The sequence below is a fragment of the Equus przewalskii genome, chromosome 4 (assembly GCF_037783145.1).
Source record: "Equus przewalskii isolate Varuska chromosome 4, EquPr2, whole genome shotgun sequence".
NCBI classification, from domain to species: Eukaryota; Metazoa; Chordata; class Mammalia; order Perissodactyla; family Equidae; genus Equus; species Equus przewalskii.
The window spans coordinates 34303362-35456794 of record NC_091834.1 but is presented as its reverse complement, the minus strand read 5'-3'; the positions used below and the strand labels follow the sequence as shown (position 1 = coordinate 35456794).

Here is a 1153433-nt window from a genome sequence, read left to right as displayed (position 1 = left end):
AAGTTGTCTGAATTCCTTATGTATTTTGGATATCAATCCCTTATCAGATATATGTATTGTAAATATTTTCTCCCATTCCATAGGTTATCTTTTCATTTTGTTGATGGTTTCTTTTGTTGTGTAAAAGATTTTTAGTTTGACGTAGTCTGTTTCTAGTTTTTATTTTTTTGAGGAAGATTGCCACTGAGCTAACATCTGTGCCAATCTGCCTCTATTTTATGTGGGATGCCACCATAGCATGGCTTGACTAGTGGTGCTAGCTCCACCCAGGGTTCTGAGCCTGTGAAATCTGGCCCACTGAAGTGGAGCATGTGAACTTTACCACTATGCCTCTGGGCTGACCCCAATATTAAATATACATATCTTTTTTTGAGGAAGATTAGCCCTGAGCTAACATCTGTCACCAATCCTCCTCTTTTTGCTGAGGAAGATTGGCCCTGAGCTAACATCCATGCCCGTCTTCCTCTACTTTATCTGTGGGACACCTGCCACAGCATGGCTTCATAAGCGATGTGTAGGTCTGTGCCCAGGATCTGAACTGGTGAACCCCAGGACGCTGAAGTGGAGTGCACGAACTTAATCTCTATGCCATCAGGTTGGCTAACGTTTTAGTTCTCCCTTTGTTGCTTGTAGTTTTCAAGAAGTTGTTACCAAGACCAACATCAAGGAGATTTTCCCTATGCTTTCTCCTAGGAGTTGAATGGTTTCAGGTCTTACATTTAAGTCTTTAATCCATTTTGAGTTAATTTTTGAGAATGATGTAATATATAAGTCCAGTTTCATTCTTCTGCATTTGGATATTCAGTTTTCCCAATATCATTTATTAAAGAGACTATCCTTTCCCTATTGAGTATTCTTGGCTTCCTTGTTAAATGTTAGTTGGCTGTATATGTGAGAGCTTATTTCTAGGCTCTCAGTTCTGTTGCAATTGTCTGTGTGTCTCTTTTTATGCCAGTGCCACACTGTTTTGATTACTATCACTTTGTAACATAGTTTGAAATCAGGAAGTGTGATGTTTCCAGCTTTGTTCTTCTTTCTCAAGATTGCTTTGGCTATTAGGTGTCTTTCATGGTTCCATATGAATTTTAGGCTTGTTTGCTCTATTTCTGAGGAAACTGCCATTGGAATTTGGTAGAGATTGCATTAAATCTATAGATGACTTTGTTTATTATGGTTATTTTAACAATATTAATTCTTACAATTCATGAACATGAGATATCTTTCCATTTATTTGTGTCTTCTTTGATTTCTCTCATCAAAATTTTATAGTTTTCAGTGTACAGATCTTTAGCCTCCTTGGTTAAATTTATTCCTAAGTATTATTGTTTTTGATGCTATTGTAAATGGGATTTTTAAAAATTTCTTTCTTACATAGCTCAGTGTTAGTGTATAGAACCACAACTGATATTTGTGTGTTGATTTGGTGTCCTGCAACCTTACTGAGTTAATTTATTACTTCTAATAGTTTTTTGTGGAGTCTCGAATTTTCTGTATTTAAGATCATCTCATCTGCAGACAGAGACAATTTTACTTCTTACTTCCTGGTTTTGATGACTTTTATTTCCTTTTCTTGCTTAACTGCTCTGGCTAGGATTTCCAGTACCATGTTGAATAGGAGTGGTGAGAGTGGGCACCCTTGTCTTCTTCCTGATCTTAGAGGAAAAGCCTTCAACCTTTCACCATTGAGTGTGATATTGGCTGTGGGCTTGTCATATATGGCCTTTATTATGTTGAGGTATGTTTCTTCTATATCTAATTTGTTGATAGTTTTACCATTAAAGGATGTTGAATTTTGTCAAATGCCTTTTCTACATCTATTGAGATGGTCATATAATTTCTATCTTTTGTTTTCTTGATGTGATGTATCACATTTATTGATTTGCATATGTTGAACCATCCTTGCATCCCAGGGATAAATCCTATTTGATCATGGTGTATGTTCCTTTTAATGTGCTGTTGAATTTTGTTTGCTAGTATTTTGTTGAGGATTTTTGTATCTATATTCATCAGGGATATTGACCTATAGTTTTCCTTTTCTTGTGGTGTCCTTATCTGGCTTTGGTATCAGGGTAATGCTGCTCTCTTAAAATGAGTTTGGAAGTATTCCCTTCTTTTAGAGTTTTGGAAGAGTTTGAGCAAGACTGCTATTAGTTCGTCTGTAAATGTTTGGTTGAATTAATCAGTGAAGCCATCTGGTCCTAGGCTTTTATTTGTTGGGAGATTTTTCATTACTGATTCAATTTCCTTACTCATTATTGTTCTATTCATATTTTCTGTTTCTTCATGATTCAGTCTCAGCAGGTTGTATGTTTCTAGGAATTTATCCATTTCTTCTAGGTTATCCAATTTGTTAGAATATAATTGTTCATAGGAGTCTCCCACGATGCTTTGAATTTTGTGGTATCAGTTGTATAGTCTACTGTTTCATTCTAAATATTATTTGTTTGAATTTTCTCTTTTTTCTTAGTCTAGTAAAGGTTTGTCAATTTTGTTTATCTTTTCAAAAAACCAATCTTAGTTACATTGATCTTTTCTATGGTTTCTCTGGTCTCTATTTCATTTATTTCTGCTCTGATCTTTGTTATTTCTTTACTTCTGCCAACTTTGGGTTTAGTTTGTTCTTCTTTTTCTAGTTCCTGGAAGTGTAAAGTTAGGCTGTTTATTTGAGGTGTTTCTTGTTTCTTAATGTAGGCCTTTCTTACTATAAACTTTCTGCTTAGAAATTCTTTTGCTCCTTCCCATAAGTTTTGGTATGTTGTGTTTCCATTTTTGTTTGTTTTAAGATATTTTCTGATTTCCCTTTTGATTTCTTCTTTGACCCATTGGTTGTTCAGGAAGGTGTTGTTTAATTTCCACATATTTGTGAATTTTCCCCCTTTCCTCCTGTTATTGATTTTTAGTTTCATACTATTGAGGTCAGGAAAGATTTCAATTTTCTTAAATTTGCCAAGACTTTTGTGGCCTAACATATGATGTAACCTGGACACTGTTCCGTGTGCACTTGAGAAGATTATGTATTCTGATGCTCTTGGATGGAATGTTCTGCAATCTTTTGTTAGGTACATTTGGTCTAAAGTGTAGTTTGGGTCCAATGTTTCCTTACAGGTATTCTGTCTGGATGACCGGATCACTTTTTTTTCTTGAAAGTGGGATATTGAAGTCTCCTACTATTATTGCTTTGTTTTCTATTTCTCTCCTCAGTTCTGTTAGTATTTGCTTCATATAATTAGGTGCTCCAATGTTGGGTGCATGCATATTTACAATTGTTATATCCTCTTGATGAATTGAGCTCTTTATCATTGTATAATGACCTTCTTTGTTTCTTGTTACAGTTTTTGACTTAAAGTCTTTTTGTCTAATATAAGTGTAGCTACTCCTGCTCTTTTTTGATTTCCATTTGTATGGAATATGTTTTTCCAATCCTTCACTTTTAGCCTATGTGTGTCTTTAAAGCTGAAGTGAGTCTCTTGTATGCAGCATATAGTTAGATTTTGTTTAGTTATACATTTAGCCACTCTATGCCTTTCAATTGGAGAATTTAATCTATTTACATTTAAAAGTAATTATTGATAGGTAAGGACTTACTAATGTCATCTGATTAATTGTTTTCTGGCTGTTTTGTAGTCTCCTATTCCTTTCTTACTGTCTTCCTCTGTGAATTGATGATTTTTCATAGTGGTATGCTTTGATTCCCTTCTCTTTATCTTTTGTGTATCTACTGTTGGTTTTTGCTTTGTGATTAATATGAGGCTTACATAAAACATCTTACAGATATAACTGAGTTTTTAAAGTTGATATCAGCATTTTAAGCTGATAAAAACTTACTTTGATTGCATACAAAAACTTTACTCTTTCACTCCCCCCTCCGCCAGAGAAGTGATAGTCTTTAGCAGTAGGTTGGTGTTAATCTGGGAGAGTAGGGTGAGGAGATATGATGAAAGTTGGAGATGCTGGAGTGGATAAAACCTGTATGCCCCCCAGGGACAGTACACTAACCAAAGTAAAGTTCCCCCCAAGAGTAAGAGGCCCTGGGTCCTATTAGTGCCACCTGGAACTCTGGGGGCAGGCAGCCTTGCATTGGCACATGTTTCTCTTAGCACATGGGCAAAAGAACTGGAGACAACAGTAGCTATGAAGGGCATTAGAGCAGGCAGAGTGCTGCTGACAGCCCGTAGTCTTTCCTGAAGTCTCATAAGGTGCTACCCTTCCCTTTGCTCTTGCTCTTCTCTGAGCCCACAAGAAGGACAGGGAAGAGGTGGATGGGGGTGAAAAGATGATGATCCTGGGCATTAGGATGAGGAGGCTGCAGAGGGCAGAACTGTATAGATCTAAAAGTTTTTCTAGGATTGCAGACAACTTCACACACACACAAGAGGGGCAAAGGAGATAGAGCCAAAGACACTCAGGGACTAGGGGTGAGTTCCACCCGGAGCAAGAGGTTTCCAGAGGATTGAGACCACAGAGACTAAAATCAGCCACTTCTTGCCCCAAAGATTCATCATGGCAGTTGCCCATACCCCTGGGGGTTTAGAATCAGCCCCATGAAGGAAGAGAGTGAAAGAACTTTGAGAGGGTGAAAACTCTTGAATGGACTGTATTTTAAACTCATAACTAAATCCTGGATTCAATTTTCTGCTCTCAATTGGAAATGAGGGCTCTGAATTTAAAATCAAAAAGGTTAAATTGAGTTGAGATAGGGTGACCAACTGTTCCAATTTGTTCTATGACGTGAGACTTTTCACTGCTAAAACCTGCAAAATCTTTGGCAAACCAAGATGGTTGGTCACTTCAGTTATAAATATAATGAAAGTGACATTTTTGCATTCCCAAGTTTGTGACTCTGAAATTCATACCCACTGACATTTAAAAAGGCCAGTCCTGAAGTCTCCAATCTGGGGGGATTCCCACATACACACTAGAGTGGACACTGATGCAGCCACCCAGATCCCTCTTTAAGGAAGGCATTATTGCCCCAGCAGTTGGGAGTGCTGTTGGTGGACAGCCTCAGCTGTCAGTCCTATAGAGTTTGCCTCAGCTGGGAAGCCACCTTGCCCAATTCAGGCCACTTCCTGTAGCTGCCACCATCCAATGACTGATTCATGCAGGAGTATAAAGGCCAGCCACCTCCTCCCAGCTCAGGACAAAAGGGCCATTCTAGCTCTATAGATTCCCCGTGAGGTGGGTTGAGGCTATAGTTTGACCTGCATTGCAGACCACCGTCTCCCTCTGCCCAATCCTGCTTCCTTCCTCTCCTTACCACAGGCGTTAATGCCAAGGGTACTCTCTAATAAACAGTCTACATACTAAGCTCTGTCTCAGAGTCTGCTTCTTGGAGAACCCAACCTTAACCTAAATCAATGCCTTTCTTCTGATTTGCTGTCTGTTGCCTGAGACCATCTCACAAAGACATGTAAGTCATGGGAGACTCACTGGCTGAGCCTGAGGAAAACTGGAGAAGTGGTTTGCCCTAGGGGCTGTCTAAGGAACTGTCTTTTTTTATTCTGAAAGCTTTTCAGGACAAGAAAATATGTCATAGTAGGTACACTATAAATTTATTGGGTGAGTGAATGACCAGGGCAGGATCAGCTTCATGCACATATGACCTGTACAGTTGTACAGGGCCCCATCTGTCTCAGAAGGGCACCACAGTTGGTTTAATGCTCTGCTATCAGGGACTTGAACATCTTAATAATTTTTCAAGAAGAGGCCTTGCATTTTCATTGTGCCGTGGGCCCTGCAAATTATGTAGCTAGGCCTGGGCCTGGGTCCCCCAAGAACTAACTTATCCTCAGTTCCCCCAGGATTCTCCCTCACCATAAGGGAGTGGCAGGAAAGCAGAGAGCAAGTCAACAGTATTCTTAGAACGACTCTCAGGGTGGCCCTAGAACCACATTCCCAAACCTCATTCCTTGCAATCCTAGCTCTCCAAGACATTTACACATGCTTGGAGGGCAAAGTGATCAGTGGTCACACAAACTCAGGAAATAGCAACCTAAAACCCCACCTGGAGATATACAGTGTACATCAACACAGTAAAGGTTCTGAGAAGTCTCCCCTGTAAATAAGGTACCTGCTTAATTTTGTTTAATGCTTGAATAAACAACTACATTTGTTCAGGGAAAGATTGTTTTCCCGACCCACCTCTTAACATCCTGGAACAATTTCCCTTTAACACTCCTTTGGGAAGTACTACCCCAGAAACTTGGGCTGAATTGGCCACACCTCCCTAGTCCTGAGTGTAGGAATCTAAAATAACAGTCCAGCACTGACTTCTTCCCTGAACTGCTTTTGGAGGTGATGATCAGAAAGTCATTTGTTTGCCATGGTATTTGGGAACTAAAAGGGAGCTTGTACAGCCTACTTCAGGCAAAGACAAGAAGACAGATGCCCTTAAAGGTTAAATTGTTGTTTTAAAGCCCCAGGAACTTGTAGCAGACCAGTCTGGAGTTAAGTACAAGTGATAATGATAACAGCTAACATTTACCAAATGTTTACTATGCTCTAGGAGCTGCATTATATTATTTTACCTTCACATAAACTATGGAGTAGATACTCATGCTGGGTATATGGGGTAAATACCTATGATGGTTAGAGTTGTGTGCCAACTCAGCTAGACTGTGGTACCCAGTTGTTTGGTCAAACATCAGTCTAGATGTTGCTGTGAAGGTATTTTTTTAGATGAGATTAGCAGTTAAATTAGCAGACTTTGAGTAAAGCAGTTCACACTCCATGCTGTGTGTGGGCCTCGTCTGGTCAGTTGAAGGCCTTAAGAGCAAAGACTGAGGTTTCCTGAAGAAGAAGGAATTCTCGTCGAGATTGCGGCGTAGGAACCCTGCCTGAGTTTCTGCCTGCTGCTCTGTGGAACCTGCACCCAAGACTGCAACATCATCTTTTGTCTAAATTTCCACCCTGCTGGCCTGCCCTACAGATTGTAGACTTGATAGCCCTGATGATCACAAGAGACAATTCCTTAAAATCTCTCTCTGTCTCTTTCTAACATTCTGTTGGTTCTGGTTCTCTGCAGAACTCTGACTAATACAATACCTGCTCTGGATATGTGGAGTAAGATACCCATGCTAGGTATTCCCTTTGCCCCTCCAGATCTACTCTTTACTTCGCTGCACTCTGTCTGTGACCATTAATGCACATCAACTGGCTTCCTTGCCCTGTTGTTTCCAGTTGGGTTGGGTTAGTGAGAGGTAGTGGCAGGAGGTCAGTGCAGGAGCAGAGTGAGGTTAGGGAGTCAATTCTCTTGCCTCTCCCTGCCAAGCTGAAGGTTGGCAGTGGCTGTGCCCCTTTACCCAAGGCTGCAGCTTTCGTTCAGTGGCCTCCCCAACAGCTCTAGTTGTAGCAGCAGCTACAGCCTCAGCTCTCACTGGGTTCCTGTAACCACTCTCTCCTCTTGCTCTTTAGGCCTAGGTTGGTAAGAGCTCTCTGCTGTTGCTAGCCTTTTCCCATCCTTAACTATCTGCTTTATTATCCTCCATAGTTTTTCCTTAATCCTGTCCATATGTCAGTACATCATCCTCAATTTCCCTGTTTGAATGTGCCGTCTGTTTCCTGCCAAGACCCTGAGTAATTCAATACACTTTTTATTCTTTTTGTACATGAGGAAACTGAGGCCTAGAGAGGCATAGAGAGGCTTGGTGACTTCTCCAGGGCAGGGATTTAAGCCAAGGTCTCTGATTCCCGTGGCGATACTCACAGTCTATACACATCAATTCAATTACTGCTCACATCAATTACTTACTCTTTTGGAATCAGTTTCCCCATTTGCAAAATGAGGTCAGTAACATGACTCTTCATAGAATTCTAGTCAGCACTCAGTAAATACTAGCTGTTGTTATTATTTGTGACAAAAAATGGGCCTTGACAAAAATAGAATTCCCAGCTTACAGGGTCTTGGTAAGGACTAATTGACTAATAGGTGTCCTGCCCCAGCTCAGGGCCTGGCACACACCAGCACTCGATATATGCCATGAAACAGTAGTCACATCTGTTGTTCTTTTCCTATGGCACACCTTCCACGAACATGGCTCTTAAATTCTACGTGAGCACAATTTTGAGTTGAGAGGCAGGTGAGACGCACTTTACATATGTTATCTCAGGTAAACATCATAACAGAACTAAGAGGTGAGTTATTCCAGCCCTACAGATGAGGAAGCTGAGGACAAAGGAGTTAAATACCTTACCTAAGGGCCACTGCTACCTCTGGTAGCAAGGGATTGAGGATTCAACCCAGGTATATCTGATTCTATATTTATTTGAGCTAAAGAAGACTTGTTAATAGAGCTAATTCAGTGGATAAGCACGGATATGATAGGTCCCACTGTTAAAATACAGAAGTGTTTCCCCGTTGGTTGGTAGAGGGCTGCTGTCTCAAGGTCTCTTAGTCTAACCTTCTCACTCATTCCCTTTCCCTCCGCCCCTGAGCCTGAGCCCCAAAGACAGGGCCTGTTCTATCGGGTCTGGGCCCATACCCAGCAGTTATAAATTTTTGGAATATCACTCCTGGAAACAAATCCCGTAAATGAAACTGGAGAATCACATCTCAGAGAAGTAAAGAATAAGCTACGTCCAAACCTTGTAGAAGTCAAAGAAGAAAGATGCCCTGGTGTATTCAGAGCGTTGCAGAAGAGTCTCATCATTTCTGTGCCTCTGTCCTGTGGCTGATTTACTTGAGGGGAGGAGCCCCAGAGGAGCTTTGGGTTCCAAAGGTATGGAGGGGTGGCATTGTCTGTCCCATCATCTAGAAAGCCCAGTCCTGTTTCTGGGCCATCCCTGCCTCAGCCTTGATTGCACCTCTGTCCTGAACCCAAGGCCCCATGGCCCTTTCAGGATAACTCAGAGAGAAAACAGGTGTGCACACTGTGTGAGGTGGAGAAGGGGTTTCAGTGTCTTCCCTTCAGCGTCTTCCCCTTCTGGGTTTCAAGTCAGTTGGCCTGGGCTTCCACGTTTTACCTGAAAGAGGAAGATTGGCAGCTTGCCAAGAGCCCAAGGACTGCTCCTAACCTCTGTGTTGCTGAGCTGGTAGCCAGCAGCCCTTGGTCATCACCTTGCAGTCGCCCCTTCTCCCTTGGTGCAGTCCATCTCTGAAGGAGGCTGGGCTTTGGGGCCTTTTTGTTTAATGGCTGAGGGGGAGTTTGGAGATTTGTAGGAGAAAGTCTACAGAACAGATAGTGAATTAGGAAACCCAAAGCCAGGGTTCATGGCACAGAGGGCTGGGGCCAGTGGGAGAAGGAGGCTAAGGGAACAGCAGTCATCGGGGGATTTGATGCTGGGGCAATTTTGCTCTGTTTCCTTGCAGACCCTTCTGCAGTGTGTCAGGCTCTGTTCCTGCTGTGAGGAGCTGCCAAGGCCAGCCCTTGCCCTTTACAAATCTCCCTTCTCATTCTTTCTTTCAAAATGGACGTGCCCTGGATTAATAAAGATGTGCTGGAGAGCTTCCTCTCTCTGCCTGGCATTCTGCTTTAATAATAATACTACTCCTACACTTTAATCTAAAAAGTAGAGAGGAATTGAAATAAAAATCCACAAAGAAAAAGAAAACCTCCATAACTTAAAGAGATAGGGTAGGGGCAGAAGAAAGGACAAGAAGATCCCTGGGTGAAAATGGTGGCATTTAATCAGGGATTATACAGGAAGTGGGTGAGCAATTCCAGAATGACAAGAACCAACCTGAACCTCTAATGGAACTTTTGTCAAGGTTTCCAATACTCCAGTGTCCTTTAAAAAGTATTTCCTTCTCTGCCCTTATGTTTTTGTTAAGGTCCATAGGTGAAAATGAAATAATTGAAAGCGAGATGCTGGCTCTATTGACTTTTTTCAAAGGGAAAACAGGCCACAAGTTTCATAGGAAATCCTCTTGTGGAATAAATGGCCTCAAGAACAGGACTGGCACCATAATTTGCAGGGGCCAGAGCAAAATGAAAACATGGGGCCTCTTGTTCAAACTGGTAAGAATTTTAAGATGACAGGTGAGCATGAAAACAAATTTGGGGCCCTTCTGAGCCCGGGGGCCCTGTGTGGCTGCACAGGTCACATGCCCATAAAGCTGGCCCTGCTTAGGTGTTTCTGAAGGTTTGCACTATTCTCATTTTCTGACTTAACAATGCTTCTTCTTCTGTATTCAAACCACCAGGGATGTGATGATTTTATGTGTGTGTGAGTGTGTATTTCAATACTATTTTTAGGCGCTTAAGTTGATTTTCAAAATAGTTCTTTAAAACCTCGAACATTTCTAAAATGCAATTGATGATGTCAGTACTACTCTGAAATGTAAATCTGAGCAAGAGAGACTACTGCCCAGGGCCTTACACTTAAGAGGGTTCAACTCGGACCCTTTTCCAGCTCAGCTCAAATCTGAGGGGCCAAGGATACATGCCTTCCTGGACAAATGCCCAGGTAGCTAAGGGCTGAGAATTCCTTGCCCATATGGCCCTGACCTGCTCCCAGGAATATGCAGGCATCTTCCTTGGGTACTTCTTTCTAAGGATGGACCTCACTACCAGTATGGGCACCCCATGGCCTTACATTTGGCCAAAGGACAGCTGTTTAGGAGTGGGAAGAGGGGGTGCTGTTGACAGATCTTGGACATGGGGGCTAGTCTGATTTGTCCTCGTCTATTTGTATGAGGCCCCTTGCTATGCTGGAGGCAGCTGGAAGAAGGAAGAGCTAGTGATGGGCTGGAGTGGATATTTTCCCTACACTGTCAATTCCACACAGGACTCTGGAATTCCAAGGACTCTGGGGATTCTAAATTATAACATGGCTTTTCAGGCATCATTGAAGGTATAATTGCCATAGTAGGTTCAAACATTTTATTTAACAGTTCAATAGCTTGATTTATAACTTTTAAAACTTTAGACTTATAGTATGTAAGAAATGGGCTTCCATATCCATTCTTGCCATGGGTTCTGCAAACAGTAAGGGCAGACCTGGATGGTTGGTAGCAAAGAAAGTGTCTATTTCCATATAATGAGGTGGAATATCAGCTTCCTCGTAAACAGTTTTCTAGTTCAGTTGCTCTAACTTTGTGTGTGTGTGTGTGTGTGTGTGTGTATAATATTTATACATTTTGACAAAGGCAGTTTCTATTTTGATTACTGGAATACAGCAGCTTTTTAGGATTCAATCATTAATTATATATGCACCTCAGCCAATTTCAAGTACATTTCTGCTCCAAAGGTTTCTTAATTTAGTCAGACTATTGTTTTTATCACAACACTGTACTCTGCTAAAATTTGTGTTTACATTCCACAAAACAAATAATTTTATATTTAATGTTGAACTTTTTATCTGAGCCTATACGAGCATTCACAATAATGTCAAATATTTCTTTTTGACAGAATGAATATCCAAAAGTTATATTTTGATTTCATAAATTGAATAAAGAAAAACAAACTGTTATTGGAACTAATTGATTTTTTCTTTGGTGTATCTAGGACACTAGCATAAAACTTGCCTCATTCAACTGTTTGTGCTGTTCTTCTTCTGCTAACAAAGACAACACATGAACAGTTATCACTTTCTTTTCATACTTCCCAAAGGAAACTTGGAATCCAAAGTGCATGAAGTTAATGAAGAAAAGCCATCATTGGAGGTAAGTGAAAACTCATGCATTTACCTACCACTCATGCTTCACTGAGTGGTAGGTAAATGCATTTTCTGCAGGTGCACATGCTAAACAGTCATTTTTGGAGATAGTCTTAAAGTAACTTCTAACTTTTGGAACAGATGCTGGTGCTTCTTCAGAAGATTTGTGTATTCTGGGTTTCGTGTGGTCAGTGGTATTGCTTAGCCTTCATGGTAGATGGTAAACTGTGTTGATAAACTTTCTTTGCAAGTTCCATATTCATCATCAACTATGTTGTGAAATAGAAACTCAGAACTCAGTTTTTCATTAACATGTGCTTTTGGTTTTTTGAGCTCTTTGCTGCTCCAAGAGTTTATTGCAAAATAAAACAGCATTACCCAACAGTAATTGCTGCTGATATATGAATACAAACTGTACAATAAATAATAAAACCATGCAATGAGAGTATTCAGGCTGTTCTCTATAAGCTCTATGACAAGATAGTCCAGCCTCCAGCTCCCACTCATGTTTCCCAACTAACCGATGATGTCTCATATTTCTACGACCCTGCTAACTGATGGCTGGCGGCTTCATGCGTTTTGAAGGTTGTGGGTGTGATGTGGACCCCAGTACAACTGGCTGGCCCAACAATGGCCCGTAGGGGTAATGGTGTTGAGTTTTTCTAGGCCATCACCCAAAATGGGAGAAATTAGCTTCCTGAGCTCTCTCTTGCCTGAGGGCATTGTGTTTACCAGCAAGTTCCCTGCATGATGTCTTTGAAAGGGAGGTGCTTGTTTTGCTGAGTCTGGAAAAAATAGGGAAAAGAGAGATGGGTTATTGCTGGGCATGTTTTAGGTTTAATCACGTGTTAAAGTTAAAAAAAAAATCTGATCTTTGTGCATACATCTCCCACACTACTAGACAAGACTGTGTCAGAAGCTGAAAATACAAAGCAGAGATCTACCAATGTAGCTATTAATAATTCTTCATTAAAAAAATTTAAAATCTGAGGGAAATGTTAGACCAGTTGAGATACCAGGACAACAGGCATAAACTGGGATTGTCCCAGTTTTGGTCACCGTATTTATAGGAAAATAAAGAAGCTTCATTTTCTTTGCTCCTCTGGGAATGGTGTTCATAATTTTGTTACCTGGTATGTGAGTGCATCTGAGTTATCTAAAAGTGTGATTTCCTAGGTTGGAGTTCATTTAGCCAAAGGCAATAGAAGAGCCCAGGATGCCCGCTTGATACCTGTGGCTGTGTGACCATCAGACTATACCTTTTGCCATTGAAAGTGATTTAAAAGCTGCCTGATTGACTAGGCTGTCCTGGTCATTGTCATTTAGTTACAAGGATAGAGCTGAGCAGGCCTAGGGACAAAAGACCTAGCACATGGTATGTACTCAATAAATATTTCAGTAAAAGGAGCCATTGCTGGAGATGTTACTGAAAGTCACCACATTTCTTGGGGCTGTTTTCCTTGTAACATCAGTGATCTCTGACTAGCTTTCATGACTATGTGTTTATGACTCATATAAACATATAGATATTTAATGGAAATCTAAGTAAAGAATCAAAAAGTAATGTGAGTAGTTTCTTGAAAGTCATCATAAGATGACCTTACATCATTCAAAATGTCAATAAACAACTGCCCCGTTAGGGTATCAGAATCACAAAATCATGCAAGGAGGTTTACAGCAAAAAAGGAGAGAGAGAACACTTATCTCAGAATCGCTAGGCAAAGACATGCTTATCACATCCTACTGTCCCTGGAATATGACTACAGCTTTTGCCTTTGCTTGACATGTCACCTTAAGTAGCTAAATCACCTTAAGTAGCTGATATTCCATATTATTTGATGTCCTAATCAGATGCTTGTTCAATAGAAGTCACTGTTGAATTTTGCAAGGATTTGCAGAAATTGAAATTCTAGTTGCTAACGTTATTCTTAGCTTGCTGCTCTGGTTCCAGGCTTTAAGTTGACTTTTTTCTAGGCTTTTAATTAAGTGGACAAAGGGGACCATGAGGTGACTGCAGTTAACATTGGGATCAATGTGATGTTCTCTCATAGCTCACAACTTCCTCCTTCAAGTCTTTTTTTATTTTAATTTTTTCAGCACTGCAGAGAGCTGATATTATCGTATATATTTAGTCTGTCCAAAGAATGTCATAGAGGGACCAGATGTATTTTCTCAAAGGACGTAGATACCTATATTAGATGTGAAGAGAATTTTCTACTTAGTCCCTAAGAGGGAGGATGGCATTGTGTGTTCCAGAATTTAGTTGCTTAAATTTTCTGACAGAATAAAATAACTTGTGTGGCTATGAAAATAGCATAGGCGGAAAAATATCACATTAGCATAGGCTTTATCAAAGAGTGTTCCATGGAACACGAGTTATATAAGCTGCTTCATGAAAGGAGGGTTCTGTGGCCAATACCCTCCCACCACACTTTCTTCTTGGAGATTCCCAGCATATGTTAACATAATAAAACACTTGATTGGCCCTGTGATGAAGAAATCATTTAAATTTGCTTAATCTGGGGGCCAGCCCAGTGGCACAGCAGTTAAGTTCGCACGTTCTGCTTCTCAGCGGCCCAGGGTTCTCCGGTTCGGATCCCGCTTGGCACACCATGCTGTGGTAGGCGTCCCGTATATAAAGTAGAGGAAGATGGGCACGGATGTTAGCTCAGGGCCAGTCTTCCTCAACAAAAAGAGGAGGACTGGCAGTAGTTAGCTCAGGGCTAATCTTCCTCAAAAAAAAAAAAAGATAAAAAAAGAAAAAACAAAAACAACAACAATTTGTTTAATCTGGAGTTTTTTTAAAGCTTTCTAGAGTTTATCATGAAACCCTCATTCTGTGTTACTTTCCATACAAACACCACAGTGATGTAATATCATCTCTTTAAGTCTATTTTCTTGCATTCATTGGACTAATGACTTACTTCCTACAGTCCCAAGACATTATTTACTATTTATTTTATCTATGCTAAATCTAGATGTATTTTCTTTTAGTTCTTTTCTGCCAATAGACTATGATAACCCCTCCAAATGCTCTTTGTGTCATCCGATCTTCTTAAATCAGTGGCTCTCTTTCCAGAACTTATGAGCTTGTTACTCAGTCTCATTTGTTACCTTTCCTTACTTCTTGATTTTCAAACTATGTTATCTTCTATCTGACAGCAGAACCATTGCAATTTAGCAGATATTTGGTCAGTTTCTCTCGTTCCTATTTCTCTTACCCCCAAATGTCACTTTGCTCTCAGATTTTATCAGTACAATAAACAACAATCTATTTTATTTGTGTCTATCATTCCGATAAAATGAAAACATTCCAGATTATGGATATAATCTCTTGACAGACTAACATGGACCTTATTCACATTTTTTTTTTTCTGAGTTGTAGATTTAATACACTTTTTGTGTGTGGTGCAAGTCTCAATCCCTACTGAAAGCGTAGAATCCAGGCCAGCAGTCTTAGTGGGCTACCTTGCTGCCCTGCTGTAGGAGTGGAAATCTGAATTCATTCAATTTACTCAAGAAAATGTGAGTGCCAAGGAGAACAATACAGTCAGGCTCTGGCTTTCATGAAACATAGGTGGGGGTGTGGTCAGTGACTTCTGTTATAGAATGTAATATAGTTTTTCAAAAAATGCCATCTTGATCTAGTTTTGAGGTCCTGGCTAGGGGCCGTTCAGTTTCCCTTTTTGAGCAGCTGATTAAGACCACATCTCCAACAACGTCCTGTATGGAACTCTTACACTCCTGTCATCTATGCAACTGGCCCTAATCGCCCCAGGTCAGGTAGCATACAACCAGAAACAGACCCTAAGTCCTAGAGCCTGTGAAATTATTCAAATCATCCAATTCATAGGAAGCGTCCTAAACCTAGTTAAACCCACCCTGCTGTCATCCATGAACCGCCTCCTGCTCCAGGGTGTAACCCTCTGTGTGGTCCTGCCTGGCAGCCTCCTCTGGTTTGGCCAGTAACAAAAAGTTCTGCTTTTCATCTTGCAAGTGTCAGTGTGTTGTGTCCTGCCATCAAAGAACCTTTAAATCTAACAAAGCATAGCTGCAAGCAAAATTTTGGTTTTTCTTTCTTATTGTTATGAAAATTTCAAAGGACTTAAAATAGAGGTACTAATTGGTGGTAAAAAGGAGGTGGGATCAGGATTTTAAGAGAAGGGAAGAATTTTTTTTAAAAAAAATTAACTCAAGTAACTTAAGTCCCCCACCAAGGACTTTAGCAGGTTAACATGCCCCATAGATTCGTTTGTTTATTGTATGCTTATTGAGCATTTACTGTGGCTCTGGTCCTACGGTGCGCTAGGAGGTGTGCAAGAACAGGAAATGTGCATCCTTTCCTTAGGAAACCTGCAGATTAATTAAGAAGACGCGGCATGCACTGAAATGATTCGAGAGACGAAATCAAGTGTGTAGAAATATAACTAAACCATCCTTAAGTCCAAAAAAAGGACAAAAATACTAAGGAACTAAATTTAAGAGAAATAAATTTGCTTTAAGAGAAGCAAGTTTAGGAGAATTTGCTTTAAATAAATTTATTTAAGAGAAATAATTTTGCTTGCAATTTTTCATGATGGCTAACTTTAAAATAATTTTTAACTTTCGTAGTTATTTTGCTGGGGAAATGTTTGCATTATTGTTCTTTTCCTCAGTTTATCCCTCTCAGCCCTGAAACCCTTTCTCTGAGGCACGTAGAGCCTGGCTTTTTCTAGCCCTGTTATGAAAAGCTCAGATGCTTTGGAGTTATGTGGATATTGAGCTGAAGCAGGTAATGAGGTTCTCTCAATGGATGGATTTTGGAGGAATTTGTTGGCAGTTCAGATCAGATGAAGCTATTTCTTTTAAAACTTGGGCGCGTTTCAAAAAGGAAAATGGTTTCAGCCCAAATCCATTTGCAATACCAACCTTCCTGGTTGGGGAATGAAACGCTTAGCTAATTTATTTTTGATGGGTAGGCTTTTATGTGTTTTAAATGATGGCTGACTGGCCTGGAAGGCATTTAGTGATGGTCCATGGTCTTCAAGGGAACTCACACTTTTTCTGAAGGAGAAGCAGGTAGTTGATCAAGCCTCTGCCCTTTCTCTAGGCCCACTCTCCAGTGATTTTCATTCTCCCTACCAATACTTTCTTATTGAACATCTACCCTGTGTAAAGGACGGTAGTGGACTCTGCAGAGGATACTAAGCAAGCCAACAGGCAGATGAGGCATGGACTCTGTACAAGGCAGAATGTGACAAGGCATGGCCATAAAAGAGACTAAAGTGAATTGTGCATAGAGTCAAGGAGTCACTTCAAACTGGGTGGATCAGGGAGAGCTTTAAAAAGAGTAATACTTGAGCTGGAACTTGGAGAACAGGTTTGCTTTGGCAGTTACAGAAGGAGCTGGCAGACTATAGCCTGTGGGCCAAATCCGTCCCCCGTCTGTTTTTATAAATAAAGTTGTATTGGAACTCAGCCATGCCCATCCATTAGTGTATTGTCTATGGCTGCTTTCATGCAACAACAGCAGAGTTGAGCAATTGTGACAGAGACTGTATAGCGCTCAAAACCTAAAATATTTGCTATCTGCCTCTTTACAGAAAAAGTTTGTGATCTCTGGTTTAAAGTCAGTTGCTTGAAGGACTTGATATAGGGCCTTGATATTTGGACTTGATATAGGTCAAACTATATGACTTCATTTGGCAGACATTCTGAAAACAGAATGCTTCTGCGCCTTGGGAGTGTTTGAGTGTTCACGATGGTACTGAACTTCAGGACAGGGAGTGTGGTAGATGGACTGTAGAAGAGAGATACTACAGGTAGGAAGAAAAATCCAGAAGTTCATGTTGTCACCTAAGTGGAAGATAATGATTGTGGATTAGGAGCGTATCTGTGATGAAAGGGAGAGGATACAAAAGACATTGTGAATAAAGCTCTAGAAGGATGGCCCAAAGGAAAGAGAATTGAGAATGGCTCTGGGGTCTTGAGTCAGGGTGACTGGGGATGTCAACAATCCTTTCTCGCAAAATATATCAACCTGAACAGGACAAATTGGACATTCCTCTCAATTAGGAGAAGGGATAAAGCTGGAGTGGCCATAGCCCTCCAGGGCAGCTGGTGTTGGGAGGAGAGGCGGTCAGAAGCTAGTGTTACAGAGGGAGCAAGACCCAAAGCCTTGCTTGTGGAAAAATGTCTGTTATTAGATAGGAAATCAGCTTGTATTGTCTCTGAGAAAAAAACACTGCATGAGTTGAAGGGGTATCCTTGTATTTTAGGTCATCTTGCAGGATTGCCAGATAAAATACTAATTGCCTGGTTAAATTTGAATTTTAGATCAACAAGGAACACTTTTTGTGTACAAGTATGTCTCAAATATTACAGGGAATATCTTTTTATGAAAAATTACTTGTTCTTGACCTGAAATTCAAATATAACTGGACATCAATTTAGTATGAACAATGAATAAATTTTTTAGTGTATGTCCCAAGTGTGGGATATATTTATACTAAAAAATCTTCTGTTCGTTATCTAAAATTTAAATTTAACTGGGCTTTTTTTTTTTTCTTTTTGCTAAATCTGACAACCTTACTTGTAAGGTAAGCAGCCAAAGCTTTCACTTTTGTGGAGGATAAACAAGAATTGGGGCACTTGTATTTGCTTTCCCTCATAGGAGAATAGTTGACTCCTTCAGCCCTCTCGAGCCCACAACTGAGCAGAGGATAGCTCAGTGAATATCAGTTCAGAGTTAGAGGCACTGAGTGTCTCACAGAGTGTGGACAGAGGATGAACCAAGCGGTATGATGGGGTGAACTTTCCAGTGGTGGTGTTTGGGCATCCAACAGAAGGACTTGAATAAGGCATTGCATGGAATAAAGAGGGTCTGGAATAGACAGGGGAAGTGAGTTCAAGACAAGGATAGATTCCTCAGAAGAACCTTCTTTCAAAGACCTAATTCTGAAAGGAATTTTCTTGGGGTAAAATAAAGCAACAACCATACTAGATAAAGGTCCCAGCTTCTATTACACTGTCTCCAACGTAGAGATCTGCCTACCTCATACCTCTGAGTTTTGATATGTTGGTTCAGTGAAGGGATGGACATTATTTATCCCAGTTATGTTATAGAGCTGTGTGATAGTTAATTTTATGTATCAACCTGGCTAGGCTATGGCACCAAGTTTTTTGGTCAAATGCCAGTCTAGGTGTTTCAGTGAAAGTATTTTTTTAGATGAGACTAACATTTAAATTGGCGGACTTTGAGTAAAGCAGACTACCCTCCATAATATGCGAGGCCTCATCCAATCAGTTGAAGGCCTTAAGAAAAATGGCTGAGACAGCCAGAAAAGGAAGGAATTCTGCCTCTAGACCGCCTTTGGACTCAAGACTGTAACACTGACCCCTGCCAGAATTTCTGGCCTGATAGTCTGCTCTGCAGATTTTGGACTTGCCAGGCCCTACAATTGCATTAGCCAATTCCTTAAAATAAAAATAAATCTCTTTCTCTCTCTTTGTCTCACATATATATATGTATATATAGCAGTAGAATATATATGTGTATATGTGTGTTATACATGCACGTATACACATATATACATTCTATTGCTTCTGTTTCTTTGGAGAACCTGAACTAATATGGGCAGGTGTCCTGGAGTAGCATTGACCCTCATCTCGCTTCCTTTGATTCCCACTGGGAGCGGTACCACGTGGAGCCATTGCTGGTTTCCCCAGCACCAGATTTCTCTCCTCAACCCCAAGCCTGGGCAACAATAGGACCAAACTCCCTGGTTTCTGAGACAAGTGGTCAAGATACACTCCTCCAATTAGGGAAAGGCAGGACCCGCCACACCTCGGTTCCACATCTAAGAGTCATCATACATAGAAGTGGGGCTATTCCCCATAGCCAGATGGGTGCGGCCTTGGCCTTGGAATTTTGGGGAGTGAGGCTGTGCCCTTTGACCTCAGGCATGCCCCAACACAGCAGCTACCCTGTGTGCTGGTAAAACAGTGTGTGTCCAAGAAGACTGCTTCACCATATTTCTTTTCTTCTTTATTCAGTCTCCTCACTGGAGAGAGGACATAAAGAGCTGCAGGTTTATATTAAAAATCTTTGGTGGATGTCATGTCTGTCTGCTCTTCTCCCAGCTCCCTAGCAACAGCTAGATCATTTATAAATCTGTTCATGGAAAATCTAGCTTTTCTGTGTAAGTCTCTCTGTGTTTTGTCTCTCCGTATCTTTCCTTCTGCCCATGTCTCTCTCTTGCTCTCTCTTTCTCTCTCTTCTCTTTCCTCCTCTGCATCTCTCATCTCTGTCTCTGTCTCTCTGCCTGTTTCTTTCTCTCTGGTATGATTTCCCACACTAGCCACTGTCCATTTCTTGGATTCCTTCCTGGCAATAAGAGGGACAGCACCATTATGCAGCAAGCAGTCCTGCATCCCTGCTACCTCAAAATAATAATGTTTCATGATGACAGATGCATATAGTTAGCAATGAAAGCAAAATGCTTAGCAGGCAGGGGGATGTGAGCGGGCCAGATTTGTCTGCCTGGCAGAAACAGAGAGTGGCTGGAGAATCTCTAAAGAAAGGGATATGTGTGTGGGGATAGCTGGTCATGTTTGCCAGGTAGACACCTCCACGGTTTTATTCTTAATTTAGCTTCTGTGAATCTCAAGAGTAAGTTCTCACACGCAAAATAATAGTTATTCCTAATTTACTAAAGTTTTATTATTGCCATAAAAACTTAAAAAATATTAGCGTATTTTAAAATCTGGTTTTACTTCTGCTATTTTTCGATAAAATATTAAAAACAAAGATAAGACAGCCTGAATTAATGAAGGCATATAATCCTTTTTGTGCCCTAGTGGCTGAAGCTTCTGTATTGTGTCAGAAAAAGCCCAATTAAAGTTAAAAAAAAAGCCCCATTCCCATTTTGATGGCTCTCTAGACCTCTGGTTCCTCCTTACCACTAAGATAAGAAAAAGATAACGTCCAAGAACTCTTCCAACCAGATGCTGTTTACACGCACATGTGTGCATGTCTGTTTTACACACTGCACATGTGCATTCCCCTGGGTGCAGATGGCTACTCCAGCAGCAGCACATGGGTGATGTGTCTGTCTGAAAGTTGGCTTAGCTGTGTGCATGGAAAGAAGAAAACAAGAGTGAGGTAAAAACCACACAAGCCTAAATCAAAAGCAACTGCTCTACCATGAGGAAAGCAAGCAGACCCTGCTTTGTGCACACGCCACTCTTTCTTTGCTGCCCAGACTGATCTTTGAAATAAAATAAAGAAGCATGGCAAAGTAACTAAAACATAGGTAGAAATAACATATTTGGGTTTCAGAAAGAAAAAAAAAATAACCTGGCAAAGCTTGAAAGGCACCCATTTCATAACAACACATGTGCAAAGAATTACAATAATTGCAGTGCACACATCGGTAACAGACAGAGCGAACAATGAATATTAAAAACACATTCCTAGAGCTGGCCCCGTGGTTTGGCAGCAGCACACAGCGTGGAGACCTGCGCGGGAGTCAAAGGAAGGCTCTCGGCTTCCAGAGCTGTCAGGGCTTGGCAGGAGCTGAGGAGAAAAGAGGAGGGAGGAGGGTGGCAGTGACTGTCCCCATCGCTGTGACTCCCGACTCCTACTGGCAGAGCCCTAGGATGGCTTCAGGAGGGTTTCATAGAGGAAGTCTGCCTTTAGCCCTTTGTGGCTCTAGTTCAGAGCCAGGCTGAGAAGGCTGAGAAGCAGGAGGGATGAGGATAGAAAAACAAACAAAGGTAATGCTGGGAACACCCAGACATTGTCTAGGACCAGAATCTCCATCTTCCCTCGCTCCAGGCTTGCCTACAGCATGATCTAGCCTGATGAACTTCATGCTATGGAGACATAAACTGGGCAAGTGTTTATCTTCCATGGACCAAATACATTGATCTGCCTTTTTCCCTTTAATATTTGCTATGCGGCGGCATTAAAGTCTGTAGAGGGATGAATTCTCCTTGTGGTGTGTTCCAGAGCCTTCAAAGACACATTAACCAAACATCCAAGGTACACAATGATCATTTCACAGTGAATCCCTTCTATTGTCAGCAAAGACAAAGGCCCTTCTCTTAAGTACAGCTTTGGTTTTGAATGTTCAGATTTTGCCTCTGCCATTGGCAAGGAATTGACTCTTGAATCCTTGCAATTTGGCATTGAGAGAGGCCAGAGGGTGAGAATCTCTAACCAGATAGTTTGGTTCCCACACTGGGAGTTGAGGCTCCAGGATTCGTAAGCTATGGGCTGTGAATGTCCAAGGGGTTGCTGAGGTAGAATTCAGGGAGATCCATAAACTTGGATGGGAAAAAAAATGACATCTTTATTTTTGCCCATCTCTGGAATACAGCATTCCTTTAAAAACAAATGTAGGAAACAAACCATAACAGTGCTAGGGATACTTATGACTTTGTCATCAGTAAAAATCATGGATATTTTCGTGTCATTTCACTGTTGTTTCAGATATCTCCAATTATTATTTATGCTCGTCACTACTTGGAATTGTGGTAATTATTAGACCTGACACAAGATTTTATTATTTTATGCATTGGTGAAGAAGCATGTAGCATAATAAAATACTACTTTCATAACTATATTTCCATATATTGGTTTCCCTTGACATGTTATATACTATCTTTTATTCTTTTTAGAGAGATTATTCTGAGAAAGGTTCCACAGGCTCTTGGCTGTCTTCCCTGAGGGTTCCGTAGCACACACAACATTAGCTTGAACTCAACAAGGATCTAGTCTTTAAAGCATCCTGAGGAGCTGGGCCCTCCACACAGTGAATTCCATAGAGGACCAGCCCCATGTGTGTCTGTACACATGGGGGACAGAAGGGAGAGGCCAACATATGTCTCCAGACACAACACTGAGGATTTAACAAAGGAACTTCTTACTTGTCTACTCTTTAGATATGCTCAACACATGTTAGCATTTGCAAGACAAAAATTTGCATTTTCTCTTCAATGATTTGCAGCAGGGCTCCAAAATGATTTCATTAAAAATAAAATAGAATAATTTTATTTTTCTCAATTTCTCCAGTTTCTCCAGATGCTGGCCAAGAGTGTTTGCCATTGAATCACCGTTGATAGGGTAGAGAGAGGCTGATGCTAAACTAACTGCATTTGCCAGTTTCTGCACCAAGAGTGGAAGGACGAAGAACAGCTGTGAGAGTGGTGCTGAGAGAATCAGACAATACAGAGCAACATAGGGGTGACCTCTTAAGCCAAGGAGTCAGATAAGAGATCTGACACCCATAAATGTCACAGAGGCAAATTAGAAAGTCCTTTATTTCCGCTTGTCCTCATGATAAAGGAGAGGAGTAGTTCAGAGTTGGAAGCACTGATTCCTTTGATTGATCAAAATCTGAAATCCTACTGAACTAACCTAGTATCAATAGTAGAATCTAGTATCAATGTAGAATCTAGCACTAGAGGGGGTGCTGGGAGAAATAGGCTTATTCACAATTCTCAAAAATATGAACCTCAGCATCTGGCTTACAAGGGACAAAAATGCTGTCCTGAAAGAAAATATATAAAATATTAGCAATCTTCATAGATACCTTTTTTTTTTAAACTCAGAGAGAAATATTGAGTGTTTCGCTAGAGTTCTTAATATAGTCATATAAGAAAGTCGGGAGACCTAGAGGTAGAGAAAAAAGAAAGAAACATAGATTAGATAGATAGATAATTTGCTAAGATCTAGATCTATTATATGCCAGTCAATATATTCGTTTGTAAAATGCTTTCATCTATCTCATTTAATCCTTTCAACATATCTACACGATATTATCAGCCCAAGTCTTTCAGATGGGGCAGCTTAGAGAACGAAATAACTGGACTGAGGGCACAGAGCTAGTCAGTAGGATTAAAATTCAGGTTTGTCTGACCCACAAAGCCGCTAGTCCATTATTTCAGGTGGTTCCAATTATAAAAATGATTGCTGTGACTGAATCCCTAAAACTCAAGAAGTTGTTACAGGATTTGAAGGATCAAATTTCAAGTTAGGAACATGAATGGCAATGTGATAACAGGTTACATATTGATAAAAGAAACTTTATGATATCAAACACAATTGTTTCTCATCTGCACAAAGTTAAATGGGCTTGTCCACCTATTTTAATCATTAACTTAAGTAAATAGTAAAACAGGCACCTAGAACTTAAGAGCTCCTTGATGATCTCATTTGCCAACATAGTAGTTCCTGTACCTATTGTCAGAATGTGAAACTGTCACCCCTGTTCCCTGTTTGTAGGAAATAGGAGAAATTGCCTGGTGCATAAGACCAAATTTCATTGTGTTCAAAATGTGCTTCTGTATCGGTTGCCATCGCATACCTACTAGATCAGAGCACCCAGGGTTAGAGCCAAGCCCGTGATCACAGCTATCAAAAGTTAGGAATAAAGTGGGGCCGGCCCGGTGGCGTAGCAGTTAAGTGAGCATGTTCTACTTTGGCGGCCCGGGGTTCGCCGGTTGGGATCCTGGGTGCGGACATGGCACCACTTGGCAAGCCATGCTGTGGCAGGCGTCCCACATATAAAGTAGAAGAAGATGGACACGGATGTTAGTTCAGGGCCAGTCTTCCTCAGCAAAAAGCGGGAGATGGGCAGCAGTTAGCTCAGGGCTAATCTTCCTCAAAAAAAGAGTCAGGAATAAAGTAACAAAGGAAAATCTCAAGGTCATGCCAGGATATCTATCAGAGAAGTGCTGCTCTTGACCATCCATATGCCTCCTCCCATTTCAAGTAAAGCCATAGTGAGAGAGTGAACATATGTCACTCCTTCTTAAAATAATTTCTCTTATCAAATCACTTTAAGATATTGTGTTCTACAAGCTACAGATATTGAATGTCACTTCAGGATGACCTCCAAGGCCTCGTCCAGCCCTAACTTCCTCTGATTCTAGGAAGTTTACAATTGCTAAGATGGAAAAGCCTGCAAGGGCATCTTTATAAGGTCTTTCAGCCATCAGAACGTAAAGGGTCCTTGACTTCAGTTGGGTTATGTGAAACTACCCCTGAGCTCTTCAGTGCTGCAGGAGTTACTCCGTCAGTGTGAACAACTGGGACAAGTTAGAGGATTTCAAAGACTAAGTAAATAACCTACGATCAGAAAATTCAATTTGTTCATGAGGTGGAGAAAGGCATCCTGCCATTAGACAGTCAGATGGAAAACATGCAAACCACAGTCTGTGGAAGAGAAAAGAACATCGACAGCCCTTGCCCAGAAGCACAGGCAAGTGTAGGAAACATACTCAGCAGAGTCAACGTGTCTATTGTGAACATGGGAAGCCGGAGCCACAACACTGATTGAAATTCCACACTATGAAATAACCAGAGAAGTCAGTCTCAGGCCAGTCCCTCCAATGGGGAGCCCTAGGGAGTCGACGAGACTCACTCCTGAGATGGGTTCAGAAAGAAGACTCTGCTCAAGAGAAAATGCTCTCTGGCTCAGGCACAGCCATGCTGCAAATTCCAGTGATAGGCAAAGACAGCAGAAGGCACAATTTGACAGGGCCAGCTCTCTTTGTTAGGCAAAAAGATAAGATCTCCTATGGGAATAGAAACAAAATGCTATGTGAAGCACACATTAACTTTTACTGCAAAGGATCTCAGAGAATTGCCGTGAATGAGGTAGTAGTAAAACTTAGATTTGCATTAGGAATCACCTGTGCATCCAAAAATGGATATTAGCCAGTGCAAAATCTGGCTGCTTTTTACTGCCTTATTATTCTGGTGTGCCCTCTTTTCCACATCAAAGAAACTGTGGTCTGTAAAATCAGACCCTGTAACACCGCTGTTGTTTTGGCATTTGTTGTAATATTCGGATAGCGTAGTCGGGCCCACTACTAGCCCATTTGTCACTTTTGTGCAAATTCGAGAAAGAACTTCCCTTATTCGAGGTGGATGCAGCCTCACGCTGGAGCATAAAGTTTGGTCAACAGAATGTGGGCTGGATTTCAGTCCCTCAGCCTCAGCTGGATGCCCTTATGCAGTCCCAGGTGCAACATTCTCTCTAGAGGGTGGGTCCTGCTAGATATTAGGTTCCGTTATACATCGGCGGGTGCAGCACATGCTGTTGGTGCCTGGCCGTGTCCCCTTAGTCCCTCCAGAGGTCACCAGCAGCTTCAACGTTGAGCTTTCTGAAGACTTCTTACCTCAGGTTCCTGTTTCTCTCTGCCTGAGGGATTTTTCTAGGTTCCGGAGTGTGCTGTCAGGACAAGGCAGGGGTTAACGCCTGAGAGCAGTCTTCAATCAAGGACAAGTGGAATGGAGTTGGCGGGTACGTTCCCCAGCCTCCTCGCCCTTCGGTGGATCAAATTGAGGTGTCTGCATGGTGGCCCATGGGGTCTTCAGCAGGATCAAGCCCAGTTACCCAGGGCGATCATCCACTTATCAACATCCTCTTTGTTGACTTTCTTCCCGTCCTCATTTCGTTTCTTCGCTCCCTCTCCACGTTTCCTGGGATCACCTTCCAAATCCTTGCACCCAAATCCTTTTCTCCGAGTCTGCTTTTAGGGGAACCCAAATTAAAACACAGGCTTCCTCACTATAATTCTAACTCTTGGCTTGACGCACCTGCCACTGTTTAGAGCTTTAAATCTAATTTGACCATCATGAGAAATTCTTCATGAATGGCAATACTCTTTCACAAATCAGCTAATGTTAAGAAAGGAACAACCACACCCTAAGGAGAGAAGCAGCATACTGTCTTAAAGAAAATGTACTTAAAGGAAAAGCAAACCACGTGTCCTGATGGTCAGCAGAGGAGAGGGAGAGAGGGAGAAAACCGAATGACTGTGCTTACTGATATCTGCGCAAGAGAGCAGGAGTTCAGCTCTAGTGCGACTGTCTTAGTTGTGAGGTTAGGAGAACCGAATGAGTGAAGGGGCAAGAACGCAGTTCTTTGACCCTCACTGCGGAAGCTTGCTGGAGGCGGGCCTGAAAGAGACAGAAATGGGTGTGGGGAAGGACACAGCAGGGAGCAGGTGCTGCTCACCCGGCCCTCAAGTTTTGGAGTTAGTCTCCAAATCTGGGGACGCGATTCAAGCACTTATGGAGCCCTTACTGTGTTGATAGATGTTGAGCACAGTGCTGGGCACTGCTTCCTGGGAGCCCAAGAGAACACTGGACACAAACCCTGTCCACAAGGGACTCGCAGACTAGTAGAGGACATAAGACACGCCAAGACATTTGCTGACCCACAGAAATAGCAATTTTATATGATTTGCCAATTAACGAAAAGGTAGTCCACCCATCTGGCAGGCGCTGATCCTGCTGGATCAGCAGGGACCTCTGCCCGTCCGAGGCCAAAATAACTGTCCACAAAAATAGCTGCCTACTAGACTCTAACAATATTAAGGGCGGGACTGTATTTTCTAAATCTTTGTACGGCCTGCAAGGCATTGCTTTGAATATAGTAGGTGGTCATGGATGAGTGGTGTCTGCATAACCCAAGCAAGAATCTCATTTTATAATACGAAATTTTATGAAAAGGCAGAAAAGGCAGAAACCCATTGTGGCTGGGCTAATATGGGAAGGCTTCCTGGAAGAGGTGGCTTTGGAGCTGAGTCACAGTTTCAAAGTAAAAACACCCAACTAAAACGGACTCTTGAATTTTCCTTTGCTTGTCAGCAGAGGTCTGGGCTCCAGTCTGGAGATATGTCCGTCCTTCTGTCATTCCTTTGTATCCAACAGATGCATATTCAACTTTGACTTTTTAAATTTTTTAAATGGTTTGCTATTAAAACATTCTAATTTGGAGCCTTTTTTTCTCTTGATGTCAATAGAAGGATATTATTTCACTGCTTTTACTGGAGCTGCGGGACAATTGTTAGTTTATTCTGCATTGCTGCTCAGAGATACACTTACAAACACAAGGATACATGTGAAGATGGGAAACAAAGCGATGGGAAAATGCACCCTATTTAGGAAAGCCAAGCCTCCCAAAGAGAAAACTAGAGGCTGCCAGGCAGGTCTGTGTTTTAACTTGTGGTCCTTCTTGCTCCCAGGTTGCAGTCACCTAACTCCTGCACACCCCCTCTCCCTTTTCCTCTGCCAGGAGTCTCAGCAGTGTCCTCAGTAGGTGCTCTGTGTATGGCAGGGGAACAGCAAGGGTTTCTGTGGAAGACCTTTACTTGGGGAAACCCTCGGACAGGCAGAAGTCCCTGCTGATCCAGCAGGATCAGCACCTGCCAGGTGGGTAGACTACCTTTTCATTAACTGGCAAATCATATGAAACTGATTTCTGTGGGTCAACAAATGGTAAGTAGCAGTAATTTTACATGGTTCAAATTAATAGTTTTGTAGGACAACTAGCCCATCAACTAGGAAAATAAAGATGAATAAATAAATCGAGGCTTTTCTTTTCTTCTCTGATTTCAATTCTGGCATTGAACACTGTCCACTTAGCAGGGATGTGCTGCATGAGAATTCTTAGTGAGTCTAAGGAGGTCACCACAGGCAGAGTAGACTTGAATATATCAGTCCATGGACAGAGAGGGGCAAGAAACATCAGAGAATATGCCCGTTGTTAGAGCAATCTAACGGTCTTGCCTCTCTGGGCCCCTCCTCATGGTGCTGCCAGAAAGTTGATTCAAGTTCCTGCCCCTCTGGGATCAGCCAACTTCCCTGTCTCCTGCTTTCTTACTTCTAAACATGGAGAAATCTCTTTATTTTGGTCTCTTCCCAGGCTTCTCCAAAGTTACTCTGCTTCTACCCACAAACTCCCTGCACCTCTCTGGTGAACTTGTGTTTAGCCTTGAAGACTTTCTGCTTACTGACTAGAAAGTGAACTTCCCCTGGGACAAGGTACAGAAGAGTCTACTTATATGGGGCAGTGGTAATGGGAAGAAAAAGCTAATTAATATCATAAATTATCTAGCCACAAAGAGAATTCATGGTAGAGTAGTCAAGGTTGGAAATAAACAAGAGAACTTCTTCTCCTTGATAATTTTGCCCAGGTTGGACTTTAATTCTCTTGATGCCTTAGAGTGCTTTAAGACCAAAATAAAAAGATCCTGGAATCATTTGTTTTGAGGCTCTTCCTTAGGGGGAATGAATTAACACGACCGCACCCCATGAAGGACACAAGACTGGTGTCAGTTTGTGAGACGGACTTGGGGTGGTTTCTACTTTGTCTGAACTGGTTCACGACAAATAATCCTAATAAAAGTGCAGGAATCATTTCCAGACATTTAGGACCAGAGCAGGACAGGTCAAAGGAACTTTGTCTCTGAATCGTAAGGTATGCCTCCCTCTTTGCATTTCTTTTGACTCTTAGAGCCATCCAAAATTTTAGTTTCAAGACTGCCTCAGGCTCTTTGTCACCCATTCACATGTGGGTGGCGCTGGATTGTGTTTAAAAGTACTTTTTTTTTTTTACTCAACTTTCTGTTTGCCCAGTTACCCAGGTGACTGATTCGGCTATTTTAAAAGCCACTTTCAGAAGCCTTACCTTTTCCATGCACCATTGACAGCAAATATTTCCAGCCTGAGTCAGAGAGCCGCTGTCTTTGTGGAGGTCGCCGTGGCATGAGCTTGTCTTCACTGGTGTTCTCTCCTGCATGAGATCCTGCCAAGGAAGCGTCTAAAGGGAGTGGGGATGGAGGACTTGCATCCATTTAAAAGTTGGCGTTCCAGCCAGGCGTTCTGACAGCCCATGCAAAGGTGCTCTCAGGATGAGTTAGAGGAGACAGGAAGCACTAGCAACTAAAGGCCCAGCTGACCTAGCTGCTCCGGAGTTTTATGTTACACAATGTTGTTTTCTGACACCTACTTTGAAAAATAGACAAAAGGGCTACACAAGAGGAATACCTATCAATGAGAAAACCTTTGTGCCAGATAAGAAATGAGATATAGTCAAAATGGACTAAAATATCCTGTGGAGTTAGGAAGCAATAAAACGTGTATGGGTAAATCTTCATTTGGGGATGAGAATCTGAATGCCAAGAAAAAAACAAACTTGCAGCTGACTGAGTTAGGACATGTTCTTTCCTTAGTTCCTCAGCGTGGAAGAGGAGGTGAGGAGATTCCTGGCTTGTTGGGAGGAAAAAGCTTTGAAAGGAAAGAAAGGGGGCAGGCCTAGGCTTGTTGTGGGTCTGAGCTGTGAGCAGATGAAAAGCTAAAACAACAGTCACAATGATGAAATGCTTCTAAATGGCCTCAGAAAGGCTTGGAATGTGGCCCCGTATGCCCTATCTGACCATTTAATCTGTGTGTGTGAAAGAAGAACCCAAGATGAATTTTATTCTTCCACTCTGTGCAAAAGGTGGTGGAGGTTGAAAGACAGTAGTGAATGGCACCTTTGCCGCATGAGTATGGAACTGAAAGTTGTTGAAAAACCGGAGGAAATTCTTTTTTTTACATCTATTCAGTACCACAATTATACAGTTGTCAACTCTGAGGTCATAGATTTAGCAAGCTTTTCCACCTACAGAAAAAAAAGTTACTTAGAGGAAATTTAGCCTTTTCTTTTTCTTTTCTTTTTGTTTTTTTAACCAAGAACTCTTAGGCAAACACTTTTTCATGGCCCTAGGAGTTCTGGGGCCAATTTCAAATCTTGAGTTTGCTAGCTGTGCAAAGACAGTGCGGGCATCTTTGTTCTCCTCGCAGGCTACCTCAGGTAGGATGCAATTCTTAGCACTGCTTCAAGGGGCTTGTGTCTGGGTGTGGGAACAGATGATGAGGCTACAGACCCACAATTCAGAGCCCAACGGATCTCTGCTTCAGTCCTGGGCCCTTTTCTCTCACCATTAGAGTTTGGATAGTCTGACAGATACTGAAATTTTCCTGGGGAAGATCAGCCTCAGATATTGGCAAGACATCGAGAGAATGAAGTTGCTATGGAAAGAACATGACCCTCTGAAGAAGGAAATGAATAACTGTAAAAGGGGTATTTTTATAAGTGATATGAAACTAGATCTTTTTTTTTTTGGTTTATTTCCTCTTGTGCAAAAATGACAACTAGGAAAATGAATCAAAGTTCTGGCTGGACTACAAGCGTGCACCTCAGCAACAGCCACTGATGGGTCAATCTGTCCCTCTCATTCACGTCTGGCCCCCTGCCTGCACCCATCACCTCCCTGCCCTGCTACTCTTGGTGACAGTGTGGCAGGATGGAAGAGCAGGAATTTTGTCACCTAGGCATATAACCACAATACATACTCCATTGCTAAGTAATTTCATTTCCTTGGACAAATTGCTTAATCTTGCCAGACCTCAATTTATCTTATCGGTGAAATACGAATTCTCATACTTTCCCTATAGCAAAGGTTGCTGTGAGAGTCAACTAGAAGAACAGGAAGGGAAGACCTTTGGCAGCTGTAGAGTGCTGTATACAAGTGTGAGTTGTACAAAAATCAAGCTGTAAGGTTGGTGTTCTTTAGAACTTAGCTTCCCTGCACAGAGGATCTGATTAATCATAAAATATAAAGATAAGTGACGACACTTTAAAGAGCTGTTGAAAGTGTGTGTGGACTTCTACTTTTTGAGGGGCCTTCTTATGAGTGTAGATACCTTTTAGGAGATGCCTTTAGGAGGAGGCACCATGTTGCCCTACATTTTGCCTTTTTTCCTTATAAACTTTCCAGACTTCATTTTTGCGTGTGTGCTGATTTTTTAAATTGAGATATAATTGACATATAACGTTATATTAATTTCAAGTGTACAATAAATGATTCAATATATGTATATTGTGAAATGATCACCACAATAAATCTAGTTAACATCCATCACCGCACATAGTTACAAATTTTTTTCCTGGTGATGAGAAATTTTACGATCTATTCTTTTAGCAATGTTCAGATATACAATACAATATTAGTAACTACAGACCCTCTTCTTTATGTATTACATGACGCCCATTTCCCATGAAGGAGAGTGAAGATTTTACTTAGCAGCTCGCCTTAATCTTTCCAACAATTGAGACTTTATAATTACTTTCTTCAAAGCTATGTTGTTAGGACCATGCAGGGGAAAGTGCTTGCTTTCCATTGAGAACTGGCAAATTTTCATAAATCTCAAGACTGTGTTCTTCAGACTTCGGACTCTGTAGATCAATTTCATTAAAACAAAGAGGCAGAAGAAAGAAACCGCATCATCCTGGAACTGTTTTGTCTTAGCCTGAACTAATCCAAAGGCAGTGAAGTTTGTTTCTCCCTTCACCCTGCCCCACCGTTTCAGATTTATATGCCTTTGCCCTTGGGCCAAATTTGGGGCAGGGTTGTGGGGAAGGAGTGGATGCCAGAGGAAACATACGTTTTATTTTGTCTTCACACAAATCTCTTCTTCAACTTTTATTACAGGCTTGTGAGCTCCCTAGACAGGAGGAAATTTTGAATGAACTCAGCTTTTAGTGACCAGGAGTGGAGACATAAAAAGAGCTATTCAGCCTCTCTGGTTACAGAGATAACTACAAAGGGTAACTGGCATTAAGTCTCTAGTAATAGCTGCTCTAAGTGCTGACCATGATTTGAATCTCTCGATAACTGATCCGGGGAGGCTGGAATATTTATCAAGCCATTAAGAGAGGCTGTTTCTGGCTGATAAGATGCCTACAACTGATGAGGTCCACCTGAAGACGCTGATGAGGCTGGGCTGGATTTATAGCCATTTGCAGAGACAGCAAAAAATGTTCTCCTAAAGACATTCATCAGCAAAATTATCAATCTGTCCTGGGGCCGGCCTATGGAATCTTCATGAAACATGGTTGGTGAACACCCTGACATATAAGGCGATTGCATACTATGCTCAGACCTGGCCAGCAAGACACAGTTTCACTGATTTGGAGGCCGAGGAAGTAGGGGGTGGGATAAATGAGACATGAGCATTATTAATCTGTGGATCTCATTTTTCAGGAAAATCTCACACTGAGTTATAACGTGCCAGATATGTGATTATCCGAGGTTTAAAAAGAAAAAATAAGAACTCACCATTTTATACAACTCCAGGGCCTTGTTGTGGTTTATTACTACAGTGGGAGAAGTTGCAGTATGGACAATGCTAAAGTTAAAAACAAACAGGGAAAGGCAGTCACCCTCATTTTATTTCCCCCCCCGTAAAGTTTTGCAGCCATGTCTAACCTCAGTGCCAGCATTTACATTTTATTTTATTTTTTTAAAATACAAATTGACTATCTCACACTTAAAATATATGATGTTAACGGCTTTTGAAATTTAAACTTGTTTTTCCAGATGAATTCTATTTTTAAAAATAAAATCTAGGATGAGAGGCAGATATGCTGACCATATAGGGTGGTTGGGTGGCCTCTTCAGCAAACCTTTGGGCCATATCCCTCGATGTCTTGAATGGAACATCCTCCCTACCTTCTCACTGGTTAATGTTTCTTTCTTTCTTTCTTATTTTGAGGAAGATTAGCCCTGAGCTAACTGCTGCCAATCCTTCTCTTTTTGCTGAGAAAGACTGGCCCTGAGCTAACATCCATGCCCATCTTCCTCCACTTTATATGTGGGATGCCTGCCACAGCATGGCTTGCCAAGCGGCACCATGTCCGCACCTGGGATCCCAACTGGCGAGCCCCGGGCTGCTGAAGCGGAACGTGGGCACTTAACCGCTGCGCCACCCACCGGCCCCTGGTTAATTTTTCAAAAGCATATAGATTTGCTCTTAATTAGAAATACAAAATTTCCCTCTTTCTAGGCTCAAACTATCTGCCACCCAGCATTCGCCTAAAGCTTGCTGATGAGAAATAATGTTTATGGACGGTTGCCCGGAACCCATACAGTTATTTTATTCTACTTGATATCTTAGATTTTTTTTTTTTTAAAGATTTTATTATTTCCTTTTTCTCCCCAAAGCCCCCTGGTACACAGTTGTATATTCCTCGTTGTGGGTTCTTCCAGTTGTGGCATGTGGGACGCTGCCTCAGCATGGTCCGATGAGCAGTGCCATGTCCGCGCCCAGGACCGAACCAACGAAACACTGGACTGCCTGCAGCGGAGCGCGCGAACCTAAACACTCGGCCACGGGGCCAGCCCCTTGATATCTTAGATTTTTATCTCCAGATCAAACCAGGTTGTCAGAGAGATGGCTATTTGCACCTTATTGGATTTCCCCTGCTCTTGAAGAATCATTTTTAGAATTGTGGGTCAGTGTTATAGCTGTGGCCTCCTTGGAGGAATTCTGTAACCAATAGCCCAGTGTCACTTGCTGCTGTAAGGCTGGCTGTGGTGGGAAGCATTGATTGTCTCCCACCCGGCTCCTCTGTCCCACTCAACCTGTGCTCTAGGAGAAGGCAAACTCAGTCCTCCCAGATGGGCAAAGTGTGTGTGTGTGCATGTGTGTGTGGGTGCGCATGTGTGTAAGTGTACATCCTGAGCATCTGATATGGTCTCCTTTCATGAGGACCTGTAGCTTATCTGGCTTCCCTTTCGGCTCTGGTCATGAAAACTCCTAGCTACCCTTGGGGCCCACCTTTGGTAACTGCCTGTGACTGTCTCTGGTGTTTCCTCCATCTCGTTTCATCTTGCTGTCCTCGCAGGCAGTGTAGCATGGTGTTAAGAGCATAGACTTTCCACAAAGCTTGGTTTTGAATTCTGCTCCACCAACTGGCTTAACTGAATATTAGGGTATCAGCAGTAATATTAGGAATACTCCAATACTCAGTTGCCACCCCTGGAGCCCTTTCCTCTCCTCTCCTATTGTGAATGTTACTTGAGTTCCTCTCATATCTTCAAAGTGTGGGAGGGATTCATGACAAAAGTACTCCAAGTTCAAATCCCAATTCTTGCTGTTCTGCCACTGTCTTGACAGAGTGTAAACAAAGGACCACGGGATGGGATGGGACCCTGCCTCTGACAGGTTGCTGCGGCATGGACCAGCCTGAACCCCCTCCTTGGAGGCCCCACTTCCCGGCCCCACAGGGTGACTGCACCCAGGAGAGACCACTGGCTCAAAAGGGTGCAGGCTTTACTCAGAAGCAGCAGAAATCAAAGCAAAAAATGATTCTTTTCCAATGTGCCTTTCTCCTGCCTAGTTCAGTATCTTCCAGAAGAGAAACTTCAGACACTAGATTCTCAGTTTGGGGCTTGCTTGAGAGCCTAGCCCTTACATTGACGCTAAACAGATAAAATATTAAGCACCAGTGTGCTCCCAAATCATTAGCAGAAAGTCCACAGGTAATGAATTCAGCCCTGGGCTATTCGGGGCCTGTTGTTTTTATTTCCCACCCACAGCACACACTTTTCAGTAATGAACTATCCCTGCACAAGACGAGGGACACACACCGTGTCCCCACACAAGGCTTAGAATGCTTCATTTCTGCCAGAAACTCTGGCCCTGGGGGCTCCAAATCCTCCATCAGGAGCAGAGAGGAAGAAGAGACAATCACATGGCTGTCCAGCCTCACTGATAGGCCGGCAGAGAAAACTCTATTTCTAAAATCAGATTACTCATTGAAAACAATTTGGAGGATTTAAAAAAACCTATAAAAGTGGACCAAAAATTAAATGGTACACATTTTCCCTTTCCATAATTATTTTAAATTGCTTCATTAGTTTATCAACGTTATCTTTAATTCTTACACTAGTCCTAGGAGACTGGAGCCTTGGCCCCTACCATTTCTGAGCTCTCAGTGGAGGAGCAAGTCTCAGGAGAAGTGGGTTTCCAGAGGTCTCCTGATAAGTGAAGGGAGATAGATTGTGAAGGTGGTCTCAGCTGCCTGATATCGAAACTTCTGAGTTCTTGATAGTCTAAGTTTAATAGTCCCTTGAGAGAAAGATCAAATGGGGGATAGCAATTCACTTTACATGAGGCTACCCAAATGTTTTTAGCAAAAGGGAGAAGCACATTTCTAATCTAGACAAAGTATGAACTAGATGGATAAATTTTGTAGCCCGAAGTGGGTTGCTGTGTTTCCAGACTTTGGAATGAAGTAAATTCCATTCATTAAACTGTCAAAGAAACTTTGTTTCATGTATATTTGTGATCACGGGTGTGTGTGGCAGGGGTTATAGTATCAGAATTTTTCTGATTGCCCTTTGGAGTAAAAATATCATACAGTTTAAATACAAGGTATTATTTGAAACTTGTTTCTCTGCGCTAGACTCATGAAGTCAGCTACTAGTTATTTCCTGCCTGGCCTTTACAGAGGCTGTATTGGTCTTTTAGTTCAATGTTCTGAATCATAGTGAGGGATTGTAGTGATTGTGTTTAAGAAATTATCTTCAAATATGCAAAACAGTAAGTTAGTGTGGAGCGAACTTGGCTACTTGATTTTTAAATCCAGAAGAATACTGCAGAAAAATAGAATGAGGGGTGAGAATGGGGATAGAAAATAATTCTACACTAACATAATGTACTGATAAGTCCATTTGAGGATGAATGTATTTTGGCTAAAGGCTGAGCAGTGGTTAATACAGAATGGCAGAACAGTTTAGCAAGTTGTGAATGAATTTGTCTTCAGTGATTATCAAGTATCAAGACTATTTCTGTTGTGACAGAAAACCCAATCCAAGCTGATTTAAGACAAGAGGGAATTTATTTGCCGATGTAACAAACCATTCTAGGCACAGATTTGCTTAGTGGGGATACCAGGACCCAGTCTCTCTAGCCTGGGCTTGGCTCTGCTCTCTGTCATGTGTTGGATCCATTCTTGGGCTTTATGGGGTTTTGAGGTGGTAACAACAATTATTTACTCTCAGTATGCTCAAATTAAGGTCTAGAAGTTTCAGTAAGAATTTCATGGCATCTCACCGTCTCTGATGCCTTTCCCTGAACCAATCACTGTGGCCAGCAGAACCTGAAGCTTTAATTGGCTGGGCCTAGGTCACACGACATCTGTGGGGTTGGGTGTGGAGTCAGTTCTGTCATTACTCTTGTGGACTGCGAGGGGAGGGGAGTGCATACACAAAATAGAAAGGGGAGCTTATTAAGGAAGGAGGGCCAATGGATGTCAGAGGGCCAAAACCCACAGTGTCTGCTACACATAGCATAGTCATTAATGGTAGCAATAAAGGAAAAAATACATTACTACAAAAATTTTAAAAGTGAAATAGTACCCCAATGAATGATTATTAGTCTTCTGTGTTAGAGACATCCATGTATCTTTTTGTATCATATTTATGTTTCAGATAAGGTATATTAGCTAAAGACCATGAAATTTACTTGTGGTAGAGGACCTAAAGTGTTTCTGGAAGTTATTACCAAGTGAGTACAGAGGGCTGTTACACTGAAAGTACACCCATGTGCTTCTTTATTCATACCTTTCCTGTCTTGAGGCAGGATATTTGTAGTGAGAAAAATAACAGGAGATGGATTAGGGGAGCCTTCAGGTAGTACCTCGGCTGGAAGACCCCCACTTCAGTCTTTGAAGGGCATTTGTGGGAGTTGCACCCGTGAGCTACAAATCCCGAGGTTCCTGTCTTACTTGGATGTGTGTGAGAGCAATGGAAAAGTAGTAAGAGCAACGTGACTACACCTGACCAACTGAGGCAGAAGTTGAGCAGTTGCAAACCAAGGGAGAAACAATTTCCCAGACTTTTATCACATTGTGAACAGAATGTAGCCAGTCTATCATGGACCAATGTAGGATTTTTGTAGCCTTGGTGGACTTGCATTTGCTCTTTCCTTTTCCTGGAATACATTTCCACCACCTTTTCCCCTTGTTTGGTACATGCTCATCCTTCAGACCTCAACTCTTCAGTGACAGCTTCCTGATCCCCTCACTCTGTTGCATTTACTTAGCATTCTGTTTAGTTTCTTTGCAGAACTTTTCTTAATTTGAAATTACTGGTTTTATTTCCTTGTTGATTGCCTGTGTCTTCCCACTAAAATTATGCTCCTCGAAGGCAAGGGCCTTGTTTATATTACTCTGAACCCCCAGCATCTGGAAGAGTGCCTGGCACACACAGAGGATCAATGAATGTGTGGGACACAGGAAGAACAAAAAGTGTCGGAGATGAAACAGCCTACTTTGCCAAATAAGGACAGCAATATGAATCATTGCCACTTCTGGCAACGCTTCTAAAACTTTTTTGTGCAATGGCCTCTTCTGGCAGTCTGGTGAAGCCTATGGACACCTTCTAAGAATATTTTAAAATGCATCAAAAAATACATAGGGTTTTCAGTTGAAATCATTATTTAGGAATATAGTTATAAAAATATTTAAAAATTTATAAAATAGTAATACATGTCCTTTATTAATGTAGAAAACAAGATTTAGTGATGAATGTAATAACTAACATGATTTTAAAGTAATCATGAGAGTAAACAATATTTCAAGATGTTTGCAACACCCGTAATGTGATATGAAAATAAGCATGATTTCTAACATATTGATAACAAAGTCACAGGTATGCTACTACTACTTTAGCTTGTTGAAGGAAATGCTAACTTTCATTAGAGGTTAATGAAAATGAAGATGTAATTTTTTTTCCATCTAAGTTTACAGACCCCCTGATCCACCTACAGATGTCTTAGGGAGATGGTGGAGAAAAAGGTACAAACTTCCAGTTATAGAATATGTAAGTTCTGTTGGTGTAACGTACAGCATGATGACTATAGTTAATAATACTTATATACTTGAAAGTTGCTAAGATAGTAGATCTTAAAAGCTCTCATCACAAGAAAAACAATTTGTAACTATGTGTGGTGATGGATGTTAACTAGATTTATTGTGGTGATCATTTCACAATATATACAAATATCATACCATTATGTTGTACACTGGAAACTAATATAGTGTTATATGTCAATTATATCTCCGTTAAGAAAAAAAAAACAACCCTGGGCTATGGGATTCAGCACTCCATAAATGTGGCAAGATTAAGAATTAATATTAGAGGACTCAACAGTTATGCCTACATCTTATCTTTAGTTACCTGGTTGTGAGATTATTATATATGTATATATGCATATGTTAACCATTAGAAAACTGTATGGGTTTAGTTCCCATTTAAATAAAATTCTTTTGCCCTCATAGGGTACTGAGTTAAAGGGCTCCTTTAGTACTGCTAAGGAAAAGTAACCTGAGCAGGTGGCCCCAACACTATTGTTGTTACTATTCGGGTTCTATTGCTGGAGGGGTGAGAGAACAAAAACTTATGGAACGGATGCTCCTACAGGGATAAACTGTTTAGCTCATGTATGTCAAGACCCTTAACATATGCAGGGAAGAGTTTAGAACATCAGACATTTCTCTTCTATAACATGCTCACACATCACATCTTCCTTTTGCACGGGAAAAGAATCCATTTATCATGAGTTTTCCCTTTTCCAGTAAACAATAAAATATAAATCCCAGTGGCTGTGGTGTAATGCACTTACCTCCCTGACATTGTTTTATGATAATTTCTTTATTTCTGTCTCTGCAGCTTGTACTGAATTTCACAGGGGAAGAGATTCACTAGCTTATTGCTAGTTTGGAAAGATTAAAGGGGTGACATCGCAGATTTCATTCTTTCTTCTCCCTCTTAATTAGGAAAATATCATCCAACAAAGGGAGACCCAAAAGAGAAACAGAAACTCAGAGGACACACAGAAAACCATCAGTGATGCTCCTCAAACTGTAAGATGAGGCTGTGTGTGTGCATCGATTTCAGTAAGGGTCTCAAAGAGATATTTAAGAATTTACTTTCCACTCTCACTCCAAGACAAACTGCGGTCTTTACACAAACTTTTTCTTGATTCTTTTAAGGTATCATTAAGAATTTAGCAACATGGTTATAACTTTAAACATTTTCAAACACTGTGTAGTATAATCATTTTTAATGTGAGGTTCTCATTCCTCAGGCGTTTTCAACAATACCTATTCCAGCAAGGGCAGGATTTTCTAATTCAGTTTAACATGTGCATCAGTCAGTATATAGTGGGTTGTCCTGGTAACAGACAACTCCCAAATCTCTGTATCTTAACCCAAGAAAAGTTTATCTCATACATTTTCCTTGTGGTCCAGGATAGGGATGTTTCTACTCATCCTAGTCACTTGGGACCAAAGCTGGTTGAGGCTCCATCTTGACACGTGCTTCCATGATCATTGTGCTAGAGGGAAGGGGATATGGAAATTGTAAACTGGCTTATAGCACCGTACATCTCGTCTTCTCACATTTTACTGTCTGAAGAAAGTAGCATGGCCACACCAAACTTCAGAGGGTAGGAGAAGTGTAAGTTTACCATATGTCTGGGATGAGGAGAGCTGGAAGTATTTGTGAAAGGCCTTATGACTACCACAGTCCACCCTCTGGTCACCATATATTTTGTTCACTCCCTGTGCCCAGGGGAGACAACCTAAAAGTCCCGCTCATTGAGAGCATCAAGCTCAAAGCTGAGGATCTCTGAGGGGTATTCAGTCATCTCTGTATCAGGTCTGGATGTAGCTCTTCTTAAGCTAGAGGTCTGTGAATTAAAAGATGTGTTACATTCCCTCTCTGCACTATTATGTATAATAGTGGAACAGGGATAGGAAAAACCTCAATATGTATTAACATTCAGAAAAGGAAGTAAGGGATACACGTGGGAATCCTAAAATCTCTCTGGGCAAAAGTGGCAGGAGCCTCGTCCCCTGAGGGATGAGGGTGTTCCTTCATTAGACCTGATTCTGTGCTTGTTCCTCCTTCTAAGATGCTCTTTCATCCCTGTTATCAACTTGGTCACATCTGAAATGAGCATTAGAGACTATGCCTTCCTTGGGCACCAGCACCGTGCTTAGCCTTCCTCTCCCTCCTCCTTCTTCTTTATCTTCATTCAGTTGTTGTCTGTCATCCAGCAGCTCTATTTTCCTATGTATATGTTCTTTTTTTTCCTGACCAATCTTCTTAAGTAGGTGTCTCTTTTTTATTTATAGGTACTTTGGACTCAGATCTAGTACCCTAAGTGCAACAGTTCCTTAAGCAGGGAAAGATGACATGGTTTCTCCCTACCAAGTCAGTGGTGAAGAAGCAAGCAAGCTGCAAGTCCCCTGATGATCCACCTGGAGGAAGCCTCCCATCTCCCGTACACTCCCCCAGTTCATGCTTTGGGAAGCCACAGCCTACCTGGGCAGCTCCCCTCGGCCTCTTAGAGAGAGGAAAAACCACACATTTACAGGAGAACACACTTGATCCTCCTCCCTGGGGTCCAGATACATTTCTGAGCCAAGTTTCTTCTGGGCCAAGTAGTTGCAGAATCCACTACTTTGTGGTAAGCAGGAGAGTGATTATCTTCAGTCATTCATACTGCCTACAGGTGAAAATTCTCTCCACCAAGATTCCCACAAAGGCTGAGGCTCTCTTGCCCATGGACTACAGTAGCCTTTTCCTTCAGGAGAAGGATGACAGAATGAAGTTGGTATGGGTTTCCGTCAGCCCTTATATAATCCCTATGTACTTCAGGAGATAACATGAAATGGCAAAATATTATTTCCATGATGCTTGTGTTTATGATGATGAAAAATTGACAAGTTTCATGATCACCAGAGCAATATCACATCTTAAAAAAATTTATATGAAACTATCTGTGTTTCGGTATGATTGTGTTCTGAGAGTTTTTATACAGATTTTTTTTTTTGTCCTGAGTTGGGCAACAACATCAATTCTTGAATTGATGATATCTCTTTAGCATATTATTAATTATGAAAAGATAATTCAGCAGGTTGTTGCTGAAAATACAGGAAACGGGTAAATGTTTTAAGTGTTAATTTAGCCATGATTGAATAAGCAGATGGAAGCTTTTATACTTATATATAGGATTAGAATTTATTGAACTGCTCTTAAGCCCTATAATGAGCGAACTGTCTTTGAACTCAGATGTCAATAAAATATTTTTTGATTTAAAAATGCATTGAGTAGTTGAAAACAGTGGAGAATTTCTCAATGGGATTCAGTTTGTGCTGTATGCAAGCAGAATGGCCAATCATTATATACTAACAACTTCAAAAGTTACCATGGAAATTAAATTATAGCAGAAATTTATAAATGTAGATGAGTACAGAAGGAAAAAGGAAGAAGCAATTGGATTTAGTAAACAATTTAATCTTTAAATTCTTTTGAAATAATTTTAAGTATACACAGTATCTTGGCTTCTCAAAAATAGTTTCCAGGTTGAAACCATTGGAGGGAATCTTGCATCTTGTTTTTAAAAGATTAAAAAAATTATTTCTAAATGAGGGTATTATGTGAAGTGAAATAAGTCAGACAGAGAAAGTCAAATACCATATGGTTTCACTTATAAGTAGAAGATAAAAACGACAACAACAACAATGAACAAACACACAGATAGAGATTAAATTGGTGGTTACCACAGGGAAACAGGGAAGGGAGAAAAGGGTGATAGGCCATATGTATTTGGTGACAGAAAAAACTAAAATTAAATAAAAAAATTCTTAATTTTAATTTGTTAATAGTAGAATCTATTTCTAAACGATTTATAGCTTCAAATACTCAAAAGTTTTCTCTACAACAATATAACATTCTATAAAAATCTTGTTTAGCTCATTAATTCAATTTATAAACACATTTTTAAAAATCATAGACTGTTGCTGAATTGTCAACAAGACAGTCTTTAATTGTTGCGAAACCTAACTCCATCTTATAATCACTGCGGAATGTCTCCAAAGGAACTGGAAAGAACACAAAATATGGGACTGAGGCACAGTTCTCCAGGCATATAAAGTACTTGTTCAGCTTTCTACACCTTTAGTTAATTTAATATTTGAATGTGCAAGGGGCATCCTTTTATGAGATTTTGATGTCAGATTTATGGGAACAGAGTCTGGGTTACCAGGTGCTACAGCCAGAAAAGGGTATCAATTTCTTTACTTTGTATCTCTTGTGAATTGTGAGAAACATGTAACAAAAACACCAATACAGAACCAACTAGGTAGTTTACTAATCAATTTGCTAACATATGTAGATGATGTAGAATTGTCTAGAAAGAAACCGTCATCATATATTTGCTCACATTAATTATAATAAAAACATGGTTTATAATAAAACACCAATACATACAAAATAATTAAAATAGCTTTCTAGCTTGTTAGATTTCTCCATAAAATGTGTTTCTATAATTTTTTTTTACTGTCCAGTCATCTGTGATTGCTTAATTAGTTGATTGACTTGTCAACACTACTCTTGATTCTCTGTGCTGTTAGTTTTTAGGACACAGGCCCAGAGTGCCATGCTGACTCGGTAGGATTGCTCCCATTTCTTCCTCTTCCTGGTTCTAGCAAGAACAGAAAGGAATAGAGTGACTGCATTCATTTCTAACAGTCCCTGAGCACCTTTTATATGATTGACCTCATACTTGTTACTTTGGATGAGAGAAGGATAAAGCATCATCCTTGTTTTCAAGGAGCTTGCAGTCTAATCAAGGGGATCAATACCTAAACCTTGCGACTAGGAAGATAGGGCCTGGTCATTTGTACTATTGATAAGCTCCAGAGTTAAATGTGGTTCATGCCAAAATTTGATAATCATGACTTCAGGATGAGTTTATAAACTTCACAAGGTTTTACCTTACCAATAGCTTTTCTGGTATGGTCCACTGGATTTGAGGTCATGTCTTTGGTTACATGCTCAAGAGTTTCTTCATTCTCTTCCCATAGAGCAAAGTAAACACTTTCAGCTTTAAAGTGACTTGATATAATCTCTCCCTCCTGTAAATTTCAAATTCCTCCGTGGATACAATGAGCAACTTGAGGGTTTTTACTAAGACAAGAATGCTTGGAGCACTGATTTCTGTTGGTTTCATTCAGTTGGTTCTTAAGAGACAGGGTAGTTAGTGCACTATGTTGAATGGGAAGCTCAACCAATACGGAGTTTATTCTTACAACCTATGGCCTCATGATTATCTCAGAAATCCTAAAGAATACATCGTGGCCTCCACAACTTGGGCAATGTGCTCTTAGAAAAATTCCTATAGATGCTTCCTCTTGACTGATAGCCAAATACTACAAAGAGAGTGCAAACTGCATTTTTCACTCATAGCCATAGATGTGCTCTATTGTAAATATTGAAGTATTCTGGACTATCGTGCCCTAGCATGTAAGGCCTACATTAGTAGTTCTGAATCCTGGCTTTATCCAAAACCTAGATCCATCCCACATTCTTATACCAGTGTCTGGTGCAGGTGGAAGGGCAAAACATCAGTATTTGCAGCCAGATTGAGACTCACAGCCTTAGGCCACCTGAATGTGATACTATTTTGTGAGTGCTATTGAGTATAATCAAAGTACGGAGTCAAGTGATGCTATAGACTGTCTTGGTCTTTTTTTTTTTTAAAGATTTTATTTTTTCCCTTTTCTCCCCAAAGCCCCCCAGTACATAGTTGCACATTCTCGGCTGTGGGTCCCCCCAGTTGTGGCACGTGGGACGCCGCCTCAGCGTGGTCTGATGAGCAGTGCCATGTCCACGCCCAGGACTCGAACCAACAAAACACTGGGCCACCCGCAGCGGAGCGCGCGAACCCAACCACTCGGCCACGGGGCCAGCCCCCTGTCTTGGTCTTTTTAATGATAGCTTTTCAATGGTCTATTCTTTTACACCTTCCTTTCTTTAGCAGAAGATTTTGTCTTCTTGACGCGGTAGGCTGAGAAGTCTAATCCTCCCCATCCTTGAGACGTGGTGAGCGTATAAACTGATCTGCAGGTGCTGTGAAGCAGGAACTCCCTGGCACTGTGACTACTGGCTCAACAAAGCCTTCTGCCTGCATTTCATAGCTCTGGTTTTGGTTGTGAAAGGAGGTCTCCCACTACACAGAGTCTTCTTTTGGCTAAAATAATGATCAAAGTTGAATCATTCATTAACTTTTATGGTGGATTTAATTATGTCTTGCAAAAATGATATGTTGGAATTCTAACCCCCAGTACCTTAGAATGTGACCTTATTTGGGAGACAGGGTCTTTAGAGAGGTAATTAAATTAACATGAGGTCATTAGGGTGGGCCCTAATCCAATATCCAATGTCCTTATAGAAAGGAGAAAATTTGGACACAGAGACAGACAGACACACAGAGAATGCTATGTGAAGATTGGAGTTATGCTGCCACAAGTCAAGGAGCTACTAGAAATGAGGAGAGAGGCCTGGAACACATCCTTCCCTAATGCCTTCTGGGGCAGAATGGCCCTGCTGACATCTTGATCTAGGACTTCTAGCTTTCAGAACTGTGAGACATTAAATATCTCTTGTTTAAGTCACTTAGTTTGTGATACTTTGTTAAGGCAGACCTAGGAAACTAATACAACTTCCCAGACTAGAGTATGTGTAAATAACTTTTTTGCATTCTTGTATCTATATAATTTGTAATAGTTTACAAAGGGCACAACATACATTATCGTATTACTTGCCCTCAGGAAATGGCATTTCAAATTGGCCTTGAGGGATGAATGGGAGTTCAAAAGGCACAGAAGTTTAGGGTGGGGGCGAGGCCAAGGAAACAGAAACAAAGAGAGGCGGGTAAATGGTGTCAAATGTACCCCAGAAACAGAATAATAATGTTTGGAGTGTACATGTAGGTGCAGGGGAGCAATGAGAGAAAATACTGTAGAGATAGGCTAATGTCACATTGACAAGGGTGTTGAATACCAGTCAGAGGATTTTGTGCCCAAACTGGCACTTAGCAGGCCACAGGAAGATGATGATTCTTAATGACTGGTGTTACCAGAAATGTGTTTGAAGAGGTGCCTCTAAGAGCATGTTGTGGGATGGATCTGTTTGGGGAAAGACTGGAAGCAGAAAGTTCATTGAGAAGTGATTGCAATAGCTCAGGCAAAGGTGGTGGGGGTGATGACAGCGGGGGTGGAAAGGATGAGGTAGGTTTATGAGGCATTACCACAAAGGAAGAGAGATATGTGGAACTTCAGGCATGTGGCAGACTGGTGTGGAAATGTCTTTAAGCCTGTTGGATTTTCTTGCCTGTTACATCACACCTCTGTGTGCCTGAGCACAAAGCTGGCCTGCAGAGGCTCTGCAGTTAGAAATAGAATCAGGATTCTGACCCACCAGGCTCCGATAGAGAAACCTCTAAACGGTACCTGTGACCTGGGGCATTCAGGATATGTGACAAGGACATGGCACTGTGAGACACCTGTCAAACAGCTGTATTTAACACATCTGTATGATGGGTCATGTAGACACATGTGCAAGAGCATCTAGGATCTTTCCGTTCTACCCAAAGGCATCTGCTACATTGACCAACTACGTAATCTAGTCAGGAGTCACCTGACACATGCCTGAAGTATAACCCATTTCCCTTCTGCACAAAACAGTCACTTGTTAGTTTTCACACTTCAATCATCTTTTTACCACCTTCTCCCCCAGCCAAAATAAACCCCCAGAAAAGCAAGGCAACTCCCTTTGGAAGTATGGAAAAGTCACAGGTCTCACAGATGACTGGAGTTTCCCTTGTCTACAGTGCATGACAGCTGCCTAATCTGCTTAGGCAGCTCAGCGCTCACAGGTAAGTTAGATGTGACAGTGCCAACTGGATGGCTTATAGTGTTCAACATCAGGTCACTCTTTCCCTTGAAATTCTTTGTGAATATGGGCAAGTCTGGAGCCACAGAAGCAGTGTAATCCTCTGCCCTGGGCTCTGCAGCCTGAACGGCTCTGTGGCTGCCTGGCTTCCTCCTCCAGGCATTAGACATCATTCACTGTAGCTTCTTAGTCCTACCCTGAGGACATAGTAGCTTTTTGCCTGTTGATAGGAAAGTCCAAGTATGGAGAGCCCTATATTAGGGGATGCTGGGGGCTACAAGCTACTGTTCTGTGTATTTATCATCACTGTGGGGACAGCAGCAGCCGCCTTTGGGTACCCTGTAAGGCACTCTGGAATCCTAGTTGCTTATAGAGCTGAGTTCTGCATCTGATCAGTAACTTCCTAACAAATGCATAAGAACAAGACCTCAGCCTATTCCTGCTGCCTCTTTCAAAACCTAAAACATACATAGCTGAGGCATTTTTAAATAAAAGCTCTTTACATAAAGGATTAAGGATTTGATGATCATGAAGAAGATGCTATTCACTCTCTACTCTTTCTCAGGGGCCCAATAGAAGGCAGTCCCAAGGTAGAGTTCAGAAAACAATTGAAAATGAGTGTTGTGAGCCAAGCATACATTTCTGTGTGTAGCAAACAACAGATTCTATCTCCAGTAACCTTGGAAGTTGTGAAATTCACCATATACTACTGCTTTATGAATGGAGAGGCAGAGAACTATTTGGTGGGGAACAGGTGAGAGGGAAAAGGAGAGGGAGATGGAGAGGGACAGAGAGAGAGAGAAGAGAGAGAAAAGAGCGAAGAATCAGACACACAGAGGAAACAGAGGTAGCAGATCTAGAAGATTCCTTCTGGTTTTGCAGTTTTTGGTTCCAGCCATCTGTGAATCTTTATTTCCCCCTTGCCGTTGTATTGCAAAAAATACTCTTTTATCCTTATAGTAATTTCCCCCTTTTTCGTTTCAGTTAGCTCAAGTAGGTTTCAGTTGTTTACAGTCCAAGGGTCTTAAGAAATTATAGGTGTTTCTTATGATGGAGCAAGCTAATTTTCACCAAAATACAATTATAGCAGTCTTTTTCCAATTCTCAGAAAAATGTAAGTTAATGAATGATCTCCTTGACTTCATGTTTTTCTCTCATATGTTGTTTCTCAAACTATTGGCATTTGTGACATCTTGCCTGATTGTGAACACTGACAGATGATAAAATGAACAATCTGAGAAATGTTAATAGAAAACTGAGAAATTGTCCCTTGTGTTTAACGCACAACCTGTATTGCTAGACAGATGGTAATAATAATTTTGTATTTTGTATATGTATTTATACACATGTATATTTATATGTACATATAAAATGCATATCTATAATATAGTTATATTTTCTGCTGGTAAAACAGATCCTAGTCTATATGTTACAATTAAACAAACCAATAGGGGCTTTGGCACCTCAACAAGTTTGGGAACCACTGCCTTAGATCAACCTAAATTTCCCCTATTTTTTCATTCTCACATTTCCCAGACACTGCAGAGCCATATGGACTCCAATCTGTCTCTCTCACCACTGTTTATTCCCTACCAGCCCAATTTCTAGCCTTTCACGATGGGAGCATCCTCATAACCTGCACTGACACTGCACGTGCATGGGGCATCTGTTGTGTACAGCACAGAGGGCCAGAGCCTCGATGCGTGTTTAATTGGGAGACGAGCTGTTGCTCACAATGACCTTGGGGGTGGGAGGCCAGACCGTGAGAGCTGTAGTATGGATTTCTTAGAAATTTGCTCAACCCTGGGTCAGTCCCTATGGAGAACACCTACTCATTAGATTGCTTCTTTGTCTGGCTTAGAGATTCCAGTATTTTTTAAGTTAGGCTGTGGATGGGGTTGGGATTTCTTATTAAATATAATAAAATTTTTCATGTCAATTAAACATAGGGCTCACTTGCTAGATGCTTTTCATAAAATGTTTATTGACCTTCCCATAGATAGTATTCTGATAATAAAAGATAATTTTTATGTTTGTGGAATTCAAGACTAAGCTGATGTTTTTCCTTGCTATTCATATGTTTTGATGAAGAGTTAAATGCTAATTATCGAATCTCCCTTTTCATGAAGGGTTTTGTTACTCATATAGATAAATGGCAAGTTCAATATTAATGAAGCTTAGTTTTTCATAAATAAGGAAATCTGGCAATTATAACTCTATTTGCTAAGATTTCAAAGGATCCAGTTTTCCCTTGGGAAGGTCATTTATTTATTCATTCTAATTTGACATTTAAAATGCTGTTGTTTATTGGATCTTGCTCATAGCTCTTGTGGTTTAGAAAATCATATTGCTTCAAACAGAGTTCCTCTGTTTAATTTGGCATTTTGAGATAGCAAAATCTTTGTCTTTAAAACTATCTTTTTTCCCCCAAGTTCTTCGCTACATTGATATATTTGAGAAGTTTAGTTTTTTGTTTTTTGGGTATTTTTGTGAGGAAGATTGGTCCTGAGCTAATATCTGTTGCCAATCTTCCTCTTTTTGCTTGAGGAAGATTGTCACTGAGCTACATCTGTGCCAGTCTTCCTCTGTTTTATGTGGGATGCTGCCATAATGTAGCTTGATGAGTGGTGCTAGGTCCCTGCCCAGGATCCGAACCTGTGAACCCTGGGCAGCTGAAGCAGAGCATGTGAACTTAATGACTATGCCACTGGGCTGGCCCTCTAGAGAAGTTTAATTTTTTAGAGCTAGTATGTTAGGCAAATCTGAAACATTTCTATAAAATCTTTCCACTAAATGTAAATTTCTAGACATAAATTTACAGTGTATGTTATTTTGCTTTGCAGGTGTTTTTCCCCCTCTGACTCCTTACCTTTTACCTCTATTTCTTCTGGGCCTTTCTCCTAGTGAACCTGCTCTTCTCCCTAGTAGATCCCTTGTGTTTACAAGTTCCCCGGGGTGGCCAGGTGGTGCAGTGGTTAAGTGTGCATGTTCCGCTTCAGCGGCCAGGGGTTCACCAGTTCGGATCCCGGGTGTAGACATGGCACCACTTGGCAAGCCATGCTGTGATAGGCATCCCACATATAAAATAGACGAAGATGGGCACAGATGTTAGCACAGGGCCAGTCTTCCTCAGCAAAAAGAGAAGGATTGGCAGCAGATGTTAGCTCAGGGCTAATCTTCCTCAAAAACAAAAACAAACAAAAAATACAAGTTCTAGTGGTGATGGGAGGATGAAGGATGAGGATGGGATTGATGGGCACCACTCGGGAAATCATTTCAAAATAGTCACACCTGGAGCCAGCTTCAGCTATTTGATTGAGTTGGTCTGGGGTGATACCCAACACATGTGCCTTTAAAAAGCTCCCCAGGTGATTCTTATACACTCCCCTGGTTTGGAATCACAGCTTTAGTGTCTGCCTGTGTCATTGATATATCCATTCAGCATCCTTTTTCTTCAATTTCTACAATTATAACTCATAGAACTATCTATACACAGGCTTTATGTAATTTGTATCTAATATCTCCTAATTTCAATCCACTTTATACACCACATTCATATTAATTTTCTTAAAAGTTTTTTGTTTTATTCTAATTGCAAAGTAATATGTCATAAAATTTTCAAAACTCAGAAGTATAAATGTGATACATAAAGTGAAAGTTACTCATAATCATATCCCCAGATCCAATCAGGAAAACAGAAACCACTGTGGCTGTTTAAACAGAAGGAACTTACTGTGGGTACCTCATTATAGAAGCAATGGAAGAGCATGAGAAGTCCACCAGGTCTCAGCAAAATAACTCAGTTATTGGTGACATCAGGAAGCTGCTAAGGTCCCAAACTGGAGAGAGAAAGGGAGAGGCAGTGTTACCAGTACCCAGGGGCTAGGGCCACCTAGCAGGAGGTAAGAAAAGATGCCAAGGAAGTGATCCAGCTGTTACTGGAGAAGTCTAAGGAAAAGAAAGAGGGGAAGAAATACTCTGGCTTCTCCTTTCCACCTCCTGTTCAATGTTATGTGTCAAATCCAGCCAGTGGGATTAGCTCCACTATGATACAGGGCAGGGAAAGGGGAAAAAATGGGTCGGGGGCAAATAGGCATTGCCACAATTTACCATTTGCTGTAAGATTTAAAAGTATGGTTTTGATGACATGGTTATACCACATTAAGAATTGGTCTTTGGCTTTGCATTAATGCTCATGTGGAAACCAGATTCCTAGATCCTCCAAGTATGATGTTTTCCAATCTTTGTAATCTTCTCTTCTCTTCTCAATTATGCACCATGTTTTGTTCATGATGTCCTCTCTCTCAAAAAGGCCTTCCTGGCCCAGCCTCATTTATCTGATATTTTCTTTTAGACTCACTTAAAGTCTTGTCTCCCATAGGAAGTCTTTTCTAATCAGCATTTTGTGAATACTTCTTTCATAGAGCTACATTTATTGCTGGTCTCACTCATTTGACATATGACAAAATCTATTTTGCCACATCATTTGCGTTTTTAGGTATCTCCCCTATTTCTCCAACTAGATTTTAATGCCCTTGAAGACAAAGAATGTCCATATAGCTTTTTGTATTCCAAGCACATTGGTCAGTGCCCATAACATTGTGGTTATTCAATATGTTTACATTGTGGTTGATGCTCCTTTTCTGACTGAAGGGTGTTATCAGAAGGATTTTTGGAACTATTTGCTTTTCAAGTATATGTAGAATGTCATTATATGTCTCTCAATAAAATTCAAATATACAAAAAAGCCATAATGAAATTATAAACAAATCAATTTAGAGGGTTATGTTAGTCACAGATGAGGGGCAGTCCCCATGGCCGAGTGGTTAAGTTTGCGCGCTCCACTGTGGCAGCCCAGGGTTTCATGGGTTTGGATCTGGGGCGCGGACATGGCACTGCTCGTCAGGCCATGTTGAGGTGGTGTCCCACATGCCACAACTAGAAGGACCTGCAACTAAGATATACAACTATGTACGGGGGCATTTGGGGAGATAAAGCAGAAAAAAAACAAAAGAGAAGATTGGCAACAGTTGTTAGCTCAGGTGCCAATCTTTAAAAAAAAAATCACAGATGAAATCAATCTAATTCAAGCTGTGACCCAGCCCCACCTCAAGCTGAGAAATCAAATTTCTAGGAGAAATCTGAACTATTAATACCTCACCTTACTGTAACCACCATACGACTATCATACAGAGGAAAGAGAAGTAAACAAAATAATATATTTGGCCTCCAAAATTTTGCTTTACACTATATTCAGAATACAATAAAAAAATTACAAGACATGTGATGAAGGAGGAAAATGTGACCTATAATCAAGAGAAAATATAGCAAATGGAAGCAGACACACAGATGACTCAGTTTTAAGAATTAGTCAACAAGGACTTAAAAATATTATAAATATGTTAAAGCATTTACAGGAAACGCTGACATCAAGGATGGCAGGTAAGGTATTTTAGGAAAGAAATGAAAACTATTAATAACCAATAACCAAATGGAAGTTCTTGAACTGAAAAATTCAATGCATAAAAGAAATTCATTGAGTATGTTAATAGCAATTTGGACACTACATAAGAAAGAATTAGTAAACTTCAAGACAGGTCAATGGAAATTATTCAAACTGAAATAGAGAGAGTAATGAGATTTTAAAAAAAGAACAAACATCATCACCTGTGAGAAAATTTCAAGAGGTCTAGCATACATATAATTAGAGTCCTGAAAAGTGAGGAAAGAATGGGATAGAAAGATATTTGAATAAATACTTGATGAAAATTTTCCAAATAACAAAATATCACAGTCTGGGGGGCTTAAACAACAGAAATTTATTTCTCACAGTTCTGGAGGCTGTGAAGTTCAAGATCAAGGTGCAGACCAACTTGGTTCCTGGTTAGAGCTCTATTCCTGGCTTGCACACAGCTGCCTTCTCACTTTGTCCTCACATGGCCTTTCCTTGGTGCGTGTTCTGGGGGAGAGAGATCTTTTTCTCCTCCGCTTATAAAGCCACCAGTCATTGTGTAGGACCCCACTCCTATGACCTCATTTAACCTTAATTACCTCCTAAAAGCCCTCTCCAAATATAATCACATTTGGTGTTAGGGATTTAACATATGAATTTTGGGGGACACAATTCAGTCCATAGCTGGTGTATTCATCCAATGGAACCCTACTAACACTAAAGAGGAAAGAATTACTAACTTTCATAGACACTATGAGTGAAAGAAGCCAGATATTAAGGAGTACTTATTTTTAATTCCATTTATATAGTGACAGACAGTGGTTGGCTGTGAGTAGGGGGCATGGGGTAGTTAACTGAGAAGGGGGCACAGGGGAAACTTCTGGGGTCATGACAATGCTATGTCTTGATTGTGGCGATGGTTACTTGGGTATATACATTTGTCAAAACACATTGACTGTATACTTAGGATTTGTGCATTCTGTTGCATGTAAGTTATACCTTGACAAAGAAAAGGCAATCTTCCCTGGTGATTTTGATGTACTTCTAAGTTAGGGAGCACTATTCTATAGAAATTTTTCCATTACAAATGATAGAGTTAGGGGATTTCAGATCAACACATATTTATTATGTGCCTTCATATGATAGACTCTCCACAGATACAAACAAGAGGAAGGGACTTGTTTCAGGTCACATTAGCAACCAATTAATGATGGGATAGGAACCATATTTCTAACTTCCAAGTTTAGACTATTTGGTATTAAAGAAAAAAATAATACGACACAGCAAGTAGGTATAAAGGGGTTCAGGGTGCTAGAGGTTGCTGTCTCTCAGAATGTAATCCTAAACCTACATTTGAGTTGTGAGGAGCAATTTAGGAGCAGGCAGATTTTCTGTGGTGCCGACAAAGGCTTGTGCTGACCACACAGAGGCAGGGAATGTGAGCTCAGCAGGAAGAGTCTCCAGGCTCCGGCACTCCTCTCAGTCCTGTAACTCTACCCCAGTATTTCCCTGAGACTTTCAAGTCTTTCCTTCCAGGGATGGGCTTTTCAAGCTTAACCTCTGAGGCACCCGGTCTACCATTAGCATTTTCCCTTCTAAGGCATTTTCAATGGATGTTTCACCACGCATCTTTGAATTCTCTGGGGGCAGGAATCACAGCTCGCACATCTAACACAATAGTAGGGGCTGAATGTTTGTGGAATCACTGTAGGTATTTAACAACAAGAAGAAACCATCCTTATGTCCATCAGCGACAGCTTGCAGTGTTACGCAAGCGCTCTGACGCAGCTTCATGAACTGCAGAATTAAATCTGTGACCACAAAAGAAAGAAGCTGATTTCTCATGGCCATTTTGTAACTTCAGAAAGGTTTTGGGAAGTCTCTAAATTGAATTTAACTGTTGGGCACAGGCTGAACTTGAAACCCTCATCTGTTTTAAGTCATCTCCTCCTCCCATACACGGCACACTCATACAGGGTCTGAACCCTAAGAGCTTTGGCTGAGGACATATGCTCTGTGTGAAAGGCCAAGGGAACCAAGGGGCTGAGATTACTTTACTGCCTGCATCACCACATTCCTTTTGTTTGAATTCACTCAGACGAAAACCACTGACTGGTTGCAGAATGTCCTGCACAGAGCTGTAGAGTCCCATTAGGCCACAAAGGTGGGCAGAAAGAGCACAGCCCCGCAAGGAATGTTGGTGTTATTATTTAGGAAGGAAAACAGGAAGATGGTAAGAAAAACATATTTCTCAACAACAATATGCCAAAATTTTCCTACTTCAAAATGAGAGTGTAGTTGGCATCTACCTTGAAGCCAAACCCCACGATAATTTATTCTTTTATTTGTGTCCTGGATTTCCTGCACCAATTATCTCACTGGTACTCAGTGAACCTTCCTGAACACAAAGAAAGTACATTTATTCATCAGGATAAACTTTGTAGCGAGTCACTGATATTTGAGGGGATGTTTGAGATAGAGAGCTCATTTCTGGCTCACAGTGCAGTCCAGTGAGGGTAAGGAGGGAAAGGGTTGGCATCTACAGGAGCTTCGGGGGCCGGGTCTAGCAGTGCCCACATTCCATTGACCACAACTCAGTCATACAGCTTCAACTAACTTCAGAGGAGACTGGAAAATGTGGTCTAGTTTTAGGCCTAGAAGAGAAAAGAAAAGAGGTTCATGAACACATAGCATTGTCTCTACCACATTATACAACAGTGGGTGGCAATAACATAAATTCTATCCTTGCTAAGGTACTTAAATATCTACAGACAAATGGGAAAAAGAGTATTTTCATTTGAATCCTCCCAGGTGGTGGTGATGGTATAGCTTCTGGGGCTGTTAACTGTAGATGGTGGCCCGGTCACTCTTGTACCATCTTCGTGACCAACATGTATTCCTGAACCTACAATTTGAAGATTGGCATCGATTATATAATAGTTGCACAGAACAGGTTTTCACTGCAGTACTAAAATCACATGTATTTTGAGGGCTTTGCAAAGCCTTTAACTGATGGGTGGCAAGACACAGGACTCCATTACAGGACTTCTAAATTATTTTATTCCTCTACTTTTTAATATTATACCACTAAGCAGTTATTAGTCAATATATCCCATTATAATTAAAAGAGAAGATAGAAAGATCAGTCAGAAAATAATGCCTTCAAATTCCTTTTTTTAAGGAAGGTTAGCCCTGAGCTAACTACTGCCAATCCTCCTCTTTTTGCTGAGGAAGACTGGCCCTGAGCTAATATCCAGGCCCATCTTCCTCTACTTTATGCGTGGGATGTCTACCACAGCATGTCTTTTGCCAAGCAGTGCCATGTCCGCACCCAGGATCCAAACCGGCAAACCCCGGGCTGCCAAGAAGCGGAACATGTGCACTTAACCGCCATGCCACAGGGCCGGCCCCGCCTTCAAATTTCTGTTTCATTAGTTAGATGGTAGCAGTTCCAAAGCTAATGCAGAAGGATGTGGTAGGAATGAGGCCCTTGACAGGTGCATGTGGCAGGAGGCACAGAGGAGAGGAGGTCGAGATCTAGCACACTGGGCAGGGAAGAAAGACATGGCTGGGAGCCCTCAGCAGCACAGGAGGAGCTTGAGGGGGGAGGATCCCTGAAAAAGTTGAAAGTAGGGGAAAAATTCCCAAAGCAGAGTTCTTAGGTGTTATTTTAGGTGTCCCAGGGCAAGTACTACATGCATTTCCAACTGGTTGACCTCTCTTGGTCTCAGTGTTATCTCTGGGTTAAGGACTAGTGAATTTCTTATACCCATCCTCAACTGGGTTCTCATGGCTGATCAGGCATCTAAAATCTATAGGCACTGTTTTAGGCATGCCTCAGTCAAACCATCTTGATGTTCCTTGAAGATTCTTTATCAAAGACCTGCCATGGAGCTGGAGGGTTAGAGTAGTTACACTGATGATAACTAGAATTCCGGGCCATCATCTCTTCCTGCCAGAGCTGTCACTCCCAGAAAAGTCATAATTTCATTTCCTAATGACATATAGCATTCTATTCCAAGGGCATTTTTAGTTTTCACTGCTCTGTATGTTGTACTGTGGTAATGACTGAATAACTGTGAGGGGTCCTGGCCTGCACATTCCCATGTGGTTAACTGTAATAGCATGTGGCAGAAGTCCTTACTGAATATGTAATCTGATGCCACTAATGTGATGGCGTCAGGTGCATAAAATGCCCCAGATAGTTGGACTTTTTCCTACTTCGTTGAGAATTTGGAAACTTGCCCAGTAGTTTTTGAGAGCAGGGGAAATTTCTCTCTTTGCCATTAAAGCCCTTAGGACTTCTTGCAAATAAAAGCTCCTGTAACACATGCCTGTAGGAGAGAGTGCTCCTCTGCACCCATGTCATGTTCTCTGCACTTCATGTAGGCACGAGGAAGAGAAGGATGGAAGGAAAGGTGTCTAGAAACCACACATGATAATAGAAATGTGATTGAGAGAAGAAAGCAAGAAGAGAGCAAAAGATAATAGCTTCATGAGCAGAGAGGAGAGAGTAGCAGAGAGAGACTTTGAGAGTAAAGGGCTAAGTGTTTCATTCACTTGAAACAAATGCAAGAAATGTAAAAATCACCCCATAAATATGAGGCCCCAAGTCAGAAAAGTGATTCCTTATCAGATGCTTTAGATTAGGCCAAAAAATAGATGTCATCATTATCAGTGGGCAAGTCACATAACCTCTCTCAGTCTCAGTTTCCTCATATGCAAAATGGGGACACGAATAGTACCTACCTAATAGAGTTGGTGTGAGATTTCTAAGAGATGATATACGTACAGCACTTAGCACAGAACCGGTCACAGAGTGAGAGCTCAGTATAGTTTAGTGATGATGATGGTGATGCTGATGAGGATGATGGAGGACATTGAAGAGGGTGCCAAAAGAATCAAGCCAATGAATTTCATTTCAAACCAATTATATGCATTTAAAAGAAATGAGTTAATCGATTTAAAAATTACAGGGACACTTCCAGCCCCACGGAAAAGCTAGATGGTAGCTACAGTTTATTTGCAGATTTTCCACCTCCCTTTCATTCCCACAAAACCCAAACACATGCACAAAGGAGGAAATAAAAGCTGAGAGGAATGGCAGCACCTGCCTGTTTGGGATATGCAGTTACAGTATTGGAGGAAACATCAAGAAATCATCCTTTATTCAGAATTGTATTTAAACATCCAAGACAGATGAGTGTCTATCCTGTTCTTAAGGACTTCTACAGGTGTGCCTTTTCTTAATAGTTGCATTCAGGGTCTAATTATCTAGATGTTTAACTTAAACACCATTTCAAACTGATTCTGATCTCACTGGCAACATACTGCAGCTGGAGTTCCATAAAATAACCCATGACCTATAGGGTCGGAAGATAGGAATAACATCCATACTATAACCGAGCTGTGCTAAACCAGGCTTAGCACAGATTTCTAAAGGTGAGCTTAAGGTTAGGTGTCATCTGCCTTCAATCAGGGATGTTTGTGGGGAAAATGAGAAGCATGTCATGCCACAATGCAGTCCAGATGTCTGAAGAACCTTCAGGGAAGAGAATCAAGAGGCAATAATGCAAAGCAGGTGGAGTTCAAGGTGACTCATGTGGGCAGCTCTGGATTGACCTATCTGACATCAAAATAGCCAGAAAAGAGTGGAAGTGCCACAGTGGAAGTTCAGTCTGGATAGTCTCTTTGGGACTCTTTTGGGGAACATGCTTTGATCCATGGTAGAGCTGAATGTGAATCCAGCTATGATGGGGGCCTACCATCAACTCTTTCAGAGCCTGCTTTTGCAGGCCTTTATCACCTTCCTGGATCTCCACTAGATTCTCCCTAGTGTCCACACCCATGTTTTAAGTCAAGGAGAACAGATCTGAACTCTGGGCTATAATTAGAGTCTGACTCATGATACATGCAGCCCAAGGATGTCTCTTCAGGTGTTCTATGCCACATGTCATATAACAGGTGATTCCTGATAATTCATCCTGGGGCAACCTCCCCCAAACAAACAAATAAAACAAGAGTACACCTTTCCTGACTCATATGCATCACGTGTTTCAACATGTGGATCTTTTCCATTTAATTAGTTGAATCTCTCTTTCTTTATGTTTTAGTTGTGTAGTTTTAGTGGGGGAGGGTGGTCCTTAAGCATATAACTTGCACCTGGCTAGGAAAACAGAGGCCACATATCTTTTATTTTTATTTCTCTATTGCCTTAAACAGTGCTAATACCATAGGTGAATGGCAAATGCTTGTTGAGCACATGAATGAATAAGGCATGAAAAAAAGCATCCATCTCTTTGCCTACACTGATTTTTATTTCAGATCCTAGACCAAGGGCCTTCATTCACCAATATGCTTACACACAGCTGGATGCAATACCCTTGGTTTTCCTGGTACCGTCTGCTGGCTAAGTCATCCCCTGAAGGCTAAAAACACAGAACAAAAGGAGCATTAGGAAAAGGGGGAAGGAGGTGTGGAAAGTGGACAGGAAGAGGTGTTTAAGGGAAATGGTGTATATTAGCAGATGTCACAGAGATTTATTTCTTTTTCTATGGGGATTTACTCTAGTGACCAAACTCGTCCTTCAGGACTTTTTCCAAAAAGCGCTTGGAGCGTTTATCATTTGCTTTGGGGACTGCTTTGTTGACAAAACTCTCCTTCTTCTCAGATTTTAGATTCAAGTTTTAGACTTGATATATTAGGAGGAGCAACACCTTGATGTCACAGGGAGAGAGCAAGAATAAAGCTTAGGGTGGAGAAGGGAGTTGTCAAAATAATTTCTCTAGTTTCCTTTCTCAGAAGCATCATTTCTCCCACTCCTCACTCCTGGAGCCACTACATCAAGGAAGTGTAAGGAGTGGAGGCCTCAGACCTTCTGTGTGGTGGGAAAATGTGAAAAGTTGAGCTCTTAGCATGTGGTTTAGGCCAGATTTTGGAACCAATGCCCAGACAACAGGTCCTGTGTGTTTCCTAGGGAGCATCCTCATTGTTAAGGCTCTAAGGGCTGCCAACCAGCAGGGCAGCCCTTGTATGAGCTATTCTCTTAGGAGACAATAAATCCTCGCTGATTAATTCCAGACCATCATTCCTTTTCCATCCAGAGATGTAAATTTTCTTCAAAAATAGTTTTGAAGATGGGGAGTGCTTGAAAGAGTTTAAAAGAGGGAAGTCTTTTAAAAAATATTTTTATCAGGTAGTTATTTATTTTACAAATAACTCTGTCATAAAGGTACTTTTATGACATTTTTGTTTGGGTACCATAGATAAAAATATATGATATTAATTATCATTAACCTGAAACTAGTGGAAAATCAAGGGACAGAAATGGAGGTCATTGGAAAATGACTCTCCAGAGTTATTTCCATTTAGCAAAATTAAATTCAGTGTTTATAGAGATTTGACAAGGAATAACAGAAATCTGAATTCTATATTCCAATAAAAAATATTCATTTTGTTTAGGGTACTGCTAGCTGCTGTAACAGACAAACCCAACAATTTCATTGGCTTTCACAAGAAACATTTTTTTCCTCACTAATAGTCCATTGTGGATATTACTGGTTAAAAGATCAGATGGGTGGAAGGCACAGTTGCTCCACTGTTATTCAGGGACCCAGGCTCAGCAGCTCTGCCATCTTCAACACGTGCCTTCCAAGGACACCCTGGAGACCAACACAAGCCAAAGGATGGGGAAAGAGAGAGTGGAGTAGACCTATCTGCTTCTGACACATAACACTTCTGCTCACATTCCACTGATGAGTGCTCATCGCAGGGCCCCACCCAAATGGGCATAGGGCTGAGAATGTAGTCCCTGGCCAGGCAGCCACCTCTTGGCCAAAACACTCAACTCTGAAAGGGGGAGCTTGAACCCACTAGGAGACAGTTAGGCAACTCTTCCATGAGAAGAATTAGGAAATGTGTTGAAATGGAGGAAGCAATGAAATCAAGTTTATAAAGTCATTTTAGAGTTCTGGCTCTGCCACCCACCAGCTCGATGATTTAGTCTTTTTGATCAACAGTTTCCTCATCTACAAGGTCAACATCACAATAACAGCTCACAGTATTGCAGTGAGGACTAAAAATAACACTAAATGCGAGAGTCTTTGTAAAAGCCTTTGAAAGGGCTACCTGGCGCTCCTGCAGCTGTGGATAAGCAGAGTTGATTTTTTAAAATTAGGTTTACTCCACATTTTTGACAGCTTACTAATCAAGTCATGGGTAATTTATGACTGAAGAAAAATAGGTTTCTTAAGCTTATATTATATTTCTTAATTATTACATGAGAAAGGGATAGTGCATTTTTAAATGTATAATTTGGAAATTCAGGGTTGGGGTAATGGAAAGAAAGCCTGGTTTCAAATTGAGGCTCTGACACTGGCCAGCTGACTTGGCGCAATCTGGTCACTTCATCTGTCTAGGCTCTAATTTCCTCAGAGGCAAAAAGAGTGTGGTTAGCTAAATGGCCCTTTCCTGATTGTGAATGAGATACTCTGAGGAGGAAACATCTAAATGACTCATCCACATTATCAGATGACGATCATGAGGAGGTCAGTGGAGAAATAACATCCAACTTATATAAATTTAAGGGTAACATTTTCACAACTTGAGGATAAAACCAATTCATTTTCTAACCACTTAATGGAATGACTTAATTACTACATTTCGACAGGTCAAGTGTTTCAAAACTTTGTTGTGTTATTTGCCTCCCAAATTCTCTCTCTGGTCTTGCTTTCACGTTTTTCTTCTTGAGCTAATATAGGGGCAAATAGTGTGTAAAATATGGATATGACTATGTAGACATGATTTCAATGGCAAGTAAACATGGAACAGACAAAACTTTCCCCCTTCATAAGCTAGATATAATGATTTGGAAAGAAAGATTTAGACCAGATAGACATCTTATATGATTGAACTGACTTCTATGTTAATGAACAAACGTTCACACACATTTAATTTCTTCTCTAGACACTGATGCAAAGCTTTGGGTTTAGAGGTTAACACCCACGGCAGCTCCCTGATCCTAGCAGACACTGAACAAATAGTTGATGAAGATAATGAAATACGTCAGCAATTAACAATTACTAGTGATGCTTTTATTTAGTTCCTCCTTTTCTAAACTGTTAACCATGACCATCTAATTACTTAGAACATATTTCATTCATTACATGCATAATCATTCTTATTAAACTATCAGTATAGCCTTGGCTTAGTCTCATAGCCTCTCTGACCCTCAGTTCCTTGAGCTGTAAAATGGAGATAATTTTTTCCTTTGGAATTATTGTATAATTTTTTCCTTTGGAATTATTGTATAATTGTGCAAATTAGAGAGAATGAGCATGAAAGAGGATCAATAAATGGCAGCTATTAATTTCTTTATTATATAATCAATGATCATCTACCTTGTGCTCTCTGTACTATGCTAAGTAATGAAGATTAAAAGATAGTTAAGAAATGGTCCTTATTTTTACGGATGTAAAGACCAGTTAGAGAGACAGGGCAGGCTAACAAAAATACATGCTGGCATTTGCCAAGTGCCAAACCACTGTTAGTAATGATGCCCTTGTTGTAGAGACAGCCCGTGTGACTGGCAGGTGTTTCATAACGTATACATCATATTTAAATAACAGCCATTACCCACGCTTGTATTTCTGGATGGCCGTTTTATCTGCAAGAAGTTTTGTTGGTGCTTTGTAATATGTACTATGTTAACGATGGAGGACCAGTCAATTCCCTCCCAATTTACAGAGTGAGAACTGAGATGAAAAACGTCCATTGTTTTTGTAAAGTTATGCATGAGGGGCTTTGCAGAGGGAAGATCAGAATTCAGATGTGTTGATACCTATGCTTGTGGTCATCTCTCTATGTCCCATTAGAGTTCAGAGGAATAAGGTTCTCTTAAGAACTGAGTCTTATTTTTGTGTCTCTTAAAATTCATTACATTTGTTCTAAAAAGATTGATGGATCAAATGAACACTGGAAACTGCTTCCACCTTTCATCTCCTTGAAATCATGCCAGAAAAACCCTGCAGCATGCTCAACTCTAGTTTATCTTTTCTAAAGTTTCTTTCTCCCTGGATGATGGTAGTGAGAATCATCACTTGTTAACACACAGATGACTTCAGAAATTTCTGCACTTCAAAGTGAATCCTTTATTCACCTGAGTGTTTAACCGTGTCAATGTGCTCTCATTATCAGATTTAATTGAATAATTCAATAAGGAAAATGTGCCCAGTGCACACATTATACAGATGTGTTTGCCAAAGTTATCTCGGCTTGTGGGAGAGAAAAACTCTCTGTTGCCCTGAGTTATTTAGAAAGGCCATCACAGATGTCAACATAAGATGGAGGAGATAGATGCCCATGGTAATATGTGAATACCAAAATTCGTCCCTAGTTTATTCTCCCATCACATCGATAGGATGCTGCCCTTGTGCTGGAGTTATATAAGTGAACATCTGGTCCTGAGGAAGTTGTACTTATCCTCCCACTGGATGATATGTTATTCTTGGCCAACATAAAGCCTAACGAGAGTGGCTGTACTCTAAGGTGCAGTAGGAGGCCTTGCATGTGTGAAGACCTTGCTAGTTTCCCGACCTGCTAGTAGAAACCTATTGAAATATTTCTCACCTAATGGAGAGATACAGATATATTTCCACTGCATTCACCCAAGTGTTGCAAAAACTATACAGTATGAACTATTTTTCTTTGCTAATTCATATGGAGACTTGATTAAACTAGACAATCAGATATATAATTTGAATTAAACCTACTATTAACCATGCAAAATCTAAAGCATACAGGAATAGTTTACTACAAGACTATTGTATTAGTTAGCTTTTTGCTGCAATAATGCTATATAACAAACAATCCCTCAAATCTCAGTTGACTTAAAACAACAAACATTGGTTTCTTGCTCACAGATCTGTGGGATAGTGTATGGCTCAGCTGGATTTGGTTGGCTGGGTTGGGCTGGGTTTGGCAGCAGGATGTGGGCTGGATTCAGGTCTGTTCCATATGTCTCCTCATTCTGGGACTCAGAATGAAGAAACTGTGGCTCCCTGGAACAATATCTCTTCGTGGTGGATTGCAAGAATGTAAGAAGGCAGACCAAACCATACACACGCATTTAAAGTCTGGTTGAAGGTAGTGCACATTATGTCCTCTCACACTTCATTGGCCAAAGCAAGTCACCTCACCAAATTCCAAATTAATGACATTGGGAAGTATCTCTGCTGAAAATATGTCTGGGCTGAGGAAGGAAGAAAGAATGGTGAAGAAATAACATAATTTACCACAGCTTATTATTGTAAGCTGCTGAATGAAATTCAGGCCAATTGGACCAATTGGCAATTCAATCAATCAGAATCAATTGGGTATTTTAAAAAATATTAAGTCAAAGTATTTTTAATTCCCTTTAAATAATTATGCCATGTGATTTTCCTTCCATTGAATCAATGGGTTTCAGTGCTTCAGAGCCAGAACATATGTCTTCTAGAACAATAAAGTCATTTCTTAGCCTCAAATTAGGCTTTTTAAGTCTTTATTAAGACAGTAATTTTGACAAGTCAGGCTTTTGTGGGAGAGAAAACAGATTTCTGAATTCCAAAATCCCCTTTCACATTTCAAAACCAGAGCTTAGAAATCTGAATGTCAGTTTTTATTATAAGATACAGGTAGAAAGAACTTATGATGAGACAAAGGAAGTTCTGAACTGCTATGGAGGAAGTGACCACCTCTGGATCTTAGAGCTAGGTGGAGATCAAAGAAGCAGGCCAACCCACCATACAGGTAGGGCCAGGCAACCCCTCCTGCACAGAGGGGCAGAGTTAGCATTTTCAGATAGTCAGGGAAACCTTGAAAGCAGTGACACTTGTCCGCTGGTGCACAACAGTAGTATTTCAAGACCTTTCTGAAAAGCTTCATGTTCAGCCTCATGCTAGAGCAACTTGTTTCAGGAAGTAGGTCAGTATATCAGTCAGGGCTTTTCAGAGAAACAAACCAGCAAGAGACACAAATATGTTTATATTTACATATATGTATGTGTGTATATTAAGATATTTATTTCAAGGAACTGGCTTATGTGATTTTGGGGACTGGCAAGTCCAAAATCTGTAGGGCAGACTGGAACACTGGAAATTCTCAGGTAGGAGCTGATGCTGCAGTCTTGAGGCAGAATTTTCTTCTTCCTCAGGGAAACCTCAAAGTTGTTTTTAAGGTCTTTCAATTTATTGGATGAGACCCACTCACATTATTCAGGATAATTTCCTTTACTTAAAGTCAACGGATTGTAGATGTTAACCACATCTACAAATACTTTCAAAGAAACACCAAGATTAGTGTTTGATTGAATGACTGGGTACTATTGCCTAGCAGAGTTGATACATAAAACTAACCGTCACAGTTAGCAACAGCTGAAGGGAAATCTTTGACTTCTAGGCAGTAGTTGCTATCAACCCTGCTTCCACATTGCAAGATAGACAGATAGGTAGATAGATAGATAGATAGATAGCTAGATAGATAGATAGGTGATTGATGAATAGGAGAGAATATAATAAGGACAGAATATTTTGATTCTGGAAATATAAGAAGTCAACTTGGAAAGACTGCTTGACCATGTTTAACTCTGGGGGCTCTCTAGCTCCTGAGATGTCTCTACTGTCACTATGGTCCTGGAGGCAAGGAGAGACTCCTCTATCCTGATGGAGAGGCAAAACCTCTGTAAGAATGAAACCAACCCTTGTTGGTTTGGTCAACCAAAGTAAACACCTACGAGTTCTAGAGTTGACATCTCAGGCAAAAGAACACTCTTTATTACTAGCAAGTGTTTTGAGCCCACATCCGTTTGAATCACAAGTTTCAAGTTTCAAGGCTTCCTTTTGTCTAAATTGATCATTAATCTTTTCCCTACCCACCTTGGCTCTGGCACTATACCTTAGTACTGTAACTGAAAAGGAGACATAGAAAGAGGGGTTTTCTGCAGGCCTGGATCAGAGATAGCTTAAGCACATATTTCATGCTTCCTTTCTCCAGAACCCTACCTTGGTGGCCACTGGGCCTACAAGTCCTATCCTAATCACATAATCATAGGAGAAGCATGAGAGAGAAGAGGTCTAAGTTCTCTCATGTTCTAAGAGATCATATTCTAAGAGATAAAAGATGAAGGCATAATGTCCTATTTAAACCCTCTGAGAATCGTGGTCTAACTGCACATTTCTAAGGCCTCCATTTGCTCATCTTTCTTAGGACTTGAGTAGATAATAGGAGAGAGCCTTGAGCTTCTCTTGACATTCAAGTGTGTAGTCAGGACCACGTTAATTCCATTTCTAGACTATCAGGCTTCTGCAGGATCAGGCTGTTATAAGGTGAGCATTTTGTTGGTTGATGAACTGATTTTCTATTTAGCATTTGGGATAAAAATTTCAATTTTGGACTTTCCAATTTAAGAGTAGTTGAACAACCATAATTTATAATATGTAGTATTTTTTTAAATTGTGCTTGGACTTTATAGTCAATGAGGTGCAATTAATATGGAGCATTGTCTACAATTTTATTTATTAGCACTGATAAGTATAGACATCATAACCACAATTTTTTTATCTGACACATACTGAAGTGATTTTACCATTTGATCTTAGCATGTATTACATTTAATTCTGCTCATAGAAGTTTGTGAATACAATTTTGAGATAAATTGGGATTATTTCCATGAAGTCTCACTGATGGAATTATCATCAGTATTTAAAGAAAACAATGTAGAAATGTATACAAATACATACAGAGTCAAATATCATTGTGCATAGAATTAATGAATGAAGGCATTAAAAGAATGAAAACAAACATTTCAAGCTGATTTTTAAAAAAGCAAACAATAAAATATAACAGCCATGGATATTTTTGTACTTAATAACAAAATTTTGAAATATAAAGCAAAAATTAGTAGAACTAGGTAGATTGGACCTCATCAAAATGAAAAATTTTTGTTTCAAAGCCACACTTTCAAGAAAGTGAAAAGACAACTCACAGAATGAGAGAAAATATTTGCAAATTATATATCTGACAAGGGAATAGTATCCAGAATATTATAAATAGCTCTGAAAATTCAACAATAAAAAGACAACCTAATTTAGAAAATAGGCAATTAAGTTGAATAGCCATTTCTCCAGAGATATACAAATGACCACTAAGCACATGGAAATATAATCAATATTATTAGTCATTAAGGAAATGTAAATCAAAACCACAATGAAATATCACCTCATACCCACTAGAACAGCTGTAATAAAGAAGATAGAAAATAACAGTTGTTGGTGAGGATGTGGATAAATTGGAACCCTCATTTATTGATAATGGGAATGTAAAATGGTGCAGTCACTTTGGAAACAGTTTGACACTTCCTCAAAATGTTAAACATAGAGATACCATGTGACTCAGCAATTCCACTCCTAGGTATATACCCAAAAGAAATGAAAACATATATCCATACAAAAACATGTATGCAAAGATTCATAAAAGCCACTCATAATGGCTAGAAAGTGGAAATAACACAAATGTCCATCAACTGATGAATGTTTTATATCCTCACAATGAAATGTTATTTGGCAATAAAAAACAATGAAGTAATGATACATGCTACAGCATAGATGGACCTAGAAAATGTTATGTTAAGTGAAAGAAGCCAGACACAGAAGTCCACACATTGTATGACTCCATTTGTAGAGACAGAGAGTAGATCAGTGATTGTCAGGGTCTGGGGAGAGGGGAGGGAATGGGCAGTGACTACTAATGGGCTTTCTTCTTGGGTGGAAATATTCTGGAATTAGAATTGCACAAGTGTCTAAATATCCTAAAATCCTCTGAATTGCATACTTAAAAGGGTAAATTTTTTGGTATGACAATTACATGTGAATAATAAATAAATAAACAAATAAACTGTAGAACTGTAAGGATAAATTGACAAACCCACAATTATAAAGGGAAACTCTATCTCACTTTCTTCAGAGATTGACAGATCAAGAAGACAAATAAGTAGGAATAAAGAGGGTTGCAACAACATAACCAAGTTTGAACTGATTGATTTCTATTTAACTTTGTGCCCCTCAGAACTGAGAATGTATATTCTTTTCAAATATGCACAGAATCATTCACAATGATTCACTAATACAAGATTAACCATGAATTATATAAAAAAGAATACAAATTCCAATAGCTTACCATATATAGTCACATTCACTGATGACAATGTGGTAAAGTTAGAAATTAGCTAATTAACTGGTATGTAAAAAAATTATCTGTACCCTGAAAAACTCCTCTAAATAACCCTTAGGTTCAAGAAAATAAAAATTAAACTACAAAATATTTTGTAACTAAACGTCAGCAAAAATATTTTATATCAAATCTTATGGGATGCAGCCAAAGAGAGAGTTAAGGGAAATTTGTCTTAAATATGTTTTTGTTTTAGGAAGTAAGAAATAATGAAATAAACTGACTAAGTTTTAAACTTAAAAAAAAGCAGAGAAGGAAGGAGTTAAGAAAGATGAGAGAAGATGTTAAGGACACTGAAAACAAACAGCAAAATCACAAAATAAAACCTCATTATTTGAAAATATTCATGAGCAAACACCAAAAGGTAGACATTGACAGATATCAAAGAACAAAAGGATAACACAAATAACAAGATTAGGAATAAAAATGGAATGTACATAGGGGAATAAACTATTATAAGAAGAAACACCAATAAATGTGACTATCAGATGAACTGGGCACTTTTTTAAGAAAACAAGTTACTAAAATTGGCCCAGTTGGATGCTTGCATTGACCAAGACCAGAAAAGAAATCACAATGGCAGTTATTGGTCTGTCTCTACAAAAGGCACTAGGGTGACTACTGTCAACTCTTCAAACAAAAGGTACAGTCAGTTCTTGTTATTTGCAGTAGCTATGCTCTATAAAGTCACTACTAACACTGAATTCGTGAATACTGAATCATTGCTTCTAGGGGAAATAAAGGGTTAGGTTCCTGTGAGCCTCTGGCCACAACATTTTCATCAACTGATCAACACAGAACTTTTGTTATGTATGTTTCTGTTTAAAGAAACTTGATTTAATATATATTATTGATTCATTAACATTGAGCTCATGGCCAACAGTGCAAAAACTTATGCCTGAACAAAACATTTAACACACAGATTTTCTCCATAAGGTACGTCACAGCCTTCTTCTGCTTAGGAACATTAGACAGCATGACAGTACTATGCTTGGGGACCATTTTAAATGCAAAATCCCCCCCAAAAAAGTACAAAAATGCAAAAAATATGGCACTAAGTAGACCACAAAGAAGACACTTGATTACAGTGTGAGAACTCAAACAAGAAGATAGAGCATTGCCTTGTTCAACTTCCATTGGGAATGTGCATGTAGGGTGACTTAAATTTTTACCTCTCTGTGTATGTCTGCAAATGACAATGAAAGCACTACAAGCATTGATTTTGAGGTTACAAATCAATTTTAGCTGGTAGGCAAATTCACAAATACAGAATGCACAAATAATGAGGATCAACTGTAATTGCTAGTGTGTCAAATTGCTCTCAGACATAGAAAAATATGAGGAATTATGCCACTCAGTTTAACCCTGATGCCAAATTAAGCTGAGGACCACACAGGAAAAGAAAATTATAGGCCCATTGTGTTATAAACAAAGAATCCAAAATGTTATATAAAATATTATCAAATTGAATCCAGCAGGAGATTAAAAGAAAAATATTAGGAATATGTTTATCTGAGGAATTCAAGGATGACTCAAAACTAGAAAATACATTGTTGTATTAATTAACACTTTAAAGGAATAAGACAGTATTAGCTCAATAGGTACAGAAAAAGCATTTGATAACATGTAACATTCAATTATGATGAATAGTTTCCTACATATTTCTTAGCAAAGCAACACTCGCTGCAACACTTGGCTACCAGCCTGAGGATAAAGTCAACATGGGAGGATAACAAAGCAAAGAGACTTTCATAAAAACAGAGCTGGAACTTGACATGCTGTACCTGTTGCCACTCTATCTTAGAATTTCCTGGTATGTAAAATGATGTATTTTTATATTATTTAAGCTAATTTTAGTCATGTGTTTCAGTTACTTCCTGACTAAAATGCAAAGCAAGACCTAAAACAGTCAGTAATTTCAGATGATATGATTACCTACCTAAAAAGAAAAAGAAAGAATCTCATAACTATTGGAACCAATAAGAAAATTTAATAAAGTTGCCAGATATAGGAATGGCATCTAATAATCAATAGCTTGAGCATTGTCATAAAGTTGGAGTAGACAAAGCTTTTTTAAACTCATCACAAAAATCAATAACCATAAAGAAAAATTATAAAATAGACTATATCAAAAGACATCATTAAGACAGTCCTCAGGGGGAGAAGATATTGGCAATGCATACATCTGACAAAGGACGTATATCCAGGATATATAAAGAACTCCTACAAAATAATAAGAAAAAGATAGGCAACACAAAAGAAAGTGAGCAAAAGGCTTAAACAGGTACTCACAAATGATATCCAAATTGTCAATCCCCATTTGGGAAGGTGCCTGGCTTCATTAGTCATCAGAGAAGAGCAAAATTAAAGCCATGGTGTGATAGTACTACAGAATGTCACACTAAATGGCTAAAATGAAAAGAGGACAGAATACCAAGTGTTGGCAAGGATGCAGAACAACTGGAACTCTGGAATACTCATAGGCTATGTACTCAATTAAAGTGGAACTCTCATACACTGTTGGTGGAACTATAAATTGGTTCAACCACTGCAGACATCTGTTTGGCAGTACCTATTAAATCTACAACTAAGCCATTCCACTTCTAGATATGTAAGCAACAAAAATGAACAAAAAAACTAAATTCAAATGTACAGGACATGTTCAAGAATATTCATACGAGTACTATTTGTAATAGCTCCCAAACTACCCAATGCCCAGAAAAATAGGATAGACAGGTAAATGGTGTTATATTAGAAAAAAAGTACTATTCAGCAATAAGAAGGTACAAATGTCAACTACTCACAATTAAGGATGAATCTTGCAAACATAATGTGGGATGAAAGAAGCCAGACACAAAAGAGTTCATAATGTCTGAGTCCATTTATATGGAATTCAAAAACCGGCAAAATTATTCCATGGTGTTAGATGTTAGAAGAGTGGTTACCCTTGGAGTGGAGGCGGTGGTGGAAGGGAGCGTGAAGGAGGCATCTTTTCTTGATCTGGGTGCCCTATTGAAGTTGTGAGATATATGCTTTTCTGCAGTTGCCTTTTCTTCAATAAAATCATTCCTTATAAGACTACTGCAAAAACCAAAACAAAACCAAGAACTTTTCTATGTACGATCAATAACCAGTTAGTAAAAGTATTACAAAAAATATTCTATTCAAAATAGGAATAAATAGAGCAATGCCACCTGGTATCAGACCTACAAGGAATTTTATAGATACCTTTGGAAACAATAAAGAATTTTTTAGTAAATAAAGATATATATTAAGTTCATAGATGAGAAAACTCCCTGCAGTTCAATAGCTCAGTCATGCCTGCGGAAACTTGGCTGCCTTGTGATCAACCGTTCTGTTGTTACCCTCAACGTGGACATCTCTGAGATTAATGAGCGGTTAGTGCCAGCTCTGAGAGTCATAACAGTTCAGGTTGTTGAAGAATCTCACACTCAGAGGAGGGTTGAAGAAGAGTAGGAAATATATGGGTATTACCTGGCATTCTACTTAATAAGAAATAAAAGGAAATTGACACTCTTTGACTAGTGTCTGTGTCCTGGTATTGTGTAGTTTCCATCTTACTGCATCTATGAAAAGGAGTCAAAGCATGTGTAGTCCAGAAGGAAGAAATAGCTCCAATTTTGGCACCTGCCAAAAATAATACAAGGTCCATACTCTGCTAGATATCAAGGCACACTACAAAACTCTAGAAATTAAAACTTGTGGAATTATCACAGGAATAGACAAATTAACCAATGGAATAGAACAGCAAGTTAAGAAATCGACTCACATAATGGCACCTAAGCCTATGCTAGTAGGGCTATGTACTTATTTATTGTGAATTCAACACTATCAACTGAGTAAGGTACAATATTATTATGTGTCGTGCACACTGTTTCTATACTTGCTTTATCTCCAAATTTTAGGTTTAGAACAACAGATTAAACAGAAGGAAAAATATACTGAAAATTACATTTTGTCATAAATGTTCAATTGATATTAAATAAAATATTTTATTATTGTCCCCAAACGCTATTTATCTATATTCCAATGTTTTTTTTTATTGGTTTGTATTACTCAAAAATAAAAAAACCAAAAAATTAACTAATATCACTTGTGATTTCTAAGAAAGGTAATAGAAGTCAATTTGATTACAAAACATTTTGTGGTAGAAACTGAGGTGAGCGAATACTAACGGTTCAGTATTAAAGAGCTGTGGGTCTGCAAGGGCTGAAACACCAGCATCAGCCCATGGAGGGGCCCTCTGATTTTCCTACTGGCCTCCTCAGCTGACACCACACTGGCAATAAGAGAGGAGCCCACACTGGACTCAGGGCTGGATTCTGCTCCCAGTGCCTATTTGGATTCCTAACTCTTCGGGGAATCATTAGAAACATGAATTCACAGAACTCATTGAGTCTAATACAGGGAGGGCACTGGGATACATTTGAGGAAATGTTTCAGACTGTGAAAGTATCCACAATCTAATGAGAGGGGATAAAGACAAGCCAAAAAAAAACCCCAGCAGCTAGGAAGCTCTTCTTCCAACAATGTAAGTCAGAAGTATCCTTTGGAATTCAGAGAAAGCTGGATCATTTTTGTCTTGATTTTCAGGACCCCATATCTGGGAGGAAGTCTGCCATTTCTCTCTAGATAGCTCTGAGACATTACAAATTGTCATTTTTTTCCTCCCCAAATTCAACATGCAATGTCATGTTACTTTTTCTCATAAAATGGATCTAATTTACGGCACACACGTAAGAAGTTCCTGCTTGTGGCCAAAGAGGAAGGCATGCTTCACATACAAAAATGGGGACGGTCCACCACTTAGCTAGACGCTGAGGCCACAAGAAAAGGCAGCATGGTGGGTAAGGGAGTTGGAGAAAGATGACTTTCTATTTTCTGAGAACAAAGCCAGTGAGGAATGGGGTGCAGGGCGAAGGTATGTCAGGGGTCCTGTGGAACCAGATTTCTTCTGAGACATTTAAAATGTTTTGCAAACATAGACTAATCTTTTTATTCTCCTTATATTTTTTTAAATTTGGATTTTTTAAAAAAAACTTGCCCACTGAGTAGCATGTTATATTATAGAAAATAACGGTCAGAGTGCTGTTTCCCTGTTCTCTGTTCTGTGATGGGGCAGAACAGTTCTCAAGTTTAATTTTTTCATAAAGATGATCCATATTTGGTACTAAGGTCAGAAATAAAAAGACAAAAGAAGCCTCTTCTTGATCTTTCATTGCCAGTTGTCTGCATTTTACGATTTGATTTACATTTTATGACTTCAGTTTTTCCTTACCAAATTTACAGATGACTTTGAGCAGATCAAAGTTTCCTTATATTAGAATAAAGACAAGGCTCCAGAGAGCAAATGTATTTGGATGTTTCATTCCCATAACATTTTTATCCTTGAGACTAATCTAATGCAAAACTGGATTTCCAACAACGTAAAACAAAGCCAGCACTGCTGAGAGCCCTAACGGGCCCCAGATTGTCAAAGAGGAAATTCCTTTGTTTCCTCCCCCTCCCCCCACCCCGAGGCTCAATCATCCTGAAATGCCTCTCCAAATACTGGTAGCAGTGAAATAATCGTTCACCTGATAGAGTGTTTCTTAATGCTAGGATATGTTTACTTTCTTTTTGAAGCCTGGGTTATCCAATATAAATCACATCAAAGAAAAAGCAGGGCAGTTCCTAAATATTCTGATTAAAAAATTCTCCAAAAGTTTACATCATATAATAATTTTGTTGAAATTTGTCTGTCTTACACATGCAATGGTTTGCTGGTTTTAAATAATCTCGATTTCCTTTGCTTCATTTGCTTGTTTCAGTGACTCCGTGTTTAAAAAAATAGTAACAGAAGAAATAATTCTATCCAAAAACCACATATCCAATTATTTTCTCATGACAGTACTTACTTATTTTTCATTGAATTTCATTTAAAATTTGCTCAAGTAATACATGTTCATTGGGGAAAATAAGAAAATACAGATAGAAAAAAATAAACATAATATCAAAAGTGATCCACAGGATAGTCAATGGATATTTTGCTGTCATCTGTTCGGATGCTTTTGTTTGTCTGAATGAAGGTTTATAAAGTATTTTAATGGGACCCTCGTATACACACCCACGTTTTTCAGCTGGCCTTTTTCTTTTGAAACTGGATATAATATGAACATCTTTCCATGTCAATACATGTACTCTTGCACAGGTTTTAATGGTTTCATTTAATCCTTCAGAGTCCCTGAATTAATTTTCGTTTTCATTCAACTGTTTTCTTATTTCTTATATAACTTCTTCTTTGACCCATTGGGTTGTTTAAGAATGTGTTGTTTAATTTCCACATATTTGTGAATCACAGTTTTTCTTCTCTTATTGATTTCTAGTTTCATTCCATTGTGGTCTGAGAAGATGCTTTGTATAACTTCAATCTTTTAAAATTTGTTGAGACTCATTTTGTGGCCTAACATATGGTCTAATCTGGAGAATGTTCCAAGTGCACTTGAGAAGTGTGTTCTACTGCTCTTGGCTAGAAGGTTCTGTATATGTCTGTCTGTTAGATCTAGTTGGTTTATAGTATTCTTCCAGTTTTCTATTTCCTTATTAAACTTCTGTCTAGTTGCTTTATCCGTTATTGAAAGTGGGGTATGTCTTCAACTATTAGTATAGAGCTGCTTATTTCTTCCTTCAATTCTGTCAATTTTTGCTTCATATATCTTTGGGCTCTGCTGTTAGGCATGTATATGTTTATAATTGCTATATTTTGTTGATGTATTGACTCTTTTGTCAATATATAATGTCCTTCTTTGTCTCTTGTAATAATTTTTGACCTAAAACCTATTTTACCTGATATTAATATAGCAACTCCAGCTCTCTTTTGGTTACTATTTGCATGGAATATATTTTCTCCAACCTTTCACTTTCAACTTATTTGTGTCTTTTGATCTAAAGTGAGTCTCTTGTAGACAGCATATCGTTAGTTCATTTTTTTAAAAAAAATCCATTCTGCAAATCTCTGTCTTTTAATCAGAGAGTTCAATCCATTTACATTTAAAGTAACTGATTCTTTGGGAATAAAGTCTTCTGTGTTCCCAGCAGCACCAGAAATCCACACCAGGGATATGGGCTGCTGTCCTCAAGACCACCACTGTGCCAGAGAGGGTAGGGTAGAGCAAAAGTAAGTTAAAATACCACAAAACTCTCCTACTGGGTTTCAGTTGCCCCTTTCTTGATTAAGCATTTACTTGCTGCTGTTAATCTTTGATTATCTTCCATTGTTCTGACAAAGTTGATTCTGACAGTTTTAACCAACCTTTTCAGGATTTCCCTTGAAGGAAGGGCCTTTAGAATTTCCTACTATGCCATTTCACTGGCATTCTTTTGAAATATCATTTCCCATTATATCTTGTTCTAACCTTAATTTATTTAACCGATATCACATTTGTGGATATTTACGATGCCTTAAGTTTAGGACTATTATAAATAACACTATAGTGAACACTTTTATAGCCAGAATTTATATACATTATTTCCTCAGAATAATTCCTATATAAAGAATGCTGCATTTTAGGAATAAAAAGATATAAATTTAAAATTTTATTAGATAGATGACAATTAACATTAGCAAAGAGGAAAAAAAAATCCTAGAGCCCTGACACTGGTATATCAGGAGTTAAATCTTACACCTCTTAGGGTTTTATGATGAGGCATTTGAATGAATTAATATTTATTCAATTGCAACTTGTTTGACTTCTCCTAAAACAGCCAGTTTTCAAATGTGAGTTGGTGTGCATGAGTCGGGCCACTAGTGCTCTAGTGTAGGCTGAGGTTGCACACTAACCACCAAATTTAATGCCGTGAGTTAAAGACGAGACAGGGACTTTGACTTGGGGGCTGTTTCCATTAACTCCAGACAATTTCTAATCTAAAGATGATTCTCAGCCATCAAGAGGCAGTGGCCTGAATGACCAGATTTTTTCATCTACAGAGCACCAACAGGATGAATTATTCAAACAACTAAAATGGTATAAAGCTTAGGGTGAACTGTGTCTACATACAATTATACTTCTGAATAATTTGAGCTTGAACTACTAATACAGTACTTGTAGTAGACTTGTGGTAAATATTCAATCAACTTAACAAATCCCTCTTTCTCTCCTAGCAACCCTCCCGAGTCCCTCCAACTTCTCTCTTTCTAGCAATGACAAGCTCTGTACCTAATTCTATCTATAAAGCAAAACCATTTTGTCACTCACATATTGGTCTACAATCAGTAACTCTAGTCGTATAGCAGTCTATCTCTTTTTATTATATTGCAGCTATTTGTATTTTATTCCTCTCTCTTTGTCCTTACCTGACAAAAACCAACCACAAACATAATTTGGATTGGAAGACTCATTCCTATGGCTGATTATGCTTGAATTTTGATACTTAAGATCCATCAGATTCTTCCATTTTCTTATTTTAATGTGATATAATTTATCTTTTAATTGATTTTAATGAGAGAATATTTGTGAATAGGAAGTCAAAAGTGGAAGAAAAGTGTATTGCTTTCTCCTAAGTATTGAGGGGGCCCTGGGATTTTACATCCTTCTTCTAGTCAAAATCCCCTTGAAACCAATGGAATTCTGCATATGCGGAGACTCAGATATGCTGAGCAAATTTTACCCAAGAGAGACTTTTAGCTGTTGGTGATAGAGAAAGCTTGGCAAACCTGCAAAAATTCTTCTACTCCAGGATGCAGTGTGGTGCTGCTTCAACTCCAAAATGCTGTGGACCAAAGAATTTTGAGACCAATTTTCAAATTCCAGAAAAACATTATGGTCTAGATTTTTTTTTGATGGGGTTAAAGCAGTTGTCTTTTCCATTAATTTCCTGTTATTTTTTTCCTTAAAGAGAATTGATGTAAAGACAGATTCTGAGGTAGGAATAGGAAATGACCATCAGTTTAGTTACATCCTGACTGGCTCATGTTTGCATCTTTCCCTCCACTTCTTCTAACTTGCACTTTACCATGAGCATCAAGATCAAATTATTTTTTTCAAGGACACTCTATATGAGAATGAATGGTTATGTCTTCCAAGAGAAGGAAGGCATCATTTACTAAACAGCCAACACTCTATTCCTATTTATTCATCCATTCATTATTTATGAATTGCCCTATTTCCATCAGGAACTGGGCTCCACGATGATGGAAGAGGTGTGAGTTATTTTCAAAGAATGAATGTCACATCAGAATTTTAGGGATGGCATGTTGTTTCTGCCAGATACCATGGAAATATCCAAGGCTCTGTCTGACTCTACAAACTGTTACAAGTGAATTCAATGAAAACAAAAAAGCAGTAAAAACAAATGTTGAATTCATTCAGATTGCATCCTGCATAACTGTTAAGGCTTGCTTTAATTTTCACTTTTCATCCAGTTATTTGGGAAACAACTTCACTTCAACTTCGGTCTGAACTGTGGAAGCAGCGTGGCGCAGATGCGCTGATGGAGAGTGAAAGCATCTTACTTGTGTGTAAAAATCTCTCTTCTATTGGATCAGGTGTTCCAACAAATAATTACTTAATAAAATACGTACTTACTGATAATTTTTTAATGGATAACAATTGAGAAAGGTTTACAGTTTCTTCCATTTATTCTTCAGTTTCTGGCAGGGGTACCAAAATTTTCAAAAAGCATTTATAGAATCACAGCTCAACCAGAAAAAGGAAGTACTACAAGTGCTCCCAGGAAAGGGTATTCTTGCTGATCCAGGAAATTTCAAAATTTGGCTCTTTGCATTTGTACCAAAACATTATAGAGATTTTTGGAATCAAGTTGCTAAAACCTTGGGTGGCTCATTCATCTTCAATAATAACATTAAGATATACTGAATGGTCTCACCAGAAGCGGTGGGAAGAGGTTGCCCACAACTCTGTTCAGCAGTTTTGGAATGAGCGAAATGTCAAGCTAGAAAAATTGTCGGTTATAAAGTTGCAGCACACTTTTCCTCCACAAATAAAACCCAGTGTGACATTTTATATAAGTTGCATTTCAGAAAATAAGGAAATGGCATCTTTTATCTCTAACTGGGTTCTGGAATTAATTTGCTCCTTTTTACTTGCATCAATATATTTGTCCTCCAATGGCACATGTTTCATCAGGGCAACCATGTGGAAAACTCAGACACAAAGAAGTATTTGTTTCTTGCAAGAGCAGTGTGAACAGGGTATTAATGTAATTTTGATGCCAGATAAAGTACTTTGTTATAGCAGAGAGCATAATAATGAAGGGACTTATAGAGGACCTGGGTTTGTTGGTCTTTGGATTTCTTCCATGGTAGAGCAGTAAAGTTGGCTCAACCATTTCAAACAGCTGAGTATAATGTGAATATTTCTTATTATTCCCCTCTCCCCCTGAATGGGGTAGCTTATAGCAATTTCAGAAAGTTTTAGAGATTTTTATAAAGGATTTTGTCATGCAGACTCGGTCCAATAGGGTAAGAATCATGGCATGTGGTTATTTTTCTCTTGAACGGTTTTTAAGTGCAGCAGAGATACACTCCATGATGAAGTTCATCAGCCTTTGGGATACAGGATCAATCTATTGAACAATAGATTTAGCAGTATTTAATAGTACTAAATAGAATTAATAGTATTAGCAATACTAAAGAGAAATTATGCCTAGAAATGGGGATTTATGTGGTGATTTAGTTCTTATGGAGACAGCATAGGAAAATAAAGATGATGATAGTGACAATATTTTAATAGAAATAAGTTAGGTTATAAGGGCTAATCCACACATACTTGAGTATTGTAAGAAAATAATAATGGTGGAGAGGAAAGACCACTGGATGAAAAATCAGGAGACTGGATAATAATGTCAATTCAGCAGCTGAGCCACCTACAGCAAGTGACAATGGTGGGTATAATAATGCTTGTCCAAGTTATTTCATATGGCAGTTGTGAGATGAGCAGTCAATGTACGAAGTAATAATGAAGTCCTTTGAAAATTAGAAATTACACATCAGTTGTTATTTCAGAGTAAGTTTTACAACCAGAGATGCACAGATGGACAGATCTTGCCTAATCTAAAAAAAAAAAACCAAAAAAAAAAGACAAAGGTATGCCTCCAATAATACACACAATTTGACATTTCACTATCTCCTATTAAAACTAGATCTGTTTCCTGTAGTATCTTGGGTTTTCATATTAAGGTTCAGCTTTAACATATCCTTTTATGCAGTTTATGACATTGCAACTTCAGTGTAGGTCTCTGGCAAGGATGACTGAGGGTTATTGATGAGATGCTCAAAATGTAAACTAAAGGAAAATATGCACCTTCCCCTGTACTCTTTTTTGTGAACTCAGCTTCAGGGAAATGTGGAGATGTTTTAGCAAAATCTTCACTGTCAAGGGGCTGGCCCCGTGGCCGAGTGGTTAAGTTCGCGCGCTCCGCTGCAGGCGGCCCAGTGTTTCGTTAGTTCGAATCCTGGGCGCGGACATGGCACTGCTCATCAGACCACGCTGAGGCAGCGTCCCACATGCCACAACTAGAAGAACCCACAACGAAGAATACACAACTATGTACCAGGGGGCTTTGGGGAGAAAAAGGAAAAAATAAAATCTTTAAAAAAAAAAAAAAAAAAAAAAAAAAAATTTCACTGTCAAGCTGCTTTCTGAGAGCTGACTGGTTGTGTGCCAGACAGAAGCAGACCCTAACATAGACTTAAATGGATAAATGGAGGGATACACAAATGGACTGAGTTAAATGGAATTTTTTTAATGCAATATTATAACTTTTTAAGAATATATTTCAATTCAAAACCTTTATGGATCAAGATAGAGTAATCATCAATCAGCAACAATGAATTAATCAAAATGTTGCCAAGTTAAGACCTTGATGGGTCTACTTTATTAGGAAATGATTAATTTATAATCAGCTTATTAATTTTCATTTGTTTGTGTTCAAAGAGTTTGTTGTCTGTTAAATACAATGTCATGAAATTTTAGTTTTACTATGAATTTTCTTAAACTTCTACCTACTTCTGCTGACATATCCTAGGTCCCAAATAGTAGAATTCAAAGCTCTCTTCATAATCTGCCAAGCCTCAGCATATTGGAAATTTAATGCATCATCATTTTTTATTCTTCCAAATTTGATTCCATGATTTTCTCTTTCCTTTCAATTTAGAAAGAGAATTACTTAAGAACCAAGAGAAACATTGTTCTAAAAAATTTTTAGTCCAACAGGAAGCTCTGTAAATATCCAAAGAAACCTCACTCCTCAAATATGGCCAAATTTTTGTGGACCCAAGATATTGAGATGGTCATAATCAGTTCCATTTCCCCATCTTTTGGCATTCAGAGCTCCCACTGTCAAAAATGAAGTATGATAAAATTGAAAAAATTAAAAATAATTTCAAAAGGCAGGAAAAGAGAAATAATGAATCATCAATTAGGGCTGGAAAAGCTTAGTTCTTTATCCTCTTGAAACCTCTGCAATTTTTGATTTTCCTTGAATGATTAGGGCATTCTATGTGGGGACAATATTTGAAAGATGATTATGCGTCAAGATTCTGAGTTTTATTTTTATTTCTGTGTTCTTGCATCTAGTTGAATTTCCCCATCAAGCAAATACTGAGATTTTGAGTATAGTGTTGGGCAAATGTTTATATAGGCTTCAGATTCTTGGATTAAAGGTGCTATAAAAGAAAAGAATATTATTGTTGTTACTCATGAGAAATAGTCTTAGTGCTGATTTTGGCAGGGTCTGGCTGCCTTCATGTTGGCTAGCAAAGAAAAGTCAACACAAATTCTTCAAGCACATTTCTCTGTACTAGCTACTAACAGCATAAGAGCTATCAGGCTGGGAATTAAGAATATTTCCTTTAGAAATAGATAATTGAGTACAAACAGTCTTTCTCATGAAACTAATTTACCTACTCTTGATTAAATCTGTGGTAGAATGCTTGGCACTAGAAGACACTCAATAAAGACTTATTGATAAATTTCACCCCTTATAGCTGTTAGTTTTATCCTTTATCCAACTCACCCGAAGCAAGCAGAGTAGCTTATCTGGGAAGAGTCTTTATAATAATTATTATTTGTCTGCTCTGAGAGCCACATTTCCTTCCAGAGAAATTTACAGGGAATGGCCATGTCTCAGCAAGTTACATGTTTTGAAGCATTCTCACTGAGATGAGAGTGTGAGGGTGGGTTATTAATTATAAAGTTAGAGTTTCTGTCACCCAAATTTTCAATTAGGATGACTTCAGCTACAGGTTAACAGGAAACCTCTATTAAACAGGTTAAAATAATTTATTAATTCCCAGAGACACGGTTTCTCAGGGCTTTATCTCCACTTCTTTGACATCTCCCTTAGCTCCGCAATGCATACATGTTGGGTTCATTCTCAGCTGGACATCAAGATGGCTGCAGCAATTCTGAGCATCACATCCAGATATAACTGTCCACAGGAAGAAAAGGAGCCATTTCTGCCTTGTGGATTTCTTTTTAAAGATTTTATTTTTCCTTTTTCTCTCCAAAGCCCCCCGGTACATAGTTGCATATTTTTAGTTGTGTGTGGGTCCTTCTGGTTGTGGCATGTGGGATGCCGCCTCAGCATGGCCTGATGAGCGGTGCCGTGTCCGCACCCGTGATCTGAACCGGTGAAACCCTGGGCTGCCGAAGCGGAGTGCACGAACTTAACCACTCGGCCACGGGCCGACCCCTGCCTCGTGAATTTCTTGAGAACAAGGAAATCTTTCCCAGAAACCGCAGCTCTTCCCAACAGACCTTCCCTCATAGATCGTTGACTAGAATCAGGTCACATGCCTTCCTAAACAGCACACGGGCAAGGTGAATGGGATTAGCTTGATTGGTAGACTAATCGGATAGGGAAGAATTTATGCTGGGAGGCTGCCACCATATGCCATTGCCTGAGGAGTATTTAGTTCAAATTTCCATAGCATAAATCCCCTTAAATACATATTCCATAACTTATCAATCCAGAATATAGTCTGAGTATATTGAAGTTGCTAAATGTTTTTTTTTTTTTATAACCAAGACATTAAAAACATCCAATATTAAGATTTTCTCTTCACGGAGTTTGCATTTTATGGATTCTACAAGAAAGAAACTAAAGGACAGAACCAAAGAGCTGCAAAGGATCCATAGCTTTAAATATCTGCACTAGAGGCTCTGGGACTTCTCGACCAATGCCACTTCTCAAATGCCAAGGCAAAGAAGAGGATAAGAAGGGTAGGGGAAAATGATTATTCCCATTTTAACTAAGGCCTTCAACCCCTCTATGCCAAAAGCATTTTTATTGGTCAAATTAATTGTACTAGAGTAATGAAAACAGCACTGGATAGGGACCTGGGGAGCACCCAGCTTTGCTATATGCAGATGTGGTCTCCCATGACCAAGGAATTTTTCTCTAAATGACCTTATGCTTAGGTGACAGGACGGTCTGCTTTGGGGTGTCTAATGCCCTTTTTAACTCTAAGAAAATATGGCATTGGTATTCTTTAATTTCTGCTATTTCTCCTTGGAAGAGGGTGCTAATAAGGAGAGAAATTGCTTCAAAGCAGATCACTCAAGACAACAAATCCAACGGAACAGGACTGGGCCTGATCATCTCTGAAATAAATGAGTAAAGCCTCTCTGAAGGACCTTATGACTTTGTTATTTTTAAGGTCCAGAGGAAATGCGGTGCCTGGATCTCAAATGCCTTTATCAGTATGTACATGGGAGAGGCACAGAGGAAAAGGGAGCATATTTTATGGGAAAACATACATAGGTTAATACAGAAAATGCTGCATTTTTCAACTCTCATCAGTTTACAAAGTGTTGCTACTTGCTCATTTGATCTTCACCACAACCTGTGACTTAGAAAGAAAATGTTATGATCCTCATTTTACAGATGAAAAATATGAGATGCAGAGAGCCCAGAGATATCAGTAATACTGGCAGAGCCAGCAACAGAGTTGGATCTTTTCAGTAGAGAAGTGTCTTTAGGGGTTTCTATCTATTTTTTAAACCATTGAGGCGCTCATATGTAAGACACTTTTAAACTCTAGAAATTGTTAGACAAATAGCTTCTAACAAAGTTTTGATAGGTTGAGATTCTCATTTATTCATTCAGTAAATATTTATTGAGTACCTACCATGTGCCATACACACTTAATTGTGTCTCCATATTGAATTACGTTTATTCATATCTCCTGGATCTTCTCTCTAGTTTGAAAAGCTTTCTGGTTGGCTGAGATATTTTGATCTTGAGTTTAAATCTCTTCTTCAGATTTAGAGTTAAATGATTATTCTAACCTTTCTATCCTATGCCTGTAAAACAGGAAACAGAATGACTGAAGAGTTAAGAGCAAAGCATTTGTCCCATTCCATATTGAATACTTTCTTGGCAGGAGCCCTATGGAGCTTTTCACAAAACGACCTGCTTAGTCAGAGACAGAAACAGTTTATGTTACTCAAAAGTCTTTCAAGTTGCTACATCTATTTAGAGATAAGATTTCCGGGGCAGATGAACGCTGCTTTTTTTAGTTACCTTAAATACCACTATTCTTAATCTTTTAACATGTTATCAGTTTGGTTAAGCAAATTCACCAATTTGTTCTATATATGAATCCATGTTCATGCCAGTCACTTAAGTAGCAAAGGAACTTTCAGAATGGTGATTTAACCCTTCTTGCTCCAAGAAAAAAAATACCCTGGTGGAAGATGGAAACAAGTCCTGGCAGGTAACAGTAAAACCAATGTTTTCTCCACAGACCATGATGATACTTGTAATTACTGTCACCTAAATCAAAATGATTAAAGTAAAACCATGTCCTTCCAGATGCTCAGCATACACTTCCTCACAGTAAATTAAAGTCACCATTAAGCATCTGAAATGCCTCTAATTTGAATCACAGCTGCAAGAAAAGTCACTCACTTGTGAATTTGTTAGACCATATGTTATTGTACCAGTGTGGGTTTTCTTTCTGAAGACCCCTATTGCCCCCACTGGGATAATTTTGAAAAGAATGACATTGGCTTGTGTGTATAGCTACTCCATGACTAAGAGGTAGCGGGTTAAATAGGAAAAAAAAGGAAAAAACCTACTTTGGCAAATAACAGCTTTTAAAAATAAAATTGGTCCCATGTTTCAGGTTTGAACTGTCAAAAAGAGTCTACTCTTTATCATAACCGTTTCTCTCCCCTCTCCCACCCCAAAACACACACTACCCCCCACCCTCACACACTTACCATGGCAATAGCATCAAGACGTGGAGAGCTTCTCATAAATGATTTTAGGATAATTCTAAAACCACTATTTAAAAAAACAGTTTCTATTTCTTCCCACAAATGGAGCTATTTGCCAAGTAAACAGATTTGTTTAACTATGACTTGTTTTCCCTCAAGTGTCCACACCTCTCTTCCAATGGAGAAATAGACAAATGGTGGTCAAACAACTAAAGAAATAAGGGAGATAGGCCATCTGGATAATTCACACAGAGAATAATCACTCTTTGAACTACCAAATTGGATTGCACTTTTGACTAGCTTCAGAATGTTACAGAAACTAGTGAGCCTTCCCAGTGATTCACTGAGAACTAGCACAGAAGGTTCTTCTATAGATGCCTCAATTATGTTAGGAGCCTAGAAATTAAAGTAAATTGACACTTGGGTAGGCCATCAAAAAAGAAACAATCAGCTTCCTAAACAGTTAAGACTATTATAAAAAATGGAAATTTGAATTAGTACAAATTCAAAATGAATTCAAAATTTAAAAAATTCAAGTATATTCTGATTATTTTTTATCTTAGAAGGTGGTTTCTATAAATCAGATAATATATCTTTTAGACCCATTTGGTCTGGATAATGGTGGAGAAAGCTGGGAATGATTATTGAATATTTACGTTTCATAGAAAATGACTCTCCATATAATATTTTGGCAAAATGTATGTCAGTTATTGCATCTTTCTAGGCATCTTTTCCAGCATTTTCACAATTTCTAAGCCATAGTGCAATAATCAACGATGCTATTCTTAGAGACCGGAGGACAATTTCCATGGAGACAAAACTGCAGACTTCTTCTTCAATAAACTTTCTAAAGCTCTGATTCTCACACCAATACATATTAGAATCAGTTAGGAAATTTCTGAAAAAAATTCCAGTGCTTGAGCCCAACATTAGGGACAATTAAAATGACAATCTTTGGAGCATGTAACCTGAACATCAATACCTTATAAAAGCTTCCCAAGTGATTCTAATGTACAGCCAGTGTTGAGAATCTCTTATTTGGTCTAACTAATTACTTTACAGATAAGAATATGGGAGTTTAGAGAAATTAAGTGTTTTGTTCAACGTAACACAGCTTATTTAACATCCAAATTAGGATTAACACCTATGTCTGTTTGCCTACATACAGTCAAGTTTTCATGTCAGGTACTATGTCTAGCGTGTTTCACATTATTATCAACTTTTGGAAGTCTAATTTACATACAATAAAATGCACACATTTTAATATGCAGTTTGATAAGTTTTGTTTGATGGTACATAACTATGTAACCACCTTCCTAATCAAGATGTAGAACATTTCCATCACCCAACGTTTCCTCATGACCCTCTGCAGTCAATCCCACTCCACCCCCTGCCCCAGACAACCACTAATTTAATTTCTGTCACTACAGATTAGTTTTGCTTGTTCTATATCTTCATATAAATGGAAAAAACCCCCAACCTAGTATGTACTATTTTGTCTGGCTTCTTTTGCTCAGCTAAATGTTTTTGAGATTCATCCATGTTGTTGCTTGTATCAGTCATTCTTCCTTTTTATTGTTATGTTTCATTGTATGAGTATAACAAAGTGTATAAATACTCACTTACCTGTTGATGGATATTTAAGTTGTTTTCAGTTTGGGATTATTATGACTAAAACTGCTATGAACAGTCATGTAAAATTCTTTCTGTGGACATATGTTTTATTTTCTGGGTAAATGTCAAAGAGTAGATTTGCTGAGTCACATGATAAGTTTATATTGAACTATACAAGAAATTGTCACACTGTTTTCTAAAACAGTTGTACCATTTTACACTCCCACTAGAATCTATGAGAATTCCAGTTCCTGTACATTCTCACCAACACTTGGTATTAGTTTTCTGTTGCTGTCATAACAAATTGCCACAAGTTTAGAGAATAAAACAATGCAAATTTATTACCTTCTATTTCTGTAAGCCAGAATTCTGACATGGATCTCACTGGGCTAAAACCAAAGTGTTGGCAGGGCTGCGTTCCTTTCTGATGGCCCTGGGGAGAATCCATTTCCCACTCATTCGAGTTGTTGGCAGAATTCAGTTACTTGAGGTTGTAGGATCAAGATTCTCATTTTTCTGTTGGCTGGAAACTGAGGACCATTGTGTTTGTAGAGGCCACTGCGTTCCTTGGCTTGTCGCCATCTTCCTCTGTCTTCAAAGCCAGCAACCACCAGTGAGTCAGTTCTTTTCCCATCACATCTCTCTGACCCACTCTTTTGCCTCATTCTTCCACTTTTAAGTTCATGTGATTAGACTGAGTCCATTCAAATAATGCAGGATAATCTCCCTATTTCCATTACTTGCCTTAATTCCATCTGCAATCGTAATTCCCTTTTGTCGTGTAATGTAAAATATTCGCAGGTCCCAGAGATTAGGATGTGGACACTTTGTGGGACCATATTCTGTTTGTCACACCTCCCACCCTAGATCTTTATACTATTCTTGTCATTCCTTTTACTTCTATATCTGTTACAAACTCCACTTGGCAATGTTATTAATTTTTCTTTAAAATCAGTTATCTTTCACAAAAGGGCACAAATTGTATGATTTCATTTATATGAGATGTTTAGAATAGGCAAATCCATAGACACAGAAAATAATTCAGTGCTTTCTTGGGGCTAGGTGGGTGAGTGGAGGACGAGGAGTGACTGGTAATGGGTACAGTGTTTCCTTTTGAAGTGATGAAATGTTCTGGGATTAGAGAGTGGTGATGGTTTCACAACCTTGTGAATATATGTAAAATACTTCATTGTACACTTTAAAAGGGTGAACCTTATGTGAATTATATCTCAATTGAAAAAACAGAGGGAAAAGTTCACTTGTCTTTGAAGGAAATTACGTGAAGAAAAAAAAGAAGCTTTGTCACCAGTCACAGTTGAATAAGCTCTCTCCATGAGGAATCCACAGAGCTGCTCTGTTTCTGGCACTCCACCATGCACTATACTGGAGGCTGTGGTTAGCAATCCTGAAAATAAGGGGTGAAAATGCCTGACTGGGCATTAAATTACAGATACAAGCTCAGTTCATGAAGAATAATAAAGTTAAAATTTGAAGATATAACAATGGGGATATGTTCTGAGAAATGTGTCATTAGGCTATTTTGTCATTGTGCGAGCATCACAGAATGTACTTACACAAATCTAGATGGCATAGCCTACTACACACCTAGGCTAAATGGTACTAATCTTATAGGACCCCTGTTGTATATGCGCTCCGTCATTGACCGAAATGTTGTTATGCAGCACATGACTATATATATATTTGGTTCAAAAAATATATGTAGTAAGTGTGTGAAGTATACTAATCTCTAATATATAGCTTAATGTATTTTTATGTATATTATTATTTCTTTTTCTTTCCCTGTTGCACTGACTAGACATCAAAGTAAAGTGTGGAAGAGAAATGGTGACAGTGTATATCCTTGTCTTAGTCTTGACCTCAGGGGGAAAGCATTCAATATTTCACCATTAAGTATAGGTTTTTTAAGTTTTTAGTCTATCAGATTAAGAAAGCATCTTTCTATTCCTAGCTAGCTCTTTGTTTAGTTTTTAATTATCTTAATACTTATTGATTACCATGTAGAAACAAGTACATGGTGTCTCAGATATAGTATCAAATTTAATCACTCAATAAATAGTGAGCAACTTCTATGTTGTAGATACTATTTTATGTGTTGGATCCAAAGAAAAATAAGACACAGTCCTTGTCCTATAACACCTCACAGTCAAAATGCTGTGGGATTATTGAGAAGAAAGGAGCTGACTTTAGTACAGAGGCATCAAGAAAGATTCAGAGTAAGTATTATTTGGGCCAAATTTTTCAGGCAGACTGGGTTAGCAAACGACATTCTGGGTAGAAGTCACAGCTTGGAGATATGAAAGAACACGGGGTATGATGTGACAATGTTGCCCCAATAGGAACACTAAGGAGAGGTGGTAGGATACGAGGTCAGAAAGGAAGGTCAGTGTAATCTGTAAAGTAAATCATGAAACTTGCTAACAAGTTTAGACTGGATCCTGTGGACAAAGAAGAGTCATTGAAGTGTTTTAGAAAGATCATTATGTTGACAGTGTTCGTGGGCAAATAGATAATGAAGGAAATTAGAGTTGAGAAACTAGTTGGGAAGCTAGTGATGAAGATCTGAAATAGGGGAGATAAGGTCAAGAGGAAAGGATAGTATACAATGAGCTTTAGGAAGTAGAAACAACTAAACTGATTGTCCAATTGGATGCAGAGAGTGAGGAAGAGGAGGAATCAGTTTTTTTCCTGGTTACCTGGGTGATTGATAAACTAAATAAAGCTACAGGGAATTTGGAAGGGTGAAGATCCTGGTTTCAGTTCTGGATATACTGAGTCTGAGAAAGGCCACCGAGTGGAAAGGAAGCTGAAGATATTGGCCTCACACTCCTAATTATGATTTAGGATCAGTCCTGGTGAAGTTTCTGATCCAGAAGATGGATTATTAAAATAAATCTAGGACTGGTGATAACAATCTGAGGAATTTCTAGCAAGCTGTAGCTCTAGAAGGGCTGTCAGGCCCATGCTTTCCCCCATTTATTAGTCAGGGTCTTTAACCCATATGTAGCATGGACATCTGATGGTTCCAAGCCCTTTTAAATTGCTATTTTCCAGGCTTTGGCCCTGAGGTATTATGGCCTCTGACCCAGCTATCCTGATCTATACCTAATTTTAACCCAAATGTGGAATAACCCCCTTGAGGTCTGATTCTGCTGCCAATACAACCAAATAAAAACCTCAATACAATTCTAGGAGACTTGGAAGAGTTATGTCGATGATTTCTGAAGGCGTTCTTGAATGAGTGGCCTGGGGTTTGAAAAGTGTATCACGCAGCAAGATAACTTAAAATTTCTTTTCACCTATCCATCACACCAAAGCTTCTATATCAACACTTCTCCTCTCTTTCTCCCTCTCTCACACTTTCTCAATATCCACTGATGCAGTTACTCTGTTACTCTGTCTCAATTTCTACAAGAATAGTATAAATATATTCCAAGATCAACACACACACACATGCCGTGAATCATTACTGATCTCCAAATCTCTCCAGTAGAAGGATGAGAGGAAATAGATGTGTATTAGGTATGTATGTAGTTAGTTGAAATGTAATAAGTAAACTCAGATTAGATACCTGGCTAACGACACCTAGAGAAAGTAGTTTTGTGTGGAAATGAGAAGACTTGTCAAGGTTTGAGATTACAGAAGGAAGGCTGCTGGGGGTGAGCAGTGAAGGTGGGCAGAAGGAGGATTGTCATGCCAAACAGCAGAGCTGTGATTTTAGGCTTGTTGCACAGAAAGGTTCACAAAGCACATCAAGGAAGAACTTTCAACATATAACCCTGGAGTGATAGAGTCTCATCTTTTTCTCTCTCCTAGTGGGTTGTGGGAGGAAATCCGGAAATTCCTTTTTGCTTGGTGAGTAGTCTCAGTCAAAGTTGGCTCATGGTCCCTCTGTGGTGATCAACAATGTGTGGGAATGTGGGTGTTTTGTGGGGTGGCTGGAGAACCCCCAATGGAGTGATTGGGAAATCATGACCTGTCCTTTCCCAAGCACTCCTTACCTGTCTAGTCTTTCCCAGACCAAACATAAACACCAGCATTCAAATAAGGTACCCACATTCCTTTTAGAGAAGGTCATGAAGGTCTCACTGAGCCATATCACCTGGCAATACCAGATTTTCTGTTTCCCTCCAACCAGAAAAGGATGTGGGGGCACTTAGAGACTCAGAACTTCAGAAGGAAGGTGTACTCTGCACGGATTATCCCTCTTTTCTAACCCTCTTTCACTCTCCCCAATTTTATCTTCTGTAGTTTTATAGCTCCTTCTTCTAGAATCCCAGTCTAGCATCCACACTCACACTTCAGGAGTCTCCATCACTCCTCACTGGCGTTTCCCCTCCTATGTTCTTTCTGATGTCATTAATGTAAGCTTCTCAGGTTTTGCAGACCCCAAAGGGAAAGGACTACACTCTGGATTTATGCATTAAAGAGAGAGAAAGTGCCTTGATTCAATTTCTCTACTAGCAAGAATTGTGGCCGATTTCCTCTGGCTCTAAGAAGCCAGCATATTCATCAAAGCAGGCATTCATTTTCACTTACCACACATGCCCCCAGTCCCACCCCAAAGACCTCACAGTCTAGCCTCATATTAAGAAAGCATATTTCATGGGAAACCATAATGCTGACATCATCATGCTAAGGAACATTTGGCCCCCTTATTATGAGAGTCACAACTTGAGTGTGAATGACTCTATTTATTGTGAATGGCTCCATCTGCAACAGGTGGCTCTTACTCCAATTAGATTCTTCTCTTAGGAAAGAAATAGGCATGCATGTGTTAGGTCTCAGTTCATTTTGCAACAATAGCTGCCATTTATTGATATGTAATTCACTTTGCACACTTAATCCTATGTAATCCTCACAGTGACCCAGCAAGGTTCATATTATTAAACATTTCATAAAGAAACTGAGGCTTGGAGAGTTAGAAAATTGCCCATGGTCTCACAGATAGTAAACAATGAAGCTGGTGTTTGAGCCCAGTTCTATCTGTCTCCAAAGTCCAGATCTTATCACTGTATTGTACTACCTCTTAGCATGAGGCGAGCAGAGATGGAACCAAAGGAAATATCACAGGATAACGGGCTTTTAAACCAGATGCTCATGTGCTTGTTAGCTTGTTAGGGGAAAAACCAAAGCAGAATCCTTTACTCTACCTTTCTTTACTTTACCTTTCTTTCCTTCCCTCCTTCCTGTCTTCCTTTCTTTCATTATGAAACCCCAATAGCAATCACAAAAGAATCAGAAATAATAGAGTGTAAAACTGCCACAAACCAACATCTAGGTAAAAAGCTATGAAAATGTTCTATTTTATGATGCCATTTAGAGTGAACGTTATATTTATAGCTTTTTCCCTGAATACACATTAAGGTGATATTGAACTTTTAGTAAAAATTATACCATACATCTGTGGTGACAGCCTGTTTCCTGAACACAAATCTTTATCTACTACTTTCAGCTTTCAATATTTTCTCCAGAGAAGTAAGTTAGGACATTAAAAGGTCCAGAAAGAAACGTAAAACAGATGGGACTGGATTTTTGTGGAGAGTGATAGCCATATTGAACTTAATGGAAATATAGTCATAAGGAGGGCTGAGAGGAAAACCTATGAAGCATACACAGACAGGGCCCTGGCTTGGGATGGAATCTCAAGGTGTACAACATCTGGCTTATAATTGTTTGCTGTCCTTGAATTTGGGTGTTCTTTAAGATGGAGTAAGAGATTGGTTATAGGCCCTTCCTATGATATGGGACAAATATTTTCAGCCATTGAACAGTACTGATCTTTTGTGAGTTTAGTGTTTATTCCTTTTACTTCCCATCCTGGGCAAGTGAGGACCCTGGGGATCTGACATAGGATGAGGTCCCAAGATTCTATGGCTCAGGCATTGGTTATGGCTCTGGTTTTGGAGCAAAGTGGAAGTAAATTTGTAGGGCTAGACTGAACTGATCTCAGAGAGGAAGAGCCCACTCAAGTTTGAAGGATTAGCAAGAGGCTAGGCCAAAGTGGAGGCAGCTGATTTAGGAGACTGAACTTGGAGGCAAGTCTTGGCAGATAGGGCATTCTTTTCTGCAGTGTCTGCTGATAGCCAAGAAGAAAGGTACAAGGGGAGTCCGGAATTAGCATGGATGCTACCAGTAGCAGCATGCATCCTTAGACAATCTAGCCAATAAATACTTTTCTTTCCTGTTTACTCAATCTCTCTCTCAACTGGACTATTTCCATGAATATTTAAATATCCTCTCGTCTCTCCTGTTTAATAACAATAAAAGAAGCCCTATTTAAGACTGTTTTCCCATTCATTTATCAGCCTTCCCTTTTCTCCTCACAATGAAATTTGTCAAAACTCTATATCCACTTTTTCCATTTCGTCATATTCCACTAAGTTCTCTAGCGACCCATTTCATCTTGGCCTTTGTTCCTTCACTCTAACAAAATGGCTCTTTCTAGAGTTACCTGTGACCGTCATATTACTAACTCCAGCAGATAATTTCCAGTTCCCATCTTATTTGATGCTCGGCAGCATTAACCCCCACCCCTCCACCATTGATCACTCACTCCATCTTGAAATACCTATTCCCTTGGCTTCCGTTCCCCTCTTTCCCTTCCCTACTCTTCATGTTTTCCTTCTACCCCTCTGGCTGCTCTTGTTCAGCCTCTTTGCCAGTTCTCCTTCTCCAACCATTAAATGTTGGAGTTTGTTACAGCTCAGTTCCAGGTCTTCTGTTTTCACATTATGCTCTCTTGCCAGGCCATCCCATTCATTCCCATGACCTGAATTACCAAAGTTGATGACAGACCTCCTCTGAGTCCTAGACTGATATCTAATTGCTTCTCTTTGATATAAGGACATAAAACTCAACATATGTAAGCCTGAATTTATTGTCTTTTCTTTCACATGTGGTTTTCTCCAGTGTGCTCTCTCCAGTGAATGGCATACCCAGTTGCTGAAAAGCTATATGGAAGTCATTCTTGACCCTTCCTGTTTCCTCGCACCATATCCCCAATTCATTAACAAGTAATATAGATTTTTATGTCTTAAATGTGTTCTAAATCCTTTCATTTCTGTTCTCCTTTCTTTTTACAGTCAACATCTCAATTCAAACTACCATGCTTTCTCATTATGGATCAATGTAATAGCATCCCAACGTCACTTTCACTAATCTCCCACATCCAGTCTATATATCCTTTCAAAAAACCAATCTAAGTGCATTCCTACCTTCCTACCTTCATGCATGGTTAAAGCCATTCAAAGGCCCTTTTTTTGTTTTGGGTTAAAGATCAATATCCTTAATACACTCTACAAGGCCATGAATAATCTGGCCTCTACCTACCCTGCACCTCTTCTGGCTCCACTCTTCCCTCTGTACTTATTCTTCAGCACACGGCATTCTTCTTATTTCTCTATCCTTCCATGTTCTTATTTCTCTATCCTTCCATGTCCATGTGTGTCAATGCCTTGGCACACATCTCTCCCATTTGTCCCTAGAACATTCTCCAGTCACCCTTCACTTGTCCACAGCAGACTCTTACAAAAGACCAATACGTCCTTGCAATTCATACTTTGAAGAAGTAAAATGTTGGCCAACTCTCTGAGCTGAGCCTGTTGCGCTGAGTGAACCCCAAGTAGACACACATGCCTTCAATAATGCTCAGGGCATTTTCATTCCTCAGTTAAGCTACCAAACCAAACTTAAAAGATAAATAAATAAATAAAGCAACATAAAAAAATAAAACTTCCTAAGAGTTGTTTTGATTTCTCCATATTTGACAGACTATTGCAGATTAAGCAAGATTTAAACTGTCATTCTTATCTAGATAACTAGGAAGTTTCAGACAAAAAGTAGTTGCTCAGAGATATGAAACAATTCTATATTTTATAGCAACATTTGCAATATAAATGTTATTGTCATTGCTTTTCTTTGGATACTTTTTAAAATGATACTGACCAGAAGTAGGTAAAACAAAACTCATAGCCTCTGGCCCTCTTGATTCCAGGCAAGTTGAAATAATAGGTCTTGGTTCTAACAAAAGGTTTGAAGCAGGCAAGGAGAGCGAGTTAATGAGATCCTGTAATCTGATCGCTGGCAGGCAGTCACGGACAGCTGTTCTCAGAGCCCTAATGAACCCTATACCTTTACAGATCACGGACTGGCAGAATCCGACCCTGGTGGATGCAGGCAAGTCCTGACACCATGGAAATGGCTTTGCTGGTGTAAATAACAGGGATCTGTTATCATGAGATTACCTGTCTGTAAAATGCCTATTTATCTTCATTATGTTGCTTTTTGGTGGGGGCAGTGAGTGTTAGTGTGTAGAAGACGGGGTTAGGAGAGGAGGAAGGCATCTTTGACCTAAGGTGAAATCTGCTTTAACTCAGTGGGTTTATTGGACAGCCAGATGGAGTCCATAATGCTGATTCCCAGGGTTGAGCTCCCGTTAGTACTATAAGCAAGTGTCTAGCAAAATAATGCAAGTATGAATTCATACCTGGGATTACAATGTTGTATTTTGTGCAAGAGGATAAAATGGTAATTTTCATCCGGTAGTTTCAATCTGAATTTTCTTTCATTTATTCATTCATTCATTCATTCATCCATTCACCAAATATTTGAGTGACTATATACCTGGCACTATGCTATGCATGGGCTATAGAATGGTGAATAAAATAGACACAGTAGCTGCCCTGGTGGAGTTTAGAGTCAATGGGGCAGATTGACAACAAAATAAACAATCAAATAAACATGTGATTAAAAATGTGATAAATGCTACATAGTGAAAGAACAAGGTGCCATGAAGGAGAATAACAGGAAAAATCTACTTGAGAGAGAGAAAGAGATGGCTTTTAAACTGACATGTGAAGAACGAAATGGAGCTGGCCATGCAAAGAAGGAGACGCAGTGAGGATAGCTGATCAATTTCATTTTTCACCTTGATTTTAGTATGAAATTAAAATATGAAGTACAATACGATTATGAAATACTCTTTTAATCAAAATCAAACAATTCCAAACTATATAAAGAAAAAAGTGACTGCTTTTTGCCTGTCTCCCTACAAAAATTCCATTCTCTGGAAGGAAGCGTGGTTAATAGGTTGGATGTGTTTGAATAATCCTTACCTGGTGATTTCCCATCTGTGGAAGAATACAAACTATAAGGCTCTTCCTTCGGAAAGAATGAGCAGACTGACCCTAAAATAATATAGGCAGCATATTACTAATGTCAGAACATCTTTGCAGTGTCTTAGTATGCTTCCAGTTCCATGATAATTTGCATCTGTGAATAATCAGGGGACATACAATTCTGTACAATCTGCATTCTGATAATCACATTTCCAGATCTTTCAGAAACTTGCTTGAAATAAAGTTTGTAACTGTTATCTTTCTGACAATCACTAGGACTAGTAAAAACTGTTTTACTGCTTGTTTTGGCAGCTCAAATCTCAGTTTTGGGTCATTCAGGTTGCCTTTGCTTTTGCTCACATTTGATTGATTTTGCAATAGTGCTGAATACAGAAATAAAAAAGCCCCCAAAGTGGGCATACAAGGCATATCACATTACTAAATGATAACAAACAGATGACATTCAGAATCTCTAATCGATAGCACTCTGTATTTCACTAGATCACAAACGCACTTCAAAACAACCTGGATTCATTTTAAAAGTATAGTTTAAAAAAAAGTCAATTACAGACTCATGATCCCGTGAGGAGAAGTAAATCCAAATTTCTAAAATAGAGAATGCTGAGCTAGCTCAGCTTCATGTGCAATGCGACGTGTCTCAGGACCTAGAGTTATTTATTTGCTAACATGGAGTGCTACATGCAGTGAGCTGGAATTATGAGGAGTTCTGGGCCTCACGGGAAGCCAAGCACAGGGAAAGGAAAGTCATGGTCCAGAGACATTTATCCTTGGCCCCCTAAGAAAAAGTACCCAAAATGTTTGGCTTATTTTTTTTAACTATTTAAAGAATTGTGAAATTTAACACATATGTAGAAAAGTAATAAAATCTAAAGATGTGTTTAATAAGTGAAGTACCGTCTGTGTGACCATGAACCAGATCAAGAAACCAACCATTGCCCATACCCTAGAAGGTCCCACGTGTTCCTTCCCAATCCCAATCCGCCTGCTTCCCTCAAAGGTTACCACTTTCTTGGTTACCACCCCTTTACTTTTCTTAATACTTTTGCCACCCAATTTTGTGTCTCTAAACACTAAAGTGTAGTAATGCTTGTTTTTGAATTTTATGTAAGTGGACTCATACTATGTGTGTTCTTTTGTGTCTGACTTCTGCCACTTGACATCATGCAGTTGTATGTGGTTGAGATTCATTTATTTTCATTGCTGTATGATATTCCACTATATGCTATACTGCAATTTATTTAGCCCTTCTGCTGTTGATGGGAATATAGATAGTTTCTGCATTTTGGAAATAATGTTGTTATAGACATTCTTTTACGTGTTTCCTGGTGCACCTGTGCAAAAGAGTGTATACTTGGGGGTGGGATTGCTGGATCACACGTTAGGCATATGTTTAATGTAACTAGATAATATCAAAGTAATTGCATCAATTTACACTCCCACAGGGAATGTATGAGAGTTGTCATTGCTTCATATCATCACCTATATTTGCTTTTATCAGACTTTTAATTTTTGCCAATTTGGTGGGAATAGTGTTACAAGATTAGCTTCTATTATCTTTCTTAGGAATAATATGTAATGTTAGCTAAATCTAATTTTTATAAATAAAAAAACCATTAGAAAAAAATTAGAAAGCAGAGAAAAGAAAAACATAGGTATATTATTGACACCAGAGTGAATATTAGATTAAATCAGGCAGTGTGGCAATCAGTGTATTTCTCTTTCAACTGAACTCATTATTCCAACCCTGTAATTTGGGGATAAAGTAAGAATAGAAATAGTATGCCTGACACCTTATAATTTGTGCCTATCTTATTAAATATCGTTTATAAAATAAATAAATGAATGTTCTGCCAAGACAAGTGTTAGATGCAATCTCCTCATTTATGTGACTTTGTTTCTTAACTCTTCATTGTTTTCCATTGATCTGTCTATTCCTGTGATGATTCTGCACAGTTCTAACCACTAGAGTTTTATGACTGTCTACTACCTAGTATGGCATGATATTTGTCTTAGGTTCTCCTAAAATTAGAGCCATTTTCCCTTTCTGGACAATACTGAATTTTGATTCTTTTTAAAAACATAATAAGGTAGAAATTATACAACATCAAAACAGACACAGATCAGAGAATTTCATTTTCTCTTTATGTCTTATCAAGTAGAGTGCCAGGTAATACCCATATTTTACCAATTCTGCCTCTAACTCTCTGCTGAATGTGAGATTCTTCTGTAGTCTGAGTCTGACCTACTCTGAACCCCAAAGCTGGCATTGCTTCCCCATGATGCATGACCACAGAAGGGTGATTCATACTTGCCGCTAAGTCGTTGCAGGCATTGAACTACAGGGAGTTTTCTCATCTATGAACATTGTATATATCTTCATTTACTGAAAAATTCTTATTTCTAGAGATGTCTTGAAAATTTCTTGTTCGTATGTTCTTAGGTGTTTTCTACTTTTTGTGATATTGTAAGCAAGATCTTTTCTTCTATTACATATTTATTATTTCTGCTGTACAGGAAAGTTATTGATTTTTATTGCATGAATCTTTTGGGAGGGGGTTCATTGAAGAAAAACATACTACTGTAGACTGAATGTTTGTGTCCTCCACAAATTCATATATTGAAACCAAATACCACTGTGATGGTATTTGGAGGTGGGACCTTTGGGAGGCGATTAGGTCATAAAGGGAGAGTCCTCGTGAGTGGGATTAGTGACCCCAGCGAGTTCCCTTGTCCCTCCCTCCATATGAAGACACAGTGAAAAGGTGGTTGTAATGAACCAGAAAGCAGGCTCTCACCAGACACTAAATCTGCTGGTGCCTTGATCTTTGACTTCCCAACCTCCAAATTGTGAGAAATAAATGTTTGTTGTTTGTGAGCCACCTTGTTTATGGTATTTTGATATAGAAGCCGAAATAGATTAAGACACACACATATAGAAAAATGCTCAAACATAGGTGGATAGCTCAGTAAGTTTTCACAAACTAAATTCATCCCATTCATCAACACCTAGATCAGAAACAGAAGCCTCCTTTTTGTCACTTACTCCCCCTAAAAGCGACTACTATCCTCACTTCTAACATCATAAAATAATTTTTCCTGTTTAGAACTTAAATGGACTCATTCAGTATAAACTCTTTTGTATCTGACTTCCTGCATTCAGCATAGTGTTCATAAGATTCATTTATATTGTTGCAAGTAGTTGTAGTACTAACTACTGTACATGCAGTATTCTCTTTTGTGAATTTACTGCAATGTGTCCATTTTAGCATTGATAGGCATTTGAATAGTCTCCAGCTTGAGGCTATTTCAAGTAGTGCTGCTGTGAACACTTTTGTACATGTGAGTATATGTATCCATTTCTGTTGGGCATATATATATGTAGGCATAGAATGTCCGGGTGACACATTCAGTATCACATAAGTAGACAGTGCCAACAGATTTCCAAAGTGGTTGAACCAGTTTACATTACTACCAGCAATGGATGTGTTCATTTCAAGTCAAATGATAGCACATGGTGCATATTACAAACACCTGCTCCTGTGTTTGGGGCAGTGGTTGGAGGGTGCACAGATGGGAGCATTAACGGAGGACTGCTGGATTTCGGTGGTATTTTCCTCCTTTAATATCCCAGGAAACTGGGAAGCCCTCTGTTCACCTTCCAAGAATCCAGCATTTCCCCCAGTGATATATGTGAGAGAAAATGTTGTCAGTGACTCTTTGGGGAACCTCTCTGCTTTCAAAGTTAAAAAACTACTGTCCTAATCAAGTCCTTCTATTACATACCTCCGTTATGCTGTTTCAGCGCTTTGAACAAGAGTTGGTCTGAACCCAAACACTATTATGGAAGTCTTTACAAATGTAGCACAATTGGGGCAGAAATTCTTCCAAATCTGTAGCAATCACAGTAAGGCAACATGCCTACGGTTCTTCAATTGATTTTCAATAGCTTCTCTGTATCTTTCAGGATATATTAAAAAGTTGTCTTTTTAAAGTAACGATATCTTTGTTAAGGAAAGCTTTTCATTAAAGGTACCACAGAGTTATTAAAGACTTCTGAGGGAATAATGGCTGATCGAACGAAGCTACCCATAAAAACCCTATAAATTTTTTTATCTAAAGGATTTCTCTCTTCAGTTTCCAAACTATGCAATCCACATTGCTTTTATGAACAAGTGCCATTAAGTTGGTGTCTACCTGCAGTACTATTGAAAATAAACCATTGTAGTGTTTCCACGGTGAAATCACTAGAATCCTATTCATTTCGAAGGCTCACACTATTTGTCATCTTTCCCAGCTACCAGACAGAGATACTCAAAATCCGTTTTTATGCGCAGCATGCTCTATTACTCTCCTCTTGTCATGGATTTTTATTCCTTACTGTGGTGCTTCTGAGTCTTCTTAGGGAAACTCAGTGCAGAGAACCCAAATATGTGGGTCCTATTATAGACTAGACTACCAAGTTGCAACTATGTCTTGCTTTTCTTTTCTGTAAAATAAAGGAAAACAAAGCCAGCCACTTGTACTAAGAGACTGAAATATCTGTTCCATCATCTTGTGACCTTGGATTTCCTCTTGACTAAGTTTCCAGGCAAGAGGCAGATAAACCAATCAAACACATGGGGAATATTAAAATCCACAAGCAGAATGATGGTAAAGAGATGAGTCAGCCCTGTTGGGCTCATATAGGGATGTCTCATGCAGCAGACAGATCCCAGGATAATCATTAGAAGTTACTACAGGGAGAGATAATGGAATTGGACGTTGTCCTGATATCATGCATTCTGACCAAGGTTTATACACAACATTTTCTATAAGCAGTCTGTCATTGTGACCTTTTGAGCACATATTGTTGGCATCTGGGTCATAGCAACAATCAGGCACTTTGATTGCTGGTTGGCCAAATAAAATTGCAACACTCTGCAGTGATTTTACTCCAAGTCTGATCATATGGGGTAGGCATTAATCATATCTTCTTGAGCAGCACAAACATGGCGAACGTAGCAAGATCTTAAATCTAGCACAATATTTGACATAGAGTGGAAACTTAAATGTTTATTGAATTCATGAATGACGAAATGAGTGAATGACACAGTGAGTGTGGTTCTCCCCCAAAGATCTTCTAGTCTTCAGTTTCCTCTTGCAGAACTGACCTCTTGCGTGAGGAATAAAAGCTGAATTCAGAACTGAGAGGTTTCATGTCTACTTCCTTAACTGTTCAGTGCAAGCTAGAAAACCCCAACTCCCTTTCTTGCCAAATGGGATGAGAGCCAACAGGATCCCCCAAGCCCAGCCTAATGGAAGGAGCTCTTCTCAGAACTCTGGGAATTCCAAAGTCAGGGGAGTGGGCCAAGTTCAGAGTTGGGGTAGGGGAAACTGTGGATTGCTTTCTGGGTAATCTTGAAAGACAAATCAGAATAGATGCCCCAAACCCAGAGTCAGGAGAGGATGTGGGAGAGGTGTCAGGCCTGGCAGGCTAAGGACGGGGTAGAGAGGTGACATATCATGGGACCTTGTATACTCAGCACTTGGTTTTTAGTAACTTGAACAGTGAGCCTGGGCTCTGTCTATAGCTCAGTGAACATGGACTTGGTGGGTTCCTAGGTCTAGGACCAAGACATGGAAAACGACCTGCTCCTTGTTTCTTCATGAAGCCTAACGGACAAGGCCATGGGGCGAGCGCAAGTGGAGAGAAGAATGGAATGTGCTATTGGTGCCTCAGATGACTCAGTGACAGCAAAGCACAGGCTTCCAGCTCCAGGTCTTTTTCATCAAGTGTCAAAAATCAGTATTTTTTATTTCTCAAGAGGTAAAGTCAATGAAAATGATTTATCTAGTGGCTTTCCTAAATTTATTCACTACTTAGAAACTAATGACTGTCTCTAATTAATTATTTTGGTTCATTATCTATGGCTCAATTTTTTCCATGCAATTCTGCCTGTCAAGCTACTATAAAGTCCAACCAGAATATAATATAATTTAATATGATATGATATAGTACAGTATTGGGGGGGTTAGAGTTCCAATTACTATTTAGCAGAAGTGCTAGTTACTCGGAAAATAATCATGATGCTCATAAGAAATCATCTTGTGGAAAAAGGAAAATCCCTCAAGAATTAGGAAGAAATAAGTTGTCCTTTCACCTTTTTATGGAAAAAAATCCTGGCTTTGGATATTCAAGGGCTCAAGTGAAGGCATCCCTTCCTCTTGTGAGCTATGAGCCCTTTCTCCTCAGTCACTGGGGGCAGCACACCGACAGTATCTCCAGCACCTCCAAGTGGTACCCTCCTCTGGGACCCTGGGATTTTGTGAGCCAGATGGTGTGACTAACCTTGGGATTTTGTGAGCCAGGTGGTGGGACCAACTCAGCATCTGTTTACCGCAACCCTCTAGAGGAAGAGTAGCTTCCAATTTCCATCTTCTTGTGCCTTGTTCCTCACGGCACTAGAGCTCAGTGAGGAAACGACACTACCTAACCACGTTTGACTCTGAAATTCTCTAGATTTCTTCTAATGTGTGAACAGAATGAGAAATCTCATTTGTTTAATTGATTAACATCCCAGGCTACACGGTGGTTTGTTAATTTCCCTGTTGATAATGCTACATTTGTCAGACACACCTTTGGTTTTTCAGTTTTTTCCTCCCAGATCTGTTCTTTTTCTTCTCTTCTTTGTGCAAAGGGTATGTACTGGCTTTGTGAAATCCCTGGAGCAAGTTGTGAATGATGTATGAAGCGAAAAGTCTTTACTCCGGGCACAGTAGGAAGACAGAAAGTGCTGCGCATTCACTGCTGGGCTGAGGTTTTGACTGCGCGCTAGAGTTACAGAGATCCTGCATTCATCCTGTACCGCCTCAAAATCCCAGGAGCTCCTGACTGGATGGCAAGGGGCACAGTCCTGCAGAAAGGCACAGATGAATTTATTGACCTCCAAAAGTCCTTTTTGGCACTGTGATTCTTCATTCACTACTGGCAGAACTTCATCCTGTAATTTTAACAAAGGAGCAAAAATAGGAATCCAGAGTCTGAGTTCAGATTATAGAAAATTAACCCATTCCCTAGCCTGTGATAGGGGAAGATGGGGGAAGGAGGTTGGCAATTGTCAATGCTCTGCTGGATAATATCACTTGGAGAGGTTATGTCTTTTTACTCCAGCTTGAGAGAGAATATTGTTATGCCCTGAGGAGCCAGGAAGAGAGCTAGCCTTGTGATTTATGCAGTATTTTCCTTTCAAGGAAACAGAACTCTTTGAGAATTATCACAGTTTTCCTGTGAGCTGAATGTCACATTGGTGCATGATCTAAGTTCTCCCATGTTTCAAAACTAGATGTCTAATTATGCAACAAATATCTTATACAATCAATTAGACATTATCCAGTGTCGATTTATGGATTCATGGATTAACTGTAGTTCAGATGCAGCAGGGATGTGGGGCACACACCCATGGGTGAGGGAAGCTGAATAATTAGCTACTGGCTAATTATTAACTGTAACTTCCTCAAAGATGAACAGAGTGGGGTAGCAGAGCAGCTCTGGTTGCAAGACGTGGAAGCAGAAAGGACAGAGTCCTTGCACGCAGTCTCTTGCTCATTTCTTTCTCTCAACAGGATGCCCAGAAACTTCGAGCCTTGAATCTTTCTCTTTTGGATGGGGATAGGAGAAGAACTAAGCAACCACTCCTTAAGTGTTAACAATATTCAGGGGTGAGCAAGTTTTAGATCGTGCTGCTCCTTACAGACACTTATGACAATGTTGAATAATTGAGCAATAATGCTAGATTCATTTTTATGCTTGATTTTTTGTTTTCCATGACTACCCTCCCACTCCTACCCAGTCTCACTAACCTAGTCCAATTGGTGTTGACTTCTTTCTCTCTCTTATCTCATAGGATGGGCAATTATTATCCAAGCTGATAGACCAATATTCAAACAGAATCACTGACTTTCCAAATTTCACCTTTTTCCAGACTCCTCAGGCTTTTATGATTAGGTTTCAGACATTCCGTTCAAAGTCAGACTATCTTTAGATACATGACTGAAGAAAGAACAAACCAGTGGCTTGCAATAGTCTCAGCCTTCTACTTGAATTGCCACATCCTGTACCCTCATTCACAATACGGAGTGTAGCAAATTTAGGGAAGATTCGTGAGGAAGCAAGAGGCCTTAAATAACGCCAGGCTGAAGAAACCATGGGTCCTTTAATCCTGAAGAGAAGAAAACAGAGACATAATCGTGGTTTTCAAGGACAAGAAAAAAGAGATTCCAGGAAGTATAGGAGCAGTGGTGTTGAAACCATCGTAGAAAGAAGGGATAAGCTCAATGCACAACTGGGAAGGTTTGTGTAAGAGTCGTTATAAATCATTCGCCTAACTCTTACCAGCTCTTGCTTTTGATTTGGAGAGGTTTTATTTTATTCGTTGGATCAGTTATTTCAGGGTACTTAAAGAAAATTCTCAAAAGGAGAATATCTCTTAGAATAGTTGGAGTAAAATCTTTTGAGGACCTTAAGGAATAATATTGCTCCTTCTCGGCTGTGGGTTAGACAGAGAGGAGATATCACTACAGCTCCAAACATCTTGGTGAGTCCATCTTGGGAAAATAGGTACTCCCTATTCGTGCATGATTTTCTGTGTTGGGGTAAAATGACCTTATGGCATTTCAGGTTCCCATCTTATAATTTTTCTTGTCCTAGGCCATTTGCCCATACCTCCTTTCCAAATGAAACTTGGTGCCTGCAGGTTTCTTGCATATGCCTCTGGAATTTTATTTCATATTTTCTCCTTCTGTCTCTCTGGATGCCTACACGGTGCTCATTTATCCATCCATTGCCTGTCAACATTCCAGCCATCAAATGCATAAACCAAAATGCTGGAAAGGAGGAGGAGGTGATAGTAGAGGGGCCTGCCATTCAAGTTAAAATAATCCGTTTTATCTCCCAGGAGAAGATCCAACCTTAGGTCTCCTGTCTGCCTTGGAATATATTTTCCTACTGAGACTTTTCTCTTATTTTAAGTAGCCTGAAAATAACTGGTCCAAGGAATAAAACGAAATCTCTCTGTATCAAAAGCAAGAGCCTTAAGCAAAGGTGGTAACAAACCCTGAGACACTTAGGTTTGTCTGAACTCAAAATTCAGCAGGGTTCTATCACTCAGCAGGTCACGAAAATCTGAATTCGATTTTACAAAAAATGACTGTGGGCTCTGGCTCCATTAGGAGCATATTAAACTGTTGAGATACAAAACATTTTTCTCTCTAGTAGTAAAGATCAAACAGAATCCCGAATGCAAATTTACCCCATCTCTTCACCAAGAGATCATTTCCAACAACTAGACAAATGTGCGAGGAAGCAGTTGAAAGCATCCCAGCCTTTGGAAGAGTCCTGTGTTGACGGCAGGGATAGGCCTGTCATCATGCCACTGCTTGGGCTCATCAATGACAGCATAGGCAATGCATTTCACATTTATTTCTAGCATCATTCCCAAAACATCCTATGCAGAAACCACATCCTCCGAAAAGCGCTGCTTGATGGAAGCACAACCTATTCACACCCTGAGCAGTGAGCGATTGCACCAGTCCATGACATGGGAGATTGCAGAGGGCTCCTCCAAGCTTCGCACCAGCCCTTGGTGATTCCTTACAGATATTTACTTTCACACATGGCATATAGAACATTAAAGGGGTTTTGAAAAATCCTTCAGTTTTTTAACTTCTGAAGGATTATTAACTTCAAAGTCTGAAGAAATGTCGCCCTTCTATCTTTGGAAATGCCAGGAGCCTTTGCATATCCCTACCATAGTACCAAGCAACCCCCAGCAGAGAAGAACGATTACTGTCTCGGTGGCGAGAGGATGGCTTTTGATCTCTTCACATATTGGAAATTACTTAAAGGTAAGCCATCTGCTAGCTGAGGAACAAAAACAGATTACATCACACCCTGCTAGAAAGATTGTGTTAAATCCTGTGTATCAAGGCTTTTAATAATTCTATATTAAGTCAGCTAATAGGATTAGGTACACATTTTCTTTAGGCTTATTTCCTCAACTATTAAGAAAAAAACTTTTTGTCTGTGTTTGACGATCTGCAAAATTCAAGAGTATTCCACTGTGAATGAAAAGGGTTCTTTCAAGAGGAAGCATTTCTTCAGATCACCACTGCTCTCCAAAGAGATGTACAGCAGAAGTGCCTTTCCAGAAGAGTCTGGTGGGGGAGGGGAGACCAGTGTACCTCTGTTATTGCTGATAAGATTTATCGCCTGTGCATTACAAATCTGCCTACAAGAGTTTCATACCTTCATTGTTCTTCAGCCAGTCAGGGGTGCGATCCAGGCAGGTGAGGGAGGCGAGGACGCCTGGTCCTATCAATAACAGCAATTAATAGTAACCATGGTTGACAGTTCACCATGAGTTTGGTGTGGCAATGGGTTGGAAGTGATAAAAGAATAAGCTTTGATTAATAAGAGCTTAAAGGACCTGCAAGACTGCACAGTCCCAGCCTCAGGAAAGCTTGCAGTCTAAAATTACCCCATGCTCAAACCAAACACACTGCCCTCCCTCTCTGTGGTAAGCTCTGGGTCATGGGAATATTAAAATATATTCACCTGATGACATATGGGGAATAAAAAGAAAGAGCCTTCTTTATTCTTTGCCCCTTCCTTCACTAATTTGTTTAGTGTTGTTCTACAATCCCAAAGCATTAAATATACACATTATATAAATTAACTTCCACTCACTGCTTCTAAATCTTTTATAAGAGGTTCATTTACTCACTCTGGGATACTGAGAGTTGAATAAAGTTTTAGCAGTGATGCAACAAACCCCTTTATCTCTCACTGGTCCTTGAAATAGTTCTTTAAAACAAAAAAGTTCTCAGTTCTTCTGAGATAAGGTAATTCTTATCTTGGTGACAACAGAAGTTTACAAATAATCATTGAGGGCCAAATAAAATGCAAGATTCAGCATATTCAGAAACTAACATTGTGTCTTGCATATTAAAAGCAGTTGAGAAGTTTTTTTTAATTAAATTACATTTCCAAGAGTTTACTAGAAATGATTGCCATGATTTTGCCTTAATTATTGAATGATACGAAATAAAATGAACTTAATTTCGCTCTTGCAGAAATGAGAAAGGAAACCATAATGTCAGTAGCCCAAACATTTATTTGTTGTCCATTATACCTTGATGAAATGGTCCAAGCTTTCTTTGCGTTCTTTAGAAACATAGTAAGCACAGTTCATAACAAATCTAATAATACTACCATATATTGAGGTACTTTACTCGTTAGCACTTTGAAAACATTGACTCTGATCCTCACAGTGTTTTTGAGAGGTGGATATTACCATTCCCTGTTTACTGGTGAGAAATCTGAAATTCAAAGTGGTTTAAAAGCGCCTGCAACAAGTGGAAGAGTGGGGATTCAAAGTGGGGTTTGATATCAAAGTCCAGACCCCTTCTGCCACATCTGGCTGCCCCCAAATTGATAGGGGCCAAGAAGTCAGGCATAGTCTTGCTTTTCACTCGGTGACATTGCCCAAGTCTTTGTGTCCAAGATGAATTAATGGACAGAATGATGCCATTTCCTTTGAGATGCTCGGAATTTAGCCAGGCAATCTCACATTATGCTTCTTCAAACCAGTCCTCACTATGCTTCTCCAGGATACCGGTGTTCCTTCCAGTAGTTAGTTTGGGGTAGCCAAAACGAATCCTGGAAAACTTTTCCCAGGTGACAGAATTTCTCTTTCATTAGCCATCAACTTTAAGTTCTCACCTTTACATTTTTCTCTCACATTTAATAAAAAACTTTTATCACTTTACTTGCTTGCTGGCAAATCCTAGTGGAGGACAAAACAAATGTCTAAACAAAAATCTGAAGTAAGAGACAAACTCAGGAATGTGATGATAAATATCTCATGCATTACTGATTATTGAAAAGGGGAAACCTTTTTGTAATAATGCAATCATATTATCTTCTAGTTGAATTATTCCTAGCAGAGGGAATTAAATATGTAATAGTACTCAAATAAATATCTGGTGAATATGTATGTTAGTATTTGTGTAGTTACAGTAGTACTAGTTGTTGTAATAAACAAACCCCCAAATTTTAGTGTCTCAACTTTATTTCTTGCTCCCATAGTAGTACAATGTGCGATTCCTGGGAGAGTGGCCTTCCATGTATTTATCCAGGATTACAGGTTCTTTCCATGTTACGGCTCTGCTATCTTTAACATGTGGCTTTAGGATCACTAGGCTCATCTGCATTGAGATGGAGAAAGGGGAACAAGCATGGAGAAAAGCTCTGGGGAGATGTCTATGAACAAGGAGAGGAATTGATGCCCATCATCTCTACTTACTTTCCATTGGCTAAAACTCAGTCACATGGCCATAGGCAACTGCAAGGGAGGCTGGGAAATGTAGTAACTAACTATGTACTCAGGAAATAGGGAACATAGGCTTGCTGATAAACTGGCAGTCTCTTTTGTGGTGTTCCATGATACTCTATAGAAAGAACCTTGACTTCCAGGTGATTTGAACTGAAAATTACCTTGAGGATCAAAATGTAGATCTATAAATTTTATTCAGATTGAAATACCTGCCCCAGAACACCATTTGTGTTAGACTGCTTAGAGGAATTACTGTAAGCATAATGCTTTTCTGACTTGATAAATACTACGAAGGAATGAGAACTCCTTCTAGCAATGCCATTCATCCCTATATTTATTTTTTCTTGTTTTTCTCAGTTGCAGCATCTAGTACAACTCTAGCACCTAGAACTCACTCAATACATGTGTATTCAATGGATGAAAGGCCTTCTAGGGTTGCCTGTGCATCTTTCACATCACTTGATAGAGATAACGGCCCAAATATCATAGTGAATCAACTGTATTTTTGTTGTTATTATTATTGATTCAACCATGCTCGATGGCAGTGGCCTTAATCATATTTACCCACCATTCCAAAAATGTGCATTAATTCTACTCTATAACGCACCTTCTGTTAACATGAAGGATTTTGTTACAGTCTGCCATTGCTTATGTAGACTCCTGGGAGTAAGTGAGCAGCCATGTTGTAAATGAAAAGAGCAGAGAGGAACCCAGGTTGATTTACTGTCTCAGCCTTCATTTTAAGCAAGTTACTTATTCCCTCTGAGCCTCAGTTTCCTTATATAGAAAGTGAGAATGATAACACCTGCCTTCCTGAGTTGTAAGTACAGCAATTTATATATAAAAGAACCTGAATTCAGTAGGCACTGAATAAATGGTAGTCGTTTTCATCATCGTCAAAAATAATGATTGATTGTTTATAATGCTAGCATTCATAATAAAAATAATAGGGCCAGTCCCAGCAGCCTAGTGGTTAAGTTCGGCATGCTTCGCTTTGGCAGCCCAGGCTCAGTTCCCAAGAGTGGACCTACACCACTCATCTGTCAGTGGCTATGCTATGGTGGTGGCTCACATACGAAACAGAGGAAGATTAGCAGCAGATGTTAGCTCAGGGCGAATCTTCCTCAGCAAAAAAAAGTTACCCTTTGTAAGAGACATTAAATAAACGATAATAATAAATAATAAAAATTATAAACATCATGCAGTTTTATTTCCTATTAGATGTGTTATATAAGAAAGCCTAATATTCAGAGGCAACACCATAACAGAATCTTAAGTAGAGCACAAGTTTTCCAGCCTCCTGCTGTCATCTGAGTCCCTGTTGAGCAGATATTACCCTGGGAACAGATGACCATCCATCAGAGGACATAGCAGCTAAAAGCTGGAGCTGCCACGTTCACCTCTATTTGCATTGGATTGACTCAATCTGCTTTCAGCTTCCACAAGGGTAAACAGGCAGCAAACCAACAAAGCTCTTATGACTCATAGTCCTGCACAGCCTTATTAAAGAATCTTATCTATTTCAATACTTGCCAGCAGGTGTGGAATATTAGAATGTGTGCACTGGGAATGCACTGCTGTCTTGAATTAGTGACCTTGGCTCAGAAATGACATATTTTTATATTGAAATAGCAGAAAACTTTCTGTTCTCTCTTTCCTGATGCATAACATTCTAAAAGACAGGAATGGCCTTCAGCTAACACAGATCAATTTCCATTCAGCTTCAGTCACCATTTAATTACTGTTGGCTTCTTTAACCTTTCTCACTTCCTTTATGGATGATTATTTCTTTCCACTCTACTGCCAATTAATTTATTCAGTGACATAATCAAACTTAAAATTATACAATAGGATTTCACATTTTTCTTGTCTCATGTTTTTTATTGTGCTAAATTTATTTAGAAACAAATCATTTCCTGAAGGAGAAAAAATTTTAATAAGTTGACTTTTTACTTTATCTCTACCTTCACTTCTTGGATCTTTCTTTGTTAAAAGAGCATTCTCTGATTTCCTCCATCACACATTTCAGAATGGTGGAACCCTACTCTTCCCTTTAACAGCCCTACAATATCTACCTGTATAGAAGTACACTGTATACTAAATTACATATAAAAAGAAAAACTAAAACTTCAAGTGGAAACCGACCACTAATAGTGCAAAGGGGGTTATCAGAATGATAGAAGAGGAAGAATTGTCTTCTTTCTAGTACTCATTTTTATCATCACTGATTTAGGCATCAAGGAGTAAAGGAAAGAGCTTGAAGTTTAGAGCAAGACATTTCCTAGGTCAAAACCTGTCTCTACTATTCATAAGCTATATGTCCTTTGGTAAGATACTTGACTTAACTGAACATATTTCCTTATCTGAGAAATAGAAATAATTATTCCACCTCTCAAGATCATCATGATGACTAAGTAAAAAGCAAAGCGCTTGGCATTTACATTCTCTCCCAGCAAGTAAGTACATTGGAATCTGCCAGTGGGACAGCAGCCTGAGCTTGGGTTCTCCTGAAACGGGAGCCTGAGGCAAAAGATTCCCTGTTACTGCTTTCCCAGCTCCCAGCGAGCTGGAGTGAAAGGCTAGGGGAGTGAAGCAGGGAAGGAGGGAGGGACAACATAAGTATACTTAATCAAGAGAGCTCCCACTAAGGTGATCCTTCTGATACTGACATATTCCTCCCTGGCTGTATTCTGTGGTAGAAGCCCTAGATCCACCTAGTAATCAGGGTTGATAACAATTGCCTCCACAATAACTCCCTTCATTGCCTGCTGGTCCACTGGAATGAAGACTCCATGTGTAGTTAAAAGTTCAAATTCAGTGGAACCCTTTCTGTGTTCCTGGGAGTAGTGCCCCTCCCCCTTTACACCACAATGGAAACTAGGATCTTAAGTTTCTGGGGACAGAAAATACAAATTTCCCAAGTGAGTTACTATTCCTACATCGTGAATGTAAGCTGCCTTTGATCCTTCCTCCTTAAGGGCATTGAGAAGAACACATCCACTGATTAATTGTCTCATACCTAGTATCTGAGGCCCCTTTAATCCACTCGCAGTAAAGATAGCACCTCTGTCATAGCATATGTGATTGGGACTACCAGCTGGTTAAATTTATGATAGTTCTATGTCATCCATCATGTTCCTTCAAGATTTTTCAGGGCCATACAGGTAAATTGAATCCGGGATATGATGGAGACCATCACATTTATATCCTTCAAGTCTGATGATGGCACCAAGCTCTGCAATTCCTCCTAGGATGCAACGTTGCTTTTGATTTATGGTCTCGGCCAGGAATAGAGGCAGTTTCAGGGGCTTCTACTTAGCCCTTCCTACCATAATAGCCCATACACCACAGATCTGGGAACCAGTGTGAGGGTTCTATCAGTTAATAAATATATTAATCCCAATGATACACTCATAGGATGAGAAATAACTTCAAGATGGGTGTGTGAATACTTTGGACCCACTGTGAGACAACCTTGGGCCAAAGTTCCCTTATCACGATGCTCAGATGAGCTTCCACTCTAACTGGAGGTCCTTCAGGGCACTTCAAGGCCCCTGGTATCATTTCAGACCTGACTGTTTATCTAATGGACTTTAGAAGGCCTGGATTTTCCCCTTTTAACAGTGAACAGTCACTCTAACAAATGCCACAGGTACATTTGGGGGAAGAATCAGAGGAATATTTCCTGTATATACTTGTGGTAACATTGAAGGATCCTTCCTCAAGGGATCCTGGTCTGTCTGTCAATCATTGGATTCTGGGTCTGTCAACTGATTTAGATCTAGAAACTGGGTGATGGGCTGTAATTTTCTACCATGGTAGTTGATGTTAGTATTCTCTTCACCAAGCTTCAAGACACATCTCAACAGAGTATTAGAACTGGCTCAGTGGTCCTTTGTAGGATATTAAATCCCAATCATGGATGGGTGCCCCAAGTCAGTGAATTTTCCTCTATTCAGCCTCATATTCTGAACTTTTCACTCCAGTTCAGAACCCTTAAGCTCCATTCGCACATGTGTAGCTCTTATTCTTAACAAACCCTATTAGCAAATTTCTGTAATTCTTTTGGTATGTAAGTATTGCCTCCAGGAGTAGTGCTTGGGCTGGGCTGAGATTTCATCTTGGTCAACAGTTTAGAGGCAATGAGGGATGCTGGGGGCATATCTTAAGGAGAAAAACTATCATTTTATGAGGTACCTGCCTTAGGGGAAGTCCCTGAACAGTCTCCAGGCAGGCAGCCACTTCTGTCCTCTGGTAAGAGTCCTAGAGGGTTCAGTGGGAGCTCGAGATTCTCAGGCTCGTTCATCCAAATAGTCCTATCCACTCTTTTCCTGCCAACATCCTGACTTTGATATTGGGGCTTTGTTGAGGCTGCATATTTACTCTCATTTGTGATTCTGCCACCTTTACGATTAGATTCTGAGCTTGATTTTCAGCATAGTCTTTCTTATATTTCCAGGAGATGACTGTTTCCAGTGAAACTGCTGTAGAATTTTTCTGGCTTTCTCAGCTTGGTTTGAGTTGACAGTTGGCTTCCTTGAGTCTATCTTTTATTTTCTAAGGCTTCCAGTGCAGTTAATAGCAGTCATCTTTCTTCCACGCTTTCTATTATTATCATTTTATCCATGCTTTTAACCACCATGGCCTCCTCATCTGTCACCTGCATCTCAGCCCAATTACCCATAGGTGAAAGTATCAGTTATTATAATGCCGATACATGCCAGGGCTTATCATAACCATACCTTCTGCTTGCAATGGGGTCTTTCTAACCCACATACAAAATACCCTCCTGAAAGGCTGGTTTCTGGAGCCACTCTGGTAGCAATTGTCTTAGCCTTAGTTTCCCAGAAAGCAGAGTTTGAACCAAAGTCTTACATCATGCTAATTTATAAGGTAGTGTCATCCAGAATGAGGAATATGGAGTATGAAGCAAAGAAGGATGGAAGAAAATACAAGAATGCTGATCAAGTCAGCTCCTGCTTAGTTTAACTTATTGCTTGATGTTGCAAGACTATCTTGAGAAGCCACATAACTACTTCTCAGGACAGTCTCTCTAGGGAGACAAAGGGGAAATAAATCAATTCATGGGCTTCTGTCACGCACTGGTCAAATTTTCATCCCATGGAGGTGCTAACTCTGTTGCATTTCCAGGTTGTATTTGCATGGGTGCTTAGCAGGGTCCCATAGGATTCTAAACTTCTGTATTAACCTGGGGACCTTTTTGCAGAAGGTGCAAAGTCAGGGCATAGAATGCATCACTGTCAGGTTGAACCTGGGTGAATTTATCAGAAACCATGTAGAACTAGTCACCACAGAAGTGGCGGGAGTTAGAGACAGGTAAAACAGAAAGAATTGGAAGTGGTGCATATCAGGTATCTGATACAAGGGTGTTTCCAGCTTCTTGAGGTAAGAAATCACTTAGCATTACAGAAGCATACTCCCTATTTCTGTGTCACCTCAACCAAACAGAGAAAACAGCTAAAGAAAAAATAATTAAAGGTTAAAGAGCTATGGATTCACTCAGTTTTCTCTCCAAAAAGAATCTGGTTATGGCGTATCTTATAATTCTGTCTCATTTTACTCTCATATCAGGGCAGGTACTCTTAGTCCTATATGAGAAAACTAAAGCTCAGAGAGGCTGTGCATTATAGAGTTAATAGAGCAAGTAAGTGGCAGATCTGGAGCCTTAATCTAATTTATTTACCGAGAAAGTGTTTTCTTTCTCGTGCACCATATAGGCAATTCATCTTTTCTCTCCCTCTAAAAATTCTCTTTTTCATGACTTTCACCTTTTGTAAACATGCTACTGTAAAACTAATTCATCAAAACAAGTCTGGAAGACAGGGCTCTAAAATAAGTTGAGTTTTAAAACATTTTCTGTGGTGTTTTATCTTCAGTTTTATCTTCCTCAGTTTGTGTGTTTGCTTGTTTGTTTCCAGGGCAGAAGAGACTTGAGTGGAGGTAACAAACGAAGATGGTCCAAACAAAATGGCGGCAGCACACGGACCATGTCTGTATGACAGCAAGTCCTGTTCCGCTATTTGTATTCACCTCATCCCTTCTGATCATTGCAGACATTGCTCCAAAGTCTCCTTCAAGAAAAGGGCCATGCCATCCAGCCCTGTATTTTCCACAGCCTCTAGGTAGTTACCCAGACATAGCGGCTGCTCCGTATAACTTTGTTAAAAGAATACATAAAAAGTCCCTCCCCAAAAGCATGAGACAGCATCCTCCCCTTCCCCTCAGGGGTAAGGCTAGCTTTGCAGACTATATATTTTACAAACTATCCTTGTGCTAAATGAAGCAATTTTTGAATGAGTAGAGTCACCTCAGATAGTATGAAGACAAGTAGGGAGGACTTCGCACAAGAGGATTGTTATAAAATCTTCCTGTGGGTTTCATGACATCTAAAGCCTCTTTTCAAAATATCAAGTATACATATGATGGTACTAGGCAGCTAAGAAAATATAAAGATTCCACTGTCTTTTTTCTAACAGCCCTAATAGTTTTGTGGCAGGGCTAAAAGCGTCCTCTGAAGGGAACATGTAATTTACCTCTGGGCTTGGGAACATGAGACTAGTGTCATTAGCCAGTTCTTCCCTGGCTGACTTGTAACCATTTCTGTGACGTCCATCTCCTTCATGGTTAATGAACCCCAGGAGTGGGAGCTGCTAAACACACTTTCCCAAGAGTTCATCCGACTGTGCCTCCTGCCTCCATTACAGTAGTCAGTGCCAAGCAGGGGAAAACAGGAGTGTTGACTTGTTCCTGAGGGCTGAGTCACAATGAGATACTAGTTTCACCAGAACCTCTGCTGCTGTTACTGTTTTCATTTTCTTGGCAGATATTTTGCAAGACTTCCCATTAGCAAAGGAGAACACTCAAAATTGGTGGGAATCAATCTGTTTTTCCTAATATAACAGAATGATTCTGAGTTTTTGAAGCCTTCAGTACTAGTCCCACAGCATTGCAAGGTGTACTGGTATAGGTTGGTAGTTAAAGTGATGGGATCTGGAGCCTGACTGCCTGGGTTCAAATTTTGCTTCTGCCACTTACTGGCTGTGTGACAACAGGCTCATTACTTACCCCTTCCAAGCCTTGGTTTCCTTATCTATAAAATGCAGATAGAATTAGGATGCACTTACACTTAGCTCAGCACCTGGCACATAGTAAGTGCTCAACTAACAGGAGCCATAACTGTTAGCTCCTATAAGCTGGTATAACCTCCCAGTGCCCTCAGTAACAGCATGTGAGAAATGTTGCACGAGGAATAGCTTCTCTGAAAACATTTGGTTGTAAGAGGAGCACATTCCTAGAATTGCTTTGAATTTTTCAGGTCTCATATCTTTTCCTCTTGTGAAAAGGGAGGTCAACATTCCTTTAAGAGCTGTAGGTACTGTTCAGCACAAATCACAGAGGGGATTTAAGGGAATACTCCTTTCTTCACATTTCCTCAAAGGATCAGTGCTTCTTTTGGGCAAGTACTGGACTCCAGCTAAGAAACCTTGTTCAGATTGGCTCACCCTCCCTTCATCTTGAATTGGCACCATGTGCAATCCAATCACTAGAGGCTCTCACTGCAGTGTGAATTATTTTCTCAAAGAGGAGAGCAACAAAAGGACAGGGTCAACAGTGCTCAGGAGAGTAGTCTTTGGTGATAGTCTCTTTGGTAAGGACTCTTAGGAACAGTTACTAAAGCAGCCCGGGTAAAGGGAGTTCACCTTTTGAGCCAACCAAACCCTTTCTTTCCTCAGGCTCCATCTCTCCTGCGGTCCACACGTATGACCACAGAATCGGACCCATGACAATTTGGTATATCTAAAGCATATGCAAGTATAGATTTATACATAAAGGCTTATATAAAATACTTCTAGATATGTATGTACATGTATGGTACTGTGCATATATAATATATACGCTTTTTTATATAGAGAGAGGCTTGGTCTTATATTTTGCTTGCAGCAAGTTCTTATCTACCCTTGGGTCTAGTAATTAAACAATTAAGTGTCATTTATGATAATTACACATTACAACAAAGTGGTAAGTAGGCATTAACTCACTTGAGAAATATGTTCTCTTTTAGAGCCAGGACAACATAGTAGCCAAAACTGGGAAAGCATGAGAGCTGGGTGCATGGCTCAGTGGTAGTTAGCATCCTTGCAGACAGATGACAAGTCTACAGTTACTGCACCAGAAATGGGAAAGGCCCCACAATCAATCCAAACCAGCAGGGCCCAGTGGCTCTCTCTGGAATGTTATCACCACTCTGCCAGTTTTATTTATAAATGTCCAGAAGGTGCTAATTCCTGTGCCATTCTTGAGACTTGGTGGAGGGTGTGCATTTGCTGGCTTCTTCCACATGTATTAAAAAGGATTCTTCATTTAACTTAAACCCTATCATGTGGAATATTAAGACAGCTGGACTTAAATTTGAAGGAGGAAAATCCTTGTCTTCTTATCTGTGCATCCTACACTGAGCTTAAAGATAACTCATGAATCTTGGTTTTGGAACTTGAGAAGTTCAGGGCACACGGCCCATATGGCTCCTGAGAGGAGAGGAAGTGAGGGGACCTGGATCCACTCTAGCCCACCCCATTTGGCCAGTCCTTTCTCTCTTGTATGCTGTGCCAGCCCTGCCTACAGCTGTGACTGAGCAGGGCTGGAGGCCTTCAGTACAGGACAGGAGAAGGATTGGAAGGATTGAAAACATTTCAGCAAGACCTTGCCCCAACTGGCCAGCTAGGAGACAGAGAAATTTTCACATTCCTTGCTTTAATGGGTAAAATCATTGAAAGCCCTTAGAAAAATTATAATACCCAGGGAGGGTGATCAACATACCATTAATAGCTGCCATTGCTCCTGTTGATGAATGACAATACAATAATAATAGTTCTTTTGATTGGGTCATTATTATTTACAATACAATGTTTCAGGTATCATGGTTTGACTTTAAAGCACTCTTTTTTTCCCCCCATGACCAGAAAATTTAATTACAGGATTTTAATCTTAGGAAATAGCCACAAAAATGAAAAAAAAAATTCTTTAAAGATGTTCATCACAGTTTAACAAAAAATTAGAGACAACTTAATGTCCAACAGTAAGGAAATGGTTAAATAAATTATGGTTCATCCACACATAGAAATTAAAGAACATACTCTTAAGGGCTATATTATACGCCCATGTAATCTTATCATGTGCTAGTGCGTTACATCTCTTACTGGTTATCTATAAGATCTTGAAAGAAAGGAACCCAGGATACTGAAGTTTTGCTAAGATAGATGATCTGGTAAGATACGAAGTTTAAGTAAAGGAGATAGGGTGACATTAGTGAGAGGAACTGTTTGGAGAGGTCAGACATGGATCAGATGCTACTGGCCACTCAGGGGCAAAATGATAAGGGGATACCCAAGAAATAAGATATGAAGATGAAAAATCTCCATAGATGGAAATCACCTGTGCTGCAGCTTTGCCTTCTACGAGTATAGAGTTCCCATCTGAAGCCCTAGCTGGAGTCTGGCTGGGTAGAAGGGCCCTCGGATAACTGTCTTTCTATTAATTCTAGTAGTTTTAGTAATAGTAGGATTGTTCTATAAAACGATTTCATAAATAAATCATGGCAAATACCTAACGGTACAGAGTCCCCCTTAAGGGGATCTGCAAAGTCACCATCACAGAGAGGCACAGTTACTCTGAGGTGGTTAGGCTAGGAAAAGAGCTTGAGAAAAACTTGGGAGATGTTTTAGAGATGCAGGATTCTTAAACAGGGTCTTATTCTCTAAAACTATCATGTTTTCTACACTACGGTTTCTACTCAAAACCAAAAAGGGCTGTGGGTGCCACACTAGCATGACCCTGTGACTTTGTCCATGACCACCATCAACCCCAGCTGACAGAAATTGCTGGAGAGTCAAATATGGCTGGCCATGGACTGGTTGCCAATTAAATATTATAAAAGTCATCGTCTTTGCCCTTCCCCTGTCGACAGTAATAGAACCCAGAGCAGGAAGATGCCTGTCTTTCTCTGTTATGAAACTGAAATTCTGGAGGAAGGACTTCTCTAATCTGCCTCTTCCAGAAAGATCTCAGAAATAGAGCTGTGGTGGAAATAGGTAGAAACAAAGCAGAGAGTGTATGGAAATTTCTTTTCGACCTTTTGTCTGCAGACTGAGGCAATTTAGTTTGAGATAACCAGAATTTTTTAAATGCCTTCCTGGAGCCAAAACATACCACATATCAAATATGGAATCGCAAGATGGGAACACACACACACTCTATTTTTAAAGCTTATATTATGTAAATGGATATAGCTGGACTATTGTTTGTGGGAACAAAAAATTCCCACCAACATTCAGAAAGAATTTAAAGCTGACCAGTTGCGAGGGAAAAGGAGATGGGAAGTAGCTGGTGGTAGAGATGAGCTTGAAGGGAGAGAAGCCCCTATTTCAGCTCACAGTGTAGATCCCCAGATTAATAGACCCTCTAGTGCTAAAAGAAAGTCCCATCTCTTTTGAAATCAAGGCAGACCAAGAGACTACTCAGTCGTTCTATTTTCAGTTTAAATCCGAAGCAATTAAGTCATGTCTTCGAAAATCCTTTTTTTAAGCTCTTATTTTTAATGTCCAACTGACATTTTTATTCTGATGAAACATTCCATTCCTCAAAGTGGTTTTGGGGAATTAATGTTTGGCCTACTTGGTAGATTGCCGATTTGGGGCAGGGCTGAGAGGCTGGGCAACTGGGCTTCCCTTTAATTCTATCCAATACCAAGGACATCATGTGGAGACAGTTATTTAACATGATTCTAGTCCCAACCACAGTGCAAAATTTCTCTCAGCACAATCAAGTGGGAAGGTTATGGGGTAATTCCCCAGGAGCCCTGGGCTCAGCACTTTTTTCCAGATAGGGCTCAGTTTCCTCATTTGTAAAATGAGACAGGAACAACTTCTCTGAGATCCCTTTCCAACTCTGATTTTTATCCCAGTTAACATTTTTAAAACTTGAAGTGTTTAGAAATGATCGTAGTATATTCCTCTGAATCTCTGTAGCACCACTTCGTGGGGCACTCAAAACATAGTATCTCATTCATTTCTGTCAGGTAAAAGACAGGTAAGGCTAACCACGTAACCTCAGTTGAGAAGGTGAAAGTGAGCCAGAAGATTTTTCCACGTGATAGAGAAATAAGAGGAGAAGACAAGACCAAAATGCTGAGTAACTCTGTGTTAGTCCTGGGCAAAATTGAATTCTGGAAAGTCCATCTTTGGCCCTACTCAAATACCACTTTCTGATTTGTTCCTTATTTTCCACAGAAATGTTATCATTTTCTGCTATAGCAGTGATTTTTTTAAAACCCCTCCCAGGGACATTGTATTCAAATAGAGTCTAGAAATTGAAAAAAATCTTCACAATCCAAAGGTGGAAGCTTAGGAAAGAAAGGAACTTTGAGCAGAGAGTCTGGCCTACCAACAAATGCATAGGCCACCATACTCTGCCTTCACGTCTCGACTTGTCTTCATGAATAAAATTTAAAGACAGTGATTGGAAATAAACAAAATACTAAAATCTTCCCTTCCCTTCCGTAACAGCCGCCTGCTTGGCAATTCCCTTTTCTCAGAAACCACCATGATAAAGAAATGGGTGCCAGACCCAGGGCCTTTCTATTTCCTCAAAATTCTCTCAAGGTTTTCTGATTCTCTCTAGCTTGCTGCTTCTCTGCGGAAAAGCTGTTGCCAGTGGTAACCTAAGGTATCCCTGATCAGTGCGAATGTTATCAAATTCATTAATCTGCTTCTAACTGCCTTTTCTATTTAGGAAGGGACCATCAAAGTTCTGGGAAATAAACTACAAATAGCCCCACAATAGTAGCAGGATGGCATTTCAAAAGAAGTCATCAAAGAAAGCTCACCAACAGTGGTACTTTTTCCTAATGGTTCTGGAAGATAATTAAGTTGTTTATCACCTTTGATGCTTATAACCCGAACACAGGTGTTCCCTGGAAACCAATTAAAAATACTCACAGCTGATAAAGAGTGCCTCTTAGCTCAACAAATTTACTAATAACTCCAATCCCATTTGGAAAAGAATCTTGTCAGGTTTTTTGACACCAAAAGGCAACTTTCACACTCATTTACACTTCAGTGCCCGTAGTGATAAGCACACACAGGGTATTTACTCAGCCTCCCTGATCCCAATAGTAGAATCCTCCAGAAAGCTTCTCTTGGCTATTGAATGACAACTTTAGTCTCAAAGTATGAATTGTGCTCAGTAGCTTGAGATTTCCTTTGAAGGGAAATGAGAGTAGGATCTCTCAGATGATACCTTTGCCTAATTGTCAGGAAATAGTGGTGCCTTGAATCTATCACCCTCATTTTGTAACTTTCAGTGGACACCAAGTTGATTATTTTTAGTTTCTTCAAGGACTCATGGAAGAGGGACAGTTTCCTTGAGAAAATCACAGGTGGCTTATGTGGCAGACTCATAGAAGGTAGGTTCTCAATTGATAGTTTGGTCAGGACCCACTTCTTTCCTTATATACTGAGCAGTTGGTCTGCCAAGCCCCCAACACTGACCCCATCCACGTGCATTGACTATTTTGCTGGAACCTGCCTATAGTAGGCCTTTTCAACCTGGTTGACTGTTCATTGACAAAGTTCCTGATTCTTGTGTCTGAAGGCTCACTAGTTCTCTTGTGGGGATGTTTGCTGGTTGATTGGTGGACTGGTTTTAGCTCCCTTCATCTGCCTCAGCCTCATTCTGATTGACTCCTCTATGTCTTTAGAACTATAGTAATTTTCAGGTCATCTTCTTTCTCATTAGTTATTCTCTCATCAGCTGGGGCAAGAAGAGTGACTTTGGATGCAGGCACTCTTAGCTCTGTCATTAAAAAACTGTGTGACTTTGTTCATTTCCTTCTCTTCTCTGGACCCTCTTTTCCTTATTTGGAGGAAGAGAATTAGACCAGATGATGTGTGAAGGACCTTTCAGTCCTAAATTTTATATAATGTTTTTGGCAGATGGCAGATGGCAGATCGCTGATGGCAGATTTTCACATGAAACATTATTTCTTACTACTTCACATTTAAAACTTTTGTTTTTTGTAATCAGTTTCTCATCTAGCCCTCCTGAATATGTAGTTGCATTGAAGAAACTGATTCCTGGCCAGTGTTGCTGCAGCTGAGAGAATGAGAAAGAGAGTGACATGAGATAAGACTGGAAGGAGAGGTTGGGGCCTCCTAAGAAAACAACGTAGAATTTTTGACAGGTGGAAAAATCACTTTAGCTGTAAATGTGGAGAATAGATTAGAAGGAGATCTGAGTCAGTGAAGGTAGTTCTTTTGGTTAAGAAGATATTGCGGTGGTCTAGCAAGAGGTAATATTCCTTTGTGCTAGGTGACTATGGAGATAAAGAGAAATGAATGGATTCAAGACCTATTTGGGAGATGAGATTTACTGGAGTCAAGGATGACTGTTAGTTTTCTGGTTTGCACCACTAGATTCATGGAGGTGTCATTCCATGGAACAACAGAAGACGACCAGGGTTACGGTAAGCAGAGCTTGTTAAATTCCATTTTAGACAATAAAGTTTGAGATAAATTTGGGATGAGGATGCCAAATAGGCAATAGAATATATAGGTCTGGAACAAAGAAGGGAGTTTTGGGCTAGATGTACAAATTTGGGAGTCATCAGCAAATAAATGGTCATTGAAGCCATGGGCATATATGAGGCTACCTGGGGGGAGAGAATATAGAGTGAGAAAAGAAGAGAGCCTAGGATAACTCCAAGGTTAATGGCCAGGTAGAGAATGATAAACTGGTAACAGATACTCAGAAGGAGTGATTAGGGAGGTCGAAGGAAAACCAAGAGGGTACCGTGCCAGGGAAACAAGGGGCTTATTTCATGAAGCAGGTCAATAGCATCAAATCTTGTCAAGAAATTAGACGGGGGTAAAACATGCCCATGTGATTTAATGACATGGAGGTAATTGGTGACCTTAGCCAGAGCTGTTTTGGTGGAATGATAAGAGTGGAGCCAGACTGGAGTGAGAAGAGGAGGAACTGGGAGACGAAGTCGAAGGAACATGAGTGTTAAGACCTCTTATAAACTCTGGTTCTGAAATAGAGGAGAGAAATGGAGAAGTAGATCTAGGGAGATTGTGGAGTTGAGTGACAATTATTTTAAAAAGAAAGAGACTCAAGCTTGTATTTATTCAACAAATATTTACTGGACACTTACCTTGTGCTAAGCCCTGTTTTAGGCAATGGGGATGCAGCAAAGAATTTAAAATTCCCCATTCCTATGGAATCTATATTCCAGTGAGGAGGTGGAGGAACACAGGCAATAAACAAACATATAAATATATAATATGCCCAGTGGTGATAATGTATGAAGACAAATAAAGGAAGATGATAGAAACTATCTGAAGGGGGAATACTGTTTTATACAGTGGGTGATCAAGAAAGACCTCTTGGGTGTCTGGTTGCCAGATTTAGCAAATAAAGACGCAGGATGCCCAGCTAAATTTGAATTTCAGGTAAACAACTAATACCTTTTCAGTATAAGTATATCCCATGCAATATTTGGGACATACTTATACTAAAGCATTATTTGTTGTTTATCATGTGTTTAATCTGGCAAGCGCACTCTGGTAAGATGACAATTTCAACATTTATCAGTGGGAACTCTATAGTTAGAAGGTAAATCAGTTGAATTTAGAAGAGAGAAGGGAGGCTGTACTCGAGAGTGGTATAAAGCGCCTGAGAATCATTCAGGGATGAGATCCAAAGCCCAGGTGGAGGGGTTTGCCCTCAAATAGAGAAGGTAAAGGGGATGCGTGTGGGTGGGCAATGGTTTGCAAGCCTGGTATGGGGGAGGGGAAGGGTTCCTGGGTGTTATCTTTGATGTTTCTCTGTGAATAGGTTGGAAAGACAGGGGTTGAGGGGGGCAGGAGTATGGGCAGGGAGGATGGGTTGGAGGTTGAAGAGAACGGCGATCTGAAAAGAGGAAGAACTTGAATTGGCCTGACAGTCGAGAGCTCTAAGGTCATGAATGAGGCTGATTATTCAGTCTCCATAACCATTAGCACTGAGCACCCTAAATGTGGGACAGGGGAGAAGCTCCATCTACTCCCCAACCAAGCTCCTGCCCCACCCCACTCGAGGCTCCTATAGTGACAGAGCTTGCTAAATACTTACTCCCAGCATCATTGCCTCAGGGCTTCTGCAGAGAATTGGGCCCATTAAGCATTTAAGCTATTTTCCTTTAGTTGGAAAGATTGCTGCCACTGTAGAAGCTACTTTAATAGCTCTACTTAGGAAAGGAGATGAATTTGAAGATAACATCAAAAGAGCCATTTATGAAGCATCTAATTTTGACACAGACTGCATCTACACAGCCTGAAGTGAACTGGAGATTTGACAATTAACCCGCTAATTTGAACAATATTGACAGCCAGTCTGCATAGATAACATAGTGAACTTGACTTTTTGGATTTTGGCTTTTGTCTCTGTTGTGTTTAGGTTTCTGCCTTTTACACACTCCTTCAATGTGGCATCTTTCCTTGTTTTAGTTGCACAGATTGCATTGAAGAAAGAGGCAAATCATTTCGAACAAGTTAAAACGTATTTTATTTGTCATTAACACTTTACATTTCATAATCATATTGTTGCATTCTTAACAAGAATAATTGCTTTGCATTATTTCATTTATATGCAGAACATTTTTATGACATGTGCCTTCATGTTTCATAAACACGAGGCTGAATACAGAGCTCCTTGCGAGAGTGAGAGTACTGTGAGTGTAATCTTCTTCCCTGTGAAGATTAGCTCAGTGGGCCATTTCCACAGCGCTTCTGTCCTGCAAATCAAGAGCTCAGCAGGCAGCGGCATTTAGTGGCATTTCTCTTGCACATATGAACACTTGAGTGCACATGAGATCAGTGTGCAACAGGAGAGGTGCAAATGTTCACCAATCATGAAGAGATATGTTTGGGGAGGAGGGAGTTCAGTGCAAAGAGCTTCACTCTTCCCGTCTCCCAGGGTGAGGGCGGCACTGAGAACTTCAGAGGCACCCTGTTAGCACTGTCTCTGGGTGAGTTTAAATAGAAAGAAGAAGCTATTTGTGAAAAACCTTTAATCAGTGACCTAAAACCAAAAAAAGAGGAGAGCAATCAGGATGGACAAATTCGATATTCAAATATTCGCTATTTGGCCTTCTTGGCTTCCTTGGTGCTGTCCTCCATGAACCTTTTCCTGGATTATGTGATAATGAACTGAGTTTCCACCCATTGTCTGTAACCATCTCATACAAATCCAGTTTTTAGGCAAAAATAAGTCTTTTGGAGTTTGTCCAGCGGTGGGGGAACAGAAGGAAATTTTCTCTAGGCCACACGTTAGGAAATGTTGTCTCTTGCATGTGAGAGAAAGCCTGGTTCTGAGCCAGCCTTCTGGATATTTCTATATAAAATCACTCTGGTTGATCAAAATCCTATGAGGAATTGCTGGCTGGTTGTAGCTGGGATCTTTATAACTTTCCTAGGGTCAGAGAACTCAGATGTGAAAGAGACCTGAATAGTTAACCTTGTCCAGTGGTCCTGAGCTGTTGCACTGGCCACGCTGCTGGGTCACAATCACTTGTGAAGAAAAATGTGAAAGTTTTGCACAGCAGAAGAGATTAAAGATTATCTCTATGTTAATGTCACTTTCCCTCACTTGCATTCTGATGTGTTTTCTTGACTGAGAGACAAAGTGAAAGTGCCGTTTCCTGTAATCTGTGTATGTCAGTGGCTGTGAACTATGCTTATGAACAGTATCCACCATGCACGATATGGAGGAACAAAGGTTGAGAATGACAGTCACCATTAGCATATGGCCACCTCACATCCACATGTCCACTAGTGGCTCTGCTGCAGCGCTGACAACACACTTGAGGGCATGACCTCAGAGATCTAACAGGCAGCCTGTAGTTTTGTATTTTTACCAGAGTGGTGGGTTGTAGCAGAGGCCACCTACCCCTGAACCTCTGTCTTCTAGCCTTTAACAAGAAAAACGACTGCAAGGGTTTTTGGGAGATTGCAAACCACATATCTCAACTTTGTCTTTAGGAGAGAATCCCATTGGGTGTCACCACTTTCCTGAAGGCACTGGAGTGAGGCAAATTCTGTTGTATACGACCTTTTATGTTTGCACAAAATGAAGGGGAGAATGGTCCAATTAATGAATGTTAATTACTGCACATGAGGAACTTGGAAAATTAAGCCCAAAACTTACATAGTCCCCTTAAAAGTAGGCTTGCTCTAATACACAGACGAGAACTTTATTGCTCCGTTTTACTTTAAATTTGTAGGTAGTATATCAGAGATAGAAAATTCAGCTTCCATTTTCTTAGTAAAAATCCAATTTCTGTCCCCTGACAAAAGACCTGCTAATGCTCCACTTTTAGTTCAGGGGCAATTTAAAACAAAACAAAACAAACATAACACAGACACATACAAAATAAGCAAAACACTCATCTTATTCTATGCATCAGATGACATCAATACATCTTTCTTTCACACACTTCACTTTAAAGTTTTTAACCTTCAATTCTGTTTTACTTACAAAAGTAAGGTGTGAGATTTAGAAATTTTGTTTTAGAATATAAGTTATCAGCTGAATAAATAGAGCTACTAATTGGATAAAAATGAATTTTTCCCTGTGAGAGAACCCATTAGATGCTGCATTGTACATTCAATTATCACCAGTCCTTTCATAATCCTTGCAATAAACAATTTTCAAAAGATGATGGTGATTCTGCATTATAGGCAGCATATTTCTTCTCTCTGTGAAGCTACATAGTCTTAAATACATTTAGAGCTTAGAAGCTAAAAATAATATAATGTCATATATATTTGGTCAATAATCAAAATAGTGATTTATATTTAAACCATGCCTATGGTTTACAAAGCACTTTTTCATGTATTATTTGGACCTTACAAAAGACCATTGAAAAAGGATTTGATAAATAAATTATGTAACATCCATGCAATGGAATATTTTGCAACTATTAAAACAAGATCAGTGTGAAGTGGAATGATGCCATATTGTTAAGCAAAAGAAGTTGCAGAACAACATGATTCCATTTTTTATTTAAAAATCATAAAATTTTGCATATGTACATAAGTTAATATATATTTTATATTTTCATGAGCCTAGAAAAACATGCATCAAGCTCTGGGATGGTATTGGAGGAGTATAGAGGGGGCACTAACACTTCTTTTTGTATATACTTCAAAAAGTACAGTGAAATTATGGGGTAACAAGTATTTTATGCTTTTCTGCAGTTTTCAGATGAAAACCTTTAAAAAAAACTATCTTCGTTTTGAAGATGAAAGAGCAAGGCTCAGAGATTTCTTTTTTAATGAGGAATATTGGCCCTGGGCTAACATCTGTGCCAGTCTTCCTCTATTTTTCGTATGTAGGAGGCCACCACAGTATGTCTTGATGAGCAGTTTGTAGGTCCGTGCCTGGGATCCGTGCCCATGAACCCTGGGCTGCTGAAGCGGAGCATGTGAACTTAATCACTATGCCACTGGGCTGGCTCCAAGGCTCGGGGACTTTAAATGACTTTTCCAAAGTCATGCAGCCTAATCCTAGAATCCAGCCCTCCTGATTCTCCAGCAACTGCTTTGGCCACCCTGTCCCCAGAGCAGAGCCTCTGTACTATGGACTAGCTGGGGAATAATCATAAGTTTTAAACTCTACCCTTCGGTGTGTTATCACCTCAAGAGTTCTTGGTCTAGAGCAGCTGTGTTTTAGCCTAGTTAACATATAAAAATATAAAATAAAAGTTGCTAAATGCTTGTATTTTCTCTTTCTGGCGAGAAGGCAACCTAGTTGACTGAGTGTCCAGATGGAAATCTGGAGGTTTGTGTTCTTACCCTAGTCGCATGTATTAGGTGAGCCACCGAACACTGCATCTCAGTTTCCTCACCTGTGAAAATATTGTGCTGACCTACTTTCTCAGGATGGCTGGGATGGCTACTTCATGATTTAGAACTGCTTTGAAAATACAAAGCTCCATTGAAATCATTTGTCAAGAGTTTCTCCCAGCTTCCATATTCTTTTCCTTCTCATGCCCTTCTTTGGTATATAAGGCCTGTAGACTTTGGTATTTGGGGATATTTTTCTACGTCCGATCTAAAAATCTACAAAATTAAGTAGTAATTTTCAAGTTGGAAATAGGCCCTCTAGTATTTGGTTCAAATGAGAATGGAATCATTATTTCTCCCAATGTGAATGCAAAATGTGTGTGTGTATGCATGTGTGCCCACAACGGGTGTGCATGTCTTTGACTCAGGTCAAAGCCCACTGGTCCTGGAGGCAGCGTGGTATGCTAGCATCATGTGGGCACTTCCCCTAGCTTCATTTGGCATTATGAGGCTTACCATCACCTGGACGGTGAGACTTAGTGATACACCCAAAAGCGGGGAGGCAGAAGCTGTTGTCTCTTCTTCTGTCTCCCCCCAGTCAACCTCCCTGCCTGTCCTGTGGTTGCTCTCTCCTCCAGTCTGTGGGGAAGTGGAGGCAAAGCATCAATAAAGCAGCATGGAAATAAAGAAGAAGAAAAAGAGATCAGGAAAACAAAGCCAAGAGTTTGCATGAGCTGTTTTCACCAACTAGAAAATTGTTGCATAAAAGAAAAGACCTCTGCCAAAAGCAATGTTCTTCTTCCTTCCACCCTACCTGAAGCCCTGAAGGACTGGGGAATGATGAGAAGGGGATGTGCGTCGTCACATTAAACATAGGCATGACAGGGATCGGCTTTCTAAGTTACAGCTAGACTTCTCTTCAATTGCTCCCTCTGCACTCATATTTGAATATTTTCAAAATTTTATCAATGTTGATGTTGAAGTTTTGGTTAGTGAAAATGTCTTTCTCCACATATATTACACTTTCCTTGGGCCATAAACATCTTGTAACTCTCCCAGTACCTACAACAGTGCTCTGTGTATAGCTGGCAATTCCGAATGATTAATAAAAATAGTTTTAGCTGCAGTCCAGTGTGTGTCAACTGATTCTGCAATTTGGGAATTGTTTCTCCAGACTCCTTCCAGCTTACTCTGGCTATCTCTATGTTTTTTGTTTAGGGGACTTTTTTTGGTTAATGATCAAAATCACTCTGATGCTCTCCAGCACGCTCACGAAGACCCCACAAAACCTATTTTAAGCAAGAGAGAAGTAATCCTTCTTCCTCACTGACATGCTCTCAGATTCTTTTAAGTTGTGGTGTCTTACTTTTTTGAGGAAGAAAGGAATCTACATGGCCTTCTAGCCCAGTCACCCACTGGGTTTCTGAAGTCCTCCCCAACTTCTCTGTGAGGAGGACTCCCAGTCTCTGGAGGAAGCCTTCCGGGGACAGGGCTGAGGCAGCCCTTCCCCTCTTTGAACAGCTCTGTCTGATAGAAAGGTCTCTACCACACTGAGTGGAAATGTGTCCACTCTGGAGTTCTGCCTCATGTGACCATGGAGAATAGGCCTAATTTCTCTTGAAGACAACTTCACATGTCTCCCTAATCTTATAAGACATCCCCAAGTCTTCTCTCCTCCTAGCTAAAGTCTTGCTTCCTTCCAGCAAACAGAATAAATCCTATGACTTCTATAACCCCAGAGCAGTCCTGTTTTATGGAAGAAATGTGAGCTTTCCACACTTCCTCTCCTTTGTGCTTGATGAGCCCATGCCAGTAGGTCTGCTGAGGGTGGGCACTCAGGGTGTGTACTCAGTCAGGGAGACCTTCCTTCCACCATCTGAATGTGCCCTGGGAGGCACGCCAGTGCATGCTTCACTCCTGCTCCTTCTCTGAAGCATGGGCAAGAATGAGGCTTTGTCTGATGACTGAGGATAATAACTCTAATGGCCCAATTTCTTGTTATCCCACAGCCTCTACCCTAGGAGCTCATAATTCAAAGTATAAGGAGAAGCACGTTTTTCTCTAATGTAAGGTCTAAGTTTAATTGAACTAGTAAGAATAATTACAAGTCACATAAATGCTTCTGGGAATGGAGTACAACACAGTGAGAGACCATCATGTTCTTCATCAGTGGAGATGCTCATAAAGACAGCTGGAGGAAACAAACCAAGACTGAATGAAGTCAGGCTAGCGGGGGTTTTGTTTCTCATTTTGTTTTTGTCATAGAGTTATGGCCTATGGAGATTCAAGCAGCTAACATGTCACCAATTCCATGCCCTAACTAATGAAGGGGAACAATTAAGTAGTGTGAGTGTTCTCTTTGGGCTCATATGGTAAATGTTTGGATTTAGGGTGGTTTGTGTAAGTCTACGATAGATATATTCAAGTGTACTTTACATGAACTATTGTGTAATCTTTGATCCTGGGGGAAACACTTTAAGAATTATCCAGGGCTAGAGCTACCTAGAGCAGGAAACTAAAGTGCTGCCCTGCAGTATTCAGTCAATCTCATTCCCCCGGTGTCTTTGCACCAGGCTCTCAGGTTGGTTCACGCTCTGGGTCCCAGCAGTGTTCTGTGGCAGCAAAACCAGGTAAGTCGTGAATAGTTAAAAGGTTTCCCACCTGCCCCATTTGGACATATTTGCATAAATTGGTTCTCCAACTATAGGAATAAATGCCAACAAATGACTTCCAACATGCACACTCAACAACAAATAAAACTCAAAATTGTAGTGTAAGGTCTTCTTCCTTTGGTACATCTCCCTGCCTCCCTTCCTTCCTCAAGCTTTTTTTGAATGCTTGCTCTGTGCTGGGCATGGTGCTGGGCACTAGGGATGCCCAGCGAACAAGGTCTGGCCTCTGCCTTGACCTCACAGTAGAGACAGGGTGAAGAACCAGCTAGGACAACTCAGTGTGCTGACTGCTGGAACAGAGGTGCTGAAGCACACTGGGGAGGGGACGGGGGACGGAGGGCTGGGGTGATGAGGGTGGGATGCAGGGCTTTGGGGTAGACCTGACCCTTAAACTGAATCTTGAAAGATGAACAGGAGTCAGCCTGAAGGCTGAATTAAAGAAGGGCATTAAGGGCAGAGGGAACAGTGCATGCAAAGGCCCTGCCAGAGAGGTAGGAGGAAAAGGGTAGGAAGGAGGGTTGGCACAGGAAAGCTAGGAAGGAGAGAAGATTAACAGCATCAAATGGCACACAGTCAGGTAAGAGCAGGGCTGAAAATGTTCCCTGGCTCCTGGGAGGCCCTGAGGCTCTTGGCCCTGCACATAAGTCTATGGCAGTTGGAGCATCAATTGCATGGAATTGCATAGAGTTGGGGGAGAACTTGGAGACCCTCAAGTCCAGCCTTTCTGCCAATGTGGGAACCTTTCTATGGCCTTCTGATTAGGGTCTTTCAGTCTAAGCTTGATCACTTCCAGAGTCAGGGAGTCCCACCAAATCTCATGGCCAAGCAACTCTAGTGGTTAACAAGTTCTTGTTTACATAGATAGTAGCTGGGGCCTGATATTTGAGAATACATATGCCTGAATTGTGTGCCTACTTTAAGTTCAGAATGTGGCCTTCCCCGCCTGTTGGAATTGTTCTCCACTTCATCTTGGGTCCACAGTACCTAATAGCCACAACAGCTACCACTTATTGAATACCTATTATGTCCCAGACAGTAGGACACTGTTGGGAGCTTTATGTATATTTACTCATTTAATCTTCCCAGCAACCCCATTAAGGTAGTTGTACAGATATGGTTTTTTGTGTTTGCAAATCACAGAAACTGATTCAGCTAATTTATGCAAAAACACCATCTATTAGAAGAACATGAGGTAGCTCACAGAATTGAAGAAGCCGAACAACCAGGCCCCAAGAAGGACAGCAACCTGGTAACTCAGGAAACCAGGGCAGCAGGAACTGATGGACAGTCCCTTCATGGTACCATCCTCAGAAAGACGCAGCTCCAATCATTTTCCACCCTTGGGTCGTCTCTCTCAGGATTAAAATTCCAAGGAGGCAAAGTTTGATTGTAAGGGTAGGAAGGCCACCTTGATTGACACCAGTCTACTTGACTTGGGGGAAATCAAGGTGCTGCTTCCTAGAACAGGGAGAGGGAATTCTGAGTAGACATAAACAACAGCTGTCCATTAGCAAGGTGATGTTATCCCCATTGTACGCATCAAGAAACTGCAACACAGAGAAGCCATCAACTCTCTCAAGGTTACACAGACAATAGATGATATGGCCATAGTTTCAACCTAGACCTTCCTGACTCCAAAGTCTGGGTGCCTCCCATTCCTTGTTGCTGCCTGTTTGCCTGAACTGCATATAGATGTTGTGTTTGGAGACAGGCCACTCCTGGTAGGCTGAAGCTTTGCTGTCAGTCCCAGAGCTGGGTCAGTCTCCTCAGTTCCCATCCTGGTTCCTAAGGGATGGCTCTGGAAACATCTTCCTGTTCCCCTCACGTGAGCGTATCTTGCTGTGAGGAAATAGCCATGCTCTGCTGCCCTAGTGGGAGACAAGAGAATATTAAACCACAGCCTGTCTCTCCAATGTCTATCCATTGACTCTGTTTTGCCTTTGGGAGCAACACACAGTACTCCCTTCTCCACATGCTGACCTTCCAAATATTTGAAAAGAGCTCTCTGTCCCATACAGATCTTTTCTTCACAAAGCTAAATATTCCTGTTCCTTTAACGATTCCTCTTACTGCCATCCCATATAACCACATTGGGATAATTTCCATATGTTGGCTAATTCTTCAAGACTTACATCAGTTAAGATTCTGGCCCTGAATGAAAAGAAAGTATTTCCCCTTGCTTTCTCTTTCTGATTCATTAGATTTCACATAAACCTTTCTGATGACTACCTGCTGTTTTCAAATTCAGCTGCAACCCAGTATGACTCACTAGGCAAAATTCACTTTCTTCAGTCGTTTATCATTTCCCACCAACCCAGGGCCCCAAAAAGTACCCTTCAGAAGTCATAGCCAATGGGCAATATACATATGTCCACGAAAAACGCCAAGTTTTGATTCCTTGCCATGTTTTAGTTTATGTATAGTCATATGACTTTTTAAAATCAAGGTGTTTGCTCAATGTGAATAATTTTAAGTTTGAACAGCTGTAATCACATCCTCCAAAGAAAATACCCTGAAAGGTGGTTGGTTGAGGATGTTGTATGCCAGACCCTCCCCCTACAATCTCTTTAATTGTTCTTTCCATTTTTACAAAACAAGAAATAGAGATTTGAAATTTGTTTTGAGGTTTTGAGCATTTGCAGGGCCTTTCCTCACAAAGACATTAGTTGTGCTGTTTCTGAAACAAAGTGATTATACAAACAATCATAGAATTTTAAAGTTTGAGTTGGAAGAAAGAGAATTGCAAATGTGGGGAAAGAAGTTTGGGATTTTTCTGGTCAGAATCTTATAGCTAGTCTACTCCAAAGACTGGAGCTGGCACAGTAGAGAATTAAATAACTCCTGGAGGAGTTGGACGAAGTGAACCCACGTCCTAGGCTCAGCATGTGATCAGCCACAGTCAAATATTCCCATCCTCTTGCTCTTCAGAACCTGATTCAAAATCCACTTTTTATGATCTGCACATCACAGAAAATGAACTGGACTCAAACAGCAGTGTCTATTGTTTGGGCTCTGCCATCAATGAACTATGTATCTTTGAACAAATTACTACATGAGTTTGAAGGCCTTTCTAAAAATCGTTTGTCAGTGACCAGCACTCTAGGCGGATGATTAAGGACGAGTCTGTGGTAAGAGGAAGGAGCAGTTTCTATTGCTATATTGTGTTGTTCCACCTGGAACAAAGGGAGACAGAGTCTCTCCCAGTTCTCTGCTTGACTGGACTTAACATGTGTAGGCTGAAGAATGAATTGCTAAATGGAGCTGGTAGCTTCTGTGGTTACTAGTCATCAGGTTTATAGAATATAGGCTCTCAGAATTGGAAGGCTCATTAGAAGTCATCTGTTGCAAAACTTTGCCTGATGTAAAAATGCCTCCATAAGGCCACTGAACAGTGGTGTCTAAGACGGTGGATACGCCAATACATAGGGGTAGGGCTCCTGTCACCCTCCAGAGCAGCTCATTCTATTCTGAGATGATTCTAAGCATTATATCCTTTTTATAATGAACTGAAATCCACCACCTGTTGGTCTAGGATGTGCTCTCTAGAGCCACAGAGTATCACACCTGCAATGTCCCTAAACTTTCCAATTTCTTTCAACTCCTCTTCTTCTCATATAATTCTCAGACCCCTTACCTCCTTGGTCACCTTTTTAGTGCACACTTCATTTTGTTGCAATCCCTTGTGCATAATTTGAATCTAGTCTTTCTACTGGGTGAACATCCTAGATATGCAGAAAGTGTAAGCTATATGAGAGCATGCGCTGCATGGTTTGTTTCACCAACAACTAATAATGTCTGAAATGTTGTAGGTACTCAAACAATATTTTCTGAATGAATAATTCTTTCACCTTCCCTTTGGTTGCCTTGGAGTGTTGGAAGTCCATTCTCATTCTAATGGATGGGAAATCATGCCCTTTGTGTTTTAGTTTGAATAAAGGGAATGGTTCTCTGTCTTGCAGGTAAAGCCACATTAGGCTGATAACTTTTGCTTTAAAATGTTAAACTATGTAGAAACATCATTACTAGACAATAATTTAGACATTGGGCTACTTTGGCTAAATAAGTGTTGCACTGATGTTTTTCAGTACCTTTGTGATTTATACAACTTTCTAGGATCTTTTTATTAAGAGAAGAAAAACTTCTAAATCAGCAAGAAGAGGGACTGTGGAATTTTACCTGACTCAATATGTTAAGTAATCACCTGAAATCTGCAGAAGACCACCTCTGGCACCTGGCTACACAGCTGAACTGAAGAACTCACTAATTATTTTGTTGTGTAGCCCTCCAAGTGGTTTTTGGGATGGGTGGGTGTTTGGGGGACTCCACTGGAGTGAAACACAACTGTTGAATTATTTGCGTCTCCTTGAAAAGCACAGAACACAAAATCGCTGTGATTTCACCTCAACATTTCCAGCCTCTATGAACAGATTTTAGCTTGTCCTTGACCAACAGGAGGTGCAGGTATTGTCTCTGTGGGGGATTTGAATTGGCCACCCCAAAATGTGTTTCTTTGGCATGAGGATTATTTTGGGTTGGTTACTTTTAAAAACTGCATACATGACAGGGACTTTGAAAAGTAAAAGTTACCCTTTGTAACAGACATTTACATTTGTATGGGAAATCTCCATCTGTAAAGGTGTCTCCCTCTCTGTACCAGGAAGAAGGGGGCATGACCTTATGTCTAAAAACTCATATCAATGCAGAAGGCAAGGACTTAAATCTGCATAATAACCTTACTCTTGTTTACTGTGCTTTTCTGGTAATCTCCCGTAACTGGCTCCCCCCACCCCCAACATCCTCGTTTGTAGCTGAAGATGGTATTTAAGATGAGAACCTCTACCATTTTGGCGAGTTACTCAGTTTTCCTGAGTCTCTCCTATGCATACATGTTATAAAGCTTTGTTTAATTTTCTCCCGTTATTCTGTCTCATATGAATTTAGTTTGTAGCCCAGCCAGAAGGACCTAGAGTGGGTAGAGGAAACGTCTTCCTCCCCTACATCCCCACCATGCCCAAATGCCGTATACGACTTAACTCTCTGGGAAGTGCTGTTGATCAGCAGGTACCTCATTTGAGGACAAGAAAACAACCTACTAATGGGATTTATTGTCCCTCTTACCACTTCCACTTTTAGTGAAATTAAGTTAATGAGAACATATTTTTCTGTGGTGCTATCTTGACCTAGGCTGTGTGTGTGTGTGTAGGCATGTGCACTTTGGTTCACTTGATATTTTCACAAATAGCCAGGAGACTGCAGAGGACATGGCAGATCAGTCTTCCAGTTCCTGGCCAGGAATTACAAACTGAAGGAAATCAGCTTTAAAAGCTTTTTTGGCCCCTCACATTATTATTAAACTAAACCAAACAAGAATATGGGGGGGACGTGGGGGAGGGATGCAGTATATTTTCCAAAGAAACTAGCCTGAGACTATTTAGAGACAAGGTATCTACAATTTCTACTTAAAAAAACAGAGTTCTCAATACCTTCGTCTCTTCTTAAGGTTTGAAATAATCCTTAAAGCCAATATAATTACAGCACTTATTTCCAGTCAACATCTCTTTTGTTAGCTTTCTCTAGCCTCAACCTTATGTAACCCCCACTGCTAAAACCCACCTCATTTAAACTGAAAATATAATTACTATAAAACAAGAAGAAAAGCAAAGACTTACAATCATGTATGCTTCTAGTTTTTGGCAAAGATCAACAGTTTATTACAGAAAAATATAAATTATATGACTAACAACAAAATCTGTTCTTCACTTGGTGATCCTGGGCTGACCTTTTCCTAAGATGACGTCTATGTTTTCACCGGGAAGCAATATCTATTGAGGGAGAACATTCTGTCTGTAAATAAATGATTATAATTTACAGAGATTAAATGTTCACCAACAAGCTTTTCATTTTGTCCTAAACTTCGTAGACCAAAACCCCATTAGACTCTACTTCTGCAACTCCCACAGAGGGATTTCATGAAGAACTTGGGCTTTCTTCCTTCCAGTTCCTACTACTGCCATTGCTATTGGTTGGAATTCTCCACTGCTAAGCATCAGCAGTCTGACTCACTCCAGGGATTGAGAATAAGGCCCTCCACATTGTAAAGTTCAAGGCTTCTGTAAAAGAAGGTCAGACAGTAAACCACAACTGGTTAAATATAGGCCCAGGGGAAAAGGCAAAATAATTCCCAGGTTTTATACTGAGGAGTTGTTGATTTTAGTTTTCTTTTTTGCTTTTATTCAAATAAAAGGTTTAGTGTAAGGTGTTTATATGTGGCTTCTTGACCTTCCAAGTGATTATTGAAAAGTATGCAGTGGGAAGACTTTAATCCCAAATTGTCTATCTCTGTAGCATCAGATCATTACAACTTTTTGGTGGGCAGAGGACAAGCAGAGACCAAAACACTCCATTGTAATGTTATTTACTTGTTTATAGCTCTGTCTTTCCTATTCAGCTGGAAACTTTATCAAAGGCAAGAACTGTGCCCCTTGCATCTTTTTATCCGCAAAGCCTTGTTTGATGCCTGGTACCTAGCCAATAAATATTTGTCAAATTGAACTGTGAAGGTAAATCGAAACTACGCCATTAGTGTTCATTGTTATTACTGGCGAGATCTTCTTTAGGCAAGTAAATGGGCCCACTATGGCTCTGGTAACCACAGTGTCTTTTGAGGCTTAACATTAAGCCCTTTTTCATTCCCCTGGCCAAGCATGGAGCCTAAGAAAGCCTCAGTTTGATTTCTGTATTTGGATCATGCTGAGTGCAGACCCCAATTCTATAATCCATTTCTTTCTGAGGCTGTTGGCATGTCTGGAGTCAGGAAGTAACATCTGCTTCAGTGAGCTGATTACCAATGAGAAAAAAGAGGTAAAGGCCAGCATTAGGTGGGGTCTGGCATAGCTTCAAAGCAGGCATATGGCTTGTATCTTAATGAGAGAGTTTACATATTCAGGAACGATACATCTGAAGGGCAAATTAACTGGTTCAGGACCGAGTGCATAAATAAAATGTTGCTGATTAGATTGCTCTATGTCAATGGCACACTGTCTTGTAAAAGCCCTCATATCTCTGCTTCCCTCTCAGTTCCCACTGCATCACTCTAGTTGGGGCCTGGTTGCCTCAAGGCTGGATTACTATAGTACTTCCTCTTGTGATCTACCTTTGCTGGATGTCTCTTTGCACCAAATCCTGCTCCACAAACTAGAATGTTAATCTTCCTAAAACACCATTTTCATTCTCTCAAAAAACTTTGAGATTTACTCTCTGTTCCTGGCACTCAAGTATTTCCAGGAGGGTCTGGTTTAATCCATGTTTTCATGCTACCTCACAACAGAGTTCCAATACCACCAGCCTGGTCCACTCTTTCAAACATAGTCTTGTGATTTCTTTCTGCTATGTTTGTTTGTCCTGTTTGCCTACAAAGTCCTATTTACATTGCTTCACTTCTCCAAATTCTGCCCACCCTTCTGGGTTCAGTTCAAGCCTCATCTATTCCACAAAGCCTTCGGTCATTGTTCTAGTCCTCAACAACATTTCCTCTCTGAACAATTATAGAACTATAGAACGTGGGGAAGGGACTAATGTGTATCTATATTTTAAATACCCCTTGATTCAAACATTATTCAGTAGGACAAAAGCATAGATTCTTTAGAAATCTCAATGTGAGCTCACAGACTGTCCAATGTGGAGACCTCCTCTGGTGCAGAGAACAGAGAATCAATCTAATGAGATAAAACCAACATGGCAGGATCAGACACTCTGTCCACTTTGTTCCCTTTGTCCTTTCCTATTGTGGTCCCTTTTAATCATAATAATGCGTTAGAGTTATGTCTTGAAGGGTGAGCAGTATCAGCCAGAGAAAGATTTTGGTCTTAAGAGAACTCCACTCTGAAGCATGGGAAGGTCCAGGTGAAAAGAATCTCCTAATTTGAATCTGAGTGGTGACAGCTTGAAGTGGGACTAGCTGGTTTGAGTATATGGAGTGGTGGCTGAGTGAAGCTCAGCTCCCCAAAGAGAAATGGATAGAAAAGGAGGAAGGAGGGAATCCCAAGAAAGAGGATATTCCCAGGCATCCTTACAAGGAGAGACAACACAGCAGAGGGTGGCTTGAGGAGAATAACAATAATGGCAACAAGAAAAATCTGCCCTATCCTTTGGATTCTATATGGTTTTCTGGACAGCTATGAGTAAGAATGGGTTATTTCTGGTAATAGACTGATCATGTACCAATTTTCAGGAGATATACAGAGCAGCAGGAGGGATACTCCAGTCTGTAAGGGACCAGATCTTGGGCTTTCTCAAAGAGAATCTCCTATGGAAACAGGAGAAGGAGGAGGAGGTGGTGGTTGTGGTAGAGATGGATATTACATCAGGGGAAAATCTAGCTGATTGGTTCATGCAGTCATAACAGAAGGGTAGACCACTTATCTAATGGCAGCTGCATACATTTTAGTGGAAATGCCTAGAAGAAAATAACTTTTAAAGTGCTGGACTTAAACCTGAAGTCTACCATTGTCACTTATTCCATGAGCGCTCTTGGTTTTTGTAATATATGACCTTGTTGCTTTAGAACATGTTTTTTAAACATTTTTGGTGGCCACCCACACTAAAAATATCTTACACAGGCTAATGTTTAATGGAAAAAAAAATACTGACTAAGGATAAGTACAATGCATTTTTATATTTTCTAATCTGGTAAGGTCTTTTTAATTTAAAAAGTGATGGTCAAGACCTGCTCAATTGGCTTCATGACCCACTAATGAGAAATCTATGTTAGAGCAATTAGGCATGGCTGACTTCCAAGACCATAAGACAAGAACTGAGAGAGATCCAGCAAACCTAGTCCAAGTATGTTCTAAGAGATTGCCAGGGGTACTATTGGTGGAAGATTTTAAAGGCTTCTTATAACTTTTAAGCTGTATCCTTTATTGTTTTGGCCCTTTAGGTGCAGGAAAACTCCTTAAGAAACCACACAAGAATGGAAGGACTGCTTAGGGACATGGGAGTAACCTAGAATCTGAGCATCTGCATCTCATTCCACAGGTCCTTGGAGGGAGAACAGATGTTCACAGCAGACCAAAACTCACTTTCTGAAGGCTCAATAAATTTCCCTTTCCTTTTCTTCTTCCTTGAGCCGTTGTATGAGAAATCCACACTGAAGCAACCTAGCAAAACCATGTAGGTAAATGCTAGCCTGGCAAAATCCTGAGCACACATGCCAAGAGGTACCTACTAGGAGGGCAGGGGCCGAAGCTTGAGAGCCAGCTTTAAAAGATCCATGCTCACTGATGTACTTCTATTTTTCAGTCCTGTCTACAGATTCCATGAGTGGCAGCCAAGGGTGAAGGTTTAAATTTAGGTTGCCAAGCAGCAATTTCAGAAAGGGCCTCTTTGCCTTTGGAGGATAAGTGGGAAACTGGCTCAAGCAGCATTTCCATCTCTGTCTGTCTTGGATAACCCTAACAGTATGCATTACCTTGGGAAAAGATCAAGGGAATAGGAGATACTTTTGTTCCTATTCAAATTAAAGGTCATTAATGATATTTAACAGCTTTCCAGTATGAGGAAGTGTCATCATGTTCTTCCAATGGTCTCCCAGTCCTCCTGGTGCGTCAACTCCAGAATATATAGTTTATTACAGATTTCACAACTGGACTCTCCTGGTCTCCTGGAAGTCAGAGGACCAAGCGAATGAAGACTTGTTCTTCCAAATCCTCTTTCTTGTTGTGCATTTCTGCCACAGCTGCTGGATTTCCAAGCTGATCACTTACAAGTCGCATTTCTTTTTCCTGTCACTTCCTCTCAAGTTCATTTCATAGGCATCTTCTTCTATTTATGCACTTTGTCCCCAAGTTCATAGAGAAGCTCTGCTTGAAAGTGTTGCTGAAGAGACTTCCTAGCCCTAGCTCACAGGAAATAGTATAGAAGGAATTTTGTTCAAGTCACTGCTAAGGGCCAATTTCAAAACAGAGTAGAGAGAACGTTTTTCTGATGTCAGAAGACTTGGATCCTCTGCCACTGAAAAGATCATGGCCAAGGTTGGAAAGATCTTAATGTATCTCTCAGGGTTGTGAGAATCAAGTGAGCTACCAGAAGTAAACATGCTTTGTAAATTATAAAATATTTTACAAATGCAAGAGAGTTTTTCTGCCAGAGGCTAGAGAGCCAAAGACTCACCTCTCCCCTTTTCTATGTTCTAACTGATAGAAAATAGGTGTAATGATAACAAGCCAAAGCGAACCAAGTTTAGATTTTGCAACTGGCAGAGAAAACACCAGACATTCATGAAAATGCAGGAGCTGGTAATATCTGGATTAGAGAACACAGTTGGGACCTGAGGCCAACATGGAATCATTCCAATACTCTCCTGAATCCAGGCCATAGAATTTACCTGACCGGTTGACTCAGTCTGCAGAGCAGGCTCCAAATCCTTAGCCAATCAGCTGTGGACCCGGGAGCAGAAAGGAGCTCCAGGTTTACAGTGCCAAGAGACTCTCCCCGCTGCTAAAACCATGGCCCCTGAATGACATGGGCTCTGAACAACCAGTTCACTCTTTCTCCCATGGAGAGGAGGGAATTAGATGAGTGAAGAAAGGTCCTCAACAATCCTCAAAGGAAGAGAGGGTAGAATGTCAATATAGGGGGTGGAGTAGGGCATAAACTCAACATTTCCTATGCGGACAATAACATTGCAATTTCTACTTCTCCTTCCAAAGCAAAGAGGTTCATAATTAATTTGGGAAAATGACTTCTCTGTTGCATCCTCGTCTTTCAATTACCCTCCCTAGATTTGGTTCACTGTGATTAGTTTGGAACTGTATTCTAAGGAAATGTACAAGTTCAGGATCAAGGGTGATAAACATCAAGAAACTCTTAATGAGTGGGTTAGAGGGAAGCAAATAAGCATTTAAGTTGTTTGAGTGTGTTATGCTTACCCAATATCTATGTCCACTTTCAGTAACAAAGATACTTAGAGCTATTAAAAAGGCTTATTCTTGAAATTCATGTAGAAAAATAATTATGACCTTAAATTTAATAGCCATAACCTCCTTTTCCCATTGAAACAACTGTTTTTGTAACATAGGTTTTCTCAGGGAGACAATAATCACATTGTAGAAGACAGACTGTATTTTGTTCATCAAATATCTGCCATGTATCAGGCATGTGTTAGACACCACAGGGGATTCAGAATTGAACAAGACATGGTTTATGCTCTAAATAGCCAACAGAAGAGACGATGGAAAGCCAACAAGAAAATAGCAAGTTAAATGTATAGAGCTATAACTCAAAGTGGAATGGGGTAAGTGCTCAGAGTGAGGGCCATACATATATTCAGTAGCAGAGTGATTACTAGTTTGGGGTGCAGGGGTCAGGAGGACTGTGGGAAGGACAGAGAGACTCAGGAATGACTTCAGGGAGGAAGTGGCATTTGAACTGTCTTTGAAGGGTGGGTATCATGTAGACATATAAATAGATAAGATACTATAGGCAAAGGGAATGATGAGAGAAAGGCACTGGTTGGGGTGCAAATATGAAAGGGAGAGTAGTTCCCACTGACTTGATTGTGAGGCTCACCAACAGGAATACAAGAAATAGAAAGTCAGTAAAGGCTACATAGAAGAGAACTCCATTCCAGGCAAAGGATTTTGGACTCTGCTCTCTGTGGCAGTGGGGCTTTGTAAGAAAGCCAGGAGCAAACTGCTGAATCTCTTGCCTGTTTCGTATGTGTAAACCTTGGTCTTTCCCCAAGGGACTGGAGGTGGAAGGAGGCTCTTCGCCCAGGCAGAAGTTATGTTTACCTGAGCTAGGATGGTGGCTGTGAAAACTGCAAGGAGAGAATGAATGGGAAATGTATTGCTCAGAAAGAATGGATGGAATCTGATATACTTGATGTCAACCCAGTAAATGCCACGACCCTTTTACTTTAACAGAGATTCTCCTCAGCAATGTAATTTGTCAATCTTTTTTATCAAGAATGAATATAAAATTATTTAGATAAATACAACTTGGCTTCAACCCATTGATTTTCAGGCACTGCTTATTGTGCTGCCCCATTCTCAGAGCTAGGCAACACTTTAGAGAGCAACTTGCCCAGGAGTTTGAAACCCGGCTTTCCAATTCAGCTTGCTCCCAAGCTGTCCCTTTTTAAACTTCCTTCACATATACACCTGCCTGTACCATTTCCTTTGCACAAGGGGGTCCATAAATATAAAATAGTTTGAAAATCACTAACTATCCAAGCTTCACAGATGAAGGAACTGGAAGGATGCCACGATTTCTGGACTCCAGGTCAGATCACATGAGAAATAGATAATAAACCCCCTTTCAATATGCTAAATTCTCAATTTCTCTTTCAATGTTGTAATCCCTGCTGTGTCATTATTATTCTGTTTTTCATCCTGGCACAATATTAACATCAGAGCTGGTTATAGATTTATCAGTATTCAGATGTGGAAAAATCAATCATTTACAGAAAGAATGCCAGCATCCAGATGGAGGGCCACAGAGACACTACTGTGGAAAAGAAGTAGAGATTCTTGCCTGTGTTCTCTCTCTTGTTTGATTATCTGTGTGCAGTACCTTTTAATTCAAATAGCTAATATTCCATTAACAACTTACTTTATAGAGTCAGGTAATTATGAATTTCTGTTTGTGACTGGAAAGTTTGGTTCTTTTAAACAAAATAATTACAACCCACTAATCTTCATGGAAGGTTGTTGGCATAATCAAAAGATAACTTAGAAATCCAAAAATGGGTCTGAAGGGTCAAAGAGAAAACATAAGTAAACTGTATTATATTTTTAATAAACTCATACTCCCTGAAGAAATCTGAATAAATGCTAATAATATTACACAAATTATTAAATTTCTAAAGATGTCAATGGAATGCAGCTGGGCAAAATTTAGAAGCAGTTTTGTGATGACTCTTCACATTTTGTGATGACTCTATTGCGTGCTTTCTTTCCCTCTCCTCATGTGGTACTAGGGTTTCTCAAACTCTAATGTGCACACAGATCAGCAGGCACCTTGTCAAAATGCAGATTCTGATTCTGTGGGTCTGGATAGAGGCTGGGATTCAGGTGATGCTGCTGGTCCAGGGCCTACACTTTGAGAAGCAAGGCTATTTATATTTCTCTGCTCTGACCCTATGGAGTCTGGAGCCACCTTCACAGGGTTGCCTACATCCATACTGCAGACAATTTTTTTCTCAAACAGTGCTTCCTGACTTTCTAAGGAATAGTGGGTATTGCAGAGGGGATAGTGTGGGGTCTAGAAATAGACTCAACGAATATGGCTAGGACTTTGTACCGCTCTGCTACAGAGTTTCATTTTTATAGGTTTGACATATAGGCTATTGTTTGAAGAAAGAGCTTAAATGCTTAAAAAGGAAAAAAAAAATCTGGAAATGAGGGTTCTAGACTTTTCCATCTTCTCTTCTCTTCAAGGAAAGCTAGTACTTGCTGAGAATTTATACTAGGCTAGGCCTATGCAAAGGGATTGTCCAAGGTCACACGTTTGAGAAGCAGTAGGGAGAAGATAGAATGCCTCATTTTACCTAAGCCTAGGGTATTTCACGTGAACCATGCTTCCCTCCTATCTTGCTGAGTCTGAGCCTCAAGGGTCTAGTGCTCTGCTTTCTCCAATGAGAGCTAAATACTATGAGAAACTTTTCAATATTTGTCAAGGGACTCTGTAAAGAATCAGTGCAGAAAAGAGTTCAACAAATATCATTTCTTTTTCTATATATAAACAATGACAAATTGGAAACTAAAATTTTAAAAATACATACCATTTATAATAGCTCCAAAAACTGAAATACTTAATTATAAATCTAATAACTGTAACTAACATGCTGTGGTTGTTACATGTTCACCTAGAAAATGCTGAAGAAAGAAATCAAAGATCCAAATAAATGAAAAGACATAGTCTGTTCATGGTTTGGAAGACAACATAGTAAAGATGTCAATTGTCAATTCTCCCAAAGTGAGCTATAGATTTAAGCAATATCAATCAAAATCCGAGTAGAATTTTTGTAGATATAGACTGGTTGATTCTGAGATTTAAGTGGAAGAGAATAGAAATGACAAGAGCTAAAATAATTTTGAAAAAGAATAAAGTTGGAAGTCTTTGGTGTAAGATTTTTAGGACTTATTATAAAGCTACTAATGAAGACAGTTCGGAATTGATGAGGAGATAGACACATGGATCAATGGAACAAAATAGAGCTCAGAAATAGGTTTATAAAAATACAGATATTTGAGGTCTGACAAGCAACTGACAAAAGCAATTCAATGGAGAAAGGATAGTCTTTTCAACAAATGGTTTTAGAACAATTAGCCTTTCATATGTAAAAACATGAACTTGACCTAAACCACACACATTATGCAAAGATTAGCTCAATGAATTATAGACCTAAGTGTAAAACATAAAACTACAAAACTTTAAGAAGAAAATATGAGAGAAAATCTTCATGACCTTGAGTTAGATGATGAATTCTCAGAAATGACACCAAAAATACCATCCATAAAATAAACATTTGACAAATTAGTCTTCATCAAAATTAAAAACTTTGCTGTGTCAAAGACATTGTCAAGAGAATAAAAAGGCAAGCTGGAGACTGGGAGAAAATATTCGCTAATCACATATCTGACAAAGAACTTATATCTAGCATATATAAAGAACTCTCAAAACTCGATAGTAAAACAACAAAAACTCAAATTAAAAATGGGTAAAGGACTTGAAAATACACTTCACCACAAAGGATATAAGGATGGTAAATAAGCACATGAAAAGATGTTCAACATTATTACCCATTAGGGATATGCAAATTCAAACCATAATTCAATACCACTGCATGCCACTTAGAATTGTTAAAATATAAATGCCAACAATACCAAGTGCTGACAAGGATGCAGAGCAACTGGGACTCTCATACATCGCTGATGTAAACGCAAAATGATACAACCACTCTGAAAAGTGGTGTGGCAGTTTTTTATAAAGTTAACATATGATCCAGCTCTCTTACTCCTGAGTGCCTACCGTAGAGAAATGAAAACTTATCTCTACACAAAAAAACTTCATACGAAAGCTCATAGCAGCTTTACTACTGACAGCAAAAGCCTGAAAACCACTCAGATGTTCTGTATTTTAATAGATGAATGCTTAAACAATGTGATAAATCCATCCAATAGAATACTACTCCACAATGAAAAGGAATACACTATTGATACATGCAACAAATTGGATGAATCACAAAGACAGCATGCTGAGTAAGAGAAATTATCTGAAAAGGTTACATACTGTATGATTCCATTTATATGGCATTCTTGAAAATATGAAACTACAGTGATGGAGAACAGATCCATGGCTAAGGGTAGGGGGAAAGTGTGACTAAAAACGGATAGCATGGGGAACTTTTAGGGTGTGATGGAACTGTACTGTATGCTGTTTATGCTGGTGGTTACATAAATCTATACGTGTTCAAATTCATAGAAATGCACACCGAAAGGAAAGAAAGTCAAACTTACCATATGATAATTAAAAAAATAATACTAATAACAAAAGAAACATTGGTGGAAAACTATATTTTAAAATCTTTCCTATTCTTGTAACAATATTTTCAGAGGTCAAACTAGTTCTGCTCAAAATATTCTTTTTAATATAAAAACGTAAGGGAAAATATAAATGTTATGTTTTGTGGGATTTTTCTGTTCTAATTATGCAGGAAATGGATAGGGAAGCACGTTTCTTGTGAGAAACACAATAGACAGAAAATAGGAGCTCAAGAGATCTCAGAAAACCCTCAACTTTCTTTAGTTGGTTTGTGAGTACAACAGATGACTGTTGTAATGTTCAAATTTGCAAGTGTAAAGGGGCCGAAAGAATTAAGTGCATTACTAGCTGGCCCTCAGCCCAACAGAGAACAGAATGTGTTACTCTTTAGTGACTAGAAATTTTGTAGATGAGCAAGAAGTGAAAGCATTCTACATTTTCAATTACTGATAATATTTATATCCTTTTTCATGAGTCTTCTCTCCCAATGCTATTAAGTCAATAAAGGCAAATAGGGATTACAGTCTTTTCATGAGCATACTTGAATGAAAAGTAATACATTCAAAGGCTAAAATTAGGTTGTCAATTCATTCCACTTCTCTTGATACCCCCAAACTGGGGATGTGGAGGGTTGGCAATTTGGTACTACTGCCCCCTAGTGTGAGTTGTGAGAATTGTAAGCACAACAAACCTCTAAATCAGGGATCAACAAAAGTATGGTCCACGGCCTGCAAGCTAAGAACGTTTTTGATATTTTTAAAGGGCTGGGTAAAAAACAAAAAAGAACATGTGACCGAGACAATGTGTGTCCCAGAGAGCTTAAAATATTTATTATTTGTCCCTTTATGGAAAAAGAATGCTGATTTCTGCTCTGTTCCTGATTCGAAACAAAACAAAGCTAAAAGAATCTTAGCAAGTAGGACTAGACGGCAGCTTCCTCAACCATGTAAAGTGCATCTACGAAAAACCTACAGCTAACATCAGACATAATGGCGAAAGTCTGGATGTTTTCCCTCTAAAAGCAGAAAAACGGATGGAAATCCACTCTCTCTACTTCTATTCAGCATTGTGTCCAAAATTCCTGTCAGTTATATAAGGCAAGAAAAAAAATTAAAGGCACTCGGATTGGAAAGGAAGAAGTAAAACTGTCTGTATTTTACACGGATGACATTATAATCTAAATAGAAAATCCTATGGAAGCTACCCAAAAAATTACAATAAGTGAGTTTAGCACAGTTACAAGATATAATATATAAAAATTACTTGTCAGTCAATATATTAGCAAGACAATTAGAAATTTAATTTTAACATTTTCAATAACATCGAAATATGAAATAGGGATTAACTTGACAAAACACGGCAGAAAGAAATTGAAGATGACCTAAATAAATGGAGAGAGAGACTGTGTTCATGAACTGTAGAAATCAATGCTGTTAAAATGTCCTTTTTACCTAAATTGATGTACAGATTCAGTGCAATCCAAGCTGAAATTCCAGCAGGCTCTTTTGGACAACTTGAGAAGGTGATTATGAATTTATATGGACCTCGAACAGCCAAAACATCTTTTTTAAAGGGAAAGTTGTATGAATTACACTACCTGTTAAAGATTGTGAGGATAAATTGAAATATGTTTTTCAGCTCTGTTATCGCATTTTAAGACACACACTGCAAACATAAAGATGAACGATATGTTTAAAGATCATACCATTTTAGAAACTGTTGGAGTAACTAGTAGTATTTAACTTGGAAAAGAAAAGGCTTTATTAAGGAGGTGCAACAACTATATTAAAAAATATAAAGGGCTGTCATAATAGGAGAGATAGCTGACTTATTTTGTGTAGCTTCAGAGGGAAGAGCCTGAAGATACGGGAGGTAGAGGCCGACTTGGGCTCGGAACAAGGGAGAACTTGCTAAAATGGAATAGGCTGCTTTGTGAGGTGGTGAACCAACAGTGGCTGGAGAAGTTCGAGTAGATGCTGGAAGCCACTTGCCATGTACGATCTGTTGAAACTAGATCAGTGTTTCTTACAGTGTAGTCTGAGGTCTACTTGCAGAGAGAAGTTGTTAAAAGTTTAATTCTGGAGTCACATCACAGAGTGTAAATTTGAATCTCTGGGCACAGGACCTGGGAATCTGCACTTTAACAACCTCGGCAGGTGATTTTTATATTCATTAAATTTGGAAATTGCTGGTTGAGATGACTGACAGGGATCCTTTTGAATTCAACGAATCTCTGATTTTCCCTTTTCCTTTCCTGAAGTTTTCTTGTTTTGTGTCCATTTTGTTGGGTCAATGTGAGAGTCTCCCTATACTTTGCAATTAATTCTGCATTCCAAACAACCCCATGGCAAATGAAACTTTGGGAAATGTTGAATAGCAAGATGACTCACTGTGTTCATGCATGTGAATGTTATTACGGTAGAGCATCAAGACTGCATACTGATTGCTATCTCTGCTTTAATGCCAGGATTTCAGCAATCTGTGGAACCAACTGTAGCCTAACTTCCAGAAAGAAACACCAAAGGAATGGTCTCACCACAAGGGACATTATGGCCTTGACATAGACCACCTTGGGCTGCTGTCTCAGCTTATTTTCAAAGTCACAACTCTCGGCTACAGAAATGTGCAAGGGAGATCCCTATAGTTCATGAACTTGGGGTTACATCCATAGAAACAATAACATTTTTTATTTTTAAGTTAAAAAAGAAACAAACAACTACCACCTGAAATCCAAATATAGTTTCACGACAGGAAGAAACATACCATTTAGCTACACTGCATATACAATTACACTCGTGGTAAACATTATTTAAACCATCTCTATCCTCACATCATTCCTGGGTATACAACAGCCACAGAAAGGATAGGAGCTCTCTCACAAAAAAATAGGGGATAACTTTGCCATTCAACTCAATTTTATATGTGGTTAAATAGTAGATGCACGCACATTTACCATTGTTGCGTCTCTGGATGAGTTAGTTCTTTTTATCATTATGAAATGAGCACCTTCTTTACCTGTGGTAATACTCTGTCTTGAAGTCAACTTTGTCTGATACTGTTGTAGCTACACCACTTTTATACTTAGTGTGCCCACGGTATATCCTTCTCTATCCTTTAGCTTACGACCTGTATCTTTATATTTGAAGTACCTCTCCTGTAAACAGCATATAGTTGGGCCTTAGTTTTTGGGGTTTTTTTCCCCCAGTCTGACAATTTCTGCCTCTTAATTGGAGTGTTTAATCTATTCACATTTCATCAAATTATTGATATAGTTGGGTTTAAGTCTATTTATTTTTTTATTTCTCCCTCTGTTCTTCTGTTTCTGCTTTCTTGTGTTATTTTTTGTGGTAATCAAGTAATTTTTAGCATTTTATTCCATCCTTTCCTCTGTTGGCTTCTTATCTCTACCTCTTTATGTCTTTTCCTAGGAATTGCTATGCGCATGCTTAACCCATCACAGTCATGTTGAATTAATATTGTACTACTTCATGGGTAACGGAAGTACCTTGCAATAACAGAATTCCTTTCATATCACGGCCCTTTATTGTTGTCATACATTTTACTGCTATATATGTTATAACCCTTTACAATAAACTATTTGCTTTAACTATCAGTTGACTTATAGAGATTTTTTAAAGGAAAAATAGTATTTTATCATTACTCATTTACCATTACTAGTACTCTTCCTTTCTTCCTGTGAATCTGAATTTCCAACTTATATCATTTCCCCTTGGAAGAACTTTTAGCATTTTTAAGATGAATTTTTTAAAATTTAGATATTTAGAAACTTTAGCATTTTTTGTTGTCGCTTCTGCTGGTAAATGTGCTCAGCTTTTATCTGTCTAAAAATGTCTTTATTTCACTTTAATTTTTTTTTTGAGGAAGATTAGCTCTGAGCTAACATCTGCTGCCAATCCTCCTCTTTTTGCTGAGGAAGACTGGCCCTGAGCTAATATCCATCTCTATCCTCCTCTACTTTATATGTGGGACACCTGCCACAGCATGGCTTGACAAGCAGTGTGTAGGTCCACACCCGGGATCCAAACCAGCAAACCCTGGGCCACCAAAGTGGAATGTGTGAATTTAGCTGCTGCACCACCAGAGTGGCCCCTATTTCACTTTAATTTTTAAAGACATTTCACTAGATATAAAATTCTAGATGACAAGTCTTATAAGACGCCATTGTATTTTCTTCTGGCTTCCATCACTTCTGAAGCCAGCAGTTATTGTAATCATTGTCCCCTATATTTAATGTCTTTTTTCCATGACTGTGTTAAGACTTTTTTATTTATCATTGTTTTTCAGCAGTTTGTCAATGATTTTCCTAGATGTGGTTATCTTAATATTTATCCTTCTGGGGTTCTTAATATTTATCCACTGGGGTTCACTTAATATCCTTGATCCATAGGATGCTGGGTTTATTTTTTAATCAACTTAAAAATATCGAACTATTATTTTTTAAACTATTTTTTTATCTCTCTATTCTTTCTCTTCTCCTTCTGGAAATCAGTTTACACCTATACGAATTCACCTGATACTGACTGACATGTCACTGAGACTCTGTTCATTTTTTTCCCAATCTTTTTTCTCTCTGCATTTCAGTTTGGATGATTTCTATTGATCTGCGTCTGATAGTTTTTTCTGTTTTCTCTATATGCTGTTAATTTTACTAAATGATTTTTTTTTAAAGATTGGCACCTGAGCTAACAACTGTTGCCAATCTTTTTTTTTTTTCTGCTTTATCTCCCCAAACCCCCCCCCGTACATAGCTGTATATCCTAGTTGCAGGTCCTTCTAGTTGTGGGATGCGGGACGCCGCCTCAACGTGGCCTGATGAGTGGTGCCGTGTCCGCGCCCAGGATCCGAACTCTGGGCCGCCGCAGCAGAGCACGCGAACTTAACCACTCAGCCATGGAGCCAGCCCCTAAATGATTTTTTTAAATGTCAGATAACGTATTTTTCAGTTTTAGGATTTCCATTTGGTTCCTTTCTGTCTTTAATTCTCTTCTGAAATTCTCCTCTCATAATTCTAACATCTGAGTCACTTGTCAGTCTGTGTCTGTTTTACTGTTCTCCTGACTGTGTGTAACAATAAAAAATTTTTTTGCATGTCTAGCAATTTTTAATTATTGAAATGATACCTTGTAGAGGCTCTGTATCTGTCATCTTATCCTGAAGTGTTCTTATCCTGAATTTTGTTCAAGCAAGCAGTCAAATTACTAACAGATCACCATTAACATCTGGAGGCTTGGTGTTATGCTTTACTGGGTCTATTTTCATTTTCCTTTAGTTCCAGGGTGAACCCATTAGTTCTGTTATATAGTTTTTACTCTTAAGGTCTTTCTGGTGTTTCAGTGGAAAGTCCAAAGGGTTTACCAAGCTCTTCTAACTTGTCAGCACTCAAACTCCAAATTTCCCCTGTGCTTCCGGCAGCTGCAATCTTTCCTCAGCTCTTCCAGGGGCCTAGATGTCATTTTCTCCTTGGGATATTTGGAATCCCACTCATGCCTATACTGCTCAGAAATCAATTAAAGATTTGAAGGGAGTTTATGTGAAGGATTTAGCCCCCTCCTCACCACGGCTTCCTCCTTTCTGGGATCCTCACCCTCAATTTCCAGCCATCTGTCTATCCTACATTCTGTTCTCTGTCCCTTTGGGCCAAAAGTTTTTTTGCTTGAGTTCTAGCACTTTGTATAGTATGCATCCTAGGAATCTCCTTGGGGGCAAACTCCCTTCTTTCAGGGGTCAAGTTCTCCCCTGTTTCTGTCTACTTCTGATCGCTCTCCAGTGCCTTCGAATGGTCTTTTTTATATTTCATCCAGTGTCTGCAGCAGCATTAGTCTAACGAAAGATAGTCTTCCCTTGCAGGAACTGGAACCCCAATATGCAGTATTGATGTCAATTACCCTAATTCCTTCACAGTATCTTATTTTTTAGGGACCATTTCTTAGCCCTGGTTCAGGGATTACCACCTAATGGTATATGAAACTGCTCCAAACTCCTTGTAACTTTCAAACCGATTATTTTGTGCTACAAACAGCCAATCCAAGTACAAGTTTATAACTTTAATCATTTTCTATTTTTATTTTAAAGGAATATGTTGTATAACAAAACTCAGAAGACGTGTCTAAAACAAAGTACCAGCAAACCCAGTGTAACTATTTATAGGTACAATAGCTGTTTCCTGGTATAATTTCCCACTGAAGTTTTTTCAAAATGTTCTCCTCTGGGGTCCTCCTCTCCTTCTTCTTTCCTGTCTTTTCATTCTCAGATCAGACTTTCCTCCTTTAGAAACTTCCCCTGATCCTCTTCTCCACAATAACATTCCCTAGCTTTATCAATCACAGTTACCATATTGTTTTAATAAATGCAAATTTAAGGCCATACCAGCATCCCACAAGTTTTTCTAGGTACTGTTTTGTGGTCAGTCAGTTCCAAATATTTCATAAGTTCTATTATTATTTCTCCTCTGATTCACGAATATTTATAAGATTATTTTCATTTCCAAATATATGGGGTTTTTGGGGGGCTCTTTTTTGTTGTTGTTGATGTCTATTATTATTTCATTGTAGAAAGAGAATGTGGTCTGTGTTATTGGTTCTTTGGTGTTTCTTAGGACTTCTTTTGTGGTCGGTGTTCTCAATGTGTACTTGAAAAGAACATGAATTCTCTGCTTGAGGAATACAGGCTTCTGTATGGGTCTCTTTTAGCTGGCCTATTATTTGTGTTGTTCGAAATGTATATATCTTTATCAGTTTTTACTGCTTGATCAGTTTATGAAAGAGGAATGCAAAAATATTTCCCATTAAGATAGATTTGTCAAATTTATTTTATAAGTTAGGAGCCTGTTTTACTTGGAAGACACAGATTCAACATTGCTATCACTTTCCTGTGAATTGCTCTTTAGTCATTAAATCATGACCTTCTTTCTTCCAAATGATGCTATTTGGCCTTTATATTACTTCTCCAGCAGTATTAGTCTACCTGTTTTATCTTTTCCCATCCCTTTCAATCTTTAAGCATCATCATGTTTTAGGTATATCTCTTGTAAACAGCACATACATAGATGGTGTTTCTTTAAAACAATCTGATCTCTACCTTTGGACAAACACGTTCAATCTGTCTACATTTACTGAGGTTACTAATATATCCAGACTTTTTCTACTACATTTTGTTTTTTCTACTTATTATATATTTTCTTAGCTTATTTTTTCTCCTTCCTGCTTCTTCTTAGATCACTCTAGTATTATTTAATCCTTTCTTTTATATGTACTTGTTTGGAAATTATACGTCTTTTTTTTTTCCTATTCTTTGAGAGTTACTCTTACACTTTAAAGGACATACTTGCTTAAAGTCTAAAATGGACCTCTCTCTACCTTCCTCCTGATTAATACAATGAACTTGGAGTTTATAATTTCAGCCTTTCCCCACTCCCTCAGCCCATGTTCTTGTCATCCAGCATTTTAGTTTCTTGTTATTTGAGTAACTCCCTAATTGATCTTTTTATTTTTTTAAACAGTGCTTCTTTAGATTTACAAACATGTTTACAAATTTCTTTGCTCACCATCTCTTCTTGCTTTTTAACTTTGGGCTTAAAATTCCTTTTTCCTAAAGTATATTCATTAATAGTTACTTTGGTAAGGATCTAAAGTTGGCAAACTCTCTCAATCTTTCTTTCTCTGAAAATGCCTTTCTTTATTTCACCCCACACTTGAATAACAATCAAGCTTGGTATATTATTCTAAGTTAATGTTTATTTTTGCTCAGCATTTTGAAGATAGGATTTTGTTATTCTGTGGCATCTATTGTTGCTAATGGGGAGTCTGCTGTCAGCTTAATTTACAGTTCCTATTTAGATAATGATATACGAGTTTATAAAGTTTTCATATTCTTTTATTCTACACATCCCTAAAACAGTGCTTCTTAACCTTTTTTCAGAAGGGAGGCTTACAGAGTTCTGTGAGAATCTGATGGCAGAAGTCACCCCCACATTCCCCTCCATATAAGATTAGGAGGTTCAGAGACCCCTTGAAGTCTATCTCTCACTCCTGCTATGAGTCTCTGCCTAGACTGCCCCAAAACAAAAGAGTACTCAACAAATATATGTTTGTTAAACTAATTAATTAACAGATGTAAGTCCGGGTGGAGGTCTGGATGAATGAAGCAATGAATCCTGGGTACTCCTGGGCCAATGTCATTATTTGAGACATTCTTATATGTTACTCCTGTTAACATTACTGAGAAAGAATATTTCTCAGTCTGTTAATGTGAATGTTATAATTTGAATAGAAAAATGAAACAAATATTTCTTAGAGATACATTTCTACTTTAAGGTGACAATTTGATTATTAATAATACTCTATAAAAAAAAGCCAGTGTTTCCTTTTTAAAGTTTCCAAAGCATTTCCACATATATTCTTTTAATTCATTTGATCATCAAATAAATCTAGTGAATTAAAAATTGTTGCCTTCAGGGCCAGCTCCATGGCCTAGTGGTTAAGTTCAGCATGCTCTGCTTTGGCGGCCCAGTTTCAGTTCCCAGGTGCGGACCTACACCACTCTGTTAGTGGCTATGCTGTGCTGGCAGCCCACATATTAAAAAATAAAGGAAGATTGGCATAGATGTTAGCTCAAGGCTAATCTTCCTCAGCAAAAAAAAGAAAAAGAATTATTGCTTTTAGTTTTTGCAGCTGAGGAAACCAAAGCCATGAGAGAATTTGAGTGATTTGCTTAAAGTTACCCAACCAGATAACTGGTCTCAACTCAGATTTCTGTTCTGTTCTCTCTGATTTCTCTTTGCCTGTTCCTCATTTCTCATCATTCATTTCCCTTGCCTCACAGGGGCCAGGCAGCAGTGTTAAGTATATGTATACCTCAGCAAGGGCAGCCATATCAACAGGTAGGGCATCCCCAAGCCTCCAGAGGATGCCTTCAGACCTGAGTGGCCCTTAAGTATGTGCCACATGGACTAAAGAGAAGAGGGAGAAAGGCCTGGAATCTCTAGGACCATGTTGTGTACAGAAGAAGATAGAGTGGGGGATAAACATCCACAGAGACTTCTCCTACCTATGAAATGACCTTGAATGTGACTGCTTCCTCCACCAGGCTTCTTTTGCTGACCCTGTCCTTTCCTCACAAGGCCATACTGCTAGAGTCCTTTCCATTAGACCTACTGTTCACCCTTCTTCCTTACTCTGAACTGTTCTCTAAAATTTACCATGCATCAGTTAATATTCTTCAAAACATTCATCCCAACTTTTCTCTAGTCTGGTGGGAGTGCAAATTTGTACAACTATTTGGAGAAACTGTTTGGCAGTATCTACCAAAGTTCAAGACCCTCTAACCTACATACCCTACAACTCCGCAATTCCACTCCTAGGTATAGACCCAAGTGAAATGTATGCATATGTTTACCAAGAGATGTGCACAATATATTTATAGCAGCTTTTTCCCCCAAACTAGAAACTATCCAAAGACCCATTAACAGTAGAATGATAAATAAATGGCAGTTCATGCCATGGGATACTATACAACAACTAGAATGAACAAATTACTACAATATAGATGAATTTTACAAACATGGCATTATATGAAAGCAGCGAGGCAGAAAAGGGAATAGATTGTATGGTTTCATTCAAATTTAGTACAAAACAGGTACAGTTAATCTCTGTTGATATAAGTGAGGATAATAGCTACCCTTGGAGGGAGTAAAAATTGGAAGAGGGAGACAGGATGCTACAGGGATCCTGGTGATGTTCTACTTCTTGCTTTGGGTGCTGGTTACATGAGAGTATTCCTTTGTAAACAGGACAATTGTGATATATGTATTTTTCTATACATACATTATATATACAATAAGTTAAAATATTTATCTTTACCCACACTGGACAATTTAAATATACATGTCCAAGACTTAGATATACCATACAAATGTACATACTAGTTACGTGTTTGTCCATTACGAATGGATTTGAAAGCCCCAATCCATTCCCTTAAAAAAAAACCCACCAAAGTGAGTCACGAGCTGGGACCAGAGCTGGGACTTCAACTTGCTCATTTCATGAGATGTTATGTCAGTGGCCTCCCACCAAACCACACTGAGATCAGTAAAGGAATTATGTAAATACAATAGCCAGCCCTGAAGAAACAGCAATTATATATCTTAGCAGCTGTGTGCTTCTGTTCATGTTAGATAATTAGCCAGAAAATTGTTTGCATGATTATTTTATGGAGCATTTGGTGATTTAACCATTTAACTCTGAAGGCTTATCCAAAAGTTATTAAACCATTTAAAATGGTAGAGATCACAGTTGCTGCTGTTTCAGCAAGCACAACAAAACCCAAGCGGCTTCAGAATTCCATGGGTCTCTTCTGTGCAACCTATCATTGCAGTTGGCAGGTCCGAGCTGACTATTGCTTTTTAAATTTTATTATTTTCTCTCTGAAAGACATGTATGTCAACTCTTTTAAAATTACATACAACCAAAATGAGTTTGTGGACTTGCCACTGCTCTTTCTGATTAGATGAAAGTATACATGAATCACTGCCTTGGTTATTAAAGCCATGTGCCTCATTCCCCATTTGTGAATAGGAAATACTGAGAAAGAGAAATCAAGAGAGGTTGCAAAGGGAGGGGAAAGGAGAGGTTGTAAAGAAGGGAAAACTGACCTTGGAGATTTGTTTGAAAGATACGTCTGGCCCACCAAAACTATAGCCAAGCTTATAATGTCATAATAATGACATAATGATTTGATGATATGAAGCTTCAATAGGAAATATTTTCTATTCCTTTTATTTGTTTGTTTGTTTGTCTTAAACAAAGAACTTAATTCTGCGTACCTGGCAAGATATTAAACTAAGTCATTGATGGGGGCGTGTTGCGTCATTATAGCATTTGGTTTGGGGTCCAAATACTTGTATTCAAGTCCTAACTAGTTCCTCTCATAATGTGTGACCTCTCAGGGCCTCAGTCCTTGCTTCTAAATTGGGAGCACTAGCGGCAATGAGAGTGGTATTTAGAGTTCAGATTGGAATCACACTGCATATGCATATGCGCATCTCAACTCTGCCCTTACTAGCTCTACGACCTTGGGCTTGTCATCATTTAACCACTCTGCATTTCTGGCTAATTTTGACAGAGCCCTGTCTCATCTGGTGGTTGAGGATTAGATGAGTCAATGCATGTCTGGGATCTACTTAGAACTGCCAGGCACAGAATAAGCACTTTATAAGTGAATTCTATTGTTATTTTTACTTCTAACTGTTGTTTGGGAGAATAAAATAACATTGGGTATATGAAAGTGCTAATAAAACTGTAAATCCTAGAAAAGATGATTCCCATAATCCTGTCATTTCCTAAGAATAACCCATTCATGATTCACCAGGGAACAAGTCAGAAGAAATTTTAAATCAAAATTTACTAAAGCATAAGTTCAGGTTAGTGCTCCCTAAGGAAGAAAACCCAACTGCATAGTTGCCATCAATTAATTAAATCTTCTCAGAAAGCCCACTGCAGGCACAGCTCATCTGGAAGAGAGCGACTGAATAGTAAGTCCAGGAAAAAGACAAACAATGGGCAATTATTGCTCAAGAAACAGCGTATGGCATTTTTAAAACTACCCCTTGGGAGTCTCGACTAATGGATATGGGGTTTCTTTTGGGGTGATATAAATGTTCTAAAACATTGTGGTGATGGTTGCACAGCTCTGTGAATATACTAACACCACCAAATTGCACACTTTAATTGGGCAAATAGTATGCTATGTGAACTATATCTCAATAAAACTGTTATTTGAAAAAAACCACCACGAGTTTCAATTCACATCACGGGTTTCTAGAAAGAAGGAGAGAAATTGAGAAAGAGAGAAAGAAATGCCCTGGCCTCCCTGGAGTGGAGTGTGGCGCCAAGGCTGAGCCCAGCAGTTCCAGCACTGGCCATCTAAGTGACTGTGGCAGGTACTGCAGACCGTGGCAGCCCAAAACTCCCACAGGACCCTGGGCAGACAGAAAAGAATGCCAATTTCTTTCTTTTTATTTTTCCTCATTTGTTTCTAAATAAGAAAGCAGGATCTGAAAGGAAAAGTTCAACCCCAAGGGTGTGTTTTGTCAGACACAATGGTGGGCTCTCCCGGTGAGACTAGGAGGAAAAAGGACAGGGTGAGCACCCATGGGACTGTCACGGGGAGATGCCTCAACAGGGCAGGTGTCCCTCCTGAGGACAGGTGTCTGCTGCGTGTGGTACAACTCCCAAGCTCCAATTCATAGGGTCTTTTAAAAAATTTTTTAAGGATTGGCACCTGAACTAACATCTGTTGCCAATCTCTTTTTTTTTTCCTGCTTTTACCTCCCCCAATCCCCCCAGTACACAGTTGTATATTTTTAGTTGTGGGTTCTTCTAGTTGTGGCATGTGGGACACTGCCTCAGTGTGGCCTGACGAGTGGTGCCATGTCCACGCCTAGGATCCGAACCGGGGAAACCCTGGGCGGCTGAAGTGGAGTGCGCAAACCCAACCACTCAGCCACCGGGCAGGCCCTAGCCAATCTTCTATTTTTTCTTCTACTTTTCCCCAAAGCCCCCCATTACCTACTTGTATATTCTACTTGTAGATCCTTCTGGTTGTGCTATGTGGGACACCACCTCAGCATGGCTTGACGAGCGCTGCCATGTCCACACTCAGGATCCAAATTGGCTAAACCCCGGGCCGCGAAAGCGGAGGGCACGAACTTGGCCAGTCGACCATGCGGCTGGCTCTCATAAGGTCTTTTGAAGAATAAAGCAACGCAGCTCACATCTGGTGGTGGAGGGCCTTCTTCTTGCCTTTCTGATGGTCCCCTTACTTGGGCACCAGGCTAGTCTACCAGTTCAAACACAGGGCTCAGAGCTTAGGGACCTGCCAGAGGCAAAAGTTAACAATTTCCCATGTAAACTATAAGAAGCCATCCTAAAGAGATCCGCAGACATGAAAAAACAAAAGCTCTGCAAAAAGCCCCCAAAACAAAGCACTGGACTGCAGTCTTAGGGGTGGGAGTAAGGTGAGCATGGGAGAGCCTCTGGAGGCTGGCAGGGGGCCAGTCTGTCCCAATGCCAGCTTGGAGAGCTGTCTGAAAGAGTTCTCTCCCAGTGGGGGTGGAAGGAATTGTTAAAGACAAAATGAGCTTCAGAGACATGCAGAGAGAACAAATCTGGTCTGTGGGCATCTGGGCTCTGTTATGGGGCTGCCTCGTGTGCCTCAAAGTGCATCCTTATGATATATGGCTTTCTGGAGAGATGAACTTTAGTTAACAGTATGCTGTCAGTGATTTTAGCCAAAAGTTACAAAAAGGGACAAGTTCTAAAATATTTTAAAAGATAAAACTAGTGGGTAAAAGTTTGAGGAGAAACACAATATTTAAATAGTCTCAAAATATCTCCCTACATGATTTTTATGAATTACAAAGAGAACAACAGCATCATGATTAGGATGGTTTAATAACACAAATGGACATTCCTGGTATGATGCATTGAGAAAGAGCCAACGTATATTTTAGGATATTTCTGCCAATTATGTATAACCTAAAATTAGCTATGAGGAAACAGATAAATCCAAATTAAGGGGAATTCTACAAAGTCAATGGTCTACACGCTTCAAAAATGTCAAGATCCTAAAAGACTGGAAAGATGGAAGAAAACTTCAAGATTAAAGGAGAATAAAGGGACAGAAGGCAATGGTTTATCCTGGATTGGATCCTTTTGTCATAAAGTCTGTCATTGGGACAATGGTGAAATTTGAATAAGGTCTGAGGCTTAGATGATAGTGTTGTAGCAGTGTTAATTTTGTGATTATAATAATTGTCCTGTATTTATAGAAAATGCCCTTGTTTTTAGGAAATACTCTGAAGTATTTAGGGCCAAGACACATCATATCTGAAACTTGTTCTCAGATGGTTTTAGAAAATAGTAATGATAATAATTACATGTAATCAGAGAGACAGTAATTAAAAGAATTGTGCTAAAATGTTAACGTTTGTGGAATTTGTGTGAAGGACATATATCCTTTGTACTGTTGTTGCAACTCCTTTGTAAGTTTGATATATTTCAAAATCAACAGTTTTTGAAAACATTAAATTTCCCAGGAAAAAAATGAAATAAATCCTACATGGCCCCTTGGAACGAGCTTTGTCTGTAGAATCCAAAAGGAGGATACAGATTTGGATAAAGTGCTTCTTATGGGGGCTCCCCATGCAGCACTGTATTCCTGCTGGAGCTTTGGAATTCCAGAGAAGTCTCTTCCAGGAGGCTGCTCTGCGGGTAGCTGCACTCATCCCTTCCCCAAAAGGAGCCCAACTGTTTAATGGTTAGGAGAATGTGAAACACTCCCTTGACATTGAACATTTGGAAATAATATCTAACGTGATAGAGAGGCCAGGGACCCTGTCCAAGGAAATTATTTCCCATCCTCCTTCTGTGTAAGGCATCTTGAAGGGCTGTTGTTTTGGATTATTAAGATAATGAGATGCAGATGAGAACTTAAATTACAATGCTATATTCTTGAAATGTTTTCTTACTGTGTCTCAGCTACCTCCTCCTTCTTCTTGTCCAATTTTCTTTTTATCTGTTTTATGTTTATGAGTTCATTAGCTGCTATCCCCAGGACAGTGTAGGAAGAACCTTAGGACTTTGTAATTCATCATTTGCCAAATGCTTTTAGGAACTTCTATATAACATTCCCCCCCACTCTGCTGCCCCCGCCTCCTAGAAGTTGTATATTTAACTAGTGAAAGAAATAAAAGAGAAAGGGAGAGAGGAGATTTAATAAGTAATTTACACCAATCCATCTTTTAAGCCTCACACAGTCTTGCAAGGTAGGTGGAATCCTCCACTGACAGAGGGAGTCCAAGGTTCAGTGAGGCTAAGAGGCTGAAGCCACACAAATCACGAGGCACAGAGCAGGGCTTCAACAGCCAGGTTTGTCTAACTTTGAGGCCTGTTCTGTTTCCACTTCACTGTTTAATACTAATGAAATCCAATTTGTTCATTTCTCTTTAAAAATAGCACTTTTTCTAATTGTGGGGTGATTATATATAAAAAAGTACAGAAGACTTAGAAAATACAGAAAAGCTCAATAAAAAAATTCATTAATCCTAATACTCACAGTTAACCTGCATGGTTTAGAAGTCAAGGCTAATTAAAAATAGCACCACATTTATCAGCATTAACAATCCAAATCTGATATTGGGTATCTTTGCTCTTTTAAGTAAATCAACTCTCATAAAAAATGCATTTTAGATGATCCAGACTGAAACTCTCCTTTTTAGGTATGAGATCTCCTCCATCTGGCCAGGATATGGAAACATTAACTTTCTGAACCAAAAAAGAATTTGGACTATATGATCTCAAAGGTCCTTTTTAACTCAAAGGTCTGTGTTTGTGTATATTTGTTTCTCCTGTGCTGCTAACCTGGATTTCTAAACTGGACACTCAACAGTTTTTCTGTATCCAAGAAGGCAGTGATGGAATCTTCTACCCAACGACAAAAGGAAATTTTGAATATGACACTAATCCATCAGTCCTTTCTAGATTTCTTGTCTAAACAGCATGCAGGGTGGTTAAGAAAATGGGTTTCAGAGTCAGACACTCTGGGGATCCAGTCTGAGTTCTGCTACTTCCTTGCTGTGAAACGCTGGGCAAGTTGTTAAATCTCTGGAGGCCTCCTTTCTTCTTCCATAACATGGAGGTAATTATAAAGAATAATTGAAGACAATTCACTGAGACAATGTATGCACAGGGTTTTGTACAGTTCCTGACACACGAGAAGCACCTAACAAATAGTTCCTATTGCCAATAAATGCTGGGATTAATGTTAGTAGATAGCATCCCACAGTGAAATAAGTGTGGGCCCTGGAGTAAGACTAGAACAGGTCAAATTTTGGCATTGTGTTTCTACTTGCAAGCCATGTGATCTCAGTCAAGTAAAAAGCCCTATGCAGTTCGATTTTGTCATTTGTAAATACGATAATAGTGTTTCACATCCAGGTCTGTTTGATGCGCAAGCTTATGCTCTCAACTACTACACTGCAGTGGTAAAAATGACACCTGCAGGGTTGATATTCGTGTAGGTCTTTGTAGCAAAAGTGACACCTAGATAAATTCAGTATCAGTAGACACGATAGTAATTGCAGTCGTAGTTGTTATTGCTATAGTCACACTCTTATTCACTATCATGGTCCATTCAGTGTTCTAAAATGGTATTGAAAAATAGAGCTAGGCCTGTTTGGAAGGTGCCTGAGGTCGGACAAACTGGTAGAGACAAAGCACTAACAAGGCGCTACTAGCCCAGTCACAAGAACTCCAGCTCAGATTCTCCATCCATTTAATGGTGACACCGGTGGGGGAGAGTAGTGTCATAGCTTTGTTTCTACATAGCCTCCCCAAAAGGAGAAATGACTGTGAAAACCATGAAAGTCTCTTCCAGCCTTTGAGTTCTCAAATTACCTATCAGTGCAATCCTTTAGTTTACCCTGGTTCTGAGCCACTTAACCTCTCTGACCCTGTTTTGTCATCTGCCAAAAGGTGATAATACAACTTACATCTCCAACTCTTGGCAGGGACCACTTACTCCTACATATCCTGAATGCCTAAGACAGTGCCTGTAAGTCTGCACTTGTTGAATGATGAAGAAATGGGGAGGGGGGAGGGAAGAGATCCCTGCCAATGCATCTACCCTCTTACTGTTAAACAAAAATGGAGAGCAGAGGCCCCTCACCAGCTCTATTCCTGCAGCTCCTAATAGAGGAAGGCTCTTTGAGAGTGGGCAATGCTGAGGGTGTCCCCACACACTTAGGTATAGAGAAACCTGGCCTGCAAAGTTTAAAAATGGTGCAAAACTCAGCACCTCTGAATTCCCCATGGGACAGCCAGCTCAGCCTCCCTCCTGTGCTCACCAGACTAGAATCTAATCCCCAGGAGGGGCTATTTAGCTTGACGGTGATGGCAAAGCCCAGTCCCCTTAAGTGTTTCTCCATACTTCCCACCAGCCACCAACTGGGTATTTTCTTTTAGCACCAATGAAATTGTAGCTTCTAGTTTTGTGCTTTCACTCCACATTCTCCCTTCCTCCCCAGTCCACCTCTTCATCATCATTCATTGCCTTTATTAACGGCCTTACTGTGGGCATTTGGCTGTCTGTGTAAAACAGTGGATCAGCTCCACTCCGGCTCTAACGTGACAGGTAACTGTTCCCCACACAGTCCCTGAGTGTCTTCACCACTGATTTCACGTAGTTACACACCCCCCCCCCCCCACACACACACCATACTTACAATTCACTATTTTCAGCCAAAGGGTGGAGAACTAGTTAATATGCAAATATTAGTAGAGATTGGGAGTACATTAAAGCCTTTTCAGTCCAGATTCTCCTGCCAATTCTTTGGGGTTGGAAGATTCAAAAGCAGATATTTGGGGCGTTTATGCCTAGTGGGTAGGCTGGAAGGAGAAGGGCTGAGACAAAGATCTGGAATCAGGAGCACACCTAGAATACACCCTGTGAGAGAATCGGGGGAAGGGAAGTGTCTTCAAAGTCATGCTTCTTTGATCCAGACCCAGCATGCTGCTGCCTTTGAGATATTTGCAGTGGGATCCAGATAGGCATCCCTAAAATTGAGCTCAAATAGGAAAGATATTGAAAATAAAGTCATCGTGAGTGACAGCGTTTCTTGAGGCAAAACCTCTCACGCCAGAAAGGAGAATGTGTGTTTCCGTTAGCCCAGGCCAAACAGTTCTCTGGGTGGCATGGGATCGAGGCTTGGGTGTGGCTATGGAGGGACAATTGTCAAGGTCTGAGCCCAGCTGTGCATCCACACTTAGTTTTCTGGAGACAGCCCAGAAGGAGGCGGGTCCTGTGGGCGCCCCCTGCTGGTTGGACTTCACACTCCTAACACCGTGCAGTAGCATCAGGACAGGAAATTTAGGGAAAAGCAAAATTGACGAGGAAAAAATGCCTTTCCCTTTGTAAGAAAAAAGATTTTCTGTTCAACGGCTTTTAGAGTGTCAGCAATTTCATTATTGATTTCCTATGGCAACGCCTTGGATCACAATGCTTTCATTTCTAATGTGCTCTCATGGTTCTCTTACCCCACCTTTGTCCCCGTGGATGGCAGTGCTATTTCCACCCTGATTTCCTAAGAGCATATTTCCTGTTCTTACTCTAGTGTGAAATGACAGTTTTCTTTTTGGCTGGGTTTCCAAGGAGCCGGAAATGCTGCTGTCTGACTTCTTGAACTAACGAGTTCACTGTTGGGACAGCACAAAAAAAGACTAGTGCTTGGGACGTCTTGGCTTACATTCGAAGGGTGTTGTTTATGAGAACGCCTCAAACAGTGATCAGAGGAAGACAGCAGAGAGTTATAAAAAGAACTGTGTGTAGTCATTCGGGGTGGAGAGATGGCAAAAGCTTAAATAGTCTTAGTGAGGAGTCCCTAAACAACATTATTAAAGCTTCAAATGCACAAAGACACTTAAATAAGTTGATGTTTTAAAGTCTAAGCAAAACTAAACAGAAACTAGTACGAGAAAGTGTTTGAATGAGGAGGTGCTGTACCTGACTTGCAGAAATGACTTTCAAGATCCCAGAGATGGGGACAGTGGGAATTGCTCTTTTTAAGGTTTTAGAAATTTTCATCTTGCTGTTCTTGTAAAGGGAAAGCAAGTCTGTCCTTGGGAGAACTTGTAAGACAGCCTCCTCTTGAAAAAAAATGTTCTGAAAACAGTTAAGTGCCACAAAACTTTGAAAGAACTAAGATCAACTTGGTGTTTGACAAAGCTAATATAAGAATGGTAATCAATCCCTTGGCAATGGAAATTTTAAATTTAAAATAAGCTTCAACAAAGCCTTTGAACCTTCAAACACTTTATCTTTAAGAAATTAATGGGTCCCTGAAGAAGTCACATTTCCTTTTCTGTTTCTGTAATATATACTTCAATTACATTAATCAACAATGCAGCAAAATAACTGACACCAAGCAACTTCCAAGTCGCATTTCCAACTGCTCCTTTTCTTCAGCAGAGACTTCGCATGTGAAGATGGCTAATTGAAGTTTATATAAGCATGAATAAATATTTGGTGAAGCTGGATTTTCCCATCCTGTTGTCACCCTCTGCTCACCCCAGAATGGTTTCCCATCCTTGTTTTCTCTCCTGTCATATGTGTTGAGTGTGATAAACTGTCTTGCTGAGGGAGATATTATGTTAAACCTTCCTTCTGCAGTATCTGTGAAGATGCTGAAACACCCGTCAGATGTGTCTCCTTTTAAAGCAAATCAGAATTCATGAGATATTTTGTTTTTCCTCACTGAAAAATCAGCTGAGCTTTTCCCACTTCCCTGTGCTCTCCTCTGCTCTGGGCAAAACAAAAAGCAAGTTTCCTGACGTTCATCTTTCTAGATGTGATCTTCCTTATACGTTCATTTTCACTTTTGTTGTATTTACCCGCAAATCTATCCCTGGTTTCACTTAACTTTCCTCAGAGAAAGTGACTCCAAGGGCTCTGTTTTTCCCTTGTGGAATGTTCTCTCTCTCTCAGAAATGAAAACATTAAAAATGAAAGGCTCCAAATATCAATTTTACTAGTTTATAGTATCATGCACACACAAAGAAAGAACTTTGATTCTCCGTTTGGGTATTTGCCTCTCTACTTGGGAGTGATCAATATCTGTCCAGCGGGAGGTCGTTTCTCCTTTTGGCTAACGGCCTATAAGAGAACTCCTGACACTTTGCATGCTGCAAAGATGGCTGGCCTTGCTTTGGAGCTCTTTCAGCCCCAGTTGGACATTTCCACATTTACCAACTCCACTTTGCAGGGCATAGATACTAGAGTCCATTTCACAAAGACCCTTGCCTTACATATCATCTTAGAAAACAATCCAACAAATTTACCCCTCCTAAGGTGAATTACCTCTCCCAGGGACTTTTGAATTTTAATGGGGAACATCTTGAGGAAAAGACAAGTTAGTTTCTAAGGTGGAGTTACCTGCACAGGGCAGTGTAAGAGATTTTTTAATAGATTGTGGAATAAGGTCAACCTTTGAGTCATAGCAACTCAGCAACTTAAACCCATACATTCACATGCCTTATCCTTTGTAAAGATAATTATGGATTATCAACTATTTCAGAGGTTCTATTATTTACAGTTCAATATACTGCAAGAGAAGTCCATGTAATGAGAGACGTGTTGCATGGTCAATACTTCAATGGTTACTCACCTTGTTTTCAAACCTGCTATCACCAAAGGAGAAATCAGGACATCTGGTACCACACAAACCAACCACCTGTACATGCAGTTCAATTTTTCACTTTCCACATGGGTGTTTTAGTCAAACAGCTAGAGATATGGGAATTCCCAATTCAGTCCTCAAGACTGGTAGACCTCCCCAGACTCGCCTTGCTGCTCTTTGCTTTACTGGAATCAGACACTTGACTCTCTTCCCTCCAGCTCTTGGAGAGAGAGAAGCACTTTTCAGGAGCTCTTTTTTTCCATGCCGTGCATGTCACAAATGTGTGTTTTGGTTACTTTCTTCTATTTAATAAGATTGGCAATATATGTAAAGAGACCAAGCTGGATGAGACTATCTGCCCACACAATTACACACAAAGAAAACCTGGGTCCAGATCTTCACTAGAATTGGAAACTGGAATTCAGTAAAAGGCCTCTATGTACCGAGGTAGGCTCAGACCATCCCCAGCATTTGCGCATCAAGGAAGGCAATGATGCATGTTCAGCTAACCAGCTTGGCCACGAGCGAAGCTCAACACTTCTACAGTCTCTGGGAAAATGAGATGTTACATGTTCTTAGCAGGAGCTGACAATTAAGCCAAGTGAACAATCAAGCGAGGCAGGGGAGTAGGAGTTCATGCTGCTTAGCCACATGCCTCAGGTGCTCTGGCGAGTGTGAGGCTGAGGGCCAAACGCTTTCAACCACCCAAGAAGCCGGGAATCCTAAATTCTACAACCCTATGGCATGCGATGCTGTTTATTATCGTGGAGACTGCCCTGTTCCTTCCAACTATTTCCTCTGGTATGATAAGGATTTTGTGAGGTGCCAGGGGAGATATAATTCATTAGAATCGAGTAATGATTTGTAATATTTAAACTATTCCATTAAACCAGGAAGCAGGTCAGAAACTAACCCTTAAATACAGCCAGGGGAGAAAGTCAGCCCAGCAGCTTAAAATATATATCCTTTGCAGGAAGCATGGAGCAGATAATTAGCTGTAATTTCTGCAACTGCCATCAGGAAGCTTTATTTTTTGGCCGATAGGCCGTGTTATCTCCTGATGGCCTGGGAAACCAAATCCTAGGGTTACATTCCTGGCTCCTACATGGACCCTCCTGGGTGGCTTTCGGGGGGAAATTGGACGAAGGAGCAAAGGAAAGGAATGGGCAGGGAGGAGTGGGAGCAGAAGCTGGAGAAGTCACAGGGAGGGATCTGAGTGAGAGCCTCTTTCATTCTTCCGTGAGGAGACTCTGAATGTTGTGAAGGATATTTAAACATATTCTGATTTCCAGTGTGATCATTTCCCCAAGACATTTTTAAGGCTTAATATATTGGGCAAAAGCTATACTCCTTGGCTCATGCTGGTAGTCGTGGAGGAGGTTAAATGTGCTACTGTTAGAGGATCACTTTTATTTTTGGCTGTTTCAATGAGGATAGATTTTTTTTCTTCCAGTGGGCAAGTCTCAGTCTGGTAGAGGCATTAAAAATTAGTAAAGGTGGAAATGCTTTGAAACATTTCATCTCTTCTCAAGGAAGCTGAGCAGAGGGGAGGGGAGTCCCTCAGGAAGCCTTACTGTGTGGAAGCATATACACCAACAATGAGATTTTCTTCAATACCTCCTGTGGCCTTGATTTTTCCCCTCTAGTCAGGCACCAAAGAGGAAAAATATCCAGCTCTCTTCTGTGTCATTTGATCTAAATCTCCTGACATCCCAGGGGAGGACATGGAGGCTCAGATGGGGGCAATAGCAAAAACAGCAACGTGGCAGTAAATAAATCTGATTTTTGTCAATTCCAGCCACAGCTGGTTCAGTTTGCTGGGAAGTGAGTGTTCTCGCTTTTCTTTTTCTGGAGATTGTCAAATCCTGTCTTGCCTTGCCCTCTGAACCCCTTCCACCAGCTAATCACCTAACAAACAGTTGAACTGACAGAAACCTACGCTGTCCTTAACAAGAGTGACAGTAACTGGCAGAAAAAAAAAAATTCTCCCTCCCAGTTATTTATCAGACTTCTGCAGTGAATTAAACCTCTTCCCTAATTATTTGTAAAAAAAAAAAAATTCTGCAGTCTATCCGGGAAAGAAAAGATGTGATTTTAAAGGATTTAATCTTTAAAAATAGTGTCTGCTTAGGCTAGCACCAGAAAAGCCCAAATACCATTTCTCTCTTCTGCTTCATGGGACGAGCTCCCTTTGATGGGGATCACGTTCAGATGTGTATTATACTGATATTCCCCAGATAACACATCTTGAATTACAAACTCAGCCATCTTCCAGGTACTGAGGAGGAGAGGATAAAGCAGGAAGGTGAACAAACACTCATTAGAGGAGAAATGGAAAAGCAAGGAGGCAACTTGCCAGGGACCTCTATCAACAGCATTTATCCTACAGCATCCACAGTACACAAATAATTGCCTCCAAGCCCTGACTTGGTCAGATAAATCTGCTCACTGCCTCATAGAAACAGCCCGAGACCATTTCTCAGAAGGCTCACATCTCTTCCACAGCAGCTGCTCATCTCTAATGTAACAGTTCTGTGCTGTCCTCCAGAGCAGAGCGGCATTGTCCCAGCTATGAATAAATCATTAACCCTATTTTATTAATAAGGCGAAGCTAACAATACTCCCAACCTGGCCCTGCTCTTCCTTTCCAGCAGTGCCTCAGAAACAAGTGCCACACGGCTCTTCCTGTGCGGAGAAAGGCTGTAAGCCTCCAGGATGAGGCTTGCAGGATCTGGGGTGTGAAGCACAAGCCAGCTGTTGGCAGATGAGACCTAACTCTGAAGCCTCAGAGGTTTGCTGCTGATGAGAGAGTCGGCTTTAAAGAGAGAGGCGGTTACCCTGGGATGTCCATTGCTTCCACAGGACCACGGGATGGGAGGGAGCTATGCAATGTCATGGGGAGAGAGTCTGGGTAACGAGGCAGAGCGAAAGAACAACTTACCTTGGTCTCACTCTTTTATAAAGAAATAACTGAGTTGTTAAAAAATTTTGCTTAAGAAATAATATTTTAATGTCATATCCCCTTAAATGACCTCAAATTACTCCCTCCACCTTGGAAACAGATGGAAATAGATAAGCTTTGTTTTAGGAAACTTTATCAATATGTAAAGTACCTTGCTATGTCATCATTTTTCTTATACTATTTGCTGAGTTATATTTCTTATCGAACCCAGCCCTCTTTTGGAGACAGATGACAGAAGCCTAAATGAATTTAAACAATAAAAAAAGAGAGACACTGTTGACCCAGATATTCAAAACCTAAAGAAGTGGGGCAAATTTTAGACATGGGCTGAAACCATGAGTTCAAAGAATGTCATCAGATTGTTCTCTGTCCCTCTAGACTTCATTTTCAAGCAGACTTTTTCACAAGGTGACTCCCACTGGGAGGCTGTTGAGGTTTTTGGACACCCAGCTGCCCTCTGGACTGGCTGAGGAAAGGACTTTACTACTTGACACTTCCACATGAACTCTGATGAGGAACTCGATCTCTGGAACTCCTGAGCATGCCCAACCTGCTCTTCTCCGAGTCTCCCTACTCAGCCAATGACAATCAACATCCACCCAGGGCTCCACCAGGAACCCTGGAGCCATTGTTTGTTCCTCTCTTCCTTTCACCTCTGCTCCAATCCACCAGCAAGTCCTATCAGCTCTATCTTCCGAATGTATTTGGGTCCAACGAGTTGTCACCATTTCTGTTACTACCACCTCTTCTGAGCCACCAGCATCTCTTACCTGGACCAGTGGAGAAGTCACAGGGGAATGACGTGTCTCTCCACTGACCCTCCTACTTCCTTAAAATCCTTTTCCCATGCTTAGCTATGGTGATCATTTTCAAATGATCATAAGTGGGACTGTGTCCTTACCTGCTTAAAATCTTCTAAATTTATTTTCTTGCTGTTCTGAAGGCTAGAATTCTGAAATCAAGGTGTTGGTAGGGTTGGTTCCTTCTGGAAACTCTGAGGGGGAATCTGTTTAAGATCTCTCTCCTCACTTCTGGAGGATGCTAGCAATCCTTGGTGTTCCTTAGTTTGCAGGCTCATCACTCCAGTTGCTGCATCTGTCATCCCATGCACTTCTTCCTGTGTGTCTCTATGTCCAAATCTCCCTCTTATAAGGGTACAGTCATTGGATTAGGGCCCACCTAAACCAGTATGACCTCATCTTAACTTGATTACATCTGCAAAGATCCTATTTCCAAAGAAGGTCACTACACAAGTGCCAGGGGTTAAGACTTAAGTATACGTTTTGGGGAGACACAATTCAACTCAGTACAGTATGCCTTCTGGCCTCCCCAAAACTCAAATCTGTCCCATGGACAAAATATATTCACCTCCTCCCTAACTCCTTAGAAGTTTTAATCTATTCTCGCATTAACTCTAAGTCTAAAATCTCATCTAAATATAATCAACTCAAAAAGTCCCATCTCATCTTCTAAATCATTTAAATCAGGTATGGGTGAGACTCTGGGCATAGTGCATACTGTAGCGAAGTTCCTCTCTATCTGTCGACCTGTGAACTTAGAAAACAAGTTTTCGGCTTCCAAAATACAAAGGTGGGACAGGCAAATGATAGGCATTCCCACTCCAAAAGATAGAGATTGGGAGGATAAAAGGGGTCATAGATCCCAAACAAGCCTGAAACTCAGGGAGAATTCCATTAGGTTTCAAGGGCCAAGAATAATCCTCTGTGGCTCGGTGCTTTGTCTCTTGGGCTGGCTGCCCAGGAGAAGCCCAACCCTCAGGAAATTGCCAGAGGGCATGGCTCCCTTGGAGATGAGGCTGAAGGGAGGTTAGCACACACCGAAAGGTGAAAATGGAAAATATCTGAAAATGAACTACTCATTTTTACGTGTTCCTGAGGATGAAACCTGAGGAGGGTCCATTGTACTGGCTTCAGTCATATCTGCAGCTGCAAACACTCTGGCAGCCCCAGAGCTGCCCTGGAGCCTAGGAGAAGTGAAGGGAGAGAAAGACTTGCAGCAGTAAGTTGCAGCTCTGGTAAGCTGTTTATGATTGAGGTTAAGGGATAAGCAAGGCCAACTTTATGGGTATGTAACCTGCACAATTGCACAAGGCCTCAGACTCAGAAGGGCCCCACAATTGGTTTAATGTTCTTTTGTCACCATCTTGAAATTCCTAATATTTGAACAAGGAGCCCCACATTTTAATTTTACTCTGGGCCGCCCAAATTATGTCGCTTGTCCTGAGTGTAATAACTGCCCTGCAGTTATATATAACAACTTTGTATATACATAAGAAAAAACAAGATGTATCAAATTATTGACATTGTTGTTTCTGAGATGTGGGATTAGGATAATTTTTAAGATTTTTTCTTTTTACTTACCTATGTTTTCTAATTTTCTATAATGACCATGTGTGATGTATGTAAGGAAATTGTTTTAAAAAAATGTATAAATTATTGATATGGAAATACTGCAAAAATAAATTTCTTAGAAAGTAGCCTTTCCACCTTGAACTCAACTAGAATGAGTCCTATAGGCCTTGCTTTGCCTACTGTGTTTATTGAGAAGACGTACCTATGGGGAGGAAGCTGTGCCAGGCAAGAATGCCTCCCTTGAAGGAAGCAGATGGCAGGAGGGTCCTGAAAGGTGATGTCTTCAAGATCCTCAAGCTGTCTCCACATAGTCTTCCCCGAAGAAAAGAAAGAGGAACATACCTCCAACACTTACAACCTGTTACTTTATGAAAACCTAGTGCTGATTTGTTTCTGTCCCAGATTGCCAGTCTGCTGTAGAAGAAAACCATATGGCTCTACGAATGGGCCACACTACACGTTTATGAGGTCAACATCAGCTGGGCCCAGTGCTTCTCAGCATGCCATGTCCCTTTATTTGGAACCATTTCCCATTTTCCACAGCATATGCCAAACTTAACACTGCCCTTCTCAACCCTGAGTAAACAATCATTCTTCTAACTATGTCAAGAAAATGAAGGGCATTCAGTAAAGATTCCACAGCCTCTTTTTCAAGCTTTTCTTTACTTTATAATGTCTCCCTTTCCTCCCACTTCTGACAAGAAATAGGTCACCAAGGGTAAATGAGATATTGATAGAATTCTTTCAAGCCACAGAGAGACAGAGAATTATTTGACAGCCACTGAATCTGTCAAAATCCTAGTGAGAATATGCCAACAAATATGGAAATCAAAACAATGCCTACAGACTGGAAACGCTCACTATATATCCCAATGCCCAAGAGAGGAGATGCCAAGGAGTGCAGGGATTATAGGACCACTGCTCTAATTTCCCATGCAAGAAAAGTGATGCTCAAGGTGCTGCAACAAAAGCTTTTACCTTAAACGGAGCAAGAAATGCTGGGTGTTCAAGCTGAATTTTGAAAAGGGAGAGACACATGAAATCTAATTGTGGTTATTCATTGGCTACGGGAATGCTACACAGAACTTAGAAGAAGGTTAGTCTATGTTTTATAGACTACAGTAAAGCCTTTGACTGCGTGGATCATGAAAAGCTATGGGCTGCTCTATAAGAAATGGTCATGCCTCAGCACTTGATTGTCCTGATGAGTAACCTGTATTATGGACAAGAAGCCACAGTCAAGACAGAATGTGGAGAGACAGAATGGTTTCCTATAAGCAAAAGTGCCAGACAAGGGTGCATTTTATCTCCCTATCTGTTTAATCTGTATGCAGAACATACCATACAAAGACTGGCCTAGACTCAAGTGGAGGAGGAGTGAAAATTGGTGGAAGAAATATCAGCAATCTAAGACATGCAAACAACACCATCTTACTGGCAGAAAGCAGCAATGAGTTGAAATGACTTCTGAGAAAAGGCCAAGAAGAAAGTGCCAAAGCAGGACTGCATTTGAACGTCAAGAAGACAAAAACCATGACTACAGAAGAACTACACAGCTTTAATGTAGACAATGAAGAGGTTGAAATTGTTAGAGTTTGTTTACCTTGGTTCAATCATCAATTTAAATGGAGACTGAAGCCCAGAAATCAAGAGAAGATGGAGACTTAGAAGGACAGCAATGAAAGAATTAAGAAAGATCATCAAGAGTAAGGCAGTGTCATTAGAAACCAAGGCCAGGATTATCCACACCCTTGTATTTCCAATTACTATGCACAGGTGCAAAGGCTGGACAGGGAAGAAGGCTGACAGGAAAAGACTGATTCATTTGAAATATGGTGTTGGAGGAGAGCTCTACAGATACACTGGACTGCCAGAAAGACGAACGAGTGGGTTCTAGAGCAAATTAAGCCTGAACTATTGCTTGGAGGCAAAAATGACAAAACTGAGGCTGTCCTACTTTGGGCACATCGTGAGAAGGCAGAATTCTTTGGAAAAGACAATAATGCTAGGAAAAGTAGAAGGCAACAGGAAAAGAGGAGGACCAAATATGAGATGGATTGACTCCACAAAGGAATCCATAGGCACGAGTTTACAGGACCTGAGTAGGGCTGTTGAGGACAGGACATTGTGGACATCACTCCTTCATAGGGTTGCCAGGATTTGGACCAAACTTGATGGCACATAACAACAACAGACTCTAACTTCTACCTCTTAACTTCCAAATGAATAAGGCCCTGTTTCTCTTTTCGTATAATAACATAACGCCGTACGTACCTGGAGTACATTTACAGGATGAGAATACAAGGGTGCAGAAAGAATGAGAAACCCAAGGTCACTCTTATCCAGTTCTTTGTCATGCAATATGTTTTTCGGGATTAGAAAAAAATCCCTATTCATGCATGGTATAACTTTCTGTACTTTGTGGGTAACTGATGCTTTATATGCTAGCTAACATCGTTTAATCTGTTTATGAATTAGCTCTTTTTGTCTGCCTAAGCTCAGAGCTCACTTTCCCTATCTTTTTGTCACTGGTATTACCTTGCCTGTCTATGGTAGCCAGTCTCCAAAGGTGGCCCCCAATGAGCCATACCTCCAAAGATTCATGGCTTTGTGTAGTCCCCATCTTTTGAATCTAGGCTGGCCCTGTGACTCGCTTAAACCAATAGAACGTGATGGCAGTGACACCAGGCCAGTCTGGGTCTAAGCCTTCAGAAGACCTGGCAGCTTTTGCTTTTGCATTCTTGAGATTCAGATTGAAGAAGCTCATTTAAAGAAGCCCAAGCTAGCACCATAGTGAGACCATATGGAGATAGAAAGAAAGATGTCTCAGCCTTCCAGCCAACCCTGCCAACACTTGAGACAAGTGGAATCATTTTGTTGATCAAGTTCAAGCCACTTTCTCTCATCATGTCAGAGACTCCAAGAGAAGAACTGCCCAACTGACCCCAGTCAACTCACAAAATTATAAGAAATAATAAAATTCTTGTTTTAAGCTCCTAGGTTTTGGGATGATTTGTCAAGCCGTAATAGATAACTAAGACGCTAACTCTCTTCACCAATCTCCTCCTGGTGGTGTCACAACACCCCCATCACCTCTACTACCAAGTCTATGACAGGCACACATAGGAGTCAACATATTGAATAAAGGAATTCCAAGTGGATAGAATTCCAAAATGTATCTGTGCTTGCAGAGTTTCAATTTCTTTTCACAAGTTTGTTCCCAATCTTTTAAGGCCCAGCCATGGACTGCCATTCAGACATTTGCCAATGATCCTATAATTTTGGCAGTTGTATTTTGCCTGAAATTTCTGTGGACCTCATTTATATTTAAGCTACTTCAAAATAGATATAGTAGTTGTGGTCTAAAACACAGAACGTTGTTTAAAATTAACGTGTTTTGATTGCTGTGAATGCCTTGTCTGATACTGAGGTAATTCACAAATGACATTATGGAACCATTCTTCCAGGGTTTCAGGCTATTCTGTAAGTATATTATTTCTAGCAATGTATTGCCAACTTTTGAAAGTAATAGTCTACAGTGCGTGCCAGGGGGGAATGTCAATTTGAAAGATTGAAAGAACAGGATAAGGAATCACCAGATTTGTTAGCGTTTTGAGATATCAAAATCTTTGTGAAATTTCAAACACCATCAATTTCCTCAGGCCTATACATACCAATGCAGTAACATTACAAATCAGAGTTCAAAGGCTCTTGCCTGCAGAAATACTTCCAAGGAATGTCTAGTGAGTCCCCAGTGAGGGTCTCATGTCCACTCTAGTGGGTGCTCCCACTTCCCTGCCACCTTCCCCTGGGCATCTGACAGTACTGCCATAACTTCCCAGAAGAGATGCACCAGAACTCTCCACAGTCCAAACCATTCAGTGTTCTGTTTCATTTTATATTCTGTTAGGTACATATAGCTATGCTCCTTGGGCACAAAATTTTGTAAAGTTTTTCTGAAACGAATCTTTCAAATTTACCCACTGCTTCCTTGCTTACCACAGGACTCACAAATAAACTCATTGGGCTCAGAGAGAATTCATCTTCACAGACACTAAGTGACAGACACCATTCCGTCCTCGTAATACTGAAGTTTTAATACTAGGTCACAATTTTTAAGCTTCCTATCCCCTTCAGAAGAGGCTTTCCTTCTTCTGGTAGAATCTTCTAGCAGGCCTACTCCATCAGCTCAGAAATGCCCAGCCAGTCTGAGTTGTAATCATGTACCAACTGAGGTTCAAAGTGGTCTCCCACCACAAAAACATAGCAAATAATTTCATGAGACTCTGAAGAGCTGAAATGTAGGCATAGTTGACTAATATTCCCTTAGTGGGGAATGCAAAGAATATGGAAGTGGGAAGCCAGAGGCTGGATGTATTCCTTACTCACTCACTCACTTTTTGGATAACTTGCGTAAGTTAGTGGACCTCTCGAGCCTCAGTTCCTAGATGATTCCAGTGATATCGACCCATAATTCTGCCTGATGATTAAGTAGACATGGGTTTTCCTTCTCTACATGCAGAGAACACCCATCCTGAAGAGGGAATGTAGACTTGATGAAGCCATAAAAGACTCCTTTCTCACCAAAATAACCCAAGGCCTGATGATGCAGGGGAAACAGGTGGACAGCCTTGTCCTTGGAAGTTTGGCATGGAAACAGCAAAGCAACAAAATGCAAGTGCAAGGCAGAAAACCTTGGCTTTCTTTTGCAAAACAAGATGCAGAAAAAAAAGATGAAAAGTGATATTCTATTGAAACAAACAAAAGATAACTTTTCCTGAGCTTCCGGTTGGGCTAAGATAGGACATTCTTTTTAGGATTAAGATGGACAAAACCCATTCACTTATATGGCATGAACTGAAGGCCTCCTCTTAAGACTGAAGAAAAGCCCACTTTATCTCCCCAAGGCCAGAAGGATGCTATATTATAAAAATAGCAGCTTACACATGGATAATTTACTACAGGCCAGATATCAAGCTAAGCAATTTACATGTATTAATACACTTAATCACGACATCAACCCCATGGTGTAATATTACTATTGTCATTCCCATTTTAAAGATGAGAAAACTGAGGCATGAAAAGGTTTAGTAACTTGCCCAAGATCCACAGCTAATAAGTTGCAGAAGCAGGATTGGAATTTAGGCAATCTGGGCAAGAGAACTTAAATCATGTGGCACCAGGGTTTCTCAACTTCTGCACTAGTGATACTCTAGGCTGGATAACTCTTTGTTTTGGGGGGTTGGCCTGTGCATTGTGGGATGTTTAGCAGCATAGCTTGCCTCTACCTATTAGATACCAGTGGCACCCCAAGTTGAGACAATAGAAAAATGTTTCCAGACATGGTCAAAATCCACCCTCGCCCCCATGCCCATTGAGAACCATTGTTTGGTACTACAAGTCCCCACAGTGCGACAGTGGCTTCTATCACAGCTCAGATCAGCAGTTCCTGTCCTCAAATTCCTTGAGATTATAAAGTAGATTATGTGTAGGCACTAAACGAGTTAATGTAGGTATGATGCTTAAGAAAGCTCCATGCACATAGCAGGCACTAATGTAGATATTAACTATTATTATTGCTGTTTTTGTTATTGTCATCCTGACAAGAAAGGCAGCAGAATAGTGTGGAAAGGAGGCTGTGGAGGACAACTGGAGATTTGGGAAGTAATTCTCCTCACTCTTGGATAATCAAAACCAGGGCTCCAGTGTGGAAGTTCCAACCATCAGTGACCAATTCAAGCAGCCGAGCCAGCAGTGGGAGCTTTATAAATGCAATCAAAACATGAGTCTTGTCCAAGAAGAAAATAAAATCATCTGGAAAAAATTAATTGCTTTCAGTGAGTTTTCATTAAAAGGTCATTCTGAGGATGTGATAACTTTCCTATTTTTGCAATTAGTCCTTTTCTCCCACCTTGATGCAGTCAAGCCACTGGGCTGACTGAAGAACACACATCATGTCAAACAGGCAATGGCTTGAGAAAGAGAAAGGGTAAGCCTGCATAGGAGCAAGAGAAGAAGACCAGGTTGATGGATAAAAGGGCAAAACACTAAAGGAAATCATCATATTTTGTTGCGCAATTGTTCATAATGAGTCTACAAGTAGGTATCCATCTTTAACTGGTGACAGAGAAAAAGGGAAACCATAAATCAAGGAGGCTGGAGTATTAATACACCTGTATGAGGTAAGCAATGGGACTCATTCCAGAAATAACCACAAAGGCTTTCAAGAGACGCTGCTGTGCTGAGATGCCAAGGCATACCACCCCAGAAGACAGTTTGTGAGCTACTAGGTAAAACCCACCCTAAGCCTTCACAGCTAAAACTAAGACTGACAGACAGCCAGGGTTCAATGGCTTCAGCTGCTTTAAAGCAAGAAATGTCCAAAATTCAGGGAGCATGAGAACATAGGGTAGGCACAAAAATTTTGCCACTATCATTAAACGCATTGTGTCAGCTTGGTAATGCTTACAGACTCAGAAAAGCCACATTGGGGTTCACGGGTCAGGGTTGTGAACAGATTTATTCACTGCAGTGAAACTACTACTCTTCTGTATGCCCACTTAACTTCCCTGTGTCTCAATTTCCTTATCTGGAATCACAGACATGTTGTACATGGTTTTACCTTTTCCTCATATAATATTTAATTTAATTATCATAACACCTTGAGAGGTGGGTATTATTGTCCTTAATTAAGAGGTAAAATTGAGGCTCTGAGAGGTTAAGTTACTTATTTAAAGTCCCATAAACTGTCCTAGGTACACCAGGTTCTAATTTCCTTCTGCATAATAAAACAAGACAGAAGGAAAGACAAGAAAAATTATACCACTGGAAGGCAGTTCAATAAGGACCATTCAGATAGGGAGAAGAGCCAAAATTGTCTGCAGGATTATTTTAGAACAAGACATGGGTTCTCAATGCAGGAAAAATGATTTTTTTACAGCCATGTAGCCTATCTCAAGGCACATGTTTTTTGAATTTACTAACATTTTAAAAATTTTGCTTTTACATGAAAAGCCAAGATTAAATTATTTTCAGAATACGACATTGGTACACTGAATTATGGAGGCATCTATGCCTGTGGGCTCTATGGGCTCCGTAAATATTAGTGAAGGGTCCAGATAACAGATGATGATGGTGGGGGTGCTGGGCTAGTTCTCATGCCTCCTGTTTGCACTCTGAGGGGTTGGCTATGATTTCATGTTTAAAGAACTGAGCTTCATGATACAATATACCAGGCTCTATGATGTATGTCTTCCTGCTACTGAACAATGAACTCCATGCAAACTCATAGCCATACACATACACAAGCACTGGAATCATTAAAAACTAAACTGGCTGAATTTATAAAACTGTTTATTCTGTGTCTGAGTTTCAGTTTTGCCACTGGGACTACATTTTTTCCTTAATATGATTATTTTGCTGATGTCTAAAAAGCCTAGATATGCTGGTTTCTGGGAGCTGCTGTCTCTAATTTTCCCCACACTACTCCAAGATATCCCATACACTTTAGTCACAATAGCTCCTTCTCCATCTCTTTCCTCATCCACACATGACAGTTTCAGTTCACTTGTCTTCTGTTTATTGATAAGAGTATGGAAATGTTTCTTTAGCAATGGGCTAAGAACCTTTGACTCTATATCTGCATATGTCTTCATGGCATATGCCTTCTTTGGTAAACAAGCCTGAATATATATGCTGCCTGCTGCTGGTCAAGGGGTGGGGTATCATTTTCAGACTGAATGGGGAGGAGCTGCTTGGGGCCTCTGTCTTGCATTCACATTACGCTGTCCATAGGAGTCATCTAGCTGTTTAGTAATTTAAACTCCAAAGCAAATCCAACACATATGCCTGCCTACAAAGTACCCAAAAGACACCATGCTTACACAGTATAGTTAGCTTGAAACCACAAAACTGTAACTGAAAATCATAAAGAAACTTAAAGAAGTGACCATTCACAATTTTACTTTTTAACAGCAAATAATTGAAATCCAGGAACTGTAAAAGGACAATTAATCTGACAGAACCACCCTATGACCATAGCATTAGTTTTCCTTCTAGAAGACTCTTACATAGTAATTAGATACTTTTTCTCTACCAGAGAAAGGCAGGAAATAAACATACAAACCTTACTTTAAAAAAATCCTACCGTGGATGAATCCATGACACTTACCATTAATATGACTTTCTAGAAGATAATATGAGAACACATATCCAAATGTCAAATGTTTATAACTTTCAAATCAACAGATCCACTTCTAGAAATTTATCCTATGGACGTCGCAAAATGTGTAAACATGTATCCACAAGTACTTTATAATAATGAAAAAAGAAATCATGTAATTAAGAAGTCATTTGAGAAAATGATGTAAAGCTTAGTTATGGGAATGGGAATTTGGCCATGATACATTTCTAAATTTAAAAAGGGGGGTTTTGAAAGAATATGTGCTTTTTTGCTTATGTTTATGTGTATATATGCATACAGAAAGTACCTAAAGAGGTATTTATGAAAGTACTATAAGTGGGTTATCACTGAGTGGTAAGATTCAAGGTTATTTTCACTTACTTCTTCATACTCTGCATTTCATAAACTACTTTGAAAGAGAATAGAAGTGAAACTATTTAAATTTGAGGGGAAACACATTACAATAGGGGATATACCAATATTAATGCCAATATGAAATAAGTTAAAGTCAACCATCAAAATCTATACCACAGAGTCTCTGGAACCTAGTGTAGTTATTGGAAATCTCTCTATGTTCACCCAAGCCCAGTGATGTGGTGAGGATCAGGGGAAATTGTAACTGTAGAAAAGACCCGGAGCTTTTCCTTTGGTGTCACTCCACACATAGCCTTGTCTCATTGATGATTTAATATTTGCGACCTCTCCCCAACTTCCCCAATACTCATGGACAGGGTGCTAGTGATTAATGGTCTCTCTACTGCCAGAGAGATGAGATACGCTGTCAGGGTAGTGGAGGTGAAAGTGAACAGGGGTGTGCTCCACAAGGCAGATGACATCCAAGACAGCCTGCCCATGTACCATGTGCTTACCACATACAGAAATGCATTCACTCATTAGGACATAACTGTATGAGACATTCAAAACAAGTCATTTAGCATCTCATTGCAAAAAATGAGACAGGCAGAAAAACTAAATGCAACCTTTTTGTTTTCCCTCTTTTTCTTTCTTTGGTCCTTTCTCTCTCTCTGTTTGGAAAATTTCAAATATCCCTTATAACTTGCCATATGGGCCAAGCCATCCCTAGAGAGAGATGCTAAGCTTTTCTGAGTAGCAGGTTGTCATATTTAAATTTGAAAGTTGCCTTTTCCCCCTATATTCTGGTCCTGGAAATGGAGTAAGTCTGCTTTGCACACTGTTGGCCAACGATGTGACCAGCATCCAGTCCCTGCCTCCCAATACTTCTCCCAGCATCTCCAATCTGATATGCTGTCTTATTTCTAACCCGCCTTGGGCTCAGGCACCCAGCCAGGCATTTGACAGGCCAGTTAAAGCTGCACCCCAAGCAAAGACAGAGCATGTAGATTTTATTTAAAAGGATACATGGGTATCCATTCAAGAGGACATGTAGTCATCTTGGTCAGGCCTGGATCCAATCTGTGTTGGAGAACATGAAAGGACTCCTGGCTACAACAGCAAATCACCATACACTAACATAATCTAGTTAGGTACACTGCTATTTCTTGCCATTTTCGTTTTCTTGTATGAAGGTTGCCATCATTTCACACACATTTTGCAATGAGAAAGGTAGTTCCATTACTACCTGTCTTGTATGGATGGAGGAGCAAGCATTTTATAACTGGGTTTCAACAACTTTGAAGTTACTTCCTTAAATCTCTCTCCACCCTAACTCTATCCTCTTTACATGATCTTCTTTTGTTAAAAATAAATACTATGTCTTTCTCTGTGACATACAAACACACAAAGTCTGGACAAATAGGCAGGGGGTTGGAGGCTCTACTCCATTTTGAATTATGAAATGGAATTAGGAAACTCAAACTATCACTCTTTCAAAGAAATTTTGAGGTAAGCCGTCACTAGATTAATGGGATGTGGGTGAAGTAAAATGTTAGAAACCAGAAGTCATGCAGAGAACCTGCAGCCCCAGGTCTCTACAATTTCCACCACTCACTGATCCTGAGAAGTCCAGCCACTCACTTTCAGACATGGAATGTGGCAGCCAGTGTGAGGAGAGACCAGGGCTTATAGTGCTATTAAGTTTGTTGTTGCTGTTGTGTATGTTTTTAACAACATAGCTACTAATGAAGTTATTTTATGAAATGTTCATTTACCTCTATGTTATTGTCATGACACTCAGGTATGGGATGGAAACAACAACTATGCAGTAACTAACTATGTATCTGTTGGATTTTACAGACTTTCTCTCCTCCTTTCAGAAGGGAATTTCTGTTACTCTCACCTCTCAGGTATGTCACAACATGTTTGAAAAATAAAAAGGGGAAATCAAGCAATGACAATTGGCAACAACATTCACAGATATTAACCCACAGTGCTGAGCCACACAGACACCAGTGAGATTAGTTCCATTTCAGTTGCAACAACAATAGGAACCAGGCCCACATGTTTGTTTCTTAGTGGAAGTAGTGGACAGATTGCAAAGCAAGGCTCGATTCAATGATCATACAGGAATGAAGCCCTCCTCCCCAAAATCAAAGTGAAAAAATTGCCAGTAGCAGCTTGCCCTGAGTTCTAAGAGTCAGAAGGAATATATTTTTGGCAAAAAGAACCATAGGGGAGCAAAATGAAAATAAATTATTCCAGTTCTAGGCATTCTCTTTGCCTGGGCACTGGCTCTCTTTTACTCAGAGAAGTATGAGTTAAAAAATGAGTAAGGAGTGATGTCTGCATCATAGTGAAATGAGTTGTTCCCTTTGTCTCTCCCCTTTGAGTTACAACTAAATGGACATTCATTAACGAACAGAGGATTTCGTACACAGCACAACAGGACACCTGAGAGATCCACACAGCCATACATCAGAAGGTGGGGGGACTGGATCCCTGGGAAGTAGTATAACTAGGTGGGCAGACCCTTCTGCCTCTCCGGTGGCAGCAATCTAGGTCACAGGTCCCCATACAGTGACTGGAATGACTGTAAGAGGAGGTGGGGGCAGCCTGGCCTGTGCGTGAATGCTTTCAGAGTTACAGCCTGATGCTGCTGGAGCACCCACTGTGCCACGGCAGCCCTTCCTGTGGGAATGCTCCCCACCAAGGAGGCCCCACCAAGTGCAGCAGCTCTGTTGAGCCTCCATGAGTTCAGAGCCAGCCCACATGCAAGAGAAAGTGGCCCTCCCCTCCCATCTAGTCTACCAGTTCAGTAAGTCCCCTGCTGAATGCAGTGGTCCCACACTAGAGTGACTTGGCAGCAGAGCACAGAAGCCCCCCCGGGTGAGTGTGTGTGACCTGCCAAGCTGCTGCAGCCAGCATGCAAATGCAAAGGGGTCCTACTGGTACAACTTCCAGCAGACAGGGTGGGATCAGAAAACACAGCACCTTCTGCCCCCTCCAGGGGTGGCAGGTGGGATCTGCAACCTGATACTACCACAAATGTGCTAGCAACGGATCAATTCATCAAACACCATGGAGAGCTACATTAATACTTCAGAGCAGAAGGAAAATGACAAGTCTCTGGAAACAACCCTGAAGTCATAGAAATTTACAATCTAAATGACAGAGAATCCAAAATAGTTGTCATAAAGAAACTCAACTAGTTACCAGAAAACTCAGAAAGACAATTTGACCAGCTAAGGAATAAAATTAATGTGCAGAAGGAATACTTCACCAAAGAGATTGAAACTCAAAAAAAAAAAAAAAAACCCAGACAGAATTTCTGGATATGAAGAACACAATTAATGAGATTAAAAATAAGCTAGAATTCATAAAAAATAGAGCTGATGTCATGGAGGACAGAATTATTGATTTAGAGGATAAAAATATATAAATGCTTCCGGTAGAGGAGGAGAGAGAACTAAGATTTTTAAAAAAATGAAGAAATTCTTTGAGAAATATCCGACTCAATTAGAAAAAGCCACATAAGGATTATAGGTATATCAGAGGGAGATGAGAGGGAGAAAAGAGCAGAGAGCTTACTCAAAGACATAATAGCTGAGAACTTCCCAAACCTGGGGAAATAACTTGATTTATAAGTACATGGAGCCAATAGAACTCCTAATTACACCAACACAAAAAGACCTCTCCAAGGCATATATCAAAACTGGCAAAAGTCAATGACAAACATAAAACATTAAGGTCAACAAGGCAGAAAAAAGTAATCTACAAAGGATCCCCTCTCTGGCTTTCAGTGGACTTCTCAGCAGAAACCTTACAGGCTAGGAGAGAATGGAATGATATATTCAAAATACTGAAAGACAAAATCATTCAACCAAGAAACTCTATCCAGCAAAACTATCCTTCCAATATGATGGAGAAATAAAAGCTTTCCCAGATAAGCAAAAGCTGAGGGAGTTCATCATCACTAGGCCTGGCTTACAAGAAACATTGAAAGGAGCCCTACCATCTGAAACCAAAAGGCAGAGGTTTACAAAACCTTGAGCAAGGAGATAAATAGACAGATAGAATGAGAAAATTGAAGCTCTATATCAGAATAGTTTAGTAAACACTTAATTATAATGCAAAATACAAAGGGAAAGAAAGCATCAAAAATAACTATAAACACTTCAATTCAGTCACAGACTCACAATACAGAAAAGAACAATTTGTAACAACAATAACTCAGAAGGGGAAGGGGAAAGGGAGGAAATTTGCTTAGGCTAATGGAGATAAGAGGCTATCAGAAAATGGACTATTTCATCTATGATATCTTTTGGACAAACCTCATGATAACCACTAAGCAAAAAATCAGAGCAGAGCCACCATTCATAAAAAAAGAGAAAACTGAGAAAACCATCACAGAAAACCATTAAACTGAAATGACAGTCAGAAATACAAGGGAAAAGAAACAATGGAAATATGGAACAACTGGAAAACGAGATAAAATGACAATATTAAGCCCACATATATCAATAATCACTCTAAATGCATTGAATTCTCCAATAAAAAGACAGAATGGTGGGATGGATTTAAAAACAAGACCCAACAATATGCTGCCTCCAGGAAACACATCTCAGCTCCAAAAACAAACACAGCTCAGAGTGAAGGGATGGAAGACAATACTTCAAGAAAATGGCAAGCAAAAGAACGCAAGTGGTGCCATACTTATGTCAGACAAAGTAGACTTCAAGATAAAAAAGACAGTAAAAGACAAAGAAGGGCAGTATACGATAAAAAGGACATTCCACCAAGAGGACATAACTCTTATGAATATATATGCATCTAACACAGGAGTTCCAAAGTATATAAAGCAACTACAAACAGTCATAAAGGGAGAAATTGACAGCAACACAATAATAGTAGGGGACCTCAATGCTCCACTTACATCAATGGATAGATCATCTAGACAGAAAGTCAACAAGGAAACTGCAGCCTTAAATGAAATAATAAGCAGATGGACTTAATAGATATACATAGAATATTCCATCCCAAAACAGCAGAATACACATTCTTCTCAAGTGTACATGTAACATTCTCAAAGATAGACTGTATGCTGGGAAACAAGGAAAGCCTTAATAAATTTAAGAAGATTGAAAGTATATCAAGCATCTTTTCTGACCACATGCTATGAAACTAGAAAACAACTATAATAAAAAGGCTGGGAAAGTCACAAATATGTGGAGACAAACAACATGATACTGAACAACAATTGGATCAATGAAGAAATCAAAGGAGAAATAAAACAATATCTGGAGAAAGATGAAAATTAAAACACAACATACAACTCTTATGAGATGCAGCAAAAGTGGTTCTAAGAGGGAAATTTATAGGAATACAGGCCCACCTCAACAAACAAGAAAAATCTCAAAGAAGAAATCTTAAACTATACCTAACAGAATTAGAAAAAAGAAGAACAAACACACTCCAAAGTCAGCAGAAAGAGGAAAATAATAAACATTAGAGAAGAAATAAAGGAAATAGAGACCAAAAAACAATAGAAAGGATCAATGAAATTAAGAGCTGATTCTTTGGGAAGATAAACAAAATTGACAACTCCTTAGCTAGACTCAACTGACAACTCCTTAGCTAGACTCACTAATGAAAAAAAGAGAGAAAGCTCAAACAAATAAAATTAAAAATGAAAGAGGAGAAATTACAAAGGATACCACGGAAATACATAGGATTATAAGGGAATGCTATGAAAAACTATATGCCAGCAAATTGGATAACCTAGAAGCAATGGATAAATTATTACACGCATGCAATCACCTAAAATTAAATCAAGAAGAAATAGAGAATCTGAATAAACAAATCACAAGCAAAGAGATTGAAAGAGTAAACAAAAACTTCCCCCAAAACAAAAGTCTAGGAACAGATGACTTCTCTGGAGAATTCTACTACACATTCAAAGAATATTTAATACCTATCCTTCTCAAACGATTCCAAAAATTGAAGAAGATGGAATGCTTCCCAACTTATTCTATGAGGCCAACATTACCGTAATACCAAAATCAGACAAGGACAACACAGAGATGGAAAATAACAGGCCAATATTGCTGATGAATATAGGTGCAAAGATCCTCAACAAAATATTGGCAAACCAAATACAGCAATACATTAAAGGGATCATACACCAGGACCAAGTGAGATTTGTACCAGGGATGCAAGGAGGTTCAAAATCTTCAAATCAATCAATGTGATACACCACATTAACAAAATGAGGAATAAGAATCACATGATCATTTCAATAGATGCAGAGAAAGCATTTGACAAGATCCAACATTCTTTTATGATAAAAGCTGTGAATACAATGAGTGTAGAAGGAAAGTACCTAAACATAATAAAGGCCATATATGACAAACCCACAGCCAACATACTTAACAGTGAAAAACTAAAATCATCACTCAGAGAACAGGAACAAGACAAGGGTGCCCACTCTCACCACTCCTATTCAACATAGTACTGGAGGTTTTGGCCAGAGCAATTAGGCAAGAAAAAGAAATAAAAGGTATCCAAATTGGAAAGGAAGAAGTGAACTTCTCACTGTTTGCAGATGACATGATTCTATATAGACAAAACCCTAAAGAATCTATCAGAAAACTATTAGAGATAATCAACAACTGCAGAAGATTTGCAGGGTACAAAATCAACTTACAAAAATCAGTTGCTAGCAGAAAGAAAAGTCAAGAATACAATCCCATTTACAATCACAACAAAAAGAATAAAATATCTAGGAGTAAATTTAACCAAGGAGGTGAAAGACCTATATGCTGAAAACTAGAAGACGTTATTGAAAGAAATCGAAGATGACATAAAGAAATGGAAAGATATTCCATGTTCATGGATTGGAAGAATAAACATAGTTAAAATGTCCATATTACCTAGAGCATCCTGTGTATTCAATGCAATCCCAATGACATTTTTCATGGAAATAGGAGAAAGAATCCTAAAATTTATATGGAAAAACAAAAGACCCTGAATAGCCAAAGGAATCCTGAGAAAAAGAACAATGCTGAAGATGTCACAACTCCTGACTTTAAAATATACTACAAATCTATAGTAATCAAAACAGTATGGTATTGGCACAAAAACAGACATATAGATCAATGGAATAGAATTGAAAGCCTAGAAATAAAACCACTCATCTATGGACAGCTAATCTTCTACAGAGGAGCCAAGAACATATAATGGAGAACGGAAAGTGTTGTCAATAAATGGTGTTGGGAAAACTGGACGGCCACATGCAAAAGAATGAAAGTAGACCATACTTACACCATACACAAAAATTAACTCAAAATGAATTAAAGATTTGAATGTAAGACCTGAAACCATAAAACTCCTAGAAGAAAATATAGGCAGTACACTCTTTGATATCAGTCTTAGCAGCATCTTTTGGAATACTATGTGTACTCAGGCAAGGGAAACAAAAGAAAAAATAAACAAATGGGACTACATCAGACTAAAAAGCTTCTGCAAGGCAGAGGAAACCATAAACAAAATGCAAAGATCACCCACCCACTGGGAGAAAATATTTGCAAATCGTATATCTGACCAGGGGTTAATTTCCAAAATACATAGCTCATAGAACTTAACAAAAAAACAAACAACCCTATCAAAAAAATGGGCAGAGGATATGAACAGACATTTTTCCAAAGAAGATATACAGATGGCCAACAGGCACATGAAAAGATGTTCAACATCACTAATTATTAGGGAAATGCAAATCAAAATTACAATGAGATATCACTTCACACCCATCAGAATGGCTATAGTTAACAAGACGAAGAATAATAAGTGTTGGAGAGGATATGGAGAAAAGAGAACCTTCATACACTGCTGGTGGGAATACAAGGGGTGCAGCAATTATGGAAAACAGTATGGAGATTTCTCAAAAAATTGAAAATAGAAATATCATATGATCCAGCTATCCTACTACTGGGTATTTATCCAAAGGACATGAAATCAACAACACAAAGAGATCTATGCACCCCTATGTTCACTGCAGCAGTGTTCGCAAGAGCCAAGACATGGAAGCAACCCAAATGCCCATTAATTGATGAATGAGTAAAGAAGATGTGGTATATATACACAATGGAATACTACTCAGCCATAAAAAAGACAAAATTGTCCCATTTGCAACCACATGGATGGACCTTGAGGGTATGATGTTAAGGAAAATAAGCCAAATGGAGAAAGATAAACACTGTATGATTTTGTGTATATGTGGAAGATAAACAAACATACGGATAAAGAGAACAGATTAATGGTTACTATAGGGGAAGGGGGTGGGCAAAAGGGGTAAAGGGGCACCTACATATGGTGTTAGATATAAACTAGAGTATTCCTGGTGAGCACGATGCATTCTACACAGAAATTGATATATAATAATGTACACCTGAAATTAACACCATGTTATAAACCAATATGATCTCAATAAAATAATTTTTTAAAATGAGTGAAAATATCCTCAGAAGAATGGATGGTTCAAAAACAAAATAGAATATGTTAAGGGGCCACCTTGGCATGGCTCTGAATGAAACAATTCAGATCTCCCAACCTGGTGTCTATAGTGTAATAAAGGCTTCGGAATCTACCTTGCAGTATTTAAGTTCTTTCTCTTACAATTGAGTCAAAACACGAAGAACTCAAAAGTTGCAGTAGAATTTTCTAAATTAATACTACCCTGAAAAACAGAAATCAATATTGAGAATTTTTTTAAAAATGAATGTCTATTTAGCTTTTACACCACCCTGAAAACAAGCAACCCTGAAGAGGTCTGTTCACTTGGATTTGATTTGAGAATTTGAAATCTACCTTTTCTGATCTCTGCCAAGTTAATCTCACCCCTGCCTTCCACTCCCGCTCATGGGTCCTTTACGATTTCCTCCCTCCTTTACACCCAAATGCAGAAGTGAAGTGTGAAAAGCTGTTTAAGTACGTTAAACTTGCTGAGAAAAGAAACTCTCTGGCCATTTTTTATATTCCGTGATATTAAATTAATTCATCTGAGTTTGCACTAATGACAGTAAATCTCTCGTGCTGACAATCTGTGGTCAATTATCCTTTCTGCAGCCTTTTAATTCTGAAGAACTAGGAAGTGCGTCACTGTTGGAAACTTGTGGCTTGCTAATTCAAAGGAAACAGCCAACCAGCCCGAGCAGCTTTCCAAATGGTGCGCCGTGAAGCCCCTCGCCCCCACACAGCTCTCCTAGGGGACTGCAAATGCTGGGATACTTCTGCTGGAATTTACATGCACAGAGGAAATGATTTAAATAAAGTGGTATGCTATTTATCCCTATAATGAGTAGTTTAACAGCAACAATTAGGAAGGAAATTCTACAAGCCTAAACTCCAGTTACTTATTACTGCCACTGAAAGTCAATTAAAGTATCTAAGTAATTACTGGGATTGGGATCATCTGTCATCCAGCAAATCATATTAGAGGGAAGAGGCCCCTGGTTTGTTTAGAAAGCATGTGATCTAGTGTTCATCATGTTGGTTGATTTTCGGACAAGGGAGCATGAAAGGGGGCTTGGCCCACACATCTGCAGATCTGTTCACCTGCAGGAGCAACAGAAATATTCACTGGATTTTCACCCAACCTCAGCAGTTGTGCAAAGAGCAAGTGTTGGCCAGGAGGTGGGTGTGGAGGTGCCTACTCGGCCAGACCAGTCACCCAGGACATTGGTCTTCAATTCAGGAGACTCTAGTGGTGCCTTGTTCCTCCTCGTGCTCTTATAACTCCAAGTCCTTGTTCCCTTGCTCACCTCAAGGCCAACCCACTCTGACCACTCCCCAGGACCTCCTTCAGACATCTGGGTCAGCTCACTGTCTCACAAATGTTCTCATCATGATTTGAACCACTTCTGTGCTTTTTCTCAGCCTGTTACTTAAGATGCATTCTTCCCCTCTCTTCTGCCTATGCAAACCCTCTTCAGCCTGCAAGGTTCAGCCGGAGTCCTGACTCCTCCTTCATGCAGAATTCAATACTAGACCTCTCCTTCTATGAATCGCCTATGGAATTGGCAGTTTGTCTCTCAGAGGTTCTCAGATTATGAACACCTAGCAAGGTCTACATCTTAAGTCTCTGCTGCTTGCCTAGAGTCTGGAATACATTTAAACCTCCTGATCCTTGGGTTCTGAGGTTGCCGTAGTTTAGTCTCACATTTGGTGAAGTTTTTTAATCAGGCCTAGGAGCCATCCCTTCACTTGTTCACTCCTTCCTTCAGGCAGCAGCATGTTTTGAATGGCTACTCAGAGCAAAACACCAGAACAATGGCTTCTAATTCAGTGCCTCCTGTCCTACCACGCTGCCTCAGTGGAAACTGCGTTTGCTCACACCACCCTGCACATATCAAAGGGTCTCTCAATGTTCATCGTTCCTTCCTTGGCCAACGCTTGTAGGGAAATGGTCATAAAAGCATGTGGAAATATTAAAAAATTGAGCTCACTCCCCTGTGGCTCCACACAGCTCTCCTCAGAGCATTCTCAGACGAAAGCAGAAGACAAACAGAGGAAAATATTTTCAAACGACTTCAGGGTTTACATAGGAGTCAAGTTTGGTTCAAGGGACGGGTAAAACTTGGGTCAGCCAGCTATGTGAGGGTCAGCCAGACATTGGGGTCAGCCGGCCATGTTTGGGTTGAATCAAGAACACTTGCTGTTCTTCACATCCCAGGACAGATATTGGAATTTTAACTTTTCTTCTTGCAGCCTCTTTAAGTTTGGAAAGTTCACTTCATCTTGGAGTGAGGCTTCCCAGAGGCTCTATTTCTCATCCTCCCCTTTCCCAGACTGTCCTTTGGTGGCTCCTGTTCTGCACCTGTGCTGGTTAGACTTCATGTTTCCACTAGCATTTTTCCCCTACATGTTGTGTGTGTAAGAATGAACGTACTGCATGGGTCCAAAGAAACTTACTAGGAAGAACCAAAAAATATGACTGATGGGAAAATCCACAAAATGTTTTCATCAAAGCTTCTCATATTTTCTGTAGAAAATATTGGCCATAATAAAGCATTGAAAATAGAATGTACTTGGACATCAAACATAAAGGCAAGACTGACAATTTCAGCAACATCAGACATTTCAAAGGACTGCTTAAAACCTTCAATGGCTCAAGCTCTCTTTCGGTAGTCAGCACATTGCATTGAAACTATTCTATTTGTGTTGTAACACCCACACCACCAGCAATTTGAGTGTAAGTTCTGTACAGGCCAGGATTGTGCTGTGTGTCTCCCTGGTGGCTAGCATGGTGCCTGGCACAGAGTATGCCCTCAACAAATATTTACACAATGAATATTTGGTCACTATCTGGTTATGTAAATACCGTATGCTAGGCGTATAGGTTTCAAAATAGCAAGATACATAGTTCCCGTCTTCAGGAAATTCAAGCCCAAGTGCTATGAATCTCAAGCCTGAGTGATCATCAGAATTGCTCAGAAAGCTTTAAAATTACAAATTTCCAGGCCTCACCTCCAAAGATTCTAATTCAGTAGGTCTAAGGTAGAAGGCCAGAATTCTTTTTTTTTTTTTTTGGTGAGGAAGGTTTTCACTGAGCTAACATCCATGCCAATCTTCCTCTATTTTCTATGTGGGATGCCGCCACAGTATGGTTTGATGAACAGTGTGCAGGTCCATGCCTGGGATGCAAACCCGCAAACCTCGGGCCACCAAAGTGGAGCATACGAACCTAACCACCACAGGACTGGGCCGCCCCAGAATTCTATATTTTTAATGTTTCCCAGACACCTCCAATGATCAATCAAATTGGGGACCCTTGGTCTAGTGGGGCATAATCAAGCCTTATGTTTTTACATCTCTTTTCCTACACATGAATTATTTCATATCTATTACCTCACTTGATTCTTATCTCTGAGGGGATAACATCCTGCAGTTTATGAGTAAGGATGTGAAGAACAGAGAGTTCCCAAAGTTGGTGAAGTCAGAGCCTGGATTTGAACCCAGGATTTCCATCCACAAGTTCACCAGTCTTTCCTTCTTGTCAACTCCGTTTTGAGTGTTATGACCCAGGTTAGCAATATACCATAGGTCACCAGTAAGTGAACAACCAGTGTGTTCAGATCCCTCTTCTAGGTTCTTTGGGAGAGGAAAAATGAAAGAAAAATGCTGCTTTCTTTACTTACCCACTCACCCCTGCAAATGATGGGAAAAGAACAATTGTGGGGACAGGTCCTCTTAATGATGGCAAATAATGAAGGCTATTTCTTTATAGGTGTGTTTTATATGGAAAATGAATAAATAAACAGACAAAGTCAATCCTAATGGGTGGAATAAGCTTGGTTTATACGCCACATGGTCCCTTGGTAGGGACCACATGGTAAACTAGACAGCAAACAAATACAGTCCTTTCACTGAACATGGCTCATGAACTCAGTCCTCTGGCTTCTCTCTGGATCATTACCTAGTCCACTTTGCTTCACTTTACTATCTGTAGTGTGGTTGAGATAACTCATTGAAGGATTTATCCCACTCTTATCATATAATCCAATATGACATTAACAAAGCATTTGACAGCAGACAGATGAAAAGCCAGCTGCCTTTCTAAATTGGTAACAGAGTCAGTCTCATTTTGTAGTTGCAAGCTGCAAGAGAGCAATGTCAGCAGAAGGCACCACCATCTTCTATGCAGGTACATGACCTGAAGCTTTTCCTTGCCACATCCCTGACAGGAAAAGGCCAGGGGTCAGTAGTGCAGACACTGAGTTGTCCCATCATTCAGAGACATGGTCTCTTCAGGCTTTGTCTGAGAGTGAAGCAAGGTTCTATAAGGGCTTATGTTGATGAAGAAGAAGATGGAGAGGAAGAGGCAGAGGGAAAGGAGGAGGAGGAGGGGGAGAAAGAGGAAGAGGAAGAAGAAAAGAAGAAGAAAAGAAGAAGAAGGAGGAGGAGGAGAAAAGTCACTAGAAAAATACGCAGAAGTAAATGATCTCCTTTAAATTCTGCTTGAAAGTGTTCCTGGGTAGAAGAGCATCTCATGAAGACTTTTTGTTTTTCCTCTCAGAGACAACTTTCTTTTATGTGGTGGCACCAAGCGTTCCCTGAGGAAATTAGGGAAGGGAGGATGGATAAAGAAAGGACTGACATTTGTCTCTAGGTGTTTTTTGATTTCTCCTTTGATTTTTTCAATGACCCTTGGTTGTTCAGTAGCATGTTGTTCAAACTCGACGTTTTTGTGGTTTTTCCCATTTTTTCTTGTAATTGATTTCTAGTTTCATACCATTGTGGTTAAAAAAGATGCTCGATATGATTTAAATTTTCTTGAGTTTATTGAGACTTGTTTTGTGGCCTAACATGTGGTCTATCCTAGAGAATGTTCCACATGTACTTGAGAGAATGTGCATTCTGCTGCTTTTGGATGGAGTGTTCTGTATACATCTAAGTCCATCTGGTCTAATATGTGGTTTAAGGCTGACGTTTCTTTATTGACTTTCTGTCTGGATGATCTATCTCTTTGACATCAGTCTAGTGATACTATTTTGGATCTGTCTCCTCGGGCAAGGGCAACAAAAGCAAAAATAAACAAAGGGACCACATTAAACTAAAAAGTTTTTTTTACAGTGAAGGAAACCATCAACAAACAAACGACAACCTACTGATTGGGAGAAGATATTTGCAAATCATATATCCGATAAGGGTTTAACATCCAAAATATATAAAGAATTCACACCACTCAACAGCAAAAAACCAAACAAGTAAAAAATGGGCAGGGGATCCGAATAGATATTTTTCCAAAGAAGACATACAGATGGCTAACAGACACATGAAAAATTGATCAACATCACTAATCGTCAGGGAAATGCAAATCAAAACCACAATGGGATATCACCTCACACCCGTCAGCAGGGCTATCATTGAAAAGAAAAGCGATAACAAGTATTGGCAAGGATGTGAAGAAAAGGGAACACTTGGCTACTGTTGGTGGGAATGTAAATTGGTGCAGCCACTATGGAAAACAGTATGGAGGTTCCTCAAAAAATGAAAAATAAAAGTACTATATGACCCAGCAATTCCACTTCTGGGTATAGATCCAAAGAAAACAAAAACACTAATTCGAAAAGTTATATACATACCTATTTTTATTGCACCATTATTTACAATAGCCAAGATATGGAAACAACCTAAGCATCTACTGATGAATGAATGGATAAAGAAAACGTGCTGTATACACACACACACACACACACACGCATGCACGCACCCTCAAGGGAATACCATTTAGCCATAAAAAAGAATGAAATCTTGCCATTTGTGACAACGTGGATGGACCTTGAAGGCATTATGCTGAGTAAAACAAGTCAGACAAAGAAAGTCAAATGCCATATGATTTCACTCATTTGTGGAACCTAAGAAAAAAACCAAATGAACAAACAAAATAAAACAAAAAAAACCCTCATAGATACAGAAAACAGATTAGTAGTTACTAGAGGGGAAGAGGGTTGGAGGGTGAGCAAAACTGGTGAAGGGGGTCAACAGCATGGTGATGGATGGTAACTAGACTTGTGAGGTAATCACTTTGTAGTGTATACAGATATCAAATTGTAAAGCTGTACACCTGAAACTTACACAATCCAGAAAAAAAAGACTAACAAATGTGGCTAAGCCATTTATCAGAGCATAGGTACTCAAGGAAAATTACTGATGGCCCTTATTTCTTTACTCACAATTGGAAATTAACAACTCTGAAAGCGTAGTGTTCTGAAGAAGGTGGCATTCTGTGATGGTTCTCCCTTTACTGTCTCCTGGGTTGGGATTTTCTGGCCTAAGCATGCTAAACTCAGACCTCACTGCTCCAACTGAACTATATACACACATAGACAAATTCAGTTCACTTTTTAAGTAATCACTTTGAGAGGCCACATGCTTGATGAGAACCCTTCTCCTTTTAAAATGAGCTTCACAGCTAATGGTACGTTCATGTCAAACACAAAATACATATTTATTGACATCTATTGTTACATGGCCCAGAACTAGGTGCCACTAGGGCATGATCTCATTCTACCAGTAGCAGCAAAGGTGTCCACGGAGCATCCTGGGGAGGTCAGCTTGGCATTTCCCCATGGAAAGGATTCCAGCTGAGCTCTGGCCATGCCCACTTCCCACTGGACATGCAGACATGATGGGGCATGAGGGGGCTGTGGTAGCCCCTGCAGCCTGTATGAGGATGTGAAAGTCTGAGATTTAGACACTGACTCACACTGTCTCCAAAACCAACAGTTGCTCTTTTTCTGTGGTCAAAGTGTTTCATAGGAACTTCTTCAGGAACCAATGCTGCATCCAGAAGCATGAATTATATGACTTTTATGTTGGCCTGGGATTGTCTATGAGGTCTAGCATTTTTATTGGGAAAATTGTATTTTGAAATAAAACCAACCAAAACAAGATCTCTTGCAACTTACCAGAATAGCATCCATGAGAGCAGATCAAAGTGGTCATGCAAATCTTAAAGAATGCACGTGGTGGGCTGGACTGTTCTCAGCGAGAGCTGGCGAGGTTGCCAACTTTGTTGCTTGTGTATTTGGACCAGTCATCTTAGCACCTCGTTAGGAGATCTTATTGTCTTTGTTAAGACAGTTACAGTCATTTGTGCGCCAAAGAAAAGGACAGAGAGACGTGAAATAAAATGTCTTGCAAGTGAGGTGATCCACGTTTTTTGGTTTTTGCAATGCTCATGGTCACTGTAGTCTTGATATTAAGCTTTGTGTTAGGATTTCACCAGGAAAAACAAACATTCCTGTTACATAACCATCTGCTCTGTAAGGGGAGCATTTTCAGTCAGTTATGTTAAGGACCTGGGCATTGTTTTAAACAACTTTCTGCTGGAAAGCCTCAGCTGAGACATCCTTTGGCTTGGATGCTGCTGCTAAGCCTCATAGTCTGTGTTAGTACGAAGATAAATTATCTAACCAGGTGCCTGGACATACTGAACCCTTCTATATAGTAACCCAATGTATTACATATTTATTATAGCGTCAGTCCTAACTTGCTCATCTCTTCCTTACAAGGAGGAGCAAGATATGCCTGTTGATGACATTATTGGTACTTTGAGTGGCCTCCTTAAAATCATTGCATGGTTGTCACGATTGCACGCCTTTAAAGATACCTGTTTAGTCTAGCAAGACTGCCTGTGTCTTTTTGATAAGATGAAAAAGCAATGAATGCAATTTGTCTAATATTCTTAATATTGCTAATATTTTTAATAGTAATGAATAAAGTTTAACCTGTGGGGCTGAACAGCAAACTGGTGAAAGTATCTTCCAAAGAAATGGAAATTTGACAGTTTTTTGAGAAACAAATTTAATTAAAACATTATTCTGTAATGCTGCTGCAAAATGAGTTTGAACTTCAGAACACATCTGAAAATGACATTGTTTTCTTAAATAACATTCTCTAGAGATAAACGTTTTTAAGATTCCATTTTAATTTGGATCAAGAAAAATTAATTTTATTACATTCAAACTACGGTAGTTAACTAAAATGACCTTAGCATCTGGCTGGTTTTTATTTGTATTAACACTGTGTTATTGTATATGCATTTTAAATCTTGATTCCTCCATGAAGAACTAATGTATTAATGACAATTTTAAATGTAAAGAATAAAATGCTTTCTTTCTTTCTTGTGTGAAATAAAAAGACATGTCCCTACACCAGCCATTGGTCAAGAAACTTACTAGTCAAATAAGAATAGAATGTTTTTCAAAACATCGTTGCAAATGTTTTTTATTTGGGGGAATTAATTTTGGGAGATTTTTGAAAATAGTCCGAAATGATGTGGAACCAGTTCTGGTAGATAAAGTGGTTATCAAATTTGTAATAACATTTTGGGTGATTGGTAACTATAATGAAGAGACCAATTTTCCTTTTAGCTCAGAGATGACTCTACCAAAGAGAAATTTCGAAAATGTTTGGAGAAAGGGCAGTATCAGCAGAAGACACAACACGTGTGTCCTCATGCATGACTGTCAGCCAGGCGGCTCTCGTTTGAACCTAAAGATCGCGAGAGGTTTTCTTACAAATCATCAGTTCAAGAACAGGATGGGTGAGGTCATGTTTAAAATATCTGCTGTTTAACATGTTTGCTTATCAAAGATGAGAAGTTTTATTTTTAAACAAATAAACATATTCCTTTTTTGTTGTTGTTGCAAACAATACCAGAGTGAAATTATTCTAAGAACACATCTTGGACAAAGAATCTTAAGTGCTTCTTATTTTCTAGGTTTAAAAAAAAATTCCACACACCCAACAGTCCTCTCTACACCTTAGAGATTAATTTCTTGCCACTTTGGGTGATTCCAGTGAAGGCATTCTGGGGTTAATCGGAAGTTTTAATGCAAGGGATACATGGCACGGGAACACTGCTATACACATGCCACGATTAACAAACAAGTGTTTGCTTTATACATGAGTAACTGAGCTGTCCATTAAAAACATAAAAAAAAAACCTGGAAGCTTGACAAAATCTTTGATTTAAAAGAAGTTGATGTTTGTTGTCTTCATTTATCTGTTAAGGTACATCAAAAGAAATTCCGTCCAAATATATTCATTTTTACAACTTTATTGTGGGTAAAATGGACCTAAAATAGCTGCATGTATTTAAGCATACAATTTAATAAGATTTGTCATATGTAACCATCCATGAAACCATCACCACAATCAGCATAATGAATACACTGTCACCCTCAAAAGCGTCCTCATGCCCGTTTGTAATTCCTCCCTCCCCAGACAACCACTAATTTGCTTTCTGTCACTATAGATTCTGTTAATATAGACTTTTATACAAATGGAATCATACAATATCTACCTTCTTCTGTCTGGCTTCTTTCACTCAGCCTAATTACTTTGAAATTCATCTATCTTATTGTGTATATTAGTGTTTTATTCCTTTTCATTACAGATAATTCTGTTTTTTCCAGTTTATTCCACATATTTCTATTTATTTTTATTCTTTTCTCTCAAGTGCCTTCAGAACCTCCATTTCGTGGTGATTTAATCAGCAAATATGCAGTGAGTGCCTACTATATGCCAGTCACTGGAACAGATTGCTCAAATTTTTCCTTGCAAAGTCCTCCTACCCTTTCCCATTACCTGAAACCTAGCCTTCTCTGATATCAGGCCCCTGAAAACCCTCTCCAAAGGGAGCTCACCTTCCCCTCCTAAGTTAATGGTGGCATGATAACTGTTAGTAGTATTTGTTGCTGCTTCTAGACCCTTGCCCTCCTATCTATCTGTCTCCAGCAACCCCCCTTGTCTGAGGTCCGTGTTATTAATTAATAGTAACCTCTTCCCTCCATTCTTACAGGGGCTACCAAACCCCAGAACAGTGTCCTCCCTTCACAGGGGATTTCATTGCCAAGATTCCAGGCTCCCGTTTTCAACATGTGGTGGCCTTAAAGTATTTATGATGACGATCTTTCTAACACCTTGGCCTCATAGTTCTTTAATCTTTTCAAGCAAAATGACTTTCATTTCACTCCACTTTGAGTGAAACTACACTCTAGACCATATCATACAATCATTTGAAACTTCCACTTCTGATTTCTAAAATTCTGAAACCTATCCAGCTGACCATAGCTTCTTGCCCATCCAAACTTACATCACTTAGGATTAGATTCTCTGAATGTGACAGAAATGCTAAAGTAACAATGGCTTAAACAAGAGAGACGTTCATTTCTCTTGCCTGTAAATGAAATCCGCAGCTAGGCAACTCAGGGCTTATTTGGTGATTCCACGATTAACAGAGGCTCTGTTTGCTTCCAGCTCACTGCTCTGCCATTCTTAGGGTAATAGTTTCATCCTCATGGTCCAATAGGGAAGCTAGAGTTCTGGCCATTACATCCATCTTCTAGGCATTAGGAGAAAGGAAAGAGGAAGAAAAAGCAAAAGGAATATACTAGCTGTCTTTTAAAGAAGGTTTACTAGAAAATGTTACACAATACTTCTGCCTCCCTTCTGTCCAATATTGCTGTGAACTAAAACTACCCCCAAAAATAAAGACTATTTAAAAAAAAAATGGAGTATAAATTAAAAAAAAAAAAAACCCAAAGCAAAAAACCCACTTCTGCATATATACTATTTGTCAGAACTCAGCCTTAGGGCCACCACCATTGGCAGGGGAATTTGGGAAATGTAGTCTTTATTTCAGGTAGCCACAAGCCCTGGTTAGGACTGGAAGTTCTATTAACAAGGACAATGTAGGAAATGGATGATGGGGAGGCAATCAGCAGCCTCTGCAACACACGTTCACCCATCCCTTCCTCTGAGCCTGCTCTTCATTCTAATTAGTAACTGATTCCTCCCAGTTCTGCCATCTATCATCTCCCTGCTGGCTTCATTTTCCTCCCTACTCAACCCTAAATGGCAAAAACCACCACAGGTAAAGTCAAAATGCAAATAACAAATAGGAAAAAAATACTTGCAATTTAAAGTGCTAACCGCTTTGTTCATAGTTTTTATTTATTTAAATCTTGTACTAAGCTTTTTACAATATATAAAGAACTCTTAGAAACACTAAGAAAAAGATCAATAGCCTAACAGAAAAATGGACAAAGGACACAAACAGATAGGTCACAGAAAATGAAATACAAATGGCACCTAAAGATAATGAAATACTTCTCAACCTCACTCACAACAAGAGAAATGCAAATTAAAACCATCTTGAGAATCCATTTTTGACACTTCAGTTTGGCAAAAGTTAAAAATTGTGATAGCAAACTGGCAGGACTATGGGAAAATAAACACCATTGTGCAATGCTGATAAAAGTATAAATTGGTGGGGGCACCCCATGGCCAAGCAGTTAAGTTCCTTCACTCTCCACTTTGGCAGCCCAAGGATCCTGGGCGCGGACATGGCACTGCTCATCAGGCCATGCTGAGGTGGCGTCCCACATAGCACAGCAAGAAGGACCTGCAACTAGAACGTACAACTATGTACTGGGGGAGGGGCTTTAGGGAGAAAAGAAGAAGAGGAAGAAGAAGAAAAAGAAGATTGGCAACAGATGTTAGCTCAGGTACGAATCTTTAAAAAAAGAACAATGTATAAATTGGAACAAATCCCATGGAGGCAATTTGGCAATATCTATCAAAATTACACAGGGAAATCCTTGGAATTCATGCTACAGGATACATTTAGGCATGTGTGAAATGATACATGTACAAAGTTTTTCATCACAGCGTTGTTTGTAAGAACCAAAACTTTGAAATACTATAAATGTCAATCAATAGAGAACTAATTAAATGAGTTATGGTACATCCACACAATGGAATACTACAGCCCTGTTAAAAGAACAAAGAAACTCTCTCCACAATAATCTGGAAAACTCTCCAAGATGCAATATTAAATGAAAAAATAATGTGCCCAATAATGCGTAAACATGCTACCTTTAGAGTAAGAAAGAGGGAAATAAATCATGTTTGCGTGTATGTGCACAGAAAGTCTCTGGAAGGATACACAAGAAACTAACAACAATGGTTAACCAAGGATGGAGAACTGAAGTCAGAGAGAGATTTCTCACTGCATATCTTTTTATACTTTTTAATTTTTGAACATAGAAATAATTTACCTATTCAAAAAAAATACTGAACAAACCAGTAATAAATTTAGTTTACCAACAACAATAACTAAGGCAGATAATAATACCCACATCAAACAATTAGGAAGATCAGGTGATAGCCCAGCTCCACCTCATCGTATTATGTGACTCCAGAAATGTCACCTAACCTCAGTGAGCTGTAGTTTCCACATCTGTAAAATGGGGTTACACTTTCCATCTCAAAAGTTTGCTGTGGAAACTAAATAAAACAATATATGTAAGCTGCCTTGAATCTCACAGGCAATTAATGAATAGAATTCTCTTCCTATTGCCCCCCCCACAAAAAACTCTTTACAAAACTATGAAATACTATTTACTGTGTATTAGAAAATGATTTATCACTTAGTACAAAATTTAAATAAATAAAAATATGAGCAAAGAATTCATAGACTCTTAAAAGTTAGGTACTACAAAGGTTTTCAGAGCTTATTTCATCCAACCTCCTTTCAAGACGGGGAACATAAAGCCCAGAGGGCTTACATGATTCACCCAAGATCATTTTCACCAAGGCGGTGGCCGAAATGGGCTAGAACCCAACCCCTCAACCCTCATCTCAGCTCTTGCCAACCGTTACTGAATTGAAGAGTGAGCTACAACCAAGTGTTCCAGAGTCAAAATCAACACATACATTGAAATAGAACAGTTTTTAAAGAGACGTATAGTAATTTCTTCACAAAATTATTACTAACTACATCTAGTATGCTAAAAAGTGTTAGCATACAATTGTCTAGCTAACAAAATTAACTTCTTTATAGGTGGCTATTAAAACATTTGGGAGTAAATGTTAGGAGTAGATTCATAACATTATTGAGTTTTTAAAAATGAATAAAAAGAGAAAAATATTTATATATTTGGCTATGTGAAAATTAAAACTTCAGCCTGGCACAAGACATCATAAATAAGATTTTTAAAAAATGAGACTAATTAAAAAAAATGACAGGCTATATGACAGACAGTGGATTGTTATACTTAATATATAGTGAGCTGTTATGAACGACCAGGAAAAACATGAAGATCCCAGGAGAAAAGAGGCAGGGGTATGTACAAGCATGTCCCAGACAAGGAAACACATATAACCATGAAGCAGAAGGAAAGAATCTTGACCCATGACTATTTCCAGAATCACATCTTAAAATAATGAGATATATATTTACTTCAGAGATTTCCAAAGATTAAAAAGAATAATAGCATCCCACACCTTGGTTAGGGGGTGGAAAAAGGGATTCTGTGATAAATGCTCTTGCTGTGAGCTTAGCATTGACACAATTTTCCTGAAGGGCAATTTCTATGAAAAATTCTATGAAATTGTTTACCCAGAAATGCCATTGCCATGAATTTATCTTATAAAAATACTTACGCAAGTGCCTAAAGATATTTTTACAAAGATGTACATTGCTGGCAGAGTTGTAATATCAAAAACTGAGAAACCAACAAAATGTCCATTCATTGATAAATAGCTTAAAAAGAGAGGCACGATGGATTCACATGGCATGCTCTGCTGTGTTAAAGAGAACGAGTTTGCTCTAATGTACTACCTGGAAAAGTGCCAAGGACACATTAAGTCAAAAAGCAAGTTGTAAAGCAATATGTATAGAATGATCTTATTTGGTAAAAGTGGGGAGGGGGGCAATAGGTGTTTGAATGTACATGGAAGAAAGTTTTACTTGGGATCCTTAGTTAAAAGTGACAGACCTGAGCAGAAACTAGTGTAAGCCACAGGGATGGTTTTGCTCACACTGCTCGAACCCATAGGTGAAGTTGACCCAGGAGGTAGCTGGATCTGGGGGCTCAGGCAATGTCCTCAAAGCGTCTCTCCGCTGATTCTGCCTCCCTCCATGTTTGTTCTCATTCTTTTTCATCCCAGACGGCTGCCTCCCTCAGGTAGCCAAAAAAAATATGGCCACTGGTAAGCTAACTTCAGATCTTCCTAATAGGATGACGTGCAAGAGCACGAGCTAGAATTTCCTGCTAGCTCTAGCAGGAACCCTGGTAAGGACTCTGACTGTTTGGTCCCAAGTCATTTAGGAATTGAACCCTTCCTTGAAACAGGGGGCCAGGGCCAGGGCTCGTTCTCAACAGCAGGTGACCCTCCTGATTCCATCTCTGGGAGCGGTGGGGGCCAGCGGTTCTCCAGAGAAAGGAAGTCTGGTAAACAGTCTGTGTCTACTACACACTGGACATCTTTAATAACAATAACTTTAGAGAGTGGATTACTTTTGCAAAGGAAAAATACAAATGTTGGGACTGCAGAAAATGGGACTTAAAAAAAAAAAAGCAAACCAGGAGTCCTATCCTACCTTTGATCAGGTGCCCCTTGCAAGATTTAAAAGAACAAACAAAACACACACACACACACACACACACACTTTTCCATTATTTGGTCAAAATGTGCCCTGTATCTTTCTTGGCAACAAAGTAGTTAATTCCTTGTGGAAGGATACTGGGAAAGGAATTTGTATTGAAGAAGCTGATTCAACATTCTCTGTGAGCAGAGACTCATAGATATTGTGGGATAAGTGAAGGGAGTGCACAGGCCTGGGTGAGTGCTGAGATGGCTCTGTGGGAGCCTGTCCTGGAGCACTCCTCTGGACAGGAAGACTCAAGAGCAAGGCCAGCCTCAGGGCTCTACTGCAGCCTCCCCCCTTCTAACAGCTTCTGAATGGGCTGTAAATGTCCCCAGAATAATTTTCCTCTCCAGAAAGCAGTTAGTGCACTGTCTCTCTCACACTTGCAGCCAACTGTCTTCTTTCCCCATGTAGGCATGTCAAAGAGAAACCAGGAATGTGAGACCTAACAGTTAAAATCCTAGTTTGGATTCCACAAATCCAGCATTTGAGATAAATCAGGTAGGAGCTATAGTGAAGTTCTTGTAATTATTATCTCTGAATAAAAGATTTGTTTTGCAAATTATAGGGTAAATAAGATTTCAGAGGAATGGGAAAAGCTACCTTTCAAGCACCCTTCACCATTTCACTGAAGCATACATCAGCATGTAATCAACTGATAAGCCAATGAACAATTATAAATCACTGCTGTCTATTCAATCAAGTTTTTTGTTTAATTGTCTTCCATTGGACGCTTTGTAGCTTGGTTCCCAGTTACTATACATATCCTCAAAAGTACTTAAACAAGGTATAATTCAGAATGTTTTACTAATTTAGATTACTGGAGAGGTTTTATTGTGGGATGGCTAAGACTAATTTTCAGATGTGATATCTAGCATAGTTATAGTGGTTAAGACTTCTGAGTGAGGTCTGGTTCAGGTTCAGGTCCTAACATTTAATGCCATCTTGGGCAAGTCACTTGCCTCTCTGAGCCTGTTTTTTTCATCTGTATAATGGGATAACAATACCCACTTATGGAATTGCTGTGAGGATTGTGGGAAGCTTGTCACATAGTAATCTGTCAATAGACATTAGCTTTTAACCTTTTTAGTCACATATTGCGTTTTAAATATACCTGATTTCCCTAGATTCCCAAGACATTTTCTTTTTAAAATTTTGATTTAGTGAGATCTGAATAGGATGAAAACAGAATAGGGCTGGCCCTAACCCCACATCAGCCAAGTGCTCAACTGAACACTCCTTGTTCAGTACAACAGGTCATGTAGCATTTGAGGGAAAAAAATCTATCATTCTGAATCAATCTGTCAACTTCTCAGTTCATTGATTTTACAGGACCTGCGGATTCTTTTCTTAAGAAAGCAACTTTCCCTACTATCTCATACATTTCCATTAAAAAATAAATAGACAAAACTCTTCTCCTCCATAGAGTCAGGCAGTATTTTGATCTAGTGAAGCTTGGAGGAGTCCACCAGCATAGATGGTTCCCATTTCAACAACATCCTAGTATGTGGCACACACAGGCAGTGTTTACCCACCAACAGCATCGAGCGATGGGCTAGGAAATCATGAGGCAAATCGAGCAACTCTGATAAAGTAGAATGAGTGGTGAGAAAGTAAAATGACAAGCGACAAATTCGGAAGAAATATTTGGCACACATGTAACAAGCAAAGGCTATAAAGTACGATATCAGAATGTAAAAATATAAAGAGACTACAAATCAGTAAGAAATGTCGAATACTCCAACAGAAGAATGAACTTAGGTTATGCTCTGCCAAGTCCCAAAAGAAATTCAAAGGGTCAAGAATATATGAAAAGAAGCTGAGTCTCAGCAGGAATCAGGGAAATTCAGATGAAAGCAACAGTGGCTTACCATTTTTGACTATCAGATTTGCAAAAGTTAAAAAGATTGATAAATATCTAATGTTAAGTATTTCAAGAAATGGGTATTCTCTTAAATTTTCACTTTCTATTGCTGCAGTCACAAACTGCCGCACATTTAGTTGCTTAAAAAACACAAATTTATTATCTGATAGTACAGGAGGTCAGAAGTCCAACATGAGTCTCACTCGTGTGAGATCAAGGTATGGGATGGACTATACTTCTTTCCGGGGCTTCTAGGGAAAACTCCATTTCCTTGTCTTTTCCAGCTTGTAGAGGACCCCAGCACATCCGTCCTCCTTCATCCATCTTTTAAGCCAGCAATATGGCATTTCTGATCATTCTTTTGTAGTCATATCTCCCTCTCTGACCACAGCTGGGAAAAATTCTCTGCTTTTAAGGATCCATGTAATTAGATTGGGCCCAGTTGGATAATCCAGGACAGTGTCAAGATTCTTAACCATAATTACCTCTACAAAGTCCCTTTATCAGGTAAGATAACACATTCACAGGTTCTCAGAATTAGGACGAGGACATCTTTGGAAGGGGGTATATTCTGCCTGTCATACTAATGGTGATAGTGTAGCCTGTTTGGAGCACAGTTCGGCAGTATATGCACACTCACTGACCAGGAAATTGACATTTGGATACCTATCCTACAGAAACACCTAAACATGTGCATAAAGATGTATGTTCAAAGATGTTCATTGCAGCATCATTTGTGACAGCAAGAAATGAAAACAAACTAAATACCCTTCAAAAAAGATGCTTGAGTAAATCATGACATGTCCATATTATGTTGTAGGTAGCAGTTAAAAATACAGACAGATCTCTACATGCAAATATGAAAAGATCTCCAGAACATATGGTTAAGTGAAAAACAGAAAAGAAAAAGCCAAGTTGAAGGTAACTAAAATAAAAATTTAAACTTATATTTATAGTTCAAGAATTTTGAAAATGTCTGGATCCTTTCCCACTGAACCTTTGAGAAGAAGAATGGATTTGAAGATGGGGTGGAGGACATAAGCCACTTTTCCCCCCTCTCTCTATACATATCTGTAAAGTTTGAATTTTTACAGGTGTATATTCACATATTACTTGCATTTTAAAAATATTAACTTGCTTCAAAAAAGTGCACTAGACTCCAAGTCATGGGCATGGCTCTATGACTTGTGCTATTCACTTTATCTCTCTAGGCTTGGGTTAACTAGTCTGTAAAATTAAGGAGTTAGACATATGACTCTAAATTCCAACTCTAGATTTTATGAATAGATATAGCAAAAACTTTAACTCAGCCTAGTAGAATTTTGGTCATTTTTGAAAAGGAAAACAGTAATTTATTTATTGATTTTTAAAATCATGTCCTAAATTTTCTGGAATGTTCTTAACTTTAAATAGTTTAATTTTTGATCTTGTAAATACATTAGTACTTGTCAAATTATACTACCCAGTTTGGATTCAGGAAATATTATCGGTATTGGCACTCTAATACACTGCTGATGGTAATGGTAAATTGGTATGACCTTTCTGAAAAGCAAATTACAACAGGTGAAAGCTTTAAAAGTACTTTAATCTTTGACCCAATAATCTCACATCTAGAACTTTATCTAAGAAAAGAATTGGAAGTAATCTAAATGTTTAAAAATAGGGAAGTGGTTCAATAAATTAAGCTGTATATACAATGATTATTACTATTCAGCCATTGAAAATATCTCAAAGAAAGTTAATAACACAAGGACATTTATAATCAAATATTGAGTAAAAAATTATAAAGAGATACATATATGTTTCCCATCCTCTATATAAGTTTTATGCATATAGGCCTAGAATAAAGACTGAAAGGGAATGTACCAAAATGATGATGGTTAACTCTAGGTTGTGATTTTTTAAAACGTTTTAAGGCAATTTCCAATCTTTCTACAGTGAACTAACATTACTTTTAAAATCATAAAGTAAAATTTAAAATGGTCTCTGTACTTAATAAATTACAATTAGCTTTCCAAATGAAATTTTTCACTAAGAATTTATAGAAGAACGACTAACTCTCTTAGAACTTGGAGAATTGTCTCGTTTTTCTTCTTCTTTCTACTTGCTTTGGGTTTACTATTGTTTTTCTAGTTTCTTAAGGATGATGATTAGTTATTGATTTGAGATCCTACTTTTTAAATATAGATCTTTAGAGCTATAAATTTCTTTCTAAGCAATGATTTAGCTGCATCCCATAGTTTTCAATATGATGTATACTTTCTCAAAGTACTCTCTACTTTCCCTTGTGATTTCTTCTTTGCCCTATTAATTATTTAGGAATATATATATTTTAAATTTCCACATATTTGTGAATTTCCCCAATTTCCTTCTGGTATTTTTCTTCTAATTTAATTCCATTGTGGTCAGTCAGTATACTTTGTATGATTTCAGCCCTCTTAAATGTATTGAGACTTGTTCTATGGCCAGCATTTGGTCTACCTGGAGACTGTTCCATGTAAATTTGAGAAAGATGTGTATTTCACTGTTCTTGATTGGAGTGTTCTACAGATTTGTGGTAGATCTGGTTGGTTTATAGCGTTGGTCAAGTTTTCCATTTCCATATTAATCTGCCTATTCTATCCTTTATTGAAAGTGGGATGTTGAAGTCTCTGTGATTGCTGAATTGTCTATTTCTCTCAAATTGTCAGTTTTTGCTTCATGTACTTTGGGGTTTTGTTGTCAGGTGCATATATGTTTATAATTGCTAGGTCTTCCTGATAGATTCACCATAGATTGACCCTTTTATCATTATAAAATGATCTTCTTTGTCTCTAGTAACAATTTTTGTCTTAAAGTTTATTTTTTTCTGATATTAGTAGAGTCACTCCAGCTCTCTGTTAGTTCTTGCATGGTATATTTTTTCCCATCCTTTTTGTTTTCAATCTATTTGTATCCCTGAATGTGAAGTGTGTCTTTTGTAGACAGGAAGTATTTGATCATTTTTAACAATCTATTCTGCCCATCTCTGGCTTTTAATTGGAGTGTTTAATCCATTTATATTTAATGTAGTTACTGATAAGGTAGGACTTACAGCTGCCATTTTTTATTTGTTTTCTGTCTTATCTTTTTATTCCTTGATTCATCTATTACTGCCTTATTTTGTGTTAAATAGATATTTTCTAGCATACCATTGTTGTTTATTTTACTATATCTTTGGAGTTATTATCTTAATGTTTTCCCTGGGGATTGCAATTAACATCTTAACTTAAAATAACCTAGTTTGGATTAATAAATAATAAATAAATAAATAATAAAAACATTAATACTTAATTTTAATAGCACACAAAAACTTTGCTCCAGTATAGCTCCATTTCAGCTTTCAACACTTCCTATGTCAGAACAGCCTTTGGAATATATTTCTAGTCTCATTTCGACTAGTGAGTACTGATTATATCTCACTTTAACTAATAAGCATATCCTAAAGAATTCCTAATTTCTAGGTTAGGAATGAAATGAAGAGATAAAATAGCCAGCTTAGCTATTTAAGCAGGGAACATGTCAGCTCCATTTCACATACAAGGTTTTGAAGGAGGCACTCCCATTCACTGAGCTTTCCCAGTTTTCCTTTGGCAGCTCATAAGGCGATTTTATGTGCAACTGAAAAAATGTAAAACTGTTCCCCACAGTGCTTTAAACAAACTAGAATGCATTTTCAGATATAAAGGGCTATGGGGAGATTTCCTGACAAACTTGAATAAAGGTGGGAATTTCAATTTTTTATGAGATTCTTTAAGCACTGACTTTAAGGCAGCAACAGCAGGCTCACTCTTGCTATCTACGAGCATGTTGTAACTCCCAAGCTGAAGAGGGGTAAAAGAGCATTCTAGGGTCTGTGAAATCAAAACATATACGTGCAATATATGTGTCACAGAAACAATTATTCTTCAAGTTTTATCATCAGGAAGTGAGAAAGGCAAATCACCCTGTATATATACATTCACACACACAAATTTATATAATGTAGAACACATCACTTTGTATTGCAAGGATATTTGGCCATGGACTGAAGTGGGTAGGATGGCTGAAATATAGTAGCTTCTATATGATCTTCCAAACTACACGTATCAGTTCAATTCAAAATAGCATGGTGTTGGTTTTAGGCAGATCTGAACTTGAGTCACGGTACTGCCCCTTACTCCCAGTGTGAGTAGGTACTTCAGCTGTTATGCATTCTGTATGTCATTATTCCTCATTTCTCAGACTTATCTTGAAAAGCATGTGAATCAAATGGATTCAATATATTCCATCTACCATTTGTCTTTAGGCCCTAGTACATTGGTTTACACCTAGTAGGTACTCATAATAGTTGCTATTATTATTTTTATTAATATTTATATTATTAGCAATAGCTGGTCACATTGCATTATCTCAGTTGCTCTGTGAAGGGGGTACCAAATTTAAGTCTATTTCTCAGTTGAGGAAACTGAGGCATATAGAATGCTGATGCAGATCAAAGCAAATCTTGGTGGAATTTTGAGGGGCAATTGGGCCAAAAGGATTAAGGTTGAAATAGAATTGCAGTTGGAATGTGTCTACTTAACCAGTTTTCAACATACTAATGAAAAGAAAATAGCCTTTTCTGCAAATCTCCACTGTACCTGTATGTTCTTCAATAACCTAAAGAAATTCCATTAGTACTGATTGGTCTTTGGGTTCAATAATAGAGTACTTTCATTTTCTACAACAAAAGTTTCTTTAAAATTATATGTAAAAATATTTGTAAATTATGTTTTAATTGGTTCTGAATGAGCTTTGTGCTTTCTAGTTACCTCATTTTGTTCATTTCACTCCCTACTTAAAATATTTCCCCATATCTTCTCTGTCAACTCAAATCCTATCCAATCTTTCAGAATGACCACCAAACTTTCTCTAAAGTCATCCAAGTCCTCAGCTTTTTCCCACTCATGTGAATTATTATAGGATCTGCATTTAACTGTAAAGAAATTTGACAAGCAACTGTTGACCAATTATAATGAGCCAGACACTGGAATTGGTCCTGGAGACATAAAAATTAACAAGACACAATCCCTGCCCTTCTCATAGGGGACATGGAGTCCAGTGACATACTAGAAGAATCATTATTCCAGGAATATTTTTATAAAATGAAGGGTACATTTATAGAGAAATATTTTGTCAGAAAGAAAACAAGTCACCCATTGATTTTTTTTTGATAAATCTAGTTTTCATCTGAAACATAATGCTCAGCCAGGTTTTTAATTTTTCCTTTTTTTCCAGAGATGGAAAAGTGGCCACTTAAAAGTAGTTTTTGGTTTTCCGTACAGTTAGAGGAAAATTCACCTTTATAGGAAGACTTCTCTTTTTACTTTGAGAAAGCATTCTGACACGCATTTTGATTATGCAAAGGTAAAATCAAAATGCTACTCTGGAATGGATACACTCAGGATAAAAAGTAGCCAAACTACTTTGCATAAAGATGTAAACATATGACTACCATGGGAAGAGTTACATCTTGAATAAATTAACTTTTACCACAATAATCGTGCATAATAAATAACCTCAAAATGCAATGACTGAAAAAAATATTTTATTTTCACAGATCTGTGAGTCAGTTGGGCTGGTTTTGCTTCACATTGCAGGTCTGCAGATCTGGGTCTTTCCCACATGACTTTCATCCTCCTTGGTCCCAGTGGGATAGTCAACACACATTCTTCTCAAAGTGATGGTGAAGGCACATCAGCAGGCATGTCCAACCACATAAGCACTTTTCAAGCTTATTTTTGTATCACAGCTACTAAGATTCTATTAGTCAAAGGAAAACACATGGCCAAGGCAAAAGTCAAGAGGCGGAGAAGTACTCTGCCTTGAGTAGGAGAGAACACAAAACCATAAGGCAAAGGTTATAGATACAGGAAGTGATGAAGAACTGGGTCCAATAATTCAATCTACCAGACATCTCCATAAGGACATTGATTGAAATGTGTTTGAAACTGAGAAAAGGACTTGGGGTGTGGAGTTCCTCTTGGTAGACCAGAGAAAGGAGATATTTGAGAGATGTAGAAAAGACAGGCCTATGGCAGAAGTTAAACAATCCTCACAATGTAGGAACAGGCAGGAACTAATAAGAGAGTTGGCTCTGGCCATTTTGCTATACGCAAATCGCTTGGTAGTGTTTGTTACATGTTACTGCTTGATATTAGCTAGATTTGGGGAAGTTAAGACAAATCTATGAGCAAAGCAAAGTAAGGAACACAGATAGGCAATCTACTTTTGGAACGATTGTAGTATTCATCTACAATAAGATCCCTGGCCAAGAAGACAAGCAACAAGAGTATATTGTGGGAAATGTGAGTTTTCCTCCAGGACTTTTAGACATATTCTGGGTGGGCAACTCTAGAGAACATTAGACTTTCTGCTAAGAGGGGCACATATAGTCTACTCTTTGAGATATCACAGTTGAGTAATAACTCTGAAGCAGGACATAATTAGGGTTTGTCTAATTCAAGCAGCTTTACCAGTGATATTACTAATTATAACTTGTCTGTTTTAGATTAGACTTTTAGTTACCTCCTGGACCTCGTAGCCCAAACTCGCTTCTTTGAACACAAAAGTAACATTTCCCTGTAGGCTTAAGTCACACATATCATGATTACTTGTATCTCTCATCATTTACTCATTCCATAAATATGAAACCCACACTATACACAAGATAAACAGGTATGTAAGACAAAGCTTCTAATTTCAAATTATCAGCCCAAATAAGGTGGTAACACTATAAGACAGAAGATGCAAAGTCTATAAATGTTTTGAAGAGACAGAGGCAGTATTCAATGAAAGTCTTGACCTATAAAAGTCTAAAACAAACCTGATGACAATAACAAATCCCTTAATGTTTTTAAATGGATCACATCAATCAGTGAGGAGCTGGCTCAGCATTCAGAACGTTAGTACATAAGCCATGCATATATCATTTAAATGTTGGAATCTATCATGGGTCTCCCAGTGAAGAGTATACAACAGAAACCCAAAGCAATTAAATACACCCATATTTTTCTGTCTAAAAACTTATATATTTTTATAAAAACTAATCACAGAGCTCTTACTATGTGCCAGACACGCAAGAAGAAATGGCAGTGAACAAAGTAGACAAGATCTCCGCCTTCCTTCCATTTGGTTGAGGAAGGTGACACAAAAATTAGCAAGCAAGCAAACAAAATAAACAAATACATTTTAGAAAAACCTAATTGCTACCAGGAAATTAAAGAAGAGTGCTATGATGGAGCACAATGGGGAGAGCTACTGTCTATCGGGTAATCAGGGAAGGCTTCTCTGAAGAGGTAGCCTTTGAATTGTGACCTAAATGGAGCTACTTGTGCAAAGATGGTCTGGAACAAGTGCACTACAGGCAGAGGGAATAGCAACTGCAAAGGGTCTCACATGGGTATGACAATGGCAATAGGAAATAATAGCTCTTAACATTTCTTTCCTTTGACTTCTTGCTTAGTTTAATAAAATCAGTTTTAATAACATAATAATGGAAAGAGTCAATGACTCTATTAATCCAGGACTCATATTTATTAGTATTTTTAGATTTGTAGTAGATTTTGCAGACACTAGAAAAAGACTGTGTCTAACATTTAGCAAATTTAATACATTAAAAAAGTCCAAAATACATAAATAACTCATACAGCTCAATAGCAAAAAACCCCAAACAATCTGATTAAAAAGTGGGCAGAAGATCTGAATAGCCATTTTTCCAAAGAAGATATTCATATGGCCAATAAACACATGAGAAGATGCTCAACATCACTATTCATCAGGGAAATGCAAATCAAAACCACAATGAAAAATCACCTCACACCTGTTAGAATGGTTATTATCTAGAACACAAGAAATAAGTCGTAGCAAGGATGTGGAGAAAAGGGAACCCTCATGCACTGTTGGTGGGAATATAAATTGATGCAGCCACTATAGAAAACAGCATGGAAATCCCTCAAAAAATTAAAAATAGAACTACCATATTATCCAACAATTCCACTTTTGGGTATTTATTCAAAGAAAACAAAACACTAATTCGGAAAGATATATGCACACCTATGTTCATTGCAGCATTATTTACAGCAGCCAAAATATGGAAAAAACCTAAGTGTCCATGGACAGAGGAATGGATAAAGATGATGTGATATATATATCACATGTAGATATATATAGATGTGATATATTATATATATATACATATTCACATGGAATATTATTCTGCCATAAAAAGGAATGAAATCATGTCATTTGTGACAACATGGATGGAATTTGAGGGCACTATGATAAGTGAAATAAGTGAGACAGAGAAAGACAATTACTGTATGATCTCCTTATATGTGAAATCTAAAAAGAAAACCTGAGAGGCCAGCTCAGTGGCACAGCAGTTAAGTTTGCACGTTCTGCTTCAGCAGCCCGAGGTATGCCAGTTCGGATCCTGGGTGCAGACCTATACACCACTTATCAAGGCATGTTGTGGCAGGCATCCCACATACAAAATAGAGAAGGATGGGCACAGTTGTTAGCTCAGGGCCAATCTGCCTCAGCAAAAAGAGAAGGATTGGTGGAAGATGTTAGCTCAGGGCTAATCTTCTTAAAAAGAAAGAAAGAAAGAAAGAAAACTGCAACTCACAGATACAGAGAACAGATTGGTAGTTGCTAGGGGCAGGGGGTGGAGGGTTGGGGAAATGGGTGAAAGTAGTCAAAGGATACAAATTTCCAGTTATAAAATAAATAAATCCTGGGGATGTAATGTACAGCATAGTTACTATAGTTAATAATACTGTATGCATATTTGAAAGTTGCTAAGAGAGTAAATCTTAAAAGTTCTCATGACAAGAAAAAAAATTTGTAACCATGTATAGTGACAGATGTTACCTAGACTTATTGTGGTAATCATTTTGCAATATATACAAATGTTGAATCATTGTATGCCTGAGACTAACACAATGTTATATGTCAATTATACCTCAATAAAATTCTTTTTAGGGAATAAAACTGCAGCATGAAGTGTCAACTCTGAAAAAATGGGGAAGCTATCCAACTATCTCATCTTGTTTTCCCTTTTCGTTTTCACAGTTTTCCACTTCACTTGAGCTAGACAAAATCGCCTCCTCGCTCAGGAAAAACAGCCCCAGCAGAACCTTCCCTACTTCATTTTCTTTCTCTAAACTTGCTTTCCAGAGCACCTTTCTGAAGACTCCCAGCGACTGGGAAGAAGGTAGCAGAGGAAGGTGAAGGAGTTGTTTGTAAAGGCTGACTTAGTCCAGTGGTGCGGATGAGCGCCAATTCTTGCTCTCCTCCAGCCTCTAGGACTACGTGCTGCTGGGAGAGCTGCAGTCAGGAGTGGAGGCATTTTTCTCTCTTACAAACTGGAAAATGACCCACAGCTGAGTACTGTTTTTGCCTCAGTCCTGTTGGTGTGAGCTAAAGATCTGCACTATGAGCCCACGAAGTAGACACTATATTTCTAGTGTGAACTGATTTCAATCTAAAATGGAACCAGCGTGAGAGACAGTGTAAGACAGCAGTATAGGCAGACTCTGAACTCACCTCCTCCCATGGACACAACAAATTTACAACTATGCTTGGAACAATTACCTCTGAGAGAGAACTCAAAACTGAATAAAAAGAACCCCTACCACAAGGGACAGTGCTGACTGAGGTTGAAGAGGCAGAAATTCCCTTCTGGAGAGAAAAAAGCCACCTTTGAGCCACAGTGCTTCACGGCCTGCTGGGAGTAATCCTAAGGCATGAAACCTTCCTTGGAGAAGTGGGGGATCTGAGCAGGGGAGTGTTAACAAAATAAGCAGCTTTTGGACTCAGCCAAACCAAGACAAGTGCCATCATATCTGGCTTTGCTGGCTATTAACAACAATGAGGAATACCCCCAGAAAAGCTATCAGACATAAGGAGGGAAAAAGCCTATTCTTAAATGGCCCATGCACAAATCCACTTGTTTCAGAAAGCAACCTAAAATCACTAGAAAGAATGGTGCAGTCCTTTGGTGAAAAGAGACTCATGTGATAGGCTCTGGGTGCATCTCAGCAAGAAGTGAAACGTCCCCAGGGACTGAGACATTGGCAGCAGCCATAGTTGTGACCTAGTACAGGCACGCTAACACAGATGCTGAGAGATGCTATCGGAGCTCTTCCCCTGGCCTGTTAGCCCAGGAGTCTGTCCCACCCACTAGAGTACCAATTAAATCCAGTTCAGCCAAGGCAGGCAGCCCACCCTAGGGACTGGCCCCACCCAAGAGCAAGCCCTCAGGAAACTTGTGGGCCTGCATAGGTGGGGTGCCTGGAACCTCTGCAACTGGGTGAGTGGGTCCCACCTCTGTGGAGCAGGGCAAGCATGAGGGGCAGGCCTGCATTTGTAGAGTGTGTGGGGTCTCTGAAGTGGGGTGAATTGGTCTGCTTCAGTGGGTCGGGGCACACAGATGGGGCAGGACTATGTTAATGGAGTGTGTGGCCTCGTGGGCAGTGGATCTTGTCAGCTGCAGCAGACTTGTGCTTCTCAAACAGCCACATAGGGGATCTGCCCTACATCCCAAAGCCTGAAACAACTGGGTGCCCCCATGCCTGGGTCCAGCCCTGCTCAGGTGCAATCCTGAGAGAGCTGACATCAGCCTTGCAGGCCAGAGGCCTACAGGAATTGTAATCCCCTGAGCCTAGCAACCAGCCATGCTGGGGGCCTACTCACTTAACAGAAAAATTCCAACAGGAATGCGTTATTAGACCTTGCAGCCAACTGTGCTGGGGCTCCCCATGCCCAATAAAGTGACTGAAGGGTCCACAGTAGCCATATGCAGCTGAATATTGCAACCAGCTGGCCAAGGGGACAGCCTATCTTTCCTGGGCACCTGCAGCAAGAGCAATCCTGACACAAAAGGACACATGTAGCCCACACAGAGGTCACTCCTGGAACATTTGGAACTGGTGATGAGAAGGAAGCAGACTGTTGGGCCTCATAAGGCATCTCTTACATAAGGCCACCTCTCCAAGATAGGGAGACATAGCTGACCTACCTAATACATAGATATAACCACAGAGAAAGAAGCAAAATGAAGAGACAAAGGAATATATTCCAAGTAAGAGAACAGGACAAAACCCCAGGAAAAGAACTAAATGAAAAAGAGATAAACAATCTACCTAACAAGGAGTACAAACTAAGAGTCATAAGGATGCTCACTGATCTTGAGAGAAGAATGGATGAACTCAGTGACAATGTCAACAAAGAAGTGGAAAATATAAAAAAGAATTCATCGGAAATGAAGAATACAATACTGGAAATGAAAAATTCACTAGAGGGACTCAAAAGCAGAGAAAATGAGACAGAAGAACGTATCAGGGAGCTAGAAGAAGGACCAGAGGAAATCATCCAAGCTGAACAGATAGAAGAAAAAAGAATTAAAAAGAACAAGGACAGTCTAAGGGACCGCTGAGACAACATCAAGCATGCTAACATCCATATTATAGATGCCCCAGAAGGAGAAGAGAGAGACAAAGGGGCAGAAAATCTATCTGAAGAAATAATAGCTGAAAAATTTCCTAACCTAAGGAAGGAAACAGACATCCAGGTAGAGGAAGCACAGAGAACACTAAACAAGATAAACCCAAAGTGGCCCACACCAAGACATATTATAATTAAGAAGTCAAGGGTTAAAGATAAAGAAAGGATCATAAAGCCACAAGAGGAAAACAACAAGTTACATACAAAGGCAACCCCATAAAGCTATCAGCTGACTTCTCAGCAGAAAACTTACAGGCTAGAAAGCAGTGACACGATATATTTAAAGTGCTAAAAGGAGAAAACCTACATCCAAGAATACACTACCCAGCACGTTTATCATTCAGAATGGAAGGAGAGATAAAGAGTTTCCCAGACAAGCAAAAACTAAAAGAGTTTATCACCAAGAAGCCAGCCTTACAAGAAATGCTAGAGGGACTTATTTAAGTGGAAAAGAGAAGACCATAAATAGGAGTAAGAGAATCATAAAAAAAAAAATAAAATATATTTGCCTGCTAAAGGCAAATATATAGCAAAGGTAGCAGATCAATCACCTATGAAGATAATATGAAGGTCAAACGACAAAAGTACTAAAATTATTTATTTCCATGATAAGAGGGTAACAGATACACACAGACAAAAAGGAGATTAGATATGATATCAAAAACATAAAATGTGGGAGGAGGGAAGTAAAAGAGTAGAGCATTTAGAAAGAGGTCAAACTAAAGAGACTGTCAACTTCACATAGATTGCTATATACACAGATTATTTATTGTATAGGAACCTCATGGTAATCACAAACCAGAAACCTATAATAAATACACAAAAACTAAGAGAAAGGAATCCAAACATAACACTAAAGAAAGCTATCAAACTGCAAGGGAAGAGAGCAAGAGAAGAAGAAAGGAACAGAGAAGAACTACTAAAATACCAAGAAAAAAAGAAACAAAATGGCAATGAGTACGCACTTATCAACCCCTACTTTAAAAGTAAATGTACTATATGCTCCAATCAAAAGACATAGGGTGGCCAACTGGATAAAAAAACAAGACCCATATATATGCTGCATACAAGGGAAACACTTCAGACCTAAAGACACTGACAAACTGAAAGTTAAAGGATGGAAAAAGATACTCTGTGCAAATGGCAATGAAAAGAAAGCGGGTAGCAATACTTATATCAGACAAAATAAACTTTAAAACAAAAACTGTAACAAGAGACAAAGAAGGGCCCTACATAATGATAAAGTGAACAATCCAAAAAAGAGGATAGAAAGTTCGTAAATATCTATACACCCAAAATAGGAGCACCTAAATATATGAAGCAATTAAGAGACATAAAAGGAGAAATAGACAGCAACACAATAATAGTAGGGGACTTCAACACTCCAATTACACCAATGGATATATCATCCAAACAGAAAATCAATAAGGAAACATTGGCCTTAAATGACACATTAGACCATATGGACTTAGTAGATAAGTACAGAACATTCCATCCGAAAACCACAGAATGCACATTCTTTTCAAATGCACATGGAACATTCTCCAGGATAGATCACATATTAGGCCACAAACAAGTCTCAATAAATTTGAGAAGGTTGAAATCATCCCAAGCATCTTTTCTGACCACAACACTGTGAAACTAGAAATCAACTACAGGAAGAAGATGAGAAAAGCCACAAACATGTGGAGATTAAACAAAATGCTGCTGAACAACAATTGGGTCAATGACAAAATCAAAGGAGAAATAAAAATATACCTTGAGACAAATGAAAATGAAAATACAACATGGCAAAAATTAGGACATACAGCAAAAGCAGTTCTAAGAGGGAAGTTTATGGCAAAACAGGAGTACCTCAACAAACAAGAAAAATCTCAAATAAACAATCTAACAGTACATCTAAAGGAACCAGAAAAAAGATCAAGCAAAGCCCAAAATCAGTAGAAGGAAAGAAATAATAAAAATCAAAACAGAAATAAATGAAATAGGGACTAAAAAAAATAGAAAATGATCAATTAAACTAAGAACTGGCTCTTTGTAAAGATAAGCAAAATTGACAAACCTTTAGCTAGACTCACCAAGAAAAAAACAGGGGAAGCTCAAATAAATAAAATCAGAAATGAAAGAGGAGAAATTACAACAGATACCTCAGAAATAAAAAAAGATTATAAGAGAATACTATGAAAAGCTATATGCGAACAAATGGGACAATCTAGAAGAAATGGATAAATTCTTAGAATCATACAACCTTCCAAAACTGAATCAAGAAATAGAGAATTTGAACAGACCAATCACCAGTAAAGAGATTGAAACAGTAATCAAAAACCTCCCCAAAATTAAAAGTCTGTGACTAGACAACTTCCCTGGTGAATTCTACTAAACATTCAAAGAAGACTTAATACCCATTCTTCTCAAACTCTTCCAAAAAATTTAAGAGGAGAGGAAGCTGCCTAACTCATTCTATGAAGCCAATATCACCCTGATAACAAAACCAGACAAGGATAATGCAAAAAAAGAAATTACTAGCCAATATCACTGACGAACATCAATGTAAAAATCCTCAACAAGATATTAGCAAATCAAATACAACAAAACATTAAAAAGATCATACACCATGGTCAAGTGGTGTTTTTTCCAGGAATGCAGAGATGGTTCAACATTTGCAAATCAATCAACGTTAACCACACTAACAAAATGAGGAATAAAAATCACATCATCATCTCAAAAGATGCAGAGAAAGCATTTGACAAGATATAGCATCCATTTATGATAAAAACTCTGAATAAATGGGTATAGAAGGAAAGTACCTCAACATAATAAAGGCCATATATGACAAACCCACAGCTAATATCATTCTCAATGGAGAAAAATTGAGAGCTAACCCTCTAAGAACAGAAACTACACAAGGATGCCCACCTTCACTACTCTTATTTAACATAGTATTGGAAGACCTAGCCAGAGCAATCAGGCAAGAAAAAGAAATAAAAGGGATCCAAATTGGAAAGGAAGAAGTGAGCCTGTCACTATTTGCACATGACATGATTTTATATATAGAAAACCCTAAATAATCCACCAAAAAAACTCTTAGTAATAATGAATGAATACAGTAAAGTTGCAGGATACAAAATCAAAAATCAGTTGTGTTTCTATACACTAACAACAAAGTAGCAGAAAGAGAAATTAAGAATATAATCCAATTTACAATCGTGACAAAAAAGAATAAAATACCTAGGAATAAACTTAACCAATGAAGTGAAAGATGTGCACACCGAAAACTATAAAACATTGTTGAAAGAAAGAAGATACAAAGAAACAGAAAGATATTCCATGCTCTTGGATTGGAAGAATTAACTTAGTTAAAATGTCCATACTTCCTAAAGCAGTCTGCAGATTCGATGCAATCCCTGTCAAAGTTCCAATGACATTTTTCACAGAAATTGAACAAAGAATTCTAAAATTTATATGGAACAACAAAAGATCCTGAATAGCCAAAGCAATCTTGAGAAAAAAGAACAAAGCTGGAGGTATCACAGTCCTTGATTTCAAAATATACTGCAAAGCTATAGTGATCAAAACAGCATGGTACTAGCACAAAAACAGACACAGATTAATGGAACAGAATGGAGAGTCCAGAAATAAACCCACACATCTACAGACAGCTAATTTTCGACAAGAGAAGGAAGAACATACAATGGAGAAAGGACACTGTCTTCAGTAAATGGTGTTGGGAAAACTGGACAGCCACATGCAAAAGAATGAAAGTAGACTATACTAACACCATACACGAAAATTAACTCAAAATGGGTTAAAGACTTGAATGTAAGACCTGAGACTATGAAATGTCTAGAAGAAAACACAGGCAGTATGCTCTCTGACATCGGTCTTAGAAGCATATTTTCAAGTACCATGTCTGACCAGGGAAGGGAAACAAAAGAAAAAATAAACAAATGAGTCTACATCAAACTAAAAACCTTTTGCACAGCAAAGGAAACCATCAAAAGATGAAAAGACAACCTAACAATTGGGAGACGATATTTGTAAACCATGTATCTGATAAGAGATTACTATCCAAAATCTATAAAGAACCCACACATCTCACCAACAAAAAAACTAACAACTCAATTAAAAAATGGGCCAAGGATCTGAACAGAGATTTCTCCAAAGAAGACATACAGATGGCCAACAGGAGCATGAAAAGATGTTCAACATCTCTAATTCTCAGGGAAATGCAAATCAAAACTACAATGAGATATCGCCTCACTCCCTTCAGAATGGCTTTAATTAACAAGACGGGAAATAAATGTTGGAGAGGATGTGGAGAGAAGGGAACCCTCATATACTGCTGGTGGCAGTGCAAACTAGTGCAGCCACTGTGGAAAACAGTATGGAGATTCCTCCAAAAAATTAAGACTAGATCTCCCATATGATCCAGCTATTCCACTGCTGGGTGTTTATCCAAAGAACATGAAAACACAAGTGTGTAAAGATACACGCATCCCTATCTTCATTGCAGCATTATTCACAATAGCCAAGACTTGGAAGCAACCTAGGTACCCATTGAAGGATGAATGGATAAAGAAGATGTGGTATATATACACAATGGAATACTACTCAGCCATAAGAAATGATGAAATCTGGCCATTTGTGACAACATGGATGGAACTTGAGGGTATTACACTCAGAGAAATAAGTCAGAGGGAAAAAGTCAAATACTGTATGATTTCACTCATAAGTAGAAGATAAAATCAACAACATATGGGTGCAAGTATCTTTATGCCTTTGTGTTTTCAAGTTCTTTGGATAAATACCCAGCAGTGGGATAGCTGGATCATATGGTAGATCTATCCTTAATTTTCTGAAGATACTCCATACTGCTTTCCATAGTGGTTGCACCAGTTTGCACACCCACCAGCAGTGAACAAGGGTTCCCTTCTCTCCACATCCTCTCCAACATTTGTTGTTTCCTGTCTTGTTAATTACAGCCATTCTGACCAGAGTGAGGTGATACCTCATTGTAGTTTTGATTTGCATTTCTCTGATAGCTAATGATGTTGAGCATCTTTTCATATGCCTGTTGGCCATCCGTATATCTTCTTTGGAGAAATCTCTGTTCAGATCTTTTGCCCATTTTCTAATTGGATTGTTGGCTTTTTTGTTGTTGAGCTGTATTAGTTCTTTGTATGTTTTGGATATTAACCCCTTATCTGATATATGGTTTGCAAATATCTTCTCCCAATTGTTAGGTTGTCTTTTTGTTTTGCTGATGGTTTCCTTTGCTGTGCAGAAGCTTTTTAGTTTGATGTAGTCCCATTTGTTCATTTTTTCTTTTGTCTCCCTTGCCCGGTCAGACATGGGACTTGAAAATATGCTGCTCAGACCAATGTCAAAGAGCGTGCTGCCTATGTTTTCTTCTAGAAGTTTCATGGTTTCGGGTCTTACATTAAAGTCTTTAATCCATTTTGAGTTGATTTTTGTGCATGGTGTAAGGGAATGGTCTACTTTCATTCTTTTGCATGTGGCTGTCCAGTTTTCCCAACACCATTTATTCAAGAGACTCTCTTTTCTCCATTGGGAGATGATTAGAGGAGCAGGGAGCAGAAGAAGGGAGATTAACTGTTGTCCATCAAGGTGTGATAAATACTGCCAGCCATTCACCCAAATCCAGTTTTTCCTTCTTCCTGGACACAAAGCCATCAGACATTTCCCAGTTCTCTTATTGCTATGTGTAACGTTTATCATTGGAATGTGAGGAAGGTAATTTGTTTGTTTGGGAAGAAATCCCCAGCCCTGGGCTTTGGTTTGTTCTGCCTCAAGTTGGCTGGAAAAGTTATCACTAGGTGAATCATTACTGAGTCCTGAATGACTATGTGGAACAAAGTTGCTGGAACACTCGCATTAGACTTTTACGTCAGAAGGAAATAAAATTCCTCATTTTTAAGTAAAAAAACAAAACAAAACAAGCAAACATGTGGAGACAGAGAGTGGATTAGTGGTTAACAGAGGGGAAGGGGGGAGGGATGAAGGTGAAAGGGGTGATTAGGCACGCATGTGTATGATGATGGATTGCAATTAGTCTTTGGGTGGTGACCATGATGTAATCTACACAGAAATTGAAATATAATGATGTACGCCTGAAGGTTATTTAATGTTATAAATCAATGTTACCAACATAACAATAAAATAAAATTTAAAAAGTAAAGAATAAAAAATAAATAAAATGGAACCAGAGGATATGAAATGGAGAATATCATGCATGTGCCCTCAGGAAAATGATACTTAAGAACTGAGAGATGGATTTCCCGTAAATGCCTGATTTATAGATAACGGTACTTATCTCCTGCCCAATGAACATCCGCCAAGAATCTTTCCCCATCCTCAATCCAATGAACTTACTGCTTGGACTCTGGCTGTGCTTCCCTGCTCTTTGCATTGTTTGCCCACGAATATAGCCCGCTCCAAACCTTCAACTGGTGCCTATAACTTGCTACAATTTGCATTTCCCATATTACAATTCCTCTGCTATTCCCAAATAAACTCAATTTCTAGTAATTCGAGCTTGCCTCAGTTTACCTCTCTGTTTACGTTGACACTACACAACTGACTTTAAACTGTTTTTGTATCTATAGCATAGTACCTTGCACGAAATAGGCATTCTACAAATATTTGTTAAGAACGAATGAATAAGCGACTAGACAATTCTATAGGTCAGTGAAGAAATGTTCAAATAAAACATAGGACAATAATAAGTAACCCCAGTGTTTTTGTTGTTCAAGATTTATTTTTGCAACCTAAGGGTGTGGCCATGCTAGTTTCTGCCATGGCTGGTTTATGCCAAATTTCCTGGCTCCATCTAACTCTATTTAGGGCCAACTCAGTTAAGCTATAACAGGAGGTTTAAATCAAAATACGTTAAAAGAAAATCCATAGCACTTTAAAGAAAAGAAAAAAAAAGGTTCTTCCTCCAGCAGGCAAACATTTTAAGAACGTTAATTGGAACGAGTTTTATACTGCAATCTTTTGTCACATTGTAAAATTATCCCTAACTAACTGCGGGGAGTCTGCTGCTGAGAAACCATTGTTGTTGGCAAAATTTAGGTGAAACGAGAATAATGGTTCTGTTCTTTTGTTTAAGGGAATTGAACTGACTCTTGCATATGTAAAAAGATGACAGATCCTAAAAAATGTTATGTACAGTTTAAAACTCATTATTTCCAGACTAAAGTTCAAAATGATAGTCTAAGGAATTAATCAATTTATAATCTCCCATTCTCACTGATAGATTCCTTGATGATGTAAAGAAAATACATAATCTTAATGTGTTAGATCCTAGTAAGTTTTTTGTTTAGCTTTTTTTTTTTTTGGTGAGGAAGATTGTTGCTGAGCTAACATCTGTGCTAATCTTCCTCTTTTTTATGTGGGATGCCGCCACGGTGTTTCTTGACCAGTGGCACTAGGTCTAAAACTTTGAACCCCAGGCTGCTGAAGCAGAGTGCGTGAACTTAACCACTATGCTACCGGGCCAGCCCTTCAAACTTAACTTGTAATTGCTGAGTAATCCCTGTCAGTAGTTTAAAAATATGCATATTTTCCCAGAGTGTTAATTGGGCTTAGCAATAGCCACTACTCAATTCCAAAGTTCTTAGAGATATGGTTGCTCCCATACTTCTCAAATGCCTACACAGTGTACCACCTAATGCATTTATTGTCACTAGGATACTATCCTGGTTTACCACCAATAGAAGTTTTAACAATTGCTGTACTACCTAGTGGGGGACATACCATGTGACACCAGTGTTGGAGTCCTCATTGCCTGTCAGGTGGCAGTTGGCTTTCCTCCAAAATCCCATTCAAGCTTCTATTTTCTCAGTGCCACTCTGGACACCATCTCGGGTGGGATTCCCTGGAAGACAGACTGTGAGACAGAGCGGAGCATGTGGCATGTTCACTAGGGAGTGCTCTTGAAATCAGCACTTGGGGAATGTAGGGGAAGGAAGCAAAATCAGGCAAAGGAAGAGTTGAGCTCTGGTATAGTCTCAAAGAAGGCATCAACCAACTTCATGGAAAGTTTTGGAACTCGAGTGGCCCTTCAGAGTTGTCTCAAGTTGGAGCATAGCATCCAGGCCTTTATATCTTTGTATTGATCAGTCTTTGCAAACGAGAAGGAGGAGTGACCTTGTGCAATTGTCTTGGCTAGAGGCAACCTCCAATCAGGGTGATAGGTGAAAGCTGTTCAGCAACACTCCCAGGAGTCTTCACTCCTGAAGGGGAATCTGGGTGGCTAAACACAGTACCAACCACGGTATCTACTATGTGCCAGGCACTATTCTAGATGCTGGGAATATGAACAATAAGCAAATCAATAAGAAAATATATCCCACATCAGAGAGTGAGGAGTGTTATAGGGGGAAATAAAGCAAGGTCACTCAGATCCAGCCACATGACATCCATGATGTTCTTCAAACCTGCTTTGCATGTTTCTGTTCCAGGGTCTTTGCTGTTCCCTCTGCTTGGAAAGCTCTTCCTTCCTAGGACTTGAGGCCTCACTCCCTTTAAGTCTTGGCTTACATGTTACCTTCTCAATAAAGCATTGTCTGACCATTCTGTTGAAAATTGCAATGTTACCTCAACATACACACATCTTAACATTCTCTGCCTCCCTCTCTCCCTGCCAGTGTTCTTTGCTCTTCTGAAAACCTGTACTCTGCTCCCCTGGCTGCCTACTGCTCCTCTGAGGGCTGAGCAGCCCTGTTGTGGCCTAGGTACAACACCGCTTTTACTTTCCTTTATTTCTCCCAAACAAGTAAACATAGCAGTGTTAAGGAATGAGAGTGGTTACTCTGCTCAGTTCCCTCACCCCGACTCCTACTCCATCCTACCCCCACCCTCACCACTTAATGATAAAGTAATTTTTCTCAACCTTGGAAATTAACTGGGAAAAAAACTACTAGGAAACTCTGATTAAAGCAGATCAGGAGAAAATGATTTTAAATGGCTGCAGAACGATGTGCACACATAGCTGGTTTCCTGCAAGGAGTTTGCTTCCCTCTTCTGTGGGAACCAGCTTTTCTCAGCAAAATCCTCCCCAGGTGGGTCGAGCCGTATTTCGGAGAGCTCCTTGACTAACACAGGTGTTTGTTTAGTGGTTGCCCCTCCTGTCTCCCTGACTGGATTAGAATGCTTTCATACTTGAAAAGGATCTCTTCAAATCCTTTTCAATCTGTTTTTTCCCAACAGATTAGAAATAGCATGAGCTCAGGAACGTGGGGTAGGGGAGAAGTTTAAGCAAACTTCTTACAGTTCAGTTCTCAGTATAAGTTAAAAACAAACAAAATTTTTCAGATCTGAGGAAAAGAAAAATGTCATCCTTTCCATGTTGTGCAGCAAGTGCATATCACAGTTTTCTCAGAAAAATATGGGCATGTCCAACATGTAACTATAGGCATGGACATTCACAAGGATTAGGTCCTTGATGCTTTTTCTAGCACATCTATTTTCCTTCCATTTTGCTTTCCACTTCCTCTTCATAGCCAACCCCCCACCAAGCCCATTCTAACCCACCAACCTCCATGCTCCAATTCACAAATTAAAGTGTTTCTGCTGGGAGTTATATATTCCACTGGATGACACGGGTTCGCTGCTGGAGTCCATGTAGCTGAAATATCCAGATGGTTGTCATAATTCTTCACTTTACTTTTCAGCGTGCCTGGCTATTATTTCTCATTTTATCCATCATCAAAACATTTTCGAACTCCATCCTCTCCAAAGAATGGAAAGGTGAAGCTTCAAGTAAAGTCTTCTAAACCAAAGTTACAAATTATACCCGAATTCAGAAGGCAAGGCTTTCGAAACAAATATTGACTGAAGTAAAAAAGATTAACATGCCTTTAAAATGTTTGCCTTTTCTCTACGAATAGGCTTATTTATTAAAGTTTCTGAATAGACATTTATTGAACACCTGCTATGTGCCAGACATTTTTCTTAGCACTTAGGATGTCTCGGTGAACAAAATGAAGACCTTGATACTATGAGAGTTTACATTTCAGATAGGAATGCTGATAACAAACACCAACATAATAAATAAGCCAATTACATAGCTTTTTAGAAGCTTCCCATGTAGTACAGGAAGCTTTCCCATATGACTTGGGATAAAAAGAAGAATGAGAAAACCTGGTAAGGAGGATCAGGAGACCAGAAGGTATTGGGGTGCAATATAAAATAGGGTGACCAAGGCAAGCTTTATTGAGAAGGTAACATACACATAAAACGTAGAAGAGATTTTCAGGCTAAAGTAACAGCCAGTGAAAAGCCCTGGGGTGGGAGTTTGCCTGGCATGTTTGAGGAACCCCAAGGAGACCAATGTGGCTGGAGCGGGGTGAATTTGGTGGAGAGGAGCAGGAGATGGACTCGGGTCAGAACATAGAGGGCCTGGGAAACCATTGTAAGGATTTTGGCTTTCACTCTGAGTGAACTGGGAAGCCATTACAAGATGCTGAGCAAGGATGTAATTTGATCAAATTTAGACTTAAAAGGGTCACTCTGGCTGCTGTGCTGAGAATAAATGGTGGGAGGGACAAGGATGGAAATAGGAAACAGGTTAGGAAGCTGTTATTGGTGATGTAGACCAAGGTGATAGCAGAGGTGATATTGAGAAATGGTCAAGTTCTGGATATATGGAGAAGGTAGAGTAAGGAATTTCCTGATGAAATGGATATAGGGTGTGATAAAAAGATAGAAGTCAAGGATAATGCCAAAGTTGTGGCCTAAGCCCCAGGAAGATGGTTTTGCCAACCACTGAGATGGGAACAACTGTAGGAGGTACAAGTACAAGGGTCATATAGGAGTTCAGTTTTTGACATGTTCAATTTGAGTCAAACAAATGAAGATATGGGAGGTAATGATATGTACGCCTGGAGATCAGGAAAGAGGTCTGGGATAAAGAGATAAATTTAGGAATCTTAGGCATTTAAGTGGTATTTAAAGTCATGAGTTTAGATGAAATGACTGAAGAAGTAAAGGTAGAGAAGAAAGGACCAAGAACTGAGACACTGCGGATCTTCAACACTAAGAAATCAGGCAGGAAAGGAAAAACCAGTAAGAGACTAAGAAGAAGCAACTAGTAAGGTAGGAGGAAATCCAAGAGAATGTGATCCTGAAGCCAAATGAAGAAAAGTAAAGCAAAATGAGAAGTGAGACTTGACCATAGGGTTCAGCAACAGGGAGGTCATTCATGATCTTGACAAGAGCTATTTCAGTGAAGTAGTGGAAGGAAGCAAAAATCTGGTTAGAGAGGATTCAATAGAGAAGGAAGGGGAAGAATCAGAAACGGCAAGTAGAGACACACCTTTCAACAAATTTTGCTGCAAAGAACCCAAAGAAGAGGGGTGATAGCTTGTAGGGAAAGATAAGAGGATAACAACAGGTTTGTAGCTACTGAAAATGATCCAGTAGAGAATAAGCATCTTAATAATACAGGAGAGAGAAGGATAATTGCCAAAGCTGGTAGGTGAGGAGGGATGGGACCTAGTGCAGAGGTGGAGGCACTGGCTTCAGTTAGGAGCATGGATACCTCATTAAAACAGGGGCTGGGACAGTAGCATATGAGGGGGGCAGATGTGAGTGTGGAGATGTGATTGTAAGAGTCAGTGAAAGTTTTCTTCTAGTTACTTCAGTTTTCTTAGTAAAGTAGGATGCGATATCATCAGCTAAGATGATAAAGATGGGGGGAAGGAGATACTGGAAATTTGAAGAGAGAGAAGAAGGTATCAAATAGTCGGTAAATGGGCCAGCGAATGGACTCAAGAGGTAAAGAATGGTTACTGTGAGCACTAAGGGTTCATTGAGTTTGTGCTAATGAATTTAAAGTGAGACCATCAGCATGCTTGTGTTCTTCTCCAGCCATGACAACTTACCCAGGTGCGGATACAGAGTAGGCAAAGAGATGGATTTAAGCAGCATTGTGGTTTCACCCATGAACATGACCAAAGGAGGGGCAAGGAAATTGAAGGTGTGTATATTTGAGAGTGATTGTTGTGGATGGAATTCAGTGGGGTAGAGGGGAGCTAGGATACAAAGAGAGTAAGAGGTAGTAAAAAGGTCATAGAATTAGAGGTCCCAGTGGGGTCAAAGAACTATAGTCAGAATACTAGAGGGGTGATCTAGAAAGTTAGGAGATGTTGGTCAGAGTGGGATACATGACACTGAGAAAGTAGGAATGACATGGGTGACTGAAGAAGGGGAGGACAACACCACAAGGAAAAAAGAGGTCAAGGATCTGAGAACTCAGGGCATTGGAGGGATCATTCACTGCAAATTGAAATCACCAAAAAGGTAAAATCCCAAATGGCAAATTAAGGTAAACCAAATTATGGTACAACTGTGTGATCAAATATTATGCAGTCATTAAAAATAGAATTTTGGAAAAACATTTAAAGACACGAAAGAATCTTAAGGTGATGAATCCAAGACATACAATTTTATATGCAGTACAATCTCATTACTTCAAAATATATCTTTATGCATAGAGAAAAGACTAAAAGGAGATAAAATGTCAGTGGGGTTTATCTCTATGTGAAATTTAGTTTTTTCTTTGTATCTTTTGTGATTTTCTAAATTTCCTACACAAAAATTACATTAACAAAAAGCAACAAAAGAGAGTAAACATTATAATACTTGTCCATTAAATTTCCTAAGAGCATTTTTCAAACTTAAAAAAAAATTTAGTCATGGCTCCCGATTTCCCACTGTGTTCTAGATGATAGTTTACATAGGTTATGTGAAATATGAGACAATTTTGTGAGCAAAGTTTAAATTTTCTTTCATCTTCAGAAGATTTTTTTTGTACAATAGATTTTTTTTCAGTCAATTGGGACTCTAAGAATTTGCTTTTCTGTCCAAAAGCTCTATAAATGGATGTGTAAATTTGAAATGATCTTTCCTTCTAAACAGAACAAACGTCTTTTACAGACGATATGGGAACACAAGTAGCTATATTTCTAAAGCTTTAAGCATCCAGACCTGGCATGGAGAGCCAGGATGGTTATAACTTAGTTACTTCTGTAGAGCGGCTGCCATTCAAGCAGTGTCGGGAGAATAAGGCTTCTAATGGGGGGTCTTTGTCCCTTAGTAAGGCACAATGTGGCTCGGCGTTCTTAAAGAGAATGCAGTTAATTTTAAATCTGTAATTAAGTCTGGTTTAAAGTAAAAGCCAATATTCACACACTTCTCTCCCCCCAGGAACAAACAAGAGTGTTTATGAACCTGGTGTTTGTCTAATGTTGTTTCACTTTTACTTCCAGCTTTTCCCAGAGGATTTTTTTTCCTGACCTATTAAGGGAAACTACAGGGGAAAAGAAAAAGACCTCCTTCCGACTCTCAGTCGAATAGATTTCTCCCCGTCCTTATCTCTAACACCCTCTGTCATCTCATGTTGACAATAGAGGAATAGGTTAAGGAAGATTTATAAGAAAAGATTTAGGGTCGAACCATATGACATTTAGAGAAATATTAACTTCACAGTGACTCAGCCTGAGAAACAAAGCTCGTTTACCATTTTAAAGATTGATTTATTTTCTAAAATGTAAAGTTGAAGAGAAAAACTTTTATTTTTACTTTAAAGCAATTTACAGTTGACAAGAGAAAACTAAAAAGAAAAGATGATTGAACTTTAACCATCAAAAGTTTGTGCATCTAATCTTCTCTGCAGAAAAGTCTCTGGGGGTAATTTGGGGAGGAAAAAAACATTTTGTGAAAGCTGAAAAGTAGCACTTTTAAACATAAAATTTCATAAGTCATGAGGGTCTAGAGTTGCATTGCTATTTCCCTGGCTACCGAAACCTTTAAATCTTTGGCACCCTTGTCCAAAAACCTAGTGCTTACAACCTGACCAGGGAGGGAGATGGGCATGCTCACCTGTAAAAGGTTACCCCTATCTCATTTTGCCATTGCCTCTATCCCTAACCATAAAGCCAAGACAAGTGGAAAACAAAACTCCTATTTCCACATCAAATTTATATTAGAACTTCCATTCAAAAATATGTTTGAAGTATCCAGGCAACTTACAGCCCTTCTCATAATAATTCCAGTTTTTGTTCATTCCACTTTTATGGTAGTATAAATAGCCTGAAAGAAAGAGAAAAGACCTGAGAGACAGTCTAGACCCTATCTTGCATACTACATGACTTACCCAAGGTCATGAGGCTGAATGGAACACTTAAATGAAGACCCCCAAATTAGGTTCTCTCATGCACGTGTATCTACAGTATAGATTCTCTTCTTCACACACACACCATACACACATACTCCTTCAAAGCCTTCAAATAGCTCTGTATTAAGGATTTAAAGAAGCAGGAACTAAAAACTTGGTTATAGTTACCAGCTCAACCATTTCCCCTATAAACTGGAATTCCTTCTTATTTTTTTATTTAAAAATATATTAAATGTATTAAATACATTTCAATTGCACAAGTTCAGACACTTTTTATTCTAAACAATCTTAAACGTACAAATATTTCAAAATTATGTTAAGTAGAAAAACTTGTGTTTTGTATATTAACATTGAATTTTTCTATTTCTTCCCACGCTAGTTCCTGACATTTCTATTGATTCTAAATGGAGTAAGACTTGACTGTGCAATCCAAAAGTGCCAAGAACCTCCGGCCTGCATGATCTAAGATAAATTGAAGTTTTTGTAACTAACATGATTTTGGCAAAAACCTAATTTTTAAATTAAAAGAGCCATATGATTATATATAAAGACACTGTTTATAATAAAACTGAAATCAACAACAATAATAACAAATATTTACTAAGTGATTATTATGAACCAGACACTGTGCCTAGTATTTTACATACATTATCTTATTTACTACTTCCATGGGGGAGATCTCCTGTCCTTATGCTCATTTTACAGATGGGGACCTGGAAAAGTTATGGAATTTGTCAAGATAACAAGCTAGTGCGAATAACAGAGTTGAGATTGGAACCAGGCAGTCTTCACCACTCCTTCAACCAGATAGCATAGAACAGTTATTAGTAAATTAGAAAAGTATACCTTTGTGTGAATTCAGTTCTCAGTTAAATGGTCTGTGTATTTAACTGATGATGGCTGATACTGTGATTAGCACCATATACACTTTGGAAACGTTGCTTGTCATGCATGAAAAAAGCAAAATATTTGTGCTTGCTCTTCTGTTCCCAAGACTAATTTTTTAAAATTCCACTAACATGTTAAGATAGTAATAATGAAAAAATTAATTACACAATCAAATCATCAGGTTAACAGCCTACACAAGCATGACCCACCAATTTTCCAAACTGATGGAAGAAATTAATGGGTTGATGGACTTTAACCATTGCATAAAAACAACCCAACATGTCCTTGTAAATCATTGTTGAGCTCATTACTCATTACAGATTGTACTTCTCATTATCATGCCACGTGTAAAATCTCGACGAGGTTTGCCTGACATCCAAACCAACTCAGAACTCGAGCAGCACGTTTCTCTGGTGTGTCAGCCGCTGCAGGTGTTTCTCTATCACAATGAATAATTACATCAAACAAAGACAAGAAATACTCTAAAGCTGACAAAACCACACATCTGAAATCTGTATTTTCTACCTCTTGGGAAATTAAAATCTACAAGTATAGGGGCTTCAGTGCCCATGTCTTGGGGCCATTCCAGGTTTATAAAGAAAGACTTTTCTTTGCAAGCCCAAAGATTGCAATAATACAGGAAATTAAACTATATTTATAGACTGGACACCAGCACGCCAGCAGGCTTTCTTAGCTCTCTGAATCTCCCAACAAAAACAAAAACACTAGCAATCAAACGGGTGAGCAAGAAATGACAAGTGTTCTGACAGCTCTAGAATACTTTGAGGTATTTATAGCGTATTTCTGAGTCGTATTAGCTTAACCTGTAATAGAATATAAATGAGCCCATATGGCACAGATGTAATTATGTTCCATGTGAGAAATCCCTGTGGTAGGTTGGGGAGGGGGCCTGGGGAGAGAAGAATACACCAGCTCCACCTCCCTCCCCAGCCTCTCCCCCTCACCACATGTGCCTTCTGGAGGGCATGATTTACACATCATTTGCATTGAGAAGAATATGAAGAAACACAATGCTAACAGCACAGTACCGAAAAGGGCAATCGAAAGATTGGGGATCCCTAGGGGTGCTGCTCTCTGTGACTGACATCCAGTTAGGAGCAGAGGCAGCTTCCCCTCGGGATCACATTTGATGAAGTGATCTTTGATTATGTGGGCACAGCAATCATAAGGCATAATTATTATTACTGCAAGAGAATGGGCAACAAATCTCTGGGGAAAGCCTCTGTCACAGACACTTTGCTGGCGCACGCTGGAAGCAAATGTTCTCCCAAGGATCATTTTCATTCCAGCCTGATATTTAGCTGAAGCTTCTTTGACTACCAGTCACGAAACATTAAATATAGATTAGAGCCAGAGAAATGTTGAAAGTTGAAATTCACCGGAGGTGCACACTTGTGTCCTTGAGAAACAACCCCGAATGCTGTCCAGATGTTGCAGCAGCAAGGCAGAGAAGTCCCAAGCTGCAAGGAGGCCACAACAGAGGAGAGTGAGGGATGTTTAGCATTCCACCAGCCTTCTGTTTGGTTTATTTGTACTACATTAATTTAGCAGAGAATCCTAACAGGCTGTTAGTGGTGGATGTTGCAAAGTGTTCACTATCCCGAAAGAATGAAGAAATGTTTTTGTGCCAGGGAAGGGAGTAATTCAAAGCACGTAATTGATTTTATACAATTTCAAACTGTGATAAGACAAAGGGCCACAACAGAAACATATGTTAACAGTTTTCTCTGTGTTTCCCCATGAATCCACAAAAAAGAGCATCCCCGTAACTTGTAGATGGTTAACTTGCTTTGAACATCTCACTGGATATTAACAGACACTTGCGGTGGAATGTGGAATAAATGGGCCTGCTTTGGAACAGTTTGCAGAAGGGCAGCTGTGCTGCGCAAAGCACAATGCATCCCCCAGGTGTGTAATGGGGACACCTCTTCAGTTTCCTCAGTGAACTCTGAGTGCTGTGTTCACATGTGGGCTCCCCCCACTGCCCAACTCACCCACTGTTGCAGAATCAGAGGGATGCTCTTCTGGTATAAGTTGGAAGCATGTTATTGGCATTATTCAGGGAAGACTCTTGCTCCCTAGCAGTCCCAGTAGAGGAGTCACCCTAGAGGTGGAAAATGGAGTTAGAGGAGATAAGGACATTGGCAGGCAGGACAGAAAGTGAGACCTAGGAATTCCCTGCTGCTGAGGGCTGACAAGTACTGGCTTGGATGAACAAAGGACTTTTGATTCCCACAGACTTTTAGAAACAGGAGGTATTGGTGAGTTCCTCAGGTCTTTCTGGAAGCAAAAAGTTGAATGATATAACATGCTGACCACCCCCCTTTCCACATCTAAGATTTTACCTTTCTATCAAACTAGCTCACAGGATTTCTGAATCTCTCCCCTATCAAAAAAAATGGAGAAAACCAAAAGCTTTGTGTGAAGTTGCAACAGTCACTGGGGGTCTCTCATCATTGTGCTTCAGGGCCTAAGGTAATCATTAACAGTCAGCAAGGCACGTGCCCTGAGGCACAAGGAACCGGGGAGATGCAGAGTCGACTCTTAACTTTTTAAGCATCCTTCCCCTAGCTCACGATGGAGGCCCCTTCTGCAATGCCAATTCTTGTGTTTATGCTGATGGTGGAAAGAGATTTGTATTAAATAACCTTGAAGTCACGTTAAACAAATATAATTCACCAAAAAGAGGGGAAAAGCCAGTCCCTAACAATTTTCATCAATCTTTGTTCCACTTATATAAGAATCCTGGTATCTGGGCACAAAAGTAACCTCAAGAAATATTGCCATAGTCCATCAATGGATAGCCCTTTCTATAATAATTCTTGAGTGGGAGACAAGGGATGCGACTGGAAACGTTTCACCAGAGAGGAGCTCCTTGAATTGAATCTTAAGGATAAAAAGGATTTTTCTGGGGGAATGGGGTTGAGGGTGTGGGGTGCTAAGGAGGGCATTCCTGCAGTTGGAATGGCACATGCAAAACCACAGAGACTTGGGATTGCAAGTTGCCAGGGAACTGCAAATAGTCTGGTATGGCTAGAAGGTAGTATGTAAGTGGGAGGTTAAAATAAGAAACTGGACAGATAGACGGTGGCCATCCTGTGGAGATTTCCTGCCATTGAAGTGTTTTGAGTAGGGGCGGAGAAAGGCTTATTCAGAGGTTATAAGATCAGTTAGATGGTATTACAGTGGTCCAGATGAGAGAGGGTGAGTTCCTGAAGTAGGGCAGTAACAGTGTGGATGGAGAATAAAGAATGGATAGGAGAAAAGTTAAGGTGGTGGAATCTACCGGACTTAGTGGCTTTTAAAATGTGAGGAATGAAGGAAATGAGGAGTCTACGATGATTTGCAGGTAGAGTGAGCAAATAATCTCCAAATTACTTAAATTTCATCTCCAAATTGATTACTGAGTTACTTAGTGGCAATTTAATGTTCCTGTGTTTGATTTGTATTTGATTTTGGGAGGCTTGACATGGAATTTCCCAGGTGCCCCCTCAGTGGGCAGCAAAGGAAAGGCTCACAGTGGAAGGGGTAGGAAGAGGGTTTCTGTGCTGGGAGCCTCCGGATGGCACAGAGAGTGGCAAAGGTGATCAGAGTCACTGACAGAGCCTTTGGGGAAAGTAATATGACGGATATATTGAAATTCTTCAAAATTATCATACCTTTTGACCCAACAAGTTATACTTTTAGGAATCTCTCCTAAGGAAATGACCCAAACTACTCAAACTCTATGCATATGTTCCCTGCAGCATCATTATAATGGGAAAAAATTATAAATGATCAATAATTGAGGCTTCATTAAATAATTTCTATAGAAGTAGTAGTTGACAGAGTTACATAAGAGAGCAAAATAAGAAGCATAAAAAATGGAAAAGAGGAGACAAAATAGTCATTATTCACAAATGAGATGGATAGCTACGTGGAAAACCCCAAGAGAGTCAACTAAGAAACAACTATAAATCATAAGAAAATTCAGTAAAATGACAGATAAGATTTGTAAAAATATGTTCACAGATGTCTTACATATAATGTGCAGTTAGAAAATATAGAATAAAAACAAGCTCATTTGCCAAGGGAACATAAAATGATTGAATAAATGAAAAGATACATCTTAACTGAAAAAAACTTAAATAGTCTATTTGGGGAAAAATGATTCAATAGTATAAGAAAGTCAATTCTCACTAAACCATCTATAAATTTCATGTGTTTCCCAATAAAGATACTAGCAGATTTTTTGCTGGTGATGGTGGTTTTTGGCTATTTTGTTTTGTTCTGCTTTTGAATAGTCAAAATGATTCTAAAGCTCATGGGAAGGGGGAAGTCATTCAATAACAGCCTAGACATTTTTATAAAATTAAAAAGTAATGAAGGGGGACTAGTCTTATCTGCCATAATATTTCAGTAAATAAAAGCCTTATGCACTGGTAATTAAATACACAGTCAGGTCAACAGAAGAGAATTGAGAGTCCAGAAATAGAACCAAACAGACACTGGAATTTAGCATATGATGATAGTCCAGCACTGGTCTGGTTTAAATTCCAAGGAGATGATGGTTCCTTCAGAAACAGACTTAGGATATTTCAAAGTTCAGCGGAATTTGAGTGAGTAATTATTTACCTGTTGGAGAATATTATAATCTGGTTTCATTCACAACAATCGGGGATGAGGGGCATATTTGTTTAAAAACAATTGTCTCTGCCAGTTGGTGTATATAATTAAATAGCTATATGTATTCTCCACATTTGTATTTGTGGATAACCAGTTACCCAGTGAGCAGTAAATGTGTGACATTTTTGCTTAATGCAGACTTTCTTGGGCATCCAGAGAAACAAAGCCATTACATTATCATCTTCAGCAAAAAGTTTGATAGGTGAGGCATTTAAAACTTCTGGCTAAAATAAGGTTTGGGGATTATTAACGGGTTTCATTTCTGCAAGCCAGCCCCATAACACATTACCGTGGCTAGCTAAGCATTAACTGGATTTTCCATCCATTTCTCATATTGTTGGTCTCAACCTTCACTTGTAGCTTGGGCAAATCCCTTAACCCCGGTAAGCCTCAGCTTCTTCCTCTGTCGAATGAAGGGGTTAGGGGAATTGACCCCTCCAGGTCCTTCTCACTCAAAGCTTCTCTTATTCTGGGGACAGCAGCCCATTGTCATAGTCTGTTGCAGTAAGCATAAGGTGAAACGAAAGACGTGTACTTAGCTAAAAACAGTGCAGGCATTTTAGGGAAAGTGGTATCAGTTAAAACAATGGTTTTCAAGCTTTTTTGAGCCTGTAATTCTGTGTGTAAAAAAAAAAAAAATCAGGCATCTCAATATTTGTAAATACGCTTACTTACAAACACTTTTATTGCTATATACATGTGTGCACGTATCTGTATATATATATTAAGGTATACTGTAGTCTGCAGTGATATACTATGTTCATTTAAACATATCCAAAAATATAAAACTAAAATCCTAATATTTTCTTCCTATATCCTGATGGATCATCTTGTACATCCTCTAGAACTTCTGGTTTAGAGAACAGAACTAGTTTACTCTTCAATTAGTATATTCAATAGAGAGCAAACTGGTAGAACCCAGAAGGTTTTCCTATTTAATGGCAAAAAAACCCAAAACAAAAGCAAAACAATTTTGTTTTTCAGTTTGCCAGATGCTACCAATTAATTTGTGGTTGAGAGGCAGCCAAGTATGGTTAAAAAAAAATCCTTGAATCTGAAGTCAGAAAAGCATGGTTTCAATTCCCACCCCCAGGGGCTTCTACCACTATCCTTGTGTCTTAATTCTTTGTGCTTTCGTTTCTTCATGTATTAAATAGAGTTAATATTACAGGCCCTAAATACCTCACAGAGTCATTGGGACCAAATAGATTATATATAATATATAGACTATATATATTGCATTATAGAGTGAAGTATAAGAATTATTATTACCAAACTACAAATAGCATAAATTTCAACCCAACTTAACCTTCTACAACTGACCTGATTCTTACATACATGTAACCTAACCAAAGAGTACCATGTACTATCTCCTAAGTTGATGAAGCTTCTATTAGGAAAAAGAACAGAGTAATTAAGCTGAAAAACTTCTGACAATATTGTTGAACTTCTCATCTTTGTAACACAATTTATTCCCAGGTAGACAATAGATATTTTGGTGATAGGGTCCTCCTACCTCTTCTGTTCACATCTTGCTCCCTCCATCCCTCAACCTTAGCTACCTAGCAGCTATCCACATACAGTGCTCCTCTATGGCAGTGCCTCTTCTTGGGCACTGTCCCATGCTCTGATGAACTCTGTGCCCCATTATCAAACTTCCTGCTGTGTGGCCCATTCTCTTAGAACTTTACCATCTCCTCATCAAGAGAACAGTAGCCCTGGCTAGACGATATAAATGCCATTTACTGATGGTAGGTTAATGTATGACTTCCTATGGCAAGGATATTTGCATTTTAACAGAGAATAGATCCCTGAATATACAATGTATTAAGTCCAAAGAAAAACGAACTAATGGTTGAATAGTAAACAAGCTCCTGGCATGTGGGGGGGGGGGGGGGGTTGTGCATTTGACTTTAGCTCTCATTGCCCTTTTCTCTATTGTCACCAGTTTGCTCACAACTCACCCCAACTCCCTGCTCCCAATCCCTTATCCTGACAGTCAAGTTCAAGCCTGGGCCCATGAGGTGAGGACTACAGCATCCTGGACAACAGTCCTTCCTCACAATCAGGTGGGACTAAGCATGAACCACTGTTACTGCTTCTCAGACTCACAGGTTCCCACCAGCGGGCTCCTGCATTGTTCCCCAATCTTCCTGAATGTCAACCTCCCTGTCTTCCAAATGATGGCAGCTAACATCTATTGACCACTTGCTATGTGCCAGCTACTATTGTAAGTAGTGTACTTGTTTTAATTCATGCAATCATCACGACAACCCTGTGACGTTGAAATTATATATCAGAATGAAAGCCAGTTGAATATCTATCCTGGATACAGGTACTATTAATATCCCTGTTTTAAAGGTGAAGAAATATTCTTTTATTAAACAACTATTTTTGAGCTTCTACTCTACTCCAGGCACTGTTATAGGACCCAGGGATACTCCTGTGAATAAAGCACAAAAATCTGTGGCCTCTTAGATCTTACATTACTGGGAAGGTTAATAAAGAGAAGTTTTAGAAAGACTTTGGGCAGAGATCTTAAATCAGACCAAGTAGTCAGCTCCCTCCCCTGCCAGCCTTGCCTTTAGCAGCTGATAGCTCTTCTCACCTTTTGTAGAGCTATCAGATTACAATCAGTGGACTGACAGCCCATCTGCTCTTATATCCGGCATCAACTCCAGCTTTACTTGCACCTCTGTGGGCACTGGGGAGCGAAGTCCTCAAATTTCCTCTCTTTCATGAAGGCATTTGTTCAAGGGAATGGGCAGGAACAATGGCAGAAGACCGCATAATTTTATCTGTACCTGCCCTATGGACAGACACTGAAGCTTTTCAAAGGTTATAAAGTCACTTGAAAAGAACTTAAAACAAAACAAGTGTATTTTGCAATGGAAACTTCTAGCTACATGTTAGAATTCACTGAAGACAAAATCTCAACTTAGATTAAAAAAAGAAGTCAACTTGTCTTTGTGAATTAGGAACAAAGTAAATTAGGATCTTGATCTCCTGGGTACTCTATTTATAAAGAAATTAACTACCATTAGTATCTTGACAGGACTGCTGTGTCCAGCTTTGATGAGAAGCATTGTGCTTCTAAACTTGATCCCCAGGTTTTTAACATAAAATATCCCTTTGGACCTTCTTTCTACTCTCTCAGAGAGAAGACAAGGCAGAGAGTAAAATCAAATAACTAAAGTGGGGTGTACCACAACTGCTGGGAGAGTGTGACCATGCTAAGCAAGGTAAGCTGCTTTGGGGATTTCCAGTGGGTGATGAACAACTGACAGACATAACACTTTTACAGACATAATTTTCAGACATATTTTCCAGACTATAACGTGGGGTCAGGAAGGGGGGTACTAGGGTCAACATAACAATGCAAACCTTATGCTCCTATTTTTGTCCTGTCACTCTTATGCGACTCTATTTCCTTTACTTCATTTAGATGCGTAACTTATATAATTTTACGTATTTTTCCAATTTGAAAAAAAATACATGCTTAGCAAAAACTGCAAACATTACAAAACTAACAGAGTTGAAAGTGACAGATCCTTATAGTGTGACTATACATTCCAATTTGTCCAGGACTGTCTCGTTTCACATCTGTTGTCTTGGCATAATTATTAGGAAGACATCCTTCATTCTGAAAGTTATCCTTGTTTGGATGACAAATTACATTATCTTACTAACCCACACTCTACACTTAATTATAGTTAATTTTTTCAGTCCGTTTTCAAAATTCACCCTCACTCACTAATTTCAAGAGTTCTGAAAGGTGTTTCACCTTAAGAACATATTCCTCACAGATACTGTGTGATGCCTACCCTTTTCCTCTTCCTGAAACGTGCTTCTCTAGCTTGCAGCATCTATGGAGCTTCTATGAAAGGCCTCCTGCAACCCTTCTGCTGTCCCCGTTGGCACTGCGCCACTTCCATTTAGTGTCAAAGCCAGTCAGTTCCACCAGTTTTGCTGATGCCATAACATGACAGCTCTAAGTGAACCAAATACCCCCAAATTGCCAAAGCTGCCCATGAGCCAACTCTTTCAGCTCCACAAAGTCACAATGAACTCTCCAATGAAGTAGGGTACCCCCTTCATGGTGCACTTTGTCAATGCGGTGGGAAAGTCTGCTACTAGTGTCTTTTACAGATTTTAACGAAAACAGCGCATTTAGTGTTCACACTTGGGCTGTCTTCTTGGTAGGCTTTAGGTACCATTCCATGAGGATCCACCTAAGGGCAGTATACTTGCACATCCCATTCCCAATACTTTGGCACTAATCTTCCACCAAGCTGACTTTCAGCCTAAGGTGAGTTGTGCCCAGGAGGTGCCTTGGTCATCATTAAAACACGATTCTGACGGTGCTCTGGCTGTGCAGGCGTGTTTGAATCATATGGTGATCTTACTTGCCACATGCAATCATGTTTTAATCTATTTATATCCTTGGTCCCCTTTTTCTTCACCTTTTGCCTCATTGGCTTTCCTCCCTCTTCCACATACTCTTGACAGTTTTCCACGCCCTGTGCTTTTTTTTATCAGGGTAACATTTGTTCATTTAGTTAATTCTTGTACTTTATTTTATTATTTTTGATGGTAGTGGAAGAAAGCAGAGGAAAAAAGCTTTCTTGTCAAATGACATCTCTTTTTAACTGTAAATTTCTAGAGAACAGGACCAGGTCATAGCAGAGACTCAAGGCCAACTGCATGTGAATCCTTAATAATTTCTGTTCTGATTCAAAAAATAAAGTTCAGGATTTATAATAAATGCTTTATATTATAAACATTTTGACAGAACATAAATATAGATGTCAAGATATTAAAAATATTGGATGGGTTCAGGAAATCTAGCTGTATTTTCTTTTTCATGGCATCCAATAGCTACCAAAGAGAAAGAAAGCCGACAGGAACAGTATTTTTGTCTCTTTGGCATCTGCTAACAGAAAACCTACTTTTCATTAGGGCTGCTTTTGTGCATGTATATTAAGAAGCAAATCATATCTGAAAAACTTCAGTTTTGGTAGTTTTCCACTTGTTACATTTTTCTGCCTTAGAGTTCCAGGAGTTTCTCTTGTCAGTTAGCCAGCAGCTGGCTGTTGCATCCTGATGATATATTCAAACATAAGAATTCAACGTAAGGTCAACAAATGGCTCTCTCAGATCTGGAGGGAGCTCGCACAGCCTGCCCACATTCCTATACACTACAGCACTACATTTCCTAAGACCCTGGCTTAGTTTGCCAAATGGGACAAGTTAAGAGAATTTTAAGCAGTCTTAAATAGCACCGCAGCATTTTATATGAAGGAACTGAAATTCTGTGCTAATTAAGAATACTTATATCATGGGGATGTCTTGCAGAGTAGAGTTTTTAAAAACCGAATTATACTGGGTTCTCACCATAACACTGTCCTTAACCTTCCTGCTGTGGGACCTCCTCTTGGGTGGGATGGCTTCTAATAAGATCCTTTTAATGCTTCAGGAATAAGACCCCCTGAATAGTGCCTTCTTGTTGTTAGTTCCACTGAGTCAATTCTGACTCCTAGCGACCCTGTGTACAGCAGAGTGGTCTTTTTGCTCCATCCTCTCACCTTCCGGTGCTTTATGAGACAATGCTCCACTGCTATTCATAGGGTTTTCATGGCCAATTATCCAGGAGTGGATGGCCAGGTCCTTCATCCTAGTCTGTCTTAGTCTGGAAGCTCCACTGAAACTTGCCCACCATGGGTGACCCTGCTGGTATTTGAAATAACAGTGGCATAGCTTTCAACATTACAGCAGCACGCAGCCCCTACAGGGTGACAACTGACAGACAGATAAATAGTGCCTTGGTTGCCCCAAGTGATTCAGCACTGCAGTCCAGAGTTATGTAGAAGTTTCAGGGCAGCAAATAAAAACAAACCTTGGAATAATTAATTTCCACATTAACATTTTGTTTATTAATAAATTATTATATTTCATATTTTGAGGTTTTAAATTTTCTGAATGTGATTATTGATTAGTTTATGGTAAACTTGAAATGTGCCATCAGAGAAATAATTCGATCTGCTGACTGCCTTAACCTTCCCTGAAATAAAGTCTCTTGCTACTTTGAGATAGCATACTCCCTCTTTTTAGTTACTGATCCAGTGGTGGAACCACACAAAAGAATGTAGTATTCATACACCTTACATAATTGATCTGAAGTAGATTTGACTCCAAATTTTAGCCAGGCAATGTGCTAACCTACTGAGATACTGAGTAAAGGAGAGATTGTAGACTGGTAAGGGAGAGAGACAATTATTCAGACTATTATATACCATGTGGGAGCTCTATGATAATGCAGGTACAGGATGTTGCAGGAGCACATAGTGGGGACATACAGCAGGTCTGTGGGCGTCAGGTAGACATGTCAGGTAGAAGACACATATATTAAATGATGCCATATTTTTCCAAAGAGGAATGTGATATTTTAGAATTTTGAAGAACAAAAATTTCCAAATAAATAATTAGACGTAGTGTATTTTTTTTCCTTTGGCACTAAACACGTAATTACATTAAAAAGGCAAATGAACATATTTCACCTTATCATCCCATATGCAGATGACATCAAACTCCTTGATAGAGTGGTCGTGATGGATGACAGAGCTAAAACTGCAATTTATCGTCTAAGTCTGGCAAGACGAAATTATTTTTTCCTGCAGAAAACAAGATTACATTTATCAGGGATACAAATAAAGGCTTACATTTAGATTAGGAAGCGGAAGCTGAAGAAAACCTGGTTTCCAGAGCAGAAGAGCACTTTGCACACTGATGAGCTAAAATCTGAAAGGTGGGTTTTCATTCTGGGGGTCACTTTTAAAGAGAGACAGTAGCAAACCAATGTGCGCCCATGAGAGGGTGAGGAGTCAGGACTAATGGACGGGATCAGTTTGACACAGCCACCTTTTGTTGAGTGCCACTTTGTCCCAGGCACTGAGGATGTGAAAATGAAGATACTTCCCTCCTGTGGAACCCATCATTGTCCACCGGGAAGACTGACACATAAACGAATTACGATGATAAATTCGATACAACGGCTGCTTAAAAACTGCTATGGGAACACAGAGAAAGGAAAGTTAATTCTGTTGGGGAGTGTTAAGGACCTACCAAGAAAAAAATAGCATATGAGTTTGGCCTTGGCTGGAGTTCGAATTTCCTCAGTGGTAAAGGAAGGCAGGGCATAGAGAAAGCGTGTAGATAAGGATTTGCCGGGCAGAAAGAAGTTAGAGGCCGATTTCAGCTCTTCTATCATCTGGCATAGTCAGCAATGGGAAGGACTGCATCAGGATTCAGGATCTCCTTGATGTAGGAGGGACCACAGAGCATAGATAATGACTCTACGACAGTCAGTAAAGCATTCTAACTTGTTTCTCACCTTATGAGCATTATTGATTTTACAGTTTGTCACTTTACTTCGGCTCATAGGAAGCTCAGATACAAAGTTTACCCCATCTCTGGTGAGTGTACAAACCTTATAATACATCCATTGCATGGTACAAGTCACCCCACCTGTGTTCTACTTGCCAAGTACAGCAAATTCTATTACTGTATTGGAATATTTTATATTTTTCAACATTTATGTTATATACACATTTTGATAAGCCATATGCATCCTTTGTATTAAAAGACTAATATATATAAATAAATAGCTAAGCTCTGAACTAACTCTAGAGTCACTTTCTTTTTTCAGTTTACTCAGAGGTATAAAAACAATCATGAGCTTCCTCCTTTTTCACTACTGAATCAATTTCAAACTATGGAAAGAAGCGAAATGCAAATCAAAAGCACAGCAAGATACCGGTTCACGCTCATTAAAACGGCTATAACAAAAAAGACAGCAGCAAGTGTTTGTGAGGATATGGAGAAATTGGAACCCTCATACATTGTTGGTGGGGAAGTAAAATGGCAAAGCCAGTTTGGAAAACAGTTTAGTAGCTCCTTAAACATAGAGTTACCAGGTGACCCAGCACCACTTCTAAGTGTATACTCAAGACAACCGAAAATATACGTTCATACAAAAATTTGTACACAAATGTTCATAGCATCATTACTCATAATAACTTAAAGTGCAAACAACCCAAGTATCCATTAACCTGTGAGTAAATAAGAAAATGTGGTATATCCATACAGTGGAATATTATTCAGCCATAAGGAGTGAAGTACTGATACACACTGAAACAGGGATAAACCTAGAAATCATGTGCTATGTGAGAGAAGCCAGATACAAAAGCCACATGTATGACTCTGTTTATATGAAATATCCAGAATAAGCAAATCCACACCAACGGAAAGTAGATTAGTAGTTGCCAGGGGAGTGGGTGGGGGATGAGGTGTGTGTGCTACTGAGTCAGAGATTCTTTTTGGTGTGAGAAGATATTCTGGAATTAGGTAGCTGTGAGGTTGCATAACTTTGTGAAATATCAAAAACCACTGAACTTTACACTTTTTAAAAATGTGAATTTTATAGCACGTGAATTATATCTTAATGAGAAAATACTGAAAGAATTAGCTGGGGCAGGTGGAATGTGTGGAAGATAGATCATTTTTATTTTTCTGCAAAAGACTTTATTTGATTATCACTTCAACCATTGCTACTTAATCCAGGTACTTTCTTTAAAAACTTCATAAAAATTTTTGTTTTCCTTAGCCTTGAAATTTATACAGTTTGTTATTTGGAAGGAATGGCTGCTAAATGACTCTTCTTTTTTTCTTTATCATTCATGAACTATTCTTTAAATTAAGTATTAAGACTATGTATAGGTAATTAATGATATCTAATAAATATTTATTTTTAAAATTCAATAGCCATCTTTACTTAAATCATAAAAACATTTTAATAATAAAAAAAATTATCCGGGCCAGCCCGATGGTGTAGTGGTTAACTTCGTGCGCTCTGCTACAGCAGCCTGGGGTTCACAGGTTCAGATCCCAGGCTCAGACCTACACACCACTCATCAAGCCATGCTGTGGTGGATCCCACATAGAAGAACCAGAAGGACCCACAACTAGGGTACTGGAGCTCTGGGGAGCAGAAAAAAAAGGGAAAACTGGCCACAGATGTTAGCTCAGGGCCAATCTTCCTCACCAAAAAGCACACCTTTTAAGAACAAAAGAAGCAAAAAACAAACAAAGAAGGGCTCCTACTAGGAAAAAAAAAATATCAAGAATTGTTTCCCACATTCCCTAGCTAGATGCTTCCATGGCATTCATCATACCTGAAGGAGATAGTTCTTCCTAATATATTCTCAGCACAAAGAAGAGGCTGCTTAAAACTTTCCAAGCTCCAGTAAGTTCTATGGAATAAAATTACCTCATTCTAAAAAGATGTGACCATCCTCTCCTCTGCACTGAGACTATTCTTTGCTGTGAAGCAAGTTCTTAACATGCTTAAGACAACATGAGTTTAGATACCTTAGGTTTGGGTTTTTTATTTTTTTCATCTTGAAAACTCACTTGGGATATATTTCAGTCCTTTCTTACTCACATTCCTCAGTCACCTGGATTAATTGACGGGAACAACAACAATTGTGCTTTGAAGCACTCGGGTACAACAGTGGAAATGATCACATTTCTTAGTTAATGAATGAATACTCCTTCCATAGGCTTTGTTTATGGAAATAAATAGTGTATTACCTTAATTAGTGAATTCCCTGGGAAGGTGGGGCCTTCTAAAAAGTCGGTTGCAGGGGCCGGCCCGGTGGCGCAGCGGTTAAGTTCGCACGTTCCACTTCTCGGAGGCCCGGGGTTCGCCGGTTCGGATCCCAGGTGCGGACACGCCACTGCTTGGCACGCCATGCTGTGGCAGGCGTCCCATGTGTAAAGTAGAGGAAGATGGGCACGATGTTAGCTCAGGGCCAGGCTTCCTCAGCAAAAAGAGGAGGACTGGCAGTAGTTAGCTCAGGGGTAATCTTCCTCAAAAAAAAAAAAAAAGAAGACAGTTGGATTAAAAACCTAAACAAACAAAATCAGAAAAGAGGGGAAGCTGAGCCGCCTGAGAAGCCTCCAGGCACAGCCTCCGCCAGTGGCTGCCCCACTGAAACCAACAGGCCAGACCTGGGCAAAACCAGGAGCCTTTGGAAGTCCCTCCTCTGCCTGCCCATCAAGCCGCCACCTGCTGCATTGTCTCCCTCTCTGTGTTGCTATCAGATGTGTCTAAGGAAGAGCAAATCTATATCCTTCTCCTTCCCTACCTAGTGATAGGTACCAATACACTGAAAGTCTTCCAACTAAAGGGATAACTCTAAGTTAATCTCTAGTTATGCAATTAAAACCCTCTCCTTTTTTAAAAAAATTAAACTTAAAGAGTTTTAGACCTGTGGGGGCTGGCCCTGTGGCGTAGTGGTTAAGTTGGACCGCTCCAGTTTGGTGGCCCAGGGTGGCAGGTTTGCTCCCAGCATGGACCTAGCACCCCTCATCAAGCCACGCTGTGGCAGCATCCCACATAAAATAGAGAAAGATTGGCAACAGATGTTAGCTCAGTGACAATCTTCCTCACCAAAAAAAAAAAAGAAGAAGAAGAAGAAGAAGAATTTCAGACCTGGGCAAACCACAGTGATCTTGGAGAGGGCCCTATTGGGCACACCAGGTTGGTACCCGGCTGTTCTCAATTTTGTTATTTCGGTACAAAGACAGTGCAAGCCCGACAGGGCTGGTACTTATTGAGAGTTCTAAAAAGCTAGTTCTCTTAGCAGAAAGAGAACTCAAGAATATAATGCCATTTAAAACCACAAGAAAAAGAGTAAAGTACCTAGGAATAAATTTAACCAAAGAGGTGAAAGACCTAAACACTGAAAACTATAAGACATTATTGAAAGAAACTGAAGAAGACATAAAGAAATAGAAAGATATTCCATGCTCATGGATTGGAAGAATTAACATAGTTAAAATGTCCATGTTGCCTAAAGAAATCTACGGATTCAACACAATCTCAATCAGAATCCCAATGACATTTTTCATGGAAATAGAACAAAGAATCCTAAAATTGATATGGAACAACAAAAGACCCCGAAAAGCCAAAGCAATCATGAGAAAAAAGAACGAAGCTGGAGGCATCACATTCCCTGATTTCAAAATATACTACAAAACTATAGTAATCAAAACAGCATGGTACTGGTACAAAAACAGACACACAGATCAATGGAACAGAATTGAGAGCCCAGAAATAAACCCCCACATGTATGAACAGCTAATTTTCAACAAAGGAGCTAAGAACATACAACAGAGAAAGGAGAGTGTCTTCAATAAACGGTGTTGGGAAAACCAGAGAGCTACATGCAAAAGAATGAAAGTGGACCGTTGTCTTACATCATACACAAAGATTAACTGAAAATAGATTAAAGACTTCAATGTAAGACCTGAAACCATAAAAATCCTAGAAGAAAATATAGACAGTACATTATTTGACATTGGCCTTAGGATTATCTTTTTGAACATCTTGTCTCCTCAGGCAAGTGAAACAAAAGAAAAAATAAACAAATTGGACTTCGTCAAATTAAAAAGCTTCTGCACTGCAAAAGAAACCATCAACAAAATGAAAAAACAACCCACCAACTAGGAGAAAATATTTGCAAATTATATAACCAGTAAGGGGTTAATATCCAAAATATAAAGAAGTCATATAACTCAATAACAAAAAAATGAACAACCTCATCAAAAAATGGCCAGAGGATCTGAACGTTTTTCCAAAGAAGATATACAGATGGCCAAGAAGTACATGGAAAGATGTTCAGCATCACTAATTATTAGGGAAATGCAATTCAAAATTACAATGAAATATTATCTCATACCTGTCAAAATGGCTTACTAAAAAGACAAGAAATAAGTGTTGGACAGGATGTGGAGAAAAAGGAACCCTCATACACTCCTGGTGGGAATGTAAATTGGTGCAGCCACTATGGAAAATAGTATGGAGATTTCTCAAAAAATTAAAAATAGAAACACCATATGATCCAGCTATTCCTCTTCTGAGTATTTATCCAAAGAACAGAAAAACTAATTCGAAAAGATATATGGACCCCTATGTTCATTGCAGCATTATTCACAATAGCCAAGACTTGGAAGCACTCTAAGTGCCCATCAATGGAAGAATGGATATAGAGGTTGTGGTACATATAGATAGATAGATAGATAGATATAGATATAGATATAGATAATGGAATACCTCTCAGCTGTAAAAAAGACAAAATTGTGCTATTTGCAACAACACGATGGACCTTGAGGGTATCATGCTAAGTGAAATAAGTCAGATGGAGAAAGACAATTACCCTATGACTTCACTCATATGTAGAAAATGAACAAATAAACACACACATGGATACAGAGAACAGATTGGTGGTTACCAGAGGGGAAGGGGGGATGGCAAGATGGTAAAGGGGCACCATGGTGGTAAACACGATGCAGTCTATACAGAAGTTGAAATATAATGATGTACTCCTGAAATTTATATAACGTTGTAAACCAATATGACCTCAATAAAATAAATAAGTTTAAAAAATAAAAATAAAAAGCTAGTTCTCACAGTTTTCAGGCCCTGAGTGAAGTTTCGACAATGTCTTTATAAGAGGAGGTTTGCGGTGGCAAACATAGCTAGGGGCTTGTCTTTCAGTTGTAGCTGAAGAAACATCAGTTGTCCCTATCAAAATCTGGAGGAGAGGCTGGTGGAGCAGAGGGTCCTACTGGCACTGCCACTCCTGTGTACTTGTCACCAGTTTCATTCAAGATCACCCTGTCTCTACTTGGGTCTGCTAGTGTGTTCCTTCTCTAAGCCATCTCTCTTCCTCGACTGCACACTATTGATCCTTTTCCCATTTCCTGAACTTTACCTAACCCAGTGTTTCAAAAAACACCTCAAGAACCTCCAGTGTCAGAATCACTAGAATGAAAGTTCCTAAACTCTTCCCCTGGCCAAGAAAATCAGTCTCTGAAAATGAGGCCAGAAATCCTCACATTTAAGAAGCTCCTTGAGTGATTCTTAAGCACGATTTTAAGAATTCTTAATAACCCATTGCCACCTCTGACAAATATTGTATATTTTGAGATCATCTGATTTTACTTTAGTTAGCATTGGATGAGGTTTCATTTAAACTTGCTTTATCTGAGATCTTCAAACACACCCTACACCTCCCACATTAATTTAACTTGGCTCTCATAAAGCTATATTATTAAAACACATCTTCGTTATTTATAGAGCCATTACCGCATTCAAGTGACTTCTGGTCTGTTAGTGAATTATCTCTACTTGGGAAAAAAGCTATAGAGAAGATAAATGGTGTAAAATTTTAAAAGAAGATACATGATAGCTGCAATAGACAATAACTTTGCATATGTTAACTCAGTAAATTCTATTATATCTCTATATAAGTCCTGCAAATTCAGATGCTTGCAAATAATGCATATTTGCGTATAGCTATGAGCATTTGAAATCCTTCTTAAATACTTGCTGAAAAATACATATTTTTAAAACAGATTTATATGTATATGGGAGGAAAATATGTACTGTTAGCCATAACAGTACTAGACAGAAAAAAACTTGCAGTTGGTTTCTAGTGTAGATTGAAAATTACATTTTAGAGAATATTTTCAAGGATGCATTTGCAATGCTAGAAAAATTTCTTCTCAAAAAACGTCAACATAACATTTTAAACTAGGGCAGGCATATTCGTTACCTGAATTTGTGTAAAATGCAACCTAGGCAATTGAGATTTCTTTTCTTGTTTGACAAAACATTTAAATTAAAGATCATGAAAAAAAATTTCCTCTGGAACATGACATAAATTCATAAAGAATTAAAATCTATAATCACAGCTAGAAATACAGATCGGATTAATCAGAGATGAGATAACTATGTCCGGTATCTCTCACATCCAGCCCTTCACCAAAGGGCAAAATGCAATCAATCATTTGACAGATGTGTTTCTGATGAAAACCATGCAGTTATATCACTGTAGTAAAAAACAGAGGGATTATACGTCTTCACTTGAGAGAAGATGGTTGACTTCAGTCAATCACCATCGTTTTTCTGACCTATTTCTGGGACAGACATAAAACATGAATCTAGAGGAATATGTACTGAAACGACATATAGGGTAACAAAAAGAGTAGCAAAAGAGAGGATATGTAGCAAGGAAGAAGAAGAAAGATGACATCTGGAATATAAATAAATCTGTGGACTTAGAGGATTAGGACTGATCTGTAGACTGCTTAACAGAAAATGGGGTAAAGAGAGAGGGGAAATCAATGAGGAATTGATCATCGACCGAAACATACCTTAAGAGAAAGAAATGGATAACAGAAGAAATTCAGGAAGCCATTTTTTAAAAAATGGAATTGTAAAGAATAAGAATGTGGTAGGAGTACTTCTAAAAGAAAGATCCTCTAGCTATTTCCAACAGCTAGCTAAACATAGACGTGGCAAGTAGAATAATGGTCTCCCGAAGAATAAAGTCTACACTAGGAACTTTATCCTGTGTTGATCTAATCATGTGAATCCTTAAAAGGAGGGGACCATTCCCAGCTGGAGAGAATCAGACAGTGAGAAAAAAGGCTTGACCCAGTGTTGCTGGCTTTGAACATGGGGGAAGGGTGCCATGAGCCACAGGGGTGGCCTCTAAAAGCTAGAAAAGGCAAGGAAACAGATTCTCTCCTAGAGCCTCCAGAAAGAAACACAGCCTTGCAACATCTTGATTTTAGCCCAATGAGACAAATGTTAGACCTCAGACCTACAGAACTGTAAGGTAATAAATATGTGTTTTTCAAGTTTGTGATAATTTGTTACAGGAGCAATGGAAAACCAATACACTGGACCATGGGGGTGACCAAGGCACCAAAATGGCTAAATGGCTGGCTGCTCTTTTTTTTTTAAAGGGTGTTCTTAATTTTTTTTTGCAGGGGAGGATTCACCCTAAGCTAACATCCGTTGCCAATCTTGCTCCTTCTTCTTCCTTTTCCCCCCTCAGAGCCCCAGTACATAGTTGTGTATAGTTGTAAATTCTTCTAGTTGTTCTATATGAGCCACCCCCACAGCATGGCTACTGACAAGTGAGTGGTGTGGTTTCCCACCAGGAAAAAGAACCCAGCAGCCAAAGCAGAGCATGCCGAACTTTAACTGCTAGGCCATCAGGCCTGGCTCAAGCTGCTCTTTCTATATGCTGAAATAATGAAATGGCCAATCAACTGCTTTGATATAAGCCCTCAACCCTGCTCAACTTCATGCATCAAAGTATATTCAGTATGCTTCAGTAACACCAAAGGAACATTTTCATAACTGCTATTGAATAAGCTCTCTTTGGCAATATAGTCAATGAGGACACACAGCGGACTCCTGCAATTCTTCAGTTAGTTATCAATCTGGTAGAGGAGCATATTTCTAAAAGGAAAGTATGGTTCTCTTCCTGGTAATGATTTAGATGGCCTCGAAGGGCTGTTGCCATGTTACCCAAGTGTACAATCTACCAGTTGGGTCAGAATTGTTAGCAGCTGTGAAGAAATTGAATTTGAAATGGTGTATCCCAAAGCAGGCATGAATGCATAGAAATGCACTTAAGCTTTAAGATATCACAAGTTGATTAATATACAATACATTATTTGTGTGATTTAAACTTTAAGGTTTCCCATTAACTTAATCTTTTATCTGAATAATTCTTGTAAAACATGCTTAGCCTGAAAAGAGGATGCTGGAAAAATATGGCATTAGTTTGCATTACACCTTTCCAATTTCCATCAGCAATAATACTGAGCTGTAGGAGGATGAGAAAGGAGAGGGATTATGGGGGAAGAGAGAGGAGAGGAAGAGGAGTGGTGGAGAAGAATAGGTAGAAGAGGAAGAGAGAAAAGAAATATAGAGGGGGGAGAGGAAGACTACGATTTGTTCATAACTATCTAGTGCTAAAAATGTCATTATATACTTTATTTCTTGGATCCTCCCAACAGCCATATGAATTTTAAAAATTGTTATTATTACCGTTTTAGGTAAATGGATCTGAGGCTAAGAGCTAGTTGGGATTCAAGCCAGTTCTTGCAAATCCAACATTCTTTCCAAGATGACACTCAAATTCTCTGTGTCCAGTTCCCTATTATCTTGGAATTGATTTTTTTTTTTTTTTTTGAAAAGGAGGAATAGGAAAGAAGGTCATATTTCCAATCCAGGGTTACAGCTCTATTCTAGAGATGTTTCCATTCAACTCCTCTATTCATTCCCATGAAAGCTAGCCCCAGGAAAGAGTAGTTGATTTTGGTTTTCATTATACTCCTTTCTTTTTAACCCCTTCCAATGCCAAATGACCCCAAGCTGTCCGTATTTGGGACACAGAGTATTTCCCCTGCCACCCCCTCTCCCCGCCGAGCTGATTCTCCATCTGCCCCAACTCATCAAAGAACAATGAACAAACACAGCTCCTGGGCACCTGTGCCATTCTGTGAGGCCTCTCAAACCAGAATGTCTGCCTGTGAATTTGCCACATTTGGACCTAGAACATATTCTTAGCTCGCCCCCGTCCCCGACGTTAAAATACTCCTGTAGCATTAATTCTCGCCCCAAACCAGCCCTTTCAAATAAGGGCCTTCTTTCTCCTAGCTAGGACCTAACCCTACTCAAATGGCACAATAGCTGCGTGGCAGATTGATTCATATTAAATTTAACCAGAGTCTCATAAAAACTGGGAAAAATACTATGTGTGTCCAGGTGAACACAGTATAGAGATAAAGTTAGAAGACTGGTGGCCAGGAAGATTGCAGAAAGGCCCCCAGTCACCTGGGTCCCTTCTGTGACTGGAACATCCTTTTCTAAAAGGGGTAGGGGGGCACAGTCAAAACTGAGAAGAAGGCTTCAGACGTCTCAATCTCCTCCTTAATTAGCTGAATGTGAATGATAATGAAAACCCCTCACATTTGTACAGAACTTTACTATTTATGAAAGGACTTTCACATCCATTATTTTCTAGCATCTCCATTTGACTACGAGATCCGACAGATCAGACTTACCCAAGGTCCCTTAATTGATAAGCCCAGTCAACACTGGAATCCAGGTTTTGTGGCTCCCAGGCCAGTGTCCTCCTGCTGTACCATAACACCTTCAATGATGCAGGGAAGTATGTAAGAGAAAATGGAAATGTGGAATATGAAGTATAATAGCATAATACCAACAGACACCTTTAAGAGATTTTCCAGTAAACTTGCTGGTTAATGTTATTTACAGATTTTTTCTGACTGAAATTGTGATACTGTATATTCTTGTCTAGATTTAAATAATAAAAGCAGATTTATTTTATTTACTGTTATGGGCTGAATGTTTACTTCCCCAAAAATTCATATGTTGAAGCCCTTAGGCCCATGTGATAGTATTTGGAGATAGAGCCTTGGGGAGACAATGAGGTTTACATTAGGTCCTGAGTTTGGGACCCTCATGATGGGATTAGTGCCCTTACGAGAAGAGGAAGACAGAGAGATTTCCCTTTCCACCCTCACACACCAAAGAAAGGCCATGGGAGCTCACAGCAAGAAGGCGCTGTCTGCAAGCCAGGAAGCAGGTACTCACCAGAAACCAAAGCTGCTGGCACCTTAATCTTGGACTTCCCAGACCCTAGAACTGTGAGAAATAACTGTCTGTTGTTTAAGCCGCGCCATCCATGGTATTGTGTTACAGCAGCCTGAGCAGACTAAGACACTGACAACTATGCAATATCATAAGGCTAGTCATCAACTTAAAATAAAATACGCAGGTCAAAAGTAAAGCCCATGCTGGAAGAACAGTAAACCTATGTTTTTCTCAATTATATTTTATAAATTTAGTATATTTCACTATTTCAGAATGTATATTTCACTTTTAAAGTTTTCCTCTAGAGCAGAGTTTCTCAACTTTGGCACTTTGGATCAGATAATTCTTTGTTGTCAGGGGCTACCCTGTGCCTTCTGAAATGTTCAGCAGCCTCCCCGGCCTCTGTTCACTAAATGCCTGTAGGAACCCCAAACCCCAGTCATGACAAGCAAAAATCAAAAAAATGTCTCCTGGGGAGCAAAACTGCTCCCTATTGAGAATCACAGCCCTAGAGCCTATTGTATAGGGACCTCCTGAAATAATTAAATTATCTGCAAGTCTTTTTTTTATTTGTTTATCCTGAGTTTAGTTAAAAGATTGAAAAAAATAATGTTTTGATTTCAACAACAAAGGCAGTGAAATTTTATGTGCATTTATAAGGATGACAGGAACGAATGGATAAGAAGGATGACAAGAAGCATAAACTCAATACAAAAAGGGGTACACCAATTCTGATTGAAGAGTTTCATGTGAACAGAAATGTGAAGGCCTTGGGTTGCATGACCCACACATAGCATTCTACAATTCCAATAATCACAGTAGAATTTTAAGTTTATCTCCTTCTTTTTTCCCTCCTGTAGATATAACTTCTCGTTTTGGGAGAAGTATGGGTGCTAAACCTACTTACCTCTGAGAAAAAGTATGACAAGTAATCAAGTGTCATCAAGTAAATCAAGTGTTGATATATAGCCGTTTGTGGTAATCCCTGCTTGAGTTTGTAATCTCATTTCAGCGGACTGAATGACTGCACAGGAAAATAAAATAGAATAAAATAGACATATAAAAAACCTAACAGTTCCTCACAATCTGATAAACTTTAACATCGATTTAAAAAAACCCAACTCTATTCATTCCAAGGGAATACTTTTGAGAGTCTTTTATAAAAATAGCTACTTAACCTGATTCCATGAGTAGCAAGAACAGGGCTCAGTGGCCAGTTAGGTTCCTGTATCTATGCCCAATTTCTTCAGGAGGCAGAAGGCTGAAGGCAAAATGGCCAAGATCTCAGTGAGGTTTGTTCCACTACACCTTCATCTTCCACTCAGCTTCTGTTGATTGGTACTCACTGTGAAGTCAGTTACAAAGGGCTGTGTTCATTGGCCTTTCATCTGCTCATGAAAAAAGCTAAAGCTACAGTGGAATACTTTTAATGCTGGATCCAGTGACCTACACAAAAACTTTTACTCTATCTTGGCAGCACAATTTAATTCATGCAATAGAGTGACCCACCAACCCAGTTTGCCCGGGACTTCCTGGTTTTACCACTAAAAGTCACACATCCCAAGAAACCCCTCAGTACTGGGCAAATCCGGACGGTGGGTCACCCTATCCGAGTTCTGAGCTTTTGACAGAGTGTTTATTGAAGTAAACTCTTGAAGAATGTTTTCCAAGATTTGGAAAGATAAGATCAAGAATAGTCTCCAAATTTACCTTTTAAGGAAAAAAAAATCCTTATAACAATCAAGTAGCACTCGGCATTTGGAATATGCATCTAACTAGCCTGTATGACTTCCAGGTATTTGCTGCTGCGTTTGTGAAGACGAGCATTTCCAAGGGCAAGAGAACAATCTGTCTCAGAGTGCTTCATTTAAGCAAGGACACGCTGCCAACTTGAAAGGAAATAAAGGCCACACTTTGTCTACGGGGGGATCATGCAGTTATTCCCCTGCAAATTTAATTCAAACAGGTATTGAGATCTGAAACATGGAGATATCCACAAATTAGAGGATACTTGGTTTTAAAAAGGAAAGAAAAGAAATCCAGGCCACATAGAACTATCTCAAAGCAGCAATAGTGGTTCCTTTTCATGTTAATCACTGTATTGCTATGAACATGTTTTGAAAGTCTATACTGTGAATGAAACTTCTTGAGATCTTCTTTATATAAAATATGCATATTATAAATTTTAAAACAAAAATTATTGTCTTCAAGCAAGACAGTTTTATTTTAAAAAGCATGCATGAGTAAAATGTGCAAGTCAATACTATGTGAATAATTTGCTTTTAGAATTATTAGTTATAAAAATATGTCATTCAACTAATGTATTAATGATTCTGTTAGAAAATGTAGTATCATTTTTATTTTATCATTCACAAATATACCTCTTTAGAATTTCATGATCTTAAAATAAAAGGATTTATTTAGAGAAATCTCTATTGGAAAATGATATCGTATTTTTTAAGCAATTTAAGAATCTGCTTGACTTATAAAACTGATGATGACTCTCAGAATATTTATTATATATTCATTGTAGCATGTACTTATAGATTGTACTTGAGCCTATCTACTACATCGGAAAGATTTCTGTGACAAATCCTTTTATTTGACCTGTTATTAGGGTCCCAAACCCACTCACAAACAAATATTCCCAAAGGAAGCGTCATTATATTTAAATAGGAACTTGATTCTGTATTGGAGTAGAGACACTTGTCACCACAGATGATGATAAAACTCAGGGAAATTAGGCTAGAGACTATCTGTCTGTTAACTACCTGGTTCCAAGTAAGCTATTCTGTCACTATAATTGCTATGGTTTAATACATTCATTGGTAAAGTGTATGACCAAAGTGGATAGAAATATTTAAGCCCAAAAGTTTAAGGGAATTTTGAGTCATGATTGAAACTCAAGTACTGTTTTTCAAATTCTAAGGGCTATTGGCAGATGCCAATATATATCAAAATATAGATATAAATCTTAGGAATCACCAAAATAAACTTTACCTTGTTTGGTACTTCTCTTGTAGGACCCCAATGCAAATGTAAGGGCGTTCAAATAAAAGCCTTGAATTTAAGGTAGTATTGCAATTCCTTTTCAGTAATCTAACTGGAGAATTCTTATACACAGCCCACATGTTATTTTGGTCCTTACAAGTTAATCCTGCAAGATTTTGATATTAGTATATTCTGTTAAGTATTCAATGACAATATCACTGGTGTCCACCTCAACACATATGTAAAGACCACATTTTGATTATCTCTCTGACCCAGTTACACGGAATACTATAATCAGAAATGTCTCAGAGATTCTCAGGGTCATACCACTGGTTTCAATTAATGGCATGTACATTACATAAAACGTAGCCTAGAAATCAATAAATGGATTAGAAAGCAATAAAAGCAGGAGTAGTGAAGTTGAACACAAACACACACAACTGAAAACGTGGCATCTTTAAAAAACAAATGTGAGCCAAGATTGAAATATGATACCAGGGAAAGTGATCAGAAGTCACCCAAGTCCTGAAATGGTTTGTGGTTTAGGCAATTTTTTTCTTAATTGGCCACCTACTCTTCACTGTGGTCTTCTTTCCTAGTTACATGCTGGACTTTAGGAATGATGGACTACAGCGGAAGAAAGGCTTCAGCGCCTGGTGGAAACAAAAGGACTGGGCCAGTAAACTCAGGCTGACAAGTGACTACCTCAGACAAACTGAAAAATCTGGTCCAGCTGTTTTGCATATGTTTGACAGTGGCTGGCTTTGAGATTAAAAATATGACTTTCTGCTTTCACAAAGTTTAAGTGAAAAGTGGCATTTTTTTTTAAAAGAGCATAAGAAAGCTTTCATACCATGTATACATTTACTACAAAAGCTGAATCAAGCACACTGTGAGGGGAAAAATTGACTTCAATTGATAGCTAGTTTAAAAAAATAAAATCCATCTGAAAAAACCATCTGAAAATAGTTTGTCATGGAAACAGCATGTTAATGGGACTATATTCCCAGTAGCTCTATGGTTTTTCAGGCAAGTCTTATATTGCCATCAGTATTGAAAGACACAAAAGAATACACGGGCTTTCTATATGCTACACAATTTAAAATAAATTGTTTCCTAAAAACAAGGCCTGGTGGTGACTTAAAATTGTCTTCTAAAGCTATTTAATTCCAGCATTATAAAACCTTTCTGCATCAAATTCAGTCACATCATTTTCAGGATGCCCAGAATACGAACGTTCTATATTTATTCCGCAGATAGAGACCTGGACAGAGCTTAACAACCTTTACAAATTTTCTTTCAGAAATTATCTGATTGAATTAGGCAGTGAGGAGACGTGTTTTAATTTGGCCTAAGAATTGCTATTGCCATTTTTGTGTCTATATGATAAAACCTCAGGTATCTACTATATTAGATTAATCTAACAAAGGCAAAAAGAAGATAAAATTACATCTTGCTAATTAAAATTGAATGCTATATTTTCAATTAGATTTAATTTTTTAATTTGCCTTAAACTAAATAATAATGATGACTTATAACACAATTGCCTTACAACCACGAAAGTAATTCTATTGTATCAACGCTCTTCATTTTAGCCTCTTGGCATTTTGTCACAGAATGTTTTCATGAGAAAATTTAATAAAGATATATTTAGTTTGTAAAGGAATAAGAGACTTGTTTTCCAAAGATATGTGAGGTTTCTATCTGGCATTTTCCATTTCTCATAACGTTATTTCCATATTGTGAAATGTATAAATAAACTTCGCATCTCTATTTTATAAAAATTAGTGTGTGTGTACACATATGTGTATATATAAACATAATATAGAGATATATGTATATATCTATATATACACTCCACATATACATAAATTCTGACTAAGAGCAGACCGACTAGATAAATCCTCTGGAGAAGGTTCCTAGAACAATATAAAAATGTGATCTTCAGAAGCAAACAACAAAACAGCCTTATACACCCCACTGCTGTTTAAAATGCTTATAAACACACAGTCAGTTAACCATTTATTGATTGCCTATTTATGGTTTTGGAATATCCAAGATTATAGGAAACATAAGACAATACCTGATAAAGATTGTGACAAAAGTGATGGCTGATGATCTAAAAATAAACCTCCATACTATAAAAAGTCATGTAAATTTATCCCTTGAAAGAAAAAAAGCTTTAATATTAAAATTGGAGTTCTCTTTTTAATAATCCTCTTTGAATAAAGAAATAATTTGCAAACTTCTATTTTATATTATTACTCTCATTAAAGCAGATCTTTTCTAGGGACTTCACAATGTCAATCACAACAATGCAAGTAGGACCGTTCTTTGAAGGACTGGTCTAAAGGTTTAAAGACAGACTTTTTCAGTGAATTCCTGAATTTATATACTGTGGGACTGGCTATGGGACACTGTAAAATGTAAAGATAGTTCATAGTTCAGACAGTTCCACCTCTGTTATTTTCAGGCACAAAAACCATATAATTTTGTACAAAACTTTGATTTTTTTATTTGCGAAATTAAAAATATGGTATTATATATATATAAACTTCTATTCCTCTATAAATATAGATGACTTTGTGATAGTGAACAGAATAAATGCATACCAAATTCAAAGACCATTGTCATTTTAGGGTATGACAGACATAGATAAATTTAGGTCCTAAGTACCGGCATTTTGATAAACTCTTTAAGTTTAAAACAATACAATCAGGAGGATTGCTTTTCTCGTCTTTTTCACAGAGAACTAAAGGAATATTTTTAAATGGCTTTGAAAGATTTACATTTGATACATTTCTGTAAATCCAAAAAGGAGCACACAGGACTGAATGCAGCAGACCTGCACACATTTTCCCTTTAGCATGCATGCCCATATTTTGTTTATTTCAGGAGCTAATCCCACCAATTATTCCACCTCCTTTACCCTCTGGAATCTTACCAGGTTATTATTAGTGATGTGGATTGTTCCTCCCTCAGAACATGTTGCTGAATAACAATCGTAATCGTATGTTGAAAGTGTACAACTTTTACATTTTAAAGTTTCTGATAAATGTCCAATTATTATTTGATTAAAAATAAGAAAGTAGCACTTCATTTTGAGGAAGTCCATTACACTGAAATCTCCTTCAAGTTTTCATACTCAGTTTAGTTCTGTTGTCTTGTTAAGGAAAGCAAAGATCAACTCCTTAACAAAGCTTTCCAGGTGATCTCAACGTTTCCATTTTACAGAACGGTAAAATCTAAACAGGGCTGTCTCAAGCCAGAGGCAGGTCGCCAGGCATCAGTATGCAATTAGAATTAACATTTTATAACCCCCATCTTCAGTCTCTCCCAACCCACACAAAGCTTCATGCCGCTTCCCAAATCTCAGTAACCACATCTTTCCATGACGCTGGCCAAACCCATACCAGGTTTTAGTCACCAGAGAATGAAATGAGCTCATCCACCAAAAATTAGACTTAAAAAAGTTTGGCATTAGTTATCCCGCTCACCCTCTAACCAACTTAGAGGGAAGCAGGGAGCGTCTGGGCGGTGGAGGCCAGCGCCGAGGGAGGCCGGGACTGCCAGCGCCCACATCCGTGGGCCTCCTTGAAGCTAGGGGAAGGTTCTCGACAGTGAAAAAATTCAGCTTCGGGAAGTCAGAGGGACCAGCCTTCTCAATCTGGCCCCGACAAGGGTAGACTTGGGATGACAGGGGGGCCCACCCCGGATTTGGAAGCTTTGTGGAGTTCAGTACCTAAAATGCCCCGACCCCAAGCAAGGAAGGGAAGGGCGGGAGCAGAGAGAGGAGGCAGGAAGTGACCCGGGCCGCACAGCCCCAGATGCACCCACCCGCGGCTGGGAGGGGCGCGCGAGGACCAGCAGGAGCACCGACGGTGCTCTGCTCCGGCTTTCTCTCTGCAGTACTCCGAGAAGGGCAACAAGGAAAAGCCTCAAACGGTTAAACCGCCCTAAATAATTAGAATTTAAACAAAAAAGGAAAGTAAAAGAAAAACGCGTGATCGGCCGTCATTTAAATACAAATATACTTACAAAAATCTTACACAGGCTATTTACAATCATAAAAGCGTACAGTCCCGGTACCAGAGTGTGAAAGCGAGGGAAGTCTGTCCATTCCCCCTCTGGCAGCTGAGCCCTCGAGTCCGTTTGCCCCCAGGGACGGAAGCTTTTGCAGGAGCTGAGTTGTTAAAAGAAGCCTGCGAACGTGAGTGTCTAGTGAGGAAGCCTCGAGTGGCCAGGCTTGGCAAGGATTCCATGGGGCCAGCTTTTGGGGGTGGCTGGGACGGGGCCGAGGGCTGGGAATGGGTTGAGCCCCGGAGTCTCAGACGGTGGTCTCTCCCTGTTTGCTGTTGGTGAGCCTGGTGTAGAACTTCCTCCAGGAGTTGAGGGTCTTGCCGGACCAGATCCAGAAGCCTGACGTGATGCCCACGATTAGCGTCATAAGGTACTTGATCATGAAGACTGTGAAGTCAGGGCTCATGGGCGGGTGCGGGGGGGAGCCCCCGCCCGCCTGGAGATGGGGGCAGGGGATGGCGTAGCTCTTGCAGCTCTGGGCCACCCAGCTGCGCTCCCACTGGTCCCGGAAGGCCTGCTCGTAGAAGTAGCAGGCGATGACGATGGTAGCTGGCACCGTGTACAGCACGCTGAAGACGCCGATGCGCACCATGAGCTTCTCCAGCTTCTCGGTCTTGGTGCCGTCGTGCTTCATGATGGTGCGAATGCGGAAGAGCGACACGAAGCCGGCTAGCAGGAAGGACGTGCCGATGAACAGGTACACGAAGAGCGGCGCCAGCACGAAGCCACGCAGTGCGTCCACGTTGTTCAACCCCACGAAGCACACCCCGCTCAGCACGTCGCCGTCCACCTGGCCCAGCGCCAGGATGGTGATGGTCTTGATGGCCGGCACGGCCCAGGCGGCCAGGTGAAAATACTGCGAGTTAGCCTCGATGGCTTCGTGGCCCCACTTCATGCCGGCTGCCAGGAACCAGGTGAGCGACAGGATCACCCACCAGATGGAGCTGGCCATGCTGAAGAAGTAGAGCATCATGAAGAGGATGGTGCAGCCCTCCTTCTTGGTGCCCTGCGCCACGGTGCGCGCCCCGTCCTCGGCGAACTTGTCGTTACACACCACCCGGTCCTCCAGCAGGAAGCCGGCGATGTAGGCCACGGCCACTGCCGTGTAGCATCCTGACAAGAAGATGATGGGCCGCTCCGGGTAGCTGAAGCGCCGCATGTCCACCAGGTACGTGAGCACCGTGAAGAGCGTGGAGGCGCAGCACAGCACGGACCAGATGCCGATCCAGGTGCGCGAGAAGCGCAGCTCCTCGGGGCCGAAGTACATGAGCCCGTACACCTTGGTCGGCTCACAGGGCGCACCGCAGTCCTTCTCCCCCAGAAAGTGGTAGTTGAGGTAGGAGGGCACCTTGAGGGCGCGCGGACACGAGAACTTGCCTCGCTCCGACCCGCCCGCGCCCCCCGGGAAGCCGCCCCCGCGGTGCCCCCCGCCGCCGTGCTGGGGGTTGCTGGTCCAGAACTCGGGCAGCAGCGAGGGCGTCGGGGTGCCCTTGTCCGACGTGTTCTGGCCCACGCACAGCTCGCCGGCGCCGTGCACCGGGAACTTCTCGCACTTGAGCGTGTCAGGCCACTGGAAGCCGAACTTGTTCATGAGCGCCTCGCAGCCCTGGCGCGCGCGCTCGCACAGGGAGCGGCAGGGCGGCAGAGCCTGCTCCAGCACGGTGCACACGGGCGCGTACATGGAGCACAGGAAGAACTTGAGCTCGGCCGAGCACTGCACCTTCACCAGCGGGTAGAACTGGTGCACCTCGAGGCCCGCATCCTCCTGGTTCGTGTGGCCCAGCAGGTTGGGCATGATGGTCTGGTTGTACGCGATGTCCGTGCACAGCGGGATGGAGATGGGCTGGCAGTAGCCGTGGTCCGGGATGGAGATGCCCCGCTCGCCGTTGTACTGCTGCCCGCTGGGCTGCTGCTGAGGCGGCGGAGGGGGCTGCTGCCCCGGCCCGGGCCCCTGGCCCGCCGCCTGCGCCCGGACCCCCAGCAGCAGCGGAGCCTCCAGAAGCCAAAGCAGCAGCAGCAGCCGGCGCGCCAAGCGCCCGGAGGCAGCCGGGGGGCGGCGGCGGCCGCCCGCGTCGCCGCTCCCCTCCGCCACCGGCCCAGCTGGGAGCGCCCCGGCACAAAGTTCCCAGCTCGCGCCGCCGCCGGCGGCCCGGGACTTTCTAGGTGCCTCCTCCTCAGCCATACTTTCTCGGCTCCTTTCTGGGCGCATCTCGGCTGAGGCTGGCGGTGGCGCGGCCGGCGGCGACTCCTCCCGCGGCCGGGGGAATCTCCTCAGCGCCGGTGCCCTCCGTCGAGCCCGAGCCGCGCTCGGCCCGCTGCCCCGGCTCCCGCTCCGCGTCTCGCAGCCGCCGCCGCCGCGGAAACTTGCGATTCATGAAGCGCGGGCGGCGGGGACAGCCCCGGCTGCTCGGGCGCTCCGGGGTCGCGTCCCGCCTTCCTGGCCCTCGGCTCGGTGGCTCCCGGCTGCCGGCGCCGCGCTAGTGGCCGCGGCCCCGTGGTGCGCGCAACTCTCCGCAGCCCAGCGGCCTCGGCTCCCCCCTGCGCCTCCGCCTCCTTCTCCGCCGCCGCCGCCTGACCATTTGTGTCAATCCCTCAACTCGCTAGCTCTCCTCTCCCTCGCGCGCCCTCGGACCGGTTTCCAGGCGCCCCGCAGTCTGTCTTTCACCAGGAGGGAGGAGCCTTGAAACCGACGCGGAACTGGAGGCTCAGGGACCGTCGCCCAATCGCGGCACTGGCTTCCCGGCGCAAAGGGAGCCGTCCGCCTTCTTCCCCCATCGAAAGTCGGCGGCGGGCGGGAGGAGGAGGAGGCGGGAGGTGGAGGAAGTAGTAGTGGTGGCAGAGGCACCGCTCAGGCACAAAGAGTGGGTTTGCTATGAAGCGGGACAGGCTTGGTTGCTTTTGCTTTTGCGGAAGAAAGGGCGAGGGCAAGTAGGAGAATGGTCCCATATGCTGCTGGAGATAATGAATAGGAGTAGGCAGACCGCGGGACTTAGCTTTTCTTTTCTTTCATCCATTTTCATGTTTAAAGATCCTACTCTTAACGCTGGTTACAAACAGCAAATCGAGGGCTGCGATAGAACAGATGCCTTTGACTTAAGGAGCGCACGGCTTCCTCTGAGTTTATGTCTGTCGAGGCTTTCTTTAAAATGTTACTCTACTAAATCCTAGGGCTCTCAGGCTGGGCTTGGCGGGCTTCGGACGCGCCATTTCCCCCAAGGAGAAGTTCACGGGATCGCTGTCAAATGAAGAAAAACAACAACAAAGCACAAACACAAACTTTGATGTAATTTAAAAAGTAAAGCCAGATGCGCCGTCTTCTACTATTATCCTTCTTGTAGGCGAACTCCTTTTTCTCCTCTTTAATCAAGTCAGAAACAGAAGCAAAGGAAACTATCCATTAAATATTTAGAGAGAAAAACTTGAGAACACCGCAACGTCTCTTCGGAGCGTGCTCGCTGCCCGAGACCCCGCTTGCGGGCAGCCTGGGCCCTTCCACAGCCCGGGGCCGCCCATGGCTCTGGGGACCTTCTCAGAGCGTTCTTTCTGGTCTGGTTGGGTGTCACAGGCTGGGCTGCAGCGCTGTCTTCACCCCATACACAGAGGGGGGGATGCCAGTTTAAAAAACAAACAATGAAGTCTGAAAGCAAAAAGCAAACTGCATATTCCCTTCCTAATTCCAAACCACACAATGCATCTCAGCAGACTCACATTCTTGTTGTCATTTTCCTTGTAAGATATTTTAGAGTAATGGTTTAACCACTTGACTCAGTTTTGTCAATAAAGTGCCCTTGTATTATTAATTCTACCTAGGATTTGTTGGCCTGTGATTAGGCTCTCCTGGGATACTTTTCTTTTTTTCACTTTAAATATCTTGCAGTTTTGTCGATTATGCCTCAATAAAGCTAGAAAAAAATGAGGATAATAATAATGTAATATAATTTAAAAATCTGTCAATACATACTTAGCCTAGGGTCTTCTAAATGAAATGTTTCAACTGTATTGTAATATTTGTCCAATCTGGCGATACTTTTCTACAATTATTTTCGATCTTTTGTTTCTCCATTCATTTGTATAAAATAAATACTTACCAAACACCCATTATGCTGTAAGTGCTGTTAGGTAGTAGAATACAAAGATGCACAAGACATGGCCCAGCCTTACGGGAGGGTGTAGTTCAGTGGGACACGGAAATGTAGATCAGTTAGCCTAACCCCCATCTCAAAGCTGAAGGAGCACAAGGGAAGCAGCTGTCACACGGACGGGGTCGGGAGGGTTCTGATGGAGAAGTGGATGGAAGGTGCAAAAACAGGAGCTTTGAAGGACTTAAATTTCTGGAGGGGTGGGGTGAATGTGGCTGAGATATTATGGGAAGGCAGGAGAAAGTTTTAGTCTAAGCTAAAAAGTTTGGGCTGAATTATACCGACAAGAGGGAGCTATTGAGCGTCACTTTTTCCCACAAACGCAGAAGGTGGCTTCAGGATGACTCTGAAAGAGGGAACCTGAGGTGCACTGTCACTGGGAAGTTTGAATGTTAGGCTAGACATGAAGCTCACTACTTAAGATGGGTGTTACTTGTACTACATACTAACAGGGCACTGCAAATATCATCACTGTGCACGTTGGTGTCTCTAAAGAATGTGCAGTCATATCTCTACCTCTTAAAATGAAATATCTGTTTGTCTCAGATACATATATTATTGTTTTTCAAATACTCATGGATCTACATCCATAAATTCATAAACTTAATAAAATATATATTTGTTTTCAAGTATTTCTGGATTCCTAGTATTTAGTAAAAGAAAAAGCTACAAGTACTAAATGGACAACAGGTATCATATGTGAATGTGAGTGTGCAAGTGTGTGTGTGTTTGTGTTGGCAGTAATTTATGAAAGATCTCGATATTGAAAAGGAGGTTGGGAAGCACAGATGCTCTCTGAGGTTGCTGGAGCACTCACAGCCCTAACTGTTCATCTTACCCTCCACCCTGATGCTCATTCCTCTGCTGATAGTAGCCCATGTGTAGAAACTTCACCAAGCTGACTTCCTTCTACCACTCCTCTCTCATAAAGACGTACCTGTCCTGTGTTGCATTCTCTCAAGGTCATTCTAGATGACTGGGGCAGGGTGAAAAGTGAATTTATTCTAATATATTAGTTGCCAAGGAGCATCACATGCTTTAAGCATCCACCACACCATTACCCAAACCCTTCCCTTTCTGGGGTAGGGCACATGGAATATGGCAGAGTGCTCAGCTCTGTTCCTCAGAGTAGGTGACACTTCCCGACTTCACAAGTTGTTCTATTGAAATTCTTGAGCTTGTTTTCTCTTCTACTCTGCAGGGAAGTTTACCAAGGAGGAGTCTCAGAAGTGAAGTCAGAGTTTAAAAAAAATGTCATTCTTACCAGATCATGGAACTGGAAGGAACCAAATCCATCATCTAGAAACTAGTTAGTTTTCTCCAGTTTACAGTTACGAATTCTAGGCCCAGAAAGTTAAAGGATGCACTACAGGTTAAATGGCTTTGTTTGGCTTGAATTTCATTAATACTTGTTTTAACCATTTCTATGTTCTTTTGAATAGCTATCATTCTTTTTAGTTTTTTTGAAAAAATCAGTTTTCTTCCCTAGTGGATTGTGTAAAAGAGACCTTGTTAAAAAAAAAAAAAATATCATTTTCTGAGAGTTGTCTTCCAAAGTTTAAAAAAAATAAAACCCTAGATTTTCTATTTATTTTTTAAACCAATACAGTATTTTATTTATTAAATCAATGTGATACAGAGGAAGCTATGAAAATCAGAAACAGGTCAGAGTTGTAACCAATAACAGTTAAGGTTAGGGAAGTCTTTTGGGGAGGTGATGAATGCAGTGGGTAATAAAATATTAGAAGAGAAATATGAGCAGCTTATTTTTACTTTAGTCTAAAAAGTATTATTTTCTCAGGGTGTGGAAAGGTTTGAGATCCACAGAAAAAAATTACTAAAAAAGTATGAACTATAAGAACTTCATAGTAAAAATATTTCAATTAGGTCAAAATTATAAAACATAACCCAATTCCTCCTTAATATTCGTTCTTCAAGCATCAGACTCAGTAAAGTTTTCTTATATGAAAGATCTTGTTTTATCAGGCCTTTCCAAATCTCCTGAAGTTTCTCCACACTGCTTATGTCAGGCTGAATGTGGGTAATCCCCAGGGCTAGAGATCCATTTCCAATTACATACAGTTGAGTGCCCGTGGACCGCCAGCAATTAGGTGAATGCTCCAAGTGCAACTTGGCAGACCTTGAGCTTCTAGGTGAGTTGTTCTTTGCCGGCTTGTAGGTGGAGGGCTTGTATTGTCTTTGTCGAGTACCAGAGATTATACTGTGGGTTAAGACTATATTTTTGACCAACTGCTATATGTATTTGGCATTGTTTTTCTTAATGTACACCATGTGTGCATAAATGTGTCACTTAAACTTTATAACCCTTTAAGGAAGGTACTATTTATTCTCTTCTTTTAATAGGTGAAGAATCTAAGCCTGAAAGCAGTTATTTGTCCAAGTTCCCATGGCCGGTAATTGCCAGAGGAGACCTTGTGTCTGACTGAGCCCATGGACTTCTATTGAGTAACACTATGTGAACATGTCCACTCCGAAAAATCATAGAAGAAAGTGTGGTTTCTGGGTGCAGATCATGATGATTCCTCAGTATTTAACATAGTTTTCTACACTAGGATATCGATAGTGGGGGTATCAACACTGGGACTCACTGATGAATTCGACCAGCATTTTCCAAATTGTGTTCTGTGAAATACAGTATCTTCCCCAAAGGTGTTCTGTGAAATAAATTTGTTCGAATAAGTTTGGTAAAAGGCTGCACTCTATGTCCTTATTGGAGATTAATGTTAGCCTAATAAATCCTTGGAGAAGTCCTGAGGTAAAGAACTGTTTGTAAACTTTGTCTTACCTGGTATTTCCACATTTGAGATATACATACAGACATACACACATGGAATACACACACACACACACACACACACACACACACATTATATAAATATTCTTGACACTCATCTATGTATAATACAGTTTGAGAAATATTGGATTAGACCTAACATATTTTGAAACTAAGCTTTATAAGGTTGGACTCTCACCCCTGTTTCACTTTTGTATGGTTAGGGAGCGGATAGTGATGGAGGAAGCTCAGGCTATGCTCTTCACTCCCTCTTTGGAGTCATCGCCTACAAGTCTATTAGATTGTCTTTGTAGAGACACTTCAAGTATAGCTCTGCCTAAGATTTCACCATAGATCTCCACCTCATTTCTTCTTGAATTTCCAACCCAGGAATTTCTGCAAAAGCTGATTCTTATCTTCCAAAACATCTGTATTCTTTTGCAGCAATTCTGACTCTAAATGTCTTTTCTCTCTTCATATTTTTCTTCATTCTTACACAAATCTGTTCTTGACATTGGTGGGATGGTTCTTCGATTCATTTACACACAGAACCTCAACTTATAGACTCTCTTTGAAAGGTCCATCTTTTAAAAAAATATATTGCTTTCCCTAAAACCACTTATCAAAAGAAATTGTCAGTTTGATTATTTTGACCTTTATCTTATAGGGCACTTACAGCTGATTCATATTAAGATCCTAAACTAAGTTATCCTTTAAGAGTCAGCCATAATTTGTTAGAACTTACACTTTAAACATGATGAGACGCAAAGATTTAATGTAGGTGGGTTTGTTCAGTAGATATAAATATGAATCATGGATTATTTGCACAGAATCTCACAAAAAACATTTTTTAAAAAATAGAAGTATGAAAGGAAAAAGAAATCACCATTTCTGAAATATCATCAATAAGGTAGGGTAGTTACTACCCAAAATTTTCTTGTAATTCTAAGATTAAACTATAAAAGAAGATTTTGCTAAATATGTTACTTAAATCTCAGTTTCTCAGGAAGACTAGATGCAAGGAGCTATCTCATGACTCTGCTTTAATTAGCTCTGATGTCATTATGCAATTGGAAATAGTATGTACTATTTGGGTAAACTTTTGAAAAACGTATAGGAATTTGTATTGGATTTAAAATATAGTCCTTCTATGAGGCCCTGAGAAAGAAATATAGATGATCCCTTGTAAATTAAAACCTTATGTTTCATGAGCTTAAAGAGGCATCTCTGATTGGCTGAGATGTGAGGAGCAGAGTTTTGAATCGTTTTGGTACAGAAGGAAGTTTTTAAGAGAACAAGTAAAATGTGTGCCTCTGTAAGTAAGAATTTCTGCTCTCCATTCTGGAGGACTTGACATTTTTTGTGTATGGGGGAAATAATGTTATGAACCTTTTAAAATCATAGTCTGGTCAAATTCTTTTCTTTTTGTTTATTTGTTTCTTGCTGTAACCTGAAATTGTCTGGCTGAAAGTAACAGGGAATTCAATCGATGGTTTCTTAAAGTATTAGTACAAATTCTCCTTAAAATAACATCTTTCAATTTGTGATTAAGAACAAATGGAACACACAACCAGGCATTTTCATTTCAGATCTGGCAACATTCCTTTGGCTGGGGTAAATAAAAGCACTGGGCTGTTTGTACTTTATTAGACATCTAAGGCTGAAGAGAACCTACTACTTGAAGAAAAGTAAAAAGGAAACACTTTTTTTCCCCCATGGAAGTTGTCATCATATCATAGTACCTGACTTAATGTTCACAACAATGCTGATGCAGGTGGCAAGATGATGACCCTCAGTTAAGATGCAGAAATGGAGGCTGAAGAAGTTGACCTGCTCACACAGTCTGTCAGTCAGGGAACCAGAATTGAAATGCAGTTATCACATGCATTACCACAGCAGCATGCCAAGGGAAACCAGATAAATTCCATAGTTTTTATAACCCAGGTAAGGAAAGTTCATTAGGAAATACAAAATTCTGCCAAGAACCTAGCTCGAAGACACTTATTTGGATGTTTTAGTATAAAGGATATCAAACACCATAGGGCAATGTCAGATGGCTGTTGCTTATAACCATCCATAGTACAAACCAAGAGGTAATGGTGCATCTTAGATGGGGGAAGGTGTTTCTGTAAGGAGGCAAAAAAATAGACTCAAGACGTAGCTTTCTTGTGATCTGATCTGCTCCAGGAGTAGACCTTTAGAGGATGTATTCTCCATTCTTACCTTTATTCTGCAATAGAAGAAAACCCTAGAGGTTGTAGTATTGTTTGGTGCTGGGCGAAAGGTAAGGCCGTTTCTTTTATCATGGTGCATCTTCTTGCTTTCCTGAGCCTCAGTTTCCTCATTTATAAAGGTAGAGTGATAATCTAATGGGTATCTTGCCAGCTTTAACATTACTGTAATTCTGATCACAACAAAGAAGTTTGCGTGTTTACATTTCAAAGTCAGAATATTAATCAATAGGCAAGTGCATTCGATAAAACTGCCTCAGCACAGTGGTTTTAGGAATCTCTGTGTTATTGATCTGATTGGTTGGAATGCAATTGGGGTCCATTTAAACCAAGGGCTTTTCTTTTCAGCTTTCATTTCCCCTTAGTTCTCTCAAGAACAGTAGTAAGAAAAGTCTCTGTGTACACGACTGGTGTGCTTCCCCTTGGGGCCTTACAGTCTGTAGAGGTTATGTGGCATTCTGTTTGTGCAGCCCCTTCAGATTGAGAGAGGACTTTTAGCTTAGAAAGAAGAAAGTAAATTTTGCCATCCTTAAAAACTGACATATATTTGAAAAATATGCACACAAATCAAGATAAGATCTGATGATTTTTACATGGTTCATTTTCCCTTTTACCCCATTATTACCCCCAAATCCATTATTTTCTAAATGTTCCATATATCTATTGCTCTGTAACAAACCACTTAAAATTTAGTGGTGTAAAATAATAGCCATTCTATTACGCTTACAATTCATCAAATCAGGAATTTGGACCTGGACAGCAGGAAAGACTTGTCTATACGCCACGAAGTCTGTGAGGACTCTAAAGCTAAGGGGTGACTTAGGCAGTTGAGGGCTAGAATAATTGGGGCTGGAGGCTCCACTTCTAAAATGTCTGGTCCCCAGGTGAGGATGGCTAGACTCTGATGGGACTGTCAGCCAGAGTGCTCACAAGTGGCCTCTCTAGCATGGAAGCCTGAGGGTAGTCAGACGTTGTACACGGCAGCTCAGTGTTCTAGCAAGCAAGGCCGAAGCTGCATGTTCTTTCATGAACTACCTCTGGAAGTCATACAGTGTCACTTCTAACATATTCTAAGGTCAAAGCAGTCACAAGCCTGACCTGATTCAAGTGGAGGAGACATAGACATCACTTCAATGGGAGCAGTGTCAAAGAATATGTAGCAATTTTTAAAAACTGCCACATTAAGATGTCTGAGTTTATAAAGTAATTTTATTTTATATTACAGGATTAAAGATAGCTATAATAGTAACATTTACTGAGTGCTTACTATGTGCTAGTTAGTTCTCACATTCATTCCGTGGGGGATGTCCTATTATTGTCTTCATTTCACAGAGGAGAATGAGGCTTAGAGAGGATAAAGAACTGGTCACATGCTAACAAACAGGAGAATGGACATTTGAACCAAGACTGTCTGGCTATAGACTATGGGAGCTTAACCATTGGGCTATGTAATTCATCCTTAGCCAACTACTGTAAACCTTTTTAAGAAGTCTGTTAAACAAAAATTTTAAAGCTGTGGGTCCTCACCAAATATTAAAAAATGTTTTGGATAAAATTGTTACTAAAACAGATTTGGTGGTCTGAAACCCATAGCAATTGAACAAAATGTCTCACCTCTACGTAGATACCTGTACATTGGCAGAGTATTTTCCTGACAGGATTGGACAAGCTTGAACTGGCAGAGCTGTAATCTTCCCCAAGAAGAATAAGGTGAGTCATGAGTCTAGATGGTTACTGTATTGTGACTGCTGGGAAATCAGGCTTTCATCTTTGACTCTTAGTTGGATATCATTCCAAAGTTCAGAGGTGGTTTTGCATCCAGAATTTGACTGTTATCAAGACATATTCTAATACAAAGTTGTTTCATCTTTCAGGGCCATTAGAAAGTAGACAGCTAAAGCACAGAAATACAAACCTCTCATTTTTGGAACTCAATTTTCACACATCAGACCAAGTTATCTAGCAGGTTCGTGACCTACAAAAATATAAAATTACAAAGAGACACACTTCTGTGATGAGCTAAAAGCCTGTGTCCTGTAGGAACCCTGCTTCTTACTAGAATGCCTTAGCATGCAGTGGAGATAGTGTAACCCTTGTGACACCAGCCTGGAAATGCTAAGAGCTTGGGGAGTAGGGGGCAACCCCAGAACATTGGCTTCAGAACAAATATGGATACTGAAATTTCAACTCTGCCAGCTCTGTTTCCAGGGAATTGCAGTAGACCGGAAATGGGATTTCCTCTAACCCCTCATTTCCATCCACCCCAGCCACTCTCCCTGCTGCAAATGGCTGCTCTGTCCTCACACACCGACCACCAGAGACTTCCACCATTGTTCCTGCTGTACAGCTGCCCCGCTCACCAGTCAGTCTAGGATGGGCCACACAGCTTTCAGGGTCCACTGCTTCACAGAGCTACCATCCTCCTCTCCTGCACTGCCCAAGTTTAGAGAGATTTTTCTGTCTATGGTAAGAAAGCTCCTTCAGCTAATCTTGGTATCAAAAGTAAACAGGGTCTTCGTACTATACTCTTTCTGCCATCTGATAATGTAGGATGTTTTTCAAAGGTTGAGTTCTGTGACTACCTTCAATCAAGAGTTTCCATTCAAAATATTTTTCACCAGCGTGGAATCTAAACCCACAATTGTCCCTTAGCCCTCCTGCCCAGCCATAGTGAAAGTCTCATTCTTTCCCAGGCACTTCCCAAAGAGCTGCATGAGTCTTGTAGTTCCCTTTGTTCATTCATTCTTTCAATAAATATTTATTGAGCACGTATAATGTGCCAAGCACTCTGTTTGGTGCTCAAGATATAACACCAAACAAGGCAGACATCTTCCCTGTCTTCACAGAGTTTTCATTCTAGCACTGGAAAAGGACACAGAAAGACTACTTATACCATTCATTATACATGCATGCATGAGTTCATTCCAGTCGTTATAAATTGTATTAAGCTTTTGGTTTGGAGTTATAAACAACTCTGGATAGTTTCATCAAAGAAGAGAATGCATGGGAAAGTCATAGAGGCATCTAACAGGATACAAGGAGGAGATACACAAGTGCAGGAATCAAATTAGCCGTACCTCTTTGGGGGGAGTTTACGGATCTTCCTTACGATGTACTTCATTAACATGACTTAGTTATCAAACCTCCAAGTCTTTCAGTTCAAAAGGGAATATCTTTGGTCCATCTTGAGTGTAGTGTCTGGCCCTAGACCAATTGATCAGAGCCAGGGAAGCTGATCTTAGCATACAGGCATGGCTGTTGGGGGTGCACATCTGAATATGGGTTAAGACTCCAGAGATGAGGTGAGGCAACCTCTGTAAAATTGTTTATACAGTAGAAGTAGGAATTGCCCCAAGAGCATCTGACCAAATTTTGGGAAGGGGGTGGGCTCAAAGAAAGTTTCACTATGGATGAGAAATATAATCTCGTCACCTAAAGGATGAAGACGAGTTAGTTAAGCTAAAAGGAAAAGTGTGGAAAGGAGAGAAAGTAGGGCATCTTGATAAACAGGAATGGTGTCTGCAAAAACTCAGAGGTAAGAAGGAGTAAGACACATTTGAGGACCCATGCGAAGGCTAGATTATAGCCAACAGCCTATCTTAACTCTGGTGGACTAGAGGTCTTATCTCGAACCTCACATCCCTTTCATCAGCCCTCCAGGAAGCAAGTGGGATTCCTGGTGTCCAGTAAGGGCACTGCCTAGTTCTTGGGTGGGGCACCCGAGCAGGCTCTTTTCTACTGTTAGTAACAGAGCTAGTTGACACCTCTGATTTATGGTTATTTTTGCCTTCCAGAAATATTCATCTTATTTACAGAAATACATTGGCTTTTCATTTTGAAGAAAAGATTGATTAAAATTCACTTCACCTACTTTCTCTAGATTTTATAGATAAGCCACCTGATCTGTGTATCTATGAAAAAGACCTATATAAATTCAAGCTGAATTTTAAACAGTTTTTAAGCAGCTCTTGAATTTTAAGAGTCTATAAAATTACTTTTCTATTAACCCAAAGCCAGATATTGAGCTATTTTGTTCTTTTGGAGAAACAGTAACTATTAGGAGGTACATAAGATGATCTGACCCAGACTTATTAGTTCTTGAAGGAATAATTTTGAATAGCTATTGCAATAACTGCAGCGGCTTGAACTGAGAAAATGTGGAGTTTGTGGTGGAATAAATCACAAAATCCTTGCCATTCCTCCCACTGAAAGATGGAGTCTATTTCCCCTCCCCTTGAATCTGGGTTGGCCTTGAGACTTGCTTTGACTGGCAGTACAATGAAGAGGAAGTGATACTGTGCTAGTTGCAGGCCTAAGCCTTCAAAAGGCAGGCAGTTTCTGTTTTTGTGCTCTTGAAAGCCCACTGCCATTCTGTAAAGAAGTTCCAGGACTACTAAATGATGAGAGGAACCACAGAAAAGTCTTGGAGTTTGAGGTGCCATCTTGTGCATTCCAGTGCCAGTCGTGCTCCCAATTGAGTACAACTCCTGAGTGAGCCCAGTTATCCCTGTGAGTAGAAGAACTGCCCAGCCCAGCCCAGCCAACCCACAGAATTGTAAGACCTAGTAAATTTTTGTTGTTTTAAGCCATTCACCTTTGGGGTGGTTTGTTACACAAGAGCCACTGAAGAGCTTCTGTGTGGATTTCTTTTCTTTTTCTTTAGGAGGCAGTGGATTTTTTTGTTACTGTTGTTTTTATGGTTTTGCTTTGTTTTTTTTTTTAAGCACTTTTGTTTTATGAATGCTTTTTTATTTTTTTACTATTAATACTAAAAATCATATAGGAAAAAAAAAATCTTCCTCTTACCCCTTTTTCTTAGTCACCTAGCTCCATTCCCAGAGGCAACCATTTTTGGCAGTTCCTTAGATATTTAAATGTAAGCTCAAACACATGTATTGTATTTTTCTCATTTCTTTTCTTTTTACACTCAGGTGGTTTACATGTGGTTTTATACCTTCCTCTTATCACTTACCAATGTATTTTGGAGGTACTTCAATACCCAACGCACGTAAAGCTGCCTCATTCTTTTTAATGACTGCATAATCTCCTGCATCGTTTACCATAATTTATCTAACCAGTCCCCTATTCATAGGTGTTTGGTTTTAATCATTTATTACAATTAAAGCTGCAGCAAATATCCTGTATCTATAACATTTCGTACATCACCAGAAAAAGTGAGAATGCCTGTGTCGTTACACATTGTCTCACATGTCTAGACCAAATTCTTCTACTTATTTGTTATAGATTTATGGTTGATTCTCTAAGATTTTCTAAGAACCATAATTTTATCTCTTCCCCTTTGCTATTTTGTGTTTCATTTCTTTCTCTTGTCTGTGTTGGCAAGTACTTGTAGAATAGTATTAAATAATACTAATGATACTAAGCATAATTGTCCTATTCTTGATCTAATGAGAATACTTCTACTGTTTTCCAATTAAGGATAAAGTTGACATTTAAGAAGAGAGATATTTATTTTATCATGTTAAAGAAACAGTATCCCTGTTTCCAATATCGAGAGTTGTTATTAGAAAGGACGTCACATTTTATCAAATTTCAACATCAGTGCAGTAATCATATGAGTTTTGTCTTCTTCAATCTATGAATATTGTGAATTATATTAACAAATTTCCTAATGCTGAGCTATTCTTCCATTCTTAGAGTAAGCCATATGCACTTGATCATGGTGTATTAGTCTTCTGACATTTTGCCGCTTCCTATTTACTGAAATTTTTATTTAGGGCATTGCATTTTTATTTATAAGTGAAACTGATCTGTTGTTTCAAATGAAACTTGACAAAGAAAATATTCCATGAGATACAAGAGTAATAATAATGTGATGGATAAACCACCCAGTGAGAAATTCTAGAGAATAGTGAAAATTCTGAGGACCAAATTTTGAAGAATACCTATGTTTCAGGGTAGGAGAAAGCATGAGTAAATGAAACAGAGACTGCAAATGGATGAAAACCAGACTTTAATGTGGTAAAAGCCAGCAAAGAGAGTGTGCCATGAAGAACGAAGAGGCTTTGAGGAATTGAAAAGACTTAAGCCTCTTGGTGGATAAAGGGAAATGTTCCAGTAAAGAGAGAAAGGCTGAGGTACACAGTGGGATGGAAGTTTCGGAGGAGATGCTTGCAATGGATGGAGTGAAGTTCTCAGGAAGATGGTAAGGGAGGGGTTTCTAGCAGAAGTAGAGGTTGATTTAGACCTGGAAGAGAGGAGGCCACCTCTTCCCATGGAAGAGAGGCTGGGGAAGAAAATCCATAAAATTCCCAGGTGGCAGAGAAGGAAAATGAAGCAGCTCACATCAGACAATTGGACCCCAGTCAAGTGGAAGTAAAGATCTTAGGCAGAGGAGGATAGAAGCCAATGCTTACAATAATGACCTGTTTGGAGAAATATCAATAACAAATAATAATAATAATAAATAGGCAGACTAAGTATAAAAAGCCTTAAACCAGAAGTGGTAATTCACTGCAATTGTTCCAGCAATCAAAGAGAAAAATAATTTTCTATAGAAAACATTTGTTAAAGAAAGTAAAAGTTGGCAGATTTGACTTCCCAATGCCTAGCTCATACATTGTTCATCCTAGTGAATTGCCTTTTCATTCCTTCTTTAGTGGAACTAATTCTCCAGTACACAGTGTCTATAACCAGAGGAAAAGGGACATATTTCTGAAACAAAGGATGTGGCCCTTCTTCAGACCTGGAGGTTCCATTCACTTAGGCAGCGGGCAGCGTCTGGGCAAGAAAGCAAAGTCCCAAGTTTGGTAGCAGTCACCACACAGGAGGTCTTCTCTTTTTGATGACCCTGGAAAGTCTATTTCATGTTCTCTCAAACAGGAGAAGGGAGCTGAACGTGGAAATCAGTAAATGTTCTCAAGTGTCCTGTCTGCAACCCTGAGGAGAAATTGCTCTTTGTTTAAAAGTCTGATTTTAGCAATGATATCATGAGAAACTATTAAGCTTAAGATGAGATGAGATAATTTATAGGGCTTATTAACATATGGCACGGGACATATTCTGCTCCTCTGGCTCATTAACTGGGTGACTTTGGACAAGTTTATTTGATGACGCTGAGCCTCAGTTTTCTCATGTGTAAAATGGTGGTTATAAAAATAGCTTTCCGGATTATCTCACTGGGCTGTTGTGTAAGGATCAAATGAGATAATGAATATACGTAACACTTTGAAAACACTCTCCAAATGTAAGGTATATTGCGTAAATCACTTGTGAACAATATCTTTGCTTAATGTAAAAATTCATCCCAATCCTGGGGCAAGCTAGTGGGAGAATTTCACTCTTCTTCCCTTTCCAAAGCACAAATGAAGAAAGGATTTCCTTTTGTATATACTTTGGGGAGGTGCCTTATTGGGCTCTGAATGGACTGGATTGATGATTTGCTGAGCTTCTGAACCCCACTTTTCCAGTCACTTTGCTAGAATACCAGTTAGTCATCCATCTAGAATATAAACTCAGTTGGGGTGGGGGCAGAATTGTTAGTGATACGGGAAGATTCTGCATGGAATAGGGTTAAGAAGATAACCACTGACGTAGGGAAAAAACCTTTGACTGGCATGAGAAAGAGAGAAATAGTACATTTTCAATCAAATAATTATTAAAAGCTTGATGGATGCAGAATGTTCTGGTTTAAAAGCATGAACTCAGGAACCAGATTGTGTGGATTTGAATCCCAGCTCTGCCACTTACCAACTGTGAGATCTTAGGCAAGTTTTCTAACTTCTTTAGTTTCCTTCCCTACAATGAGGAACATAATAGCACCTCCTGCATAGGCTCATTATGAGAATTCAATGAGTTAATATTTACAAAGCACTTGGAACAGTGCCTGGTGGATCCAACTACTATGTAAAGATTTATTAAATAAGTTATCTGGCAGATGGTATTTAGTATGTCACGCTCCAGCCTTAGACTTCTACGTTTGCTTGCTAATTGGAGAAGGCACATACCATTGATTCCACACTGAATGCAAAGTTTAAAGAGCCTAAGAGTTTACAGACCTAAATGTTAATATTTTCAGAGACTTTCCCTGTGTCTAGTGTGAAACCCATATACACACATTACAGATACTTTCTTTAGACAACATCAACCAGGTTTGAGATCTGTGGTCTCAGACCTGCTCTCAAATTGGGCAATGCATTTAACCTCTTCATGCCTCAGCTGCTCTCTGTAGTGATGCAATAAAAAAACACTCACTTCACAAGAGTGTCATGAAGATGAAGACGAGATAACATTTGCAGAATTTTTAGTGCTTGCTAGGAGAGGCACCACCTAAGCCCAGATTGTAATTATTAACATCATCTCATATCCTAATGGAGACTGGTTTGAATGCCATAATATTATTAAATGACTAAACCAATCTTAGAAATTACAATGTTGGGGGATTAGATAGGAGCATCGCATCAGACAGCTTCTGCGTCAAAGCTGTTGAGAAGGCGCCACCAGACTTTGCTGCGGTAAAACTCACTAGTAGCACTGCCCAGAGTCTCCTGGGGCCAACTGTAAGAGGAAAGCTTAAGAACTTCGCAAATATGGCTCTCTCGGGTTTGCCCTCTGTGATTTGTGAGTGTTACTAAGTCCACAGGAATCTGGAGCCAGGAGACCTGAAGAAAGAGTTTCCTACCTGAAATTCATTAGCCACATGGGCTTACAAAGCTTTTTAGAGTGGTTTAAAATTTTGTGGAACCAATGATGTTAATCTTCTCCTGCCTCTGCCAGGTTTACATGAGAAAGACAGTGGGCCACAATCGTTCAATGAGTAAATTAATGAGAGAAACAGAAAATCTTCCTGTGAAATTCTACTATTCCTAGGGAGGAGATTATCCCCAAATGGGAGACACATATAACTGGTGATAAGCTAGGTGATTTCAGGTGGTACATAGATGAATATTACATATATACACACAAACACATGTATAGACATATATGTACACACACATTTACATATACATGTATCTGTGTGTGTGAGTATAAAAGTTAAATATCAGGACATGAAACCTGTGCATTCATGGGTATTATTGCTTAGGACAAAAATAAAGTTGGTAGTTGGAAAATATAGCTGGTAGTAAGGAAAAAATGTATTTGACTTAAAGAAAAAGATTAGGTAATTAAGAGTAATAGAAAATAATAATGCAGTTTTCATAGCAAAAATCATGACTTAGGTTAAGGAAACACCATCTTAGAAGAAAGATAAGAAACTCTGTTCCTTGGTTTCAAATTTCTGAGTATGGGATTTAGAACGCAGGGCAGAATTTAGAGAACAGTGATTTCTTACATCTGGAATGATCGCCACTGTTTGTGAAGCCCTTTTAGATGCTTATGCTTATTTTCAGATCAGGCATAATTATTCCTATTTAATAGATGAAGAAACAGACTAAGTGTTCTCGAAAAGTTGTGCAATAGCAAGCTGGCAAGTGAATAAAAATCTGCATATGTTGTAATACTGTTCAGGGAAAAGAATCACATGCTAAGTGGTTTTTACAAAGTAGAGAACTATTTACTAAAACTAGCTATCATTCATTTAACTGCTTGGAAAGCCGCCTTGTTAATGGTGGTCCTGTTTATCCAGGGTCTTTCATCTACCACGTGCCTGCTGAGCGCTGTCCTGGGAGCTGAGGCCTCAACGGGGGTCACCTGGTCTGTTACTTCAGGGGCCTAAATCTGGACAGAGGCAACACACTGAGAGCCCAGTTAGGCTTCCAGTCACATTTTGCTTGAGTAGTAGGGTGTTAAACTTTAAAACAAATGTGCTGTTAGTATTTAAGAATCTGAAGATTTCACATAAAATTCTGGTGCCTGGCTTTGCTTAAAACCACGTGAAGATCTGGCCAGACCAGATCTTGGGTTCCTGCTTAGGTGGCCTTTGGTGAGGACTCTTCAGGCTGGCACACTCCTTTGCTGGACTCACATCTCTTTTCTCTCATTTGCCTTGGAGAGCCCAGGTACAGGAACCAATGTGGACAAGTCAGCAACTCTGATAAATCAGCTCTCACTGGGCAGTGACAAAACGAGCATGGCTGACAGTAGCCTAACATGTAAAAAACACAAGTTGGGAGAAATCAACCATATTTTCATAGAACCTAAGGTCAAATATCAGAAGAAATAATGTGTCTTGTTGCCTGCAGAATATTTTTACTGCTTTGGCTGTTTACAAAATTCTTCCACATAATTTGCCTTTCACACCATGACTCTGACAAATAGACTAGGCAGGAATGATTATCCACTTTTTATTGATCAGGAAATTGAATGTCTAAAACTGAGAGAAGTTTCCTAGAAACAGAGCCTGAGACAGGGATTGGGTGCAAGTGCTTTCAGGAAAATCCTGTGAGGGAAGGAGTGGGAGCAGGAGACGGAAGGGGAGGGATAGAGTCTCAAAGATCACCACGGCCTGGACCATGGGGGAGGGCCCTAGAGCATGAACCACACCACAGGGCCCAGGGTGCCAGGCTTTTACACCCCTCATCAATCAGTCATCGGCTGAGGCCTCCCCCTGTCAACTGTGGGTGAGGTGGCTCCTCTATTAGCCCAGGACAACTTTCCCAGAAGTGGGAGCATCTGTGAGCCTTCAGCAGCCAACACTCAGAGGCCCTGGGAGAGCTGTACCAGCCCAGTAAACAGGATCTGGGAAGGGGCAACACACCAGTGTCTTCAAAAATACTGAACATGCAGTTATTCACAGTGAGATTCAACTAATACACACTCACACACAACCCCCATACACAGTGTGTTTCAGGAGGTGGCAATTTCAGAAAATACACCAGCGTTCCTTCCAAAACCAGAAAGTTCTCAGTCTACATTTTGAGAAACTGGGAAGAAATGCTCCCACATTTATAGAATCCAGTTTCACAGCTTATTCTGTGAAAACTTTGAAAGTTAAAGTCTAAGATTTTATAAATTAGTAGATTAAAATATGCATGTACACATATATCTATAGAATATATATATGGATATGTAGTATATATATAGATACAAATATAGATGTAAGATGTGATTATTAATGTTTATCTGAGAAAAACATCTTGCTACAGAAAACGGAAGAGCTTTGTGTTCAAAGGGTTTAGAAAATAAATTCTCCTTTGACAAAGCCTAGCCTCTTGGGATTTGTCATAAGAAGGAAGAAAGAATTTCCAAGAAATATCGGGTTGTCCTGGCACATTCCTACTTTGTTCTGAAACAATTTGAGCTCAGAAACACATTTCGTCAAGTATAGAAGTTATAGGTTTTGCTAAGTGTGAATAGCAGAGAAAAAACGAGATGCAAGGTTATATTTTTAACCTTTAAAAAATTTAGATAGAGATTTAATAGAATTCTTCTTATTAAAAAATGCTGATTATGTGTACATCCTTCACAATTGATGGGACATTTTCAAGAATAGCAATTGGGACAAATCAGAGAGAAAATAAACAGGCAAAAGTCCAAGGTAAAATGTAATTGATTTCATTTTATTCCTTTCTTGATTTCTTCCCATAACACCTCCAAGATGCCATCCCAAAGCTATTATGATAACCGAATACTTTACATAATGGGAAGCACGTCACCTCAGATCTCCTTTTGCGTGACAAATGTTTAATTAGAAAAATAATAAGATGGAAATTAAATTGGTATTTACTATGACTGGAATAGAGCATTGTCCTGGAAAAGAAAATTCAGTTTTAATTCACCAAAGACAAAAAAGAAAAAGAAAAAAATGAGCAAGCAAGCAACAAAGAAAAGAATCTTATATGATGAATGTTAGAAACAAACCAGAGACAAAAGTGTATGGTTTGTGCCTATAATTGGGAAGGAATCTCTCTCACTCTCTCTCTCTCACCCACACACTACACACACACACATACACACACACACACACCACAAAGTCCAACACAATAAAAAAAAAGTGATATTAAAGTTAAAGAAGTCCTTTTTAATTGCTTGTGAAGAAAAGAGTCAAGCCCTCTAAATGTTGCATTTCCATCAGATTAGATAAAGTGTATCGACCAATTCTGCACTGCATTAGCAACCTAATTATAACTGTGAAATAATTCAGTGTGGAACCATATGCTAAAATATGGTAATTCCCATTGTAGGGTTTTTGAAGAACTGGTTGTATTTTCCTGTGTCTCTGGGTTGTGGTTGCTGATTTGTTGCTTTTGGTCAGTAAGTCAGAGGCCACAGGCTTTTCCACAGAATGTGAAAATGATATTAACTCCCCTCTTTTGCATATATTTGCAGATTTTCATTTCTTTAACAGGAATACATCTTTTGCCATACAAAAGAGTACAGGGTTCCACACGAGGTGGGTCCCTGAATCCTTTGTCCATCTCAGTTCTGCTCTTCTAAAGCTATCAAAAACTGTGCATGAGATGTACATAGTTTGTCAAAATTCTTTTTTGGGAAACATATACGAAAAGTAGAAAGCCTTGAGTTATTGGTCAAAATGCTGGGCCATAGAATATTGTGTACACTTCACTCCATAGCAGCTGACGTCATTAAGTTACCTCCACAGTTCTTTGTTTTGATTTTCTGGGGTTTTTTCTTCTTTTTTTAAATTAAAATCCTATTTTTCTAGAGCAGTTTAGGTTTACAAAAAAAATTGTGAGGGAAGTTAAGAGATTTCCCTCATACCCCGTTCCCCGACACATGCATAGTCTCCCCCATCATCAACAACACTCACTAGAATGGTACATTTTTTAACAAGGACGAACCTACATTGATGCATTATAATCACCCAAAGTGCACAGTTTACATTACAGTTCACTCACGGGGTTGGACAAATGTATAATGGATGACACGTGTCCATGATTATACTATCACACGGAATATTTTCACTGCCCTAAAAATCCTCTGTGCTCTGCCTGTTCATCCCCGGCACCTTCCCCGGCAACCACTGATCTTTTTCCTGTCTCCATGGTTTTGCCTTTTCCAGAATGTTGTATAGTTGGAACCATACAGTATGTAGCCTTTTCAGATTGGCTTCTTTTACTTAGTAATACGCATTTAAGGTTCCTCCATGTCTTTTCATCGCTTGACAGCTCAATTCATTTTAGCACGGAATAAATATTCCACTGTCTGGATGTACCACAGTTTATTTATCCATTCACCTACTGAAGGGCATCTTGGTTGCTTCCAAGTTTTGGCACTTTTGAATAAAGCTGTTATGAACATCCATGTGTAGGTCGTATTTCCTTTTTAAGTTTTCACTTTTTCTAGGAAAGGGACAAATTAAGACCACCAGATGGTGGAAGCTATGACTTGTGTTGCTTTCAAACTGCTGCACCACAGGTCCTCCACTGATTGGAATGTCTCAACTATCTCTTTGTGTATGTGCCCAATTCAACCTGTCATCATTCCGTGAGACTTTGGTTCAATTTTTAATTGGGAAAATTGTGAAGAGCATGCCCATCCCTGCCTCTATATATAAGTAAACAGGAAATTGCACAGAATTAACCTGTTGATTTCCACTTTTTTTTCTAGCTAAAAGGTGTGAGGTACATACTGTTTGACATCTGTCGCTTAGTGTAAAATCCAAGACAAAGGAAATGATACTACATATCAATCAGGATAGTCTGCATTGTGATAACCAGATCGCTCATATCTTACGCTTGATCAAAACATCCATCCAGCTTCTGTATCACGTTTGAATGAGGACAGCAACAGGACTGCAGTGGTCAAGACCAAAGGTTTTATTAAAGAGGGTTGAAATTGGAAACTATTCCAGTTTATTCATTCTTCCATTCAACACTCCTTTGCTAAGTGTCTGCCACTGTACTAGGCTCTGGGAGTCGAAAACACAATGAGACGCAGTGTAGGGTGTGGAAGGTAAGGTAACCCCAGATAGATTTGAAGATATGAGAGTAAAAGGAGCCCTGGGGCCGGAGCTGTAGGTGCCCCTGTACAGTGCAGTTGTAGGTATAGGAAGGAGGCATCCAGCAGATGAAGTTTTGTGGGGAAAGCAGTAGGAAGTCCCTTCCTTGCCTTCCCTGTTGCTGATGCCCAAATTGGGGCCAACATCACTTCTTACCAGGACTACTGACTACAAGGGGCTTCTAATTGATCTCGCTACCCTCAATTCTATTCCCTCACATCAATCCTCCTCACTATTGCCAGAATGCTCTTTCCAAAATGTAAACCAGGCCATTTCCCAACATTACTTAAAACGCTTCAGTGGCTCACCTTCACCTTGAAGACCATGGCCAAGCTTATCAGCAAGGCCCCCATGAGCTGGCCCTGCCTGCCTCTTTCCACGCTTCACGCAAACTCATGTTCTGGTAAAAGCAACCACTTTGTGCCTATCACACTGGAGCACTTGGGATCCCCCTTCCACTCAGCCTGTGCTTAAGATCCTGGACTTTGCTGTCCCACAGCTCTGGAATTGACTGTGGGTTCAGCCACTTCACAGCTCTGTGACAGTGTGTGAGGAATTTTGACTCGTGGGCCTCAGTTTATAAGGTGGGAGTGACGACAGAATCTTCTTCATAGGAAACTGTTACAGGAATTAAATTAAATAATGAATGTATAACACATGTCAAGTTCCTAGACTATAGTAAGTGTTCAACGTATTTTACCTATTCCTGCTGTCTTTTAGTGTTTTTTAATTTGTAAGACTTAGCTTAGGTTTAACCTTCTCCAGGAACTTTTCCATGTTCTGCCTCCAATTTCAAGGCTGTATTAGACATTCCTCTTAAGTGGTCCTTATTACCCTGAGTATAGCTCCTATTGAAATGTACTATAGTTATTGTCTTGCATCCAAACTATTGTTTCAGTCTGTGAACCTTATGAGGGCAGAGACTGTGTCTTCAAGGTCATACTCAGACCCACAGTGTCTGGCATCATGCCTAGTACCAAGAGGTGCTCTGTTTGTGTTTGTACATTGAGTGGACACAGCCCTTGGAAGACAGCTGAGGCAAGAAGGAGCAGGCAAGGACTTTGCCATACAGAGGGTGCTTCTATAGCCACAGCCATGAATCTGGGCCAGGAGATGGAGTCACAGTGGGTCAGATACCCTGGTGTGTGCTCGGGAGATAAGATGGCAGAATGCATTAAGAGTCTGGAGCAGGCTCAGGACCCAGGGATGGGATGTTGAGCCAAAGGCTTCCCAAGGCACATCACCCTCTGCTCCTTTTCGGGAGGGAGGCTTTGTGGACTTGCTGTGACTAGAGTTGGGAAGAGGGGCAGGAAGCAGGGCAAGTTGTCACAACAAACAGGCACTGAAAAAAGAAGTCCTTGAAAATCAGCAAAGCTTTCTCTACTCGATTAACATTTTCTTTTTATAATTAGAAATATTGTGGAAGGAAAAGATGTCTTCTTTTTTGGAAAGTTCCGCCTTGGTCACCCACAGCGAAAAGTGGTCATCACATTTCGGTTGTGTGTCCTGTATTATGGTTTTGTGGTTCCAGATTTTGACTTGAAGAAAGAAGAAGAGTTCTGATATGGTCATGAACCTTTGCAGGTGCTCTGGCTTAGCCTGAACCACACAGAACAGGGAAGCAGGCTGAGAAAAAGAATGTGATATCAGCAGAGACAAGCCTCCCTTATGCTTATGGGTCATGAAATTTATGTGCATCTTTTATGGGTAAGCCTGGTTTGGGTGTCTTTTTCCATGTGACCAACAGAAAACAAACAGAAAGCTAGACAGACAGAAAGGCAGGAAGTTCTGAGAGCTGCTTCATGGTTATTGTTACTAAGGAAACCAATTCTTTAGTATTCATGTGTTCAGCAGACGGCTGTGCTGAATCTCTGAGGCTGAGGCAATATCACAGAATGGCATGAGAAAGAAGGGATGAAAACAGCAAAATAGATAAATACGGAAGCTATTTAAGAATATGTTGGTTATTTAGCTATCTTCCATGGTTTCTAGTGGTTTTAAAAATGAGATCATTGCCAGCATCAAATGATTTAAAGATCAGGATCACGCCTTCTTGCTGCATTTATATAATCATGTTCACACACTATCCACACACTGGGAAGAAAAGCCTCTCTGGAGGGGACAAAGATCCCTGAAATATGGTTCCATTTTGAGAAAATCGTTGTGTGGAAAGGACCTCTGAAATTTATCTCTATCTGTTGTGCTTATTCCAAAATGCTTTTCCCCTACTATATAAAGATGGAGATGACAAATGTATTGTTAATGACCTCAAAGGCAACATTTTTTTCGGCAGAGAATGAGAGCATTTACCATAGTTGCTGAGCATCAGTCCCCATATATAAGAGAAGTCAATCCCACAGAAATCACAATCCCAAAAGGACGCCCATAATCCTGCTGACTAGCCTGTGGGTGGCAAAGCACTTAAAAATATGAAAGCGCAGAGAATGGCACAAGTGTGAAGTAGCAGGACATGAGGGGATGAACCAGGTTGCAGGGAGCTGGCTCTCTGGTGCATCCAACACCACAGTCCAAATCTTTGCTCTCATAGAGGTGACTTCTAGAGTGTGGCTCCCATTGAAAGAATTCAATAGAAATTGATTTTTTTTAGGGGAAAGAACAGAGTTTTAAAAATTAAATGGAGGAGGAGTGATGATAGCATCATGGCAGAGTGAGCTCTCCCCTTAGACTCTCCCTGCTAAGATACAATGAAAAGGACATTCATCATTCATATACTAGCAGAGGACATTCACACAACACAAAAGATGTCTGAAAGATCCATGCAGCCATATGTCTGAAGGTGGAGGTACTGGACCCCCTGGAGGAGGTAGAAGGAGATAAGGGGATCTCCTCTTGCTCCTCCAATGGCAGTGAGCCAGGGCATGGGACCACATGTGGCTCTGGGAGAGAGGGGGGAGGGGTGGCCCTCCACGGGAATACCTTTGCACTTTAAGTTCCCTCATAGCTGTGGGAAAGCCCACACAGAAGTGACTAAGCTATTGCAGGGGTGTCTTCATCAAGCTATCACTCCAGGAGATCAGATAGTGAGAGCAGAGTGAGAATGCTCCTGGGATTGTGCAGGCAAAAGAAAGTGCCCCTCCCCTTGCCTGGCGCTCCAGCTCATCTGGTCAGCCAGAGCACTGACACAGATAGAAAAGCAGTGCCTATGAGCCAGCAAGCCATGGATCACGGTGTTCCCAGAAGACACAGCTCTTGACTCACCCAGTGTCAGTAGGTGGAAGATGCAACCAGATACTATCACTATGCAGAGGCACAAATCCATGCTATAAAACAGTAAGAAAAAATATATTAAATTTCCAGACCAAAAGGAAAGTGACAAGCGCCAAGAAATCAACCCTGAAGGCACAGAAATTTATAATCTAAATGACAGAGAATTCAAAATAGCTATCATAAAAACTCAACAAGTTACAAGAAAATACAGGTAGAGAGTTCAATGAAATCAGGAACTCCTTCACAAAAGAGACTGAAACTATAAAGAACCAATCAGAAATGTTGGAGATGAAAAACACAATGGATGAGATAAAGAAAAATCTGGGGACCAGCCCTGTAGCCGAGTGGTTAAGTTCACTGCTCTGCTTCAGCAGCCCAAGGTTTTGCTGGTTCAGATCCTGGGTGCAGACCTAGCACTGCTCATCAGGCCATGCTGAGGCAGCGTCCCACATGGCACAAGTAGAAGGGCCTATAATTAGAATATACGACTATGTACTGGGGTCTTTAGGAAGAAGAATAAGAAGAAGGAGAAGGAGAAAGAGAAGAATAAGAAGATTGGTAACAGATGCTAGCTCAGGTGCCAACCTTAAAAAAAAAAAAAAAAACAGAAAGGTAAATCTGGACTCCCTGAATGATAGACCTGATATTATGGAGGGGTGAATCAGCAGTCTGGAGGACAGAAATATAGAAATGCTTCAGATGGAGGAGGACAGAGATACTAAGAATAAAAAGAAATGAAGAAATTCTCCAAGAAATATCCGACTCAAATAGTAAATGCAACACAAGGATTATAGATATTCAAGAGTAAGAAGAGAAGGAGAATGGAGCAGAAATCTTGTTCAAAGAAATAATAGCTGAGAATTTCCCAAACCTGGGTAAGGAGATGGAAATACAAGTGAAAGAAGTCAACAAATTTTCTAATTATATTGATGTAAAAAGATTTTTCCTAAGGCATATAGTAGTAAAGCTGGAAAAAGTCAATGACAAAGAAAATATATTAAGGGCAGCAAGGCAGAAGAAAATAACTTACAAAGGAACCCCTATCGGGCTTTCAGTAGATTTCTCAGCAGAAACCTTACAGCCTAGGAGAGAGTGGAATGATACATTCAAAATCCTGAAAGACAAAAATTTTCAGCCAAGAATACTCTATCCAGTGAAAATATCCTTCAAATATGATGGAGAAATGAAAACTGTCCAAGATAAACAAAAGCTAAGAGAGTTCATTGTCACAAGACCCACCCTACAAGAAATGCTCAAGAAGGCCCTCATACCTGAAAAAAAAAGGGGGGGGGGCTTTAAAAAGCCTTGAGCAAGGAAGTAAATAGGTAGACAAAATCAGAAAATTGATGCTCTTTATCAGAACTGGTTATCAAACACTTAATTATAACATTAAAGATAAAGAGAAGGAAAACACCAAAACTAAATATAATCTCATCATTTTAATCACAAACTCACAACATGAGATGGAATAAGTTGAGACAATAATGACTTAGAAGGGGAATAGGAAAGGGATGGAATTGACTTAGTCTAAGGAAGTAAGAGGCTGTCAGAAAAGGGACCATGTCATCTACAAGATTTATACAAACCTCATGGTAACCACTAAACAAATAATCAGAACAGAGACACAAATTATAAATAAAGAGAAAACTAAGAAAACCATCTTGAAAACTACCTATCTGAATTGGTAGTCTGAAATACATGGGACAAGAAACAAAGGAAATGCAGAAGAACTGGTAAACAAGTGATCAAATGGCAGCATTAAGCCCTCACATATCAATAATCACTCTAAATGTAAATAGATTGAATTCTCCAATCAAAAGACACAGAGTGGCAGGATGGATTAAAAGACAAGACCAAACAATAGCTGCCTCCAGGAAACACATCTCAGCTCCAAAGACAAAACAGGCTCAGAGAGAAAGGATGGAAGACTATACACCAAGCTAATGACAAACAAAAGAAAGAATATGTTGCCATACTTATATCAGACAAAGTAGACTTCAAGATAAAACAGGTAATGAAAGACAAAGAGGGGCAGTAGGGACACTCCACCAGGAGGACATAACACTTATAAATATCTATGCACCCAACACAGGAGAACCAAAGTACACAAAGCAACGATTAATGAACCTAAAAGGAGATATTAACAGCACCACAATAATAGTAGGGGACCTTAACACCCCACTTACATCAATGGACAGATCATCCAGACAGAAAGTCAACAAGGAAATAGTGGATTTAAACAAAAAACTAGACCAGGTGGACTTTATAGATATATATAGAACACTCCACCCCAAAACAGCAGAATACACATTCTTCTCAAGTGGATATTAAACATTCTCAAAGATAGACCATATGTTGGGAAACAAGGCAAGCCTCAATAATTTTAAGAAGCTTGAAATCAGATGAAGCATCTTTTCTGACCATAATGCTATGAAACTAGAAACTATGAAACTTAGTCCCTTTGGGAAAGGGACAAAGATGTGGAGACTAAACAACATGTTACTGAACAACCAATGGATCAATGAAGAAATAAAAGGAGAAATAAAAAAAATATCTGGAGACGAAGAAAATGAAAATACACCACAGCAACACTTATGGGATGCAGCAAAAGTGGTCATAAGAGGGAAATTCATAACAATACAGGCCCACCTTAACAAACAAGAAAAATCTCAAATAAGCAATCTTAAACTACACCTAGCAGAATTATAAAAAGAAGAACAAACAAAGCCGGAGGAAATAGCAGGAGGGAAATAAAAATTAGAGCAGAAATAAATGAAATAGAGACCAAAAAAAAAAAATAGTAGAAAGGATCAATGAAATAAAGAGCTGGTTCTTTGAGAAAATAAATAAAATTGACAAATCCTTAAACAGACTCACTAAGAAAAAACAAGAGAAGGCTCAAATAAACAAAATTAGAAATGAAAGAGGAGAAATTACAACGGATACCACAGAAATACAAAGGATGTTAAGAGGGGCCAGCCCCGTGGCTGAGTGATTAAGTTCATGCGCTTCACTTTGGTGGCCTAGGGTTTCACCAGTTCAGATCCTGGGTGCAGACATGGCACCACTCATCAGGCCATACTGAGTCAGTGTCCCACATAGCACAACCAGAGGCACTAACAACTAGAATATACAACTATGTATTGGAAGGGGCTTTGGGGAGAAGAAGAAAGAAAAAAAAACAAAAGAAGAAGATTGGCAACAGATGTTAGCTTAGGTGCCAATTAAAAAAAAGGTTTATAAGAGAATACTATGAAAAACTATATGTCAACAAACTGGACAATCTAGAAAAAAGGGATAAATTCTTAGACTCCTGCAACCTCCCAAAACTGAATCAACAAGAAACAGAGAATGTGAATAGACCAATCACAAGCAAAGAGATTGAAACAGTAATCAAAAACCTCCCCAGAAATAAACGTCCAGCACCAGAAGGCTTTGCTGGAGAATTCTACCAAACATTCAAAGAAGACTTAACACCTATCCTTTTCAAAATATTCCAAAAAATTGAATAAGACTGAACACTTCCTAATACATTCTACGAAGCCAACATCATCCTGATAGCAAAGCCAGACAAGGACAACACAAAGAAGCAAAATTATAGGCCAATATCACTGCTGAACATAGATGCAAAAATCCTAAACATAATATTTGCAAACTGAATACAGCAATACATTAAAAAGTCATACACCGTGATCAAGTGGGATTTATACCAGGGACACAGAGATGGCTCAACATCCATAAATCAATCAGTGTGATACACCACATTAACAAAATGAGGAATAAAAACCACATGATGGGGGCTGGCCCAGGGGCACAGTGGTTAAGTTCGCATGTTCCGCTTCTTGGTGGCCCAGGGTTCGTTGGTTCGGATCCTGGGTGCAGACATGGCACTGCCTGGCAAAAGCCATGCTGTGATAGGAGTCCCGCATATAAAGTAGAGGAAGATGAGCATGGATGTTAGTTCAGGGCCAGTCTTCCTCAGCAAAAAGAGGAGGATGGCAGTAGTTGGCTCAGGACTAATCTTCCTCAAAAAAAAAAAAAAAAAAAACCCACGTGATCATTTCAGTAGATGCAGAGAAAGCATTTGACAAGATCCAACATCCACTTATGATAAAAACTATCAAAAAAAAAATGGGTATAGAAGGAAAGTATCTCAACGTAATAAAGGACATACATGACACATCCACAGCCAATATCATACTCAATAGGGAAAAACTGAAAGTCATCCCTCTGAGAACAGAAACAAGACAGGGGTGCCTACTCTCACCACTCTTATTCAACATAGCACTGGAGGTTTTGGCCAGAGCAATTAGGCAATAAAAAGAAATAAAAGGAATCTAAATATACAATGAAGAAGTAAAACTCTCACTATTTGCAGACAACATGATTGTATATATAGTAAACCCTAAAGAAGCCATTGGAAAACTGTTAGAAATAATCACCAACTACAGAAGATTTGAAGGGTACAAAATCAGCTTACAAAAATCAGTTGCATTTCTATAATCTAATAGTGAATTAACAGAAAGAGAACTCAAGAATATAATCCCATTTACCATTGCAACAAAAAGAATAAAATATCTAGGAATAAATTTAACCAAGGGGGTAAAAGACCTATACAATGAAAACTATAAGACATTACTGAAAGAAATCGATGATGATGTACAGAAATGGAAAGATACTCCATGTACATGGATTGGAGGAATAAACATAGTAAAAATGTGCATACTACCTAAAACAATACACAAATTCAATGTAATCCCAATCAGAATCCTAATGACGTTCTTCATGGAAATAAAACAAAGAATCCCAAAAATTCCTATGGGGCAACAAAAGACCCTGAATAACTAAAGCAATCCTGAGAAAAAAGAACAAAGCTGGAGGCATCACAATCCCTGACTTCAAAATATACTACAAAGCTGTAGTAATCAAAACAGCATGGTACTGGTACAAAAACATATGCACAGATCAAGGGAACACAATTTAAAGCTCAGAAACAAAACCACACATCTACGGACAGCTAATCTTCAACAAAGAAGCTAAAGAACATACAACAGAGAAAGGAAAGTCTCTTCAATAAATGGTGCTGGGAAAACAGGACAGCCACACACAAAAGAATGAAAGTAGACCATTATCTTTCACCTTACACAAAAATTAACACAAAATAGATCAAAGACTTGAAGGTAAGACCTGAAATCATAAAACTCCTAGAAGAAAATATAGACAGGACACTCTTCGACATTGGTCTTTCAAATACCATGTCTACTTGGACAAGGGAAACAAAGGAAAAAATAAAAATGTGGGACTTTATCAGACTAAAGAGCTTCTTCAAGGCAAAGGAGACCAGGATCAAAATGAAAAGACAACCCACCAAGTGGGAGAAAATATTTGCAAATCATATATCTGACAAAGAGTTAATCTCAGTAATATATAAAGAACTCACACATCTGAACAACAAAACAACAAACAACCTGATCAAAAAATGGGCTGAGGATATGAACATTTTTCCAAAGAAGATATACAGGTGGCCAGTAGGCACATGAAAAGATGTGCAACATCACTAATAATCAAGGAAATGCAAATCAAAACTACACCAAGATATCACCTTACACCCATTAGAATGGCTGAAATCGCCAAGACAAAAAATAAATGTTGCAGAGGTTGTGGAGAAAAGGGAAGCCTCATACACTGCTGATGGGAATGCAAACTGGTGCAGTCACTATGGAGAGCAGTCTGGATATTTCTCAAAAAAGTAAAAATAAAAATACCATATGACTCAGCTATGCCACTACTGGGAATTTACCCAAAGAACTTGAAATCAACAATTCAAAGAGACATATGCACCCCTATGTTCATTGCAGCATTATTCAAATAACACATTGTGGGAGAAACCCAAGTGCCCATTGACTGATGGTTGGATAAAGAGGATGTGGTGTATATATATATATATATATATATACACACACACACACACACACACACACCATGGAATACTACTCAGCCATAAAAAAGATAAACTCGTCCCATTCGCAACAAGATGGAGGGACCTTGAGGGTATTATGTTCAGCAAAATAAACCAGACAGAGAAAGACAAACACCAGATGATTTCCCTCATATGTGGAAGATAAACAAACACACGGACAAAGAGAACAGTTTAGTGGTTACCAGGGGGAAGGCGGTTGTGGGGTGGGCACAAGGAGTGAAGACGTGCATTTATATGGTGACTGACAAATATTAAGGTACAGCTGAAATTTTGCAATGTTATAAACTATTATGACCTAAATAAAAAAAAATAAAAGCATGAAGTCAGGGGATACTGAACCCTGTGTTGCTGGTCAGACTTTGAGAGAAAGACAAGAACTAGAAGAAACTAGGGAGAGAGAATCCACTCCTCACTGCTCCCCATCTGCTTCCCAATCATCCAAATGATGCTCAGTGAGCTTTGCAGTTGAGATTGTGGCCAACTGGAATTCCCCTAATGAGAATTCTGGCAAGTGGATGGATAGAACTCTTTCTCTCATACAGAAATAACATAAATGGAAACATTTCTTGTGAAAAACAGAGTGCCATGCCCCTTCATCTGTCATCTGCTTGGCCTAGGGGAAACTACTGGGGATTATGGGGGCATCTCTTGATTTGGAGATACAAGTATCCACTGAACTAGATCATTATTAAGATCTCAGCACATGGTTATGTCACTGACATCTTTTTCGGTATTCAATCAGCATTAATTGAGCACCATCTCCATACAAAGCCCTCTGCTGGATGTTGTCGGAGATGTAAAAGTGAGTATGACACAGCCTCATTATTCAAAGAACTCACAATCTAGTTGATGGTAAACAGTGAAAAATGTAAATCTAAGCAGATCATATCTTTCCTTAACATTCTTAATTCAAAATCCGACCTGAATTTCCCTGGTCCCCGTCCAACTCTCCACCTTCATCTCCATGGTCCCCTGGCACACTCCACTCCTAACACTGGCTTCTTGAGTTCTCCTGCTCCTGCCTCCTCTTCTCAACTTTCAGATCTCAGTTCAAAGGTCGCTTCCCCCAGGAAGCCTTTCCTGGTTCCCCAGGTCAGACTCCTGCTATATCTTCTCATTCACCCTCTTTTTCCCTTTGCTGCAGTAACTGCAGTTTGATTATATGTTTATGTGACTGTGTGATACTGTCCGCCCTCCCCATTAGGAGGGCGGACAGTATCAACTTTAATGAAAGCAACTTTAATGAAAACAGAGGCCCAGGCAGCCTTTGCTCGTTACTGAGAGCTCAGTGCCTATCACAGGGTCTGGTATAGCATTGGCTCTTGGAAAACATTTCTTAAATAAATGAATAGATGTACATGGTGAAATCAGTTAGAAGGTAAGAGAAACAAGATCCTGAAGTGGAAGGCCATTAAACAGTGTGGCTGGGGGTGGTGGTTTCTTTCCCAAACCTTTGCTATGTACAAAATGCCCTGGACAAGAATACTTGTGGAATGAATGAAGTGAATGAATAGTGAACTAGGAAAAATCGTCTCTCGTTTTTCTCTTCTTTGTTTGCTGATATGATATACTTTACATAAACAGTAACATTTGAAAACTCATTTTTTTGCATGTGCTACAATCTTGTGACGAGATAGTTAAAAAATAAACACTAACCAGTCAAAAGCCCAGGATCTAGCTGAGTGACACCTCTTTGCCATTTCCATCAAAAATAGATTCTGGCCCAAAAGCATCTGTAGTAAAGCACTGGACAATTTCAATTTTCTAAGAAAGAACTCCTGGCTGCTTCGGCTGTGAACGCTGACCTGAAAAGCTTCTATCTCATATGCTCTTAGAGCTGGAGCTACAGTGCATTCATTCATTGATTAGTTGACTCATTCATTGATTCATTCAACACACATTTATCAAGCATCCAACATATATTAGTTACTGAACTATGGTATCCATCATACACTAGGGAAAAAGATGGTCAAAGCCTTTCACAGTTAACTTGGAAAACTAGATCTACAAAAAGATGATTCCACCCTAGCAGGAGAGTTGGGGAACAGACTTGGTACTTCCTCATTTGTAGCATTGATCAGACTCATTATCATACTTCCAATGGCCGTGAGCTCCAGGAAGGCAAGCCTGCTCTAATCTCATCCATCTTTGTATCTCTGACAACTAGCACTATCCCTGGCACATAGTGGGCTCTCAGCAAATATTTATCTATTGACTAACTGTAGCTAACTTTTGTTATTTGAGCCAATCCCTGCGTTCTGTGTGTTGACATGCATTGCCTCATTAATCCTCATAACACCATTATGATGTGGTTGCTATTATTGTTTCCATTTTACACACAAGGAAACTGAGGCAAAGAGAAGCTAAGGAGCTTGACGAGGACACATAGCATGTGAAGTGACAGAGCCAGCATTCAACCTAGGTCTGTTTAACATACACTCATGATGCACCTGCATTTCCATTAGGTTGAACAGTAGGAAATTGCTGATATTTGGCCCTTTTGACCTGCAGAAATAGCAAATGTGTTGGTAGATAAGGAACATAAGTACTTATAACCTCGTATAAGTAGATGAAATAAAATAAATGAAAGGTTACACAGGGAGAGCTGGGGAAGCAGGGCAGGGGTAGGTCGGGGCAGCTTCCTGGGCATCCTTGCAGGGTGGCATTCACCCACTCCCTCACTCAACACGTGTTTGTGATGGGCTCACTATGTGCCAGACCCAAGGCTCATGTGGAGAGGAAGCGGAGTGTGGAGTTGTGCAGAGAGGACAATTATAATAAAATGGGATATTTGTTATGCTCTAGTAAAATGCCCTGAGAATACACAGCAAAGGCCCAAACGTGAGAGAGATCAAGACCAGGTTGGTGGTTTAGGTGGGCAGGAGCAAAGGATTCCAGGCTGGGGAGCAAGATGAGAGGAAGTGGGTGACATCAGGAAGTGCTGTTCATGCCTGGCATGGACTGGACGCAGAATGCAGGAGAAACCAGTGGAGAGTGTGCAGAGAAGAAGGTTCCCAAAGATTCCTTCAGCTCCGTCACGGAGAAGCGTTTGGAGGAGGATGAATGGGAGGCAGGAAGAGCGTTTAAAGCCGTTTTGGGTGGAAATATTGCAAGCGTGAGTCTCACAGAAGCAGTGAAATACTGATGCTCAAACCAATGAAGTTTAGAACTGAGTAAACTTGGAGAATTATCAATTACTTTAGGTATTCTGTGAAATACAGGTGCTTTGATTTAATTGGTTTAAATCTCTAGAAAACCTCAGTTATCTTTCCACACAAAGGATTCTGCATGCCAGGTGCCTCTTTGTGCTAGGTTCCCTCCTTACAACCCCTCTTCAGATATGTGGTAATTCAGTTGGGGTTCCTTGGCCTTAGATGTTGCTTGTTTTCCATTTATGTTCATGGAGGAGGAGATTTTAATGAAATATTACGGAACTCCATCTCCTCTTCTAAATCTAGATCTGTTTTTCAGTCCTACTTGTCTCCTTATTTAGTGTCAGAAATCTCTATTCTGGTTCTTAATGTTTGCAGTACGATTCTTAAATTGACTGCCTCACATTTCTTCTGCTCTCTTTCCCAAGACAGGCATGGGCCAGTTTTGCTCTCTATTGGCACTCAAAACAGAAGAAAACATACCAGGTACCAGAGAATATATCATGTAGCCCGTTCAGAGTAATGACACAGCTCTGTAACCCCTTCTGACATGTCAAATGCAGTGAAAACCATCAATAATTATAGGATATATGCAGATTTGGATATCTTAAATCAACCACAGAAAGTGTTTTTAAATAGAACAGACTAAATTCAAGGTATATCTAAAAAAGTGTTAATGTTATATAGTGTATTTACTGAATATCAATCAACCAAAGGTGTTCACAGAACAGAAAAATGGGACATTAAAAAAATTAAAGCAATTCAGCAAAAGGCCATATTCTGGTTAAGTGCATGATCACAGATTCAAATATGTTCTTTTAGATTCTCTGATCAAAAACAGGTCTCGACCATCAGGCTTTCCCTTGCTATGATTAAGGCAATCTGTTAGCCTGGCCACTCTGTATGGTCATGAACAAACTTTTGGATAGTGGTGGCCAGCTGTAACAACCTCATCTGTTATCCTGGGAGGCTGGGCAGAAGGAAGTTGTGGAGTTGCTAATTGATAACTTTCATTCCAGCATTAGCTTTGTAATGCTGTTCTAATTCCCACTATCTTAGCCAACAAAATTCCTCTAAAACAATGAAGCATCTTTACTTCCTGAAGGTAAACCTAAAAAGCGCCCTTGTGGGAAGTAGTCACCTCTAACATCCCATTCACTGCGGGTAGCAGCAGCACTGAGAATCCTCTAAGTGAGCAACAATGGAGATTTGGGTCGCCATCTGCCTCTGGTAGGTTTAAATGTTTATGTCACCCATAGCTGTAGGGTTTTGGCAGCAATATTGTTGATACCCAAGAAGGAATGATGTGATTAAAATTAAGAGACTAAGAGCTGGAAATTGATCTGACTCAATATAATATTTTGTCATCATAGCCTACTGCCTCTCTTTCTTTCTCTCTCTTTCTCCTTCCGCCTCCCTGCTGACTTTTCTTTTTTCCACTCATCTGGTCTACACCAAATCAATGATCTCTGAAGTTTACCTTAGCTGAGTCTCTATCAAAACTTCCTGGGCTCCAAACAACATTCTAACAGTGGGGAAGAGAAAGCGAACAAGGTAGCATAGAAGGGGTCCCTGGAACAATAAATAGAACGTCAGCATCAAAACAGCAAAAAGGATGCCATTAACCAAAAAACTCTGAATGAAAATTCCCCTTCACAGCTGCCTCCAAAGCTCTGTGGATTTCAATCATTTCTCTTCTGGTCCCCAACACAGTCATCTTTGGATGACTCAAAGATCTTTCACATTTTCTGCACAATTTATTTTAATATAAATTATTCACTGAATCAAAAATGTATACAAAATCTCTGCTTTTTTCCCTCTAGAGTAACTCACTCTCCCCAAGGAGGTGAATAATAGAATTTGTGTTTGAGCAAGTTGTTAAAAATAAGTCTTAAGATTTGGAGTGAATCACATGTGACTCAGTTATTTTTAAAAATAAATAAATAAAGCCTAAGGGCAGAGGGAGAATGGTTTAAGGGGGAAAAGAATAAGCAAGTCATTTTCATGAATTGCTGGACATAGTCTAAATCTAGAAAAGAAGACTCCAGCCCTCTATGAGGGTTGGACATCACTCCTCTGCTCTACACCCTGCCCCCGACTCATATATATACTTTCATTTGTCAGCCTGCAAAGAAAAATCTCTGCACCCCTAGAATTTCTTTACAGCTGGAAAATTAATTGAACATTATCCTAGCTATGGCACAAAACTTGCATTCCATAGAATCAAAACTTTGTAGAAAAGAGATTTTGCTGCTTTGGATGAGGTGGCGTTGAAACTTGTCTGTCCCAAAACATGTCCTTTTGGTTCCCTGCAAAACACTTAAAGCTGAACAATGGCTTATTTAATTCTTTGGCATAGCAGAGTTTTTAAAAATTAGTATTAAAAAGCTACTTACCCAGGCTAAGTCAAATCCAAGCATTAGCAATTCTTCAACAGTAAAAATGGAGAGAGTGCTGCTTGTTGGCTACTTGAGGAGGATTCTTTTTCCTTTGGGACAGTGGCTGCCTGGTTTGAGAAGCAAGAAGCTAATGGGGGAGAGAGACCAAAACTCCTCTGTATAACACTTGGTTTCCTGTGAGGCAAGTGGGCCTCCAGGCAGTTATCACCTCCAGACTCAAAAGCAATAGGGTAGGCAAAGATTTCCCAAGTGCTTATTGGGGATAACATTCAGTTGCAGATAATTTTAAAAACAGAGACCTAACTCTCAGAATTCCAAGAAAATCACAGTCTTGGATTTTCTCCCAGTTTACCAAACTCATCCTGATCAGTGAGCAAACACATACATGGATAGGGCTTCTATGTTGTTCAACTACAGAGGTGCAACGGTTTTAACACATCTGCAAATGATCTGAGACACCTCCCATCAGGAAGTGGAGTCTATTTCCCCTCCCTTAAATATTGGGCTGGGCTTAATGAGTTGCTTCTAATGAAGGATAGGTAGCAGAAGTGATTCTGTGTGGCGTTCAAGACTAGTTCATAAAAGTGATACAGCTTCTGCCTGGTTCTCTCCCTTGAGGTATATTCCTTTGGAGCATGGGAACCACCATGCTAGAGAAAGGGCAGAGAGAGACCACAGAGACAAACAGGAAGATGCCTACAGAGACCCAGCAGTTCCAGTCCCAGACGTTCAAGTCTTCCCAATCCGCGTGCCGGATATGTGAGCAATGAAGCCCCAGCCCCAGCAAAATCTGACTGAGAGAGGTCTTGAGCCAGAGCCACCCAAACAAGATGATCCAGAATGTTGGATCCACAGAAACCATAAAGGAAAAACAAATGAATGCTGGTTTTAGGCCACCAATTTTGGGGGTGATTTATTTCACAACAATAGATAACTGGAAATATTTTGATACCTAGAGGTGAGGCATTGCTGTAACAAAACTTAAAACATGTGGCAGTAGTTCTGGGCCTGGGTGGAGAGTGGAAGAGCTTCAAAGAGTCTGTTAGTGAGGAATTAAAGGAAAGAAAGGAAAATGTAATGGAAGCTGGAGGAAAGGAGACCCTGGTTATGAAGTGTTGGAAAGTCTAGCAACATTTACACCAGTGGTAACACAGGAAATAGAAAATCTACCTAATGAACTCATGATCTAGTAAGGTTTCCAGGCAGAGTGTTGAAGGGGCTGCCTGATTCTTCTAGCTGGCCATAGTAAAATATGAGAGGAGAGAAAGCAACTAAAGAAAGGATTGTTAAATATAAAAAAAGCCAAGACTTTTGGGGTTCAAAAATAAAACTAATTCTCAGTTTCATCCTCTCCATATGGCAGATGAACCTAAAATTAAAATATGTAATTTCCAACAAAGATGATGGCAACAATGTGACTCTAGAACACTTTGTTAAGACTTCAGATTTAAGGCGGTGCCTCATAGATTCTTTCAAACAGTCAAAAGTCCCTCTAAAGATCGTAGGGCATGACTTTCAGATGTCTCCATTAAACAGAAACGCTTCTAAAAATCTCAAGGGCACAGTCCCACAGAAGCCTTAGAGGGAGTCTAAAGCAGAGAAAAGCTTATGCCATTGAGATTTGTGGATGTGGTTTTTGTCTAAAGGAGTGAATCCCAACAAGATGGACGGGAAACAAAATTTTAAAGAGATTTGTACTAAAGAAAACATTGCCAGCTCAGACTAAAAGGGACAGAGGTAGTAAAAAATGAAGAGAGGATTTTGGATTCCCAAAATTCTATGGGAAAGAAGCAGGCTGAGAACTACCCAGCTATAAAAACGGTGCGCGTTTTGAGGAACATTAAGGATAATTCAGAGGGAGAAACAAAGAGCCCAGGAAAAGGAGCTAAGAGCCATGGAGAATCGTTCGCAGGGAATAACACTGATTTCTAATTAGGGAACTGAAAAGATGTGCTTGGCTGAATTTCAGAATTGCTATAGACTATTGAAATGTCTACAGTGGCTATCCCATGCCTATCCCACCAAAGTATGTTAGGTGGTGGGATCAAATAACTTGTCACTTTAGTTCACAGATCTTCAGATCAAGAGCAGTACTCAAGAAGCTATAATTGAAGGTCTGTACTCATGGAGCCTCATCTGCAGCACCTGAACCTAATTTGGATGATGGGATACTGGACCTGGAGCCTGAGACGATGCCGTCCAGATGAGATAGTTGGGGATCTTAAGAAAGGGTGAGCATATTTTGCATGTGGGATCAATATACATCTTGTGGCTGGAAGGCAGACTGTTATGGTTTTAAAACATGCCTGCATTCTTTCCATCGAAAGGTGGAATCTAATTCTCCTCCCCTTAAATATAGGCTGGGCTTAGTGACTTTTCTAACAAATAGATTGCTAGGTCATAAAAGGCAACAGTTTCCACCTGGTTCTCTTGTTCTCTTGGCGTGCATGCTTTGGAGCCCTGAGCCACCACATAAAATGTCCAGCTACCCAGCGCCATCATGCTTAGGAGACCTTGTGGAGAAACCATATTAAGTTGGGGACGCTCTGTTCTAGCTGTTTCAGCTCCCGGCTCTTTGAGTCTTCCCAGCTCTGGCATCAGATATGTGAGTGATGAAGGTTTAAAGATGACCCCAGGTAAGCCACCATCTGATTGCAGTCTCATGAGAAATTGCGAGCCAGAAAAACCCAGCCGAACCGCTCCTGAACTTCTGACCCATAGAAATTATGAGAGATAGTAAATGATTGTTGTTTTAAGACATTAAATTTTGGGGTGATTGTTATCCAGCAATAGATAATTAGAACAAGGAGGCACCAGTCACATTTTCTTCTGTGTGAATGGGAATCCCTGGAGTTCTTCAGCAAGACGGTGTCAGAGGAGTCTGTGCAAACTCAGTTGTGTTGATCAACTCTTCAGGCTTTGTCCAGATTACTCTGTTTCTCACTTTTTCTCCTTCCCTGGTTTCCTACTTCCATTTGACTCCACGTTTTAATTTCATTTGACACTAAGCTTCAAGGCTGGTCCCTGATAACTTGGTGCCCAGGCTTTGCTAATCTCTTTTAGGCACTTTAGTTCACCCTGGAATTTCCCTTAATACTGCCCTGATGTCTACTTCAGCACACCTGCACCTGACAAGACCGCCAGTGGAGGCCCCTTCTTTTCCCATCCCCAGATCCTCACTGCATTGTGGGGATCTGGGAGACACACCTATCCAAGTTGCATTTCCACCCCGTGCAAACGGCTGCCCCTTGTCTATTTCTCAGGGTGGGCTTAAAAGGTTGGGTGTGCCTCCAGGCTTCCCAGTTGAACCCTCTGCCCAACCAAGCTGCTAATAATAGTCAGGACCTCAGCCAGCAGCCAATGACCTCTATGGAAAGACAGCAACATTTTAGTCAAGATATGCCTGGACTCTCCGAGTCTGTTTACTGGCCCACAAAATGAGATGAGTAAAAATACCATGATTCTGACAATAAACTTATGAATACCATGATTCTGACAATAAACTTGAGCATGACATGACATAGGATGAGCAGTAATGGGGATTCTTAAATGACATTTATAGAGCACCATGTTGGGTTCTCCATTTTGGTAACGGTTAAAAGCACTTGGATGTTAATGACCAACTGTGGGGAAAAAAATATTACTTTCATCAGCCTACTGTGAATTCTGTGGTACACTTGGCAGGTAATTGACACAGAGACTGAAGGGTAATTCTGCCCCTTCCCCCAGTGTGTGGTTCTCTTCTGAAGTCAATAAGACAAGCATATCAGAACACATGTTGTAACTCTGCTATCCATATCAGAGGTACATACATTTAGCAGTGCTCTGACAACTTCACAGAACATAGGAAAGAATTAGGAATTCCAGTTTTTGTTTTGCTTTGTGGAGACATGGGAAATAACTTGCCAGTGGGCTCCCCACTATGTGTTTAAAGTGAATCGCTCTTTCTGTACCTCGAATATCTGAGGAGCACTTGAATTGTGCTGGGCACAAGCTACTGAAATGAGTAAGACCGGTGTTCACTCTTAGGGAGCCCAGGGTCCCCAGAGGGTTCAGACAGGTACACCTCAAGAGGGGTGGGAGGTGGGGAAGAGGTTGAGCTCTGAGAAAGGAGTGTGCAGAATTCTCTGGGGGTATTTATTATTTTAAGGGTTAAGAGAAACCTTGAATTATACCTCCTAGCTTTGATAGAGAAAATTGGGAAACCCTGATGTTTTTACTGTGGAATCTTGGAATTGGGGGTGAATTAACATATGGGAAGTCCGTGCTGTTTCATCCCTCTTTCTGTTTGCATTTGCTCAGGACAGCCTGTCCAGGTTCCCTGGAAAACTCCCATGTGGTCTTCCCAAGACACTCTCCCCACCACCCCCACCTCCTGTCTTGGAACCGAAGCAAAATATCATACCTTGTCTGTACTACTTCTGTGACTCTCACTGACACCTTTTGCTGCATTAAAATAATGTCTGCACCGTTCTCTTCCCCACTTAGAATGTGAGGGAAGGACAGTGTCTTCCTGTTGTGGACCTGCAGTCCCCAGCACAATGTCTGGCACATGTCCGCATTGAACAGATGATTGGTGAAATGAAAACTGGTAAGCAACCTGTGCCAAAGTGGTTGCTCCCAAAGCAGAGTCCAGATCATGCCATTTGTTTGCATGATAATTCAGGATAAAGTTCAAACTTTATGGAGTCTGGCACCCCACAGTCTCTGTGGCCCAGTTTTATTCCTCACTAATCCCTCTCACACACCTTGTGCTCCAGCCTAAGCAGAGCTCCTTGAGTTTCCCCAAACATCCTGCATTTCTCTCATTTATGTCTTTACTCGGGTACTTCCTTTAGTCGAGTGTGTCTTTCTGCCCTACTTCAGTTTGTATGTGCTGAAATGGTAATCTACGTCCAAAGCTCAGCTTAGATGCCACCTCCTCCATGAAGCCTTCCTAGTTACTTTCAGCTGGAAAGGATAGCCTCCTTTTCATTTCTTCCTCCCCTTGCACTGTTTCGTCACCCCTGTCACATTATGCCTTGTGAGTTCATTCATTTAACCAGCATTTATTGACAACTTACACTGGGCCAAGCTCTGTTCTAAGAACTAGACACAAAAAGATGAAAAAGATCCGGTACTTACCCTCAAAAACTCAGAGTCTAGTGTGTAAGGCAGAAACATTAAAAAGGTAGTTATAATAAAAGTTAAAAAATAATGTATTAGTAACTGGGAATAAAACGAATTAAAAATGGTAGTTATAATAAAATGGAAAAGTGTATTGGTGGAGATGTTCAGAATTTTTTCATTGCAATTATCATGACTTGAAATTATGTATTTTTAAAATTCTCTCTCTTGATATGAGAAAAGGGTTGTTCACCACCATGTCTTCAGCACCCAGAATACTCCTCACACATGGTAACTATTCAATAATTATTTGTTGAATTGAAGTAGGATAACATTTTTTTTAATAGTTAATCCACAATGGAAGTTTATGTCTTGCTCATGTAAAGTCCCCAAAGGACCTTTTTGACCTTCAAGTGGCTCCATTCCGAGCAGTAATCTTCCACATCTTCTTTAAGAAGATGATCCCATCTTCTTAAACAAGTGACTTCCAATTAGCCATGTTTGTCTGCATGAATATGGCAAGAAAGGGAAATAGCATGGAAATTATGCACAGGATGCTCTGATGGTCTGGGCCAGGAAGTGGTGCAATCACTCTGTTCATACTCTGTTGGTCAGACCTCGTAAAGGGGGCTGTGAAATGTGGTCCAGCTCATCTAGTTCAGGAGAAAAACACTTAGCCAGCCTCTGCCACAATGGGTGAATGAAGGGAGAGAGGAATGAAGAGAAGGGTCAACTAACCAGGGGAAGGGACCTTGTCAGGGAAGGCTTCATGGAGGAGGTGATGCAAAACATGAGTGCTAAAGGATGTAGCTACCTGAGGAGGCAGAAGGAGTCCCAGGTAGAGGGAGGAAACATGGGAAGTGCTAGCCAGGTTCCCTGAGGCTGGAAGACACAGTGAGAGCTGAGGAGAGGACATGAAAATGAAGAAGGACGGTGAGATCATAGGGCGTGGGGGGTCTTGATGCCACTCTAGAGAGCTTGGACTTCGGAGAAGAGGAGGAGCCACTGAAAGGATAGAAGCAGGAGTGCCTCACAAATGACTGGCAATTTGAATAGAGTCTTCAGGTGGAAAGAGTAGAGGGGGTATTTGACGGGGAGGCAAACTGCCTGGTTAGGAGGTTAAGCATCTAAACTTCCCTACAGGGTGGTTCACATTGTGGCTGACCATTGGAGTCACTTGAGGAGATTTTAAAAAGCATACACACCTGGGCTGCCACCTGGGAGCCTGCGATTCAGTAAGAATGATTAGAAAGCTCCCCTGGTGGTTGTGGTAGTCAGCCAAGTGCAGCAACCACTGCCTCTGGGAGCCCCTTGAGGACAAGCAGAGATCCTTCCTCTTTGGTTTCTTTTTCTCCCATAGAGCTGGGAGGACCTTGCGTATAATTGCATATCGTAGCACATGATAGAAATATAGTATATTCACTTTGTTTGCAGGCTGCTAAACCCTTTCTTAGGAAGGTAAACTATATTCCATCCCATTCTTGGTTAATTTGTATTATTCTTTAATAATTGGCTCATTTTAAAAAAAAATACTAAATATCTACTGTGCCTCATCACCATTTTCAGGCTTGAGGATATAGAGATTGAAAAAGACCTGTATGTTACTATTTTCTCAAAAGTTATGTGGGAACTGGGAAGGAGAAACTGTTTTCAGGGGAGTTCTGGAATGCTTTGCAACAGAGATAGTTTTGGAACTCCGTCTTAAAAGGATTAATAGGAACTTGCCTGCTGGAAAAATGGGAAAGGGCATTCCAATCAGAGGGAACAGTATGTGCAAAAGTACAAGGGTGTGAGGAGGTCTGGAATATCCAGGGATCATTGGGGAGTTCAGCATGGCACAGGTGGAGGATGTGTGCATGGAGAGATGGGAGATGAGCGTAGAAAGAAAGGAGACAAGAGGCAGTAGTGTGCAGGGAAACTGGCTTTCAAAAAACAACAAAAAGCGAAAACCTGATTTGTAGAGTTTGCCCTTTTCCATGGTGTAAATACTCCTATCTGATTTCAAGTTATCAATGACAAGAACTGGCTTACAAAATTCCTAAGTATTTAACAATTGGTTCTTGTGAACTGGTACCAGCTAGTTCCAGTTAATGGCTGACAGGAGGTCAGTTCATTTAATGGAAGAGATGTGCTGAACAACCTTTCGCCCTTTCCTCAGAATGGTTCTTCTTCACACTATGAGGCTGGCTTCCACGGGTTTGGGCGGGGAGGGGGGCAATGAAATGCACAAGGATACCTGAAACTCATGGCAGCTGATCCTCAGGCTCCTGTAACCCACCAGTAGTGCCCCTAAACCCAGGCAAGAGGGGTTCCTGTTTTGGTTCTCATGTTTAAAGGACCTGTCTCTGGTCAACCTCCCCCCACAGAATGGGGAATCCATGATGCTGTGCCCAATAGGAAACTACCTCCCCCGGTTCTACTCCATGAACTCCAGATGTCCAGGACCCTGGAATTCTCTCTGCAAATGGAGTCTTCCCCGAAACCACCCTCCCTGAGAATGTGCACCTGATCCCCAAGGGCTGGCCAAGGAGGGGCTGTTTGCCAAGGGCCTGGACAGAATATGGACGTGGGAGCTGGGACGTTGACACACTTGCATGTGTGGCTCCTCACAATGGATACACACCCTAGAGCTAAGAGTGTGAGATGAAAAGAGGGGGATAGGTCTTGAACCAGGCCAACTCTCTGCACGCTGTCAAGTTTTGGTGAACTTTGAGGAGTCCAAAAATTCTAAGTGCAACCCTGGCCTTCTAGGTCATTATGAAGACACATTTGTCAAGGTAAGAGAATTGAATATATTTAACATTTTGCTAATTGGATTTATATTTTTAAATATTTATATATATGGTATGTAGTCTCCAGTTTGAGTCTACCCTGGGCAGGGAAACCTTAGGGGTGGTCCTTGCCTACCCCATTAGCAGGGCTGAATACTATGCCAAGGTAAGCAAGTTACAGGCCCCAGGCAAATCCTACTCACTGAGTGTTTTTATACAGGCTGTGGGCTAAGAATGGGTTTTACATTTTTAAATAGTTTTTAAAAATCAAACGAAAAGTATTTCAGTATGTCTGAAAATTATGTGAAATTCAAACTTCAGTGCCCATAAATTGTTTAATTGAACACAGCACCCTCACTCATTTATGTATTGTGCACGGCTGCTTTCACCCTATGACAGCAGGGAAGTTGTTACAACAGACACTGTACAGCCTGGAAGCTGACTAGATTTACTATCTAACTCTTACAGGAAAGGTCTGCCAGCCCTCCCCCCGCAGTAACAGACAGGCAGGAGGAAGGGAAGAGCCTGGCAGTTCTCATGCGGACTGCACAGCAGAATCACCTGTGGAGCTGCCAAAACAGACCAATGCCAGGGCCACACCCTCAATATTTCTAGAATGAAGTGGTCTGGGGTGCGGGTGTTTTTAAAACTTCCTCATGACTCTAATGAGAGCCAGGGGCTGCGAGCCATTGGGCTAAGGGGATGAACACAAGGGTCTGGATTTCCCAAACATTAGGCAGAATAAGGTTGCAGGTCTTGTGCCTGCTTACTCCAAGGATCTGAATGGATTACCCCTTTCTTTGGAAGCAAGGTACCCTGTTACCCGATTTGGTTGAAGACGGAGAGAGGGAAAAGGGTCATTGTTTCACACTGTAGCGTGATGTATAAAGCTAAGTTTTATTTGAACGTCTCTAAACCCTTGAACTGCTGGTTCAAACGTCCCCGGCATTGTCTGCATCTGTCAGGCAGGCACACCTTCGGCTGTTGTAGCACATACCTTCGCCAAGAGCCCTGCTGGGTCACTTCTCAGGATACACTCCAACAGGGAACCCTTACCCCATCTTTGCTGCGTGCCCTCCATAATTATTGGTGGTCTCGCAGGGAAGGAGAAAAAAAGACAACTCTATCAGAATCCCCTTCTCCACCAGAGCAGTCAGCACCATTGGCAGAGGCTGGCTCCGGGGCTGCAAGGCTGCTCTGAGCTATTATTGTGCTGGCGCTCTCTCAGCATGACTCACCGCAGACAATATAGCACACCGAGAGCATGGGGGATGAACAGTAAATACCAGGCCTTGGATTTTTTTTAATCTTGTCAGTTTTCTCCTGATTTGTGTCCTTTATCCTAGCCCCTCTGCTGTATAAGCTTCTCAGAGCTAATGCCCATAACGCCACCACCCACTGGTAGCAGCAGGCTGCTGGGCCACTGTGGGGTTCTCATTCCAGAGATTTACAATGCCCGCCATTATTCAGCAACGGTACGTGTTAACCTAGTGGCACAGGGTTGCTCCAACACCTTCCCCTCTGGTTTCTCTATACTCTGGGGGCCAACAGCAAATCTAGGAGTGCCGCCCTCCTGACTGTAACTGCTTGCCTCAGAGCACACATCACATCCTCCAACCTGACAAAGCTGGAACAGCCCCCGAAGAAAAAGAGGGGAACGTTGGGCAATTATGGAGCCGAGAGATGATTGTCGTCTCTACTGCCACATTTAAAAAGTTAAAAACATTTCGCAAAGCTATTTCTTTGGTCTTTTGTAGATACCAGCCCTCCACCTCTTGTCTTTCTTTTATTAAGAACTCTTGGGATTAAATCAACCCAGGCACACAGTTGAGCTCTGTGCTTGTGAACCTACCACTGAGGCTGCTGGGAATGACCTCAGCAACGGGCACAGGTGCTTCTGCAGCTGTTGAAGTGGGGCAGTGGCACACATTTTGCTCCCTTGAAACAATTCTGAGGAACAAGGTATTCTTTTGACACTTCTATAATTCTAATCAGTTTCCAGGGTAATATACAGCTCCCATTTAACTAAGAAATTTGCCTATTATCTCTACCACGAAGTCTGCCACTATGCAATCTCCTGTCTCAGAATCCACTGATGGTGGCAGGACTGTGTGAAAATGTGTGTACCTTTGGCATAGAAGACTTGCTGTTTTAGGGGAAACAGCAGGGGTAGCTGGGGGGATGAAGATGTGGTGGTTCTCATGAGCTTCTCTGGAATGGACTATGCATCAGCTGAGAACACTTAGATTTGGTTTTGTGAGAACATTAGCTTGTGAAGGGCTTACCAACTGTGAAATAACAGCAGTTCTAAGAGGGGAGCAGGGAAAGGAAACCTGAGGTAGCTGCTGCTGGTTGGTGAGGGTCTGCCCAGGGGAAAGCCAGAGGTCCTGGGTCCTCTAAACATGAGACGTGAACTTTGATTTTTACCTTCAAGGGTAAACATTTTTAAATCACCAAATATCATATCTATAAATTGATGACAGTATCTGGCATGAACATTATTAGCAATTTATCAAATCATTGGGGTTGGTTTGGAGTTATGAAACTGACAGATCTGACAAGGAGGAGGAGGTGATGATAGAAAGGAGACCGGCCTCCCAAGGCGGCATTGTCAATCCAAGTACAGGCTCCCCACAGTGCCCTGCCCATTCAGGTGCAGGCACCCACTAGGTGGTGTTCAGAGAAGTGTGCTCAGCTCGAGAACAGTAACGCTTCTGGCAGTCTGTAGGCATGCTGAAGCTTTGATTTGTATTCAGTGGAGGGTAACCTACTCACCTCATCTTAGGATGTGTGCAAAAAAACTGAGAAAGAGGCAATAAAATATAAATAGGATTGCCATTAAACAAAACCAGATCAGCTCCAGATGCCTGGAACATGTGGTGAACGTCAGTAAGGAGCTGGGGGAATTGTGAGGACCCAGCGGCTCACAAGATTTGTTTTGCACAGCCTCCACTCCTTTACCTAAATTTGTCATAGCAACTCAAGGCAAGGGAGGGTTCAACAGACTCTTGGAACATTCCAGCTAACTCACGCCTTCCCACATCCAAGAGCATTGAGTATTTGCTCTCTTATTTCACTCTTTAAGAACGGTGCGACTAAGAGTTTTCAAGACAACGTTTCTTTGACACAGTATATGGTGTTATTTGGCACCCACCAAGAAAATGTACCAAGAAAACATACAGAGAGTCTGCTATACTTTATTCCATATCATGTTACAAGGAAACAACAGTGACAGCTGACAAACCATTACATCTTTCATAATACAGACAAATTACAATTGGTAACAAATATGCAACATGTATTATTCCATCCTCCTTACTATGTGTCATTTTGAAGTATAATAGTTTTTTGAATGATGCTAGCAGATTTCTTAGTTACCGACCCCCTGTAGAAAGTACACATCTCAGTGTATCATACAAAAAAAAGATAAAAGAAAAATAAAAAAATCCACTCCCAACTAGAGAATGTAGATTTTGTATGTGCCTCTAAAATACGCTGCTGTGGGAAGGGGAGAATAGGAGACCGCTTATTTTATTTGAGATTTTTTTTGTTTGTTTTTTTGTTTTTGGTATATGAGAAAATTGCAAGGCAGTAACATATACGGTTTCCTCTGCCTACAAGCCAGTAAGGGAGATGGAAGTTATGCTCAATTATGCAGCATATTCCTATGTATAGGGGGCAGGCAATAATCTACCCCAGTATGTACAGCCTAAACATCCTCTTATATAACAAAGATTACAAAACCAGTAATATTCACAGATAAGTATCTTATGTAGACGCATTACCTAGGATATCGATTACACTGGCTGTCAGGTACACACCGAGGAAAGAATACCAAGAGGCTTTGCTTTCTCTGCAAGCCTGGAGGCTCCCCTGGAAACTTTTCTTATCACTCTTGGGAGGTAGAAATAGCTTCTCAACCTTGTATCAGTGGATGGACAGCCACCCCTGCCTTATACCCTCTGTTTTTTCTGAACACTGCAAACATTGTTTTCATGTCCTATGTATCTTGTATTTTTAAGTTAACCAAACTGTTCCTTTAAGAAAATGGAAATTAAGTCCCAAATTTCCTTTCAGAATACTGTGTGTGCCATGATGTCACATTGATATAATCACCATGCTAATGTGTTCTAACTATTCCAGCTGTTTGAAATCAAGCTACTCCTTCATATAAAAATAGTCTCACAAAACATTCCAGTGCTTTCTCAATAGAATAATAAATCTGCTAATGAACACAGTCTGTAATGATTTCTACGACTGCCCTCAGCAAGAGAAGGTGGGAAAAGGAGATGGAGAATGTGATTACAAATGGGAGAGGAAAGGAGAGACAAACCAAACTTTGGATGTCCTGTACCAATGGCAAAGATGGGGAACTAAAAACCTCCCAAACCTCTGACATGTACGTTTCTGTAAGAACAGATCCCTCCCATCCCCCGCCCCCCACTGCGTAGCATCATGTTTGATTTCCCAAGAGAAGCTGCCTATGAAAGGGCATATATCGCTGAATGACTCTAACCTTCCTAATTGAAGTCTTTTAACATTAAATATTTTCAAATTTTCAAGTTAGAAAGCTTATTAAATAGCAAGATTTCATCATCAGTTGTTCTAAACTTTATAAAATACAAAAGTTATGCCTCTCCCTTAAATGAATAATTCAAAACAAATCACGGGAAAGGCTGTTTTTGATTGCATGTAAAGTTTTCTCTTTGTGTTTACTTCAAGAAATCCTAATTTAAGTACACGTTAAATCAAAATACCTCCAAAGACTTCCAACGGGTTGGAATATATGAAAGAAGAATGGAAAGGATTTCTAGGTAGCAAATAGCAAACATTCTAGCTTTGGGTGACTTTGGTTCTCTTTAAAATCAATCAGTAAATAATTCTTTGCTTAGCACTTCGAAGCTTACAAAGAGTGCTACTTCTGGATAGGACGGATTGTGACCTTGACGTATATACTCACCCCTCACTCGGGGGAAGGTACCATTTTAATGTTTAGGAATTCTGGGTCCAATTTCCTAAGTATACTGGGTTTGACCGTAGAAAAGCTTTTCCCTCACTTGATTCTCAGAGAAAGTCTTTGTCAAACTGGCTCATAATTCCTAGTCTTCATCATAAAAAGTGTGACACATTTCAAACTCTTAGTCTCTCCTTTCTGACTAATAGGAAAATGTAAAACAATGTACACAAAGGTATTTCCATAGGAACTTGTATCCTGAGGAGCCAGGTTTCATGCTTTAGAGGAATTTCCCAACCTTGGCCTCAGTATTATTTGGGATTCTGCAGCGAGTCCTGCCCCACTGGGAGACGGCCTACACCAGGCAGCGCTCCCTCTGGATCAAAGCACAACGCATGCCCAATCCACTCTGTCCTCCGTGTCACATACTCACCTTCATCCTCCAAGGCCCCGCAACTCCTTAAACAAGGGAAGCTGCGCCTTTCTTTTTCCCTTTTCAGTCTTTAAAGCAAGACTCCTGCATTATTTCTGAAACCTGCTTTCGAACAGTTTTTCTCACAGACAGTTTAAAGTTAAGGTACACAATGATGTCTTCCAATCAGCTTAGAATCTTTCTTAAAAATGTAATTTGAAGGTGCGTTGATGTAAATTTTTAACTCTGGATACCTTTGTAATTTGCTTTTTAAACGTTAACTAGCAAAGAGGGCTTTCAGAGCTCATCCAGCGGATACAATTTTTTTGCATCCAAGTTTTAAACATTCTGTTCCTCCTCTTTTCCCCATTTAGAAAAATACAAAGTGTAACAGAGTGGATGGGAAAAATAAGATGTTGACAAGACTCAGAAAACACGTAAAAGTTACCTCAATTTCCAGAGGTTGAAAAGTAAGCAATTTATCCCTGCCTTTGTTCTTAATGCTTGGTATTTGTTTCTTCACTTCCAACCTACGCAAAAAACAGTCGTGTTATGTGGCTTGAGAATGCTAAGCAGATTCCGACATCCTGTGTAAATGTATAGTTATTTCCAAGAAAAACCATATTTGCAAATGTCCTCAAAAGGTAAGCGACAAGTGGAGCCCCACAGCCAGGGACCAAGTTGTCAAGTCAGTCAGAGAACATGGGTTTGCTGTAGCTAAAAATTTCCTTCCTAGTGGTTGCAAAATGTGCACCACTCTCAAAGAAAACACGCATTGTTTTATGCCACTATGTGGCTTTCAAGTACAGACATTACTGAAGAAGTGCGAACACCAAATGTGTTGTCTTAACGTATTTAAGACATGGCTGGTGAAAGCATAAAAACCTTTCCAGAGACGCTGTGCTGCAGAGGGAAATCAAACAAAATCAAACACAAAAGACTGAAAAGAATACATGCCATGTATCAGTAAGCAAAGCTTAATCTTCACATAGTTCTCGGAAATCACAAGGTATCCAAATGCGTGCAAGGTTTTAAATAAATTGCAGAGAAAACAGGGTCTTGCCAGCTTCAATTTTCTTGTAAGTGAAATCCACCACCAGGAGTGAAAGGAAACTGATCCATGATTCCCTTCGTATTATCGGCCACTTCGTTAATGTTTTTTTTTTCTTCCCAGAATGATGACAACTTAAGCCTGGAAAAAGGAAAAGAGGAAACTGTTATATGTAAAAAAAACCTCACATCATTCATTTTTCCTAAATTACATGAGACATCAAAATTGGTCAAGCCAAAGTGAGCCTATCCATTTTCTGCACAGCCACCCCAGGCACAGATATCTGAGGCAGAGTAGTCTCCTTAACCAACAGTCCTTATACCATGATAAACAAATCTTCTGACTGCATTTTCTTCCCCCAAAATAATTTAACTCCATGAATTAAAATGGTCTAACCTCCTCTTGGATTATTTAGAGAAAAAGAAATTCAGCAAATTTCCTTCCCCAAATCATTAGTAGTAATACTGGTCTTAATTAAGTGCCTGTAGCATTATACAGACCATTAAAAGGACATATCATCGTGTTCATTTTTATGAACATGAAATAGAAAAATGGATCACATATATGCTTTAAAAAAAAACCCAGCTGCATGTAATTCCTCGGTTGCCCATTATCAGACCTAGTTTCAGCAGAATGAAAATTGGCCAGCATGACCTGAATCGCCAGCCTCTTCCCAACATCCTGCATACGACTGTGCGTTTCCAATGATGCCTGTTTTAAACTCGGTAACCACTTCCATGTGAGCAGTTCAAGAAGAAAGAAGGAATGTTCACTCTGCTCCTGTCCACATTTCTTTTTGGTCTTTCAGCATTTTCATTGAGTCTCTAGGGTGGGAAAAGAATGTCTTGCCAGGAAGGGTGAAAAGAAACACTCAGAGGGTCAGTCACACAGCCCAGAGGTTCGACACATCAGCTCCAGGAAGCCCCAGAACCAAGTCATTTTAGTTTAAGCTCGAGGTCACGAGGCCTGATCAGGCCTGTTTGTCCCCTTCTACAGTGCCACACTGTCATCTTCCCAAGGAACTTTGGCCTTTTGTTAAGACCTCACAGTGCAATCGCCCTACTGCTGCCCATGCAGGCTGCAGGATCAGCACTTCACCCCTGCATGGCACTACCTTGACCAAGAGAGGAGAAGTTCCAGTCTTACAATTAAGAACCACTAAAATGCATCCTCTCCATCTGTGGCTCATTTTCCCAATTTACTATGATGATTTTTTGGAAGGTTAACCTTCCGTCTTTTTTTTAAATTGAGGTGAAATTCATATATCATAAAATTAACCATTTTAAAGCATACAATTTAGTGGCATTTAGTACATTCACAATGTTGTGTAATCATCAGGTGTATCTAGTTTCAAAACATTTTTGTCACACATGAAGGAGATCCTATATTATTTAAGCAGCCACTTCCATTGTCCTCTTGTCCCAGCCCCTGACAACCAACAACCTACTTTTTGTCTCTACGTATTTACCTATTCTGGATATTTCATATAAATGGAATGATACAACATGTGAACTGTTGTGTCTGGTTTCTTTCACTTAACATAATATCTTTAAAGTTCATCCATGTTGTAGCATGTATCAGTGCTTCATTCTTTTTAATGACTGAATAATATTCCATTGTATGGATATACCACATTTTGTTTATCCATTCATCAGTTGATGTACATTTGGGTTGTTTTCCTCTCGTGACTATTGTGAATAGTGTGCTATGAACATCTGTGTACAAGTATTTGTTTGAGTAGATGTTTTCAATTCTTTTGGGTAAATACTTAGGAGTTATATTTCTTGGTCATCTGGCAACTCTATGTTTACCTTTCTGAGGAACTGGCAAACTATTTTCCACAGTGGCCGCACCATTTTATATTCCTACCAGCAATTTACAAAGGTTCTAATTTCATCACACTCTTGCCAACATTTGTTACTTCCTGTTTTTTGTTTTTGTTTTTTCTTGATTACAGACATCCTAATGGGTGCGAACTGGTATCTCATTGTGATTTTGATTTGTTTCCCTAATGATTAGTGATGTTGAGCATCTTTTCATGTGCTCGTTAGCCATCTGTATTCCTCTTTGGAGAAATATCTATTCAAGTCCTTTGTCCATTTTTAAATTGGGTAGTTTGTCTTTTTGTTGTTGATTTGTAGGAGTTCTTTATATATTTTGTATATTAATCCCTTGATTTGCAAGTATTTACTCTCATTCCATGGGTTGCCTTTTCACTCTGCTGGTAGTGTCTTTTGATGAAGTCCAATTTACCCTTGTTTTCCAATTTTTTCTTTTGTTGCTTGTGGTTTTGGTGTCATATCTAAAAATCCATTGCCAAATCTAAGGGTGTGAGGATTTAGCCTTATGTTTTCTTCTAAGAGTTTTATAGTTTTAGATCTTCAGTCCATTTTGAGTTAATTTTTGTTGATGATGTGACGTAGAGGTAAACTTCCACTATTGAGAGTTCTCTGTCATCAGTGACTGAGCCAAATGTAAATAATAGCCTTTACCTTAAGTTTCTGGGAGAAGCTTGGAGGTAGAGGGAGAGGCCTGGGGGTGGATGGATAGCACACATAGGTCCTTTGCCACCACTAAGTCTAAATCCTCAGTTGTTACTGCAAATAGTTGCTGCCTGTAGGATAGTTCTCTATGCAGCTCACATGGCCACCCCTCACCCCTGCCATGTTGTCCAGATATGCCTTTATCAAACCTCTTCTTAAAGAAGTCACTACCCTAGCAAAAATGCTTACATGGGAACAACCATCTTAGCCCCCATGCCACCCTTGTTCTTCCAGGGAAATGAAGAAAATTCACCTTTAGGTCTATCTGTTGTTTGCATGTAATCATGCATTCTGATTTAGGCACTGACATCTTTTCTGAGGCCCACAACATCAAGGAGAGACAGCACTTGTCTCTGAAATATTTCAAGCACACCTGTCCATAGGCATCTTCATCCAGTCCCCAATCCCACTAGCAACTGTGACATTTTATTAAGCAGATGACAAAAATGCCCTCTCTGTTTCATGTAGCTTAAACAGCAGCTGAGATTCTAGCTTCTCCAGAAAGCCTGCTCACCAAGGCCAATGGGAGTTGTGGGTTTGTCCTCATGTCTGTTTGCCTAGGCGTGGAGTTCCCACAACCACACCCAAATGATGCAGTCATTGCCTGGCTCTCCTCTACTCCACTACTTTAATCAAGAGAATGGAGTCTTGGTGACCTCATTTGGTCCCTCCTGAGGTCTGGGTACATTTCCTGTGAGGGAGCAAGTAAGGGGGCATCATTATGTTCTTGATTAAGCTTGGTTTTCTTGGCCATTGTGTCCCCAAGAGCATAGCTCAGACCTGGCTCAGGTACTCAGTAAACAGTTGTTAAATGAACAGGAGGGGAAAGGTAGAATCTGAAAACTTGAGAGTCGAGTGTGTTCTCAGAGGTAGCACTCCCCCAGTGCGCACTGACGGAGGGCAAATGCTGTGCCTGTGCTCTTGCTGAAGGAGCACAATGCCATTTACAGAGCAGGCCAGCCACAGATACCCACAGGCTGAGAAAGGTGAGTAGGATCAACACCTTCCTATAGGCCAAAGTTTTTTTTTTTTTAATTCCATGACATTCTATTTGAAAGGAATGATTTGATTTTCAGTATATCTGATTTCATGGAACAACAAACTATGTTGTTACCATAGTCCTTGGCATGTTACTGTCCTGTTGGGTTGATTTAAGTTTGTTTTTAAGCCATTGATGGTGTTTGTCCTTGTTTTCTAGGAGAATCGCATGTACCTAACCCAAGGCATAAGCAGAATTGGATAACAACGGATAATACATAGTAATAGTAAATGGATAATAAATGGTGAACACAGTGATTACAGATAAGTCCATTACTTAGGTTTGGGCTCAGATATTTAATGGAAGGAACTAATAATAAAAAAAGAACGGAGGTCCCAACGAGAGCTAGACTCTTTCCCATCTCTGTGAGATCACTCTAAAGCCCAAACTGTGCCAACCACTCTGCCTGATATTGTTCACCAGCTGCGTGGGATGTCCCTTCTTCCTCCTTTGGCAGCATCAGCATCCGTATCAGACTTCAAGAACTACGTATAAGGTAGGTCAGTTTACTGCTAGAAAAATTCCTTAAAATCTAAATATAATTATATATTTGATGGGTGGGGACGTAGGTGGTAGGAGAGAGTATAAGACATTCATAGGGAAGCAAAATATAATAGCAATAGTAAATCCTTCCCTTCCACTTAATTGATTATTAAAATAGACTGCACACACAGTGAATATGGATTCTAAGCTCAACCATGTGCACATTAACTCCTAGGTATATGAATCATAAGATTAATGGATGCCACTTTTATCTTGCTTTCTGCTTTTACAATGTTCTTTCTCTGGAAATGAATGTTTTAAACAAGAAATTGGATTTTATTGATAAAATCCTTATTCAGAAATATCTACATAGGGCTTCTTAGCTATAAATATTAATTAATTGGATTGCTGGTACCCATAATGCAACTTTGTTCTGACCCATGTGCCCTATGAACTAGATATTTTTTGGATTCAATTTTCTTAAAACCAACTGTGAGCATCATGTGATGGAGGAGATGAAAAATGAAAATGAGCAGTCCCGCTGTGCAGGTGGGTGACCTGTGGGAGAGAGTCTGCCTGGTAGGATTTTTACACGAACCATCAGACACAGACCAATTGATTAGATCATCTCATACCCGCCACCAACTAGGCTCAAGAGACTAATTAGAGAGAGTACTGCCTGCGCAGGCACCCCATTGACACCTAATTTGCTCAGCCAAAGCCTTTGGGGAAAATGTATTATCTCTGCAGCTGCACTTCATGCATTTCTGATTTGAGGCATAAGCAAGGAGTGCTTCATCACTCTTTTGAGCAAACTGAATGTAGAAGCCCTTAAGTGCTAAATGCAAGCAAACAGACCCAAATTAAAAATGGGCCAGGCTCTTTCTAATTCCCTCTGTGCTCCCTGTTAAATCTCTGTGTGTACATACACACGCACCCCTACACACACACATGCAGTTTACACGGCAGCGGGATGACACAGCAGAGGACGCCAGCTCAGGGTGCTTGCATGGGATCAGATGGTCTCTCTTTCACTAGCCTGTTTACCCACTCTAAGGTTTTATGTTTGTTTTATTGTTTTTTCCTGCCGTATTGCCTCTCCACGAGGTATTCTTTTTTCTACAGGAAGACTCTGGCCCATTTTTTTTTTTCCCCTCTAAACCTCACTGTAGAGAAGTGATTATTTTGGTTCCAAATTAAAACAATTGTAGGTTTCCCTTCCATCGCCTAAATTGTGAACAGGATGTTCACCAGGATGCATGTGAAGCTGTAGGGTAATCCACTCATTTCTGTTTGAGAGACTCCTTTATAAAGATGCCTGACAGAGAGGAAAGAATTATTACAATTTGACAGAAAGAAAGCTACTTCACAATAGCAAAGACTGTATAGAATTATAAAATAATGAACTTATCTTCAGGAAAAAACAATGTATATCATTTGATGGAGTCTAGCTTTTATCTGTTTCCAACCTAGAATAAGACTAATTCCAACCTTCTATTTAAATGAAGAATCTAAAATACTGGTATATAAGGAGGCATTTAAAGATAGGTATGTAATTAATTACATGCTTTAAAAAAAGAAAATAAAAGTTAAAAATCCAGACTATATGGAAAATTAGGGTATCTTTGTGCCAAATCTAGTGGCTATGGGGAATGAATTTCCATAATAGTGGAATAAAAGAAAAAAAGACCCAACAGGACCTGCTGTAGTGGTGTTCTAGGGCGGACTTACTGATTGATGCCTTTCCACTCACATGGTGGATGAATTCTTTTACCCACATGTTCTGTAAGTTTCAATTCTGCTTTGTAATTTTCACATTTATCTTATTCTCAAGATTTCAATGAAGATTTTTTTGGATCATATAAGCTGTGCCACTTTGAGTTTGATTTTGCTTAAACTACTAAGAAAAACAACCAAACTGATCTTTTGTAGCTGAGTTTGCTAATGTCGAAAATTAAGTTCACAAATAAGGTTGCTAAACCTTAAGCACCTAGGCCAGTATAAATGCCTCTGAAGTAAAAATATGTGTATACACAGAAATATATACATATATGACACACATACTCATTTGTATATACACAACATATACTCAAATTTTATACTGTAGATTTTATGTGACTGTTGGACTCAAAATGGTAAGTTTCGAACTTTGTACTGATTTCAAAAAACCTGAGGAGAGCTTAATTTCTTCACTTTTTGAGTGAGTTTAATTATGTTATGATTTGGCTAGAAATATAGGTTTTCTTTCAGAACATCCGAAATCAGTGTTTTCCAGTTACTCTGACATTGCATTGAAGCTCCTTGAGGGAGGGGGGGAAATGGGATGAAAAGAAAGAAGTAGAAAATTAGTCAAACCTACTTCTGTAACTTATTTCTGATTTATGGTAATCATGCTTCTTCACCCCAGAAGAGAACACATCTTTGAGACCAGCAAGAGAATACTAATTAAAATGAATGCAGAGATAGACGGGCTTTGTTTTAAGCTTAACAGAAGGTCCATCATTCAAAACAGCCCAACTCCTTTAAGTTGAAAGCTGTTTGGTAACATACATATGGATGCACAATGCACTAATTGCAGCAACTGTGCACATTTTAAGCTCCATGCCAAAGTGGTGATTTTAATTAAAATTTTTTAGGCAAAGCTATAAGTCTAACATTTCAAAACAAAGCATTTTTCACACAAGGAGACTACAATAATCATCATTATCAACGAATATTTATTGAAATCCTCATTAAAGACTAAGCATTATATGATGTGTAATTAGCCGTGATAGAAAAGAAAGCTCTATTTTAATGGTATAACTGTTTATTAAATCAGATGTACGTAAATGTAAATCACTGGTAATATTTTCGACACACGTGGACTAAAGGCTGGCAACTCTGGGAGTGCGTCCTGTCTCAGGGAAGACCACAAGGAGTGCAGGAAAGTGCTGATCTAGGTCTTCTAAGAACGACCAAGACAAATCTTTCTCTAAAATCACATATGTAAATATATATATATATATATATATATACACAATCATATGTATTCATAAAATAACACACATACATACATCCATATACCGTAAGGTATGAAATAGCTCATTGAAAGAATTTTAATGACAAAGTTAAGAATAGGCAAGTCCTCACCAAATGTGGCTTATTTTCTCAGGGATTTCATTTTTGAAGCTTTATTTGCTCAGCATACCTTTACAACTGACTGGCTCCCAAGTGGGTGTAAGTTAATTAAGTAGGATTCCAACCCTTTAACCTTCCTTATATATTGCAGTCCTACTAAACTATATTTAAATAAACCAAATACAAAGTCATGTAATCCAGCAGTCTGTGCATTTTTTACAACTTAAAACACACACACAAATCTCATAAAACCACTTCCAAGTATTCAGCAGTCAGAGAAACACAAGGGTTCATGTTTGACTTTAATTAAAAGATCTGAGAGGAGATATGACTTCATTTTGGGTGGATTTTTTCTTTCAAATTAAAACTTGTCTAGTATTATTGTCCAAAGTGTTGAAGCACAGGAAACTTTCCTGCTAAGGGTTTTGAATTCTATGTGATGACCTACAGTTTGAATCTGTCTCATGAACCATCTTATTCAGCAAACTAAAACATGCATTTTTGTAGCACAAGTTAGATCACCTATGACTGGCAGATGGAGAATGTTGTCAGCATTAAGGTAGAAGTCACGTTGTTTCACATGAGAAATTTCTTTCCAGTGTTGAAGTTTTGAGCCACCAAGTCACAGCAGCCAAGAGCTGGAGACATAAACACAGTTCTGTGCCAGCTGAAGAAGCGTACAGGACTATACCTGCTGTCCGTTTATCCCACAGGCTTCCTCTCGGTTGGGTTTGGCCACCAGCTCTGTCTTGGAATTGTTTATTGTACAGCTCTCGATCTTTGCACATTTTGCCCTATCATTCAAAGTTCAGAATCTTCAACGTTTCCAACAAGCTTCTTTCACCTGTAAACTGTGCTAGTATTTTTATTAATGTTTTCACTGCTTTTGTACTTGTGTACTTTTGTACCACTGCTGTGTACTTGTGTTTGTGTCCCTGCTAAATTCATAGGTTGAAACCCAATCCTCAGTGTGATGGCATTTCGAGGTAGAGCCTTTGGGAGGAGCTTATGTCAGGAGAGCGGGGATCACATGAATGGGATAAGTGCCCTTATAAAAGAGACCCCAGAGAGCTCTCTTGCCCCTTCCATCGTGTGAGGACACAGCAAGGAGAGGAAGAGGATTCTCACCAGATACTGAATCTGCCAGTGCCCTGATCCTGACTTGGCAGCCTCCAGAACAGTGAGAAATAAATTTCTGTTTTTTATAAGCCACCCAGTCTTTCTGTTATAGCAGCCTGAACAGACTAAGATGCCATGGTTATCAAGTTGAATATATTTTGAGTGGTCTGCCCCTGAGTCTATTTTTTCCCATAAGCTGCACAATTTTTACTGCGGTATTTGGCTGAACACAGGTAGGAACACGGATATCATATAATAGCAGAAACATCTATTCTTGTGGGGCACATTCTGATACTGCCACAAGGTGACACACCAGGGACACTGCCATAGCCATTATTTGCACCAGGAATGTCTGCCGACAGTGAGCAAAGTCCAACAAGGTCATGAGGAGGGATGCCGATGCCGGACAACCAGCCAAGCTCCCCACCAGCTCCTTCCCATGCAGCCGCTTCACAATATGAAGAGCGCCAATGAGTAACTTCTCGACAAAGGACACATCACTGAGCGTTGACTCGTGGAAGCCAAGACTTTGTCTACATGTAAAGTCATCTGCTATGCACTCTCCACAAAGTTATAATTGGTTATTTTAAAGCATTTTGTTACTGGTTATCCCACCATAAGTTGCTATATTTCTACAATACCCAAGACGAGTTCTGATAGATATGATTACAGAAGATGTGTATCATTACGAGAAATAAATGCCAGCATTTTGTGCTCATATAATATTTTCTTCTATCCAAAATACATTTCCATTTATTCTCTCATTTAATAAAAGTGCCTGAAAAATAGGACTACGACCATAAGAAGAGAACAGATTTTATAAACTGGACTTTTTAAAAAGTCGCAATCCTTTTAGTCACTGGTTCAATGTCTTCTGGCATATCAGCAGCAGGAGGTATGTTCCAGGTTTAACGACTCACGGCATTCACTACAGGAACCAACCTTTACGGGAGCAAGGGTGACCAACTGTCCCGGTTTGCCAGAACTAACGGAGTTTCCAGGATGCAGGACTTTCAGTTTTAAAACTGAGGTAAACTAGAATGAGTTGGTCACCCTAACAGAAACAACTGGATTGATATGCTGCTATTTCCAAGTTTATTATAAAAACAAAGCCAGCAAGCTTGGAGCTTTACTACACAAACTAAAACTTGCTGATATTCCAACCTCAAAATGTGCATCATGAAAGTATTACAAATGCTAAACACTGAGAATGGCAAAAGATTTGTTGAAAAGAAAGTGGAAACTGAGCCCGCAGCCTTCTCTCCTCTCCACCCTCCCTGGGATTTGTCACTTATCTCCTTGATTCTGTGTTTTAGGCTTTCCTCTCTAAGTTTTTATTGAAGCCATAGTGAATCACACTCTGCTCTAACAAGGTTGTTGAATTCAAAACCATCAAGAAAAAACAAAAAAACAAGCAGAGGCACTCACAACTGGAATATACAACTATGTACTGGGGAGCTTTGGGGAGAAGAAGAAAAAAAAAACATCAACTTGTTCTTCACCACAATTCTCAGTTGCACTTTCAGTAAATCCATCTATTTAAATTCACACATGCCCGTGCACTGTGGCATGGAGGAGATGGCTAAGGCCACCACTCTCAAATGAGAAGAAGTACAAATATTGCCTGAATCTCTATGGCAAATGACCCCTGCTCAATGAGCAGTGGCAGAGCCAAACCATCAATTGGCCTGCCTATTTCAAATTCTAACTCAATAGATGTTCTATTTTTAAGCAAAGTGCAGAGTTTAGGGTGAAGAGGTCAATAACACTATTAAAGCAAGGTCCCAGTGGTGGTCTAGAGCTGGCTTGAACTGGCTCACAAGAGCTGAATGTTAAAATTATCAGGAATTTTGCAAGTGAGTGTTAAAATTCTCAGAAATTTTGCAAGGTGTTTGTTAAACACAGCTACCCTTGAAATTGGCAATGGAAGGAGGGATTATACCATAGGATACAGACAAACATGATCAATCAAGGCTTTCCTGCTTTCTTTCTGGAGAGTCGGCTGTTAAACATTTACCAGCATGTCACTACTATCCTCAGAAGCCTCAGTAATTTGGGAGGGGATGGTGGCTAGAAAAACAACAAACTCTAAGTCAAAACGGAAAATGCAAGTGCTATCCTAAAGGTACCAACGCAGTGAGGAAGAACTGGGCTTTGAAAGAGAAATAAAAATGTGACGTGTCGGAAGGGAAGAAGGAGGGCATTCTCGCATAGCCAAGGGCTTTGGGAGGCAGCAAATGGCTCATGGGGCAGCACATATTTGGATGTCAGGAAACAAATGCAAGGGAAGCTGACAGGCTTGGTGAGGGTGCTGGAGTGGAGGGCCTTACGTGCCCTGCTCAGGAGTTTGGGTTTTATTCTGCACGTAGTGAGGAGGTTTCTTAGAGGCTTTCGAGCAGAGAGTCCTCAGGTTCCAACCCAAAGGCAGTCACGTACTTTTCACATGGATGAAGGCTCAGCTGCTTCTGTGAAGTCTGTGGGTAAATAGTTGTCTTCTTCAGGATCCCTCTGAATCAGATAATGCAGCCAGTTCTTCGAATGACTACTGTGACTGCTCACCAAGTGCCAAGTTTTGCAACATTTATTATTGAAAAGTCTTACTCTGCCTATGAGAAATATCCAGGGTGTCGAGGACTAACGATGAAACTAAGCTTCACACCACGGGCTACACTTTTCAAAACAGAGCCCACAGGGATAATTTGGACATTTTCATGCACCAGAAAGATGCCTTAGGTATTCAATACATAGTTTATTTACTTGCGTCTTTATATATGTCTACATATTTAAAAGGAAAACAAACAAAAAAAATACCCAGTAACTCCTAGCTCTACTGCTCTGTTGTCCTTTATAACCCAAATATGATTTACTGTTTTTGATTAGCACACAATCTCAGACAGACTTTCAAACTGAAGCACTTGGAGTTCTGAAATACTGTCAAATCTTTTAAAGAGCAACTGCAATAAATTAGAAAATATCATCACTACACTCTTGTCTTGAGTCACTGTGGTTGCATGTCGTGGACTAGAAGTTTCAGCTCATTAAAAATGTGAAGCCTATAATGTCTGATGAATAAGACATTCACCTCAACACAATTGGTTGCCTCCTGGCATAAAACAAAGTGCCAACAGCTCAGTGGTGTAGTGGCAGAGCAAAGAACAGTGGTTGCAGGCCTGGGGTCAGTCTCTCACTTCCACTGGCAACAGAGCTGGAGAATGCAGCGACAGTAGCCAGCACACACCAGGCTCACGGGATTAAGGGATGCCTCATGCTTTTTTAGTGTCTACTTGTGACAGACTGAAACAAAAGCACCAACAGAATTAAGTGAATTGAGCTCTTATTGTGAGAGGCAATGCAATACCTTTTCGCCTTGCCCCAAAACAGAATCCCACACATAACGTGGTAAGTCAGGAATGTGACATCTTCTCCTCCACACCTGTGAGCAGGAGCACATCCCAGAAAGATCTTATTTCCTCTTCACACAGATGCTAAAGAACAAAGTCATGTCTTGTCTGGGTTATGCTGTTTGTTTTCCAGTCTGTTGGCATTAAAATTGCACCCTAAGCGCCTATCATGTCTCATGAAGCTCTGCAAAGTCCTTTTCAAAAGTTTTGACTTTGAACACTAGAGTCATTTGGAAGAAAAAAAACAGATGTAGTGACTTAGTTGCTTCATGTTATTATGAGGGAAAAAATCACCACAGTTCCATTTTAAACATAATAAATATAATGTATATTGTATGAAGTATATAAATTTGAAAAAAAAAACAAAAAACAAAAAAGAGCCCAATCAGCTCCAATAGGCTGCTTTCGTTTCGTTCCTTTTGCAATTCTTAGATTCAGTGGCTCTGCATGAGATATCATGCACAATGAGCCAGGGCCTGAGAAGTTAAATGGAAAAGCTGTTTTATTTTTTAATTACTAACCTCCCTGAGTTTTAGTGCTAGAGTTTATATAGTTCTCATAATCAACTATTGAGTACTTTGGTCCAAGCAGGATATAAAACTACTCATGCTTGGATTAACATGGTAAAGCTAAATCTTGTCTCTCTCAGTACTTCCTTATTGAGAAAAGTTCTAACAGGTTGATTTTTAGGGACTGATGTATGTCTGGTAAAACGTAAAGAACATGGTAACTCTTTGGCTTTCTGGGATGTAGTGTGGTTAAGAATGTCTACACGCTAGAGATGGGTGATTCAGATAAGATAAGACATATCCGAAGCAGATAGAGTAGAGGGAAATTACTAAGATTAATGGTGTGAAGTCAAGCAAAGAAATATTTAGAGAGACTAGAAAACAATTAATGGCACGAAGAGCTTTAGAGAGACTAGAAAACAATTAATGGCACGAAGAGCTTTACATAAGAACAACCTCTTGAATAAAACTGTGCAAACACTACCGATTCTGGAGAAAATATACAATCATGGTCACTATCTGGAGGGCTATCTTGCTAAGAAGTACACACGTATCACAGTAATCGCTCTTGACCATAAATTCTTTTGCTCTTAAAATTCGAACATGTGTAGATTTACTTCTACACACTAAAGAACTACCTCCAAATTGAATCAGTAAATATCTAAGTTATAAAATCAACTGCCATTCACTTGTTTCCACCCATGTTCTGTCTGGTGTGCCATACACAGTTGGATGTACTCTAAATATTAGGATCATATATTTTTCCTACATTTTATTAAATTTTTCAAACATACAGAAAAACAAAAGAATTATACAGTGAACATCCATATACTCACTACATGGATTCTACAATTAACATTTGACATGTTCGTTGTGTAACATATCTATTCATCTGCCTATGCTTCTATCCATCCGTTCCACTATTATTTTGATGCATTTTAAAGTAAGTTGCAGATATCAGTACACTTCACTCTTAAACATGCATGTCATTACTTAGAGCCCAATATATATTTATGTCTTTTCAGTAAGTTTCACTTATAATAAAATGTCCACATTTTAAGTTCATCATTTGATGAGGTTTTAATGGTCTTACACAGGGAATATCACATTGCTATGTAATAGGAGAAATCATTTTTCATTCAGAATTGGATAATACGATTTTTTTTTGTTTTGCCAAAAAAAGTTTCTTCAATGTCACTGCTCTTTCCTACTCTCACTAAATCCTCAGTGGGCAAAACACTGATACGTACAACAGCCAATAAGAGGACAGGCACAGAGTACTCAGATTATGATAATTCTTAACCTTCTGTGTCACTGCCAAATTTGAGAAACAAATGAACACCAAACAGTTCTCTCCAGAAAATGCATCTATATAACTACATGCAGATTTTCTCATACAGTTTCAGTTGGTTCACAGACTTTCTGAATTCCATTAATAGACCCATGGACTGCAGGTCAAGAAGCTCAGGATTAGCGTGTCAGAATATGGAACCATCAAGCAGCATTTCCACCATCTAGCCATAATTTAAGAGCATATTGCAGAGGAAATATCCTTCATGAAAGTTAAGCCCTTGAAGCTAATTCTTTTTGAGCAAGGGCCTAGGGATACTCCTGTTAAGGGGGGCGAGGCTTATGTGATAACCTACGCTCTCCCTACATGATAAAAATACAACCAACCAAATAAAAACAAAACACAACAAAAATCTCATCCAGTTTATGCATCACGCTTCCTTCAAGAGAGATGGAACCTGGACCATTCTATTTGATGAAGGCAACTGCCAAGAGAAGAAGCATAAATGGGCATTGTGAATCCCTAAATAGGGATCTAAATAGATGATCCTCAGCGTAGGAGGAGCTGAGTCAAAGACTCTTTTCCTCAAACACAATCCTTCACTCTTCCCTCCCTTTTCTTCTCTATTAAAGTCATTTTCAGTGATTTGCCAATATTAATGCAGGATTAAAGACAAACAGAAATGAATTCCACGGCACTCATTCTTACTAAGTATATTAAATACCATTAAAATCATTTTATTTCAGATGCTATCTTTGTCATTTTATTGTTGTAAAAATAAAAATTATTATAAGGGCTTCTTGTAGCTTTGCCAATGACCCTGAACTCTTATTTTCCATTTTAAGGCAAAACAGTATCAGCCAAGAATTTACAATTGTTTTTAATATGGCCACCCATGTTTACCTCAAAAAGGGTCACAGACAACTCATCTGAGCAGTTGGAGAGGATTTATTGTGCCTCTAGTCCCCATAGCAGCCTTCAAGGCAGGTATTTTATTTTATGGTTGAGAAAGCTCAAGCTGGTAGAGAAGTACTTCCCATTACTACTCTCTGAACAAAGGTTTGTTTCTCTTCTCAATAATAGTCGTTCTTCTTGTCATCAGACCAACTCATGGTCTTCTGAATCTGCTCTTCACAGACTGATCTGGCTTTTATGGCCTTACTTCTGTCATTTCAGAGTTGTGGTCTACCAAGACTTGGCCTGGCAGCTTGGCATTCTGATGATTCTTGCTCACTTTCATCTCCTTGATTAAACTTCGTCTATACTTGTACACTGTTCATCCCAGGCACTGAATTACTTGTGCCTTTCTTGCTAGGGGACAGCTACCTCTGGTTATGTGGTGTCTCTCTGTGAGCTGACTTGGTAGCACTGAGACCCAAGGACTGCAAATCTTCGGGAGCCAGTTAAGAAGGGAAAAGGAAAATGTGGAGTCAGTGATGAATCATGATGCCTCAGTCTTATTCCAATCAGCACAAGGTTGTCATAGCAACAACACCTAACTGTCCTGCTACCTTGCTCCTCTCACTGATCTGCTTGCTGGTTTGGGTGTTCAAGGGAATTTGCACAGAATGCTTCAGTTCTCTGATCCACATAGTTTTACTTTTATACAACTTAATTTGATATCATCTCTTGAGTATAAAATAAAGAAGAAACTAAGAATTTCAAAATCAAAATATACGTTTTTTTTTGTGAGGAAGATTGGCCCTGAGCTAACCTCTGTTGCCAATCTTCCTCTGTTTTATGTAGGGTGTCACCAAAGCATGGCTTGATGAGCGGTGCTAGGTCTGCTCCCAGGATCCGAACCACCTGTGAACCCTTGGCCACCAAAGCAGAGTGTGTGAACTTAACCACTTATTTCTCCAGGCTGGCCCCAAAACATGCATGTTTTTTGACCACAGTTCTCCACTTGATCTCATGCAACAAGACCATTCCTCATTTTCCCTCCTTGAAGCTTCCCATTTTCTCTTCTCTTATTTGCCCTTCCCTCAATGCACTCACACACAACAAACACACACACATGCACATTATTTGAATGTCAGTTGGTGATATTTTTGAAGGAATGTTCCAAAGAGAAATTCTAAACATATAGATATGGGATCCAAAGCATCCTGCAGACTTGGAATTCTATAGTTAAGCCAAAGTAGAGGATGTTTAAGGAAAAACTGGACTTGGAATAATGAAATCTAAACCTTTTTCATTTGACATGTCTTTCTTTTAAATAATAAGCGAGGCTCATTTCCTTTACTTTCAAGCACCAAGAAAATAAGATGTTCTTTAGAGGTTCTCAGGGAATATATATATAGAAAACCTTGCTGTGATTGTTTTAGTGGCTTGTGGAGCCTGGCGGCCCTGGTGTTGCCGACCCTGGATCAGTAAGTGATCTTCCATGATAAAGAAGCACCAGGGACCGTACAAAGACCAAAAGCAAGAAAGTACTGACAGTGGGGCCAGACACCAGAGGCACTACCAGGAACTGAGCACAAAGGCGGAGTCAAGCAGCTTTGAGGTCATTTGTGTGGGGCAGACATTCTACATCTGATGACGACGTACAGAGGGGATTGAGGAGGAGTTTACTTGGGCTGCAGTTTGCAACCCTCTTCAGACCCAGAAACATGGGGCTTGATTGCTAGACGCACACGAGACCAGCTCATTTCATTTTGACGCTGTCCCTTCCTTCACTTTCTTTTCTTATTAAAGTCTTCAATCTGTGTTCCTTTCCATGCCTGACATCCACACAGGTCTTCCATTTCTGTCCCCAGATTTGTTTTCCTCCTTTAGAAATCTTTCTTGAATATCTCTGAGATCAAAGAAAATAACAAGGCGTGTCTTTCACCCTGCTCTAGAAGTGCTTTATAGTACCTCCAGTGTTTGCTAACACTTCTGTGGTGGTCTTCAGTGCTATTTGCTAATTTCCAGCTCTCTGCCTTCTGGACCCCGGGCGCAATGCCCTTTCCCATTCCCTTGGAAGTTAGGCATGGCATTCAATCTGCTCTGACCAATGAAATGTGCACATCCATGTGGCTGCTTTAAGGGCCAGTATTCATATTGCCACGTCTCCTCCCCCTGCCAAGGTGATTGAGGAAGCATGTATGGAGATGCAGCCTCTGTTAGCCTGTGTCCTTGAGCAGAGCTCCCTGATGACTTATATTAGACACACAACATGAGAAAGAAAGAAACATCAATTATACTAAGTCACAGCAAAACCTAGCCCATCTTGAATGATATAATGCCTATCATGTCTAATTTGGATCATAAGTCCTTGGACAAAAACTACAACTTAACTATTTTTCAAAATAATCCTAGTGAGGTAGTTGGTTTTGAATCTGGGTAAAATTCAATAATAGTATTTTTGAAATTATAAGCATGAAATGTCATTATATCAAAAAGGATCTGGAGGGATATAAACCAACTATTAATAGTGGCTACCTCTGGGAAAGAGACCAAGATTTTCTGCAGTGGGTAGAAACTTTAAAATTTTCAGCTATTACATGTTATTTGGGTACTTTCCAACAAGAATGCATTTGGTAATTATTTGTGTAATTAACACACACAAAATGTGATAAACTGCTGGCCCCGTAACTGTGGTTGGTGAGACAAATATTTGGAAGTTGTAAAGAAAAACTAGACCTGTTGGGCACTTGGCATAGTTGATGAGCATTGTTTAAAGCTTTGCTAAATATCCTTATGTTTAAGAGAAAATTGTTCAGAAAAGGAAGGCAGAAGTAAAATATGTTTCATGCTGCACATTGTATATCCAAATCAAACTATTTTGTGATTTTTTGGTAATGATATCTTTCAAGGCATTAGCAATGAACTGAAATGATAAAGAGGAAAAAAGAGAGATATGATATCTAAATAGAAAATAATCACGAATGTCAAACATTGCTCAACCTCTTCAACTACAAATACATAAGACACATGTATGAAGAAAGAAAATCAAATAACTACATATTTTTAGGCACTTTGGTCATTACTAAATTAAAGATGCACCCTTCAAATTGAACATGCTTTTATTTTACCCCCTTATTTATAGAAATGAAACAAGGTTAGAATCTCTTATTTCTAAATTGATCAACAATTATATAATATTGATGTACTGTTGTTCCACAGTCATACCTTATTTTGAGGTATGATATGATGTTGGCAATAAGGCAATGGAATTATCTTCTTTATCCAATGACTAGTTTCTCTATAACCATATTCTATAATGAGCACTGAGAGAAAAGATTTGGACTTTGTAATTTTTATTTAAAACTTTAACTAGAGATTCTGAAATTCTTACTCTAAACATAATATTGGCATGTTTCTTATGATTATCAATCTAGCTATCCAGCTAACTATCTTATCTATATCTAAGCTACCTATCTATTTACACACATACTACACCTTGGTCCTGAGCTTCTAGCTCTTAGCTGGTGAACTTAGAATCCAGGGGAAGAAACTGGCAATTGAGTACAACTCTAGGGAATTCCACTAACACTGAGGGCTCTGTTTTGTGTGGATATTGATTTCAGTAGCTTAATTTGGGAGGAGATAAACACCAGATTCTTCCCACTACTTCTTTCCTCTCAATTCCATCCAGGGTTGACTAACACTTTTATTTTGTTATACTGTTCATCATCAGTAATAAAGAGTATGAGTTAAAATATATGCAGAATGTTTGACACTCTTTAAAATCTTCATTTGATTACTGGAAATCAAAATTTCCTTAAAAAAATTACAATAAATCACACAGTAAGTCTCAGCACTCAAGGGATCACTCAATAGATGTTGAGTCCCTCACTCTCCCTGACCGGAAAATTGTTACAATCCTTAACACATAAAAGTAATACTTCATAATAAAAAGGAGGAGAATTATGGGATTACTGGTGAAAGGAACATTACTGTGTTCAGAAGTATGTTTGGAGGAAGTTGCTAACCAGTTGTCTTAAGAGATTTCCACATACTCCCTGTGATATTTTCCCTCACTAAAGTTTGGGTTTGAAGCTAACATTGAAGTAGCTGTTTCTTGATTCTCATGTGTTATGAAAAAGAGAAGGATTTCTTAGCTGTGGCATGTGGCCAAGAGCCTACCAGAGGAGTACTTAACAGTATTTAACTATATTTTAATAAAAATAGAATAACTTATTACAAGAGCAAAGAGTAATTATCATGCTTAAATGAATTATAGGAAGTTTTAAAGAGATGTGATGATATAGACATAATTATGTACTGTTTTTAGAAAGTTAACTATTCTCTATCACTGCTTTATTTAATCTTGATCCTATCCTCTTGCTTTAATTGAGCTAATATTTTACCTTTAAGCTGTTTTTGGAGGTATTTCCGCCTGTAGATCTATTGTAAATCTGTTATTTTCAGGAGTGTTACCAAGTATAAAATCTCACGTGCATATTTTTTCCATAAAGAGTAGAATGAACTAACCCTCAAAGAGAATCTTTAATTATCACAGATTCTATGGGGTCAGCAATAGTCCAGAACTCCTTATATCTAAATTCACTCTTTCTCTGTCTTAGAATTTAAAGAAAAAACAAACAAATGAACAAAAATCCCACCTTTTGGATTCATGTGATTGCTGAAAGAGAAAGACTATAGTCAAATCTGTCCCCTTGTTGAAGAACATTAACCCATATAAATATTTTTCCTCAAAGAGAAGGATTCACTCAAAAGCAGCTTTTTGGCCTTTACTGTCAACTTAGAAGACAAAGCTTTTGTAACTTGCATATATTCAATGAATGGACCATTAGCAGCCATCCTGTCCACCTCAAAGCCAGAATGGAGGCAGCTCCTTCTTTCAAAGAAACTCCATGAGAACGCGCAGAATTGGAATCCTCATACATTGCTGGTGGGGATGCAAAACAGTGCAGCCACTTTAACCTTTATAGCAGCATTATTCATAACAGGCAAAAAGTGGAAACAATCCAAACATCTGTCAACTGAAGAACAGATAAATAAAACATGATATATCAATAGAATGGAATATTACTTGGAAAAAAAGAAAAGAAAGAAATATAATACTTATGCATGCTGAAACATGCATGAACCTTGTAAACATTAAGTTAAGTTAAAGAGTCAGTCACAAAAGGCCACATTTTGTATGACTCCTTTTACTTGAAATGTCCAGAATTGGTACATCCACAGAAATAGAAAATAGATTAGTGGTTGTCTGGGGTTGTAGGGAAGTGGGAGTGGGGAGTAACTGCTAATAGGTATGTGGTTTCTTTTTAGGGTGATGAAAATGTTCTGGAATTAGATTGTGGTGATGTTTGCACAATTCTGTGAATATACTAAAAACCATGAAACTGCACACTTTAAATGGGTGAATTTTATGGTGTGTGAAATATATCTCAATAAAGTTGTAAAATAAATTAACTCTATGCTTTCTCTAGGCATAAAGTCTAAAACCATAATTTTGGAAGTAATTTGCCCATCTTATAATGATAATAAAGATGAAGATGATGTTGACAATGATACATCGGGGGCTTTAGGGAAGCAAAATATTAGAGAAATATGTACAAATGGAAAGTGGTTGTATTTAGTGAATGAGATTATGGGGTACTTGTTTTTGAATTTGGATATTGAACATATGTTATTTCTGTAATCAGAAAAAAGGTTAAGTATCAGAGTTTCTAAAAAAAATTAGAAGCTCTGGGGAAGGAGATCAATCAGGGCTACAGCAGGGGAACATGGTCAGAATTGAACTGGGCTTTGTAGGGTGGGTAGTATTGGATAGAGAAAGGCCAAGGGAAGGGCACCAGCCTTCTAAATAGTTCTTTTATTTCTACCATCATTGCTTACATTCTCTGGGCTCTGAGGGTGTCTTATTTACCACTGAGCTCCTAGGGTGTAGAATGATGTCTGGGACAAAGGAGGTGCTCAATAAACATTAATTGAATCTATGAAAGAATATTTGTTGCTAGAGTCCTTTGCCTAAAATACAGATGAGAACGAGGGCTACCACTTGCAACATATGTGTGCCTGTATGCAAATTAGAAAAAGGTGTCGTCTTCTCTTAGGTTGGTGTAGCTCCTCTCTAGGACTTGTGTCTGGGAGAGTCAATCATGCATTCACCCATGACCTGTCCCAACCCTGCTGCCTGGCCAACCTCTCCTCTGGAGGCCCTGCCCCCAACTACATACAGGAGAAAGTCCATGCTCCTGGGGCTGGCAACCAAGGCCCTTCAATCTGACCCCAACTTTCCTGTACCATCATCACCATTTCTAACACCCATTCTGTGTTTAAGCCATAGTAATGCTATGCTTCCATGTGTTGGCTCCCACTACTGCCTTCATCCCACCAATTCCGGGCTTTTAAGCCAAACATTTATCACTTAGTAAAGATGAGACCTCCACATTCTAACATTGCTTTCAGTGATTGTCCAGGACCCAACCTCTTGTCCTTGCACACTCCCTTTCCGACTCTCCTTCCATCTGACTTTTGATTCCTTCTTCATTTGAAGCTCTATTCCTGTTCATGGGATTTAGATCTGGATTTTAGTATGAGGTAGGAATGCCAGCTTTTGACTCTTTACCTTTCCTTTGGTCTGGTCTTGGCCCCCTTTGGACAGTTTCCCTGGCCCCTTTGGATGAAATCGTCAGCCTGACTCCTTAGCATTCCTCAGGTGGAACCTGAGGAAGTCACTTTCCTCTCTGAACCTACCCAGCATATTGTACAAACCTTTACAAAACTTTGATCATATCATATTATGTTGTTTCCTTACACATTTCCACCTTTAGACTTTTGGAGCTTCTAATGGAAGGAACCATAAACTTGTTCTTCACTGCTCAGCACTGTCCTGGCATATAGCGGGCAATCAATGAATTAGTACGGAGAAAATGAAAAATTGGAACATGGAGACAGGATCTGGTCTGAGTAGAGAAAAGGACTTTGGGGGTATGTTCTACTAGAATGGAGTCAGATTGTGAAATGTCTTGAAATTCAAATAGAAGACTTGTGGTAGAAAGAAATAAGGAGTCACTTCAGATCTCTGAGAAGGGAAATGACATGATGCAACACCATTTTGGAAGACTTATTATGTGTCACCATTCAGGGTGGAGGAGAACAAGGGAGAGCCTGTAGTCACAGCGAGCACTCAATAAATGTTTGTTGTTTGATTGGTTGAGCCTGGAGAAACTCTTACAGAAATACAGGTATGAGATGAGAGACGGAAGAAAAGGGCAGAAATTCAAGAGATTTTTAAAGCAAAGATAGGCAGGTTTGGGAGGCTGATAGGAAATGCAGACAAAAGGAGAATAGCTAGAGCCACTGCAAGCAGCGGGACCAAGGATGAGGAAAACAGCCGGGAGGGGAAGCTGACTTGTATGGTGAGAAGAACCCAGCTTTGAGTATCTTGAGTTGGGGTGGCTGGTCTGTGTGCACACGTGTGCTTATGTGACTGTGGAGTGAGGCACGTCTGGGATACAAACCCTGCACTGTTCCAATGAGTCCTCCCTCCCACTGTGCACCACCCCCACCCCGGGTTTAGTTTTCAGCCAACAAAAACAAAATTACTCATAAAATTAATGGAAACAATCTGCTTTTTCCTTGCCATGGAAAGGATTTTTCTTAATTACTTTTTTGTTATTGTTGTCCTTTGAATCATATATCCTGCAGCTTGATTAAATCCCTTAGAAGTCAACTAAGCATTAGAGGTTTGCGGCATGAGTCTCCGAGCTGCTGTTTACTCGTCCCCATGTAAACAGAGACGCCTTGGAAGGCGGCACTTCAGCTGGGGTAAGGAGCACATGCCTTTCCTCTCTGGTGCACAACTCATTCCTCAACATTTTCAAGGAAGTAGGATCTGGTTAAAATATTAATAAAAATGGAGTCTCTGGATAATCTCTCAATATAAAGTTAGGTTTTCTAATATAAATCTTTTAAATTGGTATAGGTCTTTTCATTTAAAACAAAAAGTGCTTTCCATCTGTATTTTTTCCTTTTGTTCTCTCAAATTCTCCTTAAAGGAGGCATGGCAGGTGGTACAATCCTCATCTGAAAGATATTTCCTAATATAAACTGAGACATTAAGGAAGTTTCTAGATGATCTGGCTTGTAAGGGCTGGAACCAGGCCTCAATGGCAAGACAAAGTTCTCTCTGCTCTGCCAACCTCCCTCCTCCCAAAACCCTGAGGGCAAAAGTGTCAAGTATTTTTCTGCAATGGGAAAAGCTGGGAGAATCTGAGACAGAGGCCGCAGATACTGAGGCACGAGGGCGGTGTGCGCAGACCCCAGCCCGCGCTCCTCCAGGCACTCATGCCTGTAGGCTACAGCGGCCAAGGCCCAGTGTGTGCCACAGGAGAGCTTCATGGCAGATGGTTCCCTTCTGTCTCCAATCCTCCCTGGCTTCCCAGGAAGAACAGAATTTGTTGCGAGAGAATACGGACCTAAATCTGGGCTGATCTGAGTGAGCAGCTGGGTGCCTGGCCCTCCCTACAGCTAAGATTACCTTCGTCCTGACTTCCAAAAAAGATGTGAAGGGAAGAAGGTTCTCTTGTTGGTCTTAAAAATCTCTTCTCTTGTTCACAGCCCACAGCCTCATGCCAAAAACCTAGTTATGCCCAGGCCCAATGACCACGGCTTTATTACCAAAGGGTAGAAGTTACAAATGAACAAAAAGGCAGTTGAACTCACACACAATTCTACTTGATCAAGAGAGAAACATTGTTAACATTTTGCTTATATTTTTCTGTCTTCTTGCTTTGCATATAAAAGTATACTTTAGTTATTGAAATGAGGTTGTACTATCCATAGATATTTTGCAACCTGCTTCTTTCACTTAGTGATAGGCATAGAGCATATTTCAGTATGTCATCAAATATTACTTTAATGACTATTTAATAGGTGCAGCATGAACTGCATTATCATTTAAACTTTTCTTCAAAACTAGAAAATAAACTCCTTGAAGGCAGGAGTGATGTGAATTTGTAATGCATTTTGCATCCCAAGCATCTGGCCCAGCATCTGCCATGATAAACATTAATGATATTTAGTTAAGAGGGAACCTCTGATGGAGTTAATTGTGTGGTTGTCTTTTGCTACCTCCGTTGGGAAGAGGAACTTGAAGACTGTGAATTTCTTACAAATGATCTTCATACATGTTTAACCTGATGTCCCTGAGCTCCTGGTATTAGAGTGCAATAAAAAAATTCATGGATAGAAAGTTGTACATTTAATGACAACACTGGATGTCATTGATTTCTTAGCTATTTCATTTCAAATCCAAATAAGAACACTGAACTCCGCTGCAGCTTCTTTCATGCTAGATCAGCAGCAAGGATAGCAAGTAACAAAGTTGGGAAGAATAGTCATGTGCTTACGTAAGAAATCCAGTAAATTCTGTGCCCACTGGAGATTAGCAAGGCCCTTTGGCTTAAGCCCAACTATAGGGATTTGCAGAAGTCCTGTGTCCCAGGTGGCCACTGATTAACTTTTGGATAATATGTATTGTTTGGCATAATTGGGAGGAAAGTGATTTTGACTAATTATCCATTTATAACACCAAAATAAAATAACAGTAATAATAACCCTTTTCAAGGTAGAGGGGATAAACATTCCAGACATTTGTTCTGCATTTGCAGGATTGGCATCTGATCATTTTAATAGTCTTCATCCTTTTATGCTTGACTACTTCATAAATATTTTTGTTAAACTATCTATTCCTTTGCACATTTTAAAGTTGAAACAGGATATTTTTATCATAAATTTAAGCAGTAGCAAATGATATAATGTTTGGCTTATTGAAAACACTGACATTTTAAAATAAAGATTTTACATCATTCTTTAAAATGGACCCAATACAATGTAAATATATTTGATCTACCATCTTCCATTAAAAAAAGTACATGAATAAAATATTCTTTAAATCGGAAATTTTACATCATACATTTTCTTATTTAACTAGTACTTCTATTTCACTTCCATAATAGAATTTTATCCTACTATAATATATTCTTATCCTGGAACGTCTTTATCACTCTAACATATTCTATAGCATAAATATACACAGGAATTTAAATGTAATTTAAAAATTTCACAAGACAATAAGATTCAAAATATTAAAACATTTCTTCTGGACTGAATTGTCATTACAATGATTGTTGGGATGTAACTGATCAAAGTCACAAAACATTACAAAATAGAAAGTAATTCTTAAACATAAAACTAAACATTTATTGGAAATGCATCTACCTCTTAATGAGGCAGATGAGGGTGACCTCCCTTCACCCCAAGTCAGTGGATGCCTCCCTGGAAGAAGAGTATTTATTATTAGAATGACTACGGGTGCTTTGATTAGAGGAGGCTTTCTGGGTTTCTGTAAGTGGATCCATCCCTTTGTTTGTTACCTGGAGGTTTGTACAGCTCAAGACAGTTCTACATAGTATGGGTGGGATGGATGAGAGGACGCTTTCTTTGTAAAGGGGACGAAGAGCATTGGGAAAGGAGAAGCAGCAGGTGAATTTTATATTATGTGTACTTTACCACAATAAAAAATTTGGAAAAAAGTCGGACTGAAAGCCCATTCAAAAACAAGTTTTTTATAAAAGTTATTTGGTTATAATATCACTTTAAAAATCATTTTTCTTTTTTATTTGGTATATTCTTCTTTATAAAAAATCAAATACAAGTGAACTAAAATTATTTTTAATTAAATCAATTTTCACTGAAATGAAACGATTGAATTGCATTTCTCCACTTAAAAACTGTCTTCCTATGCAGATGGTACCAAAGTGTCTAATATTGTGGTCTTTAAACTACTCTAAATATTATTTTAATATAAGAAAACTTTCAAATTTACAATGCATATTATCTATTACACATATGTGCACGCACACACACAGTCATTTATTTCTGCCATCAGAACTAAAGGGTAGATTCTGACACACACAGTGGAATTATTCATAGTACTGAAACAATAAAACACTTAAAAGCAAAAATTTTCTCTGTATATAAAATTAATACATAAGTATGTATTTTTTAAAGATCCCCAAGTCCAGTATTTTGGGAAGAAACATGCTAAACTGAGCATTTATCATTATTTTTAGGCCTATGATGAAGTTTGGACTCTAGTCTTTTCCATATCTGTGAACAGACAGGGAACAACTTATCATAGCATCACTATTTGACCTCTAAGGAACAGCTCATGTCATCACAGAGCAAAAGTGCTAGCGAAACATTTATCTAGATGAAAGACCTCAAGCAGTTAACCTGCTCAGCAGAGGCAATGCAACCAGGCAACAGGATAATGACCTCTATCCAAATGTGGAAGGTACATCAATTTAATACCCTGACAGCTTGACAAAAGATGATGGCAGCTCAGCAGGAAAACATTAGCCATGATAACACAGGGTACTGTATGTGAAAAGAATGAATTATAAAGCACAATGCTATTTGGGCCGAGTAGGGATTTTTTTTTCAACCAACTTTATATTTAGGACAGTAGTCATGCCTAAAGCCTCCTTCCTTTCTTTTCTACCTGAAGAATATCCTGATAAAAGTAAAAAGGCAGTGTGGATTAAATTGATAGCTTAAATGCAAATGGAGTTTCCTGACTCACCCAGGCGATGCTGAGCACCATTTCTGGCAGGCTTGCTACTGTTACTGTAACAGTTACTGTTTCAGAGTAAAAAAATATGGGCATTGGAAAACTGGCTTAATCTATTTGAAAAAGACAGGTAACTCAAATAAGTGTAGACAAGACCAGGCTTACTGTGTGTTATTTTGTTTGATTTTTAAAGGGAGAAGGTACTTGGCACACTTTGGGGTGCCTCAGATCTTCAGCTGTAAAATCTCCCCACTGCAAATTCAGTTTAGAAAACAATTTAATTTTAGAGTGGTAGCATGATCATGCTTGTATGTTTATTCAAGGACCTTTACTCTGTGACAGGGCTTCAGCCTGTGAGGTTTTCTCTACACATGGCAGGCAGCTGTCAGAACCAGTGCGAGGGGTGAAAGGGCAGCTCGGCTGCTCTGTTAAATCACGGGGTTCCATCAACATCTCAGAATTCCTGCCGAGTGGGAGCTGGGAGACCACAGATTAGAGTACACTAGAGTGTGTATATTAGGTCACTCAGTGTCTATCAAAGCGATATCACGCCGGTGAGCTGTACAATGGATTTTACTGTGTTCTGTTCAAAGAAAATGTAAGGAAAGTGGACATGTGTGTAGCAGACCACAGCTGAACACTGAATTCTCCTTGTCTTCAAATGGATGGGTTTATTATCCACAAAATGAACGACGAATAGGGGCACAATCAATAGCTTTGGAAATCATGCAAAGCTGGTGGTTTTATTCAGTTTTGGAGGTGACTGTTCAGCAGACGCATGATGAAGCAGATAGAGTCTACAGCCCAGCTCAGTCAAGGGGCTGTGATTGAGGGCCAGCACACCCGAGGGCTGGGTTATGGCTGTAGCCCTTGACGATGAACTTGCTTTACAATCTTGGATGGTCACTTCACCTCAGATTCACAAAACTTCAGTGTCTTCATTTGTAAATTGGAAATAGTAATACCTGTTTTATCTATCTCCCAAAATGGGTAAACGAAAAATGAATTTCTAAATGAGAAGGATTTTTAAAAGGTTGAAAGGAATGCAGCATGATGGTATAATGTGTAAGTGATACTTAAGAAATAGTTAAGAAATGAACTGTAACTTGTATCAAGGGATATTTGGTGTATGTACCAAAACAGAAAACATCTACTCCTTCAATACTTACTGTTTAATTTCTTTTTAACAGAGTAAAATATATGTTCCCCAAGGAATCATGTAGTCTTTAACAAGACAATGGATATAAAGTGAACAGCACCACGCCTCATAAGTAAAGTGAAATTTTAAAAAGCTGAAACATTTTGTTTAATATTTTATTTCTCAGTTACGACTTCTGTAAGGGGCTCCTTGACTGTGATAAGCATACACCTGAATTTATATTAATAACCATAGTTAACTTGAACAAAATGTTTATTAGATGCCAGGCACTGTTCTAACCACTTTACCAAAGTTAGTTAATTTAATTCACGTAACCATATATAAAGTGGCCCCAATTATCAGCTGTTAGGCTCGATCACCATCTTACAAAACTATCAGGCTCTACCTTATGATCTCCTTTTGGGTTACACCTATTTTCTAATCTTGTAAAATGTGAACAAGCCAATAACCTTGTACAAAACAACTTCATTTCATACCCTATGAAGTAGACACTGGTCTTTTCACATTTTTTTAGAGGAGAATATTACGCCCCAAGACGTTAAGTGATCTGCACGGTAGCCCAGTGGTATACCCAGGCTTCACACCCAGCAGTCTGGTTCCTATCACACTGTACTGCCTCTCTTTGCATCACAGAAGCCCAAGGCCCCGTTGCCTGGGGGCAATGTCATGATGGCTGATTTGGAATCCAAAACTGAGACACCAGGTTGAGATCTATTTAGTCACCCAGAAAACAGCACAAAATACAATGTGGCATTGAGACTGGGTTCACGTTGGAACCATGGCGTTATCTACATTATAGCAATCAGCCGGGTAGTTGGTTGTTCTAGTGTGAATGCAGCAATGGGCACATGTCAAAAATGCACTTCCCAGGTGAGGGAGCTGAAAAGATACCTTATGGCCTTAAGTCTCTGTTCATCCATGTGAACTGCAACCTGAAATGGACTTCTAACATTCACCACTCTGGATGAAGAAAAGGTAGCATGCAATAAGGCAAATGTGGGGGCCATTGTCTTTTCTTTTTTTAAATTAGAAATGTTTCTTCATTGTTTGGAAATAAGTCCTTGAAGAGAATCTTTAAAAGATGCTACAGAAATTCTTAGTTTGAATTCCATTTTGTCCGTTTGTTACTGGGTGACAAAAGAGAGTGTGAAATACAAATAGGCATAAATAGAGCTGCATATAACTGCTTTGTAGCTTCCCCTTCAATAAATTCAGAGATTGTCTTTGTATCCAGTGACCTTTTATGGGGAATTTAAAACCAAAAATAAAAAGACAGTACAATTTATCTATACCAAGACCCAATTATAATTCTCAGCCTCATCTTTTATGGTTACTTCTCAAAATTCAGCTTAGCTAGCAAGAACTGAAAAATATTCCTTTTTTCTGGATAATATTCTCAAGTGAAGTGAGGATTGGGGTGCTTCCTTTCCAGCCCTTGTGGATGGATGCCCTCATTGGTGACTGATTCTTTAATGAGCTTCACCAGCAGGTCCAGGAGCACAGAGGCTGCCCAGTTCTCTAGATTCTAATAAGTGATCACTTCAGATGCAGATTGAGCTGTGTTGTTGCGACAGGTCAGAGAAACCAGTGAGTATACTCTATGAATAACAACAACAGAAATTGAGATGCATTTACAAACATTTTCAAACTTACTCAGAGACCTTGTAAATAAAAAGGGAAAATGCCAAATTACTTAGATGGTAAAACCAGTCCCAACCATCAGCTTCTAGGCTGGATCAGTATCTTACCAAAAAACATAAGGCTTGGTATTATGATCCTATTATGGGTAAATTCATTTTCTAATGTTGCAAAATGTGAGTAATCTGACTGCCGTCTACAAAACAATTTAATTTCATGGATTTTGTCATCAGTAGGGCAGCTACAGGCTGCTGCATTGCTTTAAAAAATTAATTAAGAGGCACTTCAAGTTTAGCCTCTTTGCAAGGCCATCCTATTTATTTATAAATTTTATTAATTCTGAAGCCAGTCGCTCCTCAATGGAGTATTTATGTTCAACTAGGTCAGGTCCACTGGGACGATATTTGGTCTTTCACCGCAGACACACACTGAGCCTGTACGAGCAGCAGGCTCAACCTACCGAACACACACTTCCTTTCCTAAGATTTGACTACATGAATTTGTTAGACTTTTGTGGAAAAAAAAAAAATGTACCTGGAAATCCAGACACACATTTCATGAGTCTCTCTACGTGAGACCTTCTACACATAAGGCTGTCAGTAACACGCTGCCTCCTTCTTAGGGAAACAGGCGTTTGGCAAACAGTCCATTTGTGATGGTTTGTGGGGATCGGTAGAATTAACAGTGAAGGGCACCCCAAACATAAGTAGAAGGAAACACTAAAAACTGCTCTTTCACATTACATTAGTTTGCTCAAAAAGTATGCACTCGCTGACCAAACCTACAAACCACAAATTTTCAAGTATGTTGCAATAGAATAAAATTTAGTAAAGTACTACGTGAGATAAAAAACATTCATGTTTATATTTCCCAATAATGCCATGATTGACTAACTTTGGTAATGATGATGCTGTAGAAAGAACTTTAAAAACAAAAACACTGCGGACGCATTTGACATTTAAAATGTTCACATGCACGTTAACATTCGTTTCTCCTTTGAGAAAAGGGGATGCATGGCTTACTTTGAGAACTAGTTGAGCCAGCCCCGTTGGTAGGGAAGCATTACAAGCACTGGGAATGTCCACTTTGTTGGTCTTCCTGCTCTCCAATTTTACTCAGTAGAATGATGAACACCGTTCCCTTTTGAAACTGTTATTAGCCAGAACTCACTGATGACTTGGCATAGAATATTAGAGTTGAGAGGCTTCTGGAGATCCAAAACTCTATACTCACTTTACAGAAAGAGAACCAGAGAGCTTGTACAGATTAAGTGACATGTTCAAGGTCACAGCTAGTGGTGACAAGGTTAGACTTAGTCCAAAACCCATGTCTTTGGACTCCTAATATGGTGCTCAGTCACCCCATCACCCTAAATGTGATGAAAGACAGATAAATGACACCAATTCCTTACAATTTCTATGTCAGCACATGATTATTAGATGTACGCTGTTGACTCTATGAGTTCTCTGAGGTTGGAAGAAATGTGCAGCAATCTAAATGTCACAGGCCTGGAAGTAATCAAAAGGAAGCTGAATGTTAGTTACTACTGTGCATAAAGCTCACAGCATATCTGTGGTCGGTTGCAATGTATTATTAGAGCTTGGGTTTTTGTTGTGACTGTATGAACCAAGCCACATAGGGAACGCTGAAGAGTGATCACAAAAATACCTCTTTTCCTACTGTCCCTCAAGCAGCAGGGATCAAATAACTGTTTCTCAGTTGTCTGTCTTTTAAACAAAAATATCTCCTTCACTCTACATGTGTCTGTGGCAAGTTGGTGTTTGCTTCCTCTTCTCTGTTCTGTTCTATTTTTTAGACCCCAACCTTGGATCACCAGGGGATACCGGGACTAGAAAGGGCCTGACATGACGTTTTACAAATTTATCTTGGATTCCTTCAGTACGTCACAGTCTGTGTTCCATAAAGGCAGGCGGTGTCGAGCAGCTGGGCAGAAAATGTTCTGCAATTGGATATGGAGCTGGCAGAATCACCAGCCGTCAATCCTGACACTTGAAGGGCCTTCTACTCTGAGCACGGCAGTTTCCACCTGTATTTCGGGCCAGCTGCTATTATGCCAACATTGCAATAATGGTATGTTTTATTCATCTGCAACATAGCCAAGTCTTTCTACATTTGTCTAGGAAATCACAGAGCTAGGTGAGACTTGGAGGAGCCATCTTTACTCTACTTTATTGCCTAACAGCACACAAACCCCCTAAATCCTTTACCCTGACTCTGGCCTGGCCACCTACTAGCCAGACATGTTTCTTAACCTTATTTTGCCCCCATAGCCTCATTGTGAAATGGGTAGAGATAATAGTAGCTCTCTCTTACAGTTGTTCTAAGGATTTAACGAATAGTTATAAGTGCAAGACTTATATAGGACATGGCATATAAGCACTATACAAACATTAGTTATAATTATTGTTTCCACTCCACAGAGTTAAGACTTCCTCATAGTTTTGCATCTCAGCTGGCTGTAATTACTTTTACATCCATGAAGGAATGGCTTTTTAAGCTAATGAACATCATATGGCTATACCATAACTGATTCAACCATTCACCTCTTATTGGACATTTACAGTCATACATTGCTTAATGATGGGGATACATTCTGAAAAATTCATCATTAAATGGTTTTGTCATCATGTGAACATCATACAGTGTACTTACACAAACCTAGACAGTATAGCCTACTACACATCTAGGCTATATGGTAATAATCTTATGAGACTGCTGTCAATATGCAATCTGTCGTTGACTGAAACATTACACAGTGCATGACTGCAGTGTGTTTCCAATGTTCTGCTATGTAGATAATGTTGTATGCTATCCGTCACTTCTAGAGACATCCTTATAGCTTCCCTATGAGGTGGATGCTCTTAATAATGCCAGTTCTCAAATGAGGAAACCATGACTTAGACAATATAAATACAATATGATGACACAACTAGTTAAGGGTTATGTGCAAGACTCAAACCCATGTTTTTGGATCCCAAAGCCTTAATCAGTTCCCTACACATCTTATACCAAATGGTTACAATAACAACTAGTTTGTACACCTAAAATTGCAAAATCCATTTATCTAAAATTTTTCTTATATGGACCATCTTGTTCCTCAATAATTCAGAATAACCTCAGTATTATTTTCCCCTTGGGCGCAAACTTCTCAATATAAAACCCTCGACCTATTATTAGAAATGTTTACATTGCAAAACCTTGCACTGGCTTCTAAAGGCCCTGGACACTGCCTTGCACCAGTTCATTCCAGATTGCCTGGACTAGCAAGACACAGAGTGAACAGAAAGAGCAATTTCAGGGGCCCAAGGAGACAACATAACTACATTCCAGCAAGAAAATCTTCTTTGCTGCTTTCCCCTGCTATAGGCTTGTACACCACATTTAATAAAATCTGACTAAATACCTTGTCGGTCAGGAGGGAAATTGCTGTCATCACTGCTGGAGCAGTGTGCATGAATCACACAGGCGCTGCTTTTAGGAACAGAGAGATAAATTTGGTCTTTTGAAGACTGAGATGATAATTGAGGAACAATTACATAAGTATACTAAATGAGCAATTTGTATTATTGCATGCACACATTTCCCAGAGAAAAGAGTCTGGAATGGCTTTGGCAACACCACACATCGAAGCTGAGCCTGTCCTCTCTGACTACATGTGCCTTCTCTAAGGGACCTACACCCATAATAACAGCTAAAATCTATCCATCACTTACCATGTGCATGACACTATTCTAAGTATTTTATATGTATTAACTCTATTTAATCCTCACAACCACCCTATGAAGCAGGGACAGTTATTATTACTATTATTTTCTCCACTTTATACCTGAGGAACCAGAGGTGTAGAGAGGGTAAGTAACTTCTCCAGGTTACAGAGTCAGTAAGTGTAAGGCTGGGATTTGACCCTGGCAGTCTGACCCTGGGGCCTCTGCTCTTTGTCACTACCCTAGGTCTTTGGGTGTCCTTGGACCTGGCTCCCTTGTCCTCTGCCCTCCCAGTCCCATTCACAGCAACCTTCTCTCATTCATTCCTCTCATTTGCTCCTCAACTGGTACCTTCACAGGGCCACTCCCCAAGCTTGGACTCCCCGGCCTCCTGCTGCCTATCTCCCCCTTCCTCTCCAAGTCTTTCTACCTGCTCCATGAAGCCTTCCGAGAGTGAAGGGAAAGTCCAGGTATCATTGAAACAACAACAACAAATCACTTCCCTTCAACACAAGGCTTCAATGATTACTAGGAGACATGGAGACAGAATATTGAATATAAAGAGTGAAAAAGTACTCATTAATACAAATACATATTTTTAGAGAAATCAGTGCTTAGAGAGACCATTGCATCTGTGCAATTTCTTGTCCATACAAAAGGCAGTTACTAAATATGTGTTGAGTGACTGAATGAATGAAGTCAGCTTGGGACTGTGGAATTTGAACAGAGGTTTTGGAAAACTTAAACTTGGATGTTTTTGTTGGATGGCTTTAAGAAGATGTCCTTCTGAAAGAAAGACCATTTTGTCAGAATATATATAATCTAATGTTTCCACGTGTTATAAAGTCCTCCACTGGAGGATTCCAACAAGTCTGTCCCTGCTAATGCCACCCGCCTGCCCAAGAAGGCAGAGACTGTTCTCTTTTATGTGCCTCTCTTTCAGGAGTTTTCAAAAAATAACAAACATTTGAGATACCAAGAGAAAAGTTAATCTTTCTTAAGTATGAAGCTTGAAGAAGGCAGAATCACTAATTTGCTCTCTCCACTTCTGTGGAGAATTTATTACTTTAGTGTTGCATAAAAAATGTACTTACATTTCATGTTGACATGCCATTTTATGAACTGTTAATAGAAATTATTGACTCACAAATTGAGGGAAAAACTAAGACTAATATTTTATTTATTATGTCCTAGCCATGTGCTGAATGCCAAGAAGAATGTGGCAGTATCTATAGCTTTGTTATTTTAATATTCAGTTTAACTATTTATTTTGCAATCATATCTTAGATTTTAAAATCCAATTTAGGTTCATTTGGTTTCATTTATTAATAGAACTTGTCTGCCTCAAACTGTTTTGAAACCGTAAATGTAAGCATTTATTAACAAGAGATTATAGTTAAAATAATGGAGGGGTTGACTGATTCAATTGTAAAAGCTTGATGTTGGTACCTTCACTCCACAGCCTTAGGATTGGCCTATCACAGAAATAGCTTGTGCTGTTACCTTGAATCAAAATACAAAGTTATTTCTCACTTTGCTCCGGTATCGAAGAAAAACTCACTGCTTTGCACAATAAACCTTCATTTCAGGAACCTCACACCCGTCAGGTTTTTCTCAGGATGTACTGTAAATTAGACAGCAAATGTCTTGGTTTCTAAAAGAAGTGAGTTCAGTTTTCAGTTTCATCTTCCACTCTTTTTAAGAAATCTATGCTCTAGCCATCCACCTGTGCTGCCCTCAAAGCACACCCTGGCTGTCCCACCACTGAATCTGTTCTGGGGCAGCTGCTACCTGACTCCTCTCTGTCCGCCCAGCCACTTCACAATATCCATAACCCACAATATCTATAATCCTACCAACTCGTCCAGCTCCAGATCAAATTCTAGCTCCACTGCAAGTCTTCCAAGAAAGGAGCAGTGTCTCTGCATTCAGGACAGCGACACCGATTGTCTGTATCTCTTCAGGCCGCTTCTCTTAGGACTTGTCTTCCCATGGTTTATGTGGGTCTCCACATCTCTCTCCCCAACTAGACTGAGTACTCGTGGAGATCAGGGATTTTGGAGACAGTCAATAATTTATTTTATCTTTTGTATTACATATAAATTTGTCAGCTGCCCTCAGTCACATGACAAATGAACTGTGGCATATAAAGACATAATGCTTATGACAGGATTGTGAAATAAAGAAGTGTGCATTTGTTATGTATGGCCTATCAGAGCAATTGCATTATTGTATAATGATACCTTGTACTCTGTAAAACCTGTAGCATCGATGTACATTAGTGGAATTGATAAATATATTACAGCAAAGGAAAAGGAAAAAGCAAGTATGGAAGATAATAAAAGGAATTTGAAATAGACAAAGAAGATCTTTAAAACTAGATACAGTATATAGTGAACATGTGATTACCTGAACAAGTAAAATCAAGACTAGAAACTAAACGTTGGCTATAGGTTTCAATCATCTGTTGAACTAAACATTTCCATACAAATATTTATAGGCCACAAGTTGCTTATTTGAATTTATTTACCCTCCCTGTCATAACACAACCTTTATATGTGTATTACTCAGATGGTGGCTGGGGACTTTTCTGACATTTAGGTCTGGGTAAAACAGGCAGACTCTGCCAATTCCTCAGCCCATGGGAGTGCACAGTCCCCAAGACTTCTGTAAATTCCAGGGACGGGGTGTTACTTATGCTTCCGGAGCCCTGGGCTCCTGTGCTGTGCCCACCTGCTGGGACATGCACATTGAAATGCACCTGAAATTCAGCTCACATTAGATGCTGTTAGAGGAATATGCTGAAGATTTGGAGAAGGCAGAGCCAGAAGCACATGGTTTCATACCACCCAGATGGCTCCCTTCTCCCTATTATCTTCTGCTTTTTTTCCTTCTCAATCTCTCCATCCTGGATAAAGTAATTCGGATTTTCTAGAAGAAATCTTGGCACCATCTCATTCTTCCAACCTAGGTGGATCTCATTTCTAAATTTAATCTCTAATCTATGTTTCTTTAGATAAAAGTAGTGTCCTTCTTGAGACTAATTCTGATTTCAGCTGTTAAACATTATAAAAATGTTTTCCCATTACACTAACACATTAAAAAACTAGTACATGGTCAAAAAGTTGGAAACTAGAGGAAAACCAAGAGCTCATCCGACCTACTGCTCTGCCTCTACAGCTCCGTTATCATCCATGACTGACGTTGCAGGTGCCCTATAAACACCACCATAGGCATATTCCAGACTCCTCCATCAAGTTCATTGGGAGCCTCCAGTTTTGGCCCCACTGTCTTTTGGATTCTTCCCTATTTTCACTGGATTCTTGGTTGTGATGCACAACTCAGACTTATATTCAACTTTGTTTCCTTTCTTCTCTCCTGAGGCCACCATGCTCTTCAACCCATGGGCCAGTTTCACTTCACCTTGCTCCCAGCACAGACACTGCTCACATCTGTCCAGCTTGGGACAGCGCTTTAGATACTATAGAATTTGAATAACTGGTCTATGGGTGATAGATAACTAGATCTACCTTAGATTTCAGATATCATTTCCAAATTTACAAGTGTTCCTGATTCTCATGATGCTAAGTTCTTCATCTCTACAGAATGTTCTCTTTTTCACCACCGAGGCAACAGGCAGAAAGGAGGATAAGTGACTATATCTTAGAAAATAACAGCAGACAACAGTGTTACCCTGCTGAGTCCTTTGGTTAGTAAACCAATCTCAGGGCCATGATGCTGTTAGATATGAGCACCAGAAGTACTCCATCCCATATCTTCTAACCACCTTCATTTTTCTCGGCAAAATCGTCTCCACATTTTATTTTTAGTCAAAAAACACAGTATCCCGTAGTCATGACACTAAGCCAGCATTTTCCATTTCCAATTAAAGGAAATACAAAGATGCCAGAAAATATTTGCCCAAACAGTACTGCTTTTCATTAGAAGGGTACTTTTATAGGCTAGTTACTGCAATATCAGCTCTGTATTGTTCTATTATTATGAGGAACAAATTGAAATAGGCTTTTTTTTTTTTAATCAGTAGGATATCACACTTGTTGGGTATTAAAGAAAGTATTCACATATATTGAAAGTTTTTCTCTTCCTTGGAAAGGACCATCACTGAAAATGCAACATCATTTCCATTCTCTTTTGGAGCCCTGAAGTTGAAGAATGTAACTTTTCTGAGTTGCTTCAAGATAGCCAGCACATTAAATACCCACCCCCATCCCGTTATGACTTGACTGTATTTAAGCTGGAGAAAGACGTCAGCTGTATGCCCATCAGTTTTTTACCTATGTCAGGGCAGAAAGGTCATTCACTATATACACCTGCCCTGAAATGGCCTCTCACAGTCCTCCTTTTCTAACATAATTTTCAATATAATGTAACTTATCTTGGAAAGGACATATTACTTTGTAGAGAAAACTGCTCAGGAATTATAGTCTGTTTCATATTCCATTAATATGTAAGTTGTGACCAATTCCACATTTCAAATATAAAAAGTCCGGAAGTCTCATGCCTTAGTGGATGTCAAAATCTTCTGTGTTTGGCAAATGGCTATGGTGAGAGAAAAAGAAAGTTTCTTGGGAGCTGTGGAACTCATTATGGCTTTAGAGAAGGGCAGCAGCATCACAGATGGTAAGTGCCAGACCAGAGGCTTCTGTGCCATGATGAACTCCAGAGTGATCAGCCAGGGGTGTGTCTAATCAAGAGTGCTCATTGTGAGGTGGGACTCCACACTGGATTACTTTCTGATGACAGGGACAGCAGCCACCACTTGTTGTTTGTTCATGACGTGCCAAGAATCACAGACATTAACACCCATCTGCCCTACCCTCCTCCGAGGTCAGCATATAAGAGCATTGAGCATGTTCCATGTACCAGGAAAGTACTATTCTAAGTGCCTTACATGGATCATCTCAGTCTCTTCTCATCACACATCTATGAGATGTGAATATAATTACTATCACTGTCTAGATGAGGAAATGGGGGCTATGTTCCCAAAGCCACAGAGTTAGTAAATGTCAGAACCCGGACAGTTGACTCTGAAACCAGCACTTTTAATAGCATGCCACAATGGCTGGATGCCTCTAAGGTAATATATCAATAAGACTTGACATCCCTCGTCTCTCCAACAATTCTCCAACAGCTTTGTAAGATCAGTGTTACTATCCATACTTGGAAATGAAGAAAATGAGCCTCTGAGAGATTTAGGAACTTGCCCTGGATACAGAGTTAACAAGAAATGACGTTAGTAGGATTTGAACCCAGGTCTGTATGAATCTGAAGTACAACAGAAGCACTTTGTGGCTTCTGAAGGACAAGGCACAGTGAACCTCTTGCTTGTCACGGATAAAAGCTGATTATGACCAGAGTTTAGGTGACATATCCTCAAATCTCAGGGGACATGAGATCATTTTAGTTAGAAATTGCCTTTCATATTTACACACACCTTTTCTTCTTCCAGAAAAAACATGAAATGTGTGATTCAACAACTTCTCTGATGAAGCTTGTCCTTCATCCTAATCTGGACCCCAATTCAAACCTCTCTTTCCATATGTTTCCCTATTTGGAATGTTTTTGAACACTTAGGATACCTAAGTCACAAGGGTAGAAATTAATCACTGGAGATAAGTAATGCACAAAATATAGCTGCTTAAAATAAAATATAGGTAGTATCATCCAAACGAAGGCCAATGCAAAAAATGGAATGTCAAACCACTAACATATCCTTAAACACTATTTGCATGTTCTCTAGTTTCATCTACAGCGTTTTCATGGGTCTGCTCACGCTCCAAGTGCTGGCTGTGCCAAGAGGCTCACAGTATAAATGATTTCAAATGCACAGAATGTCATGGGAATCTCATTTGAAACCATATGGACTTTCACAAATGCTTGAAATGGCCACTAATCAAAGGTACGAGATTTAAAAAATAATCCTGCGACCATTAAAAATATATGAATAAATAAACGATGGCAATGGCTTCCTTTTCCCTACTGGATTCGTGGACGGGTTGCAGTGTATAAACTGCTTCTGCTCTGTGGCCGATTTTCAGTTCAGATAACTCATCTTTATTCATTTCCTTTCAGTCATGATGAGCCATATTGAGAGCAGCTGTAGGCAGGAGAAAAAAAAAAAAAAGGATCTCCTCACTCCCTCCTTGAAATTGTTGTCAAACAGCCGTTATAAAGAATACATCTGGGCTCAGTGTTGTGCTGGGCACCCAAGACATAATAAAAAAACAGGAGAAAAAACAGTTTAAGCTGAATCTAACAAAGAGATTTCAAAATTACTCAAACACATGTTTTGTGGAAAAAATCAACCTCAGAATGATTTAATGCAAAGTCAGGTAGACCAGGACTAAAGGAAAATTACACTTCAAATTAAATTCAAAACCAAAACAAAACAAAGTGGACTTGAAAGGTGATGGGAAACACCAATAGGCGGTAACCAGTAACGAGCAGGCTGGTGGCCAGTTGTAGTAAGAGTTCCATATCAAGTTAGAAGGTGATAAGTGGGTGCCAATAAACCACGCTTTAAAATGTAAGAAGAATGGAATGATCTTGGGAAAACAACTTGCACAGAGGGGAATGAATAAGAAGTGATTTACGTTAGTGATTGAGTTTTTGTATCTGAAAAAGTTTTCCAGGTTTACACAGCAAATAAATTGAGGATCAAAAGTCAGCTTTTCTGTGTTTTTTAAAATTTTGGATGAGCAATAAATATTCTTTGGATCAAGCTTTGGTCTGAATCAGGAAGTAAAGGCTTTTAACATTTTATACTTAAAACGATTTCATCTGTTTTAATATATAAACCCAACAGAAATCTTGTTTATGGATCATTCTGCTATACTTCAATGACACAAAAATGGCTTCAGTTTCAAAGGGGAGACTTGGCAAGTGATTACTGTATAAAATATTGCAGTCTTGTTTATTTTACAGCATTTCTGTTCATGCATTTTTAATGGTTACATGAACCAAATGCTTAGGCAACTGTGCTGAAGATGATATGAGTGAGAAATAGAGATCTGTCAGAGGGCAAGTTGGAAGACTGACTGCTTTGCAAGTTTTCTTAAAATGTAATTTACAGAGTAAAAAAGAATTTCCAAGTAGCGTTTGAAAATGACAGAGAAAACATAGTGACTAAAATACACAAAGTTTTAAGAAGCTAGAAGAAAAATCAACAAAAAGAACCATCATAGAATACACAAAGAAAACTCAAACTCTCTTACCTTCAATTTATTAACTAGAATTAGTGATAGTTTTGATTTCCTGTCACCTCTGAACGCTCTGCTATTTTGGCATCACTGAGTACCCCCTCCTTTGTGACATTTATCCTTCTGTGGTACCCACAATTTGCTTCTCTGTCCACTTCGGCAATGGCATTTTCTCAGTCTCCTCGGCCGGTCTGTCTGCCTTCCTGCACTTCCTATCTCCACTTAGCGCCAGGATCCTAAGTCCTAAGTCCAGGATCCTAAGCTTTGCTCTCTCCAGAGAGTTCATCCACTTCAATGTCAACAGGTCACTTCTGATCATTCCCAAATTGACATATCCTTTATCTCCACCCTGTAACCTACAGACACCAGCCTGTGTCTCTCTCCTACTGCATCAACTTCAGTATGGTCAGAGCCACCTCCATCACTGGGAAATCCACTCCTACAGGCTTAAAAACTTTGACTCGTTTTTCACTTTTTTCTCTCCCTTGGCCAATATAGCCAATCAGTTGCTGAGTCCTACTGATTTGTCAAGATTTCTCTCTGTATTTTTCCTCTCCTTAACTGATTCTAGGCTCTCATCAGTTCAAACCTAAATTATTGCCATAATAATACTAACAACAACTCAATAATATCAGCTATTATGTGCCAAGCACTGCTCTAATTGCTTCATATGAATTATCTCATTACACAGGAAGAAACCAAGGCACAGAGATGAATTTATCTGATTGGGGTCACACAGCAAGGAAAGCCAGGATTTGAACCAAACCTCTCTATCCTAGAGTTCTTCCGTAGTAGATTGAATGGCTTCTCACAGAATCTCTCATACAAGCTATGCGGCATACTACATCCATGTTATTTTTCTAAAATAGTGTTTTAAATGTGGCAATAGGTATTAGCTACCTCAATTATCTATACTTATTGGCTCAAAACATGAGTTAAAATTTCTTGAAATTTATCCTAAGGTAATTATTAGTAATGTATGGAAATATTTATATAAAAAGATCTTAATTGCAACATGATTTATAATACTTCAAAACTGGAAACAACTTTAATGTTCAATGCCTGGTTAAATAGAACCGTGGCCATTCATATGAGGGAATATACACCACGATGCCATTGCAGAAGAGTATTTGATGACATGGAAAATGCTCAAGATTTACTAAGTGGAAAAAAAAGCAGATTATAAAAGTTATATAGAGTAATATGAATCCAATTTTGTAATAATAAGAACAGTAAAAACAAAACCAAAAACACTCCCAAAATATACCAAAATGTTAACCAAAATTGTTTCTGAGGTATTGGGACTCTAAGGGATTTATTTTCATGCTTTTCCAAAATTTTACAATGAATATACAATACAGTGTAATCAGAGCTCCTCCCATGAAAATGTTATTTAAAAAAAATATTAAAATCCCACTATTTCGTTAGTGTTGTTTCCCTGCTCAAGGACATGACAATAAATATTGTCTGTTAGATTAGGTGGAAAGTTTCTCTGCCTACAATTCAAGTCCCTTTATCTAGGGCTTCTTGTTGGTTCTTCAATCCCAATCTCTGCATCTTTCCAGGAGAATGTCTCACCCCAGCCAACTGGTCTCTTCATTATGCTTCCTTTACCCATCCTGCACCAGTTCGGTATTGGTCAAGGCCCAGCCAGAGTCCCCCTCCATCACTCACATCTTGCCAATAAAGATGCATCAATTCCTCCATTGAATTCTTAGAGTATAACTAGGATTTATTTATAAATGTTTGGTACTTCTTTCTAGTTTTACCATGTGAGGAAAATGCCACTCAACCTCTGGGCCATACAGTTGTTACAAAACATCATCATTACCATGCACAAGCCAGGCAAGTGGTATTAATAAAGCTTGCCACATTTGTGTGCTGCAGTTTTATTATTTACATGCTGGCCTTAGTTACTATTCTCTGTCTCCCATGTCACATTTTTCACACTTGGGCTACAGCACTTCTTACCTAAATTAAACTGATACATTTACATGTATGTCTCTCTTGCTCAATTTTCAGCTCCTTGAGGGCAGTAATAATATCTATTTAAGCTTGATAGCCCAAGCACATAGCACATAGTAGTTAATAAATATTTATTGAATGAACTATAGATTAGAGGAAATGGGTGAATCTGTATCTAAAATATATTAAGTTTTTGAGGACATCACATGACTTATGACTAGACCAAAACACCAACACCAGAAATAAAATCTCAATGAGTGAAACTGTTAAAGCTAAAAAATATGTCCTATTTCTACTTAGCTTTGCCAGATATCTAAGAGATGCATAAGAGCTAATCTGAAAACGTAATGTCAGTCTTACCCATCATATTGATTTCTTCTAGTACAAGATTGTTCCTCCCTAGAGATTTAGTGATGAAATGGCTGAGAGGAAGAGGAGGAGGAGGAAAAAAGAATTTTTACTGGTTGTGAAAATTCCCAAATGTAATGCCTGTTGCTACTTTTTCCCACTATATTCTAAATTACTCTTAAGTTGCTACATATCTGTGGAGATCAAAAGATCATACCACGATTCACAAGACACAACACTGTATGAATAAGTGGTCTAAATGGGGAGCTATAGTTTTTCTGTGGGGCTTTGGAGAAGCTGTAACCACATGAGGAAAGTCTGACTGGTTAGTATAGCCAATCAAGCCATTGGATGAGTTTAAGAATACCATAATCCCAAACACACATACTTGGTCTTTTTCTTGTTTTCTTTTCTTTTTGTGAGGAAGATTATAAGGTTAGCCCTGAGCTAACATCTGCCACCAAGCCTCCTCTTTTTTGCTGAGGAAGACTGGCCCTGAGCTAACATCAGTGTGCATCTTCCTCTACTTTATATGTGGGATGCCTGCCACAGCATGGCTTGACAAGCAGTGCATAGGTCTGGACCCAGGATCTGAATCGGTGAACACCGGGCCACCAAAGCAGAACGTATGAACTTAATGGCTCTGCCACCAGGCTGGCCCACCACACTTGATTTTATATAATGCGTGGGTATGACTCCAATTGAGTCTACATACTGAAAGGATTTTTCCATCTCATGTTGGTCCTAATTTCTATTTCTCTAGACTATTTCACTTCTTTCTTTGAGCTTTACAGGCCACAATGTCATATCATAAGTGGGCAAAACTAAGACTCCTCTTTCCATCTTAGTGACCATGAAATGTACATATTTAGTTACCAGTGGATTCTGTCATCCATCTAGGCGTGAACTTGGATCAAAGGGAGAATATGGGGCCAGCCCTGTGGCCAAGTGGTTAAATTCGCGCGCTCTGCTTCGGTGGCCCAGGGTTTCACCAGTTTGGATCCTGGGGCTGGATCTCACAACATGCATCAAGCTAGGCTGAGGCAGCGTCCTACATGGCACAACTAGAAGGACCTACAATTCGAATATACAACTATGTACTTGGGGGGCTTTGGGGAGAAGAAGAGGGAAAAGAAAGCAAAAAAAGAAGATTGGCAACAGATGTTAGCTCAGGTGCCAATCCTTAAAAAAAACTCTTTAAAAAAAAAAACAAAGGAAGAATATGCAGAGAGAAGAGGGAAGCATTTTTCCTCTTCTTTGTTATGAGCTAAAGAACAAAAATATCCTTTTGGAATCAAACGGGGAACTCCAAGAAGGAAGCCATTCCAGACCAGTTTTATTTAGATTGCTGTAAAAGCATGGCAAACATTATTTAAAACAGAACTACTAAGAAGTCAACCAGCGTAATAAAAATCAGGAAACAAAAAAGGCATAGTTTTAAATGGAAACCATCATAACTCTAGAGTTAGGGAAATGCAGGTCCAGGCCCCACTTTACAAGCTTACCACAGTCCCTCAGGCTTTTAACAGGTGAAGTTGCGTTTTGCATGAATGAGAGCATGATGAGATCCATAGTTAAGTATCTGGATTTGAATAACAATGAGCTACTTTGAACAGGACCATTCTGTGTCAAGGATATGATCTGAAACAAATGGATTATGGGATGAGGATGCTCCCACTGGACCTGTAACTGTGAGCAAATCAGACTCTCTTTGGAACTGGGAATTTGAGTTCTCTGTCCCAAATGATGAGACAGCCTGAAGACTAGGGTGTGGGTGGAAGGACGGTGAGAGCAAGGGCCAAACACTAAAGCAGAAGCTAATGGAGTAGTCTTCCCAGGGGACCTCCAGTTTTAAGAACAAATCATCCCTCCTTCAGGGGAAATACAATCCTTGGGACCCTGAAGGCATTAAATAGGAAATATCAGTGATGACATCTGTGTCCTTTAGCAGAGAGTTCTCCACAAAAACAAAATTTAAAAATACTTTATGCATTAATGAGGCAAAAAAATTCAAGAAATATGAATCTTATGTTTATTATAGTAAAACCTAATTTTGATTAATGACCTGAAAGACATATCTGAATCAAAATCTAAATTCTAATACTCTTTAAAGAGACAACTGTATTATCTTTAAGTATACAGAGAAACTAGAAGAGGGCTAATTTTATCAAGCAGATGTCCTTCACGGGCTCTCTTGGATTTACCACATTAACTGTAATTTTCACATGCTTGAAAACAGTTTCTTTAATAGGATAAACACTGTCTTTTGTTTTCCTCTTCAGAACCTTTATTGACTTAGCAAACAACTTTTCATAGAGAGAGGGAAGGCCAAATTCACCAGGCCATTTGACCAACCAAAGTTACTATATACTAAAGTTTAAATGTTTAAAAACATGTATAAATTCAGCGGTGGTCCCATATGTGTGTGTGTGTGTGTGTGTGTGTGTGCACGTGCGCGCGCGCTCACACACACACACACACACACACACACACACACATAACCAGTACACACACAACCAGCACATAAACCTTAGGCCTTTCTAGTTCTTCTTGACCAACGTAAAAAAAAATCACCAATTGTCTGAAAAATAATGTAAATATATTACATTATTTTGCTATAAAGCAGCAAAAGTAAAGGGATGGACTGACTAGACTTCACCTAAATAGATAATTAACTAGCTGACCTAATATATTTTAATCTAAAAGGAGAACTGGAAAGGGGAATTTTAAAAAATGCTTCAAACACAAAATGTGCCCTTGTAAAGAACCAGTAAGTGAAAGGTCTTACTTACATCCCTGGCATTAAAAGGGTTAAATGCACCACTGTCTCTTCCACTTCCTCCCAACCAGAGGATGTTGTAATTTTTTAGATTTATGAATTGCCCAGGCCAGTCAGAATCTTGAACACAACAGACTCTGTCTAGATCTATCCCTTACCTGCTGGGCAGAGACAATTCCCCTCACACTTGGAACCCTGAAGCCCTTTAAGCTGCTTGCTCTGTAACCGTGGCAGCTGGGCCCTACACAATTCTTCATCTCCTGCCACTGGGCCTCACTAAATAAAAACTATGGTGCCTTGTTAGCCAACAACTGAGCGTGAAATCACTACATTGCAATCCCCTAGTCTCTGAGTCAATCAATTTTTTTTCCCCCTTATAGATCTGGATGCATTGGGTCAATAAAGAGAGGGGGGAAAATGGAGTGGAATAAAATGAATGTATCGGGGTATACAGAACACATCAAAATTTAATTCCATATAGTGAAATTAGTTAGCGCATTCATATAAAACAGTAAGAGCTAACTAACAAAACCAAGATATGCTCTGTAATGTCATCATCATGCTCTGAACTTGCACACGATATATAATGGAGAAAACTACCGAGATAGAGATGTGGCCAGGTCTAAAATTGCTAACAGATTAGAGTGTGTTTGACAAGGCACTGAGATAGGAACATATGTTCTTTTTAAGGAGTATTAACATTTTTTGCTTTAGCTATGTGCTAACCTAGAGAGCTTGAAACGCTAAAAACTGGTAGAATGTCATTTGCAGTATATCAGCAATGCTCCTCCATGCTTGGAATCCCATGTGTGCTCGCGCCAGAGGATAGAGGATGCAAGGAAGGTGGCAGGAAGGAAAGGAAAGTCAAAAAGGAAAGAACACGAAGAAATAGGCTGCAACAGTGCTGAATGTGGTGCTAATTTGTTCTTGCAGAAGCTCCCAATGTGAAGAGCATGTTCAGAGGAGGGTTTCAGGAGAGGGAAGGAATATTTTGAAATAAAGTCCTTTTCAACATTTCATCCCATCTAAACAACATCTTGGATCTAGTACTGCTTCCCTGGTTGCAGGGCTATTTACTCAGTGTCCTGAAATGGCCCTTTCATTTATATTCTAGTAATGATTCTTGTTCAAGAAGGCAACATTGTTTTATGGCAAAAATCAGAGTGTTGAATGAATATTATTATTAAAAATAAACTAGGACTACTGGTCCCTCTACAGTGCTTGAAAATATTAAGGCCTCTAATAGAGGGCACAACCTCACCAATGGTAAATTTTCACATATGGTGTGCTATGTTTTTATATAAAATTTCAACAACTTTTGCTGTTAGTCTGCAGACCCCTTACAGACAGTAGCTATAGCTTGTCTCCCACAATGTCTGGCAAGTAGCAAGAACTGAATAAACATTTGTTGACTTGTATTGATATGAAGGAAATGGGAAGCATAAAATAATCCTTCTAAGCAAGGAGTCCCACCAGCAGTCTTATTTACATGCCCTCTTCAATGCTCCTCTGGGCCTCCTGGGCGCACCCGAGGACAGTCCTCATTACTCTGGCAACACTTACTGATTGTTGTGCATATTCCCCATAAGACTGTGCTATCCCTAAGGACGGGCACTAAGGCTTACTTGACTTTGTGGCCTAAACATCCAGAACAGGGCTGCACTTAGAGAGGGTGCTCCACCTGGTACCCTAAGGCACCAAAGCTAATTATTACCTCACAAACTTCATATCCACCAAAGAAGCTACCTTCATGTCTTATTAAAGGGACCGGAAATGGAGAATTCTTATGTGAGTAAAACGTAATTACATGCACATCATTATCTGCTTTGCAAATTCTCTCAAAACAAATTTTTATTTCGTATGGTACAGCTTAATTTTATAATTCATATGCTATTCAGAATCTGGAGATAGTTACTGATTATATATGTACATGTGTGTATACATACATGTATGTACAGATAGATGGCAGATAAAGGAAAAATATAGATATATAAACTTTTAACCCTAGGTCCCTTTTTATTTCTTGACTGATTCCCTGAAGGTGATCTCAATGTTAAATATACACATTTTAAGGTTAAACATAATTAGAAACATAGGTTAGAAGAATAAAAGCTATGAAGTGTTATCGCACCAAAAGAGAAATAATTTGAGCATTGCTTGTTACCCTGAATTATGTATGCACCTGTCCAGATTTTATGGGACAAAAGGAGTTCAGTTTGGATCTTGGGACTCATGGCCTCACTTCATATATGGCAAGTTGGTAACATCTATAATAAAGTGTAAGATATTTATCATATGTGCAAACATAATCTGTTAGGGGAAAGGGAACATAGCTTATATAGAGAGAGGGCATGTCTCTCCAATCAATTTGAGTTATTTTAGAGGGTAAATAAGCAGGGCACATAATTTATTTAAACTTTCAAAACCCTTTGACAAGGTTTCACATCAAAGACAGTTTATAAAAACAGAGTTAACATGAGATTGGGGAGAAGGTTTTCTCATGGAGAGAGGACTTGATTACAGATGGGAAATAATGAGTAGAACCAATATTTTCCACCAGAGAAGTGTTAAAAACTAACCAGTAGCCAGTATTAGCTGGATTTTCTTTTTAGTATTAAAAATTATCTTGGAAAGAAAGAACACACTTCAAAAAGAAAAGAAAAAAAAGCAAAATTGCAGGATTCTTCTGCCTCTTTCAGGTGATAAAATACCTAAACCCAAAGGAAGATCTGTGTGTGTGTGTGTGTGAGAGAGAGAGAGAGGGACAGAGACAGACAGACAGACAGACAGACAGACAGAGACAGAGACAGAGAGGAGATTTAGGTGCTGGTGGAGATGAGGCTGTTATGGGACTTGAAAAGTGATCAAGAGATGATGCTTTTACTGTTGTACGAAACTGGCCTATCTACACGCACTCAACATGTACAAGTTTGATTGCTATGTCCTATAAGACATTTGATTAGAAAAGTCCATGAAACTGAGGAAATAAAATATTCTATTTTTAAAAATAGAGGAAAAAACTTCATTGGGGTGTGTGTGTGTGTGTGTGTGTGTTTGTGTGTGTGTGGGAGAGAGATCAAAGAAAAATAGAGGCAGACCGAAGAAGATAGAAAGTGGATGCTGTTCAGCATAGAAAAACAGAAGTTGAGAGGAGAGATTGCAAAAGTTTACAAAATCACAAAGGACACAAGTGGGGGTGTCTATTCTACTCACTGTCTGAACAGTAAAGCCAGGTAAACCCCTTTGAAGTTTAAATGGCTCTTTTAGGACACCTGACAGGAAGGGCTTAGCTTTACACAACAGGTGGCTCTTCAAGAGAGTCTCTAGTGAAAAACTGAAACAGCTTAAGAAGTTTGGGACATTCAGGGAGGCTAGATTCTTAACAGGTTAATAAAAGAAATGAGGAGCTCCTAGTTGCATCCCCACCTTTTGAACTTCCCCTCCCCTTCAGCCCTCACAGACAAGGACTGAAGAGTGGCCAGCTGGCCTGGCAAGCCATTGCTTCCATTCCCCTCCATTAATGCAAAAAATTGAGCATGGATTATGAATATTGCATTAGCTATTGCTGTTGTCAACACTAGTCACTAATGACCCAATTTGGGGGGAAGAGGGGTGGAGGGGAGAAGGTTCCAGTTAAACAACAGTACTGTCTAAAGATGTAAAAGGTCTGTTCTGAGGTAATTAAAAAAATTTGAGGCGACTTTAAAGACTGGTTTTTCATGTGCAGTGCAGCAGAGAACAGCTTGTAGGCTGCAGATCAATAAATTCTAGTTAACTTTCAAGTCATGTCGGCATGCAGCCCTGGCTCATTTATTAATTTAAATTTCAGCCCTCTAAAAAGGTATGTCTAAAGAAATAAGGCACTATATGGATCGCAGTGAGACTGCTCAATGAGAACAGGTCCTCGCATGTTTTGGTTATCAACATCAATAGGAAGTCTCAAAACACTGAAGAGAATGGGTGACCCCTCCTTCTGTCTCATTCAGTTAGCGCTTTTCTTAGGAAGCTGGGGTACCATTCCTTTTTGTTTCTAAGAGTACTTGATATTTGAGCAGCAAATACCTATGGCTTTCCTCATGCAAGCTTCAGCAATTAGTTAAGTAAGAATAAAAAAGGTAAAAATGAAAGGAGAGTAACACTATCTCAATGTCCAAATCTCTGTGTAGGAAGGACTGTCTGCAATTGGCTCCCTTCTTTCTCTTTTCCTTCCCGTATTTCTCCCCAACCTAGCTAACTGCAAGGGTATAACCTAAAAGTCTGATAGTGGAAATGAAAAGCTACAAAGAACTTATGTTTTTCCTCTCAATCACTCTCCCTTGTATGTTTTCTTATCTTTGATCCTTCACTTTGTTTGCTTTTCACATACATGTTTTAAAAGTCCTCAAATATCTGACAGTGGATTATCCCTTTTTGTGGACTTGCTCCAGGCATCAGGACATTCTGGAATTCCTGCTCCAAAATGATTCGTATTTTAAGAAGTATGAACGAATTTTACTGTTAGACTATGCCAAATACTATGAAAGTACAGCTGTAGTTCAAATAGTGCGTCCTCAGACTCAACGAATTCTGGATTATCTGTCACTTCTCCCTTGCATTGACGTAAATAAGGGAAAGCTGCCTGAATCTATGAAGACTGGTCAGAGACAAAAGCTGCAGTTGAATTCCGCTGTACTTACTGTATTTTTAATTCTGAAAGAAATATTTATGAAACAACACTACCATCTGAATATGGCCCATAATGATAGTACCTTAAGTATATGTCTTAAAAAACAACTGCTTACGTAGAAATCTCAGATGTTTTCAGACCAATTGTGCCATTATGAAATTTATATAGAACATTATCATTTTATTAATAACTGTGATATGTATTTTAAGAGCCAACTGAAACAATGTGAAACTTATGCCATATTTTCATTTTGAGAATTTTAGATTAAAGACAGATTTACACTTTTTATTTCCGACTGCATTCAGTTTTAATCAAGGTTCTTAGAGCTTCTCATGAACAGTGAGATTGTATTTAAAGAAGGCCTTTAGGGTGTTCAAGTTACAGATTAATTAACTCAATTTGGACAGGGTTTTGGGGGCCCTGGAGTTCTCGCATCTCTAATTTTATCTCAAGAGGTAGTCAAAGTTCCTCTAGACATTAGCAACTAAATAATTGCACAGGCTTAGACTGATTGCGACTGAGACATCTAAAATAAAGCAGGCTTGTCAGACATCAGAATAAGAAGACCAGTGACGAGAACAAGGAGATGACACATTACTAGTCGACGTTTCTAGCACATTGTTGAATTGGGTTAGGAATGCAGTTCCACCAGTCAGCTATGGGATGTTGAGCACTTGAATGAACAGCTCATGTCTCAGTCTCTTCCTCTGCAAAATGGGGATAAGAACACCTACCTTAGAGGATTGTTGTGAAGACCACATGAGAGTATTCACGCACAGTGCTCAACGTGAGGCCTGGCACACAGTAAGCACTCAGTAAGTGAGATATTGTCGCTATTGTTATAAACCTGATTACCATGTTTTATGGCATAGCAGAATTCTTTGGAAATAGGAGACAAAGAGAAAAGGTTAAGGCAAAGAAGAGTAGCTCATGCTTATTCACACATTATAGCGAACGGTCTTTGGTCAGATTTTCTTTCCTGCCTTTCTCCAGGCATACCCTGCTGTCAAGGCCATTGCATTTCTTCTCCAGCTTCAAACACACCTGGTCTTTCCAGGATTTCTGTGCCTTTTGATCCCCCTCTCTGGAAGCCCATCCCTGACTATAAATATCCCACCTAGTCTTCAAGCTCTAGCTCAGATGCTATCTTCTTCATGAAACATTCCCTGACTCAGTGAGGTCTGTCCCTGCTCTGTTTTCATTGCATTTTATTTACAGCTGTATAACAGTACTTTTCACTTTTTTTTTTTTTACTTTTCACTTTTTATCTTAAGCTAATCACCTGTATCTCATGTCATTTACTGCATTATAAACTGCTTAACAGTAGGGACCATTGTTGTGGACTGAATGTGTCCCCTCAAAATTCATATGTTGAAGCCCTAACCCGGAAGGTGATGGTATTTGGAGTTGGGCCTTTGGAAGGTAATCAGGTTTAGATGAATTCATAAGGGTGGGGCCCCCATGATGGGATTAGTGTCTTCATAAGAAGAAGAATAGAGACCACATCTCTCCCTCTGTCTCTTTGCCATGTGAGGACACAAGGAGAAGACGGCTCTCTGTGACCAGGGAGAGAGTTCTCACCAGGAACCAAATCTGCCAGCACCTTGATCTTGGACTTCCTAGCTTCCAGAACAGTGTGAAATAAATGCCTGTTGTTTAAATTCCCCAGTCTATGGTATTTTGTTATGGCAGTCCAAGCTGACTAATATACCCACATCTTGATATCTCTCACAAGTCTATCTACATGATGGGTATTTAATAAATGTTTGCCAATTGTCTTCTGGTTCTCATTCATCTGGCCCATTTATTTCCATGACTATCTTTCTTCCCTGGAAACTTGTTATACTCTTTTCAGTTTGCTCCTGGTTACCCAGCAACTATATGCAAAGATTTCACTTTGTGTACAACATTACGCTAGATGCTATGGAATAGATCAACTTACCTCAAGAGACTTTATGGCTCCTTTGGAATGGAAGGTAAACACATATAATAGTAAACATGATTAATTGCCAAACAATTAGAAAAGATTCTAAGACAGGCCCAATAAGGGCCAAGAAGATAAGTGTGCAGAGTGGGCTACGTTACTTATATAAAGAAATATGCTCTTGCCAATTTTTGTTGCAACAAAAGGCTCCTTTGGGCTCTTTTTACATTTGTCATTTAGGATCGAGACACAGTTACAAGAAATATGTCACTTTTTTTCCCCTCTACCATAAGATAAACAACAGCCCAAAGGTGAAGGTAAATAGTAACTGCTTCTCAGCCTCAGTGGCAGGAGGACAAGTTGCAAGCGGCAGGGAGGGTGGCAAACTTCCGAGCAGTCTTTCCTAAAGAAGGCAGCCACTACTCAACTCTAGCCGATCACTGTTGTTAGAGAATGCACCAAATGGCTCAACTGTCCGTTTTTTTAAAATGGGACACATAAAAATCTGGGTTTTTATGTAAAATCTACATAGTTTTAAATGTTGGCTCTTATCTTAAGGATTTAAAAACACTGTTTTAGGCAAATACACAGTGTATGGGCAGCATCTGTCAAAGCCTTCCAGGTCACAGCCTTCACAAGGGTTATGGAAAGTCAGACAAAGACAGCACAACTGAAGTTTGGAGTGCGCTGGTGCAGCGACACAGAGAAGATGGAAACTGGATTGCACCTACAACTTACATCTTTTTCCTAAACTTTCTCTCTCTGTTGTCTGTGCGGAACTTTACCCATAGCTGAGTATCAATGATTTGGATTTTCATTGATCTCATCAGAGTGCTATCATGCTGGCGGCACTCAAATCTGGAGTTCTGCTTTTAGTTTCTTACCCTCTGTTGATTGATGTGCCAACCTAAACTGAAAGAGACTTCTACTCCACATCCCCAGATGTCGCCTGATCATCCTCATCTACTGCTCAGCCCTTCGGAGTTCTTCCAGGCCAGCAGTGAAGGTGCCACCTGGCTAATTCTCTAGTTTCACAATGTGGGGGCAATTTTAATTCTTCTCTTGTCTCTCTCCTCCCCTCTAATCACATGACTACATCACATTAATGATTTCTTTGGAATGGTTTTCAACAACCCCTGTTGAGGGCCATGAAACTTAAATAATCTTTCTCAGAGACTGCTTCCACTTTATTACATTCTTTGCTTTGTTCAAGTACATTCTTGCTATCTCCTGCACAGAACAGGTCCAGTTCTACTTTTGTGCCTTTTGCTGATAAAAAAAAAAAAAATCTCTTAAATGTTTTTTCCCAATTTCCACCAATCCCTTTCCTTATCCTCTCTAAAACTCATGTCAAACCAAGCCCCAATTTGTTCGTCCTTCTATATGTATGTATGATTTGTACCAAGCAATGTGTTGCATTGTAAAAATGTCTGGTTTTTTAAATTTCAGGTAAAGGAAATGGAAAGACAAATGAAAAAACTAGTTATCATAAAAGAGTTCAAATAAATCTGTCTTTCATTTATCACAGTTTGGGATCCCGAACTGTTACCAAGCACTTGTTACGAACCAGGCAAGCCACTGTCCTAACTACTTCCGTTATCATCCCATTTAATCCTCACAACAAGTCGATAAGATAGGCACTATTCCTAGTCCTGGTTTATAATGAGAAAACCAAGGTTTAGAAAGGTTAAGATTTAGCCCAGGTCACAGGTCTAGTAAGTAGTGCAGCAAAGTCTCAAAATCCAGGCCACTGGTTCAAGCCAAAAATCTTAATCCCTGCCCTACATAGCTTCCCTGAGTTAAAGAACTTCCTGTACTGAGGAAAGTCTCCTCTAAGAGGACTGACGTTAATGCAATGAGTGACTAATAAAAGGTTCACTAACTAAGGGCAAAATAAAGAAAGCCCATAACTGCTTCACAGTTTTTGCAAATAAGCGCAACAGGTCTCAAAATGAAACAAAAGAGCTCAACATTAGATCCCAGCTTTCAGGATAGTCTGTGTCACCGAGATCCCCTCAATAATTTTTCCCAATTTCTACCAATCCCTTTCTGTACTTACACAGGGCAGAAAAAGTGATTGTGAAACCTATTTCAACTTTCCAAAGGAAGTCACATAAAATGCATTTTGAGGGAAGCCAGCTTGTTTGCTTATGCTTTGTTCTTTACTGTTTACGTCTATTAAAGAGATTGTCTCTTCCCATGATCCTCAGTTCTCCAAGGACCTGATATGGGCATGTGAGGTGGCTGCCCAGATTCTTCTCACTCATGTCACCACTGCTCACCTCTGCCTTTCATCCCTCCCTAAGGAAGTGAACAGGAAAAAGTGCAGGGAGAAGAACTCGCTGCTTTTCCCTTTTTTAAATTGTAAGACTGTTTAAGGTCTATTCAGATTTAGTGCTGTCCTGGTTATATGGTAAGTCTCACAGTTTCTGATGGGATTAAGTAGGGAAACTGCATTTCAATTTTAGAAAGGCAGAAAAAAACAACTCAGGGCTGGATGGTTTCCCAAGCCCTCTCTAGTACAGAAAACCAAAATAATGCTGAGCTGGTCCCTCCGGCTACTGTACTTAGTTCTAAAAATCCCAAGATGGGACCTGGGAAGTCATTTATTTAAACTTTTGGCCACTGCATCCTTTGTTTAAAAGATATCTTAGGTGGAAACATAAAGTATAAAGCAAATTAAAGTGGAGCTACTTTGACGGGGAGAGTGATGGGCTTGGATCCCTACCCAGTGCCTCTCTCCCTCCCCCTGCCTCCCAAGAGAAACCTTGAAGGGAATCTGAGGAGCAGTCACTGGCTTCAAACTTGTTTTGGCCACCACTCACGGTAAAAACACACTTTATCAGGTGACTCAGTACAGGTGCACTTGCACACACACATGTAGCTGAAACAAAAATTTCATGAAATAATATTTATTCGTACTACATGTGATCACTTCTGACATTTGCCTTTCTCATCTAGTCTACTCCATTTCCAGTCCACTAGACTGATATCGCTACCCATTAGGGGAAGTTGAAAAACACTGCACTCAATGACTTTACCCTCAAATTAATTCTAGAGATGAAGAAATTTTTGTTCATGTCTACATTTCCTCCCTCTCTAAGAAACTGATGAGGAAAAAGAGCAGTAAGAAGTGGTAAGTGGAGGCCCTAAGATTTGGATGTAGGGCTGATTCAAGTGATCTAAGAAGGGCAGATTCCCTTTGTAGGGAATTGGGAATACTGACCTAGAGCGATGTCTGGTCTTCGACAGATCATGGGACAAGTCAACTTGTTTTCCACCACATGGACCAGAGAAGAAGGGAAAGTCAGAGTCAAGGAACAAAAAGATGGAGGAGAGAGAGCTCATCTGTGCTTGAATCTCTGCTTCCAGTTTATGCCCAAGGCCCAATCTTATTTTTGTCCTTGGTTCCATAAGACATCCTGTATCCTTGTAATCTCTCATTTTGTTAAAAAAGAAGAAGAATTGGGGCCGGCCCCGTGGTTGAGTGGTTAAATTTCTGTGCACTCTGCTTTGGTTGGCCCGGGTTCACGGGTTCGGATCCCGGGTATAGACCTACCCTGCTCATCAGCCATGCTGTGGAGGAATGCCACATACAAAAAAATAGAGGAAGATTGGCACAGATGTTAGATCAGGGATAATCTTCCTCAAGCGAAAAAAGAGGAGCATTGGCAATAGATGTTAGCTCAGGGAGAATCTTCCTCACAAAAAAAAAAAAGAAGAAGAAAGAAAGGAAAAGAAATCACAGCACAGTCATGACAGTAAGTGAAATAGGTTGTCATTAATACACAGAAAATCTATTCATGCTAATAAATTATCACCAACATAAAACAAAAACAAACAACCCACTCCTTTAAAAGAACTTTACGGAAAATAATTGTGGTGAATTTAAAAAAAGTGAAGAGAATGCAAATATATGTTTGTGGGAAGAATTCCCAACATCTACTACTTTTTCAACCTTAGGATTGTGGACTCACTATGTCAATCCAGTAGCAGCTAGAGGATTTAAAGGTTTTATTGAACTTTCTTCACTAACCTAAAAGCTCTATCTCAAATGCCATCTATTTAAATGTGTCTCTTTTCACCTTTCTTTTTGCAAGAGGCTGTAAGAAATATACCTTTAAAAAAAAATCTAGCCATGGTAAACCTATAAAAGGCTTCAAACATATGTACTTCCACACCAAATCACAAAATGAGCTTTTATAAATTTTTTTTCTACAAAAATAAACAGGAGAAAGTAATAAAAAAGATAAAGCCTTCATAAAGAATTGCAGCAATTATATCCCCATAGCTACACTATAACCCAAAACTTTGCAAAGGCTTTGATTATTGAACCATGGATGAAGTGAATAATTTGCTTTTCACTAAGAAAACAAGCACATTCATTCTCACCACAATGGAGAGAGGCAGTTTTAATTAAACCTTATCAAAAGATGAATAAAGAATAAACTCAATACCCATTCCACAGAACTCTATTTTCATCTGTTTAGTTTAAGCTTGCCATGTTCATGCAATAATTATCCACTGTCCAAGGAATGCCGGAGTTGTGTTAATGTTGGTAAAGATTTAATTAGCTCAATTATCTGGAGAGTATTGAAGGGAGGCCCAGCAGAGTACAAATTTCTTCAGGCTTTATGCATACCTCTGATCAAAATACATACAACTGAAATCTAAGCGAACACAAGACTCTTACTGCTACAATTCTACCGTTAAAACAGTTCCATGCTTCATAATTTTATTACTCCAATTAAAAAAAAACCCTACAGTATAAATCTTTAGGAGTAGAACTCATAAGTGAAGGCTTATCTTGGTGTGAGTGTGTGTGTGTGCATGTGCACAGTGCATACAGCTAACTTCCTGAATCTGTAAATATGTTCTTAGAAAGTTAATTAACTTTGCCTTTTAGATAAATATTAACATCCAAAGTCCAATCCTTTCTAAAAATTTTATCTTTTCTGTGTAGCCTACATATATTACCTTTTTCCTGGAAAATGAGGCATTTAAAAAGCATTGAAAGCACAGTAACACAGACAACTGTTTCAATCTGTCAGACACCAGGGACAGACAGTAGGGTTCATTTCAGAAAACAGATTGGCCCCCAGCGGCCTGACCTTCCTGGTGGGAAAGAGAACACAGCGCTGTGCTTGACAAGCTCAGCAACAAAGAGGTATATTCAGGTCCCCCCAATTCAGACACGCTTCTCACAGGGAAAAATGCAAAGCAGGAGAAAGAAATGCACCACTTCCAGCAAGGCAGAGTTTACTTAGATCAGAGACAAGCATCTCAACCACGACAAAAAATAACGTATTTAGGAAAGCAGCAAGCACCATTTTATCCACTCGCTTAGAACTTTAGAGAGCTCTTGTCTGGCTATCACTAATGCCTTAGCTTCCGACCTCACCTGTGGTCCACGCTCACTGGCATTATAACATCAGTGGAAACCCAAAAATATGATTATCTTGATAAAAGATTTCCTAATTACTCTACCAACGAAGAGGGCATAACCTTTCTCTCAGAAGCTGGCTCATGGTAATTTCAAAGTAAGCTTTCTCTTTCTTATTACATGTTACAGGTTTTGCCTTTATTTTGAAACTCAGAAGGGCACTGCTTGTCTTTTAAACCCTTAGCCAAACAGACTTTTCATTACTTATTTTTATTTTGAATTCGTATAGGCTCCAAATGAGCCAAAAATCCAGCAAAGAGTCAACAGCAATAAAAAAAAACTGATAAAGAGATATCCTTAATAAAAAATAAATCTCACACTAAATTAGTTGCTACATATAAATACATACATTTTTTCTAACCTCGAGGTCAAGTTTTATTATATATCCTGCTTGATCAGCTACAAGCAACATTTAGTTTGTATGTTTTAAATTATATATACAATGTGTTAAGACACCACATTCTTTGAAGCATTAAGCTCATGTGGAAGATCATAAATTTAAAAGGCACTCACAACTGCCCACATTATGCTTATAAACAAGTACATAGCTATTTTTAAAACTCAGCTTCTATGTTTTTAGTACATACTTTCCTGAACTATAAGGATTACGGGCACTGAGACTCAAACCAACTAGTGACATTGAAACAAGTCCTGATTTCTGACCCATAAATATCGTTATGGTTTATTATATAAGCAGGTATTGCAGATATACACTCCTTACTATAAATGTGTAGATTATCAGAAAACGTTATGGTGAAGAGTAAACCATCACATGCTACATGGTACATCATAGTTTAGAAAAGAAAAGAGAGTTTTAAAAATTAGGCACAGACCACAATCATAAGCTTATGTTGCCAGATAAATGATAAGGCTGGTCAGGTGCTGCGAAAACTTGCACTGCTTAATGGTCCAAATAATTTGCCTCAATTTTTGGCTTAAACACTCAATATCAGAAATTTTTTTAAGGAAACAGGGCAAAAATGATTCATGCCAATCAAGAAGTATTTTTTATCTACCGTATTTTTGGGGGCCATCTTTTTTGGGAGCTACATTAAGGCCTTCTTTGAGCTGGTAAAGAAAGACACAAGAGTGGGTTGGTTTTACCTTATTTTTTTAGCCTGCAAACACTTTCATGGTACGACTCAGTCTGGCTCAAAAAGACATCCTTCGAACTTCAGAGTATTTCGTACAAGAACAAAGGGTGCTTGGGTTCAGTGTGCAACGCGAGTCATTTTACCACACAAATTCCCTTCTTTTGTGCTGGCAAGAGGGGATACTTTGAGCCCTCTGGGTTTAGAAGATCTTCAAACAGACAATAGTGTGCAAACAACCCTCAAGAACATAACTTCACTACAACAACCTCAAGGCTGAGACCAAGGCTTTGAGAAAGGCCCCTTCAGCAGATTCCCTTCTGCTCTTCACCCCAAACAAAGCCTGCCTGACAACACTGAAATCTCCTTCTTTCTTTGGATTAAACCCCCTTTGCAGGAAAAGTATGCAAATGCTAGACGTGGCTGCCTCGTCTGAAGCTACTCTCAGCCTGCTATCTTTACTGTCTGGCTTGCCGGGCAGACCCTCTACTGCCTGACATGGAGACCAGCCTTCCAATTCAACATCTTTCACAGCTCTGACAGTCAGCTCCCTGGGCCTGCCACTGTCTCTAAAAGAGTCTCATTTAGTCATAATTAACTATTCCCTGCGTATTTCCTAAGGTATGGTAATTGTGCTAAAAGCCAACAAGTGAAGCATTCATTCTCCTTCTCATTTAAATCCTGTTTTTCTTTCCCTCAGCAGTCTTCCTCCCTCTGCCTTCTTTTCACCTCACACAGCCTGCCCCTGCCCCACTTCCCCCAACACATACACATTTTTTTTTTGCTCCTCCCTGGTAACATTTCAAGTAAAGACATGGAATGAAGGTGGACATTGGAAACTACAGGAAAACAGACAGTTCAAAAAACAAAGCTTATTGAATGGTGAAGTATCGCATGGAAAGTCACAAAGAAAATGAAAGAATTAAAACTGAAACGAACTGTTTTTGTTGACACAAGTATATAACTATATATTTGAATATTATTCATGTAAAATGGCCACATAATAATCTGGTTTCGGGTCCCAAATATGTTTGTGTACAGAGTATAAACATTCTACAAATTTACTTTTTAACATATGTATTTTCTTCTCAAAATTTTTTTCACTCTGTGTTACAAACAAAAGGTAGTGATTTTGTCTCACCAGCTTCTCCTCTTTATCCTTAAGCTGCAGACAAGACAGACAAGATCAAGAATCTTAATTTCTGACCTCTTGCAAACATTTCAGGTCCTGGCAAGTGGGCAGTGGGTCACTTAAGATTGTATTATGTTCTTGCAGGCAGACGAACACTACCATAATCAAGGAGATATTTTGGGGATGAGCTGAGGGATAAATTATTTACCTTGAAGACTTTCCATCAGCCATGAGCTGTTGAGCTATAGTTAAATGGATCAAACCAGAAATCAGTCATGGCTTTCTTGCAACATTCATCCTCTCAACCCAAAACAACACTATCAGTTAGTCTTGGCATAGGAAAGGAAATAATGTTCCATTAAAAAAGACTCGAAAATTGCCTTTTGAAAAATTTATTGGGATAAGCAGTAAGAGAAAAACCTGGGGTCCCAAATTCTTATTCTGATGTGATTACTTTAGCTCTTCCATTTGCTATTGGCTAAATTATGTTTCCCTGCTGTTCCTGCTGTTCCGTGCTGGACACTGCTATTCCTAGTGTTAATTTACTAGCATTTCTTAGGAGTAATAGAAAATACTTTAAATGTTAAATTATGAAACGCTGTGTGGTTGTAAATAAGTTTAGCTGGCTTGGTTTCTGAGTCTTCATCACACACCACTATCTACAGAGGAAAGTCTGGTAATGAGACAGCAGCAAAGAACTTGGACTCATCCAAGAGGGCTCTGAGGTTGGAATTATAGTGAGAACCTACCATGGGTACAAAACTGTCAATTAACTTTCTTAACTATCCAATAAAATTTGTAAAACCATTTATCTCTGCTAAACCAGGAATATACCAGTTTAATGTATTTCCTTTGTCATATTTTCTTACCTAAAAATTTTACAAGTACAAGAAGAATATTCTACTTTTTTCACACGATCACATGTATTTCTCCACTTTATCTGCCTTCATGACTATAATTTTTAAGACTGTGTAATATTTCATGTAGTTTGGCACACTATTCTACTTAACAATTTCATTTAAAAATATGTAAGTGATCTATTAAAAATAATTTATGTTTAATTTGTCTTATCTTAGGTGTTTTAACATTTTTCCTTTGCATTATCATCATCATCACCGAAAAAGCTATTGAGTTACTAAATATTAGGTAGTTTTAAGAGGTTGGTTAGACACAGTTTAAGATCTTCAAATACTTAACAGTTTATTTGTATTTAGGCAAAAATGGGCATGAAAACTAGAATTAACTCTTATAGGAACTCAAAGTTCATAGACATCAGTATGAATTTATTCATGAAAACACTTTTGCACACCTACTGGGTGCTGAGCACATTCCAAGTAAGACTACGAAAATACTAAATTCTTAAACATTTCTGTCAACTTCAAAAATTGTCTTAAATTTTTATCCCTGGAAAAGTCACCTCACTTTTTAGTTTTCGCATTTCCCTCAAATAGTGTCAATGTATCTTAATAAATGAAATTCTACATATTCACGGAAGTTACATTAAGGGGTCATTATTCATTTTACAAAAAGATCTGTGTACAAAGAAGCCATATTCTTTCACGCAAAATAAAGAATTTATGCATAACTTTTCAGGAAACATGTTATGTACATGTTGAAAAAAGTATAATAAAGGAATCATACCCATAATAGATTCACGAAATTTCATGGCTGGAGGATGAATAGGTTTTCAGCCAAAGAGAAGGGTAAGTGTTGATATAGTTTTTAATATTCTAATATTGTTAGATACAAGTGTGAATGGAATTTTATACATTTTCTTTATTTTCAAAACAGCCTCTACCATAATAAGTGGTCTAAAGAAAAGAAAAAATAGCACATCTTCTTTCATGGTTGTTATATGACCCTAAAAGATCTTCCATCTTTAAGATGTTTTGATTCTCCTGTGAATGATCAGGAAGTCATATATATTTACCCCGGTGCAATCACATTAAAATCCAAACTCCTTAGCATGTCATTCCAGACCCTTCACAATCTACCTTCAAAATCCCTTTTTGGGCCCCACTCTCCTCATTCCCCATCCCCACGCCCTTAGCTTTACCACACCATCCCCTAGGATATCGCACTTTGTGACATGGCTTTGCTCTCAGTGTTTCCTCTGCTTGAAAACACTCTTCTCCTCCTCCATGCCCATGGAAAAATCTAATTCCTCCTTTTGCTCAAAATCTCTTCCTTTGTGAAACCTTCTCAATACTCTCCAGCAGAATTAATTTATACCTCATTTGTCCTCTCATGTAGTTTCATGCAAACTTCTACTGTAGACTTTATAATCTTGAAATTTAAGTGCTTGTATCTGTGACTCTAAATTGTGAGTCTCCTGAGGCTAGAAACTGTCTTATCCACTACTGCCGAGAACAGCACCAATATAATGGCTATAACCAAAAAACATTTGCTGAAAGAGCAGAAGATTGTGGTATGGTGAGTTAGCTGGATATTCACTAATTCAGTCAACATTTTAGAAATATTTAATAGGCATAAATTATATGCCATACTAGGAGATGGAGATAAAAAAGTGAAATGAGAATAAAACAGTAAACAAATTCCTCTATTCTGAGATCTAGATTCTCGTGGGGAAGACAGATAAATCATAGGGAACTTCAATACAGAAGATCTGAAACTCTGGCTTTGTTTCCAACATGTGTCAAATAGCCATACATTTATTCATATTCACAAAATATATTTCACACTGTCAGACATCTTGTTAAATTCTCTCTCTGATCCTGAGTCAGAGGCTGGAACATTTCAAGATTCTTAACTTGGACACTGTACTCTCTCTTGGTCACTCCTCTCCTCCATTTTCAGGCAGGTTTGAGCCTTGAGAGTAATTTCTCTCTCTCTCTCTCTTCCGATTCTGACATCAGGTAGCCCTGTCCTCCACCCAATAACTTGTCTTGAATTCCTTCCATTTGATTGAGAACCTGTCCCAGACTTCTTGCTTCTCTGACTTCACTTTCTGGATATCACGTTGGCTTTAAAACCTCACCTGCCTTAACCTAGTGATCAAGGTCAGCATGACCAGTGATAAGTCATGCGGATATCATGTATTTCCTGACATGATGTGATGAGAAGAGCACTTGATCTTGGTGATATTCTTCCCTAAAAACCATAACCCCAGTCTAATCATGAGAAAACATCATGAGGGACTTTCCACCAAATACCTGAACAGTACTCTTCAAAAGCATCAAGGTCATGAAAAACTGGGGAAGACTGAGAAACTACCACAGACCAGAGGAGACCAAGGAGACACGACAATTAAATGCAATGTGGTATCCTGGAACAGATGGACATGAGTGTGAAAATAGATGACCTACAAATAAAGTTGTAGTTGAATTAATAGTATGGTACCTATGTTAATTTCTTAGATTGATAAATGTACCATGGTTATAAAGGTTGTTAATATTAGAAGCTGGGTGAAAGGTTTAGCTCTCTGTCCTAGCTTTACAACTCCTCTGTAAATCTAAACATATTTCAAAATAAAGAGTTAAAAAAAATACAAGCCTAATTTAATGGTTAATCATGCTGACTATTTCCCTTCAATTCTGAACCCCCAAATGCATCTACATTTCCATGAGCTACCTCACAGTAGTTCATCTCCTGAAAGAGAATTTACGGAGTCTGATCAGGGCACTGTATTGAAAGTCCTCCTGAGTCTTATCAACAAGCTTTGTAAAATGGCCTGTTGATTTAGTGTCACATGGTCAGAGCCTCTCCACACAAGGTCAAACTTAGTGCCTATAACACAGGGAAAGTCACATCCTTCAAACTCATATATATAACAAAAGGCTTTTAAGAATTTGTCTACTAATCATCAAGGGCATAGAAATGGCACTCTATTGCAATTTTCAGATGGCATCTATGTAAACACAAGAATAGGGATTTTATCCATTATACCCCAGAAAAACTGAGATATTCAATTAGATGGATAGAAGTGGAATAATTTTATATAGCAAAAAAAAAAAAAAATTAAGTGAATAGTAATTTATTCAAGAGGAAAACATGTTGTCAACATAAGTACTATGTTAGGGTTTACACACAGCACTACTGATACAGAACAGCGGCTCTCACACTTTTTGGTCTTAAGGACCCTTTATACCCAAATATTATAGAGGACCCCCAAAGAGCTTTTGGTTTACATGGATTATGGCTATTGACATTTACCACATTTGAAATTAAAATTGATAATTTAAAATATTTATTTATTAATTCCTTAAAAAATCCATTACATGTTAACATAAAAACATTATTTTAATAAAAATAACTATATTTTCCAAGTAGAATTAGCAAGAGGAATGGCACTGCTTTACAATTATGCAAATATTTTTAATATGGGGCTGAAGGGAAGACGGCTGGATTCTCATGCCTGTTTCTGTATTCAATCTGTTCCATGATATGTCGTTTTGGTTGAAACAACTAAAGAAAATATGGCCTCTCACAGGTATGTGTTTGGAAAAGAAAGAATTTCAACAGCCCTTTCAGATGATTGTGGATATACATTCTTCTTTTATATTACAACAAAACTCAATGAGTGGTAGTTTCTTAAAGGTTAGTTGTACTGGGGAATCTGAAACTGTATCAATGAATTCTTTGTATTCTATTACTTTAAAATCTATTGGTTTATCTTACACTTTCAGTGAATGTTTTGTCCATGCAATGATTTTCTAAAAGTGTGTATTGGTCAGTTGGGAAATACTGATTCAATGCATTATACAGATCTTTCAAATGTTGACACATTTCACTATACAATATCAAAAAATCACATTTGCTTATATAAACATCTATCTCATTTGAAAAATGTTTATGGAACTGTCAGGCTCACCGTGGCAAACAAAATGTTCTATAGTTTCCCCAAATTCTAATTTTATATTAAAAGATTTAATTTTATCATCAGCAGCAAATACTGCCAGTTGTTCTCCTTAGGTGACAGATCCACTTTTTTTTTTGTTCTTTTTTGAGAAAATGTCTGCCAAATATCCAAGTTTGAATAACCAGTTTCTCTGTCAGTTGTTCTTTCAGGTGAAAACATTTCAAGAAAAGAGCAGCTAGTTCAGCTTGCAACTCATACACCTACACCAGAGCTTTCCTTGAGACAACCACAGTCATTAGGTATATAGTGTAGATGATTTACGCAAACTTCCCATTTATTCACACAGACTATTAAAAAGACATTTAGTTACAGGGAGACGTTTAATAAAATTATTAATTTTCACTTCTTCATCAAAAACATTATTAAGTAAAACTGGCTTTTAAAAACAATTATCATTGTATGGTGGTAAAGAAAACAATGCCTAGAAATACAGTTTGGAGCCACTGCCTTGATTCATTCTAAGGTCAGGAGTTTTATTTACCACTGCTTTTGCACCATTAGTGCAAATGTCAACACAGTGCAAAAGGCAAAGAACATCTTAGTGTTATTATGAAAACACTTTTTGACCCCATGTTGCCTCTTGGGGATCTCCAGAGAACATGACCACACTTTGAGAACTGCTGATATAGAGAACAATTACAAGGATGTCATTTCTTTTCTTTGGAACCTAGGGACCTTATCAGTAGAGAACCTACAAATCTAAAGGTGACAACAGGATCACTCAATCTATAGAGTTGTGGAAAGATTAAAAAAAGGGAATGATAAATATAAGAATGTCAATATGGGCCCGGCCCCATGGCCTAGCAGTTAAGTTTGGCATGCTCTGCTTCAGCAGCCCAGGTTCAGTTTCCAAGCAATGACCTATACCACTTGTCAGCAGCCATGTGGTGGCAGTGACTCTCATACAAAATAGAGGAAGACTGGCACAGATGTTAGCTCAGGGCAAATCTTCCTCAAGAAAAAAATGGAAAACTGGCAACAGATATTAGCTCAGGGCTAATCTTCCTCAGTGGAAAAAAAAAAAGAATGTCAATATGTCAATATGTACCAGAGATTATTTTATTTAAAGGAGAGGAGATTAATTGAGAAGAATGCCAAATAGTGGAGAGTCTATGAAGTCTGTGAATGCAGAGCTGACTTTGGAAGGCCAAGCTGAGGGCAGGGGATGGAGAAGAGGGTGGGTCATGAGACCACATGTGCACAAATGCCACCATTCACCTCTGGCTCTGTGTAGTCAGGCACCTTCGGCTTGCCTGTTTTGAGAGAGAAGGGCATCTTACTTAAAGCTAGTCTGAAGAGTGAGAAACCTACTTGTACACAATGAGACCCAATTCTCTTATTTTAAAAAAATTCTTTTTTAAAATGCTTTCTCTCAAAAATTTGATTCATTCATTTTTCTAATAAATCCATCAGTTGTTAACAAATTAAGTTACTGCAGAAGAATAAAAAAATCTTAACTTTAGACGAACCATTTAAAACAGTATTTTATAATTTTTCTTTTCAAAGGTCAGCTTCTGGACCACACAATAAAACTCTCAAGTGAGGGGATGGGTGGATTCCCACAGATGTTTAAATTTTCAGATTTGACAAAACTAACGCCGTATATCTTGACAGCTATATTCAGTAGCTTAATGCTAAGCTTTTTATGCTGAATACAGAACAGAATGAATTTTCCACCAGTGTTTTGACTAGGAGGTTTTAAGATTCCTATTCACTTAAGACAGCAGTCTGAGGCTGCTTGATAAAACAAGCATTGGCTATTTCATAACTGCCTCATAAAATGTCTCAATATTTAAGAGAAAAGAGAAACTTAAGGCAAAGACATTTTGAAAATATATGTTTTAACGAAAATCTAGATGCTAAGTAAACATCTTTCAGTGTTCAGCCAGAAAGACTTGCAGCTGTGGCATTTGTGACTTAAAATAACAAGACGAAGATCTCCATGTCAGAGATAAATGAGATCGTGAAAGTTTCTCATCAAAAGAAAATACATTTTCTGATGGAATTTATGTAGGAAAAGGCTTTACACTATAGCCTATTTAATACATTGTAAAAATACTGGAAGCTTTAATTTTGGAGTTTAATATGAGTTCTTTCCAGGCAATATTATTTTCTGTTTTGCCACTACATTCTCTTTTTACGAATTGCAGATTAATTTTTTCCTATAAGGACACCTTTTGAGTTTAATTTGCTTGGTAAATATGGCTGCTGTAAGTCGAGGACTTTATGGTAAAGTATCATATTCTACAGGAACTTATAATTAGGCAGGAATGAAATTAGAGAGCTTCCCCTTTAAAAAAAAGATTAAAATTTTAACATTATATCAAAATACAATACAGTCATATTCCAAAATACACGTCTATGTTTTAACACGGAATACATCTAAATCTCCTAAAGGGCAAACATTCTCCTCTCTAAACAAGATCGCAAGCGAATCGGGAACCCGGTTTGATTTGTGCAGCCTAGCTAACCACTGAAGGTAAACACCAGCCATGTTATAATTCAGTATGCAACTGAGCTAGTCTTCCACACCAGCAGAGGAAAAAAATTCCTCCTATTTTCTAAAGTTGCCCATCTCTATCCATTTCTGTCGAATTGCCACAATTGCCCAGATAAAACATTTGAGAGTATGTCAGCTTTAATTAATGTAACATGACCTGATCATTTCCACAGTTAAGCATAAAGAAGTTTGCATTCTTTAAATCCAAAGCTCGACCTGGAGATTATGCTAAGTTGCTTCATTCACAGTCCACACTCCTCTGCTCATGTCAGAAGGACAGCATTTGTCCCCTCTAGTGATAAACAAATTATACATGAAATCAATTCCACTTCACAATCATTTTCTCTATTGGGTATTATCTTTCCTTCTCTGCTCCCTCCAGTTAAGCCAGCATCCTGTAACTTGCTAATGAGCTGGGGGCTTTCTGTTCCAGGTGGCACCCCCTGCCTCGAAGTCATGACATTTCCCATTTCGAATGCTGCTGGCATTTTTCGACAGCTCCTGCTAACTAGCCTTTTTGACCTGCACTAAGAGGAACTCATCTGATCGAATCCTCTAACCTGCCAATCATTCCAGAAAATGATCTTCACAGTCACTCCCAAGGCAGGAATGGAGGGGAAAAAAAGGAAATGCAGTGAGAGAATGAGGGAGTAGGCAAGCGGCTGCCTCTGCAGCTACCTAATGAGAATACTTTAAGTCTCGGAGGCAGCTGAAACACTGAAAAACTGGTGGGAAAATTAGGACACAACTGAATGCCTGGCTCTGTAATTACTGATTTCTTTCCATCCTGAGATCATTTTGAGAGCAACACCTCTGAGATGCGCCAGTTTCTAAAGAGCACAAGAACACCCTACCTTAGGTGGAGAAAATAGATTTATTCCTCTTGCCACTATCAATATGCAATTCTCATAATCCCACTCTGTCAAACAGCATCCTTTGCAGAATTAATTATGTGCTATAAGCTTGTTAAGTGTGCATCTGTAAACTAGGGATGATTATCACGTTTGCCACAGTGAAGAAAGGACTTCTTTTTTTTTTTTTTCCCAGGCATATTTTAAATGTTGCCACCATTTAAGGGTGTTGATTTTTACACATTTACATAAAAACAGGCAGGTGGAGGCTGGCATTGGGCTCAGGGAGGATTTAACACTGACAACAAAGGGTAATCTGGGCATTCTTAATTAATGGAGGTAAAATAATTTTTTTCCTTTCAGATTTTTCTTGCCTGTGCACAATTTATTTAGTGGATTCCTAGCCCTCATTACTTTAGAATTATTTTACTTTACTTTACTTTAGAAAGGAAGATCCAGTACATGGATCTTTGGCAATGGATCACAACTCTAAATATCTTAATGTGACGTAGATTTGTTGACCAAGGATTGATACAATATAATTACGTGTTATCATTACACTATTGTATGTAATAATGTAAAATAAATACTGTACATGATTTAACTGCACATGATAATCACACATCTTTCCCCATTTATAGTAATTAGGCCAATAGCCCCATTTACAGTAATTATTACATGTAATTGAGGGCATTTTACTAATTGCATTGAAAATGATAATCCAGAGCAATTAAAAATCCAAGGGCACTATACATAATGCAAGCTACATTAAAAGAATAGTGATAATTTAACAGGAAAAAATTCACCCAAGTATGGAAGTTAACAATATAGCATTTGATTCCATGCTTGGCATACATGGTAGTACTTACTATGAGATAAATTTCCATCAGTTTCTCTAACTTTTGTAGTGTTTTTGTTATTGGCCTTGTGCATTATTTCCTTGGTGGAAAAGTAATCCTTTGACTGCTCTATGATGTTATCCTCACAGTTCTAGGACTGTTGAAAAATTATTCTATTTGGTTGTGTGATGTACAGAGTGTGTGTGTGTATGTGTGTGTGTGTGTGTACAGATTGGTAGAGGAAGCAGCTATCCTAAATTCCAATAGAGACTTGGTAAATTATTCATTTGCACAACCAATTTGATGTTCTTAAAAGCTTTATTCATAGAAGCATCTCAGAGTATTGCAAACATTTTGTTAAATATACTTGTAATAATTTAGCTAAAATGTTGAACTTTGTTAGACTTAAAATACATTTGGGTTGTGGTTTTCATTATGTTTGCTATCTGTCTAGAATTTTAATGTGTCTGAGGACCTGAATCCCTGGCTTTTGTCCCGGGACCCCGGGTCTATCCCGCCCTGATCCTACTCCCTGTTGCTAGACAAAGCTCCCATGTGAGGAATATCTCAAGAGGAGTGATGAGCATCCAAGGGACAATGGGAATAGTTTTGAGCTTCTTTTTGCCTTCCCTTCTCGATACTGTCATTTAGACATTGTCCTCCATGCATTCAAATGTCATCCCAGACCATCAGCCCACTTCAACTCAAACAGCCTCCTTTTATGCTCAGACACTTCTTAGAGTATCCGCAGACCACAAAGACCGTCTAGTGGGACTCAGCTGCTATCCTGGTATTAATAATACAATACAGTGCACTTAGGGCATAGACGATTCCCTCTGTATCCCAAATTCATAAGAATCAACATTAAACGAAAGAGAAAAATAGAGCACCTGACCTGATTATAACTACTTGTTCTTTGTGACTGCTAACTTCGTAATAGTTTGGCCAAGCATTCTAATAGATATCTTGATTACGAGCCACATCACATCTTGTGCCCACTATTTATAAGAAAGCTTCACTCATATTATGCTGCTGGCTAAATAGTCCCTAAGAAATTAATTTAGGTTTTAAAAAGACAGAAGATGCAAGTTGCAGTGCTATCCCCACCACCCCTAATTTGAAAGCTCATCTGACCTGAAAACACTGAATCACAAAAATATAGCCAATTTTCCAGCATCCTTGGGCTGATGAACCAATTTGTGGAGCATCAAACCAGTTTATTCTCTTTTAGGCATTTTGCTTTTAAAAACTCTCAGTCAGAGAAGGGAAAAGGAAAAGCAAGGGCAAAACATATTGTTTTTAATTAAAAAAAATTACTCTGAATTTTTTGTTTACCAGAAAAACACACTGAAATAGTTAAAAGTAAGGGAGCATCATGTGAGTAAAAACAATGTGTATGTGCATACATTTATGTGGGACAGAGAGAGAGAGAGGAAGAGAGGGAGACAATGAATATGATAAAGCAAATGCAGTAAAATGCTAACATTTGGGGAAAGTGGTTCATGAAGGGCATCAGGAATTCTTTGTACTGTTCTTGCAACTTTTCTGTAAATCTCAAGTTATGTCAATATAAAAATTAAACACTTAAAAAATGCACTCTGGATGAAACATGATATATTTAACTTTACTTTCATGCTGCTTTGTGACAGTCCTACTACATAATCGGCAGACTAGAGAGTAAAGGCCTCGGAGTCCTTGCTAACCCTTTCACAGGGTTGGCGGTGGTGGTGCGTGGTACAGATCAGAAGTGACCCACAGAAAGGGAGGGCTGGAGAAGCAGAGAAGGGAGAGTGACAAGAGGAGAGACAAACTTCCCTAGCCTACTCTTTTGCATCAGAGTTTAGAGGAGAAAATAAACTTTCCAGGGTAGAGAGAAAGCAAAGGAAAAGCGGGTGGAGGTGGGGTGGGGAAATGAAACAACATTCCAGCCCCTTCTCAATCGGCTATTCATAATATGCATTATGCATGTGTGGTTCGAAGCACTGTCAATTTCCCGAATAAGATGTACTTGTAAATCTGCAGCAATGTAGGCGTAATGACAAAAACCAGGGGTTCTTTCAGATAAAAACCTGCAAGGAACACTAGGCTTTCTTTCCCCCTCTACCTCTTATTTCCACAACTATTGTCATCAACTACATGAGACAACAGAGATAATAAAATTGCAGTTGTTTGATAGGAAACAAATTTGCAGTATCATGCAGAAAATAGTTTTTGTAGAAAAAATCAGAAACCTTCTTGCTACTGAAAGAAGGACCCAGCACTTGAATTTCTTACATAGTGATAAGTACTAACAGGTATTATCTCCTTTTGTGTCTGTAGTTGAGAAAATGCAACGTGTCTTAAAAAGACCTTTAGTCAATAGCCAAAAATACCACACAATGAGGATGTTGCCACTCCATTAAAACTGGAGTTTCCCTCTGTACTTGTCTAATTTTTTTCCTTGGCAGTGTACGGGCCAGGCAAAGTGCCTTCCATCTACACTACTGGCTTCATAGAAGCTTCTTCAGAGACTGGTAAGCCTAGAGCCATCTATGCAGGAGTTCCTTAAGAAATGGTTGACCACTAAGTTCACAGCTCAGCTGACTGGATCAGGGCTCAGCACCTGAGCTAGAACAGCCTACAGTCAGCCAACAGCTTCTACGGGGGTGACTGACTCAACAGCCCTCCTCAAAGCCTTGCTCTCTACTTCATGGTGATGGCTACACCAATCAGAGCTGCTCTCAAGGAGGTTTTGAATCTGAGAAAAAGAGCACAGCAATAGACTGCCTCAGAAACAGGGACAAAGAGATATGACACTAAGCAGTATTCATGAATAAGCAGAAACAAGTCAGCAAAAGTTACGAGATGAAGAGAAGATGAAAGCAATGTTAGTCGATGTGGAGACAGAAAAAGTGAGCTGCCATAATGTCACAGCATGGAGGAGAGCAAAAGGTGGCTGTTTCTCCAGGAGTAGTTACCAGAGTTGAAGTGGCAGTTGAGATGGCAGACAAACTAAAGCTCTTGCTGGATTCTGAAGGATGCTCAGTCTTTGTGAGGCCTGCCCATGCAGCTAATTAGACAGTCAACCTGGTCTTCCTTACTTCCCTGAGGAGCGATCTCAACAAATACCACTGTTAACTGAAGAAACCTGTGTCATCCCTGAAAGGTCTGAATACCCGCTTTCTCCTGGTCTCTCCTGTTCCTGTGGGCACAGCTCCTTCTTTCATTCTCAGTGATCTGTCTCCGTCCCTCTCACTTTGCAACATGCCTCCTTCCTTACCTGAGCATTTCTTTTCCTCACACATTTTGAGCTTCTCTTAAGTGACGATAATTTAGAACTGAAACATATTTTTACCGGTTGAATTCAGTTTAATTTTCCTCATTGCTCTTTTAAAAGGCAGGTAGGGGAAATGCTCTTCACCAGGGCTGTCCCGTAGAATGTTCTGTGATACTGGAAATGTTCTGTATCAGTCCTGTCCAATACGGTGGCCATGAGTCATGTGTCGCTATGGAGCACTTGAAACGTGATAGTGCTACCAAGGAAACAAAACTAATTAAATTAGATTAATTAAAATTAAAGTAGCCACACAAGGCTAGTGGTTACTGTGCTGGATAGTACAACTCTACACTATTCTTTGTTTAAAAAAAAGGGAAGGAAAGGGAAAGGATTGTTTCCTAGTTTGTCTTTATGCAGTCCTGACCCAAATCAGTTGATTATTTTACTTCATAAATATAGAATTCTTGAATACTTACTGAAGACTTCATTATAGATGGTTAAAAGGCCACCTGCACCAACATCCTCTGGGGTTCTTAAAAATCCAGGTTCCTGGGGCCCATGACTCCCCAGGGGTTTTGGCACCCCAGGGTGTGCAAATACGCTCTACTGAATGTGCAGATGGTAATGCCAGAGAGCATTAAGCACAAAGCATTATATTTCATCTGGAATTTGGTGTTTTAAAAAGTTTTTATCTTATTTAATTAAAATTTCTTGAGCAATTTATGCATTCTACTCTGTTTACCTGGCAGCCTACTTTTAGGAAATTATTGCTTGATGACTGAGCCAGGCAGAGAGAGTCTAACACATTGTTTTCATTGTCTTATAACAATTAAATAATGTTGATTAACAAAGATAATATGCTGAAAGGCAAGGACAGGGTCACCAAAATATACATGCGGTTAACTTCCTGCACTTTAACCAAATAAAATTTTTTTCATGTAGCAGACAGACTCTTGTATATTTATTATAAACTTAATAGGGTCTGAAGACTGATTCATTGAAAAAAGAGCTTCCATAATGAATATATACTATTTCAGAAAAATTATAAAACATCTGTCTAAACGATTAGAGGTCATTCTTATTCCTCGTATTCAGCAAAAGGAGAAGGGGACAGAGCAACCGTGCCCTTCCTGTCTCCGTTCAGAATGACTGAAAAGTTGAGCTCAACACAGGGATGTGTTTGGATCACTGTGCGTAAACATAAGTATGGCTAATGGACGTGTATTCAATACAGCTCCTGGTCTTTTCCTTGGGGAGAATTTCTATGCCCATTTAAGGCTCTCTCAGATTTTAAGAGGTTCTAACCATTCAATGCTGATAAAATGAGTGGGGACAATCTATGAAATCTTAGGTCTATTACTATCTTTAGAGGATAACAAAATGTAGACAGCATAGTATTTTGATCATTCACCAGCACCTACCCCATTTTTCACCTAGGTAGGTGTGTGCGGTTTTCTTTTTGTCTAATTTGGTTACAGGACTCTAAAACCAAAATTGCTTTCTGCAGCAAAGAAAAGTGCTTCTCATTAGCTTTTCCACTAAGACCAGTTTATGCAAATCCAGTATTATTAACTCAACAATGAAGTGACCTTAGAATGCAAGTATAGAAAGAATTTGGCATTGAGGGACTGGAGAAACATTAGGACTTGAAACACTCCTGTCTACTCAGTCCTCTATCATTTCAAAAACAAGAGCGATCCATTTTCCACATTTACCTCTGTGACTGCCCACAGAGAGGTGGCTGAAGCGCTAGATTACAATCCTAGCCTCTTTGAGCCCCCAACCTCTCCCCGCTCCGTCTCCTTCTCAATCTCTGGGCTTTACAAAGAATTGGGACATTTGAGGAAAATTTAAGATGCCACAGCCTTCTCTAAACAATTAATTAATTCATCAACAACAAAATCAAACTCTAGGGAATGACATGTTTTTCTCAATGAATACCCGTAATTATGTAGATGTTTTGCTTTTTGTCTACAATTTGATATTCAGCTACTGGTCAGAAAAAGGTCATTGCACAGGATGTATCAGACTAATACATAGGCTATGTTATTTGATCTCTAAGGTAGTCCTATTTGATTAAAACTAAAAACCCACAAAGGTGAGAAATTAAAATGATTTCTTTTTCTGCTGACAGAAAAATCTTAGAATTCAGCTTCCCTGCAGGTTTTCTGAGAAAAGAAAAATTTAGATGTTTCCTCAATATAACGTTGAATCAAGCCGAGGTATTTGAATTTTGGAAGAAAACAACAATAACATTAAAGCTTTAAAAGTTGATGAGAAAAAGACAAAACTCATAGAGAAAATATTTGTATTATTATCAAATAATTCTTGAGGAAGTGCCATGCAGGTATAACCTTAAATTGGTTTTAAAAATATACTGAAAAGAAAATACATTTTTGTAAAGGCTTTCAAATACTGATTGATGATTGTAATTTTGAGTGCCTTTAGAAATCTCGTGTCAATAGTAATTTTTGAGACCTCATGGGCAATGCTTCTGACCAGTGAGCTTGATTTCATTTTACAAGGAGAAACTGATCTGAAACACATTCTAGCTGCTTTGACTGGCCAGGCGCAGGTCAAAGAGCCAAGAAGAAAGGACACAGACAGCCCTGTGATTGAAATTCAGGCTTGCTTGTGTGCATCCATGTACGAGGGAGCAGTACAAATAAAGTCCACTTTTTGTTTTGTTCTACAGAATTGTCTGAGGGATTTATAAAGCCAGGGGCCATCATTATGGTAATGTAGGTTAAATAATTTTAAAAGCATATGCCGCAACTCTCATGAATTAAAACCATTCTCAGAACCAGGATGTAACTGGTCAGAAGCTTGGCCCCACTCTTTGTCTGACCAATTGAAGTTCAGAATGGAAGTACAAACACTACTGGGTGAGTGAGGTTGTGCTTCCACGTAACTTTTATCCAATAGGGAGAAATAACCTGAAAAATGAAGAATCTTACTCTCACGTATCATGTGGCAAGTCTATTAGTAACATTTCCTGACCGGCATTTACACACCATCTTTCATCTGGGAATCTTTTATCTCCAAATCATTCATAAATCACCACCATACTCCTGAGAGGCCAAAACTGGGCCCCACATTGAGCGTATGCAAAAACTGAGTCCAAAAATAGCTCAAAGTATTGGCAAATCACAAGACAAAGTAGACAGTTTAATCTGCTCTCTTTGCCATGCTGACAACTCAGCCTGTTAGCATATTTCACGTTAGGAGAGAGAGAGAGGAAGAGGAGCTCCTACACTGCTGAACGCATCCTCGGATTCACTTGAACAATGAAGGATTGAACATCCACATGAGAAAGGAAAAAATATGGGCTAGCAAATAAAAAGCCTTGCCCACACAAACGTTTGTTCTTCATTTGCTTCAGAGTTATGTTACATTAAACAAAAAGAGAGATATATATAGGCACAAAATTCCAAAAAACCCAGACATTCATCTGGCAATAAAGACGTAGCCTTTTCAGAAGTTGCTGTCTTACACTTGTTTCTGTGAAGCATGTGCGACGAGTGGGACAGGCTGACATGCCTGCAGATTGCCTTGTTTAGATTATGCTTCCTATGTGCAGAATAGTAGAGGTCAAAGAATCGAATACGAAAAAAAGAAAAGCTTCACCATGACAAGGTCTGTACTAGGGGCAGGCAGGAATCAGAAATGGGTGAAGGGGCCCACACGGCAGCTGAGCTAAACTAGGGGGCACATGTCTATTCCAAGGGAGGCAGCCACAGGTCAGCCACACACACAAACTTCTGGCAGGGACGTGAGAGCAGTATTGCCAGAGTTGCTGATTTTTCAAGAAAAGCCAGAAATCCAGACTTTGTGTAATATGTCCCCATTTTAAAACTAATTAGAACTAATTAGAAAAATTTGGGGAGCCAAACAAAGAAGGTCTGTGGCTTAGATACAGCCCAAGGTTAACCTTTTTCTAACCTCAGTGAAGAATGTATAAGCAGTTAAAATAATTTGCTTATGACTAAAATGGTTTACTTATGACTATATAAATAAAATACAATTTTGGTTAGAATCCAGTAGGTGCCTGAAAACACAGAAATGACTGACAGTTCTCTGCCTCAGCAGATCTGTGATGACTGCCATAATGAACACAAGAGGTTCATAAGATACTGATGAAAAAAATGAATCTGAAATATTTCATTTAAAAGATCTATTCGATATTACTTTCCAAGTAAAGTAGGCCATCTTACCTGTGCTCTCTTGAGAATGCTGTGCTCATCAGTGTTTGCTATTTGATAGACTTTTGCCATAAGTATTGTTTTTCCCAAAGGCCCGCATGCTTTCTCCAGCTTCTGGTTGCAATCTTACATTTGGGACAGTAAAAATAGAAGACACTGCGGAAAGAATGAAAAGTTTTCACTTACTTATATATTTATAGATGTATTTACAATCTTCTCTTTTTAAAAATGGATACTGAGATGTAATTCTGGATGTGCAGCACATGGAACATCATAGTATATGTTGGTGGTCACAGCCACACACACCTTTACACAGATTTAGACACATGTATGACAGGATAGCCTGCCTTCCCCTCAGAACCACAGCTCAGTTGACCTTTCCTATTTCTCTGATCTAGAACAATTAACTTGGATTTGGAAACAACATATTTTGCCCTTTCTTCACGCCATTCTTTCATTCATTCAGCGGAGAAATATTTATTGAATCCCACGTTGTTCTAGGCTTTTCGGAATCCTACAGTATATAAATCACAACAAAAAGAAATCCCTATTTTTGTAGATTCCATCTGGGGGAGACAGATGATAAACAATCAAACAAATATATCAACTAGTAGTAAGTGTTATGAAGAAAAATAAAGCAAGGCAAAGAAATTGGAAGTGCTGGGGTGGAAGTAGGTCAGTGAAGTCTTCCCTAATAAAGTACATTTGAGCAAAGATCCAAAGGAGGTGAGAGGGCAGGCCATGCAAATTCCTAGAGGAAGAGCAAGTACAAACTGTAGAAAGATGAAACAGCAAGAGCTCAACTCTAAGGAGCAAGAAGAGAAGCAGACAAAACAGTTAGGAGGCTATTGTAAAAATACAGGCGAAAGAAGATGGTGAGTGACTTGGGGCAGGGTGATAGCAGTGGAGAAGGGAGAAGTGGTGTGATTCTTGATATATTTTAAAGGCAGTGCCAATAGGGTCTATGGAAGAATTGGGTTTGGGTGGGACAAAAGAAGAGGAGTCAAGGACAACTTCCATCAACTGGAAGAATGATATTTCCCTTTATTGAAAAGAGGAAGACTTCAGAAGGTGTAAGTCTGGGGGAAAAGATCAGGAATTCAGTTTTGGTAATATTAAGTTTGAGATGCCTACTAGACAGCTAAATGGAGATGTGGAGTAGTCAATTGGATATGCATGTCTGGAGTCAGGGAAGATGAGACTGAAGATAGAAATCTGGAAGCTGTCAGTGTATAGATGATATTTATATCATGAGATTGGATGAGAGCATGTAGGCTCTAGGGAGTGTACCCAAATAGAAAGATCCGAGGATTAAGCCCCAGGGCACTCTAACAGTGGGAAGTCTGAAGAATGAGGAGAAATCCTCAAAGGAGTCTGAAAAGGAGAGCTTAGGGAGGCTAAAGGAAAGCCATGAGAGAGTCCTGTCTTGGAATCCAAGTGAAGGAAATGTTTCTAGGAGGAAATGGTGGTCACCTGTGTTGAATTCTGCTGATGAATCAAGCTAAGGGCTGGGAAAAGACCAACGGAGAGAGACTTTGAAAACAGCAATTCTGGAGCCTTGGGCACAAATGCCTGGTTCAAAAGGATTCACAAGAGAATGCAAGTCTAGGAAGTAGAAGCAGCAGATAGATTTGAACTAGGTGTGTTTGTTTTACTTTTAAAAAGATGGCACGGAGCTACATTAATGGCACAATGTTGTTTTAGGATAACATATAGAACACATATAGCAATAAGTAGGAAAACCTACAAACGTCAGAGCTGGAAAGGTCCTTAGGGATCCCTGTGTCTCTAACTGAGAAATCAGAAGCCCACAGAGACTGAGGCACTTGTCCAAGGTTGGCCAGCTAGTTAGCAGAGCGGAAGTGAGCATCCAGGTGGTATGATTCCCAGTTCAGTGCTCTTCACACTGCAACAATTTGTTGGCCTTCTTTCACTGTAGATTTGAGTTTTGTGAATTAGCAAATGAATGTAATAAAATCAAGGACTCTGCGCTATGAAGTGTATTTTGTTCGTTTACTTTGACAAGGGTAGTTCAGCTTCAATAATTTATGTAACTTGATAGTATACACAGGAGAATGCCCTGTGGTGTATTTGGGAAAAGTAATGAATTTCTTCTACATCAGCCCTCCATTTACTTCCCTGCAATTAAATCTTTGTGAAGAAGTGGGGCAAGGCTGTTGGGGTTTCGGGATAGGAGAAGAATGACTGGGTGCCACCAGAATTAGCCAGCTTTAACTGCCAGATCCCCAAGTAACTGTACCATTATTCCTGCTTGATGAATTTATAATTCCTGTTTCAGTGACACATTAACACATTACTTCTAAATTTTGGTATTACGTAAACTGGTGAGGTTTTAAGGAATAGTACAATAAAGAAAGATATTATATTGTTATATGTTCTTCCAAAGCAAAGAAGAGTCTGGCACAAGTGTGCACCTTCATGTTTATACTAATCCACGGAATGTGTACAGTACTCTGTGTAACCAAGCCTCTGATAACACTTGATGCTCTTCTTGCAGGGTGTGATATATTAAAGTAGGCCAAGAAGGCTCCAGGCCACTTTGAACTTATTCTTGTTCCAATCTTCTCCTTTTAACCTGGTTCTGCTTTATGCTTGCATAAGTATTTTCCTTTTGTGGGTATTCTTTTTAAAAATACTATGAGCTATCTTTAAAAAAGTGAGTGCCAAGGATTGATTTGTGTCCCTCCCAAATTCCTATGTTGATGCCTTTAACCCTAACGTGATGGTATTTGAAGATGGGGCCTTTGGGTAGTAATTAGGGTTAGATGAGGTCATGAGAGTGGGGCCCTCATGATGAGATTAGTGGCTTTTTTTTTCTTTCTGCTTTTTCCTCCTCAAATACCCCCAGAATATGGTTGTATATTTTAGTTGTGGGTCCTTGTAGTTGTAGTACATGGGACACAGCCTCAATGTGGCCTGATGAGTGGTGCCATGTTTGCGCCCAGGATCCGAACCAGAGAAACCCTGGGCCGCCGTAGCAGAGCGCGTCAACTTAACCACTCGGCCACGGGGCCGGCCCCAGAGATTAGTGGCTTTATTAGAAGAAGAAGAGAGAGGGAAATCGCTCTTTCTGCCATGTGAGGTTACAGCAAGGTGCCTGTCTGTAGTCAGGAAGAGGCTCTCACCAGGAACCACTTTTGCTGACTCTCTGATCTTGGACATCCCAGCCTCCAGAACTGTGAGAAATAAATGTTAGTTGTTTAAGCCCCTCCAGTCATGGTAGTTTGTAATAGCAACCTGGCTGACTAACACAATGAGCTTCCTGGAATTGATGACTCCAAACCACAACCTGGTTGCCAAGACAATCCATTTATTGCTTCTGCGACACTTCTTGCCAACACTTCTGGACCTCCTTCCAAATCCCCTTGGAAAGGAAGCACGTGAGGCTATTGCTGCTGCTGCCATTTGCTAGGTGGTGAACTTTTACAAGACTCCATAATAATGTAAAATTTAATTTTAAGAATTTCTAAATATAGTTTGCAGAGTATTAACCTAGATAACAGTCACCCAAACCAGTCATTTCACCTAAAAGAACTAGTTCCCAAAGTCTAGGAATTCTTTGTTTTGTAAACATGTTTACAAGGACTACTACGTTGTTCTAAATGGAAATGACTGTAGTATTTAATACTGCGATTGTCCTTTCTAGTGACTGGATTTATGCTTCATAATGATTATCTACTAGACACAGAAATAGCATTTCTGTAACTCAAAATTGTTACCGGAGGCATTTAGCAGAATCTTGCTTTAAAAATATAATGATTTTTCATCTTTATTCTGCCCCCTTCAAAAGGTTTCACTGCTCCTGATGTTTAACGTTATGCAAAGACGTGTTTCTGCCAATGAATATCGCCTTATGGTTATGATTCTGCAAATAGCCTGCTGTGAGCTGATAAAGGGATTAATGCAGCCAAAATTCTTAATCTGTGAAATTACAAATTAAATTCTCATATTAAAAATACCACCCTGAGGTATTTTTTGTGGTTTTAATTCCCCTCTGGTGTTCTGCATACATTGTGCTTGTTAATGACGGGGACAAGTCTGTCTCCGTTGGTAGCCTGCTGCTGAGTGATAATGTGTAGGCATTTACTTCCTGATAGAAACTGGATTTAACCACTGGCTGATAAACTAAGTGGCAAGTGGGTAATAAGTCCATATTAACAGAAAAGTACTACTACAGAATTCAGAATTCATAGACCATCAAAATCCTGGCTTAAACTCAATCATTGAGTCAGATGGGATTGAGATGTCACCAAGGAGGAGTGATACCAAGTTACAAGTTCTACTAAATGGGAAAACAAACCATATTCTGGATTTTGATGAGCCATAAACGAGCGAGCCTATTTGCATCATTTTTTTTCAGTATGGGAAGATGTGTCATCAATTCATTATTTTGCCATAGGGATTTCATCTTTAATTTTTCTTTTTTTTAATGGGGATAGCTGTTGTAATGGTCAATGGGTAGATTTTTAGAAAGGAAGTAGGGCAGAATATAGAATAAATATGGACTGGAAATATATGAAATGTTAAAGAAGATTTACTAAGCATAGGAGGAGAAGTGGATTAATATATCTGTATTAATAGATTAATAGTAATAGATTAACATATCTATATACTATATTAAAATAGGTATTATATTAATATATCTAGGGTTAAAAAAAGTAATTAGAATTTAAATGTGGGATATCAAAAAAGGTTTAGGTTAGGAATACCCAAGAAGAGTTGCTTCTTAGTTCCAAAATAAAGTGTTATCGTTGTCAAGGAGAACCCAATATTACAATGTGGGGGAAAATCTAAAGTCTAAGAGATAAAAGAAATAACTTTATGTATTTTTATGGTGAGTGATATATACCCAGGATTAGTAAATTGTAAATGCCTATGCATATATGCAGTATATTAATTTTTAAGGCAATCAGAAAAGAGTAGGAGAAGAAATATCTCTAATTGGCATTTGGAAAGATCTATCACCATTGAACAAAAATGTTCTTACTGTGATAGTGTTTTGCAAAATTTCACGAGAATTCTGTTTCACACTTTGGAAGAAAGATGAGATCCTCCCCGCCATAAATCCTCCCCGAAATATTTAAAATGTAATTGAAAAAGGCTGTGTAAATATGAACACTTCTGTAAAAACAAAACAAAAACCCACCCAGGAATGTGTTTTGTTTTAAAAGATCCAGAGAAGAGGTGTCTGCATGAGCAGCAAGAGCATTTGTAGTTAAAATGAATTATATGTCTTTAGTTCTTACACGTCAATTCAGTGCATTAGCCAACTGCCAACTCTGTTCGTCAGCTCACTGCATGGCAACCCTTTTTAAGGTTATTGTTACAACCAAGATGGTCTCTGAGAATCAAACAGAAATAAATCATTTCTCTTCTGTGTACTGCAGCCAGTTAAAAAGTACTGTATGCATAAAGCACTAAGTATGTAAATCATATTTTCCTTTTCCTTTCTGACTGCTCAGATCATTTTTTTGGACACACACATAATCAAATACAAAGACATGCAGCTGCAGACTGCAGAGCAGAGATAGCAAAAAAGGAATCCATTTTCTTCCTGTGTCTGGTAAGCTAGCAATTGAATGGCAAGATTCCACCAAATATACACACACACAACCCTCCTTCCCTCATTCCTGCCCTCTCCCTCGCTCTCTCTCTCTCGACACACACACAAACATACGGATACATGTAATGCATACACAAACATACATACTCTTACATATGCACAGATAAACATAAGAACGTCTCTCCATGTAAGTTACACATAGAAGCTGAAATGATGTCTTTGCTTTGATTGGATGTTGTGGATGTGTCATACTCACTATCAGTCAGTTCCCATAGCCGTGGGGGCAGGTCACTAAAATACTCGTGGCTCAAGGCGGCCTGTGCCGATAGTCTGTTCTTTGGGGAACATTGTAGGAGCTTGGAGGCCAGATCCTCTGCATGATTCACGTAGCTGAGCCTAAAAACACAAGCAAAAAAGAGAGAAATCAGACCAAACAAGAAAATCCACTAAACAAGCCATAAGGCTCGCCTAATTCTTCTGGACTTATTTATTCCCAGCAAAGAAAACAAGTTAAATTACCTGTGGGAAATAAACAAAAGCAGAATTCAGGTTGGTTCCCAGATTATCTGTTACTCTAAACTGGCTTTTGCTCTTGATATCCTAGTCTCATTGATTTAAAATATTTCCACTATAAGCAAAGAGTTGCTATTTTCAGGATAGAACTAGGTCGAGAGGCAGAAAATTTCAGATGATAATTTATCAAACAGTTGCCAGAATTTGTTCATAGAATCTATGGACTGCATACACATCTGGATATATTTATAGGAAAATTAATACCAAATAACTAGGAGAACTAGAATAAAACTGTTATTAAATTCTCTAGTTACTAAAGTTACTTTTCTTCTAAGTTACATTTTCTTACACTGAATATAAAATTATTGGAAATAAGTACACTGTCAAATATAAACAGTCAAAATGTTAACATGCAGGTTAATAAAGGGCATATGCTTAAACCCTGTGGGGCTAAATCAATTCAAGATGACCTTTAAAACAACAGCAGATAGAAAATATGTGTCTCAAGATTACCACAAAGCAGAGAAATAAAGTCTTCCATGTGGTACAACTTTTAAATGGGTAGCAGACCACATAGTCCAGGTTAACGTTGCTTTTCATGGAATTTCTCTTTCACTGCTCAGTGCAATGAAGCTCAGATAACCAACATAATAAAAACAAAAGTATTCTTAATGGTGGCTGCCATTTATGGATAGTTGAACATGTGTTTAGCACTTTCCTAGGCATTTTTTCACACTCATATTTTTTATAGTCCAATAATGGAATTCTGTTCCCACCTAATGTTCCATAGCAATGGAAGCTAAGTGGGAGCTGGAGAAGGTAGTGGATTGCTTAATTAGCAGGTTGAGTGGATTCAAACCCACCAAGAGTTGTAACTGTAACGTGGTTTATATTTGCCATGCTCACATCATTTCTAAAGGCTTTCACCCACGGATTCCTGAGCTTCTGCAACAAAATGCAGTAAGTGCAGTGACTGTCAGAGGCAGCCAGACGACTGCGAAGGAAAGTTGCATCTGCCAGTGGGTATTTTTTCAAAAGTCTTCAAGCTACAAAACATCCAATTAGCCAATAAACATGTTTCCTCAATGACCATCAATTCTCCCCCTCCCCATCACCAAGAGCTCTTTAATACTGATTTAAAATTGTTATGGGAGCAGGTAGGATTGGGCGTGAGGAAGAGAAAAGGAGGTAATGAACTTGGGTACAGGAAGAGACAGGGAGATGAGCAAAGGAAAATATGACTCCAAAGATCCAACTTAAGAGTGCTTCTCTCCAACTTCACACAGGAAGTTCTCAAAGATGAGTTTGGTGTTTAGCTCCTACAATGGCTGTTTCTCAAAAACTGATCAATGGATTGTTTTAAAATGTCTCCACTTGGCAAAGAAAAATTTGCCTGCAGGAAAAGGAGGCATTCTCAAAATTCTCTACAGTTTTTTTTTTTTTTCCTTTCCTTTAAGAGGGGCCAGGGCCATCCAAATTATCCCTTCCCCTGTCTAAGACTCTTTCACTACTATAAACTTTTCATTAATGTTTTTTTAAAATATCAAATGCAAAGTTTGAGATGGGTAGACTTTATGGGAAAAAATGCTCTTAGATTGAATGTACAGTTTATATATAATCACAGTGAAAAACACATTGGTATCAATTTTATATAGCTTTGATAAAATAGAACAGTGCAAGATTGAGACTAGATCTGAGTTTTAGTCCTGCCTCTGTTACAAGTGTGATACACTGCATTATGTGTGCAGTCCCTCCAGCTCCAAGAAGCCAGAAACCATACCTGAAGTGTGGTCTTACTATTTTGAAGAACTATAAATATTCATAGCTGTACCTTGTTTTTGCAATAGATTGTTGATCACATTTAAATTTAATATACATAAACCTAAATATAAGGAATTCACCAATATAAGATGATCTCATTTCACATCTCCCAAATCGACTAACTTTAATTTTGATGAAATAATCAAATATTTATTTGTGATATTTACTCTATACACAAATATTTAAATTATATATAAAATTTTTTTTTCTGTTTTATCTCCCCAAACCCCCCCGTACACAGTTGTATATCTCAGTTGCAGGTCCTTCTAGTAGTGGGATGTGGGATGCTGCCTCAACGTGGCCTGACGAGCGGTGCCATGTCCGCGCCCAGGATCCGAACCCTGGGTCGCCGCAGCGGGGCGGGCGAACTTAACCACTCGGCCACGGAGCTGGCCCCTATATAAAATTTTAATTTAGAAAGTTTGCTATTTCCTCACTTGCATTTCAAGAACCACTTTTATTCCAACTCTCCATATGCATTTTCAACATCAGAGTCTTTGCCATTACTGGAACCACTTTTTGAGTCCATCTAAGTTGTCTGAGATATGACACTTCCAGGATACCTTATTTGGAAATTTTATTCCAAGCCATTAAGTGCACCTTATCAGAATGTTAGAATGATTGTGGTTGTTGTGTGCAATCTCCCATTATGATGGTGGATTTTTAAATCTTTCCTTGTAATTCCATCAATTTTTGTCTTATGCATTGTAAAGATGGGTAATTAAATGCATAACAGTCTAGCACCATTATCTCTTTCTACTAAGTTGTCTTTAATCCTTCTGTAGTGACCCTTTTTATCTTTAATAAAGCTTTCTGGGCTAAAGTTCATTTTTTTCCTCATATTAATTTAATGACCTCAGCTTTCTTTTGTTCAATATTTGCCTGGCATACCTTTTGTCACCCTCTTACTTTTAACATTTCATATCCATAATTTTACAGTGTCTTTTTCACAAATATTATATAGCTGGGCTTAACGTTTATCCAATTAAACAATCCCATCTTCTAAGGAAAAAATTTAGTCCATTTAGATTTTGTGATTACTGATAATATTTGGAATTACTGCTACCATCTTAATCTTGCATTCTTTTGTCCTGATGTCTCTTTTTTTCTCCTTTTCCTGCCTTCACTGGCATTGAGTTTTAAAATTCAACATTTTCCATCTTCTGTTTTATAAGTTATACATTCTTTTTCCATGAGTTTAGTGATTACTCTTAACTTTTCTTTTTTGCATTTCAATATTTATTTAGATGTTGAAACTCTTGCACTAAGTTTTTACAAGCTAGTGGATGCTGACAAATTATTTCTCCCAAAGAACTATAATCATACATTCCAGATAGTATATATATATGCATATATACAGCATATATATATATATGTATGAGTGAATTAATATTAATACACAGCATCATTTTATCAATTACATAACACAAATTATCAAGTATACAAATATTAAGTTACATAGTTCAACTGGAATATAAAATATTAGATATCTGCTCAATGCATCAGCAGAAATTAACTCCTTTTGCAAGAAAGATTGAGAGAAAAGGAAAAAATTCACACAGCAATAGTTGGCAAACAACTTCCAATAAAAATGGGAAAAATTACAGGATTTTCAGAAATTTTACAATTAAGAATTATTTTAGCTACAACAACAGAGCATAATCTACCTTTAAAAAATGTGTGCTAAACTGAAGGGCATATACCAGATGTCCTGCACAAGACAAGCACACCATTTTACCAAAAATAGCTCGCTCTCACTCTTTTTTCAGGCCTTCTCTTTTAAGTTGCACCCCAAAGTGCAAACATTAAACTAATTTTAAGACATTTTTGTCTGGAGACATTAAAGATATGTGCTTCTGTGGACTTTGATGATGTGGACTTTACACGAACTTTTCAACCAGAGGTTTGTGATTTTCAAAACGGAGGATTTCATAACAGCACAAAATGAGATTGACAGAATAAAGACATTAAAAAATCATTATAAGACTTGGTCAAAAGCCAACAAAATCAGTGGTCACACAAACCTGATGTATACTGTTTTAAATATGGGAGATATAAACATAAAGTAGCAGGCAAATAGCCATTTAGGCTCTACCATCAATTCTTGAAATGACTGAAGGGATAAACCACAGAAAATCTAGACTGGGATAGTTTCTGGGATTTTAATTCTGTACGATATTAAAAATATACAGGTATTGTACTGGGTATTTTGGCACCTAGTTCTTTAAATTTCTTATATATTGATAAGATTCTGGCACAGAATAGATTTGAAAAAGACATAACTCAATACTGCACGGTTTCAGGAAAGGTCAATTGATAAAAATGATAAGCATGTTTTAAATGCTGAACAGTAAGAATCTTTTGCTAAGTTTCTAAACAGGCTGATTATAATCCAAACACAGAGGCTGCAATTCTTCCAAGCTTTAGGCCTGATAAAACTGCTTATCAATACTCCTATGAAAGCTTCATTAGATTTATCATTCACCAAGCCTACACATTGGCTAAAATGTACAACAAACTGGGTCGTGTCTTACGTTCCATTTCCAAGGCAATAGTATCAAGCAGCCCAGTTTTATTGACAGCAACAGTAGTTTCCATGACTACTGGTATCTATGCAGTGCAGCTGGATTTTAGGACAATACTCCAAATACAAAAGTTGCCTGCTTTTAAAAGTTCTACTCCACTTTTGTCTTACGAACTTTACTGCATCTTCATATGTCATTCCACCTTCAATTAATGCTAGGGCAACAAGCATTAGAGCTCTCCTAAGTCCTGCAATATGTGACTGATACAATGCCAGGTTCTTAAGAAACTTCATTTTCACAAGACATAACCAGTCATCAACAGTCTGGTTGGACGGCAGTGCCAACCCAGAAGCTAGACACCTTTTTTTTTTTCAAAAGATCAGTATTGTAAGTTGCTTCACATATTCTTACTATTGTGGTAATGCCACACTTTGTAAGTTCCTCTATAAATCTGTTTAAGGTTGCAATGGTTGCACTGTCCTGTGTATGACTTCACAAGAGCTGGTCGGTTCATTCAAGTCACATTAATTTAGTTTAAAAACCACTGAATAGGATTATGAAAGAATTAAAAAATTTGAATACGGAATACAGAAGTGATGTAAAGAATGATATAAAGAAACTCAAGTCTACTTTAATATACTTCACTTGAAACTGTCAGTGCTTTGAGTATGAGATTGGGAGTAACGGAAAGTGAAATGAACGTCTAGCAAGCACCACTGATTCTTTAAGCCAGTAATGATGCAAAAGAAAGGAAGTTTCTGGAGCCGGGCCGGTGGCGCAGCGGTTAAATTCGCACGTTCCGCTTCTCGGCGGCCCGGGGTTGGCTGGTTCGGATCCCGGTGCAGACATGGCACTGCTTGGCAGCCATGCTGTGGTAGGCGTCCCACGTATAAACTAGGGGAAGATGGGCACGGATGTTAGCTCAGAGCCAGGCTTCCTCAGCAAAAAGAGGAGGACTGGCAGTAGTTAGCTGAGGGCTAATCTTAGCCCATCTGGGTCAGAATTCTTGTAAAATGCTTTCCTGATTTCAATTCAATCCTCCTGAATCCTACAACCCCTTTTATGGAGCTTCTTGGTGGAAAAGTAACAAATTTCTATAGTTCACTTGTCTTGCTGTATAGACTTGTCTGTACAGAGGTCACGCTGTGTTCCTGGCAATAATCTCCACTGCTCTTCAGAAACTTAATAAATACGTGACCCAGAACACCACAGAACTGCCCAATCTGTGGCCAGTGGTGTCCTTGTTGGGGGTAAGTTGGTCGAGTATTTTTTTACCATCAAGGATAGCAGACGAAACTTCCACCCCTTATACGTTTACCTTCGGTTCTCCACGTGGATGGCTCCTTTACTACTTAACATTTAACTACTTACAGTCTAGAGTTAAACTTGATCTTTACTCTCCTGCCAAACTATATAAGAACATCAGAACACTGTAATTCTGATGACACTAGCCCCATCTCTCATGTTATTATTGTCTAATATTTTATTTCCATTTTCTATGCTTTTAGGACACATATTAAACACCGTTATTGTATTATTATTTAGATTTACCCATGCTTATCACTTATTTAATCACCTTTATTCTCATGTTTCAGACATCTCTCCTCAGATTATTTTTTAGTATCTGAAATACAAACTTTTGAAGTTCTTTCCATGAAGTAAGAAGATCAAATTGAAAGTGGAGGACGAAAACGATGCTGCAAAAAAGAGGTAGAACAGGGCTCTGGCAAGGCAAAAAGAGCTACTTCCTGCGAGGCATGGTTCCTGGCATGGTGTGGGGAAACGTGTTGAATGACTGAGTGTTTGCTTGAGGACTGAGGATATCAATGGTTATACCTACACAGGTTTTACCTTACCTGAGAGACATGAATTTAAAAAGTAAATCATTTTTGAGCAAAACATCTTTAGGGTAAGTCCTGGTTCTTAAGGAATATCTTCAAAGTATACATCCCCCAGAGGATGTCACCCTTCTTTGATTTTGGGAAGTGGGAAGGAAATTGGTCCTTGTCTTTTTAAAGCTACCTTATAAACTGGGACCGCAAGTTTTTTGTTTCTTACACTGTAGATCCAAAAGACTTCGTCTAAAAATGATGATACCTCTGCTCATAGAACAAGACAAGTTACATTTTCTTTCCCCAAGAGTTGACTTCTAAATGTCTTTATAAAAATCTTCACTGGGATTTATTAATGTTTTATATCATGATAGCTGGACATAAAAAGTAGAGTAGTAGGTTCAACTTACTTATTAGAGCTTTCATTGGAGATACTGAATTCCATATGAAAGCCTACAAAGAAATAAAAGGGAACAAAAAGTTCTAGAATATTCCTTACTTGCATTCTATGATGGGAGAGGACTACATACATTGTGGGCCTCTGTGTGGAGTATAATAGTGTGCTTTGTCTTACAGAGTTGGAAATAGAGCGTCCTGGAGTGAGTGATGTGGAGGGTCTCTACATTCACACTTCACTCACTGCCACACTCTTCACAGAGCAAAGCCAGAGGGCCCAGATCCTTTCATTTGACAGTGCACACATTGTCTCTGTGGCAAATATGCCAACTTGGGCACCAGCCATCAGATTATACAACAATTGACCTCTTGAAAACGGTTGAAAAGAAGGCCACCCACCCATAAAGACAAGTCTGACTGTTTGCTCAACTATAACTGAACAGAACTGTCAGATGCACCGCTCTCTCTGGTCTATACATCAAAAGGAAAATGCTCATTTAATCACCTTCTTATCAAAGCTTTTGACTTAGAGGGAGGACTGTGGCATAAAACTGCCCTGATTTTTCAAAAAGTGACTGATTTTTAGAAAATAGGCTCAAATTTATTCATTTGCAAAGAGGGGTCAGTAATTGGTCAAGTAGAACATAAGGGGAATCCCTGACATTGGAATAAACTCTTGGGGAAAATAAAAACCAATATAAGGAAAGATTTAGGTCTGTGCTGTGAACTTCTCAACTCCAGGTGTTGGGCTGTGCAATGAAGTGAGAGGCAAGACTCTCAGTTACACTAACAATGAAGACATGGAGTTGTTTAATGCTGAGATGTCCTTTGTCAATGTGCTGCTATAAGAAAAAATTAATGAGATTCCTCCCTTCAAGGTAAACAGATAACATTTTATATTAGTTTCCATAAATAGGTTGTGTTCTCTTGTGCATAGAAAATTGTTCAATTCTCATTCATTTATTCTAGCGCAACTGTTTAATAACATAGCCTCCCTGGCAGACACTCATTCCCATAATGGTCAGCTCTCTTGACTGTCAGAATGCTATATAATGATAACGCTATTTGTAGGGAGCTCTACAGTTTACAAGGTGCTTTCACATGTGTTATTTTATTTGATCCAGATAATCAAAGGGTCATACTTACAAAATGGAGAGTATCCAGATTTCTGACTCTTAAATCTTAGTGTCTATGACATGTCATGCCAAAGATTTATTGCTTATATATATATGTGTGTGTATATATATATATATATATACGCACCAAGCTGTTACCCAGTTGGTCAATGTTATTGAGTTATTTTAAAGTTTTCCTTAAGGACACCTTATATTTTTTCTATATTTCTCTCTTACTTTAATTCTGAACTCTACTGCTGAAGTGACTATTCTTTCTATATCCTTGTTAATACCTCCACTGCCCTACATCAAATAAAGACAACAGGGAGAGTCCAGCCTTAACATGGACAAGATGAACAATCCCCAAAGCTGGTCATATTAATCCACACTGCTGGGACTTTCCTTCAGATCTAACCCTTACTCAACACATAGTTGCCCTTGCAGTAAACTCTATCTAGTGAGAAAGTACAGAAAGCGCTGAAGAGCCCTCAGCAGGATGTGAATGAATCAAGTTTTTGAAAATGTTAGCACCGACACTCTTAAGAGTATTATAAACTGCCAAAAAGTGAGTCAAAAAAGGAAAATATTAAATCTTTGCTTTGGGTTTCAGAGCTTACCTAGATAATATTTACCCCCAAATTTTCTAGCTTTGATTATATTTATTACTATTTTCTACCTTCCTTGGAAAAAGAGGAGTCTTTGGACATTTAAGTTCACTATGAAATCAAAATGAGTGGTCTGGCTTAAAAAAATTGGTTAATTTATGACATAATTATACTAGCCTTTCCCATGTAGTAATGTGAATCTATAGATTTTTATATTTATATTTCATAAATTCAGTGATGCAGATATTACCACAAAATATTTATGGAGAAGGCTAACATAAGTGAATTTCACGTTATATTCTTTTAAACAAAAGCCCCTGTGTACTTGAACTTAGTTTTACTTAATGACCACAAAGGTAGGTCATGCTTCCACTCAACCTGCTTATGGGAAAGACTCAGTTAACTACTTCACTGCAATGTTTTTGCAGATTCTACTTTAATTTCCTCTCCATTTCTTCCCCAGTACCTAGTAGCAGTGACTTTTTTGAGTTGTAAAGTTTAATTTTTTAATAGCTTATATAAAATCTATAACCCATATGCACTTCTAAGTAACTTATTAACCACACGTAACTTCTAAATCTATATGCCCAAAAAATATAATTAAAACAAATTACTCTAAGATTTGTTAGAGCTTGCCAAAAACTGACATTTTTCTTGTATAAGATAGTACAAACCTGTCAGGAGTTATATTTGTACCTCACTTATGTTTTAGAAAAGATTCATAGATTTAATGGACTAGTGATTACATGATTCTATAATTTTTGTTCAGTATTTTACTTTAATAACGTGGTTACCAGCAGAAGAGGTACAAATAGTTACTTTTCAATCCTCTGACTGAAGGACAGGATAGAAGAGGATACAGTTTACTTCAGTAAAAGAAACAAAAATATATTAATCATTAACCCTTGTAATGAGAAAGAGAAAACTGACAGAATACTTAGGAAAATTCTAGACTCACAAGTCAGTGTAGAATATCCTCAGAACTCAAAGGATGTTATTTCAACGGAAAAACCTTTCAAAAGGATGTTATAGTCAACGGAATTTATTTCCATCTTCGCAGTTATTTGTTTATAGTTACATCCAATCATAAACTAGACCTGCATAACCACATGACCTCCTCCCACATGGGATTCCATTGTCACCTGAAGGACATCACACCGTGTGTAACCTTTCTGACTTCTGGATATAGACCAGGATAAAATGTATAGCCCTCTCCAACTTCACAGGACTGCTGTAAAGATTGACCTTTTCTTACCATAACTTGCTTAAATTGATTATAGGCATCTTATTATTTCACAAGTTTTCAAAACGTTTTTAGGAAATCAAGAATGAAACAAAGTAAACTGTTAGTGAATGTTTTGCCCTGTGATGTTTTTGATATCTATCCTATTTAGAGAATCATGCTTTAGAGAAATATTATCCAGTTTTCCAGAACTCAAAGTGGTTGATTACAGCAGTTTTTCATCTGAAAAAGACAACTCTCATTTTTGATGATAAAAGATTGCATCAAGAGTTTAAACTTAAATCTTCATTTATCCCCCCAAAAATCAATACATATTAAACTTTAGCAATGGCTTATGTTTTACATTTCAGATGGATCAGTTATAAGTATTTAGTCCAAATTACATGGACATTGAAAAATATGTTCACTATAAAAGGCTCCCGCAGAACAGTTTAACTTATTGGCGCATCTGTATTATGATAAATTGAGTTAATGGAAAATGGAACTTCACAGCCTTTCATTCCTCTAAAAAACCTATAGAAGTTACAAATCTCATCATCAGAGGCTGTCTGGAGGCTGATAGCTGCCTCACCAGAATAGAACAGTGGTCCTTCAACTGTAAACAGTGCTAAAAATAACTCCTGAAAGGCATCATTTTGTGTGATATTATTTCACCAAAAGAGAAGAAAAAAATATACCTTTAATCCTGAACAAAACCTCTTCAAAGTTTATGTTCTCAATAAACCTTTCACTGAGAACTGAAAATATAACTTAGTAATGCAATAAATGCCCTAACAAATATATCAGATTTTTCACTTAATGCTTTTTACAGGCTTAAACCAAATGGAGTAAAAGGAAATCACCTTTTACAGTCTGACTCCTACAGGAAGAATGCCTTGCTGCTACGCTTTTTAAAGAAGGCATGGTGAATTTATATCAGCTTTGGTGAATCTTGGGGCATGATAAAAGGAAGAAAAATACCAGTGCAGTTAACATTCCACAGAACTCTCCCTTCACAGGTTTATTTCCTTAGAGACAGGACATGATCCAAGATAATAAGAAAATGTAAAAAAGAAAGTTTTTTTAATGGAAAAGATATACAGTTAGCACCCTATGCTGATATAGAAGAGATAACATTTCCGTACTCCTTAAAAAAAAGACAATTATTGTCTTGTAGGTTATAGTTATTAAATGGTTAGGATCGGAGAAGATTACCAAAAACAGTTCTCCCATTTAAATCAATATGAAAGAAAACTCAGTTAGGTCAGAGCTCATGGGTTATTGAAGTTTACTTCGAGGCAAATGAAGAATATATCTGCTGGGGACTTTAATTTCAGCTTCGTTATCTTATGACATTGTATCTGGAATTTGAAAATATAAGATTTCATTATGATGTAAAGAAGAACTGGCCTGTATGCTTATGTCTAAAACAAGAATTGTACGGAGACTCTTAAATAGTTGAGTGTCCTCTACAAGGGCCCGATGATCTTTAGGAAGAAAAGTCAAAATACCTTTTATTGCTTATTGCTCCTACAAGGAGCCTCATGTCTGTCTTCCCTGTTGCATGGTGTCTCCTAGATTACACACTGAACCAATGACCTGTTGAACTATCCGATCTCCCCTGATTATTACAAAAGACATGACCAGCCAGCAAATGACACCCTTGTTCTCACTACTGTTGGAAGGTACACAAAGGAGACGAAGCATTTACTGGGCATTTACTATGTGATAGAGACTTTTCACATGTTATCACCCTATTCTACATGCCCAGATCTAAGATGATCATCATTATCCATCCTTACAGACAAGGGAACTGAGGCTCAGAAAGGAGGAGCAAGACAGCTGAGATCACACAGCTAGTGAGGGGCAGAGCACGGTATATGCCTCAAATGCTCATGCTCTCTTCTCTACATCATCCCTCTAAACACTCTTTTTATATCATATTTTTTCTCACTATAAAAGACACCATCACCCTAGAGAATTAAAAAAAAACCTTAAAACATACAAAAGAAAATAAGAACATCTCATAAGTCTGTAACCCAGAGATAATGACTTTTTAATCAATTTGATATGTTTACTCTTGTGTCTATAGGTCTGAGCAAATATATCGTTCTATTTCTTTGTAATTTTTATCACCGCATGCGTTTTTTCACAGGATAAAATTTCCTTTCAAAATATGAATTTTAAAAGCTCTCTTTAAACTCCTGAAAGTCATACTCAAGTCCATAGTGAGGTCATTTTAGCTTTTTGCTTTCCCTCTAGTGAACAAAAACATTTTCTACAACCAACATATTCAGACATCCATAAATACTGCATCCTGTTGAAAGCGTGTGCTTTTTTTTTCACTTGTGGTATTTACTTTGATTCTCACTTTCCTACTCAATATTCCCTTAATAGTGTAGTTAGTTTTACGAAATCTCCTCCATATGCAAAAACATGACTATCGGCATTTTATATTCCACTAAGTCCTAGTAATGTCCTCAGCTTTGTGACTATCATTTGGTGGAATGCCACAACAAAAAAAAATTGTTTTTCACTTTACTACACAGCTTTCCTTTTAATATACTTGTATTCATAAACTTTGCTGCACCAAGAACTTCCATTAAAAGAGGAGAAAATAAGACTTCAAGGATAGGGGAAAAACAGTTGATATTTATTGCATACCCATGAGGATAGCTATAGTGGAAGTCAAATGGACACTTCTGTATTTTCTTTTCTTTTCTTTTTTAAAAACAACAATATTTATTACCACACAGTTTCTGAGGGTCAGGAATCCTGGAGCAGCTTAACTTGGTTATTCTGGCCCAGGTTCTCTCACAAGGTTGCAGTCAAATTGATGTCCAAGGCTACCATTTTCTGAAGCTTGACTGGGCCTGGTGAATCCACTCCCAAGGTGGCTCACTCACATGGCTGTTGGCAAGAGGCCTTAGTTCCTCACTAGGTGGGCTTCTCCATAGGGCTGTTCACATGACATAGCAGCTGGCATCCCCAGACCCCAGTGACCAGAGAGAAAAGGAGCCAGAGCTAAGACAGGAGCTGCCATCTTTCATAACCTAACCTCAGAAGTAATGTGCCATCACTTCTGCCATATGCTGTTAGTCACCAAGACCAACCCTGGTATGATGTGGGAGGGGCTACCCAAGGGCGTGAAGACTCGAACACAGGAATCATTGGGGGCCATCTTGGGAGACTGCTGAATCACGCTGATAATTATAGAAGATATGTGTCATGTTTTTTAATTGTGGTAAAATATATATAACCTAAAATTTGCCATTTTTACCATTTTTAAGTGCACAATTAAGTGGTATTAATTACATTCACAAGAGTGTTCAATCATCACTAATATCTATTTCAAAATACTTTCATCACCCCAAACAGAAACTCTGTACTAATTAAGCAACTTATTTTTCTTATTAAAATAATGTGACAATAATATCAAAGATAATTTTTGGAAAGTAGAAAAGCAATCACCCAAAATTCTACTACCCTAATACAGCTCTTTTTGTCTTGTATATTACATTTTAGTCACAGTTTGCAGATATAATTATATGCATATAATTTTTTATCCTGCTTTTTTCAGAAAACATAGGAAGCATCCCCTAAGTTTTCAGAGTCTTCATAATACCACTCTAACATTGTTGTGTAATATTCCACTGGGTTCATGAATCATGATTTATTAAACCTTTCCCATTCCTTTAATCTTGGTTAAGTTGGTACCAAGGCTTTTATAAAATTTAATATACAACACAGTAAGGAGAATCTTTGGGCAAGTAGGTTTTTACCCCCTTGATTTATTTCCTTGAGAGAAACACTAGAGTCAAATTACTAGGTCAAAAACATAATTCTCCGGGTCTCCTGTTGGATGTAAAATAAAATTCCAGCTGTAGCCGATGAGACTCTTCCTCACCTGGCCTCTGCCTCTGGTCTCCCACCTCAGCTCCTCTCACTCTCCTCACACTCAAATACTCTTACCACTGAGAACCTTCATTCTTCGACACATATTTCTTTGAGTGCCTACTACGTGATGGGCTCTGTTGTAGGTGCAAAGGACAAAGAAGTAAACAAAACAGTCAAAATCTCAGCCTTTATATGGCTCACAGCTTGCCAACACTATTTCTTTTTTATCACATTGCCCTGTTTCATTGTCTTCACGTACTTATCACTCTCTTAAATTACTTTGCTTATTTTATTGCTTATTTATTGTCCTCAATACTCTAGAAGACAAGCTTTATGAGAACAGAAACCTCATCAAGCACCCAGAACATTTAGATGATGCCAAATCAAATTTCTTGAATGAGCCCTGAATGAGTATCTCTACAGCTTTTAACACGTTTCCATAACATTTTTCACGTTGTTTACCAGTCTACAGTGCCATCAGCAGTAAATCAATGGGCCTATTTCTCTATAACCTCACCAGCACTGGTGTTTAAGAAGGAGGAGGTTATGGATCTGGGGTAAATGGGTGCTAATGAAGGGTTGTTTGATGGAGATCATAGAAAACAGTGAAGCTATCTTTTGATTTTTTAAAATATTGTATTAAAATGCTATTTATCTGAATTTTTTTTGGCACAGTCTTAAATTATGAACCCAAGGCAGTGCCTTACTTGCCTCACCCTTGTCTCAGCCCTGCTATGTATAAAATGGCGAATGAGGGATATATTTATAGATCTGCTCTTGAGGCTACAATATAATTGAAGACAGGGAAATAAACTTCCTAAAATAAACTTAAATGTTCTTATTGGAAAAATATGGAAAACTACTTGAGAGTTATTTTCAGGATTAAATGAGATAATGCAGACAGAGCATTTGGATGCTGTGGGCACATCCAGGTGTACCAGGAGCAAACGCAGCCATTGGTATTTAACAGCAAACATCACTGCTGCTTCTCCACCACTTCTACACATGTGAAACATTACACCGACCCCACCAAATGCAGTAAAAGGAGTCTTTTAAGACCATAATATTCTTTCCCAATCAGAGTATATCCCTGAAAATCCTTTGGTAGGAAATACCTCATTGGGAGATTTACAACTAATGAAAAAATAGGAGGATTGAGGTGATGATAAATTTATACAAAAAAGGCTTCAGAATTTTTAAATGCTCACTAAAATAAAACAATTAAGTAGAAATATTTTCAATATTATTATACATATCTTAAGATAGGAACATTTTCCTGATAGAAATGCTTCAGGATCTGCCTCTTAATTTTAAGAAGATTTTGTAACTGTGTTTTGCTGTGTTACATACCAAGGTATATGCCCCTCTTTGCCAATTTCCTCTTTATTCTGACCATGGTGGCACTCTCTCTGAACGTCCAATATCTTCCTCATTTTGTGGCTCACCATGATTGGTTCTCGTTCCCTCGGCCTGTCTTATATGTCTTGATTTCCTCCTGCCTAGCAGGCACTAGGGTGCCGACCTCAAGTCCAGGCTTACCAAGACAGCAGCATGAATGCACGTCTTGTACTCAGCCATCCTCATCCCTCCTTTCTTCTTCCCAACTTTTCTGTTCAAATGGTCCCAGTAGAGATGCACAGACATCTGAACCAGGGTCCTCAGAGCTGTAGAATATCAAACTGACATCGACTAGAATTCTGAGCAACTGCAACGTGTGTCTGGAGAGGGATTGCTTTAATTTTCTATATGGCCAGGACTGCTGCCAGAGTTAGTATGGAGAAAACATGTTTTGTTGTGTTTGTTTTGGGTTTGCGGTTCAAGGCCTGGAAAATAATTTATTCTACTCTGTGATGTGATGTATGCTACAAACAGGAGAACCCGTCAGAGGAGAGATTTTTAAATTTTTAGAAAAAAAAATTTCGTATGTTTCCATCAAAAGACATCATTTCCTCCTACATTAGAATGTGTAATTTAAGGATTAATTTTTAGTGACAAATCTCCAGGGTGTATTCCAGCTCCAGAAGAGTTAAGAACTAATACCTTACATCCTGTTCCTAGTTCCAAGCCCTTGCCTCTGACCTTTCATTCTCTTACTCTATACCTATACGAACCTGCATAGGATTGCATTGTTATTATCAAATAGCTAAATGTGCTTCTGGAGTTTGCAAATGGCTGTTCCCCACACAGAAAGAGTTGCTAAATTATAGAGACTTCAGTCTAATGATCTCTCACAGATAACTCACATGTCCATTCACAGAAAGCCTACTAGTCTTAGAATGGCCGGGATTTTGTGCATGGAAGCCCAGTCCATTACGAACAAAGCATGGACAAGAAGTTCATGATCCCTCCCTGTTTTGCTCTGTGGTGCCTTGTGGGGTGGGGTGCCTAGGTTATTCCAAAAGGCTGGTCTCTCAAAGGATAATGCAACAACCAACCAGCCCTGCTTTCCCACTCATCGTGTGGAGAAGGTTGTGGATCCGGGGACACGGGTGCTGTAAAGGGTAGTTTGACGGTGAGCACAGGATCGTCTGAGGCTGTCTATGAAAAGTGTGCACAACCTCTGAGTTGCACATTCCTTTATTCCTGCCTTTAACTCCGTATTTGGCTCTTTACAGAAAATGATTCATAATAGAAGGGTGCCATTCCATATCCATGGCTTAAAGAAACCCCAAATTGGCATAATTGCTAGAGCTGTTTATCTTCTTGAGCACTAATTCTATCTTTACAGCTAAAATAAAAGAAAGATAAATGAATAGAATTAAAAAGCTGCATACTTACTACCATCTGGGGTCCAACTACTTATACTTGCCAAGTATATGTCGGTGAGGATGTTTTCAGGTATGTCTCTCACATGAGGCAGAAGCTAGTGGCATGACACAAACCATTAAAAAAAAGGTCTGCTTATGTCTTAAAACCAACAATATCAGCATAAGGTAGAAAACAGAAGAGATGCATTTGCAGATCATATGTAAAAACATGCAAACTGAAAAAAATGATTATTTGGGAACTTACAAGAAAATTTTCAAAAGAATGTTGAGGTCACTTTAGAATGGATGGAACAAGCACAAGCTTTACTTGTAGTTAATGTAAATGGTTATTTCACATTTATTGGGGAGAGGGTAGGAAGGCAGGAAACATGCTAACTTGTATCAAGCTTGTATGCAACTTGACACATTTTAGCACATTCCTAAGTTTTATTCCTATATTTAGGAAAAACTAGATATCAAGAGGTGATCAAGCTTAGATGGTGAAATGGCCGGTGCCCACGGAATCAGTACTGCCGAAATGCTGTACTTTGAAACTCTCTTCTGGATACCCAAGAGAGATATGTTCAATATTCAACAAAATCGAAGAATTTGAAAATTGAAAATCTCTCAGATGTTCTGAGAGAGAGAAAATCCCAGGGCAGAGTCAGAGGATTTGGATTTAAGCCTACAGCTATATGAAAAAGAAATAAGTGAGAGAATAAAAGCCTGGGCAGTAAGTTTTTAGCTGCAAAATCTAATCCACCTCACAATATATTCTGGTAAAATGTTTGTTATAAACTGATCAGAAGTCATGCTCTATTTTGCCCTGTCCAATTTGGTAGCCACAGGCCACATGTGACTATTTAAATTTAAATTAATTAAAATTAAGTGAGATAAAAGTTTGGCTCCTCAATTGTACTAAGCACATTTTAAGGGACTCAAAAGCCACATGTGACTAGTAGCTGCCATATTGGACAGTGCAGATACAGAACATATCCATCCAGGTAAAGGTCTACTGGACAATGCTGCTCTATATCTTTCAAAGATCTGCTGCAGCTTCCAGAAATTTCTAAAATCAAAAAAAAAAAATTGTGTAGCTTATACACTGGGAGGATTTGGTTCTTTGGATGAAGAGTAGAGATTGGGTTGAGAAAAATCAGCGAAGGTGGCTATGGAGAGAGGGCTGGGCCAGGGATTACTCCAAAGATGTGCTGGCCGGTAAGGGAAGGAGTCAAAAATCACGATGCATGGAAGATGTCTCTGTGAAATGTTTTTCGCTTCCCTGGGAAAAATAAGAGACATTTGAATTCTTTCAGGGGTCACAATCTAGAAGTAAGGGATGTGAGATACAATCCCAAGACTGAAGAGTAAAGCCTCATTTGACCACCAAATAAAATTAGAACTGTAGGTACAATATGACTCAAATTCTAAACTTCAGTCAAAGGTGACAAGAAATGAGAAACAAAGGGAAAATCAGTTGCTTATCTCACATATTTTATGGAGATAACTAGCTGTCCTCTAACCTTTTTTTTTTTCCAGAACATGCTGCCCTCTACAGGCCGCACGGATATACACATATGTAAAGATATGCCTAAATAAGGGTTCAGTTATACCCAAATTAATAGGATCAATAGTAAAGATGTGATGAAAAAGAGAGAAGGCAGTTGGTTATATCTGTTGTCTGGAAGGCTTTAGTATCAAGAAGGGAAACAACCAACATTTATAAGCCTCTAATAAACCTTACCTCTTCAGCTGACATAAATATGAGAAATCAAAAATAGTACTATAGACTTATCATAGCATTTTCCCAGAAAAATTTAAAAGTATGTCAATGGTCGTTTTTCCTGTTTTACTAGGGAGGGTGTTTGTACTAGAGAGGGTATTTTACTAGAAAGGGTGTGGAAGAAAGGGGAAGAAGAATAGTTGATATAGTTTGACAGCTTTTACTAACATCTCCAAAGTATATCAGTTTTTTTTTTTCTTGGTGAGGAAGATTGGCCCTGACCTAACATCTGTTGCCAATCTTCCTCATTTTTTTTTGCTTGAGGAAGACTGTCACTGAGCTAACAGTTGTGCCAATCTTCCTCTATTTTTCATATGTAGGATGGTGCCACAGCATAGTAGGTTTGCACTGAGATCTGAACCCACAAACCCCGGGCCGCCAAAACGGAGTGTGCGAACTTAATCACTACACCACCCGGCTGGACCCCAAAGTATATCAATTTTGATCTAAAACTCAATATATTAAAACTAGGCTCTGAGTTGGGAAATAAAAATCAATGCATTTAAAGGAATATACATGATTTTATCCCAACTGAGAATTTAATCTTTTACACCTTGGTTGCAGTGAAGCGGTCAAAATCTGGCCTAAGAAATGAGAACTACCCTTCATCTTTACTTCAAATCGATTCTTCCATAACTGTTGTGCCATAAACACACACATTTTCTCTCACACACGCACATGCACACACACAGCTGGTATGTTTATTGCTTTAGTCACTAAAGGATTTAGCTGGACAAGCATCACAAAGATGATGGCTGATTTAATTGAATTTATGATCAAATGTTTTTCATTGCAGGAAGAGTGGAAATCATTTATGGGGAGATTTGAATAATTTAAGGGAAGTTCTTTATTTGGCATTATGTTTGTATATCAAGTCTTGAGGGATTAAATGCAGCTGAGGCCTAGCAGAGAATTCATATAGAGATACACAAAGATATGCTGTATAACAACGTAGTGAGTGCCAGAACTATTGATTCCTTTGTGTTAATATTTCTATTCATTTATATCTCATTTATAGTCTGATTAATAATAAACACACACATATATACTCACCATGAGACGTCTGCTGTAAATCACCACTAGATTTTTCTGAGATCCTCAAAATGCCAAAATGATCTAAAAATGCTCTTTTGGATAAGAGAAAAAATAATTGATTTGGGGGTTGTATATGTGTGTGTGTACACCATTTTAATGTATCTTTGTTGATGCTGTTAAAGACATAACAAAATCTAATGTTAACGTCACTCCCGTGATGGGTATAACAAGGTAACGTGGGATTTGTGCCTTAGGGTATGGACTTGGCACAGTGTCTGCAAGAGAAAGGCTGGTTACCTTTGGAGTCCCCTACCGGCTTGCTCCCCAGTGATGACAGGGGTACTAATCCAAAGCCATGCTCTCAGCCTTTATTCATTGTGTTTTTAGAGGTAAGTCATTCACTCTCCCCATTTAAAAGCCTTAAACAGCAAGAACAACTACTTTCAGTCTCATCACTGGGACCCCCTGAGTCAAGTGGACACCCTGGCCCTATACCCCTGCTTTAGGCTTCCCCATCAGTTCACATACAGAGAGCATCGCAGAAAAGTTCTAACAGACGCTCTGAACTTGCTAACAGTGTTTATCTACGGGTTTCTCTCAATCTAATTAGGAAAACTGTCTAATAGATGTGTTTCAAGACTTAGGAAAAATCACAGTTTTGCATTAATTATGTACAATCCTATTTGTTAACATATCACTCTAAGGAAGGAACTGCTGGGGAAGGGGGAATCTTGTTTCTACACAAGAAATATTTTTAAAAAATGATTTGGAGACCAAGCAGTTTAGCATGTGCTCCTAGAAAGGTAGAAGGAACATTCTAGAAGATGTCTGGGGACCCTGTATAACAATGGTATTCATGTTCAAGGACAACTGCTTATTTGAAATGCTCTGACTGGCACAGGAGGGCAGGGTGTCCTGAAAAACAAAGGGGCATAAGCTAACGTTTGCTGAAGGTGCTCTGTTATTTACACCCTCAACGTAGTCAATCCTTACAATAATCCTGCCAAGGGTTTTAAAGATTGAAAATTGGGGCTCAGATTGGTTAGTGAACTTCCTAAATATTATATGGTTCAGTAGTATATCTAAGATTAGAACTTGGCCCCTATGATACCAAAGATTATGCTGACTTTAGGTGCTTTTTTTGCCATTTGTGCCAATAAGGAGCTTTTGCAGCCTTCCTTCCTCTTTTCTATTCTTTCTTGGTTCATATTAACAATATTTATAGACTGTGTATTCTTACAAAGTCAGTAGGACCTACAGAGCAGACGTTGAATGTACATGTCAACATGAATAGTCTATTAACTGTATCTTCACAGTGAGTGGAAGTTGAGCCCAAACTTTATAGGAAGTCTCCCCAAATGATGATTGGGCCCCTCATCCAATCCTAATTTTCATGATAATAAACCAAGGTAGAGTGTGGAGTAGGCACCAGTGGATACAAAAGATGTCACTGTCGTTAAAATCATCTCTTTCTCCAGTGACTTAACTTATGTTCATCTTAATTTTGAAGCTGCAAATTCACTAAATTCATAAACATTTCTTAATGAAAAGAAAATGAACAAGTAAGTATTGAGGAAAGGGATCTCAAATCCAGCATTTTTTTTGTTTTTTTTTTTTTAAATAAATAAAGAGCGGTAAAAACTTCCGCATTTCTGTTCATGCTCCACTTTTTCCCATGTGGCAATTTTCAATGTTCTGAAGCTGAAGAATTAACATATGTACCGACAGGGACCCAGTGAAGAAGACCTGGCTCTCAATTTGGGAGGGTTATTTAGAAAATGGAGCCCCTCTCAATAGCATCTCATACGTGGTGAAGAGGAAGCTGAGCCTGTATGATATTTTCTGAGTAGAGTTAGGGGAGATCAAGGGGGCCGGGAACAACAGCAGAGAGGTGAATTCCTAAGGGAGTTCAAACAGGGTAGAGAGCTGTGTTTCTAACCCCTAGCAGTTCCCAACAGAAGAGAGAGAGAGAGAACACAAGAAGGAGAAAGGAATAGAGACACTTGCAATCGGCAGTGCCCCTCAGGAGGGAACAGTGTGGCTCCTAGAGGGAGGAGGAGCAGAAGGAACGGCTGCTGGCTGTTCTTTGATACTTCCACTACTCCCTCTGCAGATTTATTACACTTATGGGGTCCTCCAGAGCTATCGTCCTCTCCAAGTGCTTACAAATAAAAGACAGAGGTGAGCAGCAAAAATATAAAGCAAGACCTCTGGACACTTGAGTGTAAAATGCAAGGATTCTTCAGTGTAGTTTCCCAAGCAACAGGCATCCACATTGTTATTACACTGGTGGGCCCTTAAAACAAATGAATATTTTGTATGTTGATCTACAATTGTGCTGTCCAATATGGTTATTTACATTTGAATTATTAAATTTAAATAAAATTTAAAATTCAGTTCCTAAGTCACAAGAGACACATGTCAAGTGCTCAAGAGCCACAGGGGGCCAATGGCTGCTGCTCTGGGTGGGCAGATATAGAAGATTTTCATCAACAGAGAAGGTTCTATTGGACAGCACTGCTCTGTACAGGGTACAGAAATGTCAAACCAAACTTTTAGTTATCTCAGAGACTATGAGCCTTCCCGAGAACAATTTCTAACTCTATACTAGGGATGGAAAAGGATTTCTTCCTTATACATAGTTTCGAGGGTACCTAATGTGAACCAGGCAATGTGGAAGCGCCGGAGTCAGAGGCCTACGCTTGTCATCTGATGGGCCAGAGATCAGGCAAAACAGACTGTGTCTGACCTGGCGAGGCCTGGGTTTGCCCCTGGCCCCTCATCTCTTGACTCATCAATGAACAGGAAACCCCAGCACTCAGTACCCACTTGTGAAAAGCTGAACAATCCCAAAGATGTCCACTTGCTAATCCCTGAAGCCTGTGAATGTTACTTTCCATGGCAAAAGGGACTTTGCAGATGTAACTAAGGTTAAAGACCTTAAAATAGGGAGATTAACCTGGATTATACAGGTGAGCCTTAGAACTTTCTCCCACTGGAGGCAGAAGAGATGTGCAAAAGGGGGAGTGAGAGAGATCTGAAGTAGGAGAGATTCACGGCACTGCTGCTGCTTTGAAGGAGGGCGAAGCATGATGAGTAACAGAGGGGGCCTTTGGGAGCTGGGTGAGGCTCCCAGCTGACAACCAGCAAGGAAACAGGGCCTCAGAGTGACAACCATAAGAAACTAAATTCTGCCAGCAGTCTAAATGCAGATTCCCCACTAGAGCCTGCAGACAGAGCCCGGGCCTACCAACACCTTGGTTTCGGCCTTGTGATATCCAGATCAGAGACACCAGTTGAGCCCATCCAGACTTCTGCCCAATGGGACTGTGAATAATACGTTTGTGGTGTTTTACACCAATAAATTTATGGTAATTTGTTACGGCAGTCACAGAATACAAATACACCATTTTTTATTTTGAAGAAGCAGAAGAACTTCTTCACTTCACACTTCTAGAATCTGTTTTGGGGAGCAGTATGAGAAAGCCTAAATCTATCATCCTCTTTTCAAGGACATGAGCAGCCTGGCTGTTCCTGGAAGCTCTGAGATGCTTCAGAAGCATGGTTGGTTTTCTTCTTTAATGAGCTGGATGGCAGAAGGAAGGCATTAGCTGCACCATAAGTCTGTAATTTTGGATGAGGAATCCAAGACATAATCTGAACGGATGAAAAACAACGGCTGATGCTGACTCCCAAGCCTGGCACGTACTGCCAATTAGTAAGAGAGAAGACGAATATTTTCTCTCTATCAGAAGGGGAACAAAAAACTCATGTCTGACAGATAACAAACAGCACGGGGCCTGCCCTCAACCATCACCAGGGTTTATTAATGACAGTGAATTCTTCGCTACAAAAAGACAGACATGGACAAGAAATCTGGCAATGACCAAAATGAGAATAATCTCATTGGGGGCAGTGGGAGCTGTATGGAACAGGTGGCAAATCTCACCAGCAGGGCCTGAGTGGGTGGTCAGCCTGCTGTGAACTCTATCTCCCCAGGATAGAGAAAGTCAGCTTTCTACTTCATTCCAGCTCTCCTGCTGCCTAAACCCTAGACTGGGAACAAATGTCATCAGTTCTCAGAAGAGATCTCCCTACCCAAATTTGTAGTAAGAACAAAATAAAATCAGATGGTGATAAACACTGGAATATCAGAGTTTTTAAACTGATGATATTTCTTTCACAGGATTCATTGGGCCATATGTTCCAAGCTGTAATTCTCAACAGCACTGATCATTTGACCTTACTGAGCATGTTTTTTATTTCAAGTTATAAAATAGAGATGATAATATCTTCCCTGACTACCTCTCAAGATTGTTGTAAGGATGTGACAACATATAAGAAAGGAAATCCTATATTGCAAAAGACTGCCCAAATGTTAATTACCATTACTACTCCCATCACAGCTATGACTATGGAGCAGTGAGTGTATGTTAGGTCTTTGACTAGGTACGTTTCACATGTTATCACATTTATGCTGTTGCTACTATAAGTGATCAGGGCTAGGCCTTCAGCAAATTTGCCAACTTTCTCTTGCACAGTTCTCTCTTTGTTCTCCTGGCACCTGTCCCCAACCTGTGTCTTTGGGTGGATCTTCATGCTGTCTTCTTTGAGACTCTCTAGGCCTCCCATCAGAGCCTGGAAACCATCTCTTATTTTAGGACCTCCTCCTTTTCCTTTCAAGAATCCACTCTGCAATTTTCTGGAAGAACTCCTTTCTGTTACATGGCAAGGGGTTTAATGGATGTGATAAACATCACACCTAAATAATCCTTTCAGGAACTGAACCAATGATCCATTCTTGTAAAAATGAATGTCCTTAGAAATTGCCCTGAACTATGACTTTCAAGCAGGCAGATGAGATTTTGGGGCCTCCAAACAATACCACGTGTGGTTGTCCAAGGTCAGGACAAGAGACCTACTTGGATCTGACTGTCCATGTGTTGAAAAATGTATTTTCAAGGGTATGGAATGTGGTGAGGAACCATACCCCACGTGGCCTCCCAATGCTGGACATATGAATAAAACGAATATGATGAATATAAGGAATCCACAGAGCTGGGCAGTTGACTATTGCAGCCCCTGCTCATCCTTTGAGTTGAGAGGATGGAATTCCAAAATGTCTGCTTTAGTGTCTGCTGTAGAGCTTTTCATCCCAGGAAACCCATCCCTAAGAAAAGGGTGTTGATGATGGAAATAATAATTTCTTTGAAAATATTGTGAGAAGAAATCTCCAGGCACTAAATAAATTAAAACTGTTACTTTGAAGTAAATAGAATAATAACAAAAATGATCAACAAAGAAAAAATGTGAAAGTAGAGAAAGATGATTTAAAGATCTGGCTCAACTCAAGTGCTCCTCCTAGTGTTGATAACTGCTCTGACTGCCTCTCACATTTCTAAACAACTGGCAAAGAAACGGAAAGCTCACTTACTTTGCCATATACTATTATTTTAGAAAATTTTAGATCAACTTAGAATAATAAGGCAGAGTAGAAAACAGGGCCTTTAGGTTTCTTGAGAAGGCACTCATTTAAATCTTAAAGGAAAGCAATCAATTACGACAATAAGAAAAATACAATAGATAGTCACCAACATAAATATACAGAGCGAAATTCATGTTATTCCTCTAAATATTATTTTAAACACATTATGTTTTATGTACATGTAACACAACTATCTAGCAAGTCATTTTTAAAATGTGTTTTGGAAGTTAACTACCAAAATAGATAAAATATTCAAGGAAAATTCAAGAATACAAAGTTAGGAAATACTTCTAAATCGTCTATATCAGGGTTTGTGACTTTCAAATATATGCAGGTAAATGTTTTCTTCTCTATTTTTCTATTTCCGTAAAGGTAGCTTCATTACAATATCTCTTGTATTTGTTATCAATTTTAGAGTATCAGTTTTTTAAATTCTTAGGAGAAATACAATTGGATTTTAACAAGAAGGATTGTAAGCAGAATGAGAGCATGTGGGTGGAGCTAGCAGGACAGGGTTGGCGTACACGTAGTCATGTCTGTGGACGTGCTTCGCTTTATTAGCAATGAGCTATGTTTTCCAAATCTGTCTTCTGTGACTGTGGGGATTTATGCTTAGTTCTCTCTTTGCTACTTTCAAACCTCCAAAATTGTTCAGCTGTTAAAAAGTTCCAAAACAAGCAAATCTGTTCCTGGAATCTTACCCTTAACTGTGCTGGAGAGCATATACTAAGACTTCTTCTCCAGCCAAAATAATAAAAGATCTTTTAAGTGGCTGAAATTCTTAGTTGATTGCACATACATGCCAATGTCAGACAACTATAAATAGAGAGATCTGGAAGAAAAATAGAGAGAGTCTTTATAACTCCAGTGAAATAAAATGGAATGTTTTGAAGGCAGACAGAAAACAGTACATGTATTTATAAAATTAAGATTTGTCTCCCTTTAATCCCAAATCTCCTTTAAGTAGGAAGAGACCACATGGATCATGCACTTCCAGCATGAGGGAATAAAAAGACTTTCTTTTCTTTATTAATATATATTTATTATTCTCAATCCTATAATTAAAATTTCTTCTTTATATTATCCTTTTGAGTTTAGATATCTGCTGGATCTTTTGATATTTTTCTCCCATCACTGCTTTGTTTCCCCAGAATACTAAAAAATCCTTCAAAGGATAAAATTACGCCCATGGTTACTGGTATAAATGAAGTCAGCAGGGAATTGCATGGGTGTTACCTAGGGCAGACTTTGCCCCCAAATAAACTGGGTCACTTGTTATAGCCATTCAAAGAGAGGATTCATTTCTCTAGAAATTCTTAACTCTCTTAGGCAGGTTAACATATCCTCTAGCTTTAATAGCTGAGTTAATGCATATTTTTAAAGCCATTGTTACTTCTAATTTTGAACAGTGACTTACTTTTTTTTAGGCTAACCTGTCTATCTTATATTAACCCATCAAAATGGAATCCAAATTCAAATCTTGCAAATTAGTTCACTTTATTTTGAACGTATTACTGCTGTACAAGAGAATTTACCAATTGCTTTAGTTTCGTAATTGTGCTGTAGAAAAGCAAATTAGTGAGCAGCGATGGAGAAAGCCAGAACTTGCTTCACAGCCTTTAAACGCAGTTCTTCCAAATCTAGACCTCACTTTGAAGTGAGAGATGTTGAAATGTTGACGGTGGCCGCAAGGTCACAAGTCCATTTGAAGAAAGAATCAATAACGTAATCAATGTCTCTGACTTCTCAGTTCTCTCTAAATTACATTGGGTTTGAATTGGCTAGAGGCTATAGCTTGGCTCTAAGGATTCAGTCCATAACAATGGGATACCAGAGAGTAATACTTTTATAATATTTTCAGTGATGATTTTATTACTTAGTGTTTTCTAAAATAAATCCTTAAGTCAACAAAAAATAAGACTTACGGGGACTCAAAAATAGCACGGTTCTGAACAAGTCATGTTTGTAATTTTAAAATCAAGCTCCGCTTTTAATATTTTTCCTAAAACATTTTAAAAGTAATCTAAGGGTACAACTCAGTTTATTAAATGACTTTGAATTAATTCTAATTTTTTCAAGAAAGCCTATGTGATGGAGAGATCAAAAGAAAGACATTAACCGCAATTTCTACCAACGGATTAAACAGACTTTACATGAAAATCTAATACTTCCTTCAGTATGTTAGAACTTGTTTTCATAGAAAAACTATAAATCCTATGTTTATGGAAAATGCAAACAATAAATGTTTCTGAAGTGATAGCTTAAAGAAAAATTGCGTTTTCATTTTGTGAAAAATCATATTCTAAAGAATTCTTATTTGCCCTCAAAAGGAAAAGCATATTTACTGATATCTAGCATCTTCTAAGAAAAATTTAGAGATTGAGCACAATGCACATAGTTTTTAAAATTTCTAAAGAAGCAATACCAGAAGATTGCACATCCTGATTTTTGTCGACAGAATTAACTACTCTTGTTGCGACGTGAATGATTCCACTCAGAGAAAGGACGACATCAGGTCTTAGGTGGTCAGAATGAAGTGAAGCAATGCTTGAACACTACTTCAATTTTACTTTCCTTTTTGAAAGACAGGAAATAACCTAGTTTCTTCTGGGATAGAGTAACATAAATGCACAAAAGCATCTTCTCTGATACGCATCTCACTAGGCACTATGGAATAGTTGAACAAGAAAGGCCATTCCTCTGAGTGTTAGAATGCCTATGATGGCAGGTGCTGAATACAAGTTGCAAAAATGAACAACTAGAGTGGATCAGGTGTAAACAGCGTGGGGTCATATCCACCAGAGGCCAGAGGAAGAAATATCACTTAGCATCATCTACAGACCTCCCCATCTTTTGTAGACCATTCTAAGTGGATAGGAACTACCATTTATCTTCCTGGGTGATTTGGAAGTCATTCTAGCTCTGTCCCTTTGAAGGAAGGAAGTGGAAAGCCGTCTAAATTGCAGGCTATTCCCCACAAATGCTACTATGTGTACATTTGCCAGATTTTCCTGTTACTTCAAAGATAGGGTTAGAGACTCAAATGTTTTATCAAGAATTATTTCGTGAAGTAGTTACCTGGTTAGACAAACTTTTTGAACAATTATGAGAGCGGAATGTGTTTGATCATTTAATTAAGGTAGGAACTGTGTACTGCATATATTGCCTGGTGTATGGAAGCATATAATTAAAATGTTAGACCACTGATCAGTAAAGTGAGGGGGAGGGTAGGAGGGTGAGGAACACATACAGAATGCTCCCAGCAGAGGGTATGCCTCCCAGGGGAGACTCTAGATATGAAGAACTGACTCTTCAAATGGCAAATGCAAAACCTTGTATTAGACAAAAATATTTATATCAGTGTGTTCTTCCACGTATAAATTTAATCAAAATAAACTGACAAATTTTTCAAATAAACCACTGTAGAATTTAATGTATTCATCCCATGAATTCCTCATAATAAGCTATCCATTGTTTTGACTGACAGCATTGACTAAAGGCATTTTTATTATATAAAGGCTTTTTCTTGTTTTTTTATTTTCATAACTGATGGTGTCTAAAATTTAACATGTCATAACAGTAAAAAAGGAGACAATAACAGTACATTCTCCATTGACAAAATTTTGTTATGAAAAATCATAGTTTATTTCATCAAAGCAGTTCTGGTTACCTTTTCCCCAGCATAACACTTGACACATGATACCCACAAATACATGAGAGTGACTCAACTGCTCTGCTTTCCAACTTTCAATGATTTACTAACAGGTTGGCTTGCAATAAAACCTCTGAATAACTTGAGAAAGCCGGATCTTCAGATTTTGTCAAATTTTGAAATCCATAAATAAAACTATTTCAACAAGGTCAGATGAGAGAATAGAAATTAAATAAATGGAGTACATATACTTCAAGTGATACAGGTACCTAGCTTCCCAAGAAAGCTTAGAGGAATAAATGGGTAAATTGGAAAAATCTGATAAAATCAGTTTTATCTAGCTCAAAGGTTGTCACCAACATTATTTAGATTAGAAAGTCAGTCATTATATTACACTTAATAAATGTTATTTTGCCCATGCTAAAACATTTCTTGGAATCTAGTTACAAGAAGTTGACCCCAATGAACTTTCGGATTTACAGCTCTGAAGCAATGCCACATTGCTCTAGGAACCCAAACTCATACAACACTGTTGGCTCAGGGTGAACATGGCAGCTGGCACACAGTCAGGGCTTAATAACTGTTTACTGGTTAAATGATTGGACAATTGGATGAACAAAGGAAAAAATGTCATGACAACCTTCTCAGGAGAGCGTTAAAAATTAAAAGGGAAAGAGAGAGAGAATGAACACAATCTTTATAAAGACTTACTTATTCCATGCTTGTCTAAGGTTTTTAGAGCTGTACAGGGTAAAGCGTTCTGAAATAAAAAAGAAAAATGATAAACAATCTTTGTTTCAAGTGTATATATTGCAAGTATGTTAAAAAAAAAAGACCCTCAACTTTCAAAAAGATAGTGTTTAATTTAGCCATAGCTATGCTAGCCACAGTAGGTCTTCACCCTTAGATTGGGCAGTTATAAAGAGTAAAACAGGACGATCTTAACATTCTAAACAATGAAGCATTGTTTTCTTTTGTTTAGGGTGACTTATTGTATAATCTGGTTTCCTAGTAACTATTTCTTAAAATTACTAAGTTTTAATTCGGTCAAAAGAAGAAACTCAAATTCCAAACTTCTTAACTGTAAGTAGATTTATAGAATATTGACACATGGGTCAAATGAGACCTGCTGTTTTCTCCATGAAGACATCGCTGACCAAATGTAGTAATGTTGGTTCTCCTTTCTTAATACTATACAGTATTTACATATGCTCAAAGCCAAACTACCAATGTCCTATAATGTGTATTTATATTTATCATTGAAAGACATTTATGATATTTTTAAAATTAAAATGTAACATTTGTTTTACCAAGTTAAACAATAAAGTGGCATAGAATAGATATTAATAATCTCCCCTCTTGCTCCCCATTTTTCACTCCTGATGATATAGCAATTGTTAATGGCTTGGCATGTCTCTTTTCATATATTTCATACAAACCCATCCATATATACTAATATATATTCTATTTTAATTTTTAAAATGGATTGTATAATAAACATTCTCTGAAATTTCTTTAGGCATTTAATAATATATAGCAGACAGTCCTCTAATAATATATAGTGGAGAGTCCTTCAAATAAAAAAATAGATGTAACAATTGTTTTAAAACTGTAAAATAATTCCATAGAAGTACCATAAGTTATTTGGCCAATATAGAACTGCTTGGCAAATGGTATGCACATTTTACATTTTAATAGATGCTGACAGATTACTTTTCATTTTCCCATCAGCAATAAAAAATAATGTCTTTTTTATATCTTGCATCCCTAAGATGCAAGGATGGTTCAATATGTACAAATCAACAAATGTGATACATCACATTAATAGAATGAGAGAGAAAAATCACACGATCATCTCAATAGATGCAAAAAAAGCATTTGACAAAATGCAACATCCATTCATGATAAAAATTCTCAATGAATTGGGTATAGAAGGAACATAACTCAACACAAGAAAGTCCATATATGACAAGCCCATAGCTAATATCATGCTCAATGGTGAAAGGTTGAAAGCTTTTCCTCTAAGATAAGGAAGAAGACAAGAGTGCCCACTCTCACCACTCCTATTCAACATGGTACTGGAAGTCCTAGCCAGAGAAAGGAAGGAAGGAAGGGAGGGAGGGAGGAAGGAAGGGCATCCAAATTGGAAAAGAACAAGTAAAATTGTCTCCTTTTGCAGATGACATCATTTGATACATAGAAAATCTTAAAGACTCCACCAAAAAACTATTAGAACTAATAAACAAATTCAGTAAAGTTACAGGACACAAAATCAATATACAAAAATCAGCTGCATTTCTATATACTAACAATGAATTACCTGAAAAAGAAATAAAGAAAACAATCCCACTTACCATAGCATCAAAAACAATAAAATACCTAGGAATAAATTTAAACAAAGAGGTGAAAGATCTGTACACTGAAAACTATAAGACATTGATGAAAGAAAGTGAAAAAGACACAAATAAATGGAAAGATATTCCATGTTCATGACTGGAGCATCAAGATTCCAATATCATTTTTGTTTTTTACAGAAGTAGAAAAAACAAACATAAAATTCATATGGAACCCCAAAGGACACTAAATAACCAAAGCAATCTTGAGAAAGAAGAACTAAGCTAGGGGCATCATAGTCCCCATATTATAAAGCTATAATAATCAAAAAAATATGGTACTGGCGTAAAAACAGACACATAGACTAATGGAACAGAATCGAGAACTCAGAAATAAACACATGCATATATGGCCAACTAATATCCAACAAAGGAATCAAAATATTCAATGGAGAAAAGATGGTTTCTTCAATTAATAGTGCTAGGAAAACTGGATATTCACATGCAAAAAAATGAAACTGAACCCCTATCTTATATCACTCACAAAAATTAACTTGAAAAGAATTAAAGACTTAAATTAAGACTTGAAGCCATAGAAGAAAATATAGGGAAAAATCTCCTTGACATTGGTCTTGGCAATGATTTTATGGATACAACACTCAAAAAGCAAAAATAAACAGTGAGACTGCATCTAGCAAAAAAGCTTCTGTGCCACAAAAAAAGCAATCAGTGAAATGAAAAGGCAACCTACAGATTGGGAGAAAATATTTGCAAATCTCATATCAGATAAGAGGTTAAAATCCAAAATATATAAGGAACTTATATAACTCAATAGCAAAAAAATAAATACAGGCATACCTTGGAGATATTGTGGATTCGGTTCTAGACCACCATAATAAAGTGAAGATCTCAATAAAGTGAGTCACACAAATTTTTTGGTCTCCTAGTGCATATAAAATTTATGTTTACACTATACTGTAGTCTATTAAGTGTGCAAAAGCCTGTCTACAAAAACAATGTTACATACCTTAATTAAAAAACACTTTACAGCTAAAAAAATGCTACTATCTGAGCCTTCATCAAGTCAAAATCTTTTTGCTGATGGAGGGTCTTGCCTCGATTTTGATGGCTGCTGACTGATCAAGGTGGTGGTGCTGAAGATTCGGGTGGCGGAAGCAATTTCTTAAGATAAGACAACAGTGAAGTTTGCTAAATTGATTGACTCTTCCTTTCAAAAATGATTTCTCTGTAGCATGCAGTGCTGTTGGATAGCATTTACCCACAGTAGAATTTCCAAAATTGGAGGCAATCCTCTCTAATTCTGCTGCTTCTTTATCCACTAAGTTTACGTAATATTCTAAATTCTTTGTTATCATTTCAACAATTTTCACAGCATCTTTACTACGAGTAGATTCCATCTCAAGAAACCACTTTCTTTGCTCATCCATCAGAAGCAACTCCTCATCTGTTCAGGTTTTACCATGAGATTGTAGCAATTCAGTCACATCTTCAGGCTCCATTCCTAATTCTGATCCCTTTCTACTTCCACCACATCTGCAGTTATTTCTTCCACTGAAGTCTTCAACCCATCAGTCATCCATGAGGGTTGGAATCAACTACTTCCAAACTCCTGTTAATGTTGATATTTTGACCTCTTTTCATGAGTCATGAACATTCTTAATGGCATTTAGAATGGTGAATCCTTTCCAGAAGGCTTTTAATTTACATAGTCCAGATCCATCAGAGGAATCACTGTCTATGGCAGCTATAGCCTTACGAAATGTATTTCTTAAATAATAAGACTTGAAAATCAAAATTACTCCCTGATCCACGGGCTCCAGAATGGATGTTGTGTTAGCAGGCATGAACACAACATTCTTCTCCATGCACATATCCATCAGAGCTCTTGGGTGACCAGGTGCATTGTCAATGAGCACTAACAGTTTGAAAGGAATCTTTTCTTCTGAGCAGTAGGTCTCAACAGTGGGCTTAAAATATTCATTAAATCATGTTGTAAACAATGTGCTGTCATCCAGGCTTTGTTGTTTTGTTTATAGAGCACAGGCCGAGTGGATTTAGCCTAATTCTTAAGGGGCCTAGGATTTTCAGGATGGTAAATGAGCACTGGCTTCAAATTAACGTCCCCAGCTGCATTAGTCACTAACAAGAGAGTCAGCCTGTCCTTTGAAGCTTTGAAGCCATGCATTGACTTCTCCTCTTTAGCTATGAAAGTCCTAAATGGCATCTTCTTCCAATAGAAGATTGTTTGGTCTGCATTGAAAATCTGCTGTTTGGTGTAGCCACCTTGATTAATGATCTTAGCTAGATCTTCAGGAGAATTTGCTGCAGCTTCTACATCAGCACTTGCTGCTTTCCCTTGCACTTTTATGTTATTGACATGGTTTCTTTTCTTAAACTTCATGAGCCAACTTCTGCTAGCTTCAAACTTTTTTCTGCAGCTTCCTAACCTCTCTCAGCCTTCATAGACTTGAAGAGAGTTAGGGTCTTGCTATGAATTAGGCTTTGGTTTAATGGAATATTGTCACTGGTTTTATCTTCTAGCCAGACCACTAGAACTTTCTCCATATCAGTTATAAGGCTGTTTCACTTTCTTATCATTCATGTGTTCACTGCAATAGCACTTTTAGTTTCCTTCAAGAACTTGTCCTTTACGTTCACAACTTGGCTAACTGTTTGACCCATCCTGGCTTTTGACACTCCTTCCTCACTAAGCTCAATAATTTCTAGCTTTTGATTTAAAGTGAGAGACCTGTGAGTCACTTGGACAACTAGAGGCCATTGTAGGGTTATTAATTGGCCTGACTTCAATACTGTTGTGTCTCAGGGAATAGGGAGACTGGAGGAGAGGGAGAGAGATGGTGGAATGGCTAGGTGGTGGAGCAGTCAGAACACACACAGCAATTTATTGATTAAGTTCACTGTCTCATATGGGTGTGGCTCATGGGCATGCCCCAAACCAATTACAATAGTAACATCAAAGATCACTCATCACAGATCATCATTAAAATGAAACATTATTATAACGAATATAATAATAATGAAAAAGTTTGAAATATTGTGAGAATTACCAAAAGGTGACACAGAGACATGAAGTGAGCAAATGCAGTTGGAAAAACGGCGCTGATAGACTTGCTTGGCACAGGGTTGCCACAAACCTTCAATTTGTAAAAAATGCAATATCTGCGAAGTGCAGTAAACTGAAGCACAATAAAATGAGGTACACCTGTAGTTCCATTTAAAAATGGGCAAAGGACCTGAATAGACATTCTTCCAAGGAAGATATTCAAGTAGCCAACAAGCATATGAAAAGGTGCTCAACATCACTATCATCAGGGAAACGCGAATCAAAACCGCAATGAGATATCACCGCACAGCTGTTAGAATGGCTATTATCAAAAGACAAAAAATAACAAGAGTTAGCAAGGATGTGGAGCAAAAGGAACCCTTGGGCACTGTTGGTGGAAATGTAAATTGGTATAGCCCCTATGGAAAACAGTATGTAGATTCCTTAAAAAATTAAAAACAGAGCTACCATATGATCCAGCAATTCCACTTGTGGTTTGAAGGTAACAAAATCACTATCTCAAAGAGATTTCTGCATCCTTATGTTCATTAAAGCATTATTTACAATAGAGAAAATATGGAAACAAACCAAGTATACATCAATGGATGAATCAATAAAGAAAATATGTGTGTGTGTATATATATGGGGGTGTGTGTGTGTGTGTGTGTGTGTGTGTATATACATATATATAATGGAATATTATTCAGCCATGAGAAAGAAGGAAATTCTGCCATTTATAACAACATGGATGGAATTTGAGGGCTTTTTGGTGTGTGAAATAAGTCAGACAGAGAAAGAAAAATACTGTATGATCTCACTTATATGTGGAATCTAAAAAAACCCGAACTCTAAAAGCAAAAAACAGACCGGTAGCTGCCAGGAGTGAGGGTGAGGGAGGAGGGGAAATGGGTGAAAGTAATCAAAGGGTATAAACTTCCAGTTACAAGAGGAATAAGTCCTGGGGATGTAATGTAAAGTATGGTGACTACAGTTAACAATAGTATTGTATATTTGAAAGTGGTTAAGACAGTAGACTTTAGAAGTTCTCACCACATACAAAAAAATTGTAACTGTGTGAAGTATGAATTTGTTTAACCAAACTTATTGTGGTAATTACTTTGTTATATATACATATATAAGATCACCACTATGTTGTACACCTTAAAGTTATACAATGTTATACATTAGTTATATCACAATAAAACTGGGGAAAAAAGACAGCATTCTAGCAAAGTAAAACAAGGAGATATGATGCAGAGTGATCAGTCGAGAGGGACATTCTAGGTTTGGAGATGAGAGAAGATGAGTTTCATACAAAACAGTCAGTCAACAAAATAAATAAAGTTCCTATCAGAAGACTGGTTGGAGTTTCATTAAAATGTTGGTTTACCTGAAAAAGATTACATAAAATCTTTGTACATAAGAATATGGTGCATCTTTCCATTTAGACAGGATTTGTGTGTATGTCCTCCAGGAAAATTATATAGTTTCCTTTTCATATTGATCTTATTTCTTTTCAATAATTTAATACTTAAAATGCTTACTTTTGCTTAATATCGGTTGGATTTTTTTTGTCAGTGTTGTCCACTTTTAATTATAAGGTTTTAAAGGAGAGAATGGAAATGATTTATATTACTTTTATTATGGTATGTTTCATATATAAGAATACCATTTAAGAAGAACAAAAAGAAATTTAAGAACACATTCAGCATCCTATATCTAAACACAGAGTTTATTCAAAAGGAATGACTGGAAATATTGCACAATAATTCATTCATTCAATTATTATTTATTGAGCAACTACTGTGTGCCAGGTATACTTCTTTGGGCTGAAGACACAGGAGGGAACCAAAGAGAAAACCTTCCTGCCTGCAAGGAGCTCACATTCCAGTAAGGGATGTGCAAGGTCTGAGTGAGCATGGAGGACAGGGTGGCTGGAGCAGAGATAGAGAGTCGAGGAGAGATGAGTGGAGGCTGAGACAGAGGTGGGGTAGAAGGACAGAAAACTGGCTCACATAGAGTCCTTGTGGCCTTTGAGATATGATCCAGATAATTTTTTCTTTTTTGGTGAGAAAGATTGTCATTGAGCTAACATCTGTTTCCAATCTTCCCCTTTAGCTGGAGAAAGATTGTTGCTGAGCTAACATCTGTGCCAATTTTCCTCTATTTTTTGTATGTGGGACTCCAACACAGCATGGCTTGATAAGCGGTGTGTAGGTCTGCAACTGGGATCCGAACCTGTGAACCCTAGGCTGCTGCAGTGGAGCACGCAAACTTAACCACTATGCCACTGGACTGGCCCAACATAGACTTTTTTTTAAGGCTTATCCTGGCTTCTATTTGGAGAATACATTACAAGAGGCAAAGTTGGAAGCAGGGAGACCAATAAAAGGTTATTATGACCGTCCAGGAGAGAGATGATATGACTTGGGCTATGGTAACAGAGGGAATGCAGTGAGAAGGGGTCAGTCTGAAACTTTTTGGAAGGTAGAGCCAGTAAGATTCATCAATGAATTGGATATAGGGTATGACAGAAAGGTAGGAGTTAGGACGACTAATAGAGCATTTACTGATCTCCAAATTCCAGGTTTCTAAGGTTTGGAATTTCATAATTTAATTCAAATATTACCCTGAGAATATATTAATCATTCCATGATGATTCAGAAGGTGTTTAAAGTTCTCAAGGAGTGTCAGAGTCATCACAGCAGGGGTAATTGTCAAAATAGCTAATAACGTGCAAGGCACGGGCATTGACCAATCAGTATGGAAACCAGCCATTATGCTATACTGATGTGCGTTCACCGACGATCAGGTTTGATTATAAACATCCATTGTTATAAAGCTATAGGCAAAAGTGCTCACCAACACTTATGTATTTATTTGTTTCAAAAGAATGTCTAATGTCTGGGGCCCGCCTGGTGGCGCAGCAGTTAAGTTCGCATGTTCCGCTTCTGAGCGGCCCGGGGTTTGCCTGTTCGGATCCCAGGTGTGGACATGGCACTGCTTGGCAAAAGCCTTGCTGTGCTATGCATCCCACATACAAAGTAGAGGAAGACAGGCATGGATGTTAGCCCAGGGCCAGTCTTCCTCAGCAAAAAGAGGAGGATTGGCAGTAGTTTGGTCAGGGCTAATCTTCCCCCCCAAAAAAAGAACATCTAATGTCTGAGTTTATTTTCGACTAGACTGCATTATATAAGACGCAACATAATTCAGCCAGTTGGTGTAGAGCAGAAATTTAAAGGCATATTTTCAGTTTGAGGATTAACTAACAAAGAAAGGAGAAATGGAAAGAATAGTTCTTTTTATAAAGGTTTTTAAAAAAATTATTGTCTAAAGTCTGGTACTAAAAGAGCAAGATACATTTTTAAAATTAATTACATCAAAATGTCCTTGTAAAACAAATTTGATCTCCTTAACTTCGTATGCTCCACAAAGCAATTTTAATAAGTTGCTATGATTTCAGAAGGAACAAGAATTCCATTACAGATAAAATTAATACAATCTTGCATTTACAAGTAAATTATTATTCTTAGCAATTAATGACTGCACATGAATATTAGTACTAAAAATTGTCTCTATTTAGAGCTTGACAGGATGTGCTAATAGAAATTTTTTTTTAGAAATGCAATATGTCAGCTTTAGCCATGCATAAAAGAGCCAAAATTGATAGTGAAACTTCCATTTGAAAGGAGAAAAACTAAGGATATAAAGAAGTCGTCCTACATTTACTTTCCATCACTATTCACATAAACTCTTAATTCTTTTAGCAAATGTCACCTGGGTACCACCTGTGTGCCAGTTACTGCACTGGGCAATGGGTACACAAAAATGAATAAGTCCTGCTTACAGTTCCATGGCACAGAAATGTAAATACAGAATTACAAATACAGGGTGAAAGTGCTCCAGTGTGGATGTGGACACAGTCCCCCGGGAGCCCAGAGGCAGAGTCACTAACTGCATCTGTTTCTTTTCCAAATGAAGAGGGAATAAACTCAAATGTCTGAAGCTAGCTCCAGTGACACACAGGACCTGATATCCTGTATTCAACATCTTTCAGATCTTAACTGACAAAGCACACAATTTCAGATGGAGCCATTTCTAAACATTTTCTGCAATAAGCATGCATTATGTTTATAATTAGATTAAAAAATTATATTTTAAAAACTATTTCCATCATAAATAAAAGTAATGTTCCATTAGAATGAAAGCAACACAATTAGCCATGTAAGTTTTGAATACAAAAAAGGTGTTTACATTAGTGCCCCAAATCAGTAAGAATTATATTGAATAAAATAGATATTCAACTGCCTGTGAATAATTTTGTCAGAGTATTTGAGTATGTGCATACGAGTGCTTTACACTGTTCTCCTTCAGTTCAGTTTACTCTGTCACTTACTACTTTAATGTCAGCTTTCTCTTTCCAATTATGTTTAAACTAGGACTTTAGAATGTCCTGATGTAAAGCATTGGCTAACTCATAGCATAACTGAGGAGTGCAATTAATTTACACCTGCAGGCTGCTTTTCACCTTCTCCTCTCATTGCTGGGACACTGCAGAGGATGATCACACACAGCGGGAGGCCAGGGAGGAGCGCTGGCAGAGGAGAAGAAGAAATCACTTGCTATGTGACATGATGGGGGTGGGCGGAAAGAAGGCCAGAAAGGTTTTCCCTCTAACTGCCATGACTATGCACCGTAATTTGTTGAAATTCCACAGGAAAACAACTGGACAGCAATGCTATATATTCTAAAGTTTCCCAGCTTAAAAGAGCTGAGCGGGAAACAGCTTGAGGCACCATGAAAGCAGACTTTAACTCACATGAACATAACACCTAAATTGGAATTCACTCATTTGCTTATAGGTATGTACTGTCTACTCCAGAAGAGTAATTTGAATTTTCATTCTCTCCCTTCTTCATCAACATTTTTTGTATCTTATAAGATACTGCTGTCTTTTTTAACTTCAATAACAGGACAATGTATGAGTAAATAGTTAAATCAACCAATCAATTAAAAACCCCAAGTATGTTCAAAGAAATTGAAAGGCTAAAAACCAGGATTTGTATGTAAGCTCTTTTCTTTCTTTTTTTTGGGGGGGGTGGTGAGGAGGGGTAGCACTAGAGATAAGATCATGAAAAGTCTCAAACTTTAGTATACCTTTTGCAGAAGGAGTTAATATGCAATGTAAATAATACCATGGGATAAGTATTTATAAGTCAATATAAAAATGAGTATGTCCCAAATGCCATAGGAAATGTTAGATGTAATTGACTCCTCTAAACCGTAAATGCCACTATTCACAATTTAAGCTCTTTAGGATTATTTTGCATTTAACAAATGCATTTACTCTTTCTTACTGAGTTTGTAAGAAAATAGTACAGATTTAAACAAAGAGCTGTGGCCATGCCAAAGGGCATCCTATCTAACATCCGGGAGAGGTGCTGAGCCTGACGCCTTTCTCAGGATGGCTTCAGTGGAGCAAAAAGCTCCAGGCCTTTATAAAGGTGAACAATGAACCTGGTCATGAATCACTCTGCGAACATTTCAAAGGATCATCCTAATTACTTGTTTATGTGAATGATAATATCCTTAAGTCCTTTAGGAGAGAAGGCATGAATATTCATTCATTCTCTCATTCATTCTACAAATATTTATTGTGTTCCTACGGTTTGCCAGGCACTGTTCTAGGTGCTGTGAATACGTCAGTGCACAAAACATACGAGGTCATAAGTGGCCTACAGTACATCACAGGAACCAGTACTAAGGGGCCCTCAATAGAAGAAAACTGTATTCACAAGTATTCACAAGAATTTTTATGCAAACTTTACTTTTGTTATATTTATTAGGATGACCAAGCCAGCAATGAACATTTCAGTTGATTGTGTGATCAAGATATAGGAAAGCTGGATTAAAATCACCTATAGGCCTTAGAACAGAAATAAAGCAGAATTCCTGTGCAGTAGAAGAGAATTTACCCTGAATGGGGAGGGCTAAACTTCTCCCAAAATGCAGGGATTTTAGATATCTCAACTCCAAAAGAGCACAGTGATCCAAACAGGCATTTTAGAATTAATGTGTATGTCTGCACAACTGCACTTCACAGCTTTAAAACACTTGATATCCCAAAATATGTAACGGCTGAGATTTGACACAACTCCAGTATTGTCAGCAAGACGTCTCGACATGACATATTAATGCTGAACAGACTTTCACTGCCCTGTCGCTGTCACCCGGAGGGGCTATCTTGAAATGCCGAGCAGCAAACTTCAGTGCTGAAGAGAAACTGCAGCATCCTGCCCTGCCCTGGCTGCAGCAAAGCATCCTCAGCGACCATGGGTGTACATTTAAAGGGAGTAATCTCTGAGCCACTTCTAGAAACAATGTTCTACTGTACTCATTAAACATTCTTACTTCTGATGGCATTTGGTTTTTCTAACATACATACAAATGTGGGTTTGTGAGTGTATATCCCAGATGAGGTCTTCAAATTATCCACACTTTTCTCAACCTAAAAGTCATGGAACACTTCTCTTTCCATAAGATGTTTTTCTCTAGAGATGTGAAATTTTGTCAATTAGGAACTTATTAAAGTCCAAAATGTACTATTCACAAAAAAGAACACGTCTTTACAGCTCCCAGAAAAGAAAGGAGAAGACAGTTTTTGGTTCTCACTCTCCGTGCATCCCCACCCACCACTCCATCCAAACTCTCCAAAGGGAGAAAGACATCAAGAAGAGGGTGCCTAGCACCTTCTAGGGGAAGTGTGAGCAATCAGGTAGTCTAATCACTTCATTTTACAAATGAGTAAACTGAGGTTAGAGAGGTTGAATTGCCTGAGGCCATGGTAGAGGCTAGTGGCAGAGGCTGAACTGGTACTCTGCTCTCAATCTACCATTGGTTACCAAGGGACCGGGATACCCAAGCTTCCTATTTGATATTTAGCAAACATTTGATGTGTCCTATGTGGTTTGCAAATATGAACTCGTTTTAGTCCTCATAACAACACTATGAGGTGAGGAAATACGGTTATCTCCATTTTACACATAGAGAAACTGAGGGACCCAGACACTGGGCACCTTGTCCATGTTACACAGCTGGTAAGTGGCAGAGCTGGGATTCGAACCCAGACAGTCTGGATGTGGAATCCATGCTCTTAGCCACTGTACCATGACACCTGTCTGTGTCTCCATTGGGAGAGACTTGAAGTTTGACCCTCAAAATGCACAGAGCCAGCAGCAGCACAAGCAGATCAAAGCTCCTTTAACTAGCAATAAAAAACATGCACACTTCCAACTTAACGATGTTCTGGAAACGGCAAAACTATGGAGACAGAAAAAGATCAGTGGTTGCCCAGGGTTAGGAGAGAGGAAGAGAGAAATACGCAGAGCACAGAGGATTTCTTAGAGCTGTGAAATTATTCTGTATGATACTATAATGATGGTCACATGTCAGCATATATTTGTCCAAACCCATAGAATGTAAAACACCAAGAGTGAGCCCTAATGTAAACTATGGACTCTGGGTTATAATGATGTGCCAACGTAGGTTCATCAATTATAACACATGTACTGCTCTGATGGGGAATGTTGATAATGGGGGAGGCTGTGCATGTGTGGCGACAGGGGACATATGGGAAATCTCTGTACTTTCTGCTCAGTTATGCTGTGAACCTAAAACCACTGTAAAAAACAAAGTCTATTAAAAAAAAACCAACATGTACACAATTATACTCTCCCCACTCTCAACTCCCTTTCCACATGCTCTGAGTGTCTTACCCTCTAAGTCTAGGAGAACAAATTTATCTTGTGTTCATAGGAAATGCCAGACAAATGTCTTTCAAGTTCTAGTGACCTTGGACCTATTACTTAAAAATCTTTCAGTGCTTCAGTTTCCCCATATCACAGAAGGAGTAATAGGACTATACACCTTATAGAGTTACCATGAATGTTCAATAAGAAAACGCATCTCGGGAGCTAATAAGAGTGTCTGACTCATAATAAACATTCAACACCTGCCAGCGATTACTACTCCTACCACAAGTATTACTAATAACATGCTTGAAAAACTGACCATCTTGTACGGTTATGTTACACATACACAAGGCAGACATTTGGTATACTTAATACTTAAGCTGTCCTAAAGTACCCCTCTTGAGGCAACAGTTAATGAAATGAATAAAAATCACAGTCATGATGATGCTATTCTAACTCCTTACATGTAATTCTGTGACTTTAATACCCTGGTGAAGAGCAATGATTGGCATTCTGAGCGAATATCAATTGTTCTTTTTTACAGTCAAGAGATTATTAGTTGGATTCATAAAGATGGCTCTAAAGGCAAAAGCATCTATGTACATACACACTTACGTCCTTTCTTAATAATCTCCATTGCAAATATTATTTATTTGTCTCTTAGCTACAAAGGTGCTCTGACAGCACTGTATCAAGGACAAATGTAAGTGAAGGAAACTTCATCAAATCTTAAAACGAAGCTAATTGTTGGTAGTGAGTTTATCATATCTCACTTGAATATTTGGTGGGTAAAATATTACTTGCAAATTAAATGAAAAAAACCAAGATTTTTCCTTTCACTGTTATATTAGCAAAAGAGTTATTCCATAGTCATGTATTTGTCTTGCAGGAGCTCTATGATAATGGCCTAAAGAGGCTTTTAAAATCAACATCATTTTAAACAAGTCAATGAATTTGACTCACTTATTTTAGCCAGGAATAGCTGACAAGCCTAGAAGTCATAAGACCTAGTATGGGAGATTAGATTATTATTCAGCAAATATTTCCTCTCTCCCCTCCCCCACCTTCAGGAGTAGGGTATACTTCTCTGCCCCACTGATAGTATTTTGCTTAAACAATGGGATGTTAGTGGTTTGACACAAGCAGAGGCTTGAAATGTGCCTGTGGTATTAGGCCTGTCCTCTTATGCTCCTGTCTCTTGTCACAGGAAGAGCATTATTTTGTAGCTGCCATTCAAAGGAGGATGACAGATGTGTGGAAAGACCTGGATCCAACCTGCAGCTTGGAGGTGAGCCGTCCAGAACCCAGACAAGATCAGCTGAAATCCAGCTCACCGTATTAACTAATATTTATTGGTGTATGGCACCGACTTTGGGGTGGTTTGTTTCGATACCGTCATGGTGGAATTGATTGCTACATCGGGTTTTGGCCCAGCACTACCTTCTACTAGGAGGCAGGGCTTTCCTCACCAAGCTTCAGCTCCATCCATCTTCCTGTCTATCTGCCCTCATGAGATAATGCACATGAAAGCATTTGGCAAACAGTAAAAAAATGTACAATGCAAACAACCAACTAGCACTTAAATTTTTTTTGCCTTTATTCTGTGTTTTTAAGACTTGTCAAATGCTGAAAATTTTACACAAATTCTCAGATTAGAAATACCGTACTACTATTCTCTGTGCTTCTCAGGGACAGAGGAGAGAAAATCCTTCTTTCATCCTACCGTTGGTTCAACCACTTAGTCATGAATCTCTCATAGTAGGGTGGAATCATGCTCAAGATGGTCAACTATGCAAGGCTTTGGCTTGTGGAGTTCCACTCCTTCCCTAGGGACACAGTTTCACACTCAAAGTACTGTGGTCAAGACCCAACTTCAACATAGGAATCAATTTTTCTTGTTTTAGAACTAAACTTCCAATCTCCTGGTCCCCCTTCCGAAGATTTTGATTTTTAAAGTTTTTGGAAAGATGTTTAGGGTCAGGAGGTATGGAGAACTTTTTGCAATGCACATATTTCTAGTTATATATTTGCAGGCATTTATTATGAGCACAATAAATATAAAACAATAAGTTACAAACTAGAGAAAGCAATAAAAAGTGTGTGGTTGGTTTACGGTAATGCCAATGGTATATAACAACTCAAATGTTCTATTTTTAAGGAGATGACAATTCTTTCAGTACCTTGAAAATTATCAGTGTCTTCATTTAATTCTGATCTCTACTCTTAGGGTAAAATTTTAATTCTCCTCTTAGATATAATTTTAATCAAACCACATAAATTAGACAGTATCAAGGATTTTAATCCTCTTTGGAAGGGGGAGTAGCATTAGTGAAGAGATAGAGAAGTCTTTATTTGGTGATTGGTATTCCATATCAGCTTTGGTAAGATGAGGTGTGGGTAACTCCCAAACTGGATTTTACAAAATTTCAGGAGTAGGAGTAATGAAACCAGTCTACTTAGGATTTTTTTTTTTTTTTTGATAGGACTGAAATCAGAAGAACTTCATTTCTCCTTGAAAATTTAATCTTATTAAGTTTTTTCTGGCATTTGCTAGACACTCAGCTGGTCTCCATCATTACTGATTCCCTCTAGTGAACATAAATGGGAAATTCTTCAAGCAGTTACTAGAGAACAAGTTAGCAGATAGTCCCTGCTTTGCACTGAGTTGAGTTTCACAATTCATAAAGATATTTCCCCTCACTGGTCTGCCTATTTGGGAGGAACTGAATTGCTATTTTACATTTTTGAGTGATTATCAAGATTTTTCGCTGTTTCTTATTTTTATTCTATAGCATTGGCCATGTCTATGGCTTATTTCGTATCAAATCCTTGGTCAGCTACGGACCTGTGGGGAAAACTGTCCCCCAAGCCTGTGGCATTACTGCTATCTGGTGTGAGAATAACTTCCCCCAAGCCAGGACTTGCCATCATAGACCCTTCTAGACCCAGAGCTGTAGACAGAAACTGCCAATCAAGAAGAGTTCACCCTTGAGACGAAGCCTCTTTCTATCTCTGCAATAGGTCAATAACATAGCCAGTAGGTCCTTTTGAAAACATAAAACATCAATTTCCTTCCCCATTCAAAAACCATCTAATGATTCCTCTCACACTTCAAATAAAATCCTAACTCCTTACCTTGCCTTCCAGGACCCGTCCCTCTGAATTGTCTCTTGCTCTCTCCATGGTCACACTTTTGCAGCCACACTAACTTGTAATTTGTCTGCTATCCGTCTCCCCTGTAGCACGTAAGCTCCATAAGGAGAGGGTTTTGTCTGCCTTGTTCACAACCGTACCTTCAGCACCTACAATGCTGCCTCGGATAAGAATCTGAACTCACAAGAGTATCTGAAGCACAGTTACCACTGCTTGAAATGGATGACCTCTCAACGTGAGCATTTGCTCCCCAGCTTGCGGCCACCAGTGACCTCCCAGAATGATTGCCACAATCAGAAAGAAGTATGAAAGGAAAGACAGTCTGCCCTTCCTGTCATGCTTAATTGTTTTTTTTTACTTCTTCTACTCATAAATTTCACTTATTTCATACATTTACTAATTAACTGGCTTTTTCATCATGTGACCGGAATGGCATTTACTGGTGGGAGGAGGAACAGCGAAGTTGAAGAAGGTGGTAGTTGATGGTGGGTCAAGCAGACCACAGAGTTTTTATAATAAAATCTGAGATAAGAGCCAGATATTTGCATAATCATTTTTAAAGTCCATTTTTACAACCATCACATACTTACACCCTTGTACATTCAGATGTAACCCATGAACACTATAGTTTATATCAATTAATCAAAAAACCCACAAGACATAAAAAGAGATTCTTGAGGTAAAGCATAAAGGGAAAATGGGAAAGGAAATACCAGCAGAGGACACTGTATAAATGGTACAAAATATTATTTTGTAGTTACATGCCCTTAACAGTTTAAAAGCACTTTTTTTTTTTTTTGAGGAAAATTAGCCCTGAGCTAATATCTGCTGCCATTCCTCCTCTTTTTGCTGAGGGAGACTGCCCCTGATCCAACATCCATGCCCATCTTCCTCTACTTTACATGTGGGGCGCCTGCCACAGCATGGCCTGCCAAGCACTGCCATGTCTGCACCCGGGATCTGAACCAGCGAACCCTGGGCTGCCAAAGAGGAATGTGAGCACTTAACCGCCGCACCACCGGGCTGGCCCCTTAAAAGCACTCTTATATCAATTAAACAGCTAGCTCAGATCTTAAAAACAAGTAGAGTATAAGTAAATAAAAAGCAATAAAGAGAATGAAAAATAGGTGATCTCATTTGATTTCCATAAGAATTCCATGAGCAGGGCCAACCCCGTGGCACAGCGGTTAAGTGCGCTTGTTCCGCTTTGGCGGCCTGGGGTTTGCTGGTTGGGATCCCAGGTGCGGACATGGCACCCCTTGGCATGCCATGCTGTGGTAGGTGCCCCATGTATAAAGTAGAGGAAGGTGGGCATGGATGTTAGCCCAGGGCCAGTCTTCCTTAGCAAAAAGAGGAGGATTGGCAGTAGTTAGCTCAGGGCTAATCTTCCTCAAAAAAAAAAAAAAAAAAAAAAGAATTCCGTGAGCTGGATGGAGCAGACATGATTCTTCTGCAAGAGTAAAGAGGATGTCTCTCCACGTTCACAGGGGGCCTCTGACCCCAGGTGTGGTCTGTGCAGGGCAACATCACAGCAAGAAGATGCCCTCCTCTCAACCTTCCTGTCCCAAACATCCCACCCCAAAATTTCTGCTGCTTTCACAGCTTTTTCATCACTTTCTTAAAGAGAAGGGGAAAGCCAAGTGTGTGAATAAAGGCTAAGGGTTTAACTTCCTCAGGTCTGCAAATCATGAAACTGGGCAGTTCCCATAAAATTTACTAAGGACTGCACATCTGAAACTAAACATCCACAGAGGACATTTTGGAGCTGACAATTTACTGGAAGCACAGGTTTAAAGGGCTTAAGAAGATGCCCATACTGAGCAGGTTGAGGGTGGGCTCCGGTATCTACAAGAAGATACAGATCTTTTCCAAGACGCACAGTCAGGGAAGCTCGCTTAAAGAGAGGCACAGACATCAGTGAGAAGACCCGGCTGGGGACTGAACGACCTGGGTTGGGCTTTTGGCTCTGCTACATACTAGAGATGTGGCCTTGGGCAAGCCACACGATCTCTCTGAGGCTCAGTTTCCCAGTTTCTTTGTCTGTAAAATGTGATAACAGTATTAAGACAATAACGTCATAATAGCTCAGAGTTATTCTAAATATCAATTGACGTAATACATTAAAATGCTTTGTAAATAATAAAATACAACATAAAATGTAGGTGTTATCACCATGGTATTTATTTCTGAAATAATTTACAACTTCCCTTCAGAATTAAGAAGTCTGGATCTATTTGGTTTTGGGGTCCCATTCAGGCCTGTAAATAGGCAGGACTTGAGGAGAAGTTTTTCACCTCATTACAAAGTCCTAGTACAACTAAGTCCATATTTAAATGTTATCTGCCAGGTCAATGTGCCTGTGGGCTTAGCTTTGGGGAGAATGTTTAAAATACGACTATTCTGCAATTTGCCGCCAATGACAAATTCTTTTGTTTTTATCTTATTTCATTCATTGAAAGAAATTCTATCTTTATCAAACTTTCCTTAATCAAGCAGCCTCTTGTATTAGATAGCTTTCTCTTAGGAATCATATAATCACTTTAGAAATGCTCTATTCTCTTCCTTGATTTGGGAAAGCAGAATTATTTTAGTGTAAATTTCACTACTTTTAATGCTTCCAGTCTAGCAGCATTTTTCTCCCCCTGAATTCTACAGTGACTTCCTTTTTTAAACTCCTGAATAATAACTTGTTATTAAATAGCAGTTGAATGCCCCTTTTGTTGGAAGCACTTAAGAGATGAATAAAAGTATCATACATGGAGTCTACACGTTATTTTGGGACGAGACTACTTTATACAAAGTGATATTTGTGGTTCTATATATTTTACCAAATACAGAGATCAGATCCTCTCTACTTTTCTGATATTCTCTTTATAGACTCATAGTCAATAAAGCGTTCATTAGAAGAAGGTCAATGAGAAATTGTGATATAGATCCAGTAGCATAGTCTCCCATGATGTACACTGGGAAAAAAAGCACTGAACTGAAATCCAGGAAGACCTTTAGGGAAGGCCTTTAACACCTCTGGCCTCAGGTTCCTAATCTTACAAAGGAGAGAGCAGATGCCCCCTGGAGCTTCTTCCAGTTCTAATGTTCAACTTGCTTAAATAGTTATGTCACAACCTAAACACCACTCGTACTCCCAGCTCAAACAGCCCCGGGGGTGCCTTCACACCAGGAAATTCCAAAGTCTCAGAATTCTCAGTCCCTCATAATGATTCCACCAGTCTGGAAACTTAAAATGTCCACCTGTGTTCTGCCCTGATCTAGGCTCCACAAAGCCCAAATGATCCCGCAAATACATACACGAGATGTGTGTTTTAAAAAGATAAATGCTAAATCTGTCCTATAACAAAGAATTTCAAGCATCACTTCACCAGAGGTACCAGAGCCATGTTGCCCCTGTTGACGTAAAGTAGGAGTGGAGAAAGCAGGCAGAAGAAAGTGATCCTGGGATTCACATACGGAAGCCTCTTACTACCCCAGAAGGAAACTGAGACAGAGAGTATCATGCAAAAGCATCCCGTTAATGAGTAATTATGAAATGAGTAAAAGGAAGTGTCTTAATTTTGCAGTGGGCTCTTACTTTTTGTTAGAGAATAGGATTTGGCTTGTGATGAATCTAATCAAAGGTGACAGAATTACTGAAGTGCTGAGAATACCACAGTGCAACCTCTCGCCTCAGAGGCTGGCCCACAGCAAGCATCCTGAGGATAGTGATAAAAGGAGACACTCCTGTATGAGAGAGAGGGAGAGAGGGAGACGCGGAGAGATGGGGCCAGGGCCAGTGGGGAGGGAAAAACCCCTACTTTGTGTGTGTGTGTGTGTCTGTGTGTGTGTGTGTGTGTGTGTGAGGAAGATTGGCCCTGAGCTAACATCTGTTGTCAATCTTCCTCTTTTTGCTTGAGGAAGATTGTCACTGAGCTAACATCTGTGCCAATCTTCCTCTATTTTGTATATGGGACATGGCCACAGCATGGCTTGACGGGTGGTGTGTATGTCCACGCCCAAGATCTGAACCTGTGAACCCAGAGCAGTCAAAGTGGAGCGTGCAAATTTAACCACTACGCCACCAGAAAGACCCCTACTACTGAGACCATAAACCACAGAACCCTGAAGGTTAGCAAAAAGAAAGGGGCATTATTTACAATAGCCAAGACATGGAAGCAACCTAAGTGCCCATCAACAGATGACTGGATAAAGAAGGTGTGGTATATATACACAATGGAACACTACTCAGCCATAAAAAAGAACAAAATCTTCCCATTTGCAACAACATGGATGGACCTTGAGGGAATTATGTTAAGTGAAATAAGCCAGATAGAGAAGGATAATCTCTGTATGACTCCACTCATATGAGGAATTTAAAAATGTAGACAAAGAGAACAGATTAGTGGCTACCAGGGGAAAGGTGGGGTGGGAGGTGGTCACAAAGGGTGAAGGGGTGCACCTACAACACAAGTGACAGACAATAATGTACAACTGAAATTTCACAAGATTGTAACCTATCATTAACTCAATAAAAAATTTTTTTAAAAAAAGAAGAAACTGACTCACTTCTCACTTCTAAGAGAAACTTAAATAGAAGTAAATGTTGGAAAAGCAGCAGCTTCCAAGGTAACACTCTTTACTATACGCAATACACACACATGTGTGTGCACTTGGGCACTACATACTTATTTATTTTATGCAGCTGTGGCCTGTCCCAGCTGCCTGACCACTATGGGAATAAGCTGAGGTTAAGGAATTTTGAGTTAGCATAAATGTAAGAGCAGGAGAGGATATACAGGCTAAATACTAAAGTAAAAAACTTATTTGTTACTTAATGTTCTTTTAATATTTTAATAATTGTTCTTAAAATGTTCTTCCAGTTTTGCCATACTTTTCAAGGGAAAACCATGTTAAGTTCTGAGCTAAAATGGAGCAGTTGTGAAGATAAGATAATTTTATTCATCTCCCCTAGGTTCCTGTTACAGTCTCGGAACTGCCCTCCCTGCTTCTGCCCTGGGGCCCCTGCCGAGAGGAAGAGCCAGGGTGATCTTACTAAAATGTAACGTGGCCTTGTTCAAAACTTTCCAGTGCTTTCTATTTCATTCAGAGTAAATGGCAAAGGACTCCTAGCAGCCCCCCAGGCCCTCCATGAGCTGCCCCAGCCCCTGTTCCCTCTGACCTCATTTTCTAGCCCCTCTCCTTCCCACTTCAGGGCCTGTGCACCTTCTGTTCTCTTTCTGGAAAGTTCTTTCCTCAAAGATCTTCATGGCTCTCTCCCTCATGTCCTTCAGGCAAATGTCATCTCTTTAGTGAGGCCTTCCTTGATACATTTAGAATTTAAAATTGGACATCACCCCCTTCCCTGGCACTTCCAGAACACATTTCTTGCTCTATTTTCCTCCACAGTGCTCACCCCCACCTGGTATACTACATATTTTACTTATTAAATGTCTCTCCTACCTATTAGGGATCTTGTGTGTTTTGTTCACTGCAATATCCCTACTCCCTGGCCATACAAGTGGCGCTCGATACATACTGTTGAATTAATAAATAAATTTAACTTATTCTAGAAATTAACTGTAAGAATAAATTTAAAAAGATGACCTACTAGTTAATTAGAATATGTTGAAACCAAGAGACTGATCTTTTTAGCTTTACTCCTGATCTAGATCATAGCCATAAAATAATCCATTTGAAAACATAAATTGCTTTTTCCTATAAAAGTACATATATATAAGTTTATACACATATCTAAAACAGCAACTCATCTTTAAAAATATATAATGACTGCACTGTTCTAAACCATCATGGCTTTTTTCCTCTTGGGACAAAATTTATTCAGTTAGGCGAATCGAGTAAGACATGAGAGTGAGGATTATTTTCAAAATTGCTAAAAAGTTAGAAAGAATCATTTTTTTTTAAATTCCAGAGTAGCAAAATCTTTTCATAGACAATGGGATACTTTCTCAAATATATAAAGAATCCCTAGAAATTGATACAAAAATGACACATAACTCAGTTGTAAATTGGGCAAAAAATATTAACTGTTCACAGAAAAGGAAATGCAAGTGATCCTGAAACATATGAAAAGATGCTCAACCTCATCATAAAAAGGAGCATGCAAGTTAAAATGATATTGAGATCCCTTTTGTCATCTAACGGATTGAAAAGATCTAACAGTTTGGCCTGTGGAGTGGAGAAGCAGCATCTTCACGTATTGCTGGTAACGGAGCCAACTGGTACCACACCTTTTGGACAACAATTTGACAGCAGTGTTTAAAATTATAACTGTATATACTTATTGATTCTTTTACCCTACTTCTGGTCATTTATCCTCCAGATATTTTTGCATACAAGCGATGTGTATAAGTACTGGGTTATAATATGTATAACAGTAAAATGTTGGGAACAACCCAAATGTCCCTAAGTAGGGAACAGGTGATATCCATACAATGGAAAATGATGCAGCTGTAAGGGTAGAGGGAAGCCTCACTGGCCTCCTCTCCATAGTGACAGGAGAAGACCTACAGGACGCATTCATGAGAGACTCAAGGCCCAGAATTGTGCTTAACATGGGAAATATAAAAATATATATTCGTAATGTCTTACATTCACATAAAGGAAAGAAACATAAGAAACTAATAAAATAGGGGCCTGCAGTGGGGGCAGTGGTTCTGGGGAAGAGGGCAGTTGGCAGACAGGGGTGGGGAGGCTTCGTACCATGCTCCTTTTTTATATTGTTTGATATTTTGAATTGCTTAAATTTACAATTTTTAAAAATTAAGCAAAGTATTATATCCGATCTAGTAATCATACTCCTTGGTATTTACCCAAAAGAGTTGAGAACTTACGTCCACACAAAAACCTGCACATGGATGTTTATGGCAGCTTTATTCATAATTGCCAAAACTTGAAACAATCAAGATGCTCTTCAGTAAGTGAATGGATAAATAAACTGTGGTACATCCAGATAATGGACTATTCAGTGCTAAAAAGAAATCAGCTATCTACCCAGAAGAAAACATGAAGGAAACTTAAATGCATATTACTAAGTGAAAGAAGCCCATTTGAAAAGGCAACATCCTGTCCAACTATAGGACATTCTGGAAAAGGCAAAACTATGGAGACAGTAAAAAGATCAGTGTGCCAGGGGTTGGGCGAGGGGACGGAGGGATGAAGGGGCAGAGCACTGAGGATGCTTTAGGGCAGTGAGACTACTTGATGTGACACTATAATGGTGGGTACACATCATTCATTGCACATTTGTCCAAATCCACAGAATGCACACCACCAAGAATGAATCCTAATGTAAACTATGGACTTTGGGTGATAATGATGTGTTAACAGAGGTCCATCAATTTTAACAAATGTACCACAGTAGTGGGGAATGTTGATAATTGGGAGGCTGTGCTTGGGTGGGGGCAGGGAGTATATGGCAAATCTCTGTACCTTATGCTCAATTTTTCTATGAACCTAAAACTTCTCTAAAAAATAAACTCTGTTAAACAAAACAAATTATGTCCTTGTGGGTCAGACTTTTTGTTTTCCCTCAGACTTTCTAAGGCACTCTTTGGGGGTAGAATATGGAGGTAGAGAGGAGGGGAGTCTAGCACTGATATTTTTCTTCTCTGAGAATGAGCACTTTCTTCCCCTGGAGCATGAGGTCCGGGAGGTCAGAGACCAGGATTCCCCTGATGGTCTGGGTAAGTGCTGCACGAAGGGACACATAGATTTGCTTCCTTTGCCTCAGTCTATGATCTTGTCTCCCCTTGAATCCTCTCAAGCCAACTCAGGAAGCATTCATCACATCTACTCTTATCCACAAGCCCCAAGCTTTGCCCAGATTATCTTTCTTGCTTGTCAGCACCCATGCCTTACACCATCTAAACATGGTACTCTTCTGGACTCCCATTACCTTCTATGTGTCTGTAGTGGCACTTGTATATGATATTAATAACTTAAACATACATATTCTAATTTATATGTCTATCAGAAGAGTCATATAACTCATGTTTTTTGAAACATTCAACATAATTCAAGGCAACAAACATTAACTGAACACCAAAATATGTACCATGCACAGTCTCTGATCTCATGAAGTTCCCAATCTGTTAGTTTAATTTGCACTACATCATAGTACTTTCTAGAACACATTTAATAAATGCTTTTGTATGTTTTTGGTAAAGATAAATTCTATTCACACCAAAATAAACAAATTACTCCATATTTTCTACTGCAGAAACTTGGCAGGTCAAATGACTGTCTTAATTGTTCTTTTCTGCATCTAACTTTAATCATTTAAAATCATTTCAGAGTCTGCTCTGTTTTATTTCCCTAGGACTTAAGATGTTAGATACTAACATGGGGAAGCTAACCTTCTGTACGAGCGAGCCCACATCCGGGACATTTATAAAGAGCTGAGTCTCACGCAGACTCCATTAGGAACCACTGGAGCAGTTAGTGGCTGCTTCTTGCTTGGTTAAAAAAAGAGGGAAAAAATCCATCTTAGATTGTTAAGTTTCTATAGTCTTTTAGAACATAGAAGTTACTTAAAAATTTCAGCAAAAGTACAGAGTCCGTGAGGCAGGTGAGGAAGATAAAAGAATTCTCAGCACACCGTACACTTTCAGAAGAAAACTATTAAGAATAAAAATAGTTTCCCAGCTCAGTCAATCTTTGGAATTGATAATTTATTCCTGATGCTCCCCCAAAAGAGGAGAAGAGGAGAAAGAGAATATACTTGGCTCCCATAACAGAAAATATTCAGAGCTCTTTTCCCTCATAAAATAATGGACTGTTAGATCTTCCATAAAATCCCTTTCAGTAATTTTTATGGTGGGTCTGCATTTTATAATCCGTGTTTTGTAACAGAGAAAAGAAAAAAAAAAACAACCAACAAGAGAACCATTTTACAATAATTTATTCCACTGATTTTTATTAAATTTCCAATTCCAAACCTTTCATCCCTTCTATAAAAATGAAATAGACCATGTTTGCGATTCTTCCTCTAAGTGTAATTATTAAAATTCAAAGTTTCTTGACTGCCACCTACTGTTGAAAAAAAAAGTGACAACTTATTGAAAAGTTCCGCATTTTCTCTCAGATTTTCCAGTGTAGGGGTTTAAATGTTTTACATTTTAAAAGTACAACAGGATTGTACAATAGGACATTCAGAACATTTTAGACGTTTAAATTCAAATTAATTGACCACAGATTACTAGTTTTTTAAAAAATAAATCAAAATGTGATGTTTTCCCTTTCACAGTTGAATACTTTTCTTGTATGATTACAAGAAGTCATACAGATGGATTGTAGTACCATGATTTAAATTTTGTTTTTATAGACATGGATGCTAGTCTAACTGATGATGAAATGAATGGTTACTTCAAGATTAGCCAGTCAAATCAAATAATGCACACATGGTGAAAATCCCTCATAAGGGATGTCATTAGTTCTATCTTTACAGAGAAATAAATTCTGAAAACAAGAGGACAACTCCATTAATAGGGAGAATACACAATGGCAAAAGGAACCAGAATTTTTCAAGGTAACATATTAACTTGAGGGGGAACATTTATATATGCACCCTTTGCACATAGGAAACACTTAGTTATTTGTAATTAACAAAACATACCTGGCTTAAAATGTGGTAAAGAATGAACTCCAGGCCACGTGTCCTCATTTGGTGTTCCCAGAACCTAGTGGAGAGCAGGAAATTGTGGAAACAGACTTATTATTTCCAAAGCACTCAAAATTCTCCAGTGTAGAAAACAGTACACTGCATATGATGAAACTGGATTTTTTTCCATAATCGTGTGCCAGCGATTTTATTTCAGTAAAAACAAACTCAGCTAAAGAGCCACCCAAGATGAATGTCTGTGTTTTAACAAAGGCAGCTGAATGTGGTAAGACATTAAATCTGCTACATTTTATCAACTCGAAACTGAATAAGCAGGCTATGGACTAAAATGGTAAGTTTCATCTTCATGGAACTGAATGAAGAATGTGTGTCCCTCATGATTCTTTCATGAGCTTTTGTCCTTCACTCTAGTATAAGACATCTCATCATCTAACAGTTCTAAGAATCCTGTCATTTCTTCCCCCACATCCTCATTTGAGTATCGTAAGGTTTCAAACAATCAAGACAGACAGCTTGGGAGGCTCACACGCTCTATTAGCCTACTGCTCATTGCAGTTAACGTCTTTAATTATGTGACTTATAGTTTCCTTGTCCTCAAATACTATTCTCTCTACACTTTTTCTATCCACACTTCCACCTTCTTTCCCCATCTACTTTTCTATCACGACAATGTTTGATCTAGTTGAAGAAATTAAATGGCAATTCCAGCTCACATGTAACTGGGCACACTCCATTTGAATTTTCAGTCCCACCATCCATCACTATTACAGTCAATGCTCATGGTAAATCACTGATTGAGAACAGTGGAGTTGAAGAGCGAAGAGCCCAGACCCTGGAAACAGACTCCTCAGGTTCAAATCCTTGTTCCCCTACTTACTAGCCATGTGACCTTGGGTAAGAAACAATCTCACTAAGCTTCAATTCCTTCATTCATAAACCGGAAGTGATAACAGCACCAACCTCGTCTGTGGTAAGAACACTACCCAGCAGGCAGTAAGCACTATGTAAGTCTTGGATGTTATTCAAAGCACCCACAGAACATGGGGTCAGGTGAGTGATGCTCTGGCCATGTGGGAGAATCTAGCCTGCCCACTTTATCCACAGTGACTCCCTGTAACTCAAACTATGATGGACCAACGTGGATAGTCAAACAGGTTAGAAAGGGCAAGAGGAAAGCCAGAAGGAGGAATGGCAGATATCACGAGAGGAAATGAAGTATGTTCACTTCCTCTCCGAGGATTTGCAGGTACTACTAGGCAACAAGGAAATAAGAGCTCTGATTGTTTATGTAGTTATTTACTGGGGGACAGGGCTGTGACATCAAAGTCTGCCACACACAGCAAGTGCTTTGCTCCCTGCCTCCTACTCTGGTGAATCAAGGTTAAACATGCACTATGTTCCTTGTTGACACACTGGATTTGGGTTCAGGGGATCAGATAATACAATTCTTTTAAACTGTAACTGGTTCACTTTGCAAGCACTGATTAATGCTAACATTAACAGGCAGCTCTACACACACCAGGCCACGCAAGGACAGGCTAGGTGGGAGGGGAAGGAGACAGGCGAGAGGGCTGGAGAGCTGTAAGACAGAAAAAGAGACAAAGACATTGCATCTGACGTGAGCCATTGTGATATCAGTGTCTCTGCAAAAGGCGTGCCCTCCCTTCTTTTCACTAATTCCAGCCATTATTTCAGGAGAGGGGACAACCAGGTTTGCAGGCAGCGCTCACGGCTCACCCGGGGAACGCTCTACTTGGAGCTCACTCTGAATTCTCTGTGAAGGACATGAAGGGCTTTAGCAACGAAGGGGAGGAACTTGCAGCTCAAAATCATGACTTCATCACAACCAATCCATCACAAGTGAAACAGACCCTCTGAAACAATGGAAAGTCCAGGAAGAACTTGAACCTCATTCTCTCACTCCTAATAAAGGTCTGAGTGTTACCCTGACTGTACCTGTGTCTACAATGTTTGTGTTAGCAAACGTTTTCACAGGCTCTCTCCCCATCCATATCCAGTGTTCTGTTTCAGAGTGATTATCAAATATTATGGCCACCTCATAAAAATTACCTGCAAAGAGGAAATACATGACTTTTTCTTTTTTCAGTTATTATAGTGTTGACTGATGAGATTCCGGACCTCAAATTGTTCTCCTGCCTACAACTCCTGGGCCATTTGCACAGGAAATACAAAGTGGGCAGAAAGTGGCAAGGAAGAGAAGAATTAAAAATCAATTTTGCTTCCTGCGAAATCCTTTCTGGGAAAGGCAATTCGGGTTAAATATACGGGTAGAGACGATAAGCTACCGGTGCACTAGGGAAACGGGTTGTGTGTTGTCTCTGATGTCGGATTTTCATTTATGTTAATTAAGAAATTCCACTACCAAGATACTTGTATGTTAGAAGGAAAAAGAAGTATTCTCTAAAAGCCAAAATAATCTTTTGCAAATAAAACAGTGCGAAAGAAAATTGCATCTGGGACGCCACCAGCATTTAAAATGTGGTCCCCACAGATGTAAATAAGCAGGTTTATAACATCTGGGGCCTCTTTCAGTGTTAAAGAACATGCTAGGACACGCTGAAAAGTCTTCAAGATAGTCGTTTAAGCAGCTTCTCCGTAAAACTGCACCCTGACTTGTACATCTGTTCCTTTACTAGTCCATATCTTCACTGAGCTAACGTTTACTGCGTCCATCACAGGAGACAGCAGGATGAGGCTGGGGCTGTTCCCTGAGGTGCTCCTCCTCTGCTGAGGCACATGAACGGGGCGGGGATGAGCTGCCTTCAACATAGCAAGTGTTCTCTCAGAGGTGTGGGGAGAGGGAGGCGAGAGCCCAAAGGGAGGTGTGCTTGAGTCTACCTGCGGATAGGGAGAAAAGCTACATGGGAGAGGATCATTTACTGAGAGAGGGAACACTGAGTAACGGTCGGCCAAGTAAAGAAAGTGTGAGAGTGACAGCACAGTATTCTGGTTACAAAGAAAGGTTTATGTCAAAATACTTTCAGTTCTCCAAATTCTCATGCTGCTCATGCCCCCTATCATCCCATGGTGGTTTCCTCTTCTGGAATGTCCTGCTCCTGATTAGCCAGGTTAACTCCTACCTCTGTTTCTAGCTCGAGCTCCCGGGTCACCTTTTCCTGAATGACTTTCTGGACTCTCTTGTCCAAGATATTTGTGATCTCCAAGGGCTTTGTGCAGAATTCTATTCTAGGACCTACCCACTACCTCATAATTGTTAGATTACTCACCTGTCTCCTCAATGGATGGTGAACCTCAGAGTAGAGACTATGACGTTCATCTTTGGATCCCTAGTGTCTACCGTGTGCCTGGCACCAAATATGTACTCAGTAAATGTTGACTGACTGACTGACTGACTGACTGAATGAATGAATAAATGGTGTGTCTGGGTAAGAGCATGAAGTTTGGTGTGACTGGATTGTAGAATCGGTTATGGCATGGGAGGCTAGGCCCAGATACTGAATCCCAGGAGACTGCATTTTAACTCTGTTTCAGGTTTTCTCAAACTGCAGGTTTCATGACCCATTGGGGGATTGTAAATTTCATTTAGAGTGTTGACATCAGCATTTTTCAAAAGATGAAACAAAGAGAAGATATCAGAGGGTAACACATGATAAAGATACATATTGTTTTATGAAACTTTTATTCCAGATATATCTGTGTGTGTGTGCGCATGTGTGCTGTGTGAGTCATGATGTAAAATGCACTTCTTCTGTTTAAGAGCCATTCTATAGGGAACAAGAAGTTGTTAGCTGAAATCAGGAATGCAAGTAATAAAGCAAGTTTGGGGGCTGAGGGCAATTAATTTAGTTCTGGGCTAAATGTTATTAAATGTTAGAAATGCCTACATGTCAAGACAGGGGATGTGTAAAGGGCAGCTGGAAATGCAAATATGGATCTTGGGAGAGGGATTTAAGATGGGGGGAAGCTGGGGCCGGTCCGGTGGCATAGTGGTTAAGTTTGCGCGCTGTGCTTCAGTGGCCCAGGGTTCGTAGGTTCGGATCCTGGGCACAGACCTAGCACCACTTGTCGAGCCACACTGTGGTGGCATCCCACATAAAATAAAGGAAGATTGGCAACAGATGTTAGCTCAGGGCCACGCTTCCTCACCAAAAAAATAAAAAAAACGTTCAGGGAAAACATATACATGGTGGCAGAAAACAAATGCCAAAATAGGAGCTACAGAGTGGTCTTACTTCCCTACATTCAGACACATACAGTCTCAGAAGGGTGTCTCTGTGATTTCCTGGACTGTTAGCATCTGTTAAGAAAAACAAGGGATGATCTCGCCTTATCAGTAGAAGCTGACCCTGCCTCACCCTGATGGACTAGGATTTAATGATCTCAAACTTAGTCTTCCAGACTTACCTATGAACTGAAGTCTGCCATAGACCCCACCCACCGTGGCAGCCTCTATGGTGGGCAAAGGCAGACACCAAGACAGAGGGCCTCTCTGCTGAAACATCTATTTTACAAATAACAGAAGAAAAGTGAACCTAAACATTCAGAGCTCAGAGTTCAAGAACTAGTGTTTGTCAGAAATATTTACGTACCCTTCCAAATTATTGATAGATCTACTAATTTCTACATTTTTCCCCTGTGTTTGCTTTTGCCCAGGCCCTGGGGCTGCTAAAAATGAGTCCATGCGTTTTCCCTAAAGAATGCCTGTGGTTTAAGCAGAACAAGGATTGCTAATAGTTTTCCCGGGTCAAGAGGTCAGGGAAGTCTCTGACAGAGACTCCAGCACAGAGGAAATCTGGCCTATCAAATGCAGATAAAACTGGCTCACACAAGACGTATTAACGAAGTGAGGTGGAGCCTGCTGGGTTCCCACTTTAGGGTTTTCCATTTTATGAGATGGGCACTCTAACAGCAGGGCTGATGATTTCAAACTGACTTAGCAATGAATCAAAGGAAATGGAGAACAAGCAAATAATTTTTATGATTTTTAAACAGAAACTCTGAAAGCTCACACATACATCTGTAAAATAATGATTGCTTCATCGCTGTACTACTTTAGATTCTGAAAGATTTTTTCTGGTTCCTTGGTGAGAAGTCCTAAATGAAACTTGTGAAGATGCTCAGCAGAACTCAGCTTGGATATTACACACTCCACTCTGGAACAGATGGTATAAAGTTCAAAGATGAGCCAGAGAGAAAGCAGAACTTCCTAACTCTTATCCTGCTTGTGCACTGTCTATCTAGAAAAATAATTACCAAGTGGGTGGAGCTGGAATTCGAAACCAGGTTGGTTTGACAAGAAAGATTATGCTCTGAAGAGCTGTACTATCTCACTCAGGATGATCAGACAGAGAAATGTGGCTCAGATGGTGCTAATGATTCACAGCCAACTGATCAGACTCTAGAAGGAGGTTTTGAGTATTAGAAACAAGGCTTTTTTTATTCTCTCTCTCCCTCCAGTCCAATACACACACACACACACACACAACATATATATAAATAAAATATAACCATATATATGTATATATATATAAAGTACTTTTAGGTACCAATCTATTCAGCATTTTCATCAGTGACTTAAAGGAAGACAGAGGAAAATGTCTTACATTCTCAGGTGACAAAAAATAGAAGGGATGTGCAATATTCTGATGGCTGAGTCAGGATTCAAAAATATTTAATCAGGTGGGAACAACTGGCTGAATCTAACACAGGGAAACCTAATAGCAATAAAGTCCAGTACTTAGGTTCTATTGATTAATTGTTCAAGATGGGAAGACCTGGGAAGCTACAATTTATGTAAAGAAGACTCATGACTTTTAGCTGAGTACAAACTCTCTGAGACCACCCAGCAGAAATCAAAGGAGCCTGGACTGGGCTGGCTTTAAGGTGGCCTCACGATCCCTGCTTCGCGGGGTTCACGCTCTTCCCCTTGAGTGCGGATGGGACCAGGGACTTGCTTCTAATCAAGAGAATACGGCACAAGTGATGAGATGTCACTTCCATAGTTATATTGTGTAAGATGCTAACTCCAATTCTGCTACAAGGCTCTCTCCCTTGCTGGCTTTGAGGAAGCAAGCAGTCATGTTAGAAGGCCACAAGACCAGGAACTAAAGGTGGTCTCAATCAACAGCCAGCAAGAACCTCAGGCCCTCAGTCCAAAAGCCTGCAAGAAAGTGAATGTTGTCAACAACCACATGAGCTTGGAAGCGGATCCTTCCCCAGGTAACCTTCACATAAGATGGCAGGCCCTGCTGCCACCTTGATTGCAGGCTTCTAAGACCCTGAAACAGAGCACCCAGCTAAGTCATGCTGGACTCCTGACCCTCAGGAATTGTGAGATGATAAATGTGCATTGTTGCTAAGTTTGTGGTAGTATTGTCATGCAGCAATAAAAAAACTAATAAAGATTTAATCACTGAATCATACCACATACTAGGCAGAGACCATCTGCATCGCTGCACCAGTACCAGCTGCTGCTTGTGAAGAGGGACAAGATCGATAAGGCAGTCTTCTATGGGATGGACCCAGGAAGGTCAGGGGGTGGTGGACCCATGTCCTATGAGGTGCACTGGAAATGTTTATCTTTGATGAGAAAGAAATGGTTTGGAACATCACCTCGAATAGGTTGATCAAGTACTGCAATGTCAATGGGGGACTGACCTCTGCTGTGCTGAGTCAGACAGAAAATAAGGCCAATGGGGTAAGATACAGTATACAACAAAGAAGGGCATTCTGATGACAAGAGCTGTACAAAATGGAATAGACAGCCGTATGACGTTAATGAGAGCTAAGGGTTGGACTGCACCACATTTTGCAATCAGATATAAGAAGACCAGATTTTGCCTCTATAGACACAAGGGTGATATGCAGTAAAATTTTGATGTAATACTCAACAAGAGTTTGGGTGATACGATGAGGTCATGCATTTAAATCCACCTTTATTTTTATTTGGCTCTAATTATAACTTATGGGGTAGATAAGGAGAAGTCAGTGGATAAGGAAAAGGGTATGATTGGATGAAGGAGCGTAGAGAAGGTATGGATGAAAGCTTTCCTTCTCCACTTTCTACCCAAGGTAAGTATCATTGTTAATTATTTTGCAGGGAACCAGCAAAATCAATGGCTGATATCAGAATATTTTCTAATAGCAAAATAAGCAAAATATGTGTACATATGTGCTATGTGTATGTAACCGTATATTGTGTGTATGTATACATACATACATATATAGCTCCTCTCTTCCTTCATTCCCGAGGCCAGACCTAAAGTGCCACTAGGTCAGCGGTTAGAGCGTTCTGACTGCTCATTTTGGGCAATGGCCAATGGCTACAGGTTGGATGTGGGATTAGAAAAGCTGCTTTAAAATGCTGTAATTTGGGATTGTGTTTCACAGAGCGGCAAAACCTGTAGTGAGTCTGCTGAGCAGGAAGCTTTGCCTGAGAAAGGCCAGCAGGGGGAGCCACTGGACTGAGAAAATAAAAAGCTGCCTGGGCTTCAGAAAGCTGCTTGAGTATTTAATCAGCTGCTCAACTGAAGGTGCTGGATTAAAGGAGATGGTGTTTCCAAAATATTGTGCAGAGTTTTCAACATGGTAAAGGTTTAGATGAGAAGGAACACAAATATGTAAAGGACGGCTGTTAGAGTTTTATTTAAAGTGAGTTCAATTCACCTGCTAGAAAGTCTGGCTTAGTGGTGCTTGGCTGCACACACAAATCATGTGGGAAGATTAAAAAAAAAAAAAATACTAAAGACTGGGGTCCAGCCCGAAGATTCTGATTTAATTGAGCTGCAGCCCAGGTGTGTGGAATTTTCTAAACCTCCCCAGTGATTCTACTGTCAGCAAGGTTGGGACCACTGACTGGCCCAACCAACCAGGCCATCTCTCAGAGGCCCTCAGTTTACTTAGATGGTTTATAGATTTAATTTTTTTTAAAGTCTTCAGCCTGGGCCCAGAGGGCCACAAAAAGATTTTCAGTAGATGAATGAACAAAACAAGCAGTTGGTTGTTAGAGAAATCAGAGGATCACTAAAAAATAAATTTGAAACTTCTCCAGAAAATGCTCAACTGGAAAATTCTGCAGTGAGGGCAGCTCATTTAAAACACGTTTTCCTCCAACTAAACTTCATTCTTTTTCTCCTACTGTTTCTATTCCCTATCTCCCTAAACTCTGACTCCTTCATCGATTTCACTCTCATCTCAATGCCTTTTCTCTTCTTTTCACTGAGTGATGTTACTGTGACAGGGCTTCAGACGGTCAGTCCCCAACTGTGCGCTGTGGGAGCCACAGTGATGGAAATGTCCATGCATGTTGTTCAGGAGCCGGAGAGCGGAGGGTGCAGAGGCTGGAGGGGGGTGATGTTGCCAAGAAAATGTGGCAGAACTAGGCTGACTGCCTGAGGCAGAGGCACAAAATGGTGAAAAATGGACCTAGGGAGAGGGACCTGGAGGCAGGAGCATTGGATGCTAGAGCCTTTTTACTCAAAGTTTGGTCCATGAACTAGCAGCATCAGCATCACTCACAGAAAGAAGCTCAGGCCCCACTCCTGACCTGATGAATCACAATCTATAATTCAACACGAACCCTGGATGATTCATATGCACACTGAAGTTTGAGAACCACTGCTTTAAAGAATTTATTCTAACTGGATTTTTCAACCAAAAAAGCATAAGCAGTAGAGAAGAAGTTATGGTCATAGGTACACCTTCAGCTAGAGAACTTATAGAAGATTATTTGTTCAAATGGCATTTAGAAAGGAAAGGTTGTAGGCGATTTCAATTTCAGGGGCATGGGCACCTCATATCAGGAGCTACAACAGATGACAATGACTGCATGGAGGACTGGCTCACATTCTGTAAGTCAGAGCTCATTCACCAGCACCTGCTTCCCTGTCCTTATTTTAACAGTCTTATACCCTAGGTGTCTCTTATGGTAAGAGGTTTCATTCAAATTTCTGGAAACTGGCCGGATGGGAATAATAATAGTAATAATAAAATACTCAGTTCATCCATTGATGCGCTTTACTTCAGCTGCGAACCTCACACCAATTAAAATTCTATGAACATATATGTGTCAGATATGACACATAACATATGCTCGAATTGATCATCATCTTCTTTTTCTTGAATGAAAGTAGTTTTCCTATTTACTGAGCACCAACTGTGTGCAAGCCAGGGTCCTGATTATTGTAGATACAAAAATGTATAACTATAACTTTTGCACTCAGAAATGTGGTATTTTAAATTTCCATTTTTATTACATCAAAATTAAAAATGACACAGCTATTGACTGATTCATAACACTATGAAATTTTGACATCCTCGTGCGTTTGTTAGAAAATTATATTAACTTCAAAAACATGTTAATGTGAATGTATTAAGTTTCCTGTGGGTGTTATAACCAATAACCACAAACTTGGTGGTTTAAAACAACAGAAATCTAACCCTTTCGAAGTTCTGCAGGCTGATGTCAGAAATCAGTTCCATTGGGCTGAAATCAAGATGTCAGCAGGGTGACCCTCCCCCCAGGGGGCTCAAGGGGACCATCCACGTCTTGCCTCTTCCAGCTTCTGGTGGCTAAGAGCACTCTTTGATGTGTGGTCCTAACACTCCAATTTCTGTCTCCATCTTCACGCTGCCTTCTCTTCTGTATCGCTTTCTGCCTCCCTTTCGTAAGAACGCTGATGACTGCATTTAGGGACCACCTGGATAATCCAGGATAATCTTCCCATTTCAAGATCCTTAACTTAATCCCATCTGCAAAAATCCATTTTCCAAATAAGGTAAAATTACAGGTCCAGGGATTAGGGTCTAATATCTTTTCAGCCCACTACAGAGTAAAATTACCATTTATAAAATATTTATAAATGATACTCAAAACAGATATTTTATACATATAAAACATGAAGTGAACAGAAAAAGCTGTGGAAACATTTCTACTTGTAGCAATAATAACTTCACATGCTTTACTGTTTGTAGTTTTACCCCTATTATTTCCTATGAGTTGTGGTCAACTCAAAATAGGACAATATTGGCTACCTTGCAGATGAGAAAATTATACTGCAAAGAGGCATATCTGAATAGGTCCTCTAGAAGAGAGGAACAGAACCAGTACACCACCTTATGTCTGGTGCCTTTCCCACCTTGTCACTCAGATGCTGGTGCAAAATTATTAATATTAATACATATTAATTCATCTCAGTTGACTCCTAAAGCAACTTATATATGCAAGACCAGCAAAGACCGATAGACTGAAGCTGAGTGGTCAACCAAGCAACCTCACTAGCTGAATGACTGCTTTCTTCCCAGCAGGTGCTGCCAAGCTTCTGCTGACCTACGGGACATCCTTACATTGATTTCAAAGGCAAGTACTGACACTCTCACATAGCTATTTACCAAGAAAACCAATTTTGTCATTCATTCTTATTCGATCTTGACAAAAGTAATAGAAGTGTTTATCCCTAAAACCAAAGAGAAAAGAACATATTTATTTATTTTTTCTTTCTTTGGATCCCCGGAAAGAGTGAGGTTATTTACCTACAACCACATCTAATCCTATGGCTCAGGCCCCAGGCAAGTCACCCCCACCAGAAGTGAGCTCCATCCTGAATCACGGTCATTATTCTCTAGCTTTCCTTTTTATATAACTTAATTGTCCTTATAAAGATTATAAAATATTTTTATTTAAATTATTTTAAATTTCTTATACAGGATATATGCCACAGCTAATCTTTGGAGATTATTTTTTTCACTTAACATTATATTGCTAAGATTCACCCAAACTCATGTGTGACTATTATGTTGAATGGAATATTATTCATCTACTCTGCTATTGATGGGCATTTGTGCTGTTTATAAGTTTCTGCCCAGGATTCAGGAAGGAAAACTGCATCATATAAAAATGGCAGGTTGAAAGCTCAGCAGAGATCTTATTATCCCTTTACTGCTATAAAATTCCATAATGCAAAAATAAAATATTGGCACCTAAAATGGAGTTGTGTTCCAACAGCTGTTTGGGGCTCACAATACAGTCTCCCAAAGAAACAATTCTCTGCATAGTGGTTAGTCCCCTGGCTGATGCACAAAAGTCTGCTAAATTCATAACAAACCAAAAAGCCCTACACAGCCAAACCACTCAGTACAGCAGTGTTTCTGATAAAAATGCAGCCACCGTGGAAATCACAACACTCTTCCCATGGAGGCAGCCAGGGAGCAGGACAGGGATCCTTTCCCCAAGACTCACCAAGCTCTAGTCTCAGGCACCAACTCCAGCCCAGAGGAGGAAGAACATGCTGGCCTGAGGCTTCTAAGCCCAGGGAGATGCTGGGATGAAGACTGAGGCCAAAACAGAAAAGGAGCTGTGACTTGGGAGAAGTGACAGGAACTCTCTCAGAAGGAATAAAGGGTGGTCAAAAAGTGAATCATCTTCTCTGCATTTTCAGCACTGGTTAAGGGGGGGGCAACAGTAACGTGGGGTCAGGAGGCTGCATAAAGGGTGCCTCTACCAGGTGATAGGCTTGCATTTTCTTTCTCCTCTTTACAACCTTTCTACCTTTTTTCATGGAGGCATCTACTTGCACTTAGAATGGGGCATTGGAGAGGCAGAACAGGGGGCTCCTGGAAGCAGTGAAGAGTGCTGAAAGGAAGTGCTGCTGTGTCTGCAGCGGTGGGGGTGAGGGCAGGGAGAGCAGAATAGAGCCTTCCCCCCGTGCTGTGCGGGGAGTAAGGCAGTGCCTGTATTGGAAGTATGTAGGTCAGGGCCCGCCTATCAAAAGCAAATCCATACATTTCCCTGTTCTAAAAAAAGATGCTGTGATAGTTAGAGCTTTGAATGGGGTATGCTGGAATGTGTGGGTTACAACTAAACCTCTGGTAAGTTTACTGGCAGAAGGGCTGTTAAAAAATTTAGGTCAAGATAGTTCTATAGAACGCATGAGATTTGCAATATTTTATTATAGTTTTTGCAACATTTAAATACATACAATTTCAACACAGGTATATATTATTACATATTTATTCATAAAAAGTTATCACAAACCTGTTATTGCCAATGGCTGTGCTAGCAGCTAGGATACAACTTTGGAAAAGACAGTCCCTGAGAACTTCATGATAAACCCCAGGCCCACGGGGCCCCACAGGCCTACTCCTGGTCAAGAATAGACTCTCATTCCCAATGCAACACTCTCTTGGCAATTGACATGCAATACCATAGACTTTCACCTATAAATGGCTACTTATTCCTAACAGATTCAGTGAGTCAGGAACCGGTATTTAGAATATCAATGCTAAAATTTGGTATTCATAATCTAAAATTAGTAAATTATTTAGAGTTGAAAATGAGGTAATCTCTCAGGAAGTGTGGCTCCCACTCAAGTCCTGACAACTTTGGACACTCCTGATAACCCCTGGCACATGAAGAGGTTGGAGTTCCACAGTTCCCTGGGCAACACTGAGCTATGGGGTCATCACTGGTGTTACAATGAGGTGGTTGTAACTTTCAATTGCTGTTATTCTTGATTTTAAATTCTGAAGTGGTGTTAATTTAGTTTCATCAGCACCAGCTTAGATTAGTGTGAGCTATTTGGTTAACTTCACATTATTTTAATGCATTTCTGCATCAATGGCATATTTGGCCTAATATTTTCCAATAACTAGGAATTACGGCAGTTATGCATTGTGGGTTATATATGAATCAGCTAAGAGATTAATGCTAAAGCAGATATATACCTAATTCTTCCTCACCCCTTAATCAGTCTTTTCAAACATGTATTGCTGTGGACTGAATGTCTGTGTCCCCCGAAAACTGATATGTTGAAACCCTAAGCCCCAGTGTGATAGCATTTGGAGGTGAGCTCTTTGGGAAATAATTAGGATTAAATGAGGTCAGGAGGGTGGAGCCCTCATGATGGGATTAAGGTTCTTATAAAAAGAGGAGGAGACACAGGATCTCTCTGTGTGCACATTCCAAGGAAAGCCATGTAAAGACGTAACCAAGCAAAGGGACCTCACCAAGGATCTGACCTGCTGGCAGCTGATCTCAGGCTTGCAGCCTCCAGAACTGTGAGGAATAAGTGTTTGCTGTTTAAGCCCTCCAGTCTAGGGTATTCTGTTATAGCAGCCAGCACTGACTGGGACACTGATGTGTTATCTCCACAGTTAAACAGAAAAGGGTGGGATTAGTACTAAGTGATCTTTTGCCTGCCTAAGTCATCAAGGAAAAAAAAATGAGGACCCATCCTAGATGAGCTCTGGGTGAGAAACACACAAACTCTAATTTATCCTGTATCATGATAGTCTGGACGGAGAGTTTACAATGTTCAGAGGGGTTGGGTGGAGGGGCCTCAGCATATATGAATATGAAATGTGATATAATGAATAATAAACCCTAAATGGCGATCCCTGATTTATATAGAGATATACAAATTGTGTCTGGAACAGGCTGAACGACTTGCAAGGGTCACAAGCTAATGGTGACTGGCAGCCGGGAGGGGAGAAGTGATGGTCTCTGGACTCTATAGATCTAATGGGCTCCTGTTAAATTATACTGCAAAAGATAAATTTAAACACATATGATGACCTTTGACCATGAACTTTGTCCTCAAGTGAAGGACAAGATGAAGATTTAAAGATGCTCAGACAAATCAGGGGTTGGGCCAACAATGAATATCTCTCCTATTCTCCATCATACTTCCAAAAGACCATCCTGTTTTGTTACTTCTTGAGAAGGTGTTTTCACTCTGAATTATCAACACATTACAAAATATTGCCAGGATGATTTATTATTTTCAGTAAAGAATAGTTTCCCAAAAGTTAGGAATCTAGACATTGACATGGTGTGGCCTATACAGTTGACGCTGTCAGCAGCTGCTCTTCCTCTGATCTCTCAAGAAGGCAGCATCTCATCATTTCCTCTCTGCTGTGCCTCCACTTTCCTGCTGGCAGGTTACAGGGGACAAAGGACAGCCTCACAAGACTGCCTGTCAACAAACAGGAGAAAAGGGCCAGTCCAACCAAGGGGCAAAGTCCTCTAATGATCACGTTCACTAAAAAGGTAGGTATCTTAGTCCTTTCGAAGAGCTCACCTAGATTTTTTAATATTCAGCCACCTCTCCCTTATTGTTTCTTATGATTAAAATAGGCTCACAGTATAACAAGTTGAGGAACAGACATTGAAGAGCAGTAGGCATTTTTGAAAGATAAAAAATTAGGATTTCAGCCAATGGTGCTGCTGCCTAAGAGTCCCTGGGACTCATTCTTTTAGCATATGTGAAATTCAGAAAGGAAGAAAATGCTCACTGCCACTCTTATTTTCCTACACTGCTTTAGAGGCGGTGCACAGGCAGTTGGCTCAGAGTCTTACTTGCATAAGATTGTCCTTGGTAGATGCAGTTTCAGACTACACTGTAATTTACAAACAGAGCCATTTGTGTCTTTGTCTCTCCTGCTAGCCTTGTCAGAAGGTGGCAGCAACCATATGATCAAGGTCATCCATAGTCACTTAAAGTATCAGACTTGAGTCCAAGAGCAATCACCATCATTTCCCGCACTTTCTCATTCCATGTACCATGCTTGCGTGAGTGCAATTTAATGAGACTTAAGGCACAAAACTCACTGTCCTCTACTGAATTATTCACTGAGGAAGCCTTAAACCACTGCCTACTTGAACGGATGGGCTAGGCTTCCCCAAGATGCCTCTGAAAATGTACTTTTCTTTCTTTTAACAATCCCCTGGTAGAAACCCATTTCTTCCTTAATAGGTGCTTGTGTTGCTGACTTCAGAATTAAGAGATCCAACCAAAGTGACAGGTACAACTGTAGTACAGTGCAAAGCAACTCAGTTTGTTATGGTGTGTTCATAATATAAAACAAAATTTGATTATCTTATTAACATGTACTATGGAAAGTTCTGTTACTAGATTAAAAACAAATGAGACTGTATCAAATTAAAAAGCTTCGCAAGGCAAAGGAAACCATCAACAAAACGAAAAGACAACATACCAATTGAGAAAAGATATTTGCAAGTCATTTATCTGATCAAAGGTTAATATCCAAAATATATAAAGAACTTATACAACTCAACAACAATAAAAAGAAACAACTTTATCAAAAAATGCGCAGAGGATCTGAACATTTTTCAAAAGAAGATAGACAGATGGCTGACACGCACATGAAAAGATGTTCAACATCACTAATTATTAGGGAAATACAAATAAAAACTACAGTGAGGTATCACTTCACACCTGTCAGAATGACTATTATTAAAAAGACAAGAAATAAGTGTCGGACAGGATGTGGAGAAACAGGAACCCTTATATGCTGCTGGTGGGAATGTAAATTGGTGTAGCCTGTGTGAAAAACAGTATGGAGATCCTTCAAAAAATTAAAAATAGAACTACCATATGATCCAGCTATTCCACTTCTTGGTATTTATCTAAAGAACATGAAAACACTAATTTGAAAAGATACATGCACCCTATATTCATTGCAGTATTATTCACAATAGCCAAGACTAGCAAGCAACCTAAGTGCCCATCAATGGACAAATAGATAAAGATGTGATATATATGTGTATACACACACACACACACACACACACACACACACACACACACACACAAAATATGGAATACTACTCAGCCATAAAAAGATGAAATCTTGCCATTTGTGACCAACATGGATGGACCTTGAAAGTATGACGTTAAGCAAAATAAGTCAAAGAAAGAAAATGATTGTATGATTTCATTCATCTGTGGAAGATAAATCACAAACAAGCACATGGATACCAAGAACAGATTGGTGGTTACCAGAGCAGAAGGGGGTGGGTGAGGGTGAAAGGAGTAAAGGGTTGCATGGGTACGGTGACAGATGGCAACTAGACTTTTGGTGGTGAACATGATATAGTCTACACTAAAGTCGAAATATAATGATGTATACCTGAAATTTATATAGTTACTTCAATTAAAAAAATAAGAAACAAACACTTTGAAAATATACAGACCCTCCCACCCTGACCAAGAAGACCTCACTTATTTTAGATGACGTCAGTGGTGATGCAGGTGAGCAAACAGAACACCTCAAGACATACATCTCCAATTCTTACATTACTTTAAAATTATTCAACATTATTTGCATTTGAGGCCAGGCTGGACTGGGTTTGGAGCAAGGGGAGGGTCGAAAACTCTTAGTTGGTTGAGAACAAGGAATGTTCATGGTTGCAGACTTCAAGAGGGGCACATATGCAAGATGAGAGCATCAGGTACTCAAGGGCTGCTACTAACCTAGGAAGAGGTGTTTGGAGAGTGCTGGCTGAGGGAAAGGAGGGTCTCTGCCACACTACCAAGTGCTCCCTTTGTGCAGGACTTGTTGATACATCATCTCATTTAATCCTCCAACAATTCCTCTGAGGGGCATATTCCTCCATGTTACAGATGAGGAAACTGAGGCTTAGAGATGTTAAGGGACTTGACTAAGGCCTCACTAAGTAGGCAGAAGAAGCAGGATTTGAAAGGAGTGTCTTGTTCCAAAGTCTACACTCCTTACTTTATATAATACTGCTTCTACGTTCTAGGTTCAGTCCGTATCCTTCCTTCTGGGATGAAACTGCCTACCCTCTCCTAGTCATTTTTCCAGTTGGGAAGCCACCATCACATCCTGGAGGGAGCCAGGGGAAATGAGGGGGCGTGAGGTAGGCATGTGATCCTAACATGATGAGTAAACTCATTTCTTCCTTATCCTTGATAACCTCTCTGTGTTATATATTTACCTCCTTTAGCTCTGAAGAGAGTAAATAATCACATCACATACTACAAAACAATCCGTCAAATGGAATTAAGTTAACTAATTAGCTATACTGCTCAGTGATGAAGAGTTGTCTAGCAGATCTGAGTTTGGGTCTTGGTCTGCCATTTACTTACCAACTACACCATCTTGATAGGCATTATGATAAGAGCGCGGCCTCTGAAATCAATCTATCTGCACTCAAATCCCAAATTAAATATTTGGAATGATGTAACTTAACTTCTTTTATTCTAGTTAGTTAACATCCCTGTGCCTCAGTTTTCTCTTTGGCAAAATGTGGATAACAAAGAGTATCTAAATCATTGGATTCTTTGTAAGAAGATTGAATAAGCTAATACATGTAAAGAACTTAGAATACCATGTGACACATAGCAGAACTCAGTGAGTGATAGCTGCCATCACTATCATTACCAACATCATCATCATCATCATCATTATCATTTTGATGGGTTGCTTAGCTTCTTTAACACGATTTTCTTTTCTGTTATGGGATAAAAATAACACCTATTTCACAACATTGCTAGAGTTAGTGAGATAACGCACAAAAAATGCTTAGTTGGTATTTTGTTAGCTAATAGTAATAGTAGTAGTAATAATAAAAATTATCTATTTCCCCATTGTTGGACTGTTCTATTCATAAATCTTTGAGTCCTTGTGACTATTTAGCAACTCTGAGAAGTCTAGTTTCTAAACCAAGTGATACGAATATTTTATTTTTTTTCTAATTTATTCTGTAGTATCACTATGTTAATTTATAATCCCATCAGGAGTATGAGAGTACTTATTTCATCTTATCAAGAATAGGAATGATCATGTTGAAAAATCTTCTCTGAATGATTATATATCTTGTTGAAGCCGTGGATGTCAACTTTATGTGAAGATGACCACCACTGCCACTAAGACCAATAAAAAATCAGACTTAAATTTGATGTTACTACAATACAGAAAAAAAGACCTATGGAGTAGCAGAAACAGCAACGCATTTATTATAAGAATGGTAAATAAAGCATACTGACAAATGAAGAAGGCTTAATAAGAGCATCATATTCCACTGCTTGAGAAGCTGGTGCTGTGATGTGAAAAATACAACCTCATGAAGTACATTGTGTCCTCAGTAGGACAAGGAAATCAATAAAAACCATGGTTCATGTACTCCCAACAGAAACCCAGGTGTTAGTACTTCTAAAGGATTCAGTTGTGGCTGTTAGATGAATAAGGTCTACTTCCAGGGCTTAAAATATTGATGCCCCAAAGAGTTCTCCCTTACTGCCACATGGCATCAGTCTCAAAAGAGATCATAGTGAGAGGCTCCAGAGGCCAAGGGAATAAGTTAAAGGGATGCAGTTTCTTACTGTACAGGAAATAATTCTTCTTAGGTGAGCGTATATCAGTCCAGAAAGAGATGAAAAGCTTTTTAAAAAATACAACAAACTAACCAAACTAAAGAAGATTCATTGTAGTCATTTTCTTTTCATCTTGAGCACAAATAAAAAAAAACTTGCTAATAAAAATATAATACACACACCTGTGCATCTTGTAATAACGGATATTCATATCTGCACTTACATAAATTTCAATGCAATCTCTGGAGATCTCTTGTGACCTAAACAATGGTAACATGTTTGCTTATGGAGGGGGAAACCTGGTGCCAGGGGAATGGGGTAAGAGACATATTTTTCACTGTTGACCATTTTGTACAGTTGGAATTTTTAATCATGCATGTATTAATTATCTTTTAAAAAACTCATAACTACTTAAATAAATAAATATATAAAATGTACTGGGACATTTGGAAACATCTGTAGATATTCTTGGTTGTCACAACTAGGGGAGGGATTGCCACCAGCATTTAGTGGATAGAGACCACATCTGTTGTTAAAAATCCTACAATGAACAGGACAGCCCCTTATGACAAAGAACATCCAGCTCAAAAGGTCAATAGTGTTGCTGTTGAGAAACGCTGCTCTAAATGATGGGCCTTTACATAGAGAACATAAACACACAGAGTATGAATGATATAAACAACTACTGCAGCTGCCTCTCGGCTCCTCACTACTCCAGATAGAGTATATCATCCAGACAGACAGGGAATGGAGTTGATCCCATAGATTGCAACAAGCAGTTTCCTGCCCAGTTGAGGAGGAGCAGCTTTCATCAGTGGCTCTCAGAAGAGGAAGCAGTGACAGCAAGATCTGGACCTTCAAGGCATATTGGAGAGATGACTATAAAGCCCTTTCTTCATGGGCCTGTGTGGGTGGAAGAGAGCATTTAGGGGCTGCACTACCCCAGTTATTTCTGTTTAAACAAGTTTGGTTAAAAGCCATTCACAATTTTACATCTCAAACACAGCACTAGCCCTTTATTCAAACTGTTATATTGTAATCCAATGGCATCATCCATTGGTCTATTTGAGATCCACAGGCTTCGATTAATTTAGAGGACAGTATGGCGACCCAAGGAGGAAAGTTTCTTACAAAGCACTATTCGTTTAGAGGGCCTCTGGTCCCCAAAAAGATCTCTTGACAAGACAACGCAGAAAACTTCAAATCAGGAAGGACTTACAGAGGTTCCACCGATGGCAACATAAAGGAGAAATGACTATTGTCTCTTTGAACCATAGTCTATTTAATTTCAACTTGTCCCTATATTGTGCTTTCTCTCTCTTTTTTTTTATATCAGTAGATTTCCTATATTTGTTCATTTTTGCATTACAGAGTATTGTAACAAAACCATATAATGTTTGAGCTGGAAGGAGTCTTAAAAATCAACTTAAGGGGCTGGCCCCATGGCCGAGTGGTTAAGTTCGCGCGCTCCACTGCAGGCGGCCCAGTGTTTCGTTAGTTCAAATCCTGGGCACGGACATGGCACTGCTCATCAGACCACGCTGAGGCAGCGTCCCACATGCCACAACTAGAAGAACCCACAACGAAGAATACACAACTATGTACCGGGGGGGCTTTGGGGAGAAAAAGGAAAAAATAAAATCTTTAACAACAACAACAAAAAAAATCTGCATTAAAAAAAAAAAATCAACTTAAAAAATCCTCACATTTTACTGATAATAAAAATAGCTAACACGCATAGGCATTTCTCTGTAGTCTGCATTGTCTAAGTTATTTACTTCCATTAATTCCTATAATCCTCAAAACCAGCTGATGAGGTAGACATTATTATTATCACCTCCATTTTACTGATGAGGAAACTGAGACACAGAGAAGTTAAGTAACATGTGGCAGGCAGAATTCTAAGATGACCTTCTATTAGTCATGCCCTTGTATAAACCCGTCCCACAGAATGCAGACAGCAGCTGTGGCTTGTTTCCAGTAAATAGTATATGGCAATAGTGATGAGAGAGTTTACTCCCATGGTTACATTATGTTATGTAAGACTCTGTCTTAGCAGACTTTGTCAACTGGGGAGAAATTCTCCCACTGGCCTTGAAGAAGCAAGCTGCCGTGTTGTGAGAGGTACTATAAGAAAGCCACATGGCAAGGAACTATGGGGGCCTCTAGGAGCTGAGAGCAGCCCATGGCTGACAGCAAGAAAACAAGGACATCATTCCAACAACTATAAGGAACTAAATTCTGCCGACCACTACATGAGATTGAAAGAAGATCCCAAACTCCAGCAAGGAATGCAGTCCAGCCAACACTTAAACAGTAGCCTTATTAAACCCTGATGAGAGGACCCAGCTAGGCTGTGCCTGGACTCCTGACCCCCACAAACTATGAGGTAATAAATGTATGTTGCTTTAAGGAACTAAGTTTGCAAGAATTTGCCATGCAGAAATGGACAAATAATAGCCACATCCAAGATCACAAAGCAAGTAAAAGGAAGGGCAGAGATTCAAACCCTGGCGGTCGGGTTCCACTATGGATCCCTTTAACCACAAATACCAAATTGCTAACAGTGGCAATCTCTGTAGCAGGCAGAAGTGAATTATTTTATTTACCCTAATATTTAATTTTTCTTCATGGCACTTTTTACTCTCTGACATATTACACACTCATTAATACATGCACACACATACACATTATTTATTTATTGTCTGTCTCTGACTAGAATGTGAGATCTACGTAGGCAAGGATTTCTGACCATTTTGTTCACTGTTGTATTCCCATCACCTAGAACAATGCCTGGCACTGAGTAGAGGTAAAATTATTTGTTGAATGCCATGAATGAACGCAATCATTGAGAAGCTGAGTCTTGGAGACTTGCTCAAAGTCCTTTGATGGTTAGTGGAAAGGCCACATGTAGCTGATTGTACTATTGATCTTGATTTCTCACCCCTTCCTATAATGGCACCCTCTACCACATGACTTTGTCGTTCTTCCATGGTGCTTTGACTGGTTTGGCCAATGGAATGGGGCTGGAAGTAAAATGGGAAGTTACAAACTTAGGACTTAGGAGGTAGCACATGTTTCCATTGACTCTTCTTGTTCTTCTGCCATTGCCAGAGAAAAGCATGCCCTGATTAGCCCGCCTGTCCTAGGATGATGAAACACATGTGAAGCAAACCTGGATCAACCTGTAGTTGATGAGCTGAGCTTGAATGAGCCAACCCCAACCAACCCAAGAGCATTTAAACAAGAATAAATAATTGCTTTAAGCCATTGAATTTTGAGGTGGTTTATCAGGCAGCATTATCATGAAATAGGAAGAGTTCTTTGCACTTCTAGTCCACCTGATGTCTTGTTAACATGGAATTTCACAGGATTGGTGTTCTGGGGAAGAAAGCCCTCAGCAGTGAAAGAATATATAATCAATGCTTTAACAGTCCTTTTGTTGGCTATGGGATACTTTGTAACCATTATGCTAAAAGAGGTCTTTAGGATAGAACATACCAATGATCATAATTCTGCTAAAATGACAAAACTAATACATAAATGCACTTCTGAAATTAAGGCATTACAAAAAAATTATGCAGGATTAAAGAGAGAATGGAGGTGTGAATTGAAGCCAGGAGTTCAATAGCTAAGAAAGCCCAAGTCAATGTAGAGCCGACAATGGTTAATCATCTACTTTCAAGATCTGAAAAGACTAAAAAGGGTTTGAATTTTTGTAGCCTGGAGTCTCTGACTATACTTTAAAATACAGTATTATTGTCCATAATTCAGTCAAAGTTGAAAATAGATCAAAGCTAAGTCTATTTGGTGTAATTTTTCCTAGGTAATGGTGTAGAAGGAATGTCAAAGCTTAACATTAGAGACATGAAAGAAGAAGTCCCATGATGCTCTTAGTTGGATGGAGTTGTCCATTCACAGAGCTGAGCCAGCCATAGGGGCTGATGCAGATGATGTGAGTGGAAGCAAGCTTAGCACAGAGGCTGCCACATCTCTGTCAACAAGAACAGTATAGTTATTCTTACTGGCCCACTATATGCTAGACTCTGTCTATGTATATTATCTTCAATCATCACAATGATCCTAACACATTCCTTACTCTTGTGTTCATGATACAGACAAGACTCAGAAAGTGAAGTCTATTGTATGAAGACAAACAATTAGCAAATGGAAGATGAGGGAAAAGAATAGAGAGCTCTGACCCCAAGGTCTAGATTCTTCCTGCAATATCAAAATGCTCCTCAGGTCTCTGAACAAAGATGGCTTCCTTTCCTTTCTGTTTCTGTTTGCTTCTTTTGTCCTAAGGATTTTGAATTTATCCAGTTTCTAACTACTATTCATCAGTGTCATGAATCATATAATAAATTCACTTAGAAATACCACTGTCCTCATGTCTCTGTTTAGGAAACAATGCCACATTTATTTGTGTCTCGTTTGCCAGCACAACCTCTGGCTGATGTAAAGGCAATCTAATTTGGTTTCATCCAAGTTCTGAAATTGGATGAAGTTGGTTAGCAGCACCATTTTTTAGTTATGGAAATAATCTGGAAGGCCGGCTAGCTAGTGCACCCTGGTGGTCCTGCAATTCAAAATGCTCTGTTATCTCTGTGCACAGATTCATCTATTCACAGAACATGAGTAATAACAGAATACACTGGTGTTGGCCCTTCCTAACAGAGCTGTTTGAATGCAGAGCCCTTCCAGGAGCTCTGACACTCATCCATCATAAAACATTGCCCATTTGCCCTGTTTATGTCAAGCATGTATTTAGGCAGCTGAAAAATCAATAATAGTTAATACACAGACCAAAAGTCCAGCATTCAAGGGACCATCACCAACTATCCAGTCTACTGCCAAGCTGAAAGTTTATATGAAAGCTGACCAGGAGATGTCTTGTTTTAAAAGGGACTCTCCTTTCTAAAAATTTGTTTTAACTTTCAACTTTAAAAAAATTATTTTGAAAATATATATGCAAATAGCAAAATAATAATAATAATTAACAGTACATAAGACTATTTGATAAAAAGTGAGTCTGTTAGCACAGGCCCAGTCCTAAACCCTGTAGGAAACCACCATCTGGAAACACTCGTGCACTCCTTGGACATCATATCACGTCCATCTGTTCAGCAGAACATTCTCCCTTCCTTCCGCTAATGGGCACTTAGACATATTCTGTACTTTGCCTTTTTTCTTTTACATATCTTGAAACTCTTTCCATATTGGAGAAAACAGTGGGGAATAAAGTCTTAGGTCAATCTTTTTTGAAAAGTGGAATGTATCTCACTAAGAAGTATTAACTTCAGAGAAAATAGACCTGTGTCCTTAAACCATTTTTGCTCATTACAAATGGATTCCAGCAGATAAAGTGAAGAAAGGGAACACCACCAGGGATCCAAGAACAGACAAACAAGGGTCCCATTGGGATTCAGACTGCCTTCTTCCTTGGTACAAGGATTTTGTTTCTTATTTCCTTTTCCTCTCTTTCTTAACGGGAACAATAGGCATATTGATGTTCATGGGAGGCTTGAACAAAAGTCCCTTCTAGGTCACTTTCTGTGCTTCTACAGTACTGTGCATATGAAGTTACCATAGACAATGCTTTGTTTAGTTTTGTTCGAAAGCGTGACAGATGAATAAAATGTCATTCACACACATCCTCCCACCCCACTCCCCTCTTCCTATAGAATCTAGTTTCCTAAACCTTAAAACTTGCTGTAAATGATGAATATAAAAGGCATCTAGCATACAGTAGAATTGGATTTATCACAGCAAGGCCTGAGATAAACAACATGTTATGCAGGTTTCAAACACATTCTGCAGTTCTGCTTCTGACTTGGACTGCAAATCTCTCAGGACATACCTACTGAATATCTGATATGATTGGAGACTCGGCTGGGTGGGCTGGGGAGGAGTGGTAAAAGTGCACAATTCACATTTAACAGAGGTTGACAGTCCATGTGGAACCATGTGGCATAAATTAAATATTAGAGAGAGTATAATCTATAAAGAATATAAATTAATAAATGTAAATATCCACCTAGACGACCGCACTACCTATGATAATGACTTGACAGATTTTCATCAGTTCTTGAGAGCATGTTTGGAATAGTCTGCCTTAAAACTGAGGGATAGACAAAATTCATTTCTTGAGAGCTGAAGGACCACCAGAAATCACAGTAAAATGAGAGGCATGTGGAAAGGGTGCCTAGTAGAAACATGTTAGAGTGTTGTGTTTTTGCAGATAAAATATGTCGAGTTTCAAATATTCCCAAATCAAAATCCACAAGGGCAGAGGCTCTAACCTTCTTCTGCAGGCGTATTTCTGCAGTTGGAGACTGGCTGGAGGGCTGCTTTTCCCCTAGGCAGCTCTCCACAGCTCCACACAGCATCCTCCAGTGTGACAGTAGTAGGGATCTATTTATTTAGTGAGGGTTAGTATAGGCATTGCTCACTTTAGGTCAGTAATACATTTCTGAAAAGCCAAAGTTCTGCATAAAAATGCTAATTGAGAGCCTATTTTCCATTACTGTAAGTAGAGGAAATTTTGACATGTTACACGTCAACTCGAAACCCCCAATCAATTTCCCAATATGTAATTAAAACATAATCTACTAATATATGTCACCAACTATCATTTTAGCATACTTCCTGTAAAAGCAAACAAATGCTTTGTGGATGTTCAAATACATTTTTTGTATATAGACATAGAACTGAGTCTTACCTGTATTCCATGAAGTAGCATATGAAAAACCAATACATGTTCTACTGGAAAAAACTGTTCACTGGGAAGAGAAATGCTGCTGGATGTATCTGCAATAATTGTGAGCAATACTGGGTGCAGATTGCATATAGGATAAGTACAACCTGTGTGATCTGAATGGTGAGTAATGCGGAATTAGTAATGGAAGAGCCTGTTGAGGCTGCAGACCCCTTAGAGGCGAAGAATGGACAGAACGTGGATAAGACCGTGAAAGCAGGAAGTACTTTGAGTAAAGGGTGATGGCCAGAAAAAAAAAGAAATAAGAAGAAGCTTGGTAAATAAGGGCATTTAGTAAGGAGACCAACCAGATTTGATACAAAGGAACAATGCACAAGTGAGTTTGAGTGAGATAAGACGAGATTGAGGTGTCTGGATTTCACCTAATGCGGAAAGACAACAAGCAAAAGCACAGATAGACCAAGGCAAAGTCAAACGACACATTACATAGAACACCCTCTGTTAGATGAAGACAGCATGCCAGAAGGTAAATATACTAACTATATCAATAAACATTAGTGACAGTGGAGAGGACTTTCTAAAACTTAGTTTCAAGGATAATGTGTTTTAATATGAATAAGAAACAAATCAAAGACCTTGAGAACTGAAAGCAGCTTTCCCAGTTGTCCCAGTCAACAGTGAATCTTTAATCTTTATAAATGGTTGGTCCATACAGCTAGGCAAGTGGGCACTGGGACCTGAGCCAGGCTGTGCCCCAACAAATTCTGGGGCATACACCATAGTGGAATGTAATAGTTACATGTCAACTCAAACAAGCCTGTATTAGTAACAATAATGACAACTAACATTTATTGGCAGCTAACCTAGTTTAATGACAATTAACCTATGGCAAGTTTGTTTAAAATATTAATTTGTTTCGGGGCTGGCCCTGTGGCCTAGTGGTTAAGTTTGGTGTGCTCCACTTTGGTGGCCCAAGTTCGGTTCCCAGGTATGGACCTACACCTCTCATCGATGGCCATGCTGTGGTGGCCAACCACATACAAAACAGAGGAAGATTGGCACAGATGTTAGCTCAGGGTGAATCTTCCTCAGCAAAAAAAAAAAAAAAAAATTAGTTTGTTTAGTGCTCAAAAAATCCCTATGCTTGCGTAGTACTATTGCCCCCTCACATTACATTTAGTCTGGTGACAATATATGGTCTTCCAATAAAGATGAAGGAAAAAATCATCATCATTTTATGCAATGGCCTATTTAATGCCGTAGAGTTGCTAACAGTTAAAAAAAATCTTGAAAAAAAGAACATGGGATAGCCCATCATTCTAAACATGATCTCGTTTTGATTACAGGAAAAGAATGAGGAATTCACAGAGTAATTTCTACTTCTGTTCTGGATTACCTTTGTATTTCAGTTTTCCCACATCTATAATAAAATGTCAAGTTATAAAAGAGAAAAGCCCTGAATATAAACCAGTTTGAGGAAGCAAGGAGAGACAAATAGCAGACAGCTTAATATAAACAAAAGGAAGTTTGTTTGCAATTAAATTATATTCCCTTCTTCTCCAACCCCCAACTCTCCTCACACCAGGATTATAAGTATTACAACTTTGCTTCACCTAATGTGTGACTTCAAAAATCAGCGTTGGATTATAACAAACTGAAGGAGAAGTTTGGTGATGGAACCAGCAGAAAGACATGTCATTTAATGTGATTTTTTAAGATTCTAATATCTTGACAACTAACAAAAAATGTCATCAGCTTAAACACTAGAAAAGTTTATGTGAGATACTCTTGGCACATCTGTAACTATAAAAGAAAATAAAATTAGGTCACCTACTTTCCAGTCTAATTTTCCCATTTTGAATAGCTATTTCACCAGTCACACAGACTGATGCCGGGCTGGAAACACTCTCACATGCTCTCCTGCGCAGAGCTAGCCCCTTTAGATGGAGGCGTAATTACGTGTTACCTCAGATTAATCCTGTTATATAAAGTTTGTGATTATTATAGTCAGACACTAAGACTCTCCTAACTCAGAACCACCTTTTCTTACCTCAGAGTAAATCAAGGAGAAGAAGCAGGAATAAAACCACAGGGATCATGAGACCGTGTGGTCTACAAAAAGATTTTTCCTCAAACACACTGGTAAATTGATAGGATAGGAACCTAGGTTTCAACCAGGTTAGAGTTATTTATGAAGAACAGAAGCTCAAATATTCTCAATGACAGAGAGACATCTTCAAAGAAAAAGAAAAAAAGTCCCATGTGGAAAATTACCTGGTAGTTTCCTTTGATGATTCCTAGAATGTCTTTCTTTAAATCTTGACTCAGTTTCTGAACTTATAAAATTTTGAGAGGCATAGGTAATAAAATAAAATACAAAGAAGTTCTAATAATTGGTAGAAACAAGTGGATATAAGCAAAGAACAATCCACGGCCAGAAAGCAGAACTCAAAGTAGGAAGGCAGTAAAAAACAGATTAGTTCAACAACAGGGGGCATCTGTGTCTCATAAAACAAACAGAAGCCCTGGTAAGACCTCCCTGAGAGAGGCACTGAGGAGGAAGCTGGGAAGAGCAAAGGAAGGGAACACAGGAGTTTGGATTTTGTTTACTATGTAAATCCAAGCCTGTGTCTGGGACCTTCTGCGGTATCGTGATGACTTGATATCTCTCTCCTGACAGCTTTGATCAATCAGGTTAGGTAACAAATTAAGTAGTTTCACGTCTATGTTATTTCTGCTATTCAGCAGTGCTGAGAGGAGGTAAAATTCAGATGTACTGGTACCCCGAGTGACTGGCCAGGAGCATGGAGCAATCTGGGAAATCCCAAGGAAGCCCAGGTTAGAAATGCTCTGTTGTCTGACATTCCTTACTTGCTGTCACATTCTCTTAACAAGTTGCATATTTTATTTTCACTTGCACGCTTTTTATTTATGGATCCACTAATTTGTGGATCTATGTAATTGATGCTTTATATTCACTTTTTGAGGAGTATTTATTATATACCTAGCAGCATGCTGACTGCTAGGGAGTGTGAAGAAACAGTCACAACTTCTAGCCAAGATCAAATAATAAAGACTGAACTTACCCTCTCACCTGAAACAACTAAAACACCAAAGAAAATATATGAAATAATTCCTCTTAAGCATTTAAATATCAGATAATGAAGGACAGTGCTTCCTGAGAGACTGGAAACAAACAAGGTGAAATCTATGATTGCTCTAATTTACTACCTGGAGAAGATTCCAGGTCACAATCAAGAAAGGAGAAAACCAGAGGGAGCTTTGCAACCTCTCTCAGATTAAAATACATAGCTGAGCACCCAAGGAGGCAAAGGCTGCTAGAATTTGCAGAACAAACTACCAGAGAGAAGAAATCTGTACTGAGAGAAAACTCTAAAGATCTTTATTGATGATTTGGTGAAGTACCGATCAGTGCATAAAGTTAAAGAAACTACCCAATGCTAGGGAAAGAACTACCCAAATAATCAGTGGTAACAATGGTCAGAGCTCACACAGGGCTGAGAATAGTGCACATTCCCAATAGCCAGAGTGAAAAACCTCGTAATTCATAAGGCATTATTTAGAGTACTAAGAAGGATCTAGCTTTGGTAGTGAAGAAAAATTCAGCCTAGGCTAAATGCAGCATAAGTCCTGCCCATCAAAGCCTAAAAGCAAGACTGGAAAGAATGAAACTGTTTCAACCAACTTGGTCATATCACAGAACAACCTGAAGAAAACTTTTTTGGAATACAAAAATATACAGAACCAGTCAAGAAAAACTTTGAAATGAATGGCTTTGAATAAAAAATTTCCAGGTAGAGGCCAGCCTCATGGCCTAGTGATTAAGTTCAGCACGCTCCACTTCCACAGCCCGAGTTCAATTCCCAGGCGTGGACCTATGCCACCCAGCTGTGGCTATGCTGTGACGGCAACTCACATACAAAATACAAGATTGACACAGATGTTAGCTAAGGGCAAACCTTCCTCAGCAAAAAAGCCCCACAAAAAAACAGGTATACAAGGAAGGAGGAAAATACAACCTATAATGAGAAGAAAAATCAAACTGATTCAGAAATGACAAAAGATGGCAGAATTTGCAGAAAAGGAAATTATTACATAGGTATTCCATTATTACATAGATATTTAAAAACTAGAGGAAAGATTGCTCATGTTAAGTAAAGACATGGAAGAGAGAAAAAGTAAACTTCTAGAGATAAAACCTACAATATGTGAGATGAAAAATGCACTGGATGAGATTAACAACTAATTAGATAATGGAGAAGAAAAGATGAATAAACTTGAAGACATAGCAACAGAAATGCTCCAAACTGAAACAAGGGGGACAAAAGACAGAAAAAAGGGAACAGAACATCAGTGAGTCATGTGACAATCAGTGAATCAAGTGGCCAAATAAACATGTAATTGTAATCCCTGAAGGAGAGGAATAAGAGAGGGAGATAGGATAAAATATGTTTAAAAATAATGACCAAAAGTTTCCCTAATTTGGTGAAAATTATAAACTAATATACGAGAAGTTTAAGGAACCCTAAGCACAAAAGCATGATGAAAAGTACACCAAAACACATCAAAATCAAATTACTTAAAACTAGCGATGAAGAGAATATATTAAAAGCAGATAGAGAAAAAAGGCACAATACATGCAGAGGAACACACATAAGGATAACAGCATGTTTTTCATCCAAGATGATATGATCATCTCAATAAAGGAGAAAAACATTTGACAGGATCCAACATCCATTGCTAATAAAAACTCTCAACAAATTAGAAATAGAAAGGAACTTCCTCAGCCTGACAAAGGACAGCTTCAAAAAACCCTAAAGCTAGCATCATCCTTAATGGTCAAAGACTGCATGCTTTCCCCTTAAGATCAAGAACAAGACAAAAATGTCCACACTCACCAATTCTATTCAATATTGTACTGAAAGTTCTAGCCAGTGCTATAGGGCAATTAAGAAACAAAAGGACCATGTTGGAAAGGAAGAAGAAAAAACTATCTACTCACAGATAACATGATCATATACATAGAAAATCTATGGAATCCTCAAAAAAAAATGTTGCAAGATAAATAAGATCAATATACAAATCAACTGTATTTTTATATATTAGCAATAAACAATTGGAATTTTAAATAAAAAAATACCATTTACAAAAGCATAAAAATATTAAATAGTTATAAATCTGCCAAAAGATGTGAAAGACTTGTACACTGAAAACTACGAAATATTGCTGCAAGAAACTGAAGAAGCTCTAAATAAATGGAGACACACACTGTGTTTAGAGATTGGAAGACCTAAAATCACTAAAATGCCAATTGTCTCCAAACTGATTTATAAATTCAACATAATCCCACTCAAATACCCAGCAAACTTTTTGTAGCAATTGATCAACAGATTCTAAAATTTATATGAGAATGCAAAGGACCTAAACTAGCCAATCAATTTTGGAAAAAAGCAAAGTTGAAGTACTTACATAACCTGACTTCAAGACTTATTATAAAGTAATGAAGACAGTGCAGCATTGGCATCAAGATGGAATAATCTAGGAATACAGTTATGCATTGCTTAATGACAGGGATACATTCTGAGAAATGCATCATTAGGCAATTTCATCATTGTTTAAACATCATAGAGTATATCTACACAAACCTAGAGGGTATTGCACACTACACACCTAGGCTGTATGGTACTAATCTTATGAGACCATCATTGTACTTGTGGTTGATCATTGACCAAAACGTTGTCATGTGGTGCATGAGTATGCTTACCCATACATGATCAACTGATTTTCAATAAAGTTGCAAAGGTAATTCAGTGGAGAAAGAATAGTCTTTTCCACAAATGGTGCTGGAACAATTGGATAGCTATATAAAGAACTTTGATCTATTCCTGGCACCACACACAAAAATTAACTAAAAATCGATCAGAGACCCAAAGATAAAACCTAAAGCCATAAGTTCTAGAAGAAAATCCAGAAGAAAATCTTTGTGATCATGAGATAGGCCAAGATTTCTTTAGACTTCATTAAAATTATGTACTTCTGCTCTTTAAAAGAAACTGTTAAGAAAATGAAAAGACAAGACAGGGACTGGAAGAAAATAAATCATATTTTCTATAAATCATATATCTGATAAAGTTCTCTATCTAGAATATACAAAGAACTCTGAAAATTCAATGATCAGAGAAAAAAATAACCCAATAAAAAACGAGCAAAAGATTTGAAGACTTTCCCAAAGAAGACATATGGATGGCAAATAAGTACATGCAAAGATGCTCAATATTATCAGCCATTAGGGAAATGCAAATAAAAACCACTATGAGATATCAGTACACACTTATTAAAATGTCTAAAATTAAAGATGTGGGCTGGAACTCTGACACACTGCTGGTAGCAATGTAAAATAGTTTGACAACTTTGGAAAACAGATAGGAAGATTTTTTTAAAGTTAAACATCACCCAACATATGATCCAGCCTTTCCATTCCTAGGTATTTACCAAGGGAAAAGATAACATATATCCATAAAAGGATTTATTCATAGCAGCTTTGCTTGTAATAACCAGAAACAACAAAACTGGAAACAACCATGCCAACAGGTGGACAGATAAACAGATTGTGGGATATCCATATAATGGAACATCATTCAGCAATAAAAAAGAATGAACTACTGGCACTAACACCACCACAGAGGAATCTGAAAATAGCTATGCTCACTGACAAAAACCAGGCCACATACACAGCAAAAGAGTGCATAACCTATATTTCCATTTATACAAAATTTAAGAAAATGCAAACTACTCTATAGTGACAGAAAGAAGATGAGTAGTTGCCCAGAGATGGAGAGGGAAAGAGGGAAGGGATGTGGGAATCACAAGGAGGTACAAAGAAACTTTCGGAGATGATGGATATGTTCAATATCTTGTTGCGGCGATGGTTTCATGGATCTACACACATGGCAAAACTTATCATATTGTACACTATAAACATAGGATGTCAATTATACCTCCACAACAATTAAAATGTTTAAGAGAGAGAGATAGCCTTAAAAGGTGAAAATGAAGCATAAAATGAAACTTTGTACTCTTGTCCTAGGGTAGTGCTTCTAAAACTTTAGATAACTCATTACCCCCTTTCCTTTTGTTTTTTGAGGAAGATTAGCCCTGAGCTAAGTACTGCCAATCCCCCTCTTTCTGAGGAAGGCTGGCCCTGAGCTAACGTCCGTGCGCATCTTCCTCTACTTTATATGTGGGGTGCCTACCATAGCATGGCGTGCCATGTGGTGCCACGTCCACACCCGGGATCCAAACCGGCGAACCCTGGGCCGCCGAGAAGCGGAACACGTGAACTTAACCGCTGCGCCACCGGGCAGGCCCCTCATTATCCTCTTTCAAACATAAAACCCTCATGCCTTCCATAAATCTTATTCAAAATTTCAGAAGTAATTAAGTGTTCTGACAGTAATAAAGGTAACTGAAAATCCTTTTCCAACTGCAAATTCTCCTTCACTCACTTTAGTATGCTCCAATCCCTTTGACATTATGATTTTAACATGTTTTTGGAAAAAAATTACAGCTAATAAGCATTGGAAAATATAATGCAAATACAATGGAGGAAGAAAGGAAGGAGCAAAACTAACAACTAACAACAATATACAACTTCAAAGGATGACCTCAAAAGTAGTCTAAATTTGGGGCTGACCCCATGGCCGAGTGGTTAAGTTCGTGCACTCCGCTGCAGGCGGCCCAGTGTTTCGTTGGTTTGAATCCTGGGCACAGACATGGCACTGCTCATCAAGCCACGCTGAGGCAGCGTCCCACATGCCACAACTAGAAGGACCCACAATGAAGAATATACAACTATGTACCAGGGGGCTTTGGGGAGAAAAAGGAAAAAAATAAAATCTTAAAAAAAATCTACAGAAGAGCTTTTAAAAAAAAAAGTAGTCTAAATTTAAGAAAGTTCAGTTTTCGCCTTTATTCTAAGCCTGAATCAAAAGCTGCAGTGCTTGTGCAGGTAGCTGTTTGCTGATTTCTCCTCACCTGCCTCTCTCTCTCTCACTCTCGATTACTCTGATCACCCCTCCAGCCACACTAAATTCACAATTTCAGGTTGCTAGCTGGCTTTACCTTGAGTCAGCAGAGCCTTGTGAAGTCAGACAACAAATGCACAAGTGGAATTACTGCAATTAATGCCGCTGCCACCATCCCTGTTTTCTGGCCTTCTCCCTCCTCTGGCTCACATTCCCAGACTCTCTGGAAGACGCCGGTGTGCCCAGAATGAGCGCTTCTAGTCGAGAAGGAGGAGGTTCTAAGAGGTGTAGGTCTTTTCTGGGGAGGCCACCACCATCCTTAGCTAAACTAATACACAATGACCACAAAGGCTGCAATTATTACTTGGAATACCTAACAAAATGTCGTGTTTAAAGTGGAAAAAAAATCAGAATATAAAATTGTATTCATAAAAGGATATCAACCATGAAAAATACTGACAGATGGATAAAAATTAGAAGGACATGTGTAAAAATTAAAATAAAGTAATTGTTAGGGTTTTCTTTTTCCTCCCTACTGTTTTCGCTATCTTTATTGACATTATATTGTTTTTATAGTGAAAAAACCCAAAAGTTTATTGACAGCTGCTAGCTTGAAGCCTTTTTCATTCTATCCAGTTGAAATGAATCTGAGGCTTCTATTCATCTGGGAAAAAAAGAGAAATAACAAATTTATTTTGCTGCTGTGGTGGGTGGTTGTAGCTGTGGTAGATTTGTTTGACTGCCAATTACTGGCAACAGTTATCCAATTGTTATACATTTTATAAATGTGTCTAGCAGTGTTCTATCTGAAAATGTATACAGTTTAGAAAAAACTATCATAATTTTATCTTCTGTTCCACAGGATGAAGAAAACTGACTGGTTTAGATAACGGCCCACACCTCACTACATGCACAGAGGATGTTCTTGAAATCCCGAGAAGATCTGGTCAGAATACTATCATCAGGGGATAATGCTACTATGGCAAATTATCTAAGATAGGAAACAACCTTTTGTGGGGTTTCTTCTGAAGGGTAACAGAACCTGTCATCCCAAAATATGCCCTGGGGCAGACTGAGTATTTTGAGCTGTAGGCACTTGATAAACAGCAAATGCAGGGAGAAGCTTTCTCTGAACTCCCCCTTATTTTCCTAAAGACAGATCCTCCAAAAGGAACTCAATTGTCATAAATCCCTCCCTGAATGGAAGTTTCATCAACCAAGGAAGACTGATCTTATCATAGGAGAGGAGACTAGAAGTAGACAGCACACACAGTAAACCTTGTCACAGACGATGTCATACCTCCCATCTATTCTTCTAAGCGCCCACTCATCTTTCCTAGAAATCATTTACTCTCCCTGAAGAGGCCCCCTTCTCCCCTCCCTTTTCCCTATTAAGTAGGTATTTAAGTCTGAATTCAAAGCCACATCAGGGAGTTAGTCATTTTTCCCTAATATCTCTCACAGATACATGACGTATACACATTAATAAACTTTTGTTTATTTTTCTCTTGTTAATCTGTCTTTTATTACGAGGGTCTCAGCTAAGAACTCAGAAGGGTAGAGGGAAAATTATTTTTCCTCTTCTACAATTCTGTCTCAGGAAGGCAAATCATGGACTGAACAATGACATTGACTCTAGGAGCAACCAGTGCTGGCAGAGAGGAGGGCAGTTTCTAGGGGAGAATCAGTAATGCCAGCATCAACACGGGACAGGAGGGCACATGCATCGCTGCTGATGGGAGTGTAAACTAGTTCAACATTTTTGGAGGATGATTTGCCAAAATCTATAAAAATGTTCAAGGCGTACCGGCTGTCTTCTTCTAGGAATCATTTCTGCAGAGATAATGCATGAGTGCACAGAGTTCTAGGTATAGACCAGAGTGCTACCGCAGCACATTCTTCCTACCATGATAGTATAAAGCTAGGAACCACCTAAATTTTCAAGACTAGGTGGAATAAACAGGCATCAGCCATAGAATGGATCATCATGCAGTAGTTAAAATAAAAGGGAGCCAGTTAAAAACAATGTTTGTAATATTTTTTGGTGAAACACATTACTCATTAATACATAATATTTACATGAATGCACAGGCACAGAAGAAAGAATACACAGGAAATTTTTAATAAAGTTACCAGGAAGGGGATTACAGTGATGGAGAGAATTTTAACTTCTACATTTACATACCTCCTGATGGAATTCGGAGTGCTTTTTAATTTAATTAACCAAAAAGACAACAATATCAAATAAATTTAAAGTAAGTGAAACAGGATATTGATATGGAGAATGAATGGTAAGAACAATGGGATGTGATCAAATTAAGAAAATGAATTTGGTAATACAGGTGTTGATAGTAAGGAATTTCTATCCAGGAGAATGTATAATGTCTTTCTGAAAAAATGAGCACATGTTAAATGACTTTCTCTCTCCTCCCTATCCCCATTAACTAGCCAGAATCCAAGTTTCTGGATAAATGCAGCCCAGGTAGCAGACAGAATGGGACAATAAAGATCAGTAAAAAAGGGGAGACCTTTGGGGAACGGGAGTTTCAACATTAAGTTATGCCTTTAAGAACTAAAGAGAGCTGGTGGGAGGGGGTAGTTCCAAGCTCATTTTCAGATTAAATAGGCATGGTTATGCTAATTCTTAACGTTGCCAGCAGGCTGAGTTCCCAGCTGCCCTGCAGTCTAGTCTAGGGTGCTGCCAGTCTGCAGGGTCCAGGAGTGTCCGCCTACAGGGACGGCTGACACCATCTTGTAGCAGAGTCTCCTGGACCAGTCTGTAGCCATCACTGCCTAGGGTGGGACAAGGACAAGATTGGGTGTCTTTATGAACCACTTCAGATCTTAAACCACAGCCGCCCACAACACCATCTGTTTACTGCCATGTGGACCCTAAAAGAAAAATCCGGTTTGGTCCTAAAAATACTATTTCCCTCACAAGGAACCGTCTCCTAGGGTTCTGCCTCACAGGCCTCTGTTTTACATAACATTAATTAGAGATGCTAATTCTGTGTCGGAATGGTACAGCGGCCACACCCTGGAATGTGAAATTGTAAACCACAAAATTCTGCCAAAATGTGTCATTTTATCCAAGTGTAGCAAACTCAGTTTTAAGTTGCTTATGTTTCAAGGCTTCCTGGCCATGAGTTCTAACAGGACTGGAGTCGTCATCTTGCTCTTCCTTTGTCTCATAACGTGTAAGATGTTTTTCTCCTTTAATAATAAAAGTACCATTTAGTAATAAAATTAAAATATGTATTTACATGTGACTTAAAAAGAAATAAAATCTCTGAAATTGTTAATAAGAACTCAGATCAGAAGTTAAGAACTGTTTCCTTTTTCAATGTAATGCCACTCAGCTCCAAATGTACCTTCCGTTGCCTACTTGTGATACTGGATTATTTCTCTTGACAGCTGGTGCAATGTTAAATTTTGTCAGTAGATGGTGCTGGAGGGACCTTGGAGGAGGAAGAATCAGCTTGATCCTCAGTGCATGACTCCCAGCAATGCACCAGCTGTGACACCCAGTGGCACTCACCTTCCAGTTTTCCAGCCCTAGCCAGAAGTTCCCTGCCTGCCTGCCTGCAAGAATGCAGGAGGGAATTTACTGCTTGCAATGCCCTGCCCAGGAGCCAAGCCCACTGGCACCCCAGAGGGAGGCTTCCAGCTAGCTAGGCTTGGCCAGCAGTTCCATGCAACCAGCCTCTGTCCTATAGCAGCAGACCTACTCTGCCCTGGGGCAACCCAGTGAGCTTCTCTGCCATCCAATGAAGTCTGAACCCCAAACTTGGGGAAGGAGACCCTTTCCAGGCATTTTTCCTGGGTTCTCTCCCTCAGCCTTAGGATATTCTTTAGGATCCTCTTTTATTCCCTTAATAGCAAATATTATTAAAAGAGTATTTTATACTCTTAATAGCGAATCCCTTGTAAATAGTGATCAACTCTCTGAATTAAATCACCCCTGTTCAAATTACAGTATGGTTTCTGACTCTAGACTAGACCCTGATTGATAACAATCCATTGAAGAAGGTAGCAACTTTAAACCTCAAGTTGGCTCTTAATGCTGTTCCTTAACTTCATTATTCGTTTCTCAGTCAGTCTGGCACATTGCTTACCAGGTTATTTCAGACCTCCTCTTGGGTCTTTTAGGTTCCAATTCATCTAACTTACCAAGAACTTACTACCAGAAAATATCAATTGATATTCTTTAAGGAAAGGAGGAGCTTCCTTCAAAATCCAAATTTTTTAATCCCTCTCTTGTCCTCCTATTGATCTTGCTCACACCTTTGCAGATTAAAAGAAAAAGTCAGAATTGTCCCTCACCAGTGCCACCCCCCAACTTGATACGTAACACGCTTATTTGTTATTCTAGGTTTTATCAGTCAGGACATTCCTTACAGTTATCACCTTATCTTTGCTTTCCCTCAACAGATTATATAGGGAGATCCATCGTGGGAAACTTCACAGCAATACTGAGTCTTCTAGTTGATGAACATAGTAGGTCTCTCTATTTATGTAAATCTTTTTAAACTTCACTCATTAGTATTTTATAATTTGCAGAATACAAATATTGAACATATTCTATGGGATAAATGTCCCTAAGTATTTCATTATTTTGATGCTATTATAAATGGAATTTTTAAATTTCAAATTGTTTGTTGCTAGTATGTACAGTTGATTTTTGTAAATTGGCTTTTCTAGGAGCTTTTTTGTAACTTCCTTAGGATTTGCTACACAGGTGATCATGTCTATGAATAAGGAAAGTTTTACTTCTTCATTTCCTATCTTTATGTCTTTATCTATTTTCCTTTTCCTTTTTCTTTTTTTGGTCTTATTGAACTTGCCTGCAGTAACATGTTGAATAGGAATGGAGGGAGTGGACGACACACTTGCTTTGTTCTGAAACTTAGACTTAAAGCATTCAGAATTTCACCATTAAGTATAAGGCTTTTTGTAGAAATCTAGCATCAGGTTAAGGAGGTTCTCTTATATTTCTAGCTTGCTGAGAGTCTGACCATGAACGGGTGTTGAATTTTGACTAATTCTTTTTCTATACCTAGTGAGACGTTCATATAGATGACCTCGTGGACCCACCAGTTTTCACTATGCATGAGAAAGAAAGCCATCTATTTTTCTCTAAGACATGCTATTTTTGCCTTTTTTGAAGTAGCCAAACTAACATGCTATTTGAAAGTCATAGGAGTGTTGTCAAAGAGCAGGGGTAGGACGGAGGCCAGAGAGAGACGACTGCATGACCAGGTAAGACCTAATGGCAACTTAGACTAGCATGGTGGTGAATTGTGGATCAAATCAAGAACTATTTTCGAAGAGAAGCAATAGAACTAGCTGATAAATTTGATGCACAGGATAATGAAGGGTATAAATTAGGAATAACTTCTAAATTGCTGACTTGAGCCACCAGGTAAAGGATACTACTATTTACTGAAATAGGAAAACTTGGGGAGGAAAAGTTTCGAATAACTTTGTGGGTGATATATCAAGAGCCAGGTGGATTACATCCGATATTCTTATTAGACATCCAAGTGCATAGATTAATCAGGAGACTGGATACATAAGGCTGGAACTCAGCACTTACCACATAGTATCATAACTATCTGCTTCTCTGTCTTTGTCCCTAGCCAGACAGTGAGGTCCTTGAAGGTTGAGACAATTTCCTATTCATTTTTACATCTTGGGTTCTATCACAGTACTTTTCATAAAGTAGATATTCAATAAATATTGGTTGAATTAGTCCATGAATCCTTAGTTTTAGTGAAAGGCAATTCACTCTATGAGGTTTAAAAAAATATTGCTATGGGAGGCTGGCCTGGTGGTGCAGTGGTTAAGTTTCCATGTTCCACTTCAGTGGCCTGCGGTTCGCTGGTTCAGATCCCAGGTGTGCACCTACAGGCATCCCACACATAAAGTGGAGAAGGATGGGCACGGATGTTCACTCAGGGCCAGTCTTCCTTAGCAAAAAAGAAAAGGATTGGTGGCAGATGTTAGCTCAGGGCTAATCTTCCTCAAAAAATAAAATTGCTATGGGATTAAAATACTTATCTATACTTCACAGTGATCAAAATAATTAACTAAATAACTAAAATAAATCAGAAGGCAAGGATAAATATTTTAAGGTAGGCAATATATCTAAAACTATTGAGGCATAAAGGGACTCATGACATTAAGAATTAAAATGTATGAGAAATATTGTAACATACAACAAAAATAATTACTATGGAGAAAACTGAAAAGTTTTGGAGCTATCATAAAGATCACCTAGTCTAGTGGTTCTCATACCATGTTCCCTGGAGTTGTACAATTTCTTGGAGGCACCAGGGCTACTGTGTGTGTGTGGTGGGGGTGGATAGGAGGTCAAGCAGGTGGAATTTGGGGTCTCAGGATTATAGGTGAGATTTCATTTCAAAAAAGAATTACATTACTACAAAAAACTTTTTTGAAAGCTATGGACGGATACACTAGCCTCATTCTATAGGTGAAACTGAGTCCTGCTTAAGTGTGTCCAATAGCAAAGAGACAAGACTAGAAGTCAGGTCTTCCAACAACCAGTCCAGAGACTGAGAGCTTTCATTCCAGAATTTATCCAAAAAAAATCCTTGACATACTTTTGTATTTACGATCTATCACCTCTTGGATTTATAAGTTCTATAAATTTATTACAGATGGTTATGTTGTATCACTTATACTGCCCTTAAACACAGTATAATGCAAAGAGAATGAGCTTTGAAGACAACAACTGGGTTTAAGCTCTGCTGGCTACAGTCATCAGAAAGCTCTATGTGTGAGTTATTTTAACAGAGGCAGTACAGAGCATTCGGGTCAACCAACTTTGGTCCTCAAACATTGCTGGAGGTGTATATATACATTACTGCATCATACCCTAATTTCCCCCCTTGGGGTTTCAGTGGAATTAATTAAATACTAATCAGAAGTAAAGGACAGAGGGATAGGATAAAAAGAAAATCTCTTTTTATATTCACATTTGAAAAAAGTATTGCCTTTTCCAAGAAGGGAAAAAATAAAAAGCAGAGCTACTAGTGAAATGTTAGGTTTTCATTATCACTACATTATTTCTCCAGCAGGTTATGCTGCAACACGCTGTGGATAAAATCTCTTAATTTGCTTTCTTCTTTCTTTTCTGAGTGAATTTTTCATCTTATCCTCTGAAACGACAGACTGCTATTATCAAAGCTGTGTATCCCGAGAGTCAGTAGCAGGACTGAATTTCCTTTTTTCATTATTTTTGGTAGAACACACAGACCTTAGGGGTAAAGTATCAGCTCCGATATATTTTCAAATTCTTACTAGGCTCCCTTAAGGAGAAAAGAAGGTAATTAATCGGTCATCCTAGACAGTGTACTATTCCTTCATAATATTTAAATGCTTATTTCATTGGGATGGAATTTTATCATAAATAGATGAACTTGATCAAAAAAAAAAAGGAAGCATTTCTAACCAAAAGCGCTGAAGAGCATAAAGGCAAATATTGAGTTTATAGAAAAACCAAAACCAATAACAACAAACAAAAACCAATATTTTTACCTGCTGATTTGTACCTGCTATTTCTGCATTTAGTTACATATTTCTGAAAACTGATCTGCCATATGATTACGCTGCTCCCATAAACTTTATTCCAGTGAAGACCAAACAAACATAAATAAAGATTTAGAAATGCATTGATTTTCAAAATGTGTAATCTTCTTAGTTAACACGTCAATCTCTTGGTAGTTTCCTGAAGCACACAGAAGTATTCTGAATCATTGCCTTCACAAGCTGCTCTGTTGAAGTTGTCACTAAATGTAAAGACTTCACTTAGAATATCCCTTTTTAAGGGTTTGGGAAAGATCCTGTTAAAACAAATTCTATCTTTGTCCTTTTCTACTTTCTAAAACTTGTCCTAAATATTGTCAAAGGCAGCCCTGAAGCATAAAAAATTATCAAACAGCAGCCTAGGGTATGTGGGAGGAAAAAAGTCCAGAGGCTTTTCTTTGTCATTGGGCAACACCTTAACGAACTACTTATACCAACAGGAATCTCAGCATCTCTTTCTGTACCTGCAGGAGTGGCCACATCCTTCTAATACTTTCTTGGATCCTGTTCCAATGCTATAAACATAAGGCTTGGCTTGTCAGGGCCAGCTGACATCAGTGGAAACAATCTGGAATAAGTGTGCACGTCAGCAAGAAGTAAAACACAGCTGTTTTGGGGGCACGATCACATGAGAAGAGAGAATAAAATCCTGAGCAGTGAAATATAGTAGACATATTTGTAGTTCTTTTTACTTTAATATAGGGTTTGAACGCTAAAGTCAAATTATAGGCTAGATTCCTGGCATTTGTCAAACTCAGTTCTTGGGCTGCAGGCCGACCAGTGGATGGTGAGTCCAAAGGCAAGAGGAAATAAGAGTTCTGCTGTGGTTCGTTCAGCTCTCTAATTTTCTGAGCAAAGCAATAGCAAGCAGTTGGCTTATTTAAAAAACCCTCGTTTGCTTCTTATAGCATTTTCATGAATAAAATCATTACTTTGGAAACTAGAAAACAAAGAAACACATATATCAGTAGAGAAAATGAAACCGTTTCATTGTATGGCTGAGTCATTATTTTTTTTCCAATTTGATATTAAAGAAATGCTAAAGTGGTGGCTGAGACAGAATAGTTTACTAGTAAATAATAATTAAATGTTTCTAAGTCAGAATATATTTATGTTTTAACAAATAGGCCCCTCTTTATCTTAAAACCCAAAGGTAAAAGGTTCATTTATTTGTATTAAAGTCACTGAATTTTGCGTGAGATGGACAATATGGTGTAGCACCTCTTATCTTTTCTGAAGTAATATTGATACAGGTCTGTTCAAATAAATAAATGCTCCCATTTTAACCAATTCACACCAACTTAAATACACAGGAAGAAGAATGATCATCAGCAATGCCCCCCAACCCTACTCCCTGCTCCCAAAGTACTGATTACAGGTTTTTAATGCCTCAACTTGACCTTGTTACTGTCCTGCTAGCCACTTTGCTTCAGGATCTGATGTTTGCTTATCTTTGCACCTCCCTGCCCCCCCTCCCCGCCCCCCCTCCCCGCCCCAGCACAGCTTTCATTAAATTGCCAGGCGATAAATCTTTTTATTGCCTCAGTGTCTATTCCCTTCCACATAGTGGCTCACTGACAGAAAGAAGATATAATTCCTGAAGGGAGAATCTTACTACTGACTCAGTGGAGGAGAATTGATTTTGTGGAGAGTATTCTGTTTTGACTCATCTACAGCACTGTTTTTTTTTTTTAATAGACATTATTTTATAGAGCAGTTTCAGGTTATAGCAAAATTGAGTGGAAGGTACAGAGATGTCCTATATAACAGTCAAAATAATAATAATAATAAGCAAAGTTGCACTTAATATTTGGAAAGATAAACACTATATTACATTCACTTAAAATTCTTTTGCTAGATAGAGTTATAATTTTACTAAAGTTAATGCCTTCTCCTTCACACCCAATTTGACATCACGATATGTCAGGAAGATCACAGCTACGAGACGAGCCACTCAGCACACTACCTGATTATGTACGTGTAACAACGATTCTCACTGTAAGGAGGAAAATTAATATGGAATTGGCAATCAAATTTAGTTCCCTTACGATTTTAGCTTCCTGATTTCCTCAGAATGGCACTCCCAGTACTAAGTGCTAAAAAGAAAACTCAGTGAAAATTTTGCCAGACTTCTTCAAAGTAGAAATTCCCTGCAGCCCACTGCCAGGCGCATCACGGACACTCACACTGCTGACGGAACTGAATCACGTCCCGAGAGTCACCAATCAGATGAAAATGTGCCTACTTCACTATGCTGCGTGAAAGATAAACAATATTTCATTTTATTGGGAATAAGATGGGAATCCAAGAAATAAGTCTAATATTATTCTCCAAAAAAAGGTTTTATTTTTCACTGGGCAAACATTTTTAATACTGAATTTTACTTAGAGCAAATTCATAGTAATTTGTTCTACTGAGCTTCAATAACACGAACTCTGCCTCTAAATGTTAAATGTTACCTGTGTTAGTGACTTACATATTATTAGAATAAAGAAGTGCAAATGGAGAAACTAAAGGAAAACATGAGCTCACGTATATTTTTAAACAAATGAAAGAAAGAAAATTGTCTTTAATTTTTAAAGTGGTTGTTAACGTCATCCCTATAGAGTTCCCCCAAAAGATGCCTTTGAAAAAGAACGCAGTGAAGTTGAAGGAATGCAGCCATTCTGTCTTCACGAGTCACTATCTCTGCAGCCAGAGCACACACTAACGTGGAATTCGCACAGAGTGCTCCTTGCTTCCTTCTCCCGACCCCCACATCCTAACCTGTATCAGGAGAACGAGAGCAAAAACATCGGACTGCGAGGCCAAAAGGGAAGGAGACAGCAGAGAGGTTTGGGTAAGAAACCAAGAGGTTCAGGATAAGGAGAGTGAGTTTATAATTGGGAAATCAGAGAAAGATTCATGAGAGGGGGAACATTTCTAATATTTAGAAGGGTGGGTCATATTTAGACACTAGAGATAGAAGAAGAGGAATTCCTGGCAGGTGTAAAGGCACAGAAGTTTGTAGCATCGGATGCGTCCCTAAACCAACTCTTGCATCTTAACCAGAGACTGGCCAACATGAAAGGCAAAGTATGACAAGACTGCATTTTCTGTTGTCGTGGAGAAGAATATACTCCCAAGTAGAGACTCAAGTTCACTGACAATTTTAATATCTATGATGATTCAAAACTAATAGAAGGCTGAGTTTATAATAGATACAACACTAAAAAAACAATTTAGTGAATGGTACATTTAAAATAGACAGTTTTCAAGAAAATGTGATATATATATATGTATACACTCACACACACAATGGAATATTATACAATGTATATACAATGTGTGTGTGTATCTATAAACATACACAATGGAATTATTATACAATAATATACAATGGAATATTATTCAGCCATAAAAAAGAATGAAGTATTGCCATTTACAACAATGTGGATGGACCTTGAGGACATTATACTAAGTGAAATAAATCAGACAGAGAAACACAAATATTATATGTTCTCACTTATATGCGGACCTAAAAAAAAAAAACAAAAAAAGCAAGCTCATAGATACAGAGAATAGATTGGTGGGTTCCAGAGGTGTGGGGTAGGCGAAACGGGTGAAAGGGATCAAAAGGTACAAACTTCCAGTTATAAAATCAATAAGTTGGGATGTAAAAAAATTTAAAAAATAAAAAATAAATAAAATAAAATAGCTCTCAACACTCTTCTAGCATAATTAAACTCACAGATAAAGAGACTTTAGGAAGAAGAAGAAAATGCCATAGCCTACACACTACCTGGAAAGCATATGCCTGTCAGTTTCAAAAGACTGAGTGAAACAGAGGACAAATTCAGCTCCAAGGTCAAATAATCTGTTAACTTGACTTAGGATAAAACCGTCGTCTAAGGGACATGCTCCAGTGACTCAGGCAGATTATTTTATATAATAGATTTTAATCAAACAGCCACAGCTTTCTATAAAGATGTATAACAATGAGACATGAGAGATCAATTTAGGATAGAATGTTTTGAGGAGGGTATTTTATTCTTGCAGGAGTTTGGGCAGGAGATGATACAAGGTCAGATTTTAAATGAACTCATGCCTCACGAAGAGACTAACAGCCTGGACAGATTTATCCCTGCGATAAAGTCTTCTGAGGCGTAAGAAAAGGTAGGGTGCAAAATGAGGGAGGGAACCAGAATGCTAATCAAGTGATCAGGCCAGATAAGATGCTATAGTGCTGGGATATGAGGATCACAGATCTTTGCTTGTGTACATAATTCTAATAACAGTCATGTAATATTATTAACACAAGGCCATGTGAAAGAAACCTTAAATATACTTATTATAAGGGTGTGCCCTTTGAAGGTCATATCAAAAATATCCCTGTAAGAAACACAGGACGTGGTCTGACTGAATGACGATTTCTATATTCTGGATAGTATGTCTGTACTATTTAGGTTTTTAGGTTGCCACATCTAGCCAGAAAATTTAAAACACGCACAATGTTTTGAAGTATGACATGTATCTTTTAGGGTGGAGTTTCTTAACCAGGAGGACCCATCAACTAGGGCCTTTTGTTTGTTCAAATGCTTAGAGTACTATCCCCTGAGACTTCGATTCAGAAGGCCCTGAGTGGGGCCTAAGAAGGTGTATTCAGGAAATGATTCCCAAGCATTCACACCCACACTCTTACTTAACGAATTAGAGCAAAACAACCAACGAACGAACTAATAAATAAAAGAGTATTTTGGTGGAAGAGTCAGCAGATTTAGGATTTAATTTCAGTTCTGGCACTTATTGAACATGTTTTCCTTTTTTTCTTTTTTTTAAAGATTTTATTTTTTTTCCTTTTTCTCCCCAAAGCCCCCCTGTACAGTTGTATATTTTTAGTTGTGAGTCCTCCTAGTTGTGGCATGTGGGATGCCGCCTCAGCGTGGCTTGATGAATGGTGCCATGTCCATGCCCAGGATCCGAACCAGCGAAACCCTGGGCCGCCCAAGAGGAGCATGAGAACTTAACCACTCGGCCACGGGGCCGGCCCCCCTGAATACGTTTTCTTAAGCAAGTTCATATAAGCTCTCGAGTTGTTTTTTTCAACTATAAAACAATAATAATAGTACCTTCACTTTCTTGGTCAGGGGATCAAAGGAAATGTATTATTTATCTGTTGCTATGGAACATGTTACTCCAAAACTTAGTGGCCTTAAGTAACAAATATTTATTATCCCACAGTTTCTGTTGGTCAGGATCCAGGAGCACCTCAGCTGGGTACTACTGGCTCAGGGTATCCTGAAAGGTTGCAAATAAACTGTTAACTATGGCTGTGGTCTCACATGAAAGCTCGACCAGGGGATGATCCCTTTTACAACCTCACTTACATGGCTGTTGCCAAGCCACAGGTCTTCACTGGCTGCTGGCTGGAAATATCAGTTCCTTGACACGAGGGCCTTTCCACAGAGCAACTTACAACATGGCAGATGGCTTTCCTCAGAGTGAGCCAGTAAGAGAGAGTGAGCAAGAAGGAAGTAGCAATCTTTTAGTAACAGTCTCAGAAATAATATCCCATAATTTTTGCCATAGTCTATCCATTAGAAGCAAGTCTCTAGGTCCAGCCCAAACTCAAGGGGAAGGGATTACACAAGAGAATAAATATCAGGAGGTGTGAATAACATATGTGATGTTCTGAGGAATAAAAGACTAACATGTGGAAGCATGCTGCAAATGAAAGAAATTTTTAAGGCAGATTTTGAGTGATGAAAGTGTACTTTACGGATAACATTCTGGGAATTTGCTAAGAAGTGTCACCACCTCCTCACTCTCCTCAGATGTGTCACACTATGACAGTATTTCATCATCTTTTTCAGTCTGACACATCTGTGAACTTGTTAGTCAAAAAAGGAAGGAAAGGAGGATGAGCAAATGAGGGACCTCATGATCCACCAAGTAACACTCTGTGACAATTCACACTTTCACATTTATCATGGAAAGCAGTATTGTAATGGCTTTAAGGATTATGGGAAAAACGAGAAAAAATTTAGAAGGCTGATAAAATTGTTTCCCAGATTTTTTTCTATAAAGTTGTTTATCAGCTCGATCTGGTCATATGCCCTAATGGAAATTTACTTGATCACTATGGAAGTTTTAAAACATGGCCCCAGCATCGTGACACTCTTCTCATCTAGAACTGGGGTCTATGTCCCCTCCCCCTGACTCTGGGTGAGGGTTTGTGACTGATTAGAGAGTCATCGTATAACTTCTGAGGCTAAGAGAAACTATGCAGTTTCCATCTGGTCCTCTTAGGACACTCACTTTTGGAACCCAACCACCATACCATGAGGAAGCTCAAACTAGGCCACATGAGGAGAACCCATGTAGGGCCTCAAGACTCTGTAAAGAGAGAGACATTTGGCCAGGCCCAACTGTTCCAGCTTCTGACTGTTTCTGCTTCAGTCACCATCTGTCTGTAACCATATGTCTACAACCATTTGAGAGGGGCCATGTCCAGAACCGCTCGGCCTACCCCTTACTGAATTCCTGAGCCTAAAACTATGACAGATACTTTTAAAAAATGACTGTTGTTGATTTAACTCAGAGTTTTGAGGTGGCTACAGGACAAGAGATAACTGGAACAGTCAGTAAGTAGTTATATACTGACAATAAAGTGATGTATAAACAAAACAGTAATATGAAACAGAGATATATTAGGTTAAAACATTTTCAAAACATTTGAGACTGTTGGACCACAGACGTCACCCACCGCCTCTAGAAAAGTCTTTGGTAAAAACTACTACAACTCAGAAATATTTACAGGTAGGATGGATATGCCTAAAAGCAATCCTATGTTAATAGAAAAGTAAACTATTACAAATCATAGAAATTGAAAATATAGCATTTCTATTTTTATAATTCCAATCAAAAATTGATTAACAAATGTGATCAGCAACTACCTCCTTCTCTTGTCATATCACAGGTACAAACCATGTGGTATTATACCACCACTGCAAATATATCCATTCCGCTCAACATCTGTCCCGACAGACGCACATCACTGTGTTAGCCACAGCCCCTGCCTTTCATTTAAGAATCATGCAGATCCTGATATCTTTAAATTCCTTTTTTCCTCCTCTACAAATATTTATTCAAATATTCCTCTCCTTCCTTCCCTTTCTTTGGTCTTATCTTTCAGAAAAATTTTTCATCTACATTTTCAAGGCACCATCTCCTCCACCCGTCCACTCTTGCCTACTCCAATACATTGATCCATCAAATATGCCTTCTTAAATCTTTGGTGTCCTTTACTTACAAACATCTTAGTATCCATTATTTTAAAAACATTTATGACATATTATAAAGTTTATAAATGTTAATTTTTAAAGTACCCTTAACATCCAAAACTCTTCACTCGGCCAATTCTTAAAGAAGTTGTCTATATTCAGTTTCCAATTTTTCACCATCCACTTACTCTTTAAACCCACCGTAATTTGACTTTAAATATCCAACACTACTGGAACTATTCCCTCAGAATTTACCAACCAGTGGCCTTTTCTCAGCACCATCCCCTCTTACCTCACTGTAATATTTGATGCAATTGATAAATCTTTCCTTCTTGAAATTCTTCTTTCGACTTCGAAAAAAAGTGCCCTCTGGCTCTCTTCATCCTCTAGATATTCTTTCTCTGTTCTCTCCTTTAAATCATCGTCTACTCTCCAAAAGAGAAACATTTCCCATTTTCTTCTATCTACACCAACATTTCTGGTGAACTAAATTCAGGAAGCCCAAATCTCTAGCGCCAGCATAATCTCAACTTGAAACATGCGCACAGATGTGCTTCAAACTCTCTTTGTTGATTTGCTCAATCGATGTCTGAATAGTCACAGATACAGGAATTTAATGCTTCATACTAAGCAAGGACTTCTCATATAAGAAGGTGATTTATATAAAGGAGGTCAAAGTAACAAGAATATTAGAAATCACCTTGATGAACTAGGAAGAATGATGTTTAATTCACCAAATTCAGGATTGAAAACTCTGATTTTAATACTATTATCATTGAGCAAACACAAATTGCTACTCCCTCCACCTAATGCTCTGACCCCTAGTATCTGCATGTCTTATGCCTTTACTACCTTCACTCAATGCACAAGTATCACTTTCTGGAGAGATCTCCCCAGAACACCATATGTTAAGTAGCATCTCTCATGTAACACTTATGAGACACATTGTATATTTATTTGCCTCTTGTCCGTCTCCTCTCACAGAAATAAAGGTTTCATGAGAACAGGGACTTTAGTTTTGCGCACTGCTGTCTTCTCAGAACATGGAAGAGTATTTAGCCCATAATAACCACATAATAAATATTTGTTGTTGAAGAAATGAATAACTTGATGAGAATGTAAATGATTTAATGAAAATGTTCTCATTTTCCATTTCTAGAAAATTTGTAACACTACAATATAAATGCAAGAACACTTGGGGTAAAAAATATTTTTTTCATCACGTGAACTAATTCAAATCTCTAAGAAACTTCAATAGAAGCTTCTTTGCAAAAAGTAATGTGATTAGCTATTCTACAGTGGGATATCCCACAGTCTTTGTTTTTGCTTAAGACAAATGACTCTACTGAAGTTTGCTACCAAAATTTCTTTTAGCTTCTTATTAGCACAGAACTTTATTAGAATATCTATCAAATGTCTCCACATATGAATCACTCATTTTTTATTTCTCGAACATCTTCATTTTCATTGGATCTCTCTTTATCATTTTTCTTCCACATGGACTTTTTTTCATAGAACTCTTGACTTGTGAGGACCTTAAGATGTCATTAGTCCGGGGGTTTTCAAACTTTCTTTCAGCAGTGGGATCTATTTCGCACACAAAATCTTAGTGAAAGCAGAGCCAGGAATGGCAGAGCTGGAACCGTGCCTCCCTTGAGGCTATACCCACCTTCACTCCAGCATCCCTGAGACACTGAGGAGAATCATAAGTCTCCTTTGAAAACCATAGACAGTCTAAACTTTCCTTATTAAACCCAGATGGATTTTCTGTGTTGACTCTTCCATTTCTTTGGCAGAAAGCCCTAATCTACTGAACAAACACAGCACGCCATGTAATACAGGCAGTGTGAGGAAAATGCTGAGGGGCCACAGAAAGGAAAGGCTCTGGCCTCATAACTCCCCACTCACCAGGCAAACGGAGCTGAGTTGATAAATAATTTTCCTCCAGGGAGTGATTTCTTTTTCTCTCCTTTCATATCCTTTACTTCTCTGCTGCTCATTCTTACCTTGACTTTGGTGTCAGTGTACCAAAGCTCTCCTGGTCTAGCTCCCCACCCTCCCCCACCCCTACAAACCATGAGCATCCCTTAGGTTTAGGCAGTGCTTCACTGTATTTCTCTCTCTACCTTCTCATTATTCAAGAACTAGTATAGTTTGGGACACAACATTGTCTGATTTGGGTGAATGATCCCTCGATCCTCATCTTTCTCCTGATTCTGTTCTGTATGATTTGTGTACTGACATTTCCACCTGGGGTCACCTGCTATCATATAAAGTCCAGTCGCTTGAGCTCTCTTCTTCCTCTCCCTCCACTGATACTCCTTTTCAACGTCCCCATTATTTTTAATGACCTCACCAATCACTTAGTTCCCCAAGCTTGAAACTCTGAAATTAGCTTTGACTCCTTTCTCTTTTGTTTCATTTATATCCAAGATGTATCACAACCGTTTTGCAACAACACCCTTTTGATCTGACTTTCTGGAAGCTATTCAAATGTAGCCCAGCTGACAGCACTTTTGAGGTAAGTAGGGACTGTGTGTGTTGGGTTTACCACCGCCTGTAGGTACAGTGCCTGGTGCAGAATAGATGCCTAATAATCCTTGCTGAAAGAATAACTGAATGGAATAAAAATACATGATGCTTACTGTAGCATAAAAACCGCAAGCAAATTACCTAGTAATAGGGCAATGTGTTAGTACATTTGGGCACATTTATGAGATATTATAGCATAATTAAAATAATATTTTCAAGTATATATTAATAGCTTGGAAATTGCTCCCTATTTAATGTGAAAATAAAGAGAAGCTGGATACAAAAACCACAAATTTATTATTAACTCAATTATGAAAACCTAGAAATGAAAATACAAAAATGTTTAACACTGGTTGTATCTGAATAATAATTTTTATTAATTTTAATACTTCTTTAATTTTCTAACTGCTTTATTTTTTACAAAGTTAACACTCTAAAAAAGATTTGCCACCATGTAAATAACTATGGCAATTGAAAGGGCTTGGAAGAAACATGCACAAATTAAAAGAAGCTTTTGTTCCGGGGTAGGATAACCTCTCTCTCCCACTTTGTTTTTCTAAAATTGACTATAAAAATTGTTGTGTAATATTTTCAATATCCTTCACCCCAACATGTATTGCTTACTTATCTACTTCGGTCAGTCTTTATATAGTTGAATTTATCATTATACTATATTAATTCTGCTAAAAAGCCACTTTAACATTATTACTCTTAAAAAATCGTAGTCTCCTTATTACTTTATAGATAAAATAAGATGAAAAGTTCTCAATCTATCAAAGTCCAGTTTGAATATCCAATCTCCCCTTCCACCCATACAGGACGAACTCCTATTGCCCCCCACTCCACTCCTGTCCATTGCCTGATGTCCTCTGTCTTCCTTACTCCACTTCAAATTTTATACTTTCTTCAACGCTTAACAAAAATTTTCTTCACAACTTTCTCTTTAAACACCCACAGCCCTTATGTGTAACCCTGTAATATCACACATTTTTAGAATTAAAAAAGGTTAGAGCTGCAAGACATTATTGAAATCATGTAGTTCAACTCTTCCCTTTACTAATGCAGAAACTACAATTCAATTAGAAAAGGTGACTTCTTCAGGGAAAAAAAAACACCTAGGATTAGAACCAAATATTTAACTCTTAGAGTTCAGTATTCCAATTAATATGGGATCTACTGCTATTACTGGATCACCCATCTGCTGATCAATTGCTTAGCAATTATTCATGATTCCATTCTTAAAGGTATGTCTTGCCTGCCCACCGTGATTGTTGTCATTTTCTCCAGGGCAGACACTGTGGCACACAATTCCTTTATATCTCCATGGGACCTAGCGCTGCAGAGTGAGTGCTGAAGAAGTACGGCAGAAATGGAAATCAAACAACGCTAGTGATGATACAAATCTGTCTGACAAATATTCCGTCTTAACAATGTGGCTACGACATCCAATTGGATGGTAATGACCATCAGCTTTCTCTTATATTCTATGTGGCTGTCCTAGCCAATCATGAAACCTCAGGTACAGTTCCAGTGAAGATCCTGGAAACAGAGCCAGGTTAGGGAAACAAGGGCTGGAACTGGGTCTGCAGACTGCATCTCTACAGTCAGTCTATTGCAAACCACAGAGGCTTAAGGAAGGATCTGACTCAAAGGCCAGGTTAAGTACTAGCTTTCAAAGTTGCAAGTGGCTTTTTTCACACATACACACAAACACAAACACACAACTTTTAAATTCTGAATGATGTATATATGAGGAAGAGGAACACTTTAACAACTGTACCAACCAAATAACGTGCAGTAGGTTAACAAACAACTGGGGGATGAAATTCCATTGCAAGCCAGAAGACAGGGAAAGGTGAGACCCGTGGAGTGATCAACATTCAAAGACAGGGAGAACAAGGACAGGACCCCCAAAGGGAATCATGCCAGCCCCTCTGTCAGGGCCGCTGTACATTGGGCCATGAGCCACACAAACCCAGAAGCATCTGCCAAATGTCTCAGACAGCTGTGCAAGCACTCTCTGCCATTTGCTCAGCTGTTGTGAAGTGAGAGAGACACGTATTCCCAGAGTCCCACCAAGTAGATTTCTTCTTCAATTCAGAACAATGTGATTCAAATGTAAATTTTTTTATCAGTTCTGATTTTGTCACTCTGAATATAAATTTACTCGATGACTACATATACTGCTTATTTTGCAACTAGCAGAGGTAGCTAGAATACATGATGCCATATTAAAAAATGGGTAATGCTGAAGAAATAAAAATAAATCATTCTTTTCACCTAAGAGCCAAGTTACTGCTTAGAAAAGTAGATACCTATTCACCTGGCAGTTCAAAATGTCTTGAACGTAATTTGTCAAAATTCCATCACTTTCCTTCCTTTCTGGGATATGAGCATCACAATTTCAAAGAAAATTATTTAATGGTGAAATCTCAGTTTATAGCAAAGCCAACTCACCTTATATATATCAGCACAGTTATTATGTTGTGGAAACGAATTCAATGGACTTGTTAAAAATGTGACCTGCTCCTTCCCACCAAAGGAGGGAAAAAGAAAAAAAGGAAAAGAAAACCCTCAAAAGAGAAAAAAAGGCTTTACTGACTGATCTTTGCTCCCTTTCACATTTGTTATAAAGACTCAGTGTGTGGGAGTTAATTATATTAATCTTGGGTAACAAGCTATCAATTTTGTGCTTCAAAGTTATTAACCACCTTTCTATATACAGTTCGCAGGCGAATGAATGGACTTAATCTCTGTATTAAAACACAAAACAAATGAAATAATCCCATGTTTCATGACTTTTCAAAGTTGATTATCTCCTTGCAATGCTTTACCAGAGGCCAGAAACACAACCACCACTTTAGAAAAGAGCCTCTAGCAGTTGATAGAGACGCCTGTGAAAGTGGACTTGACCACACTTTTATAACCATTCCTCTTCAGACCAGACAGAAAATGTCACCAAGGAAAAGCATTTTTTTCCAATGATTCAATCATATTGAGTTAGTAAAATCTCTTCTTCCAATGACTGCACAACTCCTGAGAGAGCTAGCATTTGCAATTTAAACAATTCAGTGGAGGAAATAAAATATTTAAGATGGTAACACTTACTGTCAAGAGAAATTTGTAGATTTCTATATTTTTTTTTTGGTCATGTCTAATTCTTCAGGGCAAAACACAACATTATTTAATTCTAAAGCTACAATTTTACATAGATGATGATCTTTATCTCTCAATTACCACAGGACATTTTACTTGTAAAAAGCATTACACATGTAAAATAACTCCAGTAAATGAAAGAGTTATTACCATCAATCATGATGCTTATCTGCATTTTAGGGTCTCTGTGCTCTAACAAGAGCAAACAGTAGTTTAGTATACCAATATTCTCATGGGGAATTTACAATGATTTATTTCTCTGATTTATTAAAGCCTAGTCATAGCTCAAAGTTCTCTGAATAACCATAAAATTAGGAAACCAGTGCCATAAAATTAAGAAATAATAGCAAAATCTTCATACAGGAAGCAATCCAAAAAGATAGTACCTATTAGAAATTACTTACATTATACAAATACTATTTCAAACGAAAACTTTAACTAAGCTATATATAACTATGCTTTCATGAAAGTTTTTTTGTTCTATTGCTATAGAATATACCTTATTTTTTTGTATAATCATGTTTTTCTTTTAAATTCATCCTGAGATAAGGTGTAAGTGAAACTATTTCTTTCTATATGATTCTTTTTTGAAGTTTTCTGATTTCAAATATAGTAAATTAACGAGTTTAGCATAAAAAAATCAGTAATTTGACAAGGTTATATAATCACTGTTCAATAGCTATCAGATAGTAAACAACTGAGTGGAATCTAATGTTTAGGAAGTTATTCTCAGAATAATTAAGTGGTATTATTATTATTATTATTACTATACCTGATGTTTAAATAAATTAAAAGCCTAAATATTTGAAGATAAATTTTAGCATAAAAATATATATAATGCAAACTACAGCCCATTAAAATTCTCTCTCCTGCTATTTTTTTCAATGACACAATATATGAAAAAGTTTATTACATTTTGAAGAAAATACTTGTGGAAAAGCTATTTAAAATAATGGAATGAAAACAAAAGCTCAAATAGAAAAAAGGAAAAGGAAATATGTTTATAAAAACTGTACATTTATGCAAAGGGCCATAAAATATGAATAAAGATAGATAATTTATTGTTGGATGGGAAAGCTCAATTTTATATATTTTGTACCTAATATAAATTATAAGCTCAATACAATTTCAATGAAATCAGCAAGAGATTTTCTCAAGAATAGGGAGAAGGAAGAATTCCATGAGTTTAAATGAAGGGTGAGATGGCTAAGAATCGTCAATAAACGACAAAAATAAAACCTTACTGAATCAAGGATTTTCAATTCTAATAATTATTTTTAACTAGTAAGATAACTGTGCAAAGGATGTTTCCAGCAGCACTTTAAGATAGCTAAAAACTGTAAACAAGCTATTAATATGGGGCTGCTTAAGCAAATAATGTCTCATCCATACAATGAAACACTCCCCTGTCATTAAGAATGATAACAAGTTTCTGGATTTATTGTTCAATGAAAGGTGTTAATTAAATGTTAAGTGAAAAAAAGCAAGTTACAAAATAGTATATAAGATATTCAATTTTTTTAACATGCGTAGAAATGGAGGATATACATCAAAATACTGAATGTGGTTTTCTCTGGATAGTAGGATAAAGGGTGATTTTTCAGGTGTTTTTTACTTTTGTGGCATTGTAGGAATTTTCCCTTATAAAGATGCACTACTTTTACAATCATAAGACATTATTTTAACATTATGGGTGGGAATTTATGGATAACAAATAATAATTAAGTAAAAGTGAAAGGAAGTGGACACAGACAGCTTCTGGGAGAAGAACCCAACAGGACAACACTCTGAAGAAGGCTTCTGTAATGTTAGGGACTCTGCCATCTGTGCATCTGCTGTGAGTGTGCAGAGACGCCTGGGGTGGAGGAATCCCGTGGGCTTTGATTTCCTAGTTTCCACTCTCCTCTTATTATTATTTTACTGATGATGGAGTCTTAATTCATATCTCTACACTCTACTGCGGTCCTTATGCTTAATATGAAAACTATATTTCAATGCTGCACTTACATATCTAAAATGAATGATAATCCAATAAGTACATCTCTTGACACAGGCCATACTAAAATCTGCATCAGTGATTTTATACGGTAGTTTTATTAAAGAAGGAAAAAGCATGAGAACGTGGTTAACTGCTACAATGTATACAGTTTGAATCCTTTTAACAACCTTAATTTGTCTTGCTTTGATTCCATATTTTAAATAACAGGCTAACAGGAATATTAGCTAATGTGGAAGTTCTACTGAAAAAAATATTCAGTATAAAAATGATTTTATATAAATAATAACATCTTGTATTTATGAGGTATTAACTATGTGCCAGGCATAGTTCTAAAAGCACTCAGTAAATGTAGAAATGTGTATATAGGGTAGAAAGTCAATTATTCCACAAAACAGCCTATGAGGCAGGCGCTGTCCTTATTCCTCCTTTCACCCATAGGAAATCAAGGCTCACGGAGCTAAGGCCCTGCCCAAGCTGAACCCAGACTGTCTGGCTCCAGAATACATTTTATTAATTTTTTGCAGATTTAAAAAAAAATTTACAAGTTTTAAATGTCAGAACAGTTTTATAGAAAAAGTTGTGAAAAATAGTACAGAGAGTTTCTATATACTCCTCACCAGTTTCCCCTATTGTCAAAAATCTTACATTATACGGTGCATGTGTCACAACGAAGGAACACACATTGGTATGCTGATATTAACTAAACTGCACATTTCATTTGGATTTCACTAGTTGTTCCCTAACGTTCTTTTCCTGTTCCAGGATTCTATCCATGATAGCACATTACATTGAGTTGTCCAGTCTCCCTAGCCTCCTCTGGGCTGTGACAGTTTTTCAGACTTCCCTTGTTTTCAATGACCTTGACAGTTTTAAGGGGTACTATTGAGGTACTGTGTAGAATGTCCCCCAGTTTGGGTTTGTGCGATGTTTTTCATGATTATACTGGGATTATGGTTTCCGGAGGAAGATCACAGAGGCAAAGTGCCGTTCTCAATACCTTGTACCAAGGGTCCGCGCTACCAATGTGGCTTATCTTTGATGACGCTGGTCTTAAAGACCTGACTGAGGTACCGCTTGCCCAATTTCTCCATTTTAAACTTATTATCCTCCCCTCCCGCCCCTCTTTCTATGCTCTACTTTATGGGAAAAAAGTTACCAATCAAAACCCACATTTAAGGTGGGTGGGAAGGAGAGCGAGTTAAGCTCCCCCTACTTGAAGGAGGGGGAGTATCTATATAAATTATTTGGATTTTCCTGTGAAAGCCCTCATTTTTAACCCACTATTCTATATTGCTACTGACACCCTATCCTTTCTTACCTTTTTGGCATATTACTCATGTGCAGTAATTTTAAAACACAATTCTTAACTAATTTCCTGCTTTATCAAAGGTCCAAATATATGTTAGAATTAAATGTGACAACCAATAAATTTGTTTAAAATTATTTTCCACCACAACTGTAGACTATGTCACTAAGGGATGAATTAGAAACCAATTTTTCTTACAGGCATTCTGTAAAGAACTTACCAGAAATATTCGTTCAAGTTGATCCTGAATGTCTTTCATTCCTGGAAAAGCAGCAACTCCTTGGATCATTTCAACAAAGATGCAGCCAACTCCCCTACAGAGAGATGAAAGAAGTGTACAAAAACTTCAATATATTCTGCTTAGAAAACTAAATCTGGAATTAGAACATCTACTCCTACAGAGGAGAAACAATGAATACATTACATTCTTAATGAGTACCAAGGGCTGTGCCACATCTACTTCGATTCTGTAACTTTCCTTTCTCCTTTCGTCTACTGCCCTGAAAGGACTCTAAATAGATGCAACTATACTGGGCTCAAAAAACAGTGGAAACTAATAAAATATAAACCTCGGTGGCTCCTCTTACCTACAGGATACAGTCATGAAACTCCTTAGCCTGATACAGAAAGCCTCCACAGTTGTGTTCTAATATCATTTCCCAACTCGATTTCACAAACTCATAATATACTGTCCTTTCTAGCTGTCCAGGGGTTCTCAAACCTCCTTTTACATCAAAATCATCTGGGGAACTTTTAAAAACTGCAAATGATCTGAACACAAACTCCAGAGATTCTGTTTCAATCAGTCAAGGTTGGAGCCCAGGCATTGACTTGGGCTGCTCAGGTGATTCAGGGCAGCTACACTGAGGAGTACTGAGCCAGACTGATCTGCCCAGAGGCCAAGCATAAATCTGTAGAACTAGGCTCAAATTGCTCCACTACCTAGAACTGCCTCCTTCTTCATCTATTTGCTCTTGACATGTAAATCAAACCCAACCTCTCTAATCATTTTTTTTTTTTTTTTTGAGCAAGCTTAGCCCTGAGCTAACTACTGCCAATCGTCCTCTTTTTGCTGAGGAGAACTGGCCCTGAGCTAACATCCATGCCCATCTTCCTCTACTTTTTTTTTTTAATATGTGGGATGCCTACCACAGCATAGCTTGCCAAGCAGTGCCATGTCCGCACCTGGGATCCCAACCAGTAAACCCTGGGCTGTCAAATCAGAACGTCCTAACCGCTGTGCCACCGGGCCGGCACTCTCTAATCTAATTTAAATTCCACTAAGGCTTCCATGAACATTCCAGCAGACAGGATAGCTCCCTTTATGAGTTTATTTGGTAAGTTCTTATTCACTATACCAGCCATCTGCTATGGTCAACTTCCTCTCCTAGCTTAGCCTGCCATGCTCACAGTTCCTATCTAGTAAGGTGGTCCAGCATATCAGGAGACCTTCCCTCCCACACAACAGCAGCCTACGTCTAACCCAAGAGGAACAGCCAATCCACAGTACAGGCAGAGAGTCAATCAGATACTTCTGTTGGGACTTTGGAGAACAAGTCACTTGGGAGCGGGAGGGAAAGAAACTAACATATATCGATGGAATAAGTCACATTAGTGGCAGAGAACTAGCAAGAATGTCCATCTTCCTGTGGATGAAGTCCCCTGAATTGACCCAGTTCCCATCTTCCTAAGGCCTGGATGTTCAGACAATCCAGTGTTTTTGCTAGATCTCTCTACCTTCTAGCAATTCTCCAGGATTTTTTTTCAAATGGCTCTACCTTGAATGGGTTTATGTTTCCCAAAAGTATCCTAATAAAATTATGAACATATTGGGACACTTCTTCAATTGTTGCACCCATATTCAATTTAGGGTGAGCAAACCCTTGTGTCTTCAACTTATTTCAGATCCTCTAGAGGTTAAGGACAGGGACTACTTCTCTGTAGCTGCCCTGGTGTTATCATGGTTGTACATAAAACAATATGTTGTATATAAAACAATATGTATATAAAATGATAATTAAAAAAGTAAAATATTTGCAGAAATCTCTTCTCTATTACACCACATAATTTCTATCCAAATTAAACATGAATAGAATATAGAGTCAAAATGACTAAAAACAAACAAATGCTACTTTATATCATAAAAAATAGTTTCATTAAGTAGTAAAGAATTAATTTCAAAATCAGATGGGTTTTAACACAAGTTATCATTTAAGATTTGAGAGACAACGTAAGTATCCAGAATTATTTTATTAGCATATGAAAATATAATGATATTCTTATAAATTTAGGGCTTCAGATGGCTGATGAGGTCTGGAATTTCAACTTGGTGGTTTTCCAAATTTTTATGCCAATAATCCTTCTCTAAGACTACTAACCTACATTTCTATTGTTTTCTATTTGTTTATGTAAAAATATCCTGGATCTTAAATAGCTCCCTGTACTTTTCCTTTTTTTACATTCAGAATATACTCCCTATTCATGACCTTTTGGTCCTAATCTTTCCCACCAGAAGCTGAAATTCTGAGTGTGAAGACCCTCAGCAGAAGCCACAGCCGCCCCCACTGTGTACCCAACTAAGGTAGCTGGTGAGGTAACCTTTACTCTGTCAGAAATACGTATAGAAATTCTTTTACCACTACTCGTGCTTGGTCTATATCATCTCTATAACATGATATTTACAACAACTAAAAGACAAAACTATGATGCAATTCTCCTCAGTTGGAATGTGATGATAGAGCATTTCTACAGGCTCTTACCTGCTTAGCTGGCTAAGGGACTGGGACTCTCATTTCTAATGGATGTTTCCTATGACATCATTTTTCAAAGATGCTTGAGAGTATACTAATGAAGCTAAGAGAATTATATTAAAGGATTTATAAAAAGAGATAGAAAGCACAATAAAATAAAATAGTGAAACTATAAAACCTATCAACACATTAACATAGCAGAATACTTTAATTACTGGAGTTGCCTTATTGCCAAACAGCAATAAAAGCCCTTCAATTTAATATGAAATGATTGTCGCCTCTTTTCCTTTTTTTTTCCCCTTGCTATCTTCCATTAGCTCTGTGCTCCCTCTCTCTTGATGGATTAAGTTGACTGCCCTGAATGGTTTACCGAGAAAAAATTCATCCACTTAAGTTCTATACTTATGATATATAATCTTATTTCAGGAAATATCTCCTTTAATTTGTTGCTTCTTTTGACAACTTGAATAATGATGCAATTATCACCCACTTATTCTAAATTCTTCAAGAATAAGAACTGGTCACAAAAGCTTACAATTAAAGCTGCCACCGGGTGCAGTATTTTCAAACTCTTATTGTAGGATTAGTTACCTGGCAAGGCAATATATACAATACTCACGCAGGCTCACACATCTTTCAACTCTTTTAAACTCAAAATTTCAAAATTTAATTTATGCCACGAATGCATAATTTTTTTTATCACAACTCAAAACAACATTTTAAGCAGAATTGATAATTCCTTGTAATTATGGGCAGAGATGGACAACTTTTTAGGTCAGAAGGTCATACAATTTAGGAGTTCTTATTTCAAAAAAGAATACAAAATTATGAATTAAAAATTGGGTACAAAAGTAAATTTAGAATGAGAAAATAAGTCAAAACAAATCATAAATTTTAAAAAGAATACGACAAATAATATAAAATTCAAAAAAACAAAGTAACATATCTATTAACTGTCTGACACACCTCTCTAATACTTTTCTTTCTTCAATTTTGGCTGCATAACCTTCAGTGACCTCTTCTTTGAAAAATCATATAATATCATTCTCTATGAAGAGAATACAGATATAACAGTCTTTCCTCTAGCATGATGATGCCTTTTTTTCTGATAGTACAGAAAAGTTTTTTTTTTCTTTCAGCTTTGCTTCTCATTATTGGTATAGTCATGTAAAGTGTTAGGACTGTTGTCAATTTTAGGAAAACTTCTATCAAGTTTCTTTTAAGTATGTCCGTATATTATAAACACAGTAATTCTAAAACATTCTACAGAATTCCCATGATAAGATACTAAAAGAGTATGAGAGGACATGCTCAGCTCAATGTGGAGAGCGAGGAGAAACTTAACTCCTAAAGTCTTAAAGGACTAGAAAAGGTAGATTATGGGGTGATGGCACTAGCATGAGAATGGGGCATTCAGGTAGAAAAAATAGAAAAAACAGGATCCACTCAGTGAGGAATCTAGAGAAAGTCAAATGTTGTTACGGCTCAGTGTGGAAAATGCAAGGAAAAGTTAAAAAGAGAGCAGAAGGCCATGTTCTATGCTAAGAAGTTTGTGTTTTATTCCCAGGCTAGAAGGTCTTCCTTTTTTTCTGTATCCCAGTACTCATGGTGGAGGAAGCTCACTAGCTGGATATATGGGTGGAGAACCCAGACCACAGGCAGACTAGGAGATAAAATAGTTTTGAGGACAGAAGCAACTACAAGCATTAGTTGTAAATGCCACCTTGTTCTTTCCCACTCATGGCAGCAAATGAATAAGACTAACAATAGTATAAGCTCCGTCTCTACCCCGGGAGGGCAGGGAGGCAACACACAATAATGCATAGGGGTCTACAAACTACAGACTGTGGGCCAAATCCTGCCCAGTGCCTGTTTTTATAATGGCCTGTGAGCTCAGAATGGTTTCTACATATTTAAATGGCTGAAAAAAAATCAAAAGAAGACTATTTGGTGATATATGAACATTATATGAAATTCAAATTTGTGTTCATAAATAAGGTTTTATTGGAACACAGCCACACTGATTCATTTATGTGTTGTCTATGCTGTTTTCTTGTCATCATGGTAGAGTTTAATAGTTGCTACAGAGACCATATGCCCTGAAAAGCCTAAAATATTTACTATCCAGTCCTCTACAGAAAAAGTTTGCCAAACCTTAATCTATGTTATGCTCCACTTGCATAAAAACGTATTTGTAAATAGAAGAAATCATTGTCATCAGTTACAGAGTAAAAATTAAAAGAAATGACATATCATGATTATTTGTGAATAATTACTAATAGAAATGGGCTCACAAATATGATCTTGTTTTTCACTATTTTCCTCAGCAGTTTTTCTGTGATAGACATGCTTTAAAAGATTCCAAGCATTTTGCCAAAAATTGCTAAATTATTAAAACTTGATCAAAGATGGATATTTTAATCTTTAAAGTACTTTTTAAAAGATTTTATTTTTTCCTTTTTCTCCCCAAAGCCCCCCGGTACATAGTTGTGTATTCTTCGTTGTGGGTTCTTCTAGTTGTGGCATGTGGGATGCTGCCTCAGCATGGTTTGATGAGCAGTACCATGTCCGCACCCAGGATTCGAACTAACGAAACACTGGGCTGCCTGCAGCGGAGCGCGCGAACTTAACCACTCAGCCACGGGGCCAGCCCCTAATCTTTAAAGTATTTTTAAAAGAAATAAGTTGGGACAAAATATGTACGGTGATTTTTAATGACAGTGCTTCTACAAGCAATTCTGTAAGGATTTCTTCTCAACATACAGGATTTGGCGAGTTGATTTGAACAAAGGTTGAGGTGAAAGGAGAGTTTACTTTCATGAACTTCTTTTTAGAAGTTTTTGTTTTGTGTTTAGAACATGGGGGAGCAAAATTTCACTGCCTGGAAGTACTTTTATTTTTAGAAACATTAGGAAATTTTACCTGATAAACGAAATTTTATAAATATAAAGTTGCTGTGTTCTGAAATGATTTCAAGTTATTTTCTTTCCATCTGCCCTCCCTCTATCCACAACCATGTCAGTGTCTCTGTGTTAATAAAAGGAAAGGAATCAGATTTTTAAAATTATATCTTGAGGCAGAGCAAAATGGTGGGGTGAGCTGACCCGGGATTCTCTCCCCTCCAAAATACAACAAAGGATTGGAAAAACTGAATTTCAGAGAATAAATCTAATGCCAACACGTTAGAGACCTACAATACCAAGAAGGTGGAGATCACAAACCTTGCTGACGGCCTCGGAGGTGCTGGAATGGGTAGGAGAGAATGTCGCTACCCCCCTAGAGTCTGTGATCCCTGCTGCGTGGGTCCGGGAGGAGCGGGGGAGGGGCAGCGCGACGGGGGATCATCCAGGACTCCTGCCGCTGGTTCAGTGGAGACCCGCTGACGGGGGAAAGCTTCTGTGCATGGGGACCCCATAAACCCAGGGCCTCGGAAGACCAGAGAACAAAACTGAGCTGAATCCAGATTGGCACGCGAGATTAGCAGCCCCTCCTTCCTGGCAAAGTTCACTGGGTGCCGCCATCTTGCCCGAAGGCGGAGAGCTCAGAACACACGGCTCTCAACCCCTATCTCGTGGCGACAGGCTGTAACTGCAACCGAATTCTACCACCATGTGAAAAAACCGCTGCTCTACCATCCAGCAATTTATAAAAGCCCCAGACCAGAAGGAAAACAATAAAAACATAGAATTAAGTCCTGAGGACTTGGAATTAGGTCAACTAAGTGATAATGAGTTCAGAGCAGCTATAAGCAAAAAATTCAATGAGGTAGAGAGAAAGATAGAGAAACAAGCCAATGAGTTCTGGAGTTACTTCACAAAACAGATTGAAATCATAAAGAAGAATCAAACAGAATTACTAGAGATGAAAAACACAATGGACCAGATAAAACAGAATACAGATTCCCTGAATGCCCGTGTAGACACCATAAGAGCAAATTAACATAATTGAAGATAGACAGGCTGAATGGCTCCAGAGAGAGGAAGAAAGAGAACTAAGAATTAAAAAAAAAATGAGGAAAATCTCCGAGAGATAGTGGATTCAATAAGGAGTAAGAACTTAAGGATCACAGGAATTCCCGAGAACGTGGAAAAGGAAAATGGAGCAGAAAGTGTGCTTAACAAAATTATTGAAGAGAACTTCCCAAATCTAGGGATTGAGGGAGAAATATGTGTAGAGGAAGCTTTCAGATCTCCTAGATTTGTCAATGTAAAAAGACCTACTGCAAAGCACATAGTAGTACAATTGGCAATAAGGAAAGATAAAGAAAGAATACTCAGGGAAGTAAGAAAAAAGAAGAGAATAACCTATAAAGGAGCCCCTATCAGACTTTCAGTGGATTTCTCTACAGAAACCTTACAAGCTAGGAGAGAAAGGAGTGACATATTCAAAGCTTTAAAAGATAAAAATCTTCAGCCAAGAATACTCTATCCAGCAAGAATTTCCTTCAGATATGAGAGAGAAATTAAATCTTTTCCAGACAAACAAAAGTTAAGGGAATTTGTAACTAAAAGCCCTCCACTACAAGAAATCCTCAAGAAGGAAAAAGGGACAAAGGGGTCACAATCCACAGACTAGGGAGACCGATGGATAGAACCAGAACAGGACAGCAAACATTCAACTATAGCATTAGGGTAAAGGTAAGGAAACTACCAAAGCAATGATGATCTTATCGCTCTAACTACAAATTCATAACACGAGTTGGAATAAGAAATGAAAATAATTATTTAGGAGGGGAAGAGTAAAGGGTCTAAATCAGTATTGGCCAAGTAAATAAGAGACCACCCGAGAAGAGACTATATTATACACGAGATTCTAAATACAAACTTCAGGGTAGACACTAAAATAAAATACAGAACAGAGTCACAAATCATAAATAAGGAAAAATCTAAGAAACCCAGCATTAGAAATTGCAGTATGGGGGCCCCGTGGCCGAGTGGTTAGGTTCGCGCGCTCCGCTGCAGGCGGCCCAGTGTTTCGTTAGTTCGAATCCTGGGCACGGACATGGCACTGCTCATCAGACCACGCTGAGGCAGCGTCCCACATGCCACAACTAGAAGAACCCACAACGAAGAATACACAACTATGTACCGGGGGGCTTTGGGGAGAAAAAGGAAAAAATAAAATCTTTAAAAAAAAAAAAAAAGAAATTGCAGTATTAAATGGGTAGGCTAAAGCAGACAGGAAAAGAATTGCAGGAAAAGAAGATAATGAGCGACAGATTGACAGCATTAAGTCCACATGCATCAATAATCACTCTCAATGTAAACGGATTGAACTCTCCAATAAAAAGACACAGAGTGGCAAAATGGATTAAAGAACAAGATCCAACAATTTGTTGCCTCCAAGAAACACACCTCAGCCCCAAGGACAAACACAGGCTCAGGGTGAAGGGGTGGAGGACAATACTTCAAGCTAATAGCATGAAAAAAAGGGTAGGTGTTGCAATTCATATATCAGACAAAGTGGATTTCAAAATAAGACAGGTAAAGAGAGACACACAGGGACAGTATATAAGGATCAAAGGGACATTTCATCAAGAAGAAATAACACTTATAAATATCTATGCACCCAACACAGGCACACCAAGATTCATAAAGCAACTACTAACAGACCTAAAGAAAGATGTTAAAAACAACACAATAATGGTAGGGGACCTCAACACCCCACTCACATCAATTGACAGATCATCCAGACAGAAAATCAACAAGGAAATAGTGGAGCTAAATGAAAAACTAAAACAATTGGACTTACTAGACATATATAGATCACTTCACCCTAAAAGAGCTGAATACACATTCTTCTCAAGTGCACATGGAACATTCTCTAGGATAGACCATATGTTGGGAAACAAGGCAAGCCTCTACAAATTTAAAAAAATTGAAATAACAACAAGCATCTTCTCCGATCATAGTGCTATAAGGCCAGAAATTAATTACAAGAAAAAAGCTGAGAAAGGCACAAAGATGTGGAGACTAAACAACACACTACTGAACAAGAAATGGATCAGTGAAGAAATTAAAGAAGAAATCAAAAAATACCTGGAAACAAATGAAAATGATAGCATGCCATACCAACTCATATGGGATACAGCAAAAGCTGTATTAAGAGGAAAATTCATCACAATACAGGCACATCTTAACAAACAACAAAAATCCCAAATAAGCAATCTTAAACTACACCTAACTGAACCAGAGAAAAAAGAACAAATAAAGCCCAAAGTCAGCATAAAGAGAAATAATAAAAACCAGAGCAGAAATAAATACTATTGAAACGAAAAAGGCAGTAGAAAGGATCAATGAAATAAAGAGCTGGTTTTTTGAGAAGATAAAATTGCCAAACCCCTAGCCAGACTTACAAAGAAGAAAAGGGAGAAAGCTCAAATAAACAAAATCAGAAATGAAAGAGGAGAAATAACAACAGACTCTGCAGAAATACAACGGATTATAAGAGAATACTACAAAAAACTATATGCCAACAGAATGGATAACCTAGAGGAAATGGATAAATTCTTGGACTCCTACAATCTCCCAAAGCTCACTCAAGAAGAGGCAGACAATTTGAACAGACCAATCACATGGAAAGAGATTGAAACAGCAATCAAAAACATCGCAAAGAATAAAACCCCAGGACCAGATGGCTTTCCTGGGGAATTCTACCAAACTTTCAGAGAGGATTTAATACCTATCCTTTTGAAGCTATTCCAAAAAATCAGGGAAGATGGAACATTTCCTAACACATTTTATGAGGCCAACATCATGCTGATACCAAAACCTGACAAGGACACAACGAAAAAAGAGAACTACAGGCCAATATCACTGATGAACATAGATGCAAAAATTCTAAAAAAATTTTGGCAACCAGAATTCAGCAATTCATCAAAAGGATCATACATCATGATCAGGTGAGATTCATACCAGGGACACAGGGATGGTTCAACATCCGCAAATCAATCAACGTGATACACCACATCAACAAACTGAGGAATAAAAACCACATGATCGCTTTTCGCAACAGGTTTGCCGCCAGAACACAGGTGTCGTGAAAACCACCGCAAAGTCTAAGCCAAAATGGGGAAGGAAAAGACCCATGTCAACATCGTTGTCATTGGACACGTTGATTCGGGCAAGTCCACCACGACTGGCCACCTGATCTACAAGTGCGGTGGGATCGACAAAAGAACCATTGAGAAATTCGAGAAGGAGGCTGCTGAGATGGGAAAGGGCTCCTTCAAGTATGCCTGGGTCTTGGATAAACTGAAAGCTGAACGTGAGCGTGGTATCACCATTGATATCTCCCTTTGGAAATTCGAGACCAGCAAGTATTATGTGACCATCATTGATGCCCCCGGACACAGAGACTTCATCAAAAACATGATTACAGGCACGTCTCAGGCTGACTGTGCTGTCCTGATTGTCGCTGCTGGTGTTGGTGAATTTAAAGCAGGTATCTCCAAGAATGGGAAGACCTGTGAGCATGCCCTTCTGGCTTACACACTGGGTGTGAAACAACTAATTGTTGGTGTTAACAAAATGGATTCCACTGAGCCACCCTACAGCCAGAAGAGATATGAGGAAATCGTTAAGGAAGTCAGCACCTACATTAAGAAAATTGGCTACAACCCAGACACAGTTGCATTTGTGCCAATTTCTGGTTGGAATGGTGACAAGATGCTGGAGCCAAGTGCTAATATACCTTGGTTCAAGGGATAGAAAGTCACCCGTAAAGATGGCAATGCCAGTGGAACTACGCTGCTTGAAGCTCTGAATTGCATCCTGCCACCAACTCGTCCAACTGATAAGCCCTTGTGTCTGCCCCTCCAGGACGTCTACAAAATTGGTGGTATCGGTACTGTCCCTGTGGGCCAAGTGGAGACTGGTGTTTTGAAACCTGGCATGGTGGTCACCTTTGCTCCAGTCAATGTTACAACTGAAGTAAAGTCTGTTGAAATGCATCATGAAGCTTTAAGCGAAGCTCTTCCTGGGGACAACGTGGGCTTCAATGTCAAGAACGTGTCCGTCAAAGATGTTCGCCGTGGCAATGTGGCTGGTGACAGCAACAATGATCCACCAATGGAAGCAGCTGGCTTCACAGCTCAGGTGATTATCCTGAACCATCCAGGCCAAATCAGTGCTGGGTATGCACCTGTGCTGGATTGTCACACAGCTCACATTGCTTGCAAGTTTGCTGAGCTGAAGGAGAAGATTGATCGTCGTTCTGGAAAGAAGCTGGAAGATGGCCCCAAATTCTTGAAATCTGGTGATGCTGCCATCGTTGATATGGTTCCTGGCAAGCCCACGTGTGTTGAGAGCTTCTCTGACTATCCTCCTCTGGGCCGTTTTGCTGTTCGTGACATGAGACAGACGGTTGCTGAGGGTGTCATCAAAGCAGTGGACAAGAAGGCAGCTGGAGCTGGCAAGGTCACCAAGTCTGCCCAGAAGGCTCAGAAGGCTAAATGAATAGTATCCCCAATACCTGCCACCCCAGTCTTAATCAGTGGTGGAACGATCTCAGAACTGTTTGTCTCAATTGGCCATTTAAGTTTAATAGTAAAAGACTGGTTAATGATAACAATGCATCGTAAAACCTTCAGAAGGAAAGGAGAATGTTTTGTGGACCATTTGGTTTTTTGTGTGGCAGTTTTAAGTTATTAGTTTTTAAAATCAGTACATTTTAATGGAAACAATTTGACCAAAAATCTGTCACAGAATTTTGAGACCCATTAAAACAAAGTTTAATGAGAAAAAAAAAACCAAAAAACACATGATCATCTCAATAGATGCAGAGAAGGCATTTGACAAGATCCAACAGCCATTTATGATAAAAACTCTGAACAAAATGGGCATAGAAGGAAACTACCTCAACATAATAAAGGCCATATACGACAAACCCATAGCCAACATCATACTCAATGGGCAAAAACTGAATGCCATCCCCCTGAAAACAGGAACGAGTCAAGGATGCCCTCTATCACCACTCTTATTCAACATAGTACTGGAGGTCCTGGCCAGAGCAATCAGGCAAGAAAAAGGAATAAAAGGAATCCAAATAGGGAGGGAAGAAGTGAAACTCTCGCTGTTTGCAGATGACATGATCGTATATATAGAAAACCCCAAAGAATCCATTGGAAAACTCTTAGAAGTAATCAACAACTACAGCAAAGTTGCAGGGTATAAAATCAATTTGCACAAATCAGTAGCATTTCTATATTCTAATAACGGACTAACAGAAAAAGAACTCAAGAACACAATACCATTCACAATCGCAACAAAAAGAATAAAATACCTTGGGGTAAATTTAACTAAGGAAGTGAAGGACCTAGATAATGAAAATTACAAGGCCTTTCTGAGAGAATTGGATGACGACATAAGGAGATGGAAAGACATTCCATGCACATGGATTGGAAGAATAAACATAGTTAAAATGTCCGTTCTACCTAAAGCAATCTACAGATTCAACGCCATTCCAATCAGAATCCCAATGACATTCTTTACAGAATTAGAACAAAGAATCCTAAAATTCATATGGGGCAACAAAAGACCCCGAATTTCTAAAGCAATCCTGAGAAAAAAGAACAAAACGGGAGACATCACAATCCCTGTCTTCAAAACATACTACAAACCTACAGTAATCAAAACAGCATGGTACTGGTACAAAAACAGGTGCACAGATGAATGGAACAAAATTGAAAGCCCAGAAATAAAACCACACATCTATGGACAGCTTATCTTTGACAAAGGAGCTGAGGGCATACAATGGAGAAAAGAAAGTCTTTTCAACAAATGGTGTGGGGAAAACTGGAAAGCCACATGTAAAAGAATGAAAATTGACCATTCTTTGTCACCATTCACCAAAATAAACTCAAAATGGATCAAAGACCTAAAGGTGAGACCTGAAACCATAAGGCTTCTAGAAGAAAACGTAGGCAGTACACTCTTTGACATCAGTACTAAAAGGATCTTTTCGGACACCATGTCTTCTCAGAGAAGGGAAACAATAGAAAGAATAAACAAATGGGACTTCATCAGACTAAAGAGCTTCTTCAAGGCAAATGAAAACAGGATTGAAACAAAAAAACAACCCACTAACTGGGAAAAAATATTTGCATGTCATATATCTGACAAAGGCTTAATATCCATAATATATAAAGAACTTTCACAACTCAACAACAAAAAATCAAATAACCCAATCAAAAAATGCGCTGGAGACATGAACAGACATTTCTCCAAAGAAGATATACGGACGGTCAATAGGCACATGAAAAGATGCTCATCATCGCTGATCATCAGGGAAATGCAAATCAAAACTACACTAAGATATCACCTTACACCCATTAGAATGACAAAAATATCTAAAACTAATAATAACAAATGTTGGAGAGGTTGTGGAGAAAAAGGAACCCTCATACACTGCTGTTGGGAATGCAAACTGGTGCAGCCACTATGGAAAACAGTATGGAGATTCCTCAAAAAATTAAAAATAGAACTACCATACGATCCAGCCATCCCACTACTGGGTATTTATCCAAAGAGCTTGAAGTCAGCAATCCCAAAAGTCCTATGTACCCCAATGTTCATTGCAGCATTATTTACAATAGCCAAGACATGGAAGCAACCTAAGTGCCCATCAACAGACGAATGGATAAAGAAGATGTGGTACATATATACAATGGAATACTACTCAGCTGCAAAACAGAACAAAATCATTCCATTTGCAATAACATGGATGGACCTTGAGGGAATTATGTTAAGTGAAATAAGCCAGCTAGAGAAGCATAATCTGTGTATGACTCCACTCATATGAGGAATTTAAAAATGTGGACTAAGAGAACAGATTAGTGGATACCAGGGGAAAGGTGGGTGGGGGGTGGGCACAAAGGGTGAAGTGGTGTGTCTACAACACGAATGGCAAAGATTAACGTACAACTGAAATTTCACAAGATTGTAACCTATCATTAACTCAATAAAAAATTAAAAAATTAAAAAAAATTATATCTTGAGCCTTTTTCCTCCTTAAAACCAAGGATGGAATAAAGGCCCCCACACTCTGCAGTTTCACGTCACGCCTCTGGAGAGAGCTGGGATTTCCTCAGCTCCAGTCATGCTGCTCTGCTGTCTGTTCCTAAAACATGTCATGCTCTTCTCACTTCAGGATCTGTGCATGAGTTGTTGTTCCATCTGCCCAGAATGCATTTCCCTCACTCTGTGGGTGGAAAATTGCTTCTTGTTATTCAGGGGTCAGCTCACACAGCTCTAATTAGAAATGTCTATCCCAGCCACCATATGTAAAGGCAGGTTCCTCTTTACTGTTCAGGTCCCATCTCACCCTCATTTCCCTAGTTTGTTCCCTTCATAACACTCAAAGGATGTTAACTTCTCTCTTCTTTTTTGAGGTGTGTCTCCTCTAGATAGAAGACCTACTAAGATCAGGGACAAGGCTTTGGTCATCATCTTGTCCCCAGGGCACAGCAGAGAGTCAGGTACATAGTAAGGGCTCAGAAATATTTGTTGAATGAATGAATCAAAGGAATGCAACCCTCCCTCCCCTTCCCCCACTCCACTACCAAGTGTCAGGGGAGCTTAGTGATTTGTTTCTGAAGAGTAGCGTATGGAGGTGGGGGTTGGGGGTGGACAGTGAGTACAATGGAGAAAACTGGAAAAGAGTACCTACACTGTTTGATCAAGGCTAACATCATCAGTGATAAGTCATGTTGACAGCATGTATTCTTGATATCATGTGATGAGAAAGTCACTTCACCTCTGCAGTCTTCCTCCCCAAAACATTAGACGAATCCAAATTGAGGGACATTCTAGAAAATGCCTGACTAGTACTCCTCAAAACTGTCAAGGTCATGAAAAACAAGGAAAGTCTGAGAAACTATCATAACGCAGAGGAGGCTAAGGACACATGACAATACAAGTAATGTGGTATCCTGGATGGGATCCTAAAACAGAAAAAGGAAATTAGAGAAAAACTAGTAAAATCAAAATAAAGTTCTTTGGTTAATAGTAATGTAACACTGTGGGTTCCTTAGTTGTGACAAATGTCAGATGTTAACAATAGGGGAAACCAGGTAAGAAGTATATAGGAACTCTCTACTGCCTTTGCAAGTTTTCTATAAATCTAAAACTATTCTAAAATTTAAAGTTTATTTTGAAAAAAGGCAAAATGAGGAAGGACAGCATCTCCTTGGGACTATATATAGAATTAATCATTTTAAGTAGAAGAGCCAGGGCATTTTGTGTTTCCCCTATATGAGAAGAAAAGAATCTCTGTGTATTTTGAAGAACTTTTTCTTGGAAGCAACATGAGCCACTAGAACTGTAGGCTAGAATGTGAAATGTCAGTTGAGGTTCAACCTTAAATAACTTAGGCAGCAAACTAATTCAAAATTAATTGAGTTTGATATGAAGGTATTTGAAAACCGATATACAGATTCTATGGCAAAGCAATTCAAGATGAAAAAATTTATCTAAACTATTAAATTTGGGGCAATGGGGGGAGTGTGGAATGCAGAGAAAAAACAAAATTCCCAAGGAAGGGGCAAGAACTTTTCTCCATCAGCAGAGGGAACAGCAAGTTCAATGTCACTTCTCTGGGAGGGCTTCCTGATCTCTCAAATTGAGTTAGGTCCCCTAACCCCATGCTTCCCATGTTACTTCCTACAAGTGTAATTTATTTACTTACTTGTAAATGTATTAGCCACTATCATCTTTCTCAGAACAAGGATTGGTCTTTCACTTTTAAAGATATAGTTCAAATGAGTCAAAGGGATTATGGCAACATAGCAACCCTCTCAGATCTGAATGAAATAGGTAGTGATCACAGCTGGTCACTACGGTCACTAGCGAAGATGCATTGTAATGTGCCTGTTTATTAAAGTCCTGTTGGGATGTTAGGGTACAGGATAACTTTATCTCTTTCAACTAAAATAGGGTTTAATGAGATCCATCAACTCCCATACTCAGATAATATCTGCACTTGACACATGACATTTTAATTGGAGTGTACTCAATTGTCTCATAAAGATATTAACGATACAAGATATTAAACAGTAAACAATTATCACACATGAAGAAGTATAAAACAGGACTTAGAGGTTATTATTTATCTACTTGACACTAATCTTATTTTGGTCATCAAAAAATAAAACATTCTGTTTTCTGTATTTATGTGTTTATTTGTTTATCTTCCACATTTGAGTGAAATCACATGGTATTTGTCTTTCTCCATCTGACTTAGTTTGCTTAGCTTAATACCCTTAAGTACCTCAATAAAAATAAAAAATTTCAAAAATTAAAAAAATAAAACATTGTTCTCCTTCTTTCCTAATTCTCAGGGCAAGAGTTTGGTTCAATCTCAGTAGACAATGTAGAAAGACTTTAATAGTTTAAAATATGGTCCAATTGAAATCTCAAAAATTCTCCTAGATTTTAGCTTCCAATTTCATCCATTTATTAGCAAAGGCTACAGATTCCTTAGGATAGAGAGCTTTAAGCAGAGAGTGACAGTTTCACTCTCAAGTGGCAATGCTTAACCACAGAGCCTGGGAGGGACCATGACACAGCACAGCCTGTGCATTTGAGGATGTGCAGAGAGGACGGTGACTCACCCAGCTCATGCTATCACCATGAGGGGAGACCTGCCCCTTCTCATATAGACTTCCTGAACTGAAAGTTATGAGGCCTCTACTCAAGTTCAGAGAATCACTTACAGCCATTCAGAACCATCTGTATTGTCAAAACATTTGGAAAGAGGGCAGTAGACAAAGACAGTGTCAAGCTGCGTCTGACAAGAGAACAGCAGATAAAGAGAACCATAACTCACTGCAAGTTTGGCCTTTCTCTCATTCAACATTATGCCTGCACCAGAAATTTCCCCAAAGCCTATATGTCCACTGAAAACAAAGCATCTGAAGCAGTGCTTCTCACCCTTTAATGTGTACGTCAATCATGTGGGGCTTTGTTAGGATGAGGATTCTGATTGACCAGGTCTGGGTTGAGGCCTGAGATCTTGCATTTCTAACAAGCTTCTAAGCAATGCTGACACTGCTGGTCGTAAGACCAGAAACTGAAGAGCAAGAATCTAAAGGAATCTAGGTAATTCTCTCTTGAAGGGAATTTCATAATCTCATAACTCAGGTTAATTCTCTGAATATGTATTCAGGCTCCAGCCAAGGAAACAACAAAGAAACAGTAGACTAGTGAAATAAGTTAAATTAAATACTAAACACAATCTGAATTTAACACACAGAGATGCAATACTAACTCAGAAAGGTTCCACATTTATTAACCTAATAGGTAATTTTATTTAGCCATGGTTCACTGAAATACACCATTATGCAATTAAAGCTAGTGAGATTTGATGCAACAAGGTGGCCATTTATTTATCTCACTTTTCTCTGTTGGAATGTATATACAGTCATGTGCTGCATAATGACATTTTGGTCAACGATGGACCATGTATATGATGGTAGTCCCACAAGATGAGTACCGTAATAGCCTAGGTGTGTAGTAGGCTATACCACCTGGGTTTGCGTAAGTGCACTCTATGATGTTTGTACAATGACGAAATTGACTAACAACACATTTCTCAGAACATGTCCCAGTCATTAAACTATGCATGACTATATTTGTAAAATAGACTAAAGAGTTTTGTTCCCTAAGAGGTTAGCTTCTAAAAGATCAAAATTTAAAAAAAAATTCTTTTGCTACAATTTGTAAGAAAATTTATTACACATAACAGATGTCATCTTTTCATGTTGGCATTTGCAGTATTTGAAAAGTGAAAGATTTAAATACTACATTCCACATGCCCTTGGTGACTACTGAAGGAATTGAATTGATTAAACTGTCACTCATCATTTACTGTGTGGTTAGCGCTTCATTAGGCACAGATAGGCACAATATATCTTAGTCAAATACTTCTGCAGAGTACTTAGATCTCAAGGAATGAAAACAAAACCAAACCAAACCCTACATTGTAGGTAAAAGCCCATCTCAGAAAACATTCAATGCAAAACAATAGACTTTTTATATAGCGGAAACTTTAAAATTTATTTTTCAAACTATGAAACAAAATTATATCTCTAATAAATTGTACTTACAAATAAAGTGTATCAGAATAAAAATTAAACAAAAGTACAGATTATATGTATTTCAGTATTCATATATTTTAGTACATATGTATTTGTGTGTGTGTGTGTGTGTGTATATTTTTTTTATGCACATAGCAAAGCTGTATTTTTGCTTTCTGGTCCAGGAACCTGAACCAGAAACCCAGGAATCATCTGAAACCCTTGTCCCTCCCTTAGTCCTCCCATTCGGTTACCAAGTTCCCATATCCTAACTATTCCTAAATATTCCTCCATCCGGTCTCTAGCCACTTCCTCCCACTCTCCACTCCTTCCTTTTTCATTACCTGCTTCATAAACCCTGTTCTTCTTCCCTACCCACAAATATCAGCTGTTTCACCTCTTGTTGGATACTTTTCCCCATGGCATGGCTTACGTGTCCTTCAACTCCAGCTTTTTCAATTTTGAAAGATGACTTTAACAAGTCAAGTAATTACTACTTCCTGACAGCTTCCCCGACCTTCCACCTCCTCTCAACCACCCACCAAAGATAAATTGATCACCTTCACCTCTGAGCCGCCACTGTACTAACTTGTACACCTGTGTTATAGCTTATCACATTGTCTTTCCCTTTGACCTTGAAGGAAGGCATGGATGGATCTTTCTCATCTCTATAAGCCCCAAGACCTGACTCAGTGCCTGGTACAAAACAGGTATTCAATAAATACCTTCAGAATGAATGAATGATTTGCATAAACTAGTCTGAAGAGTACAAACAAGAAACTGAAGAAGGAAAAGGAACTTGATTTAGAATAATACTGTCATATAAAATTAAACACTAAAAAACATGAGTTCAATAATTTCACCAAAATATCTAAACCCTAACTTCATTTCTAAGTCACTCTGAAGGAATTCCAGTAGTCTCCATGGAAACCTCTGGTTCAGCAGTACGATTTACTCGAATGCTAAAATTTAGAGATAGAGATCTAAATCTCAAATTTAGAGATAGAATGATTAAGACAATGTTTTGATTTTGACATGCAAGGAAACTATTCCATGTGTAAATGTCTTGATTTCAGTCCCAGAATCTGGAACTGTGACTCTGAATCCTGGGCCAGTGATCCCTTCTTCATGCCATGCTGCCTCCCCAAGCAGAACAATGTGTCTTTATTTGGTCAGTCTGGTCAGGTTAAAAAAGAAGAAATAGAAGAAGGTAAACTATCTCATTAATAATTTTTGTATAGATTGTATGTTGAAATGATACTTTGAATATACTAGCTGAAATATATTTAAAAATTATAATTTAAATTTATAATAACATAAAATAGATTATTAAAATTAACTTAACGCTGCTTTTTTTTTAAATTGTGGATACTAGAAAATTGAAAACACCCACATGGTTCACATTATATTTCTATTGGATTACTTCAGATTCACCCGCATCTCTGAATGCCTTTATTATATTTTTAGCTTCTGCTTCTTCAATTGAAATCACTGTTACTGGAGGGGACTGGGTGGTCATCTGCTTTGGACCTTGAAATTTAAGAGGCAGCTCTCTGAATGAGTGTTATTTCACACTCAGATAAGCATGGTCATAATCGGATGCTCAGAGGGAACTCAGCAGTTTAGTGTCAATGAAGAAGCCTCTTGGGGGCATGCCTCATTTGTTCAAAAAATATTTATGTAATATTTTCTTGATGACGGACCGCTATGCCAGGTTCTGGGACTATGTCTGGGAACAAGAAAGAAGTAGTCACTGGCCTTGGAAAGCTTATAGTCTGGTAGGGGCAATGGACATTGTGACGGTTAATCTGATTAATCAACTGGCATAAAGTTTCAGTTAAGTGAGATGAATAAGCTCCAGAGATCTGTTGTACAACATTGCACCTATAGTCAACAATAATACATTGTGCACTGAAAATCTTTTAAGAGGATAGATCTCACGTTAAGTATTTTTACCAAAATAAAATTTTTAAAAAAGAAAAAGAAGAAATAGAGATGGCAAATTTGTTCTCATTCCTAGTGACACAAATGCTAACAAGGATAAAGATAAAACCTAAGCTGAGTCTTAAAAATTAAGGTTTGGGAAGAGAAAATAATAAAACTATCCTTAAAAACTGAAGTCCATCACCATTGCTAGTGTACTGAAAATAAGATGGCTGTCAATGTTTAAAAATGCTTCAAAGTTCAAAACAGACTCTTATAAATAATGAAGATCCCAGAGATAAAGTCTTAAAATAGCAGTCACAGGTCATACAGATAACTGGGAATATTCAGGCTAGGAATATCCAGAAATCAGTCAAAATTAATACAAAAATGCAAATAGAAAAGGCCCTTACTGAGGACTACTATAAGGAAAAAAATGTAAAACTCAAAATATTGCATGGAATAGCAAAGAAATATTATTTCTTGTACTATGGAATAATAAAAGAAGAGAGGGATCCCATTTCATCAGTCATTTAAAATGCTACCAGTGAAAGCACTTCTCCAAGGAACAGCCGGTGACCAGGCAGGGAAAGAAAAACAAATTAATAAGCCCTGCACATCTTTAATATCTCTTTCCAAGACAGCTGATGCAGAACAAGGAAGTCATAAGATTTCTCCGGGCAAATCTATTAAGCCCTCCTGCAATAATGTGGGCAAGCAGGAAAAAAATGCTCATGGATAATTAATCTTAAAGATCACAGCAAATGACACATTCAAGCAATCTTTTTAGGGGAACCATATCTGGCATATCATGAAGAGAAATCACTGCTAAAATTTTCATGTAAATTACTCTCCTATCAGGAAAGTTCTGAACTTCAATTTACAGAGTGTTAAGTTGGTATATTTAGGTCCAGTCATCAAATGACAGAGCTGGACTTTGATGGACTATGGTTAAGAATGCTGGAACGGGCACTATTAAGATATATGACTGGATGGATGATATTTGACAGTAAAATATTTGACAACTATCTGATATCTTAGGTTATACGTGGAAAATCGAAAGGCAAAAAACTTTCCATTATAAATCCTCATTGTTTTTTTGTGAAGTCTGTGGGCTCCCTGGAATATTCTCAAAGACTTGCCTGGGAAGGTGGCTGTGCAGACTAGACATTGTACATAGACTACATTGTGAGAGACACCGCTGGAGCTGAGCAGTGCAGTAGTGCTAGTGGGAGATACTCGAGGGCAGGGACCAGGTCTGTTTCACTCTTTAACCTCTGGACATTCTCTAAGGTTTTGCTGAATGAATGAATGAACAAAGATACACATACTGTGTAAGGGAGATCTTTGTAGGAAGGAGGCTGCCCTTGGAATCTAGAGGTGTATTTTTTCTGTGCCACCACTAACCAGCTAGTATGGGGAACATAACCAAGCTCCTTCAGATTTGGAGGGTGGGGGAATAAAATGGCCCAAACAATAAAACAAAATTATGAATTGATGTCACTGGGCTGCTAAAATTCTGAAACAGTTTTTATATTAAACATGATAGGATTAAATATGACAAACAGATGAAAATTTATATAGTTGATATAATAAAAGATTTTTAACTTGTTGAGTGTACATTAAGCTATGAATATACTCTGTTTTCAGAAGCAAACACAGTAAAAGCTAGCAATCAAGGAAGAACCATTGAATTATCAATGAGAAAGAATATAAAAGTCTTGCCAAGCTTTATAGAAAATGCAATTATGTAAAGCATCTCATTCTTGGAATCTACTGTCTCATATGGAAATACAGAGAACTATAAAATGCCAGAGCAGAAGATGAACAGCCCACACGTGTGTAGGAAAACAGGAAGCTGCACAGGTTCTGTCCTTAGTAATTACTAAGTGTCTGTCACAGACCATGATGAAGTTTTGTTTTATTTTTTAATGGAATTTAGCAGGCCCTTTCTTGGACACTGATAGGTTTTTTTTGTTGTTGTTAAGTTTGACTCTAATTCTTTTTCAGTTATTGTATTATTTCCTTTTTCCCCCCTAATGACATCTTTTAACAATAGGAATTTAAGGACACCACATTTGAAGAGCAAAACTGAAAAAAAAATCACACAAAAATCTAAGTTTATCAATTACATAATATAGTATCTAAAATCATGAAAGCTACTAGTGCATTTAAGTTATACTAATTCACATAACAGAATGCCAGTAAATGAAAATGTGATCCTTAATAAAAGTACACTTCAGATAACGTAGTCTTGAGGAATTAATTCACAAATGTCACAATAGCAAAGAAGTCCCCCCTTGCATCCTTCAGTGAACAGTATGAAGCAGACACTCAAATCCCTTTACTAACTATAATCAAACAATGATGTTTATACAAGCTCTTTAGTTTCTCTCCAATCACATTTCCATTCAATCGTATCTTTCCTGGCACGTAAGTTTTTACCTTCATTGGATTAGAATCTTTATAGTAACTAGAACATTCATTGAAAGAGTTTCACTAATTGTTTTTGCTTGTTTTAATAGCAAGCTTATGTTGGATTCACACGTCATTGATCCAAAGGACTACTTTCTACATTCAATTTTTAAAATTAATGTAAAATTTTTATTTTTTTAAGAACTATCACATCAGATTCTATTCTCTTTCATCACTAGCTCATCAAAAAGCACATGCCTTCTTTTCAAGTTGTTTTCATAAATAAAATTGTCATTATTTTACTAACAGTTAAATGGTAAGGATTACAAATTTCTACCACATTAAGATGCTGGCAGTCAAGAGGCTCCTGCAGGCACTATGTTGTTTGATTGGTTCCCACTCATCAGCACCTGATATTCAAATCTGTGTCCAAGGAAATCACAAACTTCTAGAGGGCAAGGATCTTAGCAGTCAATCATCCATAGTTAAAGCCACAAATAATAAATTATCAACAAGAGTAGGACATGCAGTAAAATGTGCACAGACTCCCCCTCCCTTCCCAAAGTGACCAAAGTGTAGTTAAGAAATAAAATTTTTTAAAAAGATAAAATAAAAAGATGAGGAGACACAAGTGGATGAGGGATAACCTTTTTACATAAGATGTGGATGAACATGTGGCAATCTAGACAGACCACAGGCAGTTACAACTTCAAGTTATAGTCAGAGTATTTACCTCAAACTCAGAAAAGGCTCAGGACTTGGAGACACAGGTTCTAGAAAGTATGAAGGTGAGTTTGACAACTGGAAATAGGGTGGAGGACTGAAAGTTTGTACAAAGCAACTGACTCCTAGTTCTTCTCTAACCATCTTCCACCCCAACCCCCAAGAGGACACTGTGTGTTTATTCTCTAGAGAAATTAAACCCAAAAGGACTCAAACTGAAGGAAAAAAATGAGAGCAGGGTGAGGCACAGAGCTGAAAAAAAGGAGAATTAAGTAAAAAATATGTTTCTTGGTCTGTGTGACCCTCAGCTCCCCTCTCTGACCCTGCTTTGAGGATGTCAGCTACAGGAATAGCCTCTGAGGAAGAACAAAGGACAGGCCTTCAGATACCAACATCTGAGAATCTCCCAATGAAAAGTCCAGCTTTTCGTCTGAACAATATATCATGAACTGATCAGTCACTTAGTGCCCCCAAAGCATACAGATTCATAGTGCCTCACTCATAAAAGTAAACAGACAGACAAGGATTCCTCCCACCCCCATACTTGAGGAAAGTGTCCAATAGAAACCAGAGAAAAAGAAAGCAGAGGGTTATATACATGGTAACTGAAATTTTTTAAAAAGAATGGTAGGTTTGAATGGTAAAAAAAAATTGTAAAATAACATAGAAAAAAGTTTTAAAAAGAGAGGATTAAGATAGGAGCTTCAACACCAAATTATTACAAATTTTCCAAACAGCAAAGACAGAGAAGATAGAAGGAAATAAATCATTTTTTAAAAAAAGAAATTCAAGAACCATTCTAAGAACTGAAACATATTTGTCTTTATAGGGAAAGGAACTTATCCAGCACCAGTAGAAAAAACACAACCAAAGCCCATTATCATGAAATTTCCAAATACCAGGGAGAACGAGAAGCGCCTAATATTTTCTAGAGAGAAAGTATGACGGTCACACAAATAACTGTGAATCAGAATGGAATCAGACTTCTCAGCAACAATGCTAGAAGCTCTAAAGAAATTAAGCAATGCATTCAAAATTCTGAGGGGAAAAAAACCCCTAATTATATCCTCAGCCAAACTTTATCAATCATGTGTGGGAATAGAATAGAGACAATTTTAGAAAACTAAGAATTTGAGAACAGTATCTCAAATGCATTCTTTCTTAGGATGCTAAAGGAAGAAGACACAGAATCTAGGAAATGGGGAATCTGTGATCAGTCAGGGTCCAAAAGGAAAATGATTCCAACCCAGAACAGACTTTAATGAAGTGACTACTTACAGAGGCGTAAGGGAACCAATAACATGTGTGGAAACACTGAGAATCTGGCAACAGCAGGAAGCCAATACCTGCCTTAGAACTAAAGGCCATTATTCCCCCTAGAATTAAAAAGGTTATGCATTATTGAAACCCACTGACAGCTAGAGCCATGGAAGAGAGGCTTCCCCACAGAAGCTGTTGTCAACCATATAGAAATATGGGCTAAAGCAGGGAAGAATATTCAATCTCTCTCTTCCCCGACTTGTGCATTGCCTGAACCCAACAGGAAACCAGTAGCCAAGGCAGCTTGGAGGATGTATTCCCTAGGGGTCAGCTATCCAGAACATAAGGCAGGGCAGAAGAGGGTGGAGAACAGATTTGGAGGGAAACAGAAAATAACCAGCTTAAGATCTACAACAACAGGAGATGGGCAAATTGAAGTCTCAAGGTGACAGATGTTCAGCTGTGCTAAGGCAAAAAATCAGAGAACTGAGAGATGAAAGTTTCAAAGAAAAGGTTGAGGGAGGGAGATATCAATATTGACAGATTTGCTGATATGTTTGAGCATTCAGAAAATATTTCTTTTTTACGTAATTGACAAGTCATTTACACCTATAAATAATTAACAATAGGAACAAAGACAATTGAACTAATAAAAACCACAGACAATTATAAAGTCCAGGAAAAGAAAAGGTTATACAAGAAAGGATATATAATCATGAATACCACTTAACCATGAATAATATTTACATATTAATATTTCAAAATGTGATGTAGATTCTACACTGCAGAATGAGGTGAAGGTGGAGCTGGGGAAAGTTGATGGAAGAAAGTTAAATCCTCATCTACCATAATACCTACTTAGTAGATAAACGTCTAAAATAATAAATCAATAAACAGAAATAGAAACAATCATTTAAGACATATGGAAGTAGATACTAAAAGGGTTGAAAGTAGTTGCTTCTGGGAAATAGGATTAGAGGGTGAGTTTGGGCAAGGCAGGAGGTTACTATTTTTGCTATTATTACTGTTGTGGCAGCTATTACTTATTGGTTATACCTGAAATAGGTTTTATTAACATTGTTTTCTGATTTGGAAAATGAAGATGAGGATAGTTAAGGAATTTGGTCAACCAAGGTCACAGAGGTAAGGAGTGTCAGAGAAAGAACCTAATTTAGGCTTTCATTGTGTTTGTTATTACAACATTGCCTCTTCTTTACACGGCAAACCATTGCTAATTACCTGATCAGAGAATTGACTTCTACATAAATAAATACATGACTTAAAACAAAAGGCACTAGTATGCATCCAATGTTCTCCAAACTACGAGCACTAATTTATATGTTTCCAAATTAAACACACATTCACACACTCACACTCATACACACACACAAAAGTAAGACGAGAACATCTTGCTACAAATTTCTTTCAAATTCTCTAGACATAGAGGTACGCTGATCTCCCTAAAACCAAAATATAGCAGCTTCCATTTCTTTGATATATCCTATAGCACCCTTGGATACTATACTCCAATAGAAATGTAATATATTTAGCTTGGCTGATTGATATACTAAGAGCTGATAAGAATACCATTTTCAACATTTGTGAAGTCTCATGTTTCTTAAAGAATTTCACATTTAACCATCTCTTGCTATTCTCACAAACCAGTGAGGCAGCTGAGTATACCAAGGGCTATCGTAATATCATGAAACTTAGTCGCTGTGACTGGCTATATAAAAATCCTCCAAAAACCAGTATGTGGGCAGCCAATTACTTTGCCAACTTTCATAAGAAATAAGGGAATATTTATTTGTTTTTAAAACATTTAGTAGTGAAGACTACATACAATGCTTCATTTTATATATTATTATTCAGCTAATTTATCACTAATAAATAACCAAACACATCCATTGAAAACACACATACCTGCTTTCTCTCATAAACATACATTGATAAGCAAAATGGAATGTAAAAATGATAACCATGTTAAGCTGTTGACAGAAGAACAGAACTAGTTCCCTTCAGCACTCCAAAGTCACCACTAAATTCAGGAGTTTGGCAGCCACTCTATAATGCCATAATAATCTAATTACAGAGTTGTGCTTTTGGAGATAATTTGTTATTAAGCAATGCAACAGAAGTTTTCTGTAAGGAATTGGTGTTTGTAGCCAGCAGTGCTTAGGTGTGAATTAAGAACTCAGACGCATTGTCTCTTCTGACTACTAATATTTAGCAAACTAGTGCTCTGGTGCTTTATGAGAAAGATGACCACGCCACAGTTAAATCCCTGTTTTATGCCTATTGTCCTGGCAGAATTACTATTAACTCTCAAAGGTATCCTGGTGTGGATACTATACTAAATGGTTATCTTAATTTTAAGGGACTTAGTAGTGGGAGTGGGCTCAGAAACCACGGCTGCCACCACGAGCTCAGCTTTCAATCACCTAGAAGCTCTTCTGATTGCCCCGTGATCTTTCGTTATGTTCCATTGCATTGTCAGTGACTATACCAGCAAGTCACTTTGACCACCTTTTATTTGAGCAGCTCTTAAAGAGTTGCTACTTTTGACAGTGCCTAACTGAATCCCCCTTGGTCTTATGACCCAATTAATTAGAAACTGTGTAAATAGTGTTGACAGACAGATGACATTATGTAGCTGATCAATTCAAATTCTCATTCTTGCTAGCATTCTTTTTTAAATAGACTCATTCATTTTAGCAGAAATGATAAATGAGTAATGGTTAGGAGTTGGAAAAATACATGCCAGCATAGATACTGGTTCCATGAAAATGTATTCAATCCAATGATTCATGTCTTAAGTTTATTCTGAAGAAAGTTCTCCCTGAATAAAACTATATGATACAGAATACTGACGTGAGGGGAGAAAGCAGTCCACAAGGCTGCTGAATGAGAGTGAAAGCCACCCACTTTATCAGAAGTAGGCAAAGGATCCAACATGGCTCAGAGCATAACCCCAATTACAAAACAGGAATTTTTCTGTATTTGCGTTTTAGAATCACTTTACCAGTAAAATAAAAACTAATTCCTTTTAAATCATCTTAAGAGATTATGTAATATGCTGTAAAGAGAAAAAAGCTTTCGAATGTAGGTTAGCCCTGAGTTGGAATGTTGCCTCCATTTACTAACTGTGTGACCTTTACCATCCTATTGAGTCTCTCTGGGTTTTGATTTCTTCCACTGTATCACGGTATAGTAGGTAAGGAGCTGAAACGCAGAAGAGGGCTTAGAATGCAGCTTGTGTTCAATAAATGTATTTACTATTGTTACTATTACTATTACTTAAGACTCAGTTGTTATTATTACTATTACTCAAGTACTCAAAACAGGACCTCATATAGAACAAATTTATTTTCAGGGTGGGGGCTATAGTAGAATTCGTTTATGATTCTCTCTTTTAAAACACTGGTAAACAAACCTGAGTCCTAGGAAACCTTACTTTATTACATAAATGATCTTGGTTCAAGAGAGATCACTAAGGATGATGGCAGAACTCTGTATATTGCCAATATGTATGGTGATTAGGCTATTTAATAAAAAGCAATGCTAAATGGCCTTATAATTCTCAATAAATAGGCAATTTCTTTTCTGATATATGCAAAATCAATTTTGATGCAGACATTTTCCTATATATCAAGACTGATATGGAAATTTTTTCTAACCACCCAGCTGCTACAATGTTAAATAAATTAATTTTAATCTTAAATCAGAGATGTAATAGAGAAAAGAGTGATTTAATATGCAATCTCATTACATTTGACAGGCTTATTTATAAATGATTTGCCCCATATTTTGACAAGCATAGTTAATATGTTAATTAGCTTTTAAAAAGATGATGAAAGGAAGAGACTGACATGCTATCACTCCTCACACACCATGTTGGGGAGCACTGTAATTGATACCACAAGGTAAGCGCCCCCCAAAAGTACCATGACAAGGGAATTGTTTACTAGCTACAGATAACTTATGGTAAAAATTAATCCCTTAAAATAATCCCAAGTAACCTTTTGCTTTAGAAAACAAATGCCACTCTAAACATATTTAGGAGCTTCTGTAAAGGAACATAAAGCTTATCTAGAGCAATGACCTCGGCAGCTAGATCAGAACTCCCTGACAAGAGAGGAACCACATAGATAAGCTGCTTTTCACATCTGCACTTCTCTTAATGTGGTTTTCAGTACTTGGTAAACCCTTTTTGGTTTAGAGCTTAAAGGTGATTTCTTATGCTTTTGACTTTCAAAGAGTTACAAAATCCAAGAATTAAGAGAAGTCATAACGAAAGAATGTCCAGTGTGATTCTTCTGCTTAAATCCTCCTTCACAGAGGGAGACAAAGGTTTCAAAAACTCTCTGTCTTGATGAGTTCTCATTCGCACAGTATATTCGCACGTTGCCACGGTGCTGGAGACCTTGAGCAGTAAATTATAACACGGTGAGCACTGATTTCCATCACTTGCTGCCAATGTTAATGCATATGCTGTCTTCATTAATATTTTTATTGCCTGTGGCTATTTAAACAGAAAACTGGAAAATGTAACACTGTGTAGGATCATTAGTTTTTAGTTACTACCCTACTGCCCCAGGATAGTAAATGAACTGTAAAAATAGCCCGAAACCACTGCCACCTGCCTCCCTGCTATTGTCCATGGGTTAATATTTGTACTTCTCTTTGGTGCAGCTGAGCCATGACTCAATTATAGTCCTAAATCTAGGTCTTTGAACACCCAGCATCAATGTCATTGATTATGCAAAAATCAGTGCCCTGTGAACTTCTCTGTAACTGGAAAAATACATACGTTTTACCTGACTTAAAGGATAATAACAAAATGGCTTTTAGAAGATGGCTTGGAATGAAATCAGATGCAGAATGACAGGCATAGCACAGACATAATTCAGATTTTAGGGCTTAGAAATAAAGAGCCAACAAGTATGGGGAACTGCTTACACATAACACATTTACTACTTGTTTTTGGCAATGAATAATCTTGGCATGCAGAGAAAAGGGCATTTGGGGTCTACTATTTTGTATCAGTTTTCCTCCCTCCCACTTAAATAACAGTATTCTTATGCTTCATTACGTCTCTGTTTAAAGCAAAAGCGACCAAGCTTTCTTCCTTAAGAGAATGAACACACATGCACACACACATGTGAAAGAAAAGAGGAGAGTGGGGAGGCACAGACTGGAAATCAAATACTGCACACCAGAAACAGACACGTCAGCAAGTCACAATCCATGTGGTTCTTTGTACTTTAAAGAGCACTCTAAAGATTTGGGAAAAATTAGCCACTAGTGTATAAAAAACAGCTTCTCTCAATTATGAGGGGAGAGTCTTAACTGAACTGCCAAGCACCCAGACAAAACTGGCTCCATGCCACAAATACTTCCAAACTATGATCTATTAGCAAAGTCCTTAACTGACCTCACTGAAAGACAACCTAGAATTTCCACACTCAAAAGACACAGAACACTCCATAACTCAAAAATATTAAGAAATGATTCTTTGCATAGCCAACTCTCAACTGTAAGGCAGGAAGGAGGAAGTGAATGAGAAAGTTAGTAACTGATATCCTGATGCATTCATTGACCTTTATTTCCAAACTTTTCTGTCATTACAACCCATGATCAAAATATCTATTTTGCCCAAGCCCCTGCCTAGCCTTGGGGAAAAAAATCTAATTGTGTAAAACAATAGTCCAAACAAAGTCAGGAAGTGTGATGAAAAAACGGATTAGCTCAGCTCTTCAATGATAGACAGGCATCTTTATTCTCAGTGTTTTGGAACTGCATTACGATGGTATTAGATTCATTCTAAGGCATTGCAAAATTTATGACAATAGATCTTAGGCTGTTTGATGACCCAGATCCTTTCATAGCTCTATTGAAAGCTATAGATTTACACTCCATAAAAATAAATATATCCACGTGTACACAAAACGTTGCATATATTTTCAGTGGTTTCACAGATTCTGAAACCTCATTCCTGGGGCTGCTGTTGGAACCTAAATTAAGAAAATCTACACTGTGCTCTACATCACAAGGAACTTGTTTTCTCACCGTAGGACGCTTGGACTAAAAACATCAGGGAAGAAGCCAGGCCTCACTGCAGCCTAATTTACTAAAAGCCAAGATTACCGAGGGTAGCGCAGTGAAGTACGTACCCAGCAGTAAGATAAACAACAAACTCTGAAGCTTTATTAAGGTCACAAACATTATCATATTATGAACATGTAGCTGAATTCTGTATAATCATTCATAGGAGACAATTCCTGCATAAAATGGCCATGTGCTGCAGGAATTGTTTCACTTTGACCACAATTGTGAGTCTAGAAAAGGGTTTTTCTATTAATAAAGGACACTTGCAACAGTCGCTAGTAAGCCTTTCCTGAGTGCTAAAAATAAGATTATTCCCTTATTTGATTATTTGATTTAGATCACCCTGGAATGGGAACTAATTGTAGTTTATCATTAATAATAATTACGCATTAAACCTCACAAGTTATTCGCCCTCCAACACAGATTTTTAAGTTTTGCTAAATCATTGTGTGAAACTAAGACTCTATTGAAATTAAACTTATAGTGAAGTTTTTTTAAGTAACTGATTTACTTCATTTTAAATAACTGGTACCAACAGTTTTCAGGAGTATACTGCACCAAATTTACTGCCTAACAGTTGCACCAAAATTTTCCAGAGCACTTATCCTTGCTTTGTTGTAAATTTAAACATGCTCCTATTACTTCCAACCCATACTGCTGTTTGGAGATAGATACTTTGTTATAAAACAAAGCCACAAATTAAGATCCTTAGGGACAAAAATCACTGTACCGACAGTTTGAAAAATGTCTCTGCCCTTGTCCATCAAGAACCATTACCAGACACCATCTGCAAGGGAGTCTCTGATTAGGGAACATTCCCAATCAAGTTTTAAAAGATCCAGCCGTATTGCCACACACAGGCAAACACTCTGGCATCATTAATCTTCATTCCAACTGTTAGGATGTTTGTCTAGGCTTGACCTAGACCAAGCACTACAGATAGATTAGCTAGAATAAAGCTTCCATTGCTCACCACATGTCAAGGCAGGTGGAATATTCTGTCGAGCCCAGGAGGACATCTGGAGGTCTATACCACAAGGTAACCACTTCATTGGAGTACGTGTGGCTAGGGACGGATTTTGCTCTTGCAAGACCTGTGGATTACATGAAACATAAAGAAGTTTAATGGGCATTAAAAGAACAAGGGAATTTAAATTTGAATGTTCCCAGTTTTAAAAGGTCAAACGTGATATTGTAATACAGAATCACAAATGCTATGTCAAGGATACTAGAAAGGCTAGGGAAAGCATGTTAAGGTCTACATGTTTCAAATACATGCTAATAACCAACAAATCATTTTTATTTCCTCATAAAGCACCATGAATCTAATAAAATCCCAGGAGAGTAAACAAATGATTCATAAACTATTAGATATTGCACAGAAGCTTAGAAATCTCCTAGACTTTACAAAGAATGTTTCACAGAACTCTAGTACTGAAAGTTATGTAAGTTATTTAACATGTTATGAGCAAGGGTTCCAAGGTCAAATAACTTTGAGAAAAGATCACTTAAGAGTTAAACAATTTTCCATACTATGAGACTTCTCAGTGCCCTTAATTTTTCTAATGTATATTGTGAATCTGAAAGGAGAGTATGACACTTTTCTCAAAGAGTTGTTCCAAAATTTCTTTTGGTTTCAGTGTTCTATCAAACACTCACTAGGAAATCTTTATTCACGAAGCTCATTTAAAAATCACCTAAATAAATAATTATGAAGGAATTGTTAAATATATCTGGTACATAGAGATGATGAGATTGTATATAATAAAATGTTTTCTAAGAATTTTTAAAAACTGGGAAGATGGTCAAAATAATATGTTAAGTGATAAATCATGTGCAGCTGGACTTCACAACCAGAAATACTTATGCAGAGAAAAAAGAAGGGCAGAAAATATATTTGTATGTCTATAGTGGTTAGCTCTGGAATATGGGATTATCATGTTTTTTTACTTATTAAATTTTTCTGAGTTTTTTCCAAGTTTTCTACAATGAATAAATAATTCTTTGAAAAATCACAAAATCTATAGATTTTATTTGTTTTTTTAAAGATTGGCACCTGAGCTAACAACGGTTGCCAATCTTTTTTTTTTCTGCTTTTTCTCCCCAAATCCCCCCAGTACATAGTTGTATATTCTTAGTTATGGGTCCTTCTAGTTGTGGCATGTGGGACGCCGCCTCAATGTGGCCTGATGAGCAATGCCACGTCCGCGCCCAGGATCCAAATCAGCGAAACCCTGGGCCGCCCAAGCAGAGTGTACGAACTTAACCACTCGGCCACTGGGCCAGCCCCTAGATGATACTTTTTTTAAAAGAAAAAAAACCCTGTGTGATAGCTTTCCATCTGGGTATGTTCATTAATGGCAAGTGTAAAGTATTATTTATCACTGTGAAGCTCAAAGCACATAGAACATTTTTACAGTGAACCTACCATAACATATTCATTTTAATGTTCCGATTATTTAGATTTTTATGTAGTCCTTATGAACATGACTTTTTCTCTGTTTATTAAATACTTGGCATTCCCTTTATTGTATTATATGTAAATGTTAAAATCAGTAGGACAGCTGATGAGACAAAGAATTTTTAATTAATTCAACTATGGTTACAGTAACAATTTTTTTCTACAAAGCAGTTTTTATAATAATACAATGGCATATCATAAACTGGTTAATAAGTATTCTATATTAAAATGTATAGTTTATACAACTATAACATACATAAAAATGGTTCCCAACTTTTCTGCACATGAATAGAATATTTTTGATAATGGATCTCCATAATAACCTCTACTTCTTTTCTCTCTAAGGTTTTATCCTACCTCAATTCAGGCAAAATTGAACAGACAGGAGAGTCAGGATGGTAATATGTTTCCAGAATTAAGTAATCCCATCAAAAGGTTTAGTTCTTCAAATGGCTATGCTTCTACACAGAGACCAAAGAGCTAAGCACAAGTCCTGAAATAGGTTCTGACTCGTTCCATATGGTGTTGTCAAGTCAAATAGGATGCCAAAAACACTCAGGCTGGATTCTCTTGGTTTTTCCGAGGCCCTGTTGACAGAAAGCTAGGCCAGAGGGATAAGACAATGAAAACTCTGAGATTTTCTTTGACAGCTCAGACGACCAGACTGGTTATAAAATATTGTGATATTTTCAGTTTAAAGGGAGAACAAGACCTCAAAATAACCCAGAAAGAATACAAATTTAAATAATTATATGTGATTTCAAGTCAATTATGTTCACTCTGAATATAAGTTTGTAAAACTGGTTAAATATTTCTGGAAAATATAAATAAAGAAAAGCTCTTTGTCTACATTATTTTCCCTCCTTCCCACATGTTTAAAGGACTGCTCAAACTCTGTTCACGTGGGCCGCATATCTTTCCAAATCAACAGTGAAAATGAGTTTTCAATGTGTTAAGACAGTTTCTTAAAATGGTTTGCATGTAAATGTGTCATATTGAAGAATGTTATATTTTTAAGATACATTCTTCTGTGTCACTTGAGAAAAATTCTTTCATCATTTCACTTTAACATAGTCAATTAAAAGAGTTTCTTGTGGAAAATGTCCTGTATATGGATAAACAAAAGGTTTTCACCCTAAAAATATTTCTGTTCAGTTAAAAAGATAAATAAATCTCAAAACTTTTCAGAGAGGGAGCAAATTATGAAAACAATGAATTGGAAAAAAAAGTACACCTTGAAGTAGGAATATATAACTACAATTTTAATAAATATCTTTGGTAAAGATATTGCTGTGCATTTATATAGTTATGCATCAAAACACGCTTACTCATGCAAAATTTATTAAACTGCATCCTCCAGCTGAAAGAAAACTGTAGGACAGGATTAATTAGCACAGCATGTGTGAAAGCGTTCTTTCTCTGTTCCCTGTCAGTTGCTATGGTTACACTACAGGAAGAGGGCTATGCTACCTTTTAAAAAAGGATGAAGTTCATAGGTTATTATCAAAACTTCTTATATTAATGTTTAGTTTCGATTAAAAGTCAAAAGCAAAGTGAAACGCTAACCAGATGAGTACAGGTTATCTGCACGATGCCGCTTTGGCTGAGGGTGTGCATATGAAAGGCTGCATGTTCCTATGGGCACCTAAAGTGGTTTGCATGACAATCCAGAATATCCAACTTTCAGATGTTACTATTTCTAACTAATGAAAGACCTTAGAGTAGAGTAAAAAAAATCCTGCTATTCAAGCCCTGTTGCTAATTATTCAAAGTTGGGCAACCTGAATGCTAGCTAGCATAGCAAAATCTTAGATTTCCAGAAGAGTTAAGAAGCTGTATAGTTAACCTGTTACCCAATGAAAGAATTCCTTTTCATAACTGCAAGATGGTTACCCAACACCTGCTGCTATTCTGAGCCTGGCTTTTCCCCTCTGGCAGGAACACAGAATAAATCATGTGACAGTGCTTCCAACATTTGCCCTAAGCAGGCCAGTCGGTCAGCATCAACTAATGGAGTCTCTTCAGGCCTTGTCTTAATAGCTCTCTCAGCTGCAGTGGACACTGTTGACAATTCCTCTTCTTTTAAATTTACTCCCTTGACTTTTCTGATGTAAAAGAATTAACAGGAATGACTTGGTCTCCTTCTGGGATCTTCCCCTATCTGTCCTTTAACCGCTGGTGTTTTCTAGGGTCATATATTCAAACCAGTGCTGTCTCAAATGTATACACTCTGTAGGTGACTGTGGCTAATGCCATGTTTTAACTGTCATCCATAGGTGATTTCTCACAAGATTTTCTGTCCAGCTCATACTTGTCTGTGGGCTTCAGATCTGGGTCCAACCAATTCCTCACTAGACATCAGTATGAGGATGTGCTATAAGCACTCAACACAACCCCAGCCACAAGTCTCTCTAGCCACCTGTACCTTAATACAGGGCATATGCCATGAGTCCAGGAGCAAATGCATTTTACTAGTAAACTGTTTCAGGTTCCAAAAACAGTAAAAGTTCTTTGAGCTGTAGAGATATACAGTAGATTTTATATTCCACGCACATCTAATTATTCCTTCAAATTCCAATGCATCCTTTTTGCAAATGGTAAAATTGGTTGGGGACTTGAGTAATCTCTCTAAGTCTATGGAGAAAATTGCTGAAGCTTGGATAGAGGTTCAGGAATGATAATTCCCACGTCTCTGTCTTCACTAAGGAATTGAGAAAGATCTGGCCACATTGACTTGTTTCTTTCTAATTAAGTGGAATAATGGCGAGAGCTAGATGAACTTGTAAAAGTCAGCTAAAACACAATATAAAGGAGTATCTTTCACTGCTTGTATTTCCAGAGGATGTGTCACTGTTTTGTGCTTGTCACTGGTTTCGATTTTACATTAGAACAACTCCCACACCTTTCTCTCAACATACCTGTTGAGAGAAGTTTGGCCCCCAAACTAAACAATCAGAAAAAGAACGTCTCCACTTAATCACAAAATCAATATTTTTAGGAGAGGCACTCCTTTCTTCACAACTTTATTCCAAACAGACATGAAACACTTGGGTAATATTTTACCATCTGGCAGTTAGGCTGGAAAAGGAAATATTTCTCTATTCCATGAGCCAATCCATGGAGTAAGGGCAGAGGAAGGCTTTTATATTTCTTTCCTATTCCACAGTCCTGGGAACTGACTATGAATGTCTTTTTTCACATAAATTTTTAATGGAGTCCTCTCACTCCTAGAGGATTTATATTAAGTATCCTATGATATGCTAAAGCTGTTTGAAATTCTTTATTGCTGGTTTTAAAGTGTATCAATAAACAACTATCAAACAAAACAAAACAAAAAGTATTTTCTTCTGGTGTTCTCCAGAGTTCTGGCCTTTAACCTCTTCCCTCTGCACTTGACAAGTTTAGTTTTCCCTGGATGATCTCATTTACTTGTATGGCTCCATTTACTATATATGTTGTTGATTCCAAATACAAATTTCTAGTATCAATCTTCCCCTAAAACTTTAGATTTCTATATAAAAAATATCCACTTAGATCTTCTACAGGTATCTCAATCTTAAACATTCCTCCTTTCCCCAATTTTCCAATCAGTACTAGCTCCTCCAGAATTCTATAACACACTACCAGACATCACCCTCCACCCATTCACCAAAGCTGGAAGTCTTGTTTCATTCTAGGCTCCTTTCACTTACAAAACTATAAAATTTAATTTCTCTCTTTTCTCCCTCCTCCTTAGATCCTCTTCCTCATCTCTTGCTGGATCGTTACACTAGCCTCAAGCCTGCCCATGGCAAAGAGTTATCAATTTCAAAACACATTCTAGGCAATAAGTGATCTACATTTATAGAAGTTAAGTTAATTGAAAATTAAAGTTTAATTGGAATACTCTTCAATGTGAATAATTATAAAAGACTTAAAGACCCAATCTTCCCCTAGAAATTGAACATCTTCCAATTCCCTTGTTCTATATTTGCCTTGGTAGGAAGGGGGAAATGAGGGCATTTGGGAGACAAGTCTATGCTTTTTTATACATTTAATATCACATAGTGTCGTTTAAAGTAGAAAATAAGTTTTGAGATTATAATTATAATATTCTTTTCTTTCCCTTGAATGAAACATCTTTGTTTTTGTTTCTGTCCAGATTTCTACTTTAATAGAAGCTACTCTTCACAGGATACCAAAATTCTTTAAAAATGTTTTGATTGGCATTTGTCAGAGTCTTTCAACTGAATAAGATTAATCTTTGAAAATAAATTCTAATAAAATGAAATTAAATCCAGAAGACATTTAAACATCTTAAGACAATATTTTATTTTGCTCTGATTTTATTTATCTTTGAATCTTTAAAGTTAATAAATCATGCCTAACTTCTGTCTCTCCTAAAGGGCACAGATTTTATATATCTTTCATTTTAAATAACACAAATGATCAAAACATTTTAATATAGACACTGGAAACAAGAAAGGAAATATTCAAATAATTAAATTTCATATATAGGAAGATTTTTCTCTTTTGTATAGAAGATAAAGACAATATACTTCTCTGGGAAATACAGCCTAAATAAACTTAATACACACAGTGGTAAAACCAATTAGTCAGAATTCTTTGGCTGACTACCATATAAGAAACATGCTTTGGTTGTCAGAGCGTTAGGCTGCATATTGGAATACTTGTGATATGAAAAAATAAATGCCTGATAGTGGTTCTCACACTAACTAGTTAGTTGTGTCTCTGATTAAGTCACTTAAACCCTCTTGCTTTGATTCTGCTATGTGTAAACAAGGGTGCTGAGATCAGAGTCAGCAAACTATGGCCATACCACGAGCTGGCTACCTCTCTTTGTAAATACATTTTGCTGGAGCACAGCTACATGTATTGTCTATAACTGCTTTTGTGCTAAACAGCAGAGTAGTTGACAGAGAGAGGATGGCCCCTAATGATGACCCATACAATATTCAGTATCTGGCCATTCAAGAAAAAGTTTACTGCCTCCTAAGCCAGACTGAGGAAACTTTAAGGTCCATCGAAGGACTAAAATTCAATGAGCCCAAGAAAATATTACTAAAATCCTTGCTCATTAAATGTATGAAGATCATATTTGCTCAAGTTCTTAAAAAGCCCTTTAAGTAAGTAATTCCACCTCAGTGATCCCATCGTATCACATATGCATTAGCAGAGAATGCAAAATCATTTTCAATAAAAGTAGACGTGAATATATCATCATTTTCATAGTTCACTGGCTTACATTTCGTTTTCTAGTTTCTGCTTCTCAGTTAATGAAACTCATAGTTATTATTCCAATGCTAGATGACAACATAATATAGAAAATGAATTCCATAACTTGACTAAATTGGAAATTTTGATGAATTTTCATACCATTCTGACTTGTTTCCAATTTTTACAAATTAAAGGTAAAAATACTAAATTCATCATAAGAATCTAAGTTTTAAATCAAGATATAATACTCAAAACTTTTAGGTCATTTGTTTATAACTATGTACTAATATATACCCAAAACATTATATGAGTATGCACTTGTATGTGTGAAACAGAGATTATTTATTGAACAATCACAGCCATAATTAGGTCAAATAAGGTAAGAATAATTATGATACTAAGCCACAGGTATGCTTTGAACTTGACTGAAAAAAGCCAATCTATAAAGATGAAATTATCATACATACACAATATTCGAAATGACAACATATGGTCTCTTTATTAATCTTTTAGTTTTCAAGAGAAATAAGAAATTAGAGTGAGTGTTCCTCTGGGAGGTTTACGAGAATTTCCAGTTCCTTCCTCAACCACCTAAACTTTTTTTAAAAGGAGGAGACAATATCCCTACCAAGTTTTAATCATAGATAATAGTAAAACATGAAAATTGGCGGATATACTAGTGCTTATAATACAGAGGCAAAACTGATGAGAATTTACTGAACAGTTACAATCTCTTAGGTACTCTAAGGGCTTAAATGTATCACAGCATTTAATCATTACAACAACCTAGAATATAGTATGATTACTAGTATCCCAATTTAACAGCAAAGAAACTAATTTACCCCATGTTACACAGTAATAAGTGGCTGTGCTGGATTTGAATGCAGGCAGTGGCATCGCCTCCCTAGGAAGATTGGGACCCTGAGAACAAACGTGGAATAGACTGAGTGGGTCCAAAGTCCAGAATGGTGACAGGTGAGTCTGTTGAGTGAGAGAGTGGGACTGGGTGAGGACAGAAAGGCAGGAGAGACAGGAAAGAGAAGTGATGAGCAAACTGAAGCCAATTTTACTGGTCAGCGGTTCCAAAAATATGAGCAAACTTGAGAGAATGACTGATGTTGTCTAGAGCGCCCTTGTAGAACAATCAGGCAAAAAGCCCTCAAAGAAAAGAGAAATTTGATAAAGAAGCACCTCAGGAACCATCAAGCCAGCGTCTGGCTGCTGAAATGAGAACCATTCTTATCTGCTGCTTTGTTTGTTTGTTTTAAAGTGGAAATTGGCAGAAGGCAGCAGCCCCAGAAATGGAGCAGTCAGCTAGAAGGCTGTGACAACTTGGAGAGTAACAGCTAGAATTCGAACTAGGGGTTTGGGAGGGAGGTCTATTTATCTTACAGGACCCTAGGCGTTTTTTTTCCAGAAACCCCAAACCTGGGTGCAGTTAAAGCTGATCTCAAGGATATGTAATAACACCTAAAGAAAAAGCTCTCTGAGATGCCCTTAGTGAAGGGAATTTTCAAATGTTCCATGAGATGAAAATAGGCACTTTCAAACTTAAACTAAAAGGTTTTTATGTTTTTATAACAGTAAATGCTCAACTGAATCAGTTCAAATTAATGAGGCAATTATTGAGCCAATTCAAGGAAAAAAGCTTTCAGTCATATTGAATTATTATAATATTTTCTTATTTTATGGTTGCTGTCCAACTTTTCTGAATTATTTTTGCCTATGCTTTTACAGTGTTTCTTTTCTCTTATTATACTATTTGAGCATAGGCCAAGTTATATTTTGGGGTCTTAACACTGTACTCAGTATAGGATTCCAGATATTATAACTGGAACAAAATGTCACTAAAAGACATGCATATATTTATTTTGATGATTATAAAACATGTTTTGTGATACCTGGTGACAATCTTGGTTGTCCTGAAATTGGAGTCGAGTATCACTGATGTAGTAAATAAATAAAATATATCAACTTCAAATCTTCGAAAAGAGCTATATTGTGCATCTGGACAGTATTTTCAAAGATACGTGAATTCCATGAAATAAATACATATCACAATCACTGCAGAGATGAGTCACAAAGCTTTCATGCTGGCAAGGATCTAGGACAATCTGTATTTTCTATAATATTATCATTTCTTTTTAAATAAGAAAGAAATCAAGTCCATAGTTTTGTCCATTCTGCCTCAAATTCATTCCCTTCTTTCTGTCCTCACTGCCACTGTCACTTTAGGCCCTCAAACTTATTCTTCTGGGTCTTGCACCTTAGTAAGATCTCCTAACTGGTCTTTCAGCTGCCATGTTTGCCCCTCTTATTTCTCTTCCACAGTCTGAGGAAGACAGAGGTCTGCGTAGTGTGCAAGAGCGTCCTCTGCGGGGTCAGGTGGGACCACCATTTACAAGCTGTGTGATTTGAGGCAAGTGATTTTGCCCAGCTGAGTTTCAGTGGCTTCATCTGTGAAATGCACGTAGTAACTCTGCTGGATATTCTCTCTTTACCCCTCCTGATGCTTTCTTGACTCTTCCTCCTCTCATTCTACGCTCCCCAGAGGCTGACCTTAATTGACCTGTAATTACAGGATCCTTGGCCCCCTGGCTTCCAGTTGGATTTGTCTAATGGGAGGCACACTATCAAAGATCAGTGGGAAAGAGAAAAGTGAGGTCAGTGTATTTGTTCCCCTGGTTCCTTCTCAGTTGGACAGGGTAATGGCAGTGGCTAAGTCCTCTCTGGGAAGGCTACAGCTCTTGCTCTGTGGGTTCCAGAATCAATTTCTCTCTTAATCCTGCAGTTGGGGAGTGGTAAAAGCTCCCCACTATTGAAGTTTCACATCTATAGCCCTGCCCACAGTTTCATAAATAGTCCCTTCACCAAACTCTCCTCAATCACCCCATTTGAGCTGCCCTTTGTTTCCTTCTAGGATCCCTGATATAATAACCACACATGCCTCATAGGATATCTGTGCGAATTAAATGAGAAATGAACGGAAATTGAGTAACAGTGCACTTGACCTACAGTATCACTCACTATATATTGGCTATTATCATTAACTAAAACAATATCTGATCAGGTCACTCCTCTGCTAAAGAGGTTAACGGATCCTCCAGGCTTTATGCTGCAAGTCCAAACCCCAAGGAATTAAAGCTTCTGCTATTGTTTCAACCCTGTTTTTTCCAACTTGTTTTCAGCCAACTGTTAGCAGTCTATCAAATTACCTGTAATTATCTACTCTCACGTCAGTTTCTTGGCACATGGTCTCATATCCTGGAATGCCTCATCCAGCTGATGAACTCTTACATGTCAGTCAAAACTATACTCAGGCCAAGTCCTCCAGAAGCTTCCCTGACTTGTCCTCTCCTCCCTGGTCCAGGTAATGAGCCTTCCTCTGTTCTCCAATTCACTGCAGCCTCAAGCTTGCATGGACATCCCAAGTCATTCATTTAAATGTCAGCCCCTAACTGCCCCTCCACAAGACTACAGATTCTCTGAAAGTAGTGTCACCAGCTAATTTCCCCAAAGAACTCAAGGAAGGTTTCAGAAGCATTGAACAGTTTCTCCAAATTTTTTTTTTGTTGTTTATATGACGTACATCACGTGTCAGCCATGCTTTGGTGGCAACCCACATATAAAGTGGGGGAAGACCGGCAACAGATGTTGGCTCAGGGCTAATCTTCCTCAGCAAAAAAAAAAGAGAGAGAGAGATGCAATCACCAACCACCCTGAACCAGACCAAGCCCCACTGCAGGAGCAGCGCTTACACAGATGAGTGAACTGAGCCTGTGCAAGCAAATACCCACCTCTTCCTTTGGAATATTCATTTCCCATCCTAAATAAAAGGCTCTTGATGTCCCTGCTCATGGACAGCCATGACTTTGGAAATGCTTCCATGTGGTCTCCTATTTGCTGTAAATAAGCTCTACTTTGTGGGACAACTACTCCTGGTGGAGAGTCTGATTTTTAACTCATAAAGGCTCATGACCCCCTTCCCTCCTTTTTTTTGACAAGAAGTAAACCCAAATCATACATAAAATATTGTAATCCCTTTATGATGCTCACATATATGCTAAATAAAAATACAAAAATATATCATAACATAAGGCTATTAATATATGAGCTACTGGTTCGTAATAATATAAGTGACGGACCTATTTACCTAAAAAATTCCATGATTTCTCAAACTTTATCTAATATGGCATTTAAAATTTAGATATATAAAACCTCAAGAATTAATTAATCTCTCCTGCAAATATTTATTTACATCTTGTTCTACATTCAGCTCACGTGGCAGTAGGCATAAAAAACGGTTTTATTCATCTTTTTACCTCTACATTTATCTATGCAGCTATATTACAAGCTCCCTATGAGCAACGATCATTTCTTATGATTGTCCCATTTCTTACCACTGCTCTCCTGCATCCCTCTTAGCACCCCTTCTGCATCCCAACATAACCCCGACTCTTCTGTAAAATGGAGCGCTTAGACAAGACTAAGTCTGTGTAAAGCACATTCAGATAGGCGATCAACCTGCCTCTGCTTCCTAGGATCCCAGCCTATGAACCACAGTCCCCAAATATGTTAAATGAGCTTAGACCTCAATTATAACAGTATTGGGCATCTGATTCTGCATGGCACCTTAGCTGCCTCTCAAAGAGTTAACTTAAGCACAGAAAGAGGTGTGCCCACACTTGTGAGTTTAAAAAAAAAAAAAAAAAACCTTAATGAGCAGAAGTACAAAAACATTCATTTCAAAGCTTCCAGCTGTTCAGTTTTACTGAAGGAAGAAACCTGAATTTACCTTTGAGGCTGACTGTTCCTTTGTTCTAGGAAAACTAACATGATGGCAATTTCTGTTACATAAATGTAAAGCAAGTCCCTACCCACTGTTCTGGGGCAAGCTGTAAAATTAACCTGCATCTTGATGTTTCAAACAGAGCAAAATGCTTAATGTAAACTGGGTGCATGTTTTGGCAGAGATAACAGGTTTCTGAGGCTCTGTGGCTTCTTGGAGGGAAGATGTTTGCTGCCTCGAGGAACACAAAGACAACACACCAATGCTTCTCCCAGCTCTTGATCAGAGGTTTTCAGTAACCCAGAGGACTGAGTAAAGAGTATATCGCAAGGGTTATTGTTCACCTTACAGAGGACAGGACCAACAAAGCCCAACCTGTGGTAACAGTTAAGTCTAAATCCCACCAGGAGTAGCGATAATGGACTGCTGGCTGTTTTGGTATAAACATTGAGTGGTGTGACTGTTTACTGGGGCTGCAGTCTTGAGATTAGGGGATGGAAGGGGGACCCCAAGCTCTGAAATTAGACTTCCCAGGGGCCCTAGAGGCTCGCAAGGAGGAAACTTCCTCTTTCTGGAGCCTTGGGTCTGAATTCCAGGTAGCATCATTAGGGTACACTCTGGGGAGAGAGAAGCCAGTCAGACAGAGATGTGCAGGAGATAAACAGAGAAGACCTCTCTCCCCCTCACTGCGGAGGGGCCTCTATGTTCCGAGCGGAGCATTTTGAACAGAAGTCAGAGGCACCGCTGAGTTGCCCTGCCCTGCCCTTCTCCAAATACTCAACCTTCATAAAATCTTGTTGGAAATGACAGCTTGATGCAGTCTAAGGAAAGGGCCTGTCTCGCCCTTGAGCAGATAGCACAAAAGGCCCGCATAGCTGCAGCAGTGCACGACACAAAGGAGGAGCCAGCTGTGCCATAAGGCCATCATTAGTGGCACTTTTATGGCGGCATCAAGAGGAAAAGGTGAGCACAGGAGTATGAGGCACCTATTTCTCACACAACAGAACAATACCTAGAACACTCGGGCAAATAACTAGGGCCCATGCTGAGGAGCTCCGATGGCCTGTAGGCATCACTGTAAAGGGAGCAAGTCATAAAGAAATCTCGGGGAAGCATTCCAGGCAGAGGGAACAGCAAGTGCCAATATTCTGAGGCAGGAGCCAACCCGACACGTCACAGGTATGGTGAGGAGGCCCATGTGGTGGAGGGGAGTGCACTCAACATGCGCTTTGGTGGACCCATGCTTCCCGTAGTCTCCCCACATCTAATTCTAATTCCAGCCCATCCTCAAATTCTTCCCTGATCCCTAAGATCAGAAGTCGTTCCTCCCTGTCGTAGACTTCCACAAGATTCAGCTGTGCCTCTGATTTGTCACTCAGCACTTTACCCTGAAGCATCACAGTCACCAGAGAGTGACTGTGACCTATTTAACACAGAGACTATGTCCGATTCTTGAAAGTCCCCCAAACCGGCACAGGGCCTGGAATGAGTAATGTGTTCACCGAGGTGACTGGTTGAACAGAACTTGGAAGTCACTGAGTGTGTTTCAGAAGTTTCAGAGAGTGATCACTGGCACATTTATTCTAGGTGTTATCTTGTATTTACACACACAAAGACTTATGTGCATGGATAGTCATTGTGACTGTTTATAGCAAAAGACTAAAAATAACCCCAAATTCCAGGAGGAAACTAAAGAAATAAATTTGGTACAGCTACAAAATACAGTCAATGAGGCCAATAAATCTATACGTACTAATATGGAACCAACTATAATATATTGTTAAGGGAAAAGGCAAAATAAAGAACACTGGGCATGTTATGTACTATTTGCATAAAAATATATATGCTTATACATGCATATTATATCTCTGGAAACAGACAGTAAAGGCCTGTGGAGAAAGGAATAAGGACACTGGAGAAAGAAGGAAACCATTTTCACTGCACTCCCATTTTACTCTTTGAAATGTTTACTGTGTGTGTATGTTACCTACTGAAAAAAAAACCCTTATGTTTAAAAGAGAGAAAGAAAAAGGGTCAAATGAGTCCTCACCCAGCTCTGTGCAGTCTTAGCACCCCTCTTCCTTGCTTCCACCCTAAGATTCCAGCCTATTTCTTTATACTTTATAGTGTGGGTCCTAAAATAGTCACTGGTTGTAAATGACAGGCTTAGGCTTTCCTAGTGGGACAGGGAAACTGACGGCTGGCAGTGGTTAGTTAATGACTGGGTGGAACAAGCTGAAATAAACTATTATTTAAATATTCTCACCACTACAACCAAATTGCCTTCTAAAGCTCAGGCTTGTCTGTGTAATAGCAAGTTTAGCTACTAAGACCTAGGATAAGTTTGCATGAGCAATTTGAATCATCAGGCAATTTTGAAGTTAAAAACAAAAAATCTTCCTTGAAGGGAAATTTGCCTGTAAGTATAATACTTATAATAGATTTTCCTAAGATAAAAGTGTCAAAACTGCTCAAGCAGCTAAGATTTTTCTTAAAAATTTTACTATTCATACAATGAAAATTTCATTTCTACATCCCATTTAACCACATGAAGGCATGCTGCTCTAAATAACTAAGAACTAATGGCTGTAAGAATATAGTTGGGTAGATTTTGAGAAGTTCCAACTCAGAATCAGCAAACCGACAATTTATTTATCCTCACTTGTCAGCAAACGTCACACGTGCTAGGTTTGAGAGGAGGACCAAGAGTGTTCCCAGCAGACGGCCATGGTTTTCAAAGTGCTGTCGGCAATAAAACGTAAACTCATCTTGTACTATACTAGACAACTGTGTTATCCTTTAAGAATTAAAGACAGAAACCTAACATCTGAAGCACATGTTCTTTTTAGAATCCATTAAATATACTTTAAATATGCCCAACTTGGCAATCCAAATAACTTGTCCTTCAAGGCATTTATCTTCGCCAATAAAGCTTTATTTGAAATCTTGCAATGTAGCTAAAGATATTTTAAATTTAGAAACTTTCTTCAAACTAAATTTGATTTCCAGAATCATAAAGTGCTATTTTGCTATCCATTCTTTTATTGATCCCACTGTTGCCTTCATTAAATACTTCATTAAAGGAGCACAAAGGGGAAACTATACTTGAAATATTTGTCTAGAAGTTAAGTAAATGTAGTATCTGTGGACTGATTAATCTTTGAAATCATGATAGCACATTAAAATCCAAAAGTACAAAATAATACCTCATAGGCACTAAATTACACTAAATCTATTACATAACATTAAAGACGACACTATATCAAATGTTGTGAACAAATGCATATATATTTCCAAAAATAAATTTCCAAGGGAATTAATCTTCAAAACAAAACAAAATCCCCACAGATTTTTAAAAAAGATATCCTTTACACTATTAATCATTTTCTGCAAAGCTTTTTGGCTTAAAAAATGGCAACTTATGGAACAAGCCCCATAGTGTAGTAGTTAAGTTTGGCATGCTCCGCCTTGGTGGCCTGAGTTCACAGGTTCAGATCCCAGGTGCAGACCTACACCAATTGTCAGCCATGCTGTGGCAGTGAGCCACATACAAATTGGAGGAAGATTGGCAACAGATGTTAGCTCAGGGCTAATCTTCCTGAGCAAACAAAAAAAAAAAAGAAGAAGAAAAAGGCAACTTTACACACTACTCACTTTTAAATCAAAAGGTAAGCCACCTTACATACTTACTTTTTCTAAAAGTACTTTTTCTCTAACATCCATTTTATACAATATGTTTATCATTAAGTCACAAATGACTGTTTTCTACTACAAATTATTGACTTTATCCAGCTCCTATGATAAATCCATTCTTCATCAATGTGTGAAATAGTAAATTTGGGCTGAGTTTTCATGAGATTACTAGGTTTAACTTAAAAATGTTTTGGTAAAGGGACTGGCCTTGTGGCCGAGTGGTTAAGTTTGCACGCTCCACTGCAGGCGGCCCAGTGTTTCGTCGGTTCAAGTCCTGGGTGTGGACATGGCACTGCTCATCAAACCAGGCTGAGGCAGCGTCCCACATGCCATAACTAGGTGGACCCACAACGAAGAATATATAACTATGTACTGCGGGGCTTTGGGGAGAAAAAGGAAAACAATAAAATCTTTAAATAAAAAATGTTTTGGTAAAGACAATATAACATTATCAAGTTGGACTTTTGAGGAAAGAAAAGATACATATGACAAAGGCCATTTGTTCAGAGGGTAAAAGTCCAGTTTGTAAAAGTGCCCCCATCACAGCCTGGTCCACAGGGATGCTCAGTTAGCCCGAGGGGGCACATTCTCCTTCCACAACAAGCCCTTGAACCCTCAGGATTTAGTGAGACTCTTCAAATGGTTATGAAACACTCACAAAACAAAGGTAGACTATTCATTAAAAAAAGAAACAAGGATGCAATTTAGTGCAGTAATACGTAAGAAAGGAAAATACAGTGAGACATACGTCAACAATTTGTAAAGCTTTTACAGGTTAGTAGTAGGATTTAGAATCCACAATTTGCATTTTAGTTTTCAATACAAATACAAATTCCAATCTACTTTTTTTTTTTCAAATTATTCTTTCTTTGCAAATGCAAAAAGAAAAAAGGGCAACATTTGATTATTCTAATTACATTTTTCAGGTTTTTGGAATACCACATATATTCAACACTTTCAGAAATACTAATTTTCAAAACAAAAGTGTACTAAATTAAAATGCTATAAATTATTTCATCATCTAACGTATTCCTTTGAAAAGCTCACTAAACCAAATGTTTTATGACCAGTTCACTGACTACTAGTAAGAAAAACTGAATTTCAAGCATCTAGAAGAGGGGATGGTAAATTACGCCTCAAAGACCAAGTCCAGCCACATCCATTTGCTGAAATAACGTCTGTAGCTGCTTTTTCTCTAAAACAACAGATTTGTGTAGTTGTGACAGAGACTTCATGGCCAAAAATATTTATTATCTGACCCTTTACAGAAAAAGTCTTCCAACTCTGGTCTAGAAAATCTCATAAGACAGAGATTTTGTTTTCCAAGTGGCATTTTATTACTTGGGGTCCCACTCTTGGATTGACTAAGGTCTGAAAGAATAAAAATAATAAAAATAAATAAATAAATAAATAAAAATAAAATAATAAATAATAAAAATAATAAAAATATAAAAAATGATAGTAAGAAAAATAACATTTACTTGGCTGCTACAGGGAACAAGGGGACTTTCTGAGGTGACAACAGTGTTCTAAAACTTGTTTGTGGAGGTAGTTTTCCCACTCTGTACATTTATCAAACTCATCAAATTGTAATTGGTAAATTTCATTTCATACATAATAGAAAGAAAAACACTAAAAAGCATTTGAAGATAAATTCACCTTACTGTTATAGTCAAATAATAAAATATTAAAACTGAAAAGTATTAGCAGATCACAATAAGGAAAATCAGCTAATGATTCGACCTATGTGATTTCTGAGAGGAATGTTTCCACAGTTTACGATATGAATTATAAAACACATAATGTAAAATTATGAAAAATTATTCTTAGCTATTATTTATAATGCCTGACACTTTGATTCTGAAAACCACTTTCAGATGCCAGACTCCACATGCGTGTTCCTCCTGCGCCAGGAGGCAGACCAGGGAGCAGCACTTACTTTGTGATGAACATTATTCTCTTCCTGAGGGCACCCAGGCCGAAGTTACAGAATCGAAGGGTTTAAAGAATTATTCTGCTCTAGATACACATTAAAAATTAAAATAATGAACTCTTAACAAGCTTGAACAAGTCTGTGATCTACTAAGAGATCTAATAACTATAGTGAGTTCAAAGAAAAAAAAGAGAAAAATGGCATCAATAGGAGACCATCCAGGTTTTTGGCACAGAAGTTCTCTCTTCATTAAAAATCTGAGTAGAATTTTTTATGTATATTCAGCTAAAAGGAAGCAAAGGATCTATTCATGTTGGAACAGAACACAATCACATTTCATTATAAACTTTGTGACCATTTTATGGAAAAACATCTGCCCATTTTCTACTGCTTTTCCAGTATGTCACATAAATCTCCACTTTACTAGGAATGTCATTTGGGACAACTAATAAACTGGTGATTGCTTGGTGAGAAAACACACCAAATTAATAAAACCAGAAGGCATTAAAAAGCAATGTATGTGCTGCTAAAAAGCAGAGCAAGTAGGGGCTGGCCCATGGCCTGGTGGCTACAGTTCTGTGTGCTCCCCTTCAGTGGCCCAGGTTCAGATCCTGGATGTAGACCTGCTCCACCCAACAGCCATGCTGTGGAGGCATCTCAAAACATACAAAGTAGAGGAAAGACCGGCACAGATGTTAGCTCAGGGCTAATCTTCCTCACCAAAAAAATAAATAAAACAAGTTACCGTTTTTTAAAGAAAAATATGGCCTTACATAAGTATAGAGAAAAGGCTGTGAGGCATGTTAACAGGGGCTGGCTACATTAGGGATGAGGAAAACAGGTCACGTTTATTTTCTTCTTTGCAGCTGTCTATAGCGTCTATTTTAAAATAGAGAACATATATTCCTTATAACTGTAAAAGTTAATACATGGAAACAAAATATGAAAAATCTTGCTGTTAGTGATGAAAACAGAATCCATGTTACCAATGCTATAATTGCTACCATGTGAAGATATGTAAGCATGTAATCAAGGAATTGAAGGTATTTAGAAAGTTTTAAATTAGCTACTGTGATTAGGTTCACACAATTATCGAGTAAATGTTTTTAGAATTTTTCCTTTGGCATTGTTATCTTACTCCCAACGTTTAGAACAATAAACATATTGAAGGAAACAGGGGAGGGATTACGCATTCTCTATTGGTGTAATGCAAAGACGCTTTTCAAGATCTGCCCAGCATTTACTTTTAAGAGTGACACTTTCTGAGAACGTTAAAAGTTCTTCACCATTCTTTTTCCTTGTTACCTAGTTACAGTTATTGGAATGATTACACTAAGAAAGGTAACAAAATCTCCATTCCAGAGAAGGCTAGCAGTCACATAATTCTATATTCGTTGGGTTTCTTTATTTTTCATGGGCAAAGCAGAAGTTTACTCTGAAGTTGGCAAAGGTATTTTAAGGAAATGACCACAAACTGTATAAACATATGGTAGAAAATAGAGTAAACTTACTTAGGAGAACTGCTTTTAAGGAACATTTAAAAATATAAAACCCGGAATTTAAAGCTTAAAGACTATCAAATCCAGTCTTATTCTTTTAATTTACAAAAAACAAAACTGCCCATTTAAGTGACTACTCCAAGGTCAAACAGCTAATTAGTGAAAACTTGAGAACAGGCAGTTGGCCTTGTCGCTCCTCCGACTGTGGTGTTTTTATTACGTTTCATTGCTAAACGAGCCTGCCTTCTTGCTGCCGTCTCTGCCCAAGGGAAGGGCTTCCAGAGAAGACACGGGTTTCCTAGAGTTTCACCCCTAGTCTTTGCTGTGAGCCTTGGCCGTCACTGTTGTAGCCTAGAGGATTGGTAAACCGGAACAGGACTTACTTTGGCCTCCCCAGATCTGTCCACAGGCTCTGCACAGCAAACTCTACACGGCAGCCACCTGGCTCAGTGCTCTGCCTCAGTCCCAGGGGCCTGTCTGTGCTTGGATTGGGCCTGGCCCAGGTCCTGCCTGATAAGCAGCGGGTTGTAGCTGATAGGAGGCCAGCAAAAGCATTGCTGAAACCCTCTTATGCTGCAGCCCTCTAGCCCCGAGGCTCCCCCAGCACTGGCCCCATTGTCTTTTCAGATACGTGTGACTGAAGGTGGAACTTGGAGACGTTACCAGAGCGGGCAAGTGGTGGATGGAGACCATTCTGCCTAGAACAGCCTGCAAGCTCAATAAGAACAGAGCAAGTGGACCATCAGAACAGCAGCTGTTTCAGGGCCATTTTGGAAAGAAGCCGGGGATAGATAAATAACAAAAAATATAACCAAATAGTTGCCATCTGCTGCTCTTGCCACCACCTAATTGACATTTAACCTGCCCTCTGGCTTTGCTGTCCACATGTCCACCAATACCTCTGCCCGTGGCTAAACAGGAAAAGCTCTGTCCTTTGTCACGTTATTGTAGAGGGACTGTAAATATTACCATTATGTAAACCTACCTACCTTTACTTATACTGGGCCCTGTCCCTGTCCTTGTCTCAGAAACCTCATAAAATCCTACTCAGCCTTTGAAAAGACTTCCTTAGGTTGTTTCCTCTAAGTCTCCCAAGAAAAAGTGTGGCACCTTTTTCTGGACTCCCGTTCTCTATAGGGAAGTTACCTGTTGGAAAACATTATGATTAGTGGCATAAATTGTCTGTTTTCTCAGTGAGCAGCTTGAGAAGAACCTTACAGATTTACTTACTTGACTTCTCAACCTTCCGTTTTGCTATCTCGAAAAAGAGGCTTGTGTGAAGATTACATAAGATATTTCAGGCAGAGTGCTCACTCCAGAGTCTGACACAAGTACCAGTCAATACGGCTTACTTATCATCACTACTTAGCAGCAGCAGCATCATTACCAATATCCTTTACACACCTTTACACTCTAGCATAAGGCTTTCCATGCTCAGTTAACTGTTACTCTTTATGGAAAATCCTATCACACAATGTAATCACCATGAGATAAGTGCATAGTCCTTTTTATACCAACAGTGGTTGGCAGACTCTAAGGTGGTTCCCTAACCCTTCTGCCTCCTGGTATTCATGCTTTTGTGGAATCCCCTCCCCTTGAGTATGGGTGGAAACTGTTATTGCTTCTAAAAAACAGAATGTGGCAAAGACTGTAACTTCTGTCTTGCAGCACACTCACTTTATTGCCTTCTTGGAGTGCACACTTTAATGAAGCAAGGAGCCATGCAGGAGAGTTTCACATGACAAGGAACTGAGGGTGACCTCTGGCCAACAGGCAGCTTGGAACTGGGGCCCTCACTCCAATAGACTGCAAGGAATTGAATTCTGCCAACAACCACGTAAGCTGGGAAGCAGATTCTTTCCTGGTAGAAGCTTCAGACGACACCTTGATGGCAGCCTTGTGAGGACCTGGAAGCAGAGGCAGCCAGCTGAGCCACGCCCAGTTTCCTAACCCACAGAAACCAGGAGATAATAAATGGGTATGGTTTCAAGCAGCTTAGCTTGGGGTAATTTGTTACACAGCAATAGATAACTAATACACCAACATTTCCCCAACTTATGTTACATAGAGTACAAAATTCATCCTTAATCAAATAAATCTGGGAGAGGCAATGTCAGATTTTATTTTAACTGCAGAAAGGTTAAGGGTCTTTAATCACTAAGTAATGTACATTGTGATTCCACTGGGCAGGGGGAAGTAAGGAAGATACACATATGTAGACACATCACCCTAAACGGATTTGATCAAGAATTTTTTTAATTTTAAAAATTACTCTTTCATTAATGTATGGACCACAGTTTTAGAAATGCCTTTTCCAATTTGCTGAAGCAGTAAAAGAAAGAGGAATCAAAAGCTGGCTCTGAATGTCTCAGCAAGAAGAAGCCAGGATAAGTCTGTAAAGGGGATGATAGCCATCCAACTAAGTGGAGGAAATTGCCTGGCTTCTCCTAAAAATGATACAAAGATGAAAATATTTTGCTTCCAATATTTCAATAGTCATTATCTCTCTAAATATATCAAGCCAGATACCTTTATGAACAAAACAAATTACACACTTGTGTTTCTCAATAAAACAACTGATAGCTCTGAAGAAGACAAAACAGCAGTTCTCATTCTTTCTTGCCCTTTCATTCCCCCAACGCAGCAGGGATAGGCCTCACCTGTGACGAGCATCCACCGTGACTGTCAAGGAGCAGAGGGTGGGATGGGGCAGCTTGGAGAAAGGAGGGGAGGTGGGAGAGCAATGCCTAACTTTTGGTGTGACACATGTCACGTTAAAAAGGGTTTTGAGGGGGCCGGCCCCATGGTTAAGTTCACATGGTCTGCTTTGGTGACCCACGGTTTCGCTGGTTCACATCCTGGGCACCGACATGGCATCGCTTATCAGGCCATGCTGAGGTGGCCTCCCACATAGCACAACCTGAAGGACCTACAACTAGAATATACAAACGTGTACTGGGGAGCTTTGGAGAGAAGAAGAGGGAAAGAAAAAAAGAAGATTGGCAACAGATGTTAGCTCAGGTGCCAATCTTTTAAAAAAAAAAAAAGTTTTGAGTTTTTATTTTTTAATATCTTCTTGACTTCCAGAAAGTTTATCTTTGGCAATGAAAGGGAAAGTTGGCATACACTGAAATGTTTTATTACCTTCAATGTCTGTGCTTTCCATTTATCGGTAACCCTTTCGAGTTTGTGGGTAAAAGTGCTATATTGATTTGGACATTCACTTAGTGATTCAAACAAAACTTCAAATTTGCATCAAAATTTCTCTACTTATTAGAGGGAGATCAAAGAGCTCATTTGTAGATATTTCCATTGATAAAGTGCTGGACAGCAAAACATATTTATCTATAATTTTCATATTTAAAAAATCACTGATCATAATAAAAATCCAAACTACTTAAACACTCTTAATGTTTTTATTTAAAAGACATAAAAGAAGTCATATGATCTTTAAAGGTGATTTCAAGATGAATTATTTTTAAGCCTACAGACTCAACAGAAATGCCAATGTTAAAATATTGGTTAATCTGATGCCCAAGTTGAGCTAATATTACAAGCACAAATCAGTGTTCTCATATTAAAAAGGGGGTAATGAGACCTGTACTGTCTACTTCACAGGGTTATAAGGATAAAATAAAATAGCTATGAAATCATTTCGTGAACTATAAAGGGCTGCTATTACTATCAGAAATGACAGAGATTTGAATCAATTTCATTTCCTAAAAGCAATCTAATGTCAAGTGCTTTAGATAAAATGTTTCAATGATTCTACTACTAGAATGCTTTCAGATGTCGAATTCAATATTCAAAAGTAAGAATGCTTTCAGACACTGGAGTCTAGAATGACTCCTACAACTTGTACTAGGCAAAATGTTCATCCTTTATTTCAACACTGTACAACACAGATGCCCGTATCCAAGCAGACCACAGACATGTCGCTCACAAAGAAAGTAAAATAAGCAATTATTAAAATTCAAGAAGTGACTAAGTTTGTTGTCATAGACAAGGCTGACAAAATGTAGAGTACTGATATTTCTACTGGAATGAAAGATACATGTTACAAAGTGCTTGATTTATGAATTTGCTAAGGATCCACAAATCATTCATTTTGATAATCTATGCATACCTTTTTTTGAAGACTACAAGTGTATTCCTTAATTATGCATATTTCTAGCTGTGTACTTTTCCTCTTGAGATTTTAAAGACTGGTCAAATGAACTTTGATATCAAATCTAATTTCAAAAAACTGCCATAAAAGTCGTAGAAAACAAGTTACAGTGGTCCTACACTGTTTTCTTATAAACTAATTTCACTGTCTTACAGAGCATCAAAACTCTGAAGACTCTTAGAGATCAATACGCCATTTTTCATTTAGATTTCTACATTACCTGACAACGTAAAAGTTAATTCCTGCAGCAAGAGAGACTCCTGAGAGACTACAAACACTGACACTGGACAGAAGCAGTGTTCCTTCTAGTAGCGTTCAAGGGTTTACTCATTGCTTTATTAAAGTGTATGTTAAGGTGTAACTATATTTTTCATTAAGATTGATTTTTCCTGTGGTTCACAAAATTTTCTTATCTCATGGTATCTCCTAATGAAACACTAGGCAGAAGCACTCAGTTGTAGTTTAAGAGGAGAAAATGTATACCAGTGGATTCTTGGTTAGTTAACAAAGTATTCTGCCTCTTAAAAGAATTAATATGAAGTATAATTTTATTCTCAAAGAATGACACTGGTGCGACAAATCTACTGTAAAAATTTTTATCACAAGAATGATTCTCTTTCATTATATTATCTTTAGTCCTTTTACCAAGGATGCTAAATTGAATGGCACTGTGATGGAGATATTTTAAAATCTGAACTACAAACAATAGAAAGTGTTTAACATTGATTTGTAGATAACTATTTTTAAAATCTTACCTTGCCCATTAGTTATACTTTAAAATAGACAAATGACAATTTCCATAAAATACACAAGACAATGATTTAAAAATTAGATCATTTAAAAAAGTTCATTGGCCCCTGGGGCATCTCTATATAATACAATAACTGATATTCAAAATGGTAATCACAAGACTGGAAGGAAAGCTTAAAGCAGGATTGCAAGAACCATGTCGCCTTGATTTTCCACTGTATACTCAGCCACAGACACAGTACTGGGTATACAGTAGTCACTCAGTAAAACACTGTTGAACAAACTATTGAATATCCTTGCTCAAGAAAGCAAGAAAGTATGTCATACATTTCAGGGGAAAAAATCACATTAAAAATAAACATTTTGAACACAAACCCTAAAGAGTTAATAATAGATATGATATTTATATGGACTCTCTATAACCAAGGCACTGTCCTTAAATGATTTATAAGTATTAACTTATTTAATTCCAACAATTGTGTGAGGTCACCAGTATTACTATCATAATCCTCACTTTCAAACAGGTAAGTTAAGGCACAGAGAATTTCAGTGACTTACTCAAGAATATCCGATTTGCAAACAGCAGAGGCAGGATTCAAACTTAGTTATCTGGCTCCAGAATCTGCACCGTAACCATTCTGGGAAATTTTACTTTATCTTGTCTTTTCACACAGGTATATTTGCTTCCATGTAAAACATTTTCTCTTTCAGACTTAAATGTTTTTACTTAGTACTTCTGTTACAGCTCTACCTGCCCTCGAGTTGGATACTATTCATTTCCACCCCGTGGCAAAGGTAAGATTTGAACAGAAGGTTCCTCCCCGTGGGAGGGATCAAGGGTATTTTTCAGCTACTGCCCAGCACGGCTGGGTCCTAAGGGGACCCTGTTAAAGCCAATTCAGTCTTCACCTGCCCACAGGGTTTCTCAATGCTTTAATTTCTCCCAGGAATATAATTAAAGAAGGTGGTTCCTTCTAATTCATATATCACCAAGGATCCATTCCAACTTATATTTTCAATGAGGCTTCCTACACGTCTACTGGGAGAAACGTTCACTCTATTGTTTCTTGCAGTTTCCTCAAGACAGACATTCTAGTTTCAGTGTTTAGGACTGAGTGATAGCCAGCATTCTGGATCCCACCTTCCTGACAAAGATTCACGTTCAGCTGACACAGGTCATCAGACCAGCAGAGGGTGTCTTGACCTGGACATCTGGTTAGCACTTCCACCTTCTACATGTTTGGAGAACTACACCGATGCATGTGTTAAATAAGTTGTCAATACTCTATGGGGTACTACACTAGGGATCTAGAGATATTGATAATAATAATATTAATAATAATTTAACATATCACTTAACAAGTAACAGGCACAATGTGGACCTGTTTTCCATCTCTTGGCCAAAGTATACACATTTTTAAGATGAGGGGTTTGAATTAGATAATCTCTGAGGTTCCTTCAAAATCTAGAGAAAATCTAAAATAAAAAATTCTGAAAGTGTGAATATAATGGGTTTTCCTTTTCTCTTATACAACTATAACAGATTTATTTCAACTTTCCCCTCATAGATTTGCTGCCTTTGCTGAAAAACAAAATAACAAAACATTCCCAATGATATGACTCTATCAAAAACTGGATGGTGACTTCAACAATAATACCACATTCTGCTTCCAATTCTTTGAGCAAAATACTTGCATATCATATTTATTTTGTATTGTTCTTGTAACATTAATATTAGTGATACTTATTAGATGCTCCCAACTTATTTTAAGTAGGTTGAGAGCTTACTGGTAACTTTTCAGAAACCACCATAACCATATAATCCTGAAATCTTCCAACTTTTCTTATGCTTCTCTTTATGCCTCTGTTGTCCCATTCTCATGTTGGGGGCACTCAGTTTAGCCAACTCATTACCCTTTCACCCTCTGCTCCCCATTCTATGACTTCCAGGCTGGTTCTAAGCACAGTTTCCATGTCTCATGTTAGCTGGTCATTGTCTCACACAAAAGATTGCTTTAGCTGACAACTCTCCTCTAAAATGGAATAAACTCTTCAATCTGCATTTCACATCAGTATCCTTCTAGATTAAAAATTAGAACATCAAATAACTTGACATATGTTTAATCGACAGATGTTCCATTTTTAAAGTTTGAATTTTTGCAAAGAATTATATTATTTTAGATCAGTAAACTTGATTCTGTGCATCAAGGTTATTTTATATTATGTGATAAAATAAATATAGACTGTTTTCAGCCATGTATCTAAAATTCCTAAACAGCACAGATCCTTGATTCTAGATTGTTTTTATTTTTTAATTTTCCAGTACTTTCTTCTTTCATTAAAATGAAAAAAGAAAACTCCTAGCTTCCTATGTTATCTGGTACAACAGCAGAAGTCATTCAAGGTGAAAAGAAGATTTTTTTGGTCTTAATATAAATCTGCACTATTTCAAAAGTAAATAAACCAACATATACGTCATTTAAAAAAGTCTTAGGGAACAAAAGAGGAAAGCAAGGTAATATTGAACTGATAGTATTAAAGTGAGAAGAAAAAGCATCAAAATTACACGTTTCAAGTATGTCTAACTTTCAGAATTTACAGCCTTTCTCAGATTTCCCATAGCTAGTAGCCAGTCAGTTTATCTTACTTCCAGTAAAATTTTAGAAAACATGTGGTTTAGACCACAATGCCTCACTGACATCCAAGATTCTATCAGGCATATTGACATATGCATCAGTGGAGTCTGGTTTTGGCTGCATTTTAAAATGTGGATTCTTAGAAGGTAACAAGCAGAAGGTGGAGGAAGATGAATAAATAAGGGACATTAGTGAATTGCTAAACTCTCAGCAACAATTTACACTTACTTAGAAGGTAACAAAACTCATGTTCAAGTGTAATCATCGTTGTCTTGAATAGCATGTAAGTGTTACAAAATTCCAAGCTTCATTTCAGTGCTACTCTTGCTAACAATACCTATAATTCTTCTGCTCTGGTCATCACTGCCAGTACTTAGGGTTTCAGTCATCCTAGATGCCGATTTCTTTGAAGGATACATAGGTATATTTCAGCTCATAGCCGGCATCACTTATCTGATTTACTGCCAACAATTTTGCCCACATATCATATAGGGAAAAAAACATAATATTTTTGCGTACTGAAATCTCCTTGTCCAGGTTTCCATCAACGGTACAGAATAAGATGATCAGCCCTATTTGTAGCAGTCTGGTCTGAATTGGAAGGTATCTCGTTACTGCACACGCATGATTTGGCTAAAAATGAACTAACATTCTTGAATTTCCTCATTTCCATGGAGTCTGAAGCTGCCATTCTTAGCAATCAACCCCTATCCACATTGCCTCAATCTGCTTTATGGTGACTGAACAGAGAGATTTCTCATAGATAGAGTAGAATATGCATATTAGTAGCAGTTCATGTATTTCCTTCTCGTTCCCATTTACAGTTTTAAAAAAATCCATATAGATGAGTTTTTTAGAGGATTTTTAGGGCAGTGAAACTCTTCTGTATGACACTATAATGGCAAATACACCTCATTATAATTTGTCAAAACCAATAGAATGTACAACACCACGAATGATGCTAACATACACTATGGACCTGGGGTGATACTGAGGTGTCAATGTAGGTTCACCAACTGTAACAAAAGTACCACTCTGGCGGGGATATTGATAATGGCAGAGGCTATGCATGTGTGGGGACAGGGGATATAGGGGAACTGTCTGTACTTTCTGCTCAATTTTACTGTGAATCTAAAACTGCTCTAAAAAGTAAAGTCTACTTAAGAGGAGAAAACAATCTCATACATGCAGCATGTTAATATACCTGGGAAAAGTTACACTGTGATAACACACAACAGAAAAAGGATATAATTAAACATCATCATCATTGTCATCATCATCCCTCTTGAACGCAAGAAAACTTTTAAGGGGATGAGTGGCATATTAAAGACGATTTAAATAATGAAGCTAAGTGATGACTTCATGATCAGAGAGAAGACAATTTTAAGTATCAACATCCTTTCTCAAAAGGGTTACCACATCTTTGAAATAATGAGTCGGGGGAAATAACTGTCTAGTTCACATGTCAATCAAAATTATTTCTAACATGTAACCTTGATAATCTATTTGATAGATTTTAAGATATGTACATTTTGATCTGGAGTTTTAATGTGGTCTAGAAAAATTAGAGGAAAAAAAGCCCTTTCTTTTATTCATATTGTAGCATCAATTATTCTAAAAATATCTTCAGTTTTCAGATCTATATGAAAACAACATCCTGAACTTTGCAATAAAACTGCTTATGTGTTAAACTGTTTAAAGAGCCTTATAAAAGTAGAGCGATACCTCATTGGATAATAAAGATATTTTTGCTAATAGAAAAGATATTCTAAAACAAAGATGCAGTGAAATTGAATCCTACAGGCCATAACAAACGGGCTAAGGTATATCTAACCTTGAATTTATTACTGTCTTCAATGGTGAATTTTATATGCTAATGACAAAAAAATAGTAAAAAGGTCTATACTTTTGAGACTAACAGGCTTTTACTCAGAGACTTTATATTTATCAAAGTGGCGCTCTCCTCTGCATCTGAAAGCAGTTGATTTCCTTCTGTTTTCTACTATTCCCCGTGTGACTTGTGAGGGGCACATTACAAACAAACCCTGCACTCACCACGGTCTCTGCAGAGTTACCTCTCTGGCTTGTTCCACAAATAAGTCTAAAATGTGATTTACAATCACTTCTTTTTTCAAATCGAGACAAGGAACAGCCTGGAGGAAGAAACTGCCAACATTAGGAAGGTAATATTTTAGCCCTCTGGTGGGAAAGAGGCCTGGGTAATTTTACTTGACTAAAACCACAGAGCTGTTTAACTCAGTTCCTGCATCAGGAAAGTTGGTAAAATAAGCCAACCTTAAATGCTTGTATCACAGAGCTCTCACTGTCTCTTTTTTTCAGGGGCAAATTTAGCCCAGCTGTCTTTCCACATAGCTAGGTGATGACCCGTAAAAATAGTGGAAGAATGACTGGGAAATGTGGATGACACCATCATCATCCTGTAGGAATTGCAGAAAGCTACAATTCTACAGACTCATCTATTTTGTTGTAATCACATTTACATGGAAACATACCTGTAAGTTTTCATACTATTATACTGCAAATAAACATTAATTTCTTGGTGAAGTTATTTATGCATTTACTTATCATACCTCGATAATTTTCTTTTATGTGATCTCAATGCAAATGATAAAAGTGCTAAAATTCATCTATTTGAATTTCCAGAAGCTAGGATATAAATTATTCCAGGAAAGGGTGGTATAGCATTGATTCCAGATTCAATAGACGGATTTTTACTAACTAGCAAATATCTGATTATTAGAAAATAAGTTAATAGAGGCATACCTCAGAGATATCACGGGTTCAGTTCCAGATCACCATAATAAAGTGAATATCGCAACAAAGCAAGTCACACGAACTTTTTGGTACCCAAGTGCATATAAAAGTTATGTTTACACTATCCTGTCATCTATTAAGTGTGCAATAGCATTATATCTAAAAAATTATGTACATACCTTAATTTAAAAATACTTTATACTTAAAAAATGCTAACCATTATCTGAGCCTTCAGTGAATCCTAATCTTTTTGCTGGTGGAGGGTCTTGCCTCAATGTTGATGGCTGCTGACTGATCAAGCTGGTGATTGCTGAAGGTTAGGGTGGCTGAGGCAATTTCTTACGATGAGACAACAATGAAGTTTGACTCATCAACTGACTTTTCTTTTCATGAATAATTTCTCTGTACCATGAGATGCTATTTGATAGCATTTTACCCACAGTGGAACTTCTTTCAAAATTGGAGTCAACTCTCTCAAACCCTTCTGCTGCTTCATCAACTAAGTTTACATAATATTCTAAATCCTTTGTTGTCATTTCAACAATCTTCACAATATCTTCACCAGGAAAAGATTCCATCTCAAGAAATCACTTTCTTGCTTTTCCGTAAGAAGCACCTTCTCATCTGTTCAAGTTTTATCATGAGATTAAAGCAATTCAGTCCCATATTCAGGCTCCACTTCTAATTCTAGTTCTCCTGCTAGTTTCTAGCATCACATCTGCAGTTACTTCCTCCCCTGAAATCTTGAACCCCTCAAAGTTACCCATGAGAGTGGGAATCAACTTCTTCCAAACTCCTGTTAAAGTTGATATGTTGACCTCTTCCCATGAACCATGAATGTTCTTAATGGCATCTAAGATGGTGAATCCTTTCCAGAAGGTTTTTAATTTACTCTGCCCAGATCCATCAGAGGAATCATTACCTATGGAGCTCTAGGCTTACAAAATGTATTTCTTAAATAATAAGACTTGAAATTTGAAATTACTCCCTGATTCACGGGCTGCATAATGGATGTTGTGTTAGCAGGCATGAAAACAACATTCACCTCACTGTACATCTCCATCAGAGCTCCTGGTGACCAGGTGCATTGTCAATGAACAGTAACATTTTGAAAAGAATCTTTTTTTCTGAGCAGCAGGTCTCAACTGTGGGCTTAAAATATTCAGTAAACCATGTTGTAAACAGTTGTGCCGGCATCCAGGCTTTGTTGCTTCATTTACAGAGTGCAGGCGGAGGAGATTTAGCATAATTCTTAAGGGCCCTAGGATTTTCAGAATGGTCCATGAGCACTGGCTTCAACTTAAAGTCACTAGCTGCATCAGTCCCTAACAAGCTGTCCTTTGAAAGTTTGAAGCCAGGCATTGACTTCTCCTCTCTAGCTATGAAAGTCCTGGATGACGTCTTCTTCCAATACAAGGCTGTTTCATCTACATTGAAAATCTGTTGCTTAGTGTAGGCAACTTCATTAATGATCTTAGTTAGATCTTCTGGAGAACTTGCTGCAGCTTCTAGATTAGCACTTGCTGCTTCACCTTGCACTTTTATGTTATAGAGATGGCTTCTTTCACTAAATCTCATGAAACAAACTCTGTTAGCTTCAAACTTTTCTTCTGCAGCTTCCTCCCGTCTCTCAGCCTTCAGAGAATCGAAGAGAGTTAGGGCCTTGCTGTGGATTAGGCTTTGACTTAAGGAAACGTTGTGGCTGGTTTGGTCTTCTAGCCAGACCACTAAAACTGTCTCCATATCAGCAGTAAGGCTGTTTCGCTTTCTTATCATTCATGTCTTCACTGGAGTAGTACTTTTAATTTCCTTCAAGAACTTTTCCTTTGCATTCACAACTTGGCTTTTGGGTGCAAGACACCTAGCTTTCCACCTATCTCAACTTTCAACACGCCTTCCTCACTAAGCTTAATCATTTCTAGCATTTTATTTAAAGTGAGAGACATGCAAATATTCCTTTTACTTGAACACTTAGAGGCCATTGTAGGGTTGTTCATTGGCCTGATTTCAATACTGTTGTGTCTCAAGGGATAGAGAGGCCCAGGGAGAGGGAGAGAGATAGGGAACGGCTGGTTGGTGGAGCAGTCAGAACACACACAGCATTTATTGATTAAGTTCGCTGTGGTTTGTGGTACCTGAAAACAGTTACAACCAGAACATCAAAGATGCCTGAACACAGATCACCATAACAAATAAGCATGATTCTAGACACAGCACAGAAACAAGTGAGCAAGACAGGCCACATCCCTACCCTCACAGAACTTACAATCAAGCAGTGGAAGCAAAAAATAAACAGATAAACCAATGAAAAAAATAATTTCAGTGCACTATCAGTGTTATTGAAGAAGTTAAAGTGGATGATAGTAACGACAAAGGTTCTATTTTTGGAAAGGTGGCCTCTTTGAACAGGTAACACATAATCTATGATCTGTATGATGAGAAAGAGGTAGCCAGGTGAGAAGCAGGAGGAAGAGTACTCCAGGCAAATGAAAGACTAAGTAAGAGGCTCGGATGTGGGGAGAAGTTTGGGGTGTGGTTGTACCACAGCAGGCTTGGAGGAGCAAGGTGGGGAAGACCTAGGCTGGATAAGGGATTTGAAATATTTTTTTCCCAAAGATAATGTAAAGATGAACCCTTTTTTAGAAATGAGTCTGAATGCCTCTACACAATTTTATTATTTTACTATATACAGACAGGACAAACTTTTGCATTAGTAAAGCCACAGAGATTCTAAATCATGTGTAATTTACTTATTCAAAACGCATATAGAAAATAAGGCTGAGGTAAGTGCTTAAATATGACTTGTTTACAAGAAAAAGAAAAGTTACAGCATTTTCACCACCTCAACTTCAGAACTGCATTCTGTTTGAATCTGAATGGGTCTACAAATACATTATCATCTGGTTTACCTTGTCCAGCAGGTAAAATCTCCGAAGTACTGAGTTTGAACTCACTCATTACTACTGAATTAGTCAAATGATAAAATATTCTTTAAATTACGGGATGTAATTTTTGGTATTAGTGCAATCTATTTTCACAGCATTGGTATCATATTTGTGGTATGTAGGAAACGGCAAATATATATATGTATATGTGTGTATATATATATTTATATATATATAATGATCAATAATTTACCTGAAGATTAGGCAGCTCTGTAAGGTAAAATATCTACACGTATAAATATAAAGACCCCAGGCCACCTGAGATTGAAGGGTATGGATCAAGCATCTGAATTATAGCTTTGTAACCAACTCCCTATGTGATCGAGCCTGGGCAAGTCTCTAACCCTCTTTGAATCTCTTGTCTCTCTCTCTCTCAAAACTAGAAGCTATTATACCTTACTAGGCTGAAAAGACAATGAAACAAAAATATCTAAGCATCTGGCACATAGAATGAACTCACTAAATTTTAGTATTTCTCCTTCTTCCTCCAAATATGTTTCTAATAAAGATAATAGCATTTACAATATGGGAACAATAACCATACAGATTTCATTTGTCTCCTTTAATTAAAATTTTATGGTCTTTTTCCCATAAGAGAAAAAGATAGAACAAAGGAACTGTTTCTAAAGCTCTTTATATATCACGCTCAGAATTAATACCTAGTTTTTGTGATTGTTCTGCTGCCTGGAACCATCCCATTGTGACTGTCTAGCTTCTCCCCAGCTTCCACTGTGTTCCCTTCATCTCAGACACAAACACGTGCCCAAGTGCAGTAATTCACAGTTAACTGCATGTCTTACATTAAAAGATAAAAATAATGCACAATTAATTGGGGGAAATTGTCAGTTGGTGAATGAGTCTCGCTCATTACACCTCGTGCACAGGATGCACACCAAGTGTGTGTTCCAGGCAAGAAGATTCAGTCCATGACACTGAGGGGAGGTGCACGGCACAACCTTTCTGTATCGCACTCTGGTCTGAAGAATCAAATGCTTTAAAACACTGAACATTACAATTGCAGCAGATACAGCTTTCTCTATAAGGATGTTCAGTACAGGACTGTACATAACAGTGAATAATTAGAAAGAACTAAAATTTTAATTGATAAAGGATTGAATAAAGAGACTAGATTTGGGCCATTAAAGGAAAAATCTAAGCTGTTACAAACGATTTTTTCATATTTAATAACATCAGAAAATGTTTATGACACATTCTTCAGTGAAAACTGTTTACAAGACAATATGTTTCTTTTCTTCAGGATATATAATAGGTGTAAGAAGCAAAAAGAGAGAGGAGGAGGAGGAGAAAGGTACTGAGAAGTACCTTGTTGTATATAACAAAAATGTTAACATTTCTTATCTCTGAGTTGTTCATACTTTCTAAAGTTTCTAATTTTCTAAACAACTTTCTAAGTTTTTTAAAATTAAATTTCAATTTATTTCGAACCTGATACTATAAAATGTCAGTGTTAAAGATCCATAAGAATCTTTTAAAATGAACTTACCTATTATAATAAAAACATCATCATAAAATTAAAAAATAATCCCCAGTAAGCAATTATATACAATCCTATTATGCCTTTGGTTATATAGACAAAATTAATTTTGTAAAAATGTATTTTATAAATATACAAGAAAACCATGTTCAATAAAATTAACTGTTCAATACAATAATTTATTGAAACATATACTTTATAGTATAGTATTAACACACCAGAAGAAAATCACTATAAATCCTTATTAATTTACTGATATTAACAAACTACAAAATAAGTTCGTGGCAAACCCAATAATCTCAAGTTTGAGGAACTGCAAATCTTCACTCCTCTGCCCACCTACTCTCCCATCATTTCCTACCCTGTAATAGAAAAGACTTCACATTTAGCCACCTAGGATTATTCTATGCTAAAATCTGGCAATAAACAACACACACACACACAGAGTTTCATTATTTCTACCAAACTAGATGGGAACAACTGACAAAGTTTTGCAACATATCACTAATCATGCTAACTTTTGTTTTATTTCACTTTTAGGAGAAAAGAATATACAAAACTCCACAGAGCAGATTCATCCCAAAGATACTGAACAGTCTACTAACCTTGAAATAAGAAAGAAACATTTCCTGCTCTCTTTTACTTATTAGGGGATAAGGTGGAAAAAGATAATCATATTTCAGCAAAAGCCCACATCTCAACCTCAGGCATCTTCATGTCCCAAGGGTAATATTTCCATTCCACTCTTAATGGAACAAATTTCTAATCAGAATATGTATTCAAAAATAATTGAGGCAATGCAATGTCAACACATCATGCTGTCAGCAGCATTCCCTGGTGCTGGGAATCAACTCAGCACAGTCTCTGGCATGACAGACAGCCAGGGCAACGCAGAAATGTCAGACTTGAGGGAGAGAGGCGGGCTAGCAAGGATGATACAACAGTTTTGTTCTCCTTTGGGAGCTTAAGACAGGGTTTAGAGGAAAGTTTCTAAGCTAGAATAGGTCAAGCCTAAAACTTTTAAGGAAGGGATGACTTATAATGGGTCCAGGCTAGGACCTCAACTTTTAAATCAGAATAGATATCTACTTTTGTAAAGTTATTAAGAATTGTTGAAACAACAGTCACTTTCAGAAAGGTTAACACCGCCCCCAGATTTTTTAATTATTAAAATCTTAGGGCAACATATACCATTGAATATATTTTATGATGCCCTGAAAAAGTCCAGAGGCTTAAAGTGAGATTTCTTCAAGTTTGACAACATATTGATAACTGCTGAAGCTGGGTGATGGATAATGGGGGTTCATTATACTATCCTTCCACTTTTGAATGTGTTTGACATTTTCATAATACAAAAAATGAAGACAAATTAGGTTTCTTTCAATATATTTTATGCTCAAAGTTTTGCTGACCTTTCTTTTGGAGATATATGAGATCTGATTTATACTTAAGATTATTTAAGATGCCAACGAGCAGTCTGAATTTTTAAAAATCCACCAAGCATGATCTTGATCATTAAAAAAAGAAAATTTCTTGACTCCTGAAAAAATTTTACCGTGTTCTATAACGATAGAAGTGCACCTAAACAAATGCAGTGCCACCATCTGCCTGGCATTCTCACAGTGTGACAAAATAGACTGGTAATTAACTGCTTTCCTACCGAAATCTGCCAGCTTTAACTCCCCCGTGTCACTGATCAGAAGGTTCTGTGGTTTCAGGTCTCTGTGCAAAATGTAACGCTGGTGGATGTAAGACAGCCCTCGCAGCAACTGAAATAAAAACAACTGAAAAAATAGGGAGACAAAAGTTAAAATCTGAACACAGGTAAATGCCAGCTTCCACATACAGTTTGCCAAGCACTTGTATTTAGTGAAAATGGGTACCCATCATTAAATTTCCTACCAAATTATTTAAACAGAATGCGCATAAAGGTATGGAAATCCCTAACTCATTGAGAAATAAATCTGAAAATTTCTAACAAACCTATGATGTCAACCCAGAGTGATACCTCCTCAGCCAGAGACATCTACAATCCAATCTGTGTTCTATAAATTAAGCAAAATGGAAAGAATCAATTGTTTAAAACATTTGTTTTCCTCAGGCCTGAACTGATGTTGGAGACAGAAAAAAAAAAATCTACTCATAACATCATTAAAAGAAGAATTTTTTACCAAGCTTATGTAAATGTGCACATATTTAATTCCATAGAAATGACACAAACATAGTACCCAAGGATTCACCCATTAATATGCTTTAAGGAATGGAAAGATAAGATGATTTCAAATAATTAAAACAAAAACAGTCACATGGTCCAATTAATACTATGCTGTAATTACATTGCTTTTGCACATATGGCCTTAGAGATTAGGCTGTTGCCTAAAGACAGACATTATCTTCACTAATTACAGCGCAGACCCATCCTAAAGGGATAGAAAACAGAGAAATCAAGAATTCAAGAGCAATATTTTTGTAAGAAGTAATTTTAAAAAGGAACTGATGGCCTTCTCTGTTTAGTTTTATATTGTATCATATCAAATGGTTCTATTTTGATAACAAAAAAACATGAATTGCTAGGCTTTCCAATATTCTGTTTATGAAAAAGAGAATATTTTTAAACAATTTTCTTGCCAAAATAATCCTAATTGACATACTTTTTAAAAATAAAAATAAAAACAAATGTTTTAAGTGCCATCAGTATTCTAGTCTATAATCAGCTAGCAACAAAGTGCAGTTTCAGGGATATTTTCAATGAGTTAGTTGTCAAAGATTGATGGTATAAAGATTCCAGAATATTCTACTGGAAAAGATCAGCAACTCCTTGAGGGCCCTGGAAGCTAGTATTTCTAGACTATTTTTCAACTAACTCAAGGCTACAAAAGCCACATAAATTTTTTACAGGGTAGATACCTTGAAATAACAGTAAGATGAACTCATTTCAAAATCTCTGTGTGTGATAATAAGCTGTGCAGCAGTGAAGGCCTAAGATCATTATTTCCAGATCTAAGTATCGGAAAGTAAAGTCTGTTCTGTGTTAGCCTAGATTAAATTACTGGCTCAAGAACCTCAGACAGTCTCTCTAGACTCCTTCTCTCAATCATTCCTGTGCAGCAGATGGAAAGACCTAACACCATCACCAACAGCTTCCAGTCTCATTCCATACGTCTAATACCCCCTGCAGCCTGAAGCCTAAAGCTTACAATTTCTAAGAAACTCCATATCCCTTCAGTTTAAAAGGGAGAAAGAGTGAGCCAATAAAGCCATTTTGTGTTTTCAAAAGATTAAAAAAAAAAAGAAAGAAACACAAAGGCAGATCACGTAACAAATAAACAATTTCAAAAATAAACTGATTTTGAAAATAAAGCTTGCGTTTTACAAGGTGCTAACTGATCTGGGGCCTAGCAGAGACTAATCACAATGTGACTGTCTATTTAACCATGGCAATGTGTTTTAGTTTAACAAACAAATGCCACCAAGTGCCAGCCACCAGTCTATGCATCATAGAACATGACCTTATTTAATCTCTGTAACAGTTTTAATGAAGAAGGTACTACTATTATCTCTGCATTGATGAGGAAACTGAGAACAGTTTCTCAAAGTTACACAGCAATTAAGTGGCAGAGTCAGGACTCAAACCCAGGCAGTTCGACTCAAAAGTCCATGCCCTTAATCACTCCACTATAGGAATCTTGGCCAGAAACCAACACAAGTAAGCAGTGTTGACATAGAAGCTGCTTCCTCCAACCGACAGGATAATGTCTGGGCATCTAACACCATGGCTTTCAAGGTCTCTGAGCTGGGCCCCGATTCCAGCTGGGTGCCCAGCCGTCATCACTCTACATTCCCTGACTCCAAGCAATCTCGCCCAGCTCCACGCTCAAAGCACACTGCTCTTCACGCCTTACCTTTGCTCTTGCCTCTTCTCTGACAGAAAAGCCCTCTTCCCCTTTGCCTGCTAATCTCCATGTATTTCTTAGGTCCTCAAGAATCACTCCTCCCTGGAGCCTTCCATGACCACCTCCCCAGGCCTTCACTCCCTCTACAGGTCTGTGTGGGGCAGCCTCTGCATGTCTACCACAGTATGATGTTACCCTACCTCCCACAGACTGGATGCCTTAACAGTCTTCCTAATCTGGGTACATAGATGACACTCCTATACCAGTAATGTGATTACTGAACTGAATTTAGAGCAGATACAAAACTAACAGATAGAAAACACTGGAATAGATTCTCTAGAACCTAAGGGTAGAAGTGGGCAGATCAACCGTCCCAAAGGGCTCTTCTTTTAATACTTTTACTAATTAGTGAAAATATATAATCCTCATACGAATACAGAAGCTATTCAAATAGGATATCACATAAAAGGAGATTAAGAAAATCAGCTTTAGGAAAGGATGCAACTACACACTCCAATTACAATCGTATACATGACAAACCAAGCCCCAAACACTAAGTTATGCCCCCAAACAAGTTTTAGGTCATTAAGCAATGCACGAAGCTAAGTCAGAACAAATCCTTGTAGAATAAATTCACTCAGGATTTATTAAGCGCCAACCATGTGCCAGATGCTGTCATGCAAGAGAGATGCAAAGGTGAACAGGAAACAAGATGGGAGTCCCTGGACTCAAAGAGCTCACAGCCCACTTGGTATGAGAGACACATAAACAGATGACTGCCACTTAAAAAGGCCCGCTCTGTAACAGCAGCACGAGCTGAGTGTACTTAAGGGGCAGAGGAGGGAGGCTCTAACAACAGCAAAAATGTAGACTTGCTCCTGCCACGATATGGAAAGCAGCCTGTGCAAGGGAGCCAACTGCAGGAAACCCGTCCCTCTGAAAACAGCATTCATTCCACAGAGAATTGCAATAAGGGGCCAGCCCAATGGCATAGTGGTTAAGTTCACACACTCTGCTTCAGTGGCCTAGGGTTCGTGGGTTCAGATCTCTGGAGCAGACCTACACGTTGCTCATCAAAGCCATGCTGTGGCGGCATCCCACATACAAAATAGAGGAAGACTGACACAGATGTTAGCTCAGGAACAATCTTCCTCAAGCAAAAAGAAGAAGATTGAGATGTTAGCTCAGGGTCAGTCTTGCTCACCAAAAAAAAAAAAATTTAATAGGAAAATGAGTTGAGCATTCACTAGATGCACAAGGTGAAATGATGTTATGCAACAAACTCTTGCTATTTTGAGGGGAAAAACTGAGGAGACCAAGCAAGCAGATCACTTAGATAAGAAGAGAAGCTTAAACAAATAAATGAAAAGAAGACGATAAAAACTGTAAAACTACCAACTCACCATCATAAAAGTGATGGTGGCAAGGGGAGAGCTGTCTTCATCGAAACCATTAGAAAACTTGGTGCTTTAGAAATAACACTTTAATATGTTTAACAGAATATGCACTGCTAGCTAGGTGTAGGAAGGCTGTAAGGAAGCAGTGGCCATGCTGAGTTAAACAGAATGTGTCCCATGGAATATTCTTTGAGAATGTCTTGAGAACTCAAGTCTTGAGACTTGAGAACTTGGGGATCTCTTCCTTTAGACAAGCAGGCAAGTACCTAACTTTCCCATGTAAACTTCTAAGAAAGCCTCTTCACTTGGTTGCTGTATAAATCACCACACAACAAGCTATGCTTAATCTTTGTGGAAACCAGAGGGCACTGTGGGAACAAGAAGGACCACCAAAGAGGGGCCACATGCAGAGAAAGAGTATAAATCAGCTTTGCTACTTGCTAACAGAAGTTAGTAAACATGGAGGCAATCTCAGGTACAGATTGAAAAGAAAAGAACAGAGACTAATACTAACTGAAGGCTTGTGCTAATTTAAAGGCTGTTTCAAGTACTTTTACATATATCATTTAATCCTTTCCATCTATAATCTGGTATTTTTCCTGTGCTTTTAAACAAAGCAGAAAACTAAGGCTCCAAAAGCACAAGAAATTTACTCAAGGTCATCCAACCATCACACAGCGCTCGTGAACTTTCCATTATACTTCATTACCTTAAATGAAGTGGGGCTTCATAAATGCATGGGTGAATACAACCATACATCCAATATAATCAGCACTTTTAGTAAGTGAACCCAAGTTTGTAAAAGTCTCAATTAGCATATTATGTAATGCGCATATGATTCTCGAATTTCTGTTTTCACTATCTAAAATTCTCTTAGAAATAAATACCACGGCAGAAGACAGCTTTCTGTACTGAAGTTGATAAATTAACATATTTGAAATTCTCTTCCTATCTTTCTACGGTAGTCATAAGGTCTTCCCAAGAATACTTTGTCACCTCAGGATAGTCTACTCAACTTTACAAAAGGATATTCCTCCAAATTCTTCAGTATAATCACTGAAGATTTCTATTTTAGTTTGAATATGTTCACTTTCTGCAGTAAAATTGATACAATGAACCATGACACTTTGCCAGCAGCAGATCTATCTATAGCCCATTTGTCTTACCATCCCCAGCAAGAAGCTGCTCATATTGTCACTGCTATGGCATACACTTCTTACGAATATCCTTTAATACTTTTTCTATTCCCTTCTGAAACTCTTTAGACTTTAAAATCGATAAAAATTATCAAGATAAAGCTTTTTATCAAAACATTTAGAGTAAGTTTGGCACACATAATTGGACTCAATATATTGTATTTATTACTCAAAAGAATTATTGGAACTTGCAATGAGCAACAAATTTTATATTCCCCACCCGCTTCAAGTCTAAAGATGTGTGGTCAGATGCTCTCTGTCTCAATGTTTATAATCATTAGGTTCCACAAAGAGTCTGAAATACCTGCATTATTTAATATATGCAGTTCCACTTAACATGAGATTAAGCACGGTGAACATCTTGCAGATTGTCAAGGCATGGGTCAACTTCCTTTAAGGAATGTCCAGATTAGCAATGGGCCCTATGCCTTATGGGTATACCACCAATTCTTATAAAGACAGTTAGCTAAGCTACTTTTCTGTCATTTGGGGACCAAGCTTAACATCTCTGTATCTTGGGTTTCTCATCGTGAACATGACTGATTGTCTTAGATACCTTTAATATTCATTCATGTTGTAAAACTTTTCATTTCATAATTTTATGAATAACAGAAATAGAAGGGACTCTACAAATCAAGCAACTCTAATTACTGCCATTTACTAAGTGTTCACTATGCTATACTTTATGCTAAGTGTTTTATAGTCAGTAGATAGTTTAATTCCCCCAACACCTCTGACAGGCAGATATTATTATCCCTATTTCACAGATAAAGAAATACAGGCTCAGAGAAATTAAGTGAATTGGCTAAAGGGACACGTAGCAAGTAAGAGGTAGTACTGATACTTGAACACATTTCTGTCCTGCTCTGACACCCACAATTAAGAGTACTGCTATTAAAAAAGTATGTGTACTATTTGGTTAGAGTAGCTACACATCGTCTGAACCCAAGGCTAGAAAATGTGACACTGGCAAATAAACCAAAACTGTACATGGGTCATAAATACTTCAAATAATATGCCCCATGTTTAACACCATATCATTTAAAAATCCACAGGGTGCACAAACATTAAATTACCCATACATCAAACTTTCTAGAAATGAAAAATAATTAGAAACTTTGAGTACCCAAAATATCTAATGAATGTGAAAATATTTTGTAAAATGCATCAATAATGGTTTTATTATAATTTTAGGTCTTCTTCAATTTTTAAAAGTCACAGAATGATTCGTTATGATTCATTCCATTTAGCTGAGTTTCAAATTTGTAAATACCTAATCCAAATATCAAATCCTAATTTGTAATACAATGTACACAGTACACACTCCAATAGTTTCTACTTTACAAAGCTTCACTGCAATTCTATGTGTTGAATTTTTAAGAAAGAATACGTAGAAGGTTATACAGAGACATAAGGGAGACAGAAATAAAAATCTAGATAATCAACATTATGGTATAATTTGTGTGTCACTTTGGACATACTTGACAGTATTAAATGTGCTACTGGGATGGTGTAAGACACATCTATTCATGCCAGGGCATCAGGTCACAGATGTGTCCTTTTTTGTCGTGTACTACAGATGTGTCCAGCTCCTGGAAAATCTAAGTAGCAGGGACTGTTTCTCTTGCCACTTTTTGCCCTTTCTGAGTTCTTCCATTCAACTTTCTGCTTCTTTGTTCCACTCTCTTAAGATCCTGAGATATGTAACATGTTTCATCACTTGTAGATAACATAATAATTTAATTTACATTAGCTAAGCTACGTACACATTAATATCCTATTCCCAAAGCTGATAACTTTTTGGAGAGGAATAATTCAAAAACGAAGAATTTCAGGTACTTGGGCAAACTCTTGGGGGAAAGAGCTTGCAGACTTTCTGTGAGCCTTGAGCAGACCAGCTAAGCTGGCCTCCCATTCTGCGCTCTCTTCCTGCCTCGATGCAATGGTGGCTATCAAGCAAGGTGTTGTTCCAGGCATGGAATAGCCCCCACTGAGCAGGCAGATTGCAGCCATGGGAACCAGAGCTGGGATACTTAAAAGGAGTCAAATGGGGATTGTAAGACTGATCTTTGTTTTGCCAAGTTCCTTGAAAGAAGCTCTAATTTAGTAAGTAGGTTTCCAAGTTATTAGGATTTGTATGTATGTTGAAGAAAATGGGGATGGCCAAAGATGAGAATCTTTGCTTTAATAATGGCGGTCAGTAGCCTAAAATTAGTATTAGAAATATTCCCTACGTGAGTAGAAACAAGATGATCAAATTTAAGCTACCGACTTTAACAGTTACCCAAGTGCTAATAAAATCTTCTTAAGACCTGTATTGTCAAGTTTCTGTTTGTGAATATAGTTCAGAATTATACAACCGACCTTACTGATATGCACTTTTTGGAACTAAAAAGAAAGAGCATGAAATACAAATTTTTATGCAACTTCATTTGTGAATGTATGCTACTCTCCCCCAACTACAGGGCCATTCTGTCTTACACACAATGAAAAATTACAGTTTAAAATAGTTTTACTGCCTAAAGTAACATCTTAGACACTAAATCAACATGAATAGTCTTAATATCAATTGATAAGGCTAATGTAACTTTTTAAAAGAGAGAGATGCAGACTGTAAAACTGACAAAAATGATGAATCTTGAGTCTAAGAGTCTTAGACAAAGCTCGCGTCTGCAGGCTGTACCAAAGAGAAAAATAAATTTCAAATGGAATGCAGTAATGACTTTGAATTTGGATACATATGATCAACAAACCTCTTTCTATATCCTCTCAGAGTGGTCTCAAGTAATAGGAATTGATATATTAATGAGAAAACATCTAGGAGATGTACTGGCTTGTTTCATAAAGGCTGTACCTGTCCAAGAGACAATCCAAAAAATCCCTGGTGTGTGTGCATACTCCACTCAGGCTTATTTCCCTCCTAGGTCCTCACGTTTGTCTTGAAAAACATGCAAACAGACAGGTGGAGTGCAGGATCCATCTTAAACAGGACAGAGGCAAGGTGAATGACTCAAAGCTTGAAACCCAGGAAGGTGTTTTCCCTATTCCCATTGGGTACTCCCTAAACTGAATAATTCCATCTTACAATTAAAATACCACATGGCAGGGGCTGGCCCGTGGCTGAGTAAAGTTCCACACGTTCCGCTTTGGCAGCCCAGGTTTGAGGGTTTGGATCCCAGCACCGACCTACTCCACTCATCAGCCATGCTGTGGAGGAATCCCATATACAAAACAGAGGAAGACTGGCAAAGATGTTAGCTCAGGGCAAATCTGCCTCACCAAAAAAAAGTAAACATCACATGGCATACTTCTAATGACTGGCTGTATTTCATCAATCTTGGGATAATTTCCTTTCATTCTAGGTTTTAAAGCACCTCTAGGAAAGGGTCTGCTGTTTAATTAGCTGCCTTGATTCCTTTGTCTGATCCAAATCCTTAACAAGCAAATCAGCAGATGATGCTAAGGATACAAGAGACATATTCTAAACGACTGAATGCAGGCCTCAAATCTCAACCAGAAATTCACTACTTAGCCCCCTCTGAACGTCCAACATGATATGAACTGACACATGGAATTTCACCTACTTTTATTGTTAATCCTTCACTTTCTAGATATGGAAGATTATTTTATTATAACAAAAAATAGGATGACAAGCCAAAAGAAAGCTGGACAGGTGCTGAGACTAGGTGTCAAATTTTTAAAACACTCTTTAACGGCTTCATGAAATAATCATATTTCCCAAAATGTAAAATGAGGACAAGCTCTATAATATTCACAGTAATGCATAGTAGGAAATCATTACCAGCTAAATGAGAGCTCTAGTGCAGAATACGGAGAAAATCAGGTGTTATCTGATTTTCTATCTGAACATTAGCAAGTCTCATTTAGGAGTTAATTCTCAGTGCCATCTGCATAAGACAATCTTAATTTGGCATAACATTCTCCTGTCTGTTATACACCTGCTTGTTCTGTGGATGATGAAAGGAGAATAGCAATGTTTCAACCATTATAATCCTCATGCCTTTTAATTAATATAGATACTGAAATAAAAAATAAAACAGCTTTATGCCAATAGGATTTCAGACATGTAAGAGAATAAGGCAGAAAATTCAGAATTTCTTTGTTATTTTGGATTATTCCAAAACAGTTTCGGGAAAAAAAAACGGAAAATGTGTTTTTGCAAGGAATCCTCTAGAAAAGTCATTAAGATAACATGGAAATGGAGGTACATTACATAAAAAACACTGAATGATCAATGTCATCATGTAATAAGATTCAAGCACCTTACATGTCTAGATATCAGCTGGAGACAGCACCAATTAATCTTTCTTTTATTTTTTTCATGAACCTTAAATTTAAGGCTTTTATGCTTATCAATTTTTATAGAACACATGAAAAACTGAATAAAGGGTGAAATTTAGACTGGTATGGTCATTTTTTTTAACTCAACAATCAATCTGTAAATCACTGAGAATTATAAAATGAAGAATTAATATAAGTTCTGCATTCAACTCAACTATGATAGCCAAAATCCAACAAAATTCACAGTGAATGGTTTGTAAAGGCAGAAGAAATGAACTACCCTCCCCCCAAAATCAAACCAGTTTCCTACACACCAATTATCATGTTCTAGCAATTGGTTGCTATATGTTTATTCATCGTAAATATCTATAACAAGGCTAACATCCTCAAGCTTTTGATTCAGGTTTTAAATTGCCCTCTAAGTAATTAACTGTTAAAATTACCCATTTGTCTAACATTGATATTATGCTAAGAAACAAACCACTAGTTAATAGTGAATATTTATTTCAGAATGCCATATTGAGAACAGATATTTCGTAGGCAATTAAAGCAGCAAAGTGATTCTAGAAATTTAGTTAACATTGACAGTATTTTTTATGAGTTTATTCCAGTGCTTATAAGGAATATACAACAAGAAATACTTTAACAGATGTTTTGCTGAGAATTAGTACAAAATTACTGTAGAATATCCCATCCTTCATTAAGAAATCACAGGTTTGTGCTGTTCCAGTTGATCTTTTCATCCAAATTCATTCTTCAAGGATATATCACCTTTGTAATGCCTGACATTCTATCTGATTCATACTAAAGAACAATCTCCTCAACTCTTAGGTACATGGCATCCCACTTTTTACAATAAATGTAAAATATAAACAGAGATATGTACATATTTAGAATCCAAGATAAATGTTTACAATGTTTCTACTGTCATGCTGCATAGTGATGAAACAAAAGTCATAATTGCCAAATTTAGAAACAGAAGGATTTGATCACTGTTTTCATTCTGTTCACCATAATAAATATTTAGTATTTATGACATTCCAATCATTTAATGATCTAAGAACTATTTAGACAAAAACAGAGTTCCATAGTTATTGAAAGAACATGCTCTTTTAAAGATATTAGCTTATCTCACTTGGTTTTCACATCTCCTTAAATTTACAGAGAACTATTACAAGGTCCTATTTTAGCTCAACTGTTGTTTTTTTTTTAATTAACATCTAGCATAGCATTATGAACAGCTGTTAAGTTAGTAAATATTATTCATTTGTTCTTCATTTTGCATTTATAGATTTAACTGACAATAAATATCACCACATTAAAAAAACGTTAATACATCAAACTGAAATACCTGTGGGACATCTGTCACTATGTTATAGTCAGACTTCTTTGAGAATAATTTCACCCGCAGTGTAGATCCCAAATGTAACCCTGGACGAGCGCATTGTCTCTAAGCAGACAAACGGTGAAGAAAAGCCAGTGTATAATTAGGTGAACGGCCTCCCATGGAAACCAACATGGTAATAAGGGCTGTCTGCTTCCATGCACTGTAATTCAGACGCCAAAACACACGCATTAACAAGCTGCGTTCTATTTTTTAACCTCTCATACCCTCAGAGAAGGTATAACTATTATCTTCAATGTGAAAATGATAAACCTATGGGATCGAGTGCATATAAAGTCACAAATAATAAGCTAATTAGAAGAATTTAATATACGAATTATGTAGTGTAGGGAAAAGAATATTGGACAAAGAGTCAAAAAGCCCTATGACAAGTTCTTAACCTCAATGATCCTAATCCTTATTTTACATGAACTGTGGCAGCTGAAATAGATGACTGTTCCAGGATGCTAATCCTGGAATGGGCTGGGCCTACAGCACAATCACTTAAAGAGTTGTTTTTCCTTTTGAATGATACCAACATTCAAAATTTAAGTGATTATGATCGTGTAAACGTTATTTAGAGCTGAGCAATTAAGTTCAGTATGAACATTTTTTTTCCCTGCACAATAATTTGTTTTTCCTCTTGTTAGTAATGATCTAGTTCTTTTGTGTGTTGGTTTGTTTTCCTTTGTTTAGTTTCTTTGTAATTATCACTAACTCAACACCAAACTCTTCTCCTATTTGTAAATCTGCTCAAACACATTAGGTATGCTACCTAAAAGTTTCATCTTCTTGGAAACCTCTGCTGGTGACTTCTGACCTGCTCCAACAGGACTGCTGGGTACTCTCCCAGCCTGATGTGTAGTTGTCAACCTGGGATTCTTTTCATCATCATTCTAAGTCTCTCCTTCCTCTCTCTCCTGTGGTGGCTTCTGTCACCTGGTTGGTTTGTCTTCTCAGCCTTGGTTTACTCCCTGAGATCTAGGAGAGTACATCCTTGAGTAGTCTCCTGAGAAAGGATGCAAGGTAGGCAAAATGCTCAAGTCCTTGAACATCTGAAACAAATTACTTTACTCTCGCACTTCACTGACAGTTCAGATAGAACACTAAGTTGGAAACAATTTTACTTCAGAATTTTCAACTCATCGTCCCAGTGCTGTCTCCCAGTGTTACTGGTGAAAAGTCTAACGCCACTGTGATTCTTCCCTTTGGGGTAAACCTGTGTCTTTTTTGTAGGATTTTTCTTTGAAACAAATGTTCTGAAATTTTGCAATAATAAATGTTATCATCGGTCTATTTTCATTATGTGTTCTGGACATTTAATGAACCCTCAATCTTGAAATTCACATCCTTCACATCTGGAAAAAGTATAGTTTAATGATTATTACTTTAATGATCCCTTCCTCTCTATTTTCTCCAACTTTTCAAATGTTGGATCCCCTGGACTAGATCTCTCATTTTTTGATACTTTCTTTCACATTTTTCGGATTTGTACTTTATGTTCTATTTCCTCATAAATTTTTTTCAATTTTATCTTCCATCCTTTTTTATTGCTGTTGTTTTTAATTTTGTCATATTTTTAATTTCTAAAGCTGCTTTCTGTTCATTATGTTCTCTTTCTTAAAAGTAACATATCATTCTTGTTTTATAGATGTACTATTTTCTTTGACCTCTTTGAGAATATGAAGGATAATTTCTTTTGAAGTTTTCTTTGTTATCTTTCTCTGTCTCATTAATGCAAGCGACGTTGCTTCCTCCAAGTTACTTATTTGTCAATCAGGGTCATCACTGTAGATTTGCCTGGATTCTTTAGATCTGTTCTGGAGTGATCAGGTTTTCCACAAAAGATGCTTATAATTTTCTACCCTGAGGCATGGGTCTGAGACTTGTGATTTTGAAGCGCCACAGGCCGGGCCCTGTCTCTCACGCTCTTCCCTATCCCCTCCCATCTGCCCAGCCCCTGCCGTATTCTGGGACATGACTGCCTGGCTGGCAGAGGAAGGAGCAGTGGAGGCAGGCAGGCTGTAAGGCTGTGAGAGACCAACAGGCCAGGATTACTAGCAAGCATACATGTCCTCCAGGCTGGGGGATAAAGCCACGGAGGGCCACAGGGAGAGTGAGGAATGCTGTGGGTCATGGGAGGCGCCCCGGGCTCTCAGCAAATGTCCTGGGTCTCAGCAAACGCCTTTTCCTTCTTAAAGTGACTTTTTAAATTTGATTCTGATTCTGGCAGATGAGAAGAGAGGGAAAAGGAAAAAGATATAGACATAGACATATCTCTATATCTTTTTTGTTTTAAAGCTTTGCAGGCGACTCTGCCGTGCAGCCAAGTGTGAAGACCTCTTAGATGATTACTGAAGTTTCTTATATCCTTAAATATCCCAAGAACTGAGACTGTCCAGTACATGTGGCAAATCCTCAAGGAACCAAGGGTTTCAATCCCTACAGGGAAAGAGATACCCATATATCAATACGTTTTTCTGCCTTTCAGTTATTCAAAAAGGTATAAGAAGAGGTAAATCACATCATGCTCTTTTAGAGGCAACAATGTAGTAGGACATCAATCTGTGACCATGTTAAACAACTTCTGATTGGGAATTTTTCCTGCTCTATGTGACTAATGTCTAGACTAGCTGTGGGTGTCGCACCTAATTTCTGGGACGTTATTTCTATGCTGACTGCACATCTCATTCACCATTAGGTTTCTCACCACACCCTAGAATTCTTGTAATAGTAAACCTTGTTTACTGCCACAGTACACCCTGGACTTGGAATAGGTAGCAAACACTAAGTATTTGAAGTATGATTAACAACCGCGGGGTAAAAGAAAAGCTTGTGAAACTTGGATAAGAACTGCTGAAACACCATTTCAAAGAGTGCAGCCTAGTTACCGAAAAACAGCAACCTAGAGATCGATCTCCCTATGATCATTAGGAGACAAAGGAAAAATGAAACGTAATGGAAGAAGCAAAACTTACAGTAAACATGCTACAAAAATCATCAATGACACTGGCCTAAGGACAGTGAACATGGCAATGCTTTGTGAAATGAGCTTTCCTTCTTTGTTTCACCAACAAAATTTTCCAGCAACACTTGCCCATAACTGATGACACATGGAGGGTTGGTGAGAAAACCAAAAAAGGATAAAAAAAATCCAGTGATGGGGGCCGGCCCGGTGGCAAAGTGGTTAAGTTCGCACGTTCTGCTTCTCGGCGGCCTGGGGTTGGCTGGTTTGGATCCCGGGTGCGGATATGGCACCGCCTGGCAAAAGCCATACTGCGGTAGGCGTCCCACGTATAAAGTAGAGGAAGATGGGCATGGATGTTAGCTCAGGGCCAGTCTTCCTCAGCAAAAAGAGGAGGACTGGCAGCAGATGTTAGCTCAGCGCTAATCTTCCCCCCCCCCCCAAAAAAAATCCAGTGATGCCATAGTTCTTTGAAAAGGTTCAGCCAGCTCTTTAATCTAAATCCTGTCAGTGAATTTGAAAGTCAGGAAGTCAAAGTTAGCTCAGAGTAGCTGCTGATTTCCACTGAGGCTGGCAGGCCCCTGTGCTCCCCAGAGCCAAAGGTCTCACTGGCTGGGCTCCACAGATTCCCAGGGTTAAAGTGAGTAAGGATGTACCGTACGATCAGCTTTGAACTCAATCAGCCCTAAGAAGAGAACATTTAATGTATAAATGAGACAATTTGAGATGTTTTAATGTGACAGCAAAAGAGTAGAATTATGCTCATGTTATAATACTAGTGTTTAAAGTTGGACCTGAATACAGGCAAGATAAATAAAACAAGTCTCTTCATCTGTTAAACTTTCTTACCCAATCTAACTACTAAAAAACTAACTATGTCAATGGATACAGGTTTTTAAGAAAAATGAACAGTCAAAAAATTTTTTAAAAATCTAAATAAAACAAAAAACCACAACAACAAAAAAGGAGACATACGAAAATATCAACAAATACTATACGTACAATATTGATTCCATTATTTATTTACAAAACCATGTTTTGTCAGAGTTCCTATAGGTTCCTACATTTTAAAATTGTACAACATAACTGACCACCATAAAAACCCTCATTATTAACGTCACAAATATAAAAAAGTACCTGTAAATTATTTTAAAAAAACCCAACCCAACAGAGAAATGGACAATATATAAGAAGAGGAAACTTATAATAGCAGAATTACAAATGGTCAAGAAACATGCAGAAAGATGCTCAAGGTCACTAGTAGTCAGGAAAACGCCAATGTCAAAGACATCCCTTTTTTTCTTGAGGAAGATTAGCCTTTAGCTAACTACTGCCAGTCCTCCTCTTTTTTTTTTTTTTTGCTGAGGAAGCTTGGCCCTGAGCTCATCCGTGCCCATCTTCCTCTACTTTATATGTGGGACGCCTACAACAGCATGGCTTTTGCCAAGTGGTGCCATGTCCACACCTGGGATCTGAACTGGTGAACCCTGGGCCGCCAAGAAGCGGAATGTGCGAACTTAACTGCTGTGCCACCAGGCCGGCCCCAGAGACATCCTATTTTTATTCATCAGAATGGCAAAAATTAAAATGACTGGTTACAGTCAATCCTAGAGAGTAGAGAAAAACAGTCCTCCTCTAATTTATGACCTTGTGAGTAAATGTTCCAGTTAAATTCATTAAAACTGAAATAATGCTCTTACTTAAAAAAGAAAACCCACTAACAAGCTATCCAAAAGAAATAGGAGTTAAAAGGTTTTATACTAATATTTACTCTAGAATCATTTATAATAGCAACATTCTGGAAACAATTCAAAGATGTATGAATAAGGAATGGTTGAAAATTATGGTTTATTCACACTATTGAATAATGTGCAGTTATCAGAAAGACTGAACTACATAGTCATATATTGACGTTAAAGGATATCCATGTTATATTGTAAGTGAAAAAAAACTTATACAATAATATATATATTATTTTCATAAAGCAAAAGAAATAAGCACACAAAACACCACATGTACATATATACTTCTACAAGCAAAGGGAACAGCACAAAAGAAAATACATTCAATGTTGTGTTGGGGAAGTGGGAGAATTCCCTCCCTTTTCCTTAAGGTTCTTACTGCTGGTCAAATAATTAAAAAGGCAGGTTAGCAAGAGAAAATCAAACAAAGTTTAATAGCATGTATTCATGGGAGAAACTCAGGAGAAACTGAGTAACTGAGCCATGGCCGAGGCTGCCTGTGTAAGTATCTTCAGCTACAGACTGTGGGTAGTGGTTTCGGACTTCAACGGGGAGGAAGGCAACTCACATGGAAATGGAAAAGCAGATGTTTGGTAAACAGAACTTGGATCCTCCCAGTCTACTGAAACCCAGAGTTCTCTATGGTGAGGGCCTGTCCTGGGGACAGGCCTTTATTTTACATTTCTTTTAGGCAGTTAGGGGGGAAAGGTAGAGTGTTCTTCTTGAGTCTTCTGAGCCTATACTGTCTTCAGCTGGAAATAATCTACACCCCAGAGTGGCACATGGGGCAGCCTGCCCTGAACCCCATCAGTTGCAAAGAGTGCTATAGATAATGAATGGGAAGAAACTGAGACAAATAATTTTACTACAAATATATGCATAGTACTCAACTGGTTCTCAGGATCATGAAATATAGTCATTTAAATAATAAAATGTGAGCACATGATTAAGCCTTCAGATATAACTTCGGTATCTTCTACCTCCCTAACATATGCCAAAAAAGTCTCCTGTTTTAAGCTTGAAATTTTGGGACAATTTCCCAAGATGGTTGTTAGGTTAAATCTTAGAAAAACTTAGTTCTTTTGACACATAGTAATCTAATTTCTAGTAAAAAAAAAAAAGCAAGCAGTAGGAAGAACCATTTTTACCTGCTTGTACAAATAAACGAAAAATATGTCCTGTGAACTCACCGTAAGACTGTTTTAGATCATAATAATCCCTTATATTGAAAGCAGTTAGCAGTGCAGGGTGGGTCCCAAGCTAGAGCCACCTGAGACTCGCCTCTTCTGAAAACACTGTCACAAAAGGATGCTAGAGGATCTCACTCACTACTGGCAAACAATTCTCCATGAAGAAAAGAAGAGAACGAGATCTAAGTAATAATATTCCAGTGAAAATATTTAATGTTAAAACATAGTTTCCAACCACTAAGTGATGTAATTAATGACTATGGTTCACTTCAATATTACTTTTCTTCATACAAAAATTTTTTAAAAACGTTACTGTAGATAGATTAGACTTTGACTCAAAAAATGCACATGAAGAATGCTAACCTTTGGTTTAAAAAGATCTTTTCCTACCTTCACGTTATCTGGATGCAGTCCCCCAGGGTGCTTGTCCATGTACTGACATAAATCAGTGTGCTGGAAGAAAAAGGGGAAAATGTATTAACATCCCTCTGGCTAAAACACCATGAATCAATATTTTTCTACTTCAAAGTCACTGTTACCTTCCGAACAAAGCAAATATAAGTGGGTGGGGTTTTTAGTGTATGCAGTTGTATGCTCCTCCACCCCCCATTTTTAACCACAATTGAACCATTATCTTTACCTCTAGGTTCTGTACTATGTTCAACATATCTATGTATTAGAACGAATTTGCATGCATACTTTGTTAAATGCCTAAAATTTCCTCCTCATTGAATATAAATCTCTCAACCGAAAAAGAAAAAACCTTAACTAAAAAGATATAACTTAACTTAAAAAAGCTCACAGATGCAATTAACCAATCCAATTACAATTTCAATTATCTCATATTGTCCAAGTGCAAATGCAGGTTATGATTAATGTGAGGTGAAAATACTACATACAGATCATTCTAGTAAAATTAATCACTGGATTAATTTAAATTTTTCATAACTATATTCATTAAAAAATAATTTTCAGGTTTCCAGAACTCCTCAATATATTTGACAAAATATACTTTATAAATTACTACAAATACTTTCAAAATTATAAATTAAGACAAATACATCCACATATAACTTAAAAGGAATATCCTTAGATAACAACTTATGATGTCATTCTTTCAAATATTCCACTCAACTTGCCTACAAATGTATATTTTCTTCTTAATGCTTTTTCTGTTTATATTATGAACTACATAGAATTTTGAAAAAACATGTAGAGTTGCAATTCGAATTTTTCTTCTCTTACTGAGGGATACTGTAAGATTTGTAACACTGAAACATTTAATCATTCTGTAAAAGCCATTGAACATTAGTAGTTGTGCCCCACTGTCAAACTTCAATTACTGAGGAATTATAAGTTTTATGACACATTCAAGAATCTTGCTGTAGCCATGGTGACAACAGTTCAGATTCCTTTACTGAATTTTATTGCATGCCAGGTAGTAACTGCTGAGGATACAGAGCAGAATTTAGCATTCGCTCATTACTCATCATGTATTTCTTGAGCCCTTATTGTTTTCCAGGCACTACACTAGTCACCAAGGACACAAAATTAAATGAAAAAGATGCACATGGAAAAAACCAGACATGTCAGTAATTACAGTAGAGTATGTTGTGTCCTCTTTTAGCAGCATCAGGAAATGTTTGAGGGCATAGCAGGTGGAACCTATTGTGGTCTAGAGATTGCAGAAAGGCTTCTGGAAGAAGTTACTTCTATGTAAGACATGAGTAGAGAATGAAAGAAGTTAGCCAATTAAAGGGGACAATGAGAAAGAAAATGGGACAGAAGAAATGCTGGTGGAAACAGTTTTACATACAGTATAGCTCACTAAAAATAACCCTAAAATATAATTATAACAGGTTCCATGGAGTTTTTCCTGACTACATAAAAGTTTTATTTCATGCATTTAACAAACTAAGGAATGAATTCTGGACCTCAAACTGCCATTTTGTAACTCCATATTATTAACTTCTCTGTCCTTTGAAAAGGATAACACGTCCCTTGGAGAAGATTTCTGAAGAACATATAAAATAGTAGACTCACGCATCACTTGACAGGGATATGTTCTGAGAAATGCATCATTAAGTGATTTCATTGTGCAAACATCACAGATTGTGCTTATGCAAACCTAGATAGTATAACCTACTACATACCTACGCTCTATGGTACTAATTTTATGGGACCACCGTCACATATGCAGTCCTCATTGATCAACATGTTGTGAATGTACATTAGAAAGTACTTTTTACCTATAAAATGGTAACAAAAATAAGGTATTATTTAGGATACTGCCCATTGTACAGTAAGATCCACGAGGGGAAGAACCGTATCTAATTTGCTCATTGCTTTACACACAACAAATAAAATGTTAAATAGAAAGTACATCCAATCATATCAATAATTATATATCTACATGTTAAAATTCTTATCAAAAATGTCAATTCTCAGTTTAAAAAATAAAGAAAATAAATTCACACTGTTATCAAGATACAAACTAGATACAATTAGACAAAAAAATCTAAAAATAAATAATATATTTTATATTATTCATATTTTATGTAATTTATCCTGGTAAATAGCAATAAAAAGGAATCAGCATATGACTGTAAATATTAAATCATAGGATTCAAGGAAAATGTATTAAACATTTATGCACCTAGCAAACATGAGACATCAATATAAACCAAAAATTGATAAAAATAAAAGAAATTGAAAAATTCACAAAATCTTGAAGGGTTTAGTTTCAAGGGCAATAATTGGAATATACTTGTCATTGCCTGCATTTGAGTAAACTTTTTATTTCGCTCTATTTGCAGAGCTATTACTCTGATGGCATGAGTCATCAACAAACAACTTAAGGACCATCTGAGAAAGAAAGACAGAAAGACAAGATGCAACTGTTAACTGGAAACCATTTATTGAAAGTTTCGGGTAAAATTTTATAAAAAAGTGCCAGGATTAAAACCTGCAAGTCTCTTTTATAAAATAAAAATTCTGAATGATTAGAAAGCACTCAGTCATAGATTTTTGTCTTAGGAAAAAAATGCAACGTTTCAACCAGTCAATGGGTTTTAAGTCCAACGGCAACAGGAAGAAAACAAGGAAGGAAGAAAAGGAGTCAAAGGGAGGGAATGAGAAAGGGAGAGGCAAAAAAAGAAAATTTATTTTCTTGGAAATTTAAGAAAACACTTTAAAAATCTAAAATGGTTAAATCATTTAAATGAATGATAAGATACTACATACATTTTAAAGCAATGAAAAGTGGTCAGAGCATTATTGATAGGAAAATTTAGACCTTTAAATACATTAATATTTTGTTGTTTTTTGTTTGGTGAGGAAGATTGGGCCTGAGCTAACATCTGGGCCAATCTTCCTCTATGCTGTATGTGGGATGCTGCCACAGCATGGCTTGACGAGCAGTGTGTAGGTCCGTGCCCAGGATCCAAACCTCTGAAGCCCAGGCCACGGAAGTAGAGCACGCAAACTTAACCACTACACCACCAGGGCCAGCCCCTAAATACATTAATTTTAACATAAGAATGACTAAAAAATAGATAAAACAACCAATAAACTCAAGCTAGAGAATACCAAATATCAAAGAGACCCAAAGAAAATAGAAAGGATTAATGTAGGTATAGCAGAAATTAATTACATAGAAAAATTAGAAAACAACAGGTTTGAACAACTAAATAAAAAAACCACTTCTTTGAAGAGCCCAATAAAACAAACAAACCTGTTGCAAGTCTCATTTTTTTTAAAGTTATGGGTTTTGCCAAGAAGTAATCAACATTAAGAATAAGAAAAATGACACAACCAAAATGTGCAGATTTAAAAATATACTGTGAACATATAGTACTATAAACTAAACTAAGCAGAATGTTATAAACATCTTTAAACCAATACATTTGATATATAGATAAAACGTCTTTTTTTAAAAAACATAAATTATTAAATTTGGTTCTATAAGAGATGGGAATTAAAGAGCTATACCTAAAAAAGGTACCAAGTTCAGATGGTTTTAATGGAAAATCTACCAAACTTTAGGATAACAGATATAAATTACTCCAGAGCAAAGAAAAGATAAAATGCTTCTCACTCCTTCTTTAAGGTTACAATGTCAAAGCAGGCAAAAGAGAGAGGAGGAGAGAACTAAACCAACCTCTTTATAACCATAGATGTATAAATTCTAATGACAGTAGGTACTAGAATTCAATATTATATTAAAATACTAACACACCAATACCTAACAAAGTTAAACCTAGAAATGAAAAAATAGTTCAACATAATGACATTTATTAATGTGATCCTCTAAAATGAACAAATTAAATATGTGGAATGGTGTTGGGTACAAAACTTTCACGATACTATATATTTGACATATATTTATAAAATGCTGATTTTGCATAAATAAGACAAAGTCTGTTCTCACACAGCTTACATTCTGTGGATTCCACATTCTTGTGAATTATTATAATTTTTTCCAAGAATAATGTATTCAAGCTTTTTCTTTACAACAAAAAACCAAAACTACAAGGAAGGAAAGTTAGGATTGGGGGGAAAATATTTCCTGATCCTCAAGGTACACATGAAGTCCTTCTGAGTATACGCCCAATGACATTAACATCATGAATTGCAGGAAGAAGACTTCTCCAGAAATAAGATCTTGGTAAATTTAATAAAGATTTTTCCAAATCTTTTAAATTTTAAAATTCTTAATTCTTTAGATAAATGGCATGAAAATGTGTGTGTGTGCAGATGTATCATATGTATACACACATGGTTGTGTAGCCTTGAGTACATTACATAACCTCTGTATATCAGTACCTTCATCTATGTAATGAGGATAATCTTAGAACAGCTACCTCATCAGATATTGTGAAAATTAACGTTTGCATTAATGAGTTTCCATTCCATAATAGTTGCAGAATATTGCCCAGCACATGGTAGATGTTATAGATGATGATGATGATGATGATGATGATGATGATGATGATGATGATTTTCTGTGTTGTGTTTAGAGCAGGGAGGGATATTTGGGAGGTCTGTAATTAAAAACAAAATGATAAATACAGTCGGAAAACTGGAACTCCTGGGGGTAACATTTCCTCCTTATGTAATGTGTTCTTCCTGTCTGCGTGTCCAGACATTCTCATTCCCACTTCACTGTTCCCTGTACACAGCCACCAAGACTACATCTAGCAAATACACCATTAACCTCAGATTGCTCTGGGTGATTGGGGCAAGAATTTGGAGAATCTCAGATGAAAGAAGAGACAAGTGGTAGGACAAGGTACCATTTTGTACCCTAGCAAATTTCTGTTCTACTTGCATTAAAAACTGTTTCTTTTCCTTTTATCTTTTTAAATACACACTATTATGCCTGGGACTGCATTAGATGTGCCTAAGTTACAAATTTCATTACATCCCTTCTTTCTTTTTACCTTCTCTCCTTAGTTCATTTCATTGGATTATGTGACCCTTATGTTTTGCTCTGGTCTAGAAATACAGAACTAAATTTAACAATAATGCTAGAATGTACTTCTTTGTTATTCCACTTTTTAAAGTCATCCTAGGTATAAAAGTTCTAAACAGAAGGTTCCTATGGCACATGACCAACAGAATACTATCCTTTGATGAGACAAAGATAATCTCAGATCCATCCGGCTTGATCTCTGGCTATTTCTTGTTATAACACTAAGAGGAGCACTTTTAGACCAGGTGCCTGGTGACTGCAGATCAAACACAATCTCTATCTTGGCTCCTGGCTAACATCTCCTCTTTCCCTCTCTACATTATGCCTCGATTCACCTTCCTACACCTTCCTCCTATTCACTCCATCACTGCTACTGCTTTTCAGGGTAATTCCTTTAGAGGCACTTGTGTCTGACAGGTTGATATCTGAACGCCTAAGAACACCTCATCAATCTTCCATAGAGTGGTGCTTTTAATGAAGCTTTCAAGTGTGGTTAGACTTACAGACCAAGCAGAAGACAGAGTGAGAGCAGAAAGGAGCTCCAAAGGCCCAATCCTTACACTAGCATATACTTCTTTCAAAATCAGGTCCCCCTTCCTCACTGTTGATTACCCGTCAGGTAGCACTTATGTGGTTATTTACATAGAAGCAGGAGTGTTTCTAGGGGAAAGAATTTGAGGAACATATCTGAAATCATAACACCATGAACATAACTGTTCTCTGTGAAGGAGTTTGCCACATTTACAATTTGGGTTTCCCCATGTTGATCTGATTACTCTGTGGTGAGATCAATTTAGAAGGCATGAGAGAAATCTCCCTTTGTAAGAAGCCTGGATATGGAAAGACCACAGAAAATTGAAAAGACTTTTTACTCATCAGCACTTTCACAGAGTAGAGCCTCAGTTAATTTCAATCATATGTAGACCAGAGAACTGCATGACTAACAGCACACAGCCATGAGACTTAAAGGGAAAGACATGAAAGAAAGCTACAAAGATAAATTATGAACATAATGACAATTACAAAACAGGTCTGGATGGAGAACAGCCCATTTAAAAGAGGACCAGGAAAGAGAGGCCAGCCACAGAAAAGGAGGAGAAACAAGCTGGACTACGACATTCACCTCTTCATATTTTCCACTCTCCATATTTACTCTTTGTGAAACTAACTGTGTCAGGGAAAGAAGCAATATCCCTCCACTGAAAGCCGCTGGTAAAAAGGGTCTCTGAAGACCACAATCTCAGACAACCTGTTGGACATGAAATTTTACCCACATTCCAGGGTAGGAACATGTGTAAGTCAATTGTTATGTAGGTTTCACTGTCCGGTATGTGCTTGTTGTTTTTGTTTTGTTTTGTTTTGTTTGTTTTTTGCAGGGAAAGATTCACCCTGAGCTAACATCTGTTGCCAATCTTCCTCTCTTTTTTTTTCCTCCCCAAGCCCCAGTACATGGTTGTATAGCCTAGTTGCAAGTCATTCTAGTTCTTCTATGTGAGCCACTGCCACAGCATGGCAATTGACAGATGGGTGGCATGGTGCTGCAACCAGGAAGTGAACTCAGGCCACCAAAGCAGTGAGCACCAAACTTTGACCACTAGGCCATCAGGGCTAGCTCTGTGCTTGTTTCTTCTTAATCTGTGTATTATCCATGAAGTGAGGTTGTCCAATTGTTGGCCCTTCAGAGGATCAAACCTCCAAAAGACATCAAGCTCCTCAGAGAAATTATGCTTTTGCATTAGCACCGGCTTTCAGACTGGACTGTTCTCTTTAAGCAGGAATCCAAACAAAGCCCCTCCCCAAACCCATGCACTTGTTTCTACTTTCCTATAATGTTAAGCATGATATCATGATTTCCTATAATGTCAAGCATGAATATTTGTCAGCTAATTTTGATGTTCTTCAGAAGCACTGCCAAAACATGACACTGAAAATACTGCAGTGTTATTTTTAGCATCTAGGCTGAAAAGGAAGTCTTTCCTTGGGGATAACCAACAGAAATCCTCATTCTGAAGTTATGTTAAACATAGGCTTCACATCCTTTACTTCTGCTTCATTTAGTTTTCCATTTTGACAGTAAGAGACTCAGTATACTCAAGCTTGGTGTAATTTTTATAACATTAAAAAAACCTGCTTCACAAGAGTAAGAATACGAAAGATTCCAGAAGATAATAAAACTAATTGTGAATTTCTTAAGTTCTTAAGGGATTGCCTTATTTTATGCTTAAATATCAAGGTTCAGTTTTACTTTTATTTTGAAATTAATAAAAATTTGATATACAAAACAAAAAAATTAAATGGAAACGCGATTTAAAAAAAGATAGTTAAGAACTAGTTGATAACATGTGCAAAGTGGAAGCATAAAAATATAGACTCTTCCTTTTCTTGACTAATTTTTGATTGTTTAAGAAGCTCCCTAGTCCTTATCCCAGTTTGATTGTAGACATTCCAATCTCCTCCAGGTAAGTGACTCATTATAAATAAACATTAAATAGCACTCCGATTGGTAAGAGATCATATGAGGAAATTGGCAAATTTCTAAAGGACAAGAGCAATTATTTCCACTCTTCAGTGGTACTGCACGTGGTCCCAAAATTAATGGCAATGATGATAACTGTTAGTGTGATCGAGGCAGCAAGTGCGGCAGATGCTTACCTGGGATGCTTACTCTACTATTGGCTAACGTCTCTCACCTTCATCACCATTGTCCCATGTCTGGGACACATCACACACATTCTAACTAAAACCACACTTTTGAACTTTGGTAGAACTATCATTTTAGTTTTTAATCTATTTCACCTGTAGCTTATTAAAGTCAGGTAATACACTGGGGAACAGCTGCTGCTAGCGGCAACTGAAGGAGACTCATAGAAGCTGGGCCCTCCTTTCTTCTACAGCAATCAACGCCGTTCTCCTCTAGCTATAATCTCTGTTTTAATCAGGCTACACTGCTGTAAGAATTAATACATCAAATTAGTGAACAGTTAGTTTCAAACTGCTTTTATAGGAAGTCCACAGGTTTAAATTGAGTTTGAAATAGCATTTTTTTCCATTAAGCTTTATAGTACTCAGCTATTTCATCCCAAATCATAATTAATGAAATTTTAATGTTGTGAATTCCAACACATGAGCCTTATTCATTAGTGAGAAAAATGAAAATGAAAAGAAACATTAATCAATTTTTCCTTGAAAACAAAGTCACAGCCATTCAAGGTGCTTTATAAAGGAAGTTTGTATCTACTATATATCAAAGAGGCTCATTTCTAAAGAGTGGTAAAAAAATAAAACTCTGTAAGTATTCTATTAAATGTCATTTAGACTTTATGCTAATGCATTGAAATCCCTTATCTTTAATAACAAAAACAAGACATTCATGAACAAGTACAAAAGTGCTATCTCTTCCCTCTGAAGCAGAAATTCTAATTACAACTAGATTACTGTGTCTCAAGTTGCATCATAGGACATGGTATGAAAATAGAGACAATATGGTCTTTTAATCTATTCCATCATCACCCAAAGATATGTTCTCACATGGAATAATCTCAAATATTCCACTGTTCCTGCACAGACTTATTTTACATATAACAAAGACTGTTTCTGGGTTATTTTATTTTTACCTGGTCTTAAGCCACTTAGGAAATGTTGAAATTCTACCAGTATACCACACGCATATTCTCTAGGGAGGGAAGGGAGGGTAGTTAACACACACAACAGTTTATGCTACATAAAAATCCTCCCATTAGCAATCACAGTGCTGTGGTTTATTCCTAATTAAATTAGCCATTTCTCCTTTCTTTATTATTATATAATATATTCTCCTTCTCCTTTTTGGTCATAATAAACCTATATGTGACTTAGCTATCCCATAATTCTGCCTAATTGGTTTCAGCTGTCATTTCTGAATCCATAATGCATGGGCAGCCTGGGGCTGGCAAGTGGAACAGGAAGCACTTCCAACCACATTCCCATCATGTAAAACCAGCAACCTGAAAGATCCTTTCCATTAAAACAAAAAACTTACTATTTGGCTTCTGGCAATGACACCAAGGATAGACAGATTGTACAGCTCTACCCAAGCAGTAAGACTGTTGTGAGCCATTCTTCTCTGATGAAAAGAATGCAGACATTCACGCTCCAATAGTTCAAGTGTCTGAAGCAGTCTCAATATTGTAGGGGCTAACTCATAAACGAACACATATGTATACCCTTCACTATATCTATGTAATTTGTTTACTTTATAAAACTTCTAGGAGATATAAATGATTTTCCTTTTTAAAATTAAATAAATTCAAAGTATAGATTTGGGAACCTTCAAGAAATGTGGAGTAATCTTCTAGAAGTAGAACACTGCGGTTCTACAGAACCATATACTGTTCCTGCATTAGAAGAATGTGTAAAACGTGCTCTCTTGAAAGAGTGAAGGAAAGAGCCACCCGGTAAGGCTTATATGTCCTCTGGCAAACCATTCACAAGCTTAAACCATATAACAAATTTTAACTGAGTCAAATAGTCACTTTAAAAACATATTCATCTGCTACAAAAATTAAAATAAAACAAAGACATTCAAGCTACTTTGAAGTGAGGCTGATTTTTAAAGGAAAAATAAAAAGCCAATGGGTATAAAGAATGGAATGTTCTGATCATCCAACACCCTCAGGAATTTGGAGGGGGGGAAGGTTAACAAAGCAGCCACATAAAATTTTTTGGAGTCAAAGCAAGAGATGGAAGACAAAAAGGAACTGAAATAGTTCTCAGGAATATCTTAACTCTGAAAACAGCTTCTGGAGCTGCCCTGATAGAAACATGGAAGATCTTGAAATTATAGGGTAAAAGCAACATGAGCAAAAAGAGAAACAGAGAACCAAAGTGGAAGAGGGAAGACAAAGAGGAGAGATAAAGAGGGGGCGAGAAGACAGGAATCACAGGTAGCCATCCGGGAATAACTATTGCTGGCTACAAAGGAGAAGAGAGAAGTCTTTTTTATAATCTTGGTTCTAAGGAGTAAGAGTCACTCTCACATCGCAAGCGATCATACCAGATGTGTGGTTCAGAAAACTCTATGAATTATACTGTAATGAGCTTCAGGTACATGTTATTTTTAATTTTAAAAATAGTAATTCTAGAATGCATAATTACAAATAGAATATTAAACAATTATAATTTGTAAATTTTGTCACCCTTTTGTTGGCATCCCAACTGATATTCAAAATATATTCTCAAACTCTTATAATGGGTGAAGTATTGTAAAATGTGAAAAGATGAATAGAAAATATTCACTATTTAGGTGCCTACTGATGACTAAGGGAAAAATAAGAATGACAATCACATCAATAATACTTTTGCTCTTCTTCCTAAAATGAAACATTTATAGCCTTGTTTCTATCATTCGACTCAGTAGTAACAATTTTAGTTTTTGGGTTAGTTTTTCGGAAACCTAGGAAAATAAGGAAATGCAGAGGGATGTATTAGAAGCAATGTTACTAAGATGTTACAACACAAAATACTTTAGAGTTCTTAAACACATTACAGATATTTGATTATTTATGGAGCAAGGGTTGTGGTCTATAGATTCCAAAATGGGACAAATCAAAATCTCTTAAATTGGAGAAATAGTTCTAAAAATAAATTTATATTACAAATGTAGAGCTCACTTAAATCTTCCTGTCTGGTGGGAATACACAGAATATAGAATAACAAAGCTTTCAGAGAAAGTCCTCACAAACAGTAAAGTATGTGAAATGTTTGTTCTACATGATGAAAGAGGCAATTTATTTTGCTATTCCTGTGGCACACCTGAAGCATAAGTACATTTAGGTAAGATCACTGTTTTTTAAAAAAATATTAATTTCAATTATTTCAATATAGTACATAAAGAGGCAAAAGTAATTTAGGTTTCTCAAATCAATGAGTAAAAGGACCTACAAGGTATGAGGCTCTGAAGCATGAGAAGTTGAGGAGTGGTGAAACATAGTATTAAGAGGCCACAAAAGTAAAAGTTTTGTTTGATGTGGCTCTTTTAGTAGCAAAGAATAAAAAACTTCAGATCACAGAGGAGGGAAAAGAAACATCATGAATTCTTGTATTCTGAGTATTGCCAAAAGTTAAAACAGAATAGAAATTCCAAAATATCTCTTTTTCAGGATCTCTAGCCAAAAGTCAAATTGCTAACTTACCTGACAAAAAAAAAATTTACCGAGGATCAAATCGTCACTCTTTTTCCTTTTCTTTTTCTTTTTTGCTACTAGCTTTGCTCAATCCATGGACAAAGAAAACGTGCTTAATTCCTTGCTATGCATGAGTATGAAATTAAAGATACCCTGGAAAAAGAACTATTTTATTTCTTTCTCAATCACTAGACACTTGCAAACTTGCCAAGAGAATAACTTCCCCAGGAGCTTGACAGATTTGACAGATATGGTCGATGTTTTGAATATGAATCCTGAAACTTCAAGACCAACGTTATTGTTCCTCATGATTTATTTTAAGCTTTTCTGCCAAAATCTAGTTATGTCTTCAGTGAATCAGAACTAAAACCACCTTTCATTCTCTTGACTTAGTGCAATTTGCCATAAAAAGGTTCCTGAAAAAAATTTCAAGAAAATGAATAAAATCTCAGCAAGTCTGTCTGGGATGAATTCGGGTAGTGCTTTCCTGATGCTGTGGTTGAAAATACCATTTGAAAGTCAGTCTTAGCAAAATTTGAAAGAAGTTACTGATGCTCAAATTTGAATCAATTACCAAAAAATTTCAGAAAATCATACTGAAAAGTTTGGGGCAAAATATCTCAATATTTAACTAAAAATAAATTAGTAAGCCTGATGTGTAATTATCATAATCAACATATGAAGCTGGTTGTAATAATTTCTGTCAAGAAAAACATAGCAGAAACCAAACTTGACATGGAGGCTTGACCCTTGACACTAACTATAATAAAAAAAGCTCGTGGTAAGCAAGGAAGCTGATTAGTGCCCTCATTGATAAAACGTGATTTTTAAATGTTAAAAAGCCAGAATCTAAGTGTTCAATAAAATCTTTTAAAATCACCATTATTTGAATTTGTCTTATTAAGAATTTTAAATATATCTAAGATTTAAAGTAATATCAAGAAAAGCATGGGATTTTTATATTAATACAAAGGGTGAATAAATTTTAAAATGCGAATAAACATTGATATATAACATTTACTAATTTAGAACAAAGGTGGTATTAACTTCCATTTTGTAAAAGGTTAAAAAAACAGCACATGTAACATATGAGTATAGTATAGGAAGATACAAAGAAATCTTCAAAGGTACCACGTGGTAGCACTGGCTTTCTCTGAGGGGGTTGGATTATAAGTAACTTGGGATACATCAATCAGGATAGGCCAGGTTATCCTGTGATAACAAACAACTTTTGCTCACAATTTATTGGCTAAAGCAAGCCACACGGCCACACCTAAAATCAATAGGGAAAGAAGGTTTAATTTTCCTACAGGGATTGGGATCCAAATACCAGGGAAGAGTAACACAGTCTTCTGCATGAGGCAAATCATACTCAACTTTTTTTTACTGATAATAGAGTAAGAATATTAAACACATATGTATATATTTGCATTGAATTTTAAAAGAATGTTTTGTCAAGGATTTAGTAACTTTAAAAGGACGCTACAATTTTATGAAGTCACTCAATTATTTCTCATCCAGACTTAACTTTTCTAGAAATTCTTGCTACACCATGTTATTTTTTTTCCCCTCTAAATTCTAAAGATCTTTTAATTTTCTGGAATAATGTCTGGTATACTCGGATACTTAAGTCAGAAATCCATATTCTAACAGTAACTTCCCTAAAAGATAACAAATCTCTGTTTAATTAAAAAGTAAGCTGTATTTTTAAATTAATCATTATAACTCTGTGTCACAGGTTCTCCAGATGGAGTTTTGAGGTACTACATGCTTATTACGTAAAAGGAATAAAAATGTTTATTAGATGAAAGGAAAGAGAAGGAAGCAAGAGTGGACAAAAAAAGTCAAAGTGCGATGCAGAGCAATAAAGCCTTGGCCAACCTAGCAGCAGAGTTGTCCTCTGCTGGGAAGTTGTCCTGCATTGGCCCTTATACCCCGACCTCACAGAGTCACTAGACACAGGATGCCTGGGGAACGAGTTACCTCAGTTAAGATGAGCCTCTGCAGTTGAGACATCCTGGAGTTGCTGACGGGGGAAGGCGCTTTGGTGACCATATTTCCCATAGCTAGGCAGCAAGTCCTTCTTTAAAGGAGGCTATGGATCCCACTTTGTGTGTCACACTCTGTAAGGGTGCTTTAACGAAAATCTTGAAAACTGACTCTACATTTGTGTCACACACACACACACACAATCGTGTCTGACACGTCTATTCTATGGAAACAATCACATTAATTTGGCAAAAATTTATAGAGTTCCCATTGTAATTGTACTATGAGATACACCAAATGAGAAACAAGACCCTGCCCTCAGGCAGACTAAGTGCTCATTCATCTTGCACAGACGTCATGATGGCAGACACGAATGATCACGTTGTCCTTTTCACTCTTGACAAGGTACCACGCAGTTTATGGTATTTTTACTCAGATAAAATATGATTACCAAAAAAGAAAATCCTTAGTCTTTTTTTTCTTCTAATAAATATTCTGTTACTAATCATATCTCCCCATACCTCTTTCTCCTAGCATTTCTTACTTTCTTTCTTGTTGTTAGAGTTAGATATCTTTCCTCAATATATTTCCTAAAATTCTAGCCAGACTACTCAACATTTTATCTTTCGTTGCTGCATCTAACTTCTTTATATCCAAGGAAAAAGACTAGAGAAACAGAAGGAGGAGAAAAGAGAACAAATTTAATCTTCGAAATGTCCCTGATGATGGCTAAAAGCAAAGCTAATAACTGAGACTCAAAGCTTTAAAACAAAGACCACACATTCAAGAAAAAAAGAAAACCCAGAAGACGGAAAATTCTTACTTAGCAAATAGCTGCCATGACAAATTAGCTTTTCAGTCCCTGAAATATGAAATAGAAATGAGGCTTGAGCAACTGTTGGGGATTTATAAATGGATTTGTATCTGTCTGTGAGAAAGGAGTAAATTACATACTTGAGGTTGGATGTGAACTTAGGACACTAAAGTTTATTGTCTAAAAAGGAGGTCTCTAGTCATACACCGCAATCAAAAAGACAGTAACCTACAAAATGAGCAATCTGTATATTCCTTTTTTTTTTTTTTTGAGGAAGATTAGCCCTGAGCTAACTGCTGCCAATCCTCCTCTTTTTGCTGAGGAAGACTGGCCCTGAGCTAACATCCATGCCCATCTTCCTCTGCTTTATACATGGGACACCTACCACAGCATGGCTTTTGCCAAGCGGTGCCATGTCTGCACCCAGGATCCCAACTGGTGAACCCCAGGCCGCCAAGAAGCAGAACGTACAAACTTAACTGCTGCGCCACCGGGCTGGCCCCCAGCAATCTATACATTCTTAATAATTAAGTTTTAAAATCAGAATCAGTCACCACTGTTTATTTCCTTATACATACTCTTACATTGTAAAAACAAAATACTATCATATGTATGAGTGTGTATTTTTATAGTATATCAACATCCCACAATCACCTTAACAAATTATAACAAAAAACAAAAAAACAACAACTAACCAACCAAATAAGAATAATAAATATTTTCCATCAAGACCAGACATCCTAATAAAGGCCCACTCAACATCGTTTTTTTTCTTAAAGATCGTTTTTTTTATACTCCTCATTCATTTTTTTAGGCGAGGAAAATTGGCCCTGAGCTAACATCTGTTGCCAATCTTCCTCTTTTTTTTTTTTTTTTTTGTTCTCCCCAGAGCTCCAGTACATAGTTATATATCCTAGTTGTAGGTCCTTCTAGTTCTTCTATGTGGGACGCCGCCTCAGGATGGCTTGATGAGCAGTGTGTTGGTCTATGCTCAGGATCCAAACTGGAAAACCCCAGGCCACCAAAGTGGAGCACTTGAATTTAACTACTACACCACTGGGCGGGCCCCCCACTCACACTTTAGACATTGCTCATGTGTCTAAAATTTTACTGGTGGGGTAATAATCTAATAACAGTTAATTCGAATATCTTCACTCCCACTAGCCTTGTCGCATTTGATAAAATCTGACAATTGATAAATAGCAAAGATTTATATGCTTTACAACCATTAATGTGAACAAAATTATCTAATGACACAGTGATTTACACAATGACAAGCTCAAGCATTTGGTCATATTTAAATTTATTAATAACGGATGAGATTCCAAAGTAAAGATGGCAACCTGAACATACGTACCTACTCTGTACCCTCTTGAATCCCCACTTACCAAATTTTATAAGCTCCAAAACATACGGCAGCAAGTTGAGCATAGCAAAAAACAAATAAGCAAACAAATGGATTATTAAACTGGCAGCAGGCAAAGCCTAGTAACAGCTCTATTTGCACCAAAGTACAACCAAAAGTCTCAGGGATTCGTGGCACCAGGAAGTGGAACAAAGGTCTACATATGGAGGTGTAAAATACGGAAGATTGGACAAAAGCCTTTTCAGTAGCTATTTAATCCTTAGATCCCTTTTCCCAATCTACTTACAAAGATAACTGCTTCTCCCAAAACTGGAGAGGGTAAAACAGAGTGTCTGAATTGGGAAACCCAACCAATTAGGGATAGGGATACCACGTGAAACAGGGGGATTAAGTGGGATCCTATCCTCCACTCTGTTTCCAGAAGATTGGCAGCTAGGCCTCTATCCTCCAGGTAGGAGTTTAGAAGAATCTTCACTGGGCATCTTGGAACGGCACGGCAGGAAAGACGGATACAGATATCAAGGGTTTCTCAACAAAATAGCTTAGTCAGTTCCTACAGTGAAAGTCATGGTGAACCAGCCACCCACACACCTGGAGCTCTCAATCAGGTTATTATGGTGGCACCTTTAAGTAAGACCAGACAGCCAAGAATCACCAGCTATCAAACTACAGCCTCTAATATTAAAGACAGAATCCAAAACAAACTAAAAGAATAAATAATAATAACTTGGTAAAAACAGAGAAAACACTGTTGGAAAAGCTACAAAAAGACTATTATTAATAATATTTTCAGTGAGGTAAGAAAAAGTATTGCAACCTTGAAACAAGAAAAGGATATTATAAACTGGAATATTCTGAGAACAAAAAGCTATCTTAGAAATTAATAATATTAAATTTTAAAAACTTCTATACAATAGGTAAAATAGAAGTTGAGGAAATGTCCCTTAACACTGAGCTGAAAGAAAAAATAATTAGAAAACAGGAGAGAAAGGATCAGAAAATGAGAAGAGTAACCCAGGAGGCTCAACATTTAAATAATAAAAGATCCAAAGAGAAAAGAGAAAATGAAGGGAGGAAACCATAACAAAATAATTTAGGACAACTTCTTGGAACAGAAGGATATAAGCACATTAAAAGATGCTCGACATTGGTAGTCATGAGGGAAATGAAAAACAAAATGACAGTGAGAAACCACTAAACACCCACTGTAATGGAAAAGACAGACAATAACAAGTATTGGTGAGGGCGTGGAAAAACTGGAACCCCCACACACTGCTGGTTAGATTGTAAAATGATGCATCCACTTTGGAAAACAGTTTGACAGCCTCTCAAAAACTTAGAGAGAGAATTATCAGATGACTCAGCACTTCCACTCCTAAGCATATACTCAAAAGAAGTGAAGACAGGTACTCAAACAAATGCTTGTACACAAATGTTCATAGAACATTATTCACAATAGCCAAAAGGTGAAAATATAACTCAAATGTACATCAACTGATGAATGGATAAACAAAATGTGGTACATCTGTACCATGAGATATTACTCAGCCATAAAAATGAAGTACCGACACATGCTAAAATAGAGGGGAACTTCAAAAACATTGTGCTAAGTGAAAGGAGCCTGTCACAAAAAGTCACACATTTATGATTCCATTTATATGAACTGTCCAGGCAAATCTATGGAAACATAAACTAGATCAGTGGCTACTAGGGGTTGGAAGGGTAGAGAATTCGGAGTGACCGCTAACAGGTATGCGGCTTCTAACCAGGGTGATGAAACTTTCTAAAATTAGATAGTAGTGATGGTTCCAAAATTCTGTGGATATATTAAAAACCACTGAATTATACACCTTAAAAGAATGAATTTTGTTATATGAATTATATCTCAATAAAACTGTTATGTTTAAAGAAAAAAAAAGAACTGAAAAACATGAGTTTGCAGATTGAAAAGGTGCGCCCAATGAAAATAAAGCTGCACTTTGGTCTATTTTTTGCTTCATCATGAAATTTCAGAACACTGGAAATAAAGAGAAATATTTTAACAGAAACAATGAAAACTAGACAACAATGGAGCAATTCCATCGAAATTCTAATGAAATTATTTCCATAGATGAGAATTCTATATCTAGCCAAAACATCAATCAAGCATGTGGGCAGAATATTTTCAGAAATACGTCTCAAAAAAAAATCTTCCAACCATTACTTCCCAGGAAGCTACTAGAAATTGTGTTCCCCCCAAAACAAAACAACATGAGATGGAGGAAAAAAGAGCTCCAGTCCAAGAGTGAGGGGAAGAGCATCCCTCGAAATCAGTGAAGAAAGACACACCAGGCCAAGGCTTGGGGAGGCCTTGAGTTAATGGCAGATCTGAAAATGGGAAATTATTATTAAGTTCAAGGAAACCAAAAGTTGAACCGAAGGGGAAAGGTAATCACAGTATACTACATGCCTTAGCTACAAATAAGATTTATATTGACATAATAATGTAAACATTGAATTTCTGATCTAATAAAAATTACAATATACCTATATTGAGAGGATGGGAGGTTGGGAGGATGGCAGAATAGAATGGGTTCATTTGTTTGAAAGTGGAAGAATGGAAAAAAAATACTAAATTCTCACTTTTCACTGTAGGAATCAATGGATGATGTTAAAAGGTGAATAACCAAGAAGCAACAATAAAAGAAAGCCTTACTAGATATTCAGAGGACAATGTGAAAGAATCAGCTAAAACAGTTGAAAGTAGAAACTGCTGTTTTTCAGAACTGATTATATGCATGTGATGCATAACTTGCATAAAAACAACAATCACATAAAAAAAATGAATGATTTAAACCTAGAATGGGTTTAATATCCCTTTACCAAAGCACAAGATGCACATTAAACTAAAACACTATGTGATGTTAACCAAATATTCTTGGAATGCAAGAAATAATAATAATAATAAAATGGAAGAAAATCCTAAGTGGTCCTTATAATCATATGCATTTATCAAATTACTGATTCTGAAAATTTGCGTGAAGTTGCAGAGACCCTATTTCATATGATATATAATAATGTATACTTCCTCGCTTAGAGATAAATTTGCTAATGATTTTTTCTGCAATTACTTAATGGACTATTCAAACATAACATGAAGCTAATTGAAATTATTGATCACCTTCATCCTGATCTTGGGTACTTTCATCAGATGGTAACTTTAGTACCTTAGCTGCAACATTTCTCTAATTTCTCTAAGCTGATCATTATTGTCAATCTTATTACATTTAATGCATCACTCTCCTGCCTCCACCTGGCCCCTGAAACGTGCACGGTTTTCTCAAGATTATAGTTTTCTTAACTTAAGATATATGGAAATAATTCTTTTGAGAAAAAAATAAATGATTAATATGAAAAATGTTCTTTCCTTTCTAAAGGAATTCTCTTTTTATTACTGTTCTTATCTTCCCTATGATTTCCCTCTACCAATAAAGTCTTTTTTTCAGTCTATTCTCTTCATATATCACATATTATCCCAGCTTCCACATTAAATGTCTATAGTTTAAATGATGAAATTCCAAATTAAAGTAAGAAAAATAATTAAAAATAAAAAAAGAGGTGTAGTGTATTCTCATAAAAACAGTCATCAATAGCAAAATGTACTCATAACTGTGTTTTTGTGGATAATTAGGGATTTACTATACCAACAGTTAGAGACTGGATACACCTCCATCTTAAATCATGTGAATTAAAATACTGAACTATGATTAGGACTTCGCTATAAGGATGGCAACCATACGAAATAAAACTAGAACATGGAGAAGATAGTTATGAGGAAAACAGAAAACAATAAACTAAAATCTGAGCACCCAACACGATAGCGAACAAACAGTTGAAAATGACTAAAAGAGATCGTGCTTCCTTATTAGATGAGGAAAAGCCATCAGGGAAAAGGGACAGAAAAGAAGTTAATTGACTTTATCCTACCAATTAGAGAAAATGAGAAGTTCATAATAAAGCACTGATTGAAAGCTAGCTTGTTTCCGTTTCATTTCTTTAATTTCTCCTTATGGTTCAGAATTCTTGTGTCTTTCGCTGCCTGCACATTTAGTCATCCACAATGTTTATATCTGTTCACACTTGGTACTTGGTTCTAAATGACAACCTGCCTCTTCAAAATATGTTGTTAGTGTCGTGGAGTCAATTCTGACTCCTAGTGACCCCGTGTACAGCACAGTGGAACCCTGCCTGGTCTTTTTGCACCATCCTCTCACCTTCCAGTGCTATATCAGACAATGCTCCACTGCTATTCACAGGGTTTTCATGGCCAGTCTTTTTGGAAATGGGTGGCCAGGTCCTTCTTCCTAGTCTGTCTAGTCTGGAAGCTCCAGTGAAACCTGTCCGCCATGGGTGACCCTGCTGGTTTTTGAAATACAAGTGGTATAACTTTCAGCATCACAGAAGCATGCAGCCACCACAGTGTGACAATGGACAGATGGGTGGTGTGATTCCTTGAACAGGAAACAAATTCACCTCACAGGTGAGAATACTGAATCTTAACCACTAGACCACCAGTGCTGGCTTCAGAATACAGGTCATAGTATTATACTGTGTTACTAGTTCTCCAAATGTGAAACTAAAACCTCCTTGAAACTCTTCCATGAAGAAAAGTCTATGAGTCAAATCCAGTTTTCCTATTGTTTTCATTAAAACACAAATATGTTCTAGTCCCACAGCACATGAAGATCTGTGACAACAACTTAAAACTCAACTGGCACATAGAGATTACCTAGTCTAAGATTACAGTCCTCCCCAGGATTTTAACCTCTTTAAAAGCAAGAGCTATATATTTGTACCTCTACAGCTCAACGATAGTCCCTGGCACAGAGAAGACAGGCCATATATGTTGGAAGAAGAAAAATGAATGAAAGATTCAACATACGATTTAAGTGAATGACATAACAAGTTGTGTTTCTCCTTCCAAAAATTATGCCAAGTGGGATGAGTTTCCATAAAAGCTGCAAAAACTTGGGCAGTCTTTTGCTATGTAAACTTGGAGCTACCTGGATTCACTCGACAAAGGAGATGGATGATATGATGCAGCCCTTGGAAAGAGTGTGCCTGGAGTATTTGACATCTTAGCCTGAATTTCCTCATCTGCAAAATGAAGGGACTTTATACTACTTCATGGTTTCAGTTGAAACTACAAAAAATAATAGAACTAAATTAAATAGCTCAATCCCTTGCACAAAGTACAGGTCAGGAACCCAACTCTACAAAATTTCTGATGTGGATCCATTTATCCTCTACTTGAATACTTTTAGTGATAAGGTGTTCATTACACTTCAAGGTAATGAATTATTTTTTTTAAAGATTGGCACCTGAGCTAATATCTGCTGCTAATCATCTTTTTTTTTTTTGCCTTCTTCTTCTTTTCCCCAAAGCCCCCCAGTACACAGCTGTATATCCTAGTTGTGAGTGCCTCTGGTTCTGCTATGTGGGACGCCACCTCAGCATGGCCTAATGAGCAGTGCCACGTCTGCCCCCAGGATCCAAACCGGTGAAACCCTGGGCCACCGAAGCAGAGTGCATGAACTTAATCACTCAGGGCAATGAATTTAATTTACAAGTAACATAAACATTTGAACGATCTTCCCAGGATTAAGCCAACACTAGCCTCCCCGGAACTGTCTCACTTGACCTTCTTATCCTGTCTGGAATATACACATTCTCTTTCTTTACTCTTCAGTATGTCTTTAATGCTTCTGAATAACTAGCCGGCACCTTTACGTGTTCCATGTTGTGCATGATCCACAGGATATTGCCCCTCCTTGGTGCACACTCCTGTGTGCTTCAGTTCTTTGAGCTGAAAAATCTACTAGTCTTTTCAGGTGAACTGTTTTTAAGTTAACTTTTCTCTACTCTGTTTTTCTGTATGAGGTTGGGCTTTTTTTTTTTTTTTTTTAACCAAATACACTGTTTTACTTATCCCTACAGCAATTCACCTTGTAGGTTGAGCTCACCATTTTATCAGATTCTTTTGACCCCTGATTCTGTCACCCCAAGTGCTAATTATGGCTCCCAGCTGCAACACACACACAAATAGGTCAAGCACATGATCACCGTGTCTTCATCTGAATCATTAATAATCATATCAAATAGGACAAGGTCAGGGGCAATGTCCTCCAGCATACCCCGACAGACTTCTATCCACCCTGATGGCAATTTATTAATCAATAGGCTTTGGATGAAGTAGTTCAACCAGCAATAAACTGAAAGAGTCACAACTAGATTTCAGTTTTATTCTTTTTATAAGGATCTCATGAGAGTCCCTGACACAGGCTTTGCTGAAATCAAGAAATAACACTGTTTCTTACTAAAAGGGAATGAAGATTATTAGACTTTAATATCTAAAAATCTATTTTGGAATTGCACTAATGCTCTATAGTAAGCTTATATGTCTACATATTTAGAGGTTTGTTCCCCACTATCTTTTAAAAACCAGCATTACTTTTGCTCACCTTCATTCTTGATGGATTATCAAAGATTATACACAACGGTTCTATGAATACACCATTTGCAATTCTTTTCACATTTTAGATATAATTCATCTGGGACTACATAATGAACTTATTCTAGTGGACGTTTATGAGGGCTTTTTCTGGGGGAAAGGGGGATATGGAAGAGCAGGGATCTGAGAGCAGTGTGTCCTGCATCTGAATATATTCCTTATGTTGCGAAAATCCCCTGCTTTATGAATTTCGTTGGGAGGCAACACCCACCTACCATCACAAAAGCCAAAAGGCCGGACACTCACTTTTCAGGGGCCTGTGCAGTCAAAACATGGGCACGTGACCTAGTGTTAGCTAACCAAACACAGCCAACCCTAACTCAGTTTTAGCAGCTAACATCCCAAAGAAGCAGGGAGAATGCAGACGCCATTTTGGCATCACCAGCAGAGGTAACAGCATCCAGTCACCCAGGGCAGCCAGGCCAGCGAAGCAAGAGACAATGTCAGGAGCCAACACTCCTGGTGGAAGCAGGGTGTTCAGTGGACAGCTCCATGGCCTGATTTGGGCTCTGGTTCTGGCTATCCAGCCTCCCACTCTTCCTGCCCATTTTTAAAGTTATCCCAGCAGGTCTGTCAGTCACACAACATCCTCTCAATAAACTTTTCTGATTAATTCAGCCAAAGAGAATTTCTGTTGCTTGTAGTAGAGAACTCTGGCTGGTAAATTTATTCAGAGCAGCCAGGCACTTTAATTACTTTGACACAAGTAGGTGGTTTCTGACTATCCCATTGTCTGAGGCCTGCTCTAATTGCTATGGGATCAGATTTCTAAATCTTCTGCTTGGAAGAATAGTTGTTTTGAGAGAAAAAATAAAGACTATAAATAGAAACGAAACATGGAATACAGATAAGTAGAAAAATAAGGAAAAAATTTAAAAATATGAATTAAGTAGTTCTGCTTTCTTTTCCTTGTTTGCCTTAAGTAGTGAAACTACTATAGTCTCTCATTCTTCCTGCTTCAAATATCACTCATTAATTCATATAAAAAAGTATTAGCTAAGCACCTAAAATGTGCCAGACACTCTGTGAGGCACTGGAGAGGCAGCCCCTGCTCTTGTGAAACCAAAGTCTCCCTAGCTCAGAGTCTCAGATGAAACAATTTTATCTGAGTTCATGAATAATCTCCTTTTTCACTTGTCATTCCTCATCACTTTGACCCTTAATGTTGAAGTGCTCTAGTCTTCAGTCCATGAAACTCTCTTCCATTTTCTGTGTTCATTCACTCATATGGTGTTTTAGTTATCGACTGCTGCACAACAAACTAACCCAAAACTTAGTGTCTTAAAACAACAACCGTTATATTATTTCACAAGATTCTTGGGCTGCAAATTCATAAAAAGCATACCAGAGACAACTCATCTTGGCTCCATGTGATATCTCTGAGCCTGGAATGCGTCCCCTACCCCACCCAAGATGGCTTCTTCAGTCACATGTCTGGCACTTAGCTAGGCTGGCTGGGCAAATGGCTTAGCTCGGGTCTTATGTCTAGGGCCTAACTTCAACTGTCTTCTGGGTTCTCAGTTTTCCTCCTTGTAGTCTAGGGCCTCTCCCTTTCCTCATGGCCTCTCCACGTGGTCTCTCCAGCAGGACAACTGGAAGTAAAACACTGCTGGTCAGGATGCTCAAGAGTGCAAAAGAAAAGCTGTCAGGGCCACAACTGGCACAGTGTCACTTCTACCATGTTGCTTTATTGATTAGAGTAAGTCACAAGCCCAGCCTAGATTAAGGGGCAGGGACTACACAAGGGTGTGAGTATCTGAAAGCATGCTACATTGAGAGCCACCAATGTAACAATTACCACACTTGGTGATCTCACCCAGTCCCCTTGTTAAATAACATCCATAACCCAGACAACTTCCAAATCTTTATCTTAGATCTCTCTCCTAAATTCCAGACTTATGTATCCAATTGCCTTGGGACACTTCCATTTACATATGTAATTGGCATCTCAACCTTAACCAATTTAAAACTGAGTTGCATTCTCTCCAGACTGCTCCTCTGCAGTCTGCCCCACCTCTCCTCATAGCAGCTCCACTATTGTAGTTGCTCAAGCCAAAATCCTTGGGGTCATCTTTGACTCCTCTTAGTCTCTCAAATCCCACATGAAATGCCATCAGCTCAACCTTGAAAATATATCCAGAATCCTACCTCTTCTCACCACCTCCACTGCTGACATCATCTCATGCTTAGACGGCTGTAATAGCCTCCTAACAGTCTCCCTGTTTCAGAACTTGCCCACTTTTCATTTGTTCTTAAGAAATCAGCCAGAGACCCAACTAAAATACAAGTCGGATCAGATCGTTTCTCTGCTCAACACCCTTTAGTGGTTTCTTATCACATTCTAAGTAAAAGCAAAATTCATTAAAACAAAACCCTACAAGGCCCAACACAATCTGGACCCCTCTGTGTCTTGGAATTTGTCTTGCCCTACTGTCATCCTTGCCTACTCCACTCCAGCCACAGGAGCCCTGCTGCTCCTCACAAGAGCCTTCTGTCTGGGATGCTCTTGCTTCAAATACATGTGTCTTTCTCCTTCACTTCCTTCCTTCAGATTTGTACCTAAATATTTCTCACCTTCTCAGCAAGGCCTTTGCTGACCACCACCATTTAAAGTTGTGCGTGCATGTACATGTGCACATCTATTTTATCTCACAGGAAAGCAGAAAAGTGCTCAATTTCCCCAGGATAGTTTAACCTGGAAACCAGAATACTGATGGAGAGCTACAGTTTTCATGAACAGATGTGGTACAAAATCATGCAAATTAAAGTATTCTCCATACATTTAGAAATCAAAACGTATGAGGCAGAGAAACCAAATAATTAGGTAAACTGTGTGGCAAGGTGAAAAGACAGAACATAACTTTCAGCTGCCATTTCCATATCTTAACATCACACATACCTCAGACCATCATATAAAACTAGGAAGATGGTTAACACTAGTAGGCTGCAGGGTGAAATGGCATAACAAAGATTTTTAGGCACAGAAGACTTGGGCTAAAGTCTTATCTTTACCCTTTTAACTTATCTGAATGATTTTAGTAAATCTGCTTTAAATTTGCTAAGCATTATTTTTCCTCATCAATAAAAAACTGAGTAACAATAATACATGCCTTATGTACTTCAAAGGGCTAAAGATGAAATCTAATGGGATCACATTTATGAGAGAGTGCTTGGTAGAATGTTAAGCACTATAAAAATAACATGTGAATTTTGGTGACACATAAATCACTTTATATAATTTTTGATGACAGTTTTGTTTCATGCGCAATACAGATTTTTGGTTTACATAATACTGCACATTAGTTTGCAATATTTCACTAGTTTACAGCACAGTAGAAGAAATAAAATGATTGCTCTAATGAATATCATGATTAACTATAAGTTTGCTCTTTTCTTCTTATACATAACTATTAAATGTGTATTGAAAAGTGCTGCTATACATACTTTGCTCTCATGTAATTTAAAAGAGAACAGAATAGTTATGTACTTTAATGGTAATATATATTTACATAATTATATTTACTATTAATATTCTTATTTCCACTGATGGAATCTGTTTTAAATTTTTCAGCATGGTGGTAACTAGAGTAATGTGGCACTTACTTGTCTTTGGCAAAAAATAAAAACTAAATTCCTTAACTTTCTGCTTAAGTAGAAAAAAAATTTAGCACTTTCACTATGTTTTATATTTTTCTTCCAAGTCTCAAATGCACGCAGGAAAAAAGATAGCTATCACAATATTTCAGACCATTACGAAACCAGTTACCTTTTCAAGCTAACTGAGCCACTTCTTGGTTAAAGATGCTCCTTCACATTTGACAACAAGCGGAGGAAGGTAGTACTCAAAATTGCACGCATCACAGGGGCCCACATGTTACATGATTGAGACATGAGCAACCTGGGCAGCCCATTTCCCAGGGTGCTCCCAACCTTGTAGCTTGCAGATCCTTATATCTGCACACGTTGAAACTATACAAGAATCTAAATTTTAGGAGCTTTTCACAGTACTTAAGAGACAGCTTATACTAGCAATATTCTATTATCCACCAAATCACTTTAATAATCACCTCCGAAGTCATTTCCTCAAGTATTCTTTCACATCACTAACTTTTCATCCCTTTTTCATTAATCTGGCCCTCAGAAGGCTTTTATGTAACCTAAAATGCCCTTCGTGGGAATAATATACAGCAGCTAGGCATACAGTTCTTTTTTAAAGCAAAGAACAGAAATATATTTATACAGTGTGTACACTATCATAAATAAGGATCTTGCACTTTGTGGAATTCAAATTATATAGATACCTCCAAAAACCCTTGAACACTTAATTCTAAAGTCCAAAGGAAACATCCAATAGTACCTAATGGATCTTAAATTATTTCACTTTGCCTCCATATCTAGAGTTTTAATGGGCATGAGGTATGGTTTTGATGGGCATAATGTACTGATTTTTCTTACTTTGTTTAAATTACTTATTCCCCTCCTTCAAAAAAGTACTATTAATTACATGGAACCACAAAATCAAAATCAACATTTTTTAGAAAAGAACTTTTGTTAACAATTTTGAAATATGGCAATATCATCATTAAGCTTAGGATATTGTAGATTAAAGTATTTGATACTGATTTTAGGGCTTACTAAATAACAAGGTCCTCTGTGTATGTGTGTGTATGTGTGTGTGTCTGTAAGTAGATCCCAGTGAAATACATGGGACAATATTGTAACTTACAAGTTTGCTTTATGGAAATTTAAAACACTTCATAATTAAAATAAAATTTTAAATGGCTATGTTTTAGACCAGTTTACAAAATTTATTTAAACTATAAAGAAGTTTAACTGTATTTAAGATTTAACTGCACGCAGGATCTTAAGTGCAGAATAGGAGAGGGCTGTGGAAAGAAAAAAGAAAGTTTCCTTTCCCTCTTCTGACCAAAGGCTCAACCTTAGCGAAGTTGGAAAAATAAACAAGAGATACAATATTGCAATTAGGATACAGAGTAAGATGGGTCTGAGTCCACCTTACTACAAGACGCTGGAAACTCACTTAATCTCCCTAACCCTGAGGCTTCTCTTTTGTAAAGTGGTGATATTCATAGGTCCATAAGGCTGTTGAGAGCATCAAAAGTGATAATGAAGGTACAGGCCCCAGCACAAAGCTCAATACATTTTAGTTGTTGGTCTTTAGTAATGTGCTCATACTTAAACATTCTTTCACCTCTCTTTCTGATCCCTCACTCATCATCCCAAGCCCACAGTGCCTCCTGTTTCCTACCCTATGCCCCTCATCAGATCTGCTCTAATTCCCAAGGCATTTCATGCTTTGAAATTACTATCGCCTTTCCATTGCTATGAAACATGCAAGAAAACAGTACGGTTTATTTCTGCTACATACTGGAGGAAAGCAATCTGATTAATCCATTAAAATATGTAAGAACCTTAATTTTTCTCGAGATATCGGCATACGTACAAACAAGCAATGAAAAAGCAGTGTAAGAAAATAAAAACTTTAGGAAATATTCAGGAAGTTATTTTCATGCTGGGCAACTGCCACCTAGTCAGGCTAATGCTGACAAGGAGTCTACACCTTCCCCAGCCAAACCGAGACTTGTGAGATACTTCTACAGCCTGGAGCTCTTCTCCCCACCTTCCCCAACTCTGATTGCAGAGATTCACTGAAACATTTTACTTAAAAGCAAACAAAAACTCAACAAACAAACCAGTTGTAGCAACACAAAAAAGCACAAAAAAGTGCTTCACCAGAGAGAGCAGAAGGATAGGAAATGAAAAGAACAGAAAAAGACAAAGAAAGATGGAAAAGAGGAAGGCAAAGAAACAATGGGAAAGCAAGGAAATAAACGTGGAGTGGAGAACTGAATGAAGAAGAGGCAAGGCACGGCAATCACAAGGCTTGAATGACACAGCTTGCCTCAGTCTCTACAAGGGAACGGGTTAATCTATGTCTTAACTCCCCCAGAGAAGTTAGGAATGAAATGTTGCCTGAAGAGTACTGCATATGTCCATGCTATCATGTGATTGATTTAAAAGGACCTGGGATGTCTCCACAAGAACTGGGACCAGGGAAAATTTCACTCACACAAAGAAGAATGATTATCTAAAAATTAGTCTTAATTAGTCAGCAAATATTGCAGGACAGTCAGTTTCTTTCCTTTTACATGGCAACTCCCACAGAATATAAAATCATCAAATGACGTCTGATCTGATACGCACACATTTTTGCCCTCAAAAACATTTAATTTTCTTTTAAAATTTGGAGGATATATTTTCACATTATTTGTGTTAGTTTCTCTATCAATGTTACTGAATTTAGGGGCCAATCTATTTTTCTTCCTTTTAACTTAATTATCCAACTTCGGGGGGAGGGGAGAAGTACATTTTTGAAATCTCTTTCGCACAAAACATTACAAAAGTTAGTCAAGTATACTGAGAAAAATCCAGGTTTAATTGAAATATTGCAAGTAGACATACTGGAAAATATGAAACCAAAATTCCAATTCTAAATCAGCTGAATACACTATTGACTCCAAAATCATCAATTAAACAAAAGAAATTATATTTGCATTGATGTATGAATGTGCATCCATTCTTGGTAGCATGTAATATATTCAACTGCTCAGCTCTAACTGTCCTTGTAGCCGTATTACCATATTATTCAAATGTATCTATCATTTATATGTAAATAGACATGATGAATGGCTTCTTCATAAGAACAATTTTCAAATGACAAACAGACACAGGCAGACATTAGTGAGATAAAAATGTTGCAAATACTCATTCTATTGTATATTTTTAAGGAAAAATGGAAACTATTTCAAAGTTTTTAAAAAGCAGTATGGTAATTACAAAATGAGACCTTAATACATTCACAATACCAACAGCTATTCTTCTCAATAAGTCTCCACCAATGTCATTTGTATCTTATAAATTACATGTTCTCAGATCCATCTGTGAAAATTGCGATGCTAATTATCATGGTTACATTTCATGATTCCACAGTTAAATGCTGAAGTGGTGCTACACAAATACCATATGTTTTTCTAAGAGAAATGGAGAAAGATTAATTACGAGTTCAAGTCCAAGTCTTCTAGCAGTAATACTCTCAACACAATAAGATCATTACATTGTGTGCTATGCAAATTGGAAGTTCTAATTAATAGCTGAAATACCAACCAAGGGGGAAAACTCTGAAGTCTAAATTGTAAGTATCAGGCTTTCTTCCACAAAAAAAGTCTTAATAAGGATGCTTTTGAGAAAGCGTTACAAGTCCAAAGAAAAAACATTTTTATTGTCTGTGAACTTCCTTCTATGGAGTAATCACCATCATGCTGTTTAATCCTATTTTATAAACCTAAAAATTACAGTGTATCCTAGTAAGAAATAGGTTATAAACAGATAATATACCTGATGAAAATTCAACTTAACATTTTTCAGGGTTTTCCTTTAAGATACGTGTCATGCAAAATTAAATCACATGTTCTCAGAAAAAATACTCACTTCAGTGTAGTAACCTAAAAACAAGACTCTGTGATAATACTATAAGAATTTTATTTATGTTTATAAAATATGAATTCTCATTTTACTCACCACATATTCAAAGACAAGTGTCAGTGTCTCCTTGGTGTGGATGATGTCATGAAGCAGCACTATGTTAGCATGTTTTAGTCCTTTTAACAGAGAAGCTGTAAAATAAAATGGACAAAGAGACAATTTACCTTGAGCAACAGTCAACTATTTCATTATCATTTTTGACACATTGTCAGATGAAATGTATCTATTTTTCAAGCCAATAACAATTCAGAGTCAACAGCAGAGGACCAAAGTGTTCATTTAGATTCAGCTTCCCCCAATTATTTCACATGTTGTTATTAATCTCTAGTTAGACTCCATTATGGTCAGAGAACATACTTTGTATGATTTCAATTCTTTTAAATTCGTTAAGGTTTGTTTTATTACCCAGGATATGGTTTATCTTGGTGGATATGCCACATTTAGGTAATATATATTCTGCGGATGTTGAGTGGAGAGTTCTATAAATGTTAATTAGAGCCTGTTGGTTGATGGTGTCCTTGAGATCTTCTACATACTTGCTGATTTTCTGAATAGTGGTTTTTATCAATGACTAAGAGAGGGGTGTTGACATGCCCAGCTGTAACTGGGAATTTGTCAACTTCTCATTTGAATTCTGCCAGTTTTGCTTTGTGTATTTTGGAGCTCTGTCATTTACTGTACAGTCATGTGTCGCTTAACAACAGGGACACATTCTGAGGAATGTGTTGTTAGGTGATTTCGTCATTGTGCAACCATCATATAGTGTACTTACACACACCTAGATGGCATAGCCTACTACACACCTAGGTTATATGGTACTAATCGTGCAGAACCACCATTGTTGCCCAAAACATCATTACATAGTGCATGACTGTATACACACTTAGGATTGCTATGTTTTCTTTGTGAGTTGGCCCCTTTTTCAACATAGAATGTGTCTCTTTTTCCCTAGTAATTTTCTTTGCTCTAAAGTGTGTTTTGTCTATTAATAAGCCACTCCAGCTTGCTTTAGAGTAGTTTTTATGTGGTGTATCTTTTTACATCTTTTCTCTTTTAGCCTACCAATATCATTATATTTGAAGTGAGTTTCTTAAAGACAGCATATTGTTGGCTCATATGTTTTTTTAATCCTTTCTCCCAGACTCTCAGTTTTAACAGATATTTAGACCATTTACACTTAATGTAAATATTAATGTACTGGGTCACCTGTCATTTGAATCTATTTTCCCTTGGACACCTTGTAATTTAGTCATTTCTCACTTGATTTTGACTTTTCTTCTATAATTCTCAGAAGATAAGATAAAGAGATATAACCATGTTTTAGCACACTAAAAGAAAAAGCAAATCTAGATTAATGTTTCACTCAAATAAAATGGTATTTTAGATATGCAATCACCATGCAAAAAAGGCTATACTGGCTAGTTCCCAGAGAAGGCAGAGATAAAGCATGTAGACTGTTAAGTTCTTGTATGACCTCAATGAATATGAGCTCCTGCTATTAGAGTTACTTTTATTGCTATAAATATCCATTGTCTTCCCCAGGCAAATCTGTTTCAGGACAGTATACTGTATCCTTAGTTCCAAGATAAACTTTAATAAGCACATAATTCACCCAAAGAAGGCCCTTCAGACCAAGAATTACTTGGTGTGGTTGGTTCTAACCCCAGAAGACAACAAGAAGTGTGTTCCCTCTAAACTGAATCAGCAGCATCAGTGTAGAGTCCAGGCCAGAGGAGTCTAAGCTAACCGCTGTGGGGAGGCCGTCTCCGTCGCCTGACAACATGTCTGCCATGGGCAAGTTAGCTTTCCATGCAAAAACCTTAGAGGTATAATAACTACAAATTTATTTTATCTGAGCTTTGTAAATTAGCATGCATGAGAAAATAATGATGAGAATTACAATAAAATTGCAGCACATGAACTTTGAAGAAACAACCACTACGTAGATTTATAGAGAGTTTAGTATTGTTAATTCCAATAATTTATAATCTTCCTTATTTTAATTATTCAACTAGCCCAGCAGCCTTAAACAATTAAAGCTTTATTAAATAGCTAGCTTTCTGACGTTAATCTGGGGACCAACCTCATATTTGCTCATTTTAAAAAGGACACTTACTCTAGCCTTCTGCACACTGCCCTAGGCTTCTGAGGCAGACATCCTCAGAGACCAGTATTTCCAACCACGACAGGGTATTTGAAAACGATGGCAGGTATGGTGCTTCGCACCCAGCCCATGCAGGAAGGTATGTAGGTGAACGAATTAAGGACCTAATGAATATCATGTTGTATGAAAGCAGCCTGGCTTTGTGAGGCAAGTTTTGGAAATATATTATATAATATCACTTGTAATTTTGACCAATTTCATTTTTCAAGTTATCCCCTCAGTTTTTCAATTCAGTGATGATCCATCTTATCAGCAACAACTCCAAAAAGGTACTGTAGCTTACACTTCACTGAGAATCCCACTCTCTGAGGACCCATTGCCTTGGAATTTTTGTTCACTTTTTCCCATTATTGCCTTTCCTCTCTCACCACTTACACCTAAATTGTTTCTCATTTCTCAAAGCAAAGTCTTCATACCCATCATTTCCCATTGCATTTTCCCTACAATTTCAGTAAACTTAAATCTCTGCTATCATTCACCATGGGAAAAAAATATTTTTTCCACACAGTAACCAATATTATAGAAAAAAATCATGCCATTTTTTTATATGATATTTCAACCATTTTTACATGAAGACTTAAAGCCTCTACATTTCATTCTAATAGGTCTCAATTATTACAGATTTTAGATTTCTAAATACATTTACATACACTTTAAAAGCACACTACTAGTTAAATAACTACTGATATCTGTTTTTGAATGCAAGCCCTCTTTCTTTTGGGATTAACATAACGAATTCGTATTTGGAAAAAGAGAGTCACTAACTTCAAAGCTGATAGAAAAATGGCATTGAAGAGCAGAAAAGCATCTACAATATCTACCAACAACAGGGTAGGTGACAGACCTGACTATCTCGGAGGCTGCCAACACAGCAGCCACTGCTCCCAGCAAGGTGCCAGATACTATAATTCCCGCTGTTATCAGGGCAAATGAGGCTTCCGGGCTGCCAAGTCAGTCCAGTGACTAACACCTACAAGTTCTAGAGCCAGGATGTCTTGCTTTTCAAGACAAACACTGTCAAAATAATCCTGCATGTAATCCTAATAACATCACAAATATACCACATTATTTTCTCAGCGTTTACATGCAAAACAAATCCTGGAATACTAGCACTAGTAATTCCAGCACGCTTGGTTTCCCCATAAATTTTAAGTAAACATATGGCAACATTTTAAATTCATTTCACCAGTGAGATTTGAAAAGGTACAATTGTACATGATGTAAATTACCCTTGTAATTAGGGTTGAGGGTGAAAATTCTCACAATAGTTTTAGGGCTGTGATGTTGAAACAATACAAAAACACAAAAGCATCACTGCTCATAAAGGTAACTGCGCCTCTGACAAAGTCCCAGCAGGACAGAAGGACACAGACAGTCCTCCCTGAGTCTGGTAGCAGGATTCGCATATCCACTCATCATCACTGGCCATATTGAGACCTTGGCCTCTCACTTTGAGAATAAACAGCTTAAATTTCCACTTTACTTGGAAGAGAGAAATTTCACGTAAAGTCCAATCTCATTATGATTAAAATAAAATTTTAGTTAGAAAAATTTAGAGTATGTTCGTTTTATCAGGTTCCCACTGTAGTGGTTATTTTAAAAAGCAGTGTTAAGAAAGAAAGAAAGGCAAAACCCTTCTTTAATATTTCAGATAGTTTTCTAGGTCATTATCTGACATCCTACTAGGAAAGGAGAGATCACGAATAAACACAACCCATCCTTGCTCACTCTCCCTTTAGCCTCTGGAAAGAAATAGTCCATTCACATTTTCCTCTCATCTTTTCAAGTGTTCTTTTTCAGTGGGGCGGCCTGGAGGGGCTGCTACCTGACTTTTCTAAAAGACAAAAATTACTACCCGTTAAACCCAAGGAGCCAACCATATCTCAAGCCACAACCATAACAGACAAGAACGTTTTCTTCAAGTCCACAGCTAGATAGCTCCAAGACTGCCGAAATTCACTTTACACCAGAAATAGTAAAACTACTTACTTTCAACGAGAAGTTCTATCTCACTTGCCAGTGGATTCTGAATATTTTCACAGCTAAAATATTCTGAATGGGAAAATCTTGGAAGTGAACAACAACAAAAATACACATAGGGAAAAGACACAATGCTTGTTTAGGGGGTGGCCCTGTGGCTGAGTGGTGGGTTCACGCACTCCGCTTCAGTGGCCCAGGGTTTCACCAGTTCAGATCCTGGGCGTGGACATGGCACCACTCATCAGGCCACGCTGAGGCAGCGTCCCACATGCTACAGCTAGAAGGACTAACAACTAAAAAGAAATATACAACTATATACTGGGGGGATTTGGAGAGAAAAAGGAAGAAAAAAAAAAGATTGGCAACAGATGTTAGCTCAGGTGCTAATCTTTAAAAAAAAAATGCTTGTTTAACTGTGTGTGTGATGAGTAGATGGTCTAGACAGAGAAAAGAACATGTGTGTACCTTGAGAACTGATACACAGCTCCAGGCTAACTTGTGCACAGTTCTGTAAGGTGGGCCATCTACTTCAGTACATACCAGGAGAAATGCTGTGGTTCTACTCAGTTCTGGACCTTCCCCTTAATGATATCTAACATGATAAACACACACACACACAACCATAAACTAATAAATGAAAAAGTGAAAGAATCAGGTTAAAAAATGAAATTGTATCTTTGACTCCATTTTTGCTTTTTATACTTTATACACACATACCTACAAAGAGTGAACCCTGTGTTATGGGGAAAGAGGTCACAGCTAACTGAAAACACAAGGTTAAAACAAACGTGATGTCATATAATTTAATTTAGCTGAAGTCCCATTCAGGATTTAGAGACATGATTTTTGCTCACGAGATGTCATTGAAGTATGGAAAGATAATACAACAGGTTAAAAATACTTCATAAATATCACATAAATTGTTTTCTACCCATCAAAAAGTCTCCTGTTTTCACTTGCTCCTTAGCTAAATTTTTCTATTTGGGGATGGATAAAATTCAGTCCCACTGGGTACTCCTCCTGCTCTGCTGGCCTCTTACTTTCCCCACCATCTCAGACCTGAAATGTGATATTGGAAATCACAGCCCCAACCATTGCCTATTGCCCGTTGCCATCAATACCTATTTATCCAACGCTTTACCACCAGCAAAGAGCAGTCAGCTGGGGCTACTTCCTCACTGCAGCCTCACACGACCACATCGACTGTGCACTAAATCACTTCACAGAGCACATTCCTCTAAGAGTGCAGCTTAACCACAGGAAACTGCCACTATGGGACATTTTTGACCCACTATCACAGTAACCTCACATGGTCCAATCTAATAGATTTTCCAGGATTCAAAGTAATTTTATCTGTTTCACAAATGCATTGTTATTCTTACCACTGTTAATATTCAAACCAGTTAATCTGCCGCCAAATGTCCAAGAATTGACTCTACGTAGAAAAAAAAGTTAGGAAGAATCTACCTATCAAACTATGGTTATAGCTGAGGAGAAGAATATAGAAACAATTTAATTTTATACATATACCTCTCTATATCATTTGCATTGTTTACGATAAATATGTATTACTATTATAATAAAAAAGAGATATCTAGATAAGTTATTACAAATAGATTGGCTAAAAAGAATTGAAATACCACTACAAAATACAAGGCAAACAGATATTTAACTACACAACTAATGCACAACTACGATGATGAACCATTATAACTGCAGTGTATTCTTTACTGCTAATCCCTCCTCACCAGAGCACTGGGGCAAATTCTTGCATTATGAAGGCTCTTTTCCCATCCCAGAACACTGCAGCTCCTGGATCAGCCTCTAATTTCTCTCATATCACATGTTAATCTAAAATGTTGAAACTGTTTCTCGTTTAAATAGTTACTTCCCTGCAGTAAGATTAATTTACTCACTGCAAAAGATTCCTAGTTTTATTGTCTCTAATATACTCCCAGTTGAACCTGTAAATGACCCACCAGCTGCTTTTCCATGCTCTAGCTACTCTTGTTGTTTGCCCCGGAAAGATCCATGCATACGCAGGTAGCACATGAACACTAGACATGTGGTTCTTCTCAAACATAAACATCTTGCTAGGAACTTCTGCAGAAATAAATCTTGCTAAGCAACAGGGGAGGGATAGCGGTAGGTATGCTCCATGTACTGTCTTTAGGCAGAAAAGAGACAATTTAGCAGCTGAGGATTACTGGAAGATTTGATAACAGAGGAGTTGTTTTTGTCTGGCTATAGAAACAAAGTTTAAAAACTGTTAGGTGGTGTGCTTTATTTGAACTATTTTGCACTTTATTACATGTAGGTTACATGTACAGTCTGTAAGAATACTACAAAGCATGCAATAAAAAAAATGTAGTTTGGCATCAAGCCCCTTATATCTTCTGGTTAAGAAGAATAAACATTTATATCATAATAGCTATTGCTGTTTGATGAGACTTAAATCAACCTCTCCTTACACGAATAGCTATTATTGTATTTTTTACAAAAATAAAGATAAACGTAAAGCCAGGAAATATGTTCTTTGCATAGCTGCAAGTACCAGCACCTGAGGGCCTACAGATATGACACTTGACTTTGCAAGAAGCCAGTCAAGTGTAGGAGGCCTGTCAGATTCCTCCATAAAGCAAGGTAATTTTGCAGCATATTTCCAGACACAGGAGACTCCATTCCCCTTTGTCAGGAAGTAGGCTGTTCATGTCATCACAACCACAGCCACAAGCCCACCATGAGGTGCTTCTCAAAGTGTGGTCCTTCAACCATTTACATCAAGGTCAAGTGATGTGCCTGAATCAATGCAAACTCATTAGATCCTACCTGAAACCTGCCAAGTCCAAATCAATGGAGATGGGACCCAAAAATTATCCAACAAGGGCCAGTCCAGTGAGGCAGCAGTTAAGTTCGCACATTCCACTTTGGCAGCCCAGGGTTCATCAGTTCGAATCCTAGTCCCGGGTGTGGACCTATGTACTGCTTTTCAAGCCTTGCCGTGGCAGGCGTCCCACATATATAGTAGAGGAAGATGGGCACATATGTTAGCTCAGGGCCAGTCTTTCTCAGCAAAAAAAACAGAGGAAGATTGGTGGCACATGTTAGCTCAGGGCTAATCTTCCTCAAAAAAAGAAAGAAAGAAAGAAAGAATCATCCAACAAATATTTATTTAACATGTATTATGTGCCAATCACTAAGCATAGCGGAAACACAGACAAAACTCTTGTCCCCAGGAAGTTATATTCTATATTTTGTCTGAGCTGTCAATTCACTGCTTATGCATCCTAAAGTTTGAAAAGCATTTTTATGCTATTGATATGGAGGAATCGGTAGCATGTTAAGGCTGTGTGTGTGTGTTTATGAACTTACATTTCTACTCACTGCTCCACAAGCGAATCAACAGAAACAGCAGGTCAATCAATCAGTTCATCTATCTCTAGTCTCTCTCTCTCTCATACACATTTGTGTGCACACACACACACACACACACACACGCCATTGAGAGAGATTCCACTGAAAGATATAAAGTCTTGAGCCAGAAGGCAAATTTTCAATATTCTGAAAATTTTATGGTATTGTGATGTGTGTGGTGCTTTTCCTGTTCAGTTCAAAAACCCAACAAAAGTCAGCTCAAAAAGTTTTTCACCGCAACTAATATATACAACTATGTACTGAGGGGATCTGGGGAGAAAAAGCAGGAAAAAAAAGTTTTTCAGTATGAATAAAATGTTGATAAGTTCATGAATATATAGCCTTTTCAATCCTATAACAATTTCTAAAATCTGTGAAAGAGTAAGATTTTATGTAAAACATTTGCAAGAAGCACTGTATCAGAACCAGAGCTTGATAAACACATAGAGAAGGTAGGTCTAGAGATACTGTAGCCAGATTAGGAGGACAGAAGGAAGAGAAGTAAAAGACCATAAAAAAATGAATAAAAATTTTGGTTAGTGTTAATTCTTACCTTTGAAAATTCCCTGAATTAAAATTTCAAACATACAGCTACTTCATTTGACTGAATAACAAAATCAAAGCTATAAAAATGACAAATTACTGCATAATTCAGTGGAAAGTGCACAGTCCCAGAGCCCTGTGTTTTTCACAGCATCAGTTAACCTTCAGGCAGTCATTCACCTTCAGTCTTATCTCCCCATGACAAAACTCAGTAAACTGTCCCTAAGCCTGGACAAGGCCTGGAAATCCTTCATGCTGTCTCTAATCAGTGATGGCCCTGGTAGGAACCCAAGTTCATCCCAGCCCTGAGTGAGTTCTGTCACTAATACACTGCATCCCAATTTGCTCCTCTCCCACCAGTGTTCTTTCTTCCTGTCAGTGTCTGGTGATGCTCAACTGCTGATGACACAATGATTGGCACACTCTATCACTCAAATGTTCAAGAGTTTCACAAGATATTTAATCTAAGAAAAGCAATTAAGGATTTAGTCAAGGATTGCCTTCTAACTGTGTGGTAGCAGGACTGGCAAGCCCATCTCCAAGTGCTCTCATTTCTCTTCTGCTTCACATTCTTCCAGCCACTGCATTTGAAGGAGACCATTCTATATTTGGAAATACACAAAAGCAAGATAGGAAAACAAATATACCTATAAATGGTAGAGTCACTTATCTCCACTGTTCAGTATTCAGAAGCCTATGATGGTAAAAATAAAAGTGTTCATGTAAGGTTACATGGCCAAAACGTTATTTAATGAGTTTGGGGAGAGGCTCCTCCTAATCTTTTCTGAAAATAAGGACTTCCTAATCTCCTTGACACTAGAGAAGTCACTTCAATACAAAAATAGTAAGAATAAATTTTAAAATTGTTATTAGAGTCTCGTTTTCTTTAAAGTCATTGTCTACTTGTCAGAAACTGGTAACACCTTACAAGTGCTAGATTTCATGCAATGTGTTAGACAATTGCTTGAGATGAAATAGTTATGCACTATGATAACTCTATGAGTAAAGTAAAAGATAAGTTGTACATTATATATTTTATGTTTCTAAACTAGAAAAGTACCTTCAGGTTGTCATGGTAGTTAAAAAAACAAACAACAATAACAAAAAACAGCCATTCAAGAAAATGACAATGGGGAAAAAATGTTTCTCTGCCACAGTCTCAAATTTTCCAGAAATTTTCCACCTCTATCTCCACCACTACCAACCAGGGGGATTGGGGGAAGGTTAATTTGATCACGCTCATCTAGGTAGAAAACTGTCTGACTCCTGACACTTTGAGCCTCAAACATCACGACCAGGGAGGGGCTTTTCTTAGCATCTCTGCAAGGTACACTCGTGACTGGTACTGACAACAGCTCTTGCTCACACAACCTGGCTTTCCATGTAAGAAGGCAGCTCATGAGAACGATGGCAAACACCCACCTGTCATGAGCATTATCACCATTTTCCCAAATGTACTGTACCTTCCATTGACCCACATTTCCTTTTCTAATAAAATTTCATATTGTTTGATATATATTATACACACATAAACATACGTGTAAAATCTTAGTGCACTAAATACACCTATGATTTGACTTATACAAATGGTGATGACTCATCACGCACAGCTGAAACAGTCCTCATAGAACTGTACAGTTGAGTGTCACCTTCAAGAGCATCTTATCCAACCCTTCATTTGACAAGTGAGGAGACTAAAATATACAGAAGTTTGGCCACAGGTCTCAAACCCTGCCATCCTGACTCCTGCTACAGTATAATTCTGTATCTGTAATCAAAATAAGCATTGTCTGCTTCTCTCTTTGTCCTGGTTTTCTTGTCTTCATTCCTAGTGTTTTGCTGTGATCTTGCTTTCCCTCTATCTTTGTATCTTTCCAGGCATTGATGGCAGAAAAACCTGAAGCTAAGAAGACTAGAAGGGCATGAGATGTGTCAAATATATCTGTGCAACTGTTCACTTGCAGCATCCCCACCTAGACTAAAGAGGTTTAAAAACGAGTAATGAGTAAAGGAGAGAGAAAAAGGAAAAAGTGCTGTTGGAATCCGCTTTTTAAAATTGCCTTTATCTGATCAAATCACTTCTCTTCCTAGAACCTTTCAATAGCTGCTTAACAGGACGTACAAGGGTCTGCACATAGCGCTCTTGATGGCACTCTCCCCTCTGCTCCCCTGACTCCCTGCCACACTTTGATCTTCAGCCATATGGAGCTTCCTGCTGATCTCCAACTCACCACGTCCTCTCAGACCTCAGGGATGTCATCCCTTCTGTTACCTCTTCCCCAGCCTCTGAGCCTTACCAATTCCTACCATCTCTTCAGATCTTAACTTAGCTATCATTTCCTTTGGAAGCCTCTACTGACACCCAAGGATCAAGTTAGGACCATTTTCTTTCAGTCCCTCATCTCTGCGAGTTGTCCTGTTCTGGTGCTATAACGACCCAATGACCTATCTCCGCCTGTCTATATCCACCACTTACTCATTATTTGCTCTTACCCCTGCTGTGCTCATAGCACTCAATTCACTGGTGAGTTTACAGAAGATCCCTATTAAGTACTGACTGAATAATGCATTTGTGAACAAGAAAAAGAAAATCCTGAAATAATCTTCTATAAGTCACCATAAGCAGCGCAGTTCCTAGTATTGCACTCCGCTGTAGATTGGTTATCTTATTACAATGTGTTTAGTTCAGCTTGGATATGATGATCAAAATAAGTCCACTCTCATTTTTGTAATAACTGACAGACACACTGAGGCTATATATTTCACTGAATTTTAAAAAGAAGCAAAGAAACGTCCTAGAGGATGTCATTAGGAGTTTTCCCATCATAAGTAGGGGAAATGCTATATACTAATATAATAACTTTCCACTCATATTTCAGATTATGGAAAGATGGTAAGAGATTTGTTTGAAAGTATAATTTACTTCTAAAATCTCATGTTAGAAATGAAAATTACATCCTAACATTTTACCTAGCAAGAGACAAGCTCACAAACAATAATGCAGTATCAACGAGAAAAGGACAAAGATGTTCTAACCCACACGTGGTTTGAATCCAACCCACAGACTTGGTTTGCTTGCCTTGTGCAATGTTTCAGAAATTTTATTACATATTTAAAACTCATGGGATTTCACATAAGGTACACAACTTTGGTTTTTCTAGAAAAATCAGACGTGGGTAAAAGTTGCGTGGGTGGAGCTACACAACTGGCCCCTTTTGCAAGACATTACTGCTATGGTTCCTCACCCTCCTCATCCCCCAGGGTGGCAGAGGCTTGTATAGCCTGTCTTTGGATGGACCTCTAAGTCTGTGATCTCTGAATTAATATTTGAGGGTCATGTTTAAAGTCCAACACCACTTTGATTGTATAAACTAAAGTAATAATTATGGAGAAACTGGAAGTAGCCAATTCAAAGTGGATTTTGTGAGGCTCACAAACTGATAAACAAAAGTAAGAAAGGGGACTAGAAGAGAACAAGGAAGAAGTTGTTATTACAGGAAGATCACCATTCTTAACCAAAGAAGAATAAACAGAAATGAAATTATAACTATTTCAAATTGTTCATCTCAAAGCCCCAGCGAGACCCACCAGGTAAAATAGGAGACCCTTAGAGTAACTAGCACAGGAGCTTTTTTCTACGTCATTGACTGACAGACCTAAACAGACCATGCAGGACATTTAGTCCAACTGATGCACTTTTTCAGATAAGAATATGTGGCCCAGAGAGATCGTCAAGAGTCATAGAGTTTGATACATCGCTTTCCCTTTCCAGCCCTCCGTTTCTCCAATTCATTCTCAGAGACTCAGAAAAAAATGTCAGGTAGACATTAAATATCTGATATTTACACCCTAGGAAAATGAGAAATAAAGAAACAAAATGGACTTATTCGAGGTAGACTTATTCAAGGCCTTGGTAGCTAAAGGCCACGCTGGGCCAAGAGCCAGGACTGTGATTCCCAAACCATTATGCTATTCTTCTACCTGTAACTGCAGAGTTTTAAGTCTGAGAAAACTACAGGCATGGAGTCTGATGGCCTGACGGATCCCACCCCACAACACACACAGAAGGACTGAACGGGGAGGACGGCCATCTCCAGAGAGGAAACCCAAAGACCGAAACTCAGAGCAAATTAATCCAAATAGTATGTAATACTGACAAGCAGGCAAGGAAATAAATACACTCATATACTATTTGAGGCCAGATGCTATCGAGGTGGGAGGGGAGATCTGTCAACATCTATCAGAAATTAAAAAATTTGTCATAGCTCTTGAACCAACTTTTCTCCTGGGAATTTATAGACATAGATGCAGAAATAAGCAAAGATACATTAATAAGAATGTTCTCTTCAATGTTCTTTATAAACAGTGAAAAATTTGAAATAATCTAAACTGCCTGTTTATTGTGTTCTGGCTAAATAAAACACAGCACATTCATATAACAAAAAACTTGTGTAGCCATTAAAAAGAATGCGATAGTGGCCAGCCCAATGGCAGAGCGGTTAAGTTCACACGTTCCACTTTGGCAGCCCAGGGTTCGCTGGTCCAGATCCCAGGTGCAGACCTACACACTACTTGTCAAGCCATGCTGTGGTAGGCATCCCACATAAAAAGTAGACGAAGATGGGCACAGACGTTAGTTCAGAGCCAGTCTTTCTCAGCAAAAAAGAGGATTGGCGACACGTTAGCTCAGGGCTAATCTTCCTCAAAAAAAAAAAAAAGAATGCAATAGTTCTACTGTAAGTACTAATATCAAAACACATCTAAGATATATTTAGTAGGGGAAAAAAGCATCAAACTGAAAGCAGGATGTATTTAAAACGGAAGTGGGAGAGGGTGGATATACTCCAGAAGCTCTGAACAGAGGAGACCTGTGCGGAATGACACTGGGCTCAGGGGACGAAGTGCGGGTGGAGTGGTAGTTTACTTTTTATCTTATACTCATTATTTAGTTTAATGTTTTTTACCTAGATCATCTGTTATTTTATATTATAAATCTACCTAAAAAATTTAATGAAAAAATATTTTCAAAATCCCTTTGTTCTCTACTCTCTTCTTAGGCAGGTATCTATTGAACAAATAACTTATTTTTTCATTCAACTAACATTTCTTGAACACCTGTGATCTGTTTGTGGTTAGCTAACTAGGAGATGTGGAAAGGCACAGTAAGCACTGGAAGACTTTTAAGATTTTATTCCTCTCACAATACAAGCAAAAATCATAGTACGTGCAAGTTAGCCGTGGAGCGGAGAAGCATGCAAGAGCAGCCCCATACTGCTGGGTGTGACCTGCCTAGAGAAATGTCTTGATAAGCACCATTACCAGCTCTGCCTCCCTAAGGAGAATAAAGCAATTGAACCAAAAATAATAAGTATCCTTGCTACCTCCTCCCTGCCTCCCACAAAAAGTCTTCTGATGGAGTCTTGGAAGGAAAGAAATAGGTTCTCCTTGCCCCTCCTCCATTCGTATGTAACAGCTTTGGGAAAATGGACCAGCCAGAAAGGAAACTGCTCCTGACAAGGGTAAGGAGAGGGAAGAGGGGCAAAGGGCAGGGCAGGAGTCTATGGAGAGGCTGAGCCCCAACGTGAGACTGCCAGGTGCCATTTTGGTTATTCAGATGATGCTTCTTTCTTTCCCAAGGAATCACCTCATAAAACCAAGGCAAGCAATGGACCCACAACCCGGTGCTGACTGATCACCCCCACAGCTGGCCACACGTATCCTTTGTCCAGATCACTGTCCTGACCTACCCTGGAGGAGGGGCCTGCACAACTGATGTGTTTGTATCTTTTTCCTCTTTTCCTGCTACTTTGATAAATAAAAAGATTTCTTTGCCCTATTTTAGCATGTGAGGTACTGCTCAGTTTTATGGAAATGTGCAGGTGAGCTACCTTTGGCAAACTGAGATGGCCTCCTGCAAACATTCCTGGAGCTAGTCTAGAGAATGATCAAAACAGCACAAACTGTGGAAACTCAAACAAGAATCTTACCTAGATCCTCACTTTAAGCAAAACTTCTACTCTTAAGTGGATGAGAAGAGACACACAAAGAACTTTACTAGCACAGACTGATAAAAGTGCCATGAGAGACTAACAGGTGAACAACTGAAATACTAAGAATGAAGAGGAAGGAGAGAGAACTCCTGCCTGGAGCACAGTGTGGAATCTTTCAATACGGGTGTCATTCGAGTTGCTCTAGAAAAACTTGTGGATGTGCTACAATGAGAGGGCGCAGTCTAAGCTCAAGGAACTCGAGTGCAGGGAAAGGACAAGAGTCAGAAATGAGGAAACATTACCTAGTTTATTTTGGCTGAAAAGCAAAATGTCTAAAGGGAAGTAATGGGCACACAGCTAGAGACAAAGGTTTGGGGCCCCACTGCTCAGGTTCTTACGGAGTTTGATTATCATTATATACAAAAAAGAGGGGGAGGATAAACAGGACCTGCACTTCTAGAAGAGCCACCCAGCAGTAAGAGATAGAACGGATTGCTGTCCAAAAAGAGAGAGTCCTTTCACAAACAACTACCAACCTGAATGTACTATTCTAGCGACAACTTGACAGGACAGGTATTAACAGATAGAAACCAGATTACTAACTGCCATCCTAGCTCAGTGACACAATAGTGTCACCAAAGGGGAAAAAAACAATTCTCAATTTATTTTTCCAGAAAAATTCATATAAGTATTATATTAACTGAAATGAAATTTACATGTCTAATAAAAGGTTGGCATTGAGGGGTGTCTGTTACTCGTCATATAAATAATATAATTTACTACAAGTCTTATAACAAGGTTTGTTGGGAATATATTCACATGAATGGCACCAGAAAAGAGAGCCAGCAAAAACAGTCTCTGCTTGTCTACACGTTGGACATTTGAAATTGGACATTTATTTTCTGCTAGTTTTAAGTTACCACTTCATTTTGAAGAAAAATGGATTACAAAAGGGTTTCAAATAAGGAGCTAACTCAATTTTCTGGTGGAAACTTCCCCTAGAAAATTATGTTTCCATTTAATGATTTTAAAAGATGAAGAGTAAACAAATTTTTTAAAACAAGTGGGATAAAAACACTGATGTCCAAAAATGTTTAACCAGATTTACATAATGTAATTTCTATCATTTAAATAGCTTGAGAAATATAGATGTGGTTTTAAAGCTCAGAGATATATGCAATGCAAAACTTGCTTATAAAATGTAAAGAGAACTCCATTCATTCATTCAATAAATGTTTATTGAGCGACTACTTATGTGAGAGGCACTGTGCTAGGCACTGGAGACACAGTAGAGGACAAAAGACAAAAATAAGTAAAAATTCTGCCCTCATGATACTTATATCCCAGTGGGGATAGATAACCAAAAAAAGAAAAGAAAAGAAAAAAAGGGAAGGTGTAAAATACATAGTTTATCGGATGTGATAAGCATTAAGGAGAAAAATAAAGGACTTCCATGCTTGAGGTTTCTCTCTCTTTCCTTGTTGGATATGAACAAGGGAGGATTTAGCCACAAGCTGTCATCTGTGACTGACCTAAGACTTGCCATTTTAGAATGAAGCCAATGCTAAGGAGAGAGCTGCACAGAGATGGCGGGGGCGGGGGGGGGGGGCCTGTTTACCACACAGCATCTGGAGCCCCACCTTTCCTCTGGACTTCTAATTTGTGAGATAATATATTTTCTTTTCATTTAAACCATTTGAGTGAAGGTCGTTTGTGACTTTCAGTTGATAACATCCTGACAGCTAAATGGCACTGAGACTTTTTTATCCATCATTTGTTGACTTCAGAGAGGGTTAAGATCACACAAAGCACAGTCCAGAGCTTAGAAATGGAACCTGATCGCCATTCCTACCATCTCTGAAAATTTGTGGAGACGGAATATGAACATAAGCCAGAAAACAGAAAATTTTCTATCTAGAAGTTCTGAAAAGATAACTTAGCTTCATCCTTCATTTTCAGAGGAGAGATCAAAACGCAGCACAGGAATTTAGAATCCTCACCTCCTATCTCTAAGACGAGTGCTCTTTTCACCATCTGTTCTAGATGAACACAATGTGAGCTGAAAGGGAGCTTTCAGATAATTTAGATGAAATCCCTCATTTTGAAGATTATAGTTTGAGATCCTGGGAAGTTAAATTCCTTGGCCAAGGTCAGGATTTTTCAAAAACAGATTTGAAACTCACCTCTCCAACCATCCAATCCTAACTACACTTCCGCAGGCTGACTCCTTCCAGGCTCTTGGATTAACTGCCTATGCAATTAGCAAGTAAAGTGCTTTTCTAATTTTTCAAAATCTTTCTGGCTGAACTTGCAGAGCCTGTTACTGCTGTGTTCCTCTATTATACGACTGTTGTTAAGGGTACTCCAAGGCGCAACAGGAATTTTTTTTCAAAATCCATTACATTTTAAACTACAAATCAAAATCATAATTTGGTAGCTCTGTGAAAACAGGAGAGAAACTCTTACCTTTTCCTTAGTAAAAGTTTTCAAGATGCCATATCAATAGAATATTAGCAATGGGATACAGTTCAGCAAAAATTACACTATCCTATATACATCATAGTCAAAAACTTCATTACCTGAGGCAGAAATAATACAAGAGTCATCCAGATTCATTCCAGGCTATTGGATCCCTCTACACTACGCCTTTACAAGGATTTTCCTCCCTTATTCAGGAAGTGGGCTTTGGATTCCAGACCAGAGAGCTCCCCAGAGGCTGCTCCTGGCTCTCTCATGCACAGGGGAACTCTCTTCAGTTCCAGGGAACTGGGCCTCTGCTTCAGGCAGCCTTGCCACAGAGCTGAGTCCAAAAGGATCCCCTGCCACCATCCTAGCACTAAAGAGACCAGAGCTTCAGTCACTTTCACAGCCAGGATGCTTTTCATTCAAGAATATGATTAGATATGTTGTTTTTACTAACAAACATTATGCTTAAAATTCAGAGCTGTACAAATATCTCTCATATATACAAGTTCAACCTACCGAGATGGAGATAGTTAATGTCCAGGGGCTTAAGAATACTGTATCACCATCAATTAATGTTAATGAATAAAATAATCAAGTAATTAATCAATTTTCTGATAAGGTTGAAAAACTAATCTAAAAATATCAAGATAAATCACTAGTTTTAAAATTTAAATTTGCATCTCTCTGTGTATGACAAGTATATATGACTTACATTATACTATAAGTACGGACTTTTCGAAGGAAAAAAGGACTGAGACCAATGATTAGTGAGCTGAAATATAGGGCTAAAAGAGAAATGGCATTATTTGGTGACAATTTTTGGTTTACAACAAATTCATATGACTTCTAACCAAACATCAGAAGCTCCTTAATAAAGAAGATGTGAATTTAAGGAGCTACTACAATTTCTCTCTACTTAAAACAAGCAAACTGAATAATTAACAGCAGAACACTCCTTAAAGTACAATAATAATGCCCTGGTCTCAATAAAACCAAATGGGAAAATTACCATTGCCGTGCAAATCTCTCCAACAAAAGCAACATTAGCAATAAGGCTATTTGGTCTTCCCATGAAAGATCTGCATTGTGACTCAACAAATGCCAGGACCCTTCTTCTCTCAGACCCTCATCCAACTCAGACACTAATAGAGGGATTAACAAATTTTACAAAGTAGGATTCCAGATCCTAACCATTATCTTCTGGTTAGAAGAGTGCTCAGTACTAGGCACTTGTTAAACATGATACCAACTTGTGCAACAAAAAGGGCCAATTGTGTCTGTAAGTGTATGTGTGCACATGTACGGATGCACAGAGAGGTGTGTAACTGCCAGATTGTGTCTAACACACTCTAGACCTTGTGAAAGAAAGATATATTTTTGTTCCAAAGGTCCTTTTTGGCAGCTGCCGCTTTCTCCAATCTGTGCCACTTGTTTCTAACCCCCTTCCTTTCTGCCTTCGTTTTCCTAACTTGTATTACCAAATTATTTTCTGGTGCACACTCTCACTCCTTTTTTCACACAGCTCAGTATTAAGTGAACACTTCCTGCCTTAAGCTGGCTTTTTCAAATCTTTCACAAAGCCTTCACCTGAGTGGCACACAGCACTAAATACTTGTGGGGATCATTAGACAAGAAGAAGGAAAATGAAGTCAGATGCCTAACATTATTGCCAAAATGTCAGACGATAGTTTCATAGGATCAAAATGACATCTTGTGGGAAAATACATAAAATAATGTGTTAAATTTGGCTAGTACATAACATAATAAGAATAATCACTATAATAAGTGAAAAGAACACAGTCGGGTAGATCTGAATTTTAGGCCTGGTCTCTGCTATCTTGTGACTGTGCTCAGGTTCTTCCTCATTCTTAACATGAGGATGATAACATCGATCGACATCACAAGGACACTACAGAGGCTGCTTGAGGACATAGCAACACCTAGCACAGTGCCCGGCACACAGGCGGCACTCCATAAAGGTAGCTTCCTCCTTTTCGTGAGCAGGTGATTGTAACTAGTAGGATATGAGAAGTAAGCATCCTCTATTAACCACAGTCCTTCTGCTAATCTTCCCAGCTCCCTTTGTTCCACTGAGGAAAGCTGATAGCTGGTGTGCACAGTGAAAATACCATTACTCCACCAGAAACTTCACACGTGAGTACTATTGGAGGTGAATTTCCATAACAGAGACAACTAAGCAACATGCTCAGTTACCATCAAAAATTCAACAAGACGCTATACTACTTTTACTTTTAAATAATAGACAATTTTTTAGAGCAGTTTTAGGTTTATAGAAAAATTGAGCAGAAAGTTCAGAGGGTTCCCATATACCCTGTCTTCTCCCCCTTCCCACAGTTTCTATCATTAATGCCTTACATTAGTGTGCTACATTTGTTACAACTGATGAACTACTATTGATCATTACTATTAATTAAAGTCCGTAGATCACGTTCACTGTTTGTGTTGCACATTCTTTGGGTTTTGACAAATATGTCCCCCATTACAATATCACACAGAATAGTTTAACTACCCCCTAAAAATCCCTTGTGACTTTTGTTTCTAAGTAGGAATGTGTATTACTCTGATTATAAGAGTAAAATACATTCACTGCAAAAAAAATTTTAACACTTTTAAAAGATAAAAAGCAAAAAGATCCATTATAATCCCAGCTGGTAGATAATCACAGTTTGGTGCATTTTTCCCCTTTTTTACTATACATATGTTACCATATTCATACGTAGTTATGTGTGTATGTGTCTTCTCGTGCATCTTTTCTTTATTCATTTGCATTTTAATTTCAATACACATAGTGTCAACGAAAAGCTAAAGAAAAATCCCTCAGAATTTCTACAAATGTAGTATGGTTAAACTTCTCAACGAAGATAAGTTGTAGCTCTTCAGCACATGAGAATCCATTTCTTAAGTCGTCTGACTCAGTTTGAATTCATACAAGTCTTCAGAGCTTTGTATTGTCCTAACTTGAATTTAGGCCACAAGTTTCCCTTTTGTTTCCAATTCCTCACCCAGCAGCCCTACCCCAGCACAGCATGGAATGGGAGAGACCACAGTTAAAAGACAAGGAATTATTTTAATTCCTGTTCTCCCTGCCTACCTAAGTCTTAATATATCAAAAGGAGCTTTAGAATTAATTTTAGGAGAATGTCCTGTTCTGCTTGTTCCGCTGGATCCTTCTGGCAAATCACCGAAGCTTTAAAGAAAACTAAAAGCCTTCTTATATTTTTATTTTTAAGGATCATGAACTTTCCCAACTTTATAGTTCAAACGACAAGTAAGACTTCAGCTCTGGTCATCCCCTGGTTCTTAAAGTCCCTCTGCCAATCTCCCCAATGGGGATAAGCATGCCGCTATCATTTTCACTCATTTAAAATAAAATGGGGCTTTGAAAGGAAGATAGGGAGTTGCTAGACCAGAAGAGACAGGAGGAAAAATCATCTTGGTTTTTGAAAGGCTGACAGCTTCCAGTGACAGTGACAAGGTAATAAGACAGCCAGTCCTTCTTGGAAAGAAAATAGATGTAGTCTGTCCTCTGAAGCAAGTTATTTCCAGCCTTTCATCCACCTATCCAAAAATTTGAATGACAGTCATCTCGACTCTCACTCTTCATTCTTTTTATATCTTTCCAGATGTCTACATAGTAGGCATACAATAAATGTAGGTTGCATTGAAGTGAACATCCCAGCAAGCAAACATGTGTGTCAGTACAGAAAAGAGGAATGAAGAATCACCATAATGCTAAGAAACAATTTCAAAAACAGAAAAAAATCACTATTCACAAGCGTTGGATAAAACATTCCACTTTGATTCTGAATGAAAACCATGCATGAAACTCTATTGTCTGTAATAAATTACATTTCAGTAAAACCAATGGTTTATGCTAGATAAGTGAAAGTAAACACAGCATTCAGTGATGCTATTTGGAAGAAGTTTGAAAGATAACCAGAAAACACAACTATTCGTCTTTTACATCTAATATGTGGTTTCTACAAGACTTTTCTAAGACTCATGAGGCAGAAATTTGCCATTCATTTCTGAATCCTGAGAAACACATCGCAGCAAGCAGAGATCATTAAAGTACTGCATCCTAGGGAAAAGAACAGATGGGGTGGGAGGAAGCAAGCAAATGGGCTTCCCTGCTTACAATCTTTGTCGCTAGAAAGCCGTCTTGCTGTGGATTCCAACACACTGGAACAGCAAGACTATTCATGTGGCTAATGAACTTCTTTGTAGGGAGGCAAGGGGCATAAGCATAGTGGGCAAAGGCACAGGGTTAGAACTCTGGAGACCGAGCTATAGTTTCCATTATACCATATTAGCTATGTACCCTTGGGTAAGTCAATTAACCTCTGGGACTTGATTTATTTCCTCACTTCTTAAATGAATGGGTGGGACAAGATCTCAAGATTTTTTTCACCCAAACTTTCTACTAAACTTTCTCACTTGACCACCAGCATATCCACCACAGCCAAGGGAATTTAGATCAGTGTACGTTTTTTAATTTGTATTATGGAAACAACAGACACACGATACATGTTTTTTCAAACAACACATGCTTTCCCCTCCCTACTACAATTCTGATACGCAACCTCCTAAATACTTGAAAATCACTACACTAAAAGACGTTCAATATGCTTCCTACACTGTTTTTGAATCTGTAAATGTAAGGTTCACCCTACAAAACCCACCCATACCTTCACACCAGGGATGGTGTCCACACATCCCTCTGAATCTGTCTGCCCAACTACCATGCCCCGGACAAGCATGAACCAAAAAGGCAGAATCCCATAGCAAAATTCAAAGGAGGACAGGCTCTTTGGGCGTCTAAATCTATTTCTGATACTCTAGTCATGCTCCTCTGGGCCCAACATGACTTTCTCCCCTACAGAGATGACACATGCAACCTTTGACTATAAAACCAGAGGGCAACAGAAAGACAGGGGCTTTTATGGGAGAGTGGCAGTTGGCTCATCTCTAGCTCCCTCTGGGTAATCTGTAATAACTCTGAGACTATATTCTAACATACTAAGCTTATTATTCTGCAGTCTAGAATTTTATTTCATTTGTAAATATTACTAAAAAAATATTTTTGCTGAAGTGTAGCATATCTGAAAACAAACTCTCCATGGCATGGAGACTTTCTCTCACATAAACCGTGCACTTAATCACAGCGCCCAGGAAGAATCATTGCTCTATAGTCCATAGGACTAAGGAAAAATGGCTTCAGCTATTTCATTAAATTCAAGAACAGAGTCTTAATCTTGGGACCATGGGAATGCAACAGGTGTTCAAATAGACTCTGAAATGTGTGCTAATTTTTATGAGTTTGTATTTTCCTGATAGGAGAGGGTTGATTGCTTAGATCAGACTTCAAGAGTCTATAATCCAAAAGAGATGAACATTCTACTTGTTGCTCATGTTTGGAGAAACACTACACACACACACACACACACACACACCCTGCACACAGTGTACTGTACTAGTACTGCTATTTCTGTATGTGACTTGGTAGGAGGTGAGAAAGAGGCAGGAGGAGGAGATAACAAAAGCAAGCAGTAACAGTGGAAGTACTTATAGAATGATAGGATCACCTGATATTTATACAGCACTCTAGTATTAACAAAAATCTTTTTCTTTCATTATCCTTGCTTTGTACAGAGTCTTGCGTATAGCAGGTGCATCTATCTTCATATTCTCTGCCATCCACTGCTCCTGTTGAGGGAAACTTCAATCACTTCTCCTTCATCTTCCTTCTAGTAATTATCTGTTCTCTCTTATAACTACAATCCCTCTCTTCCTATTAGATCACTTCCATCAAATGCACCCTAGCAGCATCTTAAAAACTTCTTCCTTGACTTCAAGTTCTCCATCCCCCACCTGCCACTCTAACAACTCTTAACAATCATTTCTCAGTTACTCTTCAAAGAGATGCCAATTCTTGCTCATTCCTCTGATCATCTCCTGCATGGTCCACAACCTACTCTAAAATGACATCCATCTCTCTCATTAATTATTGTTAATTTTGTCTCAAAATAACAACTGAAAAATTTGACTACAGCCACGTGCCTCATAACGATGTTTCAGTCAAGGACAGACCACATACATGACGGTGGTTCCATAAAAATAGCACCATATAGCCTAGATATGTAGTAGGTTATACCATCTAGGTTTGTGTGAGTGGATTCTGTGATGTTCGCACAATGATGAAATGGTCTAACAGTGCATTTCTCAGAATGTATCCCCGTTGTGAAGAGAAATATGACTGGACTCTCTCCATCAATGTCTTTATTCTCTTGTTTATCTTGTCCCCCAACTCTCTTCTGTCACCTTGCTTCTTCCTTCTCCACCTCCTCTTCCTCATCTGAGTGATATCTACACATTGGGCTCTGTCTTGAGACTTCTTCTCTGTTTAAATTTACTCCGGAGATGATCTCATCCATTTCTGTGGCTTTAAAGACCATCTATGCACTAAGAAGTCTCCATTTTTTTCTCTCTAACCTGGGTGTCTTCTTCAGCACCAGCCTTATACATTGGGCTGCCAACTAAACATCTTTAATTGAATGACTGATAAATCCTTGATTTCCCCCAGATCTGTCCCCAAACCCATTATTCTTACAATGTATCACAAAATTCTAGAAAATAAAACTTAGGAGTTGGCCTTGATTCCTATTTTCCTCCTACCCCTTGGATCAATCCAGCAGTAAGTCCCATTAGTGGTACCACCAAAAATATGTGACTCCATTCACTTTTTCCCGTCTCCATAATAACACCCCAGTTAGCTACCAACACCTTTCCTCTTGGCCTACTAAAATCCAAACGCAAAGAAAGAAGTCTTTTAAAACTTAAATCAGGTTATACCTTCCCTTGCAAACAAACAAACAAACACTTCAATTTCTTCCCAATTACTCCAATGTCTTCCCACTGCACTCATAATAAAATCACAACTTTTTACAAATAAAGTCCTACTTTACCTGATCTTTCCTCCCACCTCAGTCTCTACACTTCAGCCTCCAGCCTCATTTGCTTTTAACTCATCTCCAAATAAGTCAATCTATATGTCAGACATATTCCCATTGTTTTAACAAATAAATCTATGTGATAAGTAAGGCTTTGTTCTCAGAGAACACCTATTAGCATTGGTGATTAATATCTATTTCAAAGTAATTTCTAGGAAGATAAATTAATTCTATATGCTAAATTAAGAGCTACAAAGTAGAAATATAATGACCTCTAATTGATTCCATCTCTGTTTCAGATCATTTACTTATAAAAGTCCTTACAATAAAGTTTCAGAAAGCCACTGATCTTTTTGACCATAAGACTGTAAGAAGACGAAAATTAAGAGCTAGTAAGTGATTTCATCATCACCATGGGGTGTTTTAGTCACTGCCTGAACAGTTTCATAATAAGGCAGTTGGGTGAACTGGTCTAAACCATTTTAAATTGTTATTAAAATCATGAGAACTATTATGCAATATCCAAAGTTCACATTCTTAAAGGAATTTGAAAGGACATGCAACTCAAACTTATAAAAGGTGTGGGGGCTTTTGTTTATTTTCACAACAAGAAACAAATTAACCAAAATCGCTGGGTCTATTTTTAGGTCCATCTTAAAAAAATCTTACCAGCTTTGAGAGGAGAGGGGAGGATATTAATACCTAAAAGGCTACTTAACATTATATATTCTCTGAAGCCGTACTAATGACTAATATACTAACATATATCTTGCTGTCCTAGTCAGACTATCTGGTAGTTTTCTACACAAGATTTCTGACCCAGGAAAAAACGAAGGACACCCAACCCCAGCTGTCTTATCTAGACTCACCTCCATTCACATCAACCAAGTGAACAAAAAAATCAACTCTATTACATTGTCTAATTGTGCAATTCATGTTCATTTTCATTTTCTACCTAGACGCAAGCGTCTTCAAGGCAGAGACTATGCCTTATAATTCTTGTTGTGCCCTCAGAACAGTAGTTTCAAACATGGAAACATATCAAAATCTCTGGGGAACTTAAAAAATGAAGTCCTCGTACCTCAACCTCAAAGATTCCGATTCAGCACACCTGGGGTGTGCCCCAGAATCTGTGGGGAATCATGCTCCCAATGTCCCCAACTGGGTCACGGGGCCATTATATGGTGTTTGTATCATAGCTGTTGTTTGACTAATGGTTTCACAAATTTTAGAAATGAAGTGGTTTCCAATATCGATCAACTAATAGTTGCAAGCATCCCCATCTTTATAGACTATGAATGAGATATGAAATGAAATAAGCCCTGAAACAAGAAGTGCAGACCTGAAGCCATCCCCAGGCCCGGTGATTCTGAACCCCACGGTCTCGCTACTCTGCTGCTTCTCCGGAGAAAAGACAAGCGCAGAGTCAAGAGCTACATGCTGACCTGGTGGATGACAAGGTGAGGGCTGGAGGTGTAGGGGGCAGATGGCTACCAGCATTAAGAAGAGACTCTGCAGATGCTATTGACAGCCCTAGAAATGTCCACAAGTCCTTACCTATGTGACCTTTCTCATCTCCACTGATCCACCCTAGGGATATAACCCACTCCTCTGAGTGCCTTCGTGTAAAAGAATTTCTCAAAAGCCTTTTCTATAAGCTCCCCTTCATGACCTACATTCTGAAGCTAAAGTATTTTTCTCAGACCTGATCTCAGACTCACATCTGCTTGAGACAAAGCAGGGGAAGGTGCTTCCTACTGTATGGTCCTGTTCCAACAGAAAGCCTTATTCTGTCCTCAATGATATTTCAATATTTGGCAACACATTTGTTCTTTTCCTTCTGGATGATATTTTAAAAATTAAAACTTATTTAAGGGATTTTCAGGTATTTTTTAAGCATTCATCTTCTTGTAAATACTATGTATTTTACTGTAAATTACTCTGAATGTAAAGTGGCTTTTTAAAAAGAAACTGTAAATGGCAATGCTTAATGTACATTTGATGCTAAAGATAAGGAGTTACTTTAGCAACCTGAAGTCCTCAAGTAATTTCAAGTATTCTATTTTGTTTTCAGCCTTGGTCTTAACCACTAAGTTTACTTCTGGTTTTATGCAACATAAAGATGCAGGACATGAGGAAAACTAAATCAATCAGCTAAAGGATCACTGACAAGCGTTTTAATCAGATTCTCTTATGTGTAACATACAGAAGACTCCCTTCAGCCAGTTCATCACTGCGGAGGGCTGCGAGCAGCCAGCAAGGTGGAGAGGAGGGTTACTGTCTCAGTAGGACATGGTTGAGGGAATCTAAGACCGAGAATTGTAATGCCTCACAGAGATCTGAACCCAAATCAGTCTACCAGTCATTCAATAAACGTTTACTGAGTGCTGGCTATGTGTCAAGCACTGGAAATACAGCTATAAACCAGACAGACAAAGCCCTTGCTTTCATTCTAACAAGAAATTCATTCATTCATTCATTCATTCATTCAGTATGTCATGTTACAAGTGTAACTGAACATTTATTAGGGCCAAGAACTATTCTAGGTGCTGGGGATATAGTAATGAACTTGTAACAATAAACAAAACAACATACAGGACAATGTCAGCTATTGGTAAGGACTATAAACAAAAATTAATCAGTAAGAGATCACAAAGTGATGAGGACGAGGGTAGAGTGGGGCAAGGAGGGAGCTTAAATCAGAAAGGGTGATCAGATGTACTCCCCGAATACGTCTCTGAGAAGGTAATCTTTGATGAGAGAAAGAGGGGCATGCTAATATTCCAGGGCAGAGTGGCAGGAAGGGGTGCAGTAGGTCCAAACGTCCTGAGGTGAAACCTCATGTGTGTTCTAAGGCCAAGGCACAACAAGGAGGCCAGTCTATCTAAGGACACGGACCGAACCAACATGAGGCTGGAGAGAAGCCAGGATCTAGAACACAAAGGTAAAGAACCTAGATTTTAGTCTAGTATGATTAAATCCACTGGAGGGTTGATAGTGGTAGAATGACTATTGATTTAAGTTTTAAAATCATGCCGACTGCTGTGTCAAAGACAGACGGGAAAAGCGGGTAAGTGCAGAAGCAAAAAAAAAAAAACCATCAAGAGGATATTTAACAGTAGAGACAACAGCAGCCAAGGATGTGGTAAAAAGCTGTGAGATTCCAGATCTATTCTGCAGGTGGGGCCAACAGAATTTATCGATGGACTAGATGTGGGGGCTGAGAGAAAGAGGCAAATCAATCCTAAGTACCTATCTAAACTGTACTTCATCATGATTCTTTTGTGAAAAGGCTTTAGTTGTATCTGAAACTCACTCTGCCACTTACACGATACATTTATATACAATATAAATACATTTATATACATTTATATACAATTAAATACATTTATATACAATATAAATATCACACAAGACCTCAAATCTCTGAATTCTAAAAGGACACTGCCTCTTTACCTTTTCTCAATAAGTATGATTCACGGTCACTGTTCTGTCAGTGAGTCACTCAACAAGCAGGTAAGCATCTCAGTGAGACAGCTGGAAACTCAATCAGCACAGCTGTCACGAGCAGGACCTTAGTGTTGTGGCTAGAGACAGACAGAGGCATGAGAGATACAAAGAATTCAGTAGTATTGGATTAAAGTAGCTTTACGAGTTCTGACCTAAGCAGACAGGAAAAATATGAAAAGAAGATCGAACTCAATGAGAAGGCGAAGAGATTAGCTGAAAGAAGGCAAGTGCTTCCTGATTTGGAGGTTGCAGATTCAAAAAAAATAAAACAAAGAGACCTGGAATTCTCCAGTTGTGATACTGACTATACAAAATGGTGCATCAGTTTCCGGGGGGGGACGCCCCTGGACATCCACAACAGCCCTCCACCAGGGCTCTGACTGGAAAGTTACCTGATTCACTCTATATCACTAGCCTGCTCTTCCTGGGACGACAACTCTAAATCACTCTGGGTGACAAGAACTCTGGGAACATTTAGTTTTAAATAGAGACACAATGATCAAACCAAACCCACAGTATTAAATGTCAATAAATGTTTAATACTTAACTCTGATGTTAACTTTAGGAATCAATATGTAATCATTAGGACAAGGTTCAATATTTAGTTGATAAAGTGTTTATTATGTTTAAGGAACTCTGATATATTAACAGACTAGGCTTGTAATTTCAATTTAATTTATTTTAAATTTGTGATTTTAAATTGAAAGGTATTTGAGTTCTACTAGGTTCTCACCAGCACTGGAATTCTTGAGATGAACTATAATTATAAATTCTGTTTTATTGGGTTTACAAGAAGAGTTTACGTACTTAGAGAAGTGGTTATTAGACCAAGGCATCTGAATGCCTAAAAAGAACCAAACATACTAAATTTATAAATGCAGTTTAAAAGTGTTTATGGGAATTTAATTAACTAGGCCTGTAATTGGGACTGCTTTAGGCTATTTACTGGTACTCCTCTTGATTGTTTTGAACTGTAACCAAGCAGGAAAATATCCTTCCAGCTTCTGCCCCACTGTCCACTTACCCACTGGCAGGAGACAGTTGGCGTTTGCAAACTTTCACTGGCCCATACTTTAAACTCTGAATAGTCAATGCCCATAGGGATGGTGTGTTTATCTGGACTCTCATCTATATACTCAGTGTCTACTTGCTCTCCAGGTAAAAAGAAATTAAGTACCCAAATGAGTCGAAAACTTAAGTCTGCACAAAATTCTTCAATAGAATGTTTATAGCAGCTTTATTCATAGTTGCCAAAAGTTGGAAGCAACTAAGATGTCCTTCAGTAGGTGAACAGATAACTGAGTTACATCCAGACAATATTATATTATATTATTCAGTGCTAGAAAGAAATGAGCTGTCAAGCCCTGAAAAGACTTGGAGGAACCCTAAATGCATATTAGTAAGTGAAAGAAGCAAATGTGAAAAGGCTACATACTCTTCGGTCCCAACTCTACGACATCCTGGAAAAGACAAAACTATAGAGAGAGTAAAAGATCAGTCACTGCCAGGGCCTGGGACAGGGACTGAAGAGCCTGGGGGATGAATAGGGGGAGCACAGGGGACTTTTCAGGCAGTAAAACTACTCTGTATGAGACTGTAGTGGTGGATACATTTTATTATGCATTTGTGAAAACCCATAGAACTGTACAACACAAAAAGAACTCTAATGTAAGCTGTGGACTTTCATTAATAATAATGTACCAATATTCATTCATCAATTGTAACAAATTTCGTGCCAGAGGAGAAGGAGTACATGGGAACTCTCTGTGATTTCTGCTCAATTTTTCTGTAGAACTAAAACTGTTCTAAAAAACAAAGTGTATCAATTTTTTTTAAAAACTCACATATATGCAACTGAATATTCAAGTTTAGAGCAAAAGAAATTTTTAAAATAATAAAAACTTTAAAAATTACAAAGTAAGCCTTTTTTGTTCACCTCCTCCAACCTTGCCTTCCTACAAGAACTGGCATTTCCCCAGAGATGGCCAACAGCTCGGGATACTGAGCTTGTGAAAAAGGAAATGAAGAAATCAATGTTTCATTCAAGAATTCAGTTGAATGAGTGGACTAACAGCCTATAAAGCTTTTTGGTTGCTAAATTATAGCATTTAAGAGCTTTCCCCTAAGTTACTGGAGGCTGAACTCAGACATTTACATAAAATTCACTCCAACAGCTGGAATTAATTGGCATCCTTGCTTAATTTCTCTGGAAAGAATTCTTCTAAGATAACTACAATTGCAAAAGCAATTTCTTGAAATTTTTATCCAGATGACTAATCAAGTCTTTAATTTAAAAAATAAAACCGCTAGGAGTTTTGACTCTAACAGAAGCATAAGAACCACATTCTATGTGGTCATCTTTATGTTAATCTACCCTCAAAGGATCCTTTCCAAAACATGAGTAATAAAATGTGTAAAATATGATAAATTTATGATACAGAAATTTTGTCAAACAGAATTAATCCTATTAGCAAAACAGCTTATTTAACATAATGCACGCTATTTCCCAAGTCCTTAATATTAAAGTTCATACGATCTGAAAAATTCTGACAGTAAGAACTACATTTGCTATAATTTGCATATCAAGATATCTTTTAAAAAAATTATCCAAAAAAAATGTGATCTCAAAATAATCAGTTCCAAGATACCAGTTTGCATACAAGTCTCTCCTACTCACACCGCAGCGAGAAAGGTGAAGGCGACACTACAGAAACATGAAATAAGTGTTTTGAGCTCTGAAGAAGCCGCTCTAAGAGTACTCAAATTTAATTTTTAGAAATAATTATACTGTGGTTTTACTGGTTTTCATAAGGCATTTTACTTAAAGAGATGATTTGCAAATAACTAAAATGTTGCCTCTATCTCTCATTTATACAAACATTTTCCTGGAGGGCCCTAGGGGCCCTTTACAAATCTCAGTTGCTAAATTGGAGGCATCCTCCATTAAACTAGCAAGCTCCGGCCCAAGTCACATGCTCATGCAAACAATCACAGACCCACAGATGGCCAAGTTTCAGTCCGTGACTCGAATGAGTACCCAGCAGAGAAGTACAACCTCCATCTCCCACTTGCATTGTGAAACTCAAGGCACTTTAGCTAAGCACATGATCTGCAGTTATGTGCATAACCCTATTCTTTATGAATAGGCCTCAAGTGATTCAGTGATTAATTTGGCCATGAATTCTGAAGTGAAGCCAAAATTTCAGTAGTGTAGACTCTACAACTAAAGGTAACTTTTCACGATTTCCTGAGGAGAATTTAATTGCTTGTTTGAGCCAAGAAGGACATAAAAACTGCAAATCTACCAAAACAACATAATCTGCAAATATCTGAAGTATTGCCAGCAAAGGGCAGTTCAATCCTGTGGCCATCTGATGCAAAGCTATCACTGTCTATGTTTACTACTATTTTAAATTATTATTCTTATTGCTACTATTTTAAATTATTATTCTTATTGTTGTTTTATCATCAGTAGCATATTATTATTATCACCACCACGTCTATTACTAACACTTAAAAATAACTTATTTTGAAGCACCTGACAATTTCATAAACCCAGGAGATGTTTACAATAGCTCTGTAGAGCAAAATGGCCAAGTACATTATTTCTTGATCCTCTTTAAAGATACTTTAAAGGAACAGATGCCCAGCTTTGCTGAGTAACTTGTCAGGGCTGCACAGCTGCTAACCAGTGGCAAGGGCTTGAAACCAGTTCTCACTCCACATCCACATTCTTTCTGATACACCATGCTACCTTTTATTAGTTACTGTGCTGTTGCCATTTAAGAGAACAGAAGTAGAATTATTGATTCCCCAACTGACTCACAGCTCCCCTGAGAGCAACTGTTTCCAGAACAATTTTGGTACCATCCCCTACAAACACTGTGTTCACTCTGCGGATGACGCAGCTGGCTACAAGTGTTTTAGACACTGCTCCCATTCCTTCACTAACTGCGTAGCTCTGGGTAGGCTGCACCCCTTCCCAGAAGCTTTGGTTTTTCTCACTTATAAAATGGAAATAATGCCAACAGCTACATCTCACAGGGTAGTTGTGCGAAGTAGATGAGATAATACATATACAACAGGAAGCCCAGTGCCCAGCAGAGTCCATGCACAATCAATGCTGTCTATTGTCATTATGACATTTTTCCAAAACTCAGCTCTAGGTACACCTACCTCTGTTAACATAAGCCTTCCCTCACAAACCCCATCTCACAAGAATCTTCATTTACTTTGGATTCCCTTGGTATTTATGAAAGATTTTTGTACTACCAGCTAATACATGGCCATAAAATTGTTGTTCAGTTCTTTGGCAAAATTTTGTTATTTCTCGAAGAGGAAGGATGACTTCCTTCTATTTATTTTTATTTCCCAAACATATGGGAAGTGCTTACTACGTGACACTTGTATTGAAATACTGTGCAGTCAAAATAACACTCTGGAAATGTGTGTCCTCTCTGTTCCAGGCCCATGTCACCACAGCAATAACCATAACAGCTTTTAACTGAGCACTTACTGCATCTGGAGCTTCACCATCATTATGTCCGGTCCTCACAAGATTCTTGCACATGAAGAGAGCATTGTTACTGCCCTTTAGAAATAGGTTAAACAATCCACACAAGCTCCCGTACTTACTAAGCACCAGAACCCTGTCTAGAGAGTAGGTCTGGCTGATCCAAACCTACTCTTTCTCACTGTGGCTTGCTACCTGCACCTCTCCTGTTTCTGCCTTTCCCATCTGATTATATTAACTTACACTGCCCAAGTAAAAGTGCAAAAGTTCAAAAAGGTCTCTTCTCTCTTTGCTGGAAGGCTTTGTACCATGAAAAAGCACATCCAACTTGAATGACGTAGCCAAAGAGAATAAATAATAACTGTTCCCTCTACTTCAACCTTCCATTCCCAGATATTTTGAAGTGGTCATGGTTTTCCTTAGGTGTTTTAGATAGAACGGTAATTAATCTCTTTTCAAAAAAATCCACCAGTGAATAACTGTTCTCTAACTCTTTCTGAAGATTAAACAAGAATAAAGACATTTCCTTTGGGGTTGGAGGAATTAATAAGACATAAGGAAATGCAATCTGATAACTTGGCTCTATTGGAAGAAAAACTCAAGACTTTGAACATGAGTTGTTGTTTTCTTCTTTTGTGAGGAAGATCGGCCCTGAGCTAAAATCTGTTGCCTTTCTTCCTCTTTTTGCTTGAAGAAGATTGTCACTTAGCTAATATCTGTGCCAATCTTCCTCTATTTTGCATGTGGGAAGCCACCACAGCATGTCTTGATGAGCAGTGTGTAAGTCTATGCCTGGGATCTGAACTTGCGAACCCTGGGCCGCCGAAGTGGAACATGCAAACTTAACCACTATACCACTGGGTCGACCCTCTGAACATGAGTTTTTGATTATTAATGCATAATAATGTCTAGAAGCAGATGGATGGGTTCAATGACCTCTCAGTCTTCCCCAGAGCCACCACGACGAGGGTGAACAAAGAGGGCCAAGTTCATGACTCCTCTCTTTCCATTATCTCTAAATTAGTACTTTTAGGAAGAGCAACATATGTCCCTATTCACAGAAGGGCTCCTAAAGTGATCAGCTTGCTAAGCAGAGAGATCATTTCTTTTGAGAGATAATTTTTAAAAACTTTTTATTAGAGTATGACATACATATAAAAGAAGTACCAATCATAAGTATATAGCTCACATCCATGTAATCAGCACCAGATCAAGAAATGAAAGATTCCTACCATTCCAGAAACCCTCTTGTGTGCCCTTCTAAATACTCTCTCTCCCAAGAGATACCACTATACTGATTGTAACACCACAGATTAGTGGTGCCCATTTTTGTAACAATTATTATACACTCTTTTGGTCTGTCTTCTTTCAACCAACATTATCTCTGGTTGTATGTAACTGTAGTTGGTTCACTGATGCACATAAATTTTGAAGGGGAGAGTTGGCCAGAAGGCTGTTCAGGGGTGTTGCCCAGGGGAGGCTGCTCTGTGGGTAAAGGAGGGGGTTACTGGGCAGCTAAGGAAGGAAGCAGTGGAGGGGAGCATGTACTGGCTATCAAGACAGGAAGAAAATTCCTAAAGGGGGACTGGAATCACAGGGAAGGCTGCACTGGCCACAGCATGGTGTGAAAGAGTGAACTAAGACAAGGGGATAAGGAAACTGCTATTAATTCATAATTTTACTTCAGGTCATCCATGAAGAGGCCACATAAACACTGAGAAACATGTAACCTTGAAATGCTTTCAGAAAATCTCATCCCTTAAGCAAATACAATCTTTCTAGAAAACTCCCTTCACCGTATCTCATCACTCTCAATATTAATTTTTTTTGGCTGTGCCACTTACAAAAACAATCAGGAACTAAAACAGCTACTCACTGATCCTCTACTATAAGACTAGCATTCTGCTAAGTTGTGTCAAGAATACCAAAGAAACTAAACATAAGTCTCACCTTCCAAAATAATGTAAGTTTAGACAAGAATAGCATACACAAAGCTAACGAAGAAATAGGGTAAAATATACAATGAAGTACAGAATTGTTCAGTACTAAGCATACGCAGGACTCATAAATTATGAAAGAAGAATAGAAGACTTAGAGGAGAGGGGACACTGCACGGGGGAGGACAGCGGAAACAAAGGCTGAAGGCCAGAAGGAAGGTGCAGTGTGGGCGATGGCTGGGCAGGCATCTCAAGGAGGCTACAGAGCAGACTTTACCAGTGGGGCAACACTGAGGAGAACCCTTACTGGACGGGAGGGGAGGCAGCGAAGACGGTGAGAAACTGAGTTCAGTAACAGGTAAGACAGGACCGGATAATGGAGGGACCCGTGAAGTCAGGCAGAGACATTCACCTTGATGAAGCAGGCAGTAGGGAACCACTCAGGTTCCTAAACAGACAAGTGAAATGTTGAATGCAACTGTAGCGGATCCCGTGGGGCTCAGCTCACAGCCCTCTTCAGCGCCAACACACTCATCCCTCAGCTGCTCCTTCACAGCTCTGACCTTTGTTGGGAAGAGTCCCCGGCTGCAAGAAGCCTCCCCCTAGTTCACGCCTCCTCTCAGGGAGTGACTTGCTCAGAGCAGGCATTTGAGGAGGCAGGAAGGAAGAGACTACAATGGTGGTTATGGAGCAAAGAACGGCCATACAGGAGATGAAATTAGAGGGCCTTTGAAATGGATCACATCAGGGCCCTCTTGGGAAAACTAAGGAGGTTTAAGGGTCTGGCCCTTTGCCTCAATTTTCAACAACTCTGGGGCACTCTGTAGGATCAGCTGAGGCTTCAGGTACAACCTCATCGCAGGTCAGTTTCTCTCTCTGCTCAACCCTGCCTTACTCCCTTCCTTGCAGGTTTATCTCCTGAAGCACTCCCCAACACACCTGCATGCAACTCTGCCTCCACATTTGTTTTCAGGGCACCCAAGCTAACACTGTGTTAAACAGGACCAATCCAGTGGCAGAATGTAGGAGAGATTGAAATGAGGGGCATGTGAATCAGAGGGGCCCAGAAAGGAAATTATTTCAAGGACTATCACTACTTTATACCAGATAGTATAACAGCAATGAAAGTGAAAAGGACAGTGAAGAAAGTGGTAGACATTTTGATGAAAAATCTACAAACATGGTGACAGCTTACTTATGAGGAGAGAGAGGAGTCTAACATAACATGACCCTGGCACAACAACTTTATTTTCTCTCAGTCAATGAAAACAATGCTAACCCTGAATGAAATGAGATAATTGGTCTGGGGCGTTCAAAATAGACTTTGGTTTGGTCATGCTGAGTTGGAGATAGCAGCAGTACATTCAACAAGAGTTATGCTAGGTTGTCTGAATTTGGAGGCTGAGGCCGTCAAGGCTAGAGATGTGGATTGGGAATCAGCACAGAGAGGTGACACAGTGTCGATGAACTCCCATGAGTATGTGAGGAGAGTCAAGTCCATGGGTGTGCGGTATGCCCACAGGAAGGAAAAAGAAGAGAAAGCCTCCACAGAGAAGAGAGGAGACTTTAAGATGTCAGATTTAGCAAATAAATATACAATACAGGTTGCCCAGTTAAAATACTCCAAGGGTTACACAATCTTCAGTGGTAGCAGCAGTGTCAAATTACAAAATGGGGGGCTAGCCTCATGGCCAAGTGGTTAAGTTTGCGTGCTCCGCTTCGGCGGCCCAGGGTTTGGATCCTGAGCACGGACATGGCACAGCTCATTAGGCCATGTTGAGGTGGCGACCCACACGCCACAACTAGAAGGACCCACAGCTAAAAAAAATATACAACTATGTACTGGGGGAATTTGAGGAGAAAAAAACGAGCAGAAAAAAAAAAGAAGATTGGCAACAGTTGTTACAGGTGCCAATCTTTAAGGAAAAAAAATTACAAAATGGTGCTAAGGGTGACTAAAAATTTGAAAAAGTTACGAGTTTTTGCTAAGTGGAAGTCACTGGTAACCTTTAAGGAAAAACATTCTAGTTTTTCTTTGAAAAGTTCTACAAAAGATTAATTGATTCCTATGTTTAATTACTATGTGAGCTTTCTTAATTTGCTTTCTGATTAAATTATTCTTTCACAAAATTAACTCGAGGTGGGGGTTTCATTGCCCCTCAGAGAAAGGGCAAATGTTGAGCATGAGAAGTCCTCGTCTTCCTACCGGGGGAAGGTTAATACTCCTCAAAAAGCTAGATGCTCTCAAAGACTGGTTTTCCTCATTTATATATGCACTATAAATAACCACTTAAAACCTTAGAAATGTGTTCTCTCTCTTCTCTAACAGCTACAAATTGCTTAGAGTAATTCTATGAACTCAGGGGGCCCATAGCAATTAAAAAGAAGACAGTTTCCTACATGTTTATTTCTATGAAGTTTTTTAAAAAATCACACTCACCAGGGAAACGAAAGACATAAATTTCACTTATTCAACATGAATTATATAAATAAGTTTTTAATTTTCAGGGATGTGTTAATCTATATATTCACGTGCATGTATACAGAAAGGACTATATCCTGGAAGTCTTAGCATTAAAGAAAGTTTGATAGATATCCTCTGGGTCATATATGCATAACAAATCATTTCAGTTACTTCCCTGTAAACAAATAAAAATAAACATTCTTCATAAGAAAAGTCTATAGGTTTGAAAATCTCAGCTCTTGACTGTCATCTCAAATTTGCTTTTGTATTATACTAGATCTCTGAAATATAAAAGGCCATATACTGCCCTCCAATGACACATAAAGCTTCTACCAAGAACTCCTTGCACAGACCAAAGTAATATATCACCGTACTTAGGGATTTGCCTAGATGCTTTATGAAAGCCAAAAGCAATACCCAGGTATATCAAATCATTGAAATAATATGCCCACATATTTTCATGGTCATATTTTTACTCCAAGTACAGCAATATGTATTATAATATGGTAGCAAATGAAAAGTTTGGATAACAAATAATATATATACACAAAAAATATTGGCCATTTCTTCTTTGTGGGTTTTAAGATTTTATTTGACTCAAAACATTTTAGATTGATGAAGGTTTTACTTAAAGCAGTAAGGCAGGACTTCCTGTTAAACACTGAAAATTTAATCCCAGTAATTTTTCCATCTCAAGTATAAAATGTAAAGTTGAGGGAAAATATTCCTAACATACAAGTTTACTATCATTCGTTTGCTCAGAATATTTTTATGACTTTATTTTTCATGGTTTGGTAAATCTGAAATTATAATAGCATAGGATTGTTGGCTAATATTTTCAATAATCTACTACTGAGGTAAAAATCTTCTGGAAATATAAGAAGTATCTAGTAGTACTATTCCCCAAGCAGTAGCTAACCTACCAGAGATCTTCAATTCTGAAAACTTTCAAGCACGCATTTGAAAACCGAAGTGTGAGATAAGTGGCTGTACTTTCATGCTTTTCCATTTCACTTTGATTTAGCTGCCCTGATAGAGGAATACTTTAAAAATATTTTCTTCTGTGCTCATTCTTCCCCCATACGCAGTACCAATAAGTTCTGCTATACGTATTAACTATCTTATGAAATGGCAGGATGTCCAGTATTTGGTTAATTTATGTTCTTAAAATTTAATTGGTTATGGGTGAATCCCTGCCAGGCAAGTTTTGATTGTTTTCTAATACATTCACGATTCTGCTAGAGAAGACTGCACATGTTAGGCTAGGAAAGGAAACCTGGGGCAGGAGTTGGGGTACCAGAACGCAGTTCTGGGCCAGGCAAGTAGCAAACCACTTAAGGGCTAAGTCTTAACCTCCATGATCCTGCCTCTGGGAAGCAGCTCATCCTACTGTCGAGAGCTGCAGAGGCAGATGGACCTAGGTTTGAATCCATCTGGTAATCAATCCTGTGGGTTCACAATCTGCTGGTTAGAATGGGTAGGTGGTAGGAGTTACTGGTTCCCTGCACCACTATCAACCATCTGCAACATCCCAAATGTATTAACGGTAAGAGGGGCAGAGGGAAAGACCTACTCCAGATGCAAATCAACTCTGGAATTCTCGGAGAGAGTAGAAATTTTACTTCCCACAAGGCTTACAATCTTTATAGTATAAGTAAAGGCATTTGGAAAGCAATGATACACACAACTATTTATTAAATGACTACTATACATTTAGGACTTTTAAAAAATATCACCCAGGGGCTGGCCCGGTGCCACAGGGGTGAAGTTCGCACCCTCGGCTTCGGCAGCCTGGGGTTTACCGGTTCAGATCCTGGGTGTGGACATGGCACCACTTATCAAGCCATGCTGTGGCAGGTGTCCCACATATAAAGTAGAGGGAGATGGGCATGGATGTTAGCTCAGGGTCAATCTTCCTCAGCAAAAAAAAAAAAAAAAAAAAAAGGATTGGTGGCAGATGCTAGGCCTAATCTTCCTCAAAAAGAAGACAATATCACCCAGGTCATCTTAAATAAACAAACCCAGCCAATCTGCTGCTCGCCATGGAAACTGCCTCAAATCTCTGGCAAAAAAGTTTTAAAAAGATACCCCTACAGAAAAATTAATCCTGGTCTTCATCAAGAGAAGTTTATATTCATAAGTACTTCTATGACACCAAGTGGTCATCACTAAAACTGACCCCTGTTGCTGGGTCCTGCCCACACTAGCCCTAAACTTTAGGACAGAAGGAAGGAGTATCAGCTCACAGACAGAGGACAGAACCACTGCCAAGTTCTTGCTTATTGTTTCCTTTAACTCTTTTTCTTGGGCCCTGTTCAAATTGTTAGGGTTTTTAAAAAAGTGCTATTATCAACTCAATTCTCATGAGTATACTCAGGGACTTGACTGAAATGGCAGGTGTCCAAAAAATACAAATGTCCTACACTAAAATTCTCTTTAACTTTCTACTTCTACACTTCTCCCACAATAAACTATATGGTACATTTTCTCCACATATGGTATTAATTTGTTTCCTAAAAAATTAAAATAGGAATTGTTTGATGGTCTTTTTAAGAGGTCCACTACCTTCCAAAATCTCGGAAGAAAATGAAAAATACAGAGAAACCTAAATGACATATGTTTTTGGCACTTCCCGCTAAGAACAGATATGATCTGTGGTGAGAGCTGCATTTCAGAGACATGATTCACTGCCAGGTCTCTGAGCATCTTCTCTGCAGTAATGACTTTCACTCCAGGCCTGGACTCCCCTGGTCTTGGTAGATCAAACTACCTATTGAACTCTCTAGGACTCAGTTTGTTGTTTTGTAAAATAAAGAAACCAGATGATATAATCACTAACATTCTTCTCGGCTCTAAAATTCTGTGATTTGGTGATTTCTACTGGGATAGATGGCTGTCACCTCAGGTTCAGCATACGTAACATCTATTCAATCACTTTGACCCTAAAACTGCTGCCACTTCTGGCTTCCTGTTTCTGTAAATAGTTCTCAAACATCAACCTCAAACTCACCCTTGCATAAGACACTCATTATTCTCAGCTCCTTACCAATCCCCCTCAACTAGACACATTCTTCCTTTTCAGTGTCTTGTTCTATCTCCTCTTCCCCAGGCTTCATGACATTCTCTTACAGATCCCCGGTCTCTTAGTTTTTTCCCCTCACCAATTATGCCAGACATTCTGGCCATATTAACAATCCACAATCAACAATGAAACTCACACTATGGTAATAAACGCAAGAGTAATAAAAAACAATTAAAAAGAACAGAAGACCTAGAAACTAAGACTCTGCACAGAACAATAACAGATTATCTTTTTAGTAGAATAACAGTGAACACAAGAACAGCTAGAGTTTTCATCAGAAAACATTTAGGAGCAACTCACACGCCATTCTATGCCAGTCAAACTGGTGATGGGGTTGCATGTGGGAGGAAGTGAGATTTCCTACCTTAGCCAGCTACCCTAGTGGGCAGGCCTTTGTCTGTTCATTTCTTCTTCTATGAATCCTATCTATCTGCTATGGTGTGAATGTTTGTGCCCCACCTCCCCCACAAATTCATAGGTTGCAATCCTAACCCCTGAAGGTGCTGATATTAATAGGTGGGGTTTTTAGGAAGTGATTAGGTCATGAGGATGTTGCCCTCAAGAATGGGATTAATGCTGTTTAAAAAAGAGATCCCATGGAGCTCTCTAGCCTCTTCAACCATAGAAGGAAACAAGAGGTCTGTGATCTGGAAGCAGGCTTCACCAACCATCCTGACACCCTGATCTTGGACTTACAGCCTCCAGAACTGTGAGCAATAAATTTCTGCAGTTTATAAGCTACCTAGTCTCTGGTATTTTTTTATAGCAGCCCAAACTGACTAAGACACTATCACTTCAGATCAGTCCAAATCCCATCTCTTATATGACCACACCAGATATCTCTTTCCCTTTTAATTCAAAACTACTATAACCTTTTTTCATTATTGCTTAAATTCCATCAATATACTCACTGAACCCTGGGTTAGCTCTATTTTGGCAGCAGTAGGGAAAGAGCTGGGATATGACTAGTCAATGCTTGCTTCACACCACAACTCTCAGAATTTAAAGGCCCAAGAGCTTATCAATAGTTTACAATTGAACACAATTGACCTGTCATAAAGTATAACGCAGACATGCTAAAAGATAAGCACATCAGTGAACAACAACAGGACAAGCAAGCAAAAAGAGAACAAAGAGAAAAAGATTCTATCTGTGAAGCCAGAGAAGTTTCAAGGAAGAGATGGAACTTTAACACAGTCTTAAAAGATGGTCACAGCAGAGTTGGGGAGGGGTTGGGAGGACTCAGGCTTGAGAAAGGCAAGGGACATTCCTTCCTCCAAGATACAGCTTCCCTGGCTGCTTCTCCACTATGGAGTCATAAAAGTTCAACTTGTCAGTTGCCATTTACAATAAGCTTCTTGGCTGCACAAGTTATACAGCAATGTTTTGCTTGTATTGGGCTATTTTTATCTCACTGAACAAACAGTATATTGTAATCAAAGCTGTTTATCAAAAACTGACAGCAATGACATATAGCTTCAAAAAGTTCTTTGGTGCAATCTTAGAGGATGTCTCTTTTCCTTCTTCCAAGTGGTCAGGGCAGGTCAATTCAGCACACAGACGCTGTTCCTACTCCCTGTTCTCTGCCTTCCTGGAACAATGAAGGTTATAATATCACTGACGTCAACACCGTTAACTGGAAGACTTAATTTCCAACAAGTGACTGCAATGATGATTTTTTTTAAAGTTCTAATGTAAAATGTGGCCCATGTTTCCTGTAATGACAAGACAGGGGGTAACACCAACAGGAGACCCTCAAAACCTTCCTTCTGACCAGCTGACGTCAACACAGCTCAGACGTCACCTCTTCCATGATTAGTTTAAAGGCTCTGGGACGTACCAATAGCACCCACCTCACTCTTTCCTCTCAGTAGACTTTTGTAATTACAGTCCTATAATTCAACTGATAACATGTTTCTCTTTCTCCACGAACAAATGTTAAGATCTTTGAGAACAGGAGATATCAGTTTTTATACAGTAGTCCCCCCTTATCCACGGGGAATATGTTCCAAGACCTCCAGTGGATGCCTGAAATCACAGATGGTACTGAACTCTATGTATACTATGTTTTTTTCCTATACATACATTCTTATGATAAAGTTTAACTTATAAATTAGTCACAGTAAGAGATTAACAACAATAGCTAATACTAAAACAGAACAATTATAACAATATACTGTAATAAAAGTTACCATAGATCTTAACAACCTCAGCAGATGATTTTTTTTCTTTCCTTATTAGGTCAAGAACTTTCACCTTTTCACTTAAAGAAAGCACTTTATGGCTTTTCTTTGGCATATCAGAATTGCCAGCCTTTCTTGTACTTTGGAGTCATTATTAGTAAAATAAGGGTTACTTAAACACAAGTACTACGAAATCGCAACAGTCAATCTGCTAACTGAGAGGGCTACTAACTGACTAATGGGCAGATAGCATATACAGCGTGGATACTCTGAATAAAGGGATGATTCACGTCCCAGGCGGGACCGAGTATAAAATTCTATGATTTTCATAAATCTATAGATCTGCAGCCATTGCTATAACTCAGATTTGTCCAACCATAAGGACAATCTAGCACTGGAATAACTTCATTTCATCAGAGACTTGTGACAGTTTACAGTCAATCCCCACTCTCAACTCCAGTCCCAGGCAACCATCGATCTGCTTTCTGTCTTTATTGATTTGCCTTTTCTGGAAATGTTACATATATATTACCAGGCCTATAGAGCTGAGCATAATATTTTCACAGTTCAAACACGTCAAAGTATGTTACCAGTAGTTAGCGCCTTTTCATTGCTGTGTGGATCGACAGTTTATCAATTTAACAATTGATGGACAGTAGATTGTTTCCTGATTTTGGCTATTCTGCATGGAAATCTTAGGAACATTCATATACACGTCTTTGTGTGGACGTATGTTTTTTTTTTTACTGGGTAGATAACACCACAAGTGGAAATTCTGGATCATATGGTAATTAATATTCAACTATTTAAAAAACTGTCAAAGTGTTTTCCAAAGTGGCTGTAACATTCGATATTTGCACCAGCAGTATATGATAGGTCCAGTTACTCCATATCCTTGCCAACACTTGGTATTGTTGGTCTTTTCGATTATAGCCATTGTATTGGATAGATAGGCATATCTCACTGTGGTTTTAATTTTCATTTCATTTATGACTAATAACTTTGAGTATCATTTCATAGGATTATTAGCCATTCATACGTCTTCTTTAGTGAAACATCTATTCAAATTGTTTGCCCATTTAAAAATTTGGGGAGGTCTTCTCATTACTGAGTTTTATATATTTTATATATTTTACATATTTTTCCTATAAACCCTTTATCAGGTATATTATTTGGAAACATTTTTTCTCAGTGTGCCACTGATCTGAAAATGCCTTTAGTCTTCTTCCTTTTTTGTGAGGAAGATTAGGCCTGAGCTAACATCCACTGCCAATTCTCCTCATCCCTATTTTTTGCTGAGGAATATTGGCCCTGGGCAAACATCTGTGCCCATCCTCCTCTATTTTATACGTGGTACGCCTGCTACAGCATAGCTTGATAAGCAGTGCATAGGTCCATGCCTGGGATCTGAACATGCAAACCCCAGGCCGCCAAAGCAGAGCTCGAACTTAACCACTACACCACTGGTCCAGCCCCTTTAGTCTTCAGTTTTAAAGGACAGTTTTGTTGGATGTGGAATTCTTGGTTTACAGGGTGTTCTGTTTTGATTTCAAGTATTTTGAATATGCCATTACATTGCCTTCTTGCTTCCACTGGTTTAGATGAGAGGTTCAACCTTAAACATATTTTTTTTTTCCTGCATGTAATGACTTGCTTTATTTCTATTGCTTTCAAGATTTTCTCTTTGTCTTTCAACAGTTAGACTATGATAGGTCTAGATTTGGGTCTTTTTATGTTTCTCCAAATATTGGTTGACTTATCTCCTTGGATTAATAGACTAATCATATTTTTCAATATATTTAGTCAGTTTTTGGCAATTATTTCTTTAAATATGTTTTTGCCCCTTTCTGTCTCTCTGTCCTCTCTTTCTGGGACTGTCAAATTCCTTTCCAATATACATGACGTATCTATTTTTCCAATGATCATTAAAAAATCTCCTTGTTTACTATCATTCTTGAATATTCTTTTTTTTTTAAGATTGGCACCTGAGCTAACAACTGTTGCCAATCTTCCTTTTTTTTTTTTTTTCTGCTTAGCTTTATCTTCCCAAACCCCCCATATATAGTTGCATATCATAGTTGCAGGTCCTCCTAGTTGTGGGATGTGGGACGCCGCCTCAACTTGGCCTGACAAGCAGTGCCATGTCCGCGCCCAGGATCCAAACCCTGGGCTGCCACAGTGGAGCACGCAAACTTAACCACTCGGCCACGGAGCCAGCCCCATGAATATTCTTAAACATTCAAGGAAATTTACCTTAATCTAAAGCTTGAAGATAAATGAAACTAAATCTTGTCAGTGATTATGACATTTGTCATGAATTAATTACCGTTCACAGTTTCTCATCTTTTGACTATTTCTATGTCACTAGATAGTACACAGCTTAGGTATAATATAATAGCTTCTCAAATACTGAGAAGTGACAAAGCTATACCAATGGATTTCATTTTTATAAAGCAACTTGTGGTAGCTATGATAATTATCATCATGACAAGCAGTTTAAATGTAGATTATGGATTCTCATCAGTTTTTTTTTTTTTTTTTGAGGAAAATTAGCCCTGAGCTAACATCCACCGCCAATCCTTCTCTTTTTCTGAGGAAGATTGGCCCGAAGCTAACATCTGTGCCTGTCTTCCTCTATTTTATATGTAGGATGCTTGCCACAGCATGGCTTGATAAGTAGTGCATAGGTCCCCTCCCGGGATCCAAATTGGCAAACCCCAGGCTGTCGAAGCAGAGAGAGCGAACTTAACTGCTACGCCACTGGACTGGCCTTCCCATCACTGTTTTCAATTAGCCAAGAAATTTTAAAGAGAAGAAAGTATCATCTTTGAACCAAACACTTTAGTTAAAAGACTCTAGTTAAAATTTTAACTTACCAGTTTACTAGTAAATTGTGTGACACAGGGCAATTTATTTATCTCTAGACCTCAATTACCTCATCTGTAATATGGAGATATTGATACCTTTATATAATACAGGATTATTGTGGGAATTAAATAGGTAGCATTTTTAAAAGGTTAGCATGGGAGGTACTGAAAAAGTCCATGGAGATTTTTAGCCAGTTATAAATGCCTTCAGATTAGAACTAGTTATATAATCCTTCGAAAAATGTTTTAAATATGCATGTATCATAGCTCAATTTATAGTTCCAATAAGATATTTTTATTTATATTTCCAAATACAATTTGAAATCTATATTTCCAAATAAAAATATGATAAAATGTAATATAACATTTTTACAAATTTAGAGCAGACAAGAAATGTCACTTGATTTAAAAACACTTTATCCTTTAAATACATGAAAAAGAAAACATATGATTTTCATAGTTTTTAAAGTCACATGATTTAACAGCTTGCAAATTTTTTGTTGACATCAATTGGCAGACACCCATCAAATTACTCAGATTTACAAAGAATAACAATTTTGGCAATTTTCATAAGCTTACTTAGAATCAAAGTCTAGACTCATGGATTTTTATTTTCCATTTAAAAAAATTTTGCCTGTCAATTGTTAAATGTTCTGAAGCAATTCATGTTAATTTTTTCAGTGACAGACATAAAGGGTCATTATTAGAAGTTTTAATAGTAATATTTTAAACACAATAAATATGCATCATATTACAGCATGTATGTATGAAGAGTAGTGATACAACTATAGATCTATTTTCAAGTAAAGATTGATGCTGATACTATTATTTTAATCATGAAGCCATAAGATCATATAGTCCCAAACCTTGCATTTCAAATATGAAGAAACCAAAGGTGAAATACGTTAAGTGACTCACTCACAATCACAAAGTTAGTGGTTAGTCTTTACCAAGACTTAAAATTTTCCAGATTTAAATTTAAGATGCAAAACCATGCAGAGCAAAATGGCAGGGTGAGTTGACCTGGGATTCTCTCCCCTCCAAGATACAACAAAAGATTGGAAGAACTGAATTTCAGAGAATAAACATAATGCCAGCTCGTTAAAGACCTACAATACCAAGAAGGCGGAGATCATAAACCTTGCTTACACCTTCGGAGGCGCTGGAACGGTAGGAGAGAACATCGCTCCCTCCCCTAGAGTCTGCGATCGCTGTGGCGCAGGTCGGGAAGGAGCGGGGGAGGGGCCGGGCGACGGGGGGATCATCCAGGACTCCTGCCGCTGATTCAGTGGAGACCCGCTGCCGGGGGGAAAGCTTCCAGCCGCGGGGTCCGCATAAATCAAGGGCCTTGGGAGACCAGAGAACAGAACTGATCTGAACCCAGACCCGGCGTGTGAGTAACAGCCCCTGCCCCCCAGCAAAGCCAGTGGGCGCAGCCATCTTGCCCCAAGGCGGAGAGCTAACACGCTGCTCTCGACCCCCATCTAGTGGCGATAGGCTGTAACTGCAACTGAATTCTATCCCCATGAGAAAAAACCGCTCTTCTACCATCCAGCAATTTATAAAAACCCCAGACCAGAAGGAAAACAATAAAAACACAGAATTAAGTCCTGAGGACTTGGAATTAGGTAAACTAAGTGATAGTGAATTCAGAGCAGCTATAATCAAAAAACTCAATGAGGCAGAGAGAAAGATAGAGAAACAAGCCGAGTTCTGGAGTTACTTCACAAAAGAGATTGAAATCATAAAGAAGAATCAAACAGAATTACTTGAGATGAAAAACACAATGGACCAGATAAAACAGAATACAGATTCCCTGAATGCCCATGTAGACAACCTAGAGGAGCAAATCAGCATAATCGAGGACAGACAGGCTGAATGGTGCCAGACAGAGGAAGAAAGAGAACTAAGAATTAAAAAAAATGAGGAAAATCTCCGAGCGATAATGGATTCAATGAGCAGTAAGAACATAAGGATCATAGGAATTCCCAAGAATATGGAAAAGGAAAATGGAGCAGAAAGTGTGCTTAACGAAATTATTGAAGAGAACTTCCCAAATCTAGGGATCAATGGAGAAATGTGTGTAGAGGAGGGTTTTAGATCTCCTAGATTTGTCAATGTAAAAAGACCCACCGCAAGGCACATAATAGTAAAGTTGGCAAATAGGAATGATAAGGAAAGAATACTCAGGGAAGTAAGAAAAAAAAAGAGAATAACCTATAAAGGAGCCACTATCAGACTGTCAGCAGATTTCTCTACAGAAACCCTACAAGCTAGGAGAGAATGGAGTGATATATTCAAAGCTTTAAAGGATAAAAACCTTCAGCCAAGACTACTCTATCCAGCAAGAATTTCCTTCAGATATGAGGGAGAAATTAAATCTTTTCCAGACAAACAAAAGTTAAGGGAATTTGTAACTAAAAGCCCTCCATTACAAGAAATCCTCAAGAAGGCTCTCATACTTGAAAAAAGAAAAAAGGGAGAAAGGGGACACAATCCACAGACTAGGGAGACCGATGCATAGAACCAGAACAGGATAGCAATTATTCAATTATAGCATTAGGGTGAAGGTAAGGAAACTACCAAAACAAGGACGATCTTAGCACTCTAACTACAAATTAATAAGACGAGTTGGAATAAAAAATGAAAATAATTATTTAGGAGGGGAAGAGCAAAGGGTCTAAATCAGTATTGGTCGAGTAAGTAAGAGACCACCAGAGAATAGACTATATTATACACGAGATTCTAAATACAAACTTCAAGGTAGACACTAAAATAAAGTACAGAACAGAGTCACAAATGATAGATAAGGAAAAATCTAAGAAACCCAGCATAAGAAATTGCAGTAGTAAATGGGTAGTCTAAAGCACACAGGAAAAGAAACACAGGAAAACAAGATAATGAGCGACAGATTGACAGCATTAAGTCCACATGCATCAATAATCACTCTCAATGTGAACGGATTGAACTCTCCAATAAAAAGACACAGAGTGGCAAAATGGATTAAAGAACAAGATCCAACAATTTGTTGCCTCCAGGAAACACACCTCAGCCCCAAGGACAAACACAGACTCAGGGTGAAGGGGTGGAGGACAATACTTCAAGCAAATAGCAAGGAAAAAAGGCAGGTGTTGCAATTCTCATATCAGACCAAGTGGATTTCAAAATAAGACAGGTAAAGAGAGACACACAGGGACAATATATAATGATCAAAGGGACACTTCATCAAGAAGAAATAACGCTTATAAATATCTATGCACCCAACACAGGAGCACCAAGATTCATAAAGCAACTATTAACAGACCTAAAGGAAGATGTTAAAAACAACACAATAATAGTAGGGGACCTCAACACCCCACTCACATCAATGGACAGATCATCCAGACAGGAAATCAACAAGGAAATAGTGGAGCTGAATGAAAAACTAAAGCAATTGGACTTAATAGACATATATAGATCACTCCACCCTGAATGAGCTGAATACACATTCTTCACAAGTGCACATGGAGCATTCTCTAGGATAGACCATATGTTGGGAAACAAGGCAAGCCTCTACAAATTTAAAATAATTAAAATAATAACAAGCATCTTCTCAGATCATAGTGCTATAAGGCTAGAAATTAATTACAAGAAAAAAGCTGAGAAAGGCACAAACATGTGGAGACTAAACAACACACTACTGAACAAGAAATGGAACATTGAAGAAATTAAAGAAGAAATAAAAAAATACCTGGAAACAAATGAAAATGATAGCATGCCATACCAACTCATATGGGATACAGCAAAAGCTGTATTAAGAGGAAAATTCATCGCAATACAGGCACATCTTAACAAACAAGAAAAATCCCAAATAAGCAACCTTAAAGCACACCTAACTGAACTAGAGAAAAAAAGAACAAATGAAGCCCAAAGTCAGCAGAAGGAGAGAAATAATAAAAATCAGAGCAGAAATAAATACTATTGAAACGAAAAAGGCAGTAGAAAGGATCAATGAGACAAAGAGCTGGTTCTTTGAGAAGACAAATAAAATTGACAAACCACTAGCCAGACTTACAAAGAAAAAAAGGGAGAAAGCTCAAATAAACAAAATCAGAAGTGAAAGAGAAGAAATAACAACAGACTCTGCAGAAACACAACAGATTATAAGAGAATACTACAAAAAACTATATGCCAACAGAATGGATAACCTAGAGGAAATGGATAAATTCCTGGACTCCTACAATCTCCCAAAGCTCACTCAAGAAGAGGCAGACAATTTGAACAGACCAATCACAAGGAAAGAGATTGAAACAGCAATCAAAAACATCCCAAAGAATAAAACCCCAGGACCAGATGGCTTTCCTGGGGAATTCTATCAAACTTTCAGAGAGGATTTAATACCTATCCTTTTCAAGCTATTCCAAAAAATCAGGGAAGATGGAACACTTCCTAACACAGTCTATGAGGCCAACATCACGCTGATACCAAAGCCTGACAAGTACAGCACGAAAAAGGAGAACTACAGGCCAATATCACTGATGAACACAGAAGCAAAAATCCACAACAAAATTTTGGCAACCTGAATTTACCAATTCATCAAAAAGATCATACATCATGATCAAGTGGGATTCATACCAGGGACACAGGGATGGTTCAACATCCGCAAATCAATCAACGTGATACACCACATCAACAAACTGAGGAATAAAAACCACATGATCATCTCAATAGATGCAGAGAAGGCATTTGACAAGATACAACAGCCATTTATGATAAAAACTCTGAACAAAATGGGCATAGAAGGAAACTACCTCAACATAATAAAGGCCATATACGACAAACCCATAGCCAACATCATACTCAATGGGCAAAAACTGAACCCCATCCCCCTGAAAACAGGAACGAGACAAGGATGCCCTCTATCACCACTCTTATTTAACATAGTACTGGAGGTCCTGGCCAGAGCAATCAGGCAAGAAAAAGGAATAAAAGGAATCCAAATAGGGAGGGAAGAAGTGAAACTCTCGCTGTTTGCAGACGACATGATCTTATATATAGAAAACCACAAAGAATCCATTGGAAAACTCTTAGAAGTAATCAACAACTACAGCAAAGTTGCAGGGTATAAAATCAATTTGCATAAATCAGTAGCATTTCTATACTCCAGTAATGAACCAACAGAAAAAGAACTCAAGAATACAATACCATTCACAATCGCAACAAAAATAATAAAATACCTTGGGGTAAATTTAACTAAGGAAGTGAAGGACCTAGATAATGAAAATTACAAGGCCTTTCTGAGAGAATTGGATGACGACATAAGGAGATGGAAAGACATTCCATGTACATGGATTGGAAGAATAAACATAGTTAAAATGTCCATACTACCTAAAGCAATCTACAGATTCAATGCCATCCCAATCAGAATCCCAATGACATTCTTTACAGAATTAGAACAAAGAATCCTAAAATTCATATGGGGCAACAAAAGACCCCGAATTTCTAAAGCAATCCTGAGAAAAAAGAACAAAACGGGAGGCATCACAATCCCTGACTTCAAAACATACTACAAAGCTACAGTAATCAAAACAGTATGGTACTGGTACAAAAACAGGTGCACACATCAATGGAACAGAATTGAAAGCCCGGAAATAAAACCACACATCTATGGACAGCTTATCTTTGACAAAGGAGCTGAGGGCATACAATGGAGAAAAGAAAGTCTTTTCAACAAATGGTGCTGGCAAAACTGGAAAGCCACATGTAAAAGAATGAAAATTGACCATTCTTTTTCACCATTCACCAAAATAAACTCAAAATGGATCAAAGACCTAAAGGTGAGACCTGAAACCATAAGGCTTCTGGAAGAAAACGTAGGCAGTACACTCTTTGACATCAGTATTAAAAGGATCCTTTCGGACACCATGCCTTCTCAGAGAAGGGAAACAATAGAAAGAATAAACAAATGGGACTTCATCAGACTAAAGAGCTTCTTCAAGGCAAATGAAAACAGGATTGAAACAAAAAAACAACCCACTAACTGGGAAAAAATATTTGCAAGTCATATATCTGACAAAGGCTTAATATCCATAATATATAAAGAACTCTCACAACTCAACAACAAAACATCAAACAACCCAATCAAAAAATGGGCTGGAGACATGAACAGACATTTCTCCAAAGAAGATATACGGATGGCCAATAGGCACATGAAAAGATGCTCATCATCGCTGATCATCAGGGAAATGCAAATCAAAACTACACTAAGATATCACCTTACACCCGTTAGAATGACAAAAATATCTAAAACTAATAGCAACAAATGTTGGAGAGGTTGCGGAGAAAAAGGAACCCTCATACACTGCTGGTGGGAATGCAAACTGGTGCAGCCACTATGGAAAACAGTATGGAGATTCCTCAAAAAACTAAAAATAGAACTACCATACGATCCAGCCATCCCACTACTGGGTATTTATCCAAAGAGCCTGAAGTCAGCAATCCCAAAAGTCCTGTGCACCCCAATGTTTATTACAGCACTGTTTACAATAGCCAAGACGTGGAAGCAACCTAAGTGCCCATCAACAGATGAAAGGATAAAGAAGATGTGGTACATATATACAATGGAATACTACTCAGCTGCAAAACAGAACAAAATCATTCCATTTGCAATAACATGGATGGACCTTGAGAGAATTATGTTAAGTGAAATAAACCAGCGAGAGAAAGATAATCTGTGTATGACTCCACTCATATGAGGAATTTAAAACTATGGACCAAGAACAGTTTAGTGGACACCAGGGGAAAGGTGGGGTGGGGGGTGGGCACAAAGGGTGAAGTGGTGCACCTACAACATGACTGACAAACATTAATGTACAATTGAAATTTCATAAGATTGTAACCTATCAATAACTCAATAAAAAAAAAAAATTTCCAACTTGCTGTATGGTGCTTCCCCAGCTTCACCTGTCAGCTTCTTAGTAGCCTAAAGCGGATCTATATACAATTTTGATCATATAGGTTTCTGACTCAACAGTAATGCAATAAAGTAGAACGAAAAGAAAGGGTTTGGAGTTCATTCCCTCACTCGCTCATTCATTCACTCACTCATTCAACATGTACTAAGTGGCTATTACGTGTCTGGCACTGCCCTGGCTTCGTTTAAACTCTGTATCTGCAGCTTCATTATTTGTGTGACTTTGGATAAAAATCTCTTTAGATCCCAGTTTCTTAATTACCAAAATGAAGAAAACATCAATGTTCTTCATGATGTTAAAAGACTAAATGAGATCAGGTACTTGGAAGTGACAAGTAAGATACCCAATTTAGGTACAACTATCTTGTTATCTAAATTGCACCACCATATAAACAACTGCCACATGAATGCCAGACCTCAAACTTATCGTGTCAAGATTGAACTTATTATCTTTCCCTTCCTATAACTTGCCCTGTGCCATAGTCCCTTTCTTATCATTGGCTCCTCAATCTACCCAATTACTACTGAAGCCAAAATCCTGAAAGTAATTCTGAATACCTCCATCTCCACAAAGCCCCATGTCTAGGCAAACAAGAAGCCCTACCAGGTGTCCCTTTTAAGTCCCTCCCAAACATACTCATCTCTTCTCTCTCCCTACTGCTAAGGCCTTTTTTATAGGCCCTCACCATTTTTTGCCTTAAGTACTCCAATACCTTTTAGTCTCTATAAACCAGCTGCATAACTTGAACTGAAAATAGAGAGATCCAATAAAAATCTGCACGTTGAAGGGTGAGACTACCCCACAATCCCTATCTCTTACTGAATCCCCATAATATGGGTAGCAAACTGCAATCCTCTAGGCAGGAGATTAAATAACTCTTTCCTGTAGACTCTTAAGCCTCTTCCCAAGAAAAGACCCCCACATACTGGCATTTGAGGGGCTGTGAGAAACAAAATTGGTTAATCCATCCCAACACCCTACAATGAAGCCCCTCAACGAACATTCCCTACCCAAGCACCCAGAGTTTCCAGTCAGCATATCAGTGTCTCACTCTTAAATACGAGTTGACAATCAAGAGCTCTGGGCAGCTGAAGGATGCTACCAATAAAAAAGAGAACAAAACAGGCAGAAAAAATGAAACAGAGACAATTCAGAAGAAAATTCAAAGGAACTGTATAACTTATCCTCAAAGAGATAAGAGACGATAACTCTTCCTGATCTTCTTTTGGGAGTTTCCTTAAGTTTACCATTCAAACCTTCCCCCAAATTTTTAATTCTTGTTAATGCATTTTTATTTCCAAGAAATCTTCATTATTCCTTGATTGCTTACATTTTATGGCCTCATATTTATATTTAATGGATGCAATATCCCAACAGTCCTATGAGAGTAGTAGTATCTTACAGAGGAGGAAACTTAAGGCACAGCAAGTTTAAGAGGCTTACTCAAAATCACACATTTGGTTAGGAACAGAGGCCAAATGTGATCCAGGCAGTTGGGCTTCACAGCCCAGGCTCTTAACCACGAGGTGGAACTGACTCTTGCTGGCCATTCAACTAATTGGTTAAAATCAACTGTAAAAGCCAACTGTGCAGCCTGAGCACCATCAGTATGCAATTGAGAAACCTCTAGACAAGGCGAACTCTAAAACCACACATACTTCCAAAATTAGCTCATGTAGGATTAATACACCTCAAACAATGACGGCACAATTAGTGTCTTAAAAAACATTTGCCAATAAAACAGCTGAATTCAGAAATGTCTAAGTTGAACATAGAATTACTGAATCCTAAGAGTTATGAAGACTCTCAAAAGACAACCAACTTGGGGCCGGCCCGGTGGCTCAGCGGTTAAGTTAGCACGCTCCGCTTCTCCACGGCCCAGAGCTCGCCGGTTCAGATCCCGGGCGCGGACACAGCACTGCTTGGCAAAAGACATGCTGTGGTAGGCGTCCCATGTATAAAGTAGAGGAACATGGGCATGGATGTTAGCTCAGGGCCAGTCTTCCTCAGCAAAAAGAGGTGGATTGGTAGTAGTTAGCTGAGGGCTAATCTTCCTCAAAAAAAAAAAAAAAAGACTCCTAATTTAACCCATCATCCACTGCATAGGGTCAGATATTACATTAGCACATAGGAAAAGCTCACTAAAAATTGTGATTATAATCTATGTGTTGATTTAGAAATCATTACAAGATGACGAACCATTCAAAACTCCAATATTGATAAAATACAGAGAAACAAATGGCTGCCCGCTCTCCCCCTCCCTCATCTCCTCATCTGGTTCTATTACAGAAAGAGCTTCTGCCCCAGGAGCCCCTCTTCCCATCTGTGCCCACTCTCTCGGTTCAGCTTCCAGGAGCCCAAGTGAGAGATTTCAGGTCAAGGAAAAAGGAGGGAATGGAAGGCCTGAGTTCTCTTTGGCAGATTCCTCTTCTCACCAGGAAGGTGATTGGACTAAGATGGTCTTGGCATCCAGACATTTGGAATTCGGAAATCATCTTGTCAAAGAAATGATATTATAAAGGATATTTAGGTTCTACTTGATTGTAAGAGCTATATAATTGTTTGGCTGCATATCTGGATAAAAAAGTGACTCTTGCGGAACAACGTCAGATCCCAAGCAAGATTTACACTACTTTATCTTTGAGTAAGTGTGTCTGAACTCCCAACAATCAATATACAGAATTGTGTGAGTAGACCTTTGTCATTTCACATTTACCTAGTAGCCTTAGGGATCTCCACTGTATCAGTTCTCCCTGCTTTCAACCCCAGACTAATTAGCAATGCCTCAGTCATTATCACTGCCCTGGCAGACGTAATCTCACTCCACACAAGCTACAGTTCATGAGTCATTCAATCATCCAGGAAGAGTGATACTTTTCTTAAAAAAAAAAATTCACGACAACAACAAAAGAGCCTATTTAGAAAAAAACAAAAACAAATCCCCTTGAAGAAAATTAATATGTTCATTCATTTAATATATGTAAACTTAGTAAAAAGGAAACAATGAAGAGTGTGGTCAAAACCACTATACTGGACATTTTTCTTCTAAGCTCTCCAAGGTTCAATGCAGGTCCCAATCCACAATTACCTACAAATCTGTCTGTGAAATAGAGAGGAATAAACACCTCTAGTGGGTTGAATAGTGTCTCCCAAAAATTCATGTCAACCCAGAACCTCGGAATGTGACCTTATTTGCAAACAGGGTCCTTGCAGATGTAATTAGCTGGGTTAAGATGAAGTTGTACTGTATTAAGGCAGGCCCTCAATCCAACAACCGGTGCCCCTATAAGAAAAGGAGAACACACAGAAGGGTGAAGGCCATGTGAAGACAAAGGCAGGGATTCGAATGATGCAGCAACAAGCCAAGGAACACCAAAGATTGTTGGTAGCCACCGGAAGCTGAGAGGAGGCAAGAAAGGATTTTCCCCTGGAGCCTTCAGAGGGAGCATACCCTGCTGCTACCTTGATTTTGGACTTCTGGCCTCCAGAACTATGAGAGAATACATTTCTGTTCTTTTAAGCCACCAAGTTTGCGGTAATTTATTACAGCAGCCCTAGGAAAGTAATACAACACCTCAAACATGAAATGCAAAAATGAAACTCAGATTGGATAATTACCGGTTGAACTATAACTCAGATAGCAAACCTGATATTCAATCTTCACAAGCAATTATACCAGACAGCTACAAGGAAAACAAAATTGTGTGGTTAAAAAAAATCAAAATAAATAAAGATAACGTAATGTAAGACAGATGTGATAAAGAAAATCAAATAGTAGACAAATACCAAAATTTTTAATGGCTCAACTAAAATCAGCCTTATTTTCTATTTTATAACTTTACCAAATTTATAAAAATAATATCAATAACTTAGCTAATTTATATACCAAACTTGCTGTACTATTAAAAATATTTTAATTATAATTAAATTACAATTATACAATTAATTACCAATCAAAGGATCAAATTCTTCATCTTACTAGCATTTTAATTGTTTCCAAATAAAAGAGGTATCTTTCCTTCTTAATCCCATCTTCAGTTTCTATCCACCTCTGCCTTCCTGGGTACCTCAATTTTTATCTAAAATCTAAAATGTTTCTCTAGAATTCAATAGAATGCACAACGGGGAAAAAATCAACTGAGGAATAAACCAAAGAAAAGATTCAGTTTCTGAAAAAGGAGAGAGGGGCCGGCCTGGTGGGGCCGCGGTTAAGTGCACACGTTCCGCTTCTCGGCAGCCCAGGGCTCGCCGGTTCGGATCCCAGGTGCGGACATGGCACCTCTTGGCACACCTCGCTGTGGTAGGCGTCCCACGTATAAAGCAGAGGAAGATGGGCATGGATGTTAGCTCAGGGCCAGTCTTCCTCAGCAAAGAGAGGAGGACTGGCAATAGTTAGCTCAGGGCTAATCTTCCTCAAAAAAACAAAAGAAAAAGAAAAAGAAGGGAACAAGACAGAGAAAAGCCAGGTAAAACATATGGGACATGCATTATAAAGAATCTACTCAGATGATAAGGTCCACACCTCAGAGCTGACCTTACGGGTTCTTTTCCTTCTGCCCTCCCTTCCCTCAGTACATTGCTGAGCCTACTTTTCCTTTCCTGTTGACCTTCCTTATCCCTACAGGGATGCTGCCCACTCCCAATATTTGTTGAATAATGTGCCTTCACTTTTATAAATAAGTTCTTTCCCTAAATTTTCCCCCCAAAATCTATCTTTTTTACTTACCTTAATAGCAATGATGCAAACCTCTGCATTAAACAAAAATGCAGCATAAGTTCAAATTTTCTACTTAAAATCTCTCTATCAAAGCTTAATGTTTAAGTGCGGGCTCAGGAGTGTGACCACTAAGGTTCAACTTCAACCCAACCACACGCTAGTTGTGGCCTTGGTGAGTGACTTAACCTCTCCCTGCCTAACTCTGTTCACCTTAAAGTAGAAATAATGAAAATGCACACCTTAGAGGGTTTCATGTGAATTAAGTGATACTAGGCCCTGGCTGTATATGGACAGTGTGTCAGCATTCCCTGTTCAGGGGCCGGCCCCGTGGCCGAGTGGTTAAGTTCATGCCCTCTGCTTCAGTGGCCCAGAGTTTCGCCGGTTCGGATCCTGGGCAGAGCCATGGTACTGCTCATCAGGCCATGATGAGGTGGTGTCCCACATAGCACAATCAGAAAGACTTACAGCTACAATACACAACTACGTACTGGGGGACTTTGGGGAGAAGAAGGAAAAAAAACAAGAAGACTGGCAACAGATGTTAGCTCAGGTGCCAATCTTTAAAAAAAACAAAATTCCCTGTTGATATTCTTACTATCGTAATTTGAAATTGTTCTCTTTTAGAGTATCTAGATTCTCTCTAAGCATGACGCTCACCTTGCTAAGAAAACCATTAGATTTCAAGAATCCACAAAAGGAGACAATTGGTTCTCTCACTTTCATTCCATGTCTGGGAAAATCGTAGTCAAAAAACTGCTTTGACATCTAGAACATAATATCACAGAGTAAGAACATACACAGTTTGAAGTTTTAAAGATGGGATATCGTAAGACATTTCATCTACTCCCTTTCAAAGCTTTCCTCTATCTCCTGGCTCTTTATCAGTACCATCAAAAACCATGACAATATCATGTAAGGATTTTAAATTAAAATAGAAAACCTGGCTCTCAGCACTGCTACTTAATTTCTCGAAGCTGCCATCAAAGATAGAAAGAGTTTCAAAGCACCTGGACCTGAAATAAGCCATTAAGCACTTTAGCTCTTTGAGATAAAATTCGAAGTCCAATTTTGGACATAAATCTAGGTAAGATTAGGGTTGCTTACAAGTATCTACACTTTAAGTGAAAATTATGTGTTAAAATCTAAATTCCCAGGTAAGCTTATAAGTGGCAAGCAGCCACTTGAAGACTACTGTCCTTAGTGCTTTCCAACTTTGAAATCTTCCTGCTGTTGACATTTTGTGAATGAAGAAATTGACCAAAAGGGCAGAAAAGAGGCAAACTCAAATTAAAGTGCTTCATCTCAATTAGCAAGCCATGCCACCCCCTCATCAATGTAAAAATGAACATATCCCAAGCATCTCTCACCCTCATCCTAAACATTTCAAGCTCTACCACTAGATACACAGAGGAGTTATTGTGCATGGATTTCTAGAAGTATCAATAGCAAAAGATAGTAAGCAGCAATGATAGCTTTTGCTTCCACACATAACTGGCAGAAAAATAAGACTATGAAAAGCAAGAATGAGAAGATGAGAGAGGAACAAATAACCAAAATTGACCCAGTGTTTAATTCCTCTTCTTACTATAGGATCATTTATCGCCATTAAAAATCATTCACAAGTCAGATTTTATTAGGAAAACCTCAAAATATTTTATTTGAAGGAAAATAGAATGTCATTTTGTGATCGGTTCCTCCAGGCTTCAACGATTCTTCTATCATTTCCTGATCTCCACAGCATTCCAAACTCTGAGTTTAAAGACTCCTTGGCAAATCAAAATCACAATGCATGGTTCCTTAGTGATGGCACAAACCAACTCCTGTGTTTGCCAAGTAGGGTTGCTGGGGCCCAAAGACATTAGGTGCTGTTATGGACTGAATTGTGTCCCCCAAAATTCATATGTTGAAGTCCCAACCCCAGCACCTCAGAATGCAACTGTATTTGAAGATAGGTTTTTCCCCCAGAGGTAAGTAAGGTACAGTGAGGTCATTAGAGGGGGCCTTAATCCAATATGACTGATGCCCTTATAAAAAATGAAATTTGGACACAGACGGGTACAGGGGGGAGACGATGTAAAGATACAGGGAGAAGACAGCAAACTATAAGCCAAGAGAAGGGCTTGAAACAAATTCTCCCCTCACGGTCCTCAGAAGGACGGCCCTGATATTTTGACCTCAGACTTCTGGCCTCCAGAACCATGAGACAATAAATTCCTGTTGTTTAAGCTAATCAACCTCTGGTACTTTGTCACAGCAGTCCTAGCAAACTAACACAGGTGACTTGCCTTACATTGTACAGTGATGAAAAAAAAAGTCAGGATCAAAACCCAGCTTTCCAGATTCTCATATCCATGGGGCTTTCCACCTCCCTGTACCGCCTTGCAACTTAACTCCCTGTTTTCACTCAAAGTTCTCTCCCACAAAAATCTTACACTTGTTCAACTTGTTAAGGACCATGCTAAATATATACTGCTTATTCTGAACTCTTGTGCACTACACTCTCACATCACCAAGAAGACATTTTCATAGATGTCTCATGAACTCAAAATGTCTACAATCCAAATCAACTGCTCCACGAAGTTAGTATGACATTGTTAGGGAATCTAAGTAGGTCTAAGTACAAGACCCAACTCCCTGAGCAAGTCATCTAACCTCCCTGAGCCACAATTCCATATTTACAATACAGATTTGGTAAACAATATAAATTCTATACAGAAAAAAAAAAACCTTCAAAGGGTTAATGTGAAGATTAAATTGGATAACAGCCCTTTCAAATTGTAAATTGTTAGAAGCAATTCTCCATGCAGTCATAAGCTATTTCTCTTTCTGGCACCATTGTTTTACTCATTCAAACTCAAAACCATTGACATTTCCCTCTCAAATCATCTATAATCAATAATTCACCTAACTCTGGCATTTATTTCTCTACTACATCATTTTTTTGGTCACTGCTTTCTAATAAACCCAGGTCCTCATAACTTCAAATCTGTACTACTTTGAATGACTGATTTATCAGCTTCCAGATTCCTCCTTATCTAATCTATATCATATCCTAACGTCAGATTTATCTTCCTAATGCACTCAGCTCAAGAGTCTTCAGAGGCTCTCCAACCCACAGAACAAGGTCCCAGCTACAGAGCCCTGCATTCTATGATGCAACTGTATCCCAGGGCCAGTTCCTAAGCTTATCTCAAGGCTTACCATGTGCCCAAGGGCCTTGTCTCATCCCCAGCCAATAAGAACAGATAGATCACCAACAGCTTCAGTTTGACCCTACTTGCTGCTTCTCTTGAACTTCCCACTCTTGGACCTAACTGCCACAGCTGGATCTTCTAATATCATTATGAAATTTCTCAACCTTGAACCTGGGTAGGCACCAACAGCAAAGTTAGGTAGGTTAATTCCAGTGCCCACCTCACATGCTGGGGAGTAGAGCTGCTGCTAGTTTCATTTTCCTCTTGTTCTCTCTTGACCTAGTATCTCTTTGCCCTATCCTACTCCCTAAGCTTCAGGGTCTACCATAATCAAATTCAGTAGCACCCTTAACCTTGCCTCCCTCCACAGCTCAATGACAATTCACTGCTCCATCTCAGCTAGTGGTTTCCAATCCCAGTAGACCCAATACCCGCTTTATACAACAAATATTTTATAAATATGCCTTTGCCACCATGAAATGAAATTAATAGATAATAGGATCTGTGTACACATATAATTTCAAATATTTATATATAGAATTTCAAATATATATCTATATGCAACTGAATACAAAAGACAAAAAGTAATATATAATAAAATAGTATACTTAAATATGTAAATAGTCAGACACAACTACACTGGAAAACATAATGAAGAATGGTGCTCACATCTATATACAGAATCAGCATGAACACAACCACTATAAATGCAAACTAATCGAGAGAGTTACATTAGTGACTTAATGCAAGCAATATTGCCATTAGTTATGTAATTTTCCGAAATGATGAACAAATTTTAGTAAAGTTTTAAACAAGACAAAATACAATTCTCCCTTGATTTATACTGTAGTTGTATTCCTGGAACATCTGGTATGTATTAAATGTGTGCAGAGCACACTTCGTGTTTATACGTGAAGTAGTTGAGTTATAGCCTAAGACAAATATAAATAGGTTTTCACCTGCATGAATGCCCAGTAGGACATTCAAAAGGCTTATGAGACAAAAGACAATTGTTCATTGTATTAAAGCAGGGGTTGACAAACTGTATAAAGGGCCAGACAGTATAAACTTTAAGTTTTGTGGACCATACACTCTGCAACAACCACTTGATTCTAAGAAAGCAGTCAGAGACCATACACAAATAAATGAGAGTGCTGTGTTCAAATAAAACTTCATTTACAAAAACTAGCCATTGGCCTCGACAGCAGTTTGCGTACCTCTGTATTAGAGTGTCCCACACATTTCAGAATGTCCAGCTCCTGTCCACTAAATGCCTTGCATTACCCAATTACAGTATCCAAGTTGTGATGACAAAAACACCTCCTATGGAGCAATAATCACCCCACTCTCCCACACCCATCAAATGAGAACTCCTGACCTATATATTCCTATTCACTGCACTTGGCAAAGGCATTGAGCTTTCTGCTCTCACCTCCTTTTCTATACCTGTCTGGAATGCAAATTCTCCTCAACCTACTCCTCACTGTTTATCTCTCCTATGCCCTATTCAAGACTCAGCTGATAACTTACCACCCTAGACTAATGGAGGAATTTCTTTAGAACTTACAATCTTTCAGAAATGACTTGGCATTGATATGCCACCTCCTGTTATTCCTCAACTTATTATCTATATATTCTGTCTCCCACCTGGAAGACAGATTCCTTGAGGGCAGAGACTGTGTCTAATACTCTGCCATATTTACAGACTCTAGCTCAATGATTTTCCTTAATTCGATCAATAAATATTATGATTACCATGCTAGATGTTGAGGACACAGCAGTGAACAATAAGACAAGGTCCCTGATCTCACTAATATTATATACTAACAGCGAGGAGTGAAAATAATAAATTTCAGATTCCAATAAGAACCATACAGGAAATAAATAGGTTAGTAAAGAAGGGTAAGATGATGGTCAGCTACTATTTTAGATATGATGGTCAAAGGAAACTTTTCTAAAAAGAAGATGTTTGAATTGACACCTGGCATATGAGAAGAGCCAGGGAAGAGCATTCCAGCCATAGGGAATAGCATGTGTAAAATCCCTGACATAGGAAATCTTGTGGCATGTTTGAGGAAAAATTGGGTCATAGAGTACTTGAAACTGAGGCTTTTAAATAAGGAGTGACATAATATGACTTGTGTTTTTAAAAAGATTATACTGGTTACAGAGTAGAGAAGGGATAGAAGGAAGGTAAGAGAAGAAGTGGAGAGTACAATTAAGAAGCTATTGTAGAAGTTCAAGCAAAAACTGATGATATCCTGGACTGCGGGTGGCAGTAAAGGGAGAGAAAGTGGACAGATTTGAGATATCTTTTACAAAAATAACTTACAGAATTTATTCACGGGCTAGATTTGGAGAGTAGGGTCACTGGGTGCTGCCATTACTAATATAGGGAGAAAATGGTTTGACTTACACTGGGGGGGACCATGAGTTTCATTTGGATATGTTAAGTTTGAGATGACTGTTATACAATGATTTTTGAAGGCTGAACCAACCTTGCATTGCCGGAATAAACCTCACTTGGTAGTCGTATATTATCCTTTTCATAGCAGTCATGTACCACATAACAATGTTTTGGTCAATTACGGATAGCATATCCGACAGTGGTTCCATAAGATTAGTACCATATGGCCTAGGTGTGTAGTAGGCTATACCATCTAGGTTTGTGTAGGTACACTCTATGATATTTGCACAATACAAAATGGCCTAATGATGCATTTCTCAGAATGTGTCCCCATCATTAAGTGACACATGACTGTATTACTGGATTCAAGAGGAAATGTCAGGTAGGCAGATGAATATATGAGAAAGGAGACAAAGACAAGATCTTAGCTAAAGAGAGGTATGTGTAGGTCATTAGCTTCTAGTTACTATTTAAGCTCATGAAATAAATAAAATCACATAGGCTAGAGTGCTGCTTAGAGAAAAGAAGGCCCCTTCTGTGTCCTAAAACTCCCTAATATTTAGAGAAGGAGCCAGCACAAGAGAAAGAGAAAAAGCTATCTACTTGGAAAATCTGGTGTCACAGAAAAGAATATTTCAACCATACACAATCTGCTAAAAGGCTGGGTAAAATAAGACAGAGAGGTGTCTATTTGATTTGGCAATGAGGAAGTCATCGAGGAACTTGACAAGAACATTTTCAGCTAAAAGGAATGATGGAAACCAAACTGCAGTAGTATGAAAAGGAGAATGAGAGGTGAGAATGAAAACTGAAAAGAGACTTCTCAAAAATAACTGTAAATCATGACACTGTGGGAAACAAATCAGACCAGTAACAGACTACATTTAGTTCATCGATATCTTAATAACATTATTGCAGTAAATCACTGATATTTATCTTATTGTAAATCAGCAAAACAAGGAGCTGTGATTCCTTCAACGCAAAAAATACACAAGTCTTATGTCAAGATAATTTGCACTTTTAAAAATGTAGTAGAGGTAAAGCTATTAACACTAAAAGTTCTGAAACTGAACTGAAAAGTTCCCACTAAAAAAAGAAGTTATTTTATTCCTTGAGTAAAGAAGCTATGCAGGAAGTAATAAAGCAAAGGCAGAACAATTTTATTTCATAAAAATTAAAAACTTATATGTAACAACTACACTGTAAAAGGAATTTTTAGAAAAAGGACAGAATGAAAGAAAATGCTACAATATAAATGATTCTAATATATAAAGAGTATCTATAAATCAATAAGAAAAACCAATAGAAAATATAGTAAACAAAGAAATCAAGAAAGAAGAAATATAAATGACTAATTAAATAGCATGACTTCCCCATTTTTAAGGACTTCCCTTAAAAGTCATGCATACAGAGTAATATTAGCCTAATATGTACCTTAGGAACTCTGCAAAGAAAATCAGACATATAAAATTCCTCACCAATGATAGTCTCATCATCAACACAGAGCAGTTTTTTTCTCCATACTTCAGTATACAGCAGGATGATCCTATTTTATTAAACATGACTTGATATCATTGCAAAAGGTGCTGATTTTTAAACTTCAGTTTACACATTCCAATGAGATATATAAACCCATATAGTTTAGAAACTTGGCATATTCAGAGGTGTAGAATATTTAAACAGCTATGGGCATCATGCAAAGACAGAAGCAAAGATAACAAGAGGGAATGCCTACCTTCCCTTATAGCTGTAAACGGTGTACCTTCTTCTTCTTGCAGCCTGATCACCTTCAGGGCTACCAACTTCCCATTTACCCTGAGAGAAACGCAAGAAGATATGAGAAGCAAATCCGTGAAAATATGTTCCCATTATGGTTCTGTCTTCCTTAAAATTCATATTTTATGCATTTTTGCACTGAAAATGTGACTCAATTACACTGCCACAACAAGATTAATTTCAGTAAGTCTGGAAATTCTATATCATCATCATAAATATTCACACTTTAAATATTCACATTTTAAATATTCACACTTGCATAGTCCAAGATTTAACAGAAGCTTTCTGTGATTCACTCTATGTTCCTTCCAGAATGAAACTAGTGCTTAACAAAATCACCACGCTTGATCAATTATTCTCAGATCAATTAAAAATCAAGCAGCCAAAATAATTCTCTACCTTTGGTTCTCCAATAGCTCCTTTGTTTCTTTTGCTGAAAGGCCTTCATCTTTGATCTTAAACTGAGGTCATTCAACCCCCAAGGACAGAAACTTGACACTCAGCCTTCTCTCCTCTCTTTACTATCTTCCCTCTTCTCTCTCTCTCTCCCAACATCGCCCATTCCTCCCTTTGTTGCTATTTTGTTTTTACTAGAGCCTCCTAACATTATATTTGGTCTGATTGTGTTTTATAATATAGTATATCACCAAAATAAAAGTTATGAATATTTTACTATTACAAGATCACACAAGACCTTCCAAAGCAGATGGTTCTTCCAGATGCATTCTAAATGTGTACTGGCTCTAATTAAAAATTAGATTGCACTAGGCAGATAAATTTTTATCCAGTCCATTCTGTTAACAAAGACATGTCTATCTACACTGGTCTAGTTTCATGCTCTACTTTCTACCCTTACTAGACCTAGCAGCATACTTTGTTAATTAAAATAGGTGAAACAACCACACAAACATGTAAAAGGTACAAGAAGGCATTTGATGAAAAGCAAATCTCCCTGCCACACCCTCCCTCAGCCACCAGCTCCCATCCTCTGAGGTGACCACTTACCATTATTTATACTTACACACAAACATACATATACATACACACATATATACATACACACATACACAAATGGTAGTATGCGATACAGAGTACACTGTATATTATTTTATCATGACAATATATTTTAGTGACTTCCTCATAAATTCATAGAAAACTATCTCTTGCTTTTGAGAGACCACAGGTATTCCTTTGTATGAGAGTAGTACACTTAATTTACTCCCAGTCCTCTATGGATAGGCATTTAGTGTATACGCCAATTTTGGTACTAAAACAATGATGCAATAAATAGTCTTGAACATGTAATTTCATCCATGTAAAAACATGTCTGTAAGATAAATTCCTAAAAGTGAAATTGCAAGATCAAAACGTATGTGCATTTCTAAATTCTAATTCTGATGAATAGTGGGAAATTATCCTACGTAGAGGTTGTATCAACTTCCTAGAGCAAATGATAGGAGCTCCTGTTCCCCTTTCAACTGTACTATGTTATCAACCATTGATTTTGCCAATCTGATAGATGAAAAATGGTTTTGTGTTGCAATTTAAATTACAACCCAATTTCTTTAGAGGTTATGGAACCAGCAAAGGAGAATTCACATGGCCCAGAGAATCCAGTGCCTGAGTCTGAAATAAAGAATTCGAACGTCTCTTTCTTAAGAACTATATCCAACTGGCCTGTTTTTGCTCAAAAAACTGCCACAGCCACAAAACTCAAAAGGCCAAGGAATTTATTACAGCCCAACCGTTCTATTGGCATTTCTCATTGAACTGTTGAAATACATTATTGGTTACAGGAATCACATAAAAACATCTGATTATAAGGCTCCATGATGTACCATCTCCTCAAGGTCAGGAGTTGTGTTTATTTTCGCTTGTGCTTCAGCTGGGAGGACAGGCCTGCTGCTTTTCTGCTCTGCAATTCTCCTCTCCTGAGTACATTACCTTGATTTTTCTAATCCTGATTGTGCTTTAGGCACCCAGGTGCAGGCAAAAAATTAATAAGCAGATGGGGTTCAACTGGAGACTGTGCCTTGTGCTCTTCACTTTGTCCTTTTGGACTAAGGGAGGCCTTTGGCAGGGCTTGAGGCTGGGATGCAGTCAGCGCTGACATCTGCACGGATTTTTCTCAGCCCAGTTGAGCTCATCACTGGCTCCCCAAGGAGGCAGTAAGTGATTCCAGGAACTGCCTGGAACTTTCCCCTCATTTACAGATATTTTCCCCTCATCCATTAAAAAAACACACACAAAGCTTCCCACAAAGCTTTTCCATTTCCCTTGAGATCATTAACTTAAGCATACCGTGAACTGAATTCTGGAATACAGAGAATCATGTTTTTGAAGGATATATACCTAAAACACACTCTTAGACCAGGAAGTTACGATTCTCCTGTAATATACTGAAAGGAGGCAAACCTTCAATTGAACTAATACTTTTTAGATGCAACTAGAGATGGAACGCCTTAGAGTAAACTCATAGACTAGTGTGCATTATTTTTGTGGTGAAAAAGTTTTGAACATATTAATATGATAACCACAGGAAAGAACAAGATCCAGGTTAACGGAATTTTGATTCTGAAATATAATTCTCCATGAATTGAAACTCCAAGTATTAATTTCTCATAGTTATGATAATCACAGTAGTTAAAGATATTAAGATTTTATGTAGCACATCATGTGAAACTAAAAATTTCCTTAAAATTTGTATTAGACTATTAGCTCCAGGAGTGAAGGAACTTCTCCTGTTTGGTTAACCTTTATACGTGCCTAACGCTTAAAACTGCCTGGCATGGAGCAGGCTCTCAAAATATTTTATTGAATGAATATAAATAATGTTAATATACTGATATTTCCTTCCTTATACCTGCAGGATAACTCAAGAATAAAGTATAAAAATTACTGCTTTAAAAAATTTCAGAAATCTCAAATTTTTATAAAGCTTTCAACATCTTTCATATTTGGTTTAAATATTTATTTTCTTTTTTGAAATTAAAGGTTTAGTCTCTTTGGTTTTGATGCATGCAGATATAGAAAGTTTTCATTTCATAAAAGCTTTAGAATTTATAGAATATTTTGTTAATTAACCTTTTTACACCCAACAGACATGTTTCAAAACCCTCACTATCTTTTAATAACCTGAGCCAGACCACTAATCAGTATCGTCCTCTTCTCCAACTGCGTCATTGGTTTCCCATTAACAATCATATTGATTATCAAATTGCTCTTTAACCTACGAGTCACTGTGACTTTCTCTTTTCTTAATTAGTTTTTCTTCACATGTCTAGACACTCACCAACTACTGAATCCCTCAGTTCTAAAAGTCTAGTAAAAGTGTTAAGGCATGAGCTCCACTTTTGGAAAAGGTACCTTTGGAAAAAAGTAACATTACAAATTTTCTAACCTTCTCCCTTTGGTACACATATCTTTTTAAACTTCAGCATGGACTGAAATACCTGAAATTCTAAGTTACTAACTCTAACAAAATGTCATTTTTTAAAGATATCCAAAGAAGATGCCTGCCATTCTATGAAAAACAAAATGAACACTGCATCCAATCATTACCTTGTGTAGTTTAAACTGCTCTATTAAATTTTCAAAACAAATACTTCAAATATTGATTTAAGTTCTTTAGAATAATTACAAAATTCAAATTGAATCAATAATTAGAGCTGTTTACAGGAAAACTTTGAAGATTCCTCTTTAACAAGTCTTATTAATTAAATCAAAGGCTAATGAGTGGAAGGCAATCAAACCTTGATTAGTAAGGGAGACATTAATTCAGGTAAATAATGGTTAAAAAATGCTTTAAATTATTAAATTGTATTATTTATTATTATATTAATTAATTATTATTATTAATTATTATTAAATTGTTAATATTATCACAGAACGTTCTATTGGAGATATTGCCAGGCTTGTGTCTAGTTGTTCTAAGCTCTGTAGGGGACCATTTCATTTTCAGAGATTCTTTACTATTCTCTCATTCTTCCAACAACTGCCATTCCCAGTGTGGCCTCACTGTGAAGCCCACTTCAGGCCCAAGGATGAGTGACGCACTGCTTCAGCCTGCCCGTCACACGAGAAGAGCTACCAAGGGCAGTACAAGGAAGGGCCTGGGGAATGCCCAAGCATGGAGCTCTCCATGCACAGAGACACGGGATATTGGGCGTCCTGGCAGAGCCGTGTGGAAGTGGATCTAGCTTTGAAACCAGCTCTAACCACAAATCCAAATCTCTGCCAACTTCAGCAGCTCTGTTCACAGGTCTGTGTGTCCAAAGTTTGTAAATCATAAAATTCTCTGGTGAGAATGAATCAAGATCTAGAAGCTTTGAATAAGGAGTACAGCCTATTCACTTTTTCATGCATGTGTTCATTTGTTCATTGAACATTTTGTGAAACTTATAAAGGAAAACTCCCCACTTAGTGTAAATTTTCCAGGTTCAAAAGATGATTCACAAAGAGAATTTCCTTACAGACAAACAATTCTCAAAGGAAAGCCTAAAGGCTTTCTATTCCACTAGCTAGCTCAAATTTATAGGATAACTTAGTACAATAAAACAAAATTGCAAATATTATCTAGGTCATCTTTGAAAATAGTGCCCATGTGCTAACACCTAGAAGAAATTATATCTAGAGGATACAAAGGAAATTAAGGCAACATACCTAAAAGAAATTCAATATACTCTGGGAAATTTAATATATTCTGCCTCTCTCTTCCATTATGATTTTGTCTTAAGAGAAACTGCTAAGGAAAATAATACCAAGTGCCAGCAGATACAATGTTTTTGTTTCCTTACTGTATTGGTTTAGAAGCAACAGAAGGGAGTGACAATGGCAAGCTGGAGTATATCACAGACAATTTTGCGGGCTGAATTTATAAATTTTGGGGAAAGTCATTAAAAACATTTTAGAGACTTTACTAATAGTGCTTTTTATTAATTTTCTCTTAAGATACTAGTGAAAAAGCTGACTATACTGTATTACATCCACACTTCGAAAATTAAAAACTTAACTAAATATTCATGGCCTTGCTATCCCCATCTAAATTCAATTTTTATTCAGGTGTAAATGAGTAATCATCTCAATACTATTTAACCTTGCTGCTCTGAAACATCCTAAAAGTACTATCTACTATACTTTATTCTGGAAAAATAAATTAGAATTTCAAGGGAGGTTGTCAGCAATGACACCTTGTTCTAATCTTTACCAAAATGATAAAGACAGAAGAGTAAGAAGACATGCTATTTCTGTTAAATTAATTTTTTTTAATAAAAATACAAAGATTAATAAGAGAATAGTGTAATGGCTATTTATTAGCACGTGACTAACAATGCAAAAAGTCTGAAGATTTAATGCAATGAGTAAAGGGTATGTTCAAAGAACACTTATTATCTATAAAAGAATGATTGGTACTAAAGCATAATTCATCATTATCAATGTTTTATCAAATGTACAAACTCATAATACTTTGAAACATAAAAGTAGAGTAACATATATTGTTCACGGGAGAAAATAGAATAATTACATTTCAACAATTCTAAACCAGCCAACTTTGCACCTTTCCAGAAATAAATCTGTCAACAAAGGATCTGAAAGTCTTATTATCTTGCAAGTAAAAGTAACCTCAGTGCTCATTCAGGTTCCTGAGCAGACAGAAAGATCCTCACTGGCTGGACTGTCTGTCTTTGTCCTCTCACTCCCTGGAACAAAGAAGCCCTGCAGAAGACTTTGACAGAACTCAACTCTCCTACAATACCCCAAATGACTTAGTTCTTCCTTATGTTGAGCTAAAATTTACTTCCTGTAACTTCTACTCTCTGGTTCTAGTTCTGAATCCACAAAACTAAACTAAATGCTCTTCCACAAGACAGTCCTTCACTTAATTAAGTTTGAATATCCTGCCCCTTATTCAACAAATACTAATTGAGAGACTATGATTCTGTGCTTGGGATAAAGGATGAACAGGTCCCTGCACCGACATCTCACTGAGGAGACAGACATAAAACACATAACCGCAAAGATGGCTGAGACACGTCAAGGGAGGCAGGAGGTTCTCACTTGTCAAAGATGGGACAATTTAAGCATCACTAAACTAATTCCTGCAATGCAAAGGTATCAAATATGTTTAAATCAATAAGTTTATAATGAGACAAAAAAAAACCTCATGAGTCATATTTGGAGGGTACTTTGGAACCATCTCATTAGTTTAAAAACAAATAAAGAGAATATAGTAAGCATTTACTTTCTCTTTTCATATACTTTCATATCTCAGTGTAACCAGACAGTTGATATGTGGACACTTCTCTTTATAGACGCATTGCATGTAACAAATGCAGAAGGAATGATAGAATTTGAATATTACCATTGCTAATCATAATCACTTAACGGATTATTAATAGTTACTAATATCACAAAAAAGGCTACCAGATATTACATGCCTCCTGATGAAAGCACTCAGCCCCCTCTATGGAATAAATCCAACCTAAATCTGACAAAATCTAATCTAACTACTTATTTTAAGGATATAAAGGAACAAGTTAAATAACATCATTAATTAGAACACCATTAATTGGAAAAATACAAACTATAAGAAACTCTGTAGGAAAAATAAACCTGTTTCTTCAACAAATAAATTTCCAGGAAAAAAGGAAGGGGGGAACCCGTAGATCAAAGAGAGATATCAACTAACTGCAATTAATTGCAATGTATGGACCCAGTTTTATCTTGATTCTAATAAAGTACATTTTAACACTGCTTGTATATTTGATGATATAAAGGAACTGTTAAATTTTTTACATGATAATAGCAATGTGGTTATGTTTTTTAAAATAGAGTCCTTATCTTTTTTGTCTACTCTGTTTTTGAAGAAGAAGATTAGCTCTGAGCTAATATCCAGTGCCAATCCTCTTCTTCTTCTTTTTTTTTTTTCTTTTGGCTGAGGAAGATTGGCCCTGAGCTCACATCCATGCCCATCTTCCTCTATTTTATATGTAAGAAACCTGCCACAGCATGGCTTGATAAGTGGTACATAGGTCTGCGCCCAGGATCTGAACCAGTGAACCTTGGGCCGCCAAAGCAGAGTGCAGGAACTTAACTGCTGTGCCACCTGGCCAGTCCCCTTATCTTTTAAAGAACAAATATACTATGAAATAATATGATGTTTTGGTTTGTTTCAAAATAATTAGGTGGAATGAACATAGATGGAACAAGATTAGACACAGGCCGTCAATGTTTGAAACTGGGTGATGGGCTCATGGTGGTTCATCATAACTACGGTCTCTACTAATTTTCCATAATAAGTTCTTTAAAAATTAAGAAACACACCCAATATGAATTTGGATAAATGTGATGAAGGAAAATCACAGCATGTTATAAAAAAGATAAAGAATCTATTTTAGATTAGACACTTATAAAAGGATTTTCTGAAAATACGCCATTTAAGCTGAAACAAGAAATATAAAAGAGTAAGCAAAGACCATTCCAGGTAGCTGGAACAACCTGTACAGAAGCCCAGAGGCAGAAAACAGATGTGTTAAAGAAAAATGGGAGAAAGGGGAGAAAGGAAGGGCAGAAAGGAAGGTAGGGGAGGAAGGAAGGAAGGAAGGGGAGGAAGGAAGGAAGAGGAGAAAGGAAGGAACGGGAGGAAGGGAAGGAAGGAAGGGAGTAAGGGAGGGAGGAAGGGGAGGAAGGGAGGAAGGAAGGAAGAAAGAAAGAAAGGAAGGGTGGTTGAAGCTTGTTGGCCAGAGGTGGGGGGCACCTGGAGAGAGGAACAGGAGAGCCAGATCATGGAGGTCCTTAAAGGCCACAGAAAGGATTAGTACCAAAAACACTGGGAGATCTTAAGAAAGGGAATGATATGATTAAATTATGTGTCTGCAATTCATTCACTATGGTGTGGAGAATGGCCTGAAGGAGCACAACAGTGGGAGCAGGAAGGGAAGTCAGGAAGTTGTTGCAGTGGTCCAGGGGAAAGATGGTGGCCACAAAGAACCAGGGTATTGGTAAGAGAAATGGGAAAAAGGAAAATGATATTCTGAAGACAGAATCAACAGGCTGTCTAGATAAACTGGATTGGGCATAGGGAAAGGTGTAAAGGATGACTCCAAATGTCCTGGCTTTGGTGTCTGGGTGATGGGGTATCGTTTACTGAGTCGAGTGAAACTAAAGAAGAGGAGATTTAGAACTGGAGTACCAAGAGTTCTGTTTGGACGGATCTTAGTCAGGGAGTGTCTAAGTGGAGACAGAAGGGAAGCATTGATATTTATGGGTCTGGATCTCAGAACAAAAATCTAGTCTAGACATAAAAATTTGTGAGTCATTTGGAGGACTTCAAGGGAAGTAATAACCTCAAGAAAGAGCCAGTTTTCTGTTGAAGCAGGAGAAAAGAAACACTCAGAAAGAGGCAGAGAATATGTAAGAGTCTGCTGATCAGAGAATGATGCTCTAGATCTAGAAGACAGGGAAAGAGCCTGAAAGACAGGAGAAAGGGACAGCAGAGGAGCGAAGTGAGAAATATGTGAGTGAGGTGTAAGAGATAGTGGCCAATCAGGGAGTTTTATACCTTGGGTAGTGCCTGTGGTAAATAGTGATGTGAGGTGGAGGAGATTCCATCCTGACAGTATCTTAAAGCAAGTGGCATAGGGGCTGCAGTTTTGGCAGCTGCTCAGTGTAGCTGTCCCTATGTGCATTAGGCAAAGCATGGAGAGGGTTGGAGCTTGCAGCTGTGGGAAAGATTAAGGAACAAGTAGTTAACCCTGGCTACATATTAGAATCAACGTGGGAGCTTTACAACTTAACAATGCCTGGCCTCAAGCCTGATTTAACTGGTGTGGGGTGGGTGCCCTAGCGTCTGCCTTTTTAAAAACTACCCAGGTTTTTCTAATATGCAACCAGAATTGAGAACCACTGTGTTAAGCCTTCAAGTTCCTAAATCAACTTCTCATTGCCTCTCTTCCTTTGTCTGGTCTCTCCAACACTGCAATCTCCTTTTTTACAATACATATCCACAATTTTTTCAACTATTTTGAGTGCCCTCACAGTCTTAGTTGCAAGGTTTTGGTAAGTCTCAGCTGATTAACCCCTTTTGAAATGTGGTTGCCAAGGTATACACGCTACCAGATGTGGTCCAAGTGCTGAGTAGACTGGGATAGTACCCTGCCCCATTCCAGAAACTGAACTTGTACTAATTTGGCCTAAGCACAGATTAGACTTTGATAGTCACAAAATACTGTAAACTCATATTGATCTTGCCAACAACTAAAACCTCTAAGTTTCTTCATGGGCCTTGAAATCTCCCTGTACCATCTCTAACTTGCCCCATGCCTAATAATTCACCTTTTTTAAACATGATTTGAGGAGTTTGATTTATCCCTAATAAAATTCCAACTCATCAGCAGCAACCAGCTGCTCATGCCTCTCATGTCTGCTCTAAATTCCACCCCTGTTTTTGACAGGCGTTGGCCACCCATCCTTCTGTGTGTCCTCATCTGAGGTAGGAACGAAAACACTGCACAGGATGAGGTCCAGGGCGGTGCTCTTTGACACCACAATCTTGACCCCCACCCCATCCACCTTTTGGGGGACCTGGCTTCTTTTCTTTCTCTCTCTGTCTCTCCTCTCTCCTTCTCTTTTCACTTTCAAACTCTTCAATCCTGTCCTTCCACGGCCCTTCTGTCCCAGACCACTGCACTGACCTTCTACCTCGACCATTGGGTCGTGCTGGAAAATCTGCCTCTGGCACACAGCTAGGACTCAGTGGTGAACGAATGAGTCAACTCCTTACCATGTAAAGAGGTACCAGAAATCCTACCACTCTTAAATATAGTTAATCAGCCAGTTTTAAATCCATCACCAGCAACAGTAATCATCACTCTCTTACCTATCAGAACATAATTGGGAACATTTACCTATGTTTGAAATATAAGCAGATGTACAATATCTACAGTGTTCTGCTAGTCCACTAGCTTAACAATCTGATCAGAAAAAGGAATTAAGGTTATTTAGGTGTGACATAATTTTTTATGAACTCCTAGATCACTATTTTGCTTTCTAACTACTCAGATGTAAAAGATAATCTGTCCTAAGGTTTTCCACTGGAGGAGGGGGAATGAGAAGGATATGCAGGGGGAAGTTCATACCATTTCTCCTGGCTCTGGTTCACAGAATCCATCTTCTTCTGTGAATATCTGGACACCTTAAGGCTGCTAATGCCTTTCCAATTTTTCATAGTTCCTCCAAGATGACTGACAGTGATGGGACAATCTCAACTCCCAATTTCTTTAAAATTCTGTGAAACAGTCATCTCAGGTCTTAAATCAGAACTCCTTAGAGAAGCACAGTACTATCAGACCTCCTAAGACATTTGATAATTTATTCACTCCCGTATTTTGTTCTGCACTTTGCTGCCTGAAGCTAATGCTCCTTGGTAGCAATGACGTAAGCAAAACAGAAGGTGAGTGATTGCATTTGTTCTCTATCACCTTTCTAGCCCAGTAGCATCTTTTATGTATAAACTTCAAACCTGAGCTTTTCCTGAATTTCCGATGCTTCCTCTCCTTCCCTCACTGAGCTGAATTGTATTGTGGTTCTCTAGTCTGATGTTTGTTTGGTTTTGAGAGACTTTCATCATCCATTTTGATACATTAACCTTCTGGAGTTATAGGGCAATGAACTGTACACTTCTTAGTATTCTTCTGGAATACCTCCAGATACAAGGAACCATTCTGGGTAGAGCAGACAGTCACATGCATACAGCCCTTAAGGAGATTACCAGCCAAAAAAGAAATGACGGTATCAAGCAACTAAAATGCATGACAAAGGTAAGTTCCTAAAAAAAAAAAAAGTAAGGCAAAGTTATCAAAGACAAGAAATGGGAGAATTGTTAACATGTGAAGAAAAGGCACAAAGCACAGAAAAGATGCCCAGGACTCCCACAGATGGAAAGGTAATTGGTTACACATACTCCTGAATTAGTAGGGAAGGGCCATGTTTATTTGAGGAGATGGAAGGGTTTCATTAAAAAATAAGTAAAATGTAGTTTATGATGAAGAGTTTCTAGAGATTATTTTTTCATACATAGAGAGATTTGAAACTTACTGTGCTAATTAGTTCTATGTAAGTTTTTATAGGTAACATACAAAAATTTATATCCCTAAACATACAACACCCATATGCACTGAAAACTAAAAATGAAGGGATGGTGTGAAGGTAAAGAGAATAAGGAAGAAGTTGGGTTTTTTGTTTTTCCCTAGTCCCACTTCAAGCACACTTGTCTAGAGAAACATATTACTGAGGTCTTTGAAAAGGCTGCATTTTACATTTCTAGAGAAATCAAATTTTCTCCTTCTGAGGTCAAGTAGCCACTTTAAATAGATTTTTATCTTCAGTAGCTTTTTTCCCATAGAAAATGCTTCAAAAAAGCAGAAAAGAAATGGACACACTTCTTGATGATATTATCATTTTTCCCTGTCTTGAATAATTTATTATTTTCTTGCTAATTCTTACACACCAATCTCATACTACATCTAAAAATAAAAGTTAAATCTACTCATTCATGATTTTCTTTTTAAAAAGTCTAACTACAGGATCAGAGCGAGTCATTACATGAGCTGGGATTAAAGAAAAGAGGATAAAGTCTGATGCTTAACGTTAAAGCATTTCAAGCTTCCCGGTTCAAAGATATGTTTAAATCATCATGGTCCCAATTTCTCTACAGAGTCATAAACGTCCCCCTTTCTCTGGTAGAGGCATACATGTTCAGCATTGTAAGACGGAAGTCAAGCTTACACTCTTAAGAAAGGCATCTGCAAAGAAGATAAATGAGATGCACCAAAAAGCACATCACTGATTCACCACGAGGCTTTGAGAAGTCTCCAAATACTCATTGCCAAGTAGTGTTAACCACAGAGATCTTGCATTTTCCACTCAAACATAGTCATACGGAATTAAGCGAAGTTTGGAACAGCAGGATAAAACAATTAAAGCAGCCCTGGAGAGCCATTAAGGCAGGGGTATTCAGAGTTCAGACTATTCACAACTCATTCTAATAAAGACACGCATGCACACACATACACACCACATCTCAAGTTTCTATTACCACCAGGATAGCAAGCTACTATTTTCTTTTTTGGGTTTGGCTGCAAAGGCCCATGGAGAACCAGCAAAGAAAATTATTATAAATACACAGCAGCTTGGTTAAAGGACTAGAAGAGACTTATATCAAGTCAAGAGGATTATGAGCGATTTTTATTTTCTCTAACTAAAATATATTACTTTCATAATTATAGAATATGTCATTGTTAAATATCTTTAAAATGAAATTACAAAACAATATCAATCAAAGTCAAGTTTATCTAGTTTAAGTCTTTTATGACAAAAAGGATTGGAGAACAATGCTATGGCATCATGAATTACCTAAATCTAAAAGACTGTTCTCCTGAAAATAAAAGTGACACTAAAATGGACTGCTTTCTAGGCAAGCAGGGTGTCAAAGTAAAACATTATTCGATTAAACATAAAGTTGAAAATGATCTCCCTCTACATGTTGAAGATCGCAGTTTATATTGATTCATACATTACTAAAGAGCTGATGAGATACAGACCTTTATAAAAATTACATATAATTGGTATGATAAGATCCATGCTAGCATTACTTCTACAACCCAGCAATAGAGCCAGAGTACACTCAGTTAACCTGATTTAGGTTTAAAACCAAGATCGTCATCTTTAACTCAAAATTAGCACTCACGCTGAATGCCCTTATTGTTAAAGTACCTATAGTGTGGCAGGCCCTTGGCCAAAGACTTTATTTATACTGTCTTATCGAATCCTTACGACACCTCTGTGTGACCGATACTATTATAATGTCCACTTATAAAGAAACTGAGGCACAGTTCTAAATCACACAACTAGGAGTAGCAGGTCCACAACTTGGACCTGGGAGGTGAGACTTCAGAGCCCACACTTTTCAATGCCCTGTGGGGGAGCAATAATTAACGTGTGGCTACGGAAGAAAGGTGAGTGGTCCACACCCTCATGCTACTTCTTCATTCAACAGAGGCACTCTGCTTACACCAGTATATTTTTTTTTACGACACTTGTGATCAAATTATTTATTGTCAAAGCAACGTTATTATTCTTTATGTTTTCTAATAAATTTTTACAAACCTCAAAATAAATAAATATATTTTAGCATGGCACTAATAAGTCTTAGCCTAATTATAAGAGTAATACATGTTTATGGCAGAATAGTTGGAAAATACAGAAAAATTTTATATCAACAATAATCCTAGTATTCAGAGATAAATTCTTCAACATGTGTGTGCATCTTCTAGATTTCTTTTCTATGTGTAGATTATTTTAAATGGCATCCTACTTCTATATTTGGTCATCTACTTTTTATCATGGTTTAATAATATATCCTTTTACTGGATGGGCTGAAATAAGAACGGGGGCTGCCTCAAGTTCAAACAAACTCACATTTTCCTTTTAAGGAAAATGGCCCCAGTACTTCCTTCACAAAATTTCATGACTCCTGCATTTTGATTTATTGGTGAAAGCAACCTGCTGGCCAAGCAACAGAAGCCTGACTGAGGAAGGAGTGTATGGGCCTGACAGCCACATGAGGCAGAACCTCTGAGGCACAGTTCCTTTGAGTTGGCCCGGCTAGAATTCAATCTAATGGGAGTGCTCCATATCCAGTGACAGAAAACAGCCAATCAAATCATCTCCAGGATAGATACGCTGGCAGATTTTGCTCTATGAACCCAGATACATGATCCTAGATTTAGAAGAACTGAGACCCATAGTAATCAAATGTGAAGCTGAAGAAAGAACTTATGTCCTGACTACAAATCTCTATTCCCAAGGGCCATCTGTCAAAGCCTCTTCTCATTAAACTTAAAGAGGTTGACCAGAGCATTCCTAAACATTTTCCCCAGTCATTACATAGTTAATGTTTATTAGTTGAGCATCTATTAATAGCACTGTGACAGGTGCTAAAGAATAAGTTGTATACACATAAGGGTAGGTTATACACATATGAAAATAAGTTACACATATATGAGAAGGTAAAGGAGATATCAAGCAAGGCAGTAACTGAATCATGAAAAAGAAAAAATTATTCTGATATTTGTTAAAACCGTAAGGCTTTATTCAAGACTATTGCAACAAGGGTGAGAGAGATGGGGTGCAACTTTGAATACAACATGAATAAGTGGGCATTTATAGCCAAGGAACAGGTTAGGGGGCCACTGGTGGATGGAAAATAACTAAGAGGAGCCATCAAGGGGAGGGAGAATTCTTGCTAAACTGATCGAACAGGATTCTTCCTGAGGGCAGACCAGAGCAATCAGATATCAGGGGTGGGGAGATTTTCTCTAAACTGAGTTAGCAGGATTCTTGCTACAACTGGGCTCTGCGGGCCTGGCAAGGACAGGGTGTACGTGTGGGAGGAAACTGTGGCAAAGTCAAGGCCTAGTTGAGAAGAAGGCTTAGAGGAGCATAACTTAGTCAAGCATAAGCATAGTCAAGGAGAGTGTCTTGTCAGAAGCCAGGAAAGTTTCAGAGAATGACAGGACTTGAGTTGGGTCTTAAAGATGAGATAGGATTTGAACATGGGAAAAGGAGAGAGAAGCCACTCCCACAGAGGGATCCATCATAAACAAAGATGCAGAACAGGGGGAGGGAGGCACATTTAAAGCACGGAGAGTAGAAATTTGGGAAGCAGTGGGACATGGAAATAAAAGCAGGGATCTGGATGCCAGGTTGACAATAAAACTGATCCAGTAAAGTAATTAGTAATTTTTTCTTGAGGAAGGCTAGCCCTGAGCTAACATCTGCCACCAATCCTCCTCTTTTTGCTGAAGAAGACTGGCCCTGAGCTAACATCTGCCACCAATCCTCCTCTTTCTGCTGAGGAAGATTGGCCCTGAGCTAACATCTGTGCCCATCTTCGTCTACTTTATATGTGGGATGCCTACCACAGCATAGCTTGAGGAGCGGTGTGTATGTCCATGCCTGGAATCCAAACCGGCGAACCCTGGGCTGCCAAAGTGGGAGAGCACAAACTTAACCACTATGCCACAGGGCTGACCCAGTAATTAGTAATTTGACCTTGCTGGACAGCAATGTTTTTATTACCTGCTGCCTTTTTCTTAGAGCAGAGCTTTGAATGAAGTAAAAGCTAACATATCAACAACATTCATCTGTAGAAGTTAAATATATGTTTTTATTCCTAACCAATCTAAGGTAAATCAACTGAGCTTGTAAGTCTACTAAATATGCTTCATGATAAACATAAATTAAAACAGACTATAAAATTAACATATTTATAAATATGAATTAAAACATACTAAAAATTAATAAACTTTCAGGATTTAAATACTGTAGTTACGTATACATACTATAAAATATTTGGTGGCAAATCTTTATTGTAACAACAAAGAAAGCCGAAAGCAATTTGTTAAATCCACTCATGCTACTTCCAGGGCTTTCCAAGCAATAATGTGTGTGTTTATCACCACCAAGCAGGACATTAGCATCCCTTTTCTATAAAGCAATCTATTTTGCCAGATTTGGTGCTACAAAGTAAGGAAAACTGACAAGACCTTAAACAAAAGGCTATTCAGTAATGTTAAGCCTCAGCAACCAAATCTAGCTTCTAATAAGAAATCTAATTCCCATTCAGTGAAATGATATAATTTAGCCACTTTGGGGGTAAATCACGTTGTCTGGCTTTTCTCTGTACTAAATGGCTTTTGTGGAGCCTGGCTTCAACAAATACAGCACGCATGGATGAATGAAGTTAACTATCTCAAACATGGACCCAACCAATAAACAGCTACAGACGGGAGAGATTACATCAGTTTTCCCTGGAAGAACAATTTCTATAAGTAAGAAATCACAAAAGTCTGCTTTCCTAAATGTCTCTCCTTTGCGTGTGTCAATCTTCTCAGTCATTAACAGAAAGCTTTCTGATACGATTTTCATTTAAGTTCAAAATGAGTGTTAGAGGAGTGAAGTCCCTGACTTCAGGGGCAACATATACTCAAAAGCAATTAGATATCTGTTCAGTTTCCACCTAAAGTGAGGAATGAATATAACAGCCATGGCTCTTCTCCAACTGAAGTAGATAGGAAATCAACAGTAGTCATCCAGTTGAGGAATTCTTCCATAACGGCACCTTATATACAAATCCTAGCCCAGGAAATATGAGACTTTAGCTAGTGTGATATGTTACCTCATAATGAGTAAAAAAAAAAGAGTAATATATCTGTAAATTAGATTAATTGAATATATATCTAAATCGTTCTATGTCAAATATCTGCAGATAAGATATTTAGTCACTTAATAATTATCTACCATTTTCCCCTTTTCTAAGATTTATTTATACTCTTTTCTTGTTAAAAAAAAAAAAGCAGAACATAGCTATTTAAAAATTACTATAAAAAACAGATACTATAAAACTAACGTCCCGTGTCCATGGTATCTAAACAACTTCGTTTGGTTATAATGCATAGCATTACCTTTCCTTATTTCTTTGCTTTTAAATATACAAATATTTAAAGAAAATATCTCTGTTATTTTCTTCTTTTTAACATGATCTTAAAAATCCAGACCACTAATTACTCAACTGGACTCAGATTATGAATTTCAGAAAGTGAGAGAACATGATTCATCACGTGTCAGATAAGCATCCAATCATTATGCTATAAAAATGCACGCATTTTGAGTGACTAAGGAGAAAGCAGGACTGAACTATATAGGACATTTGAAAAAACTGGGATTTCACTCATTTCAGATAGATGGAATGGCTCCAACTCTGAAGTACAGTAAGGAACTGACAGATGAGAAGTGGAGACACCCAAGTTTTCAGTGCAGCAACGTCACTACTCAGGGGTATAAACTTGCGTCCATCGTTCAACCTGTCAACCCTGCCTGCTCCAACTTTCAAAGACAATCTCTGCTGCCTCTCTGCATTTTCTTTTTCATATATATACATATAATGAGTATATGTATATTCGTATGTTATATGAGTATATATAATACAAAGGAAAGTTTTTGAACAGTAGAAAGGGAAATATAACTATGCAGGTTGATTATTAAGTGGCTATTCATATTGTCTCTATGTAGAGATCTGGCCATGTCAGCTTCAATAATTACATTTGTGATGAAGCATCAACCACATAACCATATCTATTAGACAAAATAACCCTAAATACAGTTGTTCTTTCCAGGTCTTATTAATTAAACAAGTCCTTTTCTCAACAGATGGGTCAATGGTAAATTATATCACGTCACAAAAATTATCACAAAAATGATGTATATTTTAATCAAGTCGTCTGAAGGTTTGTGTGAATAAATACATACAAACAATATGAATGTACCTGCTCAGATACAAATACATAAGGAACTGAATAAAAACAGGAACAAAGAACATGAAAATTTAGCAAGACTTTCAAAGGACACAACAGGTAGAATCATTTTTTCCTCCTAATATTTTGAATGCTTAACTACATTCACAGTTAGTGCTGGGATTATACTCCAGGTTAGGGCTCAAGGGTGCTCAGTTTCTGATTTACTCAAAAATGTATTTGAAAGAATTCTATTTTTTTAAGGTACAATTCTTACTATAATATAAGTTCTCCATTATTTATGAGAAGGATAAAAGGGTTGTAAAGGTGCTGGCAGAACAGAAGTTATGTTTGCCATATAAGCAGAATAAAAAGGTAGTAAGAGAAATGAGCACCATCAAATCTTGGGCTGAGGTCCACAATGAAAAGGCAGCAATAGAATGGAGAAACTTGTCCAAAATAAATTTATCCTAATACAAAGGGAAAGGGGAGCAGTGAGTGTTCTATTTCACGCAGGCACCTACTGTATGGACAGCCACAAATCACTTGGGTGAAATAAGGGGGAAAAATAGCTATGATGTCACTGTGGAGTTGCCAGACCAGTAGAGAATACGAATGATAAATGACTAAAGAGAAATTACAATGCTGACACACAGGGAAGACATGACAATCATGGGAGAAACTGGCTACATATCCCAGAGTTAATCATTAACAAAAGGGTAGAGTAAGCATAGATTTTAAGAAAGTAGATTTCAAAATTTTTCAAAAAAAAAATAAAGGAGAAAAAATCAAGAATTCAGCTCTGGAGCTGGACTGAGTGAGTCTGAATCCTGGCTCTTCCACTTAGATGAGTGATCGTGGGCAAGTTACTCAAACTCTATAGACCTCAGTTTCTTCATCTGTAAACTGGGAGAAATAATCTTATTTTAAAGCTTTTCTAGGATTGCTATAAGAAACAAAGAAAAAAGTGAATAGCTGACATTCATTTAGCATGTACTATATGTGACATAATGTTCTAAATATTCCAAATGTATTCATTCATACATATTCTTCACAGCTGTATAAAATCAATTCTATTATCAGCCCTATTTTCACAGGTGAGAAAATGAAGCTCAACCCAATGTTCAATAAATATCAGCTTTATTTCATGACTCTAAACTACAAAGAGAAAGACAGCACTGAGAGATAGAAGTTTCACAAAAATATTGTTATTTTAAAAATCACAACTAATATTGAGGAAGAAAAAGGGCCAAGAAGAGAAACCAATGTGCTACAGAGAGTTCAGTGATGTACTTGAATTGTTAAAGAACACAAAAAGAGAAGAGATATTTAAGAAGGATAACATTCTCATAGGTTTAAGTCCTAAATGAGATGGCACTGGCAACAAAAACAGCTATTTCAGAGTATATGTTATCAGAACAAGAAAGGAGGAGACCAATTATCAGGGAACATATGGAATACAGTTCAAGTGACAGACAAAACAGAGCTCCCCAAATTTCTTCATCAAGAATATACTTCAAGTATTTCCTTAATCATTTTCTCTTTCCCTTTTTACTGACTCCTTTGTTATAATCCACACACATCCTCAATTCTTTCCCATTTAGTTTAAAACTAAAACACAAAAAGTACTTCTGCCCTTCCTTCTTCTTCTCCTTTCCTTCCCTGCCTCACTCCTCGAAAGAACAGCCTGCATTTCAGCCTCCATTTTTTTCCCTCTCCCTCTTCAATCTAAGCAATTAGGCCTCCATCCCTACCAGTCCCCTACACATACTTAGGAAAAGCCCTTCTAATTGCAAATTTAATGGATTCTTTTCAGGACTCACTGATTTGGACCTTGCTGAATATTTGACAGCATCATCCACACTCTTCTGCAACTCCCTTCCTCCCTTGGTACATGGCTGGTTTTCTTGCTCTCTCTCTAGGCAATCCCTCTCATATTATTTGGTTCTTCCTTTGCCCAACTCTTACTTGGTGTTCTATTTTTCACCTCTTCTGTTTCACTCAGAGATGAGATATCTTGCATTTTAATTTAATAATCCGCCATGCTGTATTTTGGGCACAGTCCTAGTTGCCTTCAACTCTCCAGAGCTTAGTACTGAAACTTTCCCAGGAACACGAGGTGAAAAAGAAAGCGTCATTCTGTTTAACTGAGTCCATTGTCTTCTCATTAGGAATTCAGCTTCCTTTGGGATCCCCAGTAGGCCTCATTTGTAACATTTATTTGGTTTCTCAGTCTCTCCACTTCCTTCTTCTTTCTCCTAAGAGGTTTGAGCAGACACACAACAAAAGCCTTTGCTTCCCTTTCTGCTTCCTCAGGCACTGTCTTGTCGGTGAGTACCTGTGCTTGCTGCTAAGCTCCTTCAGAATTCACTCTCTTGTCTCACCCATCAGGCCAATTAGGACAACTTCTACCTTATGCTCTCTTGAGTTACCACAGGGCTTTCAACTATTAACCTAAGTTCCCAGTGTTTATAATTTTCCCTGAACTCACATGATGCTGGTGGATCTGTAAGATTATTGATTTAAATTCCTGAAAACAGAGATAAAAACACAGCAATCCCAAAGAGACCATTTTGAACTACAGATGGAATTATCTTTTAAATTTTCAAAGAATTTGCTTATACAGGGAAATACATGTCTGTTTCATTGAACCCCAGAAGGGAGCACATATTTGCTCCAGAATCAACCATTATGCATGAAAAATATCTCATGCCTGGAATCTTTAAAATAATTTTCTTTCTGAGAATTTTTGGGCTCAGATATTTTTCTGCGTAAAAGCCACTGAGCTTGTGCTATCTTTTCCTCTTTCAGATTCTACTGAAAAAAGCAGATATCACTCTAGTTCATTATGATGAGGCAACATACAAGAGCCTGAAGTTGAACTTCCTGGGCAACCCAAGCATACATAGGGAAAGGATCAGATCAAGCCCCACGCCTTTCTCCAAAGCCTTCCTTATTGACTCTGGCCTACCAAATGTCATAGTCCTCGAAAATCACCCCAAATCAGCAGTGTCTACAATCCAATCTTGTACTTGATTACTCTATGCAATTTGTCATCCTAGATTTTTCAGGTAAGGGTCATCTTTCCATTATTATAGTTGCTCCCAATGGTATAGTTCACTCCTTTTGTATGCACCAGTGCTAAATAGATTATAAGCATTTGACTAAAACTCACTGATGCTACAGTCTATTAGCTTTGAGTTCTAATAGCACCTAATTTCACCCAAGCCGCAGCTTATTCATTAATTCCTGTTTCAAATTTCCAGCATTTCCACTACCTTGAATTACTCTGAGCCTCTTATGAACATATCATTTATGTTTTAGTAGTAAGGGATCTGGGTGGGTCATTTGAATTTTAGACTGATCATCTGCTGTTTCACAAAAATCATGAAGTCAAGCCTCCATACCTTGCTATCCAAGAGCATGTGCTGTACCTAAAGCTTATTAACTGGCCAGGAAACTTTTAAAATTAATTTATGAATCTGCACTAGAAGTTTAATGTCAATCAAAAACAATTCAAAAAAACTGCTGCTGAAATTCACGTTTCTAAATACTTGGATTCATAATAAAATACTTTAATCAAATTTAGTTTTCTTGCAAAATGTTTTATCAAGTTTCCAGAGGAATAAAATACTATATAAATGTGATCATATATTTTATCATCCAAATGGGGACACAAAATAGTAAAAATACTGAATTAGTAAAAAGAAGCACTATTAATAATTACACAAAAACAATAAGCATAGACCAGGATTATTCCAGACAAACCAGGACATAAGGTCCCCTTCCACACAAAGCACCTTATACCAAACTGGATCCTTGTCCTTCTCAAGAATGTTATCTAAAACTTAGTGAAGTTAATCTAAACAGGAGTCAATGGATACTTGGTTAGATAAGATAAACGAAAGAACTCTATGCAAAAACGAGAGCAAGATTTAACTCCAGACTAAGAGGAAATCCAAACTATATTGTGAGGTATTACAAAATGGCCCCAAAATTCTTTGACATGCTTCATTGAATGGTACACTCTACGTCCCCTACCCTTGAATCTGGTCGATTTGAATATTTGATCAATAAAGTAGGAGAAAGTGCCACTGTGCCAGTTTTGGGGACAGGCCTTAAAATATTGGCAGTTACACTTTCTGTATGTTGTTAGCACTGTTCAGGTCATCTGCACCTTACTGATCTTTCTGCCAGCTTGATCTATCAGTTCTGACAGAAGGGTGTTGCAGTCTCCAACTACAACAGTGGATTTGTCCATTTCTCCTTTCAGTTGTATACATTTTTGCCATTACGTATGTTGACACTCTATTGTTAGGTGCATACACATGAAGAATTGTTATGGGGGCCAGCCCAGTGGCGCAGCAGTTAAGTGCACACATTCCGCTTCGGTGGCCCAGGGTTCGCCGGTTTGTATGCCGGATGCGGACATGGCACCACTTGGCACGCCATGCTGTGGTAGGCGTCCCACATATAAAGTAGAGGAAGATGAGCATGGATGTTAGCTCAGGGCCAGGCTTCCTCAGCGAAAAAGAGGAGGATTGGCAGCAGTTAGCTCAGGGCTAATCTTCCTCAAAAAAAAAAAAAAAAGAATTGTTATGGCTTCTTGGGTAATTGACCCCTCTATCATTAGGTAATGCCCCTCTTTATCCCTGATAGTCTTCTGAATCATCAGAAGTGTCTGCTTAGTCTGAAATTAATATAACTGCTCAAGCTTCCTTTTAATTAGTATTAGGATGATATTTCTATCCCTTTACTTTTAACCTGAGTCTTTATATTTAAGATGGATTTCTTGTAAACAACATTATCATTGGGTCTTGTTTTTTATCTACTCTGACAATCTCTGTCATTTAATTGGTATATTTAGACCAATTACATTCTAAGTGATTTTGATATAGGTGTATTGATAACTATCCTGTTTGTAACTGTTTTCTATTCATTGTACTTGTCCTTTTTTTCTCCCCTCTTTTTCTATCTCCTCTGACTTTAATTGAGCATTTTATGATTCCATTTTATATCCTCTTAGCGTATCAATAAACTTCTTGAAATTTTTGTAGTAGTTGTCCTAGAGTTGACATTATACATTTCTAACTAATCTAAGTCCACTTTCAAATAATACTATATCACATCATGTGTAGCCTATAGGTAACTTATAACACAGTGTTCTCAATTCCAATCACCCATCTCTTGTGATACTGCTGTCATTCCTTTCATTTATCTATATGCTATAATCACCCAATAGTTACCATCATTGCTTTAAATAAGCAGTTTGCTTTTAGATCAAGTAAGAAGAAAAATAAAAGACTTCATTTTACTTCAATTTATTCCTTCTCTGACACTGTTATATAGATCCAAATTTCGACCTATATCATTTTCCTTTTGCCTGAAGAACTTCTTTTAATATTTCTTATAGGACAAGTCTACTGGCAATGAATTCCCCCGGTTTTTGTTCATCCAAGAAAATTTTTATTTGTCCTTCATTTTTGAAGGATATTTATCGGCCATAGAATTCTAAGTTGGTGATTTTTTAAAGTAGTTTCTTTAAGTATTTCGCTCCACTCTCCTCTTGCTTGCATGGTTTCTGATGAGAAGTCTGATGTAATTCTTATTGTTGTTTCTCTATAGGTAAAGTATTTGTCCTCTAGCTTCATCTACAATTTTCTCTTTGTCTCTGTTTTTCTGCAATTTGAATATGATATGCCTAGGTGTGGGGTTTATTATTTTTATTTTTTGGTTTTGTTTAAATATATATATATATATATATATATATATTTAGCCTACTTAGTGTGCTCTGAGCTTTGTGGACCTGTGGTTTGGTGTCTGTCATGAATTTTGGAAAGGTTTCTGCCATTATCACTTCAAATACTTCTGCTCCATTCCCTCTTTCTTGTGCTAGTATTCCAATTATGCATATGTTACACTTTTTGATATTGTCCCCCAGTTCTCAGATGCTCTGCTTTGGACTTTTTTCTCCTTTGCATTTCAATTTGGGAAGTTTTTACTTACCTGTATTCAAGCTCATCCTTTCTTCATCTGTGTTCAGTCTACTAAGACACATCACAGGCATCTTTCATTTATTAGAGTGTTTTTTATTTCCAGCATTTTCTTTTGATTCTTTCATAGAGTTCTCATTTCTCTGTTTGCATCACCCATTTTTCTTGCATGTTGTCTACTTTTTCCATTACAGCCCTTAACATATTACTCATAGTTATTTTAAATTCTCTCTCTGATAATTGCAACATCTGTGTCATATCTGAGTCTAGTTGTGATAAGTGCTTTGTCTTTTCAGGTAGTATTTTTTCTTACCTTTTAGAATGCTTTGTCATCTTGTGTTAAAAGCCAAATGTAAGGATTTGTATTAATCTGGCTAAGAGTTGTGCAGTGTTTACTATTTGCTGTAGCTACTGGTACCAGAGGCTTCAAATTCTTCTAGTGTTCTAAAATCTTGAGAGTAAATCTACATTCTTTTAACAGGCTTGCATCTTGGGATGTGACCCTCACCAGTGTTTCTCCAGTGATATAGCTTTTTGTCCTTTCAACCTTCTACTTCCTTTCCTGAATGCAATGTTCCCAATCTATTTCCATGAGACCCTGACCATTGTTGACTACAGTTTCCCCCACTTAGGTGAGACAGAAAGGCTTGAAAAAGCCTGAGCAGGAGAAAGGCCCTTCCACCAGCTGGGACAAGTCTCTAGCAAAGACTTTTCCCTGGAGAGTAGGCTTTTGTGAGGGAGAATGCTCTGGCTATATTTCACAATGACTACTCTCCCCCTCAGCCCACCAGAGGCAGGATCTTTCCATGATCTTCACTGTGAGAACTTTGTGGGACTCCTGAAGGCAAAGCTCACGAGAGTGTGGGGGCCCCCTTAAGACTGTGGCCCCCAGGAGTTTTCACTCTCATACTAATCCACACTCAGTCTCTAGCAATTCATCAAAATTACCATTTAAGTGTCCCTACCAGTTTATGGCTCCAGTAGCTTGTGCCCCAGGTAAGGAGATTTTGGTTATGTGTATCTTGACGTGTCTATTTCTCCAGAGTTTAGTATAGTAGTTTTCCCTGTGACCTCTGTTCTGTGAAGAATTGAAGAAAAGTTGTTATTTTCAATTTGCCTTGCTTTTTCTCTTTGTAAGGATGTAAGCAACAACTTCCAAGCTCTTTACATGTTGGAGCTGAAGCCAGAACTCTCACTTCCTACGTCTTGGGATGTTCACTCTGAGAACCCTGTCACCTTGCTATTAGAAAGCCTCAGCCACATGAAGAGCCAGCACCAACTTGCCAACCATGCGAGTGAACCATGTTGACAGTGGATCCATTATATCCCTGTCAAGCTGGACAAAATGACACCACATGGAGCAGAAACAAACTTTTCCTGCCCAGACCTTTCCCAACTGCAGATTCATGGGCAAAACCAATGATAGTTTTTGTTTTAAGTCTCTAAGCTTTGGAGTGGCTCATTTTGTAGTAATATAAAAGCAGAACTTTCCTAAGATGATCCTTAAGCCCTTACCAACTTCTCAAAATTCAATTCACACCAGTCTCACCCTATGCCCCCAGTCACATGGGCTCTCTGAGCCTACAGAACACCCCAAGCTCTTCTCAGGGTCTGACCTGAAACACTCTTGTCCCTACTCTTTATCTAATTTGTCACATCTCCTCTTTAGATCTAAGTGTAAATTTCCCCTCCTCAGCAAGGCTTCCATTATCCATCCATCTAAAGTATACTTATTGTCCACCCCTCTCTCTCACTCAAATATACATAACCCACCACTCTCTATGTTAACTCATTCTCATAGCTCTCTTTTTGTTTATGTAATTTAAAACTACAGATGTGTCTGCTGATTTGATTAATTTTTGCCTCCCCACTAAATGATAGGCTCCACGAAAAGAGGAACTCAGTTTTGTTCATGATTATATAGCCATTGCCTGCCCTAGTATAAAGAACACAGTAAGGGCTTAATAAATATCTCTAAAGGAAGGAGCTCATCTAAGTAGGTACTTCTGTGCATTTCTTGTTTAGACCAGGGTTTCGCACCCTTGGCACCACTGACACTTTGGGCCAGATAATTCTTTGTTGCGGGAGACTATCTTGTTCATTTGTAGGATATTTCACAGCATCCCTAGCCTGTATATGCCAGTAACACCACTACTGCTCCCCAAGTTGCAAAAACCAAAAATGTCTCCAGAAATCATCAAATGTATCCCGGGAAGGAAAACTGAGAACCAGCTAAAAACTGCTGGTTTAGACTAGAAAAATGCTACTTCCCTAATGTCCTGGTTTAAACTAAAAGGATGACAATAAAAATGAAGCAACTCACGAATGTAGATACGCTTTAAAGTGAAACCAATCTTATCATCATATCCTTACCCTAATTCTCCTCAAAAACCACTTAAACTTAACTATGGGAGAGAGATTCTAGGAGCCCTGACATTAATGATAATTGGAAATTTCCACACTAACTCTTTCAAAAAATTCTTCCACTATCCAAAGAATGGCTCCATTTTCACAAGCTGGGCATAGCTGATATATGACCACAATTTTGTAGACGGCAAATATCACTGATTGCTTTGAGAGTCTTCCAATCAAATGATCAAAGAACCCTGATACTAAAAATGGTTAACAGAGGCCAATACATTTAAACATTGTCTAATAGGAAAGTTATTCCTGTACAGTTTAGTCTAATAATTGAAATCATGCTTCTTGCCCAAACAATATCCTCATTGTCACTTTTGTCAAAAAGATTAGGCATTGTTTATTTATCTGCTGCAAGCTAAATGAAACCAGCTGTACCAATGAACCAGAGTCGAATGCCTTGCATTCTTCTTCCAAAGGAAGTCAGGGCTGAATCTGCAATTTGAATAGACTTCAGGGTTTTTAAAAATAAAATTAGCAGATGTTGTGGTGGGTGCGCTGTTATCCTCCCTGGACTAGGTGAAGATAAGAACTCTATTTTTTCAACTTTCATCTATAATCAAGGAGCATCAGATCTGAAAATCACATGGAGCAAACTCCATTGGCTTTTTTTTTAAAAATCCAGTTTCTCTCATTGTACGTTGTATTGCTGTATTTGAGCATTAAATTACAAAGCTAACACTGATTGTATTATCATACTATGATGCCATTTTCATATCCTATGACTAATAGTGTGGTTACAGGCTTGGTCTTTGAAGTGTGCTGTGATAATAAACTTTGGCCCAAGGACCCACAGTCTAAGCGAAATCAGAGCAGACCTAATGAGAAGCAGAGACTGAGCCTCGGGAGCATCCTGCAGCAGAGCTTATAAAACGTAATCAGATTTGCCTCTGTTTTGTTCCGAGTTCCCATTTGTGGGTAAGTAACCTCTCAGGACACTAGAAGTCAGCATGACAGTCCAGGTGTCAACACTTAGGACTGAAACTTCAGTGAAGCAGGAGTCCAGAGTTTTCCATCTGGGGATTTCTGATTTACAGAATTCTTCAAACTCCTCCTGATAGTGTTTCAATGGAGTTGACCCCCAGGGCAAGCAATAAGAGCCACCTCTTTAATCTCACATATTCTGAAAAAGTAGTTAACTGCCACTGCCTTTCTTCTTGCTGCTGCTTGTTTTAATTAACAGCATTTCTTCCCCCTACTTCTCCTGGGGCTTTGAAGAGCTCTTTGAAATGTATTTAGTATATTTCAGTCTTGGTTTGGCGTAGTCTCTCAATTTATTAGGTCGTTTAATTCAAGTTCAATTATTCAGCACAAATTGGCAGAATGAAATGCTAAAAGAAGATTGGCACTTTCAGTCACATAAATCTCATGTTACATAAAGTGAGCAAATTCCTCCATTGTTCTTATTGACCTCTGAGATAACAATTTACGGCTGGCACACACCAGTGTGGGCAGGCTTCTCTGTTGAGCAATCTCCCACAGGAGTAAGGCTTTGGCATCTTGCTCAACAGTGAAACTGAAGATAAGCAGAAAAAATGACCAGAAATCAGGACCATCTGTGGAATGACTTAGTCTGAGGAGGTCCAATACTCTAATTCCAGAGATGGAACAAAGAGCAAGGTTTTTCTTTCCCTAAATGACATTAGAAGTAGGAGAAAATCGAAAGCAAGCAGCTACAGCCTCACATCCCCGCTAGATGAAGGAAAACCAGACTGTCCCAGGCAAGAGCAAAGGTTCATAGCTTCTCACCACTTTGGTGCAGAAATCTGGGGGAACTTGGGCGTCAGGGAGGGACTTGAGCACGCCCCACCAGCAGATCCCAGGGCACAGAGGAGCACAGGAGTCCCAGCACGTCTCAAGTTTGGAAGTTGAGGTGGCTGGCGGTCACAGCTGTCACAGCCAGGCATTCGTGGGTGCTCAGCCATGAACAACCCACCAACCCTGCCAAATTATACTGTTTAAAGCCAAGTCCACTTTAACACTCAAACATAACACTTTTGCTTAGGCAAAATTTGCAAAATAATCAAAATGAATCAGCTTGTTTTTACTTTAAGGCCCTCAGGCTTTAACACATTTAGTGGAGAGTCTAGTAACAAAGGGTGAAAATTTGATTACATGTGCTTGGAGAACCAAGCCCCAAAAGGGAACTGTCCCAAGGAGTCCTACTAAGACACACAGTGACAGGAAGGCTTGACTTAAAAGCACATGAGGCTGTGAATTCAATCAGTCACCACTGGAGAGAATATACTTAAAATACTTTAGTCAACATCATCCTCTCTTCTTTCCTCTTGAAATTCCACACCGTTTTACCCAGGGCCTTTCTTACTGAGTTATGGTTAGAGAGAGTATAGTACATCCTAACTTACATAGTTACTTATGTATATGGACCACCTTCCTTCAAGATTGTTAAGTTTCCCAAGGGCAGAATCAGCATCTGAGTTACCTCTTTTTCACCTATAGCATAGAAAAGGCATAAAAATGAAATAACTAAACACTCATCATTAGTTGAATAAACTCAAAAAATGTTAATAAGTCTTTTAATGTACAAAAGTCCCTGGGAAACTGAGAAGTAAAAAGATGATTTCAAGGTGCTTAATTAAAGACATTTTAAAATGCCACATGTTTAAAAATGCAAAATATTATATAATGCATGATTTTTTTTAATCCTATATTAAATGCTACAGGGATTTAGAAGAGAGAACATAATCAGGAAACCAAATTAGGATACAGATCAGTAGTCAGAATGATGATAAACTACCTCCCTTTCCCAAACATAAACACATACAGAAGCACAAAGAAAGTATTAAGAAGCTGGAGAACATCGGTTAAAAAAAATCTCTACTCAAACATGAAAATGTGAGAAGTTCAAATCATTTAAAAATAAAAATAAAAAGACGTTTTTGAGTGTGTTGTCTGTTGATGTGGTTGCAGATAACCAGCCACATTCTTTAGAATCAAGTTCATTACCAAGGAGGCTACATAGTGGTATAGGAATCTTGGTTAACTTCTCCCCAACCTATGTGTCCCTACAGGAATAAGAAACCCAAGAGAATTCAAAATAATAAAAAGTCTTTCTATTCCATCTCAAGTTTCTAAATTACGGCTAACAGCAACCATACCAAAATCAACAATTACACAAACCTCTTGATGCGGGGGCATACCCTTTGCTTATATTACTTAAAGAAGAACCATGAAATAAAAAATGGCTTACATAGACCATAAGTAGGAAAAGAAAAACATTGTCATGAACGCAATGCCAATTTAGTGATGTTTGAAATTAATAAGTATAATGGATTGAATTGTATCCTCCAAAAAGATATGTCGAAGTTCTAATGCCTAATACCTTAGAATGTGACATTATTTGGAAATAGGGTCTTTACAGAAGTAATCAAGTTAAAATGAGGTCAGTAGGGTAGGCCCTAATCCAATATGATGTGTCCTTATAAAAAGGGGAAATTTAGACATAGAGACAGACACACCAAGAGAACATCATGTGAACATGAAGGCAGAGATCAGGATGACGCATCTACAAGCCAGGAATACCAAAGATTGCCAGCACACAGAAACCAGGAGAGAGGCATGGAACAGATTCTCCCTTCCAGAGCCAATCCTCAGAAGGAACCAGCTCTGCCAACACCTTGGTCTTACATCTAGCCTCCAGAACTGTGAGACAATAAATTTCTGGGGTTTAAGCCACCCAGTCTGAGGCATTTTGTTTCAGCACCCCCAACAAACTAATACAATGAGGTTCATGGAAAAATTCAAACTTGACACCTGTAAATCAACACATATATATAAACTGCTCACCAACTGAAAATTAGTGGGATCTCTACAAATTCCAGGCAGCTTTATTGCAAGATAATAATAGCTGCTCTTGGGGAAGATGATAGAGATAATCTGTAAAGATGGAGGCAGGGATGCAGACATCTATGGGAGAGAGGTGAGGAATACTGGAACGGGGCTCCCAATATTTAGGTGGCTCTTTAAATTATGTGGCACTTCAGGGGACCCACCAGACAAACTCAGTCCTCAAGTGTTGCTAAATGGCACGTAACTGTTGTTCTTTGGCCCAACCTTGCCACCATAAGGCAAGCAAGCAAGCACAGGTAACCCGTCATCTCTTAAAGCAGGTGAGTAATCAATGGCTTTCATGTCCAGATGGAGGAAATTAAATACTACATGTGACCAGAAGGTTTGAAAATGCTTGAGAAGTGCTGACAAGATACATTTAGACCTGCTGGAGTGAAAAGTATTAACTGTCCAGAACTATCCTTTTCAAGGATTGCAGGTACTTGAAAGGCAGTCTTTCTTTTATTCAGGCATAATAAACAGAAAATTTTTCAACTATCTCCATGATTTTGACATAAATCTTAAATGTAAGCATTAAATAGAGTTATTAAATTGCATTTGGAAATCAGCTGAGCACATCTTTTGTGGGAATGTACTTCAAAGTGATTGGTTTGTTTCCTTATAATGAAATAGTATGTTTGCTTCTGTTTGATTTACAATTAAAACAAGTCAGACCATATGTGAGAATTATCTGGAATATTCAACGAAGATCAAGTCTTTCCAAAGAAGGCCTTAATCAGTGGAAGCAGTACAGTGTAATGGTAGGAAGAGAATAGCTTCAAACCAGATAGACACGAGCCAAAACAAGCTTTGCCACTAACCACTTGCACGAACTTGGACAAGTGGCCAAACATCTTAAGCACCAAGATTCCTAGTCCAAGGGAGATGATAATAAAAGGATCTTCTTATAGGGTGAGTGAGGAATAAATGAGACAACGGATACACCATATTTTATACAAAACAAATGCTTAATCCAGTGCAGTTATTTTCATATTACTAACATTAAAGGTACAAGTAATTTTTATACAGTGAAGTACTAACTAGTTTTCTTTCGGAAACAATATAAAAACTTCAAACACAACCATTATTGAAATTAACTCAACTATTTAGATCATTACCATGATGTTCCATAATGCTCAAGCAATATAGTAAAGTCACTAACAGTGCTCTAGATTTTGTTTTGCTTTTTATTCTTTATCATGTTTATTGTTCATTCCAATTTTGACAAAAGACCTTTTTCTTTTTTTTTTTTGCAAATATCTAAGATCTCAAAATTAGTACTACTAGTTTTGACTTACAGCATTTCTTCATTTCCTTACTTATAGATCTTCCTTTATCAGGAATATTCCTTCATCTTCTTGACTTAAAAACGATGAACAAACATTTAAGACTACATTCCAGAAAAGCCAAAGATTAACTAAATCAACACATAGTCAAAATTTCCAATTATGTTTCCGTTTAGAATGATTCTTCAGAGAATTTTCTTCTATATCTTTTTATTTAATTACTCAGCTTAGAATTTCCTATCTTGTATAATGACTTAAAAAAGAGACAAAAACAGGGATAGGGTAGAAAATTATTTTTCAACATTATTTGGTAATGCTATAATGACAAGGTAAAACAAGGCTTGCGTCTCCTGAAGTTAGTTCAGAAACAGCATTAAGTTTTCTCCAAGCTACACGTCACTGAATACACTAACTCTGTGCTCTTAATAAGGGAGAGGGAGGCAGTCTATCAGAAACATATGGGAGCAAGCCTTTTAAGAATCCAAATCTGTTCCCTGACCCCCAGACAGCATGGGGGGAAGAGGATAAACAGGGAAAGAGCTGTTGTTCTATGTGGAAATATATGCAGCATGATGCCAAAGCAAACGGGTGGGAAGAAAGAAAGAGTCTGCAGTTTTTAAATTAAGTGACTTCTGAAAGATGGAGTAAAAAAGCTCAATTTAAAAAGACATAAGAATGGCCGATATATTTGGCTTCGTCAAATCAGAACTCTTATTCTTAAGCAAATACTAAACTTCCATGAGAAATTAATCATATTATTCACCTAGAAACGAGTTTGAGGTTTCTGACTCCAAAGAGAAAGAGAAAACAAAGTTGCAGGGAGGGGTAGGACACAAACGATAAATTCAACAAATCTGCAAAATTGTTTGCTAGCAGGGAAACCAACTCTACTGACTTCTACACTTCTTAAAAAACAACAAAAAAAAACCTGAGGAGGGATATCTAATGCATATTAAATGAGAATTATTTAAATATACTGTTACATGGTATTAAGAGAGCAGCTAGATTTTCCACATGAAATATTCAAAAATTGATGAACTTACTTGCTTTTCCCTTTGTATACTGTAGCATAAGATCCTTCCCCCAGTTTTTCCAGTTTTTCATATGAGTCAGCTTTTCCAAATTTGGGACTTGTCGGCTAAAAGTGGAACAGAGGGTAAACAAAACAGTTTGTATCAAACTAATTAAGAATAACCCAATTTTGCTGAAAATGTACAGATTCTCTGTCACTTTTGAAATAACTCTTTCCTAACATAAGAATGTTTATTTTAAAAAATGTCATAAATATTCAGGGTATAAAACTCAAATGCAAAGGAACACAGCGTAGAAGTGTAAATTTACCCATAATCTAACCAACAAGAGGGAACCACGTTAATATTTTGATGCCTCTTCCTCCAGTGCTATCTGTATGCTGACAATTGGCTTTTTACATGAATGGGACTACATTATACATACTGTTTATAACCTGGTTTTTTTCACTCAATATGTTATGAATATTTTCCACGTTATTATACAATCTTCTAAATTAGGGCCTGGCAAATTGAGTCTACTACTTGTTTTTGTACATCCCATAAGCTTAGGAAGCTTTTTATTTTTTTAATGGAGGGTGGTGTCAAAAGAAGAATAATATTTCATAGCATGTGAAAATTATATGAAAATCAAATTATAGGGTCCATAAAGTTTACCGGAACACAGTCACACTCATTCATTTACATATCGTCTTACAACTTCCAAGCTACAACAGAGCAGTAGTTGCAACAGAAATCATATGGCCAACAAAGCTGAAAATATTCACTATCCAACGCCTGTTGTAAATCACGACTGTATAAAATTCAGTCATATAAAGGTAATCCTCCAATATCTTCTAGCGATAATGCAAACAGATTATCAAAGCTATCTCATTCAGATACCACTAATTAATACAAAAAGAACTCTCATATCTACATAAACCAATCCTTAAGGCTTAGCTGCAACAAAATAACTCTCTTTCAGAAATGGCACATCTCATCATGACCATAAAAGTGCTAAGAGTGATCTTACCACTCCTGCTGTGCTCAACTCCCACCCCAACTTTCACCAGAGTAAGAAAAGGGGGCATTGTGCTCCATGGGGACAAATTATCCATTATTTTAATGTCACTCTAAAATGGTAATACTAAAACATATTAGAAAATGATAATAATACAAAGAATTAAATGCATCTGAGAGAAGCATAATGAGGAGACAAAGGAATACTTTCCAAGCAAGGGAACAGGACAAAACCCCTGAAAAACGACTAAATGAAACAGAAACAAGCAACCTACTCGACAGAGTTCAAACAAAATATCATAAGGATGCTCACAGATATTGGGAGAAGAACTGATGAACACAGTGAGCTCATCAGCAAAGAACTGGAAGATATAAAAAAAAAATTAGAAATGAAGAATACAATACTGGAATTGAGAAATTCACTAGAGGGACTCAATAGCAGAGTAGAGGATGCACAAGAAGCGATCAGTGAGCTAGATGAAAGACTAGAGGAAATCACCCAAGCAGAACAGAAAAAAGAAAAAAGAATTAGACAGAATGAGAACAGTCTAAGGGAACTCTGGGACAATATCAAGTGTGCTAACATTCAGATTATAGGTGTCCCAGAAAGAGAAGAGAAAGACAAAGGGGCAGAAAATTTATTCCAAGAAATAATAGATGAAAATTTTCCTAACCTGAGGAAGAAAACAGATGTCCAAGTTCAGGAAGCACAGAGAGCTCCAAACAGGATAAGCCCAAAGAGGCCTACACCAAGACATATTATAATTAAAGTGGCCAAAATTAAAGATAAACAGAGAATCCTAAAAGCAGCAAGAGAAAGGCCACAAGTGACATACAAAGGGAAGCCCATAAGGCTATCAGTGGACTTCTCAGCCAAGACCCTACGGGCAAGAAGAGAATGGCACGATGTATTTAAAGTGCTAAAATAAAAAAACCTACAGCCAAGAATATTCTATCCATCAGGTTGTCATTCAGAATGGAAGGAGAGATAAAGAGCTTCCAAGACAGGCAAAAATTAAAGGAGTTTATCACCAAGAAACCAATTCTTCAAGGAATGAAGGGACTTACTTAAGTGGGAAAGCAATGACCACAAACAGAGATAAAAAAAAAATTATCATAAAAACAAAACAACAAAAAAATCAGGCAATAAAAGCACTTGTAAAGGTAAAAATATAGTAAAAGTAGCAGATCAACTATCTGTGAAGATAATATGAAGGTTAAAACACAAATGTACTAAAATCACCTATTTCAATGATAAGAGGGTAATGGATAGACACACACTAAACAACAGACTATATATATTTGAAAAACATATAATGTGGGAGGAGGGGAGTGTAAAAGTACAGTTTTTAGAAAGAGGTCAAGCTAAAGAGTCTATCAACTCAATATAGACTGTTATATAGAGAGAGAATATTAAATAGGATCCTCATGGTAATCACAAATCAGAAACCTATAATAAGCAAGCAAAAAAGTAAGACAAAAGAAATCAAACATATTACTAAAGATAGCCATCAAACCACAAGGGAAGAGAGCAAGAGAAAAAGAAAGGAACAGAGAAGAACTACTAAAACAACCAGGAAAAAAAAGTAACAAAATGGCAATAAATGCATATTTATCAATAGCTACTTTAAATGTCAATGGACTAAAGGCTCCAATCAAATGCCATAGGGTGGCCAAGTGGATAAAAAAACAAGATCCATGTATATGCTGCATACAAGAGACACATTTCAGACCTAAAGACACTCAAAAACTGAAAGTGAAAGGATGGAAAAAGATATTCTATGCAAATGGCAAAGAAAAGGAAGCGGGGTTAGCAATACTTACATCAGACAAAATGGACGTTAAAACAAAAACTGTAACAAGAGACAAAGATGGGCACTACATAATGATAAAGGGAACAATCCAACAAGAAAATATAACACTTGTAAATATCTATGCACCCAACATAGGAGCACCTAAATATACAAAGCAATTATTAACAGACATAAGAGGAGAAATAGACAGTAACACAATAAAAGTAAGGGACTTTAACACTCCACTTACACCAATGGATAGATCATCCAAACAGAAGATCAATAAGGAAACACTGGCCTTAAAGGACACAATAGACCAGATGGACTTAGTAGATATATACAGAACATTCCATCCAAAAACCACAGAACACACATTCTTTCTAAATGCCCATGGAACATTCTCCAGGATTGATCACATATTAGGCCACAAAACAAGTCTCAATAAATTTAAGAGGATCAAAATAATATGCATCTCTTCTGACAACAAAGGTATGAAACTAGAAATCAACTACAGGAAGAAAACCAGAAAAGCCACAAAAATGTGGAGATTAAACAAAATGTTACTGAACAACGATTGAGTCAATGAAGAAATCAAAGGAGAAATCAAAAAATTCCTGGAGACAAATGAAAATACGACATGCCAAAAATACAGCAAAAGCGTTCTAAGAAGGAAGTTTATAGCAACTCAGGCCTACCCCAACAAGAAGAAAATCCCAAATAAACAATCTAAAGGCACATCCAAAGGTACTGGAAAAAGAACAACAAACAAAGCCCAAAATCAGCAGAAGGAAGGAAATAATAAAAATCAGAGCAGAAATAAAAGAAATAGAGACTAAGAAAACAATAGAAAAAATGAATGAAACCAAGAGCTGGTTCTTTGAAAAGATAAACAAAATTGACAAACCCTTAGCTAGATTCACCAAGAAAAAAAGAGAGAAGGCTCAAATAAATAAAATCAGAAATGAAAGAGGAGAGATTACAATGGACACCTCAGAAATACAAAAGATAATAAGAGAATACTATGAAAAGCTATATGCCAACAAATTCGATAATCTAGCAGAAATGGATAAATTCTTAGAAACACACAACCTTCCAAAACTGGACCAAGAAGAAGTAGAAAATTTGAATAGACTAACCACCAGTAAGGAGATCAAAACAGCAATAAAAATCTCCCAAAAAATAAAAGTCCAGGACCAGATGGCTTCCCTGGTGAATTCTACCAAACATTCAAAGAAGACCTAATATCTCTCCTTCTCAAACTCTTCCAAAAAATTGAAGAGGAGGGGAAGCTTCCTAACTCATTCTATGAAGCAAACATTATCCTGACACCAAAACCAGACAAGGACAACACAAAAAGAGAAAATTACAGGCCAATATCACTGAGGAACATCGGTGCAAAAATCGTCAACAAAACACTAGCAAGTCTAATACAACAATACATTAAAAAGATCATACATCAGGATCAAGTGGGTTTCATTCCAGGGACGCAGGATGGTTCAACATCCACAAATCTATCAACATGATACACCACATTAACAAAATGAAGAATAAAAATTGCATTGTTATCTCAATAGATGCAGAGAAAACATTTGACAAGATACGGCATCCATTTATGATAAAAACTCTAAATAAAATGGGTATAGTAGGAAAATACCTCAAAATAATAAAGCCATATATGAGAAACTCACAGCAAATATCGTTCTCAATGGAGAAAAACTGCAAGCTATCCCTTTAAGAACAGGAACCAGACAAGGATGCCCACTGTCACCACTCTTATTTAACATAGTATTGGAAGTCCTAGCCAGAGCAATCAGGCAAGAAAAAGAAATAAAAGGGATCCAAACTGAAAAAGAAGAAGTGAAACTGTTACTCTTTGCAGACAACATGATTTTATATATAGAAAACCCTAAAGAATCGACTAAAAAACTTTTAGAAACAATAAAGGAATACAGTCCAGTCGCAGGATACAAAATCAATGTACAAAAATCAGTTGTGTTTCTACAAACTAACAATAAAGTAGCAGAAAGAGAAATTAAGAATACAATCACATTTACAATTGCAACAAAAAGAATAAAATACCTAGGAATAAACTTAACTAAAGAGGTGAAAGATCTGTACACTGAAAACTATAAAACATTGTTGAAAGAAATCGAAGAAGACACAAAGAAATGGAAAGATATTCCGTGCTCTTGGATTGGAAGAATTAACATTGTTAAAATGTCCATACTTCCTAAAGCAATCTATAGATTCAACGCAATTCCTATCAAAATTCCAACAACGTTTTTCACAGAAATGAAACAAAGAATCCTAAAATTTATATGGAACAACAAAAGACCCCGAATAGCCAAAGGAATCCCGAGAAAAAAGAACAAAGCTGGAGGTATCACACTCCTGGATTTCAAAATATACTACAAAGCCACAGTAACCAAAACAGCATGGTACTGGCACAAAAACAGACACACAGATCAATGGAACAGAATCGAGAGTGCAGAAATAAATCCGCACATCTATGGACAGCTAATATTCAATAAGGGAGCCAAGAACATACGACGGAAAAAGGAGACTCTCTTGAATAAATGGTGATGGGAAAACTGGACAGCCACACGCAAAAGAATGAAAGTAGACCATTCCCCTACACCATGCACAAAAATCAACTCAAAATGGATTAAAGACTTGAATGTAAGACCCAAAACCATGAAACTTCTAGTAGAAAACATAGGCAGTACGCTCTTTGACATTGGTCTTAGCAGCATATTTTCATGTACCATGTCTGACCGGGCAAGGGAAACAAAAGAAAAAAATTAACAAATGGGATTACATCAAACTAAAAACCTTCTGCACAGCAAAGGAAACCATCAACCAAACGAAAAGACAACCTAACAATTGGGAGAAGATATTTGCAAACCATATATCAGATAAGGGGTTAATATCCAAAATATACAAAGAACACACACAGCTCAACAACAAAAAAGCCAACAATCCAATTAAAAAATGGGCAAAAGATCTGAACAGGGATTTCTCTGAAGAAGATATATAGATGGCCAACAGGCATATGAAAAGATGTTCAACATCATTAGCTATCAGGGAAATGCAAATCAAAACTACAATGAGGTATCACCTCACTCCAGTCAGAATGGCTATAATTAACAAGACAGGAAACAACAAACGTTGGAGAGGGTGTGGAGAGAAGGGAACCCTTGTACACTGCTGGTGGGAGTGCCAACTGGTGCAGCCACCATGGAAAGCAGTATGGAGTATCCTCAGAAAATTAAACATAGATCTGCCATATGATCCAGCTATCCCACTGCTGGGTATTTATCCAAAGAACTTAAAAGCACAAAGGCATAAAGATACTTGCACCCCTATGTTCATTGCAGCATTATACACAATAGCCAAGATTTGGAAGCAACCCAGGTGCCCATCAAGGGACAAATGGATAAAGAAGATGTGGTATATAAACACAATGGAATACTACTCAGCCATAAGAAATGATGAAATCTAGCCATTTGTGACAACATGGATGGACCTTGAGAGTATTATGCTGAGTGAAATAAGCCAGAGGGAGAAAGTCAAATACCATATGCTCTCACTCATAAGTAGAAGACAAAAACAATGACAAACACACACACAGCAATGGAGACTGGATTGGTGGTTACCACAGGGGAAGGGGGGAGGGCAAAAGGGGTGATTGGGCTCACATGTGAGAGGATGGACTATAATTAGTTTTTCGGTGGTGAACATGATGTAATCTAAACAGAATTCGAAATATATTATGATTTACATCCGAAAGCTACATGATGTTATAATCCAATGTTACTGCAACTAAAAAATAAATACATAAATAAAATTAATAAAAATCAATAAAACAAAACAAAACAAAAAAGTTGCTAATGAACGCAGTACTTAGTAAGTAATCAACTTTAGACGTTACTTAGGGAAAGGACTTCTTGCAAAAAGTTTATAGAACACTATTATTAAGCATATTCTTTTGCACCACATATGAAAAACACAACATACCAGCAATGAATCTGACTCCCATTGTTTATAAGATTCTATGTGGCAAGTTAAGCACGTGCTTCTCACCTCCTTCTCACCCAAAATGCCATGTAGTGATTGAAAAGATATATTTCAAAACTAATAAATCAGAAACAGGAATGCAAAACAAAAAAGAGTGCCAATACCGAATCAGAAACTTTGAGGAATTCTGAAGATAGAAAGTAATCAAGGTCAAAACTTCAGAGAAAAGACTGGGGGAACCTAAAGCCCAACATGTAGGAGAAGACTGTTACAGAAAACAGAAGCAGGTGCCTCTAAGTAAACATGAGACTAATCAACACAGCTGAGCACGTGGTGTCCTCTCAAGCAAACTGTAGGGACATTTGCACAGAGGAGACAGCTGAGAATGTGGGTATTCGGGCTAGAGGGGCAGAGCAAGGACGGAAGTAGCTAACATCCAGAAAAAGAATGACATCCCCCCATCCCCAAGCTGTAATCCATGCCTTTCTCACACAATCATAGAGACAATTTACAGAAAACAGAATAAGGTGACAGCAATTCTCAAATAGAAACATGAGTATACAGACAAAAATCACAAATAATTTCAGGAAAATCAACACCTTGAAAGAGAAGCATAAAATTCAATGGGCAAATAAACTAAAACCCTGGTAAGAGAGTTGACATTGCAAAGGTAAAGAATAAGTTTGAATAAAAATAACTAGTATCTTCAGAGAGAATTGAGAAGATATTACATCCATTAAAAAGAAACAAAGATTTACAGATTAAATATTTAATCAGTGAAATAAAACATTTAATGGGCACTGAATAAGAGAAAGGACATAGGTGAAAAAGTAATAAGTTCAATGTTTGAACAGAATTCTCCTAGAAAACTTTGAGGAGAGGTTGCACCTAAACAGAAAAACTATCCAACAAACATAATATTTTTATAGACAACAATGGCTGGAAAATAAAACAAGCAATATTTTCAGAATGAAAAGGGAAAATGATTTTGAGTCACTAATACTATACTCAAGATAGTTCCTCAAGTGAGATGGAAAAGCTGCAGTTTTACCACCTACAGAAAAAAATCTAGATATAAAATTCAATATTTTCTCAATATAAGACATAGTTGAAGTGATGGGGAAATGAAAGAAGGCAAGGAACAGTAGGAAAGGAGAAATAAAAGCATGTTGAGATTTACTGGATTGATCAGGACAAGGCTGCAGATACTGATTAACTCCAAATGCATAAGTTTTAGTATGTTTCTTAACTCTTAAAAATTAATCACTAGAATAATATACATAAGATGCACAAATCCCAAACGAATGGTGGGGGAAGGAATGGAAGAAAAAAATGCAAGGAAGAAGAGGAAAGAAGTTAAGGAGTGGGAGGTTAGAGGATGAAGGGTACTCAATAAGAAAGCATGCTAAGTAAAAAATCATAAAACAAAGAACTTAAGTCCAAACATATCAACGATTACAATGAACATAAATGAAGAAACTTCCTCTATTAATAGTAAATTCTCAGTTTGGAAAGAAAAAGAAAATCTAGCAATATGCTATTGTGAAGAGACACAATTAAAACAAAAGAGTAAATCTCAAAATGCGTAAGGAGAAAATATACCAAAAAAATTTTTTGCAAATAGCTTTGAAATGTATAAAACAACTGCTGGTAGCAATAAAATGAGAAATTATCAAATCCACAGTGATAATGAGAGACAAACATACATTGCTCTCACATCAACAGAGCAAGCAGATGACTAAGAAGTAAAGGATATATGGGCTTGACTATTAGAATTAACATTTTAGTATAATGTACATATTAATATATATTCTTTTGAAGTACACATTTAACATTCACAAAAATGTCCATAGATTAGGCCACAAAGAAAATCTCATTATTCAAAACTGCAGGATCATTTCAAATTACTTTTTCTGAATACAATGCAATATATTAGAAATTAAGAATAGAAGGAAAACTAAATAGTTTAGTCATACGGATTAAATAGAAAATCAAAATTGAAAATTCATAAATAAATATATGGCAATGAGGACATGACATTTTATCACCCATGAGATGCAGCAAAATCAATACGTAAAAGAAAATTTAAATATGTATGCACATATTAGAAAAGAAAAGAAGGTTGAAAGTAATATGATTTAGACATTTAATTGCAGCTAGAAAAGGAAAGACAAAGGACACAGTAGAAAGAGATTAATAAAGGAAATAGACCACTTATTCTTTTCTCCAAGAAACTTGTAAAGTACAAACGATGTGTTGAGTTGAATCAAGTAAAACTTAATGGAAAATTACATTCAAAATCGCCTGACTAGTCCTGTGTGGGTTATGTTCTCATGCATTTTTCATCACTGGGAAACAGCTTGTGAATGTCGCACTTTACCATCACCCTCCTGAGCCCAAGTTTTAAATAGAAATTTTAAAACCTATATTAAACTTCAGTATAAAATGATCTTCAATGGGGAAAATATTGTGTTCACAGTTCCACTCTAAATTATTTAAAATCAGAATGAGAAGTCTCTATGTTTGCTTTTGTGCTCCTTTAAGAATAAATCCAATCTAAGTTAAAGAAAAAAGCAGCAGAAAATTACCTCTTTACTCCTATTAGGAGATAAACTGCTAATGGGTATTTAGAGTAAGTACAAGACACAGTCATACAAAATTGGTAATAGAACAGGAAGCTAATACTTTCTCCTCCTGGAAAGGCACAAATAATTTTCTAAAAATGATATATTTCACTCTTCATGAACTGCCTTTTATATAATAGAGTTGATGTAATTGTTTTAAGACACAGACCATAATAAACTTACTACTTGAAGAAACTGAATTGAAAAAATTAGAGAAACAAGGAGAATATTCTTTTTTTAAAAAAAATCTCATTCGTCCACCAGAAAAATCAAGTAAGAGAAGATGCTAATGGCACACAGAGGTTTATTTATCTAATTAAATGGATTTGGATGAATTAACAGCCATGGTTATTCTATTAACACTGTGATGGCAGACAATTAATATTTTGCCACATTTAGTGGTAAAACAATGTTTTATGCCCTGTGAAGCCAATATGTATACATTGTGGAAATACACTGTAATTTTCAGATCAATCATGCTAGCTCTGTAGGAAGAATCACATATATGTAAAGCCTCTCTAAAAGTTGTTCTAGTCTACGAAAGAATGGGCCTACAGAATCGGCCATGTCTATGAGGTAGTCTGAGCTTTAAGAGTTAGATTCTTATGAAGTTGGACTCCTATTTTAAGTAAGCAGAAATGTTCCAATCTGTAACTACTATGCACATAAATAAAGAATCCACATGCCAAGTGTTTAAAGAGGCCAATAATAAAATCCTTCCTATCAAATGAGCAAACTAAGAATAATTCAGTAGGAGAGGTCCTATTTTGTTTGATAATTAAAGGTCAGGCGTTGGGTTTGCCTTTGTTTTCTTGCAACTTTATTAAATCATCATATTTAAATAAAGATGCTAGATCAGACCAATATGTAGTCAACCCTAACCATTACCTTTGGCTCTTTGATGTCACGTGCCTGATGGATGGGAAACAGCTTTATGGGGCAACTATTCTCTGCTTTATCTTTTCCCTACTTCGAGTGCAGGCTTGAGATAGCACTTAGGAGAATTGGAAATACAGAGAGCTAATCAGTAATGACTAACAGACACTAACTGCACAGAGAAGTAGAATTTGACGAGATGTTAATGCATTTTTTAACAGAATAAAAGTACAGAGAATCATCAACTGTCTGGACCAGTGGAGGGGAACATTGGCATGGATAATGCAAAAGTGAAGATAATATTCCAGCTGAACAGCGTTTGTCCCCCTGCCACGAAGGAGATGTTCCTGGCCCTTGCTAGCTCTGGTTCATTGTTTGTGCAATCAACAAAAACAACTAGCTAATATCAAATGTTTACTATGTGCCATGCTTTAAGCTTATCACTTTAAACACATTACCTAAATGTCATCCCTACAACACCACCCTGAGATTGGTTCTATTTGTGTCCCTATTTGAACATGAAGAATTTAAAGACTTGAGAAATAAAGTAACTCATCTAAGATCCTACAGCTAATGACAGAGCTAGAATTCAAACCAAGTTGACTGGAATCAAGAACCTACTTTCTTTACCACCACTACATTGGCAAAATCTTCCCATAGATCTTTCCCACCCAAATGGAGGAGATATCAAATTATGCTTAAGTCTGTCATCCACCGAAATTTCATTTCTAGAAACAAGGATGGCATTTTGAACTGCATTTTTCTAAACTTCATGAGTATATCTCAGTGTTCATTATAATGATTCCAAGATATGGCCATAAGAAAGTCCACGGTTTCATACTGAATTGATTGAAAATTGATTTCAGCCTACACACATAACCCCTTTCTTAAGAATGTTGATGACCTCTGAATTGCAAGAAAACTACAAGTAAGAATCACTGCTCTACTACATTATACTAAATTGTGAGAAGGGGTATGAGGGTAAGGTGGGAAGGATTCAATCAGAGCTATATGACCTCATCAAACAACAAGGATTTGAAGTGAAACCTGCCTTAGCTAATTTTTCCTCTGCCTTTGATCTCCAGAACAGGAACTATCACCTGCATTTCTAGTCCCATTAAATGTAGCCACACTAAGGTAATCCATAGTTGATGGGTAACATGGTTACAAAATAGATTTAGATGCCGGATAGAGGAATAGACCCAGGTACCACACGTGGTAACAACCTGACAAGGGGACTTGGTTCTACCTGGGAATTTCCTGTTCCCCACAAGAAGGAGGCAATGCCAAGTTGAGATCCTCAAGAATGAGCATCTGAGAACTGAAGTGGAACTCTTATTTTCAAGTTTGCAGCTTCCTCCCCTCTCTCCAGATGGGGCCTGCCTGTCACAGATGTAGATTTTTTGGTGAGGGAAGGAGGTAAATTTGGAGCAATTTGTGGAATGTATAGAGGAATTTAGTCTAAATATGAATTTCAGAAAATATGTTCTCTTTAAGCTCAGCTTATGATAGAAAGCTCAATGAAATCCCTTCTAAATTGAGCCAGCAAGACAGGTAGTCTCCTATAGTTCTAGCTATTGAAGAGCCCAGCTGGGTTGGAGTAGGTGGTAGGAAAAGGGGAGTGAAAGTTTGTCCTGTCAGTGATAGTATTAAACACTACCCAGGGACTAGGCCCAGGAGGAGAAGGCACTCAAAAAACGTCTGAAACAAAAAAAAAAAGAATCTGTCAAACATCTCTTGAAATACACCAATTTAAATAAAATAACGTTCTTTACACTTTGCCTGAATTTTAAAGTGCCACTGTATGGACAAAATCAGGAGGTATAGACGAGTGTGATGGTCACTGAGGTCAAGGTACTCTTGGTTTCTGAATTTCAGTCATGACTCCTAACAGACAATGACCAGTATGTGAACAGCATAGAGACACATACTCAGCTGAGAAGACTTGATATTGTACAATAGTGTCTACCACAGTATTTCCAGGAAACAAGAATGGCTTTCCTCACTAAAATAGGTGCTTCAATGCCACACTTCTATTCACTCTCCCTCCTTCTCAACTGTAGTCTTGGAGCCTATTCAAGATAACTAATACTTTCAAAGGAATAACAATAAAATAAAAATATGAAATTCATCCTGGTGGCCCTTAGGTAAACAGACTCCTTTGATGCTTATCAGCCTTTAAAAATCTTTAAGAATAATAAAACCGATGTTCATAAAGCTCCCATGCCAGTGGGTATGAAATGATCAAACCCATACACTGTTGGACAGGATATAAAATGGTGCTACACAAGAAGTGTTACCACTTCCATTTCTGCCCAATGAGGAACACAAAGAAAGTAGTCTTTCCATGAAAAAGAGTATAAAAAAATACCCCTTCCCATCACAATATGGGAGAGAACAAAAAGGCAATAGGCAGAAACAACTAAAAATAAAACAGAATATTGTAGCATCATGCTAAAAGAGAAAAAGAAACCATTTTCAGCTTGAGAAGAAAAGAGCAAAGACATTTTCCAGGGCATACGGAATGGAAGCAAAAACTCCAAAAATGAAAAGAAAGCAAAGCAGTTTCCACACAAAGTAATATAAGTACACTGATATATAAGAAAGACACCCCAGGGTGGACCAGGAAAGGGCAAACCCAATAAGAAACTCAGGAAAGAGGATCTAAAAGAAGTTAACAATATAATAGGAGAGAAACAGTGGAAATTTCCAGTTAAACATGGTGACTTGAACAAAGTATTTCTCTCTCCCTCGCACTAATCTGTACTAAAATGATAATAGTTATAACTCATAAGAGCAAATAGAATGAATAAGGAGAAGATCGCAGACAAGATACAAACAAACATTTGGAGATGAGGAGGTCACTGGCTAGGACATTGACCACCGCGTGAACCAATAAGAAATGTCAACTCATGCTTCAGAATCCCAAAAACACGCAAGAATTGGAGGCTGACCTTCAAGGATGGGCTAAAACCAGAATGACTAGTTGGAGTGGGTTTAAAGACCAGGTCGTTTTCCCTAGACTCTCCCAGTCAGGTGCGTGCCTCTCCCTGATCCTGGCAGATGTTTATTCCCTGACGAGGCTGACCCAGAGAAGCTTAGAACTGGGACACCAGGAACAGTGGAAATCAGGATGAAGGGTCAGATTGAAAACAAAGCACCAGAAAGTGTGAATAGAAAACTAGGAGGCCCTGGCCCATTCTTAATCATCTCAGAATAACAGCAACAAGCCTTACATATCCTAAAAAATAGATGGGTAAATTTGCTTTGGAGGAATGACCGTAATTTGGAGATCAAGCAGTCCAGATTGGATTGGGACAATGGAGAGCCACAAAGACAGTCTCAGGGGGAGGAAGGGCTGCTGGACTCCTGATTCTGGTTTGTTTCAGAGGAGTTTTATAGTTTTATCAAATAGCTCAGGGCCTCAATCTGTGACTAAAATTCTATTGATTAATTATATTAATTATGAACGAGTGAAAAGAGGAGGCAATTATGATTAGGAAAATCAAAAAGTTACGCAAGGAAAGAAATTTAATCATAGTACACTATGTGGCCTCACTATGTACAGTATTTATATTATCATGAGACTGTAAATACTGTATATTAATTAAAGCCAAAAAGTAGGAGACATGTATTTGAGGACAGGAATATAACAGAGAAAATCCTCTCTTGATGTGTTCCTTTGTACACTGTAAATCAATAGTTATATCTAGAGGCTTTTTCAGATTCAGGCTTAATTCTGTTGGTGGTTTTCAGATACTTCCATCAGGACATCATGATGTCTGGCTGTCTCTCTTCTGCTGATGCTAGCAGATACTGATAATCATTGTCAAATGGTGATTCCTAAATCTATTATTCCTTCTTGATTTATTAGTGGGATTACTTTTAAAAGAGAATTTTCCCCTCATCAATGACTAGGTTACCATGAGGTGAATTTCATATAGGAATCACAGAAAATAAATGCTTAGTCATTTGCTTTATCAGTTTTCAACACTGATTCTTTGTTTTTATAAGAGTTTCTATTGGGTTTCGCATGTTAATTTTATAACCTGCTATTTGGCTAACTTCTCACATTGTTTGTAGTAGTTCCATTAATTCTTTAGGATTTTCGAGATATATCATCATAAATCTGAAAATAAAGATAAGTTTACCTCCTTCTAGCTTGCTTTCCTTATCTGTAGAAATGTTCTATTCCTGACTCTCTATCTTTCATAGCTTTGTATGGGATTCCAATTAATAATTTTTCTATTGGTTATTTTTACGTAAAATTAGTTTTTCAGTATTTTGAGGGGGATATGGACAAGATAGCTTTTAGAGCTTTATGGAACTTTTCTTTTCTCTGTTTTCATGAAGTGACAAAAATGACAATCTTGCACACATTGAGGTTTCCACATCTGTTTCACTCCAACACTTCTTACTGGACCTTCTCTTTCCTCTGCTCCTACTGATCCCATCCTGCACAGAAGTCTACTCCAGAACATTCTCTTCAGTGCAGGGCTTTGTCTGGGAAAGGTGCTTCAATTTGACATTCTAGAGAAGTCACAGGAGAAAGACCAGCAGACCACTCCAATATCAGTAGTCCATCTCATGGTCTCCTTGCACACATCCACTCACAGGAACCATCAAAGTCCCCTCCCAATTGCTGTTGTCCTAAGAATGGCAGGACGAGCCACCAGCATATACCTCATGGCAATTTGGGGGATTCCTGGCTCTGAGAGTAGTCACTAGTCCCCTTGCCTTAGCTGAGCTTCCTCCCTCACGCTTTCTGATATCACACAGTTCTAAAGCTGTTCATGGTTTGCTCCTCTCACTCCTGTTTTGAGCTTCACGGAGCTACCTTATCACCTATAATTGTTGCCGATAGTTGCTCTAATTATATGAGGGATTTCAAAACCTATGCCACCATCATCCTTCCAGAATCCTTTCTTATTTTTTTAGCTATATCCACGAATTACTTTAATAAAAATAAAACTTAACTTGAAAGAGAGAGAAATCAGAGTGCATCAGATAGACAAGCCTCAACCTTCCTTAATAAGCATTTTAATTAATTCCTTATTAAAAATTAAAAATATCAAAATCTCATTGTTATCATTATACTATGGTGTACACACTGACTCTTAAAACTATGTGACCCTTAATAGCAACAAGCACACCCAGCACCCAATCTTGGTTTCTAAGTACCATTTTCTAAATAAAAGGAACCAGGGCTCTTTGGAGAAATGGCTGATTCCAGGTCTGGGACTGGGAAAATACAATATAAAACCAAAAGCATCTTGTAGGACCACGAAGTAAGGAAGTGCTCAAAAACCAAAGGGATGAAGACACTTCAAAGGGACGTAGGAGGGGCCAGCCCCGTGGCTGAGTGATTAAGTTCACGCACTCCACTTCGGCGGCCCAGGGTTTCGCCGGTTCAGATCCTGGGTGCAGACATGGCACGGCTCCCCAAGCCAAGCTGGGGCAGCGTCCCACTTGTACAGCTAGAGGCATTCACAACTAGAGTATACAACTATGTACTGGGGGGCTTTAGGGAGAAGAGGAAAAAAAAAAGATTGGCAGCAGATGTTAAAAAAAAAAAAGACATAGGACCCAACCTAAAAGAGCTCCCAACGGCCAAAGCAGGAACAATTTGAGCAACAAAAGAAATAATGCACCAGTGTATAATAACTAGGATGCAGATAAAATATAGAATGACAAGTTAAATTTGAATATCAGATAAACAGTGAAAAATTTTTTAGTCTAAGTATGCCTCGTTGCAATATCTGAAATGCTGATCTCTATATATCATGTATAGGTTGACGTATACTAATAGTAAGTTAACTATATAGTAAAAAGAAATATAGGGGCTGGCCTGGTGGCACAGCAGTTAAGTGTGCACGTTCCACTTTGGCGGCCTGGGGTTCGCCGGTTCTGATCCCTAGGTGTGGACACGGCACCGCTTGGCAAGCCATGCTGTGGTAGGCGTCCCACATATAAAGTAGAGGAAGATGGGCACGGATGTTAGCTCAGGGCCAGTGTTCCTCAGCAAAAAGAGGAGGATTGGCAGCAGTTAGCTGAGGGCTTATCTTCCTCAAAATATATATATATATATATATATATATATATATAATTCTTTGTCTATAACAGTAGGTTTAATCATTCTCAACAATTCCTTTCATTTCACCTAAATGATACTAAATCTAAAAGTTCTCCCAGGAGTTAGTGATGTATCTGTGACCTAGATGGACGCAATCTTGCAATCAAAGACAAGATTATGGAGGCCAGGTTGGGGAAAACCAGATAATCGATTCTCTTCACAAATGTTGCATTAACAATATTTATTTCTGCTTCATTAATACAAAATGAGTGCACAGGATTTGTGCACTGCCATATACTTTAATAAAATTGAAGTGTCAATATTCCTCTAGCAGTTATTTCTTGCCCTGTTTTGCCCTCATGGAATTTAATATTTAAAATTTGTGAAACAGAATGTATTTCTTAGCAAGATGACAGAATCAAAATTCTCTTATAGCATTCTCCTTTTACCTTTTACACTCTTAGAGCATCTATGTCAAAAAGTTCTTAGGTGTAGGTTAAATCTGAAAATTACTTAATTTCAAAACATAATTATAAGGGGTTTTTTAACATTGCTAAATGAAGGCCAGTCTTGGAAAAATGAGTTTCAGTAAAAATTTTACAGTCAAAAAGTAGCAATCACCTCAGAACATTGTACCTCCTTAGGTCAAAAGGCAAGACTTGCCTTGATATAGTTTGAGTTTAGAAAATTTCACTGTGATGAATAGCATTTCTCTTTAAAAAGAACAACTTCAATGCCTAGTTCGTAAATTTTAAAATATTTACACTGAAAACAAACTGGAATAAGACAAGTGAACAACTTTTAACATGCATTCTGAAATGAAATTCTTTGTGAATTTGCCAAATTCAAAAACTATCCTTACTGCCCACAAACACAGTAAAGTTCAATATCCTCTCTAAGATTTTGACATACTAAAGGATTTTTACATATAAATTCTTCTAACTGGAAACAACTAGAAAAAAATGATTTTTCCAAAAATAAGTTGAATCATGTCTCATTTGCTTGCTGGGTGCTTACGAATAAAGAGTCCATGTATAGTTTGTGCTCTCTCTCTCTTCCAAAACATCAAACCACCCTGGGAGAGAATGCATAATAATGCACTGATAAAGCCACCTGCCGTCTTCCAGCACAGCGTGCTGCCATTATGAGAGGGATCCTCTGGTTTACCCAGTGAGAAGGGAGAAGACTGCACTCACCGAGCTGGGGCTAGAGTGCCGCCTGACTTTTGGTGACTCTTTGCCGGTGGAGGAGGTCTTAAAGTTAATGCAAGCATTGTTCTCAGAATGCACCCTCTTCACTTGATTAGCTGGTTTCTCAAATGGGTCAAAAGTGCTCTGTGTCCTCTGAACCCTGACTTTTTTATCCTCAGGAATTGTGTCCAGGGGTTTGATCACTGAGTCCATTCCCTGGCAGTTCCGTGTAGACATCTTTGTGACACATATCTGGAAAAAAAAAGAAATTAAACTCAGAACTCTCCATTGAAACTTTCATATCACTAAACATGCTGATTTGATATTCTAGAACACATGCCAATTTAAATTTCAGGAAATACCCAAAAAGGCCACGTTCTAAAAGCCCTACCAGCTTAAACCACAATATGTAAAATTCCTTATAATCATTCTGCTTATACTCACTTAGGGCTGACACTAAAAAGGGACACTCTAGGCCTGGACTGCGATTGCCCTAAGGTAGTTCTTGAACTCCACCACATGTTTTACCAACTGACTGCAAGTGGGATTCTTCCTGAATCATTTAAAAAGTTGGAAAACTTGCCTTAATAAAAAATCAGTTGAGCTACATCAGATGGCCATTTTAACTGATGGGCATCACGTAAGCAGTTAACATGGCTAGAGAGAAAGATCATTACGTTCTTCAAAAATTTTATGCTTGAATATGTATGTTTAAAATCTGTCCCCATCTTGATTTCATCTGCAAACTGGAATGAAACATATAAAAAAGCTAACGGTTAAAGATGTGGAAAAACTGAAAGCACTGTGTTTTCCTAATACCGAAACTAATGGATGAAAAGGAATAATACTGTAAAAGAAAAATGGTGATTACTACTCAATTCCAAATTTTGTTTCCATCATTCCACTAGACCCCTCATTCCTTCAACCTCTCCGCTCCTTCTCCGTGCACAGCACTCTCTCATTGCATGTCAGTCTCTCTGACTTTTGCTCCTTGTTTTCCATTTTATGTTCTAGCCCTTTCGTTCTCCCTGTACTCTGGAGACTTTGTTGTTCTTATTAAATAACTGTACAGCCTCTAGCTTGTCTGTAAAGCTAGGTAACTTTATTATTCTCTCTAGAGAAAAGATAACTGTGAAATTGCTTTTACGGGTTTTTTTTTCTTGTTGTAAAAAGTTTCCCCATCTCTATTTTAAAAAGCAAGGAAAGAGAAGATATTTAAGAAAATCTCATACTGTTAAAGTAAAAATATAAAATGTCTAATATGTACAGGATGACTCCATATGGGGAATAAATGTATCTATGTGTATGGACAGATATAGATACAGACAGACAGATACAGACATATAGATATTTGTATGTATACGTATGAGCACAGTGAAAGGTATAGATGGAAATACATTAAACTGTTAACATAAGATACCTCCAGACATGTGGAATTGAACATGGAAAAGGTAAGATTACTAATTTTTTATATACCTGTATTGTTTGAATTGTATAATAAATGTCTGACAATGTAATTTTAAAAAACCACTAGAGTAAGAAGGTACATATAATTAAATGAAACACTCTCAAGTTTTTGAAACAAAGAAAATTTACTTAAATATTAAGCATCAACTCTGTCCTAAGAGTGTGTTGCAACTACTAAGCACAGGTTGACTTATAATCAAGTCAAATAAGAAGGATATCATCATGCTTCTATTGCCACAAAATTGCTGAAAATGTCTTTAAAAGACTCAAGGAAAAGTTCTCTACTCATGAGCAAAAACTAACAATTTATCACAACTAGATTAGGTGCACTCAATGTTTTTAAAGACTTATGTGTTCTTCTTAAGGATGTAAACGCAACAGGCAATAGATGTGATGTGGATGTGAAACCACCCCCATCACTGAAGCAACTGAATTATAAAGATAATACATAAACACACAGGCCTGAAAAGTCAATGAGCCCCAAGCACAAGAAATACAAAGAAAATGACATGAAGGCATATTGAAAACAAATTGCTTAAAACCAATGATAAAGAGATTATCTTAAAAAGGAGCCAGAGAAAAAAATAAGTACTTTAAAAGATAAAGTATGACAGCAAATATTTGGAAACTAGATAATGCGAAAGAGGAATTAGAAAGTATCTTGAACCAAATGAAAATAACAAGACAAAATAGCAAAATGGCAGGATGCAGCTAAAGTAGTACTTTAGCTCTATAAGAATTTATAGTACTAAATGCACGTAGGAGAAAAAAAGAAAGGTCTCAAAGCAATAAGATTACACTTTAAAATACTAGAAAAAGAAGAACAATTGAAACCCAAAATAAGCAGAAGAATAAAAATGATGTATAAATATCAGAGTGGAAATAGATGAAATAGAAAATGAAAACAACAAAGAAAATCAATGAAACCAAAAGCTGATTTTCAGAGAAGATCAAAAAAAGTGATAAACATCTAGCCAGACTGATCAGGACAGAACAAGAAAAACAGATTCTACTTGGGGCCGGCCCAGTGGCCTGGTTGTTAAGTTTGTATGCTCTGCTTCAGTTGCCTGGCGTTCACAGGTTTGGATCCCAGGCACAGACCTAGCACCGCCTGTCAAGCCACACTGCAGCAGCATCCCACGTCAAAAATAGAGGAAGGCTGGCAGAGATGTTAGCTCAGCGACGGTCTACCTCAAGCAAAAAAAGGAAGATTGGCAACAGATGTTAGCTCGGGGCCAATCTTCCTCACAAAAGAAAAAAGAAAAAAAACAGATGCTACAAATGCTATGAACAACTTTACACAAATAAATTCAGCAACTGAGATGAAACAAATTCCTTGAAAGACAAAAACTACCAAAGTGCACTCAAAAGGAAATGGATGACCTGACTAGGCCGACGTCTATTAAAGAAATTAAATTTGTAGCCAAAAACTTTATCACAAAGAAAATTCCAGGGCCAGAGAGCACCACTGGTGAAGCAAACCAAACATTTAAGGAAAAAGCAATTACAATTCTACAGAAACTCTTCCAAGAAACCGAAGAGGAGAGAATACTTCCCAACTCATTTATGAAGTTATCATCATTCCACCACCAAAAGCAGACAAAAATATTACAAGAAAACTACAGATAAATTTCTCTCATGAATATAGATATAAAAATTGTCAACACATTTTTAACAAATTGAATCCAATAATATATAAAAAGGATAATAAATCATGAAAAAGCAGCATTAATCCAAGGGAGGCAAAGTTGGCTTAAGTTTCATCATTTTAATATACCATGGTAAGAAGTCCCTAAAATGACCTCCAGTGATGGCCACTTCCAGGTATCACGCTCTTCTTTAGTCCTCAGATCTTGAGTGTAGGAGGCTGCATTCGTTGACTTGTATTCAGTAAACAGAATACGGCAAAAATCACGGGATATCACTTCTGAGAAAAGATTATAAAAAGATCATGGCTTCTGCATTGGTACTGCCTCCCTCTCGTTCCTTCTTTCTTAGATCACTAGCCCTGGGCAAAGCCAGCTGCCATGTGACGAGGCAGCCCTGTGGAGGGGCACAAGTGCAGCTGGACTGAGGACTGCAAACAATCAGGCGAGTTGCACCTTCAAGCGCAGCCACAGCCCTGGCCTACTGCTTGCCTAGAACTTCAGGAGAGACCCTGAGCCAGAGGCAGCAGCTAAGGAGCACCTGCATTCTAGACCAACAGAAACTGTGAGACGAAAAATATGTTTGTCATCTTAAGATGCTGTTTTGGAGTAATTTGTTATGTAGCAATAGATAACTAACACACAGACTTTTTTAAATCATAAGAGTATCTCAATAGACTCAGAAAGAGCATTTGACAAAATCCAATACCCATTCATGATTAAAACTCAACAAACTAGAAATAGAGGAAAACTTGCTTGACATGATACAGGGCATCTACAAAAATACTACAGCTAACATAAAAGTTAATAGTGAGAAACTGAATGCCTTTCTCCTAAGAACAGGAACAAATCAGGAATGTCCACTCTCATCACTGATTCAACATTGTATTACAAGTTCTAGACATTGCCACAAGCAAGAAAAAAGAAATAAAATGCATCCATATTGTAAAGTAAGAAATAAAACCGACTTTATTCACAGAAAACATTATTGTCTATGTAGAAAATCCAATGAAACCTACACAGAATCATTAGAATTAATAAGTTTTCAAGACTACAAGATAAATGATCAATATACAAAAATCATTCGTATTTCTGGATAGTAGCCACAAACAATACTAGAAATTTAAATTTAAAACACGTAAACAGCTTCAAATAATATAAAATATTTAGTGATAAATCTGACAAAATACATGCAAGATCTGTACACAGAAACTACAAAACATGGCTGACAGGAGCAAAACTAAAAGGGAAAACCGAAACAGAGGGACCAATTCCTGAGCCTTTCAATTTACTGTGACACTCTCAGGAAGAAACTAATTTCTACGTTTTGGCCATAAAACCTTAATAATTTCTTTCTTAACTTAAAAGAAGATCTACATATATACATATAAATGAAGTGAGGTAACGAATGTATATAAAATGATAATATGAAAAGTGTAAATGGGGATTGGATTGACACAGAGATGATGGGAAAATGGTGACCATGCTTGGAGTCTAACCCTCTCCTTGAAGCATAAACTCCATGGAACTATCTCTTAGTTTTGCCCAGGAGAATATGGAGCTAATCCTACATTCTATTTAACCCTACATTCTATTTTTTACTCAAGGTCTTTGAACTATCTTAGTAAACTAAACTTTCTCAGATGGAAAACTCCATTTATGGGGAAATACATGGGCAAATTTTTTTCTAAATATATGGGGAAAAATTCACGATGAAGTACAACTTTGTAGCACATGTACACTAACACAGGCACAGCCAAAAAAATCAGCAAGGGGTAAATGACACATGTCATTTCAACACATCAGCAGAGGAAAGAAGAGCTGTAAGGATAGCATCAAAGTTAAGAGAATGAACTTAGTTCTTAACTAGTTCATGAAATCATATAAACTCATACAAACCTTTCATTTGCTGCCCTTCATGCTGTCAATTCCGGCAAAACTGAGACTCACAGGATTATCTCTTAACTTTAGGAGACAAAGGGACTCCAATTGGAAATTTTCAAAACTCTCTAAATCTATATAATTTAAGCCAGAAAAACTGTTACAGAATCTACCGCAAGTAAAGCCTTATCTCCTTATTCACACCTTATATTGATTGTCCTACATTCATTAAGATGTTTCCAGTCAGGTAGCCTGTCATTTAATGGGTCTGACTGTGACACACTTGATAATTGCAAACATCAGTCCAAACTGTGCACCTGTGGAAACCAGCTTCTCTAAAGTACTCTACCATTAAGACAGAGGAGCGGCAGCCTTTTCCTAATTTTCAAGAGGGAAAAGTATTTCAACAAAATTTCTAAACTTCAAATATTTCCCACAAACATTCTTAAACATTTCAAGTTTATCACTTTTGTCATCTAGTGGCAAAAGACAAAATTCAAGTAGAAAACAATCATTAACAAAAAACAAGTTTCTCCTGGGGGAGATAGCGTAGTGACCTGAGCATGGAGAGGTAGGCAGTATTATCGAATGCTGCTTGGTGATTTGTACTGAAATATAAACTGATGCTGAGAGATGAACTCTGGAACCAGACTACCTGCGTTCAGACTCCTGCTCCATCACTCGCTACCTGTGTGACCTCTGGCAACTTAGTCAACCTCTCTGTGCCTCAACTTCCTTGTCTATAAAATGGGAAAAAATAACAATTAAAACAAATAATCATAAATATAATAAATAATAATAGGAAACCATAGGTTTGTTTTGAAGATTAAATGAGTTAATTTTAAAATGAGCTTAAAAAGTCCCAATCAATAACTTTAAATAGGTGGCATGTTTCACAGGGTTTACAGTTGGCAGGAGGTTCATGTGCTTTCTGATCAGTTGTGTTCTGTCCTTTGTGAATTGCCTTTTTTGTCATTGCTGTTATCCAATTTTTCTATTGGAATGTCCTGTTTTTTAATTGTTTCCTGAGTGCCCTTTGAATATTATGAATATTAAAACTTTGTCACGTGCATTCCAAAACGTAAAGTTTCTTGGAAACAGTATACTTGTATGAAAACTTGCCTATGGTTAGGGTTTTATTTACTACATTCACAAACACACTTCGTTAGCTCCTGGTTCACACGATGGTGTGAAAACATGTCAATATCCCACAGCGGCTTGCAGAGTGCCGTGTTTTCCAGGCTCCCCATCAGCGGAAGGCATTTGAGACTCAGTATCTTCTTACGCAGCTACACGGAGGCAAAGATGTCATCAACATTATTGCAGCCTTTTCCCACAGTGCCTCACTCAGGGTCTGGTCCATAGTAAAACTAAATAAGGTTCTGCTGAATTAATAAATCAGATTTAAGAAGGTTCATTCAAATAAGTAGTTTTCGTGCTCTCTTGCTGAAAAGGCTGAGGCTCTGGAACATTTATTATCTAAAAGCTACTGTCAAAAAAACAGCAGTCTTGACACAGAAATAAACATACATACACACACACACAAAATGCTATCAACAAAAGTAAAATTTTTATTAACTACAAGCTCATTGTGATAGGCAGAATTCTAAAATGACACCCAATGAGTATGATGAGCCATCCCTCCCATGATTATGTTAATGTGATATGGCAAATGGGAGATCACTTTGGGTGGGCCTGACCTAATCAGGTGAGCCTCTCAAAAGCAAAGAGTTTTCTCCAGCTAGTTGCAGAAGAGGAATTCAGAGAGATGTGATCTGGCTAGCCTGGAAGAAAGCAAACACATCATGCTGTGAACTGCCGATGGGGGCCACATGGCACAGAACTGCAAGGTAGGCCCGAAGAGCTGAAAGTGGTCACTGACTAACAACTATAAGGAAAATGTGGACCACTGTCCTACAACCACAAGAAAATGAGTTCTGCAAACAATTAATGAGCTTGTAAGAGGATCCTGAGCCCCAGGAGAGAATCACAACTGTGGCCAACACCTTGATTTCAACCCAGCTGGACTTAGGGCAGAGAAGCCAGCTATGCCATGCCTGGACTTCTAACCTACAGAAACTGCAAGATAATAAGCTAGAAAGTTTGTGGTAATGTGTTACACAGGACCAGAAAACTAATATACTTGCTTTACTGAAATTGCTTGAAGCACTTTGATATTTGAGCGGAATGTTCTTAGGAACATGTTGCAGATACCACCTTCCGAATTTGATACACTGTATCGGATCGAGGAGAAAATAAGTCACGATGTTATGACTATTATCAATAAATGACCATATACTGAGAGTTTTCTACATGATGTAACTCCATCAACATTATAAAGCCCAAACAAGCTCTCCACATAATAAACTTTATACACAATTGATGCTGGTCTCCACTTGGCCGGGGGGTTGTGTGAATAATACCAGTATCAGCACCTGCTTTGTGCATGCATCTTCATCCAGGAAAGTAATCTATCCTTGAGTTTTCCGCACACGGCAAAGTGACTGTTCTGGAAAAGTTTCAAGTTTCCAATATTTGGGACAAACAACTTAAACGTGATCTGGCCATCTCTGTTAACCACGAGCACAAACAAAAGCAGAGTCCAGGCCACAAAGATAGCGGGAACCAGCCTTGCTGACTTCACGAACTTGTCAGGCAATTCGCCCCACAAACCCCGAAAAGAAGACAGGGGAGGCTTTCCTGGAGAAGGCTGTGGGCAAGATGCAGTAAGAATCGTGCTCACCCCCCTGGAAGCTGCAATTTCTGGCAGCTCTCACAGTACAATTATTGAAGTACCCAGGGTAGGCGAAGAGAAGAGTGAGTAGACTTGAGCTCTTCTTGCAATAAAAGAAGGTTCTAGAAGCCAAATTATACACTGGCGCTACTCCCTATGCCTGTGTTCATTTGAACTCTTCTATCTACCTGTCAGTAATCTAAATAAACATTTCCCCTCCCCAAACAGAATCTGTCTTTCTTCTCATGACAAAATGCTTACAGTCTTGATGACAGATTTAACCTCAGATTATAACAAAACTAGGGGACAGAAATATGATATGTCAAATTGGAAAAAAAAAATCAAGGCGAACCCATAACCCCAAAAGCAGATGTTTCCAACCAGCAAACAGTAGCCCTTTGATCCACTCTAACTTTCATGTGCACCCCTAATGCCCAGATTCTGGTCTATGTTCCAATTTTCCACTTTGAAAAAAGAGAAATCCTTAGAAAGTAACCTGATTCCAGTTCACAGGGCAGGAACACAAAACAGCTGTGAAATACCCAGCTGTTACGGGAAAACTAGGATCATTTCAAAACTGTCAAGGACGATGCTAGAAGGAAAAAGGAATCTGCCTGTAGGGGTTCCTACTGGCCAGACTGTGATTATGTAGTTGAGCATCAAAAGGAAAATCAAATTATGGTTAAATGGAACAAGTTGAGTTATTGAAAGACCATGAGTTCATTATAATTTCAAGAGAAAAAAGTTAATATGAAGGGCAAATCGCAGTTATAACATAAAAGAAGGATGATTATAACGGGATCTGGTTGGTTTCAACACACGGAACTGTGAGTAAGTCAAGCAGTGCTAGAAAAAGTAGGAACTGTACCAAGAACAGGAATAACTGAGCAGGGCCTGTGGAGAGAGGGGCTAAGCAGCACAAGTGTAGAAAGAGCAGCAACACAGGATGCTCCAATGACAGAACAGGTCAATATAACATAATAATAGACTAAAGAGGACATGGTGTTGCCTAAGCAACAGTTTCCAAAGAATGTATCTGGTGGAGAGACGCCAGACTGAAAACTTACATGAAATCAATGTGGAAGGCATTTTTTGGAAATCAGTTAAATTTTAATAACTAACTGAAATTTAACCCTTAAAAATAAAATTCAACTTGACTGCTAATGTGCTAAGTGACTCAGATCTGAATCACTTAGGAAGAAACAACCAAGACCCCAACAATCGACAACTCAGATTCTGCAACCCCAGCTATTCTGAGAAGGTACTGTTCTACTTGTGGACTTGTAAAGACTACACGACCCCAAGAAGATTCAAAAAATATTACTACTGAAACCCCTGGAATGGATCCAAAAAAGTAGATCTATAACCCTAGGAAGGTATAAAAAGACATAAAGATGGGGCCAGCCTGGTGGTGCAGCGGTTAAGTTCACACGTTCCCCTTTGGCAGCCCGGGGTTTACCGGTTCAGATCCCGGGTGGGGACATGGCACCGCTTGGCAAGCCATGCTGTGGTAGGCATCCCACATATAAAGTAGAGGAAGATGGGCCTGGATATCAGCTCAGGGCCAGTCTCCCTCAGCAAAAAGAGGAGGATTGGTAGCAGTTAGCTCAGGGCTAATCTTCCTCAAAAAAGAAAAAAAAAGGACAGACAGAAACAGTAATGAAATTAATTAAACCCACAGTGTTGGTGTATAGGATGAGTGTGCGTAGTAATATAATCTGCAATAATCATATTTGTGCATGTTTTCTTTGTTTAAGGTATCTGAAATATGTTAAAATAATGTCACACGAAATTAGTATTTGAAGTTAAGGGAATTTAATGAAGTCAGTAACATTTAAATAGATTGAAACAAATGGTTTTCAAAATTACATTTATTAGCCATATATATTTTTAAGGACGTGGGCACTTCGCCAAGTACAAAGGCCACTAGTTGTGGATGTTCCAGGCACAGAAGACCCTTGGACATTCTATACACGATCAGCTTTCATTGCCCTTTACACATACATTGTTAGTGTCTCAGCAGAGGACAACCAAGCCATAGACTTCCTCCCACACTAAGCATGGACCCACCATGTTGTTCAAGACTTGTCTCAGATTACTTTTGCTCAGAAGCCCCTGTTGATTAAATCCCACCCACTCAGACCAATCCTTTCTTAAGAATTCATCTTAGTGATTGTGCATTTAATCTGCTCCAATATTTTGCATACCCTGGATTGTGATTATTCTTTTTGCAATACTTTAATTTCAACAACCTGAATGTTTCCTCTAAAGGGCAAAGGCTGTGTTTTCTATTCATTTCATAGCCCCCAGGAATACCTTTTACTTCAAATCTCTACTTGAAGGATCTAGTACAGGATTTTGGCTAACTCATGGAAAACAAGGAGCTTCTATAGGTTAAAAGTAGTTTTCTCAACTCATAGGGCCAGGAAAAAACACCTTTGGTACCTCTGCCCAAGGCCAATCTCAGTAGATAGCTGTGCTCTCAGTACCGCCTGAAAACAACAGACATTCCAATATTAGTGAGCATTAAGGATATGTTTTCTCTATGACTGCATTTTTTCGCACTTCCTTATTCCATGTAGAAACTGAAGTGACAAAACTCACATAAGCTGGGATGTCTCATGGTACTTGAAAGCAGATAAAAAGAAGAAATCATCACAAATGCCAAAATAAACTTCAGTTCTTTTATTTTTTCCAGTAAATTCAACAGAACCTAGAACTTCCAACAAGGTTAAAGATGCACCCACACATTTGGCTATTTATCTGAATCAATTATTTTTGTCCACTCATCATTAACAGGGGTCTGTACATTAGCTGGCAGACTCAAAACTCAGTAAAAATTGTTAGAAATTCAAACAGCGTTGGAGGCTCCGAAAGTCACAGTTTGACCTACAATTTTAGCTTGGAGCTATGCAAAATCCAGACAACCGTCTCCCAAACTCACAGCAGTGGATCCGAAAGAGCACAACTTAATTCAGTTAAGGTTGGCATTCATTTCAAGTGAATTCATTCAAGCTGAAAATTGTCCCTTTGAATCAACCATTTTCTGGTGATCAGCATTTTACCGAGTTCAGAGTGTGATCTTCTCTACTTCTTTACTCCACACTCTTCATGAAGGCAGACACTAGAAAAAGAATTGGTTTAAAAGACTTGAAGCTGACCCACAGCAGACGCGCATCACGCATGAGGCAGAAAGCTAAGTCACGGTCTTTTGACATTCATGAAAGGAATATTCATGACAGGTCCAATGCAAAACTGAGAAAAGCAAAAGTCCTGATCAGAAACAACTTCTTACACTTGTTTTTCCCCTTGTCTGATACCCTGTGAGGGCCTGATGGCTTTCTCCTACTCGATATCTTCTCTCAAAATCTGCTCCCAGTAAAAAAAAACCCATCATCAGTCATTTACAATTTTTTGAACACTTAAATCAGAGTATTACCTCTCCCAGAATTATTTGAACTTTAACCATTATAGAATAAAAAGCTTCATCCCTTGTCAGAAAGGAATTTCAGCTATCGGGGATATGTGGGCAAGGTATTATGGTGGGGAGGAGGGGGGGGGAGGGGAGGAGGCAGGTTTAATGCCATTGGGATCATAATCCATGACAGTTGCCTTCATCTCTAACCTAAACCTGCAAGATCTAAAAGTATCTTGTCCTCTCTTTGGTTGTAGGCTTCTCTCTTCTCTCATGTGCGTGTAGAGGTGGGAGTGTAAATGGCTACATGGAGCAAAGATATGAGATGTGTTATCTATGTGTATATAAAGGATATATGCACGAGTATATCTCTACTTAAAGCTGTGTTTTATCAGAACCAAGATCTTGCCTAAAATCACCTTCAGAACATTAGCGAATATACAGGCAAGCCTGCTGCCCACATAAGTCAGAACTAAGTGACTTAGAGTAAGTCAGTAAAGCTCTCTCAGTCTCAGTCTTCTCATCTTTAAAATGACACAGCTGGAGTCTTAAGATCTTTTACAGCTCAACCTCTCTATTATGAACTCTAGACAACAGTTTACAGCTGGTAAATGATTTTAAATAGATCAACTAGATAAAGCCAGACACATAAATTCACTTCTCTGTGCTTCCTTTTCTGCTCCATTTCCCTTAGGATTTTAGGGTTCAGAAAGGAGGCAGATAGGTTCACACTATGAACCCTCCTCCTGCTAGCTCCAGCCTCTGCAGATCTTCTTTAACTAAATCCTGGCATCGTTTCTCAGTGATGGCGTCCTGGGCCTTCAGGAATGACTTGTGAGCAAGACGCTGCAGCAGCCACATTCCAGGACGTTTGACAACCCTGTTTCTATCTACCAAATGCTAGTTGTGCCCCTAAGTCACTCTCACTGTCACAAACAAAATAGCTGCATGAAGAACCAAGTCATTTTTCGATTGTACCTCATAATTTGTCACTTAAATGTACGCTGTCTCACAAATGTGCACATAATTGACTGTGGAATTTGTTTTCATGTGTTTGGTTCATTTTGCTGGGGTGGGAAGAGGTCTTCGCTTTCCTCTGTTTCTCGGGTGTTCCTTACACTTCTATGACCAGACTGTAAACACCCTGAGCACAGAAACCATATCTTCCATTTCTTTAACGTTCCCAAAGCCCAAAAGACAGCATGAAATGGGTGTTCCGTTAATGTTTACTCAAAGATGGATTGTTTTCCTTATTATAAGTCATCCCCTTTAACCAAACATAGGCCATTAAAAAAGTTCCTCCTAAGAATCCACAAAACAATGAGGCACCTTCTGAGCGAGATCTTTTCTAGTCAAGGAAAAGGCTTTCACCAGCTGATCCCACTCACCAGACTTCAACGTCTATTATTGTGATTTAATTTAAAATGTTTATTTTTCTACTGACTGGCTTCTTTGGGGTTTGACCTAATTTCATTTAAATCCTGAATCCATGGGCTAATGGACACAGTTGAACGGAGAACTCTTGAGGACATTACATTCCTTTACGCCGCTTCAGTGATCGTAGTTTGGTTACAACCCTTACTGGGCTGCAATGATTACCACCAAGAGGTTTAATACTCATTTTGCTGATTCTACTATGAAATATTTAGGTGGTCTTCCCAGCAGCTTAGACTTTAATATATATATTGCTAAAATAATTTTATTTAGTTGCTTTCCCTTCTGTTACAATTATACACAATTTAGATATAAGAGCTATGGTTTTGCTTATAGGCTCCCACAGATAGATGCATACATTTACTGACTGCTAGGTTCTTTATTTCATCCAAATCATGATGATAAATTTAACGTAAGGTTTAACGAGCACTCATAGTAACGTAGAAATACCATCTCTATTGTTAGTTGTGGCCTATATAGGTTTTTCGAAATGTAGTTATCTTTGGGGATCAAGATTTCACCTGGAATATTCTCTAACCCCTTGCTGCATGTGGACCAGCAGCACTGGCATCACCTGGTATCTCAGCCCCTCTACCCACCCAACAGTCCCACTCAGTCAGAACCTGCATTGTAATAAGATCCCCAGGGGATCTGTGTGCACGTTAAGGTTTGAGGCCCAGTCCTCGAAACCACATTAATAACAGATTCTGCTGCTATGGTCAAATAAGTGATCGAGATTGTGAGAGAGGTCAAGGCTTTTAGAGGCAAAATTTGCTTCAGTCTATCTGGGTATGGTATGAGTAGCAATCATTTCAATATTCTTTGGGTAACATTTTTGCTCAAACTTCCCAGAAAAGATCATGATAATTTCAGATAATTCTTTAATATAATCTTGAACTCCGAAATAAAATTTTCCAATAAGGTACAGCCAACATATTTATATTGGGTACACCCAATAGATTTATGAATTTTTAAAAAGCAAGGGGATTGGAGTGAGTGAGGAAAAAGAAAAATATACACGGGTTATAACAAAATTATAAAAGGATCCTACATCTGTGAAGAGTACCATGTATCCTCTAACAGGTTCTTCCCTGGGGAAAATTTTAAAATGCCCTTCACACGCATGGCATAACTACTGAACACGTCCCGCCCCAGATTGGACAAAGAACATGAACTCCTATTCACAAAGAGAAGGACACAGCAATTCCGTGAAAGTCTGGGCCTCTTTTAGTCACTGTTTCCACTAAAAACTTACTAAATATCCCAAAAAGGTCAAGAGGAGAAAGAAGACACGTGAATTTTCTGACTCCCACTTGACACCCATAACTATATCCTTGTTAAAATTCCATCATGGAAAAAAGACAGGAGTGTAGCATTCATGTCATATGGCCAAATGAATATATAGCGTTGGGAGATGAAATATTAGAATTGACATCTATATTGCCTCCCCATCCCACTTATAGCCAGAGGCACAGGAAGTGGGGCACATGGAATGAGAATCCCCATGCATAGCAAGGGAGTGGCTTTGGAGAGACTCCACAAAGCAAAAGCCTATTCCAACCTACAAAATCCCACAGCTGCGGTGGGGAAGTGGAATACCCATTCTCGACAAACAGAAGACTCGAGCTACACAAAGTGGCACACACTGCATGGCTAATTAGTTTCTTCATCAAGACACTTCCCTCAAAGCTCTTATTCCAGAAAAGAAAAAGTCTGTTCCTGCAAGTAGGGACTTTTTTCCCCTCTCTCATAGAATTTAGGTTTAAATATAGTTTTTCTTTTTATTAGGTTTTGTCTTGGTTTCTACCTGAGAAGGGGAAACCAGAGTGTGTTTTCAAAGGACCCCACACAGTGCAGAGGTATGAAATAAGCTGGGAAGGGGGAGTGACTAATTTTAACTACAGCAATTTTAAAACATCTACCACATCAGAAGCATTAATAACGAATAAACAGATCAGGCTGAACTCAGATTCATAGATGTTTGAAATCAACAACATGGTCTAGGATGCCTTCTACCTGTATACATATGCTTACTGTTTGAGGGCTTGTTTTTTGGGGTTTTTTTTAACATCATGAGGACTGGAGAAGCCATCATTTGTCACAAAGGCTGTGCAAACAGTCTCAGGTGCCTTCTGAATTCTGTTTTGTTTCTCTTCTGAGTTTCACCTCACCACCCATAGCTTCTTTGTACTAAAGCAGGCTAGTTCTCCCTTCATGTTTATACCTTTCAAATATCTGTAGCTCCCTATTCTGTCCTTCCTGTAAGGTAAAGCATCCAGAAGGCACAATAACATTAAACACGAAAACTGAAAAGAAGACACTACTGGAGGTACTGACTGATCCATTAGGACCCGAATTTCTTTCCCCTGGTAACCATATGAAGAACGTTTAAAAATAAAGATTATAAATATTTTCAAATTCCTTCCCTGAAGGAGAAATAAAATTGTATACTATCTTCTTACTCTGAAACAGACGGCTATATAAATGAATACAACTTAAATCTCCTCACCTACAATAACCATCTTGTTAATACAATTTAAATGCATTATTAATGCTTTGATAATTTAGTGATTAATGTCGAGTGATGTTACAAAGTTTAATGTCTTTATTCTACTAAAATAAATCTAGATGCACACCCCACCAAAGGATTCAGCAAAATATAGGGCATCACTCAATATAGGATTGACTTTTGAAGCTCTTAAAATTTTCAGAGAATCATATATGGGTCACTAACCACAGAGAGCTCATGAAGAGAAACAGAGGGAGCAGTGAACCTTTGGGGAGAAAATGGAAGTATCTTTCAAAGCACCTTTAACAATTGGTCCATCTATTGTCAAGAGCTAAAATTTCAGCAACAATAAATTTGACAGCAATCCATTAATAATAAAGTCCTAACTGATTTCATGGGGACTGGTTCTGTAAATGTTTCCTATGACTGAGAAAAGTCAACAGTGAATCCTAACTGAGATATCCAACGTGAATAGAGCAGAGCAGTGGGATACACACATCCTGCTGCTTGTCTGCCACGTGAAAACAAACCCCATTGCTTCCAGGAGCATTTCACTGTCATCTTTGTATTTTTAGTGAGATCTCACTTAGCTGACGAATAAGCTGCTGGGGCAAGCTTGTATCAGTTGGGCAGCAGAGGAAGTCTATAGAACATATACCCTTCCAAAACCTGCCAGATGATAAATAGAAGACTGGATCATTCTTTTACATCCTCCTTTTATCCATTCAAACCCAATAGCATTAAGAAATTGTCATATATACTCAATAAGCAAGCAAAGTGGAAAAGGATCTTGGCCAAGATATAATGCAAGTTGATAGAAAAGAGAGATGGAAATTAAGGATTTCTAGTGATGATGACAATGATGATGATGGCTATTATTGAGCTTTTATTATTTTATATAACAGTCCATGAAAAATGCTTTATAAGTAGTTTCTCAATTAGTCTCTACAAAAACCCCATGAGATACTATCATTATCCTGACTTTAGAGATGACTAAATTGAGATACACAAGAATTAAATAACATGTCCAAAGCCACACAGAGAGTAAGCCGAGGAAACAGGATTTATTCCAGGACTCTAACTACAAAGTTCAAGCTCTTGACCACCAGATTGTCTTCCTAACATGTTCCCTGACACTTAGATCCTGAGAGAAATAAGCAAAGGACAGGTCTGCAATACTTCTCCCATTCTCTCTTCCCCGATACGAAAGAGAAGTACTTTTAAAGCAGAGCAAAACACCTGCTCTGTGGTTTAAGGTTTTCTGACCCATCCTCCTCTCCTACCCCCAACTTCCACCACCCAAATTTAACATGCTTTTGACTGATCTGATTTTGAATCAGTCTCATATCAAAAGTCAGGCCTGAACAGCAAAGTAGTTATGGGGGCAAAATGATTCATGAAGGAGAGGCTGATGGGGAAGATGGGATGACTCTGGCATTAGACATAACCATGTTGAATCTTCCTCCTCCATATGTGTTTGTTTCCTGAATAGTAGGTTAAAGGCATGGATATAAACTGCTGACTGGTCCAGTCTAAGAATCATCAAATCAACTGATGGCAGATAAATGGACAGCTCTGAGGGCCTTAACTTGGCTTTCTAGAAAGGATCCTCTACCAGAAAAAGGAATCTGGATTTAAGAGAAGCAATATCAGGAAGGAATTTGAGAAAGAGAATGTTATATTGATGAAGCCAGGTGTACCTCATCCAGTGGAAAACTGCTTAACATGGCATCAAGCTTACCCCTCTCTTATTCCTTTCTGTATAACTCAGAGGATACCTTGGGCTTCTGGATTGAGTGTCCACCGAAAACAGCAGTGGGGAGTGCAAGAAGGCTTGCAGTGGGCACCAGGAGACTGAGGAGTCCCACCCTCCTATTGGCTGAATGAATGATGATGAGCCAATTAGATAACATAATTGCTGAAGTACCGGAACTTCCAGTTCTAAGAGTCTCTGATTCTATAAGAGGGCCCCAACTTGATCAGTCTCTGCTTATAAAGTTAGATACAGTAAGGGACTAGAAGCAGAGGGGTGAAATTCAAATATTAAAAATGACAAAAGCCACCGTCTAGCCTCCCACTAAATAGTTCAGCTGATTGTTGCTCTCTCTCAGCAAAGAATTGACATGCAAATCTAAGTAGCCTGATTATCATGCTCAATTACCAGGCCATGTAAAGAACCCAAATGTGATAGATCCATAGATCATTCCTTCAGTGCATCTCTGTTCCTCATTCTTTGGCCCTCTTCACAGGCTTTTATTTTTAGTGTCTCTATATTATCCATGTGGAAACGTGATTTAATGAAATCATATAAAGGGGGGAAAATTGCTTGTCCTTTCCATATAAATTTCATCAGAATGAAATTCTGAGACATGCTACCACATGGACGAAACTTGAAAACATGCTAAGTGAAATAAACCAAACACAAAAGGACAAATACTCATGATTCTACTGAATATGATGTGAGATACCTGGAATAGGCCAATTCATAGACATAGAAAGTAGACTAGAGATTACCAGGGGCTACAGGGAGGCAGAATGGGGAGTTATTATTTAATGGGTACAGAGTTTCTGTTTGGGATAATGAAAAAGTTCTGGAAATGGATAGTGGTGATGACAGCAAAGTAATCATTGCCAATAAATTATATACTTAAAAATGGTTAAAACGGTAAATTTTGTTCTGTGTATTTTATGCCACAATAAAAATAGGAAAAAAAATCAAAGCATACAGTTTCTGTTTCATAACGACCCGAAATGAAAAAAACTTACTCTCAAATTTCTCCTTGAAATATTTTAAAAAGAAGTAGATTGTAAGTTTCATGAAGACAGGGACCAGATCTGTTTTACTTACTGTTACATAGTAGTTACACTGTTAAACAGTAGACTTTCCATAAATGTTTGTTTAATAAATAAGTGATTAAAGGAAAATAGAGGAAGGATTCTCCTAAGTGGGAAATATAATATTTAAAAAGCATCAAATTTATTTATTCATCAGAAAGTACAATGGAGTATATTCCAGAGAAAAATACCAATGCTATTCTACCTAAACTCCTTCAAGGAGCATTGTATATCCATTTCATCTGTACTTCTGTCACAGTATGTTTTACACATAGTAGATGGCTAATAAATGTTTGTAGAATAAGGAATAAAAAATTGTGTAATTGTAAAATCAATGTCATATTACAGCTCTACTATTCCTGTTTTTAAAAATCACTTACTTTTCACAAATGTACAATTCCTTCTGTCACAGGGCAAAAAAATAAACCTCACGGCTTACACAAAGTGAAGGTAAAAATATAAATAGCTAGAACACATCACTATCAGAAAAAGAAACAGCAAACACAGGGAACATCATCTTCTGAATCGGAGAAAAGTTTTTTTTAAAAAAGAACAACTAAAGTATGGAGAAGAATAGCTTATAGTCCATCTTGACTTTTTAGAAAATAATAAGTAGTCAAAATAAATGAAAATCTGAATACTCTTTTGAATAAAAACCAATTATTCATTCCCAAAAATCAATGTCCAACCTTTATAGTAAATAGCTGAGTGAATAAAGAAGCATACTTAAGGCTCCTCCCCCCAAAAAAGTTCTAGAGAACCCTAACATATTATCAATATTTCTCTCAAGTAGTCTATTAAGTAATCAGCTGTTTTTTCTTAAAAATACTTATGTCACAAAATTATCCACAAGTGACTTATACCCAACATGCTACAGCAAGTTACTGATGATTTTCTCAAATAATCTTCACTCCCTGCATCATTTATATTTTATGTGAATTACTGAGTTCAAGTACACATAAGCAGAATATTTTTAAAGTAAAAACTCAAATGCTGACATCCTTAACATTCAGCATCTATACAATAGATGGATCCTTATAAACTTACTAGGACTACATGATATAGCGGTCTCACTTTGAACAATATTAAATCATGTCCTTCAACTTCAACTGCCCCATCCCCAATATTGTGTGCCAAATAACAAAGGAAATTGGAATTCAACCTCTGTAGATATCAAGGTTCACATTTCTGTCTCTCAACTGTTATCTTCTTCACAAGCAGGTAAGCATCATTTTGGAGTAGCCTGTTTGCTGCCCCGGTCCTTAACACACGCAGGGGTTCTCCATTAGTATCCAAAATGCTAACAGTCCACTCTTAGAGCCAGTACTTTAAGCAGAACTGCATGAAGGATTATCACTTCCGTACATGAAAGCACAGACTACCAAAGGTGTAATGATGCAAAATACCAGCACACTGACCTCTGCCAGGCAGCACACACTTAAAGCAGGTGCATTTCTGTGCTCCAGAAGGATACAGGGTGGGATATGCAAGGGGAAGCCTCGGATCCCTAATGTATGAGGGATGCCTATTCCACTCAGATCCAATCCAGCTAATTCATGGACATCAGTTTACCCAAATGAAAAAAGTGGTCTCCTGCCCTTCAGCAGCTTGACTCAGGGGGCATTCAGCCAAGCACAGCCAGGCAAAACAATCCGTAACATGTCTTTAAGCTATAATAAATAAGATGAGTTTCAGAAGAAATAAGATTCAGCTATGGCAAAGAAGCACAGTTGCTAACCCTTTCCCTCATCTTATCTCTGCCACTGGTGTTTACAAACTACAAGCAGTAGCCTCAGGAGCCTCAAGAGACTCTCCCGTGAGTAACCGCCTGTCAGATCCCTAATTTAAATGCCCCCTTGATCAATCTGTGATGTTTGGCAGCTAAATAGAAGAGGGTGAGTAAAATGACATGCATAAAATGAATCCTTTTCAAGTTGTAAATGAGTGAGTCAGGATTCAGACTTGCCGAGATGCTCCAAATTAAAACCCTTGCTCTAATTTTAAACATGCTCCGTCTTACCGTTTTGCTGTTGTCTCTCTCAGGCTCGATTCACCTGGAACTCTTTAACATGTCTCTAGCAATGTGTTTGCACCAGGCCAGGTTCATACAGCAACTGAATTCACATCTTTCTGCACTAGCAAGCTGAAATGGTATGGCCGTACTACAACCAAGAAAGGGGGAAGCAGAAGCAAAAAAAAAAAAAAAACCCAGAAATCACCGAAGAGAAGCTAATCTCAGTGGAATACGACCAAAAATGGTTCAGAAGAACACAAAGGACATGCTAACATTCTGTATTAATAGCTTGAGCAGTTCTATTTTTTCCGAAAAAAATTTAATTATTTTTTCTCCAAACACGATGGACTTGCCTGTGGAGTTCCCAGGAAGGCAGAGTAAACGGGCTCTGCAGCAGCATTGCAGCCAAAGTAAGCGTGCATATGCTGTCCAGGCAATTCACAACACACTGTCTCTTCAGAGAGATATTGATTTGCAATGCAGGGCTGCTTCAAAAGAATACAGAACAGGAGCCAAACAGCTAATGGTGATTGCATAGGAGGAAGAGCATTTAATCAAGGGGATGCACCTCATCATGCTCAATTCAATTTTTTAAAAGCACTAGAGAAAGCCAGTGTCTTGAATGACAACCCCATTAAACAATAATCTGAGGTCCTATAGAAGGCCAAGTTTAGGCTACCATTATTCACGTTGCAAAAGCCACTGAAACGGTTAATGTGTCTAGGTGCATCTATTTGTGATATGCAAATGACATACAGTGAGAACTCTATGCACCAAGTATGTGAGGTAAAAAGAATGCACAGGTGTAGCATTTACAGAACTAAAGTGATAAAATACATAGTTACAAGCCTGCAGAATTCTTGGTGGGGTTAGAGTTCAGACCACTCTCAAAAGTAAAATACCAACACAAACCAGATCTCACACTCATTAGGCTAATTGTGTCAAGTCATACCACACGGTGCTGGGTGGTAAGGAAGAATGCCAAAGTGCTACTCTCATAGCGACCCCTACAGGAGAGTGGTTGATCTACAACTCAACCTTGTTTAAAGTCTCCTATCCTCAGAAAATCGAACCACAAAAGAAGCATAACTTACATTAAGACACAAAGATATAACTGAGAAATCTGTTAGACAAGAAATAAAAAAAGTCAGGCACGAAACCTGATCCCACAGATATTCACTTAATTAAGGAATTCAAGTACAAGAGGAGGTAACTACTGCGTCACTGGTGATTGGCCATTATTCCCATAGCTCCCAGGACTGGGTACACACTTACAATCACAAAGCTCAGGGAAAAGCATTTTCCCTTAGCATCCTAATTGTTTTAAAGGAATCATCTCTCTTATCCCCCATCTGCAAACCATCTTCACCTTAGTCCTTTTGAATGACACTGTGAAGATACTGAATGTTATTTTTTTCTCTGCAACACAAAAGCTCACTCAAAAGTCTTACAAAAAGTTCTTCTTCAAATACAAATATTATGTATTTCCTTCACCAAAGCCAAGAGAGAAAGCTATCTCCTTAATCTCTGAAAACTATTGAGTTATAAGAACACCATTTCTGAGGAGTGGACTTCATTTCAGCAAGTCTTTCAAGAATCTGAGGCTTTGTTTGTGATTGCTCAACCCTCCAGCCCACCGGGACTCTCCCTTTTCAGAACGAACAGCACTTATTTGAATCATTTAGGACTCAATCATATGATATCTCATAAAACTCTCTTGCATTATTGGCATTTTCCCCATTTTAAGGCCCTTGATGAATGAACCATATCAACTGCATCTTTTTTTATTCCCCCATAGCAAATAACACAATGCTGGGCATCTAGCAAATATTAAATAGTTAAAAGAGTTAATGAATTTCCCAACTCCATATGTTAGGGCTTAGACAATCTCCCCTCCCCCATCATTCAATGTTCCCTAAAAAGAATCCATGTTAGCAGTGTTATTTTCAGTCATTTCCTCTAAGGAGTTCCTATATCTTTTTTTCTATAGAGTTGGGGGATAAGGGCAGGTATAGTATTCATGTTCACTAAGCTACCCTGTATAAAAACCAACAAACTTAACACAAAATTGTTCCTCCTTTATTCTTTCATTTATTCATTCAATAAACACATATGATGCACCCAGCAACGTGAACAGCCATATTCTCTGCATTCAAGTAACTCAATGAGTGGTTAAAAATAAAGCAAGTGATTACAATACACTGAAATGAGTGTTTTGAGAGCACTTAGCTGGTTATAAATAATGTTCATTAGGTACCTCACAGATGACTTCACTGAGAAGGCAGCATGAGGCCTCCAGGCACTGTCCAGGAAGGGATGGGCATTTGAGGAACAGCACGACAGGACTAAAGGATCAGAGGCCTGAAATTGGAAGCTGTCTGAGGAAACCACCAAGCAGTAAACGCAGTGGTGACAGCTGTGAAGGCTAAGGGAAAGATGACCCAAAGCCAGAGCATAACAGGCCCTATTAGGAATTTCAGGAAGTTAGGAATTTTATCCTACAGGAAGCTGCCATTTAATCCAATAGGAAGATACTAAAGGACTACAACCAGAAGAGTAACTGGATGGGCTTTTTCATTTTACAACAGGGTAATGGTGTAGAGATAGACTAGAGTGAGGGAAAGGAGATGGCGAGGCCACTTGGGAAGCTAAGAGAATAGTTCCGGCAAGGCCCTGAACTAAAGCAAAAAGAATGGAAACGGAAAGACAAAAGAGGTGAGAGACATTCAGCATGAGTTACTTGTTGAGTGACTAGACAGGAAGTCTAACGGAAAGGGAAAATCCAAGCATGACTGAATTCTTAGTATAATTAGGTGAAAGTTTGGGTCATAGACTAAAGGAATGAACACAACAACAAAAGTTTGAGGAGGGGGGAAATTATCGTGAATTCAATTTTTTACATGCTGAGTTTTAGTTATCTTTGGAACATCCAAGTGGACACGTTGAGTAGGCAGCTGTAGAAGGGTTTGGAACCCAGAAAAAAGGTCAAAAGTTCACTTACATGTCTTAAATCCGGTTTCCTAGAAATAGAGCTGTGCCAAGATTCTTGTTCACCTAATTTATTGAAGACATGCTCTCAGAGAAAAGAAATGAGGAGGCAGGACAGGAAAGATGGAGAACAGCAAGGAAGAATGACCCCAGATAAAATGTCCCCACCCAGTTTTAGTCCCACTTGAAGCAAGAAGGCCAGCCTTGTGTACCCCTGAACCAATCATCGTTGAGCGAGGCCTGGAGAGGAAGGGCTTGCATTTAGCCTAGGCACCCAATGACCAAGCAGTTCTGAGCAGGGCACCCTCAGCACTCACCACACCATGCTTCAGCTACAGTGGACAATTTTTCTTTTTCTCAAAGCTATGCCTGCCTCCAGAATCACTGTCTTTGCTGCTTTCTGTGCCTAGAATGTTCTTCCCCAGATAATCGCTTGGCTGACTCCTTCCCATTATTCAGCTAGATCTCAGGAATCTCTTCCTCAGAGTCCTTCCCAGGGCTTCCCATTTCTCTTGTTGCTCCTCCCTCCCCATCATGTTGCACTATTTTTGTTTCACTATCTAATTTACTTTATTTATTTGTTTGTCTTCCTCCCCCACTAGAACATAAAAGGCTCAAGAGCACTGACTTCTACTCATTTGCTGTCTGTGTTTCCCCAGCCCCTAGACCAGCACTCAATACTTGTCAAATAAATATTAGGAGGAGCTGCTGATGACAGCAGTTCAAACACATTCTGTGCACTCCTGTAGAGTGGAAATGGATGGGGAGCTTGAGGAATGTGTGGGAAAAAATAGTGTCAACAAATGTGTACACCAATACAAGTTTGGCCATAAAGCAGAAGTAAAAATAGAGGCTAGAGGACAAAGCTGCAGGAAATCAATCATTATGTTCACATCATACAGGATTCACAATCTACTATGACTAAGAATATCTTTATTAGGGGACATTGAGATGTATTTGAAACCACACCATAGAAAACAATAGTAGGTGTTAAAATAAAGGGTCTATCTTCAAAGAGAAGAGACAAAAAGTCTTTTGTAAAAACATCATCCCAGCAGATACAGAGGAAAAGATAGGAAGAAAAAAAGAGGACCCACAAAAAAGTCAGACACTGACATCTACTTAGGTCATTTTTGCAAGAAAACAAAAATTGATCCCCTTCAGGGCCGGCCCAGGGGCATAGTGGTTAAGTTCATGCATTCTGCTTCAGCAGCCTGGGGTTTGCAGGTTCAGATCCTGGGCGCAGACCTCTGTACCACTCAAGAAGGCACGCTGAGACTGCATCCCACATACAAAATAGAGGAAGATTGGCAACAGATGCTAGCTAAAGGCCAATCTTCCTCACCAAACAAACAAAAAAATTGATTCCTTGAAATGCTTGCATTTATATGTGATTTTTAAAAACTCTAAAAAGTATTATGCTCATCCCTATTTTAAATGGATAATAATAAACAACATCTAATCTTCAATTGCTGATGGGATCAATTATGAAGATTAGTGACAGCCACCCAGTTTTAAACAGCAGGTATACAGGGCCATTGGCTCCTAATCCCAATAACTGACATCTATGGGTTTCTCTGCTTTATTTTTACGGTTTGTTCTCTCTTTGCCATCAGGCTTTCCTTCTTACAGTTCGAAACGTACCACCTCCTTCTAACACCACCACACTCTTCTCAGTCTTGCCACAAGCTTCTTTAACCATGCCTCTCCTGGGCAGCTCCATAAACAGGCTTATTAAAAGACTGTGTGAATAGAGGTTTTGAGTCAATAGGCGGGTTCAAATCAGAACTAGGAAGTTTCCCGAGTGAAGAAATATTAGCCTAGGCTCCCAGAGACCACAGGCTGTACCTTGTAGCCTTTGTGGTACTTCTCATCTGTGCAAAAACTCTTGTTTCATATCCACCTACATGGAGCCATCTCAGAGAGACAGATGTCTGCCAGGCTGCCAGATGTCTGACCTTCACATACGTCAGGTCTTACAGACAGAAGGGGCCAAAAAAAACCCTGAACCTGGAGAAAAGAAGAAATTGAAGAAAGCGACAGAAGTTTCTTTTGTTTTTTGGGCTTTTTTAACTAAAATAGGAAAAAAGAAACATCAAATAAGAAAACTTTTTAAAGATTAGGAAAGGGGTAAGAGAAAAGGCCACTTTATACATACGAATCTAACAATAAGTCACCTTCTTTATGAATTAATTTCATGAAATCTTTAAGTCTAAATGAGGAAAAGCAAAGATTTTATTTTATTTTATTTTGAAAAGTGATAGAGAAAAGAAAATTTCCCCAAAAGAGGTTGGATTTCAAATTATAATTCCATAGCAATTTGTTTCCATTATAAACTTTTACAGTGAAATGTTCATGTTACAATTGATTTAAAAAATGTTCATGACATTTTAGTAAACCAAAACCCTAATTTTTTAGTAAACCCTAAAACTTTTACAACTTAATTCTTCTCCACTGATGCCAGTCATTACTCACATTCCCATATATTCGGAGAAACGTTGTTTTCTTAAAATACTTTCTCAAAACACTGTGAAACTCTGGAGGAATTTGGTTTGAATGTTTAAAGGCTACTTCTTAACCACAATACCAAAAATATCCATATGTCATTCATGGCATTTCATGGAAATTTTAGGATTTTCCTCTTAATGTTATACAACTTTGAGTGTTTTCTGGATTCTGGAAGGAAAAAAGTGAACTACTTTTATCAGTAAATATAGGTAATTCAATCACAATCCAATAAATTTGTTCCTGAAAAAAGTTGCATTCTGTTAAATTGCATCCTAAAAATAAGAGGGCTTATGGGGAAAATATGATTGAGGGAAGACCATTCAAAATCCATGCATCTAGAGCACTAATAAAAACAAAACAATCCTAACAACCTACCCACACAGGCCATATCTTCTTCATCTCTGCCCTCCCTACAGTGCTGATGCTGGGTCTGGCATATGATAGATGCTCTATAATGTTTACGGCTAGGGAAAAATATTGTGCTGATCACTGTGAACTGCAGAAAATATATGCAGGTGAAAAAGTTCAGTTGAGAACTTTAACCAGGAAGTTGGAAATCAAAGCTCCAAAGACAGAGTAACTTTAGATGATGTTTGTCAAAACGCAGTGTGGAAGACTGAGAATCATGAATCTAATAACAGAAACAGGCAGGTGTAGATTACAACAATAAAAAGACAGCCGTTATTTTTGCCTGTATTTCAAAAATCTGATGTCTGATTACAGTTCTGATTCTACCCAAGGTTTCAGCCTCTTCCTTTTTAGGCAATAATTTTCCTCCTTCCTGCCGTGTTTCCTAGCTGTGTGTCCTCAGTTATCTTGGGTGACAACTTGTCTGCTCCTAGTCTTTGATTCTCCTCAGTTAAATCTCTAATCCTTGTCACATAAGACTTGTATTTGCATTAAAACATATATTACAGGACTTCTATATACACTTAACGTACATAAGCATGTATTTATTATTTATTCAGATAGTATATAAAATGCATGGGCAGTTACATGGCCTAGTACCGTTTTTCCTATTCACGCCCTAGCAAAAACACAACTGGATTTCTGATGCGGTGCCCTGCCCCAACTGTGTGAAATGGAGAAGACCCAGATGTAGCAGTGATTTTATTATGACCACATTCACAGAAGAACAGTATCAGAGAATTCCAAATATGTGGCACTAACATGATCCGAGAAATGTGAATTAAATTATAAGATTTCAGTGGCAGAGACAAAATCCTCAGGTAGCAGCAAGAAGAAAGGCAAACAGCACTGAGAAAAGATGTGAAGATTTCCTCTCTTCCTGATGTCAAGAGTCCAGTAAGGAGAGATGCTACAAATCCAAGACAATCAAAAAGCTTCTTAAGGAGCTAAGTCTCGTTTTTTAAAAACTTACCTAAGTTTCTGAGTTAACTATCAAAAGGGGAGAAAGAGTTCCAGTTCAGGGTTATAACTCAGCTTTATTGTTTTTAGGGACTTTACCCCAGCTTTCTAAAATTTCACAGAGTTGGAAAATGCCAAAATGAAAAAAACTTTCTTAAAAGTACCTGCCAAATAGACATACAGAAATAATTTCAAATTAAATTTGACACTTTTATGTACTTTAAATATTAAAATAAAAAGTATTCATTAAATAATTCACTTCCTTTGTCTCACTCTATACACCTAAGAAATAAAAGAGGAAGCAGGACCATGGGGAAGAATGGATAACAACGCTGTACATTCAACAATAAACACTCAGGACAATGAAAAGATAACCATCTGAAGAAACGCACAACTGAAAGTAAAATATGCACTCCTGTGTAATTTAATTAAATTTCCTGTGCTCAACATCTTAGTATTTGCTTTTTCCAGGTAATACTGATATAATTTAGATCATTCTGAAACCACATGTACATCACCCTCAAAGAACAGAAAGGAAACCAAAGTAATCATTTATCTAAGGGAGAACCATCACGTAATCATATAACTAGTCCACTCTCATTGGTGTCACAGAGAACGCTCACTGCAAAAAAGCACAAGTAGCAGGGTATTCACAACTCTCAAGCACTTTGACCTACTCCTACATTCCTTTTGTAGCCAGTAAAACTGTGACGACAGCAGCACTCAAATATTGGTTGAATCCTTTCTGCCAGTCTTCATGGAATGTTTTTCTTGAGTGGTTATTAAAGTAAGATAAGTTCCTGGAACGGCTCCTCCCCAGGCACCATCCACTGCAGTCCAGGGAGGGCTGCACCTTGTCTAGGACCACACGAGGGATCCAACTTAGGCCAGTCACCCCCTGGGACTTTTCCAACAGAGCTGAACTGCACCCCACCCTCCACCCCTGATGATGGCAAAGCAGAGAAAGCACCAACAGCTTAGAAGCTGCCAGTGTCAGTCTCTCTCTGGCCCTGTAAAGAAGCTGGACTGAAATCTCAACATTACCAGTTAGCAAGGGTACAGACGAGGTAAGAGACAGACAGCACTGATAACATGGAATCCCTGGTGCCTGCTGCTGAGGTCCCAGCACTGCCTGGTCGCCTGACTTTCTCAAGCGCAGCGGTTCAGGCCTTGTTACTATGCTGCCACACCATCCTCTCAATCAATCCTATTTTTGTCTTAGCTACTTCAAGCTGATCTTCAGTTCTTTGTAACCAAGAGTGCTAGTACACATGGAAATACATGAACAAGAGGATGCAGAGCTACTATGAAGCAGTAATGCCAGAGCTATAGCTAACTTAATAGATGTGTTGCTTTAAACTCTAGGAAAAGGTGGTTTGAGGTTGATGTTGATTTATATGATGGTAGGAAAGGATGGATTTAATAGCAGCCAAAGTTTTTTTACAAAACTACTTCACACATCTACTATATATAATAATATTTCTATAAGTTTGTACTAAATTATATACATTAAATTCTTTTATCCATTCTATAATTTACAGGAGAAAGTGTGTAACTGCCATAAGCCATGGAGCATTACCTATTAATCAGTTATCTGCACCTGTAGGAAGCCTGAATGCTTGGACCAATTAGTTTAACCAGGCATCCAAATTGCTATGATAGCACATATTCAAATTTTAGGCACAGTACCTAAAGGGAAATAAACCGACTTGGCCTTGCAGATATCATTTATAAATTGTCAGTACAAAAAATCTTTTTCATTTACCAACCACTTATTGAGCTTTGCATTAAGCACTGTGGGCGGGGGGGCTATAAAGACGAATGAGACACAATTGCTGCTCTCACAGATACTTATACAAATAAATATAATACAAGAAATAATTGCCATAGGAAAAGCAAAAGAAAATACTATGGGAGTCCAGAATGAGGGAGGCCTCAGAATGATGGATCAAGCATAACGGCAGATTTTCACTTTAGGTAACCAAATTCTGAAAACTAGAGTTACAAAGAATTCAATAGGTAAGATGCTGAGGGGAAAAAAAATGTATATCCAAAGACTAGCAATGATCACTCTTAGCACAAGAAGTGTTATCTATGTCTGGATGTAATTCGATAATTTAACAAAGAACCTTTGTAACATCACAGGAGCACAGCCTAGAAGAGTTGAACAATTTCTGTGATTTGAACCGTCATGAACAACAGTTCTTTTCTCCCCTCTGGTGGAAGATTATTTGGATGGACTCCAGGGTCTCCAAGTACACTGCCTGCCCATGTGGTTCAAAGATGTGTTTTTCCCTAGTTGCTCTGGATACAGACACCCAAACTCTTTTTCCATAGTCCTTAAGGAAAACTGAGCTTTGGGAATTGTTGCAGTAGCTAGTCATGGGGAACTTGGAGACCGTCCTTACTCTCATTCCTCCTCTCCCCAATCTTGATTCTAACTTAGGGAAGGTGGGGTTTTACTTATCACACTACAAAGGCCAAAGTATGAACTTAGTTTTATGAATCCTCTCCTGAAGCACCGGATTCCTTCAACAGACACTGTTTCTCCTAATCATTAAAGGAAGCTCAGTTCATACTTCCTGACTGACCCCATCGCACCAGTTCCTGCTATGTGCACGTGGTAACTACAGCCCCGGCAGGACCACCTGACTTCAATGAACCACAACCCGGCGCAGATCAACTTTGGTTCACATATTTCCTCTGACATCCATCAAGTGTTTTTAATTCAGAACTCTAACAGACAAAAAAGGTTTGATAAGGAGAAAAGAGACAATATCATGGATGAAATCATATAAACAGGTACACTGAAGCACTAATTTCAACATAAGTTTAAATGCAGGACAGCTAGATGGAGGAAGAATGTGAGTTCAAGAATCAGACAAACCTGGGTTCCCCATCCAGGCCTTGGGCAAGATACCTAACTTATGAGCATAATAATAATAATAATAATAAGTTCATGTACTTTAGAGGGTTGTTGAGAGGCTAAATGGTGTATAAACTGCATGGAACAGTGTTCAGTAAATCAAAGGCTTTCACAACCCAGTGATAAGCATAATGTCTATTTAGCGGTGACTGGGCACTAGGCCTTTAGGCTCCACAGATATCACTTTATCCTGGGGTTCATACTTCTGCATGATGCCTGGTGCTGGTCTTAGTTCTCTTGCTTCAGATCAGCCTGGGCACTTCCTTCTGTATCAGCCATGGGCTGTCAGGCTCATTTTCTTGGTTACTCCTTATGTCCATCAGTTCCTATTGATTCTTCTCCCATATCTATATCACTATCTCTATTTCTATTACCACTGCACTTTGCTTTTGCACTATTCCATGAAATTCAACCACTTTTTTAACAGCTATAGGCTCTACCTAATAGCCTTTCTTCTTGATATTTCCTTTGGCTAAGGGCAGAAGGAGCTATTTATGATTCTCTATGAGTTTTCATGAGAAAGCTTAGCTCACTCTCATTCTCTCTCTCCTTCTTCCTCACTGTCTTTCTCTGGACTTTCTTCCTTTTCTCACTATCTATCATATTTCTCCATTGTAACTACAAAGCTGTGGCTTGAGTCAAGTCAGAACTGAGAACCCATGGTTGCATAAGGAAACTTTAAAGATAAGGTTTATTGACAGGTTAGAATGATAGCAAGAGATTTTACCACCAGCAGGACACACAAGGGAAATTTAGTGAGTATCAAATGCTAGAAAGGAAGTTTACATTTACCAACAGAAAAATCAGCCACATAATGTATTCACACGTGGCTGCCACTCGAAACTATGGACAAAAGAAGATAAAACAAACAAAAACAAAAACGCATCAAGAATCAATTTTGCCAGTAGCAACGAAGTAACTTTTCAAATAAACAGTTCTAAACTGGAAAGCACACATTTCCAAAAACTTGGGAGGAGTTTTAAGAGAACTGATGCCAATCAAGAAGCAGGACTTCGTCTTCTGAGACTGCACTAAACAAAATGTTCCATCTGATCAAAGAAGGAATAAAATTCTGAGGCATCAGCTTTCAAAGCACACACAAATAATTGGCTTTCTTATTAAAATCTGGTGAATCATCCATGATGATATCTATGTAGAAGCGGAGTCTACCCACAGGTGCTAAATCTCAATCAGAAGAACCACCACCATTCTGCTCTCTCTCTTATTTACAGAAGTATTTTACCACTAAGTCCAAGTAGCATAAGGTAGTACAACTAAGAAATTGTATTTTAAGAGTAGGCCAGATCATTTGTAGGTAGAATTCATTATTGTGCATCATTGCAATTAGCATGAAATTAGAACGAGAATATAAACACTAATAAGAAGTAATTAGTGTTGGAACAGTACATACAAGCACAAGTGAAAATACCGCCACACAGGACTCTGAAGGAGAACGCTTCTCCAAGATAGTCCCCCTTGAAAATGTGAGGTAGCATACAACTGTGGGGACAACTCATTTTAACTGAAACTAATATCAAGTTGCATGTATCAGCTAATTTTCTTCCAGTATTTAAATACTCCTTAATTGTTTTTAACAATTGGCAATGTCCATCCAACACTTTTTTTAATTGGGAAAGTGTTTCATTCTTTTCACTCCATTTAGGTACTCTACAAGAATTAGAATACTCTAACTGTCATGAATTTTGCTTCAGACTTAGAAGTTCTCTATAAAATTTTAATTCTGAAATTACTTCTAGGTTTATAGAAAATCTCACACAGGGCAGTTCAGCTTTACATCAGTTCAAAGACACCATCTAACATCTGAAAAGTTAAAAGAAGAAAGCACGTTGTAACTGCACTGAAATCTGATAGACTATAAAAAGATTTTTAACACCATAGAGAATGTAAGAAGCTCTGCTTCAATGACAACTTTCTCGTGTTTATAAGGGATGTAAATAGTAGAGGTAAGGATTGCTCAGCTACGACATGTCTTCTTCTTCAACAAAAAAGAGGAGGGGATGAAACTGTCGTTATTCTCCAAGTTTTCTACCTTAAATCTCCCTTGATCCCTCAACCCCCACCCCAGATACAGCTTTATTTCTCTCTTCCTCTTTATGGTAGATTTCCTCAAAAATAGTAGTTAATCCCATTTGGCTCCACTGCCTCTCCTTGCTTTCATTCTTTGTGGGTGGGGGAGGGGTTAATGAAATATAATCAATATATAACATTGTAATAGTTTTAGGTTTACAACATAATGATTCAATATATGTATATATTGTGAAATGATTACCACAGATCAGTCTTGACAATGATTTTTTGACACCAAAAGTAAAGGCAACAAAAGCAAAAACTCCCTTTCACTCTCAAACTCGTTTTAATCAGACTTCTGTCCTCTCTACTCTACCAATGGTCAGCAATGGCCTCCACAATGCCAATTCCAGTGGGCAACTCCCAGACTCAGCTGGACCTTTCAGCAGCAACTGACACAACTGATCAACTCCTCCTTCCTGAAACTCTTGCTTCACTGGGGCTCCATGGCTAGTTTTCCTCCCACCTCACTGCTCTGCCTTCTCAGTCTCCTTCGCTGGAGGCTCCTCTTTCCAACCAATAAAGATGGAGGGGTCCCAGGTTTGGGACCTTGGATCTCTTTTCATCTCTGTCTGCACTCCCTCCTTAGGTGATCTTAAATGTCATGGTTCAAATGGTTTAAATGTCTTCAATACACTGAGGGTTCCCAAATTCATATCTCCAGGCCCTACCCTCATCCCCAGACTCATATAACCAACTACTTATGTGACAATTCCTTTCAGATATCTAATAGGAATCTCAAACTTAAGTCCAAAACCCAATTCCTGATTCTATACCCTCTCAACCCTGCTCCTCTCCCCAATTCTCTCCATCTCAATAAATGACCCTAACATTATCACACTTGATTTCTCTAGCCAAAAACCTGAGAATCCTTGATTGCTCTCTCTGATACCCTATGTCCAATCCAACAGCTAGCTAGTTCTCTTGGCTCTACTTTCAGAACTTTCAGAACATATTCCAAATCCTAACACTCCTTAGCACCTCCACTGCTTCCATCCTCGTCCAATCCACCGTGGATCTCTAAACAGTCACAACAGCCTCATAACTTATCTTTCTGCTATTACTCCCCTATTCTTCCCCCTGTCCAAGTCTATACACATCAGCCAGGATTTTTAAAAGTATCATTGTTCTGCCCAAAACCTCATGCAGTTTCTGACTTAGAATAAAATGTACACTCCAAGCATGACTGGCAAGGAGCTGCTTTCCTGACCTTCTCACCAGCCTCCTTGTTCACGGCACTCCAGTCCCCCTGAGTTCCTTCGTGTTTCTTAAGCGCATGAAGCCCCTCTACGTATTTCAAGGCCGCTGTACCCTCTTCCTCTAGATGTTCCCACAGTTTTCTCCCTCCTTTCTTTCAGATCTACACCCAACTGTCACCTTCTCAGAAATACCTTCCCTGACCATTTTATCAACACTAACCCCATGCCTTGCTTTCCTCTTTCCTTGCTTTGTTTTATATTTCTTGCACTTTGGCCTGACCATTATATTATATTTCTGTTTATTAGCTGCCTGTCATACTCACTAAAGTAAAAGTGCCATGGTGGCTATCTTGCTAACTCTTAAATCTCCAGGGTCAAGAACAGTGCCTGGTAAATAGTAGGTGCTCAGTAAATATTCGTTGAAGGAATACATGAATGTATCATTCTATACTCTTACTCATCGCCTACTAAGGTAGAGAATATATTTTTCAATTTTTTATTACTTTGACATATATGGTATAGTGCCAAAAGGAACCATTAAATATTTTCCAAGTTATATTTTTAAAGCCTTATTATGTCATATAGGGGATCTGTAAGACAGAAAGAGCAATATGGGCATAATAAATGAAGCAGGAAATATTATGACATACTTATAGGAATATGGGTAGTTCCCTATAGGAAATCTGGGGAAACGTGGGGGAGAAGGAAGCAGGACAGGTGAAAGATGAAGCTTGGGATAAGGCTGACAGCAGATAAGGGGCAGTCATGAAGGGTCTTGTGTACCAGCCTGAGCTTTGAGTTTATCTTGTAGGCAACAGGGAGCCATAAGCAGGGAAACAGCAATGAGAATTTTGTTTGGGAAAAATTACTCTGGTCACATAAGATTATATAACCCACGTAACCACGTCTGTTCTTAGTTGAAGTAGCAACTTAGCTTCTTGAGGTCTGCACAGAAATAAGACATGCCATGTAAGCCTTAAATTATTATTTGACCCTTTATCATTCATACCTAAAAGGTATTCGTAGTTTCTTGCTCACAAAGTAATTTTCCCAATGAGTCATTTTCTCAGCACATTCCTATTCGGATATTTTCAACTTTTAATCAATTAGCTCTTCAATTCAAGAACACTTACATGATAGTCTTTAATTAATGCACACAGATTCTTGTGTATGCACAGAGAATCAGCCAACCTATGTGTAATACTAAATGTTAATACTACATTGGGTAGTCAAATATTCAACAAGAAAATTCAATTAAGGTTTTTTTTAATTAGTAAGAAATGGGCATCTGATCATTCAGATACCAAAAGAGTGGAGCACTTATCCAATACAAAGTTTAAATTAAAGTGGGTTTAGACAAGAGGCATTTAAAAAGTCCTATATTTTTAAGGTTAAAACAGTAGGTTTGATTTTAATATTTTATATTTACTTATACAAAGAAGCTTAATATAGACTGCATACTGTCAGTCTACTAAGTTTCTTTTCTAATCAAATATCTTTCAATTAACATAAAATAGGTTGGTTTTAATTGTTTCTTTAAATCATTATTTGCATTCTATTCCTCTTGGCTTTCTCTGTATCCTTAGTATTTATAAAGTAACCATTGCTTTCCCTTCTCACCTTAGAGCTCACTCTCAACCATCTTGTTTTTCAGTTACTCCATCTTTGACTGCTTCAAAAAACATATACTGAACACCTACTACGTGGCTGGCACAGTGCCAAGCACTAAGGTGCAAACACGAAAAGATAAGACTCCCTCTGAAGCAGATCCTGATGACTGCAATCCATTCTCCCTTCCTTTCCACCCCTTGGGCTTCCACAACCAACTGCATGGACTATCCCTTTAATTTATATGACCCATCTGCATCTACTTTTATCTCCTTATGCAAATGACTTAATTGTTCTTCCTCAATGATCTTTCTTACATTAGCATCCCTCCACTATAAGTCCATTTTAAAAGGAAGCAGAATAACTCAGATACATGAACAACGTATGATATTAGAACCAGCTTAAAGAACTTTCTGCTCAGTAAAGAGGATTATGATTAACACCAAGTCAGAGAGGGTCTGGAAAGGGAATCATTAAGAAGAATGAACAAAGGCAGAGGCCACAAAGTCAATGGCCAAGTGGATGTTCCCTCACTGAGACGTCTTCATGTGTGCCTGGCACGTTCACTGACTTGACTCTAGGGACAAAGCAGCAGCACAGCTACGTGTTAGCACAACCTAGTGCAATTTCTGCCCTCCCGATCCACTTGCCTGGTGAGACTTTCCTGGAAATTCCCAACGACCCAACCATGAGTGTACGGTGTTACAGGGAAAGCAGAAAGAAAGGTATCTGTATAAGCTATTCATGACAAAGACTCAACTTACAGGAGAACGGGGAAACCGTGGAGATGTCCGTCCCCAGCTGGGAACACTTACAGAGTGGGTGCTAATCTTGGCCCATATCCTCCAAATCTGTGTGGGCATCATAAACTAGGATCTTTTACAGGACTCACCACCAGCTTAAATAACTTCTGTTCAATAAACATTTAAGTATGAAGGAGTGCAGTTATTTTAAATTTTAAAAACGACCTTTAGATATCAACCTTAATATTTACATTCCACAGAAGTCATCACATTTTAAATACCTTTGGGAAGAATACACAGAGTAACCATTTCAAAATGGAAAAAAGCAAATATGTACAAAATCTGAAACAGTTCCTATGACAGCATGAAAAAGAAATCTGGCTTTTCACACAAGGCTAAAAGAACTATTCTTTGGTTCATGTGCTTCATATTTTTGTGCACCTTTTCCTAGTACACCCCACAAGCTACAGAACACTGTTGGCAAAATGCTTCTCTCTGGGGAGAGTCTTTTTTAACTTGATAGAAGAAATGCCTTGAATTTAAAGCAGTTTTTCTTTCTCATCATAACAGTGCAGTGACCTCTATACAAAAAATAATGAAAAATGCAAGTCAATGCGATAAGGTAGAAAATGAAACCTGGGTTTGTGCCTACAAAGATCAGATCTCTGACTTTAGATCACACAATTGAAACAAAGAAAATATAAAATAATCCTATGCATGTAGGAACCCCTCCTCATAATGATATCTCCCAAGGAGACTCAGGTACTACTGGCAAGCCAATTCAGATTACCTGCCTGCTTCCCAAATTTCCTATACTGGCAAAACAGATATATAGAAATGCTGGTGGAATCAAAATAAGATAAAAATAACTAGTACATAGATTCTACTAGCTATTACACTCCAATAAAATTTCAAACCCACAGTAAATTCATAAATTATTTAAATGAAAAGGGCATCAGACTGAGATTTAGAAAGAATCAGTCCCGTCTAATTTGCTAAACTCATGAATGGCATTCCGCAAATACTTACTGACTTAACTAAAGAGCTGTATGATCATGGGTAGGGGAGTCTCAAGATCTTCATAAAATTGGTCGCTGTAGCAATGAGGTGTGCTCAGTGGTTGACTTTACAATCTAGAATATAGCAAGGGAAGCATAACCCTTTGTCCCTCTCTCCAAGACTGTGAATGGTAGCCTGTAAGAGTTGAAAATAACCACCTAGGGCTTAAAGCTAAGGAGAGAATCTCTTCCTGCAACTATCAGAAGGATCATCTTCATCCTGAAAGCTGTGAGCAACATTGAAAGGGATTTAGCAGTGAAGGTCATGGTCACATTTGAGTTTTTAAAAGATCAAGAGCAAGAATTTTAAGGATGGATTTTAGAGGTACAGAATGAGTCACTGAAGCCAAACAGGACACTATTGTAGCAGGATAGGTGAGATGAAAACTAAAACTGAGGTGACAGGAGTAGAAAAGAAATTTGAGAAACACTTAGCACAGGAAATCAGCAGGACAAGTCTGTGAAGGAGAGGGAGACGCTGCCGCCGCCGCTGCCGCTGCTGATTGCAACTATACCATCATCACTAAAATGGACAGTTTCAATGTGCCAGTCATTGTACTAAATGCTTATTCATATTATCTCACTTAATCCTACTGCCTGTCCTAGAGGGTGAGTACTATTATTCTCCTCATGTTACTTTTGAGAAAAGTGAAGCTTAAAGAGGTCGAGCAGCATGCCCAAGGTCACATAAGTGGTCAGCCAGAATTCCAGCCTGAGTCTGCTGATGCCAAAGCCTGCAGGTCAAATTGCTCCATCTGTAGACCCCAAACCTCCCTGGATCCTGAATTCATGGGTAACTGGAAAGTACTATTTACCTAAAAGTACCAGTTTTTTATTATTTAATTCCATACAATTTTTCATATTCTGGTTTCTATGAGTATCTTGATGGTGCAATCTTTCAGTCTTGTTAGTCTCTCCTTAACTCTGCACGTGGTGAGCACTGTGTTGGCTTCAAGACACAAATAGGAATACTCTGTGCTTTTGTCTGAGCTCTGTGGACTTGTAGCTGTAGCTGCTCTGGAATTAAACTGTGTGGGGTCCTCAATCCAGCATACTCTTATCTTCCAGCACAGGAACCAGATAATCTCACTCCCTCAGTGCCTAGAAGGCTTTTCATTGTTCCCCAAGCTAATTTGAGATCTGGGTAACTCTGATATTTATCTGCTGACCTACAATGTGGGAAGGACCCAACATGGTGCTGTCTATCAAAGTCTAATGCCTATGCGCACATACTAAGACGTCACAAAGAGAAAATATAGGCATTCCAAGAAGAAGAAATGCAAATTTATTTTACCACTTCTGAAAATATGCCCTCCAATCCACCCTCTTCTGGTCATACAATGTGGATGGTTACAGAGAGAGCAGAGTGTTACTTGTGCTGGAGGAATTCACTAAATTTTGGTCAGTTATACACCCCTTTGAGACATTTAAGGTGTTATACTTCCTGCCTTCTTGGTGGTTCGTTGTCTATGGGGGGATAAAAAAATCTCCCAGGTTACTACCAAACCAGATTGGTCTTTGTCTGCTTTTAAGATATCCAAAGAGCCAGTCTCTGTGAGTGCTAGCCGAAGTCACAGTAGAACTGCTGAGTACCATCTGCTCTATACCCCTACCTTAAGAGAGTTTATATACTAAGACCTTGGCACTAGACAGACTCATGTTCTCTTTTTTCAGAATCACTAAATGTAAAATTTGACAAGGTTCTTATTTTGGCATTTTTACTGTACTAGCACCAAGACAGTCAACAAGCTTTGTAGGGTTGTTTTGTTTTGTTTTGTGTGTGTGTGTATGTTTCCCCTTTTTACTTGAGGAAGATTGTTGCTGAGCTAGTATCTGTGCCAATCTTCTCCTATTTTATGTGGGATGCCTCTACAGCATGGCGTGATGAGCAGTGCTAGGTCTGCGCCCGGGATCCAAACCTGTGAACCCCGGGCCGCTGAAGTGGAGTGTGCGAACTTAACCACTATGTCACCGGGCCAGCGCCAACAGGCTGTTGTGGGGTGTTCTTGGTAGATTTTTACTTTATTTGGAATCTTATGGTTACTCCACAAGCCCTTTAACGAATATCATGGTTCAGATACAGACTGAAGGGGAGATGTAAGAGCTTTATGTTGACACAGAGTGATCATTCTGGAGTGAGTTCCTATTTTAAATTGTTGTGGTCAAGATCATGGCCTCCAGAGCTAGTCTGCCTGGGTTGACATCATGACTCCACTGTTTACAAGCTGTACGACTTCCAGCAAGTTTCTTCACCTCTCTGAGGTCTCCTCACCAGAAAATAGGGATAATAAAAGTACCAATCTCAGACGATTGCTGTGAGAATTAATCTTTGCAAAGGATTTAGAACAGTGCCTTGCACATAGTAAACACTATACATGTGTTTATTATATAAAATGAAAATAAAAATAATTCTGGCCAAATACTGAACTTTTGCCAATGCACTAAGCAGTGAGGTGCAAAAATCAATTACAATGTGCTCAAAAGCTAATTAACCTTCATATAAAATGTTTCATATGTATATATCAGTATAAGAAATAAATATACTCCAGCAAAGTAATTGCTTTTATGTAAATGCATTATTTCCTGTTTAGGCGATGTATTCAAAAATGTGCTAAATCTATATAATATAGAAAACAAATATGAAGAGGAATTCGTCTATCTTTTATTAGACTCCAAATAAGTAGACAACTTCAGTTACCCTCTTCGAGCTAACACACATATAAAATGGTTCTTGTACCCCTTCACTTGCCTACCTAAATTTAAGTCACATGACCAGTAAAGCTCAAATTTATCTTTGAAAATTAACAGAGTAATGATTCATCATTATGAACTTTCATGGAATAGTTCTGTCAGACAGAAAAATATATACAGGTCAAATCTAGAAACTAAAAAATCTGAATTCTTTTTATCTTAAAGTATATTTTTAGAAATAGAATCTTTAAAAAAAAATTATGGTGGCCAGCAAGACTCACATAGCTATTTTTCAAGATGCCCACATCCCTAAAGTAGTCATAAAGCGGTGAAAGAGAGTTAGTAATGGAAACAAAATGTGCCCAAGGGCATACTGTATTATTCTTTGGCATTTTTTCCTTTCCTTTATTTATTTATTTTGGAAGATAATCCAAGTAGAAGCAATGGTGATTATATACTTCAGACAGCTAGAAATGCAAAGGCTGTCTTTAAGTACCCTAAATTCTATTCACTATATATCACTATTTTGAGGTTTCCTTGAACTTTCAATTCTGTGTTCTGCTGCATATTGCAGTTTCATACCCACACATAGCACCATCCTTCAAAAGGAGCTTTTAAGACATTTTATACCCAGTCTTTTATTTCAAAAATAATTTTAAGGTGGATAATGAAATGCTTACAATATAGCAAGATAAAATAAAAATTCAGAGTGCTGAATGGGACATCTGGTTAAACACGGCAGATTAACCCCCTCGGACCCCTTGTCTCCTCTCCCTCTCAAAACACATGCCAGTGAAGGAATAAGAAGGATGTAAACCCACCAGGACCAAGGGAAAGTTAGAAACATTTCAGCAATGCTGGAGGAGCAATTACTGGTTTGACAGAGCAAAGAAAGCTGCTGGTCAAGTGCCTGTCAGGGGGATACCAATGAGATGTGAGCCAATTCATGCATAAAACTCAGACAGGCCAGGTAAACCAAGGACAGAGAGAGTGAGGGGCAGAACTGCAAACAGTAGAGCTGGGTGAAAGCTCCCTATGGAGCAAATGAACCCCTGAGGCATCCACCCCTACTCAGTGCAGCCATGTTATTATCTGGAGAATCTGATTTTTAGAAGCCTGAGGATCAGAGTTATCATCAAGGGAAAGTAGGTTGAGAAGCAGGACTGAACAAAGAGGGACTAAGTAAAAATTTGCAAAGTAAAAATCACCAGGACTCTCAGATCTACTCCCTTGATCTCCTCCCACACATGGGGCTCAATTTCCCCACCCAAGATGTTAAAAGAGTCTCCTCTAGAAAAATTAAACCTCTCTAAGAAAAAAGCCTTCACATACTGACATTTACGAGTCCCCTGATGAAGCAGCTTGCCTGCCACTTCATCACTATACACCTAAAACGACCTGCCAATAAGCTGTACACCGAGAGAGAGGTGCTACTCAGCATGTCAGAACTCACTCTTAAAAAACACTTGATAGGGGCCAGCCCAGTGGTGTAGAGGTTAAGTTCATGCACTCCACTTCGGCAGCCCAAGGTTTGCCAGTTCAGATCCCAGTGGAGACCTATGTACTGCTTATCAAGCCATGCTGTGGCAGGCATCCCACATATAAAGCAGAGGAAGTTGAGAACACATGTTAGCTCAGGGCCAATCTTCCTCAGCAAAAAAAAGGAGGATTGGCAGCGGATATTAGCTCAGAGCTAACCTTCCTCAAAAAAAAAAAACACAACAGCACTTGATAGAGAATGATAAACATACATTTAAGAACAACTTCTAACATATAAGAGCAACATATAAAAATAAACAGGAAAAGAAAGGGTCTGGATGTAACACAGACATTGCACAGAACAGAGGAAACTTTATTTTTAAAAAAAACTAACATTCCCTAGACAATAATAAAATTAAACACAGACAAAACAGACTCAATAATTAATATTTTCAGAGAAATAAGTTATCACATATATAAAATTTTTTTAAATGCAACATAAAAGAAATCATCAGGGGCCAGCCCGGTAGCCAAGTGGTTAAGTCCATGTGCTCTGCTTTGGCAGCCCAGGGTTTAGCTGGTTCAGATCCCAGGTGCGGACACAGCACTGCTCATCAGGCCATGCTGAGGCAGAGTCCTACAGCACAACCAGAGGCACTCACTACTAGAATATATAACTATGTACTAGGGAGCTTTGGGGAGAGAAGGAGGAAAAAAAAAAAAAAAAGAAATCATCAGTGACCAAGAAAGAAATTTCTGACCTTAAAAATACAATTAACAAAAATTTAAAACAAGGAGTTGGAAAACTAAGTCAAGGAAGTCGCCTAAAAAATAGAAACAAAATATCAAAGGATGTTGCAAATGCAAGTGAAAAATAAGAATATTAGAATACCAACACCATAATCCAGTTGATCCAAAATCTAAGTAACAGGAGTTCTAGAAAGTATAGCAAAAATTGAAAAGAAGTGATTAGCAAAGTAATAAAACCAGAAAATTTCCCAGAACAAAAAGACAAAAATCTGCAGGTTCATCCCAGAACCAAAGGTTACAAGTCTTCAGATTTAAAAAGTCCACCAAGTTCCCAGCTCAATGAATGAAAAAAAGACACCTATTATAAGGCTAATTATTATTAAATTGTACCATACCAGAAATAATACAATCGTGCACTGCATAATCACATTATGGTAAACAACAGATCACATATATGACAGTGGTTCCTTAAGTATCATATCATATCGCCTAGGTGCATGCTATACCATATATGATGTTCACACAACAACGAAATTGCCTAACAACACATTTCTCAGAACGTAGCCCTGTTGTTAAGTGACTTGTGACTATATACAAAAGATCCTAAAAGCTTCCAAAGAAAAACATTTTGAGATAGATATAGACATATCTAATTAGCAATCGCAATGGCAAAGAGTTTTTGAACGTAAAAATGGAATCTACAAGACAATACAGAGCAATGATTTTTAAATTCCATAGGAAAAAATTATATTCAACATAGAATTCTATGCCCAGCCAAAGTATCATTCAAGTGTGAGACTAGAAATAAAAGCAGCTTCAGCCATGCAAGGAACAAAAACTTAGCCTCTCATACTCCTTTCCTTAGGAAGCTACTGAGTGCTCTATCGAACAAGAAAGCACAAGGTATGGAATCTTGATTCAGGAAGTCCAACAAGATGGAGCACTGAAGGAAGTCCCAGGATAATGGAGATTCTTCAGGCCTAAGGAATAAGCCGTGTAGCCTGGAGCTGGAAAAGTGAGAACTGTGAGACAGAAGTTCCCAAGAGCATTTAATCATTTAAAAGACTGTCAGCACATTTAGGGGGAAAAGCTTTATGAACTTTTTAGAAAAGTAAGCAAATGAGCAATGAGTGTTAATTATTAACTCAAATTGAAACAAAAAGTTGTAGAAGAACAGCAACATTTTCTAGTGCACCACTTCACTGGATAGCGAATACTGATGCAGTCTCCACAGTGAAAATATACACTACTTCTTTAAATAAGAATGGTGACATAACCTAAAAATACTTGAGAAACAGCAAAAAAAGAGTTGAATATCATTATCTACATAGATCAGGACTAGTAGAGGAAAATAGGAAACTATAGGTATACATAAAAAATAGGAAAATGCTGGGGTTTTTTTCACAATCTTTCATTAAGTATGATTTCACATTTTAATGTTCTGTGTTTGTGTGTTAATTTTTTTTAAGTCATCCTTAAAAAAAAGTGGATGAGAGGGAGAGGAAAATGGGGAATTGTCCAATAGACATAAGGTTTCCATTTTGCAAGATGAAAAAGTTCTAGAGATCTGTTGCACAACAATGTAAATATAGTTAACACAATTGGACTGTACATTTAAAAACAGTTAAGATGATAAATTCTATGTGTTTTTTACCAAAATTAAAAAACAAAATAAGTGCATGAGAAAACAAAGTCAAAGAGAAAAGCATTTCACATTTGCTAGAAAATAAATTTGACTATAAGCTTTTTAGTAGCCATAATAAGTGACATGATTCAGTGTCCATAAAGATTTTACAAATAAAGCCACAAAGCCATTATCTTCAAGAGAATTGTAACTAATCTTGATACGGCAAACAAGGAAAGTTTGTGGCAAGGATTCCCCTAAGATGATACTACATAAGTAAGGAATATCCCTATTTAGCAAATACAGCAATATGTCTCATTTACTTTAAAAATATCTGTTGGGAGTAAACAGATTTTTAGATATAATACCTATCTCAGAGCAATAAAAAGGTATTAAACGCCTAGTAACAGTTCCTGCAGACCCCCACTTCCCATGGCCCGGGATGTGAGAATAGTCATGGTTCCAGGCACTCCTGGGGCAGGAGGCAGAGGATAGGAAGGGCCCAGCCCCTTCCCCCAGCACAGTCTCCAGCAGGCAGAGCCCTCATGCACTCTCATTAGTCCACATCATTAGTCTACTGATGGATGAAAAACTAAACTTGGCACATGAAAAGCTGGCTCTTAAGGAGTATCAACGTACAATGTGCCAAAGCAGAGGTTGAATGAAAGCCAATGTCTAAAGATTGAAAACCCCTTCAAGACTAATTTTCCTGAGTGGCTTACAAGCTTATTTTGAATTAATATAAAAACAGAATTGCAAAAATATCTAAGCAATTGTGGCATCATTTTGGGATAAACACATAGCTATCCGATGTAGATAATACTTGAAAGATAAGTCCCTGAAAGAAAGATATGTAATGGAATGTTTGGGTATATTTGTCTAAAACCAAACCAATAAAACAAACAAACAAAAAGATACACTCTTGGTTTATAGAAAAGTAACTGTTAGATGTAACAATAACATAAGGAAGGAAGCCAGAAATATGTGTTCCTAGATATCTGCAAACAAGTGAACCCTTAAAATAATTCCAAGTGTACAATGCATACATTTCTCAAACTTTAGTATGCCATATCTCATTTTCCTTTATTTTTTATACCTTTAACTATAACACACGTGCTATGAGGTTAGAAGCCTGCACCTTTCCCCTCAAACTCAACACATCTGAAACAAAAGTGCTGATCTCCTGGCCCACAACAATCCTGAAGCAGACTCCTCCAACAGTCCCCACAAAGGTCAGTTAACGGTAATTTCATCATTCAAGTTATTCAGACCCAAAGCCTTGAATACTCTAATTTGATATCCAATCTGTGAGCAAATTCTGGTGACTCTACCTTCAAAGCAAATCTGGACTCCAACCAATTCTCAGTATCTCCAGAGCAGCCCAGTTGGATGGTGATCTGATCCACCATCATCTTACAGATTATTGCAGGAGCCTCTCAACTTGTCTCCTGCTGCTCCCTTACCATCTTTTCTCAGAATGGCTGATGAAGTGATTCTTTTAAGATGAAAGCCAAATCACCACTCTGCTCAAAAACTTCCAATGGTTTCCCATTTTATTAAAAGTCCGTTTTACACTGTAAGGCTCTATACCATGTTGCTTATGTTTGAGATCTCATTCCTACTACTCTCCCCTTTGTTCACTCTGTTCCACCCAGAATGACCTCTTTGCTGTTCCCTCTACTTGAAATATTGTTCCCCCATGCATCCACATGGCTCACTCCCTCATGGCCTCCAAGTCTAAGCTCAAAAGTCACATTTTCTGTGTGCTCTCTGACGATCCTATTTAAAATTAGAAACTTTCCTATATACTCCCTTGCTTAATTTTTTCCTCATAGTACTTACACCATTAGACAAAGTTTGCCTCTGTGTTTATCCTGCCTTCCCTCACAACTAAGTTGCCTGATGGCAGGAATTTCTGTCTGTTTTGTTTACTGCTGTATACTCATGGTCCAGAATTGAAATAAACACATACTAGATGTTCAATAAATATCTGTGGATGAAGTGATTTCTATCTGCAAATCACCAGATTGCATGTGACCAAATAGGAAGTACATTTTAGAGTTTTTACAAAATATTTTCAAGCAATTATTATCATAAATAAAAATAAAATAGAAAAATCACAATACAGAGTACATTGAGAACTTACATCTCAGCTGACCATCAAGAGAATCATGGTCACATTTATAATTAAACTTACAGGTTTTTTCTGTTTTTACTTTTATTTTCTTACTTTCTAAAGTAATCTTGGTCAAAATAAGACCTTACAAGTGTAATTATTTTTAATGTATCTTTTTGATGCTCTTAAAATACCTAGACGCAAAAATAATTGTGAGTGGAAAATTCTATATAGTTGCCATATATCAATTTTTTAATTCCATGTTAATTTCATTTTACAGTAATGTATCTGATTGCTCCTAAAATGACACACAGCTAAAGGATTCTTTATTATGTAGCTAGAGAACGCCATCTGGCTCAATGTGAGAGAAACCACACTATTAGATTGAACACTGTGATAAATGCAGTAATTAGTGTTTCTAAGGGAATTTCTTTCTAAGATGCATTTAAGTCGTGGTATTTTAATCAATTTATTTAATAAACACTTTCTAAATAAAAATTACATAGATGTAGTGAAAGAAGTTAATAACAACAGCAATACTAGGTAGTTCTAAGCATTTTACATGAATTGCCATATTTAATCCGTATTGCAACCCTTTCAGGTAGGTAGGTATTATTGCTACTCCCACTTTACAGATGAGGAAACAAGAGCACTGGAAAAATAAGCCACTTTATAGGACTCCTAGTAGAACTAGAATTCAAATTGGAGCACACATCAGGAGCCAGGTGGTCTGCCTCTGGAGACCACATACTTAAATGCTACACTATCTGCCTCTTCTAAAGACAGCAGATACCAAGCAAACCCACCTTGCATGCCTTTCAGAGCATTAAAAATAGGTTGAGATCTGCCTTAGAGGGTTTAGGGTCTAAAGATGTGGGCCCTCAATTTTGATGGTATATCATTGTATTAAAAATTAACATACTCAGAACAAATGATCAAATTCTCCTAATGTAGTTTCATCAAAAGGTACATTAACTTTAGAAATTTTAAATAAAAACCTAAAAAGTCGGGCTGGCCCCGTGGCCGAGTGGTTAAGTTCCCGCGCTCCGCTGCATGCGGCCCAGTGTTTCGTGAGTTCGAATCCTGGGCGCGGACATGGCACTGCTCATCAGACCACGCTGAGGCAGCGTCCCACATGCCACAACTAGAAGAACCCACAACGAAGAATATACAACTATGTACCGGGGGGCTTTGGGGAGAAAAAGGAAAAAATAAAATCTTTAAAAAAAAAAAAAAAACCTAAAAAGTGGGTTCAAGTATCAACAGAGCAGTTGGACTACATACTAAGTCTCTTACATCAATCGTGAATTCTGAAATTTTATAAAAACTTTCTCAAAGAAAACCGGAAGTTTCTCTTCTTATTGGATCATCAAAGAATGATTTCCAAGGACTTTGCAATTTACTAGCAACTTTCAAATTCTTCCATCCATTCAGCAAACAATGATTAGGGGCCTAAAACCTACCTAGGGAGGGATCCCAAAATAGATAAGAAGTATTTCACATCTTCAAAGTAATTGGAGCAAATTCCATAGATTTTCAAATATTATTTTGAGGGAAAAATACCCTAAGTTATGGAAACTCAGTTTATGAACAGTGACTATACAGAAGCAGTCTGTCCCCAACAACCACAAATTTGCTACCCTTCCCCAAGGAACAGACTTCTAGTCAGCAACTGAACTCCTCTGGGTTAACAGTTCCCTCTGGGGGCCACAATGGGAAGATCTGAATTGTAAAAACGCCTTCAGTGGGTCTAAGTACTCACAGACCACAGCTCACTTAATTAGACATTTTTATTTTCATTCCTGCATTCCCTTCCATTTTAGTCCCTTTCCTCCATTCTCTGTCATTTCTTGCTCAACAATTTAAAAAGATTCTCTACCCACACTCAGCCTCCCTAAACAGCCCTTCAGTCCACATATAAAACAACAAATGATCCAGATACTAATAGATAAAAATAAATGTAGTTTTTAATCTGTGCCAGTACCAGACTTTTTAAAACTATAAATTTGAGGTTATAAATTAGTCACTATAACCAGCACCATCATCTTCTATGGCTCCTGAAAGTAACCACAAGGCCCTCTAAGAACTCTACAGTCTCTTTCTCCCTTTTCAACCACATTTATCCATATTTGCTTCTCCTAGAGCACCAGAACCCCAAGATAATTATATAAATGACTCCAATATTCGTATTAGCACTCTGTTGTAACTGCCTGCTTAACTTGTCTGAGAACCAGGGGCACTGAAGGTGGGAGAACGGAGAGAGCAGAGTTCAAGCTCCACGAAGATGAATACTATGAGGGTCAGACTTCTCTGTCTTGTTTATCTACAGCTGCAATGCTGAGCACAATGTCTGGTAGATTTTAGGAGCACAGTCATTTCGGTGCGTAGAATGAAGGAAAGGAGAGACGGAGGGAGGAAAGGAAAGAGGGAAGCTGAGAGAGGAGAACAGGGGAAGGACTCTGCAAATTCATTGTGGCATATGGGTTGGTGGACTAATATAACCATAATGTAAACATTGTTTCTACACATGAATGCTATTCCAAACTGCCTCTGAAGTCAGCACAGATTACAGCAATATAGATTTTAACGCTTGCTGTCTCAGAAATTTGTGTTAGGACACTCTCACACTGGGTCACTAAGTATGACAGTTTTCATTACATTACAATAATACATTTTCAATATATCATGTTTATTTGCAGCATGGGGTGGTCCAGTTTACTTTTGCAATGATCTGTTAGCAATAGGTCTTTTATTAATAGCCATTACTGTCATTGCCCGTGAATTATTGACTTGGTGCTTCAACATGCATGATTATTATGGCGTTTCCATGTGCTACATAAACAATGAAAAGAAATCTTATAAAAGAGAAATTATGAAACAGATTTTTAATTAAGTAATTTAATAGTAATGACATATATGGAAGGCTAACTACGACCTAAGTGAAAAAGATTATGTCTTCAGGTTGTTAGGTTTTTAATATGATCATAAGATGACAAGCTATTTCCATTTATATATCCATTTCCTATTTATTTTCTTAGGTATCATTACTGACTTCCATTAGAGATCTGTATTTAATGATCTATGAATGATCCCAGGTGTGAAAACCAGATATTCAGTGTCCACAGGAAAGCTGTGACACAATAAAAATTTTATTCAGCCCATTTAGATGCAGGAAAGGTGAAAGGAATGTGGTGTGCTTGCATGTGCTGACTGCTCTGTGATCGCCACAGTCCAACCCGGATATCTTGAGCCTCTCCTAGTACTTTCCTTGTGGTCTGAGCTCTTTAACTTTAACTCTATCATTCTACTGTTGTTGGTATTGATTTAGGTAACATTGAGAGAAAAGAAATCATAATTCTAAGTCCCATTTCTCAGTTGTCAAATCTGGTGACTTAAATCAAGTATTTACTGGCTGTCTTTTCCGTCCTTCAGCAGTCACTGCTTTCAGCCACAGCAACTGTTCCTATTTGTTTTAGCTCATCAGCAAATGATGCCACATTTCATTTATCAGGGTATCTCAGAAATTGCTTTCTTAATCCAAGTTAAGTTTCTTCATGACTAATAATTTTCTTCTCTTTCAAATTCCTTTGGGTAAAGTTAATTAGGTTTTAACGGTAAAAGGCTAGGTTTTAAATAACTGCCTAAATCCTTCTTCAGGGGTGGACATTGGAGGGACTGTTACCACAGGTGAAAAACCCACCTAGCTCTGAAGACAGCAAACACCCAGCACATCACTTCCCCACTTCCCGATCCCATTACTCACTTAGTCATTATTACGCCTCTATCTAGATCAGTTCTTGCCCTCACACCCCATTATTTTTCCTACTTTCTGCACCACTGCTCCCATCTTTTCCCCCTGCCCAATTTCCCACCTTTTACCCAAACCCTGCTTACCCTTCAAAAACCAACTTCAATCCCACCTCCTAAGCCTTTTTTTCTCACAGTTCCTGTTTTAATTAGCCTCCCTCAACCCAAAAATCCAACGGCCCAGAGCTTCTTCGTACCCTGCCTGACTTTCAGACCTGTCCTAAACAAATCCTTAACACTGCTTGATTAATGTAAAAGACCCATGTTGAAGATGATTTTCTAAGTTAAAAAAAAAAGGAACTCATTTCACTACTCTAGCCATCCTTTAAATTTTCCTACTTGTCATGTTTACTTGGGGTTTGCAGCCCACCAAGATCATGGATTTAAAAACCCCTTTTTGAATATATTATCCCTTCTGCCCTGATGTGGATGGTTTGATCTAGTTGCAAGTTAACATTTCTAAATTGCATAAGTCACAGCTGCTAAAAAAAAAAAATTCATTCATGATTAGATCATGCTTTCAGTCATTAGAGGCAGCCATGATGGATAGGTTTTTAAGTCCTTCTTCCTCCCTGGTCTTTAGTTCAGGAACAATTTGGTATTTGGTCAGTTTTTCATTTTCTCTTGTTCATACAATATAATGGAACTGCATTACTCACTTAAAATTCACTTTAAGCACAATAGAATGTTTGACACGTGCAAGATTTTAATTGGAGAAAAAATAATATTCCACTGACTCCCTCAACTAATCTCTATCTCAGGACTGATGGCTACTAGTAGCAATTTGAATTTATCATTTTCCCCACAACATCTTACTTTTAGAAAATAATAAGAGAAATACTTTTATATCATCTTATGCATTCCATATAATAATTTTTGGTCAATCCATTTAGTTGACAATATTTACCAGTACTTATGCAAGGAGAGGAATACAATGAGAAAGAAGGCAGAGTCCTTCTCTTTTAATAAGATAATGTTGAGGGGGCCAGCCCAGTGGTGTAGTGGTTAAGTTAGCACATTCCGCTTCGGTGGCCCAGGGTTTGCGGGTTCAGGTCCCAGGCGCAGACCTACACACCACTCATTAAGCAGCATCCCATATATAAAATAGAGGAAGACTGGCACAGATGTTAGCTCAGGGCCAATCTTCCTCACTAAAACAAAAAAAGATAACGCTGACTTTAGTTTTTAAGAAGGCCATTCTGGACAACACACCTTTCTTACAGACCATGTCTTTCAGAAGTTTCTCAAAGAAATAAACAAAACCACATTATATAATTCATTTTTCACAAATTAATCCCTCAAATTCATTCACATTAGGAGATGGTTCACATTTTGATCAACAAGTCAAAGGCAGCTGAAAATGATAATGATCCAGGACAACTTTTCCCTGAATTAAATTGCTTTGCAGAAAGGCACTTTGAAATCTTACCTAATTGGAAAGAGAAGACAAGACAAAATATTTACTTAGAGGTGAATGACTGAATATTTGAGAATTATAGAAAACTCTACTGAAAAAAACTACTGAAAACAATAAGTAGAGAAACCTGTCAAAAACTAAAAATAATCATAACAACAGCAATTAACATTTGTTGAGAACTATGTGCTAATTCCTTTAAAATATCATCTCATTTAAACTTGAAACAATCCTTATGAGCCTGTTACAACTATTATCTTATCAAAAAAGACAAGAAAATTGGAGCAAGTAACTTGCCCAATGACACACACTATGCTTTACAGTTTGTTAAAATTAATATGTAGACTAAAGCGGCTTTCTTATGTACCAATATTAAGACAAACAGAAAATATAGTTGAACAAAAAGCACAATCAAAATATCAAGAAAAGGAAGCATAGAATATCAGGGAAAAAACATTAATACGAAATCCACAGTACTTATATGAGGAAAACTATAAAATGCAACCTAAATAAAAACCTAAAAAATTAGAAACAGAAAGGAAAACAAATAATTGGAGAGAGAACTTGTTTTCGAACAGAAAGACTTCAAATTCTAAAGATATCAGTTCTTCCTAAATTAATTTCTAAATTCAATGTCATACTAATCAAAACCTCAATAGGAAATGTTTTTAATTTTGAAAACTATATTCTGATGTTTATTGGAAAACTAAATCTATGACAAATGTATTATCATGCTTCGGTAATTAAAAGAGTGGTACTGACACAGGAAAAGAAAGACAAATATCATCATTGAGATTCAGGCCCAAGAATATATCGAAATTAATTTATGATAATGGTGGTACTTTAAAGCAGTGGGGAAAAGATGGATTATTCAATAACAACTGAAAAGCAATGTGAAAGCAAGGCAAAGATGGGTTCCCTACTCAAAACTTACACTAAAACAGATTTCAGATAATTAAAAAATATACAGGTAAAAAATGAAGCTACCAAAAGAAAATATGAGTGAATATTTTTCTTATATTAATATAGAAAAACTTTTATAAACATGATCCTGACACCATAACAGATATGATGATAGATACCATTCCCTGAAAAGGAAAAAAGAATACCTGTACCTAAAGACAGAGAAAGACAAATACCATCTGATTTCACTCATATGTGGAAGATAAACAAACACGTGGATAAAGAGAACAGATTAGTGGTTAGCAGAGGAGAAGTGGGCTGGAGGGGCAAAAGGGGTAAAGGGGCACATATGTATGGATGCCGATAAAAAGTAGACTATTGGTGGTGAGCACAATGCGGCCTACACAAAAACTGATAAATAATAATGTACACCTGAAATTTCACAATGCTATAAGCCATTATGACCTCAATAAAATAATAATAAAAAAGAATTACTCTGTAAAAAGAGATTATATATATTTGAAAGAAAATGACAAACTAGAAAAAATTATTTGCTATATAAATATGGAAAGTAAAGATTACTGTACCTTGAAATACAATTAGCTCTTAAAATAATATGAAAATATTACTACCCCAATGGAAAAACTGGCAAAGGATAGTAACAGACTAGTCACACACACACACACACACACATACACACACACAAGCAAATGACAAATAAGCAACTGAAAATAAGTTCAACCTCATTAGAAATCAAAGTAATACAAATAAAAACTATTTTCATCACATCAATTGAGGCAAAGACTAAGAAGATTGAGAAACTGCAATGGTTTGGAATTCCCACACAATTAACTTGGCACAATCTTTCTGGAGAACAGTTTGGCGATTTCCTTTAAAATATAACTTTACATTGACTTAGAAATTCTCTCAAAATTTATTCTGAAGGATGAAACATATGCAAACATATATATGCAGTGCATATAAATCACAACCTTGATTTTAATAGTAAGAAAAACAAAAAGAATCTAATTCTCCATAATCTGAGAATTAGCTAAATTTTGATGCATCACAATTGTGATCTTAAAATGAAGCTATCTATATTTATTGGTTTTAAAAGACGTTTGTGAACATCTTTTCATTTTTGATGAAACAGCAGATCTCTAGTTATCATATCCTTAAAATTTATCCCCAAACTAGTAGGTGGAAGGATAATGGAGTAAAAAAGAAAAAACAGAAGCAAAAATTAATGGATTTGAATGGAAAAAAGAGAAAAAAGAATAAGAGAAATACTCAGGACTTAACTTTTGGGGGAAAAAGAGGGAAATGAAAGATTAAATGGAGGAATGGAGGATTTTCTAAGAATAAAAATTGCCAGAATTAATCCAAGAGATGTAAAAAAGTTGATACCATATAAGAAATTTAAAAATCATCAAAGATCTAGTCTCCCAAAAGATACTTTTGGGACAATTTCTATTGAACCTTCCTGGAACAGATAATTTCTTAACCACTAGTACAGGCTTCATACCAAAACATGGCAAAAGTAAGGCAAATTTTTAAACTCTAAACCAATCTCATTTATGAATATGCATATAAATTTGCTAAAAACACTGGCAAATCAAATTTAAGATGAAATTGGGAGTATTCTAAGGCTGCCCAACATTAGGAAATATATTGAAGTAATGTATTACACTAATAGGCTAAATCAGAAAATTATAGAATATTTAGAATGGTAAAAAGGCATTTGATAACTTTCAAGATAGTCCTGCTACCTAAAAAAATGATCAATCAACTAGTAATAAAAAGAAACTTATTTAATATGATGAAGAGACTTATAAGCAAACAACAGCAAACAGTCCACTTAAAGATGATAGCAGAAGGAAGTTCTGGTGTGGGGGCACTAGTTCCTCCATAAAATGTTTAGAAGTTAAGAGTGGAGGAGTAGGGGGAAATTTGGTGCTCAAGGGAATTCAAACAACTTGAGGTTTAATTTTTAAGCTTCTCAGAAACTTTAATATGCTCATGTGCATGGTATAAACAAATGAAAAAAGCAGGTATAGGACACAGATAACCTCATTTGTGTTATAGGACATAGACAACCTCATTGTGTGTGTGTTTGACTGGAATCTGAAATTCAACATATATATGTGCACTAGATAGAACCACAAACATGATGTGGTGGTTTTGAAATATGTCCCTCAAGGAGGCCACCCGGTTGTCAAGTGGTTAAAGTTCTGTGCACTCAGCGTTGGTGGACCGGGTTCACAGGTTTAGAATCCAGGCACAGACCTACTCCGCTCATTGGCCATGTTATGGTAGCATGCCACATACAAAATGGAGGAAGACTGGCACAGATGTTAGCTCAGGGCTAATCTTTCTCAAGCAAAAAAATAGGAAGATTGGCAACAGATGTTAGCTCAGGGAGGCTCTTCCTCACACACAAAATATAATATATATATATATATATATATATATATATATATATATATCCCTCAATTCTTTGATATGCTTCCTTTCAAAAGGTGATCCCAAGTCCCCTCCCCTTGAGTGTGGGCAGCACTAGGAAACAATGAAGTTGGTTACCCATATGGGAGGAGGGGCAGAAATGCAGTGGACAGGACACGGGAGGGGGTGATACTTTTCTGGGTGTATCTTTTTGAGTAGTTTTGACTTTGGGAAGTATGTTAATGTTACTGATGTTCAAAAAATAAAATCAACAAGGATGAGGAGGGAAGAGTAAAACTGAAAGTAAACCGAAACAAATCAATCCAAATTGTATTTGAAATGAATAATATAACCACACTGCAACATCAAAAAGCAGGAGGAGGACTACAACTTACACAAGTTACGGACACAGTATTCTTGGTTGGAGGGAGGGAGGGGGCAGAAAACCGTAAACAACCCTAAACTCTTTTTGTTAGGTTTGATTTTGTAGTGTTATGGCAAAACAATTCTGAAACTACTTTAGATATATCATGGATTTTAGCAAATGCATAAATGTACTGAAGTCATTGGGAGCAAGAGTTCTCACCATGAAGAAGAGAAATACAAACATGAAATGGGAGAAGACAAAGAAAAACTCTATGGGGATGGATTAGAATTGGGATTTGGTGTGGATTTCTAAAATATGTATGTGTATATCTTATGAACATGTATACATATGTACATATAAGGATGTATGAATGTATATATGTGAATATGTATGTGTATATATCTATATATGCATATATTTTCTAATACTGTCCATTCAAAGGGCCTAAAAGCAGACTCCCCAGAAGCAATGAACACCTACCCAGAACTTGATTCCAAACACCATTCCCCACTCAAAGGAATCAGAGTTCTGTGGGGAAATGCTGGAGTAGAAAGGCATAAAACAAGCCTGTAACATTTAGTTATGTCATAAAGCAAGAAAGTGCTAAAATGAAATGGTTTGGCATATCACAAAGACAGGAGGCAGCTTGAAGAGGCTCCCATTGCTAAGTCAGACAATTTGAGCACGAAACAAATTTTTACAACAGGAATGAATCATAAACCATTGGGAGAAAAAATGCGAATCTACGAGTTCACACCAATAACAAATGGAAATGGAAATAAAAGAGGAAAAGGAGAGGGCTCTTGCTTATATGAGAAGGCAAAGCACTGATGGGTCAATGTGGAGGGAAAAATCATCATTTTGCCACCAGCACAGCAAATAATGATCAATGGACCTAAATTTAGGGGAGAATATTTTGATGAGGAACAAGATACTTCCATGAAAATAAAATGTCTCCCCACATATAGCCTCTTAGTAAGAAGGGAAAAAATAGTAGAGAGAAATCAGCTAACACCTTGACTGGATGATCAAAATTAACATCAAAACTGAGGAGCAGATGGATGTTATGAGCCTCCAGATGTGAGACCCTGAGGACACAACATCAGTTATGAAATATTCCAGCAGGGAACACAGCCTGAACCTCAACAGGAGGAAACACCACATAGACATACCGTGAGAGACAGTCCACTTACAAACAAACAAACAAACAAAACCTATATTTAAAAATTTCAATGTCATAAAATATAGAAGTCTGAAGAAGTGTTCCAGATTAAAGGACACTAAAAAGACATGACAAATAAATGCAATGTGTAATTCTACAGTTGGTTTTGCACTGGAGGGAGAAAAAATGATGTTATTGGATCAATTTACAAAATTGGAAAACAGACCAGAGGTTAGATTAAAAGTATTGCATCAATGTTAAATACACTGAAGTTGATAACTGCAATAGGGTAATGTAAGACAGTATCTTTATTCTTAGGAAATATATACTCTCTTATATGCAACTTACTCTAAAATAGTTCAGCAAAAGATTGTGTGTGTGTGTGTGTGAAAGAGAGACAGAGACTGTGTGTGTGCATCTATATCTGTCTTGTTATACACACACACATTAGATAGATAGATAGATAGATGACAGGCAGGCAGGCAGATAGAACAAATAACAAAGAAAAGGTAAAAGCTGTTTTAATGTTCTTTATACTATTCTTACAACTTTTCTGTAAGTTTAAATTATTTCCAAATAAAAAGTTTTGAAATGTATATAGTTTGCTTCTACATGTACAAGAAAAGGCTTCTTTCAGGTACTTCTACATTTTTAAGTTATTACTGTTTTCTAGATATTTTCTTACTAGATAGTCAAAGTGTAAACCTTAATATTTGGGGACTCTATCTGAATTATTAAAAAGAACAAAGGAATGGGGCTCAAAGATAACTTCACTGCATAAAAAGATACAGGTAATAGACGTTGAATGTAAAGCAATAACCTACCACTAGTGGATGCCACCACTAAACGGATAAAGCAAAAATGTCATCTGAAGTAGGGATTCACGAAATAAAAAGTACAGCACATGCCTTAAACATTTCACTTAACTTAATTCTTATAAATGGATATTCACTCAAGTATCTTTTGAAATAGAGTGAAGGATTTTTCTTTGAAGATAATCCAGGAATTCAGTCTTATTTTTCCCCACATTAACCATAACCCCATAAACCATCATCTACAAATTCCAGTCTTGAGTTTCATACGGAGAAGATTTAAAGACACTTGGATTAAAGTTTTCTAAATTTTTACAATCTTTAGAGCTGTCTCTCCTACACCCAAATCAACAGAAAAAAAAGTTTAGCACATGCCTGTATCATATTTCCAACACATTTAACTTACTTTTCAAAGAAACAACCACATTCTTTCTTTATGCACTTATATTTTACCAGTTTTTTGTTATTTAATTTTATTATATTATTACAAACACAAGTACAATTAGCAAAAATATGCAGCTTGGTCAAGGAGAGCAGCAGCGTATGGGCATCCTAGAGAGTGGCTGCCAGTCGATATGTTCTCAGAGAGAACAGAGAGGACCTTTTAATCCCATGAGTCTATGAAGTGGAGATGAGATATAAGAGTGTCTGGTAGATACCCAAATGGAGTCACCTCTACCAAGTATGTAATAAAAACATTTGTCTCAAACAAGTAAACTAGGCACTTCATGAATAGCTCTTAGTTTGTTAGAAGTGCACAGGGATTAAAGTGACATTTGATCAAGTTTACAGGCAAGCGGGCTCAATTTAAGAGCCTCCTTGTTTTCTTATAGACCAGTAATATGAGACAGCAGAAATGTCTGGTGCTAGATAATATGCAATAGTTTGAAATTCATCCCCAAGTAGGCAAGTCTTAAAGTATTTCATAAAAAACAAATACACAAATCAAAAGGGACAAGAGGAGAGTTAAAACTCTGACTGCTGCTCCCTTATAAACTAAATCCAAGCGCCCATACTTTCACACATGTACACTGCTCCGAAATGCAGGAATTTGTCTCTTCACAGAATCCATAAAACAGACTTTAATTTTCCAACAGAATTCTGGAAAATCTGTTAATTATGTTCATAGTCATATTCTAAAGCACACCCAGGCGTGGATGAAATCTGGTTTGCCCCACAAAGTTTCAAACCGTTAAAAATGAGTTATTTAGTCTTTAATTTGCGATCATATTGTGTCTCCATTAGAAATATGTGCCAATAAAATAATAACTGTGAGGGGGCCAGCCCCATGGCCAAGTAGTTAAGTTCACGCACTCCACTTTGGCAGCCCAGGGTTTCGCCGGTTCGGATCCTGATGCAGACCTAGCACCGCTCGTCAGGCCATGCTGAGGCAGCATCCCACGTAGCAGAGCCAGAAGGACCTACAACTAGAATATACAACTATGTACTGGGGGGCTTTGGGGAGAAGAAGAAGAAAAAGAGAAAAGATTGGCAACAGATGTTAGCTCAGGTGCCAATCTTAAAAATAATAATAATAATAATAATAATAATGACTGTCAGTGTAACTGAAGCTAACTTCTATCACGCCCACCCCCTTCTCCACCCTCAAGGACTAGAAAGAACAAAAGCGTCTAAACACTCCAGCAGCTGATCTGAATCACTACATATTACACACATCTGATACATGATGACAACCAGACACGCAACTTAATACACTGCCTTGTTATAAAAAGCCTACAGAGGGAATTTGACTAATTTGCCCAATAGATTTCCAAGATGTAACAGTGCTTTTGAGAGCAAGACAAATAGAAACACTCTGTCTGACCTCAGGGTCTCATCTGGCTGCTTGTACACCATGATTTTAAATTTATTATTCAAGCTATATTTTATTTCTCCAATCAGTAAAGAACTGGTGCTCTCCTATCCACATTGTTTCATGGATGAAGAAATTTAATTATATTAAATAATATTTGACCACTTAAAATAACAAAACAAACTGAGTTTTTTAAAATCAAACATTAGAAAATACATCTAATGATACAACAAAATTTGAGTTTACCTCAAAGAGCTCATCATAAAATCTAAGGCAGATATAAACTGATGTCCTTCTAATGTCATTAGGTGAGCTAATATTTCACAATATAAAGAAATTCAGATGATATATGAGACTCCTATCTTAATGTGGATCTCTTCTTATTTAGTCCTCAAATTAGCATATATGTGTATGTGTATAAATATATACATATACAATACATATATGTAAAATATATATAAATAAATATGTATAAACTAATATATATATAAATTAAAAGGGGATACTAATGCTTATAAACCCCTCATACTCAATTATACAGAATCACTTTTAATCATATCTGAAGCACTAGGAGAAAGATAATGAAGATAATGGCCTCCGAGAGCCACCCCACATTTCTGAATCGTAGACGTCCATCCTCAACACTTTGAGGCAGCCTCTTCAACAGCCTACGGTGACTAAGAATCTATACAGCAAAAAATCATGAAAAAAATTCATTCTTAAAAATGAGAGATTCAGTGATTTATACCGAGAATTATATAAAATAGCTGCACTGAGCCAACAAAAGGGGATGGATTTGTGAAAAAGAAAACTACCTCCTCGGACTCAGTAAAACTACTGGAGTCCCGCAGGGGCATTTCTTGCACATTCCCAATGTGTAGAGTATTTTAAGAGGTTAAAAAATTATACCAGTTTGATCTTTCTCCTTTCTTGCAATATTACTATAATCCTCCTTTAAAATAAACTGCTTTGGGGACTGATGTTTCTAGAGATCCTTGGAAGGAACAGATGATAAACAATTTGGCAAAATATACATTTATTCAGTTTGGAAAATTTCCATTACAGGCTATCAAGGAGACAATATGTTATCTACCCTAATAAGACATTAGTATTATTATAAAACACAAATAGACATACTTTGAGTAAATTATCAGAAAAATTTATCTTAAGTAACAAGCTTTAAAACATATGCCTGAATATGTAACTGAAATTATTTTGTTATTTCAAGTTGTTATCAGTTAATACATTTTAAGCTGATCATGCAATATTATCTCTGAGTTAAGTTTCCTAAGAACTGTTCCCAACTCTCTTTGCAACCCTTCCTAATACAATCTCTTTGGAAATCATTTAGGTGGATAATTATTTTCTTTTAATTAAATACAGAAGTCTGTGAATTCCTCTTAAGCCACTGATTATGCTGTGTTTTGCATCCCTAGCACCTAGCACATTATAGGTAGTGCCCAGTGCACGGATGATGGATGAATGAATGAATGAATTGATGAACAATGAAGCAATGATTACTTCTGCATCTATATGAAGATGACATTGCCCTCTGCTCTTGTGTACTCCTTCTTCATTAAATCCCATACCTTTCAAAGGGAGAAATGTGATGATACACACTGTGGGCTCCTCAGAATATATCTGAATAACAAGTTACCCTCAAACTGAAGAGGTTAAAAACAAGTCATTAAAAAGAGAAATTCATCCAACTCTTCAATTCATTTCAGTAAACAGTGGTGATATAAAAGGAATAAGCATGAATATCACCCTCAGGGCATCCACAGTCTAGCAGGGGAGACAAAAACATAAACAAATAATAATGCAGGTAGTAATTCTTCCCTCACTTCCTGCTATTACTCTTCTCTTCGAAAGCTGTGGGTCACATTTATTCACTCATGTACCAACTGATATGACTGTAAAGGGTCTCAGCAACCAACACCTTGCTTTTACCCCAAGCATCAGCCAAGGGTGCCAGGCTAACCACTTCCACTTTCTTCCCTCTGCTGCTCCCTCTGCTCAGTTTGTAGAACCCACCATGTGCTTGTACTGCCATGGATTCACTTGATATTCTGAATGTAAGTGGCTTTGCTTAAAGCCCCTGTGTGATATCTTTCTAACAGCACTGTTCTCCAACAAAGGCTGCAGCTTTCCTCCACTTCACCAGCTAATAACCGGAGACCAGAAGCTCTGCTCCTAATCATTCAAACTAAACAAATGCTTACTTTCATCGCACAGTCATAGCTTTTATGACCCAACTGTTGACTCTGCCAAAGAGGCACATACGTGATCCAGCTGCTTGCCAGCCGCACATCTGGCACCGCTGGGCATCTTCCTAATCCATTCCCTTGACAGCCTAAAGAAACAACATGCCCTGGAGTGGGGCACTAATGCATCAACCACAAGACCTGACATTCGTAACACTCCCCATCATCTCCTCTTCACATAAACAAAGGATAAAAATCACAAATATCACTAAAATGGACAAATCATCTTAGGCACCAAATATCAACAGAGGAAAAAGCCTTGATAATACATGCATCAGGCGCAGATGGTAGACACTTAGTCACAAGAAGAAAGAAGAGCTTCCAAGAAATACATTATGTATTCTTCCCCATCACCTCGAAGAGGCAAATTTGGAGTCTTCCCCTTTAGTGAATACATAGAAGAGACCTCAGGAAAATGACTACCCAGATACATTTCTGGAACAAAACTGAAACCATGATTTTATAAACATCCCTCTATTTTCTTTAAATAAGCAGATAACAAACAGCCAACAACACAATCAGACAATGTGAAAATGACTACAGGACTTCAGTGGTATAATTTTAAGACACCTTTGTCTGGAAAACAGTATAAAATTATTCTGAAATTGACTATTACAAGCATCTCGAGTTTCACAGTAAGTTTTACAGGAATTCACAAATTTAAGGGGAAATTGGCAGGTAGGTGAGTGACAGGAAATTACATTTCAGTGATCATTATTTGCATCTCCACTGCGTGAACAAGATTACAAACCACAGAGTTCACCAGCTTATAGCACAATACTCTCTTAGTGGGTATTTATCTAAGTATTTGTGATATCAACCGGATCCAGAGAGGTCTTTTCTTATTTGTTTCCAAAATAAACAGTGATGTACCAAATTTAGAAGTACATCTTAAAATGTTTGCCAAAATTTCTAAATGGTTAATGTCCAAGTAAATGGAAAAGAAACTGTAAATGTGAACCTGTATACACCATTACTTTGCTCTATTCTTCAAGGCGTTGGAAACTCTGAGCACATAAAAAACCAGACATACAACTGAATAAAAATTAGAAAGTATGCCAAGGCTCGTTTCTTTCATTTTGTGTCACCCTGCCCTTTCTTACCCAAAGAGCCCTGGAGCATCTAGGACAGGTCCTGGAGTTGCAGGTGCCACCTCCTACCGCTCTCCCCTCACTCAGTCTACCCAGCCCCTTCTCTCTTACCCCCTCCAGGGCCTTTGCACTAGCTGTTCCCTCTGCCAGTACCTCTCTTCCCCTGACATCCCTACAGCTCTCTCATGCCCTTCTGCCATTTTTCCCAAGTCACTTTCGCAGGGAGGCCCTCCCTCTCCATTTCATCAAAAATGTAAGCCCCTCCCCGCAAAACCTCCTAACTCCTCTTCATGCTTTTTTTTTCCCCTCAACAATTATCACTATCTAACATACCATATAGATTGTACATATTGTTCATTGCTGCTCCTCCACTAAAATGTGAGCTCTGTGAGGACAGGGATTTGTACCTGGTTTGCTCATAGGAGAGGTAGGAGAAGTGCCTGGCTTGGTCACACAGCCAGCGGGGAGTGCTCAGCAGGGGTCCTGGCCTGTCCCAGGAGATCCTGACCTGCCAGCGTGCAGGGTAGGAGGGAGTGGTGCTTCCTGGGGGGAGGCAAGTTTGTCTCTGTGGTTTCTACTCACCATTTGTAAAACTGTCTAGACAAAATGCTGCAGAAAAAGATACTTGTACAAACCATAATTGTGCATTTTACGATATATTTTAGCTCTCTGAGAAGAGAATCATCCCGAAAACATCTAAATCTAAAAGTTTAATTTCTTTTAACTTCCCATTTCCAAGTAGAATTATGGAAGCAAATTAAGCTGCTGAGTTTATCTATAGCTTGATTCTTTTCTCACCTTGAGCACGTCTACATCTGCAGAAATTCATCTTGCATGTTCTTCTAGAGGAATTTGTGGTCCCACCTTTCCTAATTGATCATCTTTCTCTAGCTATGGCTACGCTCTCCTTAGATTGATATGGTTTGTTCAGACTGAAACTTCCAATCCAAACTCTTACAATCCCACCGAGCGATCCCCAGCCACCTCTACCAACCAGAGGTCCAACTCTACACATTCTCTCTTGTGATCCTATCCTGCATCAACTGATGAATGGACAAAAAAAATACGGGACGTGTATACAACGAAATATTATTTAGCCATAAGAAGGAATGAAGTACTGATGCATGTTATAACATGGAGGAATTTTGTAAACATTAGGCTAAGTGAAAGAAACCAGACGCAAAGGGCCACATATTGTAATTGTTTTATTCCATTTATATAAAAATGTCAATAGGCAAATCTATAGAGACAGAAAGTATACTAGTGGTTGTTTAGGGCTGAGGAGGTGGGGCAGAGGGCGATAGGTAAAGGGTACAAGGTTTCTTTTAGAAGTGATGTGACGTTCTTAAATGGACTGGGGTAATGGTTGCACAACTCTGAATATACTCAAAACCACTGAATTTTATACTTCAAATGAGTGAATTCTACGGTATGTGAATTGTATCTCAAGAAAGCTGTTACTGAAAAGGAATATATATATAAGATCTTGTATATTCTTATATTCTATATTCCTACAGTCTCCCATTTTTGTCTTTCCTAGCTTTACTCAGACTTCATCTCTTCCAGTCACCTTTCCACAGTAGGCCCAAGTAATTCCAAAAGTTATATTTTCTTCCCATTTCGCTTATCCCTCCAAATAAACCACATTTGACATGAGGATAACTGACAGGCTATTCTATTCCCAAAGCCCTGGCAAATAGCTCCTGGACACCAAAGGGAACAGAATAATTTGCAGCTGGGCTTAAATGCAGTTTTTTTTTTGTGTCATCCTCAGTTTTAGACAGCAAACTTAGTGGGCGTACATCACATCGACTTAGTTTTTGCTTTTACATACCACTAGTAAATGCACTGAAGCAATTTCTTATTTGTTAGGCAAGTTTCATAACCACAACGGTGACAAATGCATTAGAAACATTCCACTGAGCAGCAGGAAAGATATGAAGGAACAACCAGTGATGGTACATACCAAAGTTTGCTGGGGGCGGGAGCAGGGGCACTACGCAACACCATCAGCTGCCACCTACTCAGCTACCCTAAACAACACACATAATAAGAGAATACGCGCTTGCTATCCAAAGGAGACTTCAAGACAAGTCATCTTCATTGCCACACAAACAGATTTCTCCCACTGAATCTATTCTATATAAAGATTTTGAGCACTCACCACTGGAAAGAACTAAACATTAGCATCAGTTTTTTTCTAAAAAAAAAAATTAACTTTTCTTTATTTTGTTTGTTTACATCTTAACATTTTCATAGTTACTTCCGATAATCTTATTCAAAGCTACAGTGAATCTGTATAACCTCGTTATTATGGAGGTTGCGGAGAGGAGAAGATGATGGCTCAGTAAAGAAGATCAAAAAAATAAATAATCTCCTGAGAGTTAGGAAAAAAGACTCTGTGACTTCTAATAATTGCTTGATCTCAAATACAGTATGCTGAAAATTCTGAATGCTGGAATAGGTGTGCTGACAATCTGCATGAGGACCACAACTTCCCGCCTGATTTAACAGACACAGGGAACACCATCTGGATGAAAAATGGCAGCCATCCAGCCATTCCAGTGGAGTCTGGGTACCAAACTCAGAATGATGAAAACATGCAGCTGGCAGTTTGCTAAACAAAAGGCTCATCCACATAAAATCCTCCCCTATTCTTTATTTTTTTCCTCAAGATTTTAGTGCAAGCCCAACCAGCTTTTGTTCTTACTAAAGAGGTTCTCAATAGGAGAAAGATATAAAATAGAAGAAAGACTGCACTAAGAATAAGGAAACCAAGATTACAGTTCCAGCCCTGCTGTGTGACTTTGGGCATATTCTATAGCCTATATGAGCTATAATTATCTTTCTCTGTGAAATGAACGAGTTGGACTAAATGATTCCAAGTCTACAGGGTCAGATCAACCTAAAGCACAATATTACACTGGACCTTTATATCAAAAATACACTAAATAAAATAAGGTTCTGAAAACCTTAACGCCACTTCCCAAACCTGCTACAGTTACTTGCCACCTTCTCTTCATGGCTATTAGAAGAGAAAAGTGCCATAGTATGGCCCATTTGACAGTCAGGGCCATACCACTGATAGAGTGTAATGACACACCCATCTTCAATAAAAAGTGGAAATGACTTCTGCAGGCTGCAGTGGACAAATCAGTTTTGTTGTTTACAGAAAGACTATTGAATGCCGATTCATCTTTCAACTCCAAACCAGGAATTACCTTTTGAGGACTTTTTCCAATTCCCTAACCCCTCCCCAATAGTTGTGCTGTCCGTCTTTTTCATACAGATGTCTACTCTTTCACTTACCATTATTTTTTATTTATTTCTCCCTTCCAGGTTGTCAAGCCCATGAAGGCAGAAATATCTTGTGTCTTCAGCTTCTAGCGCTCTATCTGTACAACAACCACAACTCTTTCAGCTGCAAATCTAAAGAGGAATATACAGACTCTTGCATCTGAAAAATGCAGAAATAGCCTAAGCTTCGGGCAAAGCTAGATTCAGCTGTTCAACAAGCACATGTGTATGGTGATGGATGGCGATGAGAGTTTGGGTGGTGAACACGATGTAGTCTACACAGAAATCTAAATAGAATAATGTACACCTGAAATTTATATAATCTGATAAACCAATGTTACCTTAATAAAATTTTTTTTAAAACAAGAATCCATCGATCAGCTCATCTTCCCTCATGTTGGTCTTATAAATAGACAGACACTGGTAAGACAGCAGTATTGGCAGGCTATGCCAGTTTTCTCTCCTCCTAATTACAAGTGTCTCTCTCATGACCCTTTTTGGATCTGTGTCCATCTTTGAACTGATCACTACGGCTCTAGAGATACAATCCTCACTGGCCAAGTCAGCACAAGTTTCCCACTCCTTGAGCAGGAGTATGTGCTGCAAGTCAGCCTATAGACAGAAGCTGTGGGAAGGGGACTCCACAAAAACAACTCAAGTCTCACTTCCAGAAAAATAACAACAGTAAGCAAGGAAGGCAGAAACAACAGATGTCCTTTACAACTTGGTTGTTTGCTTAATTGAATGTAATCATGTTTGTAACAGAGACTTTGTCCTCTCATAGACTCTGATTGTACCACTCCCTACTACACAAATAGATTCTAATAAATTACATCATGATTAGTTAAGGATGGAGGAGTGGGGATAGGGGATGGGATGCACATGTGGATGTAGGTAAAGAGAAAACAGCTATCTTTCTAGGTCACCCTGAAAGCTAGAGCTAAAATTTTACTTTTAAGAGTGTGGCCTCTTCCTTACACAATATACAAAAATTAACTTGAAATGTATGAAAGATCTAAATGTAAGAGCTAAAACTATAAAATTCTCAGGAAAATTATAGGCATAAATCTACATGACCTTGGATCAGACAATGTTTGCTTAGGTATGACACCAAAATCACAAGCAAAAAAGAAAAAGTAGATAATCCAGACGATCAAAGTTTAAAACTTTTGTGCTTAATGGACATCACCAAAAAAGTGAAAAAACAACCCAAGAATGGGATAAAATATTTGCAACTAATATATCCAATGAAGGACTAATATTCAGAATATATAAAGAACTCTTGGAACTCAATAATAAAAAGACAACTCACTTAAAAACTAGAAAAGGATTCAAATAGATATTTCTCCAAAGAAGATATAAAAAATGGTGAAGGGCCAGCCCCAGTGCCCTAGGGGCTAAGTTCAGCATGCTCTGCTTCAGTGGCCCAGGTTCAGTTCCCAGGCATGGACCTACACCACTCATCTGTCAGTGATCATGCTGTGGTGGTGGCTCATATACAAAAAGAATAAGATTGGCAGTGGATGTTAGCCTAGGGTGAATCTTCCTTAGCAAAAAAAAAAAAAAAAAAAAAAGGCCAATACCCAAATGAAAAGGTGCTTAACATCTTTAGTCATTAAGGAAATACAAATCAAAAGTACAATGAGATACCACTTCACACCCACTAAGATGGCTAAAATCTAACAGACAGAGAATAACAGGTATTGAGGAGGATGTGGAGAAATTGGAACCAGCATAAGTTGCTGATGGGCATGTAAAATGTTGCCGTCACACTGGAACACAGTTTGGCAGTCATACATACAGTTACCATATGACCCAGAAATTCCAGTCTTAGGGATATATATACATGCACCCTGAAGCATGATAATTTGCTTTGGATAAGTCACATGTCCACATTAGAACTTACTTAGCTAAAACTATAAAATTCTCAGGAAACACAAAAACTTGTACATGAATGTTCATTACAGCATGTTTTGTAATAACCAAAAAGTGGAAACAACCCAAATATCCACCAACCAACGAATGGATAAACAAAATGTGCTATATCCACACCATGGGATATTACTCAGCCATAAAAAGGAATAAAATACCAATACATGCTACAACATGAACTTTGAAAAGATTAAGCTAAAGGAAAGAAGCCAGTCACAAAAGACCACGTGGTACCCAGAATAGGCATAATCTAGAGACAGAAATTAGATTAGTGGGGGAAGGAGAAAATGGGGAGTAACAGATAATGAGTGTGGGTTTCTTTTAGGGGTAATCAAAATATTCTGGAATTAGACAGTGGTGATGGTTACACACTTTGTGAATATCCTCAAAACCACTGAATTGTACATTAAGAGAGTGAATTTCATGGTATGTGAATTATATCTCAATATTTTTCAAAGTTTGAATATGGACTGGGTATTAGGCATTATCAAGAAATTATTATAATTTTGATAATTGCAACAATATTATTGAGGTAATATAAGGCAATATCCCCTTTTGTGAAGATGCACACTGAAGAGTGTAAGAGTGAAATGACATGATGTCTTGGATATGCTTTAGAATAGTTCAGCAAACAAAGAGTGTAGAAGATAAAGAAAAATGTAGCAAAATCTTTATAACTGTCGAATCTGGGTAATAGACATATGTGGGTTCAACATAACTTCCTCTCTACTTTTGTGTGTGTTTGAAATTTTTCAAATAAAAAATTACTTTAAAAGATTATGATACAAATTTGCCTTTCTTGTGGATGGACTGTGTGGCAATTAGTCCAGCCACGGCTTTAAAAGTTCTCCACTAATAATGATATAAATATTGAAATACTGAAACCAAATTGCGAAGTCCACTCAAAGAAATGGACAAAATCTGTCTGGTGTTTCCATTACTTCTAAGACATTCCTTCCCAAGATATTTCCTCTCATTAGCCAAAACCATGTTTTAAGGCAATATTTTCTCAAACTATATTACCAAACCAGACATTCCTCAAGACATTAACAGCTGTTCTCAAAAAAATGTTCCATGTCAAAGAAGTTTGAGAAACACTGGGTCAAAAAGAGTTAATGTATTTGCTGTCCTAATTCTCGGAGTCATTAATATGCTCACATGCACTGTGATTCATCCAAAAGGAGCTATAACATGCCTAATTTAGAAAACTAATGTAAATCCACTTATTTATACGGCATACCTACTAAGTTCATGAAATTCTTCTCTTGCGACCCTGGCAGAGAATCAGAATCACTTCTGATGTGACCACATCGCTCCTCTGTTTAGCCCTTTGGTGGTTTTCCACTGCTCACACATCAAACTCAGTAGCCCAGCAAAGGAGTTCCTTTTGGTGTTCCCAAATACACATGCACCCTGAAGCATGATAATTTGCTTTGGTTAAGTCACATGTCCACATTAGAACTGATTTGCTAAGTGAAACAACTTCCTAGTCCACATTTATAATTATTCAAACTTTAGCCTAGGTATAATTCAATACTCATGCAATACTATTACTATTCCAACTCATCCTACTATTGGCTGCAAGTGTAGAAATTTTTAAATATGCAATTCTCTTGTATTGCACACATGGAAAATACCTCTCAAAAATCTTTTTTTTTCTCTGATACTTGGATTTCTAGAAAGAGGAAAAAGCTTCCAGGATATGCTGCCACTAGAAAGAATTTCCCCTCATAACTTAAAAGCTACTCTCCAGTCATATCCCACGTTGCACTTTCAATTATTGAGCCTAACTGCGGCTGAGGTTAAAAATTGGCCCCTTGCTGCCTGGCTTGGGATTTGCTTTTTAACTGGGTTGTTTGCCATCCACTGTAGTCTTTAAAAAAATTAATTAGTTAAGAACATTTAAAGATCTAGTGACTTAAAGTAAAGTCTGGATTTCTTAAGTTCCTTGGTATTATCAAAGATCTGACATTGAATGTTTTCAGGATACAATCGACCAGAGATAAAAATAATGGTACCCCCCTTAGATGAGACTTCCAAATACACAAGCACTCCACCCTGCACTTTACACCTTGACATTCATGCAGCATGGATTGTGATGTCTGTGTCTATTTTTTATTAAATGAGAATTATACTGATCTAAATTTCATCCAAAAAAAATTTAAGCAGTTTATCAAATTTGTTATGTTAAATACATGACATAGGATAATTAAGAATAAAAACAACACCCACCAATTAAAAGGAACAAGCGAAAAGATTTTCCAGGCATCTGGTGGATATAATTATGTAAAATGCAGTAATTAATTACTGCATTGAATCCTGACCTTGCCTAAGTAAAATGTGATTTCTAGTTTTCTTTCCTCGAGTAAAAATTTCAGGGTTCCAAAATAGGGCTGAGTTGATCATCAATTGAGATTTGCAAGAATTTCCCCCCAACAGTAAAGTTCCAACTAGCTTTACTCTTCAGATCTTTACAATTTCTCTCAAGCACAGAGCAGACACCATATTGCTGTGATCTTGCTATGGGTTATCAGTCTGATCCGTATAGGTAACATCTAATAGAAGATAAAGACCACAAATCATTTATGATTGATAAATTTTATCAAACGTATTAAGTTCTGTGGGCTGTTCCTTTAGCTACGTTAGTCTTCATAGCAATCCTCCTTACCTATTTCAAAAAGGGAAAAGGAAACGTTTGCACTGGATGTGCCTAGAGCTTTCACAATATCACGCCATGGGGGAAAAGGGAGACTTGAAGAGATTATTTCCTCGTGCTTTTTTGCCATCAGGAGGGTGGCTGTCCAACTGTGGTAACCCAACATTATAATGATCAGATAAATATCTAGCACAAAGTAAAGGCATCCAAAATTTCACTGAAATGTGGGGTTGTCCCCTTTCTGACAGAAACAGACAGGAAGGGTCACCCTGTCTCTACGTGGGGTCTTAAGTTTACAGACAGGTGCTTTTGTTTTCCCTGGATTGGCAGCACACTGAAGCTCAAATACTGTCCTCCAAGGGGTTAAATATGTCATAGATGTCACATGGTTGCAAGACAATGTCTAAGATCCTTTGAGTTCTGTGCCAAATAAAGTTTGAAGACATAAAGTATTACAGTCCTTGCAAAAGTAAACAATCATGGGGCAAAACATGCATTCATCTTGACCTATCTTCACATTCACATCTTGAATAGTTTTTTAAAAAATATTCATTAGTTTCAGTAATAGCACAATTTAGCAACTTCTGCTAACTTGAATCCTTCTTTTCCCATTACTTCATTTGAAGGCTATTTTTTTTCCTACTTTCCACTAGATTGTAAATTTCACAGAGGCTAAAACCAAATTTGTGCCATTCACCACTATATTCCCAGAACCTAGCACAGCATTTGCCATAGGACACACAATAAATATTGAATGAATGAATGAATGCCCACTAAATATCATTAATAACAATTTTAAGCAACAGAGAAAAAAATCCATTTAGAAGGTTTTTAAGCAAAATGTGAGAAGTAAAATGTAAAAATGTTACCAAAAAAATTAAAAAATAATACATTTAAAAATCCTCCAGCTTGATAATGTACACAATTTTCACTGGTTTCAGACTCTATAATGTTAAAAACTCAATGTTTTTTAGAAAGCAATTTCTATTCTGCAGAGGAAAGGTATTATAAAACGCAAGCATTACCAAGAGCTCTTACACAATTAAAATTATGGAAATTTGGTTTTGTTTTATTAACAGTAACTAAAGGTTGCAATGAATTTTTAGAGAGCCATTCTGAATAGAAGAGTATGACCAAAAATCTGAAGCAGAAATCTTACTAATAACAATTCAATGACTGGGACTATATCTAGTTTCCTGAACTAGAACAAGAGAGACAAAGGAAAAATGGCTTCTCCTCAGAGACCAGAAGCAGAAAGCACTAACACAGAGGTGCTGGGATTAAAAACAGGGAGGAAAAGAAAGCTGAAGAAGGTATGTTCTGAACACACTGGCGGAAGACCTGGTTACCTCGACGGACTGTTCCGTCCACATCACTGGTCCTCATGAGCACCCAAAACACCCTCAGCACTGAGGAGAGGGTGAGCCAAGATATGTACACATCTTTACACTTTTTCTCAAGAACCCCTCAATTTCAGAAAGGTAAAGCAAATACACAACAAACTATTTTAAATAATTCAAGACACTATACATGAAGTGGAGAGCAATACGGATGTGTTATAATCTATACGGAGATTTATGAGAGCAGTGGGGGAAGGAGGGCTTCACAGAGGAAACAGAACTGCAGGGGTGTGTGCGTGTGTGTGTGCGTGTGTGTGTGCATGTGTGTGCGCATGTGTGTGTGCGTGTGTGGACATTCCACTCAATGCAAAGGGAACAAAAATTACCTCCCGCCTGTGTGCTAAGGCTGGGTTTCACATCCATTTCCTGTAATCTTCACAACCTAGTGAATATATAGATGTATATTCACATCTCCACTTAGCAGATGTGCAAACTGAACAGGTGGCATGAGCTGAATCAGTTCACATAGCTAGAAAGTGCATGAGCCCAGATTCAAACCTATGATTATCTGGTGGTAAAGTCTCCCATTTTTAAAATTCTTAATATGATCCCACAACTAGAAGGACCTGCAACTAGGATATACAACTATGTACGGGGGTGGGTTGGGGAGATAAAGCAGAAAAAAAAAAGATTAGCAACAGTTGTTAGCTCAGGTGCCAATCTTTAAAAAAAAAAATTTCTTAATATGAGCAAAGTCACAAAATGATGACTGTTTAAACTACTCTACAGATACTTCTTCTCTTATACAAGGGGTTTAAAAAATGAAAAGGTAACGTTCAACACATAATCCTAACAGCTCATGGCTGCATAGCACCTACTCTGTGCCAAACACTGTTGTAAGTGCTTTAAAGGTATTAGCTCACAGCATCCTTGCGTTTGTGTGAGGAAGTAAATGTGATTTTCAAATCAGGAAACTGGAACACAAAGAGGTTAACTAACAGCCCAAGGTCACTCTTCTAGTAAGTGGCAGGGCCTTTTATAAGCATTATTCCACACCATTCCAATAAAGTATTCAAATGAGAATCACCCCAGTTGCACCCAGGGGTTCTTTAAACGCCCCAGGCAGGTCTCTGGCTTCTCCAAGGGCACCTGATCAGGGGAGAGCATCCAGCAGGACTTGGGTTTCACTGGCATAGTCTGGCCTGCGTGCTGGTTCAGCCCTACCACCCATTGGTTCTGCCACTTCACACAAGTTACTTAGCTTCTCAGGGTCTTGGCTTTGACACCTGTAAAACAGGAGCTTGTGATAAATGGTCTCAGTCTCTAGTTCTAAACATCTGTGGTTGAAATTGACAGACTTGCTTTATACCAATATTTCTAACTACCAACATGCAAAAAGAAGAATTCCGGGCATGAACAGTGGTCTAATTTGTTAATAAGTAAATACAAATTCATAGTAACCTAAATGAGCAAAATATATCATCCTACCTGCAAACACCCAAAAGTTAATAGAGTTATTTTTCTAATTTCTCTCAGAGTGACAAGCTTAAAATATTTCTCAAAGTACTCACAAAATTGGTTAAAATAAAGAACACACCAACTTTTTGTCCCAAGTGAAGTGACCTCATAGAAATAAGTGCCAACTTTTCTTACTCCTTTGTTGAAATACAATTTTGTTTTTCTTTCCTGGAAGTGTTCTAAGACTCTTGCCAGACACAGCTCTAGCAAATAGCACATTTAATCCTTTTGTAATGCAGGAGAGTGCTTTGACAACTCCTAGGGCAGCTGTGGCAGTTGCTCAGACCCCGCCTGGAGCAACTGGAAGCATGGCCAGCCACACAGACAGAGCGCCCTCTTGCACACAAGCATTAATACATTTATAACCTCCCAGATCTTCAAGTGACAACAGAAGGATCAATCCTAGCAACAGCGGCTGTAGCACCACGAATCAGACTTCAAAGTGAAGAACGCTTAGTGAAGTCCCAGCACACAAGAGTCAGAAATCCTTTAAACCAGTCACCAGATGACTTACAGTGATAAGGCACATCATAATGACCTGGGTGATAACAGTGAGAGCTTGGGTTAAGGCCACTAGATACAGAAGACACGTGGTTAAATACAGGGTTATCTGAGTATTTGGAGTTCAAGACCTTCTCCAGTTAAAGGTCCAATTTGGTCCATAAGACCAGAACACATTTGGGCCAGCCGGGTGGCGCAGTGGTTAAGTACACACATTCCGCTCCAGAGACCTGGGGTTCGCTGGTTCGGATCCCGGGTGCAGACATGGCACTGCTTGGCAAGCCATGCTGTGGTAGGCATCCTACATATAAAGCAGAGGAAGATGGGCATGGATGTTAGCTCAGGGCCAGTCTTCCTCAGCCCAAAAAAAAAAAAAAAAAAGGACGCTTGGCAGCAGATGTTAGTTCAGGGCTAATCTTCCTCAAAAAAAAAAATAAGACCAGCACACATTCCAAAGAACTTGTAACAACAGGTTCTAAGAACAAGACTAAGAGCCAAATTCAATACTAGGACCTCCACGTACAGCTGTGCATGCCGTGTACTGCACAATTCTGGCGGGGGGCGGGGGGGTGCACTATCTATGAGTATTGTCCCCTGGAGTTGTGCACTCCAGTAGCCCTTCTCAGAACACTTCTAAAATATCAACAAAGCTAGAAAAAGAGCAACAGTGGCCACGAGTACCTTTTGCCAACAGACATTTTGCAAAATATATTGGTTTTTAATTTTAGTTTGAGTAGACCTCAATAGAAATCTCAGCCTCTCAAAAGTTTTCACAGGAATCCTGTAGCAGACGAAGAATTCAATTCACCTGTGTCTAAATATTTTGTCAGGAAAGGTTTCAGAATCACTGGGAAAAGGTGCAATGACCAAAGTTTGTTCCGTCTCTAGGGGCCAAGTGGTATGGCTAAGGCACCTCCCACAGGGACTTCACTCCACGATTTTGCCAGCTTCCACTTCCTTAGGCTCAGAAGCCACTGTTTCACAGCTGGGCTATAAGAAAATATTCAAGAAACAGGAGCATTTCCTCCTAATTGGTACACTCACGAGAGACGTGAGGTTAAAGGTTAGTGTGCATTTTCCAAGTCAGCCAAATAGTCAAATTTCATTACACCAATCCAACTAGAAGGTCATTCATAACTCAGGAAAAAGTCTAAACCACAGAGCTTGTCATAGGAAAGCTACTACTTTTCTCTTATCTGAAGAGATTCAAACTAGATTTTTGAAAGTCCATTGAATTGATTACAGTTTTTAATCGCAAACTAGAAAGAAAACACATATCTATCTGCACTGTATTATACTGAAGATATACGCATATTATATATCAATATATGTGATTTTACCTGCTAGCCTATTAGATTTTTGACACCAGAAATTCTCTTGTATCTCCCTACCGCACTTAGCACAGTGCTGCAAACACGTTACTAATAGTTATCACTTAACAAGTGCTTGTTGGGTACCAAGTGTGAATCTAAGTATTTTATGTGTATTAATACATTCAATCATCGTAGCAATGCTATGAGGCAGGCAGGCTCATTATTCCCATCTTACAAAAGAAGAAACCTGAGGCTCAGAGGAGTTAAGTAACTTGCCCAAGACGCAGAGCTAGTAAATAGAGCCAATATTTGAATCCAGGGAGTCTGATGATAAGATCTGTGCTTTCAACCATCACACTATTCTTTCTCAACACTCTATACTGAGTAAACATTGCTGGATGTTTATGCACAGGTCCTTCATTAGAGAAGTACTTTAAACGATTATCTTTTCCTGAATAGGTCATTTACTGTATGTCATTGATGCCATTAATTTCTTAGAAAATCCTATTTAGCTAAATATTTATCCATTTCACCAAAATTTCCTCATTAGTGGACTCCAAATTAACAAGGTTGGACTTTTAATATAAAGAGTCAATCCAAGGTTCATCCTTGGTAAAAGAAAATAAAATAAAATGAAAAATCGCACCATTCTGCAGAATGATGCTGATAATGGCAGAGGCTATGCATGTGTGGGAACAGGGCGTATATGGGAAGTCTCTGTACCTTCCTCTCAATTTTACCATAAACTGCTCTAAAAAAAGGCATTTTTAGAGTCAATCCAAAAGATTTACACACACACACACACACACACACACACACACTCCCCAGCTCCAGGGTTCCGCCCCTCCAAGGACCCCAGAACCACTTGAAACTCTCCCACAGCCCTCTGTATGATTCTTGGAGCCTTTGCTTCGTTTCTGCCTTGTGTCACTCTGCATAAGCTCCCTCAAGAGAAGAACACCACATTTACTTTTGTAACCTCCTTAGCACATAGCATAGAAAATATACAATAGAAAATATTTGGAAAAAACAGAGGAAATCAGGAAAGTATCATGAGTGTGGAAATTTTTATCCAAGGATGTTTTTTTCCTTTTTAAACCAACTGCACTATAATTCAGGGTAATATTCTTCCAGGCCAAAGTACATCATAAGCTTATTTTAATAAGATCATTTCTGGCAACATTCACAGAGTTAAACTATGTGTATTTTTAAAAAGTAGTTTCAGTCTTCTGTTGTCTCAGCAAGAAACGTCTATTTATTGAACAAAAGGACATTATAGTCCCTTAAAATTCTACTGTTTTTTACAGACAGATCAGCCGGGAGGCATGAAGTCCAACCCTTTGGAGTCTGAACACAATAAAGCCTGGAAAAATGCCATAAACCAACAAAGATTGCTGTCCTGCTTTGGGTTCATAAACGTCCCCCCAGCTATGTTTAATACTTACACAAAAGTGCAGATTCTTATTTCAAGGGACTTTCTACCAACAATCTGCAGCCTACTGCTGTCCACATTACATTGAGAATACCACTTAGATAAACACCAACCTATACACATATATATATATTTTTAAGTATGAAGAAAGACATAAGACGGAAGACTACCATGCATATTTTTTAAAATCCCAAATGTATGTGAAGAAATATGAAAACAAGTATTGATTATTTTTAAAAATGTTTTACCTGGCACTAAGAGAGAGTACCAGTACACTATTATTGTTGTCTTGAATCTACACTCTACTGTAACTCTAATTTACTAGCGGACAGAAACCACAAGAAAGAATGAAGGATTGATTACATTTATCAAAACGAAACTATTCCTGCTTCAGAAATGCTAAATACAGAGTTACCATACGACCCAGCGATTCCACTCCTAGCAATACACCCAAGCAAAATGAAACCATATGTCCCCACAAAAACTTGCACATGAATGTTTATAGCAGCTTTATTCATAATAATCAAAAAGTAGTAACAACCCGAATCTCCAACTGATGAATGAATAAACCAAACATAGCATATCCATGTAATAGAATATTATTCAACCATAAAGAAGAACGAAGTACTGATACATACCTCAACAAGGATGACCCTTGAAAACATTATATTAAATAAAAGAAGCCACTCACAAAGACCATCAGTGTATGAGTCCATTTATGTGAAATCTCCAGAATTGGGAAATCTATAGAGAAAGAAAATAAATTTGTGGTTGCTAGGGGCTGGGGGAGAGGGGGTGGGCAGTGACTGCTGGTGGGTATGGGGTTTAATTTTAGGGTGATGAAAATATAAGATTTAAACCTAATCACAAGAAAAAATCAGACAAACCCAAATTGGAGGCGTTGTACAAAATAACTGACGCCACAGTTTGAAGTGAAATTAGATCCTGTGACAAAGCAGAAAGAGCAAATGCGTGGCCTGGCTCTACGACCCAGTCAAGCTTCTCTGCTTCCTGGCCCTTGGTTTCCTCACAGTAGAACAGGATGTCCCAGGGTTGTCGTAAATAGCAAAAATTAAATATCCAGTGACGTCTCTAGCATAAAGTAAACAGATGCTCAATAAATTATTTTTGCCGTTTTGTTAAATCTGCCAAGACACTGAGATAAAATTTAAGACACGCCTTTATTAACCAAATGACTTGAGCTGTGCTGTCCGGTACAGCAGCCATCAGCCGCAGGTGGTTATTTAAATTTACATTAATTAAAATTAAAAATTCATTTCCTCAGTCCCATGACCCACATTTCACATGCTTAATAGTCATAAGTGTCTAGTGACTACAGTATTGGACAGCACAGATCCAGAAAAATATCAAAAGATGAATTTCTGTAGATCTAGAATGTTTTTACCATCACTGCACTAGAGACCTAAAGATACTCACATGAGCTACCACATGTTAAACTCTGCATCAAGCTTTAAACTTTTATACCCAACTTAAGAAACTGTTAGTATCAACTACTGAAAGTTCTGTTAAGACAGCAAGAAGATGGAGAAAAATTTCAGTTGATAGATGTTCACAGAAAATATTTCCAAAATATATTTCAAACAAAAATAAACCAAACTGCAACCAGTCCTTATCTCAGTGAATGGTCTGGGCTATTAAATTAGCATTTCCAAAGTGTGAAACTAGGACAGTCTCCTATCACTACAAAATGAAAAGGAGAAGGAATTAAGTAAATGAGCAACAGCAACCTCTGAAATCAACCAAATGTTTGTGACAGCAATTTCTCATCCATAAATTATATTTTTTTAGGAAATATTTTTAAATATCTATTTCTCTCCTGTTATCTCCAGTTCACACTTTATCTGTTGGTGTCAACAGAAGGCTTAAATCTCCAAGAGCAGTGAGATGTGTCATATTTTAGCCAGTCATTTTCTATGAAACAGAAAAAAATGTTTTACAGATATAAAAAATCTTTTTGTTAATGATTTCTATTAATAATAGGAAATGGGAAAGTCATTCCTCAATGTTTCTCACTTATTCCCACACAAGATGCTTTGAACTACACGGAGAATACTGCAGATTGCAACAGTTCCCTTAAACAGGCAAAACCAGACCAAGAAGCTTAGTTTAAGAGCTCTTCAGAAACAAGAAAGACAGGCACCTGTCCACTTTCATCTAGGCTAAGGAAGGTTCTGGGCCACTGTGTACGATGTCTTTACATTCAGATACCAAAATGATAATGAGTCCAAATTTATGAAGGACTATTGAGTAATAATTAAAACATCCCCCGCTGCAACTCCAATGCTTTCACATTCAAGATACATTACCCCTGTGAAAGAGCTTTGTGAGCTTTCGGCTTTAAGGCGAGTGCACTTTTCTCGCCCTATTCCAGCTGGAATATACCCAGTAATTATGCCTGGAAGTTGCAAGGCACTTTCCCCTGGGGAGCTTTAAGTGCTTTAAAAACATGGGCTAATCCACCTTTAATATCCCCAGGCAGCAGAGAGAGGCTTGGTACTCTCTAAAAGACGAAAAAGTTGAAGTGATTTTCCTGATGTTACACCACTGAGAGTTAGGTGACTTGAGGTGGGAATTTATATGTTCTGGCTCAGCACCCACACACACTGCACCAGAAGATTTAAACAGACCACTAGAAACTCTAAGGGTGTTTCAGAGGAGTTAAAGTCTCTGAAGAAAGGCTGGCAAATCCCCAGGATGTCAGATCCTTGGCAGAATTATTGGTGGCCACAGGAAGTCTCGAAAGAATGGCTCTTTGCTTACTCAAAAGCAAGGGAGAGCCACATTAACAACCCAAAGACATGTTCATACACTAGATATGCATTAGTAATGTGTTTACTTTCCTCAGTGAAATATAAGTCATCGGGTAAATTGCTCATGTAAAATTTTAAGACAGATAAGTATTTTATACTTGATTTATTATGTCAGATATTCAGTTTATATTTAAACTCTAATCCTCAGGTCATACATAAGTATGTGATGATTATTAAGTGAATAATTAAGTGAATAATTGAGCCTCAGTGTGTCTGGCAAAGAAGCTAGTATGTTCCCTTGGCTCTGATTAGTTCAAAGAAACCCCTTTTCAGGATTAGAGACTGGACTTCCCATCTGAGAATGGGTAGTTTACTCCAGAAACACCTCCTCTTCCTGTGTTATCTTTTGATGTCAGTGCTTGTCTAATCAGCCAGGCCATTACAACAGGGTAGAACTGAACACGGGCAGAGCAAAAACTACATTTTTCCTAACTGCTAAAAAAAACCTGACAGATCTTCCTGAACTCCACTTACATCTTAATCCTGGGACACCAGCCCAAAACTTATGTTCACGCAAAGACCTACACACAAAAGTTTATAGCAGTTTTACTCATATTTGCCAAAATGTGGAAGCACCCAAGATGCCCTTCAATAAGTAAATGGTTAAACAAACTGTGATACATCCAGACAATGGAATATTATTCGGCAGTAAAAAGAAATGAACTATCAAGCCATGAAAATACATGGAGAAACCCTAAAAGCATATTGCTAAGTGAAAGAAGCTAATCTGGAAAAGCTACATACTGTATGGTTCCAACTACATGACATTCTGGAAAAGACAAACCTATGGAGACAGTAAAAAGATCAGTGGTTGCCAGGTGTTCAGGGGAAGGGGAGAAGGGAGGAACAGGTGGAGCAGAGAGGATTTTTAGGATCGTGAAACTTTTCTGTATGGTGCTGTAACAGTGGGTGCATGTCACTATACATCTGTCAAACCCTAGAACTTTACAACCCAAACACTGGACTCCAATGTAAACTATGGACTTTAGTTAATAATGATGAATTAATATTGGCTCATCAATCACAAGAAATGTACCACACTAATGCAAGATGTTAATAATAGGGGAAATTGGCAGGGGGAGGGCTGGGAAAGGTGAGAGGTGATATGAGAACTCCTTTTTGTTCAACTTTTCTGTAAACCTAAAATTGCTCTCCCAAAAAACCTATTTATTAAAAAACCTTACAGACCACCCCCCCAAAATTCATACACATCTTAAATCCAGGGACAGGTAGGGAATGTTATTTGATTGACAACTCTTACAGTGAACTTACCTTCTTAGTGAATTATAAATTCTAAAAACCACACTTCCAGTTACTCACTCTTTTAAAAAGACTTTATACCCTCCTTGATGTTGTTTTCTTCAACTAAAGATGAGTGTTTCAAAATTCAAAATTTATTAAGCCAAATAAAGAGCAGTTTTTCAGAGAACAAAGCTAATGTACAGGTAGGAAGAGTAAGCAACAAATTTGTGAATTGCTGGCTACATTTTGCACTGAGTAATCAACTCATTTCATGTGCTAGATTCTCTTCAGTCATTCTGCTTCTCAAATCTATTACAAGTTTTCATTTCTGGCATTATTAAACAAATTTTAACCTACACAATAAGCCAACTCTGTGGTCTAATGGTTAAGATTCAGGGCTCTCACCGCCGAGGCCCAGGTTCCTTTCCCATCAGGGTACCACACCACCCGTCTGTCAGTTATACTGTGGCGTCTGTGTGTTGCTGTGATGCTGAATGCTATGCCACCTGTATTTCAAATACCAGCAGGGTCACCCTTGGCAGACAGGTTTCAGTGGAGCTTCCAGACTAAGACAGACTAGGAAGAAGGACCTGGCCACCTATTTCCCAAAAAATTGGCCACTAAGACCCTATGAATAGCAGCAGAGCACTGTCTGATATAGTGCCAGAAGGTGAGAGGATGGAGCAAAAAGACAGGGCAGAGTTCTGCTCTGCTGTATACAGGGTCGCTAGGAGCTGGAATCAATTCCATGGCACTAACAAATGCTGGGCATACTGAGGAAGGACCAAAGAGGGAAAGAGAAGGAGAAAGGAAGACAAAAGAAATGTCTTACAGGCATTTCCCCATATCAGTCTGAACAGGAAACACATGATACACTCAAATTGGGAATAATACATTCAAATCGACTTTGATCAAGAGACAACTTTTAAAGTCAGGGACAGCATTAGTGCTACTAACAACATGGAATCCTTACTCTTTCTGTGCTGGAAAGGTCAAGGGGGGAGAGTGATTCCTGGAATTCAAAGAGAGAAAAGGGGCAAGGGGAAGGAAGGGGGAAAGGGAAGAAGAGCTACGAAGCCAACAGGCAGAGACCCCGCAGAGAAGAGCTGGATTAATAAACACCAACATCACTCTCGCCCTGCCCTCAGATCTCCTGCGTTCTTCCCATCAGTCGAATCTCACCGGAAGCTGAAGGACAAGGGTGTTCACTGGCGTAATCCACACAGGTCAGCTGCCCAGGACACAGAGCAGGATCCAGGGGAGTAAATAGAAGATATCCAGCACATCTCAAAACATACACACACAAGCATGACACCATGCACGCGAGCTTCACTTCTACCTATTATAGTCTTTAGACTCAGACCAAGCTAGGCTTCAGATGCTAATTTCTGTTACTTTGCAGACGTGTATCCTCAGGCGACTGATTTAACCACTTGCAAAACAGGACTAAGTAGAGGAACTGCTTGAGAGTTCTGAGGATTAAATGAGACAACGCAAAGTGCTCAGTGCCTGTATACAGGCAGCACCGTTATTATATGCCCCACAACACACACTTGAGTACAGTTTCTATCACATAATCTAACACTTATTTTGGTCCCTTAGCTATTGAACATATGTATCCTATCTCCCCAAGTACACAATAAAGTCTTTCAAGACCAGCAAGAGCTGGGTCCTTTTCCTCCTTTGTTCTTCTCCAATGCACCTACCTGAGATAGTGCTGTGTAAACAGGGCAAGAAGATAAATGTTTATGGAAGAAACACATAGCCCCTCTACTAAAAGTAAAAAGCCTTAATTAATTTATTAACTTGCAGAACAGTAGTATCATTAATGAATCACTAGCTGTTTCCCTCTGGTCTATAAAATGCTCACTTGATTCATAAGCTAATATAATTATGCCCCCTCCTGCAGGACTTCTCTGTATGTAAAATTCAAGCAATTCAGCAGGTATACCTTTTCAGCAAGGGCTTCAAATTTTAATATATACAAACTATGAACCAGTCCCTTTGGGGATAATAAGAAAAAGAGGGAATGGGAGCTGGGAATAGAAAAGGGAAATAAAGCAGATGGTAGAGCAGGAGTGAAAGTCTTGGGAAAGATAAAGGAAGATGAAGGGAAATAAGTGCAGGTCCTGCAATGGCCCACTAGTGGGCAGTGTCTATGGGGATGGAGGCCATTAGGAAGTGTGTAGAAGAGGCTCAAACAGCAGAGGCTCAAACAGCAGTTGCTCAGGTAGGACCTGGTGGAGCCAAGGATATCCAATATGTACCCCTTTGTACTGAGGATGAATGAGGAAAGTTCTGGGGTTAGACAGATTTAATGAAACTGCTCAGGCATCCCAAGTAAACCGGGATGGAGACGCACTATGGAAACAAGACAGTAGGCTCCCGAGGCCTGCTCAGGAGCACAAACCCATAAAATGAAGTCAACAGCTATGAGCAATAACAATAAGAAAAGCACTTAACACTTGGACAAGAACCAGACGAAGAACAACAGTGGCCTCTTGCTACGACCTTGCAAGAAAGAAAACTTAAGTACAAACAGGTCACACTAATGGCGAAGGATGACATATCTAGAAATCTTAGTCACTGTTTCAGTCAGTGGGAAGGCAGAAACCTCAGACATTAGGTATTTTAAACAGCAGAGATTTAATCAAAGAAAATGATTACATAGGTGTTGAGAGACCAAAAAAGTAAAAAGGGACACAGAGATAACCCCAGTACTAGTAACTGCCAGAAGCAGCTACAGCCTTAAGGCTGAAGAAACATAGGGAAGATGTGGGGTGATCAGCAGCTGGGTGCCCAGAAGAGGGACTAGTAATGGGACTCTAAGCAGGGTCAGGGGACAGGACACACACAGTATGATTGATGCTTGGACCTTGGTTAGGGGCCACAGCAAAACTGATGCCGAAAGAAACCACAGACAAGAGCTATAGCTGACGACTGGAGAAATGCTGACAGGAGCTGAAAACAGCAATGGCCGTTCTCGCCCTTCCTCCAACATTTCAGTCTTCCGCCAGTGTCTCCTACTGCCAGAGACCAACAGGAATCCAGCTGACAAGGGAAGATGGGAAATGTATTTCACAGAGATCCAGCCCCAGCCTCACAAAACAAAATACAAAATGGTGGGCTTGAAGCTGGAACCACAAGTAAATAACCAGCACAATTTGATATCCATATTTTACCTATCAGGTCTCAAGTTCCTTCACTGAGAACTCTCCAATATGGGTTTTCCAGGAATCTAACCCTCATTTTTGAGAACTAGTGAATGTCATGAAGCTTTTCTGACTAAAAATAAGTTGGAAAATTTCACTAGAACTTCTTTCCTCTGTCAGGATTATAAATCTATTTCCTATTTATTTGGGCCAGAAATATCATAGGATGGAGAATAAAGAAACGCTTTTATAATTGAGAAGATGCCCAAATATAAAAATTTCTTCCAACAAAAGAAATCTCCAGTACTTCCAAAATCTGTTTAAATATTTCCTAATTCTCCTACACAAAGAGTTGGCCTCTGTACTGGGATGAGATTTTGAGGCCCTGAGAGGAGTGAGTGTATTTTGTTTAGCAGGTAAGAGAGATTTGAATCTTTGGGGGCCAGTGGGTACTCATTCTCCAAGAACCTCCAGTGACCCCTGCCTCCTAGTACTCTAACTCTTGTGAAGTTCCCTCCCATAGTGAACAGGGCTGACCTGGGTCACTAATAGGACATTGCAGAAACAACTGTATGTGACTTCTGAGGTCATAAAGACACTGCAGCTTCCATCTTGCTTTCTCTTGGATTACTTACTCTGGGAGAAGCCAGCCACCAGAATGTGAGGACATTCTCTGTAGCTCTACAGAGATATTCACATAGCAAGGAACTGAGGCCTTCTGCCAACAGCCATGTGAGTGAGCCACAGTACAAGCACATTCTCCAGGCCCAGTCCAGCCTTCAGATAACTGCAGCTCCAACCAACGTCTTGACTACAACCTCTAAGACACCCAGAGCAAGAACCACCCAGGTAGGTTGCTCCCAAATTCCTGACCCACAGAAACTCTAAGAGATAATAGATGTTTACTGTTGTTTTAAGGCACTAAGTTTAGGGGTAACTTATTATGGAGCAATAGATAACTACCACATCCACAAAGAGCCCTCCTTGGTTATGTTCTTTCATTCCTTAGTTGAATGGTCAAGATTCACTTACACACATTGCTCCTGGTCCCCTGATTGGGCCTGAAGAATCTTCTGGCCTCATTAATGTGGTTTAATTAAAGAGTCCAGCTGCTCCCACTCTCTCTATCTATTCCACTACTCTTTTAACATATCTTGAAGTGTCTGTCAACTAAAGCCAACAGAGGAATTAGATGCTCTTGAGGTTTTAAGCCCCCTAATACTAGAAGCATTCAAGCAGATGATCAAAGGTTATAAAATGTTTCTTATACCAAGTGGAAGGTGGGACTAGATGACCTTCAAGGTTTCTAATAACACTAAGAAGGTTCTAAGACACAAGTCTCTCTCTGCGTGTTCCCCCCCAAAAATGTACACTAATTCTCATCAGTTATAACTAAGTACTGAAAGTAGCTTGGAGTTCCCAGGAAAAAAAAAGAATTAAAATGGCTTATAAACTTACAAAGAAAAGGTGCTCAGCCTAACTAACAGTTAAAATAATGCAAATTTAAAACAACTAGTAAAGCATTAATTTTCAAGTGCCAGATTGGAAAAATCTGCAAGTTTCAGAAAACACATCAGGGCAAAGGGAGAAGAAAGACATTGTGGGTGCGAGTGTGAACCAATACATGCTCTTTGAAAGGCAATTTAGGCAATATATATTACAATTTCAACTGTACATAGCCTGTGTGACTCAGCACTTCGGTTGCCCACAAAACTGTCCATTCACCTCTGCTTGTAAAGACAAAACCATATAAATGACCTAAATGTTCACCAATTTTAAAAATGGGTAAATAAATTGCAGTACAACCATACATTGAGTAGCATACAACTTGTAAACAGAATGAGTTAGATCTATACACAGGCTGATAAGAAACACCCTCAAGATATAATGTTAGGGAGAAAAACAAGGTTTGTCCCATTAGTAAAAAAAGGAGGAGGGGAGGAAATACAAGCACAGAAAACGTCTGGAAAAGGTTTTAAAAATGCTTTTCGGGGGGCCAGCCCGGTGGCCGAGTGGTTAAGTTCACGTGCTCCGCTTTGGCAGCCCAGGGTTTCGCCAGTTCAAACCCTGGGCGCGGACATGGCACTGCTCATCAAGCCACGCTGAGGCAGCGTCCCACATGTCACAACTGGAAGGACCTACAACTAAAAAATATACAACTATGTACCCGAGGGGCTTTGGGAGAAAGAAAAGATAAAAAATCTAAAAATGCTGTTCATAGTTGCCTCTAGGGAGGGGTACTAGGGACTTGCAAGCAAAAGCAAGACTTTTGCTCTTTTGTACTGCATGCATCTCTTATATTTTTAATTTTTTTAAAGGGGAAGAGCTTGACACAGAAAAAAGAACAAAAGAAAAAAATAAAGGCTTAAGTTATAGCTACTTTTCAACTAATTTATAATGCAGTCCATCAAAGTAGCCAGGGCCTGGCTTTGGGCCTAAGGCACTCACATGCACATTCAACTGTTAAAAATGATCTCTAGGAGGAAAAAACGGTCCTTCACACTGTCAGTGTGCCTCTCACTAGTTAGGGAATGAGAGCTCTCTTGCCATCTTAATGGAAACCACTGAGTCAATGATGGGGCGCCCATGAGATGAACATCTTCCTGCCCTAAGCTTTGTGAATCACGAAACATGACAGAATTGCCTTTCTTTGAATGTTTAGGCAAAGAGTAGCAAGGCTAAAGAAATAGAAAGAAGTCAGTATTCACTTTACGAACTGGTGGGAGTCATTCAGAGCACACAACTGCTGTTGGAAAGCTGGCCGCTCCTGCCCTGCGCCCCTACCCCTAAGTGTCAGCTGCGATTTTCTTCCCCATTGACCAAGCCCTGTCTGATACTAAGTGAGCACTTCCCAGATCAGTGATCTGCTTAAAAGAAGTCTAGTAAGTGGATGTTAATTAGTCTCAGTGTGTAATACAGAAGGAAAATTAAAATAGGACAACATGCTTTCAAGAAGAACATTCTTTTTCTCTTTTGGCCAATATAAAGAGGGAGCTTCATGTCTTAAAATGGGTTTGTACTTGATAACAGGTGAGGGCACTTTTGTTCGTCTAACTATAAATTATAGCTGTCTAAAAACATTCATTGAAGTGTTATCAAATATGTGTTATGACCTATCAAAAAGGGAGGAAAATACCCAGAATTTTCCTAATAAATCATTTACGCAATGCTATCAGAAGACTAGACAGAAAACCCCCAAACAACTTTTCCAATACCTCACCTAGATGTCCAGATTCTTTTTCAATTCAAACCTGGAAAATGTCTAGAATTTTAAAACTCTGTTTGAGTTACAGAAAAAGGAAACAAAAACTGTTGAACCAGTTTTAACCAGTCTCTTTATAGATTTTAAATCATTTTAAGATTGTTTAAAGGCAAATCACTCTTTTAATAATTAGAAATAAGATTTATTTGTAGACTGGTACATGGTAAACCAAGCATAGAACCAAAGTTAGTTTCCATAATCAAAACACTAATGCCTGAAAAAACTAAGGACTTATTTATCAAGAAAAGGCCAAGCACCCAAAGTCATAATGTGCAGAAAACTTTCCAACTATAATAATTTGTAGGGATTTATATACATGTTGGAAAGGACACATGCAACCCCTCATCTCCACATCTCTACACAAAGTAAATCCCATGAGATCAGGACCCTCATCATTTCCTAAAAAAGGCCTGCCCCATGGCAGGGGCTCACTAACATCAAAGAAGCTCATTTTTATAGAGGCATCTACTTTCTTCTCTTAGAGGTAACTTCACAACTATCTACCTTGTGGTTTTTGTCTAATCTTTATGCAAAAATAAAAGCCAAATTCAACTGAATTTTTTGAAGTAACTCAAACATATAGTTTCGTTACATTTTTAAATTCAACAAATTGTAATAAGCATCCATACTTATCAAACATTTAGGTACATTATAAATTAAATAGGCCTTTGGTGGCCAGTGCAAGCATCTGATGACCACTCTGGGCTGCACTGCCCTCATGAGTGTCCCTGAAATGTTGCTCCACAGCCAATCACGGGGGATGCCCTTGGGAAGTGAGCTGAGAAACATGAGGGGAAAGTCAAACACATTCCTCACTTAAGGATTTCTCAGAGACTTGAATATTAAATGTGCATCCACCAAGAAGAAGATGGAAGTTTCCTAAGCCTATTTGAATAGGAAACACTTTGTAATCTACATCTAGTTATTGTTGGGTCTTTTTCCCCCTAAAATATGTAAATGAACTACATAGAGCTGTTTCCTCAAATTGGAGGTAAGCTCAACAGGGATCCACAGACACCCTTCTCAGCACTGAGACCTGAGACAAGTTACTCAATCATTGGATTCCTCACCTGTGAAATGGAGATAAAGACATGGCTTAACTCATACCTTACTGTAAGGAAGTCCAAAATTGACATACATTAAGCAATCAATAATTGTCTTGATTATTATCATTATTCCTGTCTTAGACTGCTTGGGCTGCCATAACAAAATACCACAGACTGGGTGCCTTTCACAACAGAGATTTATTGTCTCAAGCCTGGAAAGTCCAAGACCAAGGCTGGCAAGGTGCGGTTTCTGGTGGGGGCTCTCTTCTTGGCTGGCAGACGACCACCTTCTCTCTGTGTCCTCACATGGTGGAGAGAGCAAGCAAGTTCTCTGGTGTCTCTTCTTATAAGGACTAATCCTATTGATCAGGGCCTACCCTTATGCCCTCATTTAACCTTACTTCCATCCCTATCTCCAAACATAGTCACATTGGGGGTTAAGGCTTCAGCACAGGAATTTGAGGGGGCTACAATTCAGCCCACAGCAAGTCCCCTTCCATTTGATTTCCATTCTCTCTCTCCTTGGTATCTTCTATACTGCTGAAAGAATAAAAATCTCAGGCTGTTGAGATGTGAACAAGTTTGTCCCTTTATTGCTGCCACAGATCCACAGAGTAAGGTTGTTGGTTTGGCTCTTCATGCAAATAAATTAAGCCACTCTACCTGAGAAGATGGGCAAGTAAATCGAGAAGCTGTCCTCTACCTTCTGACTCAGCCATCAGGATAAATCAGGCTGTATTATCACAAAGTGGTTAGACATGAAAAGAGCCAGAGTGTGGGAAACATGGGCTCCAAATACCTTTTACAATTCTTCTCATCACTTACTGGGAAAACCACTTTCATAAACAAGATTTTCCACTGCTGGATCAGCCAAATAGATAATTTTATGAATTAAGAAATTTCCATATGGTGCACATCAAAACAAGTAATCACAATCGTATGTGACAAAAACGTTAAAGACAAAAAGTAACTAAAATTAAAAGTCAAAGAACAGACCAAACTGTTTGTCTTAAATGTGGCAAAAAATAACATTAATATTCCTATTTGAATAGAATACAAAGAATGGAAGCATATTGAAAACAACAACTGCATGTCCTAATGAATAAATAGGAAGCGTAAAGGAGCCACCGACTGCCAGCCAGAGGGAACCTCCAGGAGCTCCTCGCCCACATTACGGTGTTTGGAGATCATGTCTATTACCCACACTCTACCCAGAATGCCCTCCCTTTGCCCCTCATTTCTCCTCAGGCAAAGGTCAGTTCATCTTTCAAGTTGCACTTATATATCACCTCCTGTCCTATACTAGCCACCTCCCCCAGGTTCCTCCTAAAACATCGTTTGGTACTTTGATTGAAGCCCTCATTTTACCTCCTATAATTAATTATTTCCCCGTGAGATGTGGAATTTTTTTAGAGCGCACTGGCCAAGCAAGTCTTTCTCATCTTTTTATCTCCAGTATCTGGTACAAGTTGTGACACAGAGTGGCTATTCAATAAATGCTTGTCGAATAAATAAAAATGCTGGGGCAGGCCCTGTGGCCTAGTGGTTAAGTTCAATGAACTCTGCTTCAGAGGCCTGGGTTCGGGTCCCAGGCATGGACCTACACCACTCATCAGTGGCCATGCTGTGGCAGCAACACACATACAAAATAGAGGAAGATTGGCACAGATGTTAGCTCAGGGTGAATCTTCCTTAGCCAAAAAAAAAAAAAAGCTCATCATTCATGAGGTACTAACAAGAAACAAACACAGGTTCAAAAACAATTTACTTGGTCAAAGAAACACACTTTAAAGCTTTTACTATGGTTAGGCACACTATATACTTAACAAAACAGTAAAATTTTAAAAATCGGTTCAACCGTTCAGAAAAGTAACATGGCAATATCTATTAAAAATCTCAGGAGGGCTGGCCTGGTGGTGGAGTGGTTAAGTTCACACATTCCACTTCAGTGGCCCTGGGTTTGCAGGTTTGAATCCTGGGTGTGAACCTATGCACCTTGTCAAGCCATGCTGTGGCAGGCATCTCACATAAAATAGAGGAGTATGGACATGGATGTTAGCTCAGGGCTAGTCTTCCTCAGCAAAAAAGGAGGAGGACTGGTGGCAGATGTTAGCCCAGAGCTAATCCTCCTCAAAAAAAAAATCTCAGGAATCTATTCATTCCTAAGAGTCAGGTAGAATTTACCCAAAGGAAACAGCCAAAAGAAAAAAAAACAACTAAAGTGTATAGAAATTTTTACTCAAAATATCAACATATGAGAAAAGTTTTTATATAAGACAATGAGCAAAGTATCCTGCATCAACTCAATGAAATATTATGCAACCAAAAAGCTGATAATTTAAGACTACAGAAATGTGGTGTATTTTTTTTCTAAATTTTTAAGGTTACATCTGGACAAGTTCATCAAAAGTTTATTTAAAGGATGCAAAGTATGTCATTTCTGGCATATTGCAAATATTGACTCTTTTAAAATAAAACTATTTTATGATTTTTTAAATAACTCTATTGAGGTATAGTTCACATACCATACAATTTATCCATTTAAAGTATACAGTTCAATGGCTTTTAGCATATTCACAAAGTTGTGCAAACACCAACACAATCAATTTTAGAAGATCTTCATTACCTCAAAAAGAAACCCCACACTCCTTAGCCATCAATGCTCAATCTTCTCATGACTCTCCCACCCAGCCCTAGGCAATCATTAACCTGCTTTCTGACTCTATAGATTTACCTATTTTGGACATTTTACATAAGTGGAATCATACAACATGTAGTCGTTTGTGACTGGTTTCTTTCTTTTAGCATAATGTTAGTAAAGTTCATTCATGTTTTAGCATCTGTCAATACTTCATCTCTTTTTATTAACTAATAACATTCCATTGTATAGATATACTACATTTTATTCATCCATTTAAGAGTTGACAGACATTTGGATTGTTTTCCCTTTTTGGCTATTATGAACAATGCTGCCATGAACATTTGTATAGAAGTTTTTGTGCAGACATTTTCATTTCTTTGGTATACGACTAGGAGTGGAATTACTGGATCATATTGTAATTCTATGTTTAACCATTTGAGGAACCACAGACTGTTTTCCAAAACAGCTGAACCACACACATTCTTGCCAATATTTGTAATTACCTGTCTTTTTTATTATAGTCATCCTAGTGGGCGTGAAGTGGTATCTCATTGTAGCTTTGACTTGCAATTCTCTGATGGCTAATAATGTTGAGCATCTTTTCACATGCCTATTGGCCATTTGTATATCTTCTTTGGAGAAACGTCTATTCAGATCTTTTGCCAATTTTTTAATTGGATTATTTGTCTTTTTATTATTGAGTTGTAATAGTTCTTTATATTTTCTGGATACTAGCCCCTTATCAGGTATATGATGTGCAAAAATTTTCTCCCATTCTGTGGGCTATCTTTTCACTTTCTTAACATTATTCTTGTAAACATGTCCAGAGAAGCCTAAATACTATGGAGATTCCATTCCCACCATAATCCATACAAAAACATACATGAACAAGGACTAGGAAAATTTATATACCCTTTTCTCCTTGAAGTCATATTTCATTCCTCTTTTCCCTCAGAATTCCATCCTAATGTATTCTTGTTTGAAAGTCTTTTACTGATTTAGGAATACTCTATCATACTTCTCTCCAACAAAAAATTTCATACATAGTTTAAAATTTTTAAATGCCTTTGATTTCCTGTGACTACAAAATTCTAAGCTTCAATGTTTTTCTTCTGGACTCAAGTTACTATAATTATTTTTATATTTCTATTATAACTATTAATAGAACACAATAAGCACAGTATTTACTGTGATAGTTATTAAACATAAGGAATAAATTTTATTGGTAATGCACTGCTTAGTAAGATGGATAAGGTAGGGGACCGTAATAGGCCTTAAGATTTGCCTGACATCAAAACTATGAACTGGTCCTTCATTTGATAACCAGGGCTTTGAAAACCTTGGGTCACTATGCCATGGTAAGATTATGGATGGAGGAGAGTGTTTTTTTATAAAATAGAAGAAGACTATGGACAGGTAGGAAAGAAGATTCTACATGATGCCCAGACTGTGGGCGTGTTTTCAGAAAGATCAATTTTCAGAAAGAACATCCCAGAAGTTAAGGATCTGGAAAGAGATTCTCTTAAAACTCTTCAGGCCTACATACTACTTGGGAAGTCTCTTTGCACTCTGCTAAGTGTACGTGGTCCCCAGCTGGGAGGCAGCTGCACTAGAGGGTCTCCTGCTCCCGTGGACCGTCACGCGTAATGACTACTTGTTATAGTGCACAGAGTCTCTCTTTGCTGACACCTCTTTCTACACAGGATAGAAGTGGCACCTCAGGTGGAGAAAGCAGTTTACTTTCTCCAATATTGCATAATAAAATAGGATCAGTGAAAGCAATCAGACAATTCAAATAATCAACGTTTGTGTTAAGCAGTTGGCAAGAAGATATCCAAATGCTGATTAATTTTATTTAATTTTCTACCTTTTACCCTAAAAGTTTGATGGCTTTAAATCACTTGCTATACTAGACTGTGACATACAAATAAGCCTAAAATAGCTACTTTTAAAATCAGACTTACACTTGACAAGAGCTTATGACTGGATTAATATTGCTTACACTCATGTAAATGTCACTTTGACAAACTACATGTTTGTCTTGATGACATCTCCCCCTAGGCATATGGCGCTTCCATTAACTCCAGTGTTATCCTTGTAGCAGGAGAATATGCCTCATTGTTTTCAGAATATTCATAATTTACAAGGCCTCTCTTTGGTCATGATTCATAATTGCTCATAATATTGAGGGGAAAGTTCCCTGCACAGATGCTATCCAGTGTGTGTGGTGGGTTTTTCTTCTTAATTACTATTAATTTCACAGAGCAAAGTGTTCTCTTTGAAGCAAACATTTAACAGTCGCGATCCAAATTTTGGATGAAAATGTTACCTTATAAAGTATAACATAAAAAAGATATTAGGCTAAATTTTATCATAGCAATCTTGGGCAACTCAGAGAAACTCTGCAAATATAGAATCAAGGAAGAATATGAACTCGTGATATTCAACAATTCCATGCAACAAGCATTTATTAAAAACCCTCCCTGCACAAGACCCTGTGATAGAGAGAGGGAAAACGAGCACCTCTGCCCTTGATTCTATCACAAAATACACAGAGTCTGAAGGTTATAAGGGGATTTGTGATCCAAATATATATCCCCAAATTTAGGCTGTCTCAACTCAAAAATATTCTCTAGAGAACTGATGACATAAAATCAGTTCCACCCTAAATATTCCTGTCTGCCCTCCCGCCAGTGGCATGAAAATACAAACAAATCAACTACAAATCTTGGAAAACAGACAATATTTTATGAGATTAATGAAAGCGGTTTTGGAAAACTGCTTATCATATACAAAACCACAGAAAATGAGGATCTCAGGATCCTCATTATAACTAACAGTTAAAGGTGAGAAAAATAAACAATTTTATAGATACTTTAAAACAGAATGAAATGATCACCAAACGTATTTTTAAAAATCCCTTGGAGAAACAAAAATAGGTAAAGGGGATCCTCTTTATGATTATGCTTAAAGGAAGGATAGCATACTATGTTACCATATAACCGTCAGAAATTATTATTCCCAAAAACCCTTAATTCATTCCTTTTGTCCTAAGAATTAGCACAGTTACAAATGAAAACTAGAACAAACTTTATTTTAATGATTATCAGTTTATTTTCTAAAAGACCAAATCCCAATTAAATCTTATATGCATATTAACCATGAAATGTTGATCTTTGCTTTAAATGTATTCACCTTCAGTGACTCTTTTTCCAGTGCCAATTGTCCTTGAGCCTCCTGTATCTTTCTGGTTCCAATTAACGAGCAACATTCTAGCCAGATTTAAGCCTACTGGAATTATCTGTGCTCGAAGGGCCTTTCTGCTGTGGAACCTGCTGCCTTTTTCCCCCATCTCAGTCCCAGGAGCTTTTCCAGGCACCAGGTGTATACCGTCCAGTCCCCTTTGACCTTTCAGCCTGGTGGCCCACCCAGGCCAAGTGCTGAGCGAGACATGTAAGTCTCCCCAGTCCATGAGTCTTAACTGATTTTGTGGTTAATCACTCTGGAATAGACAAACATGGAACTGTCAAAAAATTCTTACAATAGTGGCCACTGGTCTAAGGATCTTAAATTCTTCCTGGGAAGCTAAAACACACTCTACATTTATTTGCTTGACAAACTTGTACTTTAACTCATTAAAACTGCCCCACCAGGGCCAGCCCGGTGGCGCAGTGGTTAAGTGTACATGTTCCACTTTGGCAGCCTGGGCTTCACAGGTTCGGATCCCAGGTGCGGACATGGCACCGCCTGGCAAGCCATGCTGTGGTAGGCATCCCACATACAAAGTAGAGGAAGATGGGCACGGTTGTTAGCTCAGGGCCAGTCTTCCTCAGCAAAAAGAGGAGGATTGACAGTAGTTAGCTCAGGGCCAATCTTCCTAAAAAAAAAAAAAAAACTGCCCCACCACTGCTACCACCATTCCTCACACTCCTTCATACCTCGGCATTTGGCAAATCCCTTCCTCCAAGATGGTCTGTCTTCCCAAACTGAAAATGCAAGGAAAGCACAATAGCGGGTCTCAGGCAGGCAGTCCGCCTTTCTGAAGCGCTCCAGGCAAGAAGTCACCAACTGAGCTCGGGCATTTCACCACATGTTCAGTCATTCACAAAACATGTACTATAACTTGTATGATGTAGATCATCTAGTAAATTCAGAGACATTAAATGAGCAGCTTGGAGAAACAGGCCAAGGCCAGAATACAGGAATCCTTGATTCTATGATGCTTCTGTAAGAACAGGAGATCTCAACCTTATCAGACCAGAGCTACCTTTCGATAGTAGATGTTTGGAATCCACAAAGATAGTGTATACTGGAGACACAGAGAGAGAGAAAACTGTCATATAAAGGCAAAATAAAGGGGAGTAATTTTTACTTTCATGTGTGTAATTTATGTGTCTATGTATTTCAAGATGTAAATAGGCATGACTACACTAAATGAGTTAATGATGTAGTAAGATGCTTGCAGCTATTTTTAAAGAGTAAATTTGGATTTAAAAGAAATAAAAGCCATTCACCTGAATATTTTCAACACCTTTTTTTTTTTGGTGAGGAAGATTAATCCTGAGCTAACATCTGTTGCCAATCCTCTTCTTTTTTCTTGAGAAAGATTGTTGCTGAGCTAACATCTGTGCCAACTTTCCTCTATTTTGTATATGGGATGCCAAACAGCAAGGCTTGACAAGCAGTATATAGGTTGGTGGCCGGCATCCAAACCCGAGAACCCTGAGCCACCAAAGCAGAGTGTACAAACTTAACCACTATGCCACTGGGCCAGCCACTCAGCACTTTTCATTGGATATTTTGAAATAGTGGCAAAGTGTGTATGTATGTGTGTACATACACATATCTTCATAATCATATTTCCCCAAATGTGTACTGGTGCAATTCAAATACCACAAAGAGCACTGCTACTTGAGATGAGATTTGCCAAAATCATGGGCATATTTTTGGAAAGTCATCAATAAGTCAAATTACAACTTCTGAAGTACCCAGCAGTTATATTCCTGAAAATTTCAGAATATGTTACAACTGAGCCACAAAAATTTTTGTCTTTATGTTAAATGGAGTTAGGTTTTTGGCTCAGGTAACTATAGATAGGTTTCTCACCAGCTGCATCTCCAATAGGGACACTCAACGATTTCTCAGAATGCACAGAATAATCCTTCACTTGGTTGTCTGTTCTGTATACTGTAGAATGTCTAGCACCTCTGGTCCTCCGCTCATCAAATGCCAGCAGCACACTCCCTTCTTCGGGACGACCAAAGTTAGTACCCATCAATTTCCAAAATGCCCTCTGAGGGGGCAGTACCACTCCCACTGAGACCCACTAAACAAAGCTGTCCTAAAAGTATTAATTGGGGATGAGTGCTAGGCACTAGGAACAAAGTGGTGAAAAAAACGGAGCTTAGAGCATAGTGGACAAAGCAGTATTAAATAAGTACCCATGGAATTATATCAGTACAAAATATTATAAATGCTAATGAAAGAAAACTATAAACAGCTAATTTAGTTGGTAGGATGACAACAGTCTTTGGGAGTTTGTGGACCAGTAAAATTATTTTCTTTTATTAACTTGGAGACTTAAATAAGGTTGTCAGCTTTTTACTTTTGCCGCTAACGATCAGTTAAAAAATAATAATAACTACCATTTACAATTGCCATGGTAACAAGAAGGCAGGAAAGAAATTATTTCTGAATTTTAAAAACTAGATGAAACAAGAGACTACTTTTAGCTGGGTGGAAAACCTCACAACATTGTTTTTATTTTCCTCTTTTTGCTGCAGGCTCATAAAAACTTATCAGAGATTGGCATTTTGTCCCCATGGCACAAGATGCTTACTGCGCCTCCAGGTGTGCTCTGTGGACCAACAGCAGCAGCGCCACCTGAAAATTTTTGAGAAATGCAAAATCTCAGGCCCCAGCTCAGCCCTGCATCATCAAAATCTCATCTTAACAAGATCCCCTGTCCTAGAACAGATCATACTGACTCTCCAGCGGCTGAAATTCAGCCACAACCATCTACTTTTAAGATTTAGTAATGTTCTTTAACACTTGATAACTATTTTCTTAAAAGAAGGTAATTGAGAGGTCCTGAAAAAATCAGGACACGATTGAAACATAAAGCAGATGAGCCAGTATCCTAAACATCAATCATCTTTGATCTTTTAAACCTCACAACCTTGGAAAGTAATTGGGGGCAAAAAACCAATGAAGTATCAATCACAAACAACATCCACACCTTTGCAGTAGACTTCAGGAGCAGAAGCAGTTCCACAGCTTCTATGTGAGAGAGCGCATCCAGGGAGTGCGCTAAATGCTGAGTCTTCTGACTGCTAAGTCTTGCCAAAAGACAAAGCAAGTTTTATCACTAGCAGTCAATAAGTCAGCCAATTGTTAGGGTGACTTGACACATGCTACATTTTAATTCATGTTTTAGGATATTTTATCCCACAATAGGTTTTTCTAACAAAAGAAATCTCTCTAGATATATGTTAATTACGGGCAAAGACATGAGGCACAGACTCACGTCTATTTTCCAAGCCACTTCAATGGGGAAATAATTGCCAGTTCACTGCAATGCCTTTTTGAGACAGAAGAAAAGTTACAGTATAGATCTGTACTGACCAATAAGGTAACCACTAGCCATATATGGTGGTCACCTGAAATGTGGTTAGTCCAAAGTGAGATGTGCTATAATTATAAAACATACAAGCGGACTTTGAAAACTTAGTAAAAGAAAAAAGCTAAATATCTCAAAAATAATTTTATATTAATTACATGTCCAAATTATAGTATTTTGATATATTGGGTTAAATAACACATGCTAAAGTTAAAGTCATCTATTTCTTTTACATTTTTAATGTGACTACTAGAAAAATGTTAATCTAGTAAATTTTAATGCGGCGTGCATTACTGTTCTATTGGACAGTGCTGGTCTAAAAGCTCATTAGAATTATACATGCATCAATCTTAAGTTTAAAAAAATTACATAGATGGCTTAACCCTAAATTTTAAAGATTAACTGCAGAAAATGTGTATTAACAGGGTAGCCAAATTAAAAAGGGGACAGGAGGTGTTCAGCAGAAGATCTTTTTATTTTAACAACTGGTGGGTAAGAGAGCCCTTTCTGAAACGTCTGCATGGGGGCCCCTGAATTTATATCCAAAGAAGAGAGAAACATCAAGTATTTATTAAAAATGGAGCAAGCAGAGGAGTTGATACAAACTGACATGCAACCACAGTGATGAAGAGTTCTCTCAGAGTCTTGGAATGTAGAGGAGTGGAAAAGACAAACAAATTCCATTGACAATAGCCAATAATTTCCTGGCCTGAGCCACTCAAATAACTAACCCTTCCCACCCCTAAGTAAAATGAGGAAGGTAAAACCACAACTCAATACTTGTGTCAGATCAAGAAAGGTGCTCCCCGTGGAGAGCACAGCCAGAGGCCGACCGCATTGATTTGGAGAGATGTAACTATAAATTAAAATGAACTCTCAGTTCTTCTTCCACAGTACAAACAAAAACAGAAAAACTTCCATGGGATTAAAAAGTAGATTCAAAAATCACTTTAATAGCAAGACTTCCACACATACCAATATTAAAAGAGCACCCCCAATATTGGAAAATGGCACTGGGACCTCAAAAATGAAGCAAGCAAAGTAGCTGAAGCCATCTCCAATCCAGGCAGATTCCTCTCATTCCTGGCCCCGGGAACAATCCCATCACTTAGGAAATCTGGATCTCCGCCAACCCGCAGCTTCTGTAGTCTGCTGGGGGATGGGTGAGGAGGGTGGAAATGTCTGGGCAGCTGGCTTTTATCACAAAGCCTTCTCTCTTCAAAAGGCTTACAAATGAATTTCCTAGACATGATATAACACAATATTTTAAGTGATTAATAGTACAAAAATATCACATTTAAAAAATAAATGTCCAAGGTATAAGAGGCCAATAAGTACATGAATGAAATCTGACACAAATATTAAAACATACATTCTAGGGGTTTTAAAATTCCTTTCATTAGGCTTAACCTCAACAAATCTATAGACAGAGAGAAACTAACATACTGAGAGCTTAATACAGGCGCCAGGTATCCTACCTTATTCTACTTAAAAATAACTAACTTTTAGTAGGGAATGTACTGTGAGCCATTCACTATTCTGAGGGGTTTACATGTACTAAAACTCATGTGATCCTAAGAACCCCACGAGGCAGGTACTGTTATTAACCCCCTGTCCGAGATGCATGGAGAGGTCAAATGAAGAGGTCAAGTATCACACAGCCAAGAAGTGCTGGAGCCTGGAGAAGACGACAGGTTTATGACACCTGGCAGCTCGGTTCCAACACCCTGATGTCTGTCCAACATATGAATCCACACTCTCAGATGAGGATACTGAGGCTCAAGGGGATTAAGAGATTATCTGCTCATCATAACAAAGTTCCTCAATGGTGGAGCACAGACTTGAATCCACATCTCACACTTAAATCTTCTCAAAATAGGCTTCCTGTTTTCACCAAACCTTTGTCCCATTTCGTAATGCTGTCAAAAGCATCTTATTTTCTCCTTACTCTCCAGGGGAGGGTTGCTAGCCACTTCTCCCTTCTTTCTTCTTAGCCAAACTGCCAATATTCTTATAATAGTTTGAGTTGTTGGCTCTTGAGACATTTGAAGAACACAAAATAGGATTTATGCTCTTCACAGCTTTCTAAAATTAAGTATTCAGGACTATAAGTTTGCCACAGAATATGGAAAATAAAATGCATTTGTCTGAATGGACAAATTAGTGGATGACTCATATTATTTGTCATTAATGTTATAATATTGTGGAAGTAACTACCATTTTGAAATCCACATTCCTAGGGTTTTTAGGTCACACACCTCCCCTAATGTGATCCTGAATGCAATGCCCTTAAATCCTGACTTTCTCAGGTGAAGCAGAAGAATGAGGTGAGGGCAGAAGGGCAGGAAACCTGGATTGCAGACCCAGCTCCACTGTGAGAACAGAAAACTGCAGCTTGAGGCACAGCACCCACCTTCTCAGAATGCAATTCCCTCCTCTACGAAACAGGGATGAAAATATTTATCCACTGCTTCACAGGTTGTCGCAAGAATTCACTGAAACATGTGAAATTGTTTTGTAAACTCTGAAGCCCTACAAAATCTGCTAGAAACGCTCAGGGACACTCTATCAGCCAGCATGAGAAGGGGTTTCAGGATCTCTGATGAGGCCAAAGAGGGGGAGAGCAGTCTGTCCCTCTAATCCCACACGCTCAATAACTCAAGACTCCAAGTGAAATCACCCCTGGATTTGAAGGTTCAGGAGCTGTGTTCTTAAACAACGGCAAGAGAGAAGAAGCACTGATTTAAACAAAAGCCTTCAGAACTCCAAGATGGCACAATCACCACCACAACCCCTGTCCTAATCTAGGCTCCAAGGGATGGCTGAGGACGCTCTGGGGGAGCTTTCATTGCTGGACCTTCCAATCAAGGGCGAGATGGTGGAAATTTTACCTTAAAATCACTCAAAAATGAATTGACATGTACAATGCTTATTTAATTTTTTTTAATAAACTGAAAAAAAACTTAAGAAAATAAACCAATACCTCAAAATCAAATGTTCAGAACACTACGGGTTTTCCTTTTCAGAAAATCCTTTCCTGAAAAAATTTTTTCCCTCTTTGTTTCACAATATCAGCATGCGGGTATCCAAGTCTGCTATCAACCCTGCCAAAGCAATGCAGAATGGAGAACAGCCCTTTAAAGAAACAAGTGAAATAGATAAAGATCTTCAGATTCAACTACAGTAACAGCTGCCCCTCTCTTCAAATAAAACATGTCTAATTATTGGTATTCATGTGGTCAGACTATACCCTCAGAAGGCACAGAGCCACTCTTTCAGTCCTCAACAGAAATCCTTTTAAGCCATTTGAGATCCTGCACTGTGCAGTTTTAGATCTGCACATATGCCTTGGTTAGGGAAGGAAAAATTCACATGATTACAAACTCTAGAAAGAAAAAACTTAAAGACAAAGAAAGATGACAAAAATTTAAAAGGAAAGAAAGAAACAATTTTTTTAAAAAATAATTACAGTATAAAGAAGACAGTAACCTGACAAATGGCATACTGCTACATTAATAATGGCAACTATGAATATTCATCACACAATAGTCATAAACAGAATGACGGAAAACCAGAGAGCGCAGATGGGGCAAAAACTCAGAAAGCTTTTAAAGGAAAAAAAAAGAGTGAAAGAAAGAAAACACATACCTCAGACAATACTATTTAAGCAAGGGTCCCAGGGTGGGAACTTTGATCTAAGAGAGGACAGTAAAGAAGGAATTTCCTTATGCAAAGGTAAATAAATAGACAGTTTAAACTACCCAGAATGACAGGAAGAGCTCTCAGTAAAAACACAGTCAGGGTATTCTCGGCTTAGGACATTTCAGATAAGAACAATACATCTCCCAAATCACTAATAAGTTTAATAGTTTCACTGCCCTCTCACCCCAAAATCCTCACTCCCCACTTAGAGAAGGGACAACCCCAGATAAAAATCCAATACACTAATAGGCAGTCTCAAATGTTTCATTTTTATACATCTTGGGAATGAGGAGAAAAAACCAAAGATACAAATGGAATTAACTCCAAAACATGTGCTTATGGATCACAACTTGTTTCTCCCCCCATTATAAGCTAGAGACTTCTGGGAAAGGTCACCACACTAGATGTACAGTTTCTCTAAAAGACAGTTTCTTTTTTTTTTTTTTTTTAAAGATTTTATTTTTTTTCCTTTTTCTCCCCAAAGCCCCTCGGCACATAGTTGTACATTCTTCGTTGTGGGTCCTTCTAGTTGTGGTATGTGGGAAGCTGCCTCAGCGTGGTTTGATGAGCAGTGCCATGTCCGCGCCCAGGATTCGAACTGACGAAACACTGGTCCACCTGCAGCGGAGCGCGAGAACTTAACCACTCGGTCACAGGGCCAGCCCCTAAAAGACAGTTTCAAGATAAATACAGGGGCCGGCCCTGTGGCCGAGTAGTTAAGTTCCACACTCCACTTCGGTGGCCCACGGTTTCGCCGGTTTGAATCCTGGGCACGGACATGGCACCGCTCATCAGGCCATACTGAGGCAGCGTCCCATATGCCACAACTAGAAGGACCCACAACTAAGAATATACAACTATGTACTGGGAGGCTTTGGGGAGAAAAAGGAAAAAAATAAAATCTTAAAAAAAAAGATAAATATAGAAAACATATGCTCTAGATGAGCAAAAACACTACCACACAAAGGGACAGTCACTATATGTTTTTTTAAAAAATGTGCACAGATTATTCTAAATTATTTCCAAGCTAACAATAGGGGCAAAAAGTCATGGGTACAAAATTCCTGACAACGCACATCTGGCTGTACTTTTTAAACAGATAAGAAAGAATCCTGAAGGCAAACACCACAGGATTGATGGGAGTGGGTCAAGCACCTACTCTGAATAGGAAAATCGATTTGTTTTCAGCCCTTCCATTTTGTTTCTCAATTAGCCTCACAGCCAAGGGCTACCCTAACACACTCTTAGCATTCATTTGCAACTTAAAAGTCATACAATTCAATAGTAAATGTAACTCAGGCATCATTTAAATGCAAGGAACTTTCAGTGTTCCTTTTAAAAAGCCAACAATCTAGCAGGTCCCTCCCAGCAGCCACTGTCACTCTCTAGGTCACTGGAGTTCCACTACTTCACCAGCCCTGTGACCCTGGGCCGGTTGCTTACCTACTCTAAACCTCAGTTTCCTCATCTGTAAAAGTATAAATAATAATGCCAACATTATTGGGAAGATTAAATAATGTACACAAAAAACATTTAAGGTTTTTTCAGTCTCTTCAATAAATGACTGGCGAATTTCTGTGGCATTCTAAAAAAATGAAGAGAAAAAGAAATCTCATGACTGAATTATGGAAATAAACTCACCAAAAAGACCCCAAAAGTGTCATCCGTTTATTCTTTCAAGCAACACTTACTCAGCATAGACTAGGTGCAAAGAACATGCTGAACAAATGAGAGAGAAAGAGAGAGAAAGGCCCCTCTGCCCCCAGGAGCCAGAGGCTCCTATAGGTGAAATAAGGGAAACTTTTAAGGATGTGAATATCTGCTCAGATAAAATATTCACATCCTTAAAATCATCACAACAGATAGTCCCACAATCTCAATAATAAGTGTTCTCCCCTATGAGGGGAGAACATCCTGATGGAGAAAACCCCCAGCTCCTCAACACACGGACACAAGACACAGAGAACAGGGACAAGGGGCCTAGCCCTGCCAAGAGGATGAATAAGTTCCAGTAAAAATGCTGGCAACCAAGAAAGAGAACCAAGCAGACACCATCAGGAGAGGCTTCTGTGGAGGCACCGGCCCAGAAGCAGGAAAACGCAGGAAGATTTTCCTCCCTCTCTATCTGAGGTAATCATTGCAGATCTTTCTGGAAACTCCTGTCACCAGATGCATACTACAGATGTGATGTGTGTGAGGGCTGTTTCCTACTAAGCATTGGTTAAGAATGCTCACAGATGCAGAGCTCCAGACTGTCTGCTAGGATATAAAATCCCATTGACCAAAACCCCCTAGCTGACACACTCACGAGTGGATGTTCCCTTCTGCCAGATCCAGTCAGCACAGGGTCATGGCAAGGCCATAGTGATGGGGGAAGAATTGAGTAGCGGCAGGAGGAAGCCTAAGTTTGGACTTCCCAGCCTCAGTTTCCCCATCTTTAACAGGAGGAAGTTCTTAAAATTAGATCACTGGTATCCCATGATAAATCTAGGAAGGCACTATGTGACCCTCAGCTTATGCCCCACAGATGTGAGGGCTAACATGTGGACAAGAAGGAGGACACAAATGTCACTGAGTGTGACGGATGCTGTGAATGGCACAATTAAGCCCTATGAGGTAGAGTATCTGCTATATGCCAAGACCTGTTAAAGGATTTACAAATATTATCTGATTAATCTTCACAGTAACTTTGCCAGGTAGAGATTATGATCCTTGCTGTCCAGATAAGAAAAAGAAGGTTGGGCCCGCCCTGTGGTGCAGCGGTTAAGTGTGCACATTCTGCTTTGGCGGCCTGGGGTTCGCCACTTCAGATCCCGGGTGTGGATATGGCACCACTTGGCAAGCCATGCTGTGATAGGCATCCTACATGTAAAGTAGAAGAAGATGGACATGGACGTTAGCTCAGGGCCAGTCTTCCTCAGCAAAAAAAAGAAAAAGAAGGCACACATAGATTGTCTGGGTGAGGGGACCCAGCTGGAAGACAGGAGGAGTGAGATCCCAAAGCTCCTGTTCCTGTGATTTCCATTTATCACCCTGCTTCAAAGAGAGCTCAGCGTGGAGAGGCATGGCTTCACAGCCCAGAGAACACACAGTAACAACCAAAGGCAGCCCACGCCAACCAGCCCATCCCTTGGAAATAAAAGAAAATTACCCAGCCCGTCAACAATTGAATCAATACCTCCCATGACTTATCCCTAAATGGGTGATCCTGAAATAGTGGCAAATGTCCGACTAAAAGTTCATAAACATTTTCCAGGTTTCTGACTAGGCAAAAATATGCAACATCTTGCAGGACACTTGTGGCTTACATTACAGAAATGTTTAATATACAGACTTTTAAGAGCAAATGAATGTCAAGAAGATAATGAATAAAGAGGCATACATTTTTTAAAAAAAAATTAATTTAAAATTCCTCAAAACAGCCTTCAAATAATTAAAGATAATTGGCAGTTCTCTAATACAGAATGATTTAAAAACTCACCAATAAAACTTACTATAAAAGGTATCTGAGGACCCTTTGGTTATTAAATATCTAGAGAAGTTGAAATAATCAATATGTCTTGTTCATTAAAATTTTTTGTATTGGAAAAATACTCATCTGAGACTGAAAAAAAAATAGCTTTCATTTAGAAAGTTACAAGCATCAAGAGAAAAAAAACTGACAAATACAGGAAAGGAAGAAATAAAATCATTTGCAGATGACATGATTATGTATCTAGAAAACCTAAAGGAACCCTCTGAAAGATACTGTAACCAAAAGAGTTTACTAAAATAGCAAAATACAAAATAAATATATAAGAATCTATAGGAGCAGAAACAATAAAAATTGATTTTCATTTTTAATTAGCAATTCTTTTTTTAAAAGACGTCTTGAAATAACTAATGAAAAATGAAAAAAGCAAGTCACAAAGATTAAGAAAATTACAATACTTCATGAAAAGAACTTTATTTAAAAAAAAAAAAAAGACTTGAACAATACTGGGACATACCATATCGTGTTCCTGCATAGAAAAAAGAAAGAAAGAAAAAAACCACTGTAAATTGAAAAGGATATTCTTTTAAAAGCATTGAAAGAAAACTTGTGTGTGTGTGTGTGTGAGGAAGACTGGCCCTGAGCTAACACCTGTTGCCAACATTCCTCTTTTTGGTTGAGGAAGATTGTCGCTGAGCTAACATCTGTGCCGTCCTCCTCTATTTTATGTGGGATGCTGCAACAATGTGGCCTGATGAATGGTGCTAGGTCCATGCCCAGGATCCAAACCTGTGAACCCTGGGCCACCGAAGTGGAGCACACGAACTTAACCACTAGGCCACCAAGCTGGCCCCAGAAAACTTTTTACTAAATATGAAACCTTATTTTTTTAAACTTCCAATTTTTCTATATCATCTGGATTTTTTTATCTTTTCACTAATGACCAGGTATTATTTTATATTGTAAAACTATAACAGTATTAGAATTAATAATAATGACAATATCAAAAGTTTTCAAATGTAACCTTTGAGTTTTGAGGCTGTACTTTAATCATATTTCTAGTTTTCTTATACCCCTGAATAAATGTCAACTGAGTTATTAGAAATAAGTTTAACAAGACTGAGGAGTTAACACAGAGAAATAGGAAAAAACTGACAGCTTCATTTCTGTCCCTTCCTTTTTCTCAAGATAAATCTAACTTGAATTAAAAAAAAAAAAAATAGGTGTTACAACCAAGATCAGCACATCGTACTAGTCATTGGCCTCAGGGGTAAAATGCTCAAATGGAAGTAGAACCCAGTTAGAGGCTCCCACGTGTAAGTTAAATGCCCCCAAACAAACAGCAGGAAGAGCTGGCAAATACATTCATTTTAAAAGTAAATATTAACTTAACGAGCTTGGTGACTGGAAAACTGATTCTGCTCTCTTGAGATTTTCACTTCCCTGCTCCTTCTCATCAAAAAGAAAAAGAAAAATCACTAAGGAACCACAAATTCTCCTACTTCTGAGCCCAACTGGTACCAGAAAAAGAATCTAAAATCACTCTTTATATTTGGGTCCTCAAATCTTCCCAACTCAGCTAGTGGTAAAACAGAAGACAAAGTCAATCAAACGGTACACATGTCAGGACTAGTCCATGAAACGGAGTGGGGAGCATGAGCAAGTGCAAGTCTGTTTTTACAAGTTATAAGTCGGCTAACGGCTGAACAGGGGCCAACCATTATAAACATCAGCATCTCTTGCCTGCTACTTTGTTCTTCTTCTCCCCTTGCCTGCACCAGTCATGCACCAGGAAAGAATTAGGTCTGTCATAGCAGAAGGACACCACAAGCAGCCAAAAAGTCATAAACTGACTGAACCCACTGCCTAGGCTGAAAGGGCTCAGCAAAGGAAGCAGAATGGCTGGAGGCTGGACCACTTGCTACAGACAGGATTGAGCTGTTGTCACAATGCGAAGTAAAAATGAAGCTACAGTCACTTCACATGCACAAGCTAATAATTCAAGTGTATGTATAATATAGTCAGGATCTGAAGAAAAAATGAATTTATTATCTGACATTTTCTGTTCAATATTAGCTATTTGCCTGTTCAAGGAAGGCAATTTACACTCATTGAAAGATCCTCTGACAGTGTCTTCTGAACATGCCAGTTAAAACACATGCCAGCTTTGCCCTCCCAATGCCTCCCAGCTCAAACCCATCTTCAGGCAGGCTGGTGTTCCATGGTACCTCATCCAACAGTTAACCTTCCACGACCTTCACTGTCTGCACAGCTCTAACATCTAGCTGGAAATTTGTATTAAACTATTACTACTAGAAGGATCAAGCTTATATTTCAAACAATTTCACCCAAATCCAGATAAAAACAGCCATACAAGCACAGTTTTAACATAGCCTTGAAATTGAAATCTAAAATGTAAACAGTCATTTAGGAGAGACCTTCCTGATCTCACAGTAACCCAGCATGTTCTCTTCAGCAACTTATTTAATCTCCCTGGACCTCTTTCCTCTCTGTAAGACAGGTGTAACTTGGCTTGAAAATGACGCAGATCTGCTGCAGGAATCTTTCAGGTCCACTTACTCTTGCCTTGCCTTATTTATTATGCCTTATTAGGAAAACCGACCATCTATCAGAATTACTACCAAACATCAGTTGCATCTTTGTTAGCACTTTCAGTCCCTTCTCCATCTACACACTGCACACCACACCCACGGTGCCTGAGCGGCGTTCTCCCTTCTCCTGGAGAGCAGCCCAGTGAAATGCTACGCACACACTGGAGTCAGAGAGACCAGGTCGCAGTCACGGATTAAAGTGCTTTCTAGTTGAGGGGCTTTGAGCAGTCACAACTTCATGGAACCTCAATTTCCATATTAATCTTTTGTTGCATTTCCTTTTTTCAGATGTTCCCCCACGCTGAGGACATGTATGTTTTACAAAGTTGAGATCATACTCTATATACAATAGCTGTTTTCACTTCACATTATAATTTTGATTTTCTGCTTTTTAATATTTTATCAATTTTCTGCAATGAGCATAATTTCTTTTCTTAATGCCAAATATTAAAATTAGCCAGTGAAAAACATGTAATTGCGATTAGAAAAAATTCCACACCTAAAAAAAGTCCAGGGTGAGTTCAAGGAACCTATGTTACCTGAAAATATATATTCAGATGGAAGGAAGCGTACATATAAAACAATAGAATAAGAGAAATAAAGGGATGCTGTTGGTACTAAAAGTGAATCACCCCAAATTGTGCTCATCCAATTAATGTCATTGCTATGGGCTTTAAGATCTTTATCTTCTAATAACTGTAGAGAAATTAATATAAAAGCAGACCAGTGTATCTTGCAAAGTCCACATTTATTTTTTCTTTTTATGACTAAAGCACCTTTTGTTGCACATGTAACACGTCATTTAGATAGAGTAATGCAAACCTCCTGGGGAAAGTTCTGAGCTCAATTAGGGCATCTGGGGACAGGCCATATGCTGCCAAGCCTTTTGCACACCTGAACCCCAATATCTAATGACCCAAGGAAGCTCATTTATAAAATTAAATAGTCTGCCTTTTAAAAGAAGAGAATCAAGCACTGCAGAACATTCTCCATCACATTCACTTGAAGCAATCTAACGAGAGCCATACAGCTGAAGAAGATTTAAAATAAATGAGCACCTATCACACAAAAGTTGTAATTCATGCCTTGAATGACTTACCAACATACAATTTTATCTCATCAATCTTATCTCTTCTTTATCTATAATTTTCAAGTTAATAAAATTTTCATTAAAACTGAAAAAATAACCCTAAGTTATCCTTATTCACTTTTACCTGTTTTAGAGTAATGTCTACTTAGCCCCTTCTCTGTTAAAAATTTCTTTATCACTGTATTAGTTTATCTTTTGGCTAAAATATCTGGAAAATTAATGTGATATTAAGAAATATACAGGGGCCAGCCCGGTGGCGCAGAGGTTAAGTTTGCACGTTCTGCTTCTCGGCAGCCCTGGGTTCACCGCTTCAGATCCTGGGTGTGGACGTGGCACCATTTGGCACACCATGCTGTGGTAGGCGTCCCACATATAAAGTAGAGAAAGATGGACACGGATGTTAGCTCAGGGCCAGGCTTCCTCAACAAAAAGAGGAGGACTGGCAGTAGTTAGCTCAGGGTTAATCTTCCTCAAAAGAAAAGTATACAATTCTAGAACTAGGACTATATTTTCTGAACCAAAAATTAGGATGCCTGATCTGAAATCAAGAGCTGTTCAAAAAATTCAGACTCCATATGACTAACAATACACATCTTCAACTCCTTTCTAATAGTTCAGCAGTATATATTTCACAAGAGTGGCTTTCAACCATTTTTATCACCCAAACACACTTCTGGGATATGACACACTCAAAAAACAACCCTGGCAAACTGCAGCAGGAGTATTCTTAAGGTGTGCGATTTCTAGTAGGGGGAAGTGAAGAATCTTGCATCAAAATCTTCAAGGAGCATTTAGAAAGCTCTCACCCTCCATGCCCATCACAGTTTTATAGAGCTAGTACAATCCCCTTCTCTGAAAATCTCTTACTATAGAACAAGTAATACTCTGGAGGTAACTAAGTTATAGCCACAGCCCAGGCTTAAGGTAAGAAACAGACTAGAGGAACATATTTCAGTTTGTTTCCAAGACATACGTCATGGGTGATAATTTCATACTTGGCACATTCCCATGGGCAAACTCTGGAATATGCCAAATTCCTAGTACTCTAACTCCAACTCAGCCCTTTCTTTCCCACTCAAGAAAATACATCAAAACACAATTAAGAGACTGGCATCAATCTGCTCCACATTTTTTTAAAAGGAAATTACTTGCATATCTCAATATTTCAGCTGATCAAAACACAGAGTTGTAACAACGTGTTTGAGGTCAGCTAGAGTAGAATGGTAATTCCCATACAATGAATATGAAGATACTTTCTAGACATCACACTTCGCAGATATCTCACATGAGAGCATCCATAGATTGAGAAAACAAAAATAAGCACATGGAATTGGTGAATCCAAGACTCCCTGGGTTCTCTGTCCAATTCTAATTTTCTTTCAATACTTACAAGTCTGACTTGCCAGGCTAGAAAAAGCATATCAGTGAAAAGTCAAATAAGTACTCTACCTGTTACATTTTAGGCTGAGTATACAATTACATGGTGAAACAGGTTTTTTCACTTTATTTAAACTGGTCATAAAAGCCTTAAAAAATTTTTTTCCATACATTCCTTATCGATGCATATAAGATTTAATACCACCATGGAATTTAGAATTTAGAGTAGCTATTTAAAAAGACTTACAAAAAACTATCAATCTCATTATTTAAAAAAAAAATTAAGCACATAATGTTGCACTGTAACACACTACAGTAAAGAGTACTGTCGTATTTTCAGATCATGAAAAAAAAAATTAAGAAGATTCCCAGGCTTATATGCTTAAAACAAAGAAAAGAAAGAGAGAATGAGAAAGGGGGTGGGGAGAGAAAGGGAAGGAGGGAGGGAGGGAGGAAAGAAGGAAGGCAGAGATGAAGGAAGAAAAAAGGAAAAAAAGAAAAGAAAAATTTAAAAACTAAATAAATTGAAAGAATAACAAGAACCAACTTTGTATACTGCAAATAAAATAGATTCAGGAGGAAAAATTGAGTATTCCTTCAATTATTGTCTTTATATGGTAAAAGAGCTCCTTCGAGGACCTGACATGGATGCACCCTGAAGAAATCAAGCTTGCAAAATTGAGAGAAATTTTCTGCTTCCAATTTTTTGTAATTGTGCCTTTTGCAAATTTTATGACACAGAGAATAAGAGTTAAGTGGGTTTTGGACTATAAAAAATATTTCATGGGGCCAGCCTGGTGGCGTAGTGGTTAAGTTCGTGTGCTCTGATTCAGCAGCCCAGGGTTTGCCAGTTTGGATCCCAGACGTGGACCCATACACCACTTATCAAGCCACGCTGTGGAGGCATCCCACACACAAAACAGAGGAAGACTGGCACAGATGTTAGCTCAGCAACAATCTTCCTCAAGTAAAAAGAGGAAGACTTACAACAGATGTTAGCTCAGGGCCAATCTTCCTCACTAAAAAAAGTAAATATTTCATAAATGTATCCCTCAGAGGGGCCTGCCAAGTGGTGTAGTGGTTGGATTCGGGCACCCCACTTCAGCACCCAGGTTCGCAGGTTCGGATCTCAGGCTCAGACCTATGCACCACTCATCAAGCTATGCTGTGGAGGTGTCCCACATACAAAATAGAGGAAGATTGCCACAGATGTTAGCTTGGGACCAATCTTCCTCACACATGAAAAAATGTATTCCTCAGAGAAGGATCACTTAGAAAGCTATGTCTGTCACAATGACCTAAAGGTCAGCACACTCCAGATCAAGTGTAGACCATGATTCCAGTCCTCAGAAACCCTGACCCCCTGGCTTAGCTGATTTCAATGACCATTATGTCTTCTAGAATAAGAGGCCATCTCAAACACAACCAAGAGATTTAAAGATTTAGAGATCATAAATCAGTGGCTCATATTTCAGTCCGAAAGAAAATGGATATAATGTACTCCTGTATCTGGGCCCATCTTGCACTTGTTGAAGAAAATCATAAGTACTTAGGCTGTATAAAGAGACTTCCTATGCCAAAGGCCAGCTTTCTGCGAATGAATTCAAACAAGCAAATCAAAGACCTGCCAGGAAGGTAATACCACCCGCCCTCACAGGAGAGACTTCCTACAGGCTGAGGGCCTGCCGCCAGCCGAGCAGTACTCATGAAGACAAACAGGACACTACCCATGCTGTCAACTTCTGTAACATTCTGTCTTTTGGGAATTAAGAATATGAAAGTGACTAATTCTCCCAAATGTCACTCATTTTGAGTTTTGTGACATGTATGTCCTCTCTGAATCTTTACAGCACTAGCCAGACATTCTAGCCACTGTCTGGGACTACACATAATTATGGTAATTACATCTACCATAATTAGGGAGATAGTAAATGTGATCAAACTTTTATAGAAAGGAAAAACTGAAGTACAGAAAGTTTTAAGCATCCAAAAATTTCAAGTAAATTTCCAACATGAGAATTGAGGAAGTGAGGTTCTTTTTCAGCCATCCAACTTGTTGAATTTGATATATGACTTACATATTACTGGCATAATCAGAAAACAGTCTGTAAACTTCTAGGCTTCTTGCACGGGATAGGTTCATAGCATCCAGGGATGGCAGACATGACCATGGTGAAAATAAAATAGGATATAAAGGAATATAAAACCTTACTGTAAAGAGAGAGTGAAGTTGAATATGTGCCCAGGCCCAGCACTGCAAGATGATAAGAGCTGGTCAACCTGTAAATGCCAGTGCGATTAAATTCTGTAAGACTGACTAGACTGAGAGTCAGGTTCAGAGTATATCCAGAGCCTGACATAAAACAGACATCAATAAACATTTGATGCACAAATCTTTGAAGAGGGAAGTACAACAAGAAAGATGTTTTGGGAAGGGTGGAGTGGAGGAGTGAGAGATGGAACACTAAGACCAATTAAGAGGTTGTTGGGATAAAATAGGTTAAAGTGATAAAGTCCTGAACTGAGGTGGTGGCAGCTGGAATGATAATGAAGGCATTAAAACAAGAGATGACTGTTTGATAGCAGTGGAAAGATTAGGCAAGAGATGGATCATGAAAGGCCTTGAAAGCCAAGCTAGGAGTTCGCACTTGAACCTGCAGCTGACAGGTAGCTTTTAAAGTATTAAGCAGGAGACTAGCATGATTTGCACTTCAGATCTGTCATTCTATTGGAGTAGGAGGCATGATGTAGGCAGGGAAGCCAGTTAAAAGACTACTGCAGGTCCAGGCAAGAAAGGATGAGGCAGAATGTGCGCCTCAGCAGGGAGAACCGAGATCACAGGAGGGAATAAGAACCAAGCCAATGCCTGGATGTGGGGCTTCGAGGAAAAGTTTAGGATGGTGTCAGGTTTTTGCCTGGGAAAAATCATGCGGCTATTAAAGCCAATCACTGAGATAGGAAAGAGAAAAGGGGCAGGTTTGGGGAATATAGAAGTTAGTAACCTTTTGTACGTGCTGAGATCGAGGTGACTATGAGATGCCAAGGCAGAAACATCTAATGGGCAGCTGGATATCTGAGAGTGGAATTCAGAATGGAAAGCTGAGTCAGGGACCAGCCCAGCAGCACAGCGGTTAAGTGCACACATTCCGCTTCAGCGGCCCAGGGTTCATAGGTTCAGATCCCAGGTGCAGACATGGCACCTCTTGGCACACCATGCTGTGGTAGGTGTCCCACATATAAAGTAGAGGAAGATGGACATAAATGTTAGCTCAGGGCCAGTCTTCCTCAGCAGAAAGAGGAGGATTGGCAGCAGATGTTAGCTGAGGGCTAATCTTCCTCAAAAAACAAAAGAAAAAGAAAGCAAGCTAAGTCAGCCACACTGATGTGAGTGTAATAATGGAGTCAAAAGCAAGGGATAGACAAACCACTCAAGGAGAGCACGAAGAAATGATCACAGAGGATGGAGGGTTTCCATTAGGATGGAAGAGGTGGGGAAGACTTAACCATGCTCAGAGCTTACCGTGAAATACCTGTAAAAAGAGGAGACAGGAAATATAGATAAGAAAGGAAAGAATCAATTATGCCAGCTTCTGGAGTGGAGAGGAGGGAAAGGAATCAAGAGGCTAGGAGGAGGAACTAGCCTAGAACAGGAGAAAAAATAAATTCTTCTCTGACACCAGAAAAAAGGAAGATTGGAGGAAATGAAGGTACACATGTGGGCAAGAGGCTGACGTCTAACAGCATTAAGTGTTCTAAGAAGTTGAAGAGTGTTATGAGTTGAATTGTATCCACCACAAATTCCTATGTTGAAGTCTAAACTCTCAGTACCTCCAAATGTGATCTTTTTTTGGAAATAGGGTCATTGTGGATATAGTTAATTAAATTAAGATGAGGTCATCCTGGAGCAGGGTGAGCCCCTAATTCAATATGCTTGCTGCCCTTATAAAAGGGAAAATTTGGATACACAGACACTCTTGAGGGAAGACCATGTGAAGACACATAGGGAGAAGATGGCCATCTCCAAGCTAAGGAAAAAGGCCTGGAATATATCCCTCCCTCACAGCCCTAAGAAGAAACCAACCCTGTCAACACTTTGATCTCAGGCTTCTGCTATCCAGAACTGTAAGCAATAAATTTCTGTTGTTTAAGCTACCAAGTTTGTGGTACTTTTCTACGGCAACTCTAGCAAACCAATACCGAGGGAGTCATTTACTAAAGGAAGGAGGGGTGGAGGAGGGAGGCGAGAAGGTTTGAGGGAGTGGAAAGGTTTCAGCAGGAAACAAACCAGCCACATAGTTCAAGACTGTGCAAAGGAGCCTCAGGTTCCAGCTAAGGCTGGAGATGATAAATTTATTTACAGAGTGATTTCCTCAAGCAGCTCTTGGCAGCCCCTGCGTAAGGGATGAAAAGATGCCAGGGCTGGCAGAGGAGATTACAAGCAAAGTACAAAGGGGTAAGGCCATTGAGGATCCTGGCAAAGGAGCAATGGACCCTGTGTGAACAGAGAAGGAAACAAAGGAGGGGGATGGGTTGCAGGTGGAAGAACAGGCAAGCGCAGGTGGAGTAGGGGTCATCTCGAAACTGGAAGCCAGCAAAGAAGAGAGAGAGGGAGTGCAGCAGGAACGAAAGAGCTAAGACTGGTACTGGGATTCAATGTTTTAGATGAGGAAGTCAAGGAAATGTGACACTAGACTGTTGTATACGGTGTATACATCATTCACACAGACATTGAAGCCTCCGATGATGATGATGATGATGATGACGACGACGACAATGACGACGACGATAGAGTGAGAAAAGACCCATCCGACGACGACGACGACGACGACGATAGAGTGAGAAAAGACCCATCCTCAATGTATGGAAAACAATGATCAGGAATATCCCCAAATCATATTTGTACCTAGTCCCAGACTCTGGTTCTCATGAAAATCACTGCTACATTTATCATCTCGGGTATTACAGTTACATCATATACAAGATAAGAAAGAGGACGTGGGCTAGAAGCTGAGATCAATGTACTCTGCCCGTCTATCTTACAAAATGATTATATTAAGCAGATAGGAAGCAAGTTAACCTCTAAAAATGTACTTGAAGCAGCTACAGATCATATGTAATGCTTTGTACACATTTTCCTAGGGTACAAAAAATAGAGGGAAAATGACAAAATAAGTGTTGGTAGCCCCTTCTACCTCACAAACATGAAATAACTGACCAGAGCAGAGAATAATTACAAAACTCATAAATGATTGCCCATTTTTTTCAAAGTGCTTATATATCTTAAATAAATGAAACTCTTTACACTTCAAAGGTTTACTTCAATTGCTAAAATTTTTGCATTTCTCACCAAAGAGCCAAGCATAGTCAACATTTTCTTCTGGCAACTCATCTGAGCTAAAATAACAGATTCACGAAGCAGAACTAAAACTACACAACTTGTGATTTATGCACAAGAACAATCCATGAATTGCTACGGCTTTAGCCATTTCCAACTCTTCCTATACACATATATTTACACTTAATTGGAGCTTCCAAAGTTCAAAAGGTTTTCTGCATGGTAATTTTACATTGGGGGAGATGGAGTGTATTATCTGACCTTTTGTATTTTAGGTATCATTATTATCTTAAAACAAATCATTAAATTAAAAAATAAAATTCAAAACTTCACCTGAAGACATAGTGTAGCTATTGTTCACTGCCCCAGGAAAAATGGGGCCACTCAGCAGACATGGCCTGGGCATTTATTGGGGACAAAAAGGTGAGAAAAAAATTCGGAAAGTTCTGTAATAGTATCACAGATAAGAAGTTCACAGTTACTAGAGGCTCTCATCACAATGTCACCAAAAACAATGTATCCACTTAAAACTATGCACAAAATAGCAATCTTCTTTCGTCTTTCATTCTGGCTTAACTGTTTGTTTCTCCACCAATCATGTATTTAGCCCCTTCATTTTGACCATGTACTGTGCCAAACCCTGAGACTCCAAAGATCAAGAAGTTCTGTGGGGAAAAAAACAAAACAACAAAATAAAACCAATAAAATTTTATCTGGGATATCCTTATAAATAACTAGTCTATCCACATTAAATGTGTAGATTAACCCACAGAACATAAAACGCTTCCTATTCTAACCAGGGCCCAGACAGGCAAGAAGGGAGGGCAAAATGATCATCCTTAGAATGTCCTCTCTCCGAACATGATGAGCTTCAACAAAATTCCCCATTCCAAAAAAATTGCCTCACACTGTAAATATCTGAAGCCCCTTCCGAAGTGCCTCATCCTCTCTCTACAGCAAGCATCAGCACACAGTTCCTGAATATAATTCCAGGCTGGTTATGAAAATTAGCAGTCAGGTATTTCAGCCTATTTAAGAACAAGTAAATAAATCTTCCAAATAGGTCCCTATTTGTTTTTCTCCTCTGTTCAAGGTCAAACATTTACACACACCCTAGAGAAATCCTCCCCATGAATCAGGGAGCAGCAGCTAAACTCCAGCTCCAGGCACTCTGGAGAAGCCACTCCTTGAAGGAGATAAGGAGCCCTCCAGCTCACACTTACTGAGTAAGGAGAGAGCTGCCACACCTCAATGCATGTCTAAGAAGCTGACCCAGCCCCTACTGAGTAAGGAGAGAGTTGCCACACCTCGATGCCTATCTAAGAAGCTGACCCAGCCCCTAGGTTCAAGACTCAAATGTTAATTGAATTCCAATGGACAGCAGAGTCCCCCACCAAGAAGAAAAGTGGAAGACCATGAAATGAGTTCAAGAAAACTTATACCACTATAATCTGAAGATGATCACAGAAGAACTCAGTGACTTCCTGTTTACATAATAACAAGTGTGATGCTCTTTTCTGATCTTGGTAAAATTATAATTTTATGTTGATTGTTATGTAGGATTCCATCCTACATTTACCGATAGAAAGCAACTTGAAGATCATGGTCTAACTGATTGGTTCTACAAATGAGAAAATTGAGCCCTGGTAAATTAAATGACCTGCCCAAACAGCTAGGAAGTGGCAAGTGAGAATCCACATTGGCTGACCCTCGGATCAACACTCTCTCTCCTCATTTGCAACAGATATTTACTAATATTCAATAGATATTTATCAAATTTTAAACATGTGCAAGACACCCGAGCGATTACAAAGCTGAATGCAATCATTCCCTCAAGGAATCTAAAAAGTGGTGGGTTTTAGACAATATTTTCACAGTTTTTATATGCAAATCATCACATGAAACCTTATATGGAATTTTAGAGGAATATCTGAAATTCTCCTCATAGGGCTAATACTTAATTTCACACTGACTCTTTCCATCCCCCTTTCAGCCCTTCAACTACAGGTGGATGTCATGATCAGTATCAACGATGAGGAGGAGGACAAGGATGATGTTAATCCCAATGATAAGACATTTAGTATGTGCCAGTCACTGCTCTGGAATACAGGTAGCTTATTTAATCCTCACAACCACTGGAGGAAGGAGATGCTAGTACATCTCCATTTTATAACAGGCATGGGGAAAGGAAGTCAACTGCCCTCAAAGGGTACTTGAGCCAGTGTTTATACTCAAGCATGCCTTTTCTAATACTGTCTCCCAGGCTCCTGGCCCTGGCTCTTCCCCTGATTGACTGAAAATTACCTGGCCCTTCTGGACCCCAGTTTCTTCACCTGTGAAATGACGAAGTGGGCCACATGATTTTCCAATGTCTCTTCCAGGTATAGCATTCTGTGACTCACTGATTTGAGGTATTTAACCAAGACGACTTTGTAAAAGCTAAGGATAATTTTGTCCCAAATTACAAAATCCAGACCCTTGTGCTGAGGTTTCACAGTAAGGGAGGGCAGGGAGTTACAGGTTTGAGATATACATCCTTGACTTTCATCTAGGCTCCAATGTCAGATTTTTTTTAAAGCTAATGCCACAACCACATGACAGAATAACATATAGTCATTAACAATGGTGTTTAAACAAGACAAGAGGTTTTTTAAATTCCTAGTGATGATTAGGAGTCATCCCTAAAAACATGGGGAAATATGCTACAGGTTAAAAGAAAAGAGCAGGATACAATATAGGAGCTATGTTTTCTTTTTGTTGCTTTTTTTAACATGGGGAAAGAAGCAAGAAGAGCATTCAACAGTGGTCATAGCTGAATAATAGGATTTGGGAGATTTTTCTTTCTCCTTTTCCTTTTCTTATTTTTTATGTAAGCTTAAATTACCACTATAATTAGAGGGGAGACTGTTCTTTATAAAGTGAGAAAAGGTGTCCAATATGCTCACATTGATTTCTTCTGGGAAGAAAGAAAATATTCTCCTAAACACATTTCAGTAACACTGCAGAAATTCCAGAAATACAGGTCTAGAGGAAAACATCATCATTACCTACTACAGATGGGGAAGAAAAGATTCCTCTATTGCTTCAGGTCTAGAGTAACTAAGTTTTACAGGATGTTTCAGGAATGCTGGCGGGGAAGTTGCTCTGGAGTCCAGGACACATGGCTTTATAGAGCTGGACCCAGGGAAAGAAAGAACAGGTGCAGCAGTGAAGCAGCAGACCGTGAGAGCCAAATGTCACTGGCCCCATCCAGAAATGCCAGTCTGGAGCAGGTTCTCCCTGAGTGGTCCTGCCCTGCACCACAGCCACACGGCCAAGGGGACTTTCCATGAGCACAAATGTCCTTTCCTCTCTGAAGCACTACAGCCAAGGGAGGACAGGTAGCATAGTTCATGGAATCTGCAACTGTGAAATCAATCACAATCAAACTAACCTGTGCTTTCATTAGGCTGCAGGATAAGCACATTGTGTAGACACATCCGTGTTCATATACAAACATGCAATATATATATAGACACGTGGCCCAATTTACAACACAGATCAATTACTGTGGCTTTGGATGGCGACAATGAAACACTTCACTCTACAGCACTCTTGAGAGCATTTTGTAAACATTATTTCTCTGGTGATTCCCACTGATACTACAAAAGTCTCAGGAAAGAGTACAATTGAAAAAAATCACATTCAGAATGCTATTAATTACATATGAACCCTCTGCCTTATTTGAACAGGCTTTTTTGCTACTTTGCAGCAAGTAAATAAAGACAGATCTGATATACAAAGAATAGGAAAACTAGCACAGGAAAAATCAGCTCCTCCTTTGGGAGTCTGACAAACAATATGTGGCGTCAATGTCACATCACACCCTGATTCAGAGGATGGCTCAAGAGAGCCGTGCTGCCCAGCTCACCAACAGCTCCAGACTTGCCCCAGGCACACACCACACTGGGTTTCACTGGCACTAACACCATCAAGAAGGCAAAACACAAAGGTCTGCGGGTACCTTTTCTCTATTAATTTAAAAAGACATATTTCTGTTGATTGCTGCCAAAATTCATTTGAAGGATTATTTAAAATTGGAAGATAATATATTGTAACTAAATAAAGAGATGTCATCTCTTGTCTTTTTCAAGGCATTTTTTTCTGTGTCTAAGCGTGAAGTTGGCACCTATTGACTTTACCTGGCAGTAATTAAATACATCTAACATTAGATAAAGAAATTTAACCTACCTCATCAAAGGTGGTGTCATCTTTCTTCAAAGCTATAAAATAAAAAGGGAAAGGAAACAGTTATTGTGAAACATCTCAAAGAGACCAAGTATCTAAGTTCTAGAAAACAGAAAAAAAAAAAAGCAGTATGGTGTTTTCCTTTGAGAAAGTAAAATTGTACCCTATCCTGAATAACAATGTTATGATACAAATACCAAAACTGCAAATGAGAGAGAGAGTTGCACAGCATGCATCTTTGTGAAATACTTTCATAAATATGGAAATGATCTATCCTCCCAAGTATAGAAAAGAATGATCTTTCCCCTATCACTTCTTCAGTAGGAAAATATTTTAATGACAGAATGAAAAAGTAGTCTTTAAGAAATTTCCCATTAAACCTCTGGGCTTTGAGCATATATCATTATGCATGTTGTATGGACCTCCCAAACCAACTGTTAGGATGACACCCACTCTGCACAGTGCCCTGAATGAGATTTTCACACTAGGGAAGTTTAAGTACAGTGATGAAAAACCAAGCATGTAAAATAAGCACTGTAGAGACAAACATTTCAACATGAGAAACTTTAGAACAAAGTTTCACCAAAGGAAATAATACATTCAGAATATTTTATAGGAACTAGAAAATACTTGAAATTTATTTTAAATATACATGGTTCAGAATTAGAATTCTATTCCTCTAAAGGGAAAGAGAAGTATTTCATGCATAGTTGGAAAACACCTAGTTCCTCAAATCTTAGAATTACTTAGAATGTTTCATATTAAGGTAAATGCACAAAGTAGCTAATTTAGCTGAAACATAGTAGCTCATTTAGTTGAAACCACTAGTTGGAGAAATGTTTTAAATCTACAGAATTTGTACATAGGTGTTTACGGGTCTATACTGGAGAGTCCTGTTCTGGATAGAAGTATCTGGGTAGCTCTTACTTGGAAATGTTCTGACAAAAGCAATAAATAGAAAGCAAATTATTTCGGCAATTGAGCTCAGAGAGAAGTCACATGCCTAAACTGAATCCATCATACCAAAGCTTATGTTATATAGCAACCCTAAGGCTATTTTCTCTGTTTCATACTATAAATTTGTCTTTTAAAAACTTCCAGAAGTACGTGGCTGTGGTGGTAAGTTAAGGTTAAGTTAAGGTAAGGTAAGGTAAGGTGGTAAACTAAGGTAGGTTGAGGAAGATAAAATGTTGCTGAAAGTTTCTTAGTCTTCCCCTTTTGCTTAAGAAACTGATCTGTAATAGATATCTCTACCTCCTTTATTAGAGAACAATTTTTTCTGAATGGAAAATAAAAAGGTAGGCTTTTGTCACAGTCTCAAATGACTTAACTTTTTTTTTTTTGAGGAAGATTAGCCCTGAGCTAATATCTGCTGCCAATCCTCTTTTACTGAGGAAGACTGTCCCTGAGCTAACATCTGTGCCCATCTTCCTCTACTTTATATGTGGGACGCCTGCCACAGCATGGCTTGCCACATGGTGCCATGTCTGTACCTGGGATCCAAACCGGTGAACCCTGGGCCGCTGAAGTGGAGTGTGCGCACTTAACCACTGCGCCACCGGGCCAGCCCCTCAAATGATATATCTTGCACTCAATTACTCACATATATTTTATCATGTATTTGACTTAACTTACATTAAACATAAAATAACCTATCTTGATAGAAAGATATGAGACCCTAGATGATTCCTTTTTTTATTGTAGCAACATTGGTTTATAACTTTATATAAATTTCAGGTGTACATCATTATATTTTGATTCCTGTGTAGATTACACCATGTTCTCCACCCAGAGACTAATTACAATCCATCACCACACACATGCGCCTATTGACCCCTTTCACCTTCTTCCCTCCCTCCATCTTCTCTGGTAACCACCAATCCAATCTCTGTTACTATGTGTTTGTTTGTTGTGTTTTTACCTTCTACTTATGAGTGAGATCATACAGTATTTGACTTTCTCCCTCTGATTTATTTTGCTTAGCAAAATACCCTCAAGGTTCATCCATGTGGTCACAAATGGTCGGATGTCATTGCTTCTTATGGCTGAGTAGTATTCCATTGTGTCTATATACCACTTCTTCTTTATCCATTCATTCCTTGATGGGCACCTAATTTTCTTCCAAGTTTTGGCCATTGTGAATAATGCTGCAACGACATAGGGGTGCAAGTATCTTTACGTATTCGTGTTCTCATGTTCTTTGGATAAATACCCAGCAATGGGATAGCTGGATCATATGGTAGATCTATTCTTAATTTTCTGAGGAATCTCCATACTGTTTTCCAAAGTGGCTGCACCAGTTTGCATTCCCACCAGCAGTGTTTCAGAGTTCCCTTTTCTCTACAACCTCTCCAACACTTGTGGCTTCCTATCTTGTTAAAGATAGCCATTCTGACGGGAGAGAGGTGATACCTCATCGTAGGTTTTTCTTTCTTTCTTTCTTTTTTTTTTTTTTTTTTGAGGAAGATTAGCCCTGAGCTAACTACTGCCAATCCTCCTCTTTTTGCTGAGGAAGACTGGTACTGAGCTAACATCCGTGTCTATCTTCCTCTGCTTTATATGTGGGGCACCTGCCACAGCATGGCTTGCCAAGCGGTGCCATGTCCACACCCAGGATCCAAACCAGCAAACCCTGGGCCGCCAAGAATCGGAATGTGCGCACTTAACTGCTGCGCCACGTGGCCAGCCCCTTTTCTTTCTTTTTAAGTAAGCTTTTTGATGAGGAAGATTGGCCATGAGCTAACATTTGTTGCCAATCTTCCTTTTTTTCCCCTCTCCCGAAAGCCCCAGTACCTAGTTGTATATCCTAGTTGTAAGTGATTCTAGTTCTTCTATGTGGCATGCTGCCACAGCATGGCTTGATGAGCAGTGAGTAGGTCCGTGCCCAGGATCCAAACCCTGGGCGGCCAAAGCAGAGCACATTAACTTGACCATTCAGCCACGGGGCAGGTCCCTCACCGTAGTTTTGATTTGCATTTCCCTGATAGTTAATGATGTTGAACATCCTTTCATCATCTGTATACCTTCTTTGCAGAAATGTGTGTTCAGATATTTTACCCATTTTTAAACTGGGTTGTTAATTTTGTTGTTGTTGAGATGAATGAGTTCTTTATATATTTTGGATATTAAGCCCTTATCAGATATATGATTTACAAATACCTTCTCCCAATTGTTAGGTTGTCTTCTCGTTTTGCTGACAGTTTCCTTTGCTGTGCAGAAGCTTTTTACCTTGATGTAGTCCCATTTGTTCATTTTGCCTATTGTTTCCCTTGACAAGCTAGACATAGTACTTGACAATATGCTGCTAAGACTGATGTTGAAGAGCATACTCCCTATGTTTTCTTCTAGCAGTTTTATGGTTTCAAGTCTTACATTCAAGTCTTTAGTCCATTTTGAGTTAATTTTTGTGTATGGTGTAAAATAATGTTCTACTTTCATTCTTTTGCATGTGGCTGTCCAGTTTTCCCAACACCATTTATTGAAGAGGCTCTCCTTTCTCCATTGTATGTTCTTGGCTCCCTTGTCGAAAATTAGCAGTCCATAGATGTGTGGGCTTATTTCTGGGCTCTCAATTCTGTTCCTTGATCTGTGTGATTGTTTTTGTGCCAGTACCATGCTGTTTTGGTTATTACAGCTTTTCAGTATATTTTGAAATCAGGGAGTGTGACACTTCCAGCTTCGTTCTTTTTTCTCAAGAATCCTTTGGCTATTCAGGGTCTTTTGTTGTTCCATATAAATTTTAGGATTCTTTGTTCTATTTCTGTGAAACATGTTGTTGGAACTTTGATAAAGATTGCATTGAACCTGTAGATTGCTTTAGGAAGTATGGACATTTTAACTATGTTAATTCTTCCAAATCCAAGAGCATGGTATATTTTTCCACTTCTTTGCATCTTCTTCAATTTCTTTCAACAATGCTTTGTAGTTTTCAGTATACAGATCTTTCACCTCTTTGGTTAAGTTTATTCCTAGATATTTTATTCTTTTTTTGTGATTGTAAATGGGATTGTATTCTTAATTTCTCTTTCTGCTACTTCATTGTTAGTGTATAGAAATGCAACTGATTTTTGTATGTTGATTTTGTATCTTGCAACTTTACCATATAAATTTATTATTTCTAAAAGTTTTTCGGTGGATTCTTTAGAATTTTCTATATATAAAATCATGTCACCTACAAATAGTGACAGTTTTACTTCTTCCTTTCCAATTTGGATCCCTTTTATTTCTTTTTCTTGCCGGATTTCTCTGAGTAGGACTTCCAATACCATGTTAAATAAGAGTGGTGACAGTGGGCATCCTTGTCTGGTTCCTGTTCTTAGAGGGATAGCTTTCAGTTTTTCTCCATTGAGAATGATATTAGCTGTGCATTTGTCATATGGCTTTTATTCTGTTGAGGTAGTTTCCTTCTATATCCATTTTATTCAGAGTTTTTATCATAAATGGATGCTGGATCTTGTCAAATGATTTCTCTGCATCTCTTGAGATGATGATGTGATTTTTATTCTTCATTTAGTTAATGTCCTGTATCACATTGATTGATTTGCAGATGTTGAACCATCCCTGCATCCTAGATGATTCTTAATGGCTACATTTTAACTTAGAATGTAAAATTTCTAATAGAAATCTTTCTTTAAATATCAGTCAACAATGTTACTAGACTATACCCCTCACTCCCTTAATCCAAAGCATGTCCTTTAATTAGCATACTTGACTAGTGATTCCTTTTTAAAACATTAGTGACCTACACAAATATAGACAAGTTGCTCCATCTAAAAAACAATTTTTTGGAATAAGAAATGATCAGCTCATTGATTTCAAACACAAAGTCAATTATTGTACAGCCTCATACAAGCTCCTTTAACAGAGACTAATGGAAAACACATTATGTGGCTGCCATGCAAGATGCAAAGCTATAGCAGCAAACTTATAATTCACAGCACAAACTTTAAAATTTATTTTCTTTACTTTGGACCTGACAAAAGTTCTGGAAATTCAGCTATGGGTTTTCTTAAGCAAAGCAGCCAGTAAGAACTACAGTTGATACTATGCCTTAGGGAATTGCAAACATGGAATGAAGACCCTCAAGATGAGAGATGAGGAAAACAAAAAACCAGAATGTCTTTGACACCCAAATGACTATTTTCTTCTTGTCGCCTAAGTCCTGCCAATCCCCCCAAAATCCTAGATAAAGGGGTGGGGTCTGTCAGAAAGAAAAGGAGGAAGGAGAAGAGGCAATTGCAGGTGTATTTTCTAAGATATAACGAGCAGGAAGCCAGATTCTCTCCCCTGCACCCTACTCGCAAGCCCAGGCTACCTCAGGGGAAAACATTTTAAGACCAAGAAGTCTATTGCTTCATTGAAACCCTTCATTGCTAGATGGACATTGTACAGTTTCTTCTAAATATGGAATCTTTGCCCTGAACAGCAGTTAAAAGTAACAACAGAGGCCAATGAAAGGTGTCTTTGCCAAATATTTATCAGGTCATTGACGAATAAACTTTGACCTAAACAAGTACACAACATCTCATTATTGATTACATTCCCTGATTGCTATTAATTATTCATGTAAATGTAAACCCACAATTGTCTTCAAGGATATCATGGGATAACAAGCATATTACACCTCTCTTGGTTAACAAAGGGGCATATACCATTTAAGATAATCACATATTCTATTCAGTCCTCTGCTCAGACATTGATTCCTCTAGAAAGCTTTCCATGATCTCACCAAGACTAAAGTGATGTCCCTCCTATGTGCTCCAAAAGCAAATTATGCTAACCTTTACAGTAGAATTTGTCACTCTATATTGTTAATGCCCATTCATTGGCCTGTCTTTCTTAAAGTCCTTAAGGACAAGGACTAGTAACAATGGTCACTGAATCTGAATGCCAGCACAATATCCAGCATACAGGAGATACTTGAGAATTATTTGAATTAACGAGTTCTACCTCAATGGCAAAATGATACCATCTTACACTTTGAGATACACTAAAGTTTTAGCATACGAAAAACCATACACTATTCTCTCTTATGAAAGAATTATAGACATAAATTCCATTTCATAGTTTTCAAATTAAAATTTTTTGAAACTACATTGGGAGAGGATATGGTACAATAGTTAAAACTTGTGCCTGAACCTTTAACCTTACCTTTCTCTTTCCTGACAGAATGGATTTATCAAATGACAGTTGGACTCTAGAATTACACACTTAAGGTAACAAACCCGAAAACGCAGTGTAACTACAGTCTCTTCCTTTTGTTCAGATCTCTCACAAACTACATCTTTTAAAGAAATAGTATACATGGAGTTCATCTCAAATATCACAGAGTATAAACTTCCTTTCTCCAGGAGATAATCCAAATAAGTGTGAAGAAGTGCATTCAAATGAATACGAAGAAATGTCAGTTTGACCCTAATCTTACACCGGATATTACAGAAAGCCTTTCTCCTCCCAGGCTATCAATCAAAAATAAAAAAGAAACAAGGGAAAATAAGAGAAAGGGGGTTTTAATATAAACTTTTTTTAACTATAATTCCAATTTATCTTTGTTTATACTAACCTAAATTTTTTTAAAAAATATGTATGAGACAACTATAGGAATTCCTAAATAAGCAAACACCCTGACACTATTTAGCAGAAAACCATAAATACTCACTACTGAAATCAACAGATGACTTTGAAATCAAATTACATCCATGTTATAAAAGAACCATAGCTGTATTATAGTCACTCCCTGGCAGATGTCGTAAATTAGAGTGCTAAGGCTTGAAAGCTAATGTGTTTTATTAGACCTTTTATAATATAGTAATCTCAGATCTGCTGTATTTCGGGTGGGCAGTGACAAAGGTGGCATGGACTTTCATGTATGAATAAATTAAACATTAGCATTGCTACTTTTATATAGTCAGAGTTATTACTAATAAATTCATTGATTGGATATCACATACTTTCAAAAGTTGTCCTCATTTTCCATAGATGAATGATTACTAATTTCTTATGGTTAAACAATGATACTGTATATTTTACCACAGAACAAGCTACACTTTTGAATCACACTAAAAAAGCAAAATAAAGTCAGTATGTTTATGTCATCAGCCATCGTAGAATGGTTAAAGGGAATGAACATAGTGAGATGTTGGATTATCCAGCAGGAATAAACCATTCACTCTTTGATCCTCTCATGAAGTACCAATGAAGAAAAGAGGAAGACAGGGGATAAACAGAGAAATCAGAAGGAATAATAACAGCCTCCAGTATTGATCTTCACCATATGACAGATACCACACTAGATATTTTATGTATTTTATCCAATTTAATCTTCACAACAACTTTAAGAAAATTTACAGATGAGGACTTGAGTTTAGGGAAATTCTGCTAGCTGCCCAAGGCACACAACAAGCAGGGAAAATGGGATTTGAACCCAGAGTGGCCTAACACCAAAACCTATCCCATTTCCAGGTTAGCTAAACCGTAAAGTCAGTGGCCACTTCTTCCCTCACTTCTCTTGCTCCCACCTAGAAGATCAATTATGTCAGTATCACGCAATCTCTAATAATGATAATAACATATTACGAGCATTTACTGAGTCTTTACTACGTACCACACAGGACAACATATGCATTATTTCCCTAAGCGTCAATAACAAAAAAACTGAGTTGTACATGAAAAACAAGCTCAGAAGTTGAGGGACCTGCCCAAGGTCACTCAGCTACAAATGGCAACACCAGAAATCCCCAGTCTGTCTGACACACAGCCCACACCTTTAATCAATGCACTATATAATCCCACAGTAAAGCCTCAGTTCAACAGCCTCCAGCACCTTAAAAATCTTTAAATAATCAGGTTGATTTCCTTGCTTTTTGATTTTGCAAATAAAATATCAAGAAAATACATAAAGATTTATTTTTCTGTAATCCTACTTCTAATGAATGTCTCGGGCTTGGTGTACAATCATAACCACTTAAAAACTCTTTATCTCCTTTTACAGTATTCCAGAACGAGATTGGTTATTCAGAATCATATCCTCCACCAATACAACGAATAATCAGTTATGTTCACTGTACTGTACACTCTTTTCAAGAGGGAGAAAATAAAATCTACTAGATATTAGAAGACATTTTAACAAGAGTTGCAATCAAAAGGAGTTTCACATCACTAAATCTCAGTAAGCTAGAAAATCCAATTAACTATAATACCCCATTTGCCAGCATTGTAGTTAATCCAAATTTTACTGATTGTCTATCAAAACCTTGAAATTATTTAAACATAAGGAATTTTTATATTAATGTCCTTGGTTTCTTACTGACTCAATTGCAATGAATTATTTAACACAAAACTGGAAGGGCTCCAACAGAGTCATTAGCATTAGTAAATATACAGTTAATGTGTTTTAGAACAGGGCCTAATGGACTCCAGAACCTGCCTCTGTGATGGTTGGGGTAGGGGGCTGAAACATCCTCCTTAATAATGAACCTTGCAGGCTCACACGCTTCTTGACTTCCAACTTCATTTGAATGTAGGGACTCTTCTCAGCATCCCTAACTTGCAAGAGTGAAACTCCAATATCCAATACATTTAATAAGTAAAACCAGGAATAAGTATTGGTTTCACACCACAACTTTACAGTCTTCTTGGGGATGCTTTTGGATACAAATAGGAAATTTTAACTTAAAAGACAACAAACAAAAAACGAGGCTAAATTTCGGTCTTCGTTTTCTCTTACCTGAAGAAAGTTTGCATATTTTACGCTGCACTTATATAATGATTTTTATGTGAACGAATGGAAGGATGACTACAGTATTCATATGCACTCCAGTGGTTTACTTTAAGGAATTAAGCATCTTATGCTTATTTTCCATTAACCCCTTCATTAACATGGATGACATGTTAAATAAGTGGAACAAAGGCTAGAAGGCTTCTTAGGGACTCGGAGGGCTTACTCTTAGTGCCTGTGCAATTTTCTCGCTGAAAGCAGTTACCTGTATAAACGAAAGTTATGTTAGAGGAGGCAGCTACCGTCTTAAGGTGCAAAGAGGTTTTCCATGGCCAACCCTAGAAATCTAACAAACCCATTCCACGTGATACTGTTGTCACCCGCTTACAGTCTGTGGCATTTATTCTTAGATGTCCTAAAACATTTCTCGGTCGGTTTTTAGTTGTTGGTCGGTTGGCTGATCTAAAGACAATAGCACTGGAGCCCTAGTAAATGAAAGAAGTTCGGAAGACTTATTCCTAAATGTTCCGACAAGTTCACGGCACGCATTTCTCTGCAGCAGTGGAAAAATTCGGAGAACACCCAAATCTCGCTTTCGAGGACTCGAAGTACGGAACAAAAGGTCCCCAGGTATCTGTCCCACTTCTCTTTAGGTTGGATGTGTTAAACAATAGCGAGGCGCAACTCAACGTTTCACCAACGTTCAAAGCTAAATTATTGACTAAACACCCGATATCAAAGCCTGCGCACACAAAATAAGGGACCCAGGCGGCCGCGCAGCCCGGTGCGCAGCGGGGGCAGGGGCGTTCCCCGCGGGCGGGCGCGAGAGCCCGAGCGCTAGCGGCGAGGCAGGGGAACCCAAACTGTAGGCTTAAGATGGTCCACAAACGAACCTCCAGATCTGAGGCAGAGGGGTGTCTCTCCTTGCCGTTGCCGCCCTCCCCAGGTCCCGGGCACTGCTCCCTCCACGCTCCGCGCGCCCCACGCCAGCCCGGTGGCCGCTGCCCGGCTGGTGCCAGAAGCGCGGGGCCAGGGAGCGGGCGCCGGGGCGGCGGGCCGGGTGCCCCGGGCAGCGCGCCACTCACCGATGCGGCTGAAACTCTCCGACAAAGTTCTCCGCAACTTCTTCATCTTGCCGATCTTCTCGGCCGGCTGGGGCTCAATGAGGTCGCACATCTGGGCGACACCGGGCCCCGGCAACTTCCCCAAACTGGTCCAGAGCGGAGAGCAGACAACGGCGAGGGCGCGCGGCGCAGGGAAGGCGGCGCCTCCTCCTCCTCCTCCACCTCCTCCTCCTCCGGCCGGGAGGCGACGCGCAGGGCTCGGGAGGCGAGCGGCGAGCGGCAGGCTCGGCTCGGCTCGGGCCTGGGCCTCGGCTGGGCGGGCGGACGGGCTTCTCTACGTGGTGCCGGGGGCGGCCGCGACCGCCGCCGCTGTGGGGGCCCCGCGCCGCGCCGCCGCCGCCCGGCTCATTTTCCCTCCTTTGTAACCGAGAGGAGCGCGGCCGGGGGCGGGGCGGGCCGGGGACCAGGTGCGGGAGCCGGGGGTCGCCGAGCGCGCGGGGCGCGGGCGGGGAGAAGTTCTCAGCCCCGAGTTTCCGCGCTCGGGAGAAAGGGCCGCGGCGCGAACCGCCACCCGACCCTCCCGCACCGCCCCTCCCGCCGCCGCCGCCGCCGCCGCCGCCGCCGCCCCGCCTCCCCCTCGGCGAAGGCCCGCGGGCGCGGGACCCCGGCGCGACCTCGGCTCCCCGCTCGGAGCCGCGTCCCCGGCGGCCTCCCCGGCGCCTCCCCAGCCCGCGCGCCCCGCCGCGCCCCCTCCCGGTCGCCCCCGGCCCGGGCCGCGCCCTGCCCGCCTCGCCCGCGCGCGAGGCCCCGGCTGGCGAAGGGCTGCGAACCCGCGGGGCTGGGAACGGGCCGCGACTGGGGGCCCTGTCTCGGGCTGAGGGTAGGTCACCGAAAGGACAGGGGCTGAGGCTAGACCATCTAGCTGAGTGGTTTCCTCCCTGCCACGAACGCAAGTGACAAGAGCGCGGAGTTGGGGGCGTGGGAGGAGGCCGCCACCACTGCCTCACGGTCGGGGGAGTGGAAAGGCCTCCAGGAGACGCGCAGGTTTGACCGTGATTTTTTTTTTTTAATATTGTCTAGGAAGCTGTGAAGTGAAGGATCCAAAGGGAAAGATGGGCCCATTTTTTAGGAGAGTCAAGTGCAAAAGCAGAAGCTTCAACTGTAACCCCGCAGGGCAAGGCTAGTGCTCTGTTTCCTTCATCCCTGTGTCTGACGCTAAGTGACAGACGGGAATGCGGATGAGCTGATGATACAAGTACCCAGTTCTACAGTAAATAGCAAACACTAGCCCTTAGTCTACTTCTCAGTTTTAAAACATATTTCTAAATGGGAAGACTTAAAGCCAAAAAGATTCTGACCTACTCTTCCCCCACCGCCAAAAATGAACTTTGAAGGAGGGAGGGGGTGCTTTATAAAACCCCACAACAAATAGTTCGGCAGCAAAGACAGATCGTCTTCATTCTACTAAAACGTGGTACAGCGAATGCTCCAAACGTCACTCTCCCAGGGGAGAAAGAAGGAAGACGGGGGAGGTCCTGAATGTGTTGATTTGGGGCCAGCAAACTCCTTATGAATAGAAATTTAGTAATCTTGAGTCATCTGGCTGGGTAAGTAATAAGAGCTTGTGAGCGTGTGACAATGCCGTTCAGTTTAAAGGAAGTTTCGGGGAGTTTGTGTTTTGTTAAAAGATTTTTATCTTAAAAACTAGCCCCCTGCCTTCCTTAAACTGTGAGGTAGAACATTTTGACTTGTTCTGCCCTGCACTGAGCACATTATGGGGTCTTGATAGATTGCAGCTGATAAAAGACAGGAATTCAAGCCAAGGCGGGGGGGGGGGGGGGGGGTGGAATTCGTTAAGAAAGTCGGTATGAGTTAAAATGCAAGGATGCTGGATCTGGGTGACCATATCTAGTTATTACAGACAGCCCAAGTGTGGCCTCAAGACAGGAAAAACTTTAACTTTTACCACTTCCTTAAGTTAATTAGGGAGAAAGTTAGCAGCTATGAATGAAAAGACAAAAGCAACCAATCAAAATACTGATGGGTTCTAGCTACTGGTCACCATGATGAAGAAATAAATAGTCATTAATTTAATAAACCTTGACTACTCTATGTCTGTGGCCGTCCTCTTATTCACTCTGGCAATGGCTGTTTCAAATATATGTATATATATAAAAATCTCTGTTTTACCTCCGTGGTATTTAGTATTTCTGACTTTTTAAAAAGTCAACTTCTGCTTGAATAAATTATGGTATATGCGTACAAAGGTATAGTTGGTAAATATTTTTAAAAATGAGATATATCAATATGAATTGATGTATAAATATGTCTAGAGTAAGTGAAGAAAACATATTTACCATTAACCCATTTGTGGGAAAAAATATATTTCTATATGCATAGAAAATTTCTGGAAAAAAGAACAAAAAACTATTAAGTGTGTGTACTCAGAATAGAGAAGATATTTCTTTTGTACTTTATAGTTTGAAAATTTTACTCAAAGAATGCGTTACTTTTATAATAATAAAAATACTTAAAACATAATAATATTTACTTAAGACCTATCCAAGGAAAACTATAAGACGTTACTGAAAGAAATCGATAATGACATAAAGAAATGGAAAGATATGCCATGTACGTGGATTGGAAGAATAAACATAGTTAAAATGGGCTTACTACCTGAAGGAAGCTACAGATTCAATGCAATCCCAATCAGAATCATAATGACATTCTTCGCAGAAATAGAACAAAGATTCTTAAAATTCAAAAGGGGCAACAAAAGACCCCAAATAGCCAAAGCAATCCTGAGAAACAAGAACAAAGCTGGTGGCATTGCAATCCCTGACTTCAAAACATATTACAAAGCTATAGCAATCAAAACAACATGGTACTGGTACAAAAGCAGGTACACAGATCAATGGAACAGAATTGAAAGCCCAGAAATAAAACCACACATCTATGGACGCAATAAAAAATTCTAAAGGAGCCAAGAACATTCAATGGAGAAAGGAAAGCCTCTTTAATAAATGATGTTGGGAAAACTGGACAGCCTCATGCAAAAGAACGAAAGTAGATCATTATCTTTCTCCATACACAAGAGTAGACTCAAAATGGATCAAAGACTTGAAGGTAAGACCTGAAACCATAAAACTTCTGGAAGAAAACATAGGTAGTATGCTCTTTGACATCAGCCTTAAAAGGATCTTTACAAATATGTTGTCCACTCAGACAAGGGAATCAAAAGAAAGAATAAACAAGTGGGACTTCATCAGACTAAAGAGCTTCTGGAAGGCAAAGGAAACCAAGATCAAAATGAAAAAACAACCCAACAATGGGAGAAAATATTTGCAAATGATATATCCGATAAGGGGTTAATCTCCTTATCGGATATATCATATATTATATAAAGAGCTCACACAACTGAACTACAAAAAAACAAACAGCCCAATCAAAAAGTGAGCAGAGGATATGAACATTTTTCCAAAGAAGATATACAGATGGCCAGTAGGTACATGAAAAGATGCTCAACATCACTAATCATCAGGGAGATGCAAATCCAAACTAGACTTAGATATCATTTTACACCTGTTAGAATGGCTATAATCACCAAGACAAAACATAATAAATGTTGAAGAGGTCGGGGAGAAAAGGGAACCCACATCCACTGCTGGTGGGAATGCAAACTGGTGCAGCCACTTTGGAAAACAGTATGAAGATTTCTCAAAAAATTAAAAATAGAACTACCATATGACCCAGCTATCCCACTACTGGGTATTTATCCAAAGAACTTGAAATCAACAACACAAAGAGACTTCTGCATGCCTATGTTCATTGCAGCATTATTCACTATAGCCAAGACCTGGAAGCAACCCAAGTGCCTAACGACTGATGATTGGATAAAGATGTGGTATATATATATATATATATACAATGGAATACTACTCAGCCATAAAAAAAAAGACATAGTCGTCCCATTCGCAACTACATAGATGGACCTTGAGGGCATCATGTTAAGAGAAATAAGTCAGACAGAGAAAGACAAATAATTCATGATTTCACTCACATGTGGAATATAAACAAACTTACAGACAAAGAGAACAATTTAATGGCTACCGGGGGAAGAAAGGGAAGGTAGGCACAAAGGGTCCAGGGGCACTTTTTTTTTTGAGGAAGATTAGCCCTGAGCTAACTGCTGCCAATCCTCGTCTTTTTGCTGAGGAAGAGTGGCCCTGAGCTAACATCTGTGCCCATCTTCCTCTACTTTATATGTGGGATGCCTGCCACAGCATGGCTTGCCAAACAGTGCCATGTCTTCACCTGAGATCCGAACCGGCAAACCCCAGGCCGTCGAAGCAGAATGTGCTCAATTAACCGCTGCTCCACGGGGTCGGCCCCCAGGGGCACATTTATATGGTGTTTGACAAATATTAATGTACAACTGAAATTTTACAATGTTATAAACCAGTTAGACCACAATAAATTTTTTTTAAATAATAAAATTTACTTCATTTTAACCTACCCCATTCCAAAACTTTAGCTCTCTCACCTCTGAAAAACTTCACCTAATTACAACAGTATACCTGGCAGGAGAAACAGTTGTTAGTAGCAGACCAAAGAAACATTGGCAATTATGAATAACCAACTTTGCACTATATGCTTATCTGCTTCCTTTGTTGGTTATATATTAAAATGGCTAATTTTGCAAGAAACTGTGATACAAAGAAGATTTTTAACTGGATGCTTTAAAGATATGTACACTTATGGGGCTCAACTCTTTATACAGTTATTTGTTTCACATTTGCCTTCAGCTTAGATTGTAAGTTCCCTGAGGGCAAGGACCCTACACTACAAAAGGTACAATGCCCATTTCATTGTGGACATAAATGTTTGTCAAATGAATGTAGAATATATTGCTGCTACTGAGAAGAGGTGTGTTTTCCTTGGAAACAAAGATGACTATCCAGCATCTGTGTGGCATATGTATTTTCAGTGGGAGATGGAGCTGTGCCAGCTCTCCATCTGAAATTCTGGTTCACAAGGTTATAGTTTTGGCTGGCCTGAATTGAAGGTGCAGTGTCTGAATACAAAGAAATAAGCTTACCTAGAGTCTGCACCCAGCATGGGTTGACCTTAATCAAATTCATCAATTAAAGCATGCACATGTATTAATTAGGCCTGGAGTAGTAGCAACAGTGGCTGTAGACCCAGGATTCAAGGGTTCTAGTCCCCACTCTATCGCTAAGTGTTATGTGGCCTTAGAGAAGTAAGTGACTTACCCACTTCCTTATTTATATAATAAAGGACTTGAACTAGATGACCTCTAGGGTCATTCATAGCTGCAAAATTCTGATTCTAAATTGAATGGTAAAATTTCTCCTCTCCTACCTTATATACTAAAAGATAGATATATTTAAAAAGAGTAATTAATATACAAATGAGATAGAGAGACAAAGATCTGTTGACAGAAATTATGTGAAATTTAAGATACATTATTTCTAGACATGTCATACACAAATTATGCTTCTTTTTTTGTGAGGAAGATTAGCCCTGAGCTAACATCTGCTGCCAATCCTCCTCTTTTTGGGGAGGGAGACTGGCTCTGAGCTAACATCCGTGCCCATCTTCCTCTACTTTATATGTGGGATGCCTACCACAGCATGGCTTGCCAAGTGGTGCCATGTCCACACCCAGGATCGGAACCAGCGAACCCCGGGCCACCAAAGCAGAACATGCGAACTTAACCGCTGCACCACAGGGCCAGCCCCTGCTTTTATTATAAATGAATCTTGTCCGTATAAGAAAAAATAGCAGGCTAATATGCTGGCAGTAAATTTTAAGGGAATGAATCTTAATTCAAATAAGATGAAATATAGAGGATTTGATTGGAATCTAAAATACCAGCAAAAGCAGAAGCAGATTTACAGACCCAAAAGAGTAGAAAAAGATATTATCAGAGAAAAGAAATCTATGAAACCAGGATGCCAAGGATGTGGAGAATAGAGTTGGAAAGTAAAGTTAAAGAGAGAAAATATATGCTCGTTAAAGTAAAGTTTTAGAATTTAGCCAGAGCGTCAATGAAGATTAAGACATACGGTCAGGGCATAATTATTAAAGTGGTGGAAACTTACATAATTAAATATCCTCTTAGAACGCTAAAATGGGCACCCTAGTTAATTATTTTTAGGATCAAATATTATCCTCCGTCTTTTGAACACATCCAGGAACATATTCAGGAACTGAAGTAGCACAAGCTTAGATGACCTACACCAAGTTCCCAGTGAGCCATCAGTGAAACTGGTACATAGAATCCGAAACTCTTGTCACCGACTTTTCATGTTCCAACTGTTAGATAATGTGTAGTCTTAAGGGTTCTTTTTTTTTTTTTTTCCTTGACAAAGAGCAAATTAAAATTAAAAAGGAGAGGAAACGGAAGGTTGCAGAAACCAGTGCATTCAAACTCAGGTAAATGGAGGCTCCCTGTCTCTCCCCTCCCTATTCTATCAGCCGTCCATTGCCTAGTCACTCCTCATTCGAGTCCTTTTCACATTTACAGAAATCACTCCCCGCTGACATAAACCTCCAGGCTTGTTCAGGAATAGGACCTATATTTGTCTGACTGTTTTATAGGTGATTTTATATTTTTTCAACATATATTTCAAGAGACCTAGGGACCTAAATAAATTGATAGACTTGCAAATGACTACAGGAAGAACAAAGAAGTTGTGAAAACATCCAAGTGATGTCAAGCATAAATTAGCTCAGAATAGTTTTGGAGAACTACCAGGGTCAAAGTTTACATTGAAATACTGCTAAATTCCCCTCTCCTATTAAACCATGCTAAAATATTATAATAGCATCTCATTCCTGTTTTCCATTGTTATATAATTTGTACAACAGTAGTTTATATAAGAGAATATCTACTGCCATTTCTAACTAAGATACATTTCACTCAATTATACACTTTGTTGTTACTTGTGTGTATATACAGACGTGTCATTAAGAAAGGGTCCTCATTTATGATTGTTATCGATTTCAATGCATCATGTTAAACTTCAGGGGCCAGTCTTGTAATTGAACTCTGCATGTGGATGTGAAGATGGTCAGAAGCTAATACTTTAGTGAACCAAAACCTTATGCCTTTTGGTCAGTCCATACAAGTCCTGTTAGGAGCAATTAACTTCAGAAATGCAGCTCTTCCATCAAAAACATTCTAGTCTTTCTTTCCAAGGCCCTTGACAGTTCATCTGCATTCATATACCTATCCTCTTTTTTTTTTTTTTCAAGGAAGATTAGCCCTGAGCTAACATCCATGCCCATTTTCCTCTACTTTATATGTGGGATGCCTGCCACAGCATGGCTTGACAAGCGGTGCCATGTCTGCACCTGGGATCCAAACCAGCAAACCCCTGGCCGCCGAAGCGGAACATGGGAACTTAACTGCTGCACCATCAGGCAGACCTCGCATATACCGATTCTAATCAAGTGCTTATAAGCTGAAAAACTATCCAGAGGATAATTAAATTGATGGTGTCATTGGACATATCACATTCCTCAGCTAAAATGACTATTTATAATTTTTAAATGTAACTAAAATAACTTATGGTTTTATAATAGGCTATAAATTGATCTCATCTTATTTTAACCCATACTAGTCTGAGACATTATCGTTACCACAATGTTACACGAAGAAATGGACCTAGAGATGCCGAGAGATTATCCCCAAGATCATCACAGGTTCCAGTTTTAGATTGAGACACAGTTTGGTTACCAAAAACTTTTCTTTTATAAAGCATTTTTGTAGCATGATGTGTGGCATTTTCTTTTTCTTTTGATATACTTTGGGTATAATTATGGTTGTCCTTATTGTATAGAAAGGAACTATTCTGAAGCAGAGAGAGTTCAAGGAATCAGCCAAACCCAAACAGGTTAATGGATGAATCAAAACTCCTAAATTCCATGGATTGCAATTAGTCTTTGGGTGGTGAACATGGTGTAATCTACACAGAATTCGAAATATATTACGATGTACACCTGAAAGTTATGAAATCTTATAATCCAAGTTACTGCCATAAAATATAAATTAAAAAAAAAGACTCCTAAATTCCAGCCCTCTACCTAATTGGAAGACATTAAAAGTGTGATATTGAAAGACGTACAACTGACTTTGAAAAAGAGGCTCCTTTCTACTTTAATTGGTATGCATGAATGAACCAAATATTCTAAAACTATCGCTTGTTGAACCACTGCAGCATGCTTCAGTAATGGATTAATCAAATGCAGTTTGGTCATAATTAATATTTAATCCAATAGTCCTTACCTATGTGGATGAGTCATATCAAAATTACTTGGTGTCTTAGTCTGTTTGGGCTGTTCTAAGAGAACACAATAGACTGGGTGGCTTGTAAACAACAGAAATTTATTTCTCGCAGTTCTGGAGCCTGGAATTTTGAGATCAGGGTGCCAGCATGGTTGAGTTCTGATGAGAACCCTCTTCTGGGTTGGAGATTGCCAACTTCTCCCCCTGTCCTCCATGGTAGAAGGGGTGAGGGAGTTCTCTGGGGCATCTTTTATAAGCGCACCAATCTCATTCATGACAGCTTCACAGTCATAACCTAATCATCTCCCAAAGACCCTCCAAATACCCTCCACTGGGGATTAGGTTTCAATGGATGGATTTGGGGGGGAGGGGCACAGATATTCAGTCTATAGGACTTGGGAAACGTTTTCAAAGGGCTACTCTAGAACATCCTAGGCAGGCTCTGGAGGGGCAGGAGGAGGAAAGGGGAGGTAAAGATTGAAAAAGCCTCCAAGATAATTCCTGTACAATGTCCACGACATGAGAATCACTGATTTAGTCCCTTAAATAGCAACATGATGGTAGCTATTTGATGAAAGTCAGATATAGAGGACAACATAGAAATACCCATGCAGTGTAAAAGACAATAAGGTTGAAGACGTCACATCCTAGGTGTGTTTCAAACAGTAAAAAAGAGAACAGGGTTAGGAGCTGGAAGATATTAATTCTCAGTTCTAGAATCTTCTCTCATGACCTGTATTGTATCACCAATCTTCTGCTTCCTTATCTGTAAACTAGAGATAGACAATGATCCTGGTGCTCACCTACAAATTTAAGGGATTGTTATATCCTTTTCCTAATCAAGTTTATTTGATTTCTTTCAATCACAAACCAAGAAAACAGGGATAGGCTGATGTGGTTAACGAAAAGGATTAAGAAAATCAGTTTCCAGTACTATCTCTGTTTTCTTATCATAAGCAAGTAATTTCACTTTTCTTCATTTGTTTCTTCATCAAATGCATTTTGGGCACATACAATGTCCTAGGCATTGTGCTAAGAGCTGGATATACTGCAGTGAGAGAGGTGGAGCACGGTCACAGTCCCTGCCTGCACAGAGCTTACAGACTAGTGATGGAAAATAAAAGGTGACCTTTCTTCTAATAGGGGAAGACCTGGGTGCTATGGACACCCTACAGCAGGGAAATTTCACCCTAATCTGAGGGTAAGAGATGTCCACCCTGAGCAATCACACCTAAACTGAGACCTGAAAGATCCATACAGATAGTGTGGCAGCAAGCAGGGGGTCCCACAGAGGGATCCACACTTCTGAGGACCAGAAGGCAAAGAGAGAACATGGCACATTCAAGAAACCAAAAGGTGGTCTGAGTATAGAACAGATATGGAAGAAGACTGGTGAATTCAGCAAGGGAGAGGAGGGAGACACTTCAACAATCACACAGTAAGGGCCGTGTGTACTTTAATTCCTGTTAGAAATGTCAGACAACACTCATGGTAGTTTCTGTTCCTCTTGAAAACCCACTAAAACTAAAGTGAACAGATTTTTTAAAAGCACAAGTCCACGGACACATCGATAATGAAAAAAGAAACAGCACCAACACAATTTTGGAAGCTGGAAAAATTATAGCTGAGTAGTAACTGACTTGTCAGTCCCAAGAAAGCTGAATCCTAAGCCAGCAGTTGGTAAGGCTGAGAGGCAACCTACTGAAAGTGTAAAACTGAATGTCAAAACACCTACCCTTCTTTCCCCACTTTCTTCCCATAGTTTTGATCAACAGATTGCTTACAGTGAAATCCACAGTTGACAGGCCCAACCATGTAAATTGAGCTTGCCCAAAACTTTTTAGTGCCTCTCTCCTAGATATGGACAGACAGCCAAGGATCTCCAGATAGTTGATGGAATATTCTAATAAGAAAGATAGAGGCCAAAACAAACTAACAGCGAAAGCTTCTAGGAATAAATAAAGACTGAGCAGGAGAAAAAAACCCTATTAATATCTTCAGAGATTCAAAGATAGTGAAATAGTACAGGACATTGCAGTCTTTTTGTGCAGACATCAAACAAAAACTGGATGCTATACATGTTTTTAAAAGTAGCAACAAGAGGAGCTGGCCCCATGGCCGAGTGGTTAAGTTCGTGCACTCCACTTTGGTGGCCCAGAGTTTCGCTGATTCCTGGGCACAGACATGGCACTGCTCATCAGGCCATGTTGAGGCGGTGTCCCACATGCCACAACCAAAAGGACCTACAAGTAGAATATACAACTATGTGCTTGGGGGGCTTTGGGGAGAAGAAGGAAAGAAAAAAAACGTAGCAACCAGAGTACAAACATGGACTCTTAGATATTAAAAATATCGTGGTATAAAAGAACACTTCAAGTGTAAGTTTAAAATACAAAGTTGAGGAAATCTTCCAGGTAGTAAAACAAAAAGATGGACAAAGAAGAGATAAAAAGATGAGAAAAGTACAGCCTAATCCAGGGAGTTCAATATCTGAATAATGCGGTTCCAGAAAGAGAGAATAGAGAAAATGGAGAGGGGAAATTATCAAAGAAATGATACAAGAAAATTTCCTGGAATGAAAAGACATGACTTTCCAAACTGCAAGAGTATATTAAGCTCCCAAGACAGCAGACGAAAATAAACCTGCACTGACACACACCCTCATGAGACTGCAGAACCCTGTGAACAGAGAGGATATTCTTAAAACTTTCAGAAAAGAAAAACAGGCTTCTAAAAAGAATCAAGTGTCAGAATGGCTTGAGACTTCTTGACAGCCACAGTGAATGCTAGAAAATAGTAGAAGAAAACGATTTCTAATTTAGAGTTTCCCAGCCAAATTATTAATTAAGTGGAAGGCTAGAACATAGATTTTTCAGACGTTAAAAGTCAAAAATACTACTTCACAGGCCCATTTCTCAAGAAGCAATCAGAGGATTTGTTCAACCAAAGTAAGAAAAGAGAAAATGGAATCCAAGAAATGAGGTGCCAATACATGTGAAGGCAGGATGATGGTGAAGAAAAAATAATCTAAGACTATAGCTCTGAAGGAAGCCTGAAGATCAACCAGTCTGGTGGACTGGGACAGGGCAGAGGCCCTGGGAGAAAGACCATGCAGAAGATGACATGGATAGAATGAGTGGCATTTAAAGCGTGTTGAGGGGAGATTTACAAAGCCAGGGGTCTTGGAAGTTTGGGGAGGTACTAATGATAAGTACAAAGATCAGTCTGCGCAGAGGTGAGCATGATGGCCCACTCAGGAATTTATTTGGACGTCCAGACACAATGCGGCCACCAGTGAATATAAATAAGGTATATTTAGTGCTAACACTAAACTGGGGGTTCCCAGCAGGGAATGGGCTCATGCAGGTGTCTGATGAGAAAATGAGCAAAGGCTAGGGGTGGTATGGGGCTTTTTTATGGTTAAAGGGTAGTCAGCATGGTGGAGAATTCCCCTAGCATGGGCTAGAATCTGTGCTATTTGAAATTGCCATCAGCTTTTAGAGGTAAAGGCCTACACAGTTCTTCTTATCTTTGTTGCCTAGATGTGGGGGAGATAGAAAAGAGGGGTGGAGATTGAAAGCTGTCAACAAACATCAAAAATGGAGTCAGGGGCCGGCCCCACGGCCAAGTGGTTAAGTTCATGTGCTCCACTTCGGCTGCCCGGGGTTTCACTGGTTTGGATCCTAGGTGCAGACATGGAACCCCTCCTCAGGTCATGCTGAGTCAGCATCCCAACATGCCACAACTAGAAGGACCCACAACTAAAATATGCAGCTATGTACTGGGGGGATTTGGGGAGAAAAAGCAGGAAAAAAAAATGGAGTCAAGCCACTTTATTACAAAAACCAAGTACAGGAGGAAAAAGATAGTTATTAACTGAAGAAAAACAGAAGTTGTACAGGAAAGGAAAAGTATTCATGGCCCTCTGTGGCTCAGATGTGAATAACATTCACAAAGTTATATCAGTGCAAATACTGAATGCAGTATTGCAATATACAAGTATGCAAATACAATATGCAGATCATGGCCATGTTGAGAAGATGAGGAATGGGAAGTATTCATATATGTGATGGGTGTCATAGGGTTTGGAATTGGAAGTCACTGAAATTTTTTTAAAAAATATCAATATAGGGGGCTGACTCCAGGTTAAGTTTGGCATGCTCCACTTCGGCAGCCAGGGTTGGGTTCCCAGGCACATACCTACACCATTAGGTGGTGGCTATGCTGTGGCAGTGACCTACATACAAAAAAAATAGAGGAAGATTGGCAACAGATGTTAGCTCAGGGCGAATCTTCCTCAGCAAAAAGAAAAATAAATCAATATAAATATGTTCTTTAGAGATATGGAGATAATTCCAAAGGAATCAACTAAAATAGTTGATAGTGGTTGCACCTGGGGAGCGAGAGTGGCAGCATAAGAAATGGACAGTGATGTGGGAGAGGGTATGTCAAAGGACTACTGTTTCGTTTGTTTATAACAAGCATGCATGTATAACTTTTCAAACATATGTAATTAAATCACCCCCGAAATTTGACTTTATCCTAAAGGCAATGGGGAGCTACCCATCACGTTGGAGCTTTAAGCAATGAGGCTCTGAGCATGCTAGTGCGATCAGATTTGCTTTTTATTCAGATTACTATAGTTACTTTGTGGAGAAGAATTAGAGGGAGGAAAGAATGGATACAAAGGTGCCTATTAAGAAGTTTGGTTAGTCTAGCCTGGAATCTAGACAGGAAGTGATGTTGGCCTGGATTCAGGTCTGGTGACAGGGGAAGGTTAGAAGAAAATAGATTTGTGAGTACATTGTGATTGATTGGATTGCGTGATGGAAGAGGAAGGACTCAAGACTGATACTGCATTTTGGGGGTTGGACAATGGGTGAGTGGCATGCCATTCATTAAGATAGGAAATCCAGATGAGGAGCAGGTTTGGAGGAAATGGAATGATTTCAGTGTTGAATATCCAAATGGAATGACTCTAGGGCAATTGCAGATACGGACCTGGAGCTCAGCAGAGAAAGTGGGGCTAGAGATGTAGATTTGGAATTAGCAGCATCGAAATGACAATTGAAGTCCTAGGAGTGGGTGAGATTGCTCAAGGAGTGAGCATAGGGTAACCAGCATCAAAGGCAGAGCCTGAAGGAATATAAACAAAGAAGGAGGAAAAGGAATCAGCAGAGAAGAGTGAGAGGGGACAGGCAGAGAGGCAGTAGGATAGCCTAGGGACACGCAAGTCAGCAAGAGAAAGTCCAACAGTATCCAATGGAGCTGCAAGGGTGAGTGAGATAGGGATGGGAGCATATGCACTGGAGCCATGTGTGTGGAGTGGCAAGGTAGTTTGAGGAGTATGTGAGCCAAGGCACTCACTTTAATCTCTGTGTAACAGATAGCAGTAGGAAATTTTCCTGAATGCTTATTATGGGTCAGATGCTATATTAGGTACTTTACATTCTTTATCTCATTTAATCCTCAAAACAACATTATCTCTATGAAATAGATGCTAAAATTAACATGCCCATTTTTCAGATGAGAAAACTGAAGTTAAAGAAGTTAAGCAATTACTCAAAGGAATAGAGATAGTAAGCAGACAGGTTGGAATTTGACCTCAAGGAGTCTGACTCCAGAGCGTACACTCTTAAACACTATACCCTCTAAATGATCTGCCAAAAATAACGCTATTCAGACATCCATTCAAAAAACCTGCTGTGTGCCAGGCATTATTCCAGGTACTGGTGATCCAACAGTGTCCAAAGCAATGCTCCTGACCTCATGAAATTTACGTCCAGTGGGGAAGATAGACAGTAAACGAATTTAAAGACGCATATACACTTTCAGTACGTAGTGTAATGAACACAAAGAAAGCAGGAGAGTGACCAGAGAGGACAACTACTTTAGATCATAGGCCTACCTGACATGACATTTCAGCAAAAACCTGAATGAATTTAGGGACTGGGCATGAGAAGATGCATTCCAGGCTGAAAGAGGAGGAAGGCAGGTAGGTAGGAGGTAGGGTGGGGGCAGGGGTGGGTGCAGAATGAGCGAGAGGGAAATTGGTAGGTCATAAAGTTGGTAAGGGAAGCAGGGCTGCATCATGTTCAGCCTCATAGGTAAGAGTTTAGCTGTTGCTGTAGGAGTGACGAGAAGTCTTGGGAGAATTTTGAGCAGGACAATGACAAACTCTGACTCACATTAAACTACCTTGTAACAGAGCCTGGACTTTGGATTCTGTGACCATCACCATTTCCATCATTCTCTAGAATTGAGATGCCATGTGGCTACTGTGGGTACTTGAAATGTGGCTGGTCCAAATTGAGATGTGTTCTAAGTGTGAAATGCACGCCAGATTTCAAAGACATAGTACCAACAGAAGAATGGAAAAGACGTCACGAACAATTTTTTTATATTCATTACATGTTGAAATGATAATATTTTAGATATATTGGATTAAATAAAATATAACATTCAAAATAATTTCACCTATTTCTTTTTACTTTTTTAAAAAATGTAGCTACTAGAGAAAACTTTTTAATTACATTTGTGGCTCATGTTATAGTCCTGTTGGACATTACTGATCTAAACAACATCCCTTCTGCCCTCAGCTTCAGAATGCTATGAAGACAAATGGAATGATTTGAGTAGGGCTCTGTGAGTCTTCTTAAGGAAACACATTATGTAACAATAAGGTAACTAATTGAGGATGATAGTCAGCCAAAAAATGTACTGCTCTCTATAGGCTAAAGATAATGTTACTGACTTGGTGGTTGTTTTGAGTTGTTTTTCCAACAGTGGTGATGAGTTTGCACAAAGTCGTCCGTAATGTTTCCCTCCCCACCCATTCCACCCGCTCCCTGTGCTCCCTTATGACCCAAACAGCATGTTTTGAAATACCTGGCCCAGGTTAAGAATGCAGTTCTCTGGCCATGGAAATTGTTCTCTGTGCAAATCACTTGGTCCTGTATCCGTTTAAACCTCAGCCTGTTTAACAAAACATTCTAATTACCTGGGCTACTCAAGCAAGCAGATTCCAAATGTAAGTAATTATATCTACAATCATAATTATAGAATACTTTTGGTTCTTTTATATTTAATTCTAAATATGGTTGACTAGAATGTACTTATAATGAAAACATTTGCACGCATGCTTTGACCAAGAAATTTGTTTTTCTTTGTGAATTTATATCTATGGAAAGTTTCACAATGTTATAAATTGTCATGTTTTGATTTACATATAAGGGCACTAAAAATATTGTTATGAGACATAGGAATTATTGGGGATGATATAACTATATTACTCTGTCCTAGGCTTTGAATGCCAGTAAGAAAACAGAAGCATCAGCTGGAACCTCCCTCATCTTCTTTGCCTGCTCCCCTCTGCTCCCACCTCCTTTTTCTCTTCTGTGAGGGAGATGACAGGACTTTACCCTCAATTTTCAGTCTCTACCCTTGTGCACTGGATTCAGTCTCCTCCTCAAGGGCCTCATTGCTTTCCTTAACTTCCCTCCTGCATGTCACCATCTCCTACCCTAATGAATTGTCTCCATCAGCAAACAAATAGCTTTAAAATCTCCCATCTTTAAACACACACGCACACACAAAAAATCTCTCTTGGTCCCACATTTCCTTCCCTTTATGGCTTCTCTACTCTGCTTCACAGCAAAATCTTTCAAAAGGGTTGCCTATAACTCTGTTTCCATTTCTTCACCTCACATTCATTCTTCAACACACAACAATTGGGTTTCCCTCCCCCAGTGAAACTGCTCTTGTCAAGGGCAAGCTGAGACCTCCATGGGACCAAATGCGGAAGATATCTCTGTCCTCATCTTAACAGTGCTCTTGCAGTACATAGAGTTGGCCACTCCCTCCTTGAAATATTCTTCTCTTGACTTCCATGATGCTATATCCAGTTTTCCACCTATGCAATTGACTACTCATTCTCAATCTCCGTTCTAGCTCCTTTGTTTCTATCAGTCCTCTAAATGTTGGGGACTCTCTGATTCCTTGGCCTCTTCTCTTTAATCTACTCTCTCCTCAGGTGCTCTCAATCATTCCCATGGCTTTAAATTCCATTTAATTGCTGATAATTCCCAAATGGATATGCCAAATGTAAATACCAGACTCATATATCTATATAGTTGAATCTCAGCTAGGTATCTCAAATTAACATGTCTACAAATGAAATATTGATGTATTCTTCCCATGCTAAAAGGAATAAGAATAATGACAAAAAGAAGACAAAGAAGCAGAGAAGACAGAGAAGAAAGGGGGAAAGAAGGAAGGAAAAAAGAAAATATTATGTTTTTGCTCTAAGCAAAAATCAAGATGTCCCTTACTTCCCATATTTAATCCATCAGCAAACTGTCTAGACTAGCTCCAAAATATGCCTCAAACCCTTCATGTCCGTTTATCTCCATTGCTACTACTCTAGATCAGGGCTTCATTATCTCTTCCCTGGACTACTGATATATCCTCTCATTGGGAACTCCCTGTCTCTGCTCTTGTACCTGCCCAGTCCATTTCCAGAACAGCCAAAGGGATCTTTTTAAACCATAAATCAGTCACTTTCACTCTCCTGTTTAAACTGTTCAATGACTTGACAACATCCCATTGCACTTGGAATGAAATCCAAACATCTGACCATCACTCACAGCTCCTCACAGTTTGGCTCTCGTCTAACTCTCCAGCTTCATCTTGTGCCACCTTTCTCCATTATCCCCACTCATCCCCACCTTGGGGCCTTTGTACTTGCTCATCTTTCTACCTGGAATGCTCCCTGACGCCAATCCCTTCCCCTCATTTGAATGGCAGGCTTCTTTTCATCCTTCAAGTCTCAATTTCAATGTCATCTCACAGAGCCTTGCCAGTGTACCCCTTTTTAAGCCACCTCACCCATTTATTTTTTTTTCACAAGCCATATTTGTTTCCTTCCTCATATTTGACACAATTCTAATTACATATTTTTATGTATCTGCTTTCTTAACTTTCAGCCCCTGCCCCTCACCTATCTCATTCCAGATAAGAGGATTGACATACCAGTTGGGATTAGACACTGGGTGCTATAATCATGCCCCTCCTTTCTCCCTTCTCTTGGAAGCCAGCTTGTCTGTTGAGTGTATATCTGTCTGAACGCCCTTGTCAGGAGTTTCACAAGAACAGGCCTGTGCTGGTTCAGCACTGCCTGTGGCTGAGTGTGAAGTCAAGGTCAGACCTGAAGTATTAGGAAGCCCACTGCAATGATACAGCTAAACCATGATCACAGCAGCTCCATCAGTAAGAATGCTAACATTTTGATTTGCATCTCAATGTCTTTGGAATTAGGTAGAGAACAGAGAGGTGACATACTGACCCCTATAAACACCAATATCTCTTTCCTGAAATTAAGGAAAATCTAGGTCTGTGGCTTTTCAATCTTCTTAAGCAATGGTATCCTTTCTTTAAACCATGTATATATTAGTCCCAATATGTGAAAATAACTAACAAAATAAATGCAGAGATGTTCTGATTACAGTAGTGATTCTATTAATTAACACTTCTATGTAGCAAGTAACGGGAAACTCAATTCAAATTAACAAACAACAGGAAAAATTCATTGGTTCACATAACAGACTATTTTGGAACTTATCTGCATCAGGGAGAGGCTGATCTAGTTCACATGACTATGACCAGTTCCCAGTTTCTTTCTCTCCATTTTTTGTCTCTGAAAAGAGCTCTGAGAAGTGCAAGATAGGAAAAGAAATTGTACTCCAAACAAATAGTGTTGGATCTGTTTTTAAGAGACTTCTGCCCTCATGGTTGCAAGATGGCTACAGAGACTTCTCAGCTGGTTCTCTTCACTCATGTCCAGCAGCAAAGAAAGTATCTCTGCCAGTAGCATCTGCTGAAACATATGTTTAAAATTTTTAAATGCTTTCTTTCTCCCTAGAAGCATGGGCAAAATATCTTGGATTGAATTATGTGCTATCTTGAACCTATCAATTCCTACAGCCAGGAATATGGGATATACTGGCCTAGGTCAACAGCCATGTCTTACCTGCAGAGCTGAGATGGGATCAATCACCGAAGCTGTAATCCAGCAAGCGCTGGCGTTCTATTTGCTGCAACCATGAAGCCAATCAATTACAAGATGAGTTGGTGGTTGAAAAAGGGATTTATTCAATTAGCCAGCAAAATTGAAAGATGTTGGACTCATGTCCCAAAGATCATCTTCAACAAGCACAAAGTTCAAGCAGTTATATAGGGCTAGTGGGCTATGAAGGAGGAGCTCAGGTATGTTGACCATCTGGCATTGGTAACTGGAGGTGCCACACCAGGTCTTTCAGTTGTCATCAATGACAGATGCCAGCATAGATTGATGCGGGGTCGGTGAGCCGAGGAGTCGAAAGAAAGATTTCTTGGACTCTCAAGATCTGGCAGTAGTGCTCTTTTATTTAGAGAATAGAATAGCATGGGGACAGGACCCATGAGCAGTCAGAGCTTCTGCTGCCGCCGCTTCTGCTGCCCCTGCTGGCATGGAGACAGGACCCATGGGCAGGCAGAGCTGGTGCGTGGGGACAGTCAGAGCTCCTGCTGCTGCCCCAAGTTGGGGGTTAGGGCTAAATTTAAGGCATAGGTATGTGAGTCATCTCTTTATGAAGACAAAGAAAAGAACATGAAAAAAAGTTAAAATGGTATCAGTGCAGGTGGGGTCTGGTCGTTGGGTGATCCCATGACTTTTAGACAAGAATCAAATCGGATTAAGTAAAGGTCAAAAGCCACCACCCTAAATCAGTTACATGAGATTGCCAGACAGCAACCAACTTAAGTTCTTGCCTTCCCCATTAAGAGTCTCCAGGGATAAGGTCATCTCTCTTCTTCTTCCTGGTACAGAGAGGGAGGCACGTTTTACAGGTAGAGATTTTCCTTGCAAATGTAAGTGTGTCCCAACAAGGGCAAGTTCCATTTCCCAGAGCCTCCTTCCCTGTCCCAGCCCACCAAAAGCAATCAGCCCCAAACAATCCCGATGCCAAAAAGACATATCCTGGGGTGGCCAATTTCAGGTCCCTACAAAGTCATCCCCCCTTCCTTCACAAACTCAAATGTCTCAAAAGGGCAAGCAAAATTCCAGTCCTCGGAGCCTGCTTCTCATCTGCAGTTTTAAGAGTAACCAGCCAAAAAATCCTCATCATAAACCATTTTAAAATTAAGCAGCCTAAAAATCCTCATCATAGATGTTCTTCTCTGAGGAGGTTGTCATTTTCCTAAGAAACTCAACAGAACAAAGTTGTCATCTATCACCGTGCATCAGCCTGGATTGTAAATCTACGGAGGTGCATATTTCCAAGAGGGTAGCTATTTATCACCTAGGCTACATATAAGTTAAAACATATATAGCTGGGTGGATGGTACTGGTACAAAAACAGGCGCACAGATCAATGGAACAGAATTGAAAGCCCAGAAATAAAACAACACATCTATGGACAGCTTATCTTTGACAAAGGAGCTGAGGGCACACAATGGAGAAAAGAAAGTCTTTTCAACAAATGGTGCTGGGAAAACTGGAAAGCCACATGTAAAAGAATGAAAATTGACCATTCTTTTTCACCATTCACCAAAATAAACTCAAAATGGATTAAAGACCTAAAGGTGAGACCTGAAACCATAAGGCTTCTGGAAGAAAACGTAGGCAGTACACTCTTTGACATCAGTATTAAAAGGATCTTTTTGGACACCATGCCTTCTCAGAGAAGGGAAACAATAGAAAGAATAAACAAATGGGACTTCATCAGATTAAAGAGCTCCTTCAAGGCAAATGAAAGCAGGATTGAAACAAAAAAACAACCCACTAACTGGGAAAAAATATTTGCAAGTCATATATCTGACAAAGGCTTAATATCCATAATATATAAAGAACTCTCACAACTCAACAACAAAACATCAAACAACCCAATCAAAAAATGGGCTGGAGACATGAACAGACATTTCTCCAAAGAAGATATACTGATGGCCAATAGGCACATGAAAAGATGCTCATCATCGCTGATCATCAGGGAAATGCAAATCAAAACCACACTAAGATATCACCTTACACCCGTTAGAATGACAAAAATATCTAAAACTAATAGCAACAAATGTTGGAGAGGTTGCGGAGAAAAAGGAACCCTCATACACTGCTGGTGGGAATGCAAACTGGTGCAGCCACTATGGAAAACAGTATGGAGATTCCTCAAAAAACTAAAAATGGAACTTCCATACGATCCAGCCATCCCACTACTGGGTATTTATCCAAAGAGCCTGAAGTCAGCAATCCCAAAAGTCCTGTGCACCCCAATGTTTATTGCAGCACTGCTAACAATAGCCAAGATGTGGAAGCAACCTAAGTGTCCAGCAACAGACGAATGGATAAAGAAGATGTGGTACATATATACAATGGAATACTACTCAGCTGCAAAACAGAACAAAATCATTCCATTTGCAATAACATGGATGGACCTTGAGAGAATTATGTTAAGTGAAATAAGCCAGCGAGAGAAAGATAATCTGTGTATGACTCCACTCATATGAGGAATTTAAAATTATGGACCAAGAACAGTTTAGTGGATACCAGGGGAAAGGTGGGGTGGGGGGTGGGCACAAAGGGTGAAGTGGTGCACCTACAACATGACTGACAAACATTAATGTACAATTGAAATTTCACAAGATTGTAACCTATCAATAACTCAATAAAAAAAAAACATATACAGCTGGGTGGGTTGGTTAGAGGTTATTCTAAGTTACAGTGTGACTTGCCTCATGTCAACCTTGCTTTAGGCCTGTATCAAAGCCACATGATTGAGAATGAGCTGGGGGTACTCCCGCTGGGGGATGCCAGGCAGAGATGTTGAATGGAGGCCACTCATTAACGTCTGTGTAAGCCTAAGAGGCCTGAACAACTGCAGGCTGATGTACAGCCCCTCTATACAAAAAGCATCCTCTTATAATTTAAAATTCCCTCTCTGTCTTCAAGAGTAGTTACGATATTCCTTCCTCTCTCCTTTCTTCTCTCCTTCCTTTCTTTCCTTTCTTTCTTTCCCTCTCTCTTTCTTTCTTTCAATTGGATTGACCAGGATAGAAAAACACATGTGTCCATATAGTTGTCTTATTTACAAGGCCCTAAGGAAGCTTTCAGAAGAGCTTAAAGCTTAAGAAAATATATACTAAAGATGGGGAGAAAAAAAGGCCCATTTCACAGGACAAATATAAAAGACTAGCCACAGCATGTATCTATGCCAAGGTGCTAACTCTTTATAAGCTAAGTCTTGGGAAAACAAATTCTAGAGACCAGGGTCTTCAGTGGGAGAGGGGAGGTATGTGAAGTCTTATGAAGGGGTAAGTGGGCATGGATTGTTTCAAGGGAATTCATTTTCAGAAAAGCTTTCCTAAAATGGATCGACCCAAGAAATCTCCTCTGGTCAAGGTAATAGGCTTTTTCTCCTTTCCTATCTCCTCTGTGCAATCACCTTTCTTTTATCACGTGATACTAGAAAGGCATACCTCACACTCATCCCAAACCTACTAAGGCACTGCCGGGAGTGTAAAAACCTCTAGGGTGCTCAAGAAAGGGGAAGTGAGTGACTCTAAGGATAGGGTAATTAATCCTTCTGCAAGTCAGATAGACTCAAATTCTCTGCGTTCCACAAAAGGGAAGGACATCTAATCAAGCCATGATGAGAAATGAGAGATCACCTAAAAAAATCTTGATGATAGATTACCATGTGATCTTTGGTATAAAACTGAGAAGAATTCAAAGAATTGAGCCCCGTTGCTATAACAAAACTCCATCCTTCCTATTTACTTATGTAGGTGAAGAGTTTCTCAGCGCCTATATCTACCAAATCACACATTCAACATTGATGCTGAGCCCCGTTATATTTATCCCTGGATACATGGGGGAGAGAGGCTTTACCCATCTCATTAAGAACTGCAATTCTGATATAATTTCACATTTCATGTTTGGTAATTATTCATCAATATTTGTAATATATTTACGCTATTTTGAGAAATCATGTAGAATTTTCTAACATTTAGAACAGGAAATTTAGTCACAGGAAATTTAAAATTATTTCCATATTTTTGTTGCATAGAAGAATGGTATTCATGAAATATTTTAAAGTATTAAAATATATTATAAAGCAGAATGAAAATATAATTTCAAGAAGAAAAATGAACAAAAGAAAATTTCCTGCAGGTAAAGAAGAACTTATTTATGTATATTTTAAAAGTATGACAGGGCATCGAGTTGCTATATAATTTAGATTCTACTGCATCAATATCAAATAGTGATATGACAGTTTATTTTTAAATATCAGTATTTATAATGTGTTGGAATTCATATATTTATATTTGCAACTCTTTTAACATAAAACATTTTAGGCATCAACTTAAAAATGTGGTAGGGAATGTATTGCTTCTTAAAACATTTTAGAAGTACTCGAGTGAAAAAGCCTGGAGACAGTGAAAGGAGAAAATTATGTTAGACAAGAAAATGATCAAGGGAAGAATAGGCCCACTGTTGAGACTGATTGCACAATGAAAATGACAGAGGATCTGTCTACCCACATTTGCTCTTGTGTCCTTTATCAAAAACAAAGAGCTAACTAAGGAAGATTGAATGGACGAAGAGAAACTCAAGATGGAAAAAGAAATTTTAAGAGTGTACCCATCTTCCTTGGGAGTCAACAGAGAGTAGTGAGAATAGCAAGGATTTGAGTCAGCCAGGACTCAATCAGCATTCTGACTCTGCCAGTTTTTTTTCTATGTGACCATGGGCAAGATGTCTAATCCGCCTCATCTGTATTATGGGCATAATGCTATTTACTGCATTGGGTTAAATTTCATAGTGGATGTAAAGTGCTTTGTACAGAGTCAGACACGGCAATACATAAATAGCGGCTGTTGTAGTTATTATGTAGCTGTGGGCCTTGGACCAACTTATCCTCCTTGAGCTTCACTTTCCTCCTCTATAACACAGGAATAATAACAACCAGCTCCTAAGATTACTATGAGGATTAAATTGATAATAAACTTGAGAGCACTTATACCACAAAGAAGGTATTCAATAAATACTAGTTCTTTCCCTACCCCTGCCTTCTCTAGCTTCCTATTGGTTTAGATAATTATATGGTACCCCTAATAGGACATGATGAAAAACAGTCTAATTCTAAACACCTATTTATAGAATAGTATATTGCTTTTATGGTATCTACTAATAAAAAGACTAAATCTGAGATGATTATTTTCCTTGCTGACAAAAGAGACCAGGGTCACATATTATAAATGACTCTATCCTTGTGGATATGACCTTTCTGCTTTACTAGCAAATCTCATTAATGACAAAACTATTTTCTATGAAATTGTGGAAGACAAATATGTTGCTGATCTATGGCCACATAATCAACCCTCTCACAAAAAGGACCTCCTCACAAAGAAAAAATTCTTCCCAAGTGTTTCCTTTTCTTTTATGAGTGAAAAGATAAAGCACTTAGTAATCTGTGGGATAAATGCTCTTATTAATGTTATTCACTTATTTTAGACTGTGACAGCAAGTATGCCCTCTTTTTGTAGCTTTGTGTGGAAAACAAAGCCTGGTTCAAGATGAGCTAGGACGCCTGAAAGGGAGTTAGGGAACTAAGTTTCAGTGAACAGGCAGAGAATGTGTCTAAAGCACTTCTTTCATTTTAATCTGTGGGAGAATATCCATTCTGTTCTTTCAGAAATAGGCTGCCCAGTTGCTGTTCCCTGCTGAGGAGAGGGGTGTAGCAACTCTGAATAGTCAGAATGCACAGGAAGGCCCTGTATCAGCCAGGATACCAGCAGGAAAAATATAGCACACCAAAGGAGTGAAATTAATATTGTTGATGCTGGACAATGGGTACGTAGGCGTCCATTATACTAGTCTCTCTCCATTGGTCTATATTTGAAATTGTCTGTAGTAAAATATATAAAAATAAAATGAGGAGTGTAAAAGAAAGACTAAAGTGACTTATGAAGGTGCGGACAGGGGTTAAAGGAAAACAAGGAAAGGTGAAGTCTCCCTCTTTCTCCTCCACACCCCCACCCACCCCTGGACTGGCGACAGTAGGAACTGCTGCCAGTGGTAGGCTTGAAGGCAGAAGGGAAAGTGACCAACTCTTGGAACCCAGGAAGACCTGGAGCTGAAGGAAAGGCCACCCATCAGGAATTGTGGCCTTGGGTAAGGAATGCAGCCACTGTCAACTAAGGCCCAGTGCATAGTTTGTGAAGCCCAGGGCAAAGCGAAAAAAGCAAGAAAAAAGTATGGTTAAAGGTCCTTAAATATAAAGCTTTAGCTTTTCTTCCACAGTCTCTCTCTCTCTCAACTGGTCATGTTTTTAAATTTTTCTATTTAACACCATTATAAATAAAGAATAAATTAAAAGTTTAAAGTATTAGCCTGAATTTTACCATTTACATTGTTCAATGTCAGTTTTAAATACAATATAAGAGCATTTAACACATATGCAAAATAATCAAAATTATACAATTCGTATTTCATAGTTTGTACATACATATGCATTTTTTTTCTTACCGGAACAGTGGAAACGCTGCACAAAACTAACTCAACTGCTTTATTTCACTCCTTTATACACACATTGTGCCAACCCTCTCTACCTTTGGCTCACTGATGAGCAAGGAGGGACCGAAAGGAAAAGGAACTATGGATTGCCCTAACTTTCCCTTTCCTTCTGCGGCATCCCTTTTAGTGTAAGAGGTTGGCTAATATAGGGAAGTAACCTGAGTAAGAAAGGATATGATAGAGTTCTCTGGTTGTTCATGTTGCTTAAAAGGCCGTTGCCTTTTTTCTGAATTTGAAGCAAGTTTTGTTTCAAATGGAAAGAGAGGCATTTCGGGGCTTAATCAGTCGTAGACGTGACACGCTTACCTTATAATCTCTTTGAGTCTCACTGAACTCCCAAGCATCACGGATGCACAGGAATTCTGTGATTATGGGGCATTGGAAATGCTATGTACAAATGGGGCAACCAGAAACAGCAGACACATTGTGTGTATCTCCTCTGTTCACATATCAGGCTTCACTAACAAAAGATAAGTTTAAAGATAAAAATTAAGAATTTCAAGGGGGTTGGCACCATGGCTGAGAGGTTAAGTTCTCACCCTCTGCTTTGGTGCCCCGGTTTCCCCAGTTCTGATCTTAGGCACGGACACGGCACCACTTGTCAGGCCATGCTGAGGCAGCGTCCCACATAGCACAACCAGAAGGACCTACAACTAGAAAACACAACTATGTACTGGGGGGCTTTGGGGAAAAAGAGACGAAAAAAAAGAAAAGAAAAAGAAGATTGGCACCAGATGTTAGGTCAGGTGCCAATCTTTAAGAAAAAATAGAATTTCAAGTTGCTGACAGCAAAGCATTAAACCAAGTGCAGGGCTCTTCTGAGCACGGGGCCCTGTTGCCTGCACAGGTCATGCACCCTTGAAACTCTCCCTGCTGCCGACCGATGACCAGGAAAGGAAGGAGCCAGGGAAATCAATGCTCTTCCCTGCAGTCCTTCCATCTCCTGCAGGTGCCCTGACTGGTGGACCCTACCTAGGTATCAAGGGAGCCAGAGACACGTCTGATCGTCTCCTGAGCTGCAGACTAGGGGAGAGAGAGGTGGAGAGTGGATCTGGAGGGGCAAACAGAATATCCAGCACAGGCTGCTAGCTCCCAAATCTCTTTCCAACAAATCCGGCTCCTTTCTAATTCAGGTAATATAACAAGAACCAGGCAGGCCCCAGTTGTGGCTCCAGATTTTTGTGGGGCCTGATGCTGATGCAGTTTGGGGCCCATTTGCAAAAATCAACCAATCAATCAAACAAACAAAACTACAAATATAAATTAGGTATGAAATTGGCTATTTATTTTGAATGAGAAAAGAAATCACAGCAAAATACTGGAGCTTGGGAGATTCAGGTCCTCTTCTTCTGAGGTCTCTAGGAAATGAACCAGAGAAGCCTACACAGACAAGCTCCCTGATCACACCCTGGCTTCCCCTCCCCACCTAGCACACTCTCCAGCTCCAAGCGCCTCCCACCACTCGCTGGGGAAGTGAGGAGTCCTAAAAGTTAAACTATGCATTAGCTTTACAGTAAATTCCTCTGGAGACTCCAAAACTTAGAACACAGAATTAAGTGACTGTGGAGCAGCAATCATTTCCTAGCAGGTGAAAAGTGTAGGCCCTTGAGCCATGACGTGACTCCTTCCCGGACCATGCACGCCAAAGGCATGTTGGGCTTCTCTGACCTAGTGCTTTTTCACTGTAGTCAGGAGATTCCACTGAATTTCAGGTGTACTACATAGGGAACTGAGGAGGTAGTGGATAGTCACATCCACTCCTTTGCATCCCTGATTTCTTGCCTATTTCTTGAGCTGCCTATTGGCTGGGTTGGAATAAGTCAAAGTGAAAGCAACATTAAAACTCATTGTTCTCCATCACCTTCAAATTCTGACCAGACTTTGTGCTCTGACATCATTAACAGGTTCCTCTGTAGACAAAAAATACTACTGGGCTTTCCTCATCACAACTGAGGCAGCAGTGGGGAGCATTTAGGTTCAGAACAAAGAAGAAACAGTTCAGTTAGATGGAAGATCTGCCCTGGGTGGGGTTCCAAGGTCAGGGATTGGGAGTCCTGGAGGCTGAGCAGGAGCCCATGGGAGGAGGGAAAAGGGTGGATGAGGACCACAGAAGGGGATCACAGGTAGATACAGGGAAATGGAAAATGCTAAAGAAAGATTGCAAACTTTGCTAAGGCCCTGGTGTTGGTGAACTCACTCTGCTTTTGATAAGTATAGGGGAAGCTGCTGATATCTGAACTAAGAACTTGTTCTTAACATGAGAGCATTTGATCTAAATAAGACAGAAGAGGGTAGTGCTTAAGTGCCTACTTCAAATCATGACCTTACTCCTTAAAAGCTATGAGATTTTGGTCAAGAAATTCATTCTCTCTGTGCCTCAGTTTCCTCATCCATAAGATGAGGGTACATTCTGTTGCATTACATTATGTTATGTCATATCACACCATGTCACATCACATCACCTTGGGTTATTATGTTACGTTATATGGAGTTCACTTCATAGTGTTGCATGAGAATTAGATAAGCTAGTACTTATAAACCACTTATAATAGTTCCTAGTACATGTGAGATAATAGAAAAAATATGTACTGATCTCTGCCTCTGATTCCTGCCTGGCACAGAGCTCCTAAAACCCTTGGAATTTCCGGAGTGATAAGAGCATTAGGAGCATCTTTTGTTCTAATATTTGGTCTTTGACCCCAGTTCCTGACACAGAGCTCCTAAATCCCTTGGAATTTCCTTGGTGATAGCAGTGCCTTTTGTTCTAATGAGGTGACTCTTAGTGGGGTCCTGGATGGGGGCTGGTCACCAGAAAGACCAAGCCATAATTAGAAGCTTGGAATTTTCAGCTCATCTCCCATTCTCTAGAGAGAGGGGAGGGGCTAGAAATGGAGAAATGATGGATCAGATCTACATGATAAAGGCTCCATAAAAATCCCAAAAGTATGGGGTTTAGAGAGCTTCTAGGTTGGTGAACACATGGAGATGCTGGGAGAGTGGAGCACTGAGAGAGGGCATGGAAGCTCCTCGCCCCTTCCCACATACCTTGCCCTATGTATCTCTTCCATCTGGATGTTTATCTTTAACAAACTTGTAAACATAAGTGTTTCCCTGAGTTTTGTGAGCTGTCCCAGCAAATAATCAAATGCAAGGGAGAAGAGGTCATGGGGACCTCCAATGTGTAGCCAAGTCTCACAGAAGATAACCTAGAGACCTACTACTTGCTATTGGCATCTGAAGTTGGGGAAAGCAGTCTTTGGGGACTGAGCCCTTAACCTGTGGGATCTGATACTATTTCCAGGTGGATAGTGTCAGAATTGAGTTAAATTGTAGGACACCCAGCTGGTGTTGCAGGATTGCTCAGTGTGGGAAAAAACCCCATACATCCGGTATCAGAAATGTTGTGAGTGTGGTGGTAGTATGAGAGCAAAAGAGATACGTAGGAGGAGGAGTGCAGAGTTTTCCTACATCGTACATAATTAATGCTTGATAAAAGTGAGAAATTATTATTATGAAAGTGACTCCAAATATAGCTCTTATATACATTTGGGCGATATTTTAAGCTGCGAAATTTCTGCGACAGATGAAGAATCTCATCCATTTGTTTTTGCTATGTATAATTTTACAAAAATTATCATTTTGAATGGGTGAATTTTTACACATTTAATCTCTAGCCAAAGATAAGTATTCTGAAGTTTTCATTAACAAAACGCAGCCATTTCTAAACTTTTCTCACCCAAAAGCCGAGGTACACGTTACCCTTTAGTAACTTGCAGATAAATTGTCCTACTCCACTATCCCTGAACACTGAGGAAAGGTTTTGTTTTCTTTTTAACTTTGGTCAATTTAGATACTGACATATGGAGATTAGATGAAATACAAGACCCCAGTTAGCAAACAGCTGGATGGGACTCTTTCCTAATTAAAGGCAACTTTAGACTAGAATCAAGTTTGAGTAAAATAGGCAGTTTAGAAAATGTTAGGGAGGCTTGGTCATCAGTCTTATTTGCTTCTAGAGGTCAAGCTGAAATAAAATAATAAGAGTTGGACTTTCTGGATTCCTGTGCACTTCTGAACAAGCATAGCACAAACCTCTTTGACTTCCATGTCCTCATTGACAGAAGAATCATGGGGAAAGTGTCGCCCAGCCTTATTCGCAAGGGTCTTGTGGGGATTAATAAAAAAAATTGTTAAAAAACCCCGAAAAACAAAATCATTCTACAAATGCAAAAAGAATTTACTCAAATAACCTTCTTACCCAATTTCTTTTTTGCCTGTCATTCAACAGCAGGTAGACTGGCTTATCTGTCAGGAGCAGCAGCCCTGAATTGATCCCATTCACATCTTTGGAGTGCTCTTACCAGTATCTATAAGAGAAAAGTCACGCTTGATTAATCAACTGGAGTTCTTGAATGTTCATTATAAATAAATGGTGCCTATCCAATAATAGGTACTCAATAAATGTTTTTTGAATGAATTCAGAAGTGCTATAATGTGAAACATTTGACAAGATTCCACTTCCAAGGCTGTTAAAGTCAAAACAATGGCTAAAACAGCCTAGTTACTAGGGAGACACAGTTTTCATGAAGAGAGGGTTGAAGAGTAACAAGAACCAGAGCCCAGTGGTAAGCCCGCTTCTTCCGGCAGAATCGACCATTCTGGTGACTGTCTGGCATGAACGCAAAATAACAACACTACTTAGCATTTAAAATTAAAAAAAAAAAGAGTGCAAAGTAGAAGTTAAAACTTGAAGATAGCATTGAACTCTTCATTGTAATATATTACAGCATAACATTGGGCAAAAAAACGCACATGGATTTCACAAACTTCATGAGTAAGCAGGACATTTGCAATGTGCACAAGCATAGAACAGTGAATCCCTGAGGAGAAAAAGGGAGAAATAATCTTAACTAATATACTCAAGATCTAGAAAAGGGTCAAAGGAGTTGTTATAGATTCAAGATATTGGTAAATGCTGGCTATAACTCGTGAAGAAGTTTGGGAAAGGAGAAGAGAATTCTTTGGCTTTTGTTTTACATCATATTAGCACAGACTATCTTCTACCACCTGTCTTTCTTCAGCATTTGTGTCAATATTTTGCAACTTCGTTAGTATTTTTTTTCTCTTTTTAAACAGCTTTATTGAGATACAACTCTGACATAGCACATAATTCATCCATTTAAAGTGTACAGTTCAATGGTTTTTAGTATAGCCACAAGATTTTGCAACAATTAATACCATTTAATTCCAGAACATTTTTCATCACCCCTGAAAGAATCCCCTACCTATTTGCAGTCACTCCCCATTCTCCTCCTCCCCCAGGATAACCATTAATTTATTTTTTTTCTTCTTCTTCTTCCCTCCAAACCCCGCCCCCCCCCCCCCCCCGCCCCCCGTACATAGTTGTATGTTTTAGTTGTGGGTCCTTCTAGTTGTGGCATGTGGGACGCCACCTCAGCATGGCTTGATGAGTAGCGCCGTGTCCGTGCCCAGTGCGTGAACTTAACCACTCAGCCACGGGGCCAGCCCCTAATTTACTTTCTTAGCTCTATAAATTTCCCTATTCTGGTCATTTCACATAAATGGAGTCATACAATATGTAGTCTTTGTGATCAGCTTCTTTCACGTAGCATAATGTATTCAAAGTTCACCCTGCTGCAGCATGTATCAATATTTCATTTCTTTTTATTCCTGAGTAGTATTTCGTTGTATGGATATACCCCATTTTATTTATCCTTTCATCAGTTGATAGACATTTGGGTTGTTTTCACTTTGGGGCTGTTATGAATAATGCTGCTATAAACACGCATGTAAAAGTCTGTGTGTGGACAGCTGTTTCCATTTCTCATGGGTATATACCTAGGAGTGGAATAGCTGGGCTATATAGTAACTCTGCCAACTTTTTGAAAAATCTTTTTAAAAAATTGAGATATAATTCACATACCATAAAATTCACTATTTTAAAGTGTACACTTTATTGAGTTTTAGTAAATTCACAGGCAATACAACTATCATCAACATTTAATTCTTGAAAATTTCACCACCCCAAATGGAAACCATGTACTCATTATCCTTGAATTAATGTTGGCTCAGTAAGCCTAGAGTCCTCTTCTCTTTCTTTTGTCTTGAGAAAATGATTTAAAACACACTGTCCTCTTTATTCAAATTGAAATATCAACCGTGTATTTGAAAAACAAGCACATTGACTTTTTTAAATAATGGATTTATTGAGATACAATTCACAGACCATAATTTTCACCCATTTAAAGTGTACAATTTAGTGGTTTTTAGTACATTCACAAACTTGTGCAATCATTACCACTGTCTAATTCCAGAACGTTTTCATCATGCCCAAAAGAAACCCTGTATCCATTAGCAGTCACTCCCTATTGTCCCCTCCTGCTAGCCTCTGGCAACCACTAATTTACTCTCTGTTTCTATGGATTTTTTTGTCCTGGACCATGTTTAACTTTTTGAGGAGTAAAGAGGAATCTTATGCCATTGTCAATTAACCACTTCTTTGAAGCATAAATCATTTGGTTACACAAGCACATGCACGCATACTCACACACACTTATTGCTCTTGTCATTACTGACATTTCACACCTCCATGCCACTTTCCCATACTGACAGATGTGCTCAGTACCTGTTACAATACCAAACTGGGGAAAACACTGGCAGCATATGGTAAATTATTGGTATCCTCAATAGAGAGATTTACCCGTCAATGAGAACTGAACCATCTCCCTAGTGATAATATAATTACAAACTAAAACAAGACAATTTTTTTAATCAAAAATATTTTTCTCAAAAGAGAATTTAAACACTATGATGCCAAGTATTGCTAAGGATGTAAGGAAAGAGGCACTCTCATACACTGTCAGTTGGAATTTAAAGTGGTAAAACATTTCTCAAGGCCAACTTGGCCAGATATATCAAAAAACTTTAAAATATGCATACTTTTGTTCCAGAAATTCCACTTTATGGAACTTATTCTAAAGAAATTATCTTAGGAACCCTTAAAGATATGTGTAAAGGTTGTTCATTATCTCATTGGTGTTTTCTTTTTAGATTGGCACCTGAGCTAACAACTGTTGCCAATCTTCTCTCTCTTTTTTTTTCTGCTTTTTCTCCCCAAATCCCCCCAGTACATAGCTGCATATTTTAGTCGTAGCTCCTTCTAGTTGTGGCATGTGGAACACCACCTCAGCATGGCCTGATGAGTGGTGCCATGTCCGTGCCCAGGATTTGAACCGGCGAAACCCTCGGCCACCAAAGCGGAGCACGTGAACTTAACCACTCAGCCACAGGGCCGGCCCTCTCTCATTAGTATTTAAAATAGCAGAAAACAGGAAACAATTTAAACATTGTTTAAAAGAAAGAGGTTAGTTAATTAGCTTACCAAACAGCCTTATGATCAATTACCATGTTGCTGTTAAAAATTCTATTGAGGAGGGCTGGCCTGGTGACATAGTGGTTAAGTCACACGCTCTGCTTTGGCGGCCCAGGGTTCACAGGTTTGAATCCTGGGCACAGACATATGCATTACTCATCAAGCCATGCAGTGGCAGCATCCCACATACAAAATAGAGGAAGAGGGGCACAGATGCTAGCTCAGGGCTAATTTTCCTCCTCAAAAAAAAAAAAGAAAGAAAGAAAATTACATTGAGTATCAGCAATGAATAATGGAATTCGAAATTAAAAACATAGTACCATTTACATTAGTACCCCCCCAAAATGGAATACTTAGGCATAAATGTAACAAAATACGTGCAAGATCTATATGAGGAAAATTATAAAACTCTGATAAGTGAAATCAAAGAAGAACTAAATAAATGGACAGATATTTCATGTTCATGGAAAGGAAGACTCAATATTGTCAAGATGTCAGTTCTTCCTAATTTGATTTATAGATTCAATGTAATGCCAATCAAAATCCCAACAAGTTATTTTGTGGATATTGGCAAACTGATTCTAAAGTTTATATTCGGAGGGAAAAGACCCAGAAGAGACAACAAAATATTGAAGGAGAACAAAGTTGGAAGACTAACACTACCCGACTTCAAGACTTAGTATAAACCTGTAGTAATTAAGACAGTGTGAAATTGGCAAAATAATACACAAATAGATCAATGGAACAGAATAGAGAGTACAGAAACAGACCCACATAAATATAACAAACTAATCTTTGACAAAGGAGCAAAGGCAATACAATGGAGCAAAGACAGTCTCTTCAACAAATGGTGCTGGAACAACTGGACAGCCACATGCAAAAAAGTGAATCAAGACACAGACTTTTTGCTCTTCACAAAAATTAACTCAAAATGGACCATAGACATAAATGTAAAATGCAAAATTATAATACTCATAGAAAATAACATAGGAGACAACCTAGTGACATTGGGTATGGTAATGACTTTCTAGATGCAATGCCAAAGGCAAATCTGTGAAAGAAAAAGTTGGTGAGCTGGATTTCCTTAAAATTAAAAACTTCTGCTCTGTGAAAAATGATGTCAAGAGAATGAGAAGACAAGCCACAGACAAGGAGAAAATATTTACAAAAAACACATCAGATAAAGGACTGTTATCCAAAATATACAAAGAACTCTTAAAACACAATAATAAGAAAACACATAACCCAATTAAAAAATGGGCCAAAGAATTTAACAGACACCTCACCAAAGAAGATATACAGATACCAAATGGGCATATGAAAAGATGCTTCACTACATATGTCATCACGGAAAAGCAAATTAAAATGACAATAAGATACCACTACTCATTTATTAGAATGGCCAGAATCCAGAATACCAACATCACCAAACACTGGCAAAGATGTGCAACAAAAGGAACACTCATTCATTGTTAGTAAGCATGTAAAATGGTACCGTCACTTTTGAAGATAGCTTGGCGGTTTCTTGAGACTACATCTATTCTTAACATACCATCCAGCAAACATGCCTCTTGGTGTTTATCCAAAGGAGTTGAAAATATATGTCAACACAAAAACACGTTTGTGAATATTTATTGCAGCTTTATTCATAACTGCCCAAACTTAGAAGCAACCAAGATGTCCTTCAGTAGGTGAATGGATAAATAAACTGTGATACATCCAGACAATGGAATATTATTCAGCACTAAAAAGAAATGAGTTATCAAGCCATGAAAAGACATGAAAGAACCTTAAATACATATTACCAAGTTATAGAAGCCAATCTGAAAAGGCTACATACTCTACAATTCCAATTATACGACATTCTAGAAAAGGTAAAACTATGCAGACTGTAAAAAGATCAGGGGTTGCTAGAGGGCTGGGGTCCGAGGAGGGAAGAATAGGTGGAGTACAGAGCATTTTTATATTTTTTTAATTTTTTAATTTTTTTTACAGTTTATCCTTTTTTTAAATTTTTATTTATTTTGGATGTACATCGTATTTCGAATTCTGTGTACATTACATCACCTTCACCACCCGAGCACTAATTATAGTGCATCCCCTCACATGTGACCCTAATCACCCCTTTTGCCCTCCCCCTTCCCCCCTTCCCCAATGGTAACCACCAGTCCAATCTTCAATGTTATGTGTGGGTTTTTTGTCATTTTAATCTTCTATTTATGAGTGAGATCAAATGGTATTTAACTTTCTCCCTCTGACTTATTTCACTCAGCATAATACCCTCAAGGTCCATCCATGTTGTCACAAATGGCCGGATTTCATCATTTCTTATGGCTGAGTAGTAGTCCATCGTGTATAAATACCACATCTTCTTTACCCATTCGTCCCTTGATGGGCACCTAGTTCGCTTCCAAGTCTTGGCTATTGTGTATAATGCCGCAATGAACATAGGGGTGCAAGTATCTATATGCCTTTGTGTTTTCAAGTTCTTTGGATAAATACCCAGAAGTGGAATAGCTGGATCATATGGTAGATCTATCCTTAATTTTCTGAGGATACTCCAATCTGCTTTCCATAGCGGCTGCACCAGTTTGCACTGCCACCAGCAGTGAACAAGGGTTCCCTTCTCTCCACACCCTCTCCAACATTTGTCGTTTCCTGTCTTGTTAATTATAGCCATTCTGACTGGACTGAGGTGATACCTCATTGTAGTTTTGATTTGCATTTCCCTGATAGCTAATGATGTTGAGCATCTTTTCATATGCCTGTTGGCTATCTGTATATCTTCTTTGGATAAATCACTGTTGAGATCTTTTGGCCATTTTCTAATTGGATTGTTGGTTTTTCCGTTGTTGAACTGTATGAGTTCTTTGTATATTTTAGATATTAACCCCTTATCTGATATGTGGTTTGCAAATATCTTCTCCCAAATGTTCGGTTGTCTTTTCGTTTTGTTGATGGTTTCCTTTGCTGTGCAGAAGCTTTTTAGTTTGATGTAGTCCCATTTGCTCATTTTTCCTTTTGTTTCCCTTACCCAGTCAGACATGGGACTTGAAAATATGCTGCTCAGACCAATGTCATAGAGCGTACTACCTATGTTTTCTTCTAGAAGTCTCATGGTTTTGGGTCTTACATTCAAGTCTTTAATCCATTTTGAGTTGATTTTTGTGCATGGTGTAAGGGAATGGTCTACTTTCATTCTTTTGCATGTGGCTGTCCAGTTTTCCCAAAACCATTTATTGAAGAGACTCTCCTTTCTCCAGCGTATGCTCTTGGCTCCCTTGTCGAATATTAGCTGTCCATAAACTTGTAGGTTTACTTCTGGGGTTTTAATTTTATTCCATTGATCTCTGTGTCTGTTTTTGTGCCAGTACCATGCTGTTTTGGTTACTCTGGCTTTGTAGTATAATTTGAAATCAGGGAGTGTAATACCTCCAGCTTTGTTCTTTTTTCTCAGGAATCCTTTGGCTATTCGGGGTCTTTTGTTGTTCCATATAAATTTTAGGATTCTTTGTTCTATTTCTGTAGAAAATGTTGTTGGAACTTTGATAGGGATTGGATTCAATCTATAGATTGCTTTAGGAAGAATGGACATTTTAACAATGTTAATTCTTCCCAATCCAAGAGCATGGAATATCTTTCCATTTCTTTGTGTCTTCTTCGATTTCTTTCAACAAAGTTTTATAGTTTTCAGTGTACAGATCCTTCACCTCTTTCATTAAGTTTATTCCTAGGTATTTTATTCTTTTTGTTGCAGTTGTAAATGGGATTGTATTCTTAATTTCTCTTTCTGCTACTTCGTTGTTAGTGTATAGAAACGCAACTGATTTTTCTACGTTGATTTTGTATCCTGCAACTTGACTGTATTCCTTTATTATTTCTAAAAGTTTTTTAGTGTACTCTTTAGGGTTTTCTAGATATAAAATCATGTCGTCTGCAAAGAGTGACAGTTTCACTTCTTCTTTTCCAATGTGGATCCCTTTTATTTCTTTTTCTTGCCTGATTGCTCTGGCTAGGACTTCCAATACTATGTTAAATAAGAGTGGTGACAGTGAGCATCCTTGTCTGGTTCCAGTTCTTAGAGGGATAGCTTTCAGTTTTTCTCCATTGAGAATGATATTTGCTGTGGGTTTGTCATATATGGCCTTTATTATGTTGAGGTATTTTCCTTCTATACCCATTTTATTTAGAGTTTTTATCATAAATGGATGCTGTATCTTGTCAAATGCTTTCTCTGCATCTCTTGAGATGATCATGTGATTTTTATTCTTCATTTTGTTAATGCGGTGAATCACGTTGATAGATTTGTGGATGTTGAACCATGCCTGCATCCCTGGAATGAAACCCACTTGATCATGATGTATGATCTTTTTAATGTATTGTTGTATTCGATTTGCTAGTATTTTGTTGAAGATTTTTGCATCGATGTTCATCAGTGATATTGGCCTGTAATTTTCTTTTTTTTTGTTGTCCTTGTCTGGTTTTGGTATCAGGATAATGTTTGCTTCATAGAAGGAGTTAGGAAGCCTCCTCTCCTCTTCAATTTTGTGGAAGAGTTTGAGAAGGATAGGTATTAAGTCTTCTTTGAATGTTTGGTAGAATTCACCAGGGAAGCCATCTGGTCCTGGACTTTTATTTTTTGGGAGGTTTTTGATTGCTGTTTCGATCTCCTTACTGGTGATCAGTCTATTCAAATTCTCTACTTCTTCTTGGTCCAGTTTTGGAAGGTTGTATGTTTCTAAGAATTTATCCATTTCTTCTAGATTATCCAATTTGTTGGTGTATAGCTTTTCATAATATTCTCTTATTATCTTTTGTATTTCTGAGGTGTCCATTATAATCTCTCCTCTTTCATTTCTGATTTTATTTATGTGAGCCTTCTCTCTTTTTCTTGGTGAGTCTAGCTAAGGGTTTGTCAATTTTGTTTATCTTTTCAAAGAACCAGCTCTTGGTTTCATTCATTTTTTCTATTGTCTTTTTAGTCTCTATTTCATTTATTTCTGCTCTGATTTTTATTATTTCCTTCCTTCTGCTGATTTTGGGCTTTGTTTGTTGTTCTTTTTCCCATACCTTTAGGTGCACTTTTAGATTGTCTATTTGGGATTTGTCTTCTTTGTTTACGTAGGCCTGAATTGCTATAAACTTCCCTCGTAGAACCGCTTTTGCTGTATCCCACAGATTTTGGCACGTCATGTTTTCATTTTCATTTGTCTCCAGGAATTTTTTCATTTCTTCTTTGACTTCTTCATTGACCCAGTCATTGTTCAGTAGCATTTTGTTCAATCTCCACATTTTTGGGCTTTTCTGGTTTTCTTTCTGTAGTTGATTTCCAGTTTCATATCTTTGTGGTCAGAAAAGATGCATGGTATTATTTCGATCGTCTTAAATTTATTGAGACTTGTTTTGTGGCCTAATATGTGATCAATCCTGGAGAATGTTCCATGGGCATTTGCAAAGAATGTGTAATCTGTGGTTTTTGGATGGAATGTTCTGTATATATCTACTAAGTCCATCTGGTCTAATGTGTCCTTTAAGGCGAGTGTTTCCTTATTGATCTTCTGTTTGGATGATCTATCCATTGGTGTAAGTGGAGAGTTAAAGTCCCCTAGTATTATTGTGCTACTGTCTATTTCTCCTTTTATGTCTGTTAATAATTGCTTTATATATTTAGGCACTCCTATGTTGGGTGCGTAGATATTTACAAGTGTTATATTTTCTTGTTGATTGTTCCCTTTATCATTATGTAGTGCCCGTCATTGTCTCTTATTACAGTTTTTGATTTAAAGTCTATTTTGTCTGATATAAGTATTGCTACCCCCACTTTCTTTTCTTTGCCATTTGCATGGAATATCTTCTTCCATCCTTTCACTCTCAGTTTGTGAGTGTCTGTAGGTCTGAAGTGTGTCTCTTGTATGCAGCATATACATGGATCTTGTTTTTTTATCCAGTTGGCCACCCTATGGCATTTGATTGGAGCATTTAGTCCATTGACATTTAAAGTAGCTATTGATAAATATGTATTTATCGCCATTTTGTCACTTTTTCTTTTTTTTAGGTGTTTTAGTAGTTTTTCTCTGTTCCTTTCTTTTTCTCTTGCTCTCTTCCCTTGTAGTTAGTTGGCTATCTTTAGTAATATGTTTGATTTCTTTTGTCTTACTTTTTTTCCCGCTTGTTATAGGTTTCTGGTTTGTGGTTACCATGAGGATCCTATTTAATATACTAGGCATATAACAGTCTCTATTGAGTAGATAGACTGTTTAGCTTGACCTCTTTCTAAAAGCTCTACTTTTTCACTCCCCTACTCACACATTAAATGTTTTTCACATCATATATAGTCTTTTGTTTAGTGTGTGTCTATCCATTACCCTCTTATCATTGAAATAGGTGATTTTAGTACATTTGTCTTTTAACCTTCATATTATCTTCACAGGTAGTTGATCTGCTGCCTTTACTATACTTTTACCTGACAAGCGTTTTTTTGCCTGTTTGTTGTTGTTGTTGTTGTTTTGGGGTTTTTTGATAATTTTTTTAATCTCTGTTTGTGGTCCTTGCTTTCCCACTTAAATAAGTCCCTTCAGCATTTCTTGCAGAACTGGTTTATTGGTGATAAACTCCTTTAATTTTTGCTTGACTGGGAAGTTCTTTATCTCTCCTTCCATTCTGAATGACATGCATAGAGTATTCTTGGTTGTAGGTTTTTTCTTTTTAGCACTTTAAATATGTCGTGCCATTCTCTTCTCACCTGTAAGGTCTCGACTGAGAAGTCCACTGACAGCCTGATGGGCTTCCCTTTATATGTCACTTGTGGCCTTTCTCTTGCTGCTTTTAGGATTCTCTCTTTGTCTTTAATTTTAGACATTTTGATTATAATATGTCTTGGTGTGGACCTCTTTGGGCTTCTCTTGATTGGAGCTCTCTGTGCTTCCTGAACTTGAATGTCTGTTTCCTTCCTCAGGTTAGGAAAATTTTCCTCTATTATTTCGACAAATAAATTTTCTGCCCCTTTGTCTCTCTCTTCTCCTTCTGGACCCCTATAATCCGAATGTTAGGACACTTGGTATGGTCCCAGAGTTCCCTTACACTGTTCTCATTCTGTCTAATTCTTTTTTCTCTCTTCTGTTCTGTTTGGGTGATTTCCTCTAGTCTTTCGTCTAGCTCGTGATCCGTTCTTCTGCTTCCTCTATTCTGCTATTGAGTCCCACTAGTGAATTTCTCATTTTGAGTATTGTATTCTTCATTTCTGATTGTTTTTTTTTTTATATCTTCCAGTTCTTTGCTGATGTGCTCACTGTGTTCATCCATTCTTCTCCACATCTCTGTGAGCATCCTCATTATATTTTGTTTGAATTCTTTGTCCAGTAGGTCGCTAGTTTCTGTTTCATTTAGTCCTTTTTATGGTGTTTTGTAGTGTTCCCCTGCTTGGAAAGTATTCCTTTGCCTCCTCATTATGCCTCTTTCTCTGTGCTATTTTCTTTGTACTAGGTGGGTCGGCTATGTCTCCTGATCTTGGAGAAGTGGCCTTATGTATGAGATGCCTTATGAGGCCCAGCAGTGTGCTACCCTCTCATCACCAGCCCATAAGAACAAGCAGTGACCCCTTTGTGGGCTACTTGTGTTCTTCTGCTGTGGCAGGGTTGCTCCCACTGCCGGTACCCAGGGAGACTGATCTTTCCTTCCCTAGCCAGCTGTTTGTAAATCTGATGTGGAGGGGCCTCAGCACTGTTGGCTACACAGTCTATCAACACACTCTTATTGCAATTGTCCTCTTAATTGGGTTGGTACCCAGTGTAGCTGGTTGCTAGGCTCAGGGGCCTACAGTTGTGATAGGCCTGAGGCCAACAAGGCTGTTGTCAGTTCTCTTAGGAGTGCAGCTGAGTGGGGCTAGCCCTTGGCATGGAGGCACTCAGTTGTTTCAGGCTTTGGAAGGTGGGGCTGATCCTTTTTATGGCTATTTGTGAAGCACAAGTCTTCTGCTGCTGATAGACCTCACTCCTCACTGGACCACATACACTGCCAACACAGTCCTGGTCCGTGCACACTTCTCAACCCCCTGGAGCATACCCCAATGCCACACTGTAGAGGCCCCCACCTCTGCCCCAATGCCCCCCACAGTTGACCTGGTCCTCACACAGGCCCTGCTCCACAGAGGCAGACACCCTTGCCTGCCTGTAGAGGATCAAGGCACTCAGTCAATGCCGGCTGAAAAGTAGCCTGAGGGCTTGCTGTTAGGTGGGGCCAGTCCCTAGGGCAGGTTGCCTGCCCTGGCTGAATTGGATTAAATCTGTGCTCTAGTGGGAGTGGCAGACCCCTGGGCTAACAGCCCAAGGGATGCACTTCAATGGCTCCCACCAGTGTCATATCAGCACGCCTGGACCAGCTCAGAACAATGGCCCCCACCAATGTCTCAGTCTCCAGAGAGGACCCTCCTCTCACCAAGATGCCACCAGAGCCCACCAGGTGAGTCTTGTTTCACCAAAGGACAGTCAGCCTTCTCTCTGGTGATTTTAGCTTGCTGCAATGAGTGAGTTTGTGCATGGGCCCTTTAAGATGTGGATCTTTTCAGCTTTCAGCCGATAGCTTTTCTGGGGGTGTCCTCGCTGCAGTTAATAGCCAGCAAAGCCAGACAGTAAGACCCCCTTCTTAGTTGGGCTGAGTCTGAAGGATGGTTATAGCAGTATTGCCCCCACTCTGGACTCCTCCAGGGAGGGCTCGTACCTTAGGGTGGCTCCCACCTGGCCAGCTGAGAAGCTCTGCTGCTCCCAAAGGTGGCTTTTTTCCTCTCTTCCCGGAGTTACTGCCTCTTCTGCTTTCCTCCGGACAGTCCCTTGTCCTGGGGTTCTTTTTATCCAGTTTTCAGTTTTCAATCCAGGGTGATTCTTTCCAAAATTGTTGTAACCTAGCTGTATTCGTGGGAGGAGGCGAGTTCAACATCTGCTCACAGCGCCATCTTGACAAGATCTCCAGAGGATTTTTAGAGCAGTGAAAATATTTGGTACAATAGTGTAATGATGGATACATGCCATTATACACTTGTCCAAACCCATCTAATGCACAACACCAAGAGTAACTTTGGGTGTTTATCAGGCATCAACGTCAGTTCATTGGTTATAACAAATGCACCACTCTGGTGGGGGATGTTGATAATGGGGGAGAATATGCATGTGTAGGGGAGGGGAGGATATGGGAAATCTCTGCAACTTCCTCTCAATTTTGCTGTGAACCTAAAATTACACTGAAACCATTGTCCTTAAAAAATTATATTGAGGAGTGACTTCAGTGACATGGCAGAGTGAGCTCACCCGGGACTCTCTCCCCTCCAAATTACAACCCAAAAGAGCAACTGCTTTCCAACCAAAAAAAAAAAAAATCCTAATAACATAAATCATGAGAGACCCACAGCAGCCAAACAACAGAGGGTGGAGAGGCTGGAGCCACACTCAGAGGAGCTGAAATGGAGTAAGAGAGATTTTTGCTCGCTCCCCTAGAGAATGAGATTGCTGCTGTGGGTGAGGGAAGGAGCGGGGGAGGGGCCACTTTTCTGTGGGATTGTCCAGGACTCCCACCACCCATGCAGTGGAAACCCTCTAACAGTGGAAAGCTTTCACATGGGGGGACATCAGCAGGCCTGTGTCCCAGGAAACCAGACAGCAAGAGCTGATCGGACTCCAGGTCTGCACATGAGAGAAAGTGCCCCCCTCCCCCAACCCACGCTGTGCACCGCCATGGCAACTGAAGGCAGAGGGCTCAGAACGTGCAGCTCTCAATCCCCATGTAGCGGCGACAGTCTGTAACTGCAATTGAATAATAGCATCACATGCAAAAACTGCTCCTCTACCATCCAGCAATTTATAAAAGCTCCAGTCCAAAAGGAAAACAACAAAAACACAGCAGTATGTCCTGAGGACTTAGAAATAGGCAAACTAAGTGAAAATGAGTTCATAATAGCTATCATCAAAAAACTCAATGAGGTAAAGTGAAATATAGAGAAACAAGTCAACGAGTTCTGGAGTTACTTCACAAAAGAGTTTGAAACTATAAAGAAGAATCAATCAGAAATACTAGAGATGAAAAACACAATGGATCAGATAAAACAGAATATGAATTCCCTGAATGCCCGTGTAGACACCATAGAGGAGAAAATTAACATAATTGAAGATAGACAGGCTGAATGGCTCCAGGAAGAGGAAGAAAGAGAACTAAGAATTAAAAAAACTGAAAAAAATCTCCAAGAAATAGCTGACTCAATGATAAAATGAAACTTAAGAATAATAAGAATTCCTGAGGGCATGGAAAATTAAAATGGAGCAGAAAGTGTGCTCAACAAAATAATAGAAGAGAACGTCCCAAATCTAGAGATTGAGAGAGAAATGTGTGTGGAGAAAGCTTTCAGATCTCCTAGATTTGCCAATGTAAAAAGACCTACTGCAAGGCATATAATAGCAAAAATGGCAAAAATGAATGACAAAGAAAGAATACTCAGGGCAGCAAAGCAGAAGAAAATAACCTACAAAGGAACCCCATCAGACTTTCAGCAGATTTCTCTACAGAAACCTTACAAGCTAGGAGAGATTGGAATGACATATTCAAAACTTTAAAGGATAAAAATCTTCAGCCAAAAATACTCTATCCAGCAAAAATATCTTTCAGATATGAGGGAGAAATTAAATCTTTCCCAGGCAATCAAAAGCTAAGGGTCTTTATAGCCACGAGACCTTCACTACAAGAAATACTCAAGAAGGCTCTCATACCTGAAAAAAGAGGAAAAGGGAGAAAGGGGTCACAAAACACAGAGTAGGGAGACAAATAGATAGAATCAGAATAGGATAGCAAATATTCAACTATAGCATTAGGATAAAGGGAAGGAAATCACCAAAGCAAAGACAATCTTATCACTCTAAACACAAACTCACAACACAAGTTGGAATAAGAGATGAAAATAATAATTTAGGAGGGGAGAAGGAAAGGGACTGAATCAGTCTAGGCTAAGGAAGTAAGAGACCACCAGAAAATGGACTATGTTATATACGAGATTCTGAATACAAATTTCAGGGTAACGACTAAACTAAAAAACCTTACAGAGACACAAAACATAAATCAGAAAAATCTAAGAAACCCAGCATAAGAAATTGCAGAAGTCAATGGGTAGGCTAAAACACACAGGATGAGAAAAAAAGGAAACACAGGAAAACCAGAAAACAAGCAACAGAATGACAGCATTAAGCCCTCATGCATCAATACTCACCCTCAATGTAAATGGATTGAACTCTCCAACAAAAAGACACAGTGGCAAAATGGATTAAAGAACAAGATCCAACAATTTGTTGCCTCCAGGAAACACACCTCAGCCCCAAGGACAAACACAGGCTCAGAGTGAAGGGGTGGAAGACAATTCTCCAAGCTAATAGCAAACAAAAGAAAGCAGGTGTCACAATACTTAGACAAAACAGACTTCAAGACAAGGCAGTTAAAGAGAGACATAGAGGGACAATATATAATGATCAAAGGGACACTTCATCAAGAAGAAATAACGCTTATAAATATTAACGCACCTAACACAGGAGCACCAAAGTTCAGAAAGCAACTATTAACAAAATAAAAGACGATATCAAAAATAACACAAAAATAGCAGGGGACCTCAACACCCCACTCACATCAATTGACAGATCATCCAGACAGAAAATCAACAAAGAAACAGTGGAGCTAAACGAAAAGCTAAAACAGTCGGACTTAATAGACATATATAGAACACTCCATCCAAAAACAGCAGAATACACATTCTTCTCAAGTGTGCATGGAACATTCTCAAGGATAGACCATATGTTGGGAAAGAAGGCAAGCCTCTACAAATTAAAAAAAATTGAAATAATAGCAAGCATCTTCTCCGATCATAGTGCTATAAAGCTAGAAATTAATTACAAGAAAAAAGCTGAGAAAGGCACAAGGATGTGGAGATTAAACAATATGCTATTGAACAAGCAATGGATCACTGAAGAAATTAAAGGAAAAATCAAAAAATACCTGGAGACAAATAAAAATGACAACATGCCATACTAACTCATATGGGATGCAGCAAAAGCTGTATTAAGAGGAAAATTCATCACAATTCAGGCACATCTTAACAAACAAGAAAAATACCAAATTAGCAATCTTAAACTACACCTAACTGAATTAGAGAAAGAAGAGCAAACAAAGCCCAAAGTCAGCAGAAGGAGAGAAATAATAAAAATCAGAGCAGAAATAAATGCTATTGAAACAAAAAAGGCAGTAGAAAGGAGCAAGGAAACAAAGAGCTGGCTCTTTGAGAAGATAAACAAAATTGACAAACCCCTAGCCAGACTTACAAAGAAAAAAGAGAGAAAGCTCAAATAAACAGAATCAGAAATGAAATTAAATAACAACAGACTCTGCAGAAATACAACAGATTATAAAAGAATACCATGAAAAATTATATGCCAACAAAATGGATAACCTAGAGGAAATGGATAAATTCTTGGACTCCTACAATCTCCCAAGGCTTAGACAAGAAAAAGCAGACTATTTGAACAGACAAATCACAAGGAAAGAGATTGAAACAGCAATCAAAAGCATCCCAAAGAATAAAACCCCAGGACCAGATGGCTTTCCTGGGGAATTCTACCAAACTTTCAGAGAGGATTTAATCCCTATCCTTTTCAAGCTATTCCAGAAAATTAGGGAGGATGGAACACTTCCTAACACATTCTATGAGGCCAACATCACACTGATACCAAAGCCTGACAAGTACAGCACGAAAAAGGAGAACTACAGGCCAATATCACTGATGAACACAGAAGCAAAAATCCACAACAAAATTTTGGCAACCTGAATTTACCAATTCATCAAAAAGATCATACATCATGATCAAGTGGGATTCATACCAGGGACACAGGGATGGTTCAACATCTGCAAATCAATCAACGTGATACACTACATCAACAAACTGAGGAATAAAAACCACATGATCATCCCAATAGATGCAGAGAAAGCACTTGAGAAATCCAACAGCCATTTATGATAAAAACTCTGAGCAAAATGGGGATAGAAGGGAGCTACCTCAACATAATAGAGGCCATATATGACAAACCCACAGCCAACATCATACTCAATGGGCAAAATCTGAGCGCCATCCCCCTGAAAACAGGAACGAGACAAGGATGCTCTCTATCACCACTCTTATTTAACATAATACTGGAGGTCTTGGCCAGAGCAATGAGGCAAGAAAAATCAATAAAAGGCATCCAAATAGGGAGGGAAGAAGTGAAACCCTCGTTGTTTGCAGACGATATGATCTTAGATATAGAAAACCCCAAAGAATCCAATGGAAAACTTTTAGAAGTAATAACAACTACAGCAAAGTTGCAGAGTATAAAATAAATGTACATAAATCAGTAGCATTTCTATACTCTAATAACGAACTAACAGAAAAAGAACTCAAGAACACAATACCATGCACAATCGCAACAAAAAGAATAAAATACCTCAGGGTGAATTTAACTAAAGAAGTGAAAGACCTATACAACGAAAATTACAAGGCTTTTCTGAAAGAAATGGATGACGACATAAAGAGTTGGAAAGACATTCCATGTACATGGATTGCATGAATAAACATAGTTAAAATGTCCATTCTACCTAAAGCAATCTACAGATTCAACACCATCCCCATCAGAATCTCAATGACGTTCTTTACAGAAATACAACAAAGAATCCTAAAATTCGTATGAGGCAATAAAAGACCCCGAATTGCTAAAGCAATCCTGAGAAAAAAGAACAAAGCTGGAGGCATCACAATCCCTGATTTCAAAACATACTACTAAGCTACAGTAATCAAAACAGCATGGTAGTGGTTCAAAAACAGGTGCACAGATCAATGGAACAGAACTGAAAGCCCAGAAATAAAACCACACATCTATGGACAGCTAATCTTTGACAAAGGAGCTGAGGGCATACAATGGAGAAAGGAAAGACTTTTCAACACATGGTGCTGGGAAAACGGGAAAGCCACATGTAAAAGAATGAAAATTGACCATTCTTTTTCACCATTCACCAAAATAAACTCAAAATGGATCAAAGACCTAAAGGTGAGACCGGAAACCATAAGACTTCTAGAAGAAAATGTAGGCAGTACACTCTTTGACATCAGTAATAAAAGGATCTTTTTGGACACCATGTCTTCTCAGACAAGGGAAACAATAGAAAGAATAAAAAAAATGGAACTTCATCAAACTAAAGAGCTTCTTCAAGGCAAAGGAAAACAGGATTGAAACAAAAAAAAACCCCACTAACTGGGAAAAAATATTTGCAAGTCATACTTCCTACAAAGGCTTAATATCCATAATATATAAAGAACTCACACAACTCAACAACAAAAATCAAACAATCCGATCAAAAAGTGGGCAGGAGACATGAACAGACATTTCTCCAAAGAAGATATACGGATGGCCAATAGGTACATGAAAAGATGTTCATCATCGCTGTGCATCAGGGAAATGCAAATCAAAACTGCACTAAGATATCACCTTACCCCTATTAGAATGACAAAAATAACTAAAACAAATAGTAACAAATGTTGGAGAGGCTGTGGAGAAAAAGGAACCCTCATACACTGCTGGTGGGAATCCAAACTAGTGCAGCCACTATGGAGAACAGTATGGAGATTCCTCAAAAAATTAAAAATAGAACTACCATGTGATCCAGCTATCCCACTACTGGGTATCTATCCACAGAGCTTGAAGTCAGCAATTCCAAAAGTCCCATGCACCTCAATGTTCATTGCAGCATTATTCACAATAGCCAAGACATGGAAGCAACCTAAGTGCCCATCAACAGATGACTGGATAAAAAAGATGTGGTATATATATATACAATGGAATACTACTCAGCCATAAAAAGGAACAAAATCGTCCCATTTGCAACAACATGGATGGACCTTGAGAGAATTATGTTAAGTGAAAAAAGCCAGATAGAGAGGGACAATGTCTGTATCACTCCACTCATATGAGGAATTTAAAAAGGTAGACAAAGAGAACAGATTAGTGGCTACCAGAGGAAAAGACTGAAATTTCACAAGATTGTAGCCTATCATTAACTCAATTTTTTAAAAAAGCCTTAAAAAATTTAAAAATTAAAAAATAAAAATAAACTAAATTAAAAAATAGAAAAAAATTATATTGAGGGAAAATATTTGGTGACTTGGGAAAATGGTCACAATTCTTGGCTAAGCAAATAAAAGGTTAAAAAGTATTAGATATTAACCCAACATTATACAAAATTTGGTGTTATGCATAAAAAGTGACAGAAAAGATAGTCACAAAACTTATAAAATTCATCTGTAGGTGAGAGAACTTGAGATAAAGTTTGTGCAGGTGCTACAAAATTCAATCATAATTCTGTTATATAGAAATATTATTTTATTACTCTAAAGTGAGCTCAATTTGCTATGAGATCCCATTTCCGATGACAGTGAAAACACTTAATCTTGCCAATTATAGGTAGCTTAGTTACTTTCAGCATAAAATTAGTCTCCTTTGCTAAATATACAGTCAGAATTGGCTTACTATTCTATCATTTCAAAGTTTAAACTCTGTCCTCATTTCTCAAGATTTCTTCCATTCCCTCCCTTCTCAGGATCTCTAGGGGACAGGGTAGTTTTCAGAACATAATGGCATTGGGGATGGGACTCTGGCTCCCAGTCCTTCCTTGCTGGCTCCCACTGACCATAGGTGAGGAGCGTCTGTTGGCCCATCTTCACTGCATGTGCTCTTTGAGTGCCTGGACAGTGTGACTTCTGGTCTCTTCTCTTGGCAAACGCTGTTAAGTGCCTCTGGTGGTCCTTTCTATCTCCAATCCCTGATCCTCCTTCTCTAACCCATCACTCCACCATGCACTTGACTTGCCTCACCTCAGCCCTGTTGGGAAGGTTGATGTCCCTCTGTTACCTAGTCCCCAATTCTAGGTGATCCCCTCACAGTGACTCCTGGCAGGCTGCTGGCTCAATCTCAGCATTCCCAAACCTCAGGATATGGAACTTTTGTATCTTCTCTCTGCCTCATGCAGGCTTTGAGGAACTTGGGGGTGGGGTATCTTCTCTAGCCTCTCTTTCTGCCTAAAAATGAGACACTGACAATTTTACTCTACCTAGGCTGCCTTGCACTATCTTCAGGCTCTCTGAATGGCATCTTCCTCCCAGAATTCTAGAGAGAAGGAGGACAAGCCTCTGCTGGTGATGGATGCCAAAAATCTTCTACAAGTCTCTATTCTTCTGCCATTTTGAAGGAGGAGGAGAGGTGGAAAGCAAACTCTGCAAAAACATCCAACCTTTCTATTCTCTCTCCTCTTTCCTCTTCCTTCTCTTTTCTTTCCTTTCTTTCCCCTCTCACTATGGATAGGAGGTGGCTGTGGGCCACCAAGGTGGGTACAAAAGTCTGAAGTTTTGGGAAGCAGTGAGGGCTCAAAGTACTGATTTGGAAGGCACCAGCATAGAGGTGATGGTTAAAGACGAGGGGCTCATAAACGGAAAGAGGTTATTGTTGAGGGCAGAGCCCTGGGGCTCATATTTTATTATTAAGAAGCCACAAGAGTGCCAATGAATTTTTTTCAAAAACTCTGGCATATTACAAGATAAATAACATAAATCCTGTGAGAGAAGAAAGTCTTCATCTTTCACTTTACCAAAAAGTAGTTCCTAACCAGCCACCAGGCAGGGCCTTAGGGAGGACAACAGAGCATAACGAGCCTTTTCTTCACTCTTTCACCACAGCATTGGCTAACAGGCAGAGTGGAAGAAGGTTGTCAGTCTTTTTAAAATGAGGCTGCCCCTACTGTAAAGACTACTCAAGCAACTTTATACATTCTAGAAGGAAAGTCTTTGAACTGGGAATTCTTCACTGAGAAAGTTTCTTTTTTAATTACCAAAGAGAAAGGAACCCTTTCTGAAGATTGTCTTTGAGAGATAGATGTCTGTGGGGTGGTTGGCTGACTGGTTAGCTGGGCAGTTGGACAGATGGACAGATGGACAGGTAGATGCATAGATGGATGGATGGATGGATAGATGGGTGGATGGGTGGATGAAAGGTATTGCTGTTGAGTACATGAAAACATGGAATAGTCTCTAGAAATGTTAGTCCCTTAAGAATTTACGGTTAATTACTTAACTAAGTCAATAAATAATTATTGAAAGCCAACTGCTAGCCTCCGTGTTTGGCAAGGTCCCTGAAGTACTTGTCCTTGATCTCATGGAGCATTCAAGCTAGAGGAAGAAACAAAGAGCAAACAAATTAATACATCAATTATTAAAAATTAGGAAAAGTAATTTAAAGAGGATTATCATTATCATCTTAATTTTCATTTTTAATTCCATTAAATGAGAAAGAAGCAAGTTATGGTGTCAATTCCTTCTTATAGTAGGAATAGTGACCAGCATAGGGATGGGGAAACCTAAGATAACATCTTTAAAATTTTAATATTGGTCAAGTTTCTTGACCTCCTGGCCAATTTTGCTGCTGCTAAAAAAAAAAAAAAAGAGGGTGTGGGGATAATTTGAATTCACATTTGTATTTGAAGATTAACTTAAAAAGTTCACTGAATATAAAATATAATGCAAATACGCCAAACTGAGAAACACTTACTATAATTGAAATTTTAAACTGTTTTATTAAATGTGTCTCTTTTCATTCTCTTGCCTTTATAACTATAGTATGTAGCTTATCGGAATTACTTACAAAATACCACCATACTCTTAAGTATTCCATCACTCCAGTATTAAGCTGCCCTCTGGTGGTTTTTAATTTACCAAATGTCTTTAACTACCTACCTTAGTGTCTGATGTGTAGTATACTTAATGTATTGTCATTTATGTAATGTCATATTAATTCCCACTTTTTATATGTACTTATTTAGCAGGGCCTTTGACATATTCGTTTGATAAGAATGGGCACGGGCTAATGTGCAGAACAGGGAAAAACAATCAGCAAATTCATGAAGCAGAGTTTGTACGTCCAATGCAATGAGTTATCACCTATTAGCATTCTTTTATTGTCATTATGGTATAGGACTGACTGATATGAGCCTCAGTCATAAAGTATAGAATATAATAACCAAAATACCCCAAGCCTAAAACATATCTCTTTAGTGATGACCCCTAATACATATTAAAGGCTCTCACATCACACAATGCAATTAACCTTTGCAATGAAAATATAAAATATTCTCATTAACGAATTGGCTAAATGTTTGTCATTGCCCCAAATAATTTGAAATATAGAACTGTCTTTTAACTTCCTGCCAAAGATAAGCATGGTGTGCCTGCTGAAAACAGATATTTCTAATCAAACCAGTCTCTTGTCTTTTGATAATAAGACGGAGATTGTCACTAACTTTTGTTTTATTTTGTTAAACTTTCTCCAGTATAATGATTGCAATGTATAAAATGATCTTGGTTATAAGAACAATATATTTTAACAATAAGAGTTTAAAAGTTAGAGTATTATTCAAATTTTCCTATCATTATTCTTTTTAGATATGGTAAGATCTATTTGGACACATTTAAATTATTTATCTTCTTACATGTATGTTCTGAGTTCAGGAAAAGATCCACATTGTAGGAGACTAAACATTTTTTAGTTCAAATATTTATTCAGGAATTTGAGTACCTTCTATGTGCCTACCCCTGTGTGGCCTGCACTCTAGAAAAGAAGGTCATTCCAGAAAAAAGTTCCAAATATATTTTAAGCTGTTGCATCATTGTGGGAATTAGTACTTGAGAGAAAGGGTGTTTCAATAGTTAAGGAAAGAATTGAGAGCTATAGTAGCTGCAAGGGGAATAAAACCTTCATAGAGAAAATGGCACTTGAACTGGATTGTGGTGGATTGAGGGGATTTTGGTGGCAGGAATAAAATGTTGAAAACTTTTCAGATCAGAAAATAAAGATGAACAAAACATGTAGGAGTATCATATGTTGGTGAAAAACATTGAGGGAAATGAGTTGAAAATCAGTCATTTTCTAAAACAAATCTATAGCGTTACAGTTGAATACAGAAGTTAAATCTGCAGCTATGTTTAGCAAAGTTCAGAAGATTCATAGCAACAATAGTTTTACCTAATTAGACAACACATATAAATTGCTGTTCACCACCACCATTAAGTAATTGATCATTATTAGTGGAATTAGCAGGATCAATGGTTATAACAGAGGCTAAATGCAGTTATATTATTTTAAGCAGCTCAAATTTTTAAAAATTGAGATACCATTTTAGCGGGAAATGCACAGATTTTATGTGTACAATTTGATCAATTTTGACAAAATTGACACACAGCTTTCAGTTCTGACACCTGTGTAATCAACACTCCTATGAGATATGGAATGTTCTATCACGGCAGAAAGTTCTCTCAGCCAATTTCCAGTCATTCCTCACCACCTCCACCCTCAAGCAACAGCTGTTCTGATTTCTGCAACCACAGATTACTTTTGTCTGTTCTTGAACTTCACTGTGAATGAAATCAGAGAGTATGTATTTTTTCGAGCCTGGCTTCTTTTACTCAAGCAGAATGTTCGTGAGACTCATCCTTGTTATTGTATCAGTAGTTAGTTCCTTTTTATCTCTGAGTTGAATATTCATTCCGTGGTATGACTATAACACAGTTTACCTGTTCTCCTGTTTATAGATACTTAGGCTGGTTCCTATTTAGGGCTACCAGGAATAAAGCTGCTATGAATAGTTGCATATAGGTCTTTGTGTAGTCATGTTCATTTCACTTGGGTATATATTTAGAAGTGGGATTGCTGAGTCGTATGGTAAGTGTATTTTAACTTTATAAGAAACTGCCAAACAATTTCCCAGAGTGGTTATGTCATTTTATACTTCCACTAGCAATATATGATAGTTTGGAATTTCTATCTTCTTTAGTTTTAGTCGTTCTAATAGGTGTGTAGTATCTCACTGTGGTTTAAAATTATATTTTTATGAGAACTTGATGTGCATTTTCCAAGTGCCTATTGGCTATTTGCGTATCTTTTTTCTGAAGTGTTTGTTCAAGTCTTTTTGCCTATTTTTAAGATTGGGTTTTTAAAATTCTTATTAAGTTGTAGGTATTCTTTATATATTTTTGAGTCCCAGTGTTTGGTCAGATATATGTGTTGCAAATATTCTCCCAGTCTGTGGACTGTCTATTCATTCTCTTAACAGTGTGTTTTGAAAGTGTTTAATTTTGATGAAGTCCAATTTATTATTTTTTTCCTTTTGTGATTAGTGCTTTCTGGGTTTTCCTCAGGAAATTTCTGCCTACCCCAAGTTTGCAAGGATATTTTCCTATGATTTTTTCTAGAAGCTTCATAGTTTTAGATTTTGTGTTTAGGTCTGTAATCCATCTTGAGTTACTTTTTGTGCATGGTGAGTTGAGGTTCATTTTTCCCGCACATGAATATCATGAATAAGTTGAAATTATGTCAAGAAACAGGAAACTTTTAAAAGATTACTGAAAAAAGGAAACTAGGAGTAAAAATGGGCCCTTGACTCATACTTAGTCATTCTTTGTACTCACACAGCAAGCATGCACAAACGACCATTAATATTTTTAAAAATACAGCCATCACACATATGAGTTCCTGGCAACTAGATCTATTACCTGAATGAACTAACAAAACTCCTTTATATGGAAAGGGTGCTCTATCTGCAGCAGAAATCTAACTTTTTGAAACCTTACAGCATTTTTCTATTCCACTTAGAAGGAATAGAAAGGGCAGGTAAATATTTTTTGGGGGGATGGTTGGGAACTTTCAGTGGATCTTTTAACTAGACAAAAGATAGAGCCAAAATCTCTTCTACATCGGACAGTTTTAAGCACACTAAGGAGCTGGACTGCAAATGATGACATACGTGGGGCTGGAGTAGGCTTTACACCAGGACAAGAAGGAAATCTAGATTTTTCTCTGTCTTTGGTCCTCGGATGAGATGAGGGTTTGTGTTCTGGGTAAGCGGTAATTTGGAGGAGGCACAAACATGGGGTAGAATACAGGGGTTGAGAGTGGGGCAGGTGAACCGCATCTTAGCAACACGTCAAGAAATAAATACCCCTTGGGAAAGGTGTAGTGTGAACTCCTGAAGTACCCGTTTCCAGTGGTTAGTTTTCAGAATGTGTTTCCATTCCATAGACTCCCAAGTCTTTGGTAAAGTTATAGCTAGGTCTGACTTTGGGACATTAAGAGAGGGGCTGTTTCAGCTTGTAGTGAAATTGAAAGGGTAAGAGCAGCAAGCTTAAAAGAACAACCTGTGAAAAGCCTAAAGAATAAACTGAAAAATTTTGTAAGCAGAATGCAGAGAGAATAGCAAGTGTTTGGTTTAGATGTAACATATTCCAACTTATGTGAAGCACCATGTATGTATTGTTAGGATTTCTATGTTTTCGAGAAGGAAATTCAGATCTAGAGAAGGATTAATTAACAATGTAAAGAGTAGAGTCACAACATGACTTGAATCTTTTTTTAAAAAACCAGTTTGAAAGGTGGAAGCTAAATGAAGGTATGACAGTAATTCTACAGCACAAAAGCTGTATTCATGGGGTGAACTTGGAATTGTCTAACACAAGATCATCTAAATGAAAGCTTCTCAAACTTTAGTGTTCATCCTGAAGCTAATATGATGTAATATGTCAATCATACCTCAATAAAAAAACTTTAGTGTTCATACAAATAATCTGAGAATTTTGTTAAAGAGTAGATTCTGATTCAGTAGAACTGGGATTGGACCTAAGAGTCTGTATCTAACAAGTCTAAGGCAGTGGTTCTCAAATTGTGATCCCTAGACCAGCGGTATCAGTACTGCTTGGGAATTAGTTAGAATGCAAATTCTCAGGCCCATGGATTAGAATGCAAATTCTCTGACCCCACTGCACAACTACTGTATTGGAAACTCTAGAAGTGGGGCCCAGCCATCTGTGACTTAACAAGCCCTCTAGGTGATTCTGATGCACACTCAAGTTTGACAGCCACTACCCTAGAGCTGCACTGTTGACGTCCACTAGTCACACGTATAAATTTAGAATGTATAAAATTAAATAAAAGTAAAAATTCACTTCTTCAGTATCATTAGCCACATCTCAAATACTCAATAGCCACATGGCACTAATGGCTACCCTATTGGACAAGGAGGACATAGAACATTTCCATCATTGCAAGAAGTCCTATTGGACAGCGCTCCTCTACAGTACTATCTGCCATCCTGGCTTCCCATTAAAATCATACAGTGAGCTGTTTTTTAAATACCATTGCTTGGGCCCATACTAGACCAACTCTGTCAGAATCTTTAGTTATCTATTGCTACATAATAAGTTACCCCAAAATTTGGCATCATAAAACAGCAAATATTTATTATCTCACAGTTCCTGTGGTGCAGAAACAAGGGCATGGCTATCTCACAGCGGGTGAGATCTTAATCCCCAAAAATTATTACTGTGCTTTATTCTTGCCCCAGGCTACAAAGATCAGCAGCAGCAGGAGAAGTGGGAACAGGAGGTTGGGTAGATAATCCTATCTATTGCGATTTCCAGGGATGGGAGATATGCTTTTTTTAAAATCCCACACAGAGACTTTGAATGCTTTACCTCCATAAACTACTTCCTTCCTGTGATACAAGGATGAACAAAACAGAGACAGTCTCTTCCTTCAAGGATTTTATAGTCCAGCTGGGAAGTCAGTTCTCAAATAAGTAATTATAAATAACACAGAGAAGCAAGAAGTATGATATGATGTGTGCTGTGTGCTTTAAGAACTCACAGCAGAAGAATCTAGCGGTCAGGAAAGGTCTCCATGGACAAGAGACACAAGTTGAGATGAGAAGGATAAAGAGCAGTTTTTCAGAAGAATAGTGGTAAGTGGGAAGTTTCCCAGGCTAATGGAACAAGATGTCCAAAAGTTCAAAAGCAAGAGAGATTATGGTGAGTTCAAGGAACTGAATGAAGTTCAGAATGGCTGGAGTGTGTGGTAGCACAGGAGATGGGCTGCAGATGTCAGGGACCAGATCACACATGGCTTTATAAATAAGGTGACCTTATACCCAATTTTCCCAGACAGCCTTCAGTTTACACATCTGTTCCTTCATAATTATTAATAGCACTCACTCTCCAAAATGTCCCATTTGGACGATAAATTAAATGGTCACACTATCTATATGCTCTGACATAAAACTTTGACTTTCTTTTAAGGGCAATGGGAAGATATTCAAGAATTTTAAGCAGGGAATTGACATTTGTAAAGCCTTTTGAAATAATCCCTTAGGCTTCAGAGAGAACAGTGAATTGAAGACCAGTAAGAAGGCTGTTACAGTTATCCAGGCAAGAGATGATGGTGTCCTGGGCCATAGTTGTGGCATTGTGAATGGAGAGAAGTGGACAGAGTTGTAAACTGTTGAGAAAAGAGAAAGATAACAATTGAGCATATGGACAGATGGAAATTAAGTTGACTACTTTTCTAGTTTGGACAAAAATGGCCAGGTAGTGATGTCATTTGCTATGACAGAAAGAAAAGGAGGATGGGGAGGTAGAAGTTAACGATAAGTTTAGTTCTATATTTGCTAAGAGGAATAGATATGTGTCTGGAGCTCGGTAAGGAGCTGGGGAAATCAATTTGAGATTCATTGGGAAGTGAGATTGTCCAGGTAGAGTGTATAGAGTGAGAAGTGCACACAACCTGGGGCTCAGCCCTGAAGAGCATAAGCTTTTAGGGCAGAGTAAAAAGAGCCTGCAAAAGAGGCTGAACTGAAGTGTTCCAAAGGATAGGAGGAAAACCAAGGAATCCAGCATAATTGATATTAAGAAAGGAAAACATTTTTGAGAGAACTGAGGTGTACTGAATACACCTGAGGTGTACTGATACAAAAATGTCAAGTAAAATAAGGTGTGAAAATTTCCATTGGATTCATTGGTGAGAGAAGTTTCTGTGGAGTTCCTGGGGCTAAAGGCTACACTGTAGTGGAATGAATAGGAGGTAAACGGAATGGAGTGAAGGGAAATGAAGGGAAGGGAAATTGAGAAATTTGGCTCTAAAGAGGAGGGGAGAAATGCAGCTATAGCTGAACAGGGAATTGGAATTGAAAGTTTTCTTTCTCTTAAATAGTTTTTCCCATGTGTAACTGCTAATTAGAAGGAATGGGTAGAGAGAGAAGATTTGAAGATGTGGAAAAGAGAAGCAGGTAAGAAGGATTGAGAGTACGGATGAATGTTGTATTAGTAATCTACTGCTACATAATAAGTTACCCCAAAATTTAACAGGACAAAACAGCAAATATTTATTATCTCACAGTTCCTGTGGGTCAGAAACCAGAGCACAGTTTAACTGGTTGCATCTGGCTCAAGGTCTCTCATGAAGTTGCTGTCACGCTATTTGCTTGGGCTGTGGTCTCATCTGATGACTCAACAATGGGGGGAGGGGAGAGGATCTGCTCTATACTTGCTCATGTGGTTATTGTCAGCATTCAGTTCCTCATGAGCTGTTGGACTAAGAGCCTGAGTTCTTTGCTAGCTGTCAGCCAGAGGCCTCCCTTGGCATGCGAACCTCTCCATAGGGCAGCTGACAACATAGCAGCTGGCTTCCTTCAAGGTCAGTAAGTGAGAGAGGAAGAGAGAGCTAGAAAGTAGCCAAGATAGAAATATAATCTTTTTGTTAACTTGACCACATTCTATTACTTTTGCTGTATTATATTTGTTAGGAGCAAGGCACCTACGTTCAACCTTCATTCAAGGGGAGGGGATTACACAAGAGTATGAATATGAATATCAATAAGTGGGGATCATTGGGAGCCATCTTACAGACTGCGTGCCACAGAGTGATAAACTTTAAACAGAAGGAGACTTCTTCTATGGTAATAGAAAAGAAGGGGGAAGAGTTGGATCTAGATTAGTTTGGTATAATTGAAGCAAGAAGGGAGTGAGTTCTTTTCAGATGGCTTCTATTTTCTAGGCCAGCTAAGACATGTAGGCTTTTTCTGAAAGTGGAGAGAGAATTGAAGTTTTGATAGTAGAGAAATTTTGAAATAATCATTGTTGAGAATAAGAGAAAGAAATGAGTTGGGAAACAGAGAACTGACTGGGAATGTAGTGGGCTGCTGAAGTGGGTATCCACAAATTTGTAGTGAAATCAATCTTCCCACTAGGGTAATTTTTCTCCAGCAACACCCCCTAATAGGAAGGAAGAAGTTCTCCATGGCTACTTTCTGATGATTGCCCACTTTCCCTGAGGGGGACATGGAAAGCATGAAAAATTGCTGAGGCTGATACTAAAATTTATATAACCATAAAATTGAACAAAATAGCTGCCAGTTTCAGAGTCTAAAAAAGGAATCTGTCACACAGAGTTTCATTTGCCGCAAAATCCACAGAGAGTCAGGTTAGCACAAAATAGGCCAGGCTGCTGAGTTCCATGCTATAAAGTTGTCTATTTAGCTGCCTTCGCTGGAATTCACACTTGCTAAAGATAGTTAAACCCATCAACCACAGGAGAGCATTAGAAGTTTTTCATTGATTATTTTGGAAAAGATTGTCTTATGAAAATCCCCAAAATGCATCTTTGAGAAATAGGTTCACCTGTTTACTCCACCTTCTGAATAAAACCTAATTAAAGCTCTACTTTGCTGCTTTTAGTTCTTATATATAAAACTTAGCCCTACCCCAAGAAGAATGAGACAACTTCCCCAGAATGGAAGCCTGACTAGCTATAGGAAGTAGACAGCACTCTTTTGCTCTTGGCTCTCTGCCAAGTGAGCTAATTATGTGTCAGCTGCCTGGTTCTTGGTCTACTGCTTGGAGCTAATTGGCTACTGCAGTGGAGGGAAGGCTCTGGCAAAAACTAACATGGAAAGGACTGTCTCCCAGCCTCATGTGTATGCGCCATTGGATAAAGAAGGTGAAAATATTTAGGCTCCATAACCTGACTTCACTCAGCCTTGCCTCACCTCTTTCTTTTTTTCTTTTTTTTTTTATTAATGTTATGATAGATTACAACCTTGTGAGATTTCAGTTGCACATTTTTGTTAGTCATGTTGTGGGTACACCACTTCCCCCTTTGTGCCCTCCCCCCACCCCCCCTTTTCCCTGGTAACCACCGATCAGATCTCCTTATCAATATACTAACTTCCACCTATGAGTGGAATCATATAGAGTTCGTCTTTCTCTGACTGGCTTATTTCGCTTAACATAATACCCTCGAGGTCCATCCACGTTGTTGTGAATGGGCCAATTTTGTCTTTTTTTTATGGCTGAGTAGTATTCCATTGTGTATATATACCACATCTTCTTTATCCAATCATCAGTTTCTGGGCATGTAGGTTGGTTCCACGTCTTGGCTATTGTAAATAATGCTGCGATGAACACAGGGGTGCAACGGACTCTTGAGATTTCTGATTTCAGGTTCTTACTCACCTCTTTCTTTATAGTCAGGTACCTAGTGAACAAGGGACATCCAAAGATTGGTATGTAAAAAGGCAATCTAAGGCAAAAGGAGATAAAATTTTGCTATTCCAGTGACAGCTTAAAGCCAAGACACAAACGTGGAGAAGATAGGTAGTTGGATTTCTCTATAGTTGAGATTTTCTCAGAGAGAAGAGTCTGAAGGATAGAGAAACAAAGAAGTTTAGGATTAACCAGTGAGAGTGGTTGACACATTGGCTATGATAGTGAAGGACATGGAGGCAGGAGGGGCTGAGAGATGTAAGGAGTAGAATTGTCACTGGATGGGTGGTAAAGATAAGGCTAATCAGAGGTGCTCAGAATGACTGAACCACTAAGCTAGAAGGGGAGGCAGGTGAAACCCTAAAATGGGCTTTGAATTTATGATCTCTGGGAGGTTTACAGAGTGTTATCATGGTAAATGGATTTTGCCCACAATGCATTTATATGGGAGAATTCTTTCCAGATCCTTGTGCTTTTACAGGCATTTAATTCATATCCCTTCTGTAGAATGGAGACTCCTACCTGGATCTTGTAAGAGGAATAGAGCAGCCAAAATAGGCCTGGATAATCCCTAGATATGACAATTGAGAGAGCTTAAGTTATGTAATAGGTGAAAATCCTTCCTGATACAAGATTGTCCTTCGGCAACATATTCCTTTCAAATATCTTTTCCTTATTATAAAAGAGAAAATGCTCACTCTAGAAAACTCAGAGAATTTATCCATCCATTTAACCATTCATCCAGTGAAAACATAGAGAGCCCTGGTGACTTTGTTGGAGTCACAGGGAGACAACAACGAATATGACAGATAGGTCCCTGCATTCATGGGCCCTGCTTTCTAGTGAGGGAGACTGCTAAGTAAAAATCATAATACTTTAGTTAAGGAAAAAATGAGCAGGGTAATGAGATGGAGAATGACTGCTGTCTGTGTGGGGAATGGAGACACAATAGATGGGGTGCTAAAGGGAAGGCCTCTTAGAGGAGGTGACAGTTGAGTTGAAATCTGAATAATGAGAAGGTGTCAGTCAGGATCTGGAGGGGCATGTTAAGTGAAAGTAATAATTGCCAAGCCCTTAAGGTGGGAGAGATGTTAGCCTAGGCTAGGACCTGACCAAAGCCCAGAGGGATTGGAGTTGAAGGAGCCAACCAAAGAGCTGCAGGAAATGCAGTTAGAGCAGCCGGCAAAGACAGGACCATGGAGGACCTTGCAAGACGGTGGGAAGGGTTTGCATTTTGTTCTGGGTGCAGTGGAAAGCCATGTTGGGATTTTAGGCAAGGGAGATATATGATTTGGTGCACATTTTTAAAAGATGATTTTGGCTGCTTTGTGAAGAATGAATAGGGAAGGGTAAAGGAGGTATAAAAAGAACACCAAATCTATGAATATGTTTCCAAAATCATAATTGTAATGCAAGTACAGTTTTGTGTCTACTTTTTTCATTCCATATCATGAGGACACAACTATATCATCAAAAGTCACTTTAAATGAATGCATGAAAGTCTTGTCTGTATCTGACCTTAATGTATTTCACATTCCCCTATTACTGGGCAATTAACTTATTTCTAAGTTTGCCTGATTTTTTCTGTTTTTCAGGAAAAGATTCACCCTGAGCTAACCTTCCTCTTTTTTTTCTTCCCCAAAGCTCCAGTGCACAGTTGTATATCTTAGTTGTAAGTCCTTCTAGTTCTTCTATGTGAGCCACCACCATAGCATGGCAACTGACAGACAGGCAGTGTGGTTCTCTGACTGGGATAGGAACCTGGGCTCCCAAAGCTGTGAGCGCCGAACTTTAACGACTAGGCCATCAGGGCTGGCTCTTGAGTGTTTTAAGTATAGCAGCTATAGTTATATTTTTATTTAATCTTAGGCTACATTTCTACCTCATTAGCATCCATTCTTATACATGGAATGGGACTACAAAATCAAAAGATATGGGTGCTGGATTGTTCTATTGTCAACTTGGGTAAGCTGGGAACTATGTTGTCCAGAATTCCTTTCCCTGCACGCCTAGAGGTAGAGTTGTCCAAAAGAGGAATTCATATGAAGTTTGGGCAGCAGAAGTGAGGCAGCATCTTCACTTATTCTATGAAGGTATTTGTTGTCAGAAGCTAAGATGCCTGGTGGGTTCCAGGTTGTGCTCACTCTTCTCTTGGCATCCAGCTCTTCTTGACTGCTGGTCCTGCTGATGGATGGTGGCCCTAGATTGGCCACCAGATGCCTGGCTGTGGATCTCCAGAGGCAATGGCCTCCCAGAGACCTTCTCATGAATCTGAATCCCCCTTTGCTTATCCACATCAGTGTCTCAGATTTGCTCTGCCTTGTCCACCCACCCCAGTGCTGGAGGACTGGTTAGTGGCTCTTTCTCTGATTCTCAAATCCCATCCGGGCTTTCACTTCCCCAGCTTTTCCCACAATTGTGTAAGGTGTATCTATATAATAAATCCTGTATTCTGTAATACTCATAGTGGTTCTGCTTGCCGACTAGTACAATATGTGAGTATTTTGATCGTTCTTCTTATATATTACCAGATCACTTTCTGAAAACTCATAACCGTTTATACATCCACCAGGGGTTTATGAAAATGCTTATCTCACTACCTTCTCAATAGTTTTGATGTTTTATTTTATTTTATTTTTTTTAAGATTTTATTTTTTCCTTTTTCTCCCCAAAGCCCCCCGGTACATAGTTGTATATTCTTTGTTGTGGGTCCTTCTAGTTGTGGCATGTGGGACGCTGCCTCAGCATGGTTTGATGAGTAGTGCCATGTCCGCACCCAGGATTCGAACCAACGAAACACTGGGCCGCCTGCAGCGGAGCACGCGAACTTAACCACTCAGCCATGGGGCCAGCCCCCTGATGTTTTAAATCACTTTCAGTTTTATGGGGAAAAGTTGGCATCTAGTTTTAATTTGTTTTTTCTTTGATTACTGATGAAGTTGAACTATTTTTTTTCCCCTGTGATACTTTTATCCTTCCTCTTTTCTTTTTTATTGGGGATAATTATCCTGTTTGTAAGGATTTTTGAAAAATTCGAGAAAACTGTGTAGCACCTTTATTCACACGTCTCCATTTTTGTCTGTCTTTTCACTTGTTGGCACTTCCTGCTCAAGTTCCTTCATAGGTTGTAAGGTTGCTATTGTGTGTGCCTGTGTGTGTTTTTAGTCTTGATATCATAGTTAAACATGGTCAACTTATAAGTCAGTAGATAGAAGGCGAATCCGGGCTTTTGGATTGAAAACAATGGAAATCAAATCTGCTGAATTTAAGGAAAATGGAATTATATGGGAACTCACGGAATTTATTCACATCTTTTGAGGCCTAGGCCCCGGTTCAATATGCAGAGTGCTAGTGCAGGAATGAGCAAATCCTACCAATGTCAGTTTTGTTTTCTCTCTATTCAATATTTAAATTTCCAGCAGTGAGCTTTAAGTTGACCCAGCTTACATCAAGTGCTGGCCTCCAGTTTCACCTGGTTGTTGAGTGAAAGGATCTGGCCGAAAGAGCCTCCAAAGGCCCTTTTCTCATCCATAGTGGGAGGGCAGGCACATGCATTTATATTTTACAAAAAGTATTTTCCAAAGTAGAAGGAGTAATTTCCCAAGGGAAACTATAGTGCTGTTAGGGAGCATCCCAGTGCTTCCTGTATGTTGAGTGGCCAAAGTCCAAATGTCCATAAGCAAAATCTAGCAGTCTCAGGTGAATTTTCATTGACATTGATTACAGAGTGTACACATTTTGCAATCTCATATTTCTTTTTAACTACAAGTATTTTATAAACCATCATTTATAAATCTATCTAGGAAATGTATAATATAAGTGAATTTCCCTTTTAAGCTTTTATGAGATCACCTGAGCTTTATGGCTTTCAACAACCACTAGTAGATCAAGAATTTTGATTGAGATATTTTGCTTATATTTATCATACTATATAGGAAAGCCTTACTGCTAAAAAACTATACAATCCTGTCATAGCAATTTCTAATATGTGTGAAACCTTTTCCATGAGGACTATTTCTTTAAAAAGATGTTTTGCTAAAAAACAGAAGGGTTTAATAGGTTTAACAGCAAGCCCTACCAATAACTTTCAGCATCTTTTATACATACCTTCTTTTTTATGTACATAAAATAAAAAATTTTGTGGTCACACAGTTAAAATATCAATATATATTTTCAAGCAACTATGGAGCTGACTTCTTTCCCACTTGCTATGGCAGTTACTTTCCAGTTAGAGTAAGTAATAAGACCAGTTTTCTGAATTGTTGGTTGAAAGCAAGTACTTGTTTGGCAGGAAAGTGGGCATTGTAAATAGGAAAGTCACTTTGAAAACAAACTAAAACCCGAATTTATAAGCAATTTAGGACTAACAAAACAAGGAACAAGAAAGTGCTCCCATAACATGAGGAATTAGAATCAGGATCTAAAAAACTTTAGGAACCCAGGCAACTTCTCATTTGCCCTGTGTCTGGTCTTTGGCCTCTGGTTCCCACTTTTCTGGGCTTCTCCATCTGTTTTCATCTCTTTCTTGATGCCAGCCTGTGCTGCTTCTACACATAGCGCCCCTTTATCACTTACCACACCATCTAAGGTCATTGCCTGTTTATGGTCTCTGTTCCCATTAATTGTCCCCTAATATCCATTTGCCTTTTTATCCACAGTAAATCGTGTTTTAGGTAGGCCCATGACTACCTAGATATATACCACATTTTTCAACCTTCCTTGCAGCCACCTGTGGATTTATGATTCTCTTTTGATCAGAAATAATAAATGAAAATTCCAGGTCAAACCCTTAAAAGGAGTGTGCATTTCTCTTTCCCAGCTTCCTGCCACTTGTGATGTGGAGGAGATGTTGAGAGCCAGAGAAGCTATCCTGTGCCCAGAGAGGAAGCGCGAGCTAAGATGGCACAACCATGCTGTGGGCCTGGGCTGACGCCTCAGGACTCTAATGTGGGACAGAAATCTCTACCTATTCTAATCTGGGGTCTCTTTGTCACAGAGGCTTAAACACTATTCTAAAGATAACTCATCCTTCAAGATTTGAGCCTTTATAAGGATGGGTAAGAGGACTTTTCTTTTTCATAGTTGTCCCCAATCTTTAGCACAGCTCATATTAGGCACTCAAAAAATACTGGTTAAATGTCATTATGGGCTGAATTGTGCCCCCCAAAATTAGTATGTTGAAGTCCTAACCCTGGAGTACCTCAGGATGTAACTGTTTGGAGATAGGGTCTTTAAAGAGCTAATTAGGGTTAAGTGATGTCATTAGGGTGGGCCCTAATCCAATATGACTGATGTCCTTATAAGAAGACACACACAAAGGAAACAACATGTGAAGACGGAGAGAGAAAAGAGCCATCTACAAGTAAAGGAGAGAGGCCTCAGAAGAAACCAACCCTGTCGACGCCTTGATTTTGAACTTCTAGGCTTCAGAATTGTGAGAAAATAAAATGCTATTGTTTAAGCTACGTAGTCTGTGGTACTTTGTCATGGCAGCCCTATCAAACCAATATGAATGTTTAAATGATAGAAAGTTTTTTATAAAAGTTTTGTTTTCAATAAAAGGCCTGGGGGATTAATGAAGGTTAGAAAAAAACAGGCAGAGAGAAAATGTTTCTTTTCTTTTACTCAAGGACAACTTCAATGTGTGCTAGAATCCCTTAAACACAGAGTAAATAGAGACCGTTAAAACTAACAGGGAAAAAGTTCAATATCTTCAAGTTGGCTGATGATTTGAGTCACTATGGACTTTAGCAATTGATTAGAAATCTAATTATTACTCAGAAATTCAGGGGAAAGCTCCTTCTTTATCCTAAAATCCCAAGACCATTGCAAATTGCACCACTCACATTACCCACAGTGAAAATGACTGCTTTAAACAGAACTTTCTTATGTAGCAGAGGAGCAAGTTCCTGTTCAAGTGACAGAATCGCAGAATTGCAGGATATGCTCAGACCAAAAACAATCACTCGACATTTTCTTTAAAGTTTAATGAGCTGAAAATCATGACTGTACAGAAGTTAGGAGACAAATTTCATAAAGTATCTGTTAAGAATTTCCATTTAAAGTAGCAAAAACCTACTTGAGCTAGCCTAAAGAGGAAAGAAAAAAAACATTTTACTGGAAAGCTGTGGGGAGTCTCTCAGAACCAACAGGCAGAAACTGAAAGTGGGCCTCAGGTGAGAGTGGAAGGAGGAACTGGAAGGCCGTCAAGATCCTGGCCATCACTCATACTTTGTGTGGTGAGTCTCTTTCTGGGCCCTCCTGGCCTCTCATCTGTTTCTTTATTCAGCTTTATTCCTGCTCCCTCCTCCTTCCTTCTCTCTTCCTCTCTGAGGTCAAAGGTGAAGGGATGGAGGGGAAACATATTCACGTAGTCGTATGAATAGAGCAGACCTACCCTCCGTCTATAGGAGAGGGGAAGTTGTTTCTTAGAGAATTGGAGATGAGCTGTGTTGGGGCTAATACCCAAAAAAGTTTATGTTAAAGTGTATGTCATGATATTCACTTTTAAAAATCCACATGTATGATTTCTCTTCCTCAACATTTTTCTTGATTAAAGAAAATCACACACTTCGTTAGGGCATAATTTCATAGGGATCATAGTGATATGTCAACTAAAATTTATAAAGTATGATATGATTTTCCCTTTATTATCATGTAGTTCTCCATATGACCTCCAAAAGTTAATTTGTGGGGTTTAAAATCTCTGCTAAGGGACCAGAATTCTGAGCTGAAATTTTATTAACTGGTCCTAAAATCAGACAGGCCATTGGAGATGGGGAGTAAGAAATAAAGCTATCTGTACACATATACTTCTTAAATTTTGATCACAAGCTGTCAATAAATAGAAGAACCAGTTTCCAAAATAGTAGTACTTATTTCATTCCCACATATTTGGACTGCCCTTCCTAAAGAAACCGATGACGAAGAATTGATGCTTTCAAGACTATAGAGTTCAGTAAGTTGTTTGAGTCTTTTCTTTGCTGTTTATCACATTGTAGCATAGTTTCAATTGGCCCAATTTTGGAGTGTCACAATTTAGCAATACTTTCATGAGTGGATTATTATTTGGCAGTTTATAGCTCCTTTCTCTTGTAAACGAGGATGTAGGTCTGAGGCAGGCTGGGACCTAGGCAAAATGCGGCTGACGAGGAAGAGACTTTATGCTAGACAGAGATCCCCATCCCCCGAGGGTGCAGGGGAGGGGGCGGAGGGAGCTCTCTCACTCGCAGACATTGGTTAGATCAAGGTTAATCTACAGTCTTAGGAAGCAGAGCAGCCCAGACATGAGTCATTCACACAACACCATCAAGAAGCCTATCAGACATGATTTACTTCTGGTCAGCAAGTGACAGAAACCTCACCCTAAATTGGCTTGAGCAAAAACCAAATAAATTAGCTCATAAAACTAGACAGTCCCAGGAGAGGGTTGGTTTTAGAGGTGGCTTGTGTGGAGACTTACACAATGTAATCATAACCCAGTTCTCTCCATCTGTTGGTTTGACTGGGCTCTTCTCTGCTGTGCTGGATTTATTCTAAGACAGACCCTACCTTCACGGTTGTGAGTTAGTTGCCTGCAGCTAAGCGTCATCCTTAAATCCAGGTGAAAGCGTCCCTCCCCGGACCTGATTCTATACAGAGTTCTTCTCTGACTCTCCTCCAGCCATGTCCTCCCCATGGGGCAAAGAGCCTCTGGAGCCAAAGGCACGTACTACCCTGGAACTTTCTCACCCCTCTAGATCACACTCTGGCCACCATGGACCCAAGGATCCCCTGCCAAAAATCTCCAAGCTAGTTCTCAGCCTTGAGTAGACCTCTTCTTTGAGTCCAACCTCCTGCGGGTGAACTAAACTGCTCAAGTGCATACCTTTGGGTCCAAGAGTTAGCTGATTGCAGATGGTGTGTATGGAATTTGGATGAGCAGGTGGGGTTGTTCACACATGGCTTACGAGTTCTCTTCTGGTACAGAATTGAGAAGGAGGGAGAAGGGAAGGAGCTGGGCCACAGTGTGTGCGAGCTTTTCATCCAGCCACGTTCTGCTGCAGGAATCTGAGGTTACAGAGATTATACGATAAAAATAATACGGGTTATATTATGAAAATATATTTGTCTAGGTAGGAGAAAAGAATAATTTGTATTTAACATTGCATTTGATTTTATACTTTTTACATATTTAAGCATATAGTTCTATGTTTAGAATATAGGTTTCCGTTTGTTCTCTTGTTCTGTGACCTGCAAATGTTAGAGTTAAACCTGCTTATGTTACAACTTTTAAGTTTTAAATTTAACAAAAGAAGAGGGAGCAACTATCCTACAACTTCCAGGGAGAAGTCCTGACATTTTCTCTGCTTGGGTCATTTTAGGTCACATTCCCACCTCTGAAGCAATTACTGTGGGAATAGGATATCTTGGGTCCCAAAATCCATCCCTAGGGCTTAAACAGAGGCTCACCAAGTCTACTCAGACTGAAATGAGGGAAGGCTGGATCCTAAGCAAAAGTTGGAACTGTTGCTAGAAAGGAGGAATGGGTGTTTAGGTTGGGGGGCCAGCCCAAATCAAATGCTGGGACATTTTACCTGGCTCTGAGTTTTACGATATTGAGGACTTGTTTTACAGGATGGCCTGGCAGGACCTGGTTGATCTCAGGAGGAGGGGCATCACTATCAGGTAAGGAAGGTGAGAAGGCAGACAGGACAACTGAGGCAGATGCTGTATCCATGGACAAGCCAATCATGGAAGGGGGGAGGAGAAAGAACGCTCTAGCTCAGGAGCACCCAGGCCTCCAAAGCACACCAGAGGCTGCAGCCTCCTCAGAAACAGATGCTTGAGGGAACAGCCTAGGGAGCCAGTTCTAGTGTGATGAGTTAATTCTGAAAAGCTTGCAGAGAGTCTGAGGAACTTACGAATGGATGGAGACAAAGGTGGAATTGTGCCTGTGAGTAGAGGGCGTCTGTGCAAAAGACAAAGGAGAGGAGATGAGGCAGGAGAATGAAAACAGGCTAGCTTTCTCTAGCATTACTTCAAAAGAGAAAACGCTGTTTGGGGAAAAGCTGGTCTCTTGACTGTGATATTTGCAATCTTAGAACCATTAAGACCAAAAGAGTTTGTACACTTTTTAAAAAGCGTTAAGTGAGAATATTAAGATACCCAAATCATGTTTATATTTGCTGTGCTAAAATTCACAAAATTCTAAGCCCTTTATAAACAGGTAGCTTTTATTAATATCAAAATCATTCAATTTACTATCATTATATAGATGTGACACTAAGGTAGCCCTTAATTTTAGCCATGAATTGTAGGATTTACTCCCGACCCCTTCCCACCACTATCTCTATCACTTGCTGTCTTTGTCCAGGGTTTCCAAGGTGATGTTTACATTTTTATTGGCTTAATTTTCTGGCTATAACATTTTAATTTTTTCATGAAATAAAATCAGAGTATCTTGTATATTATAGGGACTTATCAAATATTTGATTTCTATGGCAGAAAGTACAATAGCCTTAATTTCTGAATTCATATCATATTGATTCACAGACATTTGATCCTGATAAAATATTGAGAGATCACTCTTATCCATCCTTTCTCTACTTGAGAAGAGGAGACTTGTATCTCAGACGGTGGTCAACTGCCTTATGCAAGCATTTCACACACAGGTGCTGGACTAAGGGGAGCATCCCAGGAAGCCGGAAAATCACTGCTGCTTTGCCTACACGCAAGGTTGACTGTAGATGGATTAAGACTAAAAAACTTCCTTTTCTCTCAACAAGTCGGAAATACTAATAGCTGTTTTTGAAAGTGGAAAAAATTCCATTTGGGAAAATGTTTACTTCGCAGGGATTCTCAAGAGTGGGATAAGGCCTTGGAGATCCTTTAACTTGAAACTGCATTTGGTGCAAGAACTCCTCTTTATTTTTTTTGCCTTGAAAATAACAGTAAATTATTAAAAGTTCAGGCATTTCTGAAACATCATTAACAAACCCATGCCAAGAGAAAATGGCTTTGAAACATTGGATGTAAGTTAACAGGTAGTGGCAGCAACACCACAGAAAGCAAAAGGGATAGAATAGTCCCTGTGACCTACTGGCACAAAAGAAAATTTCATTTAAGCTGAAATTTCAAAACTGTAAAGTCAGAGTAGCATGAAAATCACCAAGTTACAAAATACTTTAATATGAAGGTATACTGGTCCAAAGAAAAATGGGTGAGGCGAGATTGCCTGGCATAGTCCATCTCTTTTTTCATATTGTGATCAATATAATAAGAGGAATGTTTGGAGTGCCAGCCTAGATTCTGCTACTGGCCACGCACTTGAGCTTCTTACCAATTATTTCTCACATTATGTCAACCCTGAGCACATATCAGCTTTTGATATTTGGAATGCCTGGAAGTCTTTTAATAGCTTCGCCCTAGGCAACTTTTAACACTCATGTTCCTAAAAATTACAGTGAAAAATCATGTTATAGCTCACTGAGGTTTTCATTCTCCGGGTTATGTATTTTCACCAGCAACAAGTGTCAGTACCTTCAGTGAAATGGTTTAGGGATCGTGAGAACCACGGAATGATGACAGAGCTGAAGGGTCCCAGACGCATCAAGTCAAAAATTTATCTTTCTCATTTTATAGTTGAGGAAACTGAGGCCCAGATAAATCTTCAAGATCACTTGGCTTGTTAGTAGCAACCTCAGGGTTGGATAATTTAGTGGCTCAATGACACCAGTGAGGACCTAGGTTCTTTCCAATTGTCAGATCTGCCCTCTCAACGTATCAACTTTTTCCACAAACTTATCTCTTGACAGGAAAGTAGCTGAAGTAGCTCTGAGAATCACACGTAGATACAATATTAACCAACTGAAAAAGAGGAAGGTGTCCTTCTTGTGTCTTATTTAAGGGTGAGCCTTTCCTAGAAGCTTCCAGCAGATTTCTCACTGATGACTGGTCAGAATTGTGTCATGTGTCCCTTCTAAAACAATTACTGGCAAGTAAAATGAGAGTGCCATAGACCAATTAGGATTTACCCTCTTGGTCTGGGAATTGCGTTGCCTCCCTCAAGTACAAAATCAGGGTCATTTCAGTACACGTGTGTAGGGAAATAGATATTGAGTAGGCAACCAACAGAATGTTTTACACTCTATAAGGAGCCCAAAGTAACGAGTAACAGCTGAAGATTCCTGGAAATGATTTCTTTTAGAAACCTACAGTGCGTTTCTCCACCATCTCTTGCTCTGCTGTGCCTTTTTCTTCTTCTTTGCTGTCTGCCCTACCACTTTCTCCCTCCCTCTCCTTCCCCCAAACTGTCTATGAACTGAAATTAGTCTGCACCACTTTGAGGGCCTACTGTGTGTAAAGCATCATAGTAATATAACTTAATCTTTGGGGAGGGTTTATTAAAATGCTATAAGCTGCATTACTTAAAAGTAAGTTTATTTCATAATATTAATCAATTTCTAAACTAAATTGCTATGTAATATCAAAGACTTGTTTTGTTCTTTTTATTCTGGTAATCAAAAATCTTCCATATCAAAAAGATTTCCACCGAGTTGCTGCCACCAAAATACATAAAAATCCACATCAATGTCTGCATTTTTTCTTCTTAAGTCTTCACTGTATCTCAAAATGCTGATGAATATATTATTTTCTTCTACTGGTCATTTCATTCTATGACCAGAATTATATTTTTCACTTAGTGGGAGGTCTTTTGTTTCCTTAAAATCCTTTTCTATTACACTTCCTTGTCCCAAAGACCACATTGGTACCCCTGCACTAACTTGACGAGGGTCAGTTGCTTTGTGTCCCCAAATTTGCTGTAAGTACCGAAATGAATATTATTCTTAGGCTCTGAAGGAATCTAATGTGAATCATAAGGAATTATGATATGAACGTATACGGGATGACCGTAAATAAGGCTGATTAGCTGTTTTTACAGTAAACCTTCATTAAAGGGAGGACAGTTCTTTCACTGGTCTAAAAAGCACCAGAAAGCACATAGATTTTTCAAGAAAGAAAAAGGTAGCTGAAGTCGCCACTGAAATATTTACTATTTTTGTGGCTTTTTGCAACTTGTTTATAAATTTTAGTTTTCTCTGAAAGAAATTTTATAATTTATAATTATATCATCCTATAATTTATTGTCCAACTGGGACACTTTCTGCACATTTCCCTCAGGGATTCTTTCAGGCTTTTTGGGGGGAAAATTTTGGTTGAAGTATAATGTAAACAGCAAAGTACACACGGTATAAGTAGATTTTCACAAATTGAATAAGTCTATGAAACCAATACCCAAATTAAAAATTATGAAATCAACACCCAGATTAAGAAATAGAATATTACCAACATTCAAACTGAAATGTCTGATTTTGAGAGTGAAAGCTGGCATTATTTTTTAACAGAGTAATTGAAGTATAATTGATATGCAATAAACTGTGCATATTTAAATTTACAGTTTAATGAGTTTTGACATATACCTGTGAAACTATTGCCATAGTGAAGATAATAAACATATTCACCATCTGAAAAGTTTTCTTTTGTCTCTGTAATGTCTCCTTTCATCTCCCTTTCCTATCCCCAGGCAACCACTGATCTGGTTTCCGTCACAAGTTTGCTCTTACAGAATTTTATATAAAGAGACTCACATACTACGACCTTTTCTGTTTGACTTCTTTCACATAGATTCTTACATGTTGTGTGTATCAATAGTTTCTTCCTATTAATTTCTGATTGGTATTCCATTGTATGGCTATACCATAATTTGTTTATCCATTCTCCTATTGAACATTTTGGGTTTCCAGTTCAGAGTTACTACAAACACAGCTGCTATGACATTCATGTAAAAGTCTTGATATAGACCTATGTATTCATTTCTCTTATGTAAACACTTAGGTGTAGAATGGCTGGGTGGTATGGTAGGTGCAATTATGTTTTTAAGAAACTGTCAAATAATTTTCCAAGGTGGTTGCGCCATTTTACAGTCTTTAAAGAAATGTATTAGAAGTATAGCTTCTCCACATCCTTACAGTTCCATCCACTTATGATCAGTGTTTATAATTTTAGCCATTCCACGGAGTGTGTAGTGGTATCTCATTTTGCTTTTAATTTGCATTTTCCTAATCACTAATGATGGTGAACATGTTTTCATGTGCTTATTTGAGGGGGCTCTATTTTTAATTGCACCAAGACAACAGGCATAAAATAGGACTGTGTTTGGCAAATTGGGACATGTGGTGAACTAGACAAACATAAATGAAGGATTGGTTTACAGATGTTGAAACATCTTTGCATGCCTGGAATAAATCCCACTTGACACTGGTGTATGGGATGTATACCACCATAACAAAAAATGAAGGATAAAAATCACATGAGCATCTCAATAGATGCAGAAAAAGCATTTGACAAAATTCAACATCGATTTATGATAGAAACTTGTTACAAGAAAAAAATTTGTAACTGTGAGGTGATGGATATCAACTTATTGTGGTCATCATTTCACAATATACATATGTATCAAACCGTTATATGGTATACTAATATTAATATTAAATGGACAATGTTATATGTCAATTATATCTGAATAAAACTGGGAGAAAAAAAGAATGAAGAAGGTAAAGGGAGAGGGATATGGGGAAAGAAGAAAAAAGCCTTTCATTGGGTTTGAAGATTGTGACAATGCTTTGTTAACATAAAGTGAGACAAAATTTTATTCTTGTTATTATGTAAGCTAACAATAATAATTCAAATTTATTCTTTTTTTCCCCAAAGGAAAAATATGGGAAAAGTTACGTTCTTGTTTAAGGAATCTGAGGGTCAATATTTTTACAAAAGTTAGCAAAATGCCATGTTTAAAATTTATATATAGGGCCGGCCCCATGGCTGAGTGGTTAAGTTCGCACGCTCTGCTTTGGTGGCCCAGGGTTCCACTGGTTTGGATCCTGGGCGAGGACACGGCACCGCTTATCAGGCCATGTTGAGGTGGCATCCCACATGCCACAACTAGAAGGACCTACAACTAAAAATATATAACTATGTACCACGGGGATTTGGGGAGAAAAAAGCAGAAAAAAAGAAGATTGGCAACATTTGTTAGGTCAGGTGCCAATCTTAAAAAAAAAAAATTATACATATATTTATCAAATGGTATACATTATAACACTGCAAAAAGTATATACCAAGTAGTAAAATATGATAACAATCTCATAAGATTGTACTTAATATGGCTCAATTTTATAGAATATTGTAAATGGTTCTTTCTCCTAAAGCAATTCTAGCCCTTGTTTTTCCCTTAGAGCAACAAATCAGAATGTGTAAGATTACAGAATGCTGAGGGCTCTTTTGGAGAAACTTTGCCAGTTATTTTTGAGGAGACAATTGGAGAGAATGAGAGGCATTTGATTAAGCACCTTGAACCACAGATGTTTTGTTCTTCTGCTCTCTTCTTCTAAACTACAAAAACAAAAAAACCATCTTGGCAATTGCGGATGTTTACGAACACTCCACTGATTTTTTTCTGTTGTAATTGTGTTTTCAAACAAAATAACTTCTGTCTATAGGCTAGAGCAGTAAGTTTATGCAAGAGGACATGAAAATATCCTATTAGTTAGAATTTGTACCTAAAGTGCATGACGCCCTAGGCATTATGTAACATCTTTATATGCGGTGTTGTAATTGCAATTATTCTGAACAACTTAGAATGCTTTGTACATAGTAGAGTCTCAAATGTTGTTAGTTAGAACTAAACATTGGACACAAAACCATCCTAAACAGGCAACCTGATTCCCTATGGTTTTAATATCTGATTTCCAGATAACTAGAAGTCTGCCTTTAATACACTCTTATGTGCACTGAGATTTTCACAGAGTGATAAACAAAGTAAACATTTGAGCTGGAAATCACTGGAAGTGTTTGAACCAAATAAAAGGGTGCTACAAAGGAAATCTATCCTTAACTTTATAACCAGACACAAATTTTTTCTGGTTTACTGTTATACAGTTGAGAAAGCATTTTTCTCCAGAATTGTTTAATTTCACTGACAGGGAAGTTTGGTTTCTTTTTTTCTAACACAATAACCTCTTTTTTGCATGATTTTAGACACATTTAAAGGAAAATTTTGTTTTTAAAGATTTTATTTTTCCCTTTTCTCCCCAAAGCCCCACAGTACATAGTTGTATATTCCGGTTGTAGGTCCTTCTGGCTCTGCTGTGTGGGACGCTGCCTCAGCAAGGCCTGATGAGTGGTGCCATGTCCACGCCCAGGATTCAAACTGGTGAAACCCTGGGCCGCCAAAGTGGAGAATGGGAACTTAACCACTCAACTTCAGGCTCACCAATCCCTCTTTTCTAAATTTACTTTGCTCCCTCTATCCAAAGCCTGCATTTCCTGGAGCTATCTTGATTCAGCATTATCTATGCAACAAGAGTTTTCAGAAACTCAACAAAGCTAAGAAAACGTCTCCACAGTAAGAATCAAACAGAATGGGGACCAGTCTCAGTGGCTTAGTGGTTAAGTTCAGCGTACTCCACTTTGGCAGCCCAGGCCTGGTTCCCTGGGCATGAACCTACACTACTCATTGGTCACCATGCTGTGGTGGCAGCCCACATACAAAGTAGAGGAAGATTGGCAACAGATGTTAGCTCAGGGCAAATCTTCCTCAAGCCAAAAGAAAAAAGGAATCAAACAAGATAGCATAAGGTAGAGAGTAAGGTTTTGGCCAGATTTATGCTAGGTGTGTGGAACAGCCTTAGGAAGATTTAATCAGATTCAGTTCTAATTTACATGCTGTTCACTTTAAATCCCAATATGGATATAATGAGCTTGGAAGTATAAATAAAAATCATATGAAATCTCAGTGCTTCACGGGCTGCCAGTAATTCCACACGATTGCATTCTTTCAAAATAGTCACCATGGAGAAGTCAAAGCTTTTTGCAAGGACTGCTGAAATCATTTTGGATTTTTCTTTTCAAATTGTTATTATAGTCAGTTTTTTCCCTGCTTTTTCACTTTTCCTTTCCCATACACACAAGTTCTTCCTAGCCGATCCCTGACTTTGACCAAAAGTGGATTATCTAAAACAATCAATTACCTGTTCATCACTTATGGCTCTGAATATCTTTCTGATACTTCAAAAACAAATCTTTGTTCCCATTTCTCAACCATCCACAAAGAATGATGACCTGCCACCACTGATATATTTTAAATGTTTTGCAGGTTTTTAAGGACATTTCAAAGGAAGAGGTCCAAGGTATTTTAAGTAATATCAGCAGCACTGAAATAAGTGAATAATTTCTAACAGGGAATAATTTCTCTTAAGGGAGAAAATTAATTTTGGTACTTAATTTCAGCATTTGTTAACAGAGACATTAATATTTTGCTATACTTTATATGTATACACACTATGCGCACATGTGTGTATGATCTTAAAATCTCTTGAATATTTTTAAGTGGAAAGTTAAAATTGAAAGACAGTAGCAGAAGAAAAATCAGCATGTAAAATGCCACGAGAGAAAACAGCTGCTGGGAGAACATAAATGTAAAAGAGATCTGACAGCTTCCTTCATAATTTTACCCGGTAGATTAGTAGTAGTTAAGAATAAAACTATCATGAAAAAGCAATAAGATTTCAATATTTTTTAACACATCTAAAGGCTTTGGCTTTATAGTCAACCTGTCGGGAAACTAAAAACCTATAAGAAACTTTTGTTTCTCTAATAATCAACTTCAATATGGATTTTATTCCTTTGTTTTACTTGCTTTATTTTAACTAGTGGAATTTTAGGAATAAGGTTTAACTTTATCAATTTTAAATTTGTCTTACTGATATACTTGTAAAGACTTCATTTACATTTTATCTAGGTGTTTCATTTTGTTACATACCATCGAAAATTCAGTAATCATAAATGCACAACCCCCTACTCCTAAAGACTGCACACAGGCTCTCTTCAATAATTCAAAGAGCTTTCTATAACGATGAAGTCATACTGATGAACGCAATAGGAAAATTCTAGTACTATTTAACATCACTTAAATAATTCACTGTAGAAACTAGGCATAATAGAGCAAGAAAAACAAATTCTAAGTGCTCAAAATATTTTGCTTTTTCTTATGCCAAGGCATATTTCTCAAATCACAGTGACAGTTTTTCTTCTCTTTTGTTGGAGTACATGACAGCTATTCATATACTGGAGCAGGTGCAAAACATAAATGCTTTCCTAATAAAGTCAAGAATGTCAGCATTCTGTGTGCAGTGATGGGCAGCCCTCCATCATTTTTGCATAAGATATCTCCTGGGAAGGCTATCATCAGACCTTATTACTACACTATCAACTTACTCTCATGTCAAATTGTTATTCTTCAAAGACAGCCAGCTGAGTTGCACTTTACTTTTTTTTACATTCCCTGATAGGTGATGAAAAAAAAAGTCAAACAGAGCATAAAGAACAAGGTCGTTCATAATTTCATTTAACGCCAAACAACTCCAAAATCCCTACTCCTTTAAATGTAGTATTGTGCATTTTTTAATTATGACATATCAGTAATGATTCAATCTGGCTATACAAAATAAGCAATTGAGACAAAAATTGAAAAAAAACCCAGTCAATAAATGATTTTTGTCAATACGGAACTATGGTAGATTCTAAAATGAACTAATTAGAGCCAGTAATTAAGAAATTAATTTTAAAAATTATATGGTAATTACAATAAAATAAATAAAATATGGCTAAATATTTTATTTTTCCTTTGATGTTTATTTATAGAAGTTCTTTTTTACATGATTATAAATCAAGAGCCATACTCAGATTGTGTAAAGAATGATTTTTTCTCAGTTTATTGGAGGTGATATAACATTCTACAGAAGATAACACAGTCTATACTGAATTACTATGTACTACGAAGGTAAATTGCAATTTGTTATGGTGAAAGGTGAGAAAAAGTGAAACTTCCTCAAAGACATCAATTAATGAGATTTTTGTTTGTAAAATGGCCACATGTAGAGAATGACACAAAATGAATATAATCTTATAAATAGTCAAAGAAGTACTCCTTCTCATTATTCTTCCTAATTTTTCTACATATAGGCACTCCATCTTTACCTCGAATTATGAGAATAAAGCTCCAGTCTGTGGCAAGTTTAGTAAAACTTGAATTTCTGGGTCTCTATCTGTCTGTTCACTTTATCTTAGTGCCAGCGGCATATTTCCAACTAAAGAATGAGGCTGATTGGGTCATAGGGCATGTATAAGCCACAAGAAAGCTATTGAAAAACCTATCACCAAAAAATCCATAAAGGCAAACTGAGAGTCCTATAAGGCACACTCCTTCCACAGGGAGGTTCCGTATCCACCTTAAAGTGTATATAACAATGGAATATTATTCAGCCATGAGAAGGAAGGAAATCCTGCCATTTGTGACAACATGGATGAATCTGGAAGACATAATGCTAAGTGAAATAAGGCAGACAGAGAAATACACATATTGCCTTATCTCATTTATATGTGGAATCTAAAAAAAAAGAGCCAAACACAGAAACAGAAAGTAGAATGATGGTTATCATCTCTGGGGTGTGGGGGAAATGGGGAGATGCTGGTCAAAGGGTACAAGCCTTCAGTCATAAGATGAATAAATTCCGGGGATATAATGTACAGTATGGTGACTCTAGTTAATAACATTGTATTTTATATTTGACATTTGCTACGAGAGTAGTCGTAAACATTCTCACCACACACACAAAGGTAACTATGAGAGGTGATGGATGTATTAATTAATCCAATGTGGTAATCATTTCACAATGTATACATATGTCAAATCATCATATTGTACACTTTAAATATATACAATTTTATTTGTCAATGATACCTCAGAAAACCTGGGGGGCGGGGCAGAATAAAGTAAGGACAAACTCCAGGAAATGAGATGAAGTGGAAAGATACAACTTGAGACAGACAGGAGAGAGCCTCTGCTGACCAGATGACCTTTACTTCATGGGGGAAAAGACAGAGGAAGTTCTTGGATTTTGGAGAAACAAAAGAGATGACTTATTTCTGCATTGCTGTTTCAATTATTTGACCAAAGTCAAATTTTCTGCCTAGCATAAAAATCAATCTCTGATCCAGTGCAAGATATGTCTTGCTGGGGTTACAGCCACCTCAACTTAGACAAATTTGGTTTTTCCTAGCTAATTCCAGCCTCGTATCTTGGGGTGAAGACTTTTAAATATATGCAGAATTGTTTTAGTCATCCCCATTATGATAATGGATCATTTTCTCCCCAGATTTTGGTATCATATCCCCCCCCAAGTTCAACTAAAGCCATATTGGTTTTATATCAAAGTACCGCAAGTAGTGACAATATCAAATATAAGTTTATGCCTTCTTTTCCCAAATTTTGCCTAACAGGTAGAAGTTTAAAAAAATTGGTGAAACATACTTATTAATGAATATATCAGAACACTACTGAACTTTAGTGAAAAAACTATTTGGTATTGAAACTAGTCTGACATATTTTTGTTCTATTAAAAAATCCTCTAGTATTTTTCTTAAAATGTTAAGAGTCTTCACCTCTTTTATTTGAAAGTAACTACAGCACTAAAAATATATTATCATTGATCCACTCAAAATTTCATAAACACAGATTCTAATAATATCAATCATTACCTCAAATTTACTATTGTAGGGAAGATTTTGAATAGTGGACCATTTTTTTGGTAATAATAAACGTAGACAAAATTAGACAGAGTATTTATTTATTGTCTGGTAACACTGATAAGAAAATAGCAATGTCAGACATAATCAGAGGTTGTGGCTTCCAATCCTTATGCCATATATAAATTTATACATCAGGTGCTTGAACATTCTATCTTTATACCACTTTATGTTCAAACAGAAGAATATTAAGATTGTAAAACTAGCCAGGAAGGAGATTATTCAAAACTTTAAAAAAATTTTAAACTAACCATAAAGTCTTGTTTCAAGAGCTTTTTCAACCCTTGTGATCTCAAATTATTGCACAAGTAATAAGGTAAAAGTAATGAAATACTTTACAAAAATGTTCAACAGAATTTAAAATTTTAACTTAAGGGAATTTGGAAGTTCAATCATTCTCAAAGAGGCTGTAAGGATGATTAAAATCCTGAAGGAAGCCTGAAAGAAAAAGGACACAATCATTATTGGAAATGTAATACAAGGTTAACTCTCAGGTTTCATGTTTAGACTAGAAAGCTTAAGTTCAAGGCCATTACACCAATTTTTATGGAAATGTAATGTTTTCCAACTCATGGTTCATCCCTTGAAAAGCTGTACATGGGTAATAATGATTATTAACTCCAATTAGTCACACACACTGGGATAAATTGGGAATGAAAAGCTTCTTCAATTACCCAAACTAACGTAAATGATTTATTTCCTTCTGCTGACATGAAAGGAAAAGAGTTGAATGTTCACGAAGGATAGCATTTACCCACCCTGCACTAAGGTCAGAGAGCTCACTCAGCATAAATATTCCCAGAAAAGGTTCAACTTGGCAGAAAAGAAACCGTCTACTCCAAAAGGTCACCATGTCAGCTTGACTTTTCATCTGCTCTGAGAAAACTCCTGTCAAAGCCCATTACTGTAAGGCAGCAGCTGTTCTGTAGAATGATGGCCTCCAAAGGAGAATAGTCTCTCATAGGCCCCAATGCAGCTCCTCCGATTCACAGACTATTTCTTGTTTCCTCAGACTCCATTCTTAGTCACAACCCCATGGCTTTGCTTTCCTATCTCAGATGCCTATTCCCAAATGTTTCTCTACATTTTACATAAGCCCAGCTGAAAATCATACCCTCTAAGTCAAGTGGAACCCAAGCTCCTTCTAACGGCCTATAAATTCCTACATAATCTGACCCTGCCAATGTCTCCAGTTTATCCCCTTGCTCACTCCAACCGCAATGAACTTCAGTTTCTCCAACACCCCAAGCTCTGTCTTGCTTCGGAGCCTCCACCTAGTGTGTTCCTCCCCCTCACTCTACACCTGGCTGGTTCCTTATCATATTCTGGTCTTTGCTTAAACCCTAACCCTCAAGGAAGGCTTTGCTATTTATCTCAAGTAGGTTCACCTTTATTTCCTCCAATTTCAGTCTCTTCTTTTCTTCCCAGCAGTGTCACAATTTTTAATTATTTTCCTTTGCTTCTCACTTTTTTTGTATCCACACTGGGATCATCGCCTGTCTTTTTTTTCTTTTCCCCCCCAGCTTTATTGAGATATAATTGACATATAACATTGTGTAAGTTTAATTGCACACACTGTGTACAATGTTTTGATCTGATGCACTTATATACTGCGAAATGATTCCCACCATAGCGTTAGCTAACACCTCCAGTACCTCACATAATTACCATTTCTTTCTGCTGGTAAGAACATTTCAGATCTACTCTCTTAGCAATTCTCCAGTATATAATACAGTATTATTAGCTATAATCACCATGCTGTACATTAGATCCTCAGAACTTATTCATCTGTTAACTCGAAGTTTGTACCTTTTGACAAACATTTCCCATTTTCCCCTGATATTGTCTGTCTTGTTCACATTGTATCCACAAAGCAAAAAAGCAATAAATGTTTATTCAACTGAATCCATCCTACCCTGATCTATCTTTTTCTAACTCCATTCATTCTTATCAGAATCAGAGCAAAATGAACTCATCATTTACTCGATTTTATCATTATTATTCAAGTCAACATATATACCTACCATATGCCAGGAACTGTGAAGTGCTGCCATAGCAGCTATCATTTACTGAGTGTTTACTATGTGCTAGGCACTGTTATAAGTACTTCACATATGTTATTTCTTTGTATCACCACAACTATATAAAAAAGCAACTATTTTTATCTCTACTTTAAAGATGAGGAAACTGAGACATAGAGAGGTTAATAATGCACCCAAGATGTCACAAACAGTAAGTGGCAGAGCTGAGATTCTGCACCCTATTAAATAAAACACAATTTCTACCTTAAGATAAGTACCAGGAGAGAGGGTAAAGGAAAGTGAGCTGGAAATTCAAAGGGAAGAGATAACATTTGCTTACAAGAGACTGAGACAATTTATTTGAGGGTGGCTTTTAAGATGAGATCTGAAAGGAGGAAGGGGCGGAGCAAAATGGCAGGGTGAGCTGACCTGGGATTCTCTCCCCTCCAAAATACAAGAAAAGATTGGAAGAACTGAATTTCAGAGAATAAACATAATGCCAGCTCGTTAGAGACCTACAACACCAAGAAGACAGAGATCATAAACCCTACTTACAGCCTCGGAGGCACTGGAACGGTAGGAGAGAACATTGCTCCCTCCCCTAGAGTCTGTGATCACTGCGGTGTGGGTCGGGAAGGAGCGGGGGAGGGGCTGAGCGCCCGGGGGATCATCCAGGACTCCTGCTGCTGATTCAGTGGAGACCCGCTGACGCGGGGAAAGCTTCCATCTGCGGGGACCCCATAAACCAAGGGCCTTGGGAGACCAGAGAACAGAACTGATCTGAACCCAGACCGGGGCACGTGAGTAACAGCCCCTCCCCCCCAGCAAAGCCAGTGGGTGCAGCCATCTTGCCCCAAGGCGGAGAGCTCATAACACGCCACTCTCGACCCCCATCTAGTGGCAACACACTGTAACTGCAACCGAATTCTACCACCATGTGAAAAAACCACTCCTCTACCATCCAGCAATTTATAAAAGCCCCAGACCAGAAGGAAAACAATAAAAACATAGAATTAAGTCCTGAGGACTTGGAATTAGGTCAACTAAGTGATAATGAGTTCAGAGCAGCTATAATCAAAAAATTCAATGAGGTAGAGAGAAAGATAGAGAAACAAGCCGAGTTCTGGAATTACTTCACAAAAGAGTTTGAAATCATAAAGAAGTATCAAACAGAATTACTTGAGATGAAAAACACAATGGACCAGATAAAACAGAATATGGATTCCCTGAATGCCCATGTAGACACCATAGAAGAGCAAATTAACATAATTGAAGATAGACAGGCTGAATGGATCCAGTCAGAGGAAGAAAGAGAACTAAGAATTTAAAAAAATGAGGAAAATCTCTGAGAGATAATGGATTCAATGAGGAGTAAGAACATAAGGATCATAGGAATTCCCGAGAATATGGAAAAGGAAAATGGAGCAGAAAGTGTGCTTAACGAAATTATTGAAGAGAACTTCCCAAATCTAGGGACCGACGGAGAAATGTGTGTAGAGGAGGGTTTTAGATCTCCTAGATTTGTCAATGTAAAAAGAGCTACCCCAAGGCACATAGTAGTAAAATTGGCAAAAAGGAAAGATAAAGAAAAAATACTCAGGGAAGTAAGAAAAAAAAAGAGAATAACCTATAAAGGAGCCCCTATCAGACTGTCAGCAGATTTCTCTACAGAAACCCTACAAGCTAGGAGAGAATGGAGTGACATATTCAAAGCTTTAAAGGATGAAAATCTTCAGCCAAGAATACTCTATCCAGCAAGAATTTCCTTCAGATATGAGGGAGAAATTAAATCTTTTCCAGACAAACAAAAGTTAAGGGAATTTGTAACCAAAAGCCCTCCATTACAAGAAATCCTCAAGAAGGCTCTCATACCTGAAAAAAGAAAAAAGGGAGAAAGGGGATACAATCCACAGACTAGGGAGACCGATGGATAGAACCAGAACAGGATAGCAATTATTCGATTATAGCATTAGGGTAAAGGTAAGGAAACTACCAAAGCAAGGACGATCTTATCACTCTAACTACAAATTAATAAGACGAGTTGGAATAAAAAATGAAAATAATTATTTAGGAGGGGAAGAGCAAAGGGTCTAAATCAGTATTGGTCAAGTAAGTAAGAGACCACCAGAGAATAGACTATATTATACACGAGATTCTAAATACAAACTTCAAGGTAGACACTAAAATAAAGTACAGAACAGAGTCACAAATCATAAATAAGGAAAAATCTAAGAAACCCAGCATAAGAAATTGCAGTATTAAATAGGTAGTTTAGAGCAAACAGGAAAAGAAACACAGGAAAACAAGATAATGAGCGACAGATTGACAGCATTAAGTCCACATGCATCAATAATCACTCTCAATGTAAACGGATTGAACTCTCCAATTAAAAGACACAGAGTGGCAAAATGGATTAAAGAACACGATCCAACAATTTGTTGCCTCCAGGAAACACACCTCAGCCCCAAGGACAAACACAGACTCAGGGTGAAGGGGTGGAGGACAATACTTCAAGCAAATAGCAAGGAAAAAATGGCAGGTGTTGCAATTCTTATATCAGACCAAGTGGATTTCAAAATAAGACAGGTAAAGAGAGACACAGAGGGACAATATATAATGATCAAAGAGACACTTCATCAAGAAGAAATAATGCTTATAAATATCTATGCACCCAACACAGGAGCACCAAGATTCATAAAGCAACTATTAACAGACCTAAAGGAAGATGTTAAGAACAACACAATAATAGTAGGGGACCTCAACACCCCACTCACATCAATGGACAGATCATCCAGACAGGAAATCAACAAGGAAATAGTGGAGCTGAATGAAAAACTAAAACAATTGGACTTAATAGACATATATAGATCACTCCACCCTGAAGGAGCTGAATACACATTCTTCTCAAGTGCACATGGAACATTCTCTAGGATAGACCATATGTTGGGAAACAAGGCAAGCCTCTACAAATTTAAAAAAATTGAAATAATAACAAGCATCTTCTCAGATCATAGTGCTATAAGGCTAGAAATTAATTACAAGAAAAAAGCTGAGAAAGGCACAAAGATGTGGAGACTAAACAACACACTACTGAACAAGCAATGGATCATTGAAGAAATTAAAGAAGAAATAAAAAAATACCTGGAAACAAATGAAAATGATAGCATGCCATACCAACTCACATGGGATACAGCAAAAGCTGTATTAAGAGCAAAATTCATCGCAATACAGGCACATCTTAACAAACAAGAGAAATCCCAAATAAGCAACCTTAAAGCACACCTAACTGAACTAGAGAAAAAAGAACAAATGAAGCCCAAAGTCAGCAGAAGGAGAGAAATAATAAAAATCAGAGCAGAAATAAATACTATTGAAACGAAAAAGGCAGTAGAAAGGATCAATGAGACAAAGAGCTGGTTTTTTGAGAAGATAAAATTGGCAAACCACTAGCCAGACTTACAAAGAAAAAAAGGGAGAAAGCTCAAATAAAATCAGAAATGAGCGAGGAGAAATAACAACAGCCTCTGCAGAAATACAACAGATTATAAGAGAATACTACAAAAAACTATATGCCAACAGGATAACCTAGAGGAAATGGATAAATTCTTGGACTCCTACAATCTCCCAAAGCTCACTCAAGAAGAGGGAGACAATTTGAACAGACCAATCACAAGGAAAGAGATTGAAACAGCAATCAAAAACATCCCAAAGAATAAAACCCCAGGACCAGATGGCTTTCCTGGGGAATTCTACCAAACTTTCAGAGAGGATTTAATACCTATCCTTTTCAAGCTATTCCAAAAAATTAGGGAGGATGGAACACTTCCTAACACATTCTATGAGGCCAACATCATGCTGATACCAAAACCTGACAAGGACACCACGAAAAAAGAGAACTACAGGCCAATATCACTGATGAACATAGATGCAAAAATTCTAAACAAAATTTTGGCAACCAGAATTCAGCAATTCATCTAAAGAATCATACATCATGATCAGGTGGGATTCATACCAGGGACACAGGGATGGTTCAACATCCGCAAATCAATCAACGTGATACACCACATCAACAAACTGAGGAATAAAAACCACATGATCATCTCAATAGATGCAGAGAAGGCATTTGACAAGATCCAACAGCCATTTATGATAAAAAAAAAAAACTCTGAACAAAATGGGCATAGAAGGAAACTACCTCAACATAATAAAGGCCATATATGACAAACCCATAGCCAACATCATACTCAATGGGCAAAAACTGAACACCATCCCCCTGAAAACAGGAAAGAGACAAGGATGCCCTCTATCACCACTCTTATTTAACATAGTACTGGAGGTCCTGGCCAGAGCAATCAGGCAAGAAAAAGGAATAAAAGGAATCCAAATAGGGAGGGAAGAAGTGAAACTCTTGCTGTTTGCAGACGACATGATCTTATATATAGAAAACCACAAAGAATCCATTGGAAAACTCTTAGAAGTAATCAACAACTACAGCAAAGTTGCAGGGTATAAAATCAATTTGCATAAATCAGTAGCATTTTTATAATCCAGTAATGAACCAACAGAAAAAGAACTCAAGAACACAATACCATTCACAATCGCAACAAGAAGAATAAAATACCTTGGGGTAAATTTAACTAAGGAAGTGAAGGACCTATATAATGAAGATTACAAGGGCTTTCCGAGAGAATTGGATGACGACATAAGGAGATGCAAAGACATTCCATGTACATGGATTGGAAGAATAAACATAGTTAAAATGTCCGTTCTACCTAAAGCAATCTACAGATTCAACGCCATCCCAATCAGAATCCCAATGACATTCTTTACAGAATTAGAACAAAGAATCTTAAAATTCATGTGGGGCAACAAAAGACCCCGAATTTCTAAAGCAATCCTGAGAAAAAAGAACAAAACGGGAGGCATCACAATCCCTGTCTTCAAAACATACTACAAAGCTACAGTAATCAAAACAGCATGGTACTGGTACAAAAACAGGTGCACACATCAATGGAACAGAATTGAAAGCCCAGAAATAAAACCACACATCTATGGACAGCTTATCTTTGACAAAGGAGCTGAGAGCATACAATGGAGAAAAGAAAGTCTTTTCAACAAATGGTGCTGGCAAAACTGGAAAGCCACATGTAAAAGAATGAAAATTGACCATTCTTTTTCACCATTCACCAAAATAAACTCAAAATGGATCAAAGACCTAAAGGTGAGACCTGAAACCATAAGGCTTCTGGAAGAAAACGTAGGCAGTACACTCTTTGACATCAGTATTAAAAGGATCCTTTCGGACACCATGCCTTCTCAGAGAAGGGAAACAATAGAAAGAATAAACAAATGGGACTTCATCAGACTAAAGAGCTTCTTCAAGGCAAATGAAAGCAGGATTGAAACAAAAAAACAACCCACTAACTGGGAAAAAATATTTGCAAGTCATATATCTGACAAAGGCTTAATATCCATAATATATAAAGAACTCTCACAACTCAACAACAAAACATCAAACAACCCAATCAAAAAATGGGCTGGAGACATGAACAGACATTTCTCCAAAGAAGATATACGGATGGCCAATAGGCACATGAAAAGATGCTCATCATCGCTGATCATCAGGGAAATGCAAATCAAAACTACACTAAGATATCACCTTACACCCATTAGAATGACAAAAATATCTAAAACTAATAGTAACAAATGTTGGAGAGGTTGCGGAGAAAAAGGAACCCTCATACACTGCTGGTGGGAATGCAAACTGGTGCAGCCACTATGGAAAACAGTATGGAGATTCCTCAAAAAATTAAAAATAGAACTACCATATGATCCAGCCATCCCACTACTGGGTATTTATCCAAAGAGCTTAAAGTCAGCAATCCCAAAAGTCCTATGCACCCCAATGTTTATTGCAGCACTGTTTACAATAGCCAAGACGTGGAAGCAACCTAAGTGCCCATCAACAGATGAAAGGATAAAGAAGATGTGGTACATATATACAATGGAATACTACTCAGCTGCAAAACAGAACAAAATCATTCCATTTACAATAACATGGATGGACCTTGAGGGAATTATGTTAAGTGAAATAAGCCAGCAAGAGAAGGATAATCTGTGTATGACTCCACTCATATGAGGAATTTAAAATTATGGACTAAGAACAGTTTAGTGGATACCAGGGGAAAGGTGGGGTGGGGGGTGGGCACAAAGGGTGAAGTGGTGCACCTACAACATGACTGACAAACATTAATGTACAACTGAAATTTCACAAGATTGTAACCTATCATTAACTCAATAAAAAAAAAAGAAAGAATATAAAAAAAAAAAGATGAGATCTGAAAAAAAGTTAGGGTCTTGAGAAACATATATCAAGAATTTGTGGAAGAGGCCCTTATCAGAAAGAAAATAGTGAGAACAAAGATACAGGGAAAAGATGCTAAGTGTGGACAGGAAGTAGTCACAGTAGAGTTATTGTGTTTGTCCTAAATCTTGAGTCCAAATAGTGAAAGTCCTTGTGTATATCACTGAGAATTTATCTGTGGCTGAAAAAGGAATGAAAACACAATCAAGGTTTTAAAATAGAAACTACTGTGGAGTTATTCTCTAAGTTATTAGTAACCTCCCTTGTTCATTATCTGTTTCTGGTGACTCAGCAACTAGATTTTAAGCTTTTTGATCGCAGGCATGATGTCTTGGACTTTCAGCAGAGAGGCTATGAAAGGTGACTGAAAATGTCAGTGAACAAGAAGAGGAAAAGTCAGAGGAGACTAGAGAGAGGTGAGGCACGACACATGGTAACGGCAATGGCACAGTGATGAAATACTGCCCTGCCCTCAAGGGGCTTATATTCTGACACAGATGAAATGATCGGTGTAAATTCTTATGATACAGTAAATATGTTAGAAGAAATATGAAGGCCTGCAGCTCTAAAATTCTGCAAAGCAAAATGACTTTAAAATGAATTATAATGGCATTTCCAAAAGTGTTTATGCACAATCTTGTTATGACTGACAACAGTACATTTCGATGACAATGAGTACTTATAAAATAAAAGCTTCTCTGCAACAGTTATTTACATAGAACGGTGAGTCTCATCTAAAACTTTATTAATGTAGTTGCCATGTACTCTCCGCAGTGAGTACAACTCAGCATTTCCCTTTTATGGTCCCTGCCTGTGGCTTTCTACAATCGAATTTCTTGACTGGAGAAATTTAACTTAGTTTTTTTCCTCTTTCAGTAAAAAGTGATTACTTTCAATTCCCTTCACATATTCCCACCATACTCCCATTAGAACATTTATCTAAAGTCCCAAACACACACACACACACACACAGACACACACACACAACACTTGTATTAGGAAACGGCTGAGTTGAAGGTGTGCAGTGATTTTCCCTTATTTATCCTATTGAATGTACATAATTTTTTTCATTCATTCACTCTGAAGAATCTGACATTCAGCTTCATTTTATAAGTCCTGCACTGGAAAACTGCTACAAAATTATGAGGAGTCATTTGCCTCTTTTTTTTTTTCAGTTGATGTGTATGATAAACTAGGTTCTGATGATCATAGAAATTTAGAGTTTTAACAATACTTAGAAAGCATCTAATCAAGAGAAGACCAACTTAGGCACAGCATTCCCCACTCCCCACTACCAGAGGGTAGCTATTGCTAATAGATCCCAGTGCTCTTTCCCACTGAGCCTGGGCATTGCTCAGATTCCTTCTCTACATGATGCTCCAGGCAACCTCTACCCTGTAAGGCAAAACATTTGTTGCCCATGACACTTCTCATAGGATAGAAAACGTATCCTGCAATTCAAGGCACTTCGGAAAGCTACAATCTATTCTCAGCTACCACAGTACCTAATATTTAGCAAAGTGCTCAGTGTCCTGAAACATACTAACAGTTTAAAAGCCTTACTGCAGTTTACAAAATAGACTATGTGCATGAGCACCTTTTGCCCGTGCCCTGCATTTGGTGCTTCTGACCACCCTTATCCTACACCTCAGCACGCTGTATCCTGGCTCACTTACTCTGTGAGTCACTCCTCCTTCTTCCTGGGAGACAACATAACTTCTTTCCACACCCTAGATTAAGGCTGTCTTGAGGAATCCATTCTTCCCCTTCTGTTATTCTCTTGACACACTCCACAATCACTGTCACCCACACCCATGGCTTCAGGTAGACTGTTTCCCCATTTAGATCTCCAGTTCCAGACCCCCAATCCCAACTCCTGGTTGGAATTTCTACATGCATGTCTTGCTATTACCACAAATTCAACATGCAAACTTCATCCTTCTCACCAAAACTTGCTTGCCTTTCCTCCTGTTTTCCTTCTTTATATTAACAGCATCATTATCTTCCAATCACCCAAGCTGGAAACCTTAGGGGTCTCCTTCAGCTCCTCTTTTCACTCTCTACTTCTAATTGGCTTGCCAATTCTAACCTGAAACATCATTCAAGTCTGTCTCCTCCTCCCAATTTCCAGTGCCACCACCCTCATTTAAGCTTTCACCTGTGCCCACTTTAATGCCTGGCACTCTGCTCCTAACTGGTCTTCCCCCCTGAATCTCCCCTCTCTAAACCGTCCACCCATCCCATCTCCCTGCCCCCTGCCCCCAAGAATAGCATCAAAGTATGTTTCCTGACAAATGTGATGATATTATTCCCCACCGCTGCTAAAAAGTGCCCCTACAGTCCTTCAAAATAAAGTCAATGTGGGGCCGGCCCGGTGGCGCAGCGATTAAGTTAGCATGTTCCACTCCTCGGTGGCCCGGGGTTCGCTTGTTCGGATCCTGGGTGCAGATGTAGGACTGCTTGGCAAAACCCATGCTGTGGTAGGCATCCCACATATAAAGTAGAAGAAGATGGGCATTGATGTTAGCTCAGGGCCAGGCTTCCTCAGCAAAAGGAGGAGGATTGGCAGTAGTTAGCTAGGGGCTAATCTTCCTCAAAAAAAATAATAAAATAAAAATAAAGTCAATGTCTCCCATTACCTTTAAAACAAAGTTTAAATTCCTAAGTGTGGATTTCAAGGTTCTCCACAAAAAAGGACCAGGTGCCTTTCTCATCACATGGCGTTGTGATTAAAAGCTCAGACTCTGGAGCCAGATTGCCCAGTTTTGTGACATTAAGCAGGACTGCTGCACACACTAGTGTAGGCTGAGAGGTGTGCCTGAGTGAGTCATCTGGCTGAGAGGTGAGGGTGAAGTGAGGGGGTAGAAAGTGTAGCCCATGTACCACTCACCCAGCCATCTCAGCACAGGGCTGCTACAGACTCAGAGGAAGCAGCACCATCTTCTATTTCACAGACAGAAAATATAAGGGCTCCGTTTCCTTATTTATAAAGTGGGGCTAATACTAAGACTTATCTCATGGTGGTGTTGTGAAGAATCAATGAATCAATACATGTGAAGCCCTTAGAACAGTTCCAGGCACATGATAAGTGCCCAGTAAGTGTTAGTTGTTAATTCCACACCTCCTTGTTCTTTATACTTTAAGTAAATAGTTGAATTTACTTACTATTTTAATCACGTATAATCTGTGCTTTTTCACCTTTCTGGCTTTCATTGCTCATTCTGCTTCCTCTCCCAATAGTTCCCTCCCCTAGCAGCTCCCATCTCTGCCTGTTGATATCCTGTCCACTCTTCAAACTTAGCTGAGCTGCCGTGATTGCCCGCCGTAAGTCCTACTGGAGCCCCGTGAACAGGAGTTCTCTAGACTTTAACTCAACTCTCAGGCCTCTGTGGACCCCTATTGTGCAACTTACTATAGTAAATTTTGTACTACATAAACTTAAATTTATCTCAAGGCCTTATCTTCCTTGAGAGATTTTAAGTGTCTTAAGGTATCCTGTAAGGTTCCTTTATATGTTCCCACAGTCCCACAGACCTACAGTGACATAACAGGCAGTAATAGAACCATCCATTGAGTACACACTGTGTGCCAGGTACTATAAAAAGTGCTTTACATACAGTATTTAAATTACTTCTCACACAACCTTTAGAGTATTGCTATTTCCCTTTCATATAGGGAGACTTAGTATTTAAATAGTTTGCATAGTATTAAACAGCTAAAAAGTGGTGGGCAGAGATTAGAACTCAGGACCTTACAGTTTCGGGGACTGAACTCTTTCTGCTTCATGGTGTTATCTTGCCTGGCACCTTCACCTGTCCAGGAGCTACCCTTTATTGATTGTATATTATGTTCCAGGAGCTTTTCCTACATTATTCATAAGCTTCCTTGGAAAATGGTTATTATTATTCCTATACACATGAGGAAATCAAGGCTTAGAGATGTTAAGCAATTTACCTTCCATCTCACAGCTACTAAATTCCAGATGCAACTTTTAAATCTGACTGCAGAACTCCCTCAGCCCCCAAATCACTTCTCACGTTCCAGCAGGAGTCTCTTGAGAAAAATGTTATTGCTTATACTATTACTATTATTATCATTATTATGTTACTATTACTCACAGGCTCTCATTTGTGTGAGTCTATTTCATTTAGACACCCTCTAGACAGGCACCATCAGAAACTTATACTTACAGAAAAATTATACTTACAAAAAACTTATACACATACAGAAAAAATGTTATTCCTGCATTATATTCTGTCAACTTTTGTCTTTATTATATTGACTAAATCCTACTTATTATAAATAACTTGACCAAAAAAATATGCTTGTTCCCCCAAGAATCGGATGCAGTTTTACATAAAAATGATCTTGATTTCAGAAAGATAAAAGTTAGTGATATAACGTGATTGCTTATGTAATCACTAGGTCAGGAATACATTGAGGATTCATATTTAGTGTATTATTAATTTCACCAGATCATTAGGTTTTTCCTGGTACTTCTATTGCATTCAAATTATTTGGAAGGTCAAGATAAAATACTACACCCAAAGAAACAAGTAGGTACTGATATGAATACCAGAATGAATCTTGAACTAAATGCCACACACAGAGAGAAGAGGGCTAAAAAGAAAGATGCAGGATCAGAATTAACCATTAGATTCTAAAAGAATATAAGAATATAATTTTGAAAAGGGAAAAATAGGGGGGAGATTTTACTGGAAATTAGTCTGACATTATGAGAAAACAATACTCAATACCAAATTAACATATGTCCAGCAACTCTCAAGGTAACTGAAAGATACTTAAAATACAGATATTACTTAAAGTTATATGACTTGAATGTCATTACTCAATTTTGCCAATGCTCACTATGTGATTGGAAAAATCCTATTGATTTTGAGAAAGCAAAATGTGCAAGTGAAAGTAGAAAAAATTAATAGAACTCAAAACTTCCCAAACAAAAAGAAATAACTCCGAAAGAGCATCCCTCCTTATGAAAATACTAGTTTCTAGAGTTCCCAGAGGATTCTGAGTAAAACTAGACACACTTGCAATGCATTAAAAATGTGTAATTACCATTTAAATGGAGAGAGAAAAGCTGGTGAGTGAAATGAGAAAAAGGCATTTTCTGACAGCCAACCAGAAGTTGGCATTTCGGCCAATGATCATCTAATCTAAAGTCAGGTTAACAAAGCTATTGTCACTCTGCCACTCACCCTCAGCCTTTTAACTGTCAGCTCTCCTCTACCAGAAGAAAACAGCAGGTTAAGTCTCTCCACAATTTCAGTCACAATTTGATCTTTAGGCTCTGGCATGTTCAATATATAATTCAACAGCATATGTTTACCAAAAGATAGCGAACAGACATAAAAGTTCCTCTTAATTCTCTCTTTTTAATGATTTGGGCACCCAAATTACAAGAGTAAATGAAATTTTGGAGTAAATGTCCATTGGTCATACAAGCATGATGGTTAGCGTCATCTCATCACACCTACAGTCCAATGAAGGCTTTCTTTAATAACATCCCTGTTCATGGATTTGACCAGGCAGCAGCCTGGATGTGGAAAATGTGACCTTATTCCAAAAAAGCACTGAACATCCTTTTCAAATGAGTTTAAAATTTGTCACATAGATTTCAAAACTCTGGAAAAGTATCAACTGTGTTTTTATTTGATAGCTGCACAATGAAGTATAGAGGGTAAAAGATTTGTCAAGAATCACACAAATTAAGGGGAAAGATCCATTTCCCTGTCCTATGAGTATTTCAGAAGTCCAATCTACTCCTTTTGGGTTACTGTTACATTTCTTATCAGGAGATTAGCTACTTCTTATGATGTGTTTGTCAAACCCATTTGGATTTATCAGGGTGGCATACTGTGATTGGATTAATCATTGCTTCTGTTTCAAAAAATTGAGTATTTCTGAAGTAAGAATATAAAGGTGAAGTATGAAAAAATCAGTAAATCACGAGACAAAGGGCTGTGCACACATGATCAACAATGTGACAAAAGTGGAGATGAGTAATATAATGACTACTTTATTCTTGCTTTCCTTTTGTATCTTCTTTTGGCTATTTTCTTTGGTATCTTTAAAAATTTGTTGCAAGTCAGTGTAACAAGTTAGGCAAACATTGTTTAGCCATTCAATGGTCTTTTCATCATCTAAACCAGAGGCCCACACTCTATGGCTCAAAGACCAAATCTGGCCCTCTGCATGTTTTTGTAAATGAAATTTTATTGGAAGACAGTCATGTACATTCATTTACGTATTGCCTATGGCTGATTTTGCACAATGACAGCAAAGTTGAGTAGACCATAAGGCCTCAAAAGCCTAAAATATTTACTATCTGGCCCTTTACAGGAAAAGTTTGTCATTCCCTGATCTAAATTGTTTCATCTTTTAGTGTTCTATGTGGAAATCATACTCTCTGACCACAACCTTCTCTCCTACTCTCTGTCCCATTAGATCTGTTTTTTTCTACTTCTCCAAGACATCCCATTTTTTCAATTATCTTCTTTTTCTAGTAAATCTACCATCTTCTATTATATATCTTTCCCTTTTCAGTCACCATCACAATCAATTCCATTTCAAAATTTATTTAATCTGAAAATAAAGCTGGTCATATGTGACCCAATCTCTGGCTTGGGTCAATAAAAAAAAAATCAATTAAATAACGATGGAAAGATCTAATTGAAAGAAATTTAAATATTTACATAGGTTGTAAAGAAAATGCTAAAGTGGTGAGGGAGGAGTGTGCTCTTAATGAGTAGTAGAACATTTCAAAATCCTATCTTCCCAGCATCACTATTCTCAATATTCCCCCAAATCAAAAACATCTGCTGTAGTAGATGCTATGGTATACTGCTCAGACCTTCCTTTCAGGAACAAGGCACTCATTCCTCCAGCTGCCAGGCTCTCTTCAGGAATTGCCCTCAGCCAAAGGGAGCCACCTCACTCAAAATTAAGCCTCCTTTTGGAGAGAATCCCACATCTAATGCTCGTTGATGTGGCGGTTTGAGTCCCTTTGCCCCAATGAGGGAGTCCATCCAGTTTCCAGAGCTCCCCATGAGATTGTCTGAGACCTCTGTCGTGACTACATGACAACTCGACTATTCCCCTGGCCCAAGTCTCCTTCTCTCTCACACACACATGTGTTATTCCTAAAAGCATGCTGCAATAAACTCTTGCACACAAATCTCTGCCCTGGAGTCTATTTTCCAGGGAACCCAATTTAAGAATGCTGCTTTCTTCAAACTTTCCTTCTCTCATCCCATTCTCATCACCCAAAAAGAAGCTTCCCCCAATCCCAGTCTTTCTAGAGCTTTATGTCTTTCTCCTCACAGTCCTGTTTTCCTCACAATCCTGGGTCAATTCCTTTCCTCTCCATAGAGTTCACTATCTTTTCTTTAAGTTTACTAATTAGATATAAAAAAGAATCTATAACTAGTTCTATAATTTGTGCTAATATGTTTTTTTTATTTTTTTATAGTTTTTTTTTAAAGATTTTATTTTTTCCTTTTTCTCCCCAAAGCCCCCCAGTACATAGTTGTATATTTCTCATTGTGGGTCCTTCTAGTTGTGGCATGTGGGACGCTGCCTCAGCGTGGTCCGACGAGCAGTGCCATGTCCGCCCCAGGATTCGAACCAACGAAACACTGGGACGCCTGCAGCGGAGCGCGCGAACTCAACCACTCGGCCACGGGGCCAGCCCCTGTGCTAATATGTTTTAATGTCTTATTCTAAGATTTCAAAATATTGCCTTATAGAAGACAGTTTTGGACTGTAATATCAGGTCTAATTGTTTAAATGTTTCACTGTTTTATTTTTAACAGAATTTGTAACCAAAAAGCATTTAAGATTGTATCTTTTACATTATGCATTTAAAATTCCTTATATGATCATTATATGGTGAACTTATAGTGAAAGCTCTCCTGCAATAACATTTCCCCCTGTGATAGCATTTTCATTCAAAATGAAATGCTCCAGTACAAAAGTTGGACAACAAGGCAGCATGAGAAGACATAGCTTTTTTTTTTTTTAATTTCCTAACATCACCAAGTTCTTCTTTGGTAAGTTTGCTTCTGAAAGGAAAGGAGGAAGGAAGGCAGGAAGGGGAAGGAAGAAAAAGAGAAGGAAGACAAAAGAAGAGAGACAAGAGGAAGTAAGCCACAAGAGAGAAGGGGAAGGGAGGGGAGGGGAGGAGAGGAGGAGAAACCAAGTTGAAACAAATCAAGAGAAAATCATTGTAAATTCATGTATTATTTTGCATGTAGTGCCTCTGAAGTTCTAGAATGATTATTTTTTCCAGAGACCAAATGTTTAATTTTCTGAAATTTCCAGCATTGGCACATGTTAGAATAAACAACTCACCTTCATTCTGCTTGAACTTAAAGTTAAGAAAAAATGAAAACAAAGAGAGTAATGTGAGGTGGGGAGGAGTTTAATATCACTTCCTGATTTTAAAATAATTTATGTATCCTCCATAATTAAACAATCATGGAATTCGGGGATGATTAGCCAGACAAACCAACGGCAGTGAATAAAATATACAAAAATATACTCAAATGTGTATGGAAATTTGATCTAAGAAAAAGATTCCTTCATTGCAGCATTATTCACAATAGCCAAGTCTTGGAAACAACCTAAGTGCCCATTGACAGACGAATGGCATATATATACAATGGAATACTATCAGCCATAAAAGATAAAATCTTGCCATTTGTGACAATATAGATGGACCTTATGGGTACTATGTTAAGCAAAATAAGTCAGATGGAGAAAGACAAATACCGTATGATTTCACTCATATGTAGAAGATAAACACATAGATATAGAAGACAGAGTGGTGGTTACCAGCGGGGAATGGGGGTGAGGGGAGGGCAAAATGGGTAAAGGAGGACATTTGTACAGTGATGGATGGAAACTGGACTTTGGTAGTGAACACAATATAGTCCATACAGACATCAAAATATAATGTTGTACACCTGAAATTTATATAATGTTATAAAGCAATGTTACCTCAATTGAAAAAAAAGATTCCATCTCATATCACTGGCATAAAGATGGGCTTTTAAAATAAATTGCACTGGGACACCTGGATAGCCATTTGGAAAAACATAAAATTGGAGCTGAATCTCATACCATATACAATAATTAATTCCAAATAGATCAAAGAGCTAAATGTTAAAGAAATGAAACTATTTCAGATTATTTCCATAGGATAAAATTCCAAAAGTGACATTATTGGGATAAAGAGTGAAAACAAGTTAAGGTTCTTGATTCCTACTGGTAAGTTTATTTTTAAAATTCTTGTTCTAATTTACATCCCCAAATGTAGTATATGACAGTTCCATTCTTATTCAAGTCTAGTCAAGAATGTGTGTTCTCATTTTAAAAGTATTTAATAGAATATATGTGTGTGCGGTGTAGTTTAAGCTTTAGGAGCCCTCATTTGCCCTAGCCCTTTCAATGCCTTGGGAATATGTGTTATCAGAGTCAAATATTTTTGTAAAATTAACAAAAGGAAGATTAAAAATTTTTTTAAGAGAGTCCCAAAATTCCATAAGCTTCAAGCCCCACAAAACCTAGATCAACTCCTGACTATTTTATTGGTTTGAAGCATATGAAATTGCCCTTTTAGTATGTCACAAGTGAACAAATCCAGAAATTGCCTACGGTTCAACTAATTCACATAATTTGGTGACTCACAAAGTGTTTCTATACGAGGAAAAAAAATCTCCAATAACAGCATTACCAGGTCAAAAAGTACCCCCAAAATAAAATTTTAATAGATACTGTTAGATTGCCTTCCAAAAAGTTTGTATAGATACCCAATCCTTCCAACCACAAATAAATGTGCACATTTCCCTCACAACAGTGGGTGTTAACCAGCACAACTACACACTCTTGTTTACCCAAGGTAGTCCTCGTCTACACCAGTTCTCTCAGCATAATTATTAATAGTACCCCCTTTCACTCTCAAAATGGTCCCAGTTTGGATGCTATATGGCCACCCTAGTGTCTCTGATCTTTTAAAGTAATTACTATTATTATCTCTTCCCTGGAGATCATTCTAGCCTCTAGGGGGCCTGTAGACTTCTGGGAGGTACCTGCATTCTCCTTCCACTCCCTCCCTATTAACCTGCACTGACCACGTCAGGAGCCATAGAATTATAGAGCTGCCTATAGCTAGGGACTTCCTTTCTGTGTAGATGGACTTAGGAGGCAGCAATAAAAGGATGCCTGTGTGTTTACCTTGTTGAAAGTCAAGCACAGGTAAGTGCACCCACACACACACACAAAGCCCAATTAGTAACTGTTTTAATCCAAAAAACAGTCCCCAGCTGTTCATCACTCGACATGCCCGAGACGTTGATAAGACAGTCATAGCACTGGATGAGGGGCTGGGCAGGATGATCTCCACATGTCTTCAACTGCTGAGACTCTGTGACTACACTGGTAACAGTGGACACTTACGGAGGACTTACTGAATCTCATGGACAATTCTAAAACTCTTACCTGTAAAATCTCAATTTGTCCTCAAAGCTACCCAATGACTTAGTGACTATTATTAGATAATGTTAACAATTGAGTAAACTAAGGCACAGACAGTTTAAGTTAGCTGTCCAATATGACATGATTTCAACTAAGGCAGCCTAACTGAGGAGCGGTTCTATCTCCATTTCTGCTGCCTTCTATTACATGTTTTCAGGCACTGAAAATCTGTTTATATTTTACAGGTTTGATTTCCATTTACTTTCTTAACAATTCTGATTACATTTCTGGAAAAGTTGCCTAATAGGAGTGGAGGATGCCTATGCCTCATGCCTATGCAGAAAATTCATGCAATGTAATTTGAAACTTTACCTTTGAAGAAACTTCCTTCTTCTCTCTCTGGAAAATTTATCTTCTCAGTTATCTATTCATCAAATGCTATGAGAAGCGAAAATCAATTTACCTTTTCAAAGTCTTTCTAAGAAAAATCAATGATGACTTACCTAATGTTTTAAAATGCTAAGCACAAAATATTTATAAATAATTATATGACATCTATTCTGAGATTTTACTATTACTACTATTTTAATATTTAGGGTTCAAGTTACTTAAGGTATTAGCAACTTGAGTATGAATTTGATGAAGAGGAAAACGTCAAATATTTGGTGGTGACCACAAGACTAGTTGTCTCTGTGACAGAAAACCTGTGAATGCTCAATGAAGCTGTAATCCCAGCAAATCATCTTCTGAATTCATTTTCTAGAGAAGTTTGGACCAAGCAGCAAGAGGGGTGATATTACCACCACTCCTGGAAAACAACTCTGTGGGTGAGGAGCATTGTGGTCAAACACAGTGTGTAGCATTTTTCAGGTCCCACTCCCACATTTTCCTACCCCACAAGTCAGAAGTGTGCTTATTCCGTCTCTAAGAAACACTCATAAGACTACTATATGCAAACAGGTTACCAGTAACTTCCCAACTTGTAAGTTCAAAGGACACTTATGGATCTCTTTCCCTCCATATTCAGACCCTCCTTTCTTGATCTCTATGACACCACCGTCTCCCACTTTTCTGTCTTCTTAATTCCTTTTGAATAATCCTGTTTCCTTTACTCAATCCTTTAATATAGGCATTCCCCTTGGGCTTGGAGATTATTCTCCTGGGCGGAAAGTAATCCTGCCTTGTGAATTGATTATATTTTATTCCCTACAATGAATCTAGTATAACTAACTGTTCTCAATCTGTGAAGAGACAACTGTTTCTACCTAAAATAAATACATACCCAACCTTGTGCTCTTTTCAAAGCATTTCTCCTGGCCCAGTTTGCTGTGGAATTTAAAATGGAAGGAGGAAAACTGAAACCCAGCATCGTTCTCTACAGTTCTCTGGTTTGATTTCAACCCCAGGAAGCAGCAATCACCGTGCACTTCAGCTCCCCTCCTCAAATAGCTTTTCAGAACATTTCATGATCCTGTGGCAATCAAAACAATTTCTACATAACAAGACCTAGGAGTCGGTGAAGAAGTGTGTGTGTGCTTGACAGTTCATCCTTGCCCCTACAAGGTTTACCCTACTTCTCATTCAGATTTAGTATTATGTCCCAGAGGCCCAGAGCAGCACGATAATCTGAGTGTCCCCCAAAGTTGTTGTTAATGGTAATGGACCTTGAAGTACCCTTTCCTCAGTCATACTCCGATCTAAAATTTTTTATGGTCCAATTAGCCAGGTGAACAGGGGGGCCATGGTTTTGACTTCAGCTGAGGTTCCAGGATCCAGGCATGGGCAGATGAGTTGGAAGGCTTACCCAGAAGCTATGCATGATGAGCTGAAGGAAGCCAAGATTTCAGTTCTGGCTAAGGGGGTGGGGTGGGGGGGGGCCTTGTTAGTAAGGGAAAGTTTAAAGAATCAAGTTGAGAAGAGTGGATAGATGGTCAACCAACTAGGTAAGATGAAGTGAATTAATTTGGGAAAAGCCTGCAGGGATTCCTTAAGGCAAAGGTCATCTTTTGTTGAGCTGCTTTTGTGGAGTGGGAGTTGGGGAAACTGGGAAAGCTATTGATATCCAATTTGCGTTGGAAATTTTTGACTCTTCTCTATCAGTATTGTGGTTTTACCCATCCTAGACCAGCTATTCAGGTTACAAGAATGTGTCTTAGAAATGAGAACAGTGAAATCTGCTGTCATGTTCCCTACTCATACTTTAATTTGGATGCCTGAAATAAGTAAGGGAAACACTTCCAGCTGTGAGTTACTGAAAGAGTCTGGGACATCCCATTAAATAAATTAAAACACTTGCCAGGAGTATTCCCACGGTGAACACAAATTACACGCCGTCTTCCAGCAATAAAGACTTGAGTTCTGTTCAAAATGATAGTAAATTTAGAATTAAAGAGGTTTGTTTTCAGAATAGTTAAGGTTACAATTGGAATTATTTTATTTCATTAGACAGACTAACTTTATGCAATTTTTTATTACCATTGTTTTATTACATCGAATTCTTATTTATCAACCAGGAGAATTAAAGTGTTTGATTAAGAACAACATAATTAAAATAGATGGAATATCATTTAAAATATCAATAAGTTAGCAGTAGAATTAAAAATTGCACATTTATGTGTCTGTGTCCCCTTAGTAGATGTAAGCTCCATGAAGGCAAGGATTTGATCTTTCTTGTTTGTAATTATATACCTAGTGACAACAACACTGCCCAGGGCATGAAAATATACTCAATAAGTATTTGCTGAAATAGATGAGCGTCAACTAGGCACTGAGTACATAAGGAGTCAAACATTATATTCTCTAACATTTGGAACTTTTAAAAGTGCTTTCACTTTTAAATCATATCTGCTGAATAACAGGAATATTAGATCAGATGTAGTAATGAATATTTTGATGCTTATTAGTCATTCAAGGGTATTTTTTAAATGAAAGACTGATGTTTCTGGAACCCGACCAGGATCTTAGGATTATGAAGAGCAATAAGTGCTTATTAAGACAAATTCCTCTAACAGCATACAGTGCTCATTGAATTCACAAAATCTAAAGATCTCCAGAAGAAACTGAAAAAGAAGAGAAGGTGGATGCACAGCAGAGCTAAACCAGAACTGAGTACAACTGTTGGACCATAATTGCAGAGAGACTTCAGGGTTTTCCTTTTAAATGTAAGACAAAAGAAGCTTCAGTGATGAATATTTGCTCAGGCCTCTGCTCTCTTATGGGTATAATTTGCCACTTTACTCATAAGCACTACACAAAAAAAGTGATGATACTTGAAGGACACCAGGATCCTGGGAAGAAAGTATAAAAAAGAAAAAAATAACATGTTTGCCACACCTCTTGCCACACATGTAATGTACCCTATTGGTTCTTCCTTCTGGATATATTTTTTTCTAGAGGCAAAGAATAAGGAATTATCGTCTGTCTTACCTTCCCTTTTATCCTTGCATGTTAATAAGGAAAGGATATAAAATCTTGAAGCCAGAAAAACAAAAGTAGATGTCTTAAGCAAGCAAACAGAACACTTGTCCAATCCTTATCTTTGTAGAGGAATGTTTTGCTTACAGGTGGGCTTATTAGTGTGCATCTGTCTTATCTATGGGTCTTTCTATCTTGTCTATAGGTCCTTCTTGAAAAAGGTGTATAATCTGAAGAAAGAAAATAATACCACACTGGGCTAAAGGAGAATGCAGAAAAATAAATTTCTTGACATGTGTGGTCTATAGAAACATTTTCCATACATTCTATGAACTCCTTTTGAAAAAGTTACTTGAGGATATACTCCAGCAAAAGGGGGGAAAAATGAATCCTAAAAAGAGGAAAATATGGGATCCAAATATTCTTCTAACTCAGTAGAGCAGTGAAAAGAAACTTAAGTTTTGTAAATTAGACCAGGAAGTCAGAGGACTTTCAGAAAAATGTCTATAAGAAGAAAATGACTATATCTTACTAAATACTAAGATGAATGATCACGGTGATGAAATAACGAAGGTAATCAAAAACTCTAGAAAAAGCAAAAGCTGTATAGGAAAGTCACAATGTAAATTAAAACAAGCTGAAATGTAGTATGATTTTCAGAAATGGAGAGTAAGGAAAGAGAATCTATTTGATCTTGACACTAGATAATTCTCTTTCAAGCAATACAGGTTAGTGACATTGAATTACATTTCCTATTTCCACTTCTGTTCTTTACTGAATAATAGTTATATAATAATGATATGTTTTATTATTTTTTAGTTAAAAAAATTTAGATTCAAATCATAGAGTAAGCATATCAAGATATAAATATAGTTACAGAAAAGAATGTAAATATTATACACTTGACAAGGTCAAATGAGAGAAAGCTTTATAGAGTCTAGGAGATAGAAGGACAAGAGGATAGATAGAAGGAAGTGTAGGGTTCCAAATTTTCTTATCGTTTTTTTTTAAAGATTTTATTTTTCCTTTTTCTCTCCAAAGTCCCCCAGTACATAGTTGTATATTTTTAGTTGTGAGTCCTTCTAGTTGTGGCATGTGGGATGCCGTCTCAGCACAGCTTGATGAACAGTGCCATGTCCACGCCCAGGAACCGAACTGGCGAAACCCCGGGCTGCAGAAGCAGAGCACGCAAACTTAACCACTAGGCCACAGGGCCAACCTCTCTTATCTTAAATAATGGGAAAAGCATTGATGGGTATGAAAACAGAGGACTAAATAGATCACTCGAGGTCAAAAAGTTAACCAATAGAAGAAATGCTAGCAATCTTAAGAGCTAATAACGAAAAATCATAGTTACAATTCAAAAACAACAAAATGATAATTCCACTAACAACAAAATAACAAAAAAATATGGATAGAGCAAGATACATTTTCAGCTTTCATGATGGGGAGTCAGTAGATAACATCTAAAGTTAATAAGTCATGAAAAGGAGATATAACCATATTGTTCAAATATATGAAGGTAAGCAAAAGAAGAATTATAAATAGAATCATACTAAAAGGATTACTTCTGGGGAGGAGGTATCAGAGGTGGAGTGGAGGGTGGGAAAGTTAAACTTTTCATTTTACAATTTTATGTATTTTTGAACTTTTTTCCTTATCATATGGATATATTATTCTTGTTACATAAAAAAAGGTCAAACATTTCCTGATGACCAGCTTAGCATGCTCTTCAGTGATATTATCCCAAAGTGCATTCTTACAAAGGATAAAATGAACATACTCCTGCAGGTAATGGTGATAGATGCAGCAAGTCCAAACGAATGCTGTAGTTAATATTACAATGAGTAGAAGCATCATGAATCCAAAGAAGTCAACTGAAATGTACGAAAAGAAATCTATTTTAAGTTAGCAGATTAATAATTTTTTATGTTTTCATCTCTTCTAGTATCATGCAATCTGATTCTTAAACACTATAAATTCACAAGTTGTTATTGAAAATGATTTAATAACATACGTCACATACTCCAAGAAAACTACCATTAACTCAAGTATCACTAACATTTCAAAATAATCTGGGTCGCTAAAAGAAGGTAATATTTAATGTTCTTTATCTCCAAATTGGTTAAATATTAGGTCACTGGCTTATTTTCTTTTTTATCTCTAAACTCATTCCAGGCAATATCTCCACAGGTAAAATATGAAGATACATATGGATAGCAAGCTTGGTTTGTTGTTTGAGTTTCAGCAGTTCTTTACCAAAGAGACAACCAATGCTTGCTGGGAAGGCAGATTTCTAGCACTTGTAAACTTTTCCCCCTCAGTACTATGTAACTTAGCCTGGTGTTCCCATTCATACTAAATATTTGAAATTTTACTTGTTTATAAGCTCTTTGTTACAAACTATTATGATTTAAATATATACCTGATAGTACCTGAAGAAAATAGGGACTCGTGAGTAAAATCCATGTTTTTTAACTTCAGTTATGAAAAAAACAGACAACTGCTTGTTCTAGATTGGGTTTTCTCATATAGTTATGGTTCACCTGGAAAGTCTTTTGTTTCAACATTTTTTTTAAACTTCTTAAAAGATTCTAGTGCAGTTCCCTGCCTTGGTAAGTATCACATAACAAACCAAAGATACAGCATTACAGATATAATTTAAAGAGTCTTTGGTGACTGAGATTTGTTCAGTCCTAGGGAGTCATCCTTCTGAATGGCAATTCTCAGTATAGAACACATTAGCTGAGGAGATATGTTATAGTATTGCTACTGGGCTCCTTATGTTCTCATCCCAGGACTAGCTTATAAGAAACTTCTAGAGTTCCTAAAACAACATAAGAACACAAACCTGCCTTCACTGGGTTATGGTTATTGTACACCAGAGAATTTTAGAGATAAAATTTAAAGTATTTAACAACTGGTATGGTGAGGCACGCACCAATCAGAATGAATGTTAACCTAGTTTCAACTAACACTGGCTGGAAACAACCAGTAAGCCTGTATCAAGGAGAAATACCAATGAACAGACTTGCTATATTTTAATAAAGCAAATATAATAATTTATAATCCTTCAAATATAGCAAATCACTAGTATTTGCAAGTCAATTATAAAAACATACATAAGAATTCAAATAAGGACAACTCACCTCTACAGTTTAACCAATATACAGAACTGAGTTGACACCCAAAAAACGGAAAACAAAAATTTTTGCAAGTTCTGTCTGCACTGCACCAAAAACACTATATTTGGAAAGAAAAAATAAAAGCAGTGTCAAACTACAATCCCAGTAAATTTTTAGTGCTATTTCAATAAGTATTCAATAAATGACAGCCATCATTATTTCATTATTATTTGTAGGAGATGGTGGTGGTGGTCTGCAGATCCCCTTTACCAGGCCCATGCACCCAAACCCCAGCTACAGTGAGTGCTGGCTGCCGATGGCTCAGGCTGTTCTTCTTCTTGAACTGTCCTCGATGGATAGGCACTACCTTGCCTGTAAGGTTACTTTCCCCTCTGCCAGTAATTGACTGATATTTGGGGTTCCAAACAGTGGGCATCCTTGCCTCAAGACTGGGCTATCTCTGCTACATGATTTTTTGCCCCAGGGCTGCTCCAGGTTCAGGCCAAGTGTAGACTTTAGCTGAGACCACATATTTTCTTGGCTCCTGTCCCTTACTTGCCCTGAGTCCCTTACTCCTTCATAGACTAACTCAAGAAATCACATGTACCTGAATCCCTATGTCAGGTTCTGGGTTTAGGGAAGTAAACCCGAGACATTCTCTCACAATGTAGCAACAAGGACTTCAGTAGACAGGCTTCATTTTTTGTCTTTTTTAAATCTCCAATACTCCTTCCCATTCCCCTTGTCTGCAGCATTCTCTGTCTTCTGGCAAGTCCTCCTCTGTTACATGTGGGCCCAGTGGTGCTGTCAACCAGTGTTACCTAAGCCTCCTCTCCCTTCCGTTCATTGGTGGTCAGATAATCATGTGGAAATAGGAAAACTTAATTCTAAGTCCCTTGTTAAAGAGAGCAAAAGCAAGGTACAGAAGGAGAAACCACTGTGGGAGGGAGATAAGACTAGAACCTGGAAGAGTCAAAATAATGAGGACAGACTGGTAAAAACGGCTGTCACTTACATAAGGCCCACCATGTGACAAGCACCATTCTAAGCCCTTGATTTATATTAACTAATTTCATCCTCACGACAACCGTGTGAGCTAGGTACTATTATATCCACTTTATAGATGAGGACAATAAGGCACAGAGCAGTCAAATGACTTACATAAGGTCAGACCCTAGTAAATAAGGAAACTTAACTAACCTAATCAGTCTGGTTCTGTGCTAGTAACCAATCCTACAAGACTGATCCCAGATCCCTCCCAACCACTTCCTGCTGTGCTTCCTGAGACCAGTAGAGGTAATGATTCACCCAATGTAAAGAACCACCCCTTAGACACTGCCTGAGAGCAGGAGGTATATCACAGGCCAGCTTTTGTTTCATGTTAACCAAGACCAAAGGTCAAATGAAGTCATTTAGGCAAATCTAAGATTGCAGCCACTTTAACTGAATGAGTCCTGTCCTCTTGAACTGCTGCTTAAAGCCTAGAACTGCAAAGACAAGACTAGATTCAAGGATTACAACCCAGAGACTTCTGGCCTTGGTTTTAGTTCTCAGAATTTCTAGGAATTAAGTCACGTCATCTAGTAGAGTTTTAAGGGAGATGAATTGCCAGAAAAAACCTGAACCTATCAGACCTATTAGAGAGGAACTTGTGGTTACTCAGCGTTAAGCTGATTCCCAGGCCCCAGCAACCAAGTCCACAGCAGGCAAGCTCCTAAAGCAGTATGGTCCTCAGAAGACACCTTCTCTCCTATGCTTTTCTCTGATGGGGGTTCAGAGAACAATGGAAAAGGAGCTCCTTCACAGGTTGAGCCTGGGGCAGCCAGATGGGTGACCAATAACTCACTGTTTGGCCAGGGAAACTCAGAACATCTGCACATCATGCACCTCTCTGAGATTCCAGACTGAGAGCTGGGAGGCAATAGCTGACAATGGCTTTGGGTAAATACAATTTTAGTTGAGGGTTAGTTGCATTATTTTGCCGGGAGCATTTTTTTAAATGTAGGGATGGAGAAAATAGAATGTATATGTCCTGAAAGGTCGAAAGGTGGAATACAGCAAAGTAAGGTAGTTTATTGTTTTTAACTCTTCTGCCCAGCTTGTGTCACTATCCTTCTTCTTTTGGTAACCACACCCTTTTTCCTTTGTGGACCTCTTCCCCCAACTCTGTGTGGTTCTGCAGCTGTCAATCAGCATTGCCCCACCAATTTCCTACTACAGGAATCATCTGACCCCAGTAACTAGAACTGGACTGGACAGAGGACCCACATAGGGCCAAACAGAATCTTCTGTGGAGACGTATACAGACATTGGGAGATATCTGCTGGGAGCCAGCCTCTTCCCCAACTATATGGAGAATGCCCATTTGCCAAAGGAGAAAATGAGGTCAATACACACAGGGAGGCAGAGCTAGGAGATGAAAAGAGAGAGAGGAAATGGGAATAACATCCTTTAAAATTCAGCTTTGCATGAAGCCAAGGCCACCTCTGGACTTCTCAAATTTTTGAGTCAATAAATTCCCCTTTTTATTATATTAGTTCGAGTTGAGTTTCTGTGACTTATCAAAAACAGATTTGACTAATACCTTAACTAAGTCTAAAATGTCTTCAAAGAGCAGAACTTCACGTTACCCAGAGAAAGAGTATAATATATTCAACTTCCCTAAATTGGAAATGCATAATTTAAGCAAAATACATGGATTTTTTTCTTATGGCTAAGGAAGATGACCCATATAAACGTGAAGCCATGCCAACCTCATACTCTTAGGAGAATGACAACTGAGAAGTCAGCTAAAAGATTTTAGAATGATGGTTAATATTGCTCCATGGGAAAACTAGAGTATTCATTTTAGGGTAGAACTCTGTTTTAATAAGCTTATATGGACATCAAAATTGATATTTTTATAAGCAAATATTAAAATGAAAAGATGCAGAAAGGGGAACGGTACATAATAATGTTGAGTGACTTGTTAACATTGTACAAACCAAATGGTTTAATGTTATACTGGCAAAAGAAATATTAAATAGGTGTTACTGTGCAAAGGATGATTTTAAAGTAGTGGATGTAGACAGCATCAAAAGAGCATTTATTGATGGTTTATGGGCAAAAGCACCAAAGGTTACACAGATATATAAAGCACTGTTTTTTGCTTTCTAGAGGGAGACAATTTAATTGGCAGGTACATTATATACACTGTACAAAATCTCTAAATGGGAGACTATTATAATTTCAAAAGGAGTGAAACATATAAAATGTAATAGATGTTCAGAAGAGAAAGTACTCACTTCTGGTTGGAATGACTAGATAAGATGTCTTTCAGGGAATAGACAGAATGTGGTCTGAACCTTGAGGAATAGGTGAAATCTAGACACAGAAGCTATGGCAGAATGAAAGAACAGCTATCCACTGCGGCAGGAGTGAAAATCCATCATGGTGGAAGTTTGTGGAATAATTTGGAAAGGTAGCCTTCTCTCAGGTTGTGGTAAGTTTTGAATGCCAGACTAAGGAGTTTGTGTTTAACAATAGGGATCCAACTGAATTATTTTGAGTTAAAAGGTGACATGATGAAAGTGCTAGTTACGGCAATGAATAAGGCATGAGGAGGGACTGAGGGGTTGGAAGTCTAGAATTGTTCAAGTTGAAAGAAAAGAATGGAAAGTTTGATAGGACTTCATAAACTGCAGATAGAGAAAAAGGAAAAGAAAGAAGCCACAGATTTCTAAAATTATGGGTCTGGGAGAATGTTACCAGAAACAAATAAAGAAGTAAATAAAATGAGCTTCTTTGGGGAAGGAAAATGATAAATTTAGTCAGAGAAAATTTGAGCTTGAGGTGATGAAAAGCTCCAGGAAGAAATGTCAATTAAGCAACAGTGAGCGTGACCCCGAGGCCCAGCGGGGCTGTTAGGTCTAGGAAATGAATTTGGGATTTCCCTACGTACAGGTACTAGCAAAGGCCATGGCAGTAGGTGAGGTAGCACAGGTGAGAACACAGTACTAAAAAATGTTCAGCAATATGAGAAAGGATGGGGAAGAGGAGTTGGTAAAGGAAATAGAGAGGTGAGGGAAGAAGCAGGGCAGAGTAAAGTGAAAAATCCAGATCACCACGGAAGGAGCAAGTTTCCAAACTGAGTGACTAACTTGCAAGATCATGGCATTCAGTTATGAAGAGTCTTTTGTAGCCTCTAAATCAGTTTACTAAGGAGTAAATCAGACAGCATGATAAGGAAGCAAGGGTAAGATAAGGACTTTAGCTGCTAGAAACAAGAAAGTTTGGTTTGGTTTTTTCAATTTTGTCTGAATTCAGAAAGGAAGGAGCCAGTGCAGAGAAATAGAATGAATTTGTCATGGGGGAAGAGAAAGGAGAAAGGTTCTGAGTTTGTGAATGTGCATGTGTTTCTGAGTATGATGTGTGAGTTGAAACAAAGACGAAGGGATTAGCCTTGGAACTGAGAATCGATTTCTTAAGGGGAAAAAGAGTGTGAGAGAAAAGACACTGAGCTGGTTCAGAAGGAAAATGAGGAAACTTGAACCTGACAAATGGCCTTAAACTTCCCAAGGAAGTCATGCTCCAGAAGGATGGTGTGCCAAGAGCAGGTAAGGTGTTGGGAATAGTTGTCCTGGAGAATAATCCATGAAACTTATTCTCCACATTTTTTCTTCAGCTGAGAGATTCTTGACAGGTGATATCTACATGTTCACTGGCACATCCAGATTTGGATCCATGCCCCTATCCACCTCCCCCCCATGCCCTAATACACACACACACACACACACACACACATACACACAGTTTTTCAGAAAAATAGATATCAAAGCGGACATCTTCATGAGGTGTGAGGTATGGCATTTATAAGTGCATTTTACAAGCATGTGAATAATGGCCATTTCCTGCGAATTGTGCAATAGATGAGGTAGGCTGTGGGAGATTCAAGAAAACCCATTGGGCTTTCTATAACTTCTTTCCTTTCTGTCCCAACAAATAATCCATATCAAAATGCAATGAATGAGAAAGATGTGATTATGGAGAAAACCTAGAAGCTACTCTGATTTATTTTTTAAGTCAGTTGCAAAACTCAGTCTTTTAACTGTCATTAGCAAAAAAAAAAAAATACTCATCACAAGTTTCATCATTGTGACACCATGATTGAAAACTATCATTCCACGGATTCAACAGTAATACACAATGATTCTGAACAGCAATGAAAGCCCAGGTGAAACTTTGCACTTGGTCTTTTAGTTAGCATGGCTTTTGAAATTTTATGTCTAGTGGAAGAGAAGATATTAACAAAAATATGATGTTTTCCTATGCTGTGTTTATGAGTTGTGTGTTGGGGGGTAGTATTATAAATAAGTTATTTTTTGTAAGAATATTTTCACTCAAAGAAGGCTAGTCATACACTACCGAGTCACAAGGAAATGTTTCAGACAGAATCTGAGGAAGATTCTCTTAAACTTAAAAAGGATAAGCATATAACTTATTATTCAAAGTGGAATATTTTGGGGAATGAAAAGGAGTCAGTATAATAATTGTATCAAGTCAATGGTGGTGAACACCACCATAAAGTAGGACAGTCCTAGACATTCTAGGACATCTATTCATCTTCCTTATGGTCCAAGAACTCAGATTTTCTTGGTTGCTTCATGAATTGCCATCTATAAATCCTGGCACTCTCTTCTAATAGTATGGAAGGTGGCGGACACTTTACTGAAAGCCTGGTATTCTTCCAATTCCTGGGAGATGAGGGATGATACTCTAATTCTGTGTTGACCATGAGGAATTATCCCTTAGTTTATTTCTATGAGGTATTGAGACTATATTAAAAATTACTCTCAAATATACATATCCCCAGAATTGCCATAATGGCTTATGTTTGTAAATTTTCTCAGATAAAATTTTCTACCTTGTTACATTATAGAGTATATTAAATATAATTTAATCTTTTAATGGCTCAACTCTTAACTCAGTTCAATAGCTATTGAATACTGTCATGTGCTGGGAAATGTGTCAGGTGTTAGAGATGCAAAGATGAATAAAACATGCAGTCTGTCCTCAGAGAACTGAGAATGGGGGAAAAGCGAACATGCAAACAATTTATATGATATGAGTTACAATTCAAAAATGTACATGTTCAAGATTCAAAACAGAGATATAGGGGAATTGGAGGAAGTATTCTTATTCCTTTAAGAGGAAGGGTAAGAATGGATAAGGAAGGGTAAGAATGACAGGAATTTTATCAGTCTGGGGAGTGAAGTTGACACCTAGAGCCTCTATTATTATCCATAAAATCAGAGACAAAGTCATCTGTTGAGAATGAGTGAGTGTAAGATAACATTGGAACTTTAAGGATGGTAACCAAGTTTTAGAATTGCTGCTGTGGGAAACTAAAGGAGATGTCACTAACCAAAGGCAAGTAATGGGTAGTATTTGGGCCAGAAATTGTGAATTTGTAGTTGCACTATGCTGACTTTGATGCAATAGGCTAATAATGCATAGCATATGAAAAGACAGACCAAAGGACCAATCGGGGCCAGGGAATGTAGATCCAGCACAGTTAATGATAAGAGGGCAAGGGCATTAAAGCAGTGGTAGTTTTTGCAACCTCTAATGAAATAATGGATGTAGGCAAGGATCGTCAAGTCTGCTAACATCACAAAGTGCTAGACAACAGACCTTATTTGCCTCCTAATGAAAGTTCTCAGCATGAAGTATTCCTGTTAAAAAAATTAAACTGAATCTGAGCAAGACTCTGTATCTGATTTCCAGTTCACAGAAACAGAAGAACAGAGAAAAGAGGAACCTGATAAAGCACATCATGGGGATGTGACCAGCAAAATCCAAACTGTGGGAAACCCAATAGGACAAACAATTCAGTTTCTATAACAAATAAGTTGTAATAAAGAAGAAAAGAGAGGGAGAAGGAACATATGGGTAAAAAGAGATGTAAGAGATTTATCAGCCAATTGTAATGTATGGACTTGATCCAAATTAACTTTAAAAAATTATGAAACGTGGGGCCGGCCTGGTGGCTTAGTGATTAAGTTCACATGCTCCGCTTTGGCAGCCCAGGGTTTGTGGGTTTGAATCCTGGACATGGACCTACACACTGTTCATCAAGCCATGCTGTGGCGGCATCCCACATACAGTAGAGGAAGACAGGCACAGATGTACGCTCAGGGCCAATCTTCCTCACCAAAAAAAATATATGTATGAAACAACAAGAGAAATATGATTATTTCCTGGATGCTTGATGATATTAAGAAGTTATTGTAAATTATTAGATATGATAATGAACTTGTAACATTTTAAAGCAAAATCTTTTATATATATATGTATATGTATACACCCATATACAAATCTTTATAAGTAAAACTATATGGTATCCATATCATTATTTGCTTCAAAATAATTCATGTTGGAGGGAGAGGGCATACATGAAATAAGACTGACCAAGACGGATCCAGGGGTATGAAGTTTTATTATTCTGTTTTCTCATGTTTGAAGACTTCCATTGTAACAAACAAAGAAGGGTGGAAGAATATTCCATTCAAGTGAACAGCCATGAGAATTCATGGGAAGGAAGGGAGTCCATAGGAGAGGGCCAATAATCTGAGGGAAAAATCAGAGATTAAAGGACTAGAGGACAGTCTTGTCCTGTGGAGGCCAAAAAGTAGGTACACTATAAGGGAATGAGAATGTAAAAGCCATTGTAGGTCATGCAGGGTTCAGGGTGTGGCCATGGAAGTGACTTTTCAATGCACAGAGCTGAAGAAGTCAAGATACTGTGGACCGAGTGTGTCTGGGCCATCACCAAGGATGGAAAGCACATAAGGCGATGGCAGGAATTGGGTGGAGAAGTCCATGAGCCAGGAGCCCACGGCCTCATTAAAGCAGAGTAGTGGCCTAGATGAAGCTAAGAAGGGACCTAGGGCAGTACATGAAGATCACTCACTATGACAGATACCAATTACTAGAGTGTGCCCTTTTCTAATTAGTGATTTCGTGTCTTGCTGTCTTTCATGTTAATTGTCAGTTCTCCAAAACCGTTTAGAGTAGAATGGTTTTCTGAGGGTTGCTGCCAAGCTCTCTGTATCACCACTTCCCTCATTACTTAGGGCATTTCTGCTTTCTTCCAAATCTGAAGTGAAGAATAATGATGTCAGATGTCTAATCATCCCACAAGGGGATCTTAGCTACATTGTGGTTAAGGAACAGTGTCTCATCCTTTCTAATCTTTAGGGAATAGAGCAGCAAGGAAATTTTCACTGCATCTCAAAGTGCTTATCTTTTCTTTGACTTACAAAAAATTCTTCCTTAAGCCAGTATAATTTTTTTCAAGCAAAAAATTGTATTGTTTTTGAAGTATAATTTTCCAGAAGGAAGTACATGTTTGTACTAAATTCTCCCATGGTTTATTTCAAGATGCTCAAAGAATGGTTTAAAATGCAGAAATACATCTTAACAAATACATTAGTCATTTCTATTGTTTAAAAAAAATTATATAAAACAAAGTTTAGCATATCTTTTAGACTAAGACTGTAAATTGTGTGACTTTATAACATTCCTAAGGTAATTTCTTTATTTGAAATTTAACTTACTTTATTATCTTCTGTGCACTTTTGACAATTTTTCCTTACAGCACATGCTGCAAGAAAGAAAAGTAAAATACAAAACTGTAAATACAAAGTCTATTTATTGCTCAATTTTATATAAAAGTGCATTTCTTGGGGGCCATCCTGGTGGCGTAGTGGTTGGGTTCAGCGCACTCTGCTCTGGCAGCCTGGGTTTGCAGGTTTGTATCCCAGGCATGGACCTGCATCACTCATCAAGCCATGCTGTGTCAGGGACTCACATGCAAAATAGGAGAAGACTGGCACAGATGTTAGCTCAGCACCAGTCTTCCTCAAGCAAAAAGAGGAGGACTGGCAACAGGTGTTAGCTCAGAGCTGATCTTCCTCATTAAAAAAAAAAAAGTGCATTTCATTTAGTCATTGCTGTTTCATGGCATATTCATCCATACCCCAACGTTTTACTTTATTATTTTCATATATCTAGACACTTTTCCTATTGGTACTATTTAAATCCTAACTCTTATTTTCTCCTGTTACTCTAAAAAAATGAAATGGCATCATCCCACTTTCATTAGCCAAGTAAGTTCTAAAAAATAAGTTAAAAAAAAAATAGGGAAAAACAAATAGGCAATATCACTTATACTTAAAATATCATACTTTAAAAACCTCTTTGAGTAACTTTGTTATTCAGTATGGTTTTGCCAAGATATTCCTGGCTAACTAGTCCTTTAAATAGTAAAAAAAAAAATTTAAATATTAAAAAAATGTTTTGCCACAAAGCTTTAAAAACTTCCACCAAATGAGGATTTTCATTCTTCTTGTTTTATGAAAAAATAAACAATATAATTTCTATTTGAAAGTTCCAAAATAAAAAATATGAGTTTAGAAAAAAAGCACTTCAATCGCTCTTTTTATTACTTCAATGTCTCTGTAAAGTAAGGAGGGTCTGGAATTAATATCCTAGTGGTCATGTGACACAGTAATAGTAAAGTCACTCTCTCTATTACTCTGGAGACAGGGTTCCAGCCTCTGTGGGAAAGATCAGACCTTCCTATTTAATTTTAAATTGTTTGATTGGATACAGATCTGATTTGGCTGGGAAAAAACTTACAATAGCTTTTCAAATTAAGTTCTATTAAATATTACTTCCTCCAACCCCAAAGTATCATTGAAGTCCCCGAGGGAAAGCTGAGTGAAGGAGAAGGCAAGGCAAATGGGGAAGACCCTATTGCTTCAGCTGTGTTGGGGACAGCTGGCTTCAGGTTCACTGCGGGAGGCAGGGTAGGGACACAAAAGGCACATGACTTAGCCATCATTTTCCAAATTCTACTTGCTTCCCACAGCTTTTTTTGTTAGCTAAAGTTTTTATTTTGGAATAACTTTAGATTTACAGAAAAATTGCAAAGATTATACAGGGAGTTTCTGTATACCTCTCATCTAGCTTCTGCAGCACTAATATCTTAACATAGTACATTTAGCAAAAAAGAAATCAACATTAATAGATTACTTTTTTCTTTTTGAGGAAAATTAGCCGTGAGCTAACATCCACTGCAATCTTCCTCTTTTTGCTGAGGAAGACTGGCCCTGAGCTAACATCTGTGCCCATCTTGCTCTACTTTATATGTGAGATGCGTGCCACAGCGTGGCTTGATGAGCAGTGCTAGGTCCACGCCTGGGATCCAAACCAGCAAAGCCCAGGCCACTGAAGCTGAGCAGGCAAACTCAATGGCTACGCAAATAGACTGGCCCTGTTAATACATTACTATGAACTAAACTTCAGAGTTTATTAGGATTTCATCAGTTTTTACACTAATGCTCTTTTCCTGTTCCAAGATCCAGGATACCATATTGCATTTAGTCATCAGGTCTCCTTTAGTCTGTGACAGTTTCTCAGTCTTTCCACGTTTTTCACGACCTTGGCAGTTTTGAGGAGTACTAGTCAAATATTTTGTAGAATGACCTTCAATTTGGGTTTGTCTGATGTTTTCCTCATGATTAGACTAATGATATGGGTTTTGGGGAAGAGTACTGCAGAGGTGAAATTCCCCGCATTACATCATATCAGCATGTACATGATATCAACATGGTTTTTATTTAGTTTTTAGATATTTAAATACATTAGAGAAAGTTGAAGACAGAAGGCTGCTGCTAGTACTAGTTGAAGACATGGGACATTGTGTGAACTAGGAGAAGGTGCATCTCTGAAAGGATCAGTTAGAAAAATGCACACCCTTCCTGAGCAGCCACAGCCAGGAAGCTGGCTTAAAGGGGAATATAAACTGACCTTTGCCCTGAAGTTATATGGAATGCTTATTAAGCAATTTATAAACAAAAATGCTTATTTATAAACAATTATAGCCCATCTTCACAATCCTCAAAGGTCGTTATTATTAGCCTCACTTTACCAGTGAAGAAACTGACCTCAGAAAAGTCAAATAACACATTCAAGTTCACTTGCTAATAATGACAGAGCATGGATTTGAGCTGTTTTGACTGCCATCACCTCTCCCTTCTCCTGGGAAATATAACCCATCCTTCTTCCTTTGCAGAACTGCTCCCTCCTCAGCTCTAGACACATAGATATGATTGGTAACTGCCCTCTTCTACATACTCCCTTTTCCCAGCCAGGTATCTAAGGCTGTGCACCTGAACCAAATTGGGCTAATCCCAGACCACACTCATTGGTCCAGGGAGAGGGAATGTGGCCAAGTCAGGCCAGTCAAAATCCTCCCCCCATAATTTTACTAATTGGAACTTGAGGGTAAAGGAGTGGTGAGAAGCCTCCTTTCCTTTGCATGGAAAGCTGAGAGGATGTGGGCTTGGGAGCTGCCAGTGGCCATGAAGTCCTGAGGAAGAAGCTAAGAGGAGAGAACAAAGTAGACAGGCAAAGAAGAGGAGCAACAACAGAAGAAATAGAGAGCTGATGGTGATTCACTCATTTCTGAGGTCTGCTGCATTTCTATACTCTCTTGTATCGCTCAAGTGAGACAAAATTACATTTCTCTTACATGTATAATCTTGGGTTCTTACACTGCAACTGAAAACATTCCAGTTAATACAAAGTCCACAGCCTTGTTTCTTTCTAAGTCCTGATATTTTCCTTCTTTTCATTATTGCTACTTATTTCTTTTTTACGTTATTAAAACAGGGTTATTGTCTTTATGTAGTTATAAAAGTAATACATGTTCAACATAAGAAATAAGTATACATGAAAAATAAAAATGAACTGAAATTCCACCATCCAGAGAAACTGATTCTCCATTTTACCGTATTAAGCAAACTATTTCCATGATCTGAACTTGGATTTTGCCATCATTCCAGATGGATCCAACCAGCAACTCTTAAATTCTAATATTCTATACGCTGACTAGAATCTTCTTTTCTTTCCTCTCTTGCTTGCGTTTTGACATCACTCAGACCTTCACTTTCCTTGACCTTTCCATTGTTTCCCAAGTCTGCCCCTCATGGCCTCATTTCCTTCATGTCAGTAAATGACTCGATCTGATTCCATCTCATAGGTTTAGATTGAGCACTTGTATAACAACCAGTCTTTTTTGCCCTTATTGGAGAACCAGTGAGGGCCAGCTGATCTACACGACCATGTGCTACACAAAGTAATAGGTTCTTTCTTTCTTTCACTCTATTCCTGAAGAAAGAAGTACTAGCGATTTGCACAGCATTATAAGGTACCAGATTCTTCCCTTACCATAAAGGCCTGATTTTTGTATATTTGTTTTGTATCTAGTCACTTCCTTCCTCTTGATTACATTTTTTCATAATTTTTGCAGCATCGTTCTCTCCTGGTTCTTGTAGAGCATCTCTGGACATTCTTTTTGAGCTTTCTTGACTGGTTCTACTTCCTCTACCAATGTCTAAAATGTTGTTATTCTATAAAGTTCCATCCTTGGTCCTCTTCTCCCATGAGGGATCACAATTTCGAATTCCTAGAGATGCCAGGCATCAACATACATTATACCAGGTATCAAGAAAAAATCTCTCTTTTTGATTGGCATTTCAATGAGTTAATAAATTAATAATTTAAAACACTGAACAACTGAATCAGACAAGCTGATTCTAAATTTTATCTGAAAAGAGAATATTTTCAAGAACAGCTAAGAGAAAAAAACAATGGGGGGGCAGATAACAGGCTTTATATATTATAATTTTCTATACTCTATCCTTATATTTTATTTGCTTGATCTGTTGATTTCTGATATAGGCATGTAAAGTGATTCCATGTGGTTTTTAATTTATCAAATGCTCTTTTATTTCTAGCAGCTTTTACTGCATCTATTTAAAAAACTATGTTGTTAATTAAATAAAAGTTCATAATATGTCATTTTCATGTATCTTTCTATATGTCAGTATAGAATATCACTTATTCTTCCACTTAAAAGATTTTTTTCTTGAATTCTATTTTATCTAATATTAATATCGCCACACTTGCTTCCTTGCTCAGTAGTATTTGCAAGGTATATCTTATTCCATCAATTTATTCTTTGTTCCTTAATTTCCTCTAGTTATTTTGAAGTCACACCTCCTGTTTCTTTTTCTATATAAACTGTTACTTTAAAAATTTGAGAGATATATTTTATATGCCTCTTTCTATCATTGTCTAATCAGGATCTACATTCTCTACCTATATAAGGATCCTAATATGCTTTGGCCTGTTCCTTTTCCTCCCCAAACCACTTCCCAGGTAGAAATCATCTGTAATTTTAATTATTATTAAATAGTTATTAATATATTTACTTGTATTTATATATTTATATTAATATAGTTATTAATAACTATAATAGTTATTAGACTGTTATTATATTTCAATTGTTATTGACTTACCGTCAAACATTAGAATTAACTCTAGGTTTTACTGGTTTCTTTACTTACTACTCATTCTTGAATCCCACATTTCCCCTTAATTCATTTTCATTTTGCTGAATAATATCCTATTAAGGTATATATAATATCCTATTAATATATATAATATCCTATCTGTGAAAGTTAGGAATCGTTTGAATACGGATATTCCTCAACTTACGTGGAGTTACATCCCGTTAAACCCATTGTAAGTTGAAAATATCGTAAGTCAAAAATGCATTTGACACACCTAACCTACCGAAGATCATAGCTTAGCCTAGCCTGCCTTAAAGTTGCTCAGAACACTTAACGTTAGCCTACAATTGGGCAAAATCGTCTAAGACAAAGCCTATTTTATAATACAGTGTTGAATATCTCAAGTAATTTATTGAATATTGTACTGAAAGTGAAAGACAGAATGATTGTTTGAGTATAGGATGATTGTAAGTGTATCTGTTCTCTATCCTCGTGATCACATGGCTGACTGGGAGCTGTAGCTCGCTGCCGCTCCGCAGCATCAAGAGTATCATGCCGCATATTGCTATCCTCGGAAAAGATCAAAATTCAAGATCTGAAATACAGTTTCTACTGAATGAATATCTCTTTCGCACCATTGTAAAGTTGAAAATCGTAAGTTGGGGACTGTCTATATATGTAACACAGGGAATTTAGTACTCGGAACTGGGTAAGCAAGCGATGGAAGACTGAGAAGCCTACCCGCGGAAGACAGTAAAACTCTACCTCCTCCTAGATATCAGCACCTCCTAAACTCGAGGACAGAGGAAGGAGGCAGCTACCAGAGCCCAATACAAGTGTACTTAGAGTAAGCTTGACAGATATTCTTGGCGTGTTTACCATTAGCAGAAATAAACAAATGGGCACTTACAGAAATAAAGAAAACACCTGGAAGCCTTGCCTCCTATTCAAATTATTTAGCTTTCAATTTATTTCCTGGGAGAAATCTGCTTTTTCATCTCATTCCAATATCTTATCTTGACTTCGAGACTTGTTTCACTGAAACTCTTCCTCATTTGGTGGTTCTCTAGCTTAAAGCACTTGTGGGGAAATTTTCATCTGTTCTTTGAGTTATGTTTTCTTCTAGGGTAGATTATTTGTTTTCTGCATGCTATCAAATACTCCTTAATTTCATTATTTATTTTGTTGACTATGCAATGTTTGCATAGTTGCTATATTGTCTATTTTCATCTTACTAATGCTTGGATAGCTCTGTCCAGACCTTCTATTTGTGCTGATGTAGTGTAGTGACATCTTGACCACCTTACCACTGTCCTTGAGATCTTTTTTCTGAGAAACAACAGTTTTATGATATTTATGTTCTATTCACTTGTTTGCTCTCAGCATTTGACAAAGGAATAGAACTCAGATGAGGCCATGCCAGACTTTGTTAGAATACCTGGCTCTACACTCTCTCCTGGGGTATTGTCATTTTCCACTGCCAGATTCATTCTAGCTAATTGAAGGTGTTTCCCATTTCCATAAAAGGGATATTTTGTATTATAATTCTGCCCCTAAATCCAGTTTGTAGTCCAGGAACTTGGATTCTCATCAGAGTCAGGCCACTGTTCAGTTTCCATTTCTCTTGTTTTTCCTCTGTTGATCTTCAGAACAGGGTAAAGAATAGGATACCCATTCAATTTGCATCTCTCTAGATCTGGGAGTATTAATGAAAATTCTCGGAATTTAGTGACTCACTAGTTACTTCTGAGGGGTGATGGTGGCATTTGAACCTTGCCATGCTGTGCTATTCTATTCTGTTCTGGAATCTTCAATTTCTTTCCTTGGTTGCCACTTGTTTTTAGATTACAACTTATTGTTGTGTGGTTACTCCTGGTGAAAGAAATTCTCTATATTTTAGTATGTTTCTTAATTCATTCATTAGATATTGGGGAAGAAGATTCTTAACCCAAAGTTCCAAGCGCAAACTGTAACTTCTTGGGATATTGCTCATTAAACTCTCAAATGTAAATCAACATCAGGGTTAGAAGCTGTGGAGATCAAAGTAACCTGCTTTGGGAGAGCTCTCACTTGATAATGGGAATATTCACAAAGTCCTATGGGTTGCCTGCAGGAAAGGCCTATTACTCAGAGCACTAGCAGAAACGTAGGTGTGATCTCAGTGAGGAGTTAGAATCCCTTTCTTAGTTTTGGAAGGAAGGCATCATGGTATTTAAGAAACCATATCCTGTTCAGATCCTCTGCCCATTTTTTTATTGGGTTGTTAATTTTTTTGTTATTGAGTTGTGTGAGTTCTTTCTATATCTTGGAAATTAACCCTTCGTCGGATATATGGTTTGCAAATATCTTCTCCCAGTTGGTGGATTGTTTTCGTGTTTTATTGATGGTTTCCTTGCGGTGCAGAAGCTTTTTAGTTTGATATAGTCCCATTTGTTTACTTTTTCTTTTCTTTTTTTTTTTAATTTTTATTTTTTTCAGATGTACATCGTATTTCGAATTCTGTATACATTACATCATGTTCACCACCCGAACACTAATTATAGTGCATCCCCTCACATGTGACCCTAATCACCCCTTTTGCCCTCCCCCATCCCCCCTTCCCCAAAGGTAACCACCAGTCCAATCTCCAATGCTATGTGGGGTGTTTTTTGTCCTTTTTATCTTCTACTTATGAGTGAGATCATATGGTATCTGACTTTCTCCCTCTGACTTATTTCACTCAGCATAATACCCTCAAGTTCCATCCATGTTGTCACAAATGGCCGGATTTCGTCATTTCTTATGGCTGAGTAGTAGTCCATCGTGTATAAATACCACATCTTCTTTACCCATTCGTCCCTTGATGGGCACCTAGTTTGCTTCCATGTCTTGGCTATTGTGTATAATGCCGCAATGAACATAGGGGTGCAAGTATCTTTATGCCTTTGTGTTTTCAAGTTCTTTGGATAAATACCCAGCAGTGCAATAGCTGGATCATATGGTAGATCTATCCTTAATTTTCTGAGGATACTCCATACTGCTTTCCATAGTGGCTGCACCAGTTTGCACTGCCACCAGCAGTGAACAAGGGTTCCCTTCTCTCCACACCCTCTCCAACATTTGTCGTTTCCTGTCTTGCTAATTATAGCCATTCTGACCTGAGTGAGGTGGTACCTCATTGTAGTTTTGATTTGCATTTCCCTGATAGCTAATGATGTTGAGCATCTTTTCATATGCCTGTTGGCCATCTGTATTTCTTCTTTGGAGAAATCTCTATTCAGATCTTTTGCCCATTTCTAATTGGATTGTTGGTTTTTTTGTTGTATGAGTTCTTTGTATATTTTGGATATTAACCCCTTATCTGATATATGGTTTGCAAATATCTTCTCCCAATTGTTAGGTTGTCTTTTCGTTTTTTTGATGGTTTCCTTTGCTGTGCAGAAGCTTTTTAGTTTGATGTAGTCCCATTTGTTCATTTTTGCTTTTGTTTCCCTTGCCTGGTCAGACATGGGACTTGAAAATATGCTGCTCAGACAAATGTCATAGAGGGTACTACCTATGTTTTCTTCTACAAGTCTCATAGTTTCGGGTCTTACATTCAAGTCTTTAATCCATTTTGAGTTGATTTTTGTGCATGGTGTAAGGGAATGGTGTACTTTCATTCTTTTGCACATGGCTGTCCAGTTTTCCCGACACCATTAATTGAAGAGACTCTCTTTTCTCCATTGTATGCTCTTGGCTCCCTTGTCGAATATTAGCTGTCCATAAACGTGTGGGTTTACTTCTGGGCTCTCAATTTTGTTCCATCGATCTGTGTGTCTGTTTTTGTGCCAGTACCATGCTGTTTTGGTTACTATGGCTTTGTAGTATAATTTGAAATCAGGGAGTGTGATACCTCCAGCTTTGTTCTTTTTTCTCAGGAATCCTTTGGCTATTCGGGGTCTTTTGTTGTTCCATATAAATTTTAGATTCTTTATTCTACTTTTGTGAAAAATGCTGTTGGAACTTTGATAGGGCTTGCGCTGAATCTATAGATTGCTTTAGGAAGTATGGACATTTTAACGATGTTAATTCTTCCAATCCAAGAGCATGGAATATCTTTCCATTTCTTTGTGTCTTCTTCGATTTCTTTCAACAATGTTTTATAGTTTTCGGTGTACAGATCTTTCACTTCTTTCTTTAAGTTTATTCCTAGGTATTTTATTCTTTTTGTTGCAGTTGTAAATGGGATTGTATTCTTAATTTCTCTTTCTGCTACTTCGTTGTTAGTGTATAGAAAGGCAACTGATTTTTCTACGTTGATTTTGTATCCCGCAACTTGACTGTATTCCTCTATTATTTCTAAAAGTTTTTTAGTGGACTCTTTAGGGTTTCCTAGATATAAAATCATGTCGTCTGCAAAGAGTGACAGTTTCACTTCTTCTTTTCCAATGTGGATCCCTTTTATTTCTTTTTCTTGCCTGATTGCTCTGGCTAGGACTTCCAATACTATGTTAAATAGGAGTGGTGACAGTCGGCATCCTTGTCTGGTTCCAGTTCTTAGAGGGATAGCTTTCAGTTTTTCTCCATTGAGAATGATATTTGCTGTGGGTTTGTCATATATGGCCTCTATTATGTTGACATATTTTCCTTCTATACCCATTTTATTTAGAGTTTTTATCATAAATGGATGCTGTATCTTGTCAAATGCTTTCTCTGCATCTATTGAGATGATCGTGTGATTTGTATTCTTCATTTTGTTAATGCAGTGAATCACGTTGATAGATTTGTGGATGTTGAACCATCCCTGCATCCCTGGAATGAAACCCACTTGATCATGATGTATGATCTTTTTAATGTATTGTTGTATTCGATTTGCTAGTATTTTGTTGAAGATTTTTGCATCGATGTTCATCAGTGATATTGGCCTGTAATTTTCTTTTTTTGTGTTGTCCTTGTCTGGTTTTGGTATCAGGATAAAGTTTGCTTCGTAGAAGGAGTTAGGAAGCTTCCCCTCCTCTTCAATTTTTTGGAAGAGTTTGAGAAGGATAGGTATTAAGTCTTCTTTGGATGTTTGGTAGAATTCACCAGGGAAGCCATCTGGTCCTGGACTTTTATGTTTTGGGAGGTTTTTGATTGCTGTTTCGATCTCCTTACTGGTGATCAGTCTATTCAAATTTTCTACATCTTCTTGGTCCAGTTTTGGAAGGTTGTATGTTTCTAAGAATTTATCCGTTTCTTCTAGATTATCCAATTTGTTGGTGTATAGCTTTTCATAGTATTCTCTTATTATCTTTTGTATTTCTGAGGTGTCTGTTGTAATCTCTCCTCTTTCATTTCTGATTTTATTTATTTGAGCCTTCTCTCTTTTTTTCTTGGTGAATCTAGCTAAGGGTTTGTCAATTTTGTTTATCTTTTCAAAGAACCAGCTCTTGGTTTCATTCATTTTTTCTATTGTCTTTTTAGTCTCTATTTCATTTATTTCTGCTCTGATTTTTATTATTTCCTTCCTTCTGCTGATTTTGGGCTTTGCTTGGTGTTCTTTTTCCAGTAGCTTTAGGTGCGCTTTTAGATTGTCTATTTGGGATTTGTCTTCTTTGCTGAGGTAGGCCTGAATTGCTATAAACTTCCCTCCTAGAACCGCTTTTGCTGTATCCCACAGATTTTGGCATGTCGTGTTTTCATTTTCATTTGTCTCCAGGAATTTTTTGATTTCTTCATTGACCCAGTCATTGTTCAGTAGCATTTTGTTCAATCTCCACATTTTTGTAGCGTTTCTGGTTTTCTTTCTGTAGTTGATTTCCAGTTTCATACCTTTGTGGTCCGAAAAGATGCATGGTATTATTTCGATCCTCTTAAATTTATTGAGACATGTTTTGTGGCCTAATATGTGATCAGTCCTGGAGAATGTTCCATGGGCATGTGAAAAGAATGTGTAATCTGTGGTTTTTGGGTGGAATGCTCTGTATATATCTACTAAGTCCATCTGGTCTAATGTGTCCTTTAAGCAAGTATTTCCTTATTGATCTTCTGTTTGGATGATCTATCCATTGGTGTAAGTGGAGTGTTAAAGTCCCCTACTATTATTGTCTTACTGTCTATTTCTCCTCTTATGTCTGCTAATAATTGCTTCATATATTTAGGTGCTCCTGTGTTGGGTGCGTAGATATTTACAAGTGCTATATTTTCTTGTTGGATTGTTCCCTTTATCATTATGTAGTGCCCATCTTTGTCTCTTATTACAGTTTTTGATTTAAAGTCTATTTTGTCTGATATAAGTATTGCTACCCCCACTTTCTTTTCTTTGCCATTTGCATGGAATATCTTTTTCCATCCTTTCACTCTCAGTTTGTGAGTGTCTGTAGGTCTGAGGTGTGTCTCTTGTATGCAGCATATACATGGATCTTGTTTTTTTATCCAGTTGGCCACCCTATGGCATTTGGAGCATTTAGTCCATTGACATTTAAAGTAGCTATTGATAAATATGTATTTATTGCCATTTTGTTAATTTTCTTTTTTTTGGGTGTTTTAGTAGTTCTACTCAGTTCCTTTCTTTTTCTCTTGCTGTCTTCCCTTGTGGTTTGATGGCTATCTTTAGTAATATGTTTGTTTTCTTTTGTCTTACTTTTTTTCCTGCTTGTTATAGGTTTCTGGTTTGTGGTTACCATGAGGATCCTATTTAATATACTATGCATATAACAGTCTCTATTGAGTAGATAGACTGTTTAGCTTGACCTCTTTCTAAAAGCTCTACTTTTTCACTCCTCTCCTCCCACATTATATGTTTTTCACATCATATATAGTCTTTTGTTTAGTGTGTGTCTATCCATTACCCTCTTATCATTGAAATAGGTGATTTTATTACATTTATCTTTTAACCTTCATATTATCTTCACAGGTAGTTGATCTGCTGCCTTTACTAAACTTTTACCTGACAAGTGATTTTATTGCCTGGTTTTTGTTGTTGTTTTGGGTTTTTTTGATAATTTTTTTTATCTCTATTTGTGGTCATTGCTTTCCCACTTAAATAAGTTCCTTCAGCATTTCTTGCAGAACTGGTTTATTGGTGATAAACTCCTTTAATTTTTGCTTGTCTGGAAAGCTCTTTATCTCTCCTTCCATTCTGAATGACAACCTTGATGGATAGAGTATTCTTGGTTGTAGGTTTTTTCCTTTTAGAACTTTAAATATGTCGTGCCATTCTCTTCTCGCCTGTAGGGTCTTGGCTGAGAAGTCCACTGGTAGCCTGATGGGCTTCCCTTTATATGTCACTTGTGGCCTTTCTCTTGCTGCTTTTAGGATTCTCTCTTTGTCTTTAATTTTAGACATTTTGATTATAATATGTCTTGGTGTGGGCCTCTTTGGGCTTCTCTTGTTTGGAGCTCTCTGTGCTTCCTGAACTTGGATGTCTGTTTCCTTCCTCAGGTGAGGAAAATTTTCCTCTATTATTTCGACAAATAAATTTTCTGCCCCTTTGTATCTCTCTTCTCCTTCTGGGACCCCTATAATCCGAATGTTAGCATGCTTGATATTGTCCCAGAGTTCCTTTACACTGTTCTCATTCTGTCTAATTCTTTTTTCTCTTTTCCGTTCTGCTTGGGTGATTTCTTCTAGTCTTTCGTCTAGCTCGCTGATCCGTTCTTCTGCTTCCTCTACTCTGCTATTGAGTCCCTCTAGAGAATTTCTCATTTCGAGTATTGTATTCTTCATTTCTGATTGGTTTATTTTTATATCTTCCAGTTCTTTGCTGATGTGCTCACTGTGTTCATCCATTCTTCTCCACATATCTGTGAGCATCCTCATTATATTTTGTTTGAATTCTTTGTCCAATAGGTTGCTAGTTTCTGTTTCATTTAGTTCTTTTTCTTGGGTTTTGTACTGTTCCCTTGCTTAGAAAGTATTCCTTTGCCTCCTCATTATGCCTCTTTCTCTGTGCTATTTTCTTTGTACTAGGTGAGTCGGCTATGTCTCCTGATCTTGGAGAAGTGGCCTTATGTATGAGATGCCTTATGAGGCCCAACAGTGTGCTTCCCTCTCGTCACCAGACCATAAGAACCAGGAGTGACACCTTTGTGGGCTACTTGTGTTCTTCTGCTGTGGCAGGGTTGCTCCCATTGCCGGTACCCAGGGAGTCTGATCTTTCCTTCCCTGGCCAGCTGTTTGTAAATCTGGTTTGGAGGGGCCTCAGCACTGTTGGCTACAAAGTCTATCAGCACACTCTTATTGCAATTGTCCTCTTAATTGGGTTGGTACCCAGTGTAGCTGGTTGCTAGGCTCAGGGGCTACAGTTGTGATAGGCCTGAGGCCAACAAGGCTGTTGTTAGTTCTCTTAGGAGTGCAGCTGAGTGGGGCTAGCCCTTGGCATGGGGGCACTCAGTTGTTTCAGGCTTTGGAAGGTGGGGCTGATCCTTTTTATGGCTATTTGTGAAGCACAAGTCTTCTGCCACTGATAAGCCTCACCCCCCACAGGACCACATACCCTGCCAACACAGTCCTGGTCCGTGCACACTTCTCAGCCCTCTGGAGCATACCCCAATGCCACACTGCAGAGGCCCCCACTTCTCCCCCAATGCCCCCCACAGTTGACCTGGTCCTCACACAGGCCCTGCTCCACAGAGGCAGACACCCTTGCCTGCCTGTAGAGGATCAAGGCACTCAGTCAATGCAGGCTGAAAAGTAGCCTGAGGGCTTGCTGTTAGTTGGGGCCAGTCCCTAGGGCAGGTTGCCTGCCCTGGCTGAACTGGATTAAATCCATGCTCTAGTGGGAGTGGCAGACCCCTGGGTTAACAGCCCAAGGAATGCACTTCAATGGCCCCCACCGGTGTCCGTATGAGCATGCCTGGACCAGCTCAGAACAATGGCCCCCACCAATGCCTCAGTCGCCAGAGAGGACCCTCCTCTCACCAAGATGCCCCCAGAGCCCACCAGGTGAGTCTCATTTCACCAAAGGACAGTCAGCCTTCTCTCTGGTGATTTTAGGTTGCTGCAATGAGTGAGTTTGTGCATGGGCCCTTTAAGACCCAGATCTTTTTGGCTTTTAGCCAATAGCTTTTCTGGGGGTGTCCTCGCTGCAGTTAATAGCCAGCAAAGCCAGACAGCAAGACCCCCTTCTCAGTTGGGCTGAGTCCGAAGGATGGTTATAGCAGTATTGCCCCCGTTCCGGACCTCACTCCTCCAGGGAGGGCTCGTACCTTAGGGTGGCTCCCACCTGGCCAGCCTGAGAAGCTCCACTGCTCCCAAAGGTGGCATTTTTCCTCTCTGGCCAGAGTTACTGCCTCTTCTGCCTTCGTCAGGACTGTCCCTTGTCGTGGGGGTTCTTTTTATCCAGTTTTCAGTTTTCAATCCAGGGTGATTCTCCCCAAAATTGTTGTAACCTAGTTGTGTTCGTGGGAGGAGGTGAGTTCAACGTCTGCTCATGGCGCCGTCTTGACAAGAGAGACTACTTTTTCTTTTGTTTGCCTTGCCTGAGTAGACATGGTATTCGAAAAGATGCTGCTAAGACCATTTCAAAGAGAGTACTGTCTCTGTTTTCTTCTAGGAATTTTATGGTTTCAGGTCTCACATTCAAGTCTTTAATCCATTTTGAGTTAATTTTTCTGTATGTTGTAAGACAATGGTCTACTTTCATTCTTGCATGTGGCTGTCCGGTTTTCCCCAACGCCGTTTATTGAACAGACTTTCCTTTCTCCATTGTATGTTCTTGGCTCCCTTGTTAAAAATTAGCTCTTCATAGATGTATGGTTTTATTTCTGCACTCTCAATTCAGTTTCATTGACCAGTGTGTCTGTTTTTGTGCCAGTACCATGCTGTTTTGATTACTTCACCTTTGTAGTATATTGTGAATTCAAGGAGTGTGATATCTCCAGCTTTGTTCTTTTTTCTCAGGATTCCAAAGAAGATATACAGATGGCCAACAGGCACATGAAAAGATTTTCAACATCACTAATCATTAGGGAAATGCAAATAGAAACTACAATGAGATATCACCTCATACCCATCAGAATGGTTATTACTAAAAAGACAGGAAATAGCAAGTGTTGGAGAAGATGTGGAGAAAAGGGAATCCTCATACACTGCTGGTGGGAATGCAAACTGGTGAGGCCACTATGGAAAACAGTATGGAGATTTCTCAAAAAAGCAAAAATAGAAATACCATATGATCCAGCTATTCCATTTCTGGGTACTTATCTAAAGAACATGAAAACACTAATTTGAAAGATACATGCACCCCTATGTTCATCACAGCATTATTCACAATAGCCAAGACTTGGAAGCAACAATAGTGCCCATCAACAGATGAATGGCTAAAGATGTGGTGTGTATACACACACACACACACACATACACACACACAATGGAATACTACTCAGCCATAAAAAAGACAAAATCTTACCATTTGTTACAACAGGGATGGACCTTGTGGGTATTACACTAAGGGAGATAAGTCAGATGGAGAAAGGCAAATATCATACCATACCACATATAATTTCACTCATATGTGGAAGATAAACACAGATAAGGAGAAGAGATTGATGGTTACCAGAAGGGAAAGGGCTGGGGGGAGGGCAAAAGGGGTACGGGGCTTGAGTAAAGCAATGGATGGAAACTAGACTTTTGGTGGTGAACTGACGCAGTCTATACAGAAGCTGAAATATAATAATGTACACCTTAAATTTACACATTATAAACCAATGTGATGTCAATAAAATAATTTTTAAAAAAAGAAAGAAAGAAACTCTATCCCTGTTAGATGTGAAGGTTAAATGCAAGCACAAAGAGGAAACTGCCCCAGGCTAGCAAGCAAACCCTCAAGGGAGGCCCAGGACAGGCTGTACCAGGCTTTACCTCACAAAGGGAAGCTGTTTCCCTCAGAAAGTTGACCAGGGTTGTTCAGCCCTAGAACTGAGCTACCTAGAATCAGAAACTTCAGTCTTTGAAGACCAGACTATGTTATTCGTGATTCTTGATTTGTTTTGTTTACTCCCTTTTTGTTCTTCCTCAGCATTTTAAGGGAGTCTTTTCAAAAATTCCAGTTGACTCCTATTTGCTAGGGAACAAAGGGATTTGTTTCTATGCCTGGCCTGTTTTCAGGCACTGTTTGTAGGGAGAACAGGGTGGGGATGGTACTAGACACTGTTCCTCTGGAGTATGTATGGGGATGACCAAGAGGTAAAGAGAGAAATCTATGGGAAAGATGAAACCAAAGGAAACAAGCTAGGCTTTTTGATTCAGCCTCTCCCCACCTCCCATCCTCTCAAGGGAGTCTCTCATTTCAGGGCAAAGCCGAGAGCTTTGGGTTTGGTTTTAGTAAGGAAAATTTATTCCCTTACAGATACAAACATTCTTTTAGACTCCAGAAACCAAACAGCAGTAATTATTCTTATAGTCTTAATAAAAAATGGTAATCTTGGCTTTACAGGGCATTTGCCAGGTAATTCAAATCCTGTCCTTATTCTATCTATACATTCTAATTTATGATACTAAAAATCTTATTTCTTGTTCAAAACCCTATTCAACTCTGCATGACTTTTAATGTTTTAAAATTTCTTCAGTTGGGGAGGGGAACCAAAGGAAGTCTCCAAACAAAAGTAGTAAATTTCTTAAGACCCAAATTAAGCAATTTATTAACTAAGACCTTACAACACTAAGAAAGACTAGCTATGGCCATTGAGTGGAGTCTGATTAGAACAAACCCAACAGCTTATTCACAGCATAAAGCTTTTATGCTATAGGTTATAGAAAAAGTCAGGGAGGGGAAACACAGTTTCCCAAATTTAAAATTGTTTTAATCCACTTATCACATTTCAGATAAAGCAAATTAATTCAAGACTAATTTACATGGATTTCACCAAAAATGTCAAGAGCGTTTAAAAATGTCTTCCCTCTAACACCAAACAGCAACTTTAGAGATGAAAATCTCAGCCTGCCAGGGTGGCACAACCAAAAGGGAATACAGCCAGCAGAGGCACGTGTTGGGCACCAGCCTCTGGGCTAAGGATGGCTCACCATCATCTACAGATTTTGTTCTCTGCTTCGCCGTGTAGCTGGAGATTTGGGAAAAACCATTCTCTGAGAAGCTGATAAGCAGTTGGATAAGAAAGAGGGAGAGGAAAACTGGCAGGAGGATTTGGCCCAATGCCCGCAGCCAGCACATCGCTCCTCAGGTCTGGGTTCCACCGGGTCCTGGCCCGTGGGACCGTGACAGGCACCAGGTACAGAGTTGGATAGGCAGACCGTGTTCAGGGACTAAGACCTGCCCTAGTCACAGCCCCTTTCCAGGCCTGGGGCCCAGCATAATTCACAGAACCTTAGAACTCCTAATGTTCCGGCCAGAACATGGAATGCTCACGATGCAATCCCAGTCCACCCTGGGTGGGGCTTCCTAGGCTCCTGACTACCCAGGTTCAGCCCCTGGACTTGAAAGATCCCTGCTACACCACTGTTTTAGGAGAAAGGCCTGGATTCTAATTTCTACCACTCAATAGCATGTAACACAGTTGCACCTTTCTGTGCTGCTTTCCTCAGAAGAGAAACAACCTACTGTTCACTCCACCCATGGGGGTTGTTGTGTCGTTAAGTGGTGAGGTCCTGAAACTCACAGCCCTGTAAATCCTTGATCTCCTTGAGTAGTCTGTGACTCTTGAGCATGTTCCCAAAGTATGCTGTATTTTAAGTGGTATGCAAATGAATATCTTTTATTTCCATAGTTATGCATTTATTTTCAATGTGTCTCAGAAAAATATAGCTAGTAATTATAATGATATAATGGCAACAATATAAACTTTCTTTTAAAATAAATCTATGTTAAAATGTCAAGTTTTAGAAATATAAATAGTAGTACATGATTTAAGGGATATGGCAAAATTGTGAAGGTGGTTCCAGAATAACTGAAATTTGAGGAATATTGCCCCAATGCATGTGAGGTGGAAGGGCATAGGGACCAGGCATGGAAATTTGACCTTGACCAGGGTCTATCTTGTTTTGTTTTTCAAAAATGAAATATATGCTGGAGTTATCCCAGAGCATTCCTGGCATATTGATCTACACTGCACCCTGAGGACTATGAATCCAGTATAAAGATGAAGTAGGGGAAGACATGTGCACAGTTCCAGACTGCTTTTTCTTTGTCTATTTGCAATGTAGAGGACAGACTAACACCATATTAGCTACAATATAAAAAGTGCTCTTACAGACTGACAAGAAAAGGAAAAAAAAAAAAAGGAAAATAGACAAAGGATGTGAAGAGTCCATCTACAGAAAAGCAAATCCAAGTAGCCAACGAATTTGTGAAAAAAAATATTTTAAAATATGCTAGTACTAGGAAATTGTAAATTGAAGTAATAATGAGCTAGCTCTTTGTATCCATCAGGTTGGCAAAAATTTTAAAACAAAGCTAACATACATTACTAGCAAAGATGTAGAGAATTTGTACCCTTATATCTTTTGGTGGAACTGTGAATTGTTATAATGTCTTTGGAAAGCAATCTGGCAACAGCCGTTAAAACTGAGAATACATATATTCTTTATGTGCATGTTTCTGTTTGGGAATCTGCCCCTCACTGCTTCTCAGTTCTCATGCTATAGGTGGGGCTCCAATACCTATCCTGGGAGTGGAGCATGAAAACTAGACCTGAACAAATCAGAACATGGCATTTCCCTGGCAAACATGACTGGCTCAGAAGTGGGCAGATGACCTATGCTGGTCCAATTCAAGCCAGTCTCAGGCTTTTGTTAGGAATGCTGGGACAAATAGGCTTATCTTTCTCTGGATGCAAACTTGGAAGGATTTAATCACCGTAGCTGCTAAAAGCCAAATTGAAACCATGCAGAGTATGGCCATGCAAATGCCCTGCTCAGAGCATAATTGACTGATGGCCTCAGCTGTTGTCCCTCAGATTCCCCCCTCATATTTGTGCCAAGGTCATGCTTCCTACACGCTTCTCCCAGGCAACACTAAACATCGCAGGAACACTAGTGCAGAATGCCTCCAATGGAAGATTTTGGCTTGAGGACTCCCCATCAATCTGGTTGAAACTTTCTTAAAATCAGGCTGTACTCTGAAACTCTACCAAACAAATCCTTCTTCCTTCCCCTTTTCTTTACAGGTGTCATACCTGTATCACTATTTGAAGGTTCTCCTCACCTTCACCAGCTCCCTCCCCTTTATCTTTCCCAACTGTTTCCCCAGTAAACTTCTTGCACTTCTAATCCCATCTTGGCAGCTGATTCTTGAAGGACACAAACTAACACAAATGTTACTGTAAGTGTTCTGAGAAAACAAGTGGTAAGATAAAGCTTTGAGACTGGTTCACTTTCTATCCAATGAGTAAAGAAGATGCCATCTGGAGCAGTACGTGGCATATGGATAGTCCCTGAAAGAGATGACAGCTGAATTACTAAAAATTTCACTGGTGGTGAAACATTTTCCACCTGGGAAATGAACTGGTGAAGGGGAATGCCCTGGTAGGTGTAATAATTCAATAATTTGAAAGACACAAGGGAGCAGTGCCTACAGGGACAGCAGAAATGGTTGGTTATAGAGTTGTTCGGATACCCTGCAGAAGGATAATGAGAAACCAAGTGCCATTGACTAGCAGTTAAAGACTAAGTGTGAAAGCCAGAGGACCCCTTTGGTAGCCCTTATCCATTGTAGTAGAAGAGGGGACACAGGTTAGCAGCAGACTGAGGACCTGATAGTTACAGAGCTCCAGAGACATTTACTTGCTCAGCCAGGCAGGTCTCACGCTAAGCCCAGAGCTCTGGCTGGGGAAAGCTGGGACCCTACAACATATCTTTGGTATTTAAGTGCCACCACCTGGCCTCTATTACTTTGGGAACCTCATTATTCCTGTGGATATTAATGAACCTAACTCTGTGACTGCCTTTACTGTCAGTTTTGGCCTATGGATGAGAGATACTGAACTTCTTAGTGATACTGGTGTCCCTTTTAGCACATTCCTGATGGCCTTGGTGTACGGATGGATGCTCCTAAGCATGTGATATTGACCCTGCAGGTCTCCCTGAAATCTCAGAGCCTGCAGAGGTGGCCTCCTCATGTGCTAGAAAACAAGGATCTCTCAATAGGTGCCCTCACAGGAGCTCCACTCTGCCTCATCCCCTGGCTGATAAGCCAATAACTAGAGTTAAATCCCAGTAGAATCCAGCTGGGGACATGCTGAGCCTGATAATACAGGAAATAAATTATATTCCAAAGTATAATTAGCTTATATTGGCAGGACCCAATGAGTACCACTAACAGTGAATTTTGAGGGTGCTTTATCAAGGGGCTAGAATGGTAAACTGGATAAGCAAGAGTTCATCGACTTGGGGGTACTTTCATAGGAGATGAGACAATATCATGGCAAGACTCTAGGGGATGGGGCAAACTCACTGTTAGAGTGGCTCTTAGAAGCCTGAAGAAAGTGATGGCCAACACCAAGGAAAGTGGAAATGCCTGAGTTTCCCAGGCAGAAAGAAGTGGAAGAAATAAAAAGGCTGAGAGAATTAGGCTTACTGAAGTAGATATATTATGTGAGTGCAGAAAAACCACCAGATGATTATGATCCAGGAGAGGGTCCAGAGAAAACACCGTTCACCAAGGCCAACAGGAATGTGCTGGTAAGAAGGGCACCAGCATCACTAAGAAGTTCAGTGATGGCTCTCCAACGCAGGCCAAGACTGATAGTAGAAGCATTTGTGGAGCTGGGCTTCCTAATACCCAATGGGAATGATGGAGCCCCTGAGGTAATAATGGCGAACTTGTAGTGCTTAAATGCAAGAAGCCAGAGGACCACAATTACTATAACACCTGCCAAAGTCAGACAGGCAGCCATTGAGGGTTTGTCCTACAGGGGCTTATAGAGATAGTTAACAGAGTATGGCATCCTTAGAGGCAAAATAGAGGGGCCGTCAGCAAGGGTGTTGCTTAACATCCACAACCAGAAATGGGAAAGCATGGAGGAGTAAGAAGCTGAGAGCATTAGCTCCAATAAAGAGTCATGACCCTTTGCTCAGTTCCCAAACTTGAGCCAATTTTCAGATCCAGAACCCACTGACTGAAGAGTTGTCTAAGTTCTAGAAGGGACTCCACCACACTGCACCAAAAACATACCGTAATAATTCTCCTGGTCCTTCCCCAAAGTGACCTACAACCATTTACTAGGGTGATTGTACACTGGGAAAAGAGGAACACCTGACATCTTGAGGACTTTTGGACACAGGGCCTGAGTTGACATTGATACATGGAGAACCAAATCATCACCCTGTCTAATCCTGTCCTGGCATCTGCTTCTCAGAGGACTCCACCTCATACGGGAACAGCAAGCACAAGAATGGAGTCATTTCAGAACAAGAAACAGGTTCCCGCTGATCCATCTGGACACTGGATCAGACAGTCCTTGGAGTCAAATTGTTTTATTATCCAAGTCAATAATCCCCCTTTTGCTTAAGCCAGTTTGAGTTATGTTTTCTATTTATTGACAGCAACATATCAAGACTCCTCAGAGGAAGGAAAAATGGTGATAACAGGTTTTTGATTATTATTCTTAAGCAAGGTCCCTGTGCTCCTTCCTAGAGTTGATCGGAATACCTGCAATGAGGAAGGGGAATACATAAGTCTACAAATCCCATTTATAAAGCTCCTTTTGTTCATAAATCAAGCCTGCTCTCTTGCTTTTTCTACCTTTATATACATTTCCATATACTTATGTGTATATATACATATATATAAAATATATACATACACAAAATTTAAAAAAATTATCTATCCAAATAAAAGATAAAGGGAAAAATTTTTTTATCTTGTCCCAAATTAAGAACAGAAGATTGTGATTGGGGTCTGCTACGAGACTCTTAATATCCAGGGCAGAACAGTAGCAGAGGTCAGAACACTCCCCCGCTCAGAGCATCAGTCTGCTGTGCCCACCCATGCCTACCATAACCCAAATGTGTACCTCACAAGCTCTGAGTCCCTGAATCTGTTTAGATAATTGCAACATCCCACCTCAGGCAGAGGGCTGAGAAAGTGATGTTACCACCCCTCCTTAGACTGACTTCAATCTCTTGGTGCTTCATGAGTGAAGTTTCATTGCCTCATCAAAAGTAACATCCTGCCCAGAGAGGTAGCCCCAATTCTGGCTGACTTGGAACCAGTAATCTCATATGCTCCAGACATAACAACTTCCACTTATTCGTCACCCTCCCAAACCACTCTTAGCTGATGACCTTGTTTACTACCTCACAGAGAAAATAGAGCCAGTCAGAAGGAAATTTACCTAGATTCTGCCTCCACACTTACCTCAGGGTCTGCACTCACATTCTCAGCTTCCCTGCCTGTTACTACAGAGGAATTATTCATGCTCCTATTCAAAGCCAAACCTGCTCCAAGGTCGCTAGATCTCACCCTCCTCATCTCTCCAACAGCATCACTGCAGCAACTTTCCTCTTGTTCTTCTTCATGTGTTTTTCAGTTTCTATTGGATCATTCTCAATAGTATATCAACATGCTATTATTGATCCTGTCTTTAAAAACACAAACAAACCTTGTTCTAATTCCATTTCCTTAACTAGCTATCACCTCATTGTTCCTCTTGGCAGAAAATTTCTCTAGTAGTCTATACTCATTGACTTCAATTCTCACCCAATTGTCTCAAACTGTCTGTAACCAGACTCCCCAGTCCCTATTCCAAAATGGCTCTTGTCAAGGATACTAATGACCTCCATGTGCTAAATCCAATGATTAAATCTCAGCTCTCATCTTCCTTGATTTATTATCAACATTTGGCACTGTTGATCACACCATCTCCCTTGATATCCTTTTTTGCTTGGCTTCCAGTTAACCATGCTTTCACCATGCACCATCACATCTTGAATGTCCCCCTACCTCTCAGGTTGTTCCCGCTGAGTCTTCTTTTTTGGATGCTACTTTTTTCCAAGACCTCTTAATATTGGAGCAGTCCAGTCTGACTCCTTGGTTTTCTTTTCTAGGTACATTTATTCGCTTGGTAATCTCATCCAGTCATATGGCTTTAAATATCATCCGTGTGCTGCTGACTCGTAAGTCTCTATCTCCAGCTTGGACTCCTCTCCTAAACTCCAATCAAATATATCAAAATGCCTACTTAATATCTTCAAATGAGGCAAACAAACATCTCATCTCTACATGTTCAAAACTTATGATCTTCCCTTCCACCCATTTTCCTATCCTCCTGGTTTTTCAGTCCTCAAACCTTGAGGTCATGCTTGACTCCATTTATCCTCTGAAACTCCACATCCAATTCATTAGCAAATCACCTCTACCTTCACGTTAGCAAACTTCTACCCCCTTGTGTGTAACTGCAATAGCTCCCTAACTGGTCTCTCTGCTCCCACCCTTGTCCCGCCCTACTCTCACAGCCTATTGTTAACACAGCAGCTAGCAATTATTTAAAATAAAAATCAGACTACCTCTACTCAGAACCTTCCATTCACTCAGAGTAATAACCCAAGCTCCTTATGGAAAGCTGACACCTATGTGATCTGACACTGCCGCACCTTGCCTCTCTGGCATCATCTGCTATTACGCTCCTCTTGTGTGATTAGACTATAGCCATGCTGGTATCTTTGCTGTTTCTCAAATACACCAGGCATGCTGTCACCTCAGGGCCTTTGCAGTGGCTGTTTCCTCTGCCTGGAACACACTTCCTTCAGATAGCCCCATGGTTAACTCCCTCAGCTCCTTCAAGTCTTTGCTTAAATACCATCTTCTCAATGAGGCTTAACCTGAACCACCTCAGAGAATATTGCAACCCACAGCCCCTCATATCAGCACTCTCAGTCCCCTTGGGAGCTCTTTTGTTCCCAGGCATTGGATTACCTTCTAAAGTACTGTATAATTTACTTGTTATGTTGTTGCTTTTTTCCTTTCTCCTGTTCACTAGAATACAAGCTCACCGAGTAGAGACTTTTGTCTCTTTTGTTTACTGATGTAACCCAAGCATTGGTGCTCAATAAATATTTTTGAAAATTGAATCTATATCCCCAAATCATTTATCACCTTAGTTCTGGTCTTATATTGCAAGTTCTTTCTAGAAATCTCTACTTGAATGTCCTTCAGATACTTCAAACTCAGTATACCCAAAATCAGGCTCATCTTCCCTATCAAATTTGTTCTTAATCCTCTTTTCCTAATTTGATTCATAGCAGCAATATCCATCAAGTCACCTAAATGAGAAGCCTCAGAGTCATTCTTCATTTTAAGTTTTGGAACAAATTCCTAGCCCTCTCCTCAAGCTAACCGGCATTAATGATATTAATTATGATCCTTTAGCCACACACACAAACATTTTTTTCACTGCCTCCGTCACTTGCCCTAGTCTTTTGTGAATTATTGTCTATTGGTTAGTGCATAAAACTGTTCCGGCTGCCGTGACAAAATACCACAGACTGTTGGCTTAACAACAGAAGTGTATTTCTCACAGTTCTGGAGGCTGGAAGTCCAAGCTCGATGGCTGGTTTCTCCTGAGGCTACTCTCTTGGCTTGTAGACAGCTACCTTCTGACTGTGTCCTCACATGGCCTTTCTTCTGGGGTGCACACTCCTAGTGTCTCTTCCTCTTTCCATAAGGACACCAGTCATAATGAATTAGGCCCCCACCTTTATGACCTCTTTTAACCTAAATTACCACCCCAAAGGCCCTATCTTCATATACAGTCACATTAAGTGTTAGAGCTACAACATATGAATTTGGGGGGGGGGAACAATTCAGTCCCTAATAGTCAGGCATACTGCTTTTCCCTTATTGCGTGACTCACTCTTTGTCCTTCAGAATTATTCCTGTGGAAAATTCACTCCTTGTGTATATGCAAACTTTGTTCTTTTCTATTTTGCATTTTTTCCAAATCATCTTTACTCCTGCTTTCATCAATAACAAATGCGTGCGTATTAAAATAGTTTTTTCGACACTTTCACTGCTTTTACATTTATCAGGTGGATAGAGCTAATGTTTGTGAAACATTTTAAATGTAGGGAAAATTGCTCTTTTAGGTTTTGGTCATCAATTTCAACATGAGAAGGGATTCCCCCCCCCCCCAAACAATGCTCTGGACACCAACTGGGTGTCCTATAATTCAATTCAATTCTGATGCTATCTACCCAGAGACAGCATCAGATCCCATAGGTTAAGCGTTCAGTCCTACAAGACTGCCTCCCACCCCACTTCAGACACCAGTTGCAGCCCAGATTATCACCCGTGCTTCTGACCAACCAGCTATAAATGAGAGGTTTCCAAGACCTCCTCCTTGGGTTAGATTAATTTCTAAGCAGCTCACATAACTCAGAGAAATATTTTACTTACTAGATCACTGATTTATTATAAAAGGATACAACTTAGGAACAGCCAAATGGAAGAAATGCATACGGAAGGTATGGGGGAAAGAGTGGAGCTTCCATGTCCTGTCCAGGGGAACTACTCTCCCTGAATTTCCACATGTGCACCAACTCGGAAGCTCTCTGAACCCAGTCCTTTTGGGTTTTTATGGAGGCTTCATTACATAGGAAAGCTTGGTGAAGTCTCTGGCCATTGTCAATTTATTCAAATTTCAGCCCCTCCACCTTCGCTGGAGGTCGAGGGGTAGGACTAAAAGTTCCAACCCTCTAATCACATGTTTGGTTCTCCTGGCAACCAGCCCCCATTCCGGGGTGGTAAGTCATGTCATTAACATAACAAAAGACACTTTTATAGCTCTCCTTGCTTAAGAAATTCCTTTTAGGAGCTCTGTGCCAGAAACAAGATGAAGACCAAGTATATACTTCGTACTATAAATCACAATAGCCAACAGACTCAAGACAAGAACAATGCACGGTCCTAAACGACTGACATGACTGCTAATGCTCTCTCTGTTGGTGGCAACAGAAACGACGTGTTTTTAGTCGGTCAGTAGCTTCGCTTAGATCTATCAAAGTGTGTATGTTGAACATTTGAAGGTAAACGAACCTCAGTAGTATCTTTCTTGACCCGCTGTATTCGTCTCTGTGTAGTCAAGGGCCCAAGAGGAGGGTTAAGTGAAGAGGATTCAATGAAGAGACTAAATACAGAGGCACGGGTGGGAGAAATAAGAACAAACAAAGGATGGTGAAGCACCCAGGAAATAAGGACCAAGGGAAGCTATTACCAGCCCTGGAACTAAAGGCACAGAGTGGGACCAGAGAGGCTGAAATCCAGAGAGAACTGGAGAGGGGCAGCCTGATAGGAGCTGTGGTCATAAGATAGAGAAAATATAATTTGGCTGAGGGAGTAGGGGGAATAAATACCCTGACTTCTCTCTTCTCCTACTACTATCCATCCTCCCAAAGCCAGAGGGGCAAAGAGGGGCAGGCAATACAACCTGTAGAGGCCACGGCAGCGCAGAGAAGGGTGAAGAATGGATGTAGAGGGTTGGCTGGTGAATAACCAGCATACCTTTCCTTCACAAAACCAATTGCCCTCTCTTCTGATTTATACATTTATACATAAATAATCACCTTGTATTGTGGATATTTATTTTATGTATTTGGCTCCCTATATTAATCCAAGATTGAGTTCTTACAAGTCTCATTCATGGTGGTTAAGTATTCCAGTACTCATCATAGAAGAAACACATAAATAAATACTTTTTTAATAAATACATGAATGAGTGAATACTCATTATTTGTCCCCATGACTTAAAATCTTGCTGGGGGAAAAAAGGGCACATGTGCCCTGTTTTATAATATGTCTTAATGCCCAGTGAATTCCATCTGGTTCCTGAATACAATAAAGACATCAATAAAGGAAACTGGATAATTTTTCTGGATGGTTGGTTATAAGTTTATGTGAGAAACAAATAGTAGAGTCTAAGAGAGTTTCTCCCATGGTTAGACTTTTAAAAATAAAATTTGCAGTATATTTTAAAAATAAGACTAACTCACTTATCTTTGCTGCTGGCTTTAAAAGTCCACACTTTTAAACGGAAGTGGAGAATCGAGTTTATCTCCAAAAGAAGCACTAAAATCAACATTTAAAGCATTCGGATGTAGTCTAACAGCTGAATTTTAATAATTTAACAGCCTGTTGAAGGAAAGCAGATGGAAAGTCTCCAGAATACTACCAATTAATTAGTGAGCACTGTTAAAGCCAGGGCCTCTGCCCCCTTGCCCCAAATACACAGAGAAATTATGTCCATGGTGACCGATATTCCTTTTTTCTGACCATTGTACCTGTCGATCTCTGAGCTGTGGAAGTGTCTGATATGACATTTAAGACAAACATGTGAGTGTGCTCATCACTTGCTGTCTAATTACTACAGTGAGCTTAATGACAGAGTTGCAGCAATTTTTCAGTAGGACTATAGCAGTAGAGCAGATAGTTTTCTAAATGTCATATTCCCTTTTACACGCCCAACCAGGGGAAAGAGAGCATGGTGGAGATTGTTTTCTTGGTATTCTGTTGTTACAGAAAAAGGAATGTTTATAATCTTTTAGACATTTTTGAGGGTACATATAACATGAAGAGGACGTTTCAATGAAAAATGTATATTCTGGTTGGTTATCGTTGTTAAGCGCATTGTTCAGCAAATGTTCTGCTATATTGAGTTTCAGGCATCAGTTGAATTATATTATGCTGAACTTTGTGATGAAGGCAAGCTAACTCAAAATGACAAGCCAAGGGCTTTTAAAACCCACATTTCAATGAAACCTGGCAGCACAAAAACAGCTGCTCTAAGTCCACTCTTCTAATATTTCAAAGGAAGACTAGCAATGGATTTCTGATACCATATGTGCCAACTGCAGAAATTCTAGAACAGCCTGAAAGACCCTGGGTGAAAGGTCGCACTCTACCTTATACAGATGGCACGTTTAATTATTAAACAGCAATTTTAATCATTTAATCATTTCAGACGCTGAAATGAAAGGTCTTCTCGGGTAGCTTGAAGCTCGTTGCAACCTAAACTCTGCTATCAAACTTGTGTGGAGCCAGAAAGCAGCATATGTGACTTCATATCCTAACTTGATTTACATTCTCATGTGAATTGAATTTTTTTGCAGGCTCTAAAAGACATTTCTTGGAAAATAAACATTTGAAGGTCATGTCTTTGGCAGAGAATTCACCTACCCTTAGCAAGAAAATTAAATCTAAATCCTTGCTTCAGACTTAAATCAGGCTCAAATTTCTCAGGAGGATGGCTGAATGGCCCCTTTTTTCAGCAGAATTGTTTGCAGTTCTGCTGTAAAACTTTGCATCTAGCCTCAAAAAATTTTTCAGAAAAGTCTCCTTAGCTTTTGTTCATTACAAACAATAAACAACCCCAGCAAAGTGTCTGGTAGGTAATGTTCATAAATGTTAGGCCCTCCTCTCATCCTCTCATCAACTGTGTGCATGCACACATTTGTACACATACACTGGAATTCAAGTTTATGTAATTTGGCAAGAACTATGGACTAAAATCAAGGGTAATTCCACCAATATTTAAAGGCAAAATCAAATGCAAATCTTAAATTAGTATGTCTATTAGATGAAGAAAATGATACTATTACTGAGCCAATAATAATAGCAAATATTTACTGATAACTTATTCTGTGTTAGGCACTGTGCTATGCCCTTTACGTGTTAATACTCATAACAGTTTGATGGAAAGGTGCTATAATTATCTTCATTTTACAAACGAGGAAACTGAGGCATAGAAAGGTTAAGATACTTGTAAGTTATACAGCCAGTAAGTGGTGGAGCTGGAACGCCAAACCAGGTCACTGAAATTTCAAAACCCATAATTGTGTCAATACCCTCCAGGTAAAGACCACCAGGAACACACCTCTAGATGAACAAGTTGGGTTTATTTCTTTTTACAGGGAAGGAGGATGTGTGGCATGGGGAAATGTGGGGTGTCTGAATAAAAGGGTGTTTGAAAGGGCTTATGAAAGGATTTGGTCTCACGTGAGGTGACTTTGGAAGGGCTTCTCTCTGGATGGGATGCTATTGGGAAATGGGGGTAACTGCGTGATTGGGTAACAATAAATCTTACATAGAAGGAGGGAATATTAAAAAACAGTAAGTGGTAAAGCAGCAGCAGTCACTCATATTAGCCAGGAGAGGGCTTAGAGGGTCACCCAGAAAGTAGACAGAAGAGACAGGATTTGAACCCAGGTGGTCCATTCTGGAGTCCGTACATTTACCTGCTCTACAGGCAAAAGCAACAGGAGCAGAAGCAGAAGGAAAACAAGGATGGTGGGAGAGAAGTTTTAGAATATCTTGGCTATGTAGTACAAAGAAACCTTGGCTATGGGGGGCCAGCCCAGTGGTGTAGTGGTTAGGTTTGCACACTCTGCTTCGGCAGCCCAGGGTTTGCTGGTTTGGATACCAGGTGTGGACCTATGCACCATTTATCCACCCATGCTGTGGTAGGCATCCCACATATAAAATAGAGGAAGATGGGCACAGATGTTAGCTCAGGCCTAATCTTCCTCAAAACAGAAAACAAAACCTTAGCTACGTAGTCAAGCCAAGATATCAAAATGGGAGACAGGTACCATAGATGTCTCCTGGAGGAGCTAACTACTCTAGCAATAGTCTGAAGTTTAAAAAAGAAAAAGTCCCTTTAGGGCACCTTTCTGCTTTCCTGGAAGGCTTCTAGGTCAGCCTACCCATAAGAACCCATCAAACAGACTCTTCTCAGTTTTAAAAGTCTCAGCTCCATTATTCATGTGTGTGAGAAAGCTACTTTCTTCAGGAGGACTCAGGCCATGCTCACAGCCTGAGGTCCCCAGTGGACTTGATGGAGGCCCCCTCCCAGAATTCTCAAGCCTGCTTTCATAGGAGTCACTCACTCTGGGGTCCTAGACCCCTGATTTCCCTTGAGAGCTTCCCCTCCCCAGCACATATAGTCCTGGAAGGACATGGAAATGAAGGTGCCCTCTCTGCTGGCCCCCTTCAGCCCACCAACACACATACCAAGGAGAGCCCACCTGGCACCAGTCATGCAAATCAGTCTTTCTCTTCCAGGAGTCTGGGTCTTGAGTGGAGTGACATAGACAGGAATATGTGTAGAGCTGACATGTGGCAGTTCTCTGCAGAGGCTATCCATTCATTCCCGTTACCCAGATCCCCAGAGCTGCCTTCATCCCCTTCCTTCCTGAGGCCAAATTGTTTAACATTTCCTTTGACTCTCTGAGCTACCTAGAATATTTCCCATAAGTTTTTTGCTTAAGTTAGTCAGTTCCTATTATTTGCATCCAAAGAACCCTAATTGACACATAGAGTTTATTTGATTATGTCTTCTATTGAGCAGAGTTTGGGGAAAATGTCCTTTAATGATGTCAGTTCAAAGTAATGAGAAAGGACATCCAGTTAAAGCTCTGACTTCCAGTTCACATGGCAACCAGACTATGCTCTCCCAGCAGACTCTTCCTTTATTAAGACTACTAGTCTTTTTGCCCAGCACTGATAGGTGGACAGAATAAATGGCCCCAAATTAATGGGTCATTGACCTTGATTTTCATTATGTGACTCTTTACTTTTCTTCTCAGTGGTAATAGAAGATGTTGAATTTTCAGCTCTTCTCCAACTTGTTTTTATTTTATTTTATTTTTTTTTAAAGACTGGCCCTGCCAATCTTTTTTTTTTTTTTCTGCTTTATCTCCCCCAACACCCGCTGTACATAGTTGTACATCTTAGCTGCAGATCCTTCTAGTTGTGGGATGTGGGACGCTGCCTCAACGTGGCCTGACGAGCAGTCCCATGTCCGCGCCCAGGATCCGAACCCTGGGCCGCCGCAGCAGAGCGCGTGAACTTAACCACTTGGCCCCGGAGCCGGCCCCAACTTGTTTTCATTGACAAACAAAAATAGAACACCTTTGTTTCATTCTATTTACAGAGAAGTGTGATTAGGAGCTTCCTAAATCTAAAGACTATTTCTCCAAGAAGTCCACTGTTGTATAAAATCACAAGCCTTCTTAAGAGGAATACTATGCCTTTCCTGAAATAGAAGCCACTCTTTTGCTTCCAGTTCTTTGGTGCTCCATTTGAAATCACACCAAGTAATAGTCTTTGCGTAACAGAGCAAGAAAAAACATGGTTTTAACTATACCTCTTGAAAAACATTCAGGATGGGGATTGGAAGGCACTTCCTGAATATCTGCATTGGAACATAGGCCCTGCAGATATTGGAGAATGATTTTATTTTAGAAAGCAGATATCCTGGGAGCTTTTTATTCTGTAAAACATGTCGCACTGAGAAATTCGATCATTCTAAAAATGCTTGCCTGTTCTTATTTTCAGATGATTGCCCACATGGAAAATCCACGCTATGAGAACTAAGAAATGAGTTCAAAAATTTTTCTTGATTCCAAATCAATCGAGTTCTCATATACTAGTCATAACCAATTAGAAATGTAATTGAAATGAAGATTCCATCCACAATATTACAAAAGCTAAAGGTATAAATCTATTAGCTCTAAATATCAACATAAATTCCAAAACTACATTAAGCGTAAAAAAACAAATTTGCAGGGGGCTGGCCTCATGGCCGAGTGGTTAAGTTTGCATGCTCCGCTTCAGCAGCCCAGGGTTTCGTGGGTTCGGACCCAGGGCATGGACCTAGCACTGTTCATTGAACCATGCTGAGGCAGTGTCCCACACAGCAGAGCCAGAAGGACCTACAACTAGAATATACACCTATGTACTGGGGGGCTTTAGGGAGAAGAAGAAACAAAAACAACAACAAAAAAGAGGATTGGAAACAGGTGTTAGCCAGGTGCCAATCTTTAAGGAAAAAAAAAATTGCAGAATGGTAGATACGATATTTGTATACATGATAAATTTATCTTTTATATAAATACAAAAAAATCTTGTATTTAAAAATTTTTAAATGCTAACGTACTATTTAAACATTTATAGATTAACATATAAAATTTAGGTTGCTGGTTATCTCTGGGCAGTGCAAGAAAAGAATGGGATTGGGGAAACATTCACTGGGGAAGCAGTAAGAAAAAATCTGAGCAAACATATGGCAAAAGATTAAGGTGTGTTGTAGCTGGGTGGTGATTATCATTACTATTTTCTTCAAAGGATCATCATTATTCTTCATAACTTTATTTATATTTCATAATAAAACGTTTTAAAATACTATTGTAACTGTGAGGAATAAGACAGAAATTTTCTGTATTGTTCTCTTATGCCAAGTAGAGAATCTGAGAATGAAATAAGAATCCATCTGAATATGTGAATGGTTTTGTTTTTCTTGGGAAACTTCACCAACAATTTAGCCAGCAGGTGAAGTTATGCATGAAACAAGCTGGAACAAACCTACATGACCAGAGTTGATGCTCCTTAGATAAACAACCTTCTATGTCTCCCCTTATGGAGAAAACTATCCTCAAGCTTCTATAAAACAGAGGTGGTTATAGTGGCCCTGGACTAAAGGAAAACACGTCTTGAGTCTTGGTGCCAATTTCACCACTACTTCATGACTTCGAAGAAGTTACTTTCTCTTTTCCTCAGTTTCTTCATTTGTAAAATGTGTGTTCACTGTGCCCCTTTTTCACGGGTTTGTTGTGCAGAGTAAATGAGGGAATATAAATGCAAGACTGTTTATTATTATAGAAATGTTGGAGGATTCTGTGTACAGAGTTTTCCCTGATTTTCAGATTGAATTTCAAGAAAAGCCAAACATAGTTAAGAAGTCAGGGAGTGCAATCACTTTTTGGGGAAAAAGAGTAAACACCTAATATTGAAAGCTGGATATCAAGAGAAGGCTAATGTGCGAACAGGACTGAATCCCGAGGATTCTCTTTACAAGAAAGTGTACAGAGATGTTATTTTAGTGGTTTTTTCCTAAGTTACTAGAGGACTTTATTTGAAGAACTTCATTCTTCTCTTATCAGACTGAGATGTTTGAAAGAAATTAAGATGCCTTAGGTTATTTTTGTTGGGATAAGGGCTATCCTCTGGGATTTACTTTAACTGGAAAGAGAATGACAACTATTTTCTTATTTTTATCCACAGATGTAGAAATGCAGTGGTTAAAAGCACAGACTCAGTAGTTCCACTGTCTGGGTTTGAATCCAGACTTTGCCACTTGTAACCTCTCTTTGCCTCAGTCTCTTCTTAAGTAAAATGAGGAGGATAACGGTACCTCCCTTTAGGCTACTGGGATTTTAGGAAGGCAATCAATCATACTTCTCTCCAGAAGTGGACCTAGGTTTTGTGGGGTCTGAAAGCTATGTTTTTGAGGGGTCTCTTTAAGAGAAAGAATATAAAATTATAAATACAAAATAAGTTATAAGGCCATAGAAAGAGCCCTGAAGCTTCAGCTTTTTACCTTCATGGTACATCTACATCTGCCTTCTTCCACTCTGCCAGGCAGAAAGAGTGAGACACAGAGAAAGGAGACATGGGAGTCAGACAGTTGGAGATGAAATATAGCCAAACAATCCTTTATCTACAATTAAAATCCGAAAAGTTCTAAAAACTTAATGTGTTTTTGTAACTCATTTGGCAGCAAAATTCAACATCATCTGAACTCATTTGACAGTAAAATCTGATCTGAATTGAAGTGATATAGTCTTAATTTATCCCACTCAGTATGAATATTCATACCTTTTATTGTAGAAGTAATAATGTGTTTGATGATAGGGAGTTGTCCCAGACCCTGTAAATGAACCATATAACCTTTCTAAAATCTAAAAATATCTGAAGTTTGAAATCCACCTGGTCCCAGGAGTTTCAGATGAGGGATTGTGGACAGTGTTAGGTTTATTACTGATAAAGCTGAATTGAGGAGCACATCAGAATCCCAGAAATGCAGGGGCAGAGCTTTCCAGAGCAAGCTTGGTACACAGAGGGGCAGAGAATCCCCTGGGCTGGGGAACAAGCCTCCTGGGGTAAGGAGCTACAGCTGTTCTCCCTTCTCTCAAACTCATCAACTCTCCCAAACTTGTCCTGAGGAGGAACAAGTTGCATAAAGGGGCAGATTTGAGAGACCCAAAGGGTCACTCCCAAATGTTTCCCTCCTCGGGAGTCAAGTGGAAACATGGGAAGCAGGAATAAATGTTCCCCACTAACAATGGGGTTATTGAGAAGTTTAAATAAAACCATGATTTAAAGAGCTTAGCCTTGTTCCTGACCCATAGGAAGCCTCAATAGATGCTGCTGTCCTTGTTACTGTCACACATAAACTTCATGCACGGGAGTAATTTCCCTCCGGCCTCAATCTCAGGCCAGTTTGACCCTCCCCAACTCTTGTCTCCTTCTTAGGGGGTGAAGGGGCTACTTAGAAGAGTCAGATCGCCCTCAAGAAGAGTGCTGGCCCTTAAAGGATAGATTTCATCTTCTTATTCCATTTTCTCTCTCCTCTCACATTTTCTTTGTCCTAATTTGTTCACCAACTTGTTTTACTTTTACTTACCTGGTTTATTTATTCCTAAACTTTGTGTTTTTACTAACTACTTTAAATCCTTTCTGGAACAAGGCTGAGTATAATTACATAAATAATTTTAAAAGAATTCAAAGAATGTCAGAAGTATTTGCTACTTATTCCACATAAAATATAGATGAAATCAGTCAAGTATGGAAGAGAAATCCAAGGATTAAGAGGTCTTGCATGACTGAAATGTGGTGGAAGAAATAACCTTCATGTCAGATATTTTTGTATCCAATTATCTTGTGGCTTCATGAACCAGAAATTTTTCCTTTTAACAGTATTAATGAAGTATATCACCTTATTTTATAAGAAATGCCTGATGAATCAAACTTTTAAGAATGAAATAGGTCACCAGAGTGGGGAAGAGGGAGAAAGGCAGTGCTGGCCTTTGGGTAAGTAAAAGACAAGCTACATGAAATTACAGTTAAAGTATCTTACAGAGATCTACATGCAGGAATTAATCAACTCTGATACAATTTTTTTTATTTTATCATCACAAAAGTAAGATACGTCTATTGTAAAGTGTTTAGAAAATAAAGATTAGTACAAAAGAAAATGATAAAAATTACCCAAATCTTTCAACTCTGAGATCATTGCTAATATTCTGGTGTATATCCATCCAGTCCTTTTTCTTTGCACAGATAATTTTTTTTATTTTCTAAAGTGAGATATTTTATTTATTGTTTTATAACTTGCTTTTTCAGTTAATTACGGATCCTAGATATCTTCCCATGCTACTAAAATATTTCTTTAAAATAATTTTTATGACATAAGTAACACATGTTCATAGTAATACATTCAAATAATAGAGAATTTTAGAGACAAAAGTAAACTTCTGCTTATCTCACCAATGTCCCACATGTACTCTTTAGAAGTGTCCACTGTTAACAGTTATGTGTGTGTGCATATGTGTGTGTACATATGTGTGTGTGCATGGGTCCTTTCAGATAGTTTCTGTGCTTTGCAGGGGAATAATTTTTCAACATAAATGGAATCATATTATCAGTGTTGTCCTACTCTTTGCATATTTTTGACATCTTTTCTTATTAGTATAAATACTTATCTCAATCTTTTTAATAGATACACTTAGATTTACCAATCTCCTTTACACTGTTAGGGGGAAAATGAAGTTGGATCCCTACCTTACTCACTTTACTAAAATACCAGATTGATGAAAGGCTTAAATGCAAAAGATAAAACTACAAATAACATACATGATTATATTACACAAATAAACGTACATGATTTTTAATTTTTATCCTCTGGGAGAGGAGATGGCCACTTTAAAGATAAAATAAAACTAAAATTATAAAGGAAAAAGCTGGTATACCTGACTACATAAAAATTAAATATTTGCAAAGCAAAAAACAATCACAAAGTATAAACAATAAATGACAAACTAGGAAAGATATTTTCAATGCAAATGACAGATAAATGACTAATTTCCTCAATATGCAAAAACCTTTTACAGATAAAAAAAGAAGCTCAAGAACCAGTAAATTTTTTAAAATGGGATAAAGATGTCACTGATAAAGAAATATAGGGGCCAGCCCCATGGCTCAGTGGTTGGGTTCGCGCACTCTGCTTCAGCAGCCCGTGGTTTTGCCAGTTCAGATCCTGGGCATGGACCTGACCACTCGCCAGGCCATGCTGAGGCGGTGTCCCACACAGCACAACCAGAGGCACTCACAACTATAATACACAGCCGTGTACTGGGACTTTGGGGAGAAAATAAAAAGAGGAAGATTGGCAACAGATGTTAGCTCAGGGCCGATCTTCCTCACCAAAAAAAAAAAAGCATAAAAAAAAAAGAAATACAAGTGGCCAACAAACACACAAAAAAAACCAAAAGGAAAATAAAATTTTAAAAAAGCATAAGAAAATGAACTGCTCTATTCATAACGAAATTAAAGTTAAAACAAAAATGAACATATTTGGTAATATTCATCGTCGGGATGATGTGAAGAACTGTTCTCAGTCACAGTGGAAGCATAAACTGTGCAACCTTCTTTGGAGGGTGAATTGGCAATATCAACATTCTAAAAGCATATGCCCTTTCATTCAGGAATTCTACTACTTGGACTTTATTCCATAGAATTAAATATGTAAAGAGATATATACAAGGATATTTGTTACAGTATCGTTTGAATAGCAAGTTCTCATATTTAAATGAATTTAAGGAAGGAAAGTAGCACGTAAAATTATTCCTTGGAATTACTTAGATTAACCACTAGATGTCATAAGTGTTCTACAAAAATAAATCTATAGCCTTGTAGATAATTGAATATGAAGGTTAGAAAGAACTTTCCATATGTAGTCTTTCACTTTAAAATAATTGGTACATGTCACCCAGTGCAAGTCTAAGACAAGGACAATTTTCCATATCACAAACTACTTTGCAAAACAGAGCATTTCACAAAGTGATCTGCAAATTGTCTTTCAAAAAATATTTTTTCTTATAAAGCAGTCTCAATAGGTTTTTATATGCTTTTACAAGGCTTTAGCCTAAAATGAGCTAAACTTGGGGCAGCTCATATGGTATGATTTGGGAGTTTCCAGGAGGAACTCAGGCTTCAAGGAATTTCACCTCTAACATGCATAATACCTAAAATTTCACTGTTGAAGATTAATTTTGAGAAATTTAAGAGTTTACAATCTTTAGGAGCGGCACCTCTGGATTGTAAAATACCTCTGGATGGAGTGACCCTTCAAGCACTACTGCTGAATAGTTTTAAAGATTCATTGGGTTTTGCCTGGGAAAAGAGATGCGGTGGGGGTGACAGCACACTACAAAGAGGTGGCTCCCAGCCTGGGCTCCGCATGTCCAACTCGTTTGTCCTTTATGCTAAATGCGACACAATTCCGTGTGATCTTACTACTGAGAAGTATGAATACATTGGGAAACCTAAGACCTTAGACAACATTCAGCTAACCAAAATCCATATTGTCACAGGTATTTCCTAATACTCTTATATTGAGCTGCACACTTTATGTTGATCTAAAATAAATAAGCACAAATACATTAGGAAACAGATGTCATTTGTTTCTACACTCATAAACTAATTGCCAAGGCAAATATTGAAACCAAATTCACATTTAGTTTCTGATTATAGAGTTCTGAGTATAAGAATTGCACGTAGACATAGGGCTAAATAGACGTTTGGTTTTAGAATACAAATTTCTTCATCAAAGAAAGAAGTGGGAGATGTAAATTAAAGAGGAAAGAATCAATAGTGTTAGGTGCTAACTTTTAGAAATATCTGCTCGTTAATTTAGTTTTATATCAAATATAAAATAAAATAATAATGAAAATGACTGAGAAGACCTCATCTTGGCAAAACAAAATGTGGAATACCAAACCTGAAGACACAGCTGCTTTTTACACATCTTTTATTTGAAAGGAATTATGTTAACAAAGTGATATTTGTAAGTACGTATAAGATTCCAGTCAATTCCTAATACTTTCTGTTCATAGTGCATTCTACAATTTTCAAAGCAGGTTTTATTTGATTTGGTTTTCTCCTGAAGAATTACTTTTTTTTGCATTGATATAAAAAAATACTAAAAGCCTATTATCAATTTTCTCTAGGCAATCTATAGGTTCAACTAAATTAAATATCTTTAACCTTAGGCACTTCAAAAAGAGGAAAGTTCACCTACTGAGTTTGCACAAATTTTAAAAAGCTAGAAATGACATCAGTGCCAGTCCCCTAGCTGCCCCTGACCTCAGAGCAGAACCCACTCACAGTTCTGGCTCATGTCTCCTTCGGATGGACATGTCTTACAACTACTGAAATAGGAAGGCCTCTACCTGGACCATGACGGTATGTTCCATATTTCCTGCCCTAGAAATACAAGATTAGGGCTTAGGGCTGTGTCTTTATCCTAACATGATGGAAGAACAGTGTAGTAGCTCTAAATTGGCCAAGGCTGGGTCTTTCATTTTTTAAATTTTTCTTCTAAGTCATATTATTGGAGAACTGTGCAAATACAGACCCTTGTCTCTTTTAGACCACAAGTCTCCTAAGTGGGATACACACATAATGATCCACCAGGGCAGGGGTCTGCAAACTCTAGCCCAGCCAAGTCCAGCTCACCACTCGTTTTTCATTTTTTGTTTTTTCTAATTTCTTTTTATTTTGGTAAAATACACATAACATAAAATTTACCATCTTAACCATTTTTAAGTGTACAGTTCAGTGACATTGAATACATTCCTAATGTTGTGCAACCATCACTAAGGGTTAGGTCCTTTGTAGCGCCTCCTCCACCTACCCTAACTTCTGTGCATTAGAGAGGAGTCAACTTTTCACTGGGCTCCCTCCCCCAAGGCTGTTACATCAGAAGTTGAATGTTATTTCTCATTCCCATATTTCCCCCTAAAGTCCTAGAAGAAGTAAGGGGTGGGTCTATTGGCTCAATTATCTTATCTAGGAAAGCTAGTTTAACCAGAAAATCTATATATTGTGTTCCCTTATATTTGTAATGTTTTTTGAATGGAAATATACTTATTATCCAAATCCAAAAATTAGCATGGACTTGGCTTTTTTTTTCCTGGGGAAACAAATCATCTACAAAGGAAGATTCTGACACACGATATGACACCTGCTTCACCTTTTCAATCTCAGCCCCAACATTAGGTAACAGTAAGCAGAACTGAAAGAAAAATCCATTGCACCCTCACAACCAGCCTTTGAAAGAAGTAAGGCAGGTGGTATTGGTCTCAACGTACAGATGTGGAAATTGAGAAACAGGGAGTTTGAGATGTCTACCCAAGGTTGCCCAGCCAGTAAGACAAGACCTAAAACTACAGAAATTTCTCCTGACTCCATGTCCAGTGCTCTCTCTGCTGTGTCCTACTCGGAAAGGAGAGGAGAGACAGCCAGATCCTACATCTGTGCGCATCTCTTAACCAACCCTCTGGATTTGTTTTCTCTTCAAGTCCACTAAGGTAGTGGAATTGCTCCCTCTCAACTTCTACACAATTGATTCTCATTATTGGTGGATTCCATATCTGTAAATTCTCCTATTCACTAAAATTTATTTGTAAACCCCAAATCAGTAATCATGGGCTTTTGTGGTACTGGGGGCACAGAGCTGAAAAAATTTGAATGGTTCGACTTGCTTGTTCCTAGCTGAGGCCAAACAAGGCAACCCTCTGCCTTCTTGTTTCACTTCTCAGACTACACAAGTGTCCTTTTCATGGTCTATCTAGTGCCACATTTTTCACAATTTTAGCTTTTTCTTGGTAATTTCTCTGTTTAAAAGGGCCCTCAAGCATAGTCATGGAGTGCTGTCTAGTGCTCCTAAGTGTAAGAAAGCTGTGATGTTCCTGATGCAGAAAACATGTGTGTTAGATAAGTTTGTTCAGGCATGGGTTATAGTGCTGTTGGCTATGAGTTCAACATTAATAAATTAACAATCTATATCAAATAACGTGTCTTTAAACAGAAGCACACACAAAACAAGGTTATGTATTGCTCGATTGATGAAAATGTGCCCAGAGGTTTCCAGGAACCTAAGTCTGTATTTCTCCCAGGAACAATGGTTCAGTATTTGCTAATTCTGTGGTCACAGTGACCTTGTAGAACCTAACTACAGTAAATAATGAGAATCAACTGTATTTAGACACAATCTCAAATGTGTTGGTTTGAAGTACATCATCTCAATCCTATGTAATGTCAGGACCTGTCTTGGCTCCCTGTCCTCTCCCCACAGTGGGGACCACTTGAGCTCGTTAAGGTTTGGTTTGGGTTTGGTAAATTGGTGCTCCAACATCATTTTTTCTTTCAAAGCAATGAACAAGGAAGTAGGTTTCCCTGTCTGCAGGTATTTTGGGGCTGACTTAAGAGATGAAGTAATTTGTTTGGTCATCTTATAAAGTTTTAAATTTATATTCTCTCCAACCAGAGAAGGGGCCTGCTGCTTTGACAGTGGGAACAGAAAAACCCTTTGTCCCAGGCTATCAGAAAGGGCATAATATCTATTTTTTAATTGTATATTCTAGTCACCTTAATATCTCCTTGAAAAATCAGGGGAAACTCCCTGACTTCCTTGTTTCTGGAGTGGAATCACGAAGAACATAGCTACTCTACATGAAGTAGCTAATACTTAAGAGGATTGTTAATTTTTTCAGTCTCTACTAATGGCTCCAACAGAAGTAATAAGAAGACGTGAGGGTCCTGGCAAAAGTGATAGCAGTGGCAATGTAAATCCATGGCTGTCTGTAAAATGTAAAGCAAAAGTAGAGATCTGTTTTTATAAAGATACTTACTTTTATGACTAGCACTAACATCATTTGGGATCTGATATCTGGACTTTGCTTTTATGAATAATAATTGTAGTGAAGCCAGGAATACTGTACTAGGAGCTTAACTGTATTGCTTCACAACAATGTCTAATCCTCACAGTCATAGCCCTCGGGGGTAGACGGCACTGTCCTTGTTGCAGATGGAAATCTGAGGTTCAGAGGATAAGTAATTTTCCCATTGCATGGCAAGTACGCCTGCCTCCAACACTGGGATATTGCCTTCCCCAGAATGCCCTCATGAAGAACCAAGTATCTAACTTGTGGGGACCAGTGAAAAATGAAAACACAAGCCCCCTTGTTCAAAAATGAATAATTTCAAGATGGTGACCACAGAATATTAAGCCAAGTGCTTCTGAGCATGGGGTCTTTTGCGACTGCACAGGTCTCATGCCCATGAAGCCAGCCAGTCCTGCCCTCATGTCACAATGCCTTCCAAAAGTACAGACACAGCGGGAGCTGGGGGAGGGGAGAGGGAAGTGCTTCTTATTTGTCTTTGGTATGAGTCATGTCTATGCCACTGAGGACACATTGCTAATTTCTCTTAGCAGTCTGAGCGACTTTGCTTCTAACAAAAAATTCAGAGGCATCCGTAGAAACAAATCTATAAACACAGAAAGACAGGCTGCCAGTCTCTTGATATGTGACTCACAATCACAGGGTTTTTAAGTAAAACATAAGAGTAAGATGATTTTCTTTCTTCTTTGCCATTTTTCTCTTTGGAGCATCTTAAAAGTTTGATTCCTTTACTTCCATAACACTCACATACGTTCTGCTCGTCATTCTTTCACGGTATCACTTCTAAGGGCACATAATTTCACCTGACTTGAGCTGAACTATATATAATTCCCATTCACCACAAGGTGTTAGGACTTCCTTAGTTCCTGTGCTGTTCCCTGTCAAAGCTAGCTTAATTCCACTGGCATTGTGGGAATACCTGAGGAAAATTTACTAGTCTCTCTCTACTCCTACTTACTCTCTACTTTAAAGCCTCTCTACTTTAGCATTTATGACTTTCCCCATCTTAGTGCCTGACAAGTTGGACAGGCTGGGTGGGGAGAGAGGCAGCCTAAAAAAAGTAGGAAAACTTGGCTTTCAATGCTTTCCATCGCTGAGCCATCCTCTACTTGGGTCACGTTTTTTTCTATGAATCTTTCATTCTCCAACCAAGGAGCTCAATGTCTTTAGGCTGCTCCCCTCTGGAAGTCCTAAGCCACCTAAGTTTGTCCCCTTTTCAGGCCGAGTGTTAGGGAAACAATCAGATTAAATTCACTGTATTGAAATGTCAATACAATTCAGCTTCCCTCTCCCAACCCTTATCTCACAACTGCTGTCAGAGGCTTTTATCCTGCTATTTGTTCTACTAAAGGGAGGCATAGCTTGTTAGCTCAACTGCCTAACAAGCCTTAGAATCAGCTATTTCCTCTCCTGCCTGGGAGACTATCAGTTTTATTTTCTTCCTGAAGGGCTGACCCCAGAAATAATCGGATGGTTAGATTAAAAAAATGACGCATTTTTTATATGTATGGTTTATTTGTTCCTGGTAACCATATAACAACATAACCACTGTGTATTTCAGATTAATTTGACTGTAAATGTATTTAACTTCTATTCCAAACTCCATGTATGTTTACTCCTCAGTTTATTTCTCTGGTAACAAAAGCAGTCACTCACAACCTAACAAAAATTAGAGAGAATTCTGCTCCCAGTCTAAGCACAGATCTTTCTCACCTCCCACCCCCAACAAACACTCTTCGCATCAGGCTGTTTTACCATATTTTGGCAATAAATATGCAGCACTTTCCAAGGGAATTTGGGATCAAGAGAGAGATTGTCTGATATGGAAAAAGGAAAGCTCACAACAGCTCTTCATGGTATAAAAACAAATATTCCTCAAGATTGGTTCCTTGCATTTGCTTTATGCTCTTTGTATTAGTCATCTACTGCTGTATAACAAACCACCCCTAAATTTAGCATCTTAAAACAATAATAAGCATTAATTCAAGAAGTTGGGGGCAGCTTAGCAGGATGATTCTGGCTTGGGGGTCTCTCAATCAGGTTTCAATCAGGATGTTGGGCAGGGCTGCAGTCATCTGAAGCCTTGAGTCGGGTTGAGGAAATCTGCTTCCAACATGTTTCTCTTCTATGGCTGGCAAACTGGTACTGGCTGTTGGCAGGAGGCCTCAGTTCCTCCTATATTTACCATAGGGCTGTGCATGTCTTCACAACATGGCAGCTGTGTTCCCCCAAAGCAAGTGATCCAAGAGAGACAGGCAGAAGCTACAATGCCTTTTATGACCTATAACCTCAGAACTCACCCACTATCATTTCTGCAAAATCTTATCGGTAACACAAGTCAGCCCTGCTCATTGTGCGATGGAACCACACAAGGGTACAAATAGCAGGAGGCAAGGATCATTGGGGGCCATCTTAAAGGCCAGCTATCACATTCATCATGCCACTCTTTCCATCATACAGGAAATAGAGATTCCTTGAATAATGAATGTGACCAATCTAGTGGTCCCTGAAAAGGGATAATCATTATTTATTTTTGAATTTGCATTCTTTGTTATACATTACACTTACATGACATTGTTAGTCTCAATAATTGCTAAAAGTCTGATCAGCTACAGGCACAGTGAAAAAAAATCTGCTTCTAGATAGCTCTGTGCTGCTGTGCTAAGCCAGGCAGTTTGCTTTTCCTGGCTCTATATTCTTTGATGTACTCCTGTGTGTACTACTGAACAATACTTTGCATTGAGGCTTAAAGCAGGAGCTTAACTGTTCTGAGAGGTAGTTACTGAATTAAGTAGGGGAGCGACTAGGTCATATTTGCATTTTATTAGGCTTATTCTGTTGCCTGTATACAAGATAGATTGGTGGTAGGGAGGCACATAGAGCAATACTGGAGATAGACAGTACCTTTATCACAGATAAAAGTTTTACAGCTCTTGGGGCCGGCCCAGCGGCCGAGTGGTTGAGTTCACACGCTCCGCTGCGGCGGCCCAGGGTTTCGCTGGTTCGGATCCTGGGTGCGGACATGGTACCGCTCGTCAGGCCATGTTGAGGCGGCATCCAATGTGCCACAACTAGAAGGACCTGCAACTAAGATACGCAACTATGTACTAGGGGGGATTTGGGGAGATAAAGCAGAAAAAAAAAAAGTTTTATAGCTCTCAGCACTGGCTGTGATTCCAGATTTCCTCATCAACGAACCTGAAGCTTGGCAAATTACTCTTGCCTGAGCAATGGTTTGTGCTGGTAAATATTTAACAGCTAAAAAAGGAGAAAGAGAGAGAGAAAGAAACCCTAATTTGTACCATTTGCCAATTTCTGTGGCATAAAGACTTCCACCATGGCTAATTTTGAGCTACCAATATTATGTCATTGGACAGGGAATTGGGAAGAGGTGTGCACAATTGGCCAGTACCACCTGGCTTCGGCATCCACTGACATCTTTGAGCTCTTGAAGCAGCAGCAGCCAGGAGCAGGTTAGCAGGTCAGGAACATGAGGCGCCAGTTGAGCCAAAGCCCTTGTTCACATAGCCAGCAAGGGGGAAGATGGATTCCTAGGCACCTGCTCACCCCAAAGTGGGGATGCCAGGACCTGAGGCTCCTCATTACCTGCAGCGGCCTCTTGGTGCTCAAAACCTCCACTTGGATCTTCCAGACCACAGGATTAGCCTCTAGGAGTGAGGGCAAGAAAAGGGACGTGGGGAGAGAGGCAAAAATTATTTAAACATCTAAGTCTTGATTTATTTACTAGAATTATCCTTTCAAACTGTTGAGAGTGAATCTTGGAGCGAGGCCACTAGACATAATCCAGTTGAAGTTATCAATAACGCCTTTTCTCTTAATGAGAAGCTGTTGCCTTTTTCTATAAAGCAAAACCCTGGAGAGACGAGTATAGATTCTGTCTTTCTACAGATGGTTTCATTTAATGAGACCGCTCAAAATCATGATTCCTAGTCTCCTGCTAACAGGACCCAGTCACACTGGGTTTTTCCTACAAAATAAGGAAAATCTTGTCTCCTTTCCTCTTCATCCACCATCTTACTTTCTTCCTCAATCTTTGTTGAAGAATTTGTATTATGGAACAGGAAAGTTGGCATATTTCCAAACAAAATACAACAAACAAAGTTCAATTCCCCATTAGTAGCAGATTTAGATATGAATACTAGGCAGGCTATAGTTGTTTTCCTCCCCAAGTTCTACAGTTCTGCAGTGAGGTTTAAAGGGCTCTGGCATGCTACAGCACTGACATAGAACTTTCCTGGGCTGGAGGGTGGTAAGACACCTAGCAGGTACAAGGAAAATGACCTCAAAAGGTTCCTCCAATGAAGGGGTGGAGAAGCAAGGGGAGAGACAACCCCTAAGCTAACCTGTCAGTACACTTTAGGATAGAAGATATTGCTAATCAATGGAAATGGGACAGCTAATTAAGATCTCATCAGTCCTGTGGTGGTGACTTTGATTTACATCTCTTCTGCAGGGACCTTTCCTTTTTAGTTTTTCAAGACAGAAGACCTGATACAAGCTCTTCAAAATCCCTCCTAAAACAGCTATTTTATAAAATATTTCAGCGGCAACCTAGACTGTAAGTTTTTAAGCTTCTTTATACAAATAAAGATGAGATCAGGGGAAATAAAGAAGGAAGCAAAAAGTAAAAACTTAGTTGACAAGCTGCATATGCTTCCTCAAGATTAGACTCAAGCTATGTATTTTTAATGGAAATACCACAAAAGCAATGGTGTGTGGCCTTCTCATTGCATCATATCAGGAGGTGCTTGATGTTGGTGTGTTTCATCATTGGTGACAAATTTGATCACTCAGTTAAGGCTGTATCTGCCAAGTTTAGACAATAAAGTTACTATACTTTTCCCTCTGAAATTATTAAGTAACTTGTGGAGCAGTACTTTCAGACTAAGTAAATATACTGTTTTTCATTAAACTTTCACTGACAAGTTTTAATTCCACTGATGTTTTGCTAATTCCATCTTTTTTTATATATTACTTGGTTTTTACTCTAAGAAATAGCTTTTCTTTCTCCCATTTATTTATATCACTATGGACACACGAATTTTTGGCTTATTCAATGGGTTATGACCCACTACTATTATTTACCTTGATGCTCAGATTGTCCCAGATTTGGCCAGTGGGAACCTCTTTAAGATGGCTCCTGGGTAATTTGATAAGCCCTCATCATTCTTTGAGCATCTCCTTACCTTCTTAAGGAACAAGAAGTGCTGGGCTCATCTTTTACTTTCCCTACCCAAGAACTGGAATCAATCTTTTCTCTAAAGGGCTCTGTGCATCATGTATTTTTAAAAATTAGTCTGGTATAATGGTTGCAAATAATCTGTATTTCCCATTTCTGCTTGGTAATTGAGTCTCGTGAATTTGGTTAGCACGAAGGGATTCTCTTGCATTTAGTCCCCCTCAGTGAACCTGCCCAACTGAGGGGCAGACTCTGGACTGTGGTGCTTTAGTGTAATCAGATGGGGATGCCCAGCCTGACGCAGCTTTAATTTCCAGTGCAACATATGACTCTGCCATCTAATGTACTATTATAGATCTGTGGGTTCAGTGAGGAGTGCATGTGAGAACTATTCAAAAAACTAAAGCTCATCCCACGTTTCAGAAATTTTAAGGTGACTTACCTGTCAGGACAACTTCTCCTGGCAACTCAAGTTCCAAAGAGTAAGGAAAAGTCCTCCTACTTAACCATTTGAAAACTCCCAATCTCCAAGATCACAGACCATTAGAAAACTCCAATGACGAGGCAAATCTGGCACATTGACTTCATTCAGAGCTTTTCTGTGGAATGTTAAAACAGCCCAGTGAACTCCTAGGACCATTCTTAGAAATGAATGAAGGGTCTTGATGCTTCTGGAATAACAAATATATGTTTTTCCATTCCTTTCCAACTGCTACTCTATAAAGCTTTAAATGAGGCTGCGTCTTTTTCAATTTACATATATTTGGGAAACATTTTTCAAAATATTTCACCTTAAAACATTAAGGAAAATAATGATAGAAACAGAAACTTGTAAAAATACATCTTTTAATAAACATCAAGAAATACAGTGCACTTTTATCGAGGTTTTACAATGCAGTTTACAGCAAACATATTATCTATTATAGTGTATATTTACAAGTAAAGTAAACTCATGGTTTTTTTCTCCCACGGCTGGATAAACCATATCTGGTGCATCATATGACATTTAAGGTTGTTTTCCAAGCTGGCTTCTATAAAAGGCCCTTAACATTAACAGTTCGTAACAACAAAAAAAGATGTCCCCCATCACAATGAGCCTGATGAGTGCTCAAAAGTTACTAAAAAGAAATGTAAATACTTGCTTTCCTTTGATGGCTTTGAAGAATAGCTACTGATAGAAAATCTGAAATATTAAAGACAACAGGGGAAACAGCTGTTTCTTTTGTCTAGTGAATCCATAATAAATAGTAATTTGAGGCCAAAAATTATGAAAAGAATCCAAAAGATTCTGGTAGGAAAAACTTAACATTTATATTTATGATCCCATGGACTAAAAACTGTCCTAGCAATATTAATGGCTGAGTCTACTTTTCTTTAACATTGTTTAGGTAAAGAACAGGTGGATGGTGGAATTCTTGACACTTCTGGACAAATTTAGTGAGAGAGGGAACTGAAATTCATTAGCAAAGGGGGAATTAATATTAATCTCAAAATTCTACCTGCCATTGTTTTGGAATGATCAGGATTCAGCTACATCCAAGAAGAGTTAAAAAGAATGGAACTGAAGGGAACTGGAAGCTATAACTAAAAAACCATAGTCTTGCATGCTTTCTACTGATGGCATTTAAAAATTACATAACTGGATTTATTTGCTATATACATAAACTAGTGTTGGAATTAGAAAAAAAGCATCACTCACATCCACAGAAGTATCAGAATCATACTCAGATTTGCAAAGAGGCATAATAATCTGTTTATCATGCAACCAGCTGTGAAATTTATAATGGTTAATAAAACAAAATCCTTATGAACATAGTAGTAATGTGTAGCAAATTATAATAAGTAAGTAAGCAGCTCAAATTCATAAGGGTGAAGACTCATTATCCCTGAATTTCTAAGCATTCATCTCAGTGTTAACATGGTTTCATCTAAACGTTAGCCTGTTAGAAGAGAGATCTTAAATACCCCTCCCTCTTCAACACATACCTTCAGAGGTGAAAAGGGAACAATTAAGTCTCTCTACCACTTTCACCCACTGTCATGAATCTGACAGTGTTATTACAGTGTCTAAACTAAGGTAGGTGCTCTAAAGGATCGAATGAATTGAATTTCTAGGTTCCAGAATATTGCTGGTATTATACAATAAGCCTGTCTGCCACAAAGCCACATCTCTGGCTGAAATAAACTCCTGGATCAATGATTGAGAAGTTAAGACTAGCTGCCAACGAAGTCAGACTGTTCCTTAATTGTCAGATAACAGTTGATCTTCTCTATTAAATTAAAATTTCTTAGTGGATGGGACCAGATCTCATACTTTTTATGTATCTTCTATAGCACCTACTAAAATGTTGGGCAAAGATAGAATCAGTGATGGGAGTGGGAACTGAATTAAGTGTGAAATATGGTCATGGGGAAGCCATACCTTACTTCACCCATCACTCAAAAGGCAGTCATCAGAGTGAATTTCTGATGTTGTCACTGAAGAAGAGATGTTTGTTCCCTACCACTGTCTAAAGGAAAACAAACCACTTGGGCCTCCTTATTTCTTTCTCTTAGTTACTAAGAGATTATACATGGGCATGAGTACCACTTGGTGGATGACACCTGGAATAAAGGTTTTCTGCCTCAGAGGAAGCACCAATCCATCACATGGCACATTTTTAACTCCAATAATACATTTATAGAATCATGAACTTTTAAAATTATGTTAAATGTTATTCATACTAATAGACATATAAAATGTTAGGCATATTCTTTCTGATATCATTTAAAATGCATTTTATTTTTAAACACTGGCATGAGGTAGAAGACAAGGAACTCACAAAAGAAAGTAATCTTCAAAATACCAAACTCTATTCAATACAGTCAGCCCCGAGACAGAAGTAGGAAAAGTTACAGCCTTAAGCTGGTAGACTGACTACTGTTAAAATATTACCCTTACCTGCAGGAAATTTCTTATATTTGAAATTGCTATTTTTTTGCCCAGTTTAAGGTATTACGGAAAAAGGACAAGTTCTAAAATATTCATAAAGATCGTATATAACAGCTTCTCTTAGTCATCATTTTTTACTTTACCATGTTGCCCTAAATCACCTCAATTGAGACAAAGGTCCTTCGTACTTGAAGAACTGATGAGATATTAATATGGAGGTTAAAAATCCTTCTAGCATAAGAAGCAAGATAAAAGGAATGATTCACATTTAAAATAGTTTACTTTTCATAAAAACTAGCAGCACTGCATTCTACCGGGACATACAAACTTGGCTTCATTGACTGGTCAGAAACAAAGCAAAACATATTATAGGTCCAAAACAGTTCCTTGCACAAGGGAAAAATGAGGATACAAGTTTTCTTTAACAACTATTTCCCCATCAGGTGGTATGTGAAACTACTGGAATGTCAATTTCAATGGCAGAAAGGCGGGAGCGTGCTGAATAGGGCTGTGAGTAAGTATGCATACTGGGAGGATGGGAGTACAGTGGTTGCCAGAAAGGAGAAGGCAAAGACTTGCATGCACAATACCAAATAAACAGCAAAAGGGAAGTCATAAAAAGGCCCCCAGCACTAGCAATAGTGACATAAACTGCATAGTCAAATGTAAAGACTGGCTCAAACTTCTTGTTCAGATGGATGTTATAGAAGATGACCCAGATGGATGGGGAGAGGCTCACAGTACCAGCCAGGAAAAACAGCAGTCCGGCCACCAGATGGCAGCCTGCACTATTGACCAGACACTTGGCCAGTTTGATGTTGGGCACTGAGGACCTGAAGGCGGTGTTACACATTCCAATCAGGCAGAGCAACAGGGCACCCATCGCAATCAGAATGCTGAGGGGCAGGGCAAACTGGAGGACTCGCAGGTCCAGCTGGTCAACTGATGAGTACCAAGTAGCATCGTACATCAGGCAGTCACTGCTCCCATCATACCGGGCACATTTCACCCACAGGCCTGTGTAAACTGTCAGGTTCTTCTCGTTTCTGTTGAACGTGATCAGTCGTAATTTTCTCCAGTTGGGAAGCAGAGTCCCTGCAAAGAGGCCTGCTACCGAGGCAATTCCACACAGGAAGGAGAGGACTGTGGCTGCATGGACATCCCGACAGCCCATGGTAGGCAGGCTTGTGCAGTACTGTCAGCCAGACTAAGGGGTGATACACAAGAGGACAAATCATGAGGGGACAATAGGAGAGCAAAGCAGGAAGGGTGGTGCTGATTGGCAACACAACTAATGATGTCAATGAGAAGAGGGAAATTCTGTCCCTTGTTTCTTCTCTATGTACAATAATGTATATAAACACATGTGCATGTGACCTCAGAGCAGAGGTACACACACACATGCTTGGTTCCCACTGACTGGGTTATATAACAACTGAAGTCTTCAGACATGAGTATTTTTATTCACAGTGAATCTGAGGAACAACTATAATAATTTCAAATTCTCTTAACATCACATTTGAAATTCTCTTGGTTGTCAATAATCACTCATTCAATACACATATATCAAGCATTTTCATGTGTCAGGCACTCAAAATATATAGGTTTAGAGCACTCATCACCTATCAACTACAAACAACACAAATTCAGCCTCAAATGCTCATACAAATGTAAAATGAGGCTAGCAGACAGCAGAGAGGAAGGTGGCTCATAAAGAGACACAGGTGTAGGAAAAGCAGCGCTGGGGGACAGGAGAGTGGTTGAGGGCACTCAACTGAGCCAGACTGCTTGGGTTCTAATCCACATTTCCTCACTTACTAGCCGAGTGACTTTGGGTCAGTGACAGAACTTCTCTGTGCCTCATTTTCCTCATCTGTAAAATGGGAAAAATAACAGTGCCTACCTCGCAGGGTTGGTTGTTCTAAGTATGCAATGAGTTAATTATAATGTCAAGTGCTTAAAACACGTCTGCCATGTTGTAAGTGCGATGCAAGTGTTGACATCTTAGCATCAGGGACTAGCTCAGTGCTTGGCATACTAGAGCAGTTCAAAGAGCATTTGCTGAATAAATGTAAAATAAGAAGGCAAACATCTCAATCGTATATACTAGGCACACTGGAAAATTACAAAATGTAAATGGACTCCTCTCCAATGAGTTAGTCAAATGAAAAGAAGAGAACAAATGTCTCTGACGTCATTCTGCTAACTACTTCCTGGCTGATTCAAGATAATTTGTGTGCTTTTCAGGTTATTATACTATTGGCTATTGGTTATACTATTACTGCTCATTTAAGATGAAGGCAAAGATTTCTGAAGTAATGGCAACCTATCTCTATCAATGCAATTAAGAGGAAAAGAAAAAAGTAGCCAGGCCTTTCTCTCATCCCTTTTTCTGTAGATGACAAACTATAAAAACCAGTATCTTATTCAGCTTTAATTTCTTTGGAGAGTTTGAAACTCACTTTCCAAACACCACTCAAATGTATTTTCTCTGCCTTCTACCATGCTCCCTATGAGGCAACAGGACAGACTAATAAGGTAGTACATTTACTTCTTTTAGTCAGACCATGACAAATGGGTAAAGTTGAGAATATTCTTATTTCTGGATAGGGTACATGTTTAGAGAATCTGTCTTCCTTTGCAGAGTCAAATATCATCTGTTGAAATAGTGGCATAGCATTCCCAGGAGTTCAGGGGTCAGAAAGAATGCCAAAATGCTAAGAAACTGTGATCAAATGTGTTCGAATAGGAGGGCACAATGTTCTTTATGTATTTGTATATTTAATCCAATCATATAAACTAAGAAAAATTTTACTAGCAGAAAATATATAGGTGTGTGTACATACTTATATACACACATATATACAGCATAATATAAAATCAGAGTTTAAGCACAAGTGACCATTTTTTAAAGTTCTCAGGTTAAGCATAAGTTAGTTCTAAGTTTCATCATTAACATCAGTCAACTATTTGTTTATCATATTGTCTTTTGTCAATATTACCAGAAGTAGACATTGCTTAAGAAAGGTTATGGATGAAAACAAAACACAGGAATTATACTCCCAATTTATTTTTTTCATGCAAACTGGGGAAAAACTTATCTTGCTTAATTTTAGCAACCAACCACCTTGGTCCAGCAATGAAAACTCTGGTGCAAGTTTTAGGAAGTTTACACTAAAAAGGCTACTGATGATGTCAAGCTCCAGAATTCAGCTTCCTGTTGGGTTGTGCTCAGTCACCTCTCTTCCCCATACACTGTGAACAACTTGTACAGTGCCTTGCACACAAGTCATTCTAAGAATATTTGAATAAAACAGTAACTCACAAAGGCAGGCCATTGATAATGCAGAATGGACAAGAAAGTAGCCATTACTAAACAATCATTCATTCAACATGTTTTTACTGAGTATATAGCACATGCAAAACACTCTGTTAGGCCCTAGAGGGATACTGAGGCCACTAAGATCTGGACCTTGCCCCAATGTATTAACAGTCAGACTGAGGGAAAGAATATGTTGTTTTATGAGAACTCAAAATGCTGATAGCAAGTTAGTTGTATGACTACTACATATCAAGTGATTGTTGTTAGGTATTATGCAAAGTGAACCAACAAGATACCTGTTCATAAAAGTATCATCCAAGGTTAGAGAAAGACTGAGCAATAAAAGAACGATGATTTGATCAAAGTTGTGAAGATATAAGAAACAGGTTCCCTCTATTTCTTTTAAAGCTTCAGAACGCCTTCATATAAGCCACTCAGAATCCTAACCCAATCACAATTCCTTCTTGCTTTCAGAAGTAGGGGACAAACACTTGGAGGATCAACATAACTGAGATTTCTCCACTCAAGCTGCCCTGTACCACTGATTCCTACAATGCAAATGGAATAAGATCAGGATGAATGACTTTATTATTAATAATTAATAATAAATAATAAATTAACTAAATAATTAATTCCTCTAGTCAGCCTATAGACTATCAAACAACACTAATGAACAGAAGTGGGTCAATATTTATTTAAGTATCAAGCGTGTTCAAATTTATCAATACAAGTGTTATATCAGTCCCCTGAACTTGCTTTTGTTGAAGCATTCTTAGCTCTGATCCCAGAGACTAATCCTCAGTCCTATTTATAGAGCCAACAAGGATACCATGGTGTTTTTCAGAAGGGAAACACTATTAACTTCAATTCTTTAGCTAAATTTCAACCTTGGTGCTGGAATTAACATGCTTGCCCTTTGTAACTTTTTTCGGCTGCTTTACTTTTTATGCCCTGTTCTTAACTCCACATACATAAGATCTAATAAGTCACATATCGCACTAGATGGATGAAGTAACATTTTATAGGGATAGCTGGGAGAAGGAATATGTTTATTGATTTAACAGTGAAAGATAATGCTGACTCTCAGGTTAGGATCTGTCCATACTGGGAGGGCAAAAAGACCTCTACTCTTATGCTATGCCAATTAATTTTGAATCCAGAATAATTTTTTTCAAATGCAAATCTGATCATTTCACTACATTTCTGAAGATTCAGTGGCTTCCCATTTCCCTCAAGTTTCTAAAGTTTCACATCTTTCTCATGGTCTCCAAAGTTTCAAATCTCATCATCTAGTTCCTGCCAAATTCTCAATCTCCTTATGTATCACTCTCCTACCTTACACACTATAGTCTACACAGCCATACTGCTTTTCTTTAAACTTCTCAAATTTTCCACTTATTTTGGCTAAAGGCTTTTCCTCACGCTGTTCTTCCTGCAAGAACTTTCTTAATCCTATTCCATTGTTTGCTAAACCAAGACGTACTTGTCTTTCTAGTTATATGCTCTGGTAGCACCTTTGTACTTTTTCTTTAGTAGCAGTGATTATGTTTCTAATTCCTTGTTCAGTGTTTCTCTTTCCCACCAGACTGTGAATTCCTGGAGGACAGAGAGCCCTCTGTTCTATTCACTCAGGCACACAGAAGGCACTCAATTATTTGTTAAATGGATGAACAAACAAACAAAAGGTCCATATGAATATGGTCAGGATACAGGGAGAAAATTATAGATTTGCTCTATTATCAGTTCCATTCATTTCATTCATTCATATCCTGTGTTCTGAAGCCTGTGAGCTGCTTCTAGACTATGCCTCTGCTTTCTACTCTTTATTGGCCAAAGTCATTCCCTTTATTTTAAAACAAAGTTCATTTTCTTCCCCCAGGAAGTTCCCAAGAAAGATGAGGTCATTCCCAGGCATTTACATACAGACTATGCTTCTAGAAAATCATATGTAAGTTTGGCAACACTAGTTAACTTTCACAGTGGTTAGGGACTCAATCAATTATGACTATGTTGATTCTTGTGTTTTCAACTTAATAGGTATGTGACATATTGGATATACTCCTCTTCATTAAGGGGGGTTAATATATCAAAATAATGTTTGCCTATCAAAGCTAAACAATTTATTATACTTGTATTTATATTTGGGCTTGTTGTTTCCACCTGAGAGGCAGCTTGGTATTGTAGTCCAGGCAATCGAATACCCAAATGCCAGTCATAGCCTACCATTTACAAACTAGATAAGTCACCTATGTCCTCTGAACATCAGTTCTCTCATCTGTAAAATGTCCTCCAAGGCAGTGATGAGATCAGGAAAAGTAAAGCCCCTTGTAAAACACAATATGGTCAGAAATTTTAGTTTGTAATGATTGTTAGTAGGCTTATTTACTTTCCTTAGCTAGGAACATCTTTTCTTCAATCCTCTCAGCAAATAACCACAGATGATTACAGCCATATAACAATAATGATAGAGCATTCTTTTTGGACTAGTTACTAACCAAACCAAATAAGAACTCTGCTTCCAACCAACCACTTCACATTTGTCATTTGACTATCTGTTCCACCATGACTTTCAGAGAAGTAGATGGCCAAAATTTGGCACAAAATTAAAGGTTATCAAAGATATAATTTCAAATAAAAATATTTTCAAAAGGATATCTGTTCTGTGGTTCTGAATAGAGTTCAAAGAAGTCTGGAGCAGAAATAGCTGCGAAGGGTTTTAAGAATTCACAGACCCATTACTAGGTATTTTTTCAGGGACAATTCTGAGGAATAGCTATATGAGAATACATGTGTAAGAGCAGCTGTATAATTCTTGATGGTACACTAGCACTCCTTTCTACCTGTAATTTGGGCTTTCTTAGAAACTGGAGGTCATCAATCATTGAACTCACAAGGGAGGTCTGTCCTATAACTTTATTTCAAGGAACAAGAGAAAAATGTGTCATCTGCTATATGGTAGCAAAAGGAAGAGAAATAAGATATAATCAAAGGATGTACTTACTCTTTGAGGCAACTGATGGTTCTAAAACAACTTTAATCAACTTAGAAGAAATATACGCACATCCGAAAAGACAGTAGAGATTATCTGGGCCTAAACAAATAGTAAAAATGCCCCAAATTAATATATCTTTTAAAACTTAATTTGAATTCACAAGGAATTAGAAAAAATAATCAGCAATCATCCAAACTCAAAAAAATTTTATACCAAAAAAGATGAGCAGTAAGTCTTCTTTTAAAAATGCAGTTTATTCTTAAACTTACACATGATTTATATGTAAAATACAGAAGAAAAAAACCCATTTTGTGATTTGAGAAGATAGGAGAAATAGGGATAAAAATCACTTTACTGTCTTGGAAATAAATTATTATTTAATGAAATTTTTAGATCCTTTTCATGACTATAGTGAAAGAATAAGGAGGGCTGAGGAAACAACTGTGTAGTTAGTTGTCTTGGAAGTAAAAGAAATTCATTATGTTTCTTTTATACTTTTTAAAGGAACACTGACAACAAAACTAGGCAAAGGCAATCTTCACTGTGTATCCTAAAATTCCCAACTAGAACGCCTTTTTGAGTTTACAGTTCTACCAATGGTTCAACCTGCCATTTAAATACGTTTCGATGTATCTTCTTTAAGCATCAGCAATTTCTTCTTCAAATACTATTTATCTCAATAGGTAGGATGAAAACTTGTAAACGCCTGAGAACTTCCTGGATAGAGGCGTTTATCACTAGCCCTATTATGATCGTTGCATAGAATGCTGTCTGAGACAGTCTGCACAGAAGAGATTTCAAATGGTTCTTCTCTAAATGTATGTTTCTTGAGTTGGTAACAAGCATAATCGCTCACTCCAGAATTAAGGGAAATAGTTTTACAATTAAAAACACACACCAGGATCCCTAAGCAATCATTTTAAGTGGGGTCACCATGCCTGGCCTTTCTCTAAGGTAGTGATGGACCCCTTCCAACGCCTGTAACACAGAACTTGGGCTCCAGAGGAAAGCAAACCAAGGTTCCTGAGCAACCAGCGATCCCCCTCCTCTCCTCTCCCTTCGAGCTGCGTCCTGAGGAGCTCCAGAGCTGGCAAAAAGAAAGAAAAGGGGGGAAAAAAACCGCAAGCTCTTCTGGTTAGAGCCAATGGAAACAGACCGCAACAGTAACTGTTCACGCTCTCAGAACAAGCCCATCCCTGCACCACTGAGTGGGTTTGAACTGCGAGCAAGTCATCATTACACAACCAGCAGCAGCTCGTGGTTCAGAAATAGCAACTTGTAGCTCCACAGCGCAAACCAGGCCGGTCAAGGCCCCAGCCCGGGCTGCTCCAAGATACCTCGACATTTCCATACTCCTGTGTACAAAATAATTTTTTAAAGCTTTATCAAATACCTCTTCCTAAATTTTCACGTCCACAAACGTGGTCAGCATTTTTCAATGTCTCTGGATTCCCCTGGACATGGCTTTACACAAAATCCTCAACTACTTATGCAAAAGACCCAGAATCAGAATATTCTTGACCACACCTACCTGTTTCTCACTCCCAAGTCATCTTACTCGCCCACACTGAGGAGCCTCTTACAGCGTCTCCCTCTCAGCGTCCCAGGAAGTGCGTTCCCAACGAGCCGCACCGGAGGCTTCTGGGAGCCTTAGTCGCATTCTCCCGAGGCCCTAAACAGGAATGCCTGGATGACTGGGGGACTACAATTCCCAGAATCCACGAGGCTGCCGCCGCCGCAGGCAACATCCTGCGACCACCTCTCGCACTTCTCCCGCCCCTCACTTTCCGCATTTCTCTTGCACCTTCAGTTCCGAACCTTCAGGTTTGGGCTATAGGTCAAGAAAAAACACACAAAAAAAGCTAAACGAAACCAAATTAAAAATAGTTTTGAGTTGGATAACCAAGTAAATATTTCCTACTAAATATGATTTGCCTGTAAGGTTTGTTAGCAAAAATCCTTAAATACTTTTTTCCACAAAGTATTTACTGAGGCACAAAGTGGAAAAGAGCTCATTCTAGAATTTATTTTGAAATTTTTCAAAGGTACAGAGAATTTGAATGGTACAATGAACACCCATATAGTTATTCTCTAGATTCAACAATTATCAACATTTGTTTGCCACATTTATCTTATCTCCATTTATGCGTGTCATCATTTGAAAGTAGTAGGCATCGCGACACTTCAGCATCCTTTATTTAAAAAAAAATATTTTTTTTCCACTATTTAACTGCGTAGGTTTATATGGGGCTCTGCTACATATTAGTTGGGTGGCCTTGGGCAAGTAACCTCTCTCTGAGGACATCTGTAAAATGAGGATACTAAGATTACCCATGTCATAGGGTGGTCTTGAAAATTAAGGGGCTTAATATAGGCAAAGTGCTGAGCACATAATTAGCTATTAGATATTTGAACTAACTTTACTCTCTCGCACAATTTCAACTATCCTATCTCTTTCTTTGTGGCTTCTCCTAAACGTGAAGTCCTGTATTAGTGAATATCTAAATTAAAATAAGGATTCAGAAGTCTTATATATAACTGATCTGATTTTTTAAAAATACAGGATGCTTAAGTGTCATGATGCCTACTATGTTCAAAGGATCAGACGCACAAACATAAATGGAGATAAAGTAAATGTGGCAAATGTTGATAATTGTTGAGAGAGTAAGTATACAGGTGTTCATTGTACTATTCAAACGCTCTGGACATTTGAAAATTTTCAAAATAAAGTTTGAGAAAAAGTATCATAGTTTTTTAAACAGAAGGGAAGGATGGCATCCATCCCTATCCCACTCTGCCCCTGTATGACCTTGGGCAAGTTAAGTAACCTCTTTGTGCCTCAGGATCTCATCTGTATAATGTAACTACATAAAAAAAATTATGGTGAGGATTAAACAAGTTACTATTCAGAGAAGTTTACAAGAGTGTCTGACACACAATAAAAACTATACGTTTGCTATTACCATTTTCCATTTTGTGTTGCTCTAATAAAAATGGGACTGCTTGTCAGTGATGGAAAAAGGGGAAAAGGTTATCTGTCCACGGCTATCACCTTCTCATCAGCCATACTGCTTCAGAGGATGGATAGGGTTATCCAAGGCTAGAAGCAATCTGGTCCCAAAGCCAGACTGAGAAATGTAATAATGAGAAAGAGAGAAAGCGCATAGGGTGGTAAAAGGATCTTCTCTGGGCACAGACAGGCTCTGGCCTTCAGACCTGTTCTAGCAATAGCAGATGAATGATGACAGTATGACAGTATAACTCACTTCTTTGCTCTGAACTTCAGTTCTGTCATCTATAAAACTGAATTCAAACAAGTAACTGTATGCAAAATCATTTTATAACTTATTTCCCAATCACTGATGAATACTACCTGGTTAGCAAACTTCAGCTGGGATGTAAATGTAGTTTATTATAACAAAAAAAAAATAACAGTTCCAAAAGGAAGGGAGGACACTCCTATTTCTAGACTTATTGATCTATGGTTAGCCTGCATCTGTTATATCAAAGAAGGAGCAAAATACTTACATGCCCTAATGCGACTAGAATATTGGATTATCATTCTCAGAGCTACTTTAGGTAAGACTTTTGATCAGCAATGAACAATTCTGGCTTTCCAGTTTTTCTCCACAAAGACTCTTTAAAGGTTAAGTCAAATCTTAAAACAAATTCACTGCAATACACCAGCACCACAATCCTACAAAGATTTCCATTTGGTTCCTGTATTAGTTTCCTATTGCTGCTCTAACAGATTACCACAAACTCAGTGGCTCCTGCTCTGAATCTTCTCTAAACTACAGACATCAATCCCAAATTGTAAACTAACTTGCACATATTGCTCCTTTTTATGTGTTAGTCGTACCTCACCATAGTATTTCCAAGTCCAAGACTGAAATTCAACAAATACAGATGATTGAAATAACTCCCCATATGCTATTTTTTAGAGGAGCCTGTAAAAGAAAAAATAATAGTTAACATTACCTATTAATTGGGAAGTTGGGAAGTGTATTATAACCATTAGTTGGGAAGTGTAGAGAGAAAAGTAGGGAAGTGTTATGGGTTGAATACGTCCCTCAAAAATTCCTGTGTTGAAGTCCTAACCCTTCTCAACAGACCTCAGGATATAACCTTATTTGAAGATAGGGTCTTTGCAGAGGTAGTCAAGTTAAAAAGAAGTCATTAGGGTGAGCCTTAATCTAATATGACTAGTTTCCTTATAAAAAGGGGGAGGTTGGACACAATCACTCACAGGGAGAATGCCATGTGACAATGAAGGCAGAAATTGGGGTGATGCTTCTGTAAGCCAAGAACGCCAAAGACTGCCAGCAAACCACTAGAAGCTAGGCAAGTGGTATGGAACAGATTCTCTCTCATGGCCCTCAGAAGGAATCAACCCTGTCGGCACCTTGATCTCCAACTTCCAGCTTCCAGAACTGTAAGACAATAATTCTGGTCTTTAAGTCACTCAGTTTGTGGTACTTTGTTACAGTAGCCTTAGCCAACTAATGGAGGAAATAAGGGAAGAAAGTTCTGGATAAATCAAGCAGTGAGATGTCACTTTAAAAGCTGTTAGGCAATCTTGCCATTTGCAACAACATCGATGGTCCTTGAGGGCGTTACGCTAAGTGAAAAAAGTCAGACAGAGACAAATACCATATGATCTCAGTTATATGTGGATTCTAAAAAACAAAATAACGAAGCTCATAGATACAGAGAACAAATTGCTGGTTGCCAGAAGTAGGGGTGGGGTGGCAAAATGGGGGAAGGAGGGGGGTCAAAAGGTACAAACTTCCACTTATAAAATGTCATGAGGATGTAATGTGACTATAGTTAATACTACTGTATTGCATATTTGAAAGTTACTAAGAGAGTAGATCTTAAAAGTCTTCAACACAAGAAAATTTTATAACTGTACATGGTGACAGATAATAACTAGACTTATTGTGATCATTTAGCAATGTATACAAATATCATTATGTTGTACACCTGAAACTAATATATTATATGCCAATTATATCTCAATAAAAAAACTGTTAGGAAGATGTAGTCTACTATAAAAGAGGCAGGATGACAGCACATGTTTCTAACCATCTTTAATAAAGTTACTAGTGAAGGGGGCGGGGGAGGAAAAAGTTTGTACAAAAGAATTGGCTTAAAGTAGGATAATTGAAGGCTTTGTCCTGAATTGCATTCAGGTGTTTTAAATCTTATCTTTTTACCATGGCTATTACTCCCTCATCCCACCACCACCATTTTTAACTCATTTTTTTTTGGAATACCTTAAGGAATTTATTTATATGTTTTCCCATTTGTTCATGCACAAGAGTAATTTTTTTTAAATCCATGTGTAAATAGTTGATTTTCTTTTCATGACAGTGGTGGTGGTAGTGAAGGAGGGAGCTAAATGCCCAAAGGACTCTTAATCTCTGAAGTACAATATACTAGGATATTTCTAATTATTGATCATTTGTATCAGATTTCTCTTGGAACTCAATGTGTCCTTTCAGTGTTTAGACTTGACTTTAGGAAAATATATTTACGTATCTTTTCCCTCTGTTACTCAGTGTTCTAGTGTCAGCCTTCATAAAAGCCTACGGCATAGTGTATCAAGGATGCCAATTATTCATACGTTGGTTCTTTGTCTGCTATCACTATTATTTTTCTAACTCTTTTGTTTTTCTCCTCTTACCTCTTCGCATTTTTTATTTTATTGCTAAGATTCTCTTTCTGAGAAAATCTCTGCTGTTTCTAGTGTGCCTCTCTGGCCAACTAATTTTCAAATTCTGTCTGTTGCCATTACTATTCCTTGGATATTTGTAGCTTTTCTCTGAGTTTTTTTTAATTGAGGTTATGATAGTTTGCAAGATTGTGAAATTTCAGTTCTACATTATTATTTGTCAGTCTCCATATAGGTGCGCTCCTTCACCCTTTGTGCCCACCTCCCAGCCACTTCCCCCTGGTAACCACTAAATAGTTCTCTTTACACTGTGCTCATCTTCCACATATGAGTGAAATCACACAGTTTAACCCAGTTTTTAAAGAGAAAACTGTATGTTTAACTTTTGATGAATGTGTTACAAATTTGGCATTATGACATTAATGGTTCTTTAAAGCAAGTGAGTTTTTCTGGTTCATATTTTTATAGGAAAGGCCATGTGTGCTCATTATATAGTTCTTACAATTTCTCTTGACCCCGAAGTAGTACCAGTTCATGGAAAGATTTGTTTTTGAAACTCAGGGTCAATTATTATATAGTACTCTGATTCCCTCCATTAGGATTTGGTTGACCAGGGACTTTTATTTACTTTTTTTTTTCTTTTTAAGATTGGCACCTGAGCTAACATCTGCTCCCAATCTTTTGTTTGTTTGTTTGTTTTCTTCTTCTTCTCCCCAAAGCCCCCCAGTATGTAGTTGAAGATTCTAGTTGTGAGCGCCTCTGGTTGTGCTATGTGGGATGCCGCCTCAGCATGGCCTGATGAGCAGTGCCAGTCTGCGCCCAGAATCTGAACCAGCGAAACCCTGGGCCGCCAAAGCAGAGTGCACAAACTTAACCACCCAGCCATGGGGCGGCCCCTACTCTGTCTTTTAATTATGTTTCCAATCCATGCAAACCCATAAACTTTCTTCAATGTCTGCTCTTGATTTAAAATATTTCCAATCTCCCTCAATTTGTAGCAAACCATATACCAACAAAACTGAAGGTATATTTTAGCTTTATAATCATATTCTTTTTCTTAATACAAGAAAATTACACCATGTTCTTAAAGCCTTTTATATAGAAATAATACCAATTATAATGTTAGGTAAATAAGAAAATGAAGGCACTGGTCAGAAGATACTGACAACTTCAATTTCCTCTGAACTAAACTGAAATACATGCCACAAGCAACGGAAGCTTTGGTTCCTTCACTTTCAACTTTCAATGCACTCAGAGTTTACCACATAAATAGAAAAAAATACTACCTTGCCATATATTGCTTCAAAATTAGTTATAATATAAACTGCAAATCCTGTTCTTCAAATTCCAAGTATTTCAAAGGACTTGATTCTTCTAATAGCAATGCTTCACTTAGCTTGGTATCTGGGCATCCCAAAGGATTTAATTTCTATTATGAACACATTAATAACATATACAAAGGTGATTACTTCCTCTGAAGTCTTCCAAGTACCCAACAGCTATTAATTAAGCAACTGTCATATAATGAGAAACATAAAAATTTAAAAATTAGAACTGCCTAAAATTAGTGGTTGGTTATGGTCAGAAATGGTAGTTGAAATTGCCCCTGGCCTTTTCGTCCTTGTGATAGCCAACTGAGGTAATAACCCGACCTGTTACTCCTGTGTTGTCCACAGGGAAATACTACAACTTTCCAACACGCATACTTTTCTTTCTTTTCTCTTCTCTCTCCTTTTCTCATTTCTATTACCTATTTAACTTTGCTTTTCTTTCAGCAGGCTTGTGACACCCACTCAAAGCTAAAGGGATTCCTCTGATACTTTCCCTCTACTTGCCAAGCTCCAATCACCAAACAGAAAACAAAACCCTTCTCTGAAATATATTTTAAAAAAACAGATGTTTATTTTTCCTTAGTGTTTAACTTTGCAGTAAAAACTATAGCATGTTGTCTGCCAACGTTTGTCAACTACGTCTATCTAAAAGGCTTAATTCCCAAGGTATAAACTTTGGTTAGGCAAAGGCTTTTGTTTTAAATGGTAAAAATATTTGAGACTCTCAAAAGATTAAAAAAACAAAAACCCCAAACACTCAAATACCTACCACCCAACTTAAAAATAAGAAATGACCAGGAGGCAACTAAGTGTAGCATTTAAAAAAGAGAATACGTGTGAAACACTCGGCACAGTGCCCAGCATACAGAAATATTACCATGTTAGATATTATGATTATCAGCACAGACCATGTACTCAAAGACATTTTCTGTTTTCTGGCTTTGTTTCCCTTGTCTGTTTCATAAGGAGGGACAGATTCAAACCAAATTTGGGATACTCTTAATGGTTTGAAAATATACATTAAATGCAATTCACAATTTGGTCTTTAAACAAAATATTGCCATATTTTTTAGATAAAGTGTCTTTTGTGTAAAGTTTACAACTTATATTATTGCTAATTTTCATTTTACTTTTTAATCTATAGTTTGTAAGTGTATATATATATATAAGTATGTAAGTAATATATATGCTGTTGCTTTGAAACACTGTTAATGTACTGTAATGATATTACTAATTTCTAGATGGAACCTTTGTTAACTGAGTTTTTTAATCTGAACTTAGCAACTCCTGTGAAACTGCTTGGGAAATATTCCATGTGTTTACATGCATTTTTGGCAAGAAAAAGATTTGTAGCTTTCAGTAACTTTCTCAAAGGAATCTCTGACCTCCATCCTCCCAAAGCAAAAGAACTCTGAGCTAAAACACATTAACTCTACAAGAAAACTGGATAAAACCTGAAATAAAAGACCCTCAACCTGATTTTTCCCATTATGAAAGCAGACTTTACCCCCAATTATATAACTAATACATGTTTGCCACTTAAAAGAAAACATTAATTTTACATAAAGTTCATCTTACTATGATAAAGAATAATAATATGGATATATATCACAAAAGAACAATATAATAGGTTTCTGGAATTTTTTTTTTCATAGGTGAAATCTTCAGAGCATAGGTCCAACTTCATAGTAGGATATAGTTAATACTTGACAGTGTCTGGTAGTATAAACTTGCAATTCATCATGGTAAATGAACCAAGATAGCAAGCTCTGAAAAAACTAAAAGAACTATTGGGACTCAGTAAAAATTTGTTAGACATAGAGTATTGATATTCTGGCTACTCAGTAATATAACAATTAAGTATTCCAAAAAGTACATATTTTGAAAGGTAGAAATAAAAAATTCTTGCTTAAGGACAAAATAAATGGTATCTGAGATGACCTTAAAAGATCTATTTTGAAATAAACCTTTAAGTTCTTAAAATTTTTTATAAAATAAAAAAGGAATCCAGATTTTCTCTTTTTGTTTAGAATAAAAATCAATTATCAGAAAAAGGTACATAGAGTACACTTTCAGTAACTAGAAAATACAAATAATGGAACGTTTTAGTGAGTTACATAAACTGTTTCAGTTAGTCTGGAGTAGTAACCTGAGCATTACTGACAGAGCAAATAAGATACAATTCCTGTTAATCTTCAACACACATCTATTATCCTTTGCCACAGCAAAAAATAAGATTATGGTGTCAGTGCTTCAGAAATTCACCCAATGGAGTCCTCACATTACTGCTTGTTTATATCCAGGAAGTAACAGAAATAAAAAAATGACACTGAAGTCATAAATGTAAACATACCCAATATGAAACATGGTCACTATGATCAGTATAGATGTTGAAATTCCAAACACTTTCCTCACTCTTATTCCTTTATTGTAAAGTGGAACCTTGCTATTCAAATCCCCTGCAGTTTCTGCCATCAAATGTGAGACCCACGAGGGCAGCAGGCCCGTCTGTTTTCTTCAACATTGTACATGCAGCACCCTGCACAGTGCCCGGCACAGGGTAGACACTCAATAAATACTTGTGCAATGAAGGAAAAAGATATACAAGAAAAGCCAGTAATCTGGGGACTGGGATGGGAGGTGGGAGTGGGGAACAGAAAACAGAACACATCAAAGTGAAACAATGCTTGCAAGAAGTCATTTACATTGTCATATCAAAAGAAACTTAAGTAGAACAATACTGACATCATTTTTATTTAATACTTAGAGCCACATGTAAAGGCTTCACTAAGTCTTAAATTCCAAAACAACTCCTAATAATTTAAAAGCAGCATTGAAGAATTTTTTTATTTATTTATTTTTTTTGGTGAGGAAGATTGGCCCTGAGCTAACATCTGTGCCAATGTTCCTCCATTTTGTATGTGGGACACCACCTCAGTGTGGCTTGATGAGTGGTGTGTAGCTCCATGCTGGGGATCTGAACCTGCGAACCCTGGGCTGCAGAAGCGGAGTGTGTGAACTTAACCACTACACCACTGAAGAATAATTTTTAAAAAGCTCATTAACTTGCTATTTTGTAAAACAAAACAAAACAAACTTGGAAAATGTTTGTATAACAAACTCATGTGGGTAAAAATATGCACAAAAAAATTCTGCAAGAACATAAGAAACTATTAACAGTGGGAAGGAGTGGAGGGCCTAATGTTTGCACTGTTTAAAATCAATTAACACGTATATTTTATACTAAAACTCATGAGGAGAAAATGTCTAATTTCTAAATATTTTTGAAACTCAGGCAGAAATTTAGAAATTATAATCTTAAGAATATACTGATGATCGATAATACTGGTAAAAGTTTGCACTTTCTATTTATTCTGTCTTTATTTACCAAAGCAGAAAGAAAATTTCCAAAAGCTTATACTTAAAGAAAATTTCCAAAAGCTGAAATTGCAAACATTTATCTGCTGGTTTCTGTTAAATATTATCAGTGATATTATTTATCACTGAATATATGTTTAAATTTATGGTTTTGAGGTTTTCCAAAAATGAGAACTATTAGATATTTAGTGGAATTAGGTACATGACAGACTCAAAAACAAATAAACAAAACCTAGCTGCTCATTCTAACATTCTAGAGAATCCTTTTATATAATTTTAAAAAATGATCTCAGTAGAGACATCATAAGTAGAAGAATATCAGAGGATTTTATTACAGGTGGATTGTCTATAAAATTATAAATTGTCATTTTTAGCTCTCAGTTACTTTTTTTTTTTTACTGATGATACACTTTACTACAAAACCACTTAAAAAGGTATGGTTCTTGAATGATGGCATATATATCAGGCTAATACCTAACCCTCTAAAAAATAGATGCCTGTGGAAAAGTTTTCAAGTGAACACAATTTCAATTATCCATTCTGGGACTAGTAACAGTATTCTTTGATGGTGTCTCACTGTAAGATACTGTATTGGAAATCTGTAAATTAAGCAACTGTTTCTTATGATATGCATCATTTTCCCAGTTGGCATGTTCATCTAGAGACTTTCTTATACAGTTCTTTAGTTCATCAATTCCTTCTCTGGTAATTGCAGAGATGGGGATGATGTGTTGGAATTCTATAGTCCTCTCTGGAATCATGTTTTTTTCAAATAAATGCAGAAAATCTGAAACAAAGAACACAAAACTAAGCTGATTTTCATTGTCTTTGAAAGTAAATCAAAACTATGTTAGAGGTTTGATTTGTGAACCAAGGAACCGAAAACTTAGCATTTTAATTCCTTTTTTCCTTCTCTAATAAGCACTCAGAACCTTTGAGGGGGTTTTTATGTTTGTTTTTGAGGGAGATTAGCTCTGAACTAACATCTGCCACCATTCCTCCTCTTTTTGCTGAGGAAGATTGGCCCTGAGCTAACATCTGTGCCCACGTTCCCCTATTTTATATGTGGAATGCCTGCCACAGCATGGCTTGATGAGTGGTGTGTAGGTCTGCACCCAGGATCCAAACCAGCAAACCCTAGGCTGCCAAAGTGGAGTATGTGAACTTAACTGCTGTGCCACCAGGCTGGCCCCAGAACCTTTCTTTTTTTTTTTTTTGAGGAAGATTAGCCCTGAGCTAACTGCTGCCAATCCTCTTTTTGCTGAGGAAGACTGGCCCTGAGCTAACCTCCAAGCCCATCTTCCTCTACTTTATATGTGGGATGCCTACCACAGCATGGCTTTTGCCAAGCGGTGCCATGTTCGCACCCAGGATCCAAACCGGCGAACCCTCGGCTGCCGAGAAGCAGAACGTGCGAACTTAAACACTGCGCCACCAGGCCAGCCCCCAGAACCTTTCTTTTTCACTAGTGACAATGGTAAGGTTCTTGGCACATGATCAGTGCTTAGTAAATATTTGTTGGACGAATACATTTCAAACCAAATTAAGTATAATAAAAGACGAATCACAGAAGATGATTTACTTACAGAAGCAATAAATTTTGTTTTGGGGGGAGGGTCAATAAAGTGAGACAACATTCCTGATTTGGGATATTCTAGCTTGCCTCAGCACACAGGTAGCCTTTAACTGCCCTAAAAGTATAGGCTTATCATCCCTGGTGCCAGGAGCCGTACTAAAATTGAAAAGGGTGTAAGCAGGATTCATTTCAGAGGTCATTTCAGATGAATCCAATCTATCACCCAACAGGGGCAGACAGCTGTTATGTTACTTTTTCCTCTTCCCTGCCACCAAAGCAACGGGGGAGGGGATGGCATAGTGATGGGATGGGTTAACACTGGTACGAACTGGAAAGGCTGGACTGAAAGAAAATGGACAAGCCAATATGGAGCTTAGTTTCTCAGATTCATATGCCTCCAAGGAAGTCCAGAGAGGCTACCTCAGGAATTATCACTGGAGGGACTATATTTTGTTTTATGATGGTCCAAAATAGCCACGAACTCTTAAGTTATCCTCCCTTCTGGCACCTCCTCTGAAAATTCCCTTTCCTGCAAGGCCAACTAGCAAACAGATCTAATGACTTCATAAGGCAAATGACATTAAAGAATAAAGACTATTTACTAATTCCTGGGAATATTTATATGTCAAAAGTAACTTACTAACTCAAGGACAGCTCCAAAATGTAAACTACACATGGGAGAGATTTTTGAGAGGGGAGAAAGGATCTTTTAGTGCTGTCTGGTAGTCCTAGTACGTTATAATTTATTATCCTCAATTTTTATCCCAAGGATAAAAACAGAGAAATTAGTACTATTTAAAAACATGTTAGCTATATACCATTCTCCCTACTTTTTCCTCATTTGTGCAAGAGGTCCTCTACCAAATTCAGAAAAATGAAAGCATCATCACTGCAGGATCAAGTGTTCTGCAAAGGTCAATATTAAAACTATTGAAGTTTCTTTAAGTTCCTTTACACAAAGTGGTCCATTTAGAAACAAATTTCAAACAAATAAATCCTTTTGGAGTAACAACATCTATTATTCTGTGCCACACATACATAGATACTCAACTTCTTTTTGGAAGACTAGTATTTTTCAGAGACCTATAGAGCCAGCAGGGCAAAGATACATACATCTTTAGAACCATCAGCTCTGTTTTTAAATTTGTAGTGTATAGGGAAACAAAGTCCTAGAACTTGTGAAATGTTACTGAAGTGAAAGACTTCACAGGTGGATGCTGACATTGTCCTCTTCTGATCCAAATCCCATTAACTGTTTAAATCAGCCCAGTTTAAATTTTATTTGTTCATGAAGCTGACCTTTCAGCTCAAATTAATCTCTTTTTTTTCTCCTCTACCTTACTGTCCATATCACACATTCTGAAACTTGATAATAGTTTTGTTACAATGTTACTTTAAATGTACCGTGTATGTTCTTTCTTCAAACATACTTTTTTTAAGAGTAGCAACTGTCAGTTTTCTTTTCCAGGGATTATAACTCTTAGCACACTCTGAACCTAGTAGGTATTCATTAAATTGACATTAAACGAATGAGTGACTTTACCTTTAGGATTCTGGAGTTGGTTCATCAGTACACGGAACTTATCTTGTGCATCTGGCAAGTCCATTTTATTAACTGCCAAGAGTGCAGGTTTTGTCTGAAGTTCCTCTTTGTATAACTCCAACTCCTTTAAATCAAAAGAGAAAAACCAAATAATTTTATTAAAATATCTATAAAAACTACCTCTTTGGTAACGTCTTTCTTTACTTTATAGGTCCAAGTAATCTAGAGCTTATTCACAACTCTGAAATGCAAAAAGTCCCAACAATCACAAAACTAATTAACAAAGGAAATTCAGAAAATGCTTACTGGTTAGGTCATGTGATTATATATTTTAGCTCACATGACATCCTATAGACTGCGTAGGATGATTTTGTGCATAGAGCCAAATACAGATATTTGGACTTCTTTTAGGCACACAGATAAAATTCAGAAGTAAATAATGACAATGTAATGCCAAACCTGTATTATTCTTGGAAAAAGAGTAAGTGTGCTTAGGAGTAAATATTTTGACCATGGATTACACACTGGTTTTTAAAATATGACAGCAAAAGCACAAGCAAAAGAAGAAAGAGGAAAAGGAGACTTCATTAAAATTTAAAATTCTGCACTTCAAAAGATATCCTAAAGAAAGTGAAAAGACAACTGACAGAGTGAGAAAAAATATTTGCAAATCATTTATCTGATAAGGGACTTATATCCAAAATGTAAAGAACTCTTATAATTCAATTATAAAAAGACAACCCAATTTAAAATGGGTAAAGAACCTGAAGAGACATTTCTCCAAAGACACACAAATGGCTAATAAGCACATAAAAAGATGCTCAACATCATCAGTCACTAGAGAAATGCAAATCAAAACTACTATGAAATACTACTTCACCCCTATGAGGATGGCTAAAATAAAAGACAGACAATAACAAGTGTTGACATTAATGTGGAAAGATTGGAACTCTCACACAATCGTAATGGAATTGTAAAATGGTGCAATGCTGCAGCCACTCTGGAAAACAGTTTGGCAGTTCCTCAAAATGTTAAACATGGAGTTACCATATTATCCAGCAATTCCACTCTTAGGTATATATCCAAGAGAAATGAAAACATGTCCACACAAAAACCTGTACACAAACGTTAACAGTGGCATTATTCATAATAGGGAAAAAGTGGCAAAAGAAATAAGATAAACAAAGTCCTAGAGGTAAACAATATCTTGCTGTGTTAGAGTGAAATCATATGGCTGGATAAAGAATGTAAGGGTCAAGGGACAGAGATGGACTGCTAGGTAGGAGCCCAACCTTGCCAGACCTCATAAACCATGTTCAGGTTAGCCTTTAACCCAACAGCAATGGGGGACCATCAAAGTGTTTTTAAGAAGGGAACAAACATCAGCTTGGCTCTTTTACAAAGATCACTCTGGCTGCCATATAAAAAATGGACTGGAGAGAAGTGAGATTGGAAGCAGGGAGAACAGATAGGAGAGACTGACAACATTCTAGTGAGAGCGGTTGATGATTACAACAGTGGTATGGATGAAGACAAGCAAGTGAATTTCAGAAAGCTTTAGGATAATAAAACTGACAGGACTTGATGCAGGTGGTGAGAAAGATAGAATCAAGACCACTACCCAGGTTTCTGGCTTACATACTCAGTAAAGTTCTGGGGAAGCTGGGGAGTTTTAAAAAAAAGTTCAGTTTTACACATACTAAGTTTGAGAAGTTAACGGGACATCCAATCAAACATATCAATAGGCAACAGGTCTTAAAGCACAACCAAAAGATCTGGGTACAGATACAGATTTGGCAGTCATCAGTATATTAACTACAACTGAATGCTACTTAAAAAATGAACAGAAAAGAGCCTAAAAAGTAGACTGAGAAATAGTCTAAGAAGTATGTAAGAGGAATTTGGGATCAAGGAAGGTTCTATCAGTTATGACAGTTTGAGGAGCAGGTGAACATTGAGGAACTGGAGACAGCAAGTTTAGATAAATTTTTTTTTTTTTTTTTAAAGATTGGCATCTGAGCTAAGAATTGTTGCCAATCTTCTCTTTTTTTTTTCTTTTTCTGCTTTTTCTCCCCAAATTCCCCCAGTACATAGTTGTATATTTTAGGTGTGAGTCCTTCTAGTTGTAGATAATTCTTTAACTGACATCAAAGTTTTAAAAAGTACAGGTAGAGTATATGTTTATTCTAATTATTATATATTATTTCATACAGTCCTATATGCCTACATGTTAAACCAAATACAAAACACAGTAAAACAGAAAACCTACTTTTGTAAGCAGTATTATGGTTTCAAAGGCAGTTCTGTATTGAGTTTGAGAAGAAAGCTGAAATCCAGAAATATCAACCTTAAAAAAAAGGGGAAAGAGACAGCCTATAACATAAGAACATCAGCTATATATTTTATATTTTGAACTGTTTTACTCTCTCAGGCTAAAAATAATTTCTCAAGCTATACTCTCTTGGTAATTTAGTAATTCAAAATAAGTAAAAGAAATCGTGGTGTTAAGATAACTAAAATTATTCTAATAAAATGACAGTCATTATTAAAATGAGAAACTAGTATAGATAAGACAATTTATACCAATATAGACAATCTCATATATAATTCTAACATCATCAATGAAGTAGGAAAGAGATAGTCTGTAAGACAGATGTTAGAATTCCTGAAGAATTAAACCTTGATAAATATGGCCAAATTTACATCTGATATAATAAACAACGCCATTTCCATCCCCATATTATAAATAGATTACTTACTGTGTTTGACCCCCATGTAAACAGACTGAGTGGTGTAACATGCTACTACTTTGTCTTTAAATCTTACTATAAAAAATTTCTAGGAAAACTAAATTCATTGATTTTCACATTCATTTGAACATTACATTGATATGCAGATGACTTACAACAAAAAGCAGTTGTCTAGTTCTTTCTATATGCTTGAGGAATTTGTGGCCCATTCCTTTGTTCATATGTGCTCCTTCTATTAAACCAGGAAGATCAGCTACTGATATCTAACACAAAATTAAATGATTTGATAAAAAAGAAAAATATATGAAAACCACAAGTACAATTACATCCAAACATTTTCATATTTCAATTACGAACAGTTCCTAATTTGTGATTACCACTGCATCTTTATAAAGCCAGGATACCTTTATAATAAAATAAATGAATTAAGAATCAAAATCCTTTGTTATCAGAAATTAGAGTCCCATTTTTGCTTATTAATCTAACAGTCTAGGAATTTTAGGGATTAGTTTAACATTTATTAATCTCATAAATTCTCTTTAGAATTCCATAAACTATATTGTCCGATACGAACTTTTCATAGAATTTCAACTTGCTAAATTCTTAAAAGTATACAAGGATATTAATTGAGCAGACATCTACTTAGTGCAGCTCTGTAGGTTTAAGTTTTAAATTCTATATGTAACTGATTATTTGGCACCATTGTTCCTTTTCTGTTCATATTCTACCAGGAGGACTATAAACCAGTCTTAAGAAGTAAAGGATACAGTGTTCCTATGCTCCTTTTGGAGTAATAAAAATTGTTAAGCATCATTCTACACCTACGCTTTTCAAACCTCACTGCATATCATAATCACCGAGGGAATTTTCAACTACAGATGCCCAGGCCCTACCTCCAAGGGATATGGTTTCAAATCTCTGAGACCCAGGCTTCATTTATCATTGTCGTTCTTAAACCACCCAGATAATAATTCTGATGTGCAGTAAGGAATGAGAAGCAGCGCTCTACACACACTGCCAGTGTGGGTAAGCATTTCAGGTTTGCTTTTTTTTTTTTTTAAGATTTTATTTCTCCTTTTTCTCCCCAAAGCCCCCTGTTACACAGTTGTGTATTTTTAGTTGTGGGTCCTTCTGGTTGTGGCATGTGGGATGCCGCCCCAGCATGGCTTGATGAGGGGTGCCATGTCTGCGCCCAGAATTTGAACCGGCGAAACCCCCAGCCGCCGAAGTGGAGCGCACAAACTTAACCACTCAGCCAAGGGGCCGGCCCTGCATTTCAGAGTTTTAAAAGAAGTTGTGACTATGGGACAAAGCAGTATATACAACAGAGGTCTCATGTCCTGAAATTTTCTTCAGAGGTTCTCTACTGATTTCCCTTAAAAATTATAAACAGTGTTCTCTTTTCCTCTAAACATTGTTTACTATATTTTTATTATCTTGTATTTGTAATTTCACTTATTTAGTATTCTATATAACTGCTGAAGTTTTTTAAATTTTTATTATATCACTATTATAAATGAATATAAATCTTTTACGCCTTCTAAATTATGTCAGTGGATTATATAAAACCACATTGATACGTCGTCACCTTAAGTCCACACTTTACATTAGGGTTCACTGTTGGTGTACAGTCTATGGGTTTTTTTTTCCTTTTTAAAGACTGGCACCTGAGCTAACATCTGCTGCCAATCTTCTTGTGTTTTCTTCTCCCCAAAGGCCCCCAATACATAGTTATGTATTCTAGCTGGAGGTCCCTCTGGCTCTGCTGTGTGGGGCACCACCTCAGCATGGCCTGATGAGTGGTGCTAGGTTCACGCCCAGGATCCGAACCAGAGAAAACCTGAGCCACTGAAGCAGAACGCCCAAACTTAAACCACTCAGCCATGGGGCCAGCACCCTGTGGGTTTTGACAAATGTATAATGACATGTAACCATCATTATACTATCATACGGAATATTTTTATTGCCCTAAAAGTCCTCTGTGTTCTGCCTATTCATCCCTTCCTTCCCCCAATCATTGGCAACCACTGACCTGTTGACAAACTGGACCTAAACTTTCAAAGAACAAGAAGTTATATTCTTATACAGTATTTACTATTATAGTGCTCAGCAGAATTGATTTGATCATAGTTTCACTTATTAAAAACAAAATCTTGCTACTTTTTTCCCCCAAGACCACAGAAATAGTCAAATACTATAAAGACCAAGTACATTCACTTCTAACCAAGTGTTTTATTTTAAAAACACCCACCTGTTTGAAATCATTATACATAATCTTTCCAAGTTCAGGCTTTAATGTTGTGACTATAAGAAAGAACAACAATAAATTAAGGCTAGATAAAGGCTGGTACTCTCAAAATTGTATTAGCATTATGTATAAAATAAACAACATTTCTTTTCTGTGAACAATTTAATTCAGATTATGTTCTCATTTGTTGAAATTGAAGGTACAATTATCTTGCTATGTATGATATACTTGGAAAAGGACAAATACAGATTTTTACAATCTGTGTAAGTCTAATTGAATTAGTGGGCTTCAAAGTTCATCTGTTGCACTTTAAGCAGCATGGTAAAAAGGTATTAGGGTGGGGGTTAGCATTTAGGTCTGTGGCTCAAATTTGTCTAGTCCTTTCTCATTCAGTTATCCCCAAGTCTCACCAATCCTGTACTAGCCTCCTTCCTATGACTTTTTGCTTTTCTTCTTCTTTCCTTCTCAAAAGTCCCCTGTGTCTGAACAATATCGGCCACGTAATTTATAGCACTTAGTACAAATTAACTCTACTTTCTCAGAGATTAACTGTAGAAAGGCTTAATGTTATCTTCCTGGTTAACGTCACTCTGTGCCTTTTTGTTCAATGACGGCAGAGATCCTACCATATTCATTCACTACTCTTAGTCTGAGCTTCCAATATGTCTCATCTAGCTACTGCAAAAGCCTACTAACTGTTCTTCCCAGATCCATTTATGTTCCACACCAATCCATTTTCTGTATTATACGCAGAGAGATCTTTTTGAAAAGCAAATGTAATCATTTTATCCCTTGCTTAAAAGTCTATCAACTGCTCTTAAGATATAAAGATCAAATACAGCCTATGCAGTCTATATGATATAGTCTCTACCTACCCCTCGAGGCTCACCTGGATTCCCTCTTTCCCTTACTCACGTTCTCCAGAAACACATGAATCTACTCCCTGCCACTACAGAGCTTTTATGTACATGCTATTTCCTCTGACTGAAGGGCTTGTCCCCTCCACTGTCTGTCACTGATTAACTCATATTTATTATTCACATCTCAGCACCACCATCACACTCCCTCAAAGAAGTCTAACGCAGTCACCTACACTCTTTCATAGAACCATATAATATTTCCCCATGTTTGTTAGTGAGCTATCTGCCTTCCCCCACTAGTCTGTAAGCTCAGTAAAAGTCAGAACAGTATCCGTTTCTGCTTACCGGTCTTTGTAACCCCAGAATCTACTGCAGTTCCCAGAAATAAATACTTGCTAAATGAATGAAAGAATTCATCTCTGCCTTCCTAATATTTATCAGAGTGCTTGATGAAGGGTAGGTGCTCATAAAATCATAACTAAACCTAAAAAATTATTATACAACAGAAAAATAAATGCAACAAAGTAAGTGACAAATACTAGGAATTTTGTTGAGGGCTACAGAGGTTTTAAACATTAATGGGAAATGCACGTATTCTATCTGCCATGAGTTTTCAAACTAAGGCTACCCTCAGAGTTGTCATTTTATTCATAGTAACTCAAAGAAAGATCAGTCTTTAAAACTTTACCTCCACACATTCCAATACATACAAATTATACTTACAAGCATAATCTGCAATTGCAGGTTTTGCGTGAGATATCTGACTTAGCAAAGATGATTTGCCAGCATTTGGGAATCTGAAATGAGAAAATGAAGTTATACATTACAACAAATATCAGTATCATTAATACTATCTTATCTCTGAATTCCTAACATTTCAGGAAGTAGACTTCTTAAATATTTCTGGAATTAAGAATGGAATATAATTTAAAAAAACCTTGAAAAACTTGAGGAACAAAATATACTTATGAAAAAGGTAAAGGTAAATCCATGCTGGATACTGATGATGTTTCAGTATTGAGAGCAAATAATTCAAATCACGAAAACAACAACAACAAAACTTGTAAATCACAGAAAAACAAAAAGAAACTAATAAAAAACGCCTGCAATCAACTATCCCTAGCCAAACACTAACAGAATATTACTTAAATTTTGCTGATTTTTTTTATTTTATATGGACATTCTGAAACATACAAAAGTAGAGAGGAGTGATGAATCCCATTTAGCCATAGACTAGCTTCAACAAACTTTAATACGTTCTCAATACTTTTTTAAAAGTTGCTTTGCCTGAATAGGGACCCAAATAAGGTCTGTGTATTACAATTGGTTGATAGGTCTCTCAAATTTCTTTTGGTAAAGGCTCCACACTCCATCTTGTTTCCCCTTCGCAATTTTATTTTTAAAGAAACTGGGTCATTTGTCCTGTAGACTTTCTTTCCCACACTCTGGATTTTTATGCCAACAGTCTCCCATGATATCATTTAACATGCTCTGTTGCCCTGGATTTTCTATAAATTGGTAATTCAACAAACAGCCTTGATAAAATTCAGTTTGATTTTATTTTTTCTGAAAGACTATTCATAGTTGATAGGCCCCCTTGTTAAAGTGAATTGTATAAGGTGAACACCTTTCAAAGGTGCACTGTAATTTACTTATTTCCTACTGTCAGGCATTTAGGTTGTCTCCAATTTTTTACTACTAGAAATAATATTGCAAAAAATATGCATACAGCTAGAAAGACATACACCAATGTTAATAGTCATCCTGAATGGTAGGATTAAAAGACAACTATTTTTTTCTCTCTGCAAATGAGCATTTATTATTTGTCTAACTTTTCTGCTAAAAACTTGAAAAGCTGAAGTGACTATCCTTGAACCTTTACACACATCTTTAATCTCCTTCTTGAGATAAATTTCTAGATGAGGAAATACTGGACTAAAATACATGCTTGTTTTAAAGGCTATGATTTTATTGGTCAATTTCCCTCAAGAAAGGTCCACCATGCATGAAAGAAAGTACTAGGAATTTGGGTCACTTAAGAGATGATTTCCTAAATTTCATGCAGATAGTTTCATTAAATTTATTCAACAAATGGGAATGTAAATTGGTGCAGCTACTATTGAAAACACTACAGAGCTTCCTCAAAAAACTAAAAATAGAACTACCATATGATCCAGCAATTCTGGATATACCACTGCTGGGTATATAAATGAAGAAAATAAAAACACTAACTCAAAAAGATATACGCACCCCTACGTACACTGCAGCATTATTTACAATAGCCAAGAAATGGAAGCAATCTAGGTGTCCATTGATGGACGAATGGATAAAGAAAATGTGGTGTGTATATATAAAGATATATACATACATACATGATGGAATACTATTCAGCCATAAAAAAGGAAATCTTGCTATTTGCGACACTATGGATGGACCCTGAGGGCACTGTGCTAGATAAAATAAGTCAGACAATGAAAGACAAATGCCATATGATCTCACTTACATGTGGAATCCAAAACAAGCCAAAAAATCCAACTCAAAGAGAACAGACTGGTGGCTGCAAGAGGTAAGAGCTGGAGGGGTGGGCAAAATGGGCGAAGCAGGTCCAAAGGTACAAACTTCCAGTTACAAAACAAGTAAGTCATGGGGGATATGATGTACAGCATGGTGATTAACTAACTAGAGTTAATAATACTGTACTGCATATTTGAAAGTTGCTAAGTAAGTAAATCTGAAAACTTCTCACCACAAGAAAGAAAAATGTAACTATGTGTGGTGGTTGATGTTAACTAGACTTATTATGGTGATCATTTCACAATATATACAAATACTGAATTATGTTGAACACCAGAAATTAATATGCCAATTATATCTCAATAAAAAACTTTACCCAACAAGTATTTATTGAGCATTGACTTCTATCAGGCAATATTCTAGGCACCAAAAATATAGCAATCAATGTGACAAATGTGATCCCTGCTTTCACAGTTTTCCTTGGAATTTGAGCAAGCTCCTCTTTCAAAACTCTGCGAAACTTTCATTTGGAATAATGGTGTAATATTTTGAATATTAATTTAGAATTCTATACAAATTTATGAGCTCTTAATGGGGCTCTTTTAACAATTTTTCTCATTAAAAATATTTCTATGGGGGCTGGCCCAGTGGTGCTGTGGTTAACTGTGCACGTTCTGCTTCTCAGTGGCCCGGGGTTCGCCGGTGCAGATCCCAGGTGCGAACACAGCACCACTTGGCACGCCATGCTGTGGTAGGCGTCCCACGTATAAAGTAGAGGAAGAACAGCATGGATATTAGCTCAGAGCCAGTCTTCCTCAGCAAAAAGAGGAGGACTGGCAGCAGTTAGCTCAGGGCTAGTCTTCCTCAAAGAAAAAAAAAATTTCTATAATGAATTAAGAATAAAATTACGTGAGATTTCTTAATCACTCATTTCCTCTGGAAATACAGTATTTTCTTATATCCTGTTATACTCAAGCTCCTGTAACTTTTTGAAAAGCAAACTGCAACCATTTTTGTCTATGATTATCACTAGTTGGAGTTGCTTATTTCTTTCCAATATCTTCATATTTTCACAACAGTGATTAAGCACAGAAAATGCAGGCAATTATTTCCAAAGAGATCAAAGTGCAAGAAGAAAAAGGATGCTAATGGATGAAGAACAGATGGATGCTTGAGATTTTTCTTGAAAAGTACCTAATGAAAATTCTAGAGGCTGAAATCCAACCTACACAAAGATCAGATGTGACAACAGCAGTACAAGTGTATCAGTTACCTGATACCATGCTTCTAAGGTTCAGTTCATTCCTGAAACCAGCCAAAAGGTATCTGCTTATGCTGGTATTCATATTAGTAACTTTTAAAGAATAGTTGCCTGATAGTTGTAATAAAATACATGTTAAACATTGCAATAGAATACATGTTAAACATTGTGCTTAAGAATCGTGATGCTTTAATTATCGACTGTAATTTTAAGTCCACTTCTGAAAAGGTTACTACTTCAGTATATGAGTCACCAATAACTTGGCAATATAATGATGATGATGATAGCAGTATTCATAAATGCAGAGTATGTGTTGTGCTGCAAATGCAATATCTTACTCATCAACATTTTAAGGTGACAATTATCTCCAGCCACTTTTAAACATGAGAAAACAAAGGCTTAGGGAGACTGTACAACTTGTCCAAGACCAGCCAGTCTGGTAAAGAAGCAGTGAGATAAGTGGAGAGGAAGATGAAAGAACTTAGAAAGAAACTACGGGAAGGGAAGGAATGGAACTGGCAGTTTGCAGCAGGGCAGCAGTTTTCTCCACCTTTTCCTTTGGCCTTCCATCTGACCACTGTGTAATGTTGTAGTGGAGCCAGGGAGAGGAAGAGAGAGAAGGAGAGGAGAAACGCAAAGCTGAAGTTTTCCCTTCCTTTATCTACTCTCTATCTCCCTCCAGTCAGGTACCAGCACTGCAAACCCCACAGCTAAACAGCATTGTTGATGAAAGAAGTGAGGCTGGTGGAAGAGGACAACATTGTAAGGTCTGCAGTACTGAGAATGGACAGAGATCCTAAGCAGAGCATGAAGGAAAGGGAAACAGTCATAGCAAGATCCAGCTTGGTACTTAGTAGTACATAATTCTGATGATTGAGACTGTCTGCACTGGCCTCTAGCCGTCTGATTAATGATACCTCAATATCTCTATTAAGATTTGTAGAAATATCTTAATCATTTTTCCCCTTCTTTTTATTTTCTTCTATCCACTTTTTAAAATGTGGTTTGTTTGGATTTCTAATTTTATTCCTTAATATCTGGTAACATTCTTTTACCTTTTTATACAACTGCATTTAATTGATTTTTCTTTCTTTATTCATTCTAACATTTCCACTGGCCTATTCAATTGCTATGATCTTTAACAAATCAATAACTATGAAACTCTAGTTGGCAATATGAAAATAACTACATTTAGCAGCATATTCTCAAAGTTCACAAACAGTGTACAAACTCCATAAACTAGAAATAATGCTGGCCCCAAATTACCGTTTACATTTATTTCCTATTCATGAACTATCTCTCTGAAAGTATTAAAAAAGTATAAAAATAAAAATATGAATTATACTTACCCGACTAGGCCTATATCAGCCATAAGTTTTAGATCAAGGTGAATAACTCGTTTCTGGCCTTTCAATGGTAAGAAATTTGTAAGTAATTTACCACCAAGACCTCCTTCAGCTACCAAAAGTCTGTCTTTCTCTTTATTGAGTTCTCCTTAGAAAGAGAGACAAATATACTTAGAGCAAAGATTAGTAAGTAGAGCTAATCACTAATGACATTCTTCTTTCAGAAATAGATGCCAGGAAATTCCAATTTACAAATCTACAAGGGCTAAACAATAGGAATAAATTTCTATTGAAAGGTTGATGCTAGAAAAACACTTTTGTAAGAGGGTGACTAGTTATATGTTTTAAAACCAAGTAAATACTCTTATATCTTTAAAATAATCTTAAATCTAGCAGTTAATTTTGAGCAACTTTTAAGTTTTAAAAAGCTCTTTAGGGCCAGCCCTGTGGCTCAGCAGTTAAGTGCGCACGTTCCGTTTCAGCCGCCCAGGGTTCACCAGTTTGGATCCCAGGTGCAGACACGGCACCACTTGACAAGCCATGTTGTGGTAGGCATCCCACATGTAAAGTAGAAGAAGATGGGCATGGATGTTAGCTCAGGGCCAGTCTTCCTCAGCAAAAAAAAGAGGAGGATTGGCAGATGTTAGCTCAGGGCTAATCTTCCTCAAAAAAAAATTAATTAATTAATTTTAAAAAAAGCTCTTTAATAAATTAGCAGCTGAAATAGTGAATGTTTAAAAGAAATTCTGACACTCAAGAGGTATTGAGCTATTCATCATAGCTCCTAAACAATTTCATAAAATGTGTACATTTTTCACAACCTTATAATCTACAGTACACTCACCTATAATTTTACCATTTTCATCAGTTACTGAAATACCCACAGGTACAGGAATTTCACAGTCTTTTCCTTTGGAGCCTTTCAGTGCACTAACCCTACAAAAAAAAAAAAAGCTAAATTAGAATAAGGAAAACCCACTAAATTAAATGGTTTATGCTTCAAGCAAATATAATAGTTCACCAAGAAGACTAGCAACCAACTCTTCTAATGCAGATGTTAAGTGGTCAAATATTAGGGGAAAAATAAAATTATCCCTAATTATTTATTTGCATTGTAGACTACCATATCCCAATAAAAATAATATTAATAATTTAAGTTACCAAGCTAACCACCAAAAGTCATTTTAACTCATAATGAACTAAGATACATATACCTGAAATGAAGCGATCACTGCTAAAAGACCATCAAATTAGAAAAAATGGAAAATCCATCGAATAACAAAGCTTTTAAAAAACTGACCTCAAATGAAAGTATTTTAATTATAGGAGGCTCATCTGGCTACTCTCAAACTGCTCATAAGAGAATAAATTAGTACAAACTTCTAACTAGTAATTCCACTTCTGGGAATTTATCCTAAAAAAAAAAAAAATTGAACCATCATGTAATATACTATATACACAAGGATGTGTATTGCATTGTGAGTATAATAGTAAAAAAAAAAAAATCAATAATTACCTAAATAGATGAATGACAAAATAATTTATGTTATTTCCAATATGATAAAACTATGCAGCCATTCTAAACAATTTTCGGGTATGGAAAAAAAGGCTAAGTAAAAGAGGAGGTTGGAAAATATTGTGCTCTTGGTTTTGTATACCCAAATTTTATATTCATACACAGTTACATTTGCACAAACACACAGAAGAGTCTTAGAAAAGTTTAATAGTGGTTATCTCCAGGTGAAAAAATTATAGGTGGTTGACCTTTTCTTTAATCTTTTTATTACTGATCTGTCCAATTAGCTCAAATTCCCATACCCACATACATGTGTAGGAACTCATTCATAAGAGTTTTCACAGTTATAATTTTCCATTTTTCATGTATTTGATTAATGTCTGCTCTCCTACTAGAGTAGTGTAAGTTCCACGAGCGCAGGGAACATATCAGTTTAGATCACCATTTTATCTTAGACATCTGGTACAGTGGTTAGCACATAGTAGATACTCAATTAATATTCATTGAATGAATGAATCAGACTGACATAAATGGATGAATTCGAAATATATTAGAGAAAGATTTAAACAGAACACTTCTCTTACTGGGATTCTGTGTTGCATATGGAGGCAAGATCTAATTTCATTCTTATTTGTTACTGTTGGTGAACTTTCTATTAAAATATTATTTTATTAAAAACATTTACCACTTAAATTTCAAAAGAACTTTGAAAACAGCTTTTTAAAATAACTGAAATGGTACTTGATAATTTTCATAGTTAAGTAAGCACAAATAATTACTGGGAGATGATTTCATGATGAACAAAAGCAGTCTAATGTTTAGTAGGCATTATTAGATTATCTGAAATTAAAATTTTACTTGATTACCTATATTTTGGAAGTGGTACTCGAACCAAGTCTTGAAAGAGGAATAGGACTTTGCCAGACAATCAAAGCATGAAAGGATGTGTTGGCAAAGTGAATATATATATATATATATATTATATGTATATATACACAGACACATACATGCACTGGATTAGGAGGAAACAAGCTGTGTGGTGAAATAATAAATAGTTATTTCTAGCATAACCCTGGTACAAGTGGGGTGTCATGAAATAAAGACACTGCAGTTCAAATTGTGAAGAGCTTGATATACTATATTAAAGACTTTGAATATTATCTTAGAGTAATGAGGAATATTTAAGGATTTTAAATAGGCAAGTGACATTAATAAATTGGTGTTTTAGAAAAATCACTCTAGGGATAACTGGATAAAGAATGGACTGGAAGTGACGATTGAGACTGGAGACAGGAGACCAATTTGGAGAATACTGCAGTATTTCAGAAACGATGAAGGTCTGAATTAAAGTCTGGCCTGTACCTATCTTTCTAGTCCCATCATTCTCTACATTCCGTGTTTTGTGCATTGCAGCCACACTGGCCTTCTTTTAGTGTCGTATACTGGTATTTGTCTTCTATCACTGGGCCTTCAGTGTTCATCTTGTTATCTTTCCTGTAATGCTTTTTCCTTCCCTTCATCCAGCTGGCTCCTATTAATCCTTTAGATTTAAGTCTCTACATTCTAAAAAATTGCAACACACAATCCCAGTAAGAGAAACGTTCTATTTAAATCTCTCTTAACATTTAAATGTTATATAGTATCTTTAGTATACCACTGATCTGAACACAGAATAAAGTTGGAATTACAGCAACCTTACTTTTCAAAAGAAATTGTAAAATGATAATTCTAACAAATATAGGGCTCTCAAACTTTGCCCTGCAAAGTGATTTCAGTCAGATCATTCATAAAACACAAATACGGAAAAGAAATTTAAGGGTTTCTCCAAGGATTCCTTTTAACACCAGGGGATGCTGCTGGATATTTTGGGCAGAATAATTTGCTGTTGTTGGGAGTGTTCCTTACTCTGCATGACAGGGTGTTTAGCATCCCAACCTCTATCCTTTGCTTACGCCCATCCCCCAAGTAAGTGCCACATTCCATCCTCTAGTATTATGACCAATAAATATACCCAGACACTACCTTGGGAAGGGGAAAGAAAAAATGGGACATAAAGTCTAACCTTTATACTAACACTTCTTAAGGAATAATGGCACAATGAGAGTCCTGAGGAATCATAGCCTGCATTTTGATAAAAGCTTTAAGAATTTTTTCTTCATTTTCTTTACAATGAAAGAAAAAATTCATCTCATATTTTGAGGCCAACGTAATATGTTCCATAGAAAATAACAAACGTTAACAAAAAACAAATGTGAGATTTTGCTGTCACAGAGAGAAGACCAAAAGGAAAACACAGAAGAGATGTATCAGGGAAACAGGCTCTAAATTTTAAGGACTGTCTATGAGATGCTGGCAAAACTACTGGTGGTCGTCAGATGGAGGAGCATGGTTGAGATTTGAGGAAGGATTTCTAAAGATTGTCAAAGATAATTTAAGAAGAAAACAGTGGAGATTAAGACCATCTTGTTTCCACAGAGGAAGTACAAAAGAATATAAACAGACATTGGGAGAAGAAAAGGATGAAAAATTTAAAAGTTCCAAAGCATTCCTTAGTACCTTTTATCTTTACTAGAGTTGAGATAAATATTGTAGATTTTTGCTCAGTTACAAATACGGGGAATAATTTACTTCAAATTGCTAAATAAATTTTTAGCTTTTAATTTTTTTTTCTCCCAGTAGGGTTTAATTTTATAAAATCAGTCATTCAGTAAATACTTACCGACTGTTTGCTCCTTCTCCAGCCACAAACCGTTTCTGAGGATATTTATCTTTAAGTTGTTTTAAAGTCATTTTGTTATGGGCTACAACCCAAACGTCACCACCTTTTCCACCTTCTCCACCCAAACGAGGGTAACCCATTCCACCACTTCCTCCTCTGGTGAAGAGTCTGAGGTTATCGATGAAGTTTCCATACTTAAAGAGAGAGAGAAAGAAAATATTTGTATACCAAATGCACTTACCAACTCAGAACTCCTTTCTAGTATTTTGTTGCCACTAAAATTCCTAAAACAAGGAAATCAACAATGGCTTTCTGTATACCAAAGCTATAGTCTTTTCTTAGCTCACCTCCTGTATGACCTCCCTTTTCCCATTTGATGAACTCTCTTAAGATCCTTCAATTATCATGGTTGTCCCATTTATCCTCAAGATCTCTGACATTAGCCCACTTTTCAGTTTAGACTTTCTTCCCTGGGTGATCTCAGCCTGTACCAGTAACTATCACCTGGGTGAGATATCCTTTATGTTCAGTCTCTTGACCCTCTCCACCAGGAGGTAAACTTAATAGTCTAAAGCACCTAAGAGCAAGATCTGTATTTAATTTATATTTGAAACCTCTCAAATATGTAACTTATTCTTAGGTATTAATTGAAAGGATAATAGTCACCTCAAATACAACATGTTCACATGACAAAACCAAAGTTTCCCCCAGGTAAATTCTGTTACTCTGATGTTCTCTCAAATAATAGAACTACCATTGAGACAGCATAGGGGAATCTTTGACTATATCTGTTTCTTTTCCCAAAGCCCTACTAACTATAAATCTCTCTCTTCTGGTACAACTGCCCTAGTGTCTTGACCATAACATTAGCTCCTAACTAGTCTTTCAGTGTCTAGTCATTCCCTCCTCAACACGTCCTTCATTTTGCTGCCTATTTCTGTGAAATTTTTTTCAGAGCTATTTTTCTGAAAATGGATCTGATCTCTAATCATGTTTCTCCCTACTCAAAAAACATTCATGGTTTTTTGCTCTTTATAAAATAAAGTCTAAAATTCTCAGTGCTATATTCAAAGCTCTTAACCTACACTTCATTTTATTCATTCAACCCCTTCCACCTCCCCTTCCTCTCTCTGCTTTCACTACACGATATACTGTTTGTTATGTCGCCATGCCACTGCTTGTGCTTTTCCTCTATTCACAATGTCATTTGTTCTATTCTATCATAAACCTACCCAAATGTCATATTTTCTGATGTCTTTCTTAATTCTTCTAAACAACACTTACCACTGTCTTTGCCGGGCTCTCTCAGCAACTGGATTATACCTCCACTATTACACTTTTGAAATCTTATACTGTAGTGTTTACTTTTGTTTCCCTCACTAAATCAATAACTTCTTGCCAGGTCAAGAACTATGTATTAACCTCCCAGACTATCAAAATTCCTTACAGCGTAATTTCTTAAATTCATAACCTTCTTGTCTTTAGTTATTTAAGATAGTTCTAAATATCAAAAACATCTGGGAACTTTTTTCAAAATACATACAGTCCACTGACCATTCTGATATCCTCTGGAGGAGGGGATGAGGATAGGTCAAACCAGCATATTTAGTGAAAGCTCCCTTGGTGATTCTGATGCAGTCTAGATCTGAGATTGTGACGGATGAGAGCACAGCAAAGACTCAAAGTGTAGGTTTTCGGGGCTGGCCCCGTGGCCGAGTGGTTAAGTTCGCGAGCTCCGCTGCAGGCGGCCCAGTGTTTCGTTGGTTCGAATCCTGGGTACGGACATGGCACTGCTCATCAGGCCACGCTGAGGCAGCGTCCCACATGCCACAACTAGAAGAACCCACAACGAAGAATACACAACTATGTACCGGGGGGCTTTGGGGAGAAAAAGGAAAAAATAAAATCTTTAAAAAAAAAAAAAAAAAAGTGTAGGTTTTCAACTGAGTATGCAAATACAGTCAGGAAATAGAATGTTGTAAGGGAACAGGGTAAAAGGAATATATAAAAGATGAACTTGAGGGCTAGCCAGAGTATTTTTCTCTGGGGGTGAAGAACTCATGCTTTCATTCTGTGAGACCAGATCAGAAACGCATCACATCCAAGTGAGTCGATCCTCCTCGAAAAATGACATTGACTGGAAGTGACTGTTCATGGCAATAAGGCTACACAAACAGCCTCTAAGAACCACAAAAAAAGTAGTAGTTTCTTCTTTTAGTTGAAGAATTGGTTACCTCATACACCCAAGTACTACCCTTCACAAGTCTCTGACTATTTTCTGGAAAACAAAAGGTTGGATAAAGTATAATTTCACTCATAACCACGCCTCTCCCTCCAATAAAAAGAAAACTCCTGTTTTTAAAGTTCTGTTTAAAGTTTGAGACACTTTTTACTCCTCTAGATTTATCAGATTCTGAGGTTTAGACGCCAAATTTAAAAGGAGTATCTCACTCTCCTCATCTGTCATAAGGTAATGGCCAAACTATGATGCCAGCAGGTTTCAAGAAAATATTTCTAGTAAGGCTCTTACAGAGGTTTTTTAATGAGGCAGCTATAAATTTTTACAGAAACGATTCTAAAAGCAGCCCAGCACAAAAAGTGACCTAAATGTCTTGCAAGAAGGCAAGCCAATTACATATTTTCGTTTACTGATCAAAAGCCGTCTTTTGAAAGCTCTTAAAAACAATGCACTCGAGGGAAACATGTATACGATTAAAAAAATAGACTATGGCTATTATTACTTAAAAGAAGAAAAATATACTATTACAGACCAAACAAAAAGTCAACCCTACATCCTACATATGACATACTGTGTGTCTAAACGGCAAGCAGGCCCCCAGCTCCCCGTCCCAAGTCACACAATTCCCCCGAAGAATCTCAAACCCGGCCCCCCAAACGACCATCCTCACCGCGCCAGACAGACACACTCTTCTCACCCCTCCCAGGCCGAGCCCGACTCTCGGAGGGGCGGAGAGGACTACGGTAGAACCAAGCAGGAAAGAGGCCCCCGAAAGAAAAAGGGGTGGGACGGAAGCGAAGGAGAACCAGAGTCTCAGGTGGGGCTAGAGGCAATAGCCTCCCAGGCTCAGAGTGAGGGGCACCAGTCACGGACCTTTCTTAATAACACACAACTGCAGCGAACCATGACTGCGAGGGATCAGCATTCACTCCCGCGGAAGACGGACACACTGAAGCGCCGCGCGGCATTTTTACGTCACCGCCGGACGCCGGCGCTATTTTGCCTCTCACGCTCCCGGGCAGACAGCCGTATGCGCTGTATGGTCCACGCCCACGGGGCCAGGCGCCGGTGCCTTGCGGCACGCTCTGCGAGGAGGAGGAGAAAGCTGTTGAGGCGTTGAAGCAACCTCAAAGCTGAAAAAAGTCTTCAGAGGCTCTGTGACAAGGGCCAGTGAGGTGCAGAGCGCCTGCCTCAGGAAGTCACGCTTTGAATTGGAAGGCACTGGCGACTGACCTGCCTTGTAGGAATTTTTACGCTAATTGAGGAGTGAAAAAACTCCAACAGACTTTAAAACCAAACGCGCAAAAAACACGGAAATTCAACTGGGAAAAAAGAGTCCGAAAAGCTGTTCGTTCATGGAGAAGCTCTAGTAAAAGCCCCCAGGAGACAATGAATTTAACACTTGGGACACAAATGTCAGGACCTGAGCTGTGTAAGAATTTCATTTTGCTCAGCGGGGAAGGAAAATTGCCTTCAAGTGTTTGTCAGAGAGTGGCTTCTTGGAGTCGGGTAGACGAGAGTCTTTGCCCGCCTCTCCTTTGAAGCGCGCCTTCGTGAGAGAGAGATCCCCTTTCCTCGGCCGCGCTGCACCGGCAGGGGGCTCGGCGTCGCAGTCAGCCCCCTCCCCTCCTCGGCCCTCCTGCAGTGGGAAATGCCCACAGCCGTGCTAGGCGGCCCGGCACCACGCTGCCAGGCTTAGAGTCCCTCCTAACCACCAAGCCTGCTCATTTCTAGAATCCTTTTCACACTTCTACCCCTCCCTTAGGACAGTGATTATTTGGAAATAGCGAGATGTGAAAACTGGCCCTGTCTTGATTCCATTGCTGCTACTGAACCTCCTTATTCCTCACCAATCACTAGAGCTGTAATTGTCATTTAACCTGTGATGATTGACTAATTAGGACCTTAGGTTGTTACTGTGTAGATACTTAGCTTAATCTTGATAATACTTGCTCCCGTTTGGATTACCATCTTTCCGTTTTCTTTTTTCCTTGTGAGGAAGATTCACGCTCAGCTAACATCTGTGCCAATCCTCTATTTTATGTGGGTCGCTGCTGCAAGGTGACTTGATGATCTGTACTAGGTGCACACCGGGGATCCAAACCTGCAAACCTGGGGCTGAACCCCAGGCCACTGAAGTGGAGCACGGGAACTTCACCACCACACACCTGGCCAGCCCCTGGATTACTGTCTTTACTACGTCTTACTATTATGTCAGAATAGAGTTGAGACCAATCTATTTATTTCTTTAAGGTTTATTTCTTATTAGTGAACACAAGCCCAAATTGTTTTCTTTCCCGTGGTATATACGTAGGAAAATGATAATAGCAAATAAAAAGTAAATGAAAAATTGATATAAAAACATCCCAAAGTACCGAGGAACATTATGTACTATAAATAAAGGAGAAAGCATATTTTTCCTGGAACAAAATATGGTCAGAGACTGAGGTATTTATTACAGCTCTAGTTACCAGATAGTAAAAGAAACATGAGGGGCCAGCCCGGTGGCCAAGTGGTTAAGTTCGCACACTCCGCTGCAGCAGCTGAGGGTTTCACTGGTTCGGATCCTGGGCGCTGACTTGGCACCACTCATTAGGCCACGCTGAAGCGGTGTCCCATGTGCCACAACTAGAGGGACCCACAACTAAAATATACAACTATATATATTGGGGGGATTTGGGGAGAAAAAGCAGAAAGAAAGAAAAAAGATTGGCAACAGTTGTTAGCTCAGGTGCCAATCTTTAAAAAAAAACAAGAAACGTGAAACTGGAAATTGGCCCCTTTAAAATGTGCAGCTGATACCCAGCTCCCCGACCCCATAAGACATTAACCACAGCCGTGCTCAGAGCAACCCTAACATTTCATCTTCAGTTTACCAGAAAACACAGTGAGAGGAAGAAGCAGATTAGCGAGACATATGGTGGAGACCAGCCTAAACTGGTTGAAGGCACATGGCAATCCAATGTGACCTGACATAGACCCGGCAGCTCATTATATACTCTGTAACCCTAACGTCCCTGTCTCCCAAGCCTATTCCAGGGTTAAGAATCGCCTCGTCCTAGCCTGTGTAATTACAACTGCTTAATACTCCTTGGCTAAAATGGTTTTAGAACATCACATAGCTCTTGACTATCTCCTAGCTAAACAAGGGGGAATTTGTGCCCTACCAAATATCTCCTGCTGTTTCTACATTAACAATTCTAGATGTCTTGATCTGAACTTAGAAAGGGTGAGGTTGGCAACTAATGATTAGGAGGACCTAACTGAACACAAATGGGCAGAACAGATCTGGGAAGGAGTTCAGAAGGTCCTCCCTAGGATGACTTGGTTTCTTCTGCTCCTTGGCCTACTTGTAGCTCTTTTCCCTCTGCTGCTCTTGGGTCTCTGCATCTCGATCTAATAACGTCTTTCATCGGCAAACAGCCGGAGGCTATTAAACCACAAAAAGTCATATCACAGGGGTATGAACAGCTGGGGATAAAGCCGGGTGATAACTAGACATGCTTATGGTTAGCTAGGGTAAGTTTCTGGGAACCTATAGATGCTGCTCTTCTATTGGGTCCCCAGTTGGATACCCTCTTTCAGCAGGAAGCAGTTACAGAAGTCTGACATTGGTCCCTCTGTGCCCCTCAAGAATGAGGAACAGTACGTAGGAAAGGGAGGATTTGTTACCCACTGCACTGACCCCATATGACATTAAGCACAACCCTGCTCAGAACAAGCCTAATATGTTATCTTCAGTTCACCAGAAACCATAGTAAGAGGAAGGAACAGATGGCTGAGACATGTGGTGGAAACCAGCCTAAATCCGTTGAAGGCAACGTGGCGATCCAATTTGACCTGACATAGACCCTGCAGCTTATTATACACTTACTGCAATATCTTACCATATTATAGAACACACCCACCAATGCGGTGACAGTTTACAAGTGCCATGGCAATGGCAGGATATAACCAAATAAGAAAAGAGAAGAGGTGGCACCCTTGCTTCCCAGAAAAGCCTGCCCATTTCCCTGAATATTCTTCCTCTTCATTACCTAGACCCCTTATAACAGCTGCTTGACCACCTCAAGAGCTGAGAAGTTGATTTGTGAACTTGGTTCTCGCTTCTCCATTCTTTGGGCCATTGAATAAAGCTTGTGCTGTTGAACACTCAGCTTCAGTTTCGTTTCAAATCCACAACACGAAACAGGAAAGAACCATCCAAGGAAGGAACGGATCGTGGCTATGAGGCCCACCCGTGCGCCCCCTCCTCGGAACTCCTCCAAGTGTGGGTCAGAGTCCCACCAGAATGAGGTGAAATTGGTAACACAGCTAAAATGAACATGAGGTGAAATGACCCAGGGTATTATCCAGACCTGGGGTAGAAGTCATTATTGGAAGAAAATATCACTACTTCTGCCATTGAGAGGACAAATGTCTTACCAATGGTTGCTCAGAAGATTAAAGTATAGACAATGCATTAAACTCAGTGGCACCAGAGAATTTTGCATAATGGGCACAACAGTCCCAAATGAGCCATTGGCATAACTCACAATTTGATTTCAAAAATATTTTGATATAAACTAGTTATTCTAATCAAAAAATTATTAATAAGCATTTTATTTTGGAATAAATTTAAATTTACAAAAAAGTTACAAAGATAGCCCAAAGAGTTCCCATATGCCCTTTACTCAGCTTGCCCTAATGTTAACATTTTATGTAACCATTTGTCAAACTAGGGAATTAATGTTGGCACACACAATTAACTGCACTATAGATTTTATTTGATCTCACTAGTTTTTCAACTACAGCCGTTTTCTGTTCCAGGATCCAATCTTGGACACCACATTACATTTAATCTAATAAAAATTTTAGTGTAGCTATTATTTTAAGCATAAAATGAACAAATATATAATTAACAAATCTAACATTTTATGATGTACTGCTTAATTTTGTCAGCAGACAAAAGTGAAAATTGTCTAATTTGATTCTCTGTAGATTATCTAAATTGATCTTTTGTCTTCTCATCTTCTCTTAATTAGATTCCTACCTTTTGCCTATCATGCTTTTGGTTCTGCTGTCCAGGAGGAGTCAACATAACCAGGTTAGAGGGTTCCTATGTGAAACTGCAAAGCTAGAGTCTGTCATCAGTTTCACACCACTCTCTGTGGTGTTCACTAACTTCCTGGAGGTGCCAGCCTCTTCTCCTTCACATCAAAAACTAATTTCCCAGGGCCAATAAGGGAACTCCTAATGTGACCTTTTCTCCCTCAGCAGGATCTTTAGTTCCCTTTTTCTTTTCTCTCACATCAAAACTTACCCAGCCCATACCTTATTTCCTGAGGACATTTCCAAGGATGGGCCAGCCATTGTGACAAATTAGTTGTGTCAAGATGTTTCTAGATGGAATTGGCATAAAGCTACTCCTAGTAAAAATAACTGCCTACTAAATGGCTTCTGGTTGCTTCGTTGCAGAGAAATAACTCTATTGCTGGACTTTTCCAGTACCATGGCAAGTCAGGGGACGAGATTTTGGTGAACAGGCAAAATCTGCCCTTTCAGATCTGCTTAGGGCAGATGTTTCCTGTGATATCAACCATAGGCCTAAACCAGGATGGAGTTGGAGCCAGGTGGGAAAGAAGGAGGTTAAGTGTATAAATAAATAAACTTGTATACGCGAGTGTTCATTTCTTTTTATGAGATATTAACTGTGCTTTAATTCCCAGGAAGTTTCATATACAACATATAAGTGCAAGTACAGCACTACATTTAGAACCATAAACATATTCTTATTGTTTTATGTTATTGATGCCACTTCTATTAACATAGTTACTCAAGAAGTAAATAGTTTATCTCAGTATTTGCAATGAGATTAACTTTCTGGTACTCTTCAGCATCTACAATTTTTGTTATGAATATCATAGGTTAGCAAGAAGTAATCATTAAATTGGATTTACTAGAACTTATTAACGAAATTCTTCCTCTCTGCATTTCCTCTTACTGAGCCACCCCAAAGATAAAACGTTGAAATAATTGTTTGTTTTTGGTGTTCTTAACCTCCTTTTTGTGCCTTCCCCCAAACCTCCTCCCTGATAATTACTTCTTCTTGCTACAGGTACTATGTACCCTTCTGCCTTCCTCTTACAGTGCCCATCAAAACTGGATCTCAGGCATGGTTATGATACCTGCATTTTACAACCTGACAGGATTTTACGTCAGGGTGTTAATTCTCTCAGAGCATTTACTTTTAGTCTTTATCTCTAATTGTGGAATAAATAAAAGGCCCTAGCTTCTCCTAAAAAGAATTTCAAGTTTTCATGTGGGAAAGCCTCCAGTGGGGGGAATATCTAGAAGCAGAAGAGGCTTCTTGGTGTCCTTAGTATAACAGAAGGTGGCAGCTAACATTGCTTCTATAAGATTCATCCTAACCTTAATTATTTTATTGATTCTATAACCCTATTGTTATCAGCCTTCACCAGTTTTCGTATACAAAGAAAATAATATAACTCACAGGTTCTTGTTCACTGTAATCCTTTATCCATATGACTTCCAGAGATTTTTTTCCTTCTTAAGCATACACATCTGATCATATCACTGTGTTCCAGATCCCCTATGATTTCAGCATGATAGCTGTAGTTTCAGCCATCATATCCATGTTCCAAGTGGGAACATTCGTAAAGCTGCTTTCTTGGAAGTGCCATGCCACCTTGATCTTGAAAAGATCGTTTTTTCTTTTCTAACGCTGGATACATTGCCATCTCCAATTATTTAGATGTCTACATCTTATACTTTTTCATGTTTCCTGACAGGGGTCATCTGGCTCAGGCCTTGGACTCTGTATGTACTCTCTGAATATTTGTTAGCTAATTAATTCACTCTTAAAAAAGACAGTAGCTAGATTGCTAACTCGTATAATATATGAATCGCCTAAAATGGGGCATAGAGTTCTTCTTATTTATTAGTGTTATAATCCCCTAAAGAAATATCAGATGTTCTTTTAGTTTCATGCCATTCAAAATATTGTAATTCTGAGAACCATTGTAAGTTAGGGTCTTAACACTCTACGATTAAATCGAGTTCTCCTAGATAATAAAGGTAAATGGATCGAACAAATGAGAACCATATACTGGCTAAACTCTTCATCTCTCTAAATTAAAATGTAGCATGTCAAAGTGAGGTCCTCAGACCATGTAGTTTTTGTCCTGAAACAAAACCTATGTGAACAAAAAAAAAGGTAGATTTATCTTGTTGCCTTTCTTTCTAAGGATTTACGGGTTATTTGATCCTTCATTCACATAACAGTTACTGTGTTCCTAATTTGTCGCACACACTCACCTGTGCTGGGACTCTGCCATGGTTACTGGAATAACTAAGCAAGAATAATTAAGCAGAGTAGTTGTGTTAATGAAAGAAAGAAGCAAATTTTAATATTTCTGATACCTGAATTCATAGTGAGCTGAGAAAACTTACTCTTATTGAACATGATTTTGCTTTGCTCTTAGTGCACCCTGTTTTTAATTTGAAGGGTATCATTGAAAAGTTTTTTTATTAGAAATATTTATACAAATCCTAAGAATTAGTTGAATCATGTTGTTAAGTCCCCCATTGTCAACCACTTGTACTAGAGGAATAAATATATTTTAAGGGGCTTCTCTTATACTATGAGTCATTGATTGCTTTCTTTTTTATACTTTCTTTTGATCATCTACAGGTATAAGAATGGCAGTGGAATTGTCAGCAGGGCCTTTGATAGTGACGCTTCCTGCTTGTCCAAAGGAAGAGTGCTCATACAGGAGGAAAGTCGGTAATGTATTCCGGATTCTCATTTACCTAAACCATTTTGATTTGTTGCTTGCTACTGATACTTCATAAAGCAATAATCACTTACAGTAAAATGGAATTCTTAGGTAATTTGAATAGTGATTCAAAATAAGGAAATTAATGTTTACATTAACATATTCGTGTATTATTTTAAGTCCCTGTTACTACCATGTCATAAATTAGTCAGCTAGAATATTCTCCTCTAGAAGGAGGCATTGTAAAAATAGATAAGTCATTGTCCTATGCATGTGTGTTAGACTATCACTCCATACATGGTAAACTCCGGCTTTGGAATAGAATAGCATTTATGCACATCGCACCCATTACATAGCCTAGATAGGGGACATGGCAGAGAGTATACTCTGAGAAGGTATAATAATAACTTATTAGAGGACATGGTTTTGTGAGCAGAAAGGAACTTTACTGAGAACTTATTTTGTTCAAGAGTTATATAGAACATAAAAAAATATATAGTTTTAAAAATCTTTCTTAAGGGTCATAGGCACTTAAAAGATATTATTTAAAAAAATTAGATCTGTAGTAACTCTATTTGGCCTTTAAATTCATTTATTCATTCAGTCTAACCCTTGCAATGTCACTAAATTTCTCATTTGGTTACTGCAGAGCTCCCAGAAATTTAGGTATTCATTTCTTGTATCTATTTCCTCATCTCCCATTCACTCTTCAGCCTATTAGAGCTTTATTTCTGTTCTTACTATTACACTAAAATTGCACTCACTAAGTCCTTTTCTCAATTCATATTTTATTTGACCTGGAAATGTCTATTAGTGAGGCAATTAGAGTTATGTGGTATGCCCCCACTTTTGTTGACCAAACTGAATGCTAACAGACAGAAGAGAAAAAAATGAAGATATAGAAAGGTAATATAATCCAGAGAACTTTCGATTTTCTATAATTATTTTATGTAATCCTTAGTAAGAAAAATCAGGCTCAAACTCCAGTATGTAACAAAACTGAGAGGGAAAACACCTGCAAAGTTTTGCAATTATACCTAAGCATAACACCCCTTTGACTGAACAGAATTCTAAGAAAGTTTCTGATGCGTCAAAAGGAGGTGGCAATAACTGAACAAAGGAGAGGACGAGTCTATATCTAGAAAAAGTAAAGAATAAGTTGTTTATTCTAGGGAGTCTAATGGAGTGGAGTTGGTATAAGATTTATGTGTGAGTGATTTTTTTTTATTACTTTTACATTGAACAAGCCTTGAGCATAAGACCTAATAAAACATTTTTTACTTCCCATTTTCTCTTTAAATCTTTCCAATGGTAGAAGATTTCCCCTACTATTGAATTAGAGTTCCAAGATTTTCTCCTCACTCTTAGATGAACCATTCCTTAAAGACATTTTAAGGCCCAAAACACTGTCTGGATTCACAAATTAGAGTGTTGGTTCCTGTATAATAATGGAAACTCTTCATTTAACTTAAAGTTACATCTTTTTCCCTCTCTCAGCTAGTGCTGATTTTAGGTGCCATGTTGCTAACCTTGGCTTCAGACCATTCTAGATTTAGAGCATGGGAGGGAGGAAGAAAAAGATAATAATATTCTTTTTTTTTTAAAGACTGGCATCTGAGCTAACATCTGTTGCCAATCTTTTATTTTTCTTCCTTCTTCTTCTTCTCCCTAAAGCCCCCCAGTACATAGTAGTGTATTCTAGTTATGCTATGTGGCATGCCGCCTCAGCACGGCCTGACAAGCAGTGCTATTTCTGCACCCAGGATCCCGACTAGTGAAACCCTGGGCCACTGAAGTGGAGTGCATGAACTTAACCACTTGGCCATGGGGCCGGCCCCAGTAAGAATATTCTTACTTGAACTTGTCTTTGGTAGGCTAGATCTGAGTTCTTAGATCTAGTTGGCAGATATTTAGGGCTGACTCTCTCGTGAGTGTTTTTGTGGGTACTTGGAAGAGTGCCATCACTGGGACCTCTCACTTCTGATTCCCTAGTAGATAAATCTCTGAATGCCGACTTTAGACTCTTTCCACCCTTGCTACCTCTAGAAATCTGCAGTCCACCTAGATCCTATCTTTGTGGATGGGGCCTCTTGATCCCTTTTGGGATCCTTATTGGACTGAATCCAAGATGAGCTCTTCATTCATGACCCACCTCCAAGCCATGGGAAACCTTCATGGAGGCTTTACCTGGGCAAATTTGAAGGTACAGGCCTATCCCCAAATGTAGAAACTCTCCTCCCTCACCACCAAAGCAATTGGTGGACCAGTCTCTTGACTTCTTAATTTCTCTGGACAGGAGTCAGACTACAGTCATTATGCCTCACCACTGCAGAAGTAAGACAGTAGGCTCTCTCAGTGGACTTCTTGGAGGCTCCTGCACATTTACAGGAACATGAGGAGAGGGGTCAGGCATCCCCTACTCCCTGCCCACTGGGGATGGAGGATCTGTGAGGTCTCAGAATTTTGTGATCATTTCCTTTAAAAATCTGAATTTGGGTCTGGCAACTTACTTTTGATATGAAGCATCTACTTCATCTTGATGTGTCAGCTATAACTTGGCATTCAATGTCCTGAGATATTTCCTTTTTGGGAAATATGAAATTTGGGGCTGGAATTGAATTTGACTCAAACATGAACACTTTATTTTCTGTTCTTTCTTGCTTTTCTGCATGATGCAAAACTCTTATCATTTCTCTTCTTAGTTAATTAATTAGTTGTGGGGAGCTGGAGAAGGTATTAATATAATTTTTCTCTTTTATAACTTTTCTATTATAATAACTGATATTTATTTGGGGGATGATATTTCCCACCTCTTTTACCTCTTTTCCCCCTTCTGAAATGTAAGTGAAGTAATAATCTAACCTCTGTTTAGATCTTGGATTGTGAGACCTGCTCTCTGTGTGCCATTAATTCCAAATTTGGACTTCTCTTTACCTACTGTGTAAATCGTCTCTCCAACAGGTAGGAATTATTGTATCTTTTCATTAAGGAAATCATCTCTCACATGAAATTTTATCTTAGAAAAAAATGTTATTATTGTCAATCTTGCCATACAAGGCTTCTGATAGAAAATTCTCTCATAAATGAAAGGTAGTTTATTCTTATTGAAGAAAAATGGTGTCCTATTGGCTGGTGAACACTTTTTTTGTTAAAAGAAGATGAGATCTCTGATGTACAGAAATTTCTTACAGTTCACAGAAGAGAAAAACCAATAACTACATCAATTTCATATTACTTTCTTCTAAGCTATTGAAGTGTCGCAACAGGAAAGCAAACAAAGATTACTTAAAAAATATTACTGTGAGGCTAGATGTAAAGGGCTGTAGCAGAATTAGATAGGATATAAGATTGAGTAATCTTGACCCGTTTTATTTATATAGGCACATAGGAATTACCACTGAGTCAAAGCTATGATCTATCCAGCCCCACATTTTACTAACAACAGTAGCCCAAGTTTATAAAACTGCTGTGGTAGTGCTAGTCATAATGTCTGAGAATTTCAGATGGGATTGTTGAGTGGTTGGAACCCGAAAGTTGAGTTCATTGAGTTATTTTGTCCCATCACATTCTGTTGGTCTTAAATATATCCAACCTCTCACTTCATGTATTTTTAAATAGGGCCACGATTGGAGTCGAGGTGATTCATTGTCTTCTTTCTCGTGGTATGTTTGGTGAAAAGCATGACTATGGTAATTTCATACTGTGTTAATTCAGCTGTAACTGTGGTTCCCAGAATTTCCTTCCCTTTAGCAGTTTCAATTTAGAGTTGGCCATTAGAGAAATTTGCATGAGATTTGGAAGGGAGAAGCAGCCCCCATTATGCTCAGAAGGTTAATGCAGGGCCCCAGGCATTGCTCAAAACTTGCTTGTATCATGCATATGCACGAGTGCACGTGTGTGTGTGTGTGTGTGTGTGTGTGTGTGTGTGTGTGTGTGGTTTCTGACATTTTGGCTCACCTTGTTCACGGGGAACAGCACCCAGGCCCACTGCTTCTCTATCTTCTGTGAGATCTCCTCCTTCAACTTTTCCAGTTCCTGGGCCAGTAGCATGTGTAGCAAGATGGTCAAAGGCACCAACTTTTTCAGCAGGTGGCCTGCATCCTTGGAGTCTGACCTAATGAGTGACCAACATAGGCTCCAGTTTGTCCTTGTGGAAGAAAAATGTGTCCTTGCTTTACCCTACTATCTGTCCAGCTTTTCTTCCTGACTCTCTGATCTGCTAACTTACGATGACTTGAGGCCCACCCCCAGATGCAAAGGCAACAGCCACCTACAAACTTCTTCACAGCTCACTTTGTGATCCCTTGTTGGTGACTTTTCTCTAATCTTCCAACTGTTAACATTCAGACATTTATTTCCTCAGCTTCTCTCACAATTGTGTAAGTTCTAATACCTATAATAAATTCCTATTCCAAACAATTCATAGTATTCTGTTTCCCTGATTGAACCCTATCTGATATAATGCCTATTAATAGAAAGGATTACAAGAGTTACCCTTAGTTATCTCAGTGGGAGAGCTCAAAAAAAAAATAAGGTAAAAAATGTCCGTTGGACATGGCAAAGAAGGAGATGTGTGTTAAGCCTGGCAGGAGAGGCCAGGAAGACTACAGGATAGTCTGTACCAAGGAATGCCAAAGGATCTTGAGTATAGCAAGGAAATTAAAAAGGAATCCAGAAGTCTTTTCAAGTCTACTCTGTATATATTTATATTCCCAATGAAATAAAATAAAAAAGAGAGCTAACTCTCAAAATATGTCCTTTTTTAAACATATATTTTAAATTCTTTAATAACAATTCAATCTCTCCTCTCCTCTCTGCTTTTACATAATCATAAACACAAAAGAAAAGGAAAAAAATCCAGAAAGCAAGATGTTAGGAAGTGCCAAGTTGACTTTCCAGAATTAGCTTTTCAAAATCTCTTAAGAATTTGATTAAACTTTGCATACTCCCCACCTAAAGTCCTGTGAATATATACACAAAATTTTCATTCCATTTAAGGGCATTCAGGGATCCAGCAAAGCCCATTATAAAAGCATAGGGAGTTTATGGACTCCCTTCCCACCACTTCCATAACATCATCTTTCCCCAGTCATCCGCATCTTAGTTCTTAGCATGATCATTCATGTAACTAACTGATAAAGCTGAAAACCTCAGAGTCAACCTTGATTCCATTCTTCCATGCTTCTCACATCCAATCCTTCAGTGAATCCAGTTGACTAGACCTCCTAAATATTTTCTGATTCCAATACCCTCTCACTATCTTCACTCATACCCTGATTTATCTTCCACTTGGACTGTAGTAAAAGTCTCCTAATTGATATCCCTGCTTCCACTCCTGACCCTTTTGGTCCATTCTCCACAGAGTAGCCTATGGGATCCTTTGAAAATATAAATCACATCATTTTCTTTTCTAGCTTAAAATTCTCCAATATCTTCCCATTGCAATTAGAATAAAACCCAAAGTTTTAAGGTCTCGTATGACGTGGCCCCTGACAGTTTGTTTATGATGCTTTCTTGAACACACTAAACATGTACCCAAATTAAGGCCATTTTGCTAGCTAGTACCTCTAGTTGGCATGTTCTAACACATGCAGCTTTTCTTATCTTCTTGGCCAGTTCTTTCTTATCATTTTAGTCCCAGCTGAAATGTTCTCTCTTCAGAGATATCTTCTGGAACTACTACATCTAAAATAGCACCCACCTCCCAGTCACCTTCTATTTTATTATCTTCATAACACTTGCCACTATCTGCAACAATTCCTTTTATTTATATATTTGTTTACTTGTTTATTGTCTGTCTCTCTCCTCCAGGGCCTTGTTTACCACTGTAACTCCAAAACCCAGCTCAGCCCCTGACAAGAAGTAAGTGCTCTTCAAATACTTGTTGACTGACGTGTGTGATGATTTTCCTTTATAAAAAATCATAAAATTAGTTGATGTCTCAATTATATTCTTAGTTTTTATAACATATTATATGCCTATAGAAACATTTCCTGTGAAGACTTATATCGCCTGCCTGGATTTTAATGTGAATCTGGATTGCTTAGGATCGCAGTGTTTAGAAATAACAATAATCCATAATTCCCTTTTCCAGCTGCTCTCTAAATGCCTGCTAAATCAGCATACCATTCTTTCTGTAACTGTCCCCTTCAGGAAGCTGGTCCATCCTTATGGTGAACATCTAAATCACTGAAACCTAAAACTTTCCTTTGGCTTCTCTATCCTTAAATTCACCATGGTGTTGCTTGGCCCACAGTAATCCCCAATTAATCATACTTTATTTTTACTGGAGAGTTTTTAATGATGCCCAGTCCACGTTGGGTCTCCTAAATGGTATAGTTAACTCTCCCCTCCCCTCAAAAAAGCTAAGTGTAGGTGGCCGAATGTGCTATGTTACTCTCTGATTCTAGCTAAAAATTAACAATAAGATATGGGTTTAAAAGCATATTCCCTCTAATCTCAAAAGGACTAAGCATCAACTTTTCCTCTGTCTCTGTACCCAGCAGAGTTTAGAGGAACCCAATAATTGGAGTCTACAAGACAGTTCTGGAAAGCATCTCTATATCTATCATTTCAGAATTCACAGGTGGATCTAGAATCCAACTCCCCCTAACAAATCCTCCACATCTAACAGGGAAACTCCAAGATAAAGCACACTATTCTTATTAGTTTCACAGAGATAAAATTATTAATTAACTGTGTAAGGAACTCAATGACTAATTTATGAACATTCATAGCCGCTCTCTTCTCCTTAAACATCCATCTAAACTTAGGAGAAAGAATTTCTTTTGGGCCCCTTGGGGCTATCATTTGGTCTCCAAAATTCAAGTATAGGTTTAAACAAATAAAAAAAAAAAATGAAACCAGGAAGGCGGTGTGGAGCTACATAATAAAAAGCTACAGAAGAAAGAGAGAAGGTAGAGAGAAAAGGCCTATGGGGAAGCTGTCAGAGAAGTTTTGGGGGACAGGGAGCTCAGAGTGGAGAAGAGTTTCTGGAAATAGCCATAGTGTTGGAGAAAATGAAGAGAAATGATGATGGGCTGAGAACATTTTAAAGATGTGCTGTTTATTAAGAAAGCACTCTTCCCTCTCCCTTTGGTGTTTCCTGTCAGAGACAAGATCTATCATACTTCTCATTATTTTTTCGTCACTGAATGTGTATCTAGTCTGGGTCATGTGGAGTACCAGATGACCTAATCCAGCCAGAACAAAGGTTGTATTCATGTTATATTAGTCTTCTTTTTGACTTTGCAAAGCAGTTCTTCGTTATGACTGGCATATTTTTCTGTTGCTGGACCTTGTTCTTTGGTATTTTGCATTCTTCTTCCGTCTCAGTGTGGTTCCTGGTGTACAACTTTCTCTTGCTCCTGCACCACGGACCTACACAGAGGGTGCGCAAAGGGAACTGCATCTCTTAGAGTACAGAGACTTCACTTCCTGGAGTACTGGTTGGTGCATTCTATTTTCAACCCTTACAGTTCTAAAGAGATTTAGCAGCAAAAGCGTGGCTCTTGAAGATTATTTTATTCTTATACAATATTTGTACTTTCTTAGACATTTTCCCAAATGATCCCATCTACTTCTCATTAGCTGTCTCCTTTTTAATTAAAATAATTATGCTTCAACTACATTTCATAAATGGGCCCTTTACTACCCTGAATTCTATACCGTTCATGCTGGTAGATAATACAGATTTCCAATCTTCCTTAAGTATGGGCTTAAAGACTTACTTTTTTCTACTGAACTTTGCATTGAGTTGAATTTTCCAGTAGGAAGGAAATTTCCTGATTGTGGTAAATGTGGAGATGTAGCACCAAGACTCCCCTTCTAGAAGGACTTGGTGGCTCACCTGCTGAGAGTGATGTTAACAGACTTTAGCTATAGGCCCCTACAAGGATTGTCTCAGTTGTAAGAGCCATTGTGCCCAAGGTCGCACCCATGTGAGGGTGGTCTTCCAATGACTAATAGAGGAGAGGGTATAAGGGCTGACTAATTTGACCCAATGTGGGCAACTCTGATGACCATTTCAGCTTCAGCCCTCCCCATGGGGCTCACTGAGGACTTCGTTAGGAATGCATCACAGTTCAACTTTTCCCTCTGCACAATTCTGCTTCCTTTCTCTCCATTTTGCATGTAAGGATCCCAAGAGGGCTCCCTACTAAACATCCTGCCCCCAAAATCTATCCTAGAACATACTTCCTGGAGAAACCAACCTGTGACAATGATCCTTAAAGCTCCTAAAATGTTCTACTAGTTGCAAAGGAATGGAGAGCCTAAATTTTTCTTCAAAATCTAGAAATTATTGCTAATTTATGAGTACAAGTAGAAGTTTAAAAGGTTGCTAATGCAGATCCTTGCTTTCAAAATATCTGTTTATTTACTTTTACATTAATCTGAAAATTTTTTTATATATAACATTTTTCCTTTATAAATTAAGCATTTTATTCCTTTCACCGTTTAAAGATTTCACAGTATAAGGACATAACTTAAAATAAAATTAATTGTAAATAGTTGAGATGTTCGCTTTTATTTTAATAATATTTTCAATGGCACTCATAATAATTTAGAATTTCTAGTGGATTTGGATGGAGCATTAAATCCACAAGATATGAAAAAAGCACGGATAAAATTTTTAAATGAAAGGAAATGTTTTGAGAATTTATTTTATTTTTAAATCACTCTTTTTCTTATTGTAGAGCAACACAGGCTCAAAATATTACAAACAAAAGGAAAAAAAAACCCTAAATTCTATCATCCAGAGAAGTAGTTATTGGTTTTTTTTGGTATATTATTTTAACATTTGAAATAAGCATTCATGTTAGATTTTCTGTTTACATATGTGTGTATGCTAATTTCAAACAGTTTTTAGTACTCAATAAAACATATCTTCTAGGACCTCCTATTTTCAGCAGTTTGCTAACAAAGTCTTGAGAAGGAATGAAAAGTTGTGATACGGAGCAATGGGCTCACTCTGCTCACTGCAGTCTGAGCCAATCAATCACAACGAGTTAGGGATCGAGAAAGGAAGTTTTAATCAAATCTCAAAAACCACCTTCCAAAATTACAGAATCTTGACGCAGTTATATAGGGAAAATGGGCAGTAAGGGCGGGGGGGAGGGGGGGGGTCCAGGGATGTTGGTTTCCAGGCCTGACCGGCTCCAGGCATCACACTGTTCTGTTCTTCTGTCAGCTGTGATACATATCTTGTAGATGTGTTTCCTGCCTGTGGTCAGCCTGTTCCTGGAGAGAAACTCGTAGAACAAAGTTTTAATTTATCAAGCTATCGGGGAGTACATACGTAAGCAGAGGCCATAAATTAGGAGAGCTTGTGAATTTTTAGAGTACATTCAGAGCAGTGAGTAGTCACACAGAGGAGGGGCTAGGGCTGTTTAGCATAATAAGATGGCCTCACTTTTGCTTACTTACAGTTATAACACTTCTTTTATAATATTTATAATATAGAATTTGACTAACACTCATTGAGTGTCACTCCAATAAATTCAAACTAGTGATGTATATTACATTTAAGGAAATTGCCCAAGAACCTCTATCTTACTACCACAACTCAATCTGATGATGGCAAATCCCAATTCCAATAAATTCCTCACGAACAAGGAAACACCCCCTTAAGCCTGTTTTCTTAACCTACAAAATGAGGGCCGTAGAGGAAGTTTGGCTGGATTGCTCTTGCCTCCTACATATAACAAGGATTCATGTAACAAGGATAAACTAAGTGAAAAATAAAGAACAAATACCTGAAGTCTTTGGAGAATGACCAAAAGTAAGCAGATTCTGGAGGGCAGTTTACATTTGTAAGAAGGAAGGCACTCAAACTCCTATTTTTACAGTTTCTAGTCTAAGGGCAGGCCTCAGTCTGCTTCCTACGCGTTGGCTAAAATTCTAATACAAAACACAAGGTTTTCTGGCTTGAAAAGTGAGAGGACAGAGTTTGGGATAAGTACAGTTGCTGGAAAGTAAGGGGGAAATCCAGGAAAGGAGGGACCCAGAGAAAGGAATCCTCAAATTTCTATAAATCTCTTGCTGACCTGCGAACCATGCCTGAAGAGAACAAACTTCAAGCAGCCAAGCCCAGGCTAAAAGAACTGACCTGATATTTGAGCTGTTGCCCAAAAGACATAGCCCAATCAAGCCAGTTGCATGCTAAACCAAACCAAACCAACAAACAAAAAACCTAACATTCTTTGGGAGAGTATTATAGAACCAGGGTCGTTGGAAAATAACATTTACAATATCAAGGATACAATCTAAAATTACTTAATAAACCAAGAAACATGAAAATGTGACTCATTTTTTGAGAGAAAGGACAATCAACAGAGATCAACCTAGAGATGTCCCAGATATTGGAATTAGCACAGATTTAAAGCAGTTACCATAAATATATTCAAGGACATAAAAGAAAATATGTGCATCATGAACAAAATACTGGAAATCTAGCAGAGAAATAGAAACTATAAAAAAGAAAGAAATGGGAATTCCAGAAATAAAAATGTAATACCTGAAATAAAAATTCACCAGATGGACTTAACAGCAGAATGAGGATGACAAAAAAAAAGTGTCAGCAAATTTGAGGATAAGTCAATAGAAATTGATGAGGATTATTTTAGGCTGGTTACTTTTAAAAACTGCAGATGAGAAGGAGGCTCTGAGGAGTGGAATTTGCTTGCCCTTTGATGAGAGACATTTGCGTTTGTGAAGGAAGTCTCCATCTGTGGGGGGTGTCTCTCTCTCTGCACCAGGCGGAAGGGGGGATGACCTTATCTCTGGAAACTCTTAATGGGGATGGCAAGGACTTAAGTCTTGTTTATTGTGCTTGTCTGGTAACCTCACGTAGCTGACTCCCCCCACCACCAACATCCTCCTTTGTCTTTAGCTGAAGATAATATTTAAGGTGGTGGCTTCTGCCATTTACTTAATCCAGTTTGATTCTTATCTAAAAGTTATAGGACCACCCATTAACCAGACCCCACCTGCCCCAATATCATTTTAAGAACTTTTTTTACATATTTTTTCCTTTGTCTTGTAAAGAGATAACTCACATACCTATGCCTTAAATTTAGCCTTACCCTCCACCCGTGTTTGCATCAACAGCTCCTCCTGCCTGTGGGTCCTGTCCCCATGCAGCAGCTCCTCCTGCCTGTGGGTCCTGTCCCCATGCAGCAGCAGCAACTCTGACTGCCCATGGGTCCTGTCCCCATGCTATTCCACACTATTCTCTAAATAAAAGAGCACTACTGCCAGACCTTGAGAGTCCAAGAAATCTTTCTTTCGACTCTTTGGCTTGCTGACCCCGCATCAGAAATGATCTAACCTGAGGAAAACAGAGAAAGAATATTGAAATGAAAAATGAACAAAGTCTCAAGGAGCATGTCGAAAGGTCTAAGATATGTATAATTAGAGTCCCAGAAGGAGATGAGAGACAGGAAGAATGGGCAGAAACAATATCTAAGGAAAACATGGATGAATATTTTCCAAATTTGGTGAAAGATATACATTTACACATTCAAGAAGCTCAATAGGGGGCTGGCCCGGTGGCGCAGTGGTTAAGTTTTCACGTTCTGCTTCTTGGCGGCCCGGGGTTCGCTGGTTTGGATCCCGGGTGCGGACATGGCACCGCTTGGCAAAAGCCATGCTGTGGTAGGCGTCCCATGTATAAAGCAGAGGAAGATGGCCATGGATGTTAGCTCAGGGCCAGTCTTCCTCAGCAAAACGAGGAGGATTGGCAGCAGTTAGCTCAGGGCTAACCTTCCTCAAAAAAAAAAAAAAAAAAAGAAGCTCAACAAATCCAAAATGAGATAAATACAAAAAAACTACACTATTTTATAATAAAGAATTTGGCTGACCTTTGTCACTAGTTTCTAGGAGATAACCTCTAAATTTTTGGAATTTCTTGGAGTAATAGGAATGTCTCTGTTATTTATGGTAGGCCCCTGGGACCATACCTGAGTTTATGCTAATGAGATGACTCAGGATGGGGGCTGGCCACACCAGAATGACTACCCCGTAATTACAGGGTTGGGGCTTTGAGTTAGGTGATAAGAGCCCAACCTCTGAAGAGGGCAGGGTGGGCTGGAGATTGAGTTGAAGTATGTTGCCAATGATTCAATCAATCATGCCTATGTAATGAAACTCCAGTAAAAAGTCTGGGCACTGAGGTGAGCTTCCCTGATTGGTAACTATACCTCGGTGTGCCTGGCAGGTGACATGTTCTGAGGACACAAAAGCTTTATGTTTGGGACCCTCCCAGACCTCACTCTGTGGGTCTCTTCACTTGGCTAGTCCTGATTTATAGCCTTTATAATAAAACTATAATTACACATATAGTGCTTTCCTGAGTTCTGTGAGTCATTCTAGCTTATTACAGAACCTTAGTTGGTGGTGGGAACCTCTGAATTTGTTGCCAGTTGATCAGAAGCATGGGTGGCCTGGGAACCCTGGAGCTTGCAGCTGGTTTCTGAAGTGAGGGGAGGAATGTGCTCTTAACTTGTGAAATTTGACCTAATACTGGGTAGTTAGCATCAGAATTGCATTGCGTACATCTAGGCATAGTATCATCAAATGTCAGAAAGCTAAAGATATTTTGAAAGCTGTCAGAGAACAATGACATGTTGTGTACAAGCGAATTATGATTTGAGTGATGGACAGCTCCTCATCAGAAAAATAATGGAGACCAGAAGATGGTGGAACATCCTTAAAGTGCTGGGGGTGGGGGATCAAAACCACATCATCTCAGATGTGTTCACACATCCAGTGAAAATGAGCTTCCAAGAATAAAGGTGAAATAAAATACATTTTCAGATAAAGAAAACTAAACAAATGTGTTGACTCTGGGCTTGTGCTACAAGAAATACTAAGTTCTTCAGGCTAAAGAGAAATAAAAACAGATGGAAATTCAGATCCTGGCGGGTAGTGGGGGGATGAAGAGCGTAGCGCACGCGGGACACATCTCTTACAAAGGCCTGTGAAACGCAGTTTCTTCCCAGCCCTGATATCGCTGAATTAGAACTTCAGCTCTGATGTGTCCTACATTGAGCTAGAGCTGTAAGGCACAAAGTCCTGCCTTTTTCCTCAAGGGGAGACAGGCCACAAAGCATGTGGCATCCAGCTCTTTGCTCCCTCCCTCCCTTCCTTTTCTTTCATCATTTATTTATATCAATATGGACTTATGTACATTTATTTATACTTTGGGTTATAATCCAATACTACATTATTTATTTTGTTGCTCAAATTGTTCCAGCATTGGCCATTGGGAACTCTATAGGATGCTCCAGACTCATCTTGTATATTTCTGCCCTATCCCCAGAACCAGCCATGTCTCCAAGGAGCCCTGGTTTCTTTCATTGGAGAATGTTATTAGGCACTGATCTGGGCACTGGGTGTATCTACAGAATTTTGACCTCATAGTATCAGGCTGGTTTCTCTTTCTCAGAAGGCATCCTTGACGATTTCCTTAACTGTAAACTAAATACAAGCAATTATGAAACATGGTTGCTAATGAAACTAACATAAGCTTAGGCTGTGTTGGCAGAAAGTGTATTGTATGGGTATCTCATCATTGCATGTTTCTGCCCACATCCACTCTTGTGTCTCAGTAACTCCCCTTTACATAGAATATTTGTGCTTAGGGCTGTGAAGAAGAGGAACAAATTATGTCTTCTAATATCTTGTTGGGGGTGGTAGTAATAGAGAAGTAATAGAGAGTAATAGAGAGGAATCAGGAGAGAACAAAGCTCACTGATAAGCTGATGTGTATTATCTACTGTGGGCCACAAGGAGAATGGGCAACTTGGCCAGGGTGAGAGGCCACTGGCCAAAAGTGTAATGGCAACTCATTCCAATTAGAACAATAACAACAGTGCAATTACTTCCCTCATTGCAGATGCTACCATCTTCACAAACGGGATAATGGAAAATTCCTGGGGGAATGTGAGTTGGAGGAGGAGGAGGAAGAGGAGGAGGAAAGAGGAAGAGGAAGTAGAAGAAGGTGGGCCCAGTGGAGTGATAGAACCTTCTCTTATCTGATAATGAAGTGGGATTCTATGCATCTCTTCCTAACTCTGCATTCAGCAGTGTCATGTTGGTAGCTTGAAACTGGTCCTGGTGGGAATATTTACACCATGCAAATCAGCAAACACTACAGATGAGGGCTTTTTCCCCTTGAAGAGCCACTTGTACATTTACCAGTACACTGCTGAATGGATCCTATGGGCCCAGCATCTAGACTCAAATTCCAGTATATTTTCCTGTTTAAGAAAACAGGTTCTTGTCTCTGCCAGCCCTGGAGATGAACTCAACTTTGTGGCTTCCTGGGTGTTGGAGGGGGTTGATGGGGCTGGAGACAGGCTATGGAAACCTCATACTGGCACAGAGGGACATAGACACTTTGCTCTGCATCCAGTATTAAGGCTTCTACCTCCTATTCTTTGGCAAGATACCTCCACCACCAAAGGAGGGAAAATACTTCCCCCACTCTCCCTTTCCCTTTCTCATTAAAGAAGAGATGTAGCATTAGAGTTTGCTTTGCATGTTTATAATATTAAGATTAAAACCATCTGTATTTTTATTTTTTATTATTGAGCTCATGACTAACATTTGCTTTTCATAACAGAGATAACTTACTTTACTTTGACCAACATATTTCTTGCAAATGTTTTTGCCGCCCAGTATTGATATAAACTTATGATAACAATATCCTGACTCCCCACTCCATTCATATGCTTTGGATGGGGTTGGCCTGCTTCTGACTCCAGGAGTAGGCAGTACTCAGATCTGGCCAAAGTCGTGGTGAATGGCTCAGGAGTGGCATGTGGCCACTCCAGGGTCCCAGGATGCAGAGGCAGTTGTGGAGACTGTTGAGAGAGAGGTATGCACTCTTCTCTACTGGATATCCACCTGGGGAGAATATAATCCAGGAACTGCTAGGGAAAGAGAAGGTCCTACTCAGAGTTTTAGTCCCTAGGTCCAACAATGCCTGTAGTCTTAATTATTCCTAGATTTGATGGCTACTGAACCTGTAAAAGTGTTTTTCTGGGCTTAAACCAGTTGGAGTAGTTCACATGCAACTGCAAGAGTCTTAACTGATACAGTATGTTTTACAATTTCAGTTAAGAGAATTAGTAATCTTTCCAAAGTAACTGGTGACAAGTCTTCTGATGCTATATGTTGATATTTTTAATAAAAATAAATTCTATGTACTTACTTTTATTTTTTATAGTATTTTACTAAAATATTTGCTTTACATTTGTATATTGATATATTTAACTAAAAAGTTATAAGCAGAATTTACTTCAGAAATCTCCAGTATTTTACGTAGGAATGCTCTTCTTTGGCTCATCCACAGTTTTTACTGCTTTCACCCTCTGTAAGGCTCCTCCTCGAATAGGCAATTTTTTAAGAGCAATATCTGTATCAGCCAGAGGTCCTCCCATTAATCGGGCAGGAGTGCTTTCCACTGTTACTACCCGGCCAGAGAGAACCTGAAAAAGGAAAAGGTAAACATCCAAGAGTCTACTTACAAAATTTTTCAGTAAGAGAAAAAGCCATTCATCCTTCAGCTTACTTTGGAAAAGACACAACATGTACATATAAGTAATTACGAGGCAGCATGGCATAATGGAAAGATAAGAGCTTTGGAGTCAAGGAAAGTGGGTTTGAGTTCTGCTTCTACTGCTTATCAGCTTTGCAACTAGGGGCAAATTATGTCCAGAAGAGGACACCAGGAAGCCTGGAATATGGCATGGATCTGTTTGCCAAGCAAAGGAGGCACTGCGCATTTTCTGTCAAAGAGATGTGGAGATATATTCTGACTAGTGTTTGTAGCAGTTTCTTGGGAATCCTGAAGGGCTGGGTCCAGTCCAAATAAGCACTGGGCAAGGGTGAAGGTACCTTGGCAACAAATATGCTTTAACTATGTGAAATTTCAATAGTGAAAAGAAAAAACATGAGACAAAACCCCATGGAAATAACATTCTTTGGGGCCTAAATTCAATATCTACTAAGAAAAGTTATGAACAAAAAAATCTTACCGTTGTGTTAAGGCCTTTAATATCTGTCTGGTGAAATATTGTATTTGGTGGTTGCTCATTGTATCTAGAGGATTCTATAGCTTTTTCCTGAAGTCTTTTTGCTTTCTGAGGATTTATCAATTAGAAAGAAAATAATATTAATTGCTATTAAAGCATTATCTATGGTACTTAAAGTGAAATATACAAAGTACATTTAATTGTATCTGGCTTATACTTTGTTTATTAGGTAGCGCGGAACCTGCATTTACATACTCATTTAGGCTAAGAAGATAGTTATTAGCAAGTTATATCTTTTATACATTGCAGAAGCCACCAGGCATCTGACAACATTACTGAGATTTCCAGAGGTATGGTTCATATATGACTAAGGAATAAAGCAGATCCTAAGGAGATCAGGTTCAATTTTTAGCACATAATTTAATAAACTACTAAATTTACATCAGGTGATGCACATTTTCAAAATACATTGCATAAATTAAATACTAATTCAGTACACTTAAATGTTTCAAACATTCAGAATAATATAAATTGTATAATTTGCTGCAGTTATATTCAAGCTCAATAGTTGAGACACTAGAACAGGTAAAATTTGAGGTAACAAATGATCTGCACAGAAGAGGCTGATTTTCATTAACTATTCCTTAGAAGTACAGATATGAGCATATGAGCATATGTTGTAGATAAAGTTGGGAAGAACTTTTAGTGAGAAGGGGGAGACACAGTACCTTGAATAAGCTTGGTTTTGCTTTGCTTTTGCTATATTAATATAGTTCCACTATTTTCATGGGCTAACATAAAATTTAACAATTTCATATCTAGAGGAAGAACTGTAACATTATGTAAAAGTGTATCTAAAGTATTAACAGAAAAGTTGGAAAAAAGTAATGAGATTTTGGAAATCCATGGTGCTTCTCATATATTTCAAGTGAACAATTAGCATTATAAACTTTTTAGAGTACTTTCTAGCTTACAGCTGCAGCAGCTTATCACATTTTTCCAAAGGGGTGTTTGTCCCAAATTCCCATTTACGCTTTAATATAATGTTTCTTTTCGTGGTCATGGAGGGGAAACAACCTTGGGGGAAAGGGTAATATGGATAGTTGTTTTTTCTGTCCCTCACTCTACTTATTACAGAAAAGATCAATGAATAAAAAGGCTCAGAATGGAAAGTAGGAGCACATTTCTTCTGCTCCTTCCTGGCTACCCATAATCTTCTTTATGCAAGCCAGGAACACCACGCTTGCTTCTCACTGCTAAACTAAATGAAACTCAAGAGCGGCATCTTCTGTAACTATGAAAATGCATAGTTTCAGTTATCATCCTAAATTGCATATGAGGATCTAAGAGTGTTGGCATTCTATAGAAAGATCAACAGAAAAGGGCGAATGAAAATTTATTCCTGAAAGTCTGCCTGTTAGAGCTGGCTATTTGTTGTGGATATCACAATATTTTAAAAGTCCTATCTTTAGAATTGAAGGCAGGGAATTTAAACAGACACTTGTATGCCAATATTCATTGCAGCGTTATTCACAATAGCCAAAGGTGCAAATAACCCAAGTGTCTATCAACAGATGAATCGATGAATAAAATGTGGTCATACAAACCATGGGTTACTCAGCCATAAAAAAAGGAATGCTATAACATGAATGAATCTTGAAAACACTGTACTCAATGAAATAAGCCAGATAGAAAAGGACAAATACTGTATGATTACACTTACATGAAATATCTAGAATAAACAAATTCAGAGAGAGAGAAAGTGGATTAGAGATTACCAGAGGCAAGGAGGAGGGAGAATGGGAAGTTATTGCATACTGGTTATAGAATTTCTGTTTAGAATGATGAAGATGCTCCAGAAATAGGTATCGGTGATGTTTGTACCACATTGTGAATGTACTTAATGCCGCTGGATTGTTTACTTAAAAATGATCAAAATGGCAAATATTATGTTACATATATTTTACCACAACTTTAAAACATTAATAAAGTAATATACCAAAAAAAAAAAGTCCTACCTTTAAAGTTTTAGCATTTGATGTTCTAGCTAAGAAATTTTGCCATGATTTATTAGCCAGTTCTCTTTGCTTGTGGGTGGCTTGTATCTGAAATGAGAAAAATAATTAAAAGTTCCAGTTTCTCTGAAAGGATACCAAAGGTCTTGAAAGCCCTCATTTTGAAGGAAGACCTGGTTTTGCAAAGGTAAGTTTTAAAGTCAACTAGCAAAAGGATTAGAGTATTTGTAGAGTTCAACAATTTAAAAACCAAAAATCTTAAAATGAAAAAAATAAATCCTTCCCCCGAGTATTTGTAGAGTTCAACAATTTAAAAACCAAAAATCTTAAAATGAAAAAAATAAATCCTTCCCTCACTATGTGGCTAAGGTTTGAACTGCTTTCCATGAAATGTAATACAAAGCTGTTGTTATAAAAATATAAAATATAAAGATAACAATAATCATTGTCAGCAAGACTGATTGTTTTACATGCTTAATACTTGTGAAGACAGATTATAGTCCAGAACAAGCTATATAAATCACCCAACAGCAAATTCACAGGAGAAAAGAAAGAGATTCCTGCTGCCACTGATAATAGTTTAGGCAAGATTATATTGGTAAAACTACTTCTAATTTATGGCTGCAGCAAGACAGGCCATTTTGTGAGAGTGCTGAGTTTGCGGTGGTGATACAGTCTAAGGAGGTAACTACTAACAAACTGCAGGGACTACAGTTTCCATCAGGCTATCCACTAATTATATCATCAAAGAACACATGCCCTTGGTTGATGTATAATATACCATTAAGTTTAAATTATGAACCTAAGAGTATTTAATTACACTCCTAAAAAGTAAGTCGGGTCAGCGCCATGATAACAAATCAACAATAACCAACAAATCAACAACAGCTTGTCCACCCAGCAGACATTCCCCCGTTCAACAGAACTCATGAGGCAGCAGAACTTCCAATAGGGCTACCCCACTTAAGAGCAACTAAGTGGATTAAATGGCAGCATCCATGCAACAAAAACTCTTAACAAACAAAACTTTCAAGCAAGGAGGTGTCTAAGATGGAGCAGAATTCACAGGTGGACACAGAGTCCCACTAAGCTGAAGCTATAAATATTTAATAGTCCATGTGAAAAGAACAGGCAATAGAAAACTTTGGAAATTACTTTAAAGAGTTTTGAATATTTAATTGTAGTCATAAAGGATCACCAAGCAGAAGTGGGAAATCTACATCATCTTTGTAACTGTGGACAAGTTAATTTAAATATTAATCTATTTGCTCAAAAACTTCTGATGTGTTCAGTTTCCCACCTATGTAAAGTTTTAGGAAAATGGCTTATATTTTCCTGATGGGCTTTTTCTGATTACTTCCAGTTAGAAACCAGTTTATCTCTGGATTTATGGAATGCTCATGCTAAGTGTTTTGGCACTGAGGTGGGGATAAAGCTTATCACTGTGCCTAAAGTTGGCATATCACTAAGGGCCTGTCACAGAGTGAGGGATGAGGGCCAACTTCCTCAATGAGGTCATACATATAGTCACAGAGATACACTGTTTGTCAGAATTTGCTAAATGTATACATTTAAATAGACCACAGTTTTTGGAACTCTGACATTTCAAAATGGAAGTGTCTCAGGTGTCTACTTTTTAAACTCTAAGCCTGTAGAAATCAAATTATAATGCCCTAAAACAGCACTGACTACTGACTATAGTAATTGAATCTCAAGCTCTTAACTCCATGGTTTCTTTAAAAACTTGTACAAAGACACTGAAGGTAACTATAGAGAAAACTACACACAACCAGAAGGACCTACAACTAGAATATACAACTATGTACTTGGGGGCTCTGGGGAGATGAAGAAGGAAAAAAAAGAAGATTGGCAACAGATGTTAGCTCAGGCGTCAGTCTTCAAGAAAAAAACTAAACTAAAAAATAACTCTAAGTGCTGAAACATTCACAAGTAAGGCAAATATATCCTATTGATAACTTCAACTAGTTTATACATTGAAATTATTATCTTGTGCCTCAATGGTATCTGTGGCTTACTTTTGCATAGACTTTTTGTTCATTTTGCACATCTTGGCGCGCCTGGCTTTCAATCATCTCACTTTGCAGAGAAGCAACCATCTTTCCAATATTTTCTGATGCTGTTGTAATAGTTTCCAAAATTTTTTTATCTGTAGTGACTGGTCTTAACTTTTCTAATTTTATTTCTTCATATATTTCATTCCATATTTCTCCAATCTGTTATAACAAAGTTTAAGTTTAAAAAAGTTAAATGAACCAAAAATAAATGACATAATTTTAAGTAATTCTTGGTGGCCATTCCAAAGTTAACACTTACTGAACCAGCTTCTCCTAACTTACTCTTTGGGAATAAGTTAAATGCATTGGGAATGATTTGGGGCACCATTTACAAATGAGTATTCAGAAGTAATTTATCAAATGTTTTCAATGATAAGGTATTCATGGATGTGCCTCCACTACCTAAGTCTAATTCATTGCCATCATCACTGCCCTCTGCTTTAAGTCACTCTGTTTTCAGAGCTGCAGAAACTGCTGCTTTAGTCTCATCCTCCTAAAGCCCTGTACTGAAGGCTAGATCAAGCTGAATTTGGAGGACGATAAACACAGGGATTCCAGGGACCCTAGAACCTAGTCACCCTGAGAAGTAGGGCCCTGCCCCTCACCTTCTAGCTAAGGCAATGATTGAAGCTCAAGGTCTTAACTCCACAGTTTCATCATGCTGATAGCTCCACCTCACGTTCTGGGTTGTCTGGAAATTAACATGCTAGAGTATGTTTAAATTTAGAGAAAAGTTTATATATCCAGGATAGGGATAAAATTCAGCCTTGTTTTCATTTGAAAATAGATGTTTACTCATTTATAACATTCAAATACATAGTACTAATATTAGTAGAAGAGATAATATTTGAAAAGTTCTGTTAGGCTTCTGAACAGTTCTATGACAGTAACATCCATTTTCTTTTACAAACTAATAGTTGGATGAAATCTTATCCCATGGAAAATACCCAGTCAATTAATTGTATGTTTCTGGAACAGTATCAGATGCAAAATGTAAGATAAAAATTACACAGTATGTCTATGACAGTTCACAATTACAAATAGATCTTTTATTTTGCAGTTGATTTTTTGCCATACTAGATTTTATATCAAGGTTAAGAAGGTACTCACTTTAAAATCAAGATATCTATGTATGATACAGAGGGTCACAAAATCTTCAGCTGATAGGCCAGGTAAATTTTCAAAATCTAAACAAAGTTTATAGAGAGAGAATTACTTTAACAGAGGAACCGATTCCAAAAGGCATACATCTATCATAAAAACAAATGCAAAAAGTTACTTTTGATTTCATCATGATTTATAAAAAGTTACTTCTGTGAGCTTTTGGCTTCCTCCTATAACAAACCTCTGCCAGGTCATCCTTATCTAGTCATCAGAAGAGGAGCACTTTCATGGTATTGTCAGACTATGATATTGTACTTTCAGAATCTGAAGAGTGAGGACTTTTTCCTTATTAAGAAGCAAGTATTTTAAAACACTCTGGTGATTCAGAATTGTAGTGTTTAAGCCTACTCATCTAAACTAACTGCTTTGAATCCTGGCTGCACACTGGAATTGCCTGTGGAGCTTTAAAAAATACTGATGGCTGAACCCCACACCTGGAGATTCCAATTTAACTGATCAAGGGTATAGCCTGGGCATTTGGGATAATAATGGAACATGCCTTTATCTGTATAAAGGGACTTCTGTTCATCATGTTTGAAAAATGGACTCCAGAGCAAAATCAACTCACACATTCAACAAAATAGAGAGGCTCAGGGAATTTGATGAGTAGCTTCTTACCTAGTTTGCCCAACACAGCATAAATTTTTGCTCTGATATTCTCCGCAACATCCATAACTGCAATAGTCGGGCAGTTAGCAGGCAGTGGTATAATTTTCTGCTCTTCTTGAAAACTAGTAAATAGAGGTTTCTTTGTATCTAATCATTGGATATCATGAAAATACATGGAAGGGACAGATAACAACCATAGTAAATTAATAATTTAATTTTGAGATTTTTAGTCTAGACATCATAAAATATATAAAAATATTATAATAGAGTAAAATAGTGCCTTGTACATGGTCAGTCTTTTGAAAGCAAATGTAACCAGTAATTTCTTCCCCATTCTGTAGCAAAACTTAAAGCTTTCATTTTTATTACTTATGTAAAATATGAAAATTTCACAAAATTACTTTTCTAAAAGTGAAACTTTTATATAAATAACTTTTCTAATTTTGAGATCCAGAAATTGAACAATGTCAGTTTAACAATGATATAATCTTTGCTTTGGGTTTCTATATATTATGCTATAAATATAAAAACTATTTTATGATATTATAGATCAAAACTCAGACATAAAGACAGACTGAAGATAGACACTGTCAGAAGTTAAAGAAGAAATATTTTCATTTAAAAATAAACAATACTAACAGTTTAGATGAAGCCATAATAAGAATCTTAAGAGGTTTAGAAAACGTAATGTAGCATTGTAGAATAGATAAATGAACTATAAATTCTGATACTGTAAACTTCATTAATTTAGAATATAGTAATTAAAATTTATGAACATTTGATTTATTTTATTTAGAAGAGTTTCTTATTTCATATAAAAAGTAAATTGTATACATATGAATCAATAGAAATATACAACATACTATTAAAATTGTTTTCAAGCATTCTGTTTAAATCTCAAATTTTATTGGATAAGAAATACTACTGAATCTATTTGTAAAAGCAGATAACCCAAAGAAATTTCTTTAGGAAGTACTGTTAGTTTTTTTCGAGTTAAAGACTCTAACCAGGGGCCGGCCCAGTGGCACAGCGGTCAAGTTCGCACGTTCTGCTTTGGCGGCCCAGGGTTCACTGGTTTGGATCCCGGGTGCGGACATGGCACTGCTTGGCAAGCCATGCTGTGGTAGGCGTCCCACGTATAAAGTAGAGGAAGATGGGCACGGACGTTACCTCGGGGCCAGTCTCCCTCAGCAAAAAGAGGAGGATTGGCAGTAGTTAGCTCAGGGCTAATCTTCCTCAAAAAAAAAATAAATAAATAAAATAACATAATCAAATACCATTTCCTTAAAGTAGCCTATAAAAATATAAACCTGCTACTAATTTACTTAGTTTTCTTCCAATCACTCAGAATTTATGATAGCAAGTTCTGAAAACTCTGTGAAAAGAACTTTAAACAAAGGGGTGAAAATCCTCATACTTTCCTAATATCTATTACAGATTTCTTTTAAAAAATACGCATCTAATTGCTTCTATTAACAATTATAAACACACTTACCAATGATCTTCCCATGTTTATCACGTTTCACTCCTAGTTCTTCTTCTTCCTTTCTCCACAATTTAATTAAAAGACTAGCAGCTGTCTGGCCTTTCTTCCCTCGCCAAGCATTAACATGAGCCGTAGTTTTGGGATTATCACAAAATTCAACCATTATTCCCAGTATTAGATTACAGAATTTTTTTTGGTTCAACTTATGCAAGGAAACAATAAAGAAAAAAGTTGCAAGAAATATTAAGAATTACTGCCTTAAAAAAAAAGGAGAAACATTTGTATTAATCAGTAGGTTTCTTCTAAATGATAGTCTTATAAAACTCAGACTCTAAGTATGATTTGTGACAATCTCCTGTTAAAAGATACCCATTGTAATGAGTACATTTTCAAACATTAGGAATGAAAAAGGATAAAAATAAAAATATTCAATAAAATTCTGATGTAGTCATAAACATATGTCATGACCAAAAATGTAGTTGATTTGGTTGAGTAGGAAAAAGGGAGATTGTAAAAATAAGTGATGCTCATTTTAAGTGGAGCAAGGTCAACAGTGCTATACATAGGTCACTGTAGTTATAGGATCTTTCCAATTTACATGTTTTATTAAGGTTTGTAAAGACTTATACCAGCTATAACCTCATTGCTAGTAAGAAAACAACTGATGGTAACTGCCAGTGGCAGTCATGTATGAAAATAAATCAAAATGGTGTAATTTTGTATTTTGATAATCGGCATCTTATCAAGCATATTTCCTTTGTTTTGCCCAACTAGTTTTCAGCAAACTAAAATTTAGGGATGTAAAAGCCCATCCAGAGCAATGGCCTCCAGACAGTAATGGTTTCTGTGTGAAATATTTTTTGTTGATTAACAGTTAGAGTATGCTGCTAATAGAATATAGCAAAGGAAACATGTAACCTGAGGTTTGAATTGCAGACATTATCAGTTTCCTCTTTGTTAAATGAAGGATAATATTTCCTGCTTTACAGAGGCACAGTGAGTTACATAAGGCTGCCTGTCAGATGGTACGTTCTCAATAACATTGAACTATTATTAGCAATTGTTATCATTGTGCACTGAATAAATATTTTAGCAGATTGTATTAAGCAGAACCCTCAATCAACTGCTTTTTATTCCTATACTTCACTTTCAAGAGAAAGAGGCAAATGTCAAGGGTTGAAGTTGATACAAAAACTTCATTAAAGAATATTTGGAATTTGTAATTAACTTGATTGGTTCAATCCACATTAAGCACAACCTAATAATTATATTCATAATAATATAAAACACATAGCAAAAATATTTGTCAGGAACTATTCTAACTAATGCCTGTAAGTGTATGTGTGTATATATCTGCATGTGCACGTGTGCATGCACACACACAATCACTTATATAAGCCTCCCAACAGTGCATAAACTAGATACTATTGTTATCTCTTTTTTACAGATGGAGAAATTGATAACAGAGATGTTAAATAACTTGTCCAAGTTACACAGCTAACAAGTATTGGAGGCCTCAGTCAGACTGATTCCGGCCTATGCTCACAACCACCGTGCTATCAGCTGCTCCTACCAGTCTTCATGCCTTTCCATCAAAGAAACCCTAATGGAGGAGAGTGAACACACGTGAGAAATGTCTTTAAAGTCTTCTATATAATCTTAAATATTAATATAAAATTTAATTATTAAGTATGTACAGTATGTTTTATATAACTCCTTACTTCCAAATCTCTAGTAAAAGCTAGATTCCAGGAAGATGTGCCAAATTGATTTTGTGACTTTGAGAACCTCTGACACATCATGCCTCTGGGCATGCTTGTACTCTACTCAGAGAAACACGGTGAGCTATACATAACTTAGGACTACGTTAATAGAGCTACACTTACATCCTTCTGTATTATGTTCAATTTTCTGAACTTTCCAAGGGTTTCTGGTTATGACTCATTCCTATTTATCAATGAGGGTTATTTTATTTATTTACTTATTTGGTGAGGAAGGTTGGCCCTGAGCTAACATCTGTTGCCAATCTTCCTCTTTTTGCTTGAGGAAGATTGTTGCTGAGTTAACATCTGTGTCAATCTTCCTCTATTTTGTATGTGGGATACTGCCACAGCGTGGCTTGATGAGTGGTGCTAGGTCCATGCCCAGGATTCCAACCTGTCAACCCTGGAGTGCTGAAGTGGACAATGCAAGCTTAACCACTATGCCACCAGACTGGCCCCTCAAGATGGGTTATTTTTACTATTATTATTTACTTATTTTTCGTTGATAGTGTTTTATATCCAATGATTTTGCTCTGTGATCTCTAGTTTCAACTACTTTTCTTTCAGAGAGATGAAAAGATACACATAACTTTAGTACCCTTGCTGCATAAAGGTAGGTTTATTATTCTGTTAATAAAATCAACAATGGGGCAATCACAGGAAGTGATATATCTAGAACTTTGTGTGAGAATATCTCCCAAAGTTTTTCTTTTTTATAAGTTTACAATTTTTTTTGTGTGTGTGTGAGGAAGATTGGCCCTGAGCTAACATCTGTTGCCAATCTTCCTCTTTTTTGTTTCCCTCCCCTAGTTCTACGTCATTCTGGTTCTTCTATGTGGGATGCTGCCACAGCATTGCCTGATGAGTGGTGTGTAGGTCCGCACCCAGGATCTGAACTGGCGAACTCCAGGCTGCAGCAGTGGAGCGTGCGAACTTAACCACTATGCCACTGGGCCGGCCCCCTCTCCCAAAGTTTTACTGAAACAAAATTATACTTTTCCTCCCATATCATCTTGACTATGGACCCACTTAGAATTGAGGCTACTAGGGGGTTACTTTGGGGATAAGTGAGGGTCTTTGCCATTCTTCACAGTTGCTAGATGGCAACTGTCTTTCCTGGAAGGCTTAGTGTGCTCACTCCTGCTTGTTCTGTAAAACTGTCCATGACACACTAGATTCTTCACTTTACCTTAAACTATACGCAGTTCTTAAAAAGTGCTCATCTTTACTCCTTTGTCTGATGTGGCCCTTATCTTTTAATACTAAGAGAGGAAGCTAGAAGTTATTAGTAAGTGATATAGTCTAGCACTTTGCAAGCTGTTTATTGAAAAGTTGGTGGGAAAAAAAACCCCTGTAAAACCAATTCTCTGTTGTCATGTGTTTGGGAGCACTGACCTCAGTAAATGAATTTCTTCACTGGAGGAATTTTCAGCGTCTTTAATATGCCAATGCATATTATGAATCTCCAGGAGGGATTTTTGTAAAATAAATATTTGAACACGATTTGGGGGGCACATTTAATCACAGAATAGTCTTCTGTGGTACTGAGTTTGGAAAGGGTTAATAAAGACATATTTATTTTTTGTTTTACAGTTGTTATGATGATACTTACTGCCAATAAATCCAAAAGGAGAAAAATGCCTTCCTTTTCAAGAAAGTAATCCTCTAAAGGATAGCATCCCAAAATGCAGCACCTTTAAATAAAAAGTTAGTCAGTCATTTAATAAGGGTTTATTGTTAAACTCGTGAGTTTATTTCTATCAAAAAAATTTTCAAAGAATATGTTTTCCTTCATTCCCTTAAATCAAGTAGTTAATTTTTTTACTTAAAAAATTGAACTTTGAAGAGACTTTGCCAGTGGCGTTTTATTTCAACTATTTTTAAACCTGATAATATCAATTAATTCGTTTTCATAACTGCCTATTTCTTTTCCATAGATGCAATATTCTCCTTGGCTTTCATGACATTATTTGTAGAGGAGATCTTTCCTCTCGTTGCTCTAGTAACTGTTTCTTCAAGCTTTATCCATTTATTGTCTCTCTTTCAGTGTTGGCGTGCCTCAAACATTTGATGATTTTTAATTACATGCTATCTTTGCAGTTGAGTTATTTGCTAACGTGCCTGCTGCTTAGGACTGCGCAGCCCACATGGAGTGAGCGATTGAAGTTGCTACCAGGGCTACTTTCACTGTTTTCCTGGGTAAGGGATGGATATGGGCTGAATACATTGCTGCTGCTGCTGCTGCTGCTGCTGGTGCTAAATACTAACAGAGGCTAATCTCCTCTATTTCTTTCAGGCACTGCAAGCCTGCTGGGGTCAACTTCCTATGTCCCTTTCCTATTTAGCATGGCTATTACTTAATTATTTATGGTTCAGTAATAATATGGTAATTATTTAACCTGGCTTTCTCTTGTTTCTGCTGCCTGTTTTGTGATGATGGTTGTGTGTAGTGGGGGTGGTGGTGGTTGGTGCATAAAGGCCATCAGCTTGGCCCCTTCCACTCAGCTGGTTCCAGTTTTACCACCTCTGGGTATGAATCAGGTTTATTCTATTCCCACTTTTGAGGTAGTACTCTGATGCCTACCATGAGCTGCCTTTTACCTCTTTAATCCATAGCAATTTCAGTAACAAAAAATAGAAATCCTAACTTGTTCAGAAATTAGACAACATATTTCTAAATCTCCCAAAGGTCAAAAAGAAAATCACAATGAACACTAGAAAATAATTTGAATTTAATGATAATATTAACTAATATTAATAGAACATATTGAAACTTATGAGCTGTAGCTAAACCTGTGATTAGAGGAGAATTTATAGCCTTAGATAACTATATTAGAGGAAAAGAAAGGTTGAAAATCTTTGATCCTGGCATCCATCTCAAGAAATAGAAAAGGTAAAATTAAGCAAAAGAAAAAAAACCAAATTAATGAAATATAAAATAAAATAGAATCAATAAAGCACACAAATGGATTCTTTGAAAAGACTAATAATATTGATTAATTCCTTGTGAAAGCCATTAAGGGAAAAAGAGAGAGAGAGAGAGAAGGCAGAAATGACTAAGACCAGGAAAGAAAAAGAAAGCCTCACTTTATATCCTACAGATATTAAAGATACAAACAACTGTATAACAGTAAGTTTGAAAATTTAGACAAAACAAATGAGTTCCTAGAAAAATACATCTTATCAGAACCTACACAAGAAGTAGAAAATCTTAATAGACATGTATATATACTAAAGAAATGAAATCTATATTTCAGAACCTTTCTACAAAGTAAACTCCAGGCACAGATGACTTAATTGGTGAATTCCACTAATTATGTAAGAAAGATATAAAAAATCTTATACAAATTCTTTCTAGAGAACATAGAAAGAAGGAATACTTCCTAACTTGTTTTACGAGGTCAACATAAACTAGATACTAGAACTTCCTTCAGTTTAAGTTCCTAAAAAAGGAAAAAGAATAGATGCCTGGCATCACAATCCCTGACTTGAAAACATACTACAAACCTACAGTAATCAAAAGAGCATGGTACTGGTACAAAAACAGGTGCACAGATCAATGGAACAGAATTGAAAGCCCAGAAATAAAACCACACATCTATGGACAGCTTATCTTTGACAAAGGACCTGAGGGCATACAATGGAAAAAAGAAAGTCTTTTCTACAAATGGTGCTGAGAAAACTGGAAAGCCACATGTAAAAGAATGAAAATTGACCATTCTTTTTCACCATTCACCAAAATAAACTCAAAATGGATCAAAGACCTAAAGCTGAGACCTAAAACCATAAGGCTTCTAGAAGAAAATGTAGGCAGTACACTCTTTGACATCAGTATTAAAAGGATCTTTTCGGACACCATGTCTTCTCAGAGAAGGGAAACAATAGAAAGAATAAACAAATGGGACTTCATCAGACTAAAGAGCTTCTTCAAGGCAAAGGAAGACAGGATTGAAACAAAAAAACAACCCACTAACTGGGAAAAAATATTTGCAAGTAATACATCTGACAAAGGCTTAATATCCATAATATATAAAGAACTCACACAACTCAACAACAAAAAATCAAACAACCTGATCAAAAAATGGGCAGGAGACACGAACAGACATTTCTCCAAAGAAGATATACAGATGGCCAATAGGCACATGAAAAGATGTTCATCATCGCTGTGCATCAGGGAAATGCAAATCAAAACTACACTAAGATATCACCTTACACCAATTAGAATGACAAAAATATCTAAATCTAATAGTAACAAATGTTGGAGAGGTTGTGGAGAAAAAGGAACCCTCATACAGCGCTGGTGGGAATGCAAACTCGTGCAGCCACTATGGAAAACAGTATAGAGATTCCTCAAAAAATTAAAAATAGAACTACCATACGATCCAGCTATCCCACTACTGGGTATCTATCCAAAGAACCTGAAATCAGCAATTCCAAAAGTCCCATGCACCTCTATGTTCATTGCAGCATTACTTACAATAGCCAAGACATGGAAGCAACCTAAGTGCCCATCAACAGATGATTGGATAAAGAAGATGTGGTATATATATATACAATGGACTACTACTCAGCCATACAAAAGAACAAAATCGTCCCATTTGCAACAACATGGATGGACCTTGAGGGAATTATGTTAAGTGAAATAAGCCAGATAGAGAAGGACAATCTCTGTATGACTCCACTCATATGAGGAAGTTAAACATGTGGACAAAGAGAAGAGATTAGTGGCTACCAGGGGAAAGGGGGGGTGGGGGGTGGGAACAAAGGGTGAAGTGGTGCACCTACAACACGACTGACAGACAATAATGTACAACTGAAATTTCACAAGATTGTAACCTATCATTAACTCAATAATATATAAAAAAAAGAATGGATGCCTGGCATCACCAATTAAACACTGCATTTATTCATTATTTGTTATTTCTACCTTATTTCATATCCAAAGGGATTTCAAGTTTCGTTATAGTAAAAGACACAGATAAATAAAACCATTTATTTATTAATTTTTATCTTAGTATAACTGTGGAATATTAAATAAAGAAGGGATAAAACATCAAGACATTTTCTGCAGTGACCTCTGACTCCCAATATACTGGTAGATAGTAAGGGTGGTATTCATCAATACTCATCTCTGAGTTTTTTACTGTGCTTAATGCAGTGTTCTAGTCAATAACAATTTGCTGTTGAAACTTATGATAGGTTATCATATTATCACTAAATCCCTCTCTTCTCTACAGTAACAAACAAACTAGGTAGCTGATTAGCCCTGCTGCGTATGTGCATCTGGAGGAGAGCTGAATAGTCTGGCTCTCCATAAAAACAGTGAATTTGCTTCTAGAATTTTACAACTAGTTGTAAAACTAGTTACTTGATCTTATGCAAAGTAACATTCAACAGTTTCCCCCCCAACTTTATTGAGGTATAATTAGAATAAAAAAATCAGCATATAATTAATGTACAATTTGGGGAATTTGGACATATGTATAACTTGTGTTAGTATTACCACAATCCAGGTAATAAAAATGTCCATCACCTCTAAAAGTTTCCTGCGCCCCTTTGTGTTTTTTAATTTGTTTTTGTACTAAGCACACTTAAGATGAGATCCACCCACTTAACAAATTTTTAAGTACTCAATACCTTATTGTTAACTACAAGCACTATATTGCATAGATCTCTGGAATTAACTAATCTTGTATAACTGTAACATTATACCCATTGAACAACAACTGTTCGTATCCTCCCTTCCCCATCGTTCTAATGTCTACATACCATTGTCTGCTTCTATACTTTTGACTATTTTAGAGAAATCATGTATGAGATATTCTTCTGTCAATTACTTATTTCACTTAGCATAATGTCTTCCAGGTCCATCCATGTTGTTGCAAATGGTAGGATTTCCTTCTTTTTAAAGGCTGGATGATATTCCATTGTATGTATACACCACATTTTCTTTATCCATTCATCTGTTGATGGACATTTGGGTTGTTTCCATATCTTGGCTATTGTGAATAATGCTGCAGTGAATATCGGAGTGCATCTATCTCTTCAAGATCCTGATTTCAATTCTTTGGGATATAAGCCCAGAAGTGGAATTGCTGGATCATATGGTAGCTTTATTTTTAAGTTTTTGAGGAACCTCCACACTATTTTCCATAGTGGCTGCACCATTTTACATTCCCACTAGCAATGTAAAAGCGTTCCGTTTTCTCCACATCCTCACCAACACTTGTAACCTCTTGTTTTTTTGATAGTAACCATCCTGACAGGTATGAGGTGATATCTCATTGTAGTTTTGATTTGCATTTCCCTGATGATTAGTGGTTCCATATAAGTTTCAGGATTGTGTTTTCTATTTCTGTAAAAAATATCTTCAGGATTTTTATAGGGATTACTGTGAATCTGTAGGTCACGTTGGGTAGTATTAACATTTAAACAATATTAATTCTTCCAATACGTGAACATGAGAAGTCTTTCCATTTATTTGTTTCTGCTTTAATTTCTTTCATGAGTGTTTTATAGTTTCCAGTATACAAGTCTTTTACCTCCTTGGTTATGTTCATTTCTTAGTATTCTATTCTTTTTGGTACTATTGCAAATGTGATTGTTTCTTGATTTCCTTTTTGGATAGTTTATTATTGGTGTACAGAAATGCAACTGATTTTTGTATGTTGACTGTATCCCACAACTTTACTGAATTCATTTATTGGTTCTAACAGTTTTTTTGGTGGAGTCTTTAGGGTTTTCTACATGTAAGATCATGTCATCTGCAAACATAATTTTACTTCTTCCCTTCTGACTGGGACGCCTTTTATGCCAGGACTTAGAGTATTATGTTGAATAGAAGTGGTGAGAGTGGGCATCCTTGCCTTACTACAGGTCTTAGAGGAAAAGCTTTCAGCTTTTCACCATTGAGTGTGATGTTAGCTGTGGGCTTTTCATATATGGCCTTTATTGTCTTGAAGTAAGTTCCTTCTCTACCTAATTTGTTGAGTTTTTATCATGAAAGGATGTTGAATTTTTTCAAATGCTCATATTAAGATGTTTATGTAATTTTTGTCCCTCATTCCATTAAGTGGTGTATCACACTGATTGATTTGTAAATATTGAAACATTCTTGCATCCCCAGGGATAAATCCCACTTGGTTATGGTGCATGAACCTTTTAAGGTGCTGTTGAATTTGGCTTGCTAATATTTTCTAGAGGATTTTTGCATCCATGTTCATCAGGGATATTAGTCTGTAATTTTCTTTCTTACGGTGTTTTTTGTCTGGCTTCAGTATCATGGTGATTCTGTTGTCATAAAATGAATTTGGAAGTGTTCCCTCTTCTATTTTTTGGAAGAGTTTAAGAAGGATTCCTATTAATTCTAAGTGTTTGGTAAAATTCACCTGTGAAGCCATCAGGTCCTGGGCTTTTTTTGTTGGAAGGTTTTTGATTATGGATTCAATCTCTTTATTGTTATTGGTCTGTTTGGGCTTTCTATTTCTTCTTGATTCAGTCTTGGTAGGTTGTATGTTTCTAGGAATTTATCCCTTTCTTCTATGTTGTCCAGTGTGTTGGCATATAGTTGTTCATAAGTCCCTTATGATCTTTTAAAAAAATTTTTGTTGTATCTGTTATGATGTCTTCTGTTTATGATTTTATTCGATTATTCTCCCTTTTTTCTTAGTCTAGCTAAAGATTGTTGATTTTGTTATCTTTTCAAAAAACCAACTCTTAGTTCTGTTGATGTTTTTCTATTCTCTATTTTATTCAGCTGCTCTAATCTTTCTTTATTATTACTTTTCTTCTGCTACTTTGGGCTTAGTTTGTTCTTCGTTTTCTAGTTCCTTGTGGGTGTAAAGTTAGGTTGTCTTTCTTCTTTTTTAATGTAGGCATTTATCACTATAAACTTCCCTCTCGGTATTTTTGGTATATCACATAAGTTTCGGATTGTTGTGTTTTCATTTTCGTTTGTCTTGAGAAATTTTCTAATTTCCCTTTTGTTTTTGTCTTTGACCCATTGGTTGTTCAAGAGTGTATTGTTTAATTTCCATGGATTTGTGAGTTTTCCTGATTTTCTTTTGTTATTGATTTCTAGTTTTATTCCATTGTGGTCAGAAAAGATTTCTGGAATGATTTCCATCTTCTTAAATTTGTTAAAGGTGCGACACTGAATGTGATCTATCCTAGAAAATGTTCCATGAGTGCTTGTAAAAAAACTCTGTATTTCCTCTCAACACTCTACTCTCAACACTTCACTTGTACCACCAAATGTCTGGTATTCCCCACACCAACCAATTCTCCAGTTCTCTGTGGACACCAAATGGGTGTCCTACAATTCAATTCAATTCAATTCAATTCTCACACTATCTACCTGGAGTTAGCATTGGATCTCACAGGTTAAGGGCTCAGTCTCATAAGAATGCACTGCTTCCCTCCTCCTACCTTAGACTCCAGTCCAGGTTGTCACCTGTGCTTCTGATCAAATAGCTATAAATCAGAGATTCCACCCCTCCTCAGGATGGAAAATTTGTTAGTGTGGCTCACAGAACTCAGGAAACCAGTTTATTTACTAGATTACTGGTTTATTGTAAAAAGCATACAGCTTCAGAACAGCCACATGGAGGAGATGCACAAGACAGGTAAGGGGCATAAAACCATGCCCTCTCTCAGCACCTCCATGTATTCTCCAAACTGGAAGCTCTCTTGATCTCCTAGTTTAGAATTTTTAAAGAGGCTTCATTATGTAAGGATGACTGATTAAATCATTGGCCATTGGTGATTAAACTCCATCTCCAGCCTCTCTTCCCCTCACCCCAGAGGTTGAGGGTGGGGGTGAAATTTCCAACTCTCTAATCCATCATATGGTTGGTTCCCCTGGCAACCTGCCCCCCATCCTGTGGTTATCTAGGGACTTTCCAAAAATCACCTCATTAACATAAACTCAAATGTGGTTGAAAGAGGCTTCTTATGGATAACAAAGACACTACTTTCATCTTTATTGTTCTGGAGCTATTATAGGAAGTGAGAATAAAAGATAAAATATTATAGCTATTCCCATTGCTCTTACTTATTAGGAAATTACAAGAATTTTAGGAGCTCTGTAATAGGAATGGACTAAATATACATTTCTTATTATAAACCACATTATCACAGCACTTGAACACAACATGTATCCTTCTGCTATTGGTTGGAATGTTCTTATATGTCTGTTAGGTCCATTTGGTCTATAATCATCAGAGTTTTCTTATAAATGTGTTCCAGTATGGCTCTCATGAATTCTACCCAAATAGAACAAAAGAAATGTGTCAAGGGTTAATGATATATTAAACTCAAATAATTTTCTCCAAGACAAAATTTCATAAATTAATGTTCAGAAAGGCATGTTTTTTACCCTTAGAAAGGCTAAAAAGTTTGGGAAACAATATTGATTAGGAAACACGTAATCAACTGGTCTTCAACTCCTTGAAGAGAAGACGAATGAGGAATTCAACAGTCTTCAATTATATGAAGAATACTGTATGAGTAATGGTAGATGCTTGTGTTTTCCCAGACCAGGCCAAAATGGAATGGGTTCAAGTCGAAAAAACAAGGACTTAAGTTTAGATACAAGAATGGTTGTATATTTGAGTGATGGACAAGACTACTTTCCAAAGGAGACTGGTAAATGTCATTTCTGGACTACTGAAAAGAAAAAGGCATTGAGACAGTTATCTTTCTGGTGCGGTTTTGAGGGAAGAAAATTGACAGAGAGGTAATTTTCTTGTAGTGTGATTCTATCTAACTTGGGTAGAGTAACACTCACCAAATGCTGTCCAATGTACTAAAAAGAAGTACATTATAGCCTAATCCACTCTGTAACTTCTTGGGGTCTGTTTTCATTACATGAAGAATTATATCCACTCCTTCAGTTCCAAAAATTTCCTAAAAGATTTATTTAAAATTATTTATTGAAATAAATAATCACTTCCTTTTTCATTTCATCCTGTTCCCTAAACTTTTTCTACCAGAAAAATACAACAACATTGTTAGGAAAATAGTACTTTTAATACAATTTTTTTTCAAATTTGTAGTCACTTGTTCTTAGGAATTTAAGACAAATTATTGTAAAGCTAATCATTTTAAGAGAGGTCATCAATCAATATGCCAGCTTCATGTCCTTTTATATATATTTTCCCTTTATTTATCTTTAAAAAAAATAAACCATAAGACTTGTCCCATGATTTTCTTCCCTGTTATAATGAGTATAGTCTAACATCACGTCAGATGAATACCAGCTAGCAACAACTAATTTAAGCGGCTAAAATTCTACCATGGAAGATTTTCTAATGCTCCCAAGGAGAAATAAATATATAAATGTAGATGAAACCTTTAATCATTTATATGATGTTATTACCAGTTAATGTTTGTCCCTTACCAATTACCTTTCTCATTGCCTTGTTGTTCAGTTCTGGTTCCCAGTAAGCAAGGCTATGAGTATTTTTCCAGAAGAGCACAGGCATAGGTTGGCAGAATATAAGGAGAAGCTGCATCAAAGCTTGGAGCTAAGTATGCATTTACTGTTCTTGTTGCCTCTCCCTAAAATCCCTCTGTTGAAACGTTCATAATTTTTTGTTTTTTTCTTTCTAATTTTGTCTCTTGCTATTTAAGTTATCATTTTCTGAGAGTCAGAGTTTGCTATAGAATTTAAAAAGATCAAAGGGAATTAAGCTCCTCTTCTAACGTTTAGTTTTAGATATGAACCTAATTCAAACCCCAAACAGCATTTATAATGGTACAGCCCACTTTGGAAAATTGTTTGCCAGTTTCTTCAAAGTGTACACCTACTTTATGACCCATCACTTGCACTCCTAGGTATTTATTCAAGAGAAACAAAAGCACTATGTCCACAAAAAGACTATTACAAGAATGTTCATTGAAGCTTTATACATAATAGTCCCAAATGTAAACAACTTAAGTGTTTATCATAGGGGAATGGAGAAACAAATTCTGGGATATTCATACAATGAAATACTATTCAGCAATAAAAAGGAATGAACTACTGATACATGTAACAATATGCATATATTTCAGAAATATAATTCTGTATGACAGAAACCAGATATGAGAGAGTAAATACTATGTGACTCCATTCATATAAAGTTAAAGAATTGGCAAACTAACTTATGGGGATATAAATCAGGCAGTGGTTGCCTAGAGGCAAGTGGGGGCATGGCTGCTAAAGGGCATGGGAGAATTTTATAGAGAGATAACAATATTCTATATTTTAATTGAGGTATTGGTTAAATGGGTATATATGTTCATCAAAACCTACTGAACTACATACTTAAGATGTATACACTTTACTGTATATAATTATACTCTAATTATAAAAAAAGAATATTAAATTAAATCTTCACAAGATTAAAAAACACTGACATTTATGGATACTTACTAAGAAAAAGTTCATAGTGTTAGGTGATTGGGACATTTGAGCAAAAGTTTGATTCACAGGCATACATACCTTCCTGGGAACATGATCTTCACAAAGACCAGATAATATAAGTAATATATCAGATTGAATTTCCAAAACAATGGCCTCTTCCTTGTCATTAGACTTGATTATATTTTTAAAGATTCCTTGTATGAAAAAATTTAAAGAATATAAAGTTATTGGACACTGTATTTTTATTTTGATAAACTACTCTTTTGAAATTCCTTCCTATAAAATTTCAGCTAGAGAAACAATTTTAAAAAGGGCTATTTTCATTGCATAGTTACTTCGAAGCTGTAGACAGAAGATGATAAATGTATTCTTTGGGCTCTCAATACAATCAGGAGCCCCATCTATACAGAATTTCTAGTACAGAATTAATGGAGTGTCATTAAAAGATGCCCTAAGAACCTGATAATTTGCCCAGAAAACAAAACTGTCTAAAAATAAACAGAGTTACATAAGGCAGAGATGAGTGCCTTTGCAAACATATGACCAAAATCCCTGATCATAGCTTGCCTCATCTCTTCTCCTCATGGTTAACAGCATCAATTTCAAGCAAAGGTAGAAGATCTCTGTATGTGTTCTATTCCTGTCACTTCTTTCTGCATCCTCTCCTAAGGTCTCCATGAAGGCATCTTCAACAACTTTTGGTAGCAGTATTCCCAAGTTCTTTAAAATCTCTCCCTTGCTTCAAATCAAAATTAGAAAAGACTTTAAAACAGCCACTTACACTGAAGGAATGACATTCATAATGAAATTTTACCTCAGAGAGGAATTTTCCTTTAAGCTTTAAATGAGGAACAAAAGTCATTTTTTCTCTGTTAAAGGGGTCACTGGCATTAGCAGAAAGGTGTGGAGCCATGTTTCAAAGTAAGAGGGCCATGGGAATCACAGCCCATCTCCATTGCTGGCCCTGAGGGGACGTTTCTTGGTCCTGCTGGGATGAATTACAGGTGGGGGATCAGACCCTAGGGGGCTAGTTGAGCATGCTAGAGGCCTAGTGCACAGACAGGCCAGGGAAGAGGGGCCTATACTCCTTTATCAGGAGCATCTTCCAGGAATCCAGTCCACAGGTCTGCTTCTCCTTTCTAGATTATCTCATTCTTCTTCCCACCTGGGTGCAGGAATGTTACCTTGTCTGTTCTCTGTAACACGCTATGTTAATACTGAATTATTTTCTTCATATTTCAGTGTCCTTCAACTATCTGCTTTTACCTTTTCCTTGTTCCGTTCTAAATCATCTGATATATTTCTTCCAGATTCCTCTTCCTAAAACAGTATTATACATATAATTTTCCTGATCAAAACCACCAATGGCTCCTCATGCCTAAAGAGGATAAAGTTCAAACTCTATTATCTACCTTTCAGAACTCTTTCTAGCTTGGCCCCTGACTAGACAATTAACCTTATCTTATATTACTTGTCTTCATAAAACTCTAAGTGTACTTAAGCTAACTCTGAACACATCATCACGCATATTTTAGCACCATGTCTCTGCTCATGACGTCCCCTTGCTTGAAAGACCATCTCTTTTTTTTCCTCTTGAAACTAACCTTACCTCACACCCCAACTCAATAAAAGTTCCTGTTAAGATTCCCAGCCTTGAAAACTACCCAAACCTCTTAGTTTCTGTGGTATTTACTCTCTGTATTACTCATTAGGTGCCTTACTGATGGTGCAGGGTAACACATGTTATCTTTCTATGATATTCATCTTTTCTTTTGTTCTCTGCTCTGTACATGTTTGTGATCCCAGTGCCTATGGAAAAGGTGTATAAACATTTACATTTACAATGCAATTACTATTTGTTGAGCACATTACTATTACAGAACCCTCCATTAGATTCAGTAAGAGAAGCTCCCTGCCTCCAAGAACTCACATGATAAAAATCAGTGCTTTTCAAATTAAAGGGAAAGATCTTAAGAAGAAAAGAACCCTTGCTATTTGTTTTCCCTTTTCCCTACCCCACTTACCCTCCAAGGTTAGACTAAGACTTCTTCCTGGACATATGGAGAATTGTGTTTCCTAGACTCCATTCGGTTAGGCTAGGGCCTTAAGACTGAATTCTGTACAATGAAATGTGCATGGAAATGAACAAATCTACTTTCAGGTATGGTCATCCTAAGTAGACTCATCAAGAAAGTGAATGTTTTTGTCTAGCCCGTTTTCAATATCCTTATTTTCTTACTAGTATTATTATTAGAAGGCACCATTCCACTCCACTAAAGATGGAGCAGGAGGCACCTTAACTTAACAGATAAAAGAGTTTTTGAGTAGGCATTTGTAATTAATTGACACACAGCAAATTATATCACTTACTCATGAGGCAATCACTGAATATGACTATAACTAAAATAGCTCTTACTTTTCAAAGTCAGGAAAGGTTAGGACCAGAGGACTATTTATTTTTTAATTAACAAAAGGTAAAAGGCTTTTGTTTAAGGATTCTGAATTTTACACTGAACTCACATGCATGTGTTTTGGGGGATAAGGTGATTTAGCATAGTCAATTCTAAGTTGAAAATCAAGGATATCCTGATATTTCATATCAGAAAAGAATCTCCTGTGTGCATTTCTGTATATACCAGCATACCAGTGTTCTGCTCTGTCAGATTCACTCTTTTAAAATGACTCCAAAAGGTCTGGCCAAAAAGTGATAACATATTACTAGAAGAATGAAACATGACAATAGCCCATTAAAAAAAAGGGAAAGATAATCCTAAATGAAATGGTATCTGAATTGAGTAAACAAATAGTTAAAGGATAAGTTATCACAATGTTTCAGTAAAGACAAACTGATTTATAGCAACAATATGAAACAAAAATCAAGGAAATGTTAGGAGTTTCTCAGCTATAAAGACAAAATAAATTAGTAAAAAAACATTTCAAACAAAATCTGTAATTTATAAATATTCTACTTTCATCAGCATACAAACATGTTGTGTCTTACCCGTCAGTTGCTGGATCGTCCCCTTTTCACACAGATCCTCGTTTATAGTCTCATCTTCAAGGTAGACCATGGCTCTCAAGAGTCTCAAGCTGTAACGCATCTGGGCAAACTTGTTGCCACGGCCACCTGTACCGTGAAAACTGTTCCCATGACTAAAGAAGGCCTCTGCAGGGAAATATTAATAATTTAATTTACATCAAGAAATTTAAAACATAAAACATTTCAAATAAACAAAACAAAATATATCAGACATCATATATATATATATGAGTTTAAAGAGATATTAAAATTTTGTCATGCTTGCTTTAGTTTTTTTAAAAATAAATATTATCCCTTCCCCCTCCTCCTTCTATTCCCAGAATAAAAATGTGTGCTTTAAAATTTTACTCAAATATATATGTATCTTTTGTAACTTGCTTCTGTTACTCAACATTATGGTTTAAAAATTATTCATTGTCACAAGTAGATCTAGATCATTCATTTTAATTGCTTTCAGTATTCATTTTATAAATAAGTCACAGCTTGTCCATTCACTAGTACAAATTGCTACAATAAACATTCTGACTCCAGTCCTCTTATTCCCACAGAGAAGAGTTTTGTTATGTGACACAGAATCATATGGGGGATACTCACATTGAATTTTACTAAAGTTGCCAAATTGTTTCCCAAAGTGGTTATATGGCTACAATGTATAAGACGAATAAATTTTCCCAATCTGTTAAATGCGAAGTGGTAGTTCATTGTTATCTTAATGTGCATTAAAAGACTGTCTCTCAAATTTTGTGACTTGGCAGTCCTTATTCTTTGTCTATTTCTTTACTGAGTTATTTCTTTTTTGATATGTAGGAATTCTTTATGAACCTGAATTCTAATCCTTTCTCAGTTATAGGGATAGTAAATGTCTTCTCTCAGTCTGTAGATTATTTTATTCAGATTTTGTTTTACAGACATTTCTAAGTTTTACACTACTTAAATGCATTAATTTTCTCCTGTATGGTTTAAGCTCTTCTGGTCTTTAAAAATCTTTTCCTACTCTGTTATCATAACCATATTTTCCCATGTTTTCTTCTAAGATTTTTACAGTTTAACTTTTCATATTTAGGGCTTTAATTCATTTTGCAGTTATTTTTAACAAGGTGAAAGAATCTAATTTTTATTTTCTCACATGAAAGTCCAACTGCCCCAGCACCATCTTTCTCTCATTGATTGGCAGTATCATCTCTGATAATGCCAACTTCCCACATATTCCATTCCATTCGTCTATTCCTGGTTTAGTACCATACAATTTTGATTACCATTGCTTTATGATAGGTCTTGATAAACAGCAAGGCAAGTCCTCCTTTGTTCTTTACGATATGCATTCTTTAAAAGGTTCTTTTAGAAGTAGCTTTATGTTTAAAGCTTAAGAAAAAAAAGTTCAAAATACTGTTCTATTATGTGTAGGTTACAAAGGTGGGTTCTGGAGCTACACTGCTTGCATTAAATCCTGGCTCTGCCACTTAACTGTATGGCCAGGAATAAGTTATTTAACTTCTCTGACTGAGTTCTACCTATCTGACCAACAGAGATAATGATAGTACCTATATCTCCTAGATTTGTTATGAGCACTAAACGAGTTAATACTTGTAAGGTGTTTAGGCCTACCACATAGTAGGTACTCAATAACTGTTAGCTATCAGTCTTCCTCTCGTTAGGCAGCATTTCCTGTTTTGCCTTATAGTCTTCTGTAAACATAAATAATATAAAGGACACAGAAGAATTATTTTATTTAATGCACAGTAATTTAACAAGACTAAATTTAGTAACTCAGCATATTAGAAACTAGAGAATAAAAAAAAAGCTTACAATTTTTTCCTCCCTCATGGATAAATGAATGATATTCTCGATCTAATGAAAATACGTTATGCAAAACTGTTTCAAGAGTAAGATTACTGCTAGAAAAGAATGCAGTACTTCTCATTTGCTTTCTAAGAATTATGAGAATTGAAATAAAATCTTTGTGCAAAGTGAGGCTCAGCTAATTTGGTAGACTACATGTGGAGTCATTACTTCTGGCTAGAGATCTAGATTTTAAGCTCCATGAAGGTAGAAATTTTATTTAATTTTGAACATAAATATATCTTTAGCAACTAAAACAATATCCAGTTCCTGGTTGGCATTCAATAAATATTTGTTAAATGATTAATTAAAATATTGCTAGGACTTAGTATAATTGTTGGATACGTCTAATAATACAAAAATTTAAATCAGACTCCATGAATGATTTCTTTTACTGAGTGGTTTGCATCAACTATAGTTATGACATTTACTAATGTCTGACTTTAAATGAAATCTCAAGGTTTTTTAAAAAACATATAAATACATTAAAATCACAGGAAGCCAGATCTATATTTTTATTTCTCTTTGCTTAATTAATTTCTTTTTCTATACATATATTGAGAGTTCAGTTGAAATATGTAGGCTAGAGTTTTGACAGGAATCTTGAAGGACCACTCACCTTCGCTCTCACACCATTCTAGAAATGCAAGGACTCGGGCATTTCCCTGGTATAGCATATACTCTTCTATTAATAAAGGAGCCAGTGATGACAAAGTGGCAATTGCATGCAATTGCAATTCTTCATACTGTGCTGCAGACCATTCAATTATTTTGTGTTTCTCAGGCTTTTTAACATAAGTAAACAAAGCCAAAAGAACTTTGCCATCAATTAATAGCTATGGGAAAGGGAAAAAAGTACATTGTTAGAAACATAATTAAAATAATTTTATTTAATCTAAGAAAATTATTAAGATTTCCAATTTGATGTTTTATTGATCCTGTCAAAATATTTCCTTCCTAAAGATCCCAACCTATGTTAAATACCCCCCCCCCCAAAAAACAACCCCAAAATAAAACAGAAAAACCAAACTCAATAACAACAGTTAGCTATGATCCCCTTTTCTAGGATATGTACTCTCTAGCGGACAATAATATAAAATAAGTATTATTATTTTTTGTTATGCTGTTTTAGTTCTTGCCTAGGAAAAAAACGACAAGAGTAGAACATTTGGGGCAAATAAACTGCTGGCATATCTCTCTTCCCTCTTTTTTTTAAAGGAAACATTTCACAGACTCAATTGTATACTATAAAAAATCAATTTTGTGTGAAGCAATGACTATGGCTAAGTTTTAAGGATGCACAACAGAACTTATACAAATATTCTATCCAATGAATGTCAGTCAGGTCACAAGCCATATTTAATTACACGCCTAGAATTTTAAAATTTTATTGAATCAATGATTTGAGGAAAAATAAAACAAAAATGCATAGCTATTATAATTTGACAATTAATATTATAGCTGATTCTGATTGATATGTACAGGTATTTATGGTTCAGAAGATAGTAACAAATCATACGCTATAGTCTACTCAATTTTCTCTACATTTGGCATTCTTCTATAAAGACTTTTTCACAATAACATCTATGAATTTTTCTAAATTTTGTACTAGTCCCTATGGAAAGAACACAAGATTTAGAAGTGAGAAAACAGGAATAAGAATAACAACTAGTTCTAGCATTACTATAAGGATTAAGTGGACAAGGTTTTTGAAATACTCTGTGAACTGCAAATAAGAGTACACATATTCACTACTACTACTATTACTGGCCCACAAAAATATAACGTAAAAAAAATTAGTTGACTCCACTGCTCACACAGTGCTTTAAAAAGCTCACCATAGTCTTTGTGCCATTTGACTCTGTTGTCAAACTAAAGTTGGTTTATAAACTATAGTGTAAATTTTATTTGTCTTTATAGCAATAATTTTAATAGTTATATAATACTCCACTGTAGTAATAAACTATATTTTACTGAAGGAGTTTCTATTTGGTATTTCAGAGAATACATGTAGGTTCTATAGAATATGTATTTTTGATATAAAAAGGTTATAACTGTAAAGACAATTTTTCTTTTTCTGAGCATTTTTCGTATATATATTCCTCAAAGTAGCAGTACCAAGAAAATTCCGAGCTCTTTTAAGCCTCATAACAATTCCACGAGGTAGATGTTATCGCCATTTTGAAGCTGAGATACCTGAGATTTAGAGAAACTAAACAGTCTATTCAAGATCACATAGCTAGAAGGTGACAGCACTGGATTCCACCTGACCAAAGCCTTAATCACTATACTATACCACCCTTATGTTATCATTAACGACGTGGATAGAATGACTTCCCACTTCTGTTCCAAGGAAACCCCTTGGAGCTTGAAAGAGTTTTAGGACTAAAATGAAATTTCCCTTAATGCAGCAAATAACTAAACTAATGGAATTGTTCATAGATTGTTTTCTATTGCTTTATAGTTTATAAAGCCTTCCTCTCAATCTCACAATAGCCCTGGGAGCAGGGCAGAAGTATTATAACTTTCCTCTTACAGAGGAGGAACTGAGCCTCAGAAAGCTTAGGTGATTTTGCCAAGGCCACATAGCTAGTAGGTGATAAGACAGAAATGAAATTCACTTCCACTCTTCTTCAAATTACATCATGTTGTTATGCAGGATATAAAGTATTAATAACAATTCATGGATAATAACAAAAAAATGTAAATAGGTTTGTGTGGAAAAAAAGTAGGTTCCTAAGGGCTTGAAACTGGCAGCACAGAGGTGAGCAGCTTTCTCCAGCATTAACTCATCCCTTGTGAGTGTGGCCAGAGACAGACTAGCGGGCTGGATGAGCCTATCTGGATCTTCCTGCATTTTACGTTCTATTATTTAGGAGATCTAAATACATAAATACATCCCTAAGGTTCTCCTGCTTTTCTTTGGTTTATGTGGTTTAAATTTAGGTAAGTTCACTGTTTATTAACAGATAAGCAAAGAATATTTTGAAAAGGTGAAATTCTGGCCAATAAGAGCTTGCTACTTTCTATGGTAGACATATGGGTCGACGAAAGATTTGCAGTCATGACTTAAAAAAAGTTATTCTACAAAGTAAGACAATTTTAATTTTTGTTTTGATTACTCTTTACCTGTACAGTAGGTAAATCTTTACTTAAGATCACGATTATATTGAATAGCAATTTCTTCAACTCAAAATCTTCATAGCAATTAGAAAGTTTAAGACCTTTGATCAAAGGATTTTGACTTTTAACTGTGAAGGGAAATAAAAGAAAGCATAAAATAAAAGCTAAAATGATGTATAAGCCTCATCGAGATAACCATAGGTTGAAAGTTTCATGGTTTTTACCTTCATTAAAGGTTGCAAATAGTATCAAATCCCTGGTAAAGCCAGATTCCTAATATAGATACACAAAACAAAAGGATGAATTAAGTAGATGGAAATTAAGTTACAGATGCCCATATTTACCTAATATTTAAGTATCTTATCAGATTCCCCTTGTCATTGAATAATAACAATAGGAAGGGATGAAAGCAAGAAATAAAAGCATACAGCCAGATTAACTTGTAATTTATTTAATACTAAACTTACTTCTGTAGGTTCTAAGAAATATTTTACATTATTCTATAAATATTTTACAGGATGCTGTTTAAAATTTGGTAAGAACCCAAAATGTATCAAGACCACAAGTTACTTACGTAATTCATTATCTATACTTTCAAGTGACAAAATAAGGGAGGAAAATACAAATATTTTCAACAGCTTTTCTTCTTAAACACCCCTGCTCTGCACTCTGATCCCAACCACTCTCATTATGTCAAAGGTTTGGCCAAGAGATAACAAAATCATTCCTACTTAATGTGAAAAGCCCCGAAGAATGACCAGAATTGCAAACATTTCGGCATGAGGGAATGCATTCCTGACAGGGATATCTTAGTTGGACTCATATCACCAGGAAGGAAAGAAACACATCATAAATGGTAAATATATAAGTAGATTAAAAAATAAAGAGGATCTCAAGTTTACAAAAGGATGCAAAGAAGACTTGGCAGAGTGTAAGTATACTGGTGACAATCACGACATTACAAGTACATAAATATTATAAGATAGTGTAAGACTCCCTTCCCCAAAACGCAACACTTCCACAATTAAAAAGAATACAATTTGATTCATACTTACAATCATTGGTGCTCCAGGATTTTGAGCTATAATTGTAGTGATCACTAATATGTCGTTTCTAAGCTGACGATCATAATGACTAAAACTTCTCATAAACAGATTTTTAAATACTTCCTTCAAAGTCCTAGAAAGTAAAATCATATCTTTAAAACTACATTTCTATGGAAATACTACTTTTGCCTATCAACAAAATCTCCCTTTTTATATTATACTATTCATTTCAAAGTATTTCTAATCTTTTCTACATTTCCAAATGTGCCCTAATTCACTGTGTACCAGATAAGAATATATCTCCTTAGAAAGGCTTAACAGGCCTTTCATGTTATGGTCCCTGCAAACATGGTTAGCTTCATCTCTCACTACTCTACCCTGTACTTCCTGCTCTTACCATATTGAATTTCTTTCAGTTTTTTGATTTTGCTCAATTCTATGTTCACTTCTGTTCCTCTGTCTAGGATCTCTCTGCATGTAAAACTCTTCTGTGTTGCCAATTTGGATTTATCATTCAGACACCAGACAGGGTTCCTTAGGAAGCATTTTAACTCTCCAAGTCTGGGTCAGGTTCTCTGGACAACGGGCATTTGTTGCTTTGCCTCCTAGGACCAACTTGCCCTTCTTAGAATAACAGTACCGGGGGCCAGCCCAGTGGCACAGCGGTTAAGTGTGCATGTTCCAGTTTGGCAGCCCCAGGTTCGCCGGTTTGGATCCCGGGTGCAGACATGGCACCGCTTGGCAAGCCATGCAGTGGCAGGCGTCCCACATCTAAAGTAGAGGAAGATGGGCACGGATGTTAGCTCAGGGACAGTGTTCCTCAGCAAAAAGAGGAGGATTGGCAGCAGATGTTAGCTCAGGGCAGATCTTCCTCAAAAAAAAAAGAAGAACAGTACCCTTATTTTTATTTAGGCATTCACTCTTTCCCCACTTTTGGTCTTGTGAAGCTACCTTCAACTTCCTTTTAGCCAGTCAGAGTATCCCTTTTCTCTACCGTTAGTATTTCACTCTGGAATAGGCATATAGCAAACACCAGACCACTTAGGGCCATCAGAAACTCAATTCGAAGAATTTTCTTTGAGCTTTCAGAATAGCAAGTCTTTTCTGCTTGATTTGGGGTTGTGATGATGTGAACCTAGACTTCTTAGGTCTCACTATGTAGAGCTTGTGAATAAAGACAACACAGTGGAAGACAGTGCAGAGAGATGAAGAGAGCCCAAGTCCTGATAGTTACTGAGCCTTGAAAACAGCCGTACATTCTGGTTACACGAGCCCATGAATTTCCTCGATGGTTTAAATCAGTTGGGTTGGATGTTCAGTCACGTGCAAACGGAAATGTTCTGATTGCCTTCTTCTGGAGAACACAATGCACCTTGTGATAATCTCTTTCATAACATTTAATATGCTCTCTTTTAGTTGCCTATTTACTTGTCCATCTCTCCTAACAACGCAAATTCCACGAAAGCAGAGATCATGTCTCCATTGTTTTCACTTGTATTCTATGGCCTAGTACTGAACTTGGCACAGAGAAGACAATAATTATTTGATGAATAAATGAATAAGTAACTTAAAGGCTCACTCATATTTTATTGCTGATGCTTACTGTGGTATCTGGAAGACAGTAAATTCCCAAAAATGGATTTTTTGAGAATGAACTGAATGAACAAATGAAATAGTTCTTTTAAATGTCGAACTTTATATATATTCAAAGACATAATTTAGTTTTGTTAACCAGCTACTTTAAAAAACCTTCCACATAGAAAAAAATGGCTTGGGGGCCAGCCCAGTGGCGCAGCAGTTAAGTGTGCATGTTCTGCTTCTTAGCGGCCTGGGGTTCGCCGGTTCGGATCCCGGGTCCGGACACGGCACCACTTGGCACGCCATGCTGTGGTAGGCATCCCATATATAAAGTAGAGGAAGACGGCCATGGAGGTTAGGCCAGGGCCAGTCTCCCTCAGCAAAAAAGAGGAGGACTGGCAGCAGTTAGCTCAGGGCTAATCTTCCTAAAAAAAAAAAAAGAAAGAAAAAAATGGCTTGTAATTGTGCAGATGCCTTTATACCATGGCACAAAAAAGATATCCTGAAACATAGGCATTACATCACCAAAAGCCTAAAGGAACACAAATTCAAACAAAGATGTTAGTTATGCCACTGCCTATCATTTTAAGGTTAAAAAATATTCCTATATAACCACATGTACTTACAGCAAACATTCCAAATTACTAAGCTGCTGTATGATTTCTTCTTTTGAAGTTTTTTCCAATAAGTTCCAAAGTATTTCTGATGAACGAAATAGAAGCTGTCCAGAGGGATCTGGGTCATTGAGGTGAACACAGATTCCACTGGCTGCTTGTGCTTCCATCATTAAAGTACAATTAACTTCTGAAAAAAAATTTTAAATTATGTTGTACAGTCTTGACATTGCTAGATAGAAACAAAAATAACTGAAACTGACAAGTTCAAATTTAATACTATACAAACCAGAAGTTGAGAGATGTTGCAGAACTTTAAGCACCCAAAGTTTCTCAACAAGTTGATTTTCCAGCAAGGCCAATGACAGGACCATTGTTTTTGCCAATCCTCCGACTTCAGCCATTTGAATCTTATATGATGAACTAGCTTGCTGGTAACCTAACAACAATCATTTAACAAATATGTACAGCTATTTCACATAGTAATCATGTGTACTGTCTATGTTAAGACAAAGGAATGAGTAATTTATCATTAAGCATCAGCAACAACAAAAACTTTAAAAAAGTGTATGGCATTTTAAAATGGTATAGTACAGGGATAGGCAAACTTTTTGTACATAGGGCCAGGTAGTAAGCATTTTAGACTTTGCAGGTTATAAGGTTTCTGCCTCAAATACAGTCATGTGTGGCATAACGTTTTGAGCAATGAAAGACTGTATATATAACAGTGGTCCCATAAGATTAGTACCATAAAGCCTAGGGTGTAGTAGGCTATACCGTCTAGGTTTGTGTAAGAGCACTCAATGATGTTCGCACAGTGACAAAATTGTGTTGATTCCTGTCTTTAGGGCTATGTCTCTTACAATTGCTCTACTGAAGACTTTTCAGCTATGGTCCCACATGCCCAGCCATGCCCATCATTTGAAAGCAACTGTGACAGTTAGTGAGAGCATTGCCTAAGGTTCTTAATTTTCAGAGCCTGATTAAATTAAGGTCAACCTCACTTCTCTGCACCTTAACTTCTCTATCTCTACACCACTGTCTCCCTGTCTATCTTAAAGAAGGGTGCCTGTATCTTTCCAAGCTTAACCCTAAGCTTGTGCTCTTAATTCCATCCTCTCATGTTTTCTTTGGGAATTTCACCCTCCCATTTTTCACCTAGTAGCTTCTTCTTCCTCTGCCTACAAACTTCATGTTCCCCTACCCTAAAAACAAATAAACAACAACAAAATCTAAATATCTTTCTTTGATTTTTGCTACCAGTTGAGCTGTGCTACATTTTCCTTCTTTTTCTTCACCATCTGATCTTAAAACATGTCTGCATTCACTGCCTTTACTCCCTCACTCCCACAGCCTCTCCTCTCACAATCCTCTCATTCTTTAGTTCTCTATCTGCCCTGACCACTTTCAGGCAACAGATTTGCCAAACATTAATTATATTTTTTAGATACCACATTAACTTAGCCTTTTCATTTCTCAATTATAGAATCCTCTACAGTATTTGACACTGAGAGCACTTCTTCCCTCATCAAACATTTCGTTCACTGGCACACTGACATGGCAGTCTTTAGGTTTTCTTCCTCCTCTTTGAGCCTCTGTTCACTGCCAATTTCTTTGGATCATTTTTTTCAAGATCTCAATATGGCCACTCTTCATGTTGCCATTCTTGGTGTCTTGCTGTTTATATGCTTGATCTCCCAGCAAACTGGACCATTCTGATGGCTTCACTTTTCATCTCTATTTGGATGAATTCCAAACCTGGTCTCTGCTTTTAGTATACAATACTATTCCACCTGTCTATCTCCTCAATAGCTCAAATTTGACATTCAGTAATCTCTTTACTCATTTCTTTACTTTACTTTAGATATCTTCCTATTTTTCCCTAGTCATAAGTAATCTTTCTTTTCTACTACAGTCTTATTTCCACCTATCTTAAGGAAAATACAACTTTGAAAAGTATTATTTATATCTTCTCTCTTTTCTTAGATTGATTATAACTTACAGAAAGTATGAAGGTAGAAAGTACGTCCTAAATAACATTATATCCTCCATAGTGCCAGTGCTCTGTGTTGATAGCACCCATTTCAGCATGATTCACCATTACATATTAAGACCCCTTAGCTGTGACATGCAGAACTTTTCTCCCAAACATGACGGAAAATGTTATTAGCATTAGGAATTTAACATCTAATTGGGTGGGACAGATATGAATAATTATAAAATGTTAGAAAAATAATAAATAATATTATCAACAATATTAGATAACATTAGCTAATAGTAATAATTATAATTAACTTGGGTACGACTAAAATTTGTGTCATAAATATTTAGCATCAGAATAAAAATATGTAAATATAAAGTTGAAAAAATACATATAAAATTTTTTGTTTAAAAAGACTGAAGAGCTCTGGCTACAAAAAAAAGCTTTGTTTTTGATGTGTCGCATTTATGATCCCATCGTGTCTTTCTAAGTTCAAAGAGAAATAAGACAGAATAGTCTATTTTATAAAGACATAAGTTATTTCTGAAAGACCATTGCAACCTTCACCTGTAATATGCTTCTTTGGTGGTTCTGCATGATAAAAGTCCACAATACACTTACAGATTTGTATCCTCAATTCAGAACTTGGTATTTTCATTAAGTCACCTGCCAGAAAAATAAATGAATGTTATTTAATAACATTGTCATAAGTTTATTTGAAAATTTAAGCATAAAGTGTTAGTAATACGATTATTAAAAATATCTTCATCAGAGATTCAAATTGGATCATGTAATTTTACACACACACACACACACACACGCATGAAACACCTTGGATCTATCCTTATAATGTTTGGCCCCTCAATCAGCTCAGCCCCTCCTTTCCAGGAAGAAACGAATGGTGATTAATAGCACAAATGCTGGAACTAGACTGTCTAAGTTTAAATCCTGGCTCTGCCACTTACCACCTGTGTGAACTTGTGTCTTAGTTTTCTCATCTATAAAATGGGTAAAACAATAGTTACTACATTAAAGATTGCTGTGAAGATTAAATGAGTTAATATGAGAAAAGGGCTGAGAACAGTGTCTGGCATATAGTAGTTACTGTTATTATTTTGGCAAGATATGGGTTAGCATTTTCCTCCCTAAACAGAGAGCTAGTAATTGTTGCTTCTAATAATGCATCCTTTGCTTAGAGAAGTTCCAAGCGAGCTCTGCTCTTCGATTTGCTGACAGACTGGAAGGCAGTGAGTTTCTAGGCAGTCTTTGCCCTACAGCTAATAGTTTTATGTTCAAGTAATCTTGGTGGGGATGGAGGATAGGGAGAGTTCCTTTTCAGCCATATCTAAGCTACTTCTGAATTGGCTTCAGCCTATACTTCAAACTGGATTGCTTTTGCTCTGGTGAAGTCCTACAAGTACGGTCCCCAAGAGAATCTCAAAATGATCTGTGGGATTCTGGAAATGGTCCATGCCCTTTGGGTGCCTGAGGACAACTGAAGTCAGGAGTATCAGCTTCAGGGCTGAACCAGGTCTGGTTGGATTCTCTGAGGGAAAGAGATAATTAGGTGTTCCTTGAAGACTAGTATTTTGCATTAGGTCTTGTATAATGTTCATCTCTAGGGGTGGTCAGTGAGTAGGGACACAAGTGGATGAAGGAGGGAGCACAAAGGAAAGCCTCATCCTTGCTTTGGGAGAATCTGCAAAAGACAGCACTTAAAAAAAAAAAAAGACAGTTTCAAGATTATTCTCTTAATTTAATTTTTTGGACCCCTCCTTTAAAGTTGAAAGATCACTGTTTTGAAAAAATTTAGGCAATATGAACAACTTTTCCAATAAAACTGACCAAACATTCAAGTTTATGGGACATTCTAAGGCTTCTCATCTGCTTTTCCACCCTTAGTTCTTGTAAATTTGGATCATTTTTCACTGTTTCCCGATTTATAATCTCAAGGCTGAGTACCAAATTTTTCTTTTGTGTGTTCCCAGAATCCTGCTCTTAAGTCAGAAATATCTATCATGTAGAATAAAAAGTAATATAATTTACCAGTACATAGTAGAAACTGGAAGTTATTCATAATAATGAATCGCCTTTGTTCAACACTTTTGACTATATACAATTATTTTAATTTAAACTCAAGTTTCCTGCAATCAAAAAACTAAGGGACAGCACAGCAGTACTTGCGGTCAATAATCAGTCAAAGGAGCTCATTTAAGCTAAGAGTTCATATCGCCATCAAGTGCGACAGCAATGTGTTCCGTAGGCCGGCAGTCATTCAGCAAAGAGCAGACTAATACAGTAAGCAACAGGACATGTATTTATCATAAAAATGTCTGCCCACACTTTTGGAGGCAACATTTAAAAATAATAAGGGCAACAGAGGCATTTTTTAATGTTATCAACCAAACATACACTTTTTATCTGTTAATACTATCATGTCCTCTTTTGGGTTGGCTTCCAATAGTAAATTTCCACTGATGATAGAGATGCACAGAATTAAAGTTTCCCATTAGTTTCCAGCCTGCCTGCTCCTTAAAGTCATCTTATCTAACTCGTCATGTTTATTCTAATTTCCTTGATACCTTCACTCACTCTAGGCCATAATAATTTCTCCCAAAGTATCTACAATTGAAGACTATGAAAATTATTTAGATATAAAAGGGTTGGTGTCTATGTTAAAAATTAAAAAATGCTTTTTACTTATTCCAGTTGAGTCTCTAACATCTTTCAATATGAAGTATAATTCTCGGAACATAACTATTCAGTAATTATTTATTTTTATTTGTTGGGCCAACTGTGTATCTTTTATTTCCCCTGTACAAAGACCTAAATTAATAAGTTTAATGTAGGATTTCTTTTGGGAACATGCTGTCATGTCTCAAGGGCTGATTAAAGAAGCTAGTGTTTGATCTCATTTCCTAGGAAATTATTATTTTCTTTCTCTAGAAAATTGAGCAATAACCCAAATACAAATGCTTGCTCGTTTATGATATTTCTTGATATTTTTGTACATAAAACATAGGCACCTGCATCCTTATGCATGTTATGCTAAAGTTCTTAATGTTCTACCATTTTATGATTTTACTTAAAATTTTGGATTTTTTTATTTTATTTAATCAACAATTTGGCTCTCAATGATTATAGCAATTAATTAGATTCTAGCAATTATTAGAGTTCAAAGTTGGAGGCATTTTTCTAATTACTGAAAGAAAGGGACATGTACTTCTCATTTACAAAAAACGTTAACAAACATTTCATCGAACTGACTAATATCAAGATAAATAAGTGGAAAGAAGTATCTGCCAGTCCTTATACCTTAAGGAACACAGAATCTTGTTGGTATCACGAAACACCTGAGTGGAAAACAATACAAAAATTATCACCAAGCATACTATGATTAATTTCCAACCAGAAAACAAGTAAAGAGCCTAGATTTGGAGAAGTACTCTTAGTGAAACTTAGTGAAGGAGACATTTCTTTCTTATCAGTAGGGCCTGTTGTATGTTACACCCCTCTATCTTAAGGAAATCTTAACTTACCCAGTAGTGCAATTGAATTAGCAGTATCTTCAGCATAGGTTATTTCATCTGATGCTTTCTTTTTCAAAAATGGCAAGCTTCAATAAGAATGAAGAATGTACGAATTATACTTAATGAAGTCCTTAATTGAAGCATCATTTGCAAAGTAGGGGAAAATTTCCTTTCTAAAGAATAAAATGAGGATAATATCCTATTCTTTGGCCCTGGCAAATGACAACTTTCAAAACAAATTTGTTTCTAACTAACTAACCAAAAAGAAAATAAAATAGATTTGTAAAAATGAAGACAGATGGACATAAAAGGCAAGAGTTAAGAAAGCCATCTTGTAACACTGAATAAAAAAAAACCCATAAGAAGCTCTTTTTCTCTGAGGGTAAAATAATAATGGATTAGAGCTGTACTTCTATTAAAATTAGGAAGATACGGGATAATCTGACAAAAATCACAGATCTAGGCTTATCTGTAATTTAAAAGCTGTTCAAGGGCTTTTTCTAAAGTTTTTGAAATTCCAATTAATAGATCAATGGCCTATTTTGTTCTTAAAGGTCAGAGACCTTTTCCTTATTAACTGGATCAGTTATCATCCACAAAATAACAGATATACTTTTTGAGACACTAAGGAATTCAAGTTAACAAATATTAATTATATTGGAATCATATTTCACAACTACTATAAGCAAAGTGATTTGAAAATAATTTATTTACAAATCATAAAAGATGGAGCACTTGAATCAGGGTCATTAGTTCTAAATGTCAAAGGAGAGAGAAAGTAATTTCTTAAATACAAAATATAAACTATTTTGGCATTTCATAAGTTCAAAATTTGAACTTCCTGTGCTATTTAAAGTATAATATATCCTATATATAGGACTTTTAATTCATTTTTTTCAAGAAAAAACCAAGTGGTTGAAAAATGGCATTTAGAACTATAATGTGGATGTAGTATATATATATATATATATATAGGTCAATTGGAATTGAGAGATATTTCAAAGGCAGGCTATGAAAAGGTTCATTTCTGAATGAACAAATAGAATTTTTCATTTGAAACAAATAACTTATTACTTGTTATCCAGCTCATTATTGGATCTCTAAAGTGAAAAACTCTAAAACTAGTTCTTCTTGTCCTCAACTTTTTCCTTTTCTACCAAAGGAAACAACCTAAAGATAAATCATCAGAAAAGTTTTCCTCCAAAAAGGTTATGAAAAAAATAAGTATTATACTTCTCATGCAATGAGAAAAACGTACTACTTAAAGGCCCAAACAGAAAGGTTTTATTTTATTTTCAATGTTTTTATCTCCCAAGAATGTCTTGAAAAGAGAATCAAGTGAGGGTGAGGTATGGAGAAATGCAGGATGAAAGCAGAAATTAGGAAAGTAGAAAAAATGTAAATAATGTGAATAATTATGAAATATGAGGGAAAGTGAAGAGTCTAATTCAAGAGAGTTGTCCTATTATACGATGAAAGCTTCAGTCACGGCCTTCAGAGAGAACCAGCTCTTGCTGGAGCTCTGCAGGAGCGCTGATGTTGAAAGTAATGCTTATGAATCTGGTGTTCTAGGACTTGCACAGACTCAAAATCTGAAAGTGTTTTATGTAACATAATCTCATGTCAATATAATAGGAATTTCCAATTAGCACAGTAACATTCCTTGAAGGCATGAGAGCAATAATTTATTTCATTTTTCATGGTCTCTATTAAAAAGTAAAGCATGGTAAAGGTATTCAATAAATTACTTTTGACTATTTTTTCAGTCAAAAAATTAAATGTTAGTATTATAAAATATTAAATATTATTGCTGCTAAATCTAAAAGTGGAGAGTTAAAACCTACTATGTATACATAGTCTTATTAATATTATTATTTGTATATTAAAAGAAACACACTATTTAAAAGTTTAATTGGTAGAAAGGTTTAGAAGGTTAAATTGTCAGAAATGTTTATTTCTACTTTTAGAAATTAACTATATTATATTGAAAACTAAAGAGATATTTTAATATATATCTTGGTTAGTCACTATGTGGCAGCAAGGAAGCAGAAGAGATTCCTAGTTCCCCCAAAATATAGGAGGAAAAAATAGGACAGAGGATGGCACATACTAATTTTATAATTCTGACCTCTAATTTACATTTTTAAAAATATATACCAAAAATAACTGGTGACATTTAGTCTTCATTCAAATTTGGAAAATCAAATAAAATATGACATAGAACCCAATATATCTTTGAGAGAAATTTTCTAAAGAGAGAGAAAAAAAAATTAGACTGAAACTATTAAGTATTGTCCACAAGTTTTCTCAAGGATTCTCTAAAAATATTATGATGTCTTGGTTTCTTCTCACACTTATTCACTTGAGAGCAACTTATCATGAGAAGACATTTTAATATATTTACAGTTTAATCTCTTGTGGCTAGCAATCTCAGACTACAATAAAATTGACTACCTTTGAAACACCAACTGCTGGAATCAAGTGAGCAAGTAAAGTTTTCTGAGTTCTGTATCACTTTGCTACACCATACTTCATGGTATCTTTGTAACGCAAAATAAAACATAACAAAATACTGCGTCCTAATGTAAAATAAAGTTAAAAAAACAACTTACCCACATAATTTTAAGATATTATATGCAGATTCTATAAAACGAGGTTGGTTTTCAATTTTTCCTGCACACAGATTCAGAATTTTAAATATCTGTGCTAAATCCCTTAGGGGCTGTAATATTTTTAGTTAAGAAATAAAACTAAGATTCATATTTTTATTAACATATTCTTTATAGCACTTCTGTCAAGAAAGTCTATAGCATTCTATTTTGTAAATGTGGTTGACACTGTTTTAACTATACTAATTTTGAAGTCCAAAGAAGAAAACAGAACCATATTTTGGGGGGGAATATTATTTAATTTTTGTCTCAGTAATCTCTTACTCAAAATATTTTTTTCTCCTCTCCCCACACCTTTAGAATTTGATTACCAACTACTACACCACAGATTCAATTGATCAATAACTTACTACTGGCAATGAGTAATAACACATTGAAAAAAATTAACTTAATGGCTCAATTATATCCTTCTTCCCCACCCACCCACATACAAAACGTACATTGCTCCGTAGTAGCCAACCCAAACCTACCTTACTTTTCTGAATTACTTTACTAACATTAGTCAGATGCATTTTCTTGTTTTTAAGATTTAAATTGGTTGAGATTTTTATTTAAAACTAGTATGAAAGCAAAATGTGCCCTCTCTAGATCTTTAGGTAAAAGTACCTTTTATTTTACCCATTTTAAAAACCCAACTGGTACCTAAACAAGTTTCATAGATTTTGTTTACAGCTAAGGGAACACGGTAGTTGTGACTCACACTTCTTGGTTGAATCTGATCACTTCTAGTCTCTTTCTAGGCGCTTCTTAGGAAAAGATGGGCAAGCTAGGAATATTAGAAGTACAAACCTCTGTTAACTTCCTAGAGAAGTGACCAAGATACTTCTTTAATTTATCTTTGCTTTACGTTTTACAACCTCTATACAGCCTACTAAAGGCATTCAGAGATAGAGCCATTTGCCACCAACTTTCTAACCTAAAGAAGAAAAAATAATGGAGGTGTTGATGTATCAGGTTAAGAGAGGAAAAGAATCACTTGCTACTATATTTTCTTGGCTACCAGTAAATAGTGCTTGATATCCACAAGCCCTCAGGTAACTGACTGACCCAACAAATCCATGTCAAACAAGGCTAAAATAAGGTAAGAAAAGAGTTAGAGTTATAAGACACATTTCCCTGAATGGGAGGCCTAAGATGTTTTTAAACACTGGAACAAGCTAATATTAGAGACTGATATCATCTTCAGACCACGCCGGACAACTGTTGGAAATTGTTTAGATCAACACTACCGAAAGTGTGGTCTATGGACAATTGCCAGTTCTGGAATTGTATGTTACTAGTCTGTGTGTGGCAAGATGACCAACAGAAAGTGAGTTTCCTATGACAGTTTTATTTCATTTCACAACAGCATATATATGCAAAGGTTAAAAAAACAATAACAACGACCTAACAGCAAAGTGGTTCTTAACGTGTAGACAGTTTTGAGACACACTGGTTTCCATATATTCTGATCAGGGTGGTATATTCAGTGGGGATAATATCTTATATTTATACAACGTTTTGCAGATTATAATGCACGTGCATGTACATTATCTTATCTAGTCTTCCTAACAACCTCATGAGGTGTGGTTATTCCTATTTTATAAGGGTGGAGAAGTTAAAAAGCTTATCAACAGTGCAAATGCTCAAGTAAATTGGTAGAAACAAGACTGACTTGGCCCTCCTAATTATTGCCCCACTGTCTCTCTGAGTCTATAGAAACTGACATTACCTGCACAGAGCTAACTGCACTATACTATTTCTTCAATTTTATATTCTCTGGTGAACAAAAAATATAATTTTATAAAAAACACAAAATGTTAGCTATTTTCCATGGTAGACAGAAGGATGGCCTGCCCAAAGATGTCCACATGTTAATCCCTAGAACTTGTGAATATTTTACCTTATATAGCAAAGGGGCTTTTCAGATGTGATTAAGTTAAAAATCTTGAGATCAGACAGTTATCCTAGATTATCCAGACAGACCCAATGTAATCACAGGTCTTTATAAGGGAAAGAGAGAGGAAGGAGAGGATCAGAGAAGGACATGTGCCGACAGAAGCAGAGGAGAGAATGATGCTACTTCAAGGAAGTGGCCATGAGCCAAGGAATGCAGGCTGCCTCTAGAAGCTGAGAAACGCAAGGCAACGCATTCTCCCCTAGAGCCTTCAGAAGAAACCACCCCTGCTAACATCTTGACTTTAGCCCAGTGAGGCTGATTTTAGACTCCTGACCTCCAGGATTATAAGACAAAAAATCTATGTTGTTTTAAGGCACTAAGTTTGTGGTAATTTGTTACAGATGAAGTAGGAAACTAATATATTTTCTAATAGAAATTCTCCCATTTTAGTGTAAATGAAACAAAGATACACATATATGTAAAGGATACAAATCCATTCTGATAACACTCCATGAGTTTCTTGACAGATTTAATTTGCTTTTCTTCTAAATCATCCTAAAACAAATTATTTATTTTAGTTCTTTTGTGCTATTAAATGTTGAGATTTTAACAATTTTCTTTGATATAAAAAGAAAGCAGACACATTAAGATTATCAAGTAATTCTTCAATTATCATATTATAATGTAAGCATTATAAATGTTTCCTGAAACAAAGATGATAAAAATAAACTACCACTTAAATTTGATTAGAGGGGCTGGCCCTGTGTCTGAGTGGTTAAGTTTGCATGCTCTGCTTTGGCAGCCAGGGGTTTGCCAGTTCAGATCCTGGGCACGGACCTATACACCACTCATCAGGCCATGCTGTGGTGGCATCCCACACAGAAGAACTAAAATGACCTACAACTAGGATATACAACTATGTACTGGGACTGTGGGGAGAAAAAAAAAAGAGGCAGATTGGCAATAGATGTTAGCTCAGGGCCAATCTTCCTCACCAAAAATAAATAAATAAATAAATAAATGTGATTAGGAAATTGAGAATAAAGACCAGGTTAATATAAAAGCAGTAACTGTTTCCAGAAATAATATTAACAGCACTTGAAATATGTTGAGGATTTTTCTATGCCGTGTACCATGTAGGCACTATATAGACATATCATTTCATTAATCTCCAAAACAACTCTGTTAGGAAGGTACTGTTATTATCCCTCTTTTCCAGAAAAGGAAACTCAAGCTGCAACACTACATAATTTGTCCAAAATCAAACAGGTAATAAGCGGCAGTATTAAGAATCAAATTTGGCAATCTGACTCCAGAAATTGTATTTTTAACCTCTAAAATATGCACAGTATTTTGGTGCAAACCAAATATCTTCAGCCAATTAAAACAAAACTCTATACAGTGATGTGTTTTCACGACCAAATCACTTCCGTCTTTTAATCTTCTTAAATTGTTCATGACAAGCTGTGGCATTTTCTATACTTCTTTTTTGGGGCTACCCTTACTCACCAGCTAGTAGGAGCTCTATGCGGTTGGATTCTCTTTTTCAAAAAAATGCAGATACAGTCACAATTAAGAAATAACTTTCACAACAAACACAGGCAGCAAAAGATAAAATATTCTTATAGAGACATTATTCTTATTGTTTTTTCTTCTTTCTCTATGTAAAAATTTAGAGACTAAAAAAATCTTAAAACAATGACTAAATTTTTGTGCGTACTAATCACAGGACATTATTTTGTTTTGATTGGCTTTACCTGGTCAACTCATTTTCTAGATATTAAAAATAAGCACTCTCCTTCATTTTGTGTACTTCTATAGTGTGTGTTGGCTTTTAGGCATTCAGGCAATTCTTAGATAACATCAGGAGAGTGTGGTGTATGAGCATGTGTATATATGCATTTATTATCCTTTCTCCCAATGCCTAAACTCTCAATTTTGAGTTTTGTGTCTGAAATAATTTTATTTCCATTACTTTCTATATAAGATTTCTCTCAAAATAAATTACTTATGAGTATGTATGAGTGTGTGTATATGTATATATCTTGATTTCGTATCGGAAATTTTTTTTTTTGCTGAGAAAGATTCACCCTGAGCTAACATCTGTTGCCAGTCTTCCTCTATTTTGTATGTGGGCTGCCACCAGAGCCCGGCCACTGACAAGTGGTGTAGGTCTGCACCCGGGAACCAAACCCAGGCTGCTGAATTTGACCACACTGAATTTAACCACTGGGCCACTGGGGCTGGCCCAGAAAATCTTAAGTAGTACATCATGATGCACTTTTTCTACCCTCACTCCCCATATCCTACTTGGTAACAGGCAATTAACTGAGACTAGATGACTCTTTTTCCTCTATTATGATTCCTTCTGTTTATATCCACCATGGATTTGTCCATGCCACAAAACCAAATCTATTCTCCTCAAACTTCCCTATGAGTTAAATATATTCATACTAAATTTAAACAGTCGTTAGATGTAAGACGTATATTATTTGAAACAGTTTCAATGAAAGGAGAGAAATGAGACTTAATTTAGGGTAATATGTGTTATCTTTCAAGGAAATAACAATTTATAAGTGATATAGCAGAGAAATTTTCTCTCAAAGCTTACTCACTTTATCAGTTTCCTCAAGGAGTTTGATGACACGATTTAGGTCCATAGGCTTGAAAGTATGCTACAAAACAGACAACTCTTAGCATTCTATATCATGAGAACCAAGGAATCCCACCAAATACACTATTTTTATATGATATTGTCTCTTGACAACTTAAAAATATCTTATGACAAAAAGATAATGAAGGGAGAATGAAAAGCAGATGAGAATTTATAGGAGTAAATAAATTTTGGAGTAAAAAAACAACAACAACAGTAACTTCAGACTTTGACCAAAGTAGCAGCAACTGGGATAGACAACAGTGAATGGAATGGAAAACATCAAGGAGGTAGAACCAGCAGGAACTAATGAGTGATTTGATTTGCTGGGAAAGAGAAGAACAAGGTGAGGATGATTCCTCAGCCTGAGGAATTATCTAAGTTGTGGCACCATTTGCTGAGACAGAGAATGCTGGAGGAGGAGGCTCGTGTTGAGGCTGGAGACCAGTTAAATTTGGGGCAGAGATTTCTAAATCATAGGCTTAAAGTAAAAATTAGAAGAGTTTGGGTAAATGAGATCACAAAGCAGAGTACAGAAGAAAAGAGAACATACACATGTAAGTATCAAAATAAGTGCTGTTATTATCATCATAGGATGTTTATGGAGAAATTGTAAAAACATTTAACAAAATCTTTTAGGACCAAAAGTTTAACAAACTGCTTTGAAGAAAATTAGACCTCCACTTACTTCAAGTTATAGGATGAACTTATTTTCCCACCTCACCAAGGGACATTTCAAAGAGGGAAATCCTGCTTATTTGATACTTAGTTATATGGAAAGGAACTCACGTTTATTGTGGTCTTTTTATGTGTCTGGCACTTTATATCTCAATTAATCCTCAAATCTTCCATATAAAGGTATTATTATTACCCCTGTTGATGACACTGAGGCCCTGAGACCTAATTTATTAAGGTCACATAGCTAGTAAATTGGCTAGCTGGTCTGTCTGATGCAGGAACACTGGTTCTTTGCATCTTAGTTCCCTGCCTGACTCCTCAATTGACCACAGAGGTTATTTCTAGTAATTACTCCAAAACTGAGGTAGGCAATTTTAAGGACACAGTCCACGGCAGTATTACAGACAATGGCTGGATGTGATATCAACTAGAAGATTGTGGAGGTTCTCATAGGCTCTCAGAGGGAGAGCAAATTTGGGCAAGGAAGCTCGGCCATGATACCTATGCAAGTCAACTAATCACAATTACATATTTTGCTACAAATATTTACTGGGTCCCTACAGTGTTTCAGGCATTGTTCTAGGAGCTGAAGACATGGTATTGAATAAAATACACAAAATCTCCAGTGTGGCTAAAACACAGAAGGCTTTTGTAAGCTACATATAAGGACTTAAATTTCTACTCTTGAAACTGAAGACAAAGGAGATAAAATTTTCCTGAATTAGGGTGAACTGTGCCTTGTACCCACAAGATTAACGTGGGAAACAAAATGATCAAAGTTTCTGAGCTTGTTTTGCAGAACAGCAGGAGGACCTCTGATAAGAGAGAGCAGCTTGCTGACAGCCCCCTGCCTGACTGAGCATCGCTGCAAGAGTATTGACAAGCTAAAATGACGGATTGTAAACTTTAGACATCACAGACTAACAACCCACCACGTGCAACACATAGAACCCTCCTGAATTTGTACATGCAACCCATGAAGAAACATGAAAGCCAGTCGCATCTGCAGAGAGGAGTCTTAAAACTTCAGCCTCCAAGGCCACATGCTCTCCGCTCCCCTAAAGCTCCAAACAAAAACTCTTGCTTGTAGCTTTTCAGGGAGTTCAGGATTACTCCTTAGCTGCCCGTTCTCCTTGCTCAGTGCTTTGCAATAAAATTCCTACTTTCTCCCACTCTACCCAGCATCAGAGATTGGCTTGCTGCTTGATGGGTGAGCAAACCCACCTGAGGTTCAGTAACACTCTGAGCTCAGAGTAGAGGAGGAGAAAGGCATATATTTCCTACACTTAAGGAATCCATATTCTAGTGGGAGAGATAAGAGTTAGACAAATCTAACAGTGACCAACATGAGTGATAATTAGGTGAGAAATTGTGTGACTCAGCCTAGGACTATACCCATTTATGAGAAAAAGATCTGTGAGAGTGAAAATAAAGGGGAAGTGCTTCCTACTAGAGGAGTACTTATGTTGGAGAGGTAGGATCTGAAGGTAGGGTAAGATTTAAATTCAGAAAACAGGGGAAGGCATTCATTCAATAAATTTATAACGTTACCTCCTGTGTACCAGGTATTGTGCTGGGTGCTACTGGGGAATACTGGGGGACACTACAGAAAAAACAACAGGTAAGGTTTCTGCCTTCATGGAGGCGACACTAAGCAGAGTGTACGATACACATAAAGTACGGATTGTGCATTAGAAAACCTTGAAAACAGGACAAGAAGTGGAGCTGAGACACTTTAGGGATGACAGAGACCTTGGACATCATCTAGTTCACGGTAGGCTGTAAGAGCACAGTGCAGAGCGAGTTGTTTCTTGGCTTCCCAAAGAGATGGAAGCAAGATGCTTTGGGGCCCAACTCGCCATTTGGAAAGAAGCCTGCACGTTGTGCCTTCCAGCTCTAGGGCAATGTAGCACACGCAGAGCAGAACTTCAACTTCAGCCAGATCGGGCCTGCAAAATAACTGCGTTTCACAGGCCTTTGTAAGAGATGTTCCCGGTAGGCTGTAAGAGCACTGTGCAGAGCGAGCTGTTTCTTAGCTTCCCAAAGAGCTGGAAGCAAAATGGTTTGGGGCCCAACTCGCCCTTTGGAAAGAAGCCTGCACGTTGTGCCTTTCAGCTCTAGGGCAATGGAGCACACCCAGAGCAGAAGTTCTACTTCAGCCAGATCAGGCGTGCAAAGAAACTGCGTTTCACAGGCCTTTGTAAGAGATGTTCCCGGTAGGCTGTAAGAGCACTGTGCAGAGCGAGATGTTTCTTAGCTTCCCAAAGAGCTGGAAGCAAGATGCTTTGGGGCCCAACTCGCCCTTTGGAAAGAAGCCTGCGTGTTGTTCCTTTCAGCTCTAGGGCAATGTAGCTCACCCAGAGCAGAAGTTCTACTTCAGCCAGATCAGGCCTGCAAAGAAACTGCATTTCACAGGCCTTTGTAAGAGATGTTCCCGGTAGGCTGTAAGAGCACTGTGCAGAGCGAGTTGTTCTAGCTTCCCAAAGAGCTGGAAGCAAGATGCCTTGGGGCCCAACTCGCCCTTTGGAAAGAAGCCTGCACGTTGTGCCTTTCAGCTGCAGGGCAATGTAGCACACCCAGAGCAGAAGTTCTACTTCAGCCAGATCAGGCCTGCAAAGAAACTGCCTTTCACAGGCCTTTGTAAGAGATGTTCCCAGTAGGCTGTAAGAGCACTGTGCAGAGCGAGTCGTTTCACCTTCCCAAAGAGCTGGAAGCGAGATGCTTTAGGGCCCAGCACGCTCTTTTGAAAGAAGATTGCACGTTGTGCGCTTCAGCTCTAGGGCAATGTAGCACACCGAGAGCAGAAGTTCTACTTCAGCCAGATCAGGCCTGCAAAGAAACTGCGTTTCACAGGCCTTTGAAGAGATGTTCCCGGTAGGCTGTAAGAGCACTGTGCAGAGCGAGTTGTTTCTTAGCTTCCCAAAGAGCTGGAAGCAAGATGCTTTGCGGCCCAACTCGCCCTTTGGAAAGAAGCCTGCATGTTGTGCCTTTCAGCTCTAGGGCAATGGAGCACACGCAGAGCAGAAGTTCAACTTCAGCCAGATCGGGCCTGCAAAAGAAACTGCGTTTCACAGGCCTTTGTAACAGATGTTGCCGGTAGGCTGTAAGAGCACTGTGCAGAGCGAGTTATTTCTTAGCTTCCCAAAGAGCTGGAAGCAAGATGCTTTGGGGCCCAACTCGCCCTTTGGAAAGAAGCCTGCACGTTGTGCCTTTCAGCTGCAGGGCAATGTAGCACACCCAGAGCAGAAGTTCTACTTCAGCTGGGTCAGGCCTGTAAAGAAACTGCGTTTCACAGGCCTTTGTAAGAGATGTTCCCGGTAGTCTGTAAGAGCACTGTGCAGGGCGAGTTGTATCTTAGCTTCCCAAAGAGCTGGAAGCAAGATGCTTTGGGGCCAAACTCGCCATTTGGAAAGAAGCCTGCACGTTGCGTCTTTCACCTCTAGGGCAATGTAGCACACCCAGAGCAGAAGTTCTACTTCAGCCAGATCAGGCCTGCAAAGAAAGTGCGTTTCACAGGCGTTTGTAAGAGATGTTCCCGGTAGGCTGTAAGAGCACTGTGCAGAGCGAGTTGTTTCTTAGCTTCCCAAAGAGCTGGAAGCAAGATGCTTTGGGGCCCAAATCGCCCTTTGGAAAGAAGCCTGCATGTTGTGCCTTTCAGCTCTAGGGCATTGCAGCACAAGCTGAGCTGATGTTCTACTTCAGCCAGATCAGGCCTGCAAAGAAACTGCGTTTCACAGGCCTTTGTAAGAGATGTTCCCGGTAAGCTGTAAGAGCACTGTGGAGAGCGAGTTATATCTTGGCTTCCAAAAGAGCTGGAAGCAAGATGCTTTGGGGCCCAACTCGCCCTTTTGTAAAGAAGCCTGCACGTTGTGCCTTTCAGCTCGGGGCAATATAGCACACCCAGAGCTGAAGTTCTACTTCAGCTAGGTCAGGCCTGTAAAGAAACTGCCTTTCACAGGCCTTTGTAAGAGATGTTCCCAGTAGGCTGTAAGAGCACTGTGCAGAGCGAGTTGTTTCTTAGCTTCCTAAAGAGCTGGAAGCAAGATGCTCTGGGGTCCAACTCGCCCTTTGGAAAGAAGCCTGCACGTTGTGCCTTTCAGCTCTAGGGCAATGTAGCACACCCAGAGCAGAAGTTCTACTTCAGCTAGGTCAGGCCTGCAAAGAAACTGTGTTTCACAGGCCTTTGTAAGAGATGCTCCCGGTAGGCTGTAAGAGCACTCTGCAGAGCGCGTTGTTTCTTAGCTTCCCAAAGAGCTGGAAGCAAGATGCTTTAGGGCCCAGCTCGCTCTTTTGAAAGAAGCCTGCACGTTGTGCGTTTCAGCTCTAGGGCAATATAGCACACGCCGAGGAGAAGTTCTACTTCAGGCAGATCAGGCCTGCAAAGAAACTGCGTTTCACAGGCCTTTGTAAGAGATGTGCCCGGTAGGCTGTAAGAGCACTGTGCAGAGCGAGCTGTTTCTCAGCTTCCCAAAGAGCTGGAAGCAAGATGGTTTGGGGCCCAACTCGCCCTTTGGAAAGAAGCCTGCACGTTGCGTCTTTCAGCTCTAGGGCAATGTAGCACACCCAGAGCAGAAGTTCTACTTCAGCCACATCAGGCCTGCAAAGAAAGTGCGTTTCACAGGCGTTTGTAAGAGATGTTGCCGGTAGGCTGTAAGAGCACTGTGCAGAGCGAGTTGTTTCTTAGCTTCCCAAAGAGCTGGAAGCAAGATGCTTTAGGGCTCAACTCGCCCTTTGGAAAGAAGCCTGCACTTTGGGCCTTTCAGCTCTAGGGCAATGTAGCACACGCAGAGCAGAAGTTCTACTTCAGCCAGATCAGGCCTGAAAAGAAACTGCGTTTCACAGGCCTTTGTAAGATATGTTGCCCGTAGGCTGTAAGAGCACTGTGCAGAGCGAGTTGTTTCTTAGCTTCCCAAAGAGCTGGAAGCAAGATGCTTTGGGGCCCAACTCGCCCTCAGGATAGAAGCCTGCACGTATTGCCTTTCAGCTCTAGGGCAATGTAACACACGCAGAGCAGAAGTTCTACTTCAGCCAGATCAGGCCTGCAAAGTAACTGCGTTTCACAGGCTTTTGTAAGAGATGTTCCCGGTAGGCTGTAAGAGCACAGTGCAGAGCGAGTTGTTTCTTGGCTTCCCAAAGAGATGGAAGCAAGATGCTTTGGGGCCCAACTCGCCCTTTGGAAAGAAGCCTGCACGTTGTGCCTTCCAGCTCTAGGGCAATGTAGCACACGCAGAGCAGAACTTCAACTTCAGCCAGATCGGGCCTGCAAAATAACTGCGTTTCACAGGCCTTTGTAAGAGATGTTCCCGGTAGGCTGTAAGAGCACTGTGCAGAGCGAGCTGTTTCTTAGCTTCCCAAAGAGCTGGAAGCAAAATGGTTTGGGGCCCAACTCGCCCTTTGGAAAGAAGCCTGCACGTTGTGCCTTTCAGCTCTAGGGCAATGGAGCACACCCAGAGCAGAAGTTACACTTCAGCCAGATCAGGCGTGCAAAGAAACTGCGTTTCACAGGCCTTTGTAAGAGATGTTCCCGGTAGGCTGTAAGAGCACTGTGCAGAGCGAGATGTTTCTTAGCTTCCCAAAGAGCTGGAAGCAAGATGCTTTGGGGCCCAACTCGCCCTTTGGAAAGAAGACTGCGTGTTGTTCCTTTCAGCTCTAGGGCAATGTAGCTCACCCAGAGCAGAAGTTCTACTTCAGCCAGATCAGGCCTGCAAAGAAACTGCATTTCACAGGCCTTTGTAAGAGATGTTCCCGGTAGGCTGTAAGAGCACTGTGCAGAGCGAGTTGTTTCTTAGCTTCCCAAAGAGCTGGAAGCAAGATGCCTTGGGGCCCAACTCGCCCTTTGGAAAGAAGCCTGCACGTTGTGCCTTTCAGCTGCAGGGCAATGTAGCACACCCAGAGCAGAAGTTCTACTTCAGCCAGATCAGGCCTGCAAAGAAACTGCCTTTCACAGGCCTTTGTAAGAGATGTTCCCAGTAGGCTGTAAGAGCACTGTGCAGAGCGAGTCGTTTCTTACCTTCCCAAAGAGCTGGAAGCAAGATGCTTTAGGGCCCAGCACGCTCTTTTGAAAGAAGATTGCACGTTGTGCGCTTCAGCTCTAGGGCAATGTAGCACACCGAGAGCATAAGTTCTACTTCAGCCAGATCAGGCCTGCAAAGAAACTGCCTTTCACAGGCCTTTGTAAGAGATGTTCCCAGTAGGCTGTAAGAGCACTGTGCAGAGCGAGTTGTTTCTTAGCTTCCCAAAGAGCTGGAAGCAAGATGCTTTGGGGCCCAACTCGCCCTTTGGAAAGAAGCCTGCACGTTGTGCCTTTCAGCTCTAGGGCAATGGAGCTCACCCACAGCAGATGTTCTACTTCAGCCAGATCAGGCCTGCAAAGAAACTGCGTTTCACAGGCCTTTGCAAGAGATGTTCCCGGTAGGCTGTAAGAGCACTGTGCACAGCGAGTTGTTTCTTAGCTTCCCAAAGAGCTGGAAGCAAGATGCTTTGGGGCCCAACTCGCCCTTTGGAAAGAAGCCTGCACTTTGTGCCTTCAAGCTGCAGGGCAATGTAGCACACCCAGAGCAGAAGTTCTACTTCAGCCAGATCAGGCCTGCAAAGAAACTGCGTTTCACAGGCCTTTGTAAGAGATGTTCCCAGTGGGCTGTAAGAGCACTGTGCAGAGCGAGTCGTTTCTTAGCTTCCCAAAGAGCTGGAAGCAAGATGCTTTAGGGCCCAGCTCGCTCTTTTGAAAGAAGCCTTCACGTTGTGCGTTTCAGTTCTAGGGCAATGTAGCACACCGAGAGCAGAAGTTCTACTTCAGCCAGATCAGGCCTGCAAAGAAACTGCGTTTCACAGGCCTTTGCAAGAGATGTTCCCGGTAGGCTGTAAGAGCACTGTGCAGAGCGAGTTGTTTCTTAGCTTCCCAAAGAGCTGGAAGCAAGATGCTTTGTGGCCCAACTCGCCCTTTGGAAAGAAGCCTGCACGTTGTGCCTTTCAGCTCTAGGGCAATGTAGCACACCCAGAGCAGAAGTTCTACTTCAGCCAGATCAGGCCTGCAAAGAAAGTGCGTTTCACAGGCGTTTGTAAGAGATGTTCCCGGTAGGCTGTAAGAGCACTGTGCAGAGCGAGTTGTTTCTTAGCTTCCCAAAGAGCTGGAAGCAAGATGCTTTGGGGCCCAACTCGCCCTTTGGAAAGAAGCCTGCATGTTGTGCCTTTCAGCTCTAGGGCATTGCAGCACAAGCTGAGCAGATGTTCTACTTCAGCCAGATCAGGCCTGCAAAGAAACTGCGTTTCACAGGCCTTTGTAAGAGATGTTCCCGGTAGGCTGTAAGAGCATTGTGGAGAGCGAGTTATATCTTAGCTTCCAAAAGAGCTGGAAGCAAGATGCTTTGGGGCCCAACTCGCCCTTTTGTAAAGAAGCCTGCACGTTGTGCCTTTCAGCTCGGGGCAATATAACACACCCAGAGCTGAAGTTCTACTTCAGCTAGGTCAGGCCTGTAAAGAAACTGCCTTTCACAGGCCTTTGTAAGAGATGTTCCCAGTTGGCTGTAAGAGCACTGTGCAGAGCGAGTTGTTTCTTAGCTTCCCAAAGAGCTGGAAGCAAGATGCTTTGGGGCCCAACTCGCCCTTTGGAAAGAAGCCTGCACGTTGTGCCTTTCAGCTCTAGGGCAATGGAGCTCACCCACAGCAGATGTTCTACTTCAGCCAGATCAGGCCTGCAAAGAAACTGCGTTTCACAGGCCTTTGCAAGAGATGTTCCCGGTAGGCTGTAAGAGCACTGTGCAGAGCGAGTTGTTTCTTAGCTTCCCAAAGAGCTGGAAGCAAGATGCTTTGGGGCCCAACTCGCCCTTTGGAAAGAAGCCTGCACTTTGTGCCTTTCAGCTGCAGGGCAATGTAGCACACCCAGAGCAGAAGTTCTACTTCAGCCAGATCAGGCCTGCAAAGAAACTGCGTTTCACAGGCCTTTGTAAGAGATGTTCCCAGTGGGCTGTAAGAGCACAGTGCAGAGCGAGTCGTTTCTTAGCTTCCCAAAGAGCTGGAAGCAAGATGCTTTAGGGCCCAGCTCGCTCTTTTGAAAGAAGCCTTCACGTTGTGCGTTTCAGCTCTAGGGCAATGTAGCACACCGAGAGCAGAAGTTCTACTTCAGCCAGATCAGGCCTGCAAAGAAACTGCGTTTCACAGGCCTTTGCAAGAGATGTTCCCGGTAGGCTGTAAGAGCACTGTGCAGAGCGAGTTGTTTCTTAGCTTCCCAAAGAGCTGGAAGCAAGATGCTTTGCGGCCCAACTCGCCCTTTGGAAAGAAGCCTGCACGTTGTGCCTTTCAGCTCTAGGGCAATGTAGCACACCCAGAGCAGAAGTTCTGCTTCAGCCAGATCAGGCCTGCAAAGAAAGTGCGTTTCACAGGCGTTTGTAAGAGATGTTCCCGGTAGGCTGTAAGAGCACTGTGCAGAGCGAGTTGTTTCTTAGCTTCCCAAAGAGCTGGAAGCAAGATGCTTTGGGGCCCAACTCGCCCTTTGGAAAGAAGCCTGCATGTTGTGCCTTTCAGCTCTAGGGCATTGCAGCACAAGCTGAGTAAATGTTCTACTTCAGCCAGATCAGGCCTGCAAAGAAACTGCGTTTCACAGGCCTTTGTAAGAGATGTTCCCGGTAGGCTGTAAGAGCATTGTGGAGAGCGAGTTATATCTTAGCTTCCAAAAGAGCTGGAAGCAAGATGCTTTGGGGCCCAACTCGCCCTCTTGTAAAGAAGCCTGCACGTTGTGCCTTTCAGCTCGGGGCAATATAACACACCCAGAGCTGAAGTTCTACTTCAGCTAGGTCAGGCCTGTAAAGAAACTGCCTTTCACAGGCCTTTGTAAGAGATGTTCCCAGTAGGCTGTAAGAGCACTGTGCAGAGCGAGTTGTTTCTTAGCTTCCTAAAGAGCTGGAAGCAAGATGCTCTGGGGTCCAACTCGCCCTTTGGAAAGAAGCCTGCACGTTGTGCCTTTCAGCTCTAGGGCAATGTAGCACACCCAGAGCAGAAGATCTACTTCAGCTAGGTCAGGCCTGCAAAGAAACTGCGTTTCACAGGCCTTTGTAAGAGATGTTCCCGGTAGGCTGTAAGAGCACTCTGCAGAGCGCGTTGTTTCTTAGCTTCCCAAAGAGCTGGAAGCAAGATGCTTTAGGGCCCAGCTCGCTCTTTTGAAAGAAGCCTGCACGTTGATCGTTTCAGCTCTAGGGCAATATAGCACACGCCGAGGAGAAGTTCTACTTCAGGCAGATCAGGCCTGCAAAGAAACTGCGTTTCACAGGCCTTTGTAAGAGATGTGCCCGGTAGGCTGTAAGAGCACTGTGCAGAGCGAGCTGTTTCTCAGCTTCCCAAAGAGCTGGAAGCAAGATGGTTTGGGGCCCAACTCGCCCTTTGGAAAGAAGCCTGCATGTTGTTCCTTTCAGCTCTAGGGCAATGTAGCTCACCCAGAGCAGAAGTTCTACTTCAGCCAGATCAGGCCTGCAAAGAAACTGCGTTTCACAGGCCTTTGTAAGAGATGTTCCCGGTAGGCTGTAAGAGCACTCTGCAGAGCGCGTTGTTTCTTAGCTTCCCAAAGAGCTGGAAGCAAGATGCTTTAGGGCCCAGCTCGCTCTTTTGAAAGAAGCCTGCATGTTGTGCGTTTCAGCTCTAGGGCAATGTAGCACACGCCGAGGAGAAGTTCTACTTCAGCCAGATCAGGCCTGCAAAGAAACTGCGTTTCACAGGCCTTTGTAAGAGATGTGCCCGGTAGGCTGTAAGAGCACTGTGCAGAGCGAGCTGTTTCTCAGCTTCCCAAAGAGCTGGAAGCAAGATGGTTTGGGGCCCAACTCGCCCTTTGGAAAGAAGCCTGCACGTTGCGTCTTTCAGCTCTAGGGCAATGTAGCACACCCAGAGCAGAAGTTCTACTTCAGCCACATCAGGCCTGCAAAGAAAGTGCGTTTCACAGGCGTTTGTAAGAGATGTTGCCGGTAGGCTGTAAGAGCACTGTGCAGAGCGAGTTGTTTCTTAGCTTCCCAAAGAGCTGGAAGCAAGATGCTTTAGGGCTCAACTCGCCCTTTGGAAAGAAGCCTGCACTTTGGGCCTTTCAGCTCTAGGGCAATGTAGCACACGCAGAGCAGAAGTTCTACTTCAGCCAGATCAGGCCTGAAAAGAAACTGCGTTTCACAGGCCTTTGTAAGATATGTTGCCCGTAGGCTGTAAGAGCACTGTGCAGAGCGAGTTGTTTCTTAGCTTCCCAAAGAGCTGGAAGCAAGATGCTTTGGGGCCCAAATCGCCCTCAGGATAGAAGCCTGCACGTATTGCCTTTCAGCTCTAGGGCAATGTAACACACGCAGAGCAGAAGTTCTACTTCAGCCAGATCAGGCCTGCAAAGAAACTGCGTTTCACAGGCCCTTGTAAGAGATGTTCCCGGTAGGCTGTAAGAGCACAGTGCAGAGCGAGTTGTTTCTTGGCTTCCCAAAGAGATGGAAGCAAGATGCTTTGGGGCCCAACTCGCCCTTTGGAAAGAAGCCTGCACGTTGTGCCTTCCAGCTCTAGGGCAATGTAGCACACGCAGAGCAGAACTTCAACTTCAGCCAGATCGGGCCTGCAAAATAACTGCGTTTCACAGGCCTTTGTAAGAGATGTTCCCGGTAGGCTGTAAGAGCACTGTGCAGAGCGAGCTGTTTCTTAGCTTCCCAAAGAGCTGGAAGCAAAATGGTTTGGGGCCCAACTCGCCCTTTGGAAAGAAGCCTGCACGTTGTGCCTTTCAGCTCGGGGCAATATAGCACACCCAGAGCTGAAGTTCTACTTCAGCTAGGTCAGGCCTGTAAAGAAACTGCCTGTCACAGGCCTTTGTAAGAGATGTTCCCAGTAGGCTGTAAGAGCACTGTGCAGAGCGAGTTGTCTCTTAGCTTCCTAAAGAGCTGGAAGCAAGATGCTCTGGGGTCCAACTCGCCCTTTGGAAAGAAGCCTGCACGTTGTGCGTTTCAGCTCTAGGGCAATGTAGCACACGTCGAGGAGAAGTTCTACTTCAGGCAGATCAGGCCTGCAAAGAAACTGCGTTTCACAGGCCTTTGTAAGAGATGTGCCCGGTAGGCTGTAAGAGCACTGTGCAGAGCGAGCTGTTTCTCAGCTTCCCAAAGAGCTGGAAGCAAGATGGTTTGGGGCCCAACTCGCCCTTTGGAAAGAAGCCTGCATGTTGTTCCTTTCAGCTCTAGGGCAATGTAGCTCACCCAGAGCAGAAGTTCTACTTCAGCCAGATCAGGCCTGCAAAGAAACTGCGTTTCACAGGCCTTTGTAAGAGATGTTCCCGGTAGGCTGTAAGAGCACTCTGCAGAGCGCGTTGTTTCTTAGCTTCCCAAAGAGCTGGAAGCAAGATGCTTTAGGGCCCAGCTCGCTCTTTTGAAAGAAGCCTGCACGTTGTGCGTTTCAGCTCTAGGGCAATGTAGCACACCCAGAGCAGAAGTTCTACTTCAGCCACATCAGGCCTGCAAAGAAAGTGCGTTTCACAGGCGTTTGTAAGAGATTTTGCCGGTAGGCTGTAAGAGCACTGTGCAGAGCGAGTTGTTTCTTAGCTTCCCAAAGAGCTGGAAGCAAGATGCTTTAGGGCTCAACTCACCCTTTGGAAAGAAGCCTGCACTTTGGGCCTTTCAGCTCTAGGGCAATGTAGCACACGCAGAGCAGAAGTTCTACTTCAGCCAGATCAGGCCTGAAAAGAAACTGCGTTTCACAGGCCTTTGTAAGATATGTTGCCCGTAGGCTGTAAGAGCACTGTGCAGAGCGAGTTGTTTCTTAGCTTCCCAAAGAGCTGGAAGCAAGATGCTTTGGGGCCCAACTCGCCCTCAGGATAGAAGCCTGCACGTATTGCCTTTCAGCTCTAGGGCAATGTAACACACGCAGAGCAGAAGTTCTACTTCAGCCAGATCAGGCCTGCAAAGAAACTGCGTTTCACAGGCCCTTGTAAGAGATGTTCCCGGTAGGCTGTAAGAGCACAGTGCAGAGCGAGTTGTTTCTTGGCTTCCCAAAGAGATGGAAGCAAGATGCTTTGGGGCCCAACTCGCCCTTTGGAAAGAAGCCTGCACGTTGTGCCTTCCAGCTCTAGGGCAATGTAGCACACGCAGAGCAGAACTTCAACTTCAGCCAGATCGGGCCTGCAAAATAACTGCGTTTCACAGGCCTTTGTAAGAGATGTTCCCGGTAGGCTGTAAGAGCACTGTGCAGAGCGAGCTGTTTCTTAGCTTCCCAAAGAGCTGGAAGCAAAATGGTTTGGGGCCCAACTCGCCCTTTGGAAAGAAGCCTGCACGTTGTGCCTTTCAGCTCTAGGGCAATGGAGCACACCCAGAGCAGAAGTTACACTTCAGCCAGATCAGGCGGGCAAAGAAACTGCGTTTCACAGGCCTTTGTAAGAGATGTTCCCGGTAGGCTGTAAGAGCACTGTGCAGAGCGAGATGTTTCTTAGCTTCCCAAAGAGCTGGAAGCAAGATGCTTTGGGGCCCAACTCGCCCTTTGGAAAGAAGCCTGCGTGTTGTTCCTTTCAGCTCTAGGGCAATGTAGCTCACCCAGAGCCGAAGTTCTACTTCAGCCAGATCAGGCCTGCAAAGAAACTGCATTTCACAGGCCTTTGTAAGAGATGTTCCCGGTAGGCTGTAAGAGCACTGTGCAGAGCGAGTTGTTTCTTAGCTTCCCAAAGAGCTGGAAGCAAGATGCTTTGGGGCCCAACTCGCCCTTTGGAAAGAAGCCTGCACGTTGTGCCTTTCAGCTGCAGGGCAATGTAGCACACCCAGAGCAGAAGTTCTACTTCAGCCAGATCAGGCCTGCAAAGAAACTGCCTTTCACAGGCCTTTGTAAGAGATGTTCCCGGTAGGCTGTAAGAGCACTGTGCAGAGCGAGTTGTTTCTTAGCTTCCCAAAGAGCTGGAAGCAAGATGCTTTGGGGCCCAACTGGCCCTTTGGAAAGAAGCCTGCACGTTGTGCCTTTCAGCTCTAGGGCAATGTAACACACGCAGAGCAGAAGTTCTACTTCAGCCAGATCAGGCCTGCAAAGAAAGTGCGTTTCACAGGCGTTTGTAAGACATGTTCCTGGTAGGCTGTAAGAGCACTGTGCAGAGCGAGTTGTTTCTTAGCTTCCCAAAGAGCTGGAAGCAAGATGCTTTGGGGCCCAACTCGCCCTTTGGAAAGAAGCCTGCACGTTGTGCCTTTCAGCTCTAGGGCAATGGAGCTCACCCACAGCAGATGTTCTACTTCAGCCAGATCAGGCCTGCAAAGAAACTGCGTTTCACAGGCCTTTGCAAGAGATGTTCCCGGTAGGCTGTAAGAGCACTGTGCACAGCGACTTGTTTCTTAGCTTCCCAAAGAGCTGGAAGCAAGATGCTTTGGGGCCCAACTCGCCCTTTGGAAAGAAGCCTGCACGTTGTGCCTTTCAGCTGCAGGGCAATGTAGCACACCCAGAGCAGAACTTCTACTTCAGCCAGATCAGGCCTGCAAAGAAACTGCGTTTCACAGGCCTTTGTACGAGATGTTCCCAGTAGGCTGTAAGAGCACTGTGCAGAGCGAGTCGTTTCTTAGCTTCCCAAAGAGCTGGAAGCAAGATGCTTTAGGGCCCAGCTCGCTCTTTTGAAAGAAGCCTTCACGTTGTGCGTTTCAGCTCTAGGGCAATGTAGCACACCGAGAGCAGAAGTTCTACTTCAGCCAGATCAGGCCTGCAAAGAAACTGCGTTTCACAGGCCTTTGTAAGAGATGTTCCCGGTAGGCTGTAAGAGCACTGTGCAGAGCGAGTTGTTTCTTAGCTTCCCAAAGAGCTGGAAGCAAGATGCTTTGGGGCCCAACTCGCCCTTTGGAAAGAAGCCTGCATGTTGTGCCTTTCAGCTCTAGGGCATTGCAGCACAAGCTGAGCAGATGTTCTACTTCAGCCAGATCAGGCCTGCAAAGAAAGTGCGTTTCACAGGCCTTTGTAAGAGATGTTCCCGGTAGGCTGTAAGAGCACTGTGGAGAGCGAGTTATATCTTAGCTTCCAAAAGAGCTGGAAGCAAGATGCTTTGGGGCCCAACTCGCCCTTTTGTAAAGAAGCCTGCACGTTGTGCCTTTCAGCTCGGGGCAATATAGCACACCCAGAGCTGAAGTTCTACTTCAGCTAGGTCAGGCCTGTAAAGAAACTGCCTTTCACAGGCCTTTGTAAGAGATGTTCCCAGTAGGCTGTAAGAGCACTGTGCAGAGCGAGTTGTTTCTTAGCTTCCTAAAGAGCTGGAAGCAAGATGCTTTGGGGCCCAACTCGCCCTTTGGAAAGAAGCCTGCGTGTTGTTCCTTTCAGCTCTAGGGCAATGTAGCTCACCCAGAGCAGAAGTTCTACTTCAGCCAGATCAGGCCTGCAAAGAAACTGCATTTCACAGGCCTTTGTAAGAGATGTTCCCGGTAGGCTGTAAGAGCACTGTGCAGAGCGAGTTGTTTCTTAGCTTCCCAAAGAGCTGGAAGCAAGATGCCTTGGAGCCCAACTCGCCCTTTGGAAAGAAGCCTGCACGTTGTGCCTTTCAGCTGCTGGGCAATGTAGCACACCCAGAGCAGAAGTTCTACTTCAGCCAGTTCAGGCCTGCAAAGAAACTGCCTTTCACAGGCCTTTGTAAGAGATGTTCCCAGTAGGCTGTAAGAGCACTGTGCAGAGCGAGTCGTTTCTTACCTTCCCAAAGAGCTGGAAGCAAGATGCTTTAGGGCCCAGCACGCTCTTTTGAAAGAAGATTGCACGTTGTGCGCTTCAGCTCTAGGGCAATGTAGCACACCGAGAGCAGAAGTTCTACTTCAGCCAGATCAGGCCTGCAAAGAAAGTGCGTTTCACAGGCGTTTGTAAGAGATGTTCCCGGTAGGCTGTAAGAGCACTGTGCAGAGCGAGTTGTTTCTTAGCTTCCCAAAGAGCTGGAAGCAAGATGCTTTGGGGCCCAACTCGCCCTTTTTTAAAGTAGCCTGCACGTTGTGCCTTTCAGCTCGGGGCAATATAGCACACACAGAGCTGAAGTTCTACTTCAGCTAGGTCAGGACTGTAAAGAAACTGCCTGTCACAGGCCTTTGTAAGAGATGTTCCCAGTAGGCTGTAAGAGCACTGTGCAGAGCGAGTTGTCTCTTAGCTTCCTAAAGAGCTGGAAGCAAGATGCTCTGGGGTCCAACTCGCCCTTTGGAAAGAAGCCTGCACGTTGTGCGTTTCAGCTCTAGGGCAATGTAGCACACGTCGAGGAGAAGTTCTACTTCAGGCAGATCAGGCCTGCAAAGAAACTGCGTTTCACAGGCCTTTGTAAGAGATGTGCCCGGTAGGCTGTAAGAGCACTGTGCAGAGCGAGCTGTTTCTCAGCTTCCCAAAGAGCTGGAAGCAAGATGGTTTGGGGCCCAACTCGCCCTTTGGAAAGAAGCCTGCATGTTGTTCCTTTCAGCTCTAGGGCAATGTAGCTCACCCAGAGCAGAAGTTCTACTTCAGCCAGATCAGGCCTGCAAAGAAACTGCGTTTCACAGGCCTTTGTAAGAGATGTTCCCGGTAGGCTGTAAGAGCACTGTGCAGAGCGCGTTGTTTCTTAGCTTCCCAAAGAGCTGGAAGCAAGATGCTTTAGGGCCCAGCTCGCTCTTTTGAAAGAAGCCTGCACGTTGTGCGTTTCAGCTCTAGGGCAATGTAGCACACGCCGAGGAGAAGTTCTACTTCAGCCAGATCAGGCCTGCAAAGAAACTGCGTTTCACAGGCCTTTGTAAGAGATGTGCCCGGTAGGCTGTAAGATCACTGTGCAGAGCGAGCTGTTTCTCAGCTTCCCAAAGAGCTGGAAGCAAGATGGTTTGGGGCCCAACTCGCCCTTTGGAAAGAAGCCTGCACGTTGCGTCTTTCAGCTCTAGGGCAATGTAGCACACCCAGAGCAGAAGTTCTACTTCAGCCACATCAGGCCTGCAAAGAAAGTGCGTTTCACAGGCGTTTGTAAGAGATGTTGCCGGTAGGCTGTAAGAGCACTGTGCAGAGCGAGTTGTTTCTTAGCTTCCCAAAGAGCTGGAAGCAAGATGCTTTAGGGCTCAACTCGCCCTTTGGAAAGAAACCTGCACTTTGGGCCTTTCAGCTCTAGGGCAATGTAGCACACGCAGAGCAGAAGTTCTACTTCAGCCAGATCAGGCCTGAAAAGAAACTGCGTTTCACAGGCCTTTGTAAGATATGTTGCCCGTAGGCTGTAAGAGGACTGTGCAGAGCGAGTTGTTTCTTAGCTTCCCAAAGAGCTGGAAGCAAGATGCTTTGGGGCCCAACTCGCCCTCAGGATAGAAGCCTGCACGTATTGCCTTTCAGCTCTAGGGCAATGTAACACACGCAGAGCAGAAGTTCTACTTCAGCCAGATCAGGCCTGCAAAGAAACTGCGTTTCACAGGCCCTTGTAAGAGATGTTCCCGGTAGGCTGTAAGAGCACAGTGCAGAGCGAGTTGTTTCTTGGCTTCCCAAAGAGATGGAAGCAAGATGCTTTGGGGCCCAACTCACCCTTTGGAAAGAAGCCTGCACGTTGTGCCTTCCAGCTCTAGGGCAATGTAGCACACGCAGAGCAGAACTTCAACTTCAGCCAGATCGGGCCTGCAAAATAACTGCGTTTCACAGGCCTTTGTAAGAGATGTTCCCGGTAGGCTGTAAGAGCACTGTGCAGAGCGAGCTGTTTCTTAGCTTCCCAAAGAGCTGGAAGCAAAATGGTTTGGGGCCCAACTCGCCCTTTGGAAAGAAGCCTGCACGTTGTGCCTTTCAGCTCTAGGGCAATGGAGCACACCCAGAGCAGAATTTCTACTTCAGCCAGATCAGGCGTGCAAAGAAACTGCGTTTCACAGGCCTTTGTAAGAGATGTTCCCGGTAGGCTGTAAGAGCACTGTGCAGAGCGAGATGTTTCTCAGCTTCCCAAAGAGCTGGAAGCAAGATGCTTTGGGGCCCAACTCGCCCTTTGGAAAGAAGCCTGCGTGTTGTTCCTTTCAGCTCTAGGGCAATGTAGCTCACCCAGAGCAGAAGTTCTACTTCAGCCAGATCAGGCCTGCAAAGAAACTGCATTTCACAGGCCTTTGTAAGAGATGTTCCCGGTAGGCTGTAAGAGCACTGTGCAGAGCGAGTTGTTTCTTAGCTTCCCAAAGAGCTGGAAGCAAGATGCCTTGGGGCCCAACTCGCCCTTTGGAAAGAAGCCTGCACGTTGTGCCTTTCAGCTGCAGGGCAATGTAGCACACCCAGAGCAGAAGTTCTACTTCAGCCAGATCAGACCTGCAAAGAAACTGCCTTTCACAGGCCTTTGTAAGAGATGTTCCCAGTAGGCTGTAAGAGCACTGTGCAGAGCGAGTCGTTTCTTACCTTCCCAAAGAGCTGGAAGCAAGATGCTTTAGGGCCCAGCACGCTCTTTTGAAAGAAGATTGCACGTTGTGCGCTTCAGCTCTAGGGCAATGTAGCACACCGAGAGCAGAAGTTCTACTTCAGCCAGATCAGGCCTGCAAAGAAACTGCGTTTCACAGGCCTTTGTAAGAGATGTTCCCGGTAGGCTGTAAGAGCACTGTGCAGAGCGAGTTGTTTCTTAGCTTCCCAAAGAGCTGGAAGCAAGATGCTTTGCGGCCCAACTCGCCCTTTGGAAAGAAGCCTGCATGTTGTGCCTTTCAGCTCTAGGGCAATGGAGCACACGCAGAGCAGAAGTTCAACTTCAGCCAGATCGGGCCTGCAAAGAAACTGCGTTTCACAGGCCTTTGTAACAGATGTTGCCGGTAGGCTGTAAGAGCACTGTGCAGAGCGAGTTGTTTCTTAGCTTCCCAAAGAGCTGGAAGCAAGATGCTTTGGGGCCCAACTCGCCCTTTGGAAAGAAGCCTGCACGTTGTGCCTTTCAGCTGCAGGGCAATGTAGCACACCCAGAGCAGAAGTTCTACTTCAGGTAGGTCAGGCCTGTAAAGAAACTGCGTTTCACAGGCCTTTGTAAGAGATGTTTCCGGTAGTCTGTAAGAGCACTGTGCAGGGCGAGTTGTTTCTTAGCTTCCCAAATAGCTGGAAGCAAGATGCTTTGGGGCCAAACTCGCCATTTGGAAAGAAGCCTGCACGTTGCGTCTTTCAACTCTAGGGCAATGTAGCACACCCAGAGCAGAAGTTCTACTTCAGCCAGATCAGGCCTGCAAAGAAAGTGCGTTTCACAGGCGTTTGTAAGAGATGTTCCCGGTAGGCTGTAAGAGCACTGTTCAGAGCGAGTTGTTTCTTAGCTTCCCAAAGAGCTGGAAGCAAGATGCTTTGGGGCCCAACTCGCCCTTTTTTAAAGAAGCCTGCACGTTGTGCCTTTCAGCTCGGGGCAATATAGCACACCCAGAGCTGAAGTTCTACTTCAGCTAGGTCAGGCCTGTAAAGAAACTGCCTGTCACAGGCCTTTGTAAGAGATGTTCCCAGTAGGCTGTAAGAGCACTGTGCAGAGCGAGTTGTCTCTTAGCTTCCTAAAGAGCTGGAAGCAAGATGCTCTGGGGTCCAACTCGCCCTTTGGAAAGAAGCCTGCACGTTGTGCCTTTCAGCTCTAGGGCAATGTAGCACACGTCGAGGAGAAGTTCTACTTCAGGCAGATCAGGCCTGCAAAGAAACTGCGTTTCACAGGCCTTTGTAAGAGATGTGCCCGGTAGGCTGTAAGAGCACTGTGCAGAGCGAGCTGTTTCTCAGCTTCCCAAAGAGCTGGAAGCAAGATGGTTTGGGGCCCAACTCGCCCTTTGGAAAGAAGCCTGCATGTTGTTCCTTTCAGCTCTAGGGCAATGTAGCTCACCCAGAGCAGAAGTTCTACTTCAGCCAGATCAGGCCTGCAAAGAAACTGCGTTTCACAGGCCTTTGTAAGAGATGTTCCCGGTAGGCTGTAAGAGCACTGTGCAGCGCGCGTTGTTTCTTAGCTTCCCAAAGAGCTGGAAGCAAGATGCTTTAGGGCCCAGCTCGCTCTTTTGAAAGAAGCCTGCACGTTGTGCGTTTCAGCTCTAGGGCAATGTAGCACACGCCGAGGAGAAGTTCTACTTCAGCCAGATCAGGCCTGCAAAGAAACTGCGTTTCACAGGCCTTTGTAAGAGATGTGCCCGGTAGGCTGTAAGATCACTGTGCAGAGCGAGCTGTTTCTCAGCTTCCCAAAGAGCTGGAAGCAAGATGGTTTGGGGCCCAACTCGCCCTTTGGAAAGAAGCCTGCACGTTGCGTCTTTCAGCTCTAGGGCAATGTAGCACACCCAGAGCAGAAGTTCTACTTCAGCCACATCAGGCCTGCCAAGAAAGTGCGTTTCACAGGCGTTTGTAAGAGATGTTGCCGGTAGGCTGTAAGAGCACTGTGCAGAGCGAGTTGTTTCTTAGCTTCCCAAAGAGCTGGAAGCAAGATGCTTTAGGGCTCAACTCGCCCTTTGGAAAGAAACCTGCACTTTGGGCCTTTCAGCTCTAGGGCAATGTAGCACACGCAGAGCAGAAGTTCTACTTCAGCCAGATCAGGCCTGAAAAGAAACTGCGTTTCACAGGCCTTTGTAAGAGATGTTCCCGGTAGGCTGTAAGAGCACAGTGCAGAGCGAGTTGTTTCTTGGCTGCCCAAAGAGATGGAAGCAAGATGCTTTGGGGCCCAACTCGCCCTTTGGAAAGAAGCCTGCACGTTGTGCCTTCCAGCTCTAGGGCAATGTAGCACACGCAGAGCAGAACTTCAACTTCAGCCAGATCGGGCCTGCAAAATAACTGCGTTTCACAGGCCTTTGTAAGAGATGTTCCCGGTAGGCTGTAAGAGCACTGTGCAGAGCGAGCTGTTTCTTAGCTTCCCAAAGAGCTGGAAGCAAAATGGTTTGGGGCCCAACTCGCCCTTTGGAAAGAAGCCTGCACGTTGTGCCTTTCAGCTCTAGGGCAATGGAGCACACCCAGAGCAGAAGTTACACTTCAGCCAGATCAGGCGTGCAAAGAAACTGCGTTTCACAGGCCTTTGTAAGAGATGTTCCCGGTAGGCTGTAAGAGCACTGTGCAGAGCGAGATGTTTCTTAGCTTCCCAAAGAGCTGGAAGCAAGATGCTTTGGGGCCCAACTCGCCCTTTGGAAAGAAGCCTGCGTGTTGTTCCTTTCAGCTCTAGGGCAATGTAGCTCACCCAGAGCAGAAGTTCTACTTCAGCCAGATCAGGCCTGCAAAGAAACTGCATTTCACAGGCCTTTGTAAGAGATGTTCCCGGTAGGCTGTAAGAGCACTCTGCAGAGCGAGTTGTTTCTTAGCTTCCCAAAGAGCTGGAAGCAAGATGCTTTGGGGCCCAACTCGCCCTTTGGAAAGAAGCCTGCACGTTGTGCCTTTCAGCTGCAGGGCAATGTAGCACACCCAGAGCAGAAGTTCTACTTCAGCCAGATCAGGCCTGCAAAGAAACTGCCTTTCACAGGCCTTTGTAAGAGATGTTCCCAGTAGGCTGTAAGAGCACTGTGCAGAGCGAGTCGTTTCTTACCTTCCCAAAGAGCTGGAAGCAAGATGCTTTAGGGCCCAGCACGCTCTTTTGAAAGAAGATTGCACGTTGTGCGCTTCAGCTCTAGGGCAATGTAGCACACCGAGAGCAGAAGTTCTACTTCAGCCAGATCAGCCCTGCAAAGAAACTGCGTTTCACAGGCCTTTGTAAGAGATGTTCCCGGTAGGCTGTAAGAGCACTGTGCAGAGCGAGTTGTTTCTTAGCTTCCCAAAGAGCTGGAAGCAAGATGCTTTGCAGCCCAACTCACCCCTTGGAAAGAAGCCTGCATGTTGTGCCTTTCAGCTCTAGGGCAATGTAGCACACGCAGAGCAGAAGTTCAACTTCAGCCAGATCGGGCCTGCAAAGAAACTGCATTTCACAGGCCTTTGTAAGAGATGTTCCCGGTAGGCTGTAAGAGCACTGTGCAGAGCGAGTTGTTTCTTAGCTTCCCAAAGAGCTGGAAGCAAGATGCTTTGGGGCCCAACTCGCCCTTTGGAAAGAAGCCTGCACGTTTTGCCTTTCAGCCCTAGGGCAATGTAACACACGCAGAGCAGAAGTTCTACTTCAGCCAGATCAGGCCTGCAAAGAAAGTGCGTTTCACAGGCGTTTGTAAGAGATGTTCCTGGTAGGCTGTAAGAGCACTGTGCAGAGCGAGTTGTTTCTTAGCTTCCCAAAGAGCTGGAAGCAAGATGCTTTGGGGCCCAACTCTCCCTTTGGAAAGAAGCCTGCACGCTGTGCCTTTCAGCTCTAGGGCAATGGAGCTTACCCACAGCAGATGTTCTACTTCAGCCAGATCAGGCCTGCAAAGAAACTGCGTTTCACAGGCCTTTGTAAGAGATGTTCCCAGTGGGCTGTAAGAGCACTGTGCAGAGCGAGTCGTTTCTTAGCTTCCCAAAGAGCTGGAAGCAAGATGCTTTAGGGCCCAGCTCGCTCTTTTGAAAGAAGCCTTCACGTTGTGCGTTTCAGCTCTAGGGCAATGTAGCACACCGAGAGCAGAAGTTCTACTTCAGCCAGATCAGGCCTGCAAAGAAACTGCGTTTCACAGGCCTTTGCAAGAGATGTTCCCGGTAGGCTGTAAGAGCACTGTGCAGAGCGAGTTGTTTCTTAGCTTCCCAAAGAGCTGGAAGCAAGATGCTTTGCGGCCCAACTCGCCCTTTGGAAAGAAGCCTGCACGTTGTGCCTTTCAGCTCTAGGGCAATGTAGCACACCCAGAGCAGAAGTTCTGCTTCAGCCAGATCAGGCCTGCAAAGAAAGTGCATTTCACAGGCGTTTGTAAGAGATGTTCCCGGTAGGCTGTAAGAGCACTGTGCAGAGCGAGTTGTTTCTTAGCTTCCCAAAGAGCTGGAAGCAAGATGCTTTGGGGCCCAACTCGCCCTTTGGAAAGAAGCCTGCATGTTGTGCCTTTCAGCTCTAGGGCATTGCAGCACAAGCTGAGCAGATGTTCTACTTCAGCCAGATCAGGCCTGCAAAGAAACTGCGTTTCACAGGCCTTTGTAAGAGATGTTCCCGGTAGGCTGTAAGAGCATTGTGGAGAGCGAGTTATATCTTAGCTTCCAAAAGAGCTGGAAGCAAGATGCTTTGGGGCCCAACTCGCCCTTTTGTAAAGAAGCCTGCACGTTGTGCCTTTCAGCTCGGGGCAATATAACACACCCAGAGCTGAAGTTCTACTTCAGCTAGGTCAGGCCTGTAAAGAAACTGCCTTTCACAGGCCTTTGTAAGAGATGTTCCCAGTAGGCTGTAAGAGAACTGTGCAGAGCGAGTTGTTTCTTAGCTTCCTAAAGAGCTGGAAGCAAGATGCTCTGGGGTCCAACTCGCCCTTTGGAAAGAAGCCTGCACGTTGTGCCTTTCAGCTCTAGGGCAATGTAGCACACCCAGAGCAGAAGTTCTACTTCAGCTAGGTCAGGCCTGCAAAGAAACTGCGTTTCACAGGCCTTTGTAAGAGATGTTCCCGGTAGGCTGTAAGAGCACTCTGCAGAGCGCGTTGTTTCTTAGCTTCCCAAAGAGCTGGAAGCAAGATGCTTAAGGGCCCAGCTCGCTCTTTTGAAAGAAGCCTGCACGTTGTGCGTTTCAGCTCTAGGGCAATATAGCACACGCCGAGGAGAAGTTCTACTTCAGGCAGATCAGGCCTGCAAAGAAACTGCGTTTCACAGGCCTTTGTAAGAGATGTGCCCGGTAGGCTGTAAGAGCACTGTGCAGAGCGAGCTGTTTCTCAGCTTCCCAAAGAGCTGGAAGCAAGATGGTTTGGGGCCCAACTCGCCCTTTGGAAAGAAGCCTGCATGTTGTTCCTTTCAGCTCTAGGGCAATGTAGCTCACCCAGAGCAGAAGTTCTACTTCAGCCAGATCAGGCCTGCAAAGAAACTGCGTTTCACAGGCCTTTGTAAGAGATGTTCCCGGTAGGCTGTAAGAGCACTCTGCAGAGCGCGTTGTTTCTTAGCTTACCAAAGAGCTGGAAGCAAGATGCTTTAGGGCCCAGCTCGCTCTTTTGAAAGAAGCCTGCATGTTGTGCGTTTCAGCTCTAGGGCAATGTAGCACACGCCGAGGAGAAGTTCTACTTCAGCCAGATCAGGCCTGCAAAGAAACTGCGTTTCACAGGCCTTTGTAAGAGATGTGCCCGGTAGGCTGTAAGAGCACTGTGCAGAGCGAGCTGTTTCTCAGCTTCCCAAAGAGCTGGAAGCAAGATGCTTTGCGGCCCAACTCGCCCTTTGGAAAGAAGCCTGCATGTTGTGCCTTTCAGCTCTAGGGCAATGGAGCACACGCAGAGCAGAAGTTCAACTTCAGCCAGATCGGGCCTGCAAAGAAACTGCGTTTCACAGGCCTTTGTAACAGATGTTGCCGGTAGGCTGTAAGAGCACTGTGCAGAGCGAGTTGTTTCTTAGCTTCCCAAAGAGCTGGAAGCAAGATGCTTTGGGGCCCAACTCGCCCTTTGGAAAGAAGCCTGCACGTTGTGCCTTTCAGCTGCAGGGCAATGTAGCACACCCAGAGCAGAAGTTCTACTTCAGCTAGGTCAGGCCTGTAAAGAAACTGCGTTTCACAGGCCTTTGTAAGAGATGTTCCCGGTAGTCTGTAAGAGCACTGTGCAGGGCGAGTTGTTTCTTAGCTTCCCAAAGAGCTGGAAGCAAGATGCTTTGGGGCCAAACTCGCCATTTGGAAAGAAGCCTGCACGTTGCGTCTTTCACCTCTAGGGCAATGTAGCACACCCAGAGCAGAAGTTCTACTTCAGCCAGATCAGGCCTGCAAAGAAAGTGCGTTTCACAGGCGTTTGTAAGAGATGTTCCCGGTAGGCTGTAAGAGCACTGTGCAGAGCGAGTTGTTTCTTAGCTTCCCAAAGAGCTGGAAGCAAGATGCTTTGGGGCCCAACTCGCCCTTTTTTAAAGAAGCCTGCACGTTGTGCCTTTCAGCTCGGGGCAATATAGCACACCCAGAGCTGAAGTTCTACTTCAGCTAGGTCAGGCCTGTAAAGAAACTGCCTGTCACAGGCCTTTGTAAGAGATGTTCCCAGTAGGCTGTAAGAGCACTGTGCAGAGCGAGTTGTCTCTTAGCTTCCTAAAGAGCTGGAAGCAAGATGCTCTGGGGTCCAACTCGCCCTTTGGAAAGAAGCCTGCACGTTGTGCGTTTCAGCTCTAGGGCAATGTAGCACACGTCGAGGAGAAGTTCTACTTCAGGCAGATCAGGCCTGCAAAGAAACTGCGTTTCACAGGCCTTTGTAAGAGATGTGCCCGGTAGGCTGTAAGAGCACTGTGCAGAGCGAGCTGTTTCTCAGCTTTCCAAAGAGCTGGAAGCAAGATGGTTTGGGGCCCAACTCGCCCTTTGGAAAGAAGCCTGCATGTTGTTCCTTTCAGCTCTAGGGCAATGTAGCTCACCCAGAGCAGAAGTTCTACTTCAGCCAGATCAGGCCTGCAAAGAAACTGCGTTTCACAGGCCTTTGTAAGAGATGTTCCCGGTAGGCTGTAAGAGCACTCTGCAGAGCGAGTTGTTTCTTAGCTTCCCAAAGAGCTGGAAGCAAGATGCTTTGGGGCCCAACTCGCCCTTTGGAAAGAAGCCTGCACGTTTTGCCTTTCAGCCCTAGGGCAATGTAACACACGCAGAGCAGAAGTTCTACTTCAGCCAGATCAGGCCTGCAAAGAAAGTGCGTTTCACAGGCGTTTGTAAGAGATGTTCCTGGTAGGCTGTAAGAGCACTGTGCAGAGCGAGTTGTTTCTTAGCTTCCCAAAGAGCTGGAAGCAAGATGCTTTGGGGCCCAACTCGCCCTTTGGAAAGAAGCCTGCACGTTGTGCCTTTCAGCTCTAGGGCAATGGAGCTCACCCACAGCAGATGTTCTACTTCAGCCAGATCAGGCCTGCAAAGAAACTGCGTTTCACAGGCCTTTGCAAGAGATGTTCCCGGTAGGCTGTAAGAGCACTGTGCAGAGCGAGTTGTTTCTTAGCTTCCCAAAGAGCTGGAAGCAAGATGCTTTGGGGCCCAACTCGCCCTTTGGAAAGAAGCCTGCACTTTGTGCCTTTCAGCTGCAGGGCAATGTAGCACACCCAGAGCAGAAGTTCTACTTCAGCCAGATCAGGCCTGCAAAGAAACTGCGTTTCACAGGCCTTTGTAAGAGATGTTCCCAGTGGGCTGTAAGAGCACAGTGCAGAGCGAGTCGTTTCTTAGCTTCCCAAAGAGCTGGAAGCAAGATGCTTTAGGGCCCAGCTCGCTCTTTTGAAAGAAGCCTTCACGTTGTGCGTTTCAGCTCTAGGGCAATGTAGCACACCGAGAGCAGAAGTTCTACTTCAGCCAGATCAGGCCTGCAAAGAAACTGCGTTTCACAGGCCTTTGCAAGAGATGTTCCCGGTAGGCTGTAAGAGCACTGTGCAGAGCGAGTTGTTTCTTAGCTTCCCAAAGAGCTGGAAGCAAGATGCTTTGCGGCCCAACTCGCCCTTTGGAAAGAAGCCTGCACGTTGTGCCTTTCAGCTCTAGGGCAATGTAGCACACCCAGAGCAGAAGTTCTGCTTCAGCCAGATCAGGCCTGCAAAGAAAGTGCGTTTCACAGGCGTTTGTAAGAGATGTTCCCGGTAGGCTGTAAGAGCACTGTGCAGAGCGAGTTGTTTCTTAGCTTCCCAAAGAGCTGGAAGCAAGATGCTTTGGGGCCCAACTCGCCCTTTGGAAAGAAGCCTGCATGTTGTGCCTTTCAGCTCTAGGGCATTGCAGCACAAGCTGAGTAAATGTTCTACTTCAGCCAGATCAGGCCTGCAAAGAAACTGCGTTTCACAGGCCTTTGTAAGAGATGTTCCCGGTAGGCTGTAAGAGCATTGTGGAGAGCGAGTTATATCTTAGCTTCCAAAAGAGCTGGAAGCAAGATGCTTTGGGGCCCAACTCGCCCTCTTGTAAAGAAGCCTGCACGTTGTGCCTTTCAGCTCGGGGCAATATAACACACCCAGAGCTGAAGTTCTACTTCAGCTAGGTCAGGCCTGTAAAGAAACTGCATTTCACAGGCCTTTGTAAGAGATGTTCCCAGTAGGCTGTAAGAGCACTGTGCAGAGCGAGTTGTTTCTTAGCTTCCTAAAGAGCTGGAAGCAAGATGCTCTGGGGTCCAACTCGCCCTTTGGAAAGAAGCCTGCACGTTGTGCCTTTCAGCTCTAGGGCAATGTAGCACACCCAGAGCAGAAGATCTACTTCAGCTAGGTCAGGCCTGCAAAGAAACTGCGTTTCACAGGCCTTTGTAAGAGATGTTCCCGGTAGGCTGTAAGAGCACTCTGCAGAGCGCGTTGTTTCTTAGCTTCCCAAAGAGCTGGAAGCAAGATGCTTTAGGGCCCAGCTCGCTCTTTTGAAAGAAGCCTGCACGTTGATCGTTTCAGCTCTAGGGCAATATAGCACACGCCGAGGAGAAGTTCTACTTCAGGCAGATCAGGCCTGCAAAGAAACTGCGTTTCACAGGCCTTTGTAAGAGATGTGCCCGGTAGGCTGTAAGAGCACTGTGCAGAGCGAGCTGTTTCTCAGCTTCCCAAAGAGCTGGAAGCAAGATGGTTTGGGGCCCAACTCGCCCTTTGGAAAGAAGCCTGCATGTTGTTCCTTTCAGCTCTAGGGCAATGTAGCTCACCCAGAGCAGAAGTTCTACTTCAGCCAGATCAGGCCTGCAAAGAAACTGCGTTTCACAGGCCTTTGTAAGAGATGTTCCCGGTAGGCTGTAAGAGCACTCTGCAGAGCGCGTTGTTTCTTAGCTTCCCAAAGAGCTGGAAGCAAGATGCTTTAGGGCCCAGCTCGCTCTTTTGAAAGAAGCCTGCATGTTGTGCGTTTCAGCTCTAGGGCAATGTAGCACACGCCGAGGAGAAGTTCTACTTCAGCCAGATCAGGCCTGCAAAGAAACTGCGTTTCACAGGCCTTTGTAAGAGATGTGCCCGGTAGGCTGTAAGAGCACTGTGCAGAGCGAGCTGTTTCTCAGCTTCCCAAAGAGCTGGAAGCAAGATGCTTTGGGGCCCAACTCGCCCTTTGGAAAGAAGCCTGCACGTTGTGCCTTTCAGCTGCAGGGCAATGTAGCACACCCAGAGCAGAAGTTCTACTTCAGCCAGATCAGGCCTGCAAAGAAACTGCCTTTCACAGGCCTTTGTAAGAGATGTTCCCGGTAGGCTGTAAGAGCACTGTGCAGAGCGAGTTGTTTCTTAGCTTCCCAAAGAGCTGGAAGCAAGATGCTTTGGGGCCCAACTGGCCCTTTGGAAAGAAGCCTGCACGTTGTGCCTTTCAGCTCTAGGGCAATGTAACACACGCAGAGCAGAAGTTCTACTTCAGCCAGATCAGGCCTGCAAAGAAAGTGCGTTTCACAGGCGTTTGTAAGACATGTTCCTGGTAGGCTGTAAGAGCACTGTGCAGAGCGAGTTGTTTCTTAGCTTCCCAAAGAGCTGGAAGCAAGATGCTTTGGGGCCCAACTCGCCCTTTGGAAAGAAGCCTGCACGTTGTGCCTTTCAGCTCTAGGGCAATGGAGCTCACCCACAGCAGATGTTCTACTTCAGCCAGATCAGGCCTGCAAAGAAACTGCGTTTCACAGGCCTTTGCAAGAGATGTTCCCGGTAGGCTGTAAGAGCACTGTGCACAGCGACTTGTTTCTTAGCTTCCCAAAGAGCTGGAAGCAAGATGCTTTGGGGCCCAACTCGCCCTTTGGAAAGAAGCCTGCACGTTGTGCCTTTCAGCTGCAGGGCAATGTAGCACACCCAGAGCAGAACTTCTACTTCAGCCAGATCAGGCCTGCAAAGAAACTGCGTTTCACAGGCCTTTGTACGAGATGTTCCCAGTAGGCTGTAAGAGCACTGTGCAGAGCGAGTCGTTTCTTAGCTTCCCAAAGAGCTGGAAGCAAGATGCTTTAGGGACCAGCTCGCTCTTTTGAAAGAAGCCTTCACGTTGTGCGTTTCAGCTCTAGGGCAATGTAGCACACCGAGAGCAGAAGTTCTACTTCAGCCAGATCAGGCCTGCAAAGAAACTGCGTTTCACAGGCCTTTGTAAGAGATGTTCCCGGTAGGCTGTAAGAGCACTGTGCAGAGCGAGTTGTTTCTTAGCTTCCCAAAGAGCTGGAAGCAAGATGCTTTGCGGCCCAACTCGCCCTTTGGAAAGAAGCCTGCACATTGTGCGTTTCAGCTCTAGGGCAATGTAGCACACCCAGAGCAGAAGTTCTACTTCAGCCAGATCAGTCCTGCAAAGAAAGTGCGTTTCACAGGCGTTTGTAAGAGATGTTCCCGGTAGGCTGTAAGAGCACTGTGCAGAGCGAGTTGTTTCTTAGCTTCCCAAAGAGCTGGAAGCAAGATGCTTTGGGGCCCAACTCGCCCTTTGTAAAGAAGCCTGCACGTTGTGCCTTTCAGCTCTAGGGCATTGCAGCACAAGCTGAGCAGATGTTCTACTTCAGCCAGATCAGGCCTGCAAAGAAAGTGCGTTTCACAGGCCTTTGTAAGAGATGTTCCCGGTAGGCTGTAAGAGCACTGTGGAGAGCGAGTTATATCTTAGCTTCCAAAAGAGCTGGAAGCAAGATGCTTTGGGGCCCAACTCGCCCTTTTGTAAAGAAGCCTGCACGTTGTGCCTTTCAGCTCGGGGCAATATAGCACACCCAGAGCTGAAGTTCTACTTCAGCTAGGTCAGGCCTGTAAAGAAACTGCCTTTCACAGGCCTTTGTAAGAGATGTTCCCAGTAGGCTGTAAGAGCACTGTGCAGAGCGAGTTGTTTCTTAGCTTCCTAAAGAGCTGGAAGCAAGATGCTCTGGGGTCCAACTCGCCCTTTGGAAAGAAGCCTGCACGTTGTGCCTTTCAGCTCTAGGGCAATGTAGCACACCCAGAGCAGAAGTTCTACTTCAGCTAGGTCAGGCCTGCAAAGAAATTGCGTTTCACAGGCCTTTGTAAGAGATGTTCCCGGTAGGCTGTAAGAGCATTCTGCAGAGCGCGTTGTTTCTTAGCTTCCCAAAGAGCTGGAAGCAAGATGCTTTAGGGCCCAGCTCGCTCTTTTGAAAGAAGCCTGCACGTTGTGCGTTTCAGCTCTAGGGCAATGTAGCACACGCTGAGGAGAAGTTCTACTTCAGGCAGATCAGGCCTGCAAAGAAACTGCGTTTCACAGGCCTTTGTAAGAGATGTGCCCGGTAGGCTGTAAGAGCACTGTGCAGAGCGAGCTGTTTCTCAGCTTCCCAAAGAGCTGGAAGCAAGATGGTTTGGGGCCCAACTCGCCCTTTGGAAAGAAGCCTGCATGTTGTTCCTTTCAGCTCTAGGGCAATGTAGCTCACCCAGAGCAGAAGTTCTACTTCAGCCAGATCAGGCCTGCAAAGAAACTGCGTTTCACAGGCCTTTGTAAGAGATGTTCCCGGTAGGCTGTAAGAGCACTCTGCAGAGCGCGTTGTTTCTTAGCTTCCCAAAGAGCTGGAAGCAAGATGCTTTAGGGCCCAGCTCGCTCTTTTGAAAGAAGCCTGCACGTTGTGCGTTTCAGATCTAGGGCAATGTAGCACACGCCGTGGAGAAGTTCTACTTCAGGCAGATCAGGCCTGCAAAGAAACTGCGTTTCACAGGCCTTTGCAAGAGATGTGCCCGGTAGGCTGTAAGAGCACTGTGCAGAGCGAGCTGTTTCTCAGCTTCCCAAAGAGCTGGAAGCAAGATGGTTTGGGGCCCAACTCGCCCTTTGGAAAGAAGCCTGCATGTTGTTCCTTTCAGCTCTAGGGCAATGTAGCTCACCCAGAGCAGAAGTTCTACTTCAGCCAGATCAGGCCTGCAAAGAAACTGCGTTTCACAGGCCTTTGTAAGAGATGTTCCCGGTAGGCTGTAAGAGCACTCTGCAGAGCGCGTTGTTTCTTAGCTTCCCAAAGAGCTGGAAGCAAGATGCTTTAGGGCCCAGCTCGCTCTTTTGAAAGAAGCCTGCATGTTGTGCGTTTCAGCTCTAGGGCAATGTAGCACACGCCGAGGAGAAGTTCTACTTCAGCCAGATCAGGCCTGCAAAGAAACTGCGTTTCACAGGCCTTTGTAAGAGATGTGCCCAGTAGGCTGTAAGAGCACTGTGCAGAGCGAGCTGTTTCTCAGCTTCCCAAAGAGCTGGAAGCAAGATGGTTTGGGGCCCAACTCGCCCTTTGGAAAGAAGCCTGCACGTTGCGTCTTTCAGCTCTAGGGCAATGTAGCACACCCAGAGCAGAAGTTCTACTTCAGCCACATCAGGCCTGCAAAGAAAGTGCGTTTCACAGGCGTTTGTAAGAGATGTTGCCGGTAGGATGTAAGAGCACTGTGCAGAGCGAGTTGTTTCTTAGCTTCCCAAAGAGCTGGAAGCAAGATGCTTTAGGGCTCAACTCGCCCTTTGGAAAGAAGCCTGCACTTTGGGCCTTTCAGCTCTAGGGCAATGTAGCACACGCAGAGCAGAAGTTCTACTTCAGCCAGATCAGGCCTGAAAAGAAACTGCGTTTCACAGGCCTTTGTAAGATATGTTGCCCGTAGGCTGTAAGAGCACTGTGCAGAGCGAGTTGTTTCTTAGCTTCCCAAAGAGCTGGAAGCAAGATGCTTTGGGGCCCAACTCGCCCTCAGGATAGAAGCCTGCACGTATTGCCTTTCAGCTCTAGGGCAATGTAACACACGCAGAGCAGAAGTTCTACTTCAGCCACATCAGGCCTGCAAAGAAACTGCGTTTCACAGGCCCTTGTAAGAGATGTTCCCGGTAGGCTGTAAGAGCACAGTGCAGAGCGAGTTGTTTCTTGGCTT

The 1153433-nt window shown here is 38.8% G+C and overlaps 6 protein-coding genes, 1 long non-coding RNA gene and 2 pseudogenes across 27 annotated transcripts in view; 2 read left to right on the top strand and 7 right to left on the bottom strand.

Annotated features, from left to right (window-relative positions):
- The first annotated feature begins 191234 nt into the window (after positions 1-191234).
- LOC103560189 (magnesium transporter NIPA2 pseudogene) lies at positions 191235-193705 on the top strand (annotated as a pseudogene).
- A 37162-nt stretch (positions 193706-230867) lies between these two features.
- Positions 230868-252108, bottom strand: LOC139082789 (uncharacterized). The gene is made up of 7 exons (XR_011539029.1): positions 251992-252108; positions 251085-251135; positions 250532-250620; positions 243188-243462; positions 240097-240210; positions 239833-239902; positions 230868-230978 (listed from the first exon to the last, which is right to left on the bottom strand). It is a non-coding gene; the product is annotated as an uncharacterized lncRNA (long non-coding RNA).
- Positions 252109-256565: 4457 nt separating this feature from the next.
- On the bottom strand, positions 256566-262918 carry FZD1 (frizzled class receptor 1). Its single transcript, XM_070615649.1, has one exon. The coding sequence runs from the start codon at positions 260362-260364 to the stop codon at positions 258403-258405; it is 1962 nt and encodes a 653-aa protein (XP_070471750.1). The 5' UTR covers positions 260365-262918; the 3' UTR covers positions 256566-258402.
- Positions 262919-306997: 44079 nt separating this feature from the next.
- CDK14 (cyclin dependent kinase 14) lies at positions 306998-856152 on the bottom strand. 6 transcript variants are annotated; one of them, XM_070617452.1, is made up of 16 exons: positions 855578-855755; positions 845780-845811; positions 803807-803912; positions 728030-728275; positions 710467-710561; positions 678486-678565; positions 615432-615526; positions 585870-585932; positions 569071-569194; positions 534023-534143; positions 503018-503111; positions 446050-446113; positions 420814-420862; positions 391731-391870; positions 385903-386046; positions 306998-310374 (listed from the first exon to the last, which is right to left on the bottom strand). In XM_070617452.1, the coding sequence occupies exons 3-15, from the start codon at positions 803882-803884 to the stop codon at positions 385931-385933; spliced, it is 1365 nt and encodes a 454-aa protein (XP_070473553.1). In that variant the 5' UTR covers positions 803885-803912; positions 845780-845811; positions 855578-855755; the 3' UTR covers positions 306998-310374; positions 385903-385930. The 6 variants fall into 6 exon arrangements, with proteins under 6 accessions (XP_070473553.1, XP_070473550.1, XP_070473555.1 ...); XM_070617453.1 differs by lacking the exon at positions 306998-310374 and adding an exon at positions 327728-329668; XM_070617449.1 differs by lacking the exon at positions 803807-803912 and having other exon boundaries at positions 855578-856152.
- LOC139083016 (elongation factor 1-alpha 1 pseudogene) lies at positions 512600-514207 on the top strand (annotated as a pseudogene).
- Positions 856153-904407: 48255 nt separating the features above from the next.
- On the bottom strand, positions 904408-985104 carry PTTG1IP2 (PTTG1IP family member 2). Of its 2 annotated transcripts, XM_070617448.1 has the most exons (8): positions 984793-985104; positions 968023-968069; positions 959450-959543; positions 958084-958177; positions 955183-955244; positions 953259-953324; positions 922189-922370; positions 904408-905132 (listed from the first exon to the last, which is right to left on the bottom strand). In XM_070617448.1, the coding sequence occupies exons 1-6, from the start codon at positions 984938-984940 to the stop codon at positions 953311-953313; spliced, it is 459 nt and encodes a 152-aa protein (XP_070473549.1). In that variant the 5' UTR covers positions 984941-985104; the 3' UTR covers positions 904408-905132; positions 922189-922370; positions 953259-953310. The 2 variants fall into 2 exon arrangements, with proteins under 2 accessions (XP_070473549.1, XP_070473548.1); XM_070617447.1 differs by lacking the exons at positions 904408-905132; positions 922189-922370 and adding an exon at positions 934032-934445.
- A 29444-nt stretch (positions 985105-1014548) lies between these two features.
- On the bottom strand, positions 1014549-1024671 carry CLDN12 (claudin 12). Of its 5 annotated transcripts, XM_070617444.1 has the most exons (4): positions 1024497-1024636; positions 1023864-1024052; positions 1022975-1023064; positions 1014549-1017858 (listed from the first exon to the last, which is right to left on the bottom strand). In XM_070617444.1, exon 4 carries the CDS (start codon positions 1017823-1017825, stop codon positions 1017091-1017093), a length of 735 nt encoding a protein of 244 aa, XP_070473545.1. In that variant the 5' UTR covers positions 1017826-1017858; positions 1022975-1023064; positions 1023864-1024052; positions 1024497-1024636; the 3' UTR covers positions 1014549-1017090. The 5 variants fall into 5 exon arrangements, with proteins under 5 accessions (XP_070473545.1, XP_008537500.1, XP_070473547.1 ...); XM_008539278.2 differs by lacking the exon at positions 1023864-1024052 and having other exon boundaries at positions 1024497-1024671; XM_070617446.1 differs by lacking the exon at positions 1023864-1024052 and having other exon boundaries at positions 1014549-1020521.
- A 7708-nt stretch (positions 1024672-1032379) lies between these two features.
- GTPBP10 (GTP binding protein 10) lies at positions 1032380-1056112 on the bottom strand. Of its 3 annotated transcripts, none has more exons than XM_008539282.2 (11): positions 1054797-1055519; positions 1053239-1053517; positions 1051685-1051878; positions 1048294-1048385; positions 1047453-1047597; positions 1043052-1043125; positions 1041472-1041524; positions 1039376-1039483; positions 1038740-1038817; positions 1036471-1036594; positions 1032380-1034138 (listed from the first exon to the last, which is right to left on the bottom strand). In XM_008539282.2, the coding sequence occupies exons 2-11, from the start codon at positions 1053239-1053241 to the stop codon at positions 1033879-1033881; spliced, it is 1131 nt and encodes a 376-aa protein (XP_008537504.1). In that variant the 5' UTR covers positions 1053242-1053517; positions 1054797-1055519; the 3' UTR covers positions 1032380-1033878. The 3 variants fall into 3 exon arrangements, with proteins under 3 accessions (XP_008537504.1, XP_070473543.1, XP_008537503.1); XM_070617442.1 differs by having other exon boundaries at positions 1053239-1053562; positions 1054797-1054906; XM_008539281.2 differs by lacking the exon at positions 1053239-1053517 and having other exon boundaries at positions 1054797-1056112.
- Positions 1056113-1070709: 14597 nt separating this feature from the next.
- CFAP69 (cilia and flagella associated protein 69) overlaps positions 1070710-1153433 on the bottom strand; it is a 239241-nt gene continuing 156517 nt past the window's right edge. The window contains exons 2-24 of one of the 9 annotated variants that reach the window (XM_070617430.1): positions 1122175-1122234; positions 1120049-1120114; positions 1117624-1117733; positions 1115021-1115097; positions 1112049-1112147; positions 1109790-1109939; positions 1109513-1109690; positions 1107318-1107441; positions 1106487-1106535; positions 1106269-1106390; positions 1103759-1103975; positions 1101262-1101426; positions 1098339-1098454; positions 1096641-1096759; positions 1088466-1088547; positions 1085100-1085292; positions 1083614-1083751; positions 1082942-1083018; positions 1081793-1081990; positions 1079760-1079846; positions 1077745-1077849; positions 1077006-1077195; positions 1070710-1073468 (exon numbers count right to left, since the gene is read on the bottom strand). In XM_070617430.1, the coding sequence (XP_070473531.1) occupies positions 1077025-1077195; positions 1077745-1077849; positions 1079760-1079846; positions 1081793-1081990; positions 1082942-1083018; positions 1083614-1083751; positions 1085100-1085292; positions 1088466-1088547; positions 1096641-1096759; positions 1098339-1098454; positions 1101262-1101426; positions 1103759-1103975; positions 1106269-1106390; positions 1106487-1106535; positions 1107318-1107441; positions 1109513-1109690; positions 1109790-1109939; positions 1112049-1112147; positions 1115021-1115097; positions 1117624-1117733; positions 1120049-1120114; positions 1122175-1122234 (2703 nt within the window). In that variant the 3' untranslated portion in view covers positions 1070710-1073468; positions 1077006-1077024. Of the gene's footprint in view, positions 1073469-1076272; positions 1076638-1076918; positions 1077196-1077744; positions 1077850-1079759; positions 1079847-1081792; positions 1081991-1082941; positions 1083019-1083613; positions 1083752-1085099; positions 1086694-1088465; positions 1088548-1096640; positions 1096760-1098338; positions 1098455-1101261; positions 1101427-1103758; positions 1103976-1106268; positions 1106391-1106486; positions 1106536-1107317; positions 1107442-1109512; positions 1109691-1109789; positions 1109940-1112048; positions 1112148-1115020; positions 1115098-1117623; positions 1117734-1120048; positions 1120115-1122174; positions 1122235-1153433 lie in introns of those variants that run through there. The other 8 variants (XM_070617431.1, XM_070617432.1, XM_008539285.2 and 5 more) reach the window with 8 other exon arrangements.

What these genes read in the sequence shown, in the direction of transcription:
- FZD1 (XM_070615649.1), bottom strand. Translation starts at nt 260,364, where the DNA reads ATGCGCCCAGAAAGGAGCCGAGAAAGTATGGCTGAGGAGGAGGCACCT.
- CDK14 (XM_070617449.1), bottom strand. Translation starts at nt 855,668, where the DNA reads ATGTGCGACCTCATTGAGCCCCAGCCGGCCGAGAAGATCGGCAAGATG. An exon ending in CTTAGACAAGCATGGAATAA is followed by an intron (nt 391,871 to 420,813) that starts GTAAGTCTTTAT and finishes TTGTGTTTTTAG; the next exon opens with GCTCAGCTACGTGAATCATG. An exon ending in GCTATGGGAACTGACTGATA is followed by an intron (nt 386,047 to 391,730) that starts GTGAGTATGACA and finishes TTCTTTCCGCAG; the next exon opens with TGTCTTCTATTTTTACTGTC.
- PTTG1IP2 (XM_070617448.1), bottom strand. Translation starts at nt 984,940, where the DNA reads ATGTGCTGGCTGCGGGCATTGGGCCAAATCCTCCTGCCAGTTTTCCTC. An exon ending in AGTGCACAGAAGATAATAAA is followed by an intron (nt 959,544 to 968,022) that starts GTAAGTTAAATT and finishes TTCCAAATATAG; the next exon opens with TGTTTTTGGTGCAGTGCAGA. An exon ending in ATATTGGTTAAACTGTAGAG is followed by an intron (nt 958,178 to 959,449) that starts GTGAGTTGTCCT and finishes CGTACATTTCAG; the next exon opens with TTGACTTCTTTGGATTCATG.
- CLDN12 (XM_008539278.2), bottom strand. Translation starts at nt 1,017,825, where the DNA reads ATGGGCTGTCGGGATGTCCATGCAGCCACAGTCCTCTCCTTCCTGTGT.
- GTPBP10 (XM_008539281.2), bottom strand. Translation starts at nt 1,054,829, where the DNA reads ATGGTTCGCTGCAGTTGTGTGTTATTAAGAAAG. An exon ending in GTTGTGTGTTATTAAGAAAG is followed by an intron (nt 1,051,879 to 1,054,796) that starts GTCCGTGACTGG and finishes TCTCTCTTTAAG; the next exon opens with TATGGAAACTTCATCGATAA. An exon ending in CCATAATACTGCTTACAAAA is followed by an intron (nt 1,036,595 to 1,038,739) that starts GTAGGTTTTCTG and finishes TTTGATTTAAAG; the next exon opens with GAGTTGGAGTTATACAAAGA.